This window comes from Schistocerca americana, chromosome 4, assembly GCF_021461395.2.
Source record: "Schistocerca americana isolate TAMUIC-IGC-003095 chromosome 4, iqSchAmer2.1, whole genome shotgun sequence".
Taxonomy (NCBI): Eukaryota; Metazoa; Arthropoda; class Insecta; order Orthoptera; family Acrididae; genus Schistocerca; species Schistocerca americana.
In genome coordinates, this window is record NC_060122.1 from 18575073 (window position 1) to 19565072 (window position 990000).

A 990000-nucleotide genomic window follows, 5' to 3' on the forward strand; every position below is an offset into this window, starting at 1 on the left:
GGGGGGAGGGGGAGGGGGAGGGGTAGGGGAGGGGGAGGGGGAGGGGGGAGGGGTAGGGGAGAGCGAGAGAGAGGGGGGAGAGGGGGGAGAGCGAGAGAGAGGGGGGAGAGGGGGGGAGAGAGAGAGAGAGAGAGATTGTATAAACAATGAGAGCTTCACCTAGGTGTACCAACAATGTAGGAGAAGACAGATTGGTACTTGCCATACAGAATATACAGAATACACATAAAATTAAAGACAGGTCCAATTAAAAGATATTTAGGTAAAGCTTTCAGCCACAGCCTTTCTTCAATGAAAGAGAGAGACATGCACCATTCACACACATAAAGTAAGCACACCTCACACAAACACGACCACCAACTTCTGTGTCTCGGGTCGTAATGCAACTATCACGTGGGATGCAAGCAGTAGTCTGGAAGGGGTGGGGAAGGGGAAGGGAGGAGGGGAAAAAAAGAGCAAAAAGGGAGAGGATTGGGAAAGATAAGTGGATGCATTGGCAGAGAGCTGCAAATAAACTAGATGGGAGATGAGAATGGGGAGGACATGATAAGACAGAGAGGGTGGTAACTGTTGTGTGGAGACTCTGGGTTGAGGCCAGGATAATTACAGGAGTGGAGAATGTGTTGTAAGGATAGCTCCCATCTGCACAGTTCAGAAAAGCTGGTCTTTGGGGCGAGGATCCAGATAGCTTGGGTAGTAGGAAATCCTGCTTGATGTGCCACAGGGTAATTCCCTTTGCTGTTGGACAAAGTTTGGCAGTGGCCATTCATCCTGGTGAACAGCTGGTTGGTAATCATATCAATATAAAAAGCTGTGCAACGATTACAGTAGAGCCGGTAAATTACATGGCTGCTTTCACAGGTGCCCCAGTCTCTGATGGGGTAGGATAAACCTGTGACAGGACTGGAATAGGTAGTGTTGCGAGAGTGGATTGGGCAAGTTTTGCACATCATCATGGATCTTCCACAGGAATATGATCCATGTGGCAGGTGGCTGGGATTGGGAGTGGCATAGGGATGGACTGGATGGACTAGGATGTTATGGAAGTTGGGTGGGTGATGGAACACCACTCTACAAGGGGTGGGAAGTATCTCAGATAGGATGTCCCCCATTTCAGGGTATCATGATAGGTAATCAAAGCCCTGACTAAGGATGTGATTCAGTTGTTCTGGTCCAGGTTGATACTGGGTGATGAAAGGGACAATCTTTTCTGACTGATCCTTGGGGGTGTGGGAGGATTGGGAGTGTGAGGGGATTTGGCATGGGAGTTCTGCTTGTGGACTGGGTTTGGGTAATAGTGCCTGTCTGTGAAGGCCTTGTGAGACCCTCATCATAATGAGCAAGGGAGTTTTTGTCAATGCAGATACACCGTCACCTGGTGGCCAGGTTGTATGGGAGGGATTTTTTGGTGTCAAAATACATGTCCTGTTGGTGGTTGGTGGGTTTAATTGGACAGAGGTGCAGATGGAGCCATTAGAGAAGAGGAGGTCAACATCTAGGAAGGTGGCACACTGTGTTGAGGAGGACCATGGGAAGTGGATGGGAGAGAAGGTGTTGAGGTTACGAAGGAACGAAGATAGGGTGTCTTGACCATGAGTCCAGATTGTGAAGGTATCATCAATGAATCTGAATTAGACAAGGGGTTCGGTCTTTTGGGATGCTAAGAAGGTCTCCTCTAGATGGTCCATAATAATGTTGGCATAGAAGTGCACCTTGCGAATGTCCATGGCTGCACCACAGATTTGTTTTATATACTTCCTGCAAATGAGAAGTAGCTGTTGGTTACAATAACATTAGTAAGGTGTATCAGGGATGAGGTAGTGAGTTTGGAGTCCGAAGGACATTGGGAAAGGTAGTCTTGAAAAGTGGTAAGTCAGTGGGAATGAGGGATGCTGGTACATAGGGAGGTGGTGTCAACACCAACGAGTAGGAATCAAGGAGGTGGGGATGGTGGAAAGTTGGTGAAGGAAGTGGTTGGCATCCTTGGTGTGGGAGGCTAGATTATGGGCAATTGGTTGGAGGTGTTGGTCAATGAGGGCAGAAATTCTTGCAGGGGGTCACAATAACCAGTCACATTGGGGTATCCAGGTTTGTGGATTTTGAGGAGTATGTAGAAGGTGAGAGTGTAGGGTGTCACAGGGGTGAGGCTGAAAATGGATTCAGGGGATATGTTCTGGAAAAGGCCTCAGGTTTTAAGCAGGGATTGGAGTTTGATTGGACTACTTGGAAGCGATCAGTCTGCCAGGTAGTCCCTCCGATTCTTAACAACAGTGGTGGAACCTTTGTCTACGGGTAGGATGATTAGGTCAGGATATATTTTGCTATGTACGGCTGTTCATTCTTCTACTAAAAGATTGGTGTTCTAAGGAAGGAACCTGGAGAAGAATAGTGAGGCTACACTGTAGGTAAGGAATTCCTGGAAGGTGACTAGTGGATGGTTAGGTCGTGGGGGGGGGGGGGGGGGGAAGGGGGGGGAGATCCCAGTTTTGAATAGTGGTATGAACTGGAAGAAGCAGGGTTCATTGTTGGAATTAGGGTGGTTTTGGTTGGAGGAATTGGTGGCAAAGAAGTGCTTCCATTGCAGGGTTTGGGAGAAGGAGAGTAGTTGTTTGATGAGTCCAGCACGGTTAAATTTGGGTGTAGAGCTAAAGGTGAGACCTTTGGAAGGGACTGAACCTTGTGTGGAGATGAGGGTTTTGGTGGGACAGTTAACACCAGTGTTATGGGAATGTTTTGGATCTGGATTTAGTGGAGAGTTGGCAGGGAGTTTTGGGGGATGTGGCAAGTTGAAAAGGTCAACAAGGCAGGGTTTAGCTGCTATGAGGGGTGGATGAGGAGGAACACTGTGGGTACAATAGGGGTTGGATAGTGGTACCCCAATGCAGTAATAGGATATCAGCAGGTTGGATAACTTCTGGAGGTGGCATCTGGAATGCTCCTCCAGGTGCTGGAGAGCAAGGGGGTCCGAGATGTGATGTATTGAGTAGGGATTGCAGAGTAGTAGTACCTTGCAGAGGGAGCAGAGGTGGTTCTTGGATGCCTATGCCTTGGAGATGTTTTGTGGTACCATGTTTGTGTGAGCCAGGCATTGGCAAAATATGATAAGATGTAGATCATTGTTAAAGGAGGGGTGGAATCCAGAGAAATGAATCTTTACAATTATGCCATTTGGGGGGATTCCATGGTTTAGGCAGAGTTTGAGAAACAGGGTGTAGGACTGGGATACTCTTCTGAATTGGTACAAAAAGATGGAGGAAGAGTCCATTGTGGTAGGAAATGGAAATGATGCAGAAACGAGCAAAATAATGTTGATGGTCACGAGAGGAGCCGGATAAGCGTAAAGAGGCATACAGGTGCTTAAAAAACACCCACAGATAGGCAGAAATATGGTTTCACATATACACAGTAAACATTGCAGCTCAACATCACATGATTTAACCTAAACATACATAAGCCTATATTTGTGTCACTGACACATCAGTTACATATAGAGTGTAATTTATTCATATTCACATCTAGATTCGCTATATTATTTATGATGTGCAGAAAACAGCATTTCAGTACTACTATGTGTCCTTTAAGATTTTACTTTTGCCTTTATGACCCATATTGCAACATCTTATGACATTTTAAATACACAGTACTTGACATTTTATTTGACCTTTCAAAGTCTGTCTGTTACAGGTTTGTCACGAACAGGTAATCTCTGAGTTCAAGTAATAGTAATATCTTACATAATGCAATGATTAAAATTGGTTTTTCAGTTTCAGGGTTGAAAGGACAATGAACATGTATACAGTTTGATGATATGTATAAACTGCTGTCCACACATTTTGGCCGGCCAGAGTGGCCGAGCGGTTAAGGGCGCTACAGTCTGGAACCGCACGACCGCTACGGTCGCAGGTTCGAATCCTGCCTCGGGCATGGATGTGTGTGATGTCCTTAGGTTAGTTAGGTTTAAGTAGTTCTAAGTTCTAGGGGACTTATGACCACAGCAGTTGAGTCCCATAGTGCTCAGAGCCATTTGAACCATTTTTTTGTCCACACATTTTGTCTGAATTGTGCACCTGGAAATCTAGATTGCAAGCAAAAGAGAAGGAATTTTTATTACACATTAACCGACACAAGCAGACATAGCTGTGCTTAGCGCTGCCTCTCAAGTCTACTGGGAAAGCATCTACTGATCCACAAGGAATGGTGACAGGGAGTGGAAAGAAATCCTCTTTTTTTAATCTTTTGCTGAAGCCCATGATCTGCAGACCATAGAATAATTAACTAAACTCTTTGTGCACCCTTCTTTCTATCTCTGTGAAACTACTTACTTAGTGTTTGCAGAATTCTGACAGTGCAATGTCATATATGTTACCAATATGACTTGTTTGGAAGTGCTATAATGAGTATAATTCAGTGTACCTAACTTACATCCATATCTTCACTTGTTGTATAATATCCTTAAATATATCACTACGAAGGTTGTACTAAGAAAATATTGTAGAAGAACGTTCAGGTAAGTCATGATCCAGTGTAAATGCATCATGAATACTCATATGTGGTGCTAATATCAGTAGCATACACTTTTTAATACACACATCAAAAAAAGTTTTGCATCACCTCGGTTCCGAGAGTGCCGGAACCTGTATGGAAAATTGGAATAGAGATCAACATAAATTTCATTTCTGTCCTTTTTATTGCTCATGAAAACCACACATTACATGTTGTACCACCATACAGAGAGACCTTCAGAGGTGGTGGTCCAGATTTCTGTACACACTGGTACCTCTAATACCCAGTAGCACATCCTCTTGCACTGATGCATGCCTGTATTCGTCATGGCAAACTATCCACAAGTTCATCAAGGCACTGTTGGTGCAGATTGTGCAACTCCTCAGTGGTGATTCGGTGTAGATATGTCAGAGTGGTCGGTGGGTCACATTGTCCATAAACAACCCTTTTCAATCTATCAAAGGCATGTTCGATAGTGTTCATGTCTGGAGAACATGCTGGCCACTCTAGTCGTGAAGGAAGTCATCCCTGAAGATGAATGCCTCGCCAATATGGTTGCACTATTGGTCAGAGTATGGCATTCAAGTATCGTACGGCCATTATGGTGCATTCCATGACCACCAGCAGCCTACATCGGCCCCACATAATGCTACCCCAAAACAGTAGCAAACCTCTACCTTGCTGCACTCACTGGACACTGTCTAAGGCATTCATCCTGACTGGGTTGTCTCCAAACACATCTCCGACAATTTTCTGGTTGAAGGCATATGCGACACTCATCGGTGAAGAGAACGTGATGCCAATCCTCAGTGGTCCATTCGACATGTTGTTGGGCCATCTGTATTGAGCTGCATGGTGCCGTGGTTGCAAAGATGGACCTTGCCATGGATGTCAGGCGTGAAGTTGCGCATCATGCAGCCTATTGCGCACAGTTTGAGTCATAGTATGACGTCCTGTGGCTACATGGAAAGCATTATTCAACATTGTGGTGTTGCTCTGAGCCATAATCCATTAGTAGCAGTCATCCACTGCAGTAGTAGCCCTAGTGTGGCCTGAGTGAGGCATGTCATCGACAGTTCCTGTCTCCCCGTATCTCCTCCATGTCTGAACAACGTTGCTTTGGTTCACTCGGAGACATCTGGACACTTCCCTTGTTGAGAGCCCTTCCTGGCACAGAGTAACAATGCGGACGTGATCGAACCGTGGTATTGACCGTCTAGGCACGGTTGCTCATTCGTGGTTACACCTTTGGGCGGGTTTAGTGACATCTCTCAACAATCAAAGGGACTGTGTCTGTGATACCACATCCCCAGTGAACGTCTATCTTCAGGAGTTCTGGGAACTCGGGCGATGCAAAACTTTCTTTGATGTGCGTATATGGTCTGATCCCATTTTGCCTTGGTAGTACTAGATGGCAGTGACTGTTCATCCTGGTGGACAGAAGTAAAGTAGATCACCCTGTGGCACACCATACAGCTGAACATCACACACTTGACTTCAATGGTCGGTTCACTACCCGAGCCACCTGGATCCCTCCCTCACCACCAGCATTTCTCAACTATGCAGGTGGGAGCTATCCTTACAACACATTCTCCACTCCTGTAATTATTCCGGCCTCAACCTTCAGCCTCTACACAACAGTTTCCACCCCTCTGTCCTATCATCTCCTCCCCATTCTCATCTCCCATCCAGTTTATTTGCAGTCGTCTGCCAATTTAACTACCAATCTTTCCCCAATACTCTCCTTTTTTGCTTCTTTTTTCTGCACCACCCTGCCCCACAACCTCCTGATGCTGTTCCTGTTGGCAGTCTACTCCTTGCACACTCCACCAGACAGCATTTGTCTCTCCCCCCACCTGTACACTACTATTCCTTCCCCTTCCCTGCCCCTTCCATCCAATACAAAAGTAGCATTCCAGCCTGAAATGCAGGAGTTGGTGGTCATGTGTGCATTAGGTATGGTTTCTTGTGTATGTGATTGGTGGGTGTCTTTCTTTTACTGATGAAGACTGTGGTCTAAAGCTGTTCTTAAGTGTCTTTGAATTGTATTTGTCTTAACTTGATGTGTCTTCTTTACAGTAAGTAACAAACTGTCTCTTCCTAAATTGTTGATATTCCTACCCGAAGTTTCCACTGTTCGATTTTTGCTGAAAGGCTATCTTCCATCCTACAACCCTGTGATGTTTTCCTTTGTCACTATTGCCTACAGCATTACTCTTCACAGTGTCCATTATTTCTCTTCTTTCCTTGTTTATTCACCACCTGCCATACCACATCTACTTCCAAGCCACACTGTATCGATGATCATCTGCACACAACATAGACTTCTTGACTGGGCAGATTGTTGATGCTGCATCTAATGCTCCAGATTCTTTCCTCCAATAGTTATAATTATATTTATTCCTACTGATCCCACTTCATTCCTCATCCTGATGTTCTTTAGTGTTTTGTTTTCCACACCTGCCCGAGCCACCGAATTTTTGATCCTCAACCTAACTCATCCCTCCTCTGTCTCTCCTCACTTATTGCAACACACACGCACTCCCATACCTCATTGTTCCTTTTCACCTATGTTTCTGTATGTTTTTAATGTATTTATCCATGTTTTAATGTGGTTTCACTTGGTTTTACGTATTTTTTGATATTTTTGCATTATGTGATCAAAAGTATCTGGACACCCCCAAAAACATATGTTTTTCATATTAGGTGCATTTTGCTGCCACCTACTGCCAGGTACTCCATATCAGCAACCTCAGTAGTCATTAGACATCATGAGAGAGCAGAATGAGCCACTCCGCAGAGCTCACAGATTTCGAACGTGGTCAAGTGATTGGGTGTCACTTGTGTCATACGTCTGTACACGAGGTTTCCACACTCCTAAACTCGTGTGACAGTGAAGTGGAAATGTGAAGGAACCCGTACAGCATAAAAGCATACAGGCTGACCTCGTCTGTTGACTGACAGAGACCACAGACAGTTGAAGAGGGTTGTAGGCAGACATCTATCCACACCATCACACAGGAATTCCAAACTGCATCAGGATCCACTGCAAGCACTATAATAGTTAGGCAGGAGGTGAGAAAACTTGGGTTTCATGGTTCAATGGCTCTCATAAGCAACACATCACACCGGTAAATGTCAGACGATGCCTTACTCGGTGTAAGGAGTGTAAATACTGGACGACTGATCAGTGGAGAAACATTGTGTGGAGTGATAAATCAGGGTACACAATGTGATGGCAGGGTGTGGGTATGGTGAATGCCTGGTGAACTTGATCTGCATGCATGTGTGGTTCCAACAGTAAAATTTGGAGGCAGTGGTATTATGGTGTGGTCATGTTTTTCATGGAGGGGGCTTGCACCCCTTGTCGTTTTGTATGGCACCATCACAGCACAGGCCTGCATTGATGTTTTAAGAACCTTCTTGGTTCCCACTGTTGAAGAGCAATTCAGTGATGGTGATTGCATCTTTCAACATGATAGAGCACCTGTTCATAATATACGACCTGTGGTGGTGTGGTTACGCAACAATAACACCCCTGTAATGGACTCGCCTGCACGGAGTCCTGACCTGAATCCTACAGAACACCTTTGGGATGTTTTGAAACACTGACTTAATGCGAGGCCTCACCTCAGTGCAGCACTCTGTGAAGAATGGGCTGACATTCCCCAAGAAACCTTCCAGCCCCTGACTGAACATATGCCTGCGAGAGTGGAAGCTGTCATCAAGGCCAACACCACATTGAATTCCAGCATTACCAATGGAGGGTATCATGAACTTATAAGTCATTTTCAGCTAGGTGCCTGGAAACTTTTGATCACATGTATTGATAAAACAAATATCAAGATGAGCTATTCCATTTTCAATGTGTGTTATAGTGAGTGAGGGTGCAGGTGCTTACAATGAGCCAAATGTTTTTGGTTCATTTGTAGTGGTGAGAAATGCTAGACTTCGCTCCATTTGTTGACTTAACCTGAAACTTGGTGAGACACTGACATGATGCTGAATGTACAGGATGGCTTTGGACACTGAAAATATGGTGCACAACATGGTTCCAGTGCCAAAGATCAGAAACGATGGGCCTTTCCATTGCAGCATCAGAAACTCTCAATCACACACTCACCTATACACTGAATCCTATGGAGCAGCTCTATGGACATTTTGCCGATGTGAAATTCATTGTTATCCAAAACCTGTGAAAACAACCTATACCGCCTAGCCATGTTGCACCAATGGACTTACAAGGTGTGCATGCAATACACATTGCTTAACGTGTGTGATCATAGCCCTGCAAGAGGTGTGTAGCAGTTACTTCACAACAGTGGAGCTACTGACTAATTTTGAACATGCCCTTTGTCATGGCATGGACTTGGAAAATTAAAATCTCAGAATATGTAGATAAAACTGTAAAATAAGAGAGAGCTGGCATGTTTAGGATACACATTAAAATAAGTTTGATCATTAGTAAAGATATTTTAAAGCCCAGTCAGGCCAAAGATGCAATATAAGTTATGACTGCAAATACATTTTAATATGTTATGATTGTATGTATAAAGGGCACTACTACTGTATAGTGTTGTCCAGTAAGTGTGGACCCTGCCAGTACACAGTAGGGGGCACTTGTATTGGGACTTATGCTGCTTTACCTATACCGGTATTTGTTTTATTTTTCTCTGTTTATTTTTATCCATTAATTTACCTAAATAGTTTACAGCAAAGATTAAAACATGGTATGCCCAAAGCAATCAAAGCTGCGGAGATAGCAAAAAAAAGATGAAGAACAGTCATTTTCTTATGTTTGTAAAAAATTCCTATCGGAGAGTTCATTGATCTTGTACTGTCTGTCTTTTTCCGTCCGTGACAGCAAGAGGACATGAATTTCTGTTTAGTTCACTAATAATGTGAAATATATTAAATCTTACAGTAATAAGCCAATTTCGCAAATTAGTTTTCTGTTTCACCTGATCTATCTATCTGTGTCGCCAGTACCTGTGATACTTCGGAGAAGCAAGAAATTTAAGCAGAGCAGGCTGAAAGCTAACATTATTTTCAAAGCAGGAGAGGAAGTAAATAACTTCAAGGCTAGAAGAAATACCATTTAATACTCTAACACTATGTGTTACAGATTTTTTGTGTACATGAAAAATCATACACCTAACTGTCTGGAGTGTGTGTCCCTATGTATAAACTAGCAGAGACAGATGCTCCCAAGCGAACTCACTATTGTTGCACCATGTGTGTGGTGCCAGCAAATTTCCATAATAATTATTATTCTTAAAATTATTAATTAGTTAGTAGAAGAAGCAGAATCAGAACAAGGCACTAGTGATGTGGAGCCTGCGCATTCAGAAATAGAAGGTGATGTGGAAGAATTGGGCATGGTTGAAGACATTGCTGAAGGAGGGGCAACAAACAAGTGAATGATGAGATTCAAATGCTGTAGACATAGATACATAGCAAAAATGGAATGATATGGCAATCAATGTACAAATCACCAAACAGGCATCGGAAACAGGATATTTTGTCTAAAGCTAACATTCTCCCAATGACTTCCAATAGTGTCTCTTCAATTGTGAAAACTTTCATATTGTTCATTGCACCTAAAGTAGTGGACAAAGTTGTAAAGCACACAAACCAAAAAACAGAGACATTTTATAGTTACAGAATGCAAATAATCATTCTAACATCATATAAGCACATCCCAAGAAGTAAAACAGAAATGTTTGGTTTCATAGGGCTCTTTGCAACTATGGGAGCTCCAAAAGAGAGCCACTTTATATGTTATGGTACACGAGCACCAAGTTGCAAAGCAACATGTTACCAGCTTCATTTCTGGGAAATAGGTTCCCTGAATTTCATCGTTACATCAGATTCAATGACATGACCATAAGAGAGGAGCAGATACAAATGGACAATTTTTGTGCATTTATAGAATCATTTCCAACTTCTGCATGGGCACCTTGTGTCCACTGTTATGCAAGTAGTCATTTGACAGTGGATGATCAACTGGTAGCTTTGTGGGAAATGTCTGTTTTAGAGTCTACATGAAGTCCAAACCAGCAAGATATGGCACGAAAATCTGGGCCCTCTGTGACACTTTAAATTTCAGGCATGTGTAGGAAAAGAAGGAACTGGTTACAGTATTACAATGGACAATTTTTCTATGATAGTTCCACTTGCACTGGACCTCTTGAAACAAGGACTAACTTTGACTGGCACTGTTAGGAAAAACAAGCCTAAATCATATCTGAACTTCTACTAGTACCTCCAACCACAGCTTTCACCTACTAGGACATGCTGAAAAGTAATTCCTACCATTTCTTATGTTAAAACTCTTAAAGCTTTTTAAGTAAACCAAATGTTACTAACATTCTACATCTTTATTCTTCATGTCTATATATGTGCAGCCCTCACCAGCACCACTAGAAGGCTCCAAACTTTAGTGCATAATTTAAATAGTTCAGGCATACATGGAGCACTCTCCCCTTCTGCAAGTCAGTGCCAGACCATACACAAGCACTGCGACATTGCAACAATCTGACACCTTGGTTTCACTGTCATCAGTCATCCTCCAAACAATCCCAACTTAACCCCATATTTCCAAACCTTGGAGACACCTTCAAGGACTTTACTGTGATTGTGACGAAGCTGTGCAATCAGAAGTGATGTTTGAAACTGTCAACAAAGTCAAACATTCCACAGTGGCAGTATCAATAAACTGGGGTCTCACAAGGAGAGATGTGTTCATCACAGGGTGACCACATTGAGAAATAAATAAGTAGACATGAAGAACGAAGATCCAGATTGTTAATAACATTTGTTTTATTTAAAAATCTTTAATAATTTTCACATAAAAAATTTTAAGGCATTGCTTTTCAGCATGCCCTCATGTTTGCATTCAATGAAAATTTAACTCTAGTATCAAATGTCCCTAAAAAGAACAAGGCAGTAATTCTTTTGAGTTTTAATGATGATGACAATTGTAACACAGAAAAGGAGTGGAAACCCGATATTATTCTACACTACAACAGAACCAAATGTTCTGTTGATACAATGGACAAATTGATAAAAGAGTATTCTCGCAATAGGACTACCGAGCAATGGCCACTGGTGCTATTCTTGAACGTAACTGATACAGCAGCCATATATGCCTATGTTACTTGGAAGACAATCCTGACTGGAAGGTTCTTGTACTTGACAGAAGGAGAAAACCTTTTGTTAGATCTCAGAGAAGCACTTATGAAGCCACACATAAAGCAAAGAATGCAGAAGCTGAATGGGATGCCAAAATACAAGGACAGTGATGAAGGAATTATTGTTTGGTGAAGGTGCAAGCCCAGTGATACAGAAATCAAGTTCAATGGAACCTCTGGAAGGGACTACCATTGTTGGATATCCCAAACTGTGTACTAGGAATAAACACTGGAAGTGTAAAGCAAAAACAAAATGTGGCAAGTGCTGCTATTTTCTGTGCAATGAACGTGCAATTATGAAAATGGAAAAAGTATGCAAAAATGGTTTTGATTCAAACTGAAATGTGTGTAATTACCAACAGGCACAATATTCAGAAGAAAAGAATTAATTTACATAATTTGTTACCAACATACTTGAAGTGAAATATTCTCTTATTATATTGTTATTGTAAAGGATTTTTCATTTCCCATTACTGTGTTGTTGTATGTGATTACTTCATTTCTGCACTTGTCTAATTATACATTTTGCTTTGGGATACTCTGGTACTTTCCTTGATATACTGTTTTACTTGTTTTTATCTTTGTATGCAGAGACACTTAAAGTAGTAAAGGAGTTTTGCTATTTGGGGAGGAAAATAACTGATGATGGTCGAAGTAGAGAAGATATAAAATGTAGACTGGCAATGGCAAGGAAAGCGTTTCTGAAGAAGAGAAATTTGTTAACATCGAGTATAGATTTAAGTGTCAAGATGTCGTTTCTGAAAGTATTTGTATGGAGTGTAGCCATGTATGGAAGTGAAACATGGACGATAAATAGTTTGGACAAGAAGAGAATAGAAGCTTTTGAAATGTGGTGCTACAGAAGAATGCTGAAGATTAGATCACATAACTAATGAGGAGGTATTGAATAGAATTGGGGAGAAGAGGAGTTTGTGGCACAACTTGACTAGAAGAAGGGATCGGTTGGTAGGACATGTTCTGAGGCATCAAGGGATCACAAATTTAGCATTGGAGGGCAGCGTGGAGGGTAAAAACCGTAGAGGGAGACCAAGAGATGAATACACTAAGCAGATTCAGAAGGATGTGGGTTGCAGTACGTACTGGGAGATGATGAAGCTTGCACAGGATAGGGTAGCATGGAGAGCTGCATCAAACCAGTCTCAGGACTGAAGACCACAACAACAACAACCTGCAGAAAGTTAATACTGACTTTGCGCAGATTTTATCAGTTGCTTGGTGGATCTTGATATCAACAGATTAACATATCATAGGTATACTCAAGAACCCCTATGAAACATGGACCTCACCGAGGTGATGGCTAGTGCACCTCAGCTGTGCTGTAGGTGCGACAACAATGGAAGGAAGACTGACACATGCCTTTTGAAAAAGGGTCAGCAGCAAACTGCTCCTTTCAACTTCAGTTGTGAATTGGAGGCAAAAAGTGTTGTAATCATGCATTATCTGTAAGCACACGAGCCCACTGCGGTACACGGATGCCACTCAGTGTCGAGAAAAGTTCGACCCCAGTGATTCGGATGATCGACAGCTGATGGTAGAAACTATGTGAGCGAGAATTGTACTCAGTTAATCTTGTACACTAAAAGGGCCTCATAAATCCTTCCACGTATGTACATGTACCTGTTTGTCACTTCCATTGTGATCTGCAACTGAACCTGAGGGATTGATAAGAGCAATAGAAACTGGCTTCTTTACATGATTCGTGGAATGGAGTATGATAGTTACACATTCCTGTGTGCAACCTATTCCTAATACAGTGTTTTGCCAGTGTGGTCATTTGTTTTAATAAATGATTAATATTAGCATGAGGTACAAGTCCATCTCTGTTTTACACATCTATTAAGTGGGTCTAGGCACTCAGGAGACAATTCAGTGTCTCTGCTCTTCATAATGTTCACATAAACACATGAAGAAGCAATATAAACAGACTAAAAATGAACTCAGTGTCTCCATTCCCTATTAAAACTGTATCTACCTCCTTAGCCAGACATCCAAATCATTTTGCACTGTCTCTTAACTACAGACATCTAAAAGATCTTAGCTATAGCCCATCACCGTCTTGACCCGTGCACGTGGCTACTCATGTGCCTTGGACAGATGACCTCAAATCCCATTTCACCTCAAATCTGACTGTGAGATTGAAAACAAGTATATTGCAACCCATATTGGCTTAAGATATGGTCTCGTAACATTAGCCAACATAGTCTTGCTGTGTTGGTACTGCAAACAGCTGAAAGCAAGGGAAAACTGCAGCCGTCATAGTTTCTCAAGATGTGCAGTTCTATTGTATGGCCTAACGATGATGGCACCCACCTGAGTTAAATATCCTGGAGGTAAAACAGTACCCCATTTGGATCTCTGGACAGCGCTCTTCTGGAGAATGTGTTATATGGGTCAGAGTGTGGAATGTTAGAACCCTTTACCGTGGAGGTAGAGGAGATAATTAAAAAATGGAAATTGATTGTTTGAAGCTATAATGGGAGTTAGTTAAGTTTGGTGGCAAGAAGAGCAGAACTCTTGTTGGGTGAGCACAGGATGATAGATACAAATTCAAACATGAGCAATGCAAGAGTAAGTTTCATAATGAATAAAAAATAGAAATGCAGGGAAGCTACTCAGTCAACATCTAACATAGTACAAGCTCATATGCTACAAGTCCCACAGGGGAAGAATATATAGAATAAATATTATGACAACATAAAAGAAATTATTCAAGTAGTTGACAGAGAAGAAAACTTAATTGTGATGGGGGACTGGAATTCAGTAATAGGAAAAGAAAGATAAAGAAAAATAGTAGGACAACATGGAATATGGAAAAAGAATGGAAGGAAGAGCCCTGAAAACTTTGCACAGAGCTTAATGTAATCATCACTAACACTTGGTTTAAGACTCATGAAACAATGCTGTATATGTTGATGACACCTGGAGACACTTGTAGGTTTCAGGTAGATTATATATAGTATATGGAAACACAAGATTTTAAACTAGAAAACACGTTCAGGGTAGATGTATAGTCTCACTGTAATTTATTGGTTAAGAACTACACATTGAAACATGTGATGTAGAAAAGTAGTTAATTAAGGAGATGGGATCTAGATAAATTGAAAGAAACAGAGATTGTTAAGAACTTGAGAGGTAGTACTAGGCAACAATTGATAGAAATAGTAGAAAAGAATACAACAGAAGATGAATGGGTACTTTTGTGAGATGAAATACTGAAGAGTACAGAGAATCAACTCAGCAAAATGACAAGGTCTAATAGAAATCCTTGTATAAAGTGAGAGGTATTGAATTTAATAGATGAAAGGAGTAAAATCAAAATGAAACGGGCAAAAGAAAGTATAGATGTCTAAAAATGATATTGAGAAAAAGTGCAAAATCAGAAAGGCTAGGAGGATAATGGCTGTAGAAGCATGTATGCCTATGGGATGGATAGATGCTGCCTCTAGTAAAAGTAGAGATTTTTGGAGATAAGAGAAATAGCTGTACAAATATCAAAAACTCAGATGGTAAGTCAGTCCTAAGCAAAGAAGCATAAGGCTGAAAAGAAATCTTTTATTTTGTGATCAATATCAGTTGAGGTATTACATATCATGCATACTACTTGGTTGATTTTCGTACTTTGCTGAAACAAGCTGCAACCATCTGTCAGAGATGGCTCCAAATTGTAGCATGTAACATGACGGTGTGTAACACAACTGTGTCCGTGCATAAGAAATGGTATGCTGTAATCGAGTTTCTGTCTGCAGACAACTTTGACCACACATGTAGCACGCTCTCCTTCAGCATGATGATACCAGACCAAACAGGATTGATGTGACATCTGCAAAAATCTGATGATTTGGGTTCGCTATCATTGATCATCCTCTATAATGTTCCAACTTTGCTTCGTCCAATTTTCATCTGTTTCCAAAACTTAAAGAACACCTTCAATAACTTCACATTGCTAGTAATGAAGCGATGCAAGCAGAGGAGACGTTGTGCCTCCATCAACAGAGGCAGTCTTTTTATAGTGATGGTATCAACAAACTGGTCTGTTGTTGGGAAAAGTCCTTGTCAGGGTGACTATGTTGAGAGTTTTCTTATAAATGATTTGGAGGCATTACTTTTCAGGAGATCCTCGTATATTTTACAAGTATTTTATTTCATAACCTCAAGCATATTGTTTATAACATATGCTCAAAATTGATTTCCTGTTGAGTAATGCATGTATGAACTTGTTTTACCATGTCGGAGACCATTTTGTAGAGCAGTTTAACACTGAGTTGTTGTGTTAATGTGACTCCTGTTGTTAAGCTCCATTGTTATGTTAATGTTTAGTTCTTCCACTAAGAGCAGCCTGTTTCTTATAATGTTCCTTTAAGGTAGGATCACAAGTAGAAGTCTGGAGACTTTAAATCTGGGGAATGGGGGAACCACAATCATTTGGATCAGGGGTGCTCAGCCTCTTTAGGCTTGAGATCTATTATATGTAATTTAGTCCATTTCAAGATCTACTGACTTAAAAACTGATAAAGGTTTAAGGAACTCTGCTATTACTGGTCCCAAGAATCATCTACCAAGTGACAGGGAAGGAGGAGGGGGAGGGGCAACAACCTCATTAAGAAACCTGGGTCCATCTGGCACTGGATGTTAGTACCCTGTGAGGGCCACTGCCTAGGTTTACAGGTGGAACCTGGCCAACAGTCTTGAACATGGAAGAGGAAGTCAGGTTTAATTCCCAATGGTGGAGAGAGCCTAGTGGAGTGAACCATGAACAAAAAATCAAATTTTGGACTAACGATCCAATTTTATCTTGGAATTTAATTCCTTACTTTGTATGTAATACAATTTCAATTGCAGTATGGAAAGTCTGCAATATCAATGCACTACCCCAGTTAGTAAGCCAAGAGAGAAGTCCACAAGTCCACCATTGCCTTAATACACTGGAATCAAGTATTCTGAGTTGTCTCAACAACTACAATCGCAGCAACCTTGGAATCCTTCTAACATAAAATTCAGTAAGAAATTCATTCCAGGCACTTTAAATGTAAATTCTATACTCAAGATTGATAAACAAAAAGAACTAGACATACTTTTACAGAAAAACAAAATTCAGATTTTAGCAGTTCAAGAAATGATGTTTTTATATGAAAATGCAGTTGACACTTTTAACTACAGAATCTAAAAAGGCAGACCAGCAATCAAAATTATGAATCAGATGCCATTGTTGGATACAGCTCTCTACGTTCATAAAAGTATAATACAAAATGTAACAGAATTTAAATCTGTCTCAGAGAGAGTATCTTTCCTATCAATTAAATGCAAAAACAATACACACACACTTCTTAATTGACATGCTCCAAGAAATGAAGACAATAGGAAAAGTCTACAAAAACAGAGGAATTCTGCAATCTTTTAGAAACTGAAAGATCAAAAATTCCAAAGATGATCATCGTATTTCTGTTAGGCAATGTCAATGCACAAATAGGCAGAGAAAAGAAATTTAGAAATATAGTAGGACAATACCTAGCGCATAGAAGAACCAATGCAGATGGTATGAGGCTAATCAGTTTGTGTCAAATCTCTCACCTGAAACTAATGTCAGCCTTCTTTAGGAAACTGATATCTCCCAAACCAGCATTAGGAAAATTTCAGTTAGGTCATGTGGCTATTGTGCAAAAAAGTGCAATGGAAATTTTGAATGTGAAAGTAATAAGGAATGGTGAATCTGATTCTGATCATTACCTCTCTAAAATTAAAGTCAAACTTGTACCAAATAAAGAACAACGAAAGGCACAAAGGTTAATAAAGTACAGTACAGACAGATTTACTATAACAAAAAGTATCAGTTTAAAACTAAGATGATGAAACTAAAGTAATTAAACATGGCAATTGGCAATAATTATCCAAAGTAATTAGTAATGCTGCACACAAAACATTTGGATCAATAAAAAAATGAAAGGAAAATATGGTGCAATGAAACATGATAAGAAGCCATAGCAGAGAGAGCTAGAAAATGGGGAAAATGGAAGTACTCAAAGAAAATTGAAGATCAGGATCAATTTAAACAACAAAGAAGGAAAAAAGCTAGGTTAATCAGAAATACCAAATGAGCCTTTGAAAACGAGAAACTTTTGGAAATAGACAAAAACTTTTATCAAAGTCACAGGTGTTATTTTTTACAAACTTTTAAGAAAAAATTAACAGGGGGTACCAAACTCCAAATGTATCTTTCAAAATTGGAAACAGCAGAATTTGGTTAAGCAATACTGAAAATTGTGAAATACTAGCAAGATATTTTTATCAGTTTCTGAGCTGTCCTGAACCAAGTCATAAACGGAATTCTCATATGTTATGGAAATTTGGATAAATAATAAAGAAGAAATTTAAGAAATAATTAAACCCCTCATAAACATCAAAGCTGATGGTCAAAGATTCTGTTACAGCTGAACTTCTGAAGCAGCTCTTGTGTAATATAGGAAATGAGCTAAATTTACTCTTTGAAGCATCTGGAAAACACAAACAAGAACAGGGGGAGTGGAAAGTTGCCCTGATACATCCACTCCACAAAAAATGTAATAAACAGGATGTAAAACATTACAGATGAATCTCTTCACTGCCAGTAGCACATGAAGTATTTTCCACAATTTTATTAAGCTAATAAATGAAAAGTGCTAATTTGCTATTGTTCTACATTATTACTTTTACTGTGTTAACTGGTTTTTAGCTTAAAAGGCCAACATTTACTGGCTATTGTCACCAAAGAAGTTACAATGTTTGTAAATGACATCAATGTTTGTAAATGACATCAAAAAGAAGTTACACATCTAGACTGAAGCAGAAATGTACAGTAGATAACATCTTTGACAATGTGGTGGTAATGCAATGTGAGAAGTTGAAAAGTATGTAAATATACAGGGAGTAAACAGGAAAAATGTTAGCACAAAACTGGAACAGCAATCCTACATAACAGTTTACACTAATAAACAAAACCAATAAAATAAAGTTAGTACTTGACAAAGCTACTTATGGAAGTATAAAACATGGACAGTGATACACATACCAATTAAAAGAAAGAATTACCAATGTAACTACAGAATATACGAGGAACTTCAGCAATATCAACAAGATAAATGATCTATTTGTTTATAGATCGTCCCTTGGAACTGGCCGTAGTTTTGTGCTAAGCATGTGGCCAGTCTCAAGTCATTTTATTTTGTATATTTGTCCATATAAATCTCTTTTTCAGTACATATAAAATACACAGTATATTGGATTGAAAACATTTTTATCTAATGGTTTTTCAAGTGTTAAACATATATTATTAAAAAATTTTATAACATATTGGATCTATATAGCTAACAATTAGAAACTTTTTAAAAAAATATTGTATATTTATAACTTATTTCTACAATTAAATATACAAATTACACTTTTTCTTGCATAAGATACTGTGAGACTGAATGGCAGCAGTTTTTCAGAAGTTATGTTGCCCAGACTTTTTAAAGCTCTGTAGTTCAGGAAGAGATTTTATATGTCTTGGTAATCTGTTGTATAGCTTTGTTCCTGCATGATATACACCTTTCTGGCATAATGTGGTGTTACAGTGATTTACACGTATGTCACTGTCTGACCTGTTACTGTATTTTATCATGGACACTTTGTTTTGAGGAAAAAGGTTTTCTTTTCTCAATATACTTTTTTTTTTTTTTTTTTTTACATGGATGGCTACTCCCAGTATATAAATGCAGGGAAGGGGTAGGATCTTCAGATCTTTAAAGAAAGACTTGCATGGTTTTCTGCTGATCACTTGTTTCATTATTCTTATAATTGCCTTTTGTTTCCTGAAAATTGTTATTGCCTGGAGTACATTTTCCCAGAAAATTATATCGTACTTCAGTACTGAATGTACATGAGCAAAGTATATAGTCCTAACTGTATCTGCACTAGTATTGTTGCAAAGAATTCATACTACATAGCTCATTTTTGCTACTTTTGAATTTAGGGATGTGATATGAGTGCTCCAATTAAGAAATTGAGTTTCATTGACACCACTAATGTTTTGGTTATCTATACACATTACGGGTTGTGCCGCATTTGTATTTTGATTGGTGTGGAAATTCATGAGTACCCTTTTTTGGGGATTAACTATTAGCCTGTTTCTGATAAACCATTCAGACACTCCTTTTGTAATATCTTTTGCAGATGCAATAAGATTTTACTCTTTATTCCCTTTAATCAATAGACGCGTGTCATCTGCAAACAGTACTGGTTCAAAATCCCTAACGTGTGATGGGAAATCATTAACGCACACCATAAAAAGAAAGGGACCTAAAATGGAGCCCTGTGGAACACCATGACTTAGTCCACATGGTTCTGAAAGGTGTACCCGGAGTTCATTTCCTTCCTTGTACTTAATTTCAGTTACCTGAGAGCAATATTCCGAATATGATTGAATCCATAGATTTGGTAATTCCGCAGGATTGCCATTAGACCTGTACATCAACTCTGTCAGAATATCAATGCATTCCATTACTGGTATGTTGGAAAACAAACTGCAGACATCAAAGGATACTAATTTATCACTGTGTGAGACAGATATACCTTTTATCTTATTTACAAGGTCACAGAGTTTGAAGTACCATGCTTTGGTTTGAATCTAGTCTTGCACTTAATTCAAGTGTCCAGTTTACTGGCTAATTTTTAAAATGGAGTAGTGAATGATGACAGAACTGGATGAATAGGAACACCGTGTTTAAGTAATTTAGGAAGCCCGTATGTTCTAGGAGGCACCGGGTTCATATTAGTTAACAGTTTTCCTTCAAAATCAGAGAATGTGTTTTTGCATGAATTGATTGAATAATTTAGCAGGGTCTTTAGGAAGGATTTGGAAGCATGTGATAATCAGGAAATCATTAGCTTTGATGAGAGGTATAACTTAGGACAAAATCCTGCACTTGAACTTCCGTACAATCAAAGACGAGATGGAACTTCAAACAGAGATTTATTAATTCTCCACATTCGTAGCTGCGTACAAGCGTTACTGTAACAACAAGAGTCACATAATCCCAACAAAAAAAGAGAAATAGGTAGTTGCTCTGCTATTCTAAGAGCAAAAGTGGCACGTCACTGCACGTGAATCACCGTGCCCCTAGCGGCGGAAATGCTTGGCAAAAGGATGGCATTCTTCTGTCTTCATTTCAGACTCGCAGGCGAACTTTGACGCGAGTGACTATCGCATGTGCTGACTGCGATGTCAGTGTGTAGTAGTCGTCACAACTTTATCCTCATGGTCATATTTCTTCAAAAGTATGACACTGTTGCCTTTACCAGATTTTGTGGCAGTTATATCTTGTTGATGTAATTTCTGCTTTATGGTTTTGAGAGAGTGAAAATCAAGTCTGTGGGATCTTACACTCAACTTGACTCTAGGTTCTTTCTTTAGTGCATTAGCAACTGAATATTTTGCACTGGAGTCTTTCATTAGACCATATTGAATATCTTCCTTAAAATCCAGTTGTTTTTCCTATGAAGGATGGGAAGGAACACATTTAAAACCATTCTCGAGCACTTAATGTTCATTTGGCATCAGAAGCAAAGCTGATAGATTAATTACACATTGAAGTAACTTATGTTTGCAATTTGCAGTTAGAGGTGACTTACATTACCAGTCATAGATAATTTGTTTTGTCACAAAAATACATAATGAATAAAGCAGAATAGAAACAACATTAGACAGTCATTCAGGTGAATATCAAGGTGGTTTTAGGAAGGGAAGGTCATGCTTAGAACAAATACTTAATCTCAAGTCAGTTATTCACCACAGATTACTTAACTCAAAGATCTTTGTAATTATGTTTGTGGATTTCAAATAGGCTCTTGATTCTGTTGACTGAGAAACTACAGATAAAATAATTTGAGAATCTGGCATAAAGTCTAAACTGGCAAACCTGATCTGTTATATACTTACATTCACAGTCTGTAAAGTAAAATTTATGGGACAAAATTCACAGTCTTTCAAAGTAACAACAGATGTACAGTAAGGTGGTGGCTTACACCCAGTTCTTTTTAATAGTGCGCTAGAGAAAACAGTGATAATTTGAAATGAAAAACTTATTGAACCTTTCACTGGTAAGTTACGAAGAGGTAGCAAAAAGATCAAAATCAACTGTCTTGCATTTGCAGATGATTTTGCTATACTTTCTGAAAATGTGGCAACTACTATAACACAAATAAATCTGCTGGAAGAAACAGCCAGCAGAACTGGCTTAAGAATTTCTGCAGAAAAACAAAATTGTTAACAAATTTTAAGGATGCTATAAAATTCGTGAAAACAATATTGGCCAAATAGAGAGGGTAAAAAATTCAAATATCTAGGGGAATATTCCAAGAAAATGCTTTAGAAAAATATGCAATATAGGAAAGGTTGCATAAAGTGGGGAGAGCATATGGTTTCACCAAAGACCTCTACAATAAAGAGTTCCTATCCAAAAATGCAAAAATAAGGCATTACAACCCAGTAGTGAAGCTAGAATGCCTATATGCAAGTGAATGCCTTACATCAAACTGACCTTAAGATAAATTAGTATTATTAGAAGGCAAATTATAATGAAAATATTAGGATCACTAAACACAGTACAAGGTTGGAAATTATGAAGTAATGCTGAAATATATCAAAATATAGAAAATATTTAAAATATAATGAGAGAAAGACGACTCATGTTTTTTGGACATTTATTTTAAATGCAAGATAGTAGATTAACTAATAATCTTTTCAAATATTTGTGGGATAAAAAGTCCATAACAGTCTGGGAAAATGAAGTAAATATACCAACACTTTCGTTTGGTAAGTTATAGCATCTTTAACAGAAGACATAAACAACAGAGAACCCTTTTCAGAAAAAGTATTGAAAATGGAAGGATCCCAAGGCAGGGTAGCTAAGAACACTGGTTCAAACTGTTCTGAAGACAGAAAGAAGAAACAAAGTGAATAGATGAAAGCACACTCGAAGAAAGGAAAAAAAAGTTTAAGGGCAAAACAACACTGTAGCCAAAATTAACCATTTTAATTACACAAAATACATAAAAGGTAATTTCTTCTCCATCAAAAGTTGTACACCTACTACTCAATTTTCAAGATATTACAGATGTAATGCAGCTCTCCATGCTACTCTATCCTGTACAAGCTTTTTCATCTCCCAGTACCTACTGCAACCTACATCCTTCTGAATCTGCTTAGTGTATTCATCTCTTGGTCTCCCTCTACAATTTTTACCCTCCACGCTGCTCTCCAATACTAAAGTGGTGATCCCTTGATGCCTCAGAACATGTCCTATCAACCGATCCCTTCTACTGGTCAAGTTGTGCCACAAACTTCTCTTCTCCCCAATCCTATTCAATACTTCCTCATTAGTTATGTGATCTACCCATCTAATCTTCAGCATTATTCTGTAGCACCACATTTCGAAAGCTTCTATTCTCTTCTTGTCCAAACTATTTATTGTCCATGTTTTACTTCCATACATGGCTCCACTCTGTACAAATACTTTCAGAAATGACTTCCTGACACTTAAATCTATACTCGATGTTCAATTTCTCTACTTCAGAAACGGTCTCTTTGCCATTGCCAGCCTACATTTTATCTCCTCTCTACTTCGACCATCATCAGTTATTTTGCTCCCCAACTAGCAAAACTCCTTTACTACTTTAAGTACCTCATTTCCTAATCTAATTCCCTCAGCATCACCTGATTTAATTCGACTACATTCCATTATCCTTGTTTTGCTTTTGTTGATGTTCATCTTATATCCTCCTTTCAAGACACTGACCATTCCATTCAACTGCTCTTCCAAGTCCTTTGCTGTCTCTGACAGAATTACAATGTCATGCGAACCTCAAAGTTTTTATTTCTTCTCCATGAATTTTAATACCTACTCCGAATTTTTCTTTTGTTTCCTTTACTGCTTGCTCAGTATAAAGATTGAACATCGGGGAGAGGCTACAACCCTGTCTTACTCCCTTCCCAACCGCTTCTTCCCTTTCATGTCCCTCGACTCTTATAACTGCCATCTGGTTTCTGTACAAATTGTAAATATCCTTTCGCGCCCTGTATTTTACCCTTGCCACCTTTAGAATTTGAAAGAGAGTATTCCAGTCAACATTGTCAAAAGCTTTCTCTAAGTCTACAAATGCTAGAAACGTAGGTATGCCTTTCCTTAATCTTTCTTCTAAGATAAGTCGTAAGGTCAGTATTGCCTCACGTGTTCCAGTGTTTCTACGGAATCCAAACTGATCTTCCCCGAGGTTGACTTCTACTAGTTTTTCCATTCGTCTGTAAAGAATTCTTTTTAGTATTTTGCAGCTGTGACTTATTAAACTGATAGTTCGGTAATTTTCACATCTGTGAACACCTGCTTTCTTTGGGATTGGAGTTATTATATTCTTCTTGAAGTCTGAGGGTATTTCACCTGTTTCATACATCTTGCTCACCAGATGGTAGAGTTTTGTCAGGACTGGCTCTCCCAAGGCCATCAGTAGTTCCAATGGAATGTTGTCTACTCCGGGGGCCTTGTTTTGACTCAGGTCTTTCATTGTTCTGTCAAACTCTTCACGCAGTATCATATCTTCCATTTCATCTTCATCTACATCCTCTTCTGTTTCCATAATATTGTCCTCAAGTACATCGCCCTTGTATAGACCCTCTATATACTCCTTCCACCTTTCTGCTTTCCCTTCTTTGCTTAGAACTGGGTTTCCATCTGAGATCTTGATATTCATACACGTCGTTCTCTTATCTCCAAAGGTCTCTTTAATTTTCCTGTAGACAGTATCTATCTTACCCCTAGTGAGATAACCCTCTACATCCTTACATTTGTCCTCTAGCCATCCCTGCTTAGCCATTTTGCACTTCCTGTCGATCTCATTTTTGAGACGTTTGTATTCCTTTTTGCCTGCTTCATTTACTGCATTTTTATATTTTCTCCTTTTATCAATTAAATTCAATATTTCTTCTGTTACCCAAGGATTTCTACTAGCCCTCGTCTTTTTACCTACTTGATCCTCTGCTGCCTTCGCTACTTCATCCCTCAAAGCTATCCATTCTTCTTCTACTGTATTTCTTTCCCCCATTCCTGTCAATTGTTCCCTTATGCTCTCCCTGAAACTCTGTACAACCTCTGGTTCTTTCAGTTTATCCAGGTTCCATCTCCTTAAATTCCCACCTTTTTGCAGTTTCTTCAGTTTTAATCTACAGGTCATAACCAATAGATTGTGGTCAGAGTCCACATCTGCCCCTGGAAATGTCTTACAATTTAAAACCTGGTCCCTAAATCTCTGTCTTACCATTATATAATCTATCTGATACCTTTTAGTATCTCCAGGGTTCTTCCATGTATACAACCTTCTTTCATGATTCTTAAACCTAGTGTTAGTTATGATTATGTTGTGCTCTGTGCAAAATTCTACCAGGCGGCTTTCTCTTTCATTTCTTAGCCCCAAACCATATTCACCTACTACGTTTCCTTCTCTCCCTTTTCCTACTCTCGAATTCCAGTCACCCATGACTATTAAATTTTCATCTCCCTTCACAATCTGAATAATTTCTTTTATTTCATTATACATTTCTTCAATTTCTTCGTCATCTGCAGAGCCAGTTGGCATATAAACTTGTACTACTGTAGTAGGTGTGGGCTTCGTATCTATCTTGGCCACAATAATGCGTTCACTATGCTGTTTGTAGTAGCTTACCCACATTCCTATTTTCCTATTCATTATTAAACCTACTCCTGCATTACCCCTATTTGATTTTGTGTTTATAACCCTGTAGTCACCTGACCATAAATCTTGTTCCTCCTGCCACCGAACTTCACTAATTCCCACTATATCTAACTTCAACCTATCCATTTCCCTTTTTAAATTTTCTAACCTACCTGCCCGATTAAGGGATCTGACATTCCACGCCCCGATCCGTAGAACGCCAGTTTTCATATATAATAATAAATAATAATAAAACATACTATGCCACTTTTAGAATGTTAAGTTAGGTTTTTACACTCACTAATTTCTGAAAGTTAACTTCCTTGTATTCCAAATTTAAGGAAATGTCATTTTCAAATCTAATTATTTTCAAGTTCAGTCTCTCAACAAGTGAAAAGAATATTAATTTTATTTGAAATATCTTCCACAGCCACTATTTGGAAAGGTTATCTACGAAAGCTATAACAGGTTCCATTACCTTAAAATCTGAAAATCAGTTTCCAAGCTCTGTCTTCAGTGCTGTCGGGTTTGTTGCAGCTTCTTGATCTGATAATGTTTGTTGATGTGGCATTTATGACTGTATTTCAGGAAAGTGTTTCACATTTAATTTCCGTAACAGTGCTACCCAAAGATCAAGTTTTTGCATGAGACAATTTAGAAGACAGAAGAGTTATGATAGTTTGGTTTCTTCCTTGACATTCTGTGTTTAACCCATTTCATTTAACTGTCATATCAGTTACAAATTCCAGATCCAACAACCAGTTCAAATCATGCAGTTGTGAGTAATTTTCCTCACCTTCATTCATTTAAAGTACTATTGCTGGCATAACTTATTTAAATCTGTTTAGAACCATACCTCTACTCAGCCAATAAATTTCGGTGTGGTGCGGTAGCAGTTCTACATACTGGCTATCAAATTCTTCTAATAGCACTCTAAAATTCCTTCCCTATAAGGAACCAACTGAATTCACAATTTTTGTGACATGTGCCCTTTTTAAAATATGTCCACAAGGCTGTAGCTGATGCACGATACTATGATACTTAAAGAAAGGTCTGATGGATTCATTATTTTCCTTTGTGTTTGCCTACCATTAAAGGCACTCCATCAATAGTAATAGACGCAAGTTTCAGAATTGGAAAATCATTCAGAAATGATGGATTTGCCTGGATTGTAAAAATTCTCCTTGTGTAGTGTCTTTTTTTACATCGAAATTTGAAAATATCAATCTTTCAAAAATCATACTTGAGATGAACTGATGCCATCTACAGGCTCACCTAACTGCATTGAGAAACACAAGCAGGACTACAAATCTGTTATTAGATGTCCTTTTGTATTTTGCACTATTAATTCCTCCTTTCCTGTTATAGTACGTCTTGACAGAAGCACGTCTTTGAAGACTGATATTGTCCCCGACTTGTTTTTAAAAGTGAAAACAAAGACTAACTAGCTGCCAGAAAGCAATCCCATAACAACTTCATCATTGTCAAAGGGTTTGGCATGTTTCATCAGTACTTCTGGTGTATGAAATGATGCTATGTTTGATGATGGCTTATTTGTACAGTATTATGAAAAGGATTGTTACTACTACCATACAGTAGAGATGCTGGGTTACACACAGACACAACAAAAATACGGTCAGAAAGTGAGTTTCTGACCAACAAGGGCTTCCTCAAAAATAGAGAACATATGCACACACACTCATGCAAACATAACTCACAATGCAAACGTAACTCACACAGACATGACCACAGTCTCTGGCTGCGGAGACCTTTGGACACGCATGCATTTATCCGTTGACACTGGACAAGGTGACTTTCAAGCAAAATGTCTCCCCTGCAGCGGAATATACATAATGGACATACAAGTACAGGACCTAGGCACATGGCTGATGACATATTGTAGTTTGTGTCTGGCCATGAGTCATGCTCGGACATCCAAATGTTAAGGCAACACTTGCGATAAGCAGGAAATTCAGGCTCAAGTTCCAACCTGGCACAAATTTTTATTTGTGTCATTCCATTATACAGCTGATGGTAGTCCATATTCGCAACTGTGAATATGTTTAATGTATTTCATAATGGCTGTAGTCACTGCAGTGCCTGTTCTTTCAGACACACAAGCATCGTATTTCTGAACGACACAGGCACTACAATATTGTATTTATCCACTGACACCAGACAAATGACTCTCAAGTAAAACGTCTCCCCTGTACGGGAACATTCATAATGGATGTACAAATACAGGATATAGACGAATGATTCATGACGACATATGATAGTTGGTCTGGCTGTGAGTCATGCATGGATAGCCAAATTTTAGTGCAATCACTTGCGATAAGCAGGAAATCTGGGCTTGAGTCATGGTCCGGCACATATTTTAATTGTCGTCACTCCATTAAACATCTACGGTAGTCCATATTTGCAACTACAAATACATTTAATCTATAACAATGCGATTGGTCAATAGTTAGAGGAGATATCTTGATCTTTCAAATTTTTCAGAACCGAAATAATGGCCTGAGTCTGCAATAGGTCTTTTGCATCCAGTATTGATTAAAAATGAGCAACAGCCAATCTTTTGCTTCCATGGGTAGATTCTCAAGCACAGAATAAATACCAGAACATCTGTCACACGATGATTTAAAAGTATCATTTAGTTCTTCTTTAGATACTGGATGAACCAAGATGTAATGAAAGTCATCTTCAACTGGAGGCGCATAAAGTTGGAATGGAATGGTTGGTAAAGCAAGTTTATCAATACACCAGTCTATACAGGAAGTTGAAGTAGGAAGAGTGGACAGCTGTTTCTAAAAGCATTGTTTTATGCCAAATGTTAGTCATAGTGGGTGCATTATTGACTGAAGAACAAAATTCAATCCAGTTTTCCTTTCTTGTTTTTTTCAGGAATTTGTTTCCATGCACAATTGTTAAGCATTATATTTATTGCAAAACCTCTACTGAAGGGATACTAGATACCATAGTGGGAGCTCCAATATTGACTATCCCTAGGTTACTGTCTTTGATAACATCCATCATAGCCCAACCGTTCCCATCAGTCTTTTCTTCTCCCCATGCAATGTGATGGGAATTGAGGTCTGCACCCATTATAAATGGAGGCCAAAACTGGCTTATTAGGAGTTTGAAGTCATCTTCCACAATTTTGTAGTGGGAGCTTTATACACAAGACAAGTAAAGGTTTTGTGGGCAGCTTTTATTTGCACAAATAATTCAATTTCATTGTTTCTTGCACTGAGCGAGAATATTTTATGAGACAACACTTTTTTACTAAAATATCAATCCCAGCTTTCCCATTGAGACAGTCCTCCCTTATTAAGAAATAATTTTTAAAGCAAACAGTCTGCTGAGACTTCAGCCATGTTTCACAAAACAGGACTTTATCAGGCTGACTGATCAACAGTTCTCTTTGTAAGTTTTCACTATTAGTCAGCTACGCTTGCATTCCACAGCAAATTTTTATAGGCTTCATAATTAACACTGGGAGATAATTGACACCTGTTATGAGAAGCCTGATATCGTTCTCTCTCATAGCACTGTTTTGTTAAATCTTCTGAATGGCAAAATCTATAACATTTATTATCTTATCAATTAGTTCATTGTGAAATACACTGTATCATCGATTTGGTACTTGTGAAGTTGTTGCCCTATGAGGATTATGCACATACGACTCAATTTTAGGAGTGATGGAACATTGCACGGGGTATAGCAGGTTTTATTACTGAGACCAGTCGTGTACATTACAGTGTTCACTTACTTCCACTTTTCGCCAGCTATGTCGGTTAGCAATGTTTGTCTCAAGGGGCTCATCCGCATGTTTAGCACTAATCCCATTTGATTGCTGATAACCGTGTATACTTGTCGTGGGCAGCAGCAAGAAAAGTTTTTAGTTTTGATGATCTGGCAAGCTGTTGATTGATTGAACAGAAACTATCAGTCCATGACAGAATTGATATCATCTTCCTGTGACGGAAGTGAAGGATGGTATATGAATAATGTTCAATGCATCCCTAAAGTCTATGCTACTACATGTAACAATTTCCTGAGGAATGATGCATGGATGTGTGTTGGCCACCACAATGAGCACAAGTAGCAATGGCTGTGGCATGGGTTTCTACGGAATGAAACACACTACATCTGCTGCATCTCTTCTGAGACCAACACTGTTTGCTGATGTGCCCATACTGAAGACAGCACTTAAGGCACTGCTTGACTGTTGGCACATAAGGATCTACAGGAGATCTAGTACCACGCAGTGCCTGGTAAAGTTTGAGTGTTGAATGTCAACCAGTGGGTCTCTAGTTTCACAGTTTGCTCTTTACTATCCTTTACATATGCTTAGCAAACCTTCTAATGCCTGCTGTAATGGGCGATATAGATTGCACGACTTCCAAAGTCTCCGTTTCTTCAAGATTTGTATCAACTTTTCTTATTACTCCCTGTTTGTGAACAACAAAAGAAGGAATATAGGCTTATATAATTTTGGATTTTGATACTTCACTGTTTACTAAGGAATTGGCCTTTTCTGGGGGTTTTTAATTCCATCTCCACTTTGGTTTTCCTGGCAGAAGATCAATTAAATTATAGCATTCGTCAGTTCTGGTAAGAAAAGATTCATGATTTTCCCATAAGCCGTAAGATGCAGGTGGCATATATTTTCATCCGAGCTATCCACAAACTATGTTTGTAGAAGTCAGAAGATCTGCAAGTCATTACAGAATGAATACATGTTTCTACCATTTTACTGACAAGGATCAGAAGCAGAAACGGTTGTGAATTTTAAAATTTTCCTTGTGAACAGAATGTTTAAACAAATTTCAGGCTCACAGCCAGCTGTTGAATTCCTACAAATTTGTTGATGATTGGCTGTGACCCCGAAATCTGTCTGCACAGCAGAAACTATGTTTATATTGGGGACAGATACATTTGAAACATTAGTGGGAGATGATACTTGGTTAGCTACTGCAACGAAAGTTTTTGATTTCATAATTCCAGACTAACCTCACTTTGCCATTTATTCCTCATGCTGGGAAAGCTGGAGGTCTCTGACATCTCTTTTTTTTTTTTTTTCTCTTGAGGGTGTATTCCAGATTCACCCTTACGAACTGTTAACAAGTGGCTGATATCATCCATCAGGGAGTCCAGCGTAGTTCTTGGAGATGCTATAAAGGGAACAGAAACTTTATATAGCAGCCAGGCAGCAAGCTCTTGTTGTTGACGTTTACCAGTAGGGGCATCGAAATCACCACATCCTTCCCTATTGTTCCCCACCATACATGGTGGAGCTAATCTTGTATGAGAGGAAATTCAAATTTATGATATAACCAAATCAAAAAGAAAACCAGAATTTGTGGACTCTCGTACAATATTAGCTCCACCGTTTATGGTGGGGCACATAGGAAAGGAGGTGGGAGAGGGGGAGGGGGAGAGAGGGGGAGCGAGAGAGAGGGGGAGCGGGAGAGAGGGGGAGCGGGAGAGAGGGGGAGCGGGAGAGAGGGGGAGCGGGAGAGAGGGGGAGCGGGAGAGAGGGGGAGCGGGAGAGAGGGGGAGCGGGAGAGAGGGGGAGCGGGAGAGAGGGGGAGCGGGAGAGAGGGGGAGCGGGAGAGAGGGGGAGCGGGAGAGAGGGGGAGCGGGAGAGAGGGGGAGAGAGGGAGGAGGGGGAGCGGGAGAGAGGGGGAGCGGGAGAGAGGGGGAGAGAGGGAGGAGGGGGAGAGAGGGGGAGGGGGAGAGAGGGGGAGGGGGAGAGAGGGGGAGGGGGAGAGAGGGGGAGGGGGAGAGAGGGGGAGGGGGAGAGAGGGGGAGGGGGAGAGAGGGGGAGGGGGAGAGAGGGAGGAGGGGGAGAGAGGGGGAGGGGGAGAGAGGGGGAGGGGGAGAGAGGGAGGAGGGGGAGAGAGGGGGAGTGGGAGGGGGAGAGAGGGGGAGTGGGAGGGGGAGAGAGGGGGAGTGGGAGGGGGAGTGGGAGGGGGAGAGAGGGGGAGTGGGAGGGGGAGAGGGGGAGCGGGAGAGAGGGGGAGGGGGAGAGAGAGCACATCATGTTGGCTGATGTTACAAGGTGAGTTCAATCAATACTCCAGACTGTTGCCTCTGTAACTACTGAGAAGGCTCTGTCCCTCTTCACATGTTTGTCTGGTTTTTCTACAGACACATGTATGTTGTTGTTGCACATACTCTATACTGAACAGCTGCCTTTACCATTCAGGCATGAAAGCCACCCTTGGTAAGATCTGTAAATGTTGAACACAAAGTCAAAAATATTAAAATAGCTTTTGGTTGATCAGAACTTAAAAGCATGTGCTTGTGATCTGGTACTGTAGAAGACTACTCTGATAATTGTAACAGGCTACAGATCCCCTCTAGGAACCTTTCAGCTATTTATTACAAACCTACAAGCATTGTTGAGTTACTCGTCGCATAAGAAGCAGCAGCCAATAGTCTGTGGAAATTTCAATTTAGGTCTCTTAAATTATATGGACAGTAAGTTGCTATCTAATTTAAGTCATGTGCCGCAAGATTGCAAGACACTGACAATATTTTTATAGGCAGTGCTCAGATTGAAACCATTAATGTGTTCCCAACTGTTAATGGACACTCTGGTCATGATGCACAATTAATGGAAATAAACGATGTGGTACCTTACAACCATGAGGCAGGTTCATACAAAGCAGTGAGAATTAGTTATGAGAACAGGATACAGTGTTTTAATGTCAATGAAATTTAACAGTGTAATGGGGAACTTTGTCAAATCTCTCCTTTCATCAAAGAAATATGATCAAATCATAAAAGTCGTTCATCTTTTGTTCATTGCAACGTGAAACGTATAACCGCTTGGAGCACTGGCATCACTACAGCTAATTGATGTCTCTCTTCATTATTGGGACCAATGATGGTTGGAAATCTTTTTTAATAACATTGCTCCAAATGGTGTGTGTGGAGGGGGGGGGGGGGGGGCGGGGGTTAGCAATGGGCACAATGTATGATATTAATTGTGTACTGGTGGGCAGGGGAAATGGGTTACAGGCAACTTCATATCCACAACCACTGCTTCAGCCATCCAGCTCTACATCTGGAAACATCCAGGCAGCTTTTCAGCAAGCTGAAATACAGGTGGTGGTTACACTCTAAAATAATAATAATAAAAAAATCCTTAGCTCTCCATTTTACTTCATCTGTTTTTGAATGCTGGATGCTGCAAGTTAAAAAGCTCTTCAGCTATTTCATACTCTTCATTAATTTTGTAGTTGTTGGCACACTAATTTTATCAATTATTATTCAAAAATAAAAATATGTCTAATTGCCCATAAAGTGTACTAAACATTTACTTACCTTCAGGTATTCCCCCTTCAGGGCTTTATAAATTGTTCACACATTTCTGGAATTATTTTTGGTTAATGTGCAATGTGGTATTCAAGTGCTACTAGAGTAGCCCTCTCTTGTTTCAAGAATCATGTAATGGTGAGCCTATCTTCTGCACATACAGTGTCTCTCAAGTTACTATTTTTGTTTTATAATATGAGAAACCATTTTACTGAGCAAATACTGAAATGCACTCTCATCCATTTGTACCTAATTTGTATAAGACTTAACATCCTCTACTAGCAGCTCTCTTCACAAATTTTGCTGAACACTTTTATCATCTTGACATAATACCCGTGGATTCGCCCAAGTATGTTTCCTTTTTTCTGCCAGTTTTCTTCCAAATGCATACACAATGCAATTGTGGTACGAGCAACTGCAGCACATAATAAGTGGTGGTGATAGTAGTCCAACATCTCGAAATTTGGCAAAAAATATGACAAAAGTGTAATACCGCTTTATAGCACCGTGTCAAAGAAATTTGACAAATATTTGATCATATTTACCATATAGTGGAGATGCTGATTGATTGATTTTAACAGGGAAGCTAAAACAGCTTAGGTCTGACCCGCCACTGCCATCACTGAAACTAGGTTTATTGTGTGGTATCGCTCCCTGTATATCTAGTAAAGCCAACCAGTGCCCTTAAATAGTGCAAGGAGTTCCTCTACCAGTTTTTTGTTAGACACAATTTCTTCAGGTCTAGTTGTCCCGAAGATCCTGTGTCTTTTACTCTCCAATGCCATGCATTCGAAGACTGCAGTTTCTTCACCCTCATCACAGATCCTACATTTAGGGTCCTCTTCCATTATACCCATTGTGTGTAGGCGTTTTTTGAAGTTCCCATTGCCGGTCATCAATCCAGTCATGAGTTTGATCGCTTTCCTGTTAAATCCCAGGATTACAGAGCTTCTTTTAAAACATGGCTTGAGCATCATTAACTTACCATGTTTTTGTTTATGGACCTTGATCCAATATCCTACGTGCTGTTTCCTAAGCCAGTCCCTCAGTTGTAATTTGATCATAGCCTTGGTGATTATCAGGACAGGTTCTGCTTCAATGAACGGAGTTGATGCCCCCATCCTAGTCAATCTATTGGCTTGATCATTGCCACAGATTCTGTGTCTTTTACTCTCACACTAGTTTTACCCTATTGCTTCCCCCTAGATCCACAAGAGCCCTGTGGAAATCTGCAACAATCTTAGATCTCGTTGGAGAAGCTGCCAATGGTGTCAGGGCTGCCTGAATAGATGTAGATGCTATGGTCATTGTAGCACCTACGCATATCCTCCTCCACACATGCCCTGACTGCAGTAATTTCAACTTGGAATATAGAGGCCAATTCCATAGAGAGATGATGCTCTCCGGTCTTGTCTGTACAACGTACACCCCTGCCCCAATGCCTTGGTCTGTTTTCAACCCATTGGTGAACCAAACGATGTCCCCCCCATACGGTGTCAAACTGTTTTTTCCCACTGCTCCCTACATCCAATTATTATGTTGTAAGGCTTGTTGAAGCAGTTGGGAGTTGTTATATAGTCAGCAGGCATTTCCCCAGCCATTCCTATATTTAACTCACTCAGTATGTTAGTGTGTGATTTTGGATATGCAAATAAGACCCAGTTTTTGACAGTTTTAAATCTGTGTGTCCCAGCTGCTTCCTCCATTTTGACCCAAAGGTGAAGGGGAGGCACATCCAGCATGGCTTCCATTCCAGCGGTTGGTGTGCTGCTAATTCTGTCCGTTATGGCTAAGCAGGCCAATCTCTGCACCTTAGCAAGCTTCTTAGCAGCAACCCACTGTTCTACCTTCTTCCACCACACTACGCCCTGGAGGAAATCCTAGGTCTAACCACTGTGGTGTATATCCAGTGCATACCCCTTGGGGCGGAGATGCTGGGTCGCAGATAGGTACAACCAAAAGACTCTCACAATTATAGCTTTTGGCCATTAAGGCCTTTGTCAACAATAACAACAACAGCAGCAGCAGCAGCGACACACACACACACACACACACACACACACACACACACACACACACAAAGAAAGAGGGGAGAGGGGGAGAGGGAGAGGGGGAGGGGGAGAGGGAGGGGGGAGAGGGAGGGGGGGGAGAGGGAGGGGGGGGGAGAGAGAGAGAGAGAGAGAGAGAGAGAGAGAGAGAGAGAGAGAGAGAGAGAGAGAGAGAGAGGGGGGGGGGGGGGGGAGAGGGAGAGAGTGCATGCACGTGCGTGCAAACGTGGCTCACACACACAACTGCAGCCTTAGGCAACTGAAACCACACTCACATGCCATCTTGGATTTTCCATTTTTGATTTGATCATATTTCTTTGTCCAAGAATGTAGGCATTGTAGCATAAACATTGTGACGAATATCTCTGCCATTTATCTGCATTGGCTGTGCTCAGTAACTGCATATTTCTCCAGTACTAGATTTTTAATATGCTGCTGAGGATCTGCACAGCAGTCAGAAACAGTATGGATGGACTGACTAATGTAATTGCTTCTTTACTCACAAGGAATGATATAAATTACAGGGATCCTGAGATGAGACTATCCTTTAAAGTGCATAGTCATAACCTTTCCTTTAACTTCTTAGGAGGAAAGAAAATAGTACTTATACTCTACCTATTTTGCTGGATATAGTGCCGCAGAAAGTAAGGTATACCATTTTTCTCTGTGTTGCAATGTATTTATAACTGCTCTCTTCTGGACCAGATGATAACTCTGGGTGTCAAGACTTAAGTCTGTGTGCGTTGGCTTGTAGTACACTGAATGACCAACATCTAAAAATAGCAGCCTTCCTTCTTTCTGTGTCTTGATAGTGCACTGGAGATTTGGATGCATGCTGTTCATGTTATTGTTGTTGTTGTTGTTGTGGTCTTCAGTCCTGAGACTGGTTTGATGCAGCTCTCCATGCTACTCTATCCTGTGCAAGTTTCATCATCTCCCAGTACCTACTGCAACCTACATCCTTCTGAATATGCTTAGTGTATTCATCTCTTGGTCTCCCTCTATGATTTTTACCCTCCAATGCTAAATTTGTGATCCCTTGATGCCTCAGAACATGTCCTACCAACCGGTCCCTTCTTCTCATCAAGTTGTGGCACTAACTCCTCTTCTCCCACTTCTATTCAATACCTCCTCATTAGTTATGTGATCTACCCATCTAATCTTCAGCATTCTTCTGTAGCACCACATTTCGAAAGCTTCTATTCTCTTCCTGTCCAAACTATTTATTGCCCATGTTTCACTTCCATACATGGCTACACTCTATACAAATACTTTCAAAAACGACTTCCTGACACTTAAATCTATACTCGATGTTCAATTTCTCTACTTCAGAAATGGTTTCCTTGCCATTACCAGTCTACATTTTATATCTTCTCTACTTCGACCATCATCAGTTATTTTGCTCCCCAGATAGCCAAACTCCTTTACTACTTTAAGTGTCTCATTTCCTAATCTAATTCCCTCAGCATCACCAGACTTAATTCGACTACATTCCACTATCCTCGTTTTGCTTTGGTTGATGTTCATCTTATATCCTCCTTTCAACAGACTGTCCATTCCGTTCAACTGCTCTTCCAAGTCCTTTGCTGTCTCTGACAGAATTACAATGTCATCGGCGAACCTTAAAGTTTTTATTTCTTCTCCATGGATTTTAATACCTACTCCAAATTTTTCTTTTGTTTCCTTTACTGCTTGCTCAATATACAGAGTGTTAACATCGGGGAGAGGCTACAACCCTGTCTCACTCCCTTCCCAACCACTGCTTCCTTTTCACGCCCCTCGACTCATATAACTGCAATCTGGTTTCTGTACAAATTGCAAATAGCCTTTCGCTCCCTGTATTTTACCCCTGCCACCTTTAGAATTTGAAAGAGAGTATTCCAGTCAACATTGTCAAAAGCTTTCTCTAAGTCTACAAATGCAAGAAACGTAGGTTTGCCTTTCCTTAATCTTTCCTCTAGGATAAGTCGTAAGGTCAGTATTGCCTCACGTGTTCCAATATTTCTACGGAGTCCAAACTGATCTTCCCCGAGGTTGGCTTCTACCATTTTTTCCATTCGTCTGTAAGAAATTTGCGTTAGTATTTTGCAGCTGTGGCTTATTAAACTGATTGTTCGGTAATTTTCACATCTATCAACACCTGCTTTCTTTGGGATTGGAATTACTATATTCTTCTTGAAGTCTGAGGGTATTTCGCCTGTCTCATACATCTTGCTCACCAGGTGGTAGAGTCTTGTCAGGACTGGCTCTCCCAAGGCCATCCAAAGTTCTAATGGAATGTTGTCTACTCCGGGGGCCTTGTTTCGACCCAGGTCTTTCAGTGCTCTGTCAAACTCTTCACACAGTATCGTGTCTCCCATTTCATCTTCATCTACATTCTCTTCCATTTCTATAATATTGTCCTCAAGTACATCGCCCTTGTATAGCCCCTCTATATACTGCTTCCACCTTTCTGCTTTCCCTTCAATATTTGTTCATATGTTCACAGAAGTGCTCAGGTGTTTCTACACCATGCGACAGGCTATAAATGTCATCAACCTAGTTCTAAGAGAAGAGACAAACAGGAGCCAAATTTAATGTGCACTCCTCAAAAAGTTACAAAAAAGTTGGCCACTGCTACTGGAGACAGTGGAGAACCCACTACCATTCCATCCATCATTTCATGAAGTTTACTGCCTTTCATGACGTAGGTGGATGCCATAACATGTCTGAACAACTTTATAGTTTCAAGAGGAAAATGCTCTGCCAACAGTTTCAATGAGTCCTCCAGAGGAAATTTTGTAAATAGTCACACAACATCCAGGCTGAGTAAAATAATGTTTGGGACAACTCTAATCTGTTTAATTTTCTCAATGAACATTTAAGAGTTTATGATGTGATGTTCTTAGTGGCTAATTATTAGAGTCATCAACTAAGTTAAATATCTGGCTATCCTGCTGGTCATCAATGCCAGTGTACAAAGTCCAATTTATTTCACAGTCCAATCAAGCCATTGTCACAAATGATGATAATGAAATGATGAGGACAACACAAACACCCAGTCCTTGGACAGAGAAAATCCCCAACCCGGCCAGGAATCAAACCCGGGACTCCGTGATCCCCCCCTAGACCACGAGCTCTAAGATTTTTCACAACATCTTTTGGTAGCCCACAACTCTTCACGGGATTCACCGTGAAGTATGCCCATTTCAACACCACTACAGCAGCAGTTTAGACGATGAGGGTAATCATCAAAAGTTCATGGTTTTACACTCAACTGACGTGGTAAAAATGAAAATCTCGTGTGACTAGGGCCTCCTGTCGGGTAGACGGTTTGCCGGGTGCAAGTCTTTAGATTTGACACCACCTTGGCAACTTGCACGTCTATGGGGATGAAATAACGATGATTAGAACACCACAACATCCAGTCCCTGAGCGGAGAAAATCTCCGACCCACCCGGGAATCTAACCTGGGCCCTTAGGACTGACATGGTAAGGTGTATGAGAATATTTTATACAAGAGATGCTACTGTTGGATTCAATTTATTTCATAGTAAATTTGTGTCAATATTTGAAAGCTGCTTTCCTAAAAAATTATCCATAAGATTAAAAAACAAGTGAGCCATGGATAACTGAAGGAATTAAAATCTCATGTAAGAGGATGAGGGACATTTATATACAGGACAGAGCAATTCAAGATCTGACATTACTTACAAATAATGAAACTGTATGGGATATTGTGAAACAGATACATGACAGGCAGCCGGTGTATCAGATACCATGGCAACCAGTGCCCGAGTAGCCACATAAAAAGAGTTAGCAACGTCTAAGGGTCACGTGCATTAGTAGGTACCAAACCTGGGTGTAAAAAAAAAAACTATCAAGTTAGATATTACAATACTTGCAACCTCAGTGGAAACTATAGTGGCTTAGAAGCATAAATTAAGAAGGTAAATAAATATGCAGAATACATTTCCTGCTTTACACATTCATCAAATTTCGTTGTCAAATGCGCTGGAATATGTTGAAGAGAAACATCCTTTTTCTTAATTGCTACAAAGACCCTTTTATGTGGTTTTACTACTATCAACCAAGTTTTGCATGGCACATTTAATAAAATGGACCAAAAGGTAGAGCATCATAATCAGGCTTATGGACCAATTTCAGTGATGGATACACTTTAAACGGGAATAATAGCATTGCTTGGAACAGTATCCAAGAACGCTTGCAAGTGACTATCACTTCGCTGCAGTCGCCTAATGAAGACCTTAACATGGGAGACACCCTTTATACATTGTTACCCATGGATGTCCAAGCAACATGTAACACATTTTCATACATTTAAGTACAAGCCAAACTGTCGACTGGCTGTGAAGAATATAAGCAACAGATTTCAAGACAATGCAAGTGAAATACGAAGTACCACCATTTCAATGTCTCTATTACACTCAACAAAGTTGGAGAAAATAAAACACCGGGAAACATACTGAAATTCAGAAGTTTCTTGTTGTGACAGATAATGTACTGTTTGTATTAGCTAAACATATGGTCTATAATAGCAGAAGAGATTTCAAAGAGACCTCCATTTATCATCAGAGCTTACCCAGTCAATTTGGAAGAAAGCCTATGGGACGAACTGATTCTGCTTTCTGAGCTGCTCGAAACAGATGTGGCTGTCACTACCAACAGTAAAATGCATGAGCCACTAGTATTGCAGTTTTATAAATTTTTAAAGGAAAATTTGTTAGAATTGTGTTTCTCAAATGTAGAAATGGACACATTTACTAAGCCTTTGATGGTCACCAACAGCAGTTGAAAACTTGCCCTCCACCCAACATTAAATGAGTTAAGGAACACCATGGGTCAAGAACAGCTGAACAAGCTCATCTTAATGAACACAGATGTGATTTGCTTAGGGACACTGATTTGGCTAGTGTTCTCTAAATTTGCCCGTTTGTTAAGTGCTAAACTTTCAGGCCTAAAGAAAACCAAAGCTCAATTCTTAGGGCTTAATACAGCACTCATAACAATTAAACTAAGTGACAATGTTGTGGCTGATAATTTACAAATGGCAAGTACTTTTAACAATCACTTTCTAAATGTACTAGCAAAAATAGCATTAAATGGATCAGTTAAAGAAGAAAGATGTTATATAAGCTGTTCCACAAAAGATTAAGCATCTAGAAATAGCACCAACATCCTTCAATGAAATTAATAGAATTATAAAAGTTCTAAAAACAAAAGCTCATATGGTGTTGCCGAAATTTCAAACAGAAACTTAGTAATAATGTCCTCAGCGATACATATGACTCAAGTTTTATGGAACTGGTGGCTTTATGCACAGTTGGTTTGAATCATACTTAACAAATAAAACGCAAAAAGTTGTGATGGATCATTCAAACAATGCTGGAATAGTAGAAAATTTTAGTGACTGGGGGCAAATCAGACAGGGAGTACCACAGGATTCATTTTCGGTCCACTCCTATTCCTTATGTATCTGAGTGAACTTCGATTTAATATTCAACAAGCAGAACTGGTACTTTTTGCAGACAATACTAATGTTATAATAAATATTAGAGAGAAAGCAACAGAAGAGATGGTAAATGATGTTTTCCTAAGAGTTATAAAGTTGTTCTCAGAAAATGGACTGTCCCCAAATTTTGAAAAAAATACACTATAAACACTCCTGTACACCAAATGGTGCCAAACAAACAATTTATGTGGCACATGAATAGGAATTAGTAAATATGGTAGAATTCCCCCCCCCCCCCCCCCCCAATTTTTTTAGTGTACATACAAAAAAAACCTGAACTGGAGGAGGTATACTACTGAGTTTCTCAAATTTTCAAACAATTAAGTTCCACTACTTTCGCTCTTCGTGTAACTGCCAATCTGGGAAACAAACAAATCAACTTCCTGACATGTTTTTCATATTTCCACTCAATAACATTTTCTGGAATAATTTCCTGGGGTAACTCACCATATAAAAAAAAAGTACTGATTGCGCAAAATCTGGGTGTAAGAATAATTTGTGGTGGTCACCTACGGGCTTCATGTAGGAGCTAGTCATTGTAACTGAACTGTCGCAATGCACAAATTTTCTAATCAAATTCACCATAAATAATCCACTGCAATTTAATAAGAACAGTGATGTCCATACTTACAATACTAATGCGGTGAAAAGGACCATTATTAAAGCTCTCAATGGCTTAGGAAAGAGTTCAGTATGCAGCAACAAAAATCTTTGATCATCTGCCCAATAACACAAAATGTCTGACAGGTACTAAAGCAATTTTATATCTAACTTTATATCATTTCTTCAGGAGAACTACTTCTATTCCACTGACGAATTTCTTCTTGAAAATTGTTCAAATGATCTATGGAACACATAACTAACAAGGGGGAGAAATGATTTTCAAATAAACACAGAAAAGTGCAATTTTCAAACTGACCCTCTTCAGTTTTCCTGATGTATTCATTGCACATCACAAGAAAAAGAAATATACGAAATTACAGAATTTTTGTGCAAGTAAGACAAGAGTAATGGACACTCGAAGTTCTAAAAGTATGTCGAAAATTTGACAAACACAGCTGTAACTTTTATTTGAACAACAACAGGATATTTTTGGCTCAGAAACAGGTGGTTTGGGAAATAAGTGGTGTAAGTTCAAGAACATCTTATCGACACCTGTTAAAAGTGTGTGTGTGTGTGTGTGTGTGTGTGTGTGTGTGTGTGTGTGTGTGTGTGTGTGTCTCGGCAGAAATCAAACCTGCATTTGGATCAGACTTCCTTAACTCTTGTGCATTTTCAATAAGCTACCACTCGAATTCAAAAATCTTAGCAGTAATCCATGCGCGATCAAATCTAAACTGAATAGTTTCCTCATGGGTCACTCCTATTCTGTCAAGGAGTTTCTTTAAAAATTAAGCAGATTCTTGTTGTATTGTTGACTGTGTTTACTTAAATGGATGGATTGACTTTTTTCAGGTTCACAAACATTTTATTTTTATCTGTTATTAGTTTTATGTTGCAGTTTCATGTACTGACATTTTCCATAACCTTGGAGATTTGCTTCTGAATTTGGTCCTACTGAACTTGACATGTAAATAAATAAATAGGTAATTCTGGAAAGGTCTTGAAACAAGCTTTTCAATTATATGCAATTTTGTCATATCCAAAGACTGTACATAATTAAGATCAGCGACCTTGACATGTGACCATGAATATCTCAAAACACGTCCCCTTGGAAATTAACGATGAAAAAAAAAAATTTTTTTTTGCCTCTTCACTATACAATACAGCAAAAAGTCAAGTTGGATCACAATGGGATTAGGAGATGTAAATTGATATGTACAGCAACGTGTTGCATTAATGCAAAATACATTGACTCCAACAATATGACACAAAGCACTGAGAAATATGTTTATTGTTAAACCGGTAGTGTTCTAACAATGCACAACAATGGTAACAATATAGGCATGCCAATATCTACTTATCAAACTTTGGATGGCAGTTTGGCTGCTACATGTACACAGATAGCTGCCACAAAATGTGTTGTGTGTTGAAATTATAAAATTCTACCTTGAAGATGGAGTTTGACAAAATAATGTATATCTGTAATCCATGCAGGGAAGATGGACACAACAGATATACAAAAAATCCACATAAAGTGCAATGTGAAACTCGGGGACAATGTGGCTGGCCCAAATACATAGAAACAAGTGGAAACCACAAACCTGCGTGGCTTCCTCAGATAAGAAAGACGCATCTGTAGCCCCAAAAAATCCTTTAGACACATTAAATGACAGTTTGGTATCTGTTGGCTACTTCCCAGTGAAAAAGAAAGGAATGGGAGAGAAGAAATATGTGCAGAAAATGTTCGAGTAAGTGTCTGAGGTATTCCACAGTAAACATGTAACTATTGTGGGAGAAAATGCAAATTATGGAAGGAATGTTGAATCTGAAATGATAATGCAATTGAAAGAGAAATACAGTACCAGCACCACAAGCAGTGAGAAGATCTCAATTCTGACACTACTTCCAAAAAGTTATTCGAAGGACTGAGTATTAATTTGGAGCCCCTAACTAATTAGTGAGAAAGGCAAAACAATTAATCAAAGTATGCGGTATCTTAGCAACTCCCAAACCAAGATGTAAACATGTCTCAATTGAACAAATTGTGAAAGGTGTCATATAATTCTACACCAGTGATGATATAAGCCACTGTTTGCTTGGGAAGAAGGGTCTTGTTTCTGTCAAGCAAAATGGTTTCAGGATTCACAAAAAAAAGATGACTAGGGTTGGGAAACCTGTCTGAACTGTATCAGGCATTCAAAGATGGACAACCATGCCCAAAAATAGGATTCTACATCTACATCTACATCCATACTCCGCGAGCCACCTGACGGTGTGTGGCGGAGGGTACCTTGAGTACCTCTATCGGTTCTCTCTTCTATTCCAGTCTCATATTGTTCCTGGAAAGAAGGATTGACAGTATGCCTCTGTGTGGGCTCTAATCTCTCTGATTTTATCCTCATGGTCTCTTCGCGAGATATACGTAGAAGGAAGCAATATACTGCTTGACTCTTCGGTGAATGTATGTTCTCGAAACTTCAACAAAAGCCCGTACCGAGCTACTGAGCGTCTCTCTTGCATAGTCTTCCACTGGGGTTTATCTATCATCTCCCTAACGCTTTCGCGATTATTAAATGATCCTGTAACGAAGCGCGCTGCTCTCCGTTGGATCTTCTCTATCTCCTCTATCAACCCTACCTATGTTTGCTGTGAAGTACCCTTTGCTTCCGCAGCAGTTTTCTAACTCGGTTGTTGTACCATGGTGGCTCTTTTCCATCTCTTACGATCTTGCTTGGCACATACTCATCTAACACATATTGTATGATGGTTTTGAACTTTGTCCACTGATCCTCAACACTATCTGTACTTGAGACAAAACTTGTGTGTTGAGCCGTCAACTACTCTGAAATCTGCTTTTTATCACTTTTGCTACACAGAAAAATCTTCCTACCTTTTTTAATATTTCTATTTACAGCTGAAATCATCAATGCAGCGGTTGCTTTATGATCGCTGATTCCCTGTTCTGCGTTAACTGTTTCAAATAGTTCGGGTCTGTTTGTCACCAGAAGGTATAATATGTTATCGCCACAAGTCTGTTCTCTGTTTAACTGCTCAAAGTAGTTTTCAGATAAAGCACTTTAAAAAATTTCACTGGATTCTTTGTCCCTGCCACCTGTTATGAACGTTTGAGTCTCCCAGTCTATATCCGACAAATTAAAATATTCACCCAGAACTATAACATGGTGGGGAAATCTATTCGAAATATTTTCCAAATTATCCTTCAGGTGCTCAGCCACAACAGCTGCTGAGCCAGGGGGCCTATAGAGACATCCAATTACCATGTCTGAGCCTGCTTTAACCGTGACCTTCACCCAAATTATTTCACATTTCTGATCTCCATCAAGTTCCTTCGATACTATTGCACTTCTTATCGCTATAAACACGCCACGCCTCCCCCTTCACTGTCCAGCCTGTCTCTGCGGTATACATTCCAATCTGAGTTTAGGATTTCATTACTGTTTACGTCTGGTTTCAGCCAACTTTCTGTCCCTAGTACTATGTGGGCATTGTGACCGTTTATTAATGAGAGCAGTTCTGGTACCTTTCTATAGACGCTCCCGCAGTCTATCTGCCAATTGTGACCCTAAGAACTGTGTTTTGGCTGGTGCAATCAATACCCACAGGGTGTGTGTGTGTGTGTGTGTGTGTGTGTGTGTGTGTGTGTGTGTGTGTGTGTGCGCGCGTGTGGTGTGGTGTGGTGTGGTGTGGTGGTGGTGGTGGTGGTGGTGGTGGTGGTGGGGTAGGGGTGGGGGTGGGGCATGGGGGGTGGGGGGGAGAGGGGTTAGTAGTCACAATAATGTGAAGCTCCAGATTCTAGATTACAAGAGTAGTCACATGACGGAGACTGTCCAACTTACACCTACAAACACAGTTTTGCTCAGATCATTTGTTGTAACCCTGTGCAGCCAAAATGCTTTGTTCACATGTGAAAACTACCCAAGCACACATTCTGTCATAACACATCTGCAATAGTTGTTAATAAAATTGATCAACATATAAATTGTGGACACGGACAGACAGAACAGCTCTCCAGGTATGTATATCTGTGGAAAAGTTCTTGCATAACCTTGCAGACACATTAAAAGGGTTCTGTTGCAGTCCTTCATAGATACCTGACAGTCTGAATTTCTACATCTCAAAGAGACACTTTGTGACAATGAACACATTGTAATATGTGATTTTCAGAGATTTATGCATTTGTCCTGCAGGATGAGGTGCAGGGGTTTCACTGGAACAATGCACAGGCCATCCACCATTCATTCATTTGTTGTTTATCATAATGCTAATGATCACATTTCCTTTGTGATATCAGAATGCCTTAAACATGATACAGTGTCAATTAGCTTCATGCATCCTCATGGGCCTTCTTCTTCATATGCATACCCTGAGAAACCTGACATCTTAATATGTGGACAAGGAAGACACTCTCACAAAGGTTGATGTCAGAACAGCAAGAAAACGAATGTATTTTCTTTCACCATAAGATGCACAGACAGTGTTATATGTTGCTTCCCAGTATGGAGACTTCCACGAATGTGTTGAACTGGGACGGTTTTTTCATGTTTTGCATCATTGAAGGTCAGATGTCATCGTGTGACCTTGTATATTACCAATGCTTGCTACTGTGCAATTGACTGTACCAACTTACTGTGCTATATGATAGTCACTTTTTGCCCCACACCCAAATTCAATTGTGCAGGACTTGTTTGAAGATGATCTCTCCTCCTCCTCCTGGGCCCTACAGTGAACACACTTTTCCGCCACCAACCCTACAATCAGATTCAACGTACGACCAATTTTGAATGCTGCCTGACTCAGTTCGCTCCTGCATTCAGCTGCGATCCACTCCCACTTCCCCCAAATCACCTTCTGCTAACTTTCCACAAATTCTTAACTTTGATCCTTGCCTCACCATCATTCCCCAAATCTGTCAACATGCGAACTAACCTCACATTCGCAGAAAGAACCACAATCCACAACCTAAAAACCGATTCTGACCTTACAATCCTACCTGCTCAAAAAAGAGTTGTTCTGAACAACTTGTTTACCTGGCAGGAGGACTCTGACACCTCATCATCCACCTACAAACCCTGCAGTTACCCCAGCAGGAGGATCTCCAGTCTCTCCTCAAATCCTTAGGCCTCTCCCAGAACCGCTCCCCAGTGTCCATATCTCGCCTCACCCCTACCAGTCCCCACACTCTTACCTGCTTCCTAAAGTCCATAAACCCAACCATCCAAGACACCCCATTGTGGCTGGTTACTGTGCCCCCACTGAGAAAATCTCTTTTCTCATAGACCAACACCATCAACCACTGCTCATCACTATTGATGCCGCCTCCCTTCCACTAACATCCCTAATGCTCTTGACTTTCCACTATTGAACACTACCTTCCCTATGCCCAAAGGATTCCAAGCCAACCACCTCTTTTCTGACTGCAATGACCAACTACATCCTCACCAACAATTACTTCTATTTTGAAGGCTCACCTGGTTCAGATTCATTGATGATAGACATCTCCATGATCTGGACTGAGGATGAGGAAGCCCTATGCACATTCCTCCAGAACCTTGACACCTTCTCCCCCATTTGTTTCACCTGGTCCTGCTCAACCCAAGATTACCAGCCTGACTCTTCACATCATATTAAGAAAGGCCAAAGATCACTGTAGATTGAGACATTGTCTGAAGTTTCAGCTATGTAAGAATGAATGAGCAATGAGTAAAATGACTGATGAGAGAATGAGATTCAATGCAACAAGCCATCTTTCTTGATATTGACCACCACCTCAAAGATGGCTGGCTACATCAGTACCTCTGCCCATATCAAACCTATCAACCAACAGCAGTACCTCCACTTCGACAGTTGCCACCCATTCCATACCAAGAAGTTTCTACCATACATCCTAGCCAATCGTGGTCATTGTGTCTGTAGTGATAGTGATGAGCAGTCCCTCTTGAAATACACCCAGGGTCCCACTGAGGCCTTCACAGATCAAAACTACCCTCCCAACCTTGTACAAAAATAGACCTTCCATGTCTTATTTCTCGAGTCACCCCTCACCTCCCAAAGTCCCACCATCCAGCCACAGAGGAGCATTTCCATTGTGACTCAATACCACGTGGGACTGCACTTTGCTGCTCCACCCTCTCTCCACCTTGTCCCTGACCACTTTCACAAGCAGCACTTTGTCATCCTCCACCCATATGCTGTTATCCATCCCCCCTCCCCGACCCAGCCTCCTCCTTACCCTTATCACATGACTGCCTCTTCCACCATGCGCTGCTGCTCGCATTCTGGCTTTAGCTGCCAGATATTGTGGTCATCTGTGCGTAAGTTGTGCTGAATTACATTCTGTGCCACGGTTTCGACTACCTCTTGTCCTGCCTTGAAATGAGAAATGTCATATCCACTAAGCTTCCCAACCCTTTCATAGGCATATTTTCTTTCCCACTGAATCTTCACAATATCCTCGTCCACCATTACACAAACCCTGCTCCCAACCCTTGCCCCATGGATCACATCTCTGTAACAGACCTACATGTACAACCTGTTCCATACATCCTCCCACCACCACCACCACCACCATCTTCTAAAGTCCGACCACAAACATCACCTACCCCATCAAAGGCAGGGCTACCAGTGAAACCAGTCGTGTGATCTATAAGCTAAGCTGCAAACACTGTGCTGCATTCTATGTGGGCATGACAACCAACTAGCTATCTGTGCGCATGAATGGCCGCCGACAAACTGTGTCCAAGAAACAGCTGGGCCATTCTTTTGCTGAGCATGCCGCCCAATACAATGTTCTTCATTTCAATGACTGCTTCACAGCCCACCGGGATTCTCGCTAACAGCACCAGCTTTTTCTGAATTGCGCAGGTGGGAACTCTCCCTGGAATATATCCTATGTTCCTGTAGCCCTCCTGGCCTCATCCCATTAGTCATTGTCCTTATCCATCTAGCCCCTTCCCTGCTCCCATTCCAGCATTCATATTGTTGTAGTCTGGATACAATTTATTTGAATTAATGCAACACATTGCTATACATATTAATTTCTATCTCCTAATCTCATTAACATCCCAACTAGATTTCTATGTTGCATACAGTAAAACAAAGAAGTGAATGTAGTTTTTTATCCGTCAATTTTAAAGCTGGCACATTTTGAGATATTCAAAATTAAAGGTCAAGGTCATTTACCTTGATCGTGTACCTTATTTGACTATGACAAAATTTCATATCATTGAAAAGCTTGTTTCACAACCTTTCCAAAATTACCTGGTTCACTGTTCCATCTTTATTAGAGTAGAAGTTACAGCCGTTATTGTCAGCAGTGTTTGTCAAATTTTCTGCATACTTTTAGAACTTCAAGTGGCCATTACTCTTGTCTTACTTGTGATAAAATTCTGTAAGGTATTTTTCATTCTCTTGTCACGTGCAATGAACACAATTAATTTTATGAATATCGAAGGTGGTCAGATGAGCACCTGTGTTCATTTGACATGGAATGACTCGCATCAGAATGGATAGAGGCACATTAAGTCACACTTATCCATAGAAATCCAGTGTCCCAACGATACACAAACTAAAACGAAGAATGGCAACAATGTAGATACTTCATGAGCTTTTGGCTACAACCCTCATCAGTAAAAGACAAAACCACACCATTCACAAATACAAGCAAGCACACCTAACACACACACACACACACACACACACACACACACACACACACACACACACACACAATCGGCAACTACAGCATCTTGGGCCAGAATGCAACTACAACATGGGATGCAAGCAGTAATCTGGAAGGGAAGGGGAAGGGATAGTAGTGTCTGGCTGGGGAGAAAGACAAATGGTGTCTGGTGGAGTATGCAGGGACTAGACTACCAATAGGCACAGCGTCGAGGGATTGTGGAGCAGGGACGCCTAGGGAAGAAGGAGCAAAAAAGGGGAAGAGCAGTGAAAGATGAGCAGGTCCATTAGCAGAGAGCTGCAAATAAAATGGCTGGGAGATGAGAATGGGGAGGAGATGTAATAACACAGGGGGTGCAAACTGTTGCATGAAGGGTATCAGGACAGTATCTTACCGAAGGTTGAGGTCGGGATACTTACAGAAGCAGAAAATGTGTTGTAAGGATAACATCCATCTTCCGATCCAGATGGCTCAGTTAGTGAACCGGTCACTGAAATCAAGCGTGTTATGTTCAGCTGCATGTTGCACCACACGTTGGTCCACTTTGCTCTTGGCCACAGTTTGGTAGTGGCCATCCAATAGTGGTCATTCCAATCCCGGGAATATATGTGTGGATGGATGTGTGTGTGTGCGCGCGCAGTGAATACCCGTCCTTTTTTCCCCCTAAGGTGAGTCTTTCTGCTCCCGGGACTGGAATGACTCCTTACCCTCTCCCTTAAAACCCACATCCTTTGGTCTTTCCCTCTCCTTCCCTCTTTCCTGATGAAGCAACCGTTGGTTGCGAAAGCTTGAATTTTGTGTGTCTATCGACCTGCCAGCGCTTTTGTTTGGTAAGTCTCATCATCTTTGTTTTTAGATATATTTTTCCCACGTGGAATGTTTCCCTCAGAGGTGGTAAATTACATGGCTGCTTTCACAGGTGGTCCAGCCCCTGATGGGGTAGGATAAACATGTGACAGGACAGGAATAAGAAGTGCTGGGTGAGTGGATTGGGCAGTTTTTGCACCTGGACCTTTCACAAGGAAATGATCCTTGTGGCAAGGGGTTAGGATTGGGAGTTTCATAGGGAGGAATTAGGATGCTGTGGAGGTTTGATGGGCGATGGAACATGACTTTAGCAGGGGTGAGAAGAGCAAGGGTGGTTTGGAAAGTTCTCGGAATCACCATTACAAGTCAGTGTTAGCACAACGAGTTGTTGAAGTGATATTCATTGGACTGTTGCCTGTAAACATGCCACATCAGTGCTCTTGAAAGGTAACTGTGGCAGTGACGTGGCTTTGTTGTTGTTCCCGTGTAGTGATTTGTGATGACTGAAAAAGAGAGAGAGAGAGAGAGAGAGAGAGAGAGAGAGAGAGAGAGAGAGAGAGAGAGAGAGAGAGAGATATTCGAGCAGTGATTAAGTACTTCGTAAAAAAAGGTATGAAAGCAAAGGACATTCACGCCGATTTCCAGAATACACTGGGGGACTCTTCTCCTTCATATTCAACTGTTGTCAAGTGGACAAATGAATTTAAATTTGGTCGGAATAGCTTAGATTATGACCCACAAAATGGTCAGCCAAGATGTGTCACTAATCCAGAAATCATTGCAAAAGTGCACAAAATGCTCATGGAGGCTCACCGATTGAAAGCACGTGAAATTGCTCATGCTTGCCAGATGTCATCTGAAGGGCTATATCACATTACAACTGAAGAATTAGAAATGTAAAAATTATCTGCAAGATGGGTGTCGCGAACCCTGATGCACGCATGTGCCGTCCCCACAGCAAAATTACATGAACTAAGGCATGAACTGTTGCCACACCTGCCTTATTCACCTGATATGGCTCTGTCACTTCCACCTCTCCTCAAAACTGATAATTTTCTTGGCGGATAAAGATTCACTTCAAACGAAGAACTGCTAGCCAGAATTGACAACTATTTTGCAGGCCCAGAGGAAACTCATTTTCAAGGTGGGATCAAGGCACTGGAACATTGTTGGACCGAGTGCATTACTCTACAAGGAGACTACATTGAAAAATAAAAAAAGTTTGTATGAAGTAAGTACTTTTTTTTCTACTCTGTTCCAGAAACTTTACAAAACCACCCTCGTACCTCAGGTAGCACATCCCTCATTTCAGGGCATGATGATAGGTAACAAAGCCCTCCCCAAAGGATGTGGCTCAGTTGTTCCACTCCAGGATAGTAACAGGTGATGAAGCGGACACTCCTTTGTGGCTGGTTCTTGGGTGTGGTGGGAGTACTGGGGGTGTGAAGAGAAATGGCACGGGAAATCTTGTTGGCAAACTAGGTCTGAGGAATAGCACTTGTCTGCTAAGGCCTTGGTGAAACTGAGCAATGGAGTTTTTGTCACTGCAGATACACCATCCTCAGGTGGCTAGGCTGTGAAAGGGATGAAAGCTGTCAAAATGCGGGTATTGTTGGTGGGTTTAATGCAGACAGAGACGCAGATGGCTCCATCAGAGAGGAGGAGGATAACATATAGGAAGGTGGCAAGCTGGGTTGAGGAGGACCATGTGAAGTGGATGGGAGGGAAGGTGTTGAGGTTCTAAAGGAACAAAGATCAGTTATCTTGGAAGAATGAGTTACACACAATTAGCTAAGGAACTGACTCTGGCTGGGAAGGAGTGAAATGCACAACTACAAAACTTTTTAACAATAATGGGAGTAAAATGTTTGGCAGAAGATCTACTGACAATTCCTGGTTTTAATCTAACTGAAAATTTCAAAACTTACACCCCCCCCCCCCCCCCCCTCCCACACACACACAATGCTGCAGAATCAAAGCTATTCTGGAAACAGTATACTACCCGTAAATACAGATTAAGACTGTTTCTCCTACACTGCAGCCGAGTTTAATGTTTTGGTTACAGATATGTAGTGTCTTGAGTCCACCAGGCACCAACCTCTCAGCTCAGCTCATATGGAGAATCAGGACAGTACTTGTGCCGCAATTTGCTACTTATTAACTTGTGAGCAGGCACAGCATTTCTCATAATGTGAGCCGGTGTGGTGCTTACTTTCTACACATGCAAAGAACAGCTGTCTTTATGTAACCACGGTAAAAAATGTTTGAGCAAAATCACCATTTGATCTTAGTCTGATTAAACAATGATAAGATAAACTTATTAATATCACTCATGATAGGAACAAGTTGCTGCATTGATTAGGGGGTAGAAGCTTTGTGATCTCTGCTTTGAGACTGCCACTTCTAAACTGAATTAATATTGAATAGATAACCACATTCAATTAAAATTGAATATATAAAAAGGAATATAAACGTCTCAGAAATGAGATCGACAGAAAGTGCAAAATGGCTAAGCAGGGATGGATAGAAGACAAAAGTAAGGATGTAGAGGCTTATCTCATGAGGGATAAGATAGATACTGCCTACAGGAAAATTTAAGAGACCTTTGGAGGAAAAGAGATCCACTTGTATGCATACTAAGAGTTCAGACAGAAACCCAGTTCTAAGCAATGAAGGGAAAGCAGAAAGGCAGGAGGAGTATATAGTGGTCTATACAAGGGCGATGTTTTTGAGGACAATATTATAGAAATGGAAGAGAATGTAGATGAAGGTGAAATAGGAGATATGATACTGCATGAAGAGTTTGACAGAGCACTGAAAGACCTAAGTCGAAACAAGGCCCCGGGAGTAGACAATGTTCCATTAGAAGTACTGACAGCCTTGGGAGAGCCACGCCTAACAAAACTCTACCATCTGGTGAGCAAGATGTGTGAGACAGGCGAAATACCCTCAGACTTCAAGAAGAATATAATAATTCCAATCACAAAGAAAGCAGGTGTTGGTAGATGTGAAAATTACCTAACTATCAGTTTAATAAGCCATGGCTGCAAAATACTAACACGAATTCTTTACAAACAAATGGAAAAACTCGTAGAAGCCGACCTCGGTGAAGATCTGTCTGGATTCCGTAGAAATGTTGGGACAAGGCAAATCTACGCTTCTGGCACTTGTAGACTTAGAGAAAGCTTTTGACAATGTTGACTGGAATACTCTCTTTCAAATTCTGAAGTTGGCAGGGGTAAAATACAGGGAGCAAAAGGCAATTTCTAATTTGTACAGAAACCAGGTGGCAGTTATAAGAGTCGATGGGCATGAAAGGGAAGCAGTGGTTGGGAAGGGAGTGCAACAGGGTTGTAGCCTCTCCTCGATGTTAACACTCTGTATATTGAGCAAGCAGTAAAGGAAACAAAAGAAAAATTCGGAGTAGGTATTAAAATCCATGGAGAAGAAATTAAATTTTGAGGTGCGCCGATGACATTGTAATTCTGTCAGAGACAGCAAAGGACCTGGAAGAGCAGCTGAATGGAATGGACCGTGTCTTGAAAGGAGTATACAAGATGAACATCAACAAAAGCAAAACGAGAATAATGGAATGTAGTTGAATTAAATCGGGAGATGCTGCAGTAATTAGATTAGGAAGTGAGACACTTAAAATAGTAAATGAGTTTTGCTATTTGGCGAGCAAAATAACTGGTGATGGTCAAAGTAGAGAGGATATAAAATGTAGACTGGCAATGGCAAGGAAAGCGTTTCTGAAGAAGAGGAATTTTTTTAACATCGAGTATAGATTTAAGTGTCCGGAAGTCACTTCTGAAAGTATTTGTATGGAGTGTACCCATGTATGGAAGTGAAACATGGAAGGTAAATAGTTTGGACAAGAAGAGAATAGAAGCTTTCGAAATGTTGTGCTACAGAAGAATGCTGAAGGTTAGATAGGTAGATCACATAACTAACGAGGAGGTATTGAATAGAATTGGGGAGAAGAGGAGTTTGTGGCACAACTTGACTAGGAGAAGGGATCGGTTGGTAGGACATGTTCTGAGGCATCAAGGGATCACCAATTTAGTATTGGAGGGCAGCATCGAGGGAGACCAAGAGATGAATACACTAAACAGATTCAGAAGGATGTAGGTTGCAATAGGTACTGGGAAATGAAGAACCTTGCACAGGACAGAGTAGCATGGAGAGCTACATCAAACCAGTTTGTGGACTGAAGACCACAACAAGAACAATAACAACAACATCAAAATTTAATCACACTTTTGAGCTGCTTCTAGTTACTAAATATTAAGAGTACTTGCTTCTGTTCCCATGGATGGGAAAAGACCTGGAAGGCGCCCAAGAACACGGTGGAAAATGGGAGTGAGAATGTCTGTAGAAAGGAGAGGTGTGACCTGGCAGCAAGTGGAGGAAGAGAAGTAGTGGGAGGACCGAGCCAAATGGAGAGGACTCTTCAGTACCCAGAGCCGGCAGTAGCTGGAGCAGGATCCAGATAGACAGACTCCTAATTAGACTATGGGTGTATGAAAATGGAAGTTGTGGTTTTGGAACTATTTCACAGCCCATGAAAATAATGTTTGTTGCATATCTCTGGAATATTGCAGAAAATACAACAGATGTGACTCACCATGTTTAGTACTCATTGAATTCTGTGAGCAATGTCTTAAAATCCTCAGACAAGTGTCACTATTTAAAACAAATCACCTAAAAATGCCGTAATTAGTCTTACTGCAAGATGCTTTTCATTTAGTAGTTTAGCACAGTTGTTCACAGAGCTCAGTACTGTCAACATGTCCTTATCATCTCAAGAGAACAATCCCTTCCCTTATTGTGACTTTCATGCACAATTAACTTCATTTATGTTTTAAAAGCTGGCTGTATCTCTTACAATGTATGAATAAAAACACTGGAGGTATTATTGGACTATAAATTAAGGTCAAGTCATACGGGAAATACACTATGCAAAAGAATAACGGGATCACTTTTTTGCAAGCCCATCTTTTCTCCCATTGTGATACAGAATTTTTACTCAAATGTGCCTACAACCTTAATCTGTACTGGTGCAAAAGTGCGACGCCACCCTCCAGTTCAGCAAAGCTTCAGTTATTGGCACAGAAGCGCACAAGTGTGGTGGTGGTGGAGGGGGGGGGGGGGGGGGGCAAATACAGAGCTCAGTAGTTCATGGAAAGTTTAATGTGCGTTAATGGTGTCATACTGGCACCAAATTTCAATACAATTTGCACATGACTCGTGACGTGTCTAATGATGAGAAGTTCATCCCCCCTATAACCCACATTTTACTCCTTCTCTTGATGCCTGTGTAATTGACGCCAGAACCGTGATGACCATCATTTAAATCACACCTTTTTCTAATGGGTGTCTGAGGAAAACATTCCAGAGACACCATAGCTGAGACACCATTACTCAGAAGTGACACGAATAGGCCTCCTCAGGAGGTACTACAAAGGGTCTCCCTTGAGGCATTGATTGCCACATATTTCCCAGTCCAAACTGACAGTTTACAGCGCGATGAGCAACACGATAATGTTCTTGACAATCTTTGTCACTGACAATACCCCCACTCCCCTTCTCCTGGACGATTCAGCCCTTGTCTAAGGGGCCTGCAACCCTACTGAATGTGTTCTGATCAAAACTTCTAGTGGTGGTGCAAAATCATTCGATAAGGTGAATTTGATTCAAAGCACAATGGATGTTTATGCATATTCAACTCTTCTGTGGGAAGAGGAAGGCTCCGACACTGATATGCCTATGAATAAAATGGCAAAAGGCCACTCTAAAACTCCCCCCTCCCTCTCCCTTTTGGCAGCACTCTAGCTGTAACCCACGCACCTTTCTTGAGCAGTTTAAAAATATATTTGTACGAGAGAACCCTCGACCAATTCCTAGGCGCCTGCCAGAAGGCAACCCCTAAATACCCTTCAGCTGAGTGGCACTATGCCGCAGCTCTAGCACTACCTGGAGGGATGCAGAATCTGAGTGGCATCTAAGGGGTTGCCTGCTTGCAGATGCCTGGTCAAAGGGTGTCTCTGTACAAGTACATTTTTAAAGTGCTCCACAAAGGAGCACAGGTGACACCAAGGGTGATGTGAAACTGGGGGTCTTAGAGGGACACAGTGCTGTTTCATTCACACCAGTGTCAATGTCGCAGCACCAGCCCCTCCCCCGCCCCCCAAAAATTACATGACAGGAGGAAGCAGAATAGCAGAGATGAAAAAGTATAAATGCCCTACACTGCTTCAGATAGCATTCCAATGTCATCAAATGGCTTAGAACAGTTCCTAGTGGTTCCAACCTACATATCAGCGCAAAAATTGCAGTCACACTTTGGAGGGGTTAGATCACACGATAGGGTTGAAACATCTGGAGGGTGGTGTACATTAGACTGCCAACTGTGGTTCTCAGCTGTGAATATGTGTAACATGGAAACTTCAAGAGAAGGGGGTGGATTCATTGACAACATTTATGCCGCCTCCTGAGGCCTTTCCGTGTCAGTTCTGAGTGGTGGCGTGTCTGAAATTTTTTCCTCTGCCAACCGTAAGAAACTTGCGCAATTTCACTGGGTGTCACACTTCTGACACCCATTGCAGAAGCTTCGAAAGAAGGGGTGATGTGGTTAAGAGAGGTTGTAATGGGATTCGCATCGTGTGATATGTCTACATGGTGGTGGTGAGCAGAACTGTGTTGAGATTTCGTGCCAATGTAAAAAGCATTGCCAAGCACAATGGTGACATTGTAGTGCGTTTGCACCATTATATAGGGAGATTATCGGCACCTCATAGCCTAATTTCACACTTCGGTGTCACAACTGTGGAACATGACGGAGTTTCAAAAATGTGACCCTTTAATTCTTTTGTGCAAAGTATTTGGATTTACATTTGTAATTTCTTGTCCTTTATGTCGGGAGTCTATATCAACATCACACCCAACATACAGGTATCGACTGAAAGGTGCACAAAGCACAACAACTATAAGTATTGTCAACAATCAAAAATATGTGTTGACAAAAGAAAGAAAATTTGATACAAGGAACTGATCCATATACTATATGCTGAAGAAATAAATCATGCTGTGTGTCACTGTGTGGGGGCAGAATATATACATATAATTGACTTAACACAGATTGAAAGGAAGATTCGCTTTTAAGAATTACCCGTTTCTATTGATTTATCGTGATTCTGGGGAAATAAAAGTAATCCACAGATAAAAAGTATTGTTCTCTAGTTATAAAACCCAATAACGATTATCAATCATCATATTTCTTGCACCAAAATAATATTACTAGAAAAACCCAAAATTCTCATATTTCCAGCCACATAAAATCAAAATAATTTTCTGTACAGGTGATGTTTTCTTTGAGTTCACAAATTTGGAAAACCTAAAGATACAATAAATTGAATACATAAATATAATAATAAACTGCTGAGAAAAAGATAATATTAAGTGGTATTATCAATTTCACGTACATCTTGATATGAGAAATCAACTTATGATAACAAACCAAGTATGTTTATGGTGTAAAAAATCAAGCACAGCTATCCACTGACATTAAGCCAATTGTAAAAAAATTTCTCATGGTGTTTTCAAATAGTATATAGCTGCTTTACAAAAATAAAAATAACATACATACTCTCTTCTGACCATGTAGTGAAATATATTATGAAAACTTGCAAAAAATATTTGAACTGTACATGTCTCACAATCTACATGACATTATGAAGGTCCACACATGCAACAATACTATAGAATATCACAATCTCTCACTGTTTTATGAAAACTTACAAACTATTATATTTTATTAGCTGTACATATTCTTAAAATATGGATTGTAAACCTAGAAACAAATACATGACTCCTGAAAGTATTTAAAATACATTTTAATGGCCACTGAATAATGATGCTGAAAATTCAGCATTCTCCTTAAAAAATACGCACTGACTCCAATGCACACATGTACAAATCTAGACTCAAATACTGTAGATCCAAATGCGGTTCACTAAGCCTAAAACCTATGCAAGATAACTGCCTGAGTATTTTCCATGACAGGTACATTCACTGGTATTTCCGGAAAAGTTATCACATTATTATCAGCTGTTGTTATTACAACTGTTTGTGTAGGGGTCTCTTCCTCCTCAACAACTTCTTGCTTATGAGCGTGAAGGCTCAAGTGTTTTGTCAGGTCCCGTTTTTGCATAAAAAGCTGACCGCACTGATCACAACGGAAAGGCTTTTCCTGCGTATGAATACGTCTATGTTTAAGCATGTCATTTTTCTGTGTAAAGCCTCTACCACATATATCACACGTAAAAGGTCGTTCACCTGTGTGTGTTCTCATATGCACATCTAGTGCGCCTTTCCTCTGAAATGCTTTTCCACAATGCTGACAGGGGTGTGGCCGTTCCTCTGAATGGACTTTTATATGCTGTGACAGGTTGCTGGAGCAGCGGAATGCCATACCACAAACTGAACATTTATAAGGTTTTTCTCCCGTATGTATTCGTTCATGGACAAGGCGAGCCTCCTTTGAAAGGAACCCTTCGCCACAGAACTGGCACGTGTGAGGACGCTCACCAGTGTGGAAAGACCGCATGTGGTATGTTAAAGAACCTTTATTAGACAATTTTTTCCCACACACTGTACACTCAAAAAGTTTTTCTCCTGTATGTGATCTCATGTGCGTTGCGAGTGATTCCTTCTTGACAAGAAGTTTACCACAGATAACACATTTGAAGGCAGCCTGCTCTGGATCATCACCGGCCTGCATCTGTATACTTTTCTCCACTTCTAGATCAGTATGCAATTTTCGATGAGTAAGAACAGCACCCAATGTGGGAAACGACTCATTGCATACCCTGCAAGTATATTTCCTTTCATGTTCATGTCTTTTAATGTGTTGGGTCATATTACCTCGGCGATTGAACTTCACTCCACAAATATGACACGAGAACGGTTGTTCACCTAAGTGAGCCGAGCCATGCTGCCGAAGCTGTATCTTCTTATGAAAACGTTTACCACATTTCTCACAACTGTACGGACGGACTCCGTTGTGCACATTCATATGTTCATTGAGATGAAACTTTGATCTAAACCCTTTCCCACACTTTGTACACAGTTGCCTATTTTTATACGAATCATCCATATGACAACGTTTATGGCTTCTTAAGTTATTTATGTGCTTGAAACTCTTGCCACACAAATCACAAAGATAAGGAGTCTCTGTAGAGTGTGTCGCTTTATGGATGTCTAAGCTAGCTAATGAACCGTAGTTTTTATCGCACTGATCACATTTAAAGGGTTTCACTTCACTATGATTAGCTAAATGATGTTCTTTTAATGACTTTCGTCCACGGAATGACTTCCCACAGAATTCACACATGTACATAGGTGGCTCCGACTCATCCTCCTTTGACTTTAAGTGAGTCCTTTCATGAAGTTTAGCTGACTCTTCGTCAAAAAAATATTTTTCACAGTAATTACATGCTACAGCACCAGCAGCATGTCTTTTTCTGATGTGATTAATTAAAACTGATTTCTTAGAAGCTTCATAATCACACATATCACATCTCCATATTGCATTCTCTTCTTCGTTATTGAAGAATTGTGGACCATCATCTTTCACCATTATGTCTTTCATAGCACCAGCTATTTTGGACTTGAGCCCTGGGTCACACTCGGTCAATTCTGTCGTCACATGCATCTGCAACATTTCACCATCTTCAGTCTCTCCTGCAGAATCTACTATTTGGTATGCGTGATTCATTTTAAGCCTTGAACTGTCTTCAGATTCTTCACCATCTCCTTCCTCAAACTGATGTTCATCTTCAATTCCATCAGTTGTACTGTAACTGTAATTCCTGAAATATGAGAAAGAATCCATGTCTGAAAATCATGAAGTTATTAAAGATATTTAATTTTATTTGGAAAAATCAAAGTTTTTTTATTTGTGTGGCATATATATATATCCTTGACATGGAAGTTCTAGAGGCAGAACTGGAAGTGCAATAAATGATTGAAATGTGGCATGCTTTTATCAAGTACTCAAGCTGCTTAGCAACTTCCAATTCTGCAGAAATAAGTGCAATTTTCTCGTTTAGAAGACAAGAGTCTACAGATTTTCAAATACAGTCTTGAAAATGAACTATGGTATGTCTGCTTTACAGTCCGTTTAAGATTAACTATTAACAGGCCAATCTGGTGAATTCTTTGTTTCACCAATTGTCTGCTCTTTCAGTATCTCTACAAAGTGTACAAACCTCTTAATGAAGCCACTGATGCAATTACAAATTACAAGATTTGTATGTATCAGCTAATACACAATACCCCACAGAAGCTTTTGTGAAATCTGAACATGAAATGTGAGGATGGATAACAAATCTTTAATAAAGCAGTTACAAATTTTGGGTATCTATCCTCTACTACCATCACTGTTGACATTAGCCCAAAAAACAACCATATATCCTATAAATTATGGAATTGAACATAAAGCAGTTGGAAGCAGGACAGCAATGTGTGGTGTTGACATTCTTGGACGAAGAATCGGAAGAGGGAAGAAAAAACATAGCACTTTGCTTTATGTTTTAGGAGAGGGACTACACTGAGCACTCAACTTCTTAATTTATAACCATAATTATTCTGAAAAATGAAGTAATGGAAATTAAACAACCACTACAGTTGCATACTGTTTTACTGAGAGGTCAGTTCAAGTTAGTAGTTAATTACATCAGGTTTCATGAGGTGTTGTAACTGCAATACATTTCTCCCTCTCGGGCAGTTTTTTCTGAAAAATAAGATGATACAGGAACACACTACTGACTAACGCAAGTTCAAACCAGTTAAGGAACTGTGGAAGGAATGCATAATTATTAATAAGCACAAGTAGCCTATCAACAACAGGGAAAGAAATTTATTTCTGCCAATATTTCTGTGACTGTCATCTCTGTGTGTGAATTAACTTCTCTTCTCTTCCTGATGTTTATAATTTCCCTGCTGTGCCCATTTTGCATAACTATTTTCAACTGCCAAACTTTTAGTTTTACAAGCTGCAGATTTATTTCTGTTGCTGATAGATTCCTATAATAAATCTGGCCTTTCCAGCCATCTCCAATGCAATTTTTACAATTTCCCCTTTGAAGTGCTTATAAAAGGCAGATTTCTTGTGGAATTTTCACATGACACCTCAAATTTTACTCTGCTCTACCATTCGTATCACCCTTTCGCAGAACAAAGACAAATTAACTTTGTTTACAGCTCAATATCAGAATAGCATATTTTTCTTATTATTAACAAAGAGATGTGTTTAAGTGTTCCGGGTAATAACTAACAAACATTCCAATGCAGTTATTCCAATTTCTGCTTCAAATACTGAAAAATTTATCTTTACCACAGTTTCAAAATTACTGTCAGATGCGAAGCACTGCTCGAGATACTATATCATATAGTCCTTTCCAGACGGCTGAAACAAAATTAATGCCAAACAAAGAAACAGATTCCTTAAAGTCTGCTCAACAGAAAAATCATGAGACGATGATATTAATTACACCATATTTGACAGCAAAGAGCTCCAAGCTCTATCGAAGTTATCAAGTATATACCAAATTTAACAATACAGAACTCAATTCTCTGCAGTACAGTTAGAAGCTGTTAAAGCAGCAGGAATATGTCATATAAAAAGATACCAAGTGCTTTTTGTACATATATCAACACTTTCCATAATGTAGCTACCACATACTTCTTTCTACTTCTCCTTTCTCCGTGCTCTGCCTCCATGCCGGAAAATGACTGCAGTATATCATTCCTTTTCTGTAAACAAAAAAGAAAAGAAAAATTATTGTTTGTAGTTTACTACACATAATGAAGTGACAAGAGAGAGAGAGAGAGAGAGAGAGAGAGAGAGAGAGAGAGAGAGAGAGAGAGAGAGAGACTGGGAAAGAGGGGGGGGGGGGGGGGGTCAGCAGTCAGAGGCTGCTGTTTCTACTTCTTTACCTGCAGCTTACTGCTGGCATTCTCTTCATATTATGTATTTACTGTACTGAACACTACACTGGCAGCTTAGTATTGACAAACCACATACTATATAAAATTGTTGTACACTCCTCTCTCATTCTGCTCCAGATAATTACTTTCAACTGTGATTATTGTGCTTAAGCTCTGCTGATTAAAAGTATCTGGAATGAAAAGTGTACTATAGTCTTGCTTGTTCAGTGTATATATGATGGGAAGTTTATTTTACAACAACATCCGACACTTATGCATACATTCCATTTTCTGTATGATCATATTTTGACTTTCAACAATGAAGGGCAGTCTACAACATAAATTATAGAGGTGGAGAAAATCTAAAAGGTGCTCTGTTACACTGTTTCAAAATGTAAGAGACTTTTGCAACAAATAATATCTTTAATAAGCAACAAATACTGAAAATTTAAGATTTCCCTGATCCATCTTTCTTCATGACTGGTATTCCTCTCAGGCTCACATCTTTTTTATTTATATATTTTTCACTTTCCTACTTATTTTGTACTTGTATTAGTTCTCTTCTGCTTCCTTTACAAAATATTTCCTCTCCTCAAAACAGTTAAAGCCAGCCCTAGACTCAAACCCAGACCACTGTCTGTTAATAATGAACAGATTAAAAAACAAATGTAAAACCATATCAGAATTAAAATGCAAGTATATGTAGTTCACTATGTATAAGATTGAGGTATAAACAGAAAGGCTCACAGACACAAGTGCAGTACAATAAAAATGAAATCCATGGAAGAAATAATAAATGAAAGGACTGACAATAAATATAAAGCTAAAATGAAACAACAAAAATAAAATGAAACAATGAAAATATAAATAAATACAATGAAATGCATTTACTTAACAATGGAATTGGTTGTAAAGAACAAGAGACACTCAAAAGTCTTCTTTAAAAATGGGAAACATGGATTTGTAAAGACTTGATATTTTCTGGTTCAAGTGATCATTAAACAACATATCCTTCTTAATGTATGAATATTTAACTATTTTAATCTTTTCAAAAAGGTCAAGTCTCTTCCCCTTCAGATATGTGGTGTAAAGCCCTTAGGTTCCCCAAGTGTTGATGGAAGGTGGACATTGGATTTGAGAAGTTTTGTGAAGGTGGAATTATATTTAACTTCCCCCTTCCTTGTGAGTAAATGTTCCTGAAATGTAGTTTAAAAGTCCTTCCTCTCTGGCCACTGCAAGGTGCCTAACATTCACAGCATTCCGGTTAATACATGCAAGAAGCAGTATCTTTTTGGGAACACCCACCGTGAATATAATGATATTAAATTTTGTTACAGCAGGTAAACTTTATCCTTATATGTGATGTTTTTACAGAACAATTTATCCTTATATTTTGACCCCAAAAAAGTTAAACTAGAGCACGACACACACTATCTTGGAAAATTTGTAATTCTGAGGTACACGGCCAAGTGCCCAGCATTACTACTAGCCCAATACATTGCTCATGCTCTTTCCATTCACGTGTACGCTCTGTGTGTATGCAAATGGGCCTCCAGCACTGTTTTGATCTTGGGCCATATTTACATCTTGTGTGCATGGTCATGTTCTGCAATGCCATGACTGGTGTCACGACTGATCGTGAGGTAACTCTGCTCTCATTTTCTCCTTCTTCATCTACAGCTATACTCTGCAAACCACTGTGAAGTGCATGGCAGATGGTATGTACCAGTGAACCAGTTATTAAGGTTACTTCCCACTCCATTCAAATATGGAACATGGGAAGAATGACTGACTGAACACCTATGTGCGTGCTGTAATTATTTAAATTTGGTCCTCATGATTCCAAAGTGAGCGCTATGTAGGTGGTTGCAGAATTTTCACAGAATCATCATTTAAAGCCGATTTGTGGAACTTTGTTAGTAGACTTTCTCAGGATGGTTTACATCTGTTTTCCACAGTCTGCCACTTCAGTTTCTCCAGCACCTCTCTGACAGTCTTTTTACGTGTCACACAAATCTGTGACCATTCATGCTGCCCTTATCTGCGTATGTTCAATATCCCCCGTTAGTCCCATTTGGAACGGTTGAGCAATAATCTAGAATGGTTCATATGAGCGTTTTGTAATGAATACAGTTTGTAGATTGATTACACTTCCCCAGCATTCTACCAATAAAGTGAAGTCTACCATCTGCTTTACCCACAACTGAGCCAATGTGATCGTTTCATTTCATTTTCCTAAAAAGTGTTATCCCCGATCTTTGTACGAGTTGACATTTCCATTATGAGTCACTGATATTGTAGTCATAGGATACTGCATTTTTTCATTTTATGAAGCGTAAAATTGTACATTTCTGAACATCTAAAGCAAGTTGCACATCTTGCAAAACTTTGAAAATGTTATAAAGATCTGACTAAATATTCATACAACTTCTTTCAGACAGTACTTCATTACACATAACTACATCTGTGAAATGTCTGAGGTTCTATTAATATTGTCCTCAAGGTCATTATTACACAAGATGAACAGCAAGGGTCCCAACACACTTCCCTGGGGAACACCCGAAGTAACTTCTACATCTGATGATGACTCTCCATCCGAGATAACATGCTGGATTCTCCCTATTAGAAAGTGTCCTCAATCCAGTCATGAATTGCACATGGTACTCCACACGACCAATCCTTTAACAATAAGCATAGGTATAGTTCTGAGTCAAACGCTTTTCAGAAATCAAGAAATATTGCATCTACCTGACTGCCTTGATCCAAAGCTTTCAGTATGTCATGTAAATGAAGGTTCAAATGGCTCTGAGCACTATGCGACTTAACTGCTGTGGTCATCAGTCGCCTAGAACTTAGAACTAATTAAACCTAACTAACCTAAGGACATCGCACACATCCATGCACGAGGCAGGATTCGAACCTGCGACCGTAGCGATCGCTCGGCTCCAGACTGTAGCGCCTAGAACTGCACGGCCACTCCGGCCGGCTGTAAATGAAGTATTAGTTGGATTGCACATGAACAATGTTTTCAGAATAAATGTTTGATGGCAGGGAAGAGATCATTCTTCTCTAGATACTTCATTACGTTCGAGCTCAGAATATGTTCCAAGATATTACAACAAACCAATGTCAAGCAAACGGGTCGGTACTTTCATGGATCACTTCTCTTACCCTGTAGTCAGGTGTAATTTGTCCTTTCTTCCTGGGCATGGATATTCGTTTGAGGGATGTGCAATACATTACAAATGGAAGAGGGGCTAACTCAAGAGACAAATTCTATACATAATATGATAGGGGTTCCATTGGAACCTGGAACTTTGTTCAAATTTAATGATTTGAGCTATTTCTCAAAACCACTGACACTAATAGTTATGTCATTATGTGGATTAGGTTGGTTGGTTGGTTTGGGGAAGGAGACCAGACAGCGTGGTCATCGGTCTCATCGGATTAGGGAAGGATGGGGAAGGAAGTCGGCCGTGCCCTTTCAGAGGAACCATCCCGGCGTTTGCCTGGATTGATTTAGGGAAATCACGGAAAACCTAAATCAGGATGGCCGGACGCGGGATTGAACCGTCGTCCTTCCGAATGCGAGTCCAGTGTGTAACCACTGCGCCACCTCGCTCGGTCATAATGTGGATTAAATTGGGGCAATTGTCCTGTGTCTTCCTTTGTAAAGGAACAATCAGATAATGGAAAATCGAGAATGGAATGTAACAATATTATGAAAACGGTAGTTGCTACTCACCATATAGTGGAGATGCTGAGTCGCAGATAGGCACAAAAAAAAGAATGTCAGAAACTGAGCTTTTCGCCAAAAAAGCCTTGGTCAAAAACACACACACACACACACACACACACACACACACACACACACACAAAAGCTCGCACGCAAAATTTGTGTGTGTGTGTGTGTGTGTTGCTTAGTTTTGACCAAGGTCTTTCTGACAGTGTTTTTGTTGTATCTAATTGCGACTCAGCATCTCCACAATATGGTGAGTAGCAACTATCCTATTTTTTAAGGAACATCTGAAAATAGATTTACGCATTTCAGCTTGTGCTTAGCTATCCTCAACTCCAGTTCCTGTCTAATTCGCTGGGATTGGACACTAACTTGGTGCCACTAGCAGCCTTTACATATGACCAAAATTTCTTTGAGTTTTGTGAAAGATCATTTAATAATATTCCACCATGGTAGTCACTGAAGGCATCACACATAGCTAGCTTGACTGGCAAATATATTTCATTCAGCATCTATCTATGATTTTATACTTTGTTTTATACCTATTTATGCAGTAGTCCCTCTTTCTTTATGTGTTTCTTTACAGTGACAGTATACCATGGTGGACCTCTCTCATTATAAACTGTCCTACGGACTACATATCTATCCAGCACGTGGTCAACTATTTTTTTTTTACCATTAGCCATAGTTCCTCTACATGGTCCTGCCCGGTGCTGCAATTTTCAAGTTACTCAGCGAGTCATGAAACTACTGATTGTTTATCTAGTTTACTGAGCACATATATATATATCCGCTTGCTTTCGTTGTCCTTTGTAATTTGGTAATCATTGTTGCCACAACAATATTGTAAGAAACAGACCACCTCCATTTCCCATTATTTTGATATACACTTCAATTTTCCATAAAAATATCACTGCTATCAATTTCAGGTTTGAACTAGCTTTCCGTACCTAGCATTATATGAGCTTCACTGCTTTTCAGGAGCACGTCGAAGTCTGGTACTTTGTTGTGAATGCTTCAGCACTTAACCACTAGGATTTTAATGCTCTCAGCTGTGGGAGGCCTTTCTTTTGATCTTACACTGATACTTCTGTTTCCTGTAGCTATCATTGCCAGGAATGGATGGTGAGTTGTCTAATCATCTAAAAACTCCTTGTGTGCACCCCATACACATTTAGATATATGGGTAGCAACCTTTGATGTGTGGTGCATACCTAACCCATTTAGAGGGACACTATAGTTCTCAACCCTGTGGCGTAAGTACAGGAAGTCGCAACCTAGCTTGTCATGGAACCCTTGAAGTCTCCGGTTCATTCCCTCTATCTGACTCAAAACCAAGTTCTGGTGACAATGCCACAAATTCTGAGCTCCACTGAAACTCCACGCGCAAGGCTGGTCTTCTCAACCTTCTGCACCAGTTGCTGGAATGATAAAAAAAATGGCTTTGAGCACTATGGGACTTAACTTCTGAGGTCATCAGTCCCCTAGAACTTAGAACTACTTAAACCTAACTAGCCTAAAGACACCACACACATCCATGCCCGAGGCAAGATTCGAACCTGCGACTGTAGCGGTTGCTCGGTTCCAGACTGTAGCGCCTAGAACCACTCGGCGGAATGATCCAAGTATGACCTCGGAGCCCAGATAACTGGTACCATTTGTTCCAATGTGCACCACAAATTGTGTTACTTGCACCCTATTCCCTAAATAGCTGCCTCATCAACATGTTGAATGAGGCCCCCAGGCATATACACTCAGTGCACCTGGTATCCTTTCCTGTCTCTTGCTGCCATTTCTCTAAGGAGTACTATCATTCTCCATTCTTTTGAACTGCTGACAATTACACTACTGGCCATTAAAATTGCTACACCACAAAGATGACATGCTACAGACGTGAAATATAAGATCCTGTGATATGCAAATGATTAGCTTTTCAGAGCATTCACACAAGGTTGGCGCCGGTGGCAACACCTACAACGTGCTGACTTGAGGAAAGTTTCCAACCAATTTCTCAAACACAAACAGCAGTTGACCGGCGTTGCTTCGTGAAACGTCGTTGTGATGCCTCATGTAAAGAGGAGAAATGCGTACCATCACGTTTCCGACGTTTATAAAGGTCGGATTGTAGCCCATCATGATTGTGGTTTATCGTATCCCGACATTGCTGCTCGCGTTGGTCGAGATCCAATGACTGTTAGCAGAATATGGAATTGGTGGGTTCAGGAGTGTAATACAGAATGCTGCTGGATCCCAACGGCTTCATATCACTAGCAGTCGAGATGACAGGCATCTTATCCGCATGGCTGTAACGGATCATGCAGTCACGTCTCGATCCCAGAGTCAACAGATGGGGATGTTTGCAAGACAACAACCATCTGCACGAACAGTTTGACAAAATTTGTAGCAGCATGGACTATCAGCTCGCATCAGAGACAGGAGCACCTGCGATGGTATACTCAACGACGAACCTGGGTGCATGAATGGCGAAACGTCATTTTCTCGGATGAATTCAGGTTCTGTTTACAGCATCATGATGGTCGCATCCGTGTTTGGTGACATCACGGTGAACGCACATTGGAAGCGTGTATTCGTCATCGCCATACTGGCGTATCACCCACCATGGGGAGCCATTGGTTACACGTCTCGGTCACCTCTTGTTCGCATTGACGGCACTTTGAACAGTGGACGTTACATTTCAGATGTGTTATGACCTGTGGCTCTACCCTTCATTCGATCTCTGCAAAACCCTACATTTCAGAAGGATAACACACGACGCCATGTTGCAGGTCCTGTACAGGCCTTTCTGGATACAGAAAATGTTCGACTGTTGCCCTGGCCAGCACATCCTCCAGATCTCTCACCAACTGAAAACGTCTGGTCAATGGTGGCCGAGCAACTGGCTCGTCACAATATGCCAGTCACTACTCTTGACGAACTGTGGTATCGTGTTGAAGCTGCATGGGCAGCTGTACCTGTACACACCATCCAAGCTCTGTTTGACTCAATGCCCAGGCGTTTCAAGGCCATTATTACGGCCAGAGGTGGTTGTTCTGAGTACTGGTTTCTCAGGATCTATGCACCCAAATTGTGTGAAAATGTAATCACATGTCAGTACTAGTATAATATATTTGTCCAATGAATACCCATTTATCATCTCCATTTCCTCTTGGTGTAGCAATTTTAATTGCCAGTAGGGTAATAGATCCTACCCTTTTGTGTTTGTCTTCTCCTGTCACCAAACAAAACATGTTTCCCCAAATCAGGTGATGTACATAGCACCGCAAAACTTGTCGGTGAGGGGGATCGGTATAACACCCTGAGTCCTTCCTCATCCCTATCCACTCTGTACAGGACTCTTCGACCTACCATTGAAACACCACTCACAGTCAAGTGGATGGTTAATGACAGACTCTATACTTTCTGCAGAGGAGTCACGATCCACATGAGGAGAGAGTACTTGAGGTACCTTTGGTACCATTATCACAGGTACACAACTCTCGGGAGCTCCTCCAATACACCAACTAGCAACAGCTGCCAATCGTTTGACAGTATTCACGGAGATCTGCATTTGATTATGAATGTGAACCACTTCACCCTATTTTCGAGAACAGCATTCTCAGTTGGGTTACATTTTAGCTGGTGCAATGTATTATAGCACAGTGAACCAATGACTTTAAATTAAGCCTGTTACCAACTCAATCTATTGAGCTACAAAATTACTAATTCGCTATAAGAATTGAAGCTAGTACAAAAAATTAGACTTCTATTAAGGCAACACAAAACCTGGTGTGGGGGGGAGGGCAGGCTGTCTAAAATTTTTTGAAGTCACTAATGATGTTGAAAATAGTGTTAATTGATGATATATGTAGATAATATATACTTCTCACAATATGAAAACTAGATGTAACACAATATGTTATTTACTATTATCTGCTACAGTAACTAAATCACAAACGCCAATTTACTACAATTTAGATTATTCTCAAAAATGCACAGCTACTTGCATTGATATACAAAGAAATTCAGAGTGATCTATTCTTTGGCAGTAACTGTAAATTACAAACAGTGATTTGCTATGAAATAAGTTTTCTAAAACACTCCTACGAGTAAGTTACAAAAATATAGTTTTGTAAGCATCCAAAAATTCTCAAAAATTTTTCATGTAATCACACCATTAAATTAGAAAACAATTTTATTGAATGAGGACAGGCCTACTGTTCTCAAAAATTGTAAATAAGCACAAACAAGTTTATGCCTACAATTAACAACAGTACGAATTAATCATGGCACTTGCGAATGTTTGAAATTTCACAATATACTATAACATAAACAGGTATTGATACATAAATGAAAGATTATGCAGAAGTGACGTGAAAAGCAAAAATTTAAAGCTAGAAGTTCAAATCGGCGCACAAATCTTGCACACATGGTCTCACACAAAGGAAAATTCCGAAGTCAGAATTTACATATAAAGAAATGTGCAGATTGCAGGGACTTTTTACTTAGCTGTTTCTGTGCCAACTTCTACACTGATGTGTCACAGAAGAACACTTCAGCTTGAGTTTATCTTGTCAAAAACGACAAAATGTGCGACATCTGTTTCTACTGATCCCTGTTCCTGGTGTTTTTCCTCCTGTTTCATTTCACTGTTGGGTTTTTGGTTTATCCCATCAAAACACATTTTATGAATATTTTTTTATATGAGTACATACATTTCTAGAGATTTCAAAATCATTCAGGTAGGTGACGTCCCCCATAGGCTATACAATGCATAAGCTGATTTCTCACTTTCTGCACGACTCTTACAAGCATAGCATCAGCTACGTTGGTAATTTCTGCCCAGATATTGGCCTTCAGGTCTAGTAGCATCCTTGGATGGTTAACAAAAATGATAAATGTGGTTTAAGAAGAGAGAGAGAGAGAGAGAGAGAGAGAGAGAGAGAGAGAGAGAGATTGCAAGGGGCTGCCAAATTGCGGAAACGGGTTGTTGTTGTTGTTGTTGTTGTTGTGGTGTTCAGTCCTGAGACTGGTTTGATGCAGCTCTCCATGCTACTCTATCCTGTGCAAGCTTCTTCATCTCCCAGTATCTACTCCAACCTACATCCTTCTGAATCTGCTTAGTGTATTGATCTCTTGGTCTCCCTCTACGATTTTTACCCTCCACGCTGCCCTCCAATGCTAAATTTGTGATCCCTTGATGCCTCAAAACATGTCCTACCAACCGATCCCTTTTTCTAGTCAAGTTGTGCTACAAACTTCTTTTCTCCCCAATCCTATTCAATACCTCCTCATTAGTTACCTGATCTACCCACCTTATCTTCAGCATTCTTCTGTAGCACCACATTTCGAATAGCCACTCCAAATTGCCCCTTACTAAGGTGAGGAGCTCTGGGAAGTGTTTCCACAAAATAGCCCTTTCAGTGTGACCTGTTGCTCTGTTCTTTGGTCCCCAAGTTCAATTCATCAAGTTGTGTGGGGGAAAAATCTCTCCAGAATGTTCACATACTGGTCTGAATTCTCTATGATTATGACCTCATTTTTTTTCAACAAACTAGGAACCAACATTCGCAGCTATGGAGATCATGAAGTACACTATGAATTTAGATTACTATAGAGGGCTTTGATGCAATTCTCAATGACTGGTGTTGTCCCAGTAGCACATGTTCTGTTCGTTGACGCATCCTGTCAGGTCAATTGAGAGGGGGGGTGTGGGGTAATAAATAAATAAATAAATCTGTTCTCAGAAATTTTTCCGGAAAGGGCATGACATGCATACCTCTGACAACTGGAGTTGTGTTTAGAATGATCAGTCCACATCCCTAATTAGGCCCTTCGTGATTTTGAAATCTTGCATTTATGTCAACTTTAAAAGACCTGAAGGATAACATGCAGGCAGATATTGCCAACATACCAGCTACCTGTGATGCTGGTGAGGGTCACGAGAAATGCCAGAAATTTGCTTATTCAGTGTATGGGCAATGGAGGGGGCGGGGGCATACCATGATTGTCACTACATACAATGTTTTTCCCCAGTTCAATCGTTAATGTTTATGCTCCTTACACTAAGCGAGGCGTCGGTTGGCATTTACCAGTGCGATGTGTGGCTTATGAGCAGCCTATCAAGCATGAAATCCCAAGTTTTCTCACTTTCCGCCTAACTGTCATAGTACTTGCAGTGGATACTGATGCAGTTTAGAATTCAAATAATGATGACCTGGATGGATGTCTGTCTATTACACGTTACGACCCTCTTCAAGTGACACCCAATCACCTGACCACATTTGAAGTCCGTAAGTTCCGCAGAGTGCCCCCTTCTGCTCTCTTATAACGTCTAATGACTACTGAGGTCACTGATATAGGGTACCTGGCAGAAGATGGCAGCACAATGCACATAAAGGAAAAACCTATATTTTTGGGTGTGTCAGGATACTTTTGATCACATAGTGTACAGGGCACTTGGCCTTGAAATAACCAATCAATTTTTAACAGTTCAGTGTGGTGCCAACTGCTGCTTAACCTGCTGCTGCAGATGCAGCAGGATGGGCCAGAGCCATATGATGAACACCATGGTCTTGGTATTGCCATGTGGCCACTTGGGGCCAAGTCCTCTTGCTGTCTAGAGCCCAATCGTTTTGCAAATACCACTGCCAGCAGTCATGTATATTGGGTACATTGCTGCCAAGTCTCCCTGCAGTACAACCGAAGGAACGCCCAGCTTCTCATAGCTGTATTACACAACCTTGTTCAAACTCAGTGAGGTGCTGATAATGGTGTCTTTGTTGCTCTAAAGGCATTTTTGACTAATGCCAACTCACCATGTCCAATCTCAAAGGTAATTAACGCTCATGACTATTACAGTATGTGTTTAAACCAAACCTGATTTGCATCCTCATACTGGCACTGCTAGCGCCAGTCTCATGTGACTGGCATGAAATTTAAATAAACATTATTTTTCAGATGTAGAAACACACCTACGAACTTTTGTGTATTTTGCACAACTCCTTTGTGTTGCAATCAACCCCCCCCCCCCCCCCCCTCCCCCGCATCAGTGTATTAGCCATAGTAAGTTTGTTGTGTTGCCACACTACAATGGAATAGAGTAATTTTCAGAAAAAAAGGGTTACGGAATATCAGCGAAAGTCAATAGCAGCTCAAATTTTCCTCGATAAACACAATAAGTTAACACTGACTATAATATGGATCCTACAAATTTCTCAGTTGCTATTCATATACTCACTGTGATGTTAACAGTAGAGCGAGATAAAATACTTACAAGCACAATCAAAAACACTAAGAAAAATATTGGCCACTCAGCAGGTGAACATTAAACTAACAATTTTCCACATCCATATATACTTGCCATCTGTATTCACTGCTCTCTTCAAACCAGTAAAACAAGACTTTTATCTACCAGATAATGATTATTTTGAACAACTTTTCCAATGATGTTAGACTTTCGTAATTCATGTTTCCATTCAATGAAATTATGAAACTATCAAAACTTCATGGAATTTAAGCCACTATATAAATAAAAACAAGCTTCTGTCCAACTTCAACTTTGATAGTTTTGTAATTTCATTGAGTCATCAGAAGCTGCTGCCTATTGCCATCCGGCATGCTGGATTTGAGTAAATCAGCTTCCATTTTGTGTCCATCTCTGCTGATATCGTATAAAAATTGGAAATGAAATCTGAACAATAATATTTCAACAACATTTTGAAGAGCATTTGGGAGAGCTGTTTGAAGCAATGTAATACCTTCCCAATTATGAATTGCATAACCAATGTGAACGAGATGATTCAGAAAGAATATCACTTTAAAATATACATAATGTAGGTTAAAGTAAATGAAAACCTCAATACCTTAAGGAGTTCTGTTCAGTGCAATTGACAAGTTGCTCCATTCATGTAATTAAAACAGGCATCATCTACAAATTAAAACAGAAAATAAAGGCTGATTTGACCAATTTGCAAATATTTTTCCCTGAGGAGTACCACTGACTAGTAAAAACATATTCAAGTTATCAAAAATTCCACAATTCACATAAACATATTACAGATACTTTATTAGAATACAAAAGAAACCACTCAGCTCTAATTATGTAATGACACCCAAACATTTAGCTTATTTATAACTACATTCACTTTGGAGGAATCACTTCAATACTTCAAAAATCTGAGTATGGTGACAAATAATTTTTCTGTCAACTGACTAAAAATGTCAAACATGGAATTTTGATAATGTAATATAAACAAATAGATTTAAAAAATCTACTCACCAACAGGGGCCAAGAGAACCCAAACACAAAAGGATTTAAGTTTTACAAGCTTTCAGAGCCAGTGGCTCCTTCTTCTGGTAGAAGAGTTGAATACAAAGGAAGAGGGGTGAAGGAAAAGGACTGGAGAGGTTTAGCGACTTAAGGGGTAGAATTCAGGAAACTCTGCCAGAAATGCGGGTCAGGGGAGACTTACTGCACGGATGACAGGTAAAGACCAATTGATTGTTTGGGACTGCACCGGATGAGACTTAAAAACCTGAGAGCTTAAAAGTGGAAGACAGGGTAATATGCAAGAGAGATTACTACTACAGTACTGGGCACAAATTAAGAAGACTGACAAGCTAAGTGCATTATATCTAAGAGAGGTGGGACGGCAAAAAATTGACAATTCAGAAAATGAAAGATACAGAAAACTAAAATGGAATGAAGAAAGGAGTGGTTACAGTGAAGAGATGCTGAGCCTGAAGGAATTAACGTAAATTAAGCCCAGGTGGGTGGTGAGAAACAAGGACATATTGTAGTGCTATTTTCCACCTACGGGGTTATGAGAAACTGGTGTCTGGGGGGAAGAATCCAGATGGTGCGTGTGATGGAACAGGCACTGAGGTAATGACTGTCATTTTGTACAGCATGCCCTGCAACAGGATATTTTATGTTGTCTGTATACATCCTCTGCCTATACCCATTCATCCTGACTGATAGCTGGGTGGTAGTCATGCCGATGTAAAAGGCCAAACAGTGTTTACATAAAAGCTGGTATACGATGTGCCATTTCTCAGGTGGCTCTCTCTTTGATATTATATTTTTTGCCTGTTACAGGGCAGGAATAGGTGGTGGTAGGAGAGCGCACAGGGCAAGACTTGCAGCGAGGACTCTCACAGCGGTAGGAACCATTGGGTATGGAGATGTATGCAGAAGGAGCATAGGGTCTGACAAGGATATTGTGGAGATTGCGAGGACGACAGAAAGCTATTCTAGGTGTGGGGGCAAAATCTGACAGAATGGATCTCATTTCAGAGCATGAATTTAGGAAGTCATGGCCTTGTCAAAGTAGCTGATTAATATATTCAAGACCAGGATAATACTGGGTGACGAGTGGTCTACTCTGATGTTTTTTGGAGGGATCAGCTGTTGTGGTTGGCAGGAGAGCCAACACCGTGTTACTAGAGGAGGCCGAAATACATGCGTTTTAGCTCACACAGGCTGGCGTGAGGTCTGGAACAGGACAAGGAAATTAGAATTTAGAGAAACGGACGTAGCTGGTGGAATACTTAACTTCAATCCATTAATGATGAACGTCGCTCTTGATGGTACATGATTCACAATATCAATAGTAACTGAATATGGCGCCTTGCTAGGTCGTAGCAAATGACGTAGCTGAAGGCTATGCTAAACTATCGTCTCGGCAAATGAGAGCATATTTTTCTCTAGACCTGCCGTGTGGCGGCGCTCGGTCTGCAATCACTGATAGTGGCGACACGCGGGTCCGACGTATACTACCAGACCGTGGCCGATTTAAAGGCTACCACCTAGCAAGTGTGGTGTCTGGCAGTGACACCACATCAGCAGTACGAGGATTGGATGTGATGGCCTGGGAAATCTACTTTTGAACTAGGCTAAAATCAAACAATGGAAAATCCAGGATGGAATGTAACACTATTAAGAGAAGGGAAGTTTGCTTCTCACCATATAGTGAAGATGGTGAGTCGCAGATAGGCACAACTAGGCTATTAGGATAATTTACATCCAGTGAAGGCTGAAGTAAGAGTGGTGGTGTACTGCTGTAAAGATTCAGTATCTGAACAAATAAATTTTCCTCAAATGCCAAGGCTGTATGAGAGGAAACATTTGACATGGAAAGGATGGCAAGTTTGTTAGTAGGTTTGATGTGGATGGAAGTGTCAAGCTTGTCTTCAGTGAGGATGATATAAACATCAAGGAAAATGGCATGGGATTCGGAATAGGACTATGTTAAATTTAACTGGGAGAAAGTATATAGAGGGATTTTAACAGGTCAGCCTCATTATGAGTCCATATGGCAAAGATGTCATCAACGTATCTAAACCAAACCAGGGGCTGAAGGCTAATGGATCCCAGGAAAGCTTCCTCCAAGTGACCCATGGAAAGGTTGGTGTAGGAAGTAGCCATCCTGGTTCCCATGGCCATACCGCTGATCAGCTTGTATGTCTACCCCTCAAAGGTGCAGTAATTGTTGGTAAGTATAAAGTTGATGAAGGTGCATAAGAAAGATGTAATAGGTTTGGAATCAGGTGGGCGCTGACTGAGGAAATGTTTAGCAGCAGACAGACTATGTACATAAGTGGTGATGGTATAGAAGGAGCAAGATGTGTAGTGGGAGTAGGACAGGCACAAATTTCAGACAATCTAGGAAATGGTTGGTATCTTTAATACAACAGGGAAGTCTTTGTGCTATGCTTTGCAGACATTGATCAACTAAGGTAGGTATAAGTTTGGTAGGTGCTTTGAAGCCGGTAACTACAGAATGGCCAGGATGGTTGGGTTTGTGTATCTTAGGAAGAAGGTAAAATGTGGGAGTGCATGGTTTGGGTGGGGTAAGAAGTTCTATGGATTGAGGCGTAAGCCCTTGTGATGGGCCTGAGGTTTTTAAGAGACACTGCAGGTCAGTTTGAATCACATGGATGTGATACTGATGGCAGATGCTTTATGTGGCATGCTATGCTGGCATAGACCTTCACTAACACACTCCTGTAAGTCAGGCACCACAGTGGTAGATACTTTGTATGCTGGGAGGATAATGAGGGGGTCATCAGCTTTCAGGGAACATAGGGCCTGGAGATCTGCAGAGGACAGGTTACGGCCATGTTGTAGGGACCTGAGGAAAGGTTGTGAAGCAATGCTGGATGTGAGGAATTCTTTATAAATTTGTAACGGATGATTCTGAGGTAGTGGTGGTGGATCAAGTTGGAAACGTGGTTGGAACTGTTGAAGACAGGGTTCAGTGTCAGGTTTGCTGCTTGAATGGTTTTGGGACTGGGTTGCAAAGTGATATTTCCAGTTGACACTAAGTGTAAAAGAAAGTAGGTCCTTCACCAAAGCAGCATGGTTTAGGGCTGAAAGTGATAAACTTAGATACTACAGGTAATTCATAGGGGGGGGGGGGGGGGGGTTGGTAGGTTGAGAACACTGTACTGGTCTGGGAGGCAACGGTGAAGGTTGTGGGATGTTGAGGAGGCTGGCCAAGCTCGGTTTGTAGAAGAGGAGTGGTGGTTGATGGTGTGGCTGTCTAGGAAGCTGCAGTGGGACAAGAAGGGAAACATTACTGTTGAGGTACTTTAAGAGAAGGTGAGATAGCTTTTTGAGGTTAAGTCTGGCAAGTTGTTGCAGTCTGAAGTTGGCTTGGCGGATGATACACTCCAAGGAAACATGAGAGGCAGATAACTGCAAGATTTTGTAGAAAGCGAGAAGTCAAGTCTGGCAAGTTGTTGCAGTCTGAAGTTGGCTTGGCGGATGATACACTCCAAGGAAACATGAGGGGCAGATAACTGCAAGATTTTGTAGAAAGCGAGAAGTCTAGTGGAGTGGAAACAGACAAATGAGGCAAAATGGTCACAGATTAGTCGGGTATGTGCAAAAGACCGCTGTATTTGAAACTGTAACAGAAGGTGGTGTAGAGTAGGATTACATCCAGAAATAGGAACTTTCAAAGTCAGGCCTTTGGGTGTAACTCCAAGGGACAAGCAGGTTTCCAGAAACAGAATTTGGGACCTTAATTTTGGCAGTGCAGAGGCATGTATTTGAAAATAACAGATGTAATATTTGACAGAATTCACCATGACACGAGATGACAGTTTGGAGTGATAGAAATGGTGGGAGTGGCATAAACGAGAGGCAGAGGGTGGAAAAAGATAGACAAATGGAAGAAAAGTAGGGAAAAAAAAATCCGGAAAAATCAGAAAATTTTGCACAAAAATTGTGAGAACGGGCAATGGTTAACAGAAGGCATCAGTAGACAAGAACTTCTCACCACAAGAGTGGTCTATATGATCTGAAAAAATGATATGGGAGGTGGTAGGAGGGGGAGGGGGGGGGGGGGGGCAAGGGGTGGGAGGGAAATAGCCAAAGTCGTGAAAGGAGACAAAATTTTAAAAACTGGTCAGACAGAAAGAGAAAGTCACAGGAGATAATGTAAACTACTTTGCTTGGAAAACAAAGTAATGTAGGAGATGGTAGTAAAAGTCAATCAGAGTGGTTTGGTGAAAAACAAACACACAAAAATGTGAAACAACTGCGTAAACAGAGTAAGTGGAGGATAGGAAAGAAAATAGCAGTCAAATTTTAAAATAAATCAACGAAAAACGATCGGGAGAATGCCCTGCAGTGTAGTGGAACTGTAGGCAAATTCATAAATAACAGTGGAATTCATATAAGCAAATTCATAAAAAAGAATGTGCATGAAAACCAGTACTAGAAAGACAAAGTGTTGATAAATCCGGGTGGCACAGGTAAATAAACGATTGGAATACTAGCATAAAATGTAGAAAACAGACAATAGCTTGAACAAGACAGATAACAACAAAGACTGAAAAGAGGACTACATAGATGGCTACAAGGGCTAATATAAAAATGAAAATAGTCGATTAGTGACAATGTATGTAAATGATCCAGAAGCCATCAGCTCCTGGTTTGGTTTACATACATTGATGACATCTTTGCCATATGAACTCATGTTGAGAATGACCTGTTAAAAATTCCTGGAATCTCTTAATACGTTCTCCCAATTAAATTACACATGATCCTATTCTGAATTCCATGCCATTTTCCCTAATTTTTATCTCATCCTCACCGAAGGCTAGCTACACACTTCCATCACATCAAACCCACTAACTAACAACAGTACTTATATATATTGACATTTGCCATCCTTTCCATGTCAAACATTCCCTCCCAAACAGCAATGGCATTTGTTGCAAATGTATTTGTTCAGATGCAAACTCTTTACAGCAGTACACCACCACTCTCACTTCAGCTTTTACTGGACATAATTATCCCAATAGCCTAGCTCAAAAGCACTTCTGCTGATCCCTCCAAAAAAACAACTTCAGAACACATCTCTAGTCACCCAGTATTACCCTGGTCTTCAACATATTAATCAGCTACTCCGACAAGCCCATGACTTCCTGAAATCATGCCCTGAAATGAGATCCATTCTCTCTGATATTTTGCCCACTACACCTAATATAGCTTTTCGTCACCCTTCCAATTTCCGCAATCTCCTTGTCAGGCCCTATGCTCCTTCTGCACCTGTCTCCCTACCCTATGGCTCCTATCCCTGTGACCATCCCTGCTGCAAGATCTGCCCTATGCTCCCTCCCACGACCACCTAAAGTAACCCTGTAACAGACAAAACATTACTATCAAAGAGAGAGCCACTTGTGAACAACACATTTTCCGGCCTTTTAAAAGCATTGCTACCACCTAGTTATCAGTCGAGACTAATAGGCATAGTCAGAGGGTTTATAAAGGCAACACAAAATATCCTGTTGCAGAGCAAGCTGTACAACATGACAGTCATTACCTCAGTGCCGATTTTATCACATGCACCATCTGGATTCTTCCCCCAGAGACCAGTTTCTCAGAACGCCACAGGTGGCAACTAGCACTACAACATGTCCTTGGTTCTCACTATCCACCTAGGCTTAATTTATATTAATTCCTTCCATATCAGCATCTCTTCAAAGTAGCTACTACTTTCTTTATTCAATTTTAGTTACTTACATCTCTCATTTTCTGACTTTTCCATTTTTCGCCGTCCCCCCTCCCAGCTCTGTTATATGCAATGCACTTAGTTTTTCACTCTTCATGATGTTGTAGTAGTAATCTCTGTCTTGCATATTACCTTGTCGTCCACCTTTAGCTCTCAGATATTCAATTCTCGTCCAGTTCAGTCCCTAACATTCAACCTTCCCTTCTCATTCTGTCCAGTAATTCTCTCCTGACCCGGGATGATGGGTGACTTTCCTGAACAGTGCCCCTTCCCCTAAACGTCTCTAGTCCTTTCCCTTCACCTCTCTCCATTCTCCTTCAACTCTTCTGCCAGAAGAAGGAGCCACTGGCTCTGAAAGCTTGTAAAAATTAAAGCGTTTTGTGTGTGTTCCCCAGCTGCCACTTGGCGAGTAGACATATTATCTATTAATTTACATTAATATAAATAACTGACTATTTTCGTTGATATAAACAGGGAATTTTATTCAACAATTCTGTTATAACAAAGGAGATCTTCATTATGTTCAGTTCTGATAAGTAACTTAGTCTATATCCCTCGGGTGTTTCAATGGACTGTATACCACAAAAGTTATTTTCTTTTTACTGTAGTAGATTAAAATGCAACAACTAGTGCAATCAATTTCTCATCATTTCATTCAGCAGCCAAAAAGCTTGAAAATGTGTTTGTCCCCACTGAAATGTGAATTTAGGTAATTTTGCAGCAAAAATAACCTTAACATTTACTACAGCAATGGAGAGATATAGATGGGGCCTGATAAGTTTTTGTCTGTTGTGTCACAGTAATGCAGCAAATACTCACAATGGTTGCATTGTCAGAATGTTCTCCACCAAGTAATATGGTACTGTGAAACATGGACACTTACTGAGCCACTTCTGAGGTGGCCGACATGTTCCCACACCTGAATGAACCATCATCCTGCTCTGGGTTTCAAACACGAGTGCTTCATCAAAATATACACATCTGACAGAGTATAGAAACATCAGGAAGTGTGGAGACAGTTGGGGCATATACCAGTCAACCCTCACAGCCCTCAGGATTTCTACAGAAAGTACTAGTGGCATGCTGAACCATAACTCTCAGGCACTCCTTAACACAATGGTGTTAACAGTGAAAGAGACTGGAAAATATAAAGATCCTTTTGTACAAAAAAAAAAAAAACAAGTTTTGTTACTGGACTGCAAATAATTGTCACAAAATTCATAGAAGTGTATTATGCTACTCACTTTACTCACTATGTTGGCCCTACATATGGAGAGCATGGATTTGACAGTAGCTATTGTCCTGGAAAAAAATTATAATATGCTATGGCACAGCTTGGATTGTATACGAAATTTTCGTAATTGAGGACAACGGCCCACACACCGAATTAGTCTCTCAGTCTGAGAGAAATGTTCAGTCAGCAAGAGACAGAATAACCTTAGTTGAGTCCACAGGACTCCTTTTTTACATGCTTTTCTTCTAATTATGTTCACCCAGAAATATTAATTAATCAAAGGAACCAAAAGTAGACAAAGGCAGTGCTAGTTAAAAGTTACTAAAACTAAAAACTGTCACTACATTGAACATCAACTCACTCTTTTGCTAAAATGGACTGTTTGTTCTGATTACATTAGTTAGTCATAGACAAACAATTAAACAATAGAAAGTCCAAGTTGGAATATCACCAATTATGGCAAGGATAGATTGCAACTCACTGTAAAGATGACATGCTGAGTTGAAGACCGGCATAATGAAAAGACAGTTACACACTAAGCTTCCGGTCAACGCCTTCTTCAGAAAAGAAAATGCGCGCACACACACACACACACACACACACACACACACACACACACAGACACAGCGCCAGCTAGTGCGATCACGTGTGCGTGTGGTGTATCTGCTTGTGTGAATCCTTTTCTTTTTTAAGAATGCTTTGGATGAGAGCTTAATGTGTAAGAGTCTCTTTGTTGTGCGTGTCTGCAATTCAATGTATCATGTATACAATCAAACAATTCTTGTTTTGGTCAAAGGAATCGGAAAATATAACCTCTGCGATACCAGTGGTTTCTCATATAAATATATTTTTTTTCTACTTGTCTTCTATGGGTGAAAGGTTCCCTTCCTTCCTCCCCCCCCCCCCCTGCCCCTCCCCACTTTAGTGCGATTGCATTCCAGCTTCTATCTTAAAATTTCTAATAAAAATTTGTAACCAAACGTTAGCAACAAGAAGTATCATATACAAAGCAATAAAAAGCTCAGTTCTAAACAGTTAATTATGGAGTCAGCTATAACTTTTATTGGAAGTTTAACATTTTTTTAGAGAGAAGTCCAGCAACAGATTAATATAACTAAGGCTTAAAAAGAACCTAGTGGTTCCCAACAGTGATGCAGTGATTTTCTGGAAGGTAAAAGGAGTTGGTGCAGGTTGGATGGATGGTAGTGTGTGCATGCCTGTGTGTGTGTGTGTGTGTGTGTGGGGGGGGGGGGGGGGGTGTAAACAGGTGAGTGGGTGGATAGGTGCGAGAATGGGAGCAGGCATGCGCAAGCGTGCAAAGTCTACTTTCCTCTTATGCATTCATTATCCTGTTAACTAATGACTTATTAAAAATGCAGGAAGGCAGAATGGACTTTTCAATGAAAAATTAATATAAAGGAAGCTTACAATTTTGGAGGACTTAACAGCCATTCTAGATAAACAATTCTGTATTTGGTGGAACGTGGTATACTACAAAAACACACATACTTACTTCAATGGATTCTTCATCTTCAATGCAGAATAATTTTCGTAACTTTGCATCAGCTTCCAAGCAAGAACTGACTAATTCATGACACGAGTTTAATTTATCAATACATGTTATACATATCTGTAGTGGAAGTTTATCATCTTCTCTGACCTATCGGATGAGAAACTGTTATGAGAAATAGTACAATGTGTCAATCTACCATGTTAAAAATATTCTTAGAACATGAAGACATAAGGCATCCACATATTCCTCTTTGTTCCAGTAATTATATTCAGGTATTTAATGCTGACTGTATGTTATTACAATTAAATATCACAACCAAATTAACGAAATCTTAGTATTATGGGCAAGTTCCACTTAATGACAAATTCTCTTTGAAAGATACCTGGATATCTTTGAGCCTCCATTTCACAGCTTTATTTCTAGTTAATTTTGATACACCTGCTCTGATTACTAGGTGATATGAACATTTTACAGGCAAATCAATTTACTTCAGAACTGTATTGAAACACAGTGTCATAAAAGAAGTGTAAATTGTTTGTTTACATATCATGTAAATATACAATGCTCTTCTGATATTGGTTGAACTAGCACATGGCTCATCCAAAGTATGTGAGGTAATACAGCACACTTGTTTTGTGGCTGCCAGTTCCGTATCTTTGTTCAGTAGAAACTTGCGTTGCACATTATACACACCACAGACTTCATCACAAAGGGACATACAATATTGTACTCACTGCAACATACAACACCAAGTCCAACTAACAGAAAGGAGAGACAGTTTGGTTCACACAGGCCCTTTTGTTTGTGGCAAATTACTTTTTTTTAGACATCTGTATTAAATGGTATTCATGTGCCCAGAGATTTTAGCTGTATTTTATTGTTACGTATGCACTAAAGCAGCAACTGGCTTGTATATTCCAACACAATTAACACTAATTTTAGCAATGGGCACAATCACTGCCAGAAAGTATCATACACTGTTATGTATGAAACTCCTTGTGAATGCCTACATCACCATAAAAATTGTGCATGGAGTGTACCACACTAGTTTACACACTATGTCCCATGAAATCAAAATGATAATTCACAAAGTCTCATTATGTTCATTTGCCACATCCCAGAACATGATACCTTCATAAGCTAGATCTATTACAAATGGTGACCGTTATCGTATTACTACTGGACAATATTGACGAAATACAAGGGACCACTGGAGAGGAGACCCTACTCTTGTTTGTGGCACAAAATGTCCAGATTTTTTGTCACGAAGATAAGCTCTGAGATAAATGTTTTCATCTTCCATATAGCACCTTCACCTTGCACAGTTTTCTGTAGAAGGATGATAAAAAAAACTAATAAACTATGATGATGACATCCATTGTACAGTCATGGACTGGTCAAACGACAGGGAGGCCACACGGTACACAGATAATCATAGAAACAGTAATGTTAAAGTACAAAAATTCCCTTTATTTTCAAAGCAATGAGTTGTAGAATTAGATAAAAGCATATTGCTAGCAGTATGTTTCGTTAGTTTTGTAATATAACAAACAGATTTGTATCAAAAGGATAAAACTAACAGACACAACTGCTGACAAATATTTACCGTCAGGAGGTCAAATTAAGGATGACATGGACCCACAAGGTACAGGGCAGACAAACATGCGAGGGGGAGGTCTCAAACAAAGCAATGGTAGTTTGATTTACTTTTTAGAACTCTCAATATACATATACAAAAATTTCATCTCCTGAACGCATTTCTGTCTCAAAATTTTATAACAAATATCTTTGTATAATGTAAACAATCAGTTTTTGACAATATAATGTAACTGGATACACATTAAAGCTACCCGCCAAGCAGCAGCAGAACATAAACATAAAAGGTTATAATAAGGCAAGCTATCAGAGCCAGTGGCTTCTTTTCCAGGCAAAGAGGGAGGAAGAGGGGTGAAGGAAAAGGACTGGAGAGGTCTACGAAAGGGGGTTGATTTTGAAAGAGTCATCAGAACTGCAGGTCAGGGGAGACTTATTGGAAGGGATGAGAAAAAAAGACTGATTGTTGGGGACTGCACCGGATGAGATTTGAAAACCTGAGAGCTTAAAGGTGGAAGACACAGTAATGTGAAAGACGGAGATTACTGCTAAAACATTGTGTACGAGTTATGAAGAGTGAAAAGCTAAATGCATTTTATGTGACAGAGGTGGAAGAGGGATGGTGAAAGATAGACAGGTAAAAAAAAATGAAAGATGTAGAAAACTAAAACAGAGCGAAGAAAGTAGTAGTTACTGTCACGAGGTGCTGAGATACAAGAAATTGGGGGGTTGGGGGGTTGTTTGCGGGAGGAGACCAGACAGCAAGGCCATCGGTCTCAGGAAGGACAGGAAAGGAAGTCGTCCGTGCCCTTTCAAAGGAACCATCCCGGCATTTGCCTGGAGCGATTTAGAGAAATCATGGAAAACCTAAATCAGGATGGCCGAATGTGGGATTGAACCGTCGTCCTCCCGAATGCGAGTCCAGTGTGCTAGCCACTGCGCCACCTCACTCGGTTACAAGAAATTAATGTAAATTAAGGCCAGGTGGGTGGCAAGAACCAGTTCGCAAGAACTATCCAGTGCAGTCCCTAACAATCAGTCTTTCCGTCTCATCCTGTCTGCTATGTCTCCCCTGCCCCTGGTTCAGAAGACTGCTCTGAAATCCACCCCTTTTCCTACACCTCTCCAGTCCTTTTCTTTCACCTGTCTTCCTTCCACTTCAATCCTTCTGCATGAAAAAGCAACTGGCTCTGAAAGCTTGCCTAATTATAACCTCCTTTTGTGTGTGTTTTCTGCCACCACTTTGTATAATGGAACATTCTTTACTTTGCAAATGGCTTCACACATACTTTGAAAAGAGATCCAGCAGAATTTCTTTCAACTAAGTAATGGAAAAAACTTTTTGTATGATGAGAATTTACTGCTTTATAAAAATGCAAAGAAAGACAAAGTAATATTCTGCAAGAAGACAGTGTATCAGGAGAAGGCCTTTTGGCCAATGCTTATTTGTCTAGCAGTCTTTTTTGTTGTGCCTGCCTGTGATTCAACATCTCCATTCTATGGTGGGTAGCAATATGCACATTCAGCAATTTCTATGTTCCCTTTTTCTTCATTTACATTGCCTTCTCCTATTCACTTCAAGCATTTGTTAGTTAAGTGTTGGGATTCAATTCTTCTAACAATATATTAAGTTCACCCTTTTGAGACAACATCTGATTGTCATATGTGCACCAGCATAGGCAGCGCCTGAGTAAGACTTGTGCGAAATCTCGAAAATGTTAATGCCACAATAAAAAAAATTCTGGACACAAGCTACCCACCTACCCACTATAGAGACAAGGCGCACATGCAGAGAGAGAGAGAGAGAGAGAGAGAGAGAGAGAGAGAGAGAGAGAGAGAGAGACTATGTGAGCACTTGATGAAAACTGTAGGTTCAATAGTTGCAGTAAGAAATTCTCCACTGCTCAATATGTCCATTTTGCAATGAGAGATGTTTTTAAACATTTGTATTAAGCAGTTTACTGCAAATATTCCAATCATCATATTTTTTATCACCTAATTCATATTTCCTGTTGAACAGAACAATCTGCTCTTCACAAGCTAGCACTGAGGGGTTATCATCATTCAGTGTATTATGTAACTCACATAGTATTACAAATCAGCTTTGCTTGCCGTGCAAATACTGATTACTCGTCGCGATTCCATAAACCCGTAGGTGTGTTAATCAAGTGACTGACAGTCAGATAAGGAATTTCAAGGTGTGACTTAGCCAATGTAAGTTTCTTCATTCTTATGTATTCAAAATGAAGCATTAAAATAACTATTAAACGGTTCTTCGCACGTTACTACAGGAACGAAACAGACAGAGGTCACAAACAAAAGTTTGAACTTCGCAAAGAAAAATCGAGCACCTGTGTCTACAAGAGTAAAATGAAACACGACAATTTCTATGCATTTGAAACTTCCTCTAAAGCTGACAAAAATGGAAAGACACTACATGTTAAAAATAAGTCAAATCCACACAACTCTAGGCTTAATTAGACTTAAAAACCATACCGATCAACTTAACATCAATCAAATAAGTGACTCTAAACACAATTGTACTGAAGTCAGATGGCAAGCAGGTCAAAAAGCATGGGATTAGTAATGAAGTTATGATGGAAGGATACATAAAATTAACAAATTTAAACAATGGGAGCTTGGTGGTGTTATAAAAAGGGAAAAACAAATTTCAGTGATGTGGAAAGAATACAACATACAGATAAACTGATTGGGGGGAAAATGGCAACACCGAAAAGGTATGACATAAACAAAAGTTGGCAGGTATGTTCTTACATCTGAATGATACGTCTATTCAAATGTCACACCAGTCACATAATACTGGCACTCGTAGTCCCACTACGAGGATGCAAATCGCGTCTGCTTTAAATACACACTGTAACGGCCCTAAGAGTTTTGTCACGGTTAGTTGACATTAGTCAAGAATGCCTTTAGGGTGACACACACACACACACACACACACACACACACACACACACACACACACACACTACTAACAACAACTCATCGAGTTTGAACGAGGTCGTGGGATAGGGCTACGAGAAGCGGTATGTTCCTTCGTCAATATTGCAGGAAGGCTTGGCAGGAATGTACCCAGGCAGGAATGTACCCAATGTACGCGACTGCTGGCAGTGGCGGGTCACAAGAAGATTGGGGTTATGGATGGCAAGAAGACTGCTCCAAATGGCCACATGGCATTACTGAGGGGGAAGACCACTGTGTTTGGCACACTGTACTGCACCTGCAGCAGTTAGCACCACAGTGAACTCTTACAAATTTGTTATTTAAAGGCCAGACGCTCTGTACTGTGCATTTCACAGCCCCCAAACCACTGCTATTTGCGACTTCCATGGCGTCGAATGAGAGTACACTGGAGGGCAGGTTGAAGGTCTGTCGTGTTTTCTAATGAAAGCCGGTTTGGCCTCGGTGCCAGAGATGGCCGTGCATCGGTTAAGAGAAGGCCGGTCGAGTGCCTGCAACTACATTTCTGCGTGCTACACACGGGACCTACACATGGAGCTATGTGGCGCTATTTCTTATGATAGCAGGAGCACTCTCCGGGTTATCTCCGTGTGGCCCGACTACAAATTTGTACATTAATCTGGTGATTCGACCTGTCGTTCACGAACAGCATTCGAGGTGACTCACCCACGTATCACTGCCGTAACCCAAAATGCTCTACAGAGTGTCAACTTTTGCCTCGATCTCTCCGATCGCCAGATCTGTCTCTGACGAAGCACGTCGTCAGACAAAACCTCCGGCATCGTCCCCGTACTGACCGACCGAGTGCGACGGGCACGGGACTCCGTACTACACGATACGTGCACGTTTGTGTGCTCGTACTCGACATTCTGGCTTTTACACCGGTTATTACTGTACAAACATTTCACATTTGCAATGGCTTATCTCACGCTTACATTAACCTGTGATCTTGCAATGTTAATTACTTACGAATGTTACCTAGCAAATGTAATCCTGAAATTTCATTACACTACATTAATTATTTTTCTGGAGATGCGATTTCTTTCTGTGGGCGTATATATTTTAATTTTAACCACATAAATAGTTATACACTTACATCGACAATGTGTTTCGAGATTGAGCTCTCATCTTCCGATTTTGTCCAAGAAATTACATCATTAAAAAACTTTTATATGTCAATGACAGCCAACTAATTCTCTGTATGTTGCTTTTCTACTGCTTGGAAAAACCTGAAAATGAGAGCCTGCACGCTTGAAATTCCTAGTTCTTGGAAAGGGAGAACAAATTGTGTATATGAATGCTTTAATAAAAGCATACACAAATGTTTAATAACCACGTAAGTCTAGTAAAGTGGATAACATTAAAAGAAGACAACAAACTAAGTTTTTTGAGAAGTGAAAGCAGTTATATGGTTACAAAAAAGTAAATGGCAGAAAAAGAACTATAAAAATAATATTAGCAGCCACTAAGTAGCTGCCCATGTTATGTTACTGTCTGTAAGCATCAGAACTATAAAAATAATTAGATAACTGGGACAAGCATTCATAATTTTACAACAGGTCATGTAAATAAACAAAAATGTCAACAAAAGTTTGTCTAGCACAATATACAGAAGAAAGATCACTACTGAAAGCCCAAGATGGAACAACAGAGAAGATAATGAGTCGCAGACAAACACAATGAAAGGACTGGCATACATTTAGCTTTCATTTACAAGACCTATTCCTGAAGTAGAAAACACACTCAGTCAAATAATAAGTACAGTGATTACTTGCTTACACACCCACACACACACACACACACACACACACACACACACACACACACACACACAAAACCACTGTCGCATGTTGCTGAAGCCAGACTGCAACCAACTGTGCCTTACGGAAGAAGCAATCTAAAAGCGATGATGGAAGACAGGATGAGACTGGAGCAGTAGGATGGGCGGGGGGGGGGGGGGGGGGGGGGGGGGGGGGGGGGATGTGGCAGGGTAGGGGTGGGAGGAGACATAATGCTGGCTGTGGGAGCATACATAGATGTGGTGGGGACCAGGTAGGGCTGCCAGTACAGTAGTGAGGTTTGCGTGAGAGGAGGAGGAGGAGGAGGAGGAGGAGGGGGGGGGGGGGGGGGGGGGAGAAGAAGAAGAAGAAGAAGCAGCCCAGGGTTACAGGAATGTAGGATATATTGCAGGGAGAGTTCCGACCTGCATGGTTTATTAAAATCTGGTATTGGTATGAAGGATTAAGATGGTGCCAGCTGTGAAGCACTCATGGAAGCGAAGCATGTTGTACTGGACAGCACGTTCAGCAACTAGGTGGGCCAGCTGTCTTTTTGGCCACAGTTTGTCGGTGGTCTTTCATGCGTACAGACACCCTGTTATCTACCATCCCTACATAGAAAGTGACACAATGGTTGCAGCTTAGTTTGTGTATCAGATGCCTGGTTTCACAGACAGCCCTGCCTATGATGATGTAGAAAATACCTGAGATAGGACTGGAGTAGATGGCAGTGGGGGCTCTTATGGAAGACATGTTGCCTCTCTAGGTCTATTCCAGGGATACGAGTGATGAGTCAAGAGGTTGGCCGCAAGTTTGAGGTAGGAATGAAAAAGTATATTGCATAGGTTTGGTGAGTAATTGAATGCCATCATGGGAGGGGTGGGAAGGATATTCCTCATTTCATTTCATGGCAGTATTAGAGGTAGTCAAAACACAGTCAGAGAATGAGATTTAGTTATTCTAGTCCTGGGTAGTACTGAGTCACGAGGGGAGCGCTCTTTTGTAGCCGGACAGTGCGTAACTGGGATGAGCTTGGTGAATGAAGAGAAAAAGCATGGAAGACCTGTATTTGTATTAAGTTAGGATAGTAATTTCAATCTGTGAAGATCTCAGTGAGACCCTTGGATGTGGCTAGGCTGTAGTGAAGTGACTTCTTGGTGTGGAAAGGGTGGCAGCTGTCGAATGAACGTATTGCTGATGGTTAGTACGTATGGTACGGAAAGAGGTACTGACATGGCCATCTTTGAGGTGGAGGTCAACATCTAGGAAGGTGTCTTACTGGGTTGAGTACGACCAGGTGAGCAAATGGGGGAGAAGCTGTTGAGGTTCTGGAGGAATGTGGGTAGGGTTCCCTCACCCTTGATCCAGATCGCAAAGATGTCATCAATGAATCTGAACCAAGTGAGGGGTTGGTGGTTAGGAAGGAGTCCTCTAGATGGCCCATGGGCATAGGATGGTGTCATGCAGGTGGCCACGGCTGTACCACAGACTTGCTTGTAGGTGATGCCTTCAAAGGAAAAGTAATTGTGGGAAAGGATACAGTTGGAAGGAGGCCTCCTGGCCAAAAGCTTAAATGTATAGCAGTCTCTTCGTTGTGCCTGTCTGTAACTCAAAGTCTCCTCTATCCATCTTTTCATAATATTGTCAAAAACTGAACACAGAACTTCATACATGAATGCCTCTAAACATTGCTTTCAGAATAACGCCAACCATAACATAATGAAGTTAACATACTGAGGTGTCTCAAAGGAACACTTCAAGCACCTCGTTCCAACTAAAGATTCAATGTTGAGGCAATACCAGATCATCAGTTAATGGATTAGACAGTGGGGGAATACTGTATTATGAAATAATGTGTCTTGTCGAGTTTATTGAGTATACCACTAATTTGAAAGTATGGTTGACACTGTCAAGACACACTGCTCAAAGGATATGTTTGACTTGGAATGACTGACATCTGTGAAACTGCAGTTACTGGAGTTCCACTTAGGTATCATTTTTCCAATGTTTATTGCATAAAATACTGCCACTGACTCAAGAGTCTGTGATAATTCTTCTGTATTAACAATATTATCCAATTTCTGTATCTGTCTTTTCTTTTCTCAATCTGTTCTTCAACAGGGGAACTTCTGGTAGTACATTATTCTTTGCTCTGATATCATTTCACCGAGAGCAAAGTCATTCAAGTTTTATGTGGTTTATTGCAATAACTGTTAATGTTTTACATAGCCTGAGAGTATTTTTACTCCATTAAGTATTATCTACGCGAGAGAGAGAGAGAGAGAGAGAGAGAGAGAGAGAGAGAGAGAGAGAGAGAGAGAGAGAGAGAGAGAGAGGTGCGAGGGATATTATTGGAAATCTGATAATCAAGCATAGAGTGTTAAACTCTGAGTCTTACATTACAATGCACTTACAAGTTAGTGCAAAATATCGTCCAACTGTCACACTGATTTTCACACCAAGTGACTGAATTGTGGCATTGTTCTCATTCTCTCCCTCTTTATTTTTAACTTACGAATCTGCATAGAGAATTGAACCAGACAATCTTTGTGTAACTGTGTGAACAATGTTTTAGATCTTCATTTATAGGACTTTGAAGGAGGGGAGGGGAATTTTTTTACATATTTATTGCCAATTTCATCAAGTTGCTTATAGTAAAAATATTTTCCAAGATATGACAGCAAAAATGATAATTTACTACTGTTATTGAATATAATAAGCATCTGTCAAATTCAATACAGATTTTTAAGAATACACACATCTCTCAGTATGAACTGAAGCTTTTTTCCTAATGTCTCATTCTCCTATGTGGCTATTTCTACTGTCTATTAATATTCCATTACCGACCCCCCCCCCCCCCCCCCCCCCCAAATAAATATTTCATTGATGACAGAACACTCAGTATAAATCCTAACAATTCACCCTTATATTGGGAGAACAACACCACATTTTACGTTAGAAAAGGATACTGACAATATGGTGATAACATTTACAGCCTATTTAGATGCCTCTTGCGAACGAAATACCACATCTACATGGATACTCTGCAGAATACATTTATGTGCCTGCAGAGGGCACCATCAACGTGTTTTAACAGTGAGATAAAGATCTCTTTTCGCTCCTTCTTATTACTTAATTCATCATAACAACAAACATTAACATTACTTATGTAGCTACATGATACACATGTCCATTTACAACAACACCACTGTCACTGTCAGATACACAGTCTGCTACAATTAAATACAGACATTAACAGTAATTAAAGTTGTACCTTATAGAATGAAAGTAGATACAGCAATGGAAATTAGACTATTTAGTAATTAAATCGATAGAGTAACTGAAATAAAGTAACTGTTGAATAAAACATGACCAAAAACAATTTTGGCTGTGAAAGATTATGTAATAGGATAGATAAAAATCTACTCATCGGGCAGAGGCAGGAGAAAACAGACACAAAATAATGTTTTATGTATGCAAGCTTTTGCAGCTGGTGGCTCCTTTTTCCGGCAGAAGGGTTGAAGGGGAAGGAGCAGGAAAGACAATCTTTTCTTTCTCATCCTGCATGGCAAGTCTCCCCTGACCAGGGTTCTGTGTGACTTTCCGAACTCTACTCATTTTCCTTCACTCCTCTTCCTTCACCTTCAAACCCTCTGCCGGAAGAAAGAGCCACTGGCTCCAAAAGCTTGCATATGTAAAACCTTTCTCTATATGCACGTTCTCCTGCCGCCGCTTGGTGAGTAAATTTTTTATATATCCAGTTACATTACAGTATCAAAAATGGATTATTTTTGGAGACACTAGTTTGATAGATTTGTAACCACAAGAAGAAAGCATCACAGAACAAGATGTAGACGTATACGCAGAGTACGACATCACTCCATGATGTACGGTGCAACAGTTTACGGAACAATAAAAGTTGAAAGTGACTAAATTAGAAAATAATTGCCAGAAAGTGTAAATTCCAAGAAGTAAAAACAGTGGAGAGCTGTTAGGGATACACAGGAAATGATCAGATACAGTGAACATTCAGAACATATGCATTTTAAGTGCAGGCACTTCTAGTTGATTATTATTTGTAATTCTGACAAACATTTTTTCCTGAACACAGAGTACCTAGAATTGTTGGCACTATCTTCGGTTGAATGGTACCTCCATTTGCATTAAAAAAAAATTTTTACACAGGCAGTACAAGTCCTTAGGTCATTGTCGAGTGTTCACAATTTAACTACATTAGCCAAGTAGTGCACTTCAAGCTGTCATTCAATAAAAGAAGGTAAGTTATTCCTGATTAGGTACACAGTTGATGTAACTGTGCCACGTGCTTTTTAACTATAGTAATCTTGTCTTCTGCTGAACAGTACATTACTCCAGATTGTTCAGACCACCTGTATTAAAAGTGCTTTAAGAACTGATTTAAATGCGGAGAATTGTGGCTAATAATCTTTATCTCAGCAAAATGCATTTTCAATCATGTAATTTGATTGGTGCATCATCATCATCATCATCATCATCAGCAGCAGCAGCAGCAGCAGCAGAATTGAATATGTTATAGCTAAGCCTAAAATAATTAGTATTATTTAAGCGAAGATTCCATATACAGGGTGAAACAATATCCACGCACTTGGGCTTCGCAGTGTGACTCTCCACATGCCAGGGTTAAAAAATGTCTCACACAAAACTGCATCCAGTGAGTACATCCGGCAGAAAAAGGACGTTAAAGAGTGGCAGACTGGCACCACTGTAACCACATACAGCTAACTACCTCTGTCAGTACATGCTAGTTGTGCTGCACAGTTCGTGCAGTGGACAGAGTTTTGGGTTAGCATGCAGGAGGCTGATGGTTCAATCCTGGGTTGAAGCATATGTTTTTTATTTGGTAAATGTAGTCCAAGTGGTACGGTATCTGGCATATTAATCACCAACAGCGATTGCAGTGGGTCTTCTAGAAAACATTTGCACTTACATACTACATACTACAATTGTAGAAATTGAGGATTTGTCAGCTTTGAAAGAAGCCCTTTCCACTTTGTGAGCGTGAATTTATTCACAATACTTCATCTACCAGATGCAAAACCTGTTTTGTTTGTCCCTCCTCCAATGGTACCGTGGATTAGTTCCAACTATTGTTCTTGCCTCGTTCAGGTCCACTACATTTCGTTAGGGCCTTACATTACCAGTAGGACTAGCAAAGTGCTTTGTGAATAATGTCGAAACTCAGTTGCTATTTGTATGAGTTATCACCATGGTCCCACTAATTATGCCTTTCAACACTTAGTCTGGTAACCGCTTGCTGTTTAGTACGTACCTCGATGCATTATTATTATTATTATTATTATTATTATTATTATTATTATTATTATTATTATTATTTTCGATTATTCCCATTTAAGAGAGTGTTTGAACCTGAATTCCTTTATGATGATTGTTTATGTTTTTTCTGAGCCCAAATTTTCTTCATGTGTTCATTGTGTTGTTTCTTTCGCTCCGCTGTCCATTTGCATCCTGGTCTCTTCTGTGTTGTGGTGTCAAATTTATGTTTTTTGATGATGTTCCTGAATTCAGTTCTATTTTCTGCATCGTTTACTGTTATGTGTGCTTGTCTGAAGTCCTCTTCAACTTCTTTTATCCATTTTGTTTTTCCCCTGCCGGAGTTGACGACTTTAAGAATTCGCTTTGAAATTCTGTTTTCATTCATCCTGTGGATATGTCCGTAGAACTGCATTCTTCTTTTCCTTATTGTATCCGTAGTCTTGTCTGTGTATTTATATAATTCTGATGTTGGTCTCTTCTTCCAGACTCCTTGCTCTTGTATCGGGCCAAAAATTTTCCTGAGAATTTTCCTTTCTTCTTTCTCTATTTCTTTGATTTTAGTTTGCCCACCTATTTGTGTTGTTTCAGATGCATACAGTGCCTCCGGAAGTACGACAGTGTTGTAGTGCCTCAATTTTGCGTTAATGGATATGGACTTTTTGTTATAATAGTTCCACGTGAGTTTATATGCTTTCTGTAGTTTTTTTATTCTTTCCTCATTGGCCTTTAGGTTGATCCCTGATGGCTGGATGATTTCTCCCAGGTACTTAAAATGTGGTACTTGTACAATCTTCCCATGGGTTGTCACAATAGGCAATTTGTCTTGTGGCACTCTTTCTATGTACTGGGTTTTCTCATATGAGATTTGCAGGCCAGTTCTTTGTGCAATTTCGTGTAACTTCTCTATGGTGTTAGTGGCTTCTTTTCTATTATTTGTGAGGATTGCAAGGTCATCCGCAAAAGATAACACTTCACATTGAATCTATTATCTTTTCTAATGCCAATTTGGATTCCTTTGACTTCTTTTTCCCATGTCCTGATAATTTTTTCAGGAGTAATATTAAAGAGTAATGGTGAAAGTCCGTCACCCTGTCGCACTACAGTTTGGATTTCAAATGGTTCCGAGGTATCCCCCATAAATTTAACCTTTGAGACTGTGTCAGTTAATGTTTCCCGAATGATTGCTCTTGTCTTTCTGTCAATGCTGAATTCTTCCAGCGTCTTACAGAGCGCTACTCTGTCTATTGAGTCGTAGGCCTTTTTAAAATCTACAAAAGTAACCACTGTGTTTCGGGTGTTTCTCATCTGGAGAATCATTTTCAGATTCCAGATCTGCTCTATGCATGATCGTCCCTTGCAAAAACCAGCCTGATATTCTCCTATTTGTGTGTCAGCTTGTTCTTCTAGTCTATTCATGGGAACTTTTGATAGGATTTTATATGTGACCGGTACAAGTGAGATAACCCTGTAATTATTTGGTTCAGTTTTGTCCCCTTTTTTGTGGAGTGGATGGATGAGTGCGCATTTCCATTCAGAAGGGATCTGTTCTGTTTCCCAAATGTTTGATATGATTTTGTGAATTTTTCCTGTTAATCTTTCATCATTTAGTTTCCATGGTTCTGCAATAATTCCATCTTCTCCTGGGGCTCTATTGTTTTTCGGTGTCTTGATAATTTCTACTATTTCATTGACGGTTGGCGGTTTAGCGTCAGGATTTGGTGTAGACGTCTCATAGTGAATATCCTCTGTAGGTCTTTCGCAGTTAAGAAGTTTGTTGAAATAGTCTGCGAGGATTTGGCAGTTATTCTTCGCGTTAGTTTCTAGTGAACCATCCGGTTTCTTGAAACAAAGATTGGGTGGCTGGTATCCTGCAATATGTTCCTTAAATGTCTTATAAAAATTCCTGGTGTTGTTGTTCTTAAAATCTTGTTCTATCTCATCTAGTCGCCGTTTGTCATACTTTCTTTTTTCCCTCTGAATAGTTTTCAATGTTTGTTTTTGGATTACTAGAAATTGTTGCCATTTTTCTGATGTTTTGTGACTATTGAAGTTTTTCCAGGCATTGGTCCTTTCTTCTATTGCTTGGTCACATATTATAGTCCACCACCTGTGTTTTCTCCTTCTCGGGGGTTGACCCAATTTCATCGTGGATTTGAGGACGTCCACAAGTTCTGTCCAGTTTGTGGTGTTTGTCTGACTAATTTCCTGTAAGATGTTTTCCTTGTTGAGTTTTATGTATTCGGGGTCTGGTCTCAGCACTTTGTTTAGTTTTGGCTTTTTTCTATTGGGTTGTAATCTGGTCTTTATCTGTAGAAGATGGTGGTCTGAGTCAAAAAATCCTCTTCTCGTTTTCACATTCAGAATTTCTGCTGTGTTACTCTTGGAGATGGCCACATGGCCTATCTGGAATTCACTCAACATTGTGTTGCATTATTATTATTATTATTATTATTATTGTTATTGTTATTCTACTGATGGGATTGTGGAAACATCACGTCTATTACCGTTAGTGAAACAGTGTAATTTGAAACCGAACATTTCACAAGTAGCAGTGTTGGGATGAATCATGCAGAGCAGTATCTGTCAGAGTGGTAATGTACTTTAGGAGAAACAGTGCGCAGGACTGACAATGTGTTTATACTGTATGCGCTGCCCACCAGATAGGGACTAGTTGCGAATGGAGCAATGCGACTGTGACGGACTCCAATGTACAAGCGTACACGTATCGAGTTTTCTAATTGTATACCTCGAAACCAGTGTGGCAGACGTATGGTATATAAAAAGATGAATATGTGGATATGCTTCTGGTCTAGGTGCATCTGATAACCAGGTTGGTGTTCCCCCTCGTGAACATGCTAGTAGATATCCTTGTCGACGCCATCCAGATGAAAACATGTTTTGTCATCTGGAGCTGCGCCTTCGGGAGTCAGGTGACAGTGGTCGTACACAGACTCGTCGTACTCCAGCTACTGAGGAAGCTATTCTGGAGGTGATATACCAAGAACAACAGTGAAGTACACTTAGTGTAGCAAGGCAGCTGCGTGTCTCGCAAGGCATGGTCATTAATGTACTGCGCAAGCATGGGCTGCACCCCTTACCATTATGCTTTCACGCAACACCTGCATCCTGCAGATTGCCATCAGCAGACGCAATTCTGTGAATGCTTCCAACACCAACCGGAATCCAATGATGACTTCATGAACATAGTGATATGTATGGTCAGATGAAGCAGCATTCACTCGTGAGGATGTGTTCAATGTGCACAATGCCCACCTTTGGTGCGAGGTTAACCCACACGTCACCTGCGACTGTGGGTATCAAGTTCACTTTGGTATCAACATCTGGGGCAGAATATTGGGTGACAGGTGTTCAGTCCCCTACATGTTGCCTGACCAGTTGGCTGCATGAAGGTATCCTGCATTCCTCTCAAACTCTCTGCCTGATGTGCTGGAAGATATTCCACTACAAGCTTGGCAGAGAATATGGTCCCCACATGATGGTGCACCTCCACACTCTGGATTTAATGTGTGACAGTATTTGGACAAAACATTTTCAGGGAAATGACTTTGACGTGGAGGTCCGGTTGTATGGTCACTGCGTTCACCTGATGTAAATCCCTGGATTTCTTTCTGGGGAGGGCACCTGAAGGAGCATGTGTACTTTACTCTGCCAACGAATGTGAAAGAATTAGTAGTTCATGTTCATGCTACTCTTGTTACTGTGGACGCAACTTTGCTGCGAAGGGTCCAGTGCTGTAAGATCTGGCGGGTTGCACAGTGTTTGGATGTACAGGGAGGTTGCTTAGAGCATCTGTTGTTCTGAGGACAACATATTCTGTTGCGGAGGTCATGCGGCCATTAATATGGACATTTTTACTGTCACTGGTTGCTAATGTGTGACATCTTAGTGCTCACATTACATGTAGTATAAACGACAAGTACTGTGCTATCATCTTTATCATCTCTAAATTGGCACTTTTTTTTGTAGTTATTCTGTCCTGTGACAGGTCCTTTGATTCAACTGTCTATTTCTTATTTGTCTAACCATGTGTTTGTCATGTTCAGTGTTACAAAATGTTGTAAATTTAGGATACACGTGACCTAAGAAACAGTGTATATTACAGTAAAAAAAAAGCGCCCCAACCCAGGATCGAACCCTCGACCTCCTGCATGCTAACCCAAAACTCTATTCACTCTACCAACTGAACAGTACAACGAAAATGTACTGATAGAAAAAGTTACCATACACATGGTTACAATGTTGCCAGATTGCCACTCTTTTACGTCCTTTTTCTGCTGGATGTACTCGCAGGATGAAATTTTGTGACAGACATTTTTTTATCGCTGCCACGTGAGGATTCATGCTGCGAAGCCCGGGTGTGCGAATTTCGCTTCACCCTGTATAGTTCTGCAAGTTTCAATCTTATCACATCACCCCCTTCTGAATCACCCATTTTGCTACATTTTTATCTTTTCCCACATACTGGTTATTAAGTTGTTACTCTTCCTTACATAAATTTAAATTTTCTTAATCGATTAACTTGGAAATGTATTTATTAAATATGGAAAAGACTCACTGTGGTTTAACAATGAAATTCAGAAAATGATGAGTGATCACAGGCTGTTGCACTCTCAGTTCAAAGAGAATGCAAAAATGATGACAGGTAAAAGTTAGTAAAGATTCATGAGTCTGTAGAAAGATCTATGTGTAAAGCATACAACGACTACTACCATCACACCATAACAAAAGATCTTGCCGAGAACTTTACGAATTCTGATCCTACATAAAATTGCTAAGCAAGTCAAAGGCTTCTACCCAGTCACTTATTGAGAACCTGGGGTGGCAGTAGAAGGCAGCAAATGGAGAGTCAAGGACACAGTAATAGACATCCCTGCCGTAGACATGCAACTGAAAGAGTTGAAAAAATAAGCCGCCAGTTCCAGATGGAAAACCGATTCGGTTTTACAGAGTATTCTACAGCATTGGCCCCTTACTTAAGCTTTCATTTATCATGAGCCTCTCGCTGAGCAGAAAGTCCCATGTAACACGAAAAAAGTGCAGATAAAGAGGACAAAAGAATAGACCGGCAAATTACAGACTAAAATCCTCAAGATCGGTTTGCCACAAAATTCTCAAACATATTCTCAGTTCGAATATAAAAAATTTCCTCAGAATGAAAAAGCTTCTGCCTGTGCACTAGCACAGTTTTAGAAAGCACTGATCACGTGAAACTCAGCTTGCTCTTTTCTTACGTGATATTCTGTTAACTATGGATGAAAGACAACAGGTAGAGTCCATATAGGTTTATGAAAAACATTTGACAAAGTGCCCCACTGCAGACTTTTAACAAAGGAACGAGCATAAAAAATAGTTTCTCAGATTTATGAATGGTTCAAAGATATCTTAAGAAATAGAACCCACAATGTTGTCCTATACAGTCAGTGTTCATCAGAGACAATGCTATCTTCAAGAATGCCAGGGAGGTGTGTAGGACCCCTACTATCACAGTTGCTAAATATTTATGGGAAATGGACAAACATCTTCATCTCCATCTCCAACAACCCCCCCCCCCCCCAAAAAAAAAAAAAAAAAAAAAAAAAAAAAAAAAAAAAAAAAAAAAAAAAATTACCACCTATCCCCCCTCTCTGTCAGTCTCCTCCTCCCACTTCTCTATGTCCACTTCCACTTGCCCCATCTCCATAAGGCTTGTTTATTGATGTTGCAAAGGAAACTATGGAAACTGAAGTCACTTAAAATGAATGGGTGAATCAGTTGGGATCATTGGCATACAGAATATGAGAGAGACCTCTCCAGGTGCTGGAATTAAGCGGCTATGTGGGTGTGGTTTTAATCTGTGAATGCATCGGATTACGATGTTTCGGATGATTCATATTCCGTAGTAGTTTTCTAATTATAAGCCCTGAACCATGACTACATCTTTTCTGCACAAGAGAACTCTTCTTCAATAGAGACCTTGTCTTCTCTCCCACACGCTGTTAACCCCCACTTTCATACCAGCCTCATCCATCCAATCCTTGTATTGTTTGTGAACACTAACACCAGGCAGTATTTCAGAAGGCTTTGGCATTGTTTTGCACTTGAAAATGATCACTGGATTAAGTTAGTACTGTAAGCACAACATGAGAGACAACAGTGTAATGTACTTTTCCATATCCACTTGTTTTTATAGTTACAGCTTTAGCATATTTCATGGCAACACTTCTGTTACTCGCCACACGAAATGTCAGAGGACTTTTGCCCATATTCGCTATTTGGCTTAGACCCACAGAGGATTTCTTTCGATGTTGAATAATAAAGTGACTGAAAGATACAATTGTCTCCTCATATCTTGTGGCATTTTAGTTTTGATTCACATGTTGAGTCCATGATGATTCATAAACCGGTAGGATCAACCAACTCCACCCCTAAAGTAGCACTAGCTTACGAGCGTGTATTTGAATCATTTTTCTGTTAATCCCAATGCCATTTTGACAGTGTCCTTGAATCCATTCCAATAAGTCAATGCCTACTTTTGGCAATTTTGCATTCAGTCCTCTATTTGCACATTTAATCTTCCTCATATTTTTCATTTCTTCTTCGCTAGTCCTACTCACCCAGTCGCGCGCGAATGGTTTCTTCTGTTGGTGGAGCAACGATATGCTGCTCAGCTGGTCGTTTCAATGTTGTTCAACATATGCTACTACTTTCAATTTATATCCCGCATCATATGAATACCTTTTATTTTTTTCCAGTACAAAATTAGCTACTAACAAAAACATTGTACTGTTAGCAATAACACATATCACTTTCAATTCAAGTTCACTGGCACAGAAGGCTGCAATGACGCACTAAGGGCTAAAAGTGTTCTAGGTTTGTGACAGTGGGGTGGAAGGGATACAGCATTACCAAGCTTGCAAATCTCCACAACTCATGTTTGTCACATCAGTGCATTGCTGCTGCCAGCCGAATCCTGTGTTGCCAGGAGGTTTCCCGCAGTATATGGCCATTTTTAAGATTGGCAGGGATTTTAAATCAAACATTGGATACTTTTCTATTAACTCTGAGTATAAGATGCACCCAAATTTTGGAGGTCATTTTTCGAAGGAAAAAGTGCATCTTACAGTCCGTGAAATATGGTTCAGTGTGTACTGTTCATCTCCAGAAAGCAAGTACAGTATAGTTTCCAAATAACACACAGTGTGAAGTGCAATGGACAAAAAATTAGTCAAAACTAATGGTCTCCTTGCTGTGAGGAAGATTCCACGAGCTGCTTCAGGCACAAGATGCCTTCCGATGGTAAGATCCCACAGAGCTGCCAAAGATCCCACAGAACTGCCAAACTGTGTAATTTTCGTTTGCTGTATTTTGCGTGCTGTGCCAAATAGTCCCAGAACATTTTCTGGAGAACTGCGATTGAGCCAATAAGTGGGCCAGTGGAGGTGCAACTAGGTGTCTGAGTGTTTGTCCAACTGGGTTGGGGAAGATGAGCAACTTTTATGTGCTGGCTTTTGGGAGGTAACCCACTCCAAATGTCCACTTGATGCAGTCCATTTTGCATTTTGTTCAAATTGACTGACAGAGGGATCCGCATCTGCCGACAGCAGCAGTTCCCTTAAGGCTTGAAACGGATCGTCCCTGACGAGCTGTGACATTTGTCTGTGGTCCTTCTCAGATAGGACAGTTTCACGAGCCCTGTTGTTATAACATACTACATGACTCTGAGTGGTACGCCATTCCTCGTAAACACATCTGACAGTCCACACCAATATTGAGGTGTGGTCATGGGTGTGTCCAAGCATGATCTCCCATTCTGAAATGTCTCCATGTACACACACACTGCTGGTCCAGTGAAGTCAATATATTCATTTGAAATTTAATTTTATTGTGTGACACACACATCTCAATTACTGGAAAACCTACAGTCCAGATCAATACATCCCATAAAGTCTTACTACATTAACTATTCAGCTACTGTGACAGACTCAATAAATTCGAGATAGTTGTGAATGCTGAAACTCTTCATACTATGTCAACAATTGTTTCAGATGTTGTTATACTAATGGTGATTACCAGTGTGAGAGTCCTCAAAACTCCATCTAGTCACTGCACATCACATGCCTATAGAGGCATAAAATAGAGGCATAAAGATTAAAAGAACAGCAAATATATACCATATTATTGTAATGAAGATAAAACAGAGCAGATGTAACGAAGACACACTAGTGCCTTCTCTTATTCACAAGCTTACCAGCAGACTAATTTTGAAGCACATACAGCTTAGTTGCTGAACAACTTATCCGTTTACTAAATGCATAACCTAAAACTTTCAGCATGGTGGACAAATTTCAATATCTTTGAAAGTCTAAAAACTGCATGAAAAGAGACATACGCTTGTTTCCTGTCCTTACCAATTTTAACTTAAAATAGTGTACACTTGTATGATGGCATAGTCATAGTCATGCTGTATCTGCTTTACTTTGCTGTATGGAATTGTGAATTAAGCTGTGTGATCTGTTACTGTATTGTACCATCTTAAAACTGAGTGGTGGGATGGTTCTTGATCCATCAAGGAAGATATCGACACTTCTTACCACTCACCTTTGTGGAAGGAGATCACTTATAACAAGCCAAATTCATAAAATGATGCTATCATCATAAAAATTTGTGATGCAGAAAATGAGCAGAATAAACTATTCCACCCACTAGCACAGTTTCGGGAAAGAGCTGCTTCATACACAAGAAGAAGTTTGGTGAACACATAGAAGTTCGTGAAGTTTAGCAAAATTCATTATGATCAGTCACCAGGAACTACTGGAAAGAAGAGGTTAGTTTAAGTTATTCTTGTATTCAATAGCTCTTTGATAAAGCAACCTGCTTCCTCGAAACTACTTCATTTGTCTACTCAATTACTGTAAAAACACTTTGCACACAAAGCCCGCATATTGTATGGAATACTTGTTACATGTATTTTATCCTGTCTCACAGTAATAAGTACAGAACGTGGTCAAAGTTCCTAAGAGTTTTTGTATAAAATGCAACAGAAAACAAATTAAGACTGTTATAAAGGACAAAGTTTGACTTCTATGCAGCAACAACAGTTGTGTGCAGCAAAGGATGCTGCTGCCTTGCATGACTGATTGCAGAATGGAAGGAACTTTTTAAATCCAACAAGTTTGGAGAAACATTCAAAACTTGTACTCACTGCTGATACCAAGTTTTTCTTCCCAATAGCTATGATTATTACGGTACTATTATCGTTATGCAACATCTACTGTAGTAACATGAATCTAACAAGTACTTTTTTGTACCATGTGCAGTATTCAACATTGGGGGTACACATAAGATTCGATGGTATACTGCATTTGAACAAAAACTATAATCCCTCATTCACTGGCAACATTACTGAAATTTAGATATCATTCCTTACGTCACAATGCATTGCTGTAATTCTCAACTTTGTAACATTCTTGTTGGCCTATTACGGCATAGTGTGTTCATACTAGACAATCATGAAATGGAAGGCAAGCACAGAAGAACATTGTACGATACTACTTTCAAGCCTAAAGTAATTACATTGAAAAATATGGTAACAGGAAGAAAAGATGAGAGTTCAATGTAGCTGAGACTAATGCTCTTTTAAAGAAGAGACAGAAATTGGCTTTACTTGCAACTACAGCAACTACAAAGAAATTCCCTGGTCCTCGTAATGGAAGACATCCTGACACTGAAGTGAAAGTTCTGGAATATGTCAGTGAAAAGGAGGAAGAATGGGCAACATGTGAATAGTGACACATTAAGAAACAAAGCAAAAGAGGTGGCTGCATTTCTTACTATACTGAGGCCTAAGTTTATGGATGAGTTGAGCACTTCGTGAAACGGCTGACTTATCTCAATGTCGCCATTCCACAATATGTCAAAAACTTCTCCATGGTGTTGAGAAAAAACTTCAATAATGTCAGCAATATGTCATCACACTTCAATTCAGAAAGAGAATAATTTTTCAATCAGCCAAATAGGCAATACAGATGAAACGATATGCCATATAATCGCACAACTGATGAGAAGGGGACAAAAGAAGTTACCACCAAAACATTGAGGCGCGAAAAGCAGTGCATATCTGTAATGCCGGCAATCACAGCAGATGGGCACGAACTTCCCCTTTTCTTAGTCTTCAAGTGAAAAACAAGCCCCACGACCTTCAAAGACAAAAAGCTGTTCCCTGATGATGTCATTGTTTGAAAGAGAAGGGATGGCTAACAAATTTTCATGTTTGACTGGCTACGAAATATATGGGAACTCCATCCTGCCGAGCTTTCCAAACTATCATCAATGCTTTGCCTTGATGCATTTCGTGGTCGTCTCACTCACAACGTAAAAAAGAAGATCCATAACCTAGTCAGTGACCTTGTTATTATTCCTGATGGAAAGACTTCTTCGTGTTACAACCCACAGACATCAGTCGAAAAGAAACCTTTCGAAGTTTACATTCAGGAACAGCACAAAAAACGATTTTGTGAACCAAACCATTAGCTGACTAACAGGGAAAAATTTAATGTGCTGCACCCCACAATACTACAAACTGGGTTTTGGCTGCCTGGAAAAATGCTGAAGCACCAAAAATCATAAAGTCATTCAAGAAATTCTGTATTTCAAATATTCTGGATGGCAGTGAAGATTATGTACTCTGGAATAACACCAAGGACGATGGGAAAGAGGTAATAAAGTGGTTTCTGATGTAGACTCCCCCAAGGATACCAGTAATGATGACATCAGCGAAAAATGATGAGCAACACCAGTAATTTATGGCATGTTTGTTCGAATGCCATGTAGATAATCAAGTTAGGTGTTCTTTTTTAATAATGACTGTGTAACTTAAACATTGTAGGTGTTTTGACAGTTCATGTATATATCTACTGTTGTACGAAATAAATTTAGCCTACCAGTGATGACCCAACAGCTTCTTTTTCTTATGATAAGATTCCGGAAAGAATACATTCCACGGAAGAGTAATGACTGTGAAACCACTAAGGAATTACTGAAGTATGTTGATGAAGGTGGCAAAGAATTCTGGGAACAAAAAATAAATAGTCTGGATTTTTTAAAGAGGTCAAGCAGAGGCATGCAGTCTCTTTACAAAAAGTATGGGTAATTTCAGTATATCCATTGTGGATGACGAACTGCGACTCTGTAAAACCAAGTGTAGCTACATACTGTGTTTATTTGTGTACATAGTGTAATAATGCACATTATAAGAAGCAATCTGATGTGAATGCCACAAGGCAGTGCACTCAACACCAGCACTGCATCTAGCTACACTTGGTCCACAAGATAACGTTTCTGTAATGCCTCAATCTGATGATGAACCTGAAGTGGCTCCAAAACAAATTCATGGTTGAATAAATTGTAAAAAATCGACTGATTGCATATTTATTACCAAATAAACCCAAGTTGGAGTAAGTCACTCCCCTACCAGCAATATCCTGAATTAGTACCAGACCAGATTGCAAATACAAAAATTACACTTTCCAGAGCATGCTCTTATATAAGTCACATGCAAGAATGGTGAAGAAAGAGTTAAGCAACCTGAAGCTGAAGGTACTCAACAAATTAGTCTTCCAAAAACTGCACCTTACACAGGATAAATGGAGCACTCAAAGAAATGAATGCAAAGCTCCAGGATTTGATGGCATAAACCCAGAGTTCCTCCTCAAATGTGGAAACAAGGCTCAAGTGACTTGCAAGTTTTTTCACCAATACTATGCCATTGGGCAATACTCCAAGAGCTTTCCAAAATAAATAAAATAAAAATAATAAAAAAAATTACAGTGATACCAAAACCTGGTTAACCAGTAAATAAATCTGTTAGCTAATGTACAATCGGCCTCCCAAGCTGCTGCTACAAACTTTTAGGAAGACCCATCCTCAACATGATTGATCCAAAGATCCATGAAGTTATATCTCATTGAACAAGCAGGAGTCTGACTCAACAGAAGAATCAAGAATTTACAATGCGAGGCCACGGCACTGGGATCACAAGATTTACTTCAAACTTTATACATCTTTAGTAGGCCGTTAAAACAACATAATGTGCAAGTAGTAAGATGCACTACTCTGGCAACTCCGAGAAAATTGCAAGAGAAGTTTCATGCATCCATTATGTAGCTGATGTACCTGTGCATAGGATTGGATATTAGAGTTCATGGTGGTCAAGTGGTTACCATTCGAGGTTTGCAAGATGAATGTATATGAAGCAATAGTTCGACTCCCGCTCAAACTCAACTGTTGATCCACATTTTTTTCGATACTGGTCATATTATTTAATTTATATGACATTTGTGAGGTAATACAACTAAAAAACATGTATTTGCATGAAGTTTTAGTGAATTTCATGTTATTTAACTACTTACTAGTTTTAATTAAATTTAATTGTTACAACAAACATATTTATACATATCAACAAGTCCAGACTTCAAGATTTTGTAACTAAAAATCTAAGTAGTCAACCTTGTCTAGGGTATTGGACGAGTCACAGGTGGCAAATAGTGGACGTTCCACCAGATACGGTGGACAGCTGCAAATACAAAATAAGCAGTCCCAGACCAAAGCAAAATAAAATCAACTCCACTTCGCATCTGTCTTGTAGCAAGCGGCAAAGTGGTCTGTGTCCGTTCACCAGTGGTGGGGTTGAAATTAATATTCTGGAACTAACCCTTCCAGTTTTATAACTCTGAGTACACACAATGAGTCTGCTCGACTCCACCTGATTTCAGGTATAAACATCATGGAGCATTTTGATAATCACTGTATACCCCAGATGGTCAATCCACTGCCAGTCTTACTGCCGCAAATGCTCTTCCGGATTCTGGGGTGGCCAGGTTAAAATGCAGTGTGATTCAACAGAGAAAGTCAGAGTCTTCTGGCCAACTTAAAACCAAAACTTTTGCAACTAGGTAAACTTCATAAATTGGAAGATACATTAAAAACACAGAAGACTCTAATTTTGGCACTTCAATAAACAGACAATAACAGCATGGATTTCAGAAATTATGGTCTTTTTAAAAGTAAAACTTATAAAAGAATACTTAATAATACACCAAATCTGGGAGTTGCATTGCAGTCTCCAAAAATATTTTTAATTCAATAATGGAGGTAAAATGCATTAATAATAGACTAATGACAATTTCTCTTGAATGTGCAAATAAGGCACACACTTTCATTAATGCCCATATGCCAGTCAACGAGGATAACTGTAACAAACCTGAAGAAGTTAATGAAGATTGGGAAATGTTAGAAAGCATCATCTCGAAAATTGCCTCAAACCATGTTAAAATTTTAATGGGTGATAGTAACGCTCAATTAGGTAAAGAGAAAAAAATTGTAAGAAAATGGCGGGTGGATTTCCTGCTTATAAATGGACAAACCAAAATGACCAAAGGCTTGTTGAAACATGCAAAAATTTTAACCTTAAATTCATGTCAACACATTTTAAAAAGAACTATTCTAAACAAAAAAATTGGCGGGCATCCAATACATTTACTGAGGAATTTCAAATCAATCATCTAACAATTTCATACCCTAACTACAAAGAAATTTTAAATGTTCAAGTTAGGAAAGGGGCTAGTATAGATTCTAAACATTATTTAATGTGAATAAAAGTAAAAGTTCAACCTCAAAGCTATTCAAAACTAAAAATGTTATCCCAAAATTTGACACTGCTAAAATAACCCCACCTCTAATAAGCACACTTGACAAAAAACAATCCGACAATTGGCAAAGTGTAAAAGAAAAAGTTCATCACAACAGCACCAAATTTAATTCCACTCTGAAAGAAACAAAAACACCCTTGCTGGAAAGCAGATTGTGGAACAGCAGTTAAGTCTAGTAATGAGACATTAAAAAATTGGAATAGTAACAAAACTGAAAATCTAAGAAAAGAAACACCTAAATTAATCTGACAGACTAACAAAAATTTCCAACTTTTAGATATCAAAAAAGGCTTCCAAAAGAACAATACAAGAAAGCTTTAGAAAACATTCAAAACAAAACTAACTAGTTACCAACCTCAAAGCCTTTGCTTCAAAATTGAAAATGGCTGTTTCTCACTTAACAATGAGGAAAATTGTAAAGTACTTGCTAATTATTTTGAAAAACTATTAAACTGTTGAGGACCAGCAAATAAATACCATCCACAGCAAACTAATAACACCAACTGTAACTCTTAAGAACCTGATGAAATTGAAATCATTAAATAAAATAAGAGACTTAAAAACAATAAAGCATCCAGAGAAGATGATATAATTACAGAACTACTATAATCAGCTGTCCCTAACACTATAACAGAGATCACTCAACTAATAGGACATATCTGGCAAACTGAGAAAGTACCTGAGGACTGGAAAACTGCCCTAATACATCCATTGCATAAAAAAGGAAATAGAACTGATGTCAATACTTACCAAGGAATTTCTCTTCCCCCCAGTCACACAAAATTCTCTCGCACTGTTTACTTGATCGAGCCCAAGAACAGTTAGAACATAAAATTGCTGAATATCAAGCAGACTTTAGACCAAACAGATCCTGTCTAGAACAAATTCTTAATTTAAAATTAATCCTTGCCAATGGATTTTTGGTAACAATATTGTACGTACACTTGTGGATTTTAAAAAGGCCTACGACTCAGTTGATCATGAAACTCTTTACCAGATTTGAAAGAAGCAAAGGCTAGATAATAAAACTCTAACACGGGTTACGGAAACATTAACTGACTCTACAGTTAAGCTCACGCGAGAAAGCACTGAACCATTTGATATAATGACTGCTGTTAAGACAGGGAGATGGACTCTCCCCATTATTGTTTCACTGTGTTTTGGAAAAGGTTATTAAAGAATGGTGACAGTATAAGTAGAGTCAAAATATAGAACACTCAATCAAGTTAGGTAGAAGTAATATTAGAGCCTTGCCTTTGCAGACGATCTGGCAATTTTAACTAGGGATATTACCACAGCTCAAAAACAAATTGAAATTCTTAAAGAAGTTGCGGAAAAGTAGGACTACAAATATCATCCGAAAGAATGGAATATACGACAAGTTTTTGAACAAAAAATATGGAAAAATAAAAAGGGTTTCTCTGTTTAAATACTAGAGGTGCGTGTGTGCGTGTGTGTGTGTGTGTGTGTGTGTGTGTGTGTGATACAAGAAAATGGTCTGGAAAAAGCTGCAAATGATCAATGTCAAAAAATGGCAACTACATTCAGATTAACACAAAATATTTATAATAAAAAATCACTTTCTAAATTCAGTAAACTTAGATATTACAGCACTGTAGTCAAATCAGAATGTCTTATTTTATTTTGTTTTATTAATTTTAAATAGAAAGAGGGATATTGAAGAAATTCAAGAAAGAAAGATTATTAGAAAAGTATTAGGCCCCAAAATTACTGATGGAGAAACTTACAGACTGAGATGCAATAAGAAAATAGAAGAATACACAGACATACATGGTGACATGACAATACAAAGCCTTAAATTTTATGAGCACATTAAAAGAATGGCGCCCATAAATTGACAAAACAAATAGTAGATTCCTACGAAAACAGAAGTAAGGACAAAACTGAGCAAATTAATTGGATCACTACAATTAAGGATGACCTTAAAGTGGCTGGTATAACTCGTGCTGATGTTACAGATAGAAAAACATTCAGGCAAAAGATATTTGCTTGCAAAGTTGGTCAGAGGGAAATTAGAAAATGGACTGGAACACCATGGTCTGATGAAAGAAACAGACTGAAAGGATGAAACAAATTTGCATACAAAGGAAGGCCAACCATCAAAAGTGACATTGATGAATTGTACCTCACATCATCCTATTGGGACCATATGTGAATAATAAAAAAACATTGACAAGTAAATGAAGAAATGCATAGAGTTTTCCTGAAAATTATGCCTGTCATGATATGCAAAATCCCTTATACTTGCAATCAGGTAAGCTACACAGAACTACTTTGCGCCTCAACACTGCAAGCTGCAAACACGGAGACAGGCACCACTTGGCAGTTAACCTGCACAGGGGCGAGACAATAATGTAGCATGAAAAAATAGTGTAGGTGCAGTTTTTTTTAATATTGCTGAATTAACACTGTACCACAAAAATTAAGGTTTAACTGGGAGTCAAACCGTCAACTCCTACACGTTCATCTTATGAAGCTTGAATGCTAACCATTTGACCACCAAGAATTCTAACGTCTGGCACCCACGCACAGATGCATCAGTTAACATAATAGACACACAAAACTTTTCCTACGATTTTCTTGAAATTGCCAGAGAAGTGCCTCTTACTACAGGACCATTATGTTTTTTTAATGACCTACTAAAGGTGTACAAAGTTTGAAGTAAATCTGTGATCTCAATGTTGTGGCCTCCCCTTGTTAGCTTAACCACACACATAGAAGCTGAATTCCAAAGTTGATTTAGAACATCAGTGCCTTTTGTTGATCTTACAGCTGATTTTGCTACTGTATGTTAAAATAAGGACTTTTGCACAAACTAGAAGGTTTTACACAATGCCAACCTTTAATTAAGTTCAAGAACAACACTTTAGCTTAGAGATACTTCCGAGTGGTCCTCAGCGATCAACTAAGCAGACATAAGAAACTTAATAATTATCTTCCCCAGGGTTCAGTTTCCACTCCACTTTTGTTCAACTTTCATATATCTGATTTCCCCTAAACAAAGGCGAGGAAGTTCATTTATGCAGATTATCTGGCTTTGGCCACTCATCAAAGAAAAAGAAGTGTTGAATCTAGTGAAGAGATACTCTTGCAGATCCAAGTTCAATACACAAATATTTCAACAAGTGGAGATTAACACCAAATCCAATGAAGACCCAAGTTAGCTGCTTACATCTTAACAAGAATGGCCAGTGCAAAGCCACATGTCGTCTTTAATGCTCAAGTCTTCCATCACCAAGACTTCCCGAAATATCTGGGGGTAACTCTCGATAGAACCGTGTCCTATAGCAAAAACTCAGAAAACACCGCAGCAATGCTGAGATTGTTCTAACATCATACAGAAGCTAAGTGGTACCTCATGGGCCTATAACACTACAATGTTCTTCCTTAATGCTTTCCTACTCTACTGCCAAATACTGAGCTCCAGCGTAGTTTAACAGTTCACATGTGAAATTTTCAAATAACTGCAGCAATGAGGACAGCTGCAGGTTGTATCAAATCCACTCCAGTTCACTGGATGCCGCAGCCGCCGCCGCCACCGCCGCCACCGCCACCGCCGCCACCACCACCACATCTTTGAAGACAGAATCATCTCCCAATCCACTTTGTGTGTATGCACTTAGAATGATTCGATTAAAATCCGGGCAGTCATCTATCATATTGGCCGATTGCAGCAGGCAGTGGATTTCAACATGTGCAGGAAGTGGTCAGAAACATGGAATAACAGATCCTCATGAGACCTGGCACAAGACCAGCTGGCATGGAATTACCGTGACACGCTTTGAAAATAATTAACGGGATTCGTATAGTCTGTGGCAGCTACACAGAAAGCCTCCACTGATGGTGAAGGGCTTCCTCTTCTCAACTTGACTATGGCAATGAGCATCAGACCATCAAAGACACTAAAAAACAGACGAGCTTATCCTGTAAATCTTTTCATTGAAGTGACACAGGCAATCCTTGTATGGATTGGAAGTTTAGATATTGGTAGATTTAGCTGTTTAGTTCTATTTATATTGAAAAGCTATGCAATTTATGTATGTTAGTTGCAGTTCAGTTTGTACTGCCATACATTAAATAAAATAATCTTTGTGCATGCTGTCAGCAATATTTTACACTTTCTTGTTTTCCTTTAAATTATGACCAACAGAGTATTAATTGCACTTTGAGTTACATAATCGGATATCAGGTGGGAAGACTTCTCTTGGAAAGAAATTAACAACAATCAGAAGCTTGCAAGTCATCCTACAAGTTTCCACTGAATATGAAATTGCGAGTCTCTTGCAATTCTTTAGAGGACATTATCAACTTTTTAATAAGCACTATTCTTTTCGCACATGCCAACATCTCAACAGCTTCAAAAATTGCCAGTTCATTGTCACACTGGGTAGGACTATCAAAGATTAACTGGTCTATAAATAAATGAAAAACATTTACTTTGCTGAAATCATCAATTTTAAGAGCTCCCATTCTTCTATGAGAGTAAATGGGTACTGATATTCATTCAGATCTTTCACTCATGTATCACATAACTTTACTAATGTCACCATTAACAACAATGTACAAACAACATTACAGAAATAAATATTATAGCTTTCAAAAGTAATAAATCAAGCAACAGATGAAAAAACTTACTGAAAATTGTTTACAATTTTTTCAGACTGCCTACACAATTTGAGAGCTAACAAAGAAACGATACAGAAAAGTTACAGTCACTCAGAATTTGATGTGCACAAGGTAAAGATAAAATATACAGTTAGTAACAAACAATGTAACAGCTTTACTAACATGATTTGTGAGCTACTAACTTTCATTAAGAGAGAACACTGGGTATCACAGAATGGAAGTTGTTGAGTGTTCATTTTAAGTATAGAAACTCCATGAAAGTGGTTAAGGTTGGAATGGAATGGCAAGGAATCTGTGTCTCAAAAGAGAGATATGGACAACAATTAATTATAATTAAAGAGGATACAGGACAGAGGAATATTCAAATATAGGGATGGAAGGAAGGAAACACAAAACGAGAAGATGGAAATGGTAAGGAGTGGGTTGAGAGAGAGAGAGAGAGAGAGAGAGAGAGAGAGAGAGAGAGAGAGAGAGAGAGAGAGAGAGAGGGGGGGGGTGGGGAATTGTTTCTTTCATGTTAACAAACTATCGTTTCTTTTGTTACAATATACAGAGTGGAAGCTACATTCATACCATAAGCAGCTCTGTATTCATTGGTTTTCACAGTAACTGCAGCACTGATTTGCATCAATGACAAACATGAAGACAACTTCACTACCACAGCAGAATGTTACAATTTGAATGCACTACAAATCTTAATGCCATTATAGCTTTGTTTGTAGCTTGTCCCCTAGATGACAAATTCCGTACTTACCCACCTTTAAAATGATACTAATATAAGATGACCTGCTGCCTCCTCCCCCCCCCCCCCCCCTTTTCTCTAAAAGGCTCATTGATAAAATTTTTCTTTTAACAGTCAGACAAGTCAATATTACAAACTGTTTTATTGATATGACGTACCTGCCTAAAAAGGCTAATATTTTATCTATCCTAAACTTACGTCGTTTATTGATTTTCTACATTTGTTAACACAAGGAGGAAACACAATAAATAATTCATCTTCACTTCCTTTTTTACTTACTATCTATGCCAGTTATCTGTGCTATCACTGTTTTTAACCACCACCACCACCACCACCACCACCACTGGCGTCGTCTTTTTTTTTTTCATTTGTAAGATTTTATAAAATTTATTGTCAGAAATACTTGGCTGTTTCTTCAGAATACACCAAGATTTCTGAGGTTGTGGATACAGTGTGATCAGAGAACACAGTAGTTTTTTTTTCAGTTTTTTGCAATTTTGCAACCATAATGACATGAGAATCTGTCAATATTCCTTCAGCTCTTGCTTGCAACACATCATCTGTCAACTGCTTTCTTAAATCTTCTTTACACCAAGGAGAGCACAAGCAAACACACAACGAGGAGAACGTTCGGCACTCATGTGCAGATAGTATTTAGTCTTGCTTGGGCCACATTCACAGTTGTTCTGTTGTGTTTTTCTGGCTACTGGTTGTCCAGCGACTCATAAAAGCCCGCATGTCATCCGATTTGCTACTGGCCTTGATGACAAAACGAGTGCACTCGCTTTGTAGTTTTTTTTTTTTGCATGAGCTATTGTCATTATTGTTGTCGTCATCTTCACTCCTAAGACTGGTTTGATGCAGCTCTCCATGCTACTCTATCCTGTGCAAGCCTTTGCATCTCTGAATAACTGCTACAACCTACATCAATCTAAATCTGCTTACAGTATTCACCTCTTTGTCTCCCTCTACTGTTCTTACCCCTCCCCCATTCTCCCTTATCTCCAGTGCTAAATTGGTGATCCCTTGATTGTTTCAGAATGAGCTCTACCAACCATTCCTTTCTTCTAGGCAGGTTGTATCACAAATTTATTTTCTCACCAATTAGTTACATGATCTACCCATGTAATCTTCACCATTCTTCTGTAGCACCACATTCCAAAATCTTCTCTTCTCTTCTGGTCTAAACTGTTTATCATCCCTGTTTCACTTCCATACACGGTTACACTCTGAACAGATGCTTTTAGAAAAGACGTCCTGACACTTAAATCTATACTCATTGTTAATAAATTTCTCTTCTTCAGAAACGCTTTTCTTGCCATTGCCTGTCTACATTTCATATCTCCTCTACTTCCATCATCATCAATTATTTGCTCCCCAAATTGCAAAACTCATCTACCACTTTAAATGTCTCATTTTCTAATTACCTCAGCATCATCCACAGCATAAAACACCAGAACTAAAATACATTAATTTAAAAAAATGCTTGGCAAGAGGTTGCTGAAGTGCTGAAATTGCCGACAGGAGTGGACTATCTTCTTTTATGGAAGAAAGGTGTAAAGAACAAACAATGGGCATGTGTACAGTGGAAAAACATAACAGGACATGCGTAAATAAGGGAATGAGACTCGTAGTGTAGTGTTCAATCCGGCAACACTGGTAACAATGGACTTGGATGGAACACAAGTGAATACGTGACTACACAATCAGTGTGTGTTGGATCTTGCCAGTGTTGGACTGGTTGTCAATAGTGCTTATTTAGTAAGAAGGTTTTGTTTGTATTCCACCCGATACTGACCAACAAATTGTGGATGAGAAAAATCTGCCCAAAAGTGGTTCCAAGAAACCTCACGCAGTAACAATAGAACATGAGGAGGGACAATTGTCTTGAATTCTTGGAAATGGCTGAAAATTATCCCCATTTCTGCAATGTGTCATTACCAGCAATGAGACTTGGGCATGAATACAACCCATATATCAAACACCAGAGCATATAATGGTACCCTCCAAACTCTCCAAGGCTAAAAAAAAAAAAAAAGCAAGAATCAGCAAATCAAGTAAAATGCATGACGACATGCATTTCTGATAACCAGGGAATGAGAGGTTCTTGAAGGACTACATAAAAGGATCATGAATGTGAGACCCATTATCAAAAACAACTGGGTGTTTTGTCAGGGTAATGCACCTCATCACACAATAATTTCAATAATGTACAAAAAGATAGATTGCTACTTACTGTAAATATGACACGTTAAGTTGGAGACAGGCACAATTAGAAGACACAGCCTTCACACAAGCAAGCAACCTCACGAACATGACCAGCAATTACGGCAGCTTATCATCTTTACGGTAAGTAGCAATCATTTTTTTACTACATTGTTGACATTCCAACTTGAAGTTTCTATTTTTCAGTAACTTAAGTAACCATGTTTTGGACAGTAAAAACATTCCTGTGGCTCCTCAGCCTCCTTGATACGCCTACTTGGGCCCTTGTGAGTTTTTCCTCTTTCCGTGATTAAAAACACCCATCACGGGATGTTGCTTTGGGGCCCTGAAAAAGATTCAAATGGCTGTAACTGATCAGCTGAAGATTACTCCAGTATCCAAGTTCCAGCGTTGCTATGAGGTGTGGAAGAATTGTCTCCAGCACTGTAAGGTTTCTCAAGGTAAGTACTTTGAAGGGACAATGTTAAATTGTAACATTAATGGAATAAAACATGCAAAATCAGTATCATTACTTCACGCACCTCGTATATAAGAAGGGTATACATACGTACGCAAAGGGTGCTCAGAAACAGTCTGAAAAGTTTTCATAGGCATTGCGAGGTAGGTTATGCCGAGAAATATCAGTTAAGAAAAAAAAATTTTATGTTGCACCATTTTCCAGTCAATTAGCATTGAAGTTAGCCAATCAGGCCATTCTGTGCACAAAATTAAGCGGCCTGCTAGACACAGTTAGTGTCAGCTGTTCTCACAGTGTAGATGACACACGAGACTGCTCAGCCTTTGGTTCGGGTTCGATCATTACTACTGTCCCATGACTATTTTTTGTATTTCTCTTTTGTTTGGTTCTAGGTAACCAAATGAACATGTTTGGTGAAACCGTATCTGGAAGGCCACTGAATTTGTGCCCACAACAACCTGATTGGTTAATTTCAATGCTAATTAACTTGGAAACAGTGACTCATATCAGACAGACTCACTCTGACCACTATATATAATAAGAGGAGTGTTAGTGTCAGCTTCTTCTGCTGATACGGATTATCATCAAATTGATAATTAATGGATAATTCTTCCTCCAAAATCTTCTTGTCAATTACTGCTAGAAGAAGCTGGAAATCGTGTAAGTTTTGAATCCAGGGTGTATACGTGGAATATAAAAAAAAAAAAAAAAAAAAAAAAAAATCCTGGTTTTTTCCTGTATTTTCCGTTTAAAAACACACTTTCTCCTGGCTGAAATTACCTATAAAGCGTGTAAAAATACATTTTATCCACGTTAAGCAACAGTATACTTTCCCTCGGAGCTATCAGTCCTTTGAATCATAAAGATCTTATACTGGCAGAAGACTTCCCGGCACGAGTAGACACATTCAGAGTACCAGGTAGAAGGACTGGTGGCGCGCGCAAACACATTCAGAGCACACAGGGACACGTACAAAGGCGCGCGCCAGAGCAGTTACAGGGTTAAGGAAACGAAATCAAGTAAAAACAATGTGTTTGGAAAGATCTTTGATGTGAGGCAATACGTTCACAGTTTATTTTCGTATTGCGAAAGTATATACACAAATTACAGCACAGTAGCTTCTGGAGCACTGAAACAGAGATTGCACTGAGTGATGCGCTTTCGTCAGCCACTCACAGTTCCTGTCATGTGATCTCTCCACTGACATGGAACCTTACCGTTGTTAGTCCCACAATAATAGGAAGTCCATAGGCCTACTAATATGCCCTAATTTGTTACCGCTGTACTGGGGCACAATACAATTAAAATCATGCCAAAATGATTATCAGTTACGTAAGGTACCACATCATCTATGAAATGAGAACTGTTACACAGAAGAGACTAAATGCTATGAATGAGCAGTTATACCACTTATGTCAAGAATTGATTTTAAATTTTGTTTTACAAATAGTTATCAGTAAGCCTTCAAAATAGCAGATTCCAGTAGAGGATGCAATTCTCGTTAGTATGCATGCACCCAGTTGCGGGTTAACAGATTTAGAAAGGCATTTTGCCCACCGAGTTAAGCAAATGGGCGAGGTCGGGCCTTTCCTCGTGACGCATGCGCCGCAGCCTGTCTGTCTCGTGGGCCTCGTTCAAAGCATAAGACACTTTATGTAATCAGCCAATAGCAATATCACTGTTAAGTAGCGCGACCATACAAAGAGGAAAGGTTAATGGGTTAAAGTAATGCAAGTACAATATAGCTTCACGAAAAGCTAAACTTTCACAAATAGTATTGAGCAATAACAATATTTTGCTGTTTTTTCTCTGACAGTATGGTTAGACAGGAACCTTCGGAAACAAGACTGCTGTCTGTATTTGGTGTAATTCATACCTCTACTTTCGTACTACGCAAACGTGCAGTTCAAATGCCGATGCGAATAAAAGATCTTTCCAAACCGTGTTGTTTCTTGCTGGATTTCCTCTCCTAAAGTGCTTGGAAGTATAAAATCTGTAACCTTTCCATAAGCCATTTTCCAACAACACAATTTACCTAATTTTTACTTCATGATCATGGCTGCAGCGATTTAGAACAACCCTTACGAAGTAAAATTTATACTTAGCTGTAGTTGGTGTCATGTTTTCTTGAAGAGTGATGCAACAACTTTTACATTGTTTTTATTCAAAACTCCAAATACACTGTATAAATATTTAAACACCCCCTGACATAAGGCTGTGAGTACTTACAGTAAGGTCTACGGATCATCGTGAGCATTTTGCGTTCTGCTTGAATGGAACTGGAGTGGCAATGAATGATGGGACAGAATAGGAGCAGTCACCACGGCGTCAGCTGGTCAATGCAAAGTGACCCCGTGGCTGGATGAAGGGGGAAGACAGACCATTGGGAGCTGAGATGGTGAGGTGAGGCGAGGCGAGGCGAGACGAAGTGACGGAGCCAGCAATCGATTGCATGAAAAATGAGCAATATCTTTCAGCAGCTAACATCATTACGTGCCTGTTCATGTTCAAAATCCGAGTACTGTAAAACGCCATAATCATACAGCCATACAGCCTCTGTTAAAAAAAAAAACAATTACTGTTTATACACCCAATGCCAAAAAATTGTAACTTGGTATAGGTAAAAGATGTTGAGAAAGTATTACAGGAAAATACTAGCTGGCAGGGAAGTGGTAAACAATAACATCACAAAAGTTGGTCAATAATTAAAGAAGAAAAGCCTGGAGCAAGATTCTTGAAAAACGCATTTATTGGGCCAAGTAGCTTGTTCTTGAGATGATCTTTGACTACTGTGCAGCTAGCACATTTTGGGTTGTTTTTGTGCTCTACCTTTGCAACAAACATTCACAGATACAGAAGCAGTCACTAGAGCGCACTCTGCAACATCTGCGTTCTCCAGTCACCAAATCACGCAAAACTTCAAGGGCAACAGTTCCAATTCCATGGTCCAAATATACAGAGCTATTCTGGCATGGAAATCCTTAAATAGGTTTTACAAGGCATGTAAAAACTGAATTATCATCCAGAGTGCTTCCTTAGTAGAAAAATATGGAGACGGGGCTTGCAAGTAAGTCAAAGAACAGCACGCAAACATAACGTGAATACAACAATAACACCTGAAGAGCCTTTGTTATTTTTTTAGCTATGGACAGATACATAAAAAGTGACACTATCAACATACTGGATGTCAAGTAACACCATGTATTAAACTTAAGCGGGTAAATCATTTCTCTACAAGTAAATCATCACGTATGCGGGTACAGAATCTAGGCTTTAAATTAAAATTGATATATGTACAACAGAAGGCCTATGAAGACATGAGGAACTTCGGAAATTTTACATACAGTAGAGCGCCTCGGCTGGAACTGGGAGGGCAAATCATTCGTAACCGGCAGACTTCATAACTTAGAAATCGTGGATGGGAGATGAGAGCAAGTAACAAATAGCAACAGAGAGAGAGAGAGAGAGAGAGAGAGAGAGAGAGAGAGTTAGGAAGAGGAGAAGAAGAAGAAGAAGCAGCCTCATGGTATGGTTGGTTGGTTGGTTTTGGGGTTTGAGGGGGGCTAAACATAGAGGTCATCAGTCCCCAGTTCCAAACAGACATACTTGTAAAAGGCCTATACAGTAAAAGCGTAACCTCTGCAGCCAGAGGGAGGGAACATCAAGGGGTACAGAGCTAAAATGAACACCGCAGTAACAGAAAATAGAGGACACTTAAAAGGAGCAGAGCAAATAGTTGACTAGAGTAAAACAGACTACAGTGGTTGATGGATCAGGTAAAAGGTCAACCTCTCAACTACAAATGAAGAACCTCCAGCTGAAAAGCGTTGATAGAGGTACCGACACAACTTGTTACCATAAAAGACACTATTTTGGTATCCACGTCACAATTAAAAGTCGCTGGAGTGGGTGTAGCCTGAGAAATCATGCAAGAGCACCCACACTAGAGCGAGTGATACAACCCAGATGCACGGTTAAAACGTAAAACTGAGTCAGCTATAGAGGAATCGTCACCTAGAATTAAAGGAAGTGCAGCTGGTAAATTAAAGGACTGCCCCAAGAGGGCTAAAAGGGGGCAGTCCACTAGAAGATGGACCACCGCCAGCCCTGCATCACAGCGACACTTGGGCGGGTTCTCACAATGAAGGAGACAGCTGTGGGTCAACCGCATATGTACAATTCGGAGACGGCAGAGAACAACTGAGTCCCTACGTGCGCCCCTCAAGGATGAGTTCCATACGGCTGTGGACGACTTGACCATGCGGAGCTTATTTGACATGTTCAAGACAGACCATACAGAGCTCCAGACATCACGGACATTGCGATGTAGGGCTTTCCACGAGACCAAGCTCCAGGGGTGGCGAAGTGGTGGCCTGCTTCGCCAAACGAACGATACGTTCATTTCCTGGAATGCCGATGTGGCCCGGGGTCCACGAAACGTCGCTGAATGACCACACTCGGTGAGAGCAAAAACAGCATCTTGAATACCGCGCACCAAAGGGTCCCAACAAAAACACTGGTCGAGTGCTTGCAATCCACTCAGCGAGTCACTGCATATGACAAACGACTCCCCAGGGCAGGAGGAAAGGTGAGCGAGTGCACGATAAAGTGAAAACACTGCTCCCACAAGGCAGGGAATGCTGACCAACGTAGTCGCGTGAATGAAAGCAAACTCAGTACGTCCATCGACCACAGAACCATCAGTGTAGACTACATCTGCATCGTGAAATGAGGCAAGAAGAGCCAGGAATTGTTGAAGACTGGCAGGCGGAACGGAGGACTTGGAGTCGCAGGACAAATCCAAGCAAAGCCGCAAGCGAGGGAGGGACCAAGGAGGGGTAGAAGAAGAGGGCCGGAAGGATGGAGGAAGGGGAAAGGACTCGAGTGACGAGAGAAGGGAATGAACACAGACCGCAATCAGGAGACCCGACCTAGGCCGCTGTCGTGGGGAGGGGAGTGCAGAATATGGAAAAAGGAGCCTGCGGTTTGGGTAGTCAGGCGAGGCATGGGCACGGGCGACGTACGACGCAAGCAACTGTTGTCAGCGGAATAGTAGGGGAGGGATTCCAGCTTCAACAAGAAGGCTAGTCACCGGACTAGTGCAGAAGGCACCTGTCGCCAGTCCGACGCCACAATGGAGAATCGGGTCGAGGATCTGCAACATTGAAGGTGCTGCTGAGTCGTACACCATGTTCCCGTAGTCGATACGGGACTGGACTAAGGCCTTATAGAGCTGTAGGAGGGTTGATCATGCAGCCCCCCAAACGGTGTGGCTGAGGCAGCAAAGGATGTTGAGGTACCACCAGCAACGTCGTTTAAGCTCTCGAAGATGAGGTGTCCAAGTGAGCTGAGTATCAAACAGCGTGCCAAGGAAGCGATGCGTCTCATCAATACAAAGGTGTTCATTAACAAGGTAGAGCTCTGTATGGAGGTGGACCATGTGATGACAGAAATGCATCACTGGTCTCTGAGGCTGAGAACTGAAAACCATGGTTGGATGCCCAAAAATGTGCCTTATGGATAGCTCCCTGCAGCTGCCGTTCACCGACACTGATGCTTGGGGGAACTGTAATAACGACAAAAGTCATCGGTATATAGAGAGGAACAGACCGATGAGCCCACCGCAGCCCCAAGACCATTAATCACCACCAAAAAGAGGGAACACTTAGAACTGAGCCCTGCGGGACACCGTTCTCCTGAATATGAGCAGAGCTAAAATATGTGCCAACTCTAACCCGTAAGGAGAGATTGGAGAGGAAATTCCATAGAAAAACCTGAAGTGGACCCCATAAGCCCCATTCGTGCATTGTAGCAACGATATGATGGCGCCAGGTGGTATCCTACGCCTTCCGAAGATCAAAGAAAACAGCAACTAGATGTTCTCGCCAAGTAAAAGCTGTACAAATAGCTGACTCTAGTGAGACTAAATTGTCGATCGCTGAGCGGCCCTGACGGAAGCCACCCCGTTGTTGGGCTAGGAGGCCCCGAGCTTTGAGGATCCACATGAGCCGCCGACTCACCATCCGAGTTTGCACGTAATGTTGGTAAGGCTGACAGGGCTATAGCTATCAACCACCATCAGATCTGCACCAGGTTTCAGTACCGGGATGGTAACACTACCCTGCCAACGAGTTGGGAAAATGCCCTCCGTCCAGATGCGGTTAAACAGGGCGAGTAATTCACCCTGACAGTGCGCCAAGAGATGGCGAAGAAACTGGTTGTGAATTCGGTCTGGACCTGCAGAGGTATCGGGGCAAGCTGTAAGGGCACTCTGGAACTTCCATTCACTAAATGGGGCGTTGTATCGTTGCCAATGGTCAGTCACTAAATGGGGCGTTGTATCGCTGCCAACGGTCCGTGCGAAACGACAACTGCGTACGCTCAGCTTCTCTTTAATGGCGCGGACTTCTGTGCTGTAGCCTGCTGTCGCCGAAATACGAGCGAAGTACTCTGCCAGCTGTTTGGCGATAGCGATTGGGCCAGTACAAAGTGTACCCCGAAGAGAAAGGCAAGGGACAGACGTATGAGGGCGAAAGCCAAAAATGCGCCAAACCCGCGACCCCGCCTGAGGGGGGGGGGGGGGGGGGGGGCCGAGAACCTAAGGTAGCAACATATCATTCCCAGCAGTCCTGTCTGCTCCGCCGAATTAACCGCTGAGCCCGGGCCCGCAGCCGTTTAAAGGCAACGAGATTCTCTAGCAAAGGATGACGCCGGTGTCGTCGTAGGGCTCGCCAGCGGTCCTGGATAGCTTCTGCAATCTCTGTGTCCACCAAAGGACTGGCTTACGCCTTAGGGTACTTCACGAACAGGGGTCAGTTGCCTCGGCAGCAGAAACAATGGCCATAGTGACCTTGTCCACAGCCAAATCAATGTCACCAGGAAGCGGAGCAGTGGCCATAGTAGCCGAGGTGTAGCCTGCCCAATCAGCTCCACGAAGAGACCATCATGGCAGCTGGTCAGGGGGTTGGGATTGAAAAAGAGAAACCAGGATAGGAAAGCGGTCGCTACCACAGAGGTCATCGTGGACCCTCCAATTAAGGTATGGAAGAAGATCTGGGCTACTAAGAGAGAGGTCAATGGCCGAGTATGTGCCATGAGTCAAGCTAAAATATGTGGAAGCACCAGTGTTAAGGAGGCAAATGTCCTGCTGTGCCAAGATAGCCTCAACGTTCCTACCCTGGCCCGAGATCTGGGCCCCACCCCATAAAGGGTGGTGGGCATTTAAGTCCCCCAAATGGAGGAATGGCGAGGGGAGCTGGGCAAACAAGGCACCTAGGTCGGCAAGAGGGACAACCTCATCTGGGGGAAGGTAGAGGGAACAGATGGTAAGCCCCATTCCTGCCCGGATTCTAACAGCCACAGCCTCGAGAGCTGTGTGAAGTGGCAATGGGGCACTAGGAACAGTGGCAAGAACATAAACACAGACACTGCCAGACACCCTGCCATATTCTACATGGTTCTTATAGTAACCCGGGTAGCCACAGAGGGAGGGGATCCGCCGAACAGGAAGCCAGATTTCCTGTACGGCCAGACAAACGGCAGGATAGCGACACAAAAGCTGTTTCAACTCAGCAAGGTGGTGGAAAAAACCACAGCAATTCCACTGAAGGATAATGGTATCCGACTGTGAAGACATGAAAGAACCTGGGGGGAGGGGGGTCAGGTTACGCCTTAGAACCGCTCACCGCCACTGATTGCAAAGTAGCTTGATCAACTTCCATAGGAGCTGCGGGTCAAGCAACATCTAGCTCCTGAGGGGACGCTAGCTGCTCCACATCATCTTCAGGTGCAGTGGTGAACTCATTTTCTGTCTCTATGTCCTTCTCCCTGTCCCATTTGTCCCTCAGTTTATCAGGCTGGGTGGGCGTTTCCCACCCAGTCTCATGGACCGAGGAAGACCTGGAAGCCCTACGACCCTCAGGTGGTGGCTTTTTCAGCCACTGGCTGACATCTGGAGGGGCAGTAACCATGGAAAGGAGGGCACCAAGCGATCCCGTCTGTGGAAGGGGAGTCAGAGGAGGCGGGCACTTCTCTGACGCAGAGGTGGGGACTGAAGTCCCCAAAGGAGGAGGGGCTGTTACTCCCGATGTTGATAACAGGGGAGCAACGGAAGAGGGTATTCCCCCAATTACCTGGGGGGGGGGGGGGGGGGGGGGGCAGGAGCAAGGTGAATGTTTCTGTCCGCAGCCGACACAAAGAGGGGGGCGGCAGACACGGGACGTTGGGGTGGGAGGCACGTCCACAATCCCAACAGGTAGGGTTGGCGTCACATCTCAATGACATATGCCCAAACCTCCAGCACTTAAAGCAGCGCACGGGAGGAGGGACGTAAGGCTTAATATCACATCGATATATCATCACCTTGACCTTCTCGGGCAGGGTGTCTCCCTCTAAAGCCAAGATGAAGGCGCTGGTGGCGATCCTATCATCTTTAGATCCCCTGAAGACACATCGTACAAAGTGGACACCGCGGCGTACCAGATTTGCACGAAGCTTGTTGTCAGACTGCAACAACAGGTCACAATGAAAAATAAGTCCCTCAACCATATTGAGGCTCTTATGAGGCTTAATGGAGACTGCAGCATCACCGAGCTTGTCACAAGCTAGCAATGCCCGTGGCTGTGTTGGGGATGCTGTCTGTATGAGGACTGCTCCAGACGTCATTTTAGACAGGCCCTCAACTTCTCTGAACTTGTCGTCTAAATTTTCCACATAAAACTGAGACTTTGTGGTCAGAAATGAGTCCCCATCTGCTCAGCTGCAAACTAGAAATCGAGGAGTATACGTCCCACCAGGTAATTTAGACCGCCATTCCTCCCCTGGTGCCGACAGGGAAGGAACAATTGGGGGTCATACTGTAAAGCATTGAAGTTTCCTTTCTTAGAGACTCGTGCTTACACACTATTCGTATTTCATTTCACGGTGGTCCCACGAGAAGCTAGGGGAAGGAATGTCCACCCAGACAGAGCCCCACTTGCCTGGGTAAGCCTAATACAACCGGAGAGCGACAGGTTCCCCAGAGGTCGCCTGCTAGCAACTGTTCTACCTCAACAACCAAGCACACCTTGAGATTGAGGTTTTTTTTATAGAGGTTTATACTATCCTCGCAACTCCGGCAGTTAAGCCAAGATCCCCGGGCTCTGTACCGTACAATGTTCCACTGTCGCGCCTTACGGTGGCCGTTGAACCATGCTCAGAGCTTACGGTATTGAGGACTGGTGACGCTTCCCAGTTCCCAACTCGGGGACCCCGGGGTCGCCAAGCCCGTACCCAGCAACTAAATGCTGAGCCCCCTAAGGGGCTCATGGTACGGAATGAGCTAGAATGAAATGGTGGCGAAGCCTTCAGAACTTTGGTCAATGAGTGCGGTGCCCTTAATATCTTTCGTCTTTTTACCTGATGTGATCTACTGTACATGTAAAATTAGCTAGAAACAAGCAATAGATTACTGGAGTAAGATTGGTTGTTAAGTCTTGTCATTGATAGCTTCTTAAATGGTCAACAAATGCAGTGCTACTAATAATTTTGTAATTAACACTGATTGCTGCTTGGCAGAGACAGTGTGATCACACCAGCCTCGCTCTCTTTTCAATCAGTCTGTCAGTAGTCAGTGTGCTCGGCTCACCTGTTGAATTCAGTTCTGCGTACCTGTGGAGCCAAGTTTTATTAACTGACCAGGTAGGTAACACTCATTGTGTCATATTTCATTATGCATAATAATGAGGCGCAACATTATTTACATCAGTCGTTCCTCTCTCTCCAATAAAGGTTGCCCACCAACAATCACTGCGACAGTGCCATGCCGATTATTTTTCAAGATAGCCAGCTTTCAGATCCAGCATTAAAGGACTGGTTGGAGAAAGTACCCCCAGACCTATCTACATCTACATCTATACTCCGTAAGCCACCTGGCGGTGTGTGGCGGAGCGTACTTTGAGTACCTCTATCGGTTCTCCCTTCTATTCCAGTCTCGTATTGTTTGTGGAAAGAAAGGTTGTCGGTATGCCTCTGTGTGGGCTCTAATGTCTCCGATTTTATCCTCATGGTGAAATATGCTCACTATTTTTACATACATGAATTTAGCATATTTCGTGACAGTACTCACTTTTCCGTGGATGTTTATAAGATGATATTTGACTTTTTTGTGTTGGCTTCAGTCGTCTAGTGAAAGTATGATTCCATAATGCCGTTTCGTCGGCTGCGGAAATGTCCTGGTTCAATGCGTTTGCCTCATTTTTGGTGCTTCAAATACCATTTCTCCGAATGCGCTTCCTTCTTGATATTTACATAAAAAAGTACAAGAATAACTCACTTTTGCTGGTCACTTGCAACTTATTATAACGCGGACCTGTACATTGTTCCACTGTCACACACCGAGTGTTCACTGCCGACTGACTACGGTCAAAGACGAGTCCAGCGTCAAAGACATTTCACACAACACACTAGCTTCCACTTGTAACCAGTCTCTCTGATATCATTAGTCACATCTACTAATATTAATCAATATGCTGTCACTCTCGAACATATAAGCAAATAGCATAAAATAAGGCAAATTACAATTCACAAAAAATATTCTGACAAAAATATAAGAAAACATTTACAACCTCCCTCATTAGATTTGGTATCGACAAATCCGGTAGAAAATAACACATCTCCCAGATCCATTACAATGGTCTCTTCGCAAGATATACGTAGGAGGGAGCAATATACTGCTTGACTCCTCGGTGAAGATACGTTCTCAAAACTTCAACAAAAGCCCGTACCGAGCTACTGAGCGTCTCTCCTGCAGAGTCTTCCACTGGAGTTTATCTATCATCTCCGTAACGCTTTCGTGGTTACCAAATGATCCTTTAATGAAGCACGCTGCTCTCCGTTGGATCTTCTTTATCTCCTCTATCAACCCTATCTGGTACGTATCCCACACTGGTGAGCAATGTTCAAGCAGTGGGCGAACCTACTTCCTTTGTTTTTGGATTGCATTTCCTTAGGATTCTTCCAATGAATCTCTGTCTGGCATCTGCTTTATCGACGATCAACTTTATATGATCGTTCCATTTTAAATTGCTCCTAATGCCTACTCCCAGATAATTTATGGAATTAACTGCTTCCAGTTGCTGACCTGCTATATTGTAGCTCTATAGTGCTAAATGTGGATTATGTCCAGGGACTCTCATTAACATCCGTACTATGGGAAGATCTGCTCCTACAAGTCACATGACAAAATCCAAGAAGCACGTCATGAAAGCAGCTGCCATTAGTGTGTCTGAAATTAAAGCTGACCTCGTAAATGCATCACAGATTGTTGCTTGTTGTGATGAATCCTTGAACAAGGTGTGTAAAAGAATCTAGATGGACATCTTAGTGCATTATTGAGCATTTAAAAAAAAAATCTAGTGTGCGCCCATTACCAAGCATCAGCTTCTCTAAGCAGTTCAACAGCAGCTAAGCTACTAGAGTCCTTCAAGAAAAAAATTCCCGGCGAAGCAATGGAAAACTTTTCGGAACGTGTAGGCTTCACATTGTTCATGACGCCTTCAAGTCCGCAATTCAGGAAACACAGTGGATGAAAATTCAGTTTTCACATGCTTCATACAATGTTTTTAAGGATGTATATTTCGACAATGGAATCAGACCTTTTCCCTTAAAGTTTTGCAGGATCTGATGGCTGGAGAATGTGGACGTTGCTGAGTGAGCTCTAGTAATGCTTCAATTTCTGTGAATATTTGTCGCGAAGCTGGAAGAAAAAAACAAACCAAAATTTGCTAGTTACAAGGTAGTGGAGGATCACCTCAAGGCCAAGCTACTCGGTCTGAAAACTGCCTTTTTCAAGACTCTGCCTGGAACCTTGACACCTTTTCTAAAGGATTTCTAATCCCATTGGCCGCTAGCACCATTCCGCCACTCTGCTTTGACAGAGATAATTGAGACAACGCCAACGAAGAATCCAATCTTTTAGGTGTGAACTACGTTAAGATAAGATTCACCATCAAAAATGAGTTTAGGAAGTGAAGGTCTCTCACAGTCCTTGAAATCGCTAAGTTCTGGAATGAATATAGAAGAGCTCGTGTCAAAGTTGATGGAGGAATCTCTCCTACACTTTAGGCTGACAAAAGCTGTAGGCTGCTTTGATCCTGCCACAGCGTGCAGGGAGGCTGGTTCCAAACGATTTCATTCCTTTCTACAGATTTTGGTGGAGAGAACTTGGATGGACGGTGGATGTACTGATAAAGCAGAAGCGCAATACGCTTCTGTCGTAAAGAAGAACTGCAGAACAAAACTCTAAACATTAAACAAAAAAAGGAGGAATGGCTGGATGCGTTCTGGATGAAATGTCTCAAGAACCAGAATACAACATGCCATGAGCTGCAGAAGGCAATAGCAATCGCGCTCACTTTGTCGCATGGGCAAGTAGCTGTGGAGCAAGGATTTTTGGTGAACAAAGAGTGCCTCTTTGAGAGTACGAGGGAACAATCCGTAGTGAGCAGAAGATTGGTGTATGACGCAGTCAAAACACACGGCAGAGTCAAGATAGTACCTATAACAAATTTCCTTACACACACTGTAAGAAACTCACAAGATCAATATGCTGAAGACTTCAAAAATCGAAATGACGAGTCGTCCATAAAAAAAAAGATGATCTGACTAAAAGGAAGATTGCTGACGCACAAATAAGACAGCTTAAAGAGAAGGAGGCAAAACCTGAGGGGACCACTCAAAACGCTCAGATAGGGCAAGAATCTATTACAGAACAAATCAATGCTCTCACACACAGGTCCAAGTGCATTATTCTCCAAAGTCAATTCCTAAATTACAGTGTTTGTTGTTAAACTATGGTACTTACCTCTGAATTATTTGTTGTATTGTCTAATAATAATTAAAATGTTTCTTTCAGAAAATGTTTTAAAAACAAATGAATATGAAACAGTTATTTATTTTAAACTGCTAACTACCAAAGATGTTTAAATATACATTTCAAACAATAACTTTCATGATTCAAAAGTGTTTGAAAAATAAACCAAATTTAAGAAATTAAGTATTAAAATTAAAACCCAAGGTAAAATTTAGGAACACAAAAATCTGAAAAGAAAAACTGTAAAAATGCACAAAATATTTTATGGAAAAATGTCTTATTATTCTGAAACGAAAGAAAGTAATTGAAGGTCTTTTAACAATGATTAAACTGCAAGTTTTTGTAATTAAATAAAAATAATAATATCTCAGAAAAATTGAGGAATGAAAGAGGTAAGAGATATACTTGTCCTTACTGAAAGCAAATTTTATAGCGGCTAATATAGTAGCTGCACTTGACACAGGTTTTCACTCTAAAACTACACTAATTTTGTACGAGACCAAGGTATGGATGTCCCACTATCTGTCGCTTGACTAGTGCTGCCTTCTGTTGTCTACTTATAGGATTACTTAGAAAGAAGCAACAGCAAACGTTACAGCTGTTTGGAGGCGAAGATACAATTCACTGGCAAAACAAGTAGAAAAGAAGAGAACTGGTATTGCTCTTATTGCAACATATCTCTCTGCATGCCAGAACACTTTTACTTTACTATAGAAAAGACGACTACGTGCGACATTGCTCAATAACTCATTATGCACTTTTTGAAGGATAATTATACTTTTTGCCATCAATTGCATAATTTTTAATCTATGAAAGAACAACGATAAATATGAAAACTAACTTTGAAGCTCAGTCTTTTTAGCATGTGTTACACTTTAAGTCGTATCAAACACAAATGTACCAGTAAAATTTTAAATAATGGCATAAATAGCTTATCTTCTGGGCCCAAAATTTTAAACAATTGTGACATCGCGCACATTGAATGCATATTAGTTCTTAAGACGTACTGCATTATCTTTGACCTAAGGCCTTTGAAATTTTTCGGTGTCGGCAGACTTGTGTGAGCACTGTATAAATGACCATTTTCTTTGCAAACCAAAGTTTTATTTTGGTGTTATTCTCTGATTTATGTTTCATTGTTGCATTATTATTCAGCAGTAGTGGTCTTAAGTAAAATTCTCACATGTCGAACCTACAAAAATTTAATTGAAAACTAAAACAATGAAAAATTGCCAGAATTCTAAAAAATTCCCGGGTTTTTCCCGGATGAAAAATTCTTGGGTTTTCCCCGGATGTCCCGGGCCATAAACACCCTGGAAACAGAGCAAGCAATGGTTGCACCTGCAAATCACTAATCAGAACCAAATCACTGCTCATTTCACACCTGCACAACACTTCAGACACCCACATTCTTCTGCATCTATACTGATTTGCTTTTGTGACTGACAGCATGCTCACTACGTAAAATAAACCATATTGTAAGGTTATGCTCTCCATCACACTGTACGGAATGTAAGTCAAGCAACTTTACTGTGACAACATTAGCACCAAAACAATAATACATGGTGCACACTTCGACATTCATTCCTTTGCATTCTCTTGTCAAATCACTTGCAAATCCACTGTGCACTGTTTGCAACTGTGCAATCACTTGTGTTAGTTTAGGTGTAAAGGGTGCTGCAATGGCTGCGTAGAACCAGCAGATGACACACCCCTTTAATTCCCATCGTGCCACCATTGACAAAAGTGCTGCAAAAAAAACACAGAAGTACACCACTGGCCACTAACTATGTTTTTACAGCCTTCTACAGAAATGTATTCTACTTCTGTGTATTTGCCCAATTTTAAAGTCAGTTCAATTCTAACTACAAATGGATTCAGGCAAACTGCAGTTTAAACACAATAACGATATACATTCCCACAGTTGGCAGCATTACAATATTTACTGCCCACTCACCACTCCCCTATCACTGTTGTCCTAGTTTTTAGCCAAGTTGGTGTCACTGTACACCTCCTACCCTTCCAAATTCTTGAAAATAAGTAAATCCACAGGTTACGTCAATTGCCAAAAATGTAAGATGTCCCTTACATTAATCTTTTATAGAATTGGACCCCAACAGCAGTACTTTAATCTGTGAATGTAAGATGATCTCGACTTTGTTTGAAGGACAAATTTGGGAAAAAAAATCATTTTATAATTCGGTGAATATGGTAACTGATCCTAATTTACCCTGCATGTAGCCCCCACAACAACCATTTCTGCAACTACACCTTACATGTTGCTCACCTCAATTGGAAGATGCCATTTTATCTTTTCTATTAACTGTAGCTCTTCACCCTTCTCTCCAAACACAGGAACTAGTTCTATTTCTTCTGATGCACAAATTCGACACAATATGTTAGCAAGAGCTGTATCTTGACCTTGTTGCCAATCATCTCTCTCATAGGAATTTTCTTCGACTATTATCCCCACAACATTCGACTTCTGAATTTCCAGGCAGTTATTGATATTTGAATCGTCAGCCGCTCTGTCAATAGAAAACTTTCAAATCATTCATAATTCTTAAATTATAAACCAGAAAGACATCACATAAACTGCAATTAAAACAGGCAAAAATAATAGAAAGTTTAAAACAACAGGTTTTTAAATCTATATTTAGTATGACTAATGTGCAATTTAAATAATGGATCTTATTGGAATTTAAGTGTTATCACATTTACACTGGTTTCATTTATTGAAAAGAATGTAATTTAACAGTTAAAGCATTCTGTAATGAAACTTATTTTCTAACAGGTTATAACCATTTCAATAAGGGAGGTGAAGAACTAACTGCAATAAGTGCTGGAAGCAAATCATTACTAGAATGAATTCGTTTTGTGAATAATTCTAACTATAAAAATAAAGGCAAAAACCGTCCTTTGTTGCAAAGAGAGAGAGGTACTTTTTTTCAGGTGGGAAGTTTAGTTCCATCAATACCAATACTGAATTCAGTAACTTCAACCAATTTCCCATGGTGAAAGTACGTCCGTGTTGAAAGAATACTGTTGTTATGGTCTTCAGTTAGACCACCACCCAGCCAAACCTGCTTACTGTAGTACAGCCTTTGTTTCCCTGTTCATGTCACACACTTCCCTCCAAGATTAATGTAACTATTCCTTCATGCCTCGGGATTACCCTATCACGTCTTTTAGTCATACTGTTCCATAAATTTCTTCTCTCCCCAACTCAATTCTTTACTTCATTAGTTATTTATTCCACTTGCCCTATGTTCAGAATTCTTCCACAAACATTTCAAAAGTTTCCATTCTCTTCTGTCTCTGTACTGTTTACTGTCCAGTTTTACTTCCGTATAAGGCTACAGTCCAGATTTGAAACTGAAGGCTTAAGTTGACTGAGAACCAAATTGAAAACTTTAATTACCTGAAGGATCTCATATTAAGACTATCCTGCCTGTCACAGCAGTACACAAACATGCCTTTCACTGTTTTACTCTTTCAAACCACTTTCAACTCTTTTCACCCCCTTTCAAACTCCAAGTGGGATATTCCATGTTGTTTTTCTGAAATGTGCCAGAATCATGGGGCAGGGAGATTTAATGGACACAGTTTCATCCTCTTGGATTTGTGGCTTCTACTGATCAACTCCATGCCTGTCCATACACAGCACATGCAACATTACATCTTTGATACCTAAGATCTATCCACGAATGTAATTGTTATGAAAAATACATCACCTGTGACAAACACGCTTTAAACTGACACTACATTATAAGAAGGAAAGTTGCCACCACCATATAGTAGAGATGCTGAGTCGCGGATAGGTGCAACAAAAAGACTTTCACAATTAAAGCTTTTGGCGTCATTTTGTTGTGCCTATCTGCGACTCAGCATCTCCACTATATAGTGAGTGGCAAATTTCCTTATCATAATACTGTTATATTCCATCCTGGATTCTCCATCATTTAAAATGACACTAGATATTTTAGTCATTGGGTTTTGCTGCCTTAAGCAATAAATGGGCACACCTTTACACTTAGAACTGACGCTGATTCACTTTAAAAATGGCCTGATATTTCTCAGCACAAACAGCAAAAAGGCAGTAATGACACCCTAGAAGCGTGAAAATTGGCAAAAATGTACACAAGATTTCCCACATTTCAATGGCGCTTAAATCCCATAGACGAGTGAACCTACAGAGAATGTGACCTCATAAAATTACAACTGTTATCAACCCATAATCGAGGGCACGCCCAGTGAGGAGCATGAAGAGCATCTGTATCCGACCCCCTCCCACTCATCAGACCGTGGATATCCACTAGCATCACTGTACTCAGAGCTATTTGTAAGGAATCTGTAATCTGTTTCACCAATCACCACTTCCTCCTTGCAACTGAAAATGTGCAATGAGTCTAGGTTCTACAAGCTATTAGTAAAACCATGCTGTCAAAAGATTTATGGCTTTTCCTTCTTCTCTGTGTTAAGAACCAAAGTTAAAATCTGCAAAAATGCAAATTATTCCATGTACCTGAACATTACATGCCTGCCAGCAAAATTACTTGTACAAATGTCATACAAACTACTGCAAACCCCAGTACTAATGAAATTGCTTTTAAGGAATTCCTGCATTTAACAAACGTACCTACTGATCCCAGTGCAACTCCCATAAAAGCAATGTTCCTGGTTTTTCTTTTTTTTCCTTTTCTTTAACAAACCCCACTTCAAAAAAAGTCAACTTTGAAGACACAACTAGTAAGGCCTATTTTTATGAAGTACCCTAACTCGCGTGAGTGGCTGACACATAAGGTGTACAACTTTACTTCCGCTGTTTTTTCCCCAACATTTGAGGCTTTAATCAAGCAAAATGTTTACGCATGTATCATTCAAAGTATTTTCCATCACTGGCCACTATTTTCTACCATCTTTCGGGCAGTTTACGAATCCTGTGTCAAAAAAATTGTTCATCTTTTGAAGCGATCCATGAATCGATCCAATTTGTGACTTCTTGATGAGATCGGAGGTATTAGTCAGCCAGGGCATGAGCCACTGATCTAAACAGGTGATAGACAGAGGGAGCAATGTCTAGAGAATATGGAGGGTGGGGTAGGACTTGCCATTTTAACATTTCCAAGTACGTTTTGACCTCTTTTGGAATGTGGGGTCGAGCATTGTCGTGCTGCAAAATCACTTTATCATGCCTTCCACCGTATTGTGGCCATCTGTCTTTTAATGCTCTGCTCAAACACAATAACTGTGTTCAATAACGGGGATCTGTGATTGTTTCATTTTGTTTTAACACCTCATAGTACATGACGCCGAGCTGGTCCCACCAAATGCAAAGCATGATCTTGGAGCCGTAAATATTCGGTTTGGCCGTCGACGTGGAAGCATGGCCGAGATATCCCCATGATTTTTTGGGTTTAGGGTTATCATAATGAACCCATTTTTCATCCCCAGTCACAATCCGGTGCAAAAATCCCTTCTATTTTTGCCTCTGAAGCAATTGTTCACAAACACACAAACGCCATTCAACACCTCTCGGTTTCAATTCACAAGGGACCAAAGTTCCTTTTTTCTGAATCATGCCCATAGCCTTGAGATGTTTTGAAATGGCTTGCTGTTTCACTCCCACTTATCGTGCCAATTCTACTTGAGTCTTCACTCAACAATGTCTCCAATTCTGCATCTTCGAAAACATTCTCTCTTCCACCACTAAGTCAGTCTACAACATTAAAATCACCGTTCCTGAAGCATTGAAACCATTCATGACACGTTCTTTCACTAATAGCGTCCTTACCATACATGAGAGCATTCGATGAGACTCAGTCACTGTTTTCTTCACATTGAAACAAAATAGTAACACCCCCCGGAAATGACAAGACTTAGGCTCGTAAACTGACATTTTCAATCATGAACTACTTTATGATGCATACACAACTCAACTAATGTTTGAATGGGTTATGTTGACTGAGGTCCAGCCTAACTGCCTGATTTCTCCAATCTGTTTCTTTCGACCAATACTTACCGTTGTCGCCACCTCTCAGCAAACGGCAGAAGCAAAGTTGTACACCTTGTTCATTTTTGAAAAAGTAATGCAAAAACAGAATAAAGAGTAATTTTTTTTTTCAATCAATATATAGTTCACAAGACTCTTTGCCTGATATTTCTATACTCAATGCTAGGGAGTTCTATGTGGTGTCCGTAAAAATGACAGTGACTGCTTTATGGGAAGTCTTTCTTATGTTGTTGTTGTTGTTGTTGTTGTTGTGGTCTTCAGTCCTGAGACTGGTTTGATGCAGCTCTCCTTGCTACTCTATCCTGTGCAACTTTCTTCATCGCCCATTACCTACTGCAACCTACATCCTTCTGAATCTGCTCGGTGTATTCATCTCTTGGTCTCCCTCTACGATTTTTACCCTCCAGTACTAAATTGGTGATCCCTTGATGCCTCAGAACATGTCCTACCAACCAATCCCTTTTTCTAGTCAAGTTGTGCCACAACCTTTTCTTCTCCCCAATTCTATTCAATACCTCCTCATTAGTTATGTGATCTACCCATCTAATCTTCAACGTTCTTCTGCAGCACCACATTTCGAAAGCTTCTATTCTCTTCTTGTCCAAACTATTTACCTTCCATGTTTCACTTCCATACATGGCTACACTCCATACAAATACTTTCAGAAACGACTTCCTGACACTTAAATCAATATTCGATGTTAACAGATTTCTCTTCTTCAGAAACGCTTTCCTTCCCATTGCCAGTCTACATTTTATATCCTCTCTACTTCGACCATCATCAGTTATTTTGCTCCCCAAATAGCAAAACTCCTTTACTACTTTAAGTGTCTCATTTCCTAATCTAATTCCCTCAGCATCACCTGACTTAATTCGACTACATTCCATTATCCTCGTTTTGCTTTTGTTTATGTTCATCTCATAACCTCCTTTCAAGACACTATCCATTCCGTTCAACTGCTCTTCCAAGTCCTTTGCTGTCTCTGACAGAATTACAATGTCATCGGCGAACCCCAAAGTTTTTATTTCTTCTCCCTGGATTTTAATACCTACTCCAAATTTTTCTTTTGTTTCCTTCACTGCTTGCTCAATATACAGATTGAATAACATCAGAGACTGGGTACAACCCTGTCTCACTCCCTTCCCAACCACTGCTTCCCTTTCATGCCCCTCAACTCTTTTAACTGCCATTTGGTTTCTATACAAATTGTAAATAGCCTTTCACTCCCTATATTTTACCCCTGCCACCTTCAGAATTTGAAAGAGAGTATTCCAGTCAACATTGTCAAAAGCTTTCTCCAAGTCTACAAATGGTAGAAACGAAGGTTTGCCTTTCCTTAATCTAGCTTCTAAGATAAGTCGTAGGGTCAGTATTGCCTCACGTGTTCCAATATTTCTACAGAATCCAAACTGATCTTCCCTTAGGTCGGCTTCTACTAGTTTTTCCATTCGTCTGTAAAGAATTCGCGTTAGTATTTTACAGCTGTGTCTTATTAAACTGATAGTTCGGTAATTTTCACATCTGTCAACACCTGCTTTCTTTGGGATCGGAATTATTATATTCTTCTTGAAGTCTGAGGGTATTTCGCCTATCTCATACATCTTGCTCACCAGATGGTAGAGTTTTGTCAGGACTGGCTCTCCCAAGGCCATCCGTAGTTCTAATGGAATGTTGTCTACTCCCGGGGCCTTGTTTCGACTCAGGTCTTTCAGTGCTCTGTCAAACTCTTCACGCAGTATCATATCTCCCATTTCATCTTCATCTACATCCTCTTTCATTTCGATAATATTGTCTTCAAGTACATCACCCTTGTATAGACCCTCTATATACTCCTTCCACCTTTCTGCTTTCCCCTCTTTGCTTAGAACTGGGTTTACATCTGAGCTCTTGATATTCATACAAGTGGTTCTCTTTTCTCCAAAGGTCTCTTTAATTTTCCTGTAGGCGGTATCTATCTTACCCCTAGTGAGATAAGCCTCTACATCCTTACATTTGTCCTCTAGCCATGCCTGCTTAGCCATTTTGCACTTCCTGTCGATCTCATTTTTGAGACGTTTGTATTCCTTTTTGCTTGCTTCATTTACTGCATTTTCATATTTTCTCCTTTCGTTAGTTAAATTCAGTATTTCTTCTGTCACCCAAGGATTTCTACTAGCCCTCATCTTTTTCCTACTTGATCCTCTGCTGCCTTCACTACTTCATCCCTCAAAGCTACCCATTCTTCTTCTACTGTATTTCTTTCCCCCATTCCTGTCATTTGTTCCCTTACGCTCTCCCTGAAACTCTGTACAACCTCTGATTTAGTCAGTTTATCCAGGTCACATCTCCTTGAATTCCCAGCTTTTTGCAGTTTCTTCATTTTTAATCTACTTTCTTATGTTATAGGCCCACATAATAATGTCACACAATTAATCACGTCCCCAAGATTGCATATAAAAGACAAGCGTTTGTAGAACATAGTTGAAATTCCTCAACGTTCTTCTGTTAGCACAAAGTTGTAAATGTGGAAACATGGGTCCATGTGAAAATGGCAATAACAATGCACCAGCCACAATGCAGCCCAACTGTGAATGCTGCTCTTGGGCACAGGGTATGCTGTTTGTAAGCAGCTAGAAACTGCCTTGACTACTGCCCCGTTATTGGGTCTTTTGGGAAGGGTACCAAGTGAAGCGCATCAGATGTCACAGGTAACTCCAGTACCATCGGCTCCTGTGGATACAACCTCCTCTACAGGAAGTACCAGATACATCACCATCATTTATCCACTTGACTGAAGTGAAGTGTCAGTAGCAGCTCTTGGGCCCTTGTACAGGGGAGAAAGAGATCAGGGAGAACTCTGGTATCACGCATGTCCGCCTAAACAACAATTACTGAGATGCTGTATTCTACTGTAACAGAGGCAATCAGACATCATTTGGGAAACCTGCTGTGCCCTCTGTTAAGGGGAAGCAAATGCAGAAGCATAGAGGTGTATTATTCATAACCATATGGCGAATAATGGTACTCCTTAGGAAAATGGTAGCAAGGAATGGGAAGGATCACCATTTTGGTAAGAAATAGTGGTTTGTTTCGCTAATGCTCCCCCTTCCTCAAAATAATTGTATGTTGCACCCCTACCTCAGATCCTGAATACATTTTTGCATGAAATGTCCAATAATAAGAGCACTGGAGAATAGGTAGCTGTATACTGTAGTCCAGATATGTACCATGAAGTGTGATAAGATGGCTCCATTGGAACCAGACAACGTCAATTGCCACACAATTTAAATTTGTCACTAATGTTCACATTGAACGTACTGCAGTGAAAATATACAATGGAATTAATGATGCTAAGAAAGTAAAAAGGAAATATAAAACCCTTAAAAATTTTAACATCTGAAGTGAAACAAATATTCTCATCCATGATTTACAGGATACTTACGTCTCGTTATTCTCTTGCACAGTTTCTTGACTGACGAAGACATTTTCATCAATTATTTCATACTGGTTTTCTTGTTGTTCTCTGAAAAGTGGAGACAAAACTGAAGTTGTGGGACAAACAACACAATTAAAAATGTAGTGCATATAAATGAATTATGTCAAAAGTATGAAAGTTACGAATCAAATTTTCCTGGGTTCTAAAATTATGAAAATTAACAAAGTCTGAAATTTCAGTTACATATGACATGACACAATCAGAACACAAAAGAATTTTATTCATATTGCAACAATAATAGTATTTTCATGCACACCATATTGATCAAATGCAAGATGTATCCAAATATGGCTACCACCACAAATGTACTTCAAAGTGATGAAACTAAAACATAATCATCAAGGATATCAGTTCTAAACAGCACAACAATAATTAGTTTATTATCTAGATGTAGTCTCAAAACAAGTGAAAGCAGATGTCCGTGTATCAGATCAGATCATTCTGTCAAGGTAATTTACATGATCAGGGCTTTTACTTCAAAAAAGGTCAACTGCTGTAGTTAAGTGACTATACAATAAAGTAATAAGTTATGTGATTACACACACACACACACACACACACACACACACACACACACACACACACACGCGCGCGCGCGCGCGCGCGGTGTCACTTGAATCATTAGGTGTAAGCTCTCTGTGTTTCAGCAGATAGTCACAATTTCAGTTTTGCAATCTGTAACTGGAGTCAGCCCAAGCAACTATTTCATGTGACAACCAGTGCCAATGGAAAACTTAAGTTGGTTTCTGATTACAAACAACATTATTTTTAATGTGATATTTTATGTGCCCATCCACCAGAGCAGTTTGAATTAGAGTAGCGTGGCATTCAGTTTAGCAATATGTAGTAACAGGAACAGTAAAACACTAAGAACAACAAACTACAGCAACGACTGTAGTACTGCTGCACCGTGATAACAGACAGCATGCAGCTAGATGGTATGTGACACAGGGGCAAATGGTTCATGTTTTACTGTCACTGTTAATACATATTGATAGGAACAGAAAAATATATATAAAAAATGATAACACAAAAAGTAGCACAAAATTAGCAAGTTTTGTAAGATAACAGAAAATATGCAATTTTAATGAAATATCATCAAATTTCCCAATATCTGGCATAAAAAATGTTATAAATCTAAGGATGATACTTTGCCAATACTCGTAAGATAGTTATTGAAATGAAATTGTATTGTGTCTTCTTTTCTCCTCCCGGCTGAATGAGGCTGGTGTAAAACTTTAAAATGTCACTTCAATTCCTGAGTAGCAAACTACATGTGACATCAAAATAGCACACGAATTGACAAAAAAGTATCACTGAAACTGGGGAGAGGGGAGGTCGGGGTAACAAATTTGGGAAAAAAAATTGATAAAATAAAGAAACTGACTTTGGCAAAAAATGAATGGAAATTGACAGAAATTAGCACCAAAGCTTGGGGGAGAGGGGGAAAAAATGCAATAAAAAAAAAACAACACCGAAATGCATGAAAAAAACCTAATTTTGCAACAAAACTGCACTGAATCTGCCAAAAATTAGCAGCAAACTCAGCAAAAATAATAACAAAATCAGCTGGCAAAAAATGAGACCAAATCTTTAATTTAAAAAAGAAAAACTGGAAAATCCGAGTTAAGCAAAAATTAACACTGAATTCGGCAGTAAATTACACGACTTTTTCCTGTTTCTACATATCAATATAAAAACTGAGTGGCAACAATAACCATATCCATAAGCTAAAACTAAGCCTCAGTGATTACAGCAGAGTGAACAAACACCAGGAAGGAGTAAGAAACGAACCACACTACAAGCATTATTGCCCAAATGAAATTAGTCAGCTGGTTAGTTCAAATTGCTACAGAGAGCATGTTGATGTTGTCGTCTTCAGTCCAGAGACTGGTTTGATGCAGCTCTCCATGCTACTATATCCTGTGCAAGCTTCATCATCTCCCAGTACCTACCGCAACCTACATCTTTCTGAATATGCATAGTGTATTCATCTCAGATCCCTTAATCGGGCTGGTCGGTTAAAAAAATTTAAAAAAGGGAAATGGGTAGGTTAAAGTGAGATATAGTGGGAATTAGTTAAGTTCAGTGGCAGGAAGAACAAGACTTCTGGTCAGATGAATACAGGGTTATAAATACAAGATCAAATAGGGGTAACGCAGGGGTAGGTTTAATAATGAATAAAAAAAATAGTAATGCAGGTAAGCCACTACAAACAGCATAGTGAACGCATTATTGTGGCCAAGATAGACACGAAGCCCATGCCTACTACAGTAGTACAAGTTTATATGTCTACTAGCTCTGCAGATGATGAAGAAATTAATGCCATATATGATGAGATAAAAGAAATTATTCAGGTAGTGAAGGGATACGAAAATTTAATACTCACGTGTGACTGGAATTCGACAGTAGGAAAAGGGAGAGAAGCAAGCATAGTAGGTGAATACGGATTGGGGGAAAGAAATTAAAGAGGAAGCCGTCTGGTACAATATTGCACAGAGCATAACTTAATCATTGCAAAAACTAGGTTCAAGAATCATAAAAGAAGGTTGTATACATGGAAGAATCCTGGAGATACTAGAAGGTATCTGATAGATTATATAATGGTAAGACACAGATGTAGGAACCAGGTTTTAAATTGTAAGACATTTCCAGGGGCAGATGTGGACTCTGACCACAATCTATTGGTTATGAACTGTAGATTAAAACTGAAGAAACCGCAAGAAGGTAGGAATTTAAGAAGATGGGACCTGGATAAACTGAAAGAACCATAGATTGTACAGAGTTTCAGGGAGAGCATAAGGGAACAACTGACAGGAATGGGGGGAAGAAATACAGTAGAAGAAGAATGGATAGCTTTGAGGGATGAAGTAGTGAAGGCAGCAGAGGATCAAGTAGGTAAAAAGACGAGGGTTAGTAGAAATCCTTGGGTAACAAAAGAAATATTGAATTTAATTGATGAAAGGAGAAAATATGAAAATGCAGTAAATGAAGCAAGCAAAAAGGAATACAAATGTCTCAAAAATGAGATCGACAGGAAGTGCAAAATGGCTAAGCAGGCATGGCTAGAGGACAAATGTAAGGATGTAGAGGCTTATCTCACTAGGGGTAAGATAGATGCTGCCTACAGGAAAATTAAAGAGCCTTTGGAGAGAAGAGAACCACTTGTATGAATATTAAGAGCTCAGATGGATCCCAGTTCTAAGCAAAGAAGGGAAAGCAGAATGGTGGAAGGAGTATATAGAGAGTCTGTACAAGGGCGATGTACTTGAGGACAATATTATGGAAGAGTATGTAGATGAAGATGAAATGGGAGATATGATATTGTGTGAAGAGTTCGACAGAGCACTGAAAGACCTGAGCCGAAACAAGGCCCCGGGAGTACACAACATTCCATTAGAGCTACTGACAGCCTTGGGAGAGCCAGTCCTGACAAGACTCTACCATCTTGTGGGCAAGATGTATGAGACAGCTGAAATACCCTCAGACTTCAAGAAGAATATAATAATTCCAATCCCAAAGAAAGCAGGTGTTGATAGATGTGAAAATTACCAAATTATCAGTTTAATAAGCCACAGCTCCAAAATACTAACGCAAATTTCCTACAGACGAATGGAAAAAAATGGTAGAAGCCCACCTTGGGGAAGATCAGTTTGGATTCCGTAGAAATGTTGGAACATGTGAGGCAATACTGACCTTATGACTTATCTTAGAAGAAAGATAAAGGAAAGGCAAATCTACATTTCTAGCATTTGTAGACTTACAGAAAGCTTTTGACAATGTTGACTGGAATACTCTCTTTCAAATTCTAAAGGTGGCAGGGGTACAATACACAGAGCGAAAGGCTATTTGTACAGAAACCAGATGGCAGTTAAAAGAGTCGAGAGGCATGAAAGGGAAGCAGTGGTTGGGAAGGGAGTGAGACAGGGTTGTAGCCTCTCCCCAATGTTATTCAGTCTGTATATTGAGCAAGCAGTAAAGGAAACAAAAGAAAGGTATTAAAATCCATGGAGAAGAATTAATAACTGTGAGGTTCACTGATGACATTGTGATTTTGTCAGATACAGCAAAGGACTTGGAAGAGCAGTTGAATGGAATGGTCAGTGTCTTGAAAGGAGGACATAAGATGAACATCAACAAAAGCAAAATGAGGATAATGGAATGCAGTCAAATAAGTCGGGTGATGCTGATGGATGTAGATTAGGAAATGAGACACTTTAAGTAGTAAAGGAGGTTTGCTATTTGGGGAGCAAAATAACTGATGATGGTCGAAGTAGAGAGGATGTAAAATGTAAACGGGCAATGGCAAAGAAAGTGTTTCTGAAGAAGAGAAATTTGTTAACATCGAGTATAGATTTAAGTGTCAGGAAGTCGTTCCTGAAAGTATTTGTATGGAGTGTAGCCATGTATGGAAGTGAAACATGGACGATCAATAGTTTGGACAAGAAGAGAATAGAAGCCTTTGAAATGTGGTGCTACAGAAGAATGCTGAAGATTAGATGGGTAGCTCACATAACTAGTGAGGAGGTATTGAATAGAATTGGGGAGAAGAGGAGTTTGTGGCACTACTTGACTGGAAGAAGGGATCGGTTGGTAGGGCATATTCTGAGGCATCAAGGGAGGGCAGTGTAGAGGGTAAAAATCGTAGAGGGAGAGCAAGAGATGAATACACTAAGCATATTCAGAAGGATGTAGGGTGCAGTAGGTACTGGAAGATGATGAAGGTTGCACAGGATAGAGTAGCATGGATAGCTGCATCAAACCAGTCTCAGGACTGAAGACCACAACAACATGCATCTCTTTGTCTCCCTCTATGATTTTAACCCTCCACGCTGCCCTCCAATGCTAAATTGGTGATCCCTTGATTCCTCAGAAGATGTCCTACCAGCCGATCCCTTCTTCTTGTCAAGTTGTGCCACAATTTTCTTTTCTCCCCAATTCTATTCAAAACCTCCCCATTAGTTAAGTAATCTATCCATCTAATCTTCAGCATTCTTCTGTAGCACCACATTTCAAAGGCTTCTATTCTCTTCTTGTCCAAACTATTGATCGTCCATGTTTCACTTCCATACATAGCTACACTCCATACAAATACATTCAGGGAGACTTCCCGACACTTAAATCTATACTCGATGCTACCAAATTTCTCTTCTTCAGAAACACTTTCCTTGCCATTGCCAGAGTACATTTTATATCCTTTCTAGTTCATCATCAGTTATTTTCCTCCCCAAATAGCAAAACTCCTTTACTAATTTAAGTGCCTCATTTCCTAATCTAATTCCCTCAGCATCACCCAATTTAATTCGACTACATTCCATTATCGTTGATTTGCTTTTGTTGATGTTCATCTTATATCCTCCTTTCAGGACACTGTCCATTCCATTCAACTGCTCTTCCAGGTGCTTTGCTGTGTCTGACAGAATCACAACGTCATCAACGAACCTCAAAGTTTTTATTTCTTCTCCATGGATTTTAATACCTACTCCAAATTTTTCTTTTGTTTCCTTTACTGCTTGCTCAATATACAGACTGATTAACATCGGGGAGAGGCTACAACCCCGTCTCACTCCCTTCCCAACCACTGCTTCCCTTTCATCCCCCTCGACTCTTATAACTGCCATCTGGTTTCTGTACAAATTGTAAATTGCCTTTCGCTCCCTGTATTTTACCCCTGCCACCTTTAGAATTTGAAAAAGAGTATTCCAGTCAACATTGTCAAAAGCTTTCTCCAAGTCTACAAATGCTAGAAACGTAGGTTTGCCTTGCCTTAATCTTTCTTCTAAGATAAGTTGTAAGGTCAGTATTGCCTCACGTGTTCCAACATTTCTTCGGAATCCAAACTGATCTTCCCCGAGGTTGGCTTCTACCAGTTTTTCCATCCGTCTGTAAAGAATTTGCGTTAGTATTTTGCAGCTGTAACTTATTAAACTGATAGTTTGGCAACTTTCACATCTATCAACACCTGCTTTCTTTGGGATTGGAATTATTATATTCTTCTTGTAGTCTGAGGGTATTTCGCCTGTCTCATATATCTTGGTCACCAGATGGTAGAGTTTTGTCACGACTGGCTCTCCCAAGGCTGTCAGTAGTTCTAATGGAATGTTGTTTACTCCCGGGACCTCGTTTCGACTCAGGTCTTTCAGTGCTCTGTCAAACTCGTCATGCAGTATCAAATCTCCCATTTCATATGCATCTACATACTCTTCCATTTCCATAGTATTATCCTCAAGTACATCGCCCTTGTTTAGACCCTCTATATACTCCCACCTTCCTGCTTTCCCTTCTTTGCTTAGAACTGGGTTTCGATCTGAGTTCTTGATATTCAAACAAGTGGTTCCATTTTCTCCAAAGGTCTTTAATTTTCCTGTATGCAGTATCCATCTTTTTCCTAATGATACATGCCTCTAAATCCTTACATTTGTCTTCTAGCCATTCCTGCTTAGCCATTTTGCACTTCCTGCCGATCTCATTTTTGAGACGTTTGTATTCATTTTTGCCTGCTTCAGTGACTGAATTTTTTTATTTTCTCCTTTCATCAATTAAATTCTGTATCTCTTCTGCTACCCAAGCATTTCTAGTAGCTCTCATCTTTTTACCTACTTGATCCTCTACTGCCTTCACTATTTCATCTCTCAAAGCTACCCTTTCTTCTTTTACTTTATTTCTTTCCCCCATTCTTGTCAATTGTTCCCTAATGCTGTCCCTGAAACACTCTACAACCTCTGGTTCTGTCAGTTTATCCAGGTCCCATCTCCTTAAATTCCCAACTTTTTGCAGCTTCTATAGTTTTAATCTACCATTCATAACCAATAGATTGTGGTCGGAGTCCACATCTGCCCCTGGAAATGTTATACAATTTAAAACCTGGTTCCTAAATCTGCCTTACCATTATATAATCTATCTGAAATGATCCAATGTCTCCAGGCCTCTTCCACATATACTGCCTTCTTTCATGACTCTTAACCCAAATGTTAGCTCTGTGCAAAATTCTACCAGGCAGCTTCCACTTCTATTCCTTACCCTAATTCCATATTCACCTACTATGTTTCCTTCTCTTCCTTTTCCTACTATCGAATTCCAGTCACCCATGACTATTAAATTTTCGTCTCCCTTCACTATCTGAATAATTTCTTTTATCTCATGATACATTTCATAACTCTCTTCGTCATTTGCAGAGCTAGTCAGCATACAAACTATTACTACTGTGGTAGGCTTGGGCTTCGTATCTATCTTGGCCCCAATAATGCGTTCACTATGCTGTTTGTAGTGGCTTACCCACATTACTATTTTTTTTATTCATTATTAAACCTACTCCTGCATTGCCCCTATTTGATTTTGTATTTATAACCCTGTATTCACCTGACCAGAAGTATTGTTCCTCCTGGCGCTGAACATGACTAATTCCAACTATATCTATCTTTAACCTATCCATTTCCCTTTTTAAATTTTCTAGCTTACCTGCCCGATTAAGGGATCCGACATTCCACGTTCCGACCCGTAGTACGCCACTTTTCTTCCTCCTGGTAACAACTTCCTCCTGAGTAGTCCATGCCTGGAGATCCGAATGGGATATTATTTTACCTCCAGAATATTTCACCCAAGAGGACATCATCATCATTTAACCGTACAGTAATGCTGCATGCCCTCGGGAAAAAGTACGGCTGTAGTTTCCATTTGTTTTGAGCCGTTCGCAGTACCACAACAGCAAGGCCGTTTTGGTTAGTGTTAGAAGGCCAGATCAGTCAATCATCCAGACTGTTGCCCCTGCAACTACTGAAAATGCTGCTGCCCCTCTTTAGGAACCACACGTTTGTCTGGCCTCTCAACAGATATCCCTCCGTTGTGGTTGCACCTACGGTACGGCTATCTGTATCGCTGAGGCACGCAAGCCTCCCCACCAACGGCAAGGTCCATGGTTCATGAGGGGACAGGGACCATATACAGTGAGAAAAATACACAATGAGATGTGGAGCTGAAATATGAAGCTGTGATCTGCAGTATCATGAATTCTTCAATGCTGAGACTAACTTAATTTTAATAAGGTACACTACTGCTCAAAGCTTTCAATGATATTATTAATTGAATTAAACAAAGGAGGACGACATGTACTCACATGTCCCAACATTTTTCTTATCACACATGCAATACAGTAGCATACTGGTACACAACTTCTAGATTTTTGCGTTACATTCTACACTCCATTTGCCAACAGAGCACGAAGTACACACACTTCTACTGACTGCACATAGGCGTATGACTCCTCTGGTGTTTAATTATAAGAATTTACGTGATCTGATAACAGTGCACTGTTTTGCAAAAGCATTCCCCATCATTCACCACTGCTCGTTTGGCATCTAATTTAGGAACTGATTATTCATAGGACCTCCCCTCATTAACCATGAACCTTGCCGTTGGTTGGGAGGTTTGCGTGCCTCAACGATACAGATAGACGTACCGTAGGTGCAACCCCAGCGGAGGGGTATCTGTTGAGAGGCCAGACAAACGTGTGATTCCTGAAAAGGGGCAGCAGCATTTTCAGTAGTTGCAGGGGCAACAGTCTGGATGATTGACTGATCTGGCCTTCTAACACTAACCAAAACGGCCTTGCTGTTGTGGTACTGCGAACGGCTGAAAGCAAGGGGAAACTACAGTCGTGATTTTTCACGAGGGCATGCAGCTTTACTGTATGGTTAAATGATGATGGCGTCCTCTTGGGTAAAATATTCCGGAGGTAAAATAGTCCCCCATTCGGATCTCCGTGCGGGGACTACTCAAGAGGACATCGTTATCAGGAGAAAGAAAACTGGCATTCTACGGATTGGAGTGTGGAATGTCAGATCCCTTAATCGGGCAGGTAGGTTAGAAAATTTAAAAAGGGAAATGGATAGGTTAAAGTTAGGTATAGTGGGAATTAGCGAAGTTCGGTGGCAGGAGGAACACTACTTCTGGTCAGGTGACTACAGGGTTATAAACACAAAATCAAATAGGGGTAATGGAGGAGTAGGTTTAATAATGAATTTAAAAAAATAGGAGTGCGGGTAAGCTACTACACTCCTGGAAATGGAAAAAAGAACACATTGACACCGGTGTGTCAGACCCACCATACTTGCTCCGGACACTGCGAGAGGGCTGTACAAGCAATGATCACACGCACGGCACAGTGGACACACCAGGAACCGCGGTGTTGGCCGTCAAATGGCGCTAGCTGCGCAGCATTTGTGCGCCGCCGCCGTCAGTGTCAGCCAGTTTGCCGTGGCATACGGAGCTCCATCGCAGTCTTTAACACTGGTAGCATGCCGCGACAGCGTGGACGTGAACTGTATGTGCAGTTGACGGACTTTGAGCGAGGGTGTATAGTGGGCATGCGGGAGGCCGGGTGGACGTACCGCCGAATTGTTCAACACGTGGGGCGTGAGGTCTCCACAGTACATCGATGTTGTCGCCAGTGGTCGGCGGAAGGTGCACGTGCCCGTCGACCTGGGACCGGACCGCAGCAACGCACGGATGCACGCCAAGACCGTGGGATCCTACGCAGTGCCGTAGGGGACCGCACCGCCACTTCCCAGCAAATTAGGGACACTGTTGCTCCTGGGGTATCGGCGAGGACCATTCGCAGCCGCCTCCATGAAGCTGGGCTACGGTCCCGCACACCGTTAGGCCGTCTTCCGCTCACGCCCCAACATCGTGCAGCCCGCCTCCAGTGGTGTCGCGACAGGCGTGAATGGATTGACGAATGGAGACGTGTCGTCTTCAGCGTTGAGAGTCGCTTCTGCCTTGGTGCTAATGATGGTCGTATGCGTGTTTGGCGCCGTGCAGGTGAGCGCCACAATCAGGACTGCATACGACCGAGGCACACAGGGCCAACACCCGGCAACATGGTGTGGGGAGCGATCTCCTACACTGGCCATACACCACTGGTGATCGTCGAGGGGACACTGAATAGTGCACGGTACATCCAAACCGTCATCGAACCCATCGTTCTACCATTCCTAGACCGGCAAGGGAACTTGCTGTTCCAACAGGACAATGCACGTCCGCATGTATCCCGTGCCACCCAACGTGCTCTAGAAGGTGTAAGTCAACTACCCTGACAAGCAAGATCTCCGGATCTGTCCCCCATTGAGCATGTTTGGGACTGGATGAAGCGTCGTCTCACGCGGTCTGCACGTCCAGCACGAACGCTGGTGCAACTGAGGCGCCAGGTGGAAATGGCATGGCAAGCCGTTCCACAGGACTACATCCAGCATCTCTACGATCGTCTCCATGGGAGAATAGCAGCCTGCATTGCTGCGAAAGGTGGATATACACTGTACTATTGCCGACATTGTGCATGCTCTGTTGCCTGTGTCTATGTGCCTGTGGTTCTGTCAGTGTGATCATGTGATGTATCTGACCCCAGGAATGTGTCAATAAAGTTTCCCCTTCCTGGGACAATGAATTCACGGTGTTCTTATTTCAATTTCCAGGAGTGTATAAACAGCATAGTGAACGAATTATAGTGGCCAAGATAGACACGAAGCCCATGCCTACTACAGTAGTACAAGTTTATATGCCAACTAGCTCTGCAGATGATGAAGAAATTGAAGAAATGTATAATGAGATAAAAGAAATTATTCAGGTAGTGAAGGCAGACGAAAATTTAATAGTCATGGGTGACTCGAATTCGACAGTAGGAAAAGGAAGAGAAGGAAACATAGTAGGTGGATATGGATTGGGGCTAACAAATGAAAGAGGAAGCCGTCTGTTAGAATTTTGCACAGAGCATAACTTAATCATAGCTAACACTTGGTTCAAGAATCATAAAAGAAGGTTGTATACATGGAAGAAGCCTGGAGATACTGACAGGTTTCAGATAGATTATATAATGGTAAGACAGAGATTTAGGAACCAGGTTTTAAATTGTAGGACATTTCCAGGGGCAGATGTGGACTCTGACCACAATCTATTGGTTATGAACTGCAGATTAAAACGGAAGAAATTGCAAAAAGGTGGGAATTTAAGGAGGTGGGACCAGGATAAACTGACTAAACCAGAGGTTGTACAGAGTTTCAGGGACAGCATAAGGGAACAATTGACAGGAATGGGGGAAAGAAATACAGTAGAAGAAGACTGGGTAGCTCTGAGGGATGAAGTAGTGAGTGCAGCAGAGGATCAAGTAGGTAAAAAGACTAGGGCTAGTAGAAAACCTTGGGTAACAGAAGAAATATTGAATTTAATTGATGAAAGGAGAAAATATAAAAATGCAGTAAATGAAGCAGGCAAAAAGGAATACAAACGTCTCAAAAATGAGATCGACAGGAAGTGCAAAATGGCTAAGCAGGCATGGCTAGAGGACAAATGTAAGGATGTCGAGGCTTATCTCACTAGGGGTAAGATAGATACTGCCTACAGGAAAATTAAAAAGACCTTTGGAGAAAAGAGAGCCACTTGTATGAATATCAAGAGCTCAGATGGAAACCCAGTTCTAAGCAAAGAGGGGAAAGCAGAAAGGTGGAAGGAGTATATAGAGGGTCTATACAAGGGCGATGTACTTGAGGACAATATCATGGAAATGGAAGAGGATGTACATGAAGATGAAATGGGAGATACGATACTGCGTGAAGAGTTTGACAGAGCACTGAAAGACCTGAGTCGAAACAAGGCCCCAGGAGTAGACAACATTATATTAGAACTACAGATGGCCTTGGGAGAGCCAGTCCTGACAAAACTCTACCATCTGGTGAGCAAGACTATAATAATTCCAATCCCAAAGAAAGCAGGTGTTGACAGATGTGAAAATTACCAAACTATCAGTTTAATAAGCCATGGTTGCAAAATACTAACACGAATTCTTTATATTCTTTACAGACGAATGGAAAAACTGGTAGAAGCCAACCTCGGGGAAGATCAGTTGGCATGAAAGGGAAGCAGTGGTTGGGAAGGGAGTGAGACAGGGTTGTAGCCTCTCCCTGATGTTAATCAGTCTGTATACTGAGCAAGCAGTAAAGGAAACAAAAGTGAAGTATTAAAATCCATGGAGAAGAATTAAAAACTTTGAGGTTCGTTGATGACGTTGTGATTCTGTCAGACACAGCAAAGTACCTGGAAGAGCAGTTGAATGGAATGGACAGTGCCCTGAAAGGAGGATATAAGATGAACATCAACAAAAGCAAAATGAGAATTATGGAATGTAGTCGAATTAAGTCAGGTGATGCTGAGGGAATTAGATTAGGAAATGACACACTTAAAGTAGTAAAGGAGTTTTGCTATTTGGGGAGAAAAATAACTGATGATGCTCGAAGTAGAGAGGATATAAAATGTAGACTGGTAATGGCAAGGAAAGCGTTTCTGAAGAAGAGAAATTTGTTAACATTGAGTATAGATTTAAATGTCAGGAAGTCGTTCCTGAAAGTATTTGTATGGAGTGTAGCCATGTATGGAAGTGAAACATGGACGATAACCAGTTTGGACAAGAAGAGAATAGAAGCTTTCGAAATGTGGTGCTACGGAAGAACGTTGAAGATTTGGTGGGTAGATCACGTAACTAATGAGGAGGTATTGAATAGGATTGGGGAGAAGAGGAGTTTGTGGCACAACTTGACTAGAAGAAGGGATCGGTTGGTAGGACATGTCCTGAGGCATCAAGGGATCACAAATTTAGCATTGGAGGGCAGCGTGGAAGGTAAAAATCGTAGAGGGAGACCAAGAGATGAATACACTAAGCAGATTCAGAAGGATGTAGGTTGCAGTAGGTACTGGGAGATGAAGGAGCTTGCACAGGATAGATTAGCATGGAGAGCTGCATCAAACCAGTCTCATGACTGAAGACCACAACAATAACATATTCATAGGTGATGACAATTGTGATTTCTCGTAGCCAATGACAACTGTTAAGGAAGCAATTACCAACACTGAACAAGTTATTTGTTTCTGAGCAGTTGCTAAGACCATGCAGATGAAATAAACTGGACAATGACACCTTTCTTCCCCCATATGTCTTGGGAACGGTGATACCAGCAGTGTATTCATCTGAAATACCCTAGTGGAACTAGCTTACCAAAATCCGTAATCCGTAGCAGTATGTTAGACTGTACAGAGGCAGAAAGAAACGAACGTCTGAGTGTAGTGTCCTGTTGACAAGAGATTGTAAGAGACTAGGCACTTTGTCTGATGCCAGGGAGATGGAAAGGAAACTTGTTGGGGCATATTCGAAGTTACATGTAGACCTAGATGAGTGCAAACCCACTCCTCCCTAATGAGAATCTAGCATCTCATTCACTGAGCCACTTGGCTCAGTGCGAGCACTCGCCAAGAGACAAGATGGAAAATTATAGTGGTTCCAGATGTTACGATTTTATTGATTCATAAAATATGCCCATTTGGATGAGAAACATAATAATCAGATCTAGATTCTTATTAAACCTAGAGCTGCTCCATTTCACTTTCGGCTTCCAAGCCTGTGTGTCACACCATACGGGTATACATGTAGATGTAGATAATGTACTGTTACACTACACACAGTCAAGTATGTACAAAAGATGATTAACAAAGTGGCAGACCATTTCTCTACGAAGAACCGAGTATTGCAAGATAAGTGGAGTCTAATGCTCTAAAACCAGCATATCACCAGAGTAAAAAAAGTGAAAATCAGTCACGGATCATCTTTCAACATTTGCACACCATTTTGAGCGTGACAAAGGTTGCTCCCACTACAGCGTAACTGCTCACAGTGCTAGGTGTATCACGATGACAAGACAAAAGAAAAGAAGCAAGGAGAGGATATGTTCCTCAAAAAGGCAAGGACTGAACTATCATCTAGTATCGTGATGCTAAGTGGTTTTTTGGACTCCAGTGGTGTGGTGCTAACAGATTATGCTCAACACCGTCAAACTGCCACAGAAGCATACCACTAAAATCTTCTGCGACATTACCAGAGGCTGTTAAAATGAAGTGTTGCAGGAAGCTGTCCGAGGGAGTCTTTACCCTAGCTCATTCTGTACAGGTTGGTCATATATGCTTCTTGTTTGGGCTATCAAGTTTTGCTTCATTCTCCCATATTCCCCTAACATGGCACACAGTGACCCCTCCCTCTTTCCACAGATCCAAAATCATTCAATCATATGCATTTCCAGAATGATAAAGAGATTTTTTCAGGCGACATTTCCTGAACAGCCAAAATGCTTACTCCTCCAACAGAGGTCTCTGTCACACCAAAAGGTGAAGCCGTTTAATATTTTTAAAGTGATAATTAAAACTTAATACTGTAGTGCCTTGAGAATTTTGGGGTAAATTCTGGAGACACTCATATTTCACCGTCTCGAACACACAATATTTGAAGGATGAGTGTGTGAGAGTGGAAATGTGTCTACTGTGCCATAGTTTATGCGTGTGCAGGACGGGCAGTTCTTATGAGAAGACTAAAGTTGCAGCCATCTATCGGCGCTGATAAGTGGTGGCCGTGCGCACTTTGGGAGCCGTATTTCCAGTACAAGGAGTAATTAAGGGCTTCTCTTTTGCAGTTAAATAGTATTGTCTGTTGGGAACAAATGAAATATGTTTTATCCAGACACTTTTATACTCTGTTGTTTGACTTGCTAGGAGCAAGAACTGGTTTGACAAGGGTTATGATATAAGTTAAGTACTAAGGTTTTCCAGACGGGGTTGATTTAATAGACTTGAAAGAGCACGTGAAACTTGTGTAGTTGTCTTATTGTGAAGAAGAAAATATAGTGAAGTTGATATGGAAGTATTCTGAGAGTAAGAAATCATTTCAAAAATAAAGAAGGAGTTCAGTAACATTTCCCTAACCAGCACGAACTCTTCGGACAAGAAGCATTGTGAAGATCGATGCAGCCATCTGTCCTGAGAAGATTGGCTGCACACAACTCGTAAATAACCCACCAGAGACGTGCGAGTCTTGCACCCCAGCACCACACAGACTCCAGTCGTCAGGAAAACGTTAGAATGTGGCAACCCAAGTGACAGGACCCGAAGAAGGTGGGAATTTTATGACAGAAATCGAGATAAGAAGATAATGAGTTTCCATAGCAAACGAGAGTAACAAGACAAGGCAACTGTTACGCAGAATTAGATTCTGAAAAAAAAAAAAAAAAAAAAAAAAAAAAAAAAAAAAAAAAAAAAAAAAAAAAAAAAAAAAAAAAGGGTGGGGGGGGGGGCTGGAAAAGTTAATAAGCACAGGACAAAGGAAGATGCAGAGGATAGTACAACTAAGAAGATTTGGCATGGGGAAGTAAGCAGTCCTCACACATACGTCAACTGAGTCGACGTCGTCGCAGTAACCCACCACCGTTGCTGACTGCAACGGCTGCCGTTCTCCGTTGCTGACTTCGCGTCTGCTCGCCCACACAGACGTCGTAACCAACGTTTGATGTTGCCGGCGCCTGTGCTATCCACCAGTGCCAATTCTACACCTGCTCACCAACGCAGCCCAAAACTTTACACCGAGTGAGCGGAAAACAATAATTTTTTGGTAAAGTTGAGTGGACGATTGCATGATAAAACTGTTATTATAGTTATTGTATTCAATGGTGAATTTTCGTTAGAGGATCAATAGGTCTAAGATCCTTAACATATGGATCAAGAACAGCAACAAACTTCAGAGCAACCCTGGCAATGACTGTAACAAAGGAAATGCGATACTGGACTGAGGTAGCAAATTTAATTAAAGCACTAAGCCTTAAATTAGACAACCAGAGACAAGAACAGAGAGCAGATTCAGCTTCTTTAACACAACAAGAACTAAATGCTCAAAATGCTTCATTAAGACAGGAACTGAGTGTTTCCTTAAGAAAGGAATTGAATGAAAATTTAAGTGCTCCAAGTCTTACGTTAGATACAGTAAATATACAACTGAACATCAAATTAGATGCTCAGAGTGAGGTTTTAAGTAGCCAAAATGAAATCTTAAACAGTCAAGCAAGTTTGCTAAAGACTGAATTTGACACTATGAATAATAAAGTCGAGAATCTGAAGGTAGATTTTAAGAGTGAACAATCCAGTTCTTTAAATACTTACGTCAATCAACTATTTACTGAATTTAACCAGAGACAGGATGCGCAACTTCAAGATTTAACTAAAAATTAGAATTTGACATTGAGGAAAAATGTAACAATGTAGAAAAGGAACTTGTTGAAAAATTAAGATTATTTCAAAGCGTATGCAATGTTACCTTCACTGCTGTAAATCAGAGGTTGCACACTCGGAAGAGGATACTATTGAGAAACAAGATAAGCTAATTTCTTTTGTCCAAGCGCAAATTGCAGGTGTCAACACTCGAGTCAATGACATGGAGAGAAATTTTCAAGAAAAGCTAGCAACCTCAGACACCATAAATATAAGCTGTCTGGAGGAACAGTTAGAGGAAATAATCGACCGAAAAGTTGCCGAGAGGGTAAATCTAGACAACGTTCTGTCTCATTTAGCTTTGGAACTTAATGATACTAAGACAGGCATGGACGATTTGTTGAAAGAGTTCAAACTTGTCCAGGACAGATTAGAACATAGAATAACTTTACTTAATGTCGTGCTTCCTAGCAACATGGTAATTGTTTTGTTGTGGGGAGGCTTTCACACAGAATTTAACAAGAAGTATTGGTCCATAAGCAATCGAGTGCGGTTAATGTCAGATCCATGGGATCCAGGTGGAGTCAGATCTGTTCCCCAGAGACGTTAACATTCCGTGTTAACGGACGGAGTGACGACTGTCAGTTCCCGAGTTGTTTTTGGTGTTACTTCCACATTAGCTTTTCTACACTGAGTTCCCTTCAAATCTTCAACTATTCTGTAATCTATTAATAAGCTCTTAAAACTATCCTATCATGTTAGTATTTAAGTGACCAAATATGACTACAAAATTGTGATTAATTTAAGAGACCAGTTTATGTTATAGTGTATAATTTTCTATTTAGTATAGAATATTTTATACCTTTTATGAGATGTGATGTAAACGGGGAGGGTGAAGGTACAAACATAACTAACACCACAAACACACACACACACACACACACACACACACACACACACACACACACACACAACACAACACAACACAACACAACCCTTGCAGACAAGTGTGACTGATTCTTCACCATTTGCCATTCCATTGGGGTTGCTAAGATTCTTTCTTCGGGGACTTCAAAGGTGAAGGTGAAAATGTCCATTCTGCAGGAGAAGTTTAACATCACACCTCCTTCAGCTTCTCACTCAAGTACCAGTGAAGTAGGGATCCTGGGGAAGAGGGTTGGATGGGTTTCCTGTCTTTGGGGCTATCTTCTTTCATTTCATCGATCTTAGCAACCGTTTCAATTTTTTCCTTTCTTACTTCTCATCTGATTACTGGTCTATCTTTCCCACTTTCCATATGCATATACTTCTATCGCTGAAGTCCTTCTCATTCTCTGTGGTTTTATATAACCTTCAACTTATTTCAAATAAGTAGGCCTAAAAATCAGGCTGCACGAACACACATCGACATACTCGTAAAATTACACATAGACACAAACATGAAAATTATGGGCTAGAAACCTAAAGCGATGTCAGAACCGCCAAGGGTTGAAGGGGAATAAAGACATATGTACATCTGGGTAGATGCACATATTGTATGGTTGATATATGACAGTTCTGCATCGTCCCTTTTTTTCTTTTGTCGTTTCTTATATACTTATACGTAGTTATAAGAACAGAGACAGTTCTATATCGCACAAGGAAGTGTGAGAAATGAAGGTGAGTAGAAACTAATGAAGAACTAATGAGCATAAGCAAGGGAGGAACAAATTGTGATAATTATTGACGACAGTCGAATATTTGTTCTGATGATTTGTAGGATAGTGGGACAAGTCTAGAATAAAGAAAGGTATGATATAGTGAATTATATATAACTATGAGGTTTACTGAAAGCGTAGAAGCTGAAACGTAGTGGAGGACTCTAGGGGATCAAATGAGGTGCCAAGAAGTAAGTGAGAAGTTTGAAGTAGAATTGAATTTTGCCAGGTAATATTTAGCGACAGTATATATAAAGATGTAGACTAGGACAATGAACCATGGGGCCAACTCACAAACGATAAGAGGGGCGTACCCAGCTTTTACTGAATGAAGAAAAGGGCAGGTAGGCTGACCTATACTGGGCGGGCAGGGGCACCTAGAAGGGTATTGACCTGTACCATAGAATATAAGAATAATAGGGGGCGTACCTACCAGAATGGTGGGAGAAAGGTTACCCATAGGATCAACCCATAGGTAAGGTATAAGTACTGTACCTAAAAGGAAAAGAGCAGTATCGAGACAAAAGTCACACATTTTGTAGCGATTATTCTGGTAAGTTTGTATTCTCTATTCCACTAACATTGTCAAGTTTTATATTTATATGTGTCAGAAAGAACCTTTTCACTTGCCCAGAGTTCCTCCAGACTACGGGAAATGGTAGTTAATGAGATTAATATGTACTAAAGAAAAAACAGTATAGAGGAGTAGAGTAAAGAATGATATAATTGTCTATGACATCTGGAATCCGTGATTAGAGGTTAAAATTTTGCGTCCTAACTTCAATATTAAAGGCAACACTCAGATAATTATTATTGAAACAAAAAGAAAAAGAAGAGCTATGTATTAAGTACATGATTACTAGAAGAAAAGTGTTATATAAACTTATTGAAATGGAAATTAGCGTTATGTGAATACGATCTTGATGTACGTAATGAACATGTATAAAATATCGTGTGTTCGAGCTAAGGGGAGGGATATATAGTGCCTCGAGAATTTCAGAGTATATTCTAGACACACTCATATTTCACTGTCTTGAACACGTAATATTTTATGGATGAGTGTGTGAGAGTGGAAATGTGTCTACTGCGCTACGGTTTGTGTGTGTGCAGGACAGGCGTGTGTTACGAGAAGACTAAAGTTGTGCCGATCTATCGGCGCTGACAAGTGGTGGCCGTGCACGCCTTGGAAGCCACGTCCAGTGCCAGGAGTAATCTAGGACCACTCTTTGGCAGTGAAATAGTAGTGACTGTTGGGAACAAATGAAATATGTTTTATCTAGATACTTATATACTATATTGTTTGACTTGCAAGGAGCAGGAACTGTTTTGACAAGAGTTATTACAACCAAAAGAGACTGTAATGATATATGTTAAGTACTAAGGTTTTCTAGAGGAGGTTGATTTACGAGACTTGAAAGAGCATGTGAAACTTTTGTAGTTGTTTTATTGCGAAGAAGAAAATGTAGCGAAGTTGATATGAAAGTATTTTGAGAGTATGAAATCATTTCAAAAGTGGAGAAGTAGTTCAGTAACATTTCCCTAACCAGCACGAAATCTTCGGAGAAGAAGCATTGTGAAGATCAATGCAGCCATCTGTCCTCAGAAGAATATTGGCTGCACACAATATGTAAATCACCCATGAGAGACGTGTGAGAGTCGCACCCCAGCACCACACAGTCTCCGGTCATCAGGAAAACGTTAGAATATCTATCGCTCTTATTGTGCACAATTTATATTCAAACAGCACATGCGGAATGTGACTCAACAATAATGGTAGTGAATGAGGAGAAGAAAAACACGTGCAAAGAAGTTGATCCTCATTTGTACAGACTGAATAGGAAGTGGACATCTCCATAATTAGTCTTGACACTACATATTCAAGCAGAAATGCCTGTTTTAGTCCATTTTAAATTACCTGATAGTTGACACTTCAACAAGAATATTTCAGGCCATAAAATGTTGATGGAACGAGATGTAGATTTTTGCATGAAATGAAAGATATTAACTTCTAGGACATTATTTGGATTGATGAAACATAGGTGAATGTAGATCATACTGTTACAAAAGGTAGGAGTGACAACAAAGGAGAAGGTATGGCACTTCCCACAGGAAAAAGTGGTAGAACTATTGTTTTCCATGCTGGTACCTACCACATCTTATTCCCGGCTGTCAAATACTTTTCAGAGCCACAAAAACAGCAGTTATGAAACATTTTTAAATTGCTTCTAACAGACGTTACCAAGTTTAGAAAATCCATCAGTTATTATTATTGACAATGCCACACACCATTCAGTTAGGATAAGTCTCCACCCCTGTTTTCTTGAACGGGAGACATTATTCAGTGGTTATGACAACACAAGAGTTACTGTGGATGACTCACTGAATAAAGCAGAATTATTAGAACTCGTGTCACTTCACAAGCCACAGTTTCCAACCTATGTTATTGACTATTCAGGGTCTGGAAAACGTTAATGAAATGGACTGGATGAATGCTGTGATGCATATAAAGTGACGACTGATGTGCCATGCCTATGTGGCCTGTAACATGTAACGTGTCAGCTCCTGAAGACAGTGTGAAGAGAGTTCCATAGTTTGCTGTTGGCACTGATTTCTCTTTTGATTTTGCTTGCAGAGGTTAGCTTTGGTCGCTGTTAACAAAGCAAGCATAATGAACAGTTCTGCCACAAGTTGTTGACTGCTGTCAACTTGGATACAATACATATTGTGAGGTTATGCTTATATTAGAAGTTCAGTCACTTAAAATCAGCTGTCAACACAGTACCGTGGTTTCCCACAATTCCTCAAATGGGAGCCTCGCAATTCAATAATATTACCACTCTGTCATTATATTGACTACCTGAGGGCGCATATGAGGGGCATTTGAAAAGTCCATGCAAAAATAAAAACTACTTACGTGTTTGGGGTAAACCTTTTTTATTTTTTGACATAGTCTCCTTTTAGACTTATACACTTCGCCCAACGCTGTTCTAATTTGTTGATCCCTTCCAAATAATAGGAATTCTCCAAGTCTGCAAAATAGCAATTAGTTGCTGCAATCACCTCCTCATTTGAATAAAATCTTTGTCCCGCCAGCCATTTCTTCAAATTGGGAAACAGATAGTAGTCCGAGGGAGCCAAGTCTGGAGAATAGGGGGGATGTGAAATGAGTTGGAATCCTATTTCCAATAATTCTGCGACCATAACTGCTGAGGTGTGTACTGGTGCAGTGTTGCGATGGAGAAGGACTTTTTTTCAGTCCAATTGTCGGCGTTTTTCTTGCAGTTCGGTTTTCAAATGGTCCAATAATGATGAATACTATGCACCTGTAATAGTTTTACTCTTTTCCAGATAGTCTATGAGGATTATCCCTTGCAAATCCCAAAAGACAGTTGCCATAACCTTTCCGGTCAAAGGAATGGTCTTCGCCTTTTTTGGTGCAGATTCTCCCTTGGTAACCCATTGTTTAGATTGTTGTTTGGTCTCAGGAGTACAGTAATGTATCCATGTTTCATCCACAGCAATGAAACGACGCTTAAAAGTCTTGTAGATTCTTCCTGAACAGCTGCAAAACATCCTTGCAACACTTCACAAGATTCCAATTTTGGTCAAGCGTGAGCAATCGCTGAACCCATATTGGTTGGTTGGTTGGAGAAGGAACCAAACTATGCGATTATCAGTCCCTCCAACCTTGAAGTAACTAAAACCAATAAAGTCCCATATTAGAAGAGGGAACTACAAGGTCCATAAAATGATAAACTATTGACAGGGAAGGAAGGAAAAAGGGAAGAAGAAGAGGTGAGGGAAGGAAAGTGACTAATGACAGTGGCGTGAAGGAAGAAGCACAGGAGACAAGAGAGATGCTCAAGATATAACAGCCCCCAGAAGGAAAGGAGTGGGAAGGCAGAGGGCTGGGGTGAACCACCAAGCCAAGCTAAAGCCAATCCAATCGGGGCAAAGGGTGAGAGCAAGAGGGCCTGCCATCTCCTCCACTCACCGATAAGGTGGAAAGCCCTCCCTTAAATAAAGCAATAAAATGCCCATCATGAATAAAACGTGAAACGAGATCCGCCACTGAGGCAGTGTCAGCCAACACCAGGGGTAGTGAGCCTGGAAAGCTAAAGTCTGTCACAGGGCGGCTAAGTTGGGACAGCCCGATAAGATGTGAGCCACAGTCAACATCGGTCCACAACGACAGAGAGGGGGGTCCTCACGACGGAGGAGGTAACCGTGAATCAGCCAAGTACAGCTGATGCGGAGCCGGCATAGGACGACACAGGCCTTACAAGAGGCCTGTAAGGTGTACCGCCACGGAGTTGCAGAATTCTTAATCACCCTGAGCTCGTTTGGCGAAGAAAGAGTGCACCATTCTGCATCCCAAAGGCCCAAAACCTGTCGACCTAATGCCGAAAGAAGATCTATTTCCGGAATGCCAATAACAAGAGGTGGCCTGGTAGTAGCTAATTTAGCCAGTCGATTGGCAAGTTCATTGCCAGGAATCCCAACATGGCCCGGGGTCCAAAAAAAAAAAAAAAAAAACGCAGTGTGCCTGTGTAAAATACATGACAAAAAGTGTGTGTTGTTGCAAAAAAGAAGAATAGCCAAGAAAAAACAAGTAGTGGAGAATGTCAGCTGCAGCATCCAAACTGCTGTCGAGATTGTACCACTGTAGGAACTGAAGATACATGTAATTTGCCAGCTGAAGATGGAGCAAACCCGAAATGCATATTGGCATAAATAAAACGCATTAAAAAGTGGCTGGTTGCTGTATTTTTATAGTGAAATATCATTATCCACGGCCATGGAGCGCAACAGTCCAAATAAAATGGACAAACTGTTACTGGTATGTATTTGTTGATCCATTCTCTCAGCTTCGGATGATCAACTTTTTCCATCGGAATGTTAGCCTCAATGAAAGCTCGAGTAGTCGATAAAACGAATTCTTCTTTATCATTTTTCGCTCGTTTTGCCGCTGCAGTGACTTCCGTGAGTGTAGCTTGTCTTTTTATACCACTAGTTGTTAGCGCCTTCTCCTTGTTCTTCTTATGGGAAGAACTGTTATTAATGTGTTTCAGGCACGTGTCGTTCCTCCGCCACTCAATATGCACATTGTAGTATTTGCACAAAAGTATCTTCCTACTTTTGTCGAAAACATAAAATCCTTCTGACAAAAATTCCTTTTCTCGGTCGAAGACTGTCACTACCATATTAATCATCTGTAGCACGAAAACAAAACACAAAATACCACACTCAATGCAAAGGCGATCCACAACGATTTCCAACAGGCAATACTGAATACACCGCCAGAACATTGTAGAATATCTTTGGAATACTTGATATATTATACATAGTGAAATGGTGTACAATCGATATCCGGATTGTATTACCATAACTCCAATAGAATTTCCGCAGTTAAGTTCAAATGATGAGATTTTGCAAAGTTTCGTCAATTATTTTGCGATTTGGCTTAAAAGTAAATAGTTTCGCGTTTTCAGCAAAATGGGTAAAATTTCGTGAAAATTTCACGATTTCGCGCTTTACAAAAAACAGGTGCCTCTACTTATAAGGGACGTACCTACCAGAATGAAAAGAGGAAGTGCTCTCATGAGGTCAACCCACAAACAAGGTAAAGATGCTGAACCTAGGAGAATGGGACAGCATCTTGACAAAAGCCACAAATTTTATAGAAATTATTCTGGAAAGTATAAATTCTATGAACAACTACCATTATAAGTTTTGTAGAAATAAATTAGTGTCAAAAGAACATGTTTTTTGCCCAGAGTTCCTCCAAGCTACAAAAAAATAGAAAGAATAGTACCTACTAAGGAAAGGTAGTACAAAAGATGAGAACAGAAAATAGGTTACTCATGAGTCATGAACATCTGGAATTTACTATCGATACAGGTAGCCGTAACGTAGGTGCAACCACAATGGAGGGGTATCTGTTGAGAGGCCAGACAAACTTGTGGTTCCTGAAGAGGGGCAGCAGCCTTTTCACTAGTTGCAGTGGCAACAGTCTGGATGATTGACTGATCTGGCCTTCTAACACTAACCAAAAAGGACTTGCTGTGCTGGTCCTGCAAACGTCTGAAAGCAAGGGGAAACTACAACCATAATTTTTCCCGAGAGCATGCAGCTTTACTGTATGGTTAAATGATGATGTCGTCCTCTTGGGTAAAATATTCTGGAGGTAAAATAGTCCCCCATTTGGATCTCCATGCGGGGACTACTCAGGAGGACGTTGTTATCAGGAGAAAGAAAAGTGGCATTCTACAGGTTGGAGCATGGAATGTCAGATCACTTAATCAGGCAGTTAGGTTAGAAAATTTGAAAAGGGAAATTAACAGGTTAAGATAGATATAGTGGGAATTAGTCATGTTCGATGGCAAGAGGAACAAGACTTCTGGTCAGGTGAATACAGCGTTATAAATACAAAATCAAATAGGGGTAATGCAGGAGTAGGTTTAATAATGAATTAAAAATAGTAATGCAGGTAAGCCACTACAAACAGCATAGTGAACGCATTATTGTGGCCAAGATAGATGCGAAGCCCATGCCTACCGCAGTAGTACAAGTTTATATGCCGTCTAGCTCCGCAGATGACGAAGAGATAGATGAAATGTATCATGAGATAAAAGAAATTATCCAGATAGTGAAGGCAGACGAAAATTTAATAGTCATAGGTGACTGGAATTCGATAGTGGGAAAATGAAGAGAAGGAAATGTAGTAGGTTAATATGGAATGGGGTAAGGAATGAAAGAGAAAAACCGTCTGGTAGCATTTTGTACAGAGCACAAGTTAATCACAGCTAACACTTGGTTCAAGAATCATGAAAGAAGGTTGTGTACATGGAAGAATCCTGGAGATACTGGAAGGTTTCAGATAGATTATATAATGGTAAAACAGAGATTTAGGAATCAGGTTTTAAATTGTAAGACATTTCCAGGGGCAGATGTGGACTCTGACCACAATCTATTGGTTATGAACTGTAGATTAAAACTGAAGAAACTGAAAAAAGGTGGGAATGTAAGGAGATGAGACCTGGATAAACTGACAGAACCAGATATTGTAGAGAGTTTCAGGGAGAGCATTAGGGAACAATTGACAAGAATGGGGGAAAGAAATACAGTAGAAGAAGAATGGGTAGCTTTGAGGGATGAAATAGTGAAGGCTGCAGAGGATCAAGTAGGTAAAAAGACGAGGGCTAGTAGAAATCCTTGGGTAACAGAAGAAATATTGAATTTAATTGATGAAAGGAGAAAATATAAAAATGCAGTAAATGAAGCAGGCAAAAAGGAATACAAATGTCTCAAAAATGATATCGACAGGAAGTGCAAAACGGCTAAGCAGGTATGCCTAGAGGACAAATGTAAGGACGTAGAGGGTTATCTCACTAGGGGTAAGATAGATACTGCCTACAGGAAAATTAAAGAGACATTTGGAGAAAACGGAACCACTTGTATGAATATCAACAACTCGGATGGAAACCCAGTTCTAAGCACAGAAGGGAAAGCAGAAAGGTGGAACAAATATATAGCGGGTCTAAACAAGGGTAATGTACTTGAAGATAATACTATGGAAATGGAAGAGGATGTAGATGAAGATGAAATGGGAGACATGATACTGTGTGAAGAGTTTGACAGAACACTGAGAGACCTAATTCGAAACAAGGCCCCGGGAGTAGACAACATTCCATGAGAACTACTGATAGCCTTGGGAGAGCCAGTCCTGACAAAACTCTACCATCTGGTGAGCAAGACTATAATAATTCCAATCCCAAAGAAAGCAGGTGTTGACAGATGTGAAAATTACCAAACTATCAGTTTAATAAGCCATGGTTGCAAAATACTAACACGAATTCTTTACAGACGAATGGAAAAACTGGTAGAAGCCGACCTCGGTGAAGATCAGTTTGGATTCTGTAGAAATGTTGGGACACGTGAGGCAATACTGATCCTACAACATATCTTAGAAAATAGATTAAGGAAAGGCAAAACCTACGTTTCTAGCATCTGTAGACTTAGAGAAAGCTTTTGACAATGTTGAATGGAAGACTATCTTTCAAATTCTGATGTTGGCAGGGGTAAAATACAGGGAGCGAAAGGTTATTTATAATTTGTACAGACACCAGATGGCAGTAACAAGAGTCGAGGGGCATGAAAGGGAAGCAGTGGTTGGGAAGGGAGTGAGACAGGGTTGCAGCCTATCCCCGATTGTTATTCAATCTGTACATTGAGCAAGCAGTAAAGGAAACAAAAGAAAAATTTGGAGTAGGAATTAAAATCCATGGAGAACAAATTAAAACTTTGAGGTTCGCTGATGACATTGTATTTCTGTTGAGACACAGCAAAGGACGTGGAAGAGCGGCGGCTGAACGGAGTGGATAGTGTCTTGAAAGGAGGATATAAGATGAACAACAACAAAAGCAAAACAAGGATAATGGAATGTAGTCGAATTAAATTCGGTGATGCAGAGTGAATTAGATAAGGAAATGAGACACTTGAAGTGGTAAAGGAGTTTTGCTATTTGGGGAGCAAAATAACTGATGATGGTCGAAGTAGAGAGGATATAAAATGTAGACTGGCAATTGCAAGGAAAGCGTTTCTGAAGAAGAGAAATTTGTTAACATTGAGTATACATTTAAGTGTCAGGAAGTCATTTCTGAAAGTATTTCTATGGAGTGTAGCCATATATGGAGCTTTCGAAATGTGGTGCTACAGAAGGATGCAGAAGATTAGATGGGTAGATCACATAACTAATGAGGATGTATTGAATAGAATTGGGGAGAAGAGAAATCTGTGGCACAACTTGACTAGAAGAAGGGATCGGTCGGTAGGACATATTCTGAGGCATCAGGGGATCACCAATTTAGTATTGGAAGGCAGAGCGGCAAGTAAAAATCGTTGAGGGCGAGCAAGAGATGAATACACTAAGCATATTCAGAAGGATGTAGGTTGCAGTAGGTACTGGGAGATGATGAAGCTTGCACAGGGTAGAGTAGCATGGAGAGCTGCATCAAACCAGTCTCTGGGCTGAAGACATCAACAACAACAACAACAACAACAACATCATAAAGGAGGAGTCCTCAAAAATTCCTAAATACTAGTGAAGAGCTGACTAAAACCTCCAGTGAACACTCATGGCTTAATATTAAAGTAGGATGAGAGTGAATAGTGAAGTAGTAAGCATATGGTTATTCAAGGTTATTGAAAGAAAAGAAATGTATACTGTTAAAATATGAAATTGTTATTATACATGATATTATTTACGTAACGATTACGTATAAAATATTGCGTGTTCAATCTGAGGGAAAGGTTATGTAGTGTTCTGAGAATTTCTGCAAATTCTCAAACCACTCAGCTTTCTACCATCTTGAACACACGATATTTGCGATGTGAGTCAGAGAGCAGAATCCTACCTACTGCGAGTCACGTCTGTGTGTGTACGTTTAAATTCAGTCACAGGAAGAATGTAGACGCGGCAGTCTAAATGCACCAACAAGAACCTGTCGGGCAGTCCATGGATGTTTAGTGAGAGCATATGAGAGGACCAAGGAGTATTTATGTAACTCTTTGATAATAGGTCAGTGGCTATTGTTAGTGAAAAAAGAAAAGTTTTTTTAAAACCCTTATTCCAGGCTTGCTAGAGGCAAGACTTATTTCATGAATCCTGTGATATAGAGTTATGGTATTAAGCCAACTCTCTTGTGGATATAATTAGATGTGTTTCTGACATGAGGTGATATGAGTGACTTACAGGATGTTTATGTGAGAAGGGAGAAGTTTGTTCAGTATGAAGTTTTAATACATCGTTAGTTGATGGAAAGTAACCTTCGAGTATCTACTTATTTCACAAGTAGAGGGAGAATTTTAAATATTCCTGTACCTAGCATCATTCTCCGTAGAAGAAGTTTAAAGAGATTCCAGAAGCCAGGGAAGAAGATCGGCTGCAGACAAGTCATCTCATAAAAGGAGTGGAAGTTAGTATATCTACTTCACACTTACATCATTGTCCAAAGCGTTAGAAGGTTCAAAAGGCAAATGTTATTCTGTGATATTTGACAGTAGACCAAGATTTCCCATAAAGATCAAATAAGCGAAGTATTACTATACTACGATGTGTTTTGATTGGGAATTGGGATGCACAAGTAGTGGAATCTTTTACAGATTTCAATGAAATGAAAAACAAAACAGCCAAAGGTATTTGTGAGATAATACTAAGTAGCCCAATGGTGATGGACTTCACTTTATGAACTGAAGAGGACAAGCTTTCAATAACGCTGCCAACATGGTTGGAAGAGTCGCAGGTGTGCAGCAACAGATAAAATACTTTAATAGTAAGGCAAATTTGTTGCTCGAGGCCGAATTTGTTGGTAGAGATGAATTCATTGACTTTCTTGGGCACAATGGAACACTGTTATGCTTTCCTTCTCATGTAAACTCAGGGATGGCAGTTTCTGTTTGCTGTTATAGGCAAGTGTTTCAAGAGGTCTCAAAAGATTTGTTGCAGCACAATAGGTAGCGGAGCAAACATGACTGGATAACATTAAAAACAAAGTTTGTATCTTGGGTCTCTGGGAACCAATACTGCTTGAAATGAAAGGGACCCGAAGTAATTTTTAAACAGAGGGACTTAATGAACATTAGTGTGTTGAGAAAATAAAAGCATTACAGACAATATTTGAAGATAAATGAGGAGTCTGTAGAAAAGGCTTTCAGTTACATATAAAACTTGTGCAAAGAATTTGACGTTTCTATCAAACTTCCAAGTTGAATTAGGAGGTGATATTTGTGGTGACCAAAGTAGAGATGTCGGCTTATTGAACGAGAACGATTTGAAGCAAAAAGTGTTTCCTTCATTAGATAAAGTAATTGTCGAAATCCGTGAGAGGTTCCAGTAGTTTCAGAATTTGGCCAAAAAGTATGCCTTCCTAAGGCCTGAAATGACATTGGGCATTGATGACTAGAAGAGATAAAGCTGCGGTGAGTAACAAACAATCTATTGAGTCCGGTTTAGTGTGTTTGTTATAGTTTACTTATGAGCCCAAACTTGAAGAAGGTAACATGCTTTTATAATGATCAGAATATTCCCTACAGCTGCTGTAAGTAATGCTAGTTGTGAGAGAAACTTCTCTAAGTCAAAACCGATAAAAAATTATTTAAGATCAACAATGTCTATGTTAAAGTTAACAAATCTGGTTATTTTGGCCATCAGCCAAGATATAAAAATTAACATTCGCCAATACCTTAAAAGAATTTGTGTTGCAAATAATGTGTACAAAATAATTTCAGTTTAAGACCGACACTTTATTGTGAATCCATTTGAAACAGTGACAGAGTATGAGAGATTTTTTGCCTTCCATTTCTTTGCATGCATTTTACAACTGTTACAAGCAAAAGTAATATTTCCCTGAACTTTGAGACTTCACGCTGATCCTCAATATGTTTAGAGTGATTCTCGTCTTTCAAGTTGATTTGTGAATACATTCTAGTGTTTACAAACTGAAGCCTTATATTCTCATATCACATGCCCTCTCTATAAAGGAGAACTCAAATACACATTTTGCCAGGAAATTTGAAGCTATGAACATAAAGTTGCATTCAGATATATTTATATGTTCAAGCCCTTCTTAAATTCTTCGCTGCACTATGTAAACTCTTCCCACTTCCTAACATAACACTGAAATCAAAGTTAAATCATATTAATATTCATCCTTTGGTTAAAATTTTACATGAAAAGAGAAATATTTTCAGGGCATTTTCAATAAAATCATAGCAGTGTCATGACTCCTGAACACAGCAGTTCATTTTCCATGGCAGGACTTCAAAGCACACTGAATTTGAAACAGCCTGTTAATCACTTGTGAGTGGTAGGGTCAAGGAAAGTGACTGACTGCAAGGAAAATCACTAGCATGTGTGAGGGGCTTTAACAGATTGTAACACCTTTCTGTTTTATAGAAACAAACAATAGACCAAAGCCATTAGGTACTTATAGATATGTTGTTGTTAACTCTGATGTCAATAATGCAGCTTTATTTGAATTTGTTGTTCTCTTTTTGACAAGATACCTGGACTGAATCTAAAATGTAATGAAATTGCGATGTTCATCTCTTGTTTTTGTGACGTCCACGATAATGTCCGCTGCCCTTGTCCCTGTGCTCCAGGTGTCATGGGAGTGACGGAAGAGTGATGCAAGATGCACCTCTAAATTATTTTTCATAGACAGTTCTAGAAATACTTGATGATTCACTTTAATTCGGTAGATGATCGCCACTGCTTTTAGCCCTAGCTATAGACGAGTCCATTCTCTATATTGAAAGCCATCTTCAACCCACTATTAGCTCTACAGCCTAACACATGTCTGCCTCCATAAGATTACAGTCATGTGCTATTTAATACACATGCACTCACCCTCAAAAACCAAAGCTGTCAAGAAACCTGCACCCCAGGGGGATACCTACCTACGTTCTAGACTATGCAGGGGTTTCTTATTAAGTCGTGTAAGTCTCTGCTCTGGAGGTCATTCAATTCAGATTAAATGTTCCAGCCAATAAGTGCTATGGTAACAGACTGACAGGCTTCCACCCCCGTATAAACATTCCCATCAGCTCATTCCTCTCTTCTGCTACCGGTACAACAAAATCAGTTACATATGTTTCCAGCCTGACCTTGAACACAACCATGAAGTTCAGTTGATGCGCACACACATTGCAGCCCGCTACTGGCCTCAGTCGAATGGCGACACTTGTATGAGTAAAATGTGTGCTGCAATGGATACAATTGGGTATCTTGCACTGATTAAGTTCCTGACAAAAGAAGGGCTTGCACCAGCTGAAATCAAAATCTGCTTGGATGGTGTTAATGGTGAGGCTTCCCCTTTAAACTCCACAGTTAAGGAATGGTAAAAACAGTTTCGTCTAGATGGAGAAAGCATTGCTGATGATCCACGTGTTGGTCAACCTGTTGAAGTGGTGACTGAGGAAAGCATCGCTGTTGTTGTAAGTGAACTTCTGAGTGACAGGCGGTTGAACCTCAAGGAAACTTGCAGCAAGGTTAGGGTTAACTGAAACAACCAAACTTCAGGTCATGCATGATGATTTGCACATGAAAAATGTCAATGCAAGATGGGTGCCCAGTCTTCTCCATGCAGTGCAGGAGCAGCAGCTCATGATTTACTGCACCCAGTTGTTGGAACTTTGCCGTGGCAACCAGAAAGACGTACTGGAATCCACTGTTGAGAGGGGATGAATCTATGGTTCTTTATATGATCCTCTGTCCAAAAGAGAATCTCTTGAATGGTGTAAACCAGTGAAGCTCCACCAAGAAAGACTAAGGTCACAACGCCCACAGAAAAAGTCATGGCAACAATCTTCTGGGATTCCAGAGGAATTATCTTAAGTTTATTTCAAAGAGAGAAACACCACTGTGAGTGTCAATACGAGAATTCACTTCCGTACAAATAACACGATTCCTTCAAACTGAAGAGGAGACGAAGGTTGTCACATGGTGTTCATCTTCTCCACAACAATGCGCCAGTGCACATGGCGGCAACTCCGAAGATTTCTGTAAAGGAAAGTGGCTTCCAGGACATTGACCATTTATCCTATGGTACAGATCTAGCTCCAGGTGACTATTATCTTTTCTCCAAACTATATTTTGCCGATAAAGAATCAGATTACTTCACAGATGTGTAAAGTGTATTGAAATAATGGGTGATTATGTAAAAAAAAGCGTGACTGTAAAAAAAAAAAAACACTTGAAGATGTAGTCAGGCCGCAAAATTTCAGAACCCACCCCGTATCCTCCCTGCTACTAGCAGTTTCCTCCTAGGTGTTGTTTCCAGGAATAACCACTCGTTACTCTTGACACAGTGTTACAAAAAGTTGAAAAGTTTATACCTCAAGGTAAGCTCTTGTGACTCAGGGAATATTCATGAACCCAACAAATCCTGGTTTCACTAAATTTGCCTCATCCTCTAATACTAAGTTGACATATGGAGTGTGCCTGTCCATACGCATACTCAATGCCCATCATTTAATGGGCAGTGGAAATGCCTGCTGAGCTCCCATTGACAAGGAATTATTATAGAATAAATACACATGAAAGTACTTTCCAAACTCAAATGAGAATATCATAATTTACTGCTATGAAAGCCCATTCTGTACATCCTCAAAATTGTTACGAATTACTTACTTCTCAGTCGATGAGTGTATATGCTTTCATTCCCAGGACTGTCTTAAATATATGAAATTTTCTTTGCTTTTACAGACAACTCGCACAAACAGGTCATGTAAATAATCTGCTAAAATAACATATTCAGCATAACAGAAAGTGTAGAAGAGACCCAAAAAATTATGTAGGGAAAATAAATGAGAACGTGCCTATCTTCTTTTGATAAGCTTCAATCAAATACAAATACTGTTACACATTATCAAAGTTCTCTATTATTTTTGCTCAGCTGTGAAAATAGAAGGGGGGGGGGGGGGGGGGGGGGGACAGAAAATTTTGGGTTCACACTGGGTGGCAGATACCCACACTACACCACTGCCCAGAATATAAAACTATAAAATAGGTATAAGAATACATAGCAAAGTCTTCGACAATTATGTAAGTAATGAAATGTTACTAATATGTGGCAGCAGCTACGCAGTAGTAGCAACAATTCTGAAAGTGTGTCTACACTAAATAACATATTTCACGTATTTCCTCTTTTATATATCTCTAGTAATTTATCACAATCTAATTAAAGTTATAAATCATGATTTCCTGTGATCAGAATTAATTATACTTACCCTTGTTCAGATGTGTTTTCCCCCAATGGTTCAATATACACATCACCTTCTGCTATTTCATAACGTGTTTCTATTTCCGCACTGTAACAGACAATCCCATACTATAGAAATCTCTCTAAACAAATTTTGTTATTTTATTGCTACATGAAATCCAAATAGAACAGATGTAGTCCACAAAGAATTTAAAATAAATGTGAAAAAGGGATATATTCAGTAAATTTTGTTTTTGTGGTTCAGAATGACAATAAAAGGGCATAAAGAGAATTCAGAATAATACTGCATGTTACAAATCATCAGGACAACATGATAACTAAAGTAAGAGGTTATTAAAAATCTGTCACAAGGAAAGTGCATAGTATTGATATTCTGATCTGGTTGTCAGAAAATTGAGGAAGACGAGATCTTTTAAACAGTTCAATTGTCTTCATATTCTAGACATTGTGTTGCTTTTAAGCTAAACACATACTCAAACTTCCAATATAAGTGGCATTTTCTTATTACAATTTTGTGGCAAGTCGCCAATGTCTCCTAAAAAGTGAAGCACAAAACGCTATGCCTCAGTTAAATTTGATTTTGTCAAACAGTCAGAATAAATAATAAAAACATCCTGATTAATTCATAACATGATACACAGCTCATTGTTCCCATTAGCAAGTTATCATAAACCGCATTCCCTCCCTAAACTAGTCAAGAAAGAGCACAGAAATGTGATGAGACTACTACCATCCTTTTAACAGGCGGTGCTGGGAATGTACCACCCCAATGGAAATCCTCCGCTGACATTGCCGCAACCATATTGTGTGCGCAACAAATGTAAACAACGAAGGCTTTTTCAGCGGACCATCTGGCCACCATCTTCAGGTGAGAGTGCTGGTACACAATCTCGACGGAAGTTCTGGCGAGATCGTGTACCAGCACTCTCACCTGAAGATGGCAGCCAGATGGATCGCTGAAATATTGTGTCAAGATGACATTATGATCCGGCTGCACACCCGAGAAGAATATTATACATGTAAACAGACAATATCGCCCTTTCTATGCTCGACCAGCAATCATTTTCATTATGTTGATCAAGATATAGACTGAAGTGGTATGTGTTTCACGGCAAATGCTACTCTACTAGGCTTCAGCTTTTTCAGTAACAATGTCACATCTGTTGTTGTTGTTGTTGTTGTTGTTGTTGTCTTCAGTCCTGAGACTGGTTTGATGCAACTCTCCATGCTACTCTATCCTGTGCAAGCTTCTTCATCTCCCAGTACCTACTGCAACCTACATTATTCTGAATACGCTTAGTGTATTCATCTCTTGCTCTCCCTCTACGAGTTTTACCCTCCACGCTGCCCTTCAGTACTAAATTGGTGATCCCTTGATGCCTCAGTACATGTCCCACCAACCGATCCCTTCTTCTAGTCAAGTTGTGCCACAAACTTCTCTTCTCCCCAATCCTATTCAATACCTCCTCATTAGTTATGTGATCTACCCATCTAATCTTCAACGTTCTTCTGTAGCACCACATTTCGAAAGCTTCTATTCTCTTCTTGTCCAAACTATTGATCGTCCATGTTTCACTTCCATACGTGGCTAACTCCATACAAGTACTTTCAGAAACGACTTCCTGACACTTAAATCTACACTCGATGTTAACAAATTTCTCTTCTTCAGAAACGCTTTCCTTGCCATTGCCAGTCAACATTTTATATCCTCTCTGCTTCGACCATCATCAGTTATTTTTCTCCCCAAATAGCAAAATTCCTTTACTACTTTAAGTGTCTCATTTCCTAATCTAATTCCCTCAGCATCACTAGACTTCATTCAACTACATTCCATTATCTACGTTTTGCTTCCTCCTTTCAAGACACTGTCCACTCCGTTCAACTGCTGATCCAAGTCCCTTGCTGTCTCTGACAGAATTACAATGTCATCGGCGAACCTCAAAGTTTTTATTTCTTCTCCATGGATTTCAATACCTACTCCGAATTTTTCTTTTGTTTCCTTCACTGCTTGCTCAATTGAATAACATCAGAGATTGGGTACAACCCTGTCTCACTCCCTTCCCAACCACTTGCTTCCCTTTCATGCCCCTCAACTCTTGTTACTGCCATCTGGTTTCTGTACAAATTGTAAATAGCCTTTCACTCCCTGTATTTTACCCCTGCCACCTTCATAATTTGAAAGAGAGTATTCCAGTCAACATTGTCAAAAGCTTTCTCTAAGTCTACAAATGCTAGAAACGTAGGTTTGCCTTTCCTTAATCTAGCTTCTAAGGTAAGACTTAACGTCAGTATTGCCTCACGTGTTCCAATATTTCTACGGAATCCAAACTTATCTTCCCCAAGGTCGGCTTCAACTAGTTTTTCCATCTGTCTGTAAAGAATTCGCAATTATATTTTGCAGCCGTGACTTATTAAACTGATAGTTCAGTAATTTACGCATCTGTCAACATCTGCTTTCTTTGGGATTGGAATTATTATATTCTTCTTGAAGTCCGAGGGTATTTCGCCTGTCTCATATCTTGCTCACCAGATGGTAGAGTTTAGTCAGGACTGGCTCTCCCAACGCAGTCAGTAGTTTTAATGGAATTATGTCTACTCCTGGGGCCTTGTTTCGACTCAGGTCTTTCAGTGCTCTATCAAACTCTTCACACAGTATCATATCTCCCATTTCATCTTCATCTACTACGTCTTCCATTTCCATAATATTGTCCTCAAGTACATCGCCCTTGTATAGACCCTCTATATACTCCTTCCACCTTTCTGCTTTCCCTTCTTTGCTTAGAACTGGGTTTCCATCTGAGATCTTGATATTCATAAAGTGGCTCTCTCTTCTCCAAAGAGTGTCTTTAAATTTCCTGTAAGCAGTATCTATCTTACCCCTTGTGAGATAAGCCTCTAAATCCTTACTTTGCCCTCTAGCCGTCCCTGCTAGGCCAGTTTGCACTTCCTGTCGATCCCATTTTTGAGATGTTTGTATTCCTTTTTGCCTGCTCCATTTACTCCATTTTCATATTTTCTCCTTTCATCAATTAAATTCAATATTTCTTCTCTTACCCAAGGATTTCTAGTAGCCCTCGTCTTTTTACCTACTTGATCGTCTGCTGCCTTCACTACTTCATCCCTCAAAGCTACCATTCTTCTTCTACTGTATTTCTTTCCCCCATTCCTGTAAATTGTTCCTTTATGCTCTCCCTGAAACACTCTACAACCTCTGGTTCCGCCAGTTTATCCAGGTCCAATCTCCTTAAATTCCCACCTTTTTGCATTTCCTTCAGTTTTAATCTATAGTTCATAACCAATAGATTGTGGTCAGAGTCCACATCTGCCCCTGGAAATGTTTAACAATTTAAAACCTGCTTCATAAATCTCTGCCTTACCATTATATAATCTATCTGAAACCTGTCAGTATCTCCAGGCTTCTTCCATGTATACAACCTTCTTTTATGATTCTTGAACCAAGTGTTAGCTATGATTAAGTTATGCTCTGTGCAAAATTCTACCAGGCGGCTTCCTCTTTCATTTCTCTCCCCCAATCCATATTCACCTACTAAGTTTCCTTCTCTCCCGTTTCCTACTACCGAATTCCAGTCACCCATGACTATTAAATTTTTGCCTCCCTTCACGACTTGAATAATTTCTTTTATCTCATCGTATATTTCATCAATTTCTTCATCATCTGCAGAGCTAGTTGGCATATAAACTTGTGCTACTGTAGTAGGCATGGGCTTTGTGTCTATCTTGGCCACAATAATGCGTTCACTATGCTGTTTGTAGTAGCTTACCTGCACTCCTATTTTTTTATTCATTAGGTAACCTACTCCTGCATTACCCCAATCTATTACCAGAGAAAAATAATTCTAGTAATATGTTCAATCTGTTTTCCTTGCTGTGGTTGGTTTAATATTATATTAGGCTCAAATGATGATACATCTTTAACAGTTTCGTAATTTAAATGGCATTTTTCTAGTGACTTTTCAGTTACTTTGAGTAGTATGCTTCGCATTGCAATCCAAACTTCTGGATATGAGAATGATGTACTTTGATTTCTTTAACAAACTTTCTGGTTTGGAAACCAATATTGAAGCTAATTTTTTTAAGGGAAACAAGTTGGGTTTACTTTCAGTTTCAAGGAAAAAAGTGTAGACACTGTGATTGGTACTTCAGCTAAGCATTTCCTACACGTTATACAGACTTAGCAAATCTGAAATGCAATCAGGAGCAAATGGATGGGCAGTCTGAAACTTTCTTAAAAATGATTCACATTTTAAAGGAATAGTATTGAAAAATCACAAGTTTACGTTTCATGAAAATGTCTTTTTATTGTGCTGGAATATTTCTGATAATAAGTTCAATGAAAACTTACTATTCACAACTTGCAAAGCTGATCCATCTTCAGCTTTTGTAACATTATCTCTTGTACCAACTGATTCAACTAGGTTTTGGGTTTCAAGCACATTTTAACACTGGCACACTATCTCAGGTTTGTTTCAATCTTTAGTACTGAACTGAAATTGACTGGGCAGATGGATTTACACTTTATTTGTCTTATTCAATCAAAGCAGTTGTAATAAATATAAACATGGTCCATAGTAGGCTGTAATGCAATGTTTATTTAAACATGTAATTAGCTAATTTTGACTAACCAGTAAAGTACTTGGGCTCGAACAAACAGATCTGTATGAATGTTGTTTACAGGACCATTATGTACCTCTGAATGTGCTGGTGAGTGTCGTTTTTCTGCAAAACTCTGCAGTCATGCTCTAGATATCACTGTAGATGTAATTGTAGATGCCATACGCAATGCAGCAATCTTAACTATAAATGTAAATGCGGAATGTCAATAAAATGCTCCGAGTAATACGAATGACTGCAAAACGCACAGTGAAGAAATGCAAGTTGATTGCATGGCGTATTTGTACATTCTATAATATCAGTATTGAACGCCACATCAACGACACTTTTGAAGTTGTTCACGTGTTCACGAACACCGTAGCCAGTGTTCTGCCAAGCGTAACGAAGCATTGGTCTGTATACTCTCGCAGATAACTGATTGTAAATGACAGAATGCATATTCATGATAAAGAATCCTGTCATGCAATTTCGGCTGCATATTACTGTAACATAGTTTAATTAAGTCTGTTATTCTCTTGGCATATATTTTATACTGCCTGAAGAAATACACATTCAGAGGTTGTGCATTTTTGTAGTTTTAAGCGGAATGATTTTCAAATCTAAATGTTTTCCGCCAGATGCTTCCAGTAGTACTCGTTCATCCTTATGTCCAGACCAGGAGTCACAAAGTACTAAAGACTTTCTCGACAAATGTGGATTCAAAACTGACAGAAAGAACGTCTTCAGATGTTGTTTCGTCATCTTCCCACTCACACTTGCATCGACGACGACATTTGGAGGGCACCGTGTTTCTATTTCCCTTGACACGCGGGGTCCAAACTTTCCACTGGATTCTTGTAAGCAAATATAGAGTTTGTCTGCCAATAGTCCGTCCATTGATATAGCAACATCGATCGTGTAACTGTGTGTTGCACAGTTAACTGATTGCAACATCGCGACAGTGTTTCTCTCCCCTTTCATGGATAGTGTTCTTTCACAAGAAAGTTCATAGTTGAACTGACTGATCACAGTTCCATACAGAACTAATATCGATGTTTTCTCTCGTGATATGCTCATTGACGTCAGCAACAAACGTTTGAGCTCTTTCAATCAGCTCTTCTTCGTCATCCTGATCTTTTCGTGCTTGGAGCATAGTGATATGGCGTGATGTTATCCTAAACTCCTTTTTCACATTAGTAATAAATCTTAGTGAAGCTGTAAAGTTTGTACACCCGAGATTTCTGGCTATGTCCAATGCCCAATGTTGCAAATGCCAATAATGAACGGCGGAACTGAATTCTCGTGCTTCATCGAATTTTGCCATTACACACTCCTTGATGGTCTTGAACAGCAGTGTACAATTTCCTTTGAAAAATGTATTTCGTTCTCTTTTCTTTGCCACGTAATAATCCAGTATGTTTTTAATCTTGCTTTTGGACTTCAGTTTAGGGTATCTTTTCAGAAGCTTGTCGTATGTGTCAAAACCTCTTACGTAATAATCATCGTACATGTTCTCCATTGTGTTGTCATCAAATGCCGTGATGATACTTACAACTGTAACTTTCTTCTTGGGAGACGGTTGGTATTCACTGTCACTGCTTCCATCGCCTCTTCCCGCACTTGCCGTAGCGCTACCGTTTGCAACGAGTTGTTCGTCATTATCATCACCATTATGTGTTAGTGTTACAACAGCATCTAACTTATGCTCATATTTCTGCACTACAATAGATACCAGAAAACATGCAAATGATTCGTCTTCTACACCAATACCATCTTCACGAAGAAGGGTTCTTCATAACTTTATCTCAACCAATCACAATACATTAGCAGGATTGATTACCAATTGCCGAGCCATCTGACGCTTCAATACACAAATAATGTCACAAAACGCAACTTCAGAGGCACACTGCACCGTCCCTACTGGTCCCGACTGGCGTACTGGCAGGTCAGTGTGCAATTCAGCATGGCATACGCAGAGGCCTCTAACGGACGACTGAAGAGTTCTGCAGATGCGGGAGTATCACTAGTGCAATAAGAGACCTATTACATTATTTCTAACACGAATTTGGTGTATTTGTGTTTGTTCGAGCCCAAGTACTTTCCTGGTAAGTGATGACTGTCAAGCACCTGTATGAACAACATGGCAAAGTACTACGCTGTCTGCATACATCACCATGTATAAATAACACTTTGCACACCTCACATTAATATACAACATTGCTTCACAAATTTCTTACTTACATTTCTAACATCTGTATTTCATGTCATTTTCAAATCACTCTTAATTACAAGTAAAAAGTAGCCACATTACGTCATTTTACAAAAGGATCCACACTACAGTGACGCCTTTAAAGATCATATTCTTTGCTCTATGTACAACCACATGGTAACTGACAGCAGCTGGTAATTTGTTGTCACAGATACATATTCATCCAAAGTTTTTTAAGACTCAATAACACACGTCATAGGCATGTTACACATTTTACTGGTGTGCCCGACTTCGTTGATATCATGATATCATGTACAAAAACAGTCAGTGACCACAGAATACATTAAAGGCATACGAATGGCCTGTTTACAGTACATGGCATATCACTGGACAAACTACATTATTTTAATCATCATATTACCAAAAATATACGAGGTACGTACAAAATTCCACAAATCATAGAAATAGAATACTCTATCAATTGCTGGCATGTCAGGAATAACAAGTGCCTTATATCTTAAATCATCTGTGCCTGAAAGCTACACATGCCAGACCTGACTAACTACAGACTGATATCCCACAAGTGCTTTTTTTATTTTATTTTAAGTAACAACCAATATACAATATATGGAAAGGTGGAAACCCCATGTCACCTGCATTATAAAATGTATGAACCAGTATTTGGAACATAAAGGACATCATGTATAATAGTATCTCAATATAAAATAAATTTTAAAAAACAATGGGATCAATTCAATATAAAGAGAAATAATGTGGTGAATAACTATAAAAAGAGGAGAAAGGAACCGTTATGTAGCCACATTAAGTAACCATAACACAAAAATATAAAATGTGTAAAAATCAATATCATACTTTTATAGGAGGAGCAGCCTGTCACAATATGTATTGATTAGTTGGTTGGTCGGATTAAAAGAGGGAGTGGAAGGAACCAGACTGCGAGGTCATCAGTCCCTTGTTCCCGGTAAAATAATTACACGAGGGAAAGAAGAAAAGAAAGGAGATGTAAAGCACAATAACAGGAGAAAGGAAGAACCAGAAGAACGACAGAAGGACAACCAACACTACCATGGACAAACTAGAAAAAGAAAACCACAGAGAGAAGCAAGAAACAGGTAGAAGGGGTAAAAACAACACAGCAGATGACTGTGGCTTGCCGACCATGAGAATAAAAAGGAAAAGCCAGCCACTCTGCGACACACTAAAACATCCACCCTAAAAGCATTAGAGTGGAGAACACAAAGGGACAAAGAACATGCACCAAAACTTATACAGAATGATAAAACCCACCACCACACATAAACCGTAAAACTAAATTAGGCGATGAGGCATTGTCAGCTAAAATTAATAGCAACGAGTCCGGTAACTGAAGAGTCCATCGCAGGGCAGCCAAAGAAGGACAGCTCACCAAGATATGGCCCACTGTCAGCCGGGCGCCGCACCGACAGTGAGGTGGGTCACCATTGCGCAGGAAGTAGCCGTGTGTCACAGTTTGCTGTGCGTGCTGAGGTTATGCCACTTCATCTCCCAAAGCTGCAAAACCTTGTGGCGTAGTACCGAACACAGATCAGTTGCAGAGAAGCCGATAGCATGTAGGCTGCTCAAGGAGTCACTACACAGTGCATGAACGGCTGTGTTTTCAAGAGCACGAGATATAGCCACCAGATCGGCAGTGAAAAAACAGCAGCCATCGGGCAAGGAATGCTATTCAATATGACTCCATGGACATACAAGAAGCTAACGTATCAGCCATCGAGCCGTCGGTGTAAACCACTTCATGGCCTGGGTACAGGTCAAGAATCGAGAGGAAGAGTCCTTAGAGCCATGTGAAATGTCCTGGCGCCCGAAGTGTATACCATGGAGGTGTACGTGAATGGACCTCTAATATAGGCGGTAAAGTCAACGACTCCAGTTAGGAAAGAAGGGATCAGACACAAACTGCAATTGGAAGCCCTGACCTGGGCCGCCGACGCGGGAGATGGACCACCACAGATGGGAAAAGGAGACGGTGATTCAGATGCGCAGGAGAATTACGAACGTGTGCAATGTAACTGGAGAGCAATTGTGCACGTCTAACCAGCAATGGAAGGACTGACCTCCACAAGCACGCCGGTCACCGAACTCGTCCTAAAACGGTTCAAATGGCTCTGAGCACTATGGGACTTAACTGCTGTGGTCATCAGTCCCCGAGAATGTAGAACTACTTAAACCTAACTAACCTAAAGACATCACACACATCCATGTCCAAGGCAGGATTCGAACCTGTGACCGTAGCGGTCACGCGGCTCCAGACTGTAGCGCCTAGAAGCGCACGGCCACTCCGGCTGTAGAACTCGTCCTAAAAGGTCCTGTCCCGCCCCCGGTAGCTGAGTGGTCAGCGCGACAGACTGTCAATCCAAAGGGCCCGGGTTCGATTCCCGGCTGGGTCGGAGATTTTCTCTGCTCAGGGACTGGGTGTTGTGTTGTCCTAACCATCATCATTTCATCCCCATCGACGCGCAAGTCGCCGAAGTGGCGTCAAATCGAAAGACTTGCACCAGGCGAACGGTCTACCCGACGGGAGGCCCTCGTCACACGACATTTCATTTCACTAGGCAAACGCCACAGTGGTGCACTGGGTCAGGTAAATCAGGTAAATGCAACAATGAGGTCACTGCCGAACCATAAACCAGACTCCCATAGTCAAGGCAGGATTGAACAAGGGCTCTGTAGAACTGCAGCAACGTAGAGCGATCTGCACCCCATTTGGTGGTTGCTCAGGAAACGGAGGGCATTGATGTGCTCCAAGCACTTCTGCTGAAGCTGACGAAGGTGCGGAGGCCGAATCAATAGAGCATCAAAAACCAGTCCTAAGAATCAATATGTCTCCTCTACAGTGAGTGGATCGTCATTATGGTAAAGTTCTGGTTCTGGATGAATGGTAGGATGCTGACAGTAGTGCATAACACATGACTTTGGGACTGAAAACTGGAAACCGTAGGCTAGAGCCCATGCATGCGCCTTGTGGATGGCTCCCTGTAGGCGCCGCTCAGCAACACCAGTATTGGTGGAGCAGTACGAAATGCAGAAGTCTGTCTGCACACAGAGAAGGTGAGACAGACGGCCCAACAGCTGCTGCTAGACCATTAATGGCCACTAAAAATAGGGAGACACTCAATAGAGACCCCTACATGACCCCATTCTCCTGGATATGGATGGAACTACGGGAGGCACCAACTTTGACACGAAAAGTACGGAGCGACAGGAAGTATTGGATAAAAATCGGGAGAGGGCCCCAGAGACCCCACTCACATAATGTGGCAAGGATATGATGTTGCCAGGTGGTGTCACACCCATTTCATAAATCAAAAAAGATGGCAACCGGTGTTGGCGTCTGGGAAAGGCTGTTCAGATGGTAAATTCAAGGGACACAAAATTATCAGTGGTAGAGCAACCCTGGCACAAGCTGTACTGACATGGAGCCAGTAGGTCACGTGACTCCGGGGCCCGACCCAATCGCCGACACACCACACGTTCCAGCAGCTTACAAAGAACGTGGGTGAGGCTGATGGGCCGATAGCTATGCACATCAAGCAGGTTTCTACCAGGTTTGAGCAGCAAAATGATGGTGCTCTCCTGCCGTTGTGATGGAAAGACGACATCGCACCACATCCAATTGACGATGACAAGGAGATGTTGCTTGAAGTCAGATGAGAGATGTTTAATCATCTAACTGTCGATCCAATCTGGCCCAGGAGCTGTGTCGGTGCAATGTGCAAGGGCACTGAGGAGCTCCCACTCTGTAAATGGGGCGTTATACGCGTAGTCAAAGAGAGGACTTTCCCTTATAGCTGCCGTTTGAGAGTGCGAAAGGCTGAGGATAATTCTCTGAGGCTGAGGCTCGAGCATAGGGCTCAGCAAAGTGCTCAGCAATAGCATTTGCGTCAGTAGATAACACGCCATTTATGTTAACACCAGGAACACTTGTAGGGGTCTGGTACCGGAAAACATGTTTGATCATTGCCCAGACTTGGGAAGGTGACATATGGCACCCAATGGTAGAGACGTATCTCTCCCAACACTCCTGCTGCCATCGTTTAATAAGTTGGTGAACATGGGCACAGAGCAACTTAAAGGCAATGAGGTGCTCCAGAGAAGGGTGCCGCTTATGCCACTGTAGAGATTCGCCAACACTCCTAAATTGCTTCAGCGACTTCCAGTGACCAACAAGTGACTGGCTTTCGCCGGGGCAGCCTAACGAGCGAAGGATCGAGTTTCCTGAAACAGAAATAATTGTTGTAGTCACCTGCTCAACCATCACATCGATGTTACCGCGTGTGGGAGATGCTACGGTGGCAGCAGAGGTGAAAGTTTCCCAGTCTGCTTTGATTAAAGCCCATCTGGATCTGACACTGGGACACTGACAGGAAGATGAGGCAGTGGACACTACCACACAGGTCATCAAGTTGGTTGGTTGGTTGGTTGGTTGCTTGGTTGGTTTAAAGGCGGGAGAAGTGACCAAACTATGAGGTCATCAGTCCCTTGATCCTAACAAAACAATGCCACAAGTGTGAGAATAAAATGGACGAAACATATAACACAAAACTGGAACAAAGGAAAAGCCACAAGAACGAAGGGAAGGCATCAAACACTAAAAGGAACAAAAGAGGATAAGAAAACAACAGAAACACACTAGAAACAGAAAAGAGTAAAACATGAAAGCAGATTACAGAGGCTGGCCAACCACGAGAATAAAAGGGAAAACCAGCCACTCTGCAACACATTAAAACCTCCAATCTAAAAGCACTAGGGTGGAGGACACAGAGGGACAAAGGACATGCAAAAGCACTAGGGTGGAGGACACAGAGGGACAAAGGACATGCGCTAAAACCTACACAGAAGTATAAAACCCACTCTCATGGATAACACACAAAACTAAAGCTGCTGTGGAGGCATTGTCACCCAACACCGAAGGCAGGGTGCTGGGAAAGTTAAAAGTCTTCCGCAGAGCGGCTAAAAGTGGGCAGTCCAGCAAGAGGTGGACGACTGTTAATTGGGAGCCACAGCGAAACTGAGGTCGGCCCTCGCGACGGAGTAGGTAACCATGCATTAGCCTCATATGGCCAATGCGGAGCCGATAGAAGACAACTGATTCCCTGCTACAGGCCTGCATGGAAGACTTCCCACATTCATAGTCTCCTTAATGACATGCAGTTTGTTGTGCGCACTGTTATGCTATTCCGTCTCCCAAAGCCGGAAAACTCTGTTGTGTAAGACAGAATGCAAGACAGCTTTGGAGATGCCTTTCTCCAGAAGTGGTTTTCGCATCACCTGTTTGGCCAGCCTGTTGGCAAATTCGTTGCCAGGGATTCCGATGTGGCCTGGGGTCCACACAAACACCACAGGACAGCTAGACTGTTCCAGGGCATAGATGGACTCCTGAATGGACACTACCAGAGGGTGTGAGGGTAGCACTGGTCGATAGCTTGTACACTGCTCAATGAGTCAGTAAACAGGAGAAATGACTTGCCAGGGCATGAGCGAATGTACTCAAGAGCATGAACTATGGCCGCCAGCTCTGCAGTGAAAACACTGCATCCAACTGGCAAGGAGTGCTGCTCATTATGTCCTCCATGAACATATGTGAAGCCTACGTGACCATCAGCCATTGAGCCGTTGGTGTAAATCACTTCAGAGCCCCGGAACACGTCAAGAATTGAGAGGAAGTGACAGCGGAGAGCGGCGGGGTTAACGGAGTCCTTAGGGCCATGAAAAAGGTCCACACGAAGATGCAACCGAGGCGTACACCATGGAGGCGTACATGAATGGACCGCATGTACAAGTATTAAAGGGAAGGACTCCAGTTCGGAGAGAAGGGACTGCACACAAACTGCAATCGTTAGCCCCGATTTGGGCCGCTGATGCGGTAGGTGGACTGCCACGGGCGGGAATAGGAGACGGTAATTAGGTAATTAGGATGCTCAGGGGAACTATGAATGTGTGCTGCGGAACTGGCGAGCAGTTGCGCACGTCTGGTCTGCACTGGAGGGACACCAGCCTCCAACAGCACGCTGGTCACCAGACTCGTCCTAAAAGCTTATGTCGCTAATCGAATCCCACAGTGGTGCACAGGATTGAGTAAATGCAATGCCGAAGGCGCTGCCAAACCATAAACCACACTTCCATAGTCAATTCGGGATTGGACAAGGGCTCTGTAGAGCTGCAGCAGCGTAGAGCGAACTGCACCCCAATTGGTGTTGCTCAGGCAATGGAGGGCACTGAGGTACTCCCAGCACTTCTGCTTAAGCTGACGAAGATGAGGGAGCCAAGTCAATCGAGTGTCGAAAACCAGTCCTGGGAATTGATGTCTCCACTACAGTGAGTGGATCGGCATTATGGTAAAGTTCTGGTTCTGGATGAATGGTACGATGCTAACAGTAGTGCATAACACATGACTTTGGGACCAAAAACTGGAAGCCGTGGGCTAGAGCCCATGATTGCGCCTTGTAGATGGCTCCCTGGAGACGCCGCAAAGCAACAACAGTACTGGAGCAGCAGTATGAAATGCAGAAGTCGTCTGCTTACAGAGAAGGTGAGACGGAGGGACCGACAGATGCTGCTAGACCGTTAATGGCCACTAATACTAGAGACACACTCAATACAGAGCTCTGCAGGACTCCGTTCTCCTGGATATGGATGGAACTATGGGAGTTACCAACTTTGACACAGAAAGTATGGAGCGACAGGAAGTTTTGGACATAAATCGTTAGTGGTCCCCGGAGACACCACTCATACAATGTGGCAAGGATATTATGTCGCCAATTCGTCTCGTATGCTTTATCGAAGTCAAAAAAGACGGCAATCAGGTGTTTCCACCTGGAAAATGCTGTTCGGATGGCTGACTCAATGGACACAAGATTATCAGAGGTAGAGCGACCCTGGCAGAAGCCACCCTGACATGGAGCCAGCAAGCCACGTGACTCCAGGACCCAACCCAACCACCGACATACCATATGTTCCAGCAGCTTGCAAAGAACGTCAGTGAGTCTGATGGAATGACAGCTATCCACATCAAGTGGGTTTTTACTGGGTTTGAGCACCGGAATGATGATGCTCTCCCGCCACTGCGATGGAAAGATGCCATCGCACCAGAGCCGGCTGAAGATGGCAAGAAGCTATCGCTTGTAGTCAGATGAGAGATGTTTAATCATCTGGCTGTGAACGCGATCAGGCCCAAGAGCTGTGTCAGGGCAATGTGCAAGGGCACTGAATAGCTCCTACTTTGTAAATGGGGTGTTATAGGATTCACTGCAGCGTATAGTGAATGACAGGACGTTCCCTTCCAGCCACTGTTTGAGTGTGCAAAAGGCTGGGAGGTAATTCTCTGACGCAGAGGCTCGAGCAAAGTGCTCAGCAATCGCGTTTGTGTCGGTACATAACTTGCCATTTATGTTAACACCGGGGACAGCTGTTGGGGCCTGGTACCTGAAAAGATGTTTGATCTTTGCCCAGACTTTGGAAGGTGACGTGTGGCATCCAACGGTGGAGACATATCTCTCCCAACACTCCTCCTTCCATTGTTTGTGATAAGGTAGCAAACACGGGCACTGAGCCATTTAAAGGCTATGAGGTGCTCCAGGGAAGGGAGCCACTTATGCTGCTGAAGAGCTCGCTGAAGCTCCTTAATTGCTTCAGCGTCTTCCAGCAACCACCAAGGGACTGCCTTATGCCTTGGGCATGTTGTCCTCGATGGTGAGTGTTCATCGGAGGTGAGGGTATAATCTGGAGTGCCCCAGGGAAGTGTGGTAGGTCCGCTGTTGCTTTATATCTACATAAATGATCTTTTGGGTAGGGTGGATAGCAATGTGTGGCTGTTTGCTGATGATGCTGTGGCGTACGGGAAGGTGTCATCGTTGAGTGACTGTAGGAGAATACAAGTTGACTTGGACAGGATTTGTGATCGGTGTAAAGAATGGCAGCTAACTCTAAATATAGATAAATGGAAATTAATGCAGATGAATAGGAAAAAGAAACCCGTAATGTTTGAATACTCCATTAGTAGTGTAGTAGTAGTCACATCGATTAAATATTTGGGCGTAACATTGCAGAGCGATATGAAGTGGGACAAGCATGTAATGGCAGCTGTGGGGAAGGCAGATAGTCATATTCAGTTCATTGGTAGAATTTGGGAAGATGTGGTTCATCTGTAAAGGAGCCCGCTTATAAAACACTAATACGACCTATTCTTGAGTACTGCTCGAATGTTTGTGATCCCTACCACGTCGGAGTGAGGGAGGATGTAGAAGCAATTCAGAGACAGGTTGCCAGATTTGTTACTGGTAGGTTTGATCATCACGCAAGTGTTACAGAAGTGCTTCAGGAACTTGGGTGGGAGTCTCTGAAGGAAAGGAGGCATTCTTTTCATGAATCGCTTCTGAGGAAATTTAGAGAACCAGCATTTGAGGCTGACTGCAGTACAATTTTACTGCCGCTAACTTACATTTCGCGGAAAGACCACAAAGATAAGAGAGATTAGGGCTCGTACAGAGGCATATAGGCACTCATTTTTCCCTCATTCTGTTTGGGAATGGAACAGGGAGAGAAGATGCTAGCTGTGGTACGAGGTACCCTCCACCATGCACCGTATGGTGGATTGTGGAGTATGTATGTAGATGTAGATGAAAAGCGAGGGATTGTGTTTTCTGCCACAGAATCAATTGTGCTAGTCACCTGCGCAACCATCACATCAATGTTACTGTGTGGGGGAGATTCAGCGGTGATAGCAGAGGTGAAAGTTCCCCAGTCCGCCTTGTTCAAAGCCCATCTGGGCAGGTGTCCATGTGCCTGATGCTGGGGGAGTGACAGGAAGATGGGGGAAGTGGTCACTACCACACAGGTCATCATGTGCTCCCAGGGGATAGATGGGAGAAGTCCTGGGCTGCAAGTCGATAAATCAATGGCTGAGTAGCTACCATGAGCCACACTGAAATGTGTGGCGGCCCCGGTATTTAAGAGGCAGAGGTCGAATTGCGACAGTAAAATTTCGACATCTGTGCCTCGACCAGTAAGCATGGTACCACCCCCACAAGGGGTTATATGGGCATTAAAATCTCCCAGAAGTAGGAAAGGTTTAGGGAGTTGATCAATGAGTGCAGCTAATACAATCAGGAGTACTGCACCATCTGGAGGAAGATATACATTGCAGAAAGTTATTTCCTGCGTCATCCTTATTCTGACAGCCACAGCTTCAAGAGGGGTTCGAAAGGGCACATGTTCACTACAGACCGAGTTTAGGACATCAATGCAAACTCCGCCTCACACTCGATTATAGTCGCTACGGTTCCTGTAGTACCTCTTATAGCCACGGAGGGCAGGGGTCCGCATAGCCAGGAACCAAGTTTCCTGGAGGGCAATGCAGAAAGCAGGTGTAAAGCTTAACAGTTGCCGTAGCTCAGCCAGGCGATGGAAAAAACCGCCGCAATTCCACTGGAGGAGGACATCATCGTGAGACTGGGAAGGCATTGAACACTCAATAAGGCAGTTTACGCCTCAGGGTCACCTGCAGCCACCGACTTTCTGCCTGAGCATGTCAAGTGGCCTAAGGATCCCCACTCATCCATCTCCAATTTCGATGAAATTTTTACAAGATGAAGCTCTGCCAAATTACAGCTTCATAAGTAGTATGGTGCGACCACTAGCCACCTTTTCGTAAAGGCTCGTTTTTTGACATTGCAACTGTAATGAATATATGATCAACTATTTTTTACCATTGTTCAGTATCTAAGAGGTCTGTCGTGCTGAAACTTTGTGACCCTGTTCAACTTTTTGGGTACAATAGCTTAGTTGTTGTACGAAAGGTCAAACTACGGTAAATTCATCATAGTGTGCTATCAAAGTGGCTCATAGATCTTGTCATACCAAATTTTGGCTATACTTTATTGCTTTGTATCTACTGAAAGATTAACTTTCTGAAGCTGATACTTTAGTTATCTGCAACCCGTCAGCATGCCATAAAGCTTTTCAAGGGGCATCCAGATTGCTCAAGTAATAACTGAAATATCTTAGCTCTCCTCGTCTGATCAGAAAAATTTTATTTTATTTTGGAGAAAGACCAGTTTAGTGTCAACGATGGTTATTGACAACAATGGAGTTTGGTAACATGCTTAAACAATCAGTCTGAAGCACACTGTTGTGTAGTGAAGTGTGGTCAGAGTGTGTAGTCATTACTGGATAAACATCTTTTTTCAGTAAGTAAAAATTATTTCAAAGTACGGGGTGAGGCTTTAGAAATGTTTATCTGGTTATTTAATTTTTTTGTTGTATTATCAAGGAAGTTCCCATTATCTATGATTGTTTAATATTTTTCAGTTGGAAATATACACCACTTCTACTTTTTCTAATATTGAAACAAGTGGCAATTGGAAGCATAAATTTGATTGTAGTGTAATGGATATCAACGAGGTTTCAGTACCATGTGTCAGTGGCCTTGCTGATAATTCTGCAGGTCATCTGAAAACACACACATCAACAAGACTTCATTCCACTCAAAGAATTTTCAGTAGAGCAACAGGAATTAATAAACTAAGGAAGTGAGATATGTCCTACTGAAAATGCACAAATATGCTTTCATCACAAAGCAATACTTGTGGACAAATATGACTTTCTACAGAGATATTGTTGTAGTCCTTCTAGTGCAAAGAACAACCGTGTTAAAAAGGGTTTACGGATTGTCAATGTGGAAACAGCAAAACAATTGCAAGCCATGACTAAGAGCAATGTGAAACCTGGTCAGAAGATTTGTCCAACTTGCAGAAAATTTTTAGCAAAGAAAGCAGAAAAATCACAGTCAACTTCAAACCAGTCAAAAGATGAAGCATATCCAGAAGTATCAATCAATTGAAGGCTAACTGCTTTTGGGGTCTCCCCTCTAAAATTTCAGAGAGTATCAAAAAACGGGTGTGAAAGGTTACGCAAAATGAAAAATAAGTGAAGCTCAAGAGGCAATTACAAATAACATTGCTGCTGCTGGAGAATTCACCCCACAAGATCTTCAAACACCTAGTACAACCAAGACATGTCCTGATTGTGAAGATTATGAGCAGCTGATTAAAGAATTGAAAGAAGTTGCAATTGTCAAGGCAGCCTGAAAAATTGCAAATACTGACATTAGTATGACTACAAAGGAGACAATGCAAGAATTTGGTGTTTTTGGGAGGATGGTACAAGCAGCTAGGAAGTTACAGGTAGAAAATGGTGTATTAGCTCTGCCAAAGAACAAGTGTGTCAAGAAGATTCCAGATGCCATAAAACAAAGAGGTGTAACATTTTTTCAGAATGAAGAATTTAGCCGAAATTGTCCACATAAAAAAAGACTGTGTCAGTTAGAATAGAAGGAAAGAAAGTTTCGATGCAAAAATACCTTCTTCTAAATAATTTGAAAGAAATGTTTGCTGCATATCAACTTCAGCATGGGCCTGAAATTGGATTTTCCAAATTTTGCGAATTGAGGCCAAAATGGTGCATCACTTTGGGTGCTGCAAGAACCCACTAGTCTGTGTTTGCACTATACACCAAAATGTGGAACCGATATTTTCAAGCACTCCCATTAAAGAAGATTATAAGAGTCTGATTGCTACAACAGTGTGTGGTTTGGAATCCAAAGACTGCATGCTTCATCGCTGTGAAATCTGTCTGGGAAAAGAACTACTGGGACAGTTCTTAGAAAGTAATTTTGAAGACAGTGATCCAGATGATACCACTGAGTTCAAACAGTGGGTGGACACTGATAGAGATACATTAGAAACCAAGCAGATTAACAATGAGGATTTTATTGAATTCAAATATTGACAAACTTTCCACTCATCATCATGTTGCAAAGCACCAGAGCAAGCATCTAAAATGCATAAAAGAAAGCTGTAAGACAACCGAACTGATCATATTAATGGACTTTGCTGAAAATTATTGCTTCATTGTCCAGGATGCAGCTCCAGGTTTTCACTGGAATAACAGCCACGCAACTTTACACCCCATTTGTTGTGCACTTCACAAATAACTTGGACATCAGCAGCATCAGCCACTGTATAATAAGCGAAAGACTGAAACACGATGCAATCGCTGTACATCCTTTTATAGTGAAATTAACAGAAGATCTAAAGTGTCTCCTCGGAAAAATCACACACATTTACTACTTCAGTGATGGGTCAGCAGAGCAGTACATAAACTTCAAAAATTTTCTGTATCTCTGCCACCATCAAAATGACTTTGGAATCCTCAGCTGACTTGAACTTTTTTGCTACAAGCCATGGAGAATCTCCATGTGATGGAATTGGAGCAACTGTTAAGTGCCTGGCAGCAACAGCAAGCCTTCAAATACCAGCTGAGGACCAGATATTGACACCAACTGATTTGTTTAAACACTGTACAAAGAATATCAGAGGAATCCAATTCATTTTTGTTTCTAAAGAAGAAACTGAAACATTAAAAACCGAGTAGGAAGCAAAGTTCAAAAATGGCTTCACAGTATCAGAAACAAGAGAGAATCATCATTTTGTTCTATTAAATGGAAAGAAAGTTTGTATTACAAGAGTATCCAATGGTACAAATTTGTTTGTGGCACATGTTGACCAAAGTCAAGCAACAGTTTCATTCAGAAATATTACAGCCTCACAACCGGGCCAATACATTGCCTGTATATATGATGGAAAATGGGGGATTGGTAATGCATCTGAAGTTTCAGAAGAAGAAAATGATGTTTTAGTCAGTTTCATGCACCCCAATGGACCTGCACATTCTTTTATCGGCCAGCTAGGCAGGATGTTTGTTGGATTCCAAACCAACACATTATTTCTGTCATTCCAGACCCATCAAGCAACAAGAATGGGCCGACATTATAGCTTGTTAGAATCAACTGTAATTGCTATTAGTAACAAATTTCAGCAAATTAATTAATAAGAACTGAAATATTTGACTTGGGAACCATAAAGAGTATGACTGATACATGTATTTCTTAATGTAATATAAATGTAAGTTTATTTGGTACGACAAGATTTATGGGCCACTTTGATAGCACACTATGATGAATTTACCACAGTTTGACCTTTTGTACTACAACTAAGCTATGGTACCCAAAAAGTTGAACAGAATCACAAAGTTTCAGCACGACAGCTCTCTTAGATCCTGAAAAATGGTAAAACATAGTTGATCATTTATTCATTTCAGTTGCAATGTCAAATTTAATGTGTGCGAAATCTTATGGCACTTAAATGCTAAGGCCATCAGTCCCTAAGCTTACACACTACTTAACCTAAATTATCCTAAGGACAAACACACACACCCATGGCCGAGGGAGGACTCGAACCTCCGTCGGGACCAGCCGCACAGTTCATGACTGCAGCGCATTAGACCGCTCGGCTAATCCCGCGTGGCACGCAATGTCGAAAAACGAGCCTTTATGAAAAGGTGGCTAGTGGCCCCACGAGACTACTTATGAAGCTGTAATTTGGCAGTGCTTCATTTAAGGTCTATATGTATGACCTGTAAAAATTTCATCAAAATTGGAGATGGGCGAGCAGGTAGCTTGTCTAAATTTAGGTCACTTGACATGGAATGACCCCATTGTGCCTGAGGGTCCGGCGAGATCTAAGTCCTCAGCGAACAGCAGAATCTCCACCTTATCCGCAGACACAGAGCTTGTAGGTAGTGGTGGTGTGAGTGCAGCGGCAATGCCCTTGGTCTTGGGGACCTTCTTTTTGGATTTCTCTCACTGCTCATTGGGTTTCCCTGGCTGGGAGGACTTCACTGATTCAGTCTCCAGGACTGAGGATAAGTGTGAAGCCCTATGACCAGATGCTTTTGGGCTCTTCAGCCACTGGTGGGCATCATATTTCCCACTAGCAGCAACCTGGAAAGGGAGTGACCCAAGGGATACCTTCCTAACAAGAGGAGCCAATGAAGAGTTACACTACTCCAACTCATAAGTGGGGACTGATATCCCCAATGGTTGGAGGGGAGGGGCGGGGGGTGTTGTTCCCGAAGTAGGTGGTGCAAGAGCAACAGGGAGGGAAATGCCCCCCACCATCAAGGGGGCAGGTGTAGTCTTCCAGCTCAGAGGTGACCTGGGTTGGCGGAGCTGATGGTGCCAGAACTGTTGTAGTGGCGGCGTAAGCCGATGTCATATGCACAGGATGCAGACGTCCAAATTTTCTGTTAGACTTAGTGTAAGTCAGTATGTCCAGGGTCTTGTACTCCATGATTTTCCTTTCTTTCTGGAGAATCCTAGAGTCAGGCGAGTAAGGCGAATGGTGCTTTCCGCAGTTTTTAGACACAGATGAAAGGCGGGACGCATGGAGTATTGGGATGTGATGGACGTCCACAATCTCCACATGTGACGCTGAAAGTACAGCTGGAAGACATATGGCCGAACTTCCAGCACTTAAAGCACCACATATGGCGTAACGTCAAAGCGGTAGACCATCACTTTGACCTTCTTGGGCAATATGTCACCCTCGAAGGCCGAGATGAAGGCAACGGTGGCAACCTGATTATCATTCTGACTCCTATAGACGTGCCGGACAAAATGAACACCTCGCCGCTCTAAATTGGTGAGCAGGTCACCGTCAAACTGTATAAGAGGGTCCATGTGAAATATAATACCTTGGACCATATTTAAGCTCTTATGGGGCGTGACGATAACAGGAACACCCCACAACTTGGCACAAACGAGTAATGCCCAGAACTGAGCAGAGGATGCTGTTTTTATCAAGAGTGATCCAGAGCACATTTTGGACAAGCCCTCCAACTCCCCAAACTTGTCCTCCAAATGTTCCACTAAAAACGGAGGCTTCATGGACATGAAAGATTCCCCATACACTCTCATACATAGGAGATACCGGGGCAAATAAGCTTCACAGCCATCCTCAGCCAGGCGTTCCTCCCACGGCGTGGCCAGGGAGGGGAACGATCTGGGGTCATATTTCTTAGCATTGAAGTTAGATTTTGCCCGCTTAGAGACTGCTAGTGGCAGACCACCAACAAGAGATGATGTACTATGCTTCATGGAGTGTCATCCACCCTGATGCCACCCACTCTGACCAGGGGCCCTCACGGCGGGCGCTACCCAGCCTCAGCAAGGGCCACCTGGCAGCATGGCCATTGCCAGGAGTCTTGATGTCCCAGGAAGGTGGGCATCTACTCCATGGCATACGTGGGGAATTAACGGTGCAGGCATCAGCACAGCAATCCCTGTGTTGTCAGGGGGCGACAACAAACAGGGTACAAGGCAGCCCCTGCACAATGGACTGGCTACCGTGCTTGATATTAGGTGCTAAGAAGTCCATGGTCATTGTCGGCACAGAAAGTGACACTGCATAGTGCATGGTGGGAAACGCACTCAAGAAGGTGTCCTCGCCCAAGAGATGGAGAATGAGCGGGACTGCAATGTGACGACAAGAAAGTGGGCTAAAGATCCGAATGCACGATGGACACTATGCACCATGTAAGGTGCCCTTCCCCAATTGGCTCACTCTTCAGGAAAATTTAGAAAGATGAAGGCCAAACCCGACAGGGGACCATCACACAAAGGCCGAAATATGTGAGACTCCTTTTAGTTGCCTCTTATGACAGGCAGGAATACCTCGGGCCTACTCAAACCCCTGGACCCGCAGGGGGACAATCTGTAATGAACAATCACTATATCAAACATTATTGGATATCTAGGGATTCCAAAACAATGTTCTCACAATTACATACATGTCTCTAATATTTTGCAAACACATGGTAACACATCACATTCTTTGAGGAGTGACATATGGTAGTCTATAGCAGAACTAAGGAACAAATAGGTATAATTTTATGTATGTATATCAAGTAATGGATGAGCTAAGACAAACTATTTATTAAGAATAAACATTGTGTCAATCTATACAAATGTCGGGAGGGGCAGTGAACAACAATTGCAATGTTAAGTGAAGAAGCCATTACTTTGAACCTCAATAGAAGAGAGACATTACAAGTAGACGGTTGTCTTGGTGTAACCTAAGTTATACGCTTATACAACAACTATAAAAACCCTTTGGGTGCCATTTAATGTAAATGCAAATTGTCAAACACAAGAGCTGTAAAAATTAAATGCATTACGCACAACAAACAGCAGAGGGTCAGAGGTTGCATTAAAATGAAAAAGCACCATCAGAATACAATACACAGAGCCTAATATAACACATTCTTAAAAATCTAAATGAATTTCCTGCTTTTTCACTCCATTTGTTCATTTAGAACACATTCTGGATTATTAGTAAAAGTGATATAAATTTCCTTTACCTGCAGAATTTTAAAAATGTGTTATATTAGACTCTGTACATTCTAGGTTGGTTGGTTTGGGGGATTAAAGGGACCAGACTGCCATGGTCATCGGTCCCTTTTTCCAAAGACAAAGAACACCCACAGAGAATAAAAACAAGGAACAGAAGAGATCACAGACGACACAGAACAAGAGATACTGAGACAAAGACAAGACAAAACAAACTAAAACCACACAGAGTGTGACGGTGGTTGGCCGACCATAGACATAAAAAGGAAAGGCCAACCACTGAGAAACACAGTAAAAAATCAGTGTAAAACCATAGGCCAAAGGCCAGAATCAACACAAATCATTAAAAGAAAACAGAAACACTCAGAGTAAATGATAACATCCCCCTGCCCGAATAAAACGTAAAACTGAGTCAGCCATAGTGGAGTCGTCTGTTAAAAGGGCAGGGAGCGTAGCAAGCAGCGCAAATGTCTGCCTGACCACAGCTAAAAGGGGGCAGGCCAGCAAAATGTGGGCCACTGTCAAAGCTGCCCCACAGCGACATAGAGGAGGGTCCTCCCGGCGCAGTAGATAACTGTGTGTCAGCCGGGAGTGGCCAATGCGGAGCCGGCAAAGAACTACTGAGTCCCTGCGAGTGGCTCGCAGGGATGACCGCCACACAGCCGTCGTCTCCTTGACAGCACGGAGTTTATTGCGCATTGTCAGTTCCCGCCATTCAGCGTCCCATAGCGCCAAGATTTTGCGGCGGAAGACTGCCCGCAAATCAGTCTCTGGGAGGCCAACGTCCAGAGATGGCTTGCTGGTGGCCTCTTTCGCCAGGCGGTCAACATGTTCGTTACCCGGGATACCGACATGACCGGGGGTCCACACAAAGACCACAGAGCGGCCGCAACAGGCGAGAGTATGCAGAGACTCGTGGATAGCCATCACCAGACGAGAACGAGGGAAACACTGGTCGAGAGCTCGTAAACCGCTCAGGGAATCGCTACAGATAACGAAGGACTCACCTGAGCAGGAGCGGATATACTCTAGGGCACGAAGGATGGCGACCAGTTCAGCAGTGTAAACGCTGCAGCCATCCGGCAAGGAACGTTGTTCGGAATGGTCCCCTAGAGTGAGCGCATATCCGACACGACCAGCAACCATCGAACCGTCAGTGTAAACAACACCAGAGCCCTGATACGTGGCCAGGATGGAATAAAAGCGGCGGCGGAAGGCCTCAGGAGGGACTGAGTCCTTAGGGCCCTGTGCCAAGTCGAGCCGAAGGCTAGGGCGACGAACACACCATGGGGGTGTATGCAAAGTAGCCCGGAAAGGAGGTGGAACAGTGAAACCCTGGAGCCCAGAGAGAAGCTCTTTGACGCGGACCGCTATTGTACAACCAGACCGCGGCCGACGTTCTGGCATACGGATGACCGACCGCGGGAACAGGAGGCGATAGTTTGGATGCCCGGGCGAGCTTAGTACATGGGCAGCATAAGCGGCCAGCAAACGTTGGCGTCGGAACCGCAGTGGAGGTACACTTGCCTCCACTAGTACGCTGTCCACAGGGCTGGTGCGGAAAGCACCAGTGGCAAGGCGTATCCCGCTGTGGAGAATCGGGTCCAGCACCCGTAACGCAGATGGGGATGCTGAGCCATAAGCCAGGCTCCCATAATCCAGACGGGACTGGATTAACGCCTGGTAGAGCCGCAACAGTGTAGAGCGGTCGGCGCCCCAGCGGGTGTTGCTCAAGCATCTCAGAGCGTTTAGATGCCGCCAACACGTCTGTTTCAGCTGCCGGATATGAGGCAGCCAAGTCAACCGGGCATCGAAAACCACCCCCAAAAACCTGTGCGATTCCACCACCGAAAGAAGTTCGCCGTTAAGAGAAAGCTGCGGCTCCGGGTGGACAGTACGTCGCCGGCAGAAATGCATAACGCAGGTCTTGGCTGCCGAAAACTGAAACCCATGCGCTACAGCCCAAGACTGTGCCCTACGGATAGCGCCCTGTAGCTGACGTTCAACAGCTGCAATGCCGGGAGAGCTGTAATAAAGGCAGAAGTCGTCAGCATACAGGGAAGCGGAGACAGAGTTTCCCACGGCCGCAGCAAGACCGTTAATGGCTATTAAAAACAGACAGACACTTAAAACGGAACCCTGTGGCACACCGTTCTCCTGCACGTGGGAGGAACTATACGAGGCCGCGACTTGCACGCGGAAGGTACGACACGACAGAAAATTGCGGATAAAAATCGGCAGAGGACCCCGAAGACCCCATCCATGAAGCGTAGAAAGAATGTGATGACGCCACGTCGTATCGTACGCCTTCCGCATGTCGAAAAAGACAGCGACCAGGTGCTGACGGCGGGAAAAGGCAGTACGGATGGCCGACTCCAGGCTCACCAGATTGTCGGCGGCGGAGCGGCCTTTACGGAACCCACCCTGAGATGGAGCCAGAAGGCCCCGAGACTCCAGTACCCAATTCAAGCGCCGGCTCACCATCCGTTCAAGCAACTTGCAAAGAACGTTGGTGAGGCTAATGGGACGGTAGCTGTCCACCTCCAGAGGGTTCTTTCCAGGCTTCAAAACGGGGATGACAATGCCTTCCCGCCATTGCGACGGAAACTCCCCCTCGACCCAAAGACGGTTGTAAAGATCGAGAAGGCGCCGCTGGCAGTCCACTGAAAGGTGTTTCAGCATCTGACAGTGGATGCCATCTGGCCCAGGAGCGGTATCAGGGCAAGCAGCGAGGGCACTGCGAAATTCCCACTCACTAAATGGAGCATTGTAAGATTCCGGGTGGTTGGTGCGAAACGAAAGGCTCCGACGTTCCATCCGCTCTTTAATGGAGCGGAAGGCCTGGGGGTAATTCGCAGAAGCGGAACTCGTAGCAAAATGCTCTGCTAAGCGATTTGCAATGACGTCGGAGTCAGTAAAAACTGCTCCATTCAGTGAGAGCGCAGGGACGCTGACAGGTGGCCGATAGCCGTAGACGCGTCGAATCTTGGCCCAGACCTGCGATGGAGTGACATGGAGGCCAATTGTGGACACATACCGCTCCCAGCACTCCTTCTTGCCTTGGCGGATAAGGAGGCGGGCCCGCGCACGCAGCCGTTTGAAGGCGATAAGATGCGCTAAGGAGGGATGTCGCTTGTGACGCTGGAGCGCCCGCCGGCGATCTTTAATCGCTTCAGCGATCTCAGGCGACCACCAAGGCACAGCCTTCCGCCGAGGGGACCCACAGGAATGGGGAATGGCAGATTCGGCGGCAGTAACGATGCCGGTGGTGACCGATTGAACCACCGCATCAATGTCATCGGTAGAGAGAGGCTCAAAAGCGGCAGTGGAGGAGAACAAGTCCCAGTCAGCCTTATTCAGAGCCCATCTGCTAGGGCGCCCAGAACAGTGGCGCTGTGGTAGTGACAAAAAGATCGGAAAGTGGTCACTACCACACAGGTCGTCATGCACACTCCATTGGACAGATGGTAAGAGGCTATGGCTACAGATTGAAAGGTCAATGGCGGAGTAGGTGCCATGCGCCACACTGAAGTGTGTGAAGGCACCATCATTTAACAGCGAGAGATCGAGCTGCGACAATAAATGCTCAACGATGGCGCCTCGACCTGTTGCCACGGACCCACCCCACAGAGGGTTATGGGCGTTGAAGTCGCCCAATAGCAAGAAAGGTGGCGGCAATTGGGCGACCAGTGCAGCCAGGACGTGCTGCGAGACATCACCATCCGGTGGAATGTAAAGACTGCAGACGGTAACAGCCTGTGGCGTCCACACGCGGACAGCGACAGCCTCTAAAGGCGTCTGGAGAGGGACAGACTCGCTGTGCAGAGTGTGAAGGACATATATGCAGACGCCACCAGACACCCTTTCACAAGCTGCTCGGTTCTTATAATAACCCCGATAGCCACGGAGGGCGGGGGTTCGCATTGCTGGAAACCAAGTTTCCTGGAGAGCAATGCAGAAGAAAGGGTGAAGGCTGATAAGTTGGCGGAGCTCAGCTAGATGGTGGAAGAAACCGCTGCAGTTCCACTGGAGGATGGTGTTGTCCATGGCTGGGAAAGGCGTGACGGGACTGGGAAGGCAGATTACGCCGCTGGGTCACCTGCTGCCTCCAAGTGAGCACCTGCGCCAGTGCTTTCCATGGCGCCGGAGGGACTGGCGAGATCGAGGTCCTCAGCGGACGCCAGGATCTCCACCTCGTCCTCAGACGCAGAGTTTGAGGGTGGCGGTGGGACAGGTGCCACCGCAATGTCAGGTTGCTTGGGAGCCTTTTTCTTCAACGGCTTCGCACGCTGTGCCTTGGGAGGGTCTGGCTGGGAGGGCCCCACTGGGTCAGTCTCAGGGACGGACGACGACCGTGAAGCCCTATGACCAGCGACCGGTTGTTGTTTCAAAACTTTGCGGGTATCCGCTTTGACACTGGGCAAAGCCTGGGAAGGGAGGGCCCCAAGGGACCCCTTCCTGGCTGGAGTGGCCGAAGAAGCCCTACGCTTCTCCGGCTGGGAAGGGGGGACGAATGTCCCCGATGGTTGGGGTGGTGTTGCTCCTGGAGTAGATGGAGCAACAGTGGGCGAAGTGCCCCCAACAACCAAGGGGGCCGGTGCATTGAGACATGGCTGAGAGGCAGCAGTACGTGACGACACGGGAGAGGATCGGACTGCTTGTGCAGCAGCGGCATAGGTGGATATCATGGGCACGGGATGTAGCCGCTCATATTTCCGCCTTGCCTCAGTGTAGGTCAGGCGGTCCAGGGTCTTATACTCCATTATCTTCCTTTCCTTCTGGAAGATCCGACAGTCCGGTGAGCAGGGGGAATGGTGTTCTCCACAGTTAACACAAATGGGAGGCGGAGCACATGGAGTATCAGGATGCGAAGGACGTCCGCAATCCCGACACGTGATGCTGGAAGTACAGCGAGATGACATGTGCCCGAACTTCCAGCATTTAAAACACCGCATCGGAGGAGGGATATATGGTTTCACATCACAACGGTAAACCATCACCTTAACCTTTTCGGGTAAGACATCACCCTCAAAGGCCAAGATGAAGGCACCGGTGGCTACCTGATTATCCCTCGGACCCTGATGGACGCGCCGGACGAAGTGAACACCTCGTCGTTCGAGGTTGGCGCGTAATTCATCGTCGGACTGCAGAAGAAGATCCCTGTGGAATATAATACCCTGGACCATGTTGAGACTCTTATGCGGCGTGATGGTAACTGAAACATCCCCCAACTTGTCACAATTGAGCAACCTCCGTGACTGGGCAGAGGATGCCGTTTTGATGAGCACAGAACCCGAGCGCATCTTGGACAGGCCCTCCACCTCCCCGAACTTGTCCTCTAAATGCTCCACAAAAAACTGGGGCTTGGTCGACATGAAAGATTCTCCATCAACCCGCGTACACACGAGGTACCGGGGTGAATATTCTCCACTGCCTTCTTTAGCAAGTCGTTCCTCCCATGGAGTAGCTAGGGAGGGAAACGATCTCTGATCCAATTTCTTCACGTTGAGGTTAGACCTCGATCGCTTAGAGACTGCTGGTGGAGGCCCACCAGCGAGAGATGATGTACCACGCTTCATTGCGGGTCATCCGCCCTGATGCCACCTAATCCGACCAAGGGCCCTCCCCACGGGCGCCACCCAGCCACAGGAAAGGCCACCTGGCAGGATGGCCATTGCCGGGAGTCCTGATGCCCCACGGAGATGGGCATCGACTCCTTGGCATACGTGGGGAGTGAACGGCGCAGGCATCAGTAGAGCGATCCCTGTGTTGTCAGGGAGCTACAACCAAGAGGGTACATGGCGACCCCACCACAACGGACTGGCTACCGTGCTGGATCTTAGGTGCAAAAATGGCCAAGGTCGTCGTCACAGTTAAAAGAAACACTGCAGAGGGCAGCGTGGTAATCGCCCAAGAGATCGAAAACGAGCGGGACACCATGGCAACGACGAGAAAGACGGCTATAGGTCTAATTGCACGAAGGATACAGTGCACCATGTAAGGTGCCCTTCCCCAATTGGCTCGCTCTTCGGAATAATTTAGATAGATGGAGGTCAAACCCGAGAGGGGACCATCACATAAGGCCGAAACGTTTGAGACTCCTTTTAGTCGCCTCTTACGACAGGCAGGAATACCGCGGGCCTATTCTAACCCCCGAACCCGCAGGGGGGGGGTCTGTACATTCTATTTCGATGCTGCTGTTTCTCCACTCGTTGCTGTGTCTCTTTGTTGTGCATAATTGCTTTCACTTTTACAGCTTGTCTGACAATTTTGATTTACACTAAACAGCTCCCGAAGGGTTCTATAAGTACAGGGTTATTACAAATGATTGAAGCGATTTCACAGCTCTACAATAACTTTATTATTTGAGATATTTTCACAATGCTTTGTACACACACAAAAACTCAAAAAGTTTTTTTTAGGCATTCACAAATGTTCGATATGTGCCCCTTTAGTTATTCGGCAGACATCAAGCCGATAATAAAGTTCCTCCCACACTTGACGCAGCATGTCCCCATCAATGAGTTCGAAAGCATCGTTGATGCGAGCTCGCAGTTCTGGCACGTTTCTTGGTAGAGGAGGTTTAAACACTGAATCTTTCACATAAACCCACAGAAAGAAATCGCATGGGGTTAAGTCGGGAGAGCATGGAGGCCATGACATGAATTGCTGATCATGATCTCCACCACGACCGATCCATCGGTTTTCCAATTTCCTGTTTAAGAAATGCCGAACATCATGATGGAAGTGCAGTGGAGCACCATCCTGTTGAAAGATGAAGTCGGCGCTGTCGGTCTCCAGTTGTGACATGAGCCAATTTTCCAGCATGTCCAGATACACGTGCCCTGCAACGTTTTTTTTCGCAGAAGAAAAAGGGGCCGTAAACTTTAAACCGTGAGATTGCACAAAACACTTTACCTTTTGGTGAATTGCGAATTTGCTGCACGAATGCGTGAGGATTCTCTACCGCCCAGATTCGCACATTATGTCTGTTCACTTCACCATTAAGAAAAAAATGTTGCTTCATCACTGAAAACAAGTTTCGCACTGAACGCATCCTCTTCCATGAGCTGTTGCAACCGCGCCGAAAATTCAAAGCGTTTGACTTTGTCATCGGGTGTCAGGGCTTTTAGCAATTGTAAACGGTAAGGCTTCTGCTTTAGCCTTTTCCGTAAGATTTTCCAAACCGTTGGCTGTGGTACGTTTAGCTCCCTGCTTGCTTTATTCGTCGACTTCCGCGGGCTACGTGTGAAACTTGCCCGCACGCGTTCAACCGTTTCTTCGCTCACTGCAGGCCGACCCATTGATTTCCCCTTACAGAGGCATCCAGAAGCTTTAAACTGCGCATACCATCGCCAAATGGAGTTAGCAGTTGGTGGATCTTTGTTGAACTTCGTCCTGAAGTGTCGTTGCACTGTTATGACTGACTGATGTGAGTGCATTTCAAGCACGACATATGCTTTCTCGGCTCCTGTCGCCATTTTGTCTCACTGCGCTCTCGAGCGCTCTGGCGGCAGATGCCTGAAGTGCGGCTTCAGCCGAACAAAACTTTATGAGTTTTTCTACGTATCTGTAGTGAGTCGTGACCATATGTCAATGAATGGAGCTACAGTGAATTTATGAAATCACTTCAATCATCTGTAATAGCCCTGTAGATGTATAAGCTTAAAACGTATGTTATATCAAGACAACAGTATACTTGTAATGTCTCCATTTCATTGTGTACACAGCAATGGTTCCTTCACTTCATATTGCAAGTGTTGTTTGCTGCCCCTCCCTGCATTTGTCATTTGTATTAATTGACATCATGCTTATTCTTAATAAAATAGTTTGCCTTAGCTCATCCATTACTGGACATATATACATTAATTTATATCTAATTCTTCCTAAGTTTGCTATACGTTACCATATGTCTCTCATCAAAGAATTGGATGTGTCACCATGTATTTGCTCAATATTAGAGACATGTATATGATTGTGAGAACAGTGTTTTGGAATCCCCTGATATGCAATAACATATGATGTAGTGAATGTTAATTACATATTGTAACAAACTGCTCCTCCTACAAGATTATGATATTGATTTTTACACATTTTATATTTTGGTGTTATGCTTACTTTACATGGCTACATAACAGTTCCTTTCTCCTCCTTTTTACAGTTATTTACCCCATTATTTCTCTTTATATTTAACCAATACCATTGTTTTTTTAAAATGCATTTTACATTATGATACTATCATACATGAAGTCCTTAATGTTCCAAATACTGGTTCATACATTTTATAAAGCAGGTGACATGTGGTTTCCACCTTTTCATGTATTGTATATTGGTTGTCACTTAAAATAAAAAAAAATCTGTGGGTTATCTGTCTGTACATAGAGTGACGTCCGGCTTCTGTGTGTCTAGAAATGGCGTCCAGACACTGATGACTTACGATATAAGGCAGTATTATACCTGACAGATGGAGTATTCTATTTCTACTATGTGTGGAATTTTGTACGCGCCTCATATTTATTTTTGCTAATATGACATTGGAGAAGAAATAAAAACTTTAAGGTTCGCCGATGACATTGTATTTCTGTCAGAGACAGCAAAGGACTTGGAAGAGCAGTTGAACGGAATGGACAGTGTCTTGAAGGGAGGATATAAGATGAACATCAACAAAAGCAAAATGAGAATAATGGAATGTAGTCGAATTAAGTCGGGCGATGCTGAGAGGATTAGATTAGGAAATGACACACTTAAAGTAGTAAATGAGTTTTGCAATTTGGGGAGCAAAGTAACTGATGATGGTCGACGTAGAGAGGATATAAAATGTAGACTGGCAATGGCAAGGAAAGCGTTTCTGAAGAAGAGAAATTTGTTAACATTGAGTACAGATTTAAATGTCAGGAAGTCGTTTCTGAAAGTATTTGTATGGAGTGTAGCCATGTATGGAAGTGAAACATGGACGATAAATAGTTTGGACAAGAAGAGAATAGAAGCCTTTGAAATGTGATGCTACAGAAGAATGCTGAAGATTAGATGGGTACATCGCGTAACTAATGAGGAAGTATTGAATAGGATTGGGGAGAAGAGGAGTTTGTGGCACAACTTGACAAGAAGAAGGGATCGGTTGGTAGGACATGTACTGAGGCATCAAGGGATCACCAATTTAGCATTGGAGGGCAGCGTGGAGGGTAAAAATCGTAGAGGGAGACGAAGAGATGAATACACTAAACAGATTCAGAAGGATGTAGGCTGCAGTACGTATTGGGAGATGAAGAAGCTTGCACAGGATAGAGTAGCATGGAGAGCTGCATCAAACCAGTCTCAGGACTGAAGACCACCACAACAACAACAACAACAACAACAACATGACGTTTAAAGTAATATAGTCTGTCCAGTGACATTTCAAGTACTGCATACAATAGTTTATGTCCATATGTATGCCCTTAATGTATTCTTTGGTCACTGACTGCTTTTACACTAGACTTCGACTAAATCCGGCTGACCAGCAATATACATATGACATGCCTATAATATGTGCTGTTGAGAGTCAAAGTCTTTGGATGAATAGTGTACGTAGCTGTGACAACAAGTGCGGATCCTTTTGTAAAATGACAGAAAATGCTACTTTTCACTTGTAATTAGGAGTGATCTGAAAATGCCATGAAATAGACATGTTACAAATGAAGGAAGAAATTTGTACAGTAATCTTTTATTTTAATGTGAGGTGTGCAATGTGTTATTTGTACATGGTGATGTATGCAATGTTGTGCTCTTCGAAGTTAGTTTTACAGGTGCTTGACAATAACGCTTAGTCAAAACTAGCTAATCGCATGATTAAATAAACATCGCATTACAACCCACTACAGACAATGTTCATGTTTATTAAGCACCTGGAGGCTGTGGATTCTCTTTGTACATCTATTAACAAATTCTTACCTTATCTCACTTTAAAGCACATTAACAACCAAATGCAAAACATTCCCCAGTTTTGTGAAACATAAGAACAGTATTTACCTACTTTCCTTATTCTTGGCATTTTAAGTACTCTTTGATCTTTGTAAATGCCTCTGAATTTGCATCAAGTCTGAACCACAAACAAGAATCAGAACCTGACCAAAATTAAGGTTTTTTGGAGATCAGTAGCCTCTTACATGCAGTTGGGGAAGGGGATTTCTTGATGGAGAAAAAGTGAACAACAGAGCTGCAAGAACAGCTACTAAAGATCCAACTATCTGGCCCTGCTTCTGTACATCACACATTTGTAAAGTCACATCAAGGCAAGAAAGGTACACTGTCTCTCCTACTAGAATATGAAAAAGATTAACTCGGTGATTCAGTGCACCAAGGATAGCAGCTTACACTTTCTGTATGGCAGAATTTGAGCTAACAAAGCATCCTGGAAACACAGGTATAAAGAAATCTTAGCTGCACCTGAATTCAACTCACTGTCCACAACAGAAGTATGGAGCTAAAGTACACTCACATACTTCTTCACAGCTCTTCCACTGTGTGCTGCCACTGGCAATTTGTTATCATTGCTAATAGTCAATGAGAATCTGTCAATCTAACAATTTGGCTGCTTCTTTTCTTTTTTTAATGTCATTATTTCTAAGGTAGTGGTTGAGGTGGGACTTAACGAATCAGTTTAAACAAAATACCCACTGACTTCACTTATGAAGCAAACTAAATTGCATCTGACTCGCGATTTGTCACGCGTGTTCACTTCCCATCACTCATCATGCAAAATGTTACTAACAGTACCATACAACATAACAGCGATGGACTATGTAGCCTACTTTTACCATACTATTGGTACAGTAATGTCCCCACTTATGCTACTCCATTTTATGCAAATCTGGAGTTACACAATTCATCGGTTTGAGTGCTGCACACCCCTATTTCCTCACAGCCTGTCCACGCCGTGTTCAGCTTATGACAGTTTTGGACATGTTTCATGGAGACCATTTTATACATGGAATTGGCTTCGTTGATACATTCTGGCTTCATTAATACATTCTAACTATGTCACCCAAATGAAGCAGAACTGATTCATTTGCATCAAACAGGAAAGAAATATCATTATCTTTGGAATGTAAATTTAATATTATCAAAGACTTCAATGTAAAAATTAAAACTTAAGACTTAGCAAAGGAGTGTGATCTACCAGAATCAACAGTCAGGACAATAAAAGGTACAGAAAACATTTTTGAAGCTGCGAAAAATGCTCAATCTTTGAATTCAAGCATCATTCATGTATGTCCTAATATTATAACTCACATGGAAACAATGTTAAAATTTACAGTGTGATAATCAAGTAAGAGTGAAAAATTGTCATGTTGATCAGAACACGGTCTGCTGTCAAGCTAAGCTGATATTTAGGAGACTGTAAGAAGTAAATGGAGAGGCAGCCAAACTGAAATGTATAAAGCTAGTAACAACTGATTTAGCAGACTCAAAACTTGTAACAGACATAGCATCACATAAACTGGAGAGGCAACAAGCACTGATAAAGAGACTGTGTTGCTCTATCCAGAGAAACTCATCACAATGATAGAAGAAGGTGGCTGTACCAGCCAAATCATATTGGCTGGTCTGTTCTGGAAGAAAGCACCTAAAACAACTTTTATTGCATGTGAAGAGGAATTGTTTATAGGTTTTAAACCACCAAAGATTGCCTGACAGTGATGGTTGGCACAAATACAGCTGGTGATTGTAAATTAAAACCTCTCTAAGTCTACCGTTCAGAAAATCCAAGAGCTTTAAAAATACATCTAATGTTGGGTTGCCATAGATTCGGAAGCTGAATGCTAAAGTTTGGTTTGATCAGCACTTCATACCTGAAGTGAAAAATTATTGCAAATTAAAACAAATCCCATTTAAAGTGATACTATTAATCAAAACACATCAGGTCATCCTCCTGTTACTCATGTGCGTGGAAACGGTGATTTTTGCACCTAAATACAATCAGCTCACTTCAAGCTTCAACTAATGGACCACGGAACCACTAAAACATTACTACATGAGATTATCGTTTGCGCATCTATGTGAAGCTATGAGACAAAACAACAAACCCTCTGTTAATAACTTCTGGAAGTAATTCAATGTTTTAGGTGCCACAAGAATTATTGGACAATCATGGAGTGAAATTTTACAGAAAAATTTAAATGGTGCTTGGAAAAAACTGTGTCCATTTTTTAACCACTGAAACCCAGGATTTATTTTTAATCAAACTGAAAACGTGATTAAAGAAGTGGCTAGTCTTGCCAAACAATTAAGTTTAGAGATGATGACGTTCAAGACCTGCTAGACCCACAAAATCAAGACCTGAGAGTAGACGAGCTTATAGAACTGCATAAGCAAGGCAGAAAAAATGAACAATATGATTCTTTGGACCTAGTTTAATCAGATGATCAAATGATGGTTGCAAATTTGACAGACAGTTTCAGTTCAATTTGAAAACCGTTACAAATATTAGATAAAATACAACTCCAATGAAATGCACATTTTTACTACAAAACGAGGGAAAATTTTTTTTAGCGTCCTATGAGGAAATATTGTGTGAGAACAACAAAAATTTGACTCATCAGGCGACACTATCTGAGGTCTTCTACATCACTATAACTTTGCAATGCATAATACTATACTGTAATACAATTTGTCACATATTTGAATAGTTTATTAAAAAAAATTTCCTTCTGAAGTTCGTATCATGCAGAAAAGCTGCCCTATTTTCAGCCATTCTGCACATCCGCCACCATTAACTGCTAGCAGCCAATAACATTCAGTCTCTCTCTGAGTGATTAGCACCAAGTTACAAACTAGACTGCAAGAACGTTTCTCTCGCATGCTGCACTGTTGCCATATTTTGCAACAATGCAGTTTCTTTCAGAGAGCGACTGAATTAGTCATTCAAATGTCAACGTTATTTTCTTGTCGCAGTAAAGTTGTGAAATTGTATCTGTAAATGTTTTAGTGTGATTTCCAAAAGAACATGTCAGATGATGGCAATAAACGTTAAGTTCCTCACAAGCAACTTTAAAATTAATTGCATGCCTATGGAGAATCATCTTAGTTGTGCGATTGGGTTCGTGATTTCCTCTCATAAAGGTTACAGTGTATAGTAATTGACAGAAAGGCATCTACATCAGAAGTGATATCTGGCATTTGTAAGGAAGTGTTCTAGGCCTTCTGCTGTTATTGATCTTATAAACGATTTAGGAGACAATCTAAGCAGGTCATGCAGAATGTTTGCAGATGATGCTGTGATTTACCATCTTATAAAATCATCAGGTCATTAAAACAAATTACAAAATGATTTTGACAAGATTTCTGATGGTGAGAAAACTGGAAATTGATTCCAAATAATGGAAAGTCTGAAGTCATCCACTTGAGTACTAAAAGGAATCCGGTAAATTTCTGTTTACACGATAAGACATATAAATCTAAAGGCTGTAAATTCAACTAAATAAAATCATGAATAACTTTAACTGCAACGATCACATGAATAATGTCATGTGGAAGGCACACCAAAGACTGCAATTTCTTGGTAGAACACAAGAAAATGCAACAGGCCTACTAAAGGGACTATTTAAACCACACTTTTCCCCACCTCTTCCAGAGTACTGCTGTCCGGTGCCAGATCCACAGCAGATGGATCGACTGAAAAAGTTCAAAGAAGGGCAGCTCATTTTGTATTATCACAAAATGTGGAGAGAGAAAAACGGATACAATACGCGAATTAGGGTGGCAATCATCAAAACAATGCCATTTTTCCGTTGCGGCAGGATCTTCTCATAAAACTTCAGTCACCAACTTTCTCCTCAGAGTGTGAAATTTGTTGGCGTTGACCTACATAGGGAGGAAATAATAAAATAAGAGAAATTAGAGCTAGTATGGAAAGGTTAAAGTGTTCTTGTTTCCCACGCGCTGTTTGAGAGTAGAGAGATAGCTTTGAAGGTAGTTCTATGAATGCTCTGCCAGGCATTTTATTGTGTAATGCAGAGTAATCATGTGGATGTAGATGCTTCACAAGCAGCCGGGAAGGTATAACGTCTCACATTTATAACCTCTTCAGATGTGAATCTGAAAGTGAGACTTCTATTTTTGACATTTTGAAAACTCAAGAATGAACTGCAGAAGCACTTGTCAGCAACAAAATTGTACAGAAAATGGTAAATGAAAGTATTGTTGCTGCAGAAACCTCAGGAAGAATTGTTTTCTTGTCCCCCTGGGAAGCATTGAAATTGCAAGATACCACTTGTAACAAATACATATTTTAAAGCGCTCCATGTTTGAAATGTATATAAGATGGGAATACCAGATATCACAACAATTTGTTACAATTACGCCTCAGCAAGTTAGCTTCAAACGTAGTGCTTCATTAACGCAAAGAATTTTAACAGACATTAGTTTCAAAAAATGTTAAGAAGAGAGTTTTTAATTGAAAGAAGAGACACAGAACCAGCTTGAACCACGTCCCTTATAAAGGTGCATGATGCATGAGGAGGACGTAGTTCTAGAGTGTGTTATCGCAATGAAACATGGGTTAATCAGAATACTCCATGCATACCTGCTGGAAAGTGAGCGATTGTACTAGCGGTTTTAAAGTTCCCATACGAAAAGGCTCTCTGATACTTATTCTGCAAGTTGGACCTTCTTAAGATTTTTTTCGTGTGAGTAACCTTGTATTTATATATTTAAAAACGAAGATGATGTGACTTACCATACGAAAGCGCTGGCAGGTCGATAGAAACACAAACAGACACATACATACACACAAAATTCAAGCGTTCGCAACAAACTGTTGCCTCATCAGGAAAGAGGGAAGGAGAGGGAAAGATGAAAGGAAGTGGGTTTTAAGGGAGAGGGTGAGGAGTCATTTCAATCCCGGGAGCGGAAAGACTTACCTTAGGGGGAAAAAGGACGGGTACACACACACACACACACACACACACACACACACACACACACATATATATACAGACACAAGCAGACATATTTAAAGAGGTCTTTAAATATGTCTGCTTGTGTCTGTATACGTGTGTGTGTGTGCGCGCGCGCGCGCGAGAGAGTGTATACCCGTCCTTTTTTCCCCCTAAGGTAAGTCTTTCTGCTCCCGGGATTGGAATGACTCCTTACCCTCTCCCTTAAAACCCACTTTCTTTCGTCTATCCCTCTCCTTCCCTCTTTCCTGATGAGGCAACAGTTTGTTGCGAAAGCTTGAATTTTGTGTGTATGTATGTGTCTGTGTTTCTATCGACCTGCCAGCGCTTTCGTATGGTAAGCCACATCATCTTTGTTTTTAAATATATTTTTCCCGTGTGGAATGTTTCCCTCTATTATATTAACCTTGTATTTAGATGTAAGAGAAAGAGTAGTGACCACCATTCGGAAATGGAAGCTCTAACTTTCAAGAAGCGGTGCACTGAACAATTCTTGCCATACCTTGCTTCAAAATCGGTCACAGTAGTTACCCTGCCAGTTATCATTCAGTTGTTACAGAGAAAAGGCACACTATGAGCAACATGAAAGGGGATATTGTGCTCTGGCTAAAAAATAAAAATATTCTGGACAATATAAGCCAGACTTGTACACAACTCCGGCAGCTAATTAATTTATAAAAGTCAAGTGACAGAATGCACAAATCTTACTTTCTTGCATGCGAATATCGTCACAAAGTTTTGCATTTACCCATATATCACTGTCAGCACAATCCGATAGAATTAATTTGCAAACCAGTTACGAGCTATATGGTGGGGGTGGAAAAGGGAGGGTGGTGGGGGTTAGTTGAAGATTACAGATGCTGAATCACTTGTGCATAAAGCAACAGACAGCAGCACACTGTGCAGCACACTGAAAAGTTTCAGAAAGAAGACTTTGACAGGAAGATGCAGATGAATAAAAGCCTTAAACCTGTCATCTTAAATTTACAATTGGATGGTTCAGACATGGACACTGATAGCAGATGGTATTGCAATGGAGACTGACACAAAGTACAGTAATAATCTTTCTTTGTTTTATTGTTTTTGGTTGGTTGGTTTAAAGGCAGGAGAAGGGACCAAACTACGAGGTCATTAGTCCCTTGTTCCTAATAAAACAATGCCACAAGTGCGAGAATAAAACGGACGAAACGTGTAACACAAAGCTGAAAGAAAGGAAAAGCCACAAGAACGAAGGGAAGGCATCAAACACTAAAAGGAACAGAAGAGGACAAGAAAACAACAGAGACACACTAGAAACAAAAGAGAGTAAAACATGAAAGCAGATTACAGTGGCTGGCCAACCACGAGAATAAAAAGGGAAAGCCAGCCACTCTGCAACACATTAAAACCTCCAATCTAAAAGCACTAGGGTGGAGGACACAGAGGGACAAAGGACATGTGCTAAAAACCTACATAAAGTATAAAACCCACTCTCACGGATAAAACATAAAACTAAAGCTGCTGTGGAGGCATTGTCACCCAACACCGAAGGCAGGGTGCTGGGAAAGTTAAAAAGTCTTCCATAGAGCGGCTAAAAGTGGGCAGTCCAGCAAGAGGTGGACGACAGTCAATTGGGAGCCACAGCGACACTGAGGTGGGTACTCGTACCATGCATTAGCCTTGTATGGCCAATGCGGAGCCAGCAGAGGACAACTGATTCCCTGCAAGAGGCCTGCATGGAAGACTTCCACACATTCATAATCTCCTTAATGCAGTATGTTGTGTGTACTGTTATGCCATTCCGTCTCCCAAAGCCGGAAAACCCTGCAGTGTAAGACAGAATGCAGGTCAGCTTCGGAGATGCCTATCTCCAGAAATGGTTTCTGCATTGCCCATTTGGCCAGCCTATCGGCATGTTAGTTGCCAGGTATTCTGACGTGTCCTGGGGTCCACACAAACACCACGGAATAGCGGGACTGTTACAGGACATAGATGGACTCCTGAATGGACGCTACCAGAGGCTGCTCAATGAGTCAGTACACAGGAGAAATGGCTCGCCAGGGCATGTGCGGATGTTTTGTGGTTTTAGGACGCACAACTACAGTGGTCATTAGTGCCCAGACTAAATTATGAAGGCACTGCAAGGCACAATGTTAAAACAGCAACTAAAAAGGACAACACTATAAAAGGCACATTAACAGGCAAGGGATTAAAAGAAAACAGCATAATCAAATTTCCTTAGACATGTTTGTCAAGTGGCTAAAACGAAGAATGCGAGCAGCTGCTCCTGCATCATCCACTAAAATTTCATCCAGACTACATGGCAGACCAAGATCAATGTGCAGTGTATTAAAATTCGGATAAGACGTTAAAATGTGCCGTACCGTCAGTAATTGCCTACATGGGCAGATCGGCGCCGGCGCAGCCGTCAGCAGATGGCGGTGGCTGAACAGGCAGTGTCCAATCTGTAACCGGGCCGAAACGACCTCCTCCCGCCGAGAAGGGCGTGAAAAGGTCGTCCAGGCCTTGGGGAGAGGTTTCAAGGCTTGGAGCTTGTTTTCAGAAAGTGTATACCAATCAGCATGCCACACCGATAAAACACGCTGACAAATGACCATGCTAAAATCAGATGAAGGCACACAACAAGAAGCTGTCCGAGGCTGGAGGAGCGCAGCCTAGGCTGCAGCATCGGCAGCTTCGTTCCCAAGGATACCAACATGGCCAGGAACCCACATAAAGGTAACCGGAGAACCGTCGTCTGCCAGCTGCTGAAGAGAGCGTTGGATCCGGTGCACGAAAGGGTGAACTGGATATGGATCACTGAGGCTCTGGATGGCGCTCAGGGAATCAGAGCAGATGACATAAGCAGAATGTCGGTGGCGGCGGATGTAAAGAACAGCCTGATAGAGGGCAAATAGCTCAGCTGTGAAGACCGAACAATGGCCATGGAGCCAGTGTTTGAAATTGTGTGCCCCGACAACAAAAGAACACCCGACACCGTCATTGGTCTTAGAACCATCTGTATAAATGAAGATCATATTAATGAACATCGAACGAAGTTCGACAAACCGCGAGCGGTATACCAAAGCTGGGGTAACCTCCTTTGGGAGCGAGCTGAGGTCAAGGTGAACGCGATCCTGAGCCTGGAGCCAAGGTGGCATTTGGCTCTTGCCCACTCTAAAGAGTGGAAAATCGAGTTGCTGAAGGAGGCGACAAAAGCGAACTCCAGGGGATAGCAGGGCAGATACATACAACCCGTATTGATGGTCGAGAGAGTCGCCAAAAAAGCAACGATAAGACGGGTGGTCGGGCATTGATAATAGCAGACAGGCATACTGACAAAGCAGTATATTGCACCGGTAGCTGAGTGGCAATTCACCGGCTTCACCATGAAGACTCTCGATGGGACTAGTATAGAACGCTCCAATCGCAAGACGTAACCCCCGATGTTGTATAGTGTTGAGGCGGCGTAAGATGGACGGCCGTGCAGAGGAGTACACAAAGCTCCCATAATCCAGCTTTGAGCGGACGATTGACCGATATAGGCGAAGTAGGAAGGTTCGATCCCCTCCCCACAACGTACCGCTAAGAACACGGAGGACATGTAGGGAACGGATACAACGGGCAGCCAAATATGACACATGTGGAGACACGCTAAGTTTCCTGCAAAATGTAAGACCTAAAAATTTTGTTGTCTCCATCAATGGGAGAGCAACGGGAGCGAGATGTAAGTACGGCGGGAGAAACTCTTTGTAGCGCCAGAAGTTAATACAGACCGTCTTCTCGGCAGAAATACGGAAGCCACTGGCGACACTCCAGGACTAAAGACAGTCAAGACAACGCTGAAGACAGCGCTCCAGGAAACATGTACGCTGCGCGCTGCAGTAGATGGTAAAATCGTTCATGAAAAGGGAGCCTGATACATCAGCCAGGAGGCAATCCATTATTGGATTGATCGCTATGGCGAAGCGAGTGACGCTCAAAACTGAGCCCTGTGGCACCCCATTCTCCTGGCGAAAGGCGTCAGGCAGGACAGAACCCACACATACTGTGAACTTTCGATCCATTAAAAATGCACGAATAGAAAGAGGGAGGCGACCGCGAAGGCCCCATGTATGGATGGTGCGGAGAATGCCCGCCCTCTAACAGGTGTCTTAAGCCTCCTCCAAATCAAAGAACACAGCCAGTGTCTGGCGCTTCTGCAAGAAGTTATTCATAATGAAGGTTGACAAGGTAACCAGATGGTCAACAGCAGAGCTGCGCCTACAAAATCCACATTGTACATTGGTAAGTAGGTGTCGAGATTCGAGCAGCCAAACCAAATGAGAGTTAACCATTCATTCCATCACCTTCAGACACAGCTGGTAAGGGAAATGGGTCAATAACTGGAAGGCGAGTGGTTGTCCTTCCCCGGATTAGGAATCAGGACAACAACAGATTCGCGCCAGCATGTGGGAACATGACCCTCAATCCAGATGTGATTATAAGTACGAAGAAGAAAGCCTTTACCTGCAGGAGAAAGAATCTGCAGCATCTGAATAGAATCAGGCCCTGGAGCGGAGGACCGTGACCGGGCAAGTGCATTTTCGAGTTCCCGCATGGTGAAAGGGGCATTATAACTTCAAGCGAGCACTGCTCCCGCTTTCAATAGGCGGAGAGTCATCGTCCATTTTTTCAATAGGTTTGTCGGCCACCATGTTAAGATCGTTGGGAGGGGGATCTTCCTCCGCCGGTGAGCGGCCAGATGTTTGGCTACCAGCGGTGCGGCCAGGTGAAATGGATGACGGACTGGGGTGGCGACCACTGGGTGGCACAGGACAAGAAACACGCCATGGCAGAGAAGGAGAACTTTTCTTCCTATGAGCCTTCCTGGAAGGTCGTTTAGTCGAAGTACTGGTCGATGGCTAGGAGTTCGGGGTGGTCGAGTGATCTAGTAGATACCACACCATGCGACGAATTCAAAGTGCGGTGAGCCTCCACCCAGACAGGGAATGTGTACAGGAGTGTGGCCCAAAGGAGTTTTTGTGCCTGAAAGGCGCTCTCAGTTTCCAACAACAAGGTACCGTTATGCATCCTGGTACAAGACTTGGCAGGTCCGGCTATAGCATCTATGCCCTTCTGAATAACGAAAGGGTTGACAGATGAAAAATCCTTTCCATCCTCAGATCTAGAAACTATGAGGAACTTTGGGGCAGGCGGTAGTACTTTTGTCACTGGTGGCTGGTCAAGTTTCCGTTTTTGGACAGAAGTTGAGAGAGAAGAAGACAAATCCATTGCGGATGAATCCCCATGATTGCCAGCGTCTCCGATGGCGCGCTCCTTCCTTGTGGGAACCCTCTCAGAGGGCACTCCCGCCTTAGGTGAATGTTTACACCTCAGGTCACACCTCCCGAGAAATGGACGGAGGGACCAATCGGCACGGTCGGAAGGTGTCAGCTCGGGTAATCACCCCTCCCCAGGCCTGGCCTTTACCAGGGGGTACGCACGGGCCCTACTTGTCTAACCAGGGCGGGGAATTACGCTTTACCCCGTCACCACCGGCTACACGTGCGAACGCATGGGTCGGCCTTCAGGCTCGCACAGGGAGGAAAGAAGAATAGGGGAAAAAAAAGAAAAAGGGGGGGGGGGGGGGAGGGGGAGAGGGATAGGAAGGACAGACTGTCTCAAACACCGAGGCGGAGACCATAGGGTGGACAAGAAGGCAAGGAGAAGAAGGCAAGGTAAAAAGTAAGGAAGACAGTGAGAGAGGAAGGACAAAGAAAGGAAACAAAGAAAGGAAGAAACCAGAAGAAACGAAAAACCAAAATGACCACAACTGTAAGTCGTTGAACGGCCCGTCTCCGGATGCAGGCGCAAACTACCCCCTTGAGGGGGACGGACTCCTTTTAGTCACCTCTTACGACAGGTAGGAATACCTAGGGCCTATTCTTACCCCAGACCCGCAGGGGGATGTGCGGATGTACTCAAGAGCACGAGATATGCCTGACAGCTCTGCAGTGAAAACACTGCAACCAACTGGCAATGAGTGCTGCTCAATATGTCCTCCATAAACATATGCAAAGCGTACGTGACCATCAGCCATTGACATGTCGGTGTAAACCGCTTCAGAGCCCCGGAACATGTCAAGAATCAAGAGGAAGTGATAGCGGAGAGTGGCGGGGTTAATGGAGTTCTTAGGGCCATGCAAATTATTGTTTTTGTCAACATATCAACTGCATACATAGTTCACGAGGACTTACTAGCTTTTATTGATCAGGAATATGTAGCCTATGAAGTATTCGAACATATTCAACATATTGCTCAAGGAGAAGTTAAGCTTTTCCCAGCGTGTTCTATGCTCTAACTACTCGCAAGAATGTGGCCAGATAAAACTCCAAATTTCAACAAGTAAACCCCTGTCATTTTCAAGGTACAAACTGGAAAATGCCTTAAAATGAGGAGGGTTACCTCTCAAGATACTGGTGGTTTTCAACTTTATCGGTCAGCACCCTGTTGAGTTATTCAAAGAAGATAGTTAATTGTTTGCTTGTTCAATGGATCACAAATGCATTCTCCCACTGTAATGTTGAACAAATTACTTTAAACTCATAATGCCTGTTGACACCGAAAAATAACACACACTGACAACTTTTATGATAGTCTATTGCACTTGTCTTTGCTACCATTAATTCTTATATATAACACACACAAAATTCAAGCTTTTGCAACCCACGGTTGCTTTATCAGGAAAGAGGGAAAGACGAAAGGATGTGGGTTTTAAGGGAGAGGGTAAGGAGTCATTGAAATCCCGGGAGCGGAAAGACTTACCTTAGGGGAAAAAAAAGGACACACACACACACACACACACACACACACACACACACACACACACACACACACACCCATATGCACATATACAGACACAAGCAGACATTTTTGTCTGCTTGTGTCTGTATATGTGCAGATGGATGTGTGTGTGTGTGTGTGTGTGTGTGTGTGTTTGTGTGTGGTCGCGTGCACACGCGTGTGTATACCTGTCTTTTTTTCCCCCCTAAGGTAAGGCTTTCCGCTCCCGGGATTGGAATGACTCCTTACCCTCTCCCTTAAAACCCACATCCTTTCGTCTTTCCCTCTCCTTCCCTCTTTCCTGACAAACCATTGGTTGCGAAAGCTTGAATTTTGTGTGTGTGTTTGTGTGTCTTATCAACATGCCAACGCTTTCGTTTGGTAAGTTACATCATCTTACAACAGTCCAAGTCACAATAACTGACAATTATTGCAACCATTTTCAATGATCTTGTCGTTAGACAATCATCATTTTAAGAAATATTGTACCCGACGCCTTCAAATAACTGTCAGCTGTTCCAACTTCAAACAGACGATTGCTGTGGAGCAGTGGACACCTCAAAGATGTGAAGTAAGATTTCTCTCCTGTCGGTGACTGATCGAAATCAGTTTTAAAATGTATTATTCCCTCATAGATTTGATTCTATACTACAATGTACCAAAGGCAAACAAACCTAATTGTCACCTGCAGCAGCACAGTTCGGCAACGGCCGCACTCTGTTGGCACGCATGCACAGACCTCATCTGCTCCAAGCTTCCCTGTCGCTCTGCCTCTATGGGCAGAAACACCGTCCTATGGGACATCGGCTATAAATTTCATTTTTACAGTCTCTGGTCCTAATTGAACATAATTTATATGTATTTATATGGAAAATTGGACCCCAACTTCAACTTACACAGTAATAGTTTGGTCCCACATGTCACATAAGTCCAGGGTATTACTGCATTTAAAAGCTTTATCAGGTAAGGCAAACAATGCTTGAACCTTAGTTGCTTCAAGAAGAATCAGACAATGTCACTGGAACTTCTATAACGAACAGGTAGTGACCTCTCTTATTACAATGTGTCATAATGATCTCAAACATAGTGACAACATACAGGTAGTGTCATTCATTAAAACATTATTTGGATGAGAGAGAGGAATCTGAACATCCTATGTCAATTAGAGTGTCATGTTGCACTGCAATAACAGAAGTTATAGACGAATTCATCTCACTGACACATAATTAAAGACATACAATACAGACATTTTTGTGTCTGCAAACATATGTACAAGCAATTCTGCATACTACTAAAGCAATAAAAGATCCGTGTCAAAATGCATAGCTCCCAGTCTGTCTAAATCTAGGGCATCATTTGCACAGACAATTGGCAAGATAGTTTTTGTAGGGTACAAAAATAACCGAGGTCAGAAGTGCCCATATTATAATGTTAGAACAGTAACAAGAAAAAGGAGTTAAAAGCAACTACACGTTAAGCCCAATCACTAGAAGGAAAGCGAGCTAAAAACAAGGACTTATTCTTGGAGAAAGGTCCACAAAATATGCCTTAGAGATAGTGGAGATACTGAACCAAAGATTAAATGTTCTTTGCCATACCGTATGATGGATACAAAGTAAAATGTAGCGACATCCTACACTTCATTCGCTAAAACAGCCGGTAACTCAGATGCAAACAAACACAGGAATGTAAGCAGCTAAAAATGGGGCATTTGGTCAGGAAATGGTGAACCGTCAAAGGTTGACGACAATGAGCACAAAATGTTGAGGGATCACCACTTAACAAACAGCAATGGCTAAAATGACAGAGCCCAATAGGCAACCTAGCTAAAATGATCTACTCATGGTGAGATGACTATGAGGGGGTCAACCAAGCCATTGAGAGAGGTTTAATTCCCCAGAGATTCTTCTTATGAAGAGAAGACCAGTGGCAATGCCAAAGTGGCACCATCTGCTGATAGATGGCAACACAGATATCAGTAGAAGGAATGGAAGAGCTACCAGGCTGACATAGGAGAACGGTAGCCTTGGCAGCAGTCTCACTGTCCATCAGGCAGATGTGACTAGGAACCCACATGAACATCATAAAGGCTCCCTCAACAATGATCAAGTGGAAGCTTTCTTGGACCCACTGCACTAAGGGATGGCGTGTGTACAGCACACAGAGGTACTGAAGGGCACAGGGAGAATCAGACTAAAGGGTGGCCAGTTAGAGAGTGAAGAGCTAACTGCAAATATTGAGCTGTATCCTGGAAGCTAAAACCGAAAATGGAAAGTGCCAATGACGAAGGCACATCCGACACCAGAGTCAGTTTTAGAGCCATCAGTGTACACAAAGGTACTATTGCTAAGTTACGTGCGATGGTCAAGAAACTTACAGTGATAGAGCGCATTCAGAGTAGTTTGGGAAGCAAATGAAGTGTAAGGAACATAAACACAGACTGCTGCATGAAGCCAAGGTGGTGAGAGGTTCACACCCATGGGGAACATGGCAGGCAACAACAAGTTAAGCTGCCAGAGCAGTAGCCGAAAGTGAACTCCGGAAGGTTAACAGAAGAACGGCGCACCCCATACTGGCAGTCAAGGAAGTCACTGAAAAAGAGGGCAGAAAAATGACATCACATCTACTGAGAACATCACACCAGTATGACAGTGGCAGCTTCTGCAAAGACACACTCAACCGGACTATTGTGAAAGACACCAGTGGCAAAACATATTCTACAATGGTGGATTGTTTTAGGATGTCATAAAATTGACAGAAATGTAGATGAATAAACAAAACACTCATAGTCCAGTGTAGAACAGACAATGGATTGGTACAAATGGATGATGGTGGTCCAATCCACTCCTCAGGAAGTACCACTTAGAGCTGGCAAGAATGATTAGTCTGTTTGCGAAGTGCTTGTTCATTTTGAAGTGTTCTACTTAGTGCTTCTGTCCACAATATCTGGTGACAATGTAATATAATGCGACACATTATGGACACCCATATCATAATATTATCTTAATAAAAATAGGTGATTTAACTGATGGTAAACTGGCAAATTTAAAGTCCAATAAGCTACAGAAGTTAGCACAAACTGAGATTTACAATCAAATCTTTAATAAGGAAGATGGTGACAGTAATGGAATGGTACTTTACACTTCACTGGCATAGACTACATTATCTACAAAATCCAATAACTTCTACAATTTCAGATAATTGGAACAAGTTTAAAAATATGTTATGCTTTTACTGTTATACTTCCTGAAATTCTGTGGTCATACTATTTAGACATACAATAAATTAAAAAAGAAATGTCTTCATAGTCACCAAGCATCATCCCAAATTTCAAGAACATTTTGTTTCCAAACACTTGTATATGAATTACTATTTTCTATGCAAGAAAGTGTTATTAGAAGCCTAAACTGTGAATATATTGCACTGTAATCAAGTGTACCACACCTAAGCGTAATAAGCTTTCCAACAAGACCGTCAAAATATTTCAATGATATTTGCTGACGATTGTTGCAACACAAGGGTAACAAGTAGACACAACAGCAGGTTACTATTGTTATGAATATTTAGATACTTTCTATGCAAATCTCTTATTTTATCAGTGTTAGGTTTTAGAAGAGCAAAAAAGGGAGCAAGATCATGATTAACAGCTTGACAATGACAATGTCATTAGTGACTAATCCCAAGATGGATAGTGCATGGTTGGGGAAGGACAGTAGTACAGACCTCTTCAGATGAACCATCAATAACTGATTTAACAAATGTGTGGTAAATCTGGACCTACACAGCTGTACAGGGAATAAAATCCTATTCCTCATGAAGGATAGCCCCTACTTCTTTCATTTTTGGTGTAGCGTACTGAATACCACAGCAAAATAATCTAGGAATAAAAATACCAAGATTAAAAAAACTGTAGGAAAGAAAAAAAGACTGAACAACTGAAATTGGAACATGATCCACCGATGGCCTACTCTGGGGAAACGGGGGAGGGGGTTGTTAAATAAAAAAATAAGCTGTAGTAGGATAATATACAACATACAAGCAAGACAAAATCAAAAATCAGATCATCTGAAACAAATTATGCCTTACACTTCCTGTTCTTCTTCTTTGATTTCCCCTCCTCCATATTCCACAATTTCCTCTTCACTGGCAGAGATGGTATAAGGAATAACTACTACTTCAGGGCCCATTGTGTTCCTGCATCACCAACAATTAAAGCATTGCCATTAACACACATTAATCAACTTTATGAAGTACCATATTAATCTCATAAATAAAGAAACCTGTGTAACAAAATCGTAAACTGACATATACAATGTAACAATCTCTAAAACAAATAATAAAGATTATACTGATCTTCACTCGCGAAGATATTCAGAAAACGTGGAAAAATGAGACCCAGCAGTATGACAAGACACAGAAATTACGACCTGAATCTACGAAAGCAGATTATGAACAGCAGTCATGAAAGAGTAATATTTACTCTTTAAAACATTTATAAAACTTTTTATGCAATAGCCTTCACCAACTGACTGGCATGGCTAATGTGTAAATTTCAGGCAATAAAATATGACAATCAGAATACTATCTCTAATAGAACTAAGGCGGCGTGGACGAGTAATAAAATATTTAAAATTTGCTACTGTTTCAAAATGTGCACAAAATTTTCCGCTCTGGTACTCTATTACTGTTATTTGTGTACTTGCAATGTAGCGTGTCGTTTCGGAAAGATGTTGACAAATAATAAAAATAAAAAAAAATGAATGTACTATGATAATGGCGCCACACTTGTCTTACCCAGGTTTATCGAGATTTAGAGTAGACGTAATGTCTTCAATAAGAACACTTGGTTCAGCGTTAGGTTTTAGAACATTCGGCGATTCGAATGCGTCTTCACTGAAATGTCTTTCACAGAGGTATAGCGTACGGTGAATTTCGCTATACGGTTTGCCAAGCAAGTCAAATCTGTTGCATTTCTTAATCCACAGTTCACATCTGCAAAGAAATAATCATTTGCGGGAAATTACTGCATGTCAACATTTGATACCATAACCTACAAAATACACTTAAACACAAATCTTCCAGTTCGAGACATACATTTCTGCGTCCTCCGGGAACGGGAAAAAGTGTAGTTCCAACGTGTCGTGGTTGCCTTCATGAGCTACGCAAGACTTTAAGGCACAAGATACCGACATTTCAAACCAAAACAAACGCTTATAAACATTATCCAATATACTCAACTACAATCACTCCATGTTGAGCAAAGATCTTCGGAATCTTCAATTCTTCTTGATTTGCAGTGCAACGTATTAGTACTACAGAGTACAGCACAACCAAAGAATAATGGCGGACCAACAATCGAACTTCTTCGATACTAATCTCACCGCTTAGTTATGATGTATCGAACTTCATTATTTCAGTCAAAATTCCTAGGAAAGCAGTCTCTAGTGGTTTTTTTTTATTAGAGCCTTCTGTGTTCAAAGGATGTGTTTCGTAGCGAGTAACAGAGTGTAATCAAAGCATTTCATATTGTAATATTTCTATTTTATTATTTCTTATACTAAGTTATTGTATAAAAAGTAGCAATAATATTTCTGAGAGATAGTCAATAGCTTATCGTCCTACACCTTTAAGTATAACTAATTCTTTCAGATATCTGACACGTATTTAACTATAGAAACTTCTTTTACGTGTTAGATCTAGCGCCACAAATTAGTCATAAAAGACTTGATCACACGCTCAAACACACAAAAATTACTTTCAGTGTATATCGTTTCTGTAAATCAATTTCACTTATTTTATCTGACTATCCTTCTAGCAACGTTTCTCTTATATCTTTGTATTAACCCTGGAAATACTATCGTTGGTTATGTTTCTAATGACGTTTTTGATTGGGTGAGACGCTTCAGGACGTGGCATTTCTTTCCTCACAAGTCTACCAATCAGCTGGTTGATTACAATTCGGATAGGCGTGTCTTTTGCGTTTACGCGTATACCTTTAATTTTAGCGATAGAGGTACACATTCATTCGCGTCGTCGTAATCGTAGAGAAGTGAGGTTAGATCATATGTAATAGTTGCGCCGTGTTTACAAACCAAATCTAGAACAAATTATACATTTTCCTGATAAACCATCGTCGCCTGCAAGTTGTACTGCAGAAATTGGTTTCCGCACGTTCGAAGACGTGGTGAGTCTTGTAAGTCGAACATCAGTTGTAAGGAGGAAGCTGACAAGGGAGAAAAGGGCTATCCCCTGCTGATAGTTAAAAGAATACAATTCACAGTACAACACTGAAGTTAATATTGCCAATCAGGAGCCAAAAATGGATTTATACTCCACTGCTATATGTTTTGGTGTGGCAATCGTGTCTGCAATAGTTGTGTATGTAGTGACTGTTTTCACAATGAAAGAAAAAACCTATGAAGAGGCAATAGCAGAACAGAGAAATATGCCAGAAGAGAAACTGCTTTTGGGCGGTAGTACCAAAGACAAAAACAAAGAGAAAAAGCAAAAGAAAGCTGTTAAAAAGGTGAAAGAAAAAACTGCTGAACGGGAGAAGACTGCCCATTCTGAAGCCCAGACAAAATGTTCTTCGCCATCTCAGAAAGTACACGTCGAATTTGGGAAGCCAGAAGCCGAAGTACTACACGAGGAGGTAACGCAGGTAAGACTTCTTTTGTGATTGCTAAACGACAAAGTGCTTTACGCTTGTTTGCACGCCGGACAAGTTTATAGAATCATTGAGAGGGAGATGACCATAATAGGGTTTTAGTTGCTTTTTTTGTGAAGGATATGTCTGTTTACGCAGGGCTGTCAAGCTCGTGAATTTTAGTTTTGAGGATTGCTAGCGCCATAAAATGCTTAGTGCTCAGGTGTACTACAAATAAGGCAACAGGGTCTTTTTACAAAAACAATCTGTATTACTTCGCTAAGCATGTTAAAAATCATTTGCAGTTAACTTTTTTAAGCTCAGGTAACAAATATTGAATGTGGACTATTTTAAGTGCAATTCACTACTGTGGCAAAAGATCCCATTTGTTGCTCTACTAGTAGGGTTTTGGTATTTCTGTTAATCATTGATATTGTTTACATGCTTTAGTTAATGTTGACTCAGGTGATTTGTACATTAGTGATTCAGAAAATAGGCTATTTAGGTATGTCAAATTTTTCTGTTCCAAACATGAAGTAACTTTTGCCAATTATGGTTAGCAATATCTTCAATGTACACAATTCTCATCTCTTTCAACTAGAATAGTTTGCATATTGTATGAGAGGCCAGGGAGATGTGTACTGTGGTACAGGAATCATTTTACTTGTATTCGTACTGTTAAACTGCATGCTCCTTCTGGGAATCATTTCGCCAATTGTTTGTGGTAGGCTCTTGTTGATGGAACTTCTTAATTCCTCGGGATACTTGTTTTATAGCATAGTCATAAAAACAGTCACATCTCAAATGTCTTAGACATTCTTGCTTTTGTTTGTCTCATAGTGTCTCTTTGCTTGGGATGTGGGTATAAACATGACATAGCCAGATGTACTGTATTTGCAGGATGATAGTAAAAAGAAGAAAAAGGTGAAAGTGAAACCAATATTACTGAATAAGACTGAGCCTACAGTCGTAGCTGATGCAACTGTAGAACCAGTCGCTCAAAATCATTTTGAAGAAATTCTTCCAAAAGATGATCTCCTGCTTAAACTCAAAGGAAGTGTGAGTCACTATAAACTATTTGATGGCTTATGACATCCCTCAGCCTTTTGTTGTTAATTTTGCTGTGTGTCAATATTTGCATGTCTTCGTTCTGTTAATAACTATTCTGCTCTGTTTAAAAATATGTTGATAGGTGATGGGCTATCACTGCATTTAATAGTATCTGGCATGGTGTGGTTGTGTGTAACTTTTCCAATCACATTGCTTTTACTTTTATGAAAAATTGCACTTGTTTTGTGGAAGGAGAGCCATCTCACAATATAGTACAAATTTGTAGTGTTTATCAACAGAGTGTCAGCACCACTCACTACAAACACAGGTCAGATTCACAGCAGAATACGCCTATATGTCACTAGTGTATCAGTGTGTGTGTCTGTGGGGGGGGGGGGGGGGGTTTACACCACTTATGCATGGAGCAAGTACTGCAGGGTGAAGGAATAATATATTGGTCTATTATTTTTCGTTCCTTTCTCCTTATAGGTGGAGTCAACTGTGATATTTTCAAATAACCTCTACCTATTCCATGTAATATACCAAGTGAGGCCCAGTGGTCATCACAGTAGACTAACATTCAGAGTGACAACAGTTCAAACTCCCATCCATCCAGATTTAGGTTTTCTGTGATTTCCCTAAATCACTTGAGGCAACTTCAAAACATTACTACTTAATAGGAAATACCAACCACCAGAACTGTTTATAACCTATAGGCACAGTGACAAAAATGTAAATTAAATAGCTAACATATGTACATATTTCAGGCCACTGATGATACCTTGCAGAAAATAAAGGTGAAACGCGTATGGCACTAAAATTGTGTTTTATCCAGTTGCTGTCAGACGGTCCATAAGTAAAAAAATTATCAATAAACCGTAATATTACATGCAACTGAGGAAGACAGGACTACAAAAAGTTGAAGATGTCGATACAGCTATGTCAAGCATTCCTTGTCAATGTGTACAACAGGTTCAAGAAAATACATCTGAAACTCCGTAAGATGATACAGCAAATAAAATTCAACAAAACATGCAAAAAGAAAGATTTAATTCCAAGTTACATTAATGTAAAGGTTAAAAACAGTTCTACAGTGGCACAAAAGTCGAAATCATTTGCAGAACGATATTGGTTACTACGTGAAATTAAGATGCTCTATTTGAAAAATCAGCACCTAAACATGATGCTCTGAGACTCGTCTAGAATTGGCAAAAAACCTAGGAAACGCCGCAGTTTTCATGGCACTAGTAGAAAAAACTGAACACAGCACATACACAGCAATGAAACATTTACAAAACAAACATAAACAGAAGATAATGAAACTAACAGTAAAAAAGACGCAAAAATACATTTACATTTTAAATGTGAAACCACATGAACACCAACACACATTCCATCCACACTTAGTTAACCTAACAGAGACAGAACTACACGAAAATGAAAAAATGCTCTTGGGAAAAGGTTTGAAACACTGCACCAATAGCAAAGTAAACAATCATTACATAGAAAATCTCATAGTAGAAACTGAACACATCCTTACACGTGAAGAACAACAAAATAGTTGTGAAATAAACATAGGGCTGACAAGAGAACTAGTAAAAGAAGAAATAAAAGGCATAATAAAACAAACACAGCAGACACACAATAAGAACAACCAAATAGAAGCAGCCACGATGAAGAGGTTAAAACAAAAGTTAACAAACGATAACATTTTAATAACAAGAGCAGACGAGGGAAATGTAACAGTACTCATGGATAAAGAGCAATACATCACTAAAACCAAGGAATACATAAACACCAATGCCATACAAAAACTTAAGTCAGATCCAACTACACGATTCCAGGCAAATGTGAAATGAACACTGAAAAACATTGAACACACACTCACAGACAAACAGAAATACTACTTAACACAGAAAAACCCACAAGCACCAACACTCCGCAGTCAACCGAAAGTACATAAAGATGGAATGCCAATGAGAGCTGTTGTCAACTTCAAGAAAGCCCCAACATACCGCATAGCCAAACACCTCCAAAAGCTCCCCCCAGGGGGTCCACAACCCTTTTGTGGACACGTGCGTAGCGAGCACGAGACCCCGAGCTAATGTGGCCCTCCTCCCTTTCCGGGCTGCATACCTTCCCTTTCCGCATCCTTCCCCCACCCCACCCCCATCTTCGCCCCCCGCCCCCCTCACCTCTGGCTCTTTCCTTCCCTTTCTCCCCCTCTGGGAGTATGGTTTGTGCCTACATCCGGAGACGGACGCTCGAAACTGTTACAAATTCCTTGCTTTCTACACTTGCAAGTCTTCGTCCTTCCTCTGTCCTCCTCTTTTCCTTCCCTCTTCTCTTTGCCCTTTTCTCCGCTGCGACGTTTGAGACCCCTCTTCTTTCCTTTCCCTATCTCTTTTTTTTTCCTCCCTGTGCGTGTCTGAAGGCCGACCCACGCATTTCCATGCGTAGCCGGTGACGGGGTAACGCGTAATTCCCCGCCCCGGGTAGACAGGTAGGACACGTAAGTACCCCCTGGTAACGGCCAGGCCCAGGGAGGGGTGATTACACGAGCTGATACCTTCCGAAAGTGCCGATTGGTCACTCCGTCCGTTTGTCGGGAGGTGTGACCTGAGGAGTGAACAATCACCTAAGGCGGGAGTGCCCTCAGAGAGGGCCCCAACAAGGAAGGAGCGCGCTATCGGAGACGTCGGTAATCATGGGGGATTCTTCCGCAATGGTTTCCTCACCTTCCACTATGTCTGCTCACAAACGTAAGTTCACTGAGTCTCGGCCACAGACAGTTCTTCCATCGTTGCCACAGTTCCTCGTTGTATCTTGGTCTGACGAAGGTCACGACTTCTCCACGGTCAACCCTTTCATTATTCAGAAAGGTGTCGATGCAATTGCAGGTCCTGTAAAGTCTTGTTCCAGATTACGGAATGGCACCTGTTGTTAGAAACAGTCAGTGCCCTCCAGGCACAAAAATTGCTGCGTACTTCTCTGCTCCACACCTTCCCTGTCCGGGTGGAACCGCACCGTACCTTAAATTCCTCACGTGGAGTCGTTTATACACGCTCACTCGATGGATTGTCTGACGAAGAAATTCAGCACTACCTGTCTGACCAGGGCGTAACGGCTGTTCATAGAGTTATGAAAAGGGTTGACACGAACATCATTCCAACCCGCACTGTCTTCTTGACATTTGACAAAGTTCAACTCCCATCGAAAGTCAAAGCAGGCTATGAGATAATTTCCGTTCGCCCTTATGTCCCAAACCCTACGCGTTGCTGTCGGTGTCAGCGGTTCAATCACACCAGCCAGTCCTGTTCCAATCTGGCCAAATGTGTTACGTGTGGCAAGGATGCCCATGAGGGTGCTTGTCCACCTCCATCGCCCCGCTGCATCAACTGTATGGGTGACCTCGCTGCTTCCTCTCGAGATTGCCCCGTTTTTAAGGACGAGAAGCTCATCCAGGAAATAAGAGTGAAGGAAAAGGTGTCGACCTTTGCTGCTCGAAAATTATTCGCCAGCCGACAGCCCACCGTGCCTCAGACAGGAAAATACAGCACTGTCCTTGCTTCTCCTCGGCCAACAAAGGAGGCGGCCACGCAGACTTTCGACCTCACCTTTAGTGCCACGGTCGTCAGATCGGTCAGCGCAAAGATCGCCCGTTCAACCTCACCACTTTCGCCTGCCCACTCTATGGCTCACCCTTCGTCGGGTTCTGCTAAATCTCGAGCTCAAAAGTCAGACACCAAGACCTCGAAAAAAGAGCATACTCGTGAAGAGTTTTTACGTACCGCAACTTCCCAACCATCGGTTCCTCCTCGTCTAAACATCATACTTCCAAGAAGGCTACAAAGAAACCCAGTTCCTCTCCTTCTCTGCCAAGGCGTGTCCTATCTACAGCACAACCTGGCGGAAATCGCCCTCGGCCGTCTTGTGTGTCGCCGAGGCGCACTGCTGGTGGCCGGTCAACCGGCCGATCGCTGGTGGCAGGAGCTGCTCCTGACCAACCTATGGGTCAGGATCTTCTGCCTTCGGCTGACTGCCATTCCATGCTGTCGGTCGCAAGCTCTGAGCAGTCGTTGAGTTGACAGCACCCTTGGTCACATTCCTCCATTTTCTGTTCACCCTATGTCCATTCTCCACTGGAATATCTACGGTATTCGAGCCAATCGGGATGAATTGTCGATCCTCTTAGGATCCTACACGCTGGTCATCTTCTGTCTTCAGGAAACAAAGCTGCCTCCCCATGACCGCTTTGTTCTCCCTCATTTTCAGTCCGTCCGATATGATCTCCCCTCTGTTGAAGGCACTCCAGCACATGGGGGACTCATGATTCTTCTCCGTGAAACTCTCCATTATTACCCAATCCCTTTAAACACTTCCTTCCAAGCTGTCGCCGTCCGTCTTTCCCTTTCCGGATACACGTTCTCTCTTTGTACTGTATACATTCCATCGTCCACACCAATGGCACAAGCTGATCTCCTTCATCTTCTTGGTCAGCTTCCACCCCCCTATTTGCTGGTTGGAGACTTCAATTCCCACCACCCGCTTTGGGGATCTCCACATCCTTGTCCACGTGGCTCACTATTGCTCGACGTCTTCCACCAAGTGGATCTAGTTTGCCTCAACACTGGGGTCCCTACATTTTTATCTGCCTCCACGACAAATTTATCTCATTTGGACCTTGCGGTCGGTACTGTTCTGCTAGCTCGGCGCTTCGAATGGTTCGCCCTTGATGATACACACTCGAGTGACCACTTTCCATGTGTCCTTAGACTGCAGCCTCAACTGCCATACATGCCCAAGCTGATTGGACACTTTTTTCGTCTCTAGCGACATTCGATGACTGTCACTTTCCCAGCGTCGACGATGAGGTCACCCATATTACCGACGTTATTCTTACAGCTGCGGAACATTCAATACCACGCACCTCCGAACTGCCCCGGCGCCCCCCAGTTCCTTCGTGGATCGAGGCATGCCGTGATGCAATACGTGAGCGGCGACGTGCTCTCCGCGTTTTCCGCCACCATCTTACTTTGGCCAACTGTATCCGCTATAAACAGTTCCGTGCGCAATGCCGTCGTGTCATCCGCGATAGCAAGAAGGCAAGCTGGAAATTCTTTATTAGCTCATTTAACACCTTCACTCCCTCCTCGGAAGTTTGGAGTCGGCTTCGACGGTTCTCAGGCGCGCCTAGTTTCACCCCGGTCTCTGGGCTCACTGTCGCGCATGATACATTCGTGGACCCCGTCGCAATTTCTAACTCGTTAGGGCAGCACTTTGCTGAGATTTCGAGCTCTTCAAATTACCCGCCAGCGTTTCTCCCGAAGAAACGTGCAACGGAAGTGCAACCTCTTGCTTTCTCCTCTCAAAATCGCGAAAGCTACAATACTGTTTTCTCCATGCGGGAACTCAAACATGCACTTTCTTCTTCTCGCTCCTCCGCCCCAGGACCGGATGGTATCCACGTCCAGATGTTGCTGCATTTATCAACCCATAGTCTGCGTTACCTCCTTCGCCTTTATAATCGAATTTGGACCGACAGTACTTTTCCCAGACGATGGCGGGAAGCTATCGTTGTTCCTGTTCCGAAACCTGGAAAGGACAAACATCTCCCCTCTAGCTATCGCCCCATTTCTCACACGAGTAGTGTCTGTAAGGTTTTGGAGCGTATGGTGAATTACCGTTTAGCGTGGTGGCTGGAATCTCGCAGTCTTTTTAACACCTGCCCAATGCGGATTCCGAAAGCATCGTTCTGCAGTTGACCATCTTGTTGCTCTCTCCACTTGTATCATGAACAATTTTCTCCGGAAACGCCAAACAGTAGCAATATTTTTTGATCTGGAGAGAGGATACGATACCTGTTGGAGGACAGGCATCCTCCGCACACTGTTCTCTTAGGGCTTTCGAGGTCGGCTACCCCTTTTTCTTCACGAATTTATGGCAGAGCGCACATTTAGGGTGCGGGTGAACACTCTCCCGTACTTCCTCCCAAGAAAACGGGGTACCCCAGGGCTCCGTGCTGAGTGTTGTACTGTTTGCCATTGCCATCAATCCAATTATGGATTGTCTCCTTCCTGATGTCTCGGGCTCCCTCTTTGTGGACGATTTTGCGATCTACTACAGCTCTCAACGGACCGGCCTTCTTGAACGACGTCTTCAATGATGTCTCGATCGCCTCCACTCTTGGAGCATCGACACCGGCTTCAGTTTCTCTCCCAGTAAGACCGTTTGTGTTAATTTTTGGTGACGTAAGGAGTTTCTTCCGCCCTCCTTACATGTAGGTCCTGTCAACCTTCCGTTTCAGACGTCGCTAAATTCTTGGGTCTTATGTTTGACAGAAAACTGTGCTGGTCCTCCCATGTTTGCTATATTTCGGCTCGCTCTCTGCGATCCCTTAACACCCTCCGTGTCCTGAATGGTACCTCCTGGGGAGCAGACCGAGTGGTCCTTCTCCGCCTCTCGAGCGCCTTAGTGCGCTCGAAATTGGACTGTGGAAGCATAGTCTGCTCCTCTACTCGGCTGTCTACTCTTCGGTGTCTCAGTTCTATCCACCACTGTGGATTACGTTTAGTGTCTGGAGCTTTTTACACTAGCCCTGTGGAAAGCCTTTATGCTGAGACTGCTGAACCTCCGCTGTCCAGTCGGCGAGCAGTCCTTCTGAGTCGTTATGCTAGCCATCTGTCTTCCATGCCTGCTAATCCAGCCCCAATAATAATTCTTAGAATAATAATTGTTCAAATGAAAGTTCTTAGTTGAATACAATAAGATAATACCATTATTGGGGCAATTTTTTGTCATGTTATTGACGCCTCCTTTGATGTAGGGTATGCAGGCCGCCCCTCCTCCCTACTACCACCGGGAGTCCGCTTCCGTCAACTGCTCCATTCTCTTTCCTTCCGCTTTCCTAAAACCTTCTTGACAGCTTGGGGTACAGCACCGCCTTGGCTCCGTCCCCGGATCAGCCTGCTCCGTGACCTTTGTCGATTTCCCAAGGATGGTACCCCTTCACTTGTTTATCGTCGGGCGTTTGCTGCTCTATGTGCACAAATGACGGACGCCACATTTATTTACACCGACGGCTCGAAAACATCGTTAGGTGTAGGGAGTGCCTATATTGTTGGCGACACCCCAAATCACTTTCGGCTTCCCGACCAGTGTTCGGTTTATACTGCGGAGCTTTACGCTGTTCTCCAGGCTGTCCACTACATCCGCCGCCATCAGCGGATACAGTACGTTATCTGCTCAGATTCTCTCAGCTCTCTACTCAGTCTCCAAGCTCTTTATCCTGTGCACCCTCTGGTCCACCGGATTCAGGACTGTCTGCGCTTGCTCCACCTGGGGGGCATCTCGGTGGCGTTCCTCTGGCTCCCGGGACACGTTGGTATCTGTGGAAATGAGGCGGCCGATATTGCAGCCAAAGCTGCAGTCTCTCTTCTTCGGCCAGCTATTCAATCCATCCCCTTTGCCGATCTACGGAGCGTTTTATGTCGTTGTGTTGTTCATTTATGGCACGCGCATTGGTCGACACTTCCCCATAATAAATTGCAGGACGTGAAAGCTCTTCCTTGTGCTTGGACCTCTTCCTCCCGAACGCGTCGTCGGGAGGAGGTAATTTTAACTCGACTCCGGATAGGGCACTGTCTTTTTAGCCATCGACATCTTTTAAGCGGCGATCCTCCCCCACTATGTCCCCACTGCTCTCAGCTGTGGACGGTAAGACACCTTTTAATTGAGTGCCCCTATTTTAATCCGTTACGCTCCCGTCTACAGCTATCGCCTGATATATCGTCGATTTTAGCATATGACACACGCTCAGCCGACCGCGTTCTTCAGTTTATTAGTGCCAGTGAAATGACGTCAGTCATTTGAAGCTTTTTTTTGGGGACAACCAACCTCTTTCTGTAGTGGATTTTTAAGCCTTCCTTCTGCTTTTAGTTTCTCCAATTTTATGACTTTCGTTCCCATTGCTGCTGGTTTTCAATTTCGGTTTTTTACTGTTTCCTAAGTCACGGACCGGGCGCTAATGACCATAGCAGTTTTGCGCCCTACAAAAAAAAAAAAAAAAGAGAGAGAGAGAGAGAGAGAGAGAGAGAGAAACAACTCCAAAAGTTTGTTACAAAACACTATAGAGTAGAAAACAACAGAACAGTGATAAACACAGGAAACCTAATACAGAACATACAGGTACCACACACAGCATCACTGATTTAATTCGATATAGAAAATATGTATACCTCCATCCCTATCACAGAAACAATAGAAATCGTAGAACAAAATCTCTCATCCCACAGCAACCTCACCACAGACGTAATAAAGGAAATAACATATATGCTCAGACTGACAACTGAACAAAACTATTTTCAGTTTGAGAAAGAATATTATCTACCAACTGATGGACTGCCTATGGGATCCCCAATATCAGGAACACTAGCAAACATTTTCATCAGTCACCTAGAAAATCAGATATTGGAAAAGATAACCACAAATGAAAGTTTCAAAATCATATATTGGTACAGATATGTGGATGACATTATTTGTCTGGTAGATGAGCCAAGTGAAAAAATAGATGAACTCCATTCAGAAATAAACAAAGCTCATCAGAACATAAAATTCACACGTGAAAAAGAAAAAGAAAATCAAGTAAATTTTCTTCACATTACAATTAAAAAAGAAAATGGCAAACATACATTTAACATCTTTAGAAAACCAACAGCCACAGACACAATAATACATTCCACATCCAACCACCCCCACAGCCAAAAACTTGCAGCACTAAGACACATGTTACATAGATTAAACAGAATCCCACTCAGCAAGAGAAACTATGAACAAGAAATGAGTACAATCATACAAATAGCTAGGAAAAACGGGTATGAGACACATGTGGTACACAGGCTCAATCAAAAAGTAAAAACACAAATACAAAAAAACACAACATTCCCAGAATACAAATGAACTCACAAGCTGAAAAATTACAAACACACTCAACAAACACACACAATGACAACACCACACAGAAAAGAACCAGATGGTACACCATGACCTACACACATAAACTAACACACAGAGTTGCAAACATCCTAAAGAGACAGGGTTTCAAAATAGCACATAAGCCTGGGCAAACCCTTCAATCACACTGAAGCCAGCCAGCTACCACGAGGGACAAATTCCAACAATCAGGAATATATAAACTTGAATGTCGAAGTTGTGATGCAGTATACATAGTCATGACATGCAGGAATTCTGAAACAAGATACAAAGAACATATCAGATGTTGGAAGTATGAAACAAACCATTCTACATTTGCAGAGCATTTAAAACACTATAATTATCATCCTACGAACATGGAAGAGGAAATGAAAATAATTAGAATAAGCAACCATGACAAACATCTTATACAAATGCAAGAAAACTTCCACATCCAGAAAGCCATAGCAGAAAACAAAAATGTGATAAATGAACAAACTCACATCAGCACAGGCTCCCTACTACACTTAGTAAAGGAAATGATAACATAAAACCAAAAGACTCTTCCCCACACCATCTGGACACTCTCTCTCTCTCTCTCTCTCTCTCTCTCTCTCTCTCTCACACACACACACAGCAAAAAAAAAAAAAAAAAAATAAATTATACCACACCATTATACACACACACACACACACACACACACACACACACACACACACACACACACACACACACACACAGCGCACAAAAAAAAATAATAATACCACACCAAAACACACGCACACACATATGCATACATGAACAGACCAGATACTTCAATAGTTACACTCGTAGGGTTGGCAATAACATTCGATCTTTGGCAAAAAAATTTGACAGTCGGCAACAGAAACCAAAACATTGCATTAAAGTGGAAAAAACTGCAAATTGGCGTTCATAAGAACAACAACAACACATAAAAATGCAACAGGAGTGTAATATTTAAGAGATTGTGCACGCAACCTGTAAGTACAGTTCAAAACATTACTACTTAATAGGAAATACCAACCACCAGAACTGTTTATAACCTATAGGCACAGTGACAAAACGTAAATTAAATAGCTAACATATGTACATATTTCAGGCCACTGATGATGCCTTGCAGAAAATAAAGGCGAAACGCGTATGGCACTAAAATTGTGTTTTATTCAGTTGCTGTCAGACGGTCCATAAGTAAAAAAATTATCAATATACCGCACTTGAGGCAAATTCTGCGATTGTTGCTTTCAGAGGGCACAGCTCACTGCCTCCCTTAATCTGAACTTACGCTCTGTCCCTGGTGGTGTTGTCAACAGGATGTTAAACAGTAGTCTTCTTTCCTTCTTTATTCTGTCGACTAGTGAGTGCCTGCTGAGGGAAGGGTGAAATGCACAGTATAGTGCTTCATGGTTATATCATTTTGGAAAAAAAATATTTGGCCCTAGCTTCTGCACTGTCCATGCTTGGTAATGCACAATGGACAAATATATTCAACATAATTCGGACATTTTTCATATACCTTACAAATTTCAAGATATTGAAGGTTCTTAATAGATTATTATTTGGCCCCTTGCATACTATTTGGTGCATTTTTTATCTAGCAAGATATTACTCAGCTAATAGGTTACCCACAACATAAATAAATTAACACTTAATAGGTCAAGGTAAATATGGGTGCAAAGATCTAGTGAGTCATTGTCTTGTTCATAGTAATTTGAATCCTATTGGAATTGTTTTAGAGCTAGTCTAATAGTAAAGGTATGTCACTACATATTTTAATCGGGAAATGTAGGAAATGATATCTTGAATCTTGGCTCCACTGTGAATTGAGGTATTGTATTGGATGGGGATTCTATCAGCTTTACCTTCTTAAGAGCCACCTTTCACACATAGTGATGCATGCTGCTAGTGATGTACACAATATCCCAACTGGACATTCAGAGTGTATAAAAGCTTAATTTGTTCCCAGGATGAAGGTAGGAAACAAGGTACTGGCAGAATTGAAGCTGTGAGAACGGGTCGTGAGTTGTGCTTGGGTAGCTCAGATGGTAGAACACTTGCCTGCGGAAGGTGAAAGTCCTGAGTTCGAGTCTCTGTCCAGCACACAGTTTTAATCTGCCAGGAAGTTGCTTAAATTTTTGCTGAAATTTACCATTTACACTGTGATATTTATAGTACATCCCATCTTATTCACTTTGAGGGAGGTGGGCCAGTTGATAGCACACTGGACTCGCATTTGATAGGGTGGCGGTTCATATCATCTGCCCACGTAGTTTCAGGTCACCCTCAATTGACTATTCCAGCTTGAGTGCCCAGCGGTGGGCAGGTGTGGGTAAGAGGCTGGTGCGCAGGCAACCAGACTGGAGCCTGTTCAGTATTTCTACACTGGCTGCACACACATGGACAAGGGTGATTACTGCTTGCACAGAATGTGTTTAATAGGTCAGCCTTGCGAGCAGCTGTGCCTGCTGCCTCCGAGCTAACTAAGGGACAGTGGCGTAGTGGCCTATCCTAAATCACTTGAGGCAAATGCTGAAATGATTCCTTTAAAAGGGAGGTGGCAGATTTCCATCCCCGGCATTGGAACTTGTATTGTTTTCTCATGTGCGTGTTGATGTGTGCAGACTCAGTGTATTTATTGCCATTGTGTGCTATCCTATTCCTTTGTTTTTAGAGTGAGATGAATATGTGAGTTCTCTCTATATTTTTCAGTGGATGTCCACAGTGGAGGTGTGATGTTTCACTCAACACTATTAATGCTGATCTTTTGCATACTTGAATATATTCAATCATTTAATCTCGTAGAGGCTTTCTGATTAATAATAATTCATGTCATATAAGAGTAGTGAGATTTCATAATAGCTGCTTGATGTGTTGTTGTGCTGTGTGGTAGACCATTTTGTTTCACATATTAACTGCATGTTTTGAGAATCTGCATTATTTCATTTAGTTAAAATTTTTACTTAAATGGTTGATACTTTTTATTGGCATTTTATATCGTTTGTGTTTCATGAAGTCTGTCCTGTATTACTATTGATCTTAAGTTTATTGTGATATTAGCACTAACTTTTATATTGGATTATAACTGTCATTTTAGAGCTTTAGAGAACTATTCCATTACTTAATTCAGCACCATAAACAGTTATGAGCTGCAATCCTGCCAATTATTACAAACGTGCTTCAAAATTATTCAACTACAGTTGTGTGTAGGCAACATAACACTGGGATGTATGCACTTTAACTCTAATGTAACATAAATAACATGTGTATCTACTAAATGGACAGTCATTTCCCACATTCACACTTGTAAAAGTAGAAAATTCATTAGCTTCATGTAGGCCTACATGGATTGCTTAAAGGGGAAAAAGTATGAGGAATCAGCACTGTTCATGATTTAAGCAGAAAATTGACAGGTGTGATGGATCCAGCAATACTCGCAGGGTCCCTTAATGTTGATTATACATAGTAAGTTAAGTCTGTGGCCCAGATGAACTGTCTAAAAAAACAGTGGCTTTTTTTGAGTAGTACTCTACTGTTTGTTCCTCCCAGACACACTTCACAATCTGACTCAAAGTAATCTGAAGCTCTTGATTTGGTCCAAGACCAGAGCTTTTCTCAAATCATAGGTTACTGCCCACTAAAGATATACATATGACTGCTCGTCATATATGTAGTGCACAACAAATGTAGAGCCCCATAAATTACAAATCCTTTATGGCTGGTATAATAAATACCACTACAGTGTGTTACTTTGGGCATTGTATAATTTTGATTGAGAGGTGGTCAGTGTTGTCAGGACTCTGTTACTGTAAGCTGCGTGCTTGCATCAGATGTTGCCATTTAGTGTGTCAGAGGACCATTGTGTAAAGCCCCATAGGACATATACGGTGAGCCAGAACTCCAACAAACTTTAAGAGGTGGTAGTTTGGACCAAATCGGGGAAAAAAAAAAAAATAGTAAACATGGGCTTTAAAATGTGTACCTCAAGAGCCATGAGCACTTCATCTTCAATACTGTGAAACACATCTCTTCTACTGCAAGTTTTATGACCAGACAAAACAATTGCCCAGCCGTAACTGGGAGATGCCTCATCGGAACTACAACATACGAAATATTAGTTCACTGTATTATATGAATGATAGATTTGCTTAACTTGATACTATCCATTGCCATTTGAGTGCTTTATAATTTACAACTGTCATTGAATATTAAAGTATCACTTGATGTACTAATTAACAAGCTCATCTCTTGAAGTAAAATATTCAACATTTATATAAGTACATTTCCAATTGAGAGCCTTGAACAATGCTTTAATCCTCTTTGCTGATGACTTCATCAGTGGGGCAGAGTGGTCCTATGCTCAGCTCTATATTGACATCCACGCGAGGGCACTGCTGTATTGAAAGAGAGAGGGCGTGTCATCTTCAGCCTCTCCCATTTGTCATTGCGTATTGTAGCAAGCCATTGCTAACATCTGTAATATTGATATGAGTTGCCCAACTTTGGTGTGGTGCTGTGATCTTTGGATGATACCACAATAAGCTCTTTACTTCCTATATTTTGAGAGGTGGTAATATAAACTAAAGCAAGGAAAAAATGCCTGGTAGTCATGTCCTCTAAAATCTGTACTGTAAGACTATGAGAATCTCATTCTGAGGTATAACAAAATGCAATAGTGATGATATAATTAACAATCATATTAACAAATTGAATAGACTGTGAAGAATTTTTATCATAGGTAGGGTACCATTTTATCTGGGAAAATACACATCTATTAGTCATTATTGTGTGTACTGTATTAGCCTAATTTACTGAGGAAGAGAGAAAAGGGTTCATCATATTCACAATGGGACCATGGTGGTACAGGTGTTAGACTGCAAACGTGGATATTAAAATTTTTTATGTGCCTACATGTTGAGTAACCATAGGAAGATGTGATCATTTGTAATACAATTCTGGTCTGTAGAAACATTTATTTCATCTTGTTTTACAGCGAGAAGATTTGAGAGAGAGTGCAGAGAAGAAAAATTTACCACATGGGCGTGAATCCGCTAGTGCAGAGACTTCAAAAGTAACAGCAGTGTCGGTAAAGGCTGTCACGACAGGAAATGGTGGTAAACTTGGGTCTCAAGGAGCAGAAAAGAAAAAACGTGACAATAGTGTGACTGACTCAAAAGATGGCAGTGAACAGAATAAATCGAATAAAGCATCACCATCAAAGTTGGAAAAGGCAAGTGAAAAAGCACCTATTAAAATGGAAGAAAAGAAACAAGTAACAAAATCTGAAAAGCAGGTTGTCAAAAATGAAAAAGCCATAAACCGAAATGATGATAAACCAAAGCAAAACAAAATTGAAGAATCAGGTGACAAAGGAAGCAAAGCAGTTGTAAATGATTCAAAGGTTTCGTCAGTTAATGAGAAACAACAATCAAACAAACTGGAGACAAAATCATTTCCTGCTGTAAAGACAGAGGACAAGCAGTCACATGCAAACAAATTAGAGAAAGAGACAGAAATTAAAGAAGCTTCCCTCAGAAATGAAAAAGTAGGAACTCAAGCCACTCAGCCAGAGATACCTGCTCCTCCTGTTGGCACTCCAGCTGCCAGAAAGAAGAAAAAGAGTGAGTTGGCAACATTGCAGCAGATGAGTGAGTATAATTTATTTTGTAATTTTTGTTTGTTGCTACTTCAGCTGTGACATGAATTCCTGTGGAAGTTCGTTTGGAGTATTTTTGTTATGATAGCAGAGTCAACATATTAAAACGGTGGAATTAATTTAAAACTCAAATCGGGGTACAAAGTGAAGTCGTGCATTAGAACACTCGTATTCAGTATGATATGGATTCAAACTGCCATCTTGCCATACAGGTTTCATTAGTCTGTGATTTACCTAAATCATTAAGGGGAATTCCTAGTTTTCTGCTCCACTTTCCCGAAAGTGAGCTTGTGCTCGGCTCTGGTGACCTCGGTGACTTCGTAAAATCTTGCAGAATTGTTGTCCTGCAAGAGATGTAATAGAATGCCTAATCATCACTGTGAAGATGCACGCAAAACATTCCACAATTCTCATGCATATTTGACCTTGTTATTGTTGGCTTTGCCTTTCCAACTTTAATTTACAGGTCAAGCAGTTACATCTAATATGGAATGGTAGTGTACATTAAAGCTGTCTTCTTACCAGATTCCCAGGAATTCTGGAAGGTTACAAATAGAAGACACCCTGTGACTTGAAGTACCATTGAATTTAACCTGCATTAGGAAGCTCTTAATTGATGTAATAAGTCTACATAGCTCTAAACATCGTGACAGAAATGTATTCATTGCTTTCAATCTACAGCTCACGGTTTAGCAGTTAGTGTCACTGCCTCCAGATCACGGAGTCCCAGGTTCGGTTCTCTACCACATGAGAGATTTTCTCCACTCGTGGATCGGGTTGTTTGTATTTTTCTAGTCATTTTACGTCATCTTTCTCAGATGTCGAAATGGCATCAAATAGGATTTGCACTAGATGATCGAACTACTTCAGATGGTCTGTAGTCAGTGGAAACACAGTGTTAGCTGGGTTGTCTTTCATTTGCACTGTTGACTACACGGAGTTAACATTGTCGTAAAACACAAAATCTCAAAGAAAGAGCGGATCACAATCTGCTGTTAGAACACTCCTTAATTGAAATGGGTTCGGAAGTAAATAGAGCAGAGCAAGACAAATTGGGTCAAATTAAATTCGTCTCCGTTTCAAGTAACTATTTTGAGCTAATGAGCGATTAATGCTATTGGTTTCCATGTGATTCGTTGCTCGGAAAAGTTTTTGAGCATTAATTTTTCCCCTTTTTTTCCTACCATTCATATCGCTCATGCCCCCGATTTTGCCTAAGGTTATCAGCTGCTCTTATTTTATTACACAGACACGTCGGTTGTACAGGTCAGCAACAGCAGGCGGCGCGTGCGAAGCCACCGAGGCGAGCCGTGAGTTCGTATCACACACACACACACACACACACACACAGTCTCTCTCTCGCGCGCGCGTCGCTGTCAAGGCCAACCGCAGGTCAGTTGGCTCGCTCTTAATAAATGGAGATAAAAATTAACTTGACGTAGTGCAGTGTGTTTAACGACGTCTATCGAGTAATAACTTACTTGACGTCGATGTATGTTGATAGAGCACTTCGTGCTAATAGGGATCTTTTTTCTGACTGTGAAATCCGTTAATAATCTGTTGCATATACAAGAAGTAAACTACTCCCCACTGAAATGACCTGAGCAGCTACTGTGTAGTTTAAAATAAACGTTCCTTAAGACATAAACTGAAGATACAGAGAAAAATGCGGCAAGAGTTGGCGTGCACCGGCAATGTTCTCATTTTTCTCTTGACATAAAACACTTCACGACATATACAAAAATATATGTATCCATCGCAGAAATTCGGCTGCGTAGTTCTCCTCCAAGGCATGCGTTTCACGGAAACCCAAGTACGAACTAAGCGTGGTTAGTTGTTAATACATCACATAGTCGAGTGAACTGTGTGCTGATAACTAGAACGAATGGACGTGACTATCCGTTATTCATCATGTGTCATGAACTCTACTGTTCTCCCGTGGAGGCATTTTTAACCATATTAACCGACTGTAGAGCTAATGGAAATAAGAAAAATAGCCTGTAAGTAGGTGATGGTTCACCCGAATTTTTTGCTGCTGCATGCCAGGTCCTGTGACCAGTTACTATGACGAACGCTATGCACTGATATAGTCGCTGGCGCGAAGTATGTGAAAATAATTGTTGGCGACTCATTGTTTATCTTAATGGTGGGAATTTGCAGATAATTCTGTAATTAAGGACTTAGTCTCACAGGGAAGATTCCAATAATCACAGTAAGCTTGTAAAATAGCCATCTCGTAAGATATGAAACGGAACGTTATCCTTGTAACTGACAAGTAACTAGATTCTGGGAGAATGGAATTAATGTTTCCGATGTTTGATGTGTGATTTGCGTCGTCGCTTCTTTCACAAAGCTAAGGCACATAAAAAGCCTACTCCGCGATATAAGCTGGTGTGGCATCTGACGTTAATTTCGTGGAAGGGGTGCACGAAATGAATCGCAAATCTTTTCAAAATAAAACTCAAAACTAATGCTACCACATTGTGATAGGTACGCACTACATGCGATAATCTAAACTGAGGGAGTGTAGTGTGTATGAAATTTGTGTGGAATACTTCCGGTAGTTTGATTTTTAATAGTCGTTAACATTGCGTGGGTAAACGCAAAACTGTATGACCACATTTGCATGCAAGAAAGTCAGATTTGTACATTCTGTCGCGTGACTTTTATAAATTAACGAGCTGCTGGAGTTTAGCGCGAGTCTGGCTTACAGGCTCCGGAATATTTTTATTTTTCAGTAAGAGCACAATATTCCCTTTCCTGGCGCTCGTACTTCATTTCTCTGTAAGAGATGATTGATTACTGGCGCAGTAATTACGACGACCAACTTCGAAGCTAGGTATGGCTAGAATTGTTCAGTGAATCACTTCTTGAAAGTGACAGCGTTCATTTCCGAATGGTAGTCACTACTTCTTTTTACGCCTAAATGCAAGTTCACTCTCAGAAACGAAATCAGAAGAGTCAGCCAGCATTTAAGTTACCAGAGAACATTTTCCTAACGGAATGTGAAACCGCCAGTGCCACCACTCGTTTTCCAGCAGGTATTCATGGAATGATTTACACATGTTTCATCAAGGTAACGCACTGGAGAATTACCTGTTTCTCTTGCATCATGTATCTTTATAAATGATGTGCTTCGTGCTGCTTCTATGTCACTTATTTCCAAAACTCCCTTCTTAAAATGTTTAAAAACATTGTATTGTAAAATTATTTACATGATGAAGCGCTACTTTTGAAGCCAATTTGCTCAGGCATAATTGTAACAAGTTTTATTTGATGTGAGTGATCCCTTCTTATATACATTTTAAACAAGAAGCGTTTTAAAACACCGTTGTCAAAACCGTCTATTTGTGTTACAGGTTTCTTGCGATTTCGATCATTTTCAGGCGATACAAAAACAAATTTTCCTACTATTCTCTGTACGGTTCTCTTGCCGACAAGTGCTTCTGCAGTTCATTCTTGAGTCTCCAAAATGACAAAAATAGAAGTCTCGCTTTCAGATTCGCATTTGAAGATGATTTAAATGCGGGACATAAACCTTCTCGACTGCTTGCGAAGCATCTACATCTACATGATTACTCTGCCATTCACAATTAAATACCTGACAGAGCGTTCATAGAACAACCTTCAAGCTGTCTGTCTACCGTTCTACTATCGAACACCGCATGGGAAACAAGAATACTTTAACCTTTCCATACGAGCTCTAATTTATTTTATTATGATCATTCATGTCTATGTACGTGGGCGCCAACAAAGTATTTTCACATTCTGAGGAGAAAGTTAGCAACTGAAATTTCATGAGAAAATCTTACGAAAACGAAAAACGCATTTGCTTTGATGATTGCATTCCCTATTCGCGTATTATATCCGTGGCAGTCTCTCCCCTATTTCGCAAAAATACAAAACAAGCTGCCCTTCTTTGAACTTTTTCTATCAGTTCTATCTGCTATGGATCCCACGCCTGAGAGCAATACTCCAGAAGAGGGCGGAAAGAGCTTAGTGTAAGTAGTCTCCTTAGTAGACCTGTTGTATTTTCTAAGTGTTCTACCAATAAATCGCTGTCTTTAGCTTGCTTTCCACACATTATCCATGCGATAGTTGCATTTTAAGTTATTCGTAATTGTAATCCCTAAGTATTTAGTTGACTTTACGTCCTTTAGAATCGTGTGTTCTATTCTATAAACCGAATTCATCGGATTCCTTTTAGTACTCATGTGGATTACGTCAAACTTTTCATTATTTAGTCAGTTCTCACCATAAAGACGACTTATCAAAATCGTTTTCAGATTTGTTTCAATCTCTGACGTTATAAGACGGTAAATCGCAGCATCATCAGCAAGCAGTCTAGGAACACTGCTCAGATGTCTCCTAAATCGTTTATTAGATCAGGAATAGAGGAGCGCCTAAAACGCTTCCTTGGAAACGCCAATCACTTCTGTTTTACTCGATGATATTCCGTCGGTTCCTACGTACAGTGAACTTTCTGACAGTAAGTCACGAAACCAGTCGCACGACTAAAACGATACTGCATAGGCACGCAGTATAATTACGTTGCCCGTACGGAACTTAACATTCATTGCCGTCACGTGACATTTTCATTTGGAAGTCACGCTAAAATGTTTACAGATAAACATTCACGGCTAAGCTGGTACAAGAAAGCAACATCTACATCTGAGTTAATAATTCGGTCACACTGTTAATGAAATGGCATTGTCGCAAAATACTGCTACAGGGAGAGAGATTCCTGCAGTCCAGTTCGTATCTCGCGGCTAGCGACGCGGAAAGAGAATGAATCTTATTGGCTACTAGCAGTTAATGGTGGTGGATGCGCAGAACGGCTACCAGTAAACACTAGAGTCTTTTAACAATAAAACGCAAAACTATTGAACTTATATGTATAAAACTACTAGAAACTACAGATTACAAATAAATTGATGTTTAAAATATTTGGCATTAAGCATGTAAGCAGTAGTGGGGCAATAGGGGCAGCAGGACAATGTGCTAGTGCGAGTTTCCTACATTCAGGAGCAAACCAACCGTTCTGCTAAAAGTATTATGACCCCCATGGAGAAAATCTGACACTTAGACAGGCTCTTAACCTATTGTTCAGTTAAGGGGTTTTCCAAGGAACCACCCCCTCCCCCAATACCTCACGCCCCCCTCCCCCAATACCTCACGCCCCCCTCCCCCAATGCGTCTCGCCCCCCACCCCTCCCCCAATGCGTCTCGCCCCCCACCCCTCCCCCAATGCGTCTCGCCCCCCACCCCTCCCCCAATGCGTCTCGCCCCCCACCCCTCCCCCAATGCGTCTCGCCCCCCACCCCTCCCCCAATGCGTCTCGCCCCCCACCCCTCCCCCAATGCGTCTCGCCCCCCACCCCTCCCCCAATGCGTCTCGCCCCCCACCCCTCCCCCAATGCGTCTCGCCCCCCACCCCTCCCCCAATGCGTCTCGCCCCCCACCCCTCCCCCAATGCGTCTCGCCCCCCACCCCTCCCCCAATGCGTCTCGCCCCCCACCCCTCCCCCAATGCGTCTCGCCCCCCACCCCTCCCCCAATGCGTCTCGCCCCCCACCCCTCCCCCAATGCGTCTCGCCCCCCACCCCTCCCCCAATGCGTCTCGCCCCCCACCCCTCCCCCAATGCGTCTCGCCCCCCACCCCTCCCCCAATGCGTCTCGCCCCCCACCCCTCCCCCAATGCGTCTCGCCCCCCACCCCTCCCCCAATGCGTCTCGCCCCCCACCCCTCCCCCAATGCGTCTCGCCCCCCACCCCTCCCCCAATGCGTCTCGCCCCCCACCCCTCCCCCAATGCGTCTCGCCCCCCACCCCTCCCCCAATGCGTCTCGCCCCCCACCCCTCCCCCAATGCGTCTCGCCCCCCACACCTCCCCCAATGCGTCTCGCCCCCCACACCTCCCCCAATGCGTCTCGCCCCCCACACCTCCCCCAATGCGTCTCGCCCCCCACACCTCCCCCTATCCGTCTCCTTCCTCCTCACCCCTAGTCCTCTCCCTCCAAGTTGTCATAGGCAGTAGCTACATCCATTGTGTTCACTATGAAGTCTGGAGTCGGACCTAGTTCACAGCACCACCACCAGAGGACGCTGTCGTCCTCTCCCCTCCTGTACGTAATCCAGGATGGCGGCTGCGGCTCAGGCTGTGTCCAGCTGCTGGACTGCGAGGAATTGTTCACTGTTTTCAATTGTAGAGATGTCTCTACTGGAGGAGGAGTATATTATCTGTAACCATGCACCTGAGGACTGTGTCGATAGCAATGACGTTTGGTGAAGATAAATTCATTAATGAAATAATGAAGATGCAGCAGGATGGGGCTAATTCATGCTTTGCAACTGATGCTGATAAATGTGTGTGCTGTAACTGTAGATCATTTGATAATAGTCCACTCAGACTTCCAAAGTGCAAGAGCTAAGACATTCACTCCAGTGCATGCAGTCTGCTGGAAGAGAGACCTTGTGCAGGGCTCCCAGCCCCAAGTGTGTCTGTGAGAGAGAGAGAGAGAGAGAGAGAGAGAGAGAGAGAGAGAGAGAGAGAGAGAGTGAGTGATTTCTTAGTCCTACAGGTGTTCTGGTTTTCATCAGTTTTCTGAAATGGCGAGTGGGCTTATTTTTATATTTGCTGCTGGTGGAGTCAGGAATGTTATTTTCCTCTCTTCTCAAAGCCCACACCAGCTCAGATGGGAAAATCAGAATAATTACACAAACATAATTCGAAGCACCGTCCTACAGATGAGTAAAAGGACTGGGATTTTTGATGTTTTACAGCAGCTGGTCTGGAGATGTTCTAAAGCCACAATGGTGGATGAGGGACAGCATCCTGTCGGGTGTGGATGGTCTGCTTGGGCATGTCTCTACACAGTCGAACAAAGAAGAAATCACTTTACTCTTTGTCATCGCAGAACTTTCCGCAGATACCTTTCTCCTGTCTTGTTCGAGCCAGTCTGTAGAGGCTCCTATGCCCCACACAAAGAATGTCCTGATAGAGAATTCTCATTGGCTACCCACCAAACTGCTGCAGCTGCTGGTGTGGGAGCACCGTCCACGATTTTCTGCAGATGAGAGGCAAAAGTATTTTGTAGACACGAAAACACCAAACAGCACTCACATTGAACTGACAGTTAAACCTTGCAAAATTGGCTTACAGATAATAAAATAAGAAAATTATCACCAAAGACACTTCCTCAATTACACTGCTCTGCTAATGCAAATGCTGGTTCCTCTCTTTGTTCTTCTCCATCTCACTGTCTTCTTTACTCTTTCCCTTGCCTTCTTTCCCTTGCCTTCTTTCCCTTGCCTTCTTTCCCTTGCCTTCTTTCCCTTGCCTTCTTTCCCTTGCCTTCTTTCCCTTGCCTTCTTTCCCTTGCCTTCTTTCCCTTGCCTTCTTTCCCTTGCCTTCTTTCCCTTGCCTTCTTTCCCTTGCCTTCTTTCCCTTGCCTTCTTTCCCTTGCCTTCTTTCCCTTGCCTTCTTTCCCTTGCCTTCTTTCCCTTGCCTTCTTTCCCTTGCCTTCTTTCCCTTGCCTTCTTTCCCTTGCCTTCTTTCCCTTGCCTTCTTTCCCTTGCCTTCTTTCCCTTGCCTTCTTTCCCTTGCCTTCTTTCCCTTGCCTTCTTTCCCTTGCCTTCTTTCCCTTGCCTTCTTTCCCTTGCCTTCTTTCCCTTGCCTTCTTTCCCTTGCCTTCTTTCCCTTGCCTTCTTTCCCTTGCCTTCTTTCCCTTGCCTTCTTTCCCTTGCCTTCTTTCCCTTGCCTTCTTTCCCTTGCCTTCTTTCCCTTGCCTTCTTTCCCTTGCCTTCTTTCCCTTGCCTTCTTTCCCTTGCCTTCTTTCCCTTGCCTTCTTTCCCTTGCCTTCTTTCCCTTGCCTTCTTTCCCTTGCCTTCTTTCCCTTGCCTTCTTTCCCTTGCCTTCTTTCCCTTGCCTTCTTTCCCTTGCCTTCTTTCCCTTGCCTTCTTTCCCTTGCCTTCTTTCCCTTGCCTTCTTTCCCTTGCCTTCTTTCCCTTGCCTTCTTTCCCTTGCCTTCTTTCCCTTGCCTTCTTTCCCTTGCCTTCTTTCCCTTGCCTTCTTTCCCTTGCCTTCTTTCCCTTGCCTTCTTTCCCTTGCCTTCTTTCCCTTGCCTTCTTTCCCTTGCCTTCTTTCCCTTGCCTTCTTTCCCTTGCCTTCTTTCCCTTGCCTTCTTTCCCTTGCCTTCTTTCCCTTGCCTTCTTTCCCTTGCCTTCTTTCCCTTGCCTTCTTTCCCTTGCCTTCTTTCCCTTGCCTTCTTTCCCTTGCCTTCTTTCCCTTGCCTTCTTTCCCTTGCCTTCTTTCCCTTGCCTTCTTTCCCTTGCCTTCTTTCCCTTGCCTTCTTTCCCTTGCCTTCTTTCCCTTGCCTTCTTTCCCTTGCCTTCTTTCCCTTGCCTTCTTTCCCTTGCCTTCTTTCCCTTGCCTTCTTTCCCTTGCCTTCTTTCCCTTGCCTTCTTTCCCTTGCCTTCTTTCCCTTGCCTTCTTTCCCTTGCCTTCTTTCCCTTGCCTTCTTTCCCTTGCCTTCTTTCCCTTGCCTTCTTTCCCTTGCCTTCTTTCCCTTGCCTTCTTTCCCTTGCCTTCTTTCCCTTGCCTTCTTTCCCTTGCCTTCTTTCCCTTGCCTTCTTTCCCTTGCCTTCTTTCCCTTGCCTTCTTTCCCTTGCCTTCTTTCCCTTGCCTTCTTTCCCTTGCCTTCTTTCCCTTGCCTTCTTTCCCTTGCCTTCTTTCCCTTGCCTTCTTTCCCTTGCCTTCTTTCCCTTGCCTTCTTTCCCTTGCCTTCTTTCCCTTGCCTTCTTTCCCTTGCCTTCTTTCCCTTGCCTTCTTTCCCTTGCCTTCTTTCCCTTGCCTTCTTTCCCTTGCCTTCTTTCCCTTGCCTTCTTTCCCTTGCCTTCTTTCCCTTGCCTTCTTTCCCTTGCCTTCTTTCCCTTGCCTTCTTTCCCTTGCCTTCTTTCCCTTGCCTTCTTTCCCTTGCCTTCTTTCCCTTGCCTTCTTTCCCTTGCCTTCTTTCCCTTGCCTTCTTTCCCTTGCCTTCTTTCCCTTGCCTTCTTTCCCTTGCCTTCTTTCCCTTGCCTTCTTTCCCTTGCCTTCTTTCCCTTGCCTTCTTTCCCTTGCCTTCTTTCCCTTGCCTTCTTTCCCTTGCCTTCTTTCCCTTGCCTTCTTTCCCTTGCCTTCTTTCCCTTGCCTTCTTTCCCTTGCCTTCTTTCCCTTGCCTTCTTTCCCTTGCCTTCTTTCCCTTGCCTTCTTTCCCTTGCCTTCTTTCCCTTGCCTTCTTTCCCTTGCCTTCTTTCCCTTGCCTTCTTTCCCTTGCCTTCTTTCCCTTGCCTTCTTTCCCTTGCCTTCTTTCCCTTGCCTTCTTTCCCTTGCCTTCTTTCCCTTGCCTTCTTTCCCTTGCCTTCTTTCCCTTGCCTTCTTTCCCTTGCCTTCTTTCCCTTGCCTTCTTTCCCTTGCCTTCTTTCCCTTGCCTTCTTTCCCTTGCCTTCTTTCCCTTGCCTTCTTTCCCTTGCCTTCTTTCCCTTGCCTTCTTTCCCTTGCCTTCTTTCCCTTGCCTTCTTTCCCTTGCCTTCTTTCCCTTGCCTTCTTTCCCTTGCCTTCTTTCCCTTGCCTTCTTTCCCTTGCCTTCTTTCCCTTGCCTTCTTTCCCTTGCCTTCTTTCCCTTGCCTTCTTTCCCTTGCCTTCTTTCCCTTGCCTTCTTTCCCTTGCCTTCTTTCCCTTGCCTTCTTTCCCTTGCCTTCTTTCCCTTGCCTTCTTTCCCTTGCCTTCTTTCCCTTGCCTTCTTTCCCTTGCCTTCTTTCCCTTGCCTTCTTTCCCTTGCCTTCTTTCCCTTGCCTTCTTTCCCTTGCCTTCTTTCCCTTGCCTTCTTTCCCTTGCCTTCTTTCCCTTGCCTTCTTCTCCTTGCCTTCTCTGGTCTCCGCCTCGGCGTTTGAGACAGTCTGTCCTCTCTCTCCCTCTCTCTCTTCTTTTTCTTCTTCCTTCCTCCCTGCGCGCGCCTGAAGGCCGACCCACACGTAGCCGGTGACGGGGTAACGCGTAATTCCCCGCCCTGGGTAGACAAGTAAGGCACGCACGTACACCCTGGTAAAGGCCAGGCCCAGGGAGGGGTGATTGCCTGAGCTGATACCTTCTGACCATGCCGATTGGTCCCTCCGTCTGTTTCTCGGGAGGTGTGACCTTCCGTCTGTTTCTCGGGAGGTGTGACCTGAGGTGTAAACATTCACCTAAGGCGGGAGTGCCCTCTGAGAGGGTCCCCTTAAGGAAGGAGCGCACCATCGGAGACGCTGGCAATCATGGGGGCTTCCTCCGCAATGGATTTCTCTTCTTCTCTCTCGACTTCTGCCCACAAACGGAAACATGACCAGCCCCCAGTGACAAAAGTACTACCACCTGCCCTACAGTTCCTCGTCGTTTTTCGATCTGAGGACGGAAAGGATTTTTCCTCTGTCAACCCTTTCGTTATCCAGAAGGGCGTAGATGCCATAGCCGGATATGTCAAATCTTGTACCAGGTTGCGTAATGGTACCTTGTTACTAGAAACTGAGAGCGCCTTTCAGGCACAGAAACTGCTTCGAGCCACACTCCTGTACACGTTCCCTGTCCGGGTGGAGGCTCACCGAACTTTGAATTCGTCTCGTGGTGTGGTCTATACTAGATCCCTCGACGGATTGACTGACGACGAGATTCGATCTTTCCTCGCTGAGCAGGGCGTGACGGCTGTCCATAGGGTCATGAAAAACGTCAACAATGACCTTGTACCGACCCAGACACCTTTCTTGACCTTTGATAGTGTTAAGCTGCCATCGCGCATCAAGTCGGGCTACGAGGTTATTTCTGTTCGCCCCTATGTCCCGACACCTACGTGCTGCTACCAGTGTCAGCGTTTCAATCCCACTCGCCAGTCTTGTTCCAATGCGGCTAAATGTGTCACTTGTGGCAGGGATGCCCATGAGGGTGACTGTCCACCTCCGTCTACTCGTTGTGTGAACTGTCAGGGTGACCATGCCGCATCCTTCCGCGACTGTCCCGTCTATAAGGAAGAACGCTGTATCCAAGAAATTCGGGTCAAAGAGAAAGTGTCCACCTCGGCTGCTCGCGAGCTATTGGCTAGTAGGAAGCCCACGCTGCTCCCAGTGGGGAAATACAGTACTGTCCTCGCCTCTCCTCGGACTACCAGGGAGGTGGCAACCCAGACATGCAATCTGACCTTCAGCACCACGGTCATCCGTTCGGCCAGTGCTAAGATTGCACGGTCGACGTCTCCTCTTGCTCCCATCACCCCACAGACACAAGCCCCTTCATCAACTTCCGCTAAGATGAAGACCCCGAAGTCAGATGCACGGGCCTTCAAGAAGGAACCGTCCCGTACAGACTTCCTATGTACCTCGACCTCCCAGCCACCGACCAGTACTTCCACCAAACGACCTTGCAAGAAGGCTCATAGGAAGCACAGTTCTCCTTCTCCGCCACGGCGCATTTCTCCTCCTGCGCCACCCAGCGGTTGCCGCCCCAGGCCGTCATCCGTTTCGCCTGGCCGCATCGCTGGTAGCCGAACATCTGGCCGTTCACCGGCGGAGGAAGCTCCCCCTCCCGGCCATCTTACCAAGATGGCCGATGAACCTATAGAACCAATGGACGATGACTGTCCGCCTACTGATAGCGGCGGCAGTGCTTGCTCGAAGCCAGACCCTCAGCGGCCTTCGAGGTGACCCCTTCTTTCATCTTCCTTTTCTTCTTATGATGGCACTTATTCACTGGAATATTCGCAGCATTCACTCCAACCGAGAGGACTTGAAGTTGCTGCTCCGCTTGCACCGTCCGCGTGTCGTAGCCCTCCAGGAAAGGAATCTACGCCCATGCGATTAAATTGCTGTGGCACACTACACCTCTGTGCGTTTTGACCTACCCCCTGTGGTAGGTATCCCGGCTCATGGAGGGGTTATGTTGCTGGTCCGGGATGATATTTACTACGATCCCATCACGTTGCACACCGGCCTGCAGGCAGTTGCCATCCGCATTACTCTCCCCACTTTTACATTTTCCATTTGTACCGTTTACACTTCATAGTCGTCTGCCGTTACCAGGGCAGACATGATGCAACTTATTGCTCAGCTACCTGCACCATTTTTGTTAACTGGAGACTTCAATGCCCACCATCCCCTTTGGGGCTCTCCAGCATCCGGCCCGAGGGGCTCCCTGTTAGCAGACCTTTTCAACCAGCTCAATCTTGTCTGCCTCAACACTGGCGCCCCTACTTTTCTTTCGGACACATCTCACACCTATTCCCATTTAGACCTCTCTATATGTACTCCCCAACTTGCACGCCGGTTTGAGTGGTATGCACTTTCTGATACATATTCGAGCGACCACTTCCCGTGTGTTATCCATCTCCTGCAGCATACCCCCTCTCCGTGCTCATCTAGTTGGACCATCTCCAAAGCAGACTGGGGGCTCTTCTCTTCCAGGGCGACCTTTCAGGATCAAACCTTCACAAGCTGCGATCGTCAGGTCGCACACCTCACGGAAGTCATTCTCACTGCTGCTGATTATTCCATCCCTCACCCTACTTCTTCTCCACGTCGCGTACCAGTCCCCTGGTGGACCGCAGCATGTAGAGACGCTTTACGTGTTCGTCGACGTGCTTTACGCACCTTCAAACGCCACCCTACAGTGGCGAATTCTATCAATTATATACGATTACGTGCACAGTGTCGTCGTATTATTAAAGAAAGTAAGAAAGCCAGCTGGGCTGCTTTCACAAGCACCTTCAACAGTTTTACTCCTTCTTCTGTTGTCTGGGGTAGCCTGCGCCGGCTATCTGGAACTAAGGTCCACTCACCAGTTTCTGGCTTGACGGTCGCGAATGACGTCCTTGTGGCCCCTGAGGCCGTCTCCAATGCCTTTGGCCGCTTTTTCGCAGAGGTTTCGAGCTCTGCTCATTACCACCCTGCCTTCCTCGCCAGAAAAGAGGCCGAGGAGGCTAGGCCACCTAACTTCCGCTCCTCAAATCGTGAAAGTTATAATGCCCCATTCACCATGCGGGAACTCGAAAACGCACTTGGCTGATCACGGTCCTCCGCTCCAGGGCCTGATTCTATTCATATTCAGATGCTGAAGAACCTTTCTCCTGCGGGTAAAGGTTTTCTTCTTCGTACTTACAATCGCATCTGGATTGAGGGACATGTTCCCGCATGCTAGCGCGAGTCTATTGTTGTCCCGATCCCTAAGCCGGGGAAGGACAAGCACTTGCCTTCCAGTTATCGACCCATCTCGCTTACCAGCTGTGTCTGTAAAGTGATGGAGAGAATGGTTAACTCCCGTTTGGTTTGGCTGCTCGAGTCTCGACGCCTACTTACCAATGTACAATGTGGATTTCGTAGGTGCCGCTCTGCTGTTGACCCTCTGGTTACTTTGTCGACCTTCATTATGAATAACTTCTTGCGGAAGCGCCCGACCGCGGCTGTGTTCTTTGATTTGGAGAAGGCTTACGACACCTGTTGGAGGGCGGGCATTCGCCGCACCATGCATACATGGGGCCTTCGCGGTCGCCTCCCTCTTTTTATTCGTTCCTTTTTAATGGATCGACAGTTCAGGGTACGTGTGGGCTCTGTCCTGTCAGACACCTTTCGCCAGGAGAATGGGGTGCCACAGGGCTCAGTTTTGAGCGTCGCTCTCTTCGCCATAGCGATCAATCCAATAATGGATTGCCTCCCAGCTGATGTATTAGGCTCCCTTTTCGTGGACGATTTTACCATCTATTGCAGTGCGCAGCGTACGTGTTTCCTGGAGCGCTGTCTCCAGCGTTCTCTTGACCGTCTTTACTCCTGGAGTGTCGCCAATGGCTTCCGTTTTTCTGCCGAGAAGACGGTCTGTATTAACTTCCGGCACTACAAAGAGTTTCTCCCACCGTCCTTACGACTCGGTCCCGTTGCTCTCCCATTCGTGGAGACAACAAAATTTTTAGGTCTTACATTTGACAGGAAACTTAGCTGGTCTCCACATGTGTCATATTTGGCTGCCCGTTGTACCCGTTCTCTAAATGTCCTCCCGTGTTATCTGTGGTATGTCGTGGGGAGCGGATCGAACTGTCCTACTTCGCCTATATCGGTCGATCGTCCGCTCCAAGCTGGATTATGGGAGCTTCGTATATTCCTCTGCATGGCCATCCATCTTACGCCGCCTCAACTCCATACAACATCGGGGTTTACGACTTGGGATCGAAGCGTTTTATACTAGTCCCGTCAAGAGTCTTCATGCTGACGCTGGTGAATTGCCACTCACCTACCGGCGCGATATACTGCTTTGTCGGTATGCCTGTCGGCTACTGGCAATGCCCGACCACCCGTCTTATCGTTCCTTTTTTGACGACTTTCTCGACCGTCAATACGGGTTGTATGTCTCTGCCCTGCTACCCCCTGGAGTTCGCTTTCGTCGCCTCCTTCAACACCTTAATTTTTCACTCCCTGCAACCTTTCGAGTGGGCGAGAGCCACACGCCACCTTGGCTCCAGGCACAGGTTCACGTCCACCTTGACCTCTGCTCGCTCCCAAAGAAGGTTACCTCCAGTTCAGTCTACCACTCCCGTTTTGTCGAACTTCGTTTGAAGTTCATTAATATGACCTTCATTTATACAGATGGCTCTAAGACCAATGACGGGGTCGGGTGTTCTTTTATTGTCGGGGCACAAAGTTTCAAATACCGGCTCCGTGGCCATTGTTTGGTCTTCACAGATGAGCTCTTTGCCCTCTACCAGGCTGTTCTTTACATCTGCCGCCACCGACATTCTGCATATGTCATCTGCTCCGATTCCCTGGGCGCCATCCAGAGCCTCAGTGATCCGTACCCGGTTCACCCTTTCGTGCACCGAATCCAAAGCTCTCTTCAGCAGCTGGTGGACGTCAGTTCTCCGGTTAGCTTTATGTGGGTTCCTGGCCATGTCCGTATCCCTGGGAACGAAGCTGCAGATGCCGCGGCCAAGGCTGCGGTCCTCCAGCCTCGGACAGCTTCTTGTTGTGTCCTTTCGTCAGATTGTAGCAGGGTCATTTGTCGGCGCATTTTATCGCTGTGGCATGCCGATTGGGCTGCACTTACAGACAACAAGCTTCGGACCTTGAAACCTCTTCCTGCGGCTTGGACGTCGTCCTTACGCCCTTCTCGGCGGGAGGAGGTAGTTTTGGCCCGGTTACAAATTGGACACTGCCGGTTCAGCCATCGCCATTTGCTGACGGCTGCGCCGGCACCGTTCTGCCCATGTGGGCAATTGTTGACGGTCCGCCACATTTTAACGTCCTGTCCGGATTTTAACACACTGCGTCTTGATCTTGGCCTGCCATGTACTCTAGATGCCATTTTAGCGGATGACCCACGAGCAGCTGCTCGCGTTCTTCATTTTATCAACTTGACAACCCTCTCTAAGGACATTTGATTATGCTGGTTTTTTTTAATCCTATGCCTGTCAGTCTGTCTTTTATCGTGTTTTCCGTTTCGTTGCTGTTTTAAACTTGTGACTCGCGGTGCATTCCTGACGTAGTCTGGGCGCTAATGACCGTTGAAGTTGTGCGCCCTAAAACCACAAAAAAAAAAAAAAAAAAAAAAAAAAACTGTGCTGTCACCATTGAATCTCCCCCACACAGTAACATTGATGTGATGGTTGCGCAGGTGACTAGCACAATTGATTCTGCGGCAGAAAACACAATAGTCAGATGATTAAACATGTGTCGTTCGATTACAAGCGATATCTTCTCGTCGTCTTCAGCCAGCTCTGGTGCGATAGCATCTTTCAATCGCAGTGGCGGGAGAGCACCATCATTCCGGGCCTAAAACGCAGTAAAAATCCGCTTGATGTGGATCGCTATTGGCCAATCAGCCTCACCAACGTTCTCTGTAAGCTGCAGGAACTGATGGTGTGCCGGCGGTTGGGTTGGGTCGGGTCCTAGTCACGTGGCCTACTGTCTCCGTGTCAGGGCAGCTTCCGCCAGGGTCGCTCTACCACTGATAATCTTGTGTCACTTGAGTCTGCCATCCGAACAGCCTATTCCAGACACCAACACCTGGTTGCCGTCTTTTTTTACTTGAGTAAAGCATACAACATGACCTGGCGACATCATATCCCTGCCACATTGCATGAGTGGGGTCTCCGGTCCCACTTCTGATTTTTATCCAGAACTTTGTCTCGCTCCATAATTTCAGTGTCCAAGCTGGTGCCTCCCATTGTTCCCCCCCATATTCAGAAGAATGGGGTTCCTCAGGGCTCCGTATTGAGTGTACCTCTATTTTTAGTGGCCATTAACGGCCTAGCAGCAGCTGCAGGGCAGTCGGTCTCCCCTTGGCTATATGCAGATGACTTGTGCATTTCGTACTGCTTCTCCAGTACTGGTGTTGCTGAACAGCCCTACAGGGAGCCATTCGCAAGGTGCAGTCATTGGCTCTAGCCCACAGCTTCCAGTTTTCAGCTGTGAAGTCATGTGTCATGCATTTCTGTCAGCATCGTACCATTCATTCATAAACAGAACTTTATCCTGATGGCGATCCACTCACTGGGATATTCTAGGCTGCTCGACACACTAACCGAGGCAAAAATTCAATCTTACCCCTCTGATCAGGGTGTCATTGCCCATCGTGTAATGAAAAAGGTATATTCCTCCTAAGTGCCCACCCACACTCTTTTTCTCACCTTTGATACTGGTGCTTCTGTCAAAGATTAAAGTAGGCTATGAAATTATCACGCCCCTGCCGTACATTCCAATGGGCCTGCTACCTGTGTCATTGATTCAACCACACTAGAATGTCTTGTCGACACGCAGCCAGATGTGTGACCTGTGGTAGGGATGTGCACGTGGGCAATTGTCCACCTGCTTCTCCCCGCTGTATCAACTGCAGTGGCACACACACTGGCTCCTCTCGGGATTGTTCCATTTATCTTGATGAGTGGGCTGTCCCAGAGATCTGGATAAAGGAAAAAGTACCTTTCCCAGTGGCTTGCAAGTTATTCTCTAGATGCAAACCCTGTGTTCTCCTGTCTGGCATCTATAGTTCTCTTCTTGTTACCTCTCCGTCCATGAAGGACATGGCCCCGCAGACATGCAACCTCCAATTCAGCTCTCAGGTTATGAAATCGCCCAGTGTCAAGTTAGCATTGCCATCCCCACATCTAGCTGTGCAACAAGCCACCAAACGTTTGCCTCAAGGGGCGAAGCCACCAGCTACACAACCGGAAGGCCAGAAAAGACAGAAGGGTTACTCCCGTGAAGACTTCTTACATCCTTCAAGTCAAACACCACATGAGTCTTTCTCCAACTGGAAAGGCTTGACATCCACCAAAGGCAAAAGGTCTTCTTCTTTACTGGCTCGAAGATCCTCTTTGACAGTGTCACCATGTGATACCTTAGCTTGGCCGGCCTCTGTGTCACCACTGCGCACCACCAACCGTTTTTCAGCGTTGGACTCCACAAACTGACTGCACAAGCAAGCCAATGCTTCTGTGGACCCCATGGGGCAGGATCCTTCTGCTTCTGTGCCCTGTAGTAGCGACTGTTCACAGGCTATCACTCGGCAGCCGCCGAGGTGGCACACCTAAATCTATCCTCCAGTGGAACGTTTGTGGCCTTCGGTCCCACAAAGAGGATTATGGCTGCTTTTAGCATTGCACTGTCCCCTTGTATTCTGCCTTCAGGAAACAAAATTGCGCCCTCACGACCGCTTTGAGTTTCACATTTCTTACTGGTTCGTTTTGACCTTCCTCCTGAGGTTGGCATTCCATCTCATGGGGGCATCACGGTGCTCATACAGGATGACATTCATAATCAACCCATCTGCCTGACTGCCCATCTTCAAGCTGTTGCAGTTCACCTTTTCTTTCCCCACTTGACTTTTTCACTCTGTACCATTTATGTCCCTCCGTCATTCAACAACAGCAGGGGAAACTCCTTTCAGCTTATTGAGCAGCTACCTCCCCCCATTTTTGCTACTTGGTGACTTTAATGCGCATCACCACCTTTGGGGTACTCACAGGACCTGTCAGGGAGGTGCCCTCTTAGGTGACTTTCTTAACCAACTCAACCTCTTCAGCTTTGACACGGGGGCACCCACTTTCTGTTCCGACTCTTCGCACACCTGTTCCCATTTGGACCTATCCTTCTGCACTGCCCGGCTTTCCCATCTTAAGTGGTCCGTTCTCTGACACCTACTCAAGCGACCATTTCCCGTGTGGTACCCATTTGCTTACTCCTATCTCAATGTGTGCATACCCAAATGGCAGCTTACTAAGGCTGACTCGCAGCTTTACTCCTCCCTGGCGACCTTTGAAGACCAAGATTTCCCCAGTTGTGGTGACCAGGTAGAATATCTCACAAGTGTCATCCTTCTGCTGCAGAATGTTCCATTCCTTGCACTTCCTCTTTACCACGTCGTGTCCCATTCCCTTGATGGTGTGAGGCATGGTGTGACGCAATTCATGCACGGAGATGCACTCTCCGCGTTTTTAACCGTCGTCCTGCATTGGCGAACTGCATTCATTATAAACACATGCGTGCAAAGTGTCTTTGCGTTCTTAGGGATAGCAAAAGAGCTAGCTGGATTTCATTCACTAGCTCTTTTAACAGTTCCACCCCTTCCTATTTCATGCGGGTCAACCTCCGATGGCTCTCTGGGACCAAGATCCATTCCCCAATTTCCTGCTTGACAGTAGCAGGCGATGTCGTCATGGCCCCTATCTCTAACACTTTGTGCCGCCATTTTCCGGACATTTCGAGCTCTTCCTACTATCACCCTGCCTTCCTCCATCGGAAACGAGTGGAGGAGGCTCGGGTGATACCCTTCACTTCTCCAAATTGTATTTGGTACAATGCCGCCTTTACTATGAGGGACCTAGATCATGCTTCGTTTATCTGAGTCCTCTGCCCCAGGGCCAGACGCCATCCACATTCAGATGCTGCAGCACCAGTTTAGGAAAGACGAAGGTGTTAAACTGGATAAAATTTGGATGTCGGCGTTGCACCACAAGTGTGAGGATCGATTACTTTCAATCGAGAATGTTGGCATCACCAGAGACAATCTCATAGCCGATGCCACGTGATCGACTGTGGCGCCCTCTGTACTGCTTATATAATCAGCACTTCCTCGAGTTCTCTTCGCAGTTCGCTGCTTGACCTCCGAGGATGTCTCCCGCAGTCGGAGACGAAACGTCAGGAGAGAGTTTTATACTTCGACCACGGCCTATCAGCCTGGAAGTTTTAAGTGAAGACAATACCGGCCGTGAAAGCTTACATGGTATGATCACAACATATGAAGTTAGGAGATCTACCAACATCCTTTTTCTTGCACCATTATATACAAATTTATATTTAAGTCGCCACATATAACTAGTTTCTGGTACTTCCTACAAAGTGAATATAGAACTCTCTCTAGCTTGAACAGTAACGCTCTGAAGCCAGAGTTAGGGGACCTGTAAACAACAACAATTAGAAGTTTAGTTTAAATTCAACTGCCTCTGCACAACATTCAAATATCTGTTAAGTGCAGTGCCGTGATACATCTATGGACTCATATGGAATACTGTTTTTTACGTGCATAGCCACTTCCCCCCCCCCCCCCCCCCCCAAGGAACTCCTTGAAAAACAGTCAGCTAATCTGTATCCTGATAAAGGAGGCCTCTGAATTGTCAAATTATTTAAGTGGTGCTCTAATATCACAATAATTTCAGAATGAACATATTTAAGCAGTACACAAACTTTATCTCTAATACCTCTTATATTTTGATGAAATATGCTAATTCCTTCTTTCCCTGGAAACATTATATCCTCTTAAGGTGGGCCCTTAGTTAGAGGGACTTCCTTTAAGCAGATACACCTATCAGCCGACTTCAATCTAAAATAGTTGCAGCTCTAACACCTACTACTAAGGAATTTTTCCACGAGTGATTTCACCACCACCCACTATACTGTCACCTATAAGCTTTGCCAGCCTCCCCTTCCCATACCTATTGAGGTGCAGGCCAGGCCTAGTGAATCCCGATCTACTGATAGACTCAACTGCCACCACTGAGATGTGACCCATGCCCTCTGCCATCAGGACCCTCCCCAGCCCCATGTTAATGCGCCTAACAGCTGCATTATGAGGAGGCCGATCATGACGCAAGAAATGCTCATTAGTGCCACCAGTTTGAGTATCTATCTTTGCCAGGTCATCACCTACATCATATTCCCCATCCCTATCAAGACTGTTCCATACTCCATCCACTATCACTACCTGATCTTCCTTCGTAAAATTCCTACATAACCCCGCTATGCTGTCAGTCACTTGAGCCAACCCTGCACTGTGCTACACAATACTGGTGACCTGGAACTCACTCCCCAATACTTCCTGCGACTACTGGTCCACACCTCTACCGTTCGAACTATCTAGCAGCAGAACCTTCTTTCTGTTAGACTTTGCAGCTGACCTATGCCTCCTAACTGCTGAGGACTGCTGCATGTTCTCTACATCTACACCTACACGAGGTTCCTCTCCACTCAGTTCTGACAGTTGGTCAAATCTATTGCATATATAGAAAGAATAACTGTCTGAGTACCTCCTCTTCCTAGCTGCCTTCTTGCCAACTGTCAGTTCCCATTCCCCACCACCCTTCACCCTCCTCACCATATCTAGTTCCTCCTTTGCGCGTTGTAACTGCACCTGAAGGGCACAGATCTTACACTCCTGCTCTATCAACTTATTTCTACTACAGATTCTGCATTCCTAGCCGGCTGCAGCGGCCGAGCGGTTCTAGGTGCTACAGTCTGGAACCGCTCGACCGCTACGGTTGCAGGTTCGAATCCTGCCTCTACGGTTGCAGGTTTGAATCCTGCCTCGGGCATGGATGTGTGTGATGTCCTTAGGTTCGTTAGGTTTAAGTAGTTCTAAGTTCTAGGGGACTGATGACCTCAGAACTTAAGTCCCTTAGTGCTCAGAGCCATCTGAACCATCTGCATTCCCAGGAGAGGGTCTCGCTAGAATATCCACTGGCTTCTCTCCCCCCCCCCCTCCTCCCCCCCGTCAGTGAAAATACATTGAACAAATCCCACACCCTAACCCACTACTCACAACCTACAACAGAGCCCACACTTCTCACTCATGGCAAAATTTTACAGTTACTGAAAAAAAAAAAAAAAACTATACATCTACATTACCAAAGTTCAGTTACACCAGTAGAACTATTTATAGAACTAACAAAACCGGTCTCGAATTTCTCTGTCTACTAAGAAAGCAACTACTTGTATTAATACTACTACACCGCAGCTAATACCAATATCAACAAAACTTCACAAAATTACTAGCTAAAACCAAGAATTCAAACGGCCACTGGAACACTCAACAAAGTTCAAACACTGAATAAAAAGTATTTTGCCAGGAAAAATAAGAAAACTAAAGCACGAAGTTTACTAAACGACTTCAACGTACAGAAAACTCTAAAAACACAGTGAGCAAACGTCTCCAAAAGTTTATTAAATTGATATTTCACCATAAACAGCATGAAACACCTCTGAAAACTGTTAAATTTAATAACTGTATAACAGTGCACAGTCAGTACTTAGCTTTATAACCACTACAGTCGCACTGCACGCCGCAAAATGTGTGATGGAACATACGATTCATGCCTGGCTGCTATGGTGGCTCAGGTCTCGCAATTTACTGATGAATGCACAGTGTGGGTTTCGAGCGCGGCGTTCTGCAGTTGACCATCTAATCACTTTGTCAGCCCATGTTATGAATGGCTTCCTGCAGAAGTATCAGACTGTGGCCGTGTTATTCGATTTGGAGAAGGCCTGTGACACCTGCTGGAGAACTGGTATCCTCTGTACTCTTTATCCATGGGGCTTCCGTGGCCACCTGCCCTGTTTCCTTCAGGAATTTTTAGAAGACAGTGTTTCCAAGTTGCAGTTGAGTTCTGCCTTCTCGGACAACTTTATCCAGAAAAACGGTGTGCCTAGGGTTCCGTCCTGAGCGTCGTCCTTTCCTGCTATCGCCATAACCCTATAATGGCCTGTCTCTCGCCGGGCATCTGCGGCTCCCTTTTTGCTGACAGATTTTGCCATCTGTTGCAGTTATCCACGGACATGTCTGACTGAGCGGCATCTTCAGCGATGTCTTGATCGTTTTTACTCCTGGAGCATCGACAATGCCTGTTGCCCTTCCGTTCGTTCCTAGGGCTCATGCTCGATAGGAAACTCTTTCCTCCCACCCACCTACCCCCCACCCCCGCCCCCCCCCCCCCCCGCGCCATATGTGTCTTAACTGGCAGCCTGCTGCACGTGGTTCCTCAAAGTCGTCCTATATGCCCTCCATGTGCTAGGAAGTACTCCTAAGGTGCCAGTCCAACCATTCTCCTCCATTCGTAACCATCCCTTGTCCATTCGAAACTCGACTAGGGTGGAGCTGCACGTCCATCCCTTTTACACAGTCTCAACACTATCCACCATCGTGGCATCTGCTTGGCCACTGGCCCAGTGAGAGTCTGTGTGCTGAAGCTGCTGAAATACCATGTGAGTTTCTCCTCAACAGGTATGCATGCCGTTTGTCTGCCATGTGTGGCCACCCATCCTGTGCCTCCTCCTTCAATGATTCCTTTGATCGCCATTACGGGGCATGTCACTCCTCTCTGTTACATCTTGGAGTCTGCATTCGACACTTGCAACGGCGGCTTAACTTCACTCTACCTGCAACTTCACCACGTTGGCTATGTGAAGTGGCCCATGTTAACCTCGGCCTTCATTCGCTTCCTACGGACACTACTCCAGCCTCACTCTATCTCTTTCAGTTTCACGACCTTCGCATAGAACTTCGCGATAGTACCTTTGTATATACTGATGGCTCTCAGACTGACTGTGGGGTCTGGTGGGTATTCGTCATTGGCACCCGTGTCTTTCGATATCTGCTTCTGGCACGCTGCTCAGTATTTACAGCCGAGCCCTTCGCCCTGTATCAGGCCACAGAGTACATCCGGCGAGACAGCCTTTTCAAATGTGTCATCCGCTCAAGACTCACTCGGCACCCTTCAGAGTCTATGTGCTCTGTACACCGCCCATCCCTTAGTGCAACGGGTCCTGAAAATGACACTTGCTCACTCTTGGTTGAACCACTGTGATGTTTCTGTGGATTCCTGGTCATGTCGGTCTACCAGGAAACGAGTCAGCTGATACTGCTGCCAAGCCTGCAGTCCTTATACCTCAGCCCTGTAGTTCCCGTATTTCCTCCGATGATCTCTGTGTTGGCGTCTGTCAGGAGGTGGTGTCCCTTTTGGCATCACCAGTGATCCTCTCTTCACGGGTATAAGCGCCGGCTTACTAAGCCTCTCCCAGCGGCTTTGACGACCTCTCGGCTCTTCCGCCGGGAGGAGGTCATTTTAACTAGGCTGCGTATTGGGCACTGCCTTTCAAGCCATCGTCATTTGATAAGTGGCACTGCCACACCACTTCGTACACATTGCGCCCAAGTTTTAACTGTCCGCCACTTTCTGAGGGAATGCCCATTTTTTAAGCGTTTACGTTCCGCTTGGGTTTGCTGTCTGAGTAATCGGCCGTTTTAGCAAATGACGCACGAGTCGTCGACTGCATTTTACTTTTTCTCTGCCACAGCAATTTGGCGAAGCCCATTTAATTTTTAGTTTTGGATGTGTCTTTTTTTAGCTCTTTCTCCAGGTCCATGTTTTTAGCTGTCTGTTCTTATGTCTTGGGACTGACGTATAGTCATTTTTTAACTCCTCTCTGTCTTCGTGTTCTGTAGTTTTGACTTGGCCGCGTATGACCCCAATTGTTTTCTGCACCCTAAAGCAGAACAAAACCGAACCAGACTAACCCACAGAATGTGCGTTTGACCATAGCTGTTTTGCGCCCTACAGCCATAATAATAATAAAAAAAATGTTGAGAGGCGTAGTGCCCAGTATAGTAAATACTTGAGAGGATATTTCATCATCGCTGGATACAATAGTTTCTTCTCATGGCAGCCGTTAGACTGACTTTCGTTGTTGTTGTGGTTTTTTTTTTTCCATGAGGACAGATAAAGATGATGCGGCGTATTGTTGTAGTTTTTGTTGTTGTTGTGGCCTTCAGTCCAGAGTCTGGTTTGATGCAACTCTCCATGCTAATCTATCGTGTGTCAACTTCACCTCCAAGTACCTATGGCACCCTACATCTTTCTGAATGTGTTTAGTGTATTCTTCTCTTGGTATTCCTCTACAATTTTTACCCTCCACGCTGCCCTCCAATACTAAATTGGTGATCCCTTGATGCCTCAGAACATGTCCTACCGACCGATCCCTTCTTCTACTCAAGTTGTGCCACAAATTACTCTTCTCTCCAATTCTATTCAGTACCTCCTCATCAGTTGCATGATCTACCCATCTAATCTTTGGCATTTTTTGTAGACCATTTTTCGAATGCTTCTATTGTCTTCTTGTCTAAACTACTTACCGTCCATATTTCTCCGCAGAGACATGGCTTAGCCACAGCCTGGGGCTAAGCCATGTCTCCGCCATATCCTTTCTTTCAGGAGTGCTAGTTCTGCATGGTTCGCAGGAGAGCTTCTGTAAAGTTTGGAAGGTAGGAGACGAGGTACTGGCAGAAGTAAAGCTGTGAGTACCGGGCGTGAGTCGTGCTTCGGTAGCGCAGTTGGTAGAGCACTTGCCCGCGAAAGGCAAAGGTCCCGAGTTCGAGTCTCGGTCGGGCACACGGTTTTAATCTGCCAGGAAGTGTAATGCAAGATGTTGGACCAGCCTACATTATTTGGTATGCTTACTTAACGAATCTCACTTCGAAGTACAAAGGCATACAGTGTGTTCTGTATCTCATAAATAAAGATATACTGGGTGAATATTAACAAAACCGATAAACTGCAGAGACTGGGTGAATATTAATAAAACTGACAAACTGCAGAGACGAATTCGTGACTGGAAATGGAGGAAGAAATGTCCTTCGGACATATCTGAGAATGCATCGTTGCCACGGCAGATGGTGCCGACTAATGAAAAGTCTCTTCTGATCACGTGCTGTGTGTAACTTGTGTGTTGCAGGCTGTGTGATTGATGCAGCGTACTGTAAGCAGCAGAATTGTCAGATATTCATGTTGGGAACAAGCTGAAATGTGTATGGCCATGCAGATGGAAACGGTCGAGAGAGCATGCGGCTATACCAAAACAAGTACTCCCACAGACACCGACCACATCACACAACATTTCAAGCCCATTTTAGGCATTTGTTTGATCATGGGTGCTTGCAGACAGACGAATGTGCAAGGAGGTGGCGGATTGTGCATACACCAGATTTGGAGGACCAGGTTCTACTTGATATTGAGATGAACCCTAGTTCAGGCTTCAGGCAAGCGGCGTGCCAACATGATGTAAGCTTGACAACCGCCACTATCCCTATCACCTGCAACAAGAGCAAGGATTATCAGCAGCGGATTTACCTCTACGGGAAGGATTTTGTCGATGGTCTTAGCACCAGACAACCACAATTATGGGGTTTTTGTCATCAGTTTTCCTTACCGATGAAGGCACTTTTACCATAACTGGCATCATAAACCTGCGTAATCGTCATCTGACGGCTAAAGTCAGCCATTGGGGAATGGTTGAGGCTACATTGGTTCAACATCAATATGTGGAGAGGAATTCTTGGCGACCACATACGTGGACTGGTTATTATTTCACAACGCCTCAACGCAGGAAAGTACCTGGAGTTCCGCAGAATACTCTGCCTGGGCTGCTGGAGAATGTGCCTTTGGCAATACGACAGATTATGTGGTATCTGCATGATGGAGCACGACCCCACGTCCGTGTTACAGTTCGCCGACACCTCAGCGGTGTCTCTCCGGACGTCAGATAGGTCGCGGAGGCTCTGTAGCATGGCCTGCTATATCACCGGACTTAAACCCCAGATTTTTACCTCTGGGGGCATCTGAAAAGCGTTTTGTATGCTGAACCATTTCCTGTTGTGCAGGCCCTTTAACAGCATGTTCGCGACGTCGGTGACTCTATTCGAAGCGTCGTCGGAGAGTGCGACAGGGTGCGGCTGTCCATGATGCGACGTGTGAACGCGCGCATTGCGTCCCAAGGAGGCCACTTTGAACATATGTTGTGACTTGGATGCGATGCAGCTCTGCGTTTTGTTCCGGAATGGTTTTTTGTCGATGCATGCACACCGTCCATTTCCGGGCACATGTTCAGAGGACATTTTTTCCTCCATCCGTCCCTGCAGTTTCTCGATTTTATCAATGTTAACTCTGTACAGGGCGAGCGAGCAGATAGGTCGCAACGAGACGAGTAATTATATGTAGGAAAAAAGTTACTCGACAACATTTCTCTGCTGACACACTGGATGCATCACCTCGTGTGGTTTTCGAATTAATCTTAACTCTCCATCAATCGTAGGCTAACCAAAGTTCATAATTCCAGGCGACCTTTCTCCGTGCTGTCAGCCTTCCAGTGCCGCGTGACGTGTGGACCGAGTTGTGTGTGAGGTAGTGGTGCCTCTGGACTTCCCACTGCTATTGTCCAGTGATGAACTTGGTGTCTGCCTATCTCCACGATAGTCGACAGCCACCCTCGCCGTAAACGCGGTAGTTTCTGGTCGTGGCGGCCTAGGAACTCGGGTACTCATGGGAAGTCCAGCGCCTGCACTAGGCTGGCAAAAATTGTGCGGTTAAAATTGATAGAGGCATTTTAATTCTGAATAACCAGTATTTTGTGGTCTCGATTATAACAGGTGCTTTTCATTTTTTGCTGATAATCGGGTAAGAAGCCGAAATATGTATTAGGCATAGCAGCAGTGTTAAAATTTTTGGTTTTTAGATAAACTTTTTTAAAAAACTAAAAATTTCTGTTTGTAAAACTCCCATTCCTCTGAAATACTGCGTTATTATACAAGGTAGGTAACGCGACCAATGCTGTTTTAATAACAATGCTGACAGATTCGAGCAACGAATACGTGACGTAAGGATTGGTACAGCGTTGCTAAGACAATGATGTACCTGTTACAATGTGGCGTGGCTTATTGTATGGTACGCGTGTACATGCAGTGTGTGAGACTTGATTAATGTGATTTGAAGAGAAGTAATAAAATGAGCTCTAACATGGAAGGTAAGCATTTCCGGACACATGTCCACATAACATCTTTTCTTTATTTGTGTGTGAGGAATGTTTCCTGAAAGTTTGGCCGTACCTTTTTGTAACACCCTGTATAGCAGTGTGTCGCTGTTGTTGTCGAACGTTAGTTTTTTTTTACAGAACGGCAGTATGCCTAGTCTGCAAGTTCTTTACGAAGTGTGGTTATCAGCAAAGTGTAATGCTGTATTTCCTTTAAAAGATTATGAACGGGAGAAGGAGAAAACTTAACAATTCATAGTTTATTATAAAATAGAAAGTAGCTGTTGCCTGTGTCTACATTATATGCCTTTTTATCTGCATGCAGCTCTTGCAAACGGACAAATTAACACAAAAATAGACTTTTCCGATCTCAGTTCTCACAGCTTAGAACTGACTATTCGTAATGCCCAAATAGTGGTATGATTTTTAATCGGCATTTCAAGAAATTAGAATCAATAGGAGAACCTTGGTTATTCGATCACGTATTACTTTTCAAGAAAAGCAGTGAATGGTGTACGTACTAAATTTCCTTTTAATAAATAATAAGCGCTAGTTTGCTTTTGTTCTGCAGTATTACTTTTATTGTGTTAACGGGTTTTTGGCTTACAAGGCCACCTTAAGACATTTACTGGCTGTTGTCCCAAAGAAATTACAATATTAGTAAACAACATTGGAAGAGAAGTTACCCATCAAGATTAAGCAGAAATGTGCAGTAAATAACATTTTTGACAATGTGGTGGTAAAACAATGTAAGAAGTAAATAAATAAAAACGGAGTAAATGGGAAGAACTCAGACACAAAACAAGAACAGTAAGCCTATCTAAGTTTATATTAATAAACAAAACCAATACAATAAAATAAGTACTGACAAGGCTACTTCAGGAGATGTACAACATGGAGAGTGATACATAAACCAATTAAAAGAATAAAGGATTATCAATGTAACTACATGATATATAAGGAACTTACCCAATATCAATTAGATAAAAGGAAATGAATAAATGCAGGAAAATGGAGGAGTGTAAGATAACAAACAGTAAATGCGATCTTTGAGAGTGTGGTGGTACTGCATTTTAAAAGGTAAAAAAGGGGCTGAACAATACACAAATACAAAAGGATCGAACAGGAGTAACATTAACATTGTACTCAAAACTGTCTCTATGTAACAGTTTGCATTAAATAAAGGAACCAAATAAAATAAACACAATACTTAATGAGACAACTTCAAGAGGTATTGAACAAGGAAAGTCATACAGGTACCAGTTAAAAGAAAACCTTAACAATTGTGTGCAAAGCTGCATGTTTGTCAGCTGTGGGGTGTTGTGAGCAAGGAGGATTACTGTGTCTGTAGTTGTAGTTTTTCTATAAATTTTGAAATAATGTGTCTGTGTACTGACGTCAGTGGTGAGATCTAAGAAGTTTATAGATTTGTTGCCAATCTCCATTGTGAACTGAATATTTTTATGTTGACTATTAAGATTTTTCAAAAACGTGTTGTCTTATAGTACCATTCCACGTACACAGGACATCATCTACATATCTAAACCAGTATTCGATATTTGCACTCAAAGGTTCGTTTTTCAGAAAATGTTGTTCAAAATGGTCCATAAATATTTCTGCCAACAGTAGACTAATAGAGAAACCCATAGTTAAGCCATCTAATTGTTTTAAAGAGTCGCTTGGAACCAGAAATAATTCTGTGCCAAGCATGTCAAGGTGGCCAATCATTCAGTTCCTGACATTAGACTCGTACATCAACTGTCAGAATATCAATGCATTCCACTACTGGTATGTTTGAAAACAAACTGCAGACATCAAAGGATCCTGATTTATCGCTGTGTGAGACAGATATATCTTTTATCTTATTACAAGATCCACAGAGTTTGAAATACCATGCTTTGGTTTGAATTTGGTCTTGCTCTTAAGGTGTCCAGTTTACTCCCTAGTTTGTAAGATAGAGCAGTGAATGATGATACAACTGGATGAACAGCAACATCTGGTTCGTCCAGTTTAGGACCCCCATGAATTCTAGGAGGTACTGGGTTCATATTAGTTAAAAATTTTGCTTCAAAATCAGAGAATATGCTTTTGTAGGAATTGATTGCGCATTCAACATCGTCATTGAATAATTTAGTAGTGTCATTAGGAAGGACTTGGAAGCATGTGACATTCAGAAAATCATTGACTTTATGAACATAATCAAGTTTGTTCAAAAGTACAGATTTTGTGCCAATGATGTCTTCTTGCCGTAATTTCGTTTTAAGGACTTGTGTGTATGAAACTCAATAGCCTGTGGGATCTCACCCTCAAATGTGGTTTCTTTCTTTTCTGTATTGGCAAGTAAATACTTTGCAGTGGTGTCTTTCATTAGAGCATTTTAAATATCTACTTTCATAACTTCCAGTTTTTCTGATGGAGGGTGAGAAGGAGCATATTAAAAACCTTTCTCAAGCACTTTTTGTTCATTTGGCGACATAACAAAGTTCGATAGGTTAATTACACGTTTTGAAAACTTTCGTTGCAATTTTGAGGTTAGAGGTAGATAATTTCCTGTTCTGCCGCAAAAATGTCACGAATAAGACGAATTTCACAACAAAAGACGTCAAACTGCTTTTATTTATCTATGTAATGTAATATTTTGATTCCATCTTGAAACTGAGGGAGTCAACATTTTTCGATCTTGTATGTTTATTACAGGGATAAAAACCGAAAATGGCGTATTTCAGAAACCGGTTATTTTGGGCGGCTTTTACACTCCAGTTAAACTGGCGTTGAGAAACCGGTTTTTTCAGTGACAACCTCCGTTCCTAGCCTGCACCATTCACTGTACGCACTATCATATAAAGTTTGAGAAAAAAATACATAGTCCGTTTGACGTAAGAGGTCTTTATAGACTCTGGTATGGCTCTACGCTCTGTAAAGAAGCATGGGACTTCATTTCCATTTCATTTCATGGCTCTGTCAGAGTGGGACTTGACCTATTTGAGGAACCTCCTAGGCATTCAGCCTTGGATTTTTCGGTGATAACGGAACTAGTTTTTGGCGTAGCTACCGCGAAGTCAGTGAACGAATCCAAATTTGCAATTCAATCTCTCGTGGTTCCATCTAGTGTGAGAAACTGAATTTCGCAGGCAGAAATCAGAAAAGTAGAACTCCGAATTTGAAAAAATATTTGCTAGTGGTGTTACTATTCCACCATACCGGTGCACATATTGAGTAATGAGAGATATCGATGCAAGTACCGTTAGTATTGACTATCTAACGGGAGCGACGCACACTGGGCCCTCACAGGCTTTTTACTCATTACGCTACCCAGGAAGCCCTACCTACCTTGGCTCATACCTATCGATAATCTCTTGGGAAGCGGGTAGTCCACGGTCTCTGAAAGAGGTAAAGGAACGGATGCACAGAATTACAAACCAGTATCCATGACGTCCCGCTGTTGCAGAAACAGAGAGAGTATTCTAAACTCGAAAATAATGAAGACCAGCTTTTCTCTAAGAATGAGCGTGGATTTAGGAGAGACAGCTTTCCTTACTGGTACACGATACCCCGCAAACAATAGATACCACTGGACAAGTAGATTGCGTCTTTCTAAATTTCCGTACCACGCTGTGAACAACTAACGAAGATGTGAACATACAAAGTATCTTTGCAGATATGTGGTTGGGTGCTGGAATATATGAGTAATAGTATACAGTACGTTATTAGACATGTCAAAGTTGAACAGAAACTGAAGTAACAAAGGGTGCGCCCAAAAGGGAGTATAATGCGACCCTTATGTGTTGAATATAGTCAAACTATTAACCGGACAGGATCAGCAGCGCAGTACAGTTATCTACAGGAAAGGGTCGTCGTTGGACAATTGTTAGTTGGACAGAATTTCCTATTTGTATAACGTATGGCAGCTCTCATCAAATTTGAATAAAAGCAGTATAATATGTTTCTAACAAAGAGTGAAAACTCGATAGTGTCTGTTTACAAGATTAATGTTGAATATCTTGGGCACGTTACATCGTATTTAGGAGTAATACTAGGAAGCTATATGAAATGGAAATGAGCGTTTGGCGCCATTGGCCGGGAGGCCCATTACGGGACAGATCCGGCCGCCTTGGTGCAGGTCTTATTACATTCGACGCCACATTGGGCAACCTGCGCGCCGGATGGGGATGAAATGATGATGATAACACAACACCCAGTCCCTGAGTGGAGAAAATCCACGACCCAGCCGGGAATCGAACCCGGGCCCGTTAGGACAGCAGTCCGTCACGCTGACCATTCAGCTATCGGTGTGGACAGCTATACGAAATGGGACAGTATTACGGAAGAGAATGCAAGACTTAGATTTCTTGGAAGGATTGTGGCTGAATATGCAACTGAAATGGGATACCACACGCTAGAGAGACCAGTATGGCTCCGGCGTTTTGAATCCTCATGAACCAGGCACGGCTGTAGACATCAAACGAATTCAAAGACGCGCTGCTAAAAATGAGAATAACTGGATGAAAGACGGCGTGGTTGTCGCGAAACCCTGTTGGGTAAAGTGAGACTCGCGAAAGTTTGTGCGACAATTCTGCTGACAATAAGATTATGGCGCATGCAGATATTTTCTCTCGCTCATTATGCCAGTGGAGTGGGACACAAGATCGGTAATATTGGAGGAAGTACCCTCCGCCATGCACAGTAGCGTGGCTTGAGTGGTTTATTTAAACACCAAACATGGTCGGAAGCCGGCCGTTGTGGCCGACCGGTTCTAGGATCTTGTCAGGAACCGCGCTGCTGCTACGGTCTCAGGTTCGAATCCTACCTCGGGCATGGATGTGTGTGATGTCCTTAGGTTAGTTCGATTTAGGTAGTTCTAAGTCTAGGTGGCTGATGACCTCAGAAGTTGGCCCATAGTGCTCAGAGCCATGGTCGGGAGAAAAATATTTGGTCCTATCTCGACTATTATCTAGTTTCTATCATTTTGTGTGTAGTTTCCTGTAGGATACGATATATTAAGTCGTGCAACAGTCGACTAGGGAAATTCGATGCACCAACTAGCCTCAAAGCTGCGTCTTTTTTTTTTTCTTTCCTGTTTTCTGTCTGAAGCTACCAATTAGATACAGACCGCCAGTCAAGATCATACCGAAGAACTCATCGGATATCGAAAGTAGTTTCGAAGGCATTCTCGAATCTTCGTAAGTTTTCGTTAGATATTTGAACAGGTTTATCACTGCTCAGTGAATGACGCTTTACGTGAACTGTTTTTATACAGTTGGAATCAAGGGACCGCATCGAATGGTACGTAGCTATGAAATAATTTTTGAGGCTTACGAGGTGCATTGGCAAGTTTGATAATGGTATACATTTTGACACCTTTCGCGACACGGACAGTGTTTTTAAAGCTCGAGATATCGACTTTGAAGTAAATGTTGTTGTGATCTTCTACCTCTGGTGCCTACGCTCAGATTATAATTCGTTGCGTGTACAAAATGTACGTGACTTACTCGGTTCTTATCAGGAACGTGGAAGCTGTAGGCTAGCTGGGCGTATGCTGTCTTTGGGAACGAGGTGGCCGTCCTTTAAAATACATTCATTTGTTATATTTTTCAGTCTTAGATCACACAGAGGTGTCACTGACTGCATCAGATGGCCTGTTTAAAAAGAAATTAGTTTAGCAATTTTTACTTGTTTTCACGTCAAGAGTATCTGTCACTTTCATGTGGTGAATGCTTTAATCTTACAATGGCGATTTAAGAGTACCAACTTGGTACTGTTAGGAAGTCAGATGTGACCTTCAGTTCAACTCCCAGAGCGCAGATACTTCCACAGCGTAAGCACCTCTCCTGACGTGACGTGGCTGTTCAGCTATTCTTTAAGGGTTGCTACGCAGCGTATTCAAGTGTGTGTTGTGTATTGGAGTTACTTTAACTTGTAATTTAATTTCCTAGATCATGTGATGACTTGCTGATAAGTTGAAACCGTTAATGTTTGTGTAATGTGAGACTGAAATATATAAAATTTAAATGAAAAGCCATCATAAGTGCTTCGCATTTTATCTGTATTTGGCGTTCCCGTGTCGCATATACTTCCGAGCAGGTGCATAAACTTCCCCTCCACACTTTTGATTGTTTCATCGAAGCTGCTCATAGGTTTAGTTTTTAATTTCCGACCTTGTATCAGACCAGTGAACCGAAGATTCGCGGATTGCTTCCGGTAGCCTGTCCGCGTCCGGAGCCACGGTTCAGGCATTACCCTCGTTTCCAAGTTATTGCTGACGTTCTGTCTTTGAAAACACGGCCTATCTTACTTCCCTCGCAGACAATTTCTCGCCGGAGATAGTACCTAGTCTTTAATGGTGGTGATGCGACGGATTGTTAAACATTACATCTTCTCTCCATTACATAGCATCTGTCGACGAAGTATATGTAACTTTTCTAGTTGATAAAGCGTTTTTTTCTTTGTCATTTTGTTTTACGTAACTGTCTCATTTATAGACTGCAGAGAAATTAGTAACAAAACGCTGCAGCTCTACTCTACATTAATATTCCCCCATATTCTCCAACAATTGAGTATTTCCGTAACGTAAATGGCGTCCATTGAAAGGCTGATATTCACAAGTTAGTGCAGCTCTTTCAACAGTCAGAGCGGACGTATTTAAAAAATTTCGATCCCCACATCAGAACGTAGGTTTTACGCGTGCTTCTTAGGCTTGTTAGTTCTCAAGCTCCTTCATAGATATGTAAATCCTAAGGGACTTAAGATACGTAAATTAACGTATCGTAAGATTCATGTATACAATTTTTCCGCCGAAGAACCATCAATATGAATTTTCGTCATCCATGAAGTTAGTCATCCTTACACGTTCCAATATTAATCCAATAATTGTTTAGGGAGATTAGTTGTCTGGGAAATGTGGATCTAGGCTACAACAGCCTCAGGGCGAGTAGGCACCATGCTGAGCTACACTGCCATATCCTTATCGTCCAGGCACTCAGTCGGCTTTTCATCTATCTCCGTTTCTGTCGGCTGTCACACCACACACATACGCAGACGACTTTGTCGTATTTCATGGTTGGATCCGTAGTCCTCCCTCACTAAGGCGATGCATTGTAACCGCCACACGTGATGAAAAAAAATATAGGTCCTGAATAGTGCTAGTATGTTTTTGCAGCATCTACTATGGAGAGAAGCCCACAGTACATCTACATCTACATTTATACTCCGCAAGCCACCCAACGGTGTGTGGCGAGGGCACTTTACGTACCACTGTCATTACCTCCCTTTTCTGTTCCAGTCGCGTATGGTTCGCGGGAAGAACGACTGTCTGAAAGCCTCCGTGCGTGCTCTAATCTCTCTAATTTTACATTCGTGATCTCCTCGGGAGGTATAAGTAGGGGGAAGCAATATATTAGATACCTCATCCAGAAACGCACCCTCTCGAAACCTGGCGAGCAAGCTACACCGCGATGCAGAGCGCCTCTCTTGCAGAGTCTGCCACTTGAGTTTGCTAAACACCTCCGTAACGCTATCACGCTTACCAAATAACCCTGTGACGAAACGCGCCGCTCTTCTTTGGATCTTCTCCATCTCCTCTGTCAACCCGATGTGGTACGGATCCCATACTGATGAGCAGTACTCAAGTATAGGTCGAACGAGTGTTTTGTAAGCCACCTCCTTTGTTGATGGACTACATTTTCTAAGCACTCTCCCAATGAATCTCAACCTGGTACCCGCCTTACCAACAATTAATTTTATATGATCATTCCACTTCAAATCGTTCCGCACGCATACTCCTAGATATTTTACAGAAGTAACTGCTACCAGTGTTTGTTCCGCTATCATATAATCATACAATAAAGGATACTTCTTTCTATGTATTCGCAATACATTACATTTGTCTATGTTAAGGGTCAGTTGCCACTCCCTGCACCAAGTGCCTACCCGCTGCAGATCTTCCTGCATTTCGCTACAATTTTCTAATGCTGCAACTTCTCTGTATACTACAGCATCATCCGCGAAAAGCCGCATGGAACTTCCGACAGTATCTACTAGGTCATTTATATATATTGTGAAAAGCAATGGTCCCATAACACTCCCCTGTGGCACGCCAGAGGTTACCTTAACGTCTGTAGACGTCTCTCCATGATAACAACATGCTGTGTTCTGTTTGCTAAAAACTCTTCAATCCAACCGCACAGCTGGTCTGATATTCCGTAGGCTCTTACTTTATCAGGCGACAGTGCGGAACTGTATCGAACGCCTTCCGGAAGTCAAGGAAAATAGCATCAAATGACGATATAACAAATGTAATACAAAACATAAGACACATTCACAGTTACTGTATAATAATGTTGCACCAAAATATTAAAAGTTAATAAAACATTTGCTTAGATTACTACACAAAACTTTTAAAAATTCAATTGTTCATGCCCTCGTATCTCTGTGATGAATGAATTTTATTTAACAAATGTTTTCTTTCTTTTGAGTTTCAAAAATCATAGAATTCTGAACAACTGTATTTCAGATTAATTTTAACCGTCAGATATGATTTAAAGTCTCTATCTTCATTTGAGTTTTCACAGATGCCCATATCTTATTCATCAAAGAAAAGACACGCTCCACTGTTGCATTTGTACCTGGAAGACACAACGCAAATTCCACAATCTTTGAAATATTCTCATGAGGAATTTGTTTCGATGTGAAGTGCCGAACCATCTGTACCCAACGCATAACAGTGTCAGTATTTTCTACGCTCCATTTGTCAATTTTCTGAGTAGTGACAAATTGCTACATATTAAGACACACTCGAAATAATTCATTGTCATTAATATTACAGTTTGGCAGTACGTTTGAGAGATTCGTGGCATTTTTGGACCTCAGCCCATGTCGATACATCGTTTAAAAGAATCCAATTGAAGTCCGAAAAGGCATTAAAATAATCCATCTACCGCTCAATATATTGTGCACTGCTATCATAAAATTCACACATGGTTTCAGTGAACTTAATATCGTTTATGTCCCCCTCAGATTAAAGTTTGCTTAAAGCATTTCTTATAACGTTGGGGTGCGAGTAGATGGTATGCCATTGGCAGACGATGTTGTGATATTGTGTAAATCTTTAGGATAGGGGCTAATCCAGCTTCACCAACTACAGGGACAAGGGACTAAAGCAATTTAATAATCTCTATCGAGAATATGAAGTGATGAATATGAAGACAGCTTCTAGACGGCGGACAATAGGAGGAAAAATTCTGGGGGAAGAAAATTTCAATTTCTAGGAGACTGGATGAAAATTGGCCTGACAGGAAGATAGTCTATGGGAATAAGAACAAAAAATGTAAATTCAGCCTTCGAACTTGTAATAAACATCTGCAATAAGAAGACTCATTCGACCAACGAAAAACTGAGCCATTACTAGACAGCGTTCTGCCCTGAAGTCTTTTGTGTAGCAGAGAGCCTGAACCTCATACGAACGGCATTACAGCATTACTTAAGAAGACAGATCTTTGAGAATGAAGGATTCTCAAGCGGACATTGGACCTCCAAGAAAAGGAGACTAACTATAAAGAAGACGAGCGAACCTAGGACTGTACACCAAGATAGAGAGAATCTTAGACACAGTCAGAAAGAGGGCAATTTCTTCGGAATTTATGCTTATAATGGCAAGGGAAGGTTGGCAAATTAGATAATGCAATTTCTTCTGAACAAGAGGGTCAAAGAATGTTGGATCCAAGAGGAACGAAGGAATCTGTAAGAAGTGAGACTACAGAAAGAGAGAGATACAACAGGATGACTTTCAAATTGAAAGCTCAGGTTATCTGAGGTTTCCTGGACGGAATTAAACCCAGGGAAAAATCATCACGGCAGGAAAGCGAAGAAGGTTGCGGAATATGACAATGAATGAATAATGGACAAGAATAAACAAGGATTACAGAATTTACGTGCTCCTCAAGATAGTAGGATCTATCCTGTAAAATTCAGGTCACAGTTCAGTTATCACCTCTCAGCTTGTTCAGTCGTGATAACTGGTGTGACAAGGCAGCGCAAAGTGCCTTACTCTTTTTGTGTAAAATATGGCGCAATGAAACGCGAAAAATTAACATCTTTCTAGAGTTGGACCGGTGTGGTATAGTTAACTATTACAATGAAGTTGCATAACATTGTTTCAAACCAGCGATAACTTATGTAATGACCTACGAGAAAGAGTTTGGAAACAAACAGGAAACGTTGCACAAAACTTTTAGAAAAGTCTTATATGTCCACCAATACAGCAAATTTTACTTTTTTATCTCGTGATGTTGATAAATTTTGCTGTTAAAGAGGAAGTAATTGTAAACCGTCGAAGCTGCATTAGTAAAGTACCGGAACTTCAAGCGCTGATAGAAAGCACCGAAGCTGAAATCGTTATAGGTACAGAAAGCTGGCTGAAGCCAGAGATAAATTCTGCCGAAATTTTTACAAAGGCACAGACGGTGTTTAGAAAGGATAGATTGCATGCAACCGGTGGTGGCGTGTTTGTCGCTGTTAGTAGTAGTTTATCCTGTAGTGAAGTAGAAGTGGATAGTTCCTGTGAATTATTGTGGGTGGAGGTTACACTCAACAACCGAGCTAGGTTAATAGTTGGCTCCTTTTACCGACCTCCCGACTCAGCAGCATTAGTGGCAGAAACACTGAGAGAAAATTTGGAATACATTTCACATAAATTTTCTCAGCATGTTATAGTCTTAGGTGGAGATTTCAATTTACCGGATATAGACTGGGACACTCAGATGTTAGGACGGGTGGTAGAAACAGAGCATCGAGTGACATTATACTGAGTGCACTATCCGAAAATTACCTCGAGCAATTAAACAGAGAACCGACTCGTGGAGATAACATCTTGGACCTACTGATAACAAACAGACCGGAACTTTTCGACTCTGTAAGTGCAGAACAGGGAATCAGTGATCATAAGGGCGTTGCAGCATCCCTGAATATGGAAGTTAATAGGAATATTAAAAAAAGGGAGGACGGTTTATCCGTTTAGCAAGAGTAATAGGAGGCAGATTTCAGCCTACCTAACAGATCAAAACGAAAATTTCTGTTCCGACACTGACAATGTCGAGTGTTTATGGAAAAAATTCAAGGCAATCGTAAATTGCGTTTTAGACAGGTACGTGCCGAGTAAAACTGTGAGGGACGGGAAAAACCCACCGTGGTTCAACAACAAAGTTAGGAAACTACTGCGAAAGCAAAGAGAGCTTCACTCCAAGTTTAAACGCAGCCAAAACTTCTCAGGCAAACAGAAGCTAAACTATGACAAAGTTAGCGTAAGGAGGGCTATGCGTGAAGCGTTCAGTGAATTCGAAAGTAAAATTCTATGTACCGACTTGACAGAAAATCCTAGGAAGTTCTGGTCTTACGTTAAATCAGTAAGTGGCTCGAAACAGCATGTCCAGACACTCCGGGATGATGATGATGATGATGATGATGATGATGATGATGATGATGATGGCATTGAAACAGAGGATTACTCGCGTAAAGCTGAAATACTAAACACCTTTTTCCAAAGCTGTTTCACAGAGGAAGACCGCACTGCAGTTCCTTCTCTAAATCCTCGCACAAACGAAAAAATGGCTGACATCGAAATAAGTGTCCAAGGAATAGAAAAGCAACTGGAATCACTCAATAGAGGAAAGTCCACTGGACCTGACGGGATACCAATTCGATTCTACACAGAGTACGCGAAAGAACTTGCCCCCCTTCTAACAGCCGTGTACCGCAAGTCTCTAGAGGAACAGAAGGTTCCAAATGATTGGAAAAGAGCACAGGTAGTCCCAGTCTTCAAGAGGGGTCGTCGAGCAGATGCGCGAAACTATAGACCTCTATCTCTGACGTCGATCTGTTGTAGAATTTTAGAACATGTTTTTTGCTCGCGTATCATGTCGTTTTTGGAAACCCAGAATCTACTCTGTAGGAATCAACATGGATTCCGGAAACAGCGATCGTGTGAGACCCAACTCGCTTTATTTGTTCATGAGACCCATGATATGCCTGTTACTTATTTCAGTGTAACTTTAATAAAGAACAACAATTATAGAACACTGTTGTATTCCGAGTAGTGAGTAGTTACTGTGTAAAATGCTCCCAAGGACGCCCATATCATAGTTTGCAAGGGGGCTTCTCTCTCTCTCTCTCTCTCTCTCTCTCTCTCTCTCTCTCATATATATATATATATATATATATATATATATAGGCTGGAGAAGCACTTCATGATTTAAAAGTGACTATGACAGAAAAACGAAAAACCAGATTAGTGCACACATTATAATAAATACTTTAAGCAAACTTTAATCTGAGGGGAACATAAACGATATAAGTTCACTTAAACCATCTGACCAACGTCTTAATAAATTTCTTGAACTAAATTCATGTGACTGCAGCATATTTCTTCCTTTCCCCGAAATCTGGGAGTGGGGTTTATTCCCAGCTTCGGCTTCCAAAAATAGTGTCACCTTATTTTCACACACTCACAGTCTGTTTCAATTGCTTAAACCAACGGCTAATGCTGCCGCCATCTCACTCACAACTGAAAGTGAAACGGAATGACGGCTCTATTGCCGCTTCAGAAAGCATCACCGCTCGCCCGCCGCCGCCAGCCAAAAGCTTTGAAACTTCCTCTTTTCGTTGGCATAAAGCTTGTTCATTATAGATTTGTACTTGAATACATACGAATTTTTGAAAATGGATCCATCATTTAGAATAACGCTGTATTTCTTTTATCGATTAAAAAGAATTAATAATGTTGTGTGACTAGGGCCTCCCGTCGGGTAGACGGTTCGCCGGGTGCAAGTCTTTCGATTTGACGCCACTTCGGCGACTTGCGCGTCGATGGGGATGAAGTGATGATGATTAGGACAACACAACACCCAGTCCCTGAGCGGAGAAAATCTCCGACCCAGCCAGGAATCGAACCCGGGCCCTTAGGATTGACATTCTGTTGCGCTGACACTCAGCTACCTGGGCCGGACATTAAAAAGAATTGATATCGATAAATAGTGTGTCGCAGTTCCGTAGAAGCTTTAGAGTACTGTCAAGTGTTGACTGCTTGTTTATCAAAGCTGCTCCTCGGTAGCCGGCACGAATACATCTCGGCCTGAGTAGGCAGTGGGCGACGGACAACCGCTGTGAGCAGTGACTGCAAGGACAAGTAAACATATAATGTGTAACGGCTTAAAAAGGCTACTATCCTTACATCATACTCTATATGCATCTTGTGTGCACCTAATTACGGATGCTGATAATTCTCTGCAAGTACCTGCGTCATAGGCAAATGCCACATTGCTGAATGCTTTGGATGTGTATATCAGTTTTTAATACGTGTAATCAGTTTTTGGTCAACGCCGCCAAGGAAGAAGTGGTATAGATTGTAGTCTGCTTATTGTACGTGTTGATGGCAATTTTAGTGGCAGAGCCACACGGAAAAAGCTATTTACGTATGCGGTTTTATGTTATGTACAGTGTATTCTCAGACTAGTGTCTGGCTGGCTGCGCTTATGTCTCTCAGCTCGTCGGAATCGTGGCACTTTCAGAGCGCCTGGAATCGTGACCTGCAAATCGCGTGCAGATCAACAAGGCGGACGCATTAGGCATCCTATATATGGCGTAATTACCTTGTATTCTAGTTGAAGCTGCGGTTCAAGTAGATTAGTACAAGTATTGTGTGACATTATTGTGGTTCTGTATTCCTAGGTTCTAACGCACAGCACGTGCTTTTCCTCTTATTGCAGTGTACACCAATTGATGCGGACTATATATCCCTTAGCAACATACCATTTACCATTTACCCATGTGGCAGGAAATTGTATCGTAATCTAAAAAAGTGTGTGTGTGTGTGTGTGTGTGTGTGTGTGTGTGTGTGTGTGTGTGGAGGGGGGGGGGGGGGGACTAAACACCTTCAGTGTCTTTCGAACACGTTCTGAAGAATACCAAAATTTTGGCATGCGAACATGTTCGCGCTCTTCTTAACACGTAATACCCCTCGCTCCCACAAGCTCCCTTAACTGTAACTCACAGCCATTAGTCCATCGCTGTAATTCGCACATCAACTTGCCCATTCATCCCAGATCATTGTCCATTATCTCTTTTTGTCTAACCGCCACGCCTCCTGTCTCACAGCCATAGTCTCTTCTGTTCTGCCCTCTCACTATAACTGCCTCCCCCTTACTCTGTCTTACTGCTGCTATCTCATTCGTTCCTTCCCAATGCTGTTGTCTCCCTCCCTGTCTGTCTGTGTCTCTCTCTCTCTCTCTCCCTCTCCCCCCCACCCCCTCCCCCCCACATTGTCATGTACTCTGTCCCGCATTATTACTGTCTCTCCTCCACTTCCACTTTTTCTCTTTTCCTCTCCCACTGGCACTGTGTGCTTCACTCTTTTCCTTACACTACTTTCTATCCCACAACTCTTCAGTATTTATTACTTTTTCGACTCTTTCCCACTGCCAGTGTCTGTGTTGTTCTCTCAGCAATAAAAACAGCGCGAGTATATTCGCATGCTAAAAATTTCCAGAAAAAATTTGAATGTGCCAAGGAAGGTAGGAGGAGGCAGTTGGTACGTCACTTTTCAGTCAGTCATTTAAACAGTTAGTCATTTTTGTGATCCGATAGCAGCATTTTTCCGTTGGTTCCCTTCCTTTCCCTGCCACAGTAGGGCACGCCGCTCATATGAAAAGAACTGTATGGGGTCAATAAAATTTTTCGTAGTTTACTGGTGTGAAATAGAAATGGAAACTTCTCCTTTGAATGTAAAGAATAACAGTGCTGGAAAAACTCTTACGTTATTTGATTTTCAAACAGCTGAGCAAAACTCAACGTACTCAGTTTTCTCTTTACTTATTCTGATCATCACTAAACTGACACACAATATTTTAGCGCAACGCAATCAGACTTTCAATAATCCCTACAAAGAAAAGAAAAAATGGCCGTGATTAACAATAACCTATACCTTTCATGAATCACTTACCTCACAAAAATCTTCGTGGCTCGAACTACTGCAATACTGCAATACGCCAATACTGCCAGCTAAATAAAAGATTCAAACTACTGAAGGCACTAACTACTGATAGGCATAGTTGACAAATGAAAGATTTTGATAGAGAAGAAACAATGTATTTACCTCAATAGCGTTCAAAAGTATATATATATATATATATATATATATAGTAGTTGTTGTTGTTCAGGTCTTCAGTCCTGAGACTGGTCCGATGCAGCTCTCATTTTGTGACATCCAATTAAAGAAATTTCCTATTTTTCTGACCGACACACGTCCAGATCGCCCGCTCGTAGTATCCTCTCAAAACTCTGGCATCTCTCTCCCCACGTCCACCACTGCTGACGGCTCACCTCCAACTGCCCAACGCTACGCGCTGTTTACACCTGAAACTGGATTTTACGTACAAAAGAAAATTGCGTTGTTGTTTTTTTTTTTTTTTTTTGTCAGTACAATATGGAGTTCCCATAACCCTTCCGATGATAACGGAGACACTTCACAGCGTGTTTCCCGTGCTACGTCACCTTACAAACTACTTTTTCGCCTCACACCGGATTTTACGTGCACAGGTAGTAACTTTGAACCTCTTATCATCTCGGAAACTGATAAGAATCAAGACAATTTTCAGTGTTGGCAGAGATCGTGATTTTAGCAGAATATCGTAAACTTTCCAGCCGTTTGCTGTGCATAGTCGTCGTAGAACCCTACGAAAAAATAACACAAAAACCTTTTTCGTTGATTTTTGTAAGGAATCGCCCATGGACTAATTGTGTTTCATAAGTCCTTTAAGTCGCACCGTAGACCACATCAAATGCAGAAAGAAGCACCCGAATTACTCCATTTGCCTAAACAGGAAGAAGTGTGTAATATTCATACTTTGACTCTCTACTGTCGGATAGTGACATGAACAAGGGAAACCCCCATCACACCCCTCTCACATTTAGTAGCAAGATGACCCAGTGGATAGCCCGTCAAAAACTCAACACAGATCAAGCATGAAAACAGAAAGAACCTGTACTGAACTGTGAAAAAAAAGCAAAATAGAAACTGTGAACGGTCCAAGATCAGAAAGTATAATAAAGAGCAGTCTGAGGCAGCAACGGACTCCCGGATAAGTGGTCATACCCCCCCCCCCCCCTCCTGCGGGCGGGTCCTGGGGTTAGAATAGGCCCGAGGTATTCCTGCCTGTTGTATGAGGCGACTAAAAGGAGTTTCACACGTTTCGGTCTTTATGTGTCGATCCCCTGTAGGGTTTGACCTCCATCCTTCAAAATTCTCGCGAAGAGCGCGCCAATTGGGGAAGGGCGCCTTACAAGGTGCATCGTGTCCATCGTGCATTGAAATCTTTAGCCCACTTTCTCGTCGTCGCATTGCAGTCCTTCCCATTCTCCATATCTAGGGCCAGGACACCTTCATGGGTGCGTTTTCCACCATGCACTATGCAGTGTCGATTTCTGCGTTTACGATGACCATGGACTTATTTGCGCCTGATATCCAGCACTGTACCCAGTGCGTTGTGGTGGGGCCACCATGTACCCTGTTGGTTGTAGCCCCCTGACCACACAGGGATCGCTCTGCTGATGAGTGCACTGTCAACTCTCCACGTATGCCAAGAGGTAGATGCCCATCCCCCTGGGGCATCGGGACTCCCAGCAATGACCATCCTGCCAGATGCCCTTTGCTGCTGGTCAGAGTGGGTGGCATCAGGGCAGATCACACGCGAAGAGGTGTAGTCCATCATCTCTTGCTGGTGGTGAAACACCAGCATTCTCTAAGCGATCACGAGCTGAATTAAACACAAAAAAGTACAACCCCATACCATGGGAGGAACGTCAGGCTAAGGATGGCAGCGCATCCTATTTGCCCGGTACCTTGTATATTTGAGAGCTGACGGGGAATCTTTCATGACGATGATGCCTCAGTTTTTTGTTGATCATTTAGAGGACAAGTTCGGGGAGACGGAGGGCTTGTCCAAAATGAGATCTTGGTCTGTCTTGATCAAAACAGCATCCTCTGCCCAGTGACGGGAGTTACTCGCTTGTGAAAAGCTTGGGGGGGGGGGGGGGGGTTCTGTAACCATCACGTCCCATAAGAGCTTAAATATGGTCCAGGGTATCATGTTTCACAGAGACCTTATTTTGCAGTCCGAAGATGAGATGCACGCCAATTTAGAGCGGTGAGGTGTACATTTCGTCCGGCGTGGCCACCGGGCTCCGAAGGATAATCAGGTTGCCACCGGTGCCTTCACCATGGCGTTTGAAGGTGTTATTGCCCGAGAAGGTTAAGGTGATGGTCTACTGGTGTGATGTAAAGCCCTAAATCCCTCACCCGATGCGGTGCTTTAAGTGCTGGAAGTTCAGCCACATGTCTTCTCGCTGTACTTTCAGCGTCACATTCCGAGATTGCGGATGCCCATCACATCCCAATAATCCATGTGCACCGCCTCCCATCTGCGTCAACTGCGGAGAGCACCATTCGCCTTGCTCGCCTGACTGCAGGATTCTCCAAAAAGGAAGGGAAATCATGGAGTACAAGACCCTGGACCGACTGACCTACTCTGAAGCTAAGAGAAAATTTGAACGCCTACAACCTGTGCGTATGACATCGTCTTACGCCGCAGCTAGAACAGTTCTGGCACCACCAGCTCCGCCAACCCAGGTCACCTCTCAGAGCCGGAAGACAACACCTGCTCCCTTCAAACCCCTCTTAAAGCTGTGGCTGTCTGCAATGTATATCTTCGTCCAGATGGTGCAGTACTCCTGATTGTATTAGCTGCACTCATTGATCAACTCCCTAAACCTTTCCTACTTCTGGGAGATTTTAATGCCCATAAACCCTTGTGGGGTGGTTCCATGTTTACTGGCCGAGGCAGAGATGTCGAAAATTTAGTGTCACAGTTCGACCTCTGCCTCTCAAATACTTAGGCCGCCACACATTTTAGTGTGGCTCATGGTAGTTACTCGGCCATTGATTTATCAGTTTGCAGCCCAGGACTTCTCCCATCTATCCACTGGATAGCACATGACGACCTGTGTGCTAGTGACCACTTCCCCATTTTCCTGTCACGGCCCCAGCGTCAGGCACACGGACTCCTGTCTAGATGGGTTTTGAACAAGGCGGACTGGGGAACTTTCACCTCTGCTGTCACTGCTGAATCTCTCCCCCACACGGTAACATCGATGTGGTGGTTGAGCCGGTGAGTTGTTGTTGTTGTTGTTGTTGTTGTTGTTGTTGTTGTCTTCAGTCCTGAGACTGGTTTGATGCAGCTCTCCATGCTACTCTATCCTGTGCAAGCCTCATCATCTCCTAGTACCTACATCCTTCTGAATCTGTTTAGCGTATTCTTCTCTTGGTCTCCATCTACGATTTTTACCCTCTACGCTGCCCTCCAATACTAAATTGGTGATCCCTTGATGCCTCAGAACATGTCCTACCAACCGATCCCTTCTTCTAGTAAAGTTATGCCACAAACTCTTCTCCCCAATCCTATTCAATACTTCCTCATTAGTTACGTGATCTACCCATCTAATCTTCAGCATTCTTCTGTAGCACCACATTTCAAAGGCTTCTATTCTCTTCTTGTCCAAACTATTTATCGTCCATGTTTCACTTCCGTACATGGCTACACTCCATACAAATACTTTCAGAAACGACTTCCTGACATTTAAATCTGTACTCGATGTTAACAAATTTCTCTTCTTCAGAAACGCTTTCCTTGCCATTGCCAGTCTACATTTTATATCCTCTCTGCTTCGACCATCATCAGTTATTTTTCTCCCCAAATAGCAACACTCCTTTACTACTTTGTCTCATTTCCTAATCTAATTCCCTCAGCATCATCTGATTTAATTCGACTACATTCCATTATCCTCGTTTTGCTTTTGTTTATGAACATCTTATACCCTCCTTTCATGACACTGTCCATTCCATTCAGCTGCTCTTCCAGGTCCTTTGCTGTGTCTGACAGAATTACAATGTCATCGGCGAACCTTAAAGGTTTTATTTCCTTTCCATGGATTTTAATACCTACTCCGAAATTTTCTTTTGTTTCCTTCATTGCTTGCTCAATATAGAGATTGAATAACATCGGGGATAGGCTACAACCTTGTCTCACTCCCTTCCCAACCACTGCTTCCCTTTCATGTCCCTCGACTCTTATAACTGCCATCTGGTTTCTGTACAAATTGTAAATAGCTTTTCGCTCCCTGTATTTTACCCCTGTCACCTTCTGAATTTGAAAGAGAGTATTCCAGTCAACATTGTCAAAAGCTATCTCTAAATCTACAAATGCTAGAAACCTAGGTTTGCCTTTCCTTAATCTAGCTTCTAAGATAAGTCGTAGGGTCAGTATTGTCTCACGTGTTCCAATATTTCTACGTAATCCAAACTGATCTTCCCCGAGGTCGGCTTCTACCAGTTTTTCCATTCGTCTGTAAACAATTCGCGTCAGTATTTTGCATCCGGGTTCATTAAACTGATCATTCGGTAATTTTCACATCAGTCAGCACCTGCTTTCTTTGGGATTGGAATTATTATCTTCTTCTTGAAGTCTGAGGGTATTTCACCTGTCTCATACATCTTTTCACCTGTCGCATACAGCAGGTGACTAGCAAAATTGTTCTGCGGATGAAAACGCGATCCGTCGCTCTTTAGTGTGCCCCAGGCGTAAGGCAGCCCCTTGGTGGTCGCCGGAAGTCGCTCAAGCAATTAAAGAGCGTCGGCGAGCTCTACAGCGGCTTAAGTGGCACCCTTCCCTGGAGCACCTCATAGCCTTTAAACGGCTCAGCACCCGTGTTCACTACTGAACCGTGGATTTAATTTCAAAGAATATTCTTAAAAATTTATTTTAATTACTAGCGATTCACCAAGAACATTAACACATTTAATCGCACTATGTGAGTGTGGAAGTAGTTGCCAGGGAGTAACTGATGAAATCATAACCAAATTGCTTTCAACAAATGGGAATTTTATTCCTAAAAGCTATTTTTTTTTTTTTTTAAGAAACAGATTTAAAATTATAAGCAGAAAGCACGCTCTAAATATCAAGTTACAATTTATTCAGAGGCAGAAAGAAACAAATTTTTGCGTGTATGAGCTTTCGGGCTGAGAACCTTGCCGGTCCCTTTTGGCACGGCCGTAGTCACGACCACTAACAACCACCTCTGAAAGATTAGACTGGTGCATATCTGCAACTCACCAGATACTTTAAACTAAAAGTTTTAACAATTCACACAAGCACACAAACTATGCACTACGCAGGAGGGATGGAAATGGTACAAAACACTAAAAGATTAACTTGCCACCGAAGGTGCAACTTGTTTAACTTATAAGAAAAGTCTTACGGTGGAAGGGTGGCAACTTTATATACTAAAATGACCATTTAAATAAAAGCCCCTGAAATGCAATCGTATATAAAATTATACAAGGTTGGCCAAACGAGTTAACATGCTCTACAGTACACACATACCGCCTCTCAAGATGATAGGCAAGATAAAAACATATTTCAGGAATTAGGCCGTTACACTCCAAGCAATAAATTCGTTAACACACCGAATCCGGCAAACATTACAGAGGCAGCTACTAACGTACGGCAGATTGATAGGGAGTTTACCGAACAACCCGAACCGCAGGTTGCTCTAACCCGCCCCTACTCCACAAGGGAAAAACAGACCACCCAATTCATAAATTACCACCTTCCCGCGGATGGGCAAACGGAGAAGAATGCTGGGACGACCCCAAAACAAAGCGGCCGGTGACCTCACCAAGAAAACCAGTAGAATCTAACAAGTAAATGAAGCAACATATCACCAATCACTTAACTTCTAATAAACTGCGATTTCTGGAGAAGACCTGGCGCAGCACCCTCAAATCGCTCTCCCGAACCGTCCGCTGCCAGCCGCTTCAACGGACGCAGGAAGGCGCGCCGATCTCCCGTCTCACGGCGTCGCAGCTCGCACCGGTCAGACTGATGTCGTGGGTTGACTCCTGTTGCTCTCGTGTCGGCCGCGGAGCCACTACCGCTCGCTATACGGCGCGGCCCACTGGACTCACGTGGCTACCTCACATGCGCCGACGCTCAAGACGGACAAATCATCTTGTGTCTCAGTACGCGACCGACCAACCGATCGTTCCAACCGCCAATGACCATTGCCTGAGCAACTCGAGCCGACTGGCGGCCCAACGCGCAAACTCACATGCAGGAACTAAGCCCCGACCGGGCGACCGCTCGCTGAGTTCTCTGACTGGCGGAGTGGAAAGACTCTCATTTATCTGGCCTTAAAGATTGATCCGAACGAAAGACACACTAACACTCGGGACGAGAGACAGACACTAACTGCCCCACAAATTCGGACGAGAGATAGACTACCAAGCTGGGGACGAGAGACTGGCCGCAGACTGACCAACATGCGAACTCATAGCACCCCTTATATGCACATGAACGGGCAACCTTTCCCGTTTCCCACCAGAGGGAGACACCAAAGCTGCGATTGCCACAGCGGCGCCACCGCCAGAAACGGAGGGCGACTGCTTAACACAACGCGCTGCGGCGCGCACTTCAAAACAGCAATTTTTTTACCACGGCTCAGCTACCTTACCAAACAACGGAAGGAGGAGTGTTGGGAGAGATACGTCTCCACCATTGGGTGCCACACGTCGCGCCAACAGCTGTCCCCGGTGTTAACACAAATGCCGAGTTATGTACCGACGCAAACGCGATTGCCGAGCACTTTGCTCCAGCCTTTGCGTCGGAGAATTATCCCCCAGCCTTTCGCACACTCAAACGGCGGCTGGAAGGAGACGTCCTCTCATTCACTACACGCTGCAGTGAATCCTATAATGCCCCATTTACAGCGTGGGAGCTCATCAGTGCCCTTGCACATTGCCTCGACACAGTTCCTGGGCCTGATTACATCCACAGCCAGATGATTAAACATCTCTCGTGTGACTACTAGCGACATCTTCTCATCTTCAACCGCCTCTGGTGCGATGGCGTCTTTCCATCGCAAAGGCGTGTGAGCACCATCATTCCGATGCTCAAACCCTGTAAAAACCCGCTTGACGTGGATAGCTATCGGCCCATCAGCCTCACCGACGTTCTTTGTAAGCTGCTGGAACGAATGGTATGTCGGCGGTTGGGTTGGGTCCGAGAGTCACGTGGCTCGCTGGCTCCATGTCAGGGCGCCGCCAGGGTCGCTCTACCACTGATAATCTTGTGTCCATCGAGTCTGCCATCCTAACAGCCTTTTCCAGACGGCAACACCTGATTGCCGTCTTTTTTTACTTACGTAAAGCATACGACACGACTTGGCGACATCATATCCTTGCCACGTTGTATGAGTGGGGTCTCCGGGGACCACTCCCGATTTTTATCCAAAACTTCCTGTCGCTCGGTACTTCCCATGTGCAAGTTAGCGACTCCCATAGTTCCAAACACATCCAGCAGAATGGAGTCCAGCAGAGCTCCGTATTCAGCGTCTCTCCATTTTTATTGGCCATTAACGGTCTAGCAGCAGCTGTCGGGCCCTCGGTCTCACCTCTGTATGCAGACGACTTCTGCATTTCGTATTGCTGCTCCAGTACTGTTGTTGTTGAGTGGCGCCTCCAGGGAGCCATCCACAAGGCGCAGTCATGGGCTCTAGCCCACGGCTTCCAGTTTTCAGCCGCAAAGTCGTGTGTCATCCACTTGTCGGCGTCGCATCGTTCATCCGGAACCCACACTTTACCTTAACGACGATCCACTCACTGTAGTGGAGACATCAATTCCTAGGACTAGTTTTCGACGCTCGAATGACTTGGCTCCCTCATCTTCGCCAGCTTAAGCAGAAGTGCTGGCAGCACCTCAATGCCCTCCGTTTCCTGAGCAACACCAATTGTGGTGCATATCGCTGTACACTGCTGCAGCTCTACAGAGCCCTTGTCCAATCCAGAATTGACTATGGGAGTGTGGTTTGTGGTTCGGCAGTGCCTATGGTTCGGCAGCGCTTTCAGCCAGCCACTGTAATCTGCTTTCATGTTTTACTCTCTTCTGTTTCTAGCGTCTCTGTTTTCTTGTTCTCTTTTGTTCCTTTTACTGTTTGTTGCCTTCTCTTCTTTCTTGTGGCTTTTCCTTTCTTTCCCTTTGATGGTATACGTTTCGTCCATTTTATTCTCACACTTGTGGCATTGTTTTATTAGGAACAAGGGATCGATTACCTCGTATTTTGGTCCCTTCTCCCGCCTTTAAAACAACCAACCAACCAACCAAGTGCTCATGATGTTGGACTGCCAAACGGGTGAGCCGTGTTCAAAACACTCTCGTGCCCTTTTTTCCCTTCCTTCCACAACGTTATGAGCTGTTCATCCGGTCATTAAAATGTTTGTCATCTTTCTGTAGTCGTGGCAGTTATACTATATATTGGTTACAGAATATGGATCATGTGGTAGAATACGTTACCGTCGCAAGTAAACGTAATAAATAGTGCGAGCAGGCGAGATACCACATAGAGGCCTCACAGAAAACAGCCAAAAAACGGGTTTGAACTAAGTTACAACAAAGGAATTCAAGAGTCAAGACTTCCAAAACGGAACGCAGCTTCAAAAAAGTTAAACCATATGTTTTGACAGAGCACAGAGAATCTGTGTGATTGTGAAACTGCTGCGTTCATTTGTTGCTGCTTATGTGGCATACCATTATGTTTTAATCATTTCCTTGGGAGTGATCAAATTCATACGAACACTTATATCAGACAAAGAGCCATATCTCACTCATTTACCAGTGGTACAAATCGTGTGCGTCGAGAAGAGATTCCCATCAGACGACTCGTACTGTCAGTAATGCTGGGTAATACATATCAGACGTGTTTTCCGGCGGAGGGTTCGGTTGACTTGTCGCCTTGTCATCAAACGTTTGCGGTTCCCATTCAAAAACCACTTCCTTTCCGCTGCTAACAGAGTAGTAGTGCAGTATCAACTGTCATTATAGGCCCCTCGCTGTTACAAACGGACGTTACATCATGACACACAAATGTCAATAAAGTAACTTTCACGTTGTAGACTTGGTTTCGGCGACTTTGGTATCGTACTTTGTTGCAGTCCTGGAGTAACCTCTTCTTTTGGGCTGCTGGAGCAAAGTGTATGAACTTACTAGACCTTTAAATTTGTGAAAGTTTATTTGACGCACTTCTCTAAAATTTCTTACACGAATACCATACCGGCCCACTGCATTACCGTCTTTCCCTCCAACCGGTCGATGTGGCCGAGCGGTTCTAGGCGCTTCAGTCCGGAACCACGCTGCCGCTACGGCCGCAGGTTCGAATCCTGACTCGGTCATGGATGTGTGTGATGTCCATAGGTTAGTTAAGTTTAAACTAAGTTCTAGGGGACTGATGGCCTCAGATGTGAAGTCCCATAGTGCTTAGAGCCATTTGAACCATTTTTTTTTCTCTCCCTTCACGTAAACAAGCATTTGTTTTATGGAATAATAAAGTACTCGTCGTCCTTAGTATTACTGTGTCATGTGGTCCATTCTCTGTTCTCACCATAAAAGTTGCACCACTGTATTGCACAAACCTCTAATCCTACACTTGCTTTTTCTACACAGTCTGTAATTATGAAGTTAGCGCTCTAAGTCGCATTTCTCAGGCCATTTAATTTCGCCCACGCGTAGTATGTCCGCCGTTTTTACACGCCTCTTTCGTTCTTAAGCTTTCCACCAGTATTGAGAGATGTTACATTTCAAGTTATTTTCGTAACATACCTTTTACTTCTTTCACACTGTATCCCTGTCGCCAGCCAGAGATCTGAACTGGAGCCTAGTTTACCTCCGCATTGTGCAATGCCCGCCATCATTGCTGCGAGGGAAGAGATATTGAGTGGTTTCCGTTTGGCCTTCTCCATCCTATGCCGTTGACATTCTGGTTCAACGTTTCCTAGACTCTCCAGTACTTTCGGTATTGAGCAGCATCTAAATGGATAATAAGTTAAACAGTATCTGCAGGCTGCTCACCTGCTTGACTTCAGTGTGAGGAAATTGGCATTATGTGCGTAGTACTTGCATAAATATTGGGCAGCAGCAATTGCATGTAAGCATTTTGTTTTCCCGTTACTGTTACGGTCTTTTGACTCCTCTCCGCCCGTATCGAGGTGGCTGGTTCCAAAATTTTGCAACTAATTTTTGCATAATATGTAGCAAAGTTTGTCAGTTACTGTCGGTAGCGTCTACTTCGCTGTTCTCATTACGTTGCAGCTGTCTTATCGCTTACAGCTAAGACAGTATTTTCAGTGCAGGCCTGTCCAGTTGTTCGTATCATCTGATGACACAGAAATTAGTTGAAACTAGCAGTAATACTATTTGTGTGATCTGAGGCCGGAATATGTAAGAACATGCTTTAAAAGACTGTCAGTGCATTGCCCTGTTGCAGCTATGGTGGTGAAGCTTCTGTAAAAATGTAACACTGTCTACTATCCCCATTTTGACTTCTCGCCTACACAAACATCAAATACCGTCAAATAAGGCTCATAGAAGAGGAAAACAGAGACTGCACAAACGTGAGTTTTGCGAGGGATAAGCTTTTCGTCATAGTATTCCTACAAGCACGTATTTGGGAGGGCCTCATCCGGCCAGCCAGACTAAGGTGGTTTCCGTACATCACATAGGGAAATAGCTTGAAAATGACACGGTCGATTTCCTTCTCCTTTCTTCCCCACTCCGAGCTGCCGCTCCGTCTGATGGTCTTGCCGTCGACGGGATTTTAAGCCCTTATCTTCCTTCCTCTAGGAGTAATAGGTAACAAAATGACGAGTGTAACTTGGTGTGGTATACATGATAAGTATGTGTTGGATCGCTACTCCTAGCCTGGAGCCTTCTTGTAGGCTGTGGTGCTGGACCAGTACGTATGCCCAGACCTCCAGTCTACCAGCACCAGATACAAAAGATACCTTAGGATACCTTCTCTGCTAGAAGTACGGGACCTGTAACTGCTCTTCCACTTGAGAGTAGCTTGCCAGTAGTACGTCTAGGGCCCTAGACAGGTGAGGCAAGAGCTAAGGGAAACCCCTTATGCCGTCGGCACACGGACCCTGCACTCTAGCGTGGAGGTTGAGCGTGGAAAAACTAGGCAGACTGCTAGTGCCTCATGCAACCGATAATCATTTTGGCACGATTTTTATTTTAATGCACCCAGTACAGTCTTAAATTATTAATAGACCTATTGGATTTCCGATTCTTGTAAGACTGATAAACAACAGGACACCATAGTAGCGGATTCCAGTAGAACATGCAATTCTGGTTTTACGTAAGTACCCAAATTCGATGTAAGAAGCCTATAAGCGCAGTTTGTCTGTTGAACTGAGCGAGCGTGCTAGGCCTACGAACATGGCATACGCGCCGCTGCCAGTCTTTCTCCTGGGCCTCTGTAGAAAAAGCGCGTTGGATAGTCTTTCCGAACGTACAGAGCAGTATGTAGCATGTCAGATAGTGTGAACGTGCGTTTGACCGTTGACCAGAGAGATGAAACAATGCCATCCTCTCTCTCTCTCTCTCTCTCTCTCTCTCTCTCTCTCTCTCTCTCCCCCTCTCTCCCTCTCCCTCCCTCCCGTCCCTCCCCCCCTCTCCAGTAGAGTCGTGGGATGCCATATTGGCTTTCAGTTGAAGCCCATACGAATATATGCTGTTTCCAAGCATCAGCAAATTGAGAATCTCTCGAAAACCCGTCGTTAATTGTATGATTTGTTGCAATAAAATGAGGAGAAACGTCGTATTAGTGGTTAAAGAATTATTGTAATATGCATATTGTGAAAGTACGCAGTTTCATGTTAGTAGTGCACCGATGATCCGTAAAAAATACAATGTTTTTGTTAAACTTTGTTACAATTAAATGTCAGTTAATAACATAGTTATCATTAAAAGCTTTCAGCGAAGATGCAAGGTATGGTCATGTAACAGTTATGGTGCGTATAGCGCTGTGAGTTGAGTCGTAAATTTTAAGGTATCGGCTGATATGTTGCTGGTTCGCGTGTCACTGCATACATTTGTTTTTTACTAGCCTTTGCGTTTTCTAATAGGTTCTGATACTTTATTAGTTAAATAAAAGTTTTTTCTATAATATTTGAGGTTATGTAAATATAAGTGCGCTCTTGTTGAGGAATGAGTTTCTTAGATTGGCTTGATCTACAAGACAGCTTATGCTACTTCTAGAAAGATATTTTCAACTTTCTTGTTTTAAGTTTTGTATTTCACAAATTGTAAAGATTTTGGTGCTGAATAGGAACGGTAATAAAGTAAGAATGACCTTCTGATTTTATTAAAGTGAGAATGATGAAATAGTTTTTACCTTATGCGGAGAACTATTGCAAATTTCTATCGCACTATGTCTAATGGATCTCTTTAAGCCGATGTCTTTATTGACTAGACATGGTACTTTCTTTTCTGCCTTATAACATGTTCAGAGTTGTCGAAGTTTTTATTTGCATATACTGCAGACAGGACGACATGACTACCATATGGACAGCGGAGGAAATGTGCGAATACAGCTGCGTCCGTCAATTACGTAAATAGTGAGATTTGCGAGCCAGACACTGTCGCTGTAGCGCTCTGCGATCGCGTATACCGCGTGAAGACACGGACCGTATGCAGAGGTCGCAGCGCGCTCAACTCGTCACGTTCAGCGTGGACGTTCAATAACACGGTCCCTGTGCCTCGGCTTTAGGGAAACGGCAGGAAGGCATGGGAGAGCTTGTTCAGTATGTCTGGCAGCAGTTGCGGGACTAAGGTGCAACCAACTGCGCGCACCTGTCGTCTGGGGTCCGAAGAGTTTCAACAAGAGCTTCAGCATTCTCGTCGGAACTGCTCGGGACTCCGCTTCTCAGCCAAATAGACAGCTTGAACCAGAGGCTTCGAAAGTTACATTATAGGCTAGGTTGTGACTTCCTAGACGCGCCGTAGGGTTGAGAACTGCAGGGTCCCCCTAAATGGACCAGAGGTGCATTACCCACCCGAAATTGACAGCAGTGCAATTGATACTCAGTGAATACTAAAATGATATTCGTAAATGCTACGAGCAAAGCGGAGCAGTGCTCTTTCATTGACAACACTGCCAAAATTACCAAAACTAGACGCAGTATTCGGAAGTCGCTAGGAACGTTAGTAGAAAATCTACTATGAAGACGCGGTATCAGACTTTTCGGCGGAATGTTTCAATACTGCCAACTTTAAGGAACCGCCACAAAACAATTGAAGATACAGATAAGGTTAAAACCGATCTAGTCGGCCCATAAATTTTCATGAATTCCCGTCAGACCATCCAGGTGCAGGTTTATGCGCGAGTTCGCATCAGTCGAATGATTTCGTTTTGAACTGACTATAAATATCTAATCGTGCCTTCCGTCGTTCATCCAGCATCACACTGTTCGTAAATAAAACCATTTTGTGTATGAAAGAAACAAATCGAGGGAGTTAAAAGATTGGTCTAAAGGACACACATGTATCATTAAGATTTTGTTAAGTGTACAGCGGGCAAGTGTGGTAGGAAGTGGAAATCAAAATGATATGGAGTAATCCTATTAAGAGGTTACGTTCTGCCTGGATTCATACTGTTTGTATTAGACTCCAGCTGCTAAAATAAAAAGGTGGCCCCTCCTCTATCCTTTCAATTTGATAATTACAAGCTACGTAACTGTTCAGTTACCTACAGTGTCGCTGACGTTGACTCAGCTCGACAATGTACACCTAACGGCACAAAATGTAACGGCAGAAAATCGTAGCGAGAGTCGAAGTCCTGTGCAGCACTGATGCGAATTAAATGCAGCATATCATTTTGCCGGATTACGTTTAAAACATGCCGAAGAGAAATTATTATTAGAAATATTACGCCAAAATGGCTTCGTTTTGTGTTCTAGAAATATTCCAATAAGACACACAAACTTTTCTGCAAATAACAGGCTGCTATGAGCCACAATACACTGAGTAGTCTGTATGCTTTCTATGTAAAGGGCCAGAGGTTCTATTCCGTAACAAACTGCAGCTCTTTCTTTTCTCATTTTTTTTCCATTGCTAGAAGAGTCTCTTAGCATACGGTAAGCATCCACATATACTGACAATATGCACTTTGATTCCCACAGTATATGTGACTATTTTTAGGCTGTAAATCAGCATCATCTGCTGTTTGGCACCCACATCATGGACTAGCTCTGTCTTCTACAAGTAATAATAATAATCACTCATATAAATACATCGGCTACACCACTGCAATTTCATAACCACTTCTACAACCCTTTAGATCACATAACATCAACAGATACGAAGAAAGTAAATTGGAAAAAGAAAACACTGCATGGCAAGCACCCATATCATCTAACACAGCCACACATCGATCAAGACGCATCCAACACATGGCTAAGAAAAGGCAATATATACAGTGAGACGGAAGGATTCATGGTTGCAATACAGGATCAAACAATAAACACCAGATATTACAGCAAGCATATTATTAAAGATCCCAATACCACAACAGATACATGCAGACTTTGCAAACAACAGATAGAAACAGTAGATCACATCACAAGTGGATGTACAATACTAGCAAATACAGAATACCCCAGAAGACATGACAGTGTAGCAAAAATAATACATCAACAACTCGCCATAAAACATAAACTAATAAAACAACACGTTCCTACATACAAGTATGCACCACAAATTCTACTGGAGAATGATGAATACAAATTATACTGGAACAGAACCATTATAACAGATAAAGCACCACCACATAACAAACCTGACATCATACTCACCCATAAAAAGAAGAAATTAACACAACCAATCGAAATATCCATACCCAATACAACAAATATACAAAAGAAAACAGGAGAAAAAATTGAAAAATACATCCAACTGGCTGAGGGAGTCAAGGACATGTGGCATCAGGATAAAGTTGACATTATACCAATTATACTATCAACTACAGGAGTCATACCACACAATATCCACCAGTACATCAATGCAGTACAGCTACATCCAAACTTACATATACAACTACAGAAATCTGTAATTACTGATACATGCTCAATTACCCGAAAGTTCCTAAATGCAATATAACACATACCATACTGTTAAAAGGAAGTGACGCTTGATCAAGGTCTGCGTCACTTTCCATTTTTAACCAGACTTAACGTCTGAGAAAGTAAAGAAAGAATGAATAATAATAATAATAATAATAATAATAATAATAATAATAATAATGGTCTGGGACGACGTTTGAACCCTATGCCCACCCACAATGGTAACGACACTGCTAGCCAACTGGAAAATGATTTAAATCCAAATAGAGGTGTTTTGCAGGATATGCTTCCTGCAACCACCCTAGAAGGAAAACAAAGACAGAGGATGAGATGATCAGATGAAGTTAATCAACACCTCATGTTGTGTTATTACCAAGCAACAAACCTAGGAACCAACACAACTGGATACAGATCACAAGTATACATAATATTTATTATCAGATACCCAGAATTAAAATTTTTAACAGAACAACGACTAGCTGATCAGATCCGTGTAATAATATAAAATAACAGGATACCCCAGTCAGTATTAGAAAACATCAAACAACAAGTACAACAAATACTGGAACAAAATAATGTGCAATCAGAAGAAGAAGAAAATACAGTAATGGACTCAAACATCCCAGAGCAAACAAACAAAGAACGACACGCAGCAATTAAACAATCAGAGGAAAACGAAATCTTAAGACGGCCACCAGAACAAACACAAATAGAACACGAAGTGACACAGGTGTTAGATATAGAAGAAAAATTTCAGCTGACATATATAGAATACAAAGACACAAATACAGACATTAGACCATTCTTGCATAGACTGCCAAATAACCCACAAGTCGAAACAACAATAAAAACTATCAACACAATCATACACAACAAAATAAATGAAAACACAACTACGGAAGAGTTACAACTACTAGTTTATATAGGAGCACTCACTACACTAAATATACACACTAGGCAGAGATCAGAACCAACCAACACACAGAAGAAACCCACAAAACCAGCATGGCAACACAGGCTACAGATCAGTATAAAAAAACTGAGAAAAGACATCGGACAGCTAACACAATTTATAAGAAATAAAAGGTCAGAAAAAAAGCGAAAAAGGTTAGGTAAAATCTCTCAACAAGAAGCGATAGAGCAATTAGATGAAAAGAAGCAGAAATTACAAGCATTGGCCAAACGACTTAAAAGATACAAAAAAAGTGAAAATAGAAGGAAACAAAACCAAACATTCAACACAAACCCAAAAAAATTTACCAGACAATAGATAACACACACATTAAAATAGACAATCCACCAAACATAACAGACATCGAACATTTCTGGAGCAACATATGGTCAAACCCGGGACAACGTAACAGGCATGCACTGTGGATACAAGCAGAAACAGATACATACATGATGATACCACAAATGCTTGAAGTGATAATTTTGCAACATGAAGTCACCCAAGCAATTAATTCTACTCACAATTGGAAAGCCCCTGGAAAAGACAACATAGCAATTTCTGGCTATAGAAATTCACTTCAATACATTCACATCTAACTAAATTATTTAACAGTTACATTGCAGACCCATACACATTCCCTGATACATTTACACATGGAATAACTTATCTGAAACCTAAAGATCAAGCAGACACAGCAAACCCAGCTAAATATCGCCCCATAACATACCTACCAACAATATACAAAATATTAACTTCAGTCATTACACAGAAATTAATGACACATACAACACAGAACAAAATCATAAATGAAGAACAAAAAGCCTGTTGCAAAGGAGCACGAGGATGTAAATAGCAACTGATAATAGATGCAGATGTGACATATCAAGCTAAAACTAAACAAAGGTCGCTACACTAGATTAGATTAATACTAGTTCCATGGATCATGAATACGATATTTCGTAATGATGTGGAACAAGTCGAATTTTCTAATACATGACATAATTAGGTTAATTTAACAACATAATTAAGTTAATATAACAACTTTATTTTTTGTGTTTTTTGTTTTTCTTTATTTTTTTATTTTTTAAATATTTTTTCTTTCTTTTTCTTAATTTATATCTAAAAATTCCTCTATGGAGTAGAAGGAGTTGTCATTCAGAAATTCTTTTAATTTCTTCTTAAATACATGTTGGTTATCTGTCAGACTTTTGATACTATTTGGTAAGTGACCAAAGACTTTAGTGCCAGTATAATTCACCCCTTTCTGTGCCAAAGTTAGATTTAATCTTGAATAGTGAAGATCATCCTTTCTCCTAGTATTGTGGTTATGCACACTGCTATTACTTTTGAATTGGGTTTGGTTGTTAATAACAAATTTCATAAGAGAGTATATATACTGAGAAGCTACTGTGAATATCCCTAGATCCTTAAATAAATGTCTGCAGGATGATCTTGGGTGGACTCCAGCTATTATTCTGATTACACGCTTTTGTGCAATAAATACTTTATTCCTCAGTGATGAATTCCCCCAAAATATGATGCCATATGAAAGCAATGAGTGAAAATAGGCGTAGTAAGCTAATTTACTAAGATGTTTATCACCAAAATTTGCAATGACCCTTATTGCATAAGTAGCTGAACTCAAACGTTTCAGCAGATCATCTGTGTGTTTCTTCCAATTTAATCTCTCATCAATGGACACACCTAAAAATTTGGAATATTCTACCTTAGCTATATGCTTCTGATTAAGGTCTATATTTATTAATGGCGTCATACCATTCCCTGTACGGAACTGTATGTACTGTGTCTTATCAAAATTCAGTGAGAGTCCGTTTACAAGGAACCACTTAGTAATTTTCTAAAAGACAGTATTGACAATTTCATCAGTTAATTCTTGTTTGTCAGGTGTGATTACGATACTTGTATCATCCGCAAAGAGAACTAACTTTGCCTCTTCATGAATATAGAATGGCAAGTCATTAATATATAGTAAGAACAACAAAGGACCCAAGACTGACCCTTGTGGAACCCCATTCTTGATAGTTCCCCAGTTTGAGGAATGTGCTGATGTTTGCATGTTACGAGAACTACTTATTTCAACTTTCTGCACTCTTCCAGTTAGGTACGAATTAAACCATTTGTGCACTGTCCCACTCATGCCACAATACTTGAGCTTGTCTAGCAGAATTTCATGATTTACACAATCAAAAGCCTTTGAGAGATCACAAAAAATCCAATGGGTGGTGTTCGGTTATTCAGATCATTCAAAATTTGACTGGTGAAAGCATATATGGCATTTTCTGTTGAAAAACCTTTCGGGAAACCAAACTGACATTTTGTTAGTACTTCATTTTTACAGATATGTGAAGCTACTCTTGAATACATTACTTTCTCAAAAATTTTGGATAAAGATGTTAGAAGGGAGATTGGACGGTAATTGTTGACATCAGCTCTATCCCCCTTTTTATGCAAAGGTATAACAATAGCATATTTCAGTTTATCAGGGAAAATGCCCTGTTCCAGAGAGCTATTACACAGGTGGCTGAGAATCTTATCTGTTGAGAAAAAGCTTTTAGTATTTTGCTGGAAATGCCATCAATTCCATGTGAGTTTTTGCTTTTAAGCAAGTTTATTATTTTCCTAATTTCAGAGGGAGAAGTGGGTGAGATTTCAATTGTATCAAATTGCATAGGTATGGCCTCTTCCATTAACAGCCTAGCATCTTCTAATGAACACCTGGATCCTACTATATCCACAACATTTAGAAAATGACTATTAAAAATATTTTCAACTTCTGACTTTTTGTTCGTAAAGTTTTCATTCAATTTGATGGTAATACTGTCTTCCTCTGCTCTTGGTTGACCTGTTTCTCTTTTAATAATATTCCAAATTGTTTTAATTTTATTATCAGAGTTGCTGATTTCAGACATGATACACATCCTCCTGGATTTTTTAATAACTTTTCTTAATATAACACAGTAGTTTTTATAATTTTTTATAGTTTCTGGGTCACTACTCTTTCTTGCTGTCAGATACATTTCCCTTTTCCGGTTACAAGATATTTTTATACCCTTAGTAAGCCATGGTTTGTTACAAGGCTTCTTACGAGTATATTTAACTATTTTCTTGGGGAAGCAGTTTTCAAATGCATTTACAAAAATGTCATGAAATAAATTATATTTTAAATTGGCATCAGGTTCACGGTACACCTCATCCCAGTCTAACTGCTGTAGGCTTTCCCTGAAATTTGCAATTGTTAAATCGTTGACTGAACGTACTACTTTGGAGGACTGTTTAGTATTGCTGAATGGAGCTATGTCATATATTGTAACTAGCTGTGCACCATGATCAGAAATACCATTCTCAACAGGCTGAGCATTTATCTGGTTAAACTTATCTGGGTCTATGCATACATTGATTACCAAAAAGCTTTTGATAGTGTACCCCACTCATGGTTACTTCAAATATTGGAAATATACAAAGTAGATCCTAAATTGATACAGTTCCTAAACATAGTAATGTGAAATTGGAAAACCACACTTAATATCCAAACAAATTCAAATAATATCACATCACAGCCAATACAGATTAAGCGTGGAATATACCAAGGAGACCCATTAAGTCCTTTCTGGTTCTGCCTTGCTCTGAACCCACTATCCAGCATGCTAAATAATACAAATTATGGATGCAATATTACTGGAACATACCCACACAAAATCACACATTTGCTATACATGGATGATCTAAAACTACTGGCAGCAACAAATCAGCAACTCAACCAATTACTAAAGATAACAGAAGTATTCAGCAATGACACAAATATGGCTTTTGGAACAGACAAATGTAAGAAAAATAGCATTGTTGTTGTTGTTGTTGTTGTTGTTGTGGTCTTCAGTCCTGAGACTGGTTTGATGCAGCTCTCCAGGCTACTCTATCATGTGCAAGCGTCTTCATCTCCCAATACGTACTGCAGCCTACATCCTTCTGAATATGTTTAGTGTATTCATCCCTTGGTCTCCCTCTATGATTTTTACCCTCCACACTTCCCTCCAATACTAAATTGGTGATCCCTTGATGCCTCAGAACATGTCCTACCAACCGATCCCTTCTTCTAGTCAAGTTGTGCCACAAACTCCTCTTCTCCCCAATCCTATTCAATACTTCCTCATTAGTTACGTGATCTACCCATCTAATCTTCAGCATTCTTCTGTAGCACCACATTTCAAAGGCTTCTATTCTCTTCTTGTCCAAACTATTTATCGTCCATGTTTCACTTCCATACATGGCTACACTCCATACAAATACTTTCAGAAACGACTTCCTGACACTTAAATCTATACTCGATGTTAACAAATTTCTCTTCTTCAGAAACGCTTTCCTTGCCATTGCCAGTCTACATTTTATATCCTCTCTACGTCGACCATCATCAGTTATTTTTCTCCCCAAATAGCAAAACTCATTTACTATTTTAAGTGTCTCATTTCCTAATCTAATTCTCTCAGCATCGCCCGAGTTAACTAGACTACATTCCATTATTCTCGTTTTGCTTTTGTTGATGCTCATCTTATATCCTCCTTTCAAGACACTGTCCATTCCGTTCAACTGCTCTTCCAAGTCCTTTGCTGTCTATGACAGAATTACAATGTCATCGGCTATCCTTAAAAGTTTTATTTCTTCTTCATGGATTTTAATACCTACTCCGAATTTTTCTTTTGTTTCCTTTACTGCTTGCTCAATATACAGATCGAATAACATCGGGGAGAGGCTACAACCCTGTCTCACTCCCTTCCCAATCACTGCTTCCCTTTCATGTCCCTCGAGTCTTACAACTGCCATCTGGTTTCTGTACAAATTGTAAATAGTCTTTCGCTCCCTGTATTTTACCCCTGCCACCTTCAGAATTTGAAAGAGAGTATTCCAGTCAACATTGTCTAAAGCTTTCCCCAAGTCTACAAATGCTAGAAACGTATGTTTGCCTTTTCTTAATCTAGTTTCTAAGATAAGTCGTAGGGTCAGTATTGCCTCACGTGTTCCCATATTTCTACGGAATCCAAACTGATCTTCCCCGAGGTCGGCTTCTACCAGTTTTTCCATTCGTCTGTACAGAATTCGCGTTAGTATTTTGCAGCCGTGACTTATTGAACTGACAGTTCGGTAATTTTCACATCTGTCAACGCCTGCTTTCTTTGGGATTGGAATTATTATATTCTTCTTGAAGTCTGATGGTATTTCGCCTGTCTCATACATTTTGCTCACCAGATGGTAGAGTTTTGTCAAGACTCGCTCTCCCAAAGCTGTCAGTAGTTCTAATGGAATGTTGTCTACTCCCGGGCCCTTGTTTCGACTTAGGTCTTTCAGTGCTCAATCAAATTCTTCACGCAGTATCATATCTCCCATTTCATCTTCATCTACATCGTCTTCCATTTCCATAATATTGGCCTCAAGAACATCGCCCTTGTATAGTCCCTCTATATACTCCTTCCACCTTTCTGCTTTCCCTTCTTTGTTTAGAACTGGGTTTCCATCTGAGCCCTTGATATTCATACAAGTGGTTCTCTTTTCTCTAAAGGTCTCTTTAATTTTCCTGTAGGCAGTATCTATCTTACCCCTAGTGAGGTAAGCCTCTACATCCTTACATTTGTCCTGCTTAGCCATTTTGCACTTCCTGTCGATCTCATTTTTGAGACGTTTGTATTCCTTTTTGCCTGCTTCATTTACTGCATTTTTATATTTTCTCCTTTCATCATTAAATTCAGTATTTATTCTGTCACATAAGGATTTCTACTAGCCCTCGTCTTTTTACCTACTTGATCCTCTGCTGCCTTCACCACTTCATCCCTCAAAGCTATCCATTCTTCTTCTACTGTATTTCTTTCCCCCATTCTTGTCAATTGTTCCTTTATGCTCTTCCTGAAACTCTCTACTACCTCTGGTTCCTTCAGTTTATCCAGGTCCCATCTCCTCAAATTCCCACCTTTTTGCAATTTCTTCAGTTTTAATCTACAGCTCATAACCAATAGATTGTGGTCAGAGTCCACATCTGCCCCTGGAAATGTCTTACAATTTAAAACCTGGTTCCTAATCTCTGTCTTACCATTATATAATCTATCTGAAACCTGTCAGTATCTCCTGGGTTCTTCCATGTATACAGCCTTCTTTCATGATTCTTGAACCAAGTTTTAGCTATGATTAAGTTATGCTCTGCGCAAAATTCTACCAGGCGGCTTCCTCTTTAATTTCTTAGCCCCAATCCATATTCACCTACTATGTTTCCTTCTCTTCCTTTTCCTACTCTCGACTTCCAATCACCCATGACTATTAAATTTTCGTCTCCCTTCACTACCTGAATAATTTCTTTTATCTCATCATACATTTCATCAATTTCTTCATCTGCAGAGCTAGTTGGCATATAAATTTGTACTATCTTGGCCACAATAATGCGTTCACTATGTTGTTTGTAGTAGCTTACCCGAACTCCTATTTTTTATTCATTATTAAACCTACTCCTGCATTACCCCTATTTGATTTTGTATTTGTGATCCTGTATTCGCCTGACCAAAAGTCTTGTTCCTCCTGCCACCGAACTTCGCTATTTCCCACTATATCTAACTTTAACCTATCCATTTCCCTTTTTAAATTTTCCAACCTACCTGCCCGATTAAGGGATCTGACGTTCCACGCTCCGATCCGTAGAACGCGTTTTCTTTCTCCTGATAACGACGTCCTCCTGAGTAGTCCCCGCCCGGAGGTCCGAATGGGGGACTATTTTACCTCCGGAATGTTTTACCCAAGAGGACGCCATCATTTATCCATACAGTAAAGCTGCATGCCCTCGGGAAAAATTACGGCCGCAATTTCCCCTTGCTTTCAGCCGTTTGCAGTACCAGCACAGGAAGGCCGTTTTGGTTAATGTTACAAGGCCAGATCAGTCAATCATCCAGAGTGTTGCCCCTGCAACTACTGAAAAGGCTGCTGCCCCTCTTCAGGAACCATACGTTTGTCTGGCCTCTCAACAGATACCCCTCCATTGTGGTTGCACCTACGGTACGGCCATCTGTGTCGCTGAGGCACGAAAGCCTCCCCACCAACGCCAAGGTCTATGGTTCATGGGGGGACAGACAAATGTAAGAAAAATAGCATAGTCAAGGGAAAACACACTAAACAGGAAGATTACATATTGGATAGCCACAGCGACTGCATAGAAGCGATGCAAAAAACAGATGCCTATAAATATCTAGGATACAGCCAAAAAATAGGAATAGATAATACAAATATTAAAGAAGATATAAAAGAAAAATGTAGACAAAGACTAACAAAAATGCTGAAAACGGAATTGACAGCAAGAAACAAGACAAAAGCTATAAATACTTATGCTATACCAATGTTGACCTACTCATTTGGAGTAGTGAAATGGAGTAACACAGACCTAGAAGCACTCAATACACTTACACGATCACAATGCCTTAAATATAGAATACATCACATACATTCAGCAACAGAAAGATTCACATTAAGCAGAAAGGAAGGAGAAAGGGGATTCATCGACATAAAAAAACCTACATTATGGACAGGTAGACAATTTAAGAAAATTCTTTCTAGAACTAGCAGAAACTAGCAAAATACACAAAGCAATCACTCATATAAATACATCGGCTACACCACTGCGATTTCATAACCACTTCTACAACCCTTTAGATCACATAACATCAACAGATACGAAGAAAGTAAATTGGAAAAAGGAAACACTACATGGCAAGCACCCGTATCATCTAACACAGCCACACATCGATCAAGACGCATCCAACACATGGCTAAGAAAAGGCAATATATACAGTGAGACGGAAGGATTCATGATTGCAATACAGGATCAAACAATAAACACCAGATATTACAGCAAGCATATTATTAAAGATCCCAATACCACAACAGATACATTCAGACTTTGCAAACAACAGATAGAAACAGTAGATCACATCACAAGCGGATGTGCAATACTAGCAAATACAGAATACACCAGAAGACATGACAATGTAGCAAAAATAATACATCAACAACTTGCCATACGACATGAACTTATAAAAACAACACGTTCCCACATACAAGTGTGCACCACAAAATGTACTGGAGAATGATGAATTCAAATTATACTGGAACAGAACCATTATAACAGATAAAACAGCACCACATAACAAACCTGACATCATACTCACCAATAAAAAGAAGAAATTAACACAACTAATCGAAATATCCATACCCAATACAACAAATATACAAAAGAAAACAGGAGAAAAAATTGAAAAATACATCCAACTGGCTGAGGAAGTCAAGGACATGTGACATCAGGATAAAGTTGACATTATACCAATTATACCATCAACTACAGGAGTCATACCACGCAATATCCACCAGTACATCAATGCAATACAGCTACATCCAAATTTATATATACAACTACAGAAATCCGTAATTATTGATACATGTTCAATTCCCCGAAAGTTCCTAAATGCAATATAACATATACCGTACAGTTATAAGGAAGTCACGCTGGATCAAGATCCGCGTCACTTTCCATTTTTGACCAGACATAACGTCTGAGAAAAGAAAGAAATAATAGTAATACAAGAAGAAGAAGAAGGAGGAGGAGAAGAAGAAGAAGAAGAAATTCTGTACAGTGAAAAATAAGGTGGACATCATGAAAAGCGGAACATTCAGTCTATACAACGGCAGCGGCACACTCGCTGGTGATATTACTATTATTATTATTATTTTATTATTATTATTGTATTTAATGAATGCTATTAAATGGAAGACACACCACACAGCTCACAAATTTCAATGCGCCTTAAAATAAAAGTAGCTCTTGTAAAGGGTTCGTATCTCTAGGGCCAATAGATAACTGTTAAACAATTTTTATTACTATGCAGGCAGTCTCTTCCTGAACATCGACCTGACATTGCGTCTGTGGATAAATGTCAGAAACGCATTCTGAACACACACACATCTTCTGCAACATGCTTGTTGAATAAAACACACATTGACGCGTGTTCATTTCTTTTGCGTAATAGGCAACAGAAAAGAGACATGGATAATACACGTGAGAACACATCTATATGGGCTTAAGTACTATTAATTATAGACGTGGAACATTTTTAAGAGAGCGCTGGGATTTGAACACACGCCGTACTGGTCGATAAGTGCTCTAATCGCTGTTCGGAACGATAAAGCACTCAAACGTTATGAGTATTGATCTCGGATATTTTCTGACACTAAGGCCTAACGACGTAAATCTCGTATTGGACACATTCAGGGAGAGTAAACTGCTTAGCTTCCTTGTAGGATCACCTTATGTGCAGAGGGACGACACACAGCTGTAATTTATCGCGTTGGACGTTATCTCAGCAGAGACTGGCAAGCGAGCTTTGTCCGTCGTCGCACAACCGAGCGAGGTGACGCAGTAGTTAGCACTCTGGACTCCGGTTCAAGCCGTCGCCCTGTCATCCGGATTTAGATTTTCCGTGATTTCCCTAAATTGCTTCAGGTAAATAAATGCCGAGATGGTTCTTTTGAAAGAGCACCGCCGACTTCCTTCCTCATCTTTCCCTAATCAGATCGGACTGATGACCTCCACTCCACCAAACCAGCCAGCCAGTCAACCAACCAATCGTCTCACAAGCATTGTTATAATAGCCAATGACACTACGCGATTCCACGACAAATACGTCTTGTAGGGACAGGGAATTTGATGGCGTCGAAGGTTGGGGCTCTGTGCGGCCTACTGCGCAACGATGAATTAAACGATATCATGATTCTTGTGAGTCCAGTAGGCGTGTTTGATCTGGACGTTAGCGTGTAAGAAAACTAGTCCAGGACAATGAGCTTGTAAACACATCACGGCAAACTCCTTCTTCGAGAGTAGTGTAGCTGAGACTTATTACTGCTTTTCCTCTGTTAGTCGGACACAGTTCGATAGACTACAGAGCAGACGTGTGGCCATCCAGGAGAGCATCCATGTTCATCATCGACTCCACCGATTACCGTTTGCAGAGTGCGCCGTCTTTCCGTTTAAATATTATTTTTCTATAAAGTGAGATATGAAAACTGTTAATTGTTGTTGCAAATTGTCTTTAAAAATCGTGACGAAACAAGTTCTGTCTATTTTTGTTTGGCCACAGTAATGCAGTTCATAATGAATATTATAATTTGCCGGCTAAGCTAAGTTATATTGCATTTTGAATATTACGTAATACAATTTTTACGTAAGGTGGAGAGAGACATCAAGATTCGCGTTGGCCTGCGTAGAACTTAGTTTGGCTTCTGTAGTAATATTGACTCAGAATGAAATAAGTTACTGTTATATTAGTTAATGCTTTCATTGAGTTTATATAGCAAAACTCTTCACGGTTCACAAAAATGTTATAAGTGCCCGCATTTCCAGGCCAAGTCTCTTGTGCTTTAAGACGGAATTCAGTAAGAATATGTTTATATATTTTACTGCTCATCTCTGCTGTTCTGAAAATGAAACAATTGAAATCGTTGCAGGTCGTGCGCCTTTTGCACGGTTAGTTTAAATTCATATTTGCCTCCTCATGGCAGCGTCTGCAGCTCGTCAGCGATGATGCTCGAACACCTAAAAATGATAAATGCTGAAAAATCTGAATGAATTTGACATGGAAGGGTATTAACAGGACCTAAATAGTTTCAACAAATGCTCTGTAATCATATACCAAAATACACACACACACACACACACACACACACACACACACACACACACACACACACCTCAGACAGATACAGTTTGACCGTTAACTTCGAAAGCAAACAGAAGAAAAAGGCAACTCTGTAATGGCGCTCTTTTAAAAACGAAAAATTACCATGACCTCAGATAATATTAAACTGTAACTCTCAGATACATCATTTTTAACAGATTGCCTTATTATTTTAAATCATTCACTAATCGAGCATTCGTTCGGCAACAGCTACAGTTAGCAAGTAATGTTGCGAGAATGTAAAAGGCGAACGACATGTGACGTAACGTGTTTATTGTCGAAGCGCCGTCAGAGATGCAGTGAGTAACTGACTTTGAAAACCGCGGCGCGAAAAACGGACAGAAGAAGAATACTTTTACACATTCTTTTGATGTACGAGATATTCTCGATTAACGGTTACTCAGTAACTCATTTTTTTTTCTCTTGTCTCTTGTAACTTGTGTCGCACGCGCATGTCTTGCCGCCGTATTATTATTGTTAAAAATATTATTATTTTAGTGTAAAGTAAAAGTGCAATACTAAAAGTGCAATATTGCATAGCAGTAGATTTATTGTGCGACGTGTTTGTGAAAACGTCAAAGGAATTATTTTCATTACGAGAAGAGAAATGCCAGTCAAAACGGCATCCATGTTAAATCCTTCATTGCAGTGTAAGTCTATCTATTAATTGCCATAAATTCAGTCAAATGGAACTGGTGTATGGACTATTTATTTCGTATAGAATCTATGTCTCACTCCTTCATGAAGTTATTTAATTTTCTTTATGATTCTGCCAAATAGAGAGGTCAGTCACGAATTCTTTCGTCGAAATCGGTCGGAAGTTGCATGCAGCGAAATATTTTCTCCGCGCCATATTCTACTGGTAAATGCATGATAAACTATGGTCCCTTAGGAAATTCATGTTGAGCTATCCAAAAATAATTATATTTTGAATAGGCATTTACTCTCCTTTGCAATGCAACTTCCGACTGATAAGACGATCCAACAAAACAGCCGCACACGGTCGGCGTTCGCAAATATATTTCCACCGCTGATTATAGCTATATGTTACAACAGAAAAGTAAACATATTGTTATACTTAGCGATTACGAACGGGGACATTTATAACTGTATGTTGATGTACACACATTACGAAACATATCGTTATAAACTCTCAGATACATCATTTTTAACAGATAGTTATTATTTGATGATTACGCTAATTACAAATAATAATTGTTCGTAGATAAAATATGTATTACATTTCCAACACACAATTGTTCTTAGCGTTTTGTGAATGTTTGTTAGAAAAAGGTTCACGTTATTATTTATCGTTCCTAAGGTCATGTTATATGATGTAAGTATCTGTTGTCTCTGGCGGATGCAATATTTTCCGACGAAGCAGATCTTTATATATATATATATATATATATATATATATATATATATATATATATATATATATATATATATGTGTGTGTGTGTGTGTGTGTGTGTGTGTGTGTGTGTGTGTGTGTGTGTCCAGAAGGATCAATCTTCAATACACATATCCGCTATGGTGCAGCAGCCGTTTGCAGAACAGAATGAGAGTTCTCGAATGACCTGTTGCTCGAGACCTCAGTCCCACTGAAAGCGTTTGGGCAGACACGAAACGAAGCCGACGATACGAAAAAACTGGCCCTAGCTCCCTGGGAGAAAGGGGTAATAGGAAGTCACGCGTATTACTCACTCATAGACTGCCTTCCTCAGAGGATGCAGATGACCATTGAAGAGAGAGGCCTTCTGGACTGGATATTAAGGGGTAAAGAAACCCCTTGTTGTGCCCTTTCGAAAGGAGAGAAAATCTTACGAGCTGTAAACTGTCTGCTCTGTTAACTTCGTATTTTCCATAGATTAAACAGGTTGACGTAGAACAAGAAAAGAAAATTTCGGAAAAATGGGTTTCCAATCGAATCCCTGTAGTGCGTGTTTAGCACTGTAGACTACTCCACCGAATTGTGAAGTCACTGTTCCAAGTGTTGCAATATTTAGGTATTTCGTACTTTTATTCCTCTCTTGTCTCCACTCACCTTAACACATTGACTGCTATGATGAAATTTGGACCATGCGTTGCTATGCCACACTGAAATCACGAATATTACTTCTGAAGCCAAATTGATTTTTTGCATCAGATTTCTTCTTTTGAACTTGTAGAATTAAGTTGCTTGATAAAATGTCAATTTATAACTGATGTGGATTGATAACAGGCTTGAACCATATGTGGCTCACGTAGCCCAACAACATTTTAACACAATTATAATATGTGGCCACATGAGTCACATCTGGATCACACAATTTAAAACCACATAGGTATAAAAAATTGTTTTTTCGAGTAGTGATTCAAACACTTCGTTTATTTGATTATATTGGCTACATATTATATTATTTACAATTTGTTTTACTTGGTCATGACAATGTTCATGAATAAAGATTTTAGAATATTCTACTTCTTCAGCTCAGCATTGCCAATGTCACTAAAACACTCACTGCACGTAAAACTGTCACATTTATTGCATTTAGTGCACACCCTCTTCACTTTCTTCACAGCATCCTTGCTTTCTTCTGTTCTTCACAGGTGTTTATAACAGCCCGAACATCATCTTTGACTGCCCTGCTTTGGTCCCTCTACTGTCACAAGGCGATGGCTGTTACCTTCGTGGAACGGTTGTAGTGTTGCTCGTGGCTGTGGATCTTTGACATTCAATAGCAGTAGTCAAGCGCCACCTGAAAGGAATTATTTGTATGCGAGACTTTGATCCTTTGTTTGCAAAGTTGTACAGCACTTGAATATTTTCACACATGATCCAAAAAGGATTTCAAAAACGATCTTTCTATGCCATTTAACCGTACGCCGAAGTTAGGAATCACCATGGCTACCAATTTTAAAAATATTTTGTACTACGAATAAGTGTGTTCAGTGAAGCCACCGCTTTTAAACCCATAGTTGAAACGGATTATCTGTGAGCCCTATAAGGCTCACGAGGCCTCTAAACACAGCTCTACATGTGAACCAGTTATGGCTCACTCTGCCTACAATACGATGTATACGTGAACCAAATATGGCTCACATGGCGTCACAACCCGTGTAACTGTGAACCACCGATGGCTCACGTGGGAGTCAATGTGTTAAAGTAATTTTGCCGCGTCAGGAACCCTGGAAATGACACTGGGTAGATTTTCTTATTTTTTAGAGGGTTCGTGCTGAGTTTCAATGAGGGGTAACTGCCTCAGTTAAACTAACAATCAAAAGCGTCCTTTACTTTTGTGTCCAGTACTGTACACTCTTAATGTGATTGGCTCTGCGTAATATGGCGAGCAATTCAAATGCGAGTTGCCGTCACTTGTTATGCTGTCAAATATACTTCAGAAGCTGGCTGAAGAGATTTGTTTTCATAAACAGAACTTTTTGTCATGGGATGATGTGAAAATGAATTCAGTAGTAATAACTCTAACCGTGAGGTTTTTGATGTTACTCATTAATATTATACAGGCCCTTAGTTAGTGTATCATGTTGAAAATAGTCAGCTGTGAACGTCTATTTAGCTATCACTTTGATCATAAACGAATATCCCAAGGCATAGAACCGGTTACGTTTGCGTCCGGATTAAACAACGTTGACGTCGGGTATGGCCGTTTTGTGTTGATTGGTAAGGTCAAATTAACATTGAAAATAAGATATGTAATCAAAAGACAAGATGACTCATTACTGTCATTAATACCTGCCTCATTATGAACGATAATACGTATCCCAAAGATTCATGTAATGGACAAGTGACAGTTCTCCTTAAACAATATTAAAATGTGGCAACGCATCACTATTTGAAAGGTATTTCGCTCATACGTACTGCAGAATGATAGAGTATCAAGGTCACACCCTTTAACATGATCACAGGCGTTGCAGAGTGAAATAGTATCAGTATCATACCCTTTGACATGATCGGACACTGTAAAAAGCGAGTGTCGATTGTCGTCGTCGTCGGGGCCTTCAGTCCGAAGACTGGTTTAATGCACCTCTCCATCCTGCTCTATCATATGCGAGCCTCTTCATCTCTGAATAACTACTCCAACCTACGTCTTTCTAAATCTGCTTACTGTGGTTCTCTCTTGGTCTCTCTACCATTTTTACCTCCCACACTTCCGTCCAATACTAAATCGGCGATTTCTTGAAGTCCCATCAACCAACACCTCTTTTTGGGCGAGTTATGCTGCGAGTTTCTTGTCTGTCCAGTTCTATTCAGTATTCCTGATTAGTTACGTGATCTACCCATCTAATCTTCAACATCATTTTGTAGCATCACATTTCTAAAGCTTCTGTTCTCTTTTAATCCAAACTGTTTATCGTCCATGTTTCACTTCCATGCATGGCTACTTTCACTTCCCCACAATCTATATTCGATGTTAACGAATTTCTCTTCCTGAATTGCTTGTCTTGCCATTGCCAAGTCTACGTTTTATATCCTCCCAATTTTCGGTCATCATAACTTATTTTGCTGGCCAAATAGCAAAATTCATGTACTATTTTAAATTTCTTGTTTCCTAATCTGATTTCCTTAGCATCACTTGATTTAAATCTTCTACATTCCATTACCCTTGTTTTGCTTTTGTTGCTGTTCATCATATAATCCTCCGTTCGAGACAAAGTCCATCCTGTTCAACTGCTCTTCCAAGTCTTTGCTGTCTGTGGCAGACTTACAGTTTCATCGACAAACCTCAAAGATTTTATTTCGTCTCCCTAAACTTAAATTCCTACACCAAATTTTTCTTCGGTTTGCTTTACTGGCAGTTCAGTGTACAGATTGAAAAACATCGGGGATAGACTACAACCCTGTCTCACGCCTTTCTCAACCACTGCTCTCCTTTCATGCCCCGCAACTCTTATAACTGCCATCTGCTTTCTACAAGTTGTAAATAGCCTTTCGCTACCTGTATTTTACCCCTGCTACCTTCGGCATTTCAAAAAGAGTCGACATTGTCAAAAGCTTTCTCTAAGTCCACAAATGCTATAAATGCAGGTTTGCCTTTCCTTAACCTATCTTCTAAGATAAGACGTAGGGTCGATATTGGTTAGCGTGTTCCTACACGTCTCCGGAATCCAAAATTGATCTTCCCCGACAACGGCTTCTACCAGTTTTTCCATTCTTCTGTGAAGAATTCGCGCCAGTATTTTGCAACAGTGACTTGTTAAACTGATAGTTCGGTAACACACACCTGACAGCAGCTGCTTTCTTTGGAATTCGATGTATGTACTATTAAAAATTCTCTTCAGAAGAGCAAAATCTACCAAACCAGGTTTCACAACATCAATTTCGACATCTACTCTCGGTCCTACTCGATAGACACCAAACGCTGCATCAGTATTGCAGAATTGCTAGCACTAGACTCTCTTGTACGCTGTGTCCTTTACATAATGAATTGGATTTCCAGAACCCTTTCAACTAATCTGTCTTCCATCAACCCGTTCATCCCATTTATACCGCTTTAATCTAGAAATGCTGATGGCCCTGTATACTCGACTTTGTTAATTTGTGCGGGATGTTCACTGTCCAAAATAAAGCAGGGGGCTCTGTCTGTCAAATATCGATCGAGCTAGTGGCATACCTGCGAAGATACCCCATACGGTAGTGCCTTAGTTCTCATCGACAATAGTGTAAAGCGTGGGACCCCTATTCACTTGCATTTAATGTTTGCGACATATCTTGTGTGACCGAAGTGGTTTATAGACGTCGCGAACATGAGGTTCAGCTCACTATATGCTCTTTAACTGTGAACGGTCGGACTGTGCTGTTATAAAGAGGAGCTCGTGATAGACAGAGTATAGCCGGAGCGCTTCTATAACAGGCTGATAGCTGCGCGCTCACGAGAAGACCGTGGAATTACCCAGTAAGCGACCCGCTTTCGAAACGGTGCAAGTCGTGGCCGGCCACGTTTCTCTCGGGCAGTGGGATGCGGCCGGCCACGTCGCACAGGGCCGAGCGCCTTTCCGTTCCGTTATTCTCAGCGTGCCAGGCACAGAGCCGCCGCTAGCTCGGTGATGGCTGCTGTTTCTGACGCGACTCGGCCGTATGTCCTTAAACATTCCGTGATCCTCGTTCACTGCGTCTACAGCTGTACCCTGCAAGCCACATTGTGTACTCGTATTAGCCACACTCCTTTTCCTGTTGCGTTAAGCGAGCGAGAGAGAGAGAGAGAGTGTGTGTGTCGCAGGTATTTTTCATAAATGCGACTTTCTTGCCACACTAGTAGTTGTGGGTGAGCGTCGTGTGATTGCATGTAAAGCATCTGCCTGCCACGACGTGAGTGGACCGGTGGCGTCAATAATGATTTGACTGTGCGGAGTGTGCAGTTATAGTGCTGAGCCTTCGTCTGCTAGTGTAACGAGTTCACCTATTTTCGCCGCACTCACTCCCTAATCTGTAGTTTGCTTTGTTTTCGTGAAGCACTACGAAGCTTACTCCATTGGCATGATATTTTGCCTACTAGTGTTCTTCCACTAGAGACGAAATATCTAAAAGCAGAAGGATTTTTATGTTTTACAATACCTGGACAAAGAAAAAGAAGCAATGAGAACTACATATCGATTTTTTTCTAATGAGAACGGGCTCTCGTAATCTCACAAGGGGAGGCCACGACGTTTGGAACGCGGATTTATTGTAAACTTCGTACACTTGTAGTACTCCATGAGGACAACAAAATGTGTAAGCTGTAGCGCGTACTTCTCAAGCGTTGCAGCGAAAATCGCAAAATAATTTTGGTCGTCGAATATACATCTGTGCGTGGCCATTTTAACCATGAAGCGACTGCAGCCGAGTGGTGGCGGCACGTTAGCTCAGCGTGTTAGGTCAGAGCGTTAGCTTCCCTTTCTAATAAATTAATTGAGCGAACGGATGGACGAACAAAGTGAATGGGTGTCATCGGACGTTCGCCCTGAACAAATTCAGCGAACAATTTAGGATAAAATGTTTTTTTTTTTTTTTTTTTTTAAAGTGGTTTGCGTTCAAGCCGCTGGATCTAGTTCCGTTCGTCAGTTTTTTTATTTTCGACACAGCCATTTTCTTTATTATTTATATTACAATTATTGATATAAAAGGAAAATACGTGTAATCGGATGAATTTTATTAAATTTACAGTATTATTTGGCAGTCTACTAATTTTTATAATCACGAATAATATATTATTCATAACTATCGACTAGTAAACGACCAAACGCAGAAAGTGATACTAAAAATGTATGCTTGTCCGTCTCTTCAAAACCGTTCGTATTTAATCGAAAGAGAAATTGCTTCTCGGAAGACGCTATCAAAATACACTTGATACTGCATAACCAATTATCAGCGCCGATTTTTAAGGTAATACTGGGTTATGCATGGTTTGCTTCCAAACTATCGTCTGAAAGAGAGGTTTTTGAAAATGTTAACAAGGTTTGTTTTTCCACAGAAAACGTCAAAAGACCTTGCGTATGCGGAAACATAGCATTGATTCAATGGAGCTGGTGTCGTTTAACTTTGTTTTCCATGTTTTTACTAAAATTACCATCCTGCAACTTGTATTCGTAATGTCGAAAGCGACGATTAATTGTACATCTTTGGAAAGCCGTCTGTGCTGGTCAAGACTTGGAGGTAACAAGTCGTTTCGGGCTCCTTCCAGGTATAAGGGATTTCTCAAATCACGGACAAGCATACATTTTCAGTATGACTGTATGCATTTGGTCGTTTACTAGTCGACAGTTATGAATATTACATTATTTGTGATAATAAAAATTAGCAGACTGCCAAATAACATTGTAAATTTTATAAAATTTCATCCGATATCACGTATTTTCCCCATTATATTAATTGTAATATAAATAATAAAGAAAATGACTGTGTTGAAAATTAAAAAAACTGACGACCGGAACTCGATCCAGCGACTTCAACGCCAAACACTTTATTTAAAAAAAATTGTTCTATAGTGTTCGTTGAATTTGTTCAGGGCGGACGTCGATGACAGCCGTTCAGTTTGATCGATGATCCGTTCGCTCAGTGTTTTTATTATAAAGGGTAGCTAACGCTTGACCGAACACGCTGAGCTACCGTGCCGGCACCACTCGGCTACAGCCGCTACGTGGTTAAATTGGCCACGTACAGATATATATTTGACGACCGAAATTATCTTGCGATTTTCTCAATAACGCCTGAGAAGTACGCGCTACACACATTTTGTTGTCCTCATGGAGTACTACGATTGTACGAAGTTTGCAGTAAATCCACGTTCCAAACGTCGTGGCCTCCCCTTGTCAGTTTCACCAGTCAGAGCTGTCTACTCTGCAATGTGGCACCTGAAAACACTTGTAATTTTGGCGCTGATATGCAAAGGAAAACGGCCACTCGTGGCAGGCGAGACTAGGAACAGGAACAAAAAGTCCGGGCCGCTTACTCTCTTGCGGCGAGTAGTCGAGTCTTGTGTGGAGCACGCGGTAAAACTGAAAGAATGCAGAAAAAAGTAACCTTTCAACAGTTTTGTGTACTTCATAGACTTTGAAGAGTTTGCAGTTCAGCCGAACTTTTTTAGCTGATTAGCGCCTGTCTTTACGAATATGATTCTTGGAGGTCGCTTCTTATCGTGCGGGGAGACAAACTCAGCAGTTTTCCTAAGCTTTGAGCCCAGTACGTTTCATACGCCAGCAAATTACATAACGGTTTAAGCTCGCACATGTAGGATAATTCACAAGCTCAAAGCACTGTTGAAAAAAAATCCATTTATGAGATTTTTTATTATTACTACGACCGTGAACAATGTATCGTTATATTTGTGCTCGATGAATTACTGATTAGCTTTACATTAAATGTACTTCAGTCTGCAAGTGCGCGTCCGCTACAATCGCAGCTTCGAATCCTGCTTCGGACATGGATGTGTGTGATGTCCTTAGGTTAGTTAGGTTTAAGTAGTTATAAGTTCTAGGGGACTGATGACCTCAGCTGTTAAGTCCCATAGTGTTCAAAGCCATTTGAACCATTTTGAACATTAAATGTAGCCCTGTGTTCTGAAGAAAGAGGTCGTAAAGTTCTGTTGGTTAAGGCTCTTGAGTCAGTTCGGCAGAAGCCCCGCCCAGCAATCCAGATTTGACTCTTTGGTATCAATCCTAAACCAGGTGAGCAGAATTCCAGGATTGTTCCTTCTGCGATCTATGACTCTTCGTCGAGAAAGGGCCATTAAATTTTAATTTCGTTTTCATTCTTTTTTCTTGTAAATTCCGTGCAATGTTTGTCTTATAGTATTGTCTCCATACATGCCACGAGTATCCGCAGTAAATATGTTCCAACGACGTCGTGTTATTTGTAAATCTCAACGTGTGCTTGTTATGCTTGGAGACCGAACCACTTGTTTCCCGCCAAAGTACAGATTGTTTCAAAAAGTACTTTACAACTTCGAAAATTCATATAAATTAATTCGTAGTACGTGCATAGGTGATTGTAGTGTCAGCTGTTTTGTCTCACATAGTTCGCTAGTGCCGAATCGTACTGTTAGGAGCGCTAACGGCAGTTGCGTTAAAGATGGCTGCCTTCACTGGACACGAGCGTGCTAGCTAGAGATGGGTCGAACTCGTTCATTCCCGTGAACTACTTCATTCATTTCACTCTTTGCCGTGAAGCGTTCAAATGTAGTTCATTCATGAAGTACGGAAGCCTGGCGAAGTTGCCCAGTTCGCCGCTCAGCCGCGGCTACGCTGGCATCGCCTCGCTCGTACAATAAAAGCTTCGTAATACTTCAAAAGTTAACCAACAGATGGCCGAACTATGCAGTAACGTGCACGCAACGTTTTACACATTTACAGCGTCGAGTTAACTTGAACAGAGCATGGTCGAAGGGGACAAAGGAAAGATAAACAGAGAAGCCTGTCACATATAAAGAAGGTATTACGTTTAATGAAGCTCGACATTTTCTCACGAAGCGCCCAAAAAAGTCTTTATCTGCCAAGTGAAACCTTATTTGTTGTATTCATGGACTGAAAACTACAAAATAGAATGAGTATGTTTACCACTGTCACAAAGTCTATATACCTACGTTAAGTAATTATTCAGAAGTTTTCTTGTAGATTTTATTTTTGTTGAGAGTAATAACCCTCAAAATTCAAAACGTAAACTGTCACCTGTAGTCATTGCCACCATTTCAGGTAAGATCCCTCTTTATTTTATTCGGAAAGCAGTTTTTGTGTTTATTCACGCTTATACAATGGCTAGCAACTCGCGATCGCGTAAAAGTAGTGAAATTTGGGGTTTCTTCGCCGATTTAGGTGATGGGAAAGCAAAGTGCAACTGTTGTTCTAACAAGGGAACCTCCCCGTCGCACCCCCCTCAGATTTAGTTATAAGTTGGCACAGTGGACAGGCCTTGAAAAACTGAACACAGATCAATTGAGAAAACAGGAAGAAGTTGTGTGGAACTGTGAAAAAATAAGCAAAATATACAAACTGGGTAGTTCATGGGAACATATGCAACATCAAGGACAATATGATCGCAGCAGCGCCATGGTCTCGTGGTAACGTGAGCAGCTGCGAAATAGAAGGTCCTTGGTTCAAATCTTCCATAGTGAAAATTTTTATTTTCAGTTTATGTGACAAACTCTTATGTTTTCATCACTTTTTTGGGAGTGATTATCACATCCACAAGAAAACCTAAATCGGGCAAGGTAGAAGAATCGCCAAGTGTACAAGTTAGGTGGGTCGACAACATATTCCTGTCATGTGGTGCACATGCCGTCACCAGTGTCGTATAGAATATATCAGATGTGTTTTCCTGTGGAGGAATCGGTTGACCTATGACCTTGCGATCAAATGTTTTCGGTTCCCATTGGAGAGGCACGTGCTTTCGTCTACTAATCGCACGGTTTTGCGATGCGGTCGCAAAACACACACACTAAACTTATTACAGTGAACAGAGGCGTCAATGAACGAACGGACAGATAATAACTATGCAAAAATAAAGTAAAATTTTCACTCCAGGGAAGACCAAGGACCTCTCGTTCTGCAGCTGCTCACGCTACCACGGGACCACGGCGCTCCTGAGCTCATGTGGCCCATGGACTACTCAGTTTGTATATTTTGCTTATTTTTTCACAGTTCCACACAACTTCTTCCCGTTTTCTCAATTGAACTGTGTTCAGTTTATCAAGGCCTATCCACTGTGCCAACTTATAACTAAATCTGAGGGGGGTGCGATGGGGAGGTTCCCTTGTAAGAGTATTTCGCCGCGCGATTCGTCGACAGGCAGTAGAGGGGGGACTGAAGTGAAGGGAGAATGTGTGACGTAGCGCCGATGTAGTGGGAGAGGGAAAGAGAGTGAGTGAACTAGATAAAAGTGTGGAGTGTGCTATCTGTGAAGAGTTCGAAGTACCAGTTCATTGAAATTGAGTGGTTAGTTCACACTTCACTGGAGTGAAGCGTTCATTTGAACGACTCACTCACGAGCTCCCCATCACTAGTGCTAGCAGTGTGTTTTCGTTTGAAAAGTCGAAGTCGACACAACAGTTCAGCGTAATTTCCGTATCAAGTGCGTTGAAGATAATCCTAGTAGTTCTGCAATTCGTGAGTGGCATAAATGTTTTGTAGAAACAGGGTGTTCTGTAAGGCATGGGAAACAATCAGGTCGTCCAAGAACATCTGATGACGCCTTTGATCCAGTGAGACAACATTTTATCAAGAGCACTACGAAATCGACCCGCCGTGGATCTCTTGAACTGCAAATCCCACATACGACGGTTGGCGTGTGTTGAGAAACAGTTTGCATTTGAAACCGTACTGATTGGCGATCGTACAATCGATGAGACACTGATAAAATTGCTCACAAGAACTTCCATGTGGATATGTTAAATCGATTACATGAAGATAAACATTTCTTGGATAAAGTCATCTTTTCTGACGAGTCGATTTTTCACTTAAGTGGCAAGCTTAACACACACAACTGTAGGATTTGGGGCAGTGAAAATCTATTTCAAATGTTGCAACATGTTCGTGATAGTCCTAAACTGAACGTTTTTTTGTCCATTGAGCAGGAACAAAGTGTATGGCCCGTCTTTTTCCATGAGATAACCATCAGTGGGGTATGTTACAATTGTTTTTGATACCACGTATCGATGAGGATGACCAAGAACGAATTGTTTACTTCATGCAAGATGGTTCACCTGGCTGATCTCCGGGATTTTCTGCGTGAGCGTTTTCCAGGTCATAGGATTGGCCGTGATTCGCCAATTGCATGGCCCCCCACGTTCCCCAGACCTGACACCATTCGATTTTTTTTATGGGGATTCATCAAGGACATTGCGTTTGTACCTCCTGCGCCGGCTTCGTTATCTGAACTTAGAGCAAGAATTTACTCCGCCACTGAGCAAGTTACACCTGCAATGCTACAGCGAGTTTGGAAAGAAATTGACTCCCGATGGGATGTGTGCAGGATAACCAACGGAAGCCACATACAACTACTATAGTTTAAGGTAAAAAAAAAAAAAAAAAAAAAAAAACTTGATGTGTTTCCATATAAAATAACACTAAACCCAGCTCTACATTTTCTTTCAATAAATTTATATGAATTTTTAAAACTGTAAAGTACTTTTTTAAACACTGTTTAGTATTGGACGATTTAGTCACCAAAGCAACGGTAGGCGACAAAAAACGTTCAGACGTATTTCGCTTGACTCTTTCGCAGTAAATACGGCATCCACACCATCTAAAACAAGACACACAGTGAATTAAGACTATTTCGCTTAATGGTGTGTCAGCTGTAATGAGGTTTACTTGCGAAAGTGAACTACAGAAGTCCTGTGCGTGACAAATGAAAATTACTGGTTTGTTGTCAACAGTCTAGAAGTTAGCGTCCTCTCGCATCCTATATTGGAATCTGTCGTATTTGGCAGAATAACAGGCGTTTATTTTGTCTAATAAAATTTTCGACTACTGATTTGGAGGGGGAAACATCTTCAATCACAAAACAGTAAATGTTTACATGAACTGAGACTCGAAATGAGTTCGTATTACATCAGTGTAGAGGAAAAGCGTGTAAGAGCAGGGCGTGCGTTCTGATTATGATAGGTAAGCACCGCTTACCCATACGAATTTTGTAGATTAAAAGTGAAAAAGAACTCAAATTTTGTGACTCTTAAAGCTTTCCCGGCAGTTATGTTGCAAATAGTCTTCGCAGATTTATTATTTACAACTCAAATTTTACTATTAATCATTCGCCTGTTTTCTGGAAACATAGTTCCTTCAGTAATTCGCGTTTCTGCAATGGAAAAACTGCAACTTTTACCGCTGATATGAGAACCGCTATTCGTGCCATATGCCTGGTGGAGCACAAGCACCACAGGCACGCACGATGATCAGCGACACGGGGAAGAAGCTTTAGTCTTCCGGTGCCCAGTTGGTTTCAGATGGAAGTATGAACTAGAATTCTGGTTCTCGGTTGTTCCAGACTTAAAGTATCTGCATAATGTAAGTATAGTGTTTATTTTATTTCATTGTTATTTGTCGATTGCAATACATTCAACAAGTACATTCTACTTATTTTCTGTTTGCAGTGTGATGGAGTCGGAGAGCGTAATAGAGCAATTGTTGCAAAGACCGTTTCGTTAAAGAGCCTAAACGAAAATATGGCATTTGTGCAGTCTGGTAGACCCTGTCCAGAATTGCTTATCTCAAGGCAGCTCACAAAAAACAAAAGTGAAGAATACGTTAGTGTTAGACATGTCCACACGTCTTAGCATATCAAAAGAGAATGGTTCGCAGGGTGATCGAAACGTCAGTGTTTTGCTGGTCACGTTCGTTGTTCGCAAAAGGAACATCTTTATCGTCAAACACTGAATATAATACTTTACCAATTTACACAATGCCTTAGAGGAACACGAGAAATCGCAGTCTCACTTTTTTTTCCTTGCTGTAACTGAAAGATTTCGGCACTACGCATATAGACATTCAGCAGAGTACATAGTTAAGCACTAATATTACACATCATAATTAGTCTACCACAAAAAATAGGCAAGTGCTGAAGAGCTTATTGACGTTGTATGTGTCATTGCTGTTCACGAGCTTCCGTTTCGCGGACATGAGGGGGACAGGATTCCCTCAACAAGGGTATAATGCAACACTAAGTAATCATCTTGAGACCTCCACAGTATTTGGCGTAATTTCAAACAGAATTCAAAATGACGTACTTGCTGTCAGTGAGGTACTTCCAGAAGAAGTAAGGAAGGAATTACACAATCAACAATGGTCCTTTTGTATCGGACGAAACATCAGATATAATTAATTCTTCGCGACTCTCAAATACTCTAAGGTACATCAATTCTGAAACTGGAAAGTTCTTAAGATTCGTCTCATCTACTGCTGCAAGTGCAGATACATCAGCCAATGAGTTCCTTCAGTGTGTGGTCAAGTTTGTTGACGAATTTTATCTAAGTCTTAAATTGCTCCAACATTTGACTGTGTGGCTGTTATGGATGGCCATTCGGGTGGACTTAAGACCTGATGTTAAAGAACTATATCCAAAGGCTCTATTTTGTTCATTGTTTCAGCCACAACTTAAATCTAATTCTACCTTAGTCCGTTTCTTGCCTTAAAGGATGCAAAAAAAAACAATTTTTTTAGACATTAACAGGTTCGGATTCATTTTTCCATAAATCCTCAAAAAAGAATACATGTTCTAAATGAATTTACAGTGAAAAGAATGCCTCAGCACGGTGGAATTTTCATCCCATTTGGTTCACACAGCAAAAGTTCGCTGAATCTCATTTGTTGAATTCTTTCAACACATATTGGATGAAAGTTCAAATTGCAACAATGAAACACAAATGCAGCTCAAAGATTTTGTAAGTTTCTGACTAGTCTTGATACAAACTTTTTGTTATTGACATTCAGAAGAATTCTTTACTCCACAGACGTACTTTTAAATACCCTTCAGTCGAGACACGTAGATATTCTGTATTGTTCAAAAAAGATTCAAGTTACCAAAAGGTAAATATAAATATTGAACCTCAGGAACTCACGTTAAACGGGAACGTTTTAATTTAGATCCATATTAAGAAAGAGTGTCTATTGCGATATTTTTGACAATATAGTTGCGCAAATTGAAGAACGGTTTGAATCATTGCATCGCATCAATTTGAATTTATCTCTTTGCTCGACCCAAAAATGTATTAAACATAGAGAACAAAATTTCGTGGATCTTCATTTGAAAAAGTGAAACAAACCCATAAGGGTGTGTTTGATTTCATTCGATTGAAAAATTACGTAACCGTGTTGTATGCCTATGAAGACTTTAGTAATTAATAACTGCAGTTTCATTTTAGTGCGATGTGTAATCCAGTCTTCATACTTCGAAATTCAAAACTTATTCATTACTACAACGCACATTATAAATGAGGACCATGAAGGTATACGTCTCACGTGTCTGACTACAAAAGCCTAATTTTTCTCTGTATGGTATTGTTTGATCTACAGCCTGATCTTGGTGCTGCATGTCAAGATTTGCCGCAGGCTATACTTGTTAAAAGTATAAAAGAGGAAAAGTCGCAACACCAAAAAAAAAGTTGAGTAGTGAAACTTGACTACATTTGTCTAAGTAACAAATTTAAGCAATTATCATCGCTAGATCAGAGGTTAATGTAAGTGCGAGATGAGCGATTGCAACTGTGAAATGCCGCTCTACATTGATAACCGGTGTAAAGCTCCAGAATGTTGAATGCATTGTTATGTACAGATGGCAGTTCCAATAAGTGTTGCACTTGGTCAGTCAATACAGGGACAGTTAATGCTAGTTGCCGGCCGGGGTGACCGAGCGGTTCTAGGCGCTACAGTCTGGAACCGCGCGACCGCTACGGTCGCAGGTTCGAATCCTGCCTCGGGCATGGATGCGTGTGATGTCCTTAGGTTAGTTAGGTTTAAGTAGTTCTAAGTTCTAGGGGACTGATGATCTCAGAAGTTGAGTCCCATAGTGCTCAGAGCCATTTGAACCATTTAATGCTGGTTGTGGGTGACGCTGAAATTGTCCTGTGATATACTGTATGTACTCCGTTGGAGACAGATCTGATAATCGAGCAGGCCAACGCTACATGTCAACACTTTGTAGACCGTGCTGGGTTAAAACCGGTATGTGGGCGAGCGTTATGCTGTTGGAAAGCACCCCTTCAAATGCTGTTCGTGAATGATAGCACAACAGCTCGGATCACTTGATTGACGTACAGGTTTGCAGTCAGGTTCCATGGGATAACAACGAGATTGCTCCTGCTGTCATGCGAAATCGTAACCCTTACTAAACTCCAGGTGTAGGTCCAGTGTGTTTGGCACACAGCCAGGTTAGTTGCAGGCTCTTATCTGGCCTCCTAATCAACAAAAGGCCGTCATGGCCACCGAGGCAGAACTAGATCTCCACCCTGCCCTCCAATGAGCTCTCGCTTGAACACCAGTGAAATCGCAAATGGCGGTGGTTTGGGTTCAGTGGAATGCACGCAACGAGGCGTCTGTCTCGGAGCTGGCGTTGATGTAACCGATTGATAACAGGTCGTTGTCAGTGCTCAGATTGCCGCTGCAGATACGGTACGATGCGCCAAAGCCATAACGCCGATGTTCCCTCTCGGTAGTGGCACGTGGCCGTTTGGAGCCCAGTCTTCTGGCGACCGTCAGGCCCAGATCAACGGGGAGGAGGGGGGGGAGGCAATTTCGGAAGGCCTCAAATTATTCATATTCTTGAAGAATAAAAAAAACGTGTTTCACGTGGCGCAAGCGCCTAGCATCCAGCGCACGTTGGTATATGGATTTTTCATACGATTCTGAAATGCATCCCTGTTCGTTTTCGAACACATTCTAAGTTGATTTCCGAGCGAATCATAAGTTGATTTTTTTTTTTTTTGTTTTTTGTTTTTTTGTGCATAATGTACGCGATGTCTCTGTCAGGGGAATTTCCATCGCATTTAGAAATAACAAAAACTTTCCTGCAGACAAATGGGGACTGGGCCATACGAGTGGAGCCGTATAGAACCGAGCGGCTGAGCCAATCGCTATTTATGTTGTTGGGCGTTTTTACAATTATTAACGATTATAGAGTCAGGCTACCAGAGTGGAAATAAACGGATAACAGGTACGAACGATAATATGTAATCCTTTAGGTATATGAGAAAATGAAATACTGACAAAATTTTTGCCAGATCGCTACACTACTAAGTCCCCTGTTACCAGCCACTGAAGTTCAATTCCCGGTATAGCACGGGAAAACGCGTTGTACGAACGCGTAATAACGCCTAACCAGAGAATAATCGCGGAATAATTAAACCGGCGAGTCTGGCAGTGTTAGTGAAGTTAACCAGAGACTTAAGTTTTGACAGTGGCAAGAATAGTTACAGAATTAATGACGACAACATCGTTTGTTAGAACTAGGAAGGAGAAGAAACGGGGACATCAAACAAATTATATAGAAGAATATGATAATTCCAAATTTGTACTACTACTTTTCGATCTCGTGCTTGAGAATCCGGATGGTGTGAATGAGATGTGAAACTATTTCCTAACATAAAACTTTGCTTGTAGTGGGCCTAATAGGCATTTGATGTTGGTACTTCGTGAATTATATTCTGTCGTGTTATTTATGTGTATGAGGTAGACAAAAATAACCAGTGGCCATATTCCTGTCAAGTCTTTCTGCAATATCAGCTTCTCGAATCCCTATTATACGACATCGTTCAAACTTAGTGAGACGCCGATAATGGCGTCTTTGTCGCCTTAAAGGCATTATTGACTATCATAACAAACCACGTCCAGTCTCAAAGGTAACCAACGTTCACGACCGTTACAGCGTGTATTTAAAGCATAACTGATCCCCATAGTGGCGCTACTAGATCCACTCTGCAACTGGCACCAAATTTGAATAGGTACAGTCTTTCAGGCATAGAAGTACGCTTACCAACTTTTGTTTATCGCACAACTCCTCGTTGGTGTTGAAACTTTTTTCCGTCTGTCTAGATTTGTTCTTCAGCTCCGATACATGCATATGAATGTAAAACCTGGGCGAAGTGCTGGATATTAAAAACTCGTTGAGATTCGAAAAGAGTAGCCCACGACGAAAACGCTGCATTTGCTGACTGTTTTTCTGTTGACAGTTTCGAGTCGGTTGTAGATCTGGTGGAAAAGCATATTTTCTAACGTGCGTCTTTCATCCCTAGAGATGATTTTGAGAGGCGGCGTGGGTTACACGATGACAGGACGCTTCCCGAGATAGTAGTTACAGCAGATGGGAAGTTTTGAAATTCAGCGTGCAGATGCTTCTCTCGTAAAGCAGATTCTACAAACATGGCAAAGTGGGGCAAAAATATACTTCGCTGGTTCTCATCTTTACTCCAAAGACTGGTTTAATTTAGCTCTGCCCGCTACCGGATTCTGCACAAGCCTCTTTGCCTCTTAATCAGTGCAACCTGCATCCATTTGAACCTGCGTACCGTATGCGTCTACAGTACGCTTCCCTCCATTCCCCAGCTTCGTACTCTAGGATGTCGTGTTAGTCTTTTAGTCAAATTGTGCCATAAGGTTCTGTTCTCTTAAATTCGATCCAGTACCACCTTATTAATTTTTCGATCTACAATTCTGATCTTTAGAATTCTTCAGTAGCACAATATTTCAAAAGCTTCTATTGTCTTCTCGTCGTAACTGTGTGTAGTCCATATTTCACGTCCATAAAAGACTGAACTCCAGACAAACGCTTTGAGAAAGGGGGTCCTAACACGTAAATTTATGTTACGTGTTAACAGATTTCACTTTTTTCAGAAAAGCTTTCCTTGTATTTCATTAAGATCCTCCGTTCTTCGGTCATCCTCAGTTTTTTTTGTCCAAATAACTTTATTACTTCGGGTCTCATGTCCTCATCTAATTATCTCAGCATCGCGTGATTTAATTAGACTACATTTCATTATCCTGTTTCGCTTTTGTCGATGTTCGTCTTATGACCTCTTTCCAAGCCACTGTCCATTCCGTCCATCTGCTCTTAGAGTGCCTTGACACCTTAGACAGTTAAAATGTCATCGGCAAAGCGAAATTTTTATTTCTTCTTTTTTATCCTTAATCCTTTCTCCAAATTTCTCGTTAGTTTCCTTTACTGCTTCCTCAATTTACAGATTGAATATCATTTGAGATAGGCTACAACCCTGTCTCTCTTCCTCCCCAGTCACAGCGTCCTTTTCGTAATCCACCGCCCCATACCTGTACCGACCGAGCTGGCTCAGTGGTTAGCACATTGGACTCGCATTCTGGAGGACGGTGATTCAGATCAGAGTCTCACCATCCCGATTTTAATTTTCCTTGCATTCCTCTAAACCGAAATGCCACGATGGTTCCTTTGAAGGGCACGGCAAATTTCGTTCCCCATCTTTGAAAGAATACGAGCTTATGTTCCCTCTAATAATCTCTATTTAGACAGGGCGGTAAACCCTAATCATCCTCCTTCCTTTTTATAACTGCAATGTAGTTTTTGTAAAAGGTTGAAGCATTTTATCTCCGTTACCTTCAGAATTTCAAAACGTGTAAGAAAGTTACAAATCGTCGTAATATCAGCTGTCGTCAGCAAGTAGTGTGACGCTTCTGCGTAAAATGATGAGGCAGATGGAATGTCGGAGAGCTCGAGTGTTGTTCTGTAATTGGATGAGGGTGCATAGTGTCGGGTTTCTGAACTGGGACGAGCTGTCGCAGGGCCTAGCCTCCAGCGCCTAGAGCGTAGCCTCGGGAGAGAACCCCGTCGTCGCCACACAGACATCTTTAGTGCGACTTTTTAAACTCCCCGGCCAATAAAGACCCCTTTTGTTGGGTTATCGAATTATGTGATATATTGCTCGGTCCAGGTTGGGGGTCTATCACATCGCAAAGGAAAGCTCCACAAGTAATGGCTAGTGACTTAATAATACCTGTCGAATATTTTGACAGCAATGGCCGCCATAAACGTGACTGACGCGATACTCATTCCGCTCCGCCAGTCACTTGCACTCCATCGGAATGCGTCATGACTCATGACTGACGAACTTTGCTATTCCTTTGATTCTGGAGCAACAAATCGTTGCTCACATCTGTCACTAAATAGATTTTCGTGAATCACAAGCGAGCAACGAGGCCATTTGGGATGTGCAACGGAAGCCGTTATTTCAAAGTTTAATCAATCATGCGATCGTGATAAGTGCGTGACATCGAGACGGATGTGTTGATAGTGACGGTGTCAGCTGCCTGATTTGACTGCCGTGTCTGGACAAACGGTTTCGCACGCGAGTTTTCTTGCTCCTCGTTTGTACCGTACACTTAATGCGTATTACTTATTAATATTCTCGGTATCCAATGTTTCGTTTCCTCGAGTACTAGCTTTTTGTCCGCTGATAGCTGAGGATGACCTGTCTAAAAAGTCAAACATCGGTTTGTAATAGATAAATACAGTAGGCCTACTCCTGGAAAAAAGGTGAATTAGTATGCCGCGCAGTGAAACAAGACTTGCCAGTTGATGGGAGGGTGACAGCCGGCAGCGTGGCTGCCTCATGCAAAGCTCGTTGTCAGCAGTAGGTGGGGTGGTGCCTAGGCAATCGGCCGGCCACAGCGGTGTCGTTAGAGGATCAAACTCGGCCACCGTGATTCCTAGTTTACCGGATTTTCTCAAACACTAAAGGCGGAGGACAAAACTATTCGAGGACTACTGCCGAGTCCTTCCGACCTAGATACTTCCGTGTAAAATTGGTGTGGAGAGAGGAACCATCCGTCACAAACATAGAATTGCTATCTTCTTTCTTACGTCACACTTAAAATTGAAGAGAAGACGAGATTGCTGGCCGTTGTGGCCAAGCGGTTCTTGGCGCTACAGTCTGGAAACGCGACCGCTACGGTCGCAGGTTCGAATCCTGCTTCGGGCATGGATGTGTGCGATGCCCTTAGGTTAGTTATGTTTAAGTAGTTCTAAGTTGTAGGCGACTGATGACCTCAGCTGTTAAGTCCCATAGTGCTCGGAGCCATTTTTCGAAGAAGAGATTCAAATTTCGAAAACCAGCTTCACTACCATGTTTAAGCGTTAGTCGTGAATCAATTTTCCTAGCCCGATCGAATATCTTTTTTCCGAGCATCGACACAAATCGTGCAAGTAAATCAGATGCTTCGATTTTCTCAACACGATCAAGTGAGATCAGTACCTTTAATAATGAGAGAGTACTGTTTTTCTTATTAAAACTGGTGAATTCTTGAGGATTCGAAAAAAGATGTTGAAAAATCTTACCCACGACAATTATTGCGTACAAAGGTATCATAACCAAATAGATCTCGTACATTGTGGAACGAGTGCAACATAATCATTTCTGCAACATAACTGCGCTAAGACGTTTAGTAGGTTTTCAAATCTCAGAAAACTTGACATTGAGTACACACACATTCCTTACCTCACACTCAGAATTAATCAATGCTTTGTAACCAGCTATTGATTGTGTATTAGAGCCCTTGTCATAAAAACTGGAGTAAACATAGCAGTTACCAAATTAACTAGTTAAAAGGTTGTGTTTTGTACAGTGATAAAAGTTTTGGTGCATTTAGCAGCATATGTGAATACTGTCTGCTAAGTGTGTTGCGAATAGAGTCAGTAGCAAAGAAGCAATAAACTAAAACGTCTTGCCTAATGGGACAGTACATGAACAGTGAAAATGTAGTAAGCAGTAAACTTTTTTCCGTTCATCATTTTGGGGTTTCTCAGTGACAGAAAGTTTCGTCAAGAATTGAAATTGTGTGTAAAGTTTGTTGCAACTCTCTCATTCTCAAGTACTGGGTAGTGTGCATAGTAGCTGTACATGATGATAAATCACGTACATTATGTGACAAATAGTGCGGAAGTATGGAATAAACGCGTGGCAGACTGTGTAAGCATTGTAGTCATTACTTTGTAAAGTAGCCAGTCTTCTTCCTCGAGGTTCAAGCTATGTTCTTATTAAATGCAATCGAAATCGATCTGGCGGGATAGTAATAATAAATTTAAATGTGATGCAGCAGTTTTTCACGCATTCAGTGTTTTTGGCATCATATGTAGATATACAGGTACATTCATTACCATCTGCAAAATGCATTGCAAGTACTATCAGTATAGCAAAGGAGAAGTAAATTAAAATGTCACACCCGATGCATCGTCGTATCGGGGGAGTTGACAAGAAAAAGTTTCGAAAAAGCTTAAATTTATGTGGAAAGTTTGTTGCGAGTTACTAAGTGCTCTCGTTCTCAAATATGGGTGAATAAAATGTAAGCATTCCCGCGTCATCACCCCCACTAGCTTCATAGTTTGGTGTTTCTTACACTTTCAGTGATTGTTTGCAAAACAGTGATGTGTGTACCAAGTTGAAATGCGGGCAAGCAGACAGTTTTCTTAAAACTTTAAATCATGGTATCTTGTTTTTCTCTGTGATCTGATTCTGATGAACTAAAGTCTGTGTGTGCCCCAAATTATGCCCAAGTTACCTGCAAAAACTCCACTAATATTTGTCTAGTAGTTTTGGAGATTAGGGTCTTCATAAGACAAATAAGACAGGTTTACATATTTACTATTGGTATAGATTGAAACATTCTGTAAATGTTATTGTTGTTATTGCATTCTAGGCAATTGTGCTATGTTAAATGTGAGCGAGAGCAAATTAAATATAGAACCATATATGAATTGCTCTCCATCTTGTAAAGATAAAATTTGCATATTGTCAATTAAAGAAAGGAATTAATAATTCGGTGCCCAATTTAATACTTCTTATTTCCTCTTACTCTACACAAAATTGTCTTGTCCACATTGTCAATATATTAAAGAGCAAGTACGAGACAGACAACCCAATCCCTTCTCAAAAGCAGTAGCCTATTTACATGGTGCGGGAACTGACTGGAGCACTAAAAATCCGACAGCTGTACCCGTATTTCTAGAATCAATATTCTCGTGCTTACATAACCGAGTAGAAGAGGTATTGTGAAATAAGATCACTGAATGCCAGCTTTGGGGGCTGTGGGAACTTAGGCATCTACCTCTTGTGTCTTCTCAGGTATATATCCTTCGTTTCCTAGGTTGACCTAGGTCTGTCCTCCGTTTCAGTTTGTAGTTCAGGACTTTCTTGGGTAGTCTTTCATCCCATTGGTATTCACAGGTTGTTTCCACCTACCTCAGCATTCAGTTAGCTTCTCATTAATAGGCTGTGCAATCGACTCGTCATAGATATTTTCAGTTCTAAGTAGATCTCCTCTAGTACAGCTCTTCACTCTCCTCAATAATCTCTTATATGCTGCCTGTATTTGGCTCTTATCTGTGTATCTGATTCTTGCTTTTGTACGACAGTATAAAATTTGATTTTTGTGTTTTATAGTAATGTCTTATTTATCACAGCAACTACTTCATGTGCATAATCAAGAAATCGAACGTGATTACCAATAATCAAAGATAATGGACAAAATTTACAGTTTTGTTAGTGGTGTCTGTGATAAGATGTCCTGTGAAACATTACTAAATGCTTTCTATGAAAACTACTGAGAACCCACTCATGGTGAAAATATTAGATCTAATGGTAACTAACAGACCTGACATCTCTGAGGAAGTCTACTTCGAAACTGGTGTCAGTGACGATGAAACAGTTACACCAACAATGAATACTACAACACAAAGTACATTTAAAACAAGTAGAAAGATTATATGTTCAGCAAGCTAGACAGAGAAACAGTAGTGTTATATTTTAATGAGGAAGTTGACACTTTCAGCTCGGATCAGGATCAGTACAGGAACTATGGCTCAAGCTCGAAAGAATAGTTGATCGTGTACTGGATACATATATAAGCTATAGGGTGGTTCTCCTAAAGAAACAGAGAGTACTGTATAATAGGTGTAAAACAAACTTGAAGCCTATAGGTAGATGCTGAATGGAACATGTTTGGCAGTCAGGAGAGCAATACATGAAGCCTTAAATGACTAATGTAACAGAATATTGTCAAATGATCTTTCACAAAAACACAAAGAAATTCTGCTCATATGTTTAGACTGTTAGTGGCACCAAAGTTAGTGTCCAGTCACTCGTGGATGAGGCAGGAATTGAAAGTGAAACTAGCATAGGGAAAACAGAAATGCTTAACTCTGTTTTCAAATGTTCCTTTACAAAGCAACACTGAAGAGTATTGCCACAATTTAATTCTTGTACCACTCAAATGATGAGTGAGATAGATATTGTGTCAATGGCATTGAGAAACAGCTGAAATTCATTGAAACTGAGCAAATCTCTGGGGCGTGACAGAATCCCTATCAAATTCAATTCCCAATTTGTTGCTGAGTTAGCTCCCCGTCTTAACTGTAATGTAGCGTAGATCTCTCAAACAAAAGGCTAAGCCGAGTAGTTGGAGGAAAGTGCAGGTCACACCTGTCTACAAGAAGGGTAGCAGAAGCGATCCATGAAACAGCCATCCAGTATTCTTGACATCAATTTGTTGTGTAATCTCAAAACATATCCTGAGCTCAAACCTAATGAGGTATCTCAGGCAGAATGACCTCCTCCATGTCAACCAGCATGGATTCTAAAAACATAGATCATGTGAAACCAGCTCTCACTTTTCTCTCCCGACATTGTGAAACCCATTAATTGAGACAGGCAATTAGATGCAGAATTTCTTGATTTCTGAAAAGCAATTGACTCGATGCCACAGCTACACTTATTACCAAAAGACAAAATATATGACAGATCTGAGGATTGCGTGGGAGGGAGGATGCAGCGTGTTATCTTGGGTGGAGAGTCATCAACAAATGTAGAAGTAACTTCTGATGTATCCTGTGGGAGTGTTGGGTACCTTGCTGTTCTTGTTGTGTATTAATGACTCTGCAGGCAATATTAATAGCAACCTTAGGATTCTTGCAGATGATGCAGTTATCTGTAATTAAGTACTATCTGAAAGCCTATATATCACTCTTTATTGTACATACTACTAAATCCAGGAAGGACAAGTGCTTGTCATGTTTGAACCCATAAAATGGGATTAGCATAAACTGTGAAACAGAGAGAGAAATATTTTCTGGCACTCTGATGATGTAGGGGATTTTATTGCTGTCCAGGCAGTAGTCCGCAGCTGATCTATTGGAGTCTGCTATAAGGATAGCTTTTGCCTGTTGCCATCACTTCACCACTATTCTATTACTTAAAGAAGACCTGTAACATCTCATGGTATTAACACACCCTTACTACTCAGTACAAGTGGTATTTGACACCCCTTCCCAATTTTTATCCAGAATTTTCTATTTCATTGCTTTGTGTCCGAGTTGGGACACCGTGTATGCTGTCCAAATATAGGAGAATGGAGTTGCACAGGGTTCTGTGCTGATAATGACCCTTGTTTTGATAGCAGGTAATGAGTTGTAAAGTCTGTGGTGCCTATTGTCCCACTGTCGCTGTATGTGGATGACGTTTGTATGTACTACCGTGTTTCAACCACAAATGTTGCTAAATGCCAGCTGCAAGGTGTCAGGGAAACCACGCCCATGGCTTCCAGTTTTTCGTTGCAGAGACATGTGTTGTGCACTTCTGCTGACACAAAACTGCAAATCCACTTCCAGAACTTCACCACATCAAGCAATTAATTATGAACGTAGATTCGGTTTTATGTGGTGCTCATTTGACATGCCCATCACATATTTGTTAGCTTAAAACAAATGTGACTTGTAACTCGATACAATCCACTGCCTCAGTCGCTGCACTTGAGTTTTTGCTTTGTATAGGGGACTGCACAGCCAGTTTATAAAATCCATCATGGACATCTTCCACCTCCTTTTATTGCAAGGTATGAATTCCTCATGGGAGAAAAGATAGAAAGCATTACTACAAAAATTGTGACAGACTTATCTGATAAGGGAAGACACAGTGAGAATGTAAATTACATTTCTGCTGCCATGGTTACAAATATATTGCTCCACAAAGGAATTTCAGAACTGAATCATGATGGTTTATTATCTCCTATGTTGTATGAATGTAATTCGTAAGTTTTGGAACTACAGTTATTTTGCATTATCATCCCAAATGCACAGCAGTATCTACATGTGCTGTCTTTCTTGTCACTTGGAATGTTTCTTGAAGCTTCACTGAATCATTATCCGAAGGTGAAGGCACAAATGCTTCTACGGTCTGCCCAGTTATGTTATTTAAGAGTATGCACTGGAATAATATCTTACTTTTTACTTTGTGTTGTTCAGCCATATTCTTCAGAACTCCCTTCTCCTGTTCCCCCTCCTCCTCCCCCTCCCCTTCCCCCTCCCACCTTTCCTGTGTGTCCGTGCGATCTTTTATGCAATCAGATTGATGAAACATTTTTCTTCGTAGAAAGTTGTGTTGAAACTGTATTCATTTGCATTTTTTCCTTACAACACTGGTTTGTTGCAGATGGGGAAAATGAAACTGTAAATGTTAGTCTTCTGATGTCATTGTTACGTAAAGCAGAGCTGTCAAGGACTGAAGTTCAAGGAATGATTGAACTGCTCCTCAACAAACAAGGTTCAGGTGCTGCAAGCTCGGAATGGATTGAGGTGAGTGTGTATCAGTATTCAACAATCTGAAGACATACCATGCCATAAAATGCACTTATTGAATAGACCAACTTCTGTCCCAGTGGAACATCTAAACAGAGATATGAGTAAATAGAAACTGTTAATCATTGGAAAAAATCCTTTCTATACTGATGGATAATAAATATTCTGTTGAAATTTCTGGATACATTTACACACAGTTACTGTGAATCAACATTCTGCTCAGATAGCATCTCTGTATCCATGGTTGTAAAAAATACAGGGTTTTCATAATTAAATTCATAATTAAACTCTCAGTTTCAAAACACTGTAGAAAGAGGGCCACTGCTCAGAATGAGGTCAAATTTGAACAGCATATTATTGACACAAGGGGAAACCTCATGGGGGGGGGGGGGGAGGAATCCCACCCCCTTTACTTCCCCACTAGGTCGTCACCATGTGTAGCCATTCCATGTGGTCTGGCTATTATGTACTCATGTGGATGATCCAAATGACAACACAAGGATCACAATTCTAACACCTGAACTGACACCACCTTGTGTATGCCTACGAATGGTCACGTCTTTTTTCAGCTACGGAACTCCTGGCTATGATCACTGTGCTAGGTAGCCCTTGCTGCGGCTGGTTGGCACCCACAGTGTGAGCTCCTGATTGGAGTGAGTGGTACCAGGACTAATGCTCTGCACATGAAGCTTTTTCAGCTCCGTACTTTTGACACCTGTTCTGTGTTCGTCTTTTCAGACAGGATCAGTTTTCTCTCTACTCCTACTTTTTGCTTCCTTGGCCTTCCCCTTTCTGTCCACACCCTGCAAGGGGGGTCACGCCCACCATTCCATATTACTTGGTTTGTTCCAGAACAGATGAGGAGAATTTCATTGCTAACAAACCGCTCTTTTTTGTAAAACATCGCAGATAAGTTTGGTGAAGTTCACTCACTTAATAAGATGCAAACTGTTTCCCTACTGATGAAAATCTCTTCTGCCAGTCATTTGGCTTCTTGTCATGCTTGCAAGTGCTTAGGAGACATCTCAGTAAGCATCCCTCCTCTCCAGTCATTAAAATGACTAAAGCCATTATCTCCTGTAGGAACCTCCTCCTACAATCAGATGAGGAAATCTGGCACAGAGCAGCATTCATTTTGTGTGGTGAGTCCAGAGGCGTCTTAAGGACAATCACATTGATACTAGTGCTTTCATCCTGGCTTTTGAGGGGGACATCCTTCTGGAAACAGTCGGAGTTATGGTTTACTGTTGTGATGTGAAGCTGTATATCCCACCTCCCATGTGCTGTTTCTGGTATCTCTGTTTTGGTCACATTGTGATGAGGTGAATCCTATTTGCAGTGACTGCAGCCACCCTGTCCATGTGAGGTGTCCTTGCACCCCACCACCAAAGTGTGTAAATTGTTCTGGTGCACATTCCCCTCGCTTGCTGGACTGCCCCATCTATAAAAAGGAAAGGAAGATTCAGGAATTCAAAACTTTTTACTGTCTCTCCTACTTTGAGGCCCACAGAAATTTGACCATCTTTACCCAGTATCTTTAGTGTCTACCTTTTCTTCTCTTCGGTCCTTTCCTCTTCCTCTTTCCTCCTTAATCTCCAACCTGATCCCCTTCCCTCTCCTACTCCCTGGCATTTCCCATTCCTTCCCCTCATGGAGTCACACCTTCTCCTCAGCCAGAGAAGAAACCCCCATCCTCTGGCACACACTGGGGATGCGGCTTCCTCTAGCAGCTTCCCTCCCAGGATCTCCAGGACAGGAAACCTATTACTTCAAGTTAGGTGCAGGACTTGTGCTCTGTGGTCCTGAAGGCTACTTGTTCTCTTTCGGATCTTGATACTGATGTGACCACACTTCCTCTTACCTTGAGGATGCAGAGGAGGAGAAGGATATGAAGAAGATGCGTACGTCTTGGGGCGAGGCCCGCCACCCTCTCAATCGGGGTCCGATCTTGCACTCATTGATGTCACTCTGTACTTACTGGTGATGGACACTAATTTGGCACAATGACTGATTCTGGACCATTTGACGTCCATCCAGTCTCTTGTACTACACTCAAACGGAACTGTAATGGCCTTGTCACCTTCCAGAATTGCAGACTCTTCTTCCTCTCTACTCTGTAGCTTGTATTGTATTGCAGGAATCTCTTTTTGTGGATACTCACTCATTAACTCTTCAGTATTTTCAAGCCTTCTGCCAGAGTATCCGGTGATGTCTATTGGTATTGGTTGTATCTGGGTTCCTCATCAAATTGCGCTGGAAGCGGTGGTTGTTCGGGTCCATTTAGACTCTGTAGTAATTATCTGCAATCCTTCTCACCCCCCTACCGGCTTCCTATGCTTCCTGCTCTTCTTGCCCTCCTTAAACAGCTCCCCCCCCCCCCCCCCCCCCCCTCCTTCTCCTTAGGATTTTAATGCCTATAACCCTCTTAACCTCTGTGAGATGGTACTGCAGTTACTGACTGGGCCAGGACTGTTGAAGACCAGTTGCCTTCTAAATCCTGGAGGCCCCAGACACTTTAGTGCGGTACTCAGCACTGTGTCAGTGACTGATCTTTCCATCTGTAGCCTGGGTTACTCCTCTTCGTTCAATAGGAAGTTCATGACAATTTGTAAGACAGCAATCTTTTCCGATTGTCTTATTTTTTCTCTGGTGTCACTCACCTGGACGCCCTCCCAGATGCGTCTTTACTGCTGCCATATGTGTCTTTACTGATGCGGATTGGGATGTATGTTTCTGGCTGCCATCGAGATTGCTCCACCAGATGACAACACTGATGAGACCATACAGCATTTCATCCTTTCGGCAGCTGCTTCACAGTGCCATCAACCTTGGGATCTCCCAGATGGAAGACAGCTCTTTGGTTAACTCCCAAAAGTGGTGTGGCTGTTAAAGTCCATCATCATGCCCTCCAATGCTACAAATGGCATCACTCTCTCGACCACCTCGTGGCCTTTAAACAGCTTTGTGCCTGGGCCCTTTATCTGTTAAACACCAGAAACTGATTTGTTGTGAACGATATGTCATTGCCATAAGGCAGCATACTCCTTCTTTGTAGGTATGGCCAAAGATTAGGTGCTTTTTCGGCTGCCCTCATCCTACAGTGTACTGTTTAGTGAGTGGGAATTCACCAGTGCCCTTACTCTCTGCCCCAACATGGCTGATGGACCAGACTGGGTGCACAGCCAGATGCTTCAGCACATGTCAGTGGCTAACCAACATCATATGCTTGCCTTTTTTAACCATCTCTGAAAAGAGGAGAAGTTCCCTTCCCAGCGTCGCGGAAAGTGTCGTTACTCCAGTTCAAAATCTGGTAAACCAGCTCTTCAGTTAGACAGCTGTAGTCCAGTCAGTTTAACCAATGTCCTCTGCATGTTACTTGAACTTATAGTGTGTTGAAGTACATATTGGAACCTTAAATTCTGGAAACTTTAGGATTCAACACAGGGTGGTTTTTGCTTAGTCTCTGCTACTACAGATAATTTACTCTGCATGGAGTCTGCTATCTGAACTGCTTTTGTCTGGTGTCAGCACACTGTTGCAGTCTATTTTGGTCTGCATAAAGCTTGTGATACCACATTCTTGCCACCTTACATGAGTGGGGCCACCATATCATGCTCCAGATTTTTATCCAGAACTTCCTTTCATGTTGCACTTGTCACGTACAGGTTGACTCTGCCCAAAGCACCTTCCATCTACAAAAAATGGGATTCTGTTTTGAGTGTCCCTCTCTTCTTCTTCTTCTTCTTCTTCTTCTTTTTCTCTTTTCATCAATGGTCTGTTGGTGGCTGTGGGGCCTGTGGTGTCCCCCTCTTTGTATGCTGATGATTTTTGCATTAATTTTTGTTTGTCTGCGATGGGCGTTACTGAACACCGACTGTAGAGAGCAACACACAGGACACATTCTTGGGCTCTCACTCATGTCTTCCATTTTTCAGCTGCTGAGACCTGCATTATCCACATGTCTTTGCTGTACAGTCCATCTTCATCAAGATCTGTAGCTTTACGGCCAGTCCCTCACTGTGGTGGATTCTCATCAGTTTTTGGGGACTGTTTTTTGAGGCCTAGCTGACACGGCTCTCTCATCTTCATCAACTATAGTAGACATGTTGGTTGTACCTCAGTTTTCTTCGATGCCTCAGCAACACCAAATGGTGACCATACCACTCTACTCTGATAAGGTTCTACACAGCGGTGAGCCTGTCCCATTTAGATTAAGTGTGTCTCACATACAGCTCAATGTCACCTTCAGTGTTACAGAAGCTGTACCCCATACACTTTTGTGGGGTATGACTGGCAACTGGTGCCTTTCGAACTAGCCTTATGATCAGCCTCCTACCTGAGGCAGGGGTTCCATTGCCGCTGGTTCTGTGCAAACAACAGTTGATCGCTTATGCATTAGTAACTGCTGCTCTCTGGAGCACCCAAACTGCCATCTCCTCTTTGCATATACAGAGATCCACCTCTTGCAATGGCGGTTCAGGTCTGGGGTTACAGTTGCCATCTGCATCTGGTCCCTTTTTCTCCTCTAACACATCTTCTCTGGGCTCACTCGTACACACCTCCATGGTGCATCCTTCATCCACTGCTCTGTCTTGACCTATCTCAAGGACCGTAAGATTTGGTTCATTCTGAGGCCTTCTGCTTCAAATTCTTCTCCGTTCTTGGCCCATTTTTGAGGGCTCAATAGTGGTCTATACTGATGGCTCGATGGTTGCCAGTTACGATAGCTTTCTGTATATTCATGCGGGATGTAGTGAACTTTGCTCCATGCCAGATGGCTGCGATGTTTTCACTATGGAGTTGGTAGCCAGCTCTTGCACTCTAGAGCACATCTGTTCGTGCTCCAGTGAATCCTTTGTCATGTGTAGTGACTCTTTCAGCAGTTTACCACCTCTTGACGAGTGTTACCGTCGCCATTCCTTGGTCCTGACTAGCCAGGATTCCCTTCTTGCCGCCGGCTGGTGTGGCCAAGCGGTTCTAGGCACTTCAGTCTGGAACCGCGCGACCACTACGGTCGCAGGTTCAAATCCTGCCTTGGGCATGGATGTGTGTGGTGTCCTTAGATTAGTTAGGTTTAAGTGGTTCTAAGTTCTAGGGGACTGATGACTTCAGATATTAAGTCCCATAGTGCTCAGAGGAATTGAGCCATTTTCCCTTCTTGCCCTTGAACAATGTGGACACTTGGTGGTCTTTGTCTGGACCCCAGGGCACATTGGGATCCTGGGGAGTAAACTGACAGGCTGGCCATATTGGCTACTGGCAAGTCAGCTTTTGAGAGTGGTTTTCCGGGATCAGACCTTCATTTAGTATTATACCATCAAGTTCTAAGGATTTGGAATAGAGAATGATTTACTCTGACATTCCCGAGCAAAGTACAAGCGATAAATCTGTGGAGGTCCCCCATGCAAGCCTCTACCAAGAACTCCACCATCCTTTGCCAACTCTACATCAGCTATACGTGGCTGACTCAGTCACCTCCTCCATCACGAGCATCTGCCCCTCGGGTGCCATGTGGTCCATATTTAGCTGGATTGCCTTAACCTAGCCACCCTGCAGTGGACTTGTGGTCTTAGTGACGAGCTATCCCTGGTGTACATATCCCTGGTGTACATATTGTATACTTAACCCTTAACTACTATGGTCATTCGCAGGATTACAATTACTATGGAGGGGTCTTGCAGACCGCATTTTTCTATTTTATATATCAAACCAGAAATTTGCTGAATAGATATAGTTTCTTGACTTCCAGTCATTCATCACACTTCTTAGAAGCGGCTTTTGTAGAAATTTGATTTTTTTTAAACACTGCGGTATTTTAAACACTTCGACAATTAAAACAAAGAGAAATCTGGAGTATATTTTTATTTTATGAGTTACGAAAATAACAGCAAACAGTTTGCTGTCTACTCACACATAGATTTTCATCAGAGGCATTATATTACAAATTGGCAATATAACTAGGTGGAAAAATCTGACATGACTTATGATAAATTGTGTGCGAAGTCAGCTTTCAGTTTATGAGTCACTTTGCAATGTAGAGCGAATATTTCAGTCCATAAGTCTATGAATAGAGAAACTTTGCCACCATTTTACTTCTAAAATTAAAAGTAAAAACTAAATACTTGTTCTCATGTGCCACTGAATCATACTTAAGTCAATTTACACCTGCAAACACTCCACGCAGACCTTCCTGGAACACTCCAAACAAATCGGAACACCACGCTATTGACATGGATACTTTGTTTTCCTCTTCAGACGAGGAGGGCAAAAGGTGCACGTTTTAAGATTTTCGAATTCTTCTTTCAGTGTCTGAGGCTCATCTTGCAAGTGAAGACATCTGTCTCACATAACACACGTTGCACAGAAGGCCCAGCTTTCCCCGCCATGGAGAAACAGGAGCATGCAATAAAAACGTGTCACGCAAACACTATGGTACGTCTGTGAGACCTCTCAAGGCTAATAATTACGAAACAAAGAGCAGCAACAATGCAAGAATGCTGGCACGTGTAGCTTGACAGCCAATAGGAAGGTACATGGAAGAGTCCATTTGGCTTTGCAGGGGTGTGAGACATATCTCGACACAAAAATTACTAGCGGTCTGAGAGATGGTCGATAGTAGTTAAAGGTTAAACAGGGCCATCTACTGGCCAAATTTTCCAATGGTTCTCTTTCTACAGTATTTTGAAATCCAACTTAATTATGGACATGTAAATTGCACGAATGTCTAAATACACAGTTGAGAAGATAGACAGACAATAAAACAAAGCAATGTCTTCAACACTTATACCAACAGGTAGCACTGATTGTATTGTTAAGATTTATTTTTACAATCTCTCTCTGGCAAAGATGGGAACAGCAATGCGTGTTACATAAGAATGTGCAGTGGTGTAGAATTCGTGTGACAAGCTCACCACCTTTTTTCTGCACTGGTGTGACATACCACAGATAAAACATACAGACGACTTTCAATTGCCTTCACAGAATTATGCTAGAAGTAAGGCACTCTCTCTTCAGATTTCTTGTAAATACTACTTCTCAAAGTCAATTATTCAAAAACAGTTTTAATCGCATTTATTATTATTATACTGCCATGTGGTTTCAACCCAACGTAGGGGTCATCTTCTGGGCATTTACACCATTGGGCGACTGCTGGTGGGGTCACTCCTGTTACGTAACGGCAGGAAATTGATTAATCATACTAATCGCTGCTTCATCTCTACAACCATGTTGTCCAAAAAACTTGTCAAAGTGGTATACATAATGCAGCCTTGTATATTGTGAAGTGATGAATACAAGGTGAGAGTGTGGGAATATGTTAAATGATTCTTAGTACTAAAGGCGTTCGCTTGCTGGAACACCTGTAAACAATGAAATCAGAATAGATGTTTTAGATAAAACAACCTACTGAAACAATGTTTCAGTTCTTTATTTTGTAAGTATTCATGTCAAAGGACCACGTCACTCTGTATTAAGAAAGACATTGTCTTCAGATTTTTCTTAAAATAAGGAGTTCAAGCAAATGTACTGAAATAAGTGAAGATGAAAATAATATATGCTGTAACTTATCATAGGATTTGTATACTTTTGTTGGAAAGACACCAAGTTTTCTACAAAATAAGATGATGATTCAGGGTAAAATGTAATAAAGAAGGAAAAGGTTGAAATCAAATACTCGGAAGTCATTATATGTAATTTATTTTATAATTCCTATGAATTTGCTGTGTTGTAACTCTCTTCCTTCATGGTCTCACATTAATTGTCCTAATATATGCCTGCGATAGAACAAGTATTAAAATAATACTGGTAATTCATGTGTTCACGACTGTATTAATAGTATCATCATGCATTTTGTTGAATCCTTATTTTTCATAAGCGTTATTGTGTAACCTACCAGTGTGCCATTTGAAATCTTACGAAGAATAAATACAATGTTGTGAATAAATTAAAAAGATTTAAAAGTATACTTATTATTAGTGTACATTGAACAGTTAGATCAATGATTGATTCCCACACAAATCCCACATGTGGGTCAAGTTATTGAAACTTTATGGCAGATTAAAACTGTGTACCACAGTGAAACTCGAAAGAGAAAGCTATTGTTTCAAAACTTCTGGATTGTTGTAAGATTTTGGGAGTTGCTCTTGAACTGACTGTAGTGCAACCTCAGTTTATAATGAGATATTACGACTGGAGTGTAAAATGACTAACTTATGACCTTTTTACCCGTGTAGCTGAAAATGTGTTAAGACTCTTTCCCTTAATCCTCCCACAGGAATCAGTGACGTCAAATATTTTTGTTCGCAGGGAAGACAAGATCCTGTTGTCAAATTGAAAAAACAGCTAGCAGAGAAGGAAAAAGCCCTTGCTGAGGAGCAGGAGGCTTCCTTAGCATTCCAGAATAAACTTAAGGAGGTGCGTTCTGAATATAATGCAGAACGTTCACGACTTAACCACAGCTGCAGGCAGCTGGAGGAGGCTTTGGTAGCCAAGCAGAATGAGTCCCAGGCACTAGCTGCACGTTTGCAGCACACACATGATACTGCTGTTGCAGAAAAGCAGCAGATGTCGCAACAACTCCAGCAGGTATGTACAGTGCCCTGCATTTTTAATTTTTCTTTGAATGTGTGTTAGATTCTTTTTTAATACCTGTTTCTGTTTCAGTATAGTGAAGAATTAAATGTGAACTTCTGTTTTTTGCAGGATTGAAATTGTTGAATTTTTTTAGTAGTGAATAGTTTCTTCTTATCCAACTACATTTGCTCGGGTTCATTTGTAATGAAGTAGAGAACTGATGTTGCTGCAAGGTCTTTTCTGATGTAATAATGTTTTCACTGTGGTAGAATGATAAAATAATGACATGTTGTCAATCTGTGGGATTCCAGAAAGTTGGAAGAGAGATAATAAATGTGAGAGTTCTCACATGTCTGATTTGTGCTAGCTTGGAAGCAGTTCAGCTGCAGTGTGTTAAATAAGTAACTCAGACACTGAAGAAACATATTTAATTATACCTAAAGTGGCAGTGTAACATGTAACATAAACTTAGGATTTCGTCGATGTTGGTGGAAAATGCAAAAAAATTCAGCTGATCATGATAGAAAAAAAATAACTTGGTCCTCAGCTGTATTTATTGATGTAAGAAAATTATTTCTGATTGATTTAGTATCTAATACCATTAATTATTGTACACTTAGTTACATCCCTAGTTCACAAACTGTAGCTAGGACTAGTACCAGTCTTTTATAATGTGTGAACAAAATATATACATCATATGTTAAACCTTATTTGTCCACCTCACTTTTATTTGTCAGCTGTATGATGGAGCAATAGATAAATCTCATGATTTCCAACATTAATAGGATTAAAAATTAAAAACTGTGCTGCCACAGCTGTTGATACTTTGATATTCAAGATATTGCAGCTCAGTTGCTGTTAAGAAATAGTTTTTCCGTGCCATTTACATTTGTTGAACAACTTCAAATGTCCTGAATTTTGATGTAATCACAAATATACATTAGTTACAAATAACTATTGTTATGCTGCAAGACTGTCTTATGTTTATGACCTCACAGAATGCTTTGGTACAAATGAAAACAGTTTTAATTAGCATGTAGTTTTGTACTAAGCCTCATGATAGGTCAAAGAGTGTAAATACCACTGAAACACTATGCACGAAACCTATCTACAAGCAATTGACACCACCGAGTGCTCATGTACATAGCGGAAAACTAACATGGTCTAGCAGTGCTACTCAACAGGAAAACAAACAGTATGGTTGATGTTATTTGACACAGTTCGGATTGTGTAATAGAATATTTTGATTTGCAAGTACTTCTAAATTAGTTCAAAGTACAAAAAAGCAACTTATAATCTGCTAGTACAGAAGAAATTACATACAAAAGAGTAGAGCGATAGTAAAATTGCATCAATAGATCTTACAAAGACACCGTTTTCAGTAATAAGAAACATCAAGAAATTTCATAAAAAGTGTTAACTGATGAGCATGAAATGACACTTGTTACTCAAGCAGGAATATAGAAAACAATAAACTGATACAAACATAGGAAGTTAATTTATGATCATTTGTGTGATATAACTTACATTGCATTAAATTAAAAAATATTACTTCATAATGTCAAATGTATAAACAAGCAAAGAAAGATCATAAAAGTGACTTGCTGTTATCTCTTCCTTCTATATATTCTCCCAGGTATTTAAATTTGTCCTCCTCTTTCATGATGCCATCTGGGGTGTCCTGATCACCAGTGGTATTCATTTTCTTTGTCTAGTGGGAGATGATGATAAATCCACCACTTCTGATTACCTTAGGTTGTCAAGTTGTTTCTTTGTATTCTCTCCCATCTCACTCAATACTACTGTCAACCTTTTTGTCCTCCAGATGTCTTTTGGTATTCCCATTTCCTGTTTATTTCTTTCCAATGTCTGATCATCATGTCCAGTGTTACGCTCAAAGAAATCTGTGACACTCCAGCTCTCCATTGGACACTCTTTCAGTAGTGCTCATCTGAAACTTGCCCCTTTCTTTCTGTACATCAGAGTTTACATATCTGTTCTTCAGGATCATTTCAAGAACCTGTTTGTTGAAGTCAGATGGCTGCATGAATTGCGTGAAGGTTACTAAGATCTTTCTGTTCTTTAAGACCCTGCATTCTGTCAGATGTTTGTGGATACAGGTCTGTTCTGTACATCTTCATTTGTTCCTAAAGTCTGTCTGATAGCCTCCAAGAGTATTTTCTGTTTTCCTGCACTCTTCATGATGAATCCAGAAGCATGTTACATTTGACCTTTAGTGGTAATATTCCTTCAGGGTTTTTTTTATATACTCCTTGTCCCTTTCTTATGTATTAGCACTATTTTAATGTTGTTCCATCCTTCAAATAGCTTCTTTGTCCTCAGTGCCTTGCAAGTAAACATGGACAGCCAGAATAAAGTTTTCACTCTGCAGTGGAGTGTGTGCTAATATGAAACTTCCTCGCATATTAAAACTGTGTGCTAGACCTAGACTGAGACTCGAACTCGGGACCTTTAAATTTCATGTGCAAGTGCTCTACTGACTGAGCTACCCAAGCACAACTCACGACCTGTCCTCAAAGGTTTACTTCCACCAATACCTCATCTCCTACCTTCCAAACTTCACAGAAGCTCTCCTTCAAATCTGGAAGGTGTAGATTAGGTACTGGTGGAAATAAAGCTGTGAGTCATGCTTGGGTCGCTCAGTCGGTAGAGCACTTGCTGCGAAAGGGAAAGGTCCCAAGTTCCAGTATCGGTCCAGCACACAGTTTTATTCTGCCAGGAAGTTTCAAGCTTGGTCATGTTGTTTACTTTCTTGTTGCTCCCCATTATCATCTTGACTGTTATCCCATCTTCTCCAGATGTCTAATTATTCTTTAGGTTGCTAATGACCTGTGAGGCTTTATTCATGGTTGGAGGTTCACAGTTACGCAGATCGTAAAGGTGCTCTACAAGTATCCTACAGTTTCTCTTCGCAATAATAACCAGTTATCCTTTCTTATGTCTTATGAAACAGGTCTTTGTTCCTGTAAACTGTGAGGCTGTTTCTAAATTTACTGAAAAAAAAAACCACTGCAGTTGTTTTTCCAAAATTTGTCCTTCATCTCGTCCAGTTCCTGCTTCATCCTTTGTTCTAGTTCATCTTTTATTTCTGGCCACTTTCATCATCACTCCTAGAAAAATCTCCCATTCTTCTGTATTCTCGTTACTCCAGTCTCTGCAGGTGCCCTATGGCTTCCTCACTGTTCTTTTTCCACCACCAGTGCTTATTTTTTGCTTTCCCCATAATTCAGTCATAATTAAAGTTCAGCTTTGTCTTCACCTTCATTGTGTAACTACATTGCTTCCCTACATTTGTCTTGGTTACATCGTAATTTGTCTTTCTCCATCCAGTTTTGGGTTGCCCTGTTTGATAAAGAACTTTTTTTTCCAATGAATTAGTAGCATTTTGAACTTTTAAATCTACAAATTTTCAATATTAACCTTCGTATTTTCCTGAAAATTTTTTCACTAATTATGTTGTACATTTTACAGCTACAGTCAAAGTTAAACGAGGAGCGATTAACAGTGAGAAAGCTGCAGGAAGAACAAGCAAAGTCTCAAAGTGTACAGGATCAATTACTGAATCAGCATCAGCAGTACGAAATGCACATCAGCCGTTTGACAGAGCAGCAACAAGAGGTGTAGTATTAATTCATTTTTGTTGTTGTTTGTGCTTAAAAGCTGTTTACTTATGAATAAGATTTTAATATTTCTATGAATACATTTTCTGAACTGAATAATTTCAAAAACTGCACCTGATGTTTATTTTGGAGGAGCCAGTGGTGGGTGGGAGGGGGGGGGGGGGGGCACATACTACAACTTCATTGCTGTTCAGGTCCAGGATCTGTTTGATATCTTTTCATCTTAAATATTCTTGGTGACTTTAATTCTTAATATTAGTAAAGTTGCACCATTAATTCTTCTGCAGACTAAGGGAGCTATCAATACGATAATTTTAAGATCTCATTTAACTGCGGTCACTTGCTAAGGATGAATTTATTCATTCCTTTATTGAGAATAAGAATATATTCCTGCCAAAACCCATTGTGTTACATTACTGTATAGGATATCAGAAATCTCTTAACAAGGGTAAGGTTTTGAAGTAATTCGCCATACATTTTTAAGTAAGTTTATCTCACCACGCTTCACATGTTACACAGACTAGATGAATAAACAAGAAGAATTAATTACACTCAGATTTGTACCAATTTTTCTCATCATTCCTATATGAAGCTGGCGGAACATAGTTTTTGCTTGAGGCGGTGTACATTGTAGGACCTCACAATTCAGCAAGGAAGAGTACAACTTGTTCTGAAAGCCGCCACCCCAGTCTGAAAAAAGAATGTTATTTGCTGCAAGAGTTATTTCTAAAGGAATGAATTTTATTGGTTGATAGAAAATTGAGAAGGTTTTCAGATGTCTACAGTGCATGTTGTTTGCATACCCATTTACTGTGAGTTGTCATTGATCTGCGGCTTTAGAGAGCTGAGGCAATTAGTAACTGAGTACCATATTATCAGTGACAGCTTGAGCCCATATCTTAATAACATGTTGCAGAGGAATTATGTGAAACAGAGATAAGTCTGTAGCTGTAGTTGTTTATATTGATGACCGTGGTTTACATCTGTGACATGTGATAGTTAATTGTCGAGTTTGTTTCTCTTTCTGATTCTTTTATTTTGTTCCTCCTTTTTACAGTCCGAAACAGCCTACAAATCACAGATTGCACAGCTCCATGCGCAGCTGCAGGAGGCAGCAAATGTTAATGCAGAGTTTCAGGCTCAACATGAAGAAAAAATTGCTGAAAATAAGATGCTTATGGATAGGATAGCATGTTCTGAAGGACAAGTACTTCACCTCGAACAGCAGCTGGCCCATTTCAAAGAGGCAGCTGATCATTCTCAAGAGATCAGTTGCCAGCTTGAGGTATGGGTTCTCTCTTTTTCTTGGTAAATATTTGGTGAGTGGTAGAAAGTTAATATAAGTAAGACTGAATTCACATTAGGCTAACACATGCAGCGTCTTGGAGTTAACACTACTATTTTAAAAATACTGATCTGCATTGCGAAAAGATGAAAACTGTGTTAATGTAATTCACAAGCTTCATTATGTGTGTGTGTGTGGGGGGGGGGTGGAAGAACATTGGGTTCATATTTTCATGATCAGATGAATGACAATCAAGTTACAAAGTCGCTGGGTGCATGTGCTCACACTGCACAAATCTCGACAAGAAATTTTTTTGGGGTCACGGCTGAATCCTTACATGTAAGAGCTCAGACCATACAGTACATATAGAATTAACGAAACTAAATCTTATAGAGTTGACCATCTCTGAATATATGTTGGTGACACATCAGTTTGATAAAAAATTGCTGAAACTGTTCATTACTGCAGATCTGTCAATTATGTCTTCAGGTCAGGGATGATAGTGCCCTTGTAACAGTGGAAATGTGCAAACTAATAAACCCAAATGTTTCAAGTTGAGGAAATTTTAAGGAAATACTATGTGCAGCTTTCAGAGATTGGAAGAATATCAGTCCTATTCAATTACGTACAAATGAAAATTGCTATACTTAGTTACCCAAAAGCACCTTCAATTATGTGCAATAGCAGAAACATGAATTCATCAGTCATGTAAGAAATGGTGCAATTCCTTCTCCTCTACAAGCAAATCAACATTTGCTCAGGTCCTTCATCAGCCATTTGCATCCACTTACAAATAAAAGGCCACCTCCACTCTACTTAGTGCACTGTGGTTCCCAGCTGGACACACACATCACCCCTGCATGCTTTGTCATCCTGCACGTTGCTTCCGGACAATTCCTGATCATCTCTGAGTCCAGTAAAGAACTTGATTGGTCCACCTACCAACCATGAGCTTGGCTGTGTGTCCCATGCATATTAATGTTCACAACAGGCATGGCATTTATTTTCAACTTAAATTTTTTCAGTGATCAGCTTGCTTTTTCTCCTGGCTCTTCTGAAAATTCTCGGCATGCATCGTGCCATTGCCCACTGAGCAACTCTGCCATTGAATGTTTCTCATGCTAGACCTCTAAAAAGTCGAAACTGATAATACACACAGCTGGTAAGCTTTTGTTCCAGTTTTCGAAATTTTGTAGTTTTCCAGGCCATTTCAGTATTGTATTTTTTTTTCTTCTTGTTCATTTAGCTGCACTAAATACATAAACTAAACTGCTTTTCTAATTTCATCATTAACTAAAGAACCCAGCAAAGCTTTTCAGTTGCTAATATGTCTGGCAATTTGATATAAATCCTAATCTGGGGTATCCCTTGGAATTGTCAGGACATAATTATTTGTTACTCGTTGAAACTTTGCAAACTTTGAAGTTATGGAACTCGAAATTATTATAAATCAAACACAAATGGATGAAGTCTTCTTTGTGTTTGTTTTTGGTTTTTATTGTTTTAAATGCTTTTTTTAGCTTTTTGTACAACATATAATGTACAAAACATCTGAATTTACAACAATTATCATGTTTCGGATACTATGTGGTAAGAGTATGAACAAGATTTCTCAACCGTCAGCTTCTGAACTGGCATCATATAACTGACTGTGCGAAAAACACACTGACCGTAAATCATTTCCAATGTATTTTAGTGTCTGAGAATGCGTAAATCAGTTGGGATCATCGCTATACAGCATAAGAGAGAGACCTGTTCAGCTGCTGGATTTGTGAGAATAGTTGCATCAGTGACATTACATTGTGTAGTTTCAGTGGACAATTCAGTTCACTTAGTAGCATACTCACTGTAAGCTGATAATGTGTAAATATAACTTCTTAATATACCAGTTTTCAGTTAAAAACAACTGCAAGGAAGACAACAAATCCACGCATTTTCACAGTACAGCATGGCATTTTCTTCCTTGCAGTAGGTTTTAATAGAAAACCTGTACATTCTTGCTTAAAAAAATATATAGCCTATGTCCATATGAATCTTTATTGGAGTATTTTGTTAAGACTTGAAGCAGATCGGTCAAGAACTTTAAAACATTTTTTGTTAACTATGTTTCTGCTTTATATGTTAGTATAATTTTCTTTTCAATGTGTTGATTGTACAATAGTTAAGTCCTACTGCAATTGATTTTCAGTCCTACTTTCACATTTGCTATACTAAGATGTTTGATTAGTTGTTAGAATTCATCTGTACAGACTGTACAGTGGAGGGTCATTCAGGTACTTTCAATTTCCCAGTGTATGGAAGTATATTACTTGCAGCATTGTCAATGAATAGATGTTTCAGTATACTAAGCTTCTTGCTTCTCAGGGGTTGTTACTACAGATTTAGGTGAAACTGAATGGAAAGCTTTTCCACAATCTCAGACAAACTGCCAATTCATATTTATTGATCTGTCCCACAATTTTGTTCTTGATGTGCAAACTGTCCCTACCCAAAAACATATGTATTGTTAAAGCAAACATGAAGGGAAAAAATGAGCTTCAACGCCAAGATGATTATTTTGACACCCTGCCAGGCAATTCCGAGCAAGCTCTAACATAAAATAAAAGCCTACTGAAAATGCTGCAACTGCAGTGAAGCGTGTTTGGGTTAAAAAACAAAATTGTGTTTTGCTAAAGGCGGTCTCCTATCCAGAAAAATATGTATTGTTAAGGCAAACACAGAGTGGGAAAAAATAACCAGCTTAAACCCCAAGATGTTTGTTATATTCACCTTGAAAGGCTGTGTAATTAATATGCTTTGTATTCCTATGTGGATAATGCTGATTTCAGTGAATATATTGTACGTTATAATAGAGGCTTGACGAGTCATTAGGGTGGGTGGCATGTTCGTGCAAGGGGGAATAATTACAGTATTGCTGAATTTTAGGTGACTGTCTTCCTCTTTTGTATTACTTTTCCTCTAGCCATAATCACAGTCTCTTGATGATTTGCTGTGTTCCTGATCTTCTTCAATAACAATTAAATTATTTAAAGAAATATTCAGACATTTATACAGTTTTTTGCTACTAGGCTCAGTAATACCTGTCATCGTAACTGATGAAATGTAGTATTGTCTATTCAACATAAGTTTTGGTCTCCTCCACCCTCTATTTATACTTCTGTTTTCTAAGATGCTGAACTTTCGTGTAATTTATTTTGATATACCCCTCTGTTATTATTTAAATGTTCACTATCTGCCTTCCTTATTTCCTGATAAGAATTTACTTTTGCTAACTTTGTATTAATTTTTTATTCTTAAAGTTCTTCTAGAAGAATGTGCTAAGTCAGTCATTCATTGTTGTTGTTGTTGTTGTTGTTGTTAACAAATTCTATTAATGTATGGTGCATTGTTTCTGGTGCCTTTCACATTAAAGAATTATCATTCTTTTTTTGTTCTACTTGCGCATTAAATTCCCCTGTTACATTATTGTGGGATTTTCTGCCATTTCTCAATTTCTGTTGCTCACTGCAGAGATATTTTACCACTTCATCAATATGTGAGAATGTTGGTACATGGACTGAATTGAACTCCATGGAGATCTTTGTTTATTGCTTTCTGTTCTGTCTGTATGTCTGTCTGAGATTTCTTAAATTATTCCTCTTTAAGTTGAATGGATTGGTGCATGGTTCATGGTTTCCATATTGTGGAAGATGATGATGACATTTATTGATCGAAAGTAATCTAGACCTTGGGCTATGCTACAGTTCAGTCTTTTCATCTCAACCAAGATATTAGGGGCAGGAGGGGGATGGAGGGGGGGATGACAAACCACATTCTATCTGTGGTATCTTCTGTTTTATAATCAACTACAAAACTATTACACAACATCAAAAACAACTCCAAGATAAAATTTATAGGTAGCTTATTTATCCCCCAATGTCACATATCCCAATACGTGACCACTACAAATCTTACTAAAAGATGTGTTTTGGTGAGATCTTTAATTTGGTGTATGTTAACTTCACTGCATGCCTAATGGTTTTGGTGTTTTCATTGCTAAACTTCAGACGTGTAATGTTTTGTGCGCTCAAATAGCAGCATTTGAGTTTCCTTGACAAAACAGTGATGGGGAGCCAAATTGATGTATACAACAAAGGAATTGCTTCTTGTAACCTATTAATGCACTTTACCTACAGTTTCTTAATTAATTGTTTTATAGATGAAATTGGCTTCTCCCTTTCTGCGCTGCAAAATAGTCTGTGACCATTTCACTGAAATTTGGCTGATTCAGTAGGTGTTTTTTGAGAGAACACATCGCAAGTGCACGAAGTCTGTTTTCGTTCCTCATATTAGTTATGAGTGTTTTCACTCACTTCAACATAGAGAAGCAGCGTTCTGCCTCTTCTGTTGTCATTGGGAAGGTTGATATTCTACATCTACATATACATGGATACTCTGCAAATCACATTTAAGTGCCTGGCAGAGGGTTCTTCGAACCAACTTCACAATTCTCTATTATTCTAGTCTCGTATAGTGTGGGGAAAGAATAAACACTTATATCTTTCTGTACGAGCTCTGATTTCCCTTATTTTATTGTGGTGATTGTTTCTCCCTATGTAGGTCGGTGTCGACAAAATATTTTCGCATTCTGAGGAGAAAGTTGGCAATTGGAATTTCATAAGAAGATTTCATCACAATGAAAAACGCCTTTGTTATATTGATGTCCAGCTCAAATCCTGTATCATTTCTGTGACACTCTCTCCCATATTTTGCAATAATACAAAACGTGCTGCCCGTCTTTGAACTTCTTTGATGTACTCCGCCAGTCCTATCTGATAAGGATCCCACACCACGCGGCAGTATTCTAAAAAAGGTCACACCACGCGGCAGTATTCTAAAAAAGGTCAGACAAGTGTACTTTAGGCAGTCTCCTTAGTAGATGTGTTACATTTTCTAAGTGTGCTGCCAATAAAACGCAGTCTTTGGTTAGCCTCCACCCACAACATTTTCTGTGTTCCTTCCAAATTAAGTTGTTCGTCATTGTAATACCTAGGTATTTAGTTGAATTTATGGCTATTAGATAAGACTGATTTATCGTGTAACCAAAGTTTAATGAATTCCTTTTAGCACTCGTGTGGATTATTTAGGGTCAACTGCCAATTTTTGCACCATTCAGATATCTTTTCTAAATCGTTTTGCAATTTGTTTTGATCTTCTGATGACTTTATTATTCAATAAACGACAGCATCATCCGCAAACATCCTAAGACGGCTGCTCAGATTGTCTCCCAAATTGTTTATTTAGATAAGGAATAGCAAAGGGCCTGTAACACTACCTTGGGAAACGCCAGAAATCACTTCTGTTGTACTCTGACTTTCCAGCAAATACTACGAACTGTGACCTCTCTGACAAAGTCACAAATCCAGTCACATAACTGAGACAATATTCCATAAGCACGCAGTTTCACTACAAGATGCTTGTGTGGTATATTGTCAAAAGCCTTCCGGAAATCCAGAAATACGGGATCAGTCTGAAATCCCTTGTCAATAGCATTCAACACTTCTTGTGAATAAAGAGCTAGTTGTGTTTCACAGGAATGATGTTCTCTAAACCACGGGGGCCGAACTGCACAATAATCCTGAAAGAGTGGTTCGGAGTGGGGCGGCGGAGGGGTGGGGATGGAGCCTCTCCGTCGTTTCTAGGCCCCCCGATTAATGTACAATACAATATCACCATACATTTTGTCTTTTTTTCTTAATTATCATTCCAAATTGCTCACAGGTCTTATTTAATTCTTTTAACATTTTGGTCCATTAACTGCCACCTGGAATCCAGAACTGGCTGCTATTGGATCAAAACAAGGAAGACAAGAACTTAAGATTCAAAACACGACGCAACACACTGCTAAGATTTAATTCAGCTTTCAGCCACAGGATCGTCCAGCAGCCCAGTCATTGCCCACGGTGCACATGCAGAAGGCCTTTCTGCAGCTCCCAGCAGGGGGACTGGGAGCACTGCTTCCTATAAGTGTGAGCATCATCCTGCACACATGTATTGCCTGCTCCTGGTCTGATAAATTTCTACACTGCTGCACAATTATCATCAGTTGTGCCTTGCAGCAGTGACAGCAGCAACTACCACCACCTGAAGATGTCAAGCAGTTGAATTGATGAAATACTGTGTGATTTACACAATACAATTCGTTGGTAAACCCAAGAAGTGTATTTGCAACAGATCAGTTGGGAAAGCGTAAAAAGTCAGTGTCTGGTCACAGTTTTTTCACACTCTGCTAATAACACCATATCCTCCACAAATCAAATAAATTCTATCCTCCTACCACCAATCTGCACTCTTCCTTTTCATTTCAAACATTTCTGTATAATATACTCCATATATATGTTGGCCAGTATTGGGGAGAGACGGCAGTCTTGCTTCTGTCCCATTCAAATTGTGCCCTCGTCTGTCATCTCTCTCCCAATCTGTACTTGTATTTTCTGTTGTTGGTACAGATTCTTAATTCTGACCCTCCAGTTGACTCCATTCTTTAGAATGTCCATTAATGTATTCCACCATAAAGGCTTTCTAGAAGTCAATTAAAACAGTTTAAATTCCTCTTCCTCTTTCAATGTATCACACACCTTTTCTCAACAGTCCAATTGCATATCCTGTATCTTCTCATCTTCTAAATCTGTCCTGCGATACTTTCTCCAGTCTTCTGTGGAGTCTTCTATTTATCCCTGTTAGTAGAACTGTTTGTGCATGAGAAATGAAACTTATGGTCCTAAAGTCCTCACATTTCTTGGTATTGCTTTTGCTCTCAATCGGTATCATAACTACTGAGAATGAGTCATCTGGTCAGTCACCTTTTTTACATATCTTGTTGCATAGGTAAGTTAATTCTTTCATACCACTTCTCCAACTTCTCTTAAACAACTCTGCTGGTAAACGATCAATTCTGCAAGCTTTGTGAGTCTTAGTCTCTTAAAGCTTTTTCTACTTCTACTTCCAAGAGCAGCATTCTTTGCCCGATTTGGTAACTGTCATGTCCCCCTCTAATTCATTATCATTAGATTTTTGATCAGCCACATATAGGCACTCTACATATTCTTGCCACTTTCTCAACACTTCCTGTGGTTTATGAACCGTAGTACCATTACTTCTTTCTATTCCTGTATTTTTTCCTGCTTTTCTTTGCTTCAAAGTTTTGGTCGGCTGCTAATCTATGCATCATTTTGTATTTTCATTCCTTTTCTACATTCTCTCTGTCTGAATGCTCTTTTTCACCCATATCTTCATTGACTGTTCTGTTTCTCTCTTTAATTAATTATTCAGTGTTCTGCACATATTTTTCCCCTTCCTCAGTTCCTAGTGTCTTTAGATTCCTTATTTCTTCCATCTTGTCTAGCGTTGTCTTCATTACCGATGATGATGATGATGATGATGATGATGATGTGGTCTTCAGTCCAGAGACTGGTTTGATGCAGCTCTCCATGCTACTCTATCCTGCAACCTTCATCATCTCCCAGTACCTACTGCAACCTCCATCCTTCTAAATCTACTTAGGGTATTCATATCTTGGTCTCCCTCTATGATTTTTATCTTCCGCACCGCCCTCCAATAATAAATTGGTGATGCCTTGATGCCTCAGAACATGCCCTCCCGACTGATCCCTTCTTCTAGTCAAGTTGTGCCACAAATTTCTCTTCTCCCCAATTCTATCAATACCTCATCATTAGTTGAGTGATCTACCCATCTAATGTTTGTAGGGCTCTCGGGTGTCCAGTCGGATGCGATTGTTGGAAGTCCCACGATATTTCGGCGAACAACCTTTCTGTCATCATCAGGTGGTTCTGATGGAATGGTCTGTCTGCTCATTGTCAGTGTCATTTATGTCTGTCAGTCGGGCTTCGATTCCCTGCGCCGACGGTCCTATTGCAGCCGCTGAACTTCCGGTCGCAACCGCCGACATTCCGTTTGCGAGTGCCGACGCTTCGATTGCGGCCGCCGACAATCAGTTTGTGGGTGCCGACCCAAGTCTGCGCCCACCCCGGCACGTACTTACATCCACGTACTTCGTCTTCAATAGCCAATACTATGAGCAAATCGACAGTGTGGCTATGGGGAGCTCTCTCTCACCAGTGGTAACCAACTTATTTATGGAGAGTTTTGAAGAGGAGGCACTTTAATCGGCTGAACGGAAACCAGTGTGTTTTTACCGATACACGGACGACACGTTTGTCATCTGGCCCCACGGACCTGATCATCTACAGACATTTTTAGCACATACAAATTCCATGCACAACAACATACAGTTCGCCACAGAGATCGAGAAGGAAGGGAAATTACCCTTTCCTGGTGTACTCGTAGAGCGGAGATCAAATGGCACACTGGGTCACAGCGTGTACCGCAAGCCTACACATATCGACCTATTTCTACATGCCTCGAGTTGCCACCATCCTGCACAACTCACCGGGATGCTGAACACACTGGTTCATAGGGCATACTCGATATTGGACGAACAAAGTCTGCACAAAGAACTCAAACACCTAGAAAATGTGTTTCACAAGAACGGACACAGCAAACGACAGATTCAGACAGCCCTCAGACGACGGAAACACTGCAGAAACCCAGATGAAGAACAGTCTAAAGATGAGGAAACAAGCCTTGCCTTTCTACCGTATGCAGGCAACGCGACATCAAAAATTTTTGAGACTGCTAAAACAACACAAAACTGACACAGTCTTCCGACCACCATCCGAGATGTGGGCCCTACTGGGGACAGTGAAAGACGGATTTGGCCTCAAGAAAGCAGGCGTGTATAATATTCCATGTAGTTGCGGCAAATCCTACATTGGTCAAACAATCCGAACAGTCGAAGACCGCTGCAAAGAACACCAATGCCACATGCGCCTAGGCCAGCCCACCAAATCGGCACTGGCAGAACACTGCTTGGGAACTGGACACAATGCAAAATATGAAGAAACCAAGATTCAGGACCCTACCAGTTTCTACTGGGACAGCATCTTCAAGGAGGCCATTGAAATTCGCATAATGGACAATCTCATAAACTGAGACACAGGTTTTCAACTAAGCAAGGCATGGCAACCATTACTTAACTCCATCAAGGACTCACGCCATAAACGGACACAAGACCTTTCTACGACGGCCGCAGAGGACACTCCCCAGGCTTCTGCATCTTACACCGCCCGGCGCGACGCTGGGGTGGGCACGGACCTGGGTTGGCAGCTGCAACCGAAAATTTGGCGGCTGCAATCAGACTGACGGCGCAGGGAATCGAATCCCGACTAACAGACATAAATAACAGTGACAATGAGCAGACAGACCATTCCATCAGAATCACCTGATGATGGCGGAAAGGGTATTCGCCGAAATATCGTGGGACTTCAATGATCGTGAAACCACATGCCCAAACCCCTGCTACATAGTGCTAAGTGGCATTTCAAGGCACAGTCTTAAGACTAGCTTTTTCCTGTTTGAGAAACATCAGTTGATAACCCATAACAGTAGTTCCAAAAATATGGACTGACACTATTCAAATCCATGTGGGAAGTTTATGAAATGCATTCTGATAATTTTAATTCTGTGATATGTCATTGAGAAAACTATTTTAATATATTTTTTGGGGCGGCTTGACCTCGGAGTCTTAATTAAGAGCCGTGCATGATATTCACATAAATAATATATTACTGGCTATGCACATGGTGTGGCGGGAGCAGATGCAATGTCACACCTTCAACCAGTTGTTGTAGCTATTTTGCAAAGATTAAGAACCCGATTTCCCAAATATAACAACCTGTATTTACCATACTATTATCATCAAAGCATAGCCAATATGAAATGTCCATTTGTGATGAAGAAATTGTTCATCAATCTCACGGCTCCATCTTCATCTCTTTCCAAATTTGCTAGACAAGAATCATTGAGTGAGACTGAGCCCATAATGCAGTTTCGTTTCATAGGCAAGCTACTACAGATACGTTTTTTTCTCAGTGATCATATTGCATATAAATTTTCACAGGATCTGATGAAGCAGTACAAGACACAAGGATTCAAGCTGTGAACCATACCCTTCTCTTCAGGTTATTTGACCACTTGAGATAGACACTTGTTCCACATTGGTCCCAACATAAAACAGAGGCAGTCGGTAAATGACAGAGAACACTGCAGTTTCATAGGCCCCACCTGTCTACTGACGGCAGTTGTACTCTTTTATGTCCAGCAACACATCTTATGCCCCCATTTTTGATAAATCCCTCAACTGTCAATTTCAAACAAGTTCTGCTTTTTTTGCTGCCTTCCAGAGTTTCCTTTTGTATTACACTTCTAAAGTGTTGTCTCGTGCTAGTCACCTGATGCATTTCTGAGGGGTGAGAGCTCTTGAACCCCTCTCCTCAGTTTGGTACAGATGAAAGTATCCATCTTGAACTTAAATCACTCCTGTAGAACAGTACTCCACCATCAATCAGTCCCACGACATTTCTGGAGCTTCGCACACAGCTCAGGGAGAGGATCTTTCTTTATATTGATGGCCCTAAGGGTGACAGTGGTGTAGGACATGCACTTGTTGATAACAGAGAGTATTTTAGACAAGTGCTCAGTTTTTAAGGTAGAGCTTTTTACCCTTTATCAGGCCAGCTCATACAGCTAGGGACATATGAAGGACTTATTTCAATAGTAGTAAAAGTCCATTACCTCCACTTTTCTGCCTATAATGCTTCTGAAATTAATGATCCAAACAAACAGAAAGAAAGGTTCATCTCTAGCAATAAGATATATACTTAAATATTTCTAGTATCTCAACTGCAGATTTTTCAGTGCTCATTTAACTTCAGGTCTCTGTATCTCAAAATGAACATAACTGGACTTGTACCGCTATTGAAATAAGCCCTTCATATAGTCTCTGAATGCACTGTATGCTTGAATTCCTTCTATGTTCTCCAGAGCCTCTTTTGAAGAAAGTATGTGGTTAAAAAAACATTTATTTATTTTGGACACTTAATAGTGTAACATTGTAGCTTCTTAATAAACTATTTACCTTTTAAAAGTTCGTAATGGTCATTCTGAAATGAAACTATTTGTCAAGAATGTGCACTTGATTTGTAAATCTAATATTGAAATAGTATGATGATGTGTAGCTTACTTTTAGACTATACACTGGTGCGAGCGCAATAAAACTAAAAATGCAAAAGTGTTTTTGAAATGCTAGTGACACTGATACCTCTTCATACAGAAATAAATGCGTTATTGAATTGCATCAGTGCTGCAATCACAAGCTGAGAATCCATACAGGTTGAACATAGTGTCAAACACTGCAGGATACAAAAACTAATTACTAGCAATTGTTGCTGGCATAGTGTTGGACTTCTGTGTGATTTTATTCATCCATGTACAGAATGCTGCGAATTTATACAAAATATTCCCTCGACAGTGACAGTCATCTGCAGCTCGCACTTTACATTATAAAAGGGAGGCAATTAATTTGTGTCCATATCCTACAACAAGGTGGAATTTATACTTCATATTTGAAATCAGAAGTGGAGAATAATGTAAGGTGATACATTATTGTGGATGGACATGAATAAACACTTGCAACATTGCACTCAATTACATTAGAATTTGAGATGAGAAACAGCAGATACAAAAATACATTTATAGATGTTTCTACCGCTAAAGTAACTAATCTGCAATATGTTCTTTTATAAAAAATTTTGCTTCTCTAGTTCTGGGAGAGGTTAGTACCACAAGTTGTAAATACACTCCTGGAAATGGAAAAAAGAACACATTGACACCGGTGTGTCAGACCCACCATACTTGCTCCGGACACTGCAAGAGGGCTGTACAAGCAATGATCACACGCACGGCACAGCGGACACACCAGGAACCGCGGTGTTGGCCGTCGAATGGCGCTAGCTGCGCAGCATTTGTGCACCGCCGCCGTCAGTGTCAGCCAGTTTGCCGTGGCATACGGAGCTCCATCGCAGTCTTTAACACTGGTAGCATGCCGCGACAGCGTGGACGTGAACCGTATGTGCAGTTGACGGACTTTGAGCGAGGGCGTATAGTGGGCATGCGGGAGGCCGGGTGGACGTACCGCCGAATTGCTCAACACGTGGGGCGTGAGGTCTCCACAGTACATCGATGTTGTCGCCAGTGGTCGGCGGAAGGTGCACGTGCCCGTCGACCTGGGACCGGACCGCAGCGACGCACGGATGCACGCCAAGACCGTAGGATCCTACGCAGTGCCGCAGGGGACCGCACCGCCACTTCCCAGCAAATTAGGGACACTGTTGCTCCTGGGGTATCGGCGAGGACCATTCGCAACCGTCTCCATGAAGCTGGGCTACGGTCCCGCACACCGTTAGGCCGTCTTCCGCTCACGCCCCAACATCGTGCAGCCCGCCTCCGGTGGTGTCGCGACAGGCGTGAATGGAGGGACGAATGGAGACGTGTCGTCTTCAGCGATGAGAGTCGCTTCTGCCTTGGTGCCAATGATGGTCGTATGCGTGTTTGGCGCTGTGCAGGTGAGCGCCACAATCAGGACTGCATACGACCGAGGCACACAGGGCCAACACCCGGCATCATGGTGTGGGGAGCGATCTCCTACACTGGCCGTACACCACTGGTGATCATCGAGGGGACACTGAATAGTGCACGGTACATCCAAACCGTCATCGAACCCATCGTTCTACCATTCCTAGACCGGCAAGGGAACTTGCTGTTCCAACAGGACAATGCACGTCCGCATGTATCCCGTGCCACCCAACGTGCTCTAGAAGGTGTAAGTCAACTACCCTGGCCAGCAAGATCTCCGGATCTGTCCCCCATTGAGCATGTTTGGGACTGGATGAAGCGTCGTCTCACGCGGTCTGCACGTCCAGCACGAACGCTGGTCCAACTGAGGCGCCAGGTGGAAATAGCATGGCAAGCCGTTCCACAGGACTACATCCAGCATCTCTACGATCGTCTCCATGGGAGAATAGCAGCCTGCATTGCTGTGAAAGGTGGATATACACTGTACTAGTGCCGACATTGTGCATGCTCTGTTGCCTGTGTCTATGTGCCTGTGGTTCTGTCAGTGTGATCATGTGATGTATCTGACCCCAGGAATGTGTCAATAAAGTTTCCCCTTCCTGGGACAATGAATTCACGGAGTTCTTATTTCAATTTCCAGGAGTGTATTTACATTCTTTCTTAGAGTGGTGATACCTTCACTGTCAAAAAAATGGTGCATAGCTCTTAGGTATAGTATTTATTTTAGGAAATCAATGTAACGGAACGAAGGCCAACTGGAGCTGTGTTTCAAGGGAAATAATCATATTCATATTCCACCCACCCCCACCCCCCCATGAACCATGGACCTTGCCGTTGGTGGGGAGGCTGGCGTGCCTCAACGATACAGATAGCCGTACCAGATAGCCGTACCGTAGGTGCAACCACAACGGAGGGGTATCGGTTGAGAGGACATACAAACGTGTGATTCCTGAAGAGGGGCACCCAGCCTTTTCAGTAGTTGCAAGGGCAACAGTCTGGATGATTGACAGATCTGGCCTTGTAACACTAACCAAAACGGCCTTGCTGTGCTGGTACTGCAAACGGCTGAAAGCAAGGGGAAACTACGGCCGTAATATTTCCCAAGGGCATGCAGCTTTACTGTATGGTTAAATGATGATGGCATCCTCTTGGGTAAAATATTCCGGAGGTAAAATAGTCCCCCATTCGGATCTCCGGGCGGGGACTACTCAAGAGAACCTCGTTATCAGGAGAAAGAAAACTGGCGTTCTACGGATCGGAGCGTGAAATGTCAGATTCCTTAATCGGGCAGGTAGGTTAGAAAATTTAAAAAGGGAAATGGATAGGTTAAAGTTAGATATAGTGGGAATTAGTGAAGTTCGGTGGAAGGAGGAACAAGACTTCTGGTCAGGTGACTACAGGGTTATAAACACAAAATCAAATAGGGGTAATGCAGGAGTAGGTTTAATAATGAATAGGAAAATAGGAATGTGGGTAAGCTACTACAAACAGCATAGTGAACGCATTATTGTGGCCAAGATAGATACGAAGCCCACGCCTACTACAGTAGTACAAGTTTATATGCCAACTAGCTCTGCAGATGACGAAGAAATTGAAGAAATGTATGATTAAATAAAAGAAATTATTCAGATTGTGAAGGGAGACGAAAATTTAATAGTCATGGATGACTGGAATTCGGCAGTAGGAAAAGGGAGAGAAGGAAACGTAGTAGGTGAATATGGATTGGGGGTAAGAAGTGAGAGGAAGCCGCCTGGTAGAATTTTGCACAGAGCACAACTTATTCATAGCTAAAACTTGGTTCAAGAATCATGAAAGAAGGTTGTATACATGGAAGAAGCCTGCAGATACTGACAGGTTTCAGATAGATTATATAATGGTAAGACAGAGAGTTAAGAACCAGGTTTCAAATTGTAAGACATTTCCAGGGGCAGATGTGGATTCTGACCACAATCTATTGGTTATGACTTGTAGATTAAAATTGAAGAAACTGCAAAAAGGTGGGAATTTAAGGAGATGAGACTTGAGTAAACTGACTAAACCAGAGGTTGCACAGAGTTTCAGGGAGAGCATAAGGGAACAATTGACAGGAATGGGGGAAAGAAATACAGTAGAAGAAGAATGGGTAGCTTTGAGGGATGAAGTAGTGAAGGCAGCAGAGGATCAAGTAGGTAAAAAGACGAGGGCTAGTAGAAATCCTTGGGTGACAGAAGAAATATTGAATTTAATTGATGAAAGGAGAAAATATATAAATGCAGTAAATGAAGCAGACAAAAAGGAATACAAACGTCTCAAAAATGGAGATAGACATGAAGTGCAATATGGCTAAGCAGGCATGGCTAGAGGACAAATGTAAGGATGTAGAGGCTTATCTCACTAGGGGTAAGATAGATACAGCCTAAAGGAAAATTAGAGAGACCTTTGGAGAAAAGAGAACCACTTGTATGAATATCAAAAGCTCAGATGGAAATCCAGTTCTAAGCAAAGAAGGGAAAGCAGAAAGGTGGAAGGAGTGAATAGAGCGTCAGTACAAGGGCAATGTACTTGAGGACAGTATTACGGAAATGGAAGACGATGTAGATGAAGATGACATGGGAGATATATAACTGCGTGAAGAGTTTGACAGAGCACTGGAAAGACATGAGTCGAAACAAGGCACCGGGAGTAGACAACATTCCATTAGAAGTACTGACAGCCTTAGGAGAGCCAGTCCTGACGAAACTCTACCATCTGGTGAGCAAGATGTATGAAACAGGCGAAATACCCTCAGACTTCAAGAAGAATATAATAATTGCAATCCTAAAGAAAGCAGGTGTTAACAAATGTGAAAATTACCGAACTATCAGTTTAATAAGTCAAGGCTGCAAAATACTAACGCGGATTCTTTACAGCCGAATAGAAAAACTAGTAGAAGCCGACCTCGGGGAAGATCAGTTTGGATTCCGTAGAAATGTTGGAACATGTGAGGCAATACTGACCCTACGACTTACCTTAGAAGCTAGATTAAGAAAAGGCAAACCTACGTTTCTAGCATTTGTAGACTTGGAGAAGGTTTTTGACAATGTTGAGTATGGCTCTGAGCACTATGGGACTCAACATCTTAGGTCATAAGTCCCCTGGAACTTAGAACTACTTAAACCTAACTAACCTAAGGACATCACACACACCCATGCCCGAGGCAGGATTCGAACCTGCGACCGTAGCAGTCCCGCGGTTACGGACTGCAGCGCCAGAACCGCTAGACCACCGCGGCCGGCTGACAATGTTGACTGGAATACGCTCTTTCAAATTCTGAAGGTGGCAGGGGTAAAATACAGGGAGCGAAAGGCTATTTACAAGTTGTACAGAAACCAGATGGCAGTAACAAGAATCGAGTGACATGAAAGGGAAGCAGTGGTTGGGAAGGGAGTGAGACAGGGTTGTAGTCTCTCCCCGATGTTATTCAAGCCGTATATTGAGCAAGCAGTGAAGGAAACAAAAGAAAAATTCGGAGTAGGTATTAAAATCTATGGAGAAGAAATAAAAACTTTAAGGTTCGCCGATGACATTGTAATTCTGTCAGAGACAGCAAAGGACTCAGAAGAGCAGTTGAATGGAATGGATAGTGTGTTGAAAGGAGGGTATAAGATGAACATCAACAAAAGCAAAACGAGGATAATGGAATGTAGTCAAATTAAGTCAGGTGATGCTGAGGGAATTAGATTAGGAAATGAGACACTTAAAGTAGTAAAGGAGTTTTGCTATTTGGGGAGAAAAATAACTGATGATGGTCGAAGTAGAGAAGATATAAAATGTAGACTGGCAATGGCAAGGAAAGTGTTTCTGAAGAAGAGAAATTTGTTAACATCGAGTATAGATTTAAGTGTCAGGAAGTCGTTTCTGAAAGTATTTGTATGGAGTGTAGCCATGTATGGAAGTGAAACATGGAAGGTAAATAGTTTGGACAAGAAGAGAATAGAAGCTTCCGAAATGTGGTGCTACAGAAGAACGTTGAAAATTAGATGGGTAGATCACATAACTAATGAGGAAGTATTGAATAGGATTGGGGAGAAGATAAGTTTGTGGCACAACTTGACTAGAAAAAGTGATCGGTTGGTAGGACATGTGTTGAGGCATCAAGGGATCTCCAATTTAGTATTGGAGGGCAGTGTGGAGGGTAAAAATCGTTGAGGGAGACCAAGAGATGAATACACTAAGCAAATTCAGAAGCATGTAGGTTGCAGTAGGTACTGGGAGCTGAAGAAGCTTGCACAGGATAGAGTAGCATGGAGAGCTGCATCAAACCAGTCTCAGTACTGAAGACCACAACAACATTCATATTCACCTGACAGCAAAATTTTCGAGTTCTCTTTGGGGAGCTGTGTTTCAATGGACATTTGCTTAGTCACTTGATTGCAAACTCTGGCTGCTGATGTAAAAGATTGAAGGTAATGTGTGCAGCCAAAAGTCAGTCAGTCATCCAATAAAAATTTCTCTTTATACCTAGTCTTGAACGTAATAGGCACAAACTACACGTAGTAGCTCACAATCTTAACTTTTCTGCACCACAATCTTAATTGTACCATTATAGCAATTAAATTTTATCAGTTTATTTAACCATTCTGCTGGATATAATACACAATCGTGGTGTTCTTACTGTTGGAAATGCACCTACGTCTTAAAACAAAATCTGAGGATTGAGACTAATAACCATGTAATTAAGTCTTGTTAAAAATCACAGTTATAATCACTGTAGTCATGTAAACATTGTGGTTAGTCAGTCTAGAACAAAAGTTAATGATCAGTTTTGCAAAAATGTTGAAAACAGAAAACTAGCGAAATCTTAGTGTTGATGTGTATCTAAAAAGACAGAGGAGTATTGAGCATATAAGCACTGCCGATAGAACTGCTAGCATACTCGCAACAGTGGTAGTATTGCCTACACAAGGTATAAAAGGGCAGTGCCTTGGGAGAGCTTCATTTGTACTTGGGTATTAAAGTGAGAAGGATTCAGACGTCATTAGGGCCGCATGACAGGAATTAACAGACTTTGAACGCAGAATGGCAGCTGGATGTAGAAGCATGGGACATTCCATTTTGGAAATCATAAGGGAGATCTACAGTGTAAAGACTGTGCTGAGAATACTGAATTTCAGGCCTTACCTCTAACTGCAGACAACGCAGTGGTTGACAGACTCCACTTAATGATGGAGAGCAGCAGCATTCTTGTAGAGTCAGTGCTAATAGACAAGCAGCACTGTGTGAAATCACAGCAGAAATCAGTGTGAGACATATGACAAACATATCCCTTAGGACAGTGCAGTGAAATTTGGCATTAATGGGCTAAGACAGCAGATGACTGACGCTGACAGCACGACTTTGCCTGCAGCGACTCTCCTGTGCTCCTGACCATGTTGGTTGTATGCTGGAAGACTGGAAAACCGCGGCCTGGACATTTGAGACCCGATTTCGTTTGGTAAGAGCTGATAGTAGGGTTAGAACATGGCACAGACCCCACGAAGCCATGGACCCAAGTTGTCAACAAGGCACCGTGCAAGCTGGTGGTGACTTCACAATCGTGTGGGCTGTGTTTACGTAGAATGGTCCAGCCAAACTGATCATTAAGGTGGAAATGGTTATGTTCGGCTGCTTGGAGGCCATTTGCAGCCATTCGTCGCAGTCCTGTTCCCAATCTACTATCGAATTTTTACTGATGACACCATGCAATATTCAGGAGCAGTGCAACCAAGATCAAAAAGTTGCTTACTTTGCAGAAGTGTGCAATAAGAATGTGGTGTAAAGTTGGTAACCAGACACTCTGCACAGGCTTTCTCAATGACCTCTAGGGATTCTTAGACCTACATGCCAATGCATGTGTTCCCTGACACTATTTGTGGTTAATAGCAAGGGTGAATTATGATAAACTGTGCAATTTATAATAAATGAAAAGCACCAGTTTGCTTTTGTTCTACAATATTGGTGCTTTTCATTTATTATAATGTTGTTCTACCAAGAACCGACGGAAGATTCTGTTAACGTGCAATTTATAGTAACAGTACAAGAAATAGAAATTTCCATGCAGACTTTGCATCTCTATCTAGGGTTCGACATGAATTTAACTCTGCTGCAATAGTCTATAACAGCCTGTTGTAAAAAATTAGGCAGGATTTACAGAAGTAGCCTCAATACTATACACCTTCCATGTACCTGAAAGGCTCTTCTATGTTATGGGATTTACAGAATATGGTAGTGTGTGACTGGATAGAAGCATCAAAGAAATACAGAATGCAGAGTAGGAATGAATAGAGGAACTAAATAATAATAATAATAATAATAATAATAATAATAATCCCCGTGGAGGCCCGGGAAAAGAATAGGCCTCCGGTATGTTCTGCCAGTCGTAAAAGGCGACAAAAAGAACAAACCACTAATAGGGCTAACCCCCCTTTAGTGTGATTAGTTGGTTCAGGACAGAACTAAAGAAGCGTCGGACAAGCGCCGTCAGGGTCGGGGACGACGCTTGAACCCTATGCCCGCCCACAATGATAACGACACTGCTAGCCAACTGGAAAATGATTTAAATCCAAATAGAGGTGTTTTGCAGGATATGCTTCCTGCAACCACCCTAGAAGGAAAACAGAGACAGAGGATGAGATGGTCAGATGAAGTTAATCGACACCTCATGTTCTGTTATTACCAAGCAACAAACCTAGGAACCAACACAACTGGATACAGATCACAAGTATACACAACATTTATTACCAGATACCCAGAATTAAAATTTTTAACAGAACAACGACTAGCTGATCAGATCCGTGTAATAATATAAAATAACAGGATACCCCAGTCAGAATTAGAAAACATCAAACAACAAGTACAACAAATACTGGAACAAAATAATGTGCAATCAGAAGAAGAAGAAAATACAGTAATGGACTCAAACATCCCAGAGCAAAGAAACAAAGAACAACACGCAGCAATTAAACAATCAGAGGAAAACGAAATCTTAAGACGGCCACCAGATCAAACACAAATAGAACACGAAGTGACACAGGTGTTAGATATAGAAGAAAAATTTCAGCTAACATATATAGAATACAAAGACACAAATACAGACATTAGACCATTCTTGCATAGACCACCAAATAACCCACAAGTCGAAACAACAATAAAAACTATCAACACAATCATACACAACAAAATAAATGAAAACACAACTATGGAAGAGTTACAACTACTAGTTTATATAGGAGCACTCACTACACTAAATATACACACTAGGCAGAGATCAGAACCAACCAACACACAGAAGAAACCCACAAAACCAGCATGGCAACATAGGCTACAGATCAAAATAGAAAAACTGAGAAAAGACATCGGACAGCTAACACAATTTATAAGAAATGAAATCTCGGAAAAAAAAGAAAAAGGTTAGGTAAAATCTCACAACAAGAAGCGACAGAGCAATTAGACGAAAAGAAGCAGAAATTACAAGCATTAGCCAAACTACTCAGAAGATACAAAAAAAGTGAAAATAGAAGGAAACAAAACCAAACATTCAACACAAACCAAAAGAAATTTTACCAGACAATAGATAACACACACATTAAAATAAACAAGCCACCAAACATAACAGACATGGAACACTTCTGGAGCAACATATGGTCAAACCCGGTACAACATAACTGGCATGCACGGTGGATACAAGCAGAAACACACACATACAAGATGATACCACAAATGCCTGAAGTGATAATTTTGCAACATGAAGTCACCCAAGCAATTAATTCTACTCACAATTGGAAAGCCCCTGGAAATGATAAAATAGCAAATTTCTGGTTAAAGTAGTTCACCTCAACACATTCACATCTAACTAAATTATTTAACAGTTACATTGCAGACCCATACACATTCCCTGATACACTTACACACGGAATAACATATACACACGGAATAACATATCTGAAACCTAAAGATCAAGCAGACACAGCGAACCCAGCTAAATATCGCCCCATAACATGCCTACCAACAATATACAAAATATTAACTTCAGTCATTAAACAGAAATTAATGACACATACAACACAGAACAAAATTATAAATGAAGAACAAAAAGGCTGTTGCAAAGGAGCACGAGGATGTAAAGAGCAACTGATAATAGATGCAGAGGTGACATATCAAGCTAAAACTAAACAAAGGTCGCTACACTATGCATACGGATTACCAAAAAGCTTTTGATAGTGTACTATCGTAGAAGAAAGATTAAGGAAAGGCAAACCTACGTTTCTAGCATTTGTAGACTTAGAGAAAGCCTTTGACAATGTTGACTGGAATACTCTCTTTCAAATTCTAAAGGTGGCAGGGGTAAAATACAGGGAGCGAAAGGCTATTTACAATTTGTACAGAAACCAGATGGCAGTTACACGAGTCGCAGGGCATGAAAGGGAAGCAGTGGTTGGGAAGGGAGTAAGACAGGGTTGTAGCCTCTCCCCGATGTTGTTCAATCTGTATATTGAGCAACCAGTAAAGGAAACAAAAGAAAAATTCGGAGTAGGTATTAAAATTCATGGAGAAGAAATAAAAACATTGAGGTTCGCCGATGACATTGTAATTCTGTCAGAGACAGCAAAGGACTCGGAAGAGCAGTTGAATGGAATGGATAGTGTGTTGAAAGGAGGGTATAAGATGAACATCAACAAAAGCAAAACAAGGATAATGGAATGTAGTCTAATTAAGTCGGGTGATGCTGAGGGAATTAGATTAGGAAATGAGACACTTAAAATAGTAAATGAGTTTTGCTATTTGGGGAGCAAAATAACATGATGGTAGAAGTAGAGAGGATATAAAATGTAGACTGGCAATGGCTAGGAAAGTGTTTCTGAAGAAGAGAAATTTGTTAACACCAAGTATAGATTTAAGTGTCAGGAAGTCATTTCTGAAAGTATTTGTATGGAGTGTAGCCATGTATGGAAGTGAAACATGGACGATAAATAGTTTGGACAAGAAGAGAATAGAAGCTTTCGAAATGTGGTGCTACAGAAGAATGCTGAAGATTAGATGGGTAGATCACGTAACTAATGAGGAAGTATTGAATAGGATTGGGGAGAAGAGAAGTTTGTGGCACAACTTGACCAGAAGAAGGGATTGGTTGGTAGGACATGTTCTAAGGCATCAAGGGATCACCAATTTAGTATTGGAGGGCAGCGTGGAGGGTAAAAATCGTAGAGGGAGACCAAGAGATGAATACACTAAGCAGATTCAGAAGCATGTAGGTTGCAGCAGGTACTGGGAGCTGAAGAAGCTTGCACAGGATAGAGTAGCATGGAGAGCTGCATCAAACCAGTCTCAGGACTGAAGACCACAACAACAGTGTACCCCACTCATGGTTACTACAAATATTGGAAATATACAAAGTAGATCCTAAATTGATACAGTTCCTAAACATAGTAATGAGAAATTGGAAAACCACACTTAATATCCAAACAAATTCAAATAATATCACATCACAGCCAATACAGATTAAGCGTGGAATATACCAAGGAGACCCATTAAGTCCTTTCTGGTTCTGCCTTGCTCTGAACCCACTATCCAACATGCTAAATAATACAAATTATGGATGCAATATTACTGGAACATACCCACACAAAATCACACATTTGCTATACATGGATGATCTAAAACTACTGGCGGCAACAAATCAGCAACTCAACCAATTAATAAAGATAACAGAAGTATTCAGCAATGATATAAATATGGCTTTTGGAACAGACAAATGTAAGAAAAATAGCATAGTCAAGGGAAAACACACTAAACAGGAAGATTACATATTGGATAACCACAGCGACTGCATAGAAGCGATGCAAAAAACAGATGCCTATAAATATCTAGGATACAGACAAAAATGGGAATAGATAATACAAATATTAAAGAAGAACTAAAAGAAAAATATAGACAAAGACTAACAAAATTACTGAAAACAGAACTGACAGTAAGAAACAAGACAAAAGCTATAAATACTTATGCTATACCAATATTGACCTACTCATTTGGAGTAGTGAAATGGAGTAACACAGACCTAGAAGCACTCAATACACTTACACGATCACAATGCCTTAAATATAGAATACATCACATACATTCAGCAACAGAAAGATTCACATTAAGCAGAAAGGAAGGAGGAAGGGGATTCATCGACATAAAAAACCTACATTATGGACAGGTAGACAATTTAAGAAAATTCTTTCTAGAACTAGCAGAAACTAGCAAAATACACAAAGCAATCACTCATATAAATACATCGGCTACACCACTGCGATTTCATAACCACTTCTACAACCCTTTAGATCACATAACATCAACAGATACGAAGAAAGTAAATTGGAAAAAGGAAACACTACATGGCAAGCACCCGTATCAGCTAACACAGCCACACATCGATCAAGACGCATCCAACACATGGCTAAGAAAAGGCAATATATACAGTGAGACGGAAGGATTCATGATTGCAATACAGGATCAAACAATAAACAATGCAGACTTTGCAAACAACAAATAGAAACAGTAGATCACATCACAAGCGGGTGTACAATACTAGCAAATACAGAATACCCCAGAAGACATGACAATATAGCAAAAATAATACATCAACAGCTTGCCTTAAAACACAAACTTATAAAACAACACATTCCCACATACAAGTATGCATCACAGTATGTACTGGAGAATGATGAATTCAAATTATACTGGAACAGAACCATTATAACAGATAAAACACCACCACATAACAAACCTGACATCATACTCACCAATAAAAAGAAGAAATTAACACAACCAATCGAAATATCCATACCCAATACAACAAATATACAAAAGAAAACAGGAGAAAAAATTGAAAAATACATCCAACTGGCTGAGGAAGTGGAGGACATGTGGCATCAGGATAAAGTTGACATTATACCAATTGTACTATCAACTACAGGAGTCATACCACACAATATCCACCAGTACATCAATGCAATACAGCTACATCCAAACATATATACAGCTACAGAAATCCGTAATTATTGATACATGTTCAATTACCCAAAAGTTCCTAAATGCAATGTAACATATACCATACAGTTAAAAGGAAGTCACGCTTGATCGAGGTCCACGTAACTTTCCATTTTTGACCTGACGTGGCGTCTGAGAGGGGAGAGAAATAATAATATTGTTGTTGTAAATAAGAAAATTGAAATTTTCTGCAGTAAGGACGGGAGAAAATGTAGTACAGATTTGGTGGAGAGGGCAAGAATCTGACAAAATTCAGAACAATTATGTGATACTCATTATCAGGGTGCTTACAGTATTTTGAGGTACATAACAAGAACTATATTGTTGATAAAAAAATGTATGGTTCACAAAAATCCAAGGTCTCTTCTCAGGCAGGATGCCTAAATACTGAATAGAGGGTGTTTCAAAAAGATTATTCATATTTCGAATGCGTATATTTATTAAACTTTAAGACATATTAATATGAAACTATACACAAATATTTTCTAACCTCACAAGTTAACATTACAGATGTTCAATATATCCTCCATCAGTGACATGAACAATATTGCATCGATACTCGAATTCCTCCCATACTTAGGCAATCGTGACCTTTGCCACTGATGTTATGGCAGTACAGAACCGGTTGTTCAACTTTTGCAGGTTCTGTGGCAGTGGTGGTACATAAATGTTGTCTTTAACAAAACCCCACAGGAAAAAATTAAAGGGTGTCAAATCCTGTGGCTATGGAGCCCAGGTGAGACACGCTAAGATGCCAGCTCCTTGACGTCCAATGCAACGTTTCGGTAGAGTTTCATTCAGATATTCACGCGTTTGGCGACTCGAGTGAGGGGATGCCCCATTTTGGTGAAAAATAAGGTTATCTTCATGCATCCTCGGAAACAACCACTTTTGTAACATAGGGAGATACTGCTGACCGTTAACCGTATTTACATCAAAGAAGAATGGGCCGTAAACAGATAATCAGGATATCGCACAAAACACACTGACTTTGGGTGAATCTCGTGTATGTTCAATGGCTGCATGTCGGTTCTGTAGTCCCCAAATTCGAACACTGTGATTGTTTACGTAACTACTAACGTAGAAAGGCACTACATCGCTGAACATGATGCATTGTGTGAAAGTGTTATTATTGTCAGTAGCATCAAGAATCTCGTTACAAAATGCCGTATGTTTGGCATGGTTTGAGACGTCGGTCAGTTATGAAGCTGTACAAGTTACAGCTGCTACAAGCTTTGCGTCCTGATGCCAAACGCAAATTGTTGTTGTAGGCAGTTGTAAGTCCCGACTTGCATAAGGAGTTGATTTTGAAGGACTATGTTGGGCAGCAGTTTGAATTCATGCAACATTTTCTTCAGGAACACGAGGCCGGCCAGGACTGTTTCCTTTACATCCTGTATCTAGAAACTGTCGACACCATCTGCGAATATTCACCAACTCGGAGGATCAGTTTGGTACCTCAACTCGAACTGTCTTTGCACTGTAATCACCGAATTGCACTTCGCAAACTTGAGAACACGAAAAGATTTCTGCTGCGGAGTAACCATTTTAAACATATGGTGGTTAGCGAGCAAAACAGAAGACAGCTGATATCTAGCGGCTATTAGTATAAACTAGATTATGTATTCGTTTTCTCCAATAGTCGATCCGAGATTCAGCGATTGGTAGTTTTGACAAAATAATACTTTGTAATGCGTATATTCTTTTTGAAATACCCTGTACTGTGGTATGCAACATTTTTGATGTGACTGCTGATACTAATACGCAGTTCTTCGTGGTACAATTAACACTGAATGTAGTGGTATCACACCTTCAGTGAGAGCATTATTTTGTTAAGTGCTGCCAGTGATTTTTTTCTTCGTGCAAAGACAGGAACAGGGAGCACTCAGTGTTGTAAGTCCAGTTGAGGTGCTACTCAATTTAGTAGTAGTGGCTCCAGGTCATGAAAACTGACAACAGCATGCTGACTTCCGTCACCTGTCTATACCACGTCCAGTGATGCCATTGGCAAGGATGACCCTGCAGTCAGTCGGTACCTATGGACTCTTCAGATCCTGTGGACAGAAAGTGTCAAGGATTACAATATTAATTACAGTGTTGTACGAAAAGGAAAACTCCCTCAAGAAAACTATAGAATTCCGGCAGAATTGCCAGCCAGTACTTAATTACAGGAGGTGAAGTACTGGTACTGCCAATAGGGCCCCCTGGAGGCTAGCCGCTCTTTGGTGGGTTTATGCTTGGCTACCTCAGGGTTCCAGCTTTTGCAGCATCTTTTCCCTTTTGTGCTATCCTCTTGCTATTCTTTTTCCCCACCCTTGGGGAACGTATCTGGGGTGTTCTGCATATTCAATTGGTGATGCCAGAACAGTCTCTCCACTGTCTTTTGTTCCTTCTTTCTTTTTTTCATTCCTCTCGTCCTATCCTTCCTCTACTTCAGTGTTTGGGGTTCCTCCTTTTCTTCTTCCTCCCTGAGCACTCCTGAACGCCATCCCACACATCTGACGTGTAGCAGGTGACTGGGTAGTGCGTAATTCCCAGCCCCATGTTGACTAATTCCCAGCCCCAGATTGACAGGTTAAAGTTCGCAGGTACCCCCTAGTAAAAGTCAGGTGTGGGGAGGAGTGATTGCCTGAGCTGCTACCTTCCTAAATTGCCAATTGGTCCCTCTGTCATATGTTTGGGAGGTGTGACCTGAGGTGGGAACAGTCACCTAAGGTGGGCTCGCCTCCTTATGAAGGGTGCCCCCAGTTGGAAGGACCGCGCCATTGGAGACGCTGGCAATCATGGGGGATTTTTTGCAATGAGCCAATCATCTTCACAATCAACCTCTACAAAATGTAAACAAAATGAGGCTAACGATTCAAAAAAAAACCTCCCAGCTGCACCACGGTTCCTCGTGGTTTCACTTGCTGAAGACAGTAAGTCCTGTGCTTTGGTAAATTCATTCATTATTCAGAAAGGTGCTGATTCAGTTGCTGGTCCTGTGAAATCCTGCTCTCTTTTATCAAATGGCACTTTGCTTTTGGAGACTATTTCTGATTCTCCAGCACAACAAGTGCTTGCAGCTTCCCTCCTCCACGGCTATCCTGTTCGTGTCGAGGCTCGTCGTGTGCTGAATTCTTCCCGTGTTGCTATTCACACTAGGCTATTCAACGGTCTGATTGAGGTAGAAGTCCAAATGTACCTCTCTGATCAGAATGTCATTGCAGTCCATCAGGTGAACAAAAAAGTAGATGCATCCTTACTGCCCATGCACACTCTTTTTCTCACTTTTGATAGAGTGGTGCTTCTGCCCAAGATCAAAACAGGCTACGAACTTATCGCACTATGACTGTACTTTCCAAACTCGATGCGCTGCTACCGGTGCCATTACAACCGCACTCAAAATACCTTTAGACACCCAGCCAAATGCTCACGAGGGCAGTTGTCCACCTTCTTCTCCCCACTGTACCGACTGCAATGGCGACCGTGCTGCCTCCTCCCGAGGCTGTCCCATTTATCTCGATAAGTGGGCCGTCCAAGAGATCAGAGTGCAGGAAAAAGTGCCTTACCCTGTAGCTTGCAAGTTGTTGGCTAGTTCCGCCATCTGATACCTACAGTACTGTTCTTGCTACATCTTGCTATGTGGAGGACATGGCCGTGCAGACATGCAACCTCAAATTTAACACAGTGGTTGTGAAATTGCCCAGCGTCGTGGTAGCATCTTTGTCTCCTCCTCCAGCTATGCAACACGCCACTCATGGGACAGAGTCACATGCTACACATCCAGCAGGCCAGAAAGGACAGAAGAAATACTCCTCTAAAGACTTCCCTCCAGCCAACAAACATCTGAGTCTTCATCTACCAACCAGGAAGGCTCAAAGAAGTCAAACAAAGGGAAACTGCCTTCTCCTTTGCCAACTTGGAGATCCTCTTTGACGGTGTCACCACGTGATATCCTTACCCAGTTGCCCTCCGTGTGACTGGTGTGCACCACCAACTGTTTTTCTACCGTGGACTCCGCAGACTTACAGAAGGAGAATGCCAACACCTCTGTAGACCTCATGGAGCAGCATCCTCCAGCCTCTGTGCCATGTAGCAATGGGTCTTTGAAAGATGGCACTCGGCAGTCGTCGGGGTGAATCATTTTTTCCTCGTCGTGACTATCCTCTAATGGAACATTTGTGGCATTAGATCCAACAGAGAGAACTTGCGGCTGCTCTTAGAATCGCAGCGTCTGCTTGTACTCTGCCTCTAGGAAAACAAAATTACGTCCTCGTGATTGCTTTGAACTCTTGCATTTCTTCTTGGTCCGCGTTGACCTTTCCCCCCCCCCCCCTTCCCCCCCTTACATACACACACACACACACACACACACACACACACACACACACACACACACACACACACACTGCCCACCCCAAGGATGACATTTTATTTCATGGGGGAGTCATGCTGCTCATCCGGGTATGATGATCATAGCCAACCCATCTCCTCGACTACCAGCTTCAAACTGTTGTGGTCCATATTTTCCTTCCTCACTTGACTTTTCCCTTTGTACCATTTACATCCCTCCTTCATTGGATGTCACCAGGGCAGACTTCATCCAGCTTATTGTGCGGCTACCTCACCCCTCTCTGCTGCTCGACGACTTTAATGTGCACCGTCCCCTTTGGGGATCTCCCAGAACCTGTCAGAGAGGTGCCCTCTCGGCTGACCGTCTGAATCAGCTTAACCTTATCTGCCTTAACACGGGAGCACCCATGTTCCTTTCAGACTCCACGCACATCTATTCCCATTTGGACCTATCCTTCTGCACTGCCCGGCTTGCCCATCATCTTGAGTGGCCTGTTCTCTCTGGCACATATTCGAGCTACTATTTCCTGTGTGTTACCTATTTGGTGTCTCCTACCCCACCTATGTGCACAGCCAACTGGCAGCTTTCTAAGGCAGACTGGAGACTTTACTCCTTCCTGGTGACCTTTGGCAAACAACATTTCTCCAGTTGTGATAAGCAGGTAGAATATCTTACAGACATTACTTTTACTGCCACAGAACATTCCATTCCTTGCACTTCCTCTTTACCATGCCGTATCCCGGTCCCTAGGTGGACTGAGACATGCCACGAAGCAAGTCGCCCGGGGCGGCATCCTCCCCTTGTTTTTAACTGTCATTCTACAGTGGCAAACTGCATTCATTATAAGTAGTTGTGTGTACAGTGTCATCACATTCTTCGGGATAGCAAAAAAGCTAGCTAGATTTCATTTACTAGTTCTTTTAACCATTCCACTTCCTCTTTCATCATGTGGGCCAACCTCTGATGGCTCTCTGGGATCTAGGCTCAAGTGATACCCTTCTCTTCTCAGAATCGTAAGGGAGCTAGATCATGCTCTCACTTCATCCCGATCCTCCGCCCCAGGGACAAATGATGTTCACATTCGGATGTTGCAGCACTTTTCTCTTGTGGGCAGACACTTTCTGCTTCATCCGTACAACCGCATCTGGGCATAGGGCACATTTCCCAGATGCTGGCATGAAACCACTGTCATACTCATACCTGAGCCTAGTAGGGAGTGACACCTTCTGTCTAGCTAGCACCCCCCTTCTCTCACCAGATGTGTTTGCAAGGTGATGGAACGTATGATTCATGCCCAGCTGGTATGGTGGCTCGAGTCTCAGAATTTACTAACCACTGCACAGTGTGGATTTTGAGCACACCGTTCTGCAGTTGACCATTTCAACACTTTGTCCACGCATGTCATGAATGGTTTTCTGTGGAAATAACAGACTGTTGTCGTGTCTTTAGATTTGGAGAGAGCCTACGCCACCTGCTGGAGGACTGATGTCCTCTGTACTGTCTACACGTGGGCCTTCTGTGGCCACATGCACCATTTCCTTCAAGAATTTTTAAAAGACCGAGTTTTCAAGGTACACGTGGGTTCTACCTTATCGGATATCTTTGTAAAGTAAAACAATGTGCCTCAAGGTTCCGTCCTAAGCGCCATCCTCTTTGCTGTCGCCATTAACCCTATAATGGCCTGTCTCCCGCTGGGCATCTCCTGGTCCCTTTTAGTTGACGATATTGCCGTCTATTGCAGATCTCCATGGATTTGCCTCATTGAGCAGTATATTCAGCGATGTCTTGATCGTCTTTACTCATGGAGCATCGACAATGGCTTTCGCTTTTCCACTGACCAAAACCATTTGTATGAATTTCTGGTGGTGCAATTGGTTTCTTCCACTGTCTTTACATCTTGGGCCTGTTGCTCATCCATTTGTTGAAACTACAAATTTCCTGAGGCTAATGCTTCATAGGAAACTATCCCACGTGTCTTATGTGGAAGCCCACTGTGTGCTGTCCCTTGATGTTCTACATGTCCTCAGTGGTACTTCCTGGGGTGCAGATCAAACCACCTTCCTCTATTTGTACCGGTCCCTTGTCCGTTCTAAACTAGACTGTGGATGTTTCATTTATGCATCCGCGTGTCCATCCCTCTTACACCGTCGCAATATTATCCACCATCATGGCATTAGTTAGGCCACTGGCACCTTTTACGCTAGGCCGGTTGAGAGTCTGTATGCAGAAGCTGCCGAACTACCCTTTCCCTACCGCAGTAACTTTCTCCTCAGAAGATATACATGCTGTTTTAAATAGTCTTCACAGGTTTGTTCAACCTTGCTGGTGGCTAGGTACAACTGATGTTATCTGCATGTCAACACCCCATTTCTAGAACAAGCGCATGAAGAATGCACAGGTGCAAAAATTACGCATGCGCTGTGATTTGCAGATAGACAGTGCTATACCTAAACACCCTGTGTCGAAAATTGCAGAGCGGTCAGCTGTCATGCGCGTATGCTGTTCGCTGTGTTTACTAACACTGTGGCCAGACGTTACTCACTAAAAATCCGTACAAGACCAATGTTATGACCGGTCTGTTATAAAAAAATCTTGATTTTTTCTCGTCATGTTTTAATAGTAGCCAATGTAAGGTTGCATGCTGTGCTCAGTTAAAATCCCACATTCCTATTCATGGGATTATCGGCTGTAGGGATGTGTGTAGCTTCCGTAATGATGCAACTCCAGAAAGATGATGTAGGGGATAAAACTTCTGTCTTTTCATAAAAGACGATGGAGATGGCGAAGAACATATGAGAGTTTGACAAGTTACGTCTCAAGAGAGGTAGAATTTTAAGCAGCCTTGCATTTTTACTGAGACCCCGCAACAAGCAAACCATTCCCCCCCTGCTGGTCCGGGGTTTAGAATAGGCCCAAGGTATTCCTGCCTGTCGTATGAGGTGACTAAAAGGAGTTTCACACGTTTCGGACTTTGTGTCGGTCACGTGTAGGGTTTGACCTCCAATCTTCAAAATTTTCCCAAAGAGCGAGCCAATTGGGGACGTGCGCCTTACAAGCTGCATCGTGTCCATCGAGCCTTGAGATCTTTAGCCCATTTTCTTGTCGTAGCATTGCAGTCCTGCCCATTCTCCATCTCTAGGGCGAGGACACCTTCCTGGGTGCTTTTTCCACCGTGCACTATGCAGTGTCGATTTCTGCATCGACAATGATCATGGATTTCTTTGCACCTGTTATCCAGCACTGTAGCCAGTCCATTGTGCTGGGGCCATCCTGTACCCTGTCGGTTGTAGCCTCATGACCACACAGGGACCGCATCTGCTGATGCCTGCGCTGTTGACTCCCCACGTATGCCAAGGGGTAGATGCCCATCCCTCTGCGCCATCGGGACTCCCAGCAATGGCCATCCTGCCAGGTGGCCTTTGCTGCGGCTGGGTGGCGCCCGTGAGTAGGGCCCCTGGTCGGAGTGGGTGGTAGCAGGGCAGATGACACGCGATGAAACGTAATCCATCATCTCTTGCTGGTGGTGAAACACCAGCAGTCTCTAAGCCATCACCAGCTCAATTAAACGCACAGAAGTACGACCCCAAATCGTTCCCCTCCCTGGCCACACCATGGCAGGAATATCAGGCTAAGGATGGCAGTGGATCTTATTCGCCCCTATACCTTGTATGTTCGAGAGCTGATGGGGAATCTTTTATGATGATGAAGCCTCAGTTTTTTGTTGATCGTTTAGAGGACAATTTCAGGAAGGTGGAGGGCTTGCCCAGAATGAGATTGGGTCAGACTTGATCAAAACATCATCCTCTGCCCAGTCACGGGAGTTGCTCGCTTGTGACAAGCTGGGGGATGTTTCTGTAACAGTCACACCCCATAAGAGCTTTAATATGGTCCAGGGTATCATATTTCACAGAGACCTTCTTTTGCAGTCCGTAGATGAGTTGCACCCCAATTTAGAGTGGTGAGGTGTACATTTCGTCCAGTGTGTCCACCAAGGTCCGAAGGATAATCAGGTGGCCACCGATGCCTCAACTTGGCCTTTGAGGGAGATGCATTGCCTGAGAAGGTTAAGATGATGGTCTACCGGTGTGATGTAAAGCCCTATATCCCTCCCCTGATGCGGTGCTTTAAATGCTGGAAGTTCAGCCATATGTCTTCCCGCTGTACTTTCAGCGTCACATGCCGAGATTGTGGATGCCCATCACATCCCAATACTCAAAGTGCCCCGCCTCCCATCTGCGTCAACTGCAGAGAGCACCATTCGCCTTGCTCGCCTGACTGCAGGATTCTCCAGAAAGAAAGGAAAATCATGGAGTACAAGACTCTGGACCGACTGACCTACACTGAGGCTAAGAGAACATTTGAACACCTGCATCCTGTGTGTATGACATCGTCTTATGCCGCCGATACAACAGTTGTGGCACTGTCAGCTCCGCCAACCCAGGTCACCTCTCAGAGCCAGAAGACTACACCTGCCTCCATGATGGTGGGGGGCATTTCCTTCCCTATTGCTCCTGCATCACCTATCTTGGGAGCAACACCCCCTCAACCATCGGGGATGTCCATCCCCTCTTCTAAGCCGGAGAAGTGAAGTCTTCTTCAGCTTCTCTCGCTAGGAAGGGATCCCTTGGGTCACTCCCTTCCCAGGTTTCTGCTAGTGGGAAAGAAGACACCTGCCAGTGGCTAAAAAGCTCAAAAGGAGCTGGTCGTAGGGCATCACGCTCATCTCAGTCCCGGAGACTGAGCCAGAGAAGTCCTCCCAGCCAGGGAATCCCAAGGAGTAGCAAGAGAAATCCAAAAAGAAAACCCCTAATACCAAGCAAATTGCCGTGGCACACACACCACCGCTACCTACAAGCCCTGCAGGTGAGAATGGGGTTGAGAGTTTGGCGTCTGCTGAGGACCTAGATCTCGCCAGACCCTCAGACACGATGTATATAGACTGCTTAGGCAATAAATGGGTGGCAGCAGCTGACTCTGAGGGGTAAACTGCCTCTTAGAATGTTCCATGCCTACCAAGTCTCACGATGTCGTCCTCCAGTAGAATTGCGGCAGTTTTTTCAACTGGCTGGCTGAGCTACGGCAACTGTTAAACTTCACACCTGGTATCTGCATTGCCCTCCAGGAAACCTGGTTCCCAGCAATGCGGACCCCTGCCCTCCACAGCTATAAGGAATATTACAGGAACCGTAGCAACTATAATCGAGTGTCAGGTGGAGTTTCTGTTTATGTCCTAAACTCGGTCTGTAGTGAACATGTGCCCCTTCAGACCCCTCTTGAAGCTGTGGCTGTCAGAATAAGGACGACAGAGGAAATAACTGTCTGCAATGTATATCTTCCTTCAGATGGTGCTGTACCCCTGAGTGTGTTAGCTGCACTGATTGATCAACTCCTTAAACCTTTCCTACTTATGGGAGGTTTTAATGCACATAACCCATTGTGGGGTCGTACCACACTTACTACTGGCCTAGGCAGAGAGGTCGAAAATTTACTGTCGCAATTTGACCTCTGCCTCTTACATACAAGGGCCGCCACACATTTCAGTGTGGCTCATGGTAGTTACTTGGCCATTGATTTATCAATTTGCAGCCAGGAATTCTCCCATCTATTCACTGGAGAGCACATGATGACCTGTATGGTAGTGACCACTTCCCCATCTTCTTGTCATTGCCCCAGTGTCAGGTACATGGGCACCTGCCCAGATGGGCTTTGAACAAGGCGGACTGGGGAACTTTCACCTCTGCTGTCACTGCTGAATCTCCCCAAAACGGTGACATAGATGTGATGGTTGAGCAGGTGACTAGCACAATTGCTTCTGTGACAGAAAATACGATCCCTCGCTCGTTAGGATGCCCAAGGTGTTAGGCAGTCCCTTGGTGGTCGCCGGAAGTCGCTGATTCAAATAAGGAGCCTCGGCGAGCTCTACAGTGGCATAAACGGCACCCTTCCCTGAAGCACCTCATAGCTTTTAAACAGCTCTGTGCCCGTGTTTGCTACCTTACCAAACAGCGGAAGAAGGAGTGTTGGTAGAGATACGTCTCCACCGTTGGTCGCTACACGTCACCTTCTCAAGTGTGGGCAAAGATCAAAAGTCTTTCTGGGTACCAGGTGCCAACAGCTGTCCCTGGTGTTACCATAAATGGTGAGCTATGTACCGACGCAAACGCGATTGCCGAGCACTTTGCTTGAGCCTCTGCATTGGAGAATTGTTCCCCAGTCTTTTGCACACTCAAACGGCGGCTGGAAGGGAACGTCCTCTCATTCACTACGCGCTGCAGTGAATCGTGTAATGTCCCATTTACAGAGTGGGAGCTCATCAGTGCCCTTGCACATTATTGCCTCGACACAGTTCCTGGGCCTGATTGCATCCACAGCCACATGATCAAACATCTCTTGTCTGACTACAAGCGACACCTTCTCGTCATCTTCAACCGCCTCTGGTGCGATGGCGCCTTTCCATCACAATGGCGGGAGAGCACCATCATTCCGGTGCTCAAACCCGGTAAAAATCTGCTTGATGTGGATAGCCGTCGGCCCATCAGCTTCACCAATGTTCTTTGTAAGCTGCTGGAACGTATGGTATGTCGGTGGTTGGGTTGGGCCGGGTCCTGGAGTCACGTAGCGTGCTGGCTCCATGTCAGGGCGGCTTCCGCCAGGGTCGCTCTACCACTTATAATTTTGTGTCCATCAAGTCAGCCACCCGAATAGCATTTTCTAGACAGCAACACTTGATTGCCGTCTTTTCTGACGTACGTAAAGCATACATGGACTTCACGAAATCATATCCTTTGCCACATTCTATGAGTGGGGTCTCCGGGGACCACTCCCGGTTTTTATCCAAAACTACCTGTCGCTCAGTACTTCCCATGTGCAAGTTAGCGACTCCCATAGTTCCATACATATCCAGGAGCATGGAGTCCCGCAGTGCTTTGTATTGAGTGTGTGTCTCTTTTTAGTGGTCATTAATGGTCTAGCAGCAGCTGTCGGGCCCTCGGTCTCACCTCCTCTGTATGCAGACGACTTGTGCATTTCATACTGCTGTTCCAGCACTGTTGTTGCTGAGTGGCGCCTCCAGGGAGCCATCCACAAGACGCAGTCATGGGCTCTATAGTGTATAATAAAAAAGAAAAAGAAAAGAGAAGAAAAGAAAAGGAAATGTGGGAAGAAATCGTGAATAAAAGTGGGTTTTAAAATCGTAAATGTCCGTGAAAAAAGGGAAAGAAAGAAATGCAAATCGGACTTCGTATTACAGAAAAGTTATTGGACTTCGTGATTCGGAAAAGCTATTGTTGGGGTGGTCCTTGTGGCATTTCTGAGCAAAAGTCAAACCAATTTCCACTGCAAAAATTATTTGAAAAAAAGACAGAGAATAACAAATGTGACTAACAGGGGGAAATGGCATAGATAAGAGTTCATTCTTTACCATGTTAACATGTCTTCTTTCTTGCGGCGTCCAGGTCTTCAAAAATCTCCTACTTCATTTTTGCGTGGAAAGTCTGCTCCGAAATCTTGCAATAAGTTTCATTGTCCAGGAATTTCTAATGTATACAAAACAGTCTTGATATTAAATACAATTTATTTTACGTTGCTTCCCTCCTCCAAATGTCATAACAACTTCCACAATATGTCTACACATTAAAATCAGATCAAGAGTAGCTAATAAGTTTTTTACGTCTTCATCAGATCACGTCTGCATTAAGCTTCCCCTCTCGATAGACAATAGAGAAACGGATAGAAAAAAAAGGAGTTACAATTTTAGTATTTTCTCTGCCGTCGAGCGCTCATACCGCTGCGACGGTATAGTTTGTCTGAGGGAACGAGTGTACCACGGCGAAATTCAAAGTCCCGCTACAGCTCTAGCCCACGGCTTCCAGTTTTCAGCCACAAAGTTGTGTGTCATGCACATCTGTCGGCATCGTACCGTTCATCCGGAACCCCCACTTTACATTAATGACGATCCGCTCACTGTAGAGGAGACCTATCAGTTCCTAGGACTGGTTTTCAACGCTCGATTGACTTGGCTCCCTCATCTTCGTCAGCTTAAGCAGAAGTGCTGGCAGCACCTCAATGCCCTTTGCTGCCTGAGCAACACCAATTTGGGTGCAGATCGCTGTACGCTGCTGCAGCTCTACAGAGCCCTTGTCCAATCCTGAACAGACTATGGGAGTGTGGTTTATGGTTTGGCAGTGTGTTCAGCATTGCATTTACTCATCCCTGTGCACCACTGTGGGGTGCGATTAGCGACAGGAGCTCTTAAGACGAGTGCAGTGACCGACATACTGGTGGTGGCTGGTGTCCCTCCATTGAAGATCAGACGTGCGCAACTGCACACCAGTTATGTAGCACACATTCATTGTTCCCCTGAGCATCCGAATTACCGTCTCCCTTTCCGAATTACCGTCTCCCTTTCCGAATTACCGTCTCCCTTTCCGAATTACCGTCTCCTTTTCCCCGCCCGTGGCAGTCCATCTCCCGCATTGGCGGCCCAGATTGGGGCTAACGATTGCAGTTCATGTGTGGTCCCTTTTCTCCAAACTGGAGTCCTTCCCTCTACCACCTCTACTTGCGGTCCATTCACATACGCCTCCATGGTGTACGCCTCAACCGCAGCTTCGTCTTGACCTTTTGCATGGCCCTAAGGACTCCGTAACCCCGCCGCTCTCCGCTGTCACTTCCTCTTGATTCTTGACGTGTTCCGGGGCTCTGAAGTGGTTTACACCGATGGCTCAATGGCTGATGATCACATAGGCTTCACATATGTTCGTGGAGGACATGTTGAGCAGCACTCCTTGCCAGTTGGCTGCAGTGTTTTCACTGCAGAGCTGGCGGCCATATCTCGTGCTCTTGAGTACATCCGCTCATGCCCTGGCGAGTCAATTCTCCTGTGTACTGACTCATTGAGCAGCCTACAAGCTATCGACCAGTGCTACTGTCGCCACCCTATGGTAGTGTCCATTCAGGACTCCATCTATGCCTTGGAACAGTCCTGCCATTCCGTGGTGTTTGTGTGGACCCCTGGACACATTGGAATTCACAGCATTGAACTTGCTGACAGGTTGACCCAACAGGCGGTGCGGAAACTGCTTTTGGAGATAGGCATCTCTGAAGCTTACTTGTGTTCTGTCTTATACCGCAGGGTTTTCTGGCTTTGGGAGATGGAATGACATAACAGCACACAGAACAAACTGCGTGTCATTAAGGAAACTACGAATGTGTGGAAGGCGTGCAGGCTTCTCGCAGGGTCTCAGTTGTCCTCTGCCAGCTCCGCATTGGCCATACGTGGCTAATGCATGGTTACCTACTCAAGGACCCATCTCAGTGTCGCTGTGGCTCCAAAATGATAGTCGTCCACCTCTTGCTGGATTGCCCCCTTTTAGCTGCTCTGTGGCAGACTTTTAACTTTCCCAGCTCCCTGCCTTCCGTGTTGGGTGACAACACCTCCACAGCAGCTTTAGTTTTATGTTTTATCTGTGAGAGTGGGTTTTATACTTATATGTAGGTTTTAGCGCATGTCCTTTGTCCCTCTGTGTCCTCCACCCAAGTGCTTTTAGGGTGGAGGTTTTAATGCGTTGCAGAGTGGCTGTCTTTCCCTTTTTATTCTTGTGGTTGGCCAGCCACTGTAATCTGCTTTCATGTTTTACGCCCTTCTGTTTCTAGCATGTCTCTGTGGTTTTCTTGTCCTCTTTTGTTCCTTTTAGTGTTCGTTGCCTTCCCTTCGTTCTTGTGGCTTTTCCTTTCTTTCCGTTTTGTGTTTTATGTTTCGTCCGTTTTCTTCTCACACATATGTCATTGTTTTATTAGGAACGAGGGACCGATGACCTCATAGTTTAGTCCGTTCTGTCCTCTTTTAAACCAACCAACCTAGCAAACCATTCCTACGGTTGCTAAATTTAAGCATTGTATAAATTCTGCTACTGCCATTAGAATAAAACAGTGTGTGAATGCGGCATTTCTGAGAGAAAGGGTGCACTATATGTCAGGAATTGTGCTTGGTGTCCAGGCAATTACTATCACGCCATCTGAAGATTTCAGCAAAACTTTCAGCGGTACCCTGGAATGGGGTTGACAGCACTACTTGGACTCTGTTTGATTGGACTGAACAACAAGCTGAGGTTTGTTGAGTGATAAAATACGATGGACTCGAAGCCTGAACGCAAGAGGACTTGCCAAGAAGATGTACCGTGTTTAATCTCACGGAAGAGACTTTGGACGATGCTGCAGTTTCAGTGCTAGAAAAGGGTCTGAATTTTGGCCCTACAATGGGGATCATTCCCATCCGAGATGTGATTAGTGGAGTAGAGCAGGCTGTTTCGAAACTTCCTGTAGATGCTGCCGAAGAGATTAGCATGACACATGCCACATATTGATTCGAACTTCACATAAGGAGTCCACTTTTAACATCACCACAGCTGAAAGAAATGCTATATGAAAATTGAGAGGAGACCAAGACATCGTCATCTTACCTGGTGACAAAGGAAATGCTACTGCGCTTCTTTCAAGCACAGAATATAGTAGCAAGAGATACAGACTGCTCGATGATATTGCATACAGTGAATTAAAAAATGTTTAGATGTGTAGGATCCAGAACTCGTGAGAAAGAGCTCGATTCCAGCAAAAGTCGCTAAGGGTTTGCATCAACAGGCTGCATTTCCTCCTACTCTCTATGGCATACCAAGATCCATAAGAATGGGGTGTCTCTCCACCCCAGTGTAAGTAACATAGGAGCAGCTACTTATTTAGTTGCAAGATATCTGACATCACTATTGCGACCTATCATAGGCAGGTGCGACCATCATATTCGAAACTCTGAAGATTTTGTAGGTCGCCTGAAAACTCTGATTGCAATCACCCTATCAGTTAGTAAGTTTCAATGTTGTGTCCTTATTTGCAAAGGTGCCCTTGCAGGACACTTTAGAGCTTATTAGCAACAATCTTGAGGAGGACATAGTGGCATCATTTAAACACATTCCTACATCAACATACTTCATATTTCATGACCAATATTTTGAACAAGTGGACAGTGTTGCCATGGGAAGCCCTCTGTCTCCTGTGGTGGCCAAATATTTTATGGAGGACTTTGAAGAGAAAGCACTACAGTCAGCCACCCTCAAACCCCCTTGTTTTCTGTGGTATGTGGATGATACATTTATGGTGTGGCCACATGGACTTTATACTCTACCTACATTTCTTCAGCATTTAAATCCACTCCATCTGAATATGTATTTCACAGTGGAAGTGGAAAAAGATGGTACTTTGCCTTTTCTTGATGTTTTCGTATGAAGGAAAGCAGATGGAACCTTGGGACACAGCATCTACAGCAAGCCAATGCACAAAGATCTATATCTGCTGGCTACGAGCTGCCATCATCCTGCACAGTGCGGCAATGCCTTACGTACATTAGTTAATAGAGTAGTGCATGTGGTATCTGATCCTGGAAGCCTGTTAAGTGAAATACTACATTTGAAGACAGTGTTCCAACAAGACAGTTATTCTGAAAGAGAGATAAGTGTTGCATTTAGACCCAAGTGAGTTTAACCTATGGAGCAGAATGAAGATATGAAGACACCCACCACTTTGGCCTTTTTTCTGTATTTTGGTGCCATGGAATCAGAAGAGTCTTTGGAAGATATGGCATTAAGTGTGTTTTTCAACCATCTGCAAAATTGAGGAACCTGTTGGGGTTCAGTTAAGGATGATCTTGGCCTAAGGAAATGTGATTTGTACAAGATTCCTTGTCAGTGTGGGGCAGCATATAGGCCAGACATGTCGCACAGTACAAGAACACTGTGATGAACATCAGCGTCGTACACGCCTATGTCAACTGGAAAAGTTGGCAATTGCAGAACACTGTCTGAACATGGGACATTGCATGATTTATGAAAAGACAGAAGTTTTATCCCCATCCCCATCTTTCTGGGATTGCGTCATTAAGGAAGCAATACACATCCGTACAGGCAATAAACTCATCAACAGGAATGCAGGATTTCAGCTGAGCACAACTTGAAACCCTGCATTGGCTTCTATTAAATCACGACGAGAAAATAAAGATTCTTCGATAACATACCTGACATAACATTGGTCTAGTATAGTTTCTTAGTGAGTAACGTCTGGCCACACTACTAGTAAACACAGCATACACTGCACGCGCAGGAGACCTGCTCTGCGATTTTCAGCAGAGGGCGTTTGAGTATGGCACTATCTATATGTAAATCATCGCGCATGCATGATTTCCGCATCTGTGCATTCTTTGCCTGTGTGTTCTAAAAACGGGGCATCGACATGTGGATACCATTAATGGTACCTAGCCATCAGCAAACTTGAACCACCTGAAGATGTTGAACAGTTGCTCTGAGGAAATATTGTGGAATTTGCACATTGTCATCCGGCGGCAAAACCATGAAGAATATTTACAACATGTCCACCGGGAAACCTTGAAGAGTCATGTGCATGCTGTTCGTCTTCCATGTGTGGCCACCCATCCTACGCCGCCTCCTTCAGTGACTCCTTTGATCGCCTGTATGGGGTACATCTCTCTTCTCTGTTACCTCCTAGAGTTTACTTTAGGCTCATGTTCTGACAGTTCAACTTGATGCTACCTGTCACTTTCTTGATGGGTGTGAAACATTCTCCACCTTGACTACATGCGGTGGCCTGTGTTCATCTTGGCCTTCATTCACTTCCTAAGGACACTGCTCAGCCTCACTCTATTGCCTTCACTTTCACAAACTTCGTGATAGTATGTTTGTGTACACTGATGGCTCTGACTGGCTGTGGTGTCTGATGTGCCTTCATTGTTGGCACCAATGTTTTTCGGTATCGCTTCCCGAATATTGCTCAGTATTTACAGCAGAGCTCTTTGCCTTGTATCAGGCCATGCAGCACATCCAATGAAACAGGCTTTCCAATTGCAACATCTGCCCTGACTCTCTGTGTCCTTCAAAGTCTCTGTGTGTTCGATGTCATCCATCCCCTACTGCAACAGGTTCAGGAATGTTGTCACATGCTAACTCCTGTGGGTTTCAAGTCATGTCCATCTGGCAGGAAATGAGGCAGATGATGCTGGTGCCAAGGCTGCAGTCCTCGTATCTCAGCCCGCTAGTTCTTCCATTCCCTCTGATCATCTCTCTGTTGCCGTCTTGTCAGCAGGTGTGTCACTTCAGCATCACGACTGGTCCTGCCTTCATTGACACAAGCTCCAGGTTATTAAGCCTCTCCCAATGGCTTGGATGACCTCCTCTTGGCCCTCTCACAGCGAGGAGATAATTGCAGTTAGGTTGTGTGTTGGGCATTGTCTTTTTAACCATCACCATTTGTTAAATGGTGCTCCCCAGCACTATGTGCTGATTTAGCTCAACCTCTGATGGTTTGCAATTTCCTGATGGAATGCCCTTCTTTTAACCACTTACTTTCTCATTTACATTTGCCATCTGAGCTATCGGCCGTTTTAGCGAATGATGCATGGTCTGTCAACTTCGTTTTACTTTATATCCAGCGTAGCAATATGGCAAAGAACTTTTAATGTTTAGTTCAGGACTACAGTGTATTTTACAGACCTACAGTGTATTTTATAGACCTTTCTCCATGTACCTGTTTTTAGCTGTCCTCTCTTCTGTCGATTGGGACTAACATTTAGTCATTATTAACTCTTTTCTTTGTTTTCATGTTCTGCAGTTCTGACCTGGGCGCTTACGACCCTAGTTGTTTTTGCACCTAAACCTAACCCAAACAAAAACAAAACAGCCAATAGACTAAATACACAACCACCATTATCTGAGCTCTCTCATAGTAGGTGGCTTCGTGCATCCACAGAATGCATCTCATCCCTGGTTGACGAGCACATCTGTACTGTTGCACAGGATGCTCCATCCTACATAAAACCACTTTTTGGATCCATTCTCTTCCCACCTATAACCCCCTCCTCCATCTACACCTACATCTATACACACACTCTGAAAACTGGTGGGAAATGTATAGTAGAGGCTACCTAACATAACAGATTGCTTAAATACTTCTTGCATGCTGTACTTAATCTAATTTTATGTTCACAATCCTTACAGGATCCTACTTTACACCAATATCCCACATACACGTGGTGCCTCTCCCATCAATCACCTGAAAGCCTTCCTAAGACCTCATTTATTGTCATGCTAGCTGACTTCACCTTGCCCATAACTGCTTCGTGTGCCAGTCTCAGGGCCTGTACGGAAGAGGCACTTCTTGAGATGTAGAAACTAGGCCCTTTCACTTGGTACTGCAGTATTACTGCTCAGAAGAAGAAATTAATGTTTTAAGCTGGTAATATTAAACTCGTTGTTACTGAACTAGTGTGTTTAATGTGTATGTTTGTATGTCTGTGAAGGACAATATCCCCTAGCAGTGTCGATGACTCCCACAGCTTATGTAATTTTGTACATGCAGACAAGCTACTCTTGCGGTGGAGAAGCAGCTGCCGACTTGTGACGGTTGCCTGTAAAATTCTTGGAGTGTAAGAGAAAGAAAACTTCTATAGATCTTCTCAAATTGGAACACTGCAGTTCGCATGTGGTCATTCGATGATTGTCTGTGAGTGAAATGAGTTCCTTTTACCTGAGAGAAATTTCTCTATGCTTTTGACCGTGTTATTAAAGCAGGTTCTACAGCAAACATCGCCCTCCAAATTGTTCGAAGTCCTATACAAGCTTGTAGTACATAATAGTTCATCACAGAATCCTTTTATCAAAATTAAATACGCTCAATTACCTTTGAAATGCAATAGACTGTATTCTGGCCATTACTAAACTCCACATTAACACTACATTTCGCTTGTGAATCTCAAAAAACACAAATTTTACAATATGTCGGTTAACAATGACTGTTTCATTGCACACATACACTTCATACACATCCTCTCGTTATCCTGTCTCGTAACAACGTCCTCTCATATTCCGATTCTCTTACTTTTCTTCGCTTGGCACGGAACAATGCTGAGTGAAGGAATAACTGTATCGCTCGCTCAGGCAAAACATACCACCTCGCAATAATATATTAACATTAAACCAATAACAATAGGAAGGTTGTTGAACTGATCAGCTCACTTCCATCAGCTAGTGCGGGCCAAGGGATGTTATATGGCCCCGCCGTGGGAGCAAAATTTTGTTTACAACTTTTCGTGAACCCACTCTGTACTAGCTTTATGCAACTATCCTTACTTCAGGCTGGACTATGCTTACCAAATACCATTGACAATAGGCGACTGGTAGGGTCATGGGTTTCCAGATTTTGGACCTCCCCATTTGGACAAAGCCTCCACAGGAAACCATTGGAAACTAGGAGTGAGGTCAGCCACCCTGGTTTCCAAATCCCATTTCGCATTTTTGTACTTTGGACTGAAATTTTTGAATTTAAATCACAATCTTCTTGTTCAGTTTTTTCACAATTAGTTATTGCAGAAAAGCTGGGTGACATCAGTTGGTCTCAGAGGGAAGCTGGATGCTGCAGGGTGGGCTGTCTCTAATGGTGACACTCTTCCCACGACTGTGACAAGGATGTGTAGTCGATGGATCAGGTTGTCTCTCGTGGTGGACCAGGTGGTTACGGGCTCTTATCGGGATCAGGAGTAGGATGTGGTGAACATGAAACAGAATGAAAAGTCTGTGCCTTTTGACCCCTTACTCTGAATATCTTCTTGGCCCTGAAGTTGTTAGTAGATTTGTATGCAATCATGTTTCTGCACTGGTACGATAGATTTGGATTGAGTTTTTCTTTGTTCACTTTTCACCATTCTTTCACATTTCTAACACTTCTGTTAAATGACCCTGGTTTTATATCCTCTTTTCATTGAATTACACCATGGATCAGTGTCAATAAGATATTAATTCTCATAATGTTCCTAATTATGGTGCATGTACCCTATCAACAGTCACCAGTTGTCCATGGGAATGCACAATTTCATTGCAATTATCTTTCGATAACCTCATATGTAATTTAATCAGTCATATATTCCCTTATTTACAATGTCATAATACTTTGCTTGCTTCACTGGAAGTCCATTTGCTCAAGTAATACAAACATTTAACCACTAATACATTGTAATTTCGTGAGCATCTGAATCTAACATAGCTCAGCCACTATTAATTTACCTGTCACATGACACTGAAAATTTGGTGATGTAGCAAAGGTCCACCTAATTGTAGTAAAGCCAACCACAAGATGACATGCACGCCCCTGCTCTTTGTTGTCTAGTATTGCCAGAAAAATTTTTCTGCCCTGGCATACTTCTCATACAAGTGCGCGAATTTCAGAGCTAGTTAGACTGATTTCCCATCAAAATATTTGCTTCCAGTAAGTACTGACACTATCACTCATGAACTACATTACTCTTTATACTTAATTGAGAACATGAACACGTACAAAATTAAAATTCATTCTGGGAATAAACACAAAAGTTATTCATATACACATAACAGTATACAATCAGCATCAGCTCTCATGTGGTTCTGCTGAGAACAGATATCAATGCACTCACTTATCTAACTAAATCTACCTACACTTAAAAATTCAATGAAATAAAATCTCCTTAATATATGCAATATTTACTAGAGATTGGACTAATTCTTTTATTTTGCCTTGTACTTTTTAATATCATGGTGAGGATAGTCCCTTCACCTTCCCCGGTACGCCAATAGATATGCCGCAGAATGTGGAATCCATATTATTTCTGACAGCCCAACAAATAACCATTGCCATCTCTTGTTCCTCTTCTTCAGTAAAGATGCCTGTGGATGAGTGCGTAACAACACTCTATCCCCTACAGCAAAAGTTTGTACTTTCTTTAACTTATTGTCATATTTTACCTTTCTCTTTCTGGCCTTTTCAGCCATATCACTAAAGCCAACTTAATCTTTTCTTACCAAGTGGGCTTATCATGTGGCACCTTTGGTAGACAGTTCACCCACTCATTCCTTTCTTCCTTTTGAAACATCAGTTCCTCTGATGTGAAACTCGTTGAAGTATGCAGTAAATTATTTACAATGTCTTCGAAATCTTGCACATATTCTATCCACTGTGTTTGACAACTCGGACAATATGTCCTCATAAATCGATTTAGCTCATGGAACACCCTCTCAATCGGGCTCGCTTGTGGATTGTATCTTGATATTAGTATTTGTTTAATTCCATTTTGTTCCAATGCATTCCTCCAGGTATATGAGGTAAAATTACTGTCATTATCTGATATAATAGCTTGTGATTTCCCTGCTTGTGGTATATATTCCAGCAATAATTTCCTTAAGATGGTTTTACTCGTAGAGGTTTTCATCAGATATAACTTCACTTCTTCTTCTTCTTCTTCTTCTTCTTCTTCTTCCATTACGGCCTCTGTAGGACCACGGGTAGCCCCATCGTGGACTGCATTTTCCTCTTCTTCTCTCCTGCTCTTCTTCTCTCCTGCTCTTCTTCTGAGATCTTCAGTATCTTTTTCTCCTGTCAGCACCACTGGTGACACTCTAATCTTTTCCTGCATTCTTCTGTCATCCTTTCGTTGTACCTTGATCCCCAATTCCAACCAGTCCTTCCGAAGTTCAACAACCCACTTGGTTCCTGTCTTTCCCCTTGTCCTCGCTATTGTTTCCCACACTCTCTTCATAATTCTGTCCATACTCATCCTAATTACACGTCCAGCAAACCTTGCCCTTTTGAGTCTGATTTCCCCGGATGTTGTTCTCACATTCCGGTACAGTTCTTCCCTAGGTCTTTGCATCCATCTCTCTCCACCTCTTTTGGGACCTAGTATTTTTCTCAGTTCTTTCTCTGCCCCATTTCTTCCTAGTGTCATTGTCTCAGCAGCATATAATACTGCATTCCTCACAGTTGCCTTGTTGTGACTTATCTCTGCCTCTGTGGATATATTCTTTTTATTGTATATCTCTCTCGTCACACAGAAGGCTGACCTCATCTTGTTTATCCTCTCTGTTATTCCCTCCTTTCTCCTGTTCCTTCCTGTTATAAATTCTCCCAGGTTTTTAAATTGTCCACCATTTGCGCAGTGCTTTCTGGTGTTTCCCAGCCTGCAGTGGTATTTAATGTCTTTGTCTTGCTGCAGGTGATCCTCAGTCCCACCTTTCTGGCTACCTTACATAAGTTGTCGAGTTGTGTCTTTGCGTCTTCTTCTGCCTCACTTACTATTGCTAAGTCGTCTGCAAAGGCTAGGCAGTCCACTTGAGCCCTGTTGTCCTTTTTGTCTCCCACATGGGTCTTTGGTATTCCCATTTCTTCGTTTATTGCTCTCCACTGCCTGATCGCTTTGTACTGTGCTATATTGAACAACAATGGTGACAATCCATCTCGCTGTTTGACACCAGTCTTGACCTCAAATTTTTCTGACAGTGCTCCTCTGAATCTGGCCCTTGCTTTTGTGCCTGTCAGAATTTCTTTTGTGAGTTCTTGTGTAGTTCCATCAAGTCCTGTGTTCTTCAGGATCCTAACAAGAGTCTGTCTGTTGATGGAGTCATATGCCTGTGTGAAGTCCACGAAGGTTATTACTATCTTTTTGTTTTTTAAGGTCCTATATTTTATCAGTTGCTTCAGGACAAATATCTGTTCTGTACATCCTCTTCCCTTCCTGAATCGCACTTGGTAGTTGCCAACAGTACTTTCTGCCTGTTCTTCTACTCTCTTGAGCAATAGTTTTGACAGCACCTCGTATCTGACCTCTAGTAGTGATATTCCTCTCTACTTGTTTGCACCTCTCTCGTCCCCCTTCTAATGTATTGGTACTACAATTGCATTCTTCCAGCCTTCTGGCAACTTCTTTGTTCTTCAGATCTGGTGGATTATGTTGGTTATGTTGTCTATTGCTTTGTTGCCTCCCCACTTTATCATCTTGGCTGCTATACCATCTTCTCCAGTTGCCTTATTATTCTTTAGATCGCTTATGGCATGTGTGACTTCATCCCTGGTTGGAGGTCGTGGCTCTCTCTTTTCTGTGTCAGTCCCCAGTTTCAGCTCGTCTTCGGTGGGTTCACAGTTCAGCAGGTAGTGACTCTGCAAAAATCCTACAGTTCTCCTTCGCACAAACAGCCAGGTCTCCTTTCTTATCTCTTATAAACAGTTCTCTACCCTTGTATCAAATCACTCTTCCCCCCCCCCCCCCCCCCCCAAATAGTGTCTGCTGTTGTGTTTCCTGAAGTTGGTCTCAATCTCGTCCAGTTCCTGCTTCATATTCTGTCTTCTGGTCCATCTTAATTGTTCGGGCTGCTTCCTTTCTTGCTCCTAAGAATACTTCATGTTTTGTAAATACATCCAAGAAGCCTACAGTGTATCTACATCCTCCTCGCACTCTAGGTAATGCCCTGCAGACATCTGTGGATACCAAAGCTAGTCGTTTCTCCAGTAATATACACTCCTGGAAATGGAAAAAAGAACACATTGACACCGGTGTGTCAGACCCACCATACTGTGAGAGGGCTGTACAAGCAATGATCACACGCACGGCACAGCGGACACACCAGGAACCGCGGTGTTGGCCGTCGAATGGCGCTAGCTGCGCAGCATTTGTGCACCGCCGCCGTCAGTGTCAGCCAGTTTGCCGTGGCATACGGAGCTCCATCGCAGTCTTTAACACTGATAGCATGCCGCGACAGCGTGGACGTGAACCGTATGTGCAGTTGACGGACTTTGAGCGAGGGCGTATAGTGGGCATGCGGGAGGCCGGGTGGACGTACCGCCGAATTGCTCAACACGTGGGGCGTGAGGTCTCCACAGTACATCGATGTTGTCGCCAGTGGTCGGCGGAAGGTGCACGTGCCCGTCGACCTGGGACCGGACCACAGCGACGCACGGATGCACGCCAAGACCGTAGGATCCTACGCAGTGCCGTAGGGGACCGCACCGCCACTTCCCAGCAAATTAGGGACACTGTTGCTCCTGGGGTATCGGCGAGGACCATTCGCAACCGTCTCCATGAAGCTGGGCTACGGTCCCGCACACCGTTAGGCCGTCTTCCGCTCACGCCCCAACATCGTGCAGCCCACCTCCAGTGGTGTCGCGACAGGCGTGAATGGAGGGACGAATGGAGACGTGTCGTCTTCAGCGATGAGAGTCGCTTCTGCCTTGGTGCCAATGATGGTCGTATGCGTGTTTGGTGCTGTGCAGGTGAGCGCCACAATCAGGACTGCATACGACCGAGGCACACAGGGCCAACACCCGGCATCATGGTGTGGGGAGCGATCTCCTACACTGGCCGTACACCACTGGTGATCGTCGAGGGGACACTGAATAGTGCACGGTACATCCAAACCGTCATCGAACCCATCGTTCTACCATTCCTAGACCGGCAAGGGAACTTGCTGTTCCAACAGGACAATGCACGTCCGCATGTATCCCGTGCCACCCAACGTGCTCTAGAAGGTGTAAGTCAACTACCCTGGCCAGCAAGATCTCCGGATCTGTCCCCCATTGAGCATGTTTGGGACTGGATGAAGCGTCGTCTCACGCGGTCTGCACGTCCAGCACGAACGCTGGTGCAACTGAGGCGCCAGGTGGAAATGGCATGGCAAGCCGTTCCACAGGACTACATCCAGCATCTCTACGATCGTCTCCATGGGAGAATAGCAGCCTGCATTGCTGCGAAAGGTGGATATACACTGTACTAGTGCCGACATTGTGCATGCTCTGTTGCCTGTGTCTATGTGCCTGTGGTTCTGTCAGTGTGATCATGTGATGTATCTGACCCCAGGAATGTGTCATTAAAGTTTCCCCTTCCTGGGACAATGAATTCACGGTGTTCTTATTTCAATTTCCAGGAGTGTAGAATGGAGGAAACCCCTGCTACCTTTATTATTAGGTTTCATTTTTTGACATATTGCACACATTCTAATGACTTTCTGTACTTTCCGTCGCAAATTAGGAAAGTAGCAATATGTTCGTAGCTTATTGGCACACTTAATCACTCCAAAGTAGCCCCAAGCCAGATGTGTATATTGTATCAACTTGACTTCATATCTTTCAAGAATACTCACCAATTATCTCCTTTTGTATTCCTCCAATACAATACAACTCCCTTTATCACCTTAAAATAGCCTTTTAGGTTGGAATATCGAGGTTGTTCCACTTTCTGTTGGACACCACAGCAGCATATATCCTTTTTCTGTAACTTCTCCATCCCCTGGCATAATTCCAAATAATACCTTCTTGCCTTTGGCTCTTTCATTAGTATGGTAGTAAATTCTTCTCTGCGCTCACCTAATTGTTCTTCTTGACCTCATCCTTCTGGCAGCCTAGATAGGGCATCTGCAGTTTTTCCTTTAATATACCATACGTGAAATCGACACTCCTGTAACGTCCTTGTCCACTGTAATAATCTCGGTGTGAGCACCTTGCACATTTGCAAGGAGCTGAGGGCTTAGTGACATCAATAGACTATTGTTTGTGCCTCATATAAATAGTAGTGGAACTTCTTGAAAGCCCAAACTATAGCTTAATGCTTCCAGCTCAGTTGTGGTATATGCCCTTCCAAAATTTGACAATACTCTGCTTGCAAAAACTATAGGGCAGAACATAGGTTGCCCATTAACTGTCTGTATTTGGAAAAGACGAGATCCTAATCTGACATTTGAAGAATCTGTAATCAGGCAAAAATCTATGTCCATGTATGGATGATGCAACAATTTTGCAGTTACCAGAGCATATTTGATTTTCTCAAACGCATGTTGACAGTCATTTGTCCATTGCAAAGAAACATTCTTTCTTAAAAATTTTCCTAATGGCTGTGCATTCATGACGTGGTCCTCCATGAACCATTGAAAAAATGAGGCTAAACCAAAAACGCCTTAAGTCTATTATTACTATTATTATTATTATTATTATTATTATTATTATTATTATTTTTATTATTTTACTCCTAGGCATAGGAAAATTCTTAATAGTGCTTATCTTGGCACTGCCTGGCAAAATTACTTTGTCATCAATTAAATGACCCAAAAATTTTATCTTCTTCATCCCGAAGTGAGACTTTTGCAGGTTTGCTATTATTCCAGATCTCCTAAAAGATTCAAGTAATCTCTCTAATAAGCAGATGTGTTGTTACCATGTTGCGGTAGCAATTAAGATGTCATCGACAAACAGGATGAGCTGAATTCTTTGTTCAGGTCCTAACACTGCATCTAATGCCATTATAAAAACTCCTGCGCTCACATTCAAACCGAAAAGCAATACTTTAAACTGATAACTTCTTCCGGCATATATGGAGGCTGTATATTGTCTTGATGGTTCATCCAGTTTGATCTGCCAATAAGAATCTGGAGGTCAGTACTGGTAAAGTAATTAGCTCCATGAAACTTCTGAATGAGTTAGTCTATATTTTCTGGGTGAGTTCTCACCGGTACAATAATAATTGTATTGATGACTCTTGCATCCGACACCAATCTTACTTTTTCCCTCGGTTTGGGTACAACTAACAGCGGATTGCAATATGGACTGACGCATGGTTCTATCAGGTCCCAAGTTATCACCCTGTTCATTTCTTCACATACTGATTTCTTCAATCTCCATGGAATTGGATATGATTTATTACAATATGTCTCGTGAGGAAACACTTCCAAATGGCACGTAAACCCCTTAATAATTCCTCACCTTTCTTCAAAAACTTGGACATATTTCTCCAAAACATCTATCAACTGATTATTTTGTTCGTTTTCCAATCCATTAGCTTACTTTCCCTTTTCTTCCACTTGTTCTGCTATTCCAAGTATCTTGCTTTCCCTTACCTCTTCTGTACATTTACATCTCCTTCCTTTTCCAATGAGCTTAATACCATGCCCAGGACAGTGATTTCCGATACTCCTCTTCCCTGATCAGATCAACTTGTGCCATTTCCCCATTATCACAAAAACTGACTTTACCGGACGAGAAGTCTATTTTTAGGTCCTTCTCCCTCACAGTCCCTAATCCGATGATACAGTCTTCTATTAATTTTTGAATTACTGAGAACATGCATCTTATCACTGTATTTCCTATTCTTACATCTAGCAAAGTTTGTATCCAGGCTGGTTGTGAGCAGGTACCTAAGACTCCAATGACCTTACAGTTTCGTATCAGCAATATCAGTAACTCAGTCTTCTGGGATAGCCATTTAAATAAATTGTTAGAGATCACATTTATCGAAGCTCCGGTAATCAAGATTACTCTGATAGGTATGTCTAATATTTCGGCATGGATCGCTGATATTTGCACTTATTAGAAACTTGTTCCCCAGGATTTATGTCTTCCATTAACTCCTCAATGATCCTCATTCCATCGTTGTATCTAAAACAGTTTGCAGGTGACTGCTTGGCTCCTATTACTCTTTTACTGACTGAACCTCAGGGGAATAATCCAGTCAGATTCAGTTTAAATTGCACTGTCTAGCCAGTCCGTGGTTGTCATCGGTTGCTTCAACTATGACTGGTGGTTGTTCTCTCCAGGACTGATTATTTGTTGGCCTTGGGCTCGCTTCGTATATAGTTTGATTACTTTGCCCTTGATTTCTATGGTCATTATACACAGGATTGGACCTCCTTTCAGATTGCCTCTGTTTCTGTTTGGCTCATAATTTCTTCTGTTATTCTGCTGTTCCTTACAGCTTGCTTCATTGTTGTAACCATTATCCATATGGGTTCGATGAAAATTATGCATTTGTCTTCCATTAATTCTTCTGTTAATACTGTTATAACATATCCACTTATTTTCCATTTGACAAGATATGTAATTATTTCTTCCTCTTTGTTCCTCCTGTAACAAATCAATTGAATCTACTGCAGACATGAATTCTTCCGAATTGTCTACTGAAATATGCAGCAGTTTTTCCCTGATCTCTATCAGAAGCTGAGCTTTGATGATCATTATGACACTTTTGTGATCTATTAAACAATGGAAAATCCAGGATGGTATGTAACAATACCATGAAGGAAAGTTGCTACTCACCATATAGCAGAGATGCCGAGTCACGATAGACACAACTTTTGTGATCTATTGGTTGATCCCAATATCTTGCTTTATTCAAATATTTTTCGAAGTATTTCCTGAAGTTCCCTTTTCGGTAAGAGAAGGGTTCCCGGTTACGTACTTCCTTCTTCAATCTCTCCTGAATGCCTCTTGACCAATATCTATTGAGGAATGGCTTCTCAAATTCTTCGTAGGTGTGGCACTTGTCTATTATGTCAGTCACCCACAGACTACAATCGCCTTGGATGCATCCTGATACATATTTGATTTTCAGTTGATCCGACCAAGCTCGTGGTAACCCTCCTCTGAATTGTCTGATAAATACGACAGGATTTGATGTCTTCTTTTCTGGAAAAAATATTTGGAATTGCCTGTGCCTTAACATTTTTTTCTTCCTTTGAGTGCATGTATACAAATTTTGTGCAACTTCTTTCCATCTTTGGAACTCGGTTCCTGTATGCCCGCGAACTTCCTTCAACTCTTGATCTATTTGGCGAGGTAATGGAAGGCCTTCACTCACTACATTCTCTACCGGTTCCTTGATACCTTTATTAACGGATAGTATCACCTACTGTTCTTTATCCACTACGCAATTGTCAAATTGTTGCTTAAACTGTTAAGTTTTTACTTGGAACTTTTGTTCCATTCACCCTTCATGTCCAGACGTTAATTTCTGTACTGTTGAGGCCAGGGTTTGTACCTCTATTTCTACGGTTTGTTGTCTCCTCCGCATGTTTTCAGTTTCACTGTTTACTCCATTTATTTTTTTTTTTTTTTTTTTTTTTTTTTTTTTTTTTTTTTTTTTTTTTTTTTTTTTTTAAAGTTGTTCACGGGTTTGCTTCATACTGTTTATTTCTCTCCTGATTTCTGTATGTTCATTTGTCAAAGTACTCATATCAGCTAATACTTTAACAAAATCTTCCTTTGTGAGCGGTTTGTTCACTTTATTTGTTATACCCTTTACTTTCTTGGCTAACTCTGCCTGTTCTGTAACTAAATTGGTCACAGTAGCAGTCAGATTTGTTACTTTACCCACTGTATTTGCCTGTTCCACAGCTATGGTTTCTGTATTTGCTGAGCAAGCGAATATGTCAGCTGCGCAGGTGGCTATTTCTGCAATCTGTTTCGTCTGAGTAACAGTCATGCGAGATTGTTCCGAAGCTAAATTTTCAACTGCTGTTGATATATTTGCTTCTATAGCAGACATGTGAGACTGTTCTGCAGCTAAACTAGCTACAGTAGTCATCAAAAGTTTCATTTGGTTGAAGAACTCAGCCATGGGATCTTTGGTTTCTCCTTGGCCAGCATCTACAATTTGCCCTGGGTTTTGTTCATCACCACTGGGCTGCACATTCAATTCCTATTCCCTCTGCATTTTAAACTGTGAACTGGTTTTAACCATAAGAATTCAGTTGTTCACTATTCTTTTAATTACTTTACTCTGAACACAATTCAGCTCTAACCCACAGAAATACACATCAGGTAGTATACCCCAGACTATCTCTCCACAATTGTGGACACATCAACAAAAAAACATATATCACTAATATATACTAAAAACATGTAATAACTAAATCTACAAATATTTGTAACCCAGTCATTCTCTACAAAGACGAGACTAATGTGTGCAATGAGTTAGCATGTCATTTTTGTGCTTGCCTTTACTGTAGAGTAGAACCGCATGAAGTTCATATGTGATGGACCTATGTTGTTGTGGCTGCCTGATGACGGATGTAGCTCACATAGAATGATTCCCTCATTTGTACATGAAATTATACAAAGCACAACATTAGTACATATACATAACATAAAATACGCATTTATCACTACAAATCACAATAGATACCATCAATACATATAACTCAGTGATAATGTATTAATTTGTTTTTGGTCACGAAATATTTGACAGTGTCTGTTTCACTCCTTGTAAGTCCTGTCACGGTTGCCATTTTTATAATATTGCTGCTCAGAAAAAGAAATTGATGTTTTAAGCTGGTAATATTAAATTTGTTGTTATTCGACTAGTGTGTGTAATGTATCCATTTGTATGTCTGTGAAGGACAATATCCCTAGCTGCATTGACGATTCCCACAGCATGTGGTGGAGGAACAGCTGCCGACTCCGACGGTTGCCTGTAAAATTCTTGAAGCCTGTAAAATTCTTGAAATGTAAGAGAAAGAAAACTTCTTTAGGGTCTTCTCAAATTGGAACACTGCAATTCGCATTTGGTCATTCTATGATGGTCTTAGAGTGAAATGAGTTCTTTTTAGGAGAAAACTTTCTCTATGCTTTTGACTGTGTTATTGAAGCGGGTTCTACAGCAAACATCGACCACCAAATGTTCGAAGTCCTATACAAGCTTGTAGTACATTTTAGTTCAGCACAGAATCCTTTGATCAAAATTAAATATGCGCAGTTACCTTTGAAATACAATAGACTGTATTCTGGCCATTGCTAAACTCCACATTAACATAACATATCGCTTGTGAATCTCAAACACAAATTATACAATATGGTGGCTAACAATGACTGTTTCATTGCACACACTTTCTACACGTCCTCTTGTTTTCCTGTCTCTTAACAAAGTCCTCTAACGTTCCGATTTTCTTACTTTTCACGTAGCACGGAGCAAAGCTAAGTCAAGGAATAACTACTCGCTCACGCAGGCAAAACTCACCACGTCGCGATTATATTAACTTTAAACCAGTAACAATAGGAAGGACTTTTAACTCCTTTCCTGAACTCAAATGTACCTGGTCCTGTTCTGAATCCACAGTTCTCTTCCTCAGCATTGACCTTTATGTCACTGAGACCTACATCTGATATTCAGCCCATATAAAACCGATCGGAAAGCAACAGTATATCTACAGTTTGACAGTTGCTGGCCATTCAACATTGAATGCTGCCTTCCATAGAGACTAGGTATCCATAGCAGATGTATCTGCTCCACCACTTAATTTCTCAACATAAACCATCTCTCAGACCTTCCATCCCCTCAGTTACCCTACAGATCTACTTAGGTCTCCAGTGTCATAATACACAACATTACCAAGGTTATTACTTTCTCTAGTCCACACAACATTACCAAGGTTACTACTTTCTCTAGTTCATGCCTGTGCATCATAAGAGCCATCTATATCTCCCCGCCCCCCCCCCCCCCCACCCCTTTCCCCCAATAACAGTTTCCCCAAAATCTAGAGTTGGGAGATAGGAACTTTCCCTTCATCATATAACCATCTTTTCATTACATTTTATTTACTTATTTTGTTTTAACTATTTCCCTTCACTTTTTCACATTCGCCCCATCTCCACTTCGCTCTCTCTCTTATTGTTAATTGCATTATTCATTTCTCAGCTTCTTCCTATTAATCAATTTTTTTTATCCTTTTATCTGGACTGAAGCTGACAGTACTTCGTAACATACTACCTTTGATCTCCTGCTCTCTGTGATCTGCTCCCTGCCCTTGCACCATACTTTGTCCCCCTTTCCGATGACAGGGGGTTCCTCTCACCTTGAGGTTTGAGTGACCTGCTCCTCCTTCCTCCCGTTGCCCCTTTCCTCCTCCTCCTCCTCCTCCTCCTCCATGAGCACGAAAATCTAGGATGGTATGGTCTGTTTTTGTAAGTGGCTTTTGGCACTAATGTTTCACCTTCTGGAGTTCAGCATTGGTCAACAGTTCTCTCACATAACTGCAGTATTGTGTATGTGCTGGCATGCAAAGATACCCGTAATGGAGTAGTTTTAAGGTTTTGTGATAGTTGTGTGTTAAATATTCCATGTTTTATGTCCTTGCCTTATTTATACACAATTGTCTTGTGTGTTTTGTTTCACTTGTCATGTTTGCTAACAGGAAACCAGAGTAATCAATGCTGAATTGGAACGTCGTCTCCAGCATGCACAACAGCGAGAAGTAGAATTACAGTATGAAAACAATAAAGCGAAGGAGAGTTATGAGTCTCTAAACACCAAATATGCATCACTCGTGGAAATCAGCAATGAAGTAAACAAATTAAGAAGTGAGAATGAAAAACTTGCAGAGCAGCTGGTATCACTGAATGATGCAAGACTTGAAGCCCAGAGGTTACAAGAAGAAAATGGTGTTTTGCAGACTCAGGTGAGTTTATTATACAATTGTGGGTATTCTGTAGCTGCTGTTCATTTATTATTGTTTATTGTTAGCCATTATTTGAAATAATGAAGATTAATTCAAGTACACATCTGCGTCCTGATGACAAATGCAAATGTGTGGCATTTTGTAATGAGATTCTTGATGCTATTGACAATGATAACACTTTTGCACAATGCATCATGTTCAGTGGTGCAGTGACTTTCCACATTAGTGGTCAGGTAAACAAAGACAATGTTCAAATTTGGGGCCTATGGAACCCACATGCAGCCATTGAACATATGAGATTCGCCCAAAGTCAGTGTGTTTTGTGCTACATCCCGATCATTTGTTTATGGCCCATTCTTCTTTCATGCAAACACGGTTAATGGTCAGCAATATCTCTCTATGTTACAAAAGTGGTTGTTTCCGAGGCTACATGAAGACAACTTCATGTTTCAAGAAGACAAGGTACCCCCTCAGTGGAATTGCTAAGTGCGTGAATATCTAAATGAAACTCTACTGAACCTTTGCATTGGCTGTCAAGGAGCCAGCGACTTAGCATGTCTCAGCTGGGCTCCTCGGTCACCAGATTTGGCACCCTCTGACTACTTCTTGTGGGGTTTCGTTAAAGGGAACGTTTGTGTACCACCACTCCCCAGAACCTGGAAGAGTTGAAGAACCTGCCATAACATCAGTGACGAAGGACATGCTTGCCTGAGTATGGGAGGAATTTGAGTATCAATGTGATATTGTTCGTGTCACTGATGGAGGACATATTGAACATCTGTAATGTGAACTTGAGAGGTTTGTAAATATGGAATTAAAGTTTCATATTCGTATATCTTAAAGTTTAATAAATATATGGATTTGAAATTTGTGAATCCTTTTTGAAACACCCTGTAATTGTGTACCATTGTGATGTGAAGTTGTATTTCTCAGCCCCGTTGCAGTCTATTAAATGCCATAACTCTGGACAGGAGTCTACCCATTGTACAAATAACTGCGTTTGTGAAGACTGTGGTCGGGTGCTTCATGGAAAAATACCCACCATCCTGTGTCAATTGCTGATATGATCACCTACCTAACCCCTCCTTTATCCCAGAGTGTGCTACCTTATTTGTAGAACATAATATGTGGGAGCTTAATGTCTCCAGTTGCCTGTCATATTTTGAAGCCCGCAGCCACTTATATGCCACCCTGATGATAGCAAACTTTGCTATTTCTATTCCCAGGTCATCGGCAGTGCCTAGAGTACTTACTGCCATTATTACCTTGACGTTGACCTCTGGTAGTTACATAAGTTGAATTGGTTCAGGAAAGAGATAAGTGGTTTCCACATGTGATCCCTGCAGCACTGTCTTTGGGGACTTCAACTCCTCAAACTCAATTGGAGAAGCAGTGTCAAACTACACTTCTGGAAATTGAAATAAGAACACCGTGAATTCATTGTCCCAGGAAGGGGAAACTTTATTGACACATTCCTGGGGTCAGATACATCACATGATCACACTGACAGAACCACAGGCACATAGACACAGGCAACAGAGCATGCACAATATCGGCACTAGTACAGTGTATATCCACCTTTCGCAGCAATGCAGGCTGCTATTCTCCCATGGAGACGATCGTAGAGATGCTGGATGTAGTCCTGTGGAACGGCTTGCCATGCCATTTCCACCTGGCGCCTCAGTTGGACCAGCGTTCGTGCTGGACGTGCAGACCACGTGAGACGACGTTTCATCCAGTCCCAAACATGCTCAATGGGGGACAGATCCGGAGATCTTGCTGGCCAGGGTAGTTGACTTACACCTTCTAGAGCACGTTGGGTGGCACGGGATACATGCGGACGTGCATTGTCCTGTTGGAACAGCAAGTTCCCTTGCCGGTCTAGGAATGGTAGAACGATGGGTTCGATGACGGTTTGGATGTACCGTGCACTATTCAGTGTCCCCTCGACGATCACCAGTGGTGTACGGCCAGTGTAAGAGATCGCTCCCCACACCATGATGCCGGGTGTTGGCCCTGTGTGCCTCGGTCGTATGCAGTCCTGATTGTGGCGCTCACCTGCACGGCGCCAAACACGCGTACGACCATCATTGGCACCAAGGCAGAAGCGACTCTTATCGCTGAAGACGACATGTCTCCATTCGTCCCTCCATTCACGCCTGTCGCGACACCACTGGAGGCGGGCTGCACGATGTTGGGGCGTGAGCGGAAGACGGCCTAACGGTGTGCGGGACCGTAGCCCAGCTTCATGGAGACGGTTGCGAATGGTCCTCGCCGATACCCCAGGAGCAACAGTGTCCCTAATTTGCTGGGAAGTGGCGGTGCGGTCCCCTACGGCACTGCGTAGGATCCTACGGTCTTGGCGTGCATCCGTGCGTCGCTGCGGTCCGGTCCCAGGTCGACGGGCACGTGCACCTTCCGCCGACCACTGGCTGCAACATCGATGTACTGTGGAGACCTCACGCCCCACGTGTTGAGCAATTCGGCGGTACGTCCACCCGGCCTCCCGCATGCCCACTATACGCCCTCGCTCAAAGTCTGTCAACTGCACATACGGTTCACGTCCACGCTGTCGCGGCATGCTACCAGTGTTAAAGACTGCGATGGAGCTCCGTATGCCACGGCAAACTGGCTGACACTGACGGCGGCGGTGCACAAATGCTGCGCAGCTAGCGCCATTCGACGGCCAACACCGCGGTTCCTGGTGTGTCCGCTGTGCCGTGCGTGTGATCATTGCTTGTACAGCCCTCTCGCAGTGTCCGGAGCAAGTATGGTGGGTCTGACACACCGGTGTCAATGTGTTCTTTTTTCCATTTCCAGGAGTGTACATTGTCTACTGGTGACAGTGCTCACGTTATGGAAATTTTTTGCAGACATGACGAGACATACAACCAGCCAGTGGCTGGAGGAGCCACGACCGGAGGGTCTCAACACTGCTCGCTCCTCCTCAGTTTCTACCCTCACAGTGGATAACCCCTTCCAAAAGTCCTGACCCTTTTATGTAGCTAAGGATAAAAAGTAGTAGTCTTGGGCCGTTGGACCCAGAACCTATGTTCGTCGATATTGTTCCAGTAACAGGCAAGTGATGTGTCCTGTCCGCTCAGACCTTCCACACCTAGCCAGAATGCTCTTAGAAGTGTTAATTCAGTGGAACTGCAATGAATGTTATTGTCACCTGCTATAATTACAACCACCAATTTCCTCCTGTTTGTTATTCTCCAACCCTCAGAAGTTATCGTATCTGCATCCTCAGAAGTTATCGTACCTGCTGTCGGAACCTAACTGGCCCTGAGAGAGCCTCATGAGAGGTCTCTATATTGGTTTGCACCAATGTTGTTTGTGATTTCCTCTCTGTACCACAGTGGAGTTGGTTGTAACGTGAGTGCAAGCAACTGTAGTGATTACTATTTACAACGTATATTTACCCCCAGACAGGGCAGTTAGTCACCTAGAATTGGCCACTGTCCCTGCCCTCCACCTTGCCTGTCCCTTCTTCCTACCTTCTCCTCCTTGTAGATTTCAATGCAGGCCACCGTGCTGTGGATTACTCTTCATCGCCTGGTATAGGTGTCCTGGTTTACCAGCTTTTTGATGTTTGTGGTCTCTCTCTTCTCAATTCCAGTGCCCCTAGTCACTATTGGTCCCCCTGGCACCTTTATATCTGTTGACATCTAGATCTACATTGATAATCTGCAATCCACCGTAAGGCACCTGGCAGAAGGACCCCATACCAATACTAGTCAATTTGCTTTACTCTTCCACTCGCAAATAGAATGACGGAAAATAATTGTCTATAAGCCTCCGTATGAGCACCAATTTCTTGTACCTTGTCTTCGTGGTCTTGCACACAAAGTATGTTGGAGGGAACAGAATTGTTCTGCTATCAGCTTCAACATCTGGTTCCCTAACTTTTCTCAATAGTGTAAAGAATGTCGTCTTTTCTCCAGGGATTCCCATCCGCATTCGAAGCATCTCTGAAACATTTGCATGTTCTTTGAACCTACCAGTAACAAATCTATCAGCCCACCTCTAAATATCTTCTATGTATTCCTTTAATCTGACGTGATACAGATCCCAAACACTCAAGCAATACTCAAGAATAGGTTTCACTATCGTTCTATATGTGGTCTCCAGATGAGAATTACACTTTCCTAGAATTCTCTCAATAAACCGAAGTCATTCATTCAACTCTTCTACCACTATCCTCACATGCTTGTTCCATGTCATATCACTTTGCAGTGTTATGCCCAGATATTTAAATGATGTGACGGTGTCAAATAGGACACTACGAATGCTATATGCAAACTTTACGGGTTTGTTTTTCCTATTCATCTGCATTAACTTAAATTTTCCTACACCCAGTAGAAATTTAGTTTAAGTCATCTTGTATCCACCTACAGTCACTCAACTTAAACGCCTTACTGTACACCACAGCATCATCAGCAAACAACTGCAGATTTGTTGCACATCCTTTCTGCCAGATCATTTATGTATATAGGGAATAATAGCAGTCCTTTCACACTTCCCTGGGGCACTCCTGATGATGTTTCTGATGAACACTTACCGTCTTCGAGCCACTCGCATATCGGTGAACCTATTCCATATGCTCATACCTTCTTTAAGAGCCTGCAATGGGGCAACATGTCAAACAGTTTTTGGAAATCTAGAAATATGGAATGGGTAAGTTGAGTTTCACACTTGTGATGCTTTCTGAAACCATGCTGATTTGAGGACATAAGCTTCTTGGTCCCAAGAAAATTTATTGTATTCGAACTAAGAATATGTACAAGGATTCTGCAGCAAACCAGTGTTAAGGATACAGGTCTGTAATTATGTGGGCCCATTCTTTTGCCCGTCTTATATACGAGAGTCACCTGAGCTTCTCTCCAATCACTTGAGACTCGGTGCTGGGATAGAGATTCACAATAAAGGGGCCAGTGCCATAGTGTACTCTTTGAAAAGCCAAATTAGGATTCCATGTGGACCTGGAGACTATTTTGTTTTAGCTTCTTCAATTGTTTCTCTACACCAGGAATTCGTATTACTATGTCGTCCATATGGGAGTCTGTTCGATGGTCAAATGATGGTATGTTTGTATGATTCTCCTATGTGAATGATTTTTTGAATGTTGAATTTGAAACTTGGGCTTTCATTTTGCTATATTCAACTGCCACACCCAACTGGTCAACAAGTGACTGGATGGGAGCCTGAGGCCCACTTAGTGATTTTACATAGCACCAGAATTGTCTCAGGTTCTCTGCCAGATCTTTTGCAAAGATATGACGGTGGTAGTAGTTGTGTGCTTCACCCGTAGATCTTTTCACAGACACACGTACCTCTAGTAACATTTGCTTGTAATCATTTTTGCATTCTCTTTTGAACCAGGAGTGCATCAGCCTCTGTTTCCTTGATGTTATCTGAATCTAATAAACCGCGGTGGGTCTTTTCCCATCCTTCATCCAATTACTAGGCAGATAATTCTTCAGACCACGCTTTTACAATCTGCTTAAACTTTTCCCGTAATTCCTCCATATCCATCTTACTAGAACTCGGTGAGGTGCTAATGACTGCTTATCTGCTCTTTCTATAGTTCAATTCTTTTATCTTGGCGGCTCGCGCATGCCCGCCCAGACGCGGGAGATTGCTGCGTTGCCAGTTACACACAACGCACGCGCCAATAGAAGCGGCGCCATAGTATAGCATAGTTCGCAAGCTTACGTTTAGGGGGGAGCACGCAGTTCATGAAGTAAAGCCACCACGGCTGCATTAACCCTTTCGCTGCTACAGAGACGTGCACCCCGGATTCCGCACTGTGGGCGATTTTGTCACTGCACTGCTCGCCTGTGCAGACATACGGTGTTCCAACTGCTTTGACACTCTTTATCATTCGATTCCACAAAAACTATTTGGCTCAAAAATTAGATTTTTACCTATCTTCTTGACTGATACCTTCCCCCCATAAATGACTTAATTTTGTTTCGATGTTCAACGCAGTTATTATGCAGCATTAAATATAGTAAACCATTGCACGAAATTTTGAAGAGTTTGCAGAGGTAAAGTCCATAGAGTATACTTTCCGTATGGTCGATTTTAGTTGCCACCATGTTGAGAATGAAATCTGGACAAGATACCTGTATATTTCATTTAATTTAAGTACCACATAAGTGTCGTATGTAATATTGAGAAATATTCCACCTTTCGCGACTCTAACAAAAGTTTTACTTACACTGGGCACGTTTGGCTTTATTTTAAAGCACTTCAATCAATCAAAAGGAAGTAGACAAAATACATTAAACAAAACTGCGGACTTACAAAAACATTAGGACTTGAATATACCGTCTGTCAGTGAAGTGTTCAGAGCTATGTCAAATATAATTTTGTGTGTGGCACACACAAACAGCATATATTTGCTAAAACACTGATCAGCCGACACAAACGTTGAATATTGTGTTACTGCAGCACAAAACTACGAAAGGTGACTTGGCAATGGAGGAGACAAAATACTGTCCACTGAAGATGCTTCAAAAGAGAAAAACGTGTCTGGTCTAAATAAGTCGCTTATTACAGTTGCAGAAGAGGAATATATTTCAATACCATAGGTAAAACTGCGACTGTGGAACAAAAACAAGAAAGAGAACACGAGTACCATTGTGTATGTACCATACCTTTCAGTGATTGAAGTGCTTTAAAATAAATCCAAAAGCGCCTGGTGTAAATAAAACTTTTATTACAGTCGCGAAAGATGGAATATTTCTCAATATTACATAAGACACCTACGTGGTACTTAAACTAAATGAGATATTGTTATACAGTAAATTTTATATGAAATTTAGGTATCTTGTCTTCATTTCATTCTCAACATTGTGGCAACTAAAATCGACCATACGGAAAGTATACGCTATGGACTTTTACCTCTGCAAACTCTTCAAAATTCCGTGCAATGGTTTACTACATTTAATGCTGCACAATAACTGGGTTGAACTTCGAAACAAAATTTAGTCATTTATGGGGGGAAGGCATCAGTCAAGATGATGTGTAAAAATCAAATTTTTGGGCCAAATAGTTTTTGTGAAATCGAATGATAAAGTGTGTCAAAGCAGTCGGAACACCGTGTGTCTGCACAGGCAAGCAGTGCAGTGATGACAAAGTCGCGCACAGCGCGGAATGCAGGGAACACGTGTCTGCAGCAGCCAAAGGGTTAATGAAGAAACAAAGCACTAGAAATATCAAAAAACTCCATTCAAACGAATAAAATTCTTGAAGTAAGACACTTCGATATTGTTTTTAAATAAAGAAAAATTTATGCACCACACAAGGTTTGAACTATTAACTTGTCGCTTAGTATCTCAGCACTTTAACCATTACGCTAACGCAGCTCGTGTGGCAGTAATACTCCATAAGGATTCTAATATGTCAAGCAAAATACTGACACACACTATTGGTATGACTATGAATTACTCATGCTTCGTCGAAGTACAATAGGAAACAAACAGTTACCGCTGTTCCTTATTGCGAAAAAGCGGTTCGTGAAATTGATACAAACACCTTCCCTTGTTATCGCCTGAATTAGGAGTCTTATTGCTTGTTTGGTTTAATTAATAATAAAATATGAAGCAGTTGGTATAAAGAACACTTTTTCCAAACTTTCTATAAAACAAAGTCTGCTATCAAGACATGGCTTTTGTTCTATTACTTTATTTATGACTGAACGTTTCTAAAACTGAAGACACTCGTCCGTGCTCTGCACTGCAGCGAGATCTGGCAACGTCGTTCTCTGTTCATTGGCTTGACTGTGTTTTGTGACGTCAGATGCGCAGAACGAACCTAAACTCGGCCGCCAAGATATATGATGCGCACTTTAGTAGAAGCACTCTCCTAGCCTTCTTAACTGATTTATTAACTATCATAACCATAGTTGCTGTGACATCATGATCACTAATCCCTGTTTCTTTACTGACATTGGCGGTAAGGTCCGGCCTGTTTGTAGCTAGATAGACAGTGATTTAAAGTTGCCTCCAACTAGTAAGACATGATGTGGGTATTTACTTGCTGCTGACCATAATAGACATTCTTTGAATGACTCTAGAACTGTCACAGCAGAATTGGGTGGCTGGTAGAATCATCCAACAATTAGCTTAGTTTCACTTAGACCTGTTATATGTGACCAGATAACTTCACTGTCACACTCAACTTTGACTTCAGTAGAAACAATTTTTTGTCAACTGCAATAAACACTCCCCCTCTAATGACCTAATGGGCTCTTCCTTCAATTCCGAGGCCTTGCCGCCGTGGTCACCCTAGGGCAATATTTGTGACAGCTGTCACATTCTGGTGATCCTGTCACTTCCTTGTCACCAGCTGATGGAACAATTGCCATATTGGGCTTTCCAAAGAGCATACAGACAATGTGTAGTATGTTTGTATCCACCACAAGTACCTGTACTTGCATGTGTACATGTCAAGGGTAAAAGAGTAAGGACAAAGCAACCCAGGCAGCTACACCAAGAAAGACCAGCAACAGTTCCACAGCGAGGATCCAGAAGGTACAAGGAAAGCAGAGTGCCTCTCAACGCCCACTTTCCCCTTCATCCTCAAACTGACAGGATGCAGGAAAAGGCTCATGACATTTGGGTCAAAAGCTGTCCTGAGCTCTGTCACACCTCATTCTTTGCCGTCTGATTGATGAGGAGGATATCGTGGAGTTAGATGCCTTGGATCCAGGCAGCCCTTCCAATCCCCCTTGCTCTTCAAGTGCGACACCTCCCTGCTCCAAAGAAAGTAAATTAAAACCACACCGATGACATGGCTTCCATACTATAGTGGACCATAAATGAGTTCAGGACTCATGTGGAGGAACTGAAACTCCTAGCACAGGCACGTCCCTTGTGCTTTTGTTTACAATAAATGCATTTTAAAGATACAGGTGCCCCTGTGCCTCAGGGATGGATATACGCTATACCACAAGGATGACCTATTGGGGGAAAGGGCCAAGCAGCTGCAGTTCAAATTCGTGTGTGTCGAATGATCACTGTTTGCTCACTGCATTTACCTCTGCAAGATGCACAAGACTCTGAGGCTCTCACAGATCTTATCGCACAACTCCTATGACCGTTCCTCCTCCTGGGAGACTTCAATGCCCCTCATGTTCTGTGGTGCCCGACCAGTACTAGCCCTTGGGGTTGGGTTTTGGAGGGCCTCATGACGTCTCACAAGCTGTGCATCCTCAACACAGGTACTCATACACATTTATCTACTGTTACTGGGTCATTCTCAGCCATCGACTTCTCTTTCTGTTCTCCCGCCCTCGCTGACTCTGTTCAGTGGGAGGTCATTGACAACCTTCATTCCAGTCACCATTTCCAAATCCTCCTTCACCTACTAAATGGCTCACCACCTGAAGTTAAACCCCCAAAATGGATGGTCGCCAGGATGCGTTTCAGCCAGCTGGCTGTGTTCGAACACTGTGACATCATCCGAGGGTGGCTGGACCACATCACACGAGTGATCCATCGCACCATTGGCCTATCCATCTCACAGTCCTCAGGTCATCTTAGGAGGCAACCAGTACCTTGGTGCCCAGATGAGTGCTGTTCCATGGTTCAGGAAAGACATGTGGCTGTTAGACATTTTAAATGCCAATCGACAGCAGACTATCTTAGGGCCTTTCGAGTCACAAGGGCCAAGACTCGTTGCATCATTAGGGAGAGTAAGACAATGTCATGGCAAGTGTTCCTGGACTACATCAATTGTTCCACTTCTATGAAAGTATGGGAAGCCAATGCAGCTGTTTACCAATAGCAGCAGTGCTGAAACAGGGGCACTTCCAAACAGTACTGAGAGACATTGTTCAGATGCTGGCCAAACATTTTGCACAAACTACCGCCACTGCAAGCCAGGATCTGGCATTTTGTCACTATTGTGCGCCTGTTTAGAGGGAAAAGTTGGATTTCGGGTCCAACAGTTCTGAGACCTTCAACTCCCCTTTCTCCGTGTGGGAGCTCGAATCAGCACTGACTGAGGTTCGTGACACTGCACCCAGTAGTGACCAAATCCAGTGCCGCATGCTTTGACATTTGCCAGCAGCATCAAAGGAAATCCTCCTCAAATGTTTTTATCTAATATGGCAGACAGGCAACTTCCCCAACTGTTGGTGGGAGGCAATTATGATCCCTCTCCTCAAACCAGGAAGACACTGCACATGTCCCAGTTGTTACCAGAGTATCGCCTTAACGAGCTGTGTGGGGAAGACCGTGGAACAAATGGTTGACCGTCGTCTGGTCTGGTTGTTAGAGACCAGGCAACTCCTTAGCCATTCTCAGTGCGCATTCCGAAGATTTTGGTCCACTGTCGACAATCTGACCCTCCTAGAGGCGGCTATTCAAGCAGGCTTTCATCCGTCAGCATCACTGTATTGACATATTCTTCAATATAAGCAAGGCATACGATACTACTTGGAGACACTGTATTCTCACACAACTGCATCAATGAGGCTTTCGTGGCCACCTTCCCAGCTTCATATGGTCTTTCCTACCGCAGCAGTTTTTAGGACCCGAGTTGGTGACAACGTTGTCTTATCGATTTGAGCATGAGATTGGTGTTCTCAGGGCAGTGTTTTAAGTGTTACACTCTTTGCCATAGCCATCAACAGTATCACATCTATGGTAAGGAATCCTGTACAATGCTCCTTATTTTTAGATGATTGTGCTGTTTTCTGTTCCTCCTCCTGAGTTGCAATGGCAAGCCATCAGTTGTAACTTAAAGTGCAGCAGTTAGAGGAGTGGGCTGCAAAGATGGGTTTCCAGTTTCCTGCAGATAACTTTGTGTGTTCGTTTTAATCATTCTCATCATCTTTTTAATTTGCCTGCCTTGAATGTGGGGACACCATCCTACATTTCAGAGACACAGTGCAGTTTCTGGGCCTCATTTTTGACTACCGATTGTCGTGGTTACCACACCTGCAAGACCTGAAAGCCAGAACCCTGAACGCACTGAACATCATAAAGTGCCTTTGCCACAGGTCTTGGGGGAGCGGGCAGGGTATGTCTCCTTCAGTTTTATCGGGCTTTTGTGCGCTCGCAGCTGGACTATGGTTGCATGGTGCATGGGTCAGCGTTGCCCTCTTACTTGTGGATCATTGACACTGTCCATCATGATGGAATTCATTTGGCCATGGGTGCTTATCAGACCAGTCCCATACCTAGCATTTGTGCTGAGGAGGGGAAACCGCCACTTACCATCTGGCGCCAGCTTCTCATGGTGCGCCGCGCCTGTAAGTTCATTGCAGCGCCATATTCACCCACACAACATACTGTTTCTTGTCCACCTCTGGAACACCTGTCCACGAGCCACGATGGTGTTTAGGATCCACGTGCAGCATGTGCTGGAGTCACTCAATGTGGTGCCAGTATGACCCCAAATCCAGGGTTTTAACCGTGCGCCACCCAGGTTGCTGGAGAGGCCCAGAGTGATTTTAGATTTGGTGCGGTACAGGGGAGATAGCACTCCTGCTTCCATTTTTAATGCAATATTCTCTGATATTTTATCTGAGTACCACAACCCTTTAGCAGTTTTTACAGATGGGTCTAAGCAGGGGGCTCTGGTGGTTGCTCTGTCATTTTCCCAGATCGTGTCCTCAAGGTCAGTCTGCCTCCAAAATTTACTGTCTTTGACGCAGAACTATATGCAATCTTGCAAGCACTGGAGCAGGTGGGACATTCTCTCAGTGTTAGATTTCTCATCTGCTCAGATTATCTGAGCACCCTTTACTCCTCAACATTTGTACGCGCAGGTCGCCGAAGTGGCGTCAAATCGAAAGATCTGCACCAGGCGAACGGTCTACCTGCATGCTATCACCTCACTGTTGTTGTACAAAGTCATGTTTCGATGGAAAGACGAGAGGCTGGCAGTGACAGATAAAAAGCACTGTGTCATCAAGCCCACAACTCAGCCGTGGAGAACTTCCTTCTAGCCACGTTTGAGACGAGGTCCTTCTTACTCATCTTCGCATAGGCCATAGCCCTATGAAACGTGGATTCTTACTCCAGTGAGAGGACCCTCCAATGTGTGGTGCCTGTGGCGTGCAGATCACGGTGCACCACATTTTATTGGACTGCATTTTATTTGCCGACCAGCAGACTGTGGCTGATATGCCATGGATCTGCTGTCTATTTTATGTAATGATCAAACAAATGTGGTTAGGGTTTTAAAGTTTTGTGAATTGTCCATTGTTTTTAACAAGATGTTCTTAATGTGTCAAATGGTGACTGACTCACCCTAGTTTTTTGTAAATGGTCAGCCAGTCATATGTCCCTGTGCTTATCTTTTAGTTCTTCTGTGTTTTGTTTTCTCTGTGTTTTAATTTCTTGATTAATTCTCTTTCCTTCTGATTGATTTTAGTGCATGTGAGAGTGCATCTGTTACAGAGTGGCTGTGGTCATTTCGAGTGCATGCATGCACAACACTTTTAGTTTGTTCTCATAAGTGTAAGGGCGCTGATGACCTCACCATTGGGCACCCATCAGATACACGAACGCACGTGCACGTACGCTACACGAACGCATGTGCACATACGCATACACCGCATAGGTGCGCTAAATCTTAGGCAGCAATATTTGCAGATTGCCTTCTTCACTTTTAAGCAACTCCATGCAGAGTCTCACTATCTATATAACTACAGTAAGAAGGAATACTGGAATAACTTTCTCACTCGTCCTCGGCAGCATGTGCCTCCTGATCCCAGATCATACCCTTTGTGGTGGTGTTTCTACCTGTGCATCAGTTCTTGATGAACACCTCACAACCCAGAATGAAATTTTCACTCTGCAGTGGAGCGTGTGCTGCTGTGAAACTTCCTGGCAGATTAAAACTGTGTGCCAGACTGAGACTCGAAAGACCTGTGTCAAAGCAAGCTGAGATATTTTTACCCCCCCCCCCCCCTCTTTTTTGCCATGTGCCTCCTTAAAATTCATTTTTTTACTTTTAACTAATTACCATTAACATACACAAGTATAATCTGCATTTTCATAAAAGAGAAAGGTTGGCCCTAAGTTTTAAAGAATATAACACCAGATCTAATTTTGTACTCAGTTTTGTGTATGTAATTAATTTCCTGGTTGATTTTGACTATTCCTAGTTAATATCTTTTGTTATAGGGTGAAATTAGTAATTGTTTTGTAACTCAAAATCTGTTTTTGACACCGAGCGAGTTAGCGCAGTGGTTAGCACACTGGACTCTCATTCGGGAGGACGACGGTGGTTTAATCCCGTCTCCGGCCATCCAGATTTAGGTTTTCCGTGATTTCCCTAAATCGCTCCAGGCAAATGCTGGGATGGTTCCTTTGAAAGGGCGCGGCCGACTTCCTTCCCCATTCTTCCCTAATCTGATGAGACCGATGACCTCGCTGTTTGGTTCTTCCCCAAAACAATCCAATCCAATCCAATCTGTTGTTGACTTATAAATAAATCCCCTCAGGGGGGTCGGCATTAAGTTGCTGGGTACGGGCTTGGCAACCCCGGAGTCCCTGAGCTGGGGACTGGGAAGCACCACCAGTCCTCCATACCGTAAGCTCTGAGTGTGCTCCATACCGTAAGGCACGACAGTGGAACGTTGTACGGTACAGAGCCTGGGGATCTTGGCTTAACTGCCTGGGTCGTGAGTATGGTATAAACCTCTATAAAAAAAAACCTCACTCTCAAGGTGTGCTGCATGCCAAGGAGACGCATGGCTGTTGAGGTACAACAGTTGCTGATGGGCGACCTCTGGGGAATCTGCCGCCCCCCCGGTTGTATTAGGCTTACCCAAGCAAGTGGGGCTCTGTCTGGGTGGACATTCCTTCCCCTAGCTGCTCGTGGCACCACCATGAAACGAAATACAAATAGTGTGCAAGCAAGAGTCTCTAAGAAAGGAAAGTTCAATGGTTTATAGTATGACCTCCAATCGTTCCCTTCCCTCTCCACACTAGGGGAGGAACGGCGGTCTAAATTACCTGGTGAGACATATTCTCCTTGATTTCTGGTTTGCAGCTGAACAGATGGGGACTTGTTTCTGACCACAAAGCCTCAGTTTTTTGTGGAAAATTTAGAGGACAAGTTCGGAGAAGTTGAGGGCCTGTCTAAAATGAGGTCTGGAGCAGTCCTCATACAGACAGCATCCCCAGCACAGTCACGGGCATTGCTTGCTTGTGACAAGCTCAGTGACGTTGCAGTCCCCATTACGCCTCATAAGAGCCTCAATATGGTTGAGGGACTAATTTTCCTTCGTGAACTGTTGTTGCAGTCTGACGACGAGCTTTGTGCAAATCTGGAACGCCGCGATGTCCACTTGGTACGACGTGTCTTCAGGGGACCTAAAGATAGTAGGGTCGCCACCGGCGCCTCCATCTTGGCTTTTGAGGGAGACACCCTGCCCGAGAAGGTCAGGGTGGTGATATATCGATGTGTGTCAAGCCTTACATCCTTCCTCCCATGCACTGCTTTTGGGGGTTTGGGCATATGTCATAGAGATGTGACGCCAACCCTACCTGTCGGGATTGTGGACGTGCCTCCCACCCCAACGTCCCATGTTTGCCGCCCCCTGTTTGTTTAAACTGTGGACAGAAACATTCACCTTGCTCGTCAGACTGTGCGGTTTATCAAAAAGAACAGAAGGTTGTGGAGTATAAGACCTCGGACAGGCCCACTTACACAGAGGCTAAATGCAAGAAGACTGACTTCACCCTGTGCGCATTTCATCGATGTTTGCTGCAGCAGCTTCAATGTCGCCGTCCCTGGCGACGAGCCCCCGAGCTCAGCCACTTTTTGTGGGCCCTCCAGACCAGCCGTCTATTCCTGCCCCCCAGATAGTTGGGGGAACATCCTCTCCCGTTGCTCCCCTGTTATCAACATCGGGAGTAACAACCCCTCCTTCTTTGGGGACTTCAGTCCCCACCTCTGTGCCGAAGAAGTGCCCGCCTCCTCCGGCTCCCCTCGCGCGGAACGGATCGCTTGGTCCCCTCCCTTCCATGGTTACTGCCCCTCCAGATGTCAGCCAGTGGCTGAAAAAACAACCACCTGAGGGCCATAGGGCTTCCAGGTCTTCCTCGGTCCATGAGAGTGGGTCGGAAAAGCCCACCCAGCCTGATAAACCGAGGGACAAACGGGACCCTATCAAAAAGAAGAAAAAGCAAAAGGAGAAGGACATAGAGACAGAAAAGGAGTTCATCACTGCACCTGAAGATGATGTGGAGCATCTAGTGTCCCCTCAGGAGCTATATGTTGCTCGACCCACAGCTCCTATGGAAGTTGATCAGGCTACTTAGCAATCGGTGGCGGCGAGTGCTTCTAAGGCGTAACCTATCCCCCTTCCCAGGTTCTTTCATGTTTTCACAGTCAGATACAATTATCCTTCAGTGGAATTGCCATGGTTTTTTTCCACCACCTTACTGAGTTGAAACAGCTTTTGTGCCGCTTGTCTGGCCCTACAGAAAACCTGGCTTCCTGTTCGGCGGATCCCCTCCTTCTGTGGCTACCGGGGTTACAATAAGAACCATGTAGAATACAACAGGGTGTCTGGCGGTGTCTGTGTTTATGTTCTTGCCACTGTTGCTAGTGCCCCAGTGCCACTTCACACGGCTCTTGAAGCTGTGGCTGTTAGAAACCGGGCAGGAGTGGAGCTTACCATCAGTTCCCTCTACCTTCCCCTGGATGAGGTTTTCCCTCTTGCTGACCTAGCTGCCTTGTTTGCCCAGCTCCCCCCGCCATTCCTCCATTTGATTTGGGGGACTTAAATGCCCACCACCCTCTATGGGGTGGGGCCCAGATCTCAGGCCAGGATAGTAACGTTGAGGCTCTCTTGGCACAGCAGGACATTTGCCTCCTTAACACTGGTGCTTCCACATATTTTAGCTTGACTCATGGCACATACTCTTAGTAGTCCAGGTCTTCTTCCATACCTCAGTTGGAGGGTCCACGATGACCTCTGTGGTAGCGACCTCTTTGCTATCCTGGTTTCTCTTTTTCAATCCCAACCCCCTGACCAGCTGCCACGATGGTCTCTTCGTAGAGCTGATTGGGCAGCCTACACCTCAGCTACTATGGCCATTCCTCCGCTTCCTGGTGACATTGATTTGGCTGTGGACAAGGTCACTATGGCCATTGTTTCTGCTGCTGAGCCAACTGTCCCCTGTTCGTCATGTACCCTAAGGCATAAGTCAGTCCCTTGGTGGACACCAAAGAATGCAGAAGCTATCCGGGACCGCCGGCGATCCCTGCAACGACACCGGCGTCATCCTTCCCTAGAGAATCTGGTTGCCTTTAAACAGCTGCAGGCCCGTGCTCGGCGGTTAATCTGGCAGAGCAAACAGGACTGCTGGGAACGATATGTTGCCATCTTAGGTTCTCACACCTCCCCATCTAAGGTTTGGTCGCGGGTTTGGCACATTTTTGGCTTTCGTCCTCATACGTCTGTCCCTTGCCCCTCTCTTCGGGGTACACTTTGTACTGACCCAGTCGCCATCGCCGAACATCTGGCAGAATACTTCGCTCGTATTTCTGCGACAGCAGGCTACAGCGCAGAATTCTGCACCATTAAAGAGCAGGCTGAGCGTACGCAGTTGTTGTTTCGCACGCACCGTTGGGAACGATACAACATCCTGTTTAGTGAATGGGAGTTCCAAAGTGCCCTTACAGCTTGCCCCGATACCTCTCCAGGTCCAGACCAAATTCACAACCGGTTTCTTCGCCATCTCTTGGCGCACTGTCAGGGTGAATTACTCGCCCTGTTTAACCGCATCTGGACGGAGGGCGTTTTCCCAACTCATTGGCAGGATAGCGTTACCATCCCAGTGCTGAAACCTGGTGCAGATCCGCTGGTGGTTGATAGCTATCACCCTATCAGCCTTACCAACATTATGTGCAAACTCCTGGAATGGATGGTGAGTCGGCGGCTCATGTGGATCATCAAAGCTCGGGGCCTCCTAGACCAGCAACAGGGGGGCTTCTGTCAGGGCTGATCAGCGATCGACAATTTAGTCTCGCTAGAGTCGGCTATTCGTACAGCTTTTACTCGGCGAGAACATCTAGTTGCTGCTTTCTTTGATCTTCGGAAGGTGTACAATACCACCTAGCACCATCATATCCTTGCTATGCTGCACGAATGGGGCTTACAGGGTCCACTTCTGATTTTTCTACGGAATTTCCTATCCAATCGCTCCTTTCGGGTTCGAGTTGGCACATATTTTAGCTCTGCTCATATTCAGGAGAATGGTGTCCCGCAGGGCTCAGTTCTCGGTGTTCCCTCTTTTTGGTGGCGATTAATGGTCTTGGGGCTGCGGTGGGCTCATCGGTCTGTTCCTCTCTATATGCCGATGAATTTTGTCTTTGTTACAGTTCCCCAAGCATCAGTGTCGCTGAACGGCGGCTGCAGGGAGCTATCTGTAAGGCACATTTTTGAGCATCCAACCATGGTTTTCAGTTCTCAGCCTCCAAGACCCGAGTGATGCATTTCTATAATCGTCACACGGTCCACCTCCATCCAGAGCTGTACCTTGCCAATGAACTCCTTCATATTTAGGAGACGCATCGCTTCCGTGGCATGCTGTTTGATACTCAGCTCACTCGGACACCTCATCTTTGTGGGCTTAAACAACGGTGCTGGCAGCACCTCAACATCCTTTGCTGCCTCATCCACACAGTTTGGGGGGCTGCGCAAACAACCCTCCTACAGCTCTATAAGGTCTTAGTCCAGTCCCGTCTCGACTATGGGAGTGTGGTGTATGACTCAGCAGCACCTTCAACGTTGCAGATCCTCGACCCGATTCTCCATTGTGGCGTCGAACTGGCGGCAGGTGCCTTCCGCACTAGTCCGGTGACTAGCCTTCTTGTAGAAGCTGGAATCCCTCCCCTACGATTCCGCCGACAACAGTTGCTTGCGTCTTACATCTCCTGCGTCCATGCCTCGTCCGACTACCCAAACCGCAGGCTCCTTTTTCCATCTTCTGCACTCCCCTCCCCACAATGGTGGCCTAGGTCGGGTCTCCTGATCGCGGTCTGCATTCATTCCCTTCTCTCGTCACTCGAGTCCTTTCCCCTTCCTCTATCCTTACGGCCCTCTTCTTCTACCCCTCCTTGGTCCCTCCCTCGCTTGCGGCTTTGCTTGGATTTGTCCTCCGACTCAAAGTCCTCCGTTCCGCCTGCCAGTCTTCAACAATTCCTGGCTCTTCTTGCCTCATTTCGCGATGCAGATGTAGTCTACACTGATGGTTCTGTGGTCGATGGACGCACTGGGTTTGCTTTCATCCACGGCAACTACGTTGAGCAGCATTCGCTGCATTGTGAGAGCAGTGTTTTCACTGCGGAGCTGGTTGCTCTTTATTGTGCTCTCGCTCACCTTTCCTCCTGCCCTGGGGAGTCATTTGTCATATGCAGTGACTCCCTCAGTGGATTGCAAGCACTCGACCAGTGTTTTTCTCGGGACCCTTTGGTGCGCAGTATTCAAGATGCTGTTTTTGCTCTCGCCGACTGTGGTCGTATTTTTTTTTAATTTTCTCCATATTTTCCAGCTTTGAAAGTGACTGTATTCAAAACATTGACAGTATGAATTAAACAACACCTTCAGTCACAACTTTTTCGTGTTTTATTAATTACACGATGCATTTCGGACCCTGTGGGTCCATCGTCAGGTGTAATTTGTCTTAACATGTTTTATTTTTCTCCTGAATGAGGCGAAATGCATAATCCTGTCACAAAAAGGTTTAATGTTAGGTTATGAATTTCGTAAGTCGAACGCAGAAAATATGTGCAAAATAGAGGAAAATGAACAGTGTAAACTTACCACATCAGCCACAGAATGAATGTTTGCTGGCACTAAAACGTTAAAAATGCTTTCCATGGATGATGTGGTAAGTTTACATTGTTCATTTTCCACTATTTTGCACATATTTTCAGTGTTCGACTTACAAAACTCATAACCTAACATTAAATCTTTTAATGACAGGAATATGCATTTCACATCATTCAGGAGAATAAATAAAACATGTATTAAGACAAATTATACCTGACAATGGACCCACAGCGTCCGAAATGCATCGTGTAGTTAATAAAACATGAAAAAGTTGTGACGGAAGGTGTTGTTTAATTCATACCTCCAATACTTTAGCTATATTCGGTTTGGGGTCAGACAGTTGTGGGATGGACATCTCCTGCTGCACGCTGGAACCTGGTACCTCTTGACTGTGTCAATCAAATTATTGGCATGATTATTTCTTGCAACTTGTTTTGAAATTTTTGGTCATACCCCTGTTGATTATGCATTTAGCCTTTTCACTTTTGTTATTACTGATCTCCTCTTTATGCGACTTGAAGGGATTGTTTATTCCATTACGGTCTTGCCCTACACATTGTCCTGGATGGGAGTGAGTCAGGCACAGGGAAGTTCCTTCTACTGCAGATAAGTCTTGGAGGGAGGCCCTCGTCTGCTCTCTGGCCGTTTGGGTTGCAGACCAGCCAAACTATCTCCATTCGACCAGATTGCTATTGGGTGTCACTAACTCTGTATAGACTGTCCCACGAATGAGAAACTGATGACCTTGCTGTTTAGGTCCTTAACCCCAACCAGCCAACCAACCAGCTAATTATTCAAATAAGTCAGAAAAGAGGTGAAAATGGGTGTTTGCTGCATTTGGTTTAGTTAGAATCAACAAGTATTGAATGACCTATCACCTATGGAATGTTACTAGCTTTCTATGTACCAGTTATTGATCCATTTTAGGTGAGGCATGTAGAAATTTATGTATTCATACTTCGTGTATGCTGAGAGGTGAAGGATGATGTAAGTGTCAGTGTAGCAGTTACTGGTGTTAAAATTCCACCTTCCTTTGCCATTTACTTTGTAGTGTGTGTGTGTGTGTGTGTGTGTGTGTGTGTGTGTGATGACAAACCATCAGCAATTTATGTAAGTCTCATCTGAAGGTGACTGATATGGTACTTCTTCTTCTTCTTTCGAATAACCCATTTGAATGGTATGATGAATCAACTTTGGCTACTCTTCATTGTATTAGATCTCCATAGTTTCCAAATTTCCTTCATCGTCTTAGTGTTGTTCCCTTTCTTCTTGACTCCACTTTCATCTAGTTGTTTTCTTCCTCTCCTGAAATCTGAAATTCTATCTCTTGAACTTCCTTCTGAAATGTGTTCTGTTTTCTATTGTGTCTGTTGTAATTCCACTGTTTTCCGTGTCCTTTCCAGTCTCTATGAACCGTGCATGCTTGGATTTGAAGCTGTTGAGTAATGTGAATATCCGCTTGGTTAGTCTGTTTTTATCCATTCTGAATATATGCCCAAAAAAACTGTAGTCTTCTCTTCCTCATTACACCAGTTAGTTTTTCAGTTTCCAAGTATAGCTCTCTGTTTGGTCTTAACCTGTATTCAGCATTATTGCTTCTTTTAGCTCCCAGTATTTTCCTTAAAATTCTTCTTTCGACCTTCTCTAGTTTCTCAAGCTCTCCATTTCTTTTTAGATTAAGTGTTTCTGCTACATACAGAGCTTCAGGTCTGGCCACTGTTTGATAGTGTCTTATTTTCGTGTTCCAGGACAAGGATTTTTTTGTTATAAACATTTTTGGTCATAAGAAACACACTATCCATTTTGTGCTCTCTAGTTTCTATAGCCGTCATTTCTTTTGCGTTGAATGTAATCCATTCTCCTAGGTATTTAAAGGAATCTGTTTTGTGTATTGTATTGTCAACTGCAATATTTTGAGGAGCATCACAGATGTTTGCCATGAACTTTGTTTTTTCAAAGAATATGTGTAGTCCTACTTTGGCTGCTTCTTTTTGCAGTTCTGTTGTTTGTCTTTGGTCATTATCTAGCGAATCTGTAATCAATGCTATGTCATCTGTGAAGGCTAAACAGTCGACAGTGGTGTTGTTTGGATTCCTTTCTAGTTGAATCTGTGAAGACTAAAACAGTCAACAGTGATCTTGTTTGGATTCCTTCCTAGTTGAATCCCTTTAGTATTTATGGCCTTCCTCCATTATTGAACTACCTTCTCTAACACACAACTGAAAAGCAGAGGTGACAAAACCTCTCCCTGTCACACACCTGACTTTATTTCAAACGATTTTGAGAGCTCTCCCGTAAATTTTACTTTCCATTTTGTATTTGTCAAAATTACTTGTAATTATTTCAGTTGTTTTAGTATCGAGTCCCTTTCAAGGTATCAAGCAGTGTATTTCTGTCAGTTGAATCATTTCTATGGACTGTATTTCTTTAAGCTACTTTTGAAAGTTTTTTAAGGGTCCCTAGCATTGCTCTGTTTGACGTTGGAGTCTATTGATGCTAGTTGGTCTTTCATGTATTGTACTTTGATCTTTTTAAGGCCTTTTGATGCTTTCTTCCGGGCTTCTTTTAGTGCGTTTCTATTTTTGTTTGCATTCCATATGTTCCAAGCACGTTGTCTTGTTATGGTTTGTTTGTCACAGTTATCATTCCACCAGGCATGTTTCCCTTTTTTGGTAAGGAGAATGGTTTCTTCTGCTGTCTGTACTATGTCATTTTGAAGTTGTTCCCATGTTTTAAGTGTTCCCTTTCCCAAAAGAGTCCTGAAATTACCTTCCTTAGTTAATTTCTGAGTGCAAACTTTTTAGGTTGATATTGACTCTTTCTTTTATACAGGGTGATTCAAAAAGAATACCACAACTTTAAACATGTGTATTAAATGAAAGAAACATAATATAACTTTCTGTTATACATCATTACAAAGAGTATTTAAAAAGGTTTTTTTTTCTTTTTTTTTCCACTCAAAAACAAGTTCAGAGATGTTCAATATGGCCCCCTCCAGACACTCGAGCAATATCAACCCGATACTCCAACTCGTTCCACACTCTCTGTAGCATATCAGGCATAACAGTTTGGATAGCTGCTGTTATTTCTCGTTTCAAATCATCAATGGTGGCTGGGAGAGGTGGCCGAAACACCATATCCTTAACATACCCCCATAAGAAAAAATCGCAGGGGGTTAAGATCAGGGCTTCTTGGAGGCCAGTGATGAAGTGCTCTGTCACGGGTCGTTCTCGGCCGTCCAGAACTTTCCCTTTGCACAAACACCCATTCTCTGTAAACTGTTTATACCAACGTTTAATACACCACCTATCAGGAGGTTTAACACCATACTTCGTTCGAAATGCACGCTGAACAACTGTCGTCGATTCACTTCTGCCGTACTCAATAACACGAAAAGCTTTCTGTTGAGCGGTCGCCATCTTAGCATCAACTGACGCTGACGCCTAGTCAACAGCGCCTCAAGCGAACAAATGTACAACTAAATGAAACTTTATAGCTCACTTAATTCGCCGACAGATAGTGCTTAGCTCTGCCTGTTGTTGTTGCAGAGTTTTAAATTCCTAAAGTTGTGGTATTCTTTTTGAATCACCCTGTATATTGGCCTAATTTTAAATTTAATTATTGATAGATAGTGATCTGAATCTAAACCTGCACTCTTAAAACTTTTACATTGAGTATCTCTGATGTAGACTGTCTGCTTATAGCAACATGGTTTAGTTGTTTCTCCCCACAGACTGGATTTGGGGATACCCATGTAGATTGTTAACCATGTCATGTTCTTTGCATAAACTAATAAGTCTTTCTCCATTTGCATTGGTTCTTTTATGTGCAGGGAATTTGCCAGCTATGGATTTGAGCATTAAAGTCTCCAGCAATATTATTTTGTTTTCAGAGGAAATCTGGTCTAAGGTGTTTGACAGTTCCTGCCAAAAAAATCTGTTTGTTCTTTTCATGTCCGGTTTTCTCATTTGTTGGTGCATGTGTATTTACTATGGTATACAGTTTGTTTGTTGAGTTGAAGCTTAATGTTGAAAGTCTTTCATTGATAAATTTAAATTATGCTATTGAGTTTATTGATACGGTTCAAAAACTACTTCATAAAGGTAATGTAATACTTAATAAATGACTGGTTAAAGCTATTTTTAGTTATGCTTCGTTTAATATAGACTCACTGTGTCCTGTAGCACCTGTGATAGACAAGCTTAACATGACTGAAATTTAGCAGTTCAGAGTTTAACAAAACAGTAAAATTCTGATATGAATGAGCTGATTGTTATGTGCAAGACATCAATAAAAAGTATTTTCTTGGACAGTCATCATTATAAATGCTCAGTGATGTAGAAACTAAATAAGTAGCAGAACTTGTGAACAAACTGTTGCATGAGACCTAGATAATAATTACATAGCCAGGAACTTAAAGGTGACCAGAAGTTTCAACATCAGTTGCGTAGTTAGATATGTTTAAAACTTTATTTATTGGGCCTCACACCCGTCATCGGCATCACAGTAGTTAAGAGTTAAATAATCTGTGGCCAGATGGCACAGGATGATCTTTTTCTTTTTCTCTCTCTCTCTCTCTCTCTCTCTCTCTCTCTCTCTCTCTCTCTCTCTCTCTCTTTTTTTTTTTTTTTTTTCAAAAACTTTTCATTTATTAAGTGCTTTAACGTATTGTTTCTGAAGAGGCTAAGATTGTTTGTTGGAACAATTAGCACATTTGGGTTGTAATGGAAGATATATTTTACTTCCTTTTGGGTCTGTCCCAATATCCAGCCACACTATGCGAACGTCATCTTGTTTTTAGGAGAGTAATGGTCGACATCAGCTGCAGTTCCAGAGACCCTTGTGTTTGATGGGTGAACGAACCTCATGGCATTGTTTTAACTGAAATGTATAACAGGAGCTGTTGGGGAGATTAACAGTGAAAGCGAAATAATGATGCCGGACTCTGCGAGGCTTGCATTAGAGATACACAATTTCCATTGTCAGTACGTACTTAACAGCACCATTCAAGTCAGAAATTAACTTGCTAGAGGTCTGGAGAGGAGGCAGCACTATCCAGGGGAATGGTATTAAAAGAAGTAGTTGCTCGGAGAGAATGCCCACACTATGCTGTTGAGAATGAGTGGCTAAAAGGCCTCAATGTTCAGATAATTTTTGATGCTTTGGAGCTTGTGAAATAGTGCACTCCTCCCCCTCCTCAATGCAGCTGAAATTATTCTGTCAGTACAGAAAGTTGGTAGAAATTCACAGGTGTGTACGCATGCATGAGAGCTGTATTTTGATTAGTCATTTTCAGAAGTTTTAATCATGTATTATGAATTTGTAAGTGTGCACACACTGGGTAGGCAGAGGCCTCATTGCAGATAATGGCACCATTAATTTAGGTATTGCTGAAAGAGTGATACAGACTTGATGTGGTCTAATTGAAGCTAATAGTGCATTTATTTCCAAGCAGATTTGAATTGTTTTGTTTTGGGTGCTATTTTTGTCTACATGAATGCAAACTGCTACTCATTTGTTTACCCTTTGGAGACATCAGCAGAAGTCTCAAGGACTGAGCTGAAGTTAGTGTATTTACGATTGGTGGTGCAAGTTTTTCAGTTCAATGATCATATCTTGGATTCTTTCTGAATGCAGATGGATGACTGCAGGGCATTTATCATGGGTCAGAGCAAGGCGCTGCACATTGCTAACAGTGTGTGGATACCAGCCATATAATGCTGTGACATCTTGGGGCATGAAATGAAGGAACATTCTAGTGTATTGCAAATTAATCTAAATAAATAATCAAAATTATCTCCAATAAGTCTTAGTATATGCATGCTCTAAATGTATTTTGCAACTTCATTGAAAGTTCTTTTTCATGATTTGAAACACAGTGTTGGTTTGCTGGATTGTCTCATCTTTGGTGGCAATTAGAAAAATGTATGTCACATTCTTGACACACCACCAAAGGAAAGGAGGTAGGGCTGGTGTTGAATCAGACCATTGAGAAAATGATGTAGTATGAAAACAGTGTTTCTCACCTGGGCATGGAGACAAGTTGTAAATAACTGATTAAGGAGGATCCCCTATCCCCTTCTGTAGTTCCTCAATTTGCTGTTAAGACGCTGAAACACCATGTAATTTCTGAAAAAAAATATATATATATATATATATATAATAAAAAACAAAGATGAGGTGACTTACCGAACAAAGGCGCTGGCAGGTCGATAGACACACAAACATACACACAAAATTCAAGCTTTCTGCTTGTGTCTGTATGTGTGGATGGATATGTGCGTGTGTGCGAGTGTATACCTGTCCTTTTTTCCCCCCAAGGTAAGTCTTTCCGCTCCCGGGATTGGAATGACTCCTTACCCTCTCCCTTAAAACCCACTTCCTTTCGTCTTCCCCTCTCCTTCCCTCTTTCCTGATGAGGCAACAGTTTGTTGCGAAAGCTTGAATTTTGTGTGTATGTTTGTGTTTGTTTGTGTGTCTATCGACCTGCCAGCGCTTTTGTTCGGTAAGTCACCTCATCTTTGTTTTTATATATAATTTTTCCCACGTGGAATGTTTCCTTCCATTTTAAAAATTGGGGGGGAGTAGTATGCGACAGCAGATATTCACCTGACACGGATGTAATAAGCCATTGTGGCCAAATTAATATAACTTACATTAGGAAAGTATTTTCAGTTAAATATTATTGTCATGTTCTGCTGAACACTGACAGAAAATTCAGTTGATGTTAAAAAAAGTTGTTATAATATAAAGCTTCCCTCAGTTATTGGCCAGTCTTTTGTCAGTTGACTAGTGAGCTAAGCTGTCACTTGAGTAATCAAAATTGATAATTTTATTGTATTATTTAACACTAAATTTAATTTTTTTCCAAGCTTTCAAATTTCGTGGTGCTGCAAAAAGAAGTAGAACAGCTCAGAGAGGAAAATGAGTCACTTGCAGCACATGTGACTGCCATGACAGAAAGACCAGCTGCCGAAGGTCGGGAAAACGGCGATAATGGCTACATTGAAGAGAAGCAGTCTGTGAGCAAAGCTGAAGAGCTAAATAAAGAACCAGAGTAAGTATGATACTGAACACTCCACTTATTGCAGAGTTATTGTATGATGACCTGCATTGTAAAATTATAGTTTATAAAGACTATTTAAAAAGTGAAATTGGGCTTTCCTATTAAAAAAACCCTTGTAGAATAATTTCTTATTTCAGAACAGAAAAGGGTCACAAAATATTACTGCAGAAGTTGGGCCATTATGAAATAAGAATTGTAGCTCGCAATTGGTTCAGCTTATACTTCAAGATGGCAGCAGAAAGGTCATTTTCCACAGTAATGAGAACAGCAGTGATGTGCAGTCTGTGTTTCTTATATGTATAAATGATAAAAGCCTCTTAATATGACAAGTGATTATGAAATATTTCTGTTTGCTGTTGACACCAACTTGGTAGTGAAGGATGTTGAGCACAACATAGGCAGTGCATCAAATACTGCAGTCAAAGACATACGTTTATGACTTATAGAAAATAACTTGATGCTAAATCATAGAAGACTTGCTTCTTACAATTTCTAGCACACACTTCAACTATAACTGATATATTGATAACATAGCATATCCATATGGTTAGTGAGTCTAAACAATCAAAATACCTAGACGTTCAAATATACATCGTAAACTCACAGGGAATGCCCATGTTTAGTATCTTGTTCTAAAATTGAATCTTGCTATATTAACCATTAGAAAAGTATTTGCAATAAGTGACAGTCCAACTTGAAAAGTAATCTGCTTTGCTGAATCTCATTAGATTATGACATTGGCATTATATTCTGTGATAACTGTCCCGCATTCACAAATGACATTTTTGGCTCAGAAGTGGGTAGTCCAAGCAATGTGTGGTGTACATTTGCAAACCTCTTGTTGACCTCTGTTGAAGAGTGTGGGATTGTGCTATTGGCCTCTCAATATACATTAAATAAATGTTGTCAACAATACGAACTTATTTCCAGTAATTAGCACTGTTATGGGGCTACATAACTAACTTCATTGCAACATAAAAACTAAACCATAACTCGTACGACTCCATTAAATAACACAGTCAACAACAGAATAAAACATATATAAAAACAAAGAGACACACAGGTCAATGACTGCACCAGGATAATCATTAAAAATAGTTATCACTTGAGCATAGTGTTACACTGCACATAACATTGTACTTCACCACTCCTCTGTTAGTGTCACGAATATTTTCTGCTGAATTGCATGTGTCGTCCAGACCAGGTAACAACAGATCGTGCATGGGCTGCTGACGGTACATTAGAGGTTGCCACCAACATCTATTCTGGTTGATCTGCAACGGGTGATGTAGCAGCTGGAGTGTTTGTAGAGTCCATTCCATGTTGTGTGCAGGTGAGTCCGTACCAGTTTAGGGTGCACAGAAAGCAGGTTTAAACCTGGCACTGGTGATGATGGGTGGCATACCCACCACATAAACTTCGAATGGCTTGTCCTCCCTACTGATGATACAGTGAGGCCAGTCGCGGGGTGACTGCAATGGCATACATACTGCATCGTGCTATACAAAAACATAGTGGTACTCCTGTTGCTCGCCAAAAACAAAAGGTCATCGGGTCTGCAGATCCCTTGAAACATCGAGGTATAGTTGCCAGATTTCTGTATCCAGCTTTTGCATCAAATCGGGCACATTGGCAAAGAAAATGCCTGGTAGTTGTATTGACTGGCCATAAACAAGTTCTGCAGTTCTGGCTTTCAGTTCTTCTTTCAGTGATGCACAGAGTCACAGTAGGATGATGGGTGCCATCTTAGTTGACCACTGTGAGTCATAACATCGTAGCAGGACTTTAAGTATGTGGTGCGTGCGTCCGACTGATCCATTCGCTGCCAGGTGGTAAGTTGTAGCTCTAATCCGCTTCATACCCAGTAGGGCAGTGAACACTTGAAACAGGTAGACTCAAATTGTCTTCCCTGGTTTGTTACAATTTGTGTAGGCACACCAGAATGGACGATCCGTGTCCAGAAGAACACAGTTGCGATTGTTTTGGCAGTAATGTCGGGAATTGAGAGTGCCTCAGGCCAGTGTGTAAAATGATCAGTTGTAAGGCAGTAGATGTATCCTTCTGATGGTGGGAGGTGTCCTAGAGGTCTAGGTGGATACGTTTAAATATATTATTCGGAGGAAGAAATGCACCACAAAGTGACCTAATGTTCCGACTAACTTTATTTGGTTGACAGGCCACACATTGTCACATATATTACATGCAATCTTTGTGTGTGTGTGTGTGTGTGTGTGTGTGTGTGTGTGTGTGTGTGTGTGTGTGTGGCCAGACAAAAGCTCGCTTCACTGTGTTGGTAGTGGTCCTTACTCCAGGGTGTGACACGTTACGTGAAGAGGCAATTGCCTGTTGGCGAAAGTCAACAGTCACAAATAGTCATGGTTTGTTAGTGGCAGTGTCTCAATACAGCAGCGCAGTCAACAGTGGCAGTGTAATACGGCGGAGTTGTAGGCTCCGTAGCTCACTATCTGATTGTCGGGGACAGCGAGAGCTTCAAAGTCAACTGCATTAGTGATTGCTTCAATCCTAGATAGCGCATCAGCTGGGGACGTTCAGTTCTCCATCGACGTGAACAGTATTGGTGGTGAATTGTCAGATATATAGTAGAGATGTCACAGCCGACGAGGTGACACTTTCTTAGGACACTGGCATAATACGTATTTTTGTGGCTTGTGGCTTGTGGTGAGAGTGAGCTGCTGTCCCTCCACCATGTAACAAAATTTTTTAATAATAGCATAGCCAACATACAGTTCGCGATCATCAGTGAACCAGTTCTTCTGAGATGGCAGTAATGTTTTACTGAAAAAGGCTAAGGGCTGCCACTGCTCATCCATTTGCTGTTGCAGTGCAGCACAGATTGCAGTGGCAGATGTGCCGACCACGAGGATGAGAGGCAGCTGCGTAACTCTGTGCGCTAACAGTGTAGCTTTTGTGATGGCAATTTTCACTTTGATAAAAGCCAACTCGACCTCACTATTGCACTGGAGTTTGTCTTTGGCTTTGGTGAATCGTGCAAGGATTTATTCTGTGGTACAGCTTGGAGGGCACGACTGCAAACAAACCGATGGTAAAAACTGGTTACACCGAGAAATCGTGGTAATTCTGTAACTGTTGTAGGCTGTGGAAAAGGATAGCTTCTTCTTTCTCCTGGGGTGCCCACGTGCCTTGTACATTTATAGTATAGTGTAGGAACTGTACTTCAGCTGCTCCAAAGATGCATTTTGAAGGGTTGAAAAAAGCAGGCCATGTGCACATAGACGGGTGGAGATCTGTCGTAAGTGTGACAGGTGTTGTGCCTCTGAGTTTGATGTGACCTGGATTTCATTGATAAAAATCGTAACAGAAATCTGTTGAGTGAATTCATCTGTGAACCATTGAAATGTTTGATGAACATTACAAGATCCAAAAGGCATTCAGGTACATTCAAGTAATCCAAACGGTGTCTTAGCAATGTTGTTTGGTGTCACAGGTATTTGGTAGAATTCATGAATTTAGTCCAACTTAGAAAAGATGTGCTTACTGTGGACATCAAACATAAGATCTTCGATATGTGGTACTGGGTATCAATCTAGAGTGATTCTGGCATTGAGCTGCCTAATCACCACATGGACTCCATCCACTAGTCTTTATTGGAACCACGTATAGTGCTTGATGGGTGGCTGATACCTTGTGCAAGCACAATACTCTTGTGTAGATTGAACTACCAGTAATAAACATAGTAGTCCATCTCAGAATTCTGTCAACATCTTCCTTTAATCCGACATGGTGGGGATCCCAGGCACTTGAGCAGTACTCGTGAATGGGTCCAATAGTGTTCTATATGTGCTCTCCTTTACAGATAAGCTGCAGTCTCCTCCCAATAAACTGAAATCATTCCTTCCCCCTCCCAACTACCAGCCTTATGTGCTTGACCCATTTAATATCGATTTTCAACATAATGCTTAGATATTTAATTAATGAGTCTGTGCCTCAAGCAGCACAGTACTAATGCTGTATTCAAACCTTGGGTATTTGTATTGCCTACTTATTTTGTTTATTTGAGTCAGAAACAAATACAATGGAAGATAAACCAATACAAACAAATGCAAGAAAGAGCTAGCAAGATACACTACTCTTAACCGAAGCCTTCCAGCTACAGCTGCACATAGTACTGGAAGCAGATCATCTTCTGTGCAAGATGCAGGGTGTAGTTGACAATTCAGTATATCCTCCACAGTCTGTGGTTCTCTGCAGGCACAGTTGGTGGCACTGACAGAGAAGAGCCATTTCTGGAAGTTGCTCCTGTATCTTTCATCTCCAGAATGAAGACAGTTAAATGACTTCCATACAATCCAGTTCTGTTGTGCCCAGGTGGGAGGGTTTCCAGTAGGGGAGTCCAGGTAGAGTTATTTTCAAGTCAAGAAATCCGCAGTTGTTTTCTTGTTGCAGCTGTAGCTATTTGCAAGAATGAAGTGGTCTTCAGGAAACAACTACTTGCACCTCGATCTTGGGGCTTCTGGAATGTGCCCATGTAGTGCATGGTTTTCCTGATGAGCCTGACTTACTCTCTGTGCATTGGGAGCTACTTCACAACAGATGTCTGGTGGTACTATGCAAGCAAGTTGGTAGAGCCTTAAAAGTGACATACATTTCAGACAACTTGGAATAAGCCTACGTGTTTTGTTTAGCACATTGTGCTTTAGGTTTGGATGGATGTGTTTGTACCAGACTGGCACACACGCTCTGCTGCACTGTATAGCTAGTGTCATCATTCTCAAGGTTTATGGTAGAGAACCCCACATGCTACCAATGATCTCGCAAATTTTCATATTCTAGCAGTGCTGCTTGTAGGTCAGAGTATGGCTCAGAGTGACTCCCAGATTTCAGATGGGTTTTATTTACTAATTATATCCTTTGCCATTTGGTGTCACATATGCAGCATGTCTGTGTTTGCAATGAGAGGCACACAGTTGTATTTTAGCCGGGTTTGGGCAAAGCTGATTGTTTGAATAATAGGCACTTAGCTCCCTCAATGTGTCTGTCAGATGAGTTTCAACACCTTCAAAAGATTTCCCTTGACTAACTAGTGCCAGAACATCAGCATAAAGGAAACTCCTGGTGTTCACCAGAAGTGCTTGGTCATTGGTATGGATGTAAACACCACTGGTGAAAGAATCCATCCATGTGGTAAGTCATTTGTTTGGCACCTCCACCAATTATACAGATCTCAAACGTCCACATAAAATCTCCTGTTTTGGAGTAAGTTTTGAATAAGTTTGTTGAAGCTATAATCTTTTATCATCCCATAGATCCATGGCAAAGCAAGATGGTTGACAATTTTATAAGCAGCTGTCAGCTCAATAAAAACTAATCCTGTAAGTTTTTGTTTTTGTGTTTCATAGATGTCCTCAATAATCTGTGAGATTGAGGACCAGAGATGTGCAGCTTTTTCCTTGTCTGAAACCTTAGAGCAAATGTTAAAATGTTACTGTATCCCTTGATTCATGTTTTTCTTACAGCTCTACATTAACTTACATTTTCCCACATTTAGAGCAAGCTGCCATTAATCACACCAGTTAGAAATTTTGTCTTAGTCATCTTGTTTGCTCCTACAGCCACTCATCTACATCTACACCTACCCGTATATTCTGTAAACCATCATGAAGTGCACGGCAGAGGATATGTCTCATTGTACCAGCTATAAGGGTTTCTTCTTGTTTCATTCATGTATGTTATATGGGAAGAATGATTCATTGTGTCCCTCTGTGCATGCTGTAATTCTGATCTTATATTCATGATCTCTCTTCCAGCATCGTGATCGACCTCACCTTCATGGAACTGTGAGGCGAATCAATGTGGGGTTAGGGATGGCTCTGAGGACAGCCAACTTTTGCTTGTGTTTCTCTGGTTCCCGTCGGGACTATCAACAGATGTGGTTTCACTAGACATGGCCTACAGCTAAACAGGACTGGGAAGGGAAGATTGGTACAGCTGATTCATGAAAGTAAAGGGGGTGGATCTCAGGCCACACATGGTCAAATACCTGTTGTCATAGGTAGGAAAAGTAGGTCTTTTTTAGGATAAATCCAGACAACAGGTTCCCCTGCCTAAAGAGTATCTCCAGCACTTTAAAAAATACTGAAAAAATCACTCAAAAGACAGATTTTAACACCTCAAATATCACATGTACCAGATGTCACAAAGAAAAACAAACCTTTGGAAAGAGTAACATGGGGCATTTCACGTACTTAACAATCCTCCATCAAAACATTCAATCAATAAAAAATAAAATACAACTATTAGAAGTTGAGCTCCAATCTTTGACTTGCACAGTAATTTGTATTACTGAGCACTGGTGTAGAGAAATAGAAATCAAACGTGTAATATTATCATTGTATAAAAAGGCAAACTCTTACTTCAGAACTCCTTCAAGGGGTGGAGGATCATGCATTTATATCAGAAAAAGAACACAGTTCAAATCAGCACATGACCTCAGTACTGTAAGTGAAGAGAAACACTTTGAAATATCAGCTATTGAATTAAGAGGGCTTGGTATCACCAAGAAATTAATCATTTTGTGTGCATATAGATCTCCCAGTGGTAGTGTGGACACTTTTTTCGATAAGTTAACAGAAGTTCTAGATAAAGTCTCAAGTACAAAGGTCAACATAATTCTGTGTGGAGACATTAACATCAACACTAACATCGTAAATGAACCCAGCAGCACCTTCATAAACATTCTTCAAAGCTTTGGCATGTCTCTATTGGTCAATAGGGCAACAAGGGTTAACACAACAACTTTATCAGTAATTGACCATGTTGCCACAAATATGGACAGGGATAAATGTGATGTAGCTGTAAAAGATCTTGGATTATCAGAAAATCTCTGTCAAATAACAACAGTAAAGTCAGGCATCAAATCATTCCCTAAACTACAAGCCTACAAACGACATCCATCGGAAATCAAAATAAAAGATTTTTCAAAAGAACTAGAAAAACAAAGCTGGGATGAAGTGTACAAGGAAACCAATGTGAATATGAAATTCTCTAAATTCTCCACATTGTTTAAATTGAACTATGAAAAGGCATTTCCAAAAGTATGCATGTCTGTATCAACATCTCACAAGAACAGATGGATAACAGCAGGTATTAAGAAGTCCTCCCAAACACTTAAACACTTCAGTTCCGTGAAAAACATTCGCAATGATCCAGAATTCTTAAATTTCTATCATAGATACAAAAAGATCTATAGGAAGGTGCTGATTGCTGCAAAAAAGTCATTTAATGACAAAATAATATTAATGCAGAGAATAAAAGCAAAGCAGTCTGGGATGTTATAAAAAAAGGAAACGGGGAGAGGCAAACAAACGCAGAATAACATACTGCTAAGGGAGGAGGATAAAGTAATATACAGGGTGTTTCAAAAATGACCGGTATATTTGAAACGGCAATAAAAACTAAACGAGCAGCGATAGAAATACACCGTTTGTTGCAATATGCTTGGGACAACAGTACATTTTCAGGCGGACAAACTTTCGAAATTACAGTAGTTACAATTTTCAACAACAGATGGCGCTGCAAGTGATGTGAAAGATATAGACGACAACGCAGTCTGTGGATGCGCCATTCTGTACGTCGTCTTTCTGCTGTAAGCATGTGCTGTTCACAACGTGCAAGTGTGCTGTAGACAACATGGTTTATTCCTTAGAACAGAGGATTTTTCTGGTGTTGGAATTCCACCGCCTAGAACACAGTGTTGTTGCAACAAGACAAAGTTTTCAACGGAGGTTTAATGTAACCAAAGGACCGAAAAGCGATACAATAAAGGATCTGTTTGATTCAACGGACTGGGAACGTGACGGATGAACGTGCTGGAAAGGTAGGGCGACCGCGTACGGCAACCACAGAGGGCAACGCGCAGCTAGTGCAGCAGGTGATTCAACAGCGGCCTCGGGTTTCCGTTCGCCGTGTTGCAGCTGCGGTCCAAATGACGCCAACGTCCACGTATCGTCTCATGCGCCAGAGCTTACACCTCTATCCATACAAAATTCAAACGCAGCAACCCCTCAGCGCCGCTACCATTGCTGCACGAGAGACATTCGCTAACGATATAGTGCACAGGATTGATGATGGCGATATGCATGTGGGCAGCATTTGGTTTACTGACGAAGCTTATTTTTACCTGGACGGCTTCGTCAATAAACAGAACTGGCGCATATGGGGAACCAAAAAGCCCCATGTTGCAGTCCCATCGTCCTTGCATCCTCAAAAAGTACTGGTCTGGGCCGCCATTTCTTCCAAAGGAATCATTGGCCTATTTTTCAGATCCGAAACGATTACTGCATCACGCTATCTGGACATTCTTCGTGAATTTGTGGCGGTACAAACTGCCTTAGACGACACTGCGAGCACCTCGTGCCTTTATGCAAGATGGTGCCCGGCCACATCGCACGGCCGACGTCTTTAATTTCCTGAATGAATATTTCGATGATCGTGTGATTGCTTTGGGCTATCCGAAACATACAGGAGGCGGCGTGGATTGGCTTCCCTATTCGCCAGACATGAACCCCCGTGACTTCTTTCTGTGGGGACACTTGAAAGACCAGGTGTACCGCCAGAATCCAGAAACAATTGAACAGCTGAAGCAGTACATCTCATCTGCATGTGAAGCCATTCCGCCAGACACGTTGTCAAAGGTTTCGGGTAATTTCATTCAGAGACTACGCCATATTATTGCTACGCATGGTGGATATGTGGAAAATATCGTACTATAGAGTTTCCCAGACCGCAGCGCCATCTGTTGTTGAAAATTGTAACTACTGTAATTTCGAAAGTTTGTCTGCCTGAAAATGTACTGTTGTCCCAAGCATATTGCAACAAACGGTGTATTTCTATCGCTGCTCGTTTAGTTTTTATTGCCGTTTAAAATATACCGGTCATTTTTTAAACACCCTGTATGATCCACAGCACTTAGCAAACCATGTAAATGACCAGTTTTCAAGTATTGCAGAGAAGTTACAGCAAAAATTCCCCCAAACAAATTTAACACCTTTAAATAATGTTGCACTAAATACAATGATGTTACTTCCAACCACAGAGAATGAAGTCGGTAAAACAATTCAAAAACTAAAAAATATAGTCAGTAGGCTTAGATGAAGTACCATTGTGTGTACTGAAACAATGCATAGGGATTATACAAGGCCCCTTAATAAATATAATAAATTAATCCTTCACATCAGGGACATTTGCAGAGCAGTTAAAGCAGGCAAGAGTTGTATCTTTGCTTAAGAAAGGTAATTCGGAAGACATAGAAAATTGCAAGCCTATTTCCCTGCTGTCAGCATTCTCAAAAATAATAGAAGCAATAATGAAAGACAGATTAGTGAATTACCTGACTAAATACAATCTTTTAAGTGAATCACAGTTTGGTTTCTGAAGTGGTAAAAATACGGAGTCAGTCATAGTAGAATTCACAAAAGTTGTACTTGATGCCCTTGATAAAGATGTGTGTCACAGGCATATTTTTGGATCTTTCTAAGGCGTTTGATACAGTCGACCACAAGATTCTATTAAATAAATTAGAAGCTTTAGGATTAAGAGGGGTAGTTAATGACTGGTTTCGATCATACCTAACAGTTAGGGTACAAAGAGTAGAGATAACATATACTTCAAATAGATCCAAACATTTAGTAAAACACTTATCAGAACCAAAATACATTAATATAGGGGCTCCGCAAGGTAGCATATGAGGACCAATACTGTTCCTGACATACATCAATGACTTTCCCAGTAGTGTTACTCACGGTGAAAAATCCTCTTTGCTCATGATAGCAATGTTATAGTCACTGAGAAAACAAGAGAACTCCTTGCCGAGAAAGCAAATGAAACTTTCAAGGAAGTTTATGATTGGTCAATAAGTAATAAAGTGACATTGAACATAAAGAAAACTAATGCCATGAATTTCAGTTTGAAGAGAAAAAAGTGACGATGTTAAATTAAATGAAGGTGGCACCTCTATAGACTGTGTAACAAATGCAAAATTTCTTCGAATGAATATTGATTCTCAGTTGAAGTGGTGTGAGCACACAAAGGTACTTGCAAACAGAATGTCTTCAGCATGTTATGCCCTTACAATCCTGTCATCAGCGTGTAACATGCAGTGCCTTTTAGTTACATATTATTCCTCTGTACACTCAATTCTTAGCTGAGGCATTCTTTTATGGGGAACAAATGCACAAAATATGAACACAATTTTCAAACTCCAGAAAAGAGCCATAAGAATAGTAACCAAAAATACTAGTCGAGCTCATTGTAAAGATCTGTTCAGAACACTGGAGATTCTAACTGCTCCATGGGAATACATTGACCAGTCAGTTGTACCCATCAAAAATAACGTTGGTAATTACTCCACAAACAGCTCTGTCCATCACCATGCAACTAGAGATAGACTCAACTTACATTTACCAAGAAAAAATAAACATAAAACTCAAAACAGAATAAAACTGTACAATAAATTACCAAAAGAGATTAAAGAAATTGCAAAAATACACATATTTCAAAAGGCAGCTAAAAAGTACCTCTTATGTAATACATTTTATACATTGAAGAATTACGTAGCTAAAACAGAGTAGGGGTTTGATAAAAAAGTTATACAAAAAAATGATGATTATAAAATATCCAACATTCCACATAAAACCTTCACATTATGTTTTTTTTTCCTTTCTAGAAATACTTACCCCCAAGCTATGCATAGCACAGTTCTAACACTCTTCCTCGTTTTGAGCTCAACATCTCACTCATTATGGGGGAATGCTGACTCAGTTTTTCAGGATAGCAAATAGGAAGTTATGATACAGCAAATGGCCCAGAGATCACGTGTGTGTGTGTGTGTGTGTGTGTGTAGTGAGTGAAGTTTTATGAAAGTGAACAATATGGCATTACATTATTTAATAAGTAATAAGTTATATGTAAAAAAAAGTATTGTACACCAGGAGTAAATCTAATGATCGTCTCTAACTAGAAGTCTGGTAATATATGTGTATATGAATTAGTTTATTTTAAATTGGTCTAAATTTGTAAATATGAATATAATAGTGGGAAACATTCCACGTGGGAAAATATATACATAAAAAATATAAAAAAAAACAAAAAACAAAGATGCTGTAACTTAGCAAACGAGAAAGCGTTGGTATGTTGATAGGGGCAATAAAACACACACACACACACACACACACACACACACACACACACACACACACATACAAATAAATTTCATGCTTTCGCAACCCAAGGTTGCTTCATCAGGAAAGAGGGAAGCAAAGGGAAAGACAAAAGGATGTGGGTTTTAAGGGAGAGGGTAAGGAGTCATTCCAATCCCGGGAGCAGAAAGACTTACCATAGGGGGGAAAAAAGGACAGGTATACACTCACACACACACTCATATCCATCCGCACATATACACACACAGGCAGACATATGTAAATGCAAAGACGTTGGGCAGAGATGTCAGTCGAGGCGGAAGTACAGAGGCAAAGATGTTGTTGAATGACAGGTGAGGTACAAGCGGCAGCAATTTGAAATTAGCGGAGGTTGAGGCCTGGTGGGTTACGGGAAGAGAGAATATACTGAAGGGCAAGTTCCCATCTCCGGAGTTCTGATAGGGTGGCGTCAGTGGGAAGTATCCAGATAACCCGGACGGTGTTACACTGTGCCAAGATGTGCTGGCCGTGCACCAAGGCATGTTTAGCCACAGGGTGATCCTCATTACCAACAAACACTGTCTGCCTGTGTCCATTCATGCGAATGGGCAGTTTGTTGCCGGTCATTCCCACATAGAAGGCTTCACAGTGTAGGCATGTCAGTTGCTAAATCATGTGGGTGCTTTCACACGTGGCTCTGCCTTTGATTGTGTACACCTTTCGGGTTACAAGACAGGAGTAGATGGTGGTGGGAGGGTGCATAGGACAGGTTTTACACCATGGGCGGTTACATGAGTAGGAGCCAGAGGGCAGGGAAGGTGGTTTGGGGATTTCATAGGGATGAACCAAGAGGCTACGAAGGTTAGGTGGACGGCGGAAAGACACTCTTGGTGGAGTGGGGAGAATTTCATGAAGGATGGATCTCATTTCAGGCAGGATTTGAGGAAGTCGTATCCCTGCTGGAGAGCCACATTCAGAGTCTGATCCAGTCCCGGAAAGTATCCTGTCACAAGTGGGGCACTTTTGGGGTTCTTCTGTGGGAGGTTCTGGGTTTGAAGGGATGAGGAAGTGGCTCTGGTTATTTGCTTCTGTACCAGGTTGGGTAGGTAGTTGCGAGATGCGAAAGCTGTTTTCAGGTTATTGGTGTTATGGTTCAGGGACTCAGGACTGGAGCAGATTCATCTGCCACGAAGACCTAAGCGTTAGGGAAGGGACCGTTTGATATGGAATGGGTGGCAGCTGTCATAATGGAGGTACTGTTGCTTGTTAGTGAGTTTGATGTGGACGGATGTGTGAAGCTGGCCATTGGACAGGTGGAGGTCAATGTCAAGGAAAGTGGCATGGGATTTGGAGTAGGACCAGGTGAATCTGATGGAACCAAAGTAGTTGAGGTTGGAGAGGAAATTCTGGAGTTCTTCTTCACTGTGAGTCCAGATCATGAAGATGTCATCAATAAATCTGTACCCAACTTTGGCAGACTTGGCTAACAAAGAAGGCTTCCTCTAAGCGACCCATAAATAGGTTGGCGTACGAGGAGGCCATCCTGGTACCCATGGCTGTTCCCTTTAATTGTTGGTATGTCTGGCCTTCAAAAGTGAAGAGGTTGTGAGTTAGGATGAAGCTGGCTAAGGTAATGAGGAAAGAGGTTTTAGGTAGGGTAGCAGGTGATCGGTGTGAAAGGAAGTGCTCCATCGCAGCAAGACCCTGGACGTGCAGGATATTTGTGTATAAGGAAGTGGCATCAATGGTTACAAGGATGGTTTCTGGGGGTAACAGATTGGGTAAGGATTCCAGGCGTTCGAGAAAGTGGTTGGTGTCTTTGAAGGATGGGAGACTGCATGTAATGGGTTGAAGGTGTTGATCTACGTAGGCAGAGATACATTCTGTGGGGGCTTGGTAACCAGCTACAATGGGGTGGCCGGAACGTTTGGGTTTGTGAATTTTAGGAAGTAGACAACAACAACAATTAGGAGGTAGGGGTACGCAGTTTCGGTGGGGTCAGGAGGTTGATGGAGTCAGGTGAAAGGTTTTGTAGGGGGCCTAAGGTTCTGAGGATTCCTTGAAGCTCCGCCTGGACATCAGGAATGGGATTACCTTGGCAAACTTTGTATGTAGTGTTGTCTGAAAGCTGACGCAGTCCCTCAGCCACATACTCCCGATGATCAAGTACCACGGTCGTGGAACCCTTGTCAGGCAGAAGAATAACGATGGATCGGTCAGCCTTCAGATCACAGATAGCCTGGGCTTCAGATGTGGTTATGTTGGGAGTAGGATTAAGTTTTCCAAGAAAGATTGAGAGGCAAGGCTGGAAGTGAGCAATTCCTGGAAGGTTTGGAGAGGGTGATTTTGAGGAAGAGGAGGTGGGTCCTGCTGTGACAGAGGACGGAACTGTTCCAGACAGGGTTCAATTTGGATAGTGTCTAGGGGAGGTGGATCATTAGGAGTAGGATTAGGATTATTTTGCTTCATGGCAAAGTGATATTTCCAGCAGAGAATACGAGTGTAGGACAGTAAATCTTTGACGAGGGCTGTTTGGTTGAATCTGGGAGTAGGGCTGAAGGTGAGGCCTTTGGATAGGACAGAGGTTTCGGATTGGGAGAGAGGTTTGGAGGAAAGGTTAACTACTGAATTGGGGTGTTGTGGTTCCAGATTGTGTTGAATAGAATTTTGTGGTTTTGGGGGGAGTGGAGCTGGAAGTGGGAGATTGAGTAGATGGAAGAGACTGGGTCTGTATGCAATGAGAGGAGGTTGACGTTTGTTGGAAAGGTTGTGTACGGTGAGTGAGTTGCCTTTCCGGAGGTGGGAAACCAGGAGATTGGATAGTTTCTTGAGGTGAAGGGTGGCATGCTGTTCTAATTTGCGGTTGGCCTGTAGGAGGATGCTCTGAACAGCCAGTGTGGATGTGGGAGAGGAAAGATTGAGGACTTTTATTAAGGATAGGAGTTGACGGGTGTGTTCATTGGCTGAGTTGATGTGTAGGTGAAGGATTAGGCGGGTGAGGGCTATGGATTGTTCAGTTTGGAACTGGTATAGGGACTGATGGAAAGAAGGGTTACAGCCAGAGATGGGAACTTTCAAGTGTGAGGCCTTTGGCGGTAATGCCAAATGTCAGACAAGCCTGAGTAAATAAAATATGGGAGCATAATCTGGCTAGGATGAAGGCATGAACGGACACAGGCAGACAGTGTTTGTTGGTAATGAGGATCACTCTGTGGCTAAACATGCCTTGGTGCACGGCCAGCACATCTTGGCACAGTGTTACACCATCCGGGTTATCTGGATACTTCCCACAGCAACCACCCTATCAGAACTCCGGAGATGGGAACTTGCCCTTCAATATATTCTCTCTTCCCGTTACCCACCAGGCCTCAACCTCCGCTAATTTCAAGTTGCTGCCGCTCGTACCTCACCTGTCATTAAACAACATCTTTGCATCTGTACGTCTGCCGTGACTGACATCTCTGCCCAATATCTTTGCATTTACATATGTCTGCCTGTGTCTGTACATGTGCGGATGTATATGTGTGTGTGTGCGCGTGCGCGAGTGTATACCTGTCCTTTTTCCCCCCTAAGGTAAGTCTTTCCGCTCCTGGGATTGGAATGACTCCTTACCCTCTCCCTTAAAACCCACATCCTTTTGTCTTTCCCTTTCCTTCTCTCTTTCCTGATGAAGCAACCGTGGGTTGCGAAAGCTTGAAATTTGTGTGTGTGTGTTATTGTTTCTATCAACGTACCAACGCTTTCTTTTGGTAAGTTACAGAATCTTTGTTTTTAGATATATTTTTCCCACGTGGAATGTTTCCCTCTATTAGATTTGTAAATACTTTGACATGTCGTATATCTTTGTAAAACGAGATCTACGGATGAATAAAGCTACTGCTACTACTACTACTACTACTACTACTACTACTACTATCTGTATGTGAGCGATCAGTAGGGGGTTGTAGTATATTCCTAGAGTCATCATTTAAATCCAGTTCATGAAACTTCATTAATAGATTTTCTCAGGATAGTTTACTTCTTACAGTGTCTTCCAGTTAAGTTTCTTTAGTATCTCTGTGGCATTATCCAATGGATCAACCACATCTGTGACCATTTGAGTTGCCCTTCTCTGTATGCATTCAATATCTCCTGTTAATCATATTTGGTATGGATCTAACACACTCGAGCTACATTATAAGACCAACTGCACGAGTGATTTGTGAGCAATCTCTTTTTTGGACTGAGTGTACATCCCCAGTATTTTACCAATAAACTGAAGTCTACCACCTCTTTTGCCCACAATTGAGCCTATGTGATCATTCCATTTCATATCACTATGAATTGTTACACACAGATATTTGTATGAGTTGGTAAATTTGATTGGTGATTCAGCAATATTATAGTCATAGGATACTACATTCTTTTGTTTCATGAAGTGCAAAATTTTAGGTTTCAGAACATTTAAAGTAAACTGCTAATCTCTGCACTACTCTGAAATATTGGGAAGACCAGATTGAATATTTATGCAGCTTCTTTCAGATAGTACTTCATTCTAGATAACTGCATCCTCTACAAACATCCGGACAGTACTGTTAGTATTGCCTGCAGGGTCATTAATATACAACAAGAACAGCAAGGGTCCCAACACACTTACATGGGCACATCCGAAGTTACCTCTACATTTGACAATTACTCTCCGTCCAAGATAACATGCTGTGTCCTCCCTGCCAAAAAGTCCTCAATCCAGCCACAAATTTCACTTGATACCTCATCTGATTGTACTTTTGACAGTAAGCAGAAGTGTGGTGCTGAGTATAATGCTTTTTGAAAATCAAGACATACTTATATCTTCCTGACTGCCTTGATTCAAAGCTTGCAGTATGTCATGTGAGAAAAATGCAAGTTGGGTTTTCCATGGTAGATGTTTCCGGAATCCATACTGGTTGGCATTGAGGGTGGTCATTGTGTTCAAGATATCTCATTACCTTTGAGCTCAGAACATGTTCTAATATTCTACAACAAATCAATGTCAAGGATATTGGATGGCAGTTTTTGTGATTCACTTCTACTACCGTTCTTGCAGACAGCTTTTTTCCAAGATTGGACGTGGTTTCCTCCCCTCCCTGAGGAATCTGTGATTGATTATAGCTGGAAGAGGGGCTAACTCAGCCGCAAATTCAGTATAGAATCTTATAGGGATTCCACTGGTCCAGTAACTTTGTTCAGTTGTAATGATTTTAGTTAATATTTATATTGTTCATCTTTTCAGTGGTACAAGGATCAAATTGGGGAAATACTCATGAGCTTTTGTTTGTAAACGAACATTTGAAGGACTTTTGCTTTTCTACCCTTAATTTGAGTTCCTTCTCATTCGCTAGGGACTGGACATTAACTTTGGTGCCACTAACAACCTATACATATGAGCAGAATTTCTTTGGGTTTTGTGATAGTTCATCTGACAATGTTCTGCAACAGTAGGCATTGCAGGCTGCACTCATTCCACTCGTGACAACCAAACACATTTCATTCAACATCTCTCTATCTGTAGCCCTATGCTTTGTTTTACACCTGTTGTGCAGTAATCTGTTTCTTTACATTGATTGTGTACCATCTAGGTTCCCTCCCATTATGAACTGCTGTACTGGGTACGTACCTATCCAGTGCTTGATCAACTATTCTTTTAAACTTGAGCTGTAGGTTCCTTACATGCTCCTGCTTTGTGCTGATAATTTCAAGTTCCTCATTGAGATATGACGCTAGTGATATTTTATCTTGCTAGCTGAACAGCTTGCTAGCTGAACAGCTTGCTAGCTGAACAGCTTGCTAGCTGAACAGCTTGCTAGCTGAACAGCTTGCTAGCTGAACAGCTTGCTAGCTGAACAGCTTGCTAGCTGAACAGCTTGCTAGCTGAACAGCTTGCTAGCTGAACAGCTTGCTAGCTGAACAGCTTGCTAGCTGAACAGCTTGCTAGCTGAACAGCTTGCTAGCTGAACAGCTTGCTAGCTGAACAGCTTGCTAGCTGAACAGCTTGCTAGCTGAACAGCTTGCTAGCTGAACAGCTTGCTAGCTGAACAGCTTGCTAGCTGAACAGCTTGCTAGCTGAACAGCTTGCTAGCTGAACAGCTTGCTAGCTGAACAGCTTGCTAGCTGAACAGCTTGCTAGCTGAACAGCTTGCTAGCTGAACAGCTTGCTAGCTGAACAGCTTGCAACTTTGCACAGGGTGAGAGATTTGCAATAAATACAATATAAGTAAGGGGCCAATGCCGCAGAGTCCTCTCTATAAAACTGAATATGCAGCTTCAATTTCTAGCTCAGTGGATTTAAGTTTCTTGTCTAATGCAGCAACTACACCATTTCCCATGTGCCTATCTTTTTGATGTACACTTAAATTTTCCCCAAAAATCTCACTACTATAGATTTCATGTATCAACCAGCTTGCTCTACATAATATTACGTGAGCTTCACTGCTTTTCAGGAGCACTGTAAGCTCTGGTGCATCATTGTGAATATTTTGGCAATATAATTGCGTAGGCTTCCGCGGCCAGTCAGTCGACATAAAAGTTGTCTGAGTATGGTACCGTGTCATAATGTATAAAACTACTCCTGCTGGATAAAAACCAACATTTTGGCCACAGTTGCCGCGGCACTCTTCTGGATCTATTGGTGCATTATAGGTATGCAGTGTCCCTTATATTCTGTTTCTACTGTTCATTGCACATGCCATTATTACACAATGTTAAAAGATAGTTTGTTTCATTGGTCATTTAAGGAGGAGGAGGAAGAAGAAGAAGAAGAAGAAGGAACTTTATTTAATAGGCTATAGAGGAGGAGGAGGAGGAGGAGGAGGAGGAGGAGGAGGGAGAACGTAACCTCTGTTGTCTATTGGCTGTTGTGTTATGTGCCATGACTGGTGGTCACCGTCGAATGAGAAGTTGGCTGCTGTTTACCAAATGCTAGAAGTCAGCCACACGGCGGCAGTTACTCGCTGGTAGTTCTCATGCCTCGTGTTGACAGTGCCATCTCTTGGGCTCTGATTCCTAGCAGCCAAGATGGGGCAAGCCTGAGTCCATCCTCTCTATTCATGTTATTAGGACATTTAAGTATTTCTATGGCATCTCTGATGTTGCGTTCCATCATAACTGGCTGCTTGGCCAACACACAGGCTTTGCTGAATTTTATTTCTTTTCCACAATCTTGCTAATGTTCTGCCACTGCAGATTTGCTGTGTTGCCCTAGACGAATATAACACTTGTGTTCCCAAATGTGCATTGCTATTGGCCTGCCAGTCTCGCTGATGTATGTCCCTCCACATTCGCATTCCACCTTGTACACGCCTGCAGTGTCTAATGCATCTACCTTGTCCTTAGTGGAGCCTAGCACTTCCTGTATCCTGCGACTACTATAAAAGACAGGCTGCACCCAAACCTGGTGAAGGTGTTTGCCTATTCAGTCAGTAACATCGTTCATGTAAGGTAAGCACACTGTTGGCTGCAGTTTGTCTATTTCTTGCTTGTATTTCTTAATTGGTTTCATCGACAAGGCTGTGTCAATCGACTTACGGCTGTAGCCATTGAATAGAAACGTTGTGCGTAGCCTTTTAAGCTCTGGTGTTGCTTTGAGCATCACTTAGGTACTGCACACGGATTGCCAAAGAACAGATGACAGAGTTGTTTTGCGCTGGGTGGTGGTAGGATTGGGCGTGCAGATACCCGTCTGTAAGTGTAGGCTTGCAATATACTCTGTGCCCCAGTGTGCCCTCCGCTGTCCTGCATACTTTGACGTCTAGAAGTGGAGTTGCACCATTCTTCTCTAATTCGAGTGTGAACTGTATCTTCCCGTGCATGTTGTTCAAATATTCGTGAAACTTGTGTAGCTCCATTTCACCGTGAGGTACTATAGCGAACATGTCGTCCACATTTCTAAACCAGCAACGTGGACATAAAGGAGCTGAACCGAGGGCCATTGCTTCGAAGGCTTCCACGAATAGGTCGGCTGCCAGTGGAGATAGGGGAGACCCCATTGCTATGCTGTCTGTCTGCTCGTAGTATTTTCCTTGCCATTTGAAGTACATTGAAGTCGGGCACAACTTGACTAGGTCGCATATGTCTGGCGGGACATACTCTTGAAGGACGTCTAGCATTTTGTAAACAGCAGCCAACTTCTCATTCGACGGTGACCACCAATCGTGCCGCATAACACAATAGCCAATAGACAACAGAGGTTACGTTCTCCCTCCTCCTCTATAACCTATTAAAATAAAGTTCCTTCTTCTTCTTCCTTAAGTGACCAATGAAACAAGCTATGTTTTAACATTGTGACATAATGGGATGTGCAATGAACAGTAAAAACAAAATATAAGGGACACTGCATAGCTAGAATGCGCCAGTAGACCCAGAAGGAGGCCACTGCAACTGTGGCCAAAACGTTAGTTTTTATGCAGCAGTAGTAGTTTTAAAAAGAGTAGTTTTAAACATTACGACATGGTACCATGCCCAGAAAACTTTGATGTTGAGTATTTTGGCAGTTAACCACCTCACCTGTGGGGTTTTTTTACACTGACACTGCCATGTTTCCTACAGATAATTGTTATTTGGAGTGGATGGAGAGTCATCTAATTTAAAGGAACTCATGTGTGCATTTCACACACAGTGTGTAGCTGGCTCTGGTATCTACTGCACACCTGACCCATTAAGGGGGACCTACAATTCTCAGTGATGATGCTCACCTTGGCCACCAGATCATTTATGTATATAGAAAATAATAGCAGTCCTGTCACACTTCCTTGGTATGCTTCTCGCAATTCCCTTGTTTTTGATGAACACTCGCCATCGAAGACAACATACTGGATTCTATTTCTGAAGAGAGCCACTCACATATCTGGGAACCTAGCTGAGATTCACACGAGCAATGCTTTCTAATCTGTGCTGATTTATAGCCAGAAGCTTTTCTGTCTCGAATATTTTTATGTTTGAGCTGAGGACATGTTCATGTATTCTGCAGCAAACTCATGTTAGGGAGATTGATTTGTAATTTTGTAGGTCTGCTTTTACCTTTCATTTATACAGTCACTAGTGTCTTTTTCCTGTTGTTTGGAACTTTGCACAGGGTGAGAGATTTGCAATAAATACAAGATAATTAAGGGGCCAATGCCATAGAGTTCTCTCTATAAAACTGAACTGGGATTCCATCCACATGTGGCAACTTAATTGTTCAACTTTTTTTCCATGCCTGTTATTGTGTCTTCCATACAGGAGTCTGTGTGATGGTCGAATGACTGTGTTTCTATGATCCTCTGGCATGAATGATTTCTTAAATATGAAATTTAAAACTTTTCTTCTGCTTTCCCCTCCCTTGGCAGCCCAACAATCGACTGTATGCAAGCTGTCGATCTGCTTACCGATTTTGTGTAGGACCATGATTTTTTTTCAGGTTCTTGCAGAAATCGCTTCCTACAGTTTGGTGGTGGAAGATGTATGTTTCATGCATCAATCTTTTTACTCGTGCACGAATTTCTACTAACTTTTGCCTGTTGTTATTTGCCTGTTCTTTTTTAAACTGAGAGTGCAACAGCCTTTGCTTCCTCAGCATATTCCATATTTTATTATTGAACCACGGTGGATCTTTTCCATCCTTAATCCACTTCCTTGGCACATACTTCCCCAGAGCATGATCTACATTCAATTTAAACTTTGCCTATAATTCATTTATATTTGTCATACTGAAGATAAATGATTTCCATTCATTGTCTAAGTGGGATGCTTAGAACTGCTTATCTTTTCTTTTTGTGAAAATACTCTCCTAGCCTCCTTGATGGATTTATTAACTTTCATATCCATCACTTTGATGACATTGCTGACAGTGTTGATAAGGTCAGGGCCGTTTGTAACAATGTGATCCAAACTATTTCCATTGTGTGTGGGCTGTCGATCTAGCTGCTCACGACACATTTTTTGGAAAATGTTTTCAGAACTGCTTCATCAGATAATGTGACCGTGCTATCTGCAGTGAATCCGTAGATATCAAAGTAGATGTCTCCAAAGAACTAACATTAGTGGCCATAGAATAGACTTATCGAAAATTGTTTCTCGTGCCGAGCTGTCTGGTTACGATTCTGATTCCCCTCCCCTTTGCTTCCCTACCCTTCCCTTATCACTCCTCACCATGAGCTGGCTGGCTGCTCACTGCTGAGGCATGAGCCTTACCTAGGCAGTGCATTCCCATTGTTTACCATCTCCAAGCAATATGTAAATGTATACATTGAGGGAACCCTGTAGCTTTAACTTCGAAGCAGCACAAGAATACCTAATTTGGATGATCAGCATTTGCAACATACTCCCAGAAAGCTCTGTACATTATTGCAAATCCTTCTGCTAGATCATTTGCACTGATTACCATGTCATTAAGTGGCCTTAAGAAAAAGAAATTTTAAAAAATACACACACACACACACACACACACACACACACACACACACACACACACACAGTATGATTTGAATTCTTGTTAATCTTGGTGCCCACTGTTGGTTATTTATCATCTGACTCTACAGAAATAGTTTTCTATTATAACCCAGGAAACGGTTGCTATCTATTGTGCCACTCTTTTCAATGGCTGTTCAAAAGCTTGTGTTTGGAGTCCATTGTTTCAGTGATCATCAGCAACATAGATCTTCCACGAAAAACGTAATATTTGCAATTTTTGGTCTTTTATTTCCCCATTTGGTGTGATTGGCCACTGACATTTTGTATCTCATTTGCTGGTTGGACATATGTTCAGTAGATTAGGAAAGAATGAAATGTACAGTATTGGACATCTTATGTTTTGAAAAAGAAAAAAGAACCACAGAAACCAAATAAAAACTGTAGATTCCAGTTTTTTTTTCAATGTAGGGGGATGCATCTCTACTTGTTTCCAGTAAAGTTATTGTTCATATGTAATTCAGTGCTAAGGAGAATAACAACTGGAAACCAAATGCACACTGCTTCATGTTTTGTTCTTATATCTCAGTGGTGTTCAGGTTGATTATTGTAATTTTGAAAACATAACTTGGTATTGTAGAGTTCGGTGATATTTGGACTAAGAGCTGTGCAACTGTCATCTGAGTGAGTTGGAGACTTAACACTTTTGTGTTACTTAGTCCAGTGATGAACATTACCGACACTGGTGTTTTAGATTCAAATTCAAGTCACATATGAATAATATTTTAACTTTTAATAATTTGTTTGTTTCAGATCATACCAAAACATAGAACTCATTAAATTGAGCAGTGAATTAAAAGAAAAAACTTCACTTCTGGAAAAGTTAAATCTAGAAATTATTAATTTTAAAACAGATGTTAGTAGACTGAAAGATGAATTAGAACATCAAAGAAGTAAAAATGATGTAAGTACTCTACACACAATGTTTTATTAAAACAAATAGATGCATGAAATGATCATCAGTGTTTAGCTGACACTTTTTGTTTTTGGTGGGCACCAGCATTATCAGTTTGTTTTGGTGAAAATCCACTGTCATGTTCATGGAATGGTTTTAGCAAATGTAGCAGTCATTAGAAGCTGTGTTGTAAAAGCTATTTTCCAAAAAGAAATGTTACTAACTGTAGATACCCTCTCTTGAAGTTTGTTCGAATAAGAAAATTTTACCACGTATTCAGTAATTATGAAGACTTTGAAATAATTAATTTTTATTAAAAAGAGGCCAAAAGTTAAGCAGTAATCAAAAAAAAGTGCAGATATATTAGTGCATGTGAGGAAGACAATAAGATTTGTGGATCACTTTCATTGGTGCTCTTAAAGACCACAAACTGTTGTGTGGATGTTATTGTATATGCTCTATGTCTACAACACGTAAGTTGCAGAATATGCCTACTGTTCTGTAACTTTTCGTGTGAAGTGTCATTACATGCGTTAAACCTGTGGAAAAAGTGAAAATTTCAAACCATTTACTTAACAATTACTGATTAATGAGGATGAATGAAAAATAATTTGACACAGCGGCTGAAAATATTAGCACTCAGTAGCTGAGAGTACTTCATGAGGAGATAAGCACAAACACAGGACAGGAAAAAAGGTACTTCCTTACTGACTTCCTGTTTCTTTATCGTATCTTTTTGTCTGAATGTTTCATGTTCCTTAAAGCTGAAAAGTTGTTTATCAGTTCTGTACTTCAGTTGGACCTGCTCTGCACAACTACCTTTCCACATGTCTGAGCCATCATCTGTACAAATACACCTATAGCCTCTACCGGTTTCAGTGAGAGAACCATCTTCACAGGAGGGAAAGCTGTACAATGATAGGTCATGTATATATGATCTTCAAATCAACTCCAATCATATGTTTATACAATTGCTCCGTAAACACAGATGAACTAAAATTATTTTGTCTTATACAATGACAGTGCTGTATAAAACCTAATCCTAGGCTGTTTCAGTTGTAACAGCTAAGAATTACATTTTATACAAATGTATCAGACACAATAATTTTAGCTTACCTGACTTCATGAGCAATTCCAGCTCGACATGTAGGAATTACCAGTCGTGTGTGCTTGACATGGGCTTGCTTGGTGTGTGTGTGTGTGTGTGTGTGTGTGTGTGTGTGTGTGTGTGTGTGTGTGTGTGTCAGTCTGTCTTTTCCTACATTGTTGTTTATGAAGCAATTATATCTGCTCCGATACTCCGTCAGCTTGTACTTTTTTCATTACATGGCAATATGGGACAGTGTCAAATACCTTACTGAAATCAAGGAACACAGCGTCAACCTGAGTGCCGTTTGTGGAATTAATGTTGGTTGTTCTAAAGATGCTCCTTTTCCAATCATATCATAATTCTTGAGCATAAAACGTTCCATAATTCTACAACAAATTGATGACAACGATACAGGTCTATACTTGTGTGGATCTGTCTTGCGGTCTTTCTTAAATACAGGAATGACTCTCGCTTTTTTCCAGTCGTTAGCTTCCTTTTGTTGCTCAGGTGATCTAAGAGTTCTTTCGCATAATCTTTATAGAATCTTATAGGTATCTCATCTGGTCCTGACACCTTTCCATTACTAAGCGATTGTAGCTGCTTCTCAGTTCCACGATCGGTTATCTCAATATCTGCCATTTTGACATTCGTACAATGATTGAAAGGAGGGACAGTGTTAAGATTTTCTGCAGTGAAACAACTTTGGAAGACCAAACTCAGTATTTCTTCCTTCTCTCCATTATCTTCGGTTTTGGTGCCAGTGTGGTCACTGAGAGGATGTCTTACTTTCAAAATCATCGAATTCTTACGCTCATTCTCACTTTGTTCAGCTTTTATTACTCACCTTGGTTTTTACTTCTCTTGAATCTGAGATTAAGTGCTCTTTGCTCACGTTGCACTCTTCTGACATGGGTGTTAAACCCCATCCCTTAAAACCTTACTCGGAACATACATGTCTGGGGCATATTGAACGATGCCTGTGAATTTTTTTTCTTTTGTTCTCCACATCTTGGTCCTTATCACCGAATATTAGATGATGACTGCTGAGATATTCAGAAATTTATATCCTGTCACTCTTGCTAAGCAAATATATCTCCCTACCTTTCTTAACATTCCTTGTAGGACCCGTTGTCATAGATGCTGTCACAGCCTTATGATCACTTATACTTTCCTCTACATTAACTGATTCAATTAGTTCAGATCAGGAGGTCTAAGACATTACCCTTACAAGTTGGTTCTCTATCTGCTCGTACAAGACATCCAGAACAATGCCACATGAATCCCTGTCTCTGGCACCAGTTTTGATGGCATAACACTCCCAATCTATACCTGGCAAGTAAAAGTCACCCCTTATTACGACGACATGATCAGGAGAATCACTAGTGATATTCTGCAAATTCTGTCTGAAGTGCTCTACAACCTAGATGCTGACACAGGTGGTCTATAAAAGCATCTGACACCATTTTTGATCATTCTTTTATACTCAATTTCACCCAGATTAATTCACACTCAGCATCCATGATAACCTTGCTAGATTTTATAAAATTTTGTATGGCAATAAACACGCCGCCACCATTGGCGACTAACCTATCCTTATGATAAACATTCTGATCTGAACTTAGGATTTTGTTGTCATTAATGTCTGGTTTCAACCAGCTTTCTGGGCATTATACCTTCAGTAAACAATACTAATTCTGTGACATTTCCTTGGATGCTCCTGCAGTTTACTAAAATCATATTGATCTTTCTATCTCTGATCTGCAAGGAGCAAGATTATCTGAGGTCACTGTAACTGTTTTAACAGGCAGATCGTGTTTGATCGCAAGGGAGGGGTTCTCTGACCTAAAAAAGCCTCATGTGTATGCCACACGTACTCTGCTACCCTAGTAGCCACTTCCTCCGTGTAGTGCATGCCTGACCTATCAAGGGGAACCCTACAATTCTGCACCTGATAGAGGAGGTCGAGAAATTCTCATCCGATACCATCACTGAGTTGGCTGAGCCTCTGGTTTAGACCTTCCACTCTGCTCCAGACCAGAGGACTGCGGTTAACCCTGGGTGTTGTGCTACAAATACAGCTTAGCCTGCACACCGCGTGAGTTGCCAGTTCCCTTCACAAAATTAGCCAGCCACCGAAAGGAGCCGTGGGTGGCCTCAGAACCCAAGCGGCAGGCATCATTCGTTACAACATGTCCTGGCAAATACATTGAATGCACACTGGAATTCTCTCCCACTTTGCCTGCTATCTATCTGAGGGGCTCCATCATCCACCTAACATAGAAGCTCCCAATGACCAGCATACCCACCCTCTATACTTGTCCAGACTGGGTAGGAAAATCGACTGCCGGCCCAACAGAAGAGGTATCCCGTGCTGGCTCAGAGTTATCATCATCACTGGGTAGCACCTCGTACCTATCGCTAAGACGTAGGGAGCCAGCAGCACAGCTTGCTCCCTCTTTTGCCTTCCACCCAGTGACACACAAACCCACCACTGTCTGCCACCCACTCTGGAGTGAGGACGGACCGGTCAGGTGTTGTGTATCAGAAGCTGCAGCGACGTCCAGATCACCAGGGGATTGCAGTGGCACCGAAGGTGTTGGACCTCGGCACTGGTGCCCCCGACATCACTGCAACTAGAAGCGCGTCAACGGTAGCCAATGCAGCTTCCAGCTGTTTATGGACAACAGCCAGCTCTCCTTGTGTCGGCTTACAACAAGCACAGTCCCTAGTCATATCGCACTGTGTATAAAATGGATATAAGGTCTCAAATGGCACTACTAAGTTTGAAATGTAGACAAAATATACCAAAGGAGAATAAAGTAACACTAAAAGTTGCTGTGCAGATTTCTCACTGTACTCTGAAACCACAGGCTATTCAACAGAAATAAAATTCTCTACTGAGGTTGATTTATGCACAGATACCTGTTATTAGAAATCCTGTTTACCAAAAAGTTACTGCACGAGATAAATATTCAGACTAGAATGCACTGATCTAAACTGTATGCTGTCTACTAGCACAAAATTAAAACTTTGTGGCATGACGGAGTTTCTGGCAACGGGGAAATTTACACTAGGAAGCCACCCTACACAATGATATTTATAAGACTTATCCAGAAACAAAAACTACAATTAATTTTCTAACCACTAGTCTACACAGTAAAATACACACTATAGTTCACTTCTTTGCAGAAGCATGTGAACAAAAAAGACTAAATTAATTTACTGTTTATCAGACAAGTGGTGCTGCTGCTACGGCGCATCCTCTCAGCTCGGCTGCTGCTGCTGCTGCTACTCTTTTCTTCATACGTTCAGCCGCAAAGCAGCGATATGACTGAACTCATTAAATTTTTCCTCACAGCCAAAAATGTATTGTGTTGAATGGTTCTGAAAAGAATATATCAGCATCTTAAACTCTTTGTGATTAATACATACTATTTTAGATAGCTCTTCTCTAGTTAGCTCTTCTCTAGTTTTTGTAATAGAGGACACACTATTGCTTCCAGGCTTAAAAGAAATACATAAAATATAAAGTTTCAATTTGCTTGTGCAGTCTGTTAAAACAAAGGGTAATGTGTCATTACACATTCATTAATAATTCAAAAGACAGAACAATAAATTATTCTCATTGAAGTAAAAATAATCAGATTAAACTGTAGTCACATTGACACTTGGAATTCCTTAATATCGGGGCCGCTGCACATGTGCAACATCCTGGTCACAGTGTGCACACTTAATGGACACACAAACAGGAAAGCAAAAGCAGCACTGCTCATTTAGTACATATCTCTAAGCACAGATATCACCACACACTTACCATATGTGTAAACAGGGAAACAAAACTGTCACTGCTCATTTACTTTATGTGTCTGAGCACAGATGTCACCGCTTCACTTTACCCAGTAGCTGGAATACACTGTACCTGGTGCAATCTCAGCTTTTTTTCAGTGCACAATGCAATTGTGGGAAGATATCATGTAATACCATTGCCCTATCAACAAATGTACGGTTCTAGAACGAAACATAAAAACAAATGGTGCATAAATATGCTGGATTGGTTTTACGCCCATGTAAGGTAAGGTAAGGGTTTCAAATGTGTCTTTCAGTAATTAAAGGGTGATTTTTAAGTATGTAAGCAACCGGTTTAATACAAATTTTTCGGATAACAATGTTCACATACGTAATATGGAGCAGGATGAGGCATAGTAATTTTAAATTAGGAAAAGAAAGAAATCCACAACATGTTTATCATTGGTGATGAGAAACAATAAAGTTAATGTCAGGCACAAAAGCTTGGCACATTGATAAAAACAAGCAGTGATGAAGATTTCAGTCACTAATACTCGAGCGAAACCTTGATTTATTCATTTTCATTATGGAGAAAAATCTTTTTCACACACATAAGTAGATGTGAACATGGATGTAACCCTCGCAGCTTGTGGAAAGGTTTTGTAGAATTTTTTTGTACTCTGTACTGCAGAGAACTTGTCCTTCAGCTGTGTATTGCACTGCAGGCCAATCAGTTCCAGTTGTGGATGACTTGGAGCATCTTCAACTGATGCTGAAAACAACTGTGGGAATCAACAAATGATAGGAGACACACTTGTAACATCTCTAAATCATACTCAAAATTGCTCCTTAATTTTTACAATTATTGACATGTATTTTCAAAATCTAACAATCTTGTGGGCCAAACCAAGGGTAGGGAAATGTGCAGTGTTTTCAGACATTAATTGGATCTACCACAGAACAAGCTTCTTTTCAAAAACATTTACTTTTTCCAACTGACACAAGAAATTAAATTATTTTCGCCTTGCAAGCTGATGTTCAGGCTGTTTATGCGAGACATAATGTCCTTCAGAAATGTGATGTCTTATATCCAGCAAGGGACTTCCAGTTTCAGTTCACTTCTCATGTAAGAAATGCAAGAAATTATGGCCAAACATAAATAAAAAGGTTTTTTCAGTATTTCACCTCGACTGAGTCAGCGTACTTTGGTATACTGTAGTAAGGTATGTCGCCATACACCTCTCCTAATTCCTCCAAGAACTGCTGAAATTAGTGATGTGTAAAACCATGTGTTTTCGGATAGTTTACAGTATGCACAACAATTTGCTTGATGTTTTCTAACATTACTGATTTTGTACAAAGTGCCTGTTGATATAGACTACAGTAAATTCGACAAAGTGTCTCTTCTGTGCATCCTAGCTTTTTACACATCAGTACTATGAGTCGTATCTGATAACCTTGCATTGCTGATGCTCCATTCATGGTCACTGAGATTAAGTGATTACAGTCATCCCAACACCATCAGTTGCTTGCTCAACAGCTTTGAGTTGGTCTGCACCTGCCGTAGTTCCTTTCAAAGTCACTAAGTCTAAAACGTTCTCTGTTAAAGGCAGAGTGTTAACATCATCTTGTGTATATATCACTACCAGAGCTGTATCTGTAACATCTGTTGCTTCATTCAAGGCTACAGAGAAAGCAGCAAAGTCATTAGCTTTTTATATTAACTGCTTGTGCATATCACTGACCATAACACTTATGTCACTGTTTTTTTGGAAAGGCCGATTGCTTAAAACCTGCTAACATTCACGGGATACACAAATTCTACACCATCAATGAGACATTCTTCTCTGTTCAGTACGCTAGATCTGTTATTATGAAATGAGTTGTAGTGTCTTTCAGTGGCAAACTTGCTCTGCCTGCCTATTAGTTGGCAGCACTGCAAATGCTGTGAGCTTTCTCCTACTGTGTAAAGAAGAACTGCAGTTCCCAGTTGTGTTTAAATGACTGAGAATGCCAATCTCCCGTTATTTGCTTTTTTTTTTAAATACTCACCATTTCTCAGTATCTCTCACGTAAGGTTGCAGTCACCAGAGAAAAACTAGACTGGTACTGTGTAAACAAGGAAGTGGAACAATCACGGTATATGTGTCTAGTCACAGATGTCACTGTTCCAGTTTGCCTGCTGTCTGGGATGTGTGCATCTATGCCACACTTCCGCACTTTTACACGGTGTGTAGCATTTGGCTGGTCCTGCTTGATATTTTAACATTACCAATTCATTTTTTCTGCCCATATACATTTTTCTTTCATAATGTCAATCAAAGAGAATAGAAGCTTTCGAAATGTGGTGCTACAGAAGAATGCTGAAGATAAGGTGGGTAGATCACGTAACTAATGAGGAGGTATTGAATAGGATTGGGAAGAAGAGAAGTTTGTGGCACAACTTGACTAGAAGAAGGGATCGGTTGGTAGGACATGTTTTGAGGCATCAAGGGATCACAAATTTAGCATTGGAGGGCAGTGTGGAGGGTAAAAATCGTAGAGGGAGACCAAGAGATCAATACACTAAGCAGATTCAGAAGGATGTAGGTTGCAGTAGGTACTGGGAGATGAAACAGCTTGCACAGGATAGAGTAGCATGGAGAGCTGCATCAAACCAGTCTCAGGACTGAAGACCACAACAACAACAACAATGTCAATCAGAAGCCAAAGCCAGAAAGAAGACCCATTTACCACTACTACATAAATTATTATTATTATTATTATTATTTATTCATTTTGCCACCGAGCAGCACACAGAACCATTAATTATTACTGGTCTTCTTAGCTTCCTTGTTCTTCTTTTCTTCCCAAAACTTCCTCATCCTTTCACTATGGGCCTTTCTTCTTTCTTGTGTCCATGAGTTTTTCAGTTTGATTCTTTTCCATTGGGTTTTTGGTTGTGAACTTCTGAGAGTTGATTTTCTGTCTGTGTGCAGTTCGTGTGGTTTCTAATGGGTCAATACTGAGTTCTGTGAGGTCACTTTGGGTTACTGTTAACCAGTGTCCCCTGGTTTGGTGAGTTCCTTTGGTGATAAGGAAGGTTTTCCTGATCATTCTAGATGTCCGTAGCATTTCAATGGTCTTTTCTTTGCAAGTGACATGGAACATTCAGTCCTTGAGTTCTGTTCTTCAGAGCTTTTGCGCATCCAGATACCATCCTGAATCTGGGGTCCAAATATTGTTGTTGTTGTGGTCATCAGTCCACAGACTGTTTTGATGCAGCTCTCCATGCTACTCTATCCTGTACAAGCTTCTTCATCTCCCAGTACTTACTGCAACCTACATCCTTCTGAATCTGCTTAGTGTATTCATCTCTTGGTCTACCTCTACAATTTTTATCCTCCACGCTGCCCTCCAATACTAAATTGGTGACCCCTTGATGTCTCAGAACATGTCCTATCAACATTATTTTTTTATAAACAATCATTTCTCTGTAGATGCTAATGATTAGGAGGTTACTCTGTAGAGAATTTGATATTTACCAACCGATCCCTTCTTCTAGTCAAGTTGTGCCACAAACTTCTCTTCTCCCCAATCCTATTCAACACCTCCTCATTAGTTATGTGATCTACCCATCTAATCTTCAGCATTCTTCTGTAGCACTACATTTCGAAAGCTTCTATTCTCTTCTTGTCTAAACTATTTATCGTCCGTGTTTCACTTCCATACATGACTACACTCCATACAAATACTTTCAGAAACGACTTCCTAACACTTAAATCAATACTTGATGTTAACAAATTTTTCTTCTTCAGAAACGCTTTTCTTCCCATTGCCAGTATACAATTTATATCCTCTCTACTTCGACCATCATCAGTTATTTTGCTCCCCAAATAGCAAAACTCCTTTACTACTTTAAGTGTCTCATTTCCTAATCTAATTCCCTCAGCATCACCCGATTTAATTTGACTACATTCCATTATCCTCGTTTTGCTTTTGTTGATGTTCATCTCATAACCTCCTTTCAAGACACTATCCATTCCGTTCAACTGCTCTTCCAAGTCCTTTGCTGTCTCTGACAGAATTACAATGTCATCGGCGAACCTCAAAGTTTTTATTTCTTCTCCATGGATTTTAATAACTACTCTGAATTTTTCTTTTGTTTCCTTTACTGCTTGCTCAATATAACATCGGGGATAGGCTACAACCCTGTCTCACTCCCTTCCCAACCACTGCTTTCCTTTCATGCCTCTCAACTCTTATAACTGCCATCTGGTTTCTATACAAATTGTAAATAGCCTTTTGCTCCCTATATTTTACCCCTGCCACCTTCAGAGGTTGAAAGAGAGTATTCCAGTCAACATTGTCGAAAGCTTTCTCTATGTCTACAAATGCTAGAAACGAAGGTAGCCTTTCCTTAATCTAGCTTCTAAGATAAGTCGTAGGGTCAGTATTGCCTCACGTGTTCCGTTATTTCTACGGAATCCAAACTGATCTTCCCCAAGGTCGGCTTCTACTAGTTTTTCCATTCGTCTGTAAAGAATTCACGTTAGTATTTTGCAGTCGTCACTTATTAAACTGATGTGTTGTTGTTGTTGTGGTCTTCAGTCCTGAGACTGGTTTGATGCAGCTCTCCATGCTACTATTAAACTGATAGTTCAGTAATTTTCACATCTGTCAACACCTGCTTTCTTTGGGATTGGGATTATTATATTCTTCTTGAAGTCTGAGGGTATTTCGCCTGTCTCATACATCTTGCTCACCAGATGGTAGAGTTTGGTCAGGACTGGCTCTCCCAAGGCCGTCAGTAGTTCTAATGGAATGTTGTCTACTCCCGGTGCCTTGTTTCGAGTCAGGTCCTTCAGTGCTCTGTCAAACTCTTCACACAGTGTCATATCTCCCATTTCATCTTCATCTACATCGTCTTCCATTTCCATAATATTGTCCTCAAGTACATCGCCCTTGTATAGACCCTCTATATACTCCTTCCACCTTTCTGTTTTCCCTTCTTTGCTTAGAACTGGGTTTCCATCTGAGCTCTTGATATTCTCTCTTTTCTCCAAACGTCTCTTTAAGTTTCCTGTAGGCAGTATCTATCTTACCCCTAGTGAGATAAGCCTCTACATCCTTACATTTGTCCTCTAGCCATCCCTGCTTAGCCATTTTCACGTCCTGTCGATCTCATTTTTGAGACGTTTGTATTCCTTTTTGCCTGCTTCATTTACTGCATTTTTATATTTTCTCCTTTCATCAATTAAATTCAATATTTCTTCTGTTACCCAAGGATTTCTACTAGCCCTCGTCTTTTTACCTACTTGATCCTCTACTGCCTTCACTACTTCATCCCTCAAAGCTACCCATTCTTCTTCTACTGTATTTCTTTCTCCCATTCCTGCCATTTGTTCCCTTACGCTCTCCCTGAAACTCTGTATAACCTCTGGTTCTTTCAGTTTATCCAGGTCACATCTCCTTAAATTCCCACCTTTTTACAGTTTCTTCAGTTTTAATCTACAGTTCATAACCAATAGATTGTGGTCAGAGTCCACATCTGCCCCTGGAAATATCTTACAATTTAAAACCTGGTTCCTAAATCTCTGTCTTACCATTATGTAATCTATCTGATACCTTCTAGTATCTCCAGGATTCTTCCATGTATACAACCTTCTTTCATGATTCTTGAACCAAGTGTTAGCTATGATTAAGTTATACTCTGCACAAAATTCTACCAGGCAGCTTCCTCTTTCATTTCTTACCCCCCAATCCATATTCACCTGTTACGTTTCCTTCTCTCCCTTTTCCTACTACCGAATTCCAGTCACCCATGACTATTAAATTTTCGTCTCCCTTCACTATCTGAATAATTTCTTTTATTTCCTCATACATTTCTTCAATTTCTTCGTCATCTGCAGAGCTAGTTGGCATATAAACTTGTACTACTGTAGTAGGCGTGGGCTTCGTGTCTATCTTGGCCACAATAATGCGTTCACTATGCTGTTTGTAGTAGCTTACCCGCATTCCTATTTTTTTATTCATTATTAAACCTACTCCTGCATTACCCCTATTTGATTTTGTGTTCATAACCCTGTAGTCACCTGACCAGAAGTCTTGTTCCTCCTGCCACCGAACTTCGCTAATTTCCACTATATCTAACTTTAACCTATCCATTTCCCGTTTTAAATTTTCTAACCTACCTGCCAAATTAAGGGATCTGACATTCCACGCTCTGATCCGTAGAACGCCAGTTTTCTTTCTCCTGATAACGACGTCCTCTTGAGTAGTCCCCGCCCGGAGACCCGAATGGGGGACTATTTTACCCCCGGAATATTCTACCCAAGAGGACGCCATCATCATTCAATCATACAGCAAAGCTGCGTGCCCCCGGGAAAAATTACGGCCGTAGTTTCCCCTTGCTTTCAACCGTTTGCAGTACCAGCACAGCAAGGCCGTTTTGGTTAATGTTACAAGGCCAGATCATTCAATCATCCAGACTGTTGCCCCTGCAACTACTGAAAAGGCTGCTGCCCCTCTTCAGGAACCACGTGTTTGTCTGGCCTCTCAACAAATACCCCTCCGTTGTGGTTGCATCTACGGTACGGCTATCTGTATCACTGAGGCACGCAAGCCTCCCCAGCAACGGCAAGGTCCATGGTTCATGGGGGGGAATATATAAATAGACAAGACATATTTCTGTTTTTGTGTTGCAGATGTTATAATCGTTTACAATAAGAGGCTGCATTATTTCTCTAATTTTCCCTGTGTTGGAAATGTTAGTTGTGAAAGTTCTGACTACTCTTGCCATTATATCAAAGTGAATAATGCTGAAAATAACAAATTATTTCTCACAAAACCAATAAATCACATGTGAACTGTCATACACCATGAAGCCATAGTACCTTCACACTATTTTCACTAAAATTTCAAAATGTCCATGGTGGCATTTGATGCTAAATACTTAAATTTTGTGCAGAAACTTGATGTGGGCAGCATCCCTGCTGGGGTACAAATTGAGTGTTCTTACAACATTGTCTTCCCAGTATGAGAGGAATTTCCGGAATGATATGAATTTCCAAAAACCCTAAAGGACCATTGCACATTTTACAGATTCTTTCAGAATTTCTCTGTAGGTAAAATTTTTCCACATAATTATGGTCAGATTTGTCACAAATATAGAGGGTGGTTATAATTAAACTTTCACTACTTGAGCCAGTGTAAACAGAAAACTATTTACCATGTGGGTACTCAAGTTCATAGGATCAACATTTAGATTTTGTGCTGCAAGATTTGCATTGTTAGTAGTGTTGTGCTTTGCTATTAGGCACTGGTACTGGTATGGCAACATAGGTGACACAAGCTTGAAGAACCGAGGACATGCAGTGTGAACAACGCACGATGCTGAGATCCGCTTCGCCGACATGAGATCTCGACTATATGGGGGAGAGGAGATGTGGACTGAACTGTTTTGATGCACGATGGAGCTCCACCTCACAGTGCTCTTGACATTACTGGGGTACTCTGTAACACTTGGAGAAAACCAAATCATTGGTTGATGATTCCAAACTGCATGGTCACCAAGATCTCCAGATTTGAGCCAGGGTGATTTCTGGCTGTGGGGTTACCTGGAGGACAGAGTTTACCAATGGGACACTAACACATCAAAGTTTTGAGATAAGCATGACAAGGGAGGGGGGAGTGAACATACCGACTGAGATGTTTTGAGGAGCAGCAGAGGAATCTCAAGTGCAGTTTCAGGCTGTCATAAATGCAGATGGTAATCATATTCAGCAACATTTGTAACCTGTAATGTAACTGTGGTATACAGTTAACAAATGTTACCCTTTCATGCAGAAATTAGTTTTTTTCCAGTCGTTTATTCATTATTTCTCTTCTGCACGACCTTACAAATGTTTTTATGAAGTTTCATTGTCCTAAGATGACTCATTTTTCATGGGGGTCCTCTCGGCTAGCAAAAGTTTTATTATAATCACCCTGTACATGTGAGGGCAAAACCTGTAATGGCTGATAATGTTCTGTTGTGATGTATGTTACAGGCTTGTGGCGAATTATTACTTATTGCTTTATTAACTTCTGTTTCATTGTGACGTATGGCTTCTTCTTCAATTTGCAGTCCCTGCCTGTGTCTGCTTGTAATAGAAGCCTTTCCGTCTTCTCTTGCCGTCCAACCACATTCGTGTCTACACTCTACCCCATTCTTCTCTTCTTCAATCATTGCTTCATCTTCCTCTAGATCCATTTCCTCTTATTGTTACTATATGTCTGTATATAAGTCTCCTGCATGGGCTTCTCTTTCTCTACTACATCTGCAGTACTTCATCTTATTCCTTGTTGTCACCATCACTATACACTTCTTTGCTCAAATTTCAATCCAAACTAACCTATCACTTCCTCTCATACATAAAGTCTTACTTGCACCTCTCTTCCTCCATTTTCCCATGCCTTTAAATCAGATGCAAACACCATTTGTTTCATATTTTCATCTCATACTCATGTTGTGACTCCTGCCATTCTCTCACCCATAACAGCAATGAAAATTAGAGGGTACATTACTCTCTCCTGCTTCGTCTTGTTTTTCTGTTCTAATAAATCTGTGTTCTCATCTCCCACTTCTACAAGCTCATAATTTCTTGACACACTTCCTTTACTCTTCTCATAGCCAGTCTTTCAGTTCTTGTTTTCTGAAGGGCATCTCAAATCCTGATACTAAAATGTAGACTTTCATGACCGGAAATATCATGTCCATTATAATTATCCGGGCTGTTACGCCGTGATCGGTTGATGAATTCTGTGTCAATTCCCAACGTTTCATCTCCGACTGCGGGAGGCGTCTTCCAGGGGATGTCTCCCGCAGTCGGAGACGAAACGTTGGGAATTGACACAGAATTCATCAACCAACCACGGCATAACAGCCCGGGTAATTATAATGGACATCTCAAATCCTGTTTGTTTTTGCACTATCATAAGCCTTCTCAACCTGCAGGAACACCATTATTAAATCCCTGTGTATTCATACACTCTCTCTCTCTCTCTCTCTCTCTCTCTCTCTCTCTCTCTCTCTCTCTCTGATTGCTCTTCTCCAACACTTCTCCTCTCTGTCCTCTGCCTCGTACTATCTGCAAAGCATTTTTCCATTCTGTTCTCAATTGCCTTGCAGCTTGGCATATGAAAGAGACTTCCCTATAGTGTGGGCATGATTTCCTACAACCAATCATAAAATTGGCATTATGATTCTGTTTCACCAGTCTTCAGGTGTCCTTTATTTCCTTTTCATTCTGATGATCCAGTAGTCGCTGCACTCCAACTATGCCACCCGCTTTTACCATCTTCACACTTACTTCACCTTCTTTATCACTTCATACACTTCTGTCCAGTTTAAGTCTGTCTAGAGATGCCCTGAGTGGAATGCTTAAGTTCTAATAAATGTTCACAGACCTGCAGTCTTCTGCAGTTGTCACCTGCACAGAAAACAGCACACAGGTCACGAATCTGTTACCTTAAGGCTGTAAGAATCTCCTAGTGATGAACTGTTATTTTAGAAATAATTAAATTTCCAATTAGTTTGTTTATACAGTGTACCACTCGCTTTTTTTTTATTGTCAGAACACGAGAAACTGCACAATTACATTCCACTTTAGAGTCAGAAATAATTTCTATTCTTTAACAAATTAATAAACTGTGTATTTCTGCAATTACAGCTCCCACATTTACAAACTAGACATTACAAATTAAGAGTTAACTGATACCCTGGAAGACAACATGTCTGTCCTCCAACACTGCCGAACCAGCTATAATCTTACAGCTGAACCACTTTGCCCGCCATCCAAGTTAGGCACGATCCGAAGATCACCAAAGCACTTCATCTGCCTTTTCGTTTAGCAGTTGTTTATTATTGTTTTGGTTATAAACACTTGTGAAAAAAATGCAACAATAGCACACTGCTGAGAGATGCTTTAATTTGAAATGCAAGCAAATATGCTGTTTAGTTTGTCTAATATTAAACAGAAGATTGTCATTTTGGCAAGCAACTACCGAATACGGCATCCAGTTGTGAAGAAGGGCAACAATTTAGATGATCTTTCTCACTATACCCTTACCTAACAAATCGTCTGTCACTGGTACCCCACACCACATTGTCATCTTGCCACTGCTGCCTTCTCAACTGCTCTCAGAAGAGCTGCTTGTATCTGAATTTGATGGCTGTCAGAAATATCACACTCTGAATAGCTACTGCAACATACATCCTTCTGAATCTGCTTACTGTATTCATCCCTTGGTCTCCCTCTATGATTTTTACCCTCCGCACTCCCTCCAATAGCAAATTGGTCATCTCTTGATGTCTCGGAACATGTTCTATCAACTGATCTCTTCTTTTGGTCAAGTTGTGCCACAAATTTCTTGTCTTTCCAATTCAATTCAGTACCTCCCCATTGGTTACGTGATAGACCCATCTAATCTTCAACATTCTTCTGTAGCACCACATTTTGAAAGTTTCTAGTCTCTTTTTCTCTAAATTGTATATTGTCCGCATTTCACTTCCAAACATGGCAACACTCCTTACAAATACCTTCAGAATAGATTACTCAACACTTAAATCACAATCGATGTCAACAAACTTCTCTTCTTTAGAAATGCTTTTCTTGCCATTGTGAGTCTACATTTTATATTCTCTCTGTTTCGTCCATCATCAGTTATTTTGCTCCCCATGTATCAAAACTCATCTAGTACTTTAAGTTTCTTGTTTCCCTCAGCAGCACGTGATTTAATTCAACTGCATTCCGTTCTCCCCTGTTAGTCCTATTCAGTACAGGTCCCATACCCTTGACCAATTTCTTATTACCGGCTATGCAAGTTATTTGTAAGCAATCTTGTTTGAAGACTGATTGCACTTCCCCAGTATCATTCCAATAAACCGAAGTCTACCATCTACTTCATCCATGACTGAGCTTATGTGATCATTCCATTTCATATCCCTAAAAAGTGTTACACCCAGATATTTGTGTGAGTTGGCCAAGTCTAACTAAGACTCATTGATATTGCAGTCATAGGACTCTGTTTTTTGTTTTGCGAAGAGCACAGTTTTAGATTTCTGGACATATATAGCAAATTGCCAATCTTTGCACTACTTTGAAATCTTATCAAGATCTGGCTGAATATTAATACAGCTTCTTTCTGATAGTACTTCATTATAGATTACTGTGTCACCTGCAAAAAGCCTGATGTTACTATTTATATTGTCCCCAAGGTCATTAATACATAGCACGAGTCCCAACACAATTTCCTGGGGCACACCTGAAGTTACATCTATGACTGTCTAACCTAGATAACATGATGTGTCCTCTACCAAAATGTTCTCAATCCAGGCAAAAAATTTCAAATGGTACCCCATATGATCATACTTTTGACACTACGTACAAGTGTTGTACTAAGTCAAATGCTTCACAGACATTGAGGAATACTGTATCTACCTGATTCCCTCAATCCAAAGCTTTCAGTCTGTTGTGTGAGAAAAGTGCAAGTTGGGTTTCACATGATTGATGTTTTCGGAATCCATGATGGTTGGCATTGAGAAATTCATTCTGATAAAGATACCTCATTACCTTTAAGCTCAGAATATGTTCTAAGATTCTACAAAAAATCGATGTTGAGGATATTGGTCGGTAGTTTTGTGGAGCACTTCTACTACTTTTCTTGTAGATAGGTGTGACCCATGCTTTTTTCCGGGGACTGGGAACAATTTTTTGTTCAAGGAATCTGTGATAGATTATAGCTGGAAGAAAGGCTAACTTAGCCGCAAATTCAGTATAGAATCTGACAGGGATTCCATCGGCCCTGGAGCTTTGTTAAATTTGAAAGATTTCAGCTAACACTTATTTCGCTCATATTTTCAGTGGTACAAGAATCAGATTAGGGCAATTTTCATGAGATTTCCTTTGTACAAGAACATTTGAAAACAGAGTTAACCATTTCCACTTTTGCTTTGCTAACTGTAATTTCAGTTCCTGTATCATTCGCTAGGGACTGGACATTAACTTTGGTGCCACCATAATTTCTTTGGGTTTTCTGAAAGTTCATCTGACAATATTCTGCTACAGTAGTCACCAAAGGCTTCATGCATTCCTCTCTTGACAGTCAAATGTGGTTCATTCAGCATCTCTCTATTTATAGCCCTACACTTTGATTTACACCTATTATGCAGTAATCTGTTTCTTTATAAGTTTCTTTACAGTAACTGTATATCATGGAGGTTCCCTCCCATTATGAACTGCTCTACTGGGTTCATATCTATCCATTGCTTGTTTTGATACCTTTTTTGATGTGGACATCCTCAAAGAGGTCAGGTCTATATATTGCCATTAGATCCAATGTATTTCCATCATGAGTACAGTTCTTAACTATCTCTTTTAAGTAGGTATCAGAGAAGGTATTTAGTAACGTTTCACAGGATGTCTTACCACACCTTCCACAAATGAAACTAATTTTACCACACTGTACTGGAGTGGGATGAGGGGGAAGGAAGATGTGAAATGTCAGTAGTTGAGAGAGGACGGTTAAAAGAGAAGGTGAAGGGAATAAGTGAAAGTATGATGAAGGTCTGAATGAAAGTGAAAGGGAAAGGGAAACTCTGAAGTAAATGCAACAAGTTAGATATTCTGCTGAGGAGGATGAAAACTGAAGAGAAGATGCAGACAACTAACCAGACAGAAGATAATGATAATGGGATATCTACATGCATATGTGGGCAACTAAAGAGCAGGGTATGATGAGGTGTTTGGAGTGGAAGGAGAAATGAGGAAGGATGAACTTTGTTAAAACTTTTTTAAAAGAAACGGGCTAGCAGTCAGCAACGCCTGGTGACTGGGTGTCACTTGTGTCGTACATCTGTATGTGAGATTTCTACACTTATTAACATCCCTAGGTCTACTGTTTCTGATGTGATAGTGAAATGGAAACATGAAGGGACATGTATAGCACAAAAGTGTACAGGCCAACCTCGTCTGTTGACTAACAGAGAACGCCAACAGTTGATGAGGGTCATAATGTGTAATAGGCAGACAACTATCCAGACTATCACACATGAATTCCAAACTGCATCAGGATCCACTGCAAGTACTATGACAGTTGCACGAAAGGTGAGAAAACTTGGATTTCATGGTCGATCGGATGCTCATAAGCCACACATCATGCCACTAAATGCCAAATGACACCTCCCTTGGTGTAAAGAGTGTAAACACTGGACGATCGAAAAGTGGAAAAACATTGTGTGGAGTGACAAATCACGGTACACAATCAGGCAACCTGATGGTAGGGTGTGGGTATGGTGAATGCCTGATGAACGTCATATGCCAGTGTGTGTAGTGCCAACAGTAAAATTCGGAGGCGGTGGTGTTATGGTGTGGTCGTGTGTTTCATGGAGGGGGCTTGCACCCCTTGTTGTTTTGCATGGCGCTATCACAGCACAGACCTACATTGATGTTCCGACGGTTGAAGAGCCACCCGGTAATGGAAATTGCATCTTTCAACATGATCGAGCACCTGTTCATAATGCACGGCCTGTGTTGGAGTGGTTACACGACAATAACATCCCTGTAATGGACTAGCCTGCACAGAGTCCTGAGCTGAATCCTGTAAAACACCTTTGCGATGTTTTGGAACACCGACTTCATGCCAGGCCTCACTGATTGACATCAGTACCTCTCCTCAGTGCAGCACTCTGTGAAGAATGGACTGCCATTTCTCAAGAAACCTTCCAGCATCTGACTGAATGTATGCCTGCGAGAGTAGAGGCTGTCATCAAGGCTAAGGGTGCGCCGACACCTTACTAAATTCCAGCATTACCGATGGAGGACACCACAAACTTTTAAGTCATTTTCAGCCAGGTGTCCGGATACTTTTGATCATGTAGTGTAATATGTGAGAAGGACACAAAGAGAATAGTCACAGATGTCAATGTAATACATCCAAAAGCCATTGATAGCCATCATTGTCATCGTAGTGACAGTTGGAGTAGTAAAGAGGAAAAGGAGGCAGAAAGACAGAAAGGAAAGATAAGAGTGTAGGAGTTGAAAAAAGAGAAACACAAAATAATTTCAGGGAACAGTACAGAACAATGTAGAAAGGGATGAAATGAAATCAGTAAAGGAGTAATGGGGGGAAAAATAGTAGGAGCAGCATAAAAAGTGTATGGCACAACCAGCAGTGAGAAAATGTAAAAAGAAACATCCTAGTGGAATAACGGAGTAAAGGAGGAAGTTGGAAAGGCAAACAAAGCATTCTAGACTTGGTATCAAGAGAGAACAGAAGCAGCAGGACGGGAACACACAGAGAAGGTGCCTAAGAGTGGCAGCAGGGGAGATAGGAATGTGGACAACATCAATGAAAAAGAACAGTGAGGAGATTAAGAAGGTGCTCTTTGGAATGGTTAAGATTAGGAACAGAGGCACAGTGGAAAATGTCAGGATAACCAATAAAGAAGAAAATGTACAGGTCCTCAGCAAAAGGTAGAATAATATTTTGAAGTGTAACCAAAACCCAGTGGAAATATGGTAGAGGTAAATGAGGAACCTGCAATCTTAGTACAAATGAGATCAGTGACATGTCATCTGTGGTAACACAGAATGGGTATGGAGGAGAGAGGGAAGGATATTTTTCAACTTGCTATAGGAGGTGAAGAGGCTCATACAGGATAGAGTAGCATGGAGAGCTGCATCAAACCAGTGTCCAGACTGAAGGCAGCAGCAGCAGCAGCAGCAGAGAAGGCTGGCACGAGTGGTCATGGGTTTGTTTGATTCAAGGGAGTGTGTAACAGAGATATTGAAGGAACTGAATGGGAAGTTTCTTGAATAGATGTAAATTGTCCCAAGAAAGTCTATTAACAAAGTTTAAAGAACTGGCTTTAAATGATGACTCTAGGAATATACAACCCTCTATGTATTGCTCACATACAGTACAGCCTTTATCCATTCTTCAATTCCTTCCTTTATGCTCTTCCACTTTATTTCTTACAGTTATAGAATATCTTACCTCCTAATAGGGGATTGATGTGTGGAACATAGAAACAAGTGACAGGAAACAATATTCGCAGTAGCTTTAGAGTTCTTGTTCTTTTGCTAGGAAAAGTACACACACACACACACACACACACACACACACACACACACACACACAAATGTCCATCCCCTTGGCCATGGCGAGACTAATTCTTGATGATTAGTTATTGAAAGCAGTTGGCTGGGAGAGGAGGCAGGTTTATACGCAAGGACGAGGTACAGGGAAAGAGGCAGATCTTTGACTGATGGCTCAGTGGCTGCACAACACAAAAGGAATTGGCTGGGGGCAGGGCTGGTGAAGGTGGGGGGGGGGGGGGGGGGGGAGAATGCCCGCATGGGTAGGTATGAAGATGGGAGGAGAAGGCTGTAAGTCATCTGGAGAGGGAAGGAGGGGTGTGGACAGAAGAGAGAAGGGAAAAGGTAAGGTAAAGTGGTGCTAATGGAGATTCAGGCAAGGGAAACTGTGAGAGTGTAGGATATGATGGAGTGAGAATTACCACCTGTATGGTTTTGACCACATAGATTGCTTTACAGTAATCGTAGTGAAGCTGATGAATGCGTTCACATGTAGCCCTACCTGTTATTTGTAGGAGACGTCTGTGATTGGACTGGAGGAGGAGGAGGAGGAGGAGGAGGAGGAAGAGGTGGTGGAGGTGGGGGGAGGGGCGGGGGGGCAGGTGGATTGTATGGGATTGGTCTTGTGCCTGGGTTGATCATAGATGAATTAGCCATGGGGTGCAGGATTGCAATAGGGATGGACTAGGATATTCTGTAGGTAGGGTGGGTGGTGGAACACTATAAGGGTGTATCAAAGAGAATCATCAGATTTGGTCCGACTATATTCCTGAAACTAAGAAACATAAACAATGAAGTTTGTTTTTTGATGAACGGGAAACTCAAAAAGTTTTTTTTTTTATATATCTTTTCGTAGGTATTCGCCCCCCTTGAGATACACTGCACATGTCAGTGTGGTATTCAAATTGTTCCCACACTGCAGTGAGCATATCATGAGTTACAGTTTCCACAGCCACTGTCATGCGATGTCTTAGTTCATTCATGGTTGCTGGTAACAGAGGCACATAAACAGAGCCTTTTATAAACCCTCACAAGAATTAATCTCCTACGGTCACATCTGGTGACCTTGGAGGCCAGTAATGTAAGACTGAATTATTTGGTCCAGTGCAACCGATCCATCTTTCAATAATCCTTCGATTTAAAAATTCCCACACTTCCAGATGCCAGTGTGGTGGTGCCCCATCCTGTTGGTAACTGAAGTCATTCAAATCAGTCTCCTACTGTGTTCCCAAGCATATTGAGATATGTGCTTCCTTGTAACAATGTTCTTGGCAAAGCGAAATGGACCCTACACCTTTTCCCATGAAACTGCACAACACACATTAAATTTTGGAGAATCCCCCTCATTTTGTACAACTTCATGTGGTTGTTCCATACACTGTATTCTCACATTATGATGGTTCATCTTTTCATTTAAATGGAATGTTGCCTCGTCATTAAACACTAAGCGTGAAAGAAAACTCTCAGCCTCCATTTTGCCAGGAATGAAATTATAGAACTCCACACATTGTTGTGTTTGTCACCTTCATGAAGAGCTTTTAGTATCTGAATTTTGTTGGTTTCATATGTAAATGTCGAAGCAACATGGGCCATATGGACATCAGGGGCACACCGAGCTGTGCGGCGAACAGATTTCTGCGGACTCCTTGCGTTCGGTGTCTGTGTCAGACACTGAGGGATGGCCCGTCGATTTGCCTTTACACAAACAAAAAACATAGAATACAAAACACCTTCTTTTGACCCAACACCATTTTTACTAGACCTGAAGTGGGCATACAGTGCTGTTACCTAGTGCAAACCATCTAAAACTCCAGAGTTTGCCCTTTATAACAGTACATTGTTCACACACACACATTTCAAATGACATAGTAGTTATGATTTTTTTTAATTAGATGATTGTTTTTGATACACACTTTACTTAATATGATGTGTGTAGGATTTGGGTAGGAGATCCCTCATCTTGGGTCAGGGAGAGTGGCAGATGAAACCCTGGTGAAGTATGTGATTCAGGTTTTCATAGTGAGGATGATATTGAGTTGTCAGAGAGAGCTGGTCAGTGGCTAGTTAACAAGGTTGTTAGTGTCAGAGGAGGAGATGGTATGGGAGATTTTTTATGGGTGAGCTGGGTAGAAAATTTTCTTTCAGTAAAGGCTTTGCTGAGGTTATCAATATAGTTCAACGCCGCCGATATGATGTCCAAGGGTGAAGAGGATGCAAGGGAGATAGTTTTTGACATGCAATGGGTGACAGCTGTTGAAGTGAAAGTACTGTTGGTGGTTGGTGCAATTGATATGAGCAGACATATTCATGGAGGCAGCTGAGAGAGGGAGATAGACATCTAGCAAGGTGGCTCATTTAGTTGAGAATGACCAAGTGAAGCGGAGTTGGGAATAGGAACTGAGGTTACGGGGGAAAGAGCAAAGGTCACGACTGCTATGAGTAAAGATCATGAAAATGTCATCAGTGACCCTGAGCCAGACAAGCAGTTTTAGGTGTTGACTAGGTAGGAAGGATTCCACCAGATGATTCAAAAATATGTTGGCATAGGTTGGTGCCATGGCAATTCCACGAATTTGTTTATAGATTTGGCCTTTGATAGTGACATAATTGTGGTTCAGTATGTGGCTGGCTTGAAGGTTTAGGCAAGAGGTGGTGGGTTTGGTGCCAGTAGGATATTGGGAAAGGTATTATCATGGGTTGGTGTACAAGGATGTCGCATCTGTAGTGATAGATAAGGAGTCTGGTGCTAACAGTATAGGAATTGTGGAGGAGGAGTGAAGGAAGTGAACAGTGTATTGAACATAGGATGGGAGGTTATGGACAATAGTTCGGAGGTATTGGTCACGAAAGCCTGTGGCCCCCAGGAGCTCGCCACTCTGTGGCGGGTTCATGCTTGGCTGCCACAGAGTCCCAGCCTTCGCAGCATCTTTTCCCTTCTGTGCTCTATGTCTATCCTCTTGATATTCTTTTTCCCCTCTCTTGAGGAACATGTCTGGAGTGTTACTGGGAAAGTTCCACTTTGTCAGTCGCTGACATAAGAACAGCCTCACCATTGTTTTTCGTTCCCTGTTCCTTTCTTTGTTTCCCTTCTCATATCATTTCTCCGCTTTGGTGTTTGAGGTTCCTCTTTTTCTTCTTCCTCCCTATGTGCTCCTGAAGGCCGGCCCACGTGTCTGATGTGAAACAGGTGACTGGATAACGCATAACTGCCAGCCCTGGGTCGATAGGTAAGATTCGCACACACCCCCTGGTACAGGCCAGACCCAGGGAGGGGTGATTGCCTGAGCTGATACTTTCCCTAATTGCCAGTTGGTCCCTCTGTCATATGTTTGGGAGGTGCGAACAGTCACCTGAGGTGGGTTCGGCTCCTTATGAAGGGGGCCCCCATTTGGAAGCAGCATGCCATTGGATATGTTGGCACTCATGGGGGATATTCTTGCAATGAGCCAATCATCTTTACAGTCAATCTCTACAAAATGTAAACGAAATGAGGCTAATGATTCAGAGACCCTTCTAGCTGCACCACAGTTCCTCATGGTTTCATGAAGGTTTCACCAACTGAAGACGGTCTGTCCTTCGCAACAGTAAATCTGTTTATTATTCAGAAAGGTGTTGTTGCAAATGCCAGTCCTGCGAAGTCGTGTGCTTGTTTACACAGTGGAACTTTGCCTTTGGAGACTACTTCTGATTCTCAAGCACGACAACTGCTTGTCGCCTTGCTTCACGGCTATTCTGTTCCTGTCGAGGCCCGTAGAACTCTGAATTCTTGCCATGGTGTTATTTACGCTAGGTTGCTCGAATGTCTGACAGAGGCTGAAATCCAATCAGACATATCTGATCAGGGTGTCATTGCTGTCCATCATGTAATGAAAAAGGTAGATTCCTCCATGATGCCCACCTGCACTCTTTTTCTCACCTTCGATAGAGTGGTACTTCCATCCAAGATCAAAGCAGGCTATGAAATTATCACAGTTCGACTGTATGTTCTGAACCTGATGCACTGCTTCCAGTGTCATTGTTTCAACCACACTAGAACGTCTTGTCAACACCCAGTCAAATGTGTAACCTGTGGTAGGAATGCGCCCGAGGGCGATTGTCCGCCTACTTCTCCCTGCTGTATCAACTGCAGTGGCGGCCATGCCACCTCCTCTCAGGATTGTCTCGTGTACCTTGATGAGCGGGCTGTCCCAGAGATCCAGATAAATGAAAAAGTGCCTTACCCCTCCCATCTGGCACTATAGTTCTGTTCTTGTAACCCCTCGCTCCATGAAGAAGATGGCCACATAGACATGCGACCCCAAATTCAGCTCTGATGTTATGAAATCGCCCAATGTCAAGGTAGCATGGCCATCCCCTCGCCCAGCTGTGCAACAAGCATCAAACTCTCACCTCAAGGGGCCAAGCCACCAGCTACACAACCGGTAGGCCGGAAAGGACAGGAGGAGTACCCCCTTGGAGACTTCTATGTCCCTCCAGCCAACAAACATCAGAGTCTTCCTCTGCTAACCGGAAAGGCTCAAAGAAGTCCAGCAAAGGGAAACAGTCTTCTCCTTCGACTTCTCGAAGGTCCTCTTCAACAGTGTCGCCACATGCGTTAGCCCAGCCGGCCTCCCAGTTGCTGGTGAGCAGCACCAAATGGTTTTCTGCTTAGGACTCCACAGAGCAACACCACAAGCAAGCTGCTGCTTCTGTGGACCTCTTGGAGTAGGATCCTTCTGCTTCTGTGGACCTCTTGGAGTAGGATCCTTCTGCTTCTGTGTCCTGTTAGCAGCGAGTCTTTGTTGGCTGTCACTTGGCTGCCATTCTTTCCTTTCTTCCGTATAATGACTCTCCTCCAATGGAATGTTCGTGGCCTTCAGTCCCACAAAAAGGATTTATGGCTGCTTGTAGCATCACAACTTCCCCTTGTACTCTGCCTTCAGGAAACAAAGTTGGGTCCTCATGACCGCTGTGAGATTTCACATTTCTTCCTGATATGTTTTGACCTTCCCCCGTGGGGGCATCAGGCTGCTCATATGGCATGACGTTCATAGTCAGCCCATCTCCCTGACTACCCATCACAAGCTGTCGCAATTTGTCTTTTCCTTTCTCACCTGACTTTATCCCACTGTATCATATATGTCCGTCCGTGATTTGATGTCAGCAGGGCAGACATCCTTCAGCTTATTGGGCAGCTACCTCCCCCATTTCTGCTACTCGGTGGCTTTAATGCACTCCATCCCCTTTGGGGTTTTCCTAGAACTTGTCAGAGAGGTGCCCTCTTGGCTGATCTTCTTAATCAGATCAACCTCTTCTTCCTTAACACTGAAGTTCCCACATTTCTTTCTGACTCCTCACATACCTAGTCCCATTTGGACCTAACCTTCTGCACTGCCCAGCTTGCTCATCATCTTAAGAGGTCCATTCTTCCTGACAGCTACTCAAGTGACCATATCCCATGTCCTATCTGTTTGCTAACTCCTACTCACCTGTGTGCACACCGAAATGGCAGCTTACTAAGGCTGACTGGCAGCTTTACTCCTCCCTGGCGGTCTTCAAAGAACAAATTTTCTCCCATTGTGATGACCAGGTGGAATATCTCACAAACGTTCCATTCCTCGCACTGCCTCTTTACCACGTCGTGTCCCAGTCCCTTGGTGGACTGAGGCATGCCGTGACGTAATTTGCTTGCGGAGATGTGCTCTCCACATTTTTAATTGTCATCCTACGATGGCAAACTGCATTCATTATAAACAGGTGCATGCAGAGTGTCATGGCATTCTTTGGAATAGCAAAAAAGCTAGCTGGATTTCATTCACTAGTTCTTTTAACAGCTCCACCCTTCTCTGTCGTGTGGGTCAACCTCAGATGGCTGTCTGATCCATTCACCAATTTCCGGCCTGACAGTAGCAGACAATGTCATCGTCGACCCTATTGCTATCTCCAACACCTTGGAGCACCATTTTGTGGAAATTTTGAGCTCTTCCCACTATGACCCTGCCTTCCTCCATTGAAAATGAGTGGAAGCAGCTCAGGCAATACCCTTTTCTTCTCAGAATCGTGAGTGCTGCAATGCCGCCTTCACTATGAGGGAGATAGATCTTGGTCTCAGTTCATCCCGATCCTCTGCCCCAGGGCCAGACGCTATTTACATTCAGATGTTGCAGCGCCTTTCTCTTGTGGGCAAGCACTTTGTTCTTAACACGTACAACTGCATCTGGGCAGAGGGCACATTTCGTAGATGTTGGCATGAAGCCACAGTCATACCCATACCTAAGGCTGGTAAGGACAGAAACTTTCCTTCTAGGTACCGCCCCATTTCTCTTACTAACTGTGTTTGCAAGGTGATGGAACATATGATTTTTGCCCAACTGGTCTGGTGGCTCGAATCTCAAAGTTTACTAACGGACTGCACAGTGTGGATTTTGTGCACGGTGTTCTGCAGTTGAGCATCTCATCACTTTGACAACCCATGCCATGAATGGTTTTCTGCGGAAATCCCAGACTGTGGCATGTTTTTCGATTTGGAGAAGGCCTACGACACCTGCTGGAGAACTGGTATCCTCTGTACTCTTTACACATGTGGTTCCGTCCTGAGCGTTGTCCTCTTTGCTATTGCCATTAACCTTAAAATGGCCTGTCTCCTGCCGTGCATCTCCGGCTCCCTTTTTGTTGACGATATTGCCGTCTATTGCAATTCTCGATGGACCTGTCTCACTGAGTGACATCTTCATTTTTCCACTGACAAAACCATCTGTATGAATTTCTGGTGTCGCAGTTGGTTTCTCCCAACCATCTTTACATCTTGGGCGTCGTTGAAACTGTGAAATTCCTGGGGCTCATGCTTGATAGAAAACACTCTTGGTCCTCCCATGTGTCTTACCTGGCAGCCAGCTATACGCAGTCCCTCAATGTGCAACGTGTCCTCAGTGGTACTTTCTTCGAAACTAGACTATGGGTGCTTTGTTTATGCATCTGCAGGTCCATCCTTTTCATGCCGTCTCAACACTCTCCACCATCGTGGCATCTGTTTGGCCACTTGCACCTTTTATACTTGCCCGGTTGAGAGTCTGTACACTAAAGCTACTGAACTACCACTGTCCTACTGACTTTCTCCTCAGCAGGTATGCATGGCATTTGTCTGCCATGCCTGGCCACCCACCTATATCTCCTTCGATGATTCCTTTGATCGCCAGAAAGGGGCATATCCGTCTTCGCTGTTACCTCCCGGAGTCCACTTTCGGCAATTGCTCCGGCAGCTTAACTTCACACTATCTGCATCTTTTCTGGTGGGTGTGAACCGTTCACCACCTTGGCTTTAATCTTTGCCTTCATTCGCTTCCTAAGGACACTACCTCAAGCCTCGGTCTATCGCTTTCAGTTTCACGACCTTCACATGGAACTTTGCAATAGTTCCTATGTGTACACTGATGGCTCTCGGACTGACAGTGGTGTCGGGTGTGCCTTCGTCATTGGTGCCAAAGTTTTTTGATATCAGCTTCTGGCACACTGCTCAGTATTCACAGCCAAGCTCTTCGCCCTGTATCAGGCCACGGAGTACATCCAGCGACACAGGCTTTTCAGTTTTGTCATCTATTCAGACTCTCTTGGCACCCTTCAAAGTCTATGTGTGCTTTACACCCTCCACCCCTTTGTGCAACGGGTGCAGGAAAGCTGTCACTTGCTCACTCTTGATGGAGCCACTGTGATGGTCATGTGGGTTCCTGCTGATGTAGGTCTGCCAGGAAATGTTGGTGCTGCCAAGGCTTGTACCTCAGCCCACTAGTTCCTATATTCCTTCCAGTGATCTCTGTGTTGCTGACTTTCAGGAGGTGGTGTCACTTTGGCATTGCCATTGGTCCTCCCTTGATGGGAATAAGCTTTGGCTTATTAAGACTCTCACATCAGCTTGGATGACCTCCTCTCAGCCTTCCCGCAGGGAGGAGGTCATTTTAACTAGGTTCCTATTGGGCACCGCCTTTTTAGGCACCATCATGTGTTAAGTGGTGCTCCCCCACCACTTTGTACACATTGCACCCAAGTTTTAACTGTCTGCCACTTTCTGATGGAATGCCCATTTTTTTTTTTTTTTTAAACCGTTTACGTTCCCACTTGGGTTTGCTGTCTAAGTCATCAGCTGTTTTAGCAAATGTTGCGCAGGCTGTTGAGTGCATTTTATTTTTTATCATTCTGAGCAATATGGCATAGGCCATTTAATTTTTAGTTCTGGACCTCTGTTTCTGTATGGTTTCTTTCTCCACATCCTTGTTTTTAGATGTCTTCTCTTACGTCAGTTTGCTCTTTGTCTTTGTGTTCTGTAGTTTTGACTTGGGCACTTGTGACCCCAGTTGTTTGTGCTTGCTAAAAGAAAAACAAACAAAACCTGTGGGAACATTGTGACCAGCCACAATGGGATAATCAACAGGGGGACCTATGGGGTTAGGTTTGCGGAGTTTGAGGAGTAGCAAGGAGGTAGGAGGATGTGGCGGTTCCTGGTGCTCAGAGGGATATGGATTAAGCTGTCAGGTTTATGGACAGACCTAAGGTCTTGAAGAGTTGCTAGAGCTTATGTTGGATTTGTGGAACAGGTTCTAAGGACTGTGAATATAATCTGGATTGGTTTTCAGGTTATGGGCAGCTACGCATTCCACAGGAGCTGGACTCACTGGGAAGGGATTTAGGAAAGGCCAGGTTAGAAGTAAGGAATTCCTGAAAGATTGCCAGGTGGTGGCTGAGTGGAAAGGGAGGAGGTTGGACCTATTTTAAACAATGTTGTGTATGGGGCTGTGGCTGGCTATTGTCACTGGAATGTGTGTTGAAGAAATTTTTCCACTGCAGAGAATGAGCAAAGGAAATGAGCTTGTTTTCAAGTCCAGCATGGTTAAACTTCGGTTTGGGGCTAAATGTGATGTCTTTAGAAAGTACTGATCCTTCTATAAGGATCAGAGTTTTGGCAGGAACATTGACAGTGGTGTTATGATATTGGTGTTGAGGACCATGGTGGAGGAAGCTTTTGGAAATGTGGAAGGCAGAATGAGTCAGCAAGGCACAGTCGGGAAGCTGTGAGGGGTTGATAAGGCGTTGGATCATAGTGGTAGGCTTTATCTCAGCTGGAGCACTTTTCCTCAGGTGTGCTGTTCCAATTAGAGAGTTTCTATTGCAGTGATGGCATTCAGGAAATTGTGGCTACAGAGTAAAAGGATTTTGCAAAAGGAGTAGAGGCTTTCAAGTATGGTTTGAGGTTGGATTATATTATTATGGAGGACCAGATGGGTGATGCCGAGGACTAATGGAATTGGAAAAGATGAAGGTTCTTGGGGTAATATGATTGACAGCTTGAGAGACCAGTTTTAGTTGTAAGCCCTTTAGATGGGATACTACATGCCAGATAATATTTTAGAAACAGGACGTGCGATTGGAGTTTTGCAAGGGCAACGAGTGTTTTCAGAACTTTGTAGAGATATTCATTAAGTTCACCACTTACTCCACCTTCCCTCCAAATGTCTGTATATTCAGTGTACCCAATCTTAGTTCTTGAAATAGCTGGGTCATTTTCCATTACTTCTGTTCGTGCTGAACTTGTTCCATTTTGAAACCATGTATTTTAACCACTACTTGCTTCACAGGGTTGTCATAGCTGGATTTGCTGTCAGTTTTCTCACCAGTTTTTTCAGTCTGCTGGAGGTGTTTAATTTCCCTCGTACGATTAAACAACCAGTAGCTGCTGACAACTATTTTCCCAGCTACCGCCTACAGATGCGATATCTAGAGATAAAACTGCCTGAGAGTGATAAAACAATATAAATAATTAAAAATTTCAATTTCTGATATTGTATGTTTAGTAGCACTGTTGTATCAATCTTTTCTTTTTAGTCTGAAAAGGGGTTTAAGGGGTAAACATATTATTTATGCTGCCACATTAAACAAAGAAATTAATTTACAGTTTCAGCATGGTTCAGTTCTAACAGTGTGCTTGAAATAAATACATACACATTTTTTTGAAAGTAAAGACTGATTTGATGCAACTCTCCACTATAGTTTATTCTGTGTGAGCCTCTTCATATCTGCGTAACTAGTGCAACGTACACTGCTAAATGTAGCCAAGCAATGGTCTCCCTTAGAAGTTTCTCCTCCCACACTATCTTCCATTACCAAACTCAGGATTCCTTGATGCCTCAGCATATATCCTATTAATCAATTCCTTCTTTGTGTCAAGCTGTGTCATAAATTACAAGCTGTGTCATAAATTACTTTCTTCCCCAGTCAGATTAAATACCTCCCCATTATGTACTTGATCTACCCATCTAATGTTCAGCATTTTTCTGTAGCAAGAGATTTCAAGCGCTTCTACTCTCTTCTTGTCTGAACAGTGTATTGGCCACGTTTCACTTCCATACAAAGCTTGACTCCAGACAGATACTTCCAGAAAAGACTTCCTAACACTTAAGCCTTCGGCACATGGACCATGCTTTTGAATGTCAATGTTGAGTGTGCCGAGTTCAATGTGCTGCTGAACGCTCAGAAATAATGTGACTTGTGCATACACTACAAGTGCTGCTACATGGTAAATGCAATAGCAATGTACTCCAGCATTGTCAGATTTATTTGGCTGTTTACAAAATGGTCACACACAAAATTCCTACATTAGCTCCTTAAAACCCACATTTCTTCCATTGTCCATATGCCAGGCACTTCCACTTCAATTTGAGTCTTTCAGTGCTCCGTCAAATTCTTATAGCAGTATTGTATCTCATATCTCACCTTCATGTACTTCATCTCATTCTATAATATTGTACTCTATTTGTTTCCCTCACACACAATGTGTCTCAGTTCCATTAGGACTGTGGCTGTGAAAAATAAATAATGGATTGTGTTCAAAAAACTACTGTTTTATTCAAAATAGTCTCCCCCGGAATCAACTCACAGTTGAAGCCGGGAAGTATCCTGTCACAAGTGGGGCAGTTTTGGGGTTCTTCTGTGGGAGGTTCTGGGTTTGAGGGGATGAGGAAGTGGCTCTAGCTATTGGCTTCTGTACCAGGTCAGGATGGTAGTTGCGGGATGCGAAAGCTGTTTTCAGGTTCTTGGTGTAATGGTTCAGGGATTCAGGACTGGAGCAGATTAATTTACCATGAAGACCTAAGCTGTAGGGAAGCGACTGTTTGATATGGAATGGGTGGCAGCTGTCAAAATGGAGGCACTGTTGCTTGTTGGTGGGTTTGATGTGGACAAATGTGTGAAGCAAAAGTGCCCCACTTGTGACAGGATACTTTCTGGGACTGGATCACACTCTGAATGTGGCTCTCCAGCAGGGATACGACTTCCTCAAATCCTGCCCTGAAGTGAGATTCATCCTTCATTAAATTCTCCCCACTCCACCAAGAGTGTCTTTCTGCCGTCCACCTAACCTTCGTAACCTGTTGGTTCATCCCTATGAAATCTCCAAACCACCTTCCCTACCCTCTGGCTCCTACCCTTGTAACCTCCCCCTGTGTAAGACCTGTCCCATGCACCCTCCCACCACCACCACCTACTCCAGTCTAACCCGGAAGGTGTACACTATCAAAGGCAGAGCCACGTGTGAAAGCACCCACGTGATTTAGCAACTGACATGCCTACACTGTGAAGCCTTCTATGTGGGAATGACCGGCAACAAACTGTTCATTCGCATGAACGGACACAGGCAGACAGTGTTTGTTGGTAATGAGGATCACCCTGTGGCTCCCCCCTGCGGGTCCGGGGATTAGAATAGGCCCGCGGTATTCCTGCCTGTCGTCAGAGGCGACTAAAAGGAGTCCATCCCCCTCACGGGGGTAGTTAGCGCCTGCGTCCGGAGACGGACGGTTCCACGACCTATCATCGTGGTCTTTTTGGTTTTTCACTTCTCGTTTCTTCCTTCCTTTTGTTGGTTCCTTTCTTTGCTCTTCTCCACCTCACTGTCTTCCTTACTCTTTCCCTTGCCTTCTCCTTGCCTTCTCATTGCCTTTTTCTCCTTGCCTTCTCATTGCCTTCTTCTCCTTGCCTTCTTATTGCCTTCTTCCCCTTGCTTTCTCATTGCCTTCTTCTCCTTGCCTTCTCTGGTCTCCGCCTCGGCGTTTGAGACAGTCTGTCCTCTTTCTCCCTCTCTCTCTTCTTTTTCCTCTTCTTCCTTCCTCCCTGTGCGTGCCTGAAGGCCGACCCACGCGTTCGCACGCGTAGCCGGTGACGGGGTAACGCGTAAGTCCCCGCCCTGGGTAGACATGTAAGGCACGCGCGTACCCCCTGGTAAAGGCCAGGCCCGGGGAGGGGTGATTGCCTGAGCTGATACCTTCTGACCATGCCGATTGGTCCCTCCGTCTGTTTCTCGGGAGGTGTGACCTGAGGTGTAAACATTCACCTAAGGCGGGAGTGCCCTCTGAGAGGGTCCCCACAAGGAAGGAGCGCGCCATCGGAGACGCTGGCAATCATGGGGGATTCCTCCGCAATGGATTCTACTCCATCTCTTTCGACTTCGACCCAAAAACGGAAACGTGACCAGCCAACAGTGACAAAAGTACTACCGCCTGCCCCACAGTTCCTCGTAGTTTCTCGAACTGAGGACGGAAAGGATTTTTCCTCTGTCAACCCTTTCGTTATTCAGAAGGGCGTAGATGCCATCGCCGGATCTGTCAAATCCTGTACCAGGTTGCGTAACGGCACCTTATTACTGGAAACTGAGAATGCCTTTCAGGCACAAAAACTGCTTCGGGCCACCCTCCTGTACACTTTCCCTGTCCGGGTGGAGGCCCACCGAACTTTGAATTCGTCTCGTGGTGTGGTCTATACTGGCTCCCTCGACGGATTGACTGACGAGGAGCTTCAATCATTCCTCGCTGAGCAGGGCATGACGGCTGTCCATAGGGTCATGAAAAAGGTCAACAATGACCTTGTACCGACCCGGACAATTTTCTTGACCTTCGATAGTGTTAAGCTGCCATCGCGCATCAAGGCGGGCTACGAGGTTATTTCTGTTCGCCCATATATCCCGACACCTACGCGCTGCTACCAGTGTCAGCGTTTCAATCACACTCGACAGTCTTGTTCCAATGCGGCTAAATGTGTCACCTGTGGCAGGGATGCCCATGAGGGTGACTGTCCACCTCCGTCTCCTCGTTGTGTGAACTGTCAGGGTGACCATGCAGCATCCTCCCGCGACTGTCCTGTCTATAAGGAAGAACGCTGTATCCAGGAAATTCGGGTCAAAGAGAAAGTGTCCACCTCGGCTGCTCGCAAGCTATTGGCTAGTAGGAAGCCCACGCTGCTCCCAGCGGGGAAATACAGTACTGTCCTCGCCTCTCCTCGGACTACCCGGGAGGTAGCAACCCAGACATGCGATCTGACCTTCAGCACCACGGTCGTCCGTTCGGCCAGTGCTAAGATCGCGCGGTCGACGTCTCCTCTTCCTCCCATCACCCCACAGACACGAGCACCTTCTTCAGCTTCTGCTAAAACGAAGACACCGAAGTCAGATGCACGGGCCTTCAAGAAGGAACCATCCCGTGCAGACTTCCTCCGTACCTCGACCTCACAGCCTTCGACCGGTACTTCCACTACACGTCCTTCCAAAAAGGCGCATAGGAAGCACAGTTCTCCTTCCCCGCCACGGCGCATTTCTTCTCTTGCGCCACCCAGCGGCTGCCGCCCCAGGCCGTCATCCGTTTCGCCTGGCCGCACCGCTGGTCGCCGTACATCTGGCCGTTCACTGGCGGAGGAAGCTCCCCCTCTCGGCCATCCTCCCGAGATGGCCGATGACCCTATAGACCCAATGGACGATGACTGTCCGCCTACTGATAGCGGCGGCAGTGCTCGCTCGAAGCCAGGCCCTAAGCGGCCTTCGAGGTGACCACTTCTCTCATCTTTCTTTTCTTACGATGGCACTTATTCACTGGAATATTCGCAGCATTCGCTCCAACCGAGAGGACTTGAAGTTGCTGCTCCGCTTGCACCGTCCGCTTGTCGTAGCCCTCCAGGAAACGAAGCTACGCCCATGCGATCAAATTGCCTTGGCACACTACACCTCTGTGCGTTTTGACCTACCCCCTGTGGTAGGTATCCCAGCTCATGGAGGGGTTATGTTGCTGGTCCGGGATGATATTTACTACGATCCCATCACGTTGTACACCGGCCTGCAGGCAGTTGCCATCCGCATTACTCTCCCCACTTTTACGTTTTCCTTTTGTACCGTTTACACTCCATCGTCATCTGCCGTTACCAGGGCAGACGTGATGCAACTTATTGCTCAGCTACCTGCACCATTTTTGTTAACTGGAGACTTCAATGCCCACCATCCCCTTTGGGGCTCTCCAGCATCCTGCCCGAGGGGCTCCTTGTTAGCAGACCTTTTCAACCAGCTCGATCTTGTCTGCCTCAATACTGGCGCCCCTACTTTTCTTTCGGACACATCTCACACCTATTCCCATTTAGACCTCTCTATATGTACTCCCCAACTTGCACGCCGGTTTGAGTGGTATGCACTTTCTGATACATATTCGAGCGACCACTTCCCGTGTGTTATCCATCTCCTGCAGCATACCCCATCTCCGTGCTTCTCTAATTGGACCATCTCCAAGGCAGACTGGGGGCTCTTCTCTTCCAGGGCGACCTTTCAGGATCAAACCTTTACAAGCTGCGATCGTCAGGTCGCACACCTCACGGAAGTCATTCTCGCTGCTGCTGAATATTCCATCCCTCACCCTACTTCTTCTCCACGTCGCGTACCGGTCCCCTGGTGGACCGCAGCATGTAGAGACGCTTTACGTGCTCGTCGACGTGCTTTACGCACCTTTAAGCGCCACCCTACAGTGGCGAATTGTATTAATTATAAACGATTACGTGCTCAGTGTCGTCGTATTATTAAAGAAAGCAAGAAAGCCAGCTGGGCTGCTTTCACAAGCACCTTCAACAGTTCTACTCCTTCTTCTGTTGTCTGGGGTAGCCTGCGCCGGCTATCTGGCACTAAGGTCCACTCCCCAGTTTCTGGCTTGAAGGTCGCGAATGAAGTCCTTGTGGCCCCTGAGGCTGTCTCCAATGCCTTCGGCCGCTTTTTCGCCGAGGTTTCGAGCTCCGCTCATTACCACCCTGCCTTCCTCCCCCGCAAACAGGCAGAGGAGGCTAGGCCACCTGACTTCCGCTCCTCGAATTGTGAAAGTTATAATGCCCCATTCACCATGCGGGAACTCGAAACCGCACTTGGCCGATCACGGTCCTCCGCTCCAGGGCCTGATTCTATTCATATTCAGATGCTGAAGAACCTTTCTCCTGCGGGTAAAGGTTTTCTTCTTCGTACATACAATCGCATCTGGATTGAGGGACATGTTCCCGCATGCTGGCGCGAGTCTATTGTTGTCCCGATTCCTAAGCCGGGGAAGGACAAGCACTTGCCTTCCAGTTATCGACCTATCTCGCTTACCAGCTGTGTCTGTAAAGTGATGGAGCGAATGGTTAACTCTCGATTGGTTTGGCTGCTCGAGTCTCGACGCCTACTTACCAATGTACAATGTGGATTTCGAAGGCGCCGCTCTGCTGTTGACCATCTGGTTACCTTGTCGACCTTCATTATGAATAACTTCTTGCGGAAGCGCCCGACCGCGGCTGTGTTCTTTGATTTGGAGAAGGCTTACGACACCTGTTGGAGGGCGGGCATTCTCCGCACCATGCATACATGGGGCTTTCGCGGTCGCCTCCCTCTTTTTATTCATTCCTTTTTAATGGATCGACAGTTTCGGGTACGTGTGGGTTCTGTCCTGTCCGACACCTTTCGCCAGGAGAATGGGGTGCCACAGGGCTCAGTTTTGAGCGTCGCTCTCTTCGCCATCGCGATCAATCCAATAATGGATTGCCTCCCAGCTGATGTATCAGGCTCCCTTTTCGTGGACGATTTTACCATCTATTGCAGCGCGCAGTGTGCACATGTCCTGGAGCGCTGTCTTCAGCGTTCTCTTGACCGTCTTTACTCCTGGAGTGTCGCCAATGGCTTCCGTTTTTCTGCGGAGAAGACGGTCTGTATTAACTTCTGGCGCTACAAAGAGTTTCTCCCACCGTCCTTACGACTCGGTCCTGTCGCTCTCCCACTCGTGGAGACAATCAAATTTTTAGGCCTTACCTTTGACAGGAAACTTAGCTGGTCTCCACATGTGTCATATTTGGCCGCCCGTTGTACCCGTTCTTTAAATGTCCTCCGTGTTCTCAGTGGTATGTCGTGGGGAGCGGATCGAACCGTCCTACTTCGTCTATATCGGTCGATCGTCCGCTCCAAGCTGGATTATGGGAGCTTCGTATACTCCTCTGCACGGCCATCCATCTTACGCCGCCTCAACTCCATACAACATCGGGGTTTACGACTTGCGATCGGAGCATTTTATACCAGTCCCGTAGAGAGTCTTCATGCTGACGCTGGCGAATTGCCACTCACCTACCGGCGCGATATACTGCTTTGTCGGTATGCCTGTCGGCTACTGTCAATGCCCGACCATCCGTCTTATCGTTCCTTTTTTGACGACTCTCTTGACCTTCAATACGGGTTGTATGTCTCTGCCTTGCTACCCCCTGGACTTCGCTTTCGTCGCCTCCTTCAACACCTTCATTTTTCACTCCCTGCAACCTTTCGAGTGGGCGAGAGCCGCACGCCACCTTGGCTCCAGGCTCAGGTCCGCGTTCACCTCGACCTCAGCTCGCTCCCAAAAGAGGTCACCCCCGGTTCGGTCTACCACTCCCGTTTTTTGGAACTTCGTTCGAAGTTCAACAACATGACTTTCATTTATACAGATGGCTCTAAGACCAATGAAGGGGTCGGGTGTTCCTTTATTGTCGGGGCACAAAGTTTCCAATACCGGCTCCATGGCCATTGTTCGGTCTTCACAGCTGAGCTCTTTGCCCTCTACCAGGCTGTTCTTTACATCTGCCGCCACCGACATTCTGCTTATGTCATCTGCTCAGATTCCCTGAGCGCCATCCAGAGCCTCAGTGATCCGTACCCGGTTCACCCTTTCGTACACCGGATCCAACGCTCTCTTCAGCAGCTGGTGGACGTCGGTACGCCGGTTAGCTTTATGTGGGTTCCTGGCCATGTCGGTATCCCTGGGAACGAAGCTGCAGATGCCGCGGCCAAGGCTGCGGTCCTCCAGCCTCGGACAGCTTCTTGTTGTGTCCCTTCGTCCGATTTTAGCAGGGTCATTTGTCGGCGCGTTGTGTCGCTGTGGCATGCCGATTGGGCTGCACTTACCGACAACAAGCTTCGGGCCTTAAAACCTCTTCCCGTGGCTTGGACGTCGTCCTCACGCCCTTCTCGGCGGGAGGAGGTCGTTTTAGCAAGGTTAAGAATTGGACACTGCCGGTTCAGCCATCGCCATCTGCTGACGGCTGCGCCGGCGCCGTTCTGCCCATGTGGGCACTTGCTGACGGTTAGACACATTTTAATGTCCTGTCCTGATCTTAACACACTGCGCCTCGATCTTAACCTGCCTAATACTTTCGATGCCATTTTAGCGGATGACCCACGAGCAGCTGCTCGTGTTCTTTGTTTTATCAATTTGACACACCTCGCTAAGGACATTTGATGATGTTTTTTAATCCTATGCCTGTCAGTCTGTCTTTTATTGTGTTTTCCCTTTTAGTTGTTGTTGTCAACTTGTGCCTCGCAGTGCATTTTTAGAGTAGTCAGGGCGCTAATGACCATTGAAGTTGTGCGCCCGAAAACCACAAAAAAAAAAAAAAAAAAAAAAAAAAAAAAAAACCCTGTGGCTAAACATGCCTTGGTGCACGGCCAGCACATCTTGGCACAGTGTTACACCGTCAGGGTTATCTGGATACTTCCCACTGACACCACCCTATCAGAACTCCGGAGATGGGAACTTGCCCTTCAATATATTCTCTCTTCCCGTTACCCACCAGGCCTCAACCTCCACTAAGTTCAAGTTGCTGCCGCTTGTACCTCACCTGTCATTCAACAACATCTTTGCCTCTGTACTTCCGCCTTGACTGACATCTCTGCCCAACGTCTTTGCATTTACATATGTCTGCCTGTGTCTGTATATGTGCGGATGGATATGTGTGTGTGTGCGCGAGTGTATGCCTGTCCTTTTTTTCCCCCTAAGGTAAGTCTTTCTGCTCCCGGGATTGGAATGACTCCTTACCCTCTCCCTTAAAACCCACATCCTTTAGTCTTTCCCTCTCATTCCCTCTTTCCTGATGAAGCAACCTTGGGTTGCGAAAGCTTGAAATGTGTGTGTTTGTGTGTTTTTTATTGTGTCTATCAACATACCAACGCTTTCGTTTGGTAAGTTACAGCATCTTTGTTTTTAGATATAGAAGTAATATTTGTGTGTATTCAATATTTTTTCTGGAATTTTATCTAAAATCCATATAACACACATGGTAAAAAAGTAAAAATGAACAGCTCTGAAAAATGAATAATCACCAGTGAACTAGTTCCCAAAGATGAATTAATCTGGCCATCTCTAATAATGACTCCTCAGCTATCCATATCCATAATGGTCGTCTTCTTCTTTTTTTTTCCAGCCAGCCACATCCATCTGCTATATTGTTTTAACTCCTCCTACCACTTTCTTCATGTTTAATTAATGTTTTAATATTGGCATGATATGTCATTTCGTGCTTCCATGTGGATACACACTTAGCTTTCTGCATTTTGGTACTTTTAGTTTCTGTGCCGTTTTACACTCATGTGTAGTGTATTTTACCGACTCTCAGCTCAGACTGGTTTTCATGTGGGTGTTGCACACATACCAATATATCCATCCTTCTGTCTTGTGAAATTCTACAGAACTATTCAAATTTAGTACAGTGAACTGTAGAAACATAGCCTGTCTGCCAAGAGCTTGAAAAAAATGTGTATTTCTCGAAAGTCGTGTACAAACTTAACAAGTAGTGAAAAAGGGTCCTCCACTATTGCATTTATCTCATAAAATTTTATCTGCACAAAAAAAGGCACTTGGGCTTTCTGTAATACTCTTAGGGGGCTGTTCAGAATTGTGATCATTTATTTTTTGTTTCATTTTATTTTTTTTATTTATTTGCAAATTTGTCAGTTTCGTACAATTTTGACTTTTTATCAAGCAGTATTGTTTTTTCACAAAATTCTGCAGAACTACTCAAATTTTATACAGAGAACTCTAGAACTATAGCAAATCTACCAAGAAATCTGAAAGAAAACGTGTATTGCTCAAAGTTGGGTGCCAACTTGATGTGCTGACCTGTGGGGAGAGACTTTGCAATCTCTGTGGTAAATTGGTGTAGTCTTTGGTGTCTGTGGAAACACTCTTACCCATTTCAGTTGGTCCTAGTGTATTCATTATTTTACTTTCCAGGTTATTGCATGACAACTGTGGTATTATAGCAAAAAATTTAAAACTACTTAGATTTTTTCAATATTTATTTCTTGTTGCATGCCTTGCTACTAACTTCATAGGTATAACTAAAGGAGAATCCATAGTAGGTGGTCAACATTTGGTCATGAAAAAGGTCATTTTCAATTTATAAGATAAATTCATTACAAAATCCCACCCAAAAAGAGCCATAAATTCACTTAATTAATGTGTATTAAAAATGATCTCGAACACTTTCCATTCCCCTTTTCATTTTTCTACTTACATTTCTTCAGAAAATCAAAATTTAATTGACCGTTCTGTGGGATGATGTCCACTCACCAAATTAACAAGTTTATAGTGATATTTTTATATTCCTATGGATTCTCCTAATATGCTGTCCTTTTGTCATCGTAGGAGTTACGAAAAAAGAACTGGAAAGCAATGGAAGCCCTCTCAGCAATGGAAAAATCCCTGCAATCCAAAGTGAAAGACTCACAAAATCTAGACAATGTAAGTGGTTTCATTTAGCATGATTCGTTTGTGATCGGTTGCTAAATTGAATTGTTCGCATGTATAGTTTGCATGAGGCATGTACTCTTTGTTTACTTAGTAGCTTTCAAACTGCAACATTTGTGTAGTGTGTTTCATAGTCACAAGTTAAATATATCAGTAATTTGTTTCATGGACAGCATGTACTTCAGTTGTCATTGAGATGCTTCCAACACTAATGGTGATGGTTTTTATATATATAAGCTGTACAAGTAAATTATTACATTGTAGCAGTTTATATATTAGTGATAGCACCTTAAAAAACTATTGAGACATGTAGACATTGCAGGAATTCCTTAAAAGGTGTGTAGTGGTTTGCATTGTATTATTTGATGGTGAAGTCTTCAAAAATCAGGGAAGTTTCAGTTGTGATTTTTGTATTAAATCATACTGTCCTTCAATTATGTATGACAGAGGTTCATAACAAGAATTAAGGCATTGCAACACAAATGTTGTTCCTTTGTTAGAGTGCAGTTGCTAATGAAAAGTAGTAATTTATGTTTAATAATTCAAACTTCAGCCTTAGGTTTAATTTATAATGATAAACCTGTTTCAGGAAATGGCCTCTGAGATATGTTTGCAGCAGCAAACAACAACTAGGTTGCTTCTCCAACGAATTTTTCCCAGCATAAAAATAGATGGTGATGAGGTAATGTAACATACTCTAATAACTTTCTGAAACTGATACATGGTTTCTCACAAAGGAAAAGACTAATTATCTAGCAGTAGCAGAGTAATTAGAAATACTCTCATTAATCTGAACAAGATCAAACCTTTATAAACATTGATTGGCTGTCTTTCGAAGACATGCCATTCTCTTATTACTACAAAAGTATAATGCCAAAAAAGACAAGGCACGGGCCCATTTCCCACATGTGGTGTATGGCCCACTCAACACAAGCCACCTGCTGCTGGTCTATTTGGAAAGCAGAAAGGGTACTCTGGCTCTCTGTGGATGACACTGTTATGTGTTCGCAACAATGAATGCACTTGTGAGTAACATGGCTCACAGAACTTGAGGTGAAGCAAGCTACAATAATTTTTACCCGTGGCTGCTCGTTGGACACTCACAAACACATCATTTGCAAGTATGTACACAGTTAAAGCTGGAGAAAGACTAAATGTTCGAAAGCTATGACCCAATTAAAATAACTGATAATGGCAAGAGGACAGTGTTGCTGGCTCAAATGCACTATTTTGCAAGTTCGCGTAACCTACAGTTATGCATGCACTGCACACTGCTTTGTCTTATAGATTGATGATGTCTCCTTCTGCCATTAATGGCAAGATCTGGGATGTTGATGGTGTTGACAGCTGTAGTAATAATGACAGTGCTGCATATATAGATATCGTAGTTACAGAGTTAATGATGAATTACATCCATAAGAAATGTATTCCATCATACACACTTAACACTGCAAAATAAAAAATTACCTAATAAAGCAAAAAGAAGGAAACATTTGAAAACAATACTTTAGACACTGGGTCATGCCATGGACAGAGGTACACCACTTAAATCTGACAGTGAATCAATTTCACTACTGTCCTTCGAGTAACTAGAAGTTATATTAAAATGTACAAAATAATGTGTTAATCACAGTTAATTTTCACTGCGCATTCGTTCTCTCAAGCTTTCATTAGTATTAATAATTCTGTCCCTTTACAGTCATTTGGTCATTTGTTTGTTTGTTATGAGCCAGTTGACAGTATCCAGTTTCTCAGAGGCAACTGGCGGCTTATCAAGTTAGTTAGATGATAAAACCAGTTGCCCATTATATTTATCGAATTTATACCTAAACCTCACAACAAGGACCACTCAAACCACTATTCCATTCATTTCTTCATGGTTGTTGGCAGTTTTAGTCATTGTTGTACAGGTTTTTATAACACCTGCCAATGTAGCTACATTGCAGTGGGTGGTGGCATGGTAACAATGCCTATATTCAAAAGTATGAATTGCATTTTACCGTGTTTTCTTGCGTAGAAATATTACCAAAGTTTTCTACTTATATTACTGTAAAAAATACACATCAGATTTTATTACAGTTTCTCTCCATTAACATTTAAAACCATAAACGCCACACTACATTTTATAGGAATTATTTTCTAGCTCAAATAACATTTGCCTTTACGAAGAAGAGCCTTCACTTCACTGTAGGTTGGATGCTACTACAGCAATTAAGAACGATAAATATAATGTGCAGCTGTCTCTCCCTGAAAAGTATCAATATTCGGGATGTACTTCACCATGAATGTTTTTCAATACTGAGATGGAAATACACACACACACACACACACACACACACACACACACACACACACACACACTTGGAGTATTTTTTAACATTATCACTATATTCATCTGAAAAGTTTAACAGTCTGTTGCTTGACAAAAATAATTGATGACTAGTTCTGAGTGTAATCTCCTTCAGATTTAAAAAAGTAAAATAAAAGAATGATAATTACTTATTAAAATAGATAAACAATAGGTTAAACTATTTACAGAATTTTGAGAGCCTAATAACGCCTGACTGATTGCTCACAGTTGATAACCGACGAGAATTTTTGAGATAAAAATATTCAGCCTGTAGCTATACAATAGAAAAATTCTGGCATATCAGTATCAAATTCATGGTAACAGTCTGTTGGTACATAGCATGTTATTAAAATCAGTTCATATTGGAGACATGTGCTGACTTAGAGAGGTGGGAAATAGGGTGGGAGGAAGATTGGGTTGGAGGAGAGGAATGCATTGTATGAGAAAGTGGAAGAAAGGAGAGCACATAAATGCATTGTACTAAATGGCAGAAAAGTTGATCGGTATTTGACTGAGATGATAAAAATTATGTTCAGAGTTAAAAACCTAATAAGACCAACTGTGGTCATTTTGTGAGGTCAGGAACATCCATGGTGCCTTCATTTAGCTGTGGGCTCACCCTAAATGGTAGTGTGGTGACTTGCTAGTCCCAATGTTAGCCTAGTTTTGAGAAGTAAACATTGATATTTGCTGTACGAAAGTTCTAGTGGAATGTAAATTCTTTAAAGGAGACCACTCGCTGAAAAGCAGATAGATGTTGTTATACATATGCATAATAAAGAGAACTTGCTAGCTTTTGAAGTTATCCTTTGACGAGCTAGAGTATAAAAATCACATACACACACACACACACACACACACACACACACACACACACACACACACACACAGAGAGAGAGAGAGAGAGAGAGAGAGAGAGAGAGAGAGAGAGAGAGAGATGCCAGTATACTTGGCTCTTTGTAGGGGTGCTGAGGGGCAGAGGGAGGCTTTGTCAAAGGACAACTCCGAAATCTTGCAAGATTTCTTTCTTTTGTTTGTGCCTATTAGTAGGTCAGTGCTTCTAATTTTTGGCGAGTAAACATTGATATTCTTACATTACATTTTTCGCGAGGGCATGCAGCTATACTGTATGGTTTAATGATGATGGCGTCCTCTTGGGTAAAATAGTCCCCCATTCGGATCTCCGGGCGGGGACTACTCAAGAGGACGTCGTTATCAGGAGAAAGATAACTGACGTTCTATAGATCAGAGCGTGGAATGTCAGATCCCTTAATCGGGCAGGTAGGTCAGAAAATTCAAAAAGGGAAGTTAGATATAGTGGGAATTAGCGAATTTCGGTGGCAGGAGGAACGAGACTTTTGGTCAGGTGAACACAGGGTTATAAATACAAAAACAAATAGGGGTAATGCAGGAGTAGGTTTAATAATGAATAAAAAAAATAGGAGTGTCAGTAAGCTACTACAAACAGCATAGTGAGCACCTTAGTAGTAGTAGTGGTCTTCAGTCCTGAGACTGGTTTGATGCAGCTCTCCATGCTACTCTATCCTGTGCAAGCTTTTTCATCTCCCAGTACCTACTGCAACCTACATCCTTCTGAATCTGCTTAGTGTATTCATCTCTTGGTCTCCCTCTACGATTTTTACCCTCCACGCTGCCCTCCAATACTAAATTGGTGATCCCTTGATGCCTCAGAACATGTCCTACCAACCGATCCCTTCTTCTGGTCAAGCTGTGCCACAAACTTCTCTTCTCCCCAATCCTATTCAATACTTCCTCATTAGTTATGTGATCTACCCATCTAATCTTCAGCATTCTTCTGTAGCACCACATTTCAAAAGCTTCTATTCTCTTCTTGTCCAAACTATTTATCGTCCATGTTTCACTTCCATACATGGCTACACTCCATACGAATACTTTCAGAAATGACTTCCTGACACTTATTGTGGCCAAAATGGCCAAAATAGACACGAAGCCGACGCCTACTACAGTAGCACAAGTTTATATGCCAACTAGCTCTGCAGATGACGAAGAAATTGAAGAAATGTACGATGAATTAAAAGGAATTATTCAGGTAGTGAAGGGAGATGAAAATTTAATAGTCATGGGTGACTGGAATTCGTCAGTAGGAAAAGGGAGAGAAGAAAACATAGTAGGTGAATATGGATTGGGGGGAAGGAATGAAAGAGGAAGCCACCTGGTAGAATTCTGCACAGAGCACAACTTAATCATAGCTAACACTTGGTTCGAGAATCATAAAGGAAGGTTGTATACATGGAAGAAGCCTAGAGATACTGACAGGTTTCGGATATATTATATAATGGTAAGACAGAGATTTAGGAACCAGGTTTTAAATTGTAAGACATTTCCAGGGGCAGATGTGGATTCTGACCACAATCTATTGGTTATGACCTGTAGATTAAAACTGAAGAAACTGCAAAAAGGTGGGAATTTGAAGAGATGGGACCTGGATAAACTGAATAAAACAGAGGTTGTACAGAGTTTCAGGGAGAGCATAAGGGAACAACTGACAGGAATGGGGGGAAGAAATACAGTAGAAGAAGAATGGGTAGATTTGAGGGATGAAATAGTGAAGGCAGCAGAGGATCAAGTAGGTAAAAAAACAGGGGCTAGTAGAAATCCTTGGGTAACAGAAGATACATTGAATTTAATTGATGAAAGGAGAAAATACAAAAATGCAGTAAATGAAGCAGACAAAAAGGAATAAAAGGAATGCAAATGTCTCAAATATGAGATCGGCAGGAAGTGCAAAATGGCTAAGCAGGGATGGCTAGAGGACAAATGTAAGGATGTAGAGGCTTCTCTCGCTAGGGGTAAGATTGATACTGCCTACAGGAAAATTAGAGACCTTTGGAGATAAGAGAACCACTTGTATGAACATCAAGAGCTCAGATGGAAACCCAGTTCTAAGCAAAGAAGGGAAAGCAGAAAGGTGGAAGGAGTATATAGAGGGTCTATACAAGGGTGATGTACTTGAGGACGATATTATGGGAATGGAAGAGGATGTAGATGAAGATGAAATGGGAGATATGATACTGTGTGAAGAGTTTGACACAGCACTGAAAGACCTGACTCGAAACAAGGCCCCGGGAGTAGACAACATTCCATTAGAACTACTGACGGCCTTGGGAGAGCCAGTCCTGACCAAACTCTACCATCTGGTGAGCAAGATGTATGAGACAGGCGAAATACCCTCAGACTTCAAGAAGAATGTAACAATTCCAATCCCAAAGAAAGCAGGTGTTGACAGATGTGAAAATTACCGAACTGTCAGTTTAATAAGTCACAGCTGCAAAATACTAACACGAATTCTTTGCAGACGAATGGAATAACTGGTAGAAGCCGACCTCGGGGAAGATCAGTTTGGATTCCGTAGAAATATCGGAACACGTGAGGCAATACTGACCCTACGACTTATCTAAGAAGCTAGATTAAGAAAAGGCAAACCTACATTTCTAGCATTTGTAGACTTAGAGAAAGCTTTTGACAACGTTGACTGGAATACTCTTTTAAATTCTGAAGTTAGCAGGGGTAAAATACAGGGAGCGAAAGGCTGTTTACAAATTGTACAGAAACCATATGGTAGTTATGAGTCGAGGGGCATGAAAGGGAAGCAGTGTTTGGGAAGGGAGTGAGACAGTGTTCTAGCCTCTTCCCGATGTTATATTGAGCAAGCAGTAAAGGAAACAAGAGAAAAATTCGGAGTAGGTATTAAAATCCATGGAGAAGAAATAAAAACTTTGAGGTTCGCCAATGACATTGTGATTCTGTCAGAGACAGCAAAGGACTTCGAAGAGCAGTTGAACGGAATGGACAGTGTCTTGAAAGGAGGATATAAGATGAACATCAACAAAAGCAAAACGAGGATAATGGAATGTAGTCAAATTAAATCGGGTGATGCTGAGGGGATTAGATTAGGAAATGAGACACTTAAAGTAGTAAAGGAGTTTTGCTATTTAGGGAGTAAAATAACTGATGATGGTCGAAGTAGAGAGGATATAAAATGTAGAGTGGCAATGGCTAGGAAAGAGTTTCTGAAGGAGAGAAATTTGTTAACGTTGAGTATAGGTTTAAGTGTCAGGAAGTCATTTCTGAAAGTATTTGTATGGAGTGTAGCCATGTATGGAAGTGAAACATGGATGATAAATAGTTTGGACAAGAAGAGAATAGAAGCTTTTGAAATGTGGTGCTACAGAAGAATGCTGAAAATTAGATGGGTAGATCACATAACTGATAAGGAGGTATTGAATAGAATTGGGGAGAAGAGGTGTTTGTGGCACAACTTGACTAGAAGAAGGGATCGGTTGGTAGGACATGTTCTGGGGCATCAAGGGATCACCAATTTAATATTGGACGGCAGCGTGGAGGGTAAAAATCGTAGAGGGAGACCAAGAGATGAATACACCAAGCAGATTCAGAAGGATGTAGGCTGCAGTACGTACTGGGAGATGAAGCAGCTTGTACAGGCTAGAGTAGCATGGAGAGCTGCATTAAACCAGTCTCAGGTCTGAAGACCACGACAACAACAACATTACATGTGTTGTGATTGACGTGAATTAGTTGTTCCTGAATTGTTGAGAATATGTTCCTTCCCTAGAGAGCATACGGGGTGTTTTTCCCGTAGTCTACCTAGAAGTCGTGCCCCCCTCACACCCATGCTACCTGTAAATGGGGCGTGCACTGTTGGAGTTGTGTCACATTTAGTGTGGCTGTCGTAAACGTGGCGAGTCACAGGCAGATGGGACGTCAGTGTGTGTTGTTAAGTTTCTTAAACTATGCAGAATTCTCAAATTGGACCAGAAACATAGGTACACTGCCAACCGTTAAAACTACGTCACTAGGAAGGATAAAAAATGTTGCGTGTTCACAGTACAGCACAAGAACTGTAGGTGATCTGAGGATAAATGGGTTGTGAAATTTGGTAACTGGCTGGCCATAGATTTGAATTGAACTTTGATGACAGGTGTAAATACTTTGTTCCACATTGCTTCCACTCAATTTCAATTATCAGAAAGCTTCTGTTGTTGGAAAGCAGTGGTGTGTCAGTCTGTCAGCAAAACACAACCAGATGTTTTTGTTGGAAGGAAAATCTGAAAAATGTGCTGGCCAGTGCACCATTCAAGTACACTATGTATTGAGGTAGGTGAGGACAGAAGATAATGTCTCAGAGTCCTCGGAGATTGCCTACGGCTACTGGTCTCAGCATGACAGTAATGTAATAGCTGCCATCTGAATTCCAAACTGCTGGCTACGGAAACTGGACATGATCATGTGATATATCCGGAGGCACCTCATACTGTCACATTGTGTGCAGAGACTGTACAACAGTGGCGGGTGTGATCGGGCAACGTTCATTCTCCTCAGAGCCTGCAAACATGACCACATCCATCATGATTCCTTACTCAGAACTGGATCCATCCAAAAAGATGATGTGTTGCTATTACTGTGTCCAGTCTCATTGTGTCAGTGTCCTCTCTGCACTACCTTGTCGATGGAAGCAATGATCTTGTTTGCCATGCCAACAGTCTGTGACGCTAGAGACGTCATTGCACCATCCATGCTGGCACTCATCTCCCTGCGAACGAGCCCATTTCTCAATTCAAAGGTACGAGATACAGTTCTAAAATCCTGTGTGGCTGAGAAAACAGCATCTGTCCTCTCAGGCTTCAGTCATGAGGAGACATAGAGATCCTGCATGGTAAGAAGTACGGTCCTCCTAAACCCGTAGATCCCATTTTTGCCCGACAGCCAGAGGATCCCAAATGATGCTAGTGGCGATATTGTGGTACGATAAATGTCAGTCTTGATGGGCCATAATCCTGTTGGTGTCAAATTCCCATGTGTACTGTTAGACATTTGTCCTCCTCACTTAAAGTGTAGCGTGGTCTCACAACCAAACAACATTAAAGCGCAGTTTCTGAATGAGAAACCTGTTGCGTAATCATTATTTATATACTGAATGTAGATGGTGTAACTACTACCTTGTGTTGCACTCAAATGCGTATCCAAGCATGTAGTAACTTCATGCCAGTTTTATGTTTGCCATGTGCAACTTTTATGGTGTTGTAATTTTAGTGGGTAGCTCAGTGTTTTAGCAGATTGTTGCAGATGAAGACTGTAGATCTCAACTTCTTAGTGTGTTCATAAAATACTCCATATGCAATGTGTGTAACATTTTAATATTTACTGTATGAGACTTGCTGATATTTTATTTTCCTTTTAAGTCTGAGGTTGGTCATTATGTATCGTCAAAACCAGTAATAAGTCATGTGTGTTATTAACAGAATACTGTGTGTGTGTGTGTGTGTGTGTGTGTGTGTGTGTGTGTGTGAGAGAGAGAGAGAGAGAGAGAGAGAGAGAGAGAGAGAGAGGAGGGGAGGGGGTGCAGTTTTTATGAACTTGTTTTCACAGTCCATTGCTTTGTCCTTAAGCTTATTCTTGTCTCTCACACACTGTATGTATGTTCTGATCTCTCCTTCCTAGCGACATTGTAGAATTAGAAGAAATACACTCCAAAATCTCCACAAATTCATTCACTGTACAGCTAGTGTACAAAGCATGCAGGTTGCTGATTTATGCACGAGTTGGATTGCTACCTTGACTGTTGTTGTTGTTGTTGTTGTTGTTGTTGTTGTCTCCAGTCCAAAGACTGGAATGACGCAGCTCTCCACGCTACTCTGTCCTCGTGATCCTCTTCACCTCCACACAACTACTGCGACCCACTTCTGTTTGAACCTCCTTACTGTATTCAAATCTTGGTTTCCCTGTGCACATACTGCTCCTCTCCTGCACCCCAGCACAGTTGCACCTAGCAGCCCACTGTCCTGTCCCCGCCACATGCCGCACATTGTCATAGGCGGCACTAGCATCTTCCCCCACCCCTACCCAGCAATCCTTACCTCTCCCCACCATAGGCCTCTTATGTACCCCGCTACCCATCCCACATAGGTCACTGCCGCATCTGAGTCTCCCCCCACTCCTAGGCAGTAGCGGCTTTGCATCCAGGGGCGTGTTTTTCTGTTTCTTCTGTGCCTGATGCCTAGTAGTATCTTTCTTTTAATGTGCCTGTCTGCCACTCAGTTCTTCCTCTAAATGGCGAGAAGCAATTTGTCCTATCCATATTGTCATTGTTCCACCCTAGATTTTTCTACTGTTTAAACACAGTATCTTGTGTGCCATCAGAAAATTTCTATTGGGCTGCATCTTTCTGCCTGTCTGATCCTATGTTGCCTTAACTGTTTAATCTCTATTATCCATTCATCTTCTGTTGTCTTTCTTTTCCCTTTTTCCTTCACTAGTTGCCCAATGCTCCCTTTGAAATACTCGTTGTTGTGTGGTTATTTCAGTTGATCTTGGTCCTATTTCCTTAATTTTCCATTTTTCTGCACTTTCTTCAGTTTTAATTTGCAGCTCATAATGATAAAATATGGTGGGATTCCACATCTATCCCTGGGAATTTTTTTGAGTGAGAAATCTCTTTCTGGAGTCTGCCGTACCATTGTGTAACCTGAAACCTATTGGTATCTTCAGGTCGATTCCATGTATTCAACATTGCTTACATGATTCTTAAACAGAGTGTTTGCAGTGATTACATTATGCCCGGTGCATAATTCTATCAGGTGGCTTCCCCCTTTCACTCTTTTCCCCCAATCCATGTGCTCCTACTATTTTTCCTCCACCTCCTTTTCCTGCTAATGAATTCCAGTCCCCCACCACAGTGAAATTTTCATCTCTCTTAACTGTCTGAATAATTTCTTTTGTGTTATTAAACAATAGAAAATCTAGAATCACTGGCTTCAGCTGCCAGAGACTGTGTTTTTGTGTTTGTGTGTGGGAGGGGTGGGGTGGAGGGTGCGGCGCAGAGCGGACATTCGCACGTTCGTGTCGTCTATCTTTATCAAAGGCCATGTTGGCCAGAAGCTCATTTTGTGACTGTCTTTTTGCTGTGCCCATCAGCAGTATGGTGAGTAGCAACTATCCTTTAATTGTTACTTTTATGTCATACATTTTCAGACAGTGATAAATAAACCTTGGATGTAGGAAAACAGTATGAAATAGAACAAATTGCTACTCACCACATAGAGGAGGTGTTGAGTAGCAGACAAGCAAATTGAAAGAAGACTGCTAGAGGTCAAAAGGAGTCATATTAAGTCCTTTGTTAGATTAAGACAAAATTCACACCCTCACATGTGTGTAGCTCTTATGAACACGGCTACTGTCATCTCCAGGCACAGAGGCCCGACTACGGTGAGCCTTAGTGGCGGTAAAGGAGAGGCATAGGGAGGAGAGGGGGAGGGGAAGGATGGCAGATTAGGGTGGGGAGCTGCTGTAGTGCTTTCTGTGGGAGTGCGCAGGGATGTGATAGGGACAAAATGGTGGGGTGCTTGGCACTGTGTTGTCCCCGCCACATGCTGCAGGGGATAGAAGGTGTGTGTGGGGCTGTAGTGAGAGCAGGGAAAGGGATGAGGCAGATGGAAGAATGAAGTATATGTTGCAGGGAGAGTTTCCATCTGCACAATTCAGAATAGCTGATGTTTTTGGGAAGAATCCAGATGTCACAGACTGTGAAGCAGTTGTTGAAGTCTAATACATCACGTCAGACAGCATGCACAGCATCTGATTGGTCCAGCCATGTTTTGGCCACCAGAGGTGGAATGAAGATGGGCAAGGATGTTGCATAAGTTATGTGGGTGGCAAAATAATGTTTCAGGAGTGGTGGGGGGCATTTTTTTCTCATTTCAGTGTATGACTGAGGTAGTTGAAAGTATATGGAGAATATGATTCGGTTGCTCCAGTTTTACATGGTACCAGTTTGTGTGCTCCTTAGTGGCAGTCAGTGTGTATTTGAAGGATGGTAAGTGACTGTGGAGACAAAGTGTAGGAGATCAGTTTCCGGACAAGGTGGGGAGAGTAATTTCACTCTGTGAAGACCTTGGCGAAACATTCGGCACATTTGGAGAGAGCTGCTCACAATTTCAGTTGAGACATCTGTGGGTAGCTAGGCTGTATAAAGAGATCTGTCAGTGTGGAATGGTTGGCAGCTGTCAAAGTTGGGGTATTGGTGGTTGGTAGCTTTGATGTGGACAGACCATCCATCACTGAGGTGGTAGACTTTGAAAGTGACTTGTTGGACTGATGAGGACCAGGTGAAGTGCATATGGGGGAGAAAGTGTTGTTCTGGAAAACGTGGGTAGGGTGCCCTAACCCTTTATCTAGATTAGGAAAATGTCATCAATGTGTGCTTGACATATACCAGAATGTGCCTTTAATGTTAGGTAAGATGATTACACTTCTTGAGTTGTAATACGGTCACAGGTTTGTGAGAATTAATTAAGAAGACTGTTGATACATTTTTAGTGTGTGTGTGTGTGTGTGTGTGTGTGTGTGTGTGTGTGTATGTCATATACTTTTTAAAATAAAAATCCACTCAAGTTTCTGTGGCAACTGAAGTTAATTATGTATATTTATGTAGCTTTTGGCCTAATCTTTGTTTTGCGCAACTGCAGGTCACCTGACAATCGAATGAAAAAGTTTTCAGTGGTGTTGAGCTACAGCAGTACAGTATTTTTTGAAGGAATACACTGCCATTTGACCGAATATTTCTCTATATTTCTCACGTACACGCTAGATCTCAGCTTTCACACCATTATTCAGTACAGTGATTTCAGACCATTGATGTGTGCCGGTCAGGGTGGCCGAGCAGTTCTAAGCGCTACAGTCTGGAACCGCGCGACTGCTATGATCGCAGGTTCGAATCCTGCCTCGGGCGTGGATGTGTGTGATGTCCTTAGGTTAGTTAGATTTAAGTAGTTCTACGTTCTAGGGGACTGATGACCTCAGAAGTTAAATCCTATAGTGCTCAGAGCCATTTGAACTATTAATGTGTTCTACTGTGTACTGTGCAGGCTGATGTTTACACAGTTCTCCAAATTTGCTTAACATGCTGTAAATCGTACAAAATAAATGTCTTATAGGAATGTGGCATATTGTCATATAAGCACACTGTATCTGTGAAACCCAGCCCAAAGCAAGTAAACACAAAACTAGCCCTAATAATGTCATCTGTCATGGTACACAGCAATCTAAGACATTGTAATTGATAATGGCATGAAAGCCAAAATCTTCATTGTACACAGGAAATATACAGAAATATACAACCAAAAAATGGTGTATTCTCTCAAATATATTAAATTAAAAAAAAAAGATGTGATGTAATAATCATACCTTGATTGCAACTGTACTTGTACTTGAAGTCTCATTCTTCCTGCCATCACTAGTTTCCAGTAAATCTAAATTTGCCCTATGCACTTCCCTTGTCAAATTCTCTAACCTACCTATCTGGTTTTAAGTGATTTACTATTCCACATTCTGAACCATATAACGCCAGTTTTTTTTCTTGTGACAGCAGTATCCTCTGTGCCTGGAGCCCCGTGTTGGACAGTTTCACTTCTGGAATAGTTTATTCAAAAGGAACCATTAAGCTATACATGCCCTCAGAAAAAATATGCGCCAATGTATCCCCTCACTTTCACTTGTTTACAGTACCAGCATAGCGAGGACATGCAGGCAGATGTTGAGAGACCAGACTGTTGCCTTGCAACCGCTGAAAAGGCCTATCTGGCCTGTCTATGTATACTCCTCCATTGTGGCAGCTGTCTGTGTGATTGAGCTGTGCAAGCTGCATCACCTCGGCAAGGTCCATGGTCTGTGGACAGTGCTAAACCAAATTTTCAAAAAGGAGAGAGAAGGAAAACCCTGGGCTGTATTGTCTGGAGTACTGCTGTTAAATTTTGTACAGAGCTTCCTCTGTAAGAAAGAGCTGTGATTATATGCACAAGAGAGACTTGACACATAAATGAGGAGACTGATACTGCAAATTTCTCTGCTTCCCAAATACATATAAAATATAATCAAGTATTAGGACTCATTAGAGTTCACAAACTTCTGCATTTATCACTTCTGCTGCTCAAGATATGTCTGTACATCGTTTCCAATAAAGTCGTACAGGAGATGGAAAAACTCACAATCTGATTGTAGAAATGTGAAAATAATTTCTTTTCTGTTGTGTTGTAGTTGTTGCCTGCTTCCTTTTCTAAAATAGTGTCAAGCATGTAATATGATTTATTTGTTGTGATGTCATTTACTGGTGTATTTATTTCAATGTTTGTTCTTCGTGCTAAGTAATCAATTCTCGTACATTTTCGGCAGCCGTGCACTCCGTTAGTTGCGTAAGCTACCGGTATATCTCTGGATGTGAATATGGAATCCGAAGGCGTCGTATTCCAGGCAGTTTCTGACAGAAGAGTTGTTGTCAGCTCACATAAATGAAGCTCGATACTTTGCTCCTAGTACCTTTAGTACAGCTGGTAAGCTTCTAGGTAACATTTTTTCAGGGATTCGGTTTTGAGAAGAAAACAACTATTGTGATTGAAGGAGACAGAATACGTCATCCTCAGATCCACCTGTAGGAACTTTCAGTTCAAATTTTAAATTACTGATATGAAAAGGAAACAATTTGAAAACACACAGTGCAAAAACCTTTTGCAGAATGGTAGAGGGGGGGATGTAGGTGAGAGGAAGTTAGGGTAGTAGAGTTATGAAGGGATTATAAGGGTCTGAAGAGGTCCAATATCCAGGAAAGCCCTACAGTTCATTCAACAAATCATTACCAGTCAGTGTTGAAGGCAAGCTAGCTATGTTATAAAGAAAGTAAGGCAAATGGTCCAAAATCGGTAGTTTGCATTTGCAAATATGTGGACGGAAAGTGGGAAAGGTAGTTGTTATGATGTTCTGGCAGGTTGAAATTACTAGTATTGGCAGATAAACAGTATGATAAAAGTAGAAAGGTAATTCCTAAATGTAGTAGTGTAGAATGAGGAAGTTGGGAGAGACATACAGTGATCAGCCAGAACATTATGACCACCGACTTATCGTCCATATAAACCCTACAGGTGGTACCAGTGTCATGTGGTGAGTAATGATTACTAGTCAGACACCCACGTGGTGCATGTAGTATCAGTCTGTGTGTAGAATGGGAAAGGCATGTGATCTATCAGAGCCAGATTGAGGGCACATTGTGATGGCCTGGAGGCTCTGCACGGGCCTTTCGGAAACTGCTTGACTTGCCGGTTGTTCAAACAGTGTTGTGGTGTCTTCAACACGCCTAACATCATACTTTAAAGCTGGGCAGAGTACAAGTGTGTCTGAACACAGTGTACCGAACACCCCTAACGATGGGCCTCTGCAGCTGCTGAGCCGTGCGTGTGCCAATGTTAGCACTACGACATTGTCAACTAAGACTGAAATGGGCATGTGGCGATCGACACTGGATATTGACACCGTGGGAGAGTGTCGCATGGTGTGACAAATCGTTCTGGTGGGAGGGTGCGAATCTGTTATCTTCTAGGGCAACGGCTCCTTGACTCCTGTACTGTGGGATGCAGACAAGCTGACAATGGGTGCATTATGCTCTGGGGAACAGTCACGTAGGCATCCATGGATCCAGTGGAGCTTGTGGAAGGCACCGTGATGGCCAAAGTGTATTGTACACAGGTTGCAGACTGTGTACACTCATTCAGGATAGGCATGTTTCCTGATGGCAGTGGCATTTTTCATCAAGACAATGTGCCATGTACAAAGCCAGGAGCGTGATGGAGTGGGTCAATTGATGTGCTGTCCCCACAACTAGCCAGATCTGTACCTGATCAAACACGTCTGGGATGTGGATGAACATGGTGTCAGAGCTCACTCATCTCCCCCCCCCCCCCTCCCCCCCTTTGGAATTTACGGGAATTACGTGACTTGGGTGTGCTGATGTCGTGTAGCCTCCCTCTAGCTACCTAACAAGGCCTCATTGCTCCCGTACCATGATGTGTCACCACTGTTATGTGTCAACAGTGGACACACCAGCTTTTAGGTTGGTGGTCATAATGTTCTGGCTGATCAGTGTATGCAACAGTGCAATTATTTTTAGAGGACGTGATTAAATGTATAAGATTCACTGTAACAAAAAATATTTATTGGCGTGCAGAGGTGATTAACATAGGTAATAATAGTTGAATGTGAACCTAGAGTGTAAAGGCATTAAGAATATGAGAGAGTGTTGATCAGGAGAATACAAAGACATTAGTGTAAAGAATTAGAGAAGCTTAATCCACAGTGTAGACCCCCTCCTAATTTGCTGACGATTTTGACAGATAGTTTCTCCCTCTAGAACTTCTACACTTGTCTTCCTTGGCATCCTCTTGGCACCCTCTTCCGAATATTTTCCATCCATTATGTTTATTAAAAACATATCATTTTGAAATAAATGCTAGGTGTTTAGATTTCACTTTTTGAATAGTTGTGATGAGGTTTCTTTGTTCATTGATCTCTTTCAAAACATCTTCATTTTATTTTTTTATTTTTATTTTTTATTTTTTTATGTTACCAAGCCTTCATGGAAGCTGTGTTCCCATTACTTATAAACATTCTATGTCTTGTTTTCAATAGTATCCAGTTGTCATAGCCATACAGGACTGCACTTCAACACTTTGACAATATTTTTCCCTATCCCTTCATACTGTGGAAAATCAGGGCTGTAATTTAGAGAGATATGAAACAGATAGTGCTACTAAACACTTCTATGAGGCATTGAGTGGCAGATAGGCGGATTAAAAAAAAGTTCCTAGAAATTATTTTCTATCAGACTAAGTTGTTCGTCAGATGTTGACAATGTGCACACATGTGGCCAACAGTCACCTCCCGGCACTGAGGTCTCAGTGCCTGGAGACAACAGTGGTCACTCACAGTCTTCCCCATATCTTGAGTAATAATTTTTTTTTCTTCTTTGCTTTTTTGTGTAATACTAATTGAAGCATAATTGAGTATTAGGCAATAATGTGTTACGAAGATTTGATGGTAGAAAGTATCAGAATTACACTAGGCAAAAACAAAAAGAAAGAAAAAAGAGAGAGAGAATAATAGAAGCTGATAGAAAAGGGAATGCATTAATGGCAGATGACCAGTTTGTCAAATTGTATTGTAAATTGATTATGTATCACAAAATGGTAGAGAGAAAATAGAATTTAAGAGGAAATGAAAACTGTCACAGTCAAGTAGGCAGAGCAATACAGATATATTGTGCAAGGAATGGAAAAGAAATGGAAGAGAGTGTACATAATGTCGTATTAAATTTTAATCAGCAAGTTTGTGTAATCTCTCTTACATTTTTCAAGATTTTAAACATGGCTGCCATCCTTTATTGTGAATAATCTCTCTTATATTTTCTCTTGAGTGCAAATTATAGACCTTACTCCCAGGAACTGAAATTTGTCTGAGGGAGGGCAGTAACTAGAAACACACAAATAATGTAAAGTTTTCCTAACCACCTCTTTTTTTTTTTTTTTTTTTTTTTTTTTTTTCAAAACTGAAAGAAATGAAGTAATAAACCAAGTCAGAATTGATATCAAACCTAGTGCTGTACAAAAATCTATCGACATACAGAACAGGTCTCGGCGATTCGTAGTATAGTGTAAACAATAAAATATATTGTGTGAAATGAAACTTCATTTGAAACTTCCTGGCAGATTAAATCTGTGTGCCCGACCGAGACTCAAACTTGGGACCTTTGCCTTTCGCGGGCAAGTGCTCTACCATCTGAGCTACCGAAGCACGACTCACGCCCGGTCCTCACAGCTTTACTTCTGCCAGTATCTCGTCTCCTACCTTCCAAACTTTACAGAAGCTCCCCTGCGAGGACCAGGTGAGAGTCGTGCTTCGGTAGCTCAGATGGTAGAGCACTTGCCCGCGAAAGGCAAAGGTCCCGAGTTCGAGTCTCGGTCGGGCACACAGGTTTAATCTGCCGGGAAGTTTCATATCGGCGCACACTCCGCTGCAGAGTGAAAATCTCATTCTGGAAACTTCATTTGTTGATATGGTATGTGATGTTATTTCGATGATTACAAAAGTCAAATTTACAAATAACTCGGTGTAGGAGCCCACTTAACAGTTTGCCGTCGCCCCCTACGGCCTCAGTGTGTGAACTAATTTGGTTGGCAAAGGCAATGTATTCTCTCCTCGGGTGAGCAGGTAAACACTGTTAACTGGTGCTGGATATTCTAGATACTGGCACTGGGATGGAATTCACTTCAGAGCTGTTTCCACACATTCTGTATGGGTCGGGTCTAAAGATCTTGGGGGCCACAGAAGTCTCTCTTCACAATAGTGTGTCGTGTGCGAAAGAGCATTGTCCTGTTGAAAAATGGTGCAGTGATAATGTTAAGTGAAAGGTAACATGTGGAGATATCAGTCTGTGACAAACTTGAAACTTCCTGGCAGATTAAAACTGTGTGCCCGACCGAGACTCGAACTCGGGACCTTTGCCTTTCGCGGGCAGGTGCTCTACCACTGAGCTACCGAAGCACGACTCACGCCCGGTACTCACAGCTTTACTTCTGCCAGTACCTCGTCTCCTACCTTCCAAACTTTACAGAAGCTCTCCTGCGAACCTTGCAGAACTAGCACTCCTGAAAGAAAGGATATTGCGGAGACATGGCTCAGCCACAGCCTGGGGGATGTTTCCAGAATGACAAACTTTTCTGCCATTAGAGTTCCCTCAGTCAGTACCAGCTGACACTGGGAGTAACACCACTGTGCCTCCACAAAACATTGAAGAATGGCGCCAATATACAGGTCGTGTCTATCCGTGGGCTCGCAACTCTTTTGTGAGTATATGTTCGGCTCCCACAGAACCCCAGCCTTTGCAGCATTGCTTCCTCTCCGTGCTGCATGCTTATACTTCTACTATTCCTTTCTCTCTCTGCCTCTCCAATAGAAGTTTTTCTCGGTGCTGACCCTGCTCGGACCTGGTTTACGACTGAGCTTCAAGTTTCCATGTCTGGGATATTCCGCAGCTTTCCATCAAATAAACGCGTGATCCACATTGTTGGGTTTGACCTGCCACCAATTTTCAAAATTTTCCAGAAATGCAGCTCGTGCAGGTAAGGTCAACCGATGTGGCGTGTGCCCGCATCTTTGTGCCTTCCCTTTAATGCAATAACACACTCAAATCCCAGCACAGTAGCCACCACGTTGTAGGGGGAGGGGGAAAGCGTCGTCAAGTTCTTGCACACGGGATCACACTGTTAATGCCCGAGCTGAAATTTCTCCGTGCTTGTCGTGACTGGGGGATGGGGATTCTGAGTGACAGATTACTGGCCAGGTAGTGTCCATGGGTGGCACCGTCGTGGATCAGGTGCAAATGAAGTTACCTCCCACTGATGGCCGTACGGTCCCGACAGTCCCAATGAAGTGACAGTCCTCTTTCGGTGCACAGATACAACCCTAAAATGTTCCCTCCCCTGGCTACACGGTGGGAGGAACACAGGGCTAGTGGCAGCCATCTCCGAAATGAAAAGTGTGTCAGTCCTGATCGAAACGGCATGCCCTGCCATTACAGGCACTGCTCGTGTGTAACGAGCTGGGTGACTATCGCTCCCCATAATGGTCTAAATTTAGTTATGGGCACATTTTTTGGCAGAGACCTGCTGTTACGGTCTGATGATGAGCTACGTGCTAACTTGGAGTGACTGAGTGTACACTTTGTTCATTGTGTACATACAGGGCCCAAGGACAATAGGGTTGCTACTGCTACCTGCATCTTGGCCTTTGAGAGTGATTCATTGCCTGAAAAGTCAAGGTGACAGTATACCAGTGGGATGTGAAACCGTATATGAGTATGTGTCTGTGTCGTGCGGTGCTTTGAGTGCTTGAAATTTGGGCACATGTCTTAGTATTACAATGCTAGCCCCACCTGTAGAGATTGTGGATGAGTGCTGCATGTGAACACTCCCTGTGCACCTCCCCTCATCTGTGTCAACTGTAGAAAGCATCATTCTCCTTCCTCACTATATTGCACTGTTTTCCAGAGAAAAGAAAATACAAGACTAAACAAACTCAGTAGACCAAGTACTCCTCCCCCCCCCCCCCCCCCCCCCCCCCCCCCCACACACACACACACACACACACACACACACACACACACGTACTGTGGGATCAGTGGCTTCCCACCCATCAGGGAAATTGGTCCCCACCTCCCAACTGGAGACAAATTACCTTTCTCTGGCTTCTATCACCAGGAAGGAGTCCCTCTGCACACTTTCTTCCAAGATTTCTGTCAGTCTACCACTGGACACCAGCAGCAAGTAGCTGAAGGATCCACAGGCTGCTGCTCACAGGGCTTTGCACTCATTCTCTTTACACGTGAAACTAATTCGGAGCAGCCCTCGCAATCATTGAAATCCTCTAAGGAGAGAAAAGGAAAGAAAAAGTCCTCGAAGGACATTCCAGTTGGCCCCACGCCACCAGACTCCACCTGTTCACTCCTGTGATTGAGCCGGAGATTCTGGTAGCCCCTGAGGCTCCAGTTTGCAACACACTGTGGAACCCCTCAAACAGTGGCAGTGGGTGACCCTAAGGCATAACCTGCCCCCTTGGCATCACTGCACATGGACAAAATTATTCTGCAGTGGAATTGTAGCAGTTTTTTCCTCTACCTGGCTGAGCTATGGTATCTTTTAAGCACATCTCCTGCCTCCCGCTCTGCCTTGCAGGAGACTTGGTTTCCAGCCATTAATGGATGCTGGGGATATTATAAGAATTGTGCTGCCTATGACAGGGTGGTGGGCAGAACTTGCACATATGATCTAGACACACTGTATGGTGAACTCGTGCCTCTTAATACATCTTTGGAGGCTGTGGCTGTTCGGGTAAGGGCATTAATGCATTTCAGGATATTTTCATTTGCAATATTTACCTCCCTCCCAATGGTGAAGTGTCTCAAAACATACTATTTGCATTGGTCTCTCAGCTCCCCTCACCTTTTCTAATCTTGGGTGATTTCAACATCCACAATCCTTTGTGGTCTGGAATTATGGTCACTGGCCATGGTGAAGACCTCAAAAATTTACTGGCACAACTTGACCTTTGCCTCTTGAATATTGGTGTGGTGTACAGAACCTTCTTGACCATAGACCTTTCAATTTGCAGCCCTTGTCATTTCCCATCCATCCACTGGAGGGTCCGTGATGACTGGTGTGGTAGTGACCACATCCTGATCTTCCTGTCCGTTCCTCAGTGTCACTCTCCTGGATGCCTGCTCAGATGGGGTCCCAACAGTGCCGAATGGGATGCTTTTGTGTCGAACTTGGCTCCCTGTCGCATAAATATATCGATAAGACAGTCCAGAATACAACTATGGCCATTCTTTTGGCAGCTGATTTAGTGCTCTCCTGTTCTTCAGGCCTGCCCCAATGGAAGATGATACCTTAATGGTCCTTGGAAATCACAGAGGCCATTCGAGATTGCAGGCAGTTTCCCCAACATCAGAAGTGGCACCCATTGATGGAGGACCTCATTGCCTTTAAGTGGTTCTGTGCCTGAGTCCACAACCTAATAAAAATATGGAGGTGAGAATGCTGGGAGTGATGTCTCAACTATCGGATCGTATACCTCTCCTTCACAGGTTTGGGCTAAGACCAAACATCTCTACGGGTACAAGACACCTGCAGGTGTATCTGGTATTACCTCGGAACGGCATTGTCTACATCGACCGAGACATTGTCGCTGAACTTTTTGATTTGCACTGTGCTCAAGTGCCAGCATCTGAGAATTATCAACCTGCATTTCCTATCCTAAATCAGTGGTTGGAGCGAAAGAAATTATCTATTACTACGTGCCATTCAGTGAGTGGGAATTCATCTATGTCCAAGCCCATTGTCCCGATACAGCCCCAGAGCCTGACAGCATCCACAACCAAATGATGAAGCATGTACCAGTGAATTGCAGCTTCATGTCTGTGCCATCTTAAGCCGCATCAGAAGCCAGGGCAAGTTCCCATCGCAATCACAAGAAAGCACCAGTCTCCCAGTACAGAAATGGAGTAAGCACCCTCTAGAGATGGACAGTTATCACCCAGTAAGTGTCACCAATGTTCTCTGTAAGGTGCTCGATTGCACGTGTCTCGGGGTCTTCTGGCTCCGTCCCAGGGCGGTTTTCGCTGTGCGTGTTCCACTACTGGTAATTTGGTTTACCTGGAGTCTGCCATCCGATTAACTTTTCCCTGACGTAAACACCTTATAGCTGTCTTTTTCAACCTACAAAAGGCTTACGATACCACATGGCGACACCACTTCTTGTTACCTTACATGAGTGGGGTCTCTAGGGTCTGCTCCTGATTTTCATCCAGAACTCCCTGTCGCACTGTATGTTCTGGGTTTGAGTTGGTGCTTCCAATAGTATTCCCCATATCCAAGAGAATAGGGTCCTGCATTGCCCTCTGCTGAGTGTCCCTCTCTTTCTAGTAGCCAGCCATCAGTGGTGTATAGCAGCAGCTGTGGGGTCCTCTGTATAACCCCTCTATTATTCCTCCTCTAGTATGAAAGGCACAGGCATGGTCCCTCAACGGTAGCTTTCAGTTTTCGGCTGCCAAGAGTTCAGTCGTGCACTTCTATCGACATCGTACCAAACACTTGTAACCAGAAGTTTACCTCAATGACAAACTACTCATTGTGGTGGAGACATTTTAGATCTAGTCTTACATTCTCGGTTGACACGGATTCACCAGCTTAAGTGAAAGTGCTGGCTGAACCTTAATACACTGCCCGAGTAACACCAGCTGGGGTGCAGATTATACTACCCTTCTGCAGTTTTACAAAGCCCTGATAAAATCCCACCTCAGTGATGGAAATCCGGCATATGATTTGGCATCACCTTCAGTATTGCAGATACTTGATCTGATATGCCACTGTCAGGTTCAACTTGCTACAGGAACATTTTGAACTAACCCTGTGAACATCTTACTCATAGAGACTGGGATTCCTCCATTGCAGATCAGGCACCAACAACAACTTGTCAGTTATGATAGGCATGTTTGCAGCTCTCCTAATCATCCAAACTATTTGTAGCGGTTCGCCCTGCTTTATTTATTTCTTCGTTTGTTGTCCTCAGTGTCTATGTACTGCGTTGCTACACTGGCTGAAAAATGGGGTTTGTAATATGGACACTGACTACTGTAAATACTGTATCCAACAGGTACCCATTTGCCTTTCACCGTAGTTTACTTTCACTTTGCACAACCCCCCCAATAACACACAGTTGTGTATGTATGGCCATTGCACTATTGTTTAAACTTTTCATAAGCCTCATTAATGGTTTTCAGGTGAAGCTCCACATACTGCTACAATAGTTTCCTGTTGAACATTACGAGCAGTAAAAACATAACCACATAGTTCACAGTCCTTCAAATAAATTGAACAGTTACTGTCATTGCTTTAACACACGACCTAATGGTGAAACTTATTTCACTGTTAAGTTGATACATTGTTGTCGTTCTAAGCAACTCAGGTTCCTTGTCTGAAACTCGCTGTGGACTGACTGTCTTGTGACCAAACATCGGGCCCTTATATATCATCACAATAATAGGTACTGAAACTACACATTATTCGAAGTCACAATTACAGGAAATACAATTAAAAACTTAACTCATTAAATTAACTGAATACATCCAAAAATTCCGTCTTTTTAACAATTTCGTCTACTTCAAGGGTTAGGCCAAATCATTTGCTTAAGTGATGCAATTAACAAATATTGTTATGCAAACTGTTTTGACAAAAATGTTAATTGCTTTGGAATTAATGAAGGGCTGGTTTTGCTAACATGTTTCTGACTAGAACCAAATAGATACTTTAATAATACAACAGGGTATATACGACCCGGGAAATCCGGGAAAAACCCGGGAATTTTTTCATCCGGGAGTTAAATTTTTGTAATTTTGACTGGAAAGAATAGATTCTCTAGCAAAGAATGTTAATGTATCCTGCTACTGGATAATCATACCGCAGCAATAAAATATAAACGAGAGGGGAAAAAAATAAAACTTTAGTGGCAAAGGAAATGCGGCATTTACAACAAAGCAGCGTGCACGCATAAGCGTCTGCAAATAGCAAAATATGTCAAAAGCCGTAGGGCGAAGACTGTAATACGTCATAACAATAAACTGCTTTCTATGAGCGTGACGTCACAACTGTTTACATTAGGTTCGTTGACCAATTGCCAACGGGCGCATGCGCAGTTGACTCGCGTATGGGCAGTAACTTATCTCGTTTCCCGTTTCTTGAAGTGTGGCTGTTAGCTGTATCGGCAGTAGCAGCAAGCAATCATAAGCCAATGAAAAAAAATTCTCTCGCGCGCCCGAGCTGCAAGATTCGCGCATGCGCATAGTTGTCTGAGCTGTAGTGGGGAGGGGTTAGCCTCCACGTGACCCGTGTTTGCGTGAAGGTTAGTGATTTTGCTGTTTCCTCTTCGTTTAGCCCACGTCAAATGAAAACAAAACGGATTTATGCAGCCGGGAGCTATCAAGTGAATTATATAAAATTACAGAGGGCAAAAATATATTTTTAATTTCAGTTTTCTGATTTTATTTTATTTCCAAGTTGTTAGCAGTCAAGCATTAATCGCCTTGCAGAACAATTTGCTAAAGAAATTTGGCGTTATTAATCAGTCAATTTATTTGAAACGAAGTGTTTCATTCCACGGTATTGGCTTGTTCCGACTGTTCGCTGAATTTCAAGTGCACATTTTCATCTCCTGCCATGTATGGCATTATGCTGTAATAGAGAACCAAATTCGAGGTAGTGCAGTACCGCTACTCCAAGAAAATTTACATCCCAAAAACCACTCTGAAAAGCTTAATATCAGACGCGACCTACTTCATTGTGAATCTGAAAAAAAAAAAAAAAATGTGCACTTCAAGTTGAATCATGCATTTTAGTATGATTTACGAAGTTCCGATGCTCTTAGAGTATCCTCTGATGCCGTGTTTCTTTTATGGTGCAATGTAAGCTCTCTTACAAGGGGAGGCCGCCAATTGTGAAATTCAGATTCGATTCATACTGCGCATAATAAAAGCTCTTGGCCAGAGGTGTAATGTGGCAAAGCACCAAGATGCACTTCTCAGCCTCCCCTTGTTAGTGCTTTTTACGAACATGCGGGCTTCCTACACCACTGCAGCTACACACGCGCAATAATGCATGTTTTAGGCGATCTCTGGCTACTGCTAAATCGAACCTATATCAAACTGTCTCGGGATACTATTGCGAACGGTGGTTCGAAAAGCGTTATTTTCAAAGTAAATTTCTTTTTACGCAAGATGAATTATGTAACGTGTGAGAAAGTGGGATGAATTTCTTAAATCACAGAGCGTTTAAAACTGAACACTTTGAGAACTAGCCACTTACTAGAATTTGGAGCCCATTATTTTAAATTTACTGACACATTTGTGTGTTGTATCTCAAAGTATAACACACGCAATAAAGATCAATATTACATGTGAAAGCTTAGTTAGCTCTTCTTGTTGCTAATTAATCTTAGAGATCAATATATTCATGTGCAAGCTTAGCTTTTCTTGTACCTATACTATGTATATTAATGTAAACCATTAACTTTTCCTCTTTGTGTGTTCGCACTACATAGCAGTGATCTTTGGCAACACGTATATAACACGTGTCCTATGCCCTGAATATGTGCTGTCATCGGCTGGCGAGATCATGTGGCATGAGATATGTTCTGGCTTACAAAAGGACATCGCAATCTCAATTTCAACGCTCCGGAAATTAACGTGCTGTGTTTGGTGCAATTCGAATTTATACTTTCGTAATACTTGAATATGCAGCGTATATTTTGCTGCACATAAAAGGCCTTTCCAAAATTTCCCCCCTGTTTTTCATCAAAAGTCTTTCCAAAACTTCTGTCCCACGCTTTTTCTTTTTCTGGAAGTTCTATGCCAGTGTATAAAACGTTAACCATTCAAAGGACTGATAAGTTTTACAGTTCCAAGGGAAAAATCTATGGAAAACCTATTGTCACTTAGCACGGAAAACGTGTATTTTCTTCCTGCAGAAGGTATATTTTTTAAACGGGATAGGGAATTTTTTTTCCTTGTCTGCGATTACACCCTGTACTACCATTTTGTCTGCCAAATGTTTATAATTAATACAGAATTTATATTTGTTTATACATCAACAATAGAATTTAAGTTGCAAAACAGTATCTTTTGTTATTGGATGAAATCAGAAATTAACTAGTAATAGTCCAAATAAATTAGAACATAAAACTAAGCACAAAATTAGATGTTGTGTTATATACTTTAAAACTGAGGGCCAACTTTTCTATTTTATGAAAATGCAGATTATATTCACGTATCTAATGGTAAGTAGTTGAAAGTAACAAAACGATTTTAAGGAGGCAGATGGCAAAACAACAGGGGAATTAAAATTATGGCAGTTCGCTTTGTCACATCACCCCCTCAACCAATGAATTGGATTGACCAGATAGATATTGCAATTCAATGACCACAAGTGATGTAAGAAATTGGATAAACAATCTATACCCACAAAATATTACATAACAAGTCTTATCAAAACTACAGTACATATGTTTCTTCAAATTTACACTTACGTGAACTGGCCATACGAAAATCCCCATACAAAATATTTACATACAGTGTATTGTACAATGTCACAAAAGATCCACAAGTTATACTTTTAACAAAATTTTGCATCTTCATCATAAGTGAAGCCCTTTTGTTAAGTGAAGATTAAATTTTAAAATACATATTACTTTGTACAAGTCCTGTCTTGCTAAACAAAAAATTAATCCTCATGGGTAGCAACAAGTTAAATTACACTGAGGATTGCAGTTCATGTTTAGACAAAAAATTTCACTTGCTCAGTGTTTAGTAATTTTCACAAGCACTTTCACTTCTTTAATGAGCTTTTATAAACGTTCTGTTCAAGCTGTCCATGCCTGCAATAGGTCCAATGGCAGTTAGCAAGGAAATGCACTGCTTTCAGTTCCCTTGGAGGTAGTTCTCCTCCGCTACATTACTTGAAAAAAATCAAACAAAATACCCTATTTTAGTACACTTCTAGCTTAAGTCTAAAAAAAAAGTTTAACACTAATGGCAAACGATAGACATTACATAAAAAATATATACATTGCATAGTTCTCATAACATTGCAATAATTGGCACTAAAATTGACTATAGTATAAAAGGTGGTGACTAGAAAAATTTCAAAATCAAGTGCACATTACACTACCAAAAATTACACAGTCATAACTATCTGAAACTGCTTAAACTTGAAAGACATTTATTTATTTCCCATTTGCAAATTAGCAAAAACTCTAGATTTGCATTACCTCCTGTAAAAACTCAAGATGTACAGTAGTATAGATTTACAAATCATTATGCAAAAAGAATAGTCACCATTACATAGCTTAATTACTATTCAGATCAAAATTAAGAGGATAGAAGTTGTACTAAATCACTGTCCCACTTCTGTACTCAACTCCGAGCTCCACTCTTATTCAACCAGATAATTAAATTCTCACAAAATGTTACCCTAATAGTTGACCTGTCAGAATATTCACATCAGTCTAGCAACACAGTTATTAGTTAATCCCCAAACTTATTGTTCTTTGTTCCAGTACTACCACTTCAGGCTCATAAGCTCATTGCACACACAGAAGTTTTCAGTTAACGTGTAGATCCAATGATGCAAGTTCATTGTATTATTTGTGCCCCACAAAAACATAGCTGTTTACGTTAAGCTCCCATTCCCTGCTGCAGTGTCATGAACTGCACAATATAAGCAGTACTCAATGTTGACTAGTTCACAACAGTTACACCACATTGTTTGTATACAGTTACCTTTTTCATTAATCATGTCTGTCAGCTCCATTGTTACACTTACGTTTCTTACCTTGTTAGCTAGTGGAGTGCATTCTCAAAAAATATACCTACAGCAGAGACAGGCTCTCTAAACATTAATACCCTAGCGTTATTCATTATTTTATTATGTCATTATTGTTTCATTATCTAATAAACACCTGCTCTGCTTATCTAATGTAAAACTGCCTCTAGTGAAAAACACTCCACAGTAACAGATCCTTATGCTAAGGCGAACGTAACGCTCCTTACTGATCAGCCAAAATTATCACTCAGAAGAACTATTACTTCACTGTGTTCCAGTAAATTACTTAATATTCTAGCCTGAAGGGTGATGTACATACAAACCTTGCTTATTCTTTCCACACATTACTCCAGGCAACCATGTTTAAAGTTGGAATTCCTTAATGTTAGAAAAGGCTGTACCATGACACACTTCTATAGGTATTTCCATATACTGACTGCACAGAACATAAACACTTCTATTATACCACAATTAATATTAATATCTTGTTCAAGATGATTTTTTACTACATATTGCCTCTGCTGCTGCACCAGTGATCTGATTACTTCAGATGTTAATTGTCCTCCACACATGCTTACACCTTTCATTGTCTGTTTGCCTTACCTCTTTCTGTGACATGATGGTACCAATTTACTTTCTTCCACCCTCTTATGATTGCATTACTTATAACTAACACACACACACACACACACACACACACACACACACACACACACACACACACAGATAAACTTTTTCTAAAATATTTATATACTTAAGAATCCTATTCGACAAAATCACATGAAAGTAGAAGATAGTGTTTCTGATTTACTTGTAAACTACAGATAGGATAGGAGAAGAGTTTGGCTGCCTCGGGAAACATGAAAAATGAGACAGACAGCTGGGGTAAGCATTATCGCCACATAATGAATATAACACAGATTGTAAACCCCCTACGTGCTAACTGCACAAGAAATTAGTTCTATATACTACATCAGTGCTCAGATTTTGAATCACCAACAAATTATACTTCAACAACTGTCCTGCCAATTTCACAGTTAACAGTATCTCTTGTTTCACACTCTTTAATAGCTTACCAGTAGCACCAATAATTTTAGTTCCAGACAAATGCATCACCACTATACCCTCTGTGTTCTTAATAGATTCAAAAAATGTGAAATACCATTCAGATCACTGCCACTGTCCAGTAAACACTTACCCTGTATACCTTGTACACTTGCTGTTATTACAGATTGACACACTTCCTTTTTACTTACCATGTGATCTTCTTCATACAGCAAATCCTCAATCTTTCCTCTGGACAAACTATCATGATGATTATCAGACCCAGTCAAATGACATATAGCAGGGTCCTCTTCCTCAGTACCACTCTCAAAATCTAATCCTTCATTAGGTCTAACATGGTAGCCTCCTTTTTTTCTTTCTTTACTTAACGCATCGCCATCTTTATTAATTATAGATTCAAATATCCCATTCTCATCGCTACTGGATTTGTCACTGCTGTCATCATTACAACTACAGTCAGACTCACACACACTCACTTATGCTATGCTTTAGATTTGGTACCTCTTCCACCTTTTTCTCCATTTCAATCAATTATGAATCTACAATTTCGTTTACTTTGTCCAGTGTTTCCTCTACCACTACTGCACACTTGGTTTCTATCTCAGTTTCTGAATCATTTTCAATGCGATCGATTCGGTTCTCAAGTTTCACCCTATTTTCAGCACATTGTTTCTCGAAAAGGTTCACCTTCCTACTACTGTCATCACAAAGTTTCTCTCTCTCTCTCTCTCTCTCTCTCTCTCTCTCTCTCTCTCTCTCTCTCTCTCTCTCTCTCTCTCCCCCCCCCCCCCCCCCCCCCCCTACACATTTACTACTCGATGTTAATTTCTCACTCGTATTAGGTACTATTTTCTTCATACTATTTTCCATCCTATTCATACTACTTGCCATCCTATTGGTAATACTCAAAATTCGCCTTAACATCACTTCCACTTCTCTGTATGTGATAAACTTTTGCCATTATTGACTTTTGCTTCTAGATTCTTCCTCCTTAACCTTAACGACCTCATCCACTTCAATACAGTTTTCGTCCATTTCGCTCCCTGCTTTCATCCCCGTCCTTCAAAGTTACATTCATGTCTGATTTATAACTACTAGCGCCTGCCAAACCAGTCACACTTAAGTCTTTCTGCTCATTTAAAAACTTAACCTCTACAGCTGTGCTCTCAGTCACACTGTCTTGTTTGTTAAGGTCACTCATTATGTATCACTTAATACAAAACAGCTTTTTCAATGAATTACATTGTTTTTTAATCACTTGCCGGCTGCTGCCCTGCTGCTGCTGTTGTTGTTGTGGTTATCTCGGTCCATCGTCTGCTGTACAGCTGTGGCAAGTTGTAAGTCTCTCGGCAAGGCGTCCTGTTTATCTCTGGTCAGCTGTGTCCACCTGCATGCTGATTGGCTGCTCCTGTACTCAATGGCTGCTTCCATAGAACCCACTCGCTGATTGGCTGTATCACCTCTTCCATTTAAAATGACTCGAGTTCACAGTTCACTGTCAAATATTCGTGAGTTCTAGATTATTGTGGTTACGTACAATATTCCTCACTCGCAAGGGCACCACATGTAGCAGTTCAGCCTGCTTTATTTATTTCTTCGTTTGTTGTCCTCAGTGTCTATGTACTGCGTTGCTGCACTGGCTGAAAAATGGGGTTTACAATTTGGACACTAACTACTGTAAATACTGTAGCCGACAGGTGCACATTTGTGTTTCACCATAATTTACTTTCACTTTGCACGACACCCCAATAATACACACTTATATATGTATGGCCAGTGCACTATTGTTTAAATTTTTCGTAAGCCTCATTAATAGTTTGCAGGCGAACCTCCACGTACTGCTCCAGTAGTTTTCTGTTGAACATCTGTGAGCAGTAAAAACATAACCACATAGTTCACAGTCCTTCAAATAAATCGAACAGTCACTGTCATTGCTTTAACACATGACCTATTGGTTTAACACATTCATTGATATATTGTTGTCCTTCTAAGCAAGACAGGTTCCTTGTCTGAAAATCGCCTTGGACTGACGGTCTTGTGACCAAAAATCGGGGCCCCTATATATCATCGCAATAATAAGTACTGAAACTACACATTATTTGAAGTTAAAATTATAGAAATTACAATTAAAACTTAACTCATTAAATTATCTGAATACATAAAAAAAAATCCATCTTTTTAACAGTTTTGTCTACTACAGGGGTTAGGCCAAATTATTTGTTTAAAGGATGCAATTAACAAATATCATTATGCAAACAATACTTTTGACAAAACTGTGAATTACTTTGAAATTAATGAAGGGCTGGTTTTGTAACATGTTTCTGACTAGAACCACATAGGCACTTTAAGAATACTAGCATTTTGTTTTCCAAATGTTTATAATTAGTACAGAATTTATATTTGTTTATATGTCAATAATAGAATTTAAGTTACGAAACAATTACTGATTTCACCCTATAACAAAAGATACTAACTAGTAATGGTCAAAATAAATTAGAACATTAAACTAAGCACAAAATTAGATCTGGTGTTATATACTTTAAATCTGAGGGCCAACCTTTCACTTCTATGAAAATGCAGATTATATTCACATATGCTAATGGTAAATAGTTGAAAGTAACAAAACAAATTTATGGAGGCAGATGGCAAAACAAGAGGGGTATTAAAATTATCCCAGCTTCCTTCGTCACGTCTTGTCTTCTCTTTCCAAACATGGTAATCCATCTCCTGCAGTGACCGTCCTGATCAGGGATTACGATCACAATCCACATTCGGGACTATCCTCTCTCTGAATTTCAGTTGTTTTTGCTTCCACCTCTCCTCCGGATCCACTTTCACACACCTCCCATGGTGCATTCCTTGGCCTTAGCTTTGCCTTGACCTATCACAAGATCTTTGATTCGATTCATCCCAAGGCCCTGTGCCATTAAGTTTTCTCCATCCTTTGTGCATCCCAAGGTTGAAGTCATCCACACTGAAAGCTTGATATTTGCTGGCATGTAGGCTTTGCTTATACCCAAGCTGGACATACTGAACTGCTTTCCTTACCAGATGGTTGGAGTGTTTTCACTGCAGAGTTGGTAGCCATCTCTTGTGGTCTTGAGCATACCCGTTTCTGCACTGGTGAGTTATTTCTCACCTGCAGCAAGTCCTTGAGCAGTTTGCAAGCTCTCCACCAATGCTACCCTTGCCGTCCCTTGGTCATTGCTGTCCAGGATTCCCTTGAACTATGTGGATGCTCCGTGACCTTCATTTGGCCACATTGGGATCCCAGAGAATGGACCTGCTGATAGCCTGGCCAAAAAACTGACTACCAGTAAACTGACTCTTGTGATCAGTATTCAGGAAACATACTTCTGATCAGTATTACACTGTCAAGTTTTAGGTGCCTGGAATATGGAATGACTCACTCTGGCTTCACCAAACAAACTATGAGTGATAAAAGAGACTATTAATCCGTGGAAACCCTCCATGCAGGTTTCTCGCAAGGATTCTACTGTCCCCTGTGGGCTCCATCAGCCATACTTGGCTGACTCGTGGTCATCTCCTCAGTCAAGAGGACCCATGCCACATTGTTGTGGCTCCCATTTGGTAGTTGTCCACATGTTGCTAGACTGACCCAACCTAGCTACCATGTGGCGGACTCTTAATCTCCCTGACTCGCTACCACTTATGTTAGGAGACGATGCCCCAGTGGCTGACTTAGTTTTATGTTTTATTTGTGATGCACACTTTTACCACCCTCTTTAAGGGAGGGCCGCTTGCTCTTCTTGAGCTTGCTTTGCATGAGGTAAAAGGGACTGATGACCCTGTAGTTTGGTCCCTTTATACCCCAAACAAACAAACCAACCAACCCACCAACCAACCTTCTACCCCCCTACCTCCTATCTCTTGCATGCCCAATCTGTGTTGCTAGTCTTTCCAAGGTAATCTCGGAATAGAGTGCCTCTGGTATGTGGCGGGGGCTTCTGGCTGGTCCCTAGATGGGCACCTTTCTTGCTTTTCTTCCTCTGTCTCACTTTCTTCTTTTTGTCCTGTACCTCATCTTTGCGGACATTGGGGTTTTCTTTCTGTGTTTTGTGTGGTATGCTATCTCTGATCTACAGTCATATAGACCTACTTGTCTGTTCAAGTAAAAAGGAGCTGTTGACCTAGTAATTTGGTCCCTTCAAGCATCCAACCAACTAACCCAGGTCGCCACCATGCTGGCCAACAATGCTCATCCGGGCTAGTACAGAATCACAATTAGTTGCTGACCACAGTGCAGTGCCACTCTTCAGCTGCTTATGCTTCCCAGCCACAGTATCACTCCATATGCAGTCAATTGTGCAGTGGTGCTGACAGTAAGCTATGTGTGGGCTGGTAATTCCCTATCCAGCTGCTGTGGCCAAGTGGTTCTAGGCATTTCAGTCCAGAACCATGCTGCTGCTACGGTCGCAGGTTCGAATCCTGCCTCGGGCATGGATATGTGTGATGTCCTTAGGTTTGTTAGGTTTAAGTAGTTCTAAGTCAAGGGACTGATGACCTCAGATGTTAAGTCCCATAGTGCTTAGAGCCATTTGAACCATTTTTTGGTAATTCCCTAGCATGGCTGCCTAAGTCTCTGACCATTGGTGTAGGATGACACAGAATGTTGCAGGGAGTAAATTATTTGTTCTCAAATGACAGATGCAGATGAGAAGTGGTAACAATACACTCAATGCACAATACAATGATCCTTGTCGACAGAAATCTGGACGACAAGTATACTGCCCTTGTGTTCCCATGCAGTCAAACATCGTACCACTGTCACATCCGAATGCCTCATAAATCTGGATATTGCATGATTTGACCAGATGGCCAAATGGAGACCCACAATGAGCCAGCCCTCTTTCAAACTCTGCCAGGCACTGATATCAGCTTCTCACTCTAGCACATGGATTGCCAGGTCTTCACAGTGATCACTTGACATCTGACGCTGTTCCCACTTCTCCTGTACCCTTAGACACCTGGTAACAACAGTAATGCACCATGGTGACTATTCCACGTGTCGCAGTAAATTGTAATTATAAATCATTTCCCCCTCCCTTATAGTTTGTACATGTACACTGTTACATTGATATCTAACCGTGCCTTTTGAGTGCTTCACTTTTTTGGCGAGGCAGTGAATTTTGAGGCAAAGTATACAACCAACTGGGTGCATAAGTCCAATATAAAGACCTTGACCAGGTTCCAATACCACTAAGAGTATCATCTTCAGAAAAAAGTCAAATAATACTGTTCCCGTGGAGGACTTAATTCCATATTTTCTACTGTTTGACTTGAGCTCCTTAGATCATCACTTAAGTTTACGATCTTAACATCATATAATTTGTGTGGCTTCCTTCTGACAAAAATACCGCAAGTGGCATTGAAATCTGATCAAGGTTTTTATATTAAACCTATGCAACCAGTTGGCTGTATACTTTACACATTGAAAATTTATTTTCTGTTGCTGCTGTCAGCCCTGTTTAAAATTGTGAATAGCATATCAGTTTAATGTAAGGTGTTGTGGCTTTGGCAGCTCTGCCAGGGGCATGGGATCAATAAAGTACAGCTTGAAAATATAAAACAACGTATCTGTATAGATTGTGTGTTCTCTACATTCCTTCAGTTTTAGTAAAAACAGACTTTGTATATTGGTAAACAGTTTTAACTTATTTTACCATAATTCGTGTCATGCGTATCTTTGGATAAGGAAAAAAGTAATAAAGCTGTTATCAACTCAAAGGTCAGTTCGAGCACCACTGTGTTTTACTAGGCAGGGTACTGGTAGAGTCGGTATGCTGTTGCCGCCCTCTGACCTTTGAAATGACTTACCTAGCCAGTCATAGGAGGCCTACAATGTGACGTGCAATCCAAACCACGATTCAGCTCAGCATTTTGTACATTGATATTGGCAAAGGTCTGAAAGAAATAATAAGTGACACATTAATACCTATACCCGACTGGAGATGGCACCTGTGACCTCTGTATTTGTAATCTGGCACTTTGCCACCGAGACACAGTATGTTCAGGTGCAGTACACATTTATACTGATGACCATTGGTTACAGCTGATAGTTGCCTTTAATTTTTCACATGTGCTGCTCCACTTTGTGTAGCTGTTTGCATGTTCATTGTATGATAGGGATGCGCTTATGCAGTAATAACATTGGTGCAGTTTAATACACAAAATGTATTCACAGTTGCAAATATGGACAACTATCAGCTGTATAATGGAATGATGACAGTAAAAATTTGTGCCAGTCCAGGACTCGAGCCCAGATTTCCCACTTATTGCGAGCGATAACCGTAGTGTTAGGCTATCTGAGTATGACGCGCAGCAGGACCCTAACTTCTGTATGTTGTTTAATTGTTTGTGTACAGCCTGCAGTCGTATGTCCAATATTTATATTCCTCTACAGGGGAGACATTTTAATTTCCACCAGCCCAGTGTCAGCAGATAAATATGATATCGCAGTGCCTGTGTCGTTCAGAAGTACGGTGCGACATTCCTTCGAATGTGCGTGCGTGTTCAAAGGAACAGCACTGTGATGATTGTAATCGTTCCAAAATATCGGAAAGTATTCGCAGTTACAAATACGGATGACAGTAAGCTGTATAATGGAATGGTGACAATGAAAGAATTGTCGCATCATACTTCTGAATGGCACAGGTACTGCAATATCGTATTTGTGCTGTTCGTTTACATTTGTCACTTGACTACTTGAGAATGGCCTAGAGAAGTGTTTTGCTAATATATCAGTGTGATTGTGGCACCGTACACAATCATAACCCGGCTCCAGGGAGGTAGGGTCCCCTTCCCTATTCCTCAACTGGGGTAATTCCTGTTTGGCGCGTCCATGTCGCAGGGGTGGACATCCTACACTTCAGTAGGCCGGAGTGCTAGGATGGCTGAGTTAGGCAGGGACCCAATCCCGTGGGGTATAACACGGAACCCGTGCCCAGGGTTACGGGTGAAGACCTTAATGGCAGCGACGGCAGAGAAGGAAGACTTCGGAACGGCGTAGCTGGCAGATGGGGCAACCCTCCTTTCTGGGGATTAAATGAGAAGGGAACCACTGCCTTGTGGTGGAGGAGAAACTCCAAAGGCTAAGGGAGACAATCCCAACGGAAAATCCTTTCTTGCGTTAGGCCTAGCAAGCCAGTAGAAAAGTCTTCATATATTGCTTTCAAAGCGCAGACGAGCCTCGGAACGAACCACTCGGGATTTGACCCCACTGCTTAGCTTGTTTAGCTTACCTTTTTACATTAAGGTGTATGATGCACGTTAGTTTTTGATACTAAAGGAGGTAGTTTAATTCTGTCTTATGTAATTTTTAATGAAGGTAATTTTTATTTACTTGATTTACCCTATCAAGGTAACCCTTTAATCAGGCACTTCATTTATATTTAATATATAAATTAAAAATGAAGGGAGACCTGATGATATTCATCAGTACAAGAAGATGAAAACAACTGGAAGGGAGACCTGATGATATTCATCGGTACAAGGAGATGAAAACAACTGGACTGAAAAATAACCTAAATATTGGCACCCTTAATATATTAACCTTCAATGGAAAAATGGAAGAAACGACAGAGGTACTAACAGAGAGAAAGTTAGATATATTGGGATTAAGCGAAACAAAGTGGAGGGAAAAGGTGAGAAGAATTTCAGAGGAGGAGGAAAACTGTACTGGAGTGGGAATAACAAGTCTGGAAGAAATGGTGTGGCAGTGATGGTGAATAAGAACGTACAAAGCTGTATTGAAAATGTGAGATATATATCAGACAGGATCATAATCTTAAACTTGAGATTCCAAAAAGAAACACTAAAAGTAATCCAGATTTATGCACCTCAAGTGGGATGTAGCGAAGAAGAGAAGATGGGACTTGAAAATGTGTTAGAAAACCATATAGAGAGAGTACTAATATAGTGATGGGAGATTTTAATGCACAGGTAGGCAAAGACAGAAAGGGATTTGAGCAAGTATTGGGATGTTTTGGATATGGAGGCAGAAATGAAGAAGGGGAGACTCCTGGATTTGTGCCAGAGGAATGGAATGAAAATAGCAAACAGCTGGTTTATGAAGAGAGGAATGTCATGTTATCACCAGATACAGTTGGGATGGAAGAATCAAGAGTGTAATTGATTATATTCTAGTAGATAGGGAATGGGGAGAGAAAGTAACAAATGTGAAGGTAATTCCAAGTGTGAGTGCAGATGGAGACTGTAGATTACTGGTGGGACAATGGAAATTGAATCAGTGTGTGAAAAATAGAAAACAGAAGAAAGTGATGAGGATACGGGATTGGAAACTGAAGGAGAGTGAATGTGCTGAGAAGTACAGAGAATTAATTGCACAAAAATTTCCAAAAGAAGTTTTCTGTGATGTAGAAAAAGAAAGGAGTTTATTCAAAGACACTTTAGTCAAAGCAGCACAAAAAGTATGTGGTAGAACATCTGGAAAGGAAAAAGTAAGACAGACAAGTTGGTGGGATGATACCACAATCCAAGCAGTTACAAGAAAAAATGGAGCATGGAGAAAGTGGTGGAAAACTAAAAATGACGAAGACCATAAAAGATATATAGAGGAAAAGAATAAGTGCAAAGAAATAGTGGAAACAGCAAAGAAAAAGCATGGGAAGAGTTTACAAAAAAAAAAAAAAAAAAAACTTGAAGATGTGAAGAGCAGTAAGAAAATGTTCTATAAAATGATGAAAAATAAAAGGAAGGCTTCTGAAGTACCAGTAAAGATGGAAACAGTGGACAGTACCGTGATTGAAGACCCAGGAAATATAAAAGATCTCTGGAAAGAACATTTTAAGAAACTGTTAAATGCTGAGGAGCAGGTACATGAGGAAACAACAAATAATGGAGAAATTGAGAGAAGTTGGGAAGCAAAATTAGGACAAATTACACGGGAAGAAATGGAAAAAGCTGTGAAGAAGATGCATCGAGGGAAAGCCCCAGGACCTGATGAAGTATCAGTGGACATGTAAGAGCAGCAGGTCCGGTGGGAATGCAGTGGCTGTATAGAGTACTATCAAGTGTGTGGAGAAATAGTACAATACCTGACAATTGGAGAAAAGGAGACATTGTTCCCATCTTCAAGAAAGGCAATAAAAGACTTTGTAAAAACGAGAGAGGAATAACCCTTATGAGTCATACAGCCAAGATTTTTGAAAGAATTTTACTAAATTGAATAAGAGAAAAGGAGCTGAGTGAAGAACAGCACACGTTTTGGAAAGGAAGAAGCACTATCGACCTGATATTTTCTATCCGTCAACTGATAGAAAAAAGTTGGGAGTATAACAGAGGGGTGATAATGGTTTTTATAGTTGTAGAAAAGGCATATGGCTCAGTTAACAGGGAAAGTCTCTGGGAAGAAATGAAGAAGATAGATATAGAAGATGGTTACATTAATGTGATAAGGACAATGTACAGAGGACACAATTGTAGAATTAGAACACCATTGGGGAACTCTGAATGCTTCGAAATAAGACAAGGACTTAAGCAAGGAAGTATTCTATCTCCTGCACTTTTTAATGTTGTGATGGAGGGAATGAACAGGGCAGTTAAAGATATAGTAAAAGAAAAAGACAAAAAGATTATTTTTGCAGATGATATGGTAATATGGGGTGATAAAGAGGTAGATGTACAGTTACAGCTTGATGCGTGGAAGGAAATAATGAAAACATATGGATTAAAAATAAATAAAGATGAGAGTGAAGTAATGGTATTTGGAAGAGAGAAAGGGATCAATGGAAATATTACCTTGAATGGAGAACCCCTCGAAATGGTAGAAAGTTTCACTTATTTAGGGAGTGAAATTTCTAGGGATCGAAGAATAACTAACGAAATTAATAGCAGGTTACAGAAGGGAGGCAATTTCTACCAAACAATAAAACACCTGATTTGGAATATGGAAGTTTCAGAAAAAGCAAAACCCCTTATGTATAAGAATTATTCCTTCCCTATTGTCACCTATGGTGGAGAAACATGGACAATGACAGAAAGGGACTGGAGCAGACTGCAAGCAGGGGAAATGAAATTTCTCAGAGCAGTTAAGGGAAAAACAAGAATGGACAGAGTAAGGAATGTAGAGATTCAAAAGGACCTTAAACAAGAAAGTATGAGAGAAGAAATTGAAGGAAAAAAAAAGGTTAAGATGGTATGGTCATGTTAAAAGGGTGCATGGGGGGACGTGCATGTGCACGCTGTTTAAAATAAAAACTTCTCAACATTACAACATTATTAACATATCATTAGAACAAAATGAAGCACTGATAAAATTTATGCATACCAAAGGCCTGGCTCATTCATTTTATTGGCCCAAAAGACAGGATACTTATTGGGTACTAGAACACTACCTCATTTCCACCTTCTCTGTTCCTGGCCAACATTATCAATTTCTGAAAATGAACGGAAGAAAGTGGGTCAAGAGTTTCAAGAAATGTAAAGTGCAATGTTGAGTAGTTTTAAATTGATACTAATTTTTGCTTGCTGCCATTGTGAAATACTCATATAGATTTGAGAGTGGGAGATAGGGTGCTTACCACATGGCTTTGGAAGCAGACAGGTACTACCACAAGACCTTGAGACCTAAATTATGAAACCAAATTAAAGGCTTGGGGACCTGGATGAAGTAGTCCGACCACGGCCGGTATTGTAGCTATCGGGCGTGATCCCTGAGGCAATGTGGTTGATGGTTCATGTTTTCAAACTGGTAGTGACAGTGTTACCAGTCACCAAAAATGTATTGTAACGTATTGTCAGTTTAAAAATAAAAACCACATGCAACGGAATACAAAGAGGTTGCTGCAAGATAGCATGTTGCCATGGTACGTTCCCTCAAACTTGTCTGTCGCCGTCAGCTATTCTAAGCGCACATTGGAAAGTCAAAAGCAGTTTTCTGAATGCTTGAAATCATGCTCTTTCCAAGTGTGGTAAGTTTGAAATCAGATATGGAAAACAGATTTTCTAAAATACAGTTGAATGTGGTCTATTTTGTAATTTTTACAACAATCATGACTGAACTGATTTAGTACAAATTTAGGAAGCAGTGTGTGAATGACATGTCATATTGGATAACTTCATGTTGCTAAGTTGTCACATCCAAACTTTCATGTTTATCATGCCTTTAATCAATGAAATATAAAACAGCCAAAGTTAAACTTTATCCGCAATGCAAATTTTGTAGCTACTTTGCCTCAATTTATGTAGCATTGTTAGCCCTTGTTAGAAATTGAACTCACTTTTTGTGTGTGTGGGGGGGGGGGGGGGGGGGGTGTTTAAAACGCATTTTGAATGACACTAGTTTTTGAAGCTTTAATAGAAAATTGTAATTTTAAATGGAGTGTCAAATATACAATATTTTTACCTTTCCACAAAATCATCTTTTTGACAAATTTGTATACTACTGGGAAATAGTAGACGAATGAAATTTTGTATTCCACATCCATGTGCTACTGAGCCATTGTGTATCAAGTTTCATGTTCAGCATGTGTTTATTCCAAGCAATACATTCCTCCCCGTCCAACAACAATGTTCCTACCCCCAGACCACACAGAAGCATCCCCCTTGTCACCCAATATTATCCTGGCCTCGAAAACATCAACAAATTACTCCGCCAGGGATATGACTTTCTCAAGTCAACCCCTGAAATGAGATCATCCCTTGACAAAATTCTCCCCACACCACCCAGAGTTGCCTTTCGTCGCCCCCCTAACCTCCGTAACATCCTTGTTAAACCCTACAATATTCCCAGACTACCTTCTCTACCCAGCGGTTCCTACCCCTGTAACCGACCCCGCTGCAAAACCTGCCCCATGCATCCCCCCACAACCACCTACTCCAGCCCCGCTACTGGTAAAACATACACAATTCAAGGCAGGGCTACGTGCGAAACTACACATGTCATTTATCAACTGACATGCCTGCACTGCACAGCCTTTTACATCGGCATGACAACAACCAAACTGGCTGAGCGCATGAACGGACACAGACGAACTGTCCGCCTAGGAGATGCCCAATACCCAGTAGCGGAGCATGCCCTCCAGCATAATTCTAGGGACCTAGGAACCTGCTACACCGTATATGCCATTTGGCTTCTCCCACCCAACACCAGTCCCTCTGAACTGCGGAGATGGGAACTTGCACTCCAACACATCCTTTCATCCCGCCATCCCCCTGGACTGAACCTACGTTAAACAACCTCACTCCCATTCACTCTTCAGTCTTCTTCTCTTTCCCTTTCCTCTTTAGCCATTCACGCATCTTTTCATCCTACATAGTTGTGTTTATCTTTATACTATATACCTCTTTACTTCTGTATGCATCCTCTTTGGTTTGAAGCTGGCACAGTACTTACAGTAGAATATCTTTGGCTTCCCTCTGACAACCATGCCTCCATCCTTGCTACCCTCCCTGTTTACCTTTCCCTGTTGCTTCATAACCTGGGTTGTGAGTAACTGAATCCACTTTCCCTTCTTCCCTTTTTTCCCCTCTCTCCTCCCTGATGAAGGAACAAAGTTCCGAAAGCTAGGAATGTAAATTTTCAGTTCTGTTTTATGTGTATCTATCGGCTGTACTGAGCTGAGGTAAGTACTGGCCAGCCCCTCTATCTCTTTGTTAGTATTTGTTTATTCTATGACATATAAGAATACGAAATTTACTTTTTTTTCATCCTGCAGTTTTTGTGCCCAACTTTGATTCAAACTAATATCATTGTTAGCCTATGTTGGATAATGAAATGCCTTTTTTTTATGTTTTTGTGGTTAAAATTGTCTTTTTAATAACCTCAGGTGGGGAAGTTTCATAGAACATAGTCCATTTTCTTTTTACCTTTCTACAAAATCATTGACTTTCTACGTGACTTACTCAGAATAAGAAAGTGACATTTTACTGAAACTTTATATTTGACAACCTTGTATTGTTAAGTTACTACGTACCAAAGTTCACGTTCAACACACCTTTAGTTCTTGATATATAAGAAGCTAAACTTTGAAATTTTTTGGGTGTCGGTATTTTCAAGTGATTTCACCTAAAATTTTCTGGTTGAATATGGCTTGTAAAATTCTTCTTGTTATTAATCTAAAGAGTACCCATGTAGCAACACAATATTGCCTGAGATATAACAATGCCATCACTGGAAATTAACTCTCACTCTGCACGAAGTTGCACCTGGAGGCAATCAATTGACTACATCTTGGCCGGTATTGGTTCAACGAATGTTAAACTTTCCTATTGTTCGTCAGGGACATATGCAAATGTTCGCATAAAATTTCATTGAAGTCCGTGATGGCTGAGCAGGGAGGCCTAGGTGAGTTGACATGGAATGTGATCCTATACGAACACACACTTGAGAAATATTTAGGAAAAAAGATGATTAAAGGGTAGGAATAAGTATATCTGAAAGAAATGTAGAGATGTTGCTAAGTTGTAAACTGTTTTACTTTCTCCATCATTCAGAACTTTGTACCATTCAGTGTTTCAGGGGACTGTCACTGATATGCCATTACCAACATGTTGGACATGTTGCTAAAGCCATACTCCTTAAACAATACTTACAAATAAGTGCTTAATCACACATTGTTCTACTCATGCATAGAAAATAATCTACAAGGTCAGTTACTAGAACTAGATCAATATGTACATGAAAACATTCATTTTACACATGCAAAAATTTTAAAACATTGAGTCTCTGTGCTCACCACTGTTTGATCTTCACGTATGGTTGAGACAGTGCTTTGTATAGTAATTATCTTTTTACAAATGAGGTAAACAGTTATGTGATGAGGAAGATTTTGGGACTTGCATTTGTTTCGTTTGAACAGTCCTCATGGTTTGCAGCATTTTGTACAATTTTTAGTTTATCCTCACAATATACATGTTTGAGTCCCTGTAATTCTTTTCTTTGAGTTTGTATATCATGCTTATAGTTGATGCACAATGTTCATCCTTTTTACTGCATATGTAAGAAGTATATCTTCTACAGACAGATGTCGGATTAATTTTGCGACACAGATTGTTATTTTTAATTTTGTGCAGTTTCAGTATGTGCATGTTTATTTTTTATCATTCTTTTCTTAAAATAGCATTTGGTATCTTTGTAATTATTAATCTCATTCAGCAATTTACATTAGTTTGTGCTTGCATGTAAAAGATTTTTATTTTTTCTAATGGCTGTGTACTTCACTTTTCTTTTTATTTGGGATTCAGCTATATTTTATTTGTTACAGGTGCATGAGAAATGGGTAGAAAAGTTTGAAAAGGAAGCACACAATCTTATTTCCAAATTACAGTCACAAAAGCAAGATCTAGGTCCCGATTTTGGATCGAGGAACGATTCATCGATGTTCATAGAATTAGAAAAACAAAACTCACAATTGACAGCCCTTGTGTCTCATTACAAGAACATAATTGATGATACAGTAAGTTTGTAAACTTATTCCAGGGACAACGATAATCACAATTGATGATCAAGTTGTTTTTCTTGGTTACGTTGCGTAATTTATGTTGTGTAATTTTAATTTTATTTTTAGTTCTCGTGTTAAATACTTTTAAGTTGGAGTTTACAGGCCTGTTGCTAGTATGATATCATGAATAAGAGAAAAGGTGCACAAGTGTGCATCTACACACATCATCTCACATAAAACTTCTCATGTTTGTCATTACCCGTGTGTGTCAGTATGTAAATCCATTTACTAGCTCATAAAGTTACTCTTCATTGCATTGTAATATGCCCTTCATGGAAGTACCATTTCTCTTGTTTAGCGTTTAACCGAACTATCAGTTTAATAAGTCACAGCTGCAAAATACTAACGCAAATTCTTTACAGACGAATGGAAAAACTGGTAGAAGCGGACCTCGGGGAAGATCAGTTTGGATTCCGTAGAGATGTTGGAACACGTGAGGCAATACTAACCTTACGACTTATCTTAGAAGAAAGATTAAGAAAAGGCAAACCTACGTTTCTAGCATTTGTAGACTTAGAGAAAGCTTTTTGACAATGTTAACTGGAATACTCTCTTTCGAATTCTGAAGGTGGCAGGGGTAAAAAATACAGGGAGCGAAAGGCTATTTACAATTTGTACAGAAACCAGATGGCAGTTACACGAGTCGCAGGGCATGAAAGGGAAGCAGTGGTTGGGAAAGGAGTGAGACAGGGTTGTAGCCTCGCCCCGATGTTATTCGATCTGTATATTGAGCAAGCAGTAAAGGAAACAAAAGAAAAATTCAGAGTAGGTATTAAAATTCATGGAGAAGAAGGAAAAACTTTGAGGTTCGCCGATGACATTGTAATTCTGTCAGAGACAGCAAAGGACTTGGAAGAGCAGTTGAACGGAATGGACAGTGTCTTGAAAGGAGGATATAAGATGAACATCAACAAAAGCAAAACGAGGATAATGGAATGTAGTCAAATTAAATCGGGTGATGCTGAGGGAATTAGATTAGGAAATGAGACACTTAAAGTAGTAAAGGAGTTTTGCTATTTAGGGAGTAAAATAACTGATGATGGTCGAAGTAGAGAGGATATAAAATGTAGACTGGCAATGGCAAGGAAAGCGTTTCTGAAGAAGAGAAATTTGTTAACATCGAGTATAGATTTAAGTGTCAGGAAGTCGTTTCTGAAAGTATTTGTATGGAGTGTAGCCATGTATGGAAGTGAAACATGGACGATAACCAGTTTGGACAAGAAGAGAATAGAAGCTTTCTAAATGTGGTGCTACAGAAGACTGCTGAAGATTAGATGGGTAGATCACGTAACTAATGAGGAGGTATTGAATAGGATTGGGGAGAAGAGAAGTTTGTGGCACAACTTGACTAGAAGAAGGGATCGGTTGGTAGGACATGTTTTGAGGCATCAAGAGATCACAAATTTAGCATTGGAGGGCAGCGAGGAGGGTAAAAATCGTAGAGGGAGACCAAGAGATGAATACACTAAGCAGATTCAGAAGGATGTAGGTTGCAGTAGGTACAGGGAGATTAAGAAGCTTGCACAGGATAGAGTAGCATGGGGAGCTGCATCAAACCAGTCTCAGGACTGAAGACCACAACAACAACAACAGCCTTATAGTCCTTAAACTAGAGATATATAGTGGAAAGACAGAAGCCGTTCTCTTATCTGAGGCTGCTAGCAAGCAGTGATGACTATCACATTATGTCAGACCCCCTTTTGCCCAGTATAGTGCAGAAACTCCACATGGCATGGGCTCAGCAAGCGATTGGAAGTCCCCTGCAGATATATTGAGCCTTGCTGCCTGTATAGCCATCCATAATTGTGGAAGTGTTGCCATATTTAGGTCCATGGTTTCATGGACACTTTTGGCATCATTTGCAGCATAAATCATTTTACCTTGGAACTGATTTCATTGTTAATTCCATTTGAGATCATTTATAACAATTGTCCCTGTGTATCTGAATTTAGTAGTATGTTACAGATGCTGAAAACAGTCAAATTTATATTCATATTAATGAGCTTGTCCCATCTTGCTTTAGTATAAGTAATCATTCACTTTGCCAAATAGAAATAGTCTCGAAAATGGCTGTGACTTTGGTAGGATATACTAGTGACAATGTCTTCTTTTTTTTTTTTTTTTTTTTTTTTTTTTTTTTTTTTTTTTTTTTTTCCAATATTGCCTTAATTAATTGATATTAAAGTGTTACAAAAACTGTAGTGAATTTTTTGGATTATGTGCATATCATTCAATACTTTTGTGGCTCATTTCTGATTACTTGTATATCTGCGAAATACATGTTGTGAAGGATAAAAAACGGAGTCGTCATTAGTGACTGTCACAGAATTTGTAATCAATCAAAAATCTGAAACAGAATAGCAATATGAATTAGAACAGTATTATACTCACCATATTTAGCATGCATTAGGTGGCAAGGAGGCACAATTAAAAATACTGTCTTGGAAAATACAACCTTTGACAATAAAGTTTAGTAAATGAAGTCTGAACAGTCAATCGGGCAACACTGGCGACTCACAATGCTGCACCTGCGTAGTGGCCAGTGTTGACAACCGGCCCCCCCACCGTAGTTCAGTTTAGCATCATGTGTGGTCTGTGTTAGACCTGTTGGATGAAGTGCTTGTTTAGTGCGCTAGTTCTGAACTGAGAACAGGGCCATGAACGAGCAAAGGATTAATTTAAAATTTTGTTTTAAGCTTGGCAAGGCACTGAAAGAAAAGCTTGCAATGCTGGTATGTGTTTATGGGGATCGAGCACTGTCCATGAAGTGTGTGTATGAGTGATTTGCCCATTTTCAAGGAGGCCAGGAAAGTATTTCTGACAATCCCTGTAGTGGATGATTGGCAATCGCTGTCAGTGATGAAAACATTGAGTAAGTGAGTACATTAATCATAAACAACGAGGGTGAAATGCAGATAAACTGTGAATCCAAGCGACAAATCCTTACCCAGGAGTCGGGGAAGAGGGAAACGTGTTCTCATCTTGTGCCACATCACTTGACTGACGATCAGAAGCAGGCACATTTAGAGGTTTCACAGCATTCTGTCAAAACAGTGGATGCGACACCCAATTTCTTGAACTGAGGATGAAACCTGGTGTTTCCAGTATGACCCTGAAACAAAATGGCAAAGCATGGAATGGTGTTCTCAGACATCACCTCAACGAAAAAAGGTCAGAGCCAAAAAATCACGCATCAAAACAATGCTCATAACCTTTTTTGATAGGCCAAGGCATTATCCACAAGGAATTTCTACCTGAGGGAACGACGTCGAACGCTGCTCGGTATGTTGAAATTTTGACCCGCGACACGCAGGATAGGACCCCAGTACTACAACAAGGTTCCTGGTTTTTGTTCACGACAACTCTTGCCCACACACAGCCAATATTGTCAAACAGTTTCTGGCTAAAAAGGGGATGGTGCAACTTGAATATCCACTGTACTCCCCAGATCTCAATCCTCCAGACTTCTTCCTATTCCCTTGACTCAAGCTTGCTTTGAAAGGAAATAGATTTTACTATATTCCTGACATCCAACAAAACGTGACGCAACTTTTGAATGCCATCGTAAAGGAAGACTTTATACAAAGTTTCCAGGACATGTAATGCAGAGCTCAGCGGTGCAAAGTTTTGGGAGGTGACTATTTTGAAGGACAGTAAGGTAATTGTAGTTCATGTATGTTAATGTTCACACACACACACACACACACACACACACACACACACACACACACACACACACTTCTGCTTTGTAGAACTTTATGAACAAGGGACACAGTATTTTATATTGCAGAAGGGATGATTTCTAGAAGCAGGAAAACTTGCATATAGGTTTCTTCCTCAAGATTTGAGTACCGTTGACAAGTAAACTGACCATGTTCTGCCACCCCCTAGATACTTTAAGTGCAGCCTATGGCTTTTCCTTCAGTGCTCTTCATGAGTTAACTTGGGTGCCTTTTCTGTCTCCTCAATATGAACGATGTGTGCTGTTATGTGCACTTCATGAATATTCTGCAATTCACCTTACAACAACTTTAAGGAGTATTATAGGGAGGGTTGCTTCAGACTCCCATTGAACTCTATCAACACCCAATTAATTGACTCCCAATTCATTTACGTGCTGCATATACTGGAAATGATGACATGGATATTATTAGATGCTCATAATAATGTGATTCAGCAGTGTGCAAAGTTAGGCACAAAAGTTGCTTGCATATGCAGGACTGTAAAATGCATCTTGGGGAGATTGGATCTCTCTAAGGGTTCATAGGAATTTCTAATCTGAGCCCTATAGGATAACATTCAGCAATGCAGTTTCTTGGTGCAATGCCAACTTCCTGTAAGTGGCTGTAGGTACAGGAGTTTTGTCTGTGTGTAGCAAGGTACTGTCTTAAAAGTTGTGTACAAGAGTTATTGTTTTGGGAGCCACTTGCACCATAGGTAAAGATCGCAGTGTACCACAGCAACATAAGTGCTCTAAAGTTGGCATTTATATGCATATGCAAGTTTGGTTTCAAACTGTTTAATGGCATGGCCAAACATTTCTAAGGTGCATCCTGGTAGCTCGTATCATTAAACATAGTCAGAATATGCCAAGGGTGATGACTTTTGCAGTATTGTTGGATGTAGCTTTACAATAACGATAGGAATCTGAAAGAAAACTGCTAAATAATGGAGATTTTTAAGCCTTAGGTGCTGTTCACCCTTTAGATAATTCAACATCTCAAATTTAAGGAGGACATTGCTCAGCCTCAAAGAGTTGGTTTGAGTATTCTTCAGAGTATCACTGAAACCACTGCTTTCCTGGACTGTATGTTTACTCAACATGTCATCTGTTGAACATGCTGGGTACATTGTTGGTTGACAACTTGTTATTTGTGGGTCTCCACCAGCTACTGTTTTGGACTCAGAAACATAATTGGACCCTATTTTATTCCATGCACCAATTTTGAAGTTCTGAAACAGCACTTAAGACTTCAGACCATGAGCAACCTTCAAATATGTGCAGTTATGTAATCACCATTTTTTGTGTTAATGTATATCTAACCTGTGATATAATTTGCATGCTAGCCATGTGTACTACCCTTCTTGGTATTCCATTTGTGGTAAATATCAGTGTACATTGGACACAATTTTCAGCTGTATTGTGTTGTATTGCTAATATTTCCTTATTTTCATCCCATAATATTTCCAATACTTCTGTAAGTGTTGCAATGTTTTGCTTGTTGTTGATAGGAAGGAATGCTTAACAAACTTCAAAAGCATGTAGAACAAGAAGAAGCACGATGGAGACAGCAGATTCAGCAGAAAGAAACTGAATTGGACCAACTTCGTGAAGAACGAGATAGGTTACTAGCATTCAAGGAAAATGCTTCCGGACCAGAAGAGGTACCATCTCAAATTTAATTTCATGAATTTTTGCGTGTCGGGAATTCTCTCTCTCTCTCTCTCTCTCTCTCTCTCTCTCTCTCTCTCTTACAATGAACAATTAAAACAGTCAAGCTTAGTACAGGGTGATTATCCACTTCTGTACTCTGTGCGCTTTTGGCCTTGTTAAACACTGAAAGGAATTGGACTGTGTAACAGAAGTTTAAAAAGTTATCATTTTGAAATGTCCAGGGGAAAATGGAGAATAGCGAAAAAGCTATTGGTTTTGGAGTAAATCTGGAATCCAGCTTGTCACTGCTATAGTCGTTATGAAGAAGGAGGTGACAGGGAAAAAACAACTTTTTCTGCTGGGATGGCAGACTACAAAACGAACAATCATCCTCACAGTCGATATCATTGTCCTCTTTTATCGTCATCATCATCATCATCATCATCATCATCATCATCATCCCTTTTCCTACTTAAATGTTCTTTTAGCAGGGTTTAAATAGTGTAGTAACCGATAAAAATTTAGGCTCTTCACATAAGCTGCATTCATCATACTCACGTAATGTTGGTTGGTTGTTTTTTTTAAGCAAGCTTCTGATTCAATATTTTAGCAAGGGAAGAGTTAGCTTTTCTAGAGGGTTTAAATTTTTGCATATATCCATTCATAATATGTTATTCCCGCACATAGTGTCAGTTGTTTACTGTTATCCACAATAGTTATTTAATTGTATTTCATAGTAATCATAGCCTGCTTGCCAAAAATGAGCTATTAAGTAGCACACAGGAAATAGAGAAAGTTAAGTAGAACTTCCTGCAAAATGCACAGACATTCACTGTGTGCATTGTTGTTTGTATTGTCAGTGTGAGAAAAATAAAATTAATTAATGGTAAAAAATGGTCCATTTCTCCATTGCTTGCCTGTTTTAATTTTCATGTTGTTATCAGTTGAAATATGCAGAAATTGGACAAAATGAAAATGCTTTCATGATAGAAAGAGCAATTTCTTATCACCAAAGTATTGACATTTTTTGAAAGGCAATCCCCTAATAACCTCTGAAATTGTTTTATACATCTAGAAAAGTCCTTGCTAGTATTGGGATTCATTCTTCACAAATTAAGGGCAGAGGAGAATTATGGAGCAGGAAAGTTGCTGCTGGTTAGGTTGAAAAAAAGGTGTGTTCATTTGGGGAAAGAATTTAACTTCCTCAGTATCATCTTAAAATCAAGTTTCTTGTAATCCTATGGTGTGAGTGTGCACAATCAAACAGCACACGGTTTGAGTGCCTCTACAGCTAGTCTGGAGAAGTCGTCCTTACAACATGGACAGACAGCACAAGAAGTGCTATGCGTATTCACACTAGCCCTCTGCCTTACTTATGTTCATTTGCTTATTGTATATTGATGCTTTCTATAGTTAAGACTCTGTACTGTTGTATACTTTATTCAAAGTTATTGTGACTCTTTTCATGTGGAAGCACAAATAAAACTTGATTGGTATTACTTCTGACATTGTGTTTGTGCAATGTTTCAACATGCTTGATGACAAGTTTGTTATTCTACTCCATGTTTAGTTTTTTAGGTTCACTACACAACCAACATTTCAGTGGAATATTTCCTCAATCGCTTGTTCAACAACAGTGAGCTCTCGCTGTGGCACTAAACAATTTGGCAGCCTTGTTTATGCACCAGCTTCCACTGCAGTTGGCACAACCATGCCTTTTTCTCTGATTGACGATTCTGTGAAAGATTGGGATGCGTATGAAAAACACATTTGGCAACATTTTTGAGCTTTGTGAGTTGCCAACACCAACTTTTGTAAATCTTTATTTTTGTCATAATTTCTCCTCGTATTTACCACCTTTTGTAACAACCAGCTCCTCTTTCTGCATCTGCCAGTCTCTTTGTTAACAGAAAGTGTCAGTTGCTCTCTAATTATTATTGCAAATGTACTCGCATTGTAGTTGCTTGTGTTGAGTTCTACTGTCATCAAAAGTGGCCATAGCAGTCGTATAGAGCTCAGTCAGTGGAACTTTGTGGGCTTACCCATCATTGCCAGTTTGTTACTGAGGGCCATTGGGACTTGCATGCTGATAGGATGGTTCGTGATGCTACAAGACACCATATCCCTGGTAGGGAATTTTATGAACATGCTTTCAGAGTGAAGCTCCTTCTCTCACAGATGTTCTGAACATTGCTCAGTCTTTTGAAGTATCTAGGGCAGCAGGAAATAAGATAGAAGCTTGATGTGAAGTAGCCACCGTTACTTACTTCTTCTCCTCCTCCACGGTCACGGTCGCTTAACTCACAGGGAAGACGACATCACAGGTGTGCAACTACAGCCTCCATACCGCATAGGGTAACAGCAGCAGCAGCAGCAGTCAACGTCACAACGATTGCATGCTCGTCTGCCATCATGCCCATATTGTTTTGTTCAACATGAGCAGGCTGTATGCCCCAGGCCTTGTGTGTGTGTGTGTGTGTGTGTGTGTGTGTGTGTGTGTTTTTAAGAAGGGGGGGGGGGGGTTGGGTGGGCTGGACATATTGCATCTGAGTGCACCTCTCAGCCTCTTTCAGTAGACGCAAACATGAATGTGGACAGTATTTCCCAAGTGATGGTAGCCCCCAGACAAACTCCACATTGAAGTATATATGGTGGAAAATATGTTAAAAATGCAAATGAACATGTGTGCTGCAATGACTTTATTAAATCCTCAGACCTATTTGCATCTTGGATCACTGGCATTGTTGATTGGGGAGCTACAATAGACACAAATACCTATATTTGGAAAGTTTCATACTTTCATCACATATAAAGCAATTGTTCAGCCTTTAACCTTTCTGGTAGTGGGTGATGGAACAGTGAAAACTTATTTGGGATTGAAGCTTTCAAACTGTTTGGGTTCTCTATTTCGATCGGATTCAGTCTTAACACACTTTGCTTAAAATATTCCTCTTTGTTTTCGGAAGGTTTAGGGTGTGCTACCAATTTCAAGGCTCACATCACAATGAAATTGACAGAGTGCCACAATTTTTTTCTATGCCTGCCCAGTCCCAGTAGGTTTTTTGGGAGAAAGTCAAATTACAACTATATCGACTTATGCCTTGGTTGTTACCACGTGTCTAGTCTAGTGAGTAGTCTACTACGTTGGTAATTGTCAAAAAATCTCATGGCAATCTTTGGCTCTCTGGTGATTTTAAAATGTCCTTAAATTCACAGTCTATTGTCGAGGCCATCCCTTACCCCATGTTGATGAACTTTAAGCATGCTTTTCCAAATGCTAATATGTTTCCAAATAGATTTGTCAGAAGACTACTTACAACTCTCTCTAGATGATGATTCTCAGTGTCCCCTTGCAGTGAATACCTCCTTCAGGTTATATCAATACCAGCACCTGCCATTGGGTATGGCTTATGCCCCTGCCATTTTCCAACCATTTTTGGAGCAACTCGTGGCATCTGTGCTGGTGTGCATTAACTACTTGGATGATATTGTGGTCTCAGGTTCCTCAACATATAAACATTTGTGGACCCTCTATGTCTTATTCACAGTGCTACGGGCTGCCATGTTTTCCTACATGATTCTAAGTTTTTTGATTGCTGATGATAAATCTCTGGTTTCTCTTTTCAGTCCTTCAGCATCTTCGCCAGACAAAGCAACCCATCACTTGCAATGCTGGGCTCTGTTTTTGTCACACTATAATTATGAGATTATTATACGACTCACAGCACAACAATAATGCAGATGCTCTTTCTTGATTGCAGAATGGCCCTGATACAGCATTCGATCATGATGAACTGTTCCATTTAGACGTAACTGCCCAAAACACAGTGGACGTTTTTCCCATTATCAGTTCTGTGGTTTCAACAGCTTAATGCCAATCTTGTCTGCTGTCAGGTTGTTCAGTATGTCCAGCATGGCTGAGCATCGGATCCATTGCGTAATTATTATGCTCTTTGCCACCACCTCTCAGTTCTTGATTGTGTTTTACTGTTGGCTACTGAGAAGTCAACACCCAAGGTTGTGATCCCACCCACATTGCAGCAGGCCGTCATGCGCTTTCTTCATCTAGACCGTTGGGGGTCTTTATGTGCTCAATTTCTGGCATGCCACCACGTGTTTTGGCTGGATATTGAAAACGAGATCACACATGTGCATAGTGTGCCACCCATCAAGTGGCATCACTGTTGTCTCTTTACATGTGCAGCCCTGCCCCCCCCCCCTCCCACCCTCCTATCTACCCACCACCCCCCCTCCCTCCTCCTCCTCTGGACCATGGGAGTGTATTCATTCTGATTTTGAGAGTTTGTTTCTTAACTTACTTTGGCTTCTCGTAGTTGACACTTTCTCAAAATTTCTGTAAGTGGTTCGTTACCCATCGACATCCACGGGGACTACAGTTGTGACGTTCTCAACGATTTTTCTGTTAGAAGTATTGCCATATATGCTCGTGATGGATGACGACTCTCAGTCCAAGATTTTGTACAGAGTGGTACCCCTCCTCTACATCTTCAGACCAGTGGAGAGGAGGAGCGGCTGGTCCACACATTCGAAATCCAGACGAAAAAATATGTCACTCAATCTTCTCCTGAGGAACCCCTCCATAGGTTCTCAAGTTCATGTAAGTTAACTCCACTAGTGACCATAGCCTGTTGGAGCTGTTTCATGGCCACCAGCCCTCTACAAAGCTTCATCTCCTCTGGCTGACACCCAGTCACTCACTGGCCCCCACTTCACAATGATTCCATCTGGGCTGTGCCGCCTAGGCCCATGGGTTTGGCCAGGCCCCCAGGTGGATACCAGTGGTCAACCGTCACAGCTGAGGTCGTCACCTCCGATGGCGTGGACACGACATTGTGACCAGCTCCATCTTTGCTTGGCCAACCACGCATCAGAGAGCCCTCCCGGCTCGTGGGCACCTCCGCCTTGTTCAGCTCCTGTGGCACTTTCACCGCAAGTGCTCCCTTACGGCCTCTTGCATGGCAGTGGAACCAAGCCTGTCTGTGCTCGTGCCATTTCAGACCGTATTCTCCTGTGTCAGCACATGACACCTGTTTCAGCAGTTGTCACCTGTTGGTGAAGATATGGGCTTCGCCATAGTGAACACTTTTCCCCAAGGGGGAAGAAATATTGTAACCTCAGAATGTGAGCATGCATAATCAAAGAGTGCACAGTAGAAATGCCTCCACAGCTACCCTAGTGTAGAGAGGTGACCCTCGCAACCTGGATAGACAGTATGCTGAGCCTTCCGGCTCAGTTATTTTTGCTTGTTTATTGTATGCTCACCTACGTGACTGTATATTGATGTGTTCTGTAGTTATGAGACTGTACTGTATGTATTTAATTCAGTATTATTGTTAATCTTTTCATGTGGAAGCAGAATAAAACTTGTTTGGTGCTAAATTTGTATTGTGTGTGTACACTATTACAATGACGTTATTGTTGGGAAACGTAATCTTGTAGTGAACATGATTGCATAAAATTAGAAACACTCTCCTAAAATTAAAAACAGAACAAGCCAACTGCCAAAGTACTGCACAGAGCACGAGTTTTTAACTTCGTATTAGGTGCTTTGTCCTGATGATTACCCCAGCACACTACAACTGCAGTCTACAAATAACTGTGAAGTGCACATACAGTTGTACCAGATGTTAGGGTTTCTTTCAATTTCATTTGCATACGTAGTGCAGCAAGAATGCTTAAACGTCTCTGTTCACTCTGTACTTGGTCAGATCTTGTCTTAGTGGCAACAGTCTTCTGTAACTGTGACTTTTATTAGTATACTTCTGTAATTCTTTTAAATAGTCTATTAATTGGTCCTCAAAACTTATCTTGGTTTTTAGATTACACTACATGTATTTTCGATAATTGGCTTCTGTCCTTTGTATGCAATTTCATAATAATAATATATTTTTGCTAGAGTATAGTAAATAGCATGTCATTCTATTGGCAGTAAGCACGACTAAACACAGAACGAACATTCTGCCATTTTAAGAACTTCACACTTACAATTTTACTGCATTCAAGCATAAACTGTCATGCAAAGTCAATAATATGAATATAGAAGAAACATAATTGTATTAATAATGAAACATCCTATATATTGTGTAGCTGAAAAAACTTCAATCATTTTAACTTCGTAAGGACTGTTGTATTTTGTCCAATTGCTGTAGATTGCAGTTGCATTTCCTTTATTGTCAACTGTTATTGTTATTAGTATTGTATTATAATTATGTAAATATTTGTGGGTTGTCATTGAATCAGGGAGTTGATAACTGGCATTAGAAAGGCATGTCTCAATTTTTTTCCCTGTATGTAAATTTTTTGAACTTTGTAAAAGGTGTAAAGTATTTGTTCTCATTGTTGTGCATGATCACCTTAACTCCTCATTTTAATTCTATTTGTTTCTATTTGGAATCACATTCTTTTTGTAAGTGAACAAGTAACTGTTGAACCTACCATATTAGCACATTAAAGAGCAGTATTCATAAGTCCATGAAATTAGAGAAAATTGTATAATTAACAGTTCAATGGCAGCTGTTTTGTGTCAGTAAAATATAAGAACCGTTATTAATGCTAGTTATATCATGGTGAATACCTTATGCAGTGACTGACGGGAGTATACATACTACAATGACAATATGAAACTTTGTGGCAGGAAGTTTCATACCAGTACACACTCCACTGCAGAGTGAAATTGTATGACACAAACAATTGATACAGATTGTTTCATTAAACTTAACAACAGTGTGACATATGTTGTACTTTCACAAATGGAAAAGGATAGGGGTTAAATGTAGTGCTATGAGAAGTGCCCTCAGCCTAAGGCAGCCTGCAGAGTGCAGATGCTGCGTCTGCCCCCACCTCTGCCTCTGGCAGCACTTCACCATGTCAAGCTCACACACAGCTTAAAAAAGAATTATGTAATAAGGATTTGTCACATCACCGATCGTATGCACATCATAAACTTCAGCTTGGTTTAAAGACCAAAAGGAAGGAGAAGCAACAAAAATAAAACTCTCAGTAGATGAGTGAGCTCTAAGTATTTACCATTATGTTTTGCAAATTAAATTCTTCATGGATTTATTGATAATGTTGAATTATTAATTATAGCAGTGACACACAGCATTATTAAACTCAGTGTGTTCGTATTTCTCTCGAAATAGAGTTGCATCTCTTTTCTCTTCTCCTGCAGGCTGCACGTGAGGTATGTGGCGTGGAGTTTGCCTTTAGCTGTATTGAAAAATCTCTTCCAGTGATCATTAGTGAGGTATGCTTGGATGTTGGTTCAGTGGATTGATGTTGTTGCATGTATTGGTCTTGCTTAACTTGGCTGGAATCTGCACTGGGTATGTTGTGCATCATTTGTGTGCTACCTGCTATAACTTCTGCATTTTATAATTTCCATCACCCAGACTGCCTGTAATGTTTGCTGTAAAGGAGGAAACAAGGAAAATGTCATTACAATTATAACTGATATGGCCACATGCAGCTTTGAGCTTTAAAATTAAGCTCTGTCTGAAGTTGTCATAATGCTTTTGGGTTGGTTAAAGCTCTGTAGGAGATTTAGGCCTTTTGTTTAACAGTAACTCTTCATGGCCTGCCTCTGGACTGTATTTAAAACAATAATAAAAATATTATTTTATTTGATGAAAAAGATTCGTATTGTCATCTTCCCTGGTGGATTGAACAAGTGTATAATTGTCAGGTTTCCATCTTGGGGAGTTCAGCAAAATGGAGTGATTATGTTCTGGGAAAGATGACGAGATACCCATCCAAATGTCATACCATTTCAGTAAATTTGCCTGCCTGGAAACATAAGAATCTGCAGCTCTTGCAAATGATTTTTACCACTGCCCTCGTTAATTTTCTTTGTAGGTTGTGTGGTTAAATTTCATGACATTGTGAATTTTGTCCTCATTCTCTCTCCAGTATCTGACACGATGTTCCTCCAGTGTGCATATATGAATCGTGCTGAAAAACGTAGGTGCAATATAAACAGTGGGATAAGTAATGATAACCATTTGCTATATAGCGGATAGTTTGACCATTGGATTTCCACATAAGTAAGAACAGGAACACATTATTTATGAAATTGAGTTCATCAGAGAGCGCACACGTGCTGTGGGTCCACTCACTCCCTGTCCTCCTCTCTGTAGTGTCAACAAATGGATGGCTATCATACGATAGAATGGCCCCTATTTCAACAATTATTTGTTTCCAAACATGTATTTATAGGGCTTTTTCTCTAGGCTTGATCCATACTATGAGAATATGGGACACTTAATTAATTGTGTACAGATGACTACTCACCATAAAACTCAGTGGAGGGAAATCAAAGAAACCTTTCTGAAGTCTCACTGTTCAATTGCATGCCTAATTCTTACAAGTTTTAGTATCCTCTTAACTTCACTTTTACTAAATCTGAACAAGAAACTATGTTTATTTGGTGGGATCCTGTGACACCTGCAGAAATTTTACCCTTGATAAATCGAGAGGATTCTTACTATTTAATTACAGTAACTTTTTAATCACATTCAGATATTCATACAGAACATCCATACTGGTGGCGAGAGACCTTCATGGAAGGAAATTACAGTATGCTATGAGACTGAATATTAATATTTTACTGCTATCCAATTCATTTAATGAATATTTCTCTTCAGGCTGCAGTTAAATGAAGACTCTAACTTAGAATTACTCTGTTCTAAATATGCAGAAGGTTTATGGTGTGGTCAGTGTATTGTTTGCTATTGTACTTTCTCCGTGTACAGTTTTGTTTGCATATTTGTAGGTAGCTTCCCTCCACTGTGTTTTGTTACATGCATGTCCTGCACTAATAAATGAAATTTTAAATTTCTGAAAACAAGTGCTGATAGCTATTGCTAGTGTTGCTTTCAGTTTGTAGGTTATAATTATTTTTTCTTTCTGTTCGCCTACCACCTTTCATTTTATTCAACACATGGGCTGATTAGTATGCAGTCTCAGCGATCTCTCTCCTGGTAAGTCTATGCCTGTATCTGTTGTTTCATGTAAGTTGTGTACATAAAGCTCTGTTTTTAATGCTATGTTTACTTTATTATATGTAACTCTTATTAAAGACGCAGAAGTGTTCACAGTGTGAAGTTATGTGTGACAGATCTTAAAAGCGAACACTACTTTGTGTGATTCTCAGTGTTTATGCATTCAAAACCCCAAGCTTCCATTGTATTGTCCTCACATGTTCGTAAGTATCAAGTTGCCTAGTCCAAAACTTTAATCTCTCTTTCTCCTGTTCTTAGATTTTCCTAAGTGTAGTAGTGTTGCATTGTTTTTGCTGTAGACATAAGTTGTATATTAATTCTGGCACCATTGGGTTTCATTTCATAAGGGTCATAAAAAAACCTACTTTTCATCTGAAACACAGTTAATGTAAAAAATTTTATCTGTTGGGTGGGTAATGGAAACCACCGTATTGTGATATAACTAAATTTTTGGTGAACAGCAGTGGAATTAACTTGACAGGAGCACTAAACAGCACATCGACAAGGTACAAATCTTAAAACTGTGAGGAACAATGAACTCAAAAAGACTAAATGTTATACGCATTTTAATCAGATTGCAGCAGAGTCATTCATATAGATTACCTAAAAATGTTCGTGGTTCAAATAATGTGTATAGTTGAGTGTAAATAAGCTACACAATGAAATGATGCAGAATTATGTATTGAAAATATCTTACATGGATAACAAAAGAATAATGTAGATACTAATCGGAGAGAACAGAAGAAAAGGAATATTAGAAACTTTTGACAAGTGTTTATAGATTAAATAAAAATTTTGGTCGTGGAGCCATTATATGTCGGTGCAGTTACCTATAACTGTGGCAACAGCTGTTTCTAAGACAGCTAAATTACAAGAAAATTAACAAGAGATAGAAGAAACATTTACTCTTCTAAAAATCTTGAAAGCTTGGTGCTCTGTAGCTTTCATATATTTGCTAAAAGACATCTTCAATGCACAATGAGTTGCACTAAATTGTTTTATTTGCCAAAACTGGTTTTCTGGTTTATAACCCATCATCAGTGGCATTTGATATAGCGGAACAAACAACTGTATGTGCATTGATTTCTACAAAATAAACAAACATTGGAAAATCCAGAATGAAATGTAACAATTTTATGAAAAGGATAGTTGCTACACACCATGTAGCGGAGATGCTAAGTCGCAGACACACACACACACACACACACACACACGCACACACACACACACACACACACAGTGTTCATAGGTGGTGGCCACTGATGAATTGTGTATACCATTGGAGTTAACACCCTCAGTGTCAGTTAATACCTGACAATGGAGCACTGAAGCACCGAATCTGGTAGCCATAAAATAAATAACGTCGTAAGGATGGCTGTAGGTGTTCCATTTTATTATATTCTTGATAATGTTTGACATAAGTGTCATGTAGCATAAACATGGAACTGACAGGAGAAGGAGTCTACATTAGTTGTCTTTTGTTATTTCTAAGAACATACACTATGTGATCAAAAGTATCCGGACACCCCCCAAAAACATACGTTTTTCATATTAGGTGCATTGTGCTGCCACCTACTGCCAGGTACTCCATATCAGTGACCTTAGTAGTCATTAAGCATCGTGAGAGAGCAAAATGGGGTGCTCTGCAGAATTCACGGTCTTTGAACGTGGTCAGGTGATTGGGTGTCACTAGTGTCGTATGTCTGTACTCGAGATTTCCACACTCCTAAACATCCCTAGTCCGCTGTTATTGATGTGGTAGTGAAGTGGAAACGTGAAGGGACACATACAGCACAAAAGCACACAGGCCGACCTCGTCTGTTGACTGACAGAGACCGTCGACAGTTGAAGAGGGTTGTAACATGTAATAGGCAGAGATCCATCCAGACCATCACACAGGAATTCCAGACTGCATCAGGACCCACTGCAAGTTCTACGACAGTTATGCAGGAAGTGAGAAAACTTGGATTTGATGGTCGAGCGGCTGCTCATAAGCCACACATCGTGCCAGTAAATGCCAAACAACGCCTCACTTGGTATAAGGAGTGTAAACATTGGACGATTGAACAGTGGAAAACCATTTTGTGGAGTGATGAATCATGGTACACAATGTGGCGATCCGATGGCAGGGTGTGGGTATGGTGTATGCCCGGTGAATATCATCTGCCAGCTTGTTTAGTGCTAACAGTAAAATTCGGAGGTGGTTGTGTTACGGTGTGCTTGTGTTTTTCGTGGAGGGGGCTTGTACCTCTTGCTTTTTTGTGTGGCAATATCACAGCACAGGCCTACATTGATATTTAAGCATCTTCTTACTTCCCACTGTTGAAGAGCAATTCGGAGATGGTGATTGCATATTTCAACACAATCGAGCACCTGTTCATAATGCACGTCCTGTGGTGGAGTGGTTACACAACACCCCTGTAACGGACTGACCTGCACAGAGTCCTGACCTGAATCCTACAGAACACCTCAGGGATGTATTGGATTGCCGACTTCGTGCTAGGCCTCAGTGACTGACATAGATACCTCTCCTCAGTACAGCACTCTGTGTAAAATGGGCTGCCATTTCCCAAGAAACTTTCCAGCACCTGCGAGAGTGGAAGCTGTCATCAAGGCTAAGGGTGGGCCAACACCATATTGAATTCCGGCATTACCGATGGAAGGCGACACTAACTTGTAAGTCATTTTCAGCCAGGTGTCCAGATGGTTTCGACCACATAGTGACTTTGTATATATCTGTTACACACAGTCAAATAATTAAGTAAATTACAATTTTTGACAATTTTCACATGAAAGTAGAATATACAAAAGGTATAAGATTGAAAATTAATCCAACATATCACATCAAATTAGACAACTCTTACGTGCTCGACACAGACTCCAAACTAAAATTGTTCATTTAAAACTGTTGAAATTTTGTATATACATCCTATTCTGTAACTCTGTTTGTTCATCAAGTATGCTGTCTGGTTGTTTTGTCATGTGTGTGTATATTTCAATTTCTTCTACAATATTTAATAATCTACCTTTTTCTGCTTTGTGGAGAAATTTTTTTTTTGTGCCATTAGCAGTATGCTTGTACTCTCTTAAATGAGCACTTGAATGCTGAGGAATTGGCTTTACGCACTTGAATGCTGAGGAATTGGCTTTACTAAGATTAGTATGTTCTCTAAATCTGCTTCTGAAGTTTCTTCCTGTTTGCCCATTATAAAATTTATTGTAATCTCCACATGTTACTGTATACATCTGATGGATTACAAACCTGAAAACCAGTTTTGACAAATAAAACAATTCTAGGGCAGCTCATAATGTAATGACGATGTCTTTTAATCAAAATGTATCTTGTTGTAAGATGTCAGAAAATAATCAATGATTGGGAGGTTGGGTTCAAATTTTCTCCATTTATCCACAAAATGTGTAGCTTATTTTCTAAAGTTGCAATTTAAAAAAAAAAAAAAAAAAAAAAAAAAAAAAAAACTCTTGGCGCACAAATTATAGAAGATTAGAATTATTCAAAATTTTACTTCAAAGTAATTTCTTCTAGTAGTAAATGATTATTTTGCAGTGTTGAAAGAAATGTTTGTGAATTACGCAAATGTTGTCATTCATAGTGAAGTGCAAAGTTAAGTATGGGGCCATTAATTAGTTGGATACTGAACTGTTTCATCTTGGCTTCTTGGAAAATGCTTATCCTCTTTGACCACCCTCTGAATGACTGTGTTGTCATAATGGAACAAGCACCTCCACAGACCATTCTTTTGTTCCATACCTTAGCCTTTTCTCAAAAATTTATGAAGATGTGCTCCATCACACCATTTCCCAATTACAATGTTACATAAAAAAAGTGTGATTGTGATCACATGTTCATTTACATTGAAGGAAGAACACCATTCCTTTGCCTGTCACTCGCCCCCCCACCCCCCACCCCCCCACCCCTCTCTGTGTGGGTCTGGGGGTTAGAATAGACCCGAGGTATTCCTGCCTGTCGTACGAGGCGACTAAAAGGAGTTCCACATGTTTCGGCCTTTATGTGATGGTCCCCTTTATGGTTTGACCTCCATTCTTCAAAATTTTCCCGAAGAGTGAGCCAATTGGGGACGTGCGCCTTTCAAGGTGCATCATGTCCATCGTGCATTGAGATCTTTAGCCCACTTTCTCGTCATCGCATTGCAGTCCTGCCCATTCTCCATCTCTTTTGCGAGGACACCTTCCTTGGGGCGTTTTTCAATTTCTGGGTCGACGATGACTATGGACTTCTTTACACCTGATACCCAGCACGGTAGCCAGTCCGTTGCAGTGGGGCCGCCATGTACCCTGTTCGTTGTAGCCGTCTGACTACACAGAGATCGCTCTGCTGACGTCTGCACCGTTAACTTCCCACATATGCCAAGGGGTAGATGCCGATCCCCCTGGGGCATCGGGACTCCCAGCAATGGCCATCCCACCAGGTGGCCTTTGCTGCGGCTGGGTGGCGCCCGTGGGGAGGACCCCTGGTCAGAGTGGGTGGCATCAGGGCGGATGACACGGGATGAAGCGTAGTCCATCATCTCTTGATAGTGGTGAACCACCAGTCTCTGAGTATTCACAAGCTCAGTTCAACGCACAGAAGTACGACCCAAATCGTTCCCCTCCCTGGCCACACCATGGGAGGAACGTCGGGCTAAGGATGGCAGCGGATCTCATTCGCCCCGGTATCTTTTATGTTTGAGTGCTGATGGGGAATCTTTCATAACGATGAAGCCTCAGCATTTTGCTGAGCATTTAGAGGACAAGTTCAGGGAGGTGGAGGGCTTGTCCAAAATGAGATCTAGGTCAGTCTTGATCAAAACAGCATCCTCTGCCCAGTCACAGGAGTTACTCGCTTGTGACAAGCTGGGGGATGTTTATGTAACCATCACACCCCATAAGAGCTTAAATAAAATCCAGGGTATCATATTTCACAGGGACCTTCTTTTGCAGCGACGATGAGCTGCACACCAATTTAGAGCAGTGAGGTGTACATTTCGTCTGGCGTGTCCACCGGGGTCCAAAGGATAATCAGGTTGCGGAGAGGCGTAAGTCTTCTTCGGCTTCCCTCGCTAGGATGGGGCCCCTTGGGTCACTTCCTTCCCAGGTTTCTTCTAGTGGGAAAGACGACACCCGCCAGTGGCTGAAGAGCCCAAAAGCAGCTGGACGTAGGGCTTCAAGCTCGTCCTCAGTCCCGGAGACTGAGCCAGTGAAGTCCTCCCAGCCAGGGAAACCCAAAGAGCAGTGAGAGAAATCAAAAAGAAAACCCCTAAGACCAAGAAAATTGCAGTGGCACCCACATCACCACTACGTACAAGCTCTGCAGCTGAGGATGGGGTGGAGATTTTGGCGTGTGCTGAGGACCTAGATCTTGCCAGACTCTCAGACACAATGGATATAAACTGCTCAGGCAATAAATCGGTGACAGCAGGTGACACTGCGGTGTAAACTGCCTTATTGAATGTTCCAAGCCTTCCCAGTCTCACAATGTCTGCAATGTATATCTTTCTCCAGATGGTGCAGTACCCCTGAATGTATTAGCTGCACTGATTGATCAACTACCTAAACCTTATCTACTTCTGGGAGATTTTATTGCCCATAACCCCTTGTGGGGTGGTACCATGATTACTGGCAGAGGCAGAGATGTCGAAACTTTACTGTCGCATTCGACCTGTGCTTCTTAAATACTGGGGCAGCCACACATTTCAGTGTGGCTCATGGTAGTTACTCGGCCATTGATTTATCAATTTGCAGCCCAGGACTTCTCCCACCTATCCACTGGAGAGCACATGACGACCTGTGTGGTAGGGATCACTTTCCCATCTTCCTTTCACTGCCCCAGCGCCAGGCACGTGGATGCCTGCCCAGATGGACTTTGAAAAAGGCAGCCTGGGGAACTTTCACCTCTGTTGTCACAGCTGAATCTCCCCCACACGGTAACATCGATGTGATGGTTGAGCAGGTGACTAGCGCAATTGTTTCTGCAGCAGAAAACGCAATCCCTCGCGCTTTAGTGTGCCCAAGGCATAGGGCAGTCCCTTGCTGGTCGCCAGAAGTCGCTGAAGCAATTAAGGAGCATCGGTGAGCTCTACAGTGGCATAAGCGGCACCCTTCCATGGAGCACCTCATAGCCTTTAAACGGTTCCGTGCCCGTGTTCATTACCTTATCAAACAACGGAAGGAGGAGTGTTGGGAGCGATATGTCTGCACCGTTGGGTGCCACACGTCACCTTCCTGAGTCTGAGCAAAGATCAAACATCTTTTCGGATACCAGGTCCCAACAGCTGTCCCCAGTGTTACCATAAATGACGAATTATGTACCGACGCAAACGCGATTGCTGAGCACTTTGCTGAGAACTTTGCTCGATCCTCTGTGTCAGAGAATTACCCACCAGCCTTTTCGCACACTCAAACAGCGGCTGGAAGGGAATATCCTGTCATCCACTAAATGCTGCAGTGAATCCTATAACACCCCATTTACAGAGTGGGAGCTTCCCAGTGCCCTTGCACATTGCCCCGACACAGCTCCTGGGCCAGATCGCCAGTGCTCAAACCTGGTGAAAACCTGCTTGATGTGGATAGCTATCAGCCTCACCAACGTTCTTTGTAAGCTGCTGGAATGCGGTGTATGTCGGCGGTTGCGTTGGGTCCTGGAGTCACGTGGCTTGCTGGCTCCATGTCAGTGTGGCATCCGCCAGGGTCACTCTACCACTAATGTGATTTCCCTAAATCGCTTCAGGCAAATGCCGGGATGGTTCCATAAAAAGGGCACGGCCGATTTCCTTCCCCATCCTTCCCTAATCCGAGCTTGTGCTCCGTCTCTAATGATCTCGTTGTCGACGGGACGTTAAACAGTTATCTCCTCCTCCTCCTCTACCATTGATAATCTTGTGTCCATCGAGTGTGCCATCTGAGCAGCCCTTTCCAGATGGCACCTGATTGCTGTCTTTTTTGACTTAAACGTAAAGCATAAGACACGACTTGGTGACATCATATCCTTGCCACATTGTATGAGTGGGGTCTCTGGGGACCACTCCTGATTTTTAACCAATACTTCGTGTCGCTCCGTACTTCCCGTGTCCAAGTTGGTGACTCCCATAGTTCCATCTACATCCAGGAGAATGGAGCCCTGCAGGACTCTCTATTGAGTCTCTCTAGTTTTAGTGGCCATTAATGGTCTAGCAGCAGCTGTCGGGCCCTCCGTCTCACCTTCTCTGTATGCAGACGACTTCTGCATTTCATATTGCTTCTCCCCTCTAGGGAGCCATACACAAGGTGCAGTCATGGGCTCTAGCCCACGGCTTCCAGTTTTCAGCCACAAAGACGTGTGTCATGTACTTCTGTCGGCGTTGTACTGTTCATCTGTAGCGCGCACTGTACCTTAATGACGATCCTCTCACTGTAGTGGAGACATATCAATTCCTAGAACTGGTTTTCGACACTCGATTGACTTGGCTCCCTCTACAGAGCACTTGTCCAATCCCGAATTGACTACCGTATTTACTCAAATCTAAGCCGCACCTGAAAAACGAGACTCTAAATCAAGGGAAAAAAAAATTTCCCGAATCTAAGCCGCACCTGAAATTTGAGACTCGAATTACAAGGTGAGAGAGAAGTTTTAGGCCGCACCTCCAAATGAAAACAAAGTTGGTCCATTATAATACGAGACATAATTTAGGTCGAATGAATGACGATACAGCTACAATAGTTTGGTTCGAGTCATAAGCTTAGCAGTTAAGCTTTACCAGGTAGCCATTGCTGTGCGTCAGGCACTCCATCCATATTTATACGGGTACCCTTCCTTTTTCAAGTGCTTCGTCTGGTTTGAATTGATTGCTTATTTTTCTTTGATCTGATAAGTGCCGTTCTCTTTGTTATAGGTGTTTACGTCACTCTAAGCTGAAAATGCATTACTGTATTGTGCCATGCATTGTTTGTCGCTTTCTGATAAAGAGTGTTTGCGCCGGCTGTCGCCGCTCGCTGCATGGCTTGCTTTTGTGCGCGCTACCGCCGCTTACAATAAATAAGTAAAATAAAAAAGAGGAATCGTCTCAGTAGCGAAACAATGGCAAGAGACTGCTATTTGTTGTTACTTCCACTGCTGCTTTGTTTGATAATGCTCAACAAGAGCCAAATAATAGACTGCATATGATAGAAGATGTTCTGAATGAGAGTTTAGCAAAAATTTTTCTCCATTTGAAAATCTTTGCAGACACCTCTTTTAGTACGTTACATTCTGCACCAAAATTAGAGTCATATTAGATTTAAAAATCCAGTCAATTGACGTGCTTCATTTCTGACTGTATCAGTATTAGGCTTAAGAATAATACGAATATAAACACGACATGATATGTGTATTCTTCCCCGTTTGCTGTTGTCTCACTCTAGTTTCGTAGTTTATTAGGAAGACAGGATTTAAATGAGATAGCTGCAAACACGAAATAATACATGACAAACTTTTTTATTCGTGTTATTCTTATGGTGAAGAGAATATTGCATGTGATTCACAATTCATAAAAGTTCCTATTAGCAACCATCTCTTCTCACAGGTAGGAAAAAATTCAGAACGTAGTTTCCCATATTGACAAAAATCGCAAACAATCTTGCCAGTCAGATTTTCATAGTACATTGAAATGCTGCTACACTCGAAGATGAACAGTACGGAATTTGTATTCTGGAATCATTCTGTATTTCTTTCGTTGGATAATGTATGAAAGTGCAGTGGTCGAAACTCGGGGTGGAGAAAAAAGCTCGTCTTCCACCTTTTTAATTTATTTACTGGCGCAGAGGTTTTGGCGCCAGTATTTACCTTTGTGCCTGCAAAGCATGCCTGTGTAGCGCTACATATATTCGACAGCAGAAGTTACTTCTGGCGGCACCTACCAACATTTTTCAGAACTTCCGCTTACTTTGCACTCGATTCTAAGCCACAGGCGGTTTTTTGGATTACAATAACCGGAAAAAAAGTGCGGCTTAGATTCAAGTAAATACGGTATGGGAGTGTGATATATGGTTTGACAGCGCCTTCAGCATTGCATTTACTCGACCCTGTGCACCACTGTGGGGTGCGATTAGCGACAGGAGCTTTTAGGACGAGTCCAGTGACCAGAGTGTCCCTCCACTGCAGATGAGACATGTGCAACTGCTCACCAGTTATGCAGCACACATTCATAGTTTTCCTGAGCATCTGAATTAGCGTCTCCTTTTTCCGCCCGCGGCAGTCCATCTCCCACATCAGCGGCCCAGATCTAGGCTAATGATTGCTGTTCATGTGCGGTTCCTTCTCTCCGAACTGGAGTCCTTCCCTTTACCACCTCTACTTGCCGTCCGTTCATGTATGCCTCCATGGTGTACGCCTTCACCTGGACTTTTTGCATGGCCCTAAGGACTCCGTTAACCCCGCCACTCTCAGCTTCACTTCCTCTCGATTCGTGACGTGTTCCAGGGCTCTGAAGTGGTTTACACCAACGGCTCAACGGCTGATGGTTATATAGGCTTAGCATATGTTCATGGAGGACATATTGAGCAGCACTCCTTGCCAGTTGGCTGCAGTGTTTTCACTGCAGAGCTGTCGGTCATATCTCGTGCTCTTGAATACATCTGCTCATGTCCTAGCGAGTCATTTCTCCTGTGTACTGACTCATTGAGTAGCCTACAAGCTATCAACCAGTGCTACCCTCGCCACCCTCTGGTAGTGTCCATTCAGGAGTCCATCAATGGCCTGGAACAGTCCAGCCATTCCATGGTGTTGGTGTGGACCCCGGGATACGTCGGAATCCCCGGCAACGAACTTGCTGACAGGCTGGCCTAACAGGCGATGCGGTAACTGCTTCTGGAGATAGGCATCTCCAAAGCTGACCTGTGTTTTGTCTTATACCACAGGTTTTTTCAGCTTTGGGAGACAGAATGGCATAACAGCATGCACAACAAACTGTGTGTCATTAAGGAGACTATCAATGTGTGGAAGTCTTCCATGCAGGCCTGTCGCAGGGAATCAGTTGTCCTCTGCCGGCTCCACATTGGCCATATGAGGCTAATGCATGGTTACCAACTCCGTCGTGAGGACCCACCTCAGTGTCGCTGTGGCTCCCAAATGACAGTCGTCCACCTCTTGCTGGACTGACCACTATTCAGTACCTCTTCATTAGTTACATGATCTACCCACCTAATCTTTAGCATTCGTCTGTAGCTCCACATTTCAAAAGCTTCTATTCTCTTCTTCTCCAAACTGTTTATCGTCCATGTTTCACATCCATATATGGCTACACTCCATAATAATACTCTCGGAAAAGACTTCCTGTCACTTAAATCTATACTCGATGCTAACAAATTTCTCTTCTTCAGAAGCGCTTTCCTTGCCGTTGCCAGTCTACATTTTATATCTTCTCTACCTTGACCATCATCAGTTATTTTGCTCCCCAAATAGCAAAACTCATCTACTAACTTAAGTGCCTCATTTTCTAATCTAATTTCCTCAGCATCACCCGATTTAATTAGACTACATTCCATTATCCTCATATTGTTTTATTGATCATCATCTTATATCCTCCTTTGAAGACACTGTCCATTCCATTCAGCTTCTCTTCCAGTTCCTTTGCTGCCTCTGACTTAATTACGATGTCATCAGCAAACCTCAAAGTTTTTATTTCTTCTCCATTGATTTTAATACCTACTCCGAACTTTTCTTTTGTTTCCTTGACTGCTTGCTCAGTATACAGATTGAATAACATCAGAGATCGGGTACAACCCTGTCTCACTCCCTTCCTAACCACTGCTTCCCTTTCATGCCCCTCGATTCTTGTAACTGCCATCTGGTTTCTGTACAAATTGTAAATAGCCTTTCGCTCCCTGTATTTTACCCCTGCCACCTTCAGAATCTGAAATGGAGTATTCCAGTCAACATTGTCAAAAGCTTTCTCTAAGTCTACGAATGCTAGAAACATGGGTTTGCCTTTCCTTAACCTTGTAAGTCATAGGGTCAGTATTGCCTCACGTGTTCCAACATTTCTACGGAATGCAAACTAAGCTTCCTTGAGGTCGGTTTCTACCAGTTCTTCCATTCATTTGTAAATAATTCATATTAGTATTTTGCAAGCATGACTTATTACACTGATAGTTCAGTAATTTTCACACTTGCCAACACCTATTTTCTTTGGGATTGGAATTATTGTATTCTTCTTGAAGTCTGAGGGTATTTCACCTGTATCGTACATCTTGCTGACCGGATGGAAGAGTTTTGTCATGACTGGCTCTCCCAAGGCTATCAGTAGTTCTGATGGAATTTTGTCTACTCCTGGGGCCTTGTTTCAACTTAGTCTTTCAGTGCTCTGCCAAATTTTTCACACAGTATCATATCTCCCATTTCATCTTTATCTATGTCCTCTTCCATTTCCACAATACTGCCCTTAAGTACATCACTGTGGACCCTCTGTATACTCCTTACACCTTTCTGCTTTCCCTTCTTTGCTTGGGATGGGTTTTCCATCTGAGCTCTTGATATTCATACAGGTGGGTCTCTCTTCTCCAAAGGTCTCTTTAATTTTTCTGTAGGCAGTATCTATCTCACCCCCTAGTGATATATGCTTCTACATCCTTACATTTGTCAGTTAGCCATCCCTGCTTAGCCATTTTGCACTTCTTGTCAGTCTCAGTTTTGAGACATTTATGATCCTTTGCTCCTGCTTCATTTACTGCATTTTTATGTTTTCTCATTTCATCAATAAAATTTAGTATCTTTTCTGTTGCGCAAGGATTTCTACTAGCCCTCCTCTTTTTACCAACTTGCTCCTCTGCTGTCGTCATAATTTCATCTCTGAGTTACCCATTTTTCTTCTACTGTATCTCTTTCCCCTGTTCTTGTCAATGGCTGTCTAATACTCTCAAACTCTCTATATCTTCTAGTTCTTTCAGTTTATCCATGTCCCATCTCCTAAAATGCCTACCTTTTTTGCAGTTTTTTCGGTTTCAATCTACAATTCATAACCAATTAATTGCAGTCAGAATCCACATCTGCCCCTGGAAATGATTTACAGTTTAAAACATGGTTTCTAAATCTCTCTTGCCGTTGTATAATCTATCTGAAACCTTCCAGTGTCTCCAGGCCTCTTCCATGTATACAGCCTTCTTTCGTGATTCTTAATCCAAGTGTCAGCTATGATTAAGTTGCCCTCTGTGTAAAATTCTGCCAGGCGGTTTCCCCTTTCATTCCTTACCCCCAGTCCATATTCCCCTACTACTTTTCCTTCTCTTATTTTCCTGCAGTCGCATACTAGTCCCCCATGACTACTAAATTTTCATCTCCATTAACTATCTGAATAATTTCTTTTATCACATCATACATTTCTTCAATCTCCTCATCATCTGCTGAGCTAGTTGGCATATAAACTTGCACTACTGTGGTAGGCATGGATTTCATATCTATTCTGGCTACAATAATGCATTCACTGTGCTGTCGTAGTAGCTTATCTGTGTTCCTATTTTTTTTTATTCATTATTGAAACCAGTATTGAAGTGAAAAAGATTTGTAACTATTTTGTAATTGCTGCAGCAATGTTATTTGAAGAGAGATCTTGCAGGTTTATTCACGTACTCTACAAGACCTATTTAAAGTTCTTACTGCAAGTTTTGGCAGTCTCCTTCTACCTCCATGATAAAATGAGTCAGATGAAAAGCGCTGACAAGAAAAAAGTTTTGTGGGAAACAAATATAGTGTATGGGTAAAATAGTGCCCATGTTCACAAATAATATTGTGGTACAATTTAAGGGCATATAGGACAAAAATATTGCAAAGAGTTAGTTAAACAAAAGTGGATGACAGAGAAAGCTTGTCCTATTAAAATACTAGCCGGGCCACCATCTGAAGTTGAGTTTTATTGACCTAAGCGCAACTTATGTCAGTTGAAGTGTCTGCCTTTGGATTATTGCAGTCATTCAGGCTAGTGTTTTATAAATAACTGTCATTTATTTTATTTTAGATGCAGACAAAGTTAAAGGATTTCCAAGAGAAACTGGAAAAGGAGCAAGAAGAAAAGCTAAAACTAAGCTCAGCACTGGATGCAGCATACAGTGATTACAATAGCTTACATACCACTCTTCAGGAAACTGAACATTTAAAAGCAGCAGTGGAAAAATTGCAACAGGTACTGGCTACACACACACACACACACACACACACACACACACACACACACACACACACACACACACACACACAACCGCATTCCCCTTCTACTGTATTGTCTTAATTTTTGTTCCAGGAAAAATCTTGGCTTGAAACTGAACTAGAGGCTGAAAGACAGAGACGAGAAGAACTGTCGAGAGAGTTGCTTGATGCAAGAAGTTTATCAAAGACTGCAAAGGATTTCTCGTTTCATGAACATGAAATTGTAGCAGATCTTCAACAGAAGACAGAGAAACTTAATGTAAGAAAAATTGTGCTGGATATTGATTCCATATTTTCACTCTACTATTTGCACGAAACTGAAATGTAATAGGTGTATTTGGAGTTGCTAAAGAGAGGAATCTCAGTGATTAGGAATAAATATCTTTGACTGATGATGCATAACAGGCGCCGGCCATGGATCAAATTTGTCCGGCAGATTAATGACAAGGGGCGGTATGCCGGCCAGCCTGGGTGTGGTTTTTAGGTGGTTTTCCACATCCTGGTAGGTGAATACTGGGCTGGTCCTCACATTCCGCCTCAGTTACACGACTCACAGACATGTGAACACGTTCGCACTCTTTCATGGCTTACATTAGACGCAGACAGCTGCAGTACACTATTTATGTCCTGGGGGGGGTTCAGGGTGACAGCAGGAAAGGCATCCGGCTACCCTCTGTAACTAACATTGCCAAATCCACCATAACACAGTCAACCCCGTGTTGGCAGGAAGCAAGGTCCAAAGAAAGAAACAAAACTGATGATACACAGCAAAAGAGCGTTACTGCTACTCATTATGTCTCACTTAATATAATGATGTAATCTTACAGCACTGATAAGAAGTGTGTAATTACTTTTAACCAGAATAGTCTTGAGAAGTTCTTGCTAAGAGATAAAAAATCCCTACAGTTATATCTCAATGACTTTTTAAAGTAAGTTGATACATTAAGTGTGTGATTGAATGAATGAAATACTTTTCTCGTAGAGATTTGAAAAGAGAACTGAAAGTGTATGGTACAATATGGTTTGTTTTATGAAATCTAAATTCAGATGAAAATATTAAAAGAATGGAAGATTAGGCTTTAACACCCTATCAACAATGGGGTCATTGTGGTCAGGGCACAAGCTCAGATTTGGGGAGGGGGGCGTTTGCCTTAAACAATTTGGGGAAATCATGGAAAACCTAAATCTGAATGGCCACTTGAGGATTCAAACCATTGTTCCGCCAAATACGAATCCAATGTCTTACCGCTGTGCCAGCTCACTCAGTCTCAAGTATTTATTAGCTACTGACGTTTGGCAGTAAATTAATTGATCACAATTTCTTTCATCTTAGTGCTTCTTCTATCCATTTTTCGACATTCTACCATAATTTGGAGCACAGTACCTCTATGCTTCTCTGTACCTTTACCTGTTTTGTACTTTCCATCTCTCTCTTTGTACTTTTTCTCCTACTTTATCTAGTAATACCATTTCTTTACTTTTTGTTTCTTCATTTCTTGTTTTTCTTTATTTTTTTATTTTTTTTATCTTCTTTCTCAAGTTGCTTTTCATTTAATTTTCTGCTTCTGCCATTTCTCAGTACATCATTACCATTCTCTTCCAGAGTCCAGTGTTTTATTCCAATCAATCTCTTAGTAATGACAGTGCACTAATATTGATACCTGTGACACAATCACAGTATGGAAGTTTTTGGAGGTGCTAGGCAAGCTTCAGTGGCAGATGTCACAAGAGGGATGGTGTACAGGAACAAGAGGTTTAGTGTAAAAATTAAGACAGTGTACATTCAAAGAAGAATTGAGCAAAACACTATCCTCTCCCAAGTAAACAAAGCAAAATGAAAAGATCATGATAGGAAAAGTATTAATATGACTCTTTTCCAGAATCAAACAATGGAAAATCCATGATGGAATAATGACAATATTATGAAAAGGATAGTTGCTATTTACCATGTAGCAGAGATGCTGTTGTGATAGGCACAACAAAAAGAGTGTCAGACAAAGATTTTGACCAAATAGGCTTTCATCAGAATACACACACATACACAAAGAAGGAAAAAAAAAACCCCACGCAGTCTCTGGCTACCGACGCCAGACTGCCAGTTATTCGCAAATGGACCATAAGATGGTATGCTGGTACAAGATGTGGATTTACATTCATGGGCAGAGGAAAAAATTTACCTCTCATTACTTTTCTACGCAATTACTCCTTTTTAATGGATGTAGATGTGTGTGACAACCTGTTTTTGATGTAGAGTCATTAGTTTGTATCCTTGTCTCTGATTATGTTTACAGTGGTTGATTGTTTTTTCTCTGTCAGTTAAAAATTGGCACACAATATCAGTTGGAATCTCTTTTGAACTGTCCAAAATCTGCTAAGAAAAAAGTGTTCACTTTCGTTTATGAACAGCTTCCGAATGTTTCTAATAAATTGACTAATCCATACACTTGTGACCATGAAATATTGAGAGGTATCCTCCATAAAGATCTTCTTAAAGAGAAATATGGCCGCACTTTGATCCAGCCACCTGGTTCTTAACTGTATAGAATAAAGTTGCAAACTCATTATAAAGCATCGTTACCTTGTGGAAATGATTTCCATTAGTGATAAATCATCTAGATCAAAGAATTTTATGAGTACATGGTATTTTAGTTTATCTATTTGAATGAAAAACGACTTATTTTAAAAAGGCAGTTACAAAACTACTAAACCAAACTAAGTTTATAATAGAGTGAAGTAACTGCACAAAATGCGTCAACATCACAAAACAAAATTTGGTAGACATCAGGGCAATCACTATGCCAGGAGAATAACTTTTCATCTTGTTTTCGCAAAAGTCAGTCTATGATAACTTTTTGCCAATATGAAAATGAAAATATTGTCTTTCTTGTGTCTCAGGTAATTAATTTAAAAAATTTAAAAGAAGTGTTGCCTGTAATACAAATTAATTTTTCTTTAATATGTTTAATTATCTTGCAGTGCCTATTAAACACAAACTGATATGTGAAAATTTCATTCCAGGGAATTAGTGAAAAATATTCTTCATCAAGTAATGGACCAGCAAGTGATACTGTGTCTACTGAGGTTAGTATAATTATTTACACAATATTAATAAGAAGAAAATTAAAAGCACTGTACTAAAGGCATAAATTAACTGATATTTGAAGACGTTCACTTATATTAGGACATTCTAGCCTGCTTTATACCAAACAGGACAGTCTTAACATAAATTTCTCCTAGTGGATCCTACAAAAAATGCTTGCCATATTGACTGCAAATTTTTAATGCTGGGCAAAAAGTCTGCATACCTTGTACGGCACATTTAGTATTGAACATAGTTTGGAGAACATGGTGCAAATGATAAAGATGATTTTTCTCATTGCCAAAATAAGTTTGTCCTGCACCTAAGCAATAAAAAATAGTAACTATTGAACTAGTATATGAATAAATAATAGAAGAAATAGAGGTAGAAACTCTCCATATAGTCAAGACACTGATTACTTCACAGGCACATACATGAGACTGGTAATATTGCTAGGTGTGTGTGTGTGTGTGTGTGTGTGTGTGTGTGTGTTTTGCTTATTTTTATAAGTGCTGAGAGCTTAGGACATGCAGCCTTTTTTGCCATAGTCAGTTGTCAGAGGAATGCTGAGGCAAACCTGCTGGCAAGGAGTATGCCAAAATATTCTTAAACGAGCAATATATGCCACTCTGAGGAATTGTATCATTGTTTGTACCTCGTTGCAGTACCAGGGAATGAAGGTCATTATTTCATAAACTGATGTACAGTAAAACCCTGTTTTTATGTACCTGCATTTTACGTTCTCCTCCTTTCTCCATTCATTTTTACTGGTCCTGACGCAGGTCCTATTCTCTCAATACAATAGTTTCCCGTCATTAACAATTCTGTGTTTTAAGTTTTCTTTGACATTATCATGACTTTTAATATTGATTTTTATACAGATTTCTACAAAAAATGCATTGTATTCTTACTGTAAGGTAGCATTAGTGCAGTATGCAAGATTTTCATTATTGGCTTGTTCTGTCACGGCTGCCAGTATAATAGGTTCAGTGTTTGTAACTGTGGGGAAAATGTGTTAAGTCACTGCCTTAATGATGATCATGATGTGATGATAGTCACTCTAGTAGCAACCTTCCTTTTGCTCATTTTGTTGTATCACAATAATTTTAGTTTAATTTCACAGTCATTTATACAAATAAACACCGCTTTTGAAAACTGCTGTCTCTGTAATAGGCTTTCATTAATTGTCGTTATTTCCGCGCAATCTTCGGTTAATATAACCTGATGTCAGACGTAAACATTCCTCCTCAAGATGCTGTGTGACATGACAATAATTTCTGCCCTTGTTCTCACCCAGGACATCCTTGAATCAAGCGACCTTGTCAGCAACAAGCTGTAGATTTTGTGCCTGTTGTTCTCTGTTTAAGAAGACTGCCAACTTTAGTTTTTTTAACCAATATTGTGTTTCAAGTTTCATTTACCATATTTATTATAATGATTATCAATAACAGGTCTCATATTACAACAAAAATATCTTTAGTGTGGTTTCACAAAAACTTTGCCTTCTGTTTTTTATTTCTACTATCGGACACATTCAAGAGGGAAAACCGTGTGTGTATGTGTGTGTGTGTGTGTGTGTGTGTGTGTGTGTGTGTGTGTGTCAGCAGTTGATCACTGCCTTTGCAATTGATGCTTTTTATGCTGTGGAAAAAAAAAAAACAATTATTTCAGATTTCTTCAAATAGCCTAATTTAATTTGTTTTAATTTCCTATTTTGAACAATATAAAGAGAATGACAGTAAGAGTAATTTATTCATTTTAGCATGTTGTGTTTTCTATGGTTTCCCATGTTTTGCACTTTCCTGCATTGACCCTTGTTTGCAGCAGTCCACTGAAGAGTGTAGAACAGTGGTTTTAGTGTATTTTTAATGCCACATCCAGTAAGGTACACCAGTCTTGTCATTTGGTTGTAGTTCATTCTCTACAAAAAGTTTAAAGTGTAATCAGAACTTTGCTATTACATACTCAATAGAGTTCTGAACAAGGTGTGGGTTTTTGGTGATGGAAACATACCCAAGTCATCCAAACATTAATATGTAAAAGTAGGGGTGGTAGTCTGTTTAATACAAGTTGTGAGTTTACAAAATCAAGGGAGAAAGAAGAGGCAGCTGTATTAGTGGTAATAAATTTTCTGCAAAGAGTTGTTAAATATGTGAAAGAAATTTCTTTATGAAGGCACATTTTGTTTCTTCCTTGTAATAGTGCTGAGTTATTAGGATGTGCAAGGTTAAAGCTGCCATAGTGTTCTCCTTCCTATTAGACACTCTGCACTCTATAACACCACCTTATTATTTAATCGGTAGGGCACGTCAAAAGTGAGACGGTCTTCCAGCGAAAAGATCGACAAATATTAAGCTCTAAAGCCATATTTACACAAGAGACTCCTGTATCTAGATAGACTACTCCCAATGGTACACATCATGAGCCACCTGCTGACCGTGTCACGAGAGGATATTCTGCCAATATTGGAAGTTAAATCATACTGACTGTGCTCCCTCACATTATGTTAATGGATTTTGTGCTTTTTCATCTTCTTAATCTATATTTTTATTGGTTATGTTTTTCCTGTGAGTTGCCTCTGACACCAAACATATGCAAGCAAACAATGATTTATAATTTCCATTTCTGGACAGAAAGGCATACACTGAGCATATCTAACAACATAAACATATAAAAACAAGTTTTCAAATAATATTGCTTCAACAGTGAAAAAGTTAATTCTGTTGAAAGAGTTACTTGGCACTTAAAGAAAACAAGACATCAAGGTTAAAGTAAGCAAGAACTATGTTGTGGATAAGTAATATATTACTTTTGTCAAGAACATTCATTATGACTTGTGCTTTCATCATTAATAAAATCTATCTCTTCTGTTCGATTGATACCCACTATAGCAGGAAAGGAAATGAGAAGTAGTGATATGTGGTACCCTCCACCATACAATGTACGGTGGCTTGCAAAGTGTGTCTGTAGATATAGATCATTTACAATAAACAGACATGCACGCGTGTGTGATGGCACGTGCGCACACACGCGTGCATGTCTGTTTATTGTAAATGATCTATATCTACAGACACACTTTGCAAGCCACCGTACATTGTATGGTGGAGGGTACTACATATCACTACTTGTCATTTCCTTTCCTGCTGTAGTGGGTATCAATCGAACAGAAGAGATAGACACGTATGTCTGTCTATTGTTGACGAAGGCCAAAATCTATAATTGTGAGAGAGTTTTTGTTCTGCCTATCTGCGACTCAGCATCTCCATTGTATGGTGAGTAGCAACTTTCCTTCTCATAATATTGTTGCATTCAATTCTGGAGTTTCCAGTGTTTGATATAGATCATTTGTAATACTAAAAATAAGGAGTGTCACAATGCACAGCAGACAGCATTTGACACACATCCAGTTATGATGCCAGCATGACAACACAAATGATCACTCATGTCAAGTCAGTCTCAGTATAGGGATAATATACTAGGGCACTGCAGCCAATTCACTTGCCACAAAGTCAGTTGAGAAAAGAAAGTCACTTGGGTAAAATGAGCATTAGAAATACAGGGAGTGCAGTACCTCCAGAAATTTGTGTATTTATCTTGATCATTGCTCTGAACAATTAAACACTTGCTAATTTTAACAATCAAATGGTACTGACTTGTAAGATCTTTAAATTGTCTTGTAACTTGTTGAGAATAAAACATTTTAGTGTTAATCATGAAAATAGAATAATAAGAGCTTTATTCTCTACCAGAATGGACATCATGTTAGGATCATCATAGAAAATTCCAGAGTAATACGATGGATAATTTTATCGTATGCAGTAAAATTCCATTTGTGGTCCCCCGATTTTAGCTTTTCCAAAGGAGGCGGGTCATTCTCTCTCTCTCTCTCTCTCTCTCTCTCTCTCTCTCTCTCTGTCTGTCTGTCTGTGTGTGTGTGTGTGTGTGTGTGTGTGTGTGTGTGTGTGTGTGTGTGTACACTAACGTCATCTAACTAGCTTTTAAAGTGTTTCACTGGTTTGCAACAAACAATCAAAATGTTTATGCTAACTTTCAGACACTAACCACAAATTCTCAGCCTTTACCTGAACACAAAGAACGAAAACTGAAGAGTAAAAGGAAGAAGGTATGGATCAGGTTCCATCTTGTCACAGAATTGTATATATTAATGTAGTACTTTGGGCACTGTGTTATGTTGCATTATTTGCCACTTCTTAGGTTTTCTTACAGAGTTGAGCAATAAATTAATATGTAACAGAAATAGAAACACATTTAGCTGGTTAGAGTACTTCGCTTCTTTCTGTTTGCTTGCACACTATTGTAGCTGTTGCATATGAGAAACAATTTCTAATGGCATGCAGAACTAGACAATGAAAAAAGTATTACAGAAAGCTTTGCCACTTCTTTGCTCAGTTCCTTCTGTATTAGTTTTTTAGAAACACAGCTTCGCAGCTTGGTTGATAGTTGTAGTTGGAGGTAGTACTTAATGTTTCTCTATCATATTCGATCAGATATATAATATATGAGCATGAAGCAGGCACTCTATTTGGTTTTTCCTGCAAGATGTCTATTTCTGTTTGTGCTACGGAATCCCCAGTCTCACTTTTTCCTGTAGTTATTTTTAATGAAAATATGAATCATATTGATCATTCGAACTGGACGTAGCCATTTCTTCAACATGCATCATCATTTTATAACAAAATCATACCATTGTCTTGTTATGTGTTTGTGATACTGACAGGTAGTTCTCAAGACTGGACAAAAGTTGAATACAGCATAATGACGTCTTAAGATTGTCACTGTTAGAATGTCAACAATATAAGTAAAAGATAGATCGCTACTTACCATAAAGATAACTCATTGAGTTGCAGACCAGCACAACGAAAAGACACTTATACGTCAGCTTTCAACCAAAGCCTTCAAGGAACACACACACACACACACACACACACACACACACACACACTCTCTCTCTCTCTCTCTCTCTCTCTCTCTCTCTCTCTCTCTCTCACGTCGGAACTCTCGTGACTGTCGTCTCCGGCAGCTTGGGCTGTCGTGCAACTGTCACATAGAATAGAAGAAGCAGTTAGGAGGGAACGGGGAAGGGATAGCAGGGTATGTGTGGGGGGAGAGAAGAGTGCTGTCCGGTAGAGAATACAGGGTCTAGACTGCCAACAGGTGCAGCTTCAGGAGGCTGTGGGGGAATGAGATGGGGAGGGGGTGGGGGGCGGAGGTGTAGGAAGGAATGGAGAGCAAGACAGGAAAGGAACGGGAAGGATGGGCAGTGCATTGGCGTAGGGTGGTAGATGAGAATAAGGAAGTGGTGATAGGACAGAAGGGATGGAATCTGTTGGGTGGAGGATGTGGGGACAGTGGTTACTACATTTTTGAGGCCAGGATAATTTCAGGAGCAGAGAATGCATTGAGCAGTTCACAAAAGCTGTTGGTGGAGGGGAGGATCCAGATGGTTTGGGTAGTGAAGGATCCAGATGGCTTGGGTAGTGAAGCAGTCATTTGAAATTGAGCATGTTGTGCCGCAGGGTGGTCTACTTTGCTCTGGGGCACAGTTTTTCAGTGCCCATTCATCCTGGTGGGCAACTGGTTTGTGGTCTTACCAAAATAAAAAGCTGTGCAATGATTGCAGCAGAGATGATATGACACTGCTATTTTCACAGGTGGCTTCGCCTCTTATGGGGTAGGATAAGCCAGTGACAGGACTGGAATATGAAGTTCTGGGTGGTTGGATGGAGTAGGATCTGTGTTCCACACAGATATGATCTCTGTGACAAGGGGTTGGGATTGGGAGTGGCAAAGATATTGTGGAGGTAGAGTGGGAGATGGAGTATAACTTCAGGAAGCATGGGAAGGTATGTATCTCAAGACAAGATAGTTCTTGGAAGTGGTGGGAGGATTGGGGGTGTGATGGGAAATGGCATGGGAGATCTGTTTGCAGACTAGGTGAGATCCTTGGCATACTGGGCAAGGGAGTTCTCGTCACTGCAGATATGCCGTCCCCAGGTGGCCAGGCTGTACGGGAGGGACTTTTTGATGTAGAAGAGATGACAGCTGTCAAAATGCAGGTATCGCAGCTGGATAGTGGGTTTAATGTGGACGGAGGTGTGGATGGAGCCATCAGAGAGGTTTTGGTCAACGTCCAGAAAGGTGGCACACGAGACTGAGGAGGACCAGGTGAAGCGGATGGGAGAGAAGTTGATTAAGGAAGATATGGGAGGCTAGATTAGGGGCAATTGGTTGTAGGTTTTGATCAGTGAGGGCCGAAATTCTTTCAGGGGGTCGCAATAACCAGCTACAGTGGGGTGTCCAGGATTGTTGGGTTTGTAGATTTTGGGGATCCATGTGGAAGGTGGGTGTGCAGCATGTCATACAGGTGAGGAGGTAAATGGATTCAGGGACAAGGTTCTGGGAAGGTCCTAAGGCTTTAAGCAGAGATGGGTGGTTGTGTTGGACTTCTGGGATGGTATCAATCTGGCAGAGTTTATAGGTAGAGGAGTCAGATAATTGGCAGAGGCCTTGCACCAGGTAGTCACTGCGATTCATAACAACAGTGGTGGAACCTTGTATCAAGGTAGGATGATTGGGTCAGGATGTGTTTAGAGCCTCTGTATGGCTGTCCTTTCTTCTACTGAAAGGTTGGAGCTCTGGAGAAGGCCAAGTTGAAGTATAACTAGCTTTACTTGCCTTTTATAATTTTTGTTAATACCACAGAGCTTATTGCAGGTTCTACACAAATTATATAAATTTCGCTGAATTAACGGGCTAATCAAGCTAGGCATGAGGTTTTAACAACTTTTTGTTGTGTTTATAGCCTGATAAGATGAGTATGAATAAAGGAAATAGCATTTCCAGAGATCTTACTTCCTTCTGGTGCATATAGAAAGTCCATATCTCTCTTACCAAACATACAAACAACTGGAATGTTTTCCTCCCTGGGAAGCACATTTCCAAGAGAACAAATTGACACATAGTGAAATGCAGAATAAGCATGAAATGAACCCGACAGCATTGTGAGGTTTCTTGCAGAACTTACACATTCTACTTTTAGTGCCCATCCTTTCTTTACTGTCTGGATAGATGTTATCTCAGATGTACTACAGCAGTTTCTCATTCCTGTTACTTTGAATCAACAAACTAGAAATCCCCACTAGGTAGTGGTTTATTGCTGTATTATGGGTCATTTCCCAATATGACATGTCAAGGTTGATGTTTATTCCTTTATTTGCAACAGAGAACTTGGTCATGTAGAGTACAACTACTCTTTCAACGCTTATGTTCAGTCTTAGGAATATTGTCAAGTACCACTAAAGCAATCTTTCTCTAATTTATAGTATGTTGTATATTGCACAAGTTAAATGTACTGTAGCTTTGGTGGGTGTCCACAATTTCTCTTTCATTGTTGAGTGTATTTATTGTGTGTTTCAGTTTCTCCCCTTTATTTACAAGTATTCAACTTGATTCTTCGTATTTTTACAGGGTGGATCAGGGAGAAAATAGTAATCACTTGTTCAAGACCCACAAGGGAAAAAGTTCCACACAAGACTTATGAACCTGAATTGATATTACATTAAGAAGTTTGTGTATATGATTCGATTAAATTTGTACATGATCACAAATAAGAACATTTATATAACTGTATGGGAGTGGTTGTAGTGTTTACAAAGGTGCTTAAATTTATACAGAAATTGAATAATGTAATTTTTAATCCATGTTCTATATATTAACATTGTTGAAGATTACCTTCAATGACTGGATACTATTGACCATAATGTGAAGAGGTAGTTTATTCCTGCTTCAATATAATTTTCAACTGACATGTATATTTCTTAGTGCTATAAATGTACTTACTCCAGAACATCATTCCTTTCCCTTTTTAAGTACAGACAAGTTGCTGGAACTGACCATACTACTGTTTGTAAGAGAATATAATTGTTCTATTGTGTATGTTGTGTTTTATGTATATTTTTTTAAAAAAATCTTTATAGTTTTGTTTTAATATTGATACCTCAACATTGTGCTCCTTTGTCCAGAAATAAGTGAGATATTTATATAAGATTTGGTTTGATTTCCTACCAGTTTTTCAGATCATATTTTTAAAGTCACAAAGTAATATGAGGTCACTGGAATGTGATGTACCACATTAATGTGAAAGTAAAGCAATTTTTGAATTTTGCAGTCTCTTATTTTGTTATGAAGATGTTATCCAGTACACATCATGCAGTATTTCAGTTTAGTAATTGCATCATGTTATGCAGATAGGTATTAAAAGAAATTTAACCATCCACTGCTCCACTATGTTAAGAAATATTTGCTACATGTAATTTCGATTCAGTAAATCACATTCAGATGTTTGAAATGGTAAAATTCTTACCTGATAGATGAGAAATTTATTTTATTTGTACTTTAAAAGCATGGTGTAAATTATATAACACACAAGGATCAGGTTTTCCACAACTTTCCTTTCCTTTACTACTTCTTTTTCAGATTACTCAAGGTTACAAAAATTCATGTCATACTTCATAATTGTAATTTCATTTTACTGTAGTACTTAGTGTTCTGACTATGTTATGCTTCACTCTTCAAGTACACACTAACTAACCAGCCACAAATGGGACTTACGCAAGAGACTAGAGAATCTGAATAGTGTCCTCAATCACTAGGTTAGACTACCTTCTGTTGTGCCCTTAATTGAGGATTCATTCACCGTGTTCTGTAGATTTTGTCAAGAAGTAGAACTGCCAGGGATGTGGAATGAAAGAAGTTAGACATTAACAATAGACAGTTATACCATACACTTATACTTCACAATAAATGGTCCTGGATAAACACTTTTAGTACATCAATGGTGCCGAAATTACTGATGGTTGGTAAAGACTATCTATACTAATCGTATCAGTCCCACCTTAAATTACCTGTTAGAAAACACGTAATAAAATTGTAGAACAATACACAGAATGTGTAGAGAATACAAAAGGAGCTTTGAAAAAGGTTGATTTAGTATTCGGTCATCGTCCAAGAGAACTACTTTGGTTGTAATGGCTCACTGGCTTGATTGTGTAACATTTGAATTAAAAACTTCAGCTCTGGCTTGCAGGTGGTTTAAGGGAATACACTGTTAGGATAAAGTAGCTGAACAGGTAATGAAGGGTACAGGAAAAAGTGAAAGAGATTCAGCTCATATTTAAAGTGGTGTGTGATAATTTTGTTGTAAAGAAACATTCCACATGGGAAAAATATATTTAAAAAAAGATGCTGTGACTTACCAAACGAGAAAGCGCTGGTAGATAGACACAATAAAAAACACACACACATGCACAGACATAAGCAGATCATTAAAAACAAAGATTCCAGGACTTACAAAACAGGAAAGCGCTGGTAGATAGACGCAATAAAACACACACACACAATTTCAAGCTTTCGCAACCAACGGTTGCTTCGTCAGGAAAGAGGGAAAGAAGAAAGGATGTGGGTTTTAAGGGAGAGGGTAAGGAGTAATTCCAATCCTGGGAGCGGAAAGACTTACCTTATGGGGAAAAAAGGACAGGTATACAGTCACGTGCACACACACACACACACACACCACACCACACCACACACACACACACATATCCATCCGCACATATACACACACAGGCAGACATGTGTAAATGCAAAGAGGTTGGGCAGAGATGTCAGTCGAGGCGGAAGTACAGAGGCAAAGATGTTGCTGAATGACAGGTGAGGAATGAGTGGCAGCAACTCGACATTAGCGGAGGTTGAGGCCTGGCGGATAATGAGAAGAGAGGATATACTGAAGGGCAAGTTCCCATCTCGGGAGTTCTGACTGGTTGGGGTTAGTGGGAAGTATCCAGATAACCCGGATGGTGTAACACTGTGCAAAGATGTGCTGGCCGTGCACAAAGGCATGTTTAGCCACAGGGTGATCCTCATTACCAACAAACACTGTCTGCCTGTGTCCATTCATGCGAATGGACAGTTTGTTGCTGGTCATTCCCACATAGAAAGCTTCACAGTGTAGAAAGGTCAGTTGGTAAATCACGTGGGTGCTTTCACATGTGGCTCTGCCTTTGATCGTGTACACCTTCCGGGTTACAGGACTGGAGTAGGTGGTGGTGGGAGGGTGCATGGGACAGGTTTTACACCGGGGGCAGTTACTAGGGTAGGAGCCAGAGGGTAGGAGCCAGAGGGTAGGGAAGGTGGTTTGGGGATTTCATAGGGATGAACCAAGAGGTTATGAAGGCTAAGTGGACGGTGGAAAGACACTCTTGGTGGAGTGGGGAGGATTTCATGAAGGATGGATATCATTTCAGGGCAGGATTTGAGGAAGTCGTATCCCTGCTGGAGAGCCACATTCAGAGTCTGATCCAGTCCCGGAAAGTATCCTGTCACAAGTGGGGCACTTTTGGGGTTCTTCTGTGGGAGGTTCTGGGTTTGAAGGGATGAGGAAGTGGCTCTGGTTATTTGCTTCTGTACCAGGTCGGGAGGGTAGTTGCGGGATGCGAGAGCTGTTTTCAGGTTGTTGGTGTAATGGTTCAGGGATTCCGGACTGGAGCAGATTCGTTTGCCATGAAGACCAAGGCTGTAAGGGAAGGGACCATTTGATGTGGAATGGGTGGCAGCTGTCATAATGGAGGTACTGTTGCTTGTTGGTGGGTTTGATGTGGACGGATGTGTGAAGCTGGCTATTGGACAGATGGAGGTCAATGTCAAGGAAAGTGGCATGGGATTTAGAGTAGGACCAGGTGAATCTGATGGAACCAAAGCAGTTGAGGTTGGAGAGGAAATTCTGGAGTTCTTCTTCACTGTGAGTCCAGATCATGAAGATGTCATCAATAAATCTGTACCAAACTTTGGGTTTGCAGGCTTGGGTAACCAAGAAGGCTTCCTCTAAGCGACCCATGAATAGGTTGGCATATGAGGGGGCCATCCTGGTACCCATGACTGTTCCCTTTAATTGTTGGTATGTCTGGCCTTCAAAAGTGAAGAAGTTGTGGGTCAGGATGAAGCTGGCTAAGGTAATGAGGAATGAGGTTTTAGGTAGGGTGGCAGGTGATTGGCGTGAAAGGAAGTGCTCCATCGCAGCAAGGCCCTGGACATGCGGAATATTTGTGTATAAGGAAGTGGCATCAATGGTTACAAGGATGGTTTCTGATGGAAATATCACTTTGCCACGAAATTGTACTGAAGACTAGCAGAGAATACCTTAACCCTCTGATGGCGCTCCTACGTGTAAAGTGCGCCAACCACAAATACCAGTTTCTTGCACTATTCCATTGTTTTACAATTGCAAATTCATACCTTTTACTTCACTGTTTCTTTATCTAACACAGTGATAAGTTGACTGTCATACAGCCAAGTGAGCAGCAGTAATATGAAATAAACAGTGAGCTAGGTGAAAAAAAATTTACAATCTGTGCAAGAAAATGACAACTTCCATGGTAGGTGCACATTCCCACAATGAAGCAGTTCTCTACAAGATAACTGGTAGTCAAATAAGTGGTTGGCTGAGGTCTGATGCAACAGAGAGGTTTAGTGCTTCGAGTGGGTCATTGATGTGGGACAACACTTCGATGCAGTAACAGAGTGATATAATGTAAGTTTATTTTATTGGTGTTTAATCAAACAGTGATTTAGTTCAAATAATATAAGTTTGTTTGAGGTTGAATTAAGAGTAAACTCAGATTTTTCTCATACCTGTTTCCCTTGGTAGCATAAAGACAGCTATTCTTTACATGTGTACAAAGTGTGCCACATTCCCACTTGCACCATTAAAAAAAAGCATTGAGGTTTATTTCAGAAATGTGAAAGGTGGAACAAGAAGAAGATGAGAAGAACTTGCAACATTCTGGTTAAAAACAGGCACACTGCAGCAGATCTGGAAACACAATATTTAAAAGATAATGACAATAGTTTAGATTCCCTGAAAAGATATCCAGCTGTGGAAAAACAAATTTTTTCCTTAAATATAATACTTTTTTTACCAAGTTCTGCTCCTGTTGAACGACTATTTTCTTTTTGTGGAATGATAATGAAGCCACATAGGCAGATCATGAAAGCAAGTTTGTTTGCGTGGACATACTCTGCATCAGCACAGAGATACAAAAACCACCTTTTCTTGCTGCAACTTAATTTATTTTTCCCAGACACGTTTCACATTTTTCTTGCTTAAAGGCATATTAAGTGGGATCTATAACGGTACAGTTTTGTTGTTTTTAGATTATCAAACAGTTCACTTTGCATTTTTTATGTAAATAAGTAATTACTTACTGTTTGCTGTGGCCTCTGTTTCCTCTTGTCTGGACTGGAGGCTGCACCACCACTTTTATTTCTGACACATAAGCACAATATTGTATTCCAAACTTATTCACACTGATAAACATCATGAATAGAAGTTGGTTTTAAACATATACTTCGTTAGGTTGGAATATGCAGGTACACAAGCCAAAGAGGAGGAAACACACAATGAAGCTACAATATTTTAGTTGTTAAGAGCACACTGTTTGAACAAATTGCTATATATAGTGGTCAAAGAATAACAACACACCACAAAAAAGGAGAAACATGGTGAACAGCATGAAAAAGTTCAGAATACAAAATTTTGGTTGTCTCGGAAATAAAAGTGGTAGTGTGACCTACCTATGATCAACAGCATTCCTAAATTGCAAAGGAAGGAACAGAATTTTACCATGCTCATGTCATCATCAGCTAAAGTAGAGGGCATGTTTTCACACCAGTTTGCTTTTGCCCCTCAGCGAAATGTTAAACTTGCTCATAAGGGGACTGCACCTACTTTCAATCACCAATTTCTTCCAGATTTTGAGATGTACAGGACATGGCCAGAAATGAATGTGACTGAAGCGGAAGCTCCAGTTTGCCAAGCGTTTAGGAGAAAAAAGCAAATGGGTGCAGGTTGTGCGAGACAAGCCATTTATGTTAGTGCAGTATGCAGACAGTGGTTGGCACTGACGGAGTAGTACAGAATGGTAATCAGAGTGTCGTGTTGTCGAGTTCCTATAGCTTAACTTTTTGTTTTTTATTTTCATTTTTTAATTACACTGTAAATAAACTGAAATAGTGCTCAATATGTTGCATTTATTAATATTTTTTGTGAAACACATGAAGAGGAAAGGCAAAGGAAATCTGCAATTGCAAATAACTTCCAAGGAACAATTGTACTTACAGGTTCGACAAGGACTCTGCAAATCATTTTTGAAGAAGTCATTGTAATTAATCTTAAATTACTAAACCCTCATAACATTTACAATTGCAGTTGGTATCTCTCAGTGGTTCCTGCCAGTCTGTGTGTATTAGCAACATGTGCTCATGAGTACATTCACAGATAACATAGTTGTTGTGATTCTTCAGTTTCTCCCAGCATATTTCTTGCTCAAACAGTCCACGGGTGTACCACCGGTCCATAGTGTGCAGCAGGCACAATATTTTGGCGATCAGACGTGTCGCCATCGTAAGGTGCACTGATGGACTGAGGTGCTCACTTAAAGGCCGGCCGGCCATCTTAAATCCCCTTTCCGTGCGAGGTGTTCTCTCTGCGGGCACAGGCTGGCGGTCGCTGAGACGCTGGTGTCGGCATCTGTGGTGCCGTCAGTGTAATTGCTTCGTCCGCCCTGGTCACTGGTTTGTTTTCTTTGCCGAGCGTCATTTTTATTAGACTCGATGCTGGTTCCCATGCCTTGCTGAGGTTACAGCCACAATCTCGGCTGATGAGTCCACGTCTGGTACAAATTTCGATAGCCTCTCTAGTAACGCTGTCCCCGTATTTAGATGTCTGTGCCAAGACCCTGGTATGTTGGTAGTCCATTTTGTGATTTTCGGACAAACAGTGCTCTGCGACCACCAACTTGTTGGGGTACGTAGGTCGAGTGTGCCTGTGATGTACTCGGCAACAATCTTTGGTGGTGCGCGCTGTCTGTCCAATGTAAGTCTTCCCACACTGACACGGAATCTGGTATGTGCCGGCCCTTGACACTTCCCAAAAATGTTTATGTTTTATTGGGTGTGCAAAAGACAGTTCCTGCTCGGTGTTTCCTCAATATTCATCCTATTTTCGCCAATAGTGCACCAGTGTACGGTATAAAGGCAGCAGCGCTCTTACCCTCCGTGACTTCTTCCATCTCCACATGCTGTACTGTAGAGGTGTGGCTGAGAGTACGTCTGGTCTGCCATTCCGAGTACCCGTTTTTCTGGAATACAGTTTTGAGGTGTTCCAGTTCGTGGGGCAGACACACTACGTCAGAGATGGTGTGCACCCTGTGCACCAGTATTTTAGCACCCCATTCCTCTGCAAAGGGTTGTCGCAGCTATCTGCATGCAAATACAGGTCGGTGTGCATTTTCTTCCTGTATATCCCGTGGACCTGGGTGCCATCCGCTCTTCTTTTGATCGTGATGTCCAGGAATGGTAATCTTCCTTCTGCTTCAGTCTCCATACTGAATTTGATGTTCGGATGTATGGAGTTAAGGTGTGTAAGGAAGTCTAGGAGGTTGTCTCTTCCATGGGGCCAGATCACGACCGTGTCATCCACATAACGGAGAAAACAAGTAGGTTTCCATTTGGATGATGCCAAAGCTTCATCCTCGAAGTACTCCATATAGAAATTCGCGACCGTAGGCGAGAGTAGGATCCCCATTGCAACTCCTTCTGTTTGTTCGTAGTATCCTCCATTAAAGAGAAAATACATGGAGGTCAGATTGTGCCCGAAAAGGTCGGTCGTCTTCTTGTCAAATTTTTGTGCAATAAGCTCAACTGGCTCTTGAAGAGGCACCCTGGTGAATAATGAAACAACATCAAAACTCACCAGGATATCCGAGTCTTTCAGCTTGAAATTGTCGAGACGTTTTACAAAATCCACAGAATTATGTACATGATGAGGGAATTTACCCACATAAGGGCTTAGTAATTCTGCCAGGTATTTGGCCAACAAATATTTAGGTGCCCTAATTTTGCTGATAATTGGGCGTAACAGCACCTCTTCTTTGTGGATTTCAGGGAGTCCATAAAGTCTTGGCAGTACAGGCCCTTGAGATATCAATTTCTTCGTAACACCCTCTGGTACATCCACATACTTGAGAAGAGCCCTAGTCTTGTTCTCCACCACTGTTTGAGCAAGAAATACACCGGGAGAAACTGAAGAATCACATCATATACCTCTACAGGGAGCAGATGATGTAGTCTCTTGAGAATTTCGGTGTTAGTACTAGAGACACTCGGCTTTCCACTGTCTCTAACAGCCGATATTTTAAGTACGAGTGTGAGAGAGTGGAGATGTGTCTACCTCACCGCCAGTTTCTGTGCGTGCAGTATGGACGTGTATCGGGAGAATACTGCAATAGTGACGGTTGATTGGCATGGACAAGTGTTTGCCACTCGCGACATAGAAGCTGTATGTCCAGTACAAGGAGCAAGCACGCTTTATTCCTTGATGGTGTAACGACTGTATTTGTTGTGAACAAATGAATTGTGTATTGAACTAAAGACACTTACATTTGATTTTCTGGTGTTGGACCTGCTAGAATCAAGAACTGGTTTTATGGGGGTTGTTAAACCAAACATATGGTAATTGTATCTGTTAGTATCTAATGGTCCAAGATTGGGTTGACTTGCAAGAGTTGAACGATTATGTGAAACTTGTGAAGTTGTTTTATTGTGGACATGAAAATATAACAGAGTTGAACAAAAAGTATCCTGAGAGTACAGAATCATTTCAAGAGTAGAAAAGAAGTCATTTTGAAATTCCTTTAACCAGGTATAGTCTTTGGGGAGAAGAGTTTGTGAAGATCGGCTGCACACAATACGTAAGTCAACTGCAATAGATATGTGAGTCTTGCACCCCAGTACCACACTGTCTTGTATCATCATAAACCGTTAGAATGTATCGCAGTATGAAGAAATTCGACAAGCTACGCTACCTAAGGAGCCGTTTGCTGAGAGCTCTCGCTTTTCTGAAGAGATGTCATGCCGATCAGATTGTGCCAAACTTTGCCAGGGTCACACATCACTCTAACAGCCGATATTTTAAGTACGAGTGTGAGAGAGTGGAGATGTGTCTACCTCACCGCCAGTTTCTGTGCGTGCAGTATGGACGTGTATCGGGAGAATACTGCAATAGTGATGGTTGATTGGCATGGACAAGTGTTTGCCACTCGCGACATAGAAGCTGTATGTCCAGTACAAGGAGCAAGCACGCTTTATTCCTTGATGGTGTAACGACTTAATTTGTTGTGAACAAATGAATTGTGTATTGAACTAAAAACACTTACATTTGATTTTCTGGTGTTGGACCTGCTAGAATCAAGAACTGGTTTTATGGGGGTTGTTAAACCAAACATATGGTAATTGTATCTGTTAGTATCTAATGGTCCAAGATTGGGTTGACTTGCAAGAGTTGAACGATTATGTGAAACTTGTGAAGTTGTTTTATTGTGGACATGAAAATATAACAGAGTTGAACAAAAAGTATCCTGAGAGTACAGAATCATTTCAAGAGTAGAAAAGAAGTCATTTTGAAATTCCTTTAACCAGGTATAGTCTTTGGGGAGAAGAGTTTGTGAAGATCGGCTGCACACAATACGTAAGTCAACTGCAATAGATATGTGAGTCTTGCACCCCAGTACCACACTGTCTTGTATCATCATAAACCGTTAGAATGTATCGCAGTATGAAGAAATTCGACAAGCTACGCTACCTAAGGAGCCGTTTGCTGAGAGCTCTCGCTTTTCTGAAGAGATGTCATGCCGATCAGATTGTGCCAAACTTTGCCAGGGTCACACATCACATCGATTCTGCAGCAGCTAAGAGAATTAAGAAGCATGCTAGCCTCATCTTGCTTTGTGAGAGGGTGCACTTTACCTGCCGCAGCCTTGAGTACAACTCCCAGGAACTACTTAAACTACATCTACAACTAGTCAATCATTTTAATTCTGGGACCTGGGATTGGATTGATGGTGTTACCTGGGTGACTCCCAATCTGCACATAAGTAGGCCTCAGGAAATCGGGTACCTAAATTCTCTCATATATCTGACAAACCATGGCTGGAGGCCCCTTGCAAGGTGGTCATCAGTCTCACGGACATTGAGCTGACTGAGCATGCAGTTTCTGTTCTGTAAAATGGACTTAATTTTGCTCCCACACCTAGGTTCACACTGGTAGTGGACATTGTCAGTGCAGTTGAACAGGTTGCTGCGCAACTACCACCTGAAGCAGCTGAAGAAGTATGCCCTGAAACCTGCTGTGCTCTGACATGAACTACACCAATCAAGTCGAATATTACCAGCAGGAAGAGGGCAGTGACTCGAGACCCAAGACAGAGCCCCGAGATTGTTGTCTTACCAGTTGACGAAGGTAATGCTATGGTTGTTCTTTCCCATAAGGACTACATTGAGAAGATACAGAGCATGTTAAATGACGAATCTTACAGGAAGATCAACGCTGACCCCACAAAGAAGGTGGAGAAGAAGACTAGGGTTCTTCTCAAGGATGCAGAGGGTGTCGTCAAGAAATTGACACCTCAAGGACCTGTACTGCTAAGACTTTATGGACTCCCCGAAGTCCACAAAGAAGGGGTGCTGTTACGCCCAATTGTCAGCATATTAGGGCACCTACATATTTACTGGCCAAATACCTGTCAGAATTACTAAGCCATTATGTTGGTAAATACCCTCATCACGTCCGTAATCCTGTGGATTTCAAAAAACATCTTGACAACTTCACGCTGAAAGACTCAGATATCCTGGTGAGTTTTAACATTGTTTCATTATTCACCAGGGTGCCTCTTCTAGAGTCAGTTGAACTTATTGCACAGAAATTTGACCATAAGACGACCGACCTTCTCAGGCATGTTCTGACCTCCACGTATTTTTTCTTTAATGGAGGAGACTATAAACAAACAGAAGGAGTCACAATGGGGAGCCCACTCTCACCTCTGGTCGCAAATTTCTGTATGGAGTACTTCGAGGATGAAGCTTTGGCGTCATCCAAATGGAAATCTACTTGTTTTCTCCGTTACATGGATGACATGTTCATGATCTGGCCCCATGGAAGGGACAAGCTGCTTGACTTCCTTACACACCTGAACTCCATGCATCCGAACATCAAATTCACTATGGAGACCAAATCATAATGAAGATTACCATTCCTGGACGTCATGGCACCCCTGGGCCACGGGGTGTACAGGAAGAAAATGCACCACTGACTTGTATTTGCATGTGGATAGCTGCCACCATCCTTCGCAGAGAAATGGGGTGCTAAAAACACTGGTGCACAGGGCGCACACCATCTCTGACGCAGAGAATCTGCCCAATGAGCTGGAACACCTCCAAACTGTATTCTGGAAAAACGGGTACTCGGAATGGCAGATCAGATGCGCGCACCGCCCCATTCTCTACAGTACAGCATGTGGAGATGGAAAAAGTCATAGAGGAGATGACCACTGCCTATATACCATACAATGGTGCGCTATCAGGGAAAATAGGACGAATATTGAGGAAACACTGTCTTTTGCCCACCCAATAAAACACGAGCATTATTGGGAAGTGTCAAAGAAGATCTCAGTTTGTGGAAGGCCGGCGTATATTAGATTCCGTGTCAGTGTGGGAAGACAGTGCGCACCATCAAAGATCGTTGCTGAGAACGTCAGTGGCACACTCGACTCAGGTACCCCAAAAAGTCGGTGGTTGCAGAACACTGTTTGTCTGAAAATCACGAAATGGACTACCAACATACCTGGGTCTTGGCACAAACATCTAAATACTGGGACAGCATCATTAGAGAGGCTATCGAAATTGGTACCAGGGACGGACTCATCAACTGAGATCGCAGCTATAAACTCAACAAGGCAAGGGTACCAGCATTGAGTCTAATTAAAAAGACGCTCAGCAAAGGAAACAAGGTGGATGAGGCCATTAAGTCACTGTCTCGGCGACCGCCGACGCACGGCTGCGGGGACGGACCGTGGAGATAATGCCTTGTGGTGGGAGGGGATTTAAGATGGCCGTCCGCCCTCAGGAGCTCAGTTCGTCAGCACACCTGATGATGGTGACCTGTCTGATCGCTGAAATATTGTGCCTGTTGGACACTATGGACCGGCAGTACACCCGTGGACTGTTTGAGAAACATAGTTGTTGTCAATGGCTGAATTATTTACTGTCTGACTCCAGCAGTTCGTTGGCACTGGTGCTCGTCTTGTAAATACTACAAATGTTTAGTGATTGTGAGTCTTTTTTCTAATAGTCAGCATACTTCTTTCATCATTTAGAATTTATATCAGTCTGGCACTGTATAAGAAATATCGAGCAGTCACAGTTTGAAGAGTGATAGCTCGTATCACATTGGTCCTCTTCAGTGCTAATCTCGACTTTTAATAAAGAAATTCACACACAATGGGTGGTGCTGAGATTGATTCTGACCCTAACATACTGGGCGATTTGCTTCAACAACCTGATAAAGGTAATGGAGAATTTAGTGAAGAGGGAGATTTTCTTAATCAAGATAATTTTGTGTGTACAGACGGCAGTGATGTAGACACTGATATTGAAGTGCATCAAATGAGGAATACAATGCAAAATCTCTGAGTGACCATGGAAGAAAGCAGAGAACACTCTACTCATTTTGTGAGTAAAATACTTTTGGAGTCATAATAATTTGTAACTAGCGCATAGCATCTTTTCCCGTAACAGTTAGAGCAGTAAAATTGTCATTATAGGTTGCAAAACGTGGCATTTTGCATTTATTTTGTCTGAAACGTACCACTGGAGATCTAATAATTGTAATTAACTAGTGCATAATCTGTAAATTATGGCTTTCTTTGAATAAAATTTATAGTATTAAAATTTACAATGTTTAATAGTAATGTAACATTTTCCGTCTCTTTAGTGATTTAGGTTTAAAATGTACAGTACTTCCATTAGTTTCATTTTGACCTTCAAGCAACTCTGTTTTCAATGTGAATACCACCCCAGCATATGTAAATCATCAACTATAAAATAATAAAATGATCTAATTTTATACACAAAGTTCCCATGATGCCTTACAATCCCTTCCTGGAAATTCACTTGCAATTCCAAATTTTCCTGTGCCTTTCCATTTCATGCCTTTCATGAAAATCTTAATGAATAGAATATACTGAGTGTTAGTTCGTTGTACTTGCATTATAGATGATGTAAATAAATAAAACAAAAAAAGGTTTCCACATTGGGTCACAACACTCTGTTACCATTCTGTACTCTTCCCCCTGCACCAAGTACTACCTGCAAGTTACACTACCATAGGTTGCTCCACCCCTGTCACTTTCATTTCTGGCCAAGCCCTGCATACACAATAAATTAGCCTCACAGCCATAGCGGGCATCCAGCACCACAGCATGTTTTAGGTCACGACTGGACAGTTGGCTACACCAATTGCAGCTTATCGTAGCGTCCTCCCCCCCCCCCCCCCCCCTCTCCCTGTAAACCACCTCTCCAAAAATTGCATATCTTTATGACTCAATTGTAAGAATGAAACCCTACTTTCTCATTTTTACAAAATCCTACATGCTGTGGCACCCAGCAGAACGATGCATGTTACTGCTGCTGTCAAAGGAGGACAAGTGTGTCCTCCATCTCTTGCATCTGTTTCTCTTTTCTCTGCTGTGTACATTTGCTCCAGTGCTTGTAGGGCATTTACGGAATCAGAGCAGATGAGAAACTTTTTACTTTCATGACACCTCATGCTCCACTACATTTAGGGTCAGCTGCAATTCTGTGCCAAAAACAAGATACTCGTTGGGATGTCCAAAGAAAAGTTCAGGAGGAAAACAACTTATCAGCCAAGGGTATCCTCACGCTTCAAACCATCAGTGTACACTGTATTAAAATCTTGCTAGCCCACTAGAATATAATAAAACAGTAAAGTTAAAACCTGGAGTGTATTCCTTATTAAAGCTATTCAAGTGTTAATTAATTCTGAGCCTCTTACAAAAATGAGTTGGACACGTGCCCCTACCTTGACGTGAAGTCAACTACATGCATCTCTACGAGGCCTCACTGCTCAGTCTATTGTTGAAAACTCTTTCCACTGATTGGTTTTCCACAACAGTAAAGTAAGCAACTGTCTGCAGCATGGATATTATTCAACAGGCTTATAGCAAAATGAGAAGTCACTGTTTGATGTTAAGTGGTGGCACATAAAGGATGGGAATGGTACGGAGCCCAGCGTAATTCCCATAAGGTACACCACATTCAATGACCAAGGGTGATTGTGATTGTGATTTTTATTGGTCCCGTAAATTACCTTTTGTACAGCTGTGTACTTGTAACTAAGACAGGTCAATAGGCTTGCAAAAATATGAAATGTAAAAATGTATAAAATAGCTTACACATTAAATATATGTAGGAGCTTTCACAGTGTGTGTGTGATATATATATTAATACACAGTGACTTATGATGCAGTATATTCATAATATTACACGGTACCAAATGACTTGTGATACATGATACATACGAAAAAATAATAATTTTGTGAGACATAATTAGCTTATATTATACATTAGTGGTTCCTCATTATAGTTAATTTCTCTATCACTGATTTCTGTTGCTAGTTCTTTTTATGATGCAGGGGTTTAACACTCACAGGATGAACTTTTGATCACTGTTTGCTAATGTAGTCAGCTACACTACAAAATTCTCCGTGTATCAGAAACTTTTTTAGAGTTGTGGGGAACGTTTTCTCAGTTTTGAGCTCTTGTAATTCCCTTGGCATTGCTTGTATTAACTTGGGGAACGTTTTCTCAGTTTTGAGCTCTTGTAATTCCCTTGGCATTGCTTGTATTAACTTGGGGAACGTTTTCTCAGTTTTGAGCTCTTGTAATTCCCTTGGCATTGCTTGTATTAACTTGATGCCAGAGTATTTGGGTCCTATTTCAAAAATCTTAAGTCTATGTGGAATGCAACGCAGTTGTTTTCTGTTCCTTGTGTTGTGTGTATGAACAGTTTCATTAGTCTCCAGTTTTGTGTCTTCACGTAATGCACTCACAATGGTCTTGAATATATAAAATGATGGAAACATTAGTATTTTAGTTTTTTGAAACAACTTTTACACTATTCTTTTAGTTTTTTTTTCTATATAATTTGAATGGCTTGTTTCTGTAATGTGAATATTCTCTTCATTCCTGTGATAGTTGAGTTCCTCCACATTGTGATTCCATATCGCACGTATGGTTCAAAAAGTCGATGATAGACAGTGCACAAGGGGTCTCAGTGAGTATACTGAGCCAGTTGTTTCATTATAAATATCGCTGAGCTAAGCTTACTGGAAACTCTATTTATCTGCAGTTTCCAATTTAGCTCACTGTCTATTGTAATGCCCAAAAACTTAACTGAAGCTACTTCTTCCAGTCCTTCCATATGGTCTTCTTTTTGTTTATGTATATTGTTTTTTTTTTTTTTAAGATCAATAATTAACTCGTTTTCAGAGAGCCATTGTACTGTACTACTGACTGATATGAATGTATTTTGCCCAAGTGCCTCCAAATTGTTGGAAACATTTAACACAGTCATATCATCTGCATAAAGTATTTTAATTTCAATTCCACATGTTTGTATATTATTGACAAATAAATTGAAGAGAACAGTCCTCATTACAGATCCTTGAGGTACATCATACTTAATGCTTCTAACTTCTGATCCGTATACGTTATTAATGGCCTCCTGTTACTTAGTTATTAATTGCCTCCTGTTACTTGGATATGATGTTATACACTTTGTTGCATGTCCATGAATACCAGTATTCTCTAGTTTCTTTACTAGGACTGTATGACCAACTGTATCAAACGCCTTGGATAGATCAAGAAAAACTCCAGACACTACCATCTTGTTGCCCAAGGCCTGTATGATTGATTCTTTTAGTGATTCAATTGCTGTCTCCGTTGATTTCCCTTTCTGATATCAGTGCTGTGCTGGAGTTATTACATTATGTTTTTCCAAATAAGCAGTTAGTCTGTTTAGCATGAGAATTTCTAAAATTTGGAGAAGCCTGATACCAAAGATACCATACTGGCCTGTAATTGTTAGGGTCATCGTGCTTTCACTTTTTGTATACAGGTACTATTTTAACTAATTTGAGTTTACCTGGAAATTTCCCTTCTTGGGAAGAGCAGTTGGCAATATCCATTAGTGGCGTAATTATTTCTGCTGCCACCTGCTTGATTAGGTAGTTTGACGCTTCATCATGTCCAGCAGCTTTTAGCTTTTTCATAACATTTGTCAGTTCCTTTTCAGACACTGGTTTCGGGAACATTGAGTGGCTTGACTCATCTGTCACAATAGTTTGGTACATTCCTTGGCTATTATACCCATGCTTTAGTTTTTCCATTGCATCTGTGTAGTTATTATTCAGGATGTTGGCAATTTTTGTTTTATCTGTGATGATTTTGTTATTTACTGTCATAGTTTCTATTTCATTTGTTTTCTGTATTTTTTCTTGCCCCTCTCAGACTTAATTATATTCCAAGCTGCTCTCATTTAATTTTTTTATTTGGAAATAGTCTCATTAATTGATTTTGCTTTTTCTTGTCATATCAACTGCCTGTATTTCTTCTGGTGCTGCCTGTAGGCTTCAATATTTTCTCTCTGTTTCATTTCTCTTAAGGTAGCACTCTGTTCTATTATTTCCTTCGTGATCCACAGCTTTTTTACTAGATTTTTTCTTTTCCTCTTGGTTTTTGGAAATGCTTAATTGAAGTAATGTGTTATGGGTGTCTTGGAAAACATTGTATTTTTCATCTGTTCCCTGGGCTTGAAGTGTGTCCGTCCACTGTTCTTTTCTTAACATCACTTTGAAGATGCTGATATTTTGTTGGCTGATACGACTAACAGCTCTTTCTACACTTTTATCTTCCTTCCTTTTGTGAGTTCAGATTTCCATGTACTTCTCAAAGCTGTCCAAAATGATCAGAAATTCCTGTTTGAAGAACCTTTGTTGTATATGCATTGCTATCTATATTAGTAATAATATTGTCAATAATTGACTCAGTTTCCACAGTCACTCTTATTGGTTCCATAGCAGTTGCCTTCATGTTGTATTGTAGTAGCAGCTCCTCAAATTTTTGCTTTCTCTGCGTCTCTCTTCCCATATCAATGTTAAAATCACCACATATTACACGATCTTTCATTTTTTTTTTCTAGTAGAATGGACATTTTTTGAGGAAAGAATTTATTTTGTCACTTGGTGATCGGTACACACAGAATACTCTTAACGCATTGTAGACCATACCTGTAACCTTTTTCTGTGCATTTTGGTAAGGTTTTGTACGTATCATTCATACTACTATCATAATTCTCTGCTGTTTGGGTAAATATTGCTACTCCTCCACCTCTATATTCTGATCTGCAGAAATAATTTACAAGAACATAATTTTTTTATGGTAAGTGTATTGGTACGTAGGAAAAGCCAAGGATAACCGCTGTAAGCGCCCGCAAAAGATGTATTTTGCTACGCCGGAAGGCGAGAACAAATGATAAGGCCTCATTCAATTTTTGTCACCTTATGTCCTGAGTTCTCATGGAGCGACGACTTGTTTAGATATGAGACGCGAGTAGTAGGTTTCACGGTGTCTGAATAATAATTTCTTTCAGTGCAAAAATATGAAGCTGTTTTATTTTCTTCCGCGCACCACGAAAATGTCATGTGACACCTGCTGCCTGTATTAGAAGAAGAAGTCCGATAAATGAAAATTACATTACCTGCACGGTCAAGATTGAGAATTTTTGAGAAGCACGTAACAGAAGTGTTTAGATTTCGACAACATGGAAGTAAGTTCAACTTAATACCGACTCAAAGGAGAGAAGATACAAAGTTACGGAATTTGGACATTAATTGTAAAAGAAGATAATTGACTTCTGGTTAAAAAAAAAAACTTCCTTATTTAGGTATTTTTATTATTACTAAAAAAATTTGCACAACTGGCGACCTGGTGACATGACATTGAAAAGGCCATGAAACCAGTTGTGTAAATTATGCAACATCATTTACGACATTCTAGAAAAATTATTGCATGTACTAATTATTTTTTAAAATTTTCATGTGCAACATCACGACTGGGAGCAAAATAACCAGAACCAAAAATTCTTGTGAAGAAAACCAATCCAAAAAGGAACCAAAGGAACCGGAATTTACGGAAAATTTTGGAACCCCAGTAAAGGTAGGACCGCTAAGCAACCGCTTGTTTAGCTATGCTTGGTAACGCCTCCTGCGTAATAATTAGGTATACCTCTCCTTAATTTCCCTTCCTAAATGCATTGTAGTGAATATTTTCAGAAATTTTTCGTAACGAGTAACGAGAGAAAATTTCGAAGTTTTTTGTGTTACAACATTTCGTGCGTCATAAAAGTAGATGAATTACGCCTGACGACACGGAAATCGTATGTTTAAATCCACAAAATAATATATTTCAATTTTCTGTTTTCCAAAAGTTTCAATTTTAATATTCAATCAAATATGGCCCAAAAATTAGTTTCCATTATTGTTAACAATGGCGAAAACGCAATAAGCCAAGATGGCGTAGAATTGCAGGAAAGAACATCTGAAGTATCAGCCTTATCTTCCACAATTAGACGTATTAACTAGTTCAGAGATGAACATGACCGAAATGACAAGTGCTAGTGAGCTTGCACAGAGTTCTAACTTTGAGGCCACGTTGATGACAATAGATGAGAGTGCATCACGTATCTCTGCGAGCAACATTCTGTTCGCACAGGAAAACACATAAAGCGCAAATAACATGATTGTTGACGACACGTTACCGTCATCCATCACGCGAAGTTCAAATATTGATTTGTGCCCGGGTTCCCGGGTTCAATTCCCGGCGGGGTCAGGGGTTTTCTCTGCCTCGTGATGAATGGGTGTTGTGTGATGTCTTTAGGTTAGTTAGGTTTAAGTAGTTCTAAGTTCTAGGGGACTGATGACCATAGACGTTAAGTCCCATAGTGCTTAGAGCCATTTGAACCATTTTTATTGATTTGCGGAGTACAACCAAAGAACATTAAATAGCACCCAAAATAACGCGCTTGTCGTAATACTTTCAAAACTGGATAGTATGAACACCAATTTGCGTGCAGACATACAAAATACAAACACCAGTTTGCGTGCAGAAATAAAAAATATAAACACCAATTTGCGTGCATACATAAAAACAAAATTTGAAAGTCTGTCGCAAAATCTTACCATAGTCACACAAGACATAAACAACATAAAACAAGAGCAAAAACAAGTTTTACAAGATTTTCAGGATACAGTCACACAACAGATCAGTGGTTTGACAAAGAATTTTCGCGAGGAGATGAGTGTAAAATTTAAATACATGGAAAAACAGCTAAAACAACATATACTTTCCGAAGTAAACAATGACATTACGGAAATAAAACAGAAATTGCACACTTTTAACGAACATAACGATACAGTATAGCAGCAAATAAAAGCGATGAAAGACACACAAACCTAGAAACTACACAAACACAGTTAACTTCTACAGTAAAGGAAATTACAGACATGGCGGAAAGTGTAAACTGCGAGTGTGTCAGCTCTACAAATATAAACGTAAATGAACGAAAATTGTACGACATACGTAAAAATCAGTGAATACTGCAATCGTAAATGTATTGTGCGTGATATTATAACTCAAGTGTCCCGAAATTGGGTCTAGAAAATTGAACTACTAGTACGTATATGAAGTCAAATGAAATGGCTCACGAGTGTGATGTGCGCAATGTAATACCACGCGGAAATACAGCCGTTGAAAGTGAAAATATTCCGTGGAACAAATGTGTAACAGATATTGAACATTTAAAAGAGTGTATCATAAGCATGCAAACAGCGATTAACACTTTAAAGAATGAGTTAACGAAACTTCGAAATGAAAATACCGAACTGTTAGGACGTTAGGTTATCTGAAATAGAGTGCACCAATCAAAACAAAACCGACAAAAACTGTAAATAGTGAGAAAGAAAAGCAGCATGAATGGATGAGAAGCAAAAATACTACAGCGAAGGACTCAACTGCTTGTGTTATGAAGTGCCCTGACAAAACCAACAGCGTTAGTACAAATGAAAATTGTAAAAAAAGCAATCGACCAGTGTTCCAAAAAATAATACACAGTGATAACAAGAGACAGAACGTATCAATTCTTTCTGACAGTCATGGTCGTAACTGTGCAAAAATTATGAACAGTTCTCAAAATCAAAAACACTACATCTCTTCTGTAACAAAACCTAACGCACAGTTAAAGGACGTGGTTTGTAACATAGACGGGAAGGCGAAAGAATATACGAGTAATAACAGTGTCATCATTCTAGGTGGGACAAACGACATCCTAAAGAAATTTCAGGATTTCAAATGTGCCTTAACAGATTCTCTTCAGAAGAAAATCCACACAGAAGTTATCTTGTGCACAATACGATGTACCAAAACTGAACAACAGAATCTATGCTGCAAACGAATTCTCAATGAGGACAGCAAAAAATTATGAGCATGTAATGGTAGTGGACGTCAATACATTCTTCAGTAGAAGCGATTGTACAAAGCATGGACTTCACTTGCGAATGGAAAGCAAAGAGAAATTATGTAGACATTTACAACTAGCAGTAGGTGCCAATATGCAAATACCGGCTCTAACGTACATGCAATGTGAAGACCTTTCAGCAAATATGACAACGAAAACACAAGAAAAATCACCAGCAGAAACGGACTTATCCAACTCAATAGTTATGAAAGATAAACGAGGAGGCGCAAAAAAGGACTGTACTACACCTTCATCACTCAAAGAAGACACAGCGAAACAAAACTACCATCGACTAAACCAGGCTGTGATACCGGCAAAAGCATCTTACCCAAAAAAAGCAACAGAACCAAGTTCCACACCCGAAGATATTCAAGATACAACAAGAAGAACTGGGCACTGGAAACTAGAAGCAGTACCTACAGGAGACCCACTAAGGACATCAGCAGATCCAGTCTCAGAAGTATCACCAAGGACATCTAATTTTACATGTATCAGTGAACACCAACAATCAACTACCACCACACCAGCAACAGGAGGAAGTTCTGCAATTCCAGTGAGAAGAAATGTAAGGCGACCATGTCATCTACAAGATTTCTTATTCCCAAAAAGCCTCAAGAGCAAATTAGAATAAATAGTGCACATAGTCTCCCCCCATGAACCATGGACCTTGCCATTGGTGGGGAGGCTTGCGTGCCTCAGCGATACAGATAGCCGTACCATAGGTGCAACCATAATTGAGGGGTATCTGTTGAGAGGCCAGACAAACGTGTGGTTCCTGAAGAGGGCAGCAGCCTTTTCAGTAGTTGCAGGGGCAACAGTCTGGATGATTGACTGATCTGGCCTTGTAACACTGTGGTGTCACCGCCAGACACCACACTTGCTAGGTAGTAGCCTTTAAATCGGCCGCGGTCCGTTAGTATACGTCGGACCCTCGTGTCGCCACTATCAGAGATTGCAGACCGAGCGCCGCCACACGGCAGGTTTAGAGAGACTTCCTAGCACTCGCCCAGTTGTACAACTGACTTTGCTAGCGATGGTTCACCGACAAAATACGCTCTCATTTGCCGAGGCGATAGTTAGCATAGCCTTCAGCTACTTCATTTGCTACGACTTAGCAAGGCGCCATGTTCAGTTACTAATGATATTGTAAATAATGTACAGACAAGAGCTACGTTCAACATTAATGGATTAAAGTTTAGTATTCCACCATCTGCGTCCGTTTCTCTAAGTTCTAATTTCCTTGTCCTGTTCCAGACCTCACGCCAGCCTGCGTGAGCTAAATGCGTGCCTTTCGGCTTCCTCTAAAATTCGTTGGTTGGTCTCCTGCCAATCCACAACAAACACTAACCAAGATGGCCTTGCTCTTCTGGTACTGCGAACGGCTGAAGGCAAGGGGAAACTACGGCCGTAATTTTTCCCGAGGGCATGCAGCTTTACTGTATGATTAAATGATGATGGCGTCCTCTTGGGTAAAATATTCCGGAGGTAAAATAGTTCCCCATTCGGATCTCCGGGCGGGGACTACTCAAGAGGACGTTGTTATCAGGAGAAAGAAAACTGGCGTTCTATAGGTCGGAACATGGAATGTCAGATCTCTTAATCGGGCAGGTAGGTTAGAAAATTTAAAAAGGGAAATGGATAGGTTAAAGTTAGATATAGTGGGAATTAGTGAAGTTCGGTGGCAGGAGGAACAAGACTTTTGGTCAGGTGAATACAGGGTTATAAATACAAAATCAAATAGGGGTAATGCAGGAGCAGGTTTAATAATGAATAAAAAAATAGGAGAGCGTGTATGATACTACAAACAGCATAGTGAACGCATTATTGTGGCCAAGATAGACACGAAGCCCATGCCTACTACAGTAGTACAAGTTTATGTGCCAACTAGCTCTGCAGATGACAAAGAAATTGAAGAAATGTATGATGAGATAAAAGAAATTATTCGGGTAGTGAAGGGAGACGAAAATTTAATAGTCATGGGTGACTGGAATTCGAGAGTAGGAAAAGGGAGAGCAGGAAACGTAATAGGTGAATATGGGTTGGGGCTAAGAAATGAAAGAGGAAGCCGCGTAGTAGAATTTTGCACAGAGCACAACTTAATCATAGCTAACACTTGGTTCAAGAATCATAAAAGAAGGCTGTATACATGGAAGAAGCCTGGAGATACTGACAGGTTTCAGATAGATTATATAGTGGTAAGACAGAGATTTAGGGACCAGGTTTTAAATTGTACGACATTTCCAGGGGCAGATGTGGACTCCGACCACAATCTATTGGTTATGACCTGTAGATTAAAACTGAAGAAACAGGTGGGAATTTAAGGAGATGGGACCTGGATAAACTGAAAGAACCAGAGGTTGTACAGAGTTTCAGGGAGAGCATAAGGGAACAATTGACAGGAATGGGGGAAACAAATACAGTAGAAGAAGAATGGGTAGCTTTGAGGGATGAAATAGTGAAGGCAGCAGAGGATCAAATAGGTAAAAAGACGAGGGCTAGTAGAAACCCTTGGGTAACAGAAGAAATATTGAATTTAATTGATGAAAGGAGAAAATATAAAAATGCAGTAAATGAAGCAGGCAAAAAGGAATACAAACGTCTCAAAAATGATATCGACAGGAAGTGCAAAATCGCTAAGCAGGGATGACTAGAGGACAGATTTAAGGATGTAGAGGCTTATCTCACTAGGGGTAAGATAGATACTGCCTACAGGAAAATTAGAGAGACCTTTGGAGAAAAGAGAACCACTTGCATGAATATCAAGAGCTTTGATGGAAACCCAGTTCTAAGCAAAGAAGGGAAAGCAGAAAGATGGAAGGAGTATATAGAGGGTCTATACAAGGGCGATGTACTTGAGGACAATATCATGGAAATGGAAGAGGATGTAGATGAAGATGAAATGGGAGATATGGTACTGCGTGAAGAGTTTGTTAGAGCACTGAAGGACCTGAGTCGAAACAAGGCCCCCAGAGACAACATTACTGACAGCCTTGGGAGAGCCAGTCCTGAAAAAACTATACCATCAGGTGAGCAAGATTTATGAGACAGGCGAAATACCCCAGACTCCAAGAAGAACATAATAATTCCAATCCCAAAGAAAGCAGGTGTTGACTGATGCGAAAATTACCGAACTATCAGTTTAATAAGTCACAGCTGCAAAATACTTATGCGAATTCTTCACAGACGAATGGAAAAACTGATAGAAGCTGACCTCGGGGAAGATCAGTTTGGATTCTGTAGAAATGTTGGAACAGGTGAGGCAATACTGACCCTACGACTTACCTTAGAAGAAAGATTAAGGAAAGGCAAACCTACGTTTCTAGCATTTGTAGACTTAGAGAAAGCTTTTGACAATGTTGATTGGAATACTCTCTTTCAAATTCTGAAGGTGGCAGGGGTAAAATACAGGGAGCGAAACACTATTTACAATTTGTACAGAAAGCAGATGGCAGTTATTAGAGTCGAGGGTATGAAAGGGAAGCAGTGGTTGGGCAGGGAGTGAGACAGGGTTGTAGCCCATCCCCGATGTTATTAAAAAAAAAGTTCAAATGGCTCTGAGCACTATGGGACTTAACTTCTGAGGTCCTCAGTCCCCTAGAACTTATAACTACTTAAACCTAACTAACCTAAGGACATCACACACGTCCATGCCCGAGGCAGGATTCGAACTTGCGACCATAGCGCTCGCGCGGTTCCAGACTGTAGCCCCTAGAACAGCTTGGCCACTCTGGCCGGCCCAATGTTATTCAATCTGTATATTGAGCAAGCAATAAAGGAAACAAAAGAAAAGTTTAGAGTAGGTATTAAAACCCATGGAGAAGAAATAAAAACTTTGAGGTTCGTTGATGACGTTGTGATTCTGTCAGACACAGCAAAGTACCTGGAAGAGCAGTTGAATGGAATGGACAGTGCCCTGAAAGGAGGATATAAGATGAACATCAACAAAAGCAAAATGAGAATTATGGAATGTAGTCGAATTAAGTCAGGTGATGCTGAGGGAATTAGATTAGGAAATGAGACACTTAAAGTAGTAAAGGAGTTTTGCTATTTGGGGAGCAAAATAACTGATGATGGTCGAAGTAGAGAGGATATAAAATGTAGACTGGCAATGGCAAGGAAAACGTTTCTGAAGAAGAGAAATTTGTTAACATCGAGTGTAGATTTAAGTGTCAAGAAGTCATTTCTGAAAGTATTTGTATAGAGTGTAGCCATGTATGGAAGTGAAACGTGGACGACAAATAGTTTGGACAAAAAGAGAATAGAAGCTTTCGAAATGTGGTGCTACAGAAGAATGCTGAAGATTAGATGGGTAGATCACATAACTAATGAGGAGGTATTGAATATAATTGAGGAGAAGAGGAGCTTGTGGCACAACCTCGCTAGAAGAAGGGATCGGTTGGTAAGACGTGTTCTGAGACAAGGAGGGATCACCAATTTAGTATTGGAGGGCAGCGTGGATGGTAAAAATCGTAGAGGGAGACCAAGAGATGAATACACTAAGCAGATTCAGAAGGATGTAGGCTGCAGTAGGTGCTGGGAGATGATGAAGCTTCCACAGGATAGAGTAGCATGGAGAGCTGCATCTAACCAATCTTAGGACTGAAGACACAACAACAACAATAACAACAGTGCACTTATCAACACCACCTCCAGTAGCAGTCGTTGCAGCAAAAACAGAAACCACCTCTATATTGACCACACAAGTAAAATGACCAGAGAGATAGAGAACTGCCGCTTTTCACCATCAGGACATTTTCTTATGACCAATGGAAAAAACAAACTCACGCTTCTAGATGAGAATGAAGATTTCTCTCATAATTTCAATTCAGGAATAAAGGTAAGTGGTCAACCAAGTACAGTCAGAACAAACCTAAAATCTCTCCAGGTCACTCTTCTTCATCAGAATATACAATCACTTAGGAATAAAGTAAGAGAGCTTGAAATCTTGCTTTCAAGTGATCAACTGAACACTAGCTGAAAGAAAATGAGTTAAAGACAATGAAGATAACGGATTGTGTGTGAGCAGCACAAACTTGTAGAAATAAGTTTACACCTGGAGGGAACTGCCTATACATAAAGAAAGATATCGAATTAAATAACTTAGACAATGTTGAATCCTTAAACACTGAGAAAGATTTTGAAATATCAGTCATAGAAATTCCAGCATTCAAGTTAATTGTAATATGTTTATATAGATCTCCAGATACCCACCAAAAAAATTCAATACTCGGCTTGATACTTCACTAAATAAAGTAGTAACAAATCTAAAAACAATTCTTATATGTGTAGACCTAAATGTAGACTTTAATAAGCGAAGCAACTGAAAATATAAGCTGATGAACATATTAGCAGCCAATAATTTGGAGATTACAATCCGCTCCCCTACACATGAAACGAATCATTCTAGCACTACCATGTTGTTGTTGTTGTTGTCTTCAGTCCTGAGACTGGTTTGATGCAGCTCTCCATGCTACTCTATGCTGTGCAAGCTTCTTCATCTCCCAGTACTTACTGCAACCTACATCCTTCTGAATCTGCTTAGTGTATAAATCTCTTGGTCTCCCTCTACGATTTTTATCCTCCACGCTGCCCTCCAATGCTAAATTTGTGATCCCTTGATGCCTCAGAACATGTCCTACCAACTGGTCCCTTCTTCTTGTCACGTTGTGCCACAAACTCCTCTTCTCCCCAATTCTATTCAATACCTCCTCATTAGTTATGTGATCTGCCCATCTAATCTTCAGCATTCTTCTGTAGCACCACATTTCGAAAGTTTCTATTCTCTTCTTGTCTAAACCATTTATTGTCCATTTTTGACTTCCATACATGGCTACACTCCATACAAATACTTTCAGAAACGACTTCCTGACACTTAAATCTATACTCGATGTTAACAAATTTCTCTTCTTCAGAAACGCTTTCCCTGCCAGTGCCAGTCTACATTTTATATCCTCTCTACTTCGACCATCATCAGTTATTTTGCTCCCCAAATAGCAAAACTCCTTTACTACTTTAAGTGTCTCATTTCCTGATCTAATTCCCTCAGCATCACCCGACTTAATTCGACTACATTCCATTATCCTCGTTTTGCTTTTGTTGATTTTCATCTGATATCCTCCTTTCAAGACACTGTCCATTCCGTTCAACTGCTCTTCCAAGTCCTTTGCTGTCTCTGACAGAATTACAATGTCATCGGCGAAACTCAATGTTTTTATTTCTTCTCCATGGACTTTAATACCTACTCCGAATTTTTCTTTTGTTTCCTTCACTGCTTGCTCAATATATAGAGATTGAATAACATCGGGGACAGGCTACAACCCTGTCTCACTCCCTTCCCAACTGCTGCTTCCCTTTGCTGCTCCTTGACCCTTATAACTGCCATCTGGTTTCTGTACAAATTGTAAATAGCCTTTCGCTCCCTGCATTTTACCCCTGCCACCTTCAGAATTTGAAAGAGAGTATTCCAGTCAACATTGTCAGAAGCTTTCTCTAAGTTTACAAATGGTAGAAACGTAGGTTTGCCTTTCCTTAATCTATTTTCTAAGATAAGTCGTAGGGTCAGTATTGCCTCATGTGTTCCTACATTTCTGCGGAATGCAAACTGATCTTCACCAAGGTCGGCTTCTACCAGTTTTTCCATTCGTCTGTAAAGAATACGTGTTAGTTGTCTACTCCCGGGGCGTTGTTCCGACTCAGGTCTTTCAGTGCTCTGTCAAACTCTTGACGCAATATCGTATCTCCCATTTCATCTTCTTCTACATCCTCTTCCATTTCCATAATATTGTCCTCAAGTACATCGCCCTTGTATAGACCAAATAATAATAAGCTCCAAAACATATTATAAATCAGTTGTAATTAAAGCTGGACTGGAAACCATCATGCACAGGCTATAAGCTTTTGTGTAAACACTATTCCATCCTATAATTATATGAGGAAGACTACACACATGAGCAGAACTTTCAGTAATACTGCAGTACAAACATTCCAGAATTCTCTCCAACAAGAATCATGGGAGATAGTGTATAGTACAGAAAATATTTCTGATAAGTTTCAGACATTCATGAACATTTTTAAATATTATTTTGATTTTGCTTTTCGATTGAAAGCCAAAACAATGTAAACCACTAAAAGCAACAAGTGGATTACTAGTGGTTTAAGAAAATCTTGTGCTAGAAAATGGTACCTTCACAATATTGCAAGAAGCTGCAACACAACTCAGCAGTTTGATAGTTACTTTAAAAAACATAAATCTATCTTAAATAAAATAATAAAGGAGGCAAAGAAATGAGACAATGACAAATACATAGAAGGTGCTTCTAACGGAACCAAAGCAATCTGGCAAGTTGTAAAAAAAGAAACCAAATCTTACAAAAGTAGAGTTAATAGTATGGTATTAACAGCTGGCTTGGAAAACATTAATAACCCACAGGAAGTAGCTAATATGTTTAATAACTATTTTATAAATGTAACAGAGAAACTACTATGACAGACTTCTAATAGAAAACAGCATACAGAAACTGGGAAAAAAGTCTCAAGCAGATCAATGTTTCTGTACCCAACAAATGTAGAAGAAGTACAGGTTACAACAAAAAGTCTCAAAATGAAACACTCTGCAGGTGTAAATGATATAACTGATTTCATTATAAAGAAGTGTGGGGACTTGATTACTGAGTCCTTAACCCACCTATGTAACCTATCTTTTGCTACAGGAACGTTTCCTTCATGTTTGAAAATAGCAAAAGTAAAGCCATTATACAAGAAAGGAAACAAAGATGATATTTCCAACGCCAGACCATTGGCGCTTCTGTCTGTTCTCTCAAAAATATTAGAAAGGATTTTCAATAAGAGGCCAACAGACTTCTTAGAGGTAAATGGCATTCTGTCAGAATCTCAACATGGATTTAGAGCAAACCACTCAACCGAATCTGCAGTTCACTCCTTTCTATTAGATGCACTGATAGCATTAGACAACAAAAAACGTACCATGGGCATATTTTTAGATTTGTCAAAGGCATTTGACACCATAAATCATGGCAAATTGCTACACAAGCTAGAAAATCTTGGCATTAGGGAAACAGCTAACAACTGGCTCAGCTCTTATCTCAAGAACAGGGAACAATATGTGGAAATAGATCAAGAAAGGGACAATGTCATTAGGAAATGTAATTCCAAGCTACTGACTGTTAAATACAGAGTGCCACAAGGATGAGTAAAGGGTCCTGTTCTGTTCTTACTCTATGTAAATGACCTAAACATAAGCAATGACAGCAGTAAAATATTTCAATTTGCTGATGATACGAGTGTTCTAATTACAGGAAACTCAGAAGACACTCTTGTAAAAAAACATAAAAGAAGCCACTGACAGGCTAACATGTTACTTTGATGACAATGACTTAATAATAAACACTGAAAAAAACTGTAGCTATGGATATACACACATTACAAACAAAAAATTTGATATCACCCAATCTAGAGCTATATGGAAAGACAATTGCCAAAACAACATACCCCAAGTTTCTTGGACTTCATCTACGAGACAACTTGAAATGGAAAGCACATATTGAGCAAATGAACAAAAAATTAAGTATCTTGTTTTGTGCTGTGTACATTAAAAAATTGTACCAGCTACAACACCCTACAGTGTGTATATTATGCAGTTGTACACTCTCACCTCTGGTATGGGATTATGTTCTGGGAAAATTCTGGACATGCCATCAAAACATTCAAAATTCAAAAAAATTTATAAGAATAAAGGCAAATAAGATAATCGCAAATCATGTAGACCATTGTTTCAAAAAAGGATGATTCTGCCACTTCCTTGCATATATATACTTGAAAATATAATGTATTTAAAGAAAAATTTGCATACAAAAAGACCACTCATCACTCAAAAAAACCCAACACACAGCTATGATACAAGACAAAAATTGGATGTACATGTTCAAAGCGCCAACACAACGTTATTTCAAAACATCCTTATCCATCCTAGAATCAAACTATACAATGCCTTACCAGATACCATTAAAAACTTACAAAACATTGGTCACTTCAAATCCAAAATGAAGTCTTACTTGGTTGATCACTGCTTTTACACAGTAAATGAATACCTACAAAACTAAATTTTTTTGTGTTTACCCAATTTAGGCTCATTCAGAAGAACATTTGTATTTTATCTCTCTGTATATAGCGTAACAACATTTATTTAAGTATCCATCATTAATTGATATATTAATGTGTGTTATTATGTACAAAGGTATTTTATAATTAAAACTGTTAATATTAACAAAGAATCCAAATATCTCGTGCACATTGTGCAGCTGTAGATGAAATTGGATCAATAAATCTCTACCGTAGTAAACAAACTGCACAAGGATTACGAAAATATACCAATAGCTACTGATGAACTTACTTTGAAAGTAGCATCACTTGAAATCGAATCAGTCTGTGCCAAAAAGGAAAGAGACAAAATCAAAAAAAATTTATCAGACGTAATTTCACAAGCTGAAGCAGGTACTATAGACAAAACCAGTACCACAGCGGAAAAGGTAGTGAATGAATGTAAATTAATCAATGATGAAGTTGAAAGGGTTATCAACAAAAGGAAAATGACATTATCGACAAAGTGAACACCAATTTGCAGGCTACAGAGCACAGTAACGCAACATCTTACGTGAATCTGATACAGAGACGTAAGTTGTACACATAAACAAAGTGCCATCCACAGCAAACCAAAGTAATGTATGCACACAGATCATTGCAAACCCTACAAACAATGTCAATATGGTTCAGATAGCTCTGAGCACTATGCGACTTAACTTCTGAGGTCATCCATCCCCTAGAACTTAGAACTACTTAAACCTATCTAACCTAAGGACATCACACACATCAATGCCCTAGGCAGGATTCGAACCTGCGACCGTATCGGTCGCGCGGTTCCAGACTGTAACGCCTAGAACCGCTCGGCCACCCCGGCCGGCAATGCCAATAGTTATGACAGACCACAAAGTGTAAGTTTACATGGCATGACACCAGAACCAGTAACTACGAGAAATGTAAACAATTATGTCAATTATGTAAACACAGCACAAAGTGCAAACAGCTTGTCCACTGTATTTGCTGACGAAGGTCTATTAAGACACCGTTAATTTCCAACATTTATGAGTGAAGGTAAGAAGATGAATTCTGTTGTATTTATTAGTGCTTTTCGACATGTTTCCTAGAAATTAGACGGAAGCGCAAAATATAAGGTTTGTTGTTGGGTACACGCAAGGCGATGTACTTTTGTGGGCGACCGTGGTAGCCGAGCGTTGTGCCACGTACTTACAATTTGAACAGGCATTTCTTGACAAATACTGGTCAGAAGCCGTACAGGAGAGACGTAGGCGAGAGGATTTTAACCCCGCCCCTTTTAATAGCAAATATTGAAGCTTGCAAGGGTATTTTGAGAAATCTCAATAAAACACGTTATTGGACGAATCCTATTTCTCATGTTGTTGTTTTAAAAATTTTAAATGGTCGTTTGCCATCACACATTCGTGAAAAATTAAAACCTGAGCACTACGCAGAATATTTTCTATCCACTTTAGATTCGATCAACTTAATATATGAAGAGAAAGCAGTAACAAATACGGCGTCAGACAGCCAAATACCACAGCAACGTAACTTGAATGGTCACTAGAAAAAGCCAGGCATGAACACACAGCAAAGCTGGTACGTGCAACCGCAAGAATACATTAACCGTGGTAATGGGTATGGGAATGGAAATGGTAGGAACAAGACATTTAAACAAAACTTTCCGTATAACAGGAATGATTACCATTCACAAGCTAATATACATCCCTCCTATAAAATTAAGCACCGCGTGTAAATAAAAACAGTCAACTGTACCAGGGGCCGGCGCGCAGCAACAACAATAACGTACAACACGTCGTACCGCAGCCAACCTTTGCGCAGCAAAATCGCAATACGGCAACATTCCACAACAGCCTTATGAACACACGAGAAAGTATGTCGTGAACTGGAAATGATGCACACTGGAGAAACAATCACTCAGTACAACTGACAGAAGTTGTCCCGTGTACCGAAGTAGATCAGACTACACCGCAGGAAAACCCGAATCGGTCGTAGTTGAGCATCATACTACAGACCTTGTAAGCGATGGGGGCAAATCAAATTTTTAAACATGTTTCATACGATTCGATGAACAAGGAGACATAAAGGACGATCTACACCAACATGAACTAAAATCGGTGAAAAATACTCGGGAAGAACAAATGCAAGCAGTAATCAGAGTGAACGTTTTTGGTATAGACGCACAGTTAATACTTGATACAGGGCCCACGACTAATTTAATGTCTGAAGCATTTTTCACTGAATTAAAGAGACGGAACAAATTTCCTGTTCTGCCAGTACAAAAATGCAAAGTACAAACCGCTACCAACGCAAATCCAAGTTAGTAAAACACCGAGCTCTTATCACCGTGCACGTTGAACAACTTTCTGTGCAGTGTAATTTTTTAATAGTAGACAAAGTTACTGTCAACTGTTTGATAGGTATGGACATATTTAGAACCTACAAAACTCAAATAGACATAGGTAATGGCAAGTGCCGTTTCTTTGTGAAGGACCAAAGATTTTGTATCAGCCTGATTACCACACCAGAGAGTTATGACAAAGTAAATCCAGAACCCCATGTCGCTGTACAGTATTCATATCCCTCGGTGTATTTTGTGAACAAATGTGATAACGAGCACGAGACCGACACTGAAGTTAACCAGGAATTAGTAGAACAAAAATTGAATGAATCAAATATTCTAGATGCTACACAATGACAAGAACTTTCTGACTAACTTTTTAAATATACAAATGTTTTTTTATAAGAATCCAGCAGTAATCAAAGATTATGAACATAAACGTAATGCCTACCCTCACGAAACATTTTGTGTTATGTCTAACCCTATACCGTGGACAAAACGTCAAGCAGTTAAGCAGGAAATCAATAGAATGTGCAAATGCGGGATCATACAGCCATCATTTTCACCATATTGCAGCCCAATACTACTAGTTAGCAAACCTGATAGATCAGTACGACTAGTTTTAGATGCTAGAGGCATAAAGAAAATCCTAGTACCAGTAAGAACAAAACCAGATTATTTAGGTGAACAATTGTTGAAATTTCATGACACCAAATATTTCAGCACCCTCAACCTTAAAAAATCCTACTGGCAAATAAAGTTACAAGAGGAGAGCAAAAAATACACAGCATTTGTCTGCAGTTGCAGGAGTTATGAATTTCAAGTTCTACCCTTTGGCTTAAACGTTAGCGCAGGCATATTTATATCAGCTTTGAACAGGGTATTAGGACCAGAATTGCTCAGTAAAGTTACCATTTATGTTGACGATATGTTAATAGCGACATCAACTTGGGCAGAACACATCAGTATAATGGAAAAGGTATTTCAGAGATTTACAGAGTATAAAGTAACAGCAAATCTAAAGAAATCTAACTTTGGCAAAGAGCAAGTAAATTTTTTAGGACTTATCATATCTGAATAGGGTATATTACCAGACCCTAAGAAACTAGATACCATACGTAATTGTCCACCCCAAAGGAACAGAAAACAACTGAAAGCATATCTAGGTCTAGCTTCCTTTTTCCGAAAATTTATACCCAGCAACTTATGAATAGCGATACCCTACTTTACCTGTTGAGAAAGAATAAACTGGAAACTTTAGTCATTATCTTTTCTCTTAACATGTATGCTGATACACCGAAGCCTAGCAAGATGGTATTTGTACCTGCAGGAATTTAATTTTGAAATAATAAACATAAAGGGCAGTCAGAATATTATCGCAGATGCACTATCCAGGTTGCCACAGGGCCTAGACGAGTTCAGTGAACTGTCTGAACACGATTCAGAAATCCGAACATTATTGGTGCAAAGTAGTACACAAAAATGAGACAGAAAAATTTGTACACAGATGGGAATGATACAACACAGAGATGATAGGTGGAAAAAGGTAATACAAAATATTAACCGAAATGCAAACCACAAGGTAAATAAATGGTATCAGTTATACAAAGGCGTTTTGTTTCACCGGGAGTTTTTTCTTCTTTGCATCACAAAAAATTTTCGTCCTCTCAGAGTGCTTTTTCTTGTGTTCTTCCATCCAGTTACTTTATCAGGCGAGAGCGATTTTTCTTAAATTTTCGCGGTTGCGATCTGGTTTCGGCACCCTCTGCGGTTTTTGAGATTTTTATAGTGAAGTTCTACAGATCCCTCTGGACCGCTCTCTGACATTCTGTGCCGTATTTACCCTTTGTGATAATATTGAGAGTTTTCATTGTTTTTTTGGAGTTTTCCATCCTGTAGAGACAGTATTAAATAGTCTTATAAGTAAATGTCATAGTATTGTAAAAAATATTTTAAATATATGTGTATTTTGAATGAAATGTGTATAGACTCAAGCAATTTTCTTGTTTTATAATCAAAAACAGACATTCTACAAGAGAGAAGTGTAAAAACACAGCTTCACGTGAAGTGAAATGCAAACGGGAGCTGTGTACGAATCAGCTGGGCGTGCTCAACAATCCATACTTACGTCAGTACTAGGGAAGAGACATTAACCTTGCGCAAGCGCAACAGGCTAACTCACGGTGCACCCAGCTGGGAACACGAAGCTACACAAGTGTCATACTCAATTTCAAACTAAATATTTACATGTAACAACCATATTTTACTATCAGGGAACGAAATAATATAATGTTGTATCAATATGCAAAGTTACGACAACACTAAAATATATACATTATAAGTAATAGTAAAAGAAATCATTATGACGAAACATACAGGGCGTGTTAGCTAACAAAAGTATAAGATACCATAGAAAATGTCTAAGCAACTTTCTTAATGTGGTAAAAGAATAAGAGAAATAAAAATGCAAGTGAAAAAATATATATGAACAAATAAGAACGAATAATGAAAAAACATCTGTGAGCGAATGTGATGACCAAGTATATGAGTAGTCTATGAACTACAAAACACAATTAGTTTTTAAATTAGTTATAAGTTTTTTTATATTGCAGCAACCAGTGCATCAACATGGCACAGAAGAAGAGTTATATGTACCAAATGAAAAAACGAGCCGCACCTCAAAGAAATGATTTAGTTATTAGTATGTGTTTGTGTATATCAAGCAAATTAAGAATAAGAATATACATCGTCGCAGTACAACCACAAATCATTTTTCCTGTATATACTGACTACAAAACGCACATAAACACGGAGGCATATGACCTCAGATAAAACTAATCAACTTTTATTGCATCAAATATGGACCTAAACAACGGCATTTCCCCATAACTGTAAGAGATAAGTATGAAGTGATGCAAACACTTTTACTTTACGAACTCAAAGCTACACGTAATATATATATATATTCGATTATTCCCTTTTGAGAGAGAGATTGAACTTGAGTAGTCATGAATTCTTCTTCGTTCTTCCCAAATTTTCTTCATACGCCTTCAAGTACTATATATATATATATATATATATATATATATATATATATATATATATATATATATATATATATATATTACCTGAGGCGTTAATGCGTTTCGTTTCCATGAAACAGGAGTTGCCTGACAAATGATTTAAGGAGTGAAAGGCATATCCATAGTAATCCCTAAACTAGTAGAGTAGAATTCCTTTTCGTTCTCCAATACAGGAGGCGGCACCAAAGCAACGTGTAATGTAGAATCGTGATGTAAATGCATTTGCCGGCCGGTGTGGCTGAGTGGTTCTAGGCGCTTCAGTCTGGAACCGCGCGACCGCTACGGTCGCAGGTTCGAGTCCTAGCTCGGGCATGGCTGTGTGTGATGTCCTTACGTTAGTTAGGTTTAAGTAGTTCTAAGTTCTAGGGGACTGATGACCTCAGATGTTAAGTCCCATAGTGCTCAGAGCCCTTTTTTTTTGAAATGCATTTCCATGTTTCTCCCTAAGAAAATATCAAACTCTCATAACTGATGTATGCATGACCGGAAATTAAAATGTGGATACATTAAATACGTATGTAGCAACAGAATCTAATGAAATGTACACAAGTTATTTGTATTTATGTACAAAGGAATTTTCTTTGACATTAACTAACGAACTGCAACAACTTGTAACTATAATTGAAGAAGGAAAATTATAATGTTTTAGTATTTAAGAATTTTCTACGTTTTAAGTAAATAATGGGTGGAATGTCAGTTATAGATGTAAGCCATTGTAATATGCATTGTTACGTCAAAAATATTTATGTGAATTTTTGTGTTTATCGAGTCATATGTGAATGATGAACTTGAAGAACTATCTAAAACGAAAAATCCTCAAGGACTAAAAGCGAATCTCACACCAAAGTGAACGACGAAACATGTAGTGGTACCCAAACGCATGTGCAATAGTGCTATGAATCAATTATGGTACACAACGTCTGATATACTAACGAACAAACTACAATTGTGCAAGCTTCACTTACCTTGACGTCGGGTGTTGATGTGCTGCGTTCATCCCACTGAAAATGTGGATACACTGGAGAAGGTTCTTCCCGGGCCATACAAAGGGTAAATAGTCTGCCACAACATCGGTTCTTGAAGAGTAAACGCACATGCACCACACTCACGATGGAAGACCACGCCACAGCAAACAAACATGTTTCGTGCGCATGCACACAGAGACTAGCAATGTTCCCAATAGGACAAGTAACCTCTCTTGGATCGCCCTCATGTAAATACTTGGTAAATTATCATTCCATATGTAAGATAATGTGTAAGTAAGACAAGCTGACATCTCCAACCCAAATTACAAAGAAAAATACGCCGATAAATAAAGATCGTTGTACCCCTTTCGACACAAACTTAATGTTATACAATTACATGCAAAACACTGTGCACTTCCATTGCATGTCACCGCTCAGTGTGGGGGCAATTGTATGTGTACATAGGAAAAGCCAAGGATAACCGCTGTACGCGTCCGCAAAAGATGTATTTGGCTACGCCGGAAAGCGAGAACAAATGATGAAGACCTCATTCAGTTTTTTGTCACCTTATATGGTGAGCTCTCGTGGAGAGACGACGTGTTTAGATACAAGATGCGTTCAGTAGCTTTCACAGTATCTAAATAATAATTTCTCTCAGTGCAAAAATATGAAGCCTCTTTATTTTCTTCCATGCAACACGAAAATTTCATGTCACACCTGCTGCCTGTATATGAGGAAGAAGTACGATAAATGACAGTTACACTACTGGCCATTAAAATTGCTACACCATGAAGATGACTTGCTACAGAAGCGAAATTCAACCGACAGGAAGAAGATGCTATGATATGCAAATGATTAGCTTTTCAGAGCATTCACACAACGTTGGCGCCTGTGGCGACACCTACAACGTGCTGACATGACAAAAGTTTCCATCAGATTTCTCACACACAAACAGCAGTTGACCGGCGTTGCCTCGTGAAACGTTGATGTGATGCCTCGTGTAAGGACGAGAAATGCGTACCATCATGTTTCCGACTTTGATATAGGTCGAATTGTAACCTATCGCGATTGCGGCTTATCGTGTCGCGACATTGCTGCTCGCGTTGGTCGATATCCAATGACTGTTAGCAGAATATGGAATCGGTGGGTTCAGGAGGGTAATGCGGAACGCCGTGCTGGATCCCAACGTCCTCGTATCACTAGCAGTCGAGGTGACAGGCAACTTATCCGCATGGCTGTAAAGGATAGTGCAGCCACGTCTCGATCCCTGAGTCAACAGATGGGGACGTTTGCAAGACGACAACCATCTGCACGAACAGTTCGACGACGTTTGCAGCAGCATGGACTATCAGCTCGGAGACCATGGCTGCGGTTACCCTTGACGCTGCATCACAGACAGGAGCGCCTGCGATCCTGAGTGCACGAATGACAAAATGTCATTTTTTCGGATGAATCCAGGTTCTGTTAACAGCATCATGATGGTCGCATCCGTGTTTGGCGACATTGCGGTGAACGCACACTGGAAGCGTGTATTCGTCATCGCCATACTGGCGTATCACGCAGTGTAATGGTATGGGGTGCCGTTTGTTACACGTCTCGGTCACCTCTTGTTCGCATTGACGGCACTTTGAACAGTGGTCGTTACATTTCAAAGTGTGTTACGAACCATGGCTCTACCCTTCGTCCAATCCCTGCGAAACCCTACATTTCAGCAGGATAGTGAATGACCGCATGTTGCAGGTCCTGTACAGAAAATGTTCGACTGCTGCCCTGGCCAGCACATTCTCCAGACCTCTCACCCATTAAAAACGTCTGGTCAATGATGGCCGAGCAACTGGCTCATCACAATACGCCAGTCACTACCCTTGATGTACTGTGGTATCGTGTTGAAGCTGCATGGGCAGCTGTACTTGTACACACCATCCAAGCTCTGTTTGACTCAATGCCCAGGCGTATCAATGCCGTTATTATGGCCAGAGCTGGTTGTTCTGGGTACTGATTTCTCAGGATATATGCACCCAAATTGCGTGAAAATGTAATCACATGTCAGTTCTAGTATAATATATTTGTCCAATGAATACCCGTTTTATCATCTGCATTTCGTCTTGGTGGAGCAATTTTAATGGCCAGTAGTGTACATTACCTGTACGGTCAATAATGATAAGTTTTGTGGCGTCAGAAGAAGAAGCACCTAACAGAAGTGTGTAGATCTCGACAACATGGAAGTAAGTTCAACTTAATATGGACTCAAAGGAGAGAAATTGTAAAACAAAATAATTGACTTCTGGTTACAAAAAAAAAAATAACTTCCTTATTTAGGTATTTTTATTATTACTAAAAAAATTTGCACACAAGACTGAAAATTTCCATTTCTTTTATACATGTTCACTTATACACAAAATGTCTGGGCATATTTTATTTGCCAGTAGTTCTACTTCTAGGTTTTTATTACTCATGTATTGCAGATTTTGATGCAGAATTCTGAGCTTAATTTCTTTTTGCTTACTAATACAATTCTCAGCCTCTCTTTGATTAGCATGTTCATGTTTCTTGCCATTAATATTTAACTTCTAGTTCCTTGCTTTCCTTGGCTGTACCATAAAACATCATCTCCCAAATGTTGAGACGTCACCTTTCTTCTTACTAAAGTTCTCATGGGCACTGATTCACTAGGCTTTTCCTTTTTCCTTTGTGCAGCAGTTTGTTGCTTCATCTTTATTGCTTTTGCATTTTGGACTTAGTTCCAGTAATATATGCTCTTCTTCTGCAGTGTGTCTTTGGTTTTTATTTAGCGTCCTTGTTTCTCAGTCTCATTAGGCCTAGCTATTTTTTGTTGATATTTATCAATAGTTTTGCCTTTCAGATTAATTTGCAATGGTGTTGCATTTTTTGGTGCTGGATATTTTGGATTTTGAATTGGTTCTATCATTTCTACTATGGAGCTCTCAAAATTCACTACTTTTTGGTTTGAAATTACTGTCTTCGTTTCTATTGTGGATATGTTGCAATTCAGCCCAGTCTCATTGGGCCAACTGTTTGTTGTTGCTCTTGATCACTGGTTTTGTCTTTTGGATTAATTTCCAGTGACATTATTTCTTCTTCTGCAGCCTATATTGGATTTTGATTTGGCTTCATCACTTCTCCTACTATACAGCTCACTATTGTCAGATAAATTTTGGTAACTGTTTTAGTTTCAATATATGTGTTAGTTGCTGTTGATGTATTCCTATTTACCTCACGTATCATCTCTGTGCAATTTTTCCTGTTGAGACCAGATGCAGTCTATGCCTTGTATAATCATTTCTGCTCAGAAAGGTGTTTTTCCCCGTTGGAGTTGTCGTTTGTTCCAGCAATCACTATTACTCGGTCAGTTTTATTGTCTTTTGGTCTTTTCACAATTTGTTTTCTGTAACTTCGGACCAATGTGCACCTGGCTTTATAAATGAAGTTCATTTCTAGTAAATTATTCAGAATCTTTGTGCACTGTCTACCATGACTGTCACTTAGTAGCAGAACTTTCCATTTTGGGTATAAGTTTTTTCATCTTGTTTAGGCGAATTTACTTTGTATGAGTTCCTGCCTGTGTCCTTGTTTAGTGTGGTGCTTGACGATGGAATTTCGTCGTTTGTTCCAAATAGATGTTTTAGCTGTCTGTAGCTGCCGTTCTTGTGATGGGCCTCTTCATTTTCTGCTCTAGTGTTAACCTGCATTTTTCTCCAATTTGTATTTTGACGGAACCCTGGCTATATTTATCGATGTGATAGTTCATATTACGAAAATCTTCTTCTACGGTTTTTAAGTCACTACTGACGCTGGTAATTATAGCTATCAGACGTTTCATTTTCCTGAATAGCTGCAATATGGTGTATACGCGGACATGGAAAAAATCCCGGACTTCCCAAGTAAGTACACGCTTTTTCCCATGTGCAAACATATTTTTTCTGGGTGAAAATACACTTCCTCCATGTACATACTTTCCCTCAGAAATTTAAAACTTATTAATTCTTTGAATGGTAAAGGTTTTATACATCAGTGTAAAACTTCCCGGCACAGTGAAGAAATTCCACCAAATACAGCACGTTAATTTCTGAAGAAGAGAAATTTCTTAACATCGAGTATAGATTTAAGTGTCAGGAAGTCGTTTCTGAAAGTATTTGTATGGAGTGTAGCCATGTATGGAAGTGAAACATGGACGATAAATAGTTTGGGCAAGAAGAGAATAGAAGCTTTCGAAATGTGGTGCTACAGAAGAATGCTGAAGTTTAGATGGGTAGATCACATAACTAATGAGGAGGTATTGAATAGAACTGGGGAGAAGAAAAGTTTGTGGCACAACTTGACAAGAAGAAGGGACCGATTGGTAGGACATGTTCTGAGGCATCAGGGGATCACAAATTTAGCATAGGAGGGCAGTGTGGAGGGTAAAAATCGTAGAGGGAGACCAGGAAATGAATACACTAAGCAGATTCAGAAGGATGTAGGTTGCAGTAGGTACTGGGAGATGAAGAAGCTTGCACAGGATAGAGCAGCATGGAGAGCTGCATCAAACCAGTCTCAAGACTGAAGACCACAACAACAACAACAATTTCTGAAGCACTGAAATGGAGATTGCGATGCACTTCTGTTAGACAATCATAGCTCATGTTATGTTATGTTGCCAGCAAGTTACCATATATATTCAGAGTATAAAAATCTTAATGTATTTCGCTAATAGTATCAATGTTATGTAGAGTGAACACATAGGAAAAGTTCATGGTTTAAATTAATATAGACGTAGTGCTGCTATAAGAAAAGCAATGCTTTCACGTAAAATATTGGTCTTCGTAGCATCTGCTATCCCTTCAAGATATATGAAAAGTGCTGCTAAAATTTGAAATAATGGCATCAATGACTGGTCTTCTAGGCCCAAAATTTTTCTAAGTGGCTGGTACTCAAACTTTTAACGGTTGAATAAGAGTTATATGCTCTGTGATTTAAGAAATTCATCGCACTGTCTCACATGTAGCATGATTCATCTTGTGTAAAAGGAATTTTACTTTGAAAGTAACGGTTCTCAAACTACCAGTCGCAATATTCTCCCGCAACCTGTTAGAAATTTTAGGTTCGTTTCAGCAGTTGCCAGACAGTGCCAGAAGACACGCGCAACTGTGCATGCGCAGCTACGATGACATAGGAAGTGCGAGCTTGTTGTTTGCTCTGCTCAGTGCTCAGTGCACATACACCTTTCGTTGCGTTTCTGTTTGGAATTTCATATGCAATAGGCATCAGATGACCATGTGCAGCACTGCAGCACCTTTTTCGGAGCGGAGATATTGTGCTTATGGCAACTGTTTTATATATCCTGTCCAGTTAAGATTAGAGGGCGGTCCTTGGCACAATATTCATTTCAAAACTAGACTCCACAACTCAAAATACCTTAATAGTTCGCTATGTGATGACTTGAGCATACTTTTTATTTTTTAACTGCTACAGTCGCAGGTTCGAATCCTGCCTTGGGCATGGGTGTGTGTGGTGTCCTTAGGTTAGTTAGGGTTAAGTAGTTCTAAGTGTAGGGGACTGATGACTTCAGATGTTAAGTCGTATAGTGCCTAGAGCCATTTAAACCATTTATTTTTTAAGTTCGTACTCTACAATACTGTTATGCAGCAATTCCATTCTAGTTTACAACCACACAGCACTGCAATTTCTAACATAGATTAATTATGTGTGTATTCATTGTCAGTGTTGTTTATACATTTATTGACGTTGTTATACAACTCTTACATCCCTGTAAATGTTTTGTTTTTGGGCAATAAAAATCAGTCAATCAATCAATCAGTACTGTGAATATCCTGTGTTCCTTAAATAAATGTCTGCAAGGTGATCTTGGGTGGGCTCCAGCTATTATTCTTATTACACGCTTTTATGCTATGAATACTTTCTCTCTTAATGACGAATTGCCCCAAAATATGATACCACATGAGAGCAGTGAATGGAAATAGGTATAGTAGGCTAATTTACTGATATGTTTCTCACCAAAATATGCAGTACCCTAATAGCATAAGCAGCAGGTCATCGATGTGTTTCTTCCAATTCAATTTCTCATCAATGCACACACCCAGAAATTTTGAGTATTTTGCCTTAGCAACAGACTTCCGTTCATAGTCTATAGTTATCAATGGTGTTATGCCATTTACAGTACAGATTTGTATCAACTGTGTTTTCTCAAAATTTAGCGAGAGTACATTTGCAGAGAACCACTTAATAATTTTCTGAAAGACATTATTTGCAATTTCCTCAGCTTGTTGGATGTGGTTATTACACTTCTATCATTAGTAAAAAGAACTAATTTTGCATCTTCATGAATATAGAGTACCAAGTCGTTAATATATATTAAGAACAATAAGGGATCCAAGACTGTGAAGACCTGAAACGGATTTGCTAGCTGAGTTAAATGTGGCATCCGGAAAATAGCTGTTACAGTTTGTGATTTAGTCAGCACAATCACTACTTATTAGACTACTTATTAGACGGGGTGTAAACAGCTTCAGTCTAATATTTCTTCTTATCCTTCACTGTACAAAAAACCATTCCGTCCACATTAGCCGAAGGTTTGTAAAAGCAAGACGACACCAGACAACCCTAGCACGTTTCAAAACCAGCTGCGTTTATATGGGAGCAAAAATCGATCGTGGAATTGCAAAACTGGCACCCAGAAGCGGATTTGCAGAATCGATTTTGGAGTGCTTACATGCATTCCGTTTATATGGGGCTCACAAAACCGGATTTCGTAAATCGATTTCCCAGTACCACTCCTGGGTGGTTGAGTAAACACTTCAAAATCGATTCTGGAAATCTGCTATTGGTTGCCGGTTTTCTTGTTCCGCAATCGAATTTTGCTCCCATGTAAACTCAAATGGTTTTGAAATGTGCTTAGACTGTCAGGTTACACCTTGTTTTTAAAAATTTTCGTCTAATATTGACTGAGTGACCTTCTTTACAGTGGAAGATAAGTAGAAATATTAAACTAAAGATGTTTATACTTCATGTAACTGAAGAGAAATGACGACTGTGCGAACTAAATAATAAACTATAACAGTTGTTTTCCAGGCGCCATATTTCACTGAGCTGGCAAATCCGCTGCAGATTTTGACGATAACATCGGCCGACAGCTTGGTCACAGTGCGTCCGACCTCATTCGTCAGTTTTTGATTGGATCGAGTAGGTTCGGTTAGGTTATAATCTATTTTATGTATGCAGTGCGTTATATTTTAACCGCCAAGGACAGGAGGGATGCCAAGACGCCTCTGTGCTTGGAGACGAGTGCTGCAGTGCGGCTTTCGCAATGAAATTCATGTAAATGAGCTGTAAAAGTCTCGACACGAACGTGGCGAGTACTGTACACTCTGCCCTCAGTTACTGGAAACATACGTTTTACAGAAGTACGAGATAAAGGGAAAAACACCATGCTACAAAAGTTAAAAAGGCTTTAACTTTGTGACGCCACTTTCCTTCTCTCGCCAGCAATTAGCGTGAGAAGGGACCACCATCTTAGAAACTAACAGGCTGTAACTAATGTTTCTCATATTTATACACGAGTACTACGAATACATGTAATTTCAGTGATACACTGCACTAATGATCTCTCCAAAACATGTTGTTCAGAGTGTGGTTTATTGTGCTACAGTGGCAGGATGTACGACTTCGGTCTCTAAAGTTTTTGCCAATGAGGTTATGAGCACGTAAAGGTTAATTTGAGTGGTGAAAGTACATATTTATATTATATAATGCATGAACAAAATTTGTATATAAGAAAGCAAGTATTATCGAATTAATGAAAGATAGATTTGTGGTTTCGCAGCAGCTGTCTCTATTCAAAAAATGGTGAAAATTAATGCGGTACTGGCTTGATATTCAGATAATCATATTCACGTATACTACATTGCTCTCTAAACACTTACACAGTGGATTTGAGAAAGAAAGTGACAACATTCCTGAGTGTTGCTTTTAATAAAGAAAATCAGTATTATAGTGTCTTTTAGAGCACCTGCACAGCTTCAAAATCTGTTTTAGTAAAAACTAAAAATTTCGAAGACAGATATTTGAGGCGCTAGATTTTAAATTAGTATTTTGATCATCATAAATAACATCTAACATATCACACAAAAACTTTGAAACTATACTTTTCAGAATGTGGCGTAGGCTTAATTATTAAAAGGATGTAATCGTCAGATGTCAAATATCAAACTGTGACTTCTGGGTTTACTTGAACCAGAACTGCATCTTTAATGTGAGAATTGGAGTTTTTAATAGACTTCGAATCACACCTATACAAGTAGGGGCCTACTCAAAATGTTTTTCTGAATTTATTTACCGTTGAGCAGGTATACATGTGACCACTTCACCAAACAGGATCACTATCCTACTTCCATAAAAACAACGCCAGTAAGGAGTTTTAATAACTTGTAGGCAGCTGATTTCCACCTACCACAGCCGAAAAAGATGCACTTCAGTAACTTTAAGCAAAAGATAAGCCGTCCTTGTTATTTGAAAAAATTATTTTTCCAGGTCATAATCCCACACCTAAAAAAGCTTTCCTGTCTCGTAAAGAACATGGCTAGCACTATAATTATAGTAATAATAATAATAATAATAATAATTTTATTGTCATTCAGCTGATTACAGCAATAGACAAAGTCAAGAGCATATATTTCTACATAAACTACTATATCAAAGTGAATTGGTTTTCATAAAATAGGTACCCATTAGAATACAGTATTTTCATCTTCATAGAATTCATCAATGGAGTAAAACGGATTGTTCACTAGTAGCTTGTATAATTTAGCTTTAAAGATATTTACAGGCAGTTCTTTAAAGTCAGCACTTAGTCTATTAAGTCCAAAACTAGGTAAGAGTTATGCGATTTTGATAATCTATGATATGGTACATCTACAGATGTTCTGTTTCTAGTATTATGGCTATGAATATCACTTCTCAGCACAAAATTAGACACATTGTTTCTAATGTACATTAAAACATTGTAGATGAATATGTTTACTACTGTAAGACACTGCAATTTAATAAACAGCGGTTTACAATGTTCTGTTTTATCAGAATCCGTTATTATTCTTATTACTTTCTTCTGTAAAAGTAAAATGTCATTTACATGACAGCTACTACCCCACAGTAAAACTCCATAAGAGATGATGCTTTGGAAGAAGGCAAAATATGTTGATCTCACATAGTCATTGGAAACATGTCTTTTTAAATTTCTAATTAGATAAATCACTTTTGAAAGCCTAGCCAATATACAGGGTGATTCAAAAAGAATACCACAACTTTAGGAATTTAAAACTCTGCAACGACAAAAGGCAGAGCTAAGCACTATCTGTCGGCGAATTAAGGAAGATATAAAGTTTCATTTAGTTGTACATTTGTTCGCCATTTCAGCCAATAAAGTTTTTGGTCCCTTTTTCTTCGAAGGTGCTGCTGTAACTGGACTACAGTATCTGGAGATGTTAGAGAATTGGCTGTTCCCTCAGCTCGAACAAGAAGCACAACAATTCATATTTCAGGAGGATGGAGCGCCACCACATTGGCACTTATCTGTCCGTAACTACCTGAACGTCAACTACCCGAGGCGATGGATCGGCCGCCAGGCAGCCCGTGACAGAGCACGTCATCACTGGCCTCCAAGAAGCCCTGATCTTACCCCCTGAGATTTTTTCTTATGGGGGTATGTTAAGGATATGGTGTTTCGGCCACCTCTCCCAGCCACCATTGATGATTTGAAACGAGAAATAACAGCAGCTATCCAAACAGTTACGCCTGATGTGCTACAGAGAGTGTGGAACGAGTTGGAGTATTGGGTTGATATTGCTCGTGTGTCTGGAGGGGGCCATATTGAACATCTCTGAACTTGTTTTTGAGTGAAAAAAAAACCTTTTTAAATACTCTTTGTAATGATGTATAACAGGAGGTTATATTATGTTTCTTTCATTAAATACACATTTTTAAAGTTGTGGTATTCTTTTTGAATCACCCTGTATTTTTAATGTGTGGTTCCCACGTCAATTTATTGTCAATATTAACACCTAAAAATTTAGCAGTTTCTAATTCCTGGTAGTTAGGAATCTCTCTGAGGCTAAAGTAAAGTGTCTGGGTTTTGTTTTCATTTAGCAAGAAGCCATTAGCTTTGAACCATAATGAGGACTGAGCAAGGGTATTTTCGGTCAGTGTTTTCAGTGTACCTAGATCAGAGCTTTTATGTAGAAAAGTTGTGTCATCAGCATACAATATTGTATGAGATTTTATGAATAAGGGCAGGTCATTAATCATTAGTATAAACAGTAAAGGTCCAAGCACCGACCCTTGAGGCACTCCATACCTAACATTAACCAAATTTGATTTCTCCCTACCAATGCACACAACTTGTTGACGGTTCTCTAGAAAAGACCTGAACATATTTATACTGTTGTCATCAAAACCATAGTAAACTAGCTTATTCAGCACAGTGTCATGCTCTACACAGTCAAAGGCTCTGCTCAGATCACCAAATGTAGCCTGAGCATTGTCCCTAGCCTCGAACACATCTAGGACTAAGTTTACGAGGGAGTCCATTTCATCTGTTGTGGATTTACCTTTCCTAAATCCAAACTGTTTATCACTAATTATATTTAGTTTACCCACGTAGGCACTAACTTGCTCATACATAATCGTTTCTAAAATTTTTGAAAAAACTGGGGTCATGGATATAGGTCTGTAGCTAGCGGGACAGTTCTTTTCCCCTTTTTTGTATATGGGCACAACTCTAGAAATTTTTAGTATGTTGGGGAACTTACTTTCAACTAGGCATTTGTTAACACAAAAGGTTAAAGGATAAATCACACAATCAATAACATCTTTCAACAAATTACATGACATATCATAGTAATCAACACTAACTGAAGGTTTGAAATTTTTCACTATTTTTGGGATATTATTTGGGCTCACTTCTGTGAAAGTGAAGGTGCTTGGGGGAAGCTTTTCAAAGCAGCTGTCCATAATACTAAGTGCATTTTCAGATGGTTTGATTATTGGACTACTAATTTCTTCAATGGACTGAATGCAATATTTATTAAATTCTTCTGGGGTAATGGCAATTTCCTCTTTGTGTTTAGTGTGTGCAATGGAGTTTATTACACTCCAGGCCTTCTTGCTTTTATTGTTAGATTTTTCAATGTTTACTATGTTATGCATTTTCTTTGCTTCATTTATTGCCTTCCTGCACTTGCATTTAGCTTTAGCATACAGGTCTTTATACAGTTCTGATTTACTGGTTTTGTACAGACTAGAATACAGCATAACAATATTTTTCAGTTGCCCTGACTGTGGAGTATACCATTCCTTCGTTTTCCTTTTCTTGTAATTACTACTAATATTCACTTTACATTTTTTCAGAGGGATGCTATTTTCAAATACATTTAAAAAGATGGAGAAAAACTTTGTGAATACAATATCAGCTGAACAGTGTTGAAGCCTAATAAAATATATATCCCAACTGAAATAAGTGAGGGCATGTCTAAACCTATCCATCCTCTCTCTGCTCACTGGTCTAGTAATCACAGTTTTAGATTCTGGTTTGGTGCAGTCTGAAGTTACATTATTAAGACTAAGATATACTGCATCATGGTCTGAGAAAGGGAAACTAATTACATCAGTAGACATACAAGTTCTCTTAATATTTGTAAATATATTGTCTAGACAGGATGAACCTCTGGTAGGTTTGCAGTTAACATAGTACATGTTAAATTGTCAAAGCACATTTTTGAGCTCTGTCACAGTTTTTCTGTCCTGCAGGACATCAAAACTTGAATTGATATCCCCTCCAATGACAACATTGTATTTTTTCCATTTCAGTATACATATGTACATTAAGAGATCCTCAAGTTTCTCTAGAAAGAGATGGGGGTCACCACTAGGTGGCCTGTACACTACTACTACTACTACTACTACTGTCCACTCACTCCTGAGTTATCGGGAATATATGAGATGACAGGAGAAACGTTGGGATAATTTGGGGTGACCTTGAAATACGAGTTATAAACACTCTGTTTCGCTATATGTATTTAAAGTTGTACTGACGTTATGATGTATGTCAATTAACTTTCAGTGACTGTCATTTAGTGTACAAGTGAAAGACATGTGTGTAACAACCATAGATCAGGTGTTATTAAATACCGATAAATATTCCTGCAACACACAGACGGCAAACACTGGTTTTAGTGATCACAATGCCCAAATACTAACAATCGCTATTCCAGGAAACAAAAGCCCAGAAAACTAGAGCTATTGTCAGGAAGTTTAATAATGAAAACATAGATTACTTTTGTTCTCTCTTGAGAAGAGAAATCTGGACTGACAGTTCAAACAACACAGATGACAAGTTTGATAAATTTATGGCCACCTACAAACATTTTTTTGAAATAGCTTTTCCTTAACAAACGTCACTTATAAAGTCTGTACACAAACCAAATAAATGGATCACAACAGGAATAAAAATATCTTGCCAGAAGAAAAGGAACTTATATGAATGCTCAAAGCAAACCACAAATCCCGTATTTATCAAATACTTTAAACAATATAAACAAATACTTAGGAAAGATATACCAAAATCAAAGAAAATGGAAAATGACAAACAAATAAAAAATTCCATTAATGAGACTAATGCAACCTGGAGTATCTTAAAAAGAGAAAAAGGTACTACATCATTAGCCCACAGAAATATAGAACATCATGAAGACAACAATCAAATAATCAACCCAACAGTAGTGGCTAATAAATTTAACAACTACTTTTTTAATGTAGCACACCACCTGATTACCAAACATTACAACTCACAACCAGAAAGCAATACACTCCAGTCAGATACAAAAATTCTTACAAGAACCCTCCCTATTCATGTCTCCTACAACACCTGAGGAATTATCTTCCATTATAAAAAGGTATTCAGCAGGTACTGATGAATACCAGATATTATCAGCAAAGCAAGTGTAACATCTATCGTGGAACCATTAACGGATATTTTCAATTCCTCATTCATGAGTGGTATATTCCCAAAAAATCTAAAAATGGCAAATGTACAAGAAAGGGGACAAACATGAAGCTGCAAACTATAGATCTGTATCAGTATTGTCAGGCTTTGGCAAAATTCTTGACAAACTATTTCTTATAAGGCTGACAGCCTTTCTAAATAAAGAAAACATAATAAGTGATGTGCAACACGGATTCAGAACTGGCAGGTCAACACAGTCAGCTATTTATACCTTCATAAATACAATTCTAACTGCAGTAGATAATAAGCAACACGTGCCTGGCACACTTCTTGACCTTAGTAAAGCCTTCGATGTTATTTACCATAATACTCTTTTGCAGAAGCTAGGTAATTATGGAATACGAGGCCTGCCAAACAAGTGGATACATTCCTACCTCCAGGACCGTCAACATCACTCAAATAAAATACCACAAAAATTTGTAATTTTTACAGTAATGCACAAAACATTTCATATAGTGTTCCTCAAGGGTCAGTCCTTGGGCCAATTCTTTGCATTCTTTGTGTTAATGATTTGTCAGAAAAAATAACTAAAGGGACAACAGTACTTTTTTGCAGATGACACAAATATCCTAATCAAATAATGTGATGAGGAAATCCTACAAAAAACAGCTACAAGTATAATACAAAATTTAACACAATGGTTCAGAACAAACAAACTAATAATAAATAATGAAAAACCAATCACAGTCAATTTCCACAATTCACGGAAACTACATCCTTCGAGACCGATTTTTAAAATTGATGGAAAAACTGTCTCGTCAGTGAGCGACACAAAATTTTTAGTCAAAATATCCACGGGTGTGCTGCCGGTCTATAGTGTCCAACGGGCACAATATTTCGGCGATCATACATGTCGCCATCATCAGGTGAACTGACGGACTGAGCTCCTGTGAACGTGCCGGCACGGAGATCCGTACGCTATGGCTGCTCAGAGGGAACTGGGTTCGGTCGCGGCGGCGGCCGATTTAAATACCCTCCGCCCGCGGCGCGCTCCCTCCGCCGTCCGCGCACCGCGCCACGGTCGCGCGGTGGAACAGATTGCGACGGCGTCTGAGATGACGTCGGAGTGATGGCTCTGTCCGCCGTGGTCGTCACAACTATACGTTTGCTCGATTTACTCTTGATTAACCCGATCGCTGGTTCCCAAGCCTTGCTAAGATTATAGCCACAGTCACGGTTTATGAGGTCGTCATTGGTGCGAATTTCGATGGCCTCTCTAACAACGCTGTCCCAGTATCTCGACGTCTGTACCAGAATCCTCGTGCGGTCATATTCCATGGCGTGATTTTCCGACAAACAATGTTCAGCGACCGCCGACTTGCTCGGATACATCAGGCGAGTGTGCCTCTGGTGTTCACGGCATCGATCCTCGACGGTACGCATCGTCTGACCAATATACGACTTGCCACATTGACACGGAATCTGGTACACGCCGGCCTTCCTCAAACCGAGGTCATCTTTGGCGCTCCCCACCAGTGCACGAGTTTTATTTGGAGGACAAAACACAGTTCCGACCCGGTGTTTCTTCAGAATGCGAGCGATTTTCCCCGAGAGTGCGCCTGTGTATGGAATAAATGCAGTGCCTACCTCCTCCCTCGTGACTTCATCCATCTCAAGAGGTTGTGCTGCAGTGGTTGGGCGGAGAGCACGTTGAATCTGCCACTCTGAGTACCCATTTTTTCCGAAATACAGTTCTCAATGTGGCAAGTCGTATATTGGTCAGACGATGCGTACCGTCGAGGATCGATGCCGTGAACACCAGAGGCACACTCGCCTGATGTATCCGAGCAAGTCGGCGGTCGCTGAACATTGTTTGTCGGAAAATCACGCCATGGAATATGACCGCACGAGGATTCTGGTACAGACGTCGAGATACTGGGACAGCGTTGTTAGAGAGGCCATCGAAATTCGCACCAATGACGACCTCATAAACCGTGACTGTGGCTATAATCTTAGCAAGGCTTGGGAACCAGCGATCGGGTTAATCAAGAGTAAATCGAGCAAACGTATGTCTTGACTTCCACGTATTTTCTTTTTAATGGAGAATACTACGAACAAACGGAGGGAGTCGCCATGGGTAGTCCACTCTCACCGGTGGTAGCGAATTTGTACATGGAGAACTTCGAGGAGGAAGCCCTGTCGTCATCCGTATGGAAACCTACTTGCTTTTTCCGTTACGTGGACGACACGTTCGTCATCTGGCCACGTGGTATGGATAAACTCCTTGACTTCCTTACACATCTGAACTCCATACACCCCAACATCAAATTTACTATGGAGACTGAAACGGAGGGTAAATTACCTTTCCTTGACGTCTTGGTCAAGAGAAGGGCTGACGGCACCCTAGGTCATGGGGTGTATCGGAAGACTACGCACACTGATCTGTATTTGCACGCAGACAGCTGCCACCACCCTTCACAGAGGAATGGGGTACTTAAAACTCTAGTACATAGGGCGCGCACTATCTCTGACGCAGAGAGTCTACCCCAGGAATTGGAACATCTGAGAACTGTATTTCGGAAAAATGGGTACTCAGAGTGGCAGATTCAACGTGCTCTCCGCCCAACCACTGCAGCACAACCTCTTGAGATGGATGAAGTCACGAGGGAGGAGGTAGGCACTGCATTTATTCCATACACAGGCGCACTCTCGGGGAAAATCGCTCGCATTCTGAAGAAACACCGGGTCGGAACTGTGTTTTGTCCTCCAAATAAAACTCGTGCACTGGTGGGGAGCGCCAAAGATGACCTCGGTTTGAGGAAGGCCGGCGTGTACCAGATTCCGTGTCAATGTGGCAAGTCGTATATTGGTCAGACGATGCGTACCGTCGAGGATCGATGCCGTGAACACCAGAGGCACACTCGCCTGATGTATCCGAGCAAGTCGGCGGTCGCTGAACATTGTTTGTCGGAAAATCACGCCATGGAATATGACCGCACGAGGATTCTGGTACAGACGTCGAGATACTGGGACAGCGTTGTTAGAGAGGCCATCGAAATTCGCACCAATGACGACCTCATAAACCGTGACTGTGGCTATAATCTTAGCAAGGCTTGGGAACCAGCGATCGGGTTAATCAAGAGTAAATCGAGCAAACGTATAGTTGTGACGACCACGGCGGACAGAGCCATCACTCCGACGTCATCTCAGACGCCGTCGCAATCTGTTCCACCACGCGACCGTGGCGCGGTGCGCGGACGGCGGAGGGAGCGCGCCGCGGGCGGAGGGTATTTAAATCGGCCGCCGCCGCGACCGAACCCAGTTCCCTCTGAGCAGCCATAGCGTACGGATCTCCGTGCCGGCACGTTCACAGGAGCTCAGTCCGTCAGTTCACCTGATGATGGCGACATGTATGATCGCCGAAATATTGTGCCCGTTGGACACTATAGACCGGCAGCACACCCGTGGATATTTTGACTATCAAATACGCCGGGAGAAACTCAAGAATCACATCATACACCTTTACGGGGAGGAGATGTATCGCAGCATGAAGAAATTTGAAAAGTTGCGCCACCGTAGATGTCGTTTGCTAAGTACTCTTGCCTTTCTAAAGAGATGTCGTTCCGAGAATGTTGTTCCAAATTTTGCTAAGGTTATGCATCACATCGATTCTGCAGCAGCTAAGAGAATCAAGAAACGAGCCAGCCTCGCATTGGTACGTGAGAGAGTGCAATTCACCCGCCGGAGCCTTGAGTTTATCTCACAGGAATTACTCAAACTACATTTGCAACTGGCTAGTAAGTTTACTTCTTGTTCCTGGGATTGGATTGATGGTGTCACCTGGGTGTCAGCTGATTCCGCCCATAAGAAGGCTACGGGACGTCAAACAGCTAAGTTCTCACGTCTCCTTGACAAACCATCTCTGCAGGTTCCGTGCAAGACTGTCATCAATTTGAGTGGCATGGTGTTGAGTGATGATGCAGTCTCGGTTTTGCAGAAAGGTCTCAACTTCGCTCCCACCCCCAAGTTCACTCCAGTCGCAGAAATTGTTAGTGCTGTTGAACAGGTTGCAGCTCGACTTCCGCCAGAATCAGCCGAGGAAATACGTCGTGAAACTTGTCGTGCGTTGACGAAATCCAAGCCGATGAAGTCAAATATCAGCAGTAAAGAGAGGGCGGCCATTCGTGATCTGAGGGAGCGCTCTGAAATTGTTGTCTTACCGGCTGACAAAGGCAATGCTACAGTTGTTGTCTCCCATAAGGACTACACTGATAAGATGCAGAGCCTGCTAAATGACGATTCCTACCGGAAGATCAGCGTTGACCCTACAAAGAAGGTGGAGAACAAGACGAGGGCGCTTCTCAAGGACGCAGATTTACCGGAGGGTGACGCTAAGAAATTGTTACCCCAAGGTCCGGTACCGCCTAGACTATATGGACTCCCGAAGGTTCACAAAGAGGGAATACCATTACGCCCCATTGTCAGCAACATCAGAGCACCTACATATTTGTTGGCCAAATACCTGACGGGATTATTAAGTCCTTATGTGGGTAAATGCCCTCATCACATCCGTAATTCCGTGGATTTTGTTAAACGCCTTGACAGCTTCAGGTTGGATGAGTCAGATATCATGGTGAGTTTTGACGTCGTTTCCTTGTTTACGAGGGTACCCCTGCGAGAGTCACTAGAATTGATTAGTCAGAAGTTTGACGAGAAGACCACTGAACTTTTTAGGCATGTCTTGACTTCCACGTATTTTCTTTTTAATGGAGAATACTACGAACAAACGGAGGGAGTCGCCATGGGTAGTCCACTCTCACCGGTGGTAGCGAATTTGTACATGGAGAACTTCGAGGAGGAAGCCCTGTCGTCATCCGTATGGAAACCTACTTGCTTTTTCCGTTACGTGGACGACACGTTCGTCATCTGGCCACATGGTATGGATAAACTCCTTGACTTCCTTACACATCTGAACTCCATACACCCCAACATCAAATTCACTATGGAGACTGAAACGGAGGGTAAATTACCTTTCCTTGACGTCTTGGTCAAGAGAAGGGCTGACGGCACCCTAGGTCATGGGGTGTATCGGAAGACTACGCACACTGATCTGTATTTGCACGCAGACAGCTGCCACCACCCTTCACAGAGGAATGGGGCACTTAAAACTCTAGTACATAGGGCGCGCACTATCTCTGACGCAGAGAGTCTACCCCAGGAATTGGAACATCTGAGAACTGTATTTCGGAAAAATGGGTACTCAGAGTGGCAGATTCAACGTGCTCTCCGCCCAACCACTGCAGCACAACCTCTTGAGATGGATGAAGTCACGAGGGAGGAGGTAGGCACTGCATTTATTCCATACACAGGCGCACTCTCGGGGAAAATCGCTCGCATTCTGAAGAAACACCGGGTCGGAACTGTGTTTTGTCCTCCAAATAAAACTCGTGCACTGGTGGGGAGCGCCAAAGATGACCTCGGTTTGAGGAAGGCCGGCGTGTACCAGATTCCGTGTCAATGTGGCAAGTCGTATATTGGTCAGGCGATGCGTACCGTCGAGGATCGATGCCGTGAACACCAGAGGCACACTCGCCTGATGTATCCGAGCAAGTCGGCGGTCGCTGAACATTGTTTGTCGGAAAATCACGCCATGGAATATGACCGCACGAGGATTCTGGTACAGACGTCGAGATACTGGGACAGCGTTGTTAGAGAGGCCATCGAAATTCGCACCAATGACGACCTCATAAACCGTGACTGTGGCTATAATCTTAGCAAGGCTTGGGAACCAGCGATCGGGTTAATCAAGAGTAAATCGAGCAAACGTATAGTTGTGACGACCACGGCGGACAGAGCCATCACTCCGACGTCATCTCAGACGCCGTCGCAATCTGTTCCACCGCGCGACCGTGGCGCGGTGCGCGGACGGCGGAGGGAGCGCGCCGCGGGCGGAGGGTATTTAAATCGGCCGCCGCCGCGACCGAACCCAGTTCCCTCTGAGCAGCCATAGCGTACGGATCTCCGTGCCGGCACGTTCACAGGAGCTCAGTCCGTCAGTTCACCTGATGATGGCGACATGTATGATCGCCGAAATATTGTGCCCGTTGGACACTATAGACCGGCAGCACACCTGTGGATATTTTGACTATCAAATACGCCGGGAGAAACTCAAGAATCACACAAAATTTTTAGGTATACATATTCAGCAAAACCTAAAATGGGAGACACATCTTGATCATGTAAATAAAAAGTTAAACAGACTAAAGTATGCAGTAAGAATCCTCTCACAAAACACAAGCCGTGTGTCAGAAATCACAATGTACCATGGTTGTATTCAGTCAATGCTGATGTATGGCATAATCTTTTGGGGGAACTCCGTAGGTACAAACAAAACATTTAGGCTACAGGAAAAGATTGTTAGAATAATAAACCATGCCAAGTACAGAGACTCCTGTCGACCAATGTTTAAAAATCTCAATATATTGCCTCTTCCTCGCTTATATATGTATGAAATACTAAATTTCACAAAAGGAAGCATTTTAAAAGATGAAAATATCTTCAAGTATCACTGTGATTACCACCCTCATGATTCTAGGCAGAAGCACTATTTGCATGTCAATACAGTAAGTACAAACAGTTGTAAGAGAGAAGTCTATCATACTGGCATAATGCTGTACAATCACATGCCATCCTATTTGAAACAGACGCAAAATTTACAAAAGTTTAAAGTGAAACTGAAAGAATACTTGCTTGACCACTGCTTCTATTCCGTTTCCGAGTTTTTAGAGTACCAGAGAAGTATAGTGTAACTGCTCAAATATTCTTAACCAATCTATCATTTTATTTCATTGTATTAATTTTGTCATCAATATTCAACATGTATGGAATAATTTTTAATTATTTATCATTTCAAAATAACAGTGTGTATGATGTTGTATATACTGTACTAACCTGTCTTGTCATACGTCGTTTGTGCAAAATATGAGCCTAAATACGATTTACAGGACCAATAAAGAAATACAAATACAATATCGCGGGCCCTGACGAATCGCTTCATGGCGTCATCAGAAAGACCGAAAGTGTGACTGCGCTGCCTGGTGGCTAGTCTTGTAAGCAGCTCTGTTGACACAAGTGACGCCATCCACTCATCACCTGTTGGCCACAGCCCTTTATGCAGTCTTGCCCTTAACTGAGAAGCGGCTCGCGGGTCCCGAAGAATCATGACATAATATCATGACTTGACGTCGTCTATCACGCTAGCCAATATCACTGGTAGTTTTCAAACTGCGGATATTCTTTGAATTGTGGGTGTATGTATAATGGCGGATTACTTGTTTTGTGTGAAAAAAAACCAATCACATCTTTTTCGCCATGTTTCAGTTTTTAACAGTCACCATTTTATCGCCTGCTTTTATTGTTGTGCTATCTCCTAATTTTGTTTTTTAATTTTTCTGTAGGCTGCAGAGCGGCGTATTATGCTGCTGGCAGCCCACACCCCTCTTGGGGTGGGGGGGTGGGGGGAGGAAAGTGTTTTGTGTGCGATAAAGCATTTCAACTACCGAAGACTTTATATCATGCACTTTTCCTCATGTGTGCGTATAGAGCCAAATACTGAAGGTTTAGTGAGAAACTTTGCATTTTAATTTTATGATGCGCAAGAAAAGTAAAGTGTCTGGTAAATCTACAGAATTTCATTATCTGTGCCTACAGTATTCAGACGCACAATGTTACACTGTAAAGTTTGTTTCAGTGCGTCTATGTGGATTATTTGTGTGAACAGTGTATTGTCATAAGAAATGGCTTCGGTATTTAATTTGCAATCATCATAAATTTTTGTTGGTAAGAAATTATTCCTGACACTTGAAAACTTTTGAATGTTCAAAATTACATCAGTGGCCATTTACAGTATTTTTTACAAAGATTTGTGAGTGGTGTAATCTGTTTTTGTAATGGATGTTTCAGAGTTTCTGAAGTGGAAGTCAAAAGAAGAGAAGACAGCAAGAAATAGCTTTTTGTGTGTTTCATGGTTTACAGGCCTACTGGGGAAACTAGCCACGAAAAAAAATAATAATAAATAAATAAATGACGAATAACAAATCAAGCATGGTACCTCTATGGTCATATGGAAATCCGAGCATTGTTATTAAAGAAATTAATTCAGTGTTTGTTTCTTTTGATTCCTTTATCGTATTGCCTGTAGTTGACAAAATTTAATTGAAATAATGAGTTGTTAATTTCAACATAAATTGGACTATGTGCATAGCTGTCTCTAATGGCTTGGCCTCTTTTCACAAGTAAAGTATGGATATTACCCACACCTTTGGTATGAATGTTTACTAGTCAGCTGTGGCAGAAGAAATCACTGACTCAAAGCATAGTTTGCTTGGTAGACATAATAAGAAATTGCCTTTTTAGTTACAATTTCACGTTTTTAGATTGTAGCACTTCCTGAGAGTGCACACAATCATTCATTTGCAATTTCTTTTTTTTTTAAAAAAAAGAAAAGAAAGAAAGGCTTTGGTTTAAAGTGTCTTTTCATTATGCCTGGTCTGTCTGTAACTCAACGTGTCATCGTGTCGTATTTGTAGTGACTACTAATCTGTCTTTTCCTTATGTTGTTGATACAGATCTAGCTGTTAGGGTGAAATGCTCTATTCCTTCAAATCAAGTCTCACCTACATGTAAATTACTTGTAGACCTGTGCCTTACTGAATAACAGTTTGTTGCAGAAAATGTACTTATGTATAGCCATTTGTTATGAACTGACAAATTCAGCAAAATGATCCTTGTATTGTATGATGATGAATAAAATTCATGTCATTATTATTATTATTATTGTTATTGTTATTGAAGAGAACCAATTATCTACTGTCATAGTTCTAAATAATGAAACCATTTTGAAAAAGCACTGTAGGTTGTTTTATTATGGAAGGTGTCTTTATTGCATGACTAGCCAGTTTCAGATGTATGATTTTGATGCTGATGATGGTGACGTATGAGTTGCAATCTGTAACCAGTTTCATGCTATGTGGACACACACATACAGCAGCTCTTGTACATACAAACATACTAACAGCAAGCTTCCTGGTCATAAATTCATGCAACAACTCAACATTAATATATCTGTTCATTTACTTTAATTTCATGATGAAAATGTAACACCACTTCAATGTAGGAAAGAAATCTGCTAAGAAGTAGGATGGTGTCAGCTTCACCCTAACTAAAACAAAAATTGGTGTAGTCACAAAACTCCCTGCTGTAAACACAACCAATCTGTTTGACAATACAGAGCAGATGGACTGAAAGGTTCTGAGATTGCAGTGCCACAATGTTACAAACAGAGAACAAAATTCCCAGCAGTTCACGAGACCCCATCCTACTAGTTACAGGTAAAAACAGACACATATGCCGGATCATGAAACAGAACAAATAAAGATGGGTTTTCCCACCACCAAAGTACTGTTATTTCTGAGATGAGTATTTTTAACTATTTCTTTTTTTAATAAACTCACAAGGAAATAGGATGGAATGTATAATTTTAATCGCCAGCATTGGCGTAGATACTTGACTAAATGTTAAACAACAATATCAGGTAGATGACAGCTAAATATTTTAACTGGAACACATGAGCTCTTTTGAGATGCAAGATATTTAATTATACTGGCTCTGTTTGGTGGTATATTTTCAAACTGAAGTCATGCAAGATGCTGGCAATGATTATATGAGTAATATAGCATGTTCCTATTACGATTTTAAGTCGCTAATAGCAAGAGTCCAAATGTAATTGAAATTTTCTTATTAATGCTTTTTAGGCAATGCCCATCTTCAGGATATCTGTAATGAAACATCACAGCTGCTATACATGCACAAATTGTGTATGACATATTAAGAGCGAACATATGAGTTTATCAACAAACAAGTTTACACACCACAGAAAAACTTTATTTCCGAATGTCATGTCAAGTATTATCTATCATAACACTGGTGCTCAACTGACAGTGCTATGCCATTACGAAATTAGCTCTCATAACATACCACTAGGTAGCATGATTATAGGGGCAGTGGAATCTTGTGTCAAATTTTGATGGACAGTTGTTAACCAAATCAACTACAAAACCATAAAAACTGTAAAAGTTGGTAACCGGTTTATTCCTTGACAAAAATGAAGATCATGAAGCTGCAAAATATCACATTCAAACAAAAGTTCACCATTAATACATGTGGTATGAGCAAGGAATAATGGGATGGGAAGGGAAGGGAAGGGAGGGGAAGGGAAGGGAAGGGAAGGGAAGGGAAGGGAAGAAGATCAAGAGGAACATAGTGGGAGGGGTACAAAATAATCTCAGTTTATATAAATGACAGCCAGCAATCTCTAGCACTGCAAGCTTAAAATATGAAAGAGGGACCTATTTGGTCTATCAGGTGTTGCAAAACACATAATAAGGCAAAAGTCAAATTTCTTCATACTGCATAAACATGTTAGTAAATTATCACAACTGTATATACATATATGTACCACATGATATTTTTTACAATCAGTGAGTAGACTGGGGTACGTAGAAGCATCAATGAATATGCACCGGAATGGATAGGAGGATTGTGGAGGAGTGTAGGATCTTCAGCAAATTAATCTTTATTGACTTAAAATACCACTGCACTAACAAAGTCACAGTGCATTAAAGTATCTTAAAATTTACAAACACCAAAAATGTAATGAAGAGCAGCAAAAGTATTCACCAGGCATTAGAAGTGATCATGTACTCTAAATATAAGAAAATGATATGCATTTGAATCACCATGAATAGCATTCATATTACAGTACTGTTTTTCATACCTAATAAGAAACCACCTATTTTATCAGGTACAACAAACTCATCACGGTTAAAAAAACACAAGAGTTTATTTTTGCAATAATTGCTGGTGGGAAGCACAACTGAGGGGAGGGGAACAAGAAAAAGAGGTGGAGTTGCTCGTGTGTGGTTAAATGGGAAGTGATATGCATGATCAAAGGTAGAAGTAAATAGAAAATAGACTAAAGGTGTGGGAAGAAGGGCGGGTGGGTGAGGGGGCGAGGGGGGGTGGTTGGGGCAGGGAGGCATATGAAACAAGGATAGAAAGGAGTGGTCCTTTCGTTTGATTGTGGAACCACAGGCCAGACTGGTGACTGTGAATGCCAACACTAACAGGTAAATATAGATGTCATCTTATAATGACTGCTATTGGCACCCATTAGGTGCTGGGTACGGTAATATGGTCTTTGTGAAACTTGTTTGACCTGTGGTTTTGCAGTCAGGTGAAGGCTTTCTTTCTTCTCCCCGTGTTTGAATATTGTTTACTGTTTTGTGTAAGTAATGACTTGTTTTTTATCTTCTTGAAGTATTACCGAAATGTGTGTGTTTGTGTACTCATCCAAGCATGTGATTGTTTATAATGTATGAAGTATGGGAGAAAAACAGCGTTTCAATAAAAAAAACTACTTCTAGCTTTCAGGACCATTAGGTCCTTCCTCTGGGCTCCCCAAATTGTAAAACTGTTATAATTGCAAGTCACTGACTGCCAGAACATATCTTCTCGGTTTACAAGCCATGTCAAAAAAAAAACCCAAAGAATGAAAATGACTAGTAGAGGTACAAGATACCATCTGCCTCACTCCTCATTATGGCTTGCAGAGTATGTATGTAGATGTAAAACTATGATAATAATAATAATACAGATTTTATTGTCTTTAGGCCATTACAGCAATTGACAACGTCAAATGAAGATACAATTTATAATACAATGTGATAAGGTATTGACTAGTGAAATATTTTAGCTTATATTACAATAAATGTACAGTGGGTCATCTGTTGGATTACTGCAATTACCACTTGAAGAATTCATTGATATCATAGAACGGGTGGGCAATAAACCATTCATGCAATCTTTCTTTGAATGTATGTTAAGGAAGATCCTGTATAGCATGTGGCAGCTTATTAAATAGTTTGTGCCCTGTGACTTCATAGCTATTTATTGATTTTGATAATCTGTAGTAAGGCGTGTATATGTGTTTGATGGTTTTTTGTGTTGTAACAATGTACATTTTCTCTATTTTTCACATCTTGTAGGTCCTTCTTCGTAAAGATTAAGACATTGTATATATAAAGGTTTATTACTGTCATAATTTTTTGTTTAGTAAATAAGGGTTTGCAGTGAGCCTTATGTGAAGAATTTGTAATTATCATTGTGGCTTTCTTCTGCAATGATAGGATGTCATGTATATGACTACAGCTACCCCACAAGATAATGCCATAGGATATTATACTTAGGAAAAATGCAAAATAAGATGATCTGATGTATGTTTCAGGTACACAATTTCTGAGTTGTCTTAATAAATAAGTTACTCCAGATAGCTTACTACTAATATAGTTTACATGTTGACCCCAGGATAATCTTTCGTCTAAATAAACTCCCAGGAATTTAACAGAAATAGGGTCATCAGATAGTGGCTTGTCTCTTAGAGTGAAGATTATCTGCTGAGTTTTATTTTCATTTAGCAGGAAACCATTTGCTCTGAACCAATATGCTGCGTGAGTGAGTGTACTTTCAGCACAGGTTTTAAGATCATTAAGATTGTTACTGCTATGAAGAAAAGTCATATCATCTGCATACAATACAGTGGTGGATCTAATAAACGAGGGTAGGTCATTGATCATTGTCAGAAACAGGAAGGGGTCCAGTACAGATCCCTGAGGCACACCTACTTTAACATTTTCTATGTTTGACATTTCCTTACCAACACAAACTACCTGTTTACAGTTGTTGAGATAAGCTTTTAATAGTCTGAGACTGTTTCCTTTGATGCCGAGGAATTCTAGTTTCTCTAGTAGTGGCGTGTGCTCAACACAGAATGTGACCTGAGCAAAGCCTTTGTTCTCAAAAACTTTGAGGATGTAACTGACTACCGTATCGATTGCATCAATGGTCGACAGATTCTTCCTAAACCTTTATTGTGTAGCATTAATTATTCCTAGATTCTCAAAGTGAGATGATAATTGTTGGTACATGATGCATTCTATTACCTTGGAGAATGCGATTACTATTGAAATAGGCCTGTAACTAGATGGAGAGTCTTTATCTCCCTTTTTGTATACTGGGACGATCCTAGACAGTTTTAACTCATCAGGAAAATATCCCTCAAGTAAGCACTTGTTTATGCAATCGGTTAAAGGGTACAGAATGCAATCACACACTTTTTTAGCAGGTTGCATGATATGTCATATATATCTAAGCTATATGATGATTTCAGATGTTTTATGACCCCTTGTACAAATCTAGGCGATACTTCAGAGAAGGTTAGCATGCTTGTATTTAGTGACTGTCTACCCCAATTTTGGGAGAGTAACTCTGATGGACTAATGTCTGGTTTGATAATTGCGTCTCCTATTTCTTTCACTGAATTAATAAAAACTCATTGAGTGTTTGAGTGGGATATTAATTTTGTCTTTTTTAGTATCTGTGGCAGCACTGTTAATTACTTTCCAAGCGGTTTTGTGTTTATTGGTGGAATTATGTATGCTGTTGGCATTGTAGGTTTTTTTGGCTTGCAGGATGGCTTTTTTGTACTCATTCCTGCATTCCACATAGGCTGATTTGGCGTAGTCAGACTTCACACTATTCTATATGTTGTACAGTAACAACTCTTGTTTCTTTAGATCTGTCAGCTATTTAGTGTACCATATATTTTGTCTGTTTTGAGATCTGGATTTGTGGCTGCTGCCCATTATTTTGATTTTCTTTATCTGAATAATATGGTTAAATAGGGTCAAGAATGCATTAAAAATCTGTCAAATATTATTTTTGCTGACAGGTCATTACTTGATGTGTAATGTCCATCGACACTACAATGGCCAAACCAGTCTCTGTCAGCAAGGGAGTTACGAAATGTGTTAATTTTATCCTCAGTTACGGGTCTGGTAATCACAACTGTTGGGACAGGTCTGTTTGCATTGATCCTATTGAGGGGAATTTTACTTGCATAATTTAGGGATACGGAGTCATGGTCAGAGAACGGGAACACTACAACTTCGCATGTGTTTTCAGTGGTCTTGAAGTTTACAAAGATGTTATTTATACATGCTTTGTTTCCTGTGGGCCTGTTATTGACATGATGTAAATTGTATTGTCTTAGTAAGTTTTCCACATCTGCAACACTACCCTTACATTTAGTATAATCAAAATCAGCATTCAAATCAACTCCTATTGCAATATCATAGTGCAGCCATTTAATATTACTTAATACACTGAGTAGCATGTCCATTTTTTCTAAAAATATGTTAATGCTTCCATTTGATGATCTGTACATGGATACTACTATTAGCTTAAGACTATTAATGATTATACCCATAACTTCAAAGTACTGTTCATCACATAAGGAATTTAGGTCTAGTTTGGTTATTGTCCAATTGAGTGACTGGTTGGAATAAATTGCCACACCACCTCTAATGTGCTCTTTCCTACGGTAGCTATTTACTATACTAAAATTGTCAAATTTTGTAACTGCAAGTTCATTCTCATTAGTCCAGTGTTCACTCAGACAAAAAAATCAAACTAATTATCAAGACCAAACTCATTTATCTTTCAGTATCTTGAATGTTAAGTTAACATATTTTAAGATCCACACTCTTATTGCTTACACACTGAACACTATGGTGATTGGTTTTCAAACCTTTTACAAGGCTTATCTTTTGGATTTCTGCCTCTTGTTGCCTTTTACTAAAAAATTGTTCACTTGGAGTGGTAGCACATCTACTGTTGTATGCCTACTCTTCCCTCCTTGTGATGATATTGTACATGAGGCTGCTACTACAGGAATTGATGGAACTGCTGTTATGGTGTGTGGAGGCACTGTTGTGGGATCTGGTGACTGAGGAGATGAGGTGGTTGCTTCTTCTGCTGCTGCTGTTGAATCTTGCTGATGAAGTATGATAGGTACTGCTGCTGCAGCTGCTGCTGTTGGCACTGTTGTGGCAACTGGTGACAGTGGAGATTTGGATGTTGCTTTATCTTCTGCTACTGTTGAATCCTGTAGATGAAGTGTGGTTGGTACTGCTGCTGCAGAGTTTGTTACGTGTGTAGGTACAATTGTCGCTTCCACCTCTACTGCTGCTATAGAAGTAACCATTTCTTCAGGTTCTGCTTTCGTCAAGCAAGAAACTGGAAGAGCAGCAATTATTTCTTGGTTGTCAGATGCTTTCAGTATCGAATTAAATCAGGTGATGCTGCGAGAATTAGATTAGGAAATGAGACACTTAAAGTGGCAAATGAGTATTGCTATTTGGGGAGCAAAATAACTGATGATGGTCGAAGAAGAGAGGATATAAAACGTAGACTGGCAATGGCAAGGAACGCATTTCTGAAGAAGAGAAATTTGTTAACACCAAGTATAGATTTAAGTGTCAGGAAGTCGCTTCTGAAAGTATTTGTATGGAGTGTAGCCATGTATGGAAGTGAAACATGGATGATAAATAGTTTAGATAAGAAGAGAATAGAAGCTTTCGAAATGTGGTGCTACAGAAGACTGCTGAAGATTAGATGGGTAGATCACATAACTAATGAGGAGGTACTGAATAGAATTGGAGAGAAGAGAAATTTGTGGCACAACTTGACTAGAAGAAGGGATCGGTTGGTAGGGAATATACTGAGGCATCAAGGGATCTCCGATTTAGTACTGGAGGGCAGCGTGGAGGATAAAAATCGCAGAGGGAGACAAAGAGATGAATACACTAAACAGATTCAGCAGGATGTAGGTTGCAGTAGGTACTGGGAGATGAAGAAGCTTGCACAGGATAGAGTAGCATGGAGAGCTACATCAGACCAGTCTCTGGACTGGAGACCACAACAATAACAACAATTGATGTTTTGGCACAGTATCTTCTTGCCTCTGTTATTAAGCTGCATGCCATATCTCGTTTAACAGTCTCTTTGCACTATAAAATATGCATTTTGGTAGGCCCTGCAAATCTTTGAGTATTGTCTGTTTGCTTTTATGATTTCCACGTTCACACATGACCATTCCGAAAGGTCATGCCTATGTGGAATTCCGACTACAAAAACTGATTTCTCTTCTGTTGAATTTATATTGCCTTAAGGGTTCGAGTCGCACTGTGGAGATCGTTTTTATATACATTATTGGCTCCAGCTATGACGACAATATGACGATCATTTTCAGTTTCTACGTTTCTAATGAGTTCTTGGATGCGTGCACCTAGTTTGACATTACTAGTCGCTTGTATATATTGACTGTAACGTAGTATTTTTGCAATTTCACGTCCATGGCTATCAGAAAATATTTTCACTTTGAGTTTGTCTTCACGTTTATTGCGGAAGTTTCTGCTCATGTGCTTGTCACTATATAGAGTCGGCGTGTTGTTATGGTATCGTTACAGTTTTCCGTGGATTCCACATTTATATCCGAATCTAGTGCATGAAAACGGTTTTTTGCAACCACAGGAATTCTAGTCACTGGGTTACACACGACCAACCCTTTTCGGCCTAGTATACATTTGTTGCCTTGTTGTTTCTGCCTTTAGGCCTATATCCACTTCAGAGCACTCGTTTACTGTAGGTAGGACACTGAAACTGCTTTTATTGCCGCGGTTCGTTCCATTCGTTGTATTTATCACCTTTTCGCTTCTTCCTTCCGTGATCATGCTAGTCCTGTGCTCCCAGTTCCGTGTTTTACTTGCTTTGGCGATCGGGATATTACGTGCCTTTTTCAGTTCGGCATTTTCATTTTCTAAATGCGCAATGTCCCGTCTTAGTACATCTACAACTAATTGCAGACTTCATACACGTTCATTTAGCTTCACTATTTCACTGTTATAATTTACGTGTGTTCCGTTTTTCACCACACAACTATAACTTTTGTTCACTTTCTCACTATAAACAACTGTACCGGACGCCATGTTTTCAACGTAGATTAGAAAATCAGAGAGCCTATAACACTCCATCTGCACAGTACCTCAGTTTTCCTTTGCAATTTTTCTTGCTCAAGTGCATTATTTCCGTGCATTGCTTCAGTTATACTCCAAAATATGAAACTGTTGTAAAATATTATGTTTTATATTCATATATGTTAACCTATGTGTGACACTTGATCTGTTCTTGTATGTAGCTAAGACTAAAAATAATAGCAAATAAATAAATGAATTGCTAAGTGCATTACCAGTGTCTCTTCAAGTTGTGACCATACAATCTAATTTCTACTGCTTCCCTAATCACAGACACCCAACAGTTGGAATCGTGGACCTGAATCCTCAGTCTGTATGAACGGTCTTGTGTTTACTCATTAAACTGTTCTTGAAAACTGCTGTTTTTAGTGTGTCTGTACTGAAGGTGGCAATATTCAACACAGCAATTGGCAAACAGTCTGTATAGTGTGTTCTTCATAACAGATGCCACACTTAACAAGAGGCTGAGAGTATTTTGACAGATCATGTTTCTTTAATTTTCTTGGTGGGCCATAAGACTGGTCTGATGCCATGGCCAGTTTAGAAGCTACTTATCTTACTCAATGTTGCACCACAGAATGGGAAGTATCCTATGTGTTGGACCACATGGCTCAGTTGAATGGTATCATGTCTTGCTTTCATTGACAGATTTCAACTAATTATACAGGCAGAATATGCACTGAGGTGGGGGGTGGAGATGTGTTAGATTTTGCATGTGTAACAGAAAGATGGGCAGGCATGGGCAAGGGGAGAACTAATATAAATAGGAAATAAAGGTGTGCGGGCGAGGGCTTGGGTCGATGAGATGTTCAAAGCATTAAGAGATTATATCACAACATTAAGATAAGACTGTAGACCACACGTCCTACGGCATAACTGCAATTTTTATAGCACAGAACTATACAAATTAATAGCAACCCCACTTTCATCCTATAATTTGTTAGATGGCCAATACCTATAATACATAATATCTCAATGAGTGAAAACATTATAAACAATCTCATGCTTGGATGAATACGCAAACACACATAACATTTCAGTAATCCTCCATGAAGATAGAAAACAAGCCATTACTTATACAAAAGAGTAAACAATATTCAAACATGGGGAGAAGAAAGAAAGCCTTCACCTGACTGCAAAACCACAGGCCAGACAAGTTTCACAGAGACCATATTACTGTACCCAGCACCTAATGGCTGTCAATAGCAGTCACTGTAAGATGACATCTATATTTACCTGTAAGTGTTGGCATTCACAGTCACCAGTACAAAGAACAGTAAAATGGTGTCTGTCTGACCTGTGGTTCCACAATCAAACGAAAGCACCATTCCCTTCTATCCTTGTTTCATATGCATCCCTGCCCCCCCTCCCCCCGCCCCCCCCCCTCAGCTTTAGTCTATTTTCTGTTTACTTCTACCATTGATCATGCATGTCACTTTCCATTTAATGATGCACAATCAACTCACCCTTTTGTTCTTCCTCCCCTCATTTGTGCATCCTGCCAGTAATTATTGCAAAAATAAACTGATGTGTTTTTTTAATCATGGTGAATTATTTGTGTTACTTGATGGAATAGATGGTTTCTTGTTAGATACGAAAAACAGTACTGTAATATGAATGCTATTCATGGTGTATTCAAATGCATGTCATTTTCTTATATTTAATGTTGGAGTACATGATCTCTTCTAAGGCCTCTGAACACTATTGCTGCTCTTCATTGCATTACAAGTCAATAAAGATAAATCTGCAAGAGCCCTATGCTCCTCTACAACCCTCCTATCCATTCCAGTACATGATCATCCATGCTTCTTCCTATCCCGACTTACTCATCGATTGTAAATAATATCATGTGGAATGCATACCTATATACAGTTGCGATAATTTAATAAAATGTTTATGCAGTATGAAGATATTTCACTTTCGCCTCATTATGTGTTTTGCAACACCTGATAGATCAACTAGGTTCCCCTTCCATATTTTAAGTTTGCAGTGCCAGAGATTGCTGGCTGTCATTTATATAAGTTGAAATTATTTTGTACTCCTCCCATAGTGTCCGTCTTGTCCACCTTCCCTTCCCTTCCCAACCCATCATCTCTTGCTCATACCACATGTATTGATGATGAGCATTTGTTTGAATGTAATCTTTTGCACCTTTATGATTTTTAGTTTTCATAAAGGAAAACACCTTTACCATGGTTTATAGCTGCTTTATGATATTGTGGTTGATTTTGTTAACAACTGTCCATCAAAATTTGACACAAGATCCCAGCCCTCCCATATCATGCTATCTAGTGGTATGTTATGATAGCTAATTTTGTAATGGCATAGCACTGTCAATTGAGCATCAGTGTTACAATAGATAATACTTGACATGATATTCGGAAATAAGGTTTTCCTGTGGTGTGTAAACTTGTTTGTTTGTGAACCCATATTTTTGCTCTTAATTATGTCATACATAGTTCGTGCATGTATAGCAACTGTGATGTTTGATTACAGATATCCTGAAGATTGGCATTGCCTAAAATGCACTAATAAGAAAATTTCAATTACAAATCGACTCTTATTGATTGGCGACTCCTACTAAGTAAATCGACTCTTGTTACTAGCGACTTAAAATGGTAATAGGAACATGCTAAATTACTCATATAATCATTGTGGGCATCTTGCATGACTTCAATTTGAAAATTAACCAAACATGGCCTAGAAACTGCTATAACTCATCAGTATAATTAAATATCTTGCATCTCAAAAGATTTGCTGTGTTCCAGCTACAATATTTAGCTGTCATTTCCCTGTTATTGCTTGTTTAACATTTAGTCAAGTATCTATACCAATTCTGATGACTAAAATTTTACATTCCACTTCATTTCCTTGTGCGTTCATTAAGAAAAAGAAATAATTAAAAATACTCACGTCTCAGAAATAATGGTACTTCAGTGTTGGAAAACTCATCTTTATTTGTTCTGTTTCATGATCCTGCCAGTGTTTCAGTTTTTACCTTTTTTGTATTGACACATTTTACTGTTTTTTGCCATCTGTAGTGTATTTAATAATATATAGCACATGATTCATACAAGCTACTGAAGTACTAAGAAGAGTTTAGTCACAGCACTCCTAGAAATTCTACGCGGAATGAGTTAATACTGTTGTTAAGATCACTTTACAGAGAACTCTCAAAACAATGAATTAAACTCTCATGTTGCAGTTTATCACTGTATTTGGTGAGTTGCAAGGACTTTTATAAGATTCTGCATCCAGAACATTTTTATTGAAAATGTATGGACAATATTATACCAGTGTTTATTTAGGCAAATATGTTATTGACTTAACCTGAAAGTTGAGTGGTTTCTAGAATACATGAGATTTGAAAATGTATTCCAATTATTAGACAAAATTTATTTCCTGTATTTGGTTTTCAAGTGCATCTTTACTTCAGTTATACTTTCTTTTTACTTTCATTTGGTTCTTTTATTTCACTGCCCCAATTCCCTTTCTTGTATTTCATTGTTTTGACAAAGGCCTGCCAAATCGTCAAGCCTAACCTATTTAACCTGTAACTAGTGGGGTCTTGTGGACTGCAGGGAATTTTGTTTTCTGTTTGTAACACTGTGGCACTGCAATCTCAGAACCTTTCAGTCCAGCTGTTCTGAACTGTCAAACAGCAGGGAAGTTTGTGACTACACCAATTTTTGTTCTAGTTGTGGTGAGACTGACACCATCCTACTGCTTAAGAGGTTTCTCTCCTAGACTGAAGTAGTGTTACATTCTCATAATGAAATGAAAGTAAGTGAACAGATATGTTAATGTTGAGTTGTTAAATGAATTTACGAGGACCAGGAAGCTTGCTGTTGATTATGTTTCTACGTAAAATGTGTGTTGTATGTGCGTGTCCATGTAGCATGAAACTGGTTACAGATGTTGCACTCTCACATCACCAACATTATAAAATAGACAACCTACAGTAGTTTTTGAAAATGGTTTAATCATTTAGAAATGTGACAGTAGATAACTGGTTCTCTTTAATAATAATAATAATAATAATAATAATAAGAAGAAGAAGAATAGTAACAGTAATTATAATAATGACAAGAACTTTATTCATCATCATACATCACAAGGATCATTTTGTAAATTCGTCAGTTCATAACAAATGGGTGCACATATGGACATTTTTTACAGCAAACTGTGATACAACAAGGCACAAGTCTACAAGTAATTTATTTGTAGGTGAGACTTGATTTGATGGAAGAGAGTATTTCACCTTAGCAGCTAAGATCTGTATCAACAATATAAGGAGAAGATAGATTACTAGTTACTATAAATATGACACACACACACACAAACACACACACACACACACACACACACACACACACACACACACACACTCACTCTCTCTCTCTCTCTCTCTCTCTCTCTCTCTCTCTCTCTCGTGTGTGTGCGCGCTCGCGTGTGTGTGTGTGTGTGTGTGTGTGTGTGTGTGTGTGTGTGTGTGTGTGTGTGTGTTTTCATTTTCTGAATAAGGCTTTGGCAGAAGGGTAATGTTTAGTGTCTTTTTCTTGTGCCTGTCTGCAACTCGTATGAAGTTATTCTAGGAACACTCACAACATATTGCCTTGAGCAATTGGTTAGAAAACCAACTCGACATGGGAACATATTAGATCTCTTGGTGACAAACAGACCTGATCTTTTTGAGGAAGTTAATCTAGAAGAAGGTATTAGCAACCATAATGTCATTGTGACTTCTACATCAGTGGAAGTTGCAAAAAACAGCGTTCAGTTTTCTTGTTTGGGAAAGCAAATGCAAGTGTCATTAATGAATATCTTCATAGTCAGCTCCAAGCATTCACCATGGGACACAAAAATGTTGAGCATCTTTGGTTGGAAATTAAAAGTATTGTCCACCACGTGCTAGAAAAATAAGTGCCTAGCAAAAATGTAGGGTAGGGAATGGATCCATCTTGGTTCAACAAACATATTAGGAAGTTGCTGAGAAAGCAGAGAATTTTGCACAGTCATTTTAAACATAGTCACTGTCCCAGAGACAAACAGAAATTATGCGAAATGAAAGCAGCTGTCAAAAGGGCTATGAGAGAATTTTTAAATAAATTTGAAAGCAATAATTTATCTGCAGACTCTAAAAATAAGCCCAAAAATTTTTGGTCATATGTAAAATCTATGAACACAAACAAATAATTCAATACCTTCTCTTGCTCACAGTATGGGTAATGTAACAGATGATGATAAACAGAAGGCCGAAATTCTAAACCTAGCTTTCAAAAACTTGTTTATGGTTGGTAGAGGACTGGAGCACCATTTCCCCTTTCAATTATCGAACAAATTCAAGGATGACTGACATAGTATTTAGTGTATCTGGGATTGTAAAACAGTTAAGATCCTTAGACACCAGCAAGGCATCTGGCCTAGACGGTATCCCCATAAGATTTTATGTTGACTATGCTACAAATATAGCATCATTCTTATTCATCATCTATCAGAGATCATTGGAATAGCAGAAAGTCCCATGGGACTGGAAGAAGACCAGGTAATAGCAATCTATAAAAAGGGTAGAAAATTGGATGCTCATAATTACCGGCCAATTTCACTGACATCGATCTGTTGTAGAATCATGGAACATATTTTGTGTTCAGACATAAAGACCTATCTTGACTCTGAGAAGCTCATCTGCAGAAACCAGCACGGTTTTAGGAAACAGTGGTCATGTGAGACACAGCTGGCCGTCTTTGTGCATAATATACAACAGGCTCTATATACTGGCTCCCAGGTTGATGCCATATTCATTGACTTTCGAAAGGCGTTCGACTCAGTTCTGCACTGTTGCTTGCTCCAAAAAGTGCATTCTTATGGTCTATCTGATGACATATGCTGTTGGATAGAAAGTTTTCTAACAGACAGAGAGCAGTATGTCATCCTGAATGGGGAGACTTCAATAGAAACAGGCGTAACATCAGATGTGCCCCAAGGCAGCAAAATAGGTCCTCTGCTTTTTGAGATTTACATAAATGATCTGGTTGATGGTATTGACAGTGGCAGTAGACTGTTTGCCAATGATGCTGTAGTCTACAGGAAAGCAGTATCACACAAAAGTTGTGAACAAATCAATGAAAATCTGCAAAAAATAAATGCATGGTATAATGACTGGCAGTTATCTCTCAATATTAGTAAGTGTAACCTACTGCATATAACAAAGCGAAAATCCCCAATAATGTACGAGTACAAAATAAATGCCCAGTTTTTGGAAATGGTAACATCCGCCAAGTATCCGCGTGTGACTATTCGAAATGATCTCAAATTGAACGATCAGATTACACAAGTAACGGTTAAGACGAACACCATATCGTGGTTTATTGGTAGAATCCTGAAGCAATGCAATCCTGCAACAAAGGAAACTGCTAACAATACTTTATTTCTTGCTGTCTTGAAGTTTTGGTTTTCTTTGTGGGACCCTTACCAGTTGGGCCTGATTCAAGAGATTGAGAAGGTCCAAAGAAGATCGGCAAGATTTGTGACTGGTACATTGAGCCATTGTGAGAGCATTACAAATCTCATAGAATGTTTGAAGTGGGACACACTTGCAGACAGACGACGTGCTAAACAGAAGGGGCTGCTCACTAAATTCCAAAATCCGATCTTCATCGAGGATGTAGAGCATATAGCATATATTATTACCACCAACTTTCAAATCACGCAATGATCATCATTGAAGATGAGCGAAATTAGAGCTCATACTGAGGCATTCAGAGAGTCATTTTTCCCTTGTGTGATCAGCGAGTGGAACAGATCGGGGGGGGGGGGGGGGGGGGGGTTGAATATGACTTTGGTGTGAATAGTGCCCTCTGCCACACACCGCTTGGTGGCTAGCGAAGTATATATGTAGATGTAGAACTCAATATGTCATCTTTATAGTGAGCAGCAATCTATCTTTTCCTTATACTGCTGATATTCCAACCTGGAATTTCCATTGTTTGATTTCAACTAAGATCTATTTTAGATTAGTTATTTAAGAAATAACTTAAAACTAAAAGTGGATGAAATCGAGTTTATATTAAATGATGATAAACGTTCATAATGAAGCTGCTATGAAATTGCCTTTATTCTGTGCAAAACAGAGATACTCATCTAGTGGCTAATGTGGGTGGATGATCAATATTCTTTCTAGTTTGACTTTAAAGTTTGCAGTGAGGAGTGATCTGACTGAATTCTGTAATGAATTGTCAAGCCTCAGTCCTGCATATAGCAGGTTTCTCTGGCAAAGTGCAATTTGGTGGCTTATGAGATGAAACTGATCTATGTTTCTGGTATTGTGTTTGTTCAGGTCAGAGTTTACATTTAGATTAAGTGCTCAGGGCAACATAATCCTTCTAAAAGTATATGCAGATCAGTCAGAACATTATGATCACCCACCCACTATCAATACAAACCCATCCAAGCGATAGCAGCATCACCTAGTAAGGAATGACTGCTAGTCAGACAAACGCATGGTGCACTAGTATCAGTGAACATTGAGACGTAACAGTCCATCCAAACCCATTTAAAACACGTATTTTTCGATCCAAGTTGAAGTAAACAGGAATCACTGATGTAAAAAAAAGATAGTGATATAGATACATCTATACTTATAAAATTGCTGCAATGAAACTAGTTACTAAATTATAATTGTATTGAAGTATATAAGTCCTGTAATTGGTAGGAATATTTAGGATTAACGTAATTAGGTGAAATCTGGAACAAATGATTGAGTACAATGGTCAAAGTCATTTCTTTGAAACTGAGATGGGTTTGTGTTAAAACAGTATCTAAACTGAAGTCTGTGGTATTTAAACAAAAACCAACTGAGAGAGTAAAAATTGATTAGAAAATTAAAATGTAATTAGCAAAAATGTTATAAGTGGTGCGTAAACATAGGCAGTTCTGTAGGTGTTTTGTAAATAATTAAAAAAAAGACTCATTTTTCCCACATTCAGTGGGAGACTTTAAAACATATACATTGGTAGGAACATTTTCTGAACCATGTATCTTTTGCATTTTATAAAAACAGTAGAAGTATTGGTGATATCTCATATTTTGAGTATTTACACACTCCCAAAATGTTAAATGCTTGAACATTAATATGTATATATGTATTTGCTATGTAAGAGCACATGCAACTGTTGAAATATGTCATTAATTTTGAGGCAACAGTTTTAATTGTAATTTTATTAAAAAACCCTTTATAACAGTACTGAGGAATGTTCAGATTTATATATAAGACTCAAATCAAGCCATGTTGGCATTGGTCAGCATTGTCTTATTAGATTTCGTGCAAGAAGCAGGTAAGTGCTTAAGTAAGATGTACGTCACTGTTGTAAGCAAGCCAGTATTTTTTAGTTTTGTCAAAGTAACATAATAATTATGACATCATATACAATAAAGGTTCTGAAACATAATGTTTGTATTGGTCATTGTTGGTGTAAAAACCAAGTTACAGTGAACATGAAGGAACTCGGTGATTGTGGCAGCAGCTGACAAAAAGCAGTTGGATGAGTACACCCTACATAATTATAAGAATTTTTAATAACAATTTCACATGTGGTGAATGGAGCTGGGATATGTCACGATTCTGTAAATTAATCTTACATTTTGTTTCAGAAAAAGTTTGTAATTCTATATTGTATTTGAGGGTTGCGCAAGGGAAATGACGAGATGGTAATCAGCAGCACTACAATACGAAGAACGTAATGATAAACGCCAATAACGACGTAAACTGAAATAATACAAAAGCATAGAAGAAGAAAAGTACTGTAAATACAAATTTTATTTGAATTTTTTGTTACTTGTTTGAAAATTTTTCGCTAGCTTTGTTAATATGGAAGACAACAGGAAGGTTGAAGTAAATAATCAGAATGGTGCAAATGTTAGTGGGGAGGAAATAAATGATAAAAAGTATTTGCTCATCAATCCATGATGAAGGTAATGTAGTTAATCGAAACAATGGAATTAGGGAGAAAAGTGACCACAATAATGTAAGTGAATGTCCACCTTTTCATGGATCTGAGTCATGTGCGTCTGTTTTGGATAGATTAGTTCAACTAATGGACGAACAGAAAAAGTTGATTGATGAACATAAAATTTCTCTTGATCAATAACTTGACTCTATTGAAAAAAATTAATTGGACATGGGAACCAAATGCTTGAAACAAAAGATAGCTTAGAAAAATGTTGGGTACAAGTAGACAAAAATACCAAAAATGTTTCAGTTATAGAGGGGGAAATTTCTACTTTAAAACAAGAACAGCAGAATTTTGAAGAAAGGTTAGATTCTGTATAAAGAAAAGATGATAGTTTCGAAAACTTTGCAACCTCAGAATTTCAACATTTAAAAAAGTTTAACAAAGATGCAGTGGAAAAATTTACTGAGACAGATAAAAGTATACAAAACTTTAGCAAAATTGCGAATGATAATTTTACAGAACTAAAAGAAGACATAGGTACATGTTTAGGGCAAATTTCAATTGAAAAGTTCAGGAAATTGAGGACACCGTTATTATAAAATCTTTCAGCAACTACAGTCAATTTTGGAATAATATCAATATCAAAAACTTTTCAGGGGAAGGGACTATAAATCTTGTTGACTTTATGTTTTAAATTAAAGACAATTTTGAAAGTAGCATGGGTGACAATTTAAAAATGAAATTCATTAAAAAAATCTTGGATGGTGAGGATCTCTCATGGGCTAACCAGACAATCAAACCTAACATGACTTTTGGTGAAATTGGACATGCTTTTATGAATAAATTTTGGTCAGAAACTAGACAAGCCAGAATCAAATCAGAGTTCTTGAATGGTCTAAATTTCAAGCAAGGTAGCGGTTGAATGAAAACATTTTGTGAACAGCAGTTAAAAACATTAGTGCATTTAGATAAGCTATTAGATGAGATGATTCAAACTGATGCTTTGAAAAGATGTTTGCCACAAAGAGTACAGTGGGCCTGATGACACTATTGAAGAATTTTTGTGATATGTTGACAAATTAGACTTAGCCTGGGAAAGAAATGAAAGGTATATTGACAGGCTAGATGACAGTAGAAATAGAAACAAGAGAGCTTTCAATGATCATTTTGAACGTAGGGATAGGAGGGGAGTTTATAGAAATGAAAATTATATGGGAGATTTTAGAAATGAAAATTATAGGGGAACAGTAGATTCAGAAATGATGACAGAAGAAATGGGGAAAGAAATGATAGGCAGAGACCAGAGAAAAGAAATTTTGAACCAAGAAATAGGCAGTGGGGACAAAGCCAAGAAAATGATGGTAACAATTTTGATAACAGAAGGAATGGTCCGGGAAACTAAGGCCTGCCTCTTTCAGAGCCTGGCGGAGTGAGGCAAATAGAGTCATGCACACTGTGGTGTTTTCAGAAAGGGAAGGGGTAGAGCAAATAGAATGTACCAAAACTATGTATCCAGAAGACAGGCTGAAGTGAAGAGAATGAATTTTGAGATGGAATTTTGGGAGAATTTTTTATTTGAGAACAAATATGAACAAAAAAGGAAAAGAAAATCTGAATTTAAAATAGAAGAAAACATTTTGACAAATTTCTTTGATAGTAGTAATGTAATAGTAGATACTGATAGTGATAAGAACAGATCTGGTGAGTATGGTTTAGTGAAGACGTTGAGTGATTGTGAAATGAGTGAAAGAACTGATACCTTGTGTTGTTTGTATGGAAGCTGATGATCATGTACTTAGAAATGAAAGTGAAGATGACAGTGTTATTACCAGATAAAATTTCTGTAAGCAATAAGCAGGAAAAAGATGATGATGCAACAGAACAGAAGGATCATAGTGTTGAAGTTGTTGGTGTATTTGAAGAAGAGTGTGAAGATAGAAATGAATTTAGTGTTGAGAGCAATATTAAGAGTGCTAATGTTTCTGATGATAAGGTTGATGATACTGTATTGTTCACAGAATTGGATGGAATGGTATATGCAGAAGTTAAGGTTGATGATTGTATGCTGAATGATTGTGGAAACTCTGATGTAAGCTTGAGTGATGATTTTGAAACAAGTAAAAAAGTATGTGACAGTTTAATTTTGACAGTAGATGTTAGTGATATTGTGTCCGAATGTATTAATAAAAATGAGAGCAAAAATTTGATCAGTGATAAAATAGTGAAAGTAGTTAGTGACTATGATAACAAATGTAACCATAGTGACCAAAGGTTTAAAATCATAAATGAAATTTGTCAAAATGTGTATTTAGGGAAGGAAAGTTGTTTTGAAAATCTAAAACAGTCATCTAATTGAAAAATAATCAGTGGATGTGTAGAAACAGTAGAAGAAAGCCATGATTGTGATAAAGGGGTGAATTTTCAGGATATAGAGGAGGATCTGTTATTTGAAAATGGAGTCAATGAAATTAGCAAATAACTTGGAAGTCTATATATTGTACACAGATTTCTGATTGGGTAGGAAGCTAACTTCTGGACACAGGTAGCCCAATTACAGGATTATCAAAGAAGCTAAGAGATAGGATTAAAAATAATGAGAATTTCAGAGAATTTCCAGTAACAGGAAAAAGTAGTAAATTGATTACCAGACAAGTCTTACTACAATTTAAAATTAATGATGTGCAATTTGTACAAGGATGTTTAGTGGCTGATCATTTGAATGAAAACTTGATATTGGGTATGAACTGGATAGTTAAGGCAAAAGTAAATTTTATCTGGGCTGACATGAAAATAACATTTGTTGAACCAAAGAGTGGAATTCATGGGGAAACTAGTATTGTAATGGAACATCATGGCCAAAGTAATCTGATTAGCAGGGTGCAAGACACTAATGGTGATAGTTATTGTGAGGAAGGGGAAGAATTTTGTATTAATGATAACAGTATTGGCTCCTACAGCGAACTGGTAGCTAAAAAAGTGTCTGAAACTGAAAGCCTTAATGTAGAGAACAGAAGAGAACTTGAGGATTTGTTGTGGAATTATAATGACATATTTGATGTAAAACCTGTATCAATGTAAACTGAAATTAAAAGTGTATGATCCATTCTTCATTAACCCATATGCTATTCCCGTCTATAAAAGAAAAGAAGTGGAGAGCTTCTGAAAATTCAAAGGTGGAAAATAATAGAAAGAAGTTGTAGTTCATACAATAACTCATTAGTAGTGGCTTCAAAACAAGATGGGGGTATCTGATTAGTTCTTGATTCAAGACATCTAAATAGATACTTAGAGAGAGAAACTGACCATCCTGAAAGCATAGATGAACTGCTTAACAAGTTTGGAAATGTAAGGTATATGACTAGCCTTGACTTAATTTCTGGTTTTCATCAGATTAAACTGGAGAGAGATTGTAGCAAGTACACTGCATTTTTGTTTAATGGAAAAAGTTTTCAGTACTGTGTTGTACCTTTTGCTTTAAATGTATCTGTAGCAGAATTCATTAGGGGATTAGACTTTGTTTTAGGTAAAGAACTCTTGCAAAAATTAATCATATATGTGGATGACATTTTCGTATCAAGCAAGGCCTGGGAAGAGCATATATAAATTTTAAAGGAAATTGGAAAGAAAATGAGACAGGGGGGTATGACACTAAAATTAGAAAAATGTAAATTTGCAATGAAACAATTAAAATTTTTTGGCCATTGCATAAGTGAAAAAGGGATTTTTCCTGATGGAGAAGAGATTGAGGCCATCGCAAAATTTATAAACCTAGGAATAAAAAAGATTTGAAGTCATATTTTGGATTAGAACTTTTATCGTAAATATGTGGAAACACAAGCACTTAATGCACTATGTTTAAATAACCTGTTAAGAAAAATTGCAGTGTGGGCTTGGTCTGATGAATGTCAATTAGATTTTGAGGAAATTAAGAAAGAGTTGATAGAAAGTGAAATCCTTTATAGGCCTGACGCATCATTACCATTTTGCTTGATGACTGACAGTTGTGATTATGGTTTGGGGGTACATTTGTTCCAAGAAAAGGAAATCAATGGAGAAACAGAACATCATTCTGCAGTGTTTGCAAGTAGAACCTTACAAAAACATGAGAGAAATTATATAAATATGAAAAGGAACTTTTGGCAACAGTAAAAAATTTAAAAATCAATTGTTTGGGCATGAAGTCAAAGTCTATACATATCATAAAGCATTAATTTACATACAAGAATGTACATTGTATCATGGGGGAATTACCAGGTGCTCAATGTTCTTACAGCAGTTTAGATATACAGTTCACTCCGTGAAAGGAAAGAAAAATGTAATTGCTGATGCCCTGTCAAGAATGCCAGTGGGAAATGTAAATGATAATGAAAATGATAGTCAAGGAAAGACTTTTAAAATTATGTACTTTAAAGATGTGAAAGAAGAAAATGAAATTAGGAAAATCTGTAATACATTGAGGAGATACCAAAATGGTGATGATCATTGGAAGCTTGTTAAAAGTTATTTGGGGAAGAAAGGTCATGAGAAGGTACAAATGTACTACCAAGTCTTCAAAGGCATTCTGTTTTATAGACACAATCCAGACAGTGATGTATGGAAAGTCTGCTGGCCAGATTCTCACATCAATACTTTGTTAACATATACATATGAAAGTTTCAGACACTGTGGTGCATTGAAATGTAAAATCCAAGACTGTATATATTTTTATAAAATGTCTAAGAGGGTTAGGAATTTACTTACCAGTTGTGATCTATGTCAAAGAACAAAAGTTAGTAACAAAACCAACAAGTGTCTTTTACAAAATGTGATACCTCATAAACAGTTTGATTTAGTGGGAATAGATTTGTAAGGCCAACTTCCGAGAGCTAAAGGAGGGTTTCAGTATATTTTTGTTATTGTAGATTTATTTTCAAAATATGTAAAATTTTATTCTTTAAAGAAAGCAACTAGCAGGAAAATAGCATCCAAATTTGTGAAAGACTACTTCATTAAAGTGGGTATACCAAAAGCAATTTTATCAGACAATGGGAGTCAGTTTACTTCAAAGTTTTGGAAGGAATTTGTAGAAAAATATAATATCAGATATATCCTAATTTCATTTTATTCACCAAAATGTAACCCGACTGAGCATTACATGAGAGAAATTGGAAGATTAAACTTACTGTCATAAAGAACATACAATCTGGTTCAATTATATTTATGATTTTGAAGATATTATGAATAGCCTACAACATACTACCACAAGATACTCTCCTTATGAGATCATGTGTGATCAAAAGTCACCTTACTTAATTAAAGAACTTATAGTTTCCAGCATGTAAAGACATAACAGCAGCTGAAAAAGAGGAAGTAGTTAGAAGAACCATGAATGACTTTTACGAAAAAAGAAAGAAATGGCATGACGAACACACAAAAAACGCAGAATTCAAAGTTGGAGATCTAGTTTTGACACAAAATTACACCAAATTTAAAGCTCTAAATAATGAAATTAAAAAATCCTTTGATATTTACATAGGACTATTTGAAGTTATTGAAAACCCACATCCAAATGCTTACAGACTTGTATAACCAAAGTCCAAAAAGTTATTTGGACTTAGGAATGTTACACAGCTAAAACTGCACAGACAACCTAAATTACCCATTTAGCATCATGATATTTATTCTTTGATATCTGACACACCATCGGAAATTTATTTGAAATGCATCTTACATTACACAGTCAAGATCATAATGTATACTTTAGCAAACCCTACAGTGAGTACTTTAACACTTTCGCTGCGGCATCAGTGCAGGCGTGCAACTCTCCAGTGCGGCCCAGCAACATGCGAGTGCGGGTCGGTAACACTGTGAAATGGCAGGTACTGTCATGAAACAGATTCTAAAGCTGTGCTTCCACGCTATCATCACTCTGCAATTCTTTTGCAGCCTCTAAATGACAATCTCTGTGTTATGCCTCGTCCTCACTACACAGAAAATCACTGTTGCCTAGTACACTAAGTAACTGTTCCTCTGTCAATTTAACACTTTTCCTGCTCCTTTTCACATTGGAAGGTCCAGGTGTCTGTTCATTAGTCTCCATTACGAACAATATATGTTCGATAACTGACCACACAAAGGTGTACACGCTTTGATGGTAGCTTAGATGCTGCAACTAGACTGCGTATTCCGACAGTGAGCGCGGACGCTTATAAGCGTCAGCCGCACTGGCTCGTGGTTTCTTGTGATGCTTATAAGCGTCAGCCGCAGCGAAAGTGTTAACCCAGTGAAAGTGAAATAACCCTTAGAAAGAAATTTATTCTCATCTCTGTTATCACTGAATATTTGAACATTTTTTTTAAAATTCTTATATCCATCATGAATTATGAATTAAAAAGTGATTTATAGAGTTGAAATAGTTGAGACTACATTCTGTGCACTGTATAGTCAAGGCAAAATCTGGGGGTGAAAATCCTCTCGGAAACATTTTTTCAGTAATTTTGTGGTGAAATTTAACAGGTAGGATATCTGTGGTACTTTCATAGATACACCATGTGGCATATGGTGCTTTGCCCCAGCCAGTGACTTCATATTTATTTTCTGGAATTACTCCTTTTCTACTATTCTATCTAGATAGTAAGAGCAGTTAGGTTTCTTCTACTATCCTAGGGTATACAATGTGCAACATGTACGACGCAAGATTATATCTTGACCAGTCACTTAACTTACAGTGTGGGGAAAAGTACACAACACCAGTGTTTTCAAAAATGATATCCATTTTTCTTATTAAGATTCAACATGTAGAAGTTTGCCACTGTGGACCGGTAACATGTAACAGAGTAAGAAAGATTTTTGTGGTAAGTGGTGGTACGATTTTATGCTGATTTTGTAAGCCATGCCTATGAAATGTAAGGCAGGAGATCTTATTTTTGAAATGAACTGAGGTTGGATTATGACTAGAGATGTTTTTCTTATGGAGATAAGTGCATGATAACTATGTATGTTACCTTACAAATTATTGAAATTCCGTACGTCTATGAGAGGAGATGATGATGTGGTAGCAGATTTGCAAATGAAGTGGATTATACATTGATATTTGCAATTTTGGTTTGATTATGATGATACGTATGTGAATGTAATGGATGTTTAGGTAGGTTAGGACATGTTATTGGGGCACTCTGGTTTTTTTTTGCTGAAGTTTAATTTCTTTTACTAAGGAATATCTCATACAAGTTGCTAGGCAACCACCTTTGAGTGATATGATGCACACTGTAATCAACTGTTTAACTTGACCCATTTTAACTTCAGCAACTGTTGATGTACTGTGATTTTTCTTACATGAAATTTGTCATTGGACTTATACTTTATACATGCCTTGTCGATTGGAAGCAGAATATATGTGATGCGTGGACAAGAATTCTGTAACTTGATTTTGTATCTCTCAGAACTGCCTCCTGAAAGAAAATACTTTTGAGTGATATGATGGGTGCTGTAATCATCTGTTTAACTTGATCAGTTTTAACTTAGGCAACTGTTTATGTACTGTTACATGTAATATAATTTCCAATACTCACTTATTGTCTACACATTCTCAAACTTATGGCTGTTTATTTACACACTCTTCTGCTTGAAGTATCTTTTACCTCTACTATATACACTATTACTTGAAGTTGATTTTCTTACGTAAAATATGTCATTGGACTTATACTTTACATGTGCCTTGCTGATTGGAAGGAGAATATATGTGATGCATTGACCAGAATTCTGTAACTTGATTTGTATCTCTCAGACGTGCCTCCTGAACGAAATACTGGCCAGAAATGATACATATGCATACGTGAAACAAAAACATAACAAACTCAATAAGGTGAGATGTGGTGACGACTCATGTCCATGTTATGCTAGAATATTATAGATTATGGTTGTATAATTTTTCTTTGTAACTTTTCACACCTGACTTTAAGGGGTCTAGCAATTATATGAAAGATTATGAATACTCAGTGACACATATTGCTAATTCTGACAAAGTGATATTCATCAGATGTTGCTTCTTGTGGTAAACACACTATTCATTTTTTCAAAAAAATTAAATAAGTTTATCTTACCTAATTATGCATGAGAATGTATAGGAGGATCCGGGAAACAAGCCAGCATTTCTGCATTATTAAATATGCGGAATTTCAAAGATTTCACATGTATAGATAATCTTTGATATAATTGATGATACACTTTTGCTAATTAGAGAGCAAGTATACTTGATGTATTGGTGGTTTTTGATAAGGATGATTTAAACACGTATTACATATAGATGTATAACTGTAGTTTCAAAGATGTCACATGTATAGATATCTTTGATATAATTGATATATTACTCACTTATGTTTCATTTTGTTGTGTGTTGGAACCCAAAGTGGTGAACCAAAAATCTTGAAAGAGCCTGTATACTGTGACCTAATCAATATTTGTACATGTAGTCCAAGTGGACTCTGTGGAAGTGTGATTATTCAGTAATGTATGTGAATATTAATGTAAAGTGCAGAGACTAGTGCAATAGCACTTGAGAATTTCGTACTAGTTATATAATCTGAAATCCTAAGTTACAATTTTACTTCATGTAGTTCATATGAATATATTTTTAGTGATATGTTATCAAAGAACAAGTTAAAATTACAAAAAAAGATTTAATACATGTTTAAATAATGTTTAAATATGATCAGTTGGGAAATTCTGTTCAAAACAATCAATACATGAAATATTATATATAAAAACAAAGATGAGGTGACTTACCGAACAAAAGCGCTGGCAGGTCGATAGATACACAAACAAACATAAACATACACACAAAATTCAAGCTTTCGCAACAAACTGTTGCCTCATCAGGAAAGAGGGAAGGAGAGGGGAAGACGAAAGGAAGTGGGTTTTAAGGGAGAGGGTAAGGAGTCATTCCAATCCCGGGAGCGGAAAGACTTACCTTAGGGGGAAAAAAGGACAGCACACACGCACATATCCATCCACACATACAGACACCTACGGTAAAAAGGAGAAGGTGAATACAAAGTGAAACTACTGGCAAAAACAGAAAGAGGAAAATAAGACGACAGAAAAGATTTCGAAATGCAACAGTGACAATAACAGACGTAATTGTTGGATTCAAATTAATGATATCAATATAATGGAAGGAAACATTCCACGTGGGAAAAATTATATATAAAAACAAAGATGAGGTGACTTACCGAACAAAAGCGCTGGCAGGTCGATAGATACACAAACAAACATAAACATACACACAAAATTCAAGCTTTCACAACAAACTGTTGCCTCATCAGGAAAGAGGGAAGGAGAGGGGAAGACGAAAGGAAGTGGGTTTTAAGGGAGAGAGTAAGGAGTCATTCCAATCCCGGGAGCGGAAAGACTTACCTTAGGGGGAAAAAAGGACAGGTATACACTAGCACACACGCACATATCCATCCACACATACATCTATATGTGTGGATGGATATGTGCGTGTGTGCTAGTGTATACCTGTCCTTTTTTCCCCCTAAGGTAAGTCTTTCCGCTCCCGGGATTGGAATGACTCCTTACTCTCTCCCTTAAAACCCACTTCCTTTCGTCTTCCCCTCTCCTTCCCTCTTTCCTGATGAGGCAACAGTTTGTTGCGAAAGCTTGAATTTTGTGTGTATGTTTATGTTTGTTTGTGTATCTATCGACCTGCCAGCGCTTTTGTTCGGTAAGTCACCTCATCTTTGTTTTTATATATAATTTTTCCCACGTGGAATGTTTCCTTCCATTATATTAATACATGAAATATAATGGTCATAAAGAGTGGAATATGAACCACATTCCACGTTTTGCAACAAAGAACTTCCGATGAGCAGAGAACCACATTGAGCTTCAGTTCAGTGCTTCTCATTACACATGGAGGAAGCTGAATACTTTGGTATATTATGGTCTAATGCTGTGCATTACTAAGAACAATTTGGTGCACCTGCCTACGATAGGAGGCTGACAAGTACAATCTAATGCTTGTTCCACAATGTACCAACTGTATTGAGAAAGAGTTGTATACACCAGTGTCTCCATTGCACTCAGGAGAACCTGGAGGCTCTAATGACTGACATAATTATTCAGAAACAAGAGCAATTCAGCTAACTTCCATTAGATAATTTTTATGATTGAAATAGATTAACCTCATATTCATGCTGATATACAAGCTACAGACAATCATGTGAATTAACTTACTCTTTCTTTGTGCTATTAATCAATATTTTGTCTGATCCAGTTGAAACTGATACAGAATAAGTTATAATAATCTTATATATTTAATTTAAAACATAGTTTAAATTTCATTGTGATTTATGTGTACACTTCATTTTGGAGATTAAGCAGAAGTCTGATCTCATATCATATGCAAATTGCTAATACATCTCATTGATTGTAAAATGAGTACTGTTACGTGGATCTGCCAGAAAAGGCTTTGTTCAACTTTTAGTTGCACAAATCCTTTTGGGGGTTGTCGAGACGTAACAGTCCATTAAAACCCATTTAAAACACGTATTTTTTGATCCAATTTGAAATAAACAGGAATCACTGACATAAACAAAAGATAGTGATATAGATACACCTATACTTATAAAATTGTTACAATGAAACTAGTTACTTAATTATAATTGTATTGAAGTATATGTCCTGTAATTGGTAGGAATATTTAGTATTAATGTAATTAGGTGAAATATGGAACAAATGATCGAGTACAATGGTCAAAGTCATTTCATCGAAACCGAAATGGATTTGTGTTAAAACAGTATCTAAATTAAAGTCTGTAGTATCTAAACAAAAAACCAACTGAGAGAATCAAAATTGATTAGAAAATTAAAATGTAATTAGCAAAAATGTTATAAGTGGTGCGTAAACATAGGCAGTTCTGTAGGTGTTTTGTCAATAATTAAAAAAAAAAGACTCGTTTTGCCACATTCAGTGGGAGACTTTAAAACATATACATTGGTAGGAACATTTTCTGATCTATGTATCTTTTGCATTTTATAAAAATAGTAGAAGTATTGGTGATATTTCATATTTTGAGTATTTACACACTCCCAAAACATTAAATGCTTGAACATTAATATGTATATATGTATTTTCTATATAAGACACATGCAACTGTTGAAATATGTCATTAATTTTGAGGCAACAGTTTTAATTGTAATTTTATTAAAAAAAACCCTTTCTAACAGTACTGAGGAATGTTCAGATTTATATATAAGACCCAAATCAAGCCATGTTGGCATTGGTCGGCATTGTCTTACTAGATTTCGTGCAAGAAGCGGGTAAGTGCTTAAGTAAGATGTACGTCAGTGTTGTAAGCATGCCAGTATTTTTGGGTTTTGTCAGAGTAACATAATAATTATGATGTGATGTAAAATAAAGGTTCTGAAACATAATGTTTGTATTGGTCAGTCTTGTTGTAAAAACCAAGTTACAGTGAACATGAAGGAACTCGGTGATTGTGGCAGCAGTTGATAAAAAGCAGTTGGATGAGTACACCCTACATAATTATAAGAATTTTTAATAACAATTTCACAGCGTGCTGTCTGTGTGTAGAATGGGGAAGGCACATGATCTGTCCGAGTTTCGCCAAGGGCAGATAGTGATGGCCTGGATGCTCAACACGAACATTTCAGAAACTGCACGACTTGTTGGATGTTTGAGGAGTGCTGTGATGACACCAAGTCCAGGTGTCATGGGGTTGAGAGGCCACCCCTCAGTACAGATGTCGAACATTGTTGTAGGCTGGACAGACTTGTAAAACAGGAAACATGGCAAACTGTGGCAGAATGAACATCAGACATTAATGCTGGACAGAGTGCGAGTGTATCTGAACATACAGTGCACAAACACTGCAAATGATGGAACTCTGCAACCGACAGCCCACGCATATGCCAATGTTGAAACCACGAGATAGGCAGCTGTGACTGAAATGAGCACATGACCATCGACAGTGCTCTAAATGAAACAGGACAGATTGTAACTGGCTGCTTGCGGGCAACTCCTGTTAGCAAAATCTACTACCTCACGGGTGCAGCACCTCCAGACATCCGAAGGAGAACAGCAGCTGAAATAGAAAGAAAGAAGCAGCAGATGGGGCCAAAGACACCCCTGTTTGGAAGAGAACAGCAACCACCATGACTCAAATCAAGAAAAACTTTCCTCCAGACAATGCAACCAATTCAGATAACACATGCAAACCATAGGATACAAATCTGGCATAGCTCATCATCAGAGAAATAGTGGGACAACCCCAAAGAAGAACTTGCTGCAAGTCATCACCTCCAATACGAGACATGGAAGATCCTCAATAGACTGAGAACTGGAGTATCTCGGGGTAAGATGAACAAGAAGAAATGGGGATACATCTCAGGAGCAAATGTGTGAGTGCTGTGAACCTCAAGACCATCAGCTCATAATCAACTGAAGGAAACTATCAGAACCTGTCTGGTTGTCACCAATGATAATGCACTCCATGCAGTGCATTTCTGGGCAGCACAGAGATGGCTAAGGAGTATCTTACACTGGTTGCACACACACACACACACACACACACACACACACACACACACACACACACCCTTTGTGACAATCATGTTTCCTGATGGCAGAGGCATTTTTCAACAAGATAATGCATCATGTCACAACACCAGGAGTGTGATGGAGTGGTTCAAGGAACACAGTGGTGAGTTTCAATTGATGTGCTGGCTCCCTAACAAGCCAAATCTGAACTTGATCGAACACATCTTGGATGTGATTGAATGTGGTGTCAGAATTTATTTTCACCAGAATTTATGGGAATTAGGTGACTCGTGTGTGCATATGTGGTGTCAACTCCCTTCAGCGACCTACCAGTGCCTCGCTGCTTCCATGCCATGATGCATCACTGCTGTTACCAATCCCAAAGCTGGACGTACTGGGTACTAGATAGGTGGCCATAACGTTCTGGGTGATCAGAATACAAATTTATAACAGTTAATATCCCAACTTTAGGGAATAGAACATAGCATGAATCTCTTAGTTCTGAATCAGAATTTTTCTTACAGCCTTCTTCTGTAACTTTAAAAACTTATGAAGATTTATTTGTGCTTGGCATCCCATACTTCTGTTCCATATTTTATACTAGAATACATTAACATATGATAAGCAGATTTCAGTATTTGCTCTACATATTTATAGCAAATATATTTTAAGTCAGTTTTCTTCGCAGAGAGTGAACGTATGTATCCCAGTATTGTTATTTCCAGGATAAACATATTTTGCTTTGATGGTAATATAAGTTCCAGAGCACAACGTGAATTTTAAAATCTGTCTTGTGGGAATAATATCCATTACTGCTGTTATCTTGTGCTGACAACGAGATGACTTTCATTGAAATACTGAATTATTTCATTTGTAATACAGTTTCATAGTATTTGTAGTTGCTCATGACCTTTATGCTTGCACGCAATTGATGTGGCATCAGCATACAGAACTACTCTTGAATTTGGGGAGCAGTATTTTCTCATTTACATAAATCAACAAAAGAAGGCACCCCAGAATAAAGCCCTGGGTACCCTATATTACATATCAGAGCACACAGATTTGTGTGTATCACTCGCCATTCTTAACAGTGAAAACTGATTTTTCTTAGATAAGATTTTCTTAGACTGTGTACAAGTATCAGTATAATTACCCAGCCGTTTTCCCAGAGTATCTACTATCTCTCTCTACAGGCAATTGTTAGAGATTAGCTAAGAAAATATCTGTACTTGCAGATGGAGATCTGTCTATATCTAATATTATATGTTTCCTTTCCCATCTACAGTTTATCGCAGAAAGTTCAGTGACACCTTCAACACTTAAAGAACTTACATCTTTGGGGCACTAATTATTGCAATTTTTTGCAACATCACCATAAGGCTTGATTCCCCTACTGAAAGATGGGCAGAGATTCTTTTTTGGTATACCAATGCTCAGTAATAACTGAAACACGTGGTTTATTAACACATGCTATGATGTCCAAATCATTGTGCTTATGTCCGAGGCTTGTAAAGTTCTGGAGAATAATCTCGAAATTGTATATGTACTTGTCAAACTGGGAAGAGGACATAAAAAGGCCACACATGTAAAAAATAATAATGAAAGATTCCAAAGGCGTTCTTGACAGCTAAATGTATTACTTATATCTTTCATACAAAAACTTAAAAAGGTTGGTAGTTTAGTCTCTTCAACACATAATGCTGCTTCATTGAGCATCACAACAAACAAGCCTGAGATAGTAGAGTACTGTGATACTACCTAAGAAGAAACTGATGCACTGGAAGTGAAGTGCACAATTTACTCGACCCAGCAGGAGTGCAAGAAGATGGCCGCGCACTGTTCTATACCACTATGAATATTTCTGTGGTAAATACATCAGTGATATATTCATCACTGACCGAAAATTGAAGAATCACATATTTGCTTCAAGCTCCTAAAATGGCACTTGATGAGACCATATCTGAAGAGACAGCTATCAACTCACACAATTACCAGAATTCTGAAACGTGGACCTTGTAAACCTAGAGCTGATCGAGCAAAACATGTAAGATGTGACATGTGTCCCAGATCAAAGACGAGAAAAGAAAAGGTTACTGTATAAGTTATAGCGTACAAATATGCAGTGACTAAGAAGTGTGGTTAATGACTGTGTTTAAAGCTATGTACATTTGTTTAATTCCTCATTTAAGTAATTTACATTATTTAATTGCTGTGGTTCCTACTGTTATCCATTAATATCAGAATGTCAACTACTACTTTGTTACTTCAAAATCTTCAACATGGTTGCTGCGGCCGACACTTATAAAGGTCAACACGAACCACTAACCCTGTGCTTTTAATTGTCAGCTGCAGTGAATGTGCAAAACAATAAAATTTTTGCAATTTATTTGAAAGTCCAATTCAGCTTCCTTTTTCAGGCGTGTTTATTTTCAAATATTAAAACTGATGAAAGTTTCATTTCTAGGCCCCTAATTTCGGAATCTCGATGACATCATCCCAGCACTGCAACAAAAAGTGCACCATATATAATAGGTTCAATGTAATCTCTCCTCTCCACAAATTTGCACCTCCAATGTGCTGGGATCAGAAAAACTGCACCAAATATGTCAATATAATACTATAGCTCATTTTCCATATATCTGAGCAAAACCATTTCTTGCCTGCCCAAGTTTATCTCATTTATGCACTGCATCTTTCCTTAACTTTTAGCGTGCTTTACAATAAAATTTGTATAGAGTTTTCTGAGTAAATTACCTACTCTATACCTACAGCTAATGCTTGTGTAACCCAGTGTGCCATTCAGATGGGTTTACTTGTGTGCCAATATAATTTTCAGATTTAGTTCTAGACTGCTTCTTGAAATATATTCCCACATCAGTTTTTAAGTATCTGTTATTGGCTGCAAAATATATTATGCACCGTCAGTGCCATTTCAATGCAGACATTTTAAATATGCTTTGGAATATACTGATAACACAGTTCCAGCATACCTCAAATTTAATTTTAGTTGCTTCAAGCAAAGAGAACTAGGGACCAAGTCTTGCACTGTCCTGTTTTGTGTATTAACCCATTGGCTGGCATGAAGGTGCTGGTGGTCACAGCAGATAGCTCTGCTGTGGCCAGTGGTCTTGTGATAACAACCAGATATCAGTATTTTTACACTTCAATCTTGTTGAGCAAAAATATTTACTTATATGTGATATTCCTTACCATTTCCAGACAATGTTTGGATCTGTAGTATCTTTATTTAAATGTCTTACAAAACCAAGTGATTAAATGACTAGAAAGTAGTTCATGAATTCAGTTTTAGATACATATTTAACATAAGATTTTTAACTGTGGAAAGGATAATTGCTCAAACAGTAATTTGCATTCTAGCTGTGTCTTTTTAGCGAAGACTATTGTAGATGCATATACTTCATGCTCAAGGTTCCTAAGTGCCTGCTAAACACATTGACTACCATGCTGTTGCCACCAGCGACAGCAGAGCAACACGCTTAATACTGTGTGCCTGACCTGGCGGTGAAACATCCATCACTAACCATGTCAGTAAACTTGTTAAATATAGTCTAAATCATGGCCAAGAAAGGCAGCCAGATAAACTCTCAGGGAAAACTATAATTTCAAAACATAAAATCACAACTAAAAAGGCAATTTCCAATTATATCTACCAAGCAAATTACGCTTGAGTCAGTGATTTCTTTTGCCACAACTGACTAGTAAACATGCATATACCGAAGGACTGGTGAATCTTCATACTTTACCTGTGAAAAACAGCAAAGCCATTAGAGGCAGATGCACATAGTCCAATTTATGCTGAAATTATCAACTCGGTATTTCAATTAAATTTTGTCAACTATAGGCTATACGATAAAGGAATCAAAAGAAACACTGAATTAATTACTTTATTAACAACGCTTGGATTTCTGCATCACGATAAGGGTACCATGCTTGATGTGTTACTTTTTTTACATGGCAAGTTTCCCCAGTAGGCCTATAAACCATGAAACACACAAAAAGCTACTTCTCACTGTCTTCTCTTCTTTGGACTTCCACTTCAGAAACTCTGAAACATCCATTACAAAAACAGATTACACCATTCACAAAAACAGATTACACCACTCACAAATCTGGATTGTCGCTGCAATTCATATCTATTTTACTGTAAAAATCTGACTATGGTCACTGATGTGATTCTGAACATTCAAAAGTTTTCAAGTGTGCAGGAACATATGAGGCTATCAGCACTGTAGTGGCCTAACCCACAGCACATTGATTTGTGAGAATGGCCACTGGAAGATATTGATGTTTGCAGAGTTGATGTGTAAGGTAGTGATTGTGGCATGTAGCAATGATTGTGGTATACATAACGTGGTACAGTGTCTGGTAATCGGCTATATGTGGAGTTAACTGTAATAGTGCTTTTAGACCTTTTTCATGTGAGTTAGGCCACTATTGTTTCAGCGCACTTGGCCGTAATACACGAAACATGTGGGATAGGCCGTTATTGCTTTACACACTGTAGTCAAACATTGGACACGATACACATGAGGCGTTAATGTTCATCATCCGTATCATCATTTACAGGGATGGTGTCACTACACGGCTGTGCAGATGTCTTCAAGTTATGGTAATAACCATGGTACATCAGGGGTACAAATTGCAGCAAGGTCATTAAATCGGTCTTTTTCAGTGCACTAATAGCGTGTCCATTGGAATATAGTATGTCCAGTCTCAATTACTTTTGACCCTTGTTTAGCAAAACTGACATCAGCAAATGGGACATCTGGCTCATTGGAGTACTTATGAAACATATCGGGAGAGGATGCTTTATACTGAAGCCACTGAATACGGAACCATTGCACCCTGGTATTTTGTGTTGACTCTTTATGGATACGTATGTTTCTCTCTAAATGTACTGTGGGCATGAAATCATTCCTTGTCATCGGTATAGCGGTGAAGGGTTGTTGTTTTCATGCAGTGATAATGACATTCATCCAGTCAGAGGGTGTGTATATGTTCGGGTGAAATATCCTGTTCTTCACGATGATACTGAAGTCCCGGTCACATGATAGGTGTGAATGCTCACTGACTAGGAATTTATGGTGGATTACTTCTGGTATGAAGTCTGCATGCAGAACCATGAACTGACACAATAAGGCCATTTTTATATTCTGATTTTGCCCGCCACATTGATCCAAGTACAAAATCAGTTGCTTTGTTTGGACGTTATGTTTAATGTAATGCATTAGACATGATCCAATTTCTTGTGGTCCTCGGGATGCTTCGCCCTCACTCCATACATACATTGTAGCTTTCTTGGTATGTAGGTCGTGTATTCCATGGCAGGATGTCCACAATTGCCGCTTGTAGTAAAAGATACCTGTCATAAATACCGGTGTTGGTAAAGTCCTCATCAAATCAAAGGCAATCACGTTCGTATCATTGTCCTGATGGCTCCCTTCTGCTGCATCATGATGCATTCCTTTCTGCATGCTCTCGGCCTTTCATTGATGTAACTCTCTTTCACGTTCTCATTTACCCTTCTTTTCCACGGTGTTGGCTGCAGCATGTTTGATGTTATAGAGGTTAAAGTAATGGCAGGAATCACTTACTGGGGGATAAAAGGACAGTTTAAATCTTGTATTAAATATCTGACCAAACATGTAGTACAAGACCGGATCATCATGCTTGGCTTTATATAAATGGTATAACTTCCCTGTGCTCAGGTCTGTTGACAAATACTTCCGATCCACTGTTTCATTTATTCGCGCATTATGGCTCTGATATCTGGAAACCGTTTTATGAAGTTCTTCACCGCAACCGTTGTTGCTATTGGCATTTTGTTTTGAGCAGGGCACGTGCCTCGCTTATCGATGGGTGGGGTCAGGTGCTGCACTTTGTGCAAAAGAACCCTTGTAATCCTACCATCTGATACCTGCAAAATGTTCTAAAAACCTTTTACACACCTTCACCTCCACTCCCTCATCATTCTGGAAATGGTATAGGTGTGTTGTTACTCGTCGCAACTCTGTAGTACCAGAGGAATACGCGCGTGCCATAGGGACTACTTTCACCATAGCAAAAACGTATGCTGACTGCAAGTTGAAACTACCTAATGCATAGAATGAGTAAAATAGATGTTGCTGGTGTTCAGGTGAAAAATATCGACCACATTCCTTCTGACACGCGCATGCTCCGAGGGTGGGACATTTCTTTGGCACTACATTTCCCTTCACGTTAATGTATTCTTCCCCTTTCTATCGCTTTTCTTTTCGAACGTTCCGTGCCCACAGGTTTGCATTCCGGACACATTTTCTTCCTCGTTGTGGTGCAATTACGGTACCAGTACTACAATCTCCTACCTGTACGTGCATGGTTGACGTAGTGGGTGTGGTATCCTTTAATGTACCGGGTAGATTGGGCTCTGCTAACATGACACTTAACTCATCCACTGTACCCCTTGCACGCTGGCTGAATCGGCCAGGTGCATATTCCACGTCTGAGGTATCGGTAGTAGTGTCCGATCCAAATAGGTCTGAAATGGAAATGTTCCTTAACTGCACCGGTGTCCATATCAAATCATATGAGTCCATCAAGGGAACATAACACCATCCTTACCTATTGTCATCGAGGCCACTGCACATGTCATTCTGTAGTACACACACACTAATGACCATTCAGCGGTGTGTCGACCACAATACTGTGAGTCTGCACTGCAGCTGTGTCATCCGCCGGCTGTCATGTGCTATATGATGTATAGTACACTGTCCCACTGGCCTACTTGCTATGCATACATGGCGCAATAGTGGCCTAAGTGGCATAAGCCACTATTGTGCGCCGTTTCATTTGGCACTGCACGGTGCATAATGACATCCTATGCTGCCACATTGTCCGTGGTGTCCGAATACATGTCCGGCGATTGTAGGACGTAATGATAGGGCGTAAAGTGATTTTCGTGTGAATATCTCATTTTTTCCAAATATGTGGGTCAGGCCACTATTGCGCTGATAGCCTCATATTACTGAAACCAAATATCTGAGTGGTACTGAAGTTAGAATACAGTTATTACACAATTTCTGACCAACAAAAAGCTATGATGATTGCAACTTAAATATCGAAGCCATTTCTTACGAGAATACCGCCATTACCACAAATAACCCACATAAATGCACTGAAAGAAACCTTACAGTGTAACATACTGCATCAGAATACTGTAGGCAGAAAGAACAAAATTCTGTAGATTTACCAGGCACTTCACTTTTCTTGTGCATCATATTCCATTGTCTATAAAAACAAAGATGAGGTGACTTACCGAACAAAAGCGCTGGCAGGTCGATAGACACACAAACAAACACAAACATACACACAAAATTCAAGCTTTCGCAACAAACTGTTGCCTCATCAGGAAAGAGGGAAGGAGAGGGGAAGACGAAAGGAAGTGGGTTTTAAGGGAGAGGGTAAGGAGTCATTCCAATCCCGGGAGCGGAAAGACTTACCTTAGGGGGAAAAAGGACAGGTATACACTCGCACACACGCACATATCCATCCACACATACAGACACAAGCAGACATATGTCTGCTTGTGTCTGTATGTGTGGATGGATATGTGCGTGTGTGCGAGTGTATACCTGTCCTTTTTACCCCTAAGGTAAGTCTTTCCGCTCCCGGGATTGGAATGACTCCTTACCCTCTCCCTTAAAACCCACTTCCTTTCGTCTTCCCCTCTCCTTCCCTCTTTCCTGATGAGGCAACAGTTTGTTGTGAAAGCTTGAATTTTGTGTGTATGTTTGTGTTTGTTTGTGTGTCTATCGACCTGCCAGCGCTTTTGTTCGGTAAGTCACCTCATCTTTGTTTTTATATATAATTTTTCCCACGTGGAATGTTTCCTTCCATTATATTCCATTGTCTGGAATATAAACTTCCCCTTCTCCACTGCAACCATGTTGTTTCGAAACATGTATTCTCAAATTTCCCAAGACGTTGAACGAATAAATGCAGTCATCATTCAGGCACTTCACCATACCTGCCGTATTTGGCTCTACATGCACACACCAGAAAAAGTGCATGATACAAAGTTTTCCATAACTGAAATGCTTTATCACATACAAAACGCAAAATCCACCATTATACATACACCCATGAGGCATCAGCAAAGAATGGCTTGGTTCAAAGAATATCAGCAGTTTGAAAACTACCAGCGATATTGGATAGCATGAGAGATGATGTCATGTCATGATATGAGATGATTCCTTGGGGCCTGCAAGCTGCTTCTGTGAAAGACAAGCATAAATGTAGCAGAAGGTACAATGAAAACCTAAAGCACTTAAAAATGGAAAAACATACCGTACACAACATTTGCAAACCACTTCATATTAACAATATCACTAGCCAACAGTCATGAAACACCAGTAACTAGTAATAATAATAATTTGTAGACAACTAATGACAACCTACCACAAAAAAGATCCAGTACAGTAGCTATAAGCATGTAAGATACGCCACCCTCACCACTTGAACAAATTAATTTTTGAGGTTAGCCTGTGCCTAAAGTTTCCAGTAAAGGTTTTGTGTACTTGAGGTTTGGAATAAACCTGCAATTTCAATCCATAGATTCCAAACTGTTTGCCAGTTATGATATTATCATCCTCTGGATGCCACAGACTCAGTCTTTCTTGGACTAAACTTGTCAGTTTCTTGTGCTATGTATTTCATGTGCGAGAGCGTCGGTCGTTTTGTCCAAAGAAAACAAACTGATTTGAATTTCACTAATTGTCGTCCGAAGTCTGTATGTTCGGGAGATAGTATTGGCTATAGTGTGTCCGCACATGTAGTGGTGTACTGATTTGAAGAGATCGATCGTCTCTGGCCGATGATGGTTGTTGGTGGAATCCACCAATATCGGAGCCACTGTGGCTGCAGCTTAATATGTAAACATGACAGCATAACATGGTTTCTGAAATTCGGTTTTTGTCTTTCAGAAGATGTGTGGCATGTAAACATAGTGATGACCACCCAGAAGCAGTATTGGCAAATCGATTTATGAAATCCGGTTTTGGGAGTCGCATGTAAACTGTGAGACTGTGTTTTGTTGTTGTAAATGGTGTATTTTCTTTGCAACATGAGTTTTATATTGGAGTTTTGCTATTGTTTATGTTTTAATACTTCATTTTGTACTGCAGTAGTGGGCTAAAGTAAAATTCTTTTTTAGAGTATCACTTATTTCCAGTCATAATCATAATAAGTAACTCAAAATTAAAACAATGAAAAATTCCTGGAATTCTACAAATACCCAAGTGTTTGCTGGTTTTCTCCCAGATGAAAAAAAATCCGATTTGTTCCCAGGGTGTATACAGCCTGAATGTTTTTAAATATGAGGGATTTGCAAAAAGCTGTGATCACAAGACCCTGTATCAGCCAGGTTTTGTGTGCACCCCCCCCCCCCCCCTGCACCCCCAAGTCAGTGACCAAACCATTTTGAAATACTGAGCATTTCTATGTACCTTGCTTTCAGGTCCCTAAGGTATGATTGATGCAACTCAGTTGAAGAAGAATGGGCATATCTAAAATGAGCACTCACAGAAGACAGACACAAATACAGGTACAAGCTTACAGAAGGAATACTGGTTCACAAAAGAACAAAGTACAAAAATTCTCTGGAAAAAGACAAGAATACAGAAATATAAGTTATTTAGGAATGAAATGAATAAGGAGGGCAGGAAAATGAAGGCAGGAAAAATGTGAAGAAATTGAAAAAGAAATGATGATTGGAAAGACACATTCATTGTGTAGAAGAGTCAAACCATTCTTCAGTCAAATAAAGACCAGAGATGCCAACATTAGGAGCACAGGTGGAATTCTGTTAAAATGTAGAGGGAAGAGTGGATACATGGAAAGAATAAGCTAGATGCCTTTAAGATGGGGAGGAGAGAAAAAGAAATGGATGTCAATTTGGAATATAAAGGGGACCCAGTATTAGAGTCAACAGTTTAACAGAGTTCTGACTTGGAATCAAATAAGGCAGAAAGGGATAGGTAACATCACTTTGCACTTTGTACAGTCATCAGAGGAAGTGGCAACCAAATAACTATTCAAGTTGGTGTGTACAATCTATGAGACTGCAGATATACCATCCAACTTTCAGAAAAATATCATCCACATGATTTTGTAGACAGCAAGGGCAGATATGAGTGAAGACTACTGTACTATCACCTCAAAAGCTCATATGTCCAAGTTGCTGATGAGAATAATGTAAATAAGAATGGAAAAGAAAATCTAAGAACTGTTAGGTGACAATCAGTTTAGCTTTAGGAAAGGTAAAGGCACCAGAGAGACAGCTCTGACATGCTCGATAATAGAAGCAAGACTTAAGAAAAATCAAGAAACGTTCCTAGCATTTGCCGTGCTTGAAAAAACAACCTGATAATGTAAAATGGTGCAGTATGTTTGAAGTCATCAGAAAAATATGTCTACGGCATAGGGGAAGATGGGTATGTATAAGAATCAAAAAGGGAAAACAAAGACGGAAGTCCAAGGAAAAAGTGCTCGGATTAAAAATGACGTAAGACAGTCTTTCGAACCTGCCGTTAGCGTCTGTACATCGAAGTAGCAGTGACGAAAATAAATCACAGGTTTGCAAGTGCGTCTAAAATTCAGAGTAAAAGAATACCAGTGGTAAGATTCCCTAATGACACCGCTATAATTAGCAAAAACAAGGAAGAATTACTGGGTATATTGAATGGATTAAACACTCTGATGAGCATAGAAAACTGATTGTGAATAAACCAAAGAAAGATTAAAGTAATGAAGATTAGCAGAAATTGTTTTAGAAATTAACCACTAAAACTGAGGATGACTGAGTAGATAATGTGAAAGAATTGTGCTACCTTGAGAGCAAAATAATGTATAATGGATGAAGCAAGGACATAAAAAGCCAGACTACTACAGGCGAAGAGGGCAGAATTTTACTGGTATCAAACACTGATCTTAATTTGAAGAAGAAATTTCTGAGACTGTACGTTTGCAGCACAGCTACGTTTTTTTCTGTTTTTGACAAAGGCCTTGTTGGCTGAAAGGTTGTTTTGCCTATCTGCAGCTCAGCATATCTACTGTATGGTGAGTAGCAACTATCCTTTTCATAATATTGTTACATTCCATCCTGGATGTTCCACTGTTTGAAAATTAACTGGACTGGTATGGTAAGAAATGAGATTCTCTGCTCAATAAGGAAAACAATGACAACAAGAAGGGGCAGGATGATTGGACATGTATTAAAATTAAACACACAGGCTTTGCAGTTGAAAAATTGAAACATGTCCTGTCCACTCATCCCTCCAGCCTTGTCAGGTGAAACTGACAGGTGGTCGTTGCACACCTGGCAGAGGAATGTAAGGTGTAAGAATCGCCCACAAGCGGCAAACATCAGATGGTTGACATTATAAAAAGCACACAAAACACTACCTTGAGTGACACATTTCTCTTGTTCAAACTGAACAGAGAGAAAATTGCCATCTCATCATTTGAAATGATGTGGGAAGAGGAATGACTACCAAAACATCGGAAGATGTCATTGGAACCCTCATCCATAAAACCATTTGAGGACATTATGCCTCTATGTAGTATCACAGGCTTCTACAGCCAAGGAAAAAACAAAAAAATCTAAGTATGCCTACAAAGAAATGCTGTTGTATAACCACTTCCTGTAGGGATGGACTATTAATGGAGAAGCCATATCTTCTGAACCCACAGAAAGCAACTGAGGTGCTGTCTGGATTCAGAGTTGCAGATAAGGCGGCAGCACGTCTTTCCTGTGCAGCCGATGAGGAAAAATCTAAGAATAATCAGTCTACCCTTCCCATATTTCGAGAGAATAATTGAAATAGCTACCTCCCCCAAGTTAGGGACTGTGCTACCAGCGAGGCAAGGAGGGTTTCTTTATTTCCTTCTGTGATGCAGTACCACAGCCACAGGTTACCCTCAAATATCTGCAGCCCTTTGTACATATGTACTGTTAATAAACTTCCTGACATTCAGTTCTACTATCACAATGCATTTCTTAAAAGCTACAACCATGGTTTCATAAGGACTGTAAGCATTTGTCAAAGAGTAAAATTTATTGGTTCAGTAACTAACAAATTCTAGCCTTTGACAATAACTTACAAACCCAAAGGAATCCTTGTTTTACCCTCAAGCTTTGACACCTTAATAACTCCTTTCTTGCATTCAGTTATGTACTCTATGGGAGGGGAAAATGTCGAATTTGAAATAAAATTTCTGCTTCTGCCGTTTTCTTTGTATCTTTGTATTTTTTTTTCTCTTCTTACCTTATTGTGCATCATAGAGGTGACAGTACCTTCTATCCTGCTCGCCAACAAAAAATCTAATAAAGTATATTTGTCAACAGAAACTTGACTGCGTACATATACTTGAGTACCTCCACTCTCCAGAGCTCACAGCCAGGTCAGACGGGAATAGTGCACAGTGGAGTGACATCACCCCGAGCAGGATTTGCCTGCACAGTAAAGAGGGTACAACCCCCAGACCAGAATTAACAGGGGGCGGAAGGAGAATGGGACAGCCTCTATCAAACTAAGTTTTTACTTTTCAATTTTTGTGAGAGTTTTGGTTTTAGCATTTGGCTCCAGACTCCACTGTCTCTGTTTAGTATGTGAGGGCACAAACTGTGAAGATACACCGATTACTACATTAGCCGGTATCCACTGCCGAGCAAGCAAAGAAGGCAATGTTGTCGCAACAGATGCTGCCACTTGTTTCTTCAGCAAAAATTCAGCCCTGGAACTCAATGAATCGGCTGCATATATTATAATTCCTCAAAAAAATTTGTCGATATCAAAAATTCTTCATTTTGGTCAATATTTGCCTAGCTTTACATGTAACCGTTTTCAACAGTTACACGGAAAAAAGGGTTACTGACAACAGAACTGAAATAATGCTCACTAAAGAAGGAATGCAGATTACAGTTTAACGTGCCTACGATGACGCATTCGGAGACACGGCATGTGCTTTGACTAGGGAAGGATACTGGTGGTGTCCATTTCGAGGGAAATGTTTGTCAGTTTTCTAGCTGGGATACTGGCAGTGTCCATTTTGAGGGAACCGTTCATCAGTTTTCTGGCTGGTTTTGTGTGCTGCCACAGCTTCCTCTCTTTTGCCAACCTCTTCATCTCACAGTAACACTTACACACAATTTCCTTTCGTCACTTTTCCGATATTTTTCTCATGGTCGCCTCCCCTTTGGCAGTCCTCTCCCAGAGATTCGACTGGGCGACTAATCCGTAATCCTTTATACGTGTTTAATGTAGTAGATTCTAATGCCTACTGCATTCTCCTGCCACTGATCATTGCTAAGGTTTACCAGCCTGAGAGAAAGAGGGTGCCCTGAAATTCTATCTGCTCCGCCCATTCTGATGATGCTGTTGACAGAATTAGTGTGACTTCTTATATGGGAAGTATTTGGCTGGAATTGTTGATTTTTATTCAGAATCTAAGCAGGGACTGAGATCAGACCAGGACATTTTGTTTAGAAGACTGCTTGCCGTAACAATCAGGCCTTACTTAATTCTAGCACGGAGCAGAAATTTTTCAAATAAGTTAAATTAATTAGTTAGGCCAGATGAGATAAAAGATCATAGAAACTGTAGAATGAACTAAATCAATCCTCTCTGTCTAATACAAGTCACAACAGTCACAGCATTTTTCTCTGGAATGTGGTTTCACAATGAGCTCTGAAAATTTATTGTCGAGCTGTGATAGATTCACACCACAGGCCTAGAATGCCTACTGTATGGTCACTATCATATTTCATTTTTAAATTATGTCCATATGAAGTGCAATGGGTTTCATTTCTTTTTCTGACGGAACTAAAGAACTGTGTGAGACTGATTACTCAGCGCCAAAGGACAAGGGTCATTATCAGTTTGTCTTAAGATTCTTTTCTGCTACTAATGTGAAAAATTTGAAGTTACACTGTAGTTTGGTGTCCCCATTAAAGTGACCAACTTCAAGGGTTGGAAGAAAGCAAAAGCCTATCACCTTCACAATAAGATCATACCAACTAAAGCACTGTGGTATTCAGACCAAGGACAGCTTTACTTAACACAGTGTCAGGATTTACACTTAATGCATACCACACTCCACTCCACTTTCCAAGAAAATGATCATGGCATATTTACACAAACCGTATCAGACATCTAATTTTCTGCATAAATTTCTTTCCAACCTGCATCATTTCTGCCTTTTTGCTTATAATTTTGTTTATTGGTTTTCTCATTAGTCCCTATTTATTCATGACTAATCTGTAGCTACTCACAAGCACTGACCTTTGCCATACTCTGCACACCATTGTAAAATTCATACAGGGTATGCCACCACACCAATTATTTTGGTAGTTTCTCATTTCATTCACATGTGCAGTGTAGAAAGAATGATTGCTTAAATGCCTCAGTGCACATTGCAGTTAGTCTAATCTTGTCTTCATGATCTCTACAGACATGACATTTAAGGGGTTGTGATATACTCCCAGATTCATCACTTAAAGTACATTCTAGAAATTTTCTGATCGGGGTTTCATGGGATACTTTGCGTCTATCTCCAAGCATCTGCCATTTCAGTTCTCTCGGCACCTTCACGGCATTCTCCCATGGGTCGAACAAACCTGTGCTGCCCCTCTTGGTATACGTTTAACATCCCATTAGTCCTATTTGTTACGAGTCCCACACCCCGCAGCAATAGTTCAGGATGGATACCAAGTCTGTTTTTTATGCAATCTCCTCTGTACACCGATTGCTTTACCTATGAGTGAGACTGTGTAACTGTTCCATTTCATATCCCTACGAACTTTTACAAACAGGTATTTATATGGGTTGACCGATTCCAACTGCGACACACTATTATTGTCATAGGAAAAATAAGTTGTTTTTTTATTTCATTTTGAGAAGTGCACAATTTTACATTTCTCAACATTTAAATCAAGTTGCTAGTCTTTGCACCACTTTGAAATCATATCGAGAACTGGCTAAATATTTGTACAGTTTCTTTCAGACAGTACTTTATTAAATACAACTGCATCATCAGCAAGGTCATTAATAAGGAACACGAACATCAAGGGACCCATCACACATTTCTAGGGCACACCCAAAATGATATCTACTTCCATCAATGATTCTCCACCCAAGGTAACTTACTTGTGTCCTCCCAACCAAAAAAATACTCAAACCAGCCACAAATTTTGCTTGATACCTCATATGATCATATTTTTGATGATAGTAAGCATAGATATGGTATCGAGTCAAATGCTTTTAGGAAATATCTATCCGACAGCCTCAAGCCAAGGTTGTTAGTATGTCACGTGGGAAAAAAGCAAGCAAGGTTTCACACGATCAATGTTTTCAGAATCAATTCTGTTTGGCACAGAGGAGGTCATTCTGTTCCAGATATATCATTACATTTCAACTCAGAATATGTTCCAAGAATCTACAACAAATGGATAACAAAGATATTGGATGGTTGTTCTGTGGATCACTTTTGCTTCCCTTTTTGTAGATGTGTGTGACCTGTGCTTTCTTCCAGTTACTTCCTATACCTATTACATAATGTTTCACATCAACATTTTTTTCACTGTGTTAGCTCTGAATTTTCAAAAAAAGCTTAAGACTTGACTGTAATGTCAAATGACAGTATACACACACACACACACACACACACACACACACAAGGGGGGGGGGGGGGGGGGGGGGGAAGTGTCGATAGGGAACATTTGTTGTGAACGAGCCTTAATTTTTTTTTTGTTCGGCTGGTATGACATCTGTCAAAGATATTTAGTATACATCAAGTCATGGAACAAACATCATATGTCTTCATCGTGTTAACAATGTCGAATTTTGTACCAGAAAGTGATGATTTACGGAAAGCATTAATTTTTTGTTTTCATTTGAAAAAAAGTGCTGCAGAGTCGCATCGAATAATTGTCGAGGGATATGGTGATCACGCTCTATCACAAGCAACATGCAAAAGATGGTTTCAACGGTTCAGAAATAATGATTTTGATGTAAGAAATGAAGAACGTGGAAGACCACCAAAAAAGTTCGAAGACACCGAATTGCAAGCAATATTGCATGAAGATGATACTTCGAGTCAGAAGCAAATGGCAGCAATGCTAAATGTTGCACAACAAACAATTTCTGACCATTTGAAAGCTATGGGAAAGATCCAAAAGTGTGGAAAATGGGTGCCACATGAATTGAATGAAAGACAGATGGAAAACCGAAAAACCATTTGTCAAATTTTGCTTCAAAGACACGAAAGAAAATCAATTTTGCATTATATTGTTACTGGCGATGAAAAATGGATTTATTTTAAGGATCCTAAACGGGAAAAATCATGGGTTAATCCGGGACAACCACCAACATAGATTGCAAAACCAGATCGATTCGGCAAGGAGACAATGCTCTGTGTTTGGCGGGATCAGAAAGGTGTGGTGTATCATGAGCTTCTAAAACCAGGTGAAAGTGTGAATACTAATCGCTACAGACAACAAATGATCAATTTGAACTATGCATTGATCGAAAAAAGATCAGAATGGGCCAAAAGACATGGCAAAGTATTTTTTTTATACGACAATGCACCTGCACACAAAGCAAAACTGGTTCAGGATACAGTCAAAACACTTGGCTGGGAGCTGCTACCCCACCCACCGTATTAACCAAACTTGGCCCCTTCCGACTAGCATTTGTTTTCATCAATGGGACACGCATTGGCTGAGGAACACTTCGATTCCTACGAAGAAGTCGAAAATTGGGTGTCTGATAACATTTCTATTGGCGTGGTGTCCACAAATTGCCAGAAAGGTGGTCAAAATGTATAGAAAGCAGTGGTCAGTACTTTGAATAACATGTTTTTACTTTTCAATTCAAAATTAGTGTTCCATTTATAAACACTGCTCATTTCTTACCAGTACACCTGGTAGTGATAAAGATGTGTATCAAAGTGTACAATCATCATCTGAACACAGCAATATAATATGTAGTCAAATACCATGCAAGCATTAAGCATGTCACTATAATCAACCACATTACAAAACATCTTATATCTGTAAATGATTAAGACCTACCACATTTTTCTAACTCACTCAAATTTTCAATTTAAATCCAGAGAACATAAATAAAATTGTGAAGTATAATGTAAGTAGACAGATAAAAAACCTACTTACCAAGTGGCAGCAGCAGAACTCACATATAAAGGCACTGAAATCTGCAAGCTTTATGAGTCACTGGTTCCTTCTTCTGGCAGAGGGTGTGGAGGGAAAAGGAGAGGGGTGAAGGAAAAGGACTGATGAGGGAAATGGGGAGATTTTGAAAAAGTCACCCAGAACCCCAGGTCAAGGGAGACTTACAGGATACAATGATAAGGAAAGACATCAGGTATATCTCCCCTGATCTGGAGTTCTGGGTGACTTTTCAGAACTCTCTCCATTCCCTATACATCACCAGTCCTTTTCCTTTACTCTTCTTCCTTCCCCTTCAGCCCTTCTGCCAGGAGGAGGCGTCACTGGCTACAGAAGCTTGCAAGTTTCAGTACCTTTATGTCTGAACCCAGTAGTCAGATTCATTACCCCCTGACTTCTTTAGCACATCCAGGCATAAGGAACAGCTTTTCTTTTAATAATACGTATACTAATAATAATAATAATAGTAAATCTCTGTGTGTGTGTGTGTGTGTGTGTGTGTGTGTGTGTGTCACTATGAAAAAGCATTCATTCTCCTTTTGTCCCAATATGTAGCTGCAACTCATTTCACACAAAGTTTTTAGTTAAAGCAATTCTTATATACTTTGTATTAATATCCATTCGACACATTCAACTCCAAGGGGGGGGGGGGGGGGGGCGGCAAAACAAAGTGCCAATGAATTTACTGAATACATACATATTTGAAGATTTGAAAGAAATGCAAGAGAAGTTAATACCTTGTGATAAATATTAAATCTACATAGTATCTACAATGTCATAAATATTATAAACACACTTTAATTTTGTTATAATACTTTTTATTTGAAAAAATTAACAAGAGTACCTATTGGTATTTAGTACATTCCAGTATCAACTAAAGGTAGGTAGTTATTCAAGTGAATCAAGATGTACCTAGGCCTTCAGGGTAAATGGTTGTTCCTGAACAACACTGAACAAAACACATGTAGCAGAAGAAAATATTCTATGGTCCCTGAATTAAACATTTCTTTTTTATCAGAATTGAATAAAGCAATTAACTAGTCCATAATCAAGTCAGGAAGATTCTATTGCACACAACAATTCTCTGTACAGCATAATTTTTCCAACATATACAACACACACTGGATGTATGGTATGATGTTTTACAGTATATTTACATATGTTATCATACTGCTGAGCAACATAATTAATCACTGCACATCAAATAATGGTCACAATACCTTCACCTTCTTACAAATTATATATATTTTCCCACAAAATCAGCCAAATTACAATTACACTTGTCTTAAACAACATAAATGTGCAAAAATAGTGCATAAAATCTACACAACAAAGACTGCAGATTTTAAGCCCTTTTTGTACAACCTTGCCTTCATGAAATTACAGCTGACATTTTTGTGTGCTTCCCGTATGTCAATGATTATTCATTTACTGCAAATAAAATTTAAAAAGAACACATTCTGACATAAAAGGCAATTTGAACACGTAACAAACTTATCAAAAAAAGTACAGGTAAAACAGGTAGTAATCGGTCCTTTCTGCTTATTGCCAGATGGTCACAAAATCTTTATTGAATAACTATTCTGAACAAACAAGCACAAAACAATTGTGTAAAATGTAGCCCCACACTACAAAAAACAATGGATACTAAGAAACAGAATTCACATCTCTCAATACTTATATAGTATAATGCAACAGAATAGCAAGATTCAATCAATATTTACTCTATAAGAACTCCAAATAAAGAATACAGTTTACAGTTGAAAACCAAGCATATTGTAAAAGACACTTCCAGAGCTTTCCAGTTCTTATTTCTCCTGGTTGCACTTTTACCCTTTTCACTGTTCTACACTTCAGATTAATTGTGGCCCAAACAATCACAACACAACTTAGAACAATAATTCCATTTTGTCTTTGAACACTTGTTACAGATTTGTATCACATGTCTATTTTCTTTTATGTCTTTCAAGAAATAGTCCACAAATATAAGGCAGGAAATAGTTGGAATTCCAGAAATTCAACTATTTACAAATCTCATCACTCATTTCATTTATAAAGCATATATGTTGCTGGTACTTTAAAGGAATAATATTAATAAATAATACGCCCCAATTCTTGCACTACATAAATATTTCCCAATCAGTAGTAGCTTTACAAAGATTTGGGTTTTTGCTTCCTGCAATATGTATTAACAGAATATCATTGTCAATTTTGATTCTTAAAACAGAATTTTATTAATTGTGAGCTTAGTACTTAAATACGTGTGTTTCAAGCTTTCAAGTTTTCATCAGAGGTAAAGTAAACTGGCTAAAATCTACTATAAAAACAACAGTCAATAAGAGAAAATAAACAATTATCCATCTTTGGCTTCCCAGGGCTCTGGTACTGGTTTCAGGACACAAAAACTTCTACTGATTTTTATGCCAATCTGATACAGTGTGTGGGATCCCAGAATTACTGACATATCATATTATTCCTCCCACATATAAGGCTACAAAATTAAAAAATAAGACAAAGAGTGGAGAGATATTGTCATATCAAATATGAAATATCTTAATCAAACAGTAGAAAACTAACAAATGGTACAATAAGACAAAAAGGCTGAACAGCAAGATTTATAGCACAAAATAGTAATCCTAGGATTCAGAACTCTATGTTAGTACTTCCCCTGATTGCTGAACTTTGTCGCTTATGCTAAGCATTGGGCAGAACTCACCTGCTGTGAGGATGAGTGGAGGCAAGATGAATGGCCCTTTATCACTCTTCCCTAACCAGCCCTCTTTCCTCCTTGATGAATTAACATTGAGTTCTGAAAACTAGGATTAATATTTTTTGTCTTAAATGTTTCTTTTGCCAGTACTGGGATTTTTGTAAGCAGACAGTCAAATGTTACATACAGAATAACTGTAGCTGATACCATTGTACCAAAATGCAGAACATTTACTTAAAAAAACAAAAAAACAAACACACACACACACACACACACACACACACACACACACACACACACACAACTTTCAATAGCTATCAATTGGTAGGGAAAAGAACATTTAAGCCTAAAGAACCTCTCACTGTACTGGCTGTAAAATCATCTAACAACTCTGCGGAACTGCTGTGAATCAGTAAGCAAATTCCATAATGATTGCTAATGTTGAGGACAGTAGGTATAGCACATACATTTCATTTCATTTCATGTCTGTTACAAAAGCAGAAATAAACAATTTCATGCAAAAGAAATAAAAATAAAAAAAATTGCAAAAAAGGACAGGAAACTACACACACACACACACACACACACACACACACACACACACACACACACACACACACTCTTTTATATCAATAACTTCAGTGCACATTTCTTCACCACTGTACACACAAACATTTTATTAATATCTAAGAAAATAAACAAGAACAGGAGTAAAGTTGGTGACTGATGTTCCTCAAAACTCTGGATTCTAGCTGGAGGACATAAAAAATTACAGCAAATCCTGAGTCAGAGGAGAAGCATATAAAACTAACAATGCTCAGAAGTAAGAGCATTTAGTGGTGACAATTGACAACCAATTTTTCACACCAAGTGTTTTCACATTTCAAAGCCATGTACTTCATATCATAGACAGGAATAATTACTTGCATTTCCAAACAAAAAAGCTGTTCACTATTTAAAACCATGCAAACTTCTGTGTAAGTAGAGTACATCAATCTCCAATTGAATATTTACATTGCAACAATTACTTATCACAGTACTTGTGCTGAAATGCTCTGAACTGATAACTGAAAATATGTGCCAGTAGCCTGGATTTCCTGCATTTTGAAAGCAGTCCTTATCCACGTGATGGGAAACCACTTACTTATAAGGGGGAGGGAGGCACGTTTCTATTTTCGACAAAGGCCTACTTGGCTATACGCTCATTTTGTGATAGTCTTTTTTTTGTGCCTATCTGCAACTCAGCATATCCTCTACATGGTAAGTTGCAACTATCCTTTTCATAATATTGTTACATTCCATCCCGGATTTTCCACTGTTTGATTTTACATATAAATAAATGTTGGCACACAGCAGGAAGCATCAGGTGACTTCGATAACCTAGCTTAGGCCACAAAGAGTGATTAAACAGCCTAAACGAAAGGACACTGGCCACAAAAAGCAGGAAACCCAGGTTCAAGTCCCGGTCGTGGCAAACATTTTTCCAACAGTCTCTACAAATGAAATTTTATCACTATTTACGGAAAAATAAATACACCCTTTTCGCTTTCAATTTTACGAAGCACAGTGTAATTTTGAGGTACGATAATGTTTCTTCTATTTATTTTACGAATGGAGTTTCTCGGATTTATTTCTACTTTTTTCCGGTTTGTGTTAATGAAATCAATAATCTGGACAAGCAGACAGTAAGTAGTTATAAAACTGGGAAAACAGGAGCCTATTTCAAAATTAAAGCTATTATGCTTCTAGCCTTCCAATGTATTTTTATTAATACAGTGCATACAGATGGATTCTGAGAGCCAATTCTCTGTTAGTAGTGTGAAGGTACAAGATTTTCCAGATGTTTTGTAGCCAAAGATTTTAGAAAGAACTTTTTTTTGCTGAGGGTGAAATCTCATACTAACTGTGAATACAAATGAACAAGTTTTATTAGCAAAAGATATGTCTGTTTGTTTATCCAGAAAAATCGTCCCAAACTTAATAGTTTAATTATTACGTAAGAGGATTTATTACGGAGCAAGTCTTGTTTCATATGTTTTATTGTTTGTCTGAGTTATTCCACATCAGCTCTGTTCTGTGCCAAGAATATTACAGCTGTACTCGGCATCACGTCGTGCAAAGGGATCGTCAGAAGTGGCAAAGAATCTCGTGTGTGCACCGCTGAGTCAAGGCATACCAACAGCCAGAAGACTCTGACAATAACGTAAACACTGACAGACTGTCCGACATGAGGCGGACGTGTGGTGTGTGATTAGTAACATTTCAGAAGACTTCCTGTAAACCAGAGCTGATGACGCCTGGTTATGGTGGATGTTAAGCTCTCATAAAAGACATAAGAAGAATTATCGAGAAGTCGAATATTTGCAGTCTTCTCTGTGCTGACAACCGGTGAGAAGGTTATCTATAAATTAACCAAGCCCTCACAACAGGTACACCTCGTTTCGACATTCGGTGCCGGCACTCTCGGCTCGGCACACGTACGTAGCCCTCGGTGGTGAATATTCGTCAAAGACGAGGGTACCGTCGGGACTGCCCCGAGGAAGAGTGGTAGGACCACTCTTATTTTCTACGTATGTAAACGACAGAGGACATCGATCGGGTGTTTGCCGATAGTGCCGTGCGGTGTACGGTACGGTGTGTAAGCTGGGTGGCTGTAGGAGGATACGAGACGACTGACAAAATTTCTAGAAGGCACAGTGGCAGCTAGCTCTAAATGCGTAAAAATTTAAGTTAATGCGGACGAGTACGAAAAAGAAACTCTTAATGTTCGGCTAAAGCGTCAGTAGTATCCTGCTCGACACAGTCCCGTCGTTTAAATATCTGGGCGTAACACTGCAAAGTGATACGAAACGGAACGAGCGTGTGAGGATTGTGGTAGGAAAGGTCAATTGCCGGCTTTAGTTTATTGGGAGAATTCTGGGAAAGTGGGGTTCGTCTGTAAAGGATGACCACATTTAGGACGCTAGTGTGACCTATTCCTAAGTACTGCTCGAGTGTTCGGGATCCGTACCGGGTGGGATTAAAGGAAGAAAGCAAAGGAATTCGTAGGCGGGCTGCTAGATTTGTTACCGGTGGGTTCGAACGACACGCCAGTTTTAAGGAGGTGCTCCTGGAACTCGAACGGGAATCGCTGGAGGGAAGGTGACATTCTTTTCGCGGAACAATACAGAGAAATATAGAGAACCACAGGCATTTGACATTTACTGCAGAATTCTACTCCCTTCGATATACGTCGCACGTAGGGACCGGGAAGATAGGATGTGAGAAATTAGGGCTCATATCGGGGCATATAGACAGTTGTTTTTCACTCGCTCCATTTGTGAGTGGAACAGGACAGTAAATGACTAATACTGATACAGGGTACCCCGCCAACTGGCAAAAATGGTCGATTCTGGAGCATCAATGTAGATGCAGATGTACATTGATTTAGCTATAATGTACTTGTTGCAATGGTCCAGGTACATTATCGTACAGCACCAGATATGACACTGATTAGTTACTTCTGGAATACTATTAGGACCCACTTTTACGAGTCTCCACTCGACACTCGGACCAAGTTGTTGAATCATCATAGATGATTATGTATGCAAATCGCAGGTGATGACAGGTATAATCTGCCAAAGACTTGTTTCATTAGGTAATATGTTGTGAAATATAACTGTGAGAACAAAGGGAGTGTCTGAGGTATCTTTCTCTAATATCAACATCCATCTGCTGCGGTACCCAAAGGAATGCCAGCTTATACTAAGATGAAATTACTAATTGATGAGCACTTGAGACCACAGGATCCTGGAACCAAGCCACTCAGCTAACCTGCCTGAGAATTTTGAAAAATTGTCATTACCATCTGAGCCCTGGTTTGGAAAGAAAATAAACATGTCCTTTTCCAAGCAGCCAATATGAAAGCCACTGCAAAGCTGGCTACGGATGACTGCACAGAGATTCAAACTCTACTCCTCACAAATGTGGTCATCCACCTTGAACACTGCCAGTTCATTTAGTAACAAAATGGGAGTATGGAGAATATTTCTGCTAACCTTAAATCATCAGCATATATGTTATTACTCTAAATATTTCTCATAAATGTACCACACAAACTTAAGATATTAACAGTCAAACAGTAACAAAGAAACTGGCCCAAATATAAAACAATAGTGAGAATACACAGGATGTGTCTCACGTCATGTTCACAATGAACCACCAACCATCACTATCCCATGTACAAAATCCAGTGATGAAATGGGAGAGAAACTTTAGATTTCTTCAAACAAGCATGTAGACCCCCGATGGCAAGGGAGATAGTGGACAGCAGTACTATACAAAAAAAGCATAAGAGGGCACCCTTTGCCTGCTTAACAGAAGATTTTACCTAATGCAATTCTTCAAAAGCCCAATAAAGTATTACATACATCTTAAAATAACTTGTTTAGTTCAATGCCACCATTCCTTTCTTTCCCCTTCCACCTACCATCAAACATATATATTTTCCAACAAATAAAGTGATTTTGTAAGTGAAACAGTTCCTTATTGAGAATATACATTTGATGTGCTTAATTATCTTAATACCTATCCACATTCCAGATTACTGATAAGATTAGTGAGAACTTTTTGTAAAATATTCTTATTAAGACATTAGAACCAGCCCTCATCACAATTTCATGGCGAGGAAGAAGAATCCAGTCACTAACATCAATGCCATCAGAGATGGAATTCTGAATCAGGGAGACAAGGAAATAAACTCTTCAATTAAGAAACAGCAATTGCTACCTAGTTACATCCGCTGTAAAAGTAAACATTACTTCTGTAACAATAGTACCAAAATGAGACCGATAATGGGGGTACAGCAATTTTGCTGTGTCCCCATAAAATATTTTTAAAACATGAGTTCACTTGAAAGCAGAAAGACAGGCATTCACAGTTGCATGCAGAAAGTACACAAATTGCTGAGGCTGTATACAAAATGATTTAACAAATAAAGTGTGGCAACGAACTTTTCCTCTCACCTATTTTCCCCCCCTCATTCCACTTCTTTACCTTTCCTCTGTGGGCTCTTTCCAGTCTCTCTCTCTCTCTCTCTCTCTCTCTCTCTCTCTCTCTCTCTCTCTCTCTCTCATATATATAAGTTAAAGAAGTGGAATGAGGGAGAAAATAGGTGAGAGGAGAAGCTTTGTTGCCACGCTTTATTTCTTAAATCATTTTCTATACAGCCTCAGCAATTTGTGTACTTTCTGCATGCAACTGTGAATGCCTGTCTTTCTGCTTTCAAGTGAACTCATTTTTTAAAGATTTTTCATGGGGACACAGCAAAATTGCTGTACCCACATTACTGGTCACATTTTGCTTCTGCTGTTACGGAAGTAATGTTTACTTTCACGGCTGATATAACTAAATTAATTTTATCCCAAAATTTTAAAAATCTATTATACTGTTTTAATTATTGTAAACATGACAAAATATTAAACTACATTCATTACTGTCACAATGAATACATTTGTTTACAGATTAGTTGGTATAAATTTTACTTATGTTATGCACAATTTAGCTTGGCACTTTTCTGGGCAGTATGAAATGGCAGAAGTCACATAATTTCAGGCCGGCAAGGAATGTTACTGCCTTCTGGCAACCTTAGCTACTGAATAAAACAACATGCCACTGCACTGCAGTGGACACTGAATACAATGTTGTTCTGTGAGAAAGATGGGAGCTGTTTCCCCTACACCTCTCTTTCCTGGCACCCAATAGGCCAGCGGGCAGCAATTTAAAATGAAAATTAATATTGGAATATGCTATGTTCCGTGACCATTAAAGATGGCGAGATGGAAATCCTTTAAGTGCCCAAAGCTTAACAAATGCTGAAGTATTGCATATTCAACTTATTTACAAGAAATGAAGTAAAAAATAAGAACTGAACTTTAAATTCAAAACTCACATCATCCCACCAAACACACTGCTAATTAATGGTCTACAAAGATGGTCCCAATCAAACCATAATGCAATTGATCTTAATATAGTGAAAAACAAGTAGAGAAAACAAACAAAACAGTGCTATATAAATATTTCTTTTTATTAACAAAATCAAACAATGGAAAATCTAGAATGGAATGTAACAATATAATGAAAAGGATAGTTGCTACTCGCCATATGGTGGAAATGCTGAAATGTAGAAAGGCACAACAAAAAGACTGGCGGAAAGGTATGTTTCAGCCAACAATTTCCTTGTCAAAAGCACGCCCTACCCTGCTATCCCTACCCCTCTCCTCTCAAGCCTCCTCCTTACCCCACCCAGTTGCCTCTCCCACAAAGCCCCACCGCTCGCAGTCTGGGTCTAACTGCCAGAGACTGTGGTCATGTGGGCATGAGTTGCATTCGTGTGACTGTGTGTATAAGTGTGTATAAGCTGTCTACTTTCGACAAAGGCCTTGTTGCCTGAAAGCTAAATTTCTGACAGTTTTTTTGTTGTGCCTTTCTGAGACTCTGCATCTCCGCTATAGTGTGAGTAGTAACTATCCTTTACATTATATTGCCTTTTTATTAACAGTCACACATTTGTGTTGTGTGTGCAATGCTTTAACATGCTCATTTAAGTCAACCCATTTAACAATGACATGATTAAGTTACACCAGAAAAATCTATTTCACTACCAGATAGGCTTTTTTTTTTATCTTACAGTGAACCAGTCACAACTGAGATTACAAGAAAATATATCAAACGAGAGAGACAGAGAGAGAGAGAGAGAGAGAGAGAGAGAGAGAGAGAGAGAGAGAGAGAGAGACTTAACAAGTACCAGAAATTAAAAGTTTCAGCACAATTATTTGAAAGAGAGAGGAAGACAATGTTACTGAACAACAAAGGTGACAATATAAATTCACAAACAACACAGTTTATTTCACAGCTTTTTGCTCGCAACACAGCTGCAATTTTCCACTTGGAATGCACAAACTGACAGGAGAAACTTATTAAAGCTCATCTTGTTCAAGAGCTTAACAATTAACAGCAAAATACATCATCTAATATCATAAATTTTTAAGTGTAAGTTATAGTATCTCCAGGTGGAATACAGACGATTCAATCACAGTTCACAGATAGCACAGTATTTGTGCAATATCTATGTTGAATGCTACAGCTATCAATTTAGTCAACAAGAGGCACTATTTTCATCAGCCTTCTTCATTCTCTCATTATAAAAATTTCACTGAGTATCTCTACTAATATTATCAGAACAAAACATTCTGTTTATACAAACAGGTAATCAGTGATTTTAAATGCAAGTGTAGGCATTAAATTATGGGATCATTTTTAAAGAATAAAATATACCTACACAACAATAATACTGTCAACAAATAAAATTTGTATCAGTTGCAAGGCTCTTCAACTGCCTTCCAACTGGAACATAACCAACAGTACAACCATTAACGAAACAACCACATGGTACCTACACAATTCTTATATTGTCTGAATCACATAGAAGCATAGTCCAATTGTACATACAACTGCCTGACACCAACAGATGCAAATATCATGTGTGTGTGGCTCACAATATATTTTGGATCTGCTGCCTTAGAAACTTCCAGTTTCAAAGCACCTACATAAACATCACTGCACAACGTCCAAAAATGTGGTTCTTGCACACTGTAAACTCCAGCCAATTGACTGACTTTCTGATAACACTGAGGAAGTACATGATCCAAAGCTACTGGCTGTCTCTGCATTAATATTAACACATTATCCTTTATCAGTGCCAAAACACTTAATGCAATTAGAATGGCTATGAACATCGAACATATAGGATCAGCTATCATCCATCCAAACATCTGCATCAGGATGGCCGATATAATTACTCCAACACTCCCTAAAGTATCAGCTAAAATATGCAAAAATACTCCTTTCATTATTTGAGAATTGCTGCCACTCAACTCAGGGTCATGACTATGTGAATGACTTCCATGAGAATGAGAATGTGTATGGCCATGATTGCCATGGGAATGTCCATGGCCACTACTGCCTCCATGAGAATGCCCATGACCATGTTGGAATGCATAAATCCCAACAAGATTGACAACAAGTCCCAGAACAGATACTACAAATAGCCTTTCATGCTTCACTTCTGGCGGTTCAATTGCTCTCTCAACAGCTTCTGACATAATAAAGAATGCAATGAAGAGCAAAAACAAGCCATTCACAAAGCCAGCCAAAACTTCTGCTCTTACATAACCATAGGAAAATTTATCATTTGCTCGCCACCTCGTAATTACTGAAGCAGCAAGACCTGCTAGAAGGCCTGTGCAGTCAAAAAACATGTGAAACGAATCCGATATGAGACCTAAACTGTTGGTCCATATTCCGTAAGCTAATTCCACGAATGCAAATGAAAGATTTAGCAACAAAAAGAGAAAAAGATTTCTTGAGTTACGGTCTGAAAATATCAGCCTTGCCCATCCGCTGACCTTCTCTTTCAGTCGGGATCCCAGAGATCTGGAAGCATCCTTGTGTGTTACAGGTAACATGTTGTACTTGTACGTTAAGTTTCCAAACGTGGTTCTTCATTCCTGGAATGACAAAAATATTTAACTTAACTTTGTTGGAAGAAGCATGTTCACCATAGTTAATCGTCTACAAAAGAAATAATCGACCTTATGTCTAGACTACAGGCTCTTTGACAAACAGTATTAGAAAAGGAAGTAGGCAATGAGAGAAGCAAAGGCCAGCTTAACAAACAGAGCCATAACAAATTCAAAACAGGAAAGTAAAACAGCATGTGACATAATTAACACTGAAAATTGTAGTAAAAAGAGTGCAAATAACAGAAATATTAAGACAATGAAAACTGCAGACACTACCCTACAGATGGAATAAAAATTGCTACTATAATGAACAAAAATTCCACAGATGCTGTAAAATTTTAACTTGAAAGGGACAAGAAACCAGTACATCCTAGAACACATGAGCAACGATCTCACTCAATGTTTCTGGAACCAGTGATAAAATAGAAACTCAGAAAATAGTCTCAAAGAACCCCATGAGTGCAAGATCACAAATTCAATTTTTAGTAAGGCTCATTTGGAAGTGCTGTGTTAACAACTATGACATGAAAAATATCAACTGCTAATGACTCACCATGTGCATGAGCAGGGCAAAAAAGTGAGTGTCTGACAGGTGTAGAGATCAATCTTCACTTCACAAAACAGACATCGTTGACATACGTTCAAAACAAACCATTAACTCGCACCATGAACACCAAATAAATAGCACACCACAGCGATCACAAAAGTTCACAGCATCAATATTGAAGCAGAATGCCTTGGGAGTTACAAATGCCCAGTTAGGCACCCATTCTTAATGAATGCATATACTCTTAGAATAATTTTGGTGATGGCATACAACTGAATGCGAGACACACTGTTATCAGGCTTGTTGTGAAACTGACTACCTAGCAAGGCGTAGCTGCAGATAGTGTGATATGCTTCATAGGAATGGAAAACAACAACAAAGACTGAATTTGAACAGTAGCTCCAGGTGGTATGACTTGCAACGTCACACACTTTTCAGGAGAGACAGTTTGCTCTAAAGGAGTGAGTTTTATAGGCACACCAGGACTCAAGCCAAAGCATGTTATTTTGACCAGCTATTGGCCAAAAGCAGTGCTCACTCCACGGTTGTGGTTCTCTTATGCCTGCTTTCCCACTCTTGCTTGCTACGACATAAATATTCCCTACTGTCCTTACAAGATCATGCACATGAGAAAAATCATAGGGGGGGGAGGGGGGGGGGGGGCAGAGCACCTCCAACTTCTCACAGCATAATAACTAACTTCCTACCCAGTTTATCATCCAGATTAACAGTCAGCGCAATTGTATATGAATGTGTCAAAGCATTAATGTTCGTTTATCTTGATACAACTCTCTTGGTGCCTTTGATTTTCAGAGTTCCTTCCATATGCGTTTCCTCTTCAAGTCCCAACTGGTTGAAGTTGAAAAATTCCTTACTCAACAGTGGGCTAAGTTTTTTTATCTCATCCGCAAATTTTCAGTTAGATTCCACAGTTTGCTGTAAATCGTCAACCTGACCCTCGTTGGAAATTTCTTTATCGTCTGTCCTCCAATTCTATACCACTGTTTGAAGTTATGCAACCATCTGCTGCTTTTTGAAATCACCATAGCCTATTTCATGCGCATTATGTAGGAGGGCACTATCATGCACATTCTAAATTGTATCGAGCATCCTTGAAATGTGCAAACATCAGTTCTTGTAACAGGTGCACCTTGACCTTCGTTGAATGTCCGTAGTCTTTCTTACGCGCTACAGTCATAATGCTGTGAACTTATTCTAAATCTGTTCATAATAGTTTTTGCACTATGCTGCGTATGATCTTTCATGTACACAATTATGTTTAGTACTCACTCCCTGGACAAGAATTGTCCTTCATTACACTTCAATGGAGACAGGATTTGTGGCTCCCTGTCCAACAAGGATGACAAACTACATGGCTCAACACCTGTTTAAATATCTCTTTCACTTGTTAAGCATGTATCGTCATCACTGTACTCCTCATGTACGTTGTCCGCATAGTTGAGCATATATGACACCACATATTCCACTGACTCATCTTGCAGAAACACATATATTTCATCTGCTTTGTTTTTGGCAACAGTTTGATGGTGGCCGTTCATTCTGGTTGACAGCCGATTGGTTATCATACCAATGTAAAATGCTGTGCAGCGGTTGCAGGTGGCCTGGCCTCTGATGAGGTAGGATAAGCCTGTGATGGGAGTGGAGTAGGTGGTGCTGGGTGAGTGGATAGGGCAGGTCTTGCATCTCGGTCTCCCACAAGGGTACGATCCCTGTGACAGGGGATTGGGTGTGGGTGTTCCATAGGGATGGATTAGGATGTTGTGGGATGGGCAGTGGAACACCACTTTGGGAGGGGATGGAAGTATCTTTGGTCGGGTATCCCTCATTTCAGGGCATGATGATAGATAATCAAAGCCCTAACGAAAAACATGGTTTGGTCATTCCAGTCCCAGGGGCTACTGGGTGACAAGGGAGGGGCTTCTTTGTGGCTGGTTCTTGGGATGGGTGTGAGGATCACGTGTAGCATGGGAGATCTGTGTGTGTATTAGGTCAGGGGGGGTATTGCTTGTCTGTGAAGGTCTTTGTGAGGCCTTCAGCATAATCGGCGTGAGAGTTCTCATCGCTGCAGATGCATTTGCCATGGGTGGCCAGGCTGTATGGGAGGGATTCTTTGGTGTGGAACGGGTGACAGCTGCAAAGTGCAGGTACTGTTGTTGGCTGATGGGTCTGATGTGGACTGAGGTGTGAATGGAGCCATCTGAGAGGAAGAGATTGACATCTAGGTAGGTGGCAAGATGGGTGGAGGAGGACCAGGGGAAGTGGTTAGGAAGGAAGGTGTTGAGATTGTGGAGAAATGAAGATAAGGTGTCCTGGGTTTGGGTCCAGATTATAAAGCTGTCATAAATAAACCTGAACCAGACTATGGGTTTGGGATTTTGGGAAGCTAGGAACGTTTCCTCTAGGTAGCCCATGAAGAGGTTGGCATAGGAGGATGCCATGTGGGTGGCCATGGCTGTGCCACGAATTTGTTTGTGTACCTTCCCTTCAAAGGTGAAGTAGTTACTGGTTGGGATGTAGTTGGTTAGGTGAATGAGGAATGAAGTGGTGAGTTTGGAATCTGCATGGCATAGGGAGGGGTAGTGTTCAATCACAGCAAAGCCATGGGCATGAGGGATGTTGGTGTATAAGGAGGTTGTGTCTACAGTGATGAGTAGCAACCTGGGAGGTAAGGGTGTGGGAATGGTGGAGAGCTGGTGCAAGAAGTGGTTAGTATCTCTAGGGTGGGAGGCTAGGTTTTGGACAATTGGTTGCAGGTGTTTGTCAACAAGGGCTGTGATTCTTCCAGTGGGGGCACGGTAACCAGCCACAATGGGGCACCCAGGATTGTTAGGTTTGTGGATTTTGGGGAGCATGTAGAAGGTGAGTGTGCGGAAGCACTTTTTTGATACAGAAAGCTGCTCATTCCTATTTGCATTAAAATAAAAATAAGCAAAGCAATTTGAGTGGAATTCTGCCTTATGTAAGACACCTTTGTAGTTTTGCTTTCACCCAGATATGTTTTAGCACTTTTTGTGCTATCTTCAGTGGGTTTGTTTATTTTCCTTCTGCAAAAGCATGGAAACAGGAACTGCACATTCACAAGATGAAGTAAAGTAATTCCAAACCTTTAATGCCTGGTTTCTTAGAGATGCTTATGCACAGAAGATCAATTAAATTCCTACAGGAAGATAACATTCTGATTCCAGCACAAAAGACTACAAAAACAGAAAAGGGAAATCTGCAGGAACAGCTGTCACTAACCCGACAGAATATTACAGATTCATTAGACCAAGGAACAAATGTAGGCTATCTGCTGTATTTCTGGATTTGACTAAAGCTTCTGACACAGTCATCCACACAGCTATACTTGAAATCTGGAGAGCTATGGCATATGTGGATATGCAGCACAACAGATAAAATCTGTATACTGGCAACAAAAACCAGTAACAATAAGTTCTTAATGCAAATCTGAAATTTAAATATAGTATGTCTCAGGAGATCTTTGGCAAGTCTACTGTTGCTCAGCCTCTTTATTTACAACCTACATTCATACTCTGCAAATGTTTACCATTCCGTTTACATATGAAGTGTGGGGAGAGTTATCGCTTAAATCGGCAATTCTCAACCTGTGCGGTGCACCACCATGTGGAAGGGGGTTTGAGCTTATCAAAAAGAAAAAAATTGATAAATTTACCAAAAAGAAAAGAAAAATAAATTCCAACATAATAAAAAATTAAAATTCACATTTACACTAACATAATATGCTTATAAATGGGACTGTATCAGCACTGCACAATGTACTTAACTAGTAACTTTTCAGTACCAAATTAAAAACCGGTTTCGCAATTATCAGTGACTCCTTAGGGTCTGGAGTCTTTTGAAGGAAGGTTGAAATGAATTCTTTTTCGGCATTTAGTTGTGATTTATATTTTGTCTTCAGAGCAATCAATGCAGAAAATCCAGTTTTGCAAAGGAAGGATGTTCAAAATGGTATACTATATGAAATGCTCTTGTTTTCAGTGGGGAAACTGATCAATCCACCCTTTTCAAAATTCAAAGATGAATATTTCTACTGAAACTTGGGTCACACATATGGACAGATTGACAAATCATGGCTTAAGCTTCTGTGCGTGCTGTAATTAGACTCATCTCGTTCTCACACCCCCTGTCGGAGCAATATGTAAGGTATGTAAGGGGCTTTGTTATATTCCTAGATGAAACACTTAAAGCTGGTTCTTGAAACAATATCAAAATCAGTGAGAAGGAAATAAAATCACTGTACGCTGATGACATGACACTATTAATCATATGGAAAAAAATCTGGAAATTCTTAAAAGTAGCCCATTTACTCTAAAAAATAACATGGAGCAGTGGCTCAGAGAACTGCAATTATAAGTATAAAAAAGGCGATATTCATCATTTACACTAATAAAGAAAAATGTATAAAGGATGGACCAAATACGTAATCACTCAGAAGAAAAACAAAAAATCTGTCAAGCAAATGATGTGTAGCTATCAGGGAGACATTAACCAGCATCATTAACTTTCTTGTAACACTGTTTGTTACAAAGATATGAAGTGTAGTAAGTAGTGTTTAAATAGCACCCTATATTTTAACTAGTCTCTCCTCAAGAATTGATCAGAAACATATCACAGTACACCATTTTCATAAACATGACACTATTAAAACAAGTACCACAAAACTGACTAACTCTTCAGTAGGCCCTACTAAGCACACAGTGCAGTTACCATAACTCTAAGTTGGCAGCAGGGAATGGAACAACAAGGAAAATGCATACACCAATAGTTCAGTCAATTATTTTCAGTTTGCGAGCATAACGTATACCAACAACGAGAAGGTAGAAATGCTACTTATCACTGGAGAATATTTGTTAGCAGAATAGTAACTGTAATATAGTTTTCTTGATTACAAAATGTGTACATGTAGTACAGCACTGCAGTACTCTTAAGTAATAAGGTTGTAACATCATAACAAACACAGTTATAAGAATGGAAACCATGCCAGTTAATGTCCCCTTCATAGCTAAACATTTGCTTTACACTTTTTTCCTAGAGAAAAAAGTTATTTGAGATGGTCAAGATAAATTGCACACTCCATATCTATAGATGAAACAAAACTGGAAGAAGTTACCTGTGTAAATTTTTTGAGCACTTTGTTAGACAATGAACTCCAATGGAGACAACATGTAGACAGTGTCTGCTGTAAATTAAGCACCATATTATTTATTATGAAACCACTTGCACATTATGCCAACAACAAGCTTATATGTACAGTGTAGGTCTACCATGCTCATTTTGAATCATACTACAGTATGGAGCTACTGTGAGGAAGAAAGATGCAACAGTATGAATGCAAAATGAAGAGTATTGGAAACAAGAGACCAAAAAGAACCACTATGAATAAAAAAAGTGACTCATGCAGAAGTGCATTCCAAAATCTAAAATTGCCATCAATACACATATAGAGTAAAAGCTTCACTACCAAAAGAGCATAGGCTTAGATCACAAAAACAATGGAGATGTCCGCATAACACAAGAAATAAAGGCCAGCTGAGAAATACAAGAAACAGATGCTGAAAAATGCCATTCACCCTCAGGTACGTAACTGGCAAAGCGTCTAAGAACCTGTGGAGCAATATGACATGTTTCTGAAATAATGATAAAATGTAGAAGACCAGCTATGTAAATGGTGGGGAATACTTTTTATCATTATGTATGGATTGTAATTATTGTCACATAGCCTACCTAAATATAAAACTACAGCTGAATGTAAATTCTTGTAAGTATCCTATAATGTGTTTTACATTTCTGTACTGTTGTCACGTGATTTAAAGAATAGGTTTTAATACCTTTAAAACCTAAATATAAATAAGCAGGCAAGTGTGTGTACAAAATCACTATCATGTTTGCCAAATTTTTGTTTGAAATTTTAAAGTATAGGTTGAACATTTTAAGGCAATCGATTAAGCTGACTTTTACCCATACTGTAGTCAAATGGGGCCAAATACAAAATTAGTCAATCAACTGATACTCTAAATAAACGTTACAAAACATTCGACAACTGGAAAAAATAGTAGGCCTACTTAAAGTAGTAAAGGAGTTTTGCTATTTAGGAAGTAAAATAACTGATGATGGTCAAAGTAGAGAGGATATAAAATGTAGACTGGCAATGGCAAGGAAAGCGTTTCTGAAGAAGAGAAATTTGTTAACATCGAGTATAGATTTAAGGTCCGGAAGTCGTTTCTGAAAGTATTTGTATGGAGTGTAGCCATGTATGGAAGTGAAACATGGACGATAACCAGTTTGGACAAGAAGAGAATAGAAGCTTTCGAAATGTGGTGCTGCAGAAGAATGCTGAAGATAAGGTGGGTAGATCACGTAACTAATGAGGAGGTATTGAATAGGATTGGGGAGAAGAGAAGTTTGTGGCACAACTTGACTAGAAGAAGGGATCGGTTGGTAGGACATGTTTTGAGGCATCAAGGGATCACAAATTTAGCATTGGAGGGCAGTGTGGAGGGTAAAAATCGTAGCGGGAGACCAAGAGATGAATACACTAAGCAGATTCAGAAGGATGTAGGTTGCAGTAGATACTGGGAGATGAAGAAACTTGCACAGGATAGAGTAGCATGGAGAGCTGCATCAAACCAGTCTCAGGACTGAAGACCACAACAACAACAACAACAACAATTTTAAAAACCGCTGGATTATATGGAAAGAGTTCATTAAAATCGCCATAATCTGAATATGAGTTCGGCACTGGAGGTTTTTCATTCAAATACTTTACCCCACCCACGATCTACAAGTTCATTAGTTGGATAGTTTTACAACGAAACAGGTTGGAATACACATATTTCACAGGCAGCACAAGAAAAACCCGACGTCTCCTTATACAAAACACATAATAATAAATAATAATAATAATATTCTCATTTATTTAGGGCTGTTGGATAAGTCCCTACTGCACAAACAGACTGACTCCACACACACCGGTAATCCGTGTTAAATTTTTTTTCATGTGCATAGTCATTGTCACAGAGTTATTTGTTCTGGATTTATGAAGATTAATAATGTGTCGCAACCGCAATCCACACTACCGCTGCTATTATGCGCTGACATAGAACCGTTCTAGGAACCAACTGCTGACATGGCACATAAACAACTTTCGTTACAATTAATCTGCCCTCTGTTCCACGTGTTCGATGTCACCGAGACTGATGGGCCTTGGCATGCAAAACGCCGGCAAGCAATACACTCCTTGCACAGCGCATTTTACCACAACGCAGGATTATTCTTCACAGCCTGTCACATAACCAAAAAGCCGCTATTTCCTTAACTAAATCACATGCTGTTAGAGTCCACGGTTCTTTTCTTTAGACAAAAAAGAAAACATACCACTTCAAGAAGCAGGACACGAATTTTGGCTTCTGTTTTCATTTACACGGCCCATTTCGCTGGTTTTTCATAGTCTCTAACGGTGAACATTACTTCCCCGTTTCCTCAGTAAACGTCAGATGCCAAAATCCCTCCCCACCTGGGCCATGTTAAAACGATGACTGCCTCAAACGATACCAACATTAGAAAATTTGTAACCAGATTTTAATTAACTTTTGATCGAAACTCCCGCGGGGTTGTAACATTTTCGTTGAATTTCACCTTAATAGATATTTTCGCCCTCACAGAAAACGCTTTCTTTGTCATAATTGATTTGGTTCTCATAAAGTTGACTCGTTTTTACCACACGTTTTTTATTTTATTTTCTGCATTTATTATACAACATAACACTACGTGATCAAAAATATCAGGACACCCCCAAAAACGTACGTTTCTCATACTAGGTGCAGCGCCACCTACTGCCGGATACTCCATATCAGCTACCTCAGTAGTAATTAAGACATCGTCAGACAGCAGAATAGGGCGCTCCGCAGATCTCACAGACTTCGAACGTGGTCAAGTGATTGGGTGTCACTTGTGTCATACGTCTGTACGCGAGATTTCCACTCTCTTAAACATCCTTAGGTCCACTGTTTCCGATGTGATAGTGAAGTAGAAACGTGAAGTGACACATACAGCACAAAAGCGTACGGGCCGACCTCGTCTGTTGACTGACAAGAGACTGCCGACATTTGAAGATGGTCGTAATGTGTAATACGCAGACATCTATCCAGACCATCACACAGTAATTCCAAACTGCCTCAGAATCCACTGCAAGTACTATGACAGTTAGGTGGGAGGTGAGAAAATTGGATTTCATGGTCGAGCGGCTGCTCATGAGCCAAACATCACGCTGGTAAATGTCAGACGACGCCTCGCTTGGTGTAAGGAGTGTGAACTTTGGACAATTGAACAGTGGAAAAATGTTGTGTGGAGTGACGACTCATGGTAAACAATGTGGCGATCCGATGGCTTGATATGGGTATGGCAAATGCCCAGCGAACGTCATCTGCCAGTGTGTGCAGTGCCAACAGTAAAATTCGGAGGCGGTGGTGTTATGCTGTGGTCGTGTTTTTCACGGAGGAGGCTTGCACCCTTTTTGTTTTGCATAGCATCATCACAGCACAGGCCTACACTGATATTTTAAGCACCTTCTTGCTTCCCAATGTTGAAGAGCAATTCAGGGATGGCGACTGCATCTTTCACACGATCGATCACCTGTTCATAATGCACGGACTGTGGCGGAGTGGTTACACGACAATAACATCACTGTACTGGACTAGCCTGCACAGAGTCCTGACCTGATTGCTATAGAACACCTTCGGAATGTTTTGGGACGCCGACTTCGTGCCAGGCCTCACCGACCAACATTGATACCTCTCATCAGTGCAGCACTCAGTGAAGATTGGGCTACCATTCCCCAAGAAACCTTCCAGCACCTGACTGAACATATGACTGCAAGATTGGAAGCTGCCATCAAGGATAAGGCTGGCCCAACACCATATTGAATTCCAGCATTACCGATGGACAGCGCCACGAACTTGTAAGTCATTTTCAGCCAGGTGTCCGGATACTTTTGATCATATGGTGTATATATCTTCCGCACGATTTTTTCTTTTTTTCAACTCTGTATCAGGGTCGGTCAATACCGTGTGTGTGTGTGTGTGTGTGTGTGTGTGTGTGTGTGTGTGTGTGTGTGGGGTTGTCTATTACACATGTTCACAACGTCAAGCCAGGCTAGTCACGTGATTTCGGCATGATACTGCTTGTCTAAAATTTTGCAGTAACAGCAAAACTTGAATATTGCACATATTCCTCGTGTTTTATATACTTTTATGTACATGTTAGCTTTAGTAACAGTAGTACAATATTGTCGTTGCTGTGGGTGTGAAGAGGACTGAGTGAGTGGAGGACCTGTTGCTTTTCGTAGGTGTGTACAAGAAAGGTATAATAGTAAATGTCATATTGATATAAGGCATTTCATATGTTGAAAAATATAGAGACACCGTATTATAAAGTCTTGTATTGTACAGATAATTTCTGTGATCTTATGGCCATGTGTTTATGAGGCAAGTGCTACATAAATATGTAAATGTGTCTGTGTAAACTGCCAGTCAGTGTATACATTTTTTGTGCTATGTTCAGATGCAGATAAAATTTATCGTGACGGTCTGATTAATTTCCTCCAATTTATGTTGGTTCTTATTCCCTGATTTGTATTTAAGTAGTTCTGCATGAGAGAGTTTCCTATACATTGTCACTGTAACGTAGTTAATTATAACTGATTCGGCAATGTGAATCTGTGCAAATGAAAACGAAAATATATATTATTGGCTGTCACTTCTTTTATCACTCCCGAATTCGAGCATTGACCTTTCTTTTTTTATTTATTTTGTACATAGCGTATGGTTTTACTTTTCTGACGAGTTGTTGAAGTAATGTTATAAATATTTTACTTGGCCATAAAAAGCAGCAGGATAAATAAATAAAAATGGTGAATAATAATGTGCAAGTAAGTGATCCAAATCTCTTACTGTATTTAGTGTAACAATTTCCTAGTCCCAAATGTGTTATTTTCGTGACTCTTCAGCCCTTCCTACAGTGTCATTGTAACGTAATTGATTAGAGCAGAGATACTACAATATGGATAAGTACAACAAAAAACTTTTAAAAAATACTGTTGGCTATCACCTCTTATCCCATTACTGAAGAAACGTAGGTAAAGTGGAATCTGAGCTATGACACTGGCAAAAAAGCACAATTACTCTTCATATTGATTGACTGATATGTTTATTCATCTGTATAACAGTGCAAATTCTACAGATGTCGTCAATTTTGTCTTATGAACTAAAACATACATGGGTTCTTACAATGTTTAAAAGTCATTTTGTTACAATTTTTATAGGTCAGTTCTTACAATAATTATAATTATGCCATGTTGTTGTTGTGGTCTTCAGTCCAGAGACTGGTTTGATGCAGCTCTCCATGCTACTCTATCCTGTGCAAGCTTCTTCATCTCCCAGTACCTACTGCAACCTACATCCTTCTGAATCTGTTCAGTGTATTCATCTTTTGGTGTCCCTTTACGATTTTTACCCTTCATGCTGCCCTCCAATACTAAATTGGTGATCCCTTGATGCCTCAGAATATGCACTACCAACCAATCCCTTCTTCTAGTCAAGTTGTGCCACAAATTTCTCTTCTCTCCAATTCTATTCAGTACCTCCTCATTAGTTATCTGATCTACCCATCTAATCTTCAGCATTCTTCTGTAGCATTACATTTCGAAAGCTTCTGTTCTCTTCTTGTCTAAACTATTTATCGTTCACGTTTCACTTCCATACATGGCTACACTCCATACAAATACTTTCAGAAACGACTTCTTGACACTTAAATCTATACTCAATGTTAACAAATTTCTCTTCTTCAGAAACGCTTTCCTTGCCATTGCCAGTCTACATTTTATATCCTCCCTACTTTGACCATCATCAGTTATTTTGCTCCCCAAATAGCAAAACTCATTTACTACTTCAAGTGTCTCATTTCCTAATCTAATTTCCGCAGCATCACCCGATTTAATTCGACTACATTCCATTATCCTCGTTTTGCTTTTGTTGATGTTCGTCTTATATCCTCCTTTGTAGACACTGTCCATTCCATTCAGCTGCTCTTCCAGGTCCTTTGCTGTCTCTGACAGAATTACAATGTCATCGGCGAACCTCAAAGTTTTTATTTCTTCTCCATGGATTTTAATACCTACTCTGAATTTTTCTTTTGTTTCCTTTACTACTTGCTCAATATACAGATTGAATAATATCGGGGAGAGAGTACAACCCTGCCTCACTCCCTTCCCAACCACTGCTTCCCTTTCATGCTCTCGACTCTTATAACTGCCATCTGGTTTGTGTACAAATTGTAAATAGCCTTTCGCTCCCTGTATTTTACCCCTGCCACCTTCAGAATTTGAAAGAGGTTATTCCAGTCAACATTGTCAAAAGCTTTCTCTAAGTCTACAAATGCTAGAAACGTAGGTTTGCCTTTTCTTAATCTATTTTCTAAGATAAGTCGTAGGGTCAGCATTGTCTCACGTGTTCCAACATTTCTATGGAATCCAAACTGATCTTCCCCAAGGTCGGCTTCTATCAGTTTTTCCATTCGTCTGTAAAGAATTCACGTTAGTATTTTGCAGCCATGACTTATTAAACTGATAGTTCAGTAATTTTCACATCTTTCAACACCTGCTTTCTTTGGGATTGAAATTATTATATTCTGCTTGAAGACTGAGGGTATTTCGCCTGTCTCATACATCTTTCAAAAGAGGATGGAGTTTTGTTAGGCCTGGCTCTCCCAAGGCTGTCAGTAGTTCTAACGGAATGTTGTCTACTCCTGGGGCCTTGTTTCGATTTAGGTCTTTCAGTGCTCTGTCAAACTCTTGATACAGTATCATATCTCCTATTTCATTTTCGTCTACATTCTCTAGTGCTCTGTCAAACTCTTCAAACAGTATCATATCTCCAATTTCATCTTCGTCTACATTCTCTTCCATGTCCATAATATTGTCCTCAAGAACATCGCCCTTGTATAGACCCTCTGTATACTCATTCCCCATTGACATGGTTAATCATCATTTAGTGCAAACAGTGAACTGCTCAAAATCTTGCCACAAAAGTAGAATTTCCATAAACTTTGAAATGGAAAGACTGTCTCATGATAAATTCACACGTCACGGATTCCACTTGAACAGACAGGGGAAGGAGCCAGTATGCAACAGACAGTCTTCGTTAATTAAAATTAACAATCGTACAAACCAGATGCATGTATCTCTGAATCGACCAGTCTACCTGAAGAAACCAGTGTTGCACCAAAATAAATACAATGTGAAAACCAGTGCAATACAAGTTCCTGAAATGAAACAAATGCTACTTGACAAGTGGATTACCATTAGAAGCACCACAGCACACGAAAGGCAGGGCCCAGAATCCAGGGAACCAGCTAGCAAGAATACACCACCCACACCTCAAATCAAGGAGGGTTTTTTATAGCTAACAATACTAGATGTAAAAAAGAGATAAGTGGTCAAGCAAGACACAATTTAGTCCCTGCTTCATACTTTAAATTGTTCCATCAGAATGTTCAGTCTCTTTCCAATAAACTGAATGAAATACAAATATTGTTAAATGATATGAGTGATATTTCTGTTTTATGCTTTACTGAGCACTGGCTAAATAAAGACGTGATAGAACTAGCATACCTACCTCAGTTTAAATTAGCTGCCACATTTTGTAGAGAAGTACTCAGGCGTGGTGGTAGCTGCATATATGTTCGAGTAGATATAGACTTCACGAACATAACCAAATTTGACAGCTTATCTAAAGAAAGAGACATAGAACTCTCAATAGTAGAACTGCCAACTAGCAATTCTGTAATCATCTGTGTATATAGGTCACCAGATGGCGATAAAAATGTTTTTTATAATCATATGGAAGAGCTGTTAGAGGACTTCAAAACCCTTAAAAAAAGTATTATCATATGTGGAGATTTCTATGTTGATTTCTCCAAACCCAGTAAATTTAAAAATGAAATCAAAGACTTACTGAAGTCCTTTAACCTAAAACCAACTGTAACCAACCCAACTCATATAACCACTACTTCTGCAACAACCATATATCAGGTGTTTGTAAACACAGATAAATATATCTGCAACACACAGACTGCAAACACTGGTTTTAGTGATCACAATGCCCCAATACTAACAATCACCATTTCAGGAAACACGAAAGCCCAGAAAACTAGAACTATTGTGAGGAAGTTTAATAATGAAAACATAGATTACTTTTGTTCTCTCTTGAGGAGAGAAATCTGGACTGATGTTTACAGTTCAAACAGCACAGATGACAAGTTTGATAAATTTATGGCCACATACAAACATTTTTTTGAAATAGCCTTTCCTAAACAAATTTCACATATAAATTCTGTGCACAAACCAAATAAATGGATCACAACAGGAATAAAAATATCATGCCAGAATAAAAGGAACTTATATGAATACTCAAAGCAAACCACAAATCCTGTATTTATCAACTACTTTAAACAATATGAACAAATACTTAGACAAGTTATAACAAAAGCAAAGAAAATGGAAAATGACAAACAAATAAAAAATTCCAGGAATAAGACTAAAGCAACCTGGAGTAACAGGTACTACATCATTAGCCCACAAAAATATAGAACTTCATGAAAACTACAATAAAATAATCAACCCACAGTAGTGGCTAATAAATTTAACAACTACTTTTCTAATGTTGCACACCACCTGGTTACCAAACATTACACCTCACAACCAGACAGCAATTCACTCCAGTCAGATACAAAAATTCTTACAAGAACCCTATTTTTGTCTCCAACAACACCTGAGGAATATCTGTCATTATAAAAAGGATGATGAAATATCAGATATTATCATCAAAGCAAGTGTAACATCTATCATAGAACCACTAGCGGATTTTTTCAATTCATCATTCGTGAGTGTATATTCCCGAAAAATTTGAAAATGGCAAACGTGACACCACTGTACAAGAAAGGGGACAAACATGAAGCTGCAAACTATAGACCTGTATCAGTATTGTCAGGCTTTGGTAAAATTCTTGAAAAACTATTTCTTAGAAGGCTGACAGCCTTTCTAAATAAAGAAAACATAATAAGTGATGCACAACACGGATTCAGAACTGGCAGATCAACACAGTCAGCTATTTTTACCTTCTTAGTTAACTTCTAACTGCAGTAGATAATAAGCAACATGTGTGTGGCATATTTCTTGACCTTAGTAAAGCCTTCGATGTAATTGATCGTAATACTCTGTTGCAGAAGCTAGGTAATTATGGAATACGAGACCTACCAAACAAGTGGATACATTCCTACCTCCATGACCGTCAACAGATCACACAAATAAAATACAAAGACATAAAAACACAAAAAATTTGTAAATTTTACAGTAATGCACAAAACATTACATATGGAGTTCCTCAAGGGTCAGTCCTTGGGCCAATTGTTTTCATTCTTTATGTTAATGATTTGTCAGAAAAAATAACTAAAGGGACAACAGTACTTTTTGCAGATGACACAAATATCCTAATCAATCACGTGATGAGGAAAGCCTACAAAAAACAGCTACAGGTATAATACAAAATTTGACACAATGGTTCAGAACAAACAAGCTAATAATAAATAATGAAAAAACAGTGACAGTCAATTTCCACAATTCACAGAAACTACATCCTGCAAGACCAATTTTTAAAATTGATGGAAAAACTGTCTCATCTGTGAGCGACACAAAATTTTTAGGTATACATATACAGCAAAACCTAAAATGGGAGACACATCTTAACCATGTAAATAAAAAGCTAAACACACTTACTTATGCAGTAAGAATCCTTGCACAAAATACAAGCCATGCATTGTGATTTCAATGTACCATGGCAGTATTCAGTCACTGCTAATGTACGGCATTATATTTTGGGGGAATTCCATATATACAAACAAAACATTTAGGCTACAGAAAATGATTGTTAGAATAATAAACCATGCTAAGTACAGAGACTCCTGTAGACCAATATTTAAAAATCTCAGTATACTGTCTCTTCCTTGCTTATATATGTATGAAATATTAAATTTCACAAAAGGAAGTATTTTAAAAGATGGAAATATCTTCAAGTACAACTGTGATTACCACCCTCATGATACTAGGCAGAAGCATTACTTGCATGTCAATACAGTAAGTACAAACATTCGTAAGAGAGGAGTGTATCATACTGTCATAATGCCGTACAATCACATGCCATCCTATTTGAAACATATGCAAAATTTACAAAAGTTTAAAGTGAAAATGAAAGATTACTTGCTTGACCACTGCTTCTATTCTGTTTCCGAGTTTTTAGAGTACCAGAAAAGTGTAGTGTAATTGCTAAAATATTCTTAATAAGTATATCATTTTATTTTATTATATTAAATTTGTCATCAATGTTCAACATGTATTGAATAATTTTTAATTATTTATCCTTTCAAAATAACAATGTGTATGATGATGTATATACTGTACCAACCTGACTTGTCATACATCATTTGTGCAAAATATGTACCTAAACACGATTTACAGGACCAATAAAGAAATACAAATAAAGAAATACATTTCTGCTTTCCCTTCTTTGCTTAGAACTGGGTTTCCATCTAAGGTTTTGATATTCACGCAAGTGGTTCTCTTTTCTCCAAATGTTCCTTTAATTTTCCTGTAGGCAGTATCTATCTTACTCCTAGTGACATGCGCCTCTATATCCTTACATTTGTCCTCTAGCCATCCCTGCTTAGCCATTCTGCACATCCTACCAGTCTCATTTTTGAGACGTTTGCATTCCTTTTTGCCTGCTTATTTATAGCATTTTTGTATTTTCTCCTTTCATCAATTAAATTCAATATCTCTTCTGTTGCCCAAGGCTTTCTATTAGCCCTTGTCTTTTTACCTACTTGATCCTTTGCTGCCTTCACTATTTCATCTCTCAAAGCTACCCCTTCTTCTTCTACTGTATTTCTTTCCCCTATTCTTGTCAATTGTTCCCTAATGCTCTCCCTGAAACTCTGTACATCCTCAGGTTTAGTCAGTTTATCCAGGTCCTATCTCCTTAAATTCCCACCTTTTTGCAGTTTCTTCAGTTTTAATCTACAGTTCATAACCAATAGATTGTGGTCAGAGTCCACATCTGCCCATGGAAATGTCTTACAATTTAAAACCTAGTTCCTGAATCTCTGTCTTACCATTATATAATCTATCTGATGCCTTCCAGTATCTCCAGGCTTCTTCCATGTATACAACCTACTTTCATGATTCTTGAACCGAGTGTTAGCTACAATTAAGTTGTGCTCTGTGCAAAAGTCCACCAGGCAGCTTCCTCTTTCATTCCTTACTCCCATTCCATATTCACCTACTACGTTTCTTTCTCTTCCTTTTCGTACTATCGAGTTCCAGTCACCCATGACTATTAAATTTTCGTCTCCCTTCACTATCTGAATAATTTCTTATATCTCATAATACATTTCATCAGTCTCTGCGTCATCTGCAGAGCTAGTTGGCATATAAACTTGTACTACTGTGGTAGGCATGGGCTCTGTATCTATTACTTATGCCACACACTGTCGCTTTATACAGGCCTATATGGTATCTGTGTCTACTAAGTAGCTATCTTCATTTATTCTAAATACTCGTTTGCCTTATAACAAATTTTCCTTAATAAATAAATTTTTAGCTTTTGGCTAAAGATGTGAAGTTGGTTTACACCTTTTGTTTCCTGTGGCAGCCTGTTGTACAGTTTTAGGCCATTATATAGCATACTGTTCTGTGTTTTGGACTTGTTTTTCCTGTTTAGGTATAAGTAGTGGCTGGATCTAGTTTCATGTTCATATATTGAGCTGTTTGTAGCACACAGATGAATATTTTTCCTTGCATACATTACAGTCTGGAAAATGTATTCGCATGGGACAGTCAGGATGTCCAGTTTTTTTTAATAAATCAGTACAATGGGCCCTACTGCTGCTATTTGTTATTATCTGCACAGCTATTTTCTGTACCTTGAAGACAGACTGAATATTCCCATCCCTTGTTCCCCAAAACATGGTTCCAATACTGCAGATTGAGTGAATGTATCTAAAATATGCCATTTTGAGGCATGAAAATTACACATTGGTGCAAGTATTCATGGAGTATAACATACTAAGATAGTCTCTTTGTTAAATCTTTTACATGTTCAGTTCAATTCAACTGACAATCAGCCTTCCACCCCAAACATTTGGTATCCATTACACATTCTAAGACATCATCATTAATTATTAATTAGCCATCATTGTAACTTTTATTCAACTGGAAGTGCATACAATAAGTTTTCTTCATGTTTAAAGTTACTTTATTTGTCAGTGACCACTTGTGAACATCTTTGAGGGCTGCATTAACCTTTCCTGTCAACTGTTCAAATGGCTCTGAGCACTATGGGACTCAACTGCTGTGGTCATAAGTCCCCCAGAACTTAGAACTACTTAAACCTAACTAACCTGAGGACATCACACACATCCATGTCCGAGTCAGGATTCGAACCTGCGACCGTAGCGGTCGTGCGGTTCCAGATTGTAGCGCCTTTATCCGCTCGGCAACTCTGGCCAGCTCCTGTAAACTGTGTGAGGAGTTTTGGCTGTGGTCACTATGTTGTTGTCAGCAGAATATAGTATTTTCCCCACATCCGATACTCTGCAGAAAATCATTAATGTAAATGAGAAAAAGGATTGGACCTAATATACTATTTTTGGGATCTGGTAAGTGTTTTACTAGAAATCCTTCTGATGTATGTGAAATCTCAACATGCTGCATCTTTTTTTCTAAGTAGGACTTAAATCACTTCTTATCCACACCTCTTATTTCTTGTAACTCTACTTTATGTAATAAAATTATGTGGTCCACTCTATCAAATGCCTTTGATAAGTCCAAGAAAATTCCATTCACATGATCACCTTTATCCTGTGCCTCACAAATGAGCTTTGTAAGCTGTGCAATAGCTGATTCTGTACCTCTTTTGGGCCTGGAAACATGTTGTTCTTAGCAAAGAAGGTTAATATTATTTAAATACTGCATTAACCTATTTTTCCTTACTTTTTTAATAATTTTGGAAATGGTGGACCGTAGAGGGATTTTTATGTGGTTTCTGCATGTTCAGCATTACCATTTTTAAGTATGGGTATTACTTTCACTTGTTTTAGGTGCTCAGGAAAACAGCCAGATTTGAATGATTCATTATTTTTGTTTATGGAGCTTTTATGGAATTTGCACATTTTTTAAGGACACACTCTGGGAATTCAGCTAGACCAGTTGATTTTTTATTTTTTAATTGATGTCTATCTTGTATGACCACTTTCTCAGTTGCCAGATAAGAGTGCCATTGAGTTTGGGGGTGGTTCTGGGTGGGTAAGACAACATGTCTGGAAAGTTTTGTTGTAATTTCTTAGTAATACTGTTTAGGTACACATTTACAAAGTTAGCTATTTCTTTTGGGTTGTTCATGTGTCTATTTTTGTTCTCAATTTGTGAATGCAAAAGTTTTTGCCCTGTATTTGCTGTTTCCCATTTGATAATATTCCCGTCTACTTTGCCTTTCTTTTTCTACCTGCACCAGTATTTTATGGTTTGTGAGTTTTTTAGCAGCTAGTAACACCTTTCTATAGATTCTCTTGTAGTTTTTATAAAGTTGCATAAAGGCTGGGTTGTTGTTGTTGTGGTCTTCAGTCCTGAGACTGGTTTGATGCAGCTCTCCATGCTACTCTATCCCGTGCAAGCTTTTTCATCTCCCAGTACCTACTGCAACCTACATCCTTCTGAATCTGCTTAGTGTATTCATCTCTTGGTCTCCCTCTACGATTTTTACCCTCCACGCTGCCCTCCAATACTAAATTGGTGATCCCTTGATGCCTCAGAACATTTCCTACCAACCGATCCCTTCTTCTGGTCAGGTTGTGCCACAAACTTCTCTTCTCCCCAATCCTATTCAATACTTCCTCATTAGTTATGTGATCTACCCATCTAATCTTCAGCATTCTTCTGTAGCACCACATTTCGAAAGCTTCTATTCTCTTCTTGTCCAAACTATTTATCGTCCATGTTTCACTTCCATACATGGCTACACTCCATACGAATACTTTCAGAAATGACTTCCTGACACTTAAATCAATACTGGATGTTAACAAATTTCTCTTCTTCAGAAACGCTTTCCTTGCCATTGCCAGCCTACATTTTATATCCTCTCTACTTCGACCATCATCAGTTATTTTGCTCCCCAAATAGCAAAACTCCTTTACTACTTTAAGTGCCTCATTTCCTAATCTAATTCCCTCAGCATCACCCGACTTAATTAGACTACATTCCATTATCCTTGTTTTGCTTTTGTTGATGTTCATCTTATATCCTCCTTTCAAGACACTGTCCATTCCATTCAACTGCTCTTCCAAGTCTTTTGCTGTCTCTGACAGAATTACAATGTCATCGGCGAACCTCAAAGTTTTTATTTCTTCTCCATTAATTTTAATACCTACTCCGAATTTTTCTTTTGTTTCCTTTACTGCTTGCTCAATATACAGATTGAACAACATCGGGGAGAGGCTACAACCCTGTCTTACTCCCTTCCCAACCACTGCTTCCCTTTCATGTCCCTCGACTCTTATAACTGCCATCTGGTTTCTGTACAAATTGTAAATAGCCTTTCGCTCCCTGTATTTTACCAATGCCACCTTTAGAATTTGAAAGAGAGTATTCCAGTCAACATTGTGAAAAGCTTTCTCTAAGTCCACAAATGCTAGAAACGTAGGTTTGCCTTTCCTTAATCTTTCTTCTAAGATAAGTCGTAAGGTCAGTATTGCCTCACGTGTTCCAGTGTTTCTATGGAATCCAAACTGATCTTCCCCGAGGTTGGCTTCTACTAGTTTTTCCATTCGTCTGTAAAGAATTCGTGTCAGTATTTTGCAGCTGTGACTTATTAAGCTGATAGTTCGGTAATTTTCACATCTGTCAACACCTGCTTTCTTTGGGATTGGAATTATTATATTCTTCTTGAAGTCTGAGGGTATTTCGCCTGTTTCATACATCTTGCTCACCAGATGGTAGAGTTTTGTCAGGACTGGCTCTCCCACGGCCGTCAGTAGTTCCAATGGAATATTGTCTACTCCGGGGGCCTTGTTTCGACTCAGGTCTTTCAGTGCTCTGTCAAACTCTTCACGCAGTATCATATCTCCCATTTCACCTTCATCTACATCCTCTTCCATTTCCATAATATTGTCCTCAAGTACATCGCCCTTGTATAGACCCTCTATATACTCCTTCCACCTTTCTGCTTTCCCTTCTTTGCTTAGAACTGGGTTTCCATCTGAGCTGTTGATATTCATACAAGTCGTTCTCTTATCTCCAAAGGTCTCTTTAATTTTCCTGTAGGCGGTATCTATCTTACCCCTAGTGAGATAGGCCTCTACATCCTTACATTTGTCCTCTAGCCATCCCTGCTTAGCCATTTTGCACTTCCTGTCGATCTCATTTTTGAGACGTTTGTATTCCTTTTTGCCTGCTTCATTTACTGCATTTTTATATTTTCTCCTTTCATCAATTAAATTCAATACTTCTTCTCTTACCCAAGGATTTCTACTAGCCCTCGTCTTTTTACCTACTTGATCCTCTGCTGCCTTCACTACTTCATCCCTCAAAGCTACCCATTCTTCTTCTACTGTATTTATTTCCCCCATTCCTGTCAATTGCTCCCTTATGCTCTCCCTGAATCTCTGTACAACCTCTGGTTCTTTTAGTTTATCCAGGTCCCATCTCCTTAAATTCCTACCTTTTTGCGGTTTCTTCAGTTTTAATCTACAGGTCATAACCAATAGATTGTGGTCAGAGTCCACATCTGCCCCTGGAAATGTCTTACAATTTAAAACCTGGTTCCTAAATCTCTGTCTTACCATTATATAATCTATCTGATACCTTTTAGTATCTCCAGGGTTCTTCCATGTATACAACCTTCTTTCATGATTCTTAAACCAAGTGTTAGTTATGATTATGTTGTGCTCTGTGCAAAATTCGACCAGGCGGCTTCCTCTTTCATTTCTGTCCCCCAATCCATATTCACCTACTATGTTTCCTTCTCTCCCTTTTCCTACTGACGAATTCCAGTCACCCATGACTATTAAATTTTCGTCTCCCTTCACAATCTGAGTAATTTCTTTTATTTCATCATACATTTCTTCAATTTCTTCGTCATCTGCAGAGCTAGTTGGCATATAAACTTGTACTACTGTAGTAGGCGTGGGCTTCGTATCTATCTTGGCCACAATAATGCGTTCACTATGCTGTTTGTAGTAGCTTACCCGCATTCCTATTTTCCTATTCATTATTAAACCTACTCCTGCATTACCCCTATTTGATTTTGTGTTTATAACCCTGTAGTCTGGGTGAGTCTGTCTATTTTTGATTGAAGCGAGATACCTAAGAGTTTCAGAGGATTTTTTGATACCTCTGGTTATCCATATATTTTTTTCTGAAGTTGCAATGGTATGCAAAGTTTGCTTGGTTATTCTAGTGGGGCAGTTTACTAGTGAAGTCATGCCATAACTGTACAAAACATTTGAATAGTCATGGTTGACATCATCTGACTTCACTGAGGACCCCACAGATGATTATGCTAGTTAAGCTAGTTTGCTTGGCCATCTTTGGCAGCAGCTGCTAACATTTGTTACTATAGGTTATCCATCTTGCACTGACTGCAATCTAATTAAAAAGAATTACACCAGAAGCGTTTTGCTTTTATTTACAAAGCATCTTCCATGGTTATTCTGTACATTGAAGACATTCGTTTGTCCATTTTTGATTGTTTTAGGTTAAAAACAGCGTTTTCTTTATAGAGTTGGTCTACAAGCTACGTACGGTGTTTCTTTACATAATCTGCTCCTTCCTTTCTTGCTAGCATTGGTTGTTGTCAACAGACTTCATTTCACATCGGCACTTGGCAGTTTTTGGCATTCTGCAGTATTTCCTGTGCTGCACTTTTTACAATTGACTCTCTTAAACTGTTTTTCATTCTACACTGCCACAGTGTTTATCCTTGTCCGTTTGTTTTCGTTCACGTTGTGAGCGCTGCCACCTATGAAACGCTGGCATATATATATATATATATATATATATATATATATATATATATATATATATATATATATATGGTTATAATAGAGGGAAACATTCCACGTAGGAAATATATATCTAAAAACAAAGAAGATGTGACTTACCAAATGAAAGTGCTGGCAGGTCGACAGACACACAAACAAACACAAACATACACACAAAATTCAAGCTTTCGCAACAAACTGTTGCCTCATCAGGAAAGAGGGAAGATGAGGGAAAAGACGAAAGGATGTGGGTTTTAAGGGAGAGGGTAAGGAATCATTCCAATCCCGGGAGCGGACTCCTTACCCTCTCCCTTAAAACCCACATCCTTTCGTCTTTTCCCTCTCCTTCCCTCTTTCCTGATGAGGCAACAGTTTGTTGCGAAAGCTTGAATTTTGTGTGTATGTTTGTGTTTGTTTGTGTGTCTGTCGACCTGCCAGCACTTTCATTTGGTAAGTCACATCATCTTTGTTTATATATATATATATATATATATATATATATATATATATATACACTCCTGGAAATGGAAAAAAGAACACATTGACACCGGTGTGTCAGACCCACCATACTTGCTCCGGACACTGCGAGAGGGCTGTACAAGCAATGATCACACGCACGGCACAGCGGACACGCCAGGAACCGCGGTGTTGGCCGTCGAATGGCGCTAGCTGCGCAGCATTTGTGCACCGCCGCCGTCAGTGTCAGCCACTTTGCCATGGCATACGGAGCTCCATCGCAGTATTTAACACTGGTAGCATGCCGCGACAGCGTGGACGTGAACCGTATGTGCAGTTGACGGACTTTGAGCGAGGGCGTATAGTGGGCATGCGGGAGGCCGGGTGGACGTACCGCCGAATTGCTCAACACGTGGGGCGTGAGGTCTCCACCGTACATCGATGTTGTCGCCAGTGGTCGGCGGAAGGTGCACGTGCCCGTCGACCTGGGACCGGACCGCAGCGACGCACGGATGCACGCCAAGACCGTAGGATCCTACGCAGTGCCGTAGGGGACCGCACCGCCACTTCCCAGCAAATTAGGGACACTGTTGCTCCTGGGGTATCGGCGAGGACCATTCGCAACCGTCTCCATGAAGCTGGGCTACGGTCCCGCACACCTTAGGCCGTCTTCCGCTCACGCCCCAACATCGTGCAGCCCGCCTCCAGTGGTGTCGCGACAGGCGTGAATGGAGGGACGAATGGAGACGTGTCGTCTTCAGCGATGAGAGTCGCTTCTGCCTTGGTGCCAATGATGGTCGTATGCGTGTTTGGCGCTGTGCAGGTGAGCGCCACAATTAGGACTGCATATGACCGAGGCACACAGGGCCAACACCCGGCATCATGGTGTGGGGAGCGATCTCCTACACTGGCCGTACACCACTGGTGATCGTCGAGGGGACACTGAATAGTGCACGGTACATCCAAACCGTCATCGAACCCATCGTTCTACCATTCCTAGACCGGCAAGGGAACTTGCTGTTCCAACAGGACAATGCACGTCCGCATGTATCCCGTGCCACCCAACGTGCTCTAGAAGGTGTAAGTCAACTACCCTGGCCAGCAAGATCTCCGGATCTGTCCCCCATTGAGCATGTTTGGGACAGGATGAAGCGTCGTCTCACGCGGTCTGCACGTCCAGCACGAACGCTGGTCCAACTGAGGCGCCAGGTGGAAATGGCATGGCAAGCCGTTCCACAGGACTACATCCAGCATCTCTACGATCGTCTCCATGGGAGAATAGCAGCCTGCATTGCTGCGAAAGGTGGATATACACTGTACTAGTGCCGACATTGTGCATGCTCTGTTGCCTGTGTCTATGTGCCTGTGGTTCTGTCAGTGTGATCATGTGATGTATCTGACCCCAGGAATGTGTCAATAAAGTTTCCCCTTCCTGGGACAATGCATTCACGGTGTTCTTATTTCAATTTCCAGGAGTATATATATATATATATATATATATATATATATATATATATATATATATATATATATAAAACCACCCCCACTCCTCTCACATCTCTACCTACACACAGGACAATTTCTCTCTCCCTCTGACAAACACACACACACACACACACACACACACACACACACACGCACACACACACAAAATCTTTTCATAGGTTGGCAACACTCACAACGCGAACGAAAGCAAACAAACAAGCATAAATACTGTGGCAGTGCAGAATGAAAAACAGTTTAAGAAAGTCAATTGTAAATAGTGCAGCACAGGAAATACTGCAGAATGCCAAAAACTGCCAAGTGCAGATGTGAAATGAAGCCTGTCGACACCAAACACTACTAGGAAAGAATGACGGAGCAGATTATGTAAAGAAAGTCAATTGTAAATAGTGCAGCACAGGAAATACTGCAGAATGCCAAAAACTACCAAGTGCAGATGTGAAATGAAGCCTGTCGACACCAAACACTGCTATTTTACAAAATAACCACGGAAGATACTTTGTGAATAAAAGCGAAATGTGTCTGGTGCAATTCTTTTTAATTAGTTTGCAGTCAGCTCAAGACGGATAACCTATAGTAATAGATTATGCTTGTTTTTGAGCAAGCCATCTTTAAGCCAAGCCATCTTTAAACCAACTTCAGCTCCTGGTATCAAACTTTTAAGATGTCTGTAAAACATTAAGTTTCATGGTACACCGTACTTCTGAAGGAGATACATCTGTAGCAGCGAAGTAATTACACTCAAAATATACTAAGTTCTATGGGCTAAAATGTGTCCCACAATCAAGCAATTTGAGCCGCAGGAGATGGTGCAGACACAATTCTCGTTCTGTGCATCTGGATGCTCACTTCATAGATATTTATACTCTATTGTCAATGCACTATGATCTCTCTGTGCATATCTATGTGATCACTGGTGTGGACAGATCATACCATGTGGAGCATAGAGTATATATATATATATATATTTATAATGTGGACAAGAGATTTGTGCAGATATGAGATCTACTCCTACATCTACATCTATACTCTGTAAACCACCACGAGGCGCATGGCAGACGGTGCCTTCAATTGCACCAGTTATTATGATTCCTCCCCATTCCATTCATTTATGGAGTGTCGGAAGAATGAATGTTTGAATGCCTCTGTGCATGCTGCAAATATTCTAGTCTTATCCACATGATCCCTGTTGTTGTTGTTGTGGTCTTCAGTCCTGAGACTGGTTTGATGCAGCTCTCCATGCTACTCTATGCTGTGCAAGCTTCTTCATCTCCCAGTACTTACTGCAACCTACATCCTTCTGAATCTGCTTAGTGTATAAATCTCTTGGTCTCCCTCTACGATTTTTACCCTCCACACTGCCCTCCAATACTAAATTGGTGATCCCTTGATGCCTCAACACATGTCCTACCAACCGATCCCTTCTTCTAGGGATATGTAGGGAGTTGTAGTATATTTCTAGGGTCATAGTTTAAAGCTGGTTCTCACAACATTGTTAGTAGATTTTCTCAGTATAGTGTACGTCTATCTTCAGGAGTCTTCCAGTTCAGTTCCTTCAGTATCTCTGGGTCACTCCCCCACAGATCAAACAAACCTTTTACCATTCATGCTGCCCTTTTTTGTATATATTCAGTATCCCCTTTTAGCCCTATTTAGTACAGTCCCACACACTTCAGCAATATTTTAGAATTGGTTGCATGAGTGATTTGTAAGCAATATCCTTTGTAGACATTGAACTTCCTCAGTATTCTACTAAGAAACCGAAGTCTACCCCAAACTTTACCTACAACTAAGCCTATGTGATCATTCCATTTCATATTCCTACAAAGTGTTACACCTGACTATTTGTATGAGACAGCTGATTCCTACAGTGACTCATTGATATTATAGTTATAGGACTCTAAGTTTTTTCGTTTTGTGAAGTGCATAATTTTACATTTCAGTACATTTAAAGCAAGTTGCCAATTTTTGAATCACTTTGAAATCTTATCAAGACCTGACTGAATATTTATGCAGCTTCTTCCAGACAGTACTTTATCATACATAACTGTATCATCTGCAAAAACTATGAGCTTGCTATTATTATTGTCTACAAGATCATTGATATACAATATGAACAGCAAGGGTCCCAACACACTCCCTTGGCGCACACCTGTAGTTGCTTTTATGTCTGACATGCTGTGTCCTCTCTACCAAAAAGTCCTCAATCCAGTCAGAAATATCACTTGATACCCCGTATGATCTATCTTTTAACAATAAGAACTGGTGCGGTACTGAGTCAAGTGCTTTTCGGAAATCAAGAAATACTGCACCTACGTGACTGCCTTGATCCAAAGCTTTCAGTGTGTCATACGTGAAAAGTGTGAGTCGTATTTCACAAGATCGATGTTTTCAGAATTCATGCTTGTTGCCACTGAGGAGGTGATACTGTGCAAGATAGCACATTATATTTGAGCTGAGAATTTCTAAGATTCTACAACAAATCGATGTCAAGAACACTGGATGGTAGCTTTGCAGATCACTTCTACTACCCTTTTTGTAGACAGGCGTGGTCTGTGCTTTTTTCCAAGAACTGAGCACGTTTTTTGTTGGAGGGATCTACGATAGATTACTCTTAGAAGAGGGGCTAACTCAACCGCAAATTCAGTATAGAATCTGATAGTGATTCCAACGGGTCCTGGAGCTTTTTTCAGTTTCAACGATTTCAGCTGTTCCTCAATACCACTGACAATTTATTGCATACATCATTTCAGTAGTACAAGGATTGAGGAAATTATCATGAGTTTTCCTTTGTAAAAGAACATTTGAAAATGGAGCTGAGCGTTTCAGCTTTTTTTGCTGTCCTCTCAGTTTTAATTCCTTTGTCACTCGCTAGGGACTGGACACTAACTTTGGAGACAATAACAGCCTTTACATACTACCAGAATTTCTTTTTGTTTTGTGAAACATTGTTTGACATTATTCTGCTACAGTAATCGTTGAAGGCATCACACATTGCACTCTTGACAGCCAAATGCATTTCTTTCAGCATCATATACTTTATTTTACACCTATTACAGAGTAATCTCTGTTTCATTAGACCTTTCTTTACAGTGACTATGTACCATGGAGGTTCTGTCCCATTATGAACTGTTCTGTTGGGTCCCTCCGCCACACACCGTTGGGTGGCTTGCGGAGTATAAATGTAGATGTAGATGTAGATCCCTATCTAGTGCATGGTAAAATATTCTTTCAATCTTCAGCTGTAGTTGCTCTACATCCTCCTGCTCTATACTGAAAGCTTCAAGTTTCTCATTGATATATGACACTATTGACTTTTTATCTAGTTTTCTAACTGTGTACATCTTACTGCTTGTTTTAGTTGTCCTTTGTACTTGGGTAATCATTGTTGCCACAACTGTGTCGTGGTCACTGATACGAGTTTTGATGTGGACATCCTCGAAAAGGTCAGGCCTATTTGTTGCCATTAGATGCAATACATTTTCGTCATCTGTTCTAGGTGGTTTTCAGAGAAGACATTTAATAATGTTTCGCAGGATGTCTTATCAGGCCCACCACTAACAAAGCTGTAATTTTCCCAGTTGACTGTTGAACGATTAAAGTCTCTGCTGTAGATTACAGTATGATTTCGGAACCTACACTCAAGTGAACTGAGGTTTTCTCTGAAGTTTTCGGTTACATCAGGAGGTGAGTCTAGTGGGCGATTTATGTCCACCACTCAGTAGTCTTGCCCAAACAATCTCATATACAGCTTCAACTTCTGCCTCTGTGGATTCCAGTTTTTTGTCTACTGCGACAAATACACCACCTCCATTTCCCATTTTCCTATCCTTTCGATATACAATCAGATTTTTCCCAAATATCTCACTGCTATCAATTTCAGGGTTCAACCATCGTTCTGTACCTTGCATTATTTAAGCTTCACTGTTTTTTTTAGGAGCATTTCGATGCAAATGCTTCAACAGTTAATCATTGAGATTTTAGTGCACTTACACTGATATATTCCCCCCATGAACCATGGACCTTGCCGTTGGTGGGGAGGCTTGCGTGCCTCAGCGATACAGATGGCTGTACCGTAGGTGCAACCACAATGGAGGGGTATCTGTTGAGAGGCCAGACAAACATGTGGTTCCTGAAGAGGGGCAGCAGCCTTTTCAGTAGTTGCAGGGGCAACAGTCTGGATGATTGACTGATCTGGCCTTGTAACATTAACCAAAACAGCCTTGCTGTGCTGGTACTATGAACTGCTGAAAGCAAGGGGAAACTACAGCCGTAATTTTTCCCGAGGACATGCAGCTTTACTGTATGATTAAATGATGATGGCGTCCTCTTGGGTAAAATATTCTGGAGGTAAAATAGTCCCCCATTTGGATCTCCGGGTGGGGACTACTCAAGAGGACGTCGTTATCAGGAGAAAGAAAACTGGCGTTCTACGGATCGGAGCGTGGAATGACAGAACCCTTAATCGGGCAGGTAGGTTAGAAAATTTAAAAAGGGAAATGGATAGGTTAAAGTTAGATATAGTGGGAATTAGTGAAGTTCGGTGGCAGGAGGGACAAGACTTTTGGTCAGGTGATTACAGGATTATAAATACAAAATCAAATAGGGGTAATGCAGGGGTAGGTTTAATAATGAATAAAAAAATAGGAGTGCGGGTTAGCTACTACAAACAGCATAGTGAACGCATTATTGTGGCCAAGATAGACACAAAGCCCATGCCTACTACAGTAGTACAAGTTTATATGCCAACTAGCTCTGCAGATGATGAAGAAATAGATGAAATGTATGACGAGACAAAAGAAATTATTCAGGTAGTGAAAGGAGACGAAAATTTAATAGTCATGGGTGACTGGAATTCGTCAGTAGGAAAAGGGAGAGAAGGAAACATAGTTGGTGAATATGGATGGGGGGGGGGGGAAGAAATGAAAGAGGAAACCGCCTTGTAGAATTTTGCACAGAGCATAACTTAATCATAGCTAACACTTGGTTCAAGAATCATAAAAGAAGGTTGTATACCTGGATGAATCCTGGAGATACTAAAAGGTATCAGATAGATTATATAATGGTAAGACAGAGATTTAGGAACCAGGTTTTAAATTGTAAGACATTTCCAGGGGCATATGTGGATTCTGACCACAATCTATTGGTTATGAACTGCAGATTGAAACTGAAGAAACTGCAAAAAGGTGGGAATTTAAGGAGATGGGACCTGGATAAACTGAAAGAACCAGAGGTTGTAGAGAGTTTCAGGGAGAGCATAAGGGAACAATTGACAGGAATGGGGGAAAGAAATACAGTAGAAGAAGAATGGGTAGCTCTGAGGGATGAAGTAGTGAGGGCAGCAGACGATCGAGTAGGTAAAAAGACGAGGGCTAATAGAAATCCTTGGGTAAGAGAAGAAGTATTGAATTGAATTGATGAAAGGAGAAAATATAAAAATGCAGTAAATGAAGCAGGCAAAAAGGAATACAAACGTCTCAAAAATGAGATCGACAGGAAGTGCAAAATGGCTAAGCAGGGATGGCTAGAGGACAAATGTAAGGATGTAGAGGCTTGTCTCACTAGGGGTAAGATAGATACTGCCTACAGAAAAATTAAAGAGACCTTTGGAGAGAAGAGAACCACTTGTATGAATATCAAGAGCTCAGATGGCAACCCAGTTCTAAGCAAAGAAGGGAAGGCAGAAAGGTGGAAGTAGTATATAGAGGATTTATACAAGGGCGATGTACTTGAGGACAATATTATGGAAATGGAAGAGGATGTAGACGAAGACGAAATGGGAGATAAGATACTGCGTTAAGAGTTTGACAGAGCACTGAAAGACCTGAGTCGAAACAAGGCCCCCGGAGTAGACAACATTCCATTAGAACTACTGACAGCCTTGGGAGAGCCAGTCCTGACAAAACTCTACCATCTGGTGAGCAAGATGTATGAGACAGGCGAAATACCCTCAGACTTCAAGAAGAATATAATAATTCCAATCCCAAAGAAAGCAGGTGTTGACAGATGTGAAAATTACCGAACTATCAGTTTAATAAGTCACAGCTGCAAAATACTAACGTGAATTCTTTACAGACGAATGGAAAAACTGATAGAAGCCGACCTCGGCGAAGATCAGTTTGGATTCCGTAGAAATGTTGGAACACGTGAGGCAATACTGAGCTGACGACTTATCTTAGAAGAAAGATTAAGGAAAGGCAAAACTACGTTTCTAGCATTTGTAGACTTAGAGAAAGCTTTTGACAATGTTGATTGGAATACTCTCTTTCAAATTCTGAATGTGGCAGGGGTAAAATACAGGGAGCGAAAGGCTATTTACAATTTGTACAGAAACCAGATGGCAGTTATAAGAGTCGAGGGGCATGAAAGGGAAGCAGTGGTTGGGAAAGGAGTGAGACAGAGTTGTAGCCTCTCCCCGATGTTACTCAATCCGAATATTGAGCAAGCAGTAAAGGAAACAAAAGAAAAATTCGGAGTAGGTATTAAAATTCATGGAGAAGAAGTAAGAACTTTGAGGTTTGCCGATGACATTGTAATTCTGTCAGAGACGGCAAAGGACTTGGAAGAGCAGTTGAACGGAATTGACAGTGTCTTGAAAGGAGGATATAAGATGAACATCAACAAAAGCGAAACGAGGATAATGGAATGTAGTCAAATTAAATCGGGTGATGCTGAGGGAATTAGATTAGGAAATGAGACACTTAAAGTAGTAAAGGAGTTTTGCTATTTAGGGAGTAAAATAACTGATGATGGTCGAAGTAGAGAGGATATAAAATGTAGACTGGCAATGGCAAGGAAATCGTTTCTGAAGAAGAGAAATTTGTTAACATCGAGTATAGATTTAAGTGTCAGGAAGTCGTTTCTGAAAGTATTTGTATGGAGTGTAGCCATGTATGGAAGTGAAACATGGACGATAACTAGTTTGGACAAGAAGAGAATAGAAGCTTTCGAAATGTGGTGCTACAGAAGAATGCTGAAGATTAGATGGGTAGATCACATAACTAATGAGGAAGTATTGAATAGGATTGGGGAGAAGTGAAGTTTGTGGCACAACTTGACTAGAAGAAGGGATCGGTTGGTAGGACATGTTTTGAGGTATCAAGGGATCACAAATTTAGCATTGGAGGGCAGCGTGGAGGGTAAAAATCGTAGAGGGAGACCAAGAGATGAATACACTAAGCAGATTCAGAAGGATGATGGTTGCAGTAGGTACTGGGAGATGAAGAAGCTTGCACAGGATAGAGTAGCATGGAGAGCTGCATCAAACCAGTCTCAGGACTGAAGACCACAACAACAACAACACTGATATTTCTGGGTCTGCTACAGCTATCATTATCTGGATTGAACGGAGAGTCGCCTAATCTAAAAAAAAACTTATGAGCATCCCACACACAGTCAGCTGCCTGAGTGGCAGCCTCTGACGTGTAGTGCACACCTGACTCATTTAGGGGGATCCTACAGTTCTCAGTCCTATGGCACAAGTCCAGGAAGTTGCAGCCTAGTTTGTCACAGAACCTTCAAAGTCTCTTGTTCAGTCCTTAATCTCACCTCAGAACCAAAAGGCTATGATCAGTTCTGGCAACAATGCTGCAAATTGCGACCTTCGTTGAAACGTCATTCGCAACCTTCCTGCTAGTCACTAGAATGACCCAAGTGTGACCTCAGTTGGTTGCACCCTGTTCCCTTAACGGCTGCTGGAATAGCCTCTTCGGTATGTTGAGTGAGGGCCCCAGGCATACACACTGAGGGCACTTGGTGTCCTTTCTGTTCTTTGTTGACATTTGGCTAAGGGTAGCATCATACATTTGAACTGCCGATGGTCAATATACCCTAGGCTTTTGAATTTGCCTCCTCTTTAATTAAGACAAAACAGGTTTCCTCAAAACAAGTGAAGTGAGTCCCACAGGTTCAGTTTAGTTTCAGTGAAAGACAGCACCTCAAATTTGTTTGTTAGGGGGATCGGTGCAACACCCAGAGTCCTCCCTAGTTCCCATCCACCCTATACAGGACGCCTAGATCTACCATTGACACACCTCTTACAGTCAAGTGGATGAGTAATGAGAGATGCTGTACGTCTTGTAGAGGAGACAGGATCCACAGGAGAAGACCGTACTTGAGGCATCTGCAGTACAGGTATCTCAGGTACGCGACTCTCAACATCTCTTCCAACACACCGATTCACAGCAGCTGCCAATCGTTTGACAGCAATCAGGGTGGTTTCCAGCTGCTTACGAACGTCAATCAATTCATCCCATGTTCATGGATACCACTGAGAGTGAGGCTGCATTTTGGCTGGTGCAATGTGTTATAGGGTAGTGAACAAATAACCTTAAATTAAGCTCATTGATTATCTTTTAATCTGTTGAGCTAAAAAGTTGCTAATTTTCTATAAGAATCGAAGCAAATACACAAAATGAAATTTGTATTGAGGCAACGCAAAAGCATTTGGTAAAAATTACTAATTTTCTAAAGCGTTTTCAGGTTACCTACAGTTGTTAAAAAACTGGAAAAAAGAGTTAATTTGCGGTGAATGTGTATAATACGAGGGCAGTTCAATAAGTAGTGCAACACATTTTTTTCTGAAACAGGGGTTGTTTTATTCAGCATTGAAATACACCAGGTTATTCCCCAATCTTTTAGCTACACAACACTATTTTTCAACGTAATCTCCATTGAATGCTACGGCCTTACGCCACCTTGAAATGAGGGCCTGTATGCCTGCACGGTACCATTCCACTGGTCGATGTCGGAGCCAACGTCGTACTGCATCAATAACTTCTTCATCATCCGCGTAGTGCCTCCCACGGATTGCGTCCTTCATTGGGCCAAACATATGGAAATCCGACGGCGCGAGATCGGGGCTGTAGGGTGCATGAGGAAGAACAGTCCACTGAAGTTTTATGAGGTCCTCTCGGGTGCGAAGACTTGTGTGAGGTCTTGCGTTGTCATGAAGAAGGAGAAGTTCGTTCAGATTTTTGTGCCTACGAACACGCTGAAGTCGTTTCTTCAATTTCTGAAGAGTAGCACAATACACTTCAGAGGCGATCGTTTGACCATGGGGAAGGACATCGAACAGAATAACCCCTTCAGCGTCCCAGAAGACTGTAACCATGACTTTACCGGCTGAGGGTATGGCTTTAAACTTTTTCTTGGTAGGGGAGTGGGTGTGGCGCCACTCCATTGATTGCCGTTTTGTTTCAGGTTCGAAGTGATGAACCCATGTTTCATCGCCTGTAACAATCTTTGACAAGAAATTGTCACCCTCAGCCACATGATGAGCAAGCAATTCCGCACAGATGGTTCTCCTTTGCTCTTTATGGTGTTCGGTTAGACAACGAGGGACCCAGCGGGAACAAACCCTTGAATATCCCAACTGGTGAGCAATTGTGACAGCACTACCAACAGAGATGTCAAGTTGAGCACTGAGTTGTTTGATGGTGAAACGTCGATCATCTCGAACAAGTGTGTTCGCACGCTCCGCCATTGCAGGAGTCACAGCTGTGCACGGCCGGCCCGCACGCGGGAGATCAGACAGTCTTGCTTGACCTTGCGGCGATGATGATACACGCTTTGCCCAACGACTCACCGTGCTTTTGTCCACTGCCAGATCACCGTAGACATTCTGCAAGCGCCTGTGAGTATCTGAGATGCCCTGGTTTTCCGCCAAAAGAAACTCGATCACTGCCCGTTGTTTGCAACGCACATCCGTTACAGACACCATTTTAACAGCTCCGTACAGCGCTGCCACCTGTCGGAAGTCAATGAAACTATACGAGACGAAGCGCGAATGTTTGAAAATATTCCACAAGAAATTTCCGGTTTTTTCAACCAAAATTGGCCGAGAAAAAAACTGTGTTGCATTACTTATTGAACTGCCCTCGTATAATGGGCTGCTCCTCTTTAAGGCAAAACTAGATTAACAGAATATGTTACAGTATCTGCTACAGTAGCTAAATTACAAACGCCGATTTACTACAAATTACTTCTAGATTATGCAAAGGATAATAGTAGCTTCCTAAATTCTCAAAAACGCATGTTTATTTGCGTTGATATGTAATGAAATTCATGGGTGATGTATTCTTTGGCAGTAACTGTGAACCACAAACGCCGACCTGCTGTGAAATAAGTTACATATCGAAAACACTTGTACTAGTACCTTACAAAAATATAGTTTTGTAAGCGTCTGAAAATTCTCAAAAAAACTATTTCTCATGTAATTATACAATAAAATTAGAGAACGATTATTTTGAACGACGATAGATACTATTCTCAAAAATTTTAAAAGAGCACAATTAAGTTTAAGTTTGGCGATAACAGTACAAGTTTATCACAGCACTCATGAATGTTCGAAATTTCGCAATTTATCACAATACAAACGGGTATTGACACAATCAGCGAAAGATTATGCAGAATCTATGTGAATAGTTAAATATACGAATCTATAACTTCAGATTATGACACGAATCTTGGACACATAGTTTCACACAAGGGATAACGCTGTAGTCGGATTTAATGTATAAATAAACATGCATTTTGCATGGATTTTTCACTTAGCTGTTTTGGTGCGCACTTCTACGCTGGCGTGTCAAAGAAGAACACTGCAGCGTAAGTTTATCTAGGCGCAAGTGTGCAGTACCAACGAAGCACACCTTCCGGGTTGTTGCAGCTAACGACGCGTTACCGTGTAGACTTCATACGCACAAAATCAGCCACAGTCGAATTTACACAAGGCAGAGTCATGACAAGTGGCAACACTTCTGAAGGCGGCTTCTACCGATGCAGTGCTGTATTCAGGGAAATACCAATTGTAATCTTTTTGATTTCAGTTGTTGTACGATGTGCAACGTCTGATAAAATGTTTCCCCTGAGCGTACAAAGACCGTGGATCTGTCTGTATAGACGAGTTTTCTTACTGTGTATTCTGTTTATAATAGACCTCTTAAGTTGGTGTGGTATGGATCACCTGTATTCTGGTTGTCATCAGGCAGGAGCCTGTAAAACAGAAATTTCGCAGTACTTCTCCATCCTTGTGTGGAGGTTCAAAATCCTGTGGCTACCACAAATGGTGTTTTCATCCTCTTGGTCATCAGTTTGCACAAAGTCCCCATAAGTTGTCGCTTAATTGTGTTAGCCCATCCCAACAGCGCGTCTTTGCAGTAGCAAGTCATTGTATTGTCGCTTCACCTCCCTAAACTGTTCCAACGGTATTTCTCTCTTTCTAGCTGTCACTGCCTTTTGGTAGTAATTGTGATTGGTATGCTAAGCTCGTTCGACCAGGGTATTTCTACCGAGCGAGGTGGCGCAGTTGTTAGCACACTGGGCTCGCATTCGCGAGGCGACTGTTCAAACCTGGGTACGGCGATCTTGATTTAGGTTTTCTGTGACTTCCGTAAATCGCTCGAGGCGAATGCCGAGATCGTTTCTTTGAAAGGGCACAGCATTTCTCCATCCTTCCCTGATCCGATGGGACTGATGGCCTCGTTATTTCGTCCACTCCCCCACATCAGTTAACCAACAAGGATATTTTCCTCTCACTCTTATCTGTTCTGTTTGGATTGCTTTATCGTGGGCGTCCTGCAAGATGTCCGTCAGTTTATCTCCGTCAGTCATTTATCTTTCAGTCAGTACTTTCTTAAATCCGTGAAAGGTCGTGCGTTGCTAGAAAGTGCTGTAATTTCTGCCAGTCTGCTTTAATGAACAGAATCCGCTTGTTGTTTGTTTCTTGTGTCCTGTGTGTGGCAGTCTTATTGATTACGATGTGTAGCCCCACATGACGTGATGAACCCCGATGGATTTTGTATTTGCTATTGTGATGTCAGTGTTTGATTTTATTCCAGCCCTGCTGCTGTATGTATAGGGTCGACATACCTGTTAACTATGTATAGTTCCTTCACGTGTATCTTGTCATTAACGTAGCGTTCCCGCGTATCTGTTCGTAACGAGGGCCATAGCGTTTGAAAATGTGTTCATACAGGCAGTGATGTTTAATTTGTTACGTTGTGCGTGCTGTGCAGTTCTCACTATCCGTTCTCCAGAGGGGTGGATCTCGTCAGGAAAAATTGACGAAATTATCCATGCACCGTTTCCTTTACAAATTTGTACTGTAATTATTGATGAGAGCATAGTTGTGACATCTTTTTCACAGCCCATTGCCTATTGAGTAATATGATTGCAGCTTTCTGGCTCTTCGTCCGTGACCTTTTCCAGCTCCTCCGCATTATTGGAAGTACTGCGCATAGCGTTTAGTTGTAACTGCGCCACGGATGCTCGGTGGAATTAAGGCATTTCATGCCCCTACTGGGTGGATTGAAGACTACGCGGCCATGCACTGTCACAGGGTCTGTGAACACTCTGTCCAGGTTGAACCCTTCCGATCTCCACGCCCACAGTCTCCCTATGTGTTCAAGCAGTACACGAGGATCAGTCGGAAGATTTTCAACCTTTTACGATCGTTCGGTCCGATTGATCACTCCCTTTCATGTGCATCGCATTTTGTGTCTTATAAAATGCTGAGCGCTGTTCCAGTCTGTTAATACACAAGGTCTCCTCTAGTGTCTCATAGTCATAGAAGCAGTTTTGTTGGATTTAATGAGTGCCTACTAGTTCTGTTTCTGAGCTTTGTGGTTTTTAACCAGTTTCTTCTTCGTTTCTGTTTGGTAGATGTCTGATTTTGTGGTTTGTCTTTTGTGGTGTGCAGCATCTGGTTGAGTGCATTTGTTTGAATGCAATCATCGTTGTCAAGTCGTCGCTTCCCACCCGCTTTGCTGGCCTGCTATGGAAATTGTTATCCTACGTATGCTGTTTGCTATGAACGTACGTGTAGCCCCCTGATACAAAGTGTCCTGGCTTGGCGTATCAGCTACTTTGCAGTACCCACAGGAAACGGTCAACGCGTCAGAGGCTCCTAAACGCATCGATGAAAACACTGACGAGAGGCACCGTGGTGGCGATAGTCGCATATAGGCATATGGCCACGTACTGGCGGAGGCGGAGAGGAAAACTGAATAAAACTCGGAAGCAGGACGCTTCGAAGGGCCTACTGCAGTCAGAGTAGGATGTCGGGAGTAGTATCAATAGGGGCAGTCGAAGAGAGCAGCCAGGCGTGGCTACACAGAGTTATCTGCAGTAATTGTAGTGCAGCTGATGGAATCCTAATCGTTTCGCTAGAACTTCTGGTGTCGTGTCGTGGGTGACGCTCTTTTGGTGACACTGACGCTCTTTGGTCTCGGTGATAAGGAATGCTTCCACTGTGAAGACTGGGATTTGATTTCTGGGCCGTATCCGTGCACCAGCGATTATGGCGTTAACGAAGTCAGGGTCACTGTTTGTAGAGTCCAGCAAGTCGTGTGAGTTACTTTTGCTCGGTCGTCGGCAGATTTGGCACCAATTTCGCCGACACTCTCTTCGTGGCCATATCTTCAGTCACGATGGATTGTGCCAAAAAAGTGCTGATTCCCACATCTTCTGCAATTTCTCTGACAGTCACACGACGGTTCCGCAATGAGCCGATCATTTGGGCATATTGTGGGCCGACTGGAGCGTGGCTCGTCTGCTCCGATGTGCAGCCGTCTTTAAACTGGTTGTACCGCTCCTTAATCTCCGAGATGCCCCCAGCATCGTCACCGAGAGCCGTCTGAATCTTCCGAATGGTCTCCACCTGGCTGTCGCCCAGATCCTGGCAACATCCGATGCGGCAGCGCTGCTCCAGTCGCTGCGTCAGCTCCCTCGCAGTGAGAAACGGGTGCGAGCGCTGCGACACTCCGCTTCGCCCAGCTGCTGCCTGCCAGAAACTCACCGTATTGACAGGCGGGGATGGATTCACACACGCGCTCGAGGGCTCACGTAAGCGCGCTAAATTCAAATCCATCAGGCGTTCACAAAAAAGATCAAATACTTTTCTAACAGACCTCGTATACTAGGAGTTGATACCGTTTTCTGAACAGAGTCAAAAGTTATAAGACACTCATAGTGTTCGTCATTCTAGTATTCCTTCGCAGGCTAATCTTTCGTAATAAGGGAATTTTAACAACATATTCGGGTCCAGACTCTCTCTCACTTAGGTCAATAGACATCATCACCCTTCTTCCCTAAGCCTTGTTTGAGACACAACACTCAAGTCTGAGACGCAACAATTTCTCGTCATGTCATATCTCTTTTTTCTAGTGCGTCTGTCGTTATTTTTACAGACTGCTCACTCTGGTCGCCCGTCTGTGTAGTGTGTGGATGGTTTGCGAGTCCATTTGTATGTCTGGTCTTAGTGCTGGTCTTACCGATTTGAGCGATGTGTGTCTCCATCAGAAGGGGCTGTTTTGCGTTGGTGCTCTTCTGGATCCAATGTCGCAGCTAGGATGCGTTTAGTTACGCCTTCGTGTTCATCGTGTGCAGAAGCATTGGGGCCCATAAATTAGGAAACAGTGGAAATAATAGAATGTGTGACAGATTCATTAAAACTGTCACAGCTCAGCAAATTACAATTCTTTCTTCTACGGAACACTTGCCTTTTGTCATCACACGTCTCACAAAATTAAATAATTATACTGGAAAGTGATAAATATTCAAACGAGCAGTAGTTAAAGATTGTTAAACCACTTTTTAAACAATTATTGGTTCAACAGTAAAGAAGTTGAGCGAATTAAAAATCAATTGAATTCAATAAACAGTTATTCACAAGAGAATCAAGCAAGTTGTCTAAATTGAATCAGCCGGGATGGCCGGACGGTTCTAGGTGCTACACTCTGGAACCCCGCAACGGCTATGGTCGCAGGTTCGAATCCTGCCTCGGGCATCGATGTTTGTGATGTTCTTAGGTTGGTTAGGTTTAAGTAGTTCTAAGTTCTAGGGGACTGATGACCTCAGAAGTTAAGTCCCATAGTGCTCAGAGCCATTTTCTGAATTGAAATTACACTAGAAACACCAGAATATTCACAAGTTCCAATCTTTGGGTAACGTAACTACACAGTTGATAATTCTACCGAGGTTGCGATTTTAAAAGAAGAACTCCACTATAAACATAGGGCCGGCCGGTGTGGTCGTGCGGTTAAAGGCGCTTCAGTCTGGAAGTGCATGACCGCTACGGTCGCAGGTTCGAATCCTGCCTCGGGCATGGATGTGTGTGATGTCCTTAGGTTAGTTAGGTTTAATTAGTTCTAAGTTCTAGGCGACTGATGACCTCAGAAGTTAAGTCGCATAGTGCTCAGAGCCATTTTTTTATAAACATAGGCAGTGGTACAAAAAATAGACTTTAACTGTCGGTATCTGACACCATTTGGACTCAGAACACCAACCAGCAATGGGTATAATCGTATATTGAGCAAATTCTGCCTACTTTATCTGGCAGATAGATCAACTTTAGAAATTCTAATTACCAACCCCAATTGTCAGAAACAGTTCCTTCCCTTTTGAAATTTCCAGTTGCCATTCGTTACATACAAATACTGGTCTGATCGGCTTCCATGTCCTTTATACAGAATACAAATTATCTCATAGTACATTTGAAACAACACAGTATTATAAAAGACACTACTTTATTTCACTAATGCATGCACCCAGAGCAAGCTTAACATAAATCAACAGAATCAAGTAGAAACATTGTCCACGTTTTTAATTAAATGCCACAAACTCCTCTTCTCCACAATTCTATTCAATACATCTACATCTACATCTACATTGATACTCCGCAAGCCACCCAACGGTGTGTGGCGGAGGGCACTTTACGTGCCACTGTCATTACCTCCCTTTCCTATTCCAGTCGCGTATGGTTCGCGGGAAGAACGACTGTCTGAAAGCCTCCGTGCGCGCTCTAATCTCTCTAATTTTACATTCGTGATCTCCTCGGGAGGTATAAGTAGGGGGAAGCAATATATTCGATACCTCATCCAGAAACGCACCCCCTCGAAACCTGGCGAGCAAGCTACACCGCGATGCAGAGCGCCTCTCTTGCAGAGTCTGCCACTTGAGTTTATTAAACATCTCCGTAACGCTATCACGGTTACCAAATAACCCTGTGACGAAACGCGCCGCTCTTCTTTGGATCTTCTCTATCTCCTCCGTCAGACCGATCTGGTACGGATCCCACATTGATGAGCAATACTCAAGTATAGGTCGAACGAGTGTTTTGTAAGCCACCTCCTTTGTTGATGGACTACATTTTCTAAGCACTCTCCCAATGAATCTCAACCTGGTACCCGCCTTACCAACAATTAATTTTATATGATCATTCCACTTCAAATCGTTCCGCACGCATACTCCTAGATATTTTACAGAAGTAACTGCTACCAGTGTTTGTTCCGCTATCATATAATCATACAATAAAGGATACTTCTTTCTATGTATTCGCAATACATTACATTTGTCTATGTTAAGGATCAGTTGCCACTCCCTGCACCAAGTGCCTATCCGCTGCAGATCTTCCTGCATTTCGCTACAATTTTCTAATGCTGCAACTTCTCTGTATACTACAGCATCATCCGCGAAAAGCCGCATGGTACTTCCGACAGTATCTACTAAGTCATTTATATATATTGTGAAAAGCAATGGTCCCATAACACTCCCCTGTGGCACGCCAGAGGTTACTTTAACGTCTGTAGACGTCTCTCCATTGATAACAACATGCTGTGTTCTGTTTGCTAAAAACTCTTCAATCCAGCCACACAGCTGGTCTGATATTCCATAGGCTCTTGCTTTGTTTATCAGGCGACAGTGCGGAACTGTATCGAACGCCTTCCGGAAGTCAAGAAAAATAGCATCTATCTGGGACCCTGTATCTAATATTTTCTGGGTCTCATGAACAAATAAGGCGAGTTGGGTCTCACACGATCGCTGTTTCCGGAATCCATGTTGATTCCTACATAGTAGATTCTGGGTTTCCAGAAATGACATGATACGCGAGCAAAAAACATGTTCTAAAATTCTACAAGAGATCGACGTAAGAGATATAGGTCTATAGTTTTGCGCATCTGCTCGACGACCCTTCTTGAAGACTGGGACTATCTGTGCTCTTTTCCAATCATTTGGAACCTTCCGTTCCTCTAGAGACTTGCGGTACACGGCTGTTAGAAGGGGGGCAAGTTCTTTCGCGTACTCTGTGTAGAATCGAATTGGTATCCCGTCAGGTCCAGTGGACTTTCCTCTATTGAGTGATTCCAGTTGCTTTTCTATTCCTTGGACACTTATTTCGATGTCAGCCATTTTTTCGTTTGTGCGAGGATTTAGAGAAGGAACTGCAGTGCGGTCTTCCTCTGTGAAACAGCTTTGGAAAAAGGTGTTTAGTATTTCAGCTTTACGCGTGTCATCCTCTGTTTCAATGCCATCATCATCCCGGAGTGTCTGGATATGCTGTTTCGAGCCACTTACTGATTTAACGTAAGACCAGAACTTCCTAGGATTTTCTGTCAAGTCGGTACATAGAATTTTACTTTCGAATTCAATGAACGCTTCACGCATAGCCCTCCTTACGCTAACTTTGACATAGTTTAGCTTCTGTTTGTCTGAGAGGTTTTGGCTGCGTTTAAACTTGGAGTGGAGCTCTCTTTGCTTTCGCAGTAGTTTCCTAACTTTGTTGTTGTACCACGGTGGGTTTTTCCCGTCCCTCACAGTTTTACTCGGCACGTACCTGTCTAAAACGCATTTTACGATTGCCTTGAACTTTTTCCATAAACACTCAACACTGTCAGTGTCGGAACAGAAATTTTCGTTTTGATCTGTTAGGTAGTCTGAAATCTGCCTTCTATTACTCTTGCTAAACAGATAAACCTTCCTCCCTTTTTTTATATTCCTATTAACTTCCATATTCAGGGATGCTGCAACGGCCTTATGATCACTGATTCCCTGTTCTGTACATACAGAGTCGAAAAGTTCGGGTCTGTTTGTTATCAGTAGGTCCAAGATGTTATCTCCACGAGTCGGTTCTCTGTTTAATTGCTCGAGGTAATTTTCGGATAGTGCACTCAGTATAATGTCACTCGATGCTCTGTCTCTACCACCCGTTCTAAACATCTGAGTGTCCCAGTCTATATCTGGTAAATTGAAATCTCCACCTAAGACTATAACATGCTGAGAAAATTTATGTGAAATGTATTCCAAATTTTCTCTCAGTTGTTCTGCCACTAATGCTGCTGAGTCGGGAGGTCGGTAAAAGGAGCCAATTATTAACCTAGTTCGATTGTTTAGTGTAACCTCCACCCATAATAATTCACAGGAACTATCCACTTCTACTTCACTACAGGATAAACTACTACTAACAGCGACGAACACTCCACCACCGGTTGCATGCAATCTATCCTTTCTAAACACTGTCTGTACATTTGTAAAAATTTCGGCAGAATTTATCTCTGGCTTAAGCCAGCTTTCTGTACCTATAACGATTTCAGCTTCGGTGCTTTCTATCAGCGCTTGAAGTTCCGGTACTTTACCAACGCAGCTTCGACAGTTGACGATTACAATACCGATTGCTGCTTGGTCCCCGCATGTCCTGACTTTGCCCCGCACCCGTTGAGGCTGTTGCCCTTTCTGTACTTGCCCGAGGCCATCTAACCTAAAAAACCGCCCAGCCCACGACACACAACCCCTGCTACCCGTGTAGCCGCTTGTTGCGTGTAGTGGACTCCTGATCTATCCAGCGGAACCCGAAACCCCACCACCCTATGGCGCAAGTCGAGGAATCTGCAGCCCACACGGTCGCAGAACCGTCTCAGCCTCTGATTCAGACCCTCAACTCGGCTCTGTACCAAAGGTCCGCAGTCAGTCCTGTCGACGATGCTGCAGATGGTGAGCTCTGCTTTCATCCCGCTAGCGAGACTGGCAGTCTTCACCAAATCAGATAGCCGCCGGAAGCCAGAGAGGATTTCCTCCGATCCATAGCGACACACATCATTGGTGCCGACATGAGCGACCACCTGCAGATGGGTGTACCCTGTACCCTTCATGGCATCCGGAAGGACCCTTTCCACATCTGGAATGACTCCCCCCGATATGCACACGGAGTGCACATTGGTTTTCTTCCCCTCACTTGCTGCCATTTCCCTAAGGGGCCCCATTACGCGCCTGACGTTGGAGCTCCCAACTACCAGTAAGCCCACCCTCTGCAACTGCCCGGATCTTGCAGACTGAGGGGCAACCTCTGGAACAGGACAAGCAGCCGTGTCAGGCCGAAGATCAGTATCAGCCTGAGACAGGGCCTGAAACCGGTTCGTCAGACAAACTGGAGAGGCTTTCCGTTCAGCCCTCCGGAATGTCTTTCGCCCCCTGCCACACCTTGAAACGACCTCCCACTCTACCACAGGTGAGGGATCAGCCTCAATGCGGGCAGTATCCCGGGCAACCACAGTCGTAGTCCGATCAGGGGATGCGTAGGACGAGCTGGCCGTCCCCGACAAACCCCCATCCAGACCCCCACAGTGATGCCCATTGGCAACAGCCTCAAGCTGTGTGACCGAAGCCAACACTGCCTGAAGCTGGGAGCGAAGGGATGTCAACACAGCCTGCATCCGAACACAGCAGTTGCAGTCCCTATCCATGCTAAAAGCTGTTTTGCAAAGAACGTCTGAACTAATCTACAGAGAGCGCAAACAAATCGACAAAATTTAAACGGTTATTAAAATACAAGATTGCCTAGTAAATGCAGTAATGCTGCTACTTGCGCACTGCTGACACTGCTCGGCGGAGGAAGGAGACTAAGCGAAATTACACTATGCAGGTACTAAGACGCGATGCTACACTCTCAAATACTATAATACGCCCGAAATTTATAAATTAAACAATGCAAGTACCAAAAACACGCAAAGAAATTAAGAATTAAACTATGTAACAAATGAGTGAGCTAGGAGTATACGACTTGCTGCTCAGCTGCTTATCCAACGGCGGCAGGGAGCACACTCCTCATTAGTTATGCGATCTACCTATCTAATCTTTATCATTCTTCTGTAGCACCACATTTCGAAAGCTTCTATTCTCTTCTTGTCCGAACTATTTATCATCCATGTTTCACTTCCATATATGGCTACACTCAATACAAATACTTTCAGAAACGACTTCCTGACACTTAAACCTATACTCGATGTTAACAAATTTCTCTTCTTCAGAAATGCTTTCCTTGCCATTGCCAGTCTACATTTTATACCCTCTCTACTTCGACCATCATCAGTTATTTTGCTCTCCAAATAGCAAAACTCCTTTACTATTTCAAGTGTCTCATTTCCTAATCTAATTTCCTCACCATCACCCGACTTAATTCGACTACATTCCATTATCCTCGTTTTGATTTAGTTGATGCTCATCTTATATCCTTCTTTCAAGACACTGCCCATTCCATTTAACTGCTCTTCCAAGTCCTTTGCTGTCTCTGACAGAATTACAATGTCATCAGAGAACCTCAAAGTTTTTATTTCTTCTCCATGGATTTTAATACCTACTCTGATTTTTCTTTTGTTTCCTTTATTGCTTGCCCAATATACAGATTGAATAACATCGGGGAGAGGCTACAACCCTGTCTCACTCCCTTCCCAACCACTGCTTCCCTTTCATGCCCTTGACTCTTATAACTGCCATCTGGTTTGTGTACAAATTGTAAATAGCCTTTCGCTCCCTGTATTTTACCCCTCCCACCTTCAGAATTTGAAAGAGGTTATTCCAGTCAACATTGTCAAAAGCTTTCTGTAAGTCTACAAATGCTAGAAACGTAGGTATGCCTTTTCTTAATCTAGCTTCTAAGATAAGTCATAGGGTCAGTATTGCCTCATGTGTTCCAATATTTCTATGGAATCCAAACTGATCTTCCCCGAGGTCGGCTCCTACCAGTTTTTCCATTCGTCTGTAAAGAATTAGCGTTAGTATTTTGCAGCCATGACTTATTAAACTGATAGTTCGGTAATTTTCACATCTGTCAACACCTGCTTTCTTTGGAATTGGAATTATTATGTTCTTCTTGAAGTCTGAGGGTATTTCGCCTGTCTCATACGTCTTTCACTAGATGGTAGAGTTTTGTCAGGACTGGCTCTCCCAAGGCTGTCAGTAGTTCTAATGGAATGTTGTCTACTCCCAGGGCCTTGTTTCGACTCGGGTCTTTCAGCGCTCTGTCAAACTCTTCACACAGTATCATATCTCCCATTTCATCTTCATCTACATTCTCTTCCATTTCAATAATATTGCCCTCAAGTACCTTGCCCTTGTATAGACCCTCTATATACACCATTGACCTTTCTGCATTTCCTTCTTTGCTTAGAACTGGGTTTCCATCTGAGCTCTTGATATTCATGCAAGTGGTTCTCTTTTCTGTAGGCAGTATCTATCTTATCCCTAGTGAGATATGCCTCTACATCCTTACATTTGTCTTATAGCCATGCCTGCTTAGCCATTTTGCACTTCCTGTCGATCTCATTTTTGAGACATTCGTATTCCTTTTTGCCTGCTTCATATACTGCATTTTTATATTTTCTCCTTTCATCATTTAAATGGAATATTTCTTCTGTCACCCAAGGATTTCTACTAGCCCTCGTCTTTTTACCTACTTCATCCTCTGCTGCCTTCACTACTTCATCCCTCAAAGCTACCCATTCTTCTTCTACTGTAATTCTTTCCCCCATTCTTGTCAGTTGTTCCCTTATGCTCTCCCTGTAACTCTGTACAACCTCTGGTTTAGTCAGTTTATCCAGGTCCCATCTCCTTAAATTCCCACCTTTTTGCAGTTTCTTCTACATAACCAATAGATTGTGGTCAGAGTCCACATTTGCCCCTGGAAATGTTTTACAATTTAAAAGCTGGTTCCTAACTCTCTGTCTTACGAATGTATAATCTATATGAAACCTGTCTGTGTCTCCAGGCTTCTTCCAGGTATACAACTTTCTTTTATGATTCTTGAACCAAATGTTAGCTATGATTAAGTTATGCTCTGTGCAAAATTTTACCAGGCGGCTTCCTCTTTCATTTCTTACCCCCAATCCATATTCAACTACTACTTTTCCTTCTCTTCCTCTTCCTACCACCCTTGACTATTAAATGTTCGTCTCCTTTCACTATCTGAATAATTTCTTTTATCTCATCATACATTTCTTCAATTTATTCGTCATCTGCAGAGCTAGTTGACATATAAACTTGTACGACTGTAGTACTCGTGGGCCTCGTGTCTATCTTGGCCACAATAATGCGTACACTATTCTGTTTGTAGTAGCTTACCCGCACTCCTATTTTTTATTCATTATTAAACTTTCTCCTTTATTACCCCTATTTGATTTTTTATTTATGACCCTGTATTCACCTGACCAAAAGTCTTGTTCTTCCTGCCATAAACTTCGCTAATACCCACTATATCTAACTTTAACCTATACATTTCCCTTTTTAAATTTTCTAACCTATCTACATGATTAAGGGATCTGACATTCCAAGCTCCGACCTGTAGCACGTTAGTTTTCTTTCTCCTGATAACAACGTCCTCCTGAGTAGTCCCCGCCTGGAGATATGAATGGGGGACTATTTCACCTCCGGAATATCTTACCCAAGAGGACGCCATCATTATTTAACCATACAGTAAAGCTGCATGCACTCGGGAAAAATTACGAGTGTAGTTTCCCCTTGCTTTCAACCGTTCGCAGTACCAGCACAGCAAGTCCGTTTTGGCTAGTGTTACAAGGCCACACTGTTAATCATCCAGACTGTTGCCGCTGCAACTACTGTAAACGCCTCTGCCCCTCTTCAGAAACCACACGTTTGTCTGGCCTCTCAACAGATACCCCTCCGTTGTGGTTGCACCTACAGTACGGCTATCTGTATCGCTGAGGCACGCAAGCCTCCCCACCAACGGCAAGGTCTATGGTTCATGGGAGTTTTACTTTTTATCTCACCATTATTAAGAATATGACCTTCCATTATTAACTCACGAGCTAGAGTCACATAAGGACAGGTGAAGAAATGAATGGATGTTCCATTCTAGACAAAATACTGTTCCCTTTCTTTATAGTGATGACCTCGTTCAGCTTTGCCACATATTTATCAATTAATTTTTTATTTGATTTTCCATTGTATGTTGGATAATCTGTACCATCAGCTCCAAAAATACTTAAGCTCATGTACTGTTGAGCATTATTAGGATGAACCCAATCATTTCCACTATTTATATTAAACTCTGTGTTCTTGTTGGGGAGATTTAGATTATTTTTGGTCTTCTCATTCATTGGGAATGAGTAAAACTGATAACTCTCGATTTTATTCATGATTTACTAAGGATAAAATTTATTAAAACAATTCTAAAATAACTGTAACTGTTGCACAAGTGGCAAATAGGTCAATCAAATTATCATTCTTATCATAAATCTTAAATAGGATCAAAAACTGTAGTACATACAGAATAATGTGGTTCATGAATGATTGATGTCCGATTTGGAATTAGGCTTCAATGAAGAAATAAGATTAATTTCTCCATAAAAATGATCAGTATGCTTTACAAACATTCCATCAGCTAGATTAAAATTTATATTAATTAATTCAAATGGAATAATTTTAGGAACATATTCAGCAACAGTTTTTTCATTAGTTTCAACAATCTGGTTGCTAAATACTAATATACTACCAATACTATCTTTTATATTCATGTCTAATTTAACATCACTTTTGATAACAATTCTATTTAAAACATCATCTGGTTTAGTTTGAATAATTTGTTTTTTTTTGAATGCATACATTTTTTAAACTATACTGACCTATAGAGATTTCTATCGTTTCTCCATTGCAATATAGTTTATTGTTTGTCGATATAATATTTGGAGTTGAAAAAGATGAATAAAAAGCAACCAGTGCAACATTACTAAAGCAGTCTCGTATATGTACAGTCACTCTTTTTTTGAGAATAGATGACTTATCACTTAACTGAAATATTCTACTCATTTACTATTAAAAATTTTTATTAAGTGAGTGAAAGCCAATTCAGAACAAAAAGTTATAATTCGAGAGAAGAAACCAAAAAATAAACAAAGTAAACATCTACAAAATTCTATTTGATGTGCAGTCATAGTGACAAGTGGGTCTGGAAAAAATACATTAATGTTTGACAACTATATTCTAGCTCCAGGATGGCTGAATTGGAATAAAATTAATCGTTTGTATTTTTATTCAAAAAGTTTAGATTAGCCAAAGTATGAAGAATTTATAAAAAGATGTGAAAAAATTAAAGATAAATTAATGAAAAATTTACTACTTTTATTGAAAACAATGATGAAATTATTCCATTAGATCAATGTCTAGGTAATTTAGCAGTAGTATTTGATGACCTCATTCTTGAAAATCAGGATACAGTCAGAGAGTATTTTACTAGAGGAAGACCTAAGGGAATATATTATTTTTATTTAGCTCAAACCTATTCAAAAGTACCAAAAAAATTAGTCAGACGTAATCCTAACCTTTTAAATATTTTCTGACTAGATGAAACAAATTGAAATCATATATTTATCTCGAGTTTGTTGTGGGTCATTTAAAATTTGATGACTTTAAGAAAATGCGTATTAAATTTTGGATTGGTCAGTTTGATTTTTTATGATAGATGTGACTAGGAAGCTGAATCAAGTTAAGTTGAGAAATAAAATACAGAATTTCATATCAATACAAAATGTTTAGTTCATGGTTTTCCATCTCTAATAAATGTTTGCAAAATACGACCCAGAAGTTGTTAAAAAAGCTAGACAAAATAGTAGAATACAAGAACAATTAAAAGAGGAATTTTAAAAAATGGAAAATACAACCAAGAACAGAATATGATAAATTTGTAAAAGTTGATCAACCAGTTATCGATGCAATTGAACAAGTTAAGCAAGGAAACGAAGGACTAGGTGATAATGTATTAAAAAGCGATTGAAGAAAATAGAGAAGTTGAAAAACAAATGGTTCCTTATTCGTATCAGTTAGAAGAATTTAATGATATACCACCAACTAAACAATATGGAAGTCCACAGAACAAGTATACATTAAGTCAATCAGAAATACAAGATTTATTGAGTAAGTGTGGAGGATACATTAAAGGTAGAAAAAAGGATAAAAATGTTAAATACATAAATGAAAGGGAAAGAATGCTACCATATATTAACCAAAGTGAAGAGTTTTTGAATAGAACCCCTTTGGTTGTGTTAAATTCATTGGTAAATTACCAGTAAAATTTGATGGAGATAAATTATCTATATGTTATAAGACATATGAAGGTACAGATGGATTAATGAGTTTTTTAACTGAACAACATATAACTATAGGAGACATGAATACACTATTTATAGGTTCTGAATGATCAAATTATGCAGATATACTGTACCATTCAGGAGCATTAAAATCTTTAAAAAATGTGGATAAAATCAAATCAAGTAGAAGTATTAAATATAACGGTTTGGTAAAAGAAAGTATTGATGTCTAATTCCCAAAACTTGCAAAAGATTTAGATTCAAGTATAGATGACAAAAGAGGTGAAGATTTAATTAAAAACATTTAGAAAAACCAGTTGAATATGTCTGGATGAATGATGTCTATCAATTAATTGACAGATTAGTAGTACTTCATGGAGAAGAATTAATTGGAAATAGAAATTATCACAATGAAAAAGTGAGAATACTGCAAATGTTGACAGATAAATTTAGTGATTTCATCTTCAACAACCGAAAAACAAATTCGTATTTCATCATAATTTCAATAATCTTCATTACACATTTTGAAAACGTGAAAAACATATAAAGGTTTAGTCAATTATGGTATTAAATAATTTACCAATGCCTGAGATGCATCTACCAGACTATTCATACTGTGGGTCTTTTACGAAACTAGAAGAAATACTAGCACATGGTGATTCAGGAATAAATAAGTTAATTCAGAATGTGAAAAACATGATATTTCCTATAGAGATAACAGAGTGTCAGAAAAAAGACATGAAAGAGACATAGAACTTCAATTAGCTGCAAAAGAAAGAATGCATACGAGTGATGCTTCATTAGAAGAAAAATAAGCTGCAACTGCAGTTAGTGGAATAATGTATGGAAAACGAGATTTAAGCGTGGGTGCAACCATGACTGCTTCAGCTGTTGCTGGCTTAGGTGGATGAAAATTGCTGGGGATTGTAAAATTATTAATCCTTATAAATATTTATAAATGAATAAGTTTTCAATTGATTAATCTTTGCTACCAAGCGACAAAACTAAATCAAAATCAATTACAATTAAACTCAGTAATAAGCAATTAAATAGTATTGATCCATTTTTACTGATGCACAAAAAAGAAAGAGAAATAAGTGGAAATCTAATTACTACATTGGAATTCCACTTGTGAAAAAGATTATCAAACATCTAACAAAAAGAAGGAAACAATACATGAAAATGGATTCTTACCAATTTTACTTGAAGCACTAGGTGCAATTGGTTCATTAGCTGTAGGTGCAATAGCAATCGCAAAATCAGTTCATCATAACAAAAAACGATAAGCAATTAGAAAAAAAGACAGTACTTAGCAATGGGAAAGAAAGCTGGCGTTGGATGCAGTTCTAAGCCTGCTTCAGCTGGCGCTGCAATAAAATAATTCAAAATAATCGATATATAATGTAATGCATTAAATGATTCGATATAGAAAAATTAGTTAAAGATCTAAAAATTAAATACTTTTTTGACGTTTTTATGACTGATGAGTTACCAACTCATCCTACAGAATACAAATATGGAATAGTTGATTTAGATACATCTGATCATGTTGGTACTCATTGAATTTGTTTTTTTAAGGATTAAGATATAAAGTTTGTTTTGTATTTATTTGGTGGTAATGTACCAATTCAGCTAGTTCACTATTTGGAAAAAAATGATCTATCTACATCTACACGATTACTCTGCAATTCACATTTAAGTGCTTGGCAGAGGGTTCATCGAACCATAATCATTCTATCTCTCTACCATTCCACTCCCAAACAGAGTGCGGGAAAAACGAACACCTAAACCTTTCTGTTTGAGCTCTGATTTCTCTTATTTTATTTTGATGATCATTCCTACCTATGTAGGTTAGGCTCAACAAAATATTTTCGCGTTTGGAAGAGAAAGTTGGTGACTGAAATTTCGTAAATAGATCTTGCTGCGACGAAAAACGACTTTGCTTTAATGACTTCCATCCCAACTCACGTATCGTATCTGCCACACTCTCTCCCCTATTACGGGATAATACAAAACAAGCTGCCCTTTTTTGCACCATTTCGATGTCCTCCGTCAATCCCACCTGGTAAGGACCCCACACCGCTCAGCAATATTCTAACAGAGGACGAACGAGTGTAGCGTAAGCTGTCTCTTTAGTGGACTTGTTGCATCTTCTAAGTGTCCTGCCAATGAAGCGCAACCTTTGGCTCGCCTTTCCCACAATATTATCTGTGTGGTCTTTCCAACTGAAGTTGTTCGTAATTTCAACACCCAGGTACTTAATTGAATTGACAGCCTTGAGAATTGTACTATTTATCGAGTAATCGAATTCCAACGGATTTCTTTTGGATCTCATGTGGATCACCTCACAATTTTCGTTATTTTGCGTCAACTGCCATCTGCCACACCATACAGCAATCTTTTCTAAATCCCTTTGCAACTGATACTGGTCTTTGGATGACCTTACTAGACAGTAAATTACAGCATCATCTGTGAACAACCTAAGAGAACTGCTCAGATTGTCACCCAGGTCATTTATAAAAATCAGGAACAGCAGTGGTCCCAGGACGCTTCCCTGGGGAACACTTGATATCACTTCAGTTTTACTCGATGATTTGCCGTCTATTACTACGAACTGCGACCTTCCTGACAGGAAATCATGAATCCAATCGACAACTGAGACAATACCCCATAGGTCGGCAGCTTGATTAGAAATCGGTTGTGAGGAATGATGTCAAAAGCTTTCCAGAAATCTAGAAATACGGAATCAACTTGAGATCCCCTGTCGATAGCGGCCATTACTTTTTCCAAATTTTCTGTTCGTTTCTCATCCTATTTACTTAGTTCTCATAAGTATTCTCTTTGGTTTTTGTAGAGTCTTATTATCTTTTTCTTATCTTACATTCTCCATGTTCACAAATTGCTGGTAAACGTCATGTGTAACCCGTTTTCTGAATGCATTTTTTTCTTGCTTTTGCAATTTAAAAATTATTGAATATAAGCCTTGTTCATTGATAAATACTGATAATCTCTCATTACCTCTTAATGCTGTGGTAGTTTTGGGTTTAAAATTATCAAAATTAATTTCATCTTCTGTGTCAACATGTTGTCTAATCCCAGTCTATGTCTTTACATTTTAATAATTTAGAAAAATCTTTAGCTTTTATGAATGATTATTATTTTCATCAACAATCATAAGTGCTTGCTTACCATTGTATGCAAGCTTATTTTTGACAGGCTCCACGATTGACTACATTTATACACAACAAATATTTATTAGACAAATTCGAATTCTATGATGTGCATATTCAAATTTCATGATACATATTTTTTCTTTTCTCATTTATTTAGTCAATAATATCATTACACTGACCACACTTTGACACCGGGAATACCATATAAAAATGATAAAAGATTATCCTTTTTCTCAAATAATGGAGTAATTTTTAAAAGGAAAATGACATTTTTTTGAATTCCTTTTTTACAAATCTAATAAAAATTACTTCTAATAAATGGTGAGTCTAAACACTCTAGAATTAAATGAAATGAGAGCTAGAGAAAAACAATTAGGACCTAAAAGTTATTCAAAACAACAATTTAGTGAACTAATTAGCAATAACAGTAAAAAAATTAACAATAACAGTTATAATAACAATCAGCTGAATTATCTAAAAGCTAGAGAGAAATACCTTATGTGTAAAAAATTAAATTTTGAATAATTATATGAGTTTTATTTAACAAATGAAAAACAGAGATATTCTTGTTGCTTATATTAGAAAAGGAAAATCCATTTACTGAATGTGAATGGAAACTGTTAGTTTCGAAATTTAAAATATACCCGAAAAATGTTTAACGGAATTTTATGATAAATTAGATTAGAGGTATGTACTTAGAAGTTGTGAAATATCTGAAGATTTTATAAGAGAATTTCAAGGCAAAGTAAATTGGGATGATACATTTGTGTTTGGAAAGAATTAACTGAAGATTTTATAAGATAATTTTAGCATAAAGCACGATTGGATTTTACTACATTAAATAAAAAATTATCACAAGATTTAATGAGAGAATCTCAAGATCAATTGAGTTGGAATGATATAACACATAAACATGTATTGTCTGAAGAATTTATTAGAGGTTCCAAGATAAAGTAAATTGGCTAAGAAATTTCATGTAATCCAAAATTAGTTGAAGACTTTATGAGAGATTTTCGAGAAATATACGATTCTGAATAGATATCAGCTGATCAAAAACTGTCCAAATATTTTATGAGAGAATTTCAAAACAAACTAAACTGGGATAATATATCATATGCACAAGAACTGTCTCAAGTTTTTATTCGAGAATTTCAGTGTAAATTAAACTGCGAATGTATATCAGGTGAACAAAAATTATCAGATAATTTTATAATAGAATTTAGAGATATAGTTATGGGGAAAGAATTTTAAAATCTGAAATCTATCAGAATTATCCATACAAAAAATAATAAGCATTATGAGTCACTGAAAGAACAATCTGAAGATTATGAATGTTCTGTATGCTTAAGTAATGAAAATCATCCATTTGTAAAAACAAGTAGTAATCATATTTCTCATAAGGAATGTATTGATGAACGACTAATAGAAGAAGTTAATGTCCAATGTGCAGAAGTGTTATTAAAATATTTGTTAGATCTCTATTTGATCAAGATTTATTATACGGTGATGTAGCTTGGTATTAAATTAATCTTACAATATTTTGCTGTTTCACAAATCTACTACATTTTTTTATATAAATGGAGCAGGTTCAACAACAACCAGAGCAGTCTTGTGGTATCAAAGCCAAATTTTGTAAATAATGTAATACTGAAAAGTCAATTGATAATTTCACTTCAGAGAGATATACAAAAGATGGATATAGAACGAAGTGTAGGCAATGTGTAAATGAATACCACATAAAAAACTACAACAATAAACGAATTTCTTGTGTATGTGGAAAAAAGTTTTCTAAATATTATTATAAATAACATTTATAAGAAATTCCCATTGAAGAACGTTCGAAAATATTATTGTAAATGGAAAATGATAAAAACAAGAAACCATTACAATGAAAGATTTAGTCTGCTTCTGTGTTAATCTATCACATAAAGATAAACATATTATTAAATGTAAATAGATGATGATGATGTCCCATACTCCGTGACGGAGAGTAGGTGAACGATGCAGGAGACCCGCACCGCCGTACTAGGCAAGGTCCTAGTGGAGGTGATTTGCCATTGCCTTCCTCCGACTGTAATGGGGATGAATGATGATGATGAAGACGCCACAATAACACCCAGTCATCTCGAGGCAGGAAAAATCCCTCACCCCGCCGGGAATCGAACCCAGGACCCCGTGCTCGGGAAGCGAGAACGCTACCGCGAGACCACGGGCAATAATGTACTTTATAATATATGAAAAATAAGAAAGCACAATGATCTCGTACTATTAGGTAAAAATATTTAGTCAGGTCTCAGTACTTACCTTAAGATTGTGTGATTATATATCATAATTTGGTTTTCATTAAATTTGTATTGTACTGAGAACTCGTAAATGAAATATAAAATACACATTAGAAATGCTAGTGACAGTAAAAAAAATTAAGAGGGTAAATATTTCATTCTTACAACTGTCTAGGCCATAGCAACATGAAAGCAGATTCAGTTATTAAGTAATAATTTTAATTAACCTAATAAAAACTGTCTGTATAAATGGAAGCATACTAACAATATAAAAAATGTTTACTCACATGAACATACAAGGGATAGGCACAATCACACTAGTAAAGAACATTATAATAATAATTGTGGAAATAAGTATGATGATAAGTTCTTTGTTTGTGTGGAAAATATACACCATGCGACACCATCAGATGAGGAATGTTTGAAGTTCCTAAAACTTCTTAATTCTGCTACATATATATCATTAACATGTCGCTCATGGGAAGTTTTTGAGTTCCCAGTGCTACCAATTGCAAGCAGACAAACATGGGCTGTTAAAACCTCTTGGTATCTAGAGATGCCTAGATTCATCATACTTGCATTTCAGACTGATAGAAGAAGGAATATAGCAAATGCTTTTACTGTACTTGACAACTGCAAGTCACCTAAAGCCATAGTCTATCTGAATTCAGAATTCTACCCATATGACAGTTTACACCTCCAGTGTGATAAAAATGTATACAGTCTTCAAATGACATGTATGCGAGGTTTCGTGCTTCTAAGTATGAAAGTATAGAAGAAGAAGCAAGAGGGTGTCTGCTCAGTCCACGGTAATTCAGGGAGCTATCACTGATCATTGTAATAGACTGCTCAAAACAGAATGAGATAATTAAGTCTGGACCTATAAATGTATGAACTGAATTCGAATCTTCGACAAATTTCCCGAAACACACTGCAGCATATGCTCCAGTTGTACATGACCGTCTGATCAACTACTGCCCACTTACCAGTGTTGTCCAACGAACTGTATAAATGAACAGGAGCTGCGTCATACCTAGAGCATTCAACAATGGCATCTCAAGGTGTGAACATCACTGCAACCGCTCAGGGTTTCTATGATGATGAGTGTCTCGGCAATACATACTTAAACTAGTTGCACTTTTAATGTACACAGAAGATGTTGGAATAATAGAGACATTCTCAACAAACATTGCATCACTGAGGTCTTTCAAAGATTTGAAGTATGCTAAAACATGGAAAAGTGCAAAGTGGTTAACACATTTCTACTATGGAATTCACTTGGATGATCATGGCACACCCTATAAAGATATGGTGACGTCGCTTCGGGTATTCGACCACTCGGATACCTTCATCTATGTGAAGGGGAAGTAGAAGATCTCATGGATGCGTCGAATCTTCAAGTTTGCTGCTATTGAAGACCTAGAATGCTCCATCGACTCAGAAAGAAGATGTGTGGAAACAGTGTTGCTGTATCCGCTTATGAAAATGTAAAATTCCTTTTAAGTTGGATGAGCAATAAATGAATCTCCTTAATAGAACACATCTTCAGAAAAACTAATGTCATTTATAACATGCACAGCCATTGTATCTACACTACGTGATCAAAAGTATCTGCACACCCCAAAAAATACGTTTTTCATATTAGGTGCATTGTGCTTCCACCTACTGGGAGGTACTCAATATCAGCGACTTGGGTAGTCATTAGACATCGTCAGAGAACAGAATGGGGCGCTCTGAGGAACTCAGAGACTTCGAACATGGTCAGGTGATTGGGTGTCACTTGTGTCATACGTCTGTACGCGAGATTTCCACACTCCTGAACATCCTTAAGTCCACTGTTTCCGATGTGATAGTGAAGTAGAACCGTGAAGGGACACATACAGCATAAAAGCGTACAGACCAACCTCGTGTGCTGACTGACAGACACTGCTGATAGTTGAAGAGGGTCGTAATGCGTAATAAGGAGACATCTATCCAGATCTCTACACAGGAATACCAAACTGCATCAGGACCCACTGCAAGTACTATGACAGTTAGGCTGGGGGTGAGAAAACTTGGACTGATTGTCGAGCAGCTGCTCATAAGTCACACATCACGCCGGTAAATGCCAAACGCCGCCTTGCATGGTATAAGGAGTGTAAAAATTGAACGATTGAACAGTGGAGAAACGTTGTATGGATTGACATATCACGCTACACAACGTGGCGATCCGATGGCAGGGTGTGGGTGTGGGTAATGCCCGGCGAACATCATCTGCATCGTGTGTAGTGGCAACAGTAAAATTCGGAGGCGGTGGTGTTATGGTGTGGCCGTGTTTTTCATGGAGGGGGCTTATACCCGTTGTTGGTTTGCATGGTGTTATCACAGCACAGGCCAACATTGATGTTTTAAGCACCTTTTTGCTTCCCACTGTTGAAGAGCAATCTGGGTATGGCGATTGCATCTTTCAATACTATCGAGCACCTGTTCATAATGCACGGCCTGTGGCGGAGTGCTTACACAACAATAACATCCCTGTAATGGAGTAGCCTGCACAGAGTCCTGACCTGAATCCTTTAGAAGACCTTTGGGATGTTTTGGACCGCCAACTTCGTGCCAGGCATTACCGACAGACATCGACACCTCTCCTCAGTTCAGCAATCCGTGATGAATGGGCTGCCATTCCCCAAAAAACCTTCCAGCACATGTTTGAACGTTTGCCTGCGAGAGTGGAAGCTGTCATCAAGGCTAAGGGTGGGCCAATACCATGTTAAATTCCACCATTACCGATGAAGCGTGCCTCGAATTTGTACGTTATTTTCAGTCAGGTGCCCGGATACAATTGATCACATAGTGTTTTTCATCTGAAGATTACAAGAAGCATTTAAAAAGAGTTTCCAAAGATGAACATTATAAACTATTGTTATAATGAAAAGTTATACAGATGATAATTCCACCAAGAAATTATCAATAATTTAAACATTTTGATTATTTTCCGTTAATCCTACATCCAAAAGCAAACTGTCTAGTAGATGTAAGTTCCCGTATTCGTGATTATTATAATGTTGTTGTTGTTGTTGTTGTGGTCTTCAGTCCTGAGACTGGTTTGATGCAGCTCTCCATGCAACTCTATCCTGTGCAAGCTTCTTCATCTCCCAGTACCTACTGCAACCTACATCCTTCTGAATCTGCTTAGTGTATTCATCTCTTGGTCTCCCTCTACGATTTTTACTCTCCACGCTGTCCTCCAGTGCTAAATTGGTGATCCCTTGATACCTCATAACATGTCCTACGAACCGATCCCTTCTTCTAGTCAAGTTGTGCCACAAACTTCTCTTCTCCTCAATCCTATTCAATACCTCCTCATTTGTTATATGATCTAATCTTCAGCATTCTTCTGTAGCATTCTTCGAAAGCTTCTATTCTCTTCTTGTCCAAACTAGTTAGCGTCTATGTTTCACTTCCATACATGGCTACACTCCATACAAATACTTTCAGAAACGACTTCCTGACACTTAAATCTATACTTGATGTTAACAAATTTCTCTTCTTCAGAAACGCTTTCCTTGTCATTGCCAGTCTACATTTTATATCCTCTCTACTTCGACCTTCATCAGTTATGCTCCCCAAATAGCAAAACTCCTTTACTACTTTAAGTGTCTCATTTCCTAATCTGATTCCCTCAGCATCACCCAACTAATTCGATTACATTCCCGCCGCTCGTGGTCTCGCGGTAGCGTTCTCGCTTCCCGAGCCCGGGGTCCCGGGTTCGATTCCCGGCGGGGTCAGGGATTTTCACCTGCCTCGAGATGACTGGGTGTTTGTGTTGTCCTCATCATTTCATCATCATCCAGGAAAGTGGCGAAATTGGACTGAGCAAAGATTGGATATTTGTACGGGCGCTGATAACCACGCAGTTGAGCGCCCCACAAACCAAACATCATCATCATCATCATCGATTACATTCCATTATCCTCATTTTGCTTTTGTTGATGTTCATCTTATATCTTCCTTTCAAGACACTATCCATTCCGTTCAACTGCTCTTCTAAGTCCTTTGCTGTCTCTGACAGAATTACAATGTCATCGGCAAACCTCAAAGTTCTTATTTCTTCTCCATGAATTTTAATACCTACTCCGAATTTTTCTTTTGTTTCCTTCAATGCTTGCTCAATATACAGATTGAATAACATCGGGGAGGGGCTACAACCCTGTCTCACTCCTTTCCCAACCACTGCTTCCCTTTCATGCCCCTCGACTCTTATAACTGTCATCTGGTTTCTGTACAAACTGTAAATAGCCTTTCGCTCCTTGTATTTTACCCCTGCCACCTTCAGAATTTGAAAGAGAGTATTTCAGTCAAGATCATTATAATATTATTAGAATTTCGAGTGATGATGTGCCAGCTGGAGCAGGCTTAAGATTGCAGCTTGATGAACAACAAAAACACTGTACAAATGTATAGGCTGCAAAGTAATTACAGATTTTACTTTTTATTAGTTCAACCGTCCATCTAGGCACAAGCTCTCAAGTAACTCTAAGATTTGCCAACTAGAATAGAAGCTAAAAAGGAAAATGGTTTGTAAATGTGGAAAATAAATAATTGCAAGTTTTCTCAAAAGACATTTACAGTCAAACAAGCATAAAAAATTAGCTGAAGGTGAAACTTAATCTCATTTCTGATATACCTATTTCTTTTCATCTTTATAAATAAGGACTAAAATAAAACCCTCATTGAGAAAGTTTACAGTCGCTCAAGTTCATGATAATTGAAGATAGAATGATATAAGAGTATAAAACAGATTTAGCGAAGATGATTTAAATATTTCTCATAATTTTCCCACGCCTACAAGGCTCTCAATAATATGAAAGTAAGGGAACTCAAAGCTAGAGTTAAACATCTTGGTATTAGACAATACAGTAAATTTAAAAAAATCTGAAGCAATTAATACAGTAGTGCTACAGGAGTTTCAGTTTCATCCAGAATTATTCTAAAAGACTAGTTTAAGACCAAAACGTGTATCCAATATAAATCATTTTTACATTTTGATAACGATATTTTTAAAAAGCTCGGACACCTACAGAAGGAAAAACAGTGAGACTAGATCAAATTTACCCATTCAGTACCAAACTATTTGAGCAAGAAAAAGAGGCCAAACCTCTGAAAAAGATTTATTCAAGATTAAACAAATAAGATGTAAAGTAAATGAAAAATTTGAAGCAAGGTAAGTTGACTATAAAATAGTCTATAGCTAATATTGCTAAACTAGATGCCATTAGTGAGAAAACAGATTATATAACAAAAGCACCAAATTTTATGGTTGAAGTAGCTAAACAAAAAAGGAACTGATTTTATAAAAGGAGATAAGTTGAATATAAAACCCAAAAATCTAAAAATGTTTTATCCAATTTCTAGAAGATGTAAAGCATCAGATAATACTCAACAGTCTGTTCTTCTTTTGTGCAATGAAATAAGAGATATATTAACATTTGATGAGACTATTTATATAGCAGCTACTTCATTTAGTATTCAGATATTAGCAACTCCTATAGGTAGTAAAGATAAGAAAATAAGAGATTTATCTGAAGACAAAGAGACTACAAAATGTGTTAATAGAATTAAGATAGTGATGCAGTGATACATACCATACAAATAGTATTTTAGTTGGAAAGCTAACTACAAACGAGATTAAGAAAATTAGAGGAGATAAATACAAAATACAAAAAGAGTCAACTGAAATATTATGTAATCAGTGGGGTGGATATAACGAAGAAGGCTTTACTTTATATGATATTAAAAATGTTGAACAGTTGTTGGATATTCAACTATGCTAAGAATTTCAATTCAGCTATCTATAATGGTCCTCAGAAATAAATTACGATGTATATGTATAAAGATCACAATCATTCTGATGTAATTAACAGTATGAAGCCTTTCTTAGGATCCGTATATATTTGTTATAAATGTAATAAGCCATATAATGACAAAGATAAACATAATAGCGAAATAGAAAGAAAAGTCTGTACTCTATGCGGTGGTCCACAACACAAAAGTGCAGAAAACAAGATATACTGTGAAAACTGCAATAGATAGTGTTATAATGAAGGATGCTTAAAAAATCACCAAGAGGCTTTGATACAGCTTATAAATGTAAAGAATGTGAAAATTGTTTGAGATTGGAATAATGTAAATGTGGTTATGAACTATGTAGAAACTGTAATCAAGAAGAGAAAATTGAAAATCATAAATGATACAAGCAATACAGATTGCAAAAAGGTAGTATTTGAAAAGAAAATGTGGTCAGGATTTTATAGTCAAAGGTTGTCGAAATTGAAATAAAGATGGATATTATATTAATGCAGAATTTCTAGATTATTATATATTCCAACGCAGAAAATGTTTATTAATACTAAAGTTGTTTTTTGCATGGTTGTAAAAATGTTTAAAAAGTGAGACGATTAACAATAAAAATAAAGAAACAATTGATAAGTTTTATCAAAAGACTTTAACAAGAAGTGTAGAAATACAAAATGCAGGATATAATTTAGTGAGATGTGGGAATGTGATTGACTTATCTCCCCAGAGTATAACAAACTTAAAAGCATAAAACAGCTACCAGAAGTTCTCAAACCATTGAATCAAAGAGATGCTTTTTATGGTGGTTGAACCTAATGCAATAAAATTAAGAGCTAAAGTACGTGGTGTTCGAACAAATATAATATATATTGACAGATGTAGCATTTATCCTAATGAGCAATTTTCTGATTTTCATCCTGAATAACATACGAGAAATGTATACAGGTCAAGATATTATTCTAAAAATTGGTAAGGTTTAATGTATGTAAAGTAATATCACCTAAAGGATTGTCTCAACCAGTTCTACCAGTAAGAATAAATGAAAAACTGTTGTATCCTTTGTGTGTCAAACTTGCTTAAGAAAAAATAAATAAATGCAATTACAATGATCTGGAAAGAAGTTTTATTGGAACTTGGGCAACTGAAGAAGTGAAGTAAGCTGTAGAAAAAGGATATAAAATTTTAGATGTCTATGAAGTATGGGTCCACCACTCATGGACTCGCAGTAGCGTTCTCACTTCCCTAGCACAGTGTCCCGGGCTCGTTTCCTGGCAGGGTCAGAGATTTTACCTGCTCGGAGATGACTGGGTGTTGTTGTGTCGTCTTCATCATCATCATTCATCCCCATTATGGTGTGAGGAAGGCAACAGAAAACCACTTCCATTAGGACCTTGCCTATTACGGTGGTGCGGGTCTCCTATATCGTTCCCCTATCGTCTGTCAAGAAGTATGGGACTTCATTTCCATGAAGTATGGGATTTTGAAATAAAAGTAATATGTTGTTTAAAATTATCTGAAAGATTTTGTGAAAATAAAATTAGAAACCAGTCCACATGATTCTGAAACTGATAATGAGCATATCAAAACAGTTTAAGAGAATTTCGATATTGACTTAGATCCTAATAGAATAATGGAAAATCCAGAAAAATGAGCTGTTGCCACGACACATCTTAATTCATTATGATGGAAATTTGGGAAAAGGTAAAATATGAGTCAAACAGAATATTTAATAGAGTTATAACAATTATATGAGCCACTATTGGATGATCGATTAAATAATGTAGATATCAATTTTATTAATGACAATATGGTTCAGATGAAGTTCAGTTTTAAAGATTATTATGTGGAAAATAATACAGCTATAAATATTTTTATAGCTGCATTCGCTACAGCAAATGCAAGGCTTAGCTTGTATGATATGTTAGATAAACTAGGAGAAGCTGTTATATATTTGGATACAGATAGTATAGTACATATTGATAATGGTGAAACTCTGTTAAAAGAAGTTGCATGTTAGGTGAATGAGCTGATGAATTAGGAAATAACTGGATCACAGATTGGGCTTCAACTGGCCCAAAAAGTTATAATTATGAGAGAAATCATAAAAAATTGAGGTGAAGGTGAATGCATTTACATTAAATTATAAGAATGTTCAGTGCCTGTAAGATAGTTCTATAATAATTTGAGATTGAAGTAAGGGAAAAGATACAATTAAAATACAGCCAGATCACTAGAGATGGTAATACCAAAAATCTATTCAGCAAACACGTTAAGAAAGAATTCTCAATTCAGTATGATGAAAGAGTAGTTCTATGATACAATGTCTTATGGATACTAAAAATTTTTTATTATTTAAAAATTTTAATAAATTTAAAATTATTTTTTGTACTTTCTAATGTAAGAATAAAATCTATACCACATTTGTTGTACCAGTGGTATAAATTTATTAGTTGACTTTTTATTGTACTCTCCACTGTCTACATCTCTAATTACTGAGTGAGAAAGTATTAAAAATGAATAGGCCTTACTATTATTTTGTATTATTTTTGATAAATTATTTATTGGTGTATTATAATTCGCTACTTTTTAAAGTCATAAAAAAGAGAATCTGAGTTTTCTATTTTCTCCCATATTTATATATCAGTTTCATTATAACTATTAAATCTCATTATGTATTCTTCTTATTTATCAATGTGCTTTAGTACATAGTACTGTCAGTATGGTATGGATTTCTTAAATGCTCTATAATTAAAGATGCTTTGAAATATTGCTTGCATGCATTGCATTCAACTTGGTTCCCTCTTGGCTTTTTATTTCTATCAATTTAAATTCATCTAACCATTAGTCATATTCATACAGATGAAAAATTTTCAGGTTTTTGAAGGAAGTAATATTAAAGCTAAGATGTAAAGGAATGAAGAGAAATAAAAATAATGATAGCAAATTTCACTATCTGGAGTTCATTATATGAGTATCTTGAAGAGAAATAAAAATAGTGATACCAAATTTCACTATCTAGAGTTCATTATATGAGTAAATTTTTACATTTATTTTTATTGATTTAATTTTTATTTTTATTTCAGGGGGTGGATTGTATTTCATCATTAAATTATCTCCTAGTGCTCTGAACTGATCCACTTAATACTTGTGTAACATAGCACAAGCCGGCTCGCGGCAAACACCGCAGTAGGCCAACCTTCCCTCGACACTGGTGCTACCACTCGCAATTCAAAACTATTATCGCTTGCGTTATCTAATTCGCACCTGATTCCTGTTCCAAATATTGCGCACCATGACGAACGTCACTTCCAGCACTTGTGGGAACAAACTCCAGTTGTTGAAATGCGCTTCTACCACATGAAAACTACATCCCAACACACAGCAGACATCAAGCCACAACCTAGGCGGCGGCTATCTTAGATTCGTTTTAAGACAAGGAAAAGTTTCAACTTGTGACTAGGAAGGGGTTTTCACACACAAATATCTTGATAGTATAACGAAACTCAACGAAACCACATTGCCCTACATAACTGCATTCTTCAACGAGCTTACAGGCGATGCCATGAGAGACGCTGAGTTTGAGCATTCTGTGAATGTCTGGCAGAAATTCAGTATTTCCACTTTAGGAGAGTAAATGCAGCTTTACATTGACACAGACATACGCTTTCTTGCGGACGTTTTTGAGAAATTCCGGAGTCCATGCATGACCACATATTCTCTGCATCCTGGCTATTATTACATGGCACCTTGGATGTCTTGGGACGCAGTGCTCAAGAAAACGAAGAGCAGCATCAAATTATTGACTGATGCTGACATGCTTCTTTTATTTGAACGAGGGATCCACGAGGGACTTCATCAATGTATCCATAGGCAATCGAAGGTAAATAACCCACGAATGGGTGACAGGTTCAATCCATCCCTTGATTCGAGTTACATAATATACCTGGATGTAAATAACTTATAAGGGCACTCCATACAGCAATCAATGCGGATTGGTGAGTTTTTATGGTTGCCCAAAGAACGAATGCAAGTGATTGGATCGAGAAATCTTGTTGGTGGGGGGATATGGTGGCTAAATCTGATTTAGGGCACTTCATAGCTGCAGAACTCACATACGTTATTAGCCTGCATAATGCGCACACAGTTTTTCCGCTGTGTCCACAGCAATTAGTTCCACGGTGAGGCTCCATCCCAAAACTGACGACAATGCTGGAGTGAGTATAAGCGAACACACGTTATTCATAATCGTAATCTCCAGCAACATCTCAGCTTGAGGATGGAGCCAGTTAGAATCACTCGGGCTGCATCTTTCGAGCAGTACTCCTGGCTGAAGCAGTATATTGATTTGAATACGAGGCAGAGAGCTTCTGCAACACGTGAATTTGAGAAAGATTTTTATACACGAATAAGTAATTCAATTTCCGGCAAAACAATGGAGAACTCGAGGGAAAGACCTAAAATTTTGATTAGAACCGACTATGGTGGGCGTTATGGCGTAAGAAAATGCATTGCCAGACAAAATTTTAAGCAGGTGACCATATTCAATAAGAACTTCGTTACTGTGGAGATGGTGAAGACTGCAGTAGAGCTGACAGAACCTACTTATGTGGGGATGTGCATACCAGAGGCGTGCACCAAGCCTGTGCTGTCCGCTCGGGGCCGACGCCCTGACTGCTGCATGAGACTCGACTAGCGCTGCCCCGTCAGCCAGGCTAGCCGTGAGGACAATGGAGAACAATGGAGAGCGCCCGGTGCTGCCCCCCACAACCAGCCCGAGCTCGCCCGGGCGCGTGTGGGGCTCGGCAGCTCGTCAATTCGTGCGCCTGGCAGAGGCCCTGTTCGTTCTTAGTGATCAGTGCAGTAGGTAAGCCTCAGTAGTGACGTCATTTTCGGCTCTTTATCTGAAGTGCCTATTCGGTAAGGCTCTGAGAACTGTTACCGATCTGTCCTGCTGCCCTGTTTTCGACAACTGTACTGAGAGGTTTTTGATTCAGTGCGGTGTGGTTTATTTACACCTAGAATTTATTATTTTAAACATATTGAGCGGTTTTAGCGTCGGATTTAGTGACTGTGTTACTGAAGGATCACCAGGTTGTGTCCGGGTGGAAAGTGAGTTCATATTAGACTATTTTCCTTTGTTAGAAATATGGTTTGTATTGTTGTTACTGTGACTGATTATAACATAAAAAAACAGTTTCGGTTAATATTCTCACAAAATACCTGTTATTTTTACGTAATTAAGGTTCTAAAAAAACATTAAAATTCAAAAGGTCGGCTCTGCTTACGTATATCACATGAATGGTAGCTGAAATTATTAGTGACTTCGCGTACTTTTTTCTGCAAATGGTTTACTTATTAATAATCGAAACGCATTTAAAACTTTTAACTAATATTGCAAGGGAATTTTGCGAAGCTTGATAGAGGGAACCTTCCAAAATTTCATGCATTTATGGCTTGCGCCTGCACCACTCGGCAACGAAGTCAGCCTGCATCTGTCTTCACTGGTATTATACAGAATAAAGCAGTGCAGATGTGCGAGTTATGGGAACTCAGTGGGTAAGGCAACGAACTGCTGTATCAGATGTCATAGTTTCGCATTTTTCTTTTCTTTGTGTTTGTAACACATTCTGAGGCTTCGTTAATCGACGAAATTAAGCATTTTTCTGGTATATTCGTTGTTATTCACACGTAGAAGAGCGCTTTCTCCGTAATGAGTATCTTCGATTTCGTGAATTCCATGTTTAAGAAATGAAGGACGGAATTTTTGTGCGTGAAAGAACTGACAGTGACAGTTATACTTTTTCTTGTCACAAATAATTCACCATTTTCTTCTGAATACATAGCGATTTCCAAGTGTGTGGTCAGACAGGAATCTTAGAAAACAGCTTAAATTACTGCGAATGAAACTAGCAGCAATCGTCTTTATACTGTAGCTTGTCACAGGTATTTATCTGCGATCGAATCCTTAACAATAGTAGACAGAGATGGAAGATTCCCCCCACAATATTCTTAGACTATACCACCAACCATGAAACATTTTGATTCACCAGATGCATGTTATTAACTGCTATAGCTGCGCTCGCCACACGCTGAGGCGTAGCGCCTTCGCATCGCTCCTGTCACTTGTTAAGACGATATCGTTATAGGCATGAGTCCTCGACAGATGTCACCAGCTGACAAGGACCTGAGTTACAGAGCTGCACGTAGTTGTACTAGTAGGCGGCAGAGGTCAGCAGTTGGCGGACAGTGCTAGCAGTCGTAGTCAAAACAATGTTGTAAAGTTATGTTTGATATATATTTAATGTATTTGCATTATTATAATTGTTTTATATTTGTAGTAATTAGCAGTGTGAGTGTTGTATGAGTTGAGAAGAACAGAAGTAAATGAAAATTGTTTTGTTTATTCACAAATTAGCAGTTAAACTACACACGGGATTTGCTATAATTAAATGTGCAGTCAGTTTATGGTACTAATAACTCGTGAATAGAACACAAATTAATTGGTAATTTCAGAAGGAGTAATTTTATATCTGATACTTTTCTAAATCTACTTATCTAGCAATTGCCATGGAAAGAGATGTTTTACTATGATTGGTCAGTGAAGTAAAGCACGGGTTAGCGCGGGATAATACTGCAACCTGATTTGCTGTTTGTGATATCAGCCAATCAGAAAAACGCAGGCTTGCGCCAATCTATGCGGGGAACAAAGCCTTTTGTGCGATCCAAGCAAGTCGGGGCTGAGGGTTCGAACTAGTAACATCTCATACGAAAGCAGCTTCGACGAAAGTACTATAAAATCGCGGAAAAATGCTAATTACGAGTTCGCGAAGTAGTACAAATCGTATTTAAGTGAACGGTATAGTGGAAGTCGTGGGGAATTTCGGACGGAATATCAAAATTATTGCTTTTGACTGATAGTTAAAACCGCGTGGCGTGTTGTGCGATCTAAGACTGGAACAGGTATTACGTGTAGAGCAGAGTGCACAACATTTGAGCGAGCATTTTCATAACTAAACGATCCAGTGGACTCTATTAACTTCGGTAACGGGTCTAAATACATTAAACTGGCTACGTGTGTGATTGTGGTGTGCATGGGAACTTTACATTGTGTAGCCACTTAGTACGGACTTGGCAGTATTAACTGTGATCTTTATCGTAAAAATTCACCTGAAAATTTACATTGCCAAGTTAAAACTTTTATTTCAGTACTAGCCACATCCCGTTTAAATGAAATAAAATTAATGAATTAACTATCTGCATAGATGAATTAGAGTCTTCAAACCCAGCTGACATAATCTGCCTCTCTGAACATCATGTGACCACTGGTATAGAACTTTTAAGTGTTACAGGGTTTAGGTTAGCATCTCACTATTGTAGATCAGAAATGGAGAAAGGAGGAGTTGCCACATTCATCAGGAACTGTCATAAATTTAAGAACATAGACATTCATAAATTTTGCCTAGAACAGCATATGGAAGCATGTGCAACAGAATTAGATTTTCACAAAAAATCTTTCATAATATTAAGTGTATATCGAGCACCTGCAGGTAACTTTAATCTGTTTGTAAACCACCTTGAAGCTGTACTGGCCCATTTAACAACCAAAAACAAAGAAATAGTGGTTGCTGGTGATTTCAATGTAGATTTCCTTAAAGACTCTCCCAATAAGAACCTATTTGAGTTAGTAACACTATCATTCAACTTAATTCCCACAGTAAGGTTCCCCACTAGGATAACCACTTGCTCACAAACAGCCATTGATAATATCTTTATAGAAAAGTCAAATGAACAAAATTATATTACAAAACCAATAGTCAATGGCCTCTCAGACCATGACATGCAGTTCCTTCTGTTAAATGTTAATACTGAACAGGATATAAAATCTGTTAAATCTGAGCTCAAGAGGGTAATCAGTAAGCCAAAAATTGATTATTTTAGGACACTCCTCAGAGACATTCACTGGACTGATGTTTACAGTGCTCATGGCATGAATGAAAAATATAACATTTTTGCTAATAAAGTGCTTACCTTATTTGAACACTGCTTTCCCCCAAAACTTACCAAGGTTAGAGCAAAGTCTACAAAGAAGCCATGGATTACTCGAGGAATAGGGGTATCTTGTAAAACAAAAAGAAAACTGTATCTGTCAATCCGAAACATTTCCAATGTTGATGCTATAGCACATTATAAGAAATACTGCAAAATATTAAAGACTGTAATACGGATGTCAAAGCAAATATATTACAAGGAAAAGATAGTCATATCAGATAACAAAATAAAGACAATATGGGATATAGTGAAGGAGGAGACCGGTAGAACCAGACATGAAGAGGAACAAATAGCATTAAGAGTAAATGATGCATTGGTGACAGATGTGTATAGTGTTGCAGAACTTTTTAACAAACATTTTATAACTGTTACTGAAAAGATGGGGTTGTCAGGTTCGGTAGATGCTGCTATGGATTACCTTAGACCAGACATTTCAAGTAACTTCCATAATATGAATTTGACCCTCACTACCCCAACAGAAATAATGTCCATCATAAAATCTTTAAAATCAAAAACATCTAGTGGGTATGATGAAATATCAACAAAGTTAATTAAAGAATGTGATTCTGAGCTAAGTAACATATTAAGCTATCTGTGTAACCAGTCGTTTATCAGTGGAATATTTCCCGAATGGCTGAAATATGCTGAAGTTAAGCCACTGTTTAAGAAGGGAGATAAAGAAATAGCATCAAATTTCCGTCCAATTTCACTGTTGCCAGCATTCTCAAAAATTTTCGAAAAAGTAATGTACAGTCGTCTTTATAACCATCTTATCTCAAATAACATACTGTCAAAGTCACAGTTTGGATTTCTAAAAGGTTCTGATATTGAGAAGGCTATCTACACTTACAGTGAAAATGTACTTAATTCATTAGACAAAAAATTGCAGGCAACTGGTATATTTTGTGATCTGTCAAAGGCATTTGACTGTGTAAATCACAATATCCTTTTAAGTAAACTAGAATATTATAGTGTAACAGGAAATGCTGCAAAATGGTTCAAATCTTATATCTCTGGCAGGAAACAAAGGGTGTTATTAGGAAAGAGACATGTATCAAGCTATCAGGCATCATCCAACTGGGAACTAATTACATGTGGGGTCCCACAAGGTTCCATTTTGGGGCCCTTACTTTTTCTTGTGTATATCAATGACCTTTCATCAGTAACATTACCAGATGCCAAGTTTGTTTTGTTTGCTGATGATACAAACATTGCAATAAATAGCAAATCAAGTGTAGTCTTAGAAAGATCAGCCAATAAAATATTTGTAGACATTAATCACTGGTTCCTAGCCAATTCTTTGTCACTAAACTTTGAAAAAACACACTACATGCAGTTCAGAACTTGTAAGGGGTGTCCCAAGAGTATATGATGACAAGAAGATAGAAGAAGTGGACGGTGTTAAATTCTTGGGATTACAGCTTGATAATAAATTCAACTGGGAGGAGCACACCACAGAACTGCTGAAGCGTCTTAACAAATCTCTGTTTGCAATGCGAATTTTGTCAGACATAGGGGATATAAAAATGAAAAAGCTAGCATACTATGCTTACTTTCATTCCATAATGTCATATGGGATTATTTTCTGGGGTAATTCATCAAGCCAAGCTAAAGTTTTCCGGGCACAAAAACGTGCAGTAAGAATTATATGTGGTGTGAACTTAAGAACATCCTGCAGAAGCCTGTTTAGGGAACTAGGGATACTAACTACAGCTTCCCAATATATTTATTCCTTAATGAAATTTGTCATTAAAAATATATCACTTTTTCAAACCAACAGCTCAATTCATGGAATCAATACTAGAAATGAGAATAATCTTCACAAGGATTTAAAGTCACTTAGTCTTGTACAAAAAGGTGTGCATTATTCAGGAACACACATTTTCAATAACTTGCCAGCAGCCATAAAAAGCTTAACAACCAATGAAATTCAGTTTAAGAGAAGCCTAAAGGATTTATTGGTGGCCAACTCCTTCTACTCCATTGATGAATTTCTGAGGAAAACCAACTGATTTGTATATAAGTACAACATAACTTCTGCACAATTTCAGTGCAGTAATGTGTTCACTGAAAATTTGTGTGTGTGTGTGTGTGTGTGTGTGTGTGTGTGTGTGTGTGTGTGTGTGTGTAAGTATAATCTAACTTCTGCACCATTTCAGTGCAGTAATGTGTTCATTGTAAATAAGTATTACAGTAGTTGTATTACATGTTTCTTACCTTATAAATAAATATAAAACTTTTTTATTTTAAATTCAGTGCAATAGTATTTGTAAAATGACTCTTAGTGTTCATTAAAATATGACGATCATTCCACTTGGGACCTGTGGAATGGTACATTAGCTTATTTGTTTTAGTTTAAATATTTGTCATGTATTGTTGTTTTTCTGACATGTTCCACATCCTGGAGGACCTCCTCACTACGGATCAATTGGAATGAAAGTAAATCTAATCTAATCTAATCTACCGTGCAATTCTATGTATGTTGCGACCTGCAGTAGACAGTAGTGGTCTAGTATTTTCTACTACAGCTTTTAGTTAGACAAATGATCATTGCTGGACGCTGGCAAGGCGGTAAAAAAGTAACGTACCGCGCCGCAACGCTCTCGAAAAGACTTTTTTAAATTTTGTTTTTTTGAACCAGATCGTTGATGTATCATGTAGGGAAGTAGGCTACTTCATCCTTTGGGTCTCTAAGAGCGGGGTACAACCACATTCTATGCATGTTCTTATTCTTTGACACTCTCTTAAACAATTTTTCGGGTTCATGGAGATGTGTTCCGTCTATGCAACTAGCTGAATGCAGTTTATTCATTGCCATACGCGTTTCGCTTCTGTTATTTATGTTGCGTCTTCAAGAATAAAAGAAGCGAAACGCGTATGGCAATAAAGAATGTGCCTTCAAATTAGTTGCACAGAAGGAACTTATCTCCATGAATTTTGAAGCAACTAAGGAACGACGGTAAACAGAAAAAATGACGAATTTTTCGGGTGTTTCTGTACATGTATTTGTACAATGTGGTACTACACACTATTTCAAACTCATATTCCGAAACGTAAAAACCAAAACTAGACATCGATGTGAATGAGAATAAAATGACTTAATGTGACATTTATTACAGTTTCCAGAACACAGTCAATATTCCATCGCTATCATGATTTCATGGAAGCACATGGTCAGCGAAATTTGAACAGTATTATGTGCTCTAACCAAAGTTTTTGGTACTGTGAAGAATAGTGTGTCTGTGTCAGCTGCTAGCCGCTTCGGATTCGTGCTGCTGTGACGCTGCAGTGCGCATGCGCGGATCTGAGGCACATTGCTTTTGATTGGTTGGCGCAAGGAGAACTGACAACAGCGTTTCGGTTCCCTAGGACTGTTCGGCATCGCTTCCGAAATGCTTACAGAATAATTTTAGGGCCCTCCTTCGAAAACAAGACCGTTCGTTGTGCTAGAGTACCGAACCGATCGGTAAAATGGCGGAAAGGTACAGAACAGGGCCCCAGGGGTCACATTGTTGTGGATACAAAACGAAAACTTGGTTGCCAGTTTGCAAGCAGATTTTTACTTCGCACAGTATTTTCTGACGCAGTTCTTCACCTCCGGTCTTAGATGAAAATAATTGACGGCTGTAACATTGGCAACAATATTGTTACTCAAATCTCCACCTTTTGTTGTAATTATTAAATCAGTTCATTGTTAAGTGCAAGTGAAAAATCACTTTACCTTACGATGCGGTGAAAATAGTTGATTTTATCACTGGTCATCCTACTAAGTAACGGATTTTTGTAATACTAACCTCAGTATTTAAGTTTTTATTGCTAACATGGAGGTAAGATGATAACATCACAGCAGAACTGTTCTCACATTGTATGACTATCTTTTTCTCACCAGGTACACCTTTCCCTATGAAAAGTCAGGTTTCTGGCTGAAGCTTATTTGACAGAAATATTGTGGAAAATCAACACTTGAAGTTTATTACTTCACAGACCAAACAAAAACCTGTGTAATGTGCGAGGTCATATAAATCTTTCATTAAAAGTCTTGCCGTTTGGGAAATGTCTGAATTCCCATCAAATTGAGTGCTTCGATACCTTTCACTATTTCCTACTAGAAATTCATCTTAATTCGAATGAAAATGTCAAGAATAAAATTAAGGAACATTTTAAGGGACTCGGAAAAATTTCAGACACTATTTGCCTGATCTATGTAAGAATGACAACTGGATTCACAAACGGTTGGAAAAGACAATAATTTTGGAACCCACATGATGTGTAAATTGAAACAATCAGCTACTGGAAACTTCCAGTGACTAAGTTACAAAAAATAAATCTTTCTCACCAACAAGTTTCTGGTCAAGGTTAAAGGCGGAGTTTCCAAAGCTATCAAATAAAGTGATAACAAGTCTATTACCTGTTTCTTCTCATATCTGCACTTAAAGACTTTTCCTTTTTATACGTGTATAAAAAATAAATCCAGAAACAAAATTCACAGCAAAAGTAATTTGAAACTGTCTTTACCTTCTGTGGTTCCTGATTTCAAAGTTATGTCACATGCAAAGCAGGTGGCTCCTCCTCAACGACTTCCAGGAAAGGTTGAGCCAGTCAGTTCCTTAATGAAAAACTTCTAGATTAACAGAGAAGTGTTAAATGCTTTAATGCTTAATGAGTTCTTTGGATGTGGTACAAGTGAAATGTAAGGCATTATAAAAGGATTAGGGCTATTAAACCATTTGCTTCGATTTCAGTTGCTTCCATGTCACAATACATACTTTTTTGTGTCACATCCATCATGTTATATTACGCGTTATTTTTATTTGTAAAGCACATCAAACTTTCACTATTCTCAGAGGAATGCTGACGATTTGGAAAGCAACTTCGCATTCCCGGCACTGCCTGTTTCCCAGTTGCACTGATCCCGGACTCGACTGGGTACCAGACAAGCTGCGGGCCTCGGCGGCTCGTGCATTCCGTTTCGGTACACTCGGGCTCGTCTGACTGCGGTGAGGGTAATAGGACGAAGCGGTCGGCCGCAGTCGGGCTCGGGCTGGTGAATGTGGCGCGATGCACGGCCCTGGTGCATACTAGGCACGTCCAAACTCCATGTGTGCCGCTCTCGTCATGAGTTTGCGAAAACTCATTTCGCAGATACTACGTTACTTTATATGGATACAGATATCTTCAACTATTGGGTGAAGAACTGTGATCTGTATGAAGTAATAAGGTACCATGATAATGAATTCGACACCTTCTCATACATGGCCATTAATCCTTGTGGTATTGTCCCACAGAACAAGAAAGTTATCGGCCTTATGAAAGGCGAAGCGAATTGGTTGCCGATACGAAGTTTGTACATAGCAATCAAAAACTGACGCACATCACACATTGGAAGAGGAACAAGAGAAGAGGAGGGGTACTCTGATTGAGTGAGAGGGAGAAATTGAGTGACAGTGAGTGTGTGTGTGTGTGTGTGTGTGTGTGTGTGTGTGTGTGTGTGTGTGTGTGTGTGAGGGAGAGAGAGAGTCTGCAGAGTAGTATGATCCTTTTAACATAGTGTAAGTGATTGTGTGTGTGTGTGTGTGTGTGTGTGTGTGTGTGTGTGTGTGTGTGTATGTGTGTGTTGCGTAAATATTTATACATGCGATTAGACCCTGTTGGATCACGCAAAGTTTCTTGATTCTTTTTCCTCTTTTCCAAACCGCACCCATTTTTTCGGCATGGGCTCTCCTCGTTTCCTCTGTCCATTTTGTTCCTGCTTTCTTCAGAGCTTCATTCTCTGACTTAACTTCCCATCTGTCAAATTTCTGCTTAAATACCTTTCTGTCCAAAAAATCGAATCATTTACCTGAGCTTTTTGTAGAGCCTTTTTGACCTTTTGAAACCAGGGTATAGTTTCAAGTCTTTCCATGTATTTAAGAATTTTGTGCATAACTCTTGTTTTGGGAAGCCTAGAGATGTGCCCATAAAATTTAATCGCCTTTTTCTGATATCTGCTGTAAGCTTGGACAATTTCTCAGTTGTTTGACGAGATTGTAGTCTATAGCCCTCCTCTGTTTTCTTTGGCCCAAGTATCTTTCTGATAATTTTATGCTCTTACTTTAATAAGTTTTGTAGACCACCTTTTATGTGGACTGTCAGGGTTTCACTGGCATAGAAGGCTCCAGGTTTTAATACTGTATTATAGTACCTAAATTTAGTGTTTTTGGACAAGCATTTTTTATTGTACAGCTTGTAGGTTCTTCCATAGTTCTTTAGTTGTTGGAAGCGAATGTTTTGTTCTATTTTCTCTCTCCCCGTAGGTTCAAGGACTTCACCTAAGTATTTACAATATGGGACTCTATTGATATGACCATATCTTGTAGTCAGGTTTTGGATGTCAGTTTTTGTGCCGATGAACTCAGACTTTAGGAAAGACATTAATTGCAGACCAACATTCTCTGCACATTCTTTAAGGTTTTCTGCCTATTCGATTGCTGTTATCTCGCCATCCGCTAGTAAGACTAAGTCGTCAGCAAAAGCTGATCAGGAAATTCTTATGTCATCCTTGACTTTTCCCATCTGTATAGGTTTCCAGCAGCTTCACCAGATGTTCTATTGTTTTTTTTAATTTAATAATCTGTTTGTGAATTTCTTCTTGTGTTGGTAGGGATGACTCAGGGCACATGTAAGTAGGTCTTTCTTTGCGGAATGTCGAAGGTGCTTCCAGACAGTTAAGGAATGTTGAAAAATAATATACCAGTTCCTCACAGTTTTCCTGGTTAGTGTAAGTATTACGTCAGATTTTTTGAAACATAAATTTTGTGGGCTGTATCCGCGAATTTTTTCTGCAAAAGTTCTAAAAAATCATATGCATTGTAGTTGCGAAAGTATTCTTCAATTTAGTTCAGTTGGTTTTTCAAGTGTTTTATTTTGGTCTGCGTAATGATTTTCGCCACTTGTTCCCTAGTTTCATAAAGGTATTGAAGATTTTCCAGTGTTTTCTTTCTGTTGTAATTAAGAAAATCCTTTTTATTCTTCCACAGCTTTATCGCACTCTGTATCCCACAATGCATGTTTTTAGCCTTCTGGATTATTTTACTGTGAAATGTTACTCAAGTATCTGCCTGGATTTTTTCCAGTTTTCTCCAAGCTTAGATTCTCTGATTTTTCTGGTGTCAAATTTCTGTTGGTGCACTTTGTTGCGGTGAACTCACTATGGCGTAAATTTCCTGTTTATCTGTGTTAGAGAGTGGTCTGAATCTAAGTTTGCACCTCCATTGACTTGTATGTCGTCCTTTTATAGAGGATAAGATGGCAACATGATCAGTCTGATATTCACCAAGCTCTTTTTTTGGGGCTCTCCAGGTCTTTTGTTTCTGGGGGATGATGTTAACATGATTTTAAGATTGTTTTGTTGACATAGTTCGATAAGGTTTTTTCCATTTTTGTTGGTGAATTTATGGGCGTGATGTTTTTCTACAGTTTCGTGGTATTGTTTTTCTTTGCCTATCTGAGGATTGAAATCACCCAATAAGATTTTGATATCCTGCTTTGGAATTTTAGCCATTAGTTTCTCAAGTCTGGTCCAGAATTTCTCCACAGTCTGTGGATACTTTCTGTTAGCAATGTTGGGGGAACACGAACATTAATGACAGTATATTTCTTGTTAGTGCACTGCATGCACATTGTCATAAGGGGGTTGCTTATGGGACACACATCGCGATTACGGGCAGCATGGGGTTCACGCCTGAGCCTCAGGACGTGCGCTAGCAGTGCATGTCGGGTATTTCAAGCGTCAACTTCGCGTCTCAATATCTCGGGATGTAATGGGAATATTGCAATGCAATCAACGCCATTGTGTATGTGCTTTGTCATGCTATGGATTGCTGAAGAAAAAATACAGGAAATCCATTTAAAAAAACATAAGTTTGTGTTAAAAAACACATATGCTTTCGTTTTAGAATGTTTCCAAATATGTACGTTCATGGGCCCCAGCCCTACATTGATACCAGTGAAAGTCGTTTTCCAATAGCTGTTATTGTTCCAGAGATATTTTGGGTGGACAAGATAGCTGGGACATCCTGTATATATATATATATATATATATATATATATATATATATATATATATATATATATATATATATATAAAGTTTCACCTCCCACTACCTCTCCTAGACTGATTAATTTCTAAGTGTACACAGTCCATCAGAAATTAATGTTCAATCTATGCTACTGGGACCACGGAATTTAGTTGTAATAGTAAAAGATGTATCCTTGCATTAGTTTTTAGCATAGATTTATAAAAAAATATTATCAACCAGTGTTACTGTTGTAGCTTGTAAGTTAGAAGTACCTCTGCTTTAAAAAAAGAAAAAAAAGAGTGAAATTGTGTCTCAAGAACTGAATTGTACCTCAATAGGTGAATTATATCTCAAGAACTGAACAATATCTCAAAAATGAAATTGTATCTGTGTGAATTAAGTAAATGAAAAAATTCGATACCATCGTCTTTGTTATTATTTACAAAAAAAAGCTTTCCCGTATTGCACTGTGTAAACATAAATGTACATTACACAAATGACATTAGTTTTTTTTTAAGATGAGTGCTCTTAAGGAGGTGAAAATTAAGATGATCGGTAACAAAATATATAGTATGGCTGTAGAGGATTACACCTATTGTGCAGCACGAATTAGTTTATGAGAGCAGGAGGCACTTGACTGCATCTACTTCCAAAGACATGTCTGCTTCCAAAGATATGTAGCAAACACCTAAGATTATATTTCCTCTACTTGAAAAAAATCTGTACACTATCGAAGCAGGAACAGGGTGAAGAGAAATCATACACAGGTTCTGAGGTAAAAGTTCATTTATATCTCATCCAACTTAAAACTTATTTTACATTTTCAAATGCAGACACAGCAACACTATTTTCACACATCTTCTTCTTCTTGAGCCAATGGAGAGTAGAATTCCAGGACTTGAAGATTCGACGCAACCATGAGATCTTCTCCCTCCCCTTCTCATAGATGATGGTATCTGTGTGGTCGAATAATCAAAGCAAATCCACCATATCTTTATAGGGTATCCCAGAATCATCCCAGTGAATTTCACAGTAGAAATGTGTTAACCACTTCACGCTTTTCCGTTGTAAGGTGGCAGCTTGAATGAATGTTAATTTCACTCCTTACATGGGATTTTATATATTCTAACAAATAGATGGATATGTCACCTGACACACTTTGGCAATAGTGACCAGATGTACAATATGTAATGCAAAGGGATGAAACTTGATTTGACAGTACTAACACGCCAAACCCAAATCCTGCATGTCAATGAGAAAAGGACCGTAGCGAGAGAGACAACGAACATGCGGGGCAATACAGCCAGGGGAGCATGTAGCGGCCCAGCGTTGCCTGCGATGGAGAAATTCTTTAGAAACCTGCATTGAGAAGAATACAAACAATCCAGAGACACAGTTGATCACATGAAAGGCCCGTGGTAAGCTCGTGATGTACGCGTGTATCTTTTAGGTGTCAACGGCCGGCATAAAATGTCCGATTGGCTGAAATAAACTCGAAAAGAGTAAAAGGGGCGATATTTCGACACAGTTTAAAGGTAGGCCCTTTGCAGTTGGCAGGGGTAGCTTCCATAAAATGAAAGGAACGCTCCTGTTGGTCTGAGAAAGCCGTGACGTGGAGCACGAAAGGACACAGGTGGGGGACAGTTTCTTACAAAAGACACAATACCGAAAACTTCAGGGACTTCCTCTGAACCAACGTCAAGTGTAGAATAGGGAGCATCACTCTCTGTACGACACCAAATGACGAATTTTTGTGTGAACACTGCGTTCACTTTGGCTAAGATTCAGCTACAAATTAGCTGAAGAGTCGTTGAGCTCTGATAGCAGAGAAAAGAAACAGCCACGTCGGTAATTATTCTTGTGAGAACTGAGAGGGCTCTGAAATATACACATTGCTCCATTTTTGCACCTGTATATCGCCATGCTTTCCAGAATAGGGATGAATGCATGTTTTCTCGCCTAACGAGAAACGTAGGACAGTTTCAGCTGATAAAATCAGTAAAGATTTTGATTAGCTTTTTATAGGATTTTCAGAGAGCGAGAGCAGCCATGCAGCCGACAGCACGTCGCAGCTAAAGGTCAATGCCGCTGGCAGAGCCGTAAATTTTTTGGACCACCAGCTTGTATCCACTGTGAAAATGAGCAACCTTTTGCTCATCTTGTTACAAAAACTAACCATCCTCTGTAGACTTGATTGGCATCCTAAAAAGTACCGAACTTAGAACAGGAATCGGATGATTTTTCGTAATATTGAGCAACTCAGAGAGTGCTTCACTATATAGAAGTAAGAAAAATCTTGTAGAGAACCTTCTGTTTAAATCTGATATAGTAGTGTTTAGTGTTATTTCTCCTAAACAGGACGTAATACGTTATCTTGACAACTGTCCTGAAATTGTCATGTTACAATCTATGTAAACTTGTGTGCTTCTTTGACAACAACAGAAAAATTAAACATATTTTACAGGTAACACCTATGTGCTCTGTCATAGAATAACGGTTCACTCCTAACCCCTGTTATCTATTCTAATGACGCTAACGCACTCACAGGGTGTTTTTGCTGATGTCTGACGAATGTGAAAAGGAATGGAGTGTCAGACCATGTCATAGCACACTTTACATCCTCGAAAAACCTCGGTGATACAATGTTTGCTGAGAATGTCTTTATTATTCCAGCACCTTCTGTGTACGCCTTGAATGCAACATCTCTAAATATGAACTGTCTATGCACATCATCATAGAGACCCTGAGCGTCTGCAATGATGTTCGCATTGTGAGATACCATTTTGGAATGCTCTGGGTATGGCACAGCACTTGTTCATTTATACAGAGTGAGCGGGCAGCAGTTGATCACACAGTCATGTAGAACTAGAGAACACATTGCAGTGTGTTCCATGATATTTACCAAAGATTCAAATTCAGTTCGTACATCTAAAGGTCAGGATTTAATTATCTCATTCTGTTTTGAGGAACCTATTACTATGACTGGTGGCAATTCCTTGATTTTTTGTGGACCGGGTAGACATCCCTCCTCTTTATAGTATGAAGTACAGTACCTTGTATACATGTCATATGCTAGACTGTATACATTATCATCCCACTGCAGGTTTAAATTCTCATACGGGTAGAATTCAGAGTTCAGGTAGACTCTGTTATCAGTTAACTTACAATTATCAAATTTGGTAGAATAATTTTCTATATTCCCTCTTCTATGGGTCTGAAACGGAAGTATGGCGAACCTGGGCATTTACAGTTGAGAGGAGGTTTGCATAAACCACGTTTCTCTGCTTGCACTCGGTAGCACTGTGTACTTGAAAACCTCCTATGAACGTAAAGGTAATGGTAGAAATACACCGGTATTCAAAACTTTTAAAAGCTTCAAATGCTGTTCATCCGATACTGTGATGTGTGGCATTTTCGATATTATTTAATTTATTGTGATCTTGTTCTCCTCGTGAGCTCCTTGAATGTATGAGTTGTTATTCCTTGCGCTCTGTACCAGAATAACTTCCTGTTTAGCATTCAGAACAATTCGTCGCTTCTTCTCAAAGTATCCCATAAGCAATATTAAACTTATACAGCATCTCTTGTACTCTTCCGCTGTTCTACCCGCTGGCTCATCAGTGAACCATTCAACATTTTCTAGAATATTCAAATCCGTGGGAGAACCAAAGAGTTGGTGGGATGACTGCATTGTGTATACGGTCAATCTCGACCCTGTTAAGTTCATATCGTATCTCATGAAACAGGAATGCTAAAGCATTATGTGTAAGATTCGGTGCCACGGTAGCAGTACTACGTCACTTCGTAAATGATCCATCAAGATATATGAAACTCTTGCATGGGAGTGTTAAAGCGTCCTGGTGTCGGATGACAAACATAATTTCATAGTTACAGTTAATGTGGTCGATGAATAAGGTTTATGCGAGAAGTATTCCTTGCGTGTAGTACTCTTGTCCTATTGCACCAGACTAGTTATACTGAACGACGTCATTGCACAGCTTCAGATCCACTGATTAAAGAAACTCGTAGTTTGACGTGTTATCACCTTGCTGTTCTGTTGTGAAGTGCCGCTCTGTGTGTTGTGTACTTCGGTTTTATACTTTACGCCCATCCTGTCTTCATTGGCAAAGCGGGGGCTGCTGCGATCCCTGAATGGTTGAAACTCACCGCCACCGCTTCTAGGTCTCTACATGTCTGCGTGCTGGTTCCAGTTTAAATGTAGCCACACAATGATGTCCTCACCACGGAAATTGACAGGTTGACTATTCTGGTCCACAATATGCACTTCCACATAGTCCAAAGTCTGAACTGTTGCTATGAGGTAAATAGCGTTGGTAGGGGTCTCTACGATATAATACCCTGTTCCCACTGATGGGAGAATCTGTAAATTGTATGAATCAGTCTGTTGTTGAGATAAGAGTTTGTTGTGATGTTGCACTCTGATTGTAATGACAAGGAGTATATCTACTGACTGGTCGGATCTGAAGAATTTATTAGGATCCTTCTTCAAGACCTGTGCTTTTGTGAAACCCAATAGCCATCCTAAAAAACCTTTCTGGTTGAAATCGATCATTGCACTCGTTGTCTTTACTTCAGGTTTAAGTGTATTTATGTTTATGTTTTTCCAGACCATTTTAAAACTTCGTATGCATCTGGTTCTATTTCCACAACAGACGTAATTACCCTGTTAAAAATCCTTCGACTGCGAACCTACGCCTTCTGCTGTCCCCTGTCTGCCGGCTTGCACCCAAGGCACACATAGCTCACTGAGGGTTCTGCAAAGTGCGGTCGCTCCACTGACAGACCGGGTGTCATGCTAATCCTGGAACAAAATTAGCTGAGAAATTCCTGTCGAAACACGTGCTCTTTCTCCGTTTCTTTTCGTGTCCTGCTGGGCCTGCACGCACTGTCGGTCGCGGTCGGACGGAACCGCAAACAAAACAGCGTTTCCCGGTAAACGCCTGTGAATACCGACACACGCGAGAACTCCGTTCCTCCAAGGCAAATGTCAGTCTGAGAATCGATTCAGCCATGGACTCTAAACTGCCCGGGCCCTTCTGACGCTCTTCCTTCTGTTGCACTGCGCGAACTGCTTCGGAAATTATTACATCTGATGTTGCGGAATATCGTCGCATACATAACTTGACGATATCACGGGAATTAAATGTACCACTGCACAAAGAGAGAGAGAGAGAGAGAGAGAGAGAGAGAGAGAGAAAGAGAGCGGATGACGTGAGAATATTTAAATAATTCCAAGGAATACCTCCACTGCCACACTTGAAGACATACTCTAAAAGAAAAGATGGCGACACACTTCAGACACCGTCCCTGAGACACTTCGCGCGCTTTTGCAGGAAATGCACTTGTCTTTGACCACGAGCTGCTTCAGGAGCTACAAAATCCAACCGAATGTGGGGCTAAGCACACTTTCAAAGTGATCTCTGCACAGTAGCTTGCGTCAATTTTGCGATGTACACCGCCACTGGCTCAAAAAAAAAAAAAAAAAAAAAAATTGCGGCACACTTGTGAAACCTCTCTGTCTTCCTCCACTACTCGAAACCAATAGCAAACAATCTAGGTAAAGTACTTAACGTCTCAATACATTTGCAAATGTTGCTTTAAACAAAACACTGCGCTGTCTTTCGAGGTACACTTGTAACGGAAATACATTACGGCAAAATACACTAGAAAAAAAAAATACATCGCTAAAATATATAAGCGCAAATACACAGCGTCGAAACTCTCGAGACGATCCTGCAAAACTGTGTTAAATACACTATCACAATAGTTTAGTACATGATGTACGGTCGTAACTGGGGACTCGCAAAATGGCAGCGCCTTCGCCTGCGGCCGCAACTCGCCACAGGGTTCTGCGCAGACTGAAGGCAGGGCTTCTCCAACCAGATCCAGGAGCGAACAAACGGTGCAGCCTGCGAGACCTGCGAGACAAGCACCAACTTGTCACGCAAGCTCAAACAGGCATTCATTTGCAAATGGCGTAAAATGTCGCACTCCTATTGACTCCCAGTGTAAAATGGCGGTGCAGGGAGTGGAGGTTATATGAACCCTAGTCATGGTGCAGTATCTCTCTTTCTGCTATGGTCTGCGGTGAGGTCAGCTCGACTATGTTGTTTTCGCTCATGAGCGTGTATGTGCTACCGCTTTATTTGTAAAAGAAATGAAGCGATCAGTGGTAACAAGCGGTAAAGGCAACGCCAGTTGTGGCAAACGCCCGAGGCAATGGGAATTACCAGATAAGCATATATTTAATTGCATAGCATGATGTCGGATTTTGCAACGTGCATTTCTGTAAAGTTTCACAAAACCAAGTTCAGATTTGGTTGTCAATATTTTTGCTTGTTGCTTCAGGATAAACACACCAAATTGTGGAAGAGCAGCAGGCAGAGGTCCAACAGTGGCATCAATATCATTGTTAGTAGTAAATATATATATATATATATATATATATATATATATATATATATATATATATATATATTCATCATTTACATAATATGTTGCTGCTGTAGATGATTTCGCTGATCAAAATCGATAAACGTTACTTTTTTTATCTCACTAAGAGTTTCGTATTGTTTGATTATATATATCCATTAATTTTTTTTCATCTCCATAGTACTGTGTATAATCAATTAAATTTCATCGTATATGTAATACGGTTTATATTCTTTGTTGTTGATGTAGATGATTTCCTGGAAGATGAAGGAGGGAGTGGTATGTGCTGGAGATACGTAGGAGCCATCACAGGTCTATTGTGAGTGTCTGTTCTAAAAAAATATGTATATTTTTGTTTCTTGTAGTTGTTGCGGGTGTATGTATTTATTATTCTTAGTTCATTATGTTGCAGGGGATATAGGGGAGACGAATCGACGGGCCCTCCACAGTTCAGGTGAGGACTGTGCACGCATAAGCTGTCGCCACCACACCGGATGTCAAAGAGGTAGCAAGAACATCGATAGTAGGCGCTAGGTCGAGTGTGCCTACCTGGAGAGAGGCCAGAGAGAAACTCACAAGCAACAGGCCACCAACGCCCTCTTGTCCGAAAATACAAGGTGTACAAAAAGTCGGGAAACACTTTCAAATACTCATTGCACAAGAACCAAACATTGTACAGATATCATACAGATTTCATTTTGAAGAGAAACCCAGAATTTTTTTTTCATGTATACCGCCACAGCGTAGTTTGGTAATTTGCTGATAGTCAGCACTAGTCGCAAACACGGTGAGTTCAGGTGTGGGCACAGCTGTTTCATAAGATGGCCTCCCTGATCACCAGATCTGACTCCGTGTGACTTTTTTCTGTGGGGACACATTAAAGATCTGCTGTATGTACCGCCCCTGCCACGTGGTGTTGCAGAGCTCCGGGAGAGCATACGGGAAGCGACTGCCACAGTCGACGATGCAATGCTGGATGGGTATGGCAAGAATTCGATTACCATATTGACATATGTCGGGTCACTCATGGTTCGCACATCGAGTGTTTGTAAAACAAACTTTCGGAGTTTCCCTTCAAAATGCAATATGAGTGACACGTGTACAATGTTTATTTCTTATGCAATAAATAATTGAAAGTGTTCCCAGACTTGATGTACACCCTGTATTTAGACGACCGCCGGAGACCAGAGGGCTCAGTCCAGTCACACAGTCTCGGTCTCAGTCACTAGCCTGGGCACTGACGTGCCAACTCGGACTCCAGTTTGGTGTCTCTTAGTCATCACAATCACCAGCAGTGAGGCTTCCGTGGTCTAATATTGAAGAGTTTGTACCACAGCACATGGACGCTGGTAAAGTAAAGTAGCAGCTGTCTGTTTAGGTGAATAAAGAACCCTGTTAATACATGTGTGCAGTTGTGTTGTAGAAAGGGGATACCGGCCACCAAACAACATCCTCTCCCTTGATCCCCGTGGTACAAGATTCTACAGTGGCGACGAGAATACAGCAGTGGCTACGAGGATAATTCAGCGCTGATAGAAGTTAATCAACTTGGCCGAAGATTTTGTTTGCTCCTCTTGCGTTTTAGCTTGTAGGGGTCATCGTGTCTGCTAATTTGTTGTTGTTTGTTCTTGTATGTATTCCAAGAGGAGAACTAATCAAATTTCTGTTTTCAGAGGCTTTGCTTAGTTTTTGCTATAACGTGTTTGTGTAAATCGTGGCTACCCCACCCCCTCCACCCCCTACCCCCGCACCTCAGTCGCAGGCGGCCAATGAGATGGATCTAACACAAGTTTTTCAGTTTCAGAACCAACAAATTGTTACCCTACTGACGACAGTACAACAACTGCTAGCTGCACAAGCTGCGTCGGCCGCACAACCAACCAACTGGTGCAACAAATGTCGCCGGCCAGTACACCAATGCCTGACTCAATTCCAAGCACATTATCAGGTTCATCGTGTTGAAGGTACTGTATGGCTACAATACTTTCTTTCGATTGCGGGATCCGCAGCGTTCAGGTAAATACAAAAGCTATTCCCAACCGTGTTTTCCAACGAACTGAGCTATGACAAAGTAATTGCTGCATTAACTAAATACTATGACCGGCAAGTGCAAGTTGCTTCAGCTAGATATCAGTTCTTCCACTTGCAGAAAAAGCCGGAACAGACGTACCGCCAGTGGCACACAGAATTAGCAGGTACAACTAGGAAGTGTAAATTCAGGTGTAGTTGTGGCAACTTTTACAGGGATGAAGTAACATTCAATTACCAGGAAACAGATTACAGGAACAGTTCTCAAAGTTCTCTGATCCATCACTTCCCCAAGTATTGCAAATCTTAGAGCAATATGATCCGGTTGCCACAGCGACCTCGATGTGACGGGTCGAGTCGGCCCTTGCTCGCGACCGCCCCAAGCAGCCACGGCAACGAGCGCGTGCGCAGCCGCGCGGACGGCCACGTGGACACGTAAACACGCCTGTGAAATTAGTCAAGCCTTTCCCTAGAGGTTTTGATTGCAATAAAACACAGGTGTGCCTATCGCGTAACGCAGTATATTACACGTGTGAAAAAAAAGGCCATGTCCAAGTAGTCTCCTTGCAACGCCACAAAAACGCCAATTTTGCCCTCTCCCAGAAAAAACAGGCTCTTGCACATGCAGCGAACGCAGTTTTTTCCAAACCTACAATGGGCTCTGACAAAAGTAAGATGCAGGTTGTGTCTCCTTCTCGCCTTAGTGCTATGCAACGACGTTCTAACAAACTATTTGTCTAATTACGCAATGCTGGCCGTCGTGTGAACTCAGATGGCTCAGTAACTTTGCTTAATAGCACCACGTACGAACGGTTACGCTCACCACGCCTTTCTAAATCTAGCAAGCCCCTCACTGCTCACAATGGACAGGAAATTCCAGTGCTTGGACAGTGTAGTCTGCTTGCACTTACAACTAGCACACCAGGACGGTGAATTTTAATGTGTTGAAATCAAGAGACAGTGAGAACATATTCGGGTTAGATGCCTTTGATTTGTTTGGCCTTAGCATCGAATACAATGTACTTTCAGTAGCGGCTTTTGCACCAAAAGACAGTGTCGCTATTTTGCTTAAAGAATTTCCTGAACTATTTTCTGAGGAAATGGGAAAGCTAATAACTTTGTAGCGCATGTTACCTTGAAAGACAATGCACAGCCTTAGTTTTTCCGGGCTCGACCCATCCCAATTGCTTTAAGAGGCAAAGTAGCCAGGAATTGAAAAAATTGCAAGATAATGATGCAGTTGCTCCCATTCAAGCTACTGAGTGGGCAAATCCTCTCGTTTTGTTGCCCAAGTCTTCTGGTCGCATTCACACTTGTGTTGACTTCAAGTCGACAGTGAACCCGCAGACAGTAGTTGACACTTATCCGTTACCTCGCCCTGAGGAACTCATGGACAGGATTGGTGCAGGACATTACTTTTCTAAGATAGATTTGCCTTCCAAATTCCATTGGATGAGGAATCGCAGAAAGTGTTGTTGTAAACACACACTCAGAACTGTTCAAGTACTGGCATTTGCCCTTCGGCAGTGCTTCCGCATCCGCCATTTTCCAACATTACTCAGAACAGCTGACTGCAGAGTGCCATTTTGTTCAAACTACCACTTCGTACATCAGAGGAACACATTGCCAATTTGCGTACTCTTTCTCGACTGTTATCAGAAGCAGGACTCAATGGTTGTCTCGAAAAGTGTGACTTTTTTCAAACTCAACTACAGTATTTAGACCATGTGATAAACAGTTTCAGTGTGCACCCACTCGAATCCCATTTGCTGGCAATCAGTGAACTGCCTGCTCCTCGCAATGTGTCTGAACTGCAGTCCGTACTCGGCAAGTCTACGTACTACATTCAGTTCACACCGAATGCTACTCAGATCGCAACTCCATTGCATCGCCTGCATAGGATAAATGTTGTTGTTGTTGTTGTGGTCTTCAGTCCTGAGACTGGTTTGATGCAGCTCTCCATGCTACTCTATCATGTGCAAGCTTCTTCATCTCCTAGTTCCTACTGCAACCTACATCCTTCTGAATCTGCTTAGTGTATTCATCTCTTGGTCTCCCTCTACGATTGTTACCCTCCACGCTGCCCTCCAATACTAAATTGGTGATCCCTTGATGCCTCAGAACATGTCCTACCAACCGATCCCTTCTTCTAGTCAAGTTGTGCCACAAACTTCTCTTCTCCCCAGTCCTATTCAATACTTCCTCATTGGTTATGTGATCTACCCATCTAATCTTCAGCATTCTTCTGTACCACCACATGGTTATGTGATCTATGCATCTAATCTTCAGCATTCTTCTGTAGCACCACATTTCGAAAGCTTCTATTCTCTCCTTTTCCAAACTAGTTATCGTCCATGTTTCACTTCCATACATGGTTACACTCCATACAAATACTTTCAGAAACGACTTCCTAACACTTAAACCTATACTCGATGTTAACAAATTTCTCTTCTTTAGAAATGCTTTCCTTGCCATTGCCAGTCTACATTTTATATCCTCTCTACTTCGACCATCATCAGTTTTACTACTTTAAGTGTCTCATTTCCTAATCTAATTCCCGCAAGTCCTTTGCTGTCACTGACAGAATTACAATGTCATCAGCGAACCTCAAATTTTTTATTTCTTCTCCATGGATTTTAATACCTACTCCGAATTTTTCTTTTGTTTCCTTCACTGCTTGCTCAATATAGACATTGAATAACATCAGGGAGAGCCTACAACCCTGTCTCACTCCCTTCCCAACCACTGCTTCTCTTTCATGTCCCTCGACTCTTATAACTGCCATCCGGTTTCTGTACACATTGTAAATAGCTTTTCGCTCCCTGTATTTTACCCCTGCCACCTACAGAACTTGAAAGAGAGTATTCCAGTGAACATTGTCAAAAGCTTTCTCTAAGTCTACAAATGCTAGAAATGTAGGTTTGCCTTTCCTTAATCTAGCTTCTACGATAAGTCGTAGGGTCAGTATTGCCTCACGTGTTCCGATATTTCTACGGAATCCAAACTGATTTTCCCCGAGGTTGGCTTCTACTAGTTTTTCCATTCGTCTGTAAAGAATTCGCTTTAGTATTTTGCAGCCGTGATTTATTAAACTGATAGTTCGGTAATTTTCACATCTGTCAACGCCTGCTTTCTTTGGGATTGGAATTATTATATTCTTCTTGAAGTCTGAGGGTATTTCGCCTGTCTCATACATCTTGCTCACCAGATGGTAGAGTTTTGTCAGGACTGGCTCTCCCAATGCTGTCAGTACTTCTAATGGAATGTTGTCTACTCCCGGAGCTTTGTTTCGACTCAGATCTTTCAGTGCTCTGTCAAACTCTTCACGCAGTATCGTATCTCCCATTTCATCTTCATCTACATCCTCTTCCATTTCCATAATATTGTTCTCAAGTACATCGCCCTTGTATAGACCTTCTATATACTCCTTCCACCTTTCTGCTTTCCCTTCTCTGCTTAGAACTGGGTTTCCATCTTGTAACCTCCCAGCAAAAATATTAAAAATAAAAAATGAGAATGGAGCCAAGTGTAACCCTTCCACACGAAATATTGTTAAAAGAAAATGCAAAATGGAGCCACAATACCAAATGTAACCTCCCAACACAAATAATAATACCTGGTAAATTTTATAAGATCAGCAGCGCTGACCTTCGGCCCTGTATTCTGAATAAAAAGGCAAAAAAATTCTTACCTCAATAAAACTGTAATCATATCTGCTCTTAATTATATATTCTTCAACACAGCTTCGTGTAGTGCTACCGTATATTTTTTTTATTCTTGGAGGGAGTGCATAGGAAATATTCTTTAAATTGAAATGAATGTTTTTCTTTAAAAGAGTTACTTTATAAAAAAAATTATTATTGGGGCATTTTTTCTGAACAAATTAAATTACAATTAACATACATTATTAATTATGCGCAAGGCTGCTTCTTTACCTTCTTCAACAATACTCATCCTCCAGAGTCCTGGCCAGAGTCGCGAGCAGAGCATACAGCCGACGCATGCCGACACCCGCCGACTACTACCCTCCCCTCGCTACTACTGTATCTGACTGACTACTACTGTCGACTCGCGCAGACTGACTACTACTGTATCTGACTGACTACTACTGTTGACTCGCCCAGACTAGTGCAGACTCACGACAAGCAACAACTAACAATAAACTACTCTCTGGTAAGAGATTCTGTCATGCTTCACCCATCGCCGGCGAAGCATACTCCTTACATAACCCTCCACTGGGGGGGGGGGGGGGGGGCAAAAATTTGGCAGCGATGGTGAGTCAATTGGACTTGCCATGAGCAACAAATTTTTCATAATTAATTAACTTTACAATCACAGAATATATACATATGTATATAGGTGCAGAACATGAAATAAAATATAGTGCACATGCACTGAGTACAGACATATCAAGCAATGACAAAATGTATACACAATGAGTACAAAACATATTAACAAATGGAAAAAGTGCACACACACTGTAGTACAGAACATATCAGCAAATCACAAAATGCAATGAATACAAATCATATTAACAAAATGACGAAAGTGCACATGCACTGTAATACAGAACATATCTGGGAATCACAAAAAAAATGTATACATAATGAGTACAAATGGCATAAAGTGCACACGCACTGTAAAATTCTCTAATATTTCTACAACAAATAAACATAATGAGTACAAATCATATTGACAAATGACTAAAGTTCACACGCACTGAAGTTTAGAACATATCAGCAAATCACAAAAATGTATATGCAATGAATACAAATAATGTTAACAAAATGACGAAAGTGGACACGCACTGTAATACAGAACGTATCTGGGAATCACAAAAAAAAGTATACGTAATGGGTACAAATCACATTAACAAATGGCATAGAGTGCACACGCACTGTATATGTCTTTATCATTTTACAAGAATTAGGAAAGGAATGGGAAGGATTGCGTCATGGTTGTAGCACTTTAGGTTGCACGCAGCTGCACTGAAAGTCCATATCTTTCTACAGAAGCACAACACCAAGTAAGACAATCTGAAGCTCTTTTCCTTGAAGTATTAATCAGTGTAGCCAAGGCACTGAAATGTCGTAATAATATTCCATGCTATCATTTTGGTAGTACACTAGGTACACCAAACAGTGGGGCCATAATAACATCTCCATCGCTCAAAGTGGTGGACAGCATGTCATGTCAACACCATGTTCTTGTAAAGTAGACCAACGTAGAATTAGTGCAAAAATCAAATATAGTGCTCCATGATCATGAGGATAGACAGAACAAATGGATAATGCAGTAATTTCTGGTAATTGGGTCAGAAGATGAAGGACATTAAGTCACATAGTAGTCTTCATTGAGAATTACACTAGTCTAACAACTGATTTGAGTAATTGGTGGCACTCATCGCCCAGTTACTGAACATTTCTGTACCATGTATATAGTATTACAGAATAATGTTCATAAATTATCTGAATATAGTAATTATTGGCACTCATTGCCCAGTTACAAACCATCAGAAGTCATCATTCAAAACAGAAGCTAATGAATGGCATAGTATTAACATAATTCACTTAATTATAGTAATCATTGGCATCATAGGTCATCTTATTACAGTAATCTGTGGCATTCATTGGCCAGCTACAAAGCATTTTTTTTTTTGTATTCTTCAGAAGTCATCATACAAAATGAGTTAATTATTGGCATAGCATTTATACATAATTAATCAAATTATAGTAATCATTGGCATCATAGGTCATCTTATTACAGTAATCAGTGGCATTCATTGGCCAGTTAAAAAGCATTTTTTTTTGTATTCTTCAGAGGTCATTATTCAAAATGAATTAATTATTGGCATACCATTTATACATAATTAATCTAATTATAGTAATCATTGGAATCATATGTCATCTCATTAAAATAATCAGTGGCATTCATTGGCCAGTTACAAAGCAGTTTTTTTTATTATTCAGAAGTCATTATTGAAGTGACATAATATTCAGAGCTGATCAGTATTACTCAGAACTCTCTTAAACTAGTAGCATTATTTGGGACTGGTAATTCCTTTGTTTGCTTTTGAGTTATTACTGCAAATGAAGATGTGTAACGTCATTCGTCATGGGTCAGCTGTAGCAAGGTTACGAAACAAGTAGAGTATATGTGATCACATTCATAAACGACATAGGTTTAATAAACAACTATTTATACCACATTAATTTCATGAATAATTTCTCCTGCAAAATATACAAAAATGGATTATTAAACTGAAAGAAGAAACGCATATTATGCTGAAAAGTAGTGAACTTCGAATTAACAGGTAGTGAAATGTGAATAAAAAATACATATGTTCTCTTGCTGTCCTTTCCAAAACCTTCAGTCATCACACCATGCGATATAAGACATACTGTCAAAACGAACTGCAACAAATACTTAAATAACTACATAGCATCTTTTAACTAACAGCAGATATATAAACTTCATCATTATTTTCATCTGCAAAGAAAAACTTCATTACCCATATCACCATAACTCCATTATTATCATCACCTGTAAAGAAAAACTTCATTATTCATAGTAGCACATTCTTCATCATTATTCATCGCCATTCATTATCATCTGCAAAAAAGTCACTTCATTATTCATTATACAACTATTCCTTATTTCTAGCATATTTCATCACTAAAACTAAGATGTGTAGTTCTGTCTGACAGCCTGCATCAATCGCCTCGTATTCTGAAAGAAAAAATTAGTTAAGACTGCTATCATACGATGTGTACAGTATATTCTTGTTAATGTTTGTTAATTCTGATCCATTTACTCTTCATCACGAGGTATTGCGTCCTCTTTCGTTCAGTCCGAAGGTGAAATTCCCATTTCTGTTTAATTTATTTCGTTTACACGTTATTTCTTCCTGAAAATGATGAACAAAGATTAATGTCTTGCATTTAATTCATATACCCATTAGATAAAAACTGGTTTATAGTAACATAATTGAGCATACAGAATAGCATGACAGAAAACGTAATATATCAAAAACATCGACAGTGTTCAGAAGCAAAAATGTACACAGTGTATCACAATGTAGCAGCAAAAAAAAAAGTATAGTAGTCACGATGTTGAGATATCATAAGGCAAAATGTCAAAGTCAACTGGTGTTTGTTATATCTTAAATATTTCATAGTACATACAAACAAAACAGGAAAACAACCATACATACATAAAAAATGGAAAATATGCACGGTCTAGGGTGTATAACGACAAGAAATGTGATCTTCTTGGTGTACAGCTTGTATGTTGTGTAGTTAATAGAGGCGAGAATTGAAGACTTTAATGGAGAGAAAATTTGGTAAAATTAATATATCACTAGATAGAATTGCATAATTATTCGTAAGATACGTAATTTTATCTGGAAAATGTGCACTGTCTGATGTGTAACGACAAGAAAAGCGACCTGCTAACCTTACCTTGCCGGGCACTTGCCAAGAAAAAATACGACAATCATCAGTATGTAGTCACATAAATATGAATGCATAAGTGGTCATAAAAAATTAGGAAAATGGCATTACAGTGTGATAAATCATAAAGTATGTTCATTCAATAAAAGGTTTTATGTTCGATACGTGGTGGTTCCCTTTGGTTTTTCTGGTTCTCAAAGTTTCGACGTGTACTACATTGGGGTGAGGAATGCTGCGAATGCGATATGGACCTGCGTATAGAAGCTCAAATTTACTGCATCTATTCTTTCCTTTGTTGTATAAATAGTGTGTACGTACTAACATCTTCTGTCCAATGTGAAAGTCATGGCGCGTACAAACCTGTTTTTGCTGTCTTCTCCGGCGCTCTGCGGCACGTTTGATGTTGTTCAGCGCAATGTCAATTATTTCATGGTGTCGTAGTCGACGAGATGTAGGAAATGTTACTAATTCTTTAATTTTGTTAGGTGGTTCAACATTTTTCAGTAGAACAGACGGAGATAGCATAGTAGATTCATTTGGTATGGAATTAATTACATCTTGGAATTAGAGTATGTGTGTGTCCCAATTAATATGTTTTTTATGGCAGTAAATTCTACACAGTTTACCAATTTCTTTCATTAATCGTTCACAAGAGTTCGAAGAAGCATGGTACCTGGATATATAGACCGGAGAAATGTTTCTAGCTCGTAACATACGTGTCCATATAGCAGATCAAAACTGTGATCCATTGTCGGAAATTACGTTCAACACATGCCCTACATGAAATAGAAAATGTTTTACAAATGCTTTCGAAACAGTTTTAGCAGTAGCTTTGCGTAACGGAGTGAAGGTAACAAATTTTGATGTGAGTTCCACAGCGACAAAGATGTAGCAGAAACCTCTATTAGTTCTAGGAATCGGACCAAAAATGTCTACAGCGGCCATGTGTCTTAATTTAACAGGTACAATGGGATGTAATGGAGGAATATGTGAAGTCATATCTGATTTAGCTTTCTGGCAGATTTTACATTACGCTAAAACTCGTCGAATACGTTTCTCCATGTTGGTAAAATAACAGTTCTGTCTCAGTATAAGAAAGCATTTTCTGGCTCCGTAATGTGCGTAACTTAAATGAGTATACCAGATTAATTTGTTACAAGTTCGTCAGGAATGCATAATAAGCAATTGTTGCTGTCAGGATGAGAGCGGCGAAACAGAATGTCATTGCGTACAGTGTAATGGTTTCTAATGGTAACATTATTCCTATCTTGCCAAAGGTGTTTAATTTCTTTCCACACGTTGTCTATACTCTGCTCTTGTGCTATGTCTTGTAATGACGACGAAATGAAATTTTTGAATGCAACTTGTTGAATGTACATGACGCTGAAATTTGCTTTGCGATGTCTTGCTGATTGTTGTTAAGAGAACGGGATAGTGCGTCTGCTACAATATTTTGTGTAGCGGGAATGTGAACAATTGTAAAATTAAATTCCTGTAAATAAAGTTTCCATCTACTTAATCTGTCGTGTGTAAATTTAGCCGAAAGTAAAAATTGTATCGCTCTATGATCTGTGTAAACTGTAGTGTGTCTTCCATAAAGAAAATGCCTAAATCTGGTAAAAGCCCATACAACACATAATGTTTCAAGTTGTGTAACAGAATAATTTCGTTCAACAGGTGACAGAACGCGACTTGCGAAAGCGATGTTTTTAATTACAGTACAACCATCTTCTTCAACTTCCTGAAAAATACGTACGCCTAAAGCAGTTTTGGAACTGTCGTTGGCAATAGAAAAATTTCTGGTAAGATCTGGGTGCGATGAAAGTGGTGCATTCAACAAAGCATGTTTCAAATAACATTCTCGTGAACAAGATTCTGCGTGTCAAAATTATTGCTTGTGATGTGTTGGTAAATGTGCCAACACCTTGTAGATAGAGGCGGCCTAAATACACGCTATCTAACGCAGACGGGCGTGAATGCTGGAACAGGATAAGTAGTGAATTCTAATTAGAAAAGTATGCAGCTCCTCGAATACTTAACTTTATTCTATCCTTGTGGTACATCGCTCTTGATAATACAAATAAGACTATCTTCAGATACGGTTAATGGCGCCTTGCTAGGTCGTAGCCATGGACTTAGCTGAAGGCTATTCTAACTGTCTCTCAGCAAATGAGAGAAAGGCTTCGTGAGTGTAGTCGCTAGCAAAGTCGTTGTACAACTGGGGGCCGAGTGCTAGTCCGTATCTCGAGACCTGCCTTGTGGTGGCGCTCGGTCTGCGATCACACAGTGGTGACACGCGGATCCGACATGTACTAAATGGACCGCGGCCGATTTAAGCTACCACCTAGCAAGTGTGGTGTCTGGCGGTGACACCACATTCCTCCCCCGCAAATCGGCGAACGGTCGTGTTATAAGGCTTCCGCCCGCCGTGGGGAGGACCCCATGTTGACGTATGCGATGGGGTGGGGAGCCTAACAACAGGCGAGGCTGTGGCACCCGCACCCGGCCATTCGGTCCGAGGGGAGCTAGGAAACGCCTGAAAACCTAGTCCAGGGTGCACGTCAACATGCGGTGTATGCGCCCGTAAAGAGACAGGAGGGGCCGAAGGGTCGACCTCCATTGCGTCGGGGTAGCCGACGCGCGAAGACGCCATGTGGTCCGGAGCGGGCAAGAGTTCCATGGCGGAGGACAGCTGGGCACGGGAAGCGATCGGCGGTTGCAGCGAAGCGTCGAATGCGGGCGGCGCCGTCGGGAGAACAGGCGGCGGCGGCGGAGGCGGCAGCGGCGCGTCGCCATGGGGCAAAATGGAAGGCATCGTCGGTAACACCTGGGGATGAGGCGAGCCAGTAGATGGGTCCCCAGGGCGCTGACCGGACGGCACCGTCGCTGAAAGCAGACGGGGAGCGGCAGAACCCGTGCGACGACAGAGGCGCAGCTGATTGAGATGCCGACGCACCTCACCAGAGGCCCCCAAAACCAAATACATCGCGCGGCTGAGGCAGCGAAGAATGCGCCCTGCGAGCCAACGCCTTGAACGCGATAGGTGCGATAGAATACAACGTCGCCTGGGGCAAAAGCAGAAGTCTGCCGCTGCACTGGAACCTGATGCGGCGGATGCAGCAACGACATCAAGGTTCGATGAGGACGACCGTGGAGCAACTCAGCCGGCGAGCGACCATCTCGGGGCTGAGAGCGATACGATGACAAAAAGAGCAACAACGCGTCCTCCCAAGAATGCGACTCTTTCAACTTCAACATCTGTGACTTGAAAGTCCGGACCAATCGTTCAGCGGCACCGTTTGACTGAGGCGAAAACGGCGCGGATGTCAGATGTTGAATACCATTGGCCTGGCAGAATGACTGAAATTCTGCGGACATGAATTGTGGGCCATTGTCGGAAACAATCGTCTGCGGAAGACCTTCAATGCAAAAGATAGCAGACAACGCTTGCATGGTGGCAGTTGACGTCGTGGAAGACATCCGGACAACAAAAGGAAAATTACTGAAGGCATCTACCAGAACCAACCATCGAGCATTCCAGAATGGACCAGCAAAATCGATGTGCAAACGTTGTCAAGGGCAAGTGGCTTTTGGCCAAGCAAAGACTTTCCGCGGCGGTGTGGATTGTTATTCGGCACACGCCATGCAAGAAGAACACATATTCGTAATCGCAGCATCGATTCCGAACCAAGTACAGTGCTGACGAGCAAGTTGTTTCGTTCGCACTATACCCCAATGTCCTTGGTGAAGAAGCCGTAAAACAGAGGACTGTAACGAACGTGGGACCACGACTCTGGACTGATCATTATCAGAACGCAACAACAAAACACCACGTCGAACAAAAAGTCTCTCCTTATGAGCAAAAAATCTGCGAACCAACGGATCCTCGATCCGAGACTTTGACAAAGGCCATTGCGTAACAACAAAACGCAAAACGGTAGCAAGGACAGGGTCAGCAGCTGTGGCTGTAGCTACACGACGAAAATCAATCGGAAACGATTCGACCACTTCATCGGTTTCCGCATCAATGAACATGCAAGCAAGTTCGGAAGAATCGAATGCTTTATCCTCAGCAACAGGCAAACGGGACAACGCATCGGCGTTTCCGTGCTTAGCAGTGGACCGATACAAGATATCGTAGCGGTACTGCGAGAGGAAAATAGACCAGCGAATGAATTTCTGCGCTGTACGCGGAGGTACAGGCTTGTTCGGATGAAAAAGCGATGTCAAAGGTTTGTGGTCTGTGATGATGGTAAAGTGACGACCATACAAGAAATCATGGAACTTAGTAACACCAAACACGAGAGCCAAAGCTTCTTTCTCTATCTGTGAATAATTTCTTTGCGCAGACGAGAGCAATTTTGACGCAAAGGCAATAGGGCGATCATGCGAGCCAACTTTGTGCGCAAGCACAGCACCGATCCCGAAATCCGATGCATCTACCATCAACAAAAGGGGTTTCTGGGGATCGAATGGCGTAAGGCAAGTATTAGAAAGCAACACCGATTTCAACTGGCGAAAGGCGCGTTCGCATTCCGTCGTCCAGACAAACGGAACTCCCTTATGGGGTAAGCGATGAAGCGGAGCTGAAATGGAAGAGGCATTGCGCAGGAAGCGATGATAATAGTTAATTTTACCCAACACACTCTGTAGCTGCTTCACATTTTGTGGCGAAGGCAATTCTTGTATGGCACGGAGGTGCTCTGGACTCGGATGTATGCCTTGGGCATTGATGACATGTCCCAAATACGGCAAGTCCCGAGCAAAAAACACACATTTGTCCTTCCGCAAGCGAAGACCATGTTGGCGCAATACCTGAAATAATGTTCGTAGGTGTGCTAAATGCTCGTCGGCTGTCTTTCCGGAGATCACAATATCGTCCAGATAGTTCGCAGCAGTAGGGACCAACGCACAAATAGTTTGTAAATATTGCTGAAACAATGCAGGGGCGGATGCACACCCGAATGGCAGTCTTTTGAATCGGTACAAACCAAGATGCGTGTTAACCACCAAGACGCGCTGGGATTCGGCGTCCACTGGGATCTGCAAGTACGCATCTGCTAGGTCCAACTTCGAAAAGTATTTACCCGGGCACAGTTTATCAAAAAGATCTTTCGGGCGGGGTAAGGGAAAAGTTGCAGTCACTAGTTGTGGATTCACTGTTGCCTTGAAGTCCACACAAAGTCTCAGTTTTCCGGAAGGTTTTGGCAAAATTACTAAGGGTGAGGCCCAGAGAGAAGCTTGCACACGTTCAATTACACCTTGGGATTCTAAATCGTTTAATGTTCTTGCGACCTCATCACGCAATGCGTGGGGAACATTGCGCGCTCGGAAAAATTTCGGTTGCGCGTTTACATTCAGTTCCAAATGTGCTTCATAGTTTTTAGCGCAACCAAGGCCCGGTGCAAAAATGTCTGCAAATTCTTCACATAGACGAGAAACACTGTCTGAAGGCACAGTCTGATTCACTGATAGGACCTGATTTACAATAGACATGTTAAACAATTGAAATAAATCTAAACCAAACAAGTTCACTGCAGTAGAAGAACGAAGAACGTAAAATGACACAAGTTTTGTTTGTCCCTTGTATGTTGCAAGAAGGCTGCACTGTCCTAACACAGGAATTTTCTGTCCTGAATAACTTTTTAACTGAACATTTGCGGCACGCAACGGAGGTTTGCCCAGTTGTTTGTACGTGTCGTGATTGAGCAATGAAACTGCAGCTCCGGTATCGAGCTGGAATGGTATGACCTTGCCATTAAAGTCCAAATCTACAAAAAGTTTATTGTCCTGCTGACGACAAGAGCGACTGTTTTGTGCAATTTGAACATATACAGGTACAGCATCACTTGCTAATTGACGTGATTTCCGGCGACGTCGGCGCACACTTTTTGTGGGACGAACACAGTCACTGTTAGAGACAGTGGCACTGGACGAAGTGGAATTAACTACGTATACCTTTTGCAACTACATTAACTGTTTCTTTCAAATAGGCGTCCAATGCCGACAAAATTTCTTCGTATGACAGAGTTGCTACGTCGCGTCGGGGAAACAATTTCACCTTCACACGGTACGTTTGCACCCCTACACACGACAATAAATGAGGCTGCCGCTCGTTACCTCGAATTCTGTAGGCGGCGAGATGAAATCCAAACTGGCGGGACCACTCGGTCCACGATTCCACGTCTGGGTCGTAGGGCCTAAAAGGCGGTGCAACTGCGAGTTGTGGCTGCGGTAGCGGTGAAGCGGCGGCGGCCGCATCGGTTTGAATGGCATGTTGACCCTGGACGAGCTGTCCAAGGGCATCCAATAACGCCTGCGTCTGCTGATTCTGCAAGCGATAAAATTCGGACAGTACATCTGGAGATTGTGGCGAAGCCATGACACAAATAAATCAGAGCAAGTTACTATCAAAATGACTGCAACGTGGGCGCGTCATCCCATCCTCGTCGCCAAATGATGTGTTGGTAAATGTGCCAACACCTTGTAGATAGAGGCGGCCTAAATACACGCTATCTAACGCAGACGGGCGTGAATTCTGGAACAGGATAAGTAGTGAATTCTAATTAGAAAAGTATGCAGCTCCTCGAATACTTAACTTTATTCTATCCTTGTGGTACATCGCTCTTGATAATACAAATAAGACTATCTTCAGATACGGTTAATGGCGCCTTGCTAGGTCGTAGCCATGGACTTAGCTGAAGGCTATTCTAACTGTCTCTCGGCAAATGAGAGAAAGGCTTCGTGAGTGTAGTCGCTAGCAAAGTCGTCGTACAACTGGGGGCCGAGTGCTAGTCCGTATCTCGAGACCTGCCTTGTGGTGGCGCTCGGTCTGCGATCACACAGTGGCGACACGTGGGTCCGACATGTACTAAATGGACCGCGGCCGATTTAAGCTACCACCTAGCAAGTGTGGTGTCTGGCGGTGACACCACAGCTTGCGTTACTGAAAAATGCGACCTGTACTGTATCTAGTCAAATTCTATCTGACGTGTCATTATTTTCGGGAGGATGCTGTGGCATTTCCACTATTTCTACTGTTCTATTATTTGTTGCTGACGTGTTACGTTCTGGATGATACCTACTGTCTGGTTCATTTATGATAATATGTTGTTGCTGATGTTCTTGCTGCTGATGAGATCGACTGTTATTAAATGTACGCTGAAAATTGTGCTCATTATTTTTACGTCTGTCATGATAGTATTTATATACGGCGCAGTGCGATAGGAATTGAAGTAGTGTGTTTTCTGTACATTCTTATTTCCTTGTTGCTGTACGTTACTATTTGTTGGAGCTGACGCTATATGTGTACGCGGTGAAACATTAAAGCTTGGTTGACCTTGTAGACTGCATTGTTGGTTAGGTGTGCTAACCGGCTGGTTTTGTTGCTATTGCGGTGAAAAAGTCTATTGTTACCAAAATGCGTTTGCTGTTGCTGATAATTTTACACATACTGATGATTACAATTTTATCTGTTATTAAAATTACGGCGATAGTTGTCATTTCGGGAGTGTCTAAAGAGAACTGTCACTTTCGGTAAAACTTGTCTTATCGGGTTTTCTTTATACATTCTTAATCCTAGATAGGGCGATAGTTGAAGAGCTGTTTTGATAGATATAAAGGATAGTAGAAGAGAAGGCAGCAGTGCAGAAAACTAAAGCTGAAACAGCACTACTACGGCTCGGGGCCCTGTGCACGCTACGGCAGATATTCCTTAAAGCGTAATGAATCCCCTGAGGTCTATTACGCGCTGCAAATACATTTTAGCTTCTGCGTTACAGGCAATGCCGGTGAAAATTCAAAAGCAATTTGCTGTATCCATGCTAATTCTAATTTCTGCATTACAGGCAATGGTGTTGAAAATACAAAGGCAAATTGTCGTATGCAGTTCAATGCGTGTACCTATGCTCTGTCATTTTCAAATACCTTAGACTTTTTTACGGATGAAAATTGCTCGTAATCAACGTTATCGTCACTGAATGTGTGAACAGTCCACGATTACATAAGAATCTGTGTGTCTGTATCTTTTCAGATTTTAGGTCACGTAGTTTCTGTAAATTACTTAAGTTATACTGGCTGTACGAGTGTGAGAAATGTTCGGAATGTGGCGTCTGTTGTGATGTGTTAAACGTTGAAACATTTTTTATCTCTGTTACCTCTTGCTGTAAAGTTGACAATTTTCTACGCAATGTATTATTAGACGAATCTATCTCACTGATTGTCTGCTGTAGATTTTGGAATTCAGGTGTTTGATTAAACGAAATCTGTGAAGTATTGTCTGATTTGCTGTCATTATTACTTTCAATAACGTCAATACGACTGGCCAATTCATCATATTTTTCAGTCAGTATTTTTACCTGATCATCGTTTTTAGTGTCAGAAGCATTAATTTGTTTTTGTAATTTACGTGTGGTTTTGCTCAATTTTTTAACGTCAGCTTTGCTGACATCGGAATCCTGTGTTAGTTCTAATTGTTCTAGTCTGTCGGTCACTGTTTGAAAGTCTACTGTGTGTGTATCTGTTTTTGATTTATGATCGGAAATTTCATCACGCAATTCGGTGTTCAACTGTTTGATGGTATTAATTTCGTCCGATACTGTAGCAATATTGTTATCTACGTATGTTTTTGCTTTCTTAAACAATTTACGTTTATCTTCCTGTCTCTGTGCGGTAATTGTTTCCATGACTTGTCGTTTTACTTTATTTTGTTCCTGTATGAATTTACGGAAACGCGTTTCACTGTTTTGTAGGTGGTCATTAAAACGTACGCCAATTTGACTGTTCTCTTGGTCGAATTTGCATCCAGTGTGCGCGAAAGTTCTGCTGTCATTAATTTAAACTCGTCGCATAACTGAGTTGCTTTTTCAGAGCATTGTTTACCGACTGCACTAATTTTGTCTCTAAGTGTTTCTGTTGTAGCTGTTTGCATATCCCTTAATTCGTGAGCAACAGATCTAATTTCTTCACTACTTTTCCTAGCACAAGCCTCAATTTCCTCACGTAACTGTTTTTTAGTATCATGACATTGTGCAGCAACGGCTGTAATCTGTTCACTAAGCTGTCTGGAATTGTTGTCTAATTTTTCATTAAGGTTGTCTTGTTTTTCATTAAGTTGTTTGTTCTGTTCACTAAGTTGTTTGAAATTTTCATTAAGGTTGTCTTGTTTTTCATTAAGTTGTTTGTTCTGTTCACTAAGTTGTTTGAAATTTTCATTAAGGTTGTCTTGTTTTTCATTAACTTGTTTGACATTTTCATTAGTTTGTAGCAATAATGCCACAACTTGATCCCAGCCAAAATTAGCGGCTCTATTTTCTATGCTGTGTGCTGGTGTATCTGCTTTTGTCGCGTTTTGTGTAACCATTTGGTCATTCTGTAATTCACCAAAAGGTTTGCCTATCGGATGTACACTGTTGGTCACTAAATCGGAATTAAATAAATCTGTCCTATTTTGAGTACACTGTTCATTTTCGTTAGAAAAATTTGTCTGTTCGTTACGTAAATTTTGCAAACCGGGTGTGTCAACCTGGGCAGCGTTCATTGTAACAGAACGTCACGTGTCATCAATTGTTGTTAAATTAACAGAGGACACAATTGAATTTGTCTGTTCATCACTAGGATCCAAATCATTATAAGTGGTCGGTACGCACTCATTGTCTGTAAATGGAGGATTGTCAACATTATACTGAGTGTCGCAAGTACTATTGGTCACATTATTTGAGTCGGCTATTTCACTCATTGTACATCGCGATGTACTGTTAACAGTTTTTCGCGGCATTTTTCACTAATCAAAATTATTCACAAATGAAACAAAGTCAATACAAAGTGCAGCAAACACAATTATAACAAAGAGCAACAAATTGCCGATGATCTGTGGAAGAAAGAGTGACAAATTAGTAAATGCGTTGCGCCAAATAACAAACTACGTTTAAGTAATTAAGAGCAGATATATGACTACTTATCAGAAGATTCACAAAGAAATACGATCCTGGCCGGATGTTGCCAAGTGTAACCTCCCAGCAAAAATATTAAAAATGAAAAATGAGAATGGAGCCAAGTGTAACCTCTCCACACGAAATATTGTTACATGAAAATGCAAAATGGAGCCAAAATACCAAATGTAACCTCCCAACAGAAATAATAATACCTGGTAAATTTTATAAGGGCAGCAGCGCTGACCTTCGGCCCTGTATTCTGAATAAATAAGCAAAAAAAATTCTTACCTCAATAAAACAGCAATCACATCTGCTCTTAATTATATATTCTTCAACACAGCTTCGTGCAATGCTACCGTATATTTTTTTTTTTTTGATTCGTGGAGGGAATGCATAGGAAATATTCTTTAAATTGAAATGAATGTTTTTCTTTAAAAGAGTTACTTTATAAAAAAAATTATTATTGGGGCATTTTTTTCTGAACAAATTAAATTACAATTAACATACATTATTAATTATGTGCAAGGCTGCTTCTTTACCTTCTACAACAATACTCATCCTCCAGAGTCCTGACCAGAGTGACTAGCAGATCATACAGCCGACGCATGCCGACACCCGCTGACTACTACCGTCCACTCGCTACTACTGTATCCGACTGACTACTACTGTTGACTCGCGTAGACTGACTACTACTGTATCCGACTGACTACTACTGTCGACTCGCGCAGAGTAGCGCAGACTCGCAACAAGCAACAACTAACAATAAACTACTCTCTGGTCAGAGATTCTGTCATGCTTTGCCCATCGCCGGCGAAGCATACTCCTTACAATCTGAGCTCTTGATATTCATACAAGTGGTTCTCTTCTCTCCAAAGGTCTCTTTAATTTTCCTGTAGGCAGTATCTATCTTACCCCTAGTGAGATAACCCTCTACATCTTTACATTTGTCCTCTAGCCATCCCTGCTTAGCCATTTTGCACTTCCTGTCGATCTCATATTTGAGATGTCTGTATTCCTTTTTGCCTGCTTCATTTACTGCATGTTTATATTTTCTCCTTTCATCAGTTAAATTCAATATTTCTTCTGTTACCCAAGGATTTCTACTAGCCCTCGTCATTTTACCTACTTGATCCTCTGCTGCCTTCACTACTTCATCCCTCAAAGCTACCCATTCTTCTTCTACTGTTTTTCTTTCCCCCATTCTTGTCAATTGTTCCCTTATGCTCTCCCTGAAACTCTGTACAACCTCTGGTTTAGTCACTTTATCCAGGTCCCACCTCCTTAAATTCCCACCTTTTTGCGGTTTCTTCAGTTTTAATCTACAGTTCATAACCAATAGATTGTGGTCAGAGTCCACATCTGCCCCTGGAAATGTCTTACAATTTAAAACCTGGTTCCTAAATCACTGTCTTACCATAATATAATCTATCTAAAACCTGTCAGTATCTCCAGGCTTCTTCCATGTATACAATCCTCCAGTAATAATTGGGCAAGTTAGGTGCACTTGAGGATAATTTACTGAGCAAACCCAACCCACCCACAAAAATAAAATATAAAAAATTAGATAAGATATAAAAAATTAAATCAATAAGAATTTAATCAGACAATGAACTCTAGATCGTGAAATTCGTAATCTTTATTTTTAGATTTCTTCATTTCTTTGTATTGTAGTTTAATATCACCATCTTAAAAAAACTGAAAGTCCCAGTTACTTATTATTTTATTAAACCTATCTGGCAAAATATTTTAAATTTATTATCTAGCTCCATACACATTTACTCTCCATATATAGAATTAAATATTCACAGCCCACAGTGTTTTGCAATTCATTTACTTCTAGCTCTCTAATCTTTTTAAACACATTACAATTGCTTGCATAATTTAGCTTCTTCAGTAAATTATCCATTTATATAGAATAAAAAATAATTAAATAAAAAATTTTCACTCAAAATTCTATGCTGAGCACGATATGTTAAATTTTTATTACCATGAATGACTATGTCGGCAAATGTAACTTTTGGAATTTTATCTTAAAAGTGCCAACTAATTTCATTGTATGTTTCTGTGTGGCTCATACATTCATTCTCCTAGACATATTTATAGCAAAAATGGGATGATTTTCAATAAAACTGAAGGGATTTACATTGACATTGTCATTCAATCTAGTGGCTCTTAAAATTGAGGAAAGCATCATATGCTTTCAGATAATTATTTGGTGGATCAAGATTCCAAAATTCTGGAGAAAAAACTTCATTTCTTCCATTTCTCACACAGATATTTTGTAATTTAACATGATCGAATTAAGTAGAATCAATTGGTTGATTATTTTATCGATTAGTTTGAAAAATAACGAAAATAAAGTAAGGTATATCAAATTATGTAGAAGTACAATAATTAGTAAGTAAAGTATAATAATTAGTAATATTAAAATTTCTTTTTCCTTCTAATCTGTCTATATCAACTGTTTGTGATTCAAAGAAAAAATAGGAAAATGTACAGGTTAATGTGGTTCATGAATTATTGGTCCACGAAACTCTGCATTAGGCTTGAATGAAGAAATAGTATTAATTTCTCCATGAAAATGATCAATATGCTTTACAAACATATCATCAGCCAAATTACAACTTACATTTATTAATTCAAATTGGAATATCTTTAGGAACATCGTTAGCAACAGTCTTTTCATTAGCCTCAACAATTTGTTTACTAAAACCAAGCACACTTCCAATACTATCCATATCCATACATAATTTTACATCAATCTCAATGACAACTCTATTTAAAACTTCGTCTGCTTTAATGTGAGTACTATACTAACCAGTTGGAAATTCTATTGTTTCTCCATCACAATATAGTTTATTACTTTTAGATGTAATATTTGGAGTTAAAGAATTTGAATAAAAACCAACCAGCTCAACTTTACTAAAGCTGTCTCATATAGATACAGTCAGTCTCTTTTTGAGACCAGATGACTTGTCACTCAGTTGAAATAATCTGCTCATTTACTATTAAAAATTTTATTTAATTAAAAGAATACTCATTGGGAACAAAAAATAAGAATTCCAGAGAAGAAATAAAAAATAAACATGGTAAAATTTTACCAAATCCTATTCTATATGAATCATAGGACTAAGTGGCTCCAGAAAAACAACATTAATGATCGATAATTGTATTCTAGAACCTGGATGGTTGAACTGGGGTAAAATTAATCATGTGTACATTTCTTCAAAAAGTTTATATCAACCGAAATATCGCGAATTTATAAATAGATGTCGAAAAATTGATGTTAAGTGTAACAAAAAATTAATAATTTTATTGAAAATAATGAAGAAATTATTCCATTAGGTCAATGTCAAGAAAATTCAGTAGTAATATTTGATGAATTCATTCTTGAAAATCAAGATATAGTCAGAAAATATTTTACTAGAGGGTAACATGAAGGACTAGACTGTTCTTATTTAGCTCAGACATATTAAAAAATAACGAACCAACTAGTCAGAGATAATCTTATTTTTTAAATTTCTTTAGACAAGATGACACAAAATTAAATCATATTTATCATGAGTTTGTTAGTCGCGATTTAAAGTTTAATGAGTTTAAAGAAATGTACAGTAATGATGAATTTGGATTTTTTATGATAGACATGACAAGAAAAGCGAACAATGGGAAGTTCAGAAATAAAATACAACATTTCTTAACAACATAAATGTCAAACATAAACGTTAAAAATGTTTAATTAATGTTTTTTCATCTGTAATAAATGTTCGCAAAATACGACGAAGAAGTTGTTAAAAAAGCTAGGCGAAATAGAAGAGAATGGTTAACAGAACAGTTTAAAAAATGAAAGAAACAACCAAGAACAGAGTATGAAAAATATAAAAAAGAAGATCAACCAGTTATTGATGCAATTGAAAAAGTTAAGCAAGGTATTGAAGGATTGGGTGATAATGTATTGAAAGCTTTTGAAGAAAAATAGAGAAGTTGAAAAGCAAATGGTTCCTTATTCTCATCATCAGGAAGAAGAATTTAAGGATACAGGGTACTTTTTTGGCTCAATGTTTTGTAAAAATCAACACTAATTTCTTTCAGGCACTGTTTATAATGTATATGTTTCACAGATTTTTTGGTGATATCGGGTAACACAGCTCACTTTCTAAACAAATTCGAAGCATTTTGAATATTTCTGAACCTGTTTAGGGTTATTAAAAATATACAAAAAAACTGATACAATTTTTTTCCAAAATGCTACCTCAAATTGAGGTACGACTTAATCAAATGTTATACACTTGAAGGAGACCAAATGTTTACCAGATATGTGTGGCATGACGGCTGAGGTACTAGACCTGTTTAACTTGACCTATTCTGTACATTACAAGGATAAAAAAATCACACATCTTACATTTTAATTTTATAAATGTTTTCCTAGCAAAATGTTATTTTTTCTATAATTTATATGATTCTGCAATAACGCTTAGGTCTACTACATAAGTATGGACTATTGCTAGTTACAGAAAAAAATTAGAGCAATGCTTTATAAACTTTAGAAAATATTGTTATCTGAATTCTGAAAAAATACAACTTGTAGGAAATTGCGAATGAAGATATGAGTCCAATTAAACTGTGCCTCAGAATATTTATGAAGCAATGTGTTCATCCTGCACCGTTTCTTCATCTTCAAGCTTCCTGTTGGCATTCCTTTTAACACTTTTTGCTTCTTTGGCAACTTGAAGAGCGAATCTTTCAGCTTCATGCACTTGTTGTCTGTCACACACAAGCATTTGATCTTCCATATTAGAGCCACATTGTACGTCTAAATTTCTCAGGAGTTCCAACCTTCCTATCACACCATCACCGAAACATATCAATTCATCTAGTACAGCAATTTTTATTGCATTTAGTCCTACAAAAACAATCTTAGGTAATCTTTCCCTTATGCAATGGTTGAAACATTCATTTGTAATCTGAGTAACCCCATGAAGACATTTACTAAGCAAAGCATGGTCACTCAGGTCTATAAAAATTGGTTTTATTTCATTCATAAGAGGCACAGGAAGAGAATGCTTATGGTGATATATTTAACCACTTTCTTTTGCTTCTTGGTAACCACACCAAGAATGTGCTCCTTTAGGGCTAAGTCCACGAACAGGCTGGTCATCTGTGGACAACTTATGAGAGTAGGTGGCCCATACAGATTTTCTCATTGCTGTAACATCATTCAGAGATGAAGTTCGTCTAATGGCCAGTCTGTAGTAAGGTCTATTTCAGTTTCTGTCAATCTGCCTCGGCCAGACAAAGATTTTCCATCAGACAAGAACTTCTGTTTCGTTTCTCTTCGTAGCTTCATCAATCTAGCACCCATCCTCTTTTGCACATATCCACAACAGTTTTGTTGCCAAAGTATCAACATAAACATTGAACTCATTAATTTTAATGAAAGATTTAGAGTCCCCATTGAATAGGTACTTCGTATATATAACGTTATAAACGGGCACCGACCTCTGAGATATTTTTAGAGCTCCATCACACTCCATGTCTCCACTGTAACCATCATAATTCTTTGAACACTGATGGTTAATATGTCCTTCAGTGTTACTATGGCAGATGTGTCAGTACTTGGATAACCACTCAACATGAACAACTTTTCCATTCTCCAGAGATGTAGCACTTACAACACTATTCAAGGGACAATGTCCTTGATGTTGCCATTTCCCATCAAGTGCAACACAGTGTCCCTGGTTCGACTATTATTTACAGTTTCTTCTGCTCCATGTTTCATAGATGCTTTAGACACAACTGTCAAGGCACCTGAAAGTATTTTTATGTACTTGCTGAACCTACTGGGAGGAGCAGGAAGGTCCATCAGACCACAAAACATTTGAGCAGCCTTTTTTCGCCTTCCTATTGCACACATTGCATACACTAACTTCAAATTCAAATCTTATGAATTATGTACAATGTTAGAAGTCATTTTCGAGGTAGATTTATTGCAGGATATACGCAGAACAAATAATTTTGGTATTAAACCCTTTCTGCTACTTTGTTGTTCAGATATTTCCAGACAGCCTATACCATCACATTGTTTACATTTCGCCATTTCCTTTATCAAAGAAGATAAGATGCCTACATCAACAACAACAAATCCACTACAAACAGGATCATTGTTAACACGAAAATTTGAATCACTCAGAGGCATACCATGTGGGAGTTTCTTCCATGGTTACATTCAACAGTGTGGCTTGCTTTTTTGTGAACTGGTTACCACAGAATTTGTTTTTATTGAATTTCTTGATCTGTGGCATAGTTCGTATTTATTGCACACTAAAGGGTATGTACTTCCACAAATATATGTAGCACTTGGGCAACAAACATTCGGTAACACGTGAATAAACTGCTTCAGCGAAATAAAAGTAAATACTAGCAAAGATGATCATTTGCAGACTCTAGAAACCTGCACTGTTACCAACATATACAGTGGATCGTACATATAATCGCTGGAAACAGAAATTTCACAGTTCTTTTCGAAATAAAACTGGTTTCTGTACCAGAAATAAAGGAGGGTGGTGGCATACATGACTGTAACTTTAAAATTTGGTTTATATAGGTAATTTTTCAATTGAATCCCTATAATATACATATCAATGTAATCAGGAAAAACTGTAGAATTTAATTTTTCCACCATTTATAGGGACACTGAATGATATACCACCAATTAAACAATATGAAAGTCCACAGCTTGACTATACTTTAAATGAATCAGAAATACCAGACTTATTAATGTAGCATGTAGAAGAGAGTAAAAGGATAATTTTGTTAAAAAATAGAGATAAATAAAAGAATGTTAGAATATATTAATCACAGTGAACATAAAATTTTTGGATTAAGACCTGTTGGTTCATTTAAATTCGTTGGTAAATTACCAGTTAAATTTGATGGAGGTAAATTAACTATTGGTGATAGGACATATGAAGGTAGAAATGGATTAATGAATCGTCTAACTAAAAAATAGCTAACCACAGAAGATGTGAATAAATAATTTATAGGTTCTGATTTATCAAACTATACACATATATTATAAAATTCAGGAGCATTATATTCTGATAACAATTCAAATAAAATAAACCGAGTAAAGGAAATAAATACAAATATTTGATAAAGGAAATTGTTGATGACGTTTTTCCAGCACTGAGACAAAAAAATTAGATGATTTGTTGCAAAATGAAGGAGGAAAGGTTAATGAAGGCTTGGTAAAATAATGAAGGAAATTGTTGTGACGTTTTTCCAGCACTGATCCAAAAACATTTAGATGATTTATTGCAAACTGAAAGAGGAAAAGTTGGTGAAGGCTTAGTAAAAAAATATGTCTGGATGAATGATGTCCATCAGTAAATTGATCGATTAGCTGTGATACATGAGGAAGAATTAGCTGGAAATAAAAATTATTGCAATGAGAAAGTGGGACTAATGCAGATGTTGGCAAATAAATTGAGTGATTTTATCATCAACAGTCCAAAAGGAATTCCATATTTAATTAGAATTTTGAATAATCTTCCTCATACACTTTGGAAAAATGAAAAATATGGAAAAGGATTAGTCAATTGGGTTTTAAATAATATACCAATGCCTGAGATCCAACTACTGCAGACCTTTCACTAAACTTGAAGAAAGATTAGCTAGAGGAAATCAAGAAATTAATCCATTAGATGAAGATTGCGAAAAACATGATATTGCCTATAGAGATAATAAAGATTTAAAAGAGAGACATGAAGCAGATAAAGAACTTCAATTAGCTGCTAATGAAAGAATGCATGCAAGTGATACGTCAGGAGAAAAATTAGCAGTTCGAGGAAATATATACGGAAAGAGAAAATTAGGAATGGGTGCAGCCAAGCCTGCTTCAGCTGGCGGTGGATTAGGCATGGATGACAATGGTTGAGGAGTGTAAAAAAATATTAATCCTCATGAACTTTTTAATCTATATGAAGGAATAACTTTTCAATTGACTATACTTTGCTACCTAGTGGCAAACCTAAACCAAAATTAATTACATTTAAACTGAATAATGATAAATCAAATACGTTTTTTAACTGATGCACAAAAAGGAGGAAAAAACTGGCAGTAATTTACTAATTACACTAGGTATTCCAGTTGTGCAAAAGATTATTGAATATCTAACAGAAAAGAACGAAGGCACTGGGTTAACATAACACAAAGGTGGATTTTTACCATTACTTTTGGCCACATTATCATATCTAGCAACTATTGGTTCACTTACCGGTGGATCAGTAGCAATTGAAAATTCTGTAATAAACAAAGAAAAAGCGGATGCAGGACTGGCAGAAGAGAAAATGCATAAGCAATGGAAAAGAAAATTGCAGGATCTAAAAAAATTCAAAAAATAATCGATATCTATCCTAATTCATTAAGTAATTTCGATATAGAAAAATTAGTAAAACAATTAAAAATTAAATATTTTTGTGGCATTTTCATGATTGATGAGTTACTGAATCATCCCAGAGAATATGAATCTGGAATAGTTAATTTATATACATCTGATCATGTTGTTTCTCACTGTATTTGTTATTATACAAATAAAAATATAAAACTGGTATTTGATTCATTTGGAGGTAATATACCAATTAAACTAGTTTTTTATTTGGGGAAAAAGATCTTTGCTACAATACTGAAAGAACACAAAATTTTAATGAAGTAATATGTGGTCACTTTTAAGTATTTGCATTAAAATTGCTCTCAGATAATTACAAGTTTAACGATATTTTGAGTTTAATAAATGGACATTTTTGGAAATAAGATCAATAATGATTTAGATTTTCAACCAAAAATTAATAATTAATTAAATTCAAAATTTGAAGATTTTCAATTACAAATCAAACATTTTATCATTAACAGGTACAAAACTAAATAATCTAATTAAACAATTTTATAAAGAATTTAATGCTCTTTTTAAAGTATTTAGAGGTTATATTGTTAAAAGTAGAAGAATTGCGAATGCAAATGACCCAGTTGATGCAAAGCATGTAGTGAAGAAACATTATTTACAGAAAGAGTTATCAGATGTTGTTACAAGACCTGAATATACAAGTATTCTAACACAGTTGAATAATTATGTCAGTAAAACTAATGTAACTAATTACTTTACAAGAAAGGAAAGAGAAAAAACTTGTTTACATTATTTCTCAAAAACAGATTTAACTTCATATTTAAACAATATAAGTACTCTTAAAGAAAAAGTATATGATAAACAAATTATTGAATTTACTTTTATGACTGGAGGCAAACAAAAAATATACAATTTTGAATATGCTTTCAGGCTTAAAGGAATTATTGTTGTTGTTAAGAACATAAACAAAGATTTAAAGTCTGATGAGTTTGACATCGCTGTAAGTGTAGCTGATAAACTATACAAATAAATAATTGCAATCAATCAATTATCATAAAGATTAAAAGATTGTGTTAAAACTGTTCCAGTTGATGTAATGTTAATTATATATGGTGACAAAGTTTAAATATTATTAAATTTTTATTCTTTGTTAATGGATAATCATAATTACATCTACTGTTTGAAGTGTAAAAAATTTACTGAGATTCATAATCCTCACAGACTCACCGCTAAAAATGGACAACAGAGAATTTAATGTCTTTGCACAGTATGTAAATAAAAAAAGAGTAAATTCTTCAAAAAAATTCTGTAGGGGGTAGCTACTCCTTGATATACGTGAAGAAATCATTAATGAATTACATAAACTGATGAGAAAAATTTTAAATGAAGAAATGTAATTTCTCTATGTATTCATGATCTATGTCATACCAATCTAGTCGAACTGGATTCCAGCAAATTGAAAGGAATTTCGAAGTTAAATCCAGGATATAAATATTTATTGACTGTTATTGATGTCTTTTCTAAATTTTCTTGGCCTATCCCAGTTAAAGATAAAACTGGCAAGAATAAGGTTGAGGCATTTCAAAAAATATCCATCACAAGAAAGCCAAAAAAATTACAAACAGATAATGGCAAAGAAGATTTGACAGAAGCTTAAAGAAAAGATGTGGAATTATTTGCTCTTCTATGAAATTATAAGGGGATTGACTTGGTTAAAAATTCAATTGATGAATACAATAACACACAACATTTAACTATAAATACAAAATCAATAGAAGTTAATGAAAAAAATTTGAGGCCCATCTGGGAGACGTGTCTAGCATCTCCAAAATTTAATAAAGGTGATAAAGTGAGAATTAGTAAACTTAAAGACCCTTTTAAAAGGGATGTACTGCCAATTGCTCAACAGAAATTTTTGGAATTGAAGGTTTTATTCATTCTAATCCAATCATGTATAAATTGAAAGATATCGAAAGAAACTGTTATGAGCAAGAACTGCAGCAACGAATTTTCCAGTTTATCTCATTGGGAAAGTTTTGAGAAAGAAAGGAGATAAAGTTTATGTTAATGGTTGGGTTTTGATCATTCACATAATAGTTGGGTAAATAAAAATAATGTTATTTTATAAATCATAAATGACATTTGATTCAGATCTTCACGAGAATAATCAGATTTCTCTGGAGGGATAATTCTCCCACTCTATAATTCCATACAAAAAGTTAAAATTTTCAGTGAGTAGATCCACTCAGATCAGCTGAAATGCCATAATTATTTAATTATTTATTGTAATGTTCATTATCTCTCTTGTAAGAATACCTTCATTTAAGCTTGTATCAAAATGATTTCTTAGAGAAATTATTGGTAATCTTTCTTTATATAAATTATACAGATTTATTGAGTTTCGATTTCTGATTCTAAAAGTGCTTTCCATTTCTAGATAATCTGCTTGTAATTCATTCAGTCAGAACAATTTTCGGTTCTTACAACATAATATGGGTATTCTGACATATAATTTTTCTTGATTAAAATAAATTCACTATGTTTATCTCGATTAATGGTTGGAGGAGTGATATGATTGTCAATAATATCATTTTTCTCTTGAACTGTATCTCTTGCAACATTTAACATAATTGTATTACTGTTTCTCATACTTACAACTTTATTTTCTAAATAATTGATTCTATTTTGTAGTTTATACTGACCATATTTTCTAAGTGATGGTAAGACATCATGCATAACCCATTTTCTAAATTGTATGACTTCTTCTTAAGAGAACAGCATCTCGGTGTTACGTCCTCCTAGTCTGGGAACGAGTCATCAGTCCTGCATACTCTGACTCCCGATGACTGATGTTCGCCCTGGTGGTGATCTTCTTAGAACTTCCCTTGCCGCTACGTTCTTCGGTATCTTTCCGCTTGTTGGCTGTCTTGGGAGCTTCGAATTTACCCTCGGTTGCAGGATCCTTACAGGTCTTCATTCGAACGACGTGGACCGTATCTCTGATCTTTCGTCATCTTGTGTCGCGGTCGAAATCATCAACTTCATAATTAACATCAGACAACTGTCTTAAAACCTTATAAGGTCCGACGTAGCGACGAAGGAGCTTCCTCAGAGACACCAACCTTCTGAACAGGAGTGAAGATCCAGACGAGGTCACCAGGCTTGTAGACAACTGGGCGGTGGCTCATGGCATACTTTTGGCGATCGTTTTCTTGAGCCTGCAGCGTGTGGAGTCGAGCTAACAGCCGAGCTCCCTCAGCTCTGGTTAACACCTGGCTGATGTAGTCGTCGTCCACGTCAACCGGATGTAACGGAAACACAGTGTCCATCGTCATCGTCGCCTCACGCCAATGCACCAGGAAAAATGGCGTAAATCCTGTGGTGTCTTGTTTGGCGGTGTTGTAGGCAACGTCACGAAAGGTAGTACCTCATCCCAGTTGCTCTGCTCAACATTGAAGAACACTGATAGCATGTCGGCCAAGATCTTATTAAGGCGTTCAGTAAGCCTGTTAGTTTGCCGATGGTAGGCAGTCTTCATGTGATGAATAATGTTGCACCGACGGTTTATCTCTGTCACAGGATTCGATTGAAAAACTTTCCCTCGATCCATAATAATGACCTTGGGGCACCGTGTTTTAATACAATTTCTTCTACTATGAATTTGACTTCCTCAAATGCTTCGTCTGTTTTCACTGCTTCACTACCTCATAGTGATGGCATAGGGCGTCAGATAATCAGTGCAAACAATAATCCGTCTATTGCCACAAGCAGACGTTGGAAATCGGCTAAGGAGGTCAATCGCAACACAGCGTTTCGGCTGGTGGAATTGGTATGACTCGGCCAGGTGGTTTCTGAGGAACTGCCTTTCTCCACTGGCACTCTCGACAGTGCGACACAAAGTGACGGACTCTCATAAATTAACCTGGCCAGAAAAATCTCTTGCGTATCCTGTGTCTTAATAAATCCTAAATGTCCACCTCAGGTGTGTCATGGAATTTCTGTAGAACATCTAAGCGCATGTGTTTAGGAATCACTGGTAACCACCTCTTTCCTAACGGATCTAAGTTTTTCTTGCAAAGAAATCCATTAACTACCTTAAATTGTCCTTTCGCATCCTCTGACCGATTTAAGGCAAGCATAATTTGAGATATCTTGGCGTCCTTCTTCTGCTCAGCAGAGAGATCCTAGAGTGCAGCGACACAGTCACTATCTTCATCAAAGTCCTGATGATCTTGCACAGGGTTTCTTGAGAGACAGTCGGCATCTTGGTGTTTTCTCCCACTTTTGTAATGTCACACTCTTGAAGACGTAGTGCCCACCTGGCGAGTCATCCTGTTGGATCCTTAAGACCTGCCAACCAACAAAGTGAATGATGGTCTGTAACAACTGTACATGGCCTTCCATGGAGATACTGTCGAAATCTGCACATGGCCCAGATCACAGCAAGACATTCTCTTTCTGCAGTTGAGTAGTTTCTCTCGGCTTTTGTAAGTGCCCAAGAAGCATAGGCTATAATCTATCCTTTTCCATCCGAAATTTGCACCAGGACAGCACCGATCCCATACCCGCTGGCATCTGTGTGTAGTTCTGTAGGTGCTCTCTCATCATATAGACCAAGTACAGGGTCAGTGGTCAGAGCTTTTCGCAGCACATCTAAAGAATCTTGTTGACTACCACCCCAGATAAATTTAGCATTGGCTTTTAACAACTCTTGGAGTAGCCTGGCTTTGATACAAAAGTCTTTGATAAAACGATGGTAATAAGAACACAATCCGAGGAAGTTTCTCACATCTCTAATACTTATAGGAATAGGAAATTCCGTTATAGCTCTCATCTTTTCTGGATCTGGCCGCACACCTTCGTTTGACATAAGGTGCCCAATTATTTTGATTTCTTTTGCTCCAGAGAGACACTTTCTTGGATTAAGTTTCAGTCTGGCTTGTTGGAGACACTTAAGAACGGCCTTCAGTGTTTTTGTGTGTTCATCAAATGTCTCTGAGAACACTATAGTGTCATCTAAATAACAAAGACACATCGTCAACTTCAGGTGCCTCAGAAGGTTATCCATCATTCGTTCAAAAGTTGCTGGTGCATTACACAAACCAAATGGCATTATCTTAAACTCATACAGGTCCTCAGTTTTCTCGCGATCAGCCTCATCTACTTCGATTTGCCGGTATCCCGAGTACATGTCCATGGTTGAGAAAACTTAGTTCCCTTCAGACAATCTAGTGTATCTTCAATACATGAAAGAGGGTAAACGTCCTTTTTAGTTATCTTATTAAGCTTCCCGTAACTATCACAAAAGCGACAACTGCCATCCTTCTTCCTAACGAGAACCAGTGATGACGACCATGGGTTCTGCGAAAGCTGAATGATGTCATTCTTCATTATTTTCTCTACCTCGTCGCGAATTTTTCGACGTTCCGTTGCTGACACACAGTATCATCTCTGGCTTATTGCTTGATGGTCTTCGGTACTAATCCAGTGCTTCACCATCGATTTGTCTAATTTGCTCTTCACCTGTGGATTGAAGCATTCAGGGAACTCTTGAAGAATGGCAGGTAGCTTCTTCTGTTGTTCCTTAGTGAGATCTGGTGATAGTCGAGCTCGAAGATGTTGTCACGTAGTGGTAGCGCTAATTTCGCCCACAGACTCAGCATGGGAGGTTTCTATGATGCTCAGCTGTTCTGCAATTAACGACTCAGCATTTGCTACGCACATGCGTCTTGGGAGGATCTCCAGTTCTTGGCAACAGTTAACTATCCACAATCCACAGAGTCCGTTCTTAAACGAGACGACAGAAGCAGGGATGACCAAGTTATTGTTCAGTGGTATGCTTCTCTTACATTCCACTACGATATCCATGGGTTGATGCATGACATGACACATGACAGCTACCTTTCTAGCGCTGGCTGCAGGAATGATCACTTCATCCTGCACACATAGTCTCCACACACATGGATCCGCATCTTCCTGTCCACAGTATCTGATCTTCTCTAGCATAGTCTTCGAGTGACCACAATCTATAATTGCTTGAGAAGCTTTCGAAAAGTCCCATCCGAGAATGACGACATGACTACACTCTTGTAAGACGATGAATTCTAAGGGCTCTGTATGGCTTCTTGTGTCCACACGAATGACACATCTTCCTGTAGGTTTGCATATTTCCCATTAGCCACCTTCAGCAGAGATGTTTTTTTTATCGTCGAATACGGTTTTCTGCAACTGGCGACGGTACTTCTCCGAAATTACTGAATATGATGCTCCAGAGCCCATAAGAGCTTCGGCTGGTCGGCCATCCATGAGGATATCGACGTAGTTTCCTATCATTTTTGTAGTGACCGACGGTGGAGGATTTTCCTCTTCGGCAGCCTCACCTCCAAGAAAGGTCGCACCCTTTAGTTCTCCAGGTTGTGGCGGCTAGGTGATCGGCTGGAGCTTCTAAACGGCGATGGAGACCTTGACCGGCGTGTTGGGGAGCGTCCTCTCCAGCGGCTAACTTGCGCGATAGTGACCTACGACGTCCTGCACCCACATCTTCGTGTTCATCTTCGTCGTCCCAGAGTTGGCGTCGGCTAAGATCGGTCTGCCGTCTTCTGGCGCGGTCGTCATCAAATATCCGGGGTCTTTCGCGACAATAGCGCACATGTCTCAGTCGTCCGCAGTGGAAGCATACTGGTTTGTTATCCTGGGTCCTCCAGACGTCAGTCTTCCTTAGTGCCCAAAACGTTTCCTGATGCGGCATTGTCGGAACGTAACTTCACCTGGATCTCCACTTTTTCATCATTTTAAGGGGAAATGAAGGACTAGAGGTTGGGTTCAATGTCTGTTCCACTTCCCCCGTTATGACCTCTTGAAGTGTCCCGGTTTTTTGCTCACTGTGCAATCCAAGTGCCTTCTGAACTTCCTCTCTCACTACCTGACGAAGACCACTTGTAAAATCAGTTTCTTCCTCCATCACAGACATTGATACGACATTTGGAAGCACCCCGAAACTTCTTGCAAGCTATTCTTTTTTGATGCATTGTCTCGATATACTGGCATCATTTTATGAAGTCGTCTGCTGTCGAAACCACCTCAACAACACCCTTCATGAGATGTGCAGTCTTATCTTCCTCTTTCATTCGAGGATGCACTATTTTACACATATCCAAGACGTTTTGAACATAGGACGCTGTCGTTTCTCCTGGACGCTGTGCCCTGCACTTTAATTTATCCTCAGCCTTGCACTTCTGTCGTTGTGTGTCGCCGAAATACTTGCTCAGTTCTGCCTGGAACATTTGCCTGCTTGTGAACTTCTCCTTGGTGTCCTCATACCATTGTTGGGCAGGTCCTCCAAATAGAAAAATACGTTAGCGAAACATATGGTGTCATCCCATTTGTAAAATTTGACTAATACTTTCAGCCACTTGTTTGAATCTTGGCCATGGTGACAAGAGAACCCTGAAGGATGTCTCATGTGGTTGAACACAGTTGCTGTCATCATGATGTCCTGTTCTTCTTCTGTCTCCGATAGATTGCGATCTGTTGAAAATGGCTCGAACTCGGGTTTCTCGCCACGTAAACGGCGGCTCCGTTGTGGCCTGATGGGAGCACTGTATCAACGATAATGAGTGGTATCACAAGTTCCAATATCCAGCGCCTCCACCAGAATAATGACACATAGAGGAAGGTGTAAGCAGATGAATGACGAACACTAACTTCACTTAACAAAGATTTATTCATGACTTGGACATACAAGAGTGCAACGTGAACTGTTGAAAGGTGGCTACACTGAGCCACAGCGCCAGAGATCGCGCCAGAGATCGCGCCAGAGAGTTTTGTTCGGCCGCCTCCACTGGCAGTGTTTGTTGAGAAGTAGCGGAGTGCAGTGCTTGTCGAGGACTCGTAGTAGGCAGTGCTTGCTGAGATGTGGTAGTGAAAAGTTCTTGTCGAGATGTCGTAGTAGTGAGTGCTTGTTCCATGTTTTATGCAGTTATTTGATGGGCTAGATAGCAGATGTTGTTCTAATGGAGATATTGTAATGATCAGAGTGCTTTTCGTCAATATATATGAAGGTAAAAGAAAAAAAATTTTTCCTTTTCCTTTTATTATCTCAATGTCTTAAATAATGCGTCATTACAGGCTCAGTCAACAAAGCATCTGGCTTGTGTTCTTGTATTAGAGTGTAATTCTGGTTTTCTTGCGCAATTATAGCATTTCTATTTTTTTTAATTACTTCAGTATAAATGGTATTTAAAATTTCTTGTCTTGTTGAAGAAGAACCGTGCCAGATGTGTACATTGAATCACACTCCCACACACAGAACAATTACACTTGTGTCTTGGTTTCGTAGGTTTTATAGTTGCTGGGGACTTAATAAATTAATTGTGTTAACGGAAATTTCCTTTCATTCTTTGTTGTTATTCTATGCAGTCAGATTGCGTACAAAAACTAGTCAGGGCCAACCGTTTACAAGACTACGTAATCGGACTGACAGCTACTAAATCAAAAAATTAAAATTATTTTCATACTTATTTAATTAAGCCCCCATGCACTGTCTCTGGCCAGAACACATAGGGTACAGAACATTCCAGTACCATGATTCTTGCCATTTGTGGATACTTCTAGAATGTACTCCAACCGGAGATATAAATTAAAATGTTTCGGTTCGGGTGAGTTTTGAACTCATGACCCTCCATGCAACAATCTAGTATCCTAACCACTCCGCTAGGGCTGCTGCACTACTCAGTTTCTTCTGCGACAATATAGAATAAAAATATAGTAGATAAATTAAAATTCTATTGTGGGCACGTTCATAATTTCGTCAAAAAGATTTTTTCTCTTCTCATCATCAACAATATCATTGGACTGGTCACATAATTTATCAACAAAATAAGTCAGACTGTTGAAGTGCATGTTGTATATTTCTTTTCTTTTGTCTACTCTGTGTATACAGAAATAAGTGTTAAGCATATTCACTACTAATTTGTAATCTGTACATCTGTATTTCCTAACATAAAAAATTTTATCATCTTTAGGTGATCCACTATTATAACCGGATAATCTTGCTGAAAGATGATTTTCAGACAATACACCACCAACATAAAAATAATTTTTCTTGGCATACTGTTTTGATGTGGCAATGTAGATAATTTGTTCTTTCTTCATCTCTGCTACATCAAATAGCACATCTTTTAAGTGAAGGCATTCGTTTTCCTTTTCTTTTAGTTCTTGATGTTTTGTTTGTATTTCTATTGATTGTTGTTCAATAATTTTTTGAGACTGAATGGATTTCTATTCTTTTACATGGTCGGCATAATCTCGAAATATTTTTTGAAGAGCAATATAGTAATCTTTACTTTGGTTCTCAAACTCATTACAAGTTCTTTAAAGATTCTAACCGACAGCAAAATCCATTTTTTTACTTAAATTATCTGGTGTTATATTTTTATCTTCATTTTGAATATATTTGTATTCTAAAGCTAACAGATAATTGTGTTTTATTTCAATATAATCTAAATTTTATGTGTTTAAAAATTCCATAAAATTCTTCTTATATTGTGTTAATTTTTCAGTTGTTGTGATGCTGGTCACAAACTCCAAGTTTAATAAAACATAAAATATCATTCATAATCAAAATATCTATTTTTTAAATAACGGAAACCATATATCTTTGAACCATGTTCCTAAACTTAATTCATACTTCTTCTCTTGAATAAATTCAAAAATATTCAACGTGGATGAACTTGATGTCTATAGAATTGTCTCCATTTATTTAGAATAAAAATATAGTAGATAAATTAAAACTCTACAGCACTCTGTACATGAAATATCATTTTGTTTGAGAAATTCGAGGCAGTGACCTTTATTTCTTCTTAAAGTTGCAGTGTCCAAATATTAGGATTCTGTAATTCCTTTTAAAAATGAACAGTCTAAAAATTTAGGCCCTGGAATTCATCGAACCTGAAATTCCTTACTTAATAAAATCTCGTTTTATTTGTTTAATTTTTCAGTTGCCATGATGCCAGTTACTAAAATTCTATAGAACTGTGTTAATTTTCAGGTGGTAAATATTTTATGCCTGGAATTCCCTCTAAAATTTAGTTCTGTAATTTCCTGAGGAGTGTGCCATAATAGATCACAATTTCTTTTTCATGAAGTGCGTATTGTACTGCAAACTCAAAATGAGATAAAAAATACACAGTAAAACTACTAGTGATAGGAAGGTAATTAAGAGCGTAAATACTTTATCTATACAACTATCTATACCACAGCAACAATAAAGCGGATTCTGTTATTAAGGAATAATTTTAATTAATCTAATGATAAATTGTCTCAATAAATGGAACTGTTAAAGAAGTGTAAAAAATGTGGAGAAGTCAATCGATAACTTTCATTCACATAAATATGCAAAGGATAAACATTCATATATGTGTAAATAAAATGCTTAGAAGAAATATATATAATAATAAAAAACGTTTTAGACAGTTTATATCTAATTATAAGAATCCTTTCTAAAAATTTAAGGACATTAAAGATTTTCTTTGTTTTTACAATCAACAGGAGCTAAATAGAGAACAACAAACTGGAGTCCATTGTAAAAAATATATTGGTTATCAAGAAATTAAAGATTTTAGTTGTTTTTACTTAAACCATGCACCTAAGGACAAGCTTTCAAGTAGATGGAATATTTGTCAACTAGACGATATGCAAAAAAAGAAAATAGTGTGTATGTGCTCTCAGTGAATATTTATGGACAAATAAACACATCAAAATAACTGAAAAGAAATCGCTACATTTTTGCAAAGCTAATGTTTTCTGTCCTTAATAAATGGATGCCTCATTGAGAGAGTTTACAGTCGCTCAACTTTGTGATTATTGCAGAAGGAATAATTTATAGATTTGTAGCAGATTTAGAAAAGACAATTTAATTAATTTAACCGTTTCAAATAATTTACCTCCGCCCATTTTTCAAAAGTTTAATGAAAATATTTTCCTAATAAAAGAGAGTAGAGTCGAAACTTTGTTAAGAGAGTTTACAGTCGCTGAACTTCGTGATTATTGCAAAAGGAATAATTTACAAGTTTATAGCCGATTTAAAAAAGGTGATTTAATTAATTTAATTGTTTCAGATAATTTACCTCCTCCTGCAAGAGCTCTCGATAATTTGAAAGCAAGTGAACTAAAAGCTAGAGCTAAAAATCTTGGTATTACAGGATACAGTAAATTACAGAAATGAGTGTTAGTTAATGCTATTGGGTTACAGGAGTTTCAATTTCATCCAGAATTATTCCAGAAAACTAGATCAAGGCTAAAACGAGTACCTAATATAAATTATTTTTACAGATTTGATGATGATGTTATTGAAAGATCTCGACCAGAGAGACAAGGATAAACAGTGAAACTACATCAAATTTAGCCATTCAGTAGCAAACTATTTGAGCAAGAAAAAGAGGCTGAGCCATCTAAATAGCATTTATTTGAGATTAAAGAAATTAGATAGAGATTTAATGAAAAATTTAGAGAATGGTCTGTTCACTACCAAATCGTTCTTAATGAGGTCAATATTTTCAAACTCAGTCCCTAGCGCAGTCACTCAGTCACTAGTTCAGTCACTGACACACCAACTCCATTTTCGTGCCTGTCATTCATCGCATAGCGGGGCTTGTACTTCACCAACAGTGAGACCAACGTGGACTCTTATTGAAGAGCTTGTACCACAACACATGGACGCTGTTAAAGTTAAGTAGCAGCTATCTCTTTAGGTAATTAAAGAATCCTGTTAATACATAAGTGCAGTTGTGTTGTAGAAGAGGATTCCAGCCACCAAATAACATCCTCTCTCTTGATCCCTATGGTACAAGACTCTACAGTGGGTACGAGAATACAACAATGACGAAATGCTGCAGTGGGTGGAGGAGATGGAGAGAACTTCATCGTCATGAGGAGATGGGGAGATGCTAAGGAGGCAGAGCGAAGTAGGTAATATATATTCACTCTGCTTACAAATAATCAGTATTCATTCTTTCCCTGCAGCAGCAGCAACATCAGACGATGTCTAGAATGTTGTACTCAACATTCCTTCTTTTTTCTACAGCAGCTGCATCATGGGATTAATTCTCACAATACGCCATGGTTCGGGTACTGGGACGGCTTAGACTATAACATCGAAACGAGGTCCTGTGCGGCGTGCTTCGCCGGAAGAGCGCCACTAGTCACTGGGCGGGAAGCCGCCGACGTCGCCGCCCGCACCCCCGCCATCCTCGTAGTGGCCACCATAGCACCGAACTGGCGTTTATGGACTGCCATCCCTCAGGCTAGCGGGTTAAGGCTACAGCAACCAGGCTGCTCGCAGCAACCCGATTCCGCAGCATTTCCTCCTCCGCCGCCGTCATGTCCTCGCAATCTCGCGAGGTACAGCACATACCCCTCAACATATCACTGCAAGCAACTTCACCAGCTAATTGTAGTTATAGTATTAGCAATAGCAACAATGCTATGGCTAGTGACAGTTCCCTCTCCTATCCTTTTGGTGAAGGACATTAGGTCAGTGACACCATACCGCAGTTAGAATACTCGGTGATTGCAGACGCCTTGGAGAAGCGAATCTCGTTCACGAAGATTGAGAATCCAGCAGGAGGGTATCGAGACCCCGTTCGTTTACTATGGCATGCCTTCCTGTCATGGGAAAGGATCGCCTCAAGGTAGTCAATGATCCCCAGTATCCCGCCATTAAATGCAGTGCGGTGCTCTGCATCAAACTGTCGCACCCTCCAGTGTTGATTCTGGTATTGAAGAGACAAGTCTTCATTATCTTAGGGGGGCCTGGTAATGCAGAGCACGTCAATCGCCGAGTGGTTTCGTAAATCGACCTTGAGTGCTATACTGGCTTTGTTTTCCGATATGGAAATGGGAGGGTCAGCTAAAGTACTGAGCCAAATACTGCACCTGGACATCCATACACATCTCTGTGATCCAGTAAATGGAGGGTCTAGCTATATCAAGCTATCTAAAGATACAGTTAATAAGCAGGCGTGTATTAATATCCAAAATAAAACCCATCAGGCTTGTTTTGCATGGTCAGTTCTGGTTTGGAAAGAAATACTAAACAGAATCCAGAGTGCACATCACTATTTGGTAGATACCTTGACATTCATGAGCGTTGTAACTCTGATGGTATCGAGTTCCCTGTCAAGATCCAGAACATATCTAAATTTTGAGTAGGACAACCCCCCTCCATTTGTCAAAGTTTGTTGGTGATCGTGAGTTCCATGTAAACACACTGCCCTTCTCTGAAGGTGATAATTATCACTGTGTTTTGATCAAAGATATGTCCCTCCTTCTCGCCTCCCAGATGAATAATCATAAGGGTACACAGCATATTTGCTTAGGACGCCTGAATTACTTTTTCTTAGACAAATTATTAGAGGTGCATCTTGTAGACTGTGCTTCCAAGGAGGAGGTCCATGCTATTATGCCTCCTGAGGAAAACAAATTCATAAAGTTTAAGAATGATCACCACCAGTAGCAGTGCCCATATGTAGTGTATGCCGACTTTGAATGCCTCCTCGCTCCTGTGACCCACTGTGAAGGTGATCTCGCAGCCCCACATACCACCTTTATGGAAAAACATGTACCACACGCGGCAGCATACAATATTTTATTGTTCTATGTTTCAAGTCCTAACAACTACAAATCTTGTGTCGTGGATAATCCTGCGCTTTGACTCCTCACTGTGCTCGAAAAACTTTCAAGGGAGACTGATAAGCTTTGTAGCGACAACGTTCCCAAGGCCAAATCGAAGGAGAATGAACATCTGTATAACAACGCCATTGACTGTCATATTTGTGGGCGCCATTAGACAGAAATGCGGGAACTCCTCATATGTACCACTGTCATCTTACAGGGAAGTTCCATTGCGCACCTCACAATGTGTGCAATTTGAAGTACCAGCTACCAAGGCACATACCCATTTTCTTCCATAATTTAAGCTAGTGACGCTCCCTTTCTAGATTTCGGCATGGAGAAAGATCAGGTCAGTGCCCTACCTGAGAGTGTTGTGAAATAAAACGCTAAGTATTACGCTCAGCCTCCTTGGTACGTTACGTTTAATGCTGGCAGCACTTCAGAAACTCGTTGCAACTCTACCTCGGGAGGACAGGCATGTCACTCAATCTGCATTTTCCGAGGGCGAAAAGTTTCAGCTAGGTACTAGGAAGGGGTTTTCCCATATCAGTATGTGGACAGTATGGCTAAACTCAACGAAACCAGGCTACCCTACATAACTGCATTCTCCAGTAACCTTACAGGCGATGCCATAACAGATGCAGAACCTGGGCATGGCGTGAACTTCTTGTGCGAATTCAACATCTCCACTACAGGACAGTATGCATAGCTTTACATGGACATAGACGTGCACTTGCTAGCTTACGTTTTCGAGAAATTCCGGAGTCTATGCATGACCACATATTCTCTGGATCCCACCCATTATTAGGCGGCACCTGGGTTGTCTTGGGATGCAATGCTCCAGAAAATGAAATGCAGTATGGAACTATTTACTGATGCTTACATGCTTCTTGTATTTGAGCGAGGGATCCATATGGGACTTTGCCAATATATCCATAGGCATGAGAAGGCAAAGGAAACCACGGCTGAGTGACAGGTTCAATCCATCCCTTGATTCGAGTTTCATAATGTACCTGTATGTAAATAACTTATCGGGGCACGCCATACAGGAATCGTTGCCGAATGGTGAGGTTTGATGGGTACCCAAAGATGAATGCAACGGATTAGGTCGAAAAATCAGGGAAGGGGGGGGGGGGGGGTATGGCGGCTGATGGCTGATTCTAATGCAGGGCACGTGGTGGAGGCAGAACTCACATGCCTTACTAGTTTGACCCTCGATTTACCGCTGTGTCCAGAGCAAGTAGTTCGGTAGGGAGGTTCCATGCCAAAACCAATGACAACACTGCGGATTAAGTAGACATATGTTCTTCATTATCGTTATCTCCACCAGTGTCTCAGCTTGAGGATGGAGTTGGTTAGAATTACATGGACTATCTCGTTCAAGCAGTCCCCCTGGTTGAAGGAGTATATTGATCTGAATATGAGACAGAGAGCATATGCAACGTTGACTTTGAGGGAGATTTTTACAAATTAATGAGTAATTCAATTTTTGGTAAAACAATGGAGAATTTGGGGGAGCGACGTGAAATTTTGATTAGAACCGAATGGGATGGGCGTTATGGCGTAAGAAAATACATTGCTAGACCAAATTTTAAGTGGATCACCATATCGAATAAGAACTTTGTTGGTGTGCAGATGGCGAAGACTGCAGTAGAGTTTACAAAAACTATTTATGTGGGAATGTGCATATTACACCTATCCAAACTCTTCATGTGCCGCTTTCATTATGAGTTTACGAAAACTCATTTCACAGGCCCTAAATTACTTTACATGGATACAGATAGCTTCATCTATTGGATGAAGAGCTGTGATCCGTATGAAGTAATGAGGTACCATCGTAATGAATTCACGGCCGATAATCCTTACAGTATTTTTCCACAGAACAAGAAGGGTATCTGCCTTATGAAGGACGAGGCGAATGTATTGCCGATTGTGGAGTTTAAAGGTCTGCGATAAAAAATGTACGTGTATCAAAACTTGGAAGGTACCACTCAGAAGCAGGCTAAGGGTGTGCGTCGTATAGCATCGAGAGCCCTTTCTAACGAAGAATATTTGCAATGCCTGTGCAGCGGTGTCCACTGTGCTGCACCGCAGCCTCTGCATATGCTGCAGCAAACTAATATTTGATCGAGAGGAGACGAGGTGTACACTGTGCTGCAGCCTTAAATCGGCCTGTCGCCTAATGCCGACAAACAGATCATTTGTCTTGACGGGACTTAAACTCTCCCATATTCACACTACTCACTTGTAGCGAGAGAAGGGGTGGAGGACTCTGATTGAGAGAGAGAGAGAGACAGACAGACAGACAGACAGAGAGAGATTGAATCTCCAGAGCAGTACTATGTCCCTTTTATAATAGTGTAATTAACTTTATATGTGTGTGTATGTGTGTGTGCGTGTGCGTGTGTGTGTGTGTGTGTGTGTGTGTGTGTGTGTGTGTGTGTGTGTGTGAGTGGATATTTGTGTGTGTGTGTGTGTGTGTGTGTGTGTGTGTGTGTGTGTTTGCGCACGCGCGCACGCTTGTGTTATGTAAATATTTGTGTGTACTTGTACACACACAGACCATATGCAGAAAGGAAAAGACAAAAAGTAAAAGAAAAAAACGCATACATATGCACACCATTTTTAAAAAGTTAAAAAAGCATGAACAGCAAATAAAGATATTTGTATATTTATTTATTCACACATAATGTACATGCACCCTGTAAACATATATCTACGCACCCTGTGTGTCTTGTAAATAACATAGTTTTTAAGTTTTTCACCTGCCACTAGCCATCCAAGACAGATAAGTTCTTAAGTGTATACAGTCCATCGGAATTAATATTATTGTTGAAACCTTTGCTATTGGGGCTGATAAAATTAGATTGTAAGTGAACACAATCCGTCAAAATTATTGTAAAAGCTATGCTATTGGGACTGTGGTATTTATTGTTAATAAAGAAAGTGTCTCTGCATTAGTTTTTAGGGTACTTTTATAAAACAAATTCCTGTGCTACTGAAAAAAATTGTAAAAAATATTCTCGAGCAGTGTTACAGTTATAGTGTATACGCTAAAAGTACCTCTGCATTGGAATAGCAGAGTCAAATCGTACACCAAGAATACTATATTGTACTCTCAAGAACTGAATTATGTTTGTGTGATCTGATATATACATACAGCGTGCTTCACGAAATGTGTTTGCCTCTGTAAGTTACGAAGTAATAGGTGACGGAAATATTTATTGTGGTAGGTCACCATAAGAAAAGTTACACTGTCTGTGGAGCTATAGACATAGTTTTTGTGTTACTATCCAAAGAGTTACAGTAAAATGACACAAATTTTAAATGAAACAATAGTTGTTTCTATCATACACTGGAATCAGTAACACCAGCTGTGTAACATAAATTTAAATTACGTTCCTATCACTTTTAGTTTGATAGTTACAACCCTTCCAAATTTCAGGGGCAGATACCACACACACTGCGCAAACGCAATGCGCCTTCTAAATGTGGTGCGGCTGGGTTGTAACGTCGCCAGTGTCGCGGAGTGAGAAACTTCCTCAATGCGCTGTTAGACTGCCAACTGTCGCCTTGCGCGGCCGTATACCCGATAGTTCTAGCCACACAAACAAACGGGGCTCAATATACGACAGTTAATGACATCGGATGAAGATGGCATACACGAACAGTGAGTACGTTGACATGTTGCTGATGCTCGGTGAGCGCCAACACGATGCCACTGAAGCAGCCATGGCGTACACCGTGAGATATCCTAGGCAAAGAGCTCTGGCAGACATTACATTCTTATGTGCCAAACAACAACTTCGGGAAACAGGCAGCTTGGAAGTGCGCTGCAGTAACAGATGAAGAACAGCAAGAAGTGAGGAGATGGAGGTCTTTGTTTTAGCTGCAGTACACCACGATCCTCATGTCAGCTTACGAGCCGTTGCTGCAGTTGCTGGTGTCAGTCTCACATCTGCATGGCGTATAGTACACAGCCACAGGTTTCACCCATACTGCCCGTCACTGACCCAGGAGCTGCATGGGAACGATTTCTGTGCGAGAGTTACATTCTGTGAATGGGCCATGCATAATTTCACACTGGAGTCTTTAGAAGGTGTTACATTCTCTGATGAGTCCACGTTCACAAATTATGGTGCAGTGAATCGTCATAACGTGCACAACTGGGCTGCAGACAATCCTCGGTGGGTACAACCTGTTGACCGTCAACGTAGGTGGTCTATTAATGTATCGTGTGGTATACTTGGGGATGAAATCATCGGTCCACACTACTTCCCAGGTACACTGACAGGTAAGTTATATCATGCGTTTATAGTCGACAGTTTGGGTGGTTTCCTTGAACATGTGTGTCTACACACGAGAGTCCATATGTGGATGCAGCACAATGGTCACCCAGCCCATTCAGCGTGGGTTGTTGTGGAAGAACTAAACAACAGGTCTGCAGGAAGATGGTTGGGGGGCCACGGTTCTCATTCATGGCCCCGAAGGTCGCTCGATTTAACACCATTAGATATCTTTTTGTGGGGGGTATCTAAAGGATCGTGTTTATGTCACTGAGCCACAACCCCAAATGATCTAAAATGGCGCATCTAGGACGCATGTTGCTCCGTGACACTGGCGATATTACATCTCGTCCACAGATCCTTTAGAAGGCGCACTGAATTGTGCATTCAGGAACAGGGACACACATTTGAACATCTTATTTAAATCCATTACCCACCACACAGCCATGTATTATGTACAGCGTATCATATCTGCCCCTGAAACTTTGAATGGATGTATCTCCCGAACTAAAAGTGATAGGAATGTAATTTGCATTGATGTATACACAACTGGTGTTACCGACTCCAGTGCATGATAGAAACAACTATTGTTCCATTTAAAAAATTGTATATTTTTGCTGTAACTCTTTGGATAATAACACAATAAACTATGTTCATAGCTCCACAGACACTGTAACGTTTCTTATGGTGAGCTATCACAATAAATATTTCCATCGCCTATTACTTCATAACTTACAGAGGCAAACACATTTACTGAAACACCCTGTATGTACAGGGTGGTCCATTTCACAGTAACAGCACTTGTAACAAGACTCCAACATCCATAACAAGGCCTTTCACATGTAGAGCTATGCACAGCACAACATAACAGCTTCGTGTCCCATGCTCGACTCTGCAAACGCTCTGCCCGCATTATACTCTGCAACTAAGCCAGCGATATGACAATCCGCTTACATTTCTGCATGAAAAAACTTTTCGAATTCTCGAAGACAATATCGAAATCTATATAATTTCCTCCTGCAGGGGGTTAATGAGATGGTGTGAGGGGAGAGGGGGTATACTGCCCCAATTCACGGGTATAGACCCACTGCCACATTGTGGACCAGACCTAAGTTACTCACAATCATGTCCTACCTTAAAAAAAATCTGCACATAACTATCGCCTCTTTATCACACATTTTTCTGTGAGTCTTAAGTATGGCACCCTGCATTGTAGCGTCCATAACAGACCTCCATTCTACACTTATTGGTCCCTCCATGGTTTACATGTGTTGCTGTCCCTGAAACCATACTTTCATCTAAGCCTACTTCCTTTATATACAGCCTAATATACAATTACTTATAGTGCAGGAGATTATTTACATTTTTTACTATTTAGTTTAACTGGAATTCAAATGAAAGTAAATTAATATAGTATTGCTTACTCAAATCAGCAAGATCAAATCTATTCGAAAATCTTTTCTAAAATTTACTTCTTTTCCAAAAACTTAATGAATTTAAAAGGACTAGCTGCTATTGCAAGCAAAGGTTATATTAATTTTTTCTGTTTAACTTTCACCCTGCATTGTAGCGTCCATAACAGACCTCCATTCTCCACTTATTGGTCCCTCCATGGTTTACATGTGTTGCTGTCCCTGAAACCATACTTTCGTCTAAGCCTACTTCCTTTATATACAGCCTAATATACAATTACTTATAGTGCAGGAGATTATTTACATTTTTTACTATTTAGTTTAACTGGAATTCAAATGAAAGTAAATTAATATAGTATTACTTACTCAAATCAGCAAGATCAAATCTATTCGAAAATCTTTTCTAAAATTTACTTCTTTTCCAAAAACTTAATGAATTTAAAAGGACTAGCTGCTATTGCAAGCAAAGGTTATATTAATTTTTTCTGTTTAACTTTCACTGAACTTGAAAATATTTAATGGTAAAAAACAAATTTCGTATAAAGCAATTATTTACAAACATTTTTATGGTACATAGTTACCACTTTTTATGTAGTATCTCTTTTCATCACTTCTTCCTTATAGTTTCACCACTATGTAACAGAAATCAAGAATTGTATTTACAAAATATACATATATTCTCCACATTCATTCACACTCCACTTGTAAAAAATGTTCGTCACCTAAATCTCCTTTACTAATTGCCCTTGTCACGTCCGGTTACTCTCATATTTGTACATGTCACTCAGTCTTCAATCACAAACTGACCCCCATCTCTCTCACCACAAAACTTACTCCATGTTAATCCTATGACTCCATCTTACACCTACAAACACACCTTTGCTGATAGAGAAGAATATTACAGAAGATAGATTCAGCTCAGATTGATTAGAAGAGGAAGACTGGTAATGCGAAAAGAAAATGAAATAGCACTGCCAGTTTTTGTCACTTTTCTAGTAGCTACAATAATCTGTACCCCCATTACTGGCATAATTACAAGATAATTCCCTTTTTGCAATGATTCTAACCAACCTTTACTCCCAGCACATAAATCACTACCTCTATCTGCTAAACACTGTACCTCTTCATCACACACTTGCAGACTAATTATTGGTTGACTAAATACTTCCTTTCCTTGCTAGTATCAGCACCTTCCTCCAACAAGTCGTTCACAACCTCTCTTCCATCGAAACCTTGCCTGTTTCCGGAAATTACACAGATTTTTGCAGAAGCACCTTCACTACTTTTCTCCCCAATACTAAGTATTCTATCCACTAGTGACAACTCAAAACTCCCTTCTGGTGCTTCGCCATTCTCCATTATAGCCCCTCTCTCTTCCCTTTCACCATTACTAATTAGTCGACCCCCACTTTGGACACCATCCTCCTGCTTCTCCCTAACAGCCTCACAAATGTCGTCACTTGTAGACGCTAATATTTCCTCCACACTGGCATCACTAATTTCCCGTAATTCTGCAGCCTCTGTACCTTCTACTTCCTCAGAACATGACTCAGCTTCAACTTGGTTGCTAACCACTTTCTTACAAGCGGATTGTGTCACATCCTCCACTAATACACCATCCCTCTCGTCTGTAATACAGTGCTTATCTGGTTTATATCTATCCAAAAAATCCTCTAAACCTGCATTAAACGTACAGATTTTTACGAAGCTCGTTTTGTCTGATACTACTACCACAGTCCCAGTCTGGTTACTATTAACACATACAAAAGGTTTTGCCAGCGGGCTCAAACTACTACTTCCCTTTCACAGACGGTATTTAGTTTGACGGATTCTGTAATTCGGTATCATTTCTTACGTTTACCCCTCTCTGCTGTTGCCTTTGCGCAACATCATTCGATCGATAATCGTGCACCTGCTCCCCATTACTTCGACTATCATTTGCAGGATAGCGCCACCTCCCGGCATCTCTGCCCCTGCCATTTCCACGGTACACGCCAATTCTGTTAATGTTTACATTATGTCGCAGTCCTGCATCATTTGGTGGTCTGACATTACGATTTGCATGTTCCTCCTCATGAAATAACTTCTCAACCCTCTCCAAATGACTAATGAACTTATGTACATCATCCCTCAGCGCTGCAATAAGTTTGTTACGCCAGTGCATAGCCAGTTTAGCTTCCAAACCCATAACAATTTGCTCTGGCTCGATTTTGTTGTTTAAGTATGACAAATTAGTCAGCCACTTTAACGCGAACTTTTTTACGCTTTCCCTTCTGGGATTAAACTTTTACCCAGCCTAGAAGTTATTTAATAACTCCATCTGTTTTTGCTTACCCCAACATTCTTTCAAAAATGCCTCTTTAAATTTATCCAAAGTATCGTACCGTTCAGTAGCAACAACCCCCTAAGTTCTGGCCTCTCCTAAGAATTTTGACGTAATAAAACCTATTTTTTGTTTGTCTGACCACAAACTAGGTAACACACCTTCAAAATCATACCAAAATTCTTTTGGATGCACATTTCCTGTTGGATCAAAATGTAAAAACTGTCTGTTAGTGACATATGAAATTTCAGATGATTCTACCACAAAACTACACCCACTACTGTTACTTCCATGTTTGAGGTTAGTTTCAACTTGGCATAGTCTACTGTCATGCTCATCCAACCTACTTTCCATCTCTTCTACTTGGTTAGTATGCTGAAGAACATTTTTATCCGACTCATCCACTCGTTCTGACACAGTTTTCACTTCATTCATACATTTGTCAGATTCAGAACTGATTTTGCTGCCTAACACTTTGTGATCAGTTTCACATACAGATTCTACAGCCGCTATTTTAACCTGTACTTTTTGTATACCTTCTTTAATTTCATCTACTCTTCGTTTGTTTCCAATAGCAACTCTTTTCAAAGCCTCTGTTAATTCACCTTCTACAATGCTAACAGATCTTTTGCAACTATTCTCATCTCGAGAAATTTTTTCGTCTACTTTATTTTCTAATGACTTCAATTCATTTTCCCACATTTCTTTTAAAACAGCAGTCTGCTTTTCAAGTTTTTCATTAAACCCACTGTCAAGTTTTTCGAGTTTACTATTAATTTTTTCAACCAAATTAGTTTGTCCTTGTTTAGAGCCCATTAAAGCGGCAAACATTTCCTGCATACTTCCTAGTTCCAATTTTGGCATCACTGTTTCTTGTTTACCTTGTTCCACTGGCACTATACGAAATTTTGTATCCAAATTTGATACATTTGATTCAGTAACTTTCCCAACACTATCATCACACACCTGAGTTCATGCTGAATGTCACTTTTTGAATTAGTATTATCCCCACTAGATACTTTAACAGACATACTTGAAGCAGACTCAATTCCACTGTCCGTAAATAACATAGAAATATCATCAAAAACATCCCCTTTTATTTTAACATCTACTCCTTCTCTCTGTTCAGGTGTGCTAGTGTGTGAAGCACTCACACTGAATGAAAGTTCTTCCTCCTTCACCTTATTCACAAAATCTTTATCTCTTGCCATGTTTCTCAGTCTTTCAGTACACACACACAACAGATGTAACAAAGTTGACTTACCTTTTGTCGAATGCTGCAGCCTCGCCTTGTTGAAACTGCGAGTCCGATCCCCTGTGGCTGCCGTAACAGTTTCCGGGCCCCCGCTCGTCATGTAGGCCCCCTTGTACTGCTCGCCGCCACCGCTAACACGCCTTCTGCTGCTTCGCTGCGCTCCCGTTGCTACTGCAGCCGTTGCGGATCACCTTCTTTTTTGCAACTCCAGCAACTCGAAACAGGTTATGTTCAAACTTCTGCTAGTACCGGTTTACTAAATTCTTTCACTAACGTTCACTGTTCGGTCCATCAAAAACTTTCTCTCGACCGCGGATTAAAAGTACTACGGCTTTAGTGTTTCCCGGCACCGATGGACCATGTGCGGCGGCGCGTTTCTTTCCGTCCCTTTACGACGTACCTGCACCTACCTGTGAACACTGTCTCAGCGTTATCATCACTAGGGAAGCCGAGCGAAACCTACTGTAATTCGACGTGAACCAGGCTGCAATTACAGTGATTAATCTACGTTTCGGGAGAAAATTTTCACACGAAATGAAAGGTTGGAAATTTGGTCCTTAATTAATATATTCTGAAACTTAGGTGAACAAGTATCACTGCCAAGCCCGTGGTAGTATTAACACAGTCACTCACAATCCCTTTCACTCACGTTAGCAAGTTTATGGTGTTGCATTTCCCGAAAACGTAATAGCTACAAAATTACTGATTGTTTTTGATTGAGAATGCTCGCCGAATATTAAGTCTGTCGGTACCAAATGCAGTCAGTTTTTTTAGCCACCGACCTGCTCAATACGCCAAGCGGAATTTATGTGTTTTCTCTTCACAAAATTCACTTAAAAATTCCGAAATTTCTACACGCCCATTGGAATAATTATGCTGTCACTTTACCACACTTTTGATGTATGAAACACTGCTAGATCCGGCAACTTAGCGTTTCCATCGGAACTACTACCACACACGTTCGAACTGTTTCATGGCTAGGCTCCCACCCTTCTCTAGAATACTCTGCCTTCTCTACCAGCAGAGAAAGGCACGCGAGGAATATTGCTTTACCATTGGTCAGTTTACTCAACAGCCAATAGCAAAACAACATTCTCCCACGTTAATCTGCGCTTTTCATCAATAACCAATCGTAAAATAGTAAACCTAACGACTGCACTTTTTACCGACGTAATTATCTAATATGCTGAAGTTTTGCTTATGCATAAAGTTATTTACTATTGTTATTTATACCTGAGTTAACTTTCCCTTTACCATAAACTTACTTTACAAATCTATTCTACAAAAATCCCCTTTGTTCATATCCATACTTCTTCGAAATGTTCCCACACTCAATCCTAATACATAACTCGTTAAACAATTATCTTCATATTAACCTCAAACCACACTCAAGCATCATTCATACTGCTAAAACACATTTATACCATTTTACATATACAAAAAGACATAATAACACTTTATGAAAACACTATAGTTCAATTCTTTTATCTTGGCGGCTCGCGCATGCCCGCCCAGACGCGGGAGATTGCTGCGTTGCCAGTTGTACGCGCCAAGAGAAGCAGCGCCATAGCATAGCATAGTTCGCAAGCTTGCGTTTAGGGGGGAGCGCGCAGTTCATGAAGTAATGCCACCACGGCCGCATTAACCCTTTCGCTGCTACAAAGACGTGCTCTCCGCATTCTGCGCTGTGCGCGATTTTCTCACTGCACTGCTCGCCTGTGCAGGCACATGGTGTTCCCACTGCATTGACACTCTTATCATTCGATTCCACAAAAACTATTTGGCCCAAAATATAGATTTTTACCCATCTTCTTGACTGATACCTTCCCCCCATAAATGACTTAATTTTGTTTCGATCTTCAACGCAGTTATTATGCAGCATTAAATATAGTAAACCATTGCAGGAAATTTTGAAGAGTTTGCAGAAGTAAAAGTCCATAGAGTATACTTTCCGTATGGTCGATTTTAGATGCCACAATGTTGAGAATGAAATGTGGACAAGATACCTAAATTTCATATAAAATTTACTGTATAACAATATCTCATTTAATTTAAGTACCACATAGGTGTCGTATGTAATATTGAGAAATATTCCATCTTTCGCGACTGTAACAAAAGTTTTACTTACACTGGGCATGTTTGGCTTTATTTTAAAGCACTTCAATCAATCAAAAGGAAGTAGACAAAATACATTAAACAAAACTGTGGACTTACAAAAACATTAGGACTTGAATATACCGTCTATCAGTGAAGTGCTCAGAGCTATGTCAAATATAATTTTTGTGTGTGGCACACACAAACAGCATTTATTTGCTAAAACACTGATCAGCCAACACAAACGTTGAATATTATGCTACCGCATCACAAAACTACGAAAGGTGACTTGGCAATGGAGGGAACAAAATACAGTCCACTTATGATGCTTCAAAAGAGAGAACCGTGTCTGGTCTAAATAAGTCGCTTATTACAGTTGCAGAAGAGGAATATATTTTAATACCATTGGTAAAACTGCGACTGTGGAACAAAAACAAGAAAGAGAACATTAGCACCATTGTGTATGTGCCATACCTTTCATTGACTGTGCTTTAAAATAAAGCCAAACGCGTCCGGTGTAAATAAAACTTTTATTACAGTCGCGAAAGACGGAATTTCTCAATATTACATACAACACCTATGTGGTATTTAAATTAAATGAGATATTGTTATACAGTAAATTTTATATGAAATTTAGGTATCTTGTCCACGTTTCATTCTCAACATCGTGGCAACTAAAATCGACCATAAGGAAAGTATACGCTATGGATTTTTACCTCTGCAAACTCTTCAAATTTTCCTGCAATGGTTTACTACATTTAATGCTGCACAATAACTGCGTTGGACATCGAAACAAAATTAAGTCATTTATGGGGGGAAGGTATCTGTCAAGAAGACGTGTAAAAATCAAATTTTTGGGCCAAATAGTTTTTGTGAAATCGAATGATTAGTGTGTCAAAGCAATGGGAACACCATGTGTCTGCACAGGCGAGCAGTGCAGGATGACAAAATCGCGCACAGCGCGGAATGCAGGGAACACGTGTCTGCAGCAGCGAAAGGGTTAATGAAGAGACAAAGCCGGCCGCGGTGGCTGTGCGGTTCTGCCGCTGCAGTCCAGAACCGCGAGGCTGCTACGGTCGCAGGTTCGAATCCTGCCTCGGGCATGGGTGTGTGTGATATCCTTAGGTTAGTTAGGTTTAAGTTCTAAGTTCTAAGTTCTAGGGGACTTATGACCTAAGATGTTGAGTCCCATAGTGCTCAGAGCCATTTGAACCATTTGAAGAGACAAAGCACTAGAAATTTCAAAATAATGGATTCAAACGAATAAAATTCGTGAAGTAAAGCACTTCAATATTGTTTTTAAAAAAGAAAATAGTAAGCAGCACACAAGGTCTGAACTCATAACCATTCACTAGGCAGCCCAACACCTAAACCATTACGCTACTGCAGCTAGTCGAACACTATAACTCTATGAGGACTCTAAAACCTTACGCAAAATACTGATAAACACTGTTGGTATGACTATGAATTACTCACGCTTCGTCGAAGTACAATAGGAAATAAACAATTACCGCTGTTCTTTATTGCGAAAAAGCAGTTCGTGAGATTGATACAAACACCTTTCCTTGCTATCGCCTGAATTAGGAGTCTTATTGCTTGTTTGGTTTAATTAATTAATAGAATATGAAGCAGTTGGTATAAAGAATGCCTTTTCCAAACTTTATATAAAAGAAAGTCTACTACTAAGACATTGCTTTTGTTCTATTACTTTATTTATGACTGAACGTTTCTAAAACTGAAGACACTCGTCCGTGCTCTGCACTGCAGTCGAGATCTGGCAACGTCGTCTCTGTTCATTGGCTGACTGTGTTTTGTGACGTCAGTTGCGCAGAACGAACATAAAATCGGCCGCCAACATAAATGACGCGCACTTTAGAACAGTTTATGAAAAACATTCTATTACTTTAGTGCACTCTAGTGGGCACAATCGAAACTAAAATCACAGTCCCCCTATCCAATATTGCCGTCTATCGGCTGATACATAAACTACGTTCGCGTCCAGTCTCGCGTCACAATCTGTCACTATCCGACTCTGAGACATATCTCCCACTTAACCACCTCCAAGGCAGGATCGGTGTATGGCGCTACGCCTCAAGTGCATATACAAAGAGCTAATAGAGTAAGACACAGAAGCATTGTCCCTGAAATAGAAAAGTTTACAAATACAAAAGGTTAGATATGATAGACAGGTGCCTAAAAGAAGGAGAGAAAAGAAAAGAGTAGAAAAATACACGCGTTTTCTGCTACTCTTGGTAGACAATATCACTGGTGACGCTGTTAGGCATAAACTAGAGAACCTCCATCAACACTAGGCCGTCAAAAACCTAGCAAAAAAAATTATTTCACTACTCACAACACTGCGTAACAAGAGAGCATTCTTTGCACTGAAAGAGGGTGTGGAGTGACTGCAACATCGATACAGCGGGCCGGCAGACTTGCAGTGTATAGCCATCTGCTCGCCGCTCTCGCCTCGCGGTTAACCGTCCATTGGCGTTCATGAAACAGGTTAATGACGCTCTCAGTGTTGTCCCAGCAATGCCTATTATGGTTTCATTGGGGCGAATGTAGCATCGAGGAAACGAGGGTAGAAAATGAGGCTCTTCCATGGCAGTGTAGGTTACGCAGAAAGGACAGAAAAATCACGGAACAGGAGGCAAAACGTTGTGCCCTTAAGGCTGAATTAGAAAACGCGAACTTGGAATTACGTAGGTTAAGGGAGGAAAAAGAGACTGGGAACTGGGAAAAGGTAGCAAGCAAAGGGCGAAAAAGGGAAACAGTTGAAATAACTCCAGAAATTCAATTAGTAAATCAGTTTGGCTTGGTATCTGAAGTGGAGGAAGGGCCTCATCCAGATGTAGTTGAAAGTAGGTTGAAGCAGAATATTAGCTTAAAGAAAAAAGACAGGTCAGGATCAAACCAGAATAGGAAAAGAAGTATTCTGCTTATAGGCAACAGTCATGGGAGGGGTGTGGAGAAATTAGGTGCAGGGTACGAGGTCACAAGTTTTGTGAAACCAAGTGCTAGCCTTAGCCAGGTGACAGAAAACTTGGGTCAGCTATGCAGGGACTTTGAGAAGGAAGATCAGGTTGGTGGAGCAGGAAACAGCCTGGCTATGAATCCAAGATACAGTATTAGGAGTGGCCTGGATAAAATAGGAGCAGAAACTAAGCACAAAAATGTGGGGTTTGTGGAGGTCTTTCAGCACCATGATCAGCTCTGGGTAAAAACTGCTGTAAGGCATGTTAACACTGAGCTGAATAGGATGCTCCAGACACCAGCTAAATCTCACATAAGTGTTGTTCCAATAAATGCTACTGGTAGGTGGGGATACACTACACATGGCCTGCACCTGAATAGGATGGGGAAAAGTAAGTTAGCTTCTCTATTAGCAGAAACTGTAAGGGGGTCCACAGTCACACAAGGGGTGATCACTGTGGTTAGTGGGTCCAGGCAGAAGTTTTTTTAGGTTAATGCCAGACAGATGACAATCAAGATAAATAGAATAACAGAAACTTCACGTACAGTTAATAGGGGTAAAGCTAAGGGCAGTATCAACATGCTTCATCAAAATATCAGGGGAATAAAATATAAAGTAGATGAGCTATTAGTGTGTTTAAATTACCTCAAAAATAAGAATGAGACTGACATACTCTGTCTGTCTGAACAGTATGTAACTGTGGGCATGGATAGTGTCAGTTTAAGTGGGTATAATTTAGCATCTTACACTTGTAGATCTAGGATGGATAAAACAGGAGTTGCCATTTTCATAAAACAAAGGTATAAATGCAAAACTGTAGAAGTAAGCAAATTTTGTGTTGATCAGCACTTTGAGGTTTGTGTGTGTGAACTTCAGCTAGATAATGTAGTATTGATATTAGCAACAGTGTACAGGTCTCCATTAGGAGACTGGGAGCTGTTCATAAAAACGTTTGACTCCCTATTATGCTGTCTGTCAGACAAAAAGAAGAAGTTATTAATCTGTGGTGATTTCAGTGTGAACTTTCTAAGTAATTCTGACAGGAAAAGTGAACTAGAAGTGTTTTACAACATATAACTTAGAATCAGTTGTCAATTTCCCTACACATATAACTCAAGACAGCAGTAGTCTAACAGATAATGTATTTGTACAGGAAGAGAATATAAAACAAACACGTGCTTTCCCTGTGGTAAATGGATTGTCAGACCATGATGCACAACTTATTAACTTACGAAACCTAACAGGGTATACAGTTCAGAAACCATTAAGTAAAAGTGAGTAAAAGTGTGAGGTCGCTCAACCCAGTATATATACAGCACTTCAGAGAAAGAAATGTTAATTAGGGAGATGTATATAAAGAGCCAAATGCTAATGATAAGTGCTATATATTTCTTGATAAATGTATATCCCTCTTTGAACATTGTTTCCCAAAGAAAATTACTAAGTGTTACACCACACACTTTTCAAAGAAACCTCGGATTACTACAGGTATTAAAGTGTCTTCAGAAAGAAAAAGAAAACTGTATGAGACAGCAAGAACTAGTAAAGATCCAGAAGTAGTTTTACACTATAAAAATTATTGTAACACACTGAGAAAAGTTGTAAGGAAATCAAGAAACATGTATGTTAGAGAAGACATTAACAACTCCGGCAACAAAATCAAATCAATAAGGAATGTTGTTAGAAGGGAGACAGGGAAAGTATCCACTGGGGTAGGTAGTATTACTGTTAAAGAGAATGGGGCCATCCTAACCAACAGTACACAAGTAACTAATGTATTTAACAATAATTTCTTAAGTGTAGGAGAAAAAATTGGTGAGAACAGTTCAGATGAAAAAGCTAGGCTGTACATGGAACAGTCTGTTTTGAAAAAATTTAGTCAGATTAAGTTTCACCAAACAACCTCTTGTGAAATAAATAAGATTATTAAATCTCTGAAAAATAAATGTTCTGTTGGAGTAGACAACATCTCTAACAAGATATTAAAACAATGTGGAGCAATTACAGCTGATATTCTGAGCCACATATGTAATGCATCACTAACTCAAGGTATTTTCCCAGACAGGTTAAAATATGCTATTGTCAGGCCTCTCTACAAAAAGGGGGAACCACAGATGTCAATAATTGTTGGCCAGTATCCTTGCTTACAGCATTCTCAAAAATCTTTAATAAAGTAATGTACTCAAGAGTGGTTAGCCATCTCAACAGTATTGGGATACTTGGTCAATCACAGATCGGATTTCAAAAATGCTGTTCCACTGAGACAGCAATATACAATTTCACTGTCCACATAATAGAGTCTTTAAATAGTAAAGTGTCACCAATAAGAATTTTCTGTGATTCATCCAAAGCATTTGATTGTGTGAACCATGACATTATGTTACAGAAATTACAATTCTATGGTATAAATGGAATAGCATATGAGTGGGTTAAGTCATACCTACAGAACAGGGAGCTAAAAAGTTTCCTTTTATAGGCCAAGTGATTTAAATAAGTTTGCCACTTCATCTAACTGGGGCGAAATTTCATTAGGTGTTCCACAGGGTTCAATCATGGGTCACCTTCTGTTCTTGATATATGTGAACGACTGCCCTTCCTATCCAAAACAGGAAGTTGAACTGACACTGCTTGCTGATAATACAAACACCATTAATAATCCAGTAAAACAAAGTCCAATTGAAAATGATACAAATAAGGTCTTTGGAAAAGTCATTAATTGGTTATCTGGAAATGGGCTTGCTATAAACTTTGAAAAAACACAGTACATCCAATTTTCTGCTGCAAAAAGTACAGTTCCTTCAATAAATATAAGACATCACAGAAGTCAGTAGGCAGGGTAGAGCATACTAAGTTTTTGGGTGTACATATAGATGAGAATCTTAATTGGAAAATTCGTATTTTGGATCTCCTAAAGCGACTAGGTTCAGCAACTTTTGCGATCAGAATAATTGCCAATTTTAGGGCTATAGAAATGAGTAAGCTAACAAACATTGCATACTTTCACTCTCTGATGTATGCAGACTAATATTTTGGGGTAAATCAACATTTAGACAAAAAGTATTCACTGCTCAAAAGAAGGTGGTTAGAATAATGTGTGTGGTTCACAGTCGCACATCCTGTAGGCATCTTTTTAAGAGATTGTGAATTCTTACAACAGCCTCACAATACATGTACTCACTACTGAAATTTGTTCTCAACAACATGAACCAGTTTAAAAACAACAATGACATTCATGATTATAATACTAGAAAAAATGAAGACTTACATTATGCTTTGCTAATCCTATCTTTGGCACAGAAAGGGGTAAAATATGCTGCTATAAAAATTTACACAAATTGCCAGATGAAATAAGGTGTCTGACAGACAGCAGTAATAGCTTCAAAAATAAATTGAAATCATATCTCCTTGACATCTCCTTCTATACCATAGATGAATTCTTGAATAGAAATAAATAAATCTATAAATATAGTATATGCGTTTTGTGCCATTTAAGGTAATGGGATAAATAATAGACGTATTAATCTTTAACTCTGTAATATATATATATATATATATATATATATACAAAAATTTAATGTATATATATATATATATATATATATATATATATATATATATATATATATATATTCATATGTGCACTTGACATGTGCCACATCATAATGGCTACCGTACCATGGGATTGATCAATGGAACACACAATAAACTAACTAACTAACTAACCCAAGCAAGAAATAAACAAATCACAATAACAATCGTAGCGCAGAATGGATGGTAATAAACACAACCAAACTACATCGTCAAGTGCATTCAACGCTGTAATTCGTGCTCAGAAGCACACATAACATACAAGATCATGACACAGAAGAAAAAGAATGAAGTGTGAGTTAATGTAAATACAGTTCTGCACTCGTATTAACTGTTGTTAAAAAATTAGGCTACTATGTAAGCAGGGTCTGGCAGTGACATTTACTTTAATGTAGATTGGCAAAGTAAGAATAGTCTCCTAATTTAGTGAAACAGAAGTATATTAACTGTGACTGTTTGTAATTACGTAATTATAGAACACAATCTACACTGCCAATTAACTACTCCCATTGCTTCAGCTGCGTGACGTAACGTTGTGATGACGTGCCGCTGTAAGCACTGCACCCTCTCTGCACAGCGTAGTAATATTTGCAGCGTCGCTCCTAGGCGCCGCTCACATCGTATACGGTGATAGCTGCCTAAAAGTTTTCACTTCTACTCATAGGTGCCACTACCATCGTCTACTGTAATCGCTGTCAAATAAGTGCACACTTTCGCACATAGGTGCCACTAGCGTCGTTGTATGGAGAATGTTGACTTCATAGCATCAGCTCATTGCGCTGTCACTAATCGGACGAGTGTATTCACTGTGTCACAAGTTCTTTGGTGTACACATCCTACAGCTCGCGTGACGTCACTCAACAATCCAAATTAACAGTCACTGTTTATTCAGAAATAGTTCACATTCCAAATTCATTATACAGCACTACTTATCCTAAAATTGCAAGTCCTGTAACACATCGCCATGTAACACGCCCCTGGGTACAAATGGTGGGGAGTCCCTTTAACTGCTTTCTCGATTACCGCTTCTTGAGCGTGCTCCCTGTCCACACCACGTACCTGATAATCCTGCGGCGGTCGTACTGTTCTGCTCCACACTGCTGCTGGCTTGCCTGAAATTATGTATCTAAATATGCAATCGGGTTTAGGGGAGCCACTCAGTGTTAAGTACAACATTGTCCTACATCTGGTATGACCATCTATATTCTGAGACCATAAGTAATCACAGGTTGCACTGTTTACATTCTAAGTCATAACTGCTTATCCCAATTAACATTCTTGATGGTTATCTATCCACAATATCACTTGGACGAGGGTACGCGTAACCGACGCAATGCGGGTGATTGTTAATGATGCAGAAGCCGAGTGATCGAACGAAAGTTCTTACGCTCGTCACGCATACACATATATTTGGTACCAGGCCTCCTTGGCATTATTAATGATATAACACCGTTCATAGAGTTAATTTGTCAGTTCTCAGTTCTCACTTGTACGAGCGTGCGCCTGACTGTCGCGGAATCTCGGTGATTTCTGGGATGCTGTTGTACATCTCTAGTCCAATCAATGCAATACTCCATTCACCAATGCTCAAACCAATTGATGGGAAGTAATTTGCACATAAAACAGATGATCATTCTTTTAAAGTCAAGGTGTATGACATAGCATCTTAACATCAACTGATGAAGGAATGTTTAAAGCTCTTCCTTGTACATTCTTCTTCGTCTTCTTTGTAAACGTCAAGAGAAACATGATGTACAGCTAACCCGCAGAAGTGTGTATTAAGGTCTTGATAGCGCCGAAAATGGTAGAAAACACGTCCTCTGCGAGTGAAGTATTGTTGTAATTACACTGACGGGTGCGGGTCACCAAATGAGTCGAAGTGGTAGACAGTATACAAATTTTTCGTAACATATGGCACCCAGTGCATTCCAGGACCTCCAGCAACACCTAAATTCACAATACCATATTCACCAGTTTTCCACATAATCTTCGATAAAGTATCCCTCATAAACACATCAGTAAATCTTGGAATGTTGAATTTTTTTCTAACAAACTTAAGAAGATCAGTATTTGTAAGTGGCCGACCTGGTAGGACTGCTAATGGGCTTTTTTAAATTTATGAATGGACCAAGCCCTTTCCTGTATGGTTTCAGGTATAGTCCTTTTCCGATGGTCGCTGCTTCCATCATGCGGTTATGTCTTCTTGGTTCTTCTAACTGTGCTTGGGAGTTTTGCGTGTTCTTGACTGTTCTGGCAATAGCCACAGCACCACCAGCTGGTGAACCCACTGCTGAGACAGCTGAGAGGGCTGGGATCAGGACTGCAAGAAACTTGACATCTTGAGTACTGGTAGAACACGAGGTACTTTAACTGATCCTCTTCCTCTTTCCGCCCCTTTCTGCTTCAGAGCAGTTTTAGCTGCAACACCGCTGTCAGGATACAGTTTTTTAAACACCCCTTCTTCTTCTTTTTCATTGTCTTCTTTAGTGCATGACGTGCAGCATTCATAATTCGCTTGAAATTCATCACTATTAAATCCAACTTAATTTTTCCACGAATGGTTTTATCAACTACAAATGGTGCAATGCGTTGGCTTATATCAACAGCCTTTCTTTTGTGTATCGCCTTAGCCTTATCAGCTAAAATCCTATCAACAAAACGACGACTTTGGAGATCTTTATTTGCAGTGTATGCAATGTCGTGTTCCATACACGCTACGTCGAGCGGATTAAGCTCCTCATCACCTCGTGCCAAGCGATTCTGAAGCTTCGTTCCATCCACAGTAGAGTTTTAGAACATGTTTTTTGCTCGCGTATCATGTCATTTCTGGAAACCCAGAATCTACTCTGTAGGAATCAACATGGATTCCGGAAACAGCGATCGTGTGAGACCCAACTCACTTTATTTGTTCATGAGACCCAGAAAATATTAGATACAGGCTCCTAGGTAGATGCCATTTTCCTTGACTTCCGGAAGGCGTTCGATACAGTTCCACACTGTCGCCTGATAAACAAAGTAAGAGCCTACGGAATATCAGACCAGCTGTGTGGCTCGATTGAAGAGTTTTTAGCAAACAGAACACATCATGCTGTTCTCAATGGAGAGACGTCTACAGACGTTAAAGTAACCTCTGGCGTGCCACAGGGGAGTGTTATGGGATCATTGCTTTTCACAATATATATAAATGACCTAGTAGGTAGTGTCGGAAGTTCCATGCGGCTTTTCGCAGATGACGCTGTAGTATACAGAGAAGTTGCAGCATTAGAAAATTGCAGCGAAATGCAGGAAGATCTGCAGCGGATAGGCACTTGGTGCAGGGAATGGCAACTGACCCTTAACATAGACAAATGTAATGTATTGCGAATACACAGAAAGAAGGATCCTGTATTGTATGATTATATGATAGCGGAACAAACACTGGTAGCAGTTACTTCTGTAAAATATCTGGGAGTATGCGTGCAGAACGATTTAAAATGGAATGATCATATAAAATTAATTGTTGGTAAGGTGGGTGCCAGGTTGAGATTCATTGGGAGAGTCCTTAGAAAATGTAGTCCATCAACAAAGGAGGTGGCTTACAAAACACTCGTTCGACCTATACTTGAGTATTGCTCATCAGTGTGGGATCCGTACCAGGTCAGGTTGACAGAGGAGATAGAGAAGATCCAAAGAAGAGCGGCGCGTTTCGTCACAGTGTTATTTGGTAAGCGTGATAGCATTACGGAGATGTTTAGCAAACTCGAGTGGCAGACTCTGCAAGAGAGGTGCTCTGCATCGCGGTGTAGCTTGCTGTCCAGGTTTCGAGAGGGTATCGAATATATTGCTTCCCCCTACTTATACCTCCTGAGGAGATCACGAATGTAAAATAAGAGAGATTCGAGCGCGCACGGAGGCTTTCCGGTAGTCGTTCTTCCCGCGAACCATATGCGACTGGAACAGGAAAGGGAGGTAATGACAGTGGCACGTAATGTGCCCTCCGCCACACATCGTTGGGTGGATTGCGGAGTATAAATGTAGATGTAGATGTAGTTATATTCTGGAGTGTATAACTGCACTGGTAATTTGTCTAAAATACCACCACGTCCTCTAATGCGTCTCCTAGCACGCATGTTATGCTACTGTGATGGTTATGCTCTATGCACCCAATTATATAGCAAATCACCAGCGTCATTACAGCTGTTTGGTGCTGCAGGAAAACCAAGCCCTTTAATTGGTGCTCTTTTACCCCGACATCTTATGACTCTCTCCACAAGAAACGCATCCGGTTCAGAGCTCTTCTGCATTTCCTCAGTGTAGAAGCAACCTGAAATTTCTTCACCTTTAATACCCTTAAATATATAAGCCTTAGGATTCGTTCTTTGCACCTTTGAAACTGTAAATATCTCTGGTGATAAGGTTGGTAGTATGATTTCTCAAATGCTGTCTTGTGTTTTGAGATATGTACCAAATCACCTACATTAAATTTCTGCCTGCGTGGATCAAGCATTTTAATGCAACAGTACACCATATCCATGAGTCCATTATCACGAATGTCGATTGGTCTCATTTTTATTGTGCTATGAACATCAACAAAAGCAAAACGAGGATTATGGAATGTAGTTGAATTAAATCGGGTGATGCTGAGAGAATTAGATTGGGAAATGAGACGCTTAAAGTAGTAAATGAGTTTTGTTATTTGGGGAGCAAAATAACTGATGATGGTCGAAATAGTGAGGATATAAAATGTAGACTGGCAATGGCAAGGAACGCGTTAATGAAGTAGAGAAATGTGTTAACATCAAGTACAGATTTAAGTGTCAGAAAGCCGTTTCTGAAAGTATTTGTATGGAGTGTAGCCATGTATGGAAGTGAAACATGGGTTATAAATAGTTCGGACAAGAAGAGAATAGAAGCTTTCGAAATGTGGTGCTACAGAAGAATGCTGAAGATTAGATGGGTAGATCACATAACTAATGAGGAGGTACTGAATAGAATTGGGGAGAAGAGAAACTTGTGGCACAACTTGACTAGAAGAAGGGATCTGTTGGTAGGACAGTTCTGAGGCATCAAGGGATCACCAATTTAGTATTGGAGGGGAGCATGGAGGGTAACAATCGTAGAGGGAGACCAAGAGATGAATACACTAAACAGATTCAGAAGGATGTAGGTTGCAGTAAGTAGGTACTGGGAGATGAAGCAGCTTCAACAGGATAGAGTAGCATGGAGAGCTGCATCAAACGGACTGAATACCACAACAATAACAACATGTTTGTTTCGATTATACTGAGCAATTATTTTTGGGAGTATGTCTGTCCATTTTTATGAGACACGAAGGTTAAAGGGCATCAACATTCGACCTTTTATTGTTCTGTTCAGACGCTCCACGACACTTACTTTCAGGTGAGTGAATGTTGGGTAGTGATGTATTCAGTACTGCTGCGTCAAGGTCTTGAAATACCGGTTTGGAGATTGTCTGCAGCAAACGCTCAAACACATTCGCGACATTTCTATCTGCATTTGTTTTAACAGGTCTTGCCCAGGCAAATTTGGAGTATGTATGAAGAATCATTAAAATATACTTGAATCCCTTATTCTCATGTGAATATTCCCTCATATCTACAAGATCAGCCTGCCATAAGTCATCCAAACCTTTAATCATAATATGCCTACGAGAGTATGTTTTGAGTGCTGGTTTGTGCAGTTCTCAAACAACTATCTCCATGCTTATTCGATGATATGTCTCTTTCTAGGCTCAGAGATTATTGAAACAACCTCATTCGAATAAGATGTATTACCTGCATCAGCTGATGCCATGAGCAGACGTAGTCGATCTATTAGCTTTCTGGGGTCGTCATAATATATATACTGCAGTATTCGATTGTTCACTGCATTATGCTAAATGTCAACACCATCGGCACTGATGCTACTGCTGTTGTTGTCGTTTTCACCATCAAATATTGGTTTTAATAATGGTTTTATATTTCTTGTTGTTCAGGCTTTTTGGAATCTTATGTACATTAGTCAAATGCAGTACTTTACGGTACATTTCCCCATCATTAACTGATTATTATACTGGTTTTTTGTGGGTATTAGGAAAATAAGATTCATTAAGCCATTGTTCTCTCAAACCGCCTATTACCAATCTGTATTGTGTCATCAGTTACATTTATAGGCTGCATATCCAGCATGTACGGTCTTCTCCTGTTGACACAAAATGTCCTACCTATCTGACCAGGGGCGTGACGGATAATGAATTCGTCAATGGCAACATCATCGTTATCGTGTGGTTTTGTTTTTGCTGAGAGCTACCTGAGAGATTCAGTAACGGGCCTGAAAGTCTCTCTCAGTGTTTGCTGTCAATCCATATGTCCTAACCTTAGCAACCGTAATTTCTCTTGAACAGCTTTCCGCGCCTAAATGACGTTCTGCTTCTCTGGCATCTTGGAATATACTTATCAGACGTCTCTGCATCGTGAGGATTTCCACTCTTCCTCCTCTTATTATGTGCCTGGTCCACTTTCTCAACAACAAGGGCCCCAACATCTATATTCCCCTCAATTGCCTCCACTTTTTCAGTTAAGTCCATTATCTGCTTACTGATTTCATTAACTAATTCATTTAATGCATTGATCATTCTCAGAAGACTCCGGTAATATGTCTCTAGCTACTTGCGAATACCTACGACTTCATGCACGATAGCCAGAATTTTCGTATTCATGTACAAACGAATATTCTATCTACGTACACCCATTCTCTTGGGTTTAGAGCTAGATATGTGCGTGAATTTGTCCATGGTGCAGCGTATACTGATGTACTTACCTCTCTTACAGGGCTATATATGCAGAAACTCTTGGAAGTTTCGCCTGCACCTAACATAATTCAGTTTTCTTGCTTTATCAAAACGAGAAATCCATACTGTGAATGGTTTCAGCAATCGGCACATATCTTTATAAAATCACTGAACGACATATCAGATCCTACAAGTGCCTGGTAAATGTGTTTTAAATTCAGACTGTTTTGTTTAAAGGCTATAATTAGGTTTGTTTTATCCCTAACCAACTGATTTGGGATTCTAGAATATGTTTGGCTTAGATAAAATACATCAGAATCCATATGATAACCGAAACAGAAATATTTTTTAATTTAATCTTGGTTTTCTACAGCAACGTCGTCAAATATGAATGCGGTGTTTGGCTTTACTTTTTCAGGTTGGGGAATATCACTGTTCTTACTGAATGTAGTGTATGTAACGCCTTTTTACACCATGCAGTATCTCCAGTAAATGCTGATACTTGGGCTGAAAAAGTGTTCTGAAAACACACAAACATCTTCAAATTGGACTCCATATACATGTGTTAGCAGCGTCATGAGGACATTAGTCTTGCCACAATTGGATAGACCTACAGTAATTGCTAATACATTACCAGGAAGGAGTATTCGATTCTTCTTCTTCAGGTCTTCTTTTGCATCTTCACAGGGCCAGTCACTGACAACAAAGTCCTGATGCTTTACCCACCCAGCCATGATACCAACTATGTCAGGTTTTGGTGTGCAACGGGCTTTTATTGAAAAACTGAACGCTTGTAATAATAATAATAATAATAATGTGAGGTGCGGCTGAACACCAAGCTCCAGGAACTAACAATCCCTGGTTCTAACTACCCAGCATTAGCTGGAACTTAATTACAAGCAGTATGATTCGTACAAGTAAAATTAATATTACCCCAGGTGGCCAATCCACTCGCCCTGTGGCGACAACCAAGCTATCGGATTCTGGGGAGCTTGGGCTCGTACGACAGAGAAAGTCGGAGTTCTCTAGTAAACGTCCACGAAAGTCCCATACATTTATTGGCACTTTTAACATTCAGACACTAATTCAGACAGGCAAACTTCATAATCTTACAACAGAACTCAACAAACAGAAAATTCAAATCCTTGCTCTCCAAGAGACCAGATTCACTGATTCAGAAACAATAGACTACAACAATTACCGTATCTTTAAAAGTAAAACAGACAAGAAAATTGGCAAAGGAGCTGCAATATTTGGCATGGCTTTTATTGTAAATAAGGACACCCTTGACTCTGTTATAGACATGAATCAAATCAGTAACAGACTAATGACCATGCGAATCAAGCACACCAACAAAATATATACATTTATTAATGTTCATGCACCTACCAACATTGCCAACAAAAAAGAACCGGAGAAGACAGAAAAATTTTGGGAAAAACTCGAAACTGAAATGTCCAAAATTCCAAAGGAGGATGTAAAAATTCTTCTAGGGGATTTCAACGCGCAAATTGGCAAAGAGAGGAAATATAAAAAAACAGTCGGTAATTACCCTGCACACAAATTCACAAACAAGAACGGCATGAGACTCATCGAGTTATGTCAGCAAAACAACCTAAAAATCGTGACAACATCACTTCGAAAAGACCCCAAGAAACAAAAAACATGGAGATCACCAAACCTTCAGCTTGGTGAATTTCAAATAGACCATGTTGCGATCTCCTATGACTTCCAGAAAGAAATACACGACGTTCAAGTCCGCAGAGGGGCAAATATAGATTCTGACCACTACCTTACCAGAGTTAAAATTAAATTCACTCCAAAAAGGAAACGCCAAAGGAAATCACCACTAATTCCCAAATTTGACTTGAAAAATATCAAGGAATCAGAAATTACAGAAGCATGGGATAAACAACCAACAAACAACTGGAAAGATTTCCGAACGAAAATTATACAGAAAGCAAGAGATTTGATTCCGTTAAAGAAAATATCCAAGCATCCATGGTGGAATTCGAATTGTGATAACGCATTAGAAGAGAGACAACAAGCCTTTTTAAATTACAATTGTGACAAATCAGAAACCACACAACAAACATTTTTCAAAGTGAGAAAACAAACAGCTAAAATACTTAGACAAACTAAAAGAAAATACCTTAATGAACAGCTAAACACAATTGAAGAAAACTTTAAGAACCACAACACTCAAGATTTTTATAAAATATTCGCAAATCAAATCAAAGGATACACTCCACAAAATCTCTGCTTCCGGAAACAGAATGGAAAATTGGCACTAACTAACAAAGAAAATTGCCAAGAACTAGCTAAATATTTCTCACAACTCCTAAATTGCCCACAACCAAGTACAAGATTCCCCAGATTACAACCAGAACACACGAATGAGACTTCACTACCACCATCTCAAGAAGAAATTTATAGTCACATTAGAAAACTCAAAAATAATAAATCATCGGGAGAAGATGGAATTGTAGCTGAACTACTGAAAAACCTTGGTCCAAATTCGTTAAAAGAGATCACTAGCATCATCAAAGAAATTTGGCAGACAGAAAATATCCCAGAGGAGTGGAAGTGTGCACTAATTCACCCATTGCACAAAAAGGGAGAAAGATCAGACGTAAACAACTACAGAGGCATTTCACTTTTACCAGTTACCTACAAAATTCTATCTGCATGTCTCCTAAAGAGGGCACAAGAACAACTAGAACATACAATTTCAGACTACCAAGCAGGCTTTCGTCCTAATAGATCATGCCCGGAACAGATATTCAACCTTAAAACTATTTTAAAGATTAAAGCAATCAGGTCAAAACCAATAATCTGCACATTCGTTGATTTCAAAAAGGCATACGATTCCATAGACAGACAGTCTCTATGTCACATTCTCGAAGAACGAGGCCTAGACACTAAAACCCGAAAACTAATTGAACAAACACTAACAGAAACCAAATCAAAAATTAAATTCAGAGGGGAAATTTCGGAACCATTCTCAATTAAAACAGGAGTAAGACAAGGAGATGGGATCTCACCACTATTATTCAATATAGTTTTGGACAAAGTTATGAAAGAGTGGGAAGTAACACTAAGGAAACAAAGCTTTTGGAAGCCAATTGAACTAGGAAGAGGTAAAGGAAAATTGAACATCCCTTATTTAGCGTTTGCAGATGACTTGGCAATTATAACTGACAGTGAAGAAACAGCAGTAAAACAAATTGAGACACTTAAAGAATGTGCTGAGAAGGTTGGCCTGCAAATCTCCTTTGAGAAGACAGAATTCATCTGCTCAAAATTAGATATTTCGAAACTAAAAACAAAGTATGGTGAAATAACTAGAGTCAAGCACTTTAAGTATCTCGGTGAAGTTATTGAACCAACAGGACTTGAGAAAATAGCACAAAAAAACCGATTACAGAAAATCAAGAAAGTATTCGGACTTATTCAAAATATATATAACAAGAAATGTCTATCAAAAGGCACTAAAATCAGACACTACAACACAGTCATCAAACCAACAGTCACATATGCAAGTGAAACACTCTCCCTGAATAGAAAATTAGATTTACACGAAATTAAGAAAGTAGAGAGAAAAATTATTAGAAAAATCCTAGGACCACGATACACACAAGATGGATACAGGCTGCAGACTACCGAGACAACCGAAAAAATATCAAACATCGAGGCAGATATCAGGAAGAGGCGGATGAAGTTTTATGGACATATAGACAGATTACCTGGAAACAGGTTAACTAAACGTCTATTGGACTATATGACATCACTTAAGGCAACAATACCCTGGGTAACTGAAGTTAAGAAGGATTTGAAAAAGGCAAAAATTGACATAACAAACACATCAGACCGGGATACATTCAGAAGAAAAATCGACAAGTGGAAGTTTACTCCAGAGACGGAATCTAAACCTTTCCGACCAAAGTGGACCGAAGAAAGGAAGAAGGCCTTTGGGGAGGCAATGAAGAAATACTGGGGAAATAAGAAGAACATTAAGAAATGTTAATCACCTGCTTATCGTTCTCCCATGGGGACATTCGCTAATAATAATAATAATAATAATAATAATAATAACAAAAATACTGAAAACAGAATTGACAGCAAGAAACAAGACAAAAGCTATAAATACTTATGCTATACCAATATTGACCTACTCATTTGGAGTAGTGAACTGGAGTAACACAGACCTAGAAGCACTCAATACAATTACACGATCACAATGCCACAAATATAGAATACATCACATACATTCAGCAACAGAAAGATTCACATTAAGCAGAAAGGAAGGAGGAAGGGGATTTATCGACATAAAAAACCTACATTATGGACAGGTAGACAATTTAAAAAAATTGTTTATAGAACGAGCAGAAACTAGCAAAATACACAAAGCAATCACTCATAAAATACTTCGGCTACACCACTGCAATTTCATAACCGCTTCTACAACTGTTTAGATAATATAACATCAACAGATACGAAGAAAGTAAATTGGAAAAAGAAAACACTACATGACAAGCACCCGTATCATCTAACACAGCTACACATCGATCAAGACGCATCCAACACGTGGCTAAGAAAATGCAATATATATAGTTAGATTGAAGAATTCATGATTGCAATGCAGGATCAAACAATAAACACCAGATATTACAGCAAGTATATTATTAAAGATCCCAATACCACAACAGATAAATGCAGACTTTGCAAACAACAAATAGAAACAGTAGATCACATCACAAGCGTATGTACAATACTAGCAAATACAGAATACAGAAGAAGACATGACAATGTAGCAAAAATAATACATCAACAACTTGCCATACAACATAATCTAATAAAAAAACACGTTCCCACATACAAGTATGCACCACAAAATGTACTGGAGAAAGACGAATACAAATTATACTGGAACTGAACCATTATAACAGATAAAACAACACCACATAACAAACCTGACAACATACCCACCAATAAAAAGAAGAAATTATCACAGCTAATCGAAATATCCATACCCAATACAACAAATACACAGAAGATAACAGGAGAAAAAATTGAAAAATACATCCAACTGGCTGAGGAAGACAAGGACATGTGGCATCAGGATAAAGTTGTCATTATACCAATTATACTATCAACTACAGGAGTCATACCACACAATATCCACCAGTACATCAACGCAATACAGCTACATCCAAATGTACACTCCTGGAAATGGAAAAAAGAACACATTGACACCGGTGTGTCAGACCCACCATACTTGCTCCGGACACTGCGAGAGGGCTGTACAAGCAATGATCACACGCACGGCACAGCGGACACACCAGGAACCGCGGTGTTGGCCGTCGAATGGCGCTAGCTGCGCAGCATTTGTGCACCGCCGCCGTCAGTGTCAGCCAGTTTGCCGTGGCATACGGAGCTCCATCGCAGTCTTTAACACTGGTAGCATGCCGCGACAGCGTGGACGTGAACCGTATGTGCAGTTGACGGACTTCGAGCGAGGGCGTATAGTGGGCATGCGGGAGGCCGGGTGGACGTACCGCCGAGTTGCTCAACACGTGGGGCGTGAGGTCTCCACAGTACATCGATGTTGTCGCCAGTGGTCGGCGGAAGGTGCACGTGCCCGTCGACCTGGGACCGGACCGCAGCGACGCACGGATGCACGCCAAGACCGTAGGATCCTACGCAGTGCCGTAGGGGACCGCACCGCCACTTCCCAGCAAATTAGGGACACTGTTGCTCCTGGGGTATCGGCGAGGACCATTCGCAACCGTCTCCATGAAGCTGGGCTACGGTCCCGCACACCGTTAGGCCGTCTTCCGCTCACGCCCCAACATCGTGCAGCCCGCCTCCAGTGGTGTCGCGACAGGCGTGAATGGAGGGACGAATGGAGACGTGTGGTATTCAGCGATGAGAGTCGCTTCTGCCTTGGTGCCAATGATGGTCGTATGCGTGTTTGGCGCCGTGCAGGTGAGCGCCACAATCAGGACTGCATACGACCGAGGCACACAGGGCCAACACCCGGCATCATGGTGTGGGGAGCGATCTCCTACACTGGCCGTACACCACTGGTGATCGTCGAGGGGACACTGAATAGTGCACGGTACATCCAAACCGTCATCGAACCCATCGATCTGCCATTCCTAGACCGGCAAGGGAACTTGCTGTTCCAACAGGACAATGCACGTCCGCATGTATCCCGTGCCACCCAACGTGCTCTAGAAGGTGTAAGTCAACTACCCTGGCCAGCAAGATCTCCGGATCTGTCCCCCATTGAGCATGTTTGGGACTGGATGAAGCGTCGTCTCACGCGGTCTGCACGTCCAGCACGAACGCTGGTCCAACTGAGGCGCCAGGTGGAAATTGCATGGCAAGCCGTTCCACAGGACTACATCCAGCATCTCTACGATCGTCTCCATGGGAGAATAGCAGGCTGCATTGCTGCGAAAGGTGGATATACACTGTACTAGTGCCGACATTGTGCATGCTCTGTTGCCTGTGTCTATGTGCCTGTGGTTCTGTCAGTGTGATCATGTGATGTATCTGACCCCAGGAATGTGTCAATAAAGTTTCCCCTTCCTGGGACAATGAATTCACGGTGTTCTTATTTCAATTTCCAGGAGTGTATTTATCTGTGATTATTGATACATGTTCAATTACCCGAAAGTTCCTAAATGCAATGTAACATATACCGTACAGTTAAAAGGAAGTCACGCTTGATCAAGGTCCGCTTCACTTTCCATTTTTAACCAGACATAACGTCTGAGAAAGGAAAGAAATAATAATAGTAATATATTTAATAATAATAATAATATATGTAGCCACTACCATCTTACCAAGTGAGCTACAATGGCCACATCTTACATTATATAATGACAGGGTAGTTGAATAGGAGGAACCACAAAGATTTGCGATTATATCTATTTTATTTGTATTTCAGCAATGATACCTAGACTGCATTATATCAACAACAACAAAAAGAACTGGTTCATTTTGTACAGTATTTCCTGAATAACGTTTCTTGTTTGTAGTAAGTTCAGCATGTATTTCTCTCAAACTGTATTGATATACTGTTCTACATCATCTGCACACACATTATACATATGGACAGAGCAAGGTAGCACAGTGTCTAGCACACTGGACTCACATTCAGGAGGATGACGGTTCAATCCCATGTCCTGATTTAAGTTTTCTGTGATTTCCCTAAATTGCTCCAGGCAAATGCCAGGATGGTTCCATTGAAAGGGCACGGCCAACTTCCTTCCGCGTCCTTCCCTAATCCGATGAGACCAATGACCTCACTGTCTGGTCTCTTCCCCCAAAGAACCCAGCCCCTATACATACGGAGATAGTTCAGAATGTCCTCATACACAGTTTGAACACAAGGCAGCTCATAGTTCAGTCTTTCCTGCTAAAGGGATAGCACTATCTGTAGACCAAAGAAGTTCGAAATGGTGGAGTGTTACAGATAAATGGATCGATCTCCAGATATCACCATGAGTGTCATGCCATCATGCAGTGATGTTACAAAAAGCATTAGACACACACACTAAAAGTCCAGAGATGGAGAATACTCAGAGGTCATCAGTTCATTAATGTAATGTTCTGCATGACACACCTCATTCCATTCCAGTTCTGTGAACAGCACGTTAACACACCTTGGTGCATTTTCAATCTCTAACGCCAATCAATGTCCACTGACGTTTCTATACTGGTATTTAAGCGCTTTGAACCAATAGCTGTTAAATTATAAGTTGAAGTGAAAAGCAGTAGAGCACAGGGGAAACAGCATCTATGCATCCACAACAGCACTCTGTGCTTGTAGTAACACCAGATTGATCTGGGATCGTGCATGTGTCAGAGTTCAGTACTGGCACACACGGTGTCACGTAGGGCCCCCCGCACAGACTTGCTGTGTGGCTAAATCAATGACTGGGATAGACAATAGCATCTCGTTGTACTCCTCCGACAAGTGCGCTTTGTGACTAGCAGGGCAAACTTCGTGTGAGCCCATCACATCAGGTGCAGGTACGCACTCTGGGGCAAACCTATTGTTCTCCTTTGATTGACAGGTATCTCCTTTTATTGGCAGGTCCTTAACCTATTGTTCTGCTAAAAGGATCCTTCCTACTTATTAACAGGTACTTAACCTATTGTTCCCCCACGCCCTCCCACTCCCCTCCCTCCTGAGGAAACCTCACCCCTCACTGCTACAGGTACACTTTCAGGTCTGAGTTATTGGAATGGCCCCTCTCACTCTTATCTATTTGACTGACTACTTAATTAAATTGATCAATTAATTAAGCTCTCCCAATTGTTAAAACCCCTCTCCTCCCACCCCCTCCCAGAAATTGGCAGTAAAAAGACTCAGTTGATCGGTCATTTGGAGGGAATTAATGTAGTGTATGGAATATTGTTTACACACTTAAGACAATGTATAGAACATTGATAAGTTATTTATAGCAGTGTATGGAATATAGTTTATTTATTATTTAGTTAAAGAATTTGTAAGCAAATCGATTGCAGTGTATGGAATAGTATTTAAACAATTTAGGCAATGCGTGGAATATTATTTATTTAAACAATTTATGGGGTTCAAGGCAGTGTATGGAGTATAGGGAAATTGGGGGCTCTGTGGTAGAGAGGAAGGATCTCATAACAGGAAATTCATGGGTATATTGTTTATTTATAAAAGATTTAGTTTGTGTGGGCTTGGATTTCTCTATCTCATCATTCTCTGCTCTTTGGAAAAATGCAGGTCTTGTAAGAAGCAATTTCATGTGGCAAGCCTGTTGTATAACCTAATGTTCGGCCTTGTACTCTTGGTGGCTTAACCTAATGATCGGCCCTTTGTCAGCACTTAGCCATTGTCCTATTAAGTGGTTTTCCTTGTCACCCCCATTTCCTTAAACTAGTGTACCGCCTTTGATACCAGATTAAATAGTTATGCTCTTCCACGATTTTCTGCTACACTTTTCGAATTTCACATGCCTTTGAAAGCCATTTCTGGCGCATTCTTCTTTGCCATGCACCCCCTTAAACTACTGTACTCTGTTTTACTTAAAATTATGCAAATTAACCTAGTGATCTGCACTTAACCCGCTGTTCTGCTCCATGTCACCCACTCACACACACCCTCCCCTTAATTATTGTACTACTAACACCACGTTGATATAAAAATTTGTGCAAATTAATTAAATCGATATCTTTCACGTGCATGGTCTTGTTTTTTTTCCCTATTGGTCAGTTTAATCGATGGAATTTAGTTTAAGCAAAAGATTGCAAGTAAAAAATACATCCCACCATCCGACGCCCGACACTGACACTGCCAACTCTACACGTGCCCCCAGGAGTAGGCATGCACCTGTGGCCCCACAAAGTGACGACACGGCCATTAGTTGCTGAGTCATACACAGGTGTCTGTTCGGATCCCGCAAGCATCAGAAAGTGGCATCCCTTTCATACTTGACACCTGAGAAATTCCTGTTGAAATACGAGGTTACCTGGGCACCATTGCTGGGGCGATGATGCAGATCTGCGGGTCCAGCATTATAGAAATCTGTTCCAATGCCTCCCAGAATAGCACAGCCTGCTTTCTCCCTAGCATTTCTAACGGAACATGTGAGCTGCATCTAGCTGTGCAAGTGTGCTTATCTGCCCAGTGTGGCTGATGCATTGCCACAAAATGCACACATGTTGACTCACCATCCAAGAGGTTCTCAGTGTTATACTGATGTCACATGTCTATGTAAAATACGAGCCAAGTCGACCTCTCGCGCAGTGGGTAGCACACTGGACTCACATTCAGGAGGACGATGGTTCAATCCCGTCTCCGGCCATCCTGATTTAGGTTTTCCGTGATTTCCCTAAATCATTTCAGGCAAATGCCGGGATGGTTCCTTTGAAAGGGCACGGCCGATTTCCTTCCCAATCTTTCCCTAACCTGAGCTTGCGCTCCGTCTCTAATGACCTTGTTGTCGATGGGACGTTAAACACTAACCACTACCACCATCGACCTCTCAGAAATTGTATAGTGTCGCCAGAAATAGTTAACGGTCGCTTTTGTGATGTCTTAGCTTGCCTGCATCGAAATTCTTGCCCTAACGGAACCTGTTTACGAGAAAATAGCGCAGAATAACACCGAATGCATTCTTGCTCATGGTCGTAAAGTGGCACCCATCCATCACATGTTACCCTTACTGCTTTCAACATATGCAAGCGTTCTCACCACTATGTAGAGACTCCTATGTCCTGACACAAAAATGTCTTGTGAATCAATGGAGCATTATGATTGGCTCCTATTGAATTTATCTGCCGAATTACTGATGCCGCTGGCGTGGAAGCACCATCTGTCTTTTTTTTTTCTTTCTGCAGACGAGACTTTCAGTGGCAAAAAAAACTATTTTGTACAGATCACCACACTGCACCGACAAAGTGGCCTACAGAACGTCAAATACAGAAAGTCTCTTACTGAATTACACCTCTCTGTCACTGAGGGCTGGAACTTGAATATTAGAGCATGAAACCAATCTCCAACCAGGCAATATATCATTGCATACCATGGCAACGTAGTAAACATACAATATGTATACTTATAATTAAATGTCACAGTTGCTGTCTCAGTTGAATGATATTCGGCAGTGAGCAAAGTATCGGAAATACGCTGTGGTGACGGCTGTCGCTCTGGAAATAGAAATATCTGTACCATTCTTATTACTTGACATGCTCTCTGTAGCGTTGCTCTTGGGGGACAAAAAATAAAAAGAATTGTTACTTTTTTTTTAATGTCGAAAAAGTGAATATTTTGGTGGGCCACTTGGCAACAGAATCAGGGATTTATTACGCTATTATAATAACATACGTTGACCATTAAATACCTGAATAAGAGCAGCGTATTGATATATATATTTGAGATCGTTTGGAAGAAACATTATCATTTCTGTGCATTTTTATAGTCGCGATGTAGTCATACCCGGATCAACACTAAGGGACCAGAAGATTTATAGACTTTAAAAGAAATGCAACACTACACAATTAAAAAAAAGTTGGTTCAGAAATAATAGGAAAACGATAATGTTCCTTCTGCCTCCGCTCGTGTACCTATCGCGCATGATCATAAAGGATAGTGAGGTCCATTCGCATCACCGCTGTCGTCTGGTTTTGTTTGTGTGCGCTGTTTACCGTCAGCCATGGTCGTAAATTATTTGTCAAATGTCAAAATGCTACAGATACTGTTTGTCACTGCCGTCAGTCGTTTGTCTGTGATGTAGTGCTATGGCTTACTGGGACCTAAGATGAAATTTTAACTCTAAGTAACAACTGACGTTCATTTACGCCAAGAAGACAAGATGGTTCCTACTAATTACAAACAAATGAAATATCACACGTTTTACCAGTTTTGAGCGTAGTTATCCGCCATATCGTAATTTTTTTATGCGCTGACAACAATGGTACACTTTCACTGAATTTAACTACATAAGAATGGACTATGGACAAATTGAAATAAAGCTGTTTCAAGGCAAGGAAAGACAGGTTTACGTTCTGATCAACTCGAAAGATGCTACGTCACTACGAAAGCTTGGCTACTGCGTATAAAAATTTGACTTACTATGGCTGTCTTGATAATGATACAGCTGGATACTCGCGTATTTTGGTAATTTCATCAATCGTTCTTCTGAATTAATTAAAAGGTTTTCCCACTTCTCTTTCTCGGTTGAATTGCATCCACATGAAAAAATGAAACAATTACTAGAACAAGCACTGAAAAATTAATAAACACATACATGAAATGAATTTTGATCAAGTCCCTGTTCGGGCGCCAAGTGTAGCGTTGCTCTTGGGGGACAAAAAATAAAAAGAAATGTTACTTTTTTTTTAATGTCGAAAAAGTGAATATTTTGGTGGGCCACTTGGCAACAGAATCAGGGATTTATTACGCTATTATAATAACATACGTTGACCATTAAATACCTGAATAAGAGCAGCATATTGATATATATATTTGAGATCGTTTGGAAGAAACATTATCATTTCTGTGCATTTTTATAGTCGCGATGTAGTCATACCCGGATCAACACTAAGGGACCAGAAGATTTATAGACTTTAAAAGAAATGCAACACTACACAATTAAAAAAAAGTTGGTTCAGAAATAATAGGAAAACGATAATGTTCCTTCTGCCTCATGCTGCGTTCGGCCCATCAGCGTGATCGTAATTTCTGATGATGAAGTAACACAAAATAATTAACAGTTAAGTAAATAAGGAGATGGACTCATCAAGGTTAATTTACGAAAATAAGCACACTTATCTTTAACACACGTTTTTTTTAATGCTACGTACCTTTTCATATTAAATTACAATAGATGACCATTGTGGTTAAATACTTTATACATAACAGTCAAAATGTCCTCTTGATGCTGTCTGTTCGATATCAGTTACTAGAAACTACATATTTTCTGATTGTAAAAAATAACAATTAGCATATTCACTCAATATTTTCACATCAAATATAAAATACAGTTGTGGAACGCAGCAAGTCCGCGTCCGCCTCTCATGGAATACAAACAGTAAAAGGTGAGGCGCCAAAAGCCTCATTTGTCTTGAAACAACAGAATTCTTTTTTATACCATTAATCGATACATGTACATAGAGATTTACTGGCACCGCGCAAGAACGGCAAAGATAAAGAATAATAGATTCTGTCGCTGCTATGCGATGATTCATTTCTTTTACTTTACAATTATTCGATAACTTTAGGCCATCAGGCGTTTACTATTGAGCGTATATTAATGTTTTTGAGGCGAAAATTACTAATATTACATCTCCCATTTGCTGTCACAGTATTCCACGTAAAATCCATATCTTCCCTACGACTGGACATAGTCATTTCCTTTGCATGTGTCAGAACACAAACGCATACTTTATAAGCCTTGATGCTCAAGGTGAACCTATCACACACCCCCTACAACTAAGTTTAGTGCTTCGTTAATAACTGATTGCAGGTGATACGAAATAATACTGGCCAAGAATCAACGATGGGTAGTCATGTCTCATAAGTTTTCTTGCGAGTTGTACCACTGTGTTTCAGAAAGAGAGGTGTAATTGTCTTACAAACCACCAGACGTTAAAAAACACAAACATATTATCATCACAAGCGGTCTCGGTTTTACAAATGCATACAAGTATCCATGTTAAAATCTAAACTATCTTTATAAATCTACATATGGAGTTACCTCTGAATGAAGTGATTTTATCCAGACAAAGACCGTGACAGTGATCGCCAGAGTGTATAGTATCAGACCAACAGCACGGTTACACATCGCCGACGGTCAACTTTGTAATAAAATTACCGAATTTTGAAAGTGAATCGGCTAAGGAGCAAGATATGAAACCGAAATCTGCAACTCCCTCATGCTGCCACTAGATATTTCTCTAGTATTTGTAACGCATTCTGTCTCGATGCCATGTCAGAGGTTAGGTGATATATCGACTGAGTTATAGGTGATGATTGATAGAGAAGGATCACAAACAGTAGTAGATGGTGTACTGATTGAGATCGTAAGAAATGTACGCTAGCTTTTCAGATCTCTAGTGATACGCTTTCAGTAGAAGTGATGTCAGGGATTTGGAATCAAGTCTTTCCATTCAACACATACAGGGCTATTACAAATGATTGAAGCGATTTCATAAATTCATTGTAGCTCCATTCATTGACATATGGTCACGACACACTACAGATACGTAGAAAAACTGATAAAGTTTTGTTCGGCTGAAGCCGCACTTCAGGTTTCTGCCGCCAGAGCGCTCGAGAGCGCAGTGAGACAAAATGGCGACAGGAGCCGAGAAAGCATATGTCGTGCTTGAAATGCACTCACATCAGTCAGTCATAACAGTGCAATGACACTTCAGGACGAAGTTCAACAAAGATCCAACAACTGCTAACTCCATTCGGCGAATGCATGCGCAGTTTAAAGCTTCTGGATGCCTCTGTAAGGGGAAATCAACAGGTCGGCCTGCAGTGAGCGAAGAAACGGTTGAACGCGTGCGGGCAAGTTTCACGCGTAGCCCGCGGAAGTCGACGAATAAAGCAAGCAGGGAGCTAAACGTACCACAGCCGACGGGTTGGAAAATCTTACGGAAAAGGCTAAAGCAGAAGCCTTACCGTTTACAATTGCTACAAGCCCTGACACCCGATGACAAAGTCAAACGCTTTGAATTTTCGGCGCGGTTGCAACAGCTCATGGATGAGGATGCGTTCAGTGCGAAACTTGTTTTCAGTGATGAAGCAACATTTTTTCTTAATGGTGAAGTGAACAGACACAATGTGCGAATCTGGGCGGTAGAGAATCCTCACGCATTCGTGCAGCAAATTCGCAATTCACCAAAAGTTAACGTGTTTTGTGCAATCTCACGGTTTAAAGTTTACGGCCCCTTTTTCTTCTGCGAAAAAAACGTTACAGGACACGTGTATCTGGACATGCTGGAAAATTGGTACATGCCACAACTGGAGACCGACAGCGCCAACTTGATCTTTCAACAGGATGGTGCTCCACCGCACTTCCATCATGATGTTTGGCATTTCTTAACAGGAGATTGGAAAACCGATGGATCGGTCGTGGTGGAGATCATGATCAGCAATTCATGTCATGGCCTCCACGCTCTCCCAACTTAACCCCATGCGATTTCTTTCTGTGGGGTTATGTGAAAGATTCAGTGTTTAAACCTCCTCTACCAAGAAACGTGCCAGAACTGCGAGCTCGCATCAACGATGCTTTCGAACTCATTGATGGGGACATGCTGCGCTGAGTGTGGGAGGAACTTGATTATCGGCTTGATGTCTGCCGAATTACTAAAGGGGCACATATCGAACATTTGTGAATGCCTAAAAAAACTTTTTGAGTTTTTGTATGTGTGCAAAGCATTGTGAAAATATCTCAAATAATAAAGTTATTGTAGAGCTGTGAAATCGCTTCAATCATTTGTAATAACCCTGTACATGCAGTGGATCCTATGGAGGAGTCCTTTAATGATTGCAGCCACTAGTGAATCATATTTCTGGCACTCTCATATCTAGAAACGAGTCACCCTTCTCGAATTTATCTGCTACAGTAAGATTCCAACGTGGTTTTAGGTAGTCCCTACGCATCTTGCAACTACCCCTCAGACTCTGTGCTACCATTCCCGCAGCTTTGTGCATGTGATACTTCCAATATAAGTCGGAACTGAGTAGAAGTCGGAGAAAGCTATATCTACTACCTTCTGCAACCCATGTAGAAACAGGCTAAGCTGAGTTACTGGGATGGGACAGTGTTTTGACCTTTCGATGGAAATGGGAACTGGGAGAAGGACGACAATTTTGCTACTGTACTGTGGTGCGTTCCCCAAACTACATACAAGTAATACAGGTCTGCGTCCCTCAGGGCCCATTCATGTCTATCACCCCAACATGCTATCTTCGTTATTCTGTAACATCCAATAGAGAAAAATTACGAACTATAAAAGCTCCACTAACTTCATCTAATAGAGAACTCTATAAGATTTTTACTGCATCTCTCTCCTCCAATATATCGAAAACAAATACCTCATGTGTGCCGACATCGAGCACATGTGACGATCCTATTAAGTATGCAGGTATTGTCAACTGTACAGACCAGTTTAAAGTTTCATCACCTATACTGTAGGAGGATGACTGTATCCCACAGACTACGCTGTAAGTCACAAGAGCCGCCCCCTGTGACCCTGTGTCGTTGTTTGAAACGTTGCTTTTTGCTGCTGTAACACGCTTTATACTCTGCCATACATTTTGTTTTTCCGCCACTATTTCGAGGTCTGTGTCAGGTTCTAAAGTGAAATCAACACGTTCTGATCCATTGCCTCTCGCAGAAAACTAGACGACGCATGTTGTTAGTGCTGCTACCATAACACACCACACACACTGGATGATTTTAAATAAAAGACAGTTGCAACATAATGAAACTGGAAGAGTTTAGCGGCATTGTGAAGACCAGTGCGAAGATAAATGACAATGAATGAATTTAAACTCATCTGTCACAGAGACGGAACAGGTGATGGCACAGCATTCTGTTTCAACTTATTCCTTATATTGCAGTCATGTACGCGATCACTGTTTCGGTTCTGGTTATCCCCAGAAGGTGTTGCCACTCCAGCAAAACTCTTTCTCCAACTCAAACAAGTGATGGCAGTCAATCATTATGTGGTAACCAACAGCATCCCATTGGTCAGATGGGGGAGAAAAGACACCGTCCATGTGCTGTGATAACAAGCATCACAGTTGACAGTGCGAACAATTTTAGCAATTTTGCAGTAATTTGAGCACCGACCAGTGATGCGACAGCGTGTTTCCCAATTTCAGTATCATAGCTACACCGCCCCTTCTTTAGTTTGTGAGTATCATTGCAAATGTAGATAGATGACTGTGCAGTAAGTCCATTCATTCTTTATTCTCGAACATATACATCGTCAAAATATATCAGACAGTGCTCTACGTATTTTTAACACTTAGAGCAAAGTGATTAATTTAAGATCTATCTCTATACGGATGGAAGTCACAGAGCATTCTCGCAGTCTTAGGATAAAATTAGAGGCTGAAAGACCCCCTCGCACTGTCCCTGATCAGCCTGCCCTGCAGCACCATTACCGATGTAATCTGTAGCTGACCAGAAGTAGACTTCTACATTCCACATCTCGTGAATGAATGGAGCTTGCCGAGTCCTCGCCCGTCCAAGTGCACAAAATTTCTCCAGACGCGTTCATGTCGAGGAGGTTAGCACCCCTTATCGGTGTATAGTAACAGATTTGAATGTGTCGTGATGTAATAGCAGATCGTTAAGAAGAACACGAAACGGGCGATTTTTATGCATGATGGAGCTCCAGACAGATGTATTTTAGTAGCATTTTATGTTAATTACGTTATCAATTTTATTGTTCTGGTCTCTGGGATCAGTTCCAGGAGGGTATTGGTAAGAGAGAACATAAACACATGCACTTCTAAGCCTACACAGTTCCGCATTTAAAACGGGCTATAATGTTAGATCGCTTGAGTTTTCGACCTATCAGTCATGTGGAAAGCAGTGCTATTAATATTCCAATGCAAGAAATATATCTCCACCGCATGACATAATCCTTCTTGCAGGTTTCTCTATGATAAAGTATGGTAATTTGCATAGCGTCCATTGTTCACATACGATCACGGTTCGGAAATTATACTATGCTCGCATCAGTCCTGTATAAAATGATCGTTAGTAACGGAGAATACGTCCTACAAGGAAACAGATAAACGCGCGGCAGTGGCGTCTGGCATGTGAAATTGCTCGTCATGCGGCCACTAACTCTGTAAACAGGACCTCTGTCGAGCAGATGTATACATGGGGACTGCAGTGTCTCACAAACACCTATCGCTAACTTAGAATCATCTTAGTTATGAAACTGAAGCCTCGATTTTATATCCAAGATGCGACAAGGGAATGGAGGACATCGCATAGATCTTTGTTCGTTTAGAAAAATGTGTTGAAACAGGATGGTCACGTTTCATCACACATGAGATGGGAGTCCTCTGATGATGGAGAGGTTTGCTGTTAACGATCGCAAGTAGACAGTGCTCTAAGTCAAATGCAGAACACCTGATTGTATATGAGTCAAATGCAGGCTATGTCACCCGACTGATTCATCCTGCAGAACAGCGGAAAAAATGGTCAAATGACCCGAGCCTACATCTCCCTCCATCTCTAGAATTGTACCGTCAGTCTGCCATTACATCGTACCTCGTTACAGCTCTATCTCAACCGATAACCCAATCCATTCTCTCTTATCCTTTAACGCAGAGGCATGTATGTGTAGAGGCAGATGTTTATCTGTTTTCCTTAAAAGCGTCAAATACAGTAGCGAACACGCGTGTATCACCTCAATAGACATACAGTAGAATGCTCCCTCGACGGAAAAAAAGTAACTGTTTCCCTGGTTCCCTTTGCTTCCATATCGACATTTTCTCGGATTCCTCTTTCTGTCTCGTACTTGCGCCCATATACAAGAATTGTTCTGCGCCAACCAGAAGACACGTAATTACTTCCTCAACTTCTCCGCATTACAGCGTATTTACCCTCAATTCATATGTATTTTCCAGTATTTTTCGCAATTATATCGATTTTTTATGCCACTTCTACCCACGCGATCATGGCAGAACCTGTCGTTTCGTGTTCTAAAACTGTTTGTAAATGTAGTACAGCTGCCAACACACAGCGCAAATGCACCATTTTTGTGATCGGGAGGCGTAGTATAGCACTGTACTCGATTGCATCCAGTCGCCTCCACCCACATATTCCACATTTGCAGTGCATTTGCTCTATTTTCTGTATTTCTGTGTATATGCATGTGTCGCCGATGCCTCCCAGGACCTGCAGTAGATCCAAGTTAGCTTTCGAGTGTGGATCCACCGCACATTATATCCAGAGCAATGTTTGGATGCAAATCCACAATATGCCACTTCCGGGATAGGATTTGAAGGTGGATCCGCCATACACAATGTACGGAGGGATGTTGGGATACAGATCCACAATATACCACATCCGAGTTTGCATTCAAGTGTGGATCTGCCACACACTATATATCCAGACCAATGTTTGGAGGTGGATGCACAACACATCACATCTGGGATAGGGCTTGAAGGTGGACCTGTAACAACAACTGTACATATAATAATTTTTTCTTCTGATTTTCGATAAATTAGTGTAAGCAATGTTTTGATTTCATTTCTTTTTCTTTTCGTGTCATTATGTTAAAGAAACTGTAGGCAACTTTCGATGTAAATATTAATGTTTATGTCAAATTGCAAGCAATATTATAACAAAATTGAAATGTAAGAAATGTTGAAATTGTTGTACGATGTTAAAGTTGGAATTGTGCGCCTGGTCCATACGTAGGCAATGTATTAGGATATGTGGAGTGCAAAACCTTTGGTGAATACCCTGTCTGTAGGGGAGCGGTAAAAGGCGGAGGCAGGCGAGCGCGGGAAAATGCACACGGGCGCTGCACGGCATAACGGGCTCAGCAGAGTTAGTCGGAGTTGGGCATCGGTCTGAGAAACACGCTCTGGATCGAGGAGGCTTTCCTAGAAAACGTGATTTCATTGAGCCTCGGATGTGCTGTTTCCGACGACTATACAGCATGGCTATATTTCGTAGGCACTAAATGGAAAAGGAATGCGACGCTAAGAAGAAGCAAAGTGCCGATACATCAAGAGCCATAGCTGTGATTGTACGTGTGCTGTGCGCCTCGCCATCTCGCCGCCCGCCAACCGCCGCATCGACACGAACAGGTTGAAACATTTAGTACTGTATTCGTGTGGACCAGTGTTACTTTTGTTCCTGACTGTTCAATAACAACTTAACTTTTACCAGAATTGTCCTATCATTTAATTATCCTCATCACTAACCTAGACAGGGTCCTTTCCACATGTTGTGCAATCCGAGTGTCCAGAAATGAAGATTTAAAGTTTATGTTAATAAGAATTACCTGCAGAACTATCTATGCTAGAATGATGTTTAAGGAACTTTATTGTTAATGAATATACAAGTAAAGAACATAGGTCTGACAAAGTTGGAAGATAATGTTGAAATTGGTATAGTAATGAAGTATAATTAATTTGAGACAAAAATAATGGTAGTTAAATAAGCAAGAAATAAGACAAAAAGAGTAGTAATTCATATATTGGAAACCTCGAGTGCTTAATGAGTTCAATAGTCAAAGAATTTCAATACAGTGACAATTACAGTTTCAGGGTCCTCCCCCCCCACCCCCCCTTTTTTTCTATTCATTTAAATTCTGAAGTGTACTGAACTGATTTAACCAACAAAGTTAAAGTCAATATAAAACCTAAATTTATCAGTGTTTTACCCTTCTTAAAATTGACATTGTATGTGTGTTTCAAAAGTGCTATTTCTAGGGTAACCTATGCCCGATTTCAGTCGGATCAATAGACAAAACGCAGTTTGTAGTAATCATTATAGTGTAATGTTGTGTATTCATAGCTTGTCCAAATTAGTACAGAAAGGGAAAAGATTAGTTCAGTAGATTTTTCTGGTTCTAAAATTTACCATATAATGCAGTATTACTATGTGTTGTTATGCTTGTACGTACATCCACTTGTACAAGGAAAAAACTTACTTAATGCCTAATTAGGCTGGGGACCGTATTATTAACAATTGTTAGCATCTGCTGTGTATGTTTATTGCCCATCCTAGCGTGTAGTTGCACTTTAGACTTGCTTGACGTATCATTGTTGTTACTGAGTGGGTGTAAGTCTGATTTTGCCTCCATTCAGGTACACGCGGTCAACATATTTACTAAAATCCTTTCTTATAAGGTGAAGCCCGTCAACTTACCATAGTACAGGCTTTAAAGAGTTAACGTACGCCCGAGCGTAGACGTTACAGACCAACCACACATTACATCCGAAGATGTGTTCTATTTTCGATGTTGGGTCCACCAGTGGGAGGACTGGGTCCTGGGAGCGAAAATGGTATGATATTCTGGCAAACCATGCGAAATTACATATGTTCTTGTAATCCCAGATTCAGGAGATGTGTGTAGAAAACAGGCATGCAAGTAGGTCTGGACCAGAAACAGTAATGCATTTGTGCCAAGACGAAACGAGCCCATCTTTGCACAATAGTTCTGAGAGTGACTTCAGTCCACTGAGGGCACTCTGATCATGTGTAAGGGAGTGAATGACCGCCCAACCTTAGTGCAGCGAGGAGTATACCTACAGTGTGTGAGCTTATGCTGTCGGTCTTTGCAGTACATGTATGAGTGTCTGGCAGCCAATAACTATACGAATGATGTAAAAGGGGGGATTTTTGTTCAGCAGAGGGTATGTATTGTATGTTTACTACATCGCCATGATACGAGGTGATATATTTCCGGGTTGAAGATTGGTTTCACGCTCTAATGTTCAAGAGTAAGCGTCTTTTCATATTTGACGATCTGAAGGCCACTTCGTTGGTGCAATATGGTGATCTGTTCAAAATAGTTTTTTTTGCCGCTGAAAGTCTCGTCTGCAGAAAGAAAAAAAAAAGGTGGATGGTGCTTCCACACCGGCGGCATCAGTAATTCGGCGGGTAAATTCAATAGGAGCCAATCATAATGCTCCATTGATTCACAAGACATTCTTTGTGCCAGGACATAGGAGTCTCTACATAGTGGTGAGAACGTTTGCATATGTTGAAAGCAGTAAGGGTAACATGTGATGGATGGGTGCCACATTAGGACCGTGAGCAAGAATGCATTCGATGTTATTCTGCGCTATTTTCTCGTAAACAGGTTCTGTTAGGGCAAGAATTTCGATGCAGGCAAGCATCACGAAAGCTCTCACAAAAGCGACCGTTAACTATTTCTGGCGACACTATACAATTTCCGAGAGGTCGACTTGGCTCTTATTTTATATAGACATGTGACATCAGTATAACATTGAGAACCTTTTAGATGGTGAGTCACCATGCGCGCATTTTGTGGCAATGCATCAGCCATGCTGGGCAGGTAAGCACACGTGCACGGCTAGATGCAGCTCGCATGTTCAGTTAGAAACACTATGGAGAAAGCGGGCTGTGCTATTCTGGGAAGCATGAGAACAGATTTCTATAATGCTGGACCCGCAGATCTGCATCATCGCCCCAGCAATGGTGCCCAGGTGAACTCGTATTTCAACAGGAATTTCTCAGGTGTCAAGTATGAAAGGGATGCCACTTTCTGATGCTTGCGGGACCCGAACAGACACCTGTGTATGGCTTGGCAACCAATGGCCGTGTCGTCACTTTGTGGGGCCACAGGTGCATGCCTACTCCTGGGGATGTGTGCAGAGTCAGCAGCGTCGGCGTCGCGTGTCGGGTGGGGAATGTGTTTTTTATTAGTGATCTTTTGTTTAAACTATATTCCAATGATTTCATCGACCATTATGATGATACAATTAAAAAAACTACCATATATATTTGAAGAATATCAGTAATTAATTTGCACAAATTTTATATCAATGTGGTGTTAGTTTTACAATAATTAAGGGGAGGGTATGCGTGAATGGGTGACATGGAGCGGAACAACAGGTTCAGTGCAGTACACTAGGTTAATTTGCATAATTTTAAGTGAAAAGCAGTACAGTAGTTTAAGGGGGTGGGTGACAAAGAAGAATGCGCCAGAAATGGCGTTCAAAAGCATGTGAAATTCAAAACGTGTACCACAAAATGGTGGGAGGGTATAACTAATAACTTAATGTGGTATCAAAGGCGGAACAATAGTTTAGGAAAATGGGGGTGACAACGAAAACTACTTAGTAGAACAAAGGGCCGATCATTAGGTTAAGCCACCAAGAGTACAAGGCCGAACATTAGGTTATACAACAGGCTTGCCACATGAAATTGCTTCTTACAAGACCTGCATTTTTCCAAAGAGCAGAGAATGATGAGATAGAGAAATCCAAGCCCCCACAAACTAAATCTTTTATAAATAATCAATACACCCATGAATTTCCTGTTATGAGATCCTACCTCTCTACTACAGAGCCACCAATTTCCCTATACTCCATACACTGCCTTGAACCCCATAAATTGTTTAAATAAACAATATTTCACACATTGCCTAAATTGTTTAAATACTATTCCATACACTGCAATCGATTTGCTTACAAATTCTTTAACTAAATAATAAATAAACTAAATTCCATACACTGCCATAAATAAATAACCATTATTCTATACATTGTCTTAAGTGTGTAAACAATATTCCACACACTACATTAATTACTTCCAAATGACCGATCAACTGAGTCTTTTTACTGCCAATTTCTGGGAGAGGATGGGAGGAGAGGGGTTTTTACCAATTGGGAGAGCTTAATTAATTGATCAATTTAATTAAGTAGTCAATCAAATAGATAAGAGTGAGAGGGGCCATTCCAATAACTCAGACCTGAAAGTGTACCTGTGGCAGTGGGGGGTGAGGTTTTACTCAGGAGAGAGAGGAGTGGGAGGGGGTGGGGGAACAATAGGTTAAGTACCTGTTAATGAGAAGGAAGGGTCCTTTTAGCAGAACAATAGGTTAAGGACCTGCCAATAAAAGGAGAAAAATAAGTTACGTACCTGTCAATCAAAGGAGAACAATAAGTTTGCCCGTAGTCTATACCTGCCCCTGATGTAGGCAACCCGCACTAACAAAATGGGCTTGTACGAAGTTTTCTCTACTACATATGTGCTCTACAGGATCCCACAGTGCTGTTACAGCTGCTGATCCTGACAGACCAGAGTTCACTGCAAGTTATGAGGAGATGATGATGGCTGCTGCTGGTCCAGACACCCCAGAGATATCTGAATAAAGAAGAAGAAGGAGAAAAAGAAGAAAAAGTGTAAGAAAAAGAAGAAGAAACAATAAAAATCCACAGAGAATGACGCAGAGTTGAACAAAGAAAGGGAACTGCTACATGCAGCAACGACATGTAACGAGTGCTTACTTTTACGCTTCTTCTGTGGTGGAGAGGTATATGAGGATTTCGACAGCTGGCGACGATCATGGATCGTCATTTTCCAGTGAATGACTGCGACTGGGAGCAGTGAGATATCGCGCTCGCCTTATATCTACTGCATCTCGATCACGTGACTGGAAATTAATTATTTATTAACTTCAGCAGTATTTTCAGGACGATCCCCAATCAGTCAATTGTCTTGGAAGCACGGAGTGCTCGTGTGCGTCGGTATTCCGCAGGAGTTTAACAGGTAAACGCTCTTTTGTCTGCGGTTCGGTCTGTCCACGATTGACGGCAAGTGCAGGCCCAGCAGGACACGAAGAGAAACAGAGAAATAACACGTGTTTCGACAGGAAATTCTCAGATGCTTTTGTTCGAAGGTTAGCCTAACATCCGGTCTGTCAGTCATGGACCTGAGCAGACACAAGCTCGTGGAGCGACGTTGCTCTCCAGACCCCTGGGTGAGCTGTGTGTGCAGTGGGGCAAGCCGCTATTGGGTGTGGGCCAGCAGACAGGGGACAGTGGACGGTGCCTGCTTCACTATCAAACGATTTTTAACAGTGTAATAACGTGTAATGCGTGTTTCATGGTGGTATTCATTGTGTGATCGGAATAAAAAAAGCGATCGATTTAATTTAGTTCTTTACAAGACCTACATCTTCCCAAACAGCAGAGAACGATGAGCAAGAGAAATCCAGCCCCTGCAAACTGAATTTTTTAATAAATAAACAATATAACCTCTGTTATGTAGCTGAATTTCCTGTGATGAGATACTTCCTCTCCAGCACAGAGTCACTAATTTCCAAGTAGGGGAGGGGGAGAGCGGAGGGGAAGGTTTGAGGTTCACCAGAGCGGGACAGGTTAAGTAGTTGATGAATTTAAGTAAATCGTCAATCAAATTGATAGAGTAACAGGGGAGTATTCGAATAACTCAGGCCTGCAAGTGTACCTGTATCAGTAAGTGGGGGGGGGGGGGGGTTGGATGTTTCCAGAGGGGTTTTGAGGAGGAGGGGGAGAGGTGGGGGAACAGTAGGTTAAGGACTTGTCAATTCAAAGAAAGGATTATCACCAGAGCATCATAACCTGTCAATGTAAATACAACAATAGGTGAGCCCCTGAATGTATGCTTGCCCCCAATGTAGGCAACCCGCACTAACAAAATGCACCCATCATCACTTTGTCTCCCTACTCATACAATTTGCAACTGTTCTTGGAAAACCATGCAAAAATGTTATGGCTCACCCACTTCAGACATAGGCATTCTCGAATTCTACCCTGACCTGTCACGCCAAGTGGTAGCCACGACTGGCATTTGTGTGTGGGCAAGGTGTAAAGCGTTTTCGAAGACTGGCTCTGAAATGAGAATGTAACCACAACATGCCCTCCGTTGGCTGTTGTTATAAGTGTGGTCTCTTGCCTGTCGAGGGATAGTTCTCTGACAACAGCTGTTAGCTAGGATTCCTGTGAGATGGCTGTTGTTTACATACTGCCATGCCACTCTGTATACATTGGGCTCACATCACCTGCCTATCACCGTGGGGTTAATGTCTGATACCACTGCAATCACCGTGGGGTTTAATGGCTGACACCACAGCAAATCGCTGTTGGTACCCCTGCAGAAATGCCGGCCGCTGTGGCCGATCGGTTCTAGGCACTTCAGTCCGGAACTGCACTGCTGCTACAGTTGCAGGTTTGAATCCTGCCTCGGGCATGGATGTGTGTGATGTCCTTAGGTTACTTACGTTTAAGTAGTTCTAAGTCTAAGGGACTGATGACCTCAGATGTTGAGTCCCATAGTGCTTAGAGCCATTTGAGCCTTTTTAACCTTGCAGGAATGACGTCGTCGTGGAAACGCAAAAATCCGGTCCGTGAGTTGCAGTTTGCCCTCTTGCGTATCACCCTCAACCAAAATCAAGGAAACTTATATCTGAGGAACTAATTTATTTGAGTGTGTAGCCCATAATGCATCATCAGATATTAGTGTCTACTAATTCACATATATGTCTGTAGAACTGGGAAGATGTTCTGCCATCAAGCATTTCTGAATAAGTCACCTTTTTTATTTGTTGCTCCAGCAGTTTAGGTGAACATTGTAGTTAGGCCACATTTGTTGTGTCAAATATCCATGTGACTGGAGGTCATTCGATAGTGTCACTGATGAGAAATACATCGTCACAAACAATGCAGAAAACTTTGAGGCACCGTGGACGACATCACGGGCAGCCAGAATAGTCTCCACAATAGCAAACTGAGTCTGTGGATGGTCTGATTGAAACTTAAGCAGTGTAGGTGACCAATAATAAAGAGTAGCATCATTGCAAAAATTGTGTCCATGTGGCCCAACATTATATGATGGAAGGGTGTCAACATACAGAAATCCATTTATCAAGTGCAGCACAGGAAAAAATGGAATTCTTTTTGTGTGACCCGGCCAGCCAGTTGCCACATGAGGAAAGAAATTGAGTTGTTTGTTTTGTTTTCATGTGAAAGTTCAGTGGAATGCAAATAGGCGTTGTCTTTATGTTGTGATTTCACACGAAAATCCATATGCTTGTCATGAGCCACCAACGTGACCCATAAAAATGGGTATACAAAATAACACTGGCGGATGACTGAATGAAATTATAGCACTTTATTAACCTCAATATTCAGTACCAAAATAAACATGTTTGCATAGGCCAGAATATAAAGAGTAAACCAGGGGGATGAAACTCATTTAGCGACTTTCAGTAACAGAACCTTGGTTTGCTGCCAGCCCACTGGGCTCACTGCAAGTTTATCAATGAATCTTCTTGGTTTCTTATTGGGTGATATAAAGTCTTCCATATTTGCTATCGTATTATAGTAAAAAGAAGCTGTTTCCATCGCATAGTGCTCTGTGGATTCATATACATTTTGTCTGCTTATGAATTCGTACGTGAACCGTTTGATTTAAATGTGTTGTAAGTACGTTTTTCATCATATGCATATGGTTTACAGGTGCTCGACAGCATATTCTGCTTTATTTTAGTTTGCATCTATATTATTGCATTTGATGGAGAACTCCATGTTATTCCACCATAACGAATGTTACTGCATTTAGTAAACTCTGGGTACACAGAACACTCTAGTATGAGAGTGTGTATCATTTGCTTTTAAACTTTCATTGTAGTTGTAGGATGACTGTAGGACCTTGATTTCTGTTAAAACGTATTGTTTGTAGTACCTGTTAACAATGTGTGAACACATTGGTCTAACAACTGTTGCATTTTTAGCATACACAAGGAAGAATGCACTAGTCACCAAGACTACAAAGCATACTCAGTGAAAAGAAGCAATGTCATTCACAGCTGAAATGCATATGCATTCTCTGACATAATGTGATAAAAGTTGAATATGAATTCCGTCAAAAGCTGCTGACATAGAATTCTCCATTAAATGCAAGAAAGTATGGAAAACTGAGACAAACTATAATAAAGCAGAATATAAAAAATGTACTTAAACCACATTTAAACTGAGCCATTCACTCAAGGATATGTAATCAAGAATAAATATACATAAGACTACAGAACACTATGAAATGAAACCAGCTTCTTTTTGTATAAAACAAATATGTAGTCCCTCACTCCACCCAATACTATGGATGCATGTCAAAATGAAGCAGAGTGTGAGTAACATATTCATGGTAGACTGAGAGCTATTGGTTTTTGGTTGCAGTTTGTTGCCTTTTAGCCTGAATGATGAGTGTTTGTTGTTTCTTGTTAATTTATAATCATATTTTATTTGAACTTCCACCTCATTGTTTACGCTACATTTGTGTGTGTGTGTGTTTGTGTATGTGTGTATGTGTGTGGTTTGTAGTATGTTTTTTGGTCGCCCTTAAGTAATTTTGAGTTGTCTATGATTGGTAAGTATATTTTTCTAATCTTTTTAATTCAGTATTAGATTGTATTTTGTTAACAGAAACGAAATTTCTTGGAAATGAAGGTTTTCAAATTTGTATTAAGGCAGTTTTGATTGGGGAAGAGAGTGACATTCAGTATTGCTGACTTGTTTAAGCTATATGGTTCAAGTAAAATTTGCCATATGATAATTATGGTTTTGTGGAGGTATCTCATGTCAGTATCCTTGTTTGAGCTATCTATGTAGGACAAGCAAAATTTGTGATACTAATTATTATGGTTTTGTTAAGTCTGTCTGGCATTGCTGTCTTTGTTTTGAGCTATATAGCTCTAGTGAAATATTCTATTGTAGTTGTGTGTTTCTCATATTGTTTTGTTCTGCTTATTTTGGAGGAATTTGTGTGCATTATTTTTTGAATGTCTCGGAATAATATTAGTCTTATCATAGTACTCCCCACCTAGAACACCCAAATTCCAGTGGTTGTCCCATTACCTTAATTTCACTAAGTGACTACAATATTTTATGCACTACTTACGTTTTTTGAGATTGTATTCCATTAGGAAGATTGTGCACCACCACCACACATCAAGTACTGCAAACAAGGGCAGCTGCAGTCTTGGTAGTATAAATTTGAAACCATTTTTTATTACTGCATACTGATTTGAATTACAGAGTGATCATCTTCACTGCAAGAGTAAGTCCAGTGGACTCATATAATCAAGCACAAAATACAATTTCAAAAATAGCCGTTTATCATAGCTGTTGGTGTGCCCATTTCGTTGAAGTTAATGTTTTGTCATGCCTGCTAACTACATGGTATGGCCCATAGTAAGGTGGCTGCAGTGTGTCGGATGAAAATCTAATTACAATAACATCGCCCTCTCAACACAACTGGGCAGCAGTTTGGTTGATCCCTTGGCGCCACTGGACATAGCTGTTATATATCTATGTGCAGATTAATAAACTCTGATTATTCAATGGATTTATTTTGTACACTGGTGAAGAACTTGCCAGGAAACCATATAGGTTGAACACACATAAGTTCCGCAGTAGTTTCTTGAAGATATTCTTTCAGGGACGTGTTTGGACCTAAGAGAACGATAGTGTCTTTATCCACCATCGCTAATCGTGGCGTCTCGGCGACACTTGGACTTGGCAGTGTGTACCCTCAACTAAACCATTTGCCGCTAGTTTGGGCAGTGTAGCACTGCTTGCTTCATGCCAAGTAAGATGGCGACTGCTTTGGGAAGATAGTATTCCAACTGTCTCCCCTAGTCAGTTAGTTATGGTCCACAGGGCACACCGAAATGGGCCATCGACCCACGAAAGAATACAGTTGCGACAGTTTCCACAGTTATATCAGTTTACGTGGGGGGGGGGGGGTACTTCAGACGAGCGTGTGTAATGGTCTATAACTGTGAGACAGTAAGTGCTTCCTTCCAATGGCGGGAGAGGTCCTATGAGATCTATATGGACGTGTTCGAATCATAGATTCAGAGGAATGGAGCTTCTCAGAGGGTCCTGACATGTCTACTAATTTCATTGCGTTTCACAGGCCACGCATTTTCGTACAGACTGATTACAATTCCTGTCCCACATGCGGTCAGATGAAGACTCGCTTTGCTCCAGTTGTTGTGGTTCTACAGCCTGGCTGCGATATGTTGTGCAGTCAGGCGATTGCCTGCTGTCAGTACTTGGCAGTCATGAATGGTAGTGGTCTGTTACTGGCCGTCACAATATAGCTGGGCTGATGGTCGTAGCGTGACGCAGGTGAGTTGCATGCCTGATGGTTGTGTCAACAAATCATGTAATTCATTGTCCAGTTGTTGTGCCACCATGAGAGCTTCAAAAGTCAATTGCTTCAGAAATAGATTCTATGTGCGATAATGTATCAGCTGGCACAGCCAGTTCACTGTCAGCATGGATGATTCTGGTAGAAAATTGCCAGATGAAATTAAGGAGTCAAAACTGTCGTGGTGAAGCTTTTTCTGTGCACTGTCGGGTATATTAGTGGCTTGTGATCTGTTACCAAAACAAACTGCTGTCCCTCCAACATCTGTCACAACTTATTGATGGATGCATACAGCTCACTGTCATACGTTGATCTAGTTTGCTGTGACGGGATAACTTTTTGCTGAAGAAGGTTACTGATTGCCTGCGTCCATTCACACGTTGTTGTAGCGCAGCATCGATTGTAGAGGCAGATGCATCAGTGCATGTTGTTCCTGTGGTACTGGGTGCTCCAAGAGTTTTGCTTCAGCGATGGTAGTCTTCAGACCAGAAAATGCCGTTTCAGCTTCTGGATTCCACTGAAGTTTATTCTGTAGTCTTGGTTTACCTTGTATGAATTTGTTCACTGACGCAGCTAGGAGGGTGTGGCTACAGGCGAAATGACGGCACAAGTTCTAGTATGATAAAAACAAATAAGTTAAATATATTTGAAATTTGTTTCAATTTTAATCTGATAATTATGTATATATATATTGCGTTTCATACTAGAATGTCGTATTCCCAGTTTGGCACAGCTATGCCACAGGAGACACGAAAGCGGTCGAAGACGTCCGTCTTCTGGTCGGCTCCTGATCGTTGTCAGAAGGAGGCTAGTTTTTGATTACGCAAAGACTTCTATTATTTGGAAAAGAACAACCCGGATTTCTTTACGTAATCAGTATGAATTTTATAATTACGTAAGAGACCTTTAACAATGAACAGTAAAAAAAAATTGCATTTGCAAATGAAATCATTAATAAATGGGGCAGCTATGAGTTGTATAGAAGACAAGGAGCGGCCTTCTCTACACGACCAGGATGCCGCAGTATTCTCTGCTGTAGTAAAGGCTGTTTGACATTTATAAAAATTATATGGCACAGAGGTTAAAAAAGTATAAAGGAAAAGAACAGAATAAGAAAATCTGGTAAACACTAAATATATTCAAACAATTCTCACTAGCAAATTAGGGCTTATTTATAAACAATATAACTTACATAAGTACTTTTCTAACTGTATGGTGCGATCAGATTTCAGCCTGCCCTGTGCTGTCTCCTTGGTTTACGTTTTTGTCACAAATTACAGTCATTACTTTTCTCCTTCGTTAAAGACAATTCTTGCACTGTCCAACACCTTCATAACAATAACTTGCCGATTTACAGTTTCGAACATAAATTACTTGAATTTTATTAATTAATAATGTTGTCTGCACGCTGGCAAGACCGCTCACTTTTCTAGCTTAAAGTCGATCTTCTTTTACGTTTTCACATTACAAGGAGAAGTACTACATTAAAAATCTGAAGATCTACAAAAGTCTTTTTACTGTCATCTTTTATTTAGATCGAAGCGGAACGTCAGTTCAGCTTCTGTTAAAATGTTTCTTTGACTGCGCAATCGATGTATTAGAGACCGCGCTAGATGCGCATCTTTACAGTTCGTAAATTATATAAAACAAAAGTCTTTCAAAGAATAGGTCTCATCTCATAAGTTGATCATTTAATATAAAGATAGGTGAACGCCTTTCCAAGGGTACTCACAGCTTTCATACTACGGAAATCCCAATAATATTACATCGCTTCCCGCGTGAGGGATAATGATTCTGAAAGATCGTTACGACTCACGCGCAGGAGTAATATTATTGGATCACATACTTAGTGAATGAAGTATTTAAGGATATCTCCTTGTAGGGAGCAAAACAAACATAACATAAGGCATATAGGGGTAAATACGTTTCACATTAAGTAGTCAAAACTAATCACAGTTGCTTGATCATTAACAAACTTGGTAGTGGTTTGATGCCATCATAAGTGTTCAAGGATTTAACATAGGTTCTTTTGCGTGTTCTCAAGAATTACTCTCATTCAATCAATAGAAACATTCAAATACTAACATAGATACAAATACAAATCAAGTACACATACACATACATATATACATAAATATTGACAAGAAGAAAAGAAATTCGATTACAGGAATTCGTTTGAAGTATTGGTGCATTTCTGCCAATTTTGAACAGAACATAAAACAAATCAGTCATTCTCGTAGCGATGCCACTCTTCACTTTGTAGTTGGGAGTATTTCTCATGAACTCGGGTGATTTTCACAGGGGAATTCTTTCATCACCTTTCACTTTTCACTGCACTAAAACTGGGGATCACCTTTTCACATTCTGGTGGAAAACACTAGGAATTTCACTATGTGAAGGGGGAAGTGATGTTCCTTGACTCGACGATCCATCAGGTCAGGTCTGGAATCAGGAAAGTTGATGACTGGTTCAATGACGAATGAGTCAGTTTGGTGGCTGTCTTAATCTCATTCCAATTCATGTTTCAGCAGATGAAAATACAGAAAAAAATCTGTATTAGGACTTGCTCATTAACTAGCATCTTAATCTAAGGGAATATAGAGTAAGAATTTAAGACAATAAAAATTACTACATAGACTATGTACATATACACTCCTGGAAATGGAAAAAAGAACACATTGACACCGGTGTGTCAGAGCCACCATACTTGCTCCGGACACTGCGAGAGGGCTGTACAAGCAATGATCACACGCACGGCACAGCGGACACACCAGGAACCGCGGTGTTGGCCGTCGAATGGCGCTAGCTGCGCAGCATTTGTGCACCGCCGCCGTCAGTGTCAGCCAGTTTGCCGTGGCATACGGAGCTCCATCGCAGTCTTTAACACTGGTAGCATGCCGCGACAGCGTGGACGTGAACCGTATGTGCAGTTGACGGACTTTGAGCGAGGGCGTATAGTGGGCATGCGGGAGGCCGGGTGGACGTACCGCCGAATTGCTCAACACGTGGGGCGTGAGGTCTCCACAGTACATCGATGTTGTCGCCAGTGGTCGGCGGAAGGTGCACGTGCCCGTCGACCTGGGACCGGACCGCAGCGACGCACGGATGCACGCCAAGACCGTAGGATCCTACGCAGTGCCGTAGGGGACCGCACCGCCACTTCCCAGCAAATTAGGGACACTGTTGCTCCTGGGGTATCGGCGAGGACCATTCGCAACCGTCTCCATGAAGCTGGGCTACGGTCCCGCACACCGTTAGGCCGTCTTCCGCTCACGCCCCAACATCGTGCAGCCCGCCTCCAGTGGTGTCGCGACAGGCGTGAATGGAGGGACGAATGGAGACGTGTCGTCTTCAGCGATGAGAGTCGCTTCTGCCTTGGTGCCAGTGATGGTCGTATGCGTGTTTGGCGCCGTGCAGGTGAGCGCCACAATCAGGACTGCATACGACCGAGGCACACAGGGCCAACACCCGGCATCATGGTGTGGGGAGCGATCTCCTACACTGGCCGTACACCACTGGTGATCGTCGAGGGGACACTGAATAGTGCACGGTACATCCAAACCGTCATCGAACCCATCGTTCTACCATTCCTAGACCGGCAAGGGAACTTGCTGTTCCAACAGGACAATGCACGTCCGCATGTATCCCGTGCCACCCAACGTGCTCTAGAAGGTGTAAGTCAACTACCCTGGCCAGCAAGATCTCCGGATCTGTCCCCCATTGAGCATGTTTGGGACTGGATGAAGCGTCGTCTCACGCGTTCTGCACGTCCAGCACGAACGCTGGTCCAACTGAGGCGCCAGGTGGAAATGGCATGGCAAGCCGTTCCACAGGACTACATCCAGCATCTCTACGATCGTCTCCATGGGAGAATAGCAGCCTGCATTGCTGCGAAAGGTGGATATACACTGTACTAGTGCCGACATTGTGCATGCTCTGTTGCCTGTGTCTATGTGCCTGTGGTTCTGTCAGTGTGATCATGTGATGTATCTGACCCCAAGAATGTGTCAGTAAAGTTTCCCCTTCCTGGGACAATGAATTCACGGTGTTCTTATTTCAATTTCCAGGAGTGTACATTATATATTATTCATATTTTGTGTCTAGGTTTTATATTCTTTCGTTAGCAAATATTAGCAAAACACGTTTCGTCTTGTACAGGTCTTTCTTAAGCAATGTATTTAGTAATATTGCCATAGCAATTTTCATAGTTAAGGAAAAGTCATCATTAGTGTCCTTTTAATGTAAATATAGTAAAATCGTGCGTAGTTTATCAACGTTTTTTGTTTTTTATATCCATTTTCATCTCAAATCTGGAGCACGCTCGCGCCCGTTATGGAGAGGAATGCTTATTGTTGAGTACGGGCCGGCGAGCAGTCATTGAATGTTGCCACAGTGCTTCACAGTCACGTGGTAACGAACTGGCGGTTTGACAGCGTTGGCAGTCCGCGTCCTGCACTAGGCAGATATTTCAGTGGCTACCAACCCTTCTTTTTTTTTAAAAAAAAACTTGTGCATTTTGTTGAATCGTGGGTACTGGAGCAGCCCGTCAAGGCGACATGGTCAACCTGGACGGTAAATTGACTGCACCAGCGACGAAGAACAATCATCGATGAAAATGACTACTGTCACCTATTGCAGTGAGTACAATAGCTTGTCTATCCTTTGACTGATAGTCACTGTATCGTCGTTGCAACGTGAGAATACTTGTAATGCTACTTCACATGCAGAACATCACTAGTGTCCATAAGTTTATTACAGTTTTGATTCACACAAGAGGTAACTAGTTTTTCGTGTCCATACATGTGTCACATTACGATTTTACACACGTGTTCATCATTTTGTCACTGAGTCACATGCATCAATCCATACATGTCCATTTAGGTGTCTTTATACTACAGAGTAGTACAGGTAATGTTAAAATTACTTATCATGAAAGGATCATTTACAAAATATACAGAGGTTTTTTTTTTGTTACTGTCTAGGACCTAACGAAAAACGTGTTTGCTACTCTGAATGGTGCTTCTGAAGCATGTTAGCTTTTATATGTATCTTAAATCTGATTCTTTTCCTTTTCTTATTGTTCTACAATAGCCTTTTTTTGTTTCTTTTTTTTCATTTCCTCCGTTACATCAATAATCAGTAAAATGTACCCACTTTGACGTGCCGAACAGTTCACGTTCAAAACTTCATCTAATAGAAATCGGGAAAATTATTCATATTTCCTAGGATGCTTTTGCTCACAGCGAATCAGATTTACATCACGTTTCGATAAGTAACTGCAGATACGCATTAACCAACGAGCCACGATCGTCAATACACACAATATACACACGTCAAGTCTTTTGAACCAATTTCCAAATTTCTTCCCCTACCAGGTAGGGTAGAAAGGTAAGAATGCTAAAGAAGAAAACTGCAATAGGATAGTGCAAGGAAATGAAAGATACGAAGATGGATAATAGGTGAAATAATCAGTTGAGCAAATTCATTCTTCGGCTCCACCGTTTAAGTGTCATCCACGTGGCATAACTTGACTTCAGTATTAAAATGTCGCACAATTCCGCTTCCAAAGCATCTTCAAATATATCTCAAAATCACGGCATGAGGACATAGCAGAAGAATATAAGCAGATTATCTCAGTCCTCAACTAGGTATCTTAATATCGAAGGTTTCTGTATGATACTCGTGACATAGGAATAGTCTCTCTAAGTTTCTCCAATACAGGACCTAATTATTATTATAAATGCAAATTTCTTAACTGGTTGACTCATAGTAATAAATAAATTAAAGTTGCTCTCCAGTTGCGGGTACCATTATTCATTTCTTTGTACATTAGCTATATGTTACTGCTTATACTCGATGTAATCTACAGATTACAATGTATCAGTTTTGCATCGTACATGGTTCTAGCGACTTAAAATATCAATCCTTTGAAAGCTTAACTTAGGTTAATACTTCACATATATGGACATTCTGGTTTGAATGAGGGATTTAAAGAAAACCTTTACTACTTGGTAAAAAGAAGATTTGCCATAACTTTAAACTAAAGCACTAGGTGGCACTTTGGCACATCCCTTACTCAATTCAACGACTGCAGTCTTCTATTGCTCAAGAAACTTAAAACTACCTTAAAACTAAAGCAAATCTTATTTTCCAAATACGTAGAGTACCTTCTTCAATCACTTCATATCTTTCAAGCTCCATCATTACTTTGTGTCCACCTCACTCAAATGATTACGTCACCTGCAGAATACATGTACATGCTGTTGACTCACATGCTTTCTAAACAGATCACACTCTTGTTTCAAGTTGCAGCTTAACATAATAAATGATATTTTTTATGTTTTTCATGGTACTTCTTTAGGTCTACATGGTGGTAAAGTCCTTTTATTCGTCCACTAACTGGATCTGCCAACACGTAACCACCAATATGTGGCTTCCTGACTATAACAAACAGTCCTTCATATAGGTGTTCCCACTTACGATTTTTACGTAAGATGAGAGATGGTTGGAATTGTGTCCTCAGAAGAACACGCTCGTTCAGGCGATACGACAGAACTTTATTTACATGCTTGTCAAATGCCTTTTATCTTAAATTGGCATGAGTTGTGAGAGAGATCAGGGCTTGTCTTAACTTATCTAGGTTGACTTCTGGACCTTGTATCTTGGGGATAGGATCAGTCCATTCATTGCTTTCCTTTTGCCTGGAGATTAATTTTGAAGGTGTGAAACCGGTCAAAGTGTGCGGAAGATTATTTACAATCTCTTCAAATGGAGTAACGAAATCGACCCACCGTGTTTGCTGGTTCGGTACATAGGTGCGAATAAAACGATTAAATTCTTTTAAGACTCGTTCTGTCGGGTTAATTTGCGGTCTAAATCTTGAGATTAGAATCTGTCTAATACCATTATTGGCAAGAAACTGTCCCCACTGTTTTCCAACGAAGTTTGAAGCATTATCAGGCAACATGGTTTCCGGCTTACCAAAACGAGGAAAATAATCCTTTTCTATTCATCTTATTAAAGATTTTGCACTGGAAGACTTAATCGCGTATAAACGCACGTGCTTAGTGAAGAGGTCTAGCAAAACAGCAAGGTACTTAGCACCTCCTCTTCCTATAGGAAGTGGACCCGCATAGTCGAGACTGACTATTTGGTTAGGACGCTCAGCTTAGATATGATTCAAAGATATGACATTCGAAAGATTGAAGAGCTTTGCCTTCTGACAGATTAAACAAGTGCTTAGCAGTTTATGAATTCTCATATGCAGATTGGGTACGTAGCAATAGGCAGAAATCTTTCTTTTACACTTCTCGGGGCCATAATGTCCCCAGGATAGGTGAGTGTACCATATGAGATATTCAACGTACTCCTCAGGAATACAAACACACCATTGCTCCGTCAACATAGATGTACGATGAAATAAAACACCATTGTGTGATTGATAAAATTTCGACAAACGATGATTGGGGTTGTCTTGTAGAAGCTGTTTGACTCTCTTCCATTTACGGTCACTTTCTTGCAGAGTACCCATCTGTCGGCAAAGACGTAGAAAATAACTATGATTCAAGGGATCTTTCATAAGGAGTATCTTGTGATTGGAAATCTGTTCTACAAGTTCCGTAGGCTCCGGCATACATTCCGGCATGCGTGACAGTGCATCTGCAACGATGTTGTTCTTGCCTTTCACGTAAACAATTTCGAAATTGTACTCCTGTACAAATAGGCACCAGCGAGTAAGCCTCGGATGATAGAGCTTACACGAAAGGAGAAAGCTAAGAGCTTGATGGTCGGAATACACTTTGATCGGATGGCCATAAATGTAATAATTAAAACGGTGGAACGCCCATACAACTGCCAATCATTCTAACTCTGTAACATAGTACGATCTCTCTCACTCTGTAAGCACACGACTGGCGAAACTAACTATCCTAATCTCTTCTTTATCTCCAGTTTTCTTTAGCTGGAACAAACAAGCGCCCAAGTCTTGAAATGAGGCGTCACAATAAATGCAGAATTCGGAGTTCATATCTGGATGACTGAGGATATTGCTATTCAGAAGAGCTTGTTTGATTTTGTCAAAGGCTTGCTGACATTCAGAGGTCCATACCCAATGAACGTTTTTCTTTAATAGATTGTGCAACACTGGACTGTTCATGGATTGATTTGGTATAAAGCGACGAAAGAAAGACGTTAACCCTAGAAACCCTTTTAATTGTCTTTTGGTGCAAGGCATAGGGAAGTTCCTTATTGCAGACAGTTTGTTAGGATCGGGAGAGATTCCCTCAGAAGAGATAATATGACCAAGGAATTTTACTTCCTTTTCTACAAACTTTGATTTCTGTAAATTGGCAGTAACGCCAAAGTTAGCAAACCTCACGAAGATTTTCCGAATCAAGTCAAGATGTTCCTCCCATGAAGTCGAGGCTACTAAGATATCATCGACATAGTTTTTTGTCCAGTAAATCATGACCTAAGACATGGTCAAGTGCGGCAATAAAGACACCTGAACTAATATTCAGTCCAAAGGGTACGACACGAAATTGATATGACCGACCCGCAAAGATAAAGGCCGTGTACTTTCTTGAAGATGGCGACAACTTCACCTGCCAATAGCTACTTCGAAGGTCGATGGAGGTTAGAAATTTAGTACCATAAAACCTTTGCAGTTGCCCCTCCAATGCTTCTGTACGGGTACACACAGGAGCAATAATTTTGTTGATGTTCTAGCGTCTAGAACAAGCCTAACACTCCCGTCCTGTTTAAATGTAGACAATAATGGGCTCGAATATGGAGAGTCAGAGGGCTCAATTATTTTCCAGTTTAACATTTTGCGGATTTCCTGTCGTACTGCTTCCTTGCGGGATTGCGGAACTGCATAGGTGGTTTTACAGTAGGTGCTGTGGGGCTTAACCTTCATGTCGAACACATAGTTGGCTATGATTCCCGGTTTCTTAGAAAACACATTGATAAATTGTGTCAACAGATCATATAGTTCCTTTCTTTGTCGGTCACCTAATCCGTCAGATTCATTAGCCTTCGTCAGTAATTCTTCATGTGTCGGTAATAAGTCGATGTCTTCGTCCGCATCTCCTTACTCGTCTAAATAATTGAAATATTGTTGCCGAGATGTGAGCTTGCGGAGCTTTACTTTATGTTCTTGGCTGGACAACTTAACTTTGGTCCTCATAAGTCGAATCACTATTCTCTTATCAATGCATCTGAGAGTACATGTACCTTCATACAAATCTATGATGACACGATTCTTACGTAGAAACTCCATTCCTAGGAGGCAAGGTACTGACAGATTTTCAACAACTAGAAAAGTGCATGTTACGGTGTCTGATGCAAATCTCACTGGTACATGAATTTGTAGCATCACCTTTTGAACTAGAGAGCCTACAGCTCCGGATACGGTACACCCTTGTACTGGCAGTGACAGAACTTTTGCTACAGAACACACTTTCTTATATACACATAAAGACAAAACATTGATATTGGCACCACTATCTATTATAGCGACAAGTGGTACATCATGAATATGAATCATAGTGGATGCCTGAACCTGGTTTTCCCATAAATCCCCACCATTCAAAACGTCATTCTCGTTTAGCAAGTCATCTACGAGGGCGGTTCAGAAAGTAACCTCCGATTGGTCACAGTGCGGGTTGTGGGGGGAGTAGCGACGCAATCTGTGCGTTCACGCACTCAACAGGTCAGTCGGCATCAAGCCGTGGTCGAGTGAACGTCGTACCTGCGCTAGTTTAGTTTTTGTGGCAGTTTGAAATGTGTGCTGCAATAGAAAACCCCGCCAAATGTGAAGTGCGTGCTGTCATAAGGTTTTTTACAGCCAAAGGATATTCTGCAGCAGCTATTCATCGTGAGCTTTGTGCCATGTACGGACCAAGAGTTATGAGTGAAGGAGTTGTCCGTGAATGGGTACGTTTATTTAAAAGTGGACGAGAAAACGTTCATGATGAAGAGAGGAGTGGTAGACCATCATTGGTGACTGACGAACTCGTTCAGACAGTTGATGCAAAAGTTCGTGAAAATCGACGTTTCTCAATGTCGGAGTTGTCTACTGGTTTTCCACAGATTTCTAAGACTCTCTTGTACGAGATAGTGACAGCAAGATTGGGTTACCGTAAGTTCTGTGCACGATGGGTGCCCAAAATTCTTACCGACCACCACAAAACTCAAAGAATGGCCTCTGCATTAGACTTTCTGTCACGTTATGAGGACGAAGGAGAACCATTGTTAAACAGAATCGTGACTGGTGACGAAACCTGGATTAAGTACGTGAACCCTGAGACAAAAGAACAATGAAAGATGTGGGCACATTCAAATTCGCCTACCAAACCAAGAAAATCCTCGCAAGATTTTTCTGCCAGAAAACTGATGGCAACGGTGTTTTGGGATGCCAAAGGGGTGTTGTTGGTTGAATTCATGGAACATGGTACGACCATTAATCTAGACGTGTACTGTGAAACAATAAAAAAGTTACGACGGGCTATACAGAACAAACGCCGTGGTATGCTGACTTCCGGTATCGTTTTTTTGCACGATAACGCCCGTCCTCACTCTGCTCGCAGAACAACGGCCCTTCTTGAGTCCTTCAAGTGGGACGTTATCAACCATCCACCTTACAGCCCAGACCTGGCGCCAAGTGATTATCACCTCTTCATGCATTTGAAGAAATGGCTCGGGTCACAGCGGTTTGATGACGACGAAGAGCTCGAAGATGCGGTCACAGGCTGGCTCCAGGCACAAGCGGGTGATTTTTATGCAGAAGGAATTTCAAAGCTTGTGAAGAGATACGATAAGTGCCTCAATCGCTATGGAGACTATGTAGAAAAATAGTGTAAAGATGTAGTTGTAAGATGTATATATTAAAATATTTTTATTTAACTTGGTGTATTTTTTTAAATCAACCGGAGGTTACTTTCTGAATGGCCCTCGTATTAAGTCACAGTCATTGTCATATCGTATAGGGTTGATTTGCCCTCTAATGAAATCGCCCCCATCATGTTTCGCAGCTTCCCCAAGCAGGCAAGAAAAAGAAGCTGCTTTTAGTTTTCCGCATGTTCATTAGATTGAATTTCGCTCACAATTACTTTCAAAGTACCGGGCGGTATGCTCGGTCCGAAGTTTGCTTCCGTATTCCACCTAAGTTGCGAGCTATTTGCCGGAATTTCAGTCGAGATGGTGTGTATTGGCGGGTTTACTCGGGCATAATAGATGCGAGAATTTTGTGGTTCATGATTTTGACTTTGATAGTTTGTAAAAGGTGGAGGACTATTCCTATAGTTTGGAGCATACCGTTGTTTGTATTGCTTGGAAGGATCTGGAGCATTTCTCCCTTGACAACAGTGCTGGAATCTAGGATGGTTACCATACTGCTGTTGACTGTTGGTGTTAATCCAACGTCCTTTTCCATTGAAATTATTATTATTTTGGCGATCGTTATTGTAGTGATAGCGATCATTGTAATTAACTGGTGAATTACCATATTGCTGTTGTGTTGTCTGGTATATGGGGTGGCACCTGTTTTGATCCTGGAATTTATGTTTCTGCTTCCCGTTACGGCGATAGTAGTTGTTATTATCGCACGGAACGTCGTGTCCTTTACTGTTGTTAGGTTGGTATGACATACCTGAGTCTGCGCCTACACCGTGCGGCTGTGTAGTGTGCAGGCCTAGATTACAATTACTCCGCGCACTAGCACGCACGTCTTCTTGAATCATGTCAAGGTTGTCAAGTACTGACAGAAAAGCCTCCGTGTCGTCGTCACTGACATTTACTAACTTCTCCCTGATCGATACCGGTAGCTTTGACTTAAGGATCATAATTACGTCCTTCGTGGAAATGGGCGTGTCCCAATATTGTATTTTTCGCAGGTATTTCTCAAAGTACCTACGAAGACCAGCACTTCTCGTATTAAACGGTTCTGGATTATATACTTCCTTTCTAAGGCGTTGTTGTGTGCCTGAACTCCAGAATTTGTTCAGAAATTGCTTTTCGAAGTCAGCGTAATTATTACATCTGTCAATTACTTCTGTTCCCCAGACAGAACCCTCTCCTTGAATGTAACCTACTATAAAGCGCATACGTTGCTTGTCATCCCAGCTCTCAGGAAAAACACCATTAAATGACTTCAGAAACCATTGGGTGGATGTTGCGTTTCTCTGGCAGAAAAGGCTGGAATACGCGGTGCTTGAGAATGCTTTCTTCTTTCATGAGCTCGACAAGAGTTACTTGATCAATCTGGTTGCGTACTAACGGATTCTTACTGCTGTGACCATGTACAAGTGGAGAGAATTTTACACGAGACTTGGGATTATTATTGTATTCATGTTCTGAAGAAAGCAAGTGTGAATACTCACTTCTATTGTCATTAGGAAAATCATTGACTTGTTGTTTCAACTGCTCGATTTCCTCAGTGAGGTGTCGTTTCCAATCGGGAAGATCTCGGTGAAAAACTCTACGAATCTCTCCTCTCGGTGAAAGACTCTACGAAACTCTCGTAATTCACTGAGAAGCGTATCTCCTGATGTACCTGGGGCAGCTAAAACTTCAACTGTGGCTGAATTAATGGCTTCTTTTAAGTCGTGTTGAACCTTGTTTTCTATGTACTGTTCTTTAGTCTCGACCCATTCTACAAATTCTTTTCCTATCGTGAAATGTACGTTTGCTGCAGCATCATTCACTCTTTTTTCAATGTTAATGTCGGATAGCGCCTGTGTCAGGTCATTGACCTGGCCTTGCAGAGTGATGACTGTGTCTGCAAGCTTGTTTACTTTAGCTCCGACCTCATCGCACTTTTTTGAAGCTTCCGTTGTAACTGTCTGGCAACTTTCGATTTGTACTTTGATGTCTTTGTGCACGTTACCTAGTGTGCTCCCACATGCATCTAACTTCTGCAGAATATCTTCTATCCTTTCATTAACTTTAGTACTTAATTCCGCGATATATTCCACCGTGACTGTCCTTATTCTTGCCTCTAAGGTGGCATCAATATTATCTAACCGATTTTTCATTGTACCAATGGTGGTATTTAGATCAAACCATTTTCGCTCTGTCTCCTGTTCCTTTTCTCTTTCTTTTTATTCCCTTTCTTGCCTATCTCGTTGTTTTTGTAATTTATAAGCTTCCCTTTCCGGTTTCTCCTGTTCTCTTTCTTGAAAAAAAATTCTCATCATTTCAACCATCGAATTTTCTCCCGCTTGCTGTGACGATGATTGCTGTGACGATACGTCACGCATGCTATCATCGTCTGCCGTTCTCTCCATTCGCGAATCGGGTCTGCCTGTTCCCGTTTGTGATCGTAGTGGGTATCACTTGACAACTGTGTCATCACCGTCATCCACACTGTTTGTCGGATTTCCTTAGTCATCTGCCATGTTTATTTTCAAGTTTGTGACGTAACTACTCAAAGAAATATTTCTCGGCACGCCGATCGTCGACTCTCAGATGCGCACACTGATAGTCAAACGTCACACCGCGGTAGCTGACAATTGCAGAGCTATACCGGGTAGAAGACAAGATGGCACCTAACTCTGAAAATAAGTGACAAACACCTACTAGACACTTAATCCTGCTATTATGGCATCCATCTTGTGTTCTAAACCGTAACAACAATGTAGGTGCTAGTAATGCTAATAATGCAAGGTTTCTTGGGGAATGTCAGCCCATTCTTCACAGAGTGCTGAACTGAGTACAGGTATCGATGTTGGTCGGTGAGGCCTGGCATGAAGTCGGCGTTCCAAAACACCCCAAAGGTGTTCTATAGGATTCAGGTCAGGACTGTGCAGGCCAGTCCATTACAGGGATGTTATTGTTGTGTAAGCACTCCGCCACAGGCCGTGCGTTTTGAACAGGTGATCGATCATGTTGAAAGATGCAATATCCATCCCCGAATTGCTCTTCAACAGTGAGAAGCAAGAAAGTGCTTAAAACACAATATAGGCCTGTGCTGCGATAGTGCCACGCAAAACAACAAGGGGTACAAGCCCCCTACATGAAAAACACGACCACACCATAACACCACCGCCTCTGAATATTACTGTTGGCACTACACACGCTGGCAGATGACATTCACCAGGCATTCGCCATACCCACACCCTGCCATTGGATCGCCACATTGTGTACCGTGATTCGTCACTCTACACAATGTTTTTCTGCTGTTCAGTCGCCCAGTGTCGTCGCTTCTTACATCAAGCGATGCGCGGTTTGGCGTTTACCGGCGTGATGTGTGCCTTATGAGTAGCTGCTCAACCATGAAGTCCATTTTCTCACCTCCTGCATAACTGTCGTAGTACATGTAGTGGCTCCTGATACAGTTTGGAATTCCTGTGTGATGGTCTGGATAGCTGTCTGCCTATTACACATTACAATCCTCTTCAACTGTCGGCAGTCTATGTCAGTCAACAGACGAGTTCAGCCTGTATAGTTTTGTGCTGTACGTGTCCTTCACGTTTCTACTTCACTACCACATCGTAGACAGTGGACCTAGGGGCGTTTAGGAGTGTGGAAATCTCGCGTACAGACTTATGACACAAGTGACATCCAATCACCTGACCACGTTCGAAGTCCGTGAGTTCTGCGGAGCGCCCCATTCTGCTCTCTGACGATGTCTAATGACTACTGAGGTAGCTGATATGGAGTACTTGCGAGTAGGTGGGAGCACAATGCACCTAATATGAAAAACGTATGTTTTTGGGGGTCTCTGGACACATTTGATCACATAGTGTACTTTTGTAGCTGAAGGTGAGCAGCTACATTTCCTGAGTGAGTGATAGTGACTCTTGTTCTGAGTCTGCAGTGCAGAGACTTCTGTGGTAAGTCTGATGATCTGACCTTGTAGTGTAGCAAAGTTGCTGTCTGTCTGCAGGTGTGGGCTAACTGCTGCAACACACACAAATGGATACATTTGAGATATTCTACCGGCGGTTTGCGGTAGTGCATCTAGATCGCCAGGCCACACAATTAAAATCTATTGTGCGTCAGGCGGTAGGCATGATAGCCAAAGGTTTTGCTGAATGGCGTCGCTTACTGCGTTGATTGCCAATATACATAATCAGCACAACAGCTGTAATGGCATGCAGTTGCCCGACTCTTTGGTGCAAAATAGTTTATCCAGTCTCTTCACCTCAGACAGCAACAGTCGTGTGATTAGGGGGTTCTTAATCACCAGATATTGGTTCACATTCACAGTGATGGTACAATGTCCTACATTTTCGGTGTCATTTTTTCGCTGGTTGCCAGTGGTGGCTCATGAGTATACATCTTGGATGTTCACAAATTTTTTGATTCATATGAATTTGTGAGCTCTAAATTAATAGCATCTGCTGTATAACAGTTATACTCATCAAAAATTTATGCAACTGCAGCCACTGCCAATAACACATTAATAATGATATACAATAATCCTCAAGGGAAGGCTCAGTGCATGGAAACAATACTACCCAACTAAATTGGAAACTGACTGGGAAACCTACAAAATCCAGTGTGCCCAAACAGCCAGGGCAATCAGAACTGAGAAACGCACGAAAAATCACTCATTGAAAAGATAGAACAAAATTTTAGGAAGAATGAAACCAGGGAGTACTACAGAGCTTTCAAACACAAACTGACTGGTCACAAACCGCCGTCACCATTCTTTCAGCGTAAGGACAGTACAGTGCCGACTTCAAATGAAGAAAACTGTCAGAGTCTAGTAGACTACTTTCGAGACCTACTGAACTGTGATAAACTCTCAAACCTCACTGAGACCAAAGAACCACTGCTCCAGTGCCCAGAGTCCAGACCACCTGACAAAGACGAAATCAAGCGCCACATCGCCCATCTCAAAACAACAAAGCACCTGGAGAAGACAAAGTCGTAGCAGAACCGTGCAAATATGCCCGAAGGAAATCACTCGAAATCTTACAAAAACGAAGAGAAAAAATTTGGAATGGGGAAACACCGCCCGAAGATTGAAAAACGGCCCTGATCTATCTCTTGCACAAGAGAGGCAGCATGTAAGACATTAACGACTACTGAGGAATATACCTGCTACTCGTAACCTATAAAATTCTCTCACTCGCCATTCTGGAGCGTTTAGAAGCCCAAGTCGCACATCAAATAGGTGAATATCTAGGGGGCATCATAAAAAGTCGCTCAACAGCTAAACAGATCCACAACCTCAAAACAATAATCAGATATTATTCTCTAAGGCCCTAACACTACTTGTCAGTCTTTGTGGACATCAGAAGGCATACGACTCCATAGACTGGGAGGTCCTGCTGAACGTCATAATTGAATTTGGAGTCGACCTTAAACTGCAGGCATTCGAGCTACCCTAACAGATACAAAATCCAACGTAAAGTTCCTCGGGTGTCTCTCGGACTCCTTTGATGTCAAAACATGGATCAGGCAAGGCGATGGCCTGTCTGCAATGCTTTTCAAATGCGTCCTTAAAAGATCATCAGGACCTGGAGTGAAAGATTAATGGAAACCAACTATAGCCTGTTATGAATTGGAACCAAATAGATGGTGATCAAGGTAGATTGCTTGGCTTTTGCCGATGACATTGACATTCTGTCAAACGACATAGACACCACTAGAGTTCAAATCGAAATGTTAAAAGAAATCGCTAAACAGACTGGCCTGCAAATATCATTTGAGGAAACGGAAGTCATAACTAACACTAAAGATGCCCCACCAAAACTCTGTACGAAATATGGGGTCATCACCCAGGTAGACAAATTCAAGTACCTGGGTGAGATCATCATGGAAAATGGACTGGACAAGGAAGAACTTAGGGAACGGATATGAAGACTAGAAACAGGTTACCAAACAACCCGCACAGTCTGCAACAAGAAATCCTTTTCCCAGAACACCAAGATACGTCTCTACGAAACAGTTCTGAGGCCAGTAGTTTTGTACCTGGCCGAAACATTATCCCTAAATGCTCATAAAGGACCTCCCTGAAGAACTGGAGAAAAAAGAGCGCAAAATCATTAGAAAAATCCCAGGATCCAAGTACAAGAATGGCATCCATCAAAACAAATCCAACAAGGAAGTCTACAGTAAAATAGAAAAAATTACAGGCACAATCCATGAAAGATGGGCACAATCTTATGGTCGCCTCAAACGAATGAACAGAAATAGGCTAATCAAAAGTATATTTCTCTTTTATGATTCAAAACCAAAAACTATGATGCCACAGCTTAAAATCATCAAAGAAGGCCTCCAGAAGCAACATATCAAACCCAAATATGCTTTTGAGATAGTTCTTTTGACAAACAGAATAACCTGAGACGAGCAACCAAAAAAAAAAAAAGACGTTGTGTCCTTTGGACAGAAGAGTGCAATTAGGCCCACTCAATACGAATGAAGGAAATGTGGGCTCAGAAAAAAGCCAGTCTCAGTGCTAAGTGCAACAGTACTTAATGTGGTCCTAGATGGCCCCTATGAATAAATAATAAATAAATAAATAGTAATAGTAGCAATAATAATAATATGCATAACGTATCTGACAAACGAAGTAATTGTTTTGGTGTAATTTTGTCATTTTGTGCATAATAATGAGGAACTAATGAAATAATGTCCATTTCGCGTTTTTGTGTAAGTAGGAGTTTTTGTATTTTTCCATATTTTGGACAGATGTATAAGGTCCCTAAGAGATGTATTAGTTCATGAATTTACTTCCAGCCTGAAAATCAGATACTTTTGTACTGCACCCACGAAACAACTTGTGCTGACTGTACCCTTGATAAATGTTCACACCTGCAGTCACGCTTATTTGATTACATCCTCTCTCAGTCAAAGGATCTGTTCTCGGAGGCCATAGTTACTTTGCAGTTAACTTTTCCTGGTAATTTACGTTTGTGTTTTCAGAATGAGATTTTCAATGTGCAGTAGAGTGTGCGCCGATATGAAACTACCTAACAGATTAAAGCAGTCTGCTGGACTGAGACTCGAAATCAGGACCTTTGCCATTCACGGGCAAGTGCTCTAGCAATGGAGCTATCCAAGCACGACTTACGCCCAGTCCTCACAGCTTTACTTTTCTGTTAGAATTTAAAACAGATTCACCATAGTTAATGTTTGCACTGCACACAAGAGCCGATTCCCGCGCAGTAAACAATCAATTCGAGACACATAGTGCCACTTATGGAAATGATTAAACTCAAGTAGTAATGCGTACCAACATGACCACTTGATTAGATTATAAATGAGGTGCTGAGCCTAAAGCACATCGCTTTTAATCCTACATTTAAGTGAATGTCAAAGAAACCAGTGAAACAGCTTTTCATGAATTTTCATTTATGCAGTGTGGGCCTACAGCACAGACAAACCTGGCTCACCATAAGATCAACAGATTTCAGAAGCATGAATAAATATAAATAATACAAATAAATATAAAATATAAAATAAATATAAAATATAAAATAAATATAAAATATAAATAATATAAATATAAATAATATAAATAAGACAGGGTTGTAACCTCTCCCCGATGTTGTTCAATCTGTATATTGAGCAAGCAGTAAAGGAAACAAAAGAAAAATTCGGAGTAGGTATTAAAATCCATGGAGAAGAAATAAAAACTTTAAGGTTCGCCGATGACATTGTAATTCTGTCAGAGACAGCAAAGGACTCGGAAGAGCAGTTGAAAGGAATGGACAGTGTCTTGAAAGGAGGATATAAGATGAACATCAACAAAAGCAAAACGAGGATAATGGAATGTAGTCGAATTAAGTCGGGTGATGCTGAGGGAATTAGATTGGGAAATGAGACACTTAAAATAGTAAAGGAGTTTTGCTATTTGGGGAGCAAAATAACTGATGATGGTCGAAGTAGAGAGGATATAAAATGTAGGCTGGCAATGGCAAGGAAAGCGTTTCTGAAGAAGAGAAATCTGTTAACATCAAGTATAGATTTATGTGTCAGGAAGTCGTTTCTGAAAGTATTTGTATGGAGTGTAGCCATGTATGGAAGTGAAACATGGAAGATAAATAGTTTGGACAAGAAGAGAATAGAAGCTTTCAAAATGTGATGCTACAGAAGAATGCTGAAGATTAGATGGATAGATTACATAACTAATGAGGAGGTACTGAATAGGATTGGGGAGAAGAGGAGTTCGTGGCACAACTTGACGAGAAGAAGAGACCGGTTGGTAGAACATGTTCCGAGGCATCAAGGTATCACAAATTTAGCATTGGAGGGCAGCGTGGAGGGTAAAAGTCGTAGAGGGAGACCAAGAGATGAATACACTAAGCAGATTCAGAAGGATGTAGATTGCAGTAGGTACTGGGAGATGAAGAAACTTGCACAGGATGGGGTAGCATGGAGAGCTGCATCAAACCAGTCTCAGGACTGAAGACCACAACAACAACAACAACGAATAAATATTAAAGTCTCACAATTGGTGGAGATGTGCTTTAATCCCATTTGATTCCCAGTGTCTCTGATGGATTACTGTATGATAAAGTTCATAATTTAATATACTATAACTCATTCAGAAACTCACAAAATACGTTTACTGTCAGTACAGCTTTAACATATACTGACGTTTGATCTGATTTCACTACAGTATGTAGTGATTAGTGAATGAGTTAGCATATCTGAGGAGTGTGTTACCATCGAGCGAGGTTTATGCCGAGCGAACAGGGATAGAAGTCTGCCATAGCGTGCTACCACCTGGTGGCACTGACAGAAACTTCTAGTTGAGTGGCAAGGGCTAATTTTGCACGTCGTGGACCGATATTTATCTAATTCCTATGCATTTCGCCCACAAGGCAATTATGTCTTGCGAGTTGAGGATGCGAAAAGCTTCATAAAAAGTGCACAATGTGTTCACGAACCTGTTGCCAAATTTCACAGAGTCCAAAAGTGCAGTAGCACTGTAGATTTAAGCGCTGTATCATTCAGATTACAGCAGCTATGTTACGTTTAACAGCATTCAAAGAATAATAACCAATAAATCCGTTAGGTATCGAAAGTTAGGGAGTTCACGTGCTGTTGTGCTATTCCACAGTAGCTGTCACTGCTGAGTGCTTCCACGACAAACTATGTTTTGTATGGTCCACTAGGACTTTCACATTTTTTTCCCGTTGGGAGCTCTTCCACAAGCGAGTTCAATTATTGAAAGTCTCAAAGCATTTAGATTATACAACAAGTGAACAGAGCAGAAACCTACATTGTGACTAAATAAGTACATAAGTTGATAAAACAAGTTTCATTAAATAAACTAGTTAAGTAAAAAAGTCAGTTCTAACGAACTAGAAAAATATAGTTGTGTATTACGTTTTTAATTACGTAGGGAAAAAAGATAATGCATAAACTAAAAAGGCTCTATACATTCCTTTATAACCACTGTGTTAGCAAATAAATATCGATATTTTGAAATGTTGATTTATATCTTAGCTACTTACCGCATGAAATAGATGAAGAACTCTCGTTATGAAATGTGCTTTGGCCATTAATAAACATTATCATAGTTAGTTCCTCAATGCCAATTCTATACTCTTACTTTCGATATCACCAATGTCATGTCATAAATTCACTTTAACCGTTCTTAAGTGTCTGTAAGTGTATTGACGTGATGTGACATATATTGTGAATACACCCCAACGTGACGGTGACATGGCGTAACAGTCCGTTAACTTTTAGTGTGAATCGGTCTTTATAGCAGAAGTCGAATTAGGTCTCCCGCCTACTCTTAAAAGTTCTTCCCTGAAACAATGACGTTGATACTTTGTACCTTGCTGTCGAAGGTCTGTGGCAATGTCGCACTTTTATTTGGTTTTGGTTTTCGTCAAACATGAATTGATCATTTCTCTACATTCCTCGTACTGGTGTTTCTAATGCTCACTTCATTTGCTCTTTGCTATATTTCTTAGATTACACACAGTGCTATTGTAGAAGATTCAGATTCTTTATTGGTCATTCAGCATTATTACATTCAATAGACCTCGCCAGTTCACTTAACCTATTAATTTTACAAAATAAATTTTTACATATTTAAGTTGACATTGGGCATTTCAAAAAATTCTTCTAGTGACTAGAATGGATTAGTTAACAAGAAGTTATGTACATTTCCTTTAAATAATTTGTCAAGCTTGGTTGACGCATTCTTAGACAATTTTTATATATTTTAATTGCCATATACTTATGACTATTGTCAGTTTTAGCTAATCTATTTTGTGTCAACAGCAGAGACGTACAGGTTCTTGTATAGTAGTCATGCCTTTGATTTGTTACACTTATTTTAGGTAGTTCAGCAAGTATGTAGTTAACGCTCTCAAGAATATATAAATTAATAACTGTTAAAATTATATATTTAAGGAACAATGGTTTACAATGTGTCCTATTGTCTACCTTAGCCATTGCTCTGATTGCTTTCTTCTGGATCACTATAATTTCATTTATTTTTCTGCTGTTTCCTCAGAGTATTAACCCATACCTTAAAACAGATTGAAAAAAGGCAAAGTACGCTGTCCTTACGTACTCAAATTATCGCTTGTCATATGAATTCGATGAGTTAATACGTTTACGAATCCTTATTTTCTGGTGGAATATATGGGTTGAGAGCATTCCGATTTCATAGCTTTTTTCCAATGCAGTTAGAAACATACTTCACTTTCCTGGATAAGATGTTCTATGACTTCGTTCCACTGATGTAAACCCAGCTTCGTTGCTACTTGCTAGTGTTTCCTGTTCCTGTTCGTGTTGCAGCCATGGTGAGTGTGAGATGGTTTGAGTTTTCGTGTTAGAAATATAGATTGAAACGTATTTGTTTTATATGTTTATTTATTCAGTTAATGTGCCGGTGCAGATGCCGCGATAAGTCTTTAGTTATAAGTTTTTTCCAAATGCGTTTGTGACGAGGTTAAATTTAATGTTAACGTGGCCACATGGACCGAACTGCTGGAATTAGGCTCTCGTGTGGAGCGTTTTAATTATGCGTTATGGTTGTTAATTAGATTCTAATCTACCAAAGTTTTATGGAACTGAAGTACATTAGTTGGATCAATCAGATGTGTAGATTGTTCTAAATCGGATAAAATGAGCGTTCATCTTACCTTTAAAATGAGTGCAATTATTTTAACTTACTGTGTGTTAGTATGAATGTGAGTGGTGTAATACTAATTTTTATGTTATAGCCGCCCAAAAAGGATTCAAAAGGGGGTTCTTCAAAGCAACCTCAGAAAACCCAGAAAAAAAAGGAAGGAGGATCTGGAGGCAAAGCTAAGAAGAAGGTTTGTAAATAGGATAGCTGCCGTCTCGAAATGTTAAGCAATGCACTAAAAATAACCTTGAGGTGTTTCAGTTTTGGTCGATTTTCATGTAGCACCCCCTTTAATACAGATTTCAATCATTTATTCAGAACTTTTGTGATGTCATTGTTCTCCATTTCATTACTTATGCAGCTTTCATTCTCATTTTCAAAACACAATTTTTGTTCGGAATGGGGGATCCTGTGCACAGTTTGAAAAGCTGCACTCTAGTGCTTATCATTTCTAATAAAAATGGGCTGTAATGTGTTCTACTGACAAAAGTTTGAAGTTCTACTTTTAAGTGGCACTGCATTTGTAAGAAAGAAAATGTAATGTCTTTTATGGTATTCATTCCCTGTTTTAAGTGTGTATTAATGGTACAATTTAATCCTCAAAGTTATAGTTTGTCGTGTAGATACAAGTAAACTGATAGTGTGATACTACTAGTGGCACACACAAGTTAACATATACAACATTTAAATTTAGTGATTTAAGTGCCTGAAAGTCATACTTTTATGTGATAGAATTTTCATTCATGTCTACATATATGATGAATTCACTAACTCCAGAATGCTGTGATGGCAAAAGCTGATTTAATGAGTCTGAGTGAGTAATTTCTTTTGTTCAGATGTTCAGAAGTATTTAGTAGCTCTAACATATTCCCATGTTTATTGCAGAAGTGGTCAAAAGGAAAAGTTCGTGATAAGCTGAACAACCAGGTGCTCTTTGACAAGGCAACATATGAGAAACTGTTGAAAGAAGTACCTGCTTACAAACTTATCACACCTTCTGTTGTTAGTGAAAGGTTAAAAGTACGAGGATCTTTGGCTAGGCGCGCTTTGGATGAACTGCTTCAAAAAGGTGAGTTCTTGAGGCTGTGTGTGTGTGTGTGTGTGTGTGTGTGTGTGTGTGTGTGAGAGAGATGTTTCAACATCAGTTTACATGTCTTTTGCTGATGGTGATAGACTACAGTGTTATTTGGATGTGGATTAGAGTGGAGACAAGTATCAGCATGTGGGAGAGGATGGTAAATATGGCAGTGACCACAAATTTACTGCAAAACTTTGAGATATTGCTGGATATTGTGGATTGATGTATTTGTGATAAGCGGTTGATCTTGTGAATGGCTGTCGAGGTGCCTCTGAGAACATCTGGTGGTTTATTTTAAATTACATGCTTGAGAAAGCGATACTGTTCCAGCCTTTCTGTCTAGTGTTGTTACATATCTTACACACACCCCCCCCCCCCCCCCCCCCCCCCCCCCCCCCGGTTGAGTGAACTATTGTTAATTGGTCCTTGCTTTGCAGTGAAGTTCATTAAGTAGGACTGTAGTGGCATGCAGGGTTGTTAGAAATATTTAGGTGTGTTTAAAAAAATGTATATTTGGGGGTGCGACACAGTTCTCGGGGGGGGGCGTTTGGGGAGCTGCTGCTTCAGGGGGAGGGGGGGTGGTCAGGTGTATTTTTGAGTGTTGTGGCAAAATGATTTTGGGGTTACTGGAGACAATTCGCCTATCTGCTTTGACCCATGACGTCATGTCGAAAAGACCTATTTTGAGCATATCTAACATGGTGGCTAAAACATTGGTTATAGCACCCTCAAATTTCACAGTAACCAGTGCTGACTAAACCCAGTGAAATTACACAAAGCTGGTATCACACTTTCCAGTTCACCTATATAGCTCAGTCCTAGGCTAAAAGTTTGGTTGTGGTGTCTGTGGCTTTTCTATTGCATGTTGCAGTTGGTAATTGTATGTGCAGTGAGTGACGGGAACTGAAAATGAGTAAGCAGTCAAACAGGAAAAGACTGGAGAACCCATGACTAAATAGTTTTAGTTGGACATTATAAGTGGATCTATGTTTTTAATTAAGTTATGGGAGGGTCATTCCATATCAAATCACCCAATAAAAAATAAATTTTACGCCCACCTCCTTAGACTTTCATGAAATTTGGCTCAAATGGTTCTAATACCATCCTGACAACACCTGCAATTTTTTGTTGTTATCTCTTACAGTTTTTTATAAATTTTTAAAGTTTTTATGTTTTTGCGTTTTCTGAACCTTCGGAAATGGTCCATTTAATTTGTATTCAAAACTTAAAATTTGCTTATCTTAAACTCTTTTAGATATCATGAATTTTTGCAGCACGTTTATTTATTATACACATTTGAAGATAAAAATGATGCTATTAAAATATATTAATATTTTCTATGAATAATATATATATATATATATATATATATATATATATATATATATATATATATATATATATATATATATATGTGTGTGTGTGTGTGTGTGTGTGTGTGTGTGTGTGTTACGTTTTACATACCTAGAGTAATCATTTAGAGCTGCCAATTTCCTTCTGTCAGCTCACACACTGAGGTAACTGATGGTGCGCTAGCGTAAACATCATTCCACAGTGAACTTTAGGAACTGAATTCTTAGTAACGAGAATCCTTACACTCGTGCACACGCAACCTTCCACATAGAATTAATTAATGTTTAACTCAATTACAACATTCCCAGTCGTATAAAATATTGAGATAAATAATTTCTGTACATTTAGTTCTATATGATTCAAGACGACAGACTCTGAAAGTAAAACAGCTGTAAAGAAAAACAAAAAAGGAAAACCACTGCATGTGGTAACAAGGTATATGTGCAAAACTTACCCTGTTTGCAGATTTGTAAAAACTTTAAGAACTATATATATTTTTCCTGTTGTATAACATAAAGCAAATGAAAGCCCAGGGATGCTGAAACCTCAACGAAACGTCTGTGGGTGATAGCACAAAAAGAAACAATAGTTTTGGTCAAGGCAGATCCCTTCAAAAAGTACAGTTTATTTGTAAAGCAAAGACAGAAGAGCTTCAATCTCAAGACCCTATTTTGTCAGCGTTATGTAGCTTCTTTCTTTCTTTAAATACTGTCAATGTTTAGTGTTCCATCTTTTGAACGACAGCAATTTGTTTTGTTAATCAAACCAACTTTTGTGTTGCTTACGTTAGGCACCCACAGTGATCGAATACATTTAAAGCATCTTCAAGTTTTAATAATTTGTGAGCATAAAGATATCAGAAACAGATTGTTTAGTGTGTTACTAAAAGCTAATTTTCTTTCATTTGCAACCTGCTGTGGCCTTATAGTATGTGTACTTAATTGAACGAAATGTGGCATAAGTAACAGTAATTGGTACTTCAATACTTCACAGCAAGAAATTCGCACCATCTTTGCTGTCTGAAGTAGATAAATCAGATTCGGCAGGATTTATGATGAATGGTTCCATAACAATGTCCCTGCCAATTTCCCTGTTGTAATCTTCATCTTGCAGTTTTCTGCATGTCTTATGCAAGCTGCTCATACAGATGTTGAGATGCTGTCAATTGACTCATATGTAAGTCTCAACATTTGCAGCTTTGAATTTCTACAATATACGCTTTCACCTGAGCCCCTACCAGCTCGATAGGGTCGTAATGGCAATGGCATGGGGGTAATCTAAGGATACGGTGTCTATACTGCTTTACAATTTCGTCTATCTCATAAACTCTGTATGCAGACTTGTGTTGATTGACAAGAACCAGCAATTCTGCTCTGGTATGCGACGAGTTATGAGGTATTCCGTTAGATGACAGCCATGCAATAATATGTGCCTTTTTGGAGTTCGTATTTGGAGCTTTGTTCACTTGCGCTGAGTGGATGCTCGGATTGTCCATGACAATAACTGAAGACTCCGGAATATTTGGCAATAATAGTTGTGTAAACCACCTTTTGAAGGCACTGTACATTTCAGAGTGGTAATCTTCAGAATTCTTAGCTGTAGATGCCTTAAAAATCGGCTTACTCTGGGGAGTAAAGCCAGTATTTCTAGATCAGACATAAAGCACTATAATTCTCTTACCCTTACCAACAGGAACTTCTAATCCAGTGTACCCATCACTAATTTTCCAGCACATAGCTCTTGTGTGGTTCTAATTAACGAAAGTTTCATCTAAGTAATAAATTTGAGGTGCGCCATCTTCTCTGGTCTTCTGCATTGTTCTCAAAAACAGTCCTTGCAGCTACAATATCACTTAATTCCATTAATAATTTCCTACTATCATTTGTTTTCTGATAGCTGAACCCCATGTTTTTCAGTATCCCCAACATGGTCCGTTTGCTTCCATTAAAATTTTCAGCTTCTTGCATACGTGAAACTAGTTTCTCTGCTGTTGGATACTCGCTTTCAGCATACCTGCTGAACACTATGCGCTGAAAAACTTTTTTTGCGAAATCGTCTAGTTCATTCACTTTTTTTGCGGTTGTGTTGCTTCCCTGGTAATTTGAAAACAGCTGAGCTGTAGGTTTGTATTGATGTCTTAGCTTTGCTGGATACTCTCTGAACGATCTTCAAAGCAGCACCACAGGCTTCAGCTGTCTGCTCCTGGCATCTGCAACGGTGCGACCCGCACCTTGTGATGGTGTGGATTCAGCGGAAGTTTGTCTCTTAAAGTATTTTCACAGACGGAACACTATTCCTCTTGCCAGTTTGTGTAGCACTTGGCATGGTTGCATACTGTCACTCATAGTGAACACTATGAATGCAGTCAGCACTCAGCACAGAACATAATGACTGAAATAAACAGGCTGAGTGTCATGTGGTACACTTCCGCATTTCTGCGCATCTGACCCTCACCCACCTTTGTAACTGCTCTTCACTCTAGTGGTATTGAAACTTGCAGTTAATTGCATATTGCCATCAGTTTCTGACTGAGAATATGCTTCACTTCACTTGTTTGGGTGGGTTTCCTACCAGCTTCTTGCCATAGGCATTCTTTCTGTTTAAAATGTCCTTGTGCTCATGCTCTACCAGATAGCAGTTCTGATTGCAGTAAAAGGTGGTTTAAAAAAGCTAAGTGTTTCTGGTTTTATTTGAGTGGTGAGTACTTCTTTTGAGACATTTACAGGTTATGTACTGTATTGGCAATTTTCCTGCTGTTTCATTTGTTGGTGTATTTCTAAGCCTCTACCTTGGTTCCCGATTTTTCTTTTCGTAAATTTGACCAATGCCATCTGTTTTAGGTTTAAGCTTTTTTGGCAGAACTACCCCCCTGCGGGTCCGGGGATTAGAATAGGCCCGCGGTATTCCTGCCTGTCGTAAGAGGCGACTAAAAGGAGTCCATCCCCCTCACGGGGGTAGTTCGCGCCTGCGTCCGGAGACGGACGGTTCCACGACCTATCATCGTGGTCCTTTTGGTTTTTTCACTTCTCGTTTCTTCCTTCCTTTTGTTGGTTCCTTTCTTTGCTCTTCTCCACCTCACTGTCTTCCTTACTCTTTCCCTTGCCTTCTCCTTGCCTTTTTCTCCTTGCCTTCTCATTGCCTTCTTCTCCTTGCCTTCTTATTGCCTTCTTCCCCTTGCTTTCTCATTGCCTTCTTCTCCTTGCCTTCTCTGGTCTCCGCCTCGGCGTTTGAGACAGTCTGTCCTCTTTCTCCCTCTCTCTCTTCTTCCTTCCTCCCTGTGCGTGCCTGAAGGCCGACCCACGCGTTCGCACGCGTAGCCGGTGACGGGGTAACGCGTAAGTCCCCGCCCTGGGTAGACATGTAAGGCACGCGCGTACCCCCTGGTAAAGGCCAGGCCCGGGGAGGGGTGATTGCCTGCGCTGGTACCTTCTGACCATGCCGATTGGTCCCTCCGTCTGTTTCTCGGGAGGTGTGACCTGAGGTGTAAACATTCACCTAAGGCGGGAGTGCCCTCTGAGAGGGTCCCCACAAGGAAGGAGCGCGCCATCGGAGACGCTGGCAATCATGGGGGATTCCTCCGCAATGGATTCTACTCCATCTCTTTCGACTTCGACCCAAAAACGGAAACGTGACCAGCCAACAGTGACAAAAGTACTACCGCCTGCCCCACAGTTCCTCGTAGTTTCTCGAACTGAGGACGGAAAGGATTTTTCCTCTGTCAACCCTTTCGTTATTCAGAAGGGCGTAGATGCCATAGCCGGATCTGTCAAATCCTGTACCAGGTTGCGTAACGGCACCTTATTACTAGAAACTGAGAATGCCTTTCAGGCACAAAAACTGCTTCGGGCCACCCTCCTGTACACGTTCCCTGTCCGGGTGGAGGCCCACCGAACTTTGAGTTCGTCTCGTGGTGTGGTCTATACTGGCTCCCTCGACGGATTGACTGACGAGGAGCTTCAATCATTCCTCGCTGAGCAGGGCGTGACGGCTGTCCATAGGGTCATGAAAAAGGTCAACAATGACCTTGTACCGACCCGGACAATTTTCTTGACCTTCGATAGTGTTAAGCTGCCATCGCGCATCAAGGCGGGCTACGAGGTTATTTCTGTTCGCCCCTATATCCCGACACCTACGCGCTGCTACCAGTGTCAGCGTTTCAATCACACTCGACAGTCTTGTTCCAATGCGGCTAAATGTGTCACCTGTGGCAGGGATGCCCATGAGGGTGACCGTCCACCTCCGTCTCCTCGTTGTGTGAACTGTCAGGGTGACCATGCAGCATCCTCCCGCGACTGTCCTGTCTATAAGGAAGAACGCTGTATCCAGGAAATTCGGGTCAAAGAGAAAGTGTCCACCTCGGCTGCTCGCAAGCTATTGGCTAGTAGGAAGCCCACGCTGCTCCCAGCGGGGAAATACAGTACTGTCCTCACCTCTCCTCGGACTACCCGGGAGGTAGCAACCCAGACATGCGATCTGACCTTCAGCACTACGGTCGTCCGTTCGGCCAGTGCTAAGATCGCGCGGTCGACGTCTCCTCTTCCTCCCATCACCCCACAGACACGAGCACCTTCTTCAGCTTCTGCTAAGACGAAGACACCGAAGTCAGATGCACGGGCCTTCAAGAAGGAACCATCCTGTGCAGACTTCCTCCGTACCTCGACCTCACAGCCTTCGACCGCTACTTCCACTACACGTCCTTCCAAAAAGGCGCATAGGAAGCACAGTTCTCCTTCCCCGCCACGGCGCATTTCTTCTCTTGCGCCACCCAGCGGCTGCCGCCCCAGGCCGTCATCCGTTTCGCCTGGCCGCACCGCTGGTCGCCGTACATCTGGCCGTTCACTGGCGGAGGAAGCTCCCCCTCCCGGCCATCCTCCCGAGATGGCCGATGACCCTATAGACCCAATGGACGATGACTGTCCGCCTACTGATAGCGGCGGCAGTGCTCGCTCGAAGCCAGGCCCTAAGCGGCCTTCGAGGTGACCACTTCTCTCATCTTTCTTTTCTTACGATGGCACTTATTCACTGGAATATTCGCAGCATTCGCTCCAACCGAGAGGACTTGAAGTTGCTGCTCCGCTTGCACCGTCCGCTTGTCGTAGCCCTCCAGGAAACGAAGCTACGCCCATGCGATCAACTTGCCTTGGCACACTACACCTCTGTGCGTTTTGACCTACCCCCTGTGGTAGGTATCCCAGCTCATGGAGGGGTTATGTTGCTGGTCCGGGATGATATTTACTACGATCCCATCACGTTGCACACCGGCCTGCAGGCAGTTGCCATCCGCATTACTCTCCCCACTTTTACGTTTTCCTTTTGTACCGTTTACACTCCATCGTCATCTGCCGTTACCAGGGCAGACGTGATGCAACTTATTGCTCAGCTACCTGCACCATTTTTGTTAACTGGAGACTTCAATGCCCACCATCCCCTTTGGGGCTCTCCAGCATCCTGCCCGAGGGGCTCCTTGTTAGCAGACCTTTTCAACCAGCTCGATCTTGTCTGCCTCAATACTGGCGCCCCTACTTTTCTTTCGGACACATCTCACACCTATTCCCATTTAGACCTCTCTATATGTACTCCCCAACTTGCACGCCGGTTTGAGTGGTATGCACTTTCTGATACATATTCGAGCGACCACTTCCCGTGTGTTATCCATCTCCTGCAGCATACCCCCTCTCCGTGCTTCTCTAATTGGACCATCTCCAAGGCAGACTGGGGGCTCTTCTCTTCCAGGGCGACCTTTCAGGATCAAACCTTTACAAGCTGCGATCGTCAGGTCGCACACCTCACGGAAGTCATTCTCGCTGCTGCTGAATATTCCATCCCTCACCCTCCTTCTTCTCCACGTCGCGTACCGGTCCCCTGGTGGACCGCAGCATGTAGAGACGCTTTACGTGCCCGTCGACGTGCTTTACGCACTTTTAAACGCCACCCTACAGTGGCGAATTGTATCAATTATAAACGATTATGTGCTCAGTGTCGTCGTATTATCAAAGAAAGCAAGAAAGCCAGCTGGGCTGCTTTCACAAGCACCTTCAACAGTTTTACTCCTTCTGTTGTCTGGGGTAGCCTGCGCCGGCTATCTGGCACTAAGGTCCACTCACCAGTTTCTGGCTTGAAGGTCGCGAATGACGTCCTTGTGGCCCCTGAGGCTGTCTCCAATGCCTTCGGCCGCTTTTTCGCAGAGGTTTCGAGCTCCGCTCATTACCACCCTGCCTTCCTCCCCCGCAAACAGGCAGAGGAGGCTAGGCCACTTAACTTCCGCTCCTCGAATTGTGAAAGTTATAATGCCCCATTCACCATGCGGGAACTCGAACACGGTCCTCTGCTCCAGGGCCAGATTCTATTCATATTCAGATGCTGAAGAACCTTTCTCCTGCGGGTAAAGGTTTTCTTCTTCGTACATACAATCGCATCTGGATTGAGGGACATGTTCCCGCATGCTGGCGCGAGTCTATTGTTGTCCCGATTCCTAAGCCGGGGAAGGACAAGCACTTGCCTTCCAGTTATCGACCCATCTCGCTTACCAGCTGTGTCTGTAAAGTGATGGAGCGAATGGTTAACTCTCGATTGGTTTGGCTGCTCGAGTCTCGACGCCTACTTACCAATGTACAATGTGGATTTCGTAGGCGCCGCTCTGCTGTTGACCATCTGGTTACCTTGTCGACCTTCATTATGAATAACTTCTTGCAGAAGCGCCCGACCGCGGCTGTGTTCTTTGATTTGGAGAAGGCTTAAGACACCTGTTGGAAGGCGGGCATCCTCCGCACCATGCATACATGGGGCCTTCGCGGTCGCCTCCCTCTTTTTATTCGTTCCTTTTTAATGGATCGACAGTTCAGGGTACGTGTGGGTTCTGTCCTGTCCGACACCTTTCGCCAGGAGAATGGGGTGCCACAGGGCTCAGTTTTGAGCGTCGCTCTCTTCGCCATCGCGATCAATCCAATAATGGATTGCCTCCCAGCTGATGTATCAGGCTCCCTTTTCGTGGACGATTTTACCATCTATTGCAGCGCGCAGTGTACACGTGTCCTGGAGCGCTGTCTTCAGCGTTCTCTTGACCGTCTTTACTCCTGGAGTGTCGCCAATGGCTTCCGTTTTTCTGCCGAGAAGACGGTCTGTATTAACTTCTGGCGATACAAAGAGTTTCTCCCACCGTCCTTAAGACTCGGTCCCGTTGCTCTCCTAATCGTGGAGACAACCAAATTTTTAGGCCTTACATTTGACAGGAAACTTAGCTGGTCTCCACATGTGTCATATTTGGCCGCCCGTTGTACCCGTTCTTTAAATGTCCTCCGTGTTCTCAGTGGTCTGTCGTGGGGAGCGGATCGAACCGTCCTACTTCGTCTATATCGGTCGATCGTCCGCTCCAAGCTGGATTATGGGAGCTTCGTATACTCCTCTGCACGGCCATCCATCTTACGCCGCCTCAACTCCATACAACATCGGGGTTTACGACTTGCGATCGGAGCATTTTATACCAGTCCCGTAGAGAGTCTTCATGCTGACGCTGGCGAATTGCCACTCACCTACCGGCGCGATATACTGCTTTGTCGGTATGCCTGTCGGCTACTGTCAATGCCCGACCATCCGTCTTATCGTTCCTTTTTTGACGACTCTCTTGACCGTCAATACGGGTTGTATGTCTCTGCCCTGCTACCCCCTGGCGTTCGCTTTCGTCGCCTCCTTCAACACCTTACTTTTTCCCTCCCTGCAACCTTTCGAGTGGGCGAGAGCCGCACGCCACCTTGGCTCCAGGCTCAGGTCCGCGTTCACCTTGACCTCAGCTCGCTCCCAAAAGAGGTCACTCCCAGTTCGGTCTACCACTCCCGTTTTTTGGAACTTCGTTCGAAGTTCATCGACATGACTTTCATTTATACAGATGGCTCTAAGACCAATGACGGGGTCGGGTGTTCCTTTATTGTCGAGGCACAAAGTTTCAAATACCGGCTCCATGGCCATTGTTCGGTCTTCACAGCTGAGCTCTTTGCCCTCTACCAGGCTGTTCTTTACATCTGCCGCCACCGACATTCTGCTTATGTCATCTGCTCAGATTCCCTGAGCGCCATCCAGAGCCTCAGTGATCCGTACCCGGTTCACCCCTTCGTACACCGGATCCAACGCTCTCTTCAGCAGCTGGTGGACGTCGGTTCTCCAGTTAGCTTTATGTGGGTTCCTGGCCATGTCGGTATCCCTGGGAACGAAGCTGCAGATGCCGCGGCCAAGGCTGCGGTCCTCCAGCCTTGGACAGCTTCTTGTTGTGTCCCTTCGTCCGATTTTAGCAGGGTGATTTGTCGGCGCCTATTATCTCTGTGGCATGCCGATTGGGCTGCACTTACCGACAACAAGCTTCGGGCCTTAAAACCTCTTCCCGTGGCTTGGACGTCCTCCTCACGCCCTTCTCGGCGGGAGGAGGTCGTTTTAGCCCGGTTAAGAATTGGACACTGCCGGTTCAGCCATCGCCATCTGCTGACGGCTGCGCCGGCGCCGTTCTGCCCATGTGGGCACTTGCTGACGGTTAGACACATTTTAATGTCCTGTCCAGATCTTAACACACTGCGCCTCGATCTTAACCTGCCAAATACTTTCGATGCCATTTTAGCGGATGACCCACTAGCAGCTGCTCGTGTTCTTCGTTTTATCAATTTGACAAACCTCGCTAAGGACATTTGATGATGCTGTTTTTTAATCCTATGCCTGTCAGTCTGTCTTTTATCGTGTTTTCCCTTTTAGTTGTTGTGGTCAACTTGTGCCTCGCGGTGCATACTTAGAGTAGTCAGGGCGCTAATGACCATTGAAGTTGTGCGCCCTAAAACCACAAAAAAAAAAAAAAAAAAAAAAAAAAAAAAAAAAAAAAAAAAAAAAAAAAATTGGCAGAACTAGTCTGATTTTTCTGTATTAACTTGTCTTCAAAAAAGTGAGCAACTTTACAGAATATGTGTACTGAATTTTGCTAAAATCTCATGAGCAGTGGCCTTTTTAATCCTTTAACTGCAGTGGAAGAGTTAACTCGTGCTCTGCTGCTTCCCAGGTGCTAAAGATTTTTTTTAATGTACTGCCTCTTTTACTGAAGCACTGTTGACGTCTGTGTCCTATTGCACCAACCTCTCACTGCTGCAGGCAAGTTACTTTCATATATGGTAATAAATTGTGGATGTTTATCATACAATGTTTGTGCCTCTTTGCATGCTATAATTTGCAGAAAACCTCATTCTGATACCTTGAACCATGTATGAAGTATGACTTGTTAGGACGCGATTTGCGATGCACACAGGCGGAAATAAGTGTGTCCCAAGTGACCATTAGTTGGATATAACAACCAATAACTGAACACTGAAATGAGATATTTTCAACAAAAAAATTAAAACAAAAGTTTGGTGTCTTACATGCATTTCATATATGGCAGGGTATGAGCTAAAATCAGCCATATGCCCAGTTGATGCTGTGTGTTTTTACCTCTGTAAACTTTTTAGAATATGGTACAATGTTTTATTTAAGTTGGTGTGGTGCAGTAACTATGACGAATAAGGAAAAGAAATTGTTGTTTATGGAGAGGAGATGTCAAACTGTAAGATATGCAAAATTAATTTTTTCACTTAATGTTTTTAAAATGGAGTAAGTATTCCGGTGTGGCCTGAATTCCATCACGAAGTACTACTAGCAGAATTTGGCGAGCAGTACAGTCATAAAAAACCATACAGAGTATGTTTGTGGCTACGAATAAAATATTTTAAAAAGATTGAGTATTGAGACAGATGATAAGCTGTTGTTCAAAACACCTTGTAATTGAAAATATTAGCAATATGAAGATGGGCATGGTAGTCTGAAACTCGTTATGACACTGAAGCAAAGGGGCTGGTTTGTCATTCACCAACTAGTAAAAGATTGATTAACGAGATAGATCATTTTCATTGTTTATTGGCCATTAGAAAGGAAAGATCATTAATAAACATTTGTCAGTGCTAGTTTCTTGGTTATGTTACTGTATTCACACTTTGTGTTAGGGAGAATTGTCCCTTATTATATCACTTTCACTGCTTGGGTGCCGAACTGCATAGCTGACAACTTTTCAATTTTGGCCCCAATGTGTGCGTGTAAAATACTTGTTACAGTCCCAGATTTAGTCAATTACACTGCAATAGACTCAAATGCTCAAGTGGATGCTAGAGACTGTTTACTCTGTAACAGTCCTCAAAGTATAGTTCACCCACAGAGGAAATAGCAGATGAAACCCTTGTTTGACCAGTTGCGGTTTTCATTCTTGAGACTGGTTAAAGGGAGCTCTCCGTGCTACTCTGTGCTGTGCAAGCCTCTTGATACGTGCAAAACTACTGAAACATAGGTTAGGTTGTGCCTTAAATTTAACTTCTTCCTTTTTCCTTTTCACTTCAATCCTTTTCAATAGTTTTCATTTTACCCATCTTTTAGCATTCTTCTGTGATGTTGCATTTTGTGTTTTTATCATTCACATTTCACTTCCCCCTACAAGGCTACACTCCAGACAAATACTTTCAGGAAAGAATTCATAAAACTTTATATTCAATTAGCTGACAAGCCTAGCATTGTCCAGATATTCATTTTGCCAAAATTCTATTAAACAAAAACAAAAGAATAAACTTTTTGTAGTGAAGTATCAAAAAAATTTCATGTATGTGCGTTTGTGAAAACACCTTTGAAATTCTGGAACAGAAAGCTGCTACTCACCATATAGCGGAGGTGATGGGTTGCAGATAGGAACAACAAAAAGACCGTCACAAATAAAGCTTACAGCCATTAAGGCCTTCGTCAACAACAGACAAAAACACACACACGCAGTGTGCGCACCAACACACGTGAGTAGCAATTTTCCTTTTCATAATATTGTTGCATTCCATTCTGGATTTTCCATTATCCAAATTAAGAAATTTGATCCCAGACAAGTTTCTGCACTCAGGAAGCAGCTGCCTAGCATGTCTGCAACATGACTTTGTACATCTTTATGGCAACACCCCTTCATAGCTCTATACCATTTTCACCTACAGTCGTTCGTGCTCTGCAGTTGAAAGCTGTCAGAAATGCTGCCAGGTATCTGTAAAGAATAAATGTATTAAAATTTAATGCATTGGTGCAGGATTTTTTCATGTATCTGTGTTTATCACATCTCTTGAACTATGTCACACAATGATCTGTTTATGTATGTACATTCAGTGACATCTGTGGAGACTGTCAGTGAAGTGTGCTGCAAGTGGAGTTAGTAGCAAAGAAGTAATACATTCAAACATCATGCATGATAAGGAAGTTTTTCACATCTCATTGTTTACTACATCGTCTGTCTTGAACTATTACAAGTGTTTCTTACCCTCCCTTAAACATCTGACAGTAAGTAATATGTATACAAAGTTTGCTTGAAATCGGTCCAGTGGTGGAGAGGTGATGGTTTTCTCTCTGTCTGTGTCTCACTGTGTGTGTGTGTGTGTGTGTGTGTGTGTGTGTGTGTGTGTGTGTGTGTTTTGAAACGGTTTCCTTTTCAGGACTATTTTCTTGCTGCAATTTGAAGCCTGTGTGTTATATCATCTTTTTCAGCCATACTCGGCTATTTTACTTGAAATAGAAATACTTGTCTAATTTTGGTATTGCTCCCTAATCAAATTCTCTTCCCATCTGATTTGAGGACTTCTAGAAATGTTTAGCAGTGTAAAATCTGGTTTTGAAATCTGTCTTACCATTTTATAATGCATCTGAAACATTTGGTTCCTCCATGTCTGATCCATGTGTACAACATCCTTTCATGGTTCTTAAACTGTTTCAAGTGATTAAATTATGCTCTGTACAAAATTCTACCAAGTAGCTTCCTCTCTGTCCTTTTCCCCATTTCATGTCATGCTGTTTTTCCTTCTCATCTTTTTCCCACTATTGATTTATGGTCTCCCAGCACAATTAATTTTTGCCTCCCTTAAACATCTGAATTTTTTAAATCATAATGCAGTGTTCCAATTTCTTCATCCCTGGAGGGAGCTATAGTAGAGTTGATAGAAGATGATCCTTGATAACCAGCAGAATTGTTGCCAGCTTTCAGCTTTGAAGCAGACTCCAGCAAGCAAAAAGGGTAGTTAATAGTAGAGCTGTGACAACAGAGATGTATAGGAAATAGTATTATGCAATTAGTTGAGGTAGACAGCTGAAATACTCATGCCAAGCCCAGTGCATCTACCAGGGACCTTTTTTGCCAACTGTTTTAGTTTGCATATAAAATTGTTCTGTGGTTGTGAGTGTTGGGTTCATTTTCACTTTGGTTAAAATATTCATTGTTGCCTATAGTAGCTTACACCCACATTGTTACTTTGTTATTGGAGCTATGCCTGCATTAGTGTTCGCTACCTGACTTGGTGCGTAAGACTTGGATTTGCAGAAGTATGGATATGTCGTGTGACCTGCTGACAAATAGCAGCCAGTCAGCCGTAGCATGCAACAGAGTTCCTTTGTTCTGTGCGGAGCAAGTTTGTGATTGGTTTTAGCACTCTATGTGGTGTCATTTTGAAAGTTATTTCGAAGCACTCTGATCAATGAGTGGCAAAATCAGATCTCGCCTTGTATTACACAAAGGAGGGAAATAGTCTTTCATGTGTCAGTTCTTTGGACGAGATTTGAATGTGCCATCCAAGTCTGGTAACAAACTGTCTCCTGGTCTTGCCAAGTGCCATGAATGAACAGCTGAATGCTGCAATATCAGGTTGGGAACTGTTTAGTCAGATTGCAGGTGAAGCAAACACTTCTGCTGAAGAACGGATCACCTATTTTTAAGTTGCCAGGTAAGTGCTGAAATAGAAAGAAATTCACAAGTGAGCTCAATGATTTCAGAGAGAATGTATTATGGTGCAAAATGGGTGAAATCCTACAGCAGATAAATTATGTTCGTACTTTAAAGAAGCCGACAGTTTTCAACGGAAGCAAATATGCTGTGCTCAGAACATTAAGAGAAATGGGATTCAAATACAGAAGGACCAGTGACTGAAGAGAAATGACATTGTAGCAGCAAGAATTGTTCTCTTGAGAAAAATGCACGAGATAAAACGAGCTGGAAAATAACATTTATTACTCTGATGAAACTTGTGAACCGAAAGTGTTGGAGATCAATGTGCTCGAAGAGAAATGAGGATCTGGGAGGCCTGAAGGTTCCTGCTGGCAAAGGGAGGTGCCTTACTGTGCTACATGCTGTTCATGCAGACAGGCTTAATACCAAAAGGTAAAGTAATATTTAAAGCATCAAAGTCAAAGCATTCAGATGACTGTCACTCTGAAATGACTTAATGCTATCTCAAAGTGGTGGTTTGTACAACAGCTACTTCCGTACCCACTGGAGAGTTGTATTATTGTAATGGATGTACTTCATGCAAATGAATAAGGCTCCTACTTCAAATGTCAGAAAGGATGAAATTATTTCATGGCTGTTGTATGGAATTCTTCACACGGCATTACAAACAAGAGCAGAGTTACTTGTGCTCGTAAATGGATACAAGCCAAAATACTGCACTTGCAAGATGATAATCTAGGAGGACAGCATCGTTACTGAGTAATCAGGATACCAACATATTGCTGCCACTAAAATCCTATTGAGCTGGTATGGGTGCAAGTTAAAGCCATATCACATGAAGAAATAGCACCTTCTGGATTGCTGATGCCGAAAGATCCACACATGAAGCAGTGAACAAAGTAACCATCCGCGATAGACAGAGAGAAACACTACAGGTAGAAGATTTTTAAAAGGAAACAGGTAAAGACTCAGTAATGGAACCTCTCATAATCTTCATGATTGATTCATGTGAGTTACAGTGAGAGTATTGATGATTTTTGCCTGTGTCAGAACTGCTTAGTACCACATTACTGCAGTTTCTAGTGCATGCTTCTGAAATTTTTCCACAAAGAAATTAGTTATAAATGAGGTTAAGGGGCTCCCAGTCTGTTCATAGAACTCTTGTTCCACTTGAAATATATGGTTGCGAGGCAACATTTAAAAAGTTATGCAATATCGGGAAGAAAAATCTGATTAAGTTGTTGCAACACCTCATTGAGTGCAACCATAGTACATAGTGATACCACATCAAAACTAACTTAATATGTCCTCTGACTGGACCACTGTGCTGTTTAATTTACTGATAAAATGTGTCAAATTTTTGATGTTTGAATCAGATTGGTCCACAGCTATAAAAATGTTCAGATTTTTCTCTATGTTCAGTACGACTTTTTTACTAACCTCATAGAAGTCATAAGAAATTTGTCAGTGTGGTCTGTACTAAGTTTTCTACAGGTCTGTGAGTCTAGTAAGTCATTAATCTTACTATGATAGTCAGTCACATTCAGAAAAACTGTCGTGTAAGGAGAATGATAAGTGATGTCATCATTTAGGTGTTTTAAGGCATTACCCCCACCCACACTTAAATTTCTTTTTATACGTTTGGTGTCTACCAATACACTTACAGCTTTTATATGGATTTGTGTGTCCACACTATGAATACCTGCTTCTGCACTGCTTGTTATTTCCTCTGAGTAAAATTTGCCGACAAGTAGCATAATTTCCACCCCTAGCAAGCACATATCTCTCGTCAGATAAATGTCTGGATAAATTGATAACTATGCGGGAAATTTCTAAATGGCGGATTATCAGATTAGGCTGAAAATTATCAAATTTCTTCATCTGTCTGCTAGACGCTGTAAACGTACGCTTCCTAATAGTCTTGTGCAATAGTCTCACTTCTATTGTAGTTGCCACTACAGAATTTCTTACTGATAGTAATATAGAGACTTTGATTTGCAATCCTTGCTTTCCAGGTCATGGCAGGTCAGTTGAATCTGCTCTCATTAGACCTCTTCTGTCAATTGATAATCAACTGCACCTCAGCTGAGCTGCATAGGCACTTAATTCTCAAAAATTTCGGAATAACACTGCTTTGGAACAAGACAAAAATGTGTGAGAACACACATTCATTTTGATAGGACTAAACTACTGGCAGCTGTGACATGCTATACATAGAGGCCATAGAGATTGTTAAACGCCCTAGGAATTTCAATAGGAAGGAGGAGGGCATGAAATTGAATGACATCTGGGTCCCTGTGCTGAAGATGATGTGTAAGTGTCTTCCATCATGGAAGCAACAGTGGACATCAACCGGCAATGGCCAGTTGCACTAGAGCCAGGGTGTGAATCACACACTCAACAAAGCTCCGATCACCCCTTAAAAATGCCCTCCCCAGAAATGTCCTCAAACATTTTTTATATGAAATCCATTTGACCACAGCATAATAGCCACAATATTTTATTTATTGCATTTGAGGATGGTCAATAGGCACTGCTGGTGCAGGATGTGTCAGTAAATACATATTTTTCACTGTATTTGTGTTCTCCTTTTTAAATTTTATTTAGCAAGACATCCCAAGATGAACAGAGTTTGAATGGGAAAGATAAATAAATGCACTGTAGTTTTTGCCAATTACTCTTGCATTTATGGAGGAAATGACACGGTGCAGATCTGTTATTGTCACTTTTCCTCCATTTATGTTGCGTTATTATTTTTCCATGTTACATATTTCATAAAGCCCTGTATTTTAAGGTGCACAGTTTGATGGCTCAGTGTTCCTCACAAAGGCGTACATTGTTGCTCTTGCCACCTTTCCTGTATGCATACATAACTGTCAGTCAGTAGCTGACTACCGAATGGAGTGCAGCTAATGAACAGTCGGACTTCATTCCAACCAATGGTTCCCCTACATTACTAACTACTGTCTACACAGCAGTCTGTCACCCACCAAGTTACGTCGTGTGCACTCTATCATTGTTGAAATTGTGTTTATAACCGTGTAGGCCTGATCAGAAGTAGAGCACTTCTTGTAACTGGACTCTGCTAATTCCTCTGTATTTCACTTCAGGCTGTCCATTTTCCTTGTTAAATTCTCCAACCTACCTATTTGGTAAAGGGATCCAACATTCTGTACACCCGACACTTTTTGTTTTTCCAAATATTATCTTCCCTGTCTGGAGATATAAATGGGGGAACTATTTTACCTGTGGATTATTTTACCTGAGAGGTGGCCATCATCATTAAGCTACATTTTTCTCGGGAAATATAGTGGCTGTAGCTTCCTTTACTTTCAGCCATGTGCTATACCAATGTAGGAAGGCCTTATTGGCTATATGTTAAAATGACAAATACAGGTTGATGATTCTTCTGAAAAATCTGGAATTTTCTGGGAATTAAATTTGACATTGGAAAAATTAGGAGAATATTGGGAATTCTCTTTTTAATCTAGCATTGGAATTTAATTATGTTTAGTTTTATATGTCAAAATTTTAAAATACTTAATATTTTGAAGTATGTTAATTATGTGAATATTGTTCCACATTAATTACCAGTGTTCAAAACTGTGATCAAACTATCTCAACCAAGAGGAAAGAAAAGTTATTGTGAGATTGCCCCTGCCCTCTCCTCCCTTCTCTTTGTCAGGAACTTCTTGTTGCCATCTTGCTCCCCATACGTGGAATTCTCAGGGAAATATAAGTTTGATTAGCCCCCTGAAATCAGTCATCCTGGCTGTTCCCCATCATCAGGAACTGCAGATTTGTCAGGCCTCTCCACAGGTAGCCTTCCACTGTGATTCCACCTGTGGTACAGCTGTTCGTATCGGAGACATGCAAGTTGCCATACTTTGGTAGGGTATGTGGATTACTTATTGCTCTGGAACTCTTACCAAATAAGACTGTGAAAGATAATGTATAATAAATCTCACCAATGAACTTCAGACCTGTTTGCCTGGCATAGCCCTTAACAACTCGGCATGTCATACCTCTTGTAACAAATTGTCATGTGTACCTCTTGTCGCAGACTTTGACAGTAACCAAAATCAGTTGCAAGCTGTTGTTTTCGCAATTTGCTCCAGATTGCAATAACATGTAGTCCACATATAATTCAAATTTATTGGAACCTGATGCCAGCTGATATTGATTTGGCATGGCCACACACATAAATAGTTACTATTGATTATTTTTTAATGTGGACTAATTACAGGAATTGTGTGTATAAATGCCAAATTTTCTGCTACTAGTGCAATATCCATAGTTGAAAGGTCGTCTTCTGCTTGTGGTTCCATGGCAACTTGAAATGGGGGAGCTGCAAGATGCCTCACTGCCACCTAGGCTTAAAGTGTTCTTCTCCATTGCCCAGGGGCTTTGAAACATCTTCTAAACTAACTGTCTGCAGTAGCTGTTTAACATAAAATAATCTTGGTTAATTTTGCAAACTATGAATGTGCTTAGTCACAGTTGAGTGTTGATTGATGTGATGTCAAACAATGGAAAATCCAGGATGGAATGCAACAATATTGAAAAGGAAAGTTACTTACTCACCATGTAGCGGGGATGGTGAGTTGCAGGTACAAACAACAAAGACTTGTCACAAATAAAGCTTCCGGCCATTAACCCTTTTAGTGCCAGACGTTTTCTCAAAATATCAAAGTACCATGCAATTTTACAGTAATGCATGCAGACCTCTGCTATACTTGCAATAAAATATAAACTAGTGTCAAAGAATATATTTTCAGAGAAAAAATTTATTTTCATGATGGGGTTTATCAAAAAAAAATTGAAACTTTGATTTCAGTTTACTCTGAGACCCACAAATAATGATATACTCAAATTTCGGATATATATATGGAATCTCTGTAGTTTCCTCAACAAAAACATCATAAAGGAATAAGATTTTTTATTACACTAAGGAAAAAATAAAAAAGAACATAACATTACAAAAAAATTGTTTTGCTCTGAATGTGTTCTCAGTTCTTCAGTCATAAATCACTGATAAATGTGAGGTGGTAGTTATGACAACTACTTGCACACATGCTGACCAACACATGAAGGATGCAGTCCTTTCTTGCAACAAACACATACTGTGCGTGAGTGCCGCTTCTTATCCTTCGTAGGACAAACACTACATTAGCGTTCCTTTCTCCCCGGAAGAGTCTCTACACCATATACTGTTGGAGCAGGTACATTTATATCTATTGCACTTGTGGTTGCAGTCGTTGCCTGAAACCACTGTTGAGAAAGTTTGCATATGACTATGACTTCAGCCGTGTCAGTGGTTTGTCGCTGGGGTTTAGGCTTTCCTTATACAAAACATATGCATTCAGCAACATCCTGGCAATTATGCTAAATACTACCTTCCTCCACATCTTGACAGACCACCTCTCCTCTAAATAGCAGTATGCCATCATACCAGATGAGTCAATGCCACCCATATACTTATTATATCCAAAATTACATCTGGTTTCTTGACCGACTGTCTATTGCGAATTGTCTTTTCTGATGATGTAGCAGAGGATAATGTACTTGCGAGGAGGACTGGATTTCTGTGACTTCTTCCATTTGAAGCCATAGAGAAGTAAAAAAGATTTCTCGAAAAACTTTAGCTGACCTACAGCATAATTCGACAGAAGACCACGTTGCAGGAATTTTGTTTCTTCTAATTGTTCCCGTTACATAAGTGCCGACTGAATACAGCTTTTCTGCCAGAGGAATAGATGTAAAAAAAGTTATCGCAAAACACATGGTAACCTTTTTGCATGTAGCTCCCAAGAGCTAGTAGTTTCATGACTACATATCCCAGGCCATTCTTTTATTTCGTTTTTGTCATCACTTTTTGCACCACGGTATGCATAAAACCCTAGGTAGTAATTTACTACTGAATCACACAGCATCCAACATTTGACTCCCCATCTGTGATGATGTTTATTGGGAAGGTACTGGATTAGCTGCGAGTGCGCCTTTGTCCCAACAAGACTTTCATCTACACTCAGTTTCTGGTGTGGAGTGTTGTAGCGACCGAAAACATTGTTGGCAATATCCACAAACACTTGAAATTTGGCTGTTGGATCATACAATGGGTGACCAGGAGGGTGAAGTTTCGAATTGTCTACAAAATGTAAGAACCGCAGCAACAATTGAAACCTGTTGCATGAAAACATTTGCGAAAATCACTGTATCAACAGGTTTGCATCAGTTGACCAATAACTAAAATCTTCGGTTTTTTTTATCAGTCCCACATTCAAAATCATTGCTATAAAAGCCCTCATTTCTGCTACAGTTGTTGGTTGCCACTGTTTGATTCTCGAATTCGGCGATAAATGTGTTGACTGAATCACCTGGCAAGCGTATCTGTTAGTCTGTCACCATAATCGTAAGTAGCTGTTGCGAGAACAACAAATTGAAAAAATCAATTGGTGTGGCGTTTGCTGGTATATGTTTAGGGCCTGGTACTTCTGCATACACAAAGCTTGGAGGGGGCAGATTATCTGACGCCTCATCCATTATTTCAACAGAAGTATTTGTATTGCAATTCAGTTGTTTGGTTGTCGTCATTTGCTGACACACAATCGTCACTTGAAGAAGAAAACGACAAGTCCTCTTCTCCACCAGACATCTCAATCCGATTCACATTCTGCAAATCCTGCAAATTCATCTTCACTTCCACTACTTACCATATTATTGTCTATATCACTCGCATCGAACCGCAACTTCTTCCTTGATGACGCCATGCTGCCGCAAAGTACTCAGTAAATAAACACCACCAGAGAAGTTTATTTTACTGGAAATATTGCACTGACAATCGAAAAGATCGATATGCTGTGCCTTCGACCTTCCTTCTGCATCTTGGCTAGGAAATACTAACAACTTTGCCTTCAAGCGCGGAAAAAATGAATGAGAAGGGCATCATGATCAGATCGTATTTGGCACTAAAAGGGTTAAGGCTTTTGTCAACAATAGTGTACACACACACACACACACACACACACACACACACACACACACACACACACACACACACACACACGTTATATGTGGTGGAATTTTGAATGTAATTTATACGTTTATTGTTTATATGTTCATGGTTTAATAATTTTTGTCCAGTCGTACTTTTTAAGAATAGTCAACCAATACATTGCTTCCTCCTAAAAGTATATCATGAGAAGTGAATGAAAGTAAGCTTATTGTTTAGAGCTCACAAGGGGCATACCAACAGCTATTCTTCCTGTGTGCAATTTGCGACTGGACAAGAAAGGGTAAACTGATGGTGATACACAAGGTCCTCCATGCCTGATACCATATGGTTATAATAAAGCTCTATAAGTTGTAAATTTATGGCTGAAATTGTGTCCCAAGTGCCTGTATGTTACCAAAATCAATATTGAATTGATTTTGTGAGTATTTAACTATATGATGCAGCCAGTAAGCTTTTATCAGTATTGTCAACCATGCTACTATTCATCAGGACACTATGTTTGTGGTACGTGACATACAGTTACAAACACATTCAAACTGGTTAAAAACTTGTAAATATCAGACTACTGTGGGAAAAATCTGTTTTCAGTGGGGATGTAAATATTACATTCCATACTGGATTTTCCATTGGGGTGTAAATATAAGTGATTGTAAAGTATGTTTTTTTAAAAAAAATTCATGCCATTGTAGAAGGTGATCTATCCCAGCGGAGTGAGTGTTCACCCTCCATTGCGAGGCCTTTGTTTGCACGTGTAGCACTTGTCAGGCGACACAATACTATGTATTGAGTGAAAGTGTTTAAAAGTAGAATGGTGAATTACAAATATTCTATTGACCAACGAGTATTCATGTATGATTCATATGTACATACAAAATCTGCGCATGCAGTAAGGAGAGTATTCCAATAGGAATTTCATGATGTTAAAGTTCCTAATTGGGGTACAATACATAGATTGATAAATAAATTTTGTGAACCAGGAAGTGTTCTTCGCAGGAAATGCAGTACTCAGAGAAGAAACTCTGGATAACATTGGACATACTCCAAAGGTTTCCTAGAAAATCAGTTAGATTTCTTTCTCATCTGGAAATTCCCTGTGGCTCTGTTGAAATGGCTAAAGTCACTAAAGTTAGACATGTAAAATAACAGCAGTGCAGTAACGTAAACTGTGTGACTCTGTAAAAATGATGCAGTTTAGCGAATGGGTTTTGAATAGTACGTGTGACAGAGAAATGGCCCTAGCCTAATTTTCTTTTTCGACAAATCGTGGTTCCACGTAAGTGAAGACGACGTTAATTCACAAAATAACTGTCATTGTAGTTCTGAGAAACCTAACATAAGAATGAATCACTTTCGCATGCTAAAAAAGTGTGGTGTGCTATTAGTGGTGAGGGAATAATTATTTTTCCCTCCAGGAAACAGTTAAGTTCAGACATATGTGGACAACATTTTGTGCCCCCCCCCCCCCCTTCCCCCCCCCCCCCCCATTGGGAGAGAACAAGCTTTTGTGACCTCAGCAGAACTGTGACAGCATTTGAAGCCAACTTACCATTACTGGAAATTCATGGCGCGTTTCGCGTTTTAGGATGGTTACCATACACAACCTATGGCCTCCTCCATTCTATTCCATTCCTCTAGCTATTTTTTACCTCTTGTGGCATTAAAAGAGAAAGTGTACAAATCAAATCCACACGCTTAAAATGAACTTAAAACTGACAAGAAATTGCTGCCATTTCTCAGAGGGAACTGCAGAATGTTATGAACAATTTCCGAAGCATGTCTGAAATGCTTGAAGAAAGATATTTGAGTAATTTACTTTTCTCTTTAAATGTTTGTTCTGTATGTAAGAAATAACTGATGCAACGGATAGTACAATGTTTGCTGTGGACCTCCTGTCACTCATGCTGCAGGTACAGCAGCCGCATGCCACGAAAGCTGTTGCATTGAGGATTGATCACCCTGTATGTTGGTTATACCATCTCCCAATCAAACTATCACCTTCCAGACTAGTTTACACCTTTAGGTTTACTACAAATAAATCTTTCATCATAACATTCATTAAAAATACTCATGAATGTAGTTTGCCTGTCATTCCTATACTCCGAAGGATGTGGCTTCTTCTTTACAAGAGTCAAATGTTCACTTTGGAGTCAATTTTGGAAATGTTATTTGAAGACAACTTGAGTGAATGGCCAACTGCTGGTTTGAGTAAGTGTAGTGAGAAGTGTTTAATTTTACACTCCAGTTATGTAGGGTGCATATCAGATGCAATCAGCCGTTCTCCTTTGCAGAATCGTTTGAATTCAAATTGAGTATTTCATGTGGGAGTAATAGAATGTTTTTAATTCCCAAATTATAACTTTCAAAGAAAGAATCTGCTTTATAAATATGCAGTTGCAAATAATTTAAGAGATCAAGTGCAGTTATCGTTGTCAAAATGAAAATTCTGTTGAAGCAGTGTATCAGTTCATTAGAACTAAATGTACTACTTGGGATGTAAGCTACAAATTAAAATTAGCTGAAACCTCAGTAAACTGTTATTCAGTTATCTAGTGTCAGTAGCTGTTTATTTAACATCTGGTTGGTCTGCTACTATTGTTCCTTAACTTTCATCAGGGTATGGACGGGCGTGTGACGGTTATTTTCCGCATTGCAGTTTTTTCATCTGTTTTACTCAATTATTGATCTAAAATTACCTGAACTGGTAATATTCTCATTTTAAAGACATTCACATATAGAATAATTGGCCTTAAAAAACTGGAACAACAGAATAAAATTTACTGTAACTTAAGCAAAATGCATAAAAAGTGATTTTCACATCATAAATTTGTAAATACTGTAAAATATCCTACCACAATAAAGTCTAAGAATTTGGTAGATTAGAATAAAATAGGAACACAATTGAAAAGTTACAAGCAATGAAAGGAAAAACAAAACTTTTAACAAAATTATCAGACTTCGTCTGTGTCAGTCACATTATTACGGTGATTACTAAAAGTAGGAACCCAGTGTTTTTGGTAAAAACTGTTGTTACAAGAGTTGCACTGTTATATTTTTTCTTGAACCACAAATATAGCAAAATGGTCAACTCTGGCTGATTTCTTCATCTTCTTTCTTCTTCACAGTAGACACCAAGAAAAATGCTCAAATCTTTAGGGATTTTTGCTCATTCTCTCAAATTTTCACTCAATAGTTCCGTGGCAGGTCTGAAAGACATTTCCACCTCATTAAGGATTCCAAGGGCTTGTTCATCTGGTAAATTCGCATGGAGTTTATTCCGACAATATCCAGATATCTGAAGAAAATTGTCATTGGCCATCTTTTAGTTCTTCTAGAAGATGAAATGCTTGAATGCACAAGGTCATCTGTGTCCACACCCCCTTTCGTGGCATTGTAATCCATAATTTGAATCTGCTTACCAGTTTCATCATCGTTTGTTTCGGTTGTGTAAAGTTGACAAAACCAGAACAACCTTTTGCTTTTTAGTAGCAAAAGAGGTTGCAATAATTGTTGATATGATCCAGTTTGTATTGCAATGTTAGTTCTTGGGGAAATAAAAGTTTGAAACATTTTCAGTGTTAGTACCATATTGATTATGACTTGGTGGAAGGTTTCTTTTGTAATTCAGTTTAATAAAATAGCATCTTTTATTTAAATAAAAATTTTCAAACATATTTACTGTTTCCAAAATTTGATATTTTCAAAACAATATTCTAAGTCAATTTCCTAGAAAAGGCTCAGTTTTCCACAACATCCTCCAAATTTACAACAAATTGTTCTTAACATCAAATGAAAACAATTTTAAGTTCATTACAATATTAGTTATCTAAATATGAACAAACAGTAGGAAGATTTTGCCACTAGTCACTCCCATTATAATGTAACTACGAGAAGATCAGAAATTTCCTTACATTGTTGTTGTTCAGGCTTTCAACAGTGTTCAACCCAGGTGGAACATAAAAAATATTAATTCGCTACAGGTCCCAAGTAATGTTGTTAGTAAGCTTCATTAAGTTATGAACCTGTGGTTATTAGTTACGGGTACATTACCATTCTCCCTTTTCCCAGCGTAGTAACATTATTGAGGCCAATAATGTTATTCCTTTTGTGTTAACACACTGCATTCTTTATGTACTAGAATTAACGTTGTTGCTGCTATAACATTACATGGCTTAATGTTTCAACCAATAATGCTATTCCAATATTGTTATTCCTTTTATGTTACCCAATATTGTTCATTCCGGTACTGCAGGACAACAGTATTACTGAAGTGGAATGCATAACAAAACAGTTAAATTCATAACGGGTCACGTATAACATCCCCCCCCCCTCCCCCCCCAGCAGGTCCGGGGTTATGAATAGGCCCGAGGTATTCCTGCCTGTCGTAAGAGGGGGCTAAAAGGAGTCTCACACATTTTGGCCTTTATGTGATGGTCCCCTCTAGGGTTTGACATCTTTCTCCATTGGCAGTGACCACAGACTTCTTTGTATCTGATATCCAGCACGGTAGCCAGCCAGTTGTGGTGGAGCCGCCATGTACCCTGTTCGTTGTAGCCCTCTGACTACACGGATTGCTCTGCTAATGCCTGCACCGTTAACTCTCCGTGTATGCCAAGGGGTAGATGCCCATCTCCCTTGGGCATCAGGGACTCCCAGCAATGGTCATCTTGCCAGGTGGCTTTGCTGTGGCTGGGTGGTGCTGTGGGGAGGGCACCTGGTCGGAGTGGGTGGCATCAGGGCAGATGACACGCGCTGCAGTTTAGTCCATCATCGCTTGCTGGTGGTGAAACACCAGCAGTCTCTAAGCGATCATGAGTTCAATTCAGTGCACAGAAGTACGACCCTAAATCGTTCCCCTCCCTGGCCACACCATGGGAGGAACGTCAGGCTAAGGATGGCAGCGGATCGTATTCACCGCGGTACCTTGTATGTGCGAGAGCTGATGGGGAATCTTTCATGACGATGAAGCCTCAGTTTTTTGTTGAACATTTAGAGGGCAAGTTTGGGGAGGTGGAGGGATTGTCCAAATTGAGATCTGGGTCAGTCTTGATCAAAACAGCATCCTCTGCCCAGTCACGGATGTTACTCACTTGTGACAAGCTGGGGGATGTTTCTGTAACCATCACACCCCATAAGAGGCTTAAATGCGGTAGAGGGTATTATATTTCACACGGACCTTCTTTTGCAGTCAATGAGCTGCGTGCCAATTTTGAGTGGCAAGGTGTACAGTTTGTGCAGCGTTTCCACAGAGGTATAATAAGGTTGCCACCGGTGCCTTTATCGTGTCCTTCAAGGATGATACATTGCTCGAGAAGGTCAAGGTGATGGTCTACCGGTGTGATGTAAAGCCCTACATCCCTCGCCCGATGCGGTGCCTTAAGTGCTGGAAGTTAGGCAATGTCTTTCCACTGTACTTCCAGTATCACATTCTGAGATAGTGGATGCCCATCACATGCCAATACTACATGTGCCCCACCTCCCATCTGTGTCAACTGCAGAGGGCACCATTCGCCTTGCTCGCCAGACTGCAGGATTCTCCAGAAAGAAAGGAAAATTAGGGAGTACAAGACCCGGAAAAACAACTGACCTACACTGAGGCTAAGAGAAAATTTGAACGTCTGCATCTTGTACGTTTGACGTTGTCTTACGCCGCCGCTGCAAAGTTTTGGCACCATCTGCTCCGTCAACCCCTATTGCCTCTCAGAGCCAGAAGACTACATCTGCCTTGTTAGTGGTGGGGGGGGGGCATTTCCCTTCCTGTTGCTCCAGCACCCACTTCAGGAGCAACCCCCCCGCTCCCCCACCCCTCCACTCCCAAAACTATCGGGGAAGTCCGTCCCCACTTCTAAGCCGGAGATGCGTAAGTCTTCTTCCTCCTCTCTCGCTAGGAAGGGATCCCTTGGGTCACTCCATTCCCACATTTCTCTTTGTGGGAGAGATGACACTAGTGGGAAAGATGATCCTCAAGAGTGTCTGAAAATCTCAAAAGCAGCTGGTCGTAGGGCTTCACTCTCACCCCCCCAGTCCCAGAGTGAGAGCCATTGAAGTCCTCCCGGCCAGGGAAACCCAAGGAGCAGCAAGAGAAATCCAAAAAGAAGACCTCTAAGATCAAGGAAATTGCGATCGAACCCACACCATCGCTGCCTAAAAGCTCTGCGTCTGAGGATGGGGTGGAGATTCTGGTGTCTGCTGAGGACCTAGATCTTGCCAGAATCTCAGACACAATGGATGTAGACCGCTCAAGCCAAAAGTCGGTGGCAGCAGGTGACTGAGGCATAAACTGTCTCATTGTATGTTCCATGCCATCCCAGTCTCACGATGTCATCCTCCAGTGGAATTGTGGTGGTTTTTTCCACTGCCTGGCTGAGCTATGGCAACTGTTATAGGCTTTACACTTGCTATTTACATTGCACTCCAGGAAACCTGGTTTCCGGCAATGCGGACCCCTACCCTCCACGGGTATAAGGGATATTACAGGAACTGTAGCAACTATAATAGTGTCAGGTGGAGTCCTAAATTCAGTCTGTAGTGACACTTTGCCCCTTCAAACCCTCTTGAAGCTGTGGCTGTCAGAATAAGGATGACACAGGAAATAACTGTCTGTATATCTTCATCCAGATGGTGCAGTGCCCCGGAATGTATTAGCTGCACTGATCAACTCCCTAAACCTTTCCTACTTTTGGGAGATTTTAATGCCCACAACCCCTTGTGGGGTGGCACCGTACTTACTGGCAGAGGCAGAGATGTCGAAACTTTACTGTCGCAATTCGACCTCTGCCTCTTCAATACTGGGGCCGCCACACATTTCAGTGTGGCTCATGGTAGTTACTCGGCCATTGATTTATCAATTTGCAGCACCGGACTTCTCCCATCTATCCACTGGAGAGCACATGACAACCTGTGTGGTAGTGACCATTTCCCCAACTTCTTGTCAGGTGTCATGGTTGAGCAGGTGACTACCAAAATTGTTTCTGCAGCAGAAAATGCGATCCCTCGCTCTTTAGGGTGCCCCCAGCGTAAGGTGGTCGGCATAAGCGGCACCCCTCCCTGGAGTACCTCATAGCCTTTAAACGGCTCCGTCCCCCGCTGCAGGTCCGGGGGTTAGAATAGGCCCGAGGTATTCCTGCCTGTTGTAAGAGGCGACTAAAAGGAGTCCATCCCCCTCAAGTGGGTAGTTAGTGCCTACGTCCGGAGACGGACGGTTCCACGACCTATATTTGTGGTCTTTTTGGTTTTTCACTTCTCGTTTCTTCCTTCCTTTGGTTGGTTCCTTTCTTTGTTCTTCTCCATCTCACTGTCTTCCTTACTCTTTCCCTTGCCTTCTTCTCCTTGCCTTCTTCTTCTCCTTGCCTTCTTCTTCTCCTTGCCTTCTTCTTCTCCTTGCCTTCTTCTTCTCCTTGCCTTCTTCTTCTCCTTGCCTTCTTCTTCTCCTTGCCTTCTTCTTCTCCTTGCCTTCTTCTTCTCCTTGCCTTCTTCTTCTTCTCCTTGCCTTCTTCTTCTTCTCCTTGCCTTCTTCTCCTCCTCCTTGCCTTCTTCTCCTCCTCCTTGCCTTCTTCTCCTCCTCCTTGCCTTCTTCTCCTCCTCCTCCTTGCCTTCTTCTCCTCCTCCTCCTTGCCTTCTTCTCCTCCTCCTCCTTGCCTTCTTCTCCTCCTCCTCCTTGCCTTCTTCTCCTCCTCCTCCTTGCCTTCTTCTCCTCCTCCTTGCCTTCTTCTCCTCCTCCTCCTTGCCTTCTTCTCCTCCTCCTCCTTGCCTTCTTCTCCTCCTCCTCCTTGCCTTCTTCTCCTCCTCCTCCTTGCCTTCTTCTCCTCCTCCTCCTTGCCTCCTCCTCCTTGCCTCCTCCTCCTTGCCTCCTCCTCCTTGCCTCCTCCTCCTTGCCTCCTCCTCCTTGCCTCCTCCTCCTTGCCTCCTCCTCCTTGCCTCCTCCTCCTTGCCTCCTCCTCCTTGCCTCCTCCTCCTTGCCTCCTCCTCCTTGCCTCCTCCTCCTTGCCTCCTCCTCCTTGCCTTCTCTGGTCTCCGGCTCGGCGTTTGGGACAGTCTGTCCTCTCTCTCTTCCTTTTCCTCTTCTTCCTTCCTCCCTGTGCGCGCCTGAAGGCCGACCCACACGTTCGCACGCGTAGCCAGTGACGGGGTAACGCGTAATTCCCCGCCCTTGGTAGACAAGTAAGGCACGCACGTACCCCCTCGTAAAGGCCAGGCCCAGGGAGGGGTGATTGGCTTAGCTGATACCTTCTGACCATGCCGATTGGTCCCTCCGTCTGTTTCTCGGGAGGTGTGACCTGAGGTGTAAACATTCACCTAAGGCGGGAGTGCCCTCTGAGAGGGTCCCCATAAGGAAGGAGCGCGCCATCGGAGACGCTGGCAATCATGGGGGATTCGTCCGCAATGGATTTCTCTTCTTCTCTCTCGACTTCTGCCCACAAACGGAAACATGACCAGCCACCAGTGACAAAAGTACTACCACCTGCCCTACAGTTCCTCGTCGTTTTTCGATCTGAGGACGGAAAGGATTTTTCCTCTGTCAACCCTTTCGTTATCCAGAAGGGCGTAGATGCCATAGCCGGATCTGTCAAATCTTGTACCAGGTTGCGTAATGGTACCTTGTTACTAGAAACTGAGAGCGCCTTTCAGGCACAGAAACTGCTTAGAGCCACACTCCTGTACACGTTCCCTGTCCGGGTGGAGGCTCACCGAACTTTGAATTCGTCTCGTGGTGTGGTCTATACTAGATCCCTCGACGGATTGACTGACGACGAGATTCGATCTTTCCTCGCTGAGCAGGGCGTGAACGGCTGTCCATAGGGTCATGAAAAAGGTCAACAATGACCTTGTACCGACCCGGACACTTCTTGACCTTTGATAGTGTTAAGCTGCCATCGCGCATCAAAGTGGGCTACGAGGTTATTTCTGTTCGCCCCTATGTCCCGACACCTACGCGCTGCTACCAGTGTCAGCGTTTTAATCACACTCGCCAGTCTTGTTCCAATGCGGCTAAATGTGTCACTTGTGGCAGGGATGCCCATGAGGGTGACTGTCCACCTCCGACTCCTCGTTGTGTGAACTGTCAGGGTGACGATGCAGCATCCTCCCGCGACTGTCCCGTCTATAAGGAAGAACGCTGTATCCAAGAAATTCGGGTCAAAGAGAAAGTGTCCACCTCGGCTGCTCGCAAGCTATTAGCTAGTAGGAAGCCCACGCTGCTCCCAGCGGGGAAATACAGTACTGTCCTTGCCTCTCCTCGGACTACCAGGGAGGTGGCAACCCAGACATGCGATCTGACCTTCAGCACCACGGTCATCCGTTCGGCCAGTGCTAAGATCGCGCGGTCGACGTCTCCTCTTCCTCCCGTCACCCCACAGACACAAGCCCCTTCATCAACTTCCGCTAAGATGAAGACCCCGAAGTCAGATGCACGGGCCTTCAAGAAGGAACCGTCCCGTACAGACTTCCTATGTACCTCGACCTCCCAGCCACCGACCAGTACTTCCACCAAACGACCTTGCAAGAAGGCTCATAGGAAGCACAGTTCTCCTTCTCCGCCACGGCGCATTTCTCCTCCTGCGCCACCCAGCGGTTGCCGCCCCAGGCCGTCATCCGTTTCGCCTGGCCGCATCGCTGGTAGCCGAACATCTGGCCGTTCACCGGCGGAGGAAGCTCCTCCTCCCGGCCATCTTACCAAGATGGCCGATGAACCTATAGAACCAATGGACGATGACTGTCCGCCTACTGATAGCGGCGGCAGTGCTTGCTCGAAGCCAGACCCTCAGCGGCCTTCGAGGTGACCCCTTCTTTCATCTTCCTTTTCTTCTTACGATGGCACTTATTCACTGGAATCTTTGCAGCATTCGCTCCAACCGAGAGGACTTGAAGTTGCTGCTCCGCTTGCACTGTCCGCTCGTCGTAGCCCTCCAGGGAACGAAGCTACGCCCATGCGATCAAATTGCCTTGGCACACTACACCTCTGTGCGTTTTGACCTACCCCCTGTGGTAGGTATTCCGGCTCATGGAGGGGTTATGTTGCTGGTCCGGGATGATATTTACTATGATCCCATCACGTTGCACACCGGTCTGCCGGCAGTTGCCATCCGAATTACTCTCCCCACTTTTACATTTTCCATTTGTACCGTTTACACTCCATCGTCATCTGCCGTTACCAGGGCAGACATGATGCAAATTATTGCTCAGCTGCCTGCACCATTTTTGTTAATTGGAGACTTAAATGCCCACCATCCCCTTTGGGGCTCTCCAGCATCCTGCCCGGGGGGCTCCCTGTTAGCAGACCTTTTCAACCAGCTCAGTCTTGTCTGCCTCAATACTTTCGCCCCTACTTTTCTTTCGGACACATCTCACACCTATTCCCATTTAGACCTCTCTATATGTACTCCCCAACTTGCATGCCGGTTTGAGTGGTATGCACTTTCTGATACATATTCGAGCGACCATTTCCCGTGTGTTATCCATCTCCTGCAGCGTACCCCCTCTCCGTGCTCATGTAGTTGGACCATCTCCAAAGCAGACTGGGGGCTCTTCTCTTCCAGGGCGACCTTTCAGGATCAAACCTTTACAAGCTGCGATCGTCAGGTTGCACACCTCACGGAAGTCATTCCCACTGCTGCGGATTATTCCATCCCTCACCCTAATTCTTCTCCATGTCGCATACCGGTCCCCTGGTGGACCGCAGCATGTAGAGACGCTTTGTGCTCGTCGACGTGCTTTACGCACCTTTAAATGCCACCCTACAGTAGCGAATTGTATCAATTATAAACGATTACGTGCACAGTGTCGTCGTATTATTAAAGAAAGTAAGAAAGCCAGCTGGGCTGCTTTCACAAGCACCTTCAACAGTTTTACTCCTTCTGTTGTCTGGGGTAGCCTGCGCCGGCTATCTGGCACTAAGGTCCAATCACCAGTTTCTGGCTTGACGGTCACGAATGAAGTCCTTGTGGCCCCTGAGGATGTCTCCAATGCCTTTGGCCGCTTTTTCGCAGAGGTTTCGAGCTCCGCTCATTACCACCCAGCCTTCCTCCCCAGAAAAGTGGCCGAGGAGGCTAGGCCACCTACCTTCCGCTCCTCGAATCGTGAAAGTTATAATGCCCCATTCACCATGCGGGAACTCGAAAACGCACTTGCGCGCTCACGGTCCTCCGCTCCAGGGCCTGATTCTATTCATATTCAGATGCTGAAGAACCTTTCTCCTGCGGGTAAAGGTTTTCTTCTTCGTACATACAATCGCATCTGGATTGAGGGACATGTTCCCGCATGCTGGCGCGAGTCTATTGTTGTCCCGATTCCTAAGCCGGGGAAGGACAAGCACTTGCCTTCCAGTTATTGACCCATCTCGCTTACCAGCTGTGTCTGTAAACTGATGGAGCGAATGGTTAACTCTCGTTTGGTTTGGCTGCTCGAGTCTCGACGCCTACTTACCAATGTACAATGTGGATTTCGTAGGTGCCGCTCTGCTGTTGACCATCTGGTTACCTTCTCGACCTTCATTATGAATAACTTCTTGCGGAAGCGCCCGACCGCGGCTGTGTTCTTTGATTTGGAGAAGGCTTACGACACGTGTTGGAGGGCGGGCATTTTCCGCACCATGCATACATGGTGCCTTCGCGGTCGCCTCCCTCTTTTTATTCATTCCTTTTTAATGGATCGACAGTTCAGGGTACATGTGGGTTCTGTCCTGTCAGACACCTTTCGCCAGGAGAATGGGGTGCCACAGGACTCAGTTTTGAGCGTCGCTCTCTTCGCCATAGCGATCAATCCAATAATGGATTGCCTCCCAGCTGATGTATCAGGCTCCCTTTTCGTGGACGATTTTACCATCTATTGCAGTGTGCAGTGTACGTTTCCTGGAGCGCTGTCTTCAGCGTTCTCTTGACCGTCTTTACTCCTGGAGTGTCGCCAATGGCTTCCGTTTTTCTGCCGAGAAGACGGTCTGTATTAACTTCTGGCCCTACAAAGAGTTTCTCCCACCGTCCTCACGACTCGGTCCCGTTGCTCTCCCATTCGTGGAGACAACAAAATTTTTAGGTCTTACATTTGACAGGAAACTTAGCTGGTCTCCACATGTCATATTTGGCTGCCCGTTGTACCTGTTCTCTTAATGTCCTCCATGTTATCTGTGGTATGTCGTGGGGAGCGGATCGAACCGTCCTACTTCGCCTATATCGGTCGATCGTCCGCTCCAAGCTGGATTATGGGAGCTTCGTATACTCCTGCACGGCCATCCATCTTACGCCGCCTCAACTCCATACAACATCGGGGTTTACGACTTGCGATCGGAGCGTTTTATACTAGTCCCGTCAAGAGTCTTCATGCTGACGCTGGTGAATTGCCACTCACCTACCGGCGCGATATACTGCTTTGTCGGTATGCCTGTCGGCTACTGTCAATGCCCGACCACCCGTCTTATCGTTCCTTTTTTGACGACTCTCTCGACCGTCAATACGGGTTGTATGTCTCTGCCCTGCTACCCCCTGGAGTTCGCTTTTGTCGCCTCCAACACCTTAAGTTTTCACTCCCTACAACCTTTCGAGTGGGTGAGAGCCACACGCCACCTTGGCTCCAGGCTCAGGTTCGCGTTCACCTTGACCTCAGCTCGCTCCCAAAGGAGGTTACCCCCGGTTCGGTCTACCACTCCCGTTTTGTCGAACTTCGTTCGAAGTTCATTAATATGACCTTCATTTATACAGATGGCTCTAAGACCAATGACGGGGTCGGGTGTTCGTTTATTGTCGGGACACAAAGTTTCAAATACCGGCTCCATGGCCATTGTTCGGTCTTCACAGCTGAGCTATTTGCCCTCTACCAGGCTGTTCTTTACGTCTGCCGCCACCGACATTCTGCATATCATCTTCTCAGATTCCCTGAGCGCCATCCAGAGCCTCAGTGATCCGTATCCTGTTCACCCTTTCGTGCACCGGATCCAAAGCTCTCTTCAGCAGCTGGTGGACATCAGTTCTCCGGTTAGCTTTATGTGGGTTCCTGGCCATGTTGGTATCCCTGGGAACGAAGCTGCAGATGCCGCGGCCAAGGCTGCGGTCCTCCAGCCTTGGACAGCTTCTTGTTGTGTCCCTTTGTCAGATTGTAGCAGGGTCATTTGTCGGTGCATTTTATCGCTGTGGTATGCCGATTGGGCTGCACTTACGGACAACAAGCTTCGGGCCTTGAAACCTCTTCCCGCGGCTTGGATGTCCTCCTCCTGCCCTTCTCGACGGGAGGAGGTAGTTTTGACCCGGTTACGAATTGGACACTGCCGGTTCAGCCATCGCCATCTGCTGACTGCTGCGCCGGCGCCTTTCTGCCCATGTGGGCAATTGCTGAGGGTCCGCCGCATTTTAACGTCCTGTCCAGATTTTAACACACTGCGTCTTGATCTTGGCCTGCCATGTACTCTAGATGCCATTTTAGCGGATGACCCACAAGCAGCTGCTCGCGTTCTTCGTTTTATCAACTTGACAAACCTCTCTTAAGGACATTTGATTATGCTGTTTTTTTTTAATCCTATGCCTGTCAGTCTGTCGTTTATCGTGTTTTCCCTTTTAGTTGCTGTTTTAAACTTGTGCCACGCGGTGCATTCCTAACGTAGTGTGGGTGCTAATGACCATTGAAGTTGTGCTTATCAAACGATGGAAGCAGGAGTGTTGGGAGAGATATGTCTCTACCATTGGGTGCCCTACATCACCTTCCCAAGTTGGGCATACATCAAACGTCTTTTCGGGCACCAACCCGAACACGTGTTCTCGGTGTTACCATATATGGCGTGCTATCTACAGATGGAAACGCAGTTGCTGAGTACTATGTTCAAGCCTGTGCGTCGGAGAATTAACCCTCAGCCTTTTGCACTATCAAAAGGTGGCAGGAAGGGAAAGTCCTCTCATTCACTACATGCCACAGTGAATGCTATAACGTCCCGTATACAGAGTGGGAGCTCCTCAGTGCCCTTGCACATTGCCCCGACACAGCTCCTGGGCCAGATTGGATCCATGGTCAGATGGTTAAACATCTCTCATCTGACTACACGCGACATATCCTTGTCATCTTCAACTGGGTGTGGTGCGATGGCGTCTTTCCGTCGCAATGGCGGAAGAGCACCACCATTCCAGTGCCCAAACCCAGTAAAAGCCTACTTGATGTGGGTAGCTATCGTCTCGTCAGCCTCACCAACAATCTTTGTAAGGTGCTGGAACGTATGGGTATGTCGGTGGCTGAGTTTGGGTCCTGATGTCACATGGCCTACTGGCTCCATGTCAGGGTGGCTTCCGCCAGGGTCGCTGTATCACTGATAATATTGTGTCCCTAGAGTCTGCCATCTGAAAAGCCTTTTCCCGATGCCAACACCTGGTTGCTGTCATTTTTGACTTGTGTAAAGAATAAGACACAACCTGACATCATCATCCTTGCCACATTGTATGAGTGGGGTCTCTGGGGCCCACTCCCGATTTTTATCCAAATCTTACTGTTGCTCTGTACTTTCCGTGTCGAAGTTGGTGACTCCCATAGTTCTGTCCATATCCAGGAGAATGGAGTCCTGCAGGGATCTGTATTGTGTGTATTTTTAGTGGCCATTAACTGTCTAGCAGCAGCTGTCGGACCCTTGGTCTCACTTTCTCTGTATGCAGATGACTCCTGCATTACGTACTGCTGCTCCAGTACTGGTGTTGCTGAGTGGCACCTACAGGGAGGTATCCACAAGATGTGGTCAAGGCCGCTAGCCCACAGCTTCCAGTTTTCAGCTGCAAAGTCATGTGTCATGCACTTCTGTAGGTGTCTTACCATTCATCCGGAGCCAGGACTTTACCTTAATTACGATCCACTCACTGTAGTGGAGAGATATCAATTCCTAGGACTGGTTTTCGATGCTTGATCGACTTGACTCTCTCATCTTCGTAAGCTTAAGCAGAAGTGCTGGTGGCACCTCAGTGCCCTCCGTCGCCTGAGCAACACTAATTGGGGTGGAGATCACTCTACACTGCTGCAGCTCTACAGAGCCCTTGTCCAATCCTGAGTTGACTATCGGAGTGTGGTTTATGGTTCAACAGAGCCCTCAGTGTTGCATTTACTTGACCCTGTGCACCACTGCAGGGTTCGACTAGTGACAGGAGCTTTTAAGACGAGTCTGGTGACCAGCGTATTGGAGAAGACTTGGGTGCCTCGATTGCAGATCGGACGTGCACAACTGCTCGCCAGTTACGTTGCACACATCCGTAGTTCTCCAGAGCATCTGAATTACCGCCTTCTTTTCCCATCTGCGGCTGTCCATCTCTCGCATCGGCGGCCCAGTTCGAGGCTAATGATTGCGGTTTGCATGTGGTCCCTTCTCTCCAAACTGGAGTCCTTCCCTTTACCACCTCTACTTGCGGTCCGTTCACAATTGTCTCCATGGTGTACACCTCAGCTGCAGCTTCGTCTGAACCTTTTGCAATGGCCCTAAGGGCTCCGTTAACTTCGCCGCTCTCCAGTCACTTCCACACGATTCTTGACATGTTTGGGGCTCTTACGTGGTTTACACCGATGGCTGATGGTCACATAGGCTTTGCATATGTTTATCAAGGACATATTGAATGACACTCCTTGCCAAATGGCTGCACTGTTTTCACTGCAGAGCTGGCAGCCATATCTCATGCTCTTGAGCACATCCACTGATGCCCTGGTGTGGCATTTCTCCTGTGTACTGACTCATTGAGCAGCCTACAAGTTATTGACCAGTGCTATCCTTGGCATTCTCTGGTAGCATCCATCCAAGAGTCGCGTGGTTTTTGTGGACCCCAGGACACATCTGAATCCCAGGCAACAAACTTGGTGACAGGCTGGCCGAACAGGTGACGAGGAAACCGCTTCTGGAGATTGGCATCTCTGAAGCTGACTTGTTCTGTCTTACGCCACAGTTTTCAGACTTTGGGAGACGGAATGGCATAGCAGTACACACAACAAGCTGCGTGTTATTAAGGAGACGACGAATGTGTGGAAGTCTACCATGCGGTCCTCTCACAGGGAATCTGTTATCCTCTGCTGGCTTTGCATTGGCCATACATGGCTAACACACGATTACCTACAACGTTGTGAGAACCCACCTCTGTGTCATCCACCTCTTGGTGGACTGCCCACTTTTAGCTTCTCTTTGGTGGACTTGACTTTATCCATCTCTATTGATTTCAGTCTAAGATATATCAACAGAAGCTAACTAGCATAACTTCTGTAGTTGCAACGTTGTAAACTTTAAAAGTATAGATTATAAATTAAACTTCTCTTGAACATAACCAAGTAATATGTGAATCACATGACACATGTAGTACGTAGTAATTTTTGCAGAAATCTAGAAAATTATATAAATTTCTAATTTCTAACGGTTGAAACTGATACAAATAATTTTCATAGCAGCTGACAGTGATCAGTAAAGTCAGTCATAATATTTAAAAAAAAACAAATAGTTAAATTGTTTTGATGCTAGTAGATTCTAATATTCATGAAACTGATACTGTCACAACTGGCAATGAAGAATTTTATTTTCTGAGTAGTGGTAGGTTTCCTGGAAATGTTCACTTGTCTTTCAGTGTGCAGTAAAAATACACACTTTTGTAGTAGTTTTGTGATATAACAATCTTGTCAATTTTTTTTTCCAGGTCTGATAAAGCAGGTTATAAAGCACCATGCCCAGGTCATCTACACAAGGACAACCAAAGGAGATGACCCTCCAGCATAAACCTGATATATTTAAGTGTACATTCAAGTGATAATAAAAACTCATATAATTTGTTTAGTGGTGTTTTAATCAAAAATTACATAATTATTTTTTTGTTGGAACTTTTATGTTTGACGAACTAGTTTTGTCATATGTTGTGATTTAATTATTATCTTGCAAATCTTATTGTGATTGAAGTTCACAAAAAGTTGCATTGTTGATGAATCCAGGTTGACTGTTCAGAAGTGTTCTCGGTGTCATTATTATAGAGTACTTGGATACTATATCTGAAAAAAAGCCTAATACACACTTTTAATGTGTGTACCCCTATTGCATTCCATTTGTGAAATACTGTCAGGTGATGGATTAGCTGATACACTGAACTCTTTATTCAGGATAGCACAGCTCAAATACTTACCTATTGATAAGTATGTAGGGTTTTTGTAGTTTCTTTTAGATTAGATTAGTACTTGTTCTATAGATCATGAATATGACACTTCGTAATGATGTGGAATGTGTCGGGTTAATAAAAGGCGTCTATACAAGATACTACATTACACAAAATATTACATAACACTTAAAAATAATTTTTTTTTTGTGGGGGTTGGGGAAATTACCCACTTATAATATCCAAAAATTCGTCTAATGAGTAGGAGTTGCCATTAAGAAATTCTTTTAATTTCCTTTTAAATATTATATGGCTATCTGTCAGACTTTTGATGCTATTAGGTAAGTGATCAAAGACTTTTGTGGCAGCATAATTTACCCCCTTCTGAGCCAAAGTTAGATTTAACCTTGAGTTAGTGTTGTAGCCTTGTACACCGCTATTACTTTTGAATTCATTCGGATTGTTAACAAATTTCGTAAGTGAAAATATATATATCTAAAAACACAGATGATGTGACTTACCGAACGAAAGTGCTGGCAGGTCGATAGACACAAACATAGACATGAAATTCAAGCTTTCGCAACAAACTGTTGCCTCATCAGGAAAGAGGGAAGGAGAGGGAAAGACGAAAGGATGTGGGTTTTAAGGGAGAGGGTAAGGAGTCATTCCAATCCCGGGAGCGGAAAGACTTACCTTAGGGGGAAAAAAGGACAGGTATACACTCGCACACACGCACATATCCATCCACACATACAGACACAAGCAGACATATTTAAAGACAAAGAGTTTGGGCAGAGATGTCAGTCGAGGCAGAAGTGTAGAGGCAAAGAAGTTGTTGAAAGACAGGTGAGGTATGAGTGGCGGCAACTTGAAATTAGCGGAGATTGAGGCCTGGCGGATGACGAGAAGAGAGGATATACTGAAGGGCAAGTTCCCATCTCCGGAGTTCGGATAGGTTGGTGTTGGTGGGAAGTATCCAGATAACCCGGACGGTGTAACACTGTGCCAAGATGTGCTGGCTGTGCACCAAGGCATGTTTAGCTACAGGGTGATCCTCATTACCAACAAACACTGTCTGCCTGTGTCCATTCATGCGAATGGACAGTTTGTTGCTGGTCATTCCCACATAGAATGCATCACAGTGTAGGCAGGTCAGTTGGTAAGTTACGTGGGTGCTTACACACGTGGCTCTGCCTTTGATCGTGTACACCTTCCGGGTTACAGGACTGGAGTAGGTGGTGGTGGGAGGGTGCATGGGACAGGTTTTGCATCGGGGGCGGTTACAAGGATAGGAGCCAAAGGGTAGGGAAGGTGGTTTGGGGATTTCATAGGGATGAACTAACAGATTACTAAGGTTAGGTGGACGGCGGAAAGACACTCTTGGTGGAGTGGGGAGGATTTCATGAAGGATGGATCTCATTTCAGGGCAGGATTTGAGGAAGTCGTATCCCTGCTGGAGAGCCACATTCAGAGTCTGGTCCAGTCCCGGAAAGTATCCTGTCACAAGTGGGGCACTTTTGTGGTTCTTCTGTGGGGGATTCTGGGTTTGAGGGGACAAGGAAGTGGCTCTGGTTATTTGCTTCTGTACCAGGTCGGGAGGGTAGTTGCGGGATGCGAAAGCTGTTTTCAGGTTGTTGGTGTAGTGATTCAGGGATTCCGGACTGGAGCAGATTCGTTTGCCACGAAGACCTAGGCTGTAGGGAAGGGACCGTTTGATGTGGAATGGGTGGCAGCTGTCATAATAGAGGTACTGTTGCTTGTTGGTGGGTTTGATGTGGACGGACGTGTGAAGTTGGCCATTGGACAGGTGGAGGTCAACGTCAAGGAAAGTGGCATGGGATTTGGAGTAGGACCAGGTGAATCTGATGGAACCAAAGGAGTTGAGGTTGGAGAGGAAATTCTGGAGCTCTTCTTCACTGAGTGTCCAGATCATGAAGATGTCATCAATAAATCTGTACCAAACTTTGGGTTGGCAGACTTGGGTAACCAAAAAGGCTTCCTCTATGTGACCCATGAATAGGTTGGCGTACGAGGGGGCCATCCTGGTACCCATGGCTGTTCCCTTTAATTGTTGGTATGTCTGGCCTTCGAAAGTGAAGTAGTTGTGGGTCAGGATGAAGCTGGCTAAGGTAATGAGGGAAGAGGTTTTAGGTAGGGTGGCAGGTGATTGGCGTGAAAGGAAATGCTCCATCGCAGCGAGGCCCTGGACGTGTCGAATATTTGTGTATAAGGACGTGGCATCAATGGTTACAAGGATGGTTTCCGGGGGTAACAGATTGGGTAAGGATTCCAGGCGTTCAAGGAAGTGGTTGGTGTCCTTGATGAAGGATGGGAGACTGCATGTAATGGGTTGAAGGTGTTGATCTACGTAGGCAGAGATACGTTCTGTGGGGGCTTGGTAACCAGCTACAATGGGGCGGCCGGGATGATTGGGTTTGTGGATTTTAGGAAGAAGGTAGGGGTGCGGGGTGTCGGTGGGGTCAGGTTGATGGAGTCAGGTGAAAGGTTTTGCAGGGGGCCTAAGGTTCTGAGGATTCCTTGAAGCTCCGCCTGGACATCGGGAATGGGGTTACCTTGGCAAACTTTGTATGTGGTGTTGTCTGAAAGCTGACGCAGTCCCTCAGCCACATACACCCGACGATCAAGTACCACGGTCGTGGATCCCTTGTCCGCCGGAAGAATGACGATGGATCCGTCAGCCTTCAGATCACGGATAGCCTGGGCTTCAGCAGTGGTGATGCTGGGAGTAGGACGAAGGCTTTTTAAGAAGGATTGAGAGGCAAGGCTGGAAGTCAGAAATTCCTGGAAAGTTTGGAGAGGGTGATTTTGAGGAAGAGGAGGTGGGTCCCGCTGTGACGGAGGACGGAACTGTTCCAGGCAGGGTTCAATTTGGATGGTGTCTTGAGTCGGATCATTAGGAGTAGGATTAGGATCATTTTTCACGAAGAAAAATGATCCTTTTGACTTCCAGCCTTGCATCTCAATCCTTCTTAAAAAACCATAATCCTACACCCAACATCACCACTGCTGAAGCCCAGGCTATCCGTGATCTGAAGGCTGACCGATCCATCGTCATTCTTCCGGCGGACAAGGGTTCCACGACCGTGGTACTTGATCGTCGGGAGTATGTGGCTGAGGGACTGCGTCAGCTTTCAGACAACACCACATACAAAGTTTGCCAAGGTAACCCCATTCCCGATGTCCAGGCGGAGCTTCAAGGAATCCTCAGAACCTTAGGCCCCCTGCAAAACCTTTCACCTGACTCCATCAACCTGACCCCACCGACACCCCGCACCCCTACCTTCTTCCTAAAATCCACAAACCCAATCATCCCGGCCGCCCCATTGTAGCTGGTTACCAAGCCCCCACAGAACGTATCTCTGCCTACGTAGATCAACACCTTCAACCCATTACATGCAATCTCCCATCCTTCATCAAGGACACAAACCACTTCCTTGAACGCCTGGAATCCTTACCCAATCTGTTACCCCCGGAAACCATCCTTGTAACCATTGATGCCACGACCTTATACACAAACATTCCGCACGTCCAGGGCCTCGCTGCGATGGAGCATTTCCTTTCACGCCGATCGCCTGCCACCCTACCTAAAACCTCTTTCCTCGTTACCTTAGCCAGCTTCATCCTGACCCACAACTTCTTCACTTTTGAAGGCCAGACATACCAACAATTAAAAGGAACAGCCATGGGTACCAGGATGGCCCCCTCGTACCCCAACCTATTCATGGGTCGCTTAGAGGAAGCCTTCTTGGTTACCCAAGTCCGCCAACCCAGTTTGGTACAGATTTATTGATGACATCTTCATGATCTGGACTCACAGTGAAAAAGAACTCCAGAATTTCCTCTCCAACCTCAACTCCTTTGGTTCCACCAGATTCACCTGGTCCTACTCCAAATCCCATGCCACTTTCCTTGACGTTGACCTCCACCTGTCCAATGGCCAACTTCACACGTCCGTCCACATCAAACCCACCAACAAGCAACAGTACCTCCATTATGACAGCTGTCACTCATTCCACATCAAACGGTCCCTTCCCTACAGCCTAGGTCTTCGTGGCAAACGAATCTGCTCCAGTCCGGAATCCCTGAATCACTACACCAACAACCTGAAAACAGCTTTCGCATCCCGCAACTACCCTCCCGACCTGGTACAGAAGCAAATAACCAGAGCCACTTCCTCGTCCCCTCAAACCCAGAATCCCCCACAGAAGAACCACAAAAGTGCCCCACTTGTGACTGGATACTTTCTGGGACTGGACCAGGCTCTGAATGTGGCTCTCCAGCAGGGATACGACTTCCTCAAATCCTGCCCTGAAATGAGATCCATCCTTCATGAAATCCTCCCCACTCCACCAAGAGTGTCTTTCCGCCGTCCACCTAACCTTCGTAACCTCTTAGTTCATCCCTATGAAATCCCCAAACCACCTTCCCTACCCTTTGGCTCCTATCCTTGTAACCGCCCCCGATGCAAAACCTGTCCCATGCACCCTCCCACCACCACCTACTCCAGTCCTGTAACCCGGAAGGTGTACACAAAGGCAGAGCCACGTGTGAAAGCACCCACGTGATTTACCAACTGACCTGCCTACACTGTGATGTATTCTATGTGGGAATGACCAGCAACAAACTGTCCATTCGCATGAATGGACACAGGCAGACAGTGTTTGTTGGTAATGAGGATCACCCTGTGGCTAAACATGCCTTGGTGCACAGCCAGCACATCTTGGCACAGTGTTACACCGTCCAGGTTATCTGGATACTTCCCACCAACACCAACCTATCCGAACTCCGGAGATGGGAACTAGAGATGGGCAAAACTGTTCTTTTCAGAGATTGGATCAGAACTGTTCACTCCCTGAAATGAATTAGCTCTTTTTCATGACTCACCACTCATTTACAATAGAAAATAAATGGAAGGCACATTGTCCTTTAAACTTGGTTTATTCCAGTACTACACCTGTATTTTGATCTTATTTGATCCTATTTTTAAGTAACACAGATAATGAGTAAGAATTTTGTATTGTTTATTGAAATTTCCACGATATGACAAAGTTTTTGATTATTGATTTATTTTGCACTATCGTGGTTTTTTGGGTGATCGGAAAATGTTGTAACTTGAGATTTACATTAACAATATATTTGGCTATAATGTATTAAAATTTCATTAACCTCATACAAATTCATCGCAAGCCATATATTTTTAAAGTGAACGTTTCCTTCCGAAGACGCCTAAAATCGCAAAATCCGTACCAGAATAAGAAAAAAAAAATATATAAATTTGACTGTAAAACGAAAGTGCTGCATATAGCCTTACGCAGAATAAAACAAGGAAAATATTGGTGTATCACATTTTGCGATACGTTTATCGGTTCGCTCGTAATTAAAGCGTAAATTCGAGTGTCCATAATAAAAATCCTATAGTAAGAGAAGTCATCAGGAACCTAATCTAATCAGTTTAAACAAATAAAAATAAAATAAAAACAATTGATGTATACACAACATAATAATGTAATATACATAGCGGCATTACTACGAAGAACAATATCCAGTAGGGACGAACTCCGATGCAGAGGCGCTGAGTCGAGCGGGTCGAGTCGCGAGCTGTATTACTGCGTGAGCTAAGACCGCAGAGAGCAGAGTGACACCTGAGTAGCTTTGCTCAACGCTCTGGCTAGAGTCGAGACGGTGGGGTGAGCGTTGAGCGGGCGAGTTCCGAGGGTGGGGGGAGCGGTGAACTCACCCGCTCCGAAACAAATCGTCTGTTCTCTTGCGAGCAGGTTGTTGCAAGTAGTTCCTATGTTATCCGCTAGGTGGCTCTCTGTCCTGTTGCTCGCATCAACTGCCCAGAGGGCAGGACGTGCGACTGAAACGATCGCCGACAGAGTGCGATGCGAAGTTAAGCTGCGCCAGACACTGCGCGCGGCAGACGACGCACATGGACGGCACTGCATATGTGAAACACAAAATCCAATGGGGCACTGCACAATGCAGGCAGCCAAGGTAGAAGCAGGGCAGAGGCCGGCGTTGGCTGTGTTGTGTGGCGTTCAGTGTGCTCTGACCAGCAAAGGCCCTGCTGATATGCTCCGTCTCTCTCTCTCTCTCTCTCTCTCTCTCTCTCTCTCTCTCTCTCTCTCTCTCTCTCTCTCTCTCTCTCTGCTGTGAGAAACGTTTGGAGCTACCGTTCTTTTTTTCTGAATCACTGATTGTTCACTCCTTTGAAAGATTCAACTCTATGAATCAGTTCAAGAGCGCATCCCCCATCTCTAATGGGAACTTGCTCTTCAGTATATCCTCTCTTCTCATCATCCGCCAGGCCTCAATCTCCGCTAATTTCAAGTTGCCGCCACTCATACCTCACCTGTCTTTCAACAACTTCTTTGCCTCTACACTTCTGCCTCGACTGACATCTCTGCCCAAACTCTTTGTCTTTAAATATGTCTGCTTGTGTCTGTATGTGTGGATGGATATGTGCGTGTGTGCGAGTGTATACCTGTCCTTTTTTCCCCCTAAGGTAAGTCTTTCCGCTCCCGGGATTGGAATGACTCCTTACCCTCTCCCTTAAAACCCACTTCCTTTCGTCTTCCCCTCTCCTTCCCTCTTTCCTGATGAGGCAACAGTTTGTTGCGAAAGCTTGAATTTTGTGTGTATGTTTGTGTGTCTATCGACCTGCCAGCGCTTTCGTTCGGTAAGTCACCTCATCTTCGTTTTTATATATAATTTTTCCCACACGGAATGTTTCCTTCTATATATATATATATATATATATATATATATATATATATATAGAGAGAGAGAGAGAGAGAGAGAGAGAGAGAGAGAGAGGCTACAGTGAAGATCTCTAGCTCTTTAAGTGTCTGAAGGATGATCTTGGATAAGCTCCTGCAATTATTCTGATTACACGCTTTTGTGCAATGAACACTCTTTTAATCAATGATGAGTTACCCCAGAAAATGCCACACGAAAGCAGAGAATGAAAATAGGCGTGGTTAGCTAATTTACTGGAATGTATATCGCCAAAATTTGCAATGGCCCTAATAGCATAAGTAGCCGAACTCAAACGTTTCAGCTGATCTTCAGGTTTTTTTCCTGCAGTGCAACCACTCATCAATGCATACACCTAGAAATTTTGAATATTCTACCTTAGCTACTGATTTCTGATTGAAGTCTATATATATTAATGGTGTCATTCCATTTACTGTGTGGAACTGTATATACTGTGTTTTGTAAAAGTTTAATGAGAGCCCATTTGCAGAGAACCACTTAATGATTTTCTGAAAAACATCGTTTACAATTTCATCAGTTAATTCTTGTCTGTTGGGTGTCATAGCTATACTTGTATCATCGGCATAAAGTACCAGCTCTGCATCTTCATGAATATAGAATAGCAAGTCATTAATATATATTAACACTTACCATGCTGAGCTTTGAACTGCATGCCACTCCCTGTGTGCGGGCTGATTTTTCTATTTTCAACAGACTTTAAATAGCTGTAAAGGATGTTTAGAGATACATAAAACTACAGGTATGGTTTAAAACTTTAAGGTTTCAACTTTACATGGGTTAAGTCATGTGTATGGGGCATATACTGTTTCCAAGAAGTGATGCGGATTTCTCCTCTATTTTGTGAAAATAAATTTGTCAAAAATTTATTTTTACTACTTTATTCAGTTTAAAGAAGAAATAAACTTTGGAAAGTAATCATTTGACACTGAAAAGACATTTGTTATACCATTTGCACATAAAGCATAGCTACATACACATAAGCTATTTTGCATAGTGAACCACAGTGTGATAAATCTTGAAGAACGGGGTGACAAACAAACCTACATTGCACTCACTACTCTCATAAGTATCCTTCCTCCCAGCTTTCCCAGTAATGTTATTTTGTTTTCCACTATACACAACGTCTTTGTGCTTTCTTCTTCCCTTCTGCCATTTCCACGCGGTTCGGAAAATGTTTCTGCGACAATTGAGCAATTGTTGAAGATCAATGAGAATCCTCAATTCTCTCTCCTCTGTAACACTAATGCAGTGCAGACCTCCTGTATAAACTTAGGAGTGCTCAGTTTCTTCTCATTGATGCAATTGTGCAAAATACAACCATTGGAAACTGCCACAATTATACAGTGGAAGGCAAGCTTTCTCCACCACTTCACTGTTTTTTGATCATGTGCTCCATATGAAAGACTCTGATCAAAAGGGTCTACACCAGCTTTGTTTGTTGTAATCCTGCACTGCCACTGGTTTCAACTTCTCATTGCCTTCTCTTGTAGCAACAGGTAACATTATGTGTGCCTGGTACTTATCATCCACACATCCCTCTTGTCTTTCCATCGCAATGCTAGCACATCGTTCTTGTGGCGAAATATTTGTTCACCCTTTTTGACTTTACCCTCTTTGAGAGCCTTGGGCAATCCTTTTGTTTGGCATTGCGGTCCCTACAAGACCAGTGTTGGCTCTAGCCAGTTCTTCGGCTAGCTGAACACTGGTGTAAAATCTTTCAACATATACAGTGTGGCCCTTACCTTGGAGTGAGCCGAGCAATCGCTTTACCACTGCAGAAACACTGTTGTCCAGTTTATCGTCCCTTCCGTGGTAAACTGCAAAGTTGTAAATTTACCCAGTTTTGGATTCTGCAAGAATGTATAGCTTCTTGCCATATTTGTTTGGCTTATTAGCCATATAAACTTTGAAACCTACACGCCCTCTAAAAGGACACACACCTTCATCAATGGTTAGCGCTTCATCTGGCTGATAACTTTCTTGGAAATTCCTTACCAAATCATCCAGAAGAGGCCTGACCTTATGAAGGGCATCAAAGTCTACTTCACCTTTCTGTTTTTGCTTTGAATTGTCATTTATGTGGAACATAGACAAAATATTCAGAAATCTGTCCCTTGGCGTAATATTGGGGCAAAAATTGCAGCTAACCACTGGATTACTACACCAGTGACTGGCCATACTTGTCCTACCACTGATTGACATGGGAAGGATAATATCCAGAAACGTCTTTGTTTCAGCAATTGTTAGCGTCCTCCACTGCTTGAATCTAGAATTGGGCCCTAATTTGTTTTGTGCTCTGTGTGGCCAGCTTCTGTCTAGCATATAGGTTTGTTTGTTCCTTCATAATTGAAATAACCCTGTCATTTGTAAAATGAGGAAAAAATCTAGATATTCACTAGACTGACTGAGCCCTACATTATTTAGTACACCATGAGATCCTGTAAATAACAAAATGTTTGGTGTTTGATCCGCTATAGTCCAGTCATGCTGCGAAATGTCACTCAATCTTGACCTCTTTCGATGAGTGGGGGGGAACACAGGCGGTGGCTCACCTTCATCTGGGGGACAAATCTGTCTGAAATAATACAGAAAGTAACAGAACAAATCGCAACATGAACTGTCTTGTTCTGCATCGATTTAGTAAGATGTTAGACTTATCTGGACTATCGTTATTTTCCGGCATTTCGTAATCACTGTCACTATCGAAATCCGAAAAATCATCAGCAGTAGGTTCAGCAAGTACTTTTTCGATCATTTTTCGAAGTTTTGCGTCCTCATCATTCGCCATCGTGAGTAAAGAAGGTAAACAAGCTAAAACCAAAACACTAGCACCAAAATAAACGGTAAACAAACGACAGGACACCACAGAACACGTAACATACGTGTGAAAAACACATCTGAATTCGTTCGGAAATATATACGGATATATCGCACAACCTCACTAGGTGCTGCGATCAAGCGCTAATATGATGAACTACAAGCATTACAGGACCTACAGGTTGTATCGGGAACGCTAACAATGCGTTTGAAACACTAAAGCAGTATGGAATGCGGTGGGACGTAATATTACGGCACCCGCACGGTAAGTGTTAAGAACAGCAGAGGACCCAAGACCGAACCTTGCAGCACCCCATTCTTTATTGTTCCCCAGTTAGAGAAACCACCAGTTTTTTGCATATTATGTGAACTGGTTATTTCAACTTTCTGCACTCTTCCAGTTAGGTATGATTTAAACCATTTGAGCACTGTCCCATTCGTAACAAAGTACTTGAGCTTATCTAGAAGTATTCCACGATTTACACAATCAAAAGCCTTTGATAGATCACAAAAATCCCAACGGGTGACTTCCGGTTACTCGGAGCATTTAATATTTCATTAGTGGAAGTATATATAGCATTTTCAATTGAAAAACCCTTCTGGAAACCAAGCTGACATTTTTTAAAACTTTATTTTTACAAAGGTGTGAAGCTACTCTACAATGCATTACTTTTTCAAGAATTTTGGATAAGGCAGTCAGAAGAGAGATTGGGCGGTAGTTGTGGACATCAGACGTATCCTCATTTTTACGCAGTGGTTTAACAATGGCATACTTCAGTCTATCTGGGAAAATACCCTGCTTCAGAGAGCTAAGGTAGTGGCTAAGAATCCCATTTATCTCTTGGGAACAAGCTTTTATTATCCTGCTGGAAATGCCACCAATTCCATGTGAGCTTTTATTCATGAGTTTATTATCTTCCTAATTTCAGGTTGGAGAGGTGGGTGGAATTTCAGTTGTATCAAATTGTGTGGGTAAGGCCTCTTCCATTAACTGCCTTGCTTCTTCTACTGAACATTTAGATCCTATTTTCTCTAAAACATTTTTAGTCAAAATGTTTTACACTTCCGGCTTGTTGTTTATCTAGTTTCCATTCACTTTGATGGTGATGCCGTCATCCTGTACTCTTGGTTGCCCTGTCTCCCTTGTAATACGAGGGTTGTTTTTTAAGTACGGGCCGTTTTTATTTAAAAAAAGATACAAATACTTTTGTAAAAAACTTATTTTCTGATTCTACACACTTTTACCTATTTTTCTACATAGTTGCCTTGTTTATTTAAGCACTTGTCATACCGTACAACAAAGTTTTTAATTCCCTCTTCAAAGAATTCGGCCGCCTGCTCCGACAGCCAAGAGTTCACGGCCGCTTTCACTTCATCGTCGTCATTGAAGCGCTGCCCGCCAAGATGGTGTTTCAGGTACCGGAAAAGGTGAAAATCGCTAGGAGCAAGGTCGGGTCTGTATGGTGCATGGTCCAAAACTTCCCAGCCAAAAGAATCAATCAAATCCCGAGTCTTTTGAGAGGTGTGAGGAGCAAAACTCCTTTTGTCAGCATGCCGCGCCTTTTGTTTTGAATTGCTCTGCGGAGCTTCTTTAGAGTTGCACAGTAGGCATCTGAGTTGATTGTCGTTCCTCGTGGCATAAAGTCCACTAGCAAAACACCGCACCGGTCCCGGAACACAGTTCCCATAATCTTGCGCTTTGACAGTGTCTGTTTGGCTTTGACCTTGACGGGTCATTCCATCGATTGTCTCTTGCTTTCGGGAGTGATATGGGATACCCATGTTTCATCTCCAGTGACAATTTGACAACATGTCATCCCCTTCTTCCTCGAAACGAATCGAAAAGTCCAATGAAGTGGCAAATCTCTTCCCTTTGTGGTCCTCTGTGAGGAGTCTGGGTACCCACCGAGAAAACAGTTTCTTAAAGTTTAGGTTTTCAGACACAATTTTGTACAAAACCGATCTTGAAACTTGTGGAAATTCCAAAGAAAGAGTGGAAATTGTGAATCTTCTGTCCTCACGAATCTTTGTTTCGACTGCAGCCACCAAATCATCAGTGATCACAGAGGGCTGGCCTCAGCGTTCTTCGTCATGGACGTTTTGACGGCCATTTTTAAACTCTCTAACCCATTGACGCACTTGACCTTCACTCACTGCATTCAAGCCATAAACTTCTGTTAACTGACGATGAATTTCTGCAGCTGATAGGCTTCTCGCAGTCAAAAAACTTATCACTGCCCGTATCTCACACGCGGCGGGCGACTCAATAATCGTAAACATTATAAAGTAGCACAGCGATGCGTACACGTCAGCTACAGAGCTGCAACATGCATCAGTGTGAACGGGAAGGATGCCGGCAAGTGGCGCGGTGGCTTGTTGCGGCGTCCGCGCGAACTACGGGACTATACGCGCGAACGGCCCTTACTTGAAAAACAACCCTCGTAGTATTCCAAATTGTTTTTATTTTATCAGTGGTATTAATCTCGGACATGATGCACATGCTTCTGGACTTTTCAATAATCTTTCTTAATGTAGCACATTAGTCTTTATATTATTTGGCTGTTTCTGGGTCATTACCCAGATTACCCTTTTTGTTAGGTAGAGTTCCCTTTTATGGTTACAAGATATTTTTATTCCTTTAGTAAGCCGAGGCTTTTTGTATGGGTTCTTATAATTAGATTTAACTACTTAAGTTGACAGGCACATTCTTCTATATGTTGCTCTAGACAGTTTTCAAATTTCTTAAAAGTGTATCATGAAATAAGTTATATTTTAAATTAGCTTGGTTTCCTTGTACACCTCATCCCAGTCTAACTGTTGAAGTTTTCTCGGAAATTTCTAATTGTTCAGTCATTAATTGAACGCACAAATTTGGCGGGTAGTTTTGAGTTATTGTATGGAGCCATGTCATATACTGTAACTAGCTGAGCATGATCAAAAAGGCCATTCACAACAGGACAAGAATTTGTTTTTAAACCTATCTTCGTCTATAGAAGTGTTATCTATCAATGTGCTGCTGTCCTTTACTATCTGAGTAGGAAAATTAATGACAATGTCAAATTGAAAGAACTGAGCAAGACTTCCAGGTCATTCTTCCTATTACACTCTTTCAGTGAATCAACATTGAAGTCCCCACAAATAATAATTTGCTTTCCCCTTATTTGATAGATAGCACAACAAGGCATCCAAGTTTTCCAGGAATAAATGAAAGTTTCCTGAAGGGGACCTATATTCTGTTACAATTATAAAAGAGCCCTCCTTAAGTTTGACAGGCACATGCTTCTATATGTTGCTCTAGACAAATTTTTTTTGTATCCAAGCTTTCTGCACAGTGATAACTTTTGACATATATATGGCAACTCCTCCTCCCACCTTATTCTATCTACTCATGTGTGCAGCTAGTTTATAACCACTGTTATTTGCCTTTTCCATATCACACAATGTGATGCTTAGACAGACATAGTATATCTATTACATTATCAGATTCAATGTCATCTAAACAAACCAGGAGCTCATCTACTTTATTCTTCAATCCCAGAATATTTTGGTGAAAAATTGTAACATTATTTCTTACTTTACTTTCGTGAGAATCTACTTTTTTCTTTAATGCACCAATATTTTGGTTAAATATGGTAACATTATTATTTACTTTCCTGTTGTGAGAATTTTGTGAGTTTTGGATCTCTTTAGCACCTGCCTTCCTGAACTTGTCGTTGGACACTGATATTAGTCTAAAAAAGAGGTACATCCATGAACACTAGTACCCCCCCCCCCCCCCCCCCCCCATGGATTTCGCTAACCACCCTGCCAATTTACCCTTCCCTTCCCTTTCCTATTGAGGTGTAGGCCTTGCCTTGTAAAATCCCCCCTATTAATATCCTCGACAGGAACCAGGTACTTTAATCAAAGTACTAAGATGGTTCCTTTTAAAGGGCATTAACGAATCCCTTACGCACTGTAGTTAAATCCAAGCTTAATCTCCAATGAAACTGACTGGACATAACGTCTGTAGTTTTCCTATCTCCCTTTTCCCACTTATCAAGTTTTATATAAAATGTTTTCCATTCTGTGATGTATTGAATTTTAATGCCTGTGCCAGGATGTACATTTGAGAAATCCTCTTGATTCTTCTGAAAGTTATTTTAAATCTTTTTACTCAATTGGGGCTGTTAGACAACCTTTTTGTGTAACTTTTCAGGTAGTTTGAGCTCTAGATTATGCCCCGTAAGTGTTCAGTGGGGTCAAAGTTGGACGATCTGGGTGGCCAAATAGTTTTCTTGAATTGTCCGAAATGTTCTTAAAACCAGTCTCAAACAATTGTGGCCTGACGACGTGGCACATTGTTATCCATAAAAATTCCATCTTTGTTTGGGAACATGATGCCCATGAATGGTTGCAAATGGTCTCCAAGCAGCTAAACATAACAATTTCCAGTTAATGATTGGGTCAGTTGGACCAGAGGACACAGTCCATTCAATGTAAACACAGTCCACAAATAATTTGCGTGATGCCTTGTTGACGACTTGGGTCCGTGGCTTCATACCATTAGCTCTTACCAACTGACCAGGCCACAAGTCCAGGAGAGGTGCTGCAGGCAGTGTTGTGATGTTACCAAAGACACTCAGCCATCTGCTGCCACAGCCCATTAATGCCAGGTTTCACTGCACTGCTCTACCAGATATACTTGTTGTACAACCGACATTGATTTCTGTAGTTATTTCATGCATTGGTGTGTATCTGTTGGTGCCGACAACTCACGCGAGTGCTGCTGCCCTCCATAGTTCAGCGAAGGCTGTCAGCCACTTTGTTGTTTGTGTTGAGAGGTAATGCCTAAAATTTGGTGTTCTTGACGCACTTCTGACACTGTGGATCTCGAAATGTTGAACTCCCTAACAACTTCCAAAATGTAATGTCCTGTGATGCAGCCATTATCACATTGGAATCTGTTTCACATATTGGCACGTAGAATTAGATGAATGACAAATACTAACTTCACTTAACGAAGGTTTATTCAGCACTTGCACATTTATGAGCACAGAGTGAACTGCCTCCAGTCAGAACACATATGGTATATATACAGTTACAGAACATTTTAGTACAATGATTCTTGACATTTGTGGATACTTCTAGAATGTACTCGAACTGAATATAGAAATTAAAATGTTACAGTTCAGACGCGTTTTGAACTCACGACCCTCCATGCAACAGTCTAGTATCACAACCCCTACACCACAGTGACTGTGCTACTCAGCTTCTTTTGCAACATTGCTCTCTCGTTAAGAGAACAGTGTCTCAGTGTTACGTCCTCCTAGTCCGAGAACAAGTCATTGGTCCTGAATACTCCGACTCACGATGACTGATGTTTGCCCTGGCGGTGATCTTAGAACTTCCTTCACCTTTGTGCCTGTCAATGGAGCTTCGATTTTACCCTGGGTTGGAGGATCCTTATAGGGCTCTATTCGAAGGACATTGACTGTATCTCTGATCTTTCGTTGTCCTGTGTTGGGGTCGAAATCTTCAACTTCATAAGTAACATCAGACAACTGTCTTACAACCTTGTAAGGTCCAGAGTAGCACCTGAGGAACTTCTCGGAGAGACCAACCTTCCGAACAGGAGTGAAGATCCAGACGAAGTCACAGTCACAGGGCTGGTAGACAACAGGGCAGTAGCTCGCGTAATACCCTTGGCGATCGTTTTCTTGAGCCTGCAGCGGGCGGAGTTGAGCTAACTGCCGAGCTTCCTCAGCTGGCCCATGTAGTCATCGTCCACATCATCAGGATGTAACGGAAACACTGTGTCCATCGTTGTAGTCTCTTCACACCCATGCACGAGGAAAAAATTGTGTAAATGCCGTGATGTCTTGTTTGGCGGTGTTGTAGGCAAAATCATGAAAGGTAGCACCTCATCCCAGTTGCTCTGCTCAACATTGATGAACATTGATAGCATGTCGTTCAAGGTCTTATTAAGGTGTTCAGTAAGCTTGTTAGTTTGTGGATGGTAGGCAGTCGTCATGTGATGAGTAATGTTGCACCGACGGTTTATCTCTGTCACGGGATTAGATTGAAAAACTTTCCCTCGATCCATAATTAACAACCTTGGGGCACCACGTTTTAATAAAATGTCCTCCACGATGAATTTGGCTACCTCGAATGCTTCAGCTGTTTTCATGGCTTTTGTAATGGCCTAGCATGTCAGATAATCAGTGCACTTAATAATCCACCTATTGCCATTACAAGACATTGGAAATCATCCGAGAAGGTCAATACCAAAAAACGGGAATTGGTATGACTCGACCGGGTGGTTTCTGAGGAGCTGCCTTTCTCCTCTGGCACTCTAGACAGTGTGACACACAGTGACGGACACTCCTAAATAAACCTGGCCAGAAAAATCTCTTGCGGATCCTATCATATGTCTTAATAAATCCTAAATGTCCGACCTCAGGTGTCATGGAATTTCTGTAGAACATCTAAGCGCATGTTTAGGAATCACTGGTAGCCACCTCTTTCCAAATGGATCAAAGTTTTTCTTGCAAAGTAATCTATTAACTACCTTAAATTTTCCTTTCACATCCTCTGACCGGTTTAATTCAAGCATAATAATGTCATACTCTTGAAGATGTAGTGCCCACCAGGCGAGTTGTCCTGTTGGATCCTTAAGACCTGTCAACCACCAAAGTGAATGATGGTCTGTAACAACTGTGAATGGCCTGCCATAGAGATACTGTCAAAATTTGCACCTGGCCCAGATCACAGCAAGACATTTTCTTTCTCTAGTTGAGTAGTTTCTCTCGGCTTTCGTAAGTGTCCTAGGAGCATAGGCTATAACCTTTTGTTTTCCATCTGAAATTTGCACCAGAAAAACACCGATCCCATACCCACTGGCATCTGCGTAGTTCTGTAGATGCTCTTATCATACAGACCAAGTACAGGGTCAGTCATCAGAGCTTTTCGCAGCACATCGAAAGAATCTTGTTGAGCACCACCTCAGATAAATTTAGCATTGGCTTTTAACGACTCTTGGAGTAGCCTGGCTTTGATACAAAAGTATTTTGATATAACAATGGTAATAAGAACATAATCCGAGGAAGCTTCTCACATCTTTTAGGAATTGGAAATTCCGTTATAGATCTCACCTTTTCTCGGTCTGGCCACACACGTTCGTTTGACACAAGGTGCCCAAGTATTTTGATTTCTTTTGCCCCAAAGAGAGACTTTCTTGGATTAACTTTCAGTCCAGCTTGTTGGAGACACACAAGAATGGCCCTCAGTCTTTGTGTGTTCGTCAATTAGTGCATTACACAAACCAAAACCACATTACCTTAAACTCATACAGGCCCTCAGGGGTGATGAATGCAGTTTTCTCACGATCAGCCTCGTCTACTTCAATTCGCCAGTATCCCAAGTACATGTCCATGGTTGGGAAAAACTTAGCACCCTTGAGACAATCTAGTGATCGTAATTTCACGGTAGAGTGTAAACATCCTTATTAGGCTTCTTGAAGTCGACACAAAAGTGCCAACCGCCATCCTTCTTCCTGACAAGAACCGCTGGTGACGACCATGGGCTCTGTGAAGGCTGAATGCCATTCGTTATCATTTTCTCTACCTCGTCGCAAATTATTCAACGTTCACGGTATGCTCTCTGGTTTATTGGTTGATGGTCTCCAGTGCTAATCTGTTGCTTCACCGTGATTTGTCTAATTTGCTCTTCACCTGTGGATTGAAGCATTCAGGGAACTCTTGAAAAATGGCAAGTAGCTTCTTCTGTTGTTCCTAAGTGAGATCTGGTGATAGTCGAGCTCGAAGATCTTGTCTTGTAGCGATAGCGCTAATTTTGCCCTCAGACTCAGCATGGGAGGTTTCTACGACACTCAGCTGTTCTGCAATTAACAGCTCAGCGTTTGCTTTGCACATGTCTCTTGGAAGGATCTGCGGTTCTCGGCGACAGTTAACTATCCACAATTCACCGAATCTGTTCTTAAAACAAGGCGACAGAGGCAGGGATGACAAAGTTATTATTCAGTGGTATGCTTCTCTTACATTCCACTAAAACATCCATGGGTTGATGCATGGCATGACACAGGACAGTTACCTTTCTAGTGCTGACGGCAGGAATGATCACTTCATCCAGCACAGTCTCCACCAGTTCTTAAGTGCTGGAACGCGCCCCCTTCTATCACTTCCCCCACGGCCAGAGAGACACACACTTACTTACAATGAGAAATGATTTTTTAGAAAATGTTCTGAAATTCACGTTTTTAAACCACAATATCTTATCAAAAACATAACACCATAAGGTTCCAATATAAACAACAGCTGCCACCGTACCAGTGTCACTTAGCTTCATAGTTCTGCTTCATACCAGGGTGTATACGATCTGGGAACAACCTGGGAGTTTTGTTGAACTCCAGGAATGTTTCGTTGTTTTAGTTTTCAGTTAAATTTTTGTGATTTTGACTGGTAAGAACCAATACTCCAACAAAGGATATTACTGTATCCCGCGTCTGCAGGATAATACTGCAGCAACAAAACATTAACAAGAGGAAGAATAAACGAAAATAAAACTTAAGTCGCAAAGGAAATCCGCCATATACAACAAAACATAGTGCTCATACAAGTGTCTGCCAACAGCAATGTGTGTCAAAGGCTTTCGAAAGACTATGCAGTGGTTCATAACTACAAGGAGCATGACGTGCAAGCTGTTGACATTAGATTCGTTTGAGCAGTTGCGGGCGCTCTCTTGTGCATGCGCAGTTGCGTCGCGTATGGGTAGTGCCTTCTCCCGCTTCTGGCTACGGATGTGTGACTGGGCGCCACTATCTAGTATTGCCCCAGTTCGGAAATATCGTAGATCCGGGGCTGATGCACAGTGCAGTCTGAGTTGTGGTGGGGAGGTGAGTAGTCTCCACGTGACCTGTGTTTACGTTTAGTGATTTTGCTGTTTCGTCTTCATTTATTACCCTCACATCAAATGAATACAAAACGGATTTCTGTGGCCGGGAGCTATCAAATGAATTACGTCCGCATGATTACGGAAGGCTAAAATATGTTATTTTCAGGTTTTATTTCCACCTTTCTGACAGTCAAGCATTAATCACTTTGCTGAACAATGAAGTTATTTTTGTCTGTATGCTAAAGAAATTTGACTTTTACTAACCTTTTCCGCAGAGGCAGTCAATGTATTTGAAACGAAATGTTTAATTCCACAGTACTGGCTAGTTTCAACTGTTCGCTGCATTTCAAGTGCACGTTTTCATCTTCCAGCACGTATGACATTGTCATAATAAAGAACCAAACATGATACTGGTGCTCCAAGAAAATTTACATCCCGAAAACCACACTTAAAAGCTTAATATCAAGTCGAGGTCTACTTCATTGGGAATCTGAACATACGAATGTGCACTTTAACTATGCATTTTAGTATATTTCACGAAATTCCGATGCTCTTGGAGTATCCTCTGATGTTCTGTTTCTTTTATGACATAATGTATGATCTTTCAGTTTTTTACACGTACGTACATACGGGCTTCCTACGTCATGGTAGCTGCGCAAGCGCGTTGTCACCTGAATCTGCGTTCCCTGGCAACTGCTGAAACGAACCTATTTCTAACAGGTCGCGGGAAAATGTTGCGAATGGTGGTTTGAAAAGCGTTACTTTAAAAGTAAATATCCTTTTACATAAGTTGAACTATGTGCGAGAATGTACCATGAATTTCTTAAATCACAGAGCGTTTGACTCTCACTTAAAAATCAACTCTTTTGATGACGCGCCATTCAGAATTTCGAACCCTGAAGATCAGACATTTATGTGATTATTAAAAATTTTACTGCCACATTTGTGTGATGTATCTCAAAGTGTACTACGCGCAAAAACTTTATATGCGAAAGCTAAGCTTCTCTTGCAGCTTATTAACCTTAGAGACCAATATTATATGTGAAAGCTTTTTTCTTGTAGCAAAACTATGTATATTAAACTACTAACTTTCCCTGTTTGGGTGTTTGTGCTACTTAACGGTGAAGTTACGGTTGGCTGAATGCATCACGTGTCCTATGCTCTGAATATCCGCTGTCATCGGCTGGCGAGTTCACGTGACACGAGCTATGACTGGCTTACAAAAGCGCATCGCAATCTCGATTTCAATGATTCGGAAAGTAACATGCGGTGTTTGGTGGAATTACAATGTATACTTTTGTAATACGAAAATACACAGCGTACATGTTGCTGCATGCCAAGGATATTTCCAAAACGTGTCTTTTTCCCTGAGTTTCCTTTTCTAAAGTGCTGGGAAATTAAACGCCCGTGTATAAACCCATATCCATTCGAAGGATTGATCAGTTTTGTAGGGAAAATATACTGTCACTTAACACGGAAGAAGTGTGATTTCACCTGGGAGAAAGTGTATTTTTAACCGGAAAATCCGGGAATTTTTTTTCTTGCCCTCGTAAACACCCTGTCATGTCATCTCGTCAACTGATGACAGCATAGGACACGTGATGTAGTTAGCCAATAGCAAGATCACTCTTAAGTAGCACGAACACACAAGTAAGTAAAGTTGATGGTTTAAATTAATCTGCATAGTGTTGCACTTAAAGTAGTAAAGGAGTTTTGCTATTTGGGGAGCAAAATAACTGATGATGGTCGAAGTAGGGAGGATATAAAATTTAGATTGGCAATGGCAAGGAAAACATTTCTGAAGAAGAGAAATTTGTTAACATAGAGTATAGATTTAAGTGTCAGGAAGTCGTTTCTGAAAGTATTTGTATGGAGTATAGCCATGTATGGAAGTTGAACATGGATGATAAACAGTTTGGACAAGAGAATAGAAGCTTTCGAAATATGGTGCTACAGAAGAATTCTGAAGATTAGATGGGTAGATCACATAACTAATGAGGTATTGAGTAGAACTGGGGAGGAGTTTGTGGCACAACTTAGCTATAAGAAGGGATCTGTTGGTAGGACATGTTCTGAGGCATCAAGGGATCACAAATTTAGCATTGGAGGGCAGCGTGGAGGGTAAAAATCGTAGAGGGAGACCAAGAGATGAATACACTAAGCAGATTCAGAAGGATGTAGGTTGTAGTACGTACTGGGAGATAAAGAAGCTTGCACTGGATAGAGTAGCATGGAGAGTGGCATCAAACCAGTCTCTGGACTGAAGGCCACCACAACAGTGTTGCTACAAGAAAAACGAAGGTTTCACATGTAATCGTAGTCTCGAAGATTAATATGCTTGCAAGAGAAGCTAAGCTTACACATATACTTTAAAATATAACACAAATGTCCCAGGAAAGTTTTTAATAGCGCCGTAAATGTCTGATCTTCTGGGCTCGAAACTCTTCTAGATGGTCGTCCTCAGAGTTGATTTTTAATTGAGAGTCAAAAGCTCTGTGATTTAAGAAATTGATCGTACATTCTCGCATATAGTTCATCTTGTGTAAAAGGAAATTTACTTTGAAAGTAACGCTTTTCAAACCACCATCCACAATGTTTTCCCGTGACCTGTTAGAAAACTGATTCGTTTCAGCAGTTGCCAGAGAGCGCCAGATAACAGGCGCCACCGCTCTTGCGCAGCTACGATGACACAGGAAGCCCGTAAGTTTCGTACTTGTAAAACATTATAAGATCTTTCACTATGTCACAAAAGAAACAAGACATCAGAGGACACTTAAAGTTCATCGGAATTTCGTGAACCATACTAAAATGTATAATTGGGCTCAAAGTGCACATTCGTATGTCCAGATTCGGATGTAAATGTTCTTGAGTACCAGTACTGTAGTATCTCATGCTTAGTTCTTTATTATGGCATAGTGCCATTCGAGCTAGAAGATGGAAAACGTGCACTTGAAATGCAGCGAACAGTTGAAACTAGCCAACAGTGTGAAATTAAACATGCTTGACTGTCAGAAACGTGGAAATAAAATAAAATCTGAAACTAATAACATATTTTAGCCTTCCGTAATTATGTGAATGTATTGTAATGCACTTTATAGCTCCCGGCCACAGATATCCGTTTTGTTTTCATTTGACGTGAGAGTAAACGAAGAAGAAACTGCAAAATCACTAAATGTAAACAGGGGTGACGTGGCGAATACCCACTATTGACTCAATGCCCAGGCGTAACAAGGCCGTTATTACGGCCAGAGGTGGTTGTTGTGGGTACTGATTTCTCAGGATCTATGCACCCAAATTGCGTGAAAATGTAATCATATGTCAGTTCTAGTGTAATACATCTGTCCGATGAATACCCGTTTATCACCTGCATTTCTTCTTGGTGTAGCAATTTTAATGGCCAGTAGTGTATTTATTTCAGTTCTATTTGTCAGTCTCTTCCCATCTCTCTGTCCATCTCCTCCTGCCCCCTTGTCCATCTGATGCACTACCTTCTCCCTATCTATCTCCTCCTCTTCCATTTCTCTGTCTATCTCCTCCTTCCCTTTTTCAGTGTTGTACAGTAATACACTGAAGAGCCAAAGAAGCATGTACACCTGCCTAGTACCGTGCAAGGCCCCCTTGAGCACGCAGAAGCGTCGAAACACGACGTGGCATAGACTCGACTAATGTCTGAAGTTATGATGGAGGGAACTGACACCTTGAATCCTGCAGGGCTGGCCATAAATCTGTAAGAGTACGAGGGGTTGGAGATCTCTTCTGAACAGCACGTTGCAAGGTATTCCAGAAATGCTCAGTAATGTTCACGTCTGCGGAGTTCCAGTGGAAGTATTCACATTCATAAGAGTGTTCCTGGAGCAACTCTGTAGCAACTCTGGGCGTGTGGGAACTCGCCTTGTCCTGCTGGATTTGCCCAAGTCCGTCGGAATGTACAATGGACATGAATGGCTGCAGGTGATCAGACATGATGCTTACGTATGTGTCACCTGTCACAGTCGTATCTACATGCATAAGGGGTCCCACATCAATCTACTTGCACACGGCCCACACCATTACAGAGCCTCCACCAGCTTGAACAGTCCCCTGCTGACATGCAGGGTCCATGAATTCACGAGGTTGACACCATAGCTGTGCCCGTGCAACCATTCTACACAATTTGAAACCGGGACTCGTCCTGCCAGGTAACATGTTTCCCGTCATCAACTATTCAATGTCGGTGTTTACGGGCCCACGTGAGGCGTAAAGCTTTGTGTCGTGCAGTCATCAAAGATACACTAGTGGGCCTTCGGCTCCGAAAGCCCTTACCAATGATGTTCCGTTGAATGGTTCGCACGCTAACAGGTGTTGATGGTTCAAGGATACACTAGTAGGCCTTAGCCTCCGAAAGCCCTTACCAATGATTTTTCGTTGAATGGTTCGCACGCTAACACGTGTTGATGGTCCAGCATCGAAATCTGCAGCAATTTGTGGAATGGTTGAACTTCTATCACTTCTATCACCTATCTGTTGAGTCGTCGTTGGTCCCGTTCTTGGAGGATCTCTTTCCGGCCGCAGTGATGTCGGAGATTTGGTCTTTTACCGGATTCCTAATATTCGCGGTACACTCATAAAATGGTCGTACGGCAAACCCGCACTTCATTTTTACCTCGCTCTTTCACCGACTATAGCGCCTCGTTCAAACTCACTTAAATCTTGAAAACCTGCCATTCTAACAGCAGTACCCGATCTAACAACTGCGCCAGACACTTGTTGTCTTATATAGTCGTTGCCGACCGCACCGCTGTATTCAGCCTGATGGTGTCATCGCCACTTGTCCGAAGCCTTTGAATGCCGCGCGCAACCTTCCCGCGCCGTTAGTACAGTGTGGCGCGACCAACGCCATTCAGGTGTCGCCCTCTGTGGACTGCCACGAGGGTCGGCCGGAGACAACAACTGAGGGACCGGTTGCAACCAGGTAGCGAGACGGAAGAGCGGAGCCCCTACTGCGCCTACCTATTAACCGACGTGTAGAGTTTTAGTGAGCTGTGGTGATTGGAACGGTCGTCGCCCAGGGGTCTGAATACCGGACGTGCTCCATGTGGCTCAGCTGTGGCGTATATTTAACTAAGAGAACTCTGCGGAGGGGGAGTTCGAAAACTTGTCATGCTATTCATATGTACTATATTCAGATGGTTATTTTCCGTATCCCGTCCAGAGACAAATGATAGTTGTGTTTTCTTTCGTAACAGATTGCATTGAGCAAAGATAGACGAATGTAGATCTGCAGTAATTTTGGTAGGATGTGTTACCTTCACTTCTGGTTGTAAAGTTTGTCTTAGTCAAGATAACACATGAAATTAAAGTTTCTCTGAAAATTTTTTTGGCATATTGTTTTAAATCAATTATTTCGTGTTTTTAAAAGTTTCAATGGTTATTACAATAAAGGTATGCCTCGTACTGTTCTATTACGCCTACCTCCTCATCCCCAGCCCTTACACTTAATGCCCTGTTACATTACTCATGTCTCGATGGTGAGTGTTCATCGCAAGTGAGGGTATCATCTGGAGTGTCCCAGGGAAGTGTGGTAGATCCGCTATTGTTTTCTATCTACATAAATGATCTTTTGGATAGGGTGGATAGTAATTTGCGGCTGTTTTCTGATGATGCTGTGGTGTACGGGAAGGTCTCGTCGTTGAGTGACTGTAGGAGGATACAAGATGACTTGGACAGGATTTTCGATTGGTGTAAAGAATGGCAGCTAACTCTAAATATAGATAAATGTAAATTAATGCAGATGAATAGGAAAAAGAATCCCGTAATTTTTGAATACTCCATTAGTAGTGTAGCGCTTGACACAGTCACGTCCATTAAATATTTGAGCGTAACATTGCAGAGAGATATGAAGTGGGACAAGCAAGTAATGGCAGTTGTGAGGAAGGCGGATAGTCGTCTTCGGTTCATTGGTAGAATTTTGGGAAGATGTGGTTCATCTGTAAAGGAGACCGCTTATAAAACACTAATGCGACCTATTCTTGAGTACTGCTCGAGCGTTTGGGATCCCTATCAGGTCGGATTGAGGGAGGACATAGAAGCAATTCAGAGGCGGGCTGCTATTTTTGTTACTGGTAGGTTTGATCATCACGCGAGTGTTACGGAAATGCTTCAGGAACTCGGGTGGGGGTCTCTGGAGGAAATGAGGCGTTCTTTTCGTGAATCGCTACTGAGGAAATTTAGAGAACCAGCATTTGAGGCTGACTGCAGTACAATTTTACTGCCGCCAACTTATATTTCACGGAAAGACCACAAAGATATGATAAGAGAGATTAGGGCTGGTACAGAGGCATATAGGCAGTCATTTTTCCCTCGTTCTGTTTGGGAGTGGAACAGGGAGAGAAGATGCTAGTTGTGGTACGAGGTACCCTCCGCCACGCACCGTATGGTGGATTGCGGAGTATGTATGTAGATGTAGATGTAACTCAGACTGCTCTGCGCATCAGCCCCGGATCTACGATATTTGCTAACCGGGTCAACACTAAAAAAAATCGTATTTTTGAAAATATGTTCATCTTGTAGCGCACGTCTTTTTCAAAAGTCTGAAACAAAACATGTTTTCGAGGAAATGTTAAGACATGGCCTTTAAGTGTGGCAAGGTGCAGTGCCACGACTCTTCATACAGCATTCTTCTATTGCACATCACTGTATTTCGCTCTGTGGTATTGAAACGTGTATATTTTGTAATGGGCGCCATCAATATATATTCAGGACAGTGGAAATTGAAATGTCCTGTAGTGCCTCTCCTGCTCCCAGTCAGCCAGTTTGACAGCCTGACCCTCTTTAAAAAAATCTCGCAATTTATAGCGAATGGGATTATTTGTAATCGGGAGAAAAAGAACTCTTCAGAAAATTTGCGTTTATTGCCTATTGGCTAATAACTTCCTGTTTTGTGTGACAAATTAAATATAGGATACATAAAACCAATAAAGTCATGAGAAGCAAGAAAGTACACATTTCTTCAAGCCTTAGCTCCTAGCATTTTTTCTCTCCAATGATGCTACAGCTTTACATGGCGTGTTTTCCTTTCTGCAAAAGAATCTATTACCTCATCGAAGTTCGTCAAACGTTCTGCTACATGAAAAATTGAAATGTCGTTATCTAATACTGAAATAGCTGTTAATACAAATAATACCCAAATCTGGTGTGGTTTATCGAGATGATTACGTCTCTTTTGTCATTGTCTGCTAGATTAAACAGGCCTTTCTAATATTGCAGCACACACCAAATAAACGAGACTCTTTTGGCACAAATGGCCATTTTTATAACAAGACAATATAATTCATTAAGTACCAACATCAAATGCCTATTAGGCCTACAACAAGCAAAAAGCTTTGCTAGGAAATACACTCCTGGAAATGGAAAAAAGAACACATTAACACCGGTGTGTCAGACCCACCATACTTGCTCCGGACACTGCGAGAGGGCTGTACAAGCAATGATCACACGCACGGCACAGCGGACACACCAGGAACCGCGGTGTTGGCCGTCGAATGGCGCTAGCTGCGCAGCATTTGTGCACCGCCACCGTCAGTGTCAGCCAGTTTGCCGTGGCATACGGAGCTCCATCGCAGTCTTTAACACTGGTAGCATGCCGCGACAGCGTGGACGTGAACCGTATGTGCAGTTGACGGACTTTGAGCGACGGCGTATAGTGGGCATGCGGGAGGCCGGGTGGACGTACCGCCGAATTGCTCAACACGTGGGGCGTGAGGTCTCCACAGTACATCGATGTTGTCGCCAGTGGTCGGCGGAAGGTGCACGTGCCCGTCGACCTGGGACCGGACCGCAGCGGCGCACGGATGCACGCCAAGACCGTAGGATCCTACGCAGTGCCGTAGGGGACCGCACCGCCACTTCCCAGCAAATTAGGGACACTGTTGCTCCTGGGGTATCGGCGAGGACCATTCGCAACCGTCTCCATGAAGCTGGGCTACGGTCCCGCACACCGTTAGGCCGTCTTCCGCTCACGCCCCAACATCGTGCAGCCCACTTCCAGTGGTGTCGCGACAGGCGTGAATGGAGGGACGAATGGAGACGTGTCGTCTTCAGCGATGAGAGTCGCTTCTGCCTTGGTGCCAATGATGGTCGTATGCGTGTTTGGCGCCGTGCAGGTGAGCGCCACAATCAGGACTGCATACGACCGAGGCACACAGGGCCAACACCCGGCATTATGGTGTGGGGAGCGATCTCCTACACTGGCCGTACACCACTGGTGATCGTCGAGGGGACACTGAATAGTGCACGGTACATCCAAACCGTCATCGAACCCATCGTTCTACCATTCCTAGACCGGCAAGGGAACTTGCTGTTCCAACAGGACAATGCACGTCCGCATGTATCCCGTGCCACCCAACGTGCTCTAGAAGGTGTAAGTCAACTACCCTGGCCAGCAAGATCTCCGGATCTGTCCCCCATTGAGCATGTTTGGGACTGGATGAAGCGTCGTCTCACGCGGTCTGCACGTCCAGCACGAACGCTGGTCCAACTGAGGCGCCAGGTGGAAATGGCATGGCAAGCCGTTCCACAGGACTACATCCAGCATCTCTACGATCGTCTCCGTGGGAGAATAGCAGCCTGCATTGCTGCGAAAGGTGGATATACACTGTACTAGTGCCGACATTGTGCATGCTCTGTTGCCTGTGTCTATGTGCCTGTGGTTCTGTCAGTATGATCATGTGATGTATCTGACCCCAGGAATGTGTCAATAAAGTTTCCCCTTCCTGGGACAATGAATTCACGGTGTTCTTATTTCAATTTCCAGGAGTGTAGTTTCAAATTTCATTCATGCGCACTGTTTACAAGCATGAGATCGAAAAGTAGTAATACTACTTCGTAATACGAAATTGTGATATAAATTTGGAATCGTCTTATTCTTCCATAATTTGTATGATGTCTTCACCTTCCTCGTTCTAACAATCAATCTTGTCATCACCAATTCTACAGCTATTCCTGCCATTGTCAAAATTTGTTCGCCGATTAACTTCACTAACCCTGCCAGAATCACAGGTTTAGTTATCCCGCGATTATTCTCCCGTTAGGCGTTGTTACATGTTGGTACAACACGTATTCCGCGTTACTTCCTGGATAAAACTTAAGCGGCAGCTAGCCGGGGACTGTACAATTGGTCCTTACTAGTGTAGCGATCGCGCCAAAAATTTACTTTCAAAATTTCTTTTTCTTGGATACACCGAGAAGATAATACGTAACCTTCCTCACCTGTTATTCCTGTTAGTCGTTTATTTCAATTCTGGTAGTTAATCTATGTTAATTATAACAACGCTGATCATTCGAAAACCCAATCAACCACATAATCAGACAACGATTGGCATTCATCTGTTCGGCTTTACTCCGCTCAGCTCGTATAGCCCCGTCCCCTTTTGTCCTAAGCCCGTTGTGAAACAATTTTTTTTCCCCTCTAGAGGATGAATTTGGCACCCCCTTTTCCCGGTAGCATCTAGCTGCTTGCTGCGACAGCTTGCACAGCCAACAGCCACATTCCTGTAGCCAGAAGATGGGGAATCTACTACTCAAACGCGACTCACTGCGCATGTGCATGAGCCCGTTCGTAACTGCTAAAACGAATCAAATGTAAACAGTTGTGACTTCCACGCTCATCGGAGGCAATTTGTTGTTATGAAGCACGGCGTAGTCTTCCTAAAGCCTTTGACACATTTTGCTGTTGGCATACGCTTGCATGAGCACTGTGTGTCATCGTCGTATATGGCGCATTTCCTTCGCAATGTAAGCTATTTTCGTGTTTTTTCTCGTTTGTTTTATTGTTGAAGTGTTATTCTGCAGTAGCGGGATACAGTAACATCCTTTGTTAGAGCATCGGTTCTTTCCAGTCAAAATTATAAAAATTTAACAGAAAACTAAAACAATGAAAAATTCCCGGAATTATAAAAAATTCCCGGGTTTTTCCCAGTTTTCTCCTGGATGAGAAAATTCCCTGTTGTCCCGGGTCGTATACACCCAGCATGAGCTATGACTGGCTTACATAAGCGCGTCGCAATCTAGATATCAATGCCTTGAAAAGTAACATGCGGTGTTTGGTGGAATTCGAATTTATATATTCGTAACACGAAAATATGCGGCGTACATGTTGCTGCTGCACATCAAAGATCTTTCCAAAACGTGCCGCCCCCCCCCCACCCCCCCATGACGGAGTTTAGTTTTCTAAAGTGCCGGGAAACTCTACGTCAGCTTATAAAACCATAAAACATTCAAAAGACTACGTTTTACAGTGCCGAGGAAAAGTATACTCTCACAAACACGGGGAAATGTATTTATGGACTATTTAACGTATTTCAAGCGGGCAAGCTGGCGGAAAACATTTTTACTTCATATAGCTGATGAAATTTAAACGGCTGAACAGACTTTCAGAAATATAGCTAAGAACCGACCCGATTAAACCAGCTTTCAAATAAAAAAAACTGCAATAAAATTCGAACTTTCGTTTGAGAACTATGCTGGGGCAGACTGACTGACGGGTCAAACATATACACCTCCGTTCTGCATTGGCAGTTCAAATTTGCTCCCTGTGGGAGCTCCCCTCTCTTGCATAGCGTCAACCATGTTGCATCAAGGGTGCGGGCAGATAAAGATTGATAGGTCAAGAGTGCTGTGGACAAAAAGACGTATCGGCTCGAAAGACTGCCAACTTAAGTCATGCGTGCTCCATACGCACATTTGCTTAGTAGCTATGACATAAATTACGACGTTGGCGACCCATTGTCACGTTCACTTGTGGTGGCGCAGTGGCAAATTATAGTTACGTTGTGATTTAATACACGTGTATTATTTCAAATCTCCCGTGCTGAACAGTTAAAAGAAAAAAAGAGGGGTCTCTGGGAACGCGTTCCGGCCGAAATTAAGCACTGGTCTCCACTCGGATGCGCATCTTCCTGTCCACAGTATCTCATCTCGTCTTGCATAATGTTCCAATGACCACAGTCTATAATTGCCTGAGAAGCTTTCAAAAAAGTGCCATCCCACAAAGACGTCATGCGTCATGACTACACTCTTGTAAGACGATAAATTCTAAGGGCTGTGTATGGCCGCTGATACCCACACGAATTACACATCTTCCTGTAGGTTTTACATATTTCCCATTAGCCATCTTCAGCAGAGATGTTTTGCTGTCGACAAACACGGTTTTCTGCAACTGGCGACAGTACTTCTCCGAAATGACTGAATATGATGTTCCAGATTCCCAAAGAGCTTGGGCTGGTCAGCCATCCATGAGGATATCGACGTAGTTTCCAATTGTTTCTGTAGTGATCGACAGTGGAGGATTTTTTTTCTTTCGCGGCCTCACCTCCCTTTAGTTTTCCAGGTTGCGGCTGCTAGATGATCGGCTGGAGCTTCTAAACGGTGATGGAGACCTTGATCGGCGTGTTGGGGAGCGTCCTCTCCAAGCGGCTAGCTTGCGGCGATGGTGGCCTATGTCGTCTAGCACCAACATCTTCTTCCCGGAGTTGGCGTCAGCTAAGATCGGTCTGCTGTTTTCTGGCGCAGGCGTCATCAAATATCTGCCGCCTTTATCTACAATAGCGCACCACATGTCCTGGTCGTCCGCAGTGGAAACATACTGGTTGGTTATCCTGGGTCCACCAGATGTCAGTCTTCCTTGGTGCCTGACAGGTTCCTCATGCGGCATTGTTGGAACGTAACTTCGCCTGGGTCTCGACTTTTTCACCATTTTAAAGAGAAGTGAAGGACGAGAGATTGGGTTCAATGTCTGTTCCACTTCCTCCGTTATGACTTCTTGAAGTGTCTCGGTTTTTTGCTTGCTGTGCAATCCAAGTGCCTTCTGAATTTCCTTGCTCACTATCTGACAAAGAATACTTATGAAATCTGTTCCTTCCTACATCACAGACATCAGTACGATGTTTGGAAGCTGTTCAAATTTCTTGTGTGTAATTAATTCTTTTTTGATGCATTGTCTCGATATATTGGCACCATTTTATGACGTCATGTGGTGTCGAAACCTCCTTCAGGAGTAGGGCTTGATCATGTCCTCATCAACACCCTTCATGAGATGTGCAACCTTTCATTCGAGGATGCACTATTTTACACAGCTCCAAGATGTCTTGAATGTAGGATGCTGTAGTTTCTCCTGGACACTGTGCCCTGCACTTTAATTTATCTTCAGCCATGCACTTCTGTCGTTGTGTTTCACTGAAATACTTGTGCAGTTCCACCTGGAATACTTCCCAGCCTGTGAACTTGTCCTCATTCTCATACCATTGCTTGGCAATGCCCTCCAAGATGAAAAATACGTTAGCCGAACACATGGTGTCATCCCATTTGTTAAATTTGACTATACGCTCTTATACCTTCAGCCACTTGTTTGGGTCTTGGCCATTGTCACCAGAGAATCTGGAAGGATGTCTCGTGTGGTGGCACACAGTTGCTGTCATCGTGACGTCGTCTTCTTCTTCTGCCTCTGATAGATTGCGATCTGTTGACTATGGCTCGAACTCAGGTTTCTCGCCACATAAACGGCGGGTCTGTCGTGTCCTGATGGGAGCCACTGCATCGATAATGTGCGCTATCACAAGTCCCAATACCCAGCGCACAATATCACTTGAGTACAAATGACGTCTGCCAATTCACTGCCCTTTTGTAGCTTGTAGCTTGTGTATGTGATACTACTGCTGTCTGTTTGTGTGCATTTTGCTATCATGTGACTTTTGTCAACTCAGTTTAGAAAAAGTTTTTCTTCAACATCAAATTAAATGCCATAAGTGCTAGTGACTGCAACACTACTCAGGTTCTTTGACTACATTGTTGACAGTAATCCCAAACAAATATATTTAGATTAAATGTACATGGCGTCTACATTAATATATTAAGAAAATTTCTCAGTAGAGGCACATATTTAAGTGAAAAATATTTTTGAAGTTGTCTGTTACTCTGCAATTTGCAGACACTGACCATCTTTTTCTCTAATAAATACAAAATTAACCCAAATGGTTCAAATGGCTCTGAGCACTATGGGACTCAACTGCTGAGGTCATTAGTCCCGTAGAACTTAGAACTAGTTAAACCTAACTAACCTAAGGACATCACAAACATCCATGCCCGAGGCAGGATTCGAACCTGCGACCGTAGCGGTCTTGCGGTTCCAGGCTGCAGCGCCTTTAACCGCACGGCCACTTCGGCCGGCAAAATTAACCCACCTACCATTGATTTGCACACCACGGACTACCTACAAAAATTAAAGTTTTTAGGTTATATTAAATTCTGATTTACAATAGTAGCCAATACTTATTCACAAATGGAGTAATACGTTCTTTGACAAATTTTCTAAAATTCATTTGTTATACCATTTCAGGCACTTAAAATATGCCTAACATGCCTAAGGTTTGTGGTGGTTTTATTAAATATTCAATTTAGATTAGCTTTGTTGACCATATCCATCACTTCTGAGTTTGAAAAGTGTGTGTTCCATTTTCCTTGGGATCAAAACCTTACAGTTTTTTTCAAAATGAACTGCAGCTTTTATCTGGGGGGAAAAGCAAATTGTGGGAATATTTATAGTTTTGCTTCATTGCCTAACCTGTTGTCACAAAAAAAACTTGTTCCTCCACTATTCTCAGAATATATACTGTGGTATCAAATATTCTTTTTAGAGGTTCTGCTTGTACCTGTTCCTTTTCTTACTTTCACTTGTGGCAAGTTAAAAACCTAAATCTGTCATTCCAACACTTTGCCTTGGTGGTACATATATTTTGTTGCCTAATTTTGTTAATAGTGTCGTGTTTCTGTAGGTTTATCCAAGAAAACAATTAAATCATAGAAGAAACTGAACTCCCTTCCAAAAATATGCCTTAACACTTCCATTGCTACTCTTGTAGATGTGTGCCATTAACAGTAGGTTAGCAACTTTTTTAAATTGTAACTTGTACATATAAATATATAGTAGATATAAAAACAAAGATGAGGTGACTTACCGAACGAAAGCGCTGGCAGGTCGATAGACACACAAACAAACACAAACATACACACAAAATTCGAGCTTTCACAACAAACTGTTGCCTCATCAGGAAAGAGGGAAGGAGAGGGGAAGACGAAAGGAAGTGGGTTTAAAGGGAGAGGGCAAGGAGTCATTCCAATCCCGGGAGCGGAAAGACTTACCTTTGGGGGAAAAAAGGACAGGTATACACTCGCACACACGCACATATCCATCCACACATACAGCCACAAGCAGATATATTTAAAGACAAAGAGTTTGGGCAGAGATGTCAGTCGAGGCAGAAGTGTAGAGGCAAAGAAGTTGTTGAAAGACAGGTGAGGTATGAGTGGCGGCAACTTGAAATTAGCGGAGATTGAGGCCTGGCGGATGACGAGAAGAGAGGATATACTGAAGGGCAAGTTCCCATCTCCGGAGTTCGGATAGGTTGGTGTTGGTGGGAAGTATCCAGATAACCCGGATGGTGTAACACTGTGCCAAGATGTGCTGGCTGTGCACCAAGGCATGTTTAGCCACAGGGTGATCCTCATTACCAACAAACACTGGAGTAGGACCAGGTGAATCTGATGGAACCAAAGGAGTTGAGGTTGGAGAGGAAATTCTGGAGTTCTTCTTCACTGTGAGTCCAGATCATGAAGATGTCATCAATAACTCTGCATCAAACTTTGGGTTGGCAGGCCTGGGTAACCAAGAAGGCTTCCTCTAAGCGACCCATGAATAGGTTGGCGTACGAGGGGGCCATCCTGGTACCCATGGCTGTTCCCTTTAATTGTTGGTATGTCTGGCCTTCGAAAGTGAAGAAGTTGTGGGTCAGGATGAAGCTGGCTAAGGTAATGAGGAAAGAGGTTTTAGGTAGGGTGGCAGGTGATTGGCGTGAAAGGAAGTGCTCCATCGCAGTGAGGCCCTGGACGTGCGGAATATTTGTGTATAAGGAAGTGGCATCAATGGCTACAAGGATGGTTTCCGGGGGTAACAGATTGAGTAAGGACTCCAGGTGTTCGAGAAAGTGGTTGGTGTCTTTGATGAAGGATGGGAGACGGCATGTAATGGGATGAAGGTGTTGATCTACGTAGGCAGAGATACGTTCTGTGGGGGCTTGGTAACCAGCTACAATGGGACGGCCGGGACTGGATCAGACTCTGAATGTGGCTCTCCAGCAGGGATATGACTTCCTCAAATCCTGTCCTGAAATGAGATCCATCCTCCATGAAATCCTCCCCACTCCACCAAGAGTGTCCTTCCGCCGTCCACCTAACCTTCGTAACCTCTTAGTTCATCCCTATGAAATCCCCAAACCACCTTCCCTACCCTCTGCCTCCTACCCTTGTAACCGCCCCCGGTGTAAAACCTGTTCCATGCACCCTCCCACCACCACCTACTCCAGTCCTGTAACCCAAAAGGTCTACACAATCGAAGGCAGAGCCACGTGTGAAAGCACCCACGTGATTTACCAACTGACCTGCCTGCACTGTGAAGCTTTCTATGTGGGAATGACCAGCAACAAACTGTCCATTCACATGAATGGACACAGGCAGACAGTGTTTGTTGGTAATGAGGATCACCCTGTGGCGAAACATGCCCTGGTGCACGGCCAGCACATCTTAGCACAGTGTTACACTGTCTGGGTTATCTGGATACTTCCCACTAACACCAACCTGTCAGAACTCCAGAGATGGGAACTTGCCCTTCAGTATATCCTCTCTTCTCGTTATCCGCCAGGCCTCAACCTCTGCTAATTTCAAGTTGCCGCCACTCATACCTCAGCTGTCTTTCAACAACATCTTTGCCTCTGTACTTCCGCCTTGACTGACATCTCTGCCCAAACTCTTTGCCTTTACAAATGTCTGCTTGTGTTTGTGTATGTGCGGATGGATATGTGCATGTGTGCGAGTGTATACCTGTCCTTTTTTCCACCTAAGGTAAGTCTTTCCGCTCTTAGGATTGGAATGACTCCTTACCCTCTCCCTTAAAACCCACATCCTTTTGTGTTTCCCTCTCCTTCCCTCTTTCCTGATGAAGCAACCATTTGTTGCAAAAGCTTGAATTTTGTGTGTATGTTTGTGTTTGTTTGTGTGTCTATCGACCTGCCAGCGCTTTCGTTTGGTAAGTCACGTCATCTGTGTTTTTAGATATATTTTTTCCCACACTGCCACAAAGTATATATACTCTTCCTTTGGTATTGACATGTGCAGGAGAATCATTCATAACATAATCAGTGAAAATAAAATTAGTGTGTACAGCAATTCATCTAGATCTACTAATTTCAGATGACGAGTTATCTGAATCACTGTAAACACTTCTGTAAACTTGTTAAGGACTTTGTGTATCATTTGCTTCAAATCTCCTCCTGTTCTCATTTTGAACACAAGACAGAGAACTCGGACATCAGCTAACACACACAAACCAAGAAAACATAACAAAGGTTCAAAAAAATTACAAATTTTTTCAGTGATGCTGCTACTGCTATCTGGTGGTCACAGTAGAAGCTATGAAGTCTGCAGACCTCAGATGTTTATCGGAGTCACAAATGTATGTTTGATACTGATGAATAACTTTTCAGCTGGCGTGATGTAATATCACATCAGCCATATGTTCCTACTGCCTGCAATCACTATAACTTTACATCAGCAGCATGATAAAATGTCAATCAATACTTCCCAGTCTTCTGTATGTTTCTGTCAGTTTGTCATGAAGTCTTAAGACCTCTTCCTTTGGTATTGATGAACTGTGACAGCAACTGTTAGTGTCTTTCCAGTGTCCCAAGACTTTTCACAGTGACATTTCATTGGTAGCTGTAATATGTGTAATTGGGGGAGGGGGAATCATTTTGGATGGCACTTTTAACTAGCATCACCTACTCACTCCATGAAGTTGTTCGTTTCAGATAATATTTCAGAATATGAAAGAAAACAATGGTAAACATGACAAAATTTGACACCCATTATTCACTATTAGCTGTGTCATGAAGTGTGCTGTACAGGTACCATGGACACACATGCATAGCAGCAATGCAGCATATGTTTGCAGGTTTAAGTGAATCCCTGTAACGCTCGAGTTGTCAGAGACATTATGCTGCCTTCTGTACTTCATTCCAAGATATTCTGCCACAAAGAAAAATGAAAATAGTATTTTCATCATACTAGTTACCTTTTACAGGAATTAGTTTACTTCATTGACTTTCCAGGATACATGGTTTGTTAGTAGCTGGTAACACTGTATCGGGTTGAACATACTCTCAGATCCCTTCCTTCAGGGACATTTCTGTCTAAATTTCCTGTTATCTTTTTCCCATGTGAGGGATGTATTATTAAAATTCTTTCATTCAAATAAGTCTCTTTTCAACTACAGGGGAGCGTCTGTATTTCATTTATTTACTGCAGAGTTACAGACCCATATGCTTAACATCAGTATGCTGCAGAATTCTCGAATACAATAAATTTCCTGAAGACAAAAGCTTCAGCCCACAAGCAGTCCAGATTTAGAAGGCATAGCTGTTGCGAAAGTCAGTGGCTCTTTTCTTGTACCATGTCTTGCAAACTATGGATGAAGGGCAACAGGCAGATTCCATATTCAAAGATTTCCGTAAAGCATTTGACATGGTGCCCCACTGTTGACTGTTAATGAACGTATGAGCATATGAAAGAGGTTCCCAAATATGAGAGACTTCTTAAGTAACTGTACCCAATACATTGTCCTCAACAGTGTGTTCATTAGAGACAAAGGTATAGGGGGGGAGTGCCTCAGGGAATTTTGACTGGACCACTCTTGTTCTCTACATACATCAGCAGATGGATATGATGCACAGCAATCTGCAACTGCAATTGATTGATGATGACACTGTAATATGTACTGTATTTTATGGACTGTGACACTACAGGCTATAAAATGCACCTTAATTAAAAAAAAAAAAAAATTAATAATAATAAAATAAAAATTTTCATCATTTTTGTTGTTAGATTGCAAAGCCAGACTAAAAATAATCTGTTTATAAAACCGAACTGACCTTTAAAATCACTGAAAATCATCATTTGAACTTCTTCTTCTTCGTTGTCGCCATTATCCTCTTCGTATAGGAGAATGGTCATCACTGCCATTGAGATTCCATGCCCGACAGGTCCCCAGCATTTGCAGCATCTTTTCCTTTCCAGGCTGCAGGTCTATCCTTCTGCTATTTTTCTCCTCTTGTGGGAACACATGTGGGATGATTTTGGAAATGTGTTCTGCAATTTCAGTAGCCTGACATTGGAACACTCCCTCCACTTATCCTTCCTCCACTTCGCCATGTGAGGTTCCTCATTCTTTTTCCTCTTCGTGTGCTCCTGAATGCTAGCCCACATTCCGACGCATAACAGGTGACTGAGTAATGTGTAATTCGCGGGCTTGGGTCGATAGGTTCGGTCCAGGGAGGGGTGATTGCCTGAGCGCCTACCTTCTCAATTTGCCATATGATCCCTCTGTCAGGTTTGGGACGCATGAACAATCACCCAAGACAGGTAAGCCCCCTCTGAGGGGGGGAGCCCCCAATTGGAAGGAGCACACCATCACAGACGCTGGCAATCATGGGGAATATTCTTGCTGTGAGCCAAACATCTCCTCAGTCTGTGTCTACCAAATGTAAACAGAATGGGGCTTATGAATCAAAAGACCCTCCAGCTGCACCTCAATTCCTCATGGTTTCGCATACTGGAGACGGTTGGCCCTATGCTATGGTAAATCCGTTTATTATTCACAAAGGTGTTGGTGCAATTCTCAGCCCCTTTGAAATCCTGCTCTCTTTTATGCAGTGGTACTTTGCTTTTGGAGACTACTTGTGATTCTTAAGCACAGCCACTTGCAACTTTGCCCCTCCATGGCTATCCTGCTCATGTCGAGGCCCATCACACGCTGAATTCTTCATGTGGTGTTGTTTACACTATGCTACTCGATTGTGTGACTGGGGCAGAAATCCAAACGTACCTCTCTGATCAGGTCGTCATTGCAATCTGTTGGGTGATGGAGGTAGATGCATCCTTAGTGCCTACATGAACTCTTTTTCTCATGTTTGATGGGGCAGTCCTTCCCTCCAAGATCAACGCAAGCTATGAAGTCGTCATGGTCATACCGTACATTCCGAATCTGATGCGCTGGTATCAGTGACATTGTTACAACTACACTCAAATGTCCTGTTGACACCTAGCCAAATGTGTAACCTGTGGTAGGGACGCTCATGAGCGGGATTGTCCACCTCCTGCCTGCTGTATCAGTTGCACTGGTGACCATGCAGCCTCCTACCAAGATTGTCCCATGCATCTTGATGTGTGGGCCATCCAGGAGACCTGGGCGAAGGAAAAAGTGCCTTATCCTGTTGGTTGCAAGTTGTTCACTTTTCGAAAACCCTGCGTTTTACTAGCTGGCACTTACAGTACTGTTTTTGCTACCTCTTGTTTCACGAAGGACATGTCCACGCAGACGTGCGACCTCAAATTAAGAATGTGGTTGTAAAATCAGCCACTGTCACAGTAGTGTCCCTGTCTCCTGCAGCTGTGCAACAAGTCACTAAATTTTCGCATCATGCCATGAAATTACCTGCTGTACAACCAGAAGGCTCGAAAGGACAGAAGACAGACTTGCATGAAGGCTTTTTACATCCCTCCAGCCAAAAATAAAAATTGAATCATCTGCCAACCACAAAGACTCCAAGAAATCAAACAAAGGCAACAGTCTTCTTTGACAACTCTGAGATCCTCAACAGTGTTGCCACATGATATCCTCACCCGGCCAACCTCTGTGTCGCTGGTGCACACCATCAATCGTTTTTCTGCCTCGGACTCGCAGATCGACTGAGGAAGAAAGCAGACGCTTCTGTAGACCTTGTGGAGCAGGATCTTCCAGCCCCTGCACCCTGTAGCAGAGTGTCTTTGAAGGCTGGGCAGCTGCCAAGGTGACACCCTTTCATTTTTTCCTTGCTCCCCTTTCCTTGTATTGACTGTCCTCCAATGGAACATACCCAGTGTTAGATCCAATAAGGAGGAATTACGGCTGCTGTTGGTATTGCAGTGTCCACTTGTTCTCTGCCTCCATGAAAGAAAATTGCATCCTCACAACCACTTTGACCTCTCTCATTTCTATTCACAACCGCCTTGACCTCTCACATTTCTTTCCTGTCTGTTTCGACCTCCTACCCTCCCCCCAACCCCCAAGGGTGGCATTCCCTCTCATGGGGGAATCACTCTGCTCATCCGGGATGACGTCCATAGTCACACTTCCCCTTAACACTGGGTGCAAGCTGTTGCAATCATCATCTTCCTTCCCCTTCCTTCTCTTGGCTGACCACACCTATTCCTATTTGGACCTCTCATTATGCACTGCCCAGCTTGCCCGTCTCAAGTGGTCCCTTTCTCTATGACACGTACTCGATTGACCATTTCCCGTGTGCTGTTTGTTTGCTGACTCCTCCACCTATGTGCAAACTCAAATGGCTGCTTTCTAAGTCTGACTGGAGGCTTTACAACTCCCTGGCAACCTTTGACAAATGACTTTTCCCCATTTATGATGACCAGGTGGAATATCTTACCAACATTATAGTTCTTAGGGCTGCAGAATGTTCCATTCCTTGCACTTCATCTTTACCGTGCTGTGTTTCAGTTCCTTGGTGGACTGAGGTGTGCCATGATGCAATTCACGTGCGAAGATGTACTCTCTTTGTTTTAAACCGTTATCATACAATGTCAAACTGCATTTGTTATAAAGAGTTGCATGTGCAGTTTTGTTGCGTTCTTCAGAATAGAAAAAAAGGTAGTTGAATTTCATTTACTAGCTATTTTCACAGTTCCACTTCCTCTCCCCCCTGCGGGTTCGGGGGTAAGAATAGGCCCGCGGTAGTCCTGCCTGTCGTAAGAGGCGACTAAAAGGAGTCTCAAACGTTTCGGCCTTATGTGATGGTCCCCTCTCGGGTTTGACCTCCATCTATCTAAATTCTTCCGAAGAGCGAGCCAATTGGGGAAGGGCACCTTACATGGTGCACTGTATCCTTCGTGCAATTAGACCTATAGCCGTCTTTCTCGTCGTTGCAATGGTGTCCCGCTCGTTTTCGATCTCTTGGGCGATTTCCACGCTGCACTCTGCAGTGTTTCTTTTAACTGTGACGACGACCTTGGCCATTTTTGCACCTAAGATCCAGCACGGTAGCCAGTCCGTTGTGGTGGGGTCGCCATGTACCCTCTTGGTTGTAGCCCCCTGACAACACAGGGATCGCTCTACTGATGCCTGCGCCGTTCACTCCCCACGTATGCCAAGGAGTAGATGCCCATCTCCCTGGGGCATCAGGACTCCCGGCAATGGCCATCCTGCCAGGTGGCCTTTGCTGTGGCTGGGTGGCGCCCGTGGGGAGGGCCCTTGGTCGGAGTAGGTGGCATCAGGGCGGATGACCCGCAATGAAGCGTGGTACATCTTCTCTTGCTGGCGGCCAGCCGTCAGCAGTCTCTAAGCGTTCCAAAGCTCAATTCAAGGCTAACGTGTATGACCCCAAATCGTTCCCCTCCCTGGCCACACCATGGGAGGAACGAAGGGCTATGAATGAGAGCGAAAGATACTCGCCCCGATATCTCGTCTGTACCAGATCTGACGGGGAATCTTTTATGTCCGTGAAGCCTCAGTTCTTTGTCGAGCATTTAGAGGACAAGTTTGGGGAGGTGGAGGGCTTGTCCAAGATGCGGTCCGGATCGGTGTTGATAAAAACGGCATCCTCCGCCCAGTCGCGGGCCTTGCTCGCTTGTACTAAGCTGGGGGATGTCTCTGTCACTATCACGCCCCATAAGAGTCTGAACATGGTCCAGGGCATTATCTTTCACAGGGATCTGCTTTTACAGTCCGACGACGAGCTGCGCGCCAACTTGGAGCGCCGAGGTGTCCATTTCGTCCGGCGCGTCCACCGGGGTCCGAGGGATCGTCAAGTTGCCACCGGTGCCTTCATCTTGGCCTTCGAGGGTGACACGTTACCTGAGAAGGTCAAGGTGATGGTGTACCGTTGTGATGTCAAGCCGTATATCCCTCCCCCGATGCGATGCTTCAAGTGTTGGAAGTTCGGCCACATGTCTTCCCGCTGTGCGTCCGACCTCGTCTGTCGCGATTGCGGTCGACCTTCCCATCCAGATCATCCCTGTGCGCCGCCTCCAATCTGTGTGAACTGTGGTGCGCACCATCCGCCTTGCTCGCCAGACTGTCCGATTCTGCAGAAGGAGCGGAAGATCATGGAAATAAAGACTCTCGACCGCCTGACGTACACTGAGGCGAAGCGAAAATATGATCGACTTCATCCGGTGCGCATGACAGCTTCATATGCCGCAACTGTCACTCCTTCTACAATTCCATCCGCACCAGTCAGCTCCCAGAGTCGAAGTCCCACACCTGCCCCCTTGATGGTGGGGGGCACTAAACCTCCTGTTGCTCCTGCTCCATCTACTTCAGGAGCAACACCCCCCCAACCATCGGGGACATCAGTCCCCCCTTCCCAGCCGGAGAAGCGTAAGACTTCTTCGGCTCCTCTCGTAAGGAAGGGGTCCCTTGGGGACCTTCCTTCGCACGCTCCGACCGGTTCCAAAGCCGACGGCCGCAAGTGGCTCAAACAACCGCCAGTCCCTGGTCGTCGGGACACACGGTCATCGTCTGTCCCTGAGACCGCCCCAGTTGCGCCCTCCCAGCCTGCGCCACCAAAGGCACGGCGCGAGAAGCAGCAGAAGAAGAAACTCCCCAAGGCTACCGACATTGCGGTGGCACCCATTCCACCGCTTCCTACAAGCTCTGCGTCTGAGGATGAGGTGGAGATTCTGGCGTCCGCTGAGGACATGGATCTCGCCAGTCCCTCGGATGCAGTAGATGGCTGTTTTCCAGGTGGTGACTCTGTAGCAGCAGGGGCCCCGGAGGCGTAGTCTGCCTCCCCAGTCCCTTCACGCCTTTCCCATCCATGGCTAATAACATCCTCCAGTGGAACTGCAGCGGTTTCTTCCACCATCTAGCTGAGCTCCGCCACCTTATCAGCCGTCATCCTTTCCTTTGCATTGCTCTGCAGGAAACTTGGTTTCCAGCAATGCGAACCCCCGCCCTCCGTGGCTATCGGGGTTATTTTAAGAACCGGGCAACTTACGAAAGGGTGTCTGGTGGCGTCTGTATTTATGTCCTGAACTCTCTTCACAGCGAGTTTGTGCCTCTACAAACAGCTTTAGAGGCTGTCGCTGTTCGGGTGTGGACGCCCCAGGCCATTACCGTCTGCAGTATTTACCTTCCACCTGATGGTACTGTCGCGCAGCATGTCCTGGCTGCTCTGATAGCACAACTGCCGCCACCTTTTTTGCTGCTGGGCGATTTCAATGCCCACAACCCTCTATGGGGTGGGAGTGTCTCCGATGATCGTGGTCGGGCCGTGGAGCATGTGTTGGCTCAGCTCGACCTTAGCCTCTTGAACACCGGTGCTCCCACGCATTTCAGTGTGGCCCACGGCTCGTTCTCGGCCATCGATCTCTCTATTTGCAGCCCTGGACTTGTCCCATCCCTCCACTGGAGGGTGCATCCTGACCTGTGTGGTAGTGACCATTTTCCCATCTATTTGTCACTGCCACAGTGTCATTCTTCTGGGCGCTTGCCCCGCTGGGCTCTCCACAGGGCTGACTGGCCAGCTTTTACTTCCACTGTAACCATTGCGTCTCCCCCACAGGGTGACATTGACGAGGTGGTCTGTGTTTTAACCACGTCCATCATTTCAGCGGCCGAGGCTACCATCCCCCGTTCCTCTGGCCTCCCTCGGCGGAAGGCTGTCCCCTGGTGGTCGCCGGAGATTGCTGAGGCTATTCGCGACCGTAGGCGGGCTCTCCAGCGTCATAGGCGGCACCCGTCTCTGGAGACCCTCATCGCCTTTAAGAGGCTCCGTGCCTTCGCCCGTCGACTTATTGCACGGCGTAAGCAGGAGTGCTGGGAGAGGTACGTCTCCTCCCTGGGCTCCCGTGTCTCGTCCTCGCACGTGTGGTCCCGGATCCGGCGGATTTATGGCTCCCAGACTCCTGTGGGTGTCCCTGGGCTCTCCTTGGACGGCGCTGTCTGCACGGACGCTGCCGCCATTGCTGAACGGCTAGCCGCGCACTTTGCTCAGAGCTCTGCGACTGCATCCTATCCCCCCGCCTTTCGCTCTCTAAAGGAGCGAGCCGAGCGGACGCCGTTCTCATTCCACACGCGTCATTATGAAACATACAATGCTCCTTTCAGCGAGAGGGAACTCCTCGCTGCCCTCGCCGATTGCCCTGATACAGCACCAGGACCTGACTGCATCCACGCGCAGATGCTGAAGCATCTCTCCAGGGACTGCCAGAGACACATCCTCACCATCTTTAACCGTATTTGGAGCGAGGGCGTGTTCCCGTCGCAATGGCGAGAGGGTCTTATTGTCCCCATCGTGAAGCCCGGTGCGGACCCACTGGCGGTGGACAGCTATCGTCCCATTACCCTCACCAACGTTTTGTGCAAATTGCTCGAACGTATGGTGGGGCGGCGTTTGTGTTGGGTCCTTGAGTCGCGCGGTCTCCTCGCTCCGTCCCAGGGTGGCTTCCGTCGGGGCCGGTCTGCGGTGGACAATTTGGTGCGGCTGGAATCTGCTGTCCGTACGGCTTTTGCCCGACGTCAGCACCTTGTTGCTGTATTTTTCGATCTGCGGAAGGCGTATGACACCACATGGAGGCATCACATCCTCGCCACGTTGCATGGGTGGGGTCTTCGTGGTCGGCTCCCGGCTTTTCTCCAAAGCTTTTTATTGCGCCGCTCTTTCCGGGTGCAAGTGGGTGCCACCTCTAGTTCCTCTTATATACAGGAAAATGGGGTCCCGCAGGGCTCGGTGTTGAGCGTCTCGTTATTTCTAGTGGCCATTAATGGTCTGGCTGCAGCAGTGGGGTCGTCGGTGTCTCCTTCTTTGTATGCCGACGACTTCTGCATCTCATTTAGCTCCACGACTACGGGAGTCGCCGAACGCAGGTTGCAAGTCGCCGTTCGCAAGGCAGCATCATGGGCTCTGGCTCATGGTTTTCAGTTCTCTGCTGCCAAGACTCGGGTTATGCACTTCTGCAGGCGTCGGACGGTCCACCCTCATCCTGACCTTTACCTCGACGGCCACCTGCTTGAAGTGGTGGACACTTGCCGCTTCTTGGGACTCGTGTTTGATGCCCGGCTCACATGGGTTCCTCATGTTACTCAGCTGAAGCAAAAATGCTGGCGGCACCTCAACGCCCTCCGCTGCCTTAGCCACACGTCTTGGGGTGCAGATCGCTGCACGCTGCTGCGGTTGTACAGAGCCCTTGTGCAGTCTCGGCTTGATTATGGGAGCCTGGCCTATGGGTCTGCATCACCCTCAGTGTTGAAGTTGTTAGACCCCATACACCACTGTGGGGTCCGGCTTGCAACTGGCGCTTTTCGTACAAGCCCCGTGGATAGTCTACTGGTGGAGGCCGGGGTTCCCCCGCTGCGGTTTCGCCGCCATCGACTGCTCGCCGACTATGCTGTCCACGTGCATTGCTCGCCAGGCCATCCCAATCGTCGCCTGCTTTTCCCTGCCATGGTCCTCCATCTGCCCGAACGGCGACCTAGGTCTGGGCTTTCCGTAGCTGTCCGTGTCCAGTCCCTGCTGTCAGAACTGGGGTCATTCCCTCTTCTGCCTCCCTTCCGGGTCCGTACACCTACGCCTCCCTGGTGTTTGTCCCGGCCGTCTGTCCGTCTGGATTTGGCACAGGGCCCTAAGGACTCGGTTCCGCCTGTGGCCCTCCGTCGCCGTTTTCTTGCGCTCCTCGAATCATTTCCGGGCTGTGAGCCTGTCTACACTGATGGTTCCCTGGTTGATGGTCGCACTGCCTACGCCTTTGCTCACTCTGACCATGTTGAGCAACGCTCCTTGCCGGCTGGCTGCAGTATTTTTACTGCAGAGCTGGTGGCCATCTTGCGCGCTCTTGAGCACATGCGTTTCTGCTCAGGTAGGTCCGTTGTCATCTGCAGTGACTCCCTGAGCAGCCTTCAGGCCATCGACCGCTGCTATCCCTCCTCTCCTCTGGTGTCCTCCATTCAGGAGGCTGTTTCCGCCATTGCCCGTTCTGGTGGTTCAGTGGTCCTGGTTTGGACGCCCGGTCATGTTGGCATCCCAGGGAACGAACGCGTAGACAGGCTGGCCAAAGGGGCGATCGACGCCCCGGCTTTGGGGATCGGCCTTCCGGCTCGCGACCAGCAGCTGGTGTTGCGCCGTAAGGTACTTGGGATGTGGGCTGCTGAGTGGCGTGGCATGACAGCCCCGAATAAACTACGGGCTGTCAAGGGGACGACCGATGTGTGGCGTTCCTCCCTGCGGGCTTCTCGCAGGGACTCGGTAGTCCTGTGTCGGCTGCGCATCGGCCATACGTACCTGACGCACGGCCATCTCTTGCGTCAGGAGGATCCCCCCTTGTGTCAGTGTGGGTCCCGGCTGACGGTCGGCCACATTTTGCTGGAGTGTCCTCGACTGCGCACACTCCGGCAATCTTTTAATCTCCCGGGCACTTTGGCTTTGGTTTTATCTGACGATGCCTCCATGGCTAATGACGTTTTAAATTTTATCCGTGGTAGTCCTTTTTATGGTTCGATTTAGGGAGGTCCTGCGCCTTTCCCTTTCTGTGTCTTTTGTCCTCGTGTCTGTTGCTGTTTTGGCAGGCCGTGAGATGGTTGACTCTTTCCCTTTTTTGATCTCGTGGTCAGTCAACCAGTCTCCGGCCCTCTTCCTTTCTTCTGTTTCTTTCCGTCTGGTGTTCCTCTGTCCTGTTCTTGTCTGTAGTGTTCGTTGCTGCATTTGTGTTCTTTTAGCGCCTGGGGGGACGTCTCCTCCCCCTTTGGTTTTTATCTGCTTCGTAGATTTTCGGCTCGCCTGATTTTGGAATGGGGGACTGATGACCTTCGCTGTTTAGTCCCCCTTAAACATACCAACAACCAACCAACCACTTCCTCTTCCATCATGTGGGCCAACCTCGGACGGCTCTCTGGGATCAAGGTCCATTCCCCAATTTATGGTGTGACCATAGCAAATGTCATAGTGGCCCCTATTGCTACCTACGAAACCTTGGGCCGCTATTTTGCTGAGATTTCGAGCTCCATCCACTATCACCCTGTCTTCCTCCATAGGAAACGTCTGGAAGTGGCTTGGGCAATATCCTTCTCTTCTCATTATCATGGATACTACAGTGCCACTTTTACTATGAGGGAGAGAGATCATCCCCTCACTCCAACCTGGTCTTCCACCCCAGGGCCAGATGATGTTCATTCAGATGTAGCAGAACCTTCCTCAGGCAGTCAAGTACTTCCTCCTTCATACCTACAATCGCATTAGGCAGAGGACATGTTTCTTTGATGCTGGTGTGAAGCTACTGTTATACCCATATATAAGCGCGGTAAGGACAAACTTTCCATCTAGCTGTTGCCCTGTTTCACCAGCTGTGTTTTTAAGGTGATGGAATGTGTGATTTATGCTCAGCTGCTATAGTCGCTTGAGTCTTGCAATTTACTAACCAGTGCACAATGTGGATTTAGAGTGCGCTGTTTTGCAGTTACCGTCTTGTCACTTTGTCAACCCATGTCATGAATTTTCAATGTCAATGAAATTCACCGACAGCCGTATACTTTTAAGATATTTTATTTTATTCTGAAAGCAGCCAGTTTCGGTGTTTCATTTTGTCATCTTCAGGCCTCATCTACTTCTATCAAAATAAACGAACTTGTCCTATAGCACCATATGAAGACGTCATATGAAGCAATTGTATAATGACTGGAATTAATGATATCCAGTGATTTGTGGCACTGTTGTTGTTGTTGTTGTGGTCTTCAGTCCTGAGACTGGTTTGATGCAGCTCTCCATGCTACTCTATCCTGTGCAAGCTTTTTCATCTCCCAGTACCTACTGCAACCTACATCCTTCTGAATCTGCTTAGTGTATTCATCTCTTGGTCTCCCCCTACGATTTTTACCCTCCACGCTGCCCTCCAATACTAAATTGGTGATCCCTTGATGCCTCAGAACATGTCCTACCAACCGATCCCTTCTTCTGGTCAAGTTGTGCCACAAACCTCTCTTCTCCCCAATCCTATTCAATACTTCCTCATTAGTTATGTGATCTACCCATCTAATCTTCAGCATTCTTCTGTAGCACCACATTTCGAAAGCTTCTATTCTCTTCTTGTCCAAACTATTTATCGTCCATGTTTCACTTCCATACATGGCTACACTCCATACGAATACTTTCAGAAATGACTTCCTGACACTTAAATCAATACTGGATGTTAACAAATTTCTCTTCTTCAGAAACGCTTTCCTTGCCATTGCCAGCCTACATTTTATATCCTCTCTACTTCAACCATCATCAGTTATTTTGCTCCCCAAATAGCAAAACTCCTTTACTACTTTAAGTGCCTCATTTCCTAATCTAATTCCCTCAGCATCACCCGACTTAATTAGACTACATTCCATTATCCTTGTTTTGCTTTTGTTGATGTTCATCTTATACCCTCCTTTCAAGACACTGTCCATTCCATTCAACTGTTCTTCCAAGTCCTTTGCTGTCTCTGACAGAATTACAATGTCATCGGCGAACCTCAAAGTTTTTATTTCTTCTCCATGAATTTTAATACCTACTCCGAATTTTTCTTTTGTTTCCTTTACTGCTTGCTCAATATACAGATTGAACAACATCGGGGACAGGCTACAACCCTGTCTTACTCCCTTCCCAACCACTATGCTGTTTGTAGTAGCTTACCCGCATTCCTATTTTCCTATTCATTATTAAACCTACTCCTGCATAACCCCTATTTGATTTTGTGTTTATAACCCTGTAGTCACCTGACCAGAAGTCTTGTTCCTCCTGCCACCGAACTTCACTAATTCCCACTATATCTAACTTCAACCTATCCATTTCCCTTTTTAAATTTTCTAGCCTACCTGCCCGATTAAGGGATCTGACATTCCATGCTCCGATCCGTAGAATGCCAGTTTTCTTTCTCCTGATAACGACATCCTCTTGAGTAGTCCCCGCCCGGAGATCCGAATGGGGGACTATTTTACCTCCGGAATATTTTACCCAAGAGGACGCCATCATCATGTAATCATACAGTAAAGCTGCATGCCCTCGGGAAAAATTACGGCTGTAGTTTCCCCTTGCTTTCAGCCGTTCGCAGTACCAGCACAGCAAGGCCGTTTTGGTTATTGTTACAAGGCCAGATCAGTCAATCATCCAGACTGTTGCCCTTGCAACTTCTGAAAAGGCTGCTGCCCCTCTTCAGGAACCACACGTTTGTCTGACCTCTCAACAGATACCCCTCCATTGTGGTTGCACCTACGGTACGGCTATCTGTATCGCTGAGGCATGCAAGCCTCCCCACCAACGGCAAGGTCCATGGTTCATGGGGGGGTTTTGTGGCACTATACAACAAATTTGTTTATTTGAATTGAAGCATATGGGCCCTGAAGATGACAAAATGAAATGCCGAAACTGGTTGATTTCATAATAAAATACCGTAAAGTATACGGCTGTCAGTGAATTTTATTCATGTTGAAAATTACTTACCACGTGATGGTGGACCAACAGACATGTCATGAATGGTTTTCTGTGGAAATACCAGACTGTTGCCATGTTTGTTGATTTGGAAAAAGCCTCCGACATCTGCTGGAGGACTGGTATCCTCCATACTGTCTATATGTGGGGCTTCCGAGGCCGCATGCCCAGTTTCCTTCAGGAATTTTTAAAAGACCAAGTTTTCAAGGTACGCGTGGGTTCTGCCTTTTCTGACACCTTGTCAGAACTTCGCAAAAGTACCTTTCTGTATGCTGATGGCCCTCGGACTGACTGCGGTGTTGGATGTGCCTTCGTTATCGGCACCAACGATTTACAGTACGAGTTCTGAAACACTGCTCAGTATTTATAGTAGAGCTCTTTGGTCTCTATCAGGCCACGCAGTACATTCAGGGACACAGGCTTTCCAATTTTCATCTGCTGTGATACTGTCCCCTGTGTACTGTACACCATCCATCCCTTAGTCCGGGAAAGCTTTCACATGCTCACTCTTGATGGAGCCAGTGTGATGTTTATGTGGGTCCCTGGTCATGTCGATCTGAAAGGCAACAAGGTCGCTGTTGCTACTGCCAAGGCTGCAGGCCTTGTACCTCAGCCCGCTAGTTCTTCCATTCCCTTTGATGATCTCTGTGTTGTCATGCATCAGCAGTTGGTGTCACTTTAGCATCACCATTGGTCTACCCTCCACGGGAACAGCAGCGGCTTGGCTGACCACCTCTCGGCCCTCTTGGCACGAGGAGATCATTTTAGCTAGGTTGTGTATTGGGCACTGTCTTTTTATCTATCGCCATATGTTAAGTGGTGATCCCTTGCCCTTTTGTGCTCATTGTCCTCAGCCTTTGATGGTTTTCCATTTCCTAACTGAATGCCCTTTTTTTAATGACCTACGTTCTATTTTATGTTTGGTGTCTGCATTATTGGCTGTTTCAGCAAGCGACGCATGGGATGTCAAACACATTTTATTTTTTATTTGTCATAGCAATATGGCAAAGGACATTTAATTCGCAGTTCAGGACTTTTGTTGTCTTTATGGCATATTTTATGGCCTTTCTCCAAGAGAAAGTCTCCGTTCTTAGCTGCCTTTCCTTACGTCGTTTGGGCTTAAAGTGTAGTTGCTTTTGACTCCTTTTTTGTCTCTGTGTTTCACAGTACGGAGGTGGGTGCATACGACCTTAGTTGTTTTTGTAGCAGAAAACAAGACAAGTTGAGAGCATTACTTATGCTGTAACTCTTGAAAGAGTTTGCAACAATGTCTTCACACTCTAGACCACAACAGTTTTATCCACTGACACACTTGTTTCATTGTAGGTCATTTTAAAGCTCCCTTCAATGTGAATTCATGTTGGGTTTCATCCATCATCCAGTTGTTCCATTCCTCTCTCATATATACGTTAAATGGTTTATTTATCAAGACATGAAGAGGTTGCAGTTATGAAGTAAGTTCCCAGAATAACAGCAAGCTATTTGTTTCCCTGTCTCAGTTTCTCTTCCACAATGGAAAATACAGGATGGAATGTAACAATATTGTGAAAAGGATAGTTGCTACTTTTATATAGCAGAGGTGCTGAGTCGCAGATACACACAACAAAAAGACTGTCACAAAATGAGCTTTCGGCCGACAAGGCATTTGTTCACACACACACACACACACACACACACACACACACACACAGTCTCTGGAAGCTGAAGCCTGACTACGAGCAGCAGCACATGCTGGGATAGGCAACTGGGTGAAATAAGGAGCAGGCTGGGTTGGGGAGGGGTACAAGGGTAGGGGTGAGAGATGATAAAGTGCTGTTAGTGGGAGAGTGGAGGGCTGAGGTGCAGCCGGGAGTAAAGATGAAGGATAGGGGGTTAGCGGAAAAGGAGAGAAGTAAAAAGGCTGGGTATTGTGCCTATCCACAACTCAGCATCTTCAGTGTATGGTGGGTAGCAGCTACCCTTTCCATAATACTTTTTCTCTTTCACAATTTTTCAAATTATTACTTAAGTGATCCAGAACAAGAAGGGAACTCTTCTTCAATAAAGCATCTTTCCTTCTCTCCCATACTCAGTTAATCAGTAATTTCATACCAGCATCATCCATCCAATCCTTGTCATGTATGACAACAACCACCACCAGCACCACCACCACCTGGCAGTATTTCAGAAGGTTTTGGCATCATTTTGTGCTTGAAAATGGTCATCATTGGGTTAAGTTAGTACCATTAGCACAACATGAAAGACAACAGTTTGTGTATTTTTCCATGTCCAATTTTTATAGCTATAGTTTTAGCACCTGTCATGTCAACAGTTTGTTATTCAGCATATCAAATGTCAGAGGAGTTTCATTCATGTTTGCTATTTGTGTTAGTTTCACACCGGTTTTCTTTTGATGTTGAATAATAAAGTGCTCGAAAGATAATATTTTCTCTTCTTACCGTGTGGTATTTCCTGAAATATTTTGGTTTGCATGCTGAGTTCATGATGCTTCATAAACCAGTGGCACCAATCCTTAGTCTGTTAAGTTCCACTGTAGCACTAGCTTATGATCATGTATTTGAATCATTTTTGTATTAATTCCAGTGCCATGTTGTGTCCGTGAATCCATTTCAATATGTCATCTTTTAGTTTAGGTCATTTTGTATTCAGTCCTCTATTTGCACATTTAGTCTTACTTTTTTTCAATTCTTTACTAGCCCACCAATTGCTGATGATTTTTTCTGTTGGTAGAGGTCCGAAGTGCTGCTCTGTTTCCATGTTCTTCGCATATGCTATTACTTTGAATTTATAGCTCATGTCATATGAATACCATTAAGAAACTAGCTACTAACAAAAATATTGTACTGCTACCGATAAAACAAATCACTTTCAATTAAAGTTCCCTGGCACCGGTGACGGCAAAGACGTGTCATAAGCTAGACAGTGTTTTGGATTTATTATGTCCAGGTGGGAGGGAGACAGTGTTAGCAATCTTGTGAATCCCCACAACTCGTGTTCATCACATCGGTGCACTGCTGCTGCCAGTTGAATCCAGTGTTGCTAGATATAGTTTCCCACAGAATCAAGTGTATGGCCATTTTTAATACTGGCGGGAATTTTAAATGAAACACTGAACATTTTTGTATTAATTTCGAGTATAAGATGCACCTGAATTTTGGAGGCAATATTTTTGGAGAAAAAGTGCTTCCTATAGTCCATAAAATACGGTAGTAAAGTTTTGTTGAGGACTATGATACAGAATGACTTAGACAGAATTATTTGATGTGACAAGTGATAGTTTGCTCGAAATGTAGAGAAACGTATGTTAATGCAAATGAGGAGGAAAAACAATGCTATACTCGAACACAGTATCAGTGTGTGCTTGTGAATTAAGGTCACGTCGATTACTTATCTAGGTGTAAAGTAGCAAAACAACATGGAATGGAATGACTGTGTAAAATGGTAATAGGGAAGGCAAATGATGGAGTTTTATGTATTGGAATAGTTATAGAAAAGTGTTGCTCATCTAAAGAGACCGCATATGGACCACTTGTGCAAACCATTTGTTGGTACTGATAGAGTGTTTGAGGCACCACCTGTTCATATTAGAGGAAGAGATCGAAGTAATTCAGAAGTGTAGGTTATATTTGTTATCGATAGATTCAGTCAACTCACTATTGTTGCACAGACGCTTCGTGAAATCATTGGGAACCCCTGGAAGGAAGACTACATTCTTTTTGTGAAACACCATTGAGAGAATTTAAAGAATAGGCATCTGGAGTTGATTGCAGAAAGATTCAACTGCTAACAATGTATGTTACGCATAAGGGTTCTCGAAGACAAGATTAGAGAAAGAAGCACTTGTACGGATGCTTATAGACTGTTGTTTTTTCTCTCACTCAGTTTGGAAGTGGAGCAAGAAATTGACTAGTGTTTGTATACGATGTTCCCCATCATACATCATACTGTGGCGTGCAGACTATGTAGTTGCAAAAATTTCCTTCTCAACATCGATCTGCAAGTGCTGTCTGCTCTGAGGAGTTGATGTTCATTTACAGAGTCAATCACCTAAAACTTGCAACGGAAATATTGCGGAAATGGAAAGTGTTGTGAATGTGTGGTTTTCATAGAATGGATTGGTACTGAGGGACTTGTATTTTTAGTGAATAAACAGATTGTAATAATACTTATAAAGTGTATTTTTGTGCAAACATACACTGTTTTAAATGGAACATAGCCTTTGACATTAACAAACTAAAACTAGGGTAAATTAGAATGTTAGTGATATTTGTTGTAGGATTGTAGTGAGAGTCATGTATGAGATATCGTATTTTGAAAAGTTCCTACACCAACACTTGTTTGTGCCATTCAGCCTGTGTAGTTGCTAGGTACGATGTTATGTTTGCTTGCAGCATGCTTGTGTGTTCCGTGAGTGCTTTGTGGTAGTCAGTCAGTGTTTGACAGTCCAAGCAGTAGGTTGTGTATGGACAGTGGGATTTACCAATGCAGAAAAAGCCAGTATGCCCAAGGTGCATGGAGAGTGTAGGAAGAAAGCAGTTCATTCTTGTACGTTGTATGCAGAAAGATATCCCAATAGGTGTCAACCATCTTGGCAGTTATCAACCTCTCCAACCAGTTATGTGGAAGTGGTAATGTAATACGTAGTCAGCCTAACAGAAGGAAACAAATGACAACAGAAGAGGGGGAAATTAACATTTTTGCTGCTCTTGCAAATGATCCTCCTGTTAGTTGCACGAGGAAGTGGCACAAGTCAGCAAGTATCCTACACATTCTCCATCAACATAGCTTCCATGCGTATCACGTCTCTCGCCCATCAAAAGCTGCATGGAAACGATTATGAGAATTGTGTTAACTTCTGTAGATGGCCATTAAAAGAGGATACTCCAGGTGTATCTTGTTTAGAGAGGAAGCCACATTTACGAGCCATGGCTAGACAACTGGTCTGTTGACAATTCCCTTTGCTTTCGTCTGGTGGAACGTCAGTATGTATGGAGTGTAAACATTTGGTTTGGGATAGTGAGCCATCAGATCATAGGCCCTTGTTTCACAGATGGAACACTGAACGTGGACAAGTATCACACCCTCCTAACTGACTGTCTTCAATGGTTGCTAGAAGATGTTCCTCTGCAGTTTATTAGGCACCTGCTGTACAAACACAATGGCTGTCCAGCCCATAGCACAAGAAGTACTACAGCGTGTCATCACGAATTGCTTCGAAATTGTAAGATTGTATGCAGGGGACCTGTACCTTGGCTGGGCCCTTCCACAGGTTTGATGCCTGTATACTTTTTTCTGTGGGGAAAGCTGAAAGGCACTGGCTACAAAGACATATCAACTACACCCAATTATATGCAATGACATAAACTGCAGCCTGCTTGGGCATCTCCACCGCAATGCTAACACTTATGCAGCATTCGTTCCATATCGGACTGGAAGCATGTATCACCACTGCCAGAAGACTTGGAAGATACATTCATGGGGAAAATTGCGCTTGCAGGTGGAGTCAGTTTGTTGCAACAATGTGGAGGCTATCTGGAGAACAATACTGTAGTGTATATCATGTTGCAAGGCAGCCCAATTTTTGAGCTGTTCTGCACATCCAACAAACATTATATGTTTCTGGATGCCTTGCCTTGAGTAGCACTGGTTAGTGGTAACTTCTCTCCTCTAGACTATTCTGTGGCCACACTTCAGTGCGAGGACAATTTCATTCTTTGTTTACAAGCATCTCATAAAAATCATTATCATCCTGTTCCAGGTCAAGCTTATTAGTGATTCAATTACGGATTTATTGTATTTATTTTTTTTCCAGTGATTCTGCCTTCAGGTTGAAGACAGCTTTTAATTATTGAGTGTGTAGATTGTGAGGAAATCAAATTATCTTTGCCACTTGATCAAAAGTTAATTCTTATTCTGATCTCGAAGCAAATGTTTCACATAGCAGCCCTTGTAATCTTGTGAGTCTACAAGAGGCAGTACAGTATATTCCCAGACCATTCAGGCCCAGAGAAATTTAAAGAAGGAACTGCAATGAAATGAAGCTCTATACATGTATACATTGAAAGCCACATATTCAGTGCAGTTTTTGCGTCATGAATTGTTTCAAAATGACAGTTTTTGAGCAAGTGTGTGTAGCAACTGTCATTACTAGTTTTTGTGTTTCAGTAATCATTACTCCAATTGTTTGATTAGGCCAGTGTACATGTAATATTTATTTGTTCAATAAGATTCTTATATTTCTTTCAATTTTAGATGGTTATTAGGTTAAAAGGTGCTCATGCCCAGGGATGAAGTGAGGCCTTGCATCCCCCTGCCCCCCAAGCTCGCAGGGAATGGGGAAGAAACTTTATTCAAGTGTTTTTCTTTCAAGAAAATGATTTAAAAGTCAGTATTACAAAGGTTTTTAACAGAAGGAACTGGATGTTTCTAGCAGTATGGCTTCTTATTCTCCTTTCATCTTCCAAAGTACTAAAAACACTCCGTAACCCTCAGGTCTAGCCCCCCTCTCCCTTCATCCCCTATAAACTACTCTATGTTTGCCTTTGATTAGATTACAGGCATAAAATACTGACTCAGATGTTTAGCTTTCCTTACTTGATCTAGGTAACATTACAGAAATTGGACAAAAATATGGAAATACCATGAGAAATGCATGCTTGAATATAAATGCAGAGCCTGCAGGCTGCACTGTTGTATTTGACCATGAACAGCACCTGTGCAATGTACTCAATACATTGCAAGTATCAGTTGTGTTCAGAACAGTGTTCTGTGTAGCTGGGAGTGTTTTGTCAGAGCTAACTGAATTCCAATGTGGGAAAATTGTTGGTGCTGATATGGTGGATGCTTCTGTAATCAAGGGAGCAGAAGTATTTGGTGTTCAAGAGACACTTGATCAAAGATTTATACCGCATACATGGAAAGCAGAAAAATTTCATCTGCAAAGTCACAAAGTGGATGAAAATGTGTGTTGAGTGATTGTGACAGTCAGTCATTGAAGAGAATTGTGACAAAAAACGAGAGGAGGACAGCTACAGAAGTCACTGCAGACCTGAATGCCACACCCATGAACCCTATCAGCACCAAAACAACATGAAAGAGAAATCGCAAGACAAGCTGGAATTTCAAAACCACTTGTCAGTGATGAAAATGCCTATGACAGGAAAATGTGGTGCTGATGCCACAAAACTTGGACTACAGAGCAATGGAAGAAAGTCATTTGGTTGGATGAGTCTTGCTTTGCACTGTTTCCAAATTCTGGTAGAGTTTACATCCCAAGAGTGACACAGCTGAGGTTCAGTGATCTTTCCAGCTATATCATATTACTGCCAAGCATTGTGTTACCATTTTTGCTGATCAGGCCCATCCCAGGGTACAATTATTGTTATCCATGAGAGATGCTATGTTTGTAGATGACGGGGTCCTCTTCACAGAGCTCGCATCAGGCAGGACTGCTTTTTCTGAGCACAAGGATAAATTGTGACAATTGCCGCTGACCATTGGTCACCAGGTCTTAATATTACTGGGCCCCCGTTGTCTACTTTGGAAAGATGGGTGTGTGATTGCCATCCATCTCCATCATCACTGTTTGAACTTGCCATGTTTTGTAGGAAGAATGGTAAAAGTTTTCCCTGAAAACCATACAGGACCTGTATTTATCCATTCCAAGATAACTGGAATCTGTTTTGAATGCCAATGGGTTATCTACATCGTATTAGGCATGGTAATGTGTTGCTTTTCCCTATTTTTGTCCAAACCTGTATATCATAACTAATTCATTGTACTTATTAAAGGAGGTACTTCGAAATATTAACCATTATCTACATACCAGTGAAAATACAAACACAATGCTTTTCTGATGAAATTGCATTTACAGACCTCTCGACACCAATTGAAACAAGAAGTTCATTTACACTATTTCTTTTCTTTGGTATTATTTGTGATCCACATTCCACAGATATGACAGTCCACCTGCTCATTACAATCTGTGTATGTTGACACATAGGGAATGTAATCTTCTGGCTCGTTTGAAGGCTGTTACAAGGTACTTTTTCTTGCAAGAGTTTCTTTTACAGGGTACCCTGACTAACATTTTAGACCGAGTAACAAGTTTATTTGTAGTATCTGCTGTCTTTCTTATTTGAAGCTAACATTTTGTTCCATGCTTCATCCTCTCATGAGACTAAGCAGCAGTTGGATTTTTTTCATAATTTTTTTGTGGTATGTGAAGTTCAGAAATCATGTATCACTATCTCAAAGCAGTTCAATCACACTCTTAAAAAATTCTTGAGAAATTTTCTGACTGTCTTTAATACCCTAAAGTTAAGTCAGTCTTCTCGAAGCTGTGTAGTTCCCTGGTGGAATGTTCACCTGTCATGTAGGATTCTTGGGATTTCTGGCCGATACAAATTTTTAAGAAGTAGTACATGTTCTATAATGTCTGTGAAGTGTGAATTACATAAAAATGGAAAAAATCTGCAGAGTTGGAGACTAGAAATGGCTGGTTTTAGTTTCATTTCAGGTCCTTTTTTTTTGTTAAGTGCAAATGCCTAAGTCATTTAAATATGAAATTCATCAATTATCTACTAATTAATGCATCTTATTGTTATTTTTAGGAAAACTGCATGTAGTCTTATTTCTAGTTACATATGGCACACAAAAAATCGCGTTTTCATTTACATTTACATCTATATCATACTCCGCAAGCCACCTAATGGTGTGTGGCAGAATAGCACATGGTAAGAACCATTGTCAGTAAGCTTATGTAGTGGCTCTGATTTTTCAAATTTTCTCCTCATGGTCATGACACGAGAGGTATGTGGGGGAAGTAACATGTTGTCTGACTCTTCCCAGAAAGTGCCCCCTTCAAATTTCAATAGTAAATGTCACTGTGATGCACAATGCCTCTCTTGCAGTGTCTGCCAGTTAAGTTTGTTGAGCATCTCTGTAACGCTTTCTTGCTTTTTACTATGAATTATTGTTTTTGATGATTACATTAAGAATAAATTATTGGGACATAAATTTGCCACTAATTTTAGGAGACAGTTATTCTTGAGGTAGTCATTCAGGTTTTCAACGGTTTTTTGTGTAGCTGAATTTGTCTGCTGTTCTTTTTTTTTTCTGAAGAACGATTTTCTTTTTTCTTTTAGATTAACGTCACTTGTTTGTTGTTTTCTCTAGCAGTGTTCGTATTAATGATTTGCCACATGTATTTGCTTTTATTTTATTCCTAAATATCTTTCTATGTGAAGTAAAGAATTTCTTAAATTCTTCTCTGCTGCCTAGTTCAGTTTTGCTTTTCCTTTGGGAGGACCTGATGATTCATAGAGTGATCAAGTTGGATGGTTTTATGTCCCTGCCTACACTTTTGTTTGTAAGGGGACATGACAATTTAGATAGATTTTTGTAAATATACTGATACAGAGAGAACAACAGCTGGAATTTTGTATTTTTTGTATAAGAAACAGTATGACTGTATCGGTATGACTAGTCATAAGAGTTTGCATGTTGACTTGCTTTTCTTCTGCTCCATAATCTCATTCTTATGTAACGAGCCTGTGCTTAGATGCTGAATCACATTTTGTCCCACCAGTTAAGTCGGTAACACCAGGAACTTCCTGATACCTTTCTGACTAACAGTTGGGTGACTGGATTCAGTCACTGTGAGAAGATTTTCTTGGTTAGTGTTGTCTGATGCTGTTTGCCCAGGAGATTGTTCCTATTGAAATGGTTGTTTTCCTCTGATTCATTGTTAGCATTGCCTGTTGATAACTCTGTGTCTATAAATGTTTATCTTGAGAAAGGAGAAATTCTAGTCTTACAGAAGCCACTAATCTCTTTCAGTGCTATTTGCTGCATAGTTGTAGACCTGTGCGAAAAGAGAAGCCACTTGAAGTTTCTTTAACTCAGTCAGAATGATTTGCAAGGTACTTTTTTATAATATTTTTAGGAAAAATCCAGTGGCTGCTACTTAGTTATTGAACACAACCGGCTTATCCTTATCCTTTGCAATGCCAAGGAATTGCTCCATCTGTTTGCAAAAAGAGAGCTGCTTTCCAATCAGATTTAGAGTGATTTATGCATTGATCATTGCTTTAGAACTCCATTCTTTGAATTTTTTGCACCTATAATATGGGTAAAATAATCTATAATTTTGATGACCTTAAGAGGAATAGGACAGGACACATCATGACACACAAAGGAATTGTCAGTTTGGTAATAGAAGGAAGTGAGGGGATGAGATAAAAAGTGTAGAGGTAAGCAGGTTCAACTGGATGTGAATGGCAATGGTTCTGAAGGATAGACTAGCATGGAAAGTTGCATCAAACTGGTCTTCCTTGCTATACCTGGCCTTTTTTCACTTATCTTTTGTTGCAGTTTGTCCAGGGAGTTAGCATAATATTCTCCAGTAATTATTTGCCCGTTGGGGAGATAATCTACAAACAGAATCCCCTTCACTTCCCAGACTACTGATACCATGATCTTTCCCACCAAAGGAATTGTCTTTGCTTTCTTTGGTGGTAGAGAATCAGCATGTTTCTACTGCTTTGACTGTTGTTTTGTGTCTGGGGTATGATAGTCCACACAAGTTTCATCTGTGGTCACAAAGCGGCACAAAAAATCTTGTTCGTTTCTCCTAAAGTGGGCTAAACATTGTTGCAATATATCCATTCTGATGCATTTTTGATCCAGTGTCAAGAGCTGTGGCATCCATCGTGCAGATAATTTTTTCATTTCTAATTCTTCAGATGACATCTGGTAAGCATGAGCAATTTCATGCACTTTCAGCCGGCGATCCTCCATGATGATTTTGTGAACTTTTGCAATGTTTTATGGAGTAGTGACACATCTTGGCCGAGCACTGCGTGGGTCATCCGGTAAGCTCTCTTGACCAAATTTAAATTCATTTGTCCACTTGGCAACAGTTGAATATGAAGGAGCAATGTTTTCTGGAAATGGGCATGAATGTCCTTTGCTTTCATACCTCTCTTTGCGAAGTATTTGATCACTGCTCGAATCTCGATTATTTTTTCCCGTCTTTGCAAATCACTACGCGAGAACAACAGCAGAGCCACATCATGACCACAGCTCTATTCCAAGTGTTTTGATGTGGCACGTGTTAAAAGGCAACAGTCCAATGAATATCACATGAACAACTTGTTGCACTAGTGCTGACCTCTCATGGTGAGTCCGAGAGCTTTTCCAACCACCCTCGTATTACTTCCCGGTTTCCGTTAATCATTGTCTAATGCTCCATTTGAAACCCTTAACAACCTCTGAATCTTTCATTTTATGCAGGTCTCATATCCTTAATTTCTTATCTCTCTGAAATTTCTGCAGTTTTAATTTGCACTTCATAAAAAATTGATCATGGTATGAGTCTACAGGGTGTTACAAAAAGGTATGGCCAAACTTTCAGGAAACATTCCTCACACACAAATAAAGAAAAGATGTTATGTGGACATGTGTCCGGAAATGCTTAATTTCCATGTTGGAGCTCATTTTAGTTTCGTCAGTATGTACTGTACTTCCTCGATTCACCACCATGATTTCATACGGGATACTCTACCTGTGCTGCTAGAACATGTGCCTTTACAAGTATGACACAACATGTGGTTCATGCGTGATGGAGCTCCTGCACATTTCAGTCGAAGTGTTCGTACGCTTCTCAACAACAGATGTGGTGAACGATGGATTGGTAGAGGCGGACCAATTCCATGGCCTCCACGCTCTCCTGACCTCAACCTTCTTGACTCATTTATGGGGGCATTTGAAAGCTCTTGTCTACGCAACTCCGGTACCAAATGTAGAGACTCTTCGTGCTCGTATTGTGGACGGCTGTGATACAATCGCCATTCTCCAGGGCTGCGTCAGTGCGTCAGGGATTCCATGCGACGGAGGGTGGATGCATGTATCCTCACTAACGGAGGACATTTTGAACATTTCCTGTAACAAAGTGTTTGAAGTCATGCTGGTACGTTCTGTTGCTGTGTGTTTCCATTCCATGATTAATGTGATTTGAAGAGAAGTAATAAAATGAGCTCTAACATGGAAAGTAAGCGTTTCTGGACACATGCCCACATAACATATTTTCTTTCTTTGTGTGTGAGGAATGTTTCCCGAAAGTTTGGCCGTACCTTTTTGTAACACCCTGTATATCTGTTCCTGGAAATGTTTAATAGTGTAAAATCTGTTCTACTATTACACGTTGTCGTGGTCTTCAGTCCAAAGGCTGGTTTCATGTAGCAGTATTATATTAGACAGTCAATTCCCGAAGAAACTGTACATCGTAATGTTTACATGAAAATAAATGTTGTTATAACTGCACAAGTACCTAATAGTTAAGTCACTTGCCCCCATTACAGATTATGGGTGGGCTTCTTAGCCCTCTCTCCAGTAAATCATCCACTTTTCCAACCTCCAAATATCATTTGACTGACTTCACAACTGTCTAAGAATTTTAGCAGCAGCTCCAAATGAAAGCTTTGGTCCCTTCAGATGATTTACAAGGAACACTACAATGAGTGCAAAATATATGCAACATCACAAGGCAAACTGCAACCGACAAAACAAAACATTCAACTCTCACGATATTTATCTGTACACGATGCAAAAGTGCATTGATTACAGATTCGAGGCCACTACCAGAGATGTCGCTGTGGACGTTACATTTAAAATTATTGCGTAAACTTTATTGTGGAACTGACTGTGTATCTGAAACCTGGGTGTCTTCTGGACTTTTCCATAACTTTTTGAAGCAATTAAGGTATTTCAGTCGAAGAAAGAGGCCAAATACTTCAATTCTGATAAACAGTGTTACTTAAAAGAATACATTGTAATTACTGTTAATTAATTAAAACATTGACAAAGATAAATCAACTAGTCTCATAATACTTTGTCTAGATATAAACTAATTGCATTGTCAGAATCCTCTGATCAATCATTCATTTGATAACATCACAAGAACGTCCTTTGAATTTTGTCAGTTTTTCTACATTATATTTTACATGCGAATTACATGTTGACAGACATGGCAGTTTGTGAAGAACAAAGTGTATAATTTAGATGCACAGATCAGAAAAACTTTAAATTATGTGAAACTTAATTTAAATCTGAAGACAAGCTGTAATTCTGACTTATGACAGAGTTGATACCAAAACAATGTAGCAAGGCACCTTGTTAAGAACAAATTCCTCAGGTGGGGGTGACAGCTGTTGGCACTCTGATGGGAGTAGGAAGCAGATTATTTGACAACTATATGTGTGCGTGTTTTCAAGATGGTGCTTTAATGTTTTTGCCTAGGGTAAAGATGGTAACGCTGATGCTGTGAGATATTTCAGTACATGTCACTAGTGTTGTTCTTTACAGCTGGAAACATTCCACAAAGTTTTTGTTGGGCATTAATAGCATCACTGTTGAGCACCTGTACACCCCAAAGAAAATAAGAAGAAAAGTTTTTATTTATTACACCAAACTCAACTATACTTTCAAGCATAAAATGGATCAATTCAGCTAGAATCCTGCACAGTCACAGCCACAGCCACGAAATACATCTATACATAGGAGTTGTGGATTGGGGATTCTGAATTTTAGTGGGGGCTTATATTAATATCACTTAAAATAAACATAAGTAGATCCAAAGCTACACCTTAGAATCTCTGTACTGGTGATCAACATAAAATAAACGGATGGTTTAATTGTAAAAGTAAAAGCCACTGTAGAAAAATATCATTTAAACCCCCCCCCCCCCCCCCAACCCTCCCAATTGCAACCAAAATGTTAGTATTACACAAGCGCTGCATGGCACAGCACACTCAAGTCCTGGCAAAAGTGGCAGTCTAGTCAGCTTTATACCTGGGAGGTTTTGCTATTGCACAAAATATGGGAAATCATTTCAAGTCTGTGACAACATATGAAGAGTTAAGCAAGTTGATAAATGACAGTGAACTTCAGCATGAGATTGAAATGGATTTTAATATGAATATAGCACCAGCACTAATGGACATTTTTGGTGAGCAGTAATATAATAGCAGAAATCCCAGTGAATATATTTGCCAAGAACAAAAAGTTCATCCATAACACATTAACTTGGCAAGGACAAAAAATAAATAAAAATGAAAGTAATGTAATTGTACAGGAGGTTTGTAGGACACATACATTTCAGAAAATACAGTGTCATTGATACCAGCTTCTAACAAACACAACTACATTATGAACGTGTTTCTCTCACTGAATATTCCAGACCAAAGTCCATCCTCAGGAGGTGTTGGGATCATCTTACGCCTTTTTCAGATGTTCTTTGAAATAAAAACTACATACAGTGCTAGAAAGAAACACTCATCCACCAGGAAATGAAAATGTAAATTGATTATTTATTTAAGATGAGGATGTATACCTGAGTCATATATGCAAAAATTTAAGCGTTGCAGAATGCCAGCATCACA

General features: G+C 41.2%; 4 protein-coding genes across 15 annotated transcripts; 2 read left to right on the forward strand and 2 right to left on the reverse strand.

Moving 5' to 3' along the window:
* Positions 1 to 57204: 57204 nt before the first annotated feature.
* Positions 57205 to 220475, reverse strand: LOC124612473 (zinc finger protein 665-like). 2 transcript variants are annotated; one of them, XM_047140704.1, is made up of 9 exons: positions 220232 to 220475; positions 219932 to 220129; positions 219224 to 219331; positions 170282 to 170362; positions 137679 to 137759; positions 130532 to 130772; positions 81951 to 82097; positions 61196 to 61266; positions 57205 to 59321 (listed from the first exon to the last, which is right to left on the reverse strand). In XM_047140704.1, the coding sequence occupies exons 1-9, from the start codon at positions 220327 to 220329 to the stop codon at positions 57470 to 57472; spliced, it is 2877 nt and encodes a 958-aa protein (XP_046996660.1). In that variant the 5' UTR covers positions 220330 to 220475; the 3' UTR covers positions 57205 to 57469. The 2 variants fall into 2 exon arrangements, with proteins under 2 accessions (XP_046996660.1, XP_046996661.1); XM_047140705.1 differs by lacking the exon at positions 81951 to 82097.
* A 574-nt stretch (positions 220476 to 221049) lies between these two features.
* Positions 221050 to 572137, forward strand: LOC124612405 (ribosome-binding protein 1). 8 transcript variants are annotated; one of them, XM_047140592.1, is made up of 21 exons: positions 221050 to 221798; positions 222684 to 222842; positions 236813 to 237467; positions 332759 to 332901; positions 341209 to 341487; positions 344968 to 345114; positions 346174 to 346401; positions 402103 to 402366; positions 428056 to 428240; positions 450638 to 450788; positions 490508 to 490603; positions 491199 to 491291; positions 533077 to 533268; positions 538546 to 538698; positions 545880 to 545891; positions 547660 to 547686; positions 560688 to 560852; positions 560970 to 561134; positions 563894 to 563956; positions 568009 to 568077; positions 571443 to 572137. In XM_047140592.1, the coding sequence occupies exons 1-21, from the start codon at positions 221457 to 221459 to the stop codon at positions 571461 to 571463; spliced, it is 3609 nt and encodes a 1202-aa protein (XP_046996548.1). In that variant the 5' UTR covers positions 221050 to 221456; the 3' UTR covers positions 571464 to 572137. The 8 variants fall into 8 exon arrangements, with proteins under 8 accessions (XP_046996548.1, XP_046996547.1, XP_046996549.1 ...); XM_047140591.1 differs by lacking the exon at positions 547660 to 547686 and having other exon boundaries at positions 545880 to 545954; XM_047140593.1 differs by lacking the exon at positions 545880 to 545891.
* Positions 572138 to 683709: 111572 nt separating this feature from the next.
* Positions 683710 to 695151, reverse strand: LOC124612706 (zinc transporter 7). Of its 4 annotated transcripts, none has more exons than XM_047141055.1 (3): positions 694597 to 694802; positions 692738 to 692803; positions 683710 to 687023 (listed from the first exon to the last, which is right to left on the reverse strand). In XM_047141055.1, the coding sequence occupies exon 3, from the start codon at positions 686979 to 686981 to the stop codon at positions 685935 to 685937; it is 1047 nt and encodes a 348-aa protein (XP_046997011.1). In that variant the 5' UTR covers positions 686982 to 687023; positions 692738 to 692803; positions 694597 to 694802; the 3' UTR covers positions 683710 to 685934. The 4 variants fall into 4 exon arrangements, with proteins under 4 accessions (XP_046997011.1, XP_046997013.1, XP_046997010.1 ...); XM_047141057.1 differs by having other exon boundaries at positions 692738 to 692806; positions 694704 to 694749; XM_047141054.1 differs by lacking the exon at positions 694597 to 694802 and adding an exon at positions 695002 to 695151 and having other exon boundaries at positions 683711 to 687023; positions 692738 to 692806.
* A 192621-nt stretch (positions 695152 to 887772) lies between these two features.
* On the forward strand, positions 887773 to 927160 carry LOC124613952 (40S ribosomal protein S25). The gene is made up of 4 exons (XM_047142723.1): positions 887773 to 887842; positions 888266 to 888361; positions 889057 to 889240; positions 927024 to 927160. Exons 1-4 carry the CDS (start codon positions 887840 to 887842, stop codon positions 927101 to 927103), a joined length of 363 nt encoding a protein of 120 aa, XP_046998679.1. The 5' UTR covers positions 887773 to 887839; the 3' UTR covers positions 927104 to 927160.
* Positions 927161 to 990000: the final 62840 nt, after the last annotated feature.

Coding starts and splice junctions, on each gene's coding strand:
- LOC124612473 (XM_047140704.1), bottom strand. CDS start 220,329: ATGTCGGTATCTTGTGCCTTAAAGTCTTGCGTAGCTCATGAAGGCAAC. Junction 220,130..220,231: donor TTCCCGGAGGACGCAGAAAT/GTATGTCTCGAA, acceptor ATTTCTTTGCAG/ATGTGAACTGTGGATTAAGA. Junction 59,322..61,195: donor GAAAGGAGAAGTAGAAAGAA/GTATGTGGTAGC, acceptor CTCATATTTCAG/GAATTACAGTTACAGTACAA.
- LOC124612405 (XM_047140591.1), top strand. CDS start 221,457: ATGGATTTATACTCCACTGCTATATGTTTTGGTGTGGCAATCGTGTCT. Junction 222,843..236,812: donor TGCTTAAACTCAAAGGAAGT/GTGAGTCACTAT, acceptor CTTGTTTTACAG/CGAGAAGATTTGAGAGAGAG. Junction 428,241..450,637: donor GAGCTAAATAAAGAACCAGA/GTAAGTATGATA, acceptor TGTTTGTTTCAG/ATCATACCAAAACATAGAAC.
- LOC124612706 (XM_047141055.1), bottom strand. CDS start 686,981: ATGTTACCTGTAACACACAAGGATGCTTCCAGATCTCTGGGATCCCGA.
- LOC124613952 (XM_047142723.1), top strand. Junction 888,362..889,056: donor GAGGCAAAGCTAAGAAGAAG/GTTTGTAAATAG, acceptor TGTTTATTGCAG/AAGTGGTCAAAAGGAAAAGT. Junction 889,241..927,023: donor GGATGAACTGCTTCAAAAAG/GTGAGTTCTTGA, acceptor TTTTTTTTCCAG/GTCTGATAAAGCAGGTTATA.